The sequence below is a fragment of the Camelus bactrianus genome, chromosome 4, assembly GCF_048773025.1.
Source record: "Camelus bactrianus isolate YW-2024 breed Bactrian camel chromosome 4, ASM4877302v1, whole genome shotgun sequence".
In the NCBI taxonomy this organism is placed as follows: domain Eukaryota; kingdom Metazoa; phylum Chordata; class Mammalia; order Artiodactyla; family Camelidae; genus Camelus; species Camelus bactrianus.
The window spans coordinates 9,978,275-11,131,707 of NC_133542.1; the positions used below are offsets into that span (position 1 = coordinate 9,978,275).

A 1,153,433-nucleotide genomic window follows, 5' to 3' on the forward strand; every position below is an offset into this window, starting at 1 on the left:
ACACACATGAGTACAAGTAAAACTGGGGGAATCAAAATACCATTGATGGCATGTATCAATGTCAATATCCTAGTTGTGGTATTATATTACAGTCCTTAAAAAAATTTTTTGTCACATTGGGGGAAACTGGACAAAGTATACAGGATCTCCCTGTATTATGTTGACAATTGCATGTACATCTACAAATATGTCCTTAAAACTTTCCATTAAAAATCTTTTTTGCCTCCCAGTCCCAGTTTAGCCTGCCTCTCTGCTCTCATCATCCTGTAATTTAAAGAGCCTACAAGTAAGTCGGGAGGAGGAGTAATTTGACATTTCTTATATTCTTGAAAGGACGTTATTATAGAAACAGAGAGAAGATTGTGGTTGCCACAGTTAAGGAGGGGTGGGGTCAGAGGAAACTGGTTGTGGGTATAAAAAGGCAATGTGAGGCACTCTTGTGGTGATGGAAATTCTCTGTATCTTGACTGTATCATATCATCCTTGTGGTGATATTATACTACGTTCTATAAAACACTACTATTGGGGGACATTGGGGAAAGGGTACTTGAGATCATTCTGCATTATTTATTGAAAGTGCATGTGAACCTACAGTTACCTCAAAATTTAAAGTTTTATTAAAAAATAGAATTCAGCTGATTAAAATTCATGTTTAGGAACTCTATAAATGACCAGGGATGAATACTGAATCCGTTAAAAATAGAACTAATCTTATTACCAAATAAATAAGGAAATTATGATTTTCAGAATATTATAAATGTAAACCTGTAAGAAAACAAAAATTTGGAAGTTATAGGAAGGCCATGAGAGGGATTTTAAAAATCTAGGTCACCACCTTTTACAGAAAGGAGAAAATTTATGAGTTGTCACTGGTTAGTATCATATAACTTAAAAGTATGTCATTAATATCTTAATAGTTCTTATTATATTTTAATGTTACAGATATCTCTTAGACTATTTCTCCCAGAGAGAAAATATTTATTTGAATATCAGAAGTTTCACTTTAGATTATTTTTGTTGCATTACATTTAAACACAATTAAATGTAATACATCTAATAAGCCAGTATAGTGCCTAATATAGTAATAATGTTTCTGGAGTTAGAAAAGAAAGGAAAGGAGTTAATATGGTGTAGTGGAAGAGTTAATATATATTTTGGAACAGCAAAGAATTGAATTTGCATCTTTGATTTTGTATTTACTGGTCAGAGTCCTAGAGCAGGTAGTGACTTCATCTGAAACTCAGCTTCACTTTCTCTAAATTGAGCCAATACTGCTCATCTTACAAGATTTTTATCAGGACTGAATGAGGAAATGTAGGAACAACTTGGAACACAGAGCCTGGCACAGACTCTGCTCTCTGCCTTGAAGTTAAAAATGGATTAAATTTCTCAATAACAATTAATTCTTCTCTTCCCTTCAATATTATGTTCCATTATATTCAGAAAATCTTGATTAAGTTCACAGGGAATTGTGGAGTGAATTTAGAATCACTTCTATTTAAAGTGGGTAAGTGTTAAGAAAAGAATCAGATTCCATTGTCATCTTCTACTATCCAGAAACCTCTCAGATACCTTCAAGCACACAGGCTTTACTAAACATAAATTACCATTTATTTCTTATTGGGCATTTTGGGAAACAGCTGAGGCTTACCAGGGACAATTTTCTTGTTGAAAAACATATTGAAAATCCCTGAGATAGGTGAACAAAAGATAAGGTTGGAAACAAAAATATCAGTTCTGACATGACATACCGATTTGCTTTTCATGGGTGGACATTAGGTTGTTGGCAGGGATTAGCCAAACAATTTATATATTTCTCCCTTCCAGTCAGGCAGCATCTGGTTTGCAATGGAACACTGAATATTTGCCTGCTGTTCTCTACCCCCAACTGTCCTCCCCATATGTACTCAAAGGAGTAAAGAAAACTTCTAAATCAAATGAATAAAATGACATACCATTAGGCAAAATATGGTACACTTTCTCTCATTAACCAGGGGTTCAAGTGGAAACAAATCTGCTTCCAGCTCGAGTTATGGTGTAGGTAAAAGAGCATCACACAGGTTTGCTGGCTGGCTCCACACCTTCACGTAACTTTGGTTCACTGTTCTGCTCTGACACTCACTGAGGGCAAACTGGTAAACTTGTTCTGCATCCAGGGACTTGTTTCCCAGCAGGGGATCCTCCTGACATTACCTGATGAGGTCATTGTGAAAATCATCTGATCCGGAGAATTTTAAAAGATAAGCAGATAGTCACACCATGATCAAGTGCTGTCAACTTATGAACCACCTGCTTTCTCAGAAAAAGTACCCTGGACAGAGGCAGGACACCCCTCTCAGCAAGTACATCTGTACAACAGCTATCAGCCAGCAACTAATCTGTGCAACAGTTGACTGGCTGGCACCACGAGGGGCACATCATCTACTGATCACAATTCAGGTATGTGTTTCCACGAGTCCGTGACCCCGACTCCTGAAACTGTACACAAAATTTGGTCAACCTATTATGTAAGATAGGACTTTCTAAAATTTAGACAATTTAAACACTACCATTTAACTTGACCTAATTGGTATTTATAGAACACTGTACCCAACAAATGCACTAAACACATTTTTTCAAGGATTTTAACAAAGGAGCATAATGAGGGGGCTATAAAATAATTCTCAACAACCGTCAAAATTGCTCATTCTAACAAGGTATTTTGTCTGAACACAGTGGAATTAAATGAGAAATCCATAAAACAGAAATGTGTTCTGTTATGAAGAAAGTCACATTCACAAGTGAAACAATTCTTTTCCAAATATCACATAGGTCAACAAACAGATCACAAGAAAAATACAAAATAGATTAAAGTAAATGATAATGAAAATACAACAGGCCAAAATTTGTGGGATGCAGCTTAAACACTGGTTAGAGGGAAATTTACAGCATTATATGCTTAGGGAAGATGAAAGTGTTAATACTAATTATCTACATTTCTAACTCAAGAAGATAATGCAAGAAGAGCAAAATAAACTCAAATTGAGTATAAGGAAGAATATTCAATAAAGTTAATAAGTCAAGTAGCAAATAGAAAAATAGTAGAAAGGATCAACAAAGACAAAACGTGTTTCCTAGAGAGTAGAAATTGACAAGGCCTTTATATGTCTGGGAAAGAAACAAATTAACATTATCAGGAATAAAAGAGAGAACATTATTACAGATCCTGCAGAATTTAAAAAGAATAGTGAGGTAAATTCAAACAATAAATTCAACAAATTAAATGAAATGGACAAATCATTTAGAAATCATAACTTACCATAATGGATACAAGGAAAACTACAAAATCTTTTTAAGAAATTAAATCCAGAATCAATAAATTTCTCACAAAGAAAATCCCAGTACAAAATTGTTTCACAGAGGAAATAATCCCAACCTTAAACAAATGCTTCAAAAAATATGAAAGGAGAGATCAAATAACTCATTTTATAGGGCCAACAGAGCACTGAAAACAAAACATCAAATCACATAATCAGTTTACAAGTAGCCATCCCTCATGACCATAAACAAAGATACCCTCCATAAAATATTAGCAATGGAATCTAACAATTTATACAGCAAATAATGTGTCATAATAAAGCTGTCCCAGGAGTCAAAGGATAATTTATTGTTTGAAAATCAGTCATTGCAATTCACCCTATTAACAAATTAAAAGAGAAAATGAAAGAGATCAATCATAGGAAAAAATTATGAGAACATTCATTCTTGGTAGTAAGAAAATTAAGAAAAGAAGGAAGCTACATATGATAAAGAGCATCTACAGAAAACCTAGAGGTAACATCACTCACTTCTTATGGTAAAAAAAAAAAAGCTTTTCCCCAAAGATTGTAAAAAATATCAAGGAGTTTGCTCTCACCAATTCTATTCAATATCCTATTAGAGGGCCTAGACTTTGAACAAAGCTAGAAAACAAAATGCCTAAAGTTTGGAAGGTAGAGAAGTAGAAGTGTCAACTCATGCATAACAAGTTTGTTCATATAGAGTGATACTCCTCTCTCCTCCCTCCTCTCTCCACATAACCATTGGACAGAATAGAAGCTTAGTAGTTGACCCAAATATATACAATTAAGGTTTTCTTTACAAAGGTGCCAAGCTGCTTCAGTGGGGAAAGGAAAGTTTTTCACAAATGTTCCTGGCATTGCTAGATACACATATGGAATGAAATGACTCATGACAGCTACTTTTCAAAAAATAAACAAATAAAAATAATTCAAGTTGGGATGTACAACTAAATGTGAAATCTAAAAGACCCTAGAAGAAATCATTGGATAATGGACTCTAAATTTAAATAGCAAAATATTTTTTACACAGAGAATGTTCATAAAAATCACTAACCATAAAAAATAAATTGATAACCTGGACTACATCAAAATACTGAATTTCTCCTGTTCAAACAATATAATTGAGAAAATGATTAGGCAACCACAGAATAGAAGAGAATGCTCACAGTTGATAAACATACCAAAGGACTTCTGTTCAGAATACATCAATATCTGATATATCAGATTTTATCAATGTCTGATAAAAATCAATAATAAAAACCAAACAACCCCAATGGAAAAGATAAGCAGAAGACTTGAACACTTTATATATATTTAGATATTTACCTATTTATATATATATATTTATATGTTATACTTTATATTATTATTTATTATATTTTATTTGTTGTATGTCTGATATATTTATGTTATATTAATTATTATGTATTACATTTATAAGTATATTTTTATACTTATATATTTATATATAAATAAATGTTATAAATATGTAAGTATATTTTTATAATTATATGTATATATCTTTATCTGTATATATATACACATATATGTATATATTTTATGTATATATTTTTATATATTCATATATGTATATATACTTACATGTATGTCCAATAAACACATGAAAAGGCTCAGCATTAGTCAACAGGAAAATGATCATTAATGTCACAATGTGAGATACAACTTCACGTCCACAGAAATGGCTACAATTAAAATGACTGAGAACATAAAATGCTGAGCAGATGTGGAGCAACAGGAACCCTCACACATCGCTGGTGAGAGTGTAAAGTGTACAATAATTTTGAAAAACTGCAAGTATCTTAGAAATTTAAACAGACAATTAATGCTATGACTGTGGCAGGAGGTCAACTAGAGGATGTGACTGTAGGTTGATCCCTGAGCTGGACCCAGGCAATTGGATATTACTCACACTGTTCCTTGAACTTAGAAAATACTTTCTGTCCACCATTTCCCGTTTTCAAGGACACCGCCTTAAGAGAGTAATGTGTTGCTGAGACCATCTGGAAGGTATATGTGTCTGAACCCAGTTAAAGCCTCTATACAAACTTTTGAGATGCTGGCAGGTGGGTGCAGATATTTAATCCTCTTGTGGCCACCCAAGACAAGCATCGTATGTAAGTTCCATTGCTTATAAAACTTGCTACCTATCAATCTGGAGTGCTCTGGCTCTTTCTTTGGTTTGTCCCTGTCCTCTTTGTATGGGGCCAGTTTCAGATTTCCCCCAGGAAGCTCCCAAAGTTTCAAACCAACAAAGACATTCCTATGCATTTATCCAAGAGAATAAATATACGTATCAACGAAAAGACTAGTATGAGATATTTAGAGAAGTTTTACTTAGAATGGGACAAAGCTAAAGAAAAAAAATAAATCCCCAAATCCTATTCCAGAAGAGTGAATAAACAAATTTTAACATATTTCTTCAAAGGAATACAATTATTCCCATAAGAAGAATAGGAACCAGTCAACAAAAACATGAGCTACTAATGCATGTGTCTACATAGATGAGATAAGTAAGAGAAGCCAAAGAAAACCCCTCAAGAATCTTGGGGGCAACGTGGAGCAATAATATGGAGGAACAAAGTAATAATATTTTGCATTCACTGTCCTAAACCCATTACATATATGATTTCATTTAATTCTAACTATATATAGTAGGTTTCATGGTTCTCATTTTATAAACAATACATTATAGGACTATAAGTCATTAAGTATCATGCTCCACATAACAGAGGATTAAGCCACAGATTCAGTATATCAGCCCAGTTCTGTCTCAATTTTAATCCCTACACATTGAAGACTATTGCACTGACCTACAATTCATTTCTACTGTTGCACCTGTTTTCTAATCAAACATGCCACCTCATGTCTTTCTATTCTAAGAGAAGCCAACTTTCAGTTAATCTCTTCTTGACTGAAACAGTGAGAAGAGATTGTCACTCTTTCTTTGCCTATAAACATTAAGGACCATCTTTTTATTATACTGAGGTTTTTAATATACAATAGTATGTATAATATAAAAATACCCGTGAATACAAAACTGAGAGGTAGCAAATGTTGTTTGTGCTAATATACTTAAAACTGATTTTGTAATAAAGAAATAAAGCAATAAATGGTAGTAAACTAACATTTGCCACAATTCCAGAAACTCCTTGGAGGCAATCACTATAATGAATTACATGTGCATATTATCAGTCTATGTTCATGCTTTTGTATCCTATATAAGTCACAATAAATATTATATGATATTTATATGAGTGTTTTGATGAATGGAAGTGCCCTGATAGAATTACTGTAACAGAAAAGAACAAATCTGACTCCATATTAAATCTGTTTCTTTGGCTTTAACCCTGTGCCCTGTTTTCTAGGCTTAGTCTTGCTAGTTCTGCACCTTTTGTAAAAGAATGTTGCCTTTAGCCTGAAATATATAGGAGAGCCTTTTCTCGGGGCTCTGACCTGTAAGGATATTAATACTTTTGCACATATATAAAGATAACAAGGTCCAGAATAGAAAATAACATTTGTTTTGTTAGAGGTTTTACAGGGGCACCATGACCTGACCCAAGAGGACAGTTACAAGAACAAAGAATTCCTACATCAAGAAGTTTGCAACAACCAATCACACCCCTCCCCTTTTTTAGTATAAAAGGAGCCTGAATTCTGACTTGAGTAAGAAGGTTCTCCAAGACATTAATCTGCCATCTTCTCAGTCTGCCACCTTTCTGAAAAAGTCACTATTCCTTGCCCCAGCACCTCATCTCCGATTCATTGGCCTGTTGTGTGGAGAGCAGAACGAGTTTGGACACGGTAACATTATGAGGGCAATATCTTGGCTTTTCCAGAATACAAGGGCATTTAGGATCCTGCTAACTGTACTCTTTATATAAACACATAAAAAGTTTGCATAAAAATCTAAAAATTTATCAAATATTAAATATTAATCTTTCTACAGTAAGTATAAGGCAAAACACAATTTTTTCAGACATAGAGCCTTTTTTGCAGACTCAGAAATGTTTACTATACTGTTACAACTTAAAAATCAAGAAACAGTGGAGTTTTAAAATTTAGAATTTAGAATTCTAATTAGAAATTAGAATTACTTAGAAGATAGAATTACTTATAAAAAATGATTACATCTATTTCTAAATTATACATTTACAAGCAATGAAAATTGCACTAAGGCACTGTAACCCAAATTTAAACTGCTATTAATCAATACTATTTGTAGTTCCACAATTCTAAAACACATTTTTCACATTTTAATAATTTTTTTATTCTGGAGCTTCATAAAATTGATATGTATGTTAAATGTACTTACTTACTGTTTCTTTTCTTATCTTTTCCTCTGGAAAAAAGTGATGTTGGTAAATGCATGGGGTATTATACTCTTGATGGAATTTTGTACTTAGGGTATATAATCAATTTGTTTTAAGTTTTAATTTGTGTCATAAAACAAAATATCATTAGCTACTTTCACCATATTCAGGGTGCTCAATGATGCCAAACTTTATGCTTACTTTGTTAAAAGGATCTGGATGCCTTTCTCCAATTAAATTTGCTCCAGAATTCCATTGGGAATGACTACCACTGTTTGTTGTTTGCATTTATTTCACATAAAAAGATAAATCAGAGTAATCTAGGGACCTTATATACCCTTTGTAATTTTTTTCTACTTCAACATTGGGTTTTTAAATTTGTTTTTTAGAAATGTTTCCCTAAAGGAAAAATAACTTTTACATCCTCACACTTTTCACTTTTATGCTTTCTTAAAAATTCAGAAGTAAAAAAAATTTTTTTTAAGTGCCCCAAACTCAGGAATGGCACTGTGATTAAAAGCAGAAGCTCTCAATCCAGCTACCTTCATCCAAATCCAGAATGCGCCTGCCAAACTGGGCGGACTCAGGTAAATTTTTTACCTTCTGAACTTTAGTTTTCTCACTTGTCATAGAGGGATTATACAACTTCCATTATATTCTGAGATATATAACATATTAATCATGCAAAGCATATAGCACGTAGGTTGACACTTCATCAACAATGAAAGTTAGATGTTTTATTATGGTTAAGTCAAAAGAATTCTTTGAGGTACAAATTTTCATGACATTTTACACTTTTTCTTCATACTTGAAGACATAATATTTACTAGAGAATTATTAATTAACCAGTTTAAGATACATATATTTTTGAAATCTAATCTCTATAATCACTATGTAATTATGTTATTGAGATCAAATTTTAATAAAATCATTTTTTTAAATGCACATATCTGCGCTCCTTCTACTTCTAATTTTTACTTATTTACACTTCCTCTCTTTTGTCCTTAATTTGATCTGCCAGGACTTTTCTATTTTGTTTTTCTAAAATAAGTTCAAGGACATGTTGACAATATATTCCCTTTTCTATGTTCAAATGCATTCGTTTATACTTTTATCTTTATTATTTCCTATTTTTGCCTTTCCTTGAGTATATTTTATAGTTCTTTTTTGATTGAGTTGAGTTCATTTAATTGTATAATAGGGTAAGCACTTCAGAAATACACAGCTGTGTCATTTCTTTTTTCAGTTCTGATTTTTTTTAAATGACATTGATTTCCACTTCTCTTCCGAATGTTCTTATTCATTATTCAGAGCCACCTATAAATGTTGGAATGGGTTTGCATTATTTGCACTCTGTATCAATTACCTTCAGTAGGAGAATGAATTATGGGTCTTAGTCTTTCACTCTTCCTTATAGTCACACCCTTAACCATAACTTTATTGTTCTAGAGTGTATTTCTCTGCCCCTTGGCCTTTGGGCACATCCATGGGAATTTCTTAGACCAGAGGTGATTGGCAATGATACAACTAGAGACCTTCATGTGCTTGTGCAGCTGCACTTGCATTTTTATGTTTCTGCTATCCATCACAAGAAGATGTCTTGGAGAACCTACTGAACCAAGCCCAGCGTAGTCTAGTGGAAAAACTCAGCCAAAATCTGTCAATCTCTCAATCTTATCTCACTTATAGATTCTGCACCAAGAATATGTCAATGCTGTTTCAAGCTACTGAATTTCATGTAATTAGTCAGGATTGTTATGACAATAGTTGATAAACTCAGAGAGATTGGTAACTAGAAATGAGGTCTTGTGGTAATAAAATTCTCAAACGTGTGACAAAGGATTTGACACCAAGTGGTAGGCACTGAAGAAACAGTTAAAGCAACTATAAAAATGGTGACCTATATGAGTGGGAAAACACTTAGTAAAAACCATTGCCTGTGATAACATGGAAGGAATAAAACCTACCTAATGACCTTAAAAGGGTAGGAAGAGGTAATTTTAAGAAGATTCTGAAAATGTGTGCTGTTATTGGATGCATTTGATAAGGTACTAAAAAGAAAGAATTGAGCTCAGAAAGAAAGTGGCCAGTTGGGAACAGAATTTGAAGAGAATATAGTTGAGCTGGGAAGCCCCATGAAAAAGATAGGCAGGACCCTCAGGCAGGGCCACTACTCTCCTGCCAGCACCATCCAGTTCCCTGGCCCAGTGGCATTATCACGCTTTTTGCATCTAAAACGGCTTGCTTCTAGGAAAGCAGAACTTAACCCTAAGATTCCATTGGTTCCCTGAGCTAACTCCTGATTGGTCCATTTATAGCACTTCATTTGCATGGAGCTCACTCCTGATTGGTCCATTTCTGTCACTTCTGATTGGTCCATTTCTATCACTCCTGACTAGTCCAGTTCTACAAAGCTCATTCCTAATGAGTCAACTTTTGTTACATCTTATTTGCATATGATGTTGCAAAGTCTTGACCAGCAGCCTATAAAAGCCTATGTAAACCTACAGACAGGGTCCAGAGCTTGGAGTATTAACTCCTTTGGGCCCACTGGCGTAATAAACCTGAGTTCTCCAACCCTCCAAGTACTGTTTGGTCTCACCTGGATCCAGGTTGCTGTCACAATTAAGCTGTAACACTGAGCTGTAACACTCTTTGCTGCAACATAGGCCAGAAATTAAAGGGATGGAAAATAAAACTATTTCTCACAAAATCAACTTCAGGAAAGAAACCAAATATGGAAGAGGGGGTAGGGATAGGTCCAGGAAAACATGGCCTCAGGCAAAAGACAAAAACAAGATTATAACTGGAAAGCCCATTTCTAAAAAACTCTGAAAGAATTAATATGAGCACCTCAGATACGCTCAGCCAAAGAAGGTTCTAGGATGGTTAAAGGTGTGGTTACACAGAAGTCTGATGCACCCTGCACCTCTAGAAGTGATATAAAATAACAGCTACAGAGTTTTTGAAAATGTTGAATTGGCTAATGCCTTGGCAGCCTGGATGAAAGAAAACTGAAACCACTTCAAGAGAGAAAAACTCTCAGGGCTTCTAAATTCCTACAGGCAGACAGCACACTGGGAAAGCTGACCAGGCACCAAAAGCTTCCCCCCTAGCTTTAGGGCAGAGGTGGGCCCATTTTCCCTGTAAAGGAATGGATAGTAAATAGTTCAGGCTTGCTGGCCACCTGTGGTCTCTGCATATTTTTCTTTGCTTTCATTTTGTTTTTAACAACTCTTTTAAACTTAAAAGCCTTCCTCATTTCCCAGATCATAAAAAAGACAATGAGTGGCAGGATCTAGCTTGATGGGCCAACCTGTGGAGATCCTGCTCTAGGCTACGTGGACCTGACAACATTTGCCCAGGAGAAATTCAGAACTCTATAGGACCAGTGACTGCTCTGTCAGACAGACATGTAAGACTTCATTCAAAGTTATTGCTGTGGGAGAGAGAGGCCTGAGTTCAGGCTGAACTCAATTCACCGAAGCAAAGGGTGGCAGAGGATCTCATAGCTGTGATTAGAGGAATCCTGGCCCATCTGTGTTTGCTGAGTTTTTCCAAAGGAGAAGTAAGCGTTCTTCTATTTCTATGATGGACGGTAGTTTTGCAACTTGGACCAAGGTGCCCCTGAAGTTGGGGTCCACAGGGACTGGAAAATAGTGCCCTCTCTTCCTTGAAAATTCCTTTCCAAAGGGAGGGGCTCTCAGGTCTTTGAGAAACACATTCCTGGGCTGTTCAACTGGCAAGAGGATGTCTAAAAGAATGACAACTCAAGAGGCAAAGAAAGGATTTGCAAGCATGCGTTTTCTTAAATAAATGCTGTAAGATAAGGGAGGGGAAAGACAACTATGTTTGGGCCACCTGGCTGGGGTGAGGGGGTGAGAGAGAGGTCAGGGCCCGAGACACAGGAGGAAGTCTGCTAAAGTTTAATGAAGCTGAGAGAAACGTTAAGGCTATTCTGATTTGAAATAATTAGCATTATATTAAAAGTATATATATATATATACATATATATACACACACACACACACACACACATATATAACATATATATATAACATATACATATATACATATATAAAAAACATGTCAATAATTTTAACTCACCAAATCTGCTCCGAGTATACATCCTGGAGATATTCTCATATACGTGCAAGTGTAGCTTTCTTAATGCAGGGAGTAAAATTCTAAAGTAAATTTTTCAGAAAGCAAAATTATGCTTGTCTTCTTGTCCCTTTCATTTGGTCTTCTGGGCTGGCTCATTCCCTGCCCAACGATGAAGATAACCCCATAAATTTCTGATCACTTTTTGACAATATAAAATGTTCTCAAATCATGTTTAGTTGCACAATCCAGTCTTAATCTTGTTATTATAATGCCCTGACCCGTGTAATAGTCAAAACTTTAATACTGACTTAATATTAGAACTTCCCTCTTTCCCCTGGTTGGGAGAGGAGATTATATTGGTCTTTCCTCTCTAGCTTCAGAAAAATATACAAAGGAAAAGAGGAATGAAGTCGAATGAGTTAAGAACTTTCTCACTGTTTGGTAATGTGGAAATTTGGCTTCAGTTCTCTTTGCAACTGACATATGATTAAAGCTGTCTCTTCCTCTTACGGATACCTCCATTGGCTTTGGGGGATCACCAGTATTCCTGCTCCTTTTCCCATTCCCACTGCCTTCTGGATGCACAGCCATTTGGCAGTAGCCCCTTGGCTGAAAATGAGGTCTCCTCTCTTCAAAAGGACTGACATGTTACTCTGGAGTTGAAATTTTTAAAAAAAATACTCTATGTACCTCAGCCTTCTAGACCAATGGGGAAAAGAAACAATAATAAGGATACTTCATTTAGCTACATTATATGTTTTTACATTTTAAGAGAAAACAGTGAAAGAGGAGAGCAGTATGGGGGATGCATACAGGAAGAGAAGACCAGAGACACAGAAACAGAGAGAGAAGTAGAAGGAGACGGAGGTTCATCAGATCGTGGAGTATATGTTAATTAGTTTTTAAGTCTCCCTCTGCTAGTTCCTCAGCTGTCACAAAATATTTAGCACCTCAAACACTCCTCTTTGAAGCTGCTAACCAATCAACCACCATTCGCAACCATTTAGCTCCTAGTTACATGCTAGAAACTAATTTTTCTAGAAGAGCTTCTATCTTTCTTTCATTTTCACTGAATCCTTGTACCCGCTACAATGTCTGGCATATGGTAGGCAGACATTTAATACAACAATTTTGAATTGATAAATGGAGAAATGTACCCTTCAGCCTACAGGGAAGGGAGTTACACTCAAATCACCCTGGTGGGACTACAGCAATAACACCAGATGAAGTAAGTTAGAGGTAATATCTTACCCACAGGCTAAAAGTATGTTCATTTTTCCTTTTAATCCCCTAAACTTGTATTGTGCACCCATTAAGCAACCTTGAATTTCAAAATCCACCTTTGCCTTGAGGGGAAAATTCGTATCATGGTAGTACACCCACGAAGTACTGGAATTCTAGTGGTTTTAAAAAACACAAGTCTAAAAAATACAGAGCCAAACTGCCTTGCTTCTAATCCCAGCTCTGTCAGATATCAAGTGATCTTGCACAAGGTACGAAATATCCAGTCATTCTTATTGGAGAAATGGGAAAATCATTTTAGAACCTACTTCCTAGGATTATTGTAACATTAAGTGTTAAGAATTTAGCCTAGTGTTAAGGACATGCTAGGTATTCCACATGCATTAGCTATAAATATTTTTTCACTATACTCTCTGCAGAGTCCCTAAGGATTGTTCCTTGTGTTTGCAAAAACACAATCCTCACAAGCACAAAATGAGCTCTATCCTTTACTTCCATTTCTTCTGTATGCCTGTATTAAATTTCAGTTTAGGTTTGTTTAGGTTTTCATTGCCCCAAATGCCCCTGATGTTGTCTATCAGAAATACCATCACTGCCGGCTAACGTGTACACCAAGACTGCCAGTGTCCAACGTTTGCTTATGTCAATATTGGTACTAATGACTTTCACTTATAAAACTCAAACCTTATAATCATTGGGAAGAAGTCTAGCACAGTTTCCCTTCAGAGTAGAAGCCATAGGCATCGATGCTATTCATATATTACACTACTTTTTCTCCCAAGGGAATACAAACATAGGAAATTCAATGTTCTTGTTCTCTTTTTATAGTCCTTTATCCTAGAGTTCAAAAACAAATTTATGACTCATGATCAGAGGATATTTGAGAAAGTGGTATTATTCTATGCCCAGTTACCCCATTGGCTGGATTTCATCCATTGACTTTGAATCAAACTTATATTTCAGATCTTTCTTCATTAGGAAGTGTTCTACTATGCCCACATGTCCCAGAGTTCTGCTCAACAACGCATGTAGATGACTACTTTAAAGCCCCACAACCATCACTAGTCCTCCAGATACAGTAAAACATGCCAAAACTCTATGGTATGCACAGCTTAGTCTCAATAATGTCAGAACAGGATGAGAGACTAGCTGAGGGGAACTGCGGGCTGGCGATAGCAGTGAGAAAGGATGAAGGAACCTGGGGGAACTCACGAGTGCTATTAGAAGCTTTCAGAAATCATGTCATTACTTACAAACATCAAGAGAAGTGAGGAAAAATAAAATAAGGATCTGTTCTTCATGGATGGCTGACACTACTTGCTGTTATGTCCTAAGTGTAGAACCAAGGTTTGTAACATATAAACCACTCACATTTCAGAGCAAAGAGTGGTTATCAATCAACTGGTGAGGTGGAGTTGAGCCTCAGAAAGACTACATGTTTTAAGCTGCATCCTGGCTCATAAATTCCCCATAGAAACTGCTACCCCAACAAATGTCTTGATTTCTAAGACAGACAGATGTAAATGACCTCAAAAAAGATGGCTTTGAGCCAGTGACTAGACAGTTCATCTCTCTTAAGTTTTCCAATAATAAAGGTCATACACAAGTAGCCAAGATTCCTACAAAGAAACAAAGTTTGACAAACTTTTTCATACTATACTCCTATACTCTCAAGGAAAAGATTCACTCCCTGGGAAGGTAACTAGAACACAAATGCAATTTTTAGGAAATTACTTTGGAGTAGATATGGATATAAATTTACACTTTTGAGTAATATTTATCTACTCTCATCTTTAAAACTCGTCATGATGCTGCCTGTCAACATTGTAAGCTATAAAGCTATTAAAAGGCATTAATATTTATTCCTCATGATGCTTCTAGGGGAATTTTAAATAATCCTTTGGAGGCTGTTTATATACCTAGGGTTTATTTGTCTGTTTGATTCATAAATGGATACACTTATAGAGCCTCAGGCTCTACAACACTCACATCATTGGATATAAATCCACAGAAAAATACAGCATCAATGACAGCAGCATAAGGTACAATTTTAGGTTTTACAATGATCTGCCCATTAAGGGGCATTCATTTATAAGCAACAGAAAACCTGTCTCAAAGTGGCTTAAAAAGATAAAGGGCATTAATTGGCTTTAATAAGTAGAAGCAAAGAGAGACCAGCCTTTGGAGCTGATTTGATTCAGGTGTAACGGAATGTCAGTCAAGACACAGATTTTCTCCATCTTTCTTCTTTACTTTCAGCAGTGTTAACTTCATCCCCAAACGGCCACACTCATCCTAGTAACAATTTTAAGGGCTCTACAATTCTTTCTTCACATCAGTGGAGGGAGAGAGACTCACTGACAGAAAATTTCTGATAAGACAGGAGAAGCTTATTTTGCATTGAACCATAACACACATTTTATCCAGTCTTGTTGGACCTAAGTCAGAGATGACAATTTTCCCCATATTTTTAGATTATTGTCATACTGAAAATATTTTATAAACTATTATGGGTTTATTTCCACTTTAACATCTTCATGTAAGAATTTCACAGTGCCAGAATATAATGACCTCATAATAGGAAGACATCATTTTGATTATAAAGCAGAACATTTTTTTCTACCCCCTCCTTTAAAATATTGCCACATTCACTACCTTCTCAGATTATAAGAAGCACATAGAATCAATTTCCTCTCCTTAAATACATTTTTATATCCACAATGCATGAATCAGATACTGATCGATGTAGTAACTTGTGGAGTTTTTGAAATATTAAACTTTTCAGTTAGCACAGTGATTTAAATCAACTAGGAGAATGTGCCCTCAAAATATTGTTTTATGTAATTTTCTAGCTATTACCATAATAGCAAAGTAAAAACGGTTAAACTTTACAAAGAAACTAAAAGAAAATATTTTACTTTTGCTGCTCCTTTGAAAATGCCATTATTAGTGTTCAAACAAAGAGAGCAAACTTGTAATTTGGGTGAGGGTGAAATCCCTTAGACATAAAATTATTAATTTTATCACAGTTTTACAATAACTTATTTAGAGAATAAAGAGGTTACTTTATTTTAAAGCATTACAAAATATTTTATGTTGCAAGCAAAGTGAAATTTAAAGTTAAACATATTAGCAAATTGAACTAACATAAATCACTCACCAATGTAGTTTACTGTTTAACAAATCCATAATTATGGAACTTAGGAAAGATGTCCTTTTTTGCCAAAATTGGTCAGATTAGCTTTGAATCCCTAGGCAAACTCTACAAGTCTCTGAGTCTTATGATCTTCATCTATAAAATTAGAGAACTACACTAAATGAACTTTAATATCCCTCCCAACCTAAACATTGATGTAGCATTGTTCTCTTAAGTAATCCTTTGAGGAATGAGAGTTTCTAGATACATAAAGCTCCCCTTTAAGTTGTAAAGCTTTACTTTTACAATAAATGCATTATATCCTTCCATTCACACTAAAATAACATGAGAAAACTGATAATGCAACCTCCTAAATTCTGCCTCTCAAATTTGGGATCTGATTGACTGGATAAGCATGCAGGGATTTCTGTGCCGTGGCTCCAATTCTCTGCAATCCTGGAAAGAACTCTGAGTCTCAAAATGAGAATACCAGACACTTCCCTGTCTCTCTCTCAGTTTTGAAGACAAAAGAGTTTCTATTTATCAAAGTATATTTAAACAACAAATCACCATACCAATGCAAAGAATTATTATTATGGTGACCAGTTTTGACTTGTTCTTGATTAAAATAGCTGGATTTACTATAATTTGTAAGTTACATAAAATATATACATTTCTGAGAACTTGTACATTTATGATTCAAATTGTTCAATTAACTTGACTATTTTGTAGTCATTTTGCTTTGTTTTTAATTTGCTGCTTTATCTCCTAATTAGTAGGATCTGATCCTCAGTTTGCTTCTCCCAGAGTCTAGAATTTTGACCTCTGAATACACAAGAATGAATACCTAAAGAGTTCTCTGTTACTCTGGCAAATCTGGTATCACCACCCGTTTTAAAACAATGGCTCCCTAAACTGGGAAGGGCTTTTGTTTGTTTTGTTTTGTTTTGTTTTTATGATTCTGAGGCCTTACAGTGTGTTATTTAATATGTCTGGGGCAGGACATAGGAGAGCTGTTTCTCAAAATCCCCCCCTGTCAATTCTAGAAACTGCTATTTTGGGAAAAACTACTTAGCTCTCAATTTTAATAGCTGTTGCTTATGTTTTATAACAAATAAAAATTTTTCCTCTCACATTGATCATAAGCACATTCAAAGAAAATGTATAAATATACATAGAGAACTACCTATAAGAATCTTCTACAAGAAAGCCTTATAACATTATGTTACTGGTAGAGCTAAGACACAGCAAGTAGATGGTGAGAAGTGAGTGGTGTTACCCTTAGGAGCCAATTGTTTCTGCTTTGTTTATAGTCATCCACTGATCAACAGAGACAATCTCATAACAGCTGTCATTACAAAATAAAACAGGGAAGATCTCTAAATGACAAAAACTTGGCTAAGTAGCTAAACAGCATTTCTGAGAAAATATTTCTTGCAGGCCTAAATGAAAAGTGTAAAATAAACTGCACAGTTTCCTGTAGAAATTTAAAGATCTCCATGCCTCTGGAGTTTACCACAAATAGGACAAAAAAGTTAAACAAAATTACTGTTGTTGACAAATAAATTAACTGCAAAAATATGTGTAAAATAGATGCAAATTCAACCTTTAGGAAGTTTAAAGCATGTATAGATTTTACATTCTATTCATTCTACACAGAAGTCTTAATTATGACAATGAGACATACAACTTTTGGGGGTAGGAGGGTATACCTCAGTGGTAGAGCACTTGCTTTGCATGCATCAAGGTTCTGGGTTCAATCCCCAGCACCTCCACCATAAAGAAAGAAAGAAAGAAACAGACAAACAAACAAACAAACAAAAACAAACAAACATAATTACCCCAAATAAAATAAAATAAAATAAAACATTTGGTTCCAAGAATCAACACTATTCCTTGGAAACTTAATACAAAACCACATGTGGTTTTTCCAGGAGCCCTGGAGTCTGTAGCCACTGCAGAATGTCTTCATGTGCTTTGGCTGTCTTCTTGGTATAAACCTAAAATGAGCATGGTGTTGGTGCCGTCATGCTTCAAGGCAGCTGTGTTATATGCTGGGAAGTCTTATTTAGATAAATATAACTGTCCCATTACATTCTAGGGAACATAGTTTAAGTTCTTCTTGAAAAGTTGGATGAGACATCGTATGGGCTGTCTGTAATACAAATCCGCCAGGGTGTGACTCCAAATATTGCCACAGGAGGCTGGAATGTAAATACACATAGTTGAAGAATCTATCGCTTTTCCTCAGAGGAACAGCATATTCACAATCACTTTGTCTGTCAAGTCCTAATTACTTAATGTGACATGAACTTGAAAACAGGGGTCAGCTACCTTTGTCAGTATGGAGTTTCATGACCGGTCACATGCATTCCTGAAAAGTTCAAACCCCCTGGGAGAGGGATGGATGATACAGAAGGCACTCGCATTGGCTGTTCTGGTGATTTTGTGTTTGGTCCCAGTTTCTTTCAGGAGAGGTAATATAATACAAATCACACAGATTCTAGCAGTTTCATAGCCATCTTTAATAACTTGACCTATTTTGCCATGTGCTTTAAAGCTTCCACTTTAAAGAGATGGAATGATTTCGCTTTTGCCACCCTCCAGTTAAGAGTAGCGAACTGAGTAGCGTTCAAATTAAAATGCAATTCATGCAAAAATATCCAAAATATACTGGCTAGAGATGGGAACCTTCCTGAAGCTCTTCTTGTATTTGCTCACACTCTGAGCCATGCTTACTTCCTGCTCTCTCTTCTAGATCCTTCTCACCTTGCCTGTTAAACAGTGTTTGCCTCCAGCATTTTCATCCTTAAAAAGCAAGCAATTCCTGAAGATGCGACTACAGTAGTTCTGTAACTGTTGAGCTGACGGTGTCCTGAGGTTACCTGAAAGAAGACATTTCTGTCATTACATTCTCCAATCTCTCTGCCAGCCCTTGCCTCAGAAATGGGAATGTGATCTCACCTTTCACGAATCCAGAGGTCAGAGAAGAAGCAGGTGTACAAGTCCAATGGGCTGGATCGGATGTTGGGTGCAGGGCCAGAAGGACAAGTCTCAGGTACTGGGGCCATCGCTGGGGCAGCGGGACTCAGAAGCACTGCCAGGCGTTGCCTCCAAGATCCCTGCAGCTGCGCTGTCAGTGCTGAAACCTTCCCCTGGAGCCCAAGACCCAGACATTCAATCACTGTCATTTTGAACTAAAAATTTGTCCAGGACATGAGCTTATGCTGAAGTCTCTTGGCCTGAGCCATAGGCCTCATTTGGAGAGACAGGGAAGGAGTTTATTTCCTCCAAAACATGAGTTCTTAGCAAAGAAAATCCTAAAATGACAACCAGAAATCTTAAAAGACAAGGGAATAGATGAGAGGATAAAACGATTTATGCCAAAATGAGGGACTGACTTATGACTGGGCTGGATATAGGTTAGGGTAGAAACAGAAAGCAGTTTTATTTTTCTCCCACCAGGGGCTGCAAACACACTCGGCAGTATCCAGCTTACCTACCTCTGGAGTGCATCCTGACCCGACCTCCGTCTACTGTTACTATATCCAGGGCTCTCCAAGGCCAAGATTCAACTTCAGTCTAACTTCCTGCTCCTCCCCTCCTGCTCTGCTCAGGCCTGATGGATGGCATGTAGACTTGCCTGTGGGAGAGAGAGGCTTGATCTTGATTTTATTTTTTATCCAGTTAACTTTCTATTTCTTCCACCGCCCCTCTTATGCTTTTGACTGTCTAAGATTGGGAGCATAAGAAGGACTTGGAAAAAGAAATACAAATGCTTTATGTGTCAAGTTTTTGTTTACTCATTTTTTTGTTTGTTTTAATGTGGCTCTTGGGTGCCCTCTGTCATGGGCACCATCAAAAATTTGACTTTCTATCTCAAGGTCCATTTTCACGTTCCTTAGAATATACTCCTTCCCTGCTCCCCTGCAGGGTGTCCTCTTCCCTGATATTTAATGTATTTCCCTGTCTGGCTACTCACACCCTCTTCCATCTCTTGTCTGTAGCAGAAAACTCCCAGCATCCTTCTGCTAAAGCCCCTCCTGTCACTGGCGAGCCCTTTTGGGTGAGTTGCTTTTAAGACTGCTAGGGCTCTGATACTATTTAGCCCTTGCTGACTTTTTGCCTTATCCGGCCATAAGCGGGTAACTCCAGCCAATCTTCTACCTTCAAAATTATGCAGGCAAGAGACAGCCATCAACTTCTTGGTTGGCTTAAAACTAAAATTGTTGGGGATTAAGAACTCTTTTGCATTCCTCTCCAGGAGCAGCCTGATAAGGACTAGGATTTGTAGCTCAACAAGCACCCAGTCCAGAAATAGGATGCCTGCTTCCCTTCCTGTAAGCAGCCCACGTTTTCGGAATGATTCTCTCAGGATCCCTTCACTCCGCAGTAGTTGATGGGAGGAGAGGAGCCTCTCCCACCTGCCAGAAGGATGGAAAAAATCCTACAACTTCTTATTCCTGTAAGATTCTTCGAAAGAAGGCTTTCTCAGTGAATCTCCAGTCTACTCTAAATATTGTTCGAAGATGGGTGGTGATAGCGCCTGCAGTGGTTGTAGCAATCTTTAGAATGCAGAGGTTCATACCACACATCCTTAGTTTAAGAGTTTTGGGCTAAATTCTGAAACAAAAGCAGTTTAAATAAGAAATAAAAGTAGAACTAGGGATACATTTTCTGATTTATTCTGCCACCCACCTAGTAGTACAGCAGCCAGGCTCGAGAGCTTAGTGCTCTTTTCCCCACCATGCCCATGTTTCTATTGGCAGATTTAAAAACATTGTGGACAGAGAGGAGAGAAGGCTAAAAGGGATGGGAACACTCAACATACTCCTCCTATTATCCTGCCTTTGAGATTCAAGACTCTTGGTTCATGAAAGGTTAACCACATTCTTTGACAGCACTATAGAATACATGTGATTCCTTTTTATCTAAAAATAGAGCTTTCTGAAAAATACAGAACTATATTATTATTTTAATATGTAAGCTTGTGCTCAGTGAGGTTCTAAAATCCTGAAAACTTTCTCGACACAGGAAACATAAATCAACGGCCTGTATTTAATATCACACAAAGCTGAAATAATCCTACACATTAAAAAAAAAAAAGGAAAGAGGAGAGAAAGCACTCTTATAGCTGTAGTACATTAAGCAGATATACATGGTATTTATCTTCAGTTGGAGCCGTTGAACAGGTGGGAACCATGATTTAATACGCTTTGTTTTAAATCAACATCAGATAGAAGGCACCAAAAGCAAATGTGTAATCTTATCAAGCACAGCAACTGAATTTGAGGTTATCCATTTGCCACTAGAGGCTCTGAAGCTCATAGAATAAAATTCAATTTTGATTATGTGCACAGATAAAACCAATGCAAAACTCTCTTCAATTTATACAGATAAAATAGATTTTCTTATAATTGGAGCTCATTCCAATGTTGAAATAATGTTTAAAAAAAGAGAGAGAGAATGAAAGATTTAAATACTATTATATCTAAATAGAGGAACTAAATGTAATATAATAAATTGTTTATTAATAAGAAACTGGTAATTAAAATAAACATTCCAAACTAGATATGTTTTTTAAGTATTATCTGTTTTTAAAAATAATGTGTTTCCTGTGAATATGGCATTCAGATAATTTTAATATTCATTTACACTTTAAAATCATTGACTATTATGACAAAAAATATGTTTCCCACTACAGTGTTTATGAAAATTAAAAATATAGTGATTACTGGAAAACATCCTTTGTTTTTATGGAGAAATTCGTTATCCCCTAATGCATCTGAAATGCAAAAAAAAATTAACAAAGCTTTTTATTTTTAATTAATTAAATTGCGGTTTGGAATTATTTTACTTTGCTCAGTTTGTACAGGTGGGATAAGGCTCTTAAATTAAGTGTCCCCAGAAATAGAAGAAAAATTGAATTATCAGATAATCATAAAAACAAGCTCCAAAAAGAGACTGTACAGTTAATAGACTAATTATTTTGATGAACAGTGCATTTAATTCTTAACCACCTCTCCACAGTAATGACAGCTAGTAGAAAAGCAATTACAGTGTTAGAATTATTCTTATACCTGCTGAGTCTGACCCTTTATATTTCTATAGGGAACCCAATAGGGTTTGTGATGAATTGAGGTGAGATAATACATTTTCTTTGAAGCTGATTGTGTCGCCACATTTACAAGCATCTAGCATAATAATTATCTGACCAAGCATTCTTTGTTATAAGCAATATGTACAAAATGTGGGAAATCAATAATAAATAGAAAATGGAGCTGGCAAAAAGAAATCATTACACATGAGTTGGAGTTACACTCAATTGCATAATAAAATGTTCTTCTACAAGAAGACTTGTGTTAGCCCAAAATTCTCTACAAACATGGAGTTGTACGCTAGTGATAACATTTCAGAAAATCAGAAGAAAATGTATCATTCTTGTTTAATGTTAAGTAATAAAGTAATCATCCACATGTAACCTTATGAGCTTTCAAACACATGTGGAGTCAATTTCTCCTTAACATTGTGTATAACATTTCTTGAATAGTAACTTTTCCTAAAGATGTCCTCATAAGTCAGAAAGTGAAAAATCAGTTGACCATCTATATGGAAGAAAAAAGACTAACTTGCATGCTCTCTCCTTTTTCTACATTACTGGGGTATTTGAGTAAGAATGAGAGTATCTGTGAAGCTTGGAAATGAAGAGGGGGTTTTCCAAAAACCTGGCTGACTCCATGTTAGAATAGTAGATGGGGGCTTTTGTAATAAATTAAAAGTAGGCAGGATAAAGTGATACTTTTTTAGCATAAGAATATAAACAGTCAGCCCAAACAATGTCATCAGGCAATGCGAAAGTCTCATTATTTGGGGGATAGTTGACCCTAAGACAGACCAACATGCAAGACCAAGGCAGCATGGGAAGAAAAAAATGATTGGAAAGAGGGTAATTTGGGTGTGGTGCCAACAATGGTGACTATAAATCTGTCACACCCACCGAGGAACCACTGGGAAGAGAACTAGGATATGGTTCCCACATTCTTCATATTTTCTACCGAGTTGATTCTTTTTACACTGCAGAAAGCAATGTGAAACTGAAATAATGAATAGTGAATGAATACTAAATGTAGAATAATGTATTTTTCTAGAATCCAATGGATATATTAAGAACTCTCACATTAAGGGATTGCCTGTGATTGGAAACATAATTTATTCTTTCTCTTCTGTGTATCCTTACAAAAGTAGCTGAAAGTTGGTCTTGCTGGGATTCTTAGGACCAGGGTGTGTGTGTGTGTGTATGTGTGTGTGCCTGTTGTGTGTGTGTGTGAAGACAGACAGGATTCCATAAGCTATTGTCAATTCATTTCACATGAGTTATTCTCAGGCCATTCTTTCTCTCAGAAACCCACCGACTAGAGACTGTGCACAGCCTTTATTTACACACCCAATGTTGTGAGGAAAATCACCCTCCAGGAGCTGAACTAAAACCTAGTGAAACATCTGGGGGCTGGGGTGTTGAATTAATTCCTATTTTCTAGTTCAGAACATTTCCTGTAATTCCATGTGGCCAACTCCAAATGGCACATCAAATACCATACTTTGTTCTTACTTTAGCTTAGAAACCATTTTTTGTCCATTACTAGTCCATCAGTTCTTTGTGCAATTGTTGGGTTAATATTCTGATGACTTAACACAAAATTCATTGACTTTTTATGAATGGAGAAGGGAAAAAATAACCCTACTCAACAAAGGTTACATCAGAGTTTTTTATTGATTAACTTCCACATTGCAGAAGTTAACTAGCATCCTTCTTGAGTTATACCAAAAAAAAAAAAAAAAAAAAAAAGGAGTGGGTTATTTTGTATTGGAGTCTCATTCTTTTGTTAAAATGTTAAAAACTCTCAACAGTAATTCATAATGCATATGAATCTATTATTGGTGAGTACTTGAACAGTCTCAGAGTATAAGACACAGCTAGCTCTGTCTCTGAAGAATCAGTTACCTGCGGTTAAGACAAGTATTCTGGGGTCAAGTGAACCTGGACTCAAGTGAAAGCTTCACCATTAACTTGAAGTACAATGTTGGGTGAACTCTAATCCTCATTTTTTTTCCCATTTATAAAATAACATCAACCTCATCAGGATGTTATAAAGACAAAATGAAATCTTTTAATTAATTTCTCTGATAACATTTGCAAGGTCAACTGCTCTCATTCCTACTGACTCTGAGCTCAAAACATTGTAAATAGAAAACGTCCCCTGAAAAGAGTGCACAAGAAGGGAAGTAAATTCACTGTTTGAACTTGAGAAGCTGGTGCTGGAATTTTTTTATCTGTTTGCATCATCAGTTCTTTGGAGTATCTTTCTTCATGAAAAGAGTTTCATTTCCATTATGTATTAGAGAATTGCCTTAGAATTGTTAAACTACCCTTGGCACCCTTTGCTAGCACCTAGCCCTTTTATAAATGTATTCATTTCTTCCTTTATTTTCCTAATTTTTGTGGAAATTTGAGAAAGGAAGAGGGGTATATGAGCGATATTACTCTGTTATGTTGAGCTACAAGTCTCAATGTATTTTTCTAATTTACATGGCATATATATGGATTTTGAGGATAGTTGTACTTTCAACTGTTCCCTGTCCTTGAAAGCTCTCAGAGTTTGCAAACAAGATGACAAGACTTCACAGAGAAGACCCCCTGTGGTAGGCCCCCGAGTTTCATGAAACTTCTGCATCCTTCTGGAAATAACCTGTTGGAATGTAATCCATATATAAGGATATATTCTAGCAGTTAAACCGTCAATTGATAAAATATGGATATTTGATCATTAAGAGTTTTTAATATGTGTATATATATTTATATATAGATAAAATACATACATATCTATATATGTATATATACATATTTGGGGGTAGAGGAAAGAGGGTCATGTAAACCTAAACAGTCATCACGTTACCCCACAGGAGCCTGACATTAACAAAGAAGGTAATAAATAACTTATGGGGGATAAGTGACAACATAGGTGCAGCAAGAAGGGACAGAACACACGTATAACTATTAAATACACTTCTATATTTGTTTGGCTGAGTGCAGGCTGGCCCCAGGCTTCTGCACTTGCCAGACAAGTAAGCTGATGATACTCAAAAAAAACGTGTTTTTTTTAATTCAAGCAGAGCTCCATACCACTTACAACATGAAAATACAAAAAATTCATCAAAGAAAGAAAACTGTCAAACTCCACTTCCAGCAAAACTTAGGTATCACTGCTTTCTCTGCATTCAATGCTTTATGTGATTCTAGTACATGTTCTAAAAACAACTGCTCACTTGACTGACAGGTGCATATGTTGATGGATAAACTCAACATGAATGCAACAGGTCCATGCAACAGGTCAATAAGCATGAAGTGAAGAAAATAAGGGTTTCAGATAAATTAGTTTAAAAGGGGTTTTTTAACAAGACTACAAATGCTCTTGGCTGGCCTTAGCTCTCCAAAAGATTTAAACTGGCTGGGAAACAATGCAATTTGGTTACCAGTTAACACTGTTATTCAATTCTGTATAAACCTTTTAAAATAATTATTACAGCCTAAAGTCAACCAGGTAACAGCACTACAACACAGTACAGACCTGCCCTGAAAAACAATAATATGCCCAACTGACATCTGGCCCTGTATCATTTCATAATGGTAATTCACCCCACCTGTCCCATCCCCACCTCCCCATGCTACATCCTACCCTCCCCCCAAAAATCTAATTTGTGCAAGAAATGTCAGGCTTATTCTATCTGAGAGCTTCAAAAAAAAAAAGATACACAACATGTAACCAGGTTCAAATATTTTGGGCAAATCCCCCTCAGAAAAAAGGAATAACCAAAATAAACAAAAAGTTAAGAAAGTGCCTAAAACATATGCAGAAATGCACACCAAGAGAGGATCTACCAGGTCAAGAGAAAGTCTTTAAAAATAATAATAACAATAATAGTATCAGTAGCCTTAATTGTCCTTTCTTTTAGTACTGGAATTCTATCCTTTCAGATTCTATTAAGTAATCAACATAACAACAGTCCAGATCAGTTCAAATTTACATTAATTTATTTAGTATCTCACATGTCTAAGCCATTGTGCTAGACAATATGAAGAATATAAAGAGGAAAGGGTGTAGTTCTTGTGTGGATGTGGAGTTAGCACAGTCACAGAGCTGGGTATACAAATACAATAGTTCTTAAAAGGAGGATTTAATAAATACTGAATGTATATTTAATCCCAAAGTCGCTGATCTCTATTTCACTGAAGTGAATACAGGGGAAGAAATGAGCCAAGGGTTCATGGAAAATGGGCCAAATGAAATAGGCAGAGATGCAAGACACAGAAGTGGGTAGAGAAATAAGCTATATAAATGTACCCAGGGAGGGAGGAATTCTTCAGAACATTATAGAATGAGAGGCACACCTGCTGACTGTAAGACAACTGGGCTTCTCTCCTGCTGTTTCTAACTTTTAACTTCCCTCCACATGAAAGAGAACACACACTCTTTAGAAGATCAATGTTACATCTTGAATATACATATACGTAGCATTTGAGCTCTGGGAATAATGAAGTGTGCCATTTTCTGCTGCAAGAGCCGTAAAGGTTTTGAACTTGACTCAGAGGTGAAAAGTCTCTCCAGAGAAGCTTTCAAATATTCAGAATTCAGGACATAGTTTTCCTCTAAATGTGAAAAGAAATCCCAAAGGAGAAAAACCAAAATAAATCAATCAATAAGAGGGTGGGAAAAAGAGTGGACCAGCTAGTAAGATGGTGTTAGAAACTTGGTAGTTTGATAAATTCAATTTTCTGGGCATACACAGTACAGAGGAAGAACAAATGGGGCAGGCCAAGGAGAGCAAACTTGCTAAGCTATTATACAAAACATACATGCAGAGGAGTGTTTATTATAAAACTGTAAGATTAATTTTAAAGTTTCTTTATTTCTACTGTTTCCTTCCAGGGTCCTGGGAGAGGCTCTAACAATGTGTTTATATGATCATACATCTTGAAAAATTTGCAAAATAAGTTTGTTAACCGAAGTTAGTTAAGATAACCAACTTACGGTTATAGGGGCAGGGGAAGGGGGTGGGAAGAGATAAATTGGAAGTTCGAGATCTGCAGATACTAACTACTGTATATAAAATAGATAAACAACAAGTTTACACTGCATAGCATAGGGAACTGTATTCAATATCTTGTAGTAACTTATGGTTAAAAAGAATATGAATACAAATAGATATATGTTCCTATATGTCTGAAATATTTTGCTGTACACCAGAAGTTGACAGTACACTATATACTGACTTCAGTCCAATAAAAAATTTACTCTAAAATTTTTTTTTAATAAAATAAAAAAATGAGACTTAAGGAAGGAAAAAAAAAATCACTGTCTCTTTCCTCTCCAAGTTACCCTCTGTGACAAGTCTCTTCCTGTCAAATCAGGCAGCTTTTTGGTATGACCTCAGTCATTACTGGGATCTAGCCAGAAGGAGGTTGAGTTGCGGACCGGTTTTAGAATGATGGCATCTGTGATTCCCAGTTACTTCTTCATAACCAGTTAACTTATTTCTAGCTCTTTCAGGGTGGCAATTACATCTGATATATTTATTTACCTACTCAGTTTTGCATCCAATTTTGTATTTATAATTTTATTTTATTTTGCTTGAAAAGGTCCCCAGTATTATATAAGCTTCATGACCCACAAAACCCTGGATGAAACATAATTTCTGGAATGGAGAAGTCGATCACTGACTTGAAGGCAAGGAACACATATTCCAAATCAATATGGTATAAAAACTGAGACAACATGACAGAATTAATGACTCAGTGAGGAATGAGAAGACCTAATTTCTTACCCCAGAACTGTTTAATAGTCATAATAATTTCATCTCTTTTGCATTATCTGTAAAAATGGAAAGGTTAATCCAACTCATGATTCCCAAACACCAGTTCTGAACTGGTGTTCATTCATAACAAAGTTTGAAAGATAATTCATTCCTTCACACATGACTAGAGTATTTATTCAACATCTACTATATGTCAGAAACTGCTAGGCACCAAGGTTACATGGACTCTGCCTTCCTGCAGCTGAGAGCCTAGTTTTTTGTTTCGTTTTGTTTTGTCGGTAGGGCTGGAGTGTAGAAACGATAAGCAAATATCACAGAAATGCACACAGAATTGCATATTGCATCTAAGTACTACGAAGATAAAGGAAAAAGAGCCACTGGAGAATACAGTAATTAACTTCTGAAGGAGACAGATAAGGCTTCTCTAAGAAAGTGCCATTTAAACTGAGATACGGATAAGCCCAATGTAAGCAATGATGATGAGGGATTAAAAAAGGCTGAGAGCCTATCAGGCAAGTGGCAAAGTACGAACAACGTCCTGAAGTGGGGCAGAAACACAGCTCACAAGAGCAGTGGTCTCCACATTTTATTTTGATCATGTATAATTGGATAAAAATTTTGACCAGAATACAATGTTTGTTTGTTGTTTGTGTATTTATCCATAAATAGTATATATACACTGTTTTATTTATATTATGTGTATAGTACAAAAATAACAAAAATATAAACGTTTAAATGTTAACGTGAATGGTACAGGAGACTTTCCACTCTCTCAAAAAATTAGCACTATTAATTTCTAATTTAATTCAGCACTGTTTTTTTTTTCTTTTTAACATTTTTTATTGATTTATAACCATTTTACAATGTTGTGTCAAATTCCAGTGTTCAGCACAATTTTTCAGTCATACATGGACATATACACACTCATTGCCACATTTTTTTCTCTGTGAGCTACCATAACATTTTGTGTATATTTCCTTGTGCTATACAGTATAATCTTGTTTACCTATTCTACAATTTTGAAATCCCAGTCTATCCCTTTCCACCCTCTGCCCTCCTGGCAACCACAAGTCTGTATTCTCTATGAGTCTATTTCTGTCACGTATTTACACTTTTTTTGTTTGTTTGTTTGTTTTTGGTTTTGGTTTTTAGAGTCCACATATGAGTGATCTCATATGGTATTTTTCTTTCTCTTTCTGACTTACTTCACTTAGAATGACATTCTCCAGGAGCATCCATGTTGCTGCAAATGGCATTATGTTGTCAGTTTTTATGGCTGAGTAGTATTCTATTGTATAAATATACCATTTCTTCTTCATCCAGTCATCTGTTGATGGACATTTAGGCTGTTTCCATGTTTTAGCTATTGTAAATAGTGCTGCTATGAACACTGGGGTGCAGGTGTCATCCTGAAGTAGGGTTCCTTCTGGATACAAGCCCAGGAATGGGATTCCTGGGTCACATGGTAAGTCTATTCCTAGTCTTTTGAGGAATCCCCACACTGTTTTCCATAGTGGCTCCATAAAACTGCATTCCCACCGGCAGTGTAGGAGGGTTCCCCTTTCTCCACAGCCTCTCCAGCATTTGTCATTTGTGGATTTTTCAATGACGGCCATTCTGACTGGTGTGAGGTGATACCTCATTGTAGTTTTGATTTGCATTTCTCTGATAATTAGTGATATTGAACATTTTTTTCATATGCCTTTTGATCATTTGTATGTCTTCCTTGGAGAATTGCTTGTTTAGGTCTTCTGCCCATTTTTGGATTGGGTTGTTTTTTTTTTTTTCTTATTGAGTCGTATGAGCTGCTTATATATTCTGGAGATCAAGCTTTTGTTGGTTTCATTTGCAAAAATTTTCTCCCGTTCCGTAGGTTGTCTTCTTGTTTTACTTCTGGTTTCCTTTGCTGTGCAGAAGCTTGTAAGTTTCATCAGGTCCCATTTGTTTATTCTTGCTTTTATTTCCTCTAGGAAAAATTTTTGAAATGTATGTCAGATAATGTTTTGCCTATGTTTTCCTCTAGGAGGTTTATTGTATCTTGTCTTATGTTTAAGTCTTTAATCCATTTTGAGTTGATTTTTGTATATGGCGTAAGGGATTGTTCTAGCTTCATTGTTTTACATGCTGCTGTCCAGTTTTCCCAACACCATTTGCTGAAGAGACTGTCTTTATTCCATTGTATATTCTTGACTCCTTTGTCAAAGATGAGTTGACCAAAAGTTTGTGGGTTCACTTCTGGGCTCTCTATTCTGTTCCATTGGTCTATATGTCTGTTTTTGTACCAATACCATGCTGTCTTGATGACTGTAGCTCTTATAGTATTGTCTGAAGTCCAGGAGAGTTATTCCTCCAGCCTCTTTCTCTCTCTTCAGTAAAGCTTTGTCAATTCTAGGTCTTTGATGGTTGCATATAAATTTTATTATGATTTGTTCTAGTTCTGTGAAATATGTCCTGGGTAATTTGATAGGGATTGCATTAAATCTGTAGATTCCCTTGGGCAGTGTGACCATTTTAACAACATTGATTCCCCCAATCCAAGAGCATGGGATATCTTTCCATTTTTTAAAGTCTTCTTTAATTTCCTTCATCAATGGTTTGTAGTTTTCTGTGTATAATTCTTTCACCTCCTTTGTTAGATTTATTCCCAGATATTTTATTACTTTGGGTGCTATTTTAAAGGGGATTTTTCTTTACTTTCTTTTTCTGTTGACTCATCATTAGTATAAAGAAACGCAACTGATTTTTGAACGTTAATTTTGTAACCTGCTACCTTGCTGAATTCTTCAATCAGCTCTAGTACTTTTTGCGTGGAGCTTTTAGGGTTTTCTACATATAGTAACATGTCATCAGCATATAGTGACACTTTTACCTCTTCTTTTCCAATTTGGATCCCTTTTATTTCTCTCTCTTGCCTGATTGCTGTGGCTAGGACTTTCAGGACTATGTTGAATAGGAGTGGTGATAGTGGGCATCCTTGTCTTGTCCCAGATTTTAGTGGGAAGCTTTTGATTTTTTCTCCATTGAGTACTATGCTGGCTGTATTTGTCATATATAGCTTTTATTATGTTGAGTTATGTTCCCTCTATACCCACTTTGGCAAGAGTTTTTTTTTATCATAAATGGGTGTTGAATTTTATCAAATGCTTTTTCTACATCGATTGAGATGATCATGTGGTTTTTGTCCTTTCTCTTGTTGATGTGATGTATTACACTGATTGATTTGCGTATGTTGAACCACCCTTGTGTCCCTGGGATGAATACCACTTGGTCATGATGTATAATCTTTTTTATGTGTTGTTGGATTCTATTTGCTAAAATTTTGGTGAGGATTTTGGCGTCTATGTTCATCAGTGATATTGGACTATAATTCTTTTTTGGTAGTGTCTTTGCCTGGTTTTGGATCAGGATGATGGTGGCTTCATAGAATGAGTTTGGGAGTATTCCCTCCTTTTCAATTGTCTGGAAGAGTTTGAGAAGGACTGGTATGAGTTCTTCTTTGTATGTTTGGTAGAATTCCCCAGTGAAGCCGTCCGGTCCTGGATTTTTATTTGTAGGGAGGTTTTTAATTGCTATTTCTATTTCCTTTCTAGTGATCGGATTGTTCAAGTGTTCAGATTCTTCTTGATTCAGTTTTGGTGGACAGTATGTTTCCAGAAACTTGTCCATCTACTCTAGGTTATCCAGCTTGGTTCCATGTAGTTTTTCATAATATTCTCATATGATATTCTGTATTTCTATTTTATTTGTTGTAATTTCTCCATTTTCCTTTCTTATTTTGCTAATTTGTGCTGTCTCTTTTTTCTTGTTTGTGAGTTCGGCCAGAGGTTTGTCGATTTTATTTACTTTTTCAAAAAACCTGCTTTTGGTTTGGTTGACATTTTTCTATGGCCTTGTTACTCTCTATTGTATTTATTTCCTCTCTGATCCTTTTATTTCCTTCCTTCAGCTGCTTTTTGGGGCTTTTTGTTCTTCTTTTTCTAATTCATTCAGGTGGTGGGTAAAATTGTTTAATTGAGATTGTTCTTCTTTTTTGAGGAAGGCCTGTATCTCTATAAACTTCCCTCTTGGCACTGCCTTTGCTGTGTCCCATAGATTTTGAGTGGTTTTGCTTTCATTGTCATTTGTCTCAAGATATATTTTAATTTCAGGTTTGATTTCCTCATTGATCCATTGTTTTTTCAATAACATATATTTTAATCTCCATGCTTTCCTTTTTTTCTCCTTTTATTTGTCTGTTGTTGATTTCCAGTTTCAAGTAAAGATGCTTGAGATAATTTCTATCTCCTTGAAATTGTTGAGGTTTCTTTTGTGCTAAAGTACATGATCAATCCTAGAATATGTTCCATGTGCACTTGAAAAGAATGTATATCCTAATTTTGGGGGGTGTAATGCTCTGAATATATCCACTAAATCTAGTTTTTCTATTGTATTATTTAATTTCTCTGTTGCCTTGTTTATTTTTTGTCTGGAAAATCTGTCTAGTGATGTTAATGCAGTGTTAAATTCTCCAACTATGATTGTATTCCCATCAATATCCCCCTTTATCTCTGTTAGTAATTGTTCTATGTACTTAGGTGCTCCTATATTGGGTGCATATATATTAATGAGTGTAATATCCTCATCTTGTATCACTCCTTTAATCATTATAAAATGTCCTTCTTTGTCTTTCTTTATGGCCTTTGTTTTAAAGGCTATTTTGTCTGAAATCAGTACTGCAACTCCTGCTTTTTTGGCTTTTCCATTTGCATGGAATATCCTTTTCCATCCTTTCACTCTCAATCTATATGTGTCCTTCTCCCTAAAGTGGGTCTCTTGTATGCAGTATATTCAAGGTTCTTGCTTTATTATCCATTCTGCCACTCTATGTCTTTTGACTGGAGCATTCAGTCCATTAACATTTACAGTAATTAATGATAGATGTGTGTTTATTGCCATTTTGAACTTATCTTTGCAGTTGAATTGGTATATCCTATTTGTTCCCTTTTGATCTTTCTTCCCCTTCTGCGACCCCTATTATGTGAAGATTGGGATGCTTTATATTATCCCATAGGTCCCTTATGCTATTTTCATTATTTTTTATTTGTTTATCTTGTAGCTCTTCTGAATGGGTGCTTTCTATTGTCCTATCTTCTAGGCCACTCATTTGTTCCTCTGCATTATCTAGTCGGCTTGCACAGCTATTAGATCATTCCTCATCTCTGTCAATGAGTTTACCGATTCTACTTGGCTCTTCTGTATAGCTTCAATTTCATTTTTGACATACTTTATATCTCTAAACACTATCTCTTTTAATTCCTTCAGCAATTTGATCAATCCTTTTTTGAAATCTTGATCTAGTAGGCTATTGATATCTATTTCATTGATCTTTCTTTCAGGGGATTTCTCTTGTTCTTTTAATTGGGAAAGGTTTCTCTGCTTCTTCATCTTGCTCATACCTCTCTGGCACTGTGGTTTATGGAGTATCAGTTGTCTATTTTTATCTTTAAGGAGTTTATTAATCTAATGCCTATTTAGAAATAAGACTTAGGAAAAAAAGAAAAAATAAGAGAGAGAGAGAAAGAATTTTAAAAGAAGGGAGAAAGAAGGTTTGAAAACTGTATAATGAATAATAGAAGAGCGAGTTGAAGCAGAATATCAATCGGGTTGAGACGTCCTTTTAAAACCTTTAAAAAAAGGGGAAAAGATGAAAAGATGTATTTGAAACCTGTGTCTAATCAATAACAGGACATCAAAACCCAAGAGAAATAGAAGTGAATTAAGAAGTAAAAATTAAGAGGGTAGTAGAAAACAGAATACGTAAAAACAGATTTAAAAAAAAGGGGGGAGGGGTGTCGGTGATCTCCTGGAGTCTGTGTGCTTTTAATGTGAAGTCTTTCTGTCTTCGTCCTGTTTTGGAAGCTCAGTTTGCTGTTTCCAGAGGCCCTCCATTGGCGCCCTCTTCTGTGCTGCTCCCAGTACCTGTCGGCAAGCAGATCACGCCTCCTCCCAACACTGGGTCAGGTGCAGCTCTCCTTTGCTGTGGGTGAGCGGGTCAGTGCCCCTCCTGATGCCACAGTCAGATGTTGCAGACTGGCCAGGTAGGAGGGCGGGTCGTGCCCCCTCCCAGCACCGCGGTCAGGGGCTGTATTCCTGCCCGTAAGGCGGGGGGCCGCTCTCCCTCTCCTGGCACCAGTAGCTCCGGTGCTCTGTGCTGCTGCATGCTCTGCCCTGGTCGGCGCTCCGCGGGTGGGCTTGGGGAAGACCGAGGGACAGCCTTGTCCCTGCTCCGGGCCAAAACACAGCTCCTTGTTTGTCTTTGTGGAGCAAGTTCTCTGAGGGACCAGGATGGAAGGATCCTATCTGCCTCGGGCTGTAGACAAGTCTCAGTCTGGCCTTTGATGCTGCTAAGCCCTTTGGTGTGGTTACAAGTTTGGCCCCTGCCTGGATGCTCAGTGCTGGAGGATATGGCAGCTGTGCCTGAGCCCCTCCTCTCTTCCCCCAAAAACTTTCTGTGGGTTTTCAGAGATGGGGGTGTGCACTTTTCCCCCCAGGGCACATCAACCGTGTTGTTTTATGGAGGGTCCAGGTTGTTCTGCCCTGTACACCCACAGGCATGGCACGTAGCCCCTTGCAGTCCCCCAGGGCTGCCTCAGTGCAGCCACCTCCGTCCTCTGCCCGGCTCGGGCAGCCTGGCCCTGCCTGCAGCTGCTGGCCCGCGTCTCAGGCTGGGTGTCGGGGGGACCCTCTGAGCCCGTTTAACTTAGTTCTGTCAGTGAATGGCTGCTCAGTATAGATCCAAGCCTCGGAGGCTCCCCCTCCATCCCGCTGGCCTCTCAGTTGGAGAGAGGAGACCCAGCGAATGAGCGCTGCCAATCCTCCTTTGCCGCTCCCTCCCTGCAGGACCCGTCCCACTCTGCTTTGCCTTTTGTTCTTTCTTTTTTCCTTTTCTCCTACCAGATTATTGGAATCTTTATCTTTTGAAGAGGGCAATGTTCTGTCAGAGTTCCGCATGTGCTCTGGTTGGCTGAGTGGGTCTGTGGATGTGAGTCGGTGTATTGTGGGAGAGGGTGATCTGCGAGCATCATTCTACTCCGCCATCTTCTCTCTTCCTCCAGTAACAGTGTTTTACTAGTATAGAGTTGAGTTATGTTTTCATAAAGAGCAGTTGTCTTTTCTCTGTTCCCCTCTAAGAAGTTTAATAAGTATTTCTCAAATTGTGGTCCTCCAAACACCTGTATCAAAATTTCCTCGATTTGATGCTAAAAAGGAGAATGGGGGTTCCAGAATCTCCGTGTTTAACAAGCAGCCCAGGTGATTTTCATTCTAAATGTCCCCAACCCCTTATTCCAGTTCATTCTTCCAGACATTATACTGAGTGCCTGATAGGCACGAGACACTTTTCTGGGTTCTAGAAATACAGCAGTACACAAAACAGACAAAAATAGCTCTCTGATACTTGTGGTCACTCAAATTCATGCTCCTGGATGTAATGGTATCAGAGTAAATCATAATACGTGCCATAGGACAGCGTATGTGGACTAGGAATGCAGAACACTCAACCCAACCGAGAACGCCCAAACCATCAATCATAGTGGTGTGCGAGTCCATGCTCACAAAGCTGTCTGGGTAATAGTATCCATCCTGATCAAATATCACTCTTGCCAAATACTCCAGACTCACCTGGTGGATGACTCCTGAGCCAGGGGGAATAATCCGCATGTTGCAAAAGGCCTGAGAACCCCACTAGAACTGAAAAATAGGAAGAATGCTATGAGTACCAGACACACCTTATGCAGCTTACCTCCTAGGCACCTCTCCCTGACATGGGACACACAAAGATTCAACTATTGGAACCAAACTCCACCCATACCTTTAAAAATTCAAATTGTTCTCTGTTTCTTTCAAATTCCAAGTCTTGATTCTTCTGTAAACTGTCTGCCCTGTGAAAGAGAAAAACTAAATGTATAAATTTTATGGCTTAGAGTGTTACTGGTCAAATTTATTAGTGATAATAAACAAAATGGCAATTTCATCTGCAGGCTTGCTGAGTACTATATGCCCTCACTTACATGGGAAAGGAAAGGTAGTTAAAGAAAGTAAAAAGAATAAGCATTATTTTGTTCAAGTGATTCTTAAGATGCCTGTAAACATGGTGGGTAAAAACATTAAGTGCATTTAAGTTAAAACTATTCTAATCTTAAAGTCTGGCTCTTAGGAACAGACTCAAGACATTTATAATGACAACAGCAGCTTAAATATTTAAAGAAACCCTTCTATACTCCTTTCTCATCTGTGACCTGGTTACAGTACCTCTCTGAGCTGAGCCATGTCCAGGCTGGTATTTTCATCTGTTTGTATTGGGAGAAAGGGAACCAGTGATGCCAGGAGGCACAGGAATTTACAGAAACACAGTCTCCTACCTTTCAAACAGAGGTTTATATGAAGGGTGGTGCCACCCAAGAACATCTGTAATGCCCAGGTTATACGCCAAGGTTTGGTTAAAGTCATTCCATCCATCAGGACTGACACGGACAATGCAGGACATGAGGAAGCTTCTCCAGAATTTTTTATAATCAAACTACACTGTTTTGAGTCAAGGTAGAATAAGTCATAGTTGCAACTTTGCATGTTTAGCACACAGGAAACGCTTATAAACTGTGTCATGGATTGAGTGAATACAGAAAAGGACAGTAAAATTAATAGTTGGGACCCAAGTCTGACTTCACTAATTGATAGTTACACTGGCTGACACTATTAGGAATAGGCCACTATTTAAAATGCTTTACATGTATTTTCTCATTTAGTTGCCAAAATATCCCATTGAGTTAGGTGCAACTAATATCCACATTTTTTTTCAAGAGGAAACTGAGACACAGAGAGGGTAAGAAACTTGCTCAGGACCACACAGCTAGTAAATGGAACTGGAACTGAAACCCAGGCAGTCTGATTCCGGAGTCGACACTCTAAATCTCTGTACCATATTGCTCCCTGTCGCAGTAGTCACAGAAGCTGTAGCAGGAACGGCCGTAGTGGTAATAACAGCAACTATCATGATAATAACAGCAGGAGCTGAAGTGTGGGATTGCTAGATATGTCGTAGGCTCCAAGTGCTTTATAGCCAGGAGCTCATTTTGTCACAGTGACAACCCCTCACGTAGGTACTGCTGTTACCCCAAAGTACAGAAGAGGAAGCTGAGGCACAGACTTAGATAACTTCTCCAGGGTCAGATGCTTGTAGATTATAGAGCTGTCACCTGAACCCAGGTCTGACTAGTCCTGGAGCCTCTGTCTTAACCAGTATACACACATTCTTCCTTGCCTTATTAATGAGCTAAAGAGCTGACCTCTGCCACATGCTGGGCACATGATGGTGCAGAAGTGGCATGTGCACTGCCCAGCTGGGGCTCAGAGCCTGGTGAGAGATGCAGACGGCAACCAGACAACTGTACGAGAGTGGCTATCCACGTCATGATGTGGGCAGTGCAGGGAGCCATGGGAGCCATCAGAAAGGGCCATGCACAAGACCAGGGAGCCAGGGGTGCCTTCTGGGAGGAAGTGACATCGATGTATTCTGAAGGGTGAGGGGAAGTCTGCCAGATAACAGTGGGTAGGCACTCCTTGAGAAGAAAGGGCTGGAGGCTGTTGTCTACCCTACAAGAATACATTCAGTTATCACGCTGATTTTTGTCTTTTCTCTTGATGTGTTAGTTGCTCCTGAGAGAACCTTAGAGCAGGGGTCCACAAACTATGGCTTCAGTTATATAGTTATACGCATATAATCTTTTTCATTATAGGGTATATAACATATTGAATGTAGTTCACTGTGCTTTACATTAGGACCTTGTTGTCTATCTATTTTACATATAGTAGTTTGTATCTGCTAATCCCAAATTTATCCTTCCTCCACTTTGGTAACCGTAAGTTTCTTTTCTATCTTTGAGTCTCTTACTTATTTGTAAATAAGTTCATTTGTATCATTTTGTTTTAGAGTCCACATATAAGTGATATATATTTGTCTTTCTGTCTGACTTACTTCACTTAGTATGATAACTTCTAGGTCCATTCATGTTGCTGCAAATTACATTCTTTCATTCTTTATGGCTGAATAGTATTTCATTGTATACCCAGTAATGTGTTGATGGACATTTAGGTTGTTTCCATGTCTTGGCTATTGTAAATAGTGCTGCTCTGAACATTGGGGTGCATATGTCTTTTCTAATTAGAGTTTCTTCTGGGTATATGCCCAGGAGTAGGATTGCTGGATCATATGGTAATTCCATTTTTAGTTTTTTAAGGAACCTCCATACTATCCTCCATAGTGGCTGCACCAATTTACATTCCCACCAACAGTGTAGGAAAGTTCTCTTTTCTCCACACTCTCTCCAGCATTTATTATCTGTAGACTTTCTAATGATGGCCATTCAGATAGGTGTGAGTTGATACTTCATTGTAGTTGGGATTTGTGTTTCTCTGATAATTAGTGATATTGAGCATCTTATCATGTGCCTATGGTCATTTGTATGTCTTCTTTGGAGAAATGTCTATTTAGGTATTCTGCCCATTTTTTGATTGGGTGTTGTTGTTGTTGTTGTTGTTGTTGTTGTTATTGAGTTGTATGAGCTGTTTGTATATTCAGGAAATTGAGCCCTTGTCAGTTGCATCATTTGATTAAGTTTCATTCTGAATAGCTATATAGCCTTTCTGTGCCTCAGTTTCCCAGTTTCTAACATAAGGTTAGTTGATGATCTAAAAAGTTCCTTCAGAGTGAAAAAATTGTATGATTTTTTCATTCATTTATTCAACACGTAATTATGTTAACCATCTAATATGTTTTGGGGAGCTGTTTTAGGCACTAGGGATGTGCCCTAGAATAAAACTGATAAAGCCCCCTCATGGTGCTTCCATTTCACTGGAGGGAGATTGACTAAACAAGCATGGAAACAGAATGTCAGACTGTGACCAGTTCTGTGGATAAAGCAGGACAAGGGCAGTGAGGAATGTCGGGGAGTGAAGAGTATCAGGAGATCAAAGGCCTCACTGAGATGGAGTCAACTGAGCACATCCTTGAAAGAACTGAAGGGGCAAACTATGGCAATCTGGAGGAGGTGTCATATCATGTGCAAAAGCCCTAAGGTAGGTCTGAGGGAAAGCAAGGGGGCCACAGCAGGGTGAGTGAGGGTAGAAAATGAAAAGATAATGTGGGGAGTAGCACTCTAGTGACTCTGACTAAGGACAAACTACAGAGCACTCTCTTAACTTTACATTTGGTTTAAATTGTATATTTCCAACATCAGAATTTAGGATCGGTAAGAAATTAACTCATAATGTGACAATATTAGATCACCATTTAAAAAAGTATCTACTTCCTGAAATCTAGCCCTTCTTTTGCCCTGAACTTCATTAAGTAACACTGGAAATTTTCAGGCTGTATCACAAAAATGATCATGACTCACTCAGCAGATACGCATAGCCACCACCAAACCCAATGGTCAGGATTTGGGGCATGGGGGCCGTGGCCATGCACTGTCTGATCGAGCAGCCCCTGCCTCTTTAAGGCTCCCCTATTCCAGGCTCAGTGGCCAAGAAGGCACAGTATCATATGCAGTTACCTGACACATCCTTTAAGCTCATTTGTGAGCAGTAGCACAAACTCCAAAGAACAGAAATAGTCTTTTTATTTTTTGATATCACTGTGGGCTAATACAAACAGAATTTCAAAAAAAGTCTTGATGGACTTCAGATTTATAATTCCGGAGATGCACTGAGAAAACAAAGTCACTGTGGGGTCATGAAACATTAGTCCAGAAAGTAAAGGGAGAAGCGGGGCAGGACCCCTTCAGAACCAGGTGTCCTCACCAGCCCTTTGCTCCTGACCTCATCCTTTCCTCTTAAAGGTCAGTCCTCAGCTCCTTCTTGGAATGGGGGTCCCCTAACCTGCAGCAACCCACCGTCACCAGTGGGGCTTCACAAATGACACCTGTAGAGAAACCAGCCAAATCCTACTTCATCTAAGTCCTGGGAGCAGGGGAATGGAGTGGTGGCAACTGTAGTGGTTATAAGCATACGGAGCAGGCCTGGTGCACAGCCACTCTTTAAGAAAGCAGCATGATTTCCTCAAGCTCCCAAATTCATTTAGTAGATCCGTGGTAATGAACTTTTCTAACTCAGATTTTAGGAATTAGAGCATCACCACGAAAGGCTGGATGTCAGGCTGCCAGAGGTCTCCTAGGGCAGCATCTCTCTCCATGAACCCACCACGTTTCTGAGGTCATCTACCCCGCCAACTTCCAGCACTGCTTGGACTCAAGAATGATGACTCATGTAATCAAGTTCCTAGAAGCCAGAGATATAAACCCACACGTTTCTTGGTTTTCTAGAAGAAAGGCAACTGCTAGCATATTTTCTGACCAGCACGTTCTTTCCCTGCAGCGGTACAGCCATGTGTTTAGGAGCTAGAAAGCCACAGCCAGACTGTATGAGAGGGAACTCAAATGTCAGTCCATCTGACTTTAAGCCCAGCTCTTAGGCAACGATGCTCTACTCCCATCTCAGGGACCAACACAGCAGCATGGCATCTACAGGCAATGGCCATTTCATTGGGTCAAAGATGTCACAAGTAATAGAGCAGCATTTGACCATGACACATCTGGTACTTGGGGCTCTCTGGATTGTCTAAGAGAAGGAACTGGCGTAGATTCATTCATACATCTCACATTGATAGACACTGGTCTGACATTCATTTGACATTGATGGGATTAAGGGTTAAGAATCCCCCTTGCTCTTCAGTCACACAGAGGCAGGGTGTCAGGGAAAGAATATTCTGGGCAGAGAATATTGTACAGCATGGAAGTCTGACCCTGTGGGACTCATAAAGCAGTTCCACGTGGATGAAGGACAGGGTTCAGGATGGGCAGGGCTAAGATGAGAGGAAAAGGCAGGGGCAGGGCCCACATCATGAGGGACCTTGCAGAAAGGCGTAGATTTATCCTGAAGACAAGGAGGAATCATTAATGGATTCTTAGCTGGATTCTTCAAGATCTGCCTTGATTTTCAGAAATCACTCTGGTAGTAGTGGGAGCTGACTTGGGGGAAGGATGCCAGATTGGTGTCAGGGAGGTAGGTTATGGTGCCATTACAGTCATCAAGTCAGAAAAAGGGGGCTGGGGCAAGGGAACCCAGGGAGAGTGAAGGGAGCAGAACGGACTGAGGGTGGGTGAGGAAGAGAGGTCTGGGAGAGCTCCGTGCTCCTCATTTGGGCAAACTGGCAGAGCCAGTGATGACAATGAGAACCTGGATGTTGGTTTTAGATGATGTGAATTTTGGATGAAGACGTTCAGCAGGCAGCAGCATGTGTGGGCCTGGAGCCCAGGAGGTCTGGGCTGAGACAGAAGTTGGGACAGGCGCTGTGCCCAAGCACTCCATCACTGCGCAGGCGCTGCTGCTGCGGCGTGCTGAGCACCTGATTGACACCTACTTGCTTCGTGGGGTGTGCGGACTCTAAATTTGTAGCCTGTTTCTTTTACTGCAGATTTAAACCTACATCTTAAAACACAATGGGGATTACAAATTATTTTCAGAGCCACTCTTATCTACTGAGGGAAAAAAAGCATTGTAAAATCAGAGAAGACCCCAAAAAGCTCCAGACAGATGTGAAAAAAATCACAACAGACCATAAAGAAAGACTTTCCTCTAAAAGAGTTGCCTTTTAATAGTTTCAAATTAAAGCTTATTTTTGTCACAGTTCTTTCAAAGCTTTAAAACTCTTGCAAGTGATATAAAATATTCTTGGTCCTAGGCAATATCTGAAATTTTTCCTTTGAACATGATGCATTTATTTTATAATCAAAAATTTCCTCCAGTGAACTTAATCGACATAACTTAATTTAGCATCTGTTTCTTGGGCATCTTCTTTGCATTAAACATTGTTAAACACTACAGGGGAAAGGCAGATAAGGAAAACCTAGTTTTACATAAACATTACATAGATTACAATCTGACAGGGAGACTCAGATAAGCAAGCAAAGAACTGTAATATGCTAAGGTTTGTAAGAGAGGTCACAGGAAAGAGGCGGCTGTAACTAGGGAGATCGGCTGTAATTAGGGGGATGCAGAAAGGCTTAACAGAAGAACTGGGAGAAGGCAAGCTGGAGGACCAGAAGGCAGGACGATAGCAAACGCGGGAGCAGAGAAACAGGACCACATGGCAGGTGTTCAGAGCCCACTCTCAGGAGTTCAGTTGTGCTGACATTAACGTAGAAGAGATTTTGCTACAGCAGTCAGTACACGCTTGTTGCTAAAAAGACACAACAAAATACTTTTTTTTTGTTAGCTTATACAGTTGGAAATGAAGATGCTAACTCCTAGAAGAGGGAAAAAAGAACTGAGTTTGAGGACAGGTCTAGATGAAACAAGATTGGCCAAATGCTAATTTTCATAATTGAAGCTGATTTATACTCTCCACTTCTTTGGTCTGCAATTTTCCACTGAAAGTGGCTAAAAAAAGATAAATAACAAGGGCCTACTGTATAGCACAGGGAACTGTATTCAATTGTTTGTAGTAACCTGTAATGAAAAAGAATATGAAAAAGAATATATATAACCGAGTCCCTATGCTGTACACCAGACACTAACAGGACACTAAATCAAATATACTTCAATAAAAAAAAAATGCTAACAATGAATGAAGGCCAGTCAGTCTGGGGAGATGGTCAGCTGATGGCTTCTCAGGTGATGGTGCTAATCCAATAAGAACTTTCTAACCTCTGGATCAGCTGCAGGGAGAGGGCAGGGCTGAGGCTGGAGCTGACTCCACAGGGGAAAGGAGACGCTGCACAGTGTGACTGAGGTCTGTGGGTCACCGTTCTCAGTTCCCCATGCCTCTCGCTCCATACTTGTTTCCCCACTTTCCACTGGGAGAGAGGGAGCAGCTGGCGTCTGCTACTGGCAAGTTGGTGGTAAATCATTCTAAGAAAAAAGGCAACTGTGTGGTCCGCAACGTACAAGTAACTAGGGGTTATTTTTGGTTGTATCAATTTTAATACTTCTAGAAAATTTAAAAATCAGCTGTATCCTACTACCAAGAGAAAACCACTCAGCTTTCGGCACATCCGTTGCCTCTCTCCATGCATGTGTGCGCCTGGACATACACACGTGCTTGCCTCATAAAAGCAGGAACACAGGGAAATCTTGGGTAATACGTTTTTAAATTTAAAAATTGTACTTCAAGGTATTTCATGAAACAGCATTTTGCAACATCAGTTAAGGGCTGCATGATAGTCCATTAAAGAAGATTCTCTGATCTGGTGCTTCTAACCTTGGACAGGGGCTTACATCAAACAATGCTATTCAGTAAAATGTTTTGATCTGAGAGGGCTCTCTCTCTCTCAATATTATTTTGAATTAATAGATACTAGTATCATATATACTAGTTCAGAAACGTGATGTGACAATTAATTTGTTTTACTGGAGCTGAGGGAGTGGTTAACCACCATTCTTCCCAGAGAAATAATCCTATCTTCCTTTACAAAGTATAGGTTTTTGGGATTTTAGTTTGTCTGTTTTCAGGTTGTAAAAGCAATGCAGGAATGCTGCAGGCCAGGCAGAAATACGGTATTACAAAGAACAAGTACAAGTTCCCTGCCTGCCTTCCTTCCACCAGACTCCGCTGCCCAGAACTGGCTACTGTTAATAGTTTGGTATGTCTGTCTTGCAAACCTTCATCAGGTTATGTACGTAAGTAATTTCTATCTGGGACTTGTGCTGACAGAACAAGAAGCGAAGGAAACGATACAGTGAGGGATCCCACCTACAAGACACCAGCGTGCGGGACACTGGGCTCTGGCAGGGGCTGAGGAAGGGCCATTCACAGGGACACACCCCTCTGAAAGTGGAAAGGGAAAGAGCCCCAAGGCTGGGGAGTCCTAGTCCAATAAACTCAAGGCTGCACAACCGCAAACAGAAATGAAAATGGATGAGAGGAAGGCCAAAACATGCCTCCCAGTTCTTCTGGAAATCGCTTCTCCACCACTTGGAAAAGCTCCTGCAACAACCCTCCCCCCTGCCTCCGCTCCCCCCACCACGGCATGGGCTCCCCACGGGCATCTCTCTGAACACACAGGTCCTGTGTGCCACATCACTGCCGCGATCTGGGTGCACACACAGCTCAGCTCTGCAGGCACGGAAACAACCAAAGGCATCTGAGAGCCTTGCTGGTTTTCAAGAGGCCAGCTGGGCTCACCATGTCTTAAATGGGACCTATCACTTGGTTTCCAGAGTGAGGTCAACCCTGCTCACAACTACTAGATGTTAACACCACCGGTGCATGGGGTGGCTCCCATTCACAGGAAGAATCACAAACAAGAAATAGGCCCAGTCACTTAAGCCTCTGAAGCATTTCCCACAACAGTGGTTCTCAAAGTGTGGGACGGGACTCTAGGGACCCACAAGGTCAAAACCAGTTTCATAATGGCAAGGTGCTCTTTGCCATTTTCACTCTCACGTTTTCAGAGGTATACGGTAGTTTTTCAGAGGCTATCTGACATGTAATACTGCAACAGACTGAATGCAGAAGCAGATACGAGAATCTAGCTGCTGTCTATTAAACCTGACATCAAAAGAGATCTGCAAAAAATAGAATACAGTGCCAGTCAGTAACATTCTGTTTTGAAAAGTATGGTTATTTTCACAAAAATATGTTAATGTATAATAGGCCCACCATTATTTTTAAGTGAATTACTACATATAGAAAAAACTTCTCAGTTTTAGTTATACATGGTAAATATTCAAACAGATAACCCCCCACACACACAAAAAGCTCCTTAGTGTACTAACTTTTAAGAGCATAAAGGGATTCCTGAGGCTTCCCAAAAGTTTGTCCCCGACTCCTAACCCCCATCCCCGCAACACACACACACACACTCTCTCTCTCTCTCCCTCTCTCTCTCTCACACACACACACACACACTCACACACATACACGTGTGAAGGGTGTTATGTACGCTGCAGGAGAGAAGTGCCGTTCTGATGTGCTGGCTGAGTTAGGAAAGGCAGCGCGTGCTCCTTCCTGATCTCTGAATTTATTAGTATGGGCTCTGTGCCCAAACCTCCTATCTAGGGTCCCATCCCCCTCACCCCATTTTCCCCTTGCCACTTGCTGTGGATTCCCCGATCTGTCCCCACCACTGAGGATTTCCCCACCACTGAGTATTTATCTATCTGGCCACCCCTGGGCCCCGAGGACTCCCGGGTGTGGCCCGCACGCCCTCCTCGGGGTGAGGACTCCCAGGTCAGCCGCCCCGAACAGCCTCAGGGAGGGCTGCCCCGGCGGCCGGCACAGGCTCGGCAAAGGAGAGCCGTTTCCAGTCCCCGGCCCCTGTCCTCGGCGCAGCACAGACTGGAGACAGGGCGGAGGAGTCGGTCCTCGGAAACTAGTTCCGGATTCTCCCCTCGGCTTTTCCTGGACGCCACCTCCGCCCGGTCCCGGGCTGTCCTGCGCAAGGCAGCCCGGCTCCAGGAAGGTGCCGGGGGGAGCGGCGGCCTCGCACCCACCCTGCCGTGGCCTGGGCGGTCGACCATCAGCCCTGGGACGTTGGCCGGGCCGCGTCGTACTCACCGCGGACTGCACGGCGGGCTCTGACCGGAGGCAGGGAAGCAGGCTGTGGGGCGCGCTCCCGTGCGCTGCTCGGCTCCAGCCGCCGCCTCCGCGCTCCTCCCACTGTCGCCCTGGGGCAGCCGGCCGAGGGGCGGAGCCGGGGTGGGGCCGGGCGGGGGGCGGGGGCGCTGGGCCCGAGCCGCGGGGGGCCGCGGCCGAGGGGGCGGGGCGAGGTCTGCGGGCGGGAGGGAGCAGCTCGGGGTCAGCCGCCGGAAGCCGCCCGACGCCGCCTCGGGCCGGTCCTTCCCGCGGCCCGGGGCCTGCGACGCGCTCCCTCTGGGGCGTGGAGGGTGAGCGCTCAGCTCGCGCTCTAGGAAATGAGCCGGAGAGGCGGGGAAGAAATGCTGCTTGTAAAAGTGACTGGCCCGTCACGGTGGAGGCTTCACTATCTGACACCCCGGTACGTGCGGCCACCTCCCCTGCCTCCCCGCTGCCCCCTAATTCCCTGTGAGGAGAGCCGAGCGAGCTGACCGGACCCCACCGCTCCCACGGTTACGAGTGCAGAGTTCACGTGTTTAAGTTTTTGTTTTTAACGTGTAACAACACTTCCTAATGTGGGCTGTTCACCCGTCAGAAGTCAGAGAAGTGGCCGTGTTGGCACTGAGTAGGCCTTCATCTCTCCTGCTTTGGATAGGTTGGTAGGAGTTGTGCCCGCTCAGGCAAATGTGAGTGCTGAGACCTTTCTAGAGGAAAGGGGAGGTTTTCCTGCGCAATTCAGATGGCGAGTTATTGCAGTTTTCTATCTTGAGTATCTGAATAAGCAGATTATAAGACGAATAACTAACAGCTAATACTGATACCGACTGCTACCAGTTACCACAGCCCTGCTCTGTTCAGAGCCCTCTGATTGGATCTTTATGTAAATTATTTAGTTCAGCTCTTCCAGTTGCCCCATGAAGTGAGGGAGGTGATCCTATTTTGCAGGCATGAAATACTGCTAACAGGGCTTCCGTTTTTAGGCTTGTCTGATTCCCAAGCCCACGCTTTTCTCATCATACTACACTGTAGGCCACCACTCTCCCTTAGTTATATTTAATGTTTAAATACAAACGGTTATATTTAGTTTTGAAGAAGCTATTTACTACACTTCCAATGTAGAAGACTTTCTTTCCACCCACTTCCTAAAGTCCTTCCACTCACATTCAGTGAACAAACTCCTTGAGTGCCCCCACTGCCAGAGGGTCACCACAAACCCTGAAAAATAGTAACACTGGGGTCCCCTGAGAAGTTAGGGGGAGTGCAGGGAAGGCTGAGGGGTAGAGAGAAAACACATCCAGCTAAATTTTGATTCTTCTGAGGCAGCCCTTCGGAAAGCAGAATGTCTTAGTGTTGAGTGATAACATATGTATAAAATGAGAAGTGATAATCCTTGACAGAAAGAATTAAATCCAAGCTATAAAAGGAATTGATTTATTGGTAAACACTCTGGCCAGAAGCATGAAGGAAATAGTTCCCACATCACTCTGCTCTTTTGCTCTTGGAAATATCACCAGTGATTTGCACATCCAGTGTCCTCTCTTCTGTTCTTGCCCTTGCTCACTGCTCTGTGGTATTTGGCACTGGCGACAAATCTTTCGTTGAAATTTTAACCTCCTTTTGGCTTTTGAGCCCTCCGCTCTCATGATTCGCCTCTTGTCTCTTTGATCCCTCTTTCTTAGGCTTTTTCACTGTACTTTTTCTCCTCTCATCTTACACGTAACTCCACACACGCATGGGTTCTTCTTTGTTTATTTTTTCTCTACATGAACCCCTTGCCACCTGCAGCTGAAGCCCGTTCTGTCTCTGTCCTTGACCTTAACACTCTCAGATCTCCACACCGTTGGTGACAGCCGCTCCTGGGGCATCACCACCTGGGTGTTCCCAAGGCACTGGACATTCTTCAGGTGTACAGTGGCAGTGCAGATCTACTCTAGCCATCTGTCTGCCCTACCAACCCATCGTTGGTTCCTCATCCTGAATCCCACATCCTGAGTTTGGATTTCATGGTGTATTGAGAGAGCTAAACATTTAAGGAGGTTTGAACGGTATCACTTTGCTCATACAAGGTTCACCTGATACATAGTTCTGTCATGATCAAAAGATTCTGCAAGTGGTCCAGAAGAGTGGGTAGACTTTAAGGCCCTTCTGAGAGGAAGCCATCCAGGGGTGGTAACTGCTCAGGCACCGTGGGTCTGCTGCTGGGGCCAGTGGCAGGCGGAAGGGCCTTCAGAGAGGTAATAGTACTGTTCTATTAGCCTTAACTGCCAGAAGCTTCTGTGACTATAAAAAGAATCATGAGGATTTGGTCGGAGACATGTTAAGCTCTGAGCAATGCCTCATTATGCTCCACACTGACTTCAGTTACTTGTATAAACTGGGCCATCCTAAAAACTAGAGCCCATGAACTTTGTATCATGCTTTATAATTCATAATGCACTTGCATACATAATATCTAATAGAAAGGAAGAAGTGTAAGAGAAGGGCAGCCTAGCATAGCGGTTCTCAAGCCTCGAGGTTCACTGAAGACACACATTCCTATACTGCACTCTTAGAGACGCTGAGTGTGAGGGTCTCACCACACATTGAGAAACACCGGTGGTGGTTCCCAAACTGGGTGTTTCTTAGAATCACTAGAGGGCACTTATTAAAAATACAGTCTCCTGAGTCCCCACTTCCTAGAATGTCTGATTCAGTAGGTCAGGGGTGGGATCTGTGCTTAGAGCCCAAGGAATCTAAATACTACAGGAAATGCTGCCTGAGAATGTCCACAGATTGCCATCAGGGAGCTGCTCCTGAAAATACTCCATGAACCGGGGACCATGTCGGTTTGTTCATCACCCCTAAATCAGAGCCTGGAGCCCAGAAGGTGCTCAGTACATCTGTTGATTGACTTACTGTGTGTTTCTTTCTGTCCCCTACTTTGCTGGCCTGCGTGCTGTTTAGTGTTCTCTAGCGTGACCCAGATGGGAGATAACGGTATGACAATGAATGAAGTAAAGGTGGTCCCTCCTGAACTTCCTGTTGGAGAGGACTCTGGAATGCCTGAGTGCATCACTGGCTGTACATCTTCCTCATGGCAGAGGAAGTTTGAAATAAATGTTTTCTGTTCCTCTTTTTAAAAATGCTCCATTCATAACAAGGAAAGGCAGTTTTTAGGCTTATCTTGGCCTCGCACAAATATCCAACTGCCCCCCCTTCCCTGCCTCTCTTAATTTTTTGCGCTCTGTCTTATCACCCAAGTGCCTGAATTCCTGAGCTGCCTCCCCAGGAACCAGGATCCTCTAGACACCTGCTTTACAATTAAGCAGTGTTCCCCATAACAGCTCAACGTGACGAAATGTCCCATTGAATCTTCACAACAACACTTCCAGACTGATGATGTTGTTGCCATTTCACTGATAAGGAGACTGAGAGTCAGAGTGTTTATATACCTTGCTTCAGATCACGTAACTCGTAAATGGTGATGCTGGGGCTTGAGCAAAGGCTGGTCCAGCTCCAGAGCTGGGGGTTTACACTCTATGCCATCAAGTATAATTTTATCTAAGTGAAATCTTTGGATACTCTGAGGTTAGAAGTCATTGATTCTTTGCAGAAAAGAGCAACTTAAATGTTCAGGGAGGGAGCTTTATTACTAGATGGTCTAGAATACCTATTCACTTATTTTCAGGGCCCTATTCACCCTAGCATGTCCACAGATTGGTGAACACCTGTTCATTTATTTTATTCTCCCTGATGGTAGATCTTTGCTGCAGCCATGTACTTGAAGTGCACACAGACAAAGGTGCTCCCCATCCTGGAGATGGAGGTGCTGGAAATCGGGAGCAGAACTGTCACTGTTCCGAGGCTGCTGCTACTGAGTTAATATCTTTTGTTTTCCAGAAAATGATTTGATAATGAGTATTTTTTACTGACTCTTGGGGTATTGCCAATGATTCAGCTGCCTGGTCTGCTATCTGATTTACTACTTGGAAGACTACAGACTCATACGTTAAACAACCCTGGCACCTGAGGTGGGGACACTTTAGACCCAAGATATACAAGGGTGGAGGCAATTAATAGTCTCTTTGTCGCCTAGGTCCAACACTGCCACTGGAGTCAAGTGGCAACTGCAGCTGACATTCTGTGGACATGTCTGACCCTGAATTGTTCTCCTGTACCTGATGCCATCAATAGCAGCCCTCGACATGGACCCCCTTTAAACAGGTATGAACCTCATTTCATTCTGACATACATTTACATGCTTCTCTGGTGCTTGAGAGGTCTTGATTTATGCCATGTATGGAAAAGGGGGCTACAACCACTCAGTGACACTGACCGTGTGACTTAGCCAAACCAATGTAAGGCTGATCCAAATCAAATTTAATGAGAAATCCTGGTAGGAATTACCTGTGCCTGTTTGGGTTTTATGTTTGCGTGTGGCTGGAAGTGGGCTATAGAATCTCTCTCCATTGGGGATGGAGGTGGTTTTCTGGCCCATCTGTTGCTTTCTGCAATTATCAGCACCGACACCAAAGACCAGCAGGTCAGTGTAAACTCCCTTGCGTGGGTTGTAATGGATAATGGACTGGCCTTAGACTAGGCCACATCCTGACTGGCTGGCATATTTGAAGTCAGTACTGCACGTTACCTTCATCTTGTTATTTGGAGTCCAGTTGGTATTAGCCTTAATTAAATGCTGTATAAGACCAATTGAACAGATTCAGTTCTAGCCTTCGTTGTTCAAATGAATCAGAGTGGCCAGCAGAGTGGCATACTTCTGCAAAAGTTTGCCGGAAGCCAGGACGTGGGGACAACAGATGGAGTGATGGGGGAGGTGACTGCCATGTGCCCTGAGCATCCCTTCACTCTCTTGCTGGTTGTGGCAGGAACGCAAGCTCCTGAATGCACTTTACCCACACCATTCTCCTGGCTGCTGTTTACAGTGAGCTGCTTTGAGTGTTGAGTTATAGAAAGTGAGACGTTGGCTTCAAAATTATTGGGTGGGGTGGAGGGAATTGAGTGAGGAAATAATATCATCTAAGAATTAAAAATTGTCAAGTCTGAGTCATGGGTGCAGGTAGGTTCAAAGTGCAGGCTTTCTTACTTACGCTTCCCATAAACATGGTAGATCCCCAAACTCAGTGTTCCTTGTTTGCAGCACAAACTCAGTATGTGTATTACATCCTTCTGAGCCCCTCCATGTCACTCTATAATTATAAAGTCTTGGGCAGTATTCTTTCTTCTATATCCTCACTCAGTTCTTCCTCACGCCTGATAATTGTGAAGCAAATACCTGATTTTGTACAATTTCATGTATTACAGATTTTGTTTTAAAAATGTAACTGCAGTATCATCACACAACAAAGTTAAAAATAATTCCCAAATATAAAATATCCCTTCTGTGCTCAGATTTTCCCAACAGTCTTACAACGTTTTTAAAATAACTTGTTTGTTTAAATCAGGCACATAATCTTTTCTTTGTTAATTTACAGATGTACACTCTATTTTTTTCCTTATAGTTTGTTGAGGAAATAATTGTTTGTGTTCTACCATCTGGATTTTGCTAATTGCATCTCCATGATGTCATTTAATACGTTCTTCTGTCCCCTGCAAATAGACCCATGTATCTTGAAGCTTGATTAGATTATGCTTCCATGTCTTGCATGAGAATACTTCATCGATGATGTGCACTTTTATCAGGAGGTACATCATATCTGATTGTCACTTTTTCTGGGTGAATGTGAGCAGGCATTGATGATCAGAGCCTAGACTGATTAATCACTAGGGTTTGCAAATGAAGATATTCTAATAGAATCTCTTCAAGTGGACTCCTGAGCCCTTTTGTCATAATCCAGCCATCCTGGGTTGTAGCCTTGCTTTCCGGTCTAACGAGGAGTTCCTTACTCAGTTTGTATATTTTCTTCTCGAGATCTAGAATCTGCCATTTCTCAAAAAAGCCCTGATCCCCATTAGTGGGAAATGGTACCCAGAGGCATCGTCTGGGCACTAGGGGTCCTCATTGCTGTTGCATTGGTCTTTGTAGAAACAGTGCCTTTTCAGTGGATAGAGTCTTTGTTTGTTTATAAAATACATCATTTAAAAAACTTTAATTTTATTTATGATTATGGAAATTATTTTTATGGTTTCAAAGTTGTGATACTGTGATTTGTAGTAAGAAATATATATTTGGTCTTTGTTTCTGGCAGAGCTCCTAATACCCTTGGAATTTCCTGAGGATGAGAGCTTAAAAGTGTCTTTTGTTTTGTTAATGAGGTGGCTCCTGGAGAGCACCCAAGGATGGGGACTGGTTGCCAGAGGAGCCCACCTTGTGATTATAGTTGGAGCTTTCAGTCCCACCCCTGATCTCTAGGGAGTGGTGAGTGGCTGGAGGTTGAATCTGTCACAGCCAGTGATTTAGTCAATCCTGTGTATATAATGAAGCCTCCATAAAACCCCAGAAGATCAGGGTTTGAAGAGCTTCCAGGCTGGTGAACACGTGGAGATTTGGGCAGAGTGGTGCGCCTGGAAAGAGGAATGGAAGCTCCATGCCTTTCCCAGTGCCCTTTCCTGTGCATCATTTCCATCCGGCTGCTCCTGAGTTACAACTTTGCAATATAAACTGGTGATCTAGTAAGTAAAATGTTCCTCTGAGTTCTGTGAGGTGCTCTAGCAATTTAATTGAACCCAAAGAAGGGATTGTTGGAACCTCCAATCTATTGCTGGTTTTTCAGAAGCATAGGTGATAACCTGGCCTTGTGATGGTGTCTGAAGCTGGGGGAGGCAGTATTGTAGGAAGGAGCCCTTAATCTGTGGGGTCTGATGCAGTGTCTGGATAGAGTCTGAGTTCAGTTGATTTGTAGGACACCCAGCTGGTGTTGAAAACTGCTTGTGCGTGTGGTGACCCCCACCCCACACACACACCCAAATGTTGGAATTGTTCACCAAAACCTTTAAAAAGTCAAATCTGTAAAGCAAAGTATGGCCAGAGAAGTCTAGCTTCTATTTCAGTCTTCTTCAACCTATTCCTTCTTACCTCCAATAGGTACTCTGTATTTTTTAGTTTTGTTATTAATCAATTGAATTTAACAAAAGTGAGTATATGACTATGTTCTTATTCTTCTCTTTCTTAGACAAATAGCATCATTCAACACATTTTTCTTCCTCTTGACTTTTTTTTTTTTTTTGCCTAACCACATATCATGGAGATCACTGCATAGCAGTTAGTATACAATGCGTTTTACCATTCCTTTATATGAGTTTATAATACCCTATTATGTGTGTGTACCGTTGGTAGACATTTTTTTCTCTAGTATTCATTAAAAGTAGCACTTCAAACTCTTAGACCATATATCTTTTTGCATAGAGTACTGGAAGTGGTATTGATGGGTCAAAGGATAAATCCATGTCATTTTTATTAGATATTGCCAAATTCTTTTCTGTATCAGTTAGGTTCTGCAATGGACTGAATGTTAGTGTCCTCACCCCAAATTGCTGTGTTGAAATCTTTACCCGTCCCCATGTGATGGTGTTTGAAGTGGGGGGGGAGGGGGTGTCTTTGGGAGATGATTAGGTCATGAAGGTGGAGCCCTCATGAAAGGGAGTAGTGCCCTTATAGGAAGAGACCAGAGAGCTAGCTAGGTTTCTTTTTGCCTTGTGAAGATACAGTATTAGCCCCTGTAACTTCTTCTGCAACGCAGAAGAGGACTCTCATCAGAACCCGAACACGCTAGCACCTTCATCTTGGACTTTTAGCCTCCAGAACTGAGAAATAAATGTTTGTTGTTTCAGGCATTCCATCTATGGTAACTTGTAATAGCAGCCCAAACTGACTAAGACAAAGTCAAATTTGGAAACAGAAACCACACAAGTTTTTTGAACCAAAAGAATTTAATATATGACTTGTTGGCTAGATGTAGTGCTATCAGTTGCTGAAGATAAAAAGAGAACTTTAAGGTATCAAAAAGGTAGCAGTTGTGGGAAGCTGCTTCCAGCCCTCAGCTGAGGACACATAGCAGAGAGGTCCTATGGAGCTGCAACTCAGACCTCTTAGGAGGTGCTGCTGCTGGACTGGTGGGTGCTTCTGAGTTTGAAATGGGGAGCCCTGTGGGCCTGGGACCCAGACCTTGAAGGAGGAGAGAGCCAGCTGATCCTGCTCTCTCTGTGGGAGACAGGGGTTTCCACGTGTTTAGGACACTGAAGACTGAATTTGGCTGGTGCCCTGGACAGATACTGCTCCCGCAGGGTGAAGCACTGCAGGGCTGACTCCCGGGAGCTGCAAGCAGGCAGGAAGCCCCCAGGAAACAGACAGGAAGGAGCATGTCTTTTTGTCCTCCCTCTGGTGCCCCTAGTAACACATCCCAACTTAGAACCACCCAACCAAGCAGAAAGGTGGTCTGAGAGTCCCCGCCCCATCATCAAAACACAGTGCAAAAAGGATGGATTTGGAGCTGAGAGGAAGCAATTAAAAAACCCCGCAGGTAGCATCTCCGTAGGTGTGGTAGAACTGTGAAGCATCTCCACAACCAAGTGCCTTTTCACCATGGCACCAGCAACAGGATATTTTGTCAGACTTGTAGATTTTTACCATCAGCTGGTTCTTTTAAACAATGGATAATTATCATGCTTTATAAACTATTGTAAAGTATAGGAAAAGATGGAAGATATAATAGTTCTTACTGCTTTTAGGCTTATTATACATAATGGCTTTAATGATGCTTGTAAAACACTTCACAACTCTACAGAAACATAACTGATGTCACAGACTAATGGATAGCTCTGTGACCAAGGATAAAATGATTATGCAAGATGGCCTGTAGGCAAAAGTGAACAGTGGAATCTTCTGTATTTTTATCCCTTGGAAATTTAAAATTTATCCTGCTCAGATTTAAGCCTAGAACAGCTTTTGCTGTAAAATAAGGATCTTTGTTAAAAAAAGGTTTTTTTCCTTGCTTATTTTAAGATTAGCTATATAAAAGTGAACATCTAGAAAATAGCCTTGTAGGTTGTTTTCATTTCACATGTAATTTCAACATTCATATATATTTTTACGAAAATCAACTAATCATTTAAAAATTTTGTATCTTTGCTGATGAAAATAATTGTTTCTTGACTTCTCTCTAGCTAGGTGTCCCAGTCATTTAAGTATATCGAAGATCTAAATATGCTCCCTACTGGGGAAAATCACTCACAGATACATCCTCTTACATTCTAGACATATTCTCCGCTGAGTTTTGAAATCTTTGATTGAAATCTGTAAAGGTTAAGTCACCATATAAATAGCAGGGCTATTAACAATCACAAAATTAATGAGAATAATAATGAGCTCAAGCATGTAAAATGCCAGAGTTAGCATAAACAGTGTAATGCCTCCGTGTATGACATTTCTGTTTTGCCATAGGGAAAAGTTCTGTGAGCTGGTTCCCTAAGTGGAGCCAATATGTTATTACTGCAGATAAACTGCTCATTATCTAAGTTGTTTTTGCAGCTTTTGGAGAAAGCAAAATGAGGTATTCTTGAAGAAGACATTTATGGCTGTGCAGTAAAATAAAAAAGTGATTTTAGACAGAGGTGAAATTAAGAACATTTCTCTACATTACTTTAATTATCATTATAAAAGTAAAACACGTTCACTGCAGAAAACTGAAAATATACCCATGTGCACATGTATGCGTGCACACACACACACACACACACACTCCATAAAAACTGCCCATAATCTCCACCACCCATGAATAACTTATCACTGGTAATGTATTTTGTTCTGTTGGTCTCTGTCTTATCTCAATAAGCGGGCAACACATAACAGGAAGTTTTATGTATTGCATTTTTGTCAAAACACAATGACAAAAAATTTTCTAGGGCCATTAAAAGTTAATTGAAAACATGATTTTTGTACTCCTGCATAATAGTGCATCACACAAATAGATTGTATTTTATTTAACAATTGAGCATCCCCCATCTTTAGCTATGTAATAATTTCCTTATTTTCCTTTTATAAAGATGAACATTTTTATGCATAAAATTTTTTTTCATAGAGATACTGGGGTTGAACCCAGGACCTTGTGCATGCTAAGCATGCACTCTACTACTGAGCTATATCCCCCTTATGCATAAAATTTTGACTACATTTGTAATGATTTCCTTTGCACAAATTCCTAGAAGAATAGTTGGGCTGAAGGGTATACACATTCTTAAAATTTAAAAAATATGTTTCCATATTATCCTCTGGAAAACTTGTATTAGTTTAAATTTCCACCTTTTGAGGCAGAATAACTGTCTTTTGATCCTTCACAATGCTTGATGTTATCATTTTTGTGTGTGTGTTAACTTGATGGGAGAAATTGATAATCAGTATTTGTTAAAAATGTATATTTCTTAAATATTAATTTGTAAATGTAATTATAAGACCAAAATATTCCTGATATAGCTTTGATCAAAATTATAGTTGAAACCAGAAGCCACACATTTCAATAGCAGGAATCTTGGGGAGAAAAATAATTGTTGACATGGGTGATTTGAATATGTAAAGCACTGAGATGGTTTGTTTTATGCTATTAAGGAGATGAGGGCAAAGCTAAACACTTGATATTTTCAAAGTGTAATATTAGGCAGTACCATACTGTTTAGATTACTATAGCTTTGTAATATAGTTTGAAATCAGGAAATATGATACCTCCAGCATTGTTCTTTCTCAAGATTGCTTTGGCTATTTGGAGTTTTTTGTGGTTCCATGTTAATTTTAGAATTGCTTTTTCCATTTCTGTGAAAAATGCCATTGGAATTTTGATGAGGATTGTATTGAATCTATGGCTTACTTTTGGTAGTACGGACATTTTAACAGTATTAATTCTTCCAATACATAGATGTGGGATATTTTCCCATTTATTTATGTCTTCTTTAGTTTGTTTAATCAATGTCTTATTGTTTTATTTGCTAAGAGTAGGTCTTAAGTGTTTTCACCACACAAAAAAAAGAGTAACTACGTGGTGTTAGATGTGTTAATTAACTTGATTGTGGTAATAATGGTAATAATTTCTCTATATACATATGTCAGATCATCTCACTGTATAACTTAAATAGATACAATTTTTATTTGTCAATTATACCTTGATACAGCTAGAAAACATTATTTAGCTCTTTGAGAAAAAAGTATAAATATTAATCAGGGTTGGAAAATTTATTTTTTGTCATCATGAATTTGGATCTGACTAGTTCATCAGGAAGATGTTCTCCAGTGACCCACTGATCTCAACCCTTGAGATTATTTTTAAAAACCATTTTGGAGTGGAAAATTTTATTTATTTAACACCAATTATAGACATTTATATTTGAATTTTATACTATTTCACTAACTGATTATGTGTTTATTGACCTTGCTATAATTAAACAAACCATATAAAAGATTCTCTTGGAAATAAATGGGGCTGCATGGTATAAATATATGGCATTTAAAGCAGAAACATTTAAAAACCAACCATACTTTAAAAATACAGACAATAACAAGTATTGATGTGGATGTGGAGAAATTGGAACCTTCATACATTGCTGGTGGGAGTATACAGTAGTGCAAACACCTTGAAAACAGTTTGGAAATTTCTCAAAATATTAGACATACTTACCATTATGACCCAGTAGTTTTGCTGCAAGGTATTTACCCAAGAGATATGAAATGAAAACATATGTCTATATAAAAATTTACACATGAATGTTTATGGAAGCATTATTTATGGTGGCCAAAAGTAGAAACAACACAAATGTCCATCAACTGATTAATGTATAAACAAAAAGTGATATATCCATTTAATGGGATATTGTTTGGAAAATAAAAAGGAATGAAGCATTGATACATGTTATACTGTGGATGAATCTCGAAAACGTCATGCTAAATGAAAGAAGCCAGTGACAAAAGACCACATATTGTGTGATTCCATTTGTATGAAATGTTCAGAACAGGTAAATCCTCAACAAAATATTAGTCAGTCAAATTTATCAATATATAAAAAGGACTGTATATCCTGAAAAAAAGATATTTATCTTAGAAAAGCAAAGGTGATCAACATTTGAAGATTAACCACTGTAATTCACTGTATCAACAGACTGAGAAAAACTATATTTGCCTCAATAGATGGAGAAAAATCATCTGAAAAAATTCAACATCCATTCATAATAAAAATTTCAGCAAACAAGGAACAGAAGGGAACTTCCTCAGCCTGATAAAGGGCAGGTTCAACAAACCTACAGCTAACATCATGCTTAATGACAAAAGACTGCTTTCCCTGTAAGAACAGAAACAAGACAAGGATGTCTAATGTCATTACTTCTATTCAGTTTTGTTACAGATCCAAGCCAGTGAAATAAGCCAGGAAAGAGGCATGCAATCTGGAAAGAAATAGCTGTATTCTATTTGTAGGTGACATGAATGACTATGAGGAGAATCCTAAAGAATTTACAAAAAGATTAGTAGAACAAATAAGTTTAGCAGGATTTTAGGATACCAGGTCAATATATAAAATTCTGTTGTATTTTTACATATTAGCAACAAACAATTGGGAATTAAAGTTAAAGATCAGTACTACTTATAATAGCACAAAATTATGTAATACTTAGGCATAAATCTCAAAAAATACATGTGGGATCTGTATGCTGAAAACTACAAAACACTGATGAATGAAATCAAGGCGTAACTCAGTAAATGGAGAGCCATACAGTGTTCATGGATTTGAAGTCTCAATATAACCGGTTAGGATGTCAGTTCTTTCCAATTTGAACTGTAGATTTGATGCAGTACCAATCAAATCCAGCAGGAATTTTGTTTTGTAGAAGTTGATAAGCTGATTCTAAAATTTTCTATGATGAAAAAGCAAATGAAATAGAATATCTATAACATTTTGAAAAAGAAGAATCAAGCTGAAGCATTCACTGTGCCTGATTTCAAGATTTATTCTGAAAATATTTTAATTAAGATAATGTAGTACTGGCAAAAGAACAGACATGTAAATCAGTGCAAGAGGCTAGAGAGTCTGGAAATAGACATGCATATACATATATTTATGTATCTTTTTTCAAAGACAATTGATTTTCAACAAAGATGCAAGTGCAATTTATTGGAAAAAAGGTAAGAATAATTAGATATCCATATATAAGAAAATCAACTTCAACCCATACCTCAAATCATAGTAAAAATTACTCAAAATAGATCATATCCTTAAATCTAAAAAGACTGTAAAAGTTTCAGAGGAAAACATAGGAGAAAATATTTATGTGGGTTAGGCATAGATTTCATAGACATGACACTAAAGGCACAAAGCAAGAAAGAAAAAAACTGAGATTCCCCCCCCACCTGTCACATTCTGTCACATCCCTCTTTACTTCCTTGACAGCACATAACACATATGAAAGTATCTTTTATATTTTATTATTACCTGTCAGAGAAACTACCAGGAACTTAAAAAGAAATGAACACTTTATTTTTTAGAGCCACTTTAGGTTCACAGCAAAATTGAGTGGGAGGTACAGAGTTCCTAGGTACCCTCTGTACTCACTGTTTCACTAACTAATTTGTATTAAAGATTCTTCCATGTCTTCTCATGGTTCTAAAGCTCATTTCTTTTTTGTGCTGAGTAACATTCTATTGTCTGGAATACCATAGTTTATTTAAGGATAACTTGGTTACTTCTAAGTTTTGGCAGTAACGACTAAAGCTGCTTTAAACATCTGCATGCAAGTTTTTGTGTGGACATAAGTTTTTAATTCATTTGGGTAAATATCAAGGAGTGCAGTTGCTGAATTGTGTGATAATATGTTTAGTTTTGTAAGAAATTGCCAATTGGCTTCCAAAGTGGCTGTAGCATTTTACAATCCTACCCACGGTCGATAGTAGTTTCTATTGCTCCACATCCTCTCCAGCATTTGATGTTGTTTGTGTTCTAGATTGTAGTCATTTTAAAAGGTATATAGTGGTATCTCATTTTTTGTTAAGTTTGCAATTCCCTAGTGACCTATGATATTGAACATCTTTTCATGTGTTTACTTGCCATCTGTATATCTTCTTTGGTGATGTGTCTGTTCAGGTCTTTTGCCCATTTTTAATCAGATTGTTTCTTATTGTTTTCTTATTGTTGAGTTTTAAGTATTCCTTGTGTATTTTGGATTACAGTCCTTTGTCAGATGTGTCTTTTGCAAATATTTTCTCTTAGTGTGTGGCTTGTCTTCTCATTTTCTTGACATTAACTTTTACAGAGCAAAAGTTTTTAATTTGAATGAAGTCCAGCTTCTCAATTCTTTCTTTCATGGATCAGGCCTTTAGTGTTTTGTATGTAAAAAGTCATTGCCATGGTTAAGGTCATCTAGGTTTTCTCCTATGTTATCTTCTAGGAGTTTTATAGCTTTTATTTAACATTTAGGTCTGTGATCCATTTTGAATTAATTTTTGTGAAGGGTCTGTGCTAGATTTTTTTTTCTGCTTTTGAATATCTAGCTGTTTCAGCACCATTTGTTGAAAGACTATCTTTGCTCTACTGTATTGCCTTTGTTCCTTTGTCAAATATCAATTGACTATATTTATATGGGTCTATTTCTGGTTTCTCTGTTCTGTTCAATTGATCTATTTGTCTATTCTTTCACTACTACCATACTGTCTTGATTACTGTAGTTTCATAGCAAGTCTTGAAGTCAAGTAGTCAAGTAGTCAAGTAGTCAGTCCTTTAATACTGAATTGGCTATTATTGAGTCTTTTGTCCCTCTGTATTAACTTTAAAATCAGCTTCTTGATAGCCACAAAATGTCTTGCTAAGATTTTGACTGGGATTGTGTTGAATCTATAGATCAAGTTGGGAAAGATTGACACTTTGACAATATTGAATCTTACTACCCATGAACATGGAATATCTCTCCATTTATTTTGTTCTTCTTTAATTTCTTTCATCACTGTTCATATTTTCTTAGATTTAAACCTAGGCATTTCATTTTTTTTGGGTGTTAATGTAAATAGTAATTTGTTTTAAATTTCAAATTCCACTTGTTCATTGCTGGTATATAGGGAATTGATTGACTTCTATATTTTAGTTTTGTTTCCTGCAACTTTGCTGTTATGGCTTATTAGTGTTAGAATTTCTTTTGTTGTTGTTGGTTCTTCTGGGTTTTCTGCATAGACAGTCCTGTCTTCAGCAGAGAGTTTTACTTCTTCCTTCCCAATCTGTATGCCTTTTATTTCCTTTCCTTGTCTTATTGAATTAGCTAAAACTTCCAATAAGGTGTTAAAAGCAGTGGAGGAGGGACATCCTTATCATGTTCCTAATCTTAGGGGGAAATCTTTGAGTTTTTCATTATTAAGTTTTAGGTTAGCTATAGGCTTTTCTGTAGATGCTCTTCATCAACTTGAGGAAGTTCCTGTCTGTTCCTTATTTGCTAAGAGTTTTTATCCTGAATGAGTGTTGGACTTTGCTTTGTGAAAAAATGCTTTGTTTTCATATGTTGATATGCTCATGTGATTTTTCTTCTTTAGTCTGTTGATGTGATGGGTTGCATTCACTGATTTTCAAATGCTGAACAAGCTGTGCATACCTGGGGTAGTTCTCACTTGGTTGTGGTGTACCACTTCTTTTTCTTTAATGCATTGTTGAGTTTCATTTGCTAATATTTTGTTGAGGATTTTTGCATCTATGTTCATGAGAGATATTGATCTGTAGTTTTCTTGAATGTCTTTGTCTGGTTTTCTTTTAGGATAATGCTGGCCTTGTAGAATGAGTTAGGAAGTATTTCCTCTGCTTTTATCTTATGAAAGAGATTGTAGACAATTGGGAAAATTTCTTCCTTAAATGTTCAGTGGAATTCACCAGTGAACGCATCTGAGTCTTACGCTTTCTGTTTTGGAAGGTTATTAATTATGTGTTTACTTTCCTTTGTAGGCATGTTCAGGTTGTATACTTCTTTTTGTGTGAGTTTTGGCAGATATTGTCATTTGCAGAATTGGTTTGTATCATGTAGGTTATCAAATTTGTGGACATAGAGGTTCATAGTATTCCTTTATTATGTTTTCAGTGTCCATGAGAGCTATAGTGATGTCCCCTCTTTCATTTCTGATATTGGTAATTTATGTCTTCTCTCCTTTTTGCTTATTTAGTCTGGTTAGAGGCTTATCAAAATTTTATTGATTTTTTTTTTCCAGAGGACCAACTTTGCATTTTGTTGATTTTCTCTATTGACTTACTATTTTTAATTTCATTGACTTCTGTTCGAATCCTTATTATTTTTTCTTTTCATCCCGTTTTCTTCTTTCTGTCTGAAATTTCAGAGGTTTCATTAAGTGTCTTATTTCTTGTTGTTTATGAACCTTTCTGCTTTTAGGTCCTCTTAAAATCTTTCTTCAGGCCAGAGATTAAATTTCTGAAGGATTGAGAGGTGAAGGGACTGATGGGAAAAACCTAACAAAGCTTTTTTTTTTTTTACAACAATTATAACTATTACTAAAATCTAATATTTATTGTATTTTTACTGAGTTCTAGGTATTTCAAAAATATTTTATTAAATCCTCACAATAGTCCTACAAGTTAATTAGTATTATTTTCATGTATACATGAGGAAAGAAGGTTCCAAAGGTAAAGTAACTTGCTCAAGGCTGCACAACTTATATAAGTGGAAGGGTTGGCTTTTAAGCTCAGATCTACAGAGTAATAATATAAGAGATGTACCTACAAATAAATTCAGTGCAGCTGTATAGTCATATAGGGATTGCAACATCACAGGCATTTTGAAAACATCTTATGTATAAAAAATTTAAGGATGAGGTATTTTATTTATGAGAAAGTGGGATTGCTTTGTTAGCTTCAGGGAATGACATTTGAAGTTGGAGATTTGTTGGTGGGTGAGGAATGGTAAGACTGGTTCTGTCTCAATATTCAGGATTAGTTTATGATTCATACTTATAAAATTCACTGACCCTTTTAGATGTCCATGTGTTTTGTCACTTACAAGCTGTAACAAATGGTGGGGGCAGGCAGGGTATAGCTCAGTGGTAGGGTGAGTGCTCAGCATGCATGAGGTCCTGGGTTCGATCCCCAGTACCTCCACTAAAAAATAAACCTAATTACCTGCTTCTGCAAGAGAAAAACTAACAAACAAATGAGGATTGAAATGTTGTCATGTCCAGTATTTCACTGTCTTTAAATACATTTTAAAAATAATTATCACATCCTAATTTGGTTTAGATTAAGTCTATACATAATACTTCTTCATTCTTTTATATCTTATTCTGGAAAATTTAGCTTGACTTCCTTTAGGAGATAGGGATTGTGGTCCAGGAAGCCTCTCAGCCCAGTGATAGTGCCATAAATTTAATTTCCATGGGTTTATTAGCTCCTAAAGGCAAAGAGCTTAAAACAGGGGAGATGCATTTAATTACTGACAGTGGCAACTTTTTGAGATTCTTAGTGGGGGAAAAATTTCCATAGGATAACAAGGGAACATTTGATTTTGAGATACTATTTCCAATGTTAAATTGTGCTAATAGATGGAGAAGTTGTTCCATATAAATTAGAATGCTTGTTTCCTCCAGGAGGACTAAAGAAATACAGGTTTCTGGGAAGTTGAAAATGGATTTCCTCAATAAAAATGTGAAACAGGAAAAGTGGGTTACTTATAAATTTTAATAAGACATAATTTTAACAGAGGACAATTTTATCTACATGAAAGAAAAGCTTAGTACCTGCACCATTTTTATAATTTGGCTGTAGCACTTTTAGATCTGTACATATAAATGTGTGTATCTATGTGTTTATACCTGATCTTGTACACAAAGGATTTTAAACAATATACACAATTTTGTAGGATAAAAAAGATAAAACATAACTAATTTCAAAAGTGAATCAAGGAAGAATGGAGTGAAGTGAGGGTAATAGCATGTCTTGAGTTGGGTCACAAATCTGGCCTGGAGCTTCCTAGCAGCCAGTGCTAGTAAGGAAACAGGATCAGTTGCATAATCTAGTGTCTACAACATAACACATGCCAAGTGCTAGGAGAGCCATAATAATTCTTAGTTATAATGGCACTAAGATCAGGAATTATGTCACCTGAGGACTCACGAAGAGGATACTGTGTAATGTAATAGGTATTATTCTTACATTAAGCACAATGATACTTTTCACATGACTGCTTCATTCAGTGTCAGCTGGTGGGTGGTACCACAGTGCTGTTCAGTTAGAGCTGGAGGTAGAGAAGGGTGGGAAAGCATCATGTAACTCCAGACATTCCTTGTAGTATAGCTCCCTCATTGTCTAGTTTAATTGACATAAACAATTTACAATCTACCAATCCTCCATTAATACTATTTCTCTAACTGAGAGGTTTGATAAGGATGGAGAGTTGCTGTGAAGAGTAAATAATGTGTTACATGCACAACACTAGCTCTGAGTCAAGAGAGTGAGGCCTTGATAAAACCCATTCATGACCTGCCTGGACCATGCACCACCCTCAGCCAAAGGACACACGCTACTTGCTGTGTCTGGCTTGTGTGGTTATCTTTGTGGTCTTTTACATGCAGCAGTGTATTTTTCAAAAGTCATTTGAACTGGGATAGCTTTGACGTCCCCTTCCAAAAGGATTCCCTTCAGCCTCAAGTTTGCTCATTCATCCAGTTCCAAACCTCTCATACAAAGTTCCTGGGTCCTGTCTGAGTTTCTGGACACTCTCTTGACATCTTCCTTATCTTGATCCTTCTCTTGCTCTGGCTGTGATGTTCCAAAGGACATTGCTGCTCTAGACCCTGAAACCCAGACCAGACTCCCACTGTCCCAACCTTTCTAACAATTGCTGCCCATTTCAGATTTTCCTCTTTCCAGGAAGGAAGATTAGACCACAGCCATTAGCTTTTATGGCTTCATTCTTGGTCAACTTACTATAATTTCTCTGAGTCTGTGACATATTTCTAATATTTTCAGAGCAGCTTCTGGGACTAGAAGCTGATTTGAGAAAATTTCTTCTGGTCCATCCAGTCACCACTTGGTTTATTCCCATCCATCCTTTCTGCCTTCAGATATTGAATCATTGCAGCCTCAGGCTAGAAGTGACCAGAGGTCATTTAGTTCCCCTGCCCAATCACACAAATGCCCCCCAACATCTGGCCTCCCTCTGTTCTCCATTGTATTGATGACAAATTCTACTAAATAGAATGTTGCAACAATTTTGCATTCTATAAGCTGACGATATGCTAAGGGTGTATTTTTGCTTATATTTCTACATCTGGTTGGGAGAATGTGCTCTGAATTCTGTTTTGTTTCCATTAACCTTTTTTCTGAGAAATTACTGACCCTGAATATTGAAATCCACAAATGGATTCTTTTAACAACTATCCTGTCAGGATGCAACCTCTGTGTATTATGTGGCTTTTCGTCTGCAAATGCTTCCTCTTAATGCATCGATTACCTTAAAAAGTATTTATTTGAGTGACTTTCCCTTCATTTGGATTTTAGGAATATTTCTATCTTGGCTGTTTTAGGAAACCTCCAGTCAGAAGAATTTACAGTTCACTTATTTTTATAGCTGGTGGCAGCTATTTAAAACCTTGATTCTCACTCCTACCTGCTTGAGATCATCCCAAATCAATGATTCTTCTCATTTTTCCATAGACTTTTGTCTTAATCCTGTGCACTCAGTCTTAAGTAAGATATGTGTATCCTGACATATTTTTGCATGCTTCTGTCATCCCTGAGAAAATCTCTCCAGCTCTTTCCTAGCTCAGTGCAAAGCAGAGTTGCACCCCTGCCATTTAGCTTCCAGTGAGAGACTGAGTTGAGATAAAGCAGCCACACGCTTTTGATCTTACGCTGTTCGAACGGGAGCCCCTTTACTCCTGAGTGCAACACCTTTGTCTGTGCGATAGCCCTCCAGTGTTACCCTTAGAGGATGGGTCAGGATTGGCTCTGCTTCTAGAAAACACACCCAGCGGGTAGCCACAGCACAATGTCTGGGTTTGTGCATTGTTTTCAGGTGGTGCTGCCAACAACTTGGGACCCTAAAGCAGCCACCCTGTGGGGACCAGTCTCATCAGGGCTGCCCTGCCCAGTCCTCTGAGGAGATGTTCAGTGGTCAGGTCTCAGCAGATATGTTTGTCCTCATGATCTGTGCCACCTATCTTTAATTCTCTTCTTTATTTTCTATGATGGTAAAATGAAAAAAAAATACACAGAAAGACTTGTTATAATCAGCACTTAATTCCTATCAGTGAGTACGTTTCAAAAACCTTGGAATCTTGGGTGTCTATTTTCATGTGTGTGTGTGTCTGTGTGCAAACTAGGGGGTCAGCAGGGCACAGAGAAGAAAAAGGAGGTGCTGGAGACACTGGAGGGATATGGGAATATAATCAGACTGAAAAACAAATGCTTCCTTAAAGTCTTACTGGACAGCCAGCCCAGAAGCAAAATGAATCGCATTTCAGACTGCTCCCCTCTCCCACCTCACCCTAAACTGCTTGCAGTATTCTGACTCCTAACCCTGACTTATTGGTGACAAGTGATATTAGGCAGCCTGGTTTCTAGGTAGCAGGTTGGATTGCAGTGAAATGTCTCCGGAACACCTCGGCCTTTGTCAGAAAGCTAAAGAGAGCTGCCTCCAGGTGGTACCTGTAGCATTAGCAACATCATGGAGGTTTTGGTTGTATGAGGAACTGTGGGAGCTGGAAATCACCAAGGAAGAGTGCAGAGAAACACAAAGTGCTTGTGTGTGGCAGCAGCTAGGTATGGGATGAGACGGTTTCTGTCTCTTTATTATATGAAGCTGGGATTTGTCAATTTTGGTGCCATTGACTCCTTCGTGTGCCAGAAGCAGCCTTGAATGATCATGTTAGACCCAGGGGAAAAGGAAGGGAAGCTTCTCTACCAGAATAATATCTACAGAAAGTGAAGCCCAGAACCCACGAGTTAGTGGAGGAGACCAGGTTGGGGTGTGGGAGAGGAGCATTGAACAAAGGGAACAAGAGAAGAATGGAGAACAAATACTGTCTTACAAAGACAGAAGCAGTAACTAAAACAGTGTGAAAAATAATTCAGAACAAGAGACAAAATGCAGGAGAGAACAAGATTCAATCACTTGTTTATTAAGAGGTGGTACAAACAAGAGAAGATATGGTGAATGTGATTTCTGGTCCTGGCAAGGGCATGAACTCTGGCTTCAAAATGATACAGAGGGAACACTGCACAGAAAATGGTGCCCTGTGTCTCCCAAATTCATAATAAAACTGAGTCCTGGTCCAACCCAGGGTGGAAGCAGGGCAGGAAAGTGTCAGGGGGCAGAAGTTGGTAGCCCGAGGTCTGTGTGGCAGACTTACCTGCTCTGCGCTGGCAGAGATGGCCTTGGAAGACCTTTGTGGTGACCTGTTGTTTCTGGTCTGTTCTAGCTGGTGTTCAGAGAGTTGAGAAGGCACCTGGAAACTGTCTTTTCACACTGTTGCTGCGAGGATGGTATAGGGGAGAAGGAGGAGCTGATGGGGCATCAGAGCTTATCTCTACATCTCTGTTTCCTCTTTTATAAAAGGGTGAAATGTAGTATATCTAACTCAGAGAGCCTTTGTGAAGTGTAAGAGAATGCTAAATTAATTAAAGAAGGAGGCCGTTCAGCTGACCTGGCTCTAGTGCCGTTGTGCCTATGTAAGCAAATCAAAGTCTAAGCCTGTAAATGCCTCAAAGTTATGAAATCAAAATGCTGAGGGAAACCAGTCACAGATAGCCAGCTAGGCTGTAAGCTTCAGCCAATCAATAATTTTCTTACTTCGCTTCAGCACTTTATTTGCTTCTCCCCGAGCTCCTGTTAGTGGAACGCTGCTAACTACTTTCAGGTTGGCGCTGCGGAATTTGAATAGACTTTTGTTCAACTCTTAAAATGTCTATTGTGCCTCAGTTTACCTTTAATGCAGTAAGATTCCTGGCTCAATAAATGTCAGCTATTTTTTAGTACTCATACATGTGGCCTTTAAAAAATGTACACAAATATTTATATAACAATTTTATAAGTAAATATGTCAGTTACAAAATAGTACTCACAACAAAAAATATACACACACTAACATGGAATGGAGGAATTGCACTAAAATCTTAACAGTGCTTACTTTTGGAAAGTGGATTACTGCTAATTTACCTTTCTTGCCATGCTTGTCTGTATTTCTACAGTGAACACTGATTACTTTTGTAATGAGAACCGCATCATTCTTTAAACAGCTGTAAGAATCAATCCCAGCAAGGTCTGTTACCAGTCCTCTTTCTCACGCCTCCTCAAATACGGGCTCAAGCGGCTGTAACGTCTGTCCTTGCTCCCACCCTCCTCCTACTGTGGACTTATGTTAATTGGGAGCTTTATGGCCACTCCATGGATGCTTTCTGGGTCAGAGGGAGAAGCACGTTTGCATCCTGGTAAGAGCTAGGACAAGTTACTCTGTCCCATGTTTCTTACCTGTGCTTTAAGAAAGGCACTTGAAATTTATAACAGAAGACCTTACTTACTCGCACCTGGGCTGGTGAAGGAGCCAAGTTTGCAGACGGGCTTGGATCAGGCATGACTTCCCAAGATCTGGAATAGGAACGCTGATTATTTGGAGGACTGTCTCCTTGCACAGGTTTTATTAATCTGTGGGCATTGCCATAAAAAATTGGCTTTCAGCCAAGGCAACCTTCTCGGGGGGAATTTCAGTGGAGCAGCTGCTCTAGACTGGAAAGTGCCACTTTCCAACTGGGTTGCATATGAACCACCTCGGGATCGTGGGGAGTGCCTGATGGTGGAACGATGCTTTCTCTGGGCTCTGTTTGGAAATGGAAGATACCCTGTGGTGTTTGCATTGCCTCTCTTCTAGAATCCAATGACTAGCATTGTGTGATGTAGAATCTGGTGATTCTAGGTGTTGATAATGGCTTTGAGGAGCAGGGAGGAGAGGGTGGTGATGTGGCATCCAATTAGATAGCTACAGTACAATTGAAAATTAGCCGTAGAAGCAAAGGAAGAGTTAAGTTAGATGTCTGTACCTGTGAATTGCTCTTCACCTCGACTTAAGCACTGCTTCGTATTTTGATCTGCTCTGGCACATTTTGATTTTGGGCAGGGATTAAACCTCGTCCATGGTGCCAGAGGCTGTGTGTGTGTAATAGAGACATCACATACAGTGACAGGCTTGTAGAAAAAGCAGTCTGTACAGATACAGATCAAATAGGAGCATTTCCATTGAAAAGTGCAGCACAGCTTGCTTTTTGCATCCCAGTGGTAATATGGCTACTCAGGGTCACATTCAGCAGTGTCCAGGTGTGTATGACACTCAGTGATGCTGATGGGTGTTGGACCCAGCCACCTCTGGTAGCCTGGTTCTTAGGTAGACAGGCTGTATGGGGATGCTTCCTGAGCAGGGGGTCCAGGACTGGGAATACAGAGCCCTGGGAACAGGCATCCCAGGTTGTTCAAGCCTTGGGCACGATTCTGACCCTTTGTCAGAATCTGACAGTGTGTAACAACTGAAAGTTGAAGTGCAGGGATTATTCGCTCCCTTCATTCTTCATTCTTCTTCTGGCTATTGCCAGCTGGCTCTCAAGGTGCCCAGAAAGCAGAGGCAGGAGGGGAGGAAAGATGGGGCATGATTTCTCCTCTTTATTAGTAGTTCTGTTAAGAGGTATTTTGGTGAAACCAGTCATAGGAACAAACAAATGTTGGATAACTTGGGGTTTCAAATGCTCTCGGAGCTTCCATTTCTGCAGTGACTTATTGCTATTACAAGGGAACCCCTTTCTGGAATGAGGGTGTGGCCTATAGCCTTGAATTATATACTTGGGGGAAAATTTGCATTAGTCTATTTTCATGTCCAATTCGACTGATGAGCAGTTTGACCACTCCATGTTATTCCACTTTGATTTTTGCTGAGGCCCTTTAAATGTGCACTTGTGGACTGACTAAGAAATCCATATAAAACGTTCACTGCATGCCTACCATGCACCAAACCCTGAGCAGAGATACAGGGTGACCCAGCCATGTGCAGTTCTGTCTTTGTGGAATTTAATCCAATTAGGGGGACAGAAAATTAAGCAAATAATTAGGAGACAGTGTAGTAAGTGCTCTAATAAGGGAGGTCATTTGTGTCTGGGAGCATGTAGTAGGGACCTTGGAAGGATCAAAGAAGTTGTTCTGGTGGAACTGACTTCTAAGTTGATACCTAAAGATAAGTGGAATTAGGAAAGGGGAGTGGGGAGAGACCAGTGTTGTAAGCAGGGGGACCAGTCTGAGGAGCAGTCTGAGGACCACTTCATAATTCCTTTCTGCTGTGCAGATATATATGTATTAGGTGAGAAAGTGCTTCTCTGTAATAATCAGATGATTATTAACAGGTCTCTTACCAGGTAGACCTTCATTCATCTCCCTCTTGTGGCCGTGACCACTTGACTTGGTATTATGACTAACGTGCATCGCAGGCTCTGGAAAGCCTTCTGTTTCCTTGTGTTGCTCACATAGGGGTTTTGTAAGTGAGCCTGTTGAATGTTGAATCAAAGAATAAACTTAATCAAACAATGAGCATTGGAAATCAAGTCTATATCCCACAGCCAGAAGGGAAGGAAGTGAATCCTAATGTGTGACCTTGACTCTTCAGTGCTGCCTGGACATACCAGTGGCCAAGGTGGTCCTGACCTTCCTAGTTCTGGTTCTTGGCCACTCTCCACAGATCTGCTATCCTGCCTTCTTCTGTCAGGCTGACTGGGCTTAGGCTAGGATGGGCATGTTGGCCTACGCTCTTAAATATCTCACTTTTGCTACATTCAAGTTGTTACAATTGTAGGCCTGTGCATACATCACTCATTTAACAAATATTTCAGTTCCTCTTATTTCAACACAAGTGAGAGCTTCCTCTGCCCAGGCTCTGTGGTATGTGCTGACAATACAAGAATGCATAAGACAGGACCTCTGCCCTAGGCTACTGGCAAGTATCACCTGCCAAGGTTCAGCTGAGCCAGAGATGGTGGGGGTAGGGAGGAGTGGATGGATGGGAATTCCCAGCATTAAAATTTTAGGGAGCAGTTCTCCATGACATCAGAGGGGAATATTGTTGCCAAAAGATTGGCCTCTGTCTCTGATGAGCCAAATAACCCAGAGACAAGATCTTGGAGCTTAGAAGAAAAGAGGCAGCTTTATTCCTTTGCCAGGCAAAGGGGACTGCTGGCAGACTAGTGCCTTCAAAGCTGAGAGCCCATCTTAGGGTTGGGGCTTAGTGATTATATAGTGAACAAACTGGAGAGTAAAAGGGGATATTGATCAACAAGAGTCTCTGGTGAAGCTTCCTCCTGAATCTTGGTGGGTGTGTCCGGTGTCATGGGGCCATCCAGTGGTCTGGAGGGTCATCAGCCCACAACCTTCTTTATCAGTGCAACCTTCTTTATCTGATCAGACTCGTTAGGTGCCAGGAGGGACTTCGGAGGGTCTGGTCATTCTCCTGAGGTTGTTGTCCGGTAACTCCATTCCTAGGGGAATGACTCAGAATCCAAACATGATTGTAAATTTCAATTGCCAGAGTAAGGTAAAACAGACAGGGAAATTACGAACTCTGACTCTAACCCTAATTGTAACAGTGGGCCTGGGGCTGGGGACAGTGTCCGGTCAGTCATGATTCAGGAGCTTTTAAGATAACTTCCACAGGAAATAGGACCTGGTCCCTTAGGACATAATAAACTTTTTACCAACTTTCTTTCTTGCTCGTGGGTATGAAGCTGTTTATATTCTTCTAGACTGACTTCTCTTTTGGGCCTGAACTGAATGGGGCTGAGGTCATTGGGAGATTCACACCCACCAGATGTAGACTGGTTCTCTTCGTGGCTTGAAAGAATTGATGTGCCTTTGTGATATTGTGATATAGGAAGAAATATGTATTTGGCCTTTGTCCTCAGTTCTAGAGCTCCCAACTCTCTTGTTGTTTCCTGAGTGATAGAGATGATAGGAGCATCTTTTGTTTTAACATTTGGCCTTAGTCCTTAGTTCTTGACACAAGAACCTCTAAGACCCTTGGACTCTCTGGTGTGATTGGGTATGTTTTGTATGCTGATGAGATTGTTGGTGGCTGGGGGCACTTAGCTCCAGGATGAGGCTGGCTGCTGGAAAGACCAGTGCATGACTAAGAGGGTTGGAACTTTCATCCTCAGCCTCTGACCTCTGGGAAGGTCTGGAGATTGAGTTAATCATCAATAGCTGAGGATTTAATCATGCTTACTTAATGAACCCTCCATAAAAAGTCCTAAAGATGGGGTTTGGAGAGCTTCTGGGCAGTGAACACTTAAAAGTGCTGGGAGGTGGCCTGCCTGGACAGGGTACAGAAACTCTGTGCTCCTGACCCTGTAACTTGCCCTACGTATCTTCTCCATTTGGCTGTTTCTGAGTTGTATTTTTTTGGGAGGGGGAGGTAATTAGGTTTATTTATTTACTTACTTCTTTTTAGAGGAGGTACGGGGGATCGAACCCATTTCCTCGTGCATGCTAAGCATGTGCTCTACCACTTAGAGCTATACCTTCCCCATCTGAGTTGTATTTTTAAGAATAAACCACTAATAGTAAGTAAACCTTTCCTGAGTTCTGTGAGTCATTCTAGCAAATCATCAAATCTGAGGAGGCCATCATGAGAACCCAGATTTATAGGTGGTCAGTCAGAAGTTTGAGAGGCCAGGGCTTGTGGTTGGCATCTGAAGTGGGAGTAGTCTTGTGGGAGGGAGCTCTTAGCCTGTGGGGTCTGTTGAACTCTGGGCAGTTAGTGTCAGGATTGAATTGTAGACACCCAATTGTCTTTGGAGAAGTTGGAGAATTGGTTGGTGTGGGGAAACCCCCCACATATTTGGTGTCAGAAGATTTGTGAGTAAAAACAGTTTAGAACCTCCAGAAAGAACACTCAGATAATGCTGTAATATCACTTTCAAGTAAATATGTTTTTAAGAAATTTGGAGTCTATCAATTTGGAATTTGTGATTTTTTTGGAAAATTTAGGATAATTTGTATTTTCACATTACCTAAAAAAAAAGGAGGCTTGGACACAGGATAATACTGAAAATGCATAAATGATTAATAAACTGTCTTTAGCAACTCTAAAAGCAGGCAAAATTGACATACTAATTAAAAACGGTACTTATCTTTTCATGGGCTCTTCAAATTGAAGTCATGCTATTTTATCTATGGTTAAGACATTCTGGTGCCAACTTTTGGCAAAGGGAGACTTGAGATGACTAGTGCTGATTTCCAAGCTACAAATCACCTATGTGTTTTATACAAAGAGACAAATTAACAATGACATAAATCTAATGGGTTGTTTGTTTCCAGGGATATTGAAAGCTAGAAAACCATGGCAACCAATGTAGTCAGAGATGATGTGAAAGGAACTTATACTCTTGGTAAAAATGAATTGGAAAAAAAAAGGCATGAAAAGTCCTGAAACACTCACTAACAGTTCTAGGCAATTTAACTTTTCTTTTTTCATTCTGATGGCAGAGTTACATGCCAGCAGGAGTGGTAGTTACAGTGAAGGGTGTTGTTGCTTCCCCTACCACTCTTATTTTCTAATTGTAAGCTTAGTGGCAGAGGCCCAGTTAAAAGTTCATGGACATGTTTTATAGTGAAGGTAGTGATAATGGTAGCATATCAAAACTAAATGTGTGCTATGTACCCAAATCTCTCAGAGTCTCTCCTTATTAAAGTCATCTCTTAGGGTCCACATGAACTCTAGTAGGCTGTGAGAACAATTACTGTGTCCGTTCACTTACTGGTGAAAACCTCATGTGGCCAAAAATGGATTTATGAATGGTGAAATTGCTGCTTTGTTATTACTGTGTATACTCAGCCTTATTATAAATTGATTGATGCTTAATCAACTAGAGCAAACTACATCTATTCAACAAATAATGGTACAGACTTTCTGATTCAAAACAAAATGGTAATAGGACAAGTTCAAATGTCAGAAAGCTTGCCATTTTTAACTGAGATTCAGCCACTTTTCTTAAATAAACACTCCTTGGATCATTGCATGCCTTGAGTTAATTCATAGAATTCTGAAAAAGTTAATTTTGACTCTTTTCTTTGCCAGTGTTCTGGTTGCTTTTATGGAGGAATAGGTTTTTGGAGGTTCTAGTACCTAACTGAACTCAGGTTCACTTGCCCGACACACAGCAAAGCCAATCTCCTGACACTGGGTTGTGATGAAGGAAAGTACACTGTTTATTTTCAGATAGACAGGCAAGGAGAGTGGGCAACTTATGCTCAAAAGAGCTGGAACTCCTCAGTGGCTTTTAGGGAAAGGTTTTTCTTTTCTTTTTTTCTGTTTACTTTTTTCCATTCTTAAATTTGAATATAGTCAGTTTAAAATGTGTCAATTTCTGATGTACAGCAAGTTTCAGTCATATACATAAATTCATTTTCATATTCTTTTTCATTATACATTACTACAAGATATTGAATATAGTTCCCTGTGCTATACAGAAGAAACTTGTTATTTATATATTTTATATATAGTAGTTAGAATCTGCGAATCTCGAACTCCCAATTTATCCCTTACCACCCCCTTTCCCCCAGTAACCATAAGTTTGTTTTCTATGTCTGTGAATCTGTTTCTGTTTTGTAAACAAGTTCATTTGTGTCTTTTTTTTTTTTTTTTTAGATTCCACATGTAAGTCATATTATATGGTATCTTTCTTTCTCTTTCTGGCTTACTTCACTTAGAGTGATGCTCTCCAGGTCCATCCACTGTTGCTGCAAATGACATTACTTTATTATTTTTATGGCTGAATAGTATTCCACTGTATAAATATACCAAAACTTCTTTATCTAGTCATCTGTCAGTGGACATTTCGATTGTTTCCATGTCTTAGCTATTGTAAATTGTGCTGCTATGAACACTGAGGTGCATGTATCTTTTCAAATTAGAGTTCCCTCCTAATATATTCCCAGGAGTGGGATTGATGGATCATATGGTAAGTCTGTTTTTAGTCTTTTGAGGAATCTCTATACTGTTTTCCATAATGGTTGCACCAGACCATCTTACCAACAGTATAAGAGGGTTCTCTTTTCTCCACAGCCTCTCCAGCATTTATTGTTTGTGAGGTTTTGAATGATGGCCATTCTGACTGGTGTGAAGTGATACCTCATAGTAGTTTTGATTTGCATTTCTCTGATAATTAGTGATATTGAGCATTTTTTATGTGCCTATTGGCCATTTGTATGTCCATATTAGAGAATTGCTTTTTTAGGTCTTCTGCCCATTTTTGGATTGGGTTCTTTGATTTTTTGTTATTAAATTATATGAGCTGTTTATATATTATGAAAATTGCTATTTATATATTCTGCAAATTAAGCCATTGTCAGTTGCAGCTTTTGCAAAGATTTTCTCCCATTCTCTAGGTTGTCTTTTTGTTTTGTGTATAGTTTCCTTTGCTGTGCAAAAGCTTGTAAGTTTAATTATGTCCCCTTTGTTTATTTTTGCTTTTATTTCTATTCCCTGGGTAGATTGCCCTAGGGGAACATTGCTAAGATTTATGTCAGAGAATGTTATGCCTATGTTTTCTTCTAGGAGGTTTATAGTGTCTTGTCTTTTATTTAAGTCTTTAAATCTTTTTGAGTTTATTTTTGTATATGGTGTGAGGGAGTATTCTAACTTAATTGATTTACACATAGCTGTCCAGTTTTCCCAACACTGCTTGCTGAAGAGACCATCTTTTCTCCTTGGTATATTCTTTAGCAAGGGTTTTTAAAGGCAACATTAGGAGTAGGGCCATTGGGTGTGTAATCAGCTTGTGGACACTCTTCTGATTGATTGGTGGTGAGGTAACAGGGTGATGTTCTGGGAATTTCAATCATTAGTCTTCTGGTTTCAACCAGTCTGGGATCCATATGTTTGTGATCAGCATGTAATCAACAACTTCCACTGGGTGGGGGTTTTTGTTTCTGCAAAATGACTCAAAGATATGCATTAGATTGTTACCTACAACCCTTGAGGAGGAGCTGGGAGGCCTCTGACTATGTTTTATCCCTGAATTGTTCAAACCAGTATTACTTTACTTGCTTGACTGCTTTTCCTTTGTTTCTGCATTTTCTCCCTTCTCTAATCATTAACTGTTCGAGTCTGCTCTTTGGAACTCGAGGAGGGCCTAGGAGACTGAAGTTTTTACAAACAGGAAGCAGGTTACACGGAAGGGCTTGTAGCCAGGAAGGTCCCGCAAGGTCCTGCTAAATTTCAGTTCTTACTTGACCATTCTGGAAATGCTTCTTTCCAGTCCCTTCATTTTCACTTTGTACATTTATCACCATTAAGATCAGTGAGATTAAACAGACTCCTGTGTATTCACACAACTCTGCACACGTGGGACAGTGATCCTGGCTGGCTGGCTGGCATGAATGACCTACGGCAGTGAGTGTCTGAGTGGCTGCTATTTCAGCTGGAATTTTTCTTAACTTGGAGAGGAGCAAATGGTTAAATCATGGAAGGAGAGCAAAGGGAACACAACTAAACAGTGTGGTTGTGTGCATAGAGTTTCTGGTTAATTGTCAAATGAAGTACCTTAATTTTATGACATTTCAAAAAACTCCATTGTTACAGCTAATTTTTATTTCATTGCACAGTAGAAAAATATATCAGGCTGGTAAAATCCTTTCCCAGACTTTGATTTTAAAAGTAAATTCGGATGCTTATGCTTAGTGCTGGATTATACACTTATGCTCCCCCAAGTTTTTCCCCAGGGGCTTCTCTCTTCTTTGCTCTCCTCTTCACTGGCAATGGCTGAGGCTCAACCAGCGATCTCTGCCCCATGCTTCTCTTTTAGAGGACTGGAGTCTGGAGTAGAGAATTCAGACTGTATCATGTGAGCTGGGAAATACTTGCATAGATGACTAGTTTTTGCATTTACTAACTTCAAAGGATCAAATGAGAGGATCTAGAATGAAGGATAGTAGCTGTATAAGAAGGCTAGTTTGAGTTCAACATAGGGGGTTATTTCAGACAACAAAAGCTCTAAATCTGGCTTGATCCTCTGTTTTCCTCATTTTCTCTTTTTTCCTCATTTTGCCTGGTGGAGTTGGTTTTCCCTTCTGTGGCACTTAACATATTTCTGCCTTCCATCACGATCTCATTTCATTTTGGTATCTGTTTCATTTCATTATTTGCATTTGTTTTCATGTTTATTTAGTCTACTGGTTCTTACCCAGGGGAAATTTTGTCTCCCAAGGGACATTTGGCAATGTTTGGAAATACTTTTGGTTGGCACAGCTGGGGTGGGGATGCTACTGGCATCCAGAAAGGAGAGGCTACGGATATTACCAAATCCTGCACTGCACAGGAAGACTCTCCACAACAAAGAATTATCCTTCCCCAAATGTCAATAATGATGAGTTTGAGAAACCCTGCTCTAGTCCATGAGATTTGAGGGCAGGGGGCCTGTAGCTAGGTACATGAGACATAGTAAGTGATAAACCAAACAGTTGGTTAAAGAACAAAGTCTGTTTTTTTCTTATCACTTTTTACCATTGCAACCAGTGGTATGAGGGCTTGAAATTATGTATTTCTTTTTTTTTCTTTTCTTGTTTAGTCACTGAAAGAAAAATCCAGAAACATCAAACAATTTATTCCTATGAATAAACATCAAAAAACATGAAAAAAGCCAACCTGAGGGGTGCTAGGGGCAAGCCAGAAAAAGAAATTCATGTAACATTTCTTTAGAAAGGTGTCATTCAGTCTTAGCTGATGGGGCTGGCAGTCCTCACTCATCAGAATAGGCACGGTCTCTTATCTGAGTTTGTTTTACCCTTTGGTGTGACTTTGGGATGAGGACTTGATTTGCTGCTCTCTGTTATGGACAGTCTTGAGATAGCACAGTATGGAGAGACACAGAGAGCCAGGCAGCCAGTGCACAGACAGCAGAGGGATGGGAGGGAAGCTGTGAAAGGGAAGAGAAAGTTTCTGCATCCCTTTTATTCCCGTGTGAAAAGAAACCATGCTTTTGCTGTTTTGGGAGAAAAGATAAAGAGCACCGAGGAAGAGACAGCTTGATTCCCTGGGTCCCAGTGCCTCACTCACTAGCAGGCATCTCTGTGAAAGCAAACCGCAGCGGCCGGCCCACTCTTTCAGGTAGGGCTTTTGCAGAGAACGGGAGCAGAGGCCTGATGACTCACCCGCACCCTCCCTCTGTCGGTGTCCTGCTGGCTGTGTGCGTCCACAAAGCAAAAGCGCAGAACTCAGAAATGTCTGTTGAAGGGAGCTGGGCATAAAGGAATTAATCCATAAGTGATGCAGGGAGAGAAGTGGGCTCTTATAACAATCCAAGTAGTTACTATATATTAAGCATTTGTCTTTGCCAGGACTTTTGTTAATTATTGGTTTCATTTAATCCTCATATCATTCCTGTGAGTTAAGAAGGTTATTTTTTCCCCCTACAGATGACGTAATTTAAGTTCAGAGAGGTCAGCTAACTTGCTTAAGGTTTCGGATCTTGTGTGGTGGAGTTAGGATTTGAGCCTAGGTCCTTGCTGCACTGCTTCAAGGGGAGGGCTTCAGTTCCTATGAAACCTAGGAATGCAAGACAGAGGAGGAGGTAGAATTGAGTAAAGGGCTGCTTCAGCAAGCACCCTGCGTCCGCTCTTCCCAGCAAAAAACACCCTGGAAGGTGTTTTTTAGCTGCTTTTTTTAAAAAAATTGAAGTATAGTTGATTTACAATATTGTGTTAGTTTCAGGTGTAGAGCAAAGTGATTCAGTTATGCTTATACATGTATATATATATAAATCATATATGTATTCTTTTTCAGATTCTTTTCCATTATTCCATAATTACAAGTTGTTGAATATAGTTCCCTGTGCTGTACAGTCTTTGATTTTTATCTTAGCTCATTTTTAAATGAAGACAACAAAAGGATCAGTTGGCAGTGACAGAGTCCATTCTCTGTAATAAGAACTGTCACCACTTTACATATATGGTTTGTGACTCTTCAGGCCACAAACTGTGGTGAGGTCCCAATCGCTGCTGCCATCCATGTGTCAGAGACTGGTCCTCACTGGCTAATGAGAAAACCCAGCCTCCCTGTCAAATTCTCCAAGATTCTCTGTGAGTCTTGGGGTTTTGGATAGATCCTTACGCACATGGGGGCAGCTTCCTTGCAGCAGGCCACATTTCCTTCCTCTGTCTTTGCTCTGACCATCGTCTGGTTCTGTCAGTATGGTGCCATCCTGAAGAGTGTAGACCCTGGAGTCAGACTCCCACAAGTCATGTCCTGCCTCTGCCACTAACTCACTGAGAACCTGGATAGTTTGTTTGCGTCTACTTTCCTCATCTATAAAATGACAGTAATGATTGTGCCTGCATCACAAAGCCATAAGGATTAAATGAAACAATTCATTCGGAGTGCTTAGCATGCTATCTTGTAAACAGCCCTCCTTGAAGCTTAGCTATTTTAAGCTCCACCACATCTTCAGGCGTGGTACCTGCAGCAGTGTTTGGAATCCGCCCTGGGTAGAGCGCTCTTTAGAGAGCTATCTAGGGACACAGGAGGTTTCTGGATGTGGAGAGAAAGTAAGGGAAGATGGTGACTTCCAGCAAAATGGTCAGGGCTCCTCTCACCTTCTCTTGAAATCCTCCAGAATTTTGGAAAATTTTATTGGCCTAAAACTATGGGTTAAGTGTTTTTAATTAAACATTTCATGACAATGTTATATCTGCTTGTCTAAACATATAATTTGTGTTCTATGCCTGGGGTTTTCTGTTAAACTTTTTAACGTATGTTTTTGGGGAGGGCCCTTTTTTGTGATATTAATGAAAAAAAGTTAGGTTCTCAAAAATTTAAGCACAATTTGGAAATATAAACTCCTGATCTTTATCCCTAGAGATTCTGATTAAAGAGGTCGGGCAAGGCAGAGATAATTTTATTTTAACCAGTTTTAACAAATATTTCAGGCATCTTGGAGGTGGGTGGTCCAGAAAGTACTAAAACAGTATATAAAGTAAAGTTGGAAGAATTACTTATTTGGGAGAGGTTATCAAAATGTACATAATGGATAATCGTCATGGTTTCTGTGTTTCTCTTCAGAGGAATTTTTCAGTTTCTTTGGTGAAGTGAGACGTGGCACAGCTGAGTGGAGGAATTACCTTCACTCTCCCCTGGTCTTTTTAGGACTCTCATTCGATGCTTAATTGGGTGATACAGCCACACCCTTCCTACATCTTGAGCTGCAGAGTAATCAGTTTTGAAGTTGTTTCTGTCCACCACTCCTATCAATGGGGAGCAATAGGATTGAATGAACCTGAATTTTCACCCCAATGGGGGAAAATCGTTAACTCTAAAGACAGATTTAATGGAAACAGTATTTAATTCTGCTTACAATTATGTATCTCTGCCTCAGGCGGAATCAACTAGGGCTCTTATTTGCAAATAAGATAATGCATTCTATTCAATCCAAATGCAAAAGGGATTTATTAATGAATATAAAGAAGTTCACAGAACCTCCGGGTGGGCTTGGAGGCCCTGAAGTCAGGAACAGTGCTCAAAAACACCTCAGTCTGCTCCAGGGAGGACCCTGTCACCGTTGCTGTGGTGCCAGACGTAGCAGCCCATGCTGCAGGTGCTACCATGGGGCACCAGGACCACCATGTCTTCCACACTCCGAAATAGGGTGCTTCTCCTGCCACACTGCAAAAAGACAGATTCCTTGTGGAGCTTGCTTCCTAATATGTTTCTCTTCTCTCTTCAAAACTGAAGTTTCATGCAGGTGCATCTCATTATGGAATATGAGTCACACGTCTGCCTAGTGGGATGTTGAATCTGGCTCAAGCCAGCTCTGAGCAGTGACAGTTAAGTTTCATGGACTTTATAGGCCAGTTTTTAAACTGTTGGTAACTTGAAGTAGGCCACAGTAGGGGGGTTTACACCATGGAAGTTGGCAAGTGATACAAAGTAATGGAATTGAGAAATATTTGCCGTCATGTCATTGCAAAGGATGCTGGGTAGATTGATCTCACAGTTCCTTTGGGAAGGTGGACCTCATAGTGGGTGCAATTCTCTAGATAGGGGAATGCTATTTAAAATATGCCATATAGCAAGGTTTCCTCCAAGTGATTCCCTTGTCAGGGTATCTTTTGATGTCTGGTAATGTGGAGTGAAGTAGAACTGAGAGTGTGCTTCAGGTTAGAGCCAAAATTTTCATGTTTGTCTGCCCCACTGGGCACCCTGCCAAGCAACTGTGTTTCCCTGAAATTGCTCAGACTGTTTATTAAAGGGCAGAAGGGAACCATGTGGCCTAAGGAAACATCACTCTGAGGCCCTGGGCTATGACCATCCTGAGCATGGAAGTCTTCTAGTTTTGGGTCTCTGGGAATTATTTCTAGGAGGGATGTCAAGAGGATAGACTCCAAGATAAAAATGATGATAGAAATGGCCACACAGCAATGATGAGACAGATCCATCCCTAAAAAAAAAAAAGAGGAGGGACTTCGTTGGCAGATTCAGAAGTGAGAAATCCTATAGATGAAGACTCTCCATTGGGAATAAGGGAAATTGGGTTGGCGAGGGTGTGAACATTGAACTATAGTCGTCCCTCGGTTACTGCAGGGTATTGGTCCCATGCCCCTCCCAGGATACCAAAATCTGAGGATGCTCAAGTCCCTTATATGAAATGATGTAGTGTTTGCATATAACCTACACACATCCTTCTGTATACTTTAAATCAGCTCCTGATTACATATAATACGTAATACAATGTAAATGCTATGTAAATAGTTGCTGGTGTGCAGCACATCCAAGTTTTGCTTTTTGGAACTTTCTGGAAGTTTTTTTTCCCAAATACTTTTGATCCATGGTTTGTTGAATCTGCAGATGCAGAACCTGCCTATATGGAGGGCCAACTGTACATCTAGTCTTTAGTGAAGGGTGAGAAGATGTAGGTCCCATGCCCTTTTCCCTCCCACATCCTTATCTTCTCCAGGCACCAGGAAAACACCTGGGGTTTCAGGGAATTCAGGAGAAACAGCTCTAGCCCTGCCCGGGACAGGGAGCTCATCCTGACAGGCCAGACTTGCAGCAGGGCTGTCCCTCATTGAGATCTTCTCAGACACAAGCATTCCGGGGTCATTAGCCCTGCTGTGGACACAGAGAGTAGTGGCCAGGCTGCGGTGATGCCCCGCTGGGGATGGCCGAGATGTCTCTGGAGTCCGGGGGTAGAGACACGGCTGTAGGCTCAAGCAGAATGTTTGAAGGAGACTTTTGTGAAGAACACAAACCCTTCTCTTAGCCACAAAGGAACCTTAGTGACAGCACTGACAGCAGCTGCTGTGAGGGGTGCAGGGCAGGGCAGGCCACCCCGCCCAGCTGGTGCTGGAAGGTGACCCAGGGCACTGGTGGGGAGCCCCTGTTGGGTAACAGCCACTTCACCCACTGCCTATGTCCCTGAGTATACAAGTAATATGTGTTTTTGTAGAACGTTTAAAATACTAAGAAGTATAAAGAAAAAAGTTTTAAAATTAGTATTATCTCCCACCACCCACTTTAATACTTTTCCTTTTCCTTTTAGCCTTTTTGTCTTTTCCTTTCAGTCTTTTTTTCCCTGTGTGTTTCTGTTTTACATGTTGTTAATCTCATACTGTATGTTCTTAAGCTATATTTTTAACTGTATCACAAGTATTTCTCCATATTATATTTTTAATAGTCATCAGTTTAAATGATTGCATGATACCACATGTATGTACATATATGTACACACATATCTATTTTTCTATCTATTCCAATATAAATAAGGCTGGAATAAACATTCTTTGTACACATTTCTGATTGTTCCCTTAAGGTAGATTTCTAGAATAGAAATAAAATTAATAACTGTTTTAAAGACTGTTGATATGGCTTCCTCAACTAACTTCTTGAGTTACCATCTAGTTGAATATGTTGGGTACAGGCTAATATTGTGGTTAAGCACAGGCTTTAAAGTCAGAAAGAGGTGGATTTGGGCTCTAACCCTACCACTTCCCATCTGTCTCAACTTGGGCCTCTAACCCTTATTCCCTCTTCTGCCATGTGGGGATAGCAATGCCTGCCTTACAGTGTTGTTGTGTGGCTTAAATAAAATAATGCATTTAAAACCCTCAGCCCAGGAACTGGCCCATCTCGGCCATACTAGAGGCCTCCCGGACCAAACATACTTGTGGTCTTGCCTCTGATGGTGACTCGTGGTAGCCAGTCCTGCCCAAGCCCTGCCCGCTTGGTGCAGGTGTACCCTGACAGGTCCTTGCTGTCCTCACTTCCTACCCAGGGCTCTCTGACACCTGCAGTGGGCACTCCTGTGTATGCAGCTCAGAAGGGTGAGAGATTTAATGTCCTGCAGGCCAGCCCTTGACCACTGCGGGAATCCCGGGCCCTTTCTTCCCTGGGTGGATGGTCCTGAGGAGTGTCTCCTAGAGCTTCTCAGGAGGTCCTGTGAGATCAAGTGAGCAGTGGCCCCTGGCAGTTGCCAGTTCTACCCTGCAGCCTGGGATTGGCTTCCCCTGCTCCCAAGCCCCTCCTCTCTTCCACAGTCCTGCTCCCTCTGGCCCCATTCCCAAATAAACCACCAGCTGGTGAACCTCAGGCTCTGCTGATGGGGAAACTCCAGCTAAGACAGTAAACATCAGTAAATGTTGGCTTTGGTTAATATTGTAAAATAATATAATTTTGTATTTCCCTTGTGTAGCACGTTCTGCAGGAAATTCAGTTGCCTACCAAATATTTCTGAGACTTCCTAGAAATCCTCAGGTGCCCCAGCTTTTGTTATTTCTGCTGCTCCTCTTGCCTTCTCTACATCACTGCTCTGTCCTCCTCCAGCCTTCTCTGGTGGGCTTCTTCCCAAACTATGAACACACAGGCTCCCCTGCCCCAGTTCCACCCCATCTTTTTTGTTCCCCACGTGCCCTTACCCGAGAGCTTTGTGGATAACAGACAGGCATATGAAAGACCCATGGGGATCCTCTGACTTCATTCAATTAGGATATTTCCCTTTTTCTTGGAAAAGAGAATTAACAAACTATGGCTGTTAAGGAAATGATGCTAAAATCAGTGTGTCCTTTCCCAGAAGAGAATTCATGCATATTTTAATAAAGGGTGAGAAGGAATAACAGTTTCTGGAGGCAAAGGAGATAGTTGATTTATTTTCCCCCTTAGAGAGGATAGCTCAAGAGACCAGGCTTTTGTTCTCATTTTCATGGAAGTAACCTCAGATCCATCCTCCACGTTCCTATCACTCCCCTGGGCTTTTGTTCTAACTTCATTTCCTGAGAGGCTGACTGGAACCATGTTATAACTACTCTCTCCTTCCCCAGAGTTGCCCTCCGAAAACACAAATACTATAATTGCAGTCTGTGGCTTAAAACCTGTCGAGGGGTCCTTACTGTCCAGATAGTGAATGGTCTCTCCGTGGACCCCAGGGTTCCTTACAATCCAGCGTCTGCCTTTTCCCAGCACATCTCCCTCTGCTTCCACTCCTTACTCTGCACATAAGCCTCAGGTTCTCAGCATCAGCATCACTTGTGAACTTGGTAGAAATGCAAATTCGTGGGCCCACATCAGACCTATCCAATCAGAAGCTCTGGGGTGAGGCACAGCAATCTGTGTTTTAATAAACTCTCCAGGTGACTCCGTGCGTGCTCAAGGCTGAGAACTACCCACCTAAGCAGATAACCCCTAAGGTATCTGGAAATTCCTGTCCTTCAAGAGTCAATTTATCATCACCTCTTCCTTGAAGCCTTTCTGCCTTCATCTGACAGCATCAACCACTCCTTCCTTGGCGCCCACATGACACTTCCATTGAGAAGTGCCATACGATGTTTTCTAATTATTACAATTTACTTGTTCATTTCCCTGACTAGACTGTGAGATGCTTGCAATAGACACTCTGTAAAATCTTGCTGTAACTTTGACCCTCTCTGTCTCTACACACGTGCATACACAAACAGAGACGCATACACAAACAGAGATACATACACATACACACATTATCAATTCTAAAAGAAGGATATTGCAGGATAGAATAGGAAGCTGCTGGCCAAGTTCCTTGGCCATTTGCACCAACTGGGATCTGGGATCTTTTTTGACTGCCTCTCCCTGTACACCACCATGAGGTGGTAGAGCCAGTTTTGCCCCAGAAATTGAAGGAACAGATCCACCCTCAGCTCTTGAGAAAGGGGGCCTGTTGTCAGAAAATGGTACATATAGATGAGTAATTCCCTGTTTGCTCTATGACCCTGTCTTTTTTTTTTTTTTTAATAGCTTGTAGTTGATTTTCTTTTCTCTTCAGTCTTAAGGCTACAAAGACACCTTATTTAGTAAAACTTAAGTTATTTAAGAAACCTTGAAGTTGCCTGTTTTGGGACACTAGTCTGTGTGTAGTCTAGGAGCAGACCCTGCCTCTCCTCTGTTCGCTGAGAGTCAGTCTTGTCTAGAGACAGTTCTGCTCTGGACTCAGGAAAAGGGAGAGCCAGGGCAGATGGAGGGGCAAAGGCCCTGCCTTTACCTTCCTCTCCTGATGTCTCCACAGCTATAAAGAGGTCAGGTAGGGGCTTCCAGTATTCCTGGCAACCTGGAGGGAAGTCTGCTGCGTCTGTCTGGAGAGACAGATGTGTCTCAGATGGGAGGCAATTGCAGAGACATCCCACCTGGCTAATGGGCCAGGTCTCACTCTGTTTTCTTTCTCTAGATATGCCCCATGCCCAATATACAGCAAATTTGAAATGACTCATGGCTGAAGTTTTACAATTGTGAATTCCAGGGTTTGTGGGTACTACACCACACAAATTCATTTACCTTTTTTCAGCAGTTTGGATTGAATGCTAGACTTCCTTGAAAAGTCTTAATTTAAAAAGAGCAGTGAGCAGCCTGCAGCTGTATTACAGTTTTCCTCTAGGCCAGAAGCTTTCCTATAAACCATTTGATGAAGTAGCAGATGGCAAAGTTACAACCTTTGTCGCTCTAAGACTTAATAGAAACCACGATCATCTATGGTAATGGACTGCCTTGTAACCCAAATTGATGCTTTTATTGTACTCTGATGGGCTTGTCACTTGTTCTGCCTCTTTGTTAATTATGACAAAAGTCCCTATAATTATACATTTTCAACAATGAATCTTTGACCAGTATCCTTTAGATATAATTTGTGTAACTGAATACCCTTTTCTGAGTATCGCTTTAAGAACTAAAAGGAGGAAATAGATGACTCTGACAAATCCAGGGCAGTTCTGAGTAAGCATGAATTGGATTTTAATAGGCTGCAGTGAAAGAGCCTGAATATACTGGAATGCTTTATATTCAGCAGCGCTCACCCGGGTCCTGGCAGTCAGGAATTCTGGGACACAGACTGTCTCCAGTAAAACTCTGAGTTTATGCTTGTTGTGGGTCGATTAAGGGTTGACATGTTTATCATCCTATCAATGGAGTGATGTGATTATCACCTCAGCTTCTCCAGGCTGAAGTGATAGATCCCAAGGGTCACCTATTCCGTTTCTGTGGGACGCTGCCTTGATGTGGGCCCTGCACAGGTACGACCAATGAATAAATGCCACTCTGGTGGAAGGGAGCTGAGATTAATAGAAAAGCCTACCTTTTGTCAGATATTATAATCAGGAAGATGAAACTTTCATCTGTAATACAGTTTTTGCTTCTACTTCCTGGATGCTGCAATTATTGGCCTGGACAGAGGATGGGGACATGAATAATGCAGCTGCCCAGCTTAGCACAACACTCCATTCATCACTGCTGAAGGGCACAGTGTAACCCTCAGAACAGTCCGGGGAAGAGGGAGAGGGAGGGCCGTGCAGGTTCCTTGGGCCTGTGATTTACCAGCTCGGAGAGGATGTGAGCGCCTCCACATTAGAAGGGGCCATACTTTTTCACCTTTAATGTCTGTAATGATATTTATAATGTGACCATTGTGTGGGGCTGATTCATCACACGATTGACAAGTAGATGTATTCTAGGCAGGCATTTGATTTCAGATATATGTGCTCCTTGTTCCGGGGCCATCTCTACCCCCAACATTGAGTAGAAACTGACTCAGACTCATGATTCACAGTAAACTAGTTCCCCCTTTAATACACATACACCATTCCCTCTTTCAATGATGACATGATTACATTACATCATTGGTTTGAGGTTTGTAGAGAAAGGCTGTGAATCTGTTTTTATTATTTCCTAGTCAGTGCACAATATTCTGAAGAAGAATAGAGGAATGGAAACCTTTGTTTCAGGTCAGAATAAGTGCAAAAAGCTGAACTTTGGAAAAGGTAAAGACAATTAAATTTAAACTATGTTCCCAGGCAGGGACAGGGAGATGAAATAGTAACCAGTCTCCCTGATCTTTGTGCCCTAATCAGACTTCCCTGAGCTCAGGTGGCCCTAGGGAGCAGTGGGAGTTTAAGGCAGGGAAATGAAGGCAGTTCTGTTCCACGGTCTGGATCAACACTACAAGGGAGGGGATGGGGCCAGGTGTGGGGGATGGTGGGTTGACAAAAAGAAGACCTGTGACTTGGAGTCTACCAGATGGCACAGGGCAGAGCCCAGATCCCAAGACCATGGGCGACAGGATCAGGTCTAGGCACCACCACCCTGAAATCTGAAGCTGCTGTTGTACTGCCTGTCCCTGCCACACTGGACCTGGTCTGCACGTGGGTCGTCGGGTATTCCTGCTGGGAAGGGGTGGGGAAGGCAAAATCAGAAGAACAAGGCAGGAACTGATCTTTTGTGAAGTTTTTCTTGAAAGACTGTCATGGACTAATGCCCTAAAAAATCAGCTGACCATGGATTAAAAAGACATGTAGGGCAGTATGGGCAGTGATGGGTGGAGGACAGAAAACTGCAGAGAGTGGGTTCTCCAGCCCATCGAGCAATCACACGGCAAGACATGCCCTCTGATAGGTGAGCTTCGCCCGCTGGCTGTTGCTGTGTCTCGGGTGATCGGGTGACCTGACGCAGCTGAGACTCAGCTCTGTCCTGTTTCCTGGGCTCTCCAGCTCCTCAGAGGTGCGCTCGCCTGACGTGTCTCAGGCTGTCTTCTGTGCCAGCCCAGGAGACTGTAGAAGGTAGTTACCAAACAGGCCATTTCGAGGGGTTTATTTGTCTAGCGGACTTAACGGCTGCCAGTTTATTTTGGTTCCCTTGAGCTGAGAAGGTTCAGGTGGTGAGAAAGCACAGCAGGGTAGCACTCTGCACGTAGATTAGGAAGAGAAAAAGCCTCATTTTCTGTCTCCAGGAAGGACTCTTTCCTTTTTGTTGTCCTCTGAGGCCTAGAAGCTCCTCTTTTCAATGAGAATGGAGTCTTTTTTGTTGCTGTTGGTTTCTGTGCTCTGTGACTCAGCCCTGGTTGGAGCTGGAACTTGACATAAAGCCACAGTAGGCTGAGTCACATATGCCTAAGTCACATACCTTAGGCTTCCCCTGATGGTACCTTGTTTGGTGAGAATTATAACTGAAAGGGAAACATAGTCCCCCAGGCCAGAAACGCAGCTTAGAAATGCTCATTTGGGGAGGTTCTTTTTTGTTTGCCATTTAAATAAATCCACTGATATAGATCAGTATTTGTGAGCATTAGGGAAGACCAAGTAAACAAACAGAACTCTAAATATTTATTGCAAACAGAACCACTCTTGAGGTTTCCTGGTGGGACTGAGGAGTGGAGAGGGGTCATCATTTCCTGCACAGAGGAAATGGAGTGTTTCATTAGTTTTGATACAGACACATTTTTCTTTTAAAAATAGTGCTTAATCTTGCCAAATTTGTGCCTCTTACTAGGTATATGAAGCATCAAGAATATTAGGTACAAATAACAGCATTGAGATTAACTCACAACTGGGCCACGTGTTCTGCTGTTGGACATTAACAATCTCATAGGGCACTGACGTCAGACGAGGATGTTCTGTTACCGCAGTGAAGTGACAGAAAAAAACAAATGAGAGAACCTGATAACTTTGTCTACACACAGATACAGACAAACAACACAAATACCAGACATCCTTCTGTCTTGGCTACTGTGAGTGACTTTCACAGCTTTGGCCTCACAGATAAGATTTATTAGGAATTCAGTCTAGAATTGCTCTGCTCTCCTGATGGTATCCAATCCATAGCAGCATCCTGCTTCCTCTAAGCCTCCCCTGATCACTAACCCATGCCTAACTTCTGGAATGAATCCTTTCTCACTTTTACCGAGCTGCCCTGCAGTCCCGGTGCTGTGCGTCTCGCTCCCTGCCATGAGCACCAGACCCAGCTAGCTCACCTAGAGGTGTGTTCCTGGTGGTCTTCGGATGGAGGCCGTTGGTACTATTCACTGGTTTCTCAATAGCCAGTCCTTCCATCCCTTCTTTGCTGAAAACAAAACCATGATGTTTGGCTAGGAAACCCTCTTGTTCTTCAGGAAGGTCAGCCTCACTTCCAACCCAGAACACCTCATGGTTGGTCTTTGCAAATGTTAGGTTTAGGGGTGGGCATGGGAACCAAATCTGGTCATTGTGACCTGAGGGAAAATGGATTTATTGTGCTGTCTTCAAGCAGATATACATAAAAATTTTCTTAATGACATTTACTGTTTCCTTTCCAGTTTTACAAGCAATACAGTGCAAAATGTTCATTACAGACAACTAGAAATACAGAAAGGCATAAAGTAAAAATTAATAATCACCCATAATCTCCACCCCCCAGAGATAACCATCGTTAGCATTTTGATGTATTTATTCCCAGTGTCTACATATGTTTTTAACTGAAGTGTGATTTACCCCCTGACTATGTTAGTTCCAGTTGCACAACATAGTGATTTAATGTTTCTGTACATTACAAAATGATCACCATGATGTGTCTAGTTACCTCTGTCACCATACAAAGACATTACAATATAATTGACTGTATTCCCCACATTTTTCATTTCATCCCCATGACTTATTTCTGCTGTAACTGGAAGTTTGTACCTCTTAATTTCCCTCACCTATTTTACTCATCCTCCAACCCCTTCCCCTCTGGTAACCACCTATTTGCTCTCTGTATCTGAGTCTGTTCTGTTTTGTTTTGTTTGTTCATTTGTCTTTGTCTTTTAGATTCCACACATAAGTGAAATCATACAGTGATAGTTTTCCTCTGACTTATTAATGCCCTCTAGGTCCATCCTTGTTCTCACAAATAGTAAGATTTCATTCCTTTTTACGGCTGCAGAAATACATATTTCTAATGAATATATAACATTTAGCTGTGTGAAAGTCCTCAAAAAATTTAAAACATTTCACTTATGGCAGAGCCTAAAAGCTAAGAAACTTAGTGTCCTTTTACTTCTCATATCATTAATGATATCTTAAGATATTAAAACATAGTATTTTAGATCCATATTATTATTATTGGTTATGTCCTATTGCCTTTTTTAAAGGATTAATTTTGATATGTGTTCCATTTTATTGAACATATTCAAAACAATTTATCTTCCTCTTTCCCTTCCTTCCTCACTTCTTACTTTCTCCATTCCTCTTTTTTTTTCTCTTTCTCTCCTCCTTCCCTTTCTTTCCTCCTTCTCCTCCTTCCCCTTCTTGTTACATGGCTTACCAGCATTTCTTTAATGCTTTAATTTTTTTTCCCTTTCACATGAACAGTAATTCTGGGTCACAATATTCTTTCCTTGAAACTCTGTTCATGTTGCTTCTTTATTTTTTGAATTATTGTTTTGGGAAAGACGTGTCATGCTAATCTGATATGTTTTTCTTTGAATGTACATCTTAATCTCCAAAAATATGTAAAAATTCTCTTTGAAAATCAGTTTGCTTCTTGAATAAATTGTAGAGTCAGTTGAACTACTCATGAAACTTCCAAAAAAAGATAGCAAAATATATTTCAAATGCTACATAATTAAAAGTATAATCCTTTCCAACGCTTGGTATTGTCAGCTCTTAAAATTTTAGCTATTCTGATGGGTATGTAGTGGTATCTCATTGTGACTTTAATTTGTGGGGTTTTTGGTGACTTGTGATGTTGAGCATCTTTTCATATGCTCATTGACCATTCCTGTCATTTCTCTTTTGAAATAATTGTTTAACTGTTTTGCTTTCTTTTTGTTGGCTTGCTTTTCTTCTTCTTATTGAATTGTAAGAGTTATTTTTTATTTAGATACAGTCTTAGCAGATATCTGCTTCACTTTAAGAAATTGAGTTGGAAATTGTAACCAAACATATGGGTATGCGTTAATAAGAAAGGACTTTATGTAACTGCAATCTGTGGCATACGTTCGTATGTAACACATGTGCTTTTCGTTCCTATTGCTGTGACAGATTGCCAACACAGTGGTTGAAAACAGCACAAATTTATTATCTTTCAAGGTCTATAGGTCACAAGTCTGAGAAGGATCTTACTGGGCTAAAATCAGAGTGTCAGCAGGGGCACTTATCTTCTGAAGTCTCTAGGAGATAATCCATTTCTTTGCCTTTTCTATCTTTTGGAGGGCTCCCAATCCCCTTGGCCATGGCTTTGTTCCTCCATCTTCTAAGACAGCGACATCAGGTGGAATCCTTCTCATGCTGTCATCTCTCTGATGGTTCCTCCTTTGCCATCCTCTTCTGCTTTTAAAGACCTTTGTGATTACATTGGGCCCTCCAGGATAATCTTCCTATGTTAAGAGCATCTGATTAACAACCTTAATTCCTCTTTGCCAGTGTAACATAACATACGAGCTCTGGGATTTAGGGTGTGGACATCTTTGTGAAGCTGTTGTTTGCTTACCACAGTAAGTATTATTAATTCTTAATATTCCTCCATATTTCTGTTTTTTTTTTAACCCATGAACTTCTGGCTTCAATTGCATCAGTAAGAGGCCTTCTACAGTGTCTGAGGAAATTTGACTGTGCAATAGAGGTGAATCTGAAATACCTTTGAGTTAGGAGGTTTACCCCATGCGAGTGAACAACTTGGGGTGGAGAGAAATTATTGCCCAACATCACTCTCTTGATTGGCTGTTATGAGAAAATGCCAGCTGCAAAGAAACCCCTCAAACCTTGAAGAAATTATTGTAGTGTTCAGTTAGTAATACTGAGCTGTTTGTTTTTCACATTAAAGTCTATTGTCGAGAGCTCACTGAACCAGAGCACATAGAGCTGACACGTGGTTAAAGGGTTAGTGTAAGAGCAACAAAAGCTCTCGGACACAATTTCTGAGTGCCAGGGAGGCTGTCCCTTCTGAGCTTTCATTCTGTCACTTGGAATAAGTGCTGCAGTCTGTACTCTGAAATTTCCCAGAGCCTGACAGGCAGCGTCCTCCTTGTGCTCAGGAGTCCAGTGGCAAATGGGAGGTGTGTGCACCGTATTCCCTCATCCACTTCTCAGGTTTGTTTAGGTGCCGTACAAAACTTCCTTCTTTCATCAGTCAAAAGAAAACAGCAACAGCAAAACTCACCTGTAAACTGATTCAGGAAAATTACTTCCTTTTGGCATCCCATTATTTTCCCAGATGTGTGGATCTCATTGTGGGCCCATTTGTTATTAATAAAACAGTCATCATACTCGCTTGCATATGGATTTCTTATCACTTTGGTTTACTATTGAAACAAAAGGCTACCCTTGAATGAGAGACTTCTAATGAAATATGAAAACCGTATTAGTGACTGTTCACTGAATCACTTTCGTGTAAGTGAGATTGGTGTTTGGTTTGGTAAATGTTGAGGGTACTAGTTACGGTGATTTTGAATGACCTCAGTGACTCTCTGAATTTGGGTAGGAACCCATCTGGTCCTTTGAAAAGTTCAGCATATGAGTCATTGCATATTCAGTAATCACTTGATAGATTCAAACTGTGACTAGCATTCACACCACTCAGAGGCCCTGATTTTCTGTTAGTTCTTTGCAGTTGGCAGTAGGTCTCAGAGCAGATGTTTTTTTCTTTGGCCTTGGTGCATGTGAAGTAGGAGGAGTGGGGGAAGTCTGATTTTCTATGTGAATCTTCATGGTTTTTAATCCAAAAAGAAAAGACCAAATACTTATGGAAAGCAGTGCAGAATCCTCACGGGATGCAGTTCATTTGAGTGAGTGAAAAATGAATTTGTAAGCTATTACATCAAAACTAAAATGAAAAAGATGATGTAATTCTCAGCAGAGCAAAGTTGATATTCTGGAAACTTTTATTTTTGTTTCAGTTGGAGTAACTAGAAGGTTCATTGGCATGCACACATAGGACTGTATCACTCACATGCCATTCTCTGGATCTGGTATCTCTTGATGCCAAAACCACATAGAATGCTTTTAAGATGGAGTCTAAAAAATACAGATACTAACTGACCTGTAATTAACAATGAAGTGTTACTTTTTTTGAGAGTCTCTCAATGCTATGACACAAGGCTCTCCTTATGTCTGCAGTCACTTATGTTAAACTAGTTTCTCATCTTATTTAAAAGTTGACAATCTCTATGAATATATATTTTGTTTAGCTCTTCCAATAATTCTGTGGGAGAGAGGGCAGATGGCTCCATTCTTCTATGGTAAATTAGGGGTCTGTTATGACCTGTGAAGATTCAGATTTTACCCTACCTTTAAGCTGACAAACTAGCCTGTTTATGTTCTCTGGATGCTGACAGCAGAAGTAAGACTCCCATGTCAGAGGTAAAGGCCACGCAGCAAACAGCATGAGAGTGTTGGTATCACATCTGTTTCTTCATGCCCTCTGAGTCCCATGGGATGACACAGATCGACCTGGCTGGATGCTGCCTGTGCAGCGGGTTGTGTCACAGAAGAGGAACGTACTGTTTTTATAGAGAGCGCTAAGCATACCTGCTCTTCGTCTGCGTGGAGACATTACCTTATCCTTCAAAGTTGCTTGTTGCAAAAACAGCCCTGAGAAGTGGCCCAGATAAAGAGCTCCCAGGGCCTTCTGTTCTTGGCACACTCAGAAAGGATGTGCAAGGGTGTTCAGGGCCCATGGGTATTGTCTGCTCAACAGAGTCAGTGTTGAGCTGATGCTCAAATCTGATGCTGGCTTCAGTACTTTTTCATTAATGTTAATTAATGTCAGTGTTAATATCCCTAATATTAATACCTATACCAAAATGAATTCTAAATATCAATACCAACAATTTATGGAAAGTGTTAACCCTACACCAGAGACTGTGGGTGCTAATTTATATGCATTATCACTGAAACTTGTCATATGTCTGTAGATAGGTTTTGTGTCCTCCTTTAAAAATTAGAAAACAGGCCCAATTAACTACATTTCCTATGTTCACACAGCTAGAAAATTGTAGACTCCAAAATGCATACTATTTTTAGAAGCCCAGACTGTCTCCTTTGTGGTTATAAATTTAGTGTCAACAGAAATTCTCTCGATCCAATTGTTTCCATCACAGCCTTGCGAGTCCTTGAAACACTCACTGTTAGAGATTTGGTCTTTTGCTTTAAGAATCTATTTCTTGTCAAAATTCCAGATTCCTTGGGAGAGGCAACAGTGTCACATCAGTCATTGTATCTTTTAGAGTGAACAACTGGAGAAGGTCCTTTCAAGTTTGTAAGTGCTGGTGGAGTTGGGGGCAGACAGAACGTGAGGATGTAGGTGTTGCTTTGGGAAGGGAATGTGACAACTAGGGGGAGAGGTCAAGGCCTGAGAGAAGGCTGGGCTATAAATGGGAGCACTGTCCACCTCAGCTTGTGGTCAGTGTGCTTCAGCTTCAGTTCAGCTGATTCTGACAGCCTCCAATCTCTATTCAGGCAGAGGCAGTTCTGTAGCCTCAAGGGTTTGGGCTCTGGGGCCAGAGTGTAATCCTAACTCATCTAATTCTCAGCTGTGTGATCTTGTATATTTTCCTAACCATGATGCCCCAGTTTCTTCATTTGTGAAATGGGGATGATAATAGGGTTGTTATGAAGATTAAATAACTTCTAGGGTTAAAGCACTTAGAAGAAACCTTGACATTTAGTAAGCATGGGACAAACGTAAACGCTATTATTGTATGTTCTTATTTAAGCCACATAAAGACTTTGTTTGGATTGAGACATAATATAGAAAATAAGAGTATTTTAAAAACATAACCTCCTTATTTTATTATAATGTCATGTTAATAGTGTCTTCTTTATGATTTTTGACTTGCATGAAAATCCAGAAATAACTGAGAAATGATCAGTTAGGTTCAATGGATTGTTAATGCCATTTACATAAAAATAATTATTTCCTGAATAAATCACAGCTAATTTGAGAATAAAATCAGTTGCAATTTCTTTGGTTACAAAAGCATTGCTTTATTGATTTGACATCTGGGAATTCCTATTTTGTATCAGTCCTGGGCTGGTTTCTAGGGAGAGCACCCCTGTGAAGATAATGTCACCCCTCTACAAGGAGCCTAGTCTAGTAGAAAATACCAAGAGATGAACAGATTAGTACTTTTAAAAATAAGAAAATTGTAAGAGACATAAAAACATAAAGAACGATGGAAAAAAATCACATATAATCTCACTTCCCAGAAGTAATTCACTCTAAAGTTTTGATTTTTTAAGTCTTTCCTTATATATTTTAACATATAAACTGAATATATGATTTGTATAAGGCTTTTTTCCTAACATTATATTGCATTCATTTTTTCATATGATTAAATAGTTTTAGGAAACATGATTTTAATGGCTGGGCTTACCTCATATGCACAGATCACAGTTCATTTCAGTATCACTCTCCTTGTTGTAAATTTAGGTTTCTAGTTTTTCACTAGACCATAGCTAAAACATGAGAACTACCTTCTATGAGTCTTTGTGTGAATCTCTGATGTTTTCTGTGGCATAATAACTCCTTAAAACAAATACAAATGATCCATAAACATCAAGAAGGGGGATTACTACTTTAAAAATTTGAAATAGATGCTGACAAATTCCTTGTAGAAAATTTTATCAATTTATACTATCATTAGTATAATCAAAAGTAAATTATTCTGCATTCTCAATAATACTGGTTTCATTTTATTTTGACCAATTCTTAAGGAAAAATCATAGTTTTCATTTCTTTGGTCATTAAGGTGAGTATTTTCTGTCCATTTGTGTTTTTATCTTAGTTAATTTTTGAATAAAATTGAGGTTTTCATTCCTTTTTGACCCTTTAAATTTCCTTTTTTTCTAAACTGCACATTAATGTTCTTTGTCAAGTTTTTCATTGCCATATTCATTTTTAATTGAAATTTATGTAATAAGAACATTAAAACTTTGCCATATTTGTAGAGAAGTTTCCTTCCATTTCGTTTTTTTGTTTTTGTTTTTGTTTTTTTTTTTTTTTTTGTCTAGTCTGCAGAGGGAAGAAAAGAACAAACTTACAGAGAAGCAATTGTGAGACTGTGCAGGTCCTGAGAGAGAGAAAAGACAGCCTGTAAGGTAGGTGTAATTCTTTCCCTTCTTACACAGATGAGGGAAAAGATGCTTAGAGAATCTGAGAATTTGTCAGTATGAGAGGCAGCCAGTAAGTCTGTGGGTTGCAGATCTCTCATGCCCACAATAACAATGTGGATAGGAATTGTAGAGGAGTGGGTCTGACATGATTACATTTACCTTTATTTATCATTGTATTATATTATTTCACTGGTTATAATTAACAAGTATTTATTATGTTTTCTCTTTGGAAAAAGGTAATTAAAAGAAGTGTAGTGGATGTAGTAAATGCTTCAGTGCATGTTTGTATCCTCATTTACTTGAAAAAAAATGTGTATTCTGCTGTAGATGTGTAGTGTTCTACACACGTCAGTTAGATTCTGTTAGCTGATGGGGCTGTTAGATTCTTCTGTGTCCTTACTGATTGTGAAGACTACTGTTTAGTAGTTCTGTCAGTTGTTGAGACAAGAGTGTTAAAGTCTCCAGTTACAGTTGTGAATTTGTCTACTTTTCCTTTCAGTTCTCTCAGTTCTTGTTACACTGATTTTGCAGCTGTTTTTTTTTGGTGTATACATGTTTAGGATTGCTCTATCTCTTTGATGGATCTACCCTTTTATCATTGTGTGATGTTCCACTTTGTTCTAGGTAATTTTCTTTTTTCTAAAGCCTACTTTTTCTGTTATTAATGTAGACACTTGATATATCTTTTCCCATCATTTTATATTCAATTAGTTATAATTGAAGTGAATTTTTCTAAGATAGCAGAGGACTTGTGTCATTTTTGTTTTTATCCATTCTTTCAATCTTTTTAATTATATATTTAGACTGTTTACATTTAATGTAATTTTTAATATGTTAGTTCTTAACCTTGCCATTTAGATATTTGCTTTCTGTTTTTCATTTCTCTATTTTCCTTTCCCTGCCTGCCTTTTTTGTGAGTCACGTGAACATATTGTAGAATTTTTGAATTTGATTCCATTTTGATTCAGGTATAGTGTTTTTGAGTGGACATTTTTGTATCGATCTTTTTCTTTTAGTGATTGTAGTTATGCATACAGAAATTATTCACAATCTATTGGTGTCAAAATTTTTGTAGTTCAAGTAAGTTTAGAAAATTTACCTCCATTTAGGTCTCTTTAACCTCCATTCCTATAATATAATATAGTATTTTATAATATAATATAGTCTTAAAATATAGGAAACTTAAATATGATATATTTAAAATTTTAAAACATAAGAAACTTAAAATATAGTATAATCTGAAAAAATAAGAAAAAAGACTCTGAAAGGTGGAGAGAAAAAGACAAGGCTATTTAGGGATCTTGGGACCCAAGGAATGAGACTGTGGTGAGTTCCCTGAGATTCCTTTTTGGCTCCCATATATTCCAGTTTGGGTGTTGGAGAAACCTGCACCCTGGAAAAGATCAATGGCTTCAGATTAAAAGCCCAAAGAAAAGCCTCCTCTCTCTAGGTGGGAAAAAAGCTACTTAGCAAGATAGAAAATTTTATGACATTAAGAAGCTTTCCAACCAAATATCATGGAAAAACACAGGTCCCCTGCTACCCTAGTCAGCAAGGACTGAGTGGAGAACCTAAATTTCCACTCTCATTTGGTAAAAATAAGACTTTATATTAAATTTATATTATATATAATATATATAGTATTCTGATATTATAATATGATTACTATTCTAAATTTGTTGAACTTTGTTTCATGTCTCAGAATATAACCTCTCTTGGTGACTGTTCTATGGGGACATGAAATTAAATTTTACTTTTGAGTGGAGTGTTCTGTATGTTATTCAAGTTTAGCTGTTTGATAGTGTTGTTTAGTTCTTCTGTAATCTTTAATGATATTGTGTTTACTTGTTTTATCAATTACTGAGGGCAATATTGAAATGTTAATCTGTAATTACGGATTTGTTGATTTTCTTTTAGCTCCTTTGGTTTTTGGCTCATGTATTTGAAGCTCTGTTGTTAGGTACATGCCTTCCTGGAGTGTCGACTTTATTATCATTATGTAGTGTCCCTAATTATCCCCAATATTGCTTTTTCTCCTGAGGCTTACTTTGATATTAATATAGTTCCTCCAGCTTTCATTTGTATGTTTGCATGGTACATCTTTCTCTATCCTTTTCCTTCTTACCTATACGTCTTTAAGCGTAAAGTAGATTTCTTGTTGATAGCACATATTTGAATCTTGCTTTTTAAAATCCAATTTGAAAATTGTTTTGAAAATTAAATTTACATTTGATGTTATTATTTGTATGATTGGATTAAAACTTACTGTTTTTTCTCCTAGCTGTTTGCCATTTCTTCTATCTGTTCTTTACTCCTCACTTTTCTCCCTAGAGCATTTTGCAATGTTTCTATTTTATCTTCTCTACCAACTGATTATTTATACTTCTCTTAAAATCTGTTTTAGTGGTTAACCTAGGGCTTATAATATGCATGTTTAACTAACAGCATTTTGAAATGATATAATACTGCTTTATGTGTGCTGAAAGGGCCTTCACATGTATATTCTCAATTCCTTCTTCCCATCCTTGTGCTATTGTCATACTTTTTATGTTTTCAAATGCTATTAACATAGAATGCATTACTACATTACTATAATTTTTGCTTTAGAGTAATTGAAAAATAAGAAAAATTTAATTTAATTTTATCTTCATTTATTCCATTTTCTTTCTTTCTTTTTTCTTTTCTTTTCTTTCTTTTCTTTTTTTTTTTTTTTTTTGGTAGATCCAGTTTTCAGTCTGATACATTATTTCTGCTTGAAGAAGTTTAACATTTCTTGTTAGATTTGTTGGCAATAAATTTCCTTAGTTTTTGTCTGAAAGGTGTTTTTCCTTCATTTTTGAAAGATATTTTTGTTGGATAAAGAATTCTGGGTTGACAGTTTTTCTTTTACCATTTAAATGATATTATCTTCTAGCTTGGATGTTTCTGATAAGAAGTTTTCTGTAATTCTTGTCTTTATTCCTCAGTATGTAATGTTTCTTTTATCTCTGACTGTTTTCAAGAATTTCTCATTGCCTTTGTTCTTAGCAGTTCAAATATGATAGGTCTAGAATTAAAAAATGTTTATCATGCTTGCTGTTCTCTGGACTTGGATCTGTTTGCTTCATAACTATCACTAATTTGGAAAACTCTTGTCCTTTATCTCTTCAAATACATTCTTCTGGACCTTTCTTTCTTTCTCATCCTCTGCAATATTGTTCAGAATCTCTTGGATGTTCTTTTAAAAAAATTTTTCTTTCCTTTTTTCTTGTTGAATTTCTGTTTGGGTAATTGTTGTTGACTTTTTTTCAAGTCTGTTTTTTCTTTCAAGTATAAGTCTACTGATGAGCAGTTGAAGGTGTTCTTTATCTCTGTTGCTGTTTTATTCATTTCCAGCATCTCTGTGGTGAAATTACCCCTCTGATCTTGGATGTCTTCTACCTTTTAAATTAGAAACTTTAACTTGTTAATCAAAAGTATTTTAAATTCTCTGCCAAATAGTTTCTTCTGCCTGGGGCAGAAGCTGGATTTTCATAGGGTTTTCAGTTGTGCTCAGAGTTGCTTATTCCTAAGTGAGTTTATAGAGAACCATCACAGACCAGCATGCTTAGCTGGCCAGCTTGTTGGGAGTGAAACTGAGATAATAGTAGAAACACTCTGGCAATCTCTTCATTAGGATTTTATTCTCACTAGAACACTTAAACCTGGTAAACCTAATTCCACAACTCTAAATTCATAAACTCTTCATCACAAGAGCTTTATTCCTCCTTTAGCTCTTAAATAAATGCTCTGAGCATTAATTTAAGTGTAACTTTTTAAGGAGTATATTATAGGTTCTTTTTGTCCTAATTTGTTAAGAATGTTTCTTTTTTTCCATCATAATCTTCCCTCACTAATTTCTACAGGCAGTATGTCTTTAGAAAATGCCCCTAAGTCTCCAGCACACGGCCAGACAACTAATACCAAGATTTTTTCAAAATACAGTAGTATTTGGACATAGGAAATAAGCTATGGTTACCAAAGGAGAAAGGGTGGGAGAAGAATAAATTAGGAGTTTGGGACTAACATATACACATTACTATATATAAAATAGATGAACAGGATTAACAGTAAGGACCTACTGTGTAGCACAGGAAACTATATTCAGTTTCTTGTAATAACGTATAATGCAAAAGAATCTGAAAAAAATATGTATGTATATGTATGAATCACTGCTGTGCATTTGAAACTAACATTGTAAATCAACTACACTTCAATAAAAATAAAATTTAAAAAAGACAAAATTACAGTGGTGTTTTTGGTTGCTGAAGAGTCAGCTGCAAAAATTCTGTGGGTGGCTTTGAAGCATAAACAGATACACACACAAATAATGTGACAGTTCTTTTAAAAAAGACCTTTAAAAGAATATTTTATTCATCTTGATATTGGGGAGTATGTTCTTATCAGTGACTTTTTTGACATGTGAATAATATAAGCTTTATTTCACAAGCTATTCACCCAGCTACCTGGCTGTCCACCCATTTATCCACTCATCCATTTCTTTAGTCAACAAACATCTTCTGAATGCCCATCTGCCAAACACTTCATGAATACGACAAAGATGCTTCTTGCAGGGAGCTTATCATTTACCAGGGGAGATAAGATGTAATAATAAGGAACAATAGTATATAATAAAGTGTGACATTGTTACTGCTCCCTGGAAGCAGAGCCTTTGTGGAACACCTGTTTGGCCTTTCAATTGCTAACTAATTTCCTGCCTGCCTTCTCACCTGTGCTCCAGTGCATGACACATCCTCACTCAGAATGAGACTGCTGGTGTTCCTTTCATGTTCTCTGGGGTTAAAAATTTCTCCCTGATGTACACGTACAATCCCAATAATATTTATGGGAGTTACTAGTACCAGCAGGAGGCTTTGCCCCTGAAGCTGTTGGAAGGCATTTGAACAGCTTTTCAGTGAAGATTAATGGTTACAGAAAAGAGAAAAAAAAAATCTTGGTCTGTCAGCTGGAAGTTAACTTGAAGGGATATAACAGAAGAAAGCCAGCAAGGATACTTCACAAGCGAGGTGTGTTCGAAGAGCTTATGTTGGAACTGAAGCTTTGATGAATTGCATGTATAATGCTACTGATGGGAAGATGTCAAAGTTTGTGGATAACAAACAGAGAAAATAATGAAGGTTACTATTTCAGAGTGCCAAAGCACACCAACAATCTGTTTGTCCAAGAGAATAGTAAGCGAATGCATTTCTTCGGGTTAAATTCATTTGCCAAGACTGACTTAGAAAGAAAGCTGCCCACGTGGAACTGTGCTGATGTGAAGGAGATGCAGATTATCTTTCCAGTAATGACTCAGGCTTTCCGACTTCCATAAGCACAGCAACCTGCAGTTAGAGGCGCACTTTCTCTGTTTTTGGTCCTCCCCGTCTCTCCGGGTGAGAATCTAGATAGACAAAAACAGTGAAGAATGAAGTACATAGAGCCTTGGTTTGGGAATTTTATTTCCCAGACACATTGTGTTTTGATCATTCCTCAAAAACACTGAGACAGATTTCACTAATGTCTCAATGAGAAGCTTATGCCTTCTTTGGCATAGGATCCTGTAAGGCTTTCTGTAAACTTTGATTCAACAACTTGGTGCTGTAGGCAGGATCCCTCTTTACCTCCCTCATCCTAGTGGTCTCGAATCTCAGACATCCTGCTGCCTTCCACATGACGGCAATCTGCAGAGAGGAGCCAGGCAGGATGTCATTATCTTTATGATTAAAACAGAGCTCTCTGTTACTTGCCTAGATATCAATATCGTCTACCTAGGAAAGCCATCACCCAAGACAGAGTCTGTAGCCAGAGGTCCTCATCCTTCTGGCACAGGCTGTCCTACTCCACTGTCCTGGAGGGAAGGCAGTGTCAGAGTGGGTCTGAGCAGACTGTACCTGCCCCTCTGAGATGGCCTGATGTCTGTGGTTTTTGACACATTTTTTTTTTTTAAATTTTAAATTCAGAGCAAAAAATCATTCCCGAGTAATACATTTGAAAATAAATGTTTCTGAAGCCTGGAAATCTGCATTTTCATTTGCACTTCATGAACCTTATTGAGGTTAATATTAGGTAGGGTTCGAATATCACATGCTATTAGAATCTAACTGCATGTGAGGAGAGAATTATACTTTTCGAGGTTTGTATTTGGGCAAAGCAAGATCTTGAATGATTGTATTTCCCTGGATATTTCAACAAGTAGTTGCTGTGACATATAAGAAGACTAGAAATTGTTTTGTAAGCATAATAAGCAAATTGTCATAACAACAATGATTATTTTGTACTACAATGATGTACAAATGTACAATGTAACAACAGTGATAATATTGTACTATATACTAAGACTTTTTAACATGCATTATCTCATTTAATTTTCACAACTCTTGAGTAAGTATTATTTTGGTGATACACATTTTATAGGCTTAAAAAACCACTAAGTGATTTGCCAAAATCACAGAATGTTGGAATTTAAAGCAAAGATGTATCCTCTTAGAGTCTCATTAAATATCCCTTAGCATTTACATTTTGCAATTTGTTGCTTGAACAATGGCCCAGAGCAGGATCAATCACACACAAGTACTTCCAGATGCTGGGAGGAATTGCAGAGTGTGGCAAGCATGCATTGCTTTGGGTACAATGAGTTCTTTCTCTTTGTTCAGAAGGTCATCTATGTCTGAGGTTCATATATCTTCAACTGAGGGCATATTAACAGAACAGCTAAAATGCTGACAGTAAAATTGGTGGTAAATGATAGGTCAAAGGATTATAATAGGGTAAATTAACTGCAAAATGAGAGAACAAGAAAGGTTAATTTTGCATTTTGGCATTGTTTTAAATTCCTTTCTATTCAATTTAGTTCCGCTCTGTTTTCTTTGAACGTTTTTGGCTACATTTGCTGCTCTCTACTTGAGAGGCTTGCTGATTGTAACTTCATGCCTTTCGTCAACTTACACTGAAATTTTGTATTTGTATTCCTGAGGTGCATTGAAATTTCAGATATTAATTTGCCTGCATTATTTCCACGTTACTTATCTTTTTCTTGGTTTTAGAAGACTTACAAAAATGGTAGTACCATTTACCAAAAAATGTTCAGCAAGTCCTTCTAACTGTTTAAAGGATGACTCTGAAAAGGATTTCCTTTTTCTTGTGGCTGAATAATATTCCATTGTGTGTGTGTGTGTCTAAATGTTTTTTTTTTGTTTGTTTTTTTGTTATATTCACTAGTTTATTTTTTTAGATTCCACATATAAGTGATAACAATCTGTTTTTGTCTTTCTCTGTCTCACTTATTTCACCAAGCATAATGCCATCCAGGTCCATTCATGTGGTTGCAAATGGCAAAGCTTCATTCTTTTTGTGGCTGAGTAATATTTCATTGTGTATATACACTAGATCTTCTTTGTCCATTCATCTGTTGATGGACATTTATGTTGTTTCCATGTCTTGGCTATTGAAAATAATGATTCTATGAAAATTGGGGTCCATGTATCTTTTCAAATTAGTGTTTTTGTTCTCTTCAGATATATACCCAGGAGTGGATTGCTGGGTCATATGGTAGTTCTATTTTTAGTTTAGTTTTTTTTTTTTTAGGACTTTCCATACTGTTTTCCATAGTGGCTGCACCAATTTACATTCCCACCAACAGCATACAAGGGATCTCTTTTAACTACATCCTCATGAACATTTGTTTGTGGTCTTTTTGGTGATAGCCATTCTTTTTTTTTTTTTTTTAACATTTTTTATTGATTTATAATCATTTTACAATGTTGTGTCAAATTCCAGTGTAGGTGATAGCCATTCTGACAGGTTTGAGGTGATACCTCATTGTGATTTTATTTTACATTTCTCTAATAATTAGTGATGTTGAACATCTTTTTATGTGCCTGTTGGCTATCTGTATGTCTTCTTTGGAAAAATGTCTATTTAGGTCTTCTGCGCATTTTTTAATCAGATTATTTGCTTTCTTGATATTGAGTTGTATGCACTGTTTATATATTTTGGGTATTAACCTCTTATTAGTCATGTCATATGCAGATATCTTCTCCATTCAGTAGATTGTCCTTTTGTTTTGTTGATGGTTTCCTTTGCTGTACGAAGGCTTTTAAATTTAGGTTCCATTTGTTTATTTTTGCTTTTGTTTCTTTTGCCTTAGCAGACAAATCAAAAAAGTATTGCTATAGTTTATGTCAAAGAGTATTCTATGTTTTCATATAGGAGTTTTATGGTTTCTGTTCTGGAATCCATTTTGAGTTTACTTTATATATGATGTAAAAAATTGTTCTAACTTTTTTCTTTTACACGTAGCTGTTCAGTTTTCCCAGCACCATTTATTCAGGAGACTGTCTTTTCTCCATTGTGTATTTTTGCCTTCTTTGTCATAGATTAATTGACTGTAACTGAATGAGTTTAGTTCTGGGCTCTCCATTCTGTTCCATTGATCTGTGTGTCTGTTTATGTGCTAGTAGTGTACTGTTTTGAATACTTTGTAGTATAGTTTGAAGTCAGGAAGCATGATACCTCCAGCTCTCCTCTTCTTTCTCAGGATGGTTTTGGCTATTCAGGATCTTTTGTGTTTCCATAGAAATTAAAAAAAAAATTTCTAATTCTGTAAAAAATGTCATAGGTATTTTGATAGGGATTGCATTGAATCTGTAGATTGCCTTGAGTGGTATGATCATTTTAACAATAGTCTTCGAATCCAGGAACACGATATATCTTTCCATCTGTTCATGTCATCTGTAATTTCTTTTATCAGTGTTGTAGTTCCAAATACATGTCTTTTACCTTCTTAGGTGGGTTTATTCCGAGGTATTTTATTCTTTTTGATGCGATGGTAAATATCTCCTTAATTTGTCTTTCGGATAATTCATTGTTAGTGTATAGAAATGCAACAGATTTCTGTATATTAATTTTGTATCCTGCAACTTTACTGAATATATTGATGAGCTCTAGTAGTTTTCTGGTGGTGACTTTAGGATTTTCCATGTATGGTATCATGTCATCTGCAAACAGTTACAGTTTTATTTTTCCTTTCCAATATAGATTTATTTCTTTGTCTTGTCTGATTGGTGGGGCTGGATTTCCAATACTATGTTGAATGAAAGTGAAAAGAGTGGGCATCCTTGTCTTGTTCCTGATCTTAGAGGAAATACTTTCAGCTTTTCACCATTGAATGTGATGTTAGCTGTGGGCTTATCATATATGGCCTTTATCATATTGAGGTATGTTCCTTCTGTACCTACTTTGTTGAGAGTTTTTATCACAAATGAATGTTGAATTTTGCCAAAAGCCTTTTCTGTATCTATTGAGGTGATTATGTGGTTTTATTCTTCAATTTGTTAATGTGGTTTTACCACACTGATTCATTTGTGGATATTGAATCATCCTTATGTCCCTGGGATAAATCCCACTTGATCATGGTGTATGATCCTTTCAGTGTATTGTTGGATTCAATTTGTTAATATTTTGTTGAGGATTTTTGCATCTCTGCTCATCAGTGATATTGGTCTGTAATTTTCTTTTTTGTGATATCTTTGTCTGATTTTGACATCAGAGTGATGCTGGTCTTTTACAAAAAAAACTTTTTGGTGGGGGAAGTAATTAGGTTTGTTTGTTTGTTTGTTTATATATTTATTTTAATGGAGGTACTGGGAATTGAACCCAGGATCTCATGCATGCTAAGCATGTGCTCTACCACTTAGCTATGCCCTCCCCCTGATGCTGGCCTTTTAGAATGAGTTCAGAAACATTTCTTCCTCTGCAATTTTTTGGAATATTTTGAGAAGGATAGGTGTTAACTTTTCTCTAAATGTTTGGTAGAATTCACCTGTGAATTCTGTGATGGTCCTGGATTTTTGTTTGTTGGGAGTTTTTAATTACTCATTCAGTTCCATTACTGGTAATTGGTCAGTTCATATTTTCTGTGTTTTCCTAGTTTAGTCTGGAGATTGTATGCTTATAGAAATTTGCCCATTTCTTCTAGGTTGTCCATTTATTGGAATATAGTTGTTTGTGGTCATCTCTTATGAGTCTTTGTATTTCTGTGGTATTGATTTAACTTCTTTTTCACTTTGATTTTTATTGATTTGGGCCCTCTCTCTTTTTTTCTTGATGAGTCTGGCTAAAGGCTTATCTCTTTTATTTATCTTTTCAAAGAACCAGCTCTTAGTTTCATTATGTTTTCTTTTTCTTTCTTTCTTTTTTTTTTTTTTTTTTGGTCTCTGTTTCATTTATTTCTACTTTGATTATTATGATTTCTTTCCTTCAATTAACTTTTTTTTTAAAAATTATTTTTCTAGTTCCTTTAGGTGTGAGATTAAGTTGTTTATTTGAGGTTTTTCTTCATTTGGAGGTGAGTTTGTATTGCTAAAATTTCCCTGTTAAAACTGCTTTTGCTGAGTCCCATAGATTTTGGATCATTGTATTTTCATTTTCTGTGGTCTCTAGGTATTTTTCTGATTTCCTCTTTGAGTTTTTCAGTGATCCATTGGTTGTTTAGTAGCATATTGTTTAGTCTCCATGTGTTTCTGTTTTTTGCATTTTTTTTTCTTGTGGTTGATTTCTACTTTCATAGTCTTGTGGTTGGAAAAGATGCTTAATATGATTTCAATTTACTTAAATTTATCAAGGGTTTTTTTGTGTGTGTCCTAGCATGTGATGTATTCGGGAGAATATTCCATGTGCACTTGAGAAGAATGTGTAGTGTACTGCTTTTGGGTGGATTTGTATGTATATTTTTAATGGCTGATTAATATTTCTATGCATGTGTTATATATTTATCATATTTTCTCTATACATTCATTCATTGAAGGACATTTAGGTTGTTTCTATATCTTGGCTGTTGTGAATAATGCTATAATAAACATGGGAGTATAGATATCTCTTCAAGATATTTAATTTATTGATAGAAATATTTTTGTAAATCGAATATTGGCAAGTATGTGAGAAAATGAATGCTTTTTTATTCTTCTGACGGGAATGGCTATAGGCATAAACTTTATGGAGGGAACCTGATAATGTGTGACAAAGTCCTTAACAGGTTCCTCAAAACCTGTAGGAGTTTATCCCATGAAAAAGCATCAGATATTTGATCAAAGATTTGTGATCTTTGACATAAGACATTTATCACATTATTTATAATAGTTAAAAATTGAAAGAAACCAAAACATCTAATACATGATAACATGCAAGTATTAAAAGTGATATTTTTGAAGATATTTAATAGGATATTAATGATATTAAAATTAAAACTACATATATAATTGGATAATTTTGAATTTATAGAAATGTTTCATATACACAAGTATACATACTATTTGAAGAAAGATGAGAACAAATACAGTGAAGTGTTTAAAGAGGTGGAAACAGTGTGTGTGATTTTAACGGTCTTTTTTTATTATGCTTGCTGTTCGTTCACTCCAGAATTGTTTGCAACGAGTATATAATATTTCATGATTAGTTAAATGTGTTATATTAAAAATAGCTTCGTAAGAATAGCAGTCTAATATTACTGTGTAGAAAGTATTTCTCCCAGGCACATTGAACTTTGAATAATGGTATATATAATTTAGAAAGCCAAGATGGGATTTTAAAATTTCTTTGGACTATTTGTTGGTCACTCAACAATAGAACATCCAACAGAACATGTGTGTCTCTAAAACCATACTAAAGTCCATGCATCTTCCTTGTTGTCCCTTTCCAGCAATGTAAGATAATTCTATTTGTGATTGCAAACAATTGTTTCATTAAAGTATCAGCCAGCCTTATATTCTTGAATAAATCAAAATTTTCAACATGAAGAGAGGTTAGTTCAGTCAAGTTATGCATCATACAGACATTGATGCCACAGGACCTGAGCATCTATCTATACCAGGGTCTGGTAGCTTTCATGAAGAGCAGGTTTGTTTGCAGCAATACATGATTCATTTAAGGAAATGTGGTGTTTTTAGACACACCCTCACAGACCGCGTGAATGACATTTTCAGTGCTGTCAGTGCATAACCTGAATAACCATCGACAGCAGCTTTGAATGCTCAGGAATTTCATTGTCAAACCTGAAATGGGACAACAACTCATGAGCACAGGTTTTAAAAAAATGGAAAGTATGTAACTGAAAATGGCCACAAATGAATTCGAAACATCTTTAGATTCTCAATTAAAGAACACATCACTTAAATTTTCTTTATGGTACTTAAGGATAGAGAGATGGACATAATCGTATGAATAGATCTGTATTCCTTTTCATATACATTAAACTTATTGTCTACATTAAAATATAATTGACTGCACTTTAGAATGAAAAGATGGTAATAGCTGGCACTTAATCATTAAAATATTATTTCTTCATTTTGATAGTGAGTAAACTGAGCCTCAGAAATGCTGATTAACTTGTTGAAGTTCACACAGCTCCCAAGCCTAGATTCTAATTCAGCTTTGTCTGCAAGCTACAGGCTTACCCTATGAACACTACATCCCTTTGAGGGAACTTGACCCTTTAAAGGGCACAGAATTGGGTCTTCAACCTGCCCAAAGAGCCCTGCTTCTCCAAGGATGAGCTCAAGACCAAGGTCACCCAGGGGGAAGCAGGGATAATAGTCTTGATTCTGCCACCTGTGGCTGCGAGAAATTTTCCAGGGAAAAGTTGGGTCAGATTTTCTGGTTTGATTGAGTCAGTAGAGACTGTGCTAGGGGCAAAGGGGAGCCATCTTCATTTCCATGTTTGCAGCCTGGCCTCCCAGTTAGGACCTTTCTGCTCATGGAGGCAGATCTTGCCAGATCATGAAGGCTTCATCTGGGAAGGAAATTATCTAGGGTTCTTGAATTTACTCGGTTCTTGAATTTACTCTGTTCCTTGGGTCAGTGGTGCTGAACTGGTTGGACTTAGATTTCGTGTATTAGGGACACAGAGTTTTCCTGGTGACAAGTGAAAATATTAAGACTATGCCACTTCTCTGTTCCCGTGTTCACTGGTAAGTGTGACAGGCACACTGTAACCCTGCAGCCTGGGAAGGGTCACTGTGTACCCGATATTTCTCCTAATCATCACCCCGTTGCTCACATCCTGCTCTTTTCCTGCCAACGTTACTTGCCAGGGATTATCTGCTGGCTCTCTGCCCTGATGCCTTCCAGTGCCCGGTGCTGCATATGCTGAGGGGTCTGCTCTTGCTGCAGTGGGAGGCCCGGATGCACCTCTGCCAAGGCCACATAAAGAGGTCCAGGGACACGCAGAGCAAGAAGCAAGCCAGCCAGGGATCCTGCACGCAGCACAGCTGAGCACCCTGGCTAAAGCCTGGGGCCTGCGCTGATCTCACTCAAGAGTTAAAAATCCAGTAAAAAGGGGTTTTGGTACTCCTTCCTCCTTCCTCTCCCTTCTCAACAAGTAGATTGATTTGTAGGACATGAAACATGCTAGTTGAAAATTACCACTTTGGGTGACATCAGGAGTCTTCCCTTAATTTGTGAAACCCTTGTTTCCAGAAATAAGGCATGTTTTGTGGTCAGTAATGGCTTTCAAATAGCTGAATAAATCAGAACCTGTATTGTTTCTTCTTTATTAAAAAGCTTACCTTGGCAAGAACCAATTTGATTATGACCACAGTGGTGCAGAGGAAAATTAACCCCTATTTTACATTGAAAGAACTCCAATATATAAGTTCAGCCATATTATGTGATTCTCATTGTTTAGAGAGATCAAAATAGTGATTCATTTGTGGATTATTCCTTGGTTGATAGGAAGCTATCTTGGAGGCATTTTTAAAAATAATATATTCAAGGGAAAAATTGGCTGTTGTATACTATCTACTAATAAGAAAAGGATGATAGATTAAACAAGAGTTACTTTCCCAGGGAAACTGTTAAATATTTATGTAGGACACAGCAAACAAGCACAATAAGAATGAGTTTTGGCAAGTTAACAGCACAATTTGTCTTTAAAGTGCTTTATAAAAATAAGCTAATTAATCCTCCCACCCTCTGTATAATAAAGTGGAAAAATTGTTACCCTTCCTTTTTTGTTGTTCATCAGCTTAGTTTAATTTGAATAACTTTCAGTTTGAATGCCGTTTTCATCCTCCTTGTTGTCTTCCTCAGTGATAGATTTATTACTGCCTCCTGGAGACCCAAAGATGAGACTGAGTCAGATGGAGCTGGCCAGTCGCTGCTTGAGAGCTTATCTGTGACTTTCTGAAGGTGTAAGTGAGTCGGAGCTTCCCGGAGGACCATGGCTCCAGGCAGGCGGACAGTCCCTATGGTACGTTTCTCACTGCAGGGAAAGGTGAAAGTTAGATTCAATACAAGTGATTTCCATGATTGCAGTAAACCGTTCAAGCATTCTCCTGCCGACGGCCTACCTTACATTTACATAAACTGACTGTGGCCGTTTATCAACTTAACAACTTTATCAACTCTTTCTCGCAGTTTTACTGAGATATAACTGACATATAACATTGTATTAGTTTAAGGTATACAACATGATGGCTTGATATATGCATGTATTAAAAATGAATAATTATAGTTTCTCCTTGTGATGAGAACTTTTAAGATTTACTGTTTTAGCAACTTTCAGATACATAGTATTGTTAACAATAGTCAGCAGGCTGTACATTAAATCCACAGGACTCTTTTATTTTATAAATGGAGGTTTGTACTTTTCGATTACCTTTCTACATATCTCTTGCCTCCCCAACCCCTGGCAACCCCTGACCTTTGGCAACCATGGCAACCATGAATCTCTTCTATGATTTGATTTTTTAGATTCAGCGTGTATAATGAGATCTTATAGTATTTATCTTTAGCTGTCTGACTTATTTCACTTCGTATAATGACCTTAAGGTCCATCCATATTGTTGTAAATGGCAGAATTTCCTTGTTTGTAATGGCTGCATAATATTCCTCTGTGTGTGTGTGTGTGTGTGTGTGTGTGTGTGTGTGTGTGTGTGACACACATAGAGAGAGAGAGAGAGAGGTTTTCTTTATCCATTCACCCATCACGGGACACTTCAGTTGTTTCCATGCCTTGGCCACAGTAAATAATGTTGCAGAGAATATGGGAATACAGATATTTCTTTGAGATAGTGATTTCATTTCCTTTGGATATATACCCAGGAGTGGGATTGCTGGATTATGTGGTGGTCCTATTTTAAATTTTTCCATATGGGGTAACTTTTCATATTTATATAATTTTAAATATACCTGGAAGAATCACAAGAACAGTATAAAGAACGCCTCTAGATTCTCTACTTCAGTTATGCCAGTTGTTTATATTTTACACCATTTGCTTTATCATATTCTCTCCTCTCTATTGCTCTCGTTCTCTTTCCTTTTTTTTCTGAATGTGGGAAATGGATAAGACATAACCTGATTTTCTCAGAGTTCTGAGTATGTAAGTGCTCAATATTTAGAAGATTGGTATATGCTGAAAATAATAGTATTGGCTTGTTTTCAAGACAAGTCTTTAAATAGCAGTAATGTTTAATAGAGCCAAATAATTCAAGAATAAAAAAGCGTGCATTTTGCATTTGAAGTAAATCTCTTACATTTAGGGCTAATTCTGCCACATAGTAGGTATTTAAGTATTCAGTGAATAAATGATTATAAATTATTTAAAAGCATAAATATTGCAAAATTGTATTTCTTCTTAACACACGTTCTTTCTGCAACAAGGAGATGGATGAGAGTAACTTTTATTCTGTCATTTAGAACATGAGTGTTTAACCCTCCAAACTTGCTTAATAATGCAAGCCACAAACTATAAGTTATCTTTATATTAGTGAATTAAAATGTGTTTTTATTAGCTTCTGCTTAAGCTTAATTCTGAAAAAAGTCATCACAACTGTGTTAAGTCTTAAGTTAACTTCTATTAGTTTGGATTTGGAATCAGGGAATGCATGTGTCTTTAAGAAAGAAGAATACTATGAAATAAAAAGTCTTAAATCTTAAGATAAATCTGAAAGGATCTGAATCAAGAATTTTCTTGTCATTACATCATCATTTTTGGTGAGGAAAATGGGGTGGGGTTACTTGTGCTAATGTCTTTTTTGAGAGAAATCTGTAATCAGTTGGATTGTAGAGACAGTTTGGGGTCAAGGCGCCTATTTGGCATTCTACTTTCCTTCCAAATAGATAGCAATATTTTATTGTTGACATAATTCATCTATATTGTCATAAGAAGTTAAAATATCATTAGATGAACATTCTGATTATGTCTATATGATCAGATTCAAGAAGACACTGTGTTATTTGTGGTGGAGACATCTGTAATGATTAATTTTATTTGTCACCTTGGCTGGGCCACGGGGTGCCCAAACATTTGGCCAAACAGTGTTCTGAGTGAGTCTATGAGGGTGTTTCTGGAGAGACTAACATCTAAATTGGTAGACTGAGTAGAACAGATTGCCTTCCCTAATGTTGGTGTGCCTCATCCAATCGAATAGAATAAGGAAGTTGGATAAGAGGGAACTTTACCTCCTGACTGTTGAGGTGGACATTGGTCTCCTGCCCTCGAACAGGAATGTACATTAGTTCTCCTTGTTCTCAGGCCTTCAGACTGGAACTACGGCATTGGCTCTTCTGAGCCTCCAGCATGGTGACTATAGGTCCTGAGACTTCTCAGCCTCCATAATTGTGCGAGCCAGTTCCTTATAACATACAGCCAGCTATCTATCTATCTATCTATCTATCTATCTATCTATCTATCTATCTATCTATCTATCTATCTATCTGCCTATCAATCAATCTATCAACCAATCATCACCTGGAATCAATATCCTATTGATATGGCTTCTCTGCAGAACCCGGACCAGCTTTAACATCCTTTAGGGCACCTTCTCATTTCAATCACTCCTTCTTCTTTGGCATCTGCCTTCCAACCTGCATTGATGGGTCCTATAGCCATTTTCTCCTATTTGACTCCACCTCGCAGACACAGTTGAGTAGCCCAGAGGTGGACATCTGGCTCCAGGTGGGCCTTTCAGATGATTTATCTCAAGAATTTGAAATTAATTCTAAGAAGGAGGGAGAAAGCATAGTTTCCTACTTGGCCGGCATGTGACATTTAGACTTGGGAGCTGTGGGTGGCTGTTTTCTGGCATGTGGTGGAGAAGCAGAGAAAGCTATTCTGCAAAGAGAACAGAAAGTGTCACTGCTGAAGAACAACGAAGGGGCCCTGACCTTCTGAATGAACTTCTCATTCCTCTTCCCATCACTTCCTCAAGCCTGGATGCTTCTTGCCTTTGGTTTCTTGTAATACCCCTGTATCAGACCCCTTCCCCTCCACCATGTATTTTATCTTTTACTTATGTTAGTTGAAGTTATTTTTATGTACTTGCATTGGTAGGCTAACTAATACACTGGCCTGGCCCATTTTTTTACTTCTGCTTGCTTGTTAACTAGAGGTGGTGAGAAAGTCAAAAGAAAAGGTGGGGTGGGGATCTGTTCAGGTGTAGCTCACTGAGAAGCAGCCACAAAACAGTCAGTTCTAATTGGAAACCTGCATTTTCATGAAACAACCTAAAGAGTAGCATTAGTTTCTACATTAAGAAAATAATGCTCAAGCCAGAATGTATTACTTATTTTTGAAATGTTGATTTGATACTGTCAGAAGAGACAACAACTACACTGCAAGAATGAATCTTCTCTGTAAATCATTTGGCATCATGAATTCAGGGTTAAGGTTTGTTTCTTTGTCAAAGGACTACTCAGTAATTGTGAACATGTACAGACATCCTTCTAAAGTGTTAGGACAACACTCAAAATTCGCTGTGAGAAGTACCTGCAGTCCTCACCGTGGGATTAAATAAGATACGTGCTCAGCACCTGGCACATAGTGAAGATTCTGTAAATGTCAGCTATTATCTTCAGATTTAGAAGAAAGCAGCTCAAGTGTTCACTCACTTATCTTTGCAATCCCATGTGATTCTTACCAGGTGCAATTTAAGCCTTGTTATTTTACTCTGAACCTGTCTGTATGGAGAAGTACCATAATGGATGTGAAGTAAAGCACAGGGCTTCTTGTCAGCATCTAAACAATGGCATTCCTGCCGCAGGATCTCCAGAGCAGGGCAGTTGAAGACAAGGACATAGCATCATTTCTTTCAGTAGCAAAATGAGAGTAGGATTTTGGTGTCCAACTCCAACATCCTAGAACTTCAAGACCCACAAATGCTGTACTTAGTCCTTGCCAGTTCCTCCTTCTGCTGGTTCATTATTGATGGTTATGAATGAAGCTGCCAAAGAGAGGAGGGAAGGGAAAAGTGGGCAGAATTCTTGTTAAGATATTTCTGTTTCTGGCAAATCACTCCTTGGTTATGTAGAGCAACACATTTATCTGGAGGCCTTTTTAAAAAAAGTGAATGTTGCCTTATAACGAATACTAAATAAAACCAATAGATTCCAGATTAATTTTTAATGAGTAGTGGTTGTGTTCTGCATGTAATAATATTGAAATTAATGCATAATTAAAGTAGATTTGTACAGAATAGTTCACTAGAGAGTTGAGTAGTGTAGAACAAAATTGAACATCTCCGAAGGCGACCCACAGCTCTGTATTCAGAATTTTCAGACACAGAGAGAGGTTAGTGTTTCCTTGTGGCAAAGTCACACTTCCCAGAGGCAGTGGAGATTGTCGAGAACTTTGGCCAGGGCTAAAACCTTCCATGTTAGTTCATAGCAGGTGGCACTGGACACTAATTAGGACCAAATTGGCATATGTCACAGCCTTGCCCAGAGTTCTGTCAACCTCACAGTGATTTTTTCTTCTATAATTTCACTGGCTAATGATTTTCACCTTTCTTAAGGCAGGTTGTTGGGTCAGACCTTGTCATTTGGAAGAAGTAAGCAAGTAGTGCTGCCAATCCACATAGCTTTCAATGTAATTTGAGCTTATTATATTGTAGATATTACATTGGGATAATGGACACTCCCCAAATGACAGGGAAATACACTGGGGGTTCAGCTCCTTGCTCTGCAGCTCCACTGCAGTTGCCTTCATGAAAGCTGTTACCCCTCTGGCCCAGGAAAGTGAGGAAGAGGAGGAACTAGGAGGATGTGAAGCTGGCAAAGTTAACAATCCAGCTGTCCCACTTTCTTGCAGAGCCTGCTTAGAGAAGAGTCCTCCAGGGCAGAGCCTCTTAAATTTTAAGGGGGTATGCAAATTACCTGAGGATCTTGTTAAAAAGGGAGATTACATTCTCTTTCTAACTTACTTCACTTCAAATGACAATCTCCAGGTCCATCTATGTTGCTGCAAATGGCATTATTTTATTCTTTTCTATGGCTGAGTAGTATTCCATTGTATAAATATACCACAGCTTCTTTATCCAGTCACCTGGAGACTGTCATTCTTAGTGAAGTAAGTCAGAAAGAGAAAGAAAAATACAATATGATATTGTTTATATGTGGAATCTAAAAAAAAAAAAAGAAGGACGGAAATGAATGTATCTAAAAAACAGAAACAAACTCACAGACATAGAGAACAAACTCATGGTTACCAGAGAGTAAAAGAGGTGGGAAGGAATAAATTGGAAATTCAAAATTTACACCTCTTGGGGAATGATGGAAATGTTAGTTATCTTGATTGTGATGGTGGTTTCATTGCTGTATAGATCTATCAAAATTCATCAAATTGTACATCTGAAGTATGTGTAGTTTACTGTACAGGAATCATAGCACAATAGAGGTGTTTTAAAAAAGGGAGATTACGATTCAGTAGTTCCAGGGTGTGGCATGTGATTCTGCATTTCTAACTGGCTTCCAGGATGTGCTGCTCCAAGGACCACACTCTGAGTTGCACGGGGCTGACATGGTCTCTGCCTTCCACTTCGTCTGTGCTCCAATCTAGAGTCTAGACCGAGACCCCAGACTGATGGCGGAATTCACAGGGACTCTGCGGGAGAGAATTTCCTTTACTCTTTTACTCCTCTCTTGGCAAAGCTGTTGAGATAGACAGGGTTTTTGCCTAGGGTTCATGGATTACCCTGTGGATGAAATGTCTAAAACTATTTCCCATTTCTTGATAACAAATCACTTATTTTTTAAAAAATCATTTATTTTTGTTCTGAAATAATTTACATAACTTACTTATCTAGCTCTAAAATAAAAAAAACCTCCTACTTTCATTTTTGCTGTCAAAGTTTCCCCAGAAGACAGAACACTTTTATATAGTCAAAAGCTAGTTTTGCCTTCACCAAACTGAGAATACAGTATCTTTTCTCCACCTACCCACCTCCTCCCCAGGGATACTGTGAACATCCATATAGATTTTCCAGACCAACCACTGACTGGTCCTGGAGGAAACTAAACCTGTATTATAGTTTCAGAGAAATGGGTGAAAGGTCTGTTCTTTATTTAATAAAAACATCAATTCTGAGCCCACAAGTTGCTTTTGCCTTTCTCCCTAAAAAGGACAAGACAAGTATGATAATAGGCAGAATTCCATATCAGTACTGAAATCAGGGAAGGGAAAGTAAACATAAAAACATAAAAAAAACAGATGGAGGAGGGCTGAAGATAAACAGGTGCTTCCCATAAGCACAAAGGAGGAGCCACTGCAGAAGTGACCAGGTGATCCTAGTCTCAAGCTCTGAAGTGACTGTGGGAGTTGGTCAGTTTGTTGGGGGGCATAGGGTTGCACTCTAGAACGTAGGCTGTTTCTGTCCATCTACAGAGATATTTTCACAGATTATGCTAAACTAGAAGTCTAGGGCAAGTGAAGGCTTTACAAAATATGAGAGATGCTGGTGTAGTTTAATGTAACTGTGATTAGGAAGGATTCTGAAGAATGATTGGAAGGGAAGGGAAAGACATCGAGATAGACGAATAGGTAAACATGGAGTGATGAGTGGGGTGTGCGTGTCTGTGTCTGGTGGGGTGTGTGTGTGTTTAAGATCACTGACAGTTTCTCAGAAAGAAGGTTAAAAAGAGACAATGCCATAATAATTAGACTTCAGGAGTCTGGCTCTTCTTAGAGTTATTAGAATAAGATACAAGCTTGATCAGTATTCCTACTGGGCCTTTTGCTTAGCTTCCAGTGAAGGGTTTTATTTCCCTGAAATATGATTCCAATATGATGATCATAAGCCTTGGTTAATTTTAAGACATTTCTCTTCACTTATGAAAAAGGGCTCATCAGCAGTCCCTGCCAAAAATTCATTAAAATACCTTTTAAGCTCCCCTTTAAGGTCATTTTCAGTATTCTTTGCACTGTTAATTAGAAAACTGCAGTTTCCTTTTTTGCTACCAGAAACTCTCTCCAGTAGCATCTTTGACTCTGGCATTTTGCTGACTGCCTTGTTTCCCTGAATTTGACTCTAACAGAATAAATGGCTCTGTTTTTGCTTTGCTGTATATTCTTTAGCTATTGGTTTTGCAGCCTCGATCGCTGATAATCCTGAAGCTGTCATTTATTAATTTATTGAGATGCTCTTCACATTCTCCACAGAGTCAGAGAAGATGCCAATTAAATTTGTTACTGCAAAAGTGAGATCACAGAAAATGCATTTATATGTTCACAGTACTAACTTCCATCACATTGGATCCCAGTTTCCTGAAAGTACAAAGTGTCTTACATGTAAATTCAATATATACTTATTGCTGCATCTTTGCTGACATTCAGCAAATAACATTCAGTTATTGCCTTCAAGAAAACGTGTAGATGAAAAATGTAAACTTTATGTTGTATGTATGAGAGAGATTTCCCGAAGAGGACTCAGGAAACCTAGCGTCTAGTCCCAGTAATGGGCCTTGTTTCCACAGCAAGTCAGGGGCAAACACTAAGCCTGAGCTTACGAAACCTGGCCATGCCTCAAAATTACCTGGGGACTCTAAAAATACTGCTTCCTGGACCTGACTCAAAACCTAGCTAATCAGCCTCTCTAGTGTTGGGGCCCAGGAATCTCTATGTATGTAAATCTCCCTAGAGATTCTGATACCATTATTCCTCTGAACACTGTTTGACAGTCAGTATCTTATCCGGGGAATATACAGAAATATTAAAGTATTGTTTAATATAGGCAAAGGTGCTGGTCTAACCAGGACCAGTCCCTTGAGTCTGAGGTGGATGGAGGTGGAACACCTTTTCACCTGTGGATGAGGGATGTGAATTCAGTAGATAGAGGCTGAGGATTCTATCTGGGAAAATGATTAGATTTCAACTGGAATAAAGTCCAAAGCTGGTAATAGAGAAGCAGTGAAGGGTGGGAACAGTGCTGCCATGCTGTATAACTTCAGTTGCAGTTGTATTAGTTATCCATTGCTGTGTAACAAATCACCCCCCACTTAGCAGCTTAAAGCAACAGATAACTATTTTATCACAGTTTCTGTGGGTCAGACATCTGAGTCTCTCATGTGGTTGCTTTCAAGCTGTTGATTGGGGCTGGAGTCATCTTAAAGCTTGATCTTCTAGGCTCATTTTTGGTGCCTGTTGGCAGGCCTCAGAAAGTCTCCTTCCAAGCTCACTCACATGATTGCTGGCAGGCCTTGGTTCTGGGCCATTAGGTGTGGCAGTTGGCTTTTCCACAGCCAGTGACTATAGAGAGAGAGGAGAGAAGAGAGAGTAGGAGGAGCGAGGGGGAGTAAAGAGGAGAGAGAGAGAAAGAAAGAGAGAGAGAGAGGGAATATCCTTCAGATAGAAGCTGTAAAAGTCTTATTCTAACCTAATCTTTGAAGTGACATCCTGTCACTTCTGTGTGTTCTGCTATCATAAGTGCATCGCTAAGTCCCACCCGTACCCAAGAGCGGGGGACTTAAGTACTTTAAGAGAAGAGTAGCAGTGAATTTGTAAACCTTTCTTTAAAACCTCCACAATAGACTGTTTCCTCCCTCCCCTAGTTGTGCAGTGCACAGCTTACACAGCTGCACATGGAAGTCCTGGATGAAAACAGAAAGATCAAGAACTAGGAGTAGAAGATGAGAAAAACCTGAGATTACTCAGAGAAATTCTGGCTAAGAAGCAGGGATGTATGTGAAGCAGTGGAGCACAGTGGGTAAGGGCTTCATGTTCAGCTTACCTGGTGTGATTCACAGAGCTTCCACTCTCTAGCTCTTGCCAGTAAGTCTCCTCAACCTCTGTTTTATTGGGATGTAATTGACAGTAATTTAACATCTTAAGTTTCAGGGTTTTTTAAAAAAATCTGTATAAAAGGGTAATAAATGGGCAATAAATTTGCCAGCCCCCTAAGGTCACTTTTCATATTTAATTTTTCCATGAGCTCTTTTAGTGCCACCACTACATCATGTCTCAGATCAACCCACTTTTCTGCATCCCGCTGCCACCTCCCTAGGCCAAGCCTCTGCCATCTCTGACCTGGGTGGCAGTAATGGCCTCCTCGCCAGTTTCCCTACTTCCACTCTTGCTTTTCTAAAGTTCATTCCCCACACAGAAATCAGAATCATCTTTAAAGAGTACAAGTCAGATCATGCCATACCTCTGCTTAAAACATTCAGTGCTTTCATGTGTTTTTAAAACAGATCAAAATTCCTTGCCATGAATAACAAGGCTCTGCATCATCTGACTGCTGCCTAGCTTTCTAGACTCACTGTGGACCACTCTATCTCTGGTGTCTTTTCTGCTCATCTAGCAAGCAGGCTGTTTCCTACCTCAGGGCCTTTGCACTTGTTCTCTCTGTCTAGGACCTTCCATGGCCATATCCTTCATGTTCTTCAGGCCTCAGCTTGGACGTCACCACCCCAGAACATCTCCCCTGATCATGCTCTCTAATGTGGACATTCCCTTCTCGAGGCACTTTTCTCTCTTTAATTATTTTCCTTCCAGGTACCATCATTATCTGCAATCATCTTGGTATTTTTTTCTTATCACTGTCTCTACCCACCTGAAAAGTACACTCCATGAGGAAAGTGCTCTATTTGGTTTGCTTTTTGTTGTATCCTTAGGGGTTAATCCCATTCCTGGATTATAATAAACTCTCAATAAACAGTTATTGGATGAATGAATAAAAGAGAAAACATATTAAATGTTTAGCACAGTGCCTGGCACATAATAGATGCCAATCTATGTTAGATAATCACATATTGGATATATTATCTATTTCACAGCTCTGGTGGAGCGATCAGTTGCAGTAATATGTGAAAGGCACCAGCTGCAGCTCCTGGTGCACTGAGTCATCAGCCACCCTGTGTGGGATGCCTAGTGTTGTGTTCATGTAATGGGGACGGAAAAGGATTGACATTTGGCTATTCAACATCTATTTATTTGGGAGCCTGTAGATATTTGACTTTTCTGATAACTGGGTCTTCAAACATTCACACTACTGTTATTCAAATTTTAAAATCCAAAGCTACCAAGCATTGTGCTCCATGTAGAGAAGTGTGAGACAGGTGAGCATATTGTTCTGGGCACAGTTTTTTCCATGAAGTAGGTTTAACTAAATAGACCTTATTGTTGGAAGCGTCATTAACTCAGTATTGCCTTAGCTTGCCCTCCCTACACTTGACAAAATCAATCTTGTCTGTGCTAGAATATCTGTTCTCTTGTAACAGTGATGAAACAGGATGATAAAGGTTTTAGATAATGTCAGAAAAACTATCAGCTGAAAAAAAAATTCCTGAACTCTAAGGGCCGCTACTGGCAGGACATTCATCCTGGGAGAGTCACCCCACCGCGGCACCCTGGCGCCACATCTTTCAGACCCTCTCTTGGCAAAGAGCCTGGCATGTGGACAATGCTTGTAAATGTTACAATAAAGGAAAAGTGAGTTAAGGTCTGGGCCCCCATCTTATGCACAGTCTGGGGGGAAGGAATATGTGATCGAAGGCTTTGAGTGTGTTCAGGCTCCAAATCACTATCCTGAGTAACCTAAGACAAGTTACTTAGTGCCCCTGAGGTTGGATTCTGAATCTGTAACGTGGGAAAATGCTGTTAATTTTGTGGGACTGGTCAACAACTGGGAGATGATGGTGCTAGTTGAATGCAGCTGATTGGCTGGCCTCAGAAAATTAGCCTGCTTTTTCATCTTTTCCAATCTTTTGAGGCACTCTACAGCTAAAGGAGACCCACAAGCAATAGAGCGGCCTACAGTCTCTACACGCTCTGTTTCCCAGAAGATAAATCCCAGACTTTTTGATTGTATGCATTTTAATATTATTCAAAATATGAAGCAAAAATAGGAGGTGGCTTATACAATAAATGTAGTCCCTGCTAAACATTTTGTAATTCCCTTCTGCAAAAGTAAGTAGAGTCCCTCTTAGGTTCCCAGCCTGTGCCCTGGTAATGGGGGAAGGGCTCATCCAGCCTGCTGTCCTTCCAGCTTCTTCCTTCTAGAAGGGACCTCCTTCAGCAGTTACGATGAGACAACGTGGATGAGTAGGTGCTTCTTCCTTGTCTCAAGTGAGCAATGTGTATTTCTGAGGGTGTTTAGCCTGGGTGATTTCTACTTTAACCGAGTCTCTGCCTCACCCAGGAGTACTTACCTCAAACATCCCTCATGCTGGATAACGATGTGGTCAGCAAGGGTGGCCTTTGAATGAAGAAGACTTCTGCTGGGGTTTCAGACTATGCTGATAGTTCCCAGCAGTCTTCTGTACTTGAAAGAAAACAAATTTGACTTGTAAATTGTTTTTTAAATTTCAATTCTGAAACTAGTTTGTAATTGAATTTATTCCATCAATTCACAAACATTTGTGGAGTCCTTCCATGTGCCAGGCCTTGTGCTAGGATCTTGGGACTAAAGAGGTGAAAGGACCTGCTCCCAGCCTTGAAAGCTTCAGCCAGGAAGGAAGAGGCCAGCTCATGTAAGACAATCTCCGACAGAGTCAGAGGAGAGGACACAGTTAGAAAGCAGAGGGGAGGTAATTCTTCCTAGGCGGGTAGGTACTAGGAACTGAGCGTGAAGAGTTGCTGTGTTAATTATCTACCACCAAACTTGTGGCTTCCAACATTTATCATAGTTTCTGTGGGTCAGGAGTCTGGGCATGATATACCGTGTGGTTCTTGCTCAGAGTTTGCCACGAGGCTGCAGTCGACGCGTCCGCTGGGGCTGCAGTCATCCTGAGTGCTTGGCTGGGGAGGGCCCTGCCCCCACGCTCACCCGTGGGGTTGTTGGAAAGGTTCAGTTCCTTTCAGGCTGTTGGACGGAGGGCCTCGTCAAGGCAGACTTGATGGCGGAAGAGGAGAGGCATGTCCGAGGAAGAGGGACCCAGATGAGCTCAGCCATGACAGCACGAGCAAGGCCTGATGGGAGAACCTCGGCATTTGGGTGGAGCACAGGGTGTAGGGGTAGGATAGATGAGGGGATGGTCGTGGATGAGAGTGAGGCTGCAAAGACAGGGAAAATACAGGTTATGGAGGGCTTTGTATAGAGAAATGGAGGAGCTTGAACTTTACCCCAAGGTGCTGGGAAACCAGTTAGGGTTTTTAAGGAGAGTCAAGGTTTCCTAGTTACTGTGGGAAGATCACTCTTTTGGCAGTGTTGATAAAGGGCTCATTTATTCCACTTACAACTGATCCCATTAGGCTCTCATAATCAACGTGCATCTCAGCTTTTCTGGTCGTGCAGAAGCAAGCAGTTTGAGGCTATCCAATGAGCCATTAATCATCTGTCCCTAGATTATGGGGCCTGGGTGTGGTGCAGGTCGAGAGATGGTGGAAGACTGGGTGGCTGATCTCTTTTTCTTACCCAGGAAAACTGGGAAAACTTAGATCAGGAGCAGTCGCTGGTTCATCCCCTAGGGGGATAAAATGCAGTTAGCTTTTACAGCTTGCTCACTTCCGCCCCGCTGATTCAGAACCTTCCCGCTGACCCTGTTTTGAAGCTTACTGTGCTGTAGTTGGAAAGTTTTGAAAAGCCATTAGCAAAGGTCTAAAAGACAATAAATATGGGTGTACTCTGGTGGCCTTTTAGAGGTTTAGTTTTTGAAACAGAACACAGTAAAGCATCATGCCTCAGTTTCTTGTTTGTAAAGCAAGTCTTGAACATGGTGAGTTTCATGTTCTGATCTTTTCTCTAAGAGATACAATTACTTAGAAATCTGCTTGTTTACTTTACTTCTGAGATGAATCTTAGGGCAGGCTCTGTTCTTCCCATTTCAGCCTTACATGAATTTTTTGATGCTTTGGGGTCATATCATTGTGGAGAAAGGCTTTTTCTTCTTGTATCATTGCAAAATGTGTAGAGAAGCAGTTGCTCAGATAACATGGGAACTTGTAAATGCATTTCCTTCCCACTGTACTACCAAGAGGCTGAAGGAACTTTTTTCATTTTCCAGGAGAGACATTGCCATTTCCAACAGGGAGTATATAATGCATGAAACCAGGAAGAGCTTTGAGTAACAGAGCAGCCTGTCCCACTGTTGTCAGTCAGCTGAGAGGTGAGAAGAGGCCATGCTGGCACTGAGTTTGCTTGGAGTCAGCTCTGCCCCCTTGAGCTGCTCCCGGCACAGGGCGGTGCTGAGGCTGCGCAGTGCGGTGGCCAGTCCACGTGTGAACTTCTAAACTTAGAGGTGGCCTGTGTGGTTCAAGGGACTCTCTATATTTACCATGACCCACGGGGGTTTCTTGAACTTGTCACATGAAGAAGGCAGAAGAATTTGTAGGGAAGGATTAAGACTTATTCTGCAAAGAGAACTACATATAATTTGTCATACATCTGTATTCACAAAAGGAAAATGTGGGCTTTGGAGATGCTGCGGGTCCTCCTCAGTAGGAAGGTGATGAGGGTCTCCAACCGGTGCAAAAGGTAAATCGAGGGGGTCTCGCATATATTTTTAATGATTTATTTTTAAGCTGGGTGATTAATATACAGGTGTTCACTATATTATTTTCTTATACTTTTTTTTGGCAAAAAGAAAGTTGGCAATGGAATATTTAAATAGGTTTATTGAGGTTGATATACATAACTGTACACATTTAGAGTATACAGTCTGAAAAGTTTGACACATGTGTACACCTGTGAAACCAGCACCGCAATCAAGAAAATGAGTATGTCCACCATCCTTAAGAATTTCTTTATGCGCCTCTGTAATCTGCCTCTTCTGACCCTCCACACTGTTTCCACCCTTCCCAACCGTTGATTCCCTTTCTGTCACTATAGATTAGTTTGCAATTCCGAGAATTTTCTATAAGTGGAACCATATGGTATGTATTCCATGTTGGTTCATTTCTTTCACTCAGCATATTTATTTTAAGATTCATCAATGCTGTTGCATGAAGCAGTAGTTACCTCTTTGCTGAGTAGGATTCCCTTGTATGGATACACCATGATTTGTTTACTCATTCACCTGCTGATGGACATTAGGTTGCTTCCAGGTTTTGGTTACCATAAATCAAGCTGCTATCAACATTCTTGTACAAGTTTATGCTTTTGTGTATGTGTACATATGCTTCCATTTCTCTTGAGTAAATACCTAGGAATGGAATGACTGGATCATCTGGTAGTGTATATTTAGTTTTTTTAAGAAAATACCAAACTGTTTTCCAAAGTAGTTGTACTATTTTACATTCCCACCAAGAGGGTTTGGGAGTTCTGTTTCCTCCACATCCTCTCTAATGCTTTGTATGGTCAGGCTTTTTACTTTTAGCCATTCTAATAGGTGTATAGTAATATCACTGTGGTTTTAATATGCATTTCCTCCATGAGCAGTGACGTTGAGCACCTTTTCGTGTACTTGTCATCTATCTATCTATCTATCTATCTATCTATCTATCTAATTTGTAAAAGTGCGTGTTCAAATCTTTTCCCCATTTAAAAAGTTGGGCTGTTTGTTTTCTTGTTTGGTTTTAATAGTTCTTTGTATTTTCTAGATGTAAGTTCTTTATCAGGTATATAATTTGCAGAACCTTCCTTCCAGCTAATGACTTGCCATTTTATTCTCTTTACAGTGTCTTCTGAGGAGTAGAAGTTTTAATTTAATTTAATTTAATGTTATTTTTGGAGGTTGGATTTATCTTTATTTTATTTTTAAAAATTATAGTTGATTTACAATATTATATTAGTTTCACATGTACAACATAGTGATTCAGTATTTTTATAGTTTACACTTCACTTGAAGTTATTATAAAATACTGGCTATATTCCCTGTGCTGCATAATATATCTTTTTAGCTTGTTTATGTTATACATAGTAGTTTGTACCTCTTAATCCCCTACCCCTATTTTGCCCCTCCCCTTCCATCTCCCCACTGATAATCATTAGTTGGTTTTCTATGAGTCTGTTTGTTTTGTTATATTCATTTGTTTTATTTTTTATATATCTCATATAAGTGATAACATGTGGTATTTATCTTTCTCTGACTTATTTCACTAAGCATAATACCTTTCAGGTCCATCCATGTTGTTGGAAAAGGCAAAATTCCATTCTTTTTAATGGCAGAGTAATATTCCATTGTATGTATATACCACTTCTTTATCCATTTATCTGCTGATGGATACTTACGCTGCTTCTATATCTTAGCTATTGTATATAATGCTGCTATGAACAATGGGATACATGTATCTTTTCAAATTAGTGTTTTCATTTTCTTTGGGTATATGCTCAGGAATGGAATTGCCAGATCATATGGTAGTTCTATTTTTAGTTTCTTTAGGAACCTCCATACTGTTTTCCATAGTGGCTGCACCAATTTATATTCCCACCAGCAGTGTACAAGGGTTCCCTTTTCTCCACATCCTTGCCACCATTTGTTATTTGTAGTTTTTTGATGATAGCCATTCTGACAGATATTAGGTGAAATTAAAACATTTTCTCACATCATATACAAAGAGTAAACTCAAATGGATTAAAGACCTAAATGTAAGACCAGAAACCATAAAACTCCTAGAAGAAACCATAGGCAGAACACTCTTTGACATAAATCATAGCAGTATTTTTTTTGGATCTCTCTCCTCAGGCAAAAGAAACAAAAGCAAAAATAAATAAATGATACCTAATTAAACTTAAAAGCTTTTGCACAGTAAAGGAAACCATTGACAAAATGAAAAGAAAGCCTACCAAATGGGAGAAAATATTTTCAAATGATATGACTGATAAGGGGTTAATATCCAAAATCTATAAACAGCTCATACAACTCAATACCAAAAAACAAAACAATTCAATTGAAAAATGGGCACACATGAATAGACATTTTCCAAAGAAGATGTACAAAGGGCTCACAGGTACATGAAAAGATGCTGAATATTGCTAATTATTATGAAAATGCAAATTAATAGTAAAGACTTTAGATGTGAAGTCCAGTTTATGAATTTGTTCTTTTACGTATAATGATTTTGGTAATGTAGCTAAGAAATCTTTGCCAAACCCAAGGTCTCAGTGATTTTTTTTTCTATGCCTTTGTGTCTAGAAGTTTTATAGCTTTTAGTCTTTATCTTTAGATCTGTGGTCCATTTTGAGTTTTTTATGTGATATGAAGTATAGCTCCAGGTTCAATTAAAAAAATTTTTTTTGACATTTGTTGAAAAGTTCATTCATTGCCACCTACGTGATTTCAAATTTTTCTTTCCCTATGTGGCATGTCTATTTTTCCTCTTAATGTTATCTTTTACAGTACAATAGTTATCAATTTTGATGCAGTCACATTTGCCAATTTTGTGTTTTAAGGTTTGTAATTTTGGAATTGTATTTAAGAAATCTTTGCTGCTTAAAAATTTCTTGTCTAGGATTGAATTTCCATCTTTTAGTTTTCTGTCCACTGTATGATAATCAAATATGCAAACATGTATGAAATATTCTTAGTGTATGGAATATACAAATATAATGAAGAAAATATATATTATTTCAGAAATTTAAGAGAGCTGCGAGTGGCAAATTAGTGACAGAAGGAATTTTAAAACTTTTGAAACTTTCCTGGTAAGAGGGAAGAAAAGAAGAAAAAATTGCCATGGAATTTTGTTTTTGTTTTTTTTGAGAACAGAAGAATAGTGGTAGAGATGGGATAAAGCTTAGCATCAGGTGCTAAGCACGTGGTGTGTATACTTGGACTTGAAAGATCAACCATAAATTCTCGGTGATCATCACCTTATTCTGTGAAAAATTACTGGGGATTATTTTGGGTATAGAAAATAACCCCTCATAATCCTCCTCCTACAGCTACCCAGCAAATACCCAGTTTGGGACCCGTGGGACTGTTTAGCTCCCCTCCTCTTACGTGCAGGGGACTCTCGGTCAGTGCTTTTACTGCTTCAAATCATCACTGCTTTCCTTAGGCTCTCTCACTAACCCGCCCATCTCCTTGGGTTTCAACAGCTGCCTCACTTTCTGCTTAATAGAAGCCATCAAATGTGCTCCTGTCTCCTGAACCTAAACACGTATCTATATTCACAGCTATCCCCCCATCTTTTCCTCCAGTTCCAGAAAAAATGAATAATTTCTTCTCTCGTTCCAGGTCACTCCCCACCTCCCTTTGCCCTTGACACCCCTTTGCCTTGATTCCAAGATGACCTTCCTTTGACATTCCCTCTGTCTCGTGTCCTCAGTGCTGCGTGTCCACTGGGCCGTTCTTGCAGTGAATAAACATGTTCCTGGCTCTCTTACCCTAAAAATATTTCTCCATTGGACCCTGAGTTTCCATTCATTTTTATTTTGCTTCCTATATTATCCATGTTTGCTGAAAGGGTAGTATTGCTATCCCTGCTTCTCGTATTCCAGCTTCCTCTTCCCTCTACTGTGCCTTGAGCACGCTACTGAGACTGCTCTCCCTAAGGCCGTATCTAATGGACATTTTTCAGGACTATTTTACTGGACTTCTCTGTTGCATTTACTTCTTTTTAAAAACTCTACACCCTTCGGTACTGCTGAAATTTTACTTTCTTGTGTCCTAATCTACTTCTCAGACTATTTCTAGATTGCATAATAAATTTTGTCTTTTTTTTAAATGTGACTCATCTAAATTGAATGATAAATATATGCACACTGTAACTATTTTTTGTTTCTTTGTTAAACTTTTAGATTGGGTACTCAAATGAAAATCTTATTGTTAACTTTGTTTTTTTATTTTAGTAGGTGTTATGTTCTAATTTCATTCAATTAACTTTTTAGTTAACATTAGCCTAGCTGAGAAAGTATCCTTTTGAATCTGTTTACCTGTTTTCTTTGCAAGAATCTGGATGGTCATTAAATCTGTGCACTGAAACAGCGAATTCAGAGTATTCAACTCATAGGATAGAAATATATAGTGCTGTGCTTTAAAATTATGCAAACCTTAGAAATCTGTAAATGAGAATTGAATTTGGAGCCTGGAGGTAGAAAATGTGATTAAAGAGAATATGAGAGCTTCTGAGGGTTTTGTTTTCTGGGCAGGAGTTAAAAATAAAAGACAAATCTTACTTGCTTTTTTCTCTACCACATAAAAAGGCATCACAAAGGCTTAGAAATACAGAGTTGCTTTTGGCATTTAAATAGATTCTTGGTGTATAGTATACTAATCCTTGTTTAAGTCAGCAAAGGAGTGTGGAGGCACAAAATTAAGGATAAATTCTTCATATATATGATTTTTCTGCTTTGATAGAACAGAGAGAAAATATTAAATATGAACATATCTTTTTCCATCAGTATTCTTTTTTTTTTTTTTTTTTTTACCAGATACAATGAACCTCTTAAAAATCTAGTCTAATTTAAACCACCTTTGGTCATTTAAAAAAATGTCAGAGGTCATTTCATTTATTCAAAAATTTCAAATATATATACTTTTTTTTGTTTTAAAGAAACCTATCTAAATGACTTAACAAGAAGTCTGTGAAGATTTATGCAGGATGAAGGAATCGTGTTTATATTTATTCTTTATTTTATCACCAGAGATTTTGTTTCCTTTCACTTGCTCACATGAAATATGGCTGGTTGATGCCCCATAAAGAGGGCTAGCCTTCAGCAACTGAGAGGAGAGTGGCAGCCTGCCTGACTAATGGTCGGTTAAAGTCTCTGATGCACAGGGATCAAATTAAATAAGGCTCTGTGTTGTCAAGATTTAGAATCTACTGATGCACCAACATTTATTCATCTGCTTTTTATTTAGCTTTGAAGGCCTGCAGGTCAGCTGCCTCTGATTCTTTTGGTGGCCTTCCAGGGCAAGGGAGGCTGAAGGGACAGGCGCAGTACAGTGTCCCTAGGTGGCAGTCTTGGATGGATAAACCCCCTCTCTCAATTGTAAGCACCAGTTGTTTTTTTATTCCTTTCTCTCTCTCTGTCTCTCCCCCTCTTCTGTTCTCTTTCTCTCTTTCCCTTTTTCTTTCTAACCAGCCATTCCCAAGAAACATTTTATTTATGTCTTTATGAACATATATATTATTAAACACTTTATTTCCAGCCCAGGAGTTGTGGGGAGGTTTCTGAATGCTGTAGCAGCAGGAGCGATGATTCCCCTAAACACTTCATAAATGTACATAAAAGGTGATGAATTTAAAAAATCAAACACAAGGCCCCCACCAAAAAGAAAATTACTTAAAATAACCAAAGACCCAAGGCGAGTATAGCCCATCCTGCACTCCCTAGGGAAAAAGTGATTGGCAAAACTGACTGCTTTTGCTTCCTCACTGGTCAAGAGGGGAATGTTCCCTGTTGCTGGAGCAGACAGCTCAGGCTGAGATCTGAAAACCTCCCCTTGGCTGTTTTGCTTTTAACCTAGGAGGAGCGCGCCGTTGTTAGCCTTGCTGACGGTGTTACGGACAGGGCATGAGGACGAAGGAGCCCTGCCTGCTCTTCCAGGGCCGCGTGGCTAAGGCCAGGAGGGAGAGTCGCCCTAATCAGTAAACATGGTTGTGCTAACCCTGGAGGCTGGATGCAAGTGGGGGCTGACCGGGGCCAGTGCATCGTTTACTCTGTCCTCAGAATTGTGCTGCAAGTTATAGATGCGTCACGAGTTCCAGTAACTTGCCAAGGCTGTGTAGCTTGCGGTCATCAGAGAAAAGACTCAGATCCAAGTCTATTTCATGCCTAGACCTAAATGCCTTCTAGGCTGCCTCCAGGTTAATTGCCTCAGACTTTGCGCCTGGTTCCTTTTCTTTCCTCCCATTGATTCCATTCTCCACAGTTTACGTCTCATTTCCCTATTCTTGCACCTCATTTCACATCTCCCGGATCTTTACCAGGTTCCCATTTCACCACTGCCATGACCCTAGATATTATCGACCTCAAAGTTGTTTTAATTTTCACAGCTTTGGTTATTAGTGAGGAGAGCGCTGAGAAAAGAAACATCACCTTTTTTGTGAGCAGCCTGCTCAGGTGCTCTCCCTATTTTTCCACCCATTGGGAAGTCCTCTTTGTTAATTTCTGTAAGTTTTTTTTTTAATATATATTAAGTACATTATCTCTTTGTCACATATGTTTCAAGTCTTTTATAAAATAATTGTCATTTTTTTTTTAGTTTGCTTATGGAAGCTATTTTTCCACGTGGAAGATTTAAATCTTTATAAACTTGAACCTGTTTCTGCTATGATTCCTCGCTTTGTTGTCTGCCTTCCACAGGCTTCTTCACTTCAGGATCATAAAATATATTTTAGTATATTTTTTCCTTTTCTTTTCAAGACCACTTTATTGAGGTATAATTGACATACAAAAAGCTGCACATATTTAATGTATAAAACAATGAGTTTGGAGATAAGTATTTACATGTGAAACTGTCGTCATAATCTCTGTAATAAACATATCCATCCCCTCCAAAAATTTTCTCTTACCTTCTTGATTTATTATTATTCTTATTACTTTCTGGTGATAAGAGCACAACACAAGATCTTAGCAGATTATTAAGTATATAATACAGCCTTGTTTACTAACAGCGCTGCCCTGTGCAGCACCTCTCTAGAATTCATTCATCTTGTGTAACTGAAACTTTGTATCCTTTGCATGGAATTTTCTTCTTCATTGTTAACTTAAAAATTTTTAATCCAATTATTATTATTTTTTGGTATGAGGTAAGAAGGAAATGTAACCTCATACCATTTTGAGAATAATACATCTTTTGAAATAATAAACATGAATGCAATAAGTACCAGGCACATAGTAACAGGCTATGAGTAGGCACTGTTTTTATTCCCATTTTTCAGCGGAAGAAACTGATGCACAGAAAGTCACAGAAATATTATGTGATTTACCCAAGTTTAAGTAATAGTATTTGGCTTTACAAATCATGGAAGTCAGTCTCTTTCAGCAGATAATCTGACCGGAGAGACCGGCTGAAGATTTAGAACTTTATGCTAAGTGATTTAAGTAGGATAACATTTTCCTCATAATTATATTTTTTTATCTTTGTTTTCCCTTATAAACATTTAAAAAATAGGACAAAACTATGTACTATCAGATGGAATTATGAGAGAAATAAAGATGTTAAAAGTTAAAGTCTAAAGACAATCATTAAATACAAATATAAGTGTACAAATATAAATCTGTGTTCCCAGCGCACCTAGTACATCTGAGAGTGCTCCACCCATCCCTATAAAGCATGGATCTGTGATATTTTGGAAGCCCTACTCATCCATTTTTGGAGCCCTTCCTGCAGGGTGAGGTGAGGGTGCCGACCACTGACTCTCTTACCCCTGCTCCGTCTGTGACAAACAGCCTAGATCTCCTGGTGTTTGGGATGCAGTGTGTTGCTTTGGAGCCTGCCTAAGCTCACTCCCCTAAACTAATCTCACATGTTTCAGGCTCATTAACTCTATACTCTAACAAGTTAAGTTCATCTGAGTTACATTTGTTAATTTGCTCTGTTACGGAATGGCTCACACTGTGTGTGTGACTCCCCCCTGGTGGCCTGAGAGAATGCTTGTAGTTTATCATCTGTGAGTCCTTTCACCGAGGGGAAAGATTTGTCTTCTTGAGTTTTACCCATAACACCGGACTTCATCTTTCTGTACTTGACTTCCTGCATCCAGAAGGAACTTTTGAATAAAGTGAAACCATCAAAGCAGTAGAGAAAACCAGTGCACTCTGGGGGACCTGGTGCTAACATATGGATGTTACTGGTCAAAATTAGGAAGTAACTTGTTTTGAACAAAAGCAATAGTCAAGTCAGCATCTCTTGTGATTCAAACAGAATTATTTCAAGTTCTGCAGGACTTTGTGTTTTAAGAATCAGGTATTTCACAAAAAGGAAGCCGAGACACATATCAAGTAAAATAGTATTTTACGACTACTTCAGTAATGCGTATGTTTGCTGGAGTGAGTTCTGAAAGTGGTCTGGCTTTTGTTTGATGGCCAAACCTAAATTCCATGTTAAAATCTGGTCTCCTATTGAATTTGAGTTCTGGTCCCGGAGGTGATATTGGGCGTGGCCTGAGATCAGACAGACTCTTGTTTTGAGCTATAGAATCTGGTAATTGTTCCTTCATAGCTTTCTCTGTGCTGCATCTCTCTCTTGCTCCCCTACACACACACACACACACACACACACACAGCCACAGAGTGAAGTGAGGTAACAGGACCAATTTCTAAGGTAACCGTCTTAGGTGTCTTGCAGGAAAAAAACCCACTTTGGAGAAAAATCAAACATTCCTTAGTTTTCAGCAATGCCCAAGGCTGAATAGAAGTTTTTAGGGAAGAGACAGAAGTGTAGTAGATAAAGACATTTGACGGAAACTCTGAACCTTGCCCGACTTGGGAATTCTCTGTGAGGACTTTAGAAGCCTGGGTGTATCAGAGATCCAGCAAGCATGGGAGATGAAACAGCTGGACTCAGGGATTCATGCAATCAGAGAAAGTTACAGACTCAGGAAGGGGAGAAATAAGGAGGATTGGGACCAGGGCACCACAGAGCTATTTTCATTATCTCTACTTAACTAAGAGTTTTTCCTAGTTTTTAAGCGAGGAAAAGATAGAAGCCAACACCCAAACCACACTACCTATTCCACGTAGTTAACTGCGCTTGAGTTAACTGGTAAATTGTCAGGTTTAAGCCACTGTTTGGGGGGGTGTCACTTAACACCTTATACTTTCTTTAGTGGCTATAAAATTCTTAGTAGAGTAATTCTCTCTATATTGTTGAAGAGACATGTAGAACGTGGTAAAATCTCTGCTGATAATGTTATGCAAGATTCTTGAGGACAGAGCAGGTCAGCATCCAGAGGATGGTGCCTACTTAAGGCCCGTTCCTTGGTTTAGTTTAGAAGGAGAAAGAGTTGTATGGCATTACGGGCAGTGAAGAGACTTTAGCTCTCATATCTAACCAAACCTTCGAATATTAAGGAATTTAAGGTCAGGACAGTAAATGACTCGTCCAAGGCCACCAAGGGAACAGAACAGGGCCAGGACCTGTATGTAAATCTCCAGGCCCTACTCCCTGGTTCTTCACCATCTGCTTTGTGATTTCACTGAATTTGCTTGTTCTGGCAAGGTGGAAAATCTCTCCTAATCTGCTTCCGAAATAAAATTTTCTCTGCCATTTGCAACACTCCAGAGAATAGAAACATAACAAAATCATTGTTTTGCATTAATACTTCCATTTTCAGCCATCCTGGCAATCAATCAGAACTTTTATCTTCTTGCCTGAAGAGACAAGGACATTTAATTCACAGCAATTTCCTTCCTCCTTTCTCTCAGCGACTCTGTTAAATAAAACATGATGGATCACACTCTGCATTTGCATGCCAGCTCAATCAGGGATGGAGCTCTGCTGGAACGGACAGGATGCCACCCTTGCCAAAACCTGGCAGAGGGGTCATGGAGGTTAGTGCTGGGAAGTGCTCAAATTCTGCACAAGTGAACATTTTTCACTCAAGGAAACGGGCCCAGTTCACAGCCAGAATGAGAACTGGAAGCTGTGCTAAAAATTAATAAATAAATTCTTACTTATGATCAACAAAGATCATAGTCCTACCTAATAAAAGCTTTTTTGGGTGGGAGGGGGATAACACTTGAATCTTAGAGAACTGAGCTGGGGCATAATCTGGCCAAGTATTCACATTGCTATACTGGTCATTTCAGATAATTCCCTCCTTCCCATAACAATTAAAACAGAATTTTTTTGAATCTCTGCATTTATAGAGACTGATCATCTTTCCTCTTCTTCAGAGTGCCCAGGGATGCTTGCCTTGTATGTGTTTTAGAGCAACCCAGTGCACCTTGCCATCTTTTTGCATATGGAGCTATTGATCAGTGTTGACAGGACCAGAAGGGTGTTATCCAGTCCAGCCTGCTGGTTTTGTGCAGACAGAGGATAACTTCTGTATTATTTTCTACAGGGAGTTTATGGTTTGTTTAATCTCAAGGTAAAATGATGAGGCGTTGACTTGAATGCAGGTCTCCTGCCACTAAGTGACAAAGCTGTTTTTATTCATTCATTTATTCATTTAAGAGATCTTATTCTGTGCTGGGACTGTAAAGATGAACAAGATATAGTAGCCCCCACAAGAAATTTACAGGCTGGTGAGGGATTATAGATCAGTTAACAATGATCATATGCAGTGTGCTAAGTACCATTGTGGAAGGAATATGAGATTCTTTGGGAGCACATAGGGGAGGTTCATAATGTAATTTGAAGGATTTAGGGAAATTGTTAATCTCCTTAATCCTTCCATAATGCAATTTAAAGAAAGTGTTCCAGAGAAAGTAAAATCTAAACTGCAATGTGAAGGATGGAGTGGAGTTAGCTTACTGAACGAGTCGGGGGTCTAGGCAGGGGGTATAATCTGAGGTGAAGAAGCCTGGCTCATTCATGGAAAAACATGCCATTTCTGTACAGGATGACTGTATATTGACAATGGTGAGAGAAGACACTGGGAAGAGAAATTGTTTAGGCTTCATAAACCACGTTAAAGATTTTGAACTTGCTTTTTATTGCAATGGGAAAGTGTTGAAAAATTACCAGAACATGAATGACAAATACATTTAGGCTGCAGAGCAATTACTCAGGCAAGTACGGATGATAGATTAGATAAAATCAAGGGAACAGACACCACCGCTATCACAGCCTAGAATCTGTCTACAAAGTCTTTAGTCACAATTGATCAGAAAGAAACTTATTTAGGAAATGAGCAAATGTGGAATTTCTACTGACTTGGTCACCAAATTTCATAGTCTTTCCTGGTTCCAAAAGTAGGATTCCCCAGTGTTAACTTCCTGAGTGGGGTAAGGTTGTGCCCGTCACTGTGGCCTCTTTGTTACATCGAGACTCATAGCTGCTTCACTTCTTACACCAGGCAGCCTGCAGCTCTTACTGGGTCTCCAGTTCCCCCTGCATGCTGGCTGGTGGTTACAGTTTTGGTAGCAGTGCTAACAGCTCGAGCAATAAGCTTCCTCATCCAGGGTTCCCTGAGAAGGCGCTGTCTTTCACAGTCTTAGTTTATAAGTTCTTGGATATTCAGAGATTCATCTGCAGTTCATCTAGCACAGTACTTTCCCCCTCTCTTGACATTCCCTATTATTGTTTCTTACTCATGGTCTTTGATTTTAATTCCCTGTTCACTTAGGGCAGTAGGCTGTATGTGATCCCAGGCCTGTGGGCCCACCAGTGACTTTGCAAAGATCGGTCATCATTTTCCAGGGGTGCCTGGCTCTGTACCTTGGGGTCCTCCAGTCCACTTTAGCAGGCGTTATGCTGACTGAGTGTATCTGGAAGAGAAACAGTCTCCATTCCCTTCTCTGAGTAACAAAGGGAAAGTAGGAAACAGTTATCTTGGTGGCTTGCTCCTTTCTGCCCATGACAGGCCCGCCGTCTTGCCACGTCTAGTCCAGGCCTCACGGTGGCAGAGACCAGCACTGCTCTCAGGAATTATCCTCACACGAACCACGTCAGGGGGCTGTCTGGCCCCACTCACTTCCAATCCAGCGTGAGTTTGAATTTAGAGGCCAATTAGAGCACTTCTAAAGTCAAGAGACAGTGGCTTATACATATTCCAGGAGGAACTTCAAGAGTAAGCTGCCCAGGAGTGGGTGCTGGTGGGGCTGAGGAAGGCTTTGGAACTGCTGGGACCTCCTTCTCCCATGACTTCTTTCATTTCAGGCAATTTTCGGTATTGAACAGGAAGTGTTAACTCCTTCCTTCCATCGTAGGTGTTCACGCTGAACCTCGAGTTTATCAGATCTCAGTACTCACACCACTTGCCATGGTACTGTCTCGCAAAATCATTAATCCAGTGTTTATTGACCTAGGTCCCAGAAATGCCCCAGAACATGCCCTGCTGTCCCCAAGGAAGCCTTCAGGCAAAGCCATCCTGGGGTCCCATGCCTGTTTTCCCAGAATCTGTGATGTTTGTTTGGCTAACATTTCCTGAGTTGTGTTAAGCTGCCAAAGAAGTGAATGGCTCAGAAATCTTCCCTTGCAGTTTGTGCCTTGCAGTGTCCCAGTGCTGGTACAGTGTTGTGGGTGGGTAGGGAGGAAACCTGCCACTTGGAGACCAGAGGTGGCACCAGGCACTCGGCTGGCAGGGGCCTATCAAGGTGAAGGTGATGGATGGGTTTGCATAAGGGAGGTAGTGATTTTAATAAGGATTATCTGAGTTAGCTCGGAATAACCAGCTGCCTATCTCCACAGGGAGCACCATTTGACATAAATGAAGACAAGGACAATGATCAAGTCTGAAAGAGAGTTAATTGAAAAGGAGTAGCATGCTCTGATCTGCAGATTGAGCTCCTTAGGAGGATTCAGCTAAGCCAGAGTGAGTCAAATGATTTTACATGCAGCAGTGTCCCTGGGAGATGCAGATAACATAACTTGATTGACCTCGAATCGGGAAAAGGCCAACATCACAGCAGCTCAAAGGGTGTTAGTTTCCTGGGGATGCGCCTCTTAATTGCAGTGTTCATTAAAATGGTGCTTTGTTTCCCCCCTTTTAGAGCTAGACACGCTTTTAAAAAACTATCAAAGGAAAGGAGAATGAAAGAATGGGATGTTCGGTATTTGACCCTTTTTCATCTTCCAGCCAAATATCTCAGCCTTTGGATTGAAAGATAAAGAAGTTTGGCTGAGGACCTGTTTCTCCATTAATTCTCCTGGGAACCAAGAACCTGTCTGAGCTAAGCCAGGATTGATTTGGTCTTGATGATTATGAGCTACATACCATATATTCTCTTTTATGTAACTCAAATCTCTGCTCAAGTGTCATCTCTTCAGACAGGCTGTGCAGGACCACCACCCCATCCACATTAGTGCCCCCATCATTTTCTATCCATCATGTCCCCGATGCACTTCTCTTTATGCTATTTAATATGCTGTAATTATATTACATACTTACTTGTTTTTCTTTCTACCCTGGATGGCTGTGACCTGCATGAAGGCAGGGACTTTGTTTAATTTACTACTGTGTCTTCAGTGCCTATAATAGTGCTTGGCACTGTTAAAATGAATGACCAAGTACCTTGGGCAAGAATTTTCATGTTTATTTCTAGTATGCTATATTCACTTTTTTCCTTGTTTGGAAAACCATGCTATCATAGATTTTAAAGTTATTTTATGATGAAACAATAATAACAAAGAGATAAAAGTACCACTGGCAATGAACAACAGAAAAGCTAGTCATAATGCGTGAGAGAAACACCAAAACTTAACAGCTGAAGAAATAGAGTGTCACAGAAATGAGCAGCCTAATATAAATATACCACAAAAATGATTTAGGTGGAGTGAACAATGTAGGAGCTGTAGCATTAAATTTCATCATACAGTTGGTATGTATGATTCTGTTAGATTGATCAACTCTGATGAATGAACTCAGTGACTAGCCATGACTTTTTTTTAATTGAAATCTTTATTGAGATAATTACAGACTCACATGCAGTGGTAAGAATGAGTAAAGAAAGATCCTGGGAGCCTTAATGCCAGCAGAGCTGGTCAAGTACCCTGTGTCTTTAAGGGCAGAGCCACACTGTTAATTTTTAAGAAATGAAAAGGGGAGAGTTCTGACCCAAGATGGCCTCAGAGGAGGCTCCTGAGCTCTCCTCCTCCCATGCACACAAAATCTACAGCTACCCAAGGAGCAGTTCCCTCTAAAAGAAAGCCAGAAACCAGTTGAGCAACTTCTACATGTCATAAATGAGAAAATACCCATGTCGAAAAGGGTAGGAAAGGCTGAGACGCACTCTCACTCAAAACCCCACCCCGGGCACAGGGACCCACAACTGGGTGGGAATTTGCAAATCCCAGGTTCTCCCTGAGGAGTGAAGGGTTTGGACCCAACGGGTAGCATCCCAGCTTTTAAGACTGCCACCTTGAGGCTTGTTTCCCAGCTCAGAAAACCAACAGGACCTGGCATCTCAGAGACTCACAAGACCATAACAAACTAAGAAAGTTTTTAAAGGTGTCACTGTAACTGTCTACCCTCTCCACCACCCCTCCAGAACTCAGCACAGATAGATCAGACCAAAAACCCTACCTCTGTTTTTTCCCTGAAAGAGGCCTTTTCATACCTTGGAAGCTACTGCCTACAGATCAGGCTGCTAATTCTAGGGGCTGACTGAGCTCCTCCCCTAGACTGGGAGCCTGGAGGGTGAGCACCATCTCTGAGTGAGCTCTCTGGCCCACTCTAGGACGCTGCTGTCTCCACCATGTTTGCCAATAGTGACTGCTATTTTTAAAATCTATGATCATTGGTCATTTTGTTTTTTGTCTCTTTGTTTTAGACCAGTGTTTCTCAGCTCTGGCTGCCTATAACACTTGAGTCCCTGATTGAATGACTCACTCCCCAGGCAGTTCTGAATTTCAGCCATGGTTGACAGCCACTGTTTGGGGTAGGATGGTAGCTGATGCAGGAACAAACTGCTAAGTTACTGATTTGGTTCAGGAGCTCATAGTAAAGGATGACATCAAATCAGAACAACCACCCAAATAGCCAAATCAGCTGACAAGTATTACTTAATGAGCCTTGCAGATAATCAAGGCTCACTGTATTTCCCATGTCATTATTTCAAAGCTATGTCTGTCAGAGGGCTGGTGAGTCTGGACAACGCAGCTTGGTTGCAAAGTCCTGAGTCCCTGTTTAGAGTCACAAGCTTAATGTGCATCTGAGTTGTCAGCAATAGATGCATAGCTTCTTGGCAAACTAGGCATATTGTGTGTGTGTGTGTGTGTGTGTGTGTGTGTGTGTGAATTACACCTTTGGTTTTGAGATAACTGTAGATTCCCATGCAGTCATAAGAAACAGTATAAAGGGATATTCTATATCCTTTACCCAGGCTATAGGACAATGTTATAACCAGGATCTGGGCACTGATGCAGGTGAGGTGCAGAACATTTCCATCGTCACAGGGAATCCCGCACGTTGCTCTCTTTTATTCACACTCGCTTCCCTTCCACGGCAATGCCTTCCTTAACACCTGGCCACCACTGAACTGGTCTTCATTTCTGTAATTTTGTCACTTCCAGAATGTCACCTAAGTGGAATCATATAGTATGTAACTATTTGGGAACTTTTTTCCCACTCAGCACAATTCTCTTTTGATTCATTTGGTGTGTTGTATGTATCAATGGCTTACTCCTTTTTATTTCTGAGTAGCATTTCATAGTATGGATGCATCATAGTTTGACCATTCACCCACTGAAGAACACCTGGGTTGGTTGCAGCTTTTGCAAAGGAAGCTGTGATAACATTCATGTATATATATTGTTTGTGAGCATACCTCCATTTCTCTGCGATAGGAGTGCTATTGTTGGGTGATTTGAAAGTTTAATTTAGTTTTTTTTTTTTTTGCAAAACTGACAAACTGTTTTCCAGAAGGGCTGTACCATTTTACATTCACACCAGCAACATATAAATGACTCTGTCTACATCCTCCCCTGCACTGGGTGTGGCCACTGTTTTTTGTTTTAGCTATTCTGATAGACATGTAGTGATAACTCAACATGGTTTTAACTTCGTTTCCCTAATGGCTAGTGATGAAGATCTTTTCATGTGCTGATCTGCTATCTGTATATTTTGGTTGAAATGTCTGCTTATACTTTTGCCCATTTCTGATTGGATTGTTTTCTTTTTTTTTTTTAACGTTGAAATTTGTGAATTCATTATACGCTTGTCCTTTGTGGTTTGGACATACTTTCTCCTGGTCTGTAGCTTGTCTTTTCATTCTCTGAACACGGTCTTTTGCAGAGCAAAGTTTTTTTTTTTTTTTTTTTAATGTTAATGATGTCCACCCTATCAAGTTTCCTTTCATAGATCATGCTTTTGGTATCAAGTCAATTTACTCTTTGCCTAGACCTGTATTCCAATTATTTTCTCCTGTTTTTTTTTCCTAAAACTATGCAGCTTTACAATTTATATTTGAGTCTGTGATCCATTTTGAGTTAATTTTTAAGTTTCTTTTTATTTTTTATTTAGCTGACAGATGTTCAATTGTTTTAGTATCATTTATTTAAAAGGCAATCCATCCTCTATTGAACTGCTTTTGTACCTTTGTCAAAAATCAGTTGGGCATATTTGCGTGAGTCTGTTTCTGGGCTCTCTGTTTTGTCTGATTGGCCTTTGTGTTTATTCCTTTGGTGATATCATTGTCCTGATTACTGCAGCTAAATGATAAATCTTGAAATTAGATAGATGAATTCTTCATACTGTATTTATTTATAACATTTTTATTGATTTATAATCATTTTACAATGTTGTGTCAAATTCCAGTGACAATTTTTCAGTTATACATGAATATATATATATTCATAGTCATATTTTTTTCTCTGAGAACTACCATAAGATCGTGTATGTATTTCCCTGTGCTATACAGTATAATCTTGTTTATCTATTCTACAATTTTGAAATCGCAGTCTATCACTTCCCACCCCCCGCCCCCTTGGCAACCACAATTTTGTATTCTATGTCTCTATGTCTATGAATCAATTTCTGTTTTGTATTTATGCTTTTTTTTTTTTTTTTTAGATTCCACATATGAGCAATCTCATATGGTATTTTTCTTTCTCTTTCTGGTTTATTTCACTTAGAATGACATTCTCTAGGAGCATCCATGTTGCTGCAAATGGTGTTATGTTGTTGGTTTTTTTGGCTGAGTAGTATTCCGTTGTATAAATACACCACATCTTCTTTATCCAGTCATCCATTGGTGGACATTTAGGCTATTTCCATGTCTTGGTTATTGTAGATAATGCTGCTATGAACATTGGAGTTCAGGTGTCATCCTGAAGTAGGGTTCCTTCTGGATATAAGCCCAGGAGCGGAATTCCTGGGTCATACGGTAAGTCTATCCCTAGTTTTTTGAGGAATCTCCATACTGTATTCCACAGTGGCTGCACCAAACTGCATTCCCACCATCAGTGTAGGAGAGTTCCCTTTTCTCCACAGCCTCTCCAGCATTTGTCATTTGTGGACTTTTGAATGATGGCCATTCTGACTGGTGTGAGGTGATATCTCATTGTAGTTTTGATTTGCATTTCTCTGATAATTAGTGATATTGAGTATTTTTTCTTGTGTCTATTGATCATTTGTATGTCTTCCTTGGAGAATTGCTTGTTTAGGTCTTCTGCCCATTTTTGGATTGGGTTGTTTCTTTCTTGTTAAGTCATATGAGCTGCTTATATATTCTGGAGATCAAGCCTTTGTCGGTTTCATTTGCAAAAATTTTCTCCTGTTCTGTAGGTTGTCTTTTTGTTTTACTTCTGGTTTCCTTTGCTGTGCAGAAACTTGTAAGTTTCATGAGGTCTCATTTGTTTATTCTTGCTTTTATTTCTATTGCTTGAGTAGACTGTTCTAGGAGAACATTTTTGAGATGAAAGTCAGATAATGTTTTGCCTATATTTTCTTCTAGGAGGTTTATTGTATCTTGTCTTATGTTTAAGTCTTTGATCCATTTTGAGTTGATTTTTGTGTGTGGTGTAAGGGAGTGTTCTAGCTTCATTGATTTACATGCTGCTGTCCAGCTCTCCCAGCACCATTTGCTGAAGAGACTGTCTTTATTTCATTGTATTTTCTTGCCTCCTTTGTCGAACATGAGCTGACCAAAAGTTTGTGGGTTCATTTCTGGGCTCTCTATTCTGTTCCATTGGTTTATATGTCTGTTTTTTGTACCAAAACCATACTGTCTTGATGACTGTAGCTCTGTAGTATTGTCTGAAGTCTGGGAGAGTTATTCCTCCAGCCTCTCTCTTTCTCTTCAGTAATTCTTTGGCAATTCTAGGTCTTTGATGGTTCCATATAAATTTTATTATGATTTGTTGTAGTTCTGTGAAATATGTCCTGGGGAATTTGATAGGGATTGCATTAAATCTGTAGATTGCCTTGGGCAGTGTGACCATTTTAACAGTATTGATTCTTCCAATCCAAGAGCATGGGATATCTTTTCATTTTTTAAAGTCTTCTTTAATTTCCTTCATCAATGGTTTATAGTTTCCTGTTTATAATTCTTTCACCTCCTTGGTTAGATTTATTCCTAGATATTTTATTACTTTGGGTGCTATTTTATTTTATTTTTTTTAACATTTTTTGTTGATTTATGGGTGCTATTTTAAAGAGGACTGTTTCTTTACTTTCTTTTTCTGTTGATTCATCATTAGTGTAAAGAAATGCAACTGATTTTTGAACATTAATTTTGTAACCTGATACCTTGCTGAATTCTTTGATCAGCCCTAGTAGCTTTTGTGTGGACCTTTTAGAGTTTTCTCTATATAGTAACATGTCATCAGCATATAGTGACACTTTTACCTCTGCTTTTCCAATTTGGATCCCTTTTATTTCTCTCTCTTGCCTGATTGCTGTGGCTAGGACTTCCAGGACTATGTTGAATAGGAGTGGTGATAGTGGGCATCCTTGTCTTGTCCCAGACTTTAGTGGGAAGCTTTTGAGTTTCTCACCATTGAGTACTGTGCTGGCTGTAGGTTTGTCATATATAGCTTTTATGATGTTGATATATGTTCCCTCTATACCCACTTTGGTGAAAGTTTTTATCATAAATGGGTGTTGAATTTTATCAAATGCTTTTTCTGCATCGATTGAGATGATCATGTGGTTTTTGACCTTTCTCTTGTTGATGTGATGTATTACATTTATTGATTTGCATATGTTGAACCACCCTTGTGTCCCTGGGATGAACTCCACTTGGTCATGATGTATAATCTTTTTTTATGTGTTGTTGGATTCTATTTGCTAAAATTTTGGTGAGGATTTTGGCATCTATGTTCATCAGTGATATTGGCTATAATTCTCTGTTTTGGTGGTGTCTTTGCCTGGTTTTGGTATCATACTTTATTTTTTTGTTTTCAAAATTGTTTTACTCTTCTAGTTCTTTTGTCTTTCTATATAAATTTTAGAATAATCCTGTCTGTATCTACAAAAGATATTGCCAGAATTTTGATAGAAATTTTGTTAAACCTATATATTAATTTGGGGGAAATTGACATCTTTATTATGTTTAGTCTTCTAATCCATGAATACTGTTTGTCTCTCCATTTATTCAAATCTGTCTTCCTTTCCCTCCCTCCCTTCCTTCTTTCCTCCTTTTGTTTCTTCTCTTCTTTCTCTTTTTTTTCCATCAGTGGTGTATGGTTTTCAGCATGCATATCCTGCACATGTTTTGTTAGAGTTACATATAAGTATTTCATTTTTTGAACAACTGGAAATGGCAGTGAAATTTTAGTTTCAGGTCTACACACTCATTGCTAACATATAAAAATATAATAGTTCTTTGTTTTCTTGTATTTTGTGACCTTTCTGAACTCATTTATTCTATGATTTTTGTCTTTTGTAGATTCCTTGGCATTTTCTATGTAGAGAATCATGTGATCTGCAAACACTTTCATTTCTTCCTGTCTGATCTGCATGCCTTTTACTTATTTTTCTTGCCTTCTGGCACTGGCTAGAATTTCTACTGTATGAAATACCAGTGATAAGAGTAGACGTCCTTGAATTGTTCTCAGTCTTCTGAAGAAAGCGTTCAGTCTTTACCATAAAGTATATTGTTAGCTGCACGTTTTTTGGCAGATGCCTTTCATCAAGTTCCTAGATTTCTAAAAAGTTTTTTTAAAAATTATAAATGTGTGTTGAATTTTTCAGTTGGTTTTTCTGCATCATTGATATGACTATGTGATTTTTTTCGTCTTTAGTTTGCTAATATGGTAGATTACATTGACTGAATTTCAAATATTGAAACTTATAGGTCGAGGTGGTGATGCAGGTGTTAAGTGTCCTCATTACCAGGCAGCAGGGATGAAACGCCCAGCTTCCTCCTTGGCCTTCTCTCACATCACCCTGGTGGGGTGTTGGGTCCCCTGGTGGCAGCCTCCCAAGGGTGGGAGTGTTAACTCCACTCAGATTTTGCTGGTGTGACTGGAGGTGGGGCCACAGTTTTGTTTTTGTTTTTGTGTTTTTTGTGGTGTTTGGCTTTAACAGAGTGGTTATCTAACACTCCTAGTATGCTGCCCCTGATCTGGTCCTTTGGCTGAGAGAGCAGGCTTCTTACTATTACTTCTTTGTACTTGTTGATGTTTCTGGGTCGCCAGCTTCTTCAGCTTGGGATGCTTGAGGCAAAAAGAAGATCCAGGGAACTCACACCATTTTCTTCCCTCATTCAGTTGAGCCTAATTGGTCTTTCTTCTCTCCACTTTTCAGAGTCGGCTTGAGTCTGTTGTATATATGATGTCCAGAGTCTTTTAGTTGTACTTAGCGGGAGGAATAGGGAAAAGCACGTTTACTCCATCTTCTCAGAAGTGGAAGCATATATTTTTAGATGTTGTTGTGTTGGAGGCATTAGACTGAAGTAGTCAGATTGAGACATGTACGTATATACCGTGACTCCCCTTCCTCATTGTTCTAGATGACGGAAGTACTGTTTGCCCGCTTTAGTAAATGAAATCTTGATGAAATATTTTTTATTACCAACAATATTGAGTATTTTGTTTCACATGTTTCAAGTGAAACAAGTAATCTCTCTCTAGAATTATCTCTTATTATTTGTTATTTTGTTACTTTTCCATGTGACCCCAAATTGGGGCTTTTGTGTGGCAAGAGTGAAGGTTTTAGGGAAGGCATAGCTCTTTTTGTGGGAACTTTCCTTGGGGATGGATCTTAGAGAAAAGTTAGGGAAGGGGGAAGGAGACAGGCATTCTGTAGACTACATGTTAGGTGCCTGGAACAGGTTATCTCATTTAATCTTCCAGCTGTATTGTTATCATTTGTAGTTTTCAGCTGGGACCATGGCTTAGAGGGTTTAAGATGATTTAAGTAGATGTGTCAGGGTTGTTACCTAAGCCTGCATCCTGACAACAACTGTAGCTCTTCTCCCAACCTGCCTTCACCAGGTCATGAGATCATCACACATTTATATTGGAATTTACATCGTGCCTGTTCCAAAGGATACACTGTAGATAAGACAGTGTCGGTGAAATGAGATCTGTGGTCACACTGCCAGCGGACTTCAGTGACTGTCATGTGCACTTTGGAAAGTGACATCCAGCCAATGGAATATGACATTTCTCTTTCCTAATATTTTAGCCTAGGCAACCGGATTCATGGAAAAACTTCCAAGGAGGAGTATGGGCTGAGGATTTTTGGGAGAAAGAAAAATTATCAAAAGATGACAATGAAAGAATAAGGATAGAGAACTCTGTGTCTCAGTAAAGCGCCACTAGCAGTGCAGCCGAAGAAACCTTTTAGTCGCTAAAAATGAGAGAGTATTTTGATACAGTCAAGTGTCTCCCAAAGATAAATGTGGCAAATAATGGAAATGGATAAATTAGGTAATATACTTTTGGTTCAAAATAGAAGTATCTATATAAAATACAAAAATTATATGATATGGGACTCAGTAATGTAGGCTAAGATACTGTAGATTCAAGAACTAATATTAACGTCCTTATTTTGGAGATGCCTGCTGAAGTATTTTGATGTTAAATGACATGATGTCTGCAACTGACCTTCAGTTGTTCAGCAAAAAAAGCCACTTGGCATATTTTATTCTCATGTTCATTTTACTTTGTTGCCATCTTCTCTGTTGGGCACAGTGCCTAGGGCCCAAAATACTCTTAAGGATCCACAAAAATATTTTTAAAATGTTCTTTAAAATCAAAACACAAAAAATGAATTTCTTGATCAAAGAAGTATTTTAACATGTAATATTAAAAATTCACCTTTATGCCAACACAGCCATAAAGTATAGTGTTTAATCTGTCTTCATGGAGGAAGAGGCACACCCCTGGGGCCCATGAAAGCCATCAAGTGGCCATAGTTGCCACCGTTAGAATGTAAACTCCATGAGGGCAGAGATCAATGGGCTTGGTCCCTTGGGCCTCGTGGGCAGTCAGCGCAGTGCCTGGTGTGGGCGTAGTCTCAGTTAGAATTTGTTGGTTGAGTGAAAGGATCACTTTGCCTCGAGTTCTGTGAACGTTGGATGTAGTCTTCTGTTAAAGAGTGTTAAACACTCTTCTAATTAGCCGAGTATACACTATTCTCGGATTATCAAACGTTTTGAATTGTCAACATCTCTTTCACTCTTTATTACTATGGAACTTTGAGAAATGACTGCATAGGAGGAAGGAATGATCAGTGATTGAGAAATCATCTGTTGAGCACTCACTGTGTGGTAGTCAGTGATCGACATTTTGGGCATTCTTTTTACAGGCTTTGAACCCAGTATATCTGCCTGTAGGAGGAAAAGACATGGCGGTTTTACTAATATTGTTCTGTAGATAATTTGCATACAGTAGTAGCAGCCAGAAGCATTTGTTGGCACTTATGTGCCAAATAATGTACTCAGAAACGCTTTATGGGAATGACCTCAGATTATCCTCATACAAGGTCTCAGATATAAAAGCTAAAAGTACCTCCCTTTATAGATGAGCAGACGGGGGACCACGAGGTTCAGCAACTCCCCAATATCACATGGTGGATGACAAAGTGGCCAGGTGGGGACTTGAAGCCAGGTCACCTGATTTAGAAGCACTTTCTGTCTTGCCTGCCTCCCTCTGTTCTGTCTCCCATGTGTGTCTCAGCTGCTAGTGTCTCGAGCAAGCTACCTTTGCAAGCCTGGGGATTTGCACTTGTGTGCATGCCCAGTTCTGGATTAACAGTAGTCACACCTGGGACTGAGGTATCTGAGACCACCTTGCGATTCTAGGAAAGAGAAATGGATGTGGAGGAGAAAGCTGTATAGACATTTTTGCCACAATCCGATGCCCTGGAGTCTGTGCCCTGATGGGGAGACCGTGATGCCATGCAGGTTGTGCTGTGATGACCCCCTCCCATGGACCTGTTGGCCCAGCTGCAGCAGGCAGCGAGAGAGCCCAACTCATGTTCCATCAGGCTTAACCTGCTTTCCAGCTTTTCTGTCCCTAGGACAGGGCAGAGCCCCAAATTTCGGTCTTCTAACCTGAAGTCTTTGTGTAGGAGGTAGACAAGAGCTGCCTTTGACAGTAAGGTACCCTAAGGCCAACTGGGGCTGTGGCTGTGAGAGGCCTGAGTGCACCTACTGTGGGAAAAAACTAGGGGGTATCCATGAACCACGGGTGGCCTGGAAGCCCTCATCTGCTAAGAGAATGCACAGAACAGTCGTATTAAGGGAGATGGACAGAACAGCTACTGCATTGTGTCCCTGCAAGGGCCTTCTGAGGAACGGTTTGTTTTATCATCTAAGAGATGGGTAGACATGCGGGGCCTGTATTTAGGCCATGAGTGGACACAGAATGAGAGAGTGAGTGAAAAAGTCTTTCCCTCTGGGGGATTGCTCTTCTCCCCTAGGGGCTCTGTCAGTCTTTATCTTTCCTTCTCTGACCTCGTGTGTTTGCTGGCTTTGTTACAGACTGCAGAGCCCTGAGAGAGCTCACGGCCCAACCAGGGCAGCAGAACAAGTGCGCAGCTTGTTAGAGTGGAGGGCCACACGGCGGGCAGCGGGGCTGTGAAGCAGGGTTACGGGAGCAGGATCGGGACAGTAACTGACTTACCCAGGGTGCAAGCTGAGGATAAGGATCTTGAGAAGGAGATTGTTTGAGCTTGCCTTTAAAGGAGTATGAGTTCGCCGGCTGACTGCAGGGCAGAGCATTCCAGGGAGAAGGTGGACACACGTGAGGTTGCTGACTAGGGGAGAAGTATGTCCGCCACTGGAAACTGCAGGAAGTTCCAAATGGTGGCATTGTAGGCCGCACAGGAAGATGGGTGGTGAGGCAGGAAAGGTGGAAGCAGGCCGATGAGGAAGCAGTGTATGTAGGGATTTGCTGTCAATTCCATAAAGCTGAAGAGCCACTGAGGAACTTTCAGCAGAGCTGCGTCTGACTTTTTGGAAGATCCCGGGGACAGATGAGTGTGGAGTAAGACAGAGGGAAGGAATCTGCTGGACACCGTTGCAGGAGCTGCTGCAACACTCCAGGATTTAGAGGGGCTGGAAAGCTACTCTAGGGGGAGTCCTGTTGTGCCAGTCTCAGATGGGGGAATAAAGAATGTCCCAGGCAGAGGAGGCAACATGATGGAAGGGCTCCACACTCAAGGGAACACTGGGCAGAGCAGGCAGTCCAGTGTGCACGAGGCACTGGAGATGTCAAGGAATTAATGGGAGACAAGGCTGGAAGTGTAGGTTGGAGGAAAATAGGTGAAATGCAGAAGGCTTTTAACGACTAATAGGAGCTAGTGCAGGGCAGGCAGGAAAGGGCAGCATTCCAGGTAACGGTCAGCTATTCTAAAGAAGTGACATCATCAGATCTGTGTCATGGAACAGTGGATCTCTAAAATGCATGGGGAGAAGCTGCAGTTAGACAGAGAAGGAGGAGGAGGAGGAGGGAGAAGAGGAGGAGGAGGAAGGATTCTACTGCAGTAACTTAGGAGATGATGAGGCCCCACACCGGGGCTCTGTCTGTAAGGATCGTTTTCATGGGACAAATGTTCGATACTTTATGTGGCAACATAATACCTCAGCGATGCCTCTTCAGCAGAAGCTTTCTTCCCAGAGGCAGAGTTTAAGGACACATGGGCATGGATTATAGGAATTAGAAGGGAGTTTGCTCATTGTGTCTGTTTGTAGTTCTGGTATCCGAGATGGAAAAATGATCATTAGCATCCATATCCATCAAAATAGCAAAATCTCAAACTTCATTGCATAGAAATGAGAAATCAACTTTCAATTCATAGATTTCTGTTTCAGTTTGTTTGTTTGTTTGTTTTTAAACAGAGCATGTGACTGGTCCAGTTTGATGTGCCCCTTGGAATTGAAAGGGGTTAGGATCCAAAAACTCTCCTTTCATTCTTTCACTCTTCTGCGTTTGTATGGCCTTGCATGTGTGTATGTGAGTTTGGGGGGGTATCTGTTCCCCAGGAGGTGGCTACATGGGAGTGGATGATGTAGTGATTTGTTCCTGGAAGAACACATGTCGATGGATGTGAACACAGAGCTCCCAGCGCTGAACGTGCTCTTTGTTTACCAGAGCGCTTTGCACGCAGGCTTGGATTTTATAGGCAATTTTGTTTTAGTAGGAGAATAAAATTTCACAAGATATGCCTCCAACTGACTTTTGCCAGAAATTCACCTCTATTTGAACTGTGCAATCTTCCTTAAAATTCCAGGAGAGGTTTTAGTACAGAGTAACTCTTAGTTATGACATGACACAACCACAGTACACAGGACATCCAGACGCTCCCTCATGGGTTCTTCAGGCTTAAAGATTGCTTCTTAGCCTTTTTACATATAAGTAGCAGCAGGAGTCAGGTCAGTATTTCTCTGTTCCCAAGGGCCCCCTTTTTTATTTTTTTTTTTGGCCCTGATATGCATTAGGAATACAAACTTGCTTCACAAAATAGAATATGAAATAGTGTGGGAGATTAGGTGAATGTTCCCATTTCTTCACACCCTCCCTTCACTCCTTCACCCATCCTTTGTTGTGTGACTCACAGAACGTCTCACCAGAGAGTGTGGTAACCTTCCCCATTCCTTGGTTTGTGATGATGTCCAGTTCTGAGAAGAGGCCTTAAAAGATATTGTGTGGTTCTTCTCCCATTACTTACACTTCTGTCATTGTTTCCGAGCAGAACACATTCCAGGTAGTGATTGGTCCAAGGGGAAGGCAAGATGCTGGGAACTGACCTGTACCCACCCTGTATCCTGAAGCAGAGCTTTCCTGGACTGCTTTCAGCTCTGTGAGAAAAACAAATAAACATTTGTTGTTGTAAGCCACTACAATTTTTAGAATTTCTGAACTTCCTCTACTGGCCTCATTGTGGGTCTGCACAAGCAGAGTTATACCAAGTGTTACCTCTAATCTGTGTGCCTGGACTTCAGTGTCTACTTGCTGGTTAAGTCACCACGACTCTCAATCAAATCCACTGACTATTCCAAAGTACAATAATTTTTAAGTATTCATGATTTGAACTTTCAAAGCTAAATTCAAGCCTAAAATATATAAAATTTTCTATAACTTGGAGAAATATCAAATGACTGTTATAGGGAAAAGAAACTCTGGAGTGGTCCAGGAGCCCACAATCTTTGAGTTTTATTCACCTTGGTCTAGTGGTGGGCGTCTCAGATTGTGTGGCACAGACATCGTACAGGAGGAGAATGCGATGTCAGAAGTCCAGTTCTAGTCTAGTCTACTTGCTGAGACATCTTGGCATTTAACTTCTTTGAGTCAGTTTCTTCATCTGAAAAATATGTTTGCTCCAGGGACCAGAGAGTATTACTATGTGATCACATCAGATGGAGGCCCTTGAAAGCTCTCGAATGTAGTACAAATGTCAGATACACTAGTTCTCGTTATCATATATTCTCAGAGGGGGTTTTGCTGTTAAGAAATGTCCTTCCTGTGTTGTGAATGCTGTGGCTGTCACTCATCCCAATGTGCATTTCCAGATCAGGAGCTCTGCTTCCTGCGTTCTGCTTCCCAGTTATTTTCTAAGTATGAGTGTGTTTTTTGTCCTTTGTTCCACCTGGCATGTTGCTTGATTGATCTTACAGAATCTTTTTTTCACATTCTCATCTGTTTCAGAGTGAGAAGAACCAAGCTTGGGTTTTCCTATCATGGACAAAAAAGGTTTCAACCTGTCAATTAGTTGATATTTTTAGAATAGGTAGAAACATTTCTAAATTAAGGAGTGCAGAACATTAAGAGATTTTTGATTATTTGAAAGGATTTCAGTGTTAGAGAGTCTCATCTCAGTTTTCACAAATCTCTAACCTTGTCATCATTTATGGGTACGTGTTAATTTTCTTGTCTTTATCTCCATATGCTGCCTGCTTATAGGGTGAGCCCTGTCCCATTCCCTACTTAGGACATTACTACTCTGAATACTCTGACATCAACTTATATGTTTGCTTGTGTACTCCTGCCTATCATTAATAATAGTGACAACAACAACAATAAGTAACTTAGTGATTAAAAGTACAAGCTTTGCAATCAGATTGCTTTTCTTCAAATTAAAGCTTTGCTTCTTAGCAGCTGTGTGAGCTCAATATCTTGGTGCCTCAGTTTCACCATCTGTAAAATAGTAGTAATGATAGTGTATTTACCTTACAAGATTGTTTTAAGGAGTACACGAGCTAATACATGTAACATGTGTGTAGTTTGTTTTTCCATCAGCTGTCCATTAAAATGAAAGACGATCAAACACATGAGATATTGAGCTGAGTCCCCAGAAAGGTATTGGCTCAGCAGTAGGGCAAAATGTACACTAAAGGCATTTTGTGTTCACAATATGAAAATAAAAATCAACTTCAAAGAATCAAACTAATTCCCAGTAATGTAACTGCACTTCTGAACAAAGTCCCTAAATATTGAAAATTACACAAACTACAACAACAAAAAACCCCAAACCATCCAAGCCAGCAGCATGTAACTCAAAATGTCTGGAATCCTGTCTGCAATCCAATAAAAAACTACCAGCTGTGGAAATAAACAGGAGAATTTTATCCATAGCCAGAAGAAAAATTATTCTATAGAAATATATCTATAAATGACAAGAATGAAGATTGATGGAAGTAGTAGACAAGGTGTTAAAACATTTATTATAAATATATATGTTTAAGAAAGAAAAGAAAAACATGAGCAAGTCAAAGGGAGATGTGGAAGAAATAGAGAAGACTCAAGTTGAATTTCTAAAGGTGGAGTATACATTGTCTAAAGTGAAAATTACACTGGATAGGTTAATTGAAGATAAGACATTGCAGAAGAAGAGATTAGTGAATTTGAAAATACACTAGTAGAAATTATTCAAAGTGCTAAATTCCCAGGGGAATTTACTACATTGGTTCTCATGTCAAGGATGTTGAGTAACTAGGGAAATTTCTCAATATGTGTACTTCCAAATATTCCAAAGTAAAAGGTGAAAGTGTGATACTGACTGTAACTAGCAAGCTCCTTTTGAGGAGGTTAAGCTAGGATATACTATTTCTGGAACTCCAAACTGATACAGTTGCAGAACTTAGAAAATCCCCATGGTGAGGAGTTAGTATGTCCTGTAAGGAGACTTTTGGTCCTGGGCTGGTCTCTGTAAAATTGTGCTTCTTGAATAAGCCTTTAGGTAGATTTTGGGTGGCAGTGGGCTACTCAAAACTTGTTTTATTGAGGACAAGGAAGAGGAAGTGATCTGTGTAGGAGTGGGTAGATGTGGAATTATTACCCAGGTCTGACTGTACTGCCCCACAGCCACCTACCAAATGCACCTATTTGATAAAATAAAGGAAGCCACTTTTCAAACCTTCAGTGGCAAGTGCATTTGGCAGAATGATTAAATTTTTCATTAAAAATCCTTTGTTCCCTGGAAATACAAACTTTCTAGAAACACTAGTTATTCCATTGCTGCTGTTTTGCCAAGATTCCTTCCTGACTGCTTTGGCACTTTTCCAGAGACTTTGCTTTCGTAATTCAAAAATCCATCTTAATTCATAGCCTTTTATCATTAGTAAGATCTGCTTCTCTTCAGGTTATGTTTGTCAGAATTTCCTTTTTCCTGTGTTGCTGCTCTCTCCTGGTTCATATTCTTCTTTGGTCAGGCAGTCAGTTTGCCTCTGATTATTCTATATGGATCTCTTCCCTTCACCAGCGCTATTTCCTCTCTTATCTTTCTTCATTGGAATTTAAATAAATGTATCCCAATTACAGAGAGAGTAATCTTCATTCTCAAATCAAAACTTATTAAATCCAAGTGATCCATTCAGCCAAGTTTCAACAAGAGATAGAAAAAGGTTTATAATCCAGATGCTTATTATGATGCATAACTTACATATCATGTGTATCAGAAGTGTAATTAAATTGCATGTTATTTACTGACTTCATCGTTATAGCTGCATGAACGAGGATTAATCACTCAGTCACTTTTAACCATATTTAATTTATAAACTGTCGTGCCCCAAAATTTACTTCCATGCTTCAATTTCTGTAAAATGGTGCTAAAACCCCAGAGGAAGGAAAAGATGATAAAGCCTGCATCTGTGATTACAGGATTATTTACAGGGTGAGTCTGGGTTTCTGGTACTTCTGAATTCAAAGTTGTATAGATTATGTAACAGCATTACTATTTTTTTTTTTTGGTAGGAGAAGGTAATTTCATTGATTGACTTATTTTTAAATATTTTTTTAAATGGAGGGACTGGAGTTTGAACCTAGGACCTCGTGTGTGCTAAGCACTCACTCTGCCACTGAGCTATCCCCTCCTGCCAACAGCAATACTCTTAATCACTCTCTCTGAGGCCACTGGAGAATTGCCTTTGAGCTCAGTGCTTGTGCTAATTATTGTAAATCTTCTCTTGTGAGAAATAGAAACAATCATTATTTGAATTTCTTAGGAATTTGGTGAATATCACCCAAAATCAGAAGAAAGGGGTAGAAATAGCAAGCTCTAAGGCTGTGGCATGACAGCACTGGAACGGCCTTAGGGAGTGTTGGACTGATGCTACTGATGCCCACTCTTTGTCCTCTTTTTGTAGGTGGGTAAGCTGTGAAATTCCAGAGAGCTGTGTTGATGCCTCCCAAAGGCCACTGGAGGCATGTTAAGTCATGAGAAGTTCATTTTATTACCTGATGCAACAAGGGAGACTGACCTGATGGGCAAGCATGGACCTCAGAATAAGAGGGTGGAGGACGATTTGTTAGAGTTTGGCTTTATGTTGGATGACTTGAAGGAAGGTTCAAGGAGGCAGGAGTTTCCTGTGGATAGGATAGGTACTATCAGGGAGTGGGGGTAATTCTATTTGTTGCATCTCAGCTGCAGGAGGAATAGAGTGGGCATAAAGCTGCAATTGATAGAAAAGCATTGGGCGCTCATGATAGCTGGGGGAAGATGTTTGGATATATCAATGGTTTGCATGTTGTTCTTATGCTTCTCTGGGAGCAGATGTGATTACAAAGCGCTCTTGTGTTTTTCGCACTCCATCACAGTCCTAGAATGACCTCAGCTGACGTTGGTGCTCTGTGACATGTTTCATGTTCAGTTGGAGAACACCACTGTCTTGCTGTGTCAGGCCAGCTCTCAGCTGACAGCTATCAAGGCTTCTGTATTGTTTCTCATGAAGACACCCAAAATGGGAAGACAGGGAGTGGAAGTGTCCAGGCTTGAATGTAGATCTGTTGACTTCTAGCACAGAAGCCTTTTCGTTAATGCATGCCAGACCACAGCAATCTGTAATGTGGGAAAATAGTAAAGTGGACAGTACACGGAGTTTGGAATTCAATAGAATCAGGTCCAGATCCTGGCTCTGCCACTTACCTGATGTCTCTGAATTTCTCTTTCCTCAGCGAGGCCACTGAATATCTTTAGATGAGTGCTGTTTTCCAATTCTGTGTTGTTAATTTTTCAAAAGGATCCGAAAAATAAGAATTTTTTTCAGGAAAAAAAATACAACATATGCTGACCTATTCTGCAGGCTTTTAATTTAAAGTAGATTTAGATTTTTTTTAATCCTGTAGCTTTTGAAATCTTAAATCAGTACTGGTAAATAGCTGATATTATCAGTCCTTGGAATGTAATGAGATAATTTCCTGAATGTTGAGTGTAGGGGGAAAAAAAACACAGTGTATTTTTCCTCTTGCCCAGTTTTAAGGCAATTATAAGGAGATAATACCTAAGGTTAGTAAAGTTGTACTTTTCCTATTAAGCTTAAATTGGGAGTATTTATCTGTCCTTTGCGACACTCAAGTAAAAAATCTTGAGGATGATCTCCCTAATCTCCCTTGTTTTGTGTTTCACTTCAACTCTTGAATATTGATCATGAGATTTACGTTTCTATAAGGTGTTTACAAAGGCTATTTTGGGTTTCTTCAAAGGACACAATTTAGGGAAAGCAAAACAATAGCAACAAATACATAAATGAAATAAGGTTAGAAAGCAATATGTCTTTCTAACATGTTGTTTTCTAACAATTGTTTCTAACAATTGTTTTCAAATAAAATGTTCCTGTAAGTTAATATGAAGAAAACCATACACATTTTCCAGAAGCCTTAGTTTCACTGTAACATTTCTTATCCTGGGATGAAATGTGGAAAAAGATTTCAAATTTCAGAAGAAAAACTAAATTGTATAAATAAGGAAAATTGTATTCAAACAGATAAAATTGGCAAGTGGAATTTCTAGAAGATATAAGTTACAAATAGAAAGTCTCTCAACTTTACATTATAATCAAAGGATTGTCATGTTGACACAGGGGTTGGTTGGCTCAGAGAGTTTTGAGGAAGGATTTGGAAGCAGTCACTAGGAAATGGAAGCCAAGGACACACCCCCACAGCTCTTCCAAACACAGAAATGCTGAGTGAAATGTACAAGCACAGGAAACATTAAGATAGTGTCAGTCTCAAAGGTGAGGAAGAGAAATTCTGTTTCCACACACTGAGAGGAACTCAAGCCAGAACAGTGAGCTAAAAACTAAAGTGTAATGCACCTTGCGGCTGTGGGGGAAAGACCCAGGGAGGTAAATGTGGAACTCCTTATGAGGTTTTCTCTTATGAGTAAAAAACTCCCACTAAAGATGTCAAAAACTGTCAAGAATTGTTTTGAGGAAACAAGTCATTGTACAAAAGCCAATACAGTTAACAAATGGATGTATAAACAGCCCAAGAATTTCCAATAATGAGCAATCTAGGTAATATTCTAAAATAAGTATTTTAAAGGAATGTTCAGAGATGAAAGATAGAAACTATAATGTAAGAACAGGACATTATGAAAAAAGAAAAAGTTTACTTAAAAGAACTGTTACTGAACTTGGGTTCAGCTGCTCCCTGGTCAAAAGCCAATGATTCAAGAAGCAAGTGTCAGTATATAGAAAAGAAGCTTTAGTCAGAAAAGCTGACAATCTGGGGAAGTAGTGGACTCATGTCCAGAAACTGTCTCCAAAGATTCTGCTCAGCCCTACAGTTTTTAAAGGAAAAAATGGGGGGAAGAATCTCAGTGACTCTCAGAGGCAGAGGTTGGCTTCTGCACCATTCTCCATCATGCACAGACTGGCTGACTCAATTTGCAGATGTTATGTTGCCCCGTGATCTGCCTGCAGGACTGCTAACGGGGCTCTAGTGGGTAGAGAGTGAACCATTCTTTACCTGATAGTTCTTCATTCCTCTTTGTATCTAGGGAAAGAATCAACAGTGTAGGCAAGGCATGGTGTGCATCCAGGGGAGCTTATGGTGGGGGTTAATTTCAGTTGCTTAGTGATCTCATTCCTATAATTAGGTTCTTTTAAGGTTAGAGGGGGAAAGAAATGGGTGAACAGGAAAGGGACAAAAGAGCTGATTCAGAAGCAAGCAGGGATTATCAAAATAAAAGATAAATGAATAGACTTTAAGTTTGAAGGTAACAACAACAATACCAATAACAACAACAACATATTTGGGAGTTTAAAAGCAAGGTGGGACTAAAATACAGATGCTCCTAACGGTGAGTTCTCCTATATCGTAATCACGATGAGACATAAGTAAACAAACTCGACAACAGTCATTTGCATGAAAGAACAGATTGTGTTGTATTTATACAATGGCATAATTAAATGGTGTGGTTAAAAACGAGTAAGATCAATATGTGGTAATATGGACAGAATTCTTTTTTGGAAAAAGCATCAGTGGGAGTGAAAAGAAGTTGCAAACCATTGCATATGGCATGATGCCTTTCATGCCAATTTGATAAATCCATAATTTAAGACAATATGCTTATGGATAGATAATAAGGAGTTAAAATACAACAACATGGAGGGAGAGAATACACACAAGCGGTTTAAACAGTGATAGCAGGTACTTGGGGGAAAGATGGAGAGAAACTGAACTTGGGCCATTTTCCATTGGAACTCTGTGTCTGCAGTGTTTATTTATATTAAAAATGGAAGCAAAAATAACAGTTGTTATGTTCCTTGAAGAGGGGTATTTTTTTAATGATACTTCCTGTATTTTTGATGTGTTTAAAATTTTTCCACAATTAAAACTATAGGAAAAAATAAAAAAATTTGAAAAAATGAACAATTTTCAGATGAACATGGGGTTTATCAAATCTGATAGTCTCTGTGCTTCCCTAAATATGGGAGTGAATCTAAGCGAGAAGCACATTTTTGAAGACCAGTGAGGTTGCCAAATAGATAAAAGTTCTTCTGGTGAATTCATGCAGCCTGAGTATGTGGTAAGAAGATATTATCTTCTAATTTTTTTCTCTTCTTTCTTTGAAATACAATTGACATGCGGCGCTATGAAGTTTTAGACATACAGCACAGTGATTTGACTTACTACCATCATGAAACGATGATCACATTAAGCTTAGTGAACATTCATCATCTCATATAGACACAAAATTAAAGAAATAGAAAAAATATTTCCCCTATGATGAGAACCCTTACGATTTAATCTCTTAAGAGCTTTCATATGTAATATACTGTAGTGTTAATTATAATTATATTTATCATGTGGTACCCCTGGTATCACTAGTATTTATATTATAGCTGGGAGTTTGAACCTTTGGACCACCTTCATCCAGTTCCCCTCGCCCCCATGTCTGGTAACCACCAATCTGATCTTAGAAGAGATTACCTTTAAATGTAATGTTTCTCTGTCTGTACCCTGTCACCCCCTCACCTTTCTTAGCCTTGTTGACAAGTCTTTTCCAACATAAATAGAAGTACATGTGAGAGAAAAATGTAAGTGGTAACATCTGAGAGGCAGGGTGCTCCTGTAAAGTTCTTTTAGTTCTCATAGAGAACAGAGTTTCTCTTGGCCTCTGGTTTTCGGTACAAGGTGGTAATGACAACAGGTAAAAGCTAAGGAAGAGCCAATTAGAGCTGTGTGGATTCTGATCATAGTAGAATGAAGCCATTTGAAGGATCTATTGTTATTCAGCGTCAGTAGAGGAAAAACTTCAAAATTCATTGACCAAAGAAGAACAGTGTGTGACACCCAGGAAGGATGTTTCTATACTAAGAGAAAATAGAGAATTGTAATTAAATCATATTAGTCAATAATTTAAGAGACAAGTTTAACACATCCTTTGCTTTTGATGTTAACTAGAGTTTAACGTTTTAATTGCCCCAATTGGATGTGAAATGATGCAAATTTAATCCTGCAACTGTTCTTTCCAGTTTTCTTTACCTGATAAGTCTTTCATGGGTCTCCAGCATGAGGTTTTCTTTTTGAAATATTTATGATTGTGCCAAATATGTGTAGATTTCTTTAAAAAAATCTCATTTTTCAAAGTGATTGAAAGTTAGAATAGGCCCCATTAAAATTCTGGAATAAAACTTGTCATTAAGTATAGTGATCTGTGTGCTGAATACCAAAGGACGCAGCAGTTACAGGCTGATGGCTTGGAGCCTAGGCTTAGGCAGAGTAACAAGGCTTCTGTGACTGAAACACGAGTTAAGCTGCAGTTATAGAAAGTCAAAGGGAAGATCACTTGCATGTATGAGAAATAGAATGAGGCAGTTTTTTTAAACATCTTTTCAGATTCAGGTTGATCCAATGAATATAAAAAAGAAAAAAAAAGTGCTTGGGTCTTAGAATGGAGAATAATAGAGTATACAATAACACAAAGAGATGATTTGGGCATACATACATTTCATAGGATAAAGTCTTCATTTCTTCCTGGATGGGTGTTGCGTAGTGAAGTTGTTCTAAGCAGAGTAGAATGGAAGGGGGATTGACACTGTAGAGGAGCAAAATTTGCCACCCCAAAGTTTGTCCCTTTGGCATGAGGATTAATTTAGGCTATTTTTAAAGCCCTTAAATTCAGGAAGAACCTTTGACCTTCCCCCTAATTGCCTGAAAGAATGCAAACAGAGGACGTGTTCCAGGAAGGGAGCCATCACCATAGGTAACTATAGTGTGAACTAGATGTGTGGACAGGGAGGAACCTAGCAAAGTCTGTTGAAATTCCTCTCTGTGTCCCACTGTCTCTGCATGGCCCAGCAAATGTTTGTTTACCAAACTTCTGCTTTTCCATCTCCATGTGCATTGCCTTCCTCCGCTTTGAAGTCCCAAACCACCACCTCCAACATCCTCTTTTGTCTTTAGCTGAAGATGAAATTTAAAGTGAGGGTTTTGGCCATTATGGCGAGTGACTCAGTTCTTCTGGGTTTCTCCCATGTATACATGTTATTAAACTTTTGTTTGATTTAATTCTGTTGACCTGTCTCCTACCAATTTAACTCTTAGACCTGCTGGAAGAACCTAGAAAGGGAGAGGGAAATTTCTTCCTCCCTGACAGTAGCTCCTCTGGAATTAGGCTTGAAGTAGCCAGAATTGATGTACTGAATGCCCTTTAATGTTCTTGACCAATGCCTGGAAAAATGATGTAGAGAACGATCTTGAACAGACAGAATTTAATTACACATTGGGTTTTAAGGAATCTACACATAAACATCCCTTGTCGTCTCTCATGTTTCTCTCTTGATACCCAACCTTTTTAAAATGCGCTTAAGGGTGGCCCTGAGATACTATCTGCGGGTTCTTTGTTCCATGCTGCTGTGACCTCTGTTATAACAACTTTGTCATTTAAATTCTAGAAAGAGAATCTGGGGTCCTAATTATTGTGGGAGCTGGGCGGATGGGGTAGAGCTTGGGTATAAAAATGCTGATATGTAAACCAGTTCTAAAGAGAGGATGTGAGGGGATGTCTCATTTTGGGAATCAAATCTATAATAAAATTCACTGTCTAACTGAGGAGAAATTGTCCAGAGGAGATATTTTTGTGTAAACTTTCTACATTTAGCTATTATTCCTGCCCCTGGTTTCATTGCTGGTGAGCTGGGTGGCTGTCAGGCTGAGTTCCAAGGCCCGAAGGCTATTCATGCTCCTTTCCTTGGACTCACCCTGACCTTGGCATCTAAAGAGAATATGAAAATGAATATATGTACATATATGCATGACTAAGGACATAATACTGTACACCAGAGATGGACACACTGTAACTGTACTTCAATAAAAGAAAGAAATGAAGAGAGATGGTGAACAGAAGCCACCACAAACTGCCAGTCAAGTGTAGGGAGAAACCAGCTCCAGCTTGACGGGGGAGGCCCCTCCCCTCTCCCCTCAGAGACTCGTCCCTTAGTCAGATGTGAAGGGGCGAGTGTTGGTTACTGATGTACGAAGACTCTTATCCTCACATCAGGGTGAAAAGGTGGGGAAAAACCAACATTACTCCTCATTTCGCAGATGTTAATGGAAGCACTATATTGTGTAAGGCAATGTGCGAGGCCCTGTTGCCAGGAGAAGAAATTACAATCTAGTAAAGACTAGAGAATATTGAGGTTTTCAGAAGGTCGATACTTCCTAAGCCATTTCTCAAATCAAGTTCTGAACCAATGAAGAGAGATTAAAAAAAACTGTGGAGATAAGATGAAAATACCAGCATTGGTATGATGGAGTTGTTGAAGAAGGTGGCTTTGAGGTGAAGCACCAATGGGATTCCTAGTAACAATCTCAGAATTAGACAGAGGTGTCCTCCAGCACAGCCTCCTGCATTTCCTGCGAGGATGGGGCCCCTGTGAGCCTGCAGTGTAGACGGGTAGCTCTCAGCCTGTGCCTCCTGCAGGACTGAACCTCAAGAATGGAGCTACGCACGTCCAACTCTACCCACCAGATAAATGCTTTCTCTTCCCATAGAGGCATATGTTATCAAGAAGTATATTTTTAATTTAATCTTTCAGGTGTTGTTTTGTGGTGTCTCCCAAATAAGATACATGAAATCAATAAGTTTTGGGTCTGCCAAAAATTTTTATTGCTTAGTATCTTTTTTTTGCCTGTCGTCCTTCGGTTTCTGCTGACCCCCCGGTAGAGCTCTTCCATCAGTTCAGCGTCTAACCCGGGACTTGATGCTCCCGTCATTGTGCTTCACGTCTTCCACGTAATATGCCTCATATTTAGAATCCTCCTTCCATGAACTTTCGGGTCGTGGTCCCAATTCTGTCATTCCACCCTCAGTAATAGTCTTTAATTGCAGTTCACGTGGGAAGACTCTGAGTGTTTTATGCGGCTGATCTTACGGGTTCTCCTGTGGCTTTCAGGGGTGCTGCTCAGGAGTTTCCTGGTTCCTCGTTCCCTCTGCAGGGATCACTTCAGTCTGCTCTCTGACATCTTTCCTCTCTTCCTTTGCTCGATTTTGTTCAGCAAAAGGTGATCTTTCTAATTTAGTAACGTCAAAACAATTAAACACACACAGGGAACTATATTCAGTATCTTGTAGTAACCTATAATGAAAAAATATGAAAATGAACATATGTATGTAAATGTATGACTGAAGTATTATGCTGTACACCAGAAAATGACACATTGTAAACTGACTATACTTACTGACTGTACATCAAAAAAAAACCCCAGACAATTAACAGTTCCCTGTTTAAACATTATTCCTGAGTCTTGTCTGCCTATTGGCACCATCCAGGAGCTTTAAAAACACTGATGCAAGATCCCACTCACCCACAGAGATTCTGATTTATTTGGTCTGGGGTGCGGTCCTCCAGTAATTCTAAGTACATCAATGTTTGTGAGTCACTAAACTAAAATGTGTTCCCCTTTCTCTAATAATTTCTTTAGGAGCAGGTTGAATCTTTTGCAGTCTGTATGCCTCTACTCTGACATTTTGGTTCTGATTTTTTCCTTCTCTATTTAGTTTGTCTTCCATAACATCTCAACCATAACCAGCCCCTTCAGTAATTCTCTCTCTTGCTGTGTCTTAACCAGTATGCTTTTCTTTATTTGATTTTCATTCTTCATTTGTTCCTGTTCTAATAGAAAGACTGGAGCAATCCAAGAAGTTGCTGTATTTTCTTTATCATAAGGATCCCATGTCTCTTCACTTGGTAGTGAACAAAATCTTCTCTTCTTCAGGTGAAGCTTAATTTGGATCCACAATCTAAAGCCAGTTTCTACCCAAATGTTTGGGTGGTTCGTAGGCCTCTGGGCAAATTCCATGAATTAAGATTATTTTCCCTGTAGTCTTCTTCTGATTCCTGAATGAGATGTGGGTTTAGGACTGTGGGCCACTCCCTTAATGTCTACCCAGACCTGGTACTAACATTCTAGCTGGACCCTTACTAGTGCCCTGTAGAATGCTGGTGCCCAACACACCTGTCTGTGAAATGGTAAAATAAAATACTTTGCCTATCCGTCAGTGCTTTAGGGAGGCTCACCCTACTACAACACGGTACTCAACATGAAGCCAAGCCACGCATGTGGAATTCGAGGTCAGACTGCAGCGGCCTCCGTGTGAGGCCCCCATGGCCGAGCTCTGGGCTTGTTGCTACGGCCTGGTGCCTGCAGCTCGGCCCGTGTGAAAGACCCACCTGCCTGTGGTTGGAGCCATCGTGAGCTTGATGACCTGACAGGGTTCCAGCACTGCGTGATGATCACGTGCTAAAGGCTAAATTTTAAAGCCAGCAGTTCAGAATGTATCAGCAGGAAACAAACAAAAAACCGAGCAAAACAGAGTAAACCAAAACCCCCCAAAACAAACAAACACCCCCCCAAGTCCCATGGCACAGTGTGGGCTGTGAAACCAGGTGTCTAGAAATAATCTCTCAGGCCACAGCATATGCCTCACTCTCCAGGTATTATTTTACTCTCCGAGTTGCACTCTCTGTCTGTTTCTCCTGGTCCTTGAACTAGGGCATTAGAAGGATATCTAACATTTCCTTTGTCCACTCAGTTAGAGACAAAGGAATCAGACAGAAGGATATCAAAATACCAACTCATTACTAATAGGGCTTTTGGAAAATTTGAGTTAGTTGTATGACAGTCATGTTCTTTTTAATGCTGCATCCCAGAATTGATAGGTTCATCTAATCACAGACAACTTAAAAAAGGCACAGGGAACTCTTGACGAGCGAAGCAGTCGGCTTCTGCAAAACAGAAGAGCAGACCACACCCTGTGCTTCCCGAAGCCTGGCTGGCTCAACTTAAGTTTTATCCCAAATTCATCAATTATGTTGTCACTCTTTCAAGGATAGCTCACTAACAGAAGTCCCTCAATATGAGAACAGGAAACCAGTGGGGAGGAGGCTTCCCCCAACAGAGGAGATCACAGTGGACACAAATGCCCATTACACCAGCAAGGGTGAGTGACAGCATGAAAACAAACTCTGCTGCCTTGGTTCTGAGGAAGAAAGAAGGATTCATGATTATTACCATGAAAAAGACAACTCTTGCATTAGATCTTAAAGGGTAAGAGACACAGCACCAAACAGGGGAGTTGTAGAGGCTTCTGTGGCAGAAACATTGCAAAAGAGTAGGACAGAAAAGTTGAAGATGAAGTGAGTCATCTCAGTTCTGTCATCACTGCTTTCCTTCATGGAACAACGTGCATCCCTGTGTTCACCACATACCTCTGAAAAGAAGCACAAATTACCTTTAATGCACACATGTTAAACCTTGTAAACATGTAATTGGGGAAAACACCATCATCGCATGGCTCTTCAATGATATTAAAATCCTTTAGACTGCACACACTCAAAGATAGTACAATGGTAGCCCTCCTTACAATCTTTAGTTAGCTAGCTGTCAGAAAAATAAATCTATTTATTATGCAAGTTTAATTCATTAAAAATTCATCTCAAGTGAGAGTCAGGAATGAGCACAGTAGAATGCTAATAATCTTTAAAGGTAATACCTTCGGATAATGACTGTCACTGTCAGGTCTGGCCTGGATCTTGGGCTCCACTGCTCTGCACTTCCCATAAACAAAACATCTGGCTGCAGCCTGTGGGATATCACTTACACCGAATCTCTGTGACTTAAAACGGAGGTGGCCACGTGGGTAATGAGACCTGGATGGTTCCCATTCTGATAACTGAGCTTTTGCCTGTCAGTCTCAAAATCTGGCCTCCACGTAGGACCCGGGCTTCTGAGAGGAGGGGCCTGCTTTCCACCTGTGCATCTTCTCCCCAGGAGCAAGTCACAGTACCTCCGTCAGCCCCATCATTGGTACTATTTTAAACATGAGAAAACCTCCCTCTCAGGGACTGTGATGAAGATTAAATGAGATGTAATGCACTAGGTAAACCCCTACTGTCCTTCCTCCTCTTCCTAGGCATTTACTGGAGAAGGCCAAATATTATATTTATCATCCGAAGGATCTAGGTCACTTGGTGACAGATCTGTTCAGCCATCTGCTATAGCATTTAGAAGCTCCAAATAAACAACCAATGCAGGGCACATCCCAGGGAAATGCACTACAGCTCTCACATGATGTTGGATGACCCTCTGAATGGTAACAAGATTCCCCAAGAGGATTTAAGAGCATGCAGACATTTCTGTGGAGCTAGTTACAAAAATGTCTTATATGAACCACAGATTTGCCTTATCTGGCTGTTTTGTACTATTTTACTCCACTGTATACACACCCAGTGGCTAATTATGTAAACTCTGGCGCCTACTAACTGACGGAGTGACGTTTAGCAAGTTACTTATTCTCTCTGAATCTCAGGCAGCTCATTTGAAAATACAATTACAGCCTATATCTCAAAGAATGATTGAAGATAAAATGAGATGATGGATCTAAAGCAGCAGTTCTCAAGCATTTTTGGCCCCAAACTCCTTTAACCCTTAAAAATTACTGGGAATCGTATCATATGTCCGCTGTCCAGAAACTCCACTCTTTCGACTCCTTTTCTGATGCAAGTAAGGGTGATGCTGTCTTCCTGCTGGCACTGAGGATTATATCCATATAAAAATTCAACAGAGAAACGGCAGGAAAACCCTTACTGTTGTCCAAGGGATCTCTGATGATTACAATAAAAAGAAACTAGTGAAGGCGTTTAAGAAGAAATTTGCCTGCAATGGTACTGTAATCGAGCACCCAGAATACGGAGAAGTGATTCAGCTACAGGGTGACCAGCGCAGGAACATAGGTCAGTTCCTGCTAGAGACTGGACTGGCTAAGGTCGACCAGCTGAAGGTTCATGGATTTTAAGTGCTTTTGGCTCAATGAAACTTAAGTGAGGATTTCCTTGCAATGAGTGGAATTTCCCTTCTGTCCCTTGTCACAAGCTTAAAAACCTCAGAGCTTGTATCATGTAACCATTTGGGGTCTGCTTTTAACTTGGACTGGTGTAACTCCTTCATGCAATAAACTGAAAAGAGCCAAGAAAATAAGCAATAATAAACCCACTACATGTTAACACAAATGATACATTTTAATTAAAATAAGTCTATTAAAAAAAGTTTAGAGAGTAGGATTGTATATTTCACTGATGTCTTTGATGCCTCAAAGACAGCTGGATTCTCTTGCATACCTCTGTGTGTGATCTGTTGACATGTGGGTGAAGTACATGAAGGGAAGGTAGCCCCACACAGATACGTAGTTGGAAAAGAGAAGAATGCTCTTAAAGCCTTTTCTAAAAGTTATTATGGGTATGGTCTTTTGATATGCCACCCAAGCTCAACAAGTGGTAGATTATGAGAAGACCAGTTGCAGTCAGGAATCTTAAACCACATCAGTGAGCATTCTGTACTGTGTAATGCTCAGGGTAATTGTCTGCCTTGCACTTGGAACGCATCATTCACCTGGTTAGGACTTTAAGCATCATGTGTGAGTTGGCTGGAAAATTTTGGCTTACTGAGTTGTGCAGGTCTTCCAAATACTGACACATTCTGTCATAGGATATCCAACAGCAAACAAACAAAATCACATTTGTTGTACGCACACCTATTGGATAGGAAGTCTTTAAGTGTCAGAAAGCTGTCAAGCTCATGATGGCAAACACAAGTCTTCAGTATTCTAATTTTCACTTGAAAGTTCAGTTTTCATCAGTGGCCACAAATACTGTTAGTTGTTTTTCTTAAAGTGACAGGTTCACTTTGTTCATTTTCAAAAGAGTATCTGCCACATACCCACGCCTGAAAACCATTGTTTGTGTTCTGGCTATTCATTCAGGTAAATATGTCCCGTGAAAGAGGTGGCACATACAGCTTGCACCTCAAATAACCACACGAGTGCTTTTCCTTGAGACAGCGGTAATCCGGAATTCGGTAGATGGCAGATGGACTTTATGTGTACTTCCCATTTAATCATATAGTATATTAAAAAGATGGGCACTCAAGAGGTAAAATTTAAGAAACCTAATCATGTGTACTGCTTCATTAAAAACAATCTTAAGTGAGGCTGGCTTTTATTTGTAACGTTTTTCTTACAAGTGCATGGCTGTGAAGAGTAATGTTATTAGTGTATATTTTTATTTTGGTGCCGGTGCCTTGATTCATGCTAAGGTTCCATCCGTTTTTCCTTGAGTAACCTTTTTTTTTTTTTTTAAATTGAAGCACAGTCAGTTACAATGTGTCAGTTTCTGGTGTACAGCACAATGTCCCAGTCATTCATATATATACATGTATTCCTTTTCATATTCTTTTTCATTAAAGGTTATTACAAGATATTGAATATAGTTCCCTGTGCTATACAGAAAAAAATTTTTTAAATCTATTTTTATATATGTTGGCTATCCCTGATTAATCTTACACCATCAGTACAAATGCCAGCAAAATAAAGAAGAACATGTAACTTAGCATTATTATGAAAGTAGTTTTGACTTTGTAGAATCCTTGAAACTATCTTGAGGCTCCTAGAGGTCCTTGTACCAGACTTTGAACAGCTAATACCTGCTTTAGATATTATTACCTGGCCTAATACAGAGTAGGCCCTCAGTAAGGAACATCAATTCCGTTAAAAAGTAAATATTTTGTGAAGTGAGTATGTGTGTGCGCCTGTGTGTCAGCCTGTGGTGTGGAGGGTTGATGTATGAGAGTATGATGGCATACTCTCATCATGGGTCTAGGTGAAAGGCCCTCTCTCCAAGCTTCTGTGTTTCAGTAACTTTAACCTCTTCCTTTTGTTCCCCTGGCCCTAGGACTGGTAGTTGCTCCCTGTAGTTACACTTTTTGTGGTTACAAAACTACTCCCTTTGTGCCTTTTCAGGTAACCTGCTCTTGGTGTGAAAATAAAGAAAAATTTCCCAGATGAGAACAAATAGAGGCTATTTACTCAATCATCCACTGTCACTTGCATCTTACAGCGTCTTGAAGACAGAAAGGTGAGTAGGAAAGCATTACAGTGAAAAACAAAAGGAGAGCTTTGGGCGTACTGTGATTGGAGGTTGTCTGTACGAAGAAGCTGGAAGTGGGCCAGCTAGAAGTAGGGATCTTATGTGGTTGATTTTGAGGGCAATTTGCCTTTCTCTGGTTGGTCCTGAGTTGGAAGCAGGGCCAAAAGTATGGAAGCTGGTTGTCACTGAACAACCCCTGACTGTACTTGGTTGATTGCTGTAGAAGTTGTGGCATCAGTTTCATTGTCATATATGGTTTGGCCATTGTCTCCTTGTGTATTCAACTGCTCACTGGTTAACAATTCTTTATATTAAGTTCTCTCTTTTAAAATAACTGCTATGTTCACTGTTGCCTACTTGGACACTGGTAAAATTACTAAGCTGTGTGTAAAAAGTTAATGAGCCTATGTATAGTTAACCTTAAAAAGTTGCTTACAATATAGTAAAATGATTGAGTAAACTACTGGATAACTATTTAAATGATTAAAATCCACCACAAAGTTCTCCATAAAGATAAAAATGTTAGAAAAGATGAAGGAAGGTACAATGCTAGGGTGATAGAAAAGAGAAAGAATGTCCACTCCAAAACACGTCTTTTTGGCATGAGGATTAATGTAGGCTGATTATTTTTAAGAAACAGAAGAGTCAGGAAATTTTTCTTGTTACCTTCCCCTTACTGCCCAAAAGAGTTTAGGTAAGAGGTCTGTTCTGGGAATAGAGCTATCACCAGACACATATCCAAAGTATCCTGGCTAGGTCTGGTGGGGCGGACTTGGCCGGGCCTGGAGAGCAGAGTGTTGTGTGCCCCACTGTCTCCACAGGGCCCAGCAAACATTTGTTTAACAAACATTTACTTTTCCATCTCTGTGTGCATTGCCTTCCTCCCCTTTGTAGTCCCAGACCACTACCCCCAACATCCTCTTTTGTCTTTAGCTGAAGATGTATTTAAGGTGAGGGTCTCAGCCATTTTGACAAGTTACTCAGCATTCCTGGATCTCTCATGTGCTATTGAACTTGTTTGTTTTTCTCCTATTAATCCATCTGCCAGTTTAATTCATGACCAGCCAGAAGAACCTAGAAGGGGAGAGGAAAATTTCTTCTTCCCTGACAGTGGCCAATTCAGGTTTGCCAGGAAGTAAGGAGTTTCTGGAGTGCATGATGTCCAGTGCTAACACTGGGACAGTCCAGGTGAACTGGGGCAACTGGCTGCCCGATGACAGTGCTCAAAGCTGTGCTTCATTAACAAACATTCCTCATTTTCCCCCGCCCAAACAAGACAATATACTCCAACCAGTAAGAGCAGCATTCTGTTTCTGATTCACTGTGGGAGGGGAAAATCAAACCCCTGTGAAAAATTAATAAACAGAAACCCCAATTAAAGAGTTGGGGAACCAGAGGGGTAGCTCTCACACCCTATGAGGTTAGCAGAGCCAAACAGGAAGAAGAAAAACTCCTCTTCTTTCCTGACAAGGACTCAGCCAATGAAAAGTCGGGGGCTCTTTGTTTACTAGAGCCCTCCCAGCCTCCGTTCCCTCTCTGTAAAAGTGTTTCCTTCCCTTGTGATGGGGGACTTGGCTGTCGCTTGCCATCATGGTTGCAGACTCCAAATTTCAGCTGTCTGCTGATCCCCAATTAGCCTATACTTGCCAGAGAAGTATTTGGCAGTCTATTTATTTTGGGTCAATGTACCAAACTTGGCTGAGTGAGAGACCATGAGTAGTTTCATAGTCTACCCTCCACTGAGAGTGTCCCTCTTTTCCCGGGTAAACAGGGATCGGAGTTTGGAGGAGATAAATTATTTTCTTAATCCAGTCAGTCATTACAGGTATTATTTAAACAGCCTGTGCCTCTTCCGCACTGCGTATGATTCAATTTACCAAAATAGTTAAAAAAAAAAAGCTTTCAGGAACACAATACTAGTTTTAGAAATAGGAAATGCTCCCCGCCCCTACTCCTTCTCATAATGCTGCCTGAGGATGATTACAAACATTCACAGGTGATATTCAATTAGGCAAGAATCTGTATTTGTTCCAAAACAATTGAAATGGAGACAAACACAAAGAGGACATTTTCTCTAGCTTCGTAACAGAGGGCAATGTAATTCTGAAAGCTTGCACGTATTGATTGAACTGCTGGCCTCTAGATACTTACCAGATGAATGAAACCAATGAAAAGGGCACTCACTGTTCACATGTCCCAGTATGAGAGAACAAGTATTAATAAAGGGAGAGAGCTAACGTTAGGAAACGATACATCCCCCTGAAGACTGCATTTACTGAAAATGTTTTATAACATAGGGTTGTAGGTTATTAGCCTTAAACAATACTTGGCTTAGAAGAGAGTGAGGTCAGAGGGAGCCGCTTGCAGGGGAGAGTGCCTCCAGATGCTGCTTTGGAGAGAGACATCAGCTCAGCTGCCTGCAGCAGAACTGGGTCCTATGGGGGCTTCTAACCTGGGGAGAGGCTCTCGTAGGGCTGCGGATGTGTGTAGATGTCAGCTTGTCAGTTTGAGGTCTCCCACTACTTCTCTTCAGTCTCCACTTTTCTAGGTGATAGGGCTTTTCAGCTGTTCCAGGTGGTGTTCTACCTACAGACGACCAAAATGTTGCCTGCAGGCGGGCCTGCCTTGTGTAATGGGAGTTTATATCCAAAATTCATACATGGAAAGAAAAGAAAAAAGAATACCTGAAGATCATGTGCAGTCTCTTAAAAGAAGTGTCTGTCTCTGACATATAGCATATAAGACCACTGTCTCACCTTGCAGTGTGTTAAGTGACCAGCTAAGGAGATGAGTTAGGAAGAAGAGGCATTAATAATTTTTTTAGATTGTCAGTTTCTTTGGGTGGTACACTAGGTTTTACAGACATTAGTGATTTTAGTCTTTACAAAATTCTTATGATAATATCTGTGATTAAAAGGGTGAGTAGACCGAGGCTTTGAGAGGGTAACTTGTCCAAGGCTGTTCAGATTGCTGTGGATCGGCTTTGTCCATTCGGTCTGTCTTAACTATTAGGTTCTTTCTGATAAATCATGGTAGTTACAGTCAAAGAAAAAATTGCATGGGACAAAACAGGCAAGGAAGATATTATTCAAGGCTTTTACGATAGTTGTGGGAAACCACAACTATGTCTAAGCTCAACTCTGAGGCAACAGAGAGCTAGAGTAGGAGGATCGGTCATCTGTGTTTGCTAATTGGCTTTATCCAAAGGAAAAGTAAACTTTTTTTGTGTCTTCATGACAGGAGGTAATTTTGCAACTTGGAATGAGCTGCCTGCCAAAGTTAGGTTCATACCCTCGTACACAGACTGGGAGATGGGGGCTCTAGAATTCTCAGTGACTGCATTTCAGAAGGGTGGCTCCCAGGTCTCTGAGAAAGCTATTCCTGGGTTGTATAACTGGCAAGAAGCTTTTGAAAAGATTTACATATCAAAAATAAACGGAAAGAATATACAGTGGCAGGGTTTTGGCTGACTTTCTTTACTTCCATATTCTCATGAGAAACCATTTCTAGAGTCGTTTGCTATTTATGAGCTGTTAGTATTATCAACAAAAAATCCATTTCTAACATTCATTGAGCCAGTTGGCTGAGTTTCTTGTGTAGCAGGTGATAAAGATGACTCAGGCAGTTGTAGCTGTGTTTTAGAATGTGGTGTTTCTGATTAAATGGTAGCAGATGATATCAAGAGTATGAGTTGATCAAGGAAACTGATTTCCTTCACCCTCTTAAGTCCTTTGTTTCCTTTAATCTCCTTGGCAAACCATCAGCAAAACCTGTTGGATCTACCTGTAAAACCTAGCTCAGTTCCTTCTAGTTATTTCCATCTTCCACTGTTACTGTCCAGTCCAGGTATCATCCTGGCTTGCTTGGACTAAAGCAATCACCTCTCAACTGGCTGTTCCTCATTCTGTTGGCCCTTGCATCTAATCTCCACAGAGGAGCCAGAGGAATCAGAAAAATGTGTATTAATCATGTCAGTCTTATTTAAAACCCTCCAGTGCCTTCCCTTTTCACTTAGAACAAAAATACAGATATTTTTGCCTTCTTGCCCCTTCTTAGAGAAGTTACCCCGGCCGCTCTCTCTGATCTCTCTGATTTTATTCTATCCTCTCCTTCCCACAATAGGCCAAAATCTTACTGTCCATTCTGTTTCTTAAACATGTCACTTTTCCCCCCAAACACTTACATTTGCTCATGAGGCAAAAATCCTCAGAATCATCACTGACTTTTCTCTTTCTGCTGTACCTCACTTCCATTCTATCAATACATTTTATCACCTTTACTCTGAAAGTTGGTTCATCCTCTAAGCACTTTTTACACCTTCTATCCTAGCATCCTGGTCCAAGCCATCATCATCTTTTGCCTTGGTCATTGTCATAGCTTCTTACCAGGTCTCACACTCTACAGTATAATCAGCAGAATGGCCAGAGTCAGTCTGTTACACACATCTCCTGTTGCATCATCCTCTGCCCCAAACCTTCCCATCTTGTTACCCTCTGCTCCAAACCTTCCCTTCTCACCCACAGTGAGAAGGGTAATGCCCCATATGAACCAACATTCCCCTCCACCCTAATATTATGGCCCCTCATTCTGCCTGTCATCCATTTGCACTCCAGTTAAATGAACCTAATTGTGGTTCCTTTATTATTTCTGTCACCTCTCTCTCAGGGCCTCTGCACCTTCTCCCTGAAGTGTTCTTCCCCAAAATATTCACACAGTTTTCCCCCTATTTCTTTCAAATCCTTGTTCAGATGTCAACAGATAAGTGAGAAGTCTGACCAATCCTGTTTAAAATAGAAAACAGTTGCCTGATCACCTTTTATCCAGTACATATACCCAGTAACTCCTGGTTCTCTAATATGACTTTTATCCCTTATTCTGCTTAATTTTTCCTCTTAGAATGTCTACTATTTGACATATTATATATTTACCTATTTGTTTCGGTTTATACTTTATTCCCTTTCAGTGAGGTAGATGTTCAGTGAATACATGGACTTTCCCTGTTTTGCTTATGCTTTATGTCCTTTACCTACAACATCACCCAAACCTAGTAGGCACTCAGTGTTTACTTGTTCAATGAATGAATATACCACTGGACTTTTCAAATATGTGAACCTTTTGCTTGGTTAAATCAATCTAAATTGCATTTTTATCCTTTACAATAAGGTTCCTCAATGTAGCACTATTGATATATTATGCCATATAATTCTTTGTTGTGGGGGGCTGCCTTGTGCATTGCATGGTGTTGCATGGCATGTCTTCCCTCTACTCACTAGATGTCAGTAGCAAGCCCCCAGTTGTGACAACTAAAAATGCCTCCAGACATTGTCAAATACCCATTGGGGAGCAAATCTGCTTTCCTTGTTGAGACTCAATTCAAATATGATCTCCATCAAGATTTGATGGATTTTCTCTCAGTCTGAATTAGGGACCTTTTATCTGTACTTTCATAGAAATTTGTGTTTATGTCCATCTGTGTGTGTGTACTTGGATGTATGTGCTTGTGATTGTTTTGTGTATGTCTGTATAGTAATCTTCTCCTTAATTGTCTAGACCAATTGAGTAACACCCTTGAATGCAAGAATTGTGGCCTTTAACCTCTGTATCTCGTGTATTTAACATTATTCTAGTACATGAATAAATGTTCTTGAATGACTGAGTGAATGAATGGCACTCATTTTCCTGGCTAGTAAAGCCACTGAACACAGATTTGATATAGGCCTCCCCATTCTGGTAGTCAAGAAATCAACTAAGGCTTTGACAATCCTGTGATAAATAAACAGAACTATGGAGGAGAAAATTCTGAGAAATAAAGGGCAGTGAAGATTAGAGCTGAATGCCCACTCTAGGGAAGTAACTTGTATCAAAGAGAATCATTCAGAAGTCAGTGCAAACATGGGTACTGTGGGTTATTTGAATAATTTAGGCATTTCTTCATCTAATGCACCAGGGGTGGGCAATTTTCTGCTCTGTTTTTCCAGAACATGAGATGAAGCTCTCACTGACATTATTTCTACTTCCAAAAATGTTCCTGAAAGGGAAATCTGAAATAAGTGATACAAAAACAAGCTTGTGACTCATTTGTTTTAGATATTGCGGAGCTATTTAAATGAGAATAACAGCAATTTGATTCTCTCATTTGGACTATTTCACTGAAGTAGGATGTGAAATTTTGTATTTTGTTTTTGAAATTCTTATGGTTTTTCTGGTTTGATATTCTTTCCTGCTTTGCAAAAAATAAATAAATAAAGCTTGCCTACCTTATTCTGCATTATTTTTTCAAATGTCCAAATAGATTTAGGATTGTGATAATAACTGGAGCAAAAATTAAATTGAACTAATTTTAAAATCACATAGCAAGCTTTCTAATATTTTCATCTAGAGAGATGTAAGTATGCATATTATCAGGCAAAAGAGGAATCTGCTGTGTATGTACAATATATTTCTGGTGATAAACATTGATGGGAGTAGAACATGTAAGCCTTCCTTTAACCTTGAACTCAAATACTTCACATACATTCTATGGGAAAGCTGAGTGGAAGAGGATTAAAAAATGCCTGCAAAATATGTGGAGTAGTTTTTGCTCATCAAGAATGAAGAGCTTAACCTCATATCCTTCCCACCCCTGGAAATGTCAGGGAGCATTTTCACATGTCTATCATCACTTTATCCTTAGAAAAGCCTGTGGCAGAGACAAGACATACTGTTGTCCCTATTTTATAGTAAAGGAAAGTGATGTCCAGTGATTAAATGACTTCAATAAAGCCATGGCTCTGGTAAGGATGTATCCCTTTAGCAGAAAGCAGCTATCTAGTCCTGCTTTTTGAGGAAGACTGAGTTTACCTGTTGCCCAAATTCATCTACAATTGGAGTGATCTTCTCTGCAGAACCCTCAGGAGGGTCATTGATGTTCATAACCAGATTTCATGAGGTGCAGAGAAATTATGAGAGAGGATCACAATGGCAGAGGTCCGTACACATACAAAGAATCTGTTATTTACAATAGCCAAGACATGGAAGCAACCTAAATGTCCATTGACAGATGACTGGATAAAGAAGATGTGGTATATTTATACAATGGAATATTACTCAGCCATAAAAAAGAATTAAATACTGTCATTTGCAGCAACATAGATGGATCTGGGGATCATCATTCTAAGTGAAATAAGCCAGAAAGAGAAAGAAAAATACCATATGATGTCACTTATATGTGGAATCTAAAATAATGATACAAATGAACTTATTTACAAACCAGACAGACTCACAGACATAGAAAAACTATGGTTACCAAAGGGGAAAGAGGGGAGGAATAAATTAGGAGTTTCGGATTAACATATACACACTATGATATATAAAATAGATAGTCAACAAGGACCTACTGTATAGCACAGGGAACTATATTCAATATCTTGTAATAACCTATGATAGAAAAGAATCTGAAAAAGAATATATACTAGCACAACATTGTAAATCAACTATGCTTCCAAAAAAAAAAAAAAAAAAAAAAGAATCTCCTGGAAACATGAGTGAATCATTGTCGATTGCCTCTTCCAAATTTGTGCTTTAGAATATGCCTTTGAAGGAGAAGAGATTGGATGACTCATTTCTTTTGATGATGAGTGTATTCTCCTTTAGTGAATTAAAGTCTTAATGGCTTAAGTTTAGTGTAACATCAAGCTACCATCTCCAGATGGAATCAGGAATGACAGCCCAAGAATCATGATTCTGTTTTTGGTTCCCCCACTCCCTTCTATATATTTCTATGCAGTAACTTACTGCAAAGTTCTTCAAATGAAAATCGGTGCATGGAGCTGGGATGCTGAAAACACTAGGCTGACTTGAAAGAAGAAAGAAAAGTAGTTTGGCTCTCTACTGACTCCTGCTGCAAAGAAAAGAAAATCTGGTGGGCCAGCCCCAACCTACAGAATGCTTGGGAACAAGAGTGAGCACAGAGGAGCTTGAGCACTCCCAGCTGTCATCAGCAAGTTCCGACCTGAGTATTTCTTCCTTCAGGTTCTGCTGTGAATTCAGCTGGAGAAGTGGTACCAAGGGGCCTGCACTCTCCTGCCTCCTCTAGTTACTCCCAATTCTATCCTGAAACAAGCTGAACCTTCCAGAGGTGAACTATTTGGAAAACTTTTGTTACGCTCCTTATTACATAGTTTTACCACGTTTTAATGTTATCTCTCATACTTTATCAAATGCCAACAACAGCAGCAAAAACAACGAGAACTCAAAGTAGCCAAGTGAAACTTGTGACCACTGTTGCTGTAAAGTGATGATATACTATTTCCATCATTTACTCCTGGCATTTCTTTACTATCTTAGGCAGTGATGAGCAGATAGTAACTGCTTAGTAAATATTTGTTGAATGAAAGAATAAATGGGTTAGTAGCAGAGTCTCCTGATATTTCAGACACTGCCTTGTGTCCTGGGGTGTTTTCGTAAGGAAAACACACAAGGTCTGTCCCTTGGCGAACTTTGGAGTCTAGGATACACCCATTGATGATCATACACGTATAATTCATGATTAGAACTGTGAAGGAAAATTACCTCCTTGAGAAAGTTTTCTGTATTCTTTAGAAATAGGAAAGGTTTTTTTGCCTTGAAGAATTGATTTGATTCTCCTTATACAATTGATCAAAATTGATCAATTTCCTCTTTTCTTTCTGTTTGTCAAGAAACTCAGAACTAATTTGAGTCTAATTTCAGAATTTATGTTTTATGTGTTCTCATTTTTATTGATCTGCATATTCTAGTCATTCATTTATTCATTCCATAAATGCTTACTGAATACCTACTAATGTACCTGCCTGCATGTGTATGCCAGGCGGACAGTATTAAACAGAACAAACATGGTCCTTGCCCTTGTAGAGGTTACTATACAGAGGGAAGAAAGGAAATTAAATAGTAATTACCTTAAAAAGTACAGTAACCACATGTGAAAAGCCTTATGGGGTGGGGTGGTTAGAAGCACAGTGCTGTGGGAGAGAGGAACAGAGCAGGAGAAGGAAGACTTTCTCCAAGGAACTGACATTTAAATGGAGAACTGAAAAAGGAAGTATGTAGATGATGAGAAGGGGTGTGTGTGTGTGTGTAGGGGAGGTGGCTTGAGAGTTGGGAGAGTGGAGGGCCCCGTAAACCAGTGGAGGCAAAGGAAGCATAAAGTCTCTTGCTGTGGGAAGATCTACTCTAATAACTAAAAGGAAGCCCAGTGGGTTAATGCGTTTTGAGCTAAAAAGGAGAGAGGGGCACTAGATGGCATAGGAGCTTGTGCAAATCTTGGAAGCCTACTTCAAGGATTTGATTTTTATCTTAAGATCATTAAAAAGCTATTAAAGTTTTTCATGGGAAAAGTGACATGATTAAAATGCATTTTATTATGTTTACTCTCTCAGCTGCCTGTGAAGTAGATTAGAAAAAAACAAGTGGAGAATAAAAAAACAATTGTATTAAAAATATTGATATCAACCATTCTTGTGTTTGTTTAAGACTTTCACTAGTGTGTATAATGTAGCCTTTTTGTTTAAATTTATACTTTTTATTACCATAAGGATCATTCTCTTGTCGTCTTTTAGTTGTTTTAAATAGGCCATTTAAACAGGTCATTGGATGTTGTCAGGGATTTTTCTGAGAGACTTTGAAGGTAGATGACTGAAAGGAGGGAAGAGTAATGGGAAATAAGAAAAGGTGTGGGGAAAAAAGAGGCTGAAAGCACCAAAAGGATTTTTCTATACGTTTGTTAGTGGCTGGCCTCACATACCTGAGCTTGACTGGGGATGTCCTCCTTCTCATGTTTGTTCTCCTGGGTGTATGAAAGCCTCATTAGTGGTAGGACATCAAAGTATGTTTGTAGAATTAATTAGCTAATTAAGACATTCTTATCTTTTCCAAAAGTCGGTGCACCCATAAAGGAAGCTGTATCGGAAGCATTTTCTTCTTTCCTTTCCCGCTGACTTCTCTCCCCGTTAGAGCAGAGATGACTGTGAGTGTGTGATGCCACAGATCTCATCATCTGTTTTGGTGGGAAGGGCAGTAAAGCAATTAATACAGCTGTATGTCCTTTTCCTTTTCCCATCATGGAATTGATTGTGTTTCTGTCGGTTCATTTTTGGTGTAACTTCACAAAGGCTCCTAGCTTGAAAAGAAGCCATCTCTGAAGTTGGCAATGCTGAAATTCCATGATGGTTTCCTTAAGACTGACATAGAGGGTGCCTGCACATGGATTCCTGTTTGCAGCAAAGGCAGAAGAGAATGTCATCTACACTTCAGTCATGCTGTCACTTCGGTGGCTCAGTTGCTCTGATGATAGCTCTAACTGGCTGATTAGTCCCTCGCAAGTATTTGTCTCTCAGTGAAGCCATTCCCCTCTCATTGGGGCCATGCGCAGGGGTGGACAAGAAGTGCCCCAGGCTGTCTTTCAATGTTTGATCACAGCCTGAGCATCCAGCAAAAACCTTTACAAATGCACTGCATCTACTTCACACATAAAGTGCCAGCAGCTTAATTAAGATGCTAATGACTGTGCTGATGACTCCAGCGTAAAGATGCTGGACTGCTGCTAAGAAGGAAATGTTTCTCCACTGCCAGATCTGTTTAGAGTAGTTCAAGGAGCTGGACATTTTGTTTCCCTTGCTCAATACAGAAAGACATTTTATTTTTATTTTATTCATTTATTTTCTATTCAAGTATAGTTGATCTACAATATTGTGGTAGTTTCTGATGTACAGCAAAAAGGTTAAGTTATATATATATAAAACATATATATATATACACACACACACATATATATATATACATATAACATATATATATATACACACACACACACACATACACACACACACATATTCTTTTTTGTATTCTTTTCCATTATGTTTTATAACAGGATACTGAGTATGGTTCCCTGTGCTATGCAGTAGGACCTTGTTGTTTATCTGTTTTATGTATAGTAATGTGTATCTGCTAATCCCCAAAATCCTAGTTTATTCTTTCTCCTCCCCTTTCACCTTTGGTAACCATAAGTTTGTTTTCTATGTCTATGAATCTAGTTCTGCAGAAAGTCAAATTCTGTTTTTTCAGCACTGAAGGCTGTAATAGCTGTGATGGGTCAGATATGGAAATGGAGTGTTCTGAATGCCATCTCAATGTCTTTGCTCCAGCTGCATGAAGGAGCTGCTCCTGACCTCCTGCCTCATCCCAAGTTCTCTGAGAGAGGACGTTCAGGAATCTTTTCTGGATCCCAGGCCTTCTTATAGGCCATTCCTTTGTGCTCTCTTATTACTCAGATCCTCTCTAGTGGCTCATTTGTTTCCAGGAAGCTGTGCCTTACTCCAAAATATGTTCCTTCAATGGCACAATAAATTTTTCAATAGAAAGTTTTATTGATATAAGTTTATTATGAAGTTCCCATCCTCATATTGTAATCTTCCCATCCTCACCCCACACCTGCTCCTTCACCAGTCTTCAGTGGTGCCTGCATCCACCATCAAGGCAGAAACAGGCATGCCATCCTCGACACCTCTCTTTTCCACTCCTCATATCTGACCATCAAATCTTGTTAAGTGTAATTTTAATATATCTCTTAAATCTGAGCTTTTCTTCGTTTCCATGGTTACTACTCTATTTCAAGACCCTTTCTTCCAGTTGGACTAATATAGTGGCTTCCTCATGGGTTAATGTCTGTATCTAATAATGTGGAGTTTGCCAAGACAATTATAACACCAGTAAATAGGTAGGAAATATAGTTTAAAATATTCCCAGGAATAAACTTAATGACAGATGTTCATATTTTTGCATAAATTAAACCTCAAAGCCTTATTGGAATATTGAAAATGTGTAAGAAATATTGAGTCTGTGCAGACCTGTGGCATTCTCTTAGATGTGCTAGGCATCTAGTCTCTCTCTGTTTTATAGTTCTAGCTCAATCCCAATTAAAATGCCATGATGACCCAGTTTTAGATTACACAATAAGTATGTCAAATTGGACACAAACAGCTCTACACGCAAGCAAGTGCTAGTGAAAATAAGCCAAAGACAAGCAAATGCTGCTGAAAATAAACCAAAGAATATCTGGAAATACTGCTAAGCTCAAAAACGAGAGAAATCACCATGAGACAAAAATGAAGAAAACACGTGACATCAGAGCTGTGAGAAAGGGCTTCTGCCACTGTCTCCATGGGGATATCAAAAATGTATTGCAGTCTTAACAGCTTGGCTCTGTGTTTTAGATACACACAAAAGGAGGAATTTTTAACTATAACTCTTACATGCCTCAGGAACTAGTACTAAGCTTCTTGCCTAAAGCCAGAATCATCAAGAACTGCCTCATCCCTGAAATAAACACCAGAAAAGCTCCATCCTCAGCCTCTAGGAAGTAGCAAGAACATTTACATTCCATTAGCTTGTCCATGGGGGAAATGCCCTTGAAAAATGAGAACTTTGGGATTGTAACAGATGCATGTGAGGGGTCAAGAAATTAAGAGCTAGTGACATACCTGTGACGTGCAGTGCTGAGCAAGAAACTGCCATGTCAGACATTTTCTCAGTCCAGACCATAATTGACTTACCAGAAAAGGAATACAGAATGACAGGATGAAGATGAGCTCCTGGTGAAAGTGTTTGAATCACACAGACTAAACTACAGTAGGAGAGAGTCACAGATCCAGTAAGTGAAGAATTTAGATGCTTAGAACTAGAAATAACAAAACAGTCTGAAAAAGATTCACAGTGTTTATTTAAACTATTCAAAGAAATAAAGAGCAGTAGTCATAAGACAGGAACCAGAAAAGTGTGAAAGAATTAGGAAGTTTAAAAGGGTCTATAATATAAAAATATTCTGAATGCAAAGACTGAATGGTAAACTGGACAGCTGAAAAGAGAATGCATGAACTGGACAGTAAGTTTGAGGAAATCACTTGGACTGCACCACTGGGAGAGAAAATGATGGAAAACATGAAAATACTAGTTACAGAATGTGGAAGCCAGAATGAGAGCCAATATGTGTCTAAAGGGTGATATTTTAATTAGTCATGGTTAGGTTTTCTAAAGCTGAAAAAAACCATAAATTCTCAAATTGAAAGAGTACTTTGAGTTTCAGGCAAGAAAAAAATGAAAACAAATTTCACACAAAGAAATCTTGGTAAAATGGCATGATTTCAAAAACAAAATTCTTATAAAAGCTATCAGAAAGAAAAGATTACTTACAAGAATTAACTTTAAATTGACAACACACTTCTCATCAGTAATAGCAGATCTCAAAATATAATGGGTTTATAGCCTCAAAATGCTGAAGGAAAATACCGTTGAATGATAATTTTGATTTTTAAATTAAATGTGTGTGATTTGGTTAAAATCAAGTCTGAATAGTCTAGGTTATTCTGTGGATTTAAAAGAGGTCTCTGTCGTCTAACACAATGAAAGTTTATTTCTCCTGTGTCACTGTCAACCATCTCAAATATTTAGAGAAAGCACCAGGCAAGCAGTATTGGGTGAAGACCAAGGCCAGGAAAACTTTCCTCCTGGAAGAGCTGATTGAATACAGGGAGACTAGTTCTGGACCAGGCCATTTGTAAAACCACAGAGCCAGTGTGATTATCAGCACTGTGACAGAGGTGTTACTGTGTTATATATGAAGAGTAAATTTGAAGTATTGGAGTATTAACAATGCAAAATAATCTTTCAACAGAGGAACCTGATACAGTGTGACTTGTATCACCACTTAGGGTAATAACGTACCTCTCAAATTTTTATAGATTCAAGTCTCCTGAAATATACTCATGCAAGTTTATCTCCCAACTCAAGCCCTGCCCCACCTTAATACAAAATATTCCAGGACTGGTTTTCTGTTATAGTGCATAGCATCCATGTGCTGGGGGCTTATAGCCCTCATACCACGGCCTGGTTGGAGGCAGAGAGGAAAGAGAGGGGGGTGCATACTAAAGACCAGTCAGGGTCTGAGCTGTATTCATATTTCATTTGTGGTTGCTTAGACCCAAAGTGCAAAAGGAGAATCAAACTCTGTATTATTTGATTCAAAAATAGAAGTGTTTCTGACAGAGGAAGGGAAATAGAATGTGTACCCTGAGCTATTGTTAATGCTAGGATGAATAAAATATTTGCATTTCTGCCTAACTCATCTTTAAGTCATACTTTTCCTACCGAATTTAAAGCTGTTGTCAATAAGTAAAAATAGATACACGGCTTTCTGCTGTCTATGGTGAACAAGGAATCTTCAGGGTTGTCCTGAATATAATCAGATCTATGTAAGCTAGTGTCATAAATGCACAGCCATCCTCAGCACAGCTGGATTCCATGCAACACATTATGCCATTGGCCCTGTGGTTTTACAGATGGCCTGGCCCGGAGCTAGCCTTGTATTCAATCATCATGGTGAGGAGTTACATTTGCCTAGGCTTTGCCTTCCCCATCCACTGCCTGTCTGGGGGAATAAGTCACCCCCTTCCCCTTACAAATCTAATGGGAGAATGTCAACCCTGATATGAAGTCAAGAATCAGTATAGATTCACATTAGGACATTGTGTCTTGCCAGGATGCATAAAAGCCCATTGTATTTTTTAGTTCCTAATGCAGATCTCGAAAATGAATAAAATTGTTGAGAATATTGGATTCACAGAAATCTCTGAATCAGGTTTATGGATGCCAGCATTGTGATTATGGTGTCATCACTTGACAGTCACAGAGATGAATTTTAAGAATTGCCACCAGAGCATATTGCACATTACAGTTTTTTTTCCTATTATCTTGAATCATCTCAGAAAGCTTGTTAATTACTTAAGCTACCCCAAGCTTGTTTGGATAGAAAATTACCTGAAACTTATTAGCTCATCCCTCTCTCAGCATGGCCAGTTATTCAGACTCAGTATCAGTTCCAGAAAAGTTATTTTTTAGGATGTCATTCAATATTTCATCAGTTCCCAGCAAACTTGGTGCCTTGGAAATATCCTCCATAATCTTTCTCCCCGCTGAAGTGTGTGTAAACAAAACTAATTCCTTGTTAGATGCTGATTGCAACTACCATATGACTGTGCCTCTGAAACTTTCTGACAACATGACCCATGTGTCAAGGTCTTTCCTTAACTGTCTGGTTATCCTAACGGGAGGATTATTTTTTCCTTCCTCCTGCCGACAGCACCCAGTGCATTTTGTAAGCTAAACACCTGCTATAAAAATGTCTTCAGTATCACTGAAGATGACCAGCAATGGTCCAGCAATAATAGTTGTAACACGTAGCCCTGCAGAAGCATCATCAGTATTGGTTGTGTGAGGCTGGAAATAATCCCTCACCTTTGGTATATTTCTGAATTATCTCATTTTACATGGATTAATTCAGAAATATACCAGAGTTGAAAAACCTTCTGGAAAAGAAACAAACCCAAGTGACATTGATTAATGTTTATACTCATATGAATATCTCTGAAAGCCTTGGGGTATGTGTAAGGGGTAAATGCAAAAGTTCAAGGAAGAACTTTAAGCGTTGTTGGGAGAGAATTTAGACTGAGAAGGAGATCGGTTCTAAGCTGAACTCACGTCTTTAGGATTGTTGGAGAATAATGGTTCTGCATGCAGTGTTGGGGCTCTTAATTTATCCTGACCCAGGGTAATGGACACTGAGGTGTGCTGCTGAGGCCCTTCACTGCAAGACCACCCCCTAAGTGACAAAATATTGATGGCTAAGAACTCACAGCTGAGTCTGCTTCCTAGCTCTACTCTTGGCACCAAATATCCTGAGTTGCATCCCGCTATGGAAATTGCCCTCAGCAGAGGGGGCCTGCCTCGGTCAAGGCTATACTCTGGTCCCTATGGGACTGGCTGAGGCTTCTGTTGAAATACACCTTAGTTCATTTTCTCTCTTTGTGCAATCCCATTTCCTTCACCTCCCTGTAGGTGATAAGGGACCAGGAGATCACAGTCCCCAGTAGACTTCCTGTACCAAATCTCTGGACCTGAATTAGGTGCATCATGCTGCTAATCTGGAGTTGTACAGATAATATTTTTATAGCAGATAATTTAGTCATGTACTCAGGCAACTCTTACACTTGGGAAAGGGGAACACTCAGATATTTCAAGAGCTGTTGGACATAGAGTCTCAGCTGATATTGATACAGGGCACCCAGTGTCATCACAATCCCCCATTTAGAATCAGAGCAGAGGTGGGCCAGGTAATAAATAAATAATGTTCTGGCCCAAGTTTGTCAAAAATTGTGTCCACTAGGGGCCATGGACCAGTGGTTATTACCCACTCCCTAGATGTAAAGTTGGAATGGATGTACTTGATATTTGGCAGAACAACAACTTTAGTTTCTTGGCCTGCATAAGACCAGCTTCCTCCTCTGCCTAGTCTTGGTTTACCCTCTCCTCTGTCGGGCACTGGTGTGCTGGTAACTGTTCAACAATGGAAGCTCCCAGTTGGGGAGGGTGGTAATCGGGAAGGAGGGAAACCCTTCTTTGTTGCATCTGTCAGTTTCCAAGATATAGATTCCCACCATGGCCAGCTTTAAACTACCAACTTGACATCATTGAACACGGCTGGAAGCGATGCACAAAATTTCTTCTTGCAGGTTGGTACAGGTTGGTTCCAGCACACCCCTGCTGGTGTTGCTTCTGAGTATGCTCAATAAGCCCCCAGTATGAAAGTGTCTGTCTCAGAGTCTGTTTCTGAAAAAAACCTATCCAAAGCATCCAGCAGCTTTTCATTATGTATACAATCTGGTGGAACATATAGAAATCCAATACATCTCGGAGTCCAAGCAACCATACTTTGGGAACTTGTCTTCAGGAGCTCCATGCAAGGCAGGGATATTCATTTCCAGACCCATTTTAGTGGAGTGACAGGTGGTGATTCCAAATGAAGCATCTGTGACATTGGTGTGTGGACTGTGTGGAGAAACGTGCCAGGCATGGCATGTGTCCTGGTAAAGTAGTAGGTGATGAGTCTGGTGCAAGTGTGGGTTTGTGGCCTGAGCCAGCAATGGGACATTAGAGCTGCCAGATGTTCAAAGATGGTGTGAAGTTACAGGCAACAGCATGTGATACTGGCTGGAAAAATTTAGTGCTGAGATCTGGGGATTTTGTATTCTACCTTGGTAATAGTAACTATGTTCCAGGTTTTGTGCTATGCTTTTTATATACATATAAATACATACTGTAATATATTTATTACATAATCTATGATACATATACCACAATCCTGAGAACAACCCTGAAGTGTGGGTGGAATCATTGCCATTTTATAGATATAGAAACAAAGATTGAAGAAAGTTAAGTGATGTTAAGTCAAGTGAGCTATATATTCCCTAAAATAATAAAGGAAGAAAAAAACAGAATGACTAAAGAAAAGCAAGTTTAAATGTCTGAAATTTCTTTGATTATTATTTAATTCTTTATAAAATTTATATTTAGAAAAATATATTTTATTACATAAGTAAAAGCCATTTTGCTGTGCTACACCGGGTCTGGGTAGGGTGGCAGTGGGAAAACCAGTCCTTGTCAAGGCCCTGAACAGTCCTGAGTTCAGTTTCTCATTGATTTGCCTTCCTAAGATCACCAGGGTGGCATTTTGTCTTGGGAGAGTAGTCAATCTGCATCCATCAAATTGATAATAGGTGTCTTTACAATAGAATATAAATAGATTGATTACTATTTTGGAGAAATAACAGCCTAGAATACACGTAACTGTGGATCAGTTCACTCTCTTTGCCTTAGGAGCAATTATTTGAGAAACAAAATCAACTTCAGATGATAGTATTTGGTAAGTAGAGGGTCAAAATAAATATAGCAGGGTGGTTTTATTTCACTTTATATGCTATAAATTATAATTCATGTAATTATAATGAACTAGAATTATCTTATCAGCCAGAGAACTTCTCCCCTGATCAATCTGTTTGGAGCACATTCTTCAGTATCCACATGCAAATACCCGTTTAATTACCCAAGTCATTGGCATTATCACATCCAGCATTATAGCTTATATTTCATTAATTACTCTTTAAATTGACAATTTCCCCACTGGATTAGAAGTTAGTATAACCTCATTAGCATTATATTTACAAGTCATATTTAAATGAGGTTTCCTTATGGGAAGATAATTTCTTATGGATGGTCCTATACAGGTACAGAAATCTTGTGATCTTCTAATAAAAGATTAAAAAGGTGATTTGAAAACATGAGGCATTGTGTAAATACAATATGCCACTCATTCACCCCTCTGTTCTATAATCTAAGAATGTTGTAGACTGAATCTTGTGTTTATTTGAAAGATTTCTTTTCCCCTTTACTCTAAAGTCTTTTCATTTGCTATGTTAAATATCACCATGAAATCAATAATAAATATAATGAAGAATGTTAACAAAGCAAGATGTGCAGTGCCTCGTATGACTTGGTAAGTACTTACTTGTTGATCTTTACTAAATGACATTTCAATGGATCACCCCGTTCTGTGGAAGTAGTTAGTTTTCTATGGTATGACATCTGCAAAAATGGGTCCTACTTTCCTTGCACAGAAAAAAAGAGATGAGTATTACCTAGATTTTCACAGCAGAAAATAACATTTAATTTGAAATTTCACTAGCTACTGTAAAAGCCTATATCTCTGACATTCATGATTGAAATGGTAGGTTGTTTTTCCCTTGAATTGTTAATTCTGACAACATGCTTTTCCACGTGTGTGAGTTTTGCTATGAAAGTAACATATTGCCCAAAGAGTACCATGCAGTGATGTGTTCTACTCATTTCACCTTTGTGCCCCACTATACCCCCTTTAAGAAAACCAGTATAACAGTTTTTGAGTTTATAAATAGATGAATTAAGAAATAAATTTATAAAGTGAATTATGAGGTAATCTAGAGCACTTACAACCTAAATTGATTCATAAAATTTAATTTCCACTAGTTTTCCATACACTCAGGCATGCCACCAGGTGACACAGGACTAAAGGGAATAAAAGATAAAATTCTAGTGAGAAAAATTGAAAGTATAACCAAATATAGATGAGTAGCTTGACTGATTGAGATGAGGAGAGTTATTTCTCTATGTGAAAAGGTCTTTCCACTAGTTTGCCATTGTAAAAAATGATGTAGTTGTATAATTACATGCTCTTCACTTAAACACATGCAAAAATAGAAAAAAAATAAGTTTTCTGCATTTTTAATTAATAATGTCAATTGGACATGCCCTTTTGTTATATGAACATCCATTTTTGTGGAAATATTATGGACATAGAAAAACATGATTACTCATTACATGTCAATTAGGCAGTAGGTATTGGAAATATTATTCATAATAAGAAACAAAATAAATTAAAAATGCATCTTATGATTGATTTTTGCTCTTAGTTGGATTCTTTCTAAGACTTAGTATATTACATAGGATTTTAAAAAATTGTCCATTTTTAGTGATCAGCAGACTGAAACTCTCGGGTCTTAAAGGACTTGCCTTAGGATCCACAGCCCATAATAGTAGAGGCTTTCCTTCACTGTATGCTACCTCCAACTGTAAAGAATGCTGAGAGCATAAGCAACTTGTCTTGCCAAGTTTACAGAGCAGAGTGGTGGCATAAAGTCATAAAACTTTGAGTATTTAGAAAAAGAAAGTCATAAGACTTAGACCATTTAGAAAACATTTTCTAGCAAAACCCTTTGTATAGGCATAATCCACGTCTGTAGTCTGTTCACAACAGAGTCCCGAAATACTCATTTTAAGTTCTGTGGCTTCATCCTTCTGTGCCTAACACAGAACTCTAAGAATATCATCCTTTTCTCCTGAGGCCAAATTTAGCCTTGGGTGCTTTGCTGGCGTGTTCTGCACTCCCATCATTGGAGTGGAGTTGGCATAAAATGATGCATTTGAGAAGCAGCCACTGTGCCTCTTCGCCTTCCTCTGATGGTGTTTCCCTGCAGCACCTCCTTCTGGGCACTGCATACCGCACACTGTGGAAGCTCAACACATGAGCAAGTTGCCTCAGCTGAATCTAAACACCAGACTGTTTGACCATGGAAACTATATGCCAAGGATGCCTGAGCCTGTAAAGTGATAGATGGCTGGCTTTAAAAAATAGATTTTTAATCTCACCAGGCACTATTTAAGTCAACTTGGTAGTATTTGATGGCTGGGCTGATTTTGGTATTTTAGTCATTCAAAAAGTGTCAGCTTCTTGCCTTGTGGCTATGGAGTTTAGAATTTACGTATATAATTTTTAGATTTTAAGATGAGAATTTGTTCTTTTTACATTCTTATAAAACCACATTAAAATACCCTAATATTTTAGATAATAATTTTGGAAACATTGATAATAAACTACTAAACTTAAGATAGAATGCTCTTATTTATTTTTAGGAATGCTTCTATTTTTTAAGAATCTAAAATAAATTCTTAAAAAATTTTTTTATTGTGTATTCTTTAAATTCTGTAATGCTTTGCAATTTTAAAATTTCACACATATCATATAATCCTATAATAACCCCTTTTTTTATCCCCTACCACTGTATTGCCCCTCCCTGCTTCCCTTTCCCACTGGTAACCACTAGTTTGTTCTCTATATCTGTGAGTCTGCTTCTTTTTGTTTAATTCACTAGTTTGTTGTATTTTTTAGATTCCACATGTAAGTGGTATCATAAAGTATTTGTCTTTCTCTAACTTATTTTACTTAGCATAACGCTCTCCAATTCTATCCATGATGCTTCCAGTGGCAAAATCTCAGGAATATTTCTATTTAGCAAGCATCCAATCTAACATTCTAATAATCGCCCCATATTGATTATAATCCTGGAACAATATGCTGTTGGCAGTTTGGAGGAATAAAATATGAAACTAAATGTGATTGGAAGTTAACTGACCATCTTCATCTTGGGTGTAGGAAAATCATTAATCAGCTATTATCTTAAAGACACATTAGTGGTTTAAGTGAGAAACAATTTTTATATTTAACGGTCCCTGTTAGCAATCTGCAGTTACAGTCTAGTTAGTCTGTGCCGGGTGATACTTTCTTCATTACTGTTTTGTTTTTTGCATGGAAATTGCTTTTCCCGGTGTATAGCTTGACTATAGGAAGTAATGTGGCATCACTTAAGATTTGAATCTTCATAATTTCTTCTTTTCTCAGTCAAACCTGACTTTCTTTTTGATTGTTGTTTTTCTTTGAATACAGAACCAAAGCATGTTTATATTTAAAAATTTGTAATTGCAGAAAAACTAAAAATAAAAGTGAAAATAAATGCCCCAATTTGCTACCAACCATTCAGAGGTAATCATTGGAATACTATGATATTTGTCATCTGGTAATGTCTTTTATGGAACATTTTATTTTTTAATAAAAATGGATCTTAGCATATTAACTTTTAGGGCATCTTTTTTTTTCTCAGTTGTCAAACTTTTTAGAATCAGTGGATATAATTCAACTTGGTTAATTTTAATGGCTGAAAATTTGGGCATACTGTGGAAATTCAAGCAAAGACTGGATGTGGTAAGCATTATGGACATAAAAGAAAGGAAGATATAAGGAAGGAACAACAACAAAAAACCCCAGAGATCGTGGCTATACATGTATCCGGGCAGGACCCTATGGGGCCTTCATGGGACACACCTGTCCTCCACATTCTCAGCTGTAGCTCCTATCCAAAGTATCTAGATAACAATATCTGATGCACACTCCCTGAGTCGTTTCACAGATGCTAAAACCACCACCAAATAGAAGAAATTAACTGCTTGATGATCATGAGCCCCCAGACCTATGGGCAACTAATGGCTGATAATGTTAATCCCCCGTTATCTCAACATCAGTCAGAGAACTGTGCACGAGCTGATCACCTGCACATACACCCCCCACACCCCCCGGCTTTTAAAAATGCTTTGCTGAAACCTTTCAGGGATTTCGGGGAGTTATGAGCACGAGCCACCTGTTCTCCGTGCTCGGCCCGGCAGGACACCTTTCTCTGCTCCAAACTCTGACATTTTGGCTTGTTTGGCCTCACTGTGTCTCCAGCACAGGAACTTGCATTTGGTAACATGCATAGGGATCTGGGTGTAGAGGACATAGTTCTAGCTCAGCAAGTGCTGGAATTTTTGAGCCTTCAAAGTTTTCTCCTTACGTTTGTATGCTGTCTGGTTATAGCATAGCTGTAATCTCTCTTGGAGTCCCGTCGCACGCAGCTAGAGGGATGCTGTCAGCATTTTACCTAGACACCTCCTTGCTCAAGTTCGTGAACTCATCAGGTACATTCTTTATCTTCCAAGTTATTATAGGTAGTATTTTAAAACAAGCTTTTGTCTCTACATAACATGCTTTGTCATTTACTAGCTTCCTTTAACAGTTTTCTCATTATTTTTCATTTTCTTCATTCTCCTTTGATGTGTTTGCTAATTTCCACTTAGCCCCAAAGGCAGAGCTACATGTTATAGGCTATACTTTTTTTCTTATTAATATCTGTATAAGCAGCCATTTCCACAGTAATACTTCATGAAACACAAGCACAACATTTTAGTAACATTTAGTAAAAATATTTTTTCCCTCATATGATTGGCTATTCCAGGTTTTTTGCATTTCTATGTAAATTTTAGCACTAGCTTGCCAGTTTTGACAAAAAGCTTTATAGGATTTTGATTGGGATTGCATCAACCCTATAGACCAATTTAGGGAAAATTGATATCTTAATAATACTGAGTCTTCTCATTCATTAACATGGTATAACTTTCCATTTATTTAGTCTTCTTTAATTTCTCTCAGTAATGTTGTATAGTTTTCAGTGTAGGATTCCTGCTCATGTTTTGTTAAAATTTATATTTTGAAGATGCTATTATACCTAGTATTTTAAAATTTCATTTTTAAATAATTAATTAATAATCTGTAGAAATTTAATTAATTTTGTATATTCATTTTTTGTCCAGTGACATCGGAAAATTCACTTATTAATTTAGTAAGTTTTTGTCAGAATCTATCAGTATTTTTACTTGCATGCTAGTGTAATTTGTGGATAAAGATATTACTTCTTCTTTTAGATATTTATTGAAGACTGTGAGTGTAGTGCTGTTCATGTAAGTATAATTATGAGAATTCTCTGAGTTTTCACCAGTCCCCAGATTCCCTACTAATATTATCATCTGATTTTTCTCTGGGATTTATAGTCTCATTTTGAATTTAGGAAAATGGAAGTAGGGCATGGGTGAGTTTACATCCCTTTGGCACCTTGACAGGCACAGAAGAACAGTTACATGATTTTCTGATTGACACAATCCCTTGTTTTCTGGGTCAGAAACAGACAGTTTGAAGGAACAGATATGTTCGTGCCTGTATTTTTAGGTTGTCTTTTTATTTTCCCATAAATTGAAGCCAGTGTATGTCATTCACTGAATTCTGAATTGTTTTTCCAAACCTAGCTCTGTCAGCCTTGCAGTTATTGTCAATCCCTCCAAGATTATAGTGTTAGATGGTCTGATAGTTATGCTTTTCTTTTTGGTTGTGGCTATTTATTTATTTTTTCTGTCTTTGAGTATTTTAGTGAAAAGTTGAAAGGAGCTGCATTGGAAATTGCTAAGCCAGTTGCCAGAATGAACTAGAAATACTACCTTTTTTTTCCATTGAAAATGAAATCCCCAGGGCCAATTAATTCACCAATATGTTCCAGTTCATTTGTGTTTCAAGATGAGACAATATTAACTTTTGCATCAGATGTTTTATTTCTAACAACTTTCCTGTTGGTAAAAGACTGAGTACCTTGTGGCAGCCTAGAGCAGGCAGCCCCCAAATGTGCCTCACTGGCATATTGATTACTTTAAGTTAAAGTTACTTAAGAAACAGCAGATGCAAGGGGGACACTCTGACCTTCCTCTCCATCTCCCTGAAAGCAGGAAATAAATCTCTCCTGTGGAAGGTATCCTCCCTGCATCTGAAGGTAGAAGGACACCCTTATCTCCAGAGACAGGGAACTCGGGCAAAGAAGCCTGTATGAACAAACCTTGACACTTCTTGCATTTACTGCCCCAAGCCCAAGCTCTATTTAGAGCCTTTCCTAATTAAGCACTCAAAGCACAAGTTTCCTTGTTCTGTCAGTTCCTCACAAATTGATTGCTTTTGGTCTAGGAAGCATAAAACTGTTTTCTTTGGCCACTTCTTTCTTCTTCTCATTTTGTAGAAATAAGACCTCCATGCTTGAATTAAAATTGGTTTCTTTTTCTCCTGTTAATTTGCCTTTGTCATTTTTTTTTATGAATCCAGCCACAAGAACTCAAGAGCTGTAGAGGGGGAAATCCCGCCCTCCCCCCCTTTTTCCTTATTGTTTGTTACATTTGTGCTTCTTACAGAAGTAGAAGCACTTTGCTGGTATAGTACGAGCTGGGGTGTGAATTGCCCATGTGTTCCGTAAGTCTTCCAAGAGCCTCAGGGGCTTCCTGGGAGTGGTAGGGTGGAGCATGTTGGCAACAATATTGTATGCAATTACTGTTTCTTCACATCTTGCTCTGGCAGGATATTTGAGGAAATGTATCTTACAGAGAACTTTTAAAAATACTTTTTATTATAAGATTATGTTACCAATCTAATTCAGAAAATTGATGCAATATTCTTAATTTTGTAATGTCATATGATGCTAGAGAATTCTGCTAAAGCTCTTTTTTTGGTTATCTGGAAATTCTCTAATGTACTGCAGTCTCCTGGCAGTAGGGGGTTGAGAAATGAGAGAGTGGGGGCAGGAAGAGGAGAAAGTGTGAGCGGTCCTGCTCCCAGAGTCCTCTGCCAACTTGTCAGCCATGGACTCTGACTCTGCCACTGCTTCACCTGGGGCTCTGTGTCCCAAGGAACTGAGTGTGCAAGAACCCTGTAAATTGCATGTTTTTATGCATGTGTTTTCTCCTAAATATTGCCCCTAGCATTATCTCTTAAAAATAGTTGGCATCTTCTATAGTATTTGGAAGGAATGTGACTCTTGTTCTCATTAGTAACCAGCTAAAAGTGGAAATATCTGAAAGAGGGAATCACAGAAGGTTGATCTTCAAGGCACTGAGATGTTGAATGGCACACTTCATTTATACGCCACAATGTTATGTGTGAAACCTAATCAAAATGGCAACATGTCAAGGCAGGGTTGCAGCATTATTTAGTGATCTATCATCATTTGTAATTTCTGTTTAGTTTAACAAACTCAGTATAAAATATTATTTTAATGGTATTCTGCTTCTGTAACCAATTATTTCCAAGGTAGTGAAACTTTAGTCACGATGAACTGCACCCACAGGAAGTAATGTGCTCAGGGAAGTTGCATTTGCTAGATACTTGAAAGATGATCTGCCCCTGCAGCTCAGTCACACTGTCTTTCTTGGTGTTCCTCTCACATTTCAATCTGCCTGTCTGTAGTGGAGATTGTGCATCGTCTCTTCCCTCTTCCTGGACACCATTTCCCTAGAACATCACCAAAATCATCACTGTGTCACTTCATCCAGGTCTCTGCCCAGCTGGCGCTGATACTGAACCAGGTTCATTTACCCAATGCACAGCAAAACAAATGCTCAGATGCCAAGATTCACATCAGGGAGAAGGTTTATTCACAAGGCAGCCAAGATAGGAGATGGGAGAACAAATCTGAAGTCCACCTCCTCAAAGATAGGGTTTAAGGATATTTATGGGATGAAGAGGAAGGGAAAGGTGATTGGAGGTAAAGAAAAGTGAGGTATTCAGTGGTCTGTACAAGCATCATCTAGCTTCATGGCTCTTCATAAGGTACATGTTCAGAAAATGATGGTGTTATCATATTTTGAAGGTGGAGTTTTTGCCCTTTGACATCAAAAGGTCATCTATCAGAAGGTCACTCATGCAGGTCCGGTTGAATGGTCAGTGTTCTCAACTATTCTGAACTGGGCAAGAACTAGTTCCAAGTTCCTGAAAAATAATTTAAGCAACCACTACTATAGTGACCCATATGTCAGAGATGTTACCTATGAGGAAGCTAGTAGGAGTTTAAAATCAACTGAAAGCAAGTGAGTTAAAGCAGGAAAGGCAGATTAGGATTGGCAGCCTCATCAGTTTAACCCTCCATTTCAGCACCGCTACCTCAGACAGGTCTTCCTTGGCAACCCTATTTCACATTATACCCCATCTTCCTCTCTTTCCTCTTCTATGGGTCTTATTTTCTTTGCAGCATTATTACTGCTTATATTTTTGCCCATTTATTGATGGATCATTTGCCTGTTTTATGCACTAAAATATAAGCTCTGTGATGACAAGAACTTTGTTTTGTTCACTCTGCAAGGCTGAAGGCCTAGAATAGTGCCTGGCACATCACAGGCAGGAGGTAGTTTTTGTTTTTGTTTTTTTTTAATAATAACTGAATGAATGACATCTTCCTTGATTTTTCTATCTAGGTCAGCATCTTCATTTCCATGTTTTGTAGAATTTATTACAGTCATAAAATGCATATTAATGGTAATCTCTCTCTTTCCATGTATGTGTATACACACACACACACACACACACACACACAAACTTCCCCTATTCTGTGTAATATGTACTTCAAATAACAGAATTCTAAGCAAGACGGGAGCTTTTTCTCTCTCATGTAATAGTGTGTAAGTCAGCAGTCCTGGGGCTGGCAGAGCTGTCTTTATCCATGAGGTCATCCAGGGACACACAGCTCCTTCTGTCTTGTTACTTGACCATATGGAGACATAGCCCTGCTGTGCCCTTCAGGTAATCATCATGTACACATGCCTACCTGCAGGAAGGGGGCAGAAATAAGGGAAGGGCAAACCCTCTTCTCCTTTTATAATAGTGTGAAAATTTCCAGCTGCAAGGGGGTCTGGGAAATAATAGTGTTTATTCTGCCCAGACAAAAACTCATTTTCATGGAAGATGAAAGAGATGATATTGGAGGACACAGGAAGCAGGCCATGCTATTTTCCTTTTGTGTAATAATTTAGTTAATGTTCCTGTCTCCCACTGATCTGTGAGCACTGGTGATTTTTCTCTCCTTTTTATCCTTGGCTTCTCCTAGCACAGTGCCATATGTAGTGTCACTCAGTGACTATACACTTAAATGATGATCTTATCACTCACCATCTATGTAGTTAAATAATCGTTTTCTTGATGATGCAGTTCTCAGCCAGGCATGCCCATTTATCCCCAGGAGGAACTTTTTCAGGAGGAGAAATGTAGGAAGATGATTCCATTACTCTAGGTGGGAGGAGAGGGAGTAATCTAAAAAAAGACAAATGAACTTGTTTACAAAAAAAAAAAACAGTCTCACAGACATAGAATACAAACTCATGGTTACCAGGGGGGAAAGAAGTTGAGAAAGGATAAATTAGGAGTTCAAGATTTGCAGATACTTACTACTATATATAAAATAGAGATAAATAACAAGTTTATACTGTATGGCACAGGTTACTATATTCAATATCTTGTAGTAATTTATGAAATTATGAAAAAGAATATGAAAATGAATATATGTATATTCATGTATGACTGAAGCATTATGCTGTACACCAGAAACTGACACAACTTTATAAACTGACCACATGTCAATAAAAAAAAACCCAAAACAGCAGACATAGGAAAAGCTCTGAAAACTGAGTAGAAGTTACCCTTTTATAAGATACATTTATATTTATAAGGATATTTGTAAGGGTGACTCCCTCTCTGTACTTGGAAGATGATGCTGACTAAAATCTCTAGAAACTCTTAGAGTGGAGAAGACAGTGACCTAAATTTGCATAACAACCATACCTATGATCAACTGTATTTTCCTGATAGCCTCCCCTAATCTCCCCACTCCTTAACAACTTCTTTTATCTTTAGCTGGAGATGGTATTGAAGGTAGTAACTTGGGCCATTTTAAGGCATTACTCAGTCTTCTGGGTATCTCCCCTATATACAGGAGGTTTACATATTATTAAAGTTCTGTTTGTTTTTATTACAGGGATGGCTCAGCCAAGAACCTAGAAGGGTAGAGGGAAAATTGTTTTTCCTCCCCAACATTAAAAAAGCCTATTTTTCTTTGAGGACTTTATCTACCAAAAATAATAACAAGAGTGAGCATTGATCTTTAAAAGAAAAAAGAAAAAAGCAGAATCTTTTTAAAAATGGTGGTGTTAACTTGAACAGGAAAAAAAATGACAAAGACAAAGGGCACTTTAACTATCAGGCCTTCATCATCATAATAAGATTCATTTGGCTTTGCCTAAGGTGAAAGCAATTTTGCCTCTTACTTTGAGTCTCACGGTAAAAAACTGCAATGTGAAAAGGTCACGTTCACAACAGATGTACCAAGGATGAAAAGTGAACAACAGTAATGCTGTATTGTTTTGCTAAAGTCTTCTGTGAATTGAAAGTAGCAAAATTTGTGACCAAATGTGTGCTTTGCCATGTCAGAATAATATCAATAGATGAATCAGAAAATCCTAAAAAAAAAAAAAAATAAAGGTTGGATTCTATTTAAGTTGAAATATATTTTACCAAATTCTAATATATTGCAGGATCCACTTTTATGCTTCTCCTCTTACTTAAGCAAAATACTTATTTTATGGGTTAAAATTTAGTCTGGGACAGATGGGCCTTATATGATAGGCTAACTACTTGGGAAATTTGTTTGGAAGGAAATGATAAACCATGTAAGAGTCCAGAGGAGTCAAATAGTAAGAGTTTGGTTTCAAAAAAGTTGCTCTGAGAAATTAGGGAGATATATGTGTGGGAGACTGGTGGTAGGGAGTGAGATTTATGGCAGGGGGATTTGACATTTGAAATCAGGTGTTCGTTCTCCCTATATTAATGTGTTTGTTAAACTGCTCATAATGTTTGACCTCCTCCTCTTCCTTCTTGCTCTTTTGTTTTCAAATTGCAATTGCCCTTCTAAGAGGGATTATTTTTTCTTAAAACCTTTGCTCTGCTGGTGACAGAGCTTCTAAGGATCAGGACTAAGGACAGATTTGAGTCACTACCACTGTGTCGGGATCAAAATCCTTGTTCCTCACCAACAACTAGAACTTTGTATTGGATTAAACTCCTTGTGCCAGGCCCTTCTTACATAGGTTGGGGTTTTTTTTGTTTTTGGTTTTTTTTTTTTTTTTGGCAAAGAGCTTTCAGGTTCCTGCTTACAGACCAATCAGTTTGCCAAACCTGCTCAGATATGTCTGAACCCCAGGAACTGATACAGCTCTAAGGCTTTCTCAGGGGGTCCTGGGCCCTGTAAATAGGATTCTGACAGATCTATCTTATCAGTTTGCTAAACATGCCTGAGCCTGTCTGAATCGCAGCAGTGAGCATGAGTGTCTCAAACTGAGTTCTTTGCTATATTCAGCAGAGGTGGTTAAAATAAAATAAAAAACAAAATTGATTATTTTTGTATCAAATTTAATACCAGTTGATTGGTTTTTCACATAATTGATCTTCAGAAGAACATTGTTAGGTACACACATTTCTTATGAAGGCATGTCTTATCCTCCTATTTCAAAGCCAAAAAAATAGTAGGACATGGGAAGTAACTGAGAGACAAGGATAGAAAGCAGCTTTCTGATCATCGAAAGAAAAGGTAATAGGATTTTGTCACTGCAGAAATAAGGGGAGATGTATGTGAAAAGATATGGAGGTAATTGAGAACCGAAGGGACTGAGGAGCAGAAGAGGAAACCCTACTGGAATCCAGGATTGATATGAGGTTTCCGGGGATAGAAATACAACAAAACAGCATAGTTCTGAATTTTTTTCCAACACGAATTAGAGAAAAAAATCCCAAACCCAAGTGCGTAAAGATCATTAAGTCAAAACATATATCTGTTACATTGGACTGATTTGGAGAACTCTAGGGTTTGTTAATACTTAAGGTAACCCTCTATATGACACTGTAGTGAATGTAAGATACATCATTGTTTTATGCATCATTAAATTTTTTAAAATGCTGCCAATTAAATATAGCAAGTTAGCAATCATAACATGCATCTTAATTTCAGAAATGATACAATATTTAAAAATACAAATCTCAGAAGAATTGAATGTCATGAATTATACCCTCCAAATATATTTTTCTGTGGCTGATAAAATCTGTGCCCACTCGCTGATGAAGTTCATTGTACAGAGGACAATCTTATCTATCTGATTAAGGATCTTGATCACTTGCTATGTGACAATCTGGGAAAAGTATGAAATTTATAATCTGTCACAAGAAAAGCATGGTACTTTAATAGTTGGGGTATTTCACTCCCAAGAAATATTTTATGTAAGTTACATCAAGGGAAATATCCCAAGTATGTAGTTTATAAAATTTTTTTACTAATATGTTTCCTAATAATTTTGCATGCCTGCTTCCTTGCAATATTCTATTAAAGAGTAGAAGAAACATGTTTACAAGTACTCTGATGAGAAAGGAGATGTTTTTATTGGATAATATCTCATAAAAGAGAAACTCAATTACTAAGTCATGTACAGGAACTTAACAAAGAAAGAACCTCTCTTTGGGTTTTCCCTTGAAATAAGGAATGGTCTCTAGTCTGCTTGGATATATTTAAAAATTCAAAGTCAAGACATGGAAACAGCCTAAATGTCCATCAACAGATGACTGGATAAAGAAGATGTGGTATATTTATACAATGGAATACTATTCAGCCATAAAAACCGACAACATAATGCCATTTTGCAGCAACATGGATGCTCTGGGAGAATGTCATTCTAAGTGAAGTAAGCCAGAAAGAGAAACAATACCATATGAGATCGTTCATATGTGGAATCTAAAAAAAAAAAAAAAAAAAACATAAGTACAAAACAGAAACAGACTCATAGACATAGAATACAAAATTGTGGTTGCCAAGGGGGAGGGGTGTGGGAAGGGATAGACTGGGAGTTCAAAAATTGTAGATACTGACAGGCATATGCAGAATAGATAAAAAAGATTATACTGTATAGCACAGGGAAATATATACAAGATCTTGTGTTAGCTCACAGTGAAAAAGAATGTGACAATGAATGTATGTATGTTCATGTATAACTGAAAAATTGTGCTCTACACTGGAATTTGACACAACATTGTAAAATAACTATAACTCAATAAAAAGTTAAAACAATTCAAGGAAAATAACAAAACCAGCAAAAGTCTGAGAAACTAATGTGGGAATAATCCTTGATTAAAATTTAATGCTAATGTTGACAGAAAGTAAGATCAAGTCAGTAACACACATGTCTGATCCATGTTTCATAATGAACAACTCACTGTCTTGTTTAATTAACTTTGTAAGAAGAAAAAAGCATACACGACTCTGGCTAAGAAACCTTCCAGAACAAGTGAGGATTGTACTTTACTAGGAATCTCAAGACCTATGTTCCAGTTGTAGATCTGCTGATAAGTAATTATATGACACACAAAATTCAACTTAATTTAGACTTTAGTTTCTTCTGTAAAATGAACAAACTAAATGAAGTGACATGATGTGTTAAAAAAAATCCCTTTCTACTCAAATAATTAAAAACATAAAGAGGCAGTAAAGAAATGATCCTATTATCAGACTGACTAAATTTTGTAACATGAAGTTAGTATAAAATATGCATAATATATTTTGAAACAAATATCTGATAACTCTCGCTTCTCAGCAACCCCACCCCATCATCCCCTCCATCATTTTCTACTTACAAAGTAGAAGGATTTTGTTGAAAACACATGAGAAATCAGGGAGATTTCCCCTTTCCAGTGTGGTGGAGGACCTGGCAGCCTGTCCAGTCTTCCTGTGAGGGAAAAATAGTTGAACTCAAAAAAAAAAAATAATCTGTTTGAAGGGATCCATGAACTACAAAGAAAAAGGAGCTAAAATCCTGGAGAAATGGAAACTGAGGAGTGTGGGCATGACATTCTGTGCTGCTTTAATTCTAAAATGAAGAGAGGAAGAGGCAGAGAATCCAAGTAGGAAGCCACGCAAGGAACAGTGGGTAAGCAGAATTTTCAGTGGTCTTACAAGATTGGGAAGACAAGGATGAGAGATCGTGACTACCACCATGCCATCCAAACCAAGATTCCAGAAAAAATGGAAGCGCCTAGAAGCTGGCCCAAACTCAACACTGCTTTTCACCTGGAGGTATTTGGTGATTAGTATGTGACCTATGTCTGTGATAAGGCAGGTGGAAGGCTCAGGTAAGAGGCTGAGAAACTGGGTAGAGCCTTAAGGTCTCATGTCCTGGGGAGATGAAAAATAGGCCTTAGGAACTCCAAGGACTAGGGACCCATGCAAATCCCAGGACCAATTTACAGGTAAGTCTAAATGAGTTTTACCTGTGAAGAATAATAAAAATAAGGTAACACTGGGTTACATATGTGTGTTAAATATATAATTAAATATATAACCTATATTATATATGTTTCTTGTGTCATTAAAATATATGACAGCAATAACCCAAGATATGAGAGATGTATGGAGTTATAGTTCTCAGGTCATAGCATTGTTAGGCAGGTGACATAAGTCCTAATGTGGATTAGATCATAATAAGTCAAGGAAGCTCATTTTAATCTCTAAGATATCATTAAATAATAAATAAACAAACTAATCAAGGAGAAATTTGGCATAGAAAAATATTTGATTATGTTCAAAGGAGACAAGAAAAGAGTAAAAAGAATCCGAGAACCTATAAAATAACTGTAACTGGTAGATTTAAGTCCAAATAATATGATAATTATTTTAAATGCCAGAAGACTAAATGATCCCATTGAATGCACTCAACCTTGTTGTTTTTTAGGGAAACAAAAGGTAAAACTTTAATGTCACAATTAGATACGATTACAACACACTAGAATGACTGAAATGAAAGACTGGTGATAATAAGAGCTGGTGAAGATGGGGAGTCACTGGAGCTGGTGGGGATTTAAGTTGGTAGAACCACTTGGAAAATTGTTTAGCAGTATCTAATAGATGTGGATATACTCTTACTATTCAATCCAACAATTTCACCCCGAAGTATACACCCAAGAGGAACAGAAGCACGCATATGTGCAACAAAAACATGTACAAGAGTTTTCACAGCAGCATATGTTAATAGCCTCAAACTGGAAATACCTAAAGGTCATTTAACAGTAAAGTAGACATATGAAAGTTGATACATTGAGACAACGAAATAAATACACAGCATTGAGAACATATGAGTTACTGCTCGATAACACGATTGACTCTCAGAAAACTTAATGTTGAAAGAATAAAGCCAATGAATACATGATGCACAATGATATTTATAAGGCATTAATAATACACAAAGTTACTGTATGATGATGGAAGTTAAGATAATGATGACTTCTGGTAGCAGTGTTAATGACTTGGACTCTAAGAAGGTGGGCTTCTTGGCTGCTAGTAATAGTCTGTTTTGATCTTGGTGGTAATTACATGGATGTGTTCACTTTGTCTCTTATACTTGGATAAAATATCTAAAAGCCTCAATAGATTCTAGCTAACAGGGTGACAGAATTTATCTTTATATCCTCAAAGGAAATGTCAAATAGAAACTGAAGATTCATAAAGGAAATAGTAGCTGCCTCCAGTTTTACCTTTAAATAAAATATATGAAATGTCTTTGAATGTGAGACAATAAATTAGATTAAAAGAGTCAAGTTGCAATTAAAATCTGAAGATTAACCACCTATGTACAGTATAAATCAAGGTAGAGAGTTTGATTATTTGACAAGAAATAGTCTAGATGTAATGAACTTTGAGATGGTAAAGTGTCAGAAATGACTACAGACATTGATGTAAACGTCTGCAAGGTATGTGGAGTGAGACACTTTCTTTTATTCCAAGTGGAGGGAAGAATTGCTTAGTTTCTTTATTGGTGTGAAATATATGGTGCACTTAGATTTTTTTCAAACCACACTTGAGAGATGTGTTAAATATATTTCTGTTCAAACTGATTTCTGAATAGTAATCTAGCAAAATACTCCCCCATCATGTGTGTGTGGGAGATGTGCAGAATATCAAAACCCTTTCCTATAAACCTAAAGCAGTGTCCTGGGTGATGTCTTTCAGCTCTTGGGTGGGGGGCATGATTGGTTTCTGGTTGATGGCCTTTGGTCGTGTCACCAGCATACAAGGCTGAACTGTATCATGGCAACAATTATTGATTAATGAGTTATGCTGGCATTCATTGAAAAATGAATGATGTCAGGTATTTAACCAACAGCATCCACTGAAGTGTTAAAGTTACAAATACCATAGAGAAATCAAACAAGGGAAAGAATTTTGATTTCCTGCAAATGTAAATGTAAATACCAATAATTCTTAATAGTCTTTAAAAATGTTTTGTAGTTGATGAAAATAATCTTTTGGTGATTTGTAATTATGAGAAGCTACAAATGAATGTCTATTTCTGAAGGAGAATATAATAGAGATAGACAGACAGACGGACTCAATCTCATGGAAGAATTTAAAGTGGAAAACTGGAAACATTTTATTTCCCTCCATATTCTGGTAAAGTGTTACACATTTGTGTGCATGTATCTTCTATTTTCTCTTTCAGGGGGAAAAATGTAAAGGCAATTATTTTCTACTCTTATCTGAATGGCTTTAAAAATACGAGAGAAAGATGAGAGGAGAAAACCCATCTTTTCAGACTATGAAAAGTGAATGTCATTTGTTCTGAGCGCTTGTCCGATCATCCCTTTTGCCGTGCGTGTCGAATCTCCCACTTCTTCCTCATCTTCATGTCCACCATTCTGGCAAACCGCCATAAGCTCCCACCTCAGATCTTGCCAGAATCTTCTAACAATTTTGTCCAGTTGGCTTTACCCCTCCTTAATCCTTTCTCTACTCTAGGGCACAAGTAATCATTTTACTGCCAAAGGGCATCCTGGAATTCTCTTGCTTAATACTCTTAACTGGAGTCGCATTGCGATGAGGATGGAAACCACATACACGGTGCGCCCTCCACAGGCCCGGGTGGTGTGGTCCCTGACTCCTCCTCCAGCTTCACCTCCCAGAGCCCTCCCCTCCTCAGGCTGCTCCAGCCACAGCCACCTTCTTCCAGGTTTTCATGTGCTTGGGACTCTTTCTTGCCCCAGGGAGTTTGGTCATACTTGGGACAGTATACCTCCTATTCGTTTCTCATCTGCCAGTGCAAGTCTGGTCTCTCTACAAACTACTTTTTCATTATAACACATAGTATATGCATTCCTATGTTTATTCCTTTCAAATCTACCTGTTCTTCTAATAGCACATTCCATGAGGGAACAAGGAGCATGATTATTTTGATTTTTCATTATGTTTGCAGTGTCTAAGACAATGCCAGGCAGATAACAAGTTTTCAATAGGTTAAATAAATGAATAAATCTGATACAAAAATATCAATCAGAAAGCAAAATGACTAGTTTTATCTTGTTATCTATTCACTTAGGGTTTTAATTCAGATTTATTTCTAATATATGTAAAAATACTTCCTGTTTCTTCTCCATTTAACTCCAGTAGTTTAGAATTTTGAAAGTAGAAGGGAGGTAAATATTGTTAAATTTAAATTTACCATTTTATAGATAAGGGAAACACTGACCTACTTGGACCTATCCCATACCAATATCTTTATGGAATTTATTGTGTTATTTATCCATGGTGTCCCCACTTGAGTTTTTGTGGAGGATTAGGGCAATTGCAGTATGACTTTTCCATATTATAGCATGATATTTATTCTATAGGATGCAATGTATTTAGGGAACAGATTGACTTCTGTGTATTCAGACATAAGACAAAGCATCATGCCTTAAAAACAGTGTTTCACAACAGACAAACGATTAGAATGTAAACACTTTTCCAGATCATACATATCAAGGCTTTTAGGCATAATCTGTTTTCATTAATTCATGCTGAACAGTCACAATTAAATCAGACAGTTCCTTTCCAGGTGTTTTCCAAGTTGTCTTTTATTGATGTTTTGATTATACCTTTTTATGATTTCCCTAATACTTAGGCAGTGTTTGTACATTTCCTTTAAAATGCATCATTTTCATGGTGGAGCTTCAGAGCTGCTGTGCATAGAATAGGATTGTTCTTTGAAACTCTGGGCTGCTCACATGAGGGTTTCTGGACAAGAAATTGGTGGGGGGGCTCGGGTTCTTCCCCTTCCACCCAAGGGTTTAGCATATCATCTCAGCATTCTTCAGAACCTGTGGCTTTTTCCCCATTATGAAATCCCATAACATCCCATGCTCTCTCTTCACCTGTGCACAGGCTGCTTTTGCTGTCAGTATATTACCTCCATCTGCTCCATTGTTCAGAGCTAAATCTTAACTCTGCTTTGGGTCAGGACATACTGTCCTGATGACTGGGAGGCCGGATTAGATGCCCCTCAAACACATTCTCAGAGCTCTCATACCATCTCCATCACAGTATCTAAGTGTACTGTGATGTCAGTCACTTTTCTGCACGTCCCAAGTTGTACTGAGGACGTGATCTGAGTCTGTTGCTCACCCAATACTTAATACAGTGCCTAACATGTTGCTCGGTAAACATTTGTTGTGTGAAGAAATTGAAGCTTAACAACATAATTGAAAAAGAGCATGTAAAAATACCAAAATTCAGCCTACATTTTATAGAAATAAATGTCCTGCAGAGAAGCATGAAGTGAGCCTTCTTTTTTGAGTTTAAAATAATGTTAAAAGGGCAGCGGCCGTAACAAAATTCACTAATATCTCTTGTTAGGACTTAATGACTCACAGGATTTATATTTGACACCAAAGTCAATCTAAAAATCATAAGTTAAAGTAAAACGTATTTTTTTAGATCAGACTGATAGAAGTATAAGACCAGAATAGAAATTATTTTAGGTTCTCATCAGTCTGATATTCTTTAACTTTTATGTTTCCCAACCTAGAGAAAAACCTGGAAAGCAAGAATTCACTAGCATTTTAATAATCATTTTTCACTCTCTTGTCCACAGTTGGTACAGGGTGGACCTTACTATCACTTCTTTTTGTGTCTGTGATGGTGTGTTAGAGCTAGGCTGACCATGTATTCCAGTTTTCCCCTGTTATCCTGAACTAATTTTTGACAATGTACCCTTTTTAATCTCAAAAGTGTCATTAATTGGATGACAAAATACATAGTCATTCCAGTTACAAAATCAGAACTAAAAAAAGTGGCTGAATTTTTTCCCTTTATTCTTCCTACATGATCTTTTGCTGATAGGGAGGGGAGGTGGATCAGTAGAAGGGCTGGTGAGCGGTATCTCACTCTGCCAATAGTATGAGCTCTTTGATGCATTAAGTACTTTAAGGAGAGGCAGGGATGGACGAGAGAGCTGGTGGCTTGCTCCAGACTTTGCCTGTGTCTGTCTAGGCTGGACAGTAAGTGGCCGTGGTCTCACACAACACTCGTTTGGCATCTTTCATGTGCAGGAGAGAGTGTGTGGAAGATTGAGAAGAAAGAACTTTTATTGATCACGTGATATGCTCTGTGCCAGTCATTCACCGTGGACTGGGTCTTTTGCATTCATTACCTCATTCAGTTTTCTGAACAGCTCTCTGAGGTAGAAATGTTTGTGCTAGGTTTACGGATGAGGAAACTAAGGTTTAGCCAAGTGAGGCAAATTTCCAATGGCCACGTGCATTAGTAAACTAGTATTTGAACACAAGTTTTCTCACCTTGGGACCTGCATGTGCAGAGATGGGTGGTACTAAGTGTAAGTGACTCATGTAAATGTATTTGCCAAGTTTCCTTCTAGCAGAACGAAGTGTGCTAGGCACAAATTGGTACTTTAGTTTTACCTTTGTTTGAATTTCTGTTAATTTCCCTGAGAATGAGGATTTTTCCCTAGGAGGCACAATGTGGCCTTGGAGGCCTGAGCTGCCTGGCCACCACCTCCTGCTCTAGACTAATCTCACTCCAAACACACACTTCACTCTGTGTTCCAGCCACAACAGGAGTCTCTCCATCCTGGGACCAAACTTGTTCTCTGTCTATTCCATGTGAGTGTGCACAGTGTTCCTTTCACCAGAAAGTCTCTGTTGCTGCCAGGCTCTCCCTGAGTTATTGCTTCCCCAGCAGGGTCTCTTCTGGGTTCTCAGACCCAGTAGTCCTTCTGTCACTGAGGTGCATCACTCCTGCAATTTCTTATCAGATTTTCAGCAGCAAAGGTGACAGGGTTTGTACAAGACTCCACCATATTGCTAGTACTCAGCACAGATCCTGCACATTGAATGCACACATGTAAAAGCCAGGATTAAATATCAGTATTCCACCTGCTTGAATATGGTTTCGTTACTGTCTGACAATACATTCATCTCTGAAGTGTAACCAAACACCTTTTGTAAAAATTTTAAGCATTAAACATGTTTATGAAAACAAACAGAACCAAAAAGATTTAGCTGCATATGTTGGAAAGACGTTGCACTTATTTGGGTCCCTGAAGATAGAAAGAAATGCATAATAAGCCCCTCTGTTACTATGGAATTGTTTTATTTGCAATTCGGTTCACCAAAAGCTTAATTAGTGCTCTTTAGAGCAAAGAAGTAAAGCCTGCTATAGCTCACTATCTATCCATAGCAAAATTAAAAAGAAAACCATAAGGTGTGAAGACTTGGAGACACTTAGAGTGTATCAATTATTTATATTAACATTGGTTATCTGATTAAAAGGCAGGGTAAGGGCTATGGGGGAATTGTAGGGTTCATGTAATTTATCCCTAATTATTCTAATTTACTGTATTTAAGACACTGAAATAGTCCTGAGAGAAAGCAGTAATGTCTCTTAATATCAACTGAGGTGGGGGGAGAGTTATCTTTAATTTTTAGCTTTATTTACTGTGACTTTTCAATATGACACAAAGACTGATCCTGACTTGTAAGTTTTTTAAATGATGGCTTTTAGGACTTCTAACACGGAACTGGATAAATCACAATCCAAACTTATAACATTTAAGTTAAAGTATTTACACATTCTGAAAATCTGTCTCATCATTACTACACGTGAACTCTATCAATATCATGACTTACAGAAAAAGGGCACCTTTACTATGCATTTTCATTATGTCAAGAGTGGAGAAAATACAAAGAAATATGTATGAATTAGCTGTCTTCTCTGTGGAGGTCATTCCCAGGTGGTGATAAGGCTTTAGAAGGCAGAAATCACAATAGATATAAAAAAGTATGATATTTATTATTTAACAGCCCCACCAGAACTATCAAAGTAATGCCATGCTACGTTTCTGTCATGTAGTTATTACAGGTTGGATGTCTTCAATTGAAAGAAGCACAGTTTAAAACGCAAGTCCGCACCATTATTACTAAATGCAGGTTATGTTCCCACTCAACCCACTGCCTCTGGGACTTGGGAGTCTCGGAAGCTGAAAAAACTTCAGGGCACCTGTCAGTGGTGTAGGCACAGCATGGAAATATGACCAATCTATGATTATTCAAAGACCTTTCAGAGAAAGGTAAATTGAGCTTTATTTAAATTCATGAGGTATTTTTACAACTTCTGCTTGTCTGAGTAGTGTTAATTACCGGCAAGTCAGAGAAAAGCTATGTTTTTAATCTTTCCTTTCCCAGACCATCCAAAGCAACATCAGGTAGAATGTCTATCTTTTGAATCTTTTTTCACTGTGAGACATAAGCTGTAGAGAGAGGGTATGCAACATAAATGCACGTTGTAAATAATAATAGTGGACAGTTAGCACCAATATAAGCACCACCCAGTGCTTCTGAAACCTTCCATCATCTCCTTCAATCCTCCTCTCCTCTCTGGATAATTATTGTCTCGGATTTTGTGTATTCATTCATTTACTTTTCTTTATCTGTTCACCAGAAATGTAGGGAAGCCTGGGATAATATTGTGCAGGTTTAATGATTTTGAACTTCAGAAGAATGGAAATGTAATATGTATACAGTAATTTGCTTTTTTTCACCCACTCAACATTGTGTTTTTGAGATCAATCCATCCTGATATGTGTAGATTAATTATTTCTTTTCACTACAACCCATTATGTGAATACGCAAAATCCATTGTGTGAATTATTCAAATACAATTGCATACATTTCATTGTATGAATATACCACAGTTTATTTGTCCATTTTACTGTTGCTGAAAATTTGAGCTGTTTCTAGTTTTCCTTTTAGAACAAGGCAACTATAACCACTCAGATCATTTCTGTACACACCCCTGGTGCACACATGAGGGTTTTCCAGATCAGGACTTTAATAGCTAAGAGTGGAACTTCTGAGTTGCTGGGAATATGATTGTTCAGCTTTACTTTGGAGTGTCCAATTGTTCTCTAAATTGGCTTTTACCAATTCCCACATTAATTAGCACTGCACAACTGTTTCCATTGTTTCATACACTCGGTAAACAATATTCTCATTTTTCCAGTGGACTGAAAGTTATCCAAGAGAGATAAAATTTACATATAGTGTTGTCAGGGATGAATTCAAATTAGTGCTGTATATTTTGCAAGAACAATCTCTATTTTTGAATTCAGAACTACATCTGCACTTGATTATAAAATTGCTCTCTGCTCATGGCATCAGGGTGAGTCTATAAATAAACTATTCACTGATTAAACAGAAGAAAAGTGAGTTAAGATATATTATACACCAAGACACCAAAATCTTTCTGTTTACAGTTAAATCCAAAAATTATAGACAATTGCTGGGGGAGAACTCACACTTTATATGTCAGAAATATGTAATTAAGTAGCAAGATATTTTTAACAGGAAATGTATTTCAGTAGGTTGATTTTGTTCATGTAGCTACTGAGAAGGAAGGACACACAAGAAAAGTGTTATTTATGAACTGCAGTCCATAAGTTGATGCTTCAGTCTTTGTAGTCTTTACATGTGTGTAAATTTGTATGTCTGTCTCTGTGTATATGTATGTATGTGTATATTTTGTCAGATGGAGGAACAATACCAGCAGAGATGCTTTATATCAAGTCGATGAGGCATGTAATTTATTTACCGAATCTGTAACAGGGTAATTGATAATATGTAGTTTATCATCTGCTAATTTGGCACTTTGAATCACTTCAGTATTAGCCCTAAACATGGGTCTAAGTCTTCCAGTTGTGAGATAGAGAGTATAATTAGCAGTTATCTAATAACTATGATCTCTATGTCTAGCTCAGTATATGGGCACATTATGTTACATCATATGAATAATCTGTAACTCAATAGCAAAAGCACAAACAGTCTGATTAAAAAGTGGGTAGAGGGTCTGAATAGACATTTTTTCCAAAGAAGATGTATGGATGGACAACAGGTACGAGAGAAGGTGTTCAACATCACTAATCATCAGGGAAGTACAAATCAAAATGACAATGATCTCACCTTACACCTGTTAGAATGGCTATTATCAAAAAGATAAGAAAGAACAAGTGTTGACAATTGTTTTTTTTACTTTATGCAAAAGCTTTATTTTAAAAAGTTCAGTGATCTCATAAATAGAGACACAAAGTGGAAGTTTCACTCATAAATCTCCTTAGTTGTTGCCTTCATAAGATGTGGGGAAAGAGAACCCTTGTGCACTGTTGATGGGAATGTAGTTGGTGCAGACACTATGGAGGTTCCTCAAAAAATTAAAAATAGAACTACCATATGATCTGGCAGCTTCACTTCTGAGTATTTATCTGATGGAAATGAAAGTACTAACTCAGAAAGATACACGCACCCTCATGTTCTCTGCAGCATTATTTACAGTAGCCAGGACATGGAAACAACCTAAGTGCCCATCAGTGGATGAATGGATGAAGGAAAGGTAGTAGATCCATACATACAATGGAATTTACATAGCTATAAAAAGAAGGAAATCTTGCCATTTGTGACAACATGAATAATCTTGAGGACATTATACTAAGTGAAATAAGTCAGACAGAAAGACAAACACCAGACAATCTCATTTATATATGGAATCTAAAAACAAACAAACAAAAAAATTGGTCATTGTCAGAGGTGGGTGGTGGTGGTGAGGTAGGTGAAATGGGTAAAGGGGTCAAAATGTACAAACTTCAAATTATAAAATAAGTCATAGGGATGTAATGTGCAGCATGGTGACTACAGTTAATAATATTGTATATTTGAAAGTTGCTAAGATAGTAGATCTTAAAAGTTCTCATCACATGAAAAAATATTGTTTACTATGTGTGGTGAGCAATGTTAACTAGACTTATTGTAGCAGTGAATTTGCAATATATACAAATATTGAGTCATTATGTTGTATACCTTATATTATTTGTTGTATAACATATAATGTGCTATATGTCAATTACATCTCAAAAAAAGAATATTATTGTGACACTTGACAAACTTTGAATGAGATCTGATAGCAATAATGCATTAAGGTTAATTTTCTGATTTTGTTTGTATTGTTGGCATAGATAAGAACGTCTTTATTTGTAGGAAATCCACATCAACGTTTTCATGGTACTAGGGAATGAGATGGGTATTTTATTCTCAAATGATTAAGGAAAAATAGTTACTTCTGCCATACTTGTAACTTTTTTTGAACTTTCTGATTATTTTCAAAAATATTAAGAAAAAGCATACTACTAAAAAAAGCTCACTACCAGAAAAGAGATAAAATATTCATGTTACATCTTCCTGTTAATTCACTAAATGTATTTTAATGAGTATAGTATCTATTTAAACATATGTTGATTGAACTATTTATGAGAGTACTTTTAACAGTGAGAAAATTGCCAAAGCTCCCCAGAGACCAAAGTGGTATTTCTTTCTCTTCACTTCTGTTAGGTGTAAAACTCTCAAAATACCAAGCTGCGTTTTGGCAAGCCTTGCAGTGAGAAAGGCACGCCACTGCAGTTTATGCCTGCTATGGTTGAGAGCAGTTTATTATATTCCTTTTAATTGAGGGGTTTCCAAATGTTAGATTGCAACCCACTCTAGATGTTGAAGTTTTATTTTTATATTTTTAAGTGTCTTTCTCTGGCTGTACTTCACATTTTGCCCTATTCGTCTCTACAGCTTTGGCTGGATTCCCAGGCGTGGGGGGTGGTGTTGGCGGCAATACCGTGCGGCAGTGCCCTTTCCCGTAATTCACTGCACACTTAATCAGAATCTACTCTTCCCCCAGCCTCTTGAATCCCAAGCCTGATGGAAAATGAAAATTTGTTTCCTGTCAACACAGCAAAATCTCATTCACCTTTAAAGGCTTGTCACTAAGCTTCTTCCAAGACTTTCTAAAAGTCACTCCACTTCCACCACCCCCGCACTCACAATCATGCCCCATCACTTCCCGAGGCTTCCGTTGGTGTGGATACTCCCTTCTTCTGAGCCTACGTCATAGATTTTAGTTTCTCTACTTTAGCGCTTGGCTCAACCCACTCTACTCTCTGAGTCTTTGTGAAGAATTTGCATATTGAAGGGAGGAGAGAGCATGGTTGTTGTTTAAGGAAATTCTCTGGCCCCTGGGGTAGGGCAAAGGAAGGCAGTTACTTCAGAGCAGTCACTCCTTTCAAGCGTCCAGTCCTCAGCTTTGCAGGTGCAGAGTCCAGTGTCATCAGGGTCCCAGGTGGATTTTTCCCTCATAGGTGGCTTTTGGTAACCAGATGGTCACACAGGGAGCACTGTTAATTCATTATTTCTCAGCGAAAACTAACAAAATCATCAAGATCAGAATGTTTCCAGCAGCGGGAAGGGTATAGCTCAGTGGAAGAGCATGTGCTTAGCATGCGTGAGGTCCTGTGTTCAATCCCCAATACCTCCAATTAAAAATTAAAATAAATAAATAAATAAACTTAATCACCTCCCCCCACTTGAAAAAAAGAAAGAATGTTTCCAACAACCTTAAGAGCACACTTCTCCCTCTATTAAGGTTCCAAGAACTATAGTCAGTGGCTTGTTGACAGTGAGTTGAACCCCTTGGCAGCTAATGGCCCCAGATAATGATAATTGAATGTATCTACCTGCACTGTGGGGCTGGATCTGACTCAGGGTCACATTCTTGTCCTTGCTGGATTAGTCTCTTTCCTCCAGGGCAGGACGGGATAGATATCACCAAGTTCTACCTCACTGATCTAATTCTCTCATGGTTCCATACTAAATAAATCCTTTTTGTTGATTTTTTTCTTCTTCAACTACTTTTCCTTTTGTTAATTAATTTCAAAACATTACATTCAGCTAGAATTTAGTCCTGCTTTACCTGTATTAAACCTAGAAATTTTGTCTGAGGGTTAATTCTGCTTGTAGGCGATCTCCCTCAAGAATGGATTTTAAGTATTTCTTTCTTGGTTCTGAGATTATGTCACCCTTATCCTTTCTCAAATATTACATACAGTTGGCCCTCCATATCCACAGGCTCCACATCCACAGAGTCAACCAACTTCAGATGGAAAATAATTGAAAAAAAAATTCCTGGAGTTTTCAAAAAGCAAAACTTGAATTTGCTGTGCTCCAGCAACTGTGCAACTATTTATAGTATTTACATTGTATTTACAGCTGTTTACATAGTATTTACATTGTATTTACAGCTGTTTACATAGCATTTAAATTTTATTGGGTATTATTAATAATCTGGAGATGATTTAAAGTATATGTATGGGAGGATGTGCTTAGGTTATGTGCAAATACTACATCATTTTATAAGGCACTTGAATGTCTGTGGAGTCTGATTATCTATAAAGGGTCCTGGAACCAATCAATCCACCATGGATATAAAAGGAAGACTGTATATACATTTTCCACTAATTGCATTAAAAGTTCCATAGGTAGGAATTACATTTAGGAATTGCAATTTAACTGTTACCTGTGCCTTGCTGTACACACTTAGCAAAATGACTTGCATGTGCTAGGTGCTGAAAATTAATTTTAAAAGTTTTTAGTAGCCAGATCTCTCAGTGAAAATAATGGACTGCAAAATGAAAACAAAACAAATTAGAAATAATAAAATCCAGAATACAGTTCTTTCTGAAAAAAAAAAAATCTTATATTTCTAGGTTCCTGTATGCTTATTCTCTGTTTGAATAGCTATTTTACAAAATTAGAATAATGAGAGTAGGTACAGTTTTGTACTCTTATTTCTGCTTTTTTCTCATTCAGTTACATCAAAAATATTTCTGAAGTGTCATAAATTTTTATAATTATTTTAATAGTTGCATAATATTCCATGGAGTGGAAATGTCATAATTTGCATAACTATTATTACATTTTTAAACAGTAGTTTAGTTTCCAGCTTTCATTACTGTAAAGAACACTGCAACAAATATCTTCATATCCATAGATATTTATTTTTAGATTCTTTCTTTGGTATATATATATATATATATATATATATATATATATATATATGCAAAAGTATGAGTTTCCATGCAATTGAATTATGAAAGAATTAAGAAAGTTGCTGTAAATGAGCTGTGAATTTGTTTCTTTTTTAAAAAAAATGTTTTTATTGAAGTATAGTCGATTTACAATGTTGTGTTAATCGAGAGTAGGTTTCCCATAGGCAGAAGTTGTATGTGAGTTAGGCCCTGACAAGTCTGCTGCAGAAAGACAGAGACACTCATCCACCCTTGAAGGAGCCTCCCTCAGTTTCTCAGCTTAAGTTAAAGGCAGTAAGGCCTCTGAACTGGCTGGTTCCTCGCTCTGTGAGATGATATCTCACCACCAAACTTTAGTCTTGCTTGCATGAAAAACCACAAAGACAAGAAACCTGCGTGGACTCACTCACTTGTATCTTTAAATTCTGACTCATCATTTCACCACGTGTTTGCTGCTTTGAAAATAAATCCCGGTGAACTCAGCGTGAGGGAGGCTAAGACATGTTTCCCACCAGTGTTGAATGTGGAGCAGGCTCTGTGCCTGGCCCAGCTCAGGGTATCATTTTATGACAGCAGGATGACATTGTAACAGTGTTGGGAGACTGAATGCTTTATTGAACCTCAGCTACCCTTCCCACAAGATTCCTAAGAGAGGGAGGGAGATGTACAAAGATGCAAAGAAAGCAGCATGCAGCAGGAGATTTGTCTCTAAACTCAGAATCAGAGCTCTGGTAATCCAGGAGGGGTTGGCGAATAGCTTCATAAGAAATCTCAGGACTGCTGCTCCAGCCTGAGCAGACATGAAGCCCTATTTATTATTACTTAAACTGAATGAGACTAAAAAATAAAGCAAGTGTCTGCCAATGTGTCAGGCATTTTTATCTGTTATCTTTCTCTCCCTTTGAAAAACAGAAGCACTAATTATACCAATCTTTGGAATTCAGATGGTACCTACATTTATATCATCTATATCTATGTCTACATGTTTATCTATATTTACATATTCAAAGTGAATCATAATGGACTTTCTATTTAATATCATCCTCTTTCCATAATTAATTGTAGAACTTTTCCCATTACAATCGATAAGGTTGTTTTTCTTTTCTACTGAGAACTATGCTATTTTTATTTTGATTTATCTTATTTCCCCAGGGTAATCCTTCAAGAAATATTTTCAAAAAGTAGAGTGAGTGTTATATTTTCTGAATCCTGATATGTCTGAATATGCCTTTTTTTTTTTTGGCCCATGGACATGAATAAATCTCTCTGGGTACAACCCCATAATCACAATGCTTTTTATCCAGAACTCCGTAGCATTGCTACATTGTTTTCTAGCATTAATCTTTTAGATGAGATGATAAAGACAGCCTAATTTTCTTTCTTTTGTAGACAACCTATTTTGCTTTTCTTTATGCAAGCTTGTGGGATTTCTTTCATTGTTGCAGTTCAGAATTTTCCCTAGGAGATATCTAAGTGTACACTTTCTATCAATATTTATACTCTGCCCTCAGAGGGGGCCCTTTCTACCTAAAGATCCAAGCTCACATTTCCTTTTATTATTTTATTTATGATTACTTCTCCTTTATATACCAGGTTTCTCCTTTGCCTTCTCATTCTGGAAATGCTCTTTTAGGACCATGGGAGAGATGGTCAGCATTATTGCTAGTGTTGTTATGGAAGGAGTTTCCATGCTCTTTTAATTGTCTTTCTAAACTTGGATGTGCCCTGTCCTCTGAGTTCCAGAGCTTTCATGCTCATGGAGAGTTGGAGAGGATTTTTTTCATTCAAGTATAGTTGATTTACAGTGTTGTGTTAGTTTCAGGTGTACAGCAAAGTGATTTAATTATACATATGCATGTATATATATATATTCTTTTTCAGATTTTTCATTGTATTTTATAGGTTATTATAAGGTATTTAATATATTTCCCTGTGCTATAAAATAGGTCCTTGTTGTTTATCTATTTTATATATAGTAGTGTATATATGTTAATCCCAAACTCCCAGTTTATCCCTCTCTCCAAACCTGTCCCCCTTTGGTAACCATAGTTTGTTTTCTGTGTGAGTCTATTTCCATTTTATAAATGAGTTCATTTGTGTCATTTTTTTTAGATTCCACATATAAGAGATATCATACGATATTTGTCTTTCTGTCTGACTTACTTCACCTACTATGATAATTGCTAGGTCCCTACATGTTGCTGTAAATGTCATTATTTCCTTCTTTTTATGGCTGAGTAATATTCCATTATAATATTCCATGGACTTATCCAGTCATCTATAAATAGACATTTATGTTGCTTCCATGTCTTGGCTATTGTAAATAGTGCTGCTATGAACATTGGGGTACATGTCTCTATTCAGTTATAGTTTTCTCTGAATGTATGCCCTGGAGGGACTTCTGAATCATATGGCATTCTATTTTTAGTTTTTTAAGAAGCCTCCATATTGTTACCCACAGTGGCTGCACCAACTTATATTCCAACCAGCAGTGTAGGAGGGTTCCTTTTTCTCTGTACTCTTTCAAGCATTTATTATTTGTAGACTTTTTAATGATGGCCATTCTCACTGGTGTGAGGTGATACCTCATTGTAGTTTTAGTTTACATTGAAGAGAATTTCAAAAATATCTGTATATTGAATACCAGAAATTTCTTAGAAAAAATTTTAATTTACTGTATTATTATTATTATTTGACTAGATATGAGCTAAAAGGAACCAGTCACTAATTATAACTGATGTCTTTTCCCTCCGTTTGGTATAATCATCTCTTGAGTCAGTAATATCTAGGACATGGAACTTCACTAAGAATCTTCGTGAGAGTGGCATTTCATGTGTAATAACTTTAATAAATAAATCTGCCTTGTTGAAAAATGTTTGTATTCCTAACACCCTGTAGTGATCAGATCATATCAATCTTCTGTATTAATAACAATAATGTATATATACATGCATATATATACATTTATTCTAGATAAGCTAATTTAATATCGTCTTAGAAAGTTATCTTCCTTGAACCACATTTTTTTGCCTTTGCTATTGAAAAGAACACATTTCTAAATAATCTACATAATAGTAATATACAGATTGTTTCTATACACCTTAGATTAGTGATTCTCAACCTTGTTTGTTTATTAGACTCACTGGAACACTTTAAAAATTACCATCATTTGTGCCATATCCCAGAGCAGTTAAACCTCTGGAGCTGGGAGCTGTGCTTCACCATGTTTCACAAGTGCTTCAGATTATTTTAATATGCACCTTTTTGTTAAGAACCACTGCTTTAGTAAAACAGGAAAAGCATTGACTAGGCATTTGTTTGATTACTTGATCTTATGCATGGTACTGTTATGGTGGCCACAAGTAGGAAGCACATGGGAAACAAGATTAGTAGTGCACTGGGCTCTAGACCAAACCACTTACAAAGGTTTGCAGCAGCCATGCAGAGCCACGCAGAGTGATGTGAAGCCATGCAGATCTGTGCAGACCAATGCACGTGTGTCAGAAGGACCTGCATCCTTGGATGCAAGCCTATCACTCAGGAAAAATGGCACACGGGAAATTGAATATTATACCTGGTGTTTATTCACATGTGAAGATGACTTTATTCTAGGAAACACCTCTGAAACATAACGTGGGCTGTTAACTCCAAAGGATCAGTTATAATTATAAACTCTACTTCAAAATTTCACATCATAGTTGGCTCATCCTGAGAATTTCGGCACTTAAAAAATTTCAGATCAAAACTGAGGACAGAATAGAATATAGTTTTCTTTATCATATCAATAGGGATATATATATATATTTCCTAGACATACCAGATATATTAATTCCTAAATTCCTAGACATACCAGGCATATAATTCCTGGACATATTGGCCTAACTGAATATTTTAGCTTTTTGAAATTTTTAACTACTAAAACAGCATTGTGATGCTTGCAACATAAATGTATGTATAATGATATATGCCTATTATATTACAATATATTTATAGCTGAAATGTGCTCACTAATACCATTACTACTACTATTGCTGTTACTACTACTACTGTTACTAATGGCAAAAATAATAAGAGCAGACACTTAGGTAGCACATACTATTTGCCAGGCGTTACTCTAAGCACTTTCACGTATTAATTCTGTTAATCCCCCAGTGGTCCTCTGTGGATGGTATTACTATGATCCTCATTTTACAGATAAGGAAACAGAGGCATAGAGAGCTCAATGACTTTGCAAGGTTGAGTGCAGGAGTCAGGATTCAAACCTGTGCTCTTCACTGCTGTGTGCTCCATGTAAGTTATAGTTAAGTAGGTAACTATATCCTAATTAGGAACATAAAATAAGATTTAAAGAGCTTGGAAAAGAGAGTAGAAAAATGTACCAGGAGAAAGGATCTCAAAGAAAATAAATGAAAGAATGACTGCCTTGGGATGTGTGGATTTGAGTTTCAAGGAACTAAATCAGATTACAACTGAATTCGATATTAAGACCTGGGAAGTAGGACAATGAAACACTTCATTTATTGGGCTACAGACTGTAATAAAACAACTAGCTATTCAAGTGAACCAGTTTTTAATTCCAAAGCAATGTGTTTGGGCTTGTTAATTGCAGTTGTTATATGAGCTATTGAATTATGTATAATAGTATAAATTTTTACAAGAGTGGAATAAATTCAGAGTGTAAACAAGTATTGATGTCTTGACAAAATATTCCTTGTTTCTGTCATAACATTTCCCCATATCTTCTATTTAATCTACAGGTATCAAAGTGCATCTCTCTCTTTTTTTTCTTGCTTTTTTGGGGGGTGTGGGTAATTAGGTTTATTTATTTATTTAAATGGAGGCACTGGGGATTGAACCCAGGACCTCATGCACGCTAAGCACTACACTCTACCACTGAGCTATACCCTCCCCCTGGTCTCTCTTTATTATTAAGTTGATCTCACTTTGTTTAAGTACAATAATTTTGTCTACATCTTTGCTGAGTGTACATTTAAGTTATTACATATGACAGCTATAAAAAAAGATATATGATGAATTCAGTGATTAATTAAGATGACAAATCAAATACCTGTGTACCCTCTACCAATTTGAAGGAAAAGGGTATCACTAATACAATTGTAACCCCTTCTGTGCTGTTTCTTGCCCTCCTGCTTCCCTCCTGCTCCCAAGGGTAAATAGTATTCTGAATTTTATGTCTATCACACTCTTGATTTTACAAGTGTATGTGTGTATTATATATATATTATATATATAATATATAGTATAAACATTATATTGTTAATTTTTGTTGAGTTATGAAATCCAGGTAAATGGTACCATACTATCATACTATATGAATTCTGCATTTTGCCTTTTCCAATCTACCATATATTTTTTGAGATATTTCCATGTTCATATGTCTAACATGTATATTAATTTTTACTCTTTTATGCTATTCTACTCCATGAATATATAAATATAAATAATTTACTCATTTTCCTTTTCATGACTAATAAGCTTGTTTCTAGTTTTTCTCTGTCACATATGATGCTGTTATTATCTTTCCTGTTCATGTGAAAAAATTTCTAGGGGTGGAATTGATGGGCAATAGCAAAGGCACATTGTGAAACTTTACACAGTAACTCCCATTTGCTTAACAGAGTCATTGAAACGATTAACATTCACACTGTGATGAAAAATTCACTTTATTCCACATCGTTAACAGTAGGCAGCAGTGTCAGAGTTTTAATCTTTGCCAGTCTACCCAAAATCAAACTTTACCTTATTTTGATTTTCAATTGCTTACTTAGATATTAATATTATGTTTACTGGTCACATGTGTTTCTTTTTTGGTGAAACATCTTTTCTTATCTTTTGCCTCTATTTCTGATGTCTTTTTCTTATTATTTTGTAGGAGTTCTTTATATATTCTAGAAATATAGTATTTGTCTATTTTAAGGGTTTTAAATATTTTGTTTTATTTTTCACCTCTTTATGTTGTCATTTGAAGAAGAGAAATTTTCAATTTTGTGATAGTCAAATTTATCAATCTTTGTAGTTTATGATTTTATGCCACAATATTTTATGCTATAATATTTTTAATACTATTTCTAATTATAAAATGTAATGCATATCCATTATTGGAGATGTGGAAAGTGAACAAAAGCACAAAGAAAGAATAAGAAAGAAAAAAAAAGATGAGGGATAGGAGAAGAATAGGGCATGAAAATTTAAATTTTAGTTATTATAATAAATAGGGAACTTTATGTTTTTACAGGTATAGTGATAGTTCAACTCAAATTTCTCACAAAAGTCTTTGAAACACTTTTATACTGAACAGTTAAGATTTTTCTAAATTATTGATTTGAATTCTATGTTTTTTTAAGGCTATTTACCACTTGCCCATCAAATTTAAATCATGTTTTCCTATTTGTTTTAATTCTCTGGTCGTTTATGATATAAAGATATTTAAATTTTTAGAACTCAGAATTCAAATCTATGAATCACTTTTGTTGTAAATGGATTTTCAAATTTAGAAAGTTCTAGGATGTCTCAGGGCCAGTTAATGATTGTTTATCCTTTATTCTACACTTGCTACACTATGCCATGTGTGCACACACACACATGCACACACATACTCTTTTAATGGGACTAAAAATTTAGTGCGTTCTGTTATTTAACTTGAAGTTTGAACACCAAACACTTATTGAATAAGCTATAACACTTTCCAAGATTATATTTTTTACATAATCAAGTTCCTATATGTCCTATGATTTGCTTTAGGTTTGTCTAACTCATGCATGTGTCTGATATTTTTGGCTTTTGACTAAAAGTCTACACTCTTATATTTGAATTGTTGAATTTCATTATATGTTTCACTTATTCAGTTTCCTAAGCTTATGATGATGTAGCTTTTCATATATTTAAGATCCTTAAAATTTGAAACAAATATCTAAGGGAAAAAGACACTTGCTTCACTGACTTGATATATAAGTTATATTATTATTTGATTTTAGTCTATTGATTCAAATGTTAATCTCACCCAAAAACAACCTCATCACCACACCCAGAAAAATGATTGAATGAATATCTGAGCATCCCATGACCCAGTGAAATTGACACTTAAAATTATTTTAACCATCACAAGAATTTATCATTTCCCCACTTTGTACCTGCTGCAAGAAGGTTGCATAAAACCTCATGGACGGTCAGCTTTCTTAGTTTATTCTGATATTTCAAATTATGATTCCAGCTCAAAAGTATATTGATCAGATATTTCAAAACTGTTAAATTGGTTTGCTACGAGGAATTCCTATTTCAGAGCCATTATCTGTCCCTGAATTCTTGGATATTCTGAAGCAAAAGGAGATATATACTGCAGCACTACAGATCAGCTAGAAGCAATAGGGCTGTCAAACCTTTTGAAAAGGTATGGTGGGGAACTGGAAGTGTCAAAGAAGAAATGAGAAAACAACGTTTCTGCTAGAGCAGTTGACACTTTGAAACCTATATTTCTCCTTGGGGAAGTCCCTATGGCTTCTAATTATAATCAAAATTGTTCTTAGTGAGGGAATGGAAGGAAGGTGAAGAAATGAGGTATTAAAACCTTTGTCAACTCAGTCTCAAGTGAGTGATGCTCATAGAGCACCTGGAGAACAGATTCTTTGAAAGTCTGCTACATTTTACATGCTTATGTAATATATCATATGTTTTCCCCCAAGCAATTTAATTTGAATAGTTGAAATCAAAGTCTTTTGGAGAAACTCAAACGTCAAAATGTTAAAATTCATCTCAGATATATCAGTCTAAAGAGGAAAGCAAGACTCAAATTCATTTGATTTCATTCACCTATTCAACAAACATTTATTTCCAACATGAATAACATTGTTTTATGCCCCCCCCACCAAATCTGTGGGATGAAAGAGAGGAAAAGAGAGAAAGAGTAAGGATGTGAAAGCGAGGTATAGAAGTACACGGAAATATGATAAATTGCTAGCAAAAATTTGTTATAATGGTTTGTTGGGGAACAACATTAAGAGAATCAGAGAGGTCATCTTACTCTTCACTTAAATAAGAGTATATATAAATATATATATATGTATTTATTATTTACTATGTGTGAGGCACTGTGCTGGGTACAAAGAGAGCCAATGGTAAATAAGACAGCCATGTTTTATGACATCATGGGGCTGAGGTAGCAACTAATTTTATTAAACTGTGAGATGGTTTTACTGCATGCCGTTATCCTAATTGAATGCTATCTTTTGCTTTTATGATCATACCAATATTAAAAACATTTAGATTTTCTTAGAACTCTTTAGAAATAAAAATGTAGAAAATCAGCATTGGTGGGAAATACGTAGTTTCTAAGAAATATTTTAGGAAAAATTTTCACTATGATTTATGATGTAAATACTCATCTACGTTAGTGATACACAAGTCCCATGACTCTCCATTTATCTTTTGTCTGATGCATTTTGGATGAGACAGAACATTTTCAAATTGTTTCATTGGAGCATTTCATGCTGTTTTTCTTCTCAGTTGTTTAATTCACTCCACTCAATCACTAACTTACTCATTGATTCAATACAGGTTGATTGATTGGTATGTGTATGGTTCCTTAATAGGAGCTGCAGAAAAGAGGAATCAAACATTAATAAGACATAAATCCAATCTTATGAAACTTATTGACCAGTCATGTAATGAAAAGACATGTACTCAAGATATAATTATGAAAGAAGGGTTAAAGGCCATAAAAGAAGAATGGGTAGAGTTCTATTTCTGTTCATGCAACTTCAGGGAGCGTGGCTTTTGACATAGTACCTGAAGGCTAGTCACTGTTTCGGCAAATGGAGGAGAGGAGGAGAGCCCTCTACGTGGAAAGAACAATGAAAACCAAAAAACGGTGTTGTGGCAAGCAGCAGTCAGCTTGTCAGCTTTGTAGTGCATTCAGTCATTAATGGCATAAATCAGAGAGAAGACTGGTAAAACTGGGGACAGACTTGAAGGCCTTAAATAATATCTCAAGAAGCTTTTTGTTTATTTTCAATAGGAAGCTGGTGAAGTTTTTTTTTTTTTTAACAACAGCATCTTTAGCCTGAATGACTAAAGAGATATTGCTGCCATTACCCGAAGTAGTGGGTACAGGGGATGTACCCATTTGGGAAGCTGTGTACATGTTAAGGAATGGGTTCTGGTGAGTGTTTCTTGGGGTGTTCTATCCAGGCAGGTGGAGATGCAACACTAGAATTCACAAGAGAGGCAAGAGCTGTGGCAGTAAGCACTAGAGTCACTATCACTAACACAGATGTGTGAATGAAAATTGTTGCCTGCCGTATCAGTGAATACAGGATGTTGCAGCCATCGTCATGACAGCCGCCCCATGATGAGCCCTGAGGTGTGGGAACTCAGATTGGAGACAATCAGGCTCCCCACTGCCAAGCCCTCAGCCACTGCAGCCGCCCGTAGTGTTGCCCCCTGAGGGGACACAGGATGGGAAGCAGAGGACACTGGCCCTAGGGTAGCTAAGGTGCATGTCAAAGGAGTGATTTCAAGGAGCCCAGACTCTTGCATCTTCCCATGCATAAAAAAGTGCTAAATTCATTGACTTGAGATATCTGGGCTTCTTTAATTAACAGTAATCTTTTGATATTCCGACTACCTTGTCTTTATTGCAAAAACCCCTGTGTATCCAGGTGCCTCCCTTCCCTCTTTGGAGCAGCCCCTCAGAGCTATTCTGAGAGGCTGCCTCCTGAGCTTGAGGTCCTCAGAAAGTCCACCACATAAAACCTAATTCCCAACGTTTACGTTGTGCTTTTTTTTTTCCTTCATTCAGCAGGTTCTAGTGTTGAAATGATGAAATTAGATGAGATTTCCAAAGAACAAAGGGAGTTTAGATGGGGAAGGTGGAAGTGTCTAGGGTATAACTCTGAAATAGGAAGGCAATAAAATGATGATCTACAGTTAGAAAATGGGAAGAGAAAAACAGACCCCAGGAAACAGAGCAGTAGTTGCATCGTTAGAAAGAGAAACAGAAAAGTAGAGAAGCATTATTTCATGGAAGGTAAGAAAGAAAAATGTGATGAAAAAGGAAAGGTCACATGCATCAAAGAGATCAAGGTGAAGCAGCACCAAGGCAGTATTTATATATGAACTTGTAGATGAGCATTTTTACTAATGAATTACACACAAACTTAAGTCACAGATGTTAAAATATGTTACTCTTGAAGTGCAGCAATCTATACTCCACTCACAGAAAGAACAGTGGCTGTCTGGGTGGAGGATGTAATATTTATTTACCTCTGCACTTGGATCCTATTGTGACTCTAAAACTCACTCAAAGTTATGTGCTCTGTTTGGTCGAATGAAGTATTTGGAATAAATATCCAGTGCTTTGGTAGGACAAGAGAAAGGGCCATCTTTGGTGTATGTTGGACATGCGGGTGAGTGTGGGGGTGGAGAGTGTGTTTCATTCCCTTGGGCACAGTCTCCTCTTTCCATTCCCTTCTACGTGTCCTTTCTCAAGCTAAGAAGTAAAGAACTAACTGTAACATTTGCAAATGACAGTAGGCAACTGAGGTGCCATTGAAACACTTTTTATGTTAACAAAATTTCACTCTTTCATGATATCTATTTTTCATAATTTTTATATTTTACCATAAGTAGTGGCACAAAATTAAATAAAATGGGGTGAAAAATGAAAATCAGGTACACTTAGCAGTGAACAAAATTGATTGAATCACATATAACGTTGAAAATAAGTTTAATAGATTATGACCGAAAATAATAAATGCCATTTTTTCAATTTTCTAGTTCCTAATTATATTTTTTTTGATTGACAGCTTAAGTATTTTTCCTCTTGCTACCCCTTGACACTTGTGAAGTAGAACTCTGCCATGCTGAGTTTTCCAAAATTGAGATTGAAGGTAAAAGGGCTGTATTCGCCCACTTAACCTTCTGAGTGCCCACCTGCTTAGCTTGGATTTGCTCCAGATGCCAAATTAAGGTCCTCCCATAACAATGGTATAAACAAAGTAGAAACTTATTTCTCTATAAGAAAGTCCAGAAGTAGGAAGTCAACATCAGATTGTACAAGATCCAGTCTCTCAGAAAACTAAGATCTTTCTATTTTATTCCCCAATTCACATGACTTGTATTCTCAAGTCACTTTCTAGGACCTGTGGCTGCTTGAGGGTCACTTTATTAGTATTTCTGGCAGCAGAAAGGGGGGAGAGGGGAGAAGATGCACCCTTCCTTTTAAGAAGTTCGAGAAATATTCACAACATTTCTCTTCCTTTTAAGAAGTTTGAGAAGTATTCACAACATTTCCTAAATTTTCTCGGCCAGAACTTGGTCACATGTCCACACTTGGCTTTAAAAGAAGCTGGAAAATACAGTCTTTTAGGTGTGTGGCAATCTCTCTTTAAACTACAGCCAGAGAAGTCATGTTGTTTTCCTACACAAAATCTTTATCATAGACTTCCCTTTAATAATGAATCAATTGTAATCCCTCACTTTGATGTTTAAACTCTTCTTTTTTATATTATTATTATTTTTAATACATATTTTTATTGAAGTTAGTCAGTTTACAATGTTGTGTCAATTTCTGTTGTACAGCATAATGCTTCAGTCATACATGAACATACATATATTCATTTTCATATTTTTTCACCGTAAGTTACTATAAGATATTGAATATAGTCCCCTGTGCTGTACAGTATGAACTTGTTAATAAACCCAAACATCTAGTTCCAAATTCATTTTGCATTGCTCTTACACACACATTTCAACCATATTAAACTCAAGAATGTTTTATAAATACATCTTCTGTTTTCTGTATTTTGTACTATTTTCTTTGTGTTTTTTCTCACCTAGAGTTGTCTCTTTCTGTCATTGCTTACTGAAATCTTACTTGTCTAGTAAGGCCAATGAGAAATACCACATCTTTAAAATTTCTCTCCTAATTCCTGAATAGTATGGAAGTTTTACTCCTTTGATTTCTCATAGCATTTGATTTGTGTCTCTTTCATGACATTTTATATAGTTTACCACTTATATTCCATTTGGACTTCCCTTAAGTTCCCTGTAGACAGTAAGCTCCTTGGACTGACAAAGATGTATCTCATCTCATTTATTTCCATACATACTCTCTGAAGCACCTAGTTTCTGATCTCTGCATCAGAAGTACACAGAATAGAGTCTTAATATTTAATGGAAATTAAATTTCCACAGAAGTTTATGCCTATTTCTTAAGCACTATGGAAAAGAGCACAATTTTACAGAGAACAATTTCCAGAATTAAGATCACGACATGTTTGAAGTATGCATTTGGGAAATAGAGCAGAGGACCAAGCATGGCCTGATGAAAGTGGGTAAGGGCCACAGCAGAGCTGACTGTGCTTATCCTTAGGGGACAGAGAGGACTGTCTTTGCATGTGGAACCGAAAATTTCAGGGAAGGTATTCCAGTGTGTTGGTTGGAGAACCTAGCCTTTCTCTCATCACTTCATTTAGAAAGAGGTCTTCCCTGACCCGACATGATTATTACAGGATATGAGCTCAGAATATGACACTTGGAGCCCTGTGAAGTGCCTTGTGAATTCCCAAGAGAAAGTGTTATTAGAGCAGACCCACCCTAGTTTTCCTGTAGATTTGATATTTCATATAATAGTCACTTAAGAGAATTGTGCTCTCTATTTACAACGGGAGAAAAAACTTTATTCTACTTGTGGTAGATAGATTACTGTAAAAGAGAATTCTGGCTCAAATGTTTCTTGTGTGGGAAAGAATGGCAGCCAGTTTCCTGCAGGAGAACCGGCTTTTTCTGTCAGCACAGTAGGTGACGGATCTAGATTTAAGTCTCTGCTCTACCACTTGGTGAGCTTGGGAAAGTTGCTTAAATCTTTGCGGTCTAAATGATATGTGCTGTTATATACCACCTGGCATTATAATAGGTTTAGTTATTTATAAATATTGGGTGCTGTGGATTAAAACCAAAACTGTATCACAGAATTGCTGAGCTAAGGTGTCTGGAAGGCCAGAGGGACAGTTTCTAAGAGAACTGACAAAATAAAAGATCTTTGGTGGATTCAGACTCTATTGGACCAGCTGTCTGTACTATCCACTCCCCAGAAACAGGAACTCTTTTCCATGGACATAGGCAGCACTGTGGAGCAGACATCCTCTCTCCTGGCAGGAAACTCTTAGGAAAGAAAAGAGAGGAGGTGCTGAGGCCAGTTTACCTAGTTTATTCTTTCCTTACTTATCATTTGAGATAGAGGGGCCATGAGAGACCAGGAGTGTCACCATAATTCTGCTCCCTTGATGAGAAGCTTTTCATTCTAATATTCCCCCAACATTGTATTCTTTTAACCCATTGGACTTAGTCACCCAATGATACAGTTAAGCAGAATGTGGTTATTAGCCAACTCAATCCCAGGGGTGGGCAATCCTCATTCCCAGCACAGTTCTCTTCCCAACTTCATGGGCTCCCTCCCTCAGGACCCACCACTGCTCCCTTGGATCCTTACTGCCGAGACCACTGGTGGGCATTATAGACTTTTCTGCAGTGATTCAGACCTCTCCAGAGTGGTTCAGGAGAATATGTTATTAAATCAACACCATGATTTACAGGCTGAAATTTCATACCCTATTCTATATCTCATCCAAAGTATATGTAGCCATACTGTCCAATGTATCATATAAAAAGTTCTGCATTGAGGATGAGTGCTATCATGAAACACACAAACACACAAATACCTTTTGCCAACAGAATACCACTAACACAAGTCACCCCAAATTTGTCCTCTGCACTTATTAAATTCCCTGGAAGAAATTAAAGCTCAAAAATAGAATCCTTTTACAAATGAGGTCAAAGATTATAATTTCAAAAATATCCAATCTGAAATAAAATTGTATTGCTCTCATAAGTCTAAAGGCCAGAATTTTAGCTTAAATTAAAATCCTACATCATTCTCTCTACTCTGTTATTTTGTTCATTCTTAGCTAGAGTTTCTCCATGCCTGGAAAAACTTTGGAATCTGTCAGCAGCTACAGTCTAGAATATATCATTGGAATAGACATTGTGTTAGGGCCTCAGCAATTGTGTTAACACAATGGATTCAACGTTAGTCCTGCCAGTTTGTTTCATGGCTTTGGATAAAGTTTGTCAGTGCAACTCTGATGGGCTTGATCAATAACAGAAAAACTTGAACCTCATTAGTGCCTGGTAGAGAGGTGGGAATCAGTTACCTGGCTTTTCAAGGTAGCAAATACTGTCCCATGTTCTAAGACACAGTAGATCTGTAGTCACCTGTTCCCTGTAGTTGAATCTTCTCATGGGGATCAGTTCTGTACTTCGTTCTCATTTCTGCTCAGAGGTCACCTCTTCAGAGAGAGAGATTCTGTCTCCATCTCAAATCACCCTGAACCCATCGCTTTCTTTTTAGCACATGTCATTGTCTGAGATTATATGTATATCTCTGCCTGTCTTACTTGCTACTAGAATATAAATAAGGGGATGGACATTGTTGTCTTACCCTTGGTGCATCCCCAGTGATGAGAGAAACTCTCTGGGCCTAAGAGTCAACCAATCAGTGTTTGTGAAATAAACAAGTAGACTAAAAGCACAAGTGTCCTGAGACCCTCCCACTCAGCTCTGTTCAGAAAAAACTGCCTCTAAATTCTGGTTTTAATTTTTCTGGTGATTATTTGAATTTCTCAATATATGAACTTAGGGAATGATTTTGATTCCTTCATCTAAGTAACGAGGAGTTTTAGCTCAGTTTTGCTGTGCACCCATCTCCTGAGTGTTATTAGTAATAGTACTTTGAAGACTTCGTATTATGTACTAAAAACTATTTTCCTCATTATGGCAGATCTTATTAAGTGACTCCCTTAATACCCATTTTCTCTTCAGCCTTGGCTGTGCCCTCTTCGTCTGTCTGGAATATGAACATAAATATGGGATGTGGGTGGGGGACAGCAGGCATTCTGTGACCCTGTTAGAGAAGAAAGACAGAAGGGTCTCAGCTCTTCATGAAATTGTTGACCAGATGTACCAGCCCAGGACTGAGGCAGACACACTCACATGTGTTCTCCTTTCTCTGAATCCTTGTTTTCCTGTAACTTATAGTTGAATACATTACTATTGATAAATTGTTTAGTCAACTTTGGGCCATAATTCTTGACACTCCATTATGCAAAATGAGTAAAAAAAAAGGTTCCTACATTACTCTCCTGCTTTCTCCTTTGCTAGCTTCTCTCAGCTTTGTCATTATTTTGCTATCAGAGTTTATAACTCTTACATGCTGTTCTATTATGGTAATTAATTCTCCTAGGATGTGCTTTCAGAGTTAATCTAAAATTTGATAAATAATGAACAGCAATATAATTATGTAAATATCAGTCACAATTAGAAACTCATATTATGATTGGACTCAGAGACAAAAAAAATTATAAGCCACAAAACCTGTATAGCTCAAAGAAGAATCTTTAATTATAGTCAGATGTAGTCTTAAAATTCACTAAATCATGTTTTATTTGGTTTGTTTCATATTCGGGCCTTCTTTTATGGATATTTTTCCTAAAGTTTTTGTCTTTTCTTGTTATCATTTAAAATACTTTATCATATCATTATTTTTTAACCCAGTTTCTTAAATCAAACTCCTTATTGGATATGTTTTTAAAATTATTTCCAAACTTACCCATAGAAATATACAAGTTCATTCTCCCAAGACTAGTACCCAACACTGCCCTTTCTCTCCTCATCTCCCACCAGGGATTTAAAAAAAAAAATTTGTCTAATTGATATATGTAAAAAATATTTCAAAATTGAATTGACTTGATTACCAGTAATTCTAAACATTTTTCTTATTGTTTCATTTATTCTTTCTTTTATGAATTCTGTGTTCCTGGCCTGTGTGCATTTTGCTGTTAAGATAGCCATGGTTTTCCTGCCATATTTATAGTTCATTTATTTTGATTTTGGTATATGAACATTATCATTTTATTACAAATTACTTTCTCAGTTTGCTCTTTGTTTTCTGTTTTTATGGTGGATTTGTTTTACTGTGTTAAAGATGTTATTTATACAATAGTTTTAATGTAGAAGTTGGTTAAATAAAGAAAAACTCTTCCCTATGTGACCTCTGTCTCGATGTCATTCTAGGTGAACTTGAAAGTTAACTCTGTTAGGTTATGTACTAATGTTACTTAAGTGATTTATCACACAAGTATTAATTGTGCTTCAGTTATGTGCTGAACAGTATTTTCACATAGAAAATAAAGAGGTATAAGCCAATGTGTCATTGCTCTCATGAAGCATACAGTCAAAATTAAATTTAAAATTAAATTTAAATTTCTTATTCAAAGGTCTCAAGTTTGTTTATGAACATCTGTCTTTCTAGGTAATCGAAACAGGTACTTGAGTTTAGGCTTAAGATCATTAAACATATGGAAAAAATATTACCCTCCAGCTGTCTCCTGTATCAATTTCTGTCAGCTGTTTTGATCCACAGTTATGAGTGTTAACTAATCCTGCAAATACTTTCTTAGGGCAATCAGGTGTCAAAATTGTAAAGGTTATATATATTTAAAGGTTATGTATAATATATTTTCATTTCTCTTCTCCACCGTTAAAAAAAATCATGCAGAAATATATGTATATATCCTTGTACTCTTACAACACTGTTTTATTTCACGTTCTGTAAAATAATTTTCCATGTTATGGTGTGTATATTTGGTATCCTTTTGCTTTGTTTAAAGAAGTTAAATTTTAGTAGAAAAATACCTTCTGTCTTAATAAAGAACTATGTAATGTCTATTAGTTTTTTGCTTCTTATACTTTAAAGTTTCTTTGGTTAGTTTGAGATTATAAATGCTTAGAGATATCAGGAAATACATTATGTAAATGTCTCTAAAATATGATTGGCAAGCACTGTAATGTAGAAGGGGCACAAATGGTTTTAGAATCAAATACGTAGGTGAGTTTCTGCCTTGAGGTCTCCATGACTTGCTTGATGAGATAATTTCCTTAATGTGTTGCCTATAAAATAGAGGTAATGGTAATAACTCTCATATAAACATTATGTAAAGGCTAAATAAGAAAAGGCATCAAGAGTTTAGGACAAAGCCTAGAAAATATGCAGTAGCATACTCACATTTATTATTTGTATTATTAATTTTAATAAGTGTATAGTTGTGAAATAGGTCTCATTATGATTTACCTTGATTAACTCCAAATTCTTCATGAACATAATATCCAGGAAAAAGTCACCTTATGGCTCTAATATATCATTTCACTAACTTAAAAAGCAAATATTTTATTTGGACAAAAAATGGGAGAAAGCTTTAATCTGAAAATGCACCAAATAGGTTTTCTCCCTACATGCATATTTTATTAAAACTGGTCATTCCTATGGATTTTTATTATGAACACCAAATAAAGTAAACATTCCACCATTGCAAACAAATTTATCATTACATTGCCCTTTAATGTATGTAATGGTGTGATGACTTTGAACAATTGGTAACTAAGTTTTTCTTTCAGTAGTTTTCACAGAGGTAAACATAAGATAAATGCTTTCTATTTTGTAAAGGAAATGTTTCCTTCTTGTAAAATATTTTTGACTAGTAAATTTCACAAAAATAATGAAGTTACTGAACCACCGTATAGAGTAACTGTCTTAATTTTCTTATTTACATTTTCACAGTATACTTCATACTTTCTTTGATTGCTAATTTTTCATTGTATTTCTCCTAGTAACTAAAAGATATGCTCAAACAAAAAATTTTAGTGGAACTGGCACTAATGTAGCAAGAAACATGGTCCATGATGGTAGCCCAGATCATTTGAGTGGAGATTCAAATTTTAAAGACAAAATTGAATGAATTCAGATACCAAAAAGCTTGTTAGGATTTTAAAGTTAGTAATTTCTTCCATGAGCTACTATTAAAAAAATGAATGTTTGAAATATAATTTGTGGATTGAGGAAACATTCTTATGTTAAGTGATGAATTAAGAATGTGTTATACAAGCAGGAAGACTTGACTTGGAATTTAACAAATGCAGGTATCACTGAATCTCTTCTTGGAGGTGATATTCCAGGCCTTTCTCTGAGCTGGGAAAAACCTGTTTTGAGAGAGCACGAATACTTGAGAATTTTAATGATTACTCTATTGAGACTGAATAATAAGTTGATGAAATAATTTTTGCTCTGGAAATGTTATGGACACTTGTTTCAGTCATGTAAATGTCTAATAGGGTTGTGGCACTTGGAATGAAAGAGTGTGGAAATATATGAAGAGTAAATTCCTGTTACTTTGTGACTTTAACAGACAGGTAAGACCAGAAAGCAATCAAAGAATGTAAAAAATAGATGAAAAGTAGCATGTTGTGTTAGTTGAGGGGAGAATATTCTGGTGACGATTTCTGTAGGACAGATTACTCCAAAAATAAGTAACGTATGACAATGACCATTTTTTTTATGCACAGATTCTGTGAATCAGCAATTTGGACAGGGTCCAGTAGGATAGCTTTATTCCGCCCTTGGGGTCTCAAAGTCTGGAGGCTGGAATCACCAGAAGACTCATTCACTCACAAGTCTGGTTCTTGGTCTGGGATGACTGGAAGAGTAGGACTGCCAACTTTAAAGTCTGCACGTAGCCTTTCCACATGTCTTGGCTTCCTCACAGCGTGGCAGCTCTAGGTAGTCACACTTTCCACACATTGGCTCAGAGCTCCAAGTATGAGCATGCCAGGGAATGAGACAGAAGCTACAACACATTTGATGACATAACATCAGAGTCACACAGTGTCACTTCTTCTGTGCTCAGTTGACCAAAGCAGTGACAAGTTTTCCTGAATTCAAGTGTAGAATACACAGCACTTTTCAGTGAGAGGAATGCAAAGGTGTATAGAAGAGACCAGGAGATGGGGAAATTTGGGGTCATATTTAAAATACCTTTATGTTTTAGAAAGCTTTAGACATTCAAAAATTTTAACGCTATTTTTGATCCTAGAACAGAAGATTAAATTTTATAATAATTAATATATAAATATAAATATACATTTATATTAAAAATATATATTTTTCCTAAACAGGAAGTGTTGCTACCAGAGTAGCAAGCAGCTGTTTGGCTTCTCCACCAAGAAACACATGAAAAAGTGAAGTTAAACTTCAGATGAGTGAAAATGTTCTGACACTAAGAGCTGCTGGGCTTTGGGGTGGGGGGCTGAAAGAGTCTGCAGATCCAGAAGCACAGACTGAAGAACGGGTCTTTTCCCATTCTTTAACTGCTTTACAGGGGAAGAGAAAATACATCATCTGTCTTGTGCTGCATCCCTCACATTGGCGTTACTAAATGGTAAGAAAAAGCATCGTTTCATGTTTGTGCCTAAAAGAAGAAACGCATTTTTCTGTATTTTTTCTAAATTAGTAGTGATTTTTAAAGAACTCACCACTTGTTTTTTTTTTTTTTTTTTTTTTTGGGACAGCTAATTATCACCTGATAAGAAAACACAGACTATTGTCCCTCCAAGGCTCCAGTTTCACTTAGCTTTGCAAGGTGAGGCAATTAATGCATGCAAAAAAGAAACCAGACTGCCTGCAGTTTTCATGTAGAGAGACCGTAGTTTATAGTGGCAAAGTCAAGTGCTTTCTAAGGTGAAGCTCTGGTGACTTCTGGGGATGAGGTGGAGACCTGAGTTTTTCTGGGGGAAGTCTTGTGGGGGGGATGTGGAATAGGGCTAGGAGCATGCCAGTGGGACCACTCCTGGGACATACTGAGAGGCACTGCTCTTAATTTTGAGATAAAAAAGCTTGGGGAAATCAAAGCCCTCTTAAAGCACTTGTCTTGGTTTTTCCCTCCTATGACAAAGACTGATCCCAGGACTCTGGGATCTCCTAAAGAAACAAAACCTTGTGGGAAGTCCATTTTATTTGGTGGTGAAGGAAACACCTGCCCATCCTTGAGCCTCAGGATGGGGAGGGAGAGGGCACGGGCTTATTCTTTCTGTGTCATTTTTTGTATTCATATAAACCATGCTGAAACTGTACAGCCATTACTCTTACTAACACTTTTGTCAGTAGAGTTGACCATTTATTTATTGAAATTAGTCTGTGAAGATATTTGAGCAAAAATTGAAATGTATGGAGTAGGAGAAAATGGTTTGTGTGTTGGATAGACTTACATTGGAATTCTCATTTGTCACCTACTCACTGTGTAGCTGAGCAATGCACTTAACCTCCCTGACCCTCTGTTTCCTTTTCTGTAAATATCACAGAAGTTTGTAATATGGATTAAAATGAAAAGTATGAAAAGGGCTTGGCTTATAATAATAGAAACTTAATAATGCATATTACTTGCCTTATTCTTTCAGATATAAGTGCTTGTATACTAATTTTTAAAAACAATCACAGAGTTGGGTAACTATTACAGATAAAGAGATAAGTGTGAACCTTAATAATTAAAACAAAGCCATTCTGAGTCAGATTCTTTAATGCCTCAAAAAAAGTTAATTGTTTTAAATTATATCAACATTTTATTTTTGTTTTCTGAGATTTCCATTCACTTTCAGGGCCTTGACATAATCCATCATTGACAGACAGTTTTATTTCCAATATTTAACAAGTGTAAATTAATAACAGAAATGAGTCATGATGCTTTCACATGTCATTTTGGCAATGTTCTTACTCTAATTATAAATGAATAGATATTTTTGGTCTTCATCTATTAGAAGTAAAACACTTTCCTTTTCATCTTACTTAATTGTTTTGGAGGGAGGATGAGTATCAAACATTCATATTTTTACCATTTTTCATTGTTTTTAGGATGATGTTAACTAGATGAGAAATTTTCCTCTCATTGCCATGCACTGAGGATCCTAGAAACAAAATGAAAAGAATCAGCCATGATATTGTGAGATATCTTCAGAAATTCTGTCTAGCAAAGTTGTGTGGCTTATTAATTTGTCTTTCATGAATATAGACCATGATTTAAATTTCCATTGCTTTTCTTGAATTGTTCTATTGACCAGCATGGTTTGAACACTTATATTCAGATTTTTTTTTCAATAAATACTGTAGTACTGCATGATCTGTAGTTGGTTGAATCTGCAGATGTAGAACTGCAGATTCAGAGGGCTGACTGTGGAACTTCAACATTTGCAGATTTTGGTGTCCTTGGTGGGTCCTGGAGCCAATCTCCCATAGGTACTGAGGGATGACTATATATAAAAATGAAAATTAAAATATTAAGAGAGAAACAACCATAAATGGACTAGTTTGCAAAAGCAAATCATCTTGGTGTAAACTCTCCAAGGCACATCAATTTGAAATTTCAAACACTTTAGATGAAGAGAAGATTCTTAACTTCCAGGGATGAAAAAAGTAGGTGACACATAGAGGAAAATGAATCAGAATAGCTTTGTCCTTCCCAGTAACACCCCTGGAAGGTACTTAGGCAGGTTTCAGCCTTGTGAAGGGAGTTTATTTCTCACTACAATTCTATATGCAGCCAAACTGTCAGTGCAGTCAGTAGGTAGAGTAAAAACATGAAGCTCCTAGAGGACAAGAGTGAGATAAGAGAGAGGAACACATAGGACATAGGAAACAATGTCTGCAACACAGGAGAGAAGTCAGGGACTCTCCAAGATGGTCATGATGGAGGGGACAGCATGATAGCTTGTGTTAGGACTAGGGAGAGATGAGTTCTGATTACAGCACCAAAAGACCCTCTGGAATAGACCCAGGACACTGAAACTGATAGAATACTAATGTATTTCACTCTCTTGAGGGAAAATTAGACTGCTAAAAGATGAAATGTCAAAAAAAATCAAAATATCAAAAAGATGAATATCAAAAAAAAAAAGAAAGAAAATGAAAAAAAAGGAGGGGTGATGGAGAGAGAGCAGTGATTATCTCGTCTGCAGGAAGGAAAGGTAGCCGTGGCTGACTGCAGTTAGTAAAAGCACTTACATGTCATACTCATACTAACACTCAAAATTGGTAAGACCAATGCTGGCAATTTGGGAGGTTACAAAGGGAAGGAATACTAGTTCTCTGTTACTGAGTAACAAAATACTCAAATTTAGTCTTCAAACAATGCACTTGTACTACCTCACAGTTCCCGTGAGTCAGGAGTGCAGGCGGAACTTAGCTGGCTGCTTTGATTGGGGGTCTCACAAGGCTTCAGTCAAGGCTGAAGTTCCATCAAGGCTGGGCTGTATTGTCATCTGGGGAAAGACCGGGTTCTAAGCTCCCTCAGGTAGTTGGAAGAGTTCATTTCTTGCGCCTGTAGATCTCATGGTGCTTGCTTCTTTTAAGGTCAGTAAGAAAACGTCTCTGACCTTTGGGAGTGCCCCAGTCCCTCTCTCAAAGGATTTTACCCAATTAAGTCCAGCCTACTCAGGACATTCTTCCTTTTGATGAACTCAAATTCTACTAATTTGAGGCTTTAATCACATCAGTAAAAATCCTTCAGCTTTGCCATATTCTGTGGACTTGAAGCAGGTCATAAGTTCTGCCTGCACTTGGGGAGGGGTTGTGTAGGGTTTATGACTCATAGGGGGTCACCTTAGGGTGTGTTTGCCACAAAAGGGTTTGTATATGGGTGTGTGAGGAATGCAGAGGGAAGAAAGTAGGCTTAAATTCTCACTCTCTATGGTGACAAGTCAATATTGATAATGCTTAAAACTGAAGAAATCAGTTAGCAATATTAAGAGATCTAGAAAGTACCATAATAATGTGCTAAAAGAGGGGAGGGTGGTTTGTTTGAAAAGATGGTTATGGAGGGCAGTGAACTGCTACTTCTCACAGGAAAATATACATAATCCTACGACTCTTTTAAAGTAGTGACTACGTAAGTTTGATAAAAATAAAAACATGAAGGAAGAGAGTAAGAGACTTTTCAGGAGTTCAGGAACGACCCAAGTTCTTACCGAAAAAGTGCCCTTCAAGTTACAGGCAGAATAAATGTTCAACAAGACTTTTTAGTGCAGCTGCAGAATACCATAAAAGTACAGAAGTTTCTTATATGGATTAAGACAAAAAATATGAAAAATACTTGGAAGATAAAAGGAGACACTTAATATCAAGGGTGACGAAGAAATCTTTAAAGTTATCACACAGAAAATCTGTAAAGAGATGGCAAGTAGAGTAGGTCTCTCCATAAAATGTGTCAAAAGAAAATGGAGAAGCATGTGAAACATGTCTGAAAACTGTCAGTCTATCATTTTACAATTATATAAACTAGAATACAAGACTTTCTTCAGGTTTTTCTTACCAGATTCAAGTTCATATACCTTAAATTTATTTTAGCTTATAAAATTCTGATGCTCTGATCACCCAAACAGACATTTTCGTGCATGCATTTCACAGTAAGATTGTGATTTATTTAGTTCTCATGAGGATCTTAAGCTTTTACGTTCTCTAATATGTTGTGTGTGTGTGTGTGTTTGACCTTGAAATGACCGAGTTCTTTAGCTTCAGTGTCTCTCAGTTAATTAGTGTATATATTTAAATACGTAGCCTGACCTCAGCTATTGCCTGGCATTTTTATGTATTACATAGTAGATTCATTTAGAGTTTTGTATAACCATTTCCCTTTGGCAATTCAGAAATGTATAACATGTTTCCTTTTTCTCTACTTTCAGGGCTTAAGGAGGTTCTACTTAGAGATCAAAGAGATGGACTACACTGGTGAGCAGGAGGAGAGGGGATACGAAGTCAGCAATTAAGACGGATTTCTCAGAAACGAGTAAGTGTGACTCCATTACTTTTAGGAGTCTGTGTTTGATTGTTTGATAAAGGAAAACTAAGTCATGACTTTTTTCTGTAGATTAGAAGTCTTCTCTAAATTTTTTGTTGTAGAAATTGATAGCTATATGTAAAACATGGATCTAATTTCAATATCTAAGCACATTTTATTTTTTATTTTTTTAAACATTTTTTATTGATTTATAATCATTTTACAATGTTGTGTCAAATTCCAGGGTTCAGCACAATTTTTCAGTCATTCATGGACATATACACACTCATTGTCACACTTTTTTCTCTGTGAGTTATCATAACATTTTGTGTATATTTACCTGTGCTATACAGTGTAGTCTATTGTACAATTTTGAAATCCCAGTCTATCCCTTCCCACCCTCCACCCCCCTGGTAACCACAAGTCTGTATTCTCTGTCTGTGAGTCTATTTCTGTCCTTTATTTATGCTTTGTTTTTGTTTGTTTTTGTTTTTTAGATTCCACATATGAGCGATCTCATATGGTATTTTTCTTTCTCTTTCTGGCTTACTTCACTTAGAATGACATTCTCCAGGAGCATCCATGTTGCTGCAAATGGCATTATGTTGTCGGTTTTTATGGCTGAGTAGTATTCCATTGTATAAATATACCACTTCTTCTTTATCCAGTCACCTGTTGATGGACATTTAGGCTGTTTCCATGTTTTGGCTATTGTAAATAGTGCTGCTATGAACATTGGGGTGCAGGTGTCATCCTGAAGTAGAACTCCTTCTGGATACAAGCCCAGGAGTGGGATTCCTGGGTCATATGGTAAGTCTATTCCTAGTCTTTTGAGAAATCTCCACACTGTTTTCCATAGTGGCTGCATCAAACTGCATTCCCACCAGCAGTGTAGGAGGGTTCCCCTTTCTCCACAGCCTCTCCAGCATTTGTCACTGGTGGATTTTTGAATGACGGCCATTCTGACTGGTGTGAGGTGATACTTCATTGTAGTTTTGATTTGCATTTCTCTGATAATTAGTGATATTGAGCATTTTTTCATGTGCTTTTTGATCATTTGTATGTCTTCCTTGGAGAATTGCTTGTTTAGGTCTTCTGCCCATTTTTGGATTGGGTTGTTTATTTTTTTCTTATTGAGTTGTATGAGCTGATTATATATTCTGGAGATCAAGCCTTTGTCGGTTTCACTTGAAAAAATTTTCTCCCCTTCCGTAGGTTTTCTTCTTGTTTTATTTCTGGTTTACTTTGCTGTGCAGAAGCTAGTAAGTTTCATTAGGTCCCATTTGTTTATTCTCGACAACCCCCCCTTTTTTTTAAATCTGTTTTTACCTGTTCTATTTTCTATTACTCTCTTAATCTTTACTTCTTAATTCATTTCTATTTCTCTTGGGTTTTGATGTCCTGCTATTGATTAGACACAGGTTTCAAAAACATCTATTCATCTCCCCCCCCTTTTTTTGTAAAGGTTTCAAAAGGATGTCTCAACCCGATTAATACTCTGCTTCAACTCACTCTTCTATTATTCATTATACACTGTTTTCAAACCCTCTTTCTCCCTTCTTTTAAAATTCTTTCTCTCTCTCTCTCATTTTTTTTCTTTTTTTCCTAAGTTCTATTCCTAAATAGGTATTAGATAGATAAAATCCTTAAGGACCATTATGTAATCTCTATGTTCTTTAATATTGTGCATATGGGAAAAGCAAAGCAGAAGGGATTTTACTTGAACCTAAATACCATGTTTAAATTTTATTTACAAACCAGAAATTCTCACAGACATAGAAAACAAACTGTGGTTACTGGAGGGGAGGGGAGGGGAGGGATAGATTAGGTGTTTGCGATTAACAGATACACATTGCTGTAGCTAAACAACAAGGACCCACTGTATAGCACAGGGAACTATGTTCAGTTTCTTGTAACAAGCTGTAATGGAAAAGAAACTGAAAAAAATATATATATATAACTGAATTTGTTTGCTATATACCTGAAACTAACACCTAAATTGACTACACTTTAATAATAAAAAAAAATTAAAAGAAACATGGTTAGATCTTCATCACTCTTATATTTCTAAATTGAAATAACTTAGTTTATTTAAGCAGACTTTATAAGGCAGCACTTTGAAGATAAACAAATGTGATCTTGCAAAGAGGAGGCAAAATGATTTGCTAAATAGAGACAGACTAAAGGGCCAGTCATTGCGACTTGTTTCTGACTTGCCTACTGAGAGACTGTATGTTTCCAAAGCATGCAATAATGTTTGAAGCGTTGGGACACATTTTTCCTTATTAATTCTCCTTTGTATTACCACCGACATCAGATGCACTTTCCTACAGTTTGCTGTTAGCTGTACATTCTGAATTTAAATAGCTAAGGGCCTGCCACCCTTCCAGAGGATACTGTACTCACAGCTACTAACTGAAGTTGAATAACGAGGGCAGACTTTCCTTCTCCTGCTACTTGGTGCTTAAATATCTGACTATTCTTAATCAATAGGCTGCATTGTTACATGGGCTGCTCGACCTCGTAATCACAAATAGCCAGGTGCAGGGAAGGGTACGTGGGTTGTTGATCTAAGTGCAGGAGTAAAACCAATTGAAAATGAAACACTGCAGCACTCACAAGATTTCACATATTTTATCATATGAAAATGCTTGGGGGAAAAGAAGGGTTCTGTCCATTTTTGTTTTCATTCATTCATTAAGCAAATACTAACTGAGCACCTGCTCTGTGTTGGTACTGCTGTAGGCACTGGGAAAACATCAGGGAAGCAAAGAGAACAGTTTTCATCCCCAGGGAGCTTACATTAAAGTAAATACATTAGATATTTAAGTTGACATACAATATAAAGTATATTAGATGGTAGAAATAGAATAGGAAATAATTTTTTCTAACGAGAAAAGCAAGTCAGGACTTGATGCGAAGACTGGTGTAAATTAGATAGGTGAGCAGGAAAGGCCTTGCAGAGAGGGGGACGTCTGAGTAAAAGGTGAAGTGAATCACAAGGAATATTGGAGGCAGAGAGCTCACCCTGTAGGAAGAAAACTAGAGAGGCCCTGAAGCAGGTGTGTGCCTGGAATGGCCGAGAAACCACAAGGAGAGTGGTGCAGCTCAAGAAAGTTGCACAAGAGAGCAGTAAGAAAAGGCTCTCACACGAAGAGGGGCTCTGGAGGCGGGGCCTCGGAGACGTCTACGCTGATGGATAGAAACTCACCGGGAGCTCGGGCAGTCGTCTGACAAGGTCTGCCTCATGTCTTTAACAAAACCTACCAGGCTGTGTGTTTAAAAAAAGAAAAAAAAAGGAGCAAGAGCAGGAGCAAGGGAGAATAATGGTGATCACTCCCCACCCTTCTCTTCCTGCTTTGTGCCCTGCAGGAGTGACTTGTGACATATGTTAACTCCTGAGTGGCTTCTTTGAGGCTGACTTGCATTGGGCTCAACTGATGAGAGACACAGGAGATTCTGGGAGATGAGAGAATTTTATATATTTATTACCCCTTCTCCTGCTGGTACAGGTCGCCACTGGCTGGCTGTGTCCATCTATCGGGGCCCAGTTCTGCCAATGGCCCTGCACATTTAGCTACTTTACTGGTTTCCTGTAACAATTCCTTGGCCTGAAGGTAGTAACGTCTTCCTGCTAGTGCTGGCACTGGGGTGTCACGTGATCCTTTGTTTTTCTTCTTCTCTCTGCTCACACCTTTGTCAGTAGTTCCTTTATTAAGTCCTTTTTAATGACTCATATTTGCCATCTTTTTTCCACCTGGAATTGCCTGATGTACCAGACAGGAAATCATACCATATTCTGAGGAGATGGGATGGTGACTTGGTCCAGGGTGAGAGCAGTGGAGATGGTGAGAAGTGGTTGAATTATGGACATGTTTTGAAATTGGAACCTCCCAGATTTACTGATGAATGCCGTGTAGGGTGATGTGTGGAAACATCCAGGTGATGCCTGGATATTTGGCCTGAGAAATTTGAAAATGCAGCTGACTTTGGACATACTCCCCAAGTTCACTGGGGAAAGCGGAGCTAGAGATACAGAGCTGGAGCTCCTACGTGTAGAGATGGTCTTTATGCCTTGACATGGGGTGAGATCAGTAAGGGACCGAGTCTAGACAGGAAAGAGAACAGATTCAAAGACTTGGCCCCGGAGCAGCCTGATACTTGGAGTAAGTGAGGAGAAGTCTGAAAGGTGAGTAAGAAGGAATTATGCAGGAGGTGAAAGGCATCCCCCCAAAATTGTGAGACTCAGGAGTCCAAGTGAAGACAATGAATAGACTAGTTGCTCATAAGCTTCTGAGAAACTAATGCTGGCTGACTTTCAGTGAAGAGTATTACACTTAAAAATAAAGGTATATATATTTTTTGATGTAAATCACAGAGGTATATTAAAATGTCTTATAAATAATAGCATTTCAATTACATGTATAACATCTGTCTTCAGTCACCTGAGACTCATTGAGACAATCTCGCAAGACAGCTTCTATTTAAGAACCAGACACATTTGCATCCTCACAGCTTAACATCTTGAACAGTGTCCATCTCTTATATTCCCCTGAGAGTTCGAGTGTCAGGAAGGAAAGTTAAAAGCTATTTACCCCAAGGAAATGTTAGCTTTTGCATTAGGAAAACACAGCTGAAGGAAATGAATTCAGTGACTTCTACAGGAAAAACTCAGGAATTTTATGGCATAGAAGGAGGGAGGTGTGCCTGTCAGCCCATCCCAAACAACCTGAAAAGTATGGCTTGACTCAGAAAGCTAATAGGGATGTCGCAATGCATAAAAGGACATTTATATTTACTGTATGTTACTAGTTTTAATAATCTACACACCCATGTTAATTTGACTAATCAAAAACCTGATGTTTACAGTCCCGTGTGAAAGTTTTGATTCTACTCATTTCAGATTTAAGGATGCAATTTTCTAGGATTAGCACTTTGTGTTTCATTTTACTGTGAAATATGAATGAAGATCTGAGATTCTCTGATTGTCCTCTTCATATCTTTTATGTTCTACACAGCACCCAGTTCTCCATAGAATTAGCTTTCACAAGCACACTAAGATTTAGAAGATCTCTCTTACTGGCAAAATTTGCATTGGTCCTTCTCACAGTCACTTTTTACTAGCTTTTTCTTTATTAATCTCTTTAAAAATATATTTGATATGCTTCCATTTATTTAAGAAGTTAGAGGGTTAAATAAATGTGAATAGTAATTACAATGGGCTGAACACATCAAATGTGAAAATCCCTGATTTCATAATGTTGCACATTCTAAAAAAAAGCACATTGTTCTGAACACAGGTGAAAAGAGGGAAAGGATGCAGGATTTGCCCTGCCTTTCTAAATGAACTGTACCTCCCCATGGTCAGAGTTGATGAGGGGAGGTTTGCCTTCAAAAAGATAAATGAGGCTAAGCAATGTTAAGACTGCTGTTTAAAGGTCCCGGGCTTTCTGATGTTACCTGTTGTTCTGTAGATTTTTATCTAGTAGGTAAGCAAATAGTTTTGTTCAGTGGAAAAGAAAAGCCCTAAAGTACGATACCAACCAGTCTGGTATATAAACTAGCAAAAGTGACTCTCACATTACTAAATTGAAAATAAATCCGTAGCACCTCAAACATGTACTTTGAACTGCTCTTTACCTAACTCTTCTCTTCCTTAATGAGTTGAGTAAAATCCTAGACGTGTTTATGCTAAATTTACATGAGAGTTACAATGTTACATTTTTGAAAACTGTATTTTAGCAGCAATAAGTAATAGTACATGAGGAAGGAATGATAGAATATCATCCTGCTTTGCAACTCCTGGTGAATTAACAGCTTAGACAATAATCATCCATTGTCAGAGGGCATCACACACAAAAATAATCAGGCAATATGTACTTTATGATGGAAATACACAATACTGCCTATGAAGGAGTTGTGCCAGAAATACTGAACCTGGATCTGAAGATAGAGGACAAGGATTAAACTAGGTTTTTAGAACAAATTACACTGTACTATTAATGATAATACAAAGACAGCCTCTTTTATCCTCTCTGTCCTTTTCAGTCAAGCTGGCAGTGTTCTGATGGCTTACATTCTCAAGGACTTAATAGATGTCTCATGGATGTCTTGAAATTCACTTCCCTGGGCCAGAGGTTCCTCCTCCACAGATCTTCCCTGGATATTCCCATCTCTGTTCCTTGCTTCTTAGCTTGCTGAGGGCATTATGAATTGCATGCTTAACCTTTTAAGTACCTGAATACTCTGACCTTTTTTTCCTGAGTTATTAGTGAAACTCTATTCAGTAACATTCTCTAGAGCACAATTTCCTGAGCGGGACCTCTTTATTTCAGCATCTTTTGCAATCTGAATAGGCTAAGAATTTCCCAAAGTACCGAGTCCTGTTTTGTTATGTGTAACAGTTCTTCCTTGAATTTATTGTCTCTTTCTTCTCATATTTTATGAGGAACAGCAACAAGAAAACTGTTTAGATTTCAGCACCTTGCTTGGAATCTCCTCAGTGAAATGTCCACGTTTATCACTTACAGCTGCTACATGACTACAGAACACAATTCTGCTGAACTATCTGCCACTGTGTCACAAGGATTCTCTTTCCTGGACATATGAGGAAAGTCTGCAAAGTAATGAATGTTGTTACAAGATAAAAACACAACCACACAAAAGCTCTGGGATGCAGCAGAAGCAATCCTAGGAGGGAAGTTCATAGCGATTCAGGCCTTCCTCAGAAACCAACAATCTCAAATAGACAACCTAACCTACCAACTAAAAGAATTAGAAAAGCAGTGAATGTTGTTACAAGATAAACAAATAGAAAAAGTGACCATGGAGGAAACAATTAAACCACCTCTCTTCCTCCCCTACCCTCTTTTTAATTAACAACTTAGAAAAATTCAGGAATACATGAATACCATGGTATTCTACTCATAGAATGACACTGTATGCATGAAATTCTGCACATGAAAAGGAAGACTAACAGAGCTGCTAATACGTTGCTTATTTCCTTCCAAGCTTTTGCTAGCAGCACCTTTCATGTCTACAGTATTTCTCCCAGCAGTCTGATTTAGGCGTTCTCCAAAGTGACGATTTGTCTGCCAGGCTCCTCACTTCCTTCTGATGAGTTCCTCCTGGCAAAATCAGTATTACCCATTTTTCTGCTAATGGTCAATTCAAATTGCTCTAGGCTTTTTCCATCATGTGCCTCAAAATTCTTGCAGCCTCTGCCCACTACCCAATTCTAAAGCCACTTCCATATTTTTCTGTGTGTTACAGTAGCACTCGACTTGCATTACCAAAATCTGTATTAGTTTTCTACTGCTGCTGAATCAAACTACCACAAAGTTGGTGATTTAGAATAACCCAAACATATTATTTTACAGGACTGGAGGTTAGAAATCCAACAGGGGTCTCAGTGGGACAGAATCAAGGTGTCAGAAGAGCTGTGTTCAATTTTCAATGGATCTGATTTTCATTAGAGTGCTGACAAAGCGGGGTGGAAAACACTCCCTGAAGGATGGAATTTTAAGCTAAACTTCTAGAGCTGAAGGGAGACACATGTTTCCCTCTACATAAGGTAGTCCCTCTACATGGAAAAAGTCTAAACAGCGATGTCACTGAGAAATTTCAGGAAGTCAAATGTAGAGAATTCTAAAGCTTTCTTAAGAGAAAGTAACATACATGACAAGACACAGCTAGTCTGGGCGTGTCATCAGTACCACGGCTGTTACTATGGAGCAATGCTTTTAAAGTTCTAAGTGAAAAAGTCTTTAAACCTAGAATACTTAGGCCAGCCATATTATTAATCAGGAGTGAATGCAAAACTAAAGCTGCCATACCTTGAAAGACTCAGAGAGTTTACCTCCACACACTCTTATATATTGAATCTTGCTAAAATGAGGGGTGAATCTCCAAGTGAGAAAGACATAAGCCTGAGTAAACAGTGGATCAACTAAGCAGAGCAATGAGAAGAAGACTCAGAGAAGCAGCTGTGCTCAGGCCTGGGGTCCCAGCTGAAGCTGGAGACGGAAGCCTCCGGGCTGTGTCTGTGACTGTGGAGGGGGTGGGAGACAATGATTAATTTCCAGACTGAAGCTTTCACGTTACTGTATTAGTAGATGAATTTTCTACCTAGGGCTTAAAAGAAACAACAAAAAAAGTTGGTGTCTGCCGTCTGAAGTGAGGCAAAGCACCCCCGCAGGCCCCTGAAAGTCTGTCACATCAGATGCCTGCCCCTCAGGGTGATGCTCCCAGACAAGCAGATGAGCCCCTCCCACGCCAGCCCCGGGGATCCGTCCCTCCCCCACTCCTCCCTGCTGGGGCTGGGGCTGGTGAGCCTGAGCACCAGGCCTGTCAGGGCCATTTCTCACATCTCGATGTGATGATGACACACTTTCAGGGGCCTGCCTGAGTGCATTGTGGGTCTTGTTGGCACAGTTCCTGTTGGTTTTCAAAGCTAGATGGTTGGGGGCTCCTCCCTCATGTACAAGTCTAAAAAATTGGGGTGCCTAATGTGAGATCCAAACCCTTTGCACCCTAGGGAGAAGCTCCAGGTTTTTTGTTCCCTCCAGAGGTGAGTCACTGCCTCAGGGAGTGGGGTTGATCCTGAGACTGTCTCAGCCTCTCCCACCTTCCATGAGGGCCAGAGGCCTAGGAGCTGCTCAGCCTGGTTTTTTTTTGGGTTTTTTTGTTTTTGTTTTTTGTTTTTCAGAGGAGGTTGTTCCATGTGTAGCTGTAGATTCTGTGTGCTCATGGGAGGAGGTGAGTTAGGATCCTCTTTTGTCACCATCTTGAATTTGAACCTGACTTTTGTGCTTAGGGATAAATTAAGGAAAAAACGATAAAGCTGAAAGCAAAGGATTAATTTTCCTTGTACTGTTAATCAATACATGGATATTTTCTATCTTATGGTGCCTATAGGTTTAAAGTCTCTGGAATAAGAACTGAAGGTTAGAATTAATTAGTGGACTAAGGCTCTTCATCACTTTAGTTCTTAAGCTAAAAACTAGCATAAGTATAAATGCTTCTTCAGTGTTACCTTTAAAATGAGTATTCTATAAACTAAATGGTATGCCTATAATTAAAGCCTCCATATGGACAACATTTAGAGAGCAAGATGAACGACTGAATTCCCAGAAGTAAACATCTAGCTGTATGTTCTTGGTGACCTTATTTGAGTAGTGAGCAGTGCACAGATTGCAGGAGTAGACATTCAGGAGCTAGCAAAAGACCACACATTTGCTGTGCATAGTTAAATCAACATGTTGAAATTGCCAAAGATTGTTTAAATTTCATGCATGTGTACTGTAGGTCCAGAGTCAATATTTAAGTTCACAAACTTTGTCTGACTTGATAATTTCTCTGAATATGCCTATTGATGGCAAAGTAGATTTGTTTTCACAATAATAAATGTTGGGAGAAATGGGGACAGTTAAGTGGAAATGCTTCATGTGAATGGAACTTGAGAACTTCAGAATCTTTTTAAATTCTGAGATTGTCAGTGACTCTCTACATATTACCAATCAGAACAAAGGCGTTAAGGATAGAAAATTATGAATGACCACTGTTTTACTGTAAAAAGGGGAACTGTAAAAATTGAGATTACATACTGGTAACTAAACATTAAAATCAGCCCAGGATTTATTTATCACAATTTGACATCAAATTTATTTTTGATTAAGAAGGAGGATGGTGATATTCTTGCAAATACTTCATTCAGTCTTGAAGGAAAAAAGAACTCTTTTTAATCCTTCTCTGCTATTTCTATCCTGGAAGATAGTGTAAGAGACGGCCATGGTTGGCAGACACTTCTGCTCCACAGAAGACTTTGTCAACCTAGACTGTGAATTTGGTTCATGGACTTCAACAGCCAGTTCAGCAATGGCAGGAAAGGGATTGGCTGCATGACACCTGGGTATAGTAACAGTGTCATTTCTACCAATACACTCTGAGAGCGCATAGTCAAGAGTCTCATATGTAAATATGATCAGCTTTCAAACAATTATTTAACACGGAGTAAGGGAAAATGTTTTTTATGACTGTGCAATTGAAACTTAACACTTGCTTGAAAGAGAAGCTTAAATGTGGATACAGCAAATTGGTGTTAAGTGAATGCATATATACTATCTAGAATTAAGGAATATATCATGCAATTTGGAGTCACTGTCAAAGACTCAATTATAGTAGCTTATAAAGCTTGCTAAAAGGTGAATATTATGAAAGGAAAAGGCAAAGATTTGAATAAAATAGCAACTGAGAGTCTAGGAATCGATATGATAGCATGTGTGGGAGAAATATTGATAAGAAAAAGAATAAAGAGAATGAGGTTAAGGAAACTTACAAACTTTCAAACTGTCTGGTTGATTCTGATTGGGGTAGAGAAAATCTTTAAAAAAGGGGAAAGGACAAAAATATTCCCTTCAATTAAAGTTATATATTTATACCATTAAAGCGTATAACTGTTTATTATTATTTTAGGAACTATAAAGATAATGTGAATATCAAAAATATTTTAATATAATTTGAAGAATGAATTTGGTTAATACCACATATCCTTTTCAGAAACAAATATTCCTTCCCAGTTCTCCTGTTTCCCATTTTGATGTGTAAAAATTATAACATCTTCACCTGGTGATTTTCTTTTCTTATATATAAGTAATCTACAAAGTTAGATTTTGTTAGTATCTGAAATATATGCATTGCCTTTTGGAAAGTGACAGAGTATTGGAGACAGTCTAATGTGCAAAGTTTCTTTATTGATTTTTTTAGGGTTTTTTTATGTAATTACAACGAGGCATGTGAAATTTTACAAAGTGGAGAATTACTAAAAATATTTTGGAATGTAGTTTTCTTTTACAGTGGGTGAATATTACCAGGCATTGTGCATAATTAGGTTGGAGGCTTCTAAAAAGAAGTGTAATTCTCTGTGTAAGAAAATTGCTAAGACTGTTGTCCCTTACATTTTATAGTAGAAAAATTTAAACATATACAAAGCAAACAGATTAGTGTACCCACTACCTGCCTTAAATAATTTTTTAGTGTTTTTGTTGTTCTTGTTTTGTCTCTACTACTGTCTCCACTGTATTATTTTTTATAGTTTTTTTAGGCAAAATTTACATACATTGAAATGTACAAATGTAACCCACACTCTATTAAGATATAAAATATGTCCATCATCCTAGAAAGTTCCCTGGTCACTCAATCACCCCAACTCCTGCCAAAGATTAATTTTGTCTGTTCTAGAACTCCAGGTGAGTGTAATCGTACAGTTTGCAATTATTTGCACTGGTTTATTTCATGCAGTGTAATGTTTTTGAGATTCATCTATGTCGTAGTATATTTTAGTGGTTTGTTCCTTTTTATAGTTGAATAATATTCCGTGGCAAGAATATACCATTATTTGTGTATTCACTCTCCTACTGATGACATTTGAGTTACTTCCCATTTGAGGGATTATGAATAGGTCTGCTATAAACATTCTTGTATAAATCTTTTCATGGGCATATGTTTTCATTTCTTTTATTTATATGCCTGAGAGTAGAATTGCTGAGTCAGTAGATAAGAGTATATTTAATGCGATAAGAAATTGCCAGACTCTTCCTCAGACTGGTGGTACCATTTCACATTTCCACCAGAGATGGATGAGCTCTCCGCTGGCTACACATCCTTGCCGATGTTGAGTGTGGGCAGTGTATTTAATTTAAGCCGTTCTAGTGGGTGTGTAGTGGCATCTTGTCTTGATTTGCATTTCCCACGTACGACTAATGTTGTGCACTTCTTTGTTCCCTCATTGGCTATTCAGACACCTTCACATGTGAACTCTTGGTTTAGTGTATTGCCCATCCTGAAAGTGGGTTATCGGTCTTCTCTATTTGTAGGAGTTATTTATACCTTCAGGATAGAAGTCTTTTGCCAGCTTTATGTTTCACAGGCATTTCCTCCCAATCTTTGCCTTGCCTTTCATTTTTAAACAATATTTTTTTCCATTGGCAGAAGTTTTTAATTTTGATAAAAATATTAAGTTTTTGCCTTTTGTGGTCTGAGGCACATTTTCCTTTCCGTGGTTACAAATATAGCCTTCTCTGATTTCTTTAAAAGCTTCGTAGCTTGAACTATTGCATTCAGATCTATATTCCTTCTTGGAGTAATTATGACGTATGGTATGAAGTAGAGGTTAAGACTCATCTTTTTCCACACGGGTATTCAGTTGTTCCTCCCCATTTGTTGTAAAGACTTTGCTGTCCCCAATGAATTGCTTTGTTGTCTTTGCTGAAGAACAATTATTAATATAAATTTGTGCCTGCTTTTTGACTCTCCATCATGGTCCCTTTATCTGTTTGTCTGTCTTTATGCCACTGCCACAATATCATGGTTACTGTTTATCATGTTTTAAAGTCCAGTAAGATAAATCGTCCACATTTGATGTTCATTTTCAAAATTTGTAGGATATGGTTAAACATAGTTTGCATGTAGCTAGTTTCCTTTCTGGTATTTACGTATCTCACTGTATCTTAAAAAAGAATCTAAATTTGTAGGTATTTATTTTAGAAAGTTTGGGTTATACAGATGAACAGAAGGAAATTTTAAAAATTACTCCTAATTCCTCAGTCGGCTTGGACATATCTAGGGCACACGCACAAGCATTATGAATTAGAGCAAGAGTTGGCAAGTGAGTGATATTGTCAATTAAGCTGGTGTTTTAATTGCAGGGTTTTAAGAGAAGTCCTGCACTAGGATATGCATTCATTTTTGCCCATGCAGAGGTTCAGTTGATAAGAGCTAATATTATCTTGCTATTCAAAAAAGCTTAGATGTGTCATACTGGGTTATAAATATGTTCTTTTTGTGAACAATTCAGCAAAGGAGAAAACATGAGTGGGATTTTGGTTGTATCTGCCTTAAATTCTCAGATTCTACTTAATTGAAAAAATCAATACAATTTATATGTAATAGCTTAATAGTGATAAAATACATATTGCCTCTGTGCATGTGAGTTTGGAGAAAGGTAGGGGAATACACTTTAGGTAGTCATTGTGGAGAGACAGTGGCCTGTGTTAAGTAAAGAAGGAGCAGTCTCAGCAGATGGAAAAGTGCCACTCTGCCTAGGAGAGTTGTATTCCTGTGTTTTTAGGAAAGTGTGGAGTTGCAGACCTCTCCTAATGCTCCATCTGGCACGTATCTATTGTGAGTTTGTTGTCACTACCCCCTTCCCTTTTTATTGAGCATGTTGACCCCTCTAAGACTCAGCTAGGAACTTGAGCTCCTATGGTGCCAGCAGCCTCTTCACTACCCAAAGACTTGGGATTTGCCTTTTATTGTTTCTAAATTTGTCTCTGTTTTTTGGAGAAGGGGCAGGATTCTTCTTGAATCTGTGGGCATATTTTCCTTCCTAAAGGTTAGGTTGTGGACTTACAGCACCTTCTCAGTTTTTAGCATTGAAATAGTTAAATGTTTCTTTGATCATTAATATGGAAAGTTGGAGTTTGGTTAGGTTGAAAACATGGATTCAACCATCAATGCAAATTCAATTATCCATGTTCTATGTTGTATGAGGAAGAATTTCCATATAGAATTAAAGAAATACCCAGGGTAACTCCCAAATTATTATGCATGTTCATACTTACATCAATGAAAATATTGTATTTTTTGTATATAGAAATATATCTTTTTATTGAAGTATACTCAGTTCACAATGTTGTGTTAATTTCTGATGTATAGCATAGTGCTTCAGTCATACATGAACATACGTATATTCATTTTCATACTCTTTTTCACTGTAAGTTACCACAAGATATTGAATACAGTTCCCTGTGCCATATGGCTTGAACCCGTTGTCCATCTATTTCATATATATCAGTTAGTACCTGTAAATCTCAAACTCCCAATCCATCCCTTCCCACCCCAACCTCCCCAGCAACCATAGTTTGCTCTCTACATCCACGAGGCTGTCTCTGTCTTGTAAATAAGTTCACTTTTAATACTATTTTTCTGTAGTTATTTTTATAAGCAATTATTTTTTAAAAGAATATAAGCAATTTTTTAAAGACTCATCTGTCGAATATCAATTTTTGATTAATTTCTTAATAAAACTTGCTAGATAAGCAGAACTCATGATATCATGAACTATGATGATCAGCAGAAATTAAGTAGTATTCAACAAGTAGTTGGATTCTCTAAGGTCCAGAGAATTTATAACAACTAGGAATTAGAACCCCATATCTTAGGTTTTCCTTTATGCAGAAACCAAGTCAAATCCTAAGAAACATTATTCACTTGCTCATGAGTAAAGGGGAATAGTTGAGCTCATCACTGGACTTCAGGAAAACCATCATAATTGTTATTAACTGTAAATGATGATGATAAACTGAGTTATTTCTTCAGGAAATTTCACTTTTCTATTAGACCATATACTCATTTTCCATTTGCTTAATTTGCATAGCGACTGTTGACAGTCTGCATAATTGGCATTTAATCAAAAGCTGCCTTATGTTTTACTTTAGCTTCAGTCTTTTGTGAGATGGGTAGTGGAAGAGCTGTCTCCCAAGCAAAGCCCATGGTTGATCCATTTTTTTTGCCTTACCCATTGCTTACCACAGTATAGTCATGTAGTGAGTGGTCAGGGCATGAATTTCCTGCAGTAATGAATAAGGAAAAATGAGATTACAGAGGGTCCTGGCTGTTGTGTCAGAGTATTTGCATTTCATTGCAGAAGCCATGGAAAGTGAGTACAGTGCTTTGAGAGGCACATAATAAAAGCGGCCTCTGGGACACCTGTTCTTGTAGTGGTGCAGCAGGCATATGAAGAACGATAGAACGTGGAAGTGGCAGCACCAGTTAGGAGACTGCTACGTAAAAATCATTACTTCCACTGGCATGTGACCCAAGATAACCAAAATTCTCCTTACTTCTCTGCTATTCCATTTCTCTGGTTTTGTCTTTATTTCTTCTCTGTATCTTCAATATCTTGCTCTTGTAACCCCTCTCCTCTTGCTTTAGAAACTTCTAAGGCAGGAATGGATGTGATGCCCTGAAGTACCTGCCTCTCCCCCTAAGACTTTTCTGGCTCCTGTAGTTGATGGCTTTTGCTCTGGTCTTTGAAACTCCCAACATTTCATCTCTAGAGAGAACATGACATTTTCCCACTTTGAGTGTCTGAGTTGCAGCAAGTTGTCACTCACTTCCCTCAGTTATTGGCACACTGTCATCATGATGGTGTGCAGAGCCATCATGTTGTGTTTTTATTTTATTTTCCCTCTTTACTCTGTATTTCCTTTCTGGATCTTGTTTGTACAGTTGTCATCAAAATTGATTGTCTAGGGGTTAATAAACAGTTTGATCTTGGAATCCTTCTCTTAAGAATAACTAGGAGTATCAGGGGAATCCAATCCATTTGTTTTTGGAGTTTGCCAAAGCCCTGAGATCTAGCAGTGGAGCCTGGAGAGCATGCTGTATCTGGGTCTTTTCCACCTGTGTTCTTCCACCACCCTATCCACCTTAGTTAAGACCAGTCTCCACATCAGAGTTTCTCACAGGGCACTGAAGATTACCACAGGTCACAGAAGAACATGCATTGGTGGAGAGAGGGTACAGCCCAGTGGTAGAGCACATGCTTAGTATGCACGAGGTCCTGGGTTCAATCCCCAGTACCACCATTAAAAAAAAGAAGAAGAAAAATACAGTCTGATACTGTTGCCATCTAGGGGCTGAAATAGTTCAACATGAGGACATAAAAAAAAAGAACATGCCTCAGGGAGGAGGGGAGAAGGACTCTTTTAAAAATCATTGTTGAGCTTCAAGTAAGATAAGAACCCGAGACACGGTCATTAGATTAACAGCAAAGATCTTACTAAGGGCCTTGAAAAGAGTGGTTTGGGGAGGTTCTGGGGATATTAGGCTGTTTGGAGGGTAATCAAGAGCGTTTGGAAGAAGGGGAATTGGTGAGAGCAAATATATACTCCTGTTTCAAAGAGATTTAGGGTAAAGAGGTGCAGAGAATCTTACTCAAATGTTCTTCTAAACCAGAAGACTACATGACTGAGAGAAAACCCAAGTCATTTTTCGGTCTTGCATTTTGAATGACAAAGGGATGAAACGACCCCAAAGAAGTCACAGAAATGGAAACTACATAGTTAAGTGATAAAATGCTGTAAATTCTTTAAGTACTTATATTACTTGCTCTCATTTACTCATATTTTTAAGGAGAACAGCTACATGAGAACAGCTACATTATGCAGGGTCTTTGGGCTTGGTAGGTACTGTAGTTAGATCATTCGGAAAAACAGTACAAGTTTTTACTTGGGATTTAAATACATTAAGCTGACTGTATTTTCAAGGTAATAGAAGTCTCCTCTTATCCTTCTGTATACCTGCTGATATATGGAGAGTCATGAAAATAATGCCATGTATTTTTCTAATTTTCATCACTTTGGAGTGAAAAGAAGCTGGCCAAAATGAGAATAGTAAAATGAGCATGTGTTATTGAATTATGGCTTTAATAATGCATTCTATTAATACAGAACATCATCTAGTGTCACGTTATTTTAGTCACTCAATAGTAAATGGAAAAGCAATTCATAATTAAATTAATGAAACCCAGCACCAGGCTGACCTTTCAGTAATTCATTTTATGGCTGACCTCCAAGATAGATATAAAATGCTGTATGATCTTTGACATATATTGTGGATTTAAATAAATTAAATGGAGTTAATGTAATACAAATGCAGTTTGAAAGTGTGTAAAGATAAGAGTATTTTTATGTGTGACTTTCCTAATTAGGCAGTGAAAGAGGCTATTTACAAAGGATCACACTGTTGCCACTATTTTCCTTAAGGCACTAAAGGTAGAGAAAAGGCTTCAGTGAAGGCTCTATTAAAATCTATCATGCCTTACTCTCCACCTGTGTTTCAAACTCAAAGTATAAGCAGATAAAGACTTAAATATAAGATATGATACCGTAAAACTCCTAGAAGAAAACACAGGCAAAGCATTCTCTGATATAAATTGTAGCAATGTTTTCCTAGAAATGAAAGCAAAAATAAACAAATGGGACCTAATCAAACTTACATACTTTTGCAGAGTGAAGGGAACCATAAACAAAATGAAAAGACAACCTATGGACTGGGAGAAAATATTTGTAAACCATAAGACTGACATGGGTTTAATTTCCAACATACACAAACAGCTCATACATCTCAATAACAAACAGGAAAACCTAATCAAAAAGTGGGCAGAAGACCTAAATAAACATTTCTCCAAAGAAGACATATAGATGGCCAATAGGCACATGAAAAGATACTCAACATCACTAATTATCAGAGAAATGCAAATAGAAACTACAATGAGGTAATCATCCCACGCTGGTCACAATGGCCATTATAAATGTCCACAAATGATAAATGCTGGAGAGTGTGTGGAGAAAAGGAAACCCTCCTACATTGTTGGTGGGAATGTAGTTTGGTGCAGCCATTGTGGAAAACAGTATGGAGATTCTTCAAAAATAGACTTACCATATGATCCAGCAATCCTGCCCTTGGGCATATATTCAGAGAAAACTAAATTGGGATGATACATACACCACAATGTTCATAGCAGCACTATTTAAAAGAGCCAAGTCATGGAAACAACCTAAATGTCCATCAACAGGTGTATGGATAAAGAAGTTGTGGTATATATATATACATACATACATACATACATACATACATACATACATACATACATACAATGGAATACTACTCAGCCATAAAAAGAATGAAATGCCATTTGCAGCAATGTAGTTATATCTAGAGATGATCATGCTGAGTAAATCAGACAGAGAAAGATAAATATCATATGATATCACTTCCATGTGGAATCTAAAATATGATACAAATGAACTTATTTCTAAAACAGAAACAGGCTTAGACATAGGAAACAAACTATGGTTGCCAAAGGAGGAAAAGTGTGTGTGTAGAAGGGGGTTTAAGTTAGGAGTTTGGGATTAGCATATACAAACTATTATATATAAAATAAACAAGTTTCTACTGTATAGTATAAGGAACTATATTCAGTGTCCTGTAATGAAGCATAATGGAAAAGAACAAAATTAAAAGAATGAATCCAATGAAATTTTTTTTAAAAAAGAATAAGCAGAGAGGGAAATATCTAGTTGTAGCTTGGATCTTCAAAGAGGTTTCTGAAATGTATATCCTATCCAGGCCAGTTCATTAAGAGCCCACTGAATTGTAGCAAAGGAGGCAGCCATCAACAATGACCACTTTTCTTTCTGTTTATGTGTTTACTTCCTGTCTGTTCGTTTTCAACTATAGAAATCTTTTACTATTCTTATGGTTTATTTTTCCACAAGTTAACTCTTGAGTGAAGATCTAAGCACTTTTCCTTTTATAGAGCTAACCAATACAAGACTTAATAAATGATACTGTTTTCTAAATATTTTGCATGATATTCCCTCCTCCAGTCTATATAAAATTAATAGCAAGGAAGTATAAAACATAAGGGTAGTTTCTGATATAATAGATTGGGGTTCTTTTACTTTGCTTAGTTGATCTGTTGCCTTGTTTTTGTCTCCAGACTCAACTATTGTATTTATAACTTTATATTATATTCATTACCTGACAAAAATTTTGACATTTTTCACTTTTCAAAATTATTTTAGCTAATCCAAAATGTTAATTTTTATCCAAAGCATTTTAAAATGTTTGAAGTTTACAATGTTGCAGATTAAGCTTTTAAATTATTTTGAAATAAGTGAGCGTCTTTACAGTATTTAATTTTGTCATCCCCTAACAATGTCTGTTCTTACTGTGTGTGTACATCTAATTCAGAGTACTGTTTGTACAGAGTACACTTCTGAGTGCTGTTTGTAACTTTCTTTATCTAAGACCTATGAAATGTCAGTTCTTTAATATTATATATACACACAAATACATGTGGCTTATACTCTTGACACAGTACATTACCCTTCATTGTATTTTTTAAAAAAGTCCTTCAAACTTCTCTTTCCTGTCCTTGCTGTTGACTGGCATTTTTTTCCCTCCACTTTTCTGCTCCCTAATACAGATGTTCACAATGGTTAGGGGAGGCTTATTATATCTAACTTCACTTAGGTCTGTCATGTCAGAAGTGACAAATGGATATCATTCTTGAATCAATGAAAGATAATCACTGTTCTTTACTGTGATAGAGAAGTCATAGAAAGTGATTTGTCCACCATTATTATTCAAATACAGTAAGATTTATGTCACAGATTCTCAATACAATATAAAGTCTGATAATAAATCATTTAATATTTTGCTTCACTTACCAAGCAAATTACTAGCTATTTTCCCCCAGCTTCCCAAGATAGATACTGCATTTTACAATTTGCATTGCTTATTATTGTAGGTATAAAAATGAAATCCTTTGAGAAGATTTATAATGACAAGATAACTATTCTGTAAAAACAGAAAGGGTCCAAGCTTTATGACACACAATTTAATTAAAAAGAATTTGAGACTCAGTAAACATCTTGCATGATCATATATTGTGTTAACACAAATAATCTTCAGTGAAAAGAATTTGTTTTCACAAATTAAAATCAGAAGTAGTTTCTGTTTAAAATACTTGAGCTGGTGAAAAATGGCTAAAAACATTTTTATAGGCTACATAAGTACAATTTTATGTTAGAAACAGTAAAAGTTTTCTGTCATAGGAACTGTAAGGCACCTTTTAAATTCTCAAGCCTAATGTATAAATAATTTAACTTTTTCCAAAGTTTTATATATTTAATTTTTTAATGGAAAATTTCAAACATTGTGTAAGCACTGTGATTTTGGATAAACCCATGAATAGAGAAACAGAAGAACAAGGTTATCACAAATTAGAAAAAAGATTCCCTTGAAGAAGAAATGAGACTGTAGTTGAGGAGAAATAGTAGCCGTTGTCCCGGAACCACTTGGTTGTAATTTGAAATTATGGTAAGTGGAGCAGTCTGCATATACACGTCTCCTTGTTTCAAGAAGCTCGTAAGTCAAGTTTAGAATAAAGGCATTGGCTGCTTTTGGAGGATCCCCAGCCCAGTCAAATGTTAGATGGGAAACTTTTCTTTGAAAATCAGTAATTCAGATAAAGATGAGAAACATATCCTACCCTGGGCAAATAGACAGTTTTCATTTTAGTAATGATAATCACAATTCTGTTATTTTCGCCACTGAATTGGTAAAACCGTCTATCAGTTCTTATTGTAGGAGTCATCTTGGAAAATTAACACATCTATTCTGATTTACAGTTAGAAGAATAAACTCATTAATGGTAGCAGTAGTATCGCTTGCACCTGAAGTAATGATTGCTTGCTCTCAGCAGTCGTTTAATAGTTCGCGATACATTCATATAGCTACTTCCCCCTAAAAAGTTCAAGTCACTTTAGTACAGTTTAATCAATTATTATTAGAACTTTTTGTTGAAGTCAGAAAGCAACTGAGCCCTAAACGTATATTTATAATTCTCCAAAATTAACACCGAAGTCTTGAGCAGACACAGGTGGGAGGTAGTGCGATATGTTAAGCTGACCTAGGGAGGTTTTATTCCCCCCGTTTTCATTTTGATGTGGTTTAAAGCAGAATGGTGACAGAATTGCTGCTGTTTGTCTCGTTAGAGGAGAAACTGGTGGACTCTCCCAGCTCATTTGTTTATCACACCAGATAGGTGCTGATTCAACAAGACAGCCTCCACTTCCCACTTTTTTGGGGAACCTTGCTTCTGCTCCAGGAAATGCCTGAGTTTATGGGTGTAAGTGGTGGTGGTGATGGAGTTAATCAGTCGGTTACTATTTGGGGACTACAGATTCCAAAGGGCTAAATACCCACTGGGTCCTCTAAACTCTCTTCAGATGTCCCTGGGTTTCATACAATCAGTTCTGTCCCTTGTGGATCAAATACAATAAAAATAAATGTCTTTCATGATCATTCACTCTCCTTGCTGGTTTTGGGTTTTACCTGGCAGAAGGCCGATGGCTCTAGCTTTTTCTAGAGTTCTAAGCTTGCACTCAGAATTGGAAGTGACCAAAGTATGTGGAGTTCTGGGAATTTTCCTCAGAGAAGAAAACAATGGGCCCCTGACTGGGATTATGACTCTAACATAATTCTGGTATTCAGCACCTGGGGAGAATTTCCTTCCATTGAATTCTGAGATCTGAATTTTTCAGGCTGAGGACATCTGGTAGAGGGTTGTCCATCCCTCACAGTCCCTACAAGTTATCTGTATGAACCGTAAGGAAGAAATGTCCACTTGGTGGTTTGGCAGTTTTTCTATTTCAATCCTGGCCATGAAAGTCAGTCATAGTGAGAAGAGAGTGAATGAACGAGTCACTAACCAGCTAAGTGTCTAGTATCTCCCTTTGTATCTCCTCATTCACCAAGGCTTTATTGGCACTTGGTATAATCAAAGCATTGTCCTGTGTACTCAGTGAAAGCAGAGTTAACACTTGTTTGCAAACATCAAGGAGACAGTCAGACTGGCAAACAGTTAAAATATAAGGCAGAATGTGATACATCTTATAATTGAGAAAGGAGCAGCAAAAAATAATGTACAGAGAATTAAGTCCGGTTTGGAAATCAGGGGAAACATAGGAAAGAGGTAATTTTGATCTAAGCCTTGAGAGGTAATTGGTGGAGAAGAGGTGTGGAGATGTATAAAACTGAAAGGAAAAGCTCATGAGCCAAAGCATGAGGTGTGGAAGCCCACAGAATAGTTAGAATCTGGAAAGTTATCTGATAACACGGGAAGGGAAGAATGGGTAGCGGACATCAATGTTGGAGAAAGCAAATGGAACTTGGGTGTGGTGAGGTCCGCGTGCTGTCATGAGGATGTGGGACTGATCCTTGGGGCGTAAAAAGCCACTGAAATGTCTGGAAGAATGAGTGACATGTTCTGATTTGCCCAATTAGAAAGACTTTTAAGTATGAGTACCTCAAGAGCCTGACAGATTAGTCAGAGGCTAATCTGAAAACAATAGAAGCTGCAATTCAAAGGAAGCATAAGTAAGTCAGCTTCTTCCCATAAGGCATGAAAAGCTGAGTGGAGGGTCAGTCTAGATAGGGAGAAACACGGAGGGAGTACGAAGGACTCAGTGGAGACTCCCTCAATCCCCTTAATGAAGCAGCCGGCAAGAAATTGGGTAAGAGATAAATTGAAAGCTTTCCAGGAGTGGTTTGGGGGTGAAAAAACAGTCAAAACAGTGATTTGATTTGGAGTTTGCTCAACTACAGTGCTATTTCAGTTTGATCTGAAAGTGGGTCAAGCAGTCTTCTGCAATTCAGAGCTGGGGTTGGGGGAAGGTGGGAAGGACACGGGGACCATGTGCTGAATCACCCAGTACACGGGGAGGCCGTGGCCCTGTGGGAAATAGCAAACCTAGCCATGTATTTCAGCAATGCAACCCTTGAAGAAGAAACTCCCCCTGCTTGTGAGTGGTAACAGCAGAATTCAGCCTCAGGGAGACTTCTGCTTGGGGGCACCTCTGGCCTTCACACTGCTGACCTTTCACCCCTCCCTGCACTGTTCCCTTCTAGTTCTCCGCCCCGTCATCCCGGGCTGCCTGGTTCAGTGTGTTCTGTCTCATAACTCTTATTTTTAATTGAGAGGTAAACCAGATACAGATAAAATAAAAACATGTATGTTCATATTCATACTAAGGTCTTAAGATGAGGAGCAGCAGGCAGACTTTGTGGGGTGGGAGGGTGTCATCAGAGAGAAGAGGCTGCCGTAGGATGGTGCGTTTGCCCTGACTGAGAGGGAACGGACATGTAATAGGGACCCACTGTGACCAGTCACTGTGCTAAGTACTTTCACACAGTAGCTCTTTTAATTTTCAAACATTTTATAAGGCAGATAATAAACATTCCCCTTCTACAAATAATAAAGTCAGAAATGGGCCACGTCAAAATGCTTGCTCAAACTCATCTAACTGGATAGAAACAATACTGAGGTTTGGACAAAACCCATTGTTTCCAAGGGCCACATTCTTTCCTCTGTACCACATTGACAATCATTTGAGATATGAGAGTATTTTAAAAAATCTCATAGTAAAGCTGATTCTAAAATTTGGAGCATTTGTTAGTAGAATGATTTATTTATATGTCCTGATATACTCTGTTGTTTTTAGGGGCCTATTACTGTAAAACTTTGAAAGTATTTCCAAGAAGATACAAAGTGATGATGATTGTTACTGCCAAGCTTTGTGCCATGGGAGTTAACAAATTCATTGTAACTCTATTAACCCTGTCTTCCCTAAAGAGAAAACAATCTGGTAAAATCATGCTTATGTTGACTCAGAGGCCACTTGAGACCCCCACTAAGTGTGATTTTAAAAGCCTCTAAGAAAGTAAACCAGTTCACCTGCTGAGGACATAGTGTAAGTGCGTAGATATTCTCTCCCCTCTGAAGAGCTGACATGGTAAATTTCTTCTTGGAGACACTTGACAAAATCATCAGGCTATGGCAAGACTATTCAATTTCCCATGCAATTTTATTTGAATCATCCTCCTTTATTTCCAATAAAACATTTTGCAGACAAATCACTTTCATATTTAGTCATGACACCATAGTGCCATTTCTGTCGGGAGTCCTGGGTGGTTTGGTGTACAGGAACTGATGAGCTGTCAGTGCTTTGGTCTAGTTAGTAATCTGTCCCAGTGCCTTCCTTGTACTTGAATATTTTCATGGCAAGAGAGCCATGCTTCAAAATGAGATATGAAATCTCCCAGCCGAAAACACCAGCTGCCTGGAAATGCTTGGGTGTCTCCACAAGTAAGAGAAAACTACGTCATTCATTGAGGGTGCTGTGTACCCTTGGCAATATGGAAATTCTAGGAAAAAATAAGATGTGCCTCAAGCGAAGAGGCTGTATTCACACAGGGGCAGCACCTGTCAAGCTTAACTAGCATGGAAGAAACATTCTGTGATATTTTGTGATTAACCTTATGATCTTTAGCCTCTTGGTGATGGAGCTGCCTTACAAGGCACTACAAGGTTTTTTTCCTAAGATAAGTTATTTCTTAAGTGTCATTTTTCATAGTCATTTGTATGGCATATTCTTTCTCTCCTTAATATTTCTTTCTCTCCTTTATTAGCAATTGTGCTTTTCTTGGCCGTCTCTGATGATCCATGCTTCCTAATTCCAAAACCAATTTATATTCTTGTTTTAATGAGCGCAGATAAGACTGTCACCTGGAGAAGAAAACACAAAACTGTCAGACAGGCTTTCCAATATATGAGACCCTGAGGTTACGAATGCTAGCATTCAGTGTTAAGTTCACCATATTCTTCTGTTCTCTCATTATGTAGTAAGTGGTCCCAATCTTCTTGAGCAAAATTGCTGAGTTCCTCCTGGATCTGAGGAAACAGAGTTTGGAAGCTGAGCTATGCATGCTCAGATGTTTCTTAGCTTATATTTTTGTTCTTATTTTTAGATTTTGATTTGTTTTGTACATCAAAGTAAAAAAAATATAATAAAAACATTTTTAAAGAGTTACAATAAAAAGGAATACAACACTCCTACACATGCATCTTCTTCACTTCCAGTCTCCATAGAAATATCTTTCAGTGGGTTCAGTTTTAAAATTTGCAATTGTCTCCATTTATTAAATAACACAACTATACTATTTCTTGATTTTTTTTGATGTTTTCTATTGTGCCATAAAAGGTGAGGACTGAACTTAACCTGCACATCCTACAGTTATTTTCTGTCCCTCATCTTCCCAAATTTTGATTGTAAATTGGTATTTTTCCTTTTAAATTGGATTTTCTGGTTACTTTCAATATACTACTTTTCTTTTCACTAATTCTGGACAATATCTCTTGACTCCTCATTATGTCAGAAGAGAACATTAACTCATCTATTCTTCCTTCCGTATTTCCTCCAGCCTTCCTCCTCCCAGCTTCTGTCAGGTAGCACTTATGCTCTATGTGTTAGTCATAAATATTCCTGAACTAGGAAGTATCTGCTCAAGGATTGAAATGTCCAGGATTGTTGGGTGCAGGGCTGTGCACAGGTGACGGGCTGTTGGGTGGAGAAAATTCAAGCATGAGGACAGCATGATGCTGAGTCCCTTCCTTTGGTTCTGCTTTTCCATCCTTCCTCTCCCATTTGTCACTCCATAACGTCTCTTCTCCCAGCCCATCTTCTCCCATCCTCAGCCAAAACATCTGTGGGAGAACTTAGTCTCTTCACACAAAGGCCCCGCTTCCTAATCAGTTCTCTTCTTTCTTGGGGAAATAAAAGCCATCTCCAAGCAGATCCTTGTGCTCTCTCCTCCCCTGTGTCTGAAACAGCACCTCTTTTGCATTTATATTATAAATGCAATATAAATTTATTTATGTTTTTCTATTCACTGTCCTTTATTTTATGTTCCTTTTGGTTTCCCTGGAGCCTCCCCTAAGACACTGAATGTGGGGAGAAACTATGAGACTGAAAGTTTTGGCACTTTCCATCAGAAAATGTAAGAAGCAGGGAAAAAAGAGCTGCCATATCACCTGTACAAGGACCATGTACAAACTGCCAACGATGGCAAGCATCTGAAACTTTCAGTAGACAGTGACTTCTTTGGTGCTATGCTCCAAAAAAATTCAACTGTATCTAGGTTTATGCAGAAAAAGTAGTGTGATTTGTGATTTTTGTCATCGCTTTGTGGCTGTTTTGTCCATTTGAAAGGATTCACTGAGGAAAGGATTCACCTTAATTGCTTCCTTCCTCTTTGACAGCTTAATCCATTTAGAGCTTTTAACAACAGATATACTGACCACATTGTTGATTTGATTCTTGCCTTGAGGATGAATAGGAAACAGCCTTTGTGGCCCATATTCCTATTCAGTTTTACTTCTTAGGGATGGGAAGTTTCTGAATCTTTCCTTCTCTCTTCTCATTTTGCTTTTGAAACTGCCAATTATTTTCTAAGCCTCTCTCTCTTTTAAAGGTCTTTGTCAAATGCATCCAGTTTTAACCACCATATCCTACTAATATTTTGTGTCCCAGCCCTTTTTCTCTGGAAATACAGATTCATGAGATGCATTATCTTCATTCTAAGTGATGGCAGGTGAAACTTTTATCATACACAGTATGTTCTCTGACCAAAATGGAATAAAACTAGAAATCAGTAACCGAAAGATAACAGAAAGTGATGTTTACAAGCACTTGGAAATGAAATGTCACACATTAAACAATCCATGAATCAAAGAGAATCTTAAAGGAATTTAAGATACATAGAAATAAGTGAAAATAAAATATAACTTATCAAATTTGTGGGATACAGCTGAAGCTGTACTGAGAGGGAGATTTATAGCACTAAACATTTGCATTAAAAAAGAGGAAAAGCCTTAAATGAGTAATTGAAGTTTCTACCTTCAGGAACTAGAAAAGGAAGAACAGAATCAACCTAAAGCAAGCAGTAGGATAAAAAAAAGGGTAAAAATAAGCAAAGAGTAAAAATTAGAATTGAAAATAGGAAGACCAAGGGGGAAGAATGTTGCTCAAGTGATAGAGCGCATGCTTAGCATGCATGAGGTCCTGGGTTGAATCCCCAGTACCTCCTCCAAAAAATAAACAAGTAAACTTAATTACCTCCCCCCACTAAAAACAAAACAAAACAAAAAAATCAATAGGAAGATCATAGAGAAAATAGCTGAAGTTAAAACTGTCTTAAAACAACAACAACAACAAAAAACCTGGTAAATTTGATGCACCACAAGCAAGAGTGACAGAGATAAAGAGAGATGCAAAAGTCATCAAAATCAGGAGTGGACCGCAGATAACAGTACACATTTTGCTGCCATTAAAGGGATAATGAAGGAAGACTATAAACAAATTTATATGCGTAAATTCAACAACTTAAGTAAATAGTACAATTCCTCAAAATTTATAAACTGCTAAAATTCAATCAAGATGAAACCAGTAACTGGAGTATTTTAGAGCCATCAATGACACTGTTTGAAATTTAAAAACTCCTAAAAAGAAAATCTCCACGCCCACACAATTTCAGTGGAGAATCTTAACTAAACCTTTAAAGAAGAATTAAAAATAGAAAATAGAAGAGGAAAAAGCATTTCCCCACTCATTTTAAGAGGCCAGTAACGTCCTCACTTGATTCAGTACAATTAGCTGCACTGATGTTTACTTGGGTCTGTGGCAACTGACCGTGAATGAATCCAGTGCCTTACAAAGGTTTAGGGCCTTGGCTTTAAAAACAGGCTGCCTGGATTCAGATTTCAGCCCAGCTGTGTTTTAGCCATTTCATTGATCAGTTGTGTAGCTGGTCTGAGCTTCATTTAGCTTGTCTGTCTGAGTGTCGATAACAAAAGTAGCTCCTTAGAAAAACTTCGTTAAGATTCAGTGGGTAGAACATGTAAACTCTTACAACCTTGCCCATAGCAAGTTGTCAAGTAATATTACCTGTTACTTTTCCCAAGTTACTCTCTTCATTGTTCTGGGTTGAGAGTCATCATGGTGGAGTTTCTCTCCAGTACCACAGTCTCTTGCTAATTGCTGTGAACTCCTGTGTTTTTCTCACATTTCTTTTTTTGTGTGTCAGAGTTTTCACTTATAGTTTGACAACTTATACTTTTAAAAATCTTTATGCTGTGATTGTGTAAATGCTCTAAAAAGATATTCTTCATGTGAACACAACCTATGTCTTTGAGCTGGAATGATATTTCTAAGATCAGTGGATACTAGTGATTTTGCTGGCTGGAATGATGACATGAAAGCTCCTCCTAGCAGCATGTTGAGGGAAATATATCAAAGTGTTCCATATTTTTTAGATTGTGAATCGTATAACATTTAATTGAAAATTTAAAAGAGCCCTCTTTCTCATGTTTGAATCAAACTAATTCTATTTCATCTGATATTAATACGCTCTCCCTTGCTTCCTTTTCCTTTGCATTCACATTACAAATACTTGCCCTACATTTTTTTTAACCTCTGTAAACTATTTTATTTTGATTGAGTGTTTTAGTCTTGCCTTTAACCCCAGCTGGACCCTTGGGGCTAGCCAGTGATCATTCTAGTTTTCTGTGATTGGAACCTCCTTGATTCTTCAGTCTAAACTTCCAACCCCCATCCCTTCTGTCTCCCCTCAAAGAAGACCTCACCTCCATCAGCCTAACGTACTTGAATTAAGCAAGAGGCTCCTCGTGATTTTGTACCAAAACTGCCCAATAACTGCTCCACAGCGGTTTCTCCTATTTCTTTCCTGCTATGATGGAGGAAGTGCATCTCTTCCCATTTAAGCTTATTCGCTTTAACTCTACATTTGACTCCTCTGAGACGCCCCACACATTCAACCCACTACTAAGTCCTCTGGATTCTACTTTCCAGTTCTGTCAAATTCTCTTTATATCTGTTGCCACACTTGTCCCACTAGTATCACCTGGCAGTAAACATACGGTTCCCTGCTTGGTCTGCATTTCCACTCTTCCGATCCTTCTCAAAGCAGCCAGGGTGATTTCTCATAAATGGAATTCTCATGCTCTCACCCTCTTGCTTCATATATTCCAGGGGCTGCCCAGTGCTCTCAGGATAAAGTCTGAATAGCTTAGAATAGGTTACAAAACTTACCTTTGCTTATTTTTTTTATTTTCTGTCTTGCCAACCGTTCATTGAATCTATGCTTCAAGTATAATGACCTGATGGGAGAAAATTATTTATCTGGGTGTCAAAATACTCAAAGTTGTATGAGAAGTGAGCAAATGGATCGATGGATGATCGTGGCAGTATGGGTTGTGGAATATTGTTTATGCACAGAGTTTACAGAATAATTTACCTGTAGAGATGTTCTTGCTTATATTTTATAATTGTCATGAGTTAACTGAAAAAGATTCATTGGGTCAGAGAAAAAAATGTATTTCCAGCAACATGTTAAAATGTCTTTATTGACCACACTTAGTGAGCCAAATGCCGTCAACTTCAGGACTCTCACTGATAAGCTAAATATTGAAATGACTCATTTCACACGTGCCTTTGAAGTTATTTGCAAATATTCCATAAGCAGCTTTTCTTTCTCTCCCTTTAGCTGGTGAAAAGCCGTAAACAACCGCTTTCTATTTATCACAATTAGTGTATCTTGGAAATATGGGTATGTCTCATTTCCAATGCAGCTTACGTAAATCTCTGCATCAGACATGCCACTTTTAATGAAATACCATTCATTTTTTCTGTCTGTGAAGAAATTTTCCTCAAAGAAAATGTTATTATGTCAAAAGGGCACTTTCATCCAGAAAGCATGTAATATTAGATTGATAAAACATATATCCCCTTCTGTCTTACATTCTTTGTCTCATGCTGTGCTGAGGTGTTGGTTTTCTGGTCACATATTCTCATGATTCTGCACTGGAAAAATGAGTAAGTTGAATTCTTGAAGGGCATTAACCCTTGAATCCTCTCTTTTTAATTAGTCAATAGCAAGATGAAAATGCATTGTTTTTGGCCCAAAAGCCCTGCAAGAAAATCAATACAATTTATTTTGCGTTGGCTCTGTGTAGGCGGTATGATTATGATGATCGTAATTCCTAAGGAACAGATGATACAGGTTAAGACCTCACGTGGCAAATCATGATAGTAAGAGATTATACCCGAAAGTCCCCAAATTGTCTTAAGAATGTGTTTGGATAATCATGAGCCAAAGCAACATTCAGAAATCCTCTTTAAAAGTAAGTAGGTGGTTTGTCAACATTGTGTTACCCAGGCATTTCAGGGTACATCTCTTTCTAGTTCCCAAAAGAAGCCTTTGATCATTACTCAGGGAGATCATACTGAAATGTATTCCTTGTGCCCTGGGGCCTCACTGACCTGTCTGCTGTGGCTGGTAGCCAGCGGTGATATCACCCCACAGCACGCCAAGGCACTTTGTGTTATGGACCGAATCGTGTCCCTTCCAATATTCAAATGTTGACGTACCAACCCCCACTGTGACTGTATTTGGAGATGAGATTTTTAAGGAGATAATTAAGCTTAGTTAAGTCATAGATGTAGGTCCCTGCTCTGATGGGACCAGTGTCCTTAAAGAAGAGAATGAGCCACCAGAGTCCCGCCTGCACACACATATCAAGGCCACGTGAGGACACAGGGAGAAGGCCTTGTCTGCAGGCTAAGGGAGAGCTCCTGCTGGAAACCAACACTGCTGGCACCTTGACCTTGGACTTCTAGCCTCCAGAACTGTGAGAAAATGGATTTCTGTTGTTGAAGCCACTTGTCTATGGTTTCCTGTTAAAGCAGCCTGAGATGACTAATACACTGTGTGTGTGTGTGTGTGTGTGTGTGTGAGAGAGAGAGAGAGAGAGAGAGAATGAACAAGAAAGAGTGCCCAGACACTGAGTGGGCAGCTCTGTTGAACTGTGATTTGATTGACTGAGTGATGCCAATAGATATGTTAAAAAGTGTAAAGTTTCTATGAAAACATAGGATATGGAAAAGGACAGAGCATTGCATAAAGGAGGAGGTACAGTGTACTTCCAGGATTCTCAGGGCTACTGCTTGTTCTCTGCCCCACAGCAGCTGCTGCCCCAGGGTCTCTGTGGAGCGAGGATTCTACCAGGTGAGAGGGACTTCTTTTGTCATTCTGAGAGGTTACCGACACTCACTACTGTCTGTTTCAGAGATGCTGAGTAGATGCCTATCCGTGCATTGGGTGCATTTAGCTGGTCCCAAATGGCCCAGTATATTCCTGAAAGTTATTATGAATGTGGGTGAAGCAAAGGACAAGTTAAAAAATCATTAAATTCATAGAGGGTAATGACACAATGGAGTAATCACAGTTCAGGTGTACAAAATTGGAATCAGGTGACCTTTGAGGCACTGGTCTCGGACACTGGTCCCTATACCACACTGGTCCCTATACCACTGAGAACTTGAACTTTCTTTAAACTGTCCCAGACCCAAGGACACCACCAGTTGTATTCATAACAACGTCTACCAGGTGCTACCTTATGATCTCAAGGTCTCCTCTTGTAACTATGAAGCCATTTCAGACCCCAGCCAATCCTTGCCTAACAAACACCCTTGCTTCTTGCCGGCTCTAATTACAATTTTTGACAAACAAATTACATAAGTGACTGTGGCCTTGCAGCTTTTGCCTTTATAGTCTTCCTCTATTTTGCAGTCTGGTGGAACACGATTTAAGTGCTTCTTGAATTTGTCTCCTGGGCTGCAGTTCTAACAGACTCCCAGTAAACGCCTCTTTGTGTCATGCAGGTCTCTGTTTCTGAGATTTTGGTCAACAAGGGTAAAGCACAAATATGTAAATTAAAAATTTTAGTTTTGTGAACTTGAAAGCCTAAATAACACAAATATGTAAAATAGCACATTGACTTTAGAAGTAGAAAATCTCAGATTTATTATTTAGGAGAAAAATGAAAGTATTCTATAAAGTCTACTCCCCTGGCTTCAAAATGCCTGCAATATGTAGATTTATTTGTAATTTCTTTTAAGTTTTGGAAAAAACCAATCCCCTGTTCTATTAGCTTTTCCAGAAAATATGATTCTGAGAATGCCAGAAGAGTCCAATATGAAGAAATCTAACAAAGTGGAATACCTCAATAGGTTAAGTCAGAAAACGTGTAATAGCATCCTCACAAACATTTACTGAGTGTTAATGTTGCCTACAGTACTTTGCTAAAAGAGACAGCAAAATAAATTTAATGAACACGCAGGCCTCCCAGATGGAAAGCCAGGGATATACACACATAAAAAATAACATTATAAACAATAAATGATTAAATACCAACATACTTCATATGGAGCACACATACACTAGGAACTCAGAAGCAGAAGAGGCTGAAGGAGATGGAGAGGCGATTTGTGCTGGACCACTTGATATTTCTCCTGAAGAGTCAAAAAGGTCCACATTGCCTACCCTGATAATCTGCATTTGGAAAAAAGTGCAGCCCTTTGTGCCTGTAAAACATTGCTACAGATTCCTATCCGAAGCCTTGTAGCATAATATAGACAATGCAAAAAAAAAAAAAGAGCAGAATGTTTCAAGAGCATGTTCCAGACACCCCTGACAATACTGTGAGTTAAGCCATAAGGTATCTCTGCTAAGTCTCGCCCTGTTATCTGTTACTTTGCTGGTCCTTGGCAGTCCTCTCAGACATCCAGTTCTCCATTCGTTGTAGACACATTAGTCTCAGCTTAGTCATTATGTAATGCTCCCTAAGGTTTCTTCTGCTTGGGAAATGCAAGATTTTGTCCCTTACCAAAGCTGCATTAGCATCGGAAATTGGATAGGAGATACATTTTTGGAAATATTTAGAGGAGCTATAAGGGTAGACGTTTGTAACCTTGTGCCTCTGGCACAGGGCACCCCTCTCCTACCTGGGAGCAAAGATGCAGAGATCAGTAGCAGTAACAGCCTAGACATAAGGCCAGAAGGACTAGACTCAAATTCTCCCTCCATTGTTAATTAGCTGTGTGACCGTGCGCATTCTTGCCATCTCTACGTGTTAGTTTTTTCATCAGAAAAATGTGGTAAGTAATAGTACCTGCAATATAGTTTACATTTCAGTCCTGTGAGGATTCAGTGAGGTCACCCATCTAAAAGGCTTAGAACTCCTGGCATACACCAAGCCATTACAGAGATTAAACTGCAGTCCTGTGACAGCACTGGTAATGCTGACAAAGCGTGGCTGTGCACTCCCAGGGCCAGCATCACTAGGACCCCCTACCCCCTCCACCCCTCGCATGTACTCCATTGAATGACATTCTACCAGTGGTTCTGATGCGATGTGGTCGAACTGTGATGTAGGCTTCTGTACTTTCTACGCACACAACAGTGTTCTAATTGCTCTACCATCGTTGACCCTCCCTAACATGCTCCCTGAGAAACATGTCATTGTGCCTCTGGAGATGCTTTGGTTGCCTGAGAATTTAATTAATGGACTGGTTCTACCTTTAGTAACAGCTTCATTGCATCACATGCCACCCAGAAATGCTTGGCTGTCCTCATCCCGCCTCCCTGACCTGCAGCCTGGGGCACCAGAGAAGCCCTGCTTTTCCTTACAGAACATGTTTCTTCACACATTGCAATGTGGCCTCTGAATAAAGAACCCCCAAGCCTGCCTCTACTGATTTGATGTTACCATGTGGCAGGGAATGTGGATCACAAAGGCAGCATAGAATGTCTGATTTGAGGGCAGCCAGCTGTTCATTGCTACATTATCTGCTTCCAAAAGAGAGCCTACAGAGCTGCTGTCCCCACCCCCCACCCCTTTTCCCACACATAAAATTCGATGAGATATTAATGTGTAAATTGTAGCATGCTTTAGTTTTATTTGGTTCTGTTCCTGAGGCTTTGAAATGCATTAGACTGCTTCAAACTGTCTTCTGGGGGAGCTGCATTAGACCTCCCACTTTCCTGTGGGCCTTTCTCAACCCAGGAACCTGCTGTCACTCCCTACATCCACCAAGGGGGATTTCAGTGATTCCTGAAGCCTGAGGCTCTTGTTTGTCCACATTTCCCCGCAAATCCAATCTTGCAGGTACTTTAACTTGAAAACTTGAACCAAATAAAAGGTAAAATCTTCACTCCCCTCCATCTGTGAATACCCTGGGTGTCTCAGCCCTTGCTTGCCTGTTCCCTTCCTGTTCCTCCATGTATCTGTAATATGAGCACAAGATGGTCTTTTAATTAGCAAGTTGGAGGGGACCAAGGTACACCTGTCATGGGGACCATTGAGTCCTGTTTTCCATTAACAATAAGTGGAGAATAGTGTTTTCTAATAAGGAAGCCTCACCGCCCCTGCCTCCCGCCACCCTGACCGCGCTCGGCCCCACGTGCCCCACTCTCTAGAACTGTTCTTTTAAGACCCAACTCAAGTGGTGCCTCTTTTCTGTGGCTTTTCCTCACATCTTTTCTCTTCTCCATCACCCTCTGAACTACAGAACGAGCAGCTCCCGTCTGTCTTCCCCCAGGATTGTGTCTATGCCTCTACTATAGATTATGACTTTATATCTCTGTCCTTTCTGCCAGTCCGTGATGGCAGTTTTATTCACATTTGTGCTGTTTGGTGCCATCCAGCTGACATGGAAGAGGTGACCATTTAATTAATTGATTGCTCACCTAAAGAGATCTATAATAATAGATTTCATATGCAAAAATAAGTAGAGTTTAAAACTACTTAAAACATCCTTCTGGTCTATGCTACCTGAATGAAAAGCTTACTTGCATAAATCACCAAAGCACTGATTTAGTGACATTAATATAGTGGCAGCTGTCATTTGTTAAGTGTTGCTTGTGCCAGGCACTATCATAGGTACTTAGCACAGCCCTATTTAAACAATGTATTATTATGTCTATATTAAAATTGAGGAAACTGAGGCTCAAAAAAACGTTAAATAACATCTGTGAGAGCATGAGGTTTTACTGTATTAGGGTTCTCTAGAGAAACAGAACCAATAGGGTCTGTCTGTGTGTCTATCATTTATCTATTGAGAGAGACAGATTGATTTAAGGGAATGGGCCCATCTGTTTGTGAGGGCTGTCAAGTCTGAAATGAAGTCCGTAGGCAAGCTGGCAGGCAGGAAATTCAGGTAAGAGTTGACATTGAATTATTTGAGTCTGAATCCCACAAGCCAGCAGGCTGGAAATTGAGGCAGGGTTTCTATGTTGCATCTTGAGGAGAATTCCTTCTTCTTTGGGAAACATCTGTCTTTGCGCTTGATGCCTTCAACTGATTGGATGAGGTCCATCCACATTAGAGGGTAATCTTCTTTACTCAGAATCTACTGATTTAAATGTTAGTCACATCTAAAAAATACCTTTGCAGCAGTCTCCAGACGTGTTTGACCAAATGAAGTCCACAGCCTCCATTCTCTATCTAAAGTGTCACAGCTTCCCAGATGCTTGTCTAGTCCTCCATGGACTCTGTTCTGCTCTTTCTCTCTCTCCTGGGCCATGTGCCCTGAGAGTGTGGCTTGTATTCATTGTGAAATCTCCCACTTTTAATTTTAACCTGCAAGACATACTCTCTTTTTAGAGGAGAACTTTCATTCTCCTCTCAGTTATTCTATTTACTTGACTCTTCCAAAGCTCACCGTGCCCCACTCCCAGCACATTTGCCAGATTCCCCCAATTCATACCGTGGGTGACCGTGTAGACAGAGTGCTCAGGGTCCCAAGAACGGAAATGTGAGCTAAAGTAAAACTCCCTCGTGTCATTTTCAGTAGTGTCGTGTTCATATTCCCAGAGAGCATGGTGTTCAGTTGAAGATGCTGATCACTCCATTGAGTGTTGCAGAGGCAAGCCGTTTTGTGGCAGTGAGTGAGTCTTAAGTTTTCCTGAAACTTGTAGAACAGATATTAAAAAAAACAAGGTAATATATTTGTAAGCCCTTTGAAAGGGATAAAAAGGCTTTTAAAATATTGGTCATTTAACTCCTAGTTTGGCTCTTCTTTGAATTCTTTTCCTCTCTCCTACTAGATACATTATCTGTCCCCAAGTAAAGAGGAGTTATTTGAGGGCAGAAACTGTCCTCTGTACTGTATACTGTACCAGATGTGAGGGACATATAATTGTGATTATTAAGAGCTCAGATGTCAAGGGTCAACCCACCTGAACCTGAAGCCCAGCCCAGTCTCTTGATGACCGTGGACAAGCCAGTTATCTTCTCTTTGCTTTGATGTCCTCATTTTAAAAATAGGCATAAATAATACCTATCTCACAGGGCTGTTGTGAAGATTAAATGAATTACTCTAAGGAAAACACTTGGAGGAGCACCTGGCATGCTCAAAGTGAAATTATTATTCTGGTCATCCCATTCACAGGGACCTGTTCTGCCAACATTAGCACCTTTGTCTACATTTTATGTGGTCTCTTCCCTAGTGACATAGTTTAAAATGTTTTGACCTGTGTTCCAAAGCATCCAAACTTTGACCCTGTCAGCACCAGCCCTTGGTAGCAAGAAAACGTGGGAAACATGGGGTCTTTAAAAATGACTCAACAATAGAGATTGTATATGGAAGTAATTCTTAGAATTATGGAGAAGATTAGATTAAGAAAATATAGATTGAGTAGTGCAGGAGTGGTTCCTTCCTGTGCTGTCTGATGACAGAGCAAATTACCTTGAGTTCTCTAGGCTTGTTTCTGCATCTGAGATGATTGGTACTGAAGTTCAAGTGCGTATGTAGCAGCTGACACTGCTCAGGTAGAATGCTTCTTGGAGCCCTGCCAAGCGTGTCATGCTTCATGTTACTGAAATGACATGTTATTGAAAAGACAAGCAATCTTTCTGTGGGTTTTTTTGGGGGGGGAGTGGTTTGTATGCATTTTAAGAACATCTTTATTGAGAAACAACTCACATATCATAAAATTCACTGTAACTTTGGAGAGTATATTTCAGTAAATTTTACTATTTTAACAGACTTGTGCAACCATCACAGCGAATTCCAGGACACTTCCATAGCCCTGAAAACAAACTCCATAGTGACGAGCAGTCCCTCCCTTTCCTCCTCCTCCCCCGCCTCCCTCCCCAATCCTAGGCCACCCCTGATTGTTCTGTGTCTGTGAACTTGTCTGTTCTAGACATTTTATATAAATGGAATAATACAGTATGCGGTCTTTTTAGCTGCTTTCTTTAATTTAGCATAATGTTTTCAATCTCCAACCATTTGTATCATGTATTAGTACTTCATTCCTTGTTATTGCTGGATAACAGTTCTTTGCTTGGATACACCACATTTTCTTGATCTAGTCATCAATTGAAGGAAATTAGAGTTGTTTCCACTGTTGGACTGTTATAAGTAATGCTGCTATGAACACTTGTGGACTATTTCTTGGCATGTGGACATAAGTTTTTTTTTTTTCTGTTTTTATATATAGTGGTTAACATTTGCAAATCTCAAACACCCAAATTTATCCCTTCCCTCCATCTGTCCTCTGGTAACCATAAGACTGTGTACTACATGTAGACATATGTTTTTATTTCTCTTGGATATATATCTAGAAATGGAACTTATATGCATTTTAAAACCAGTACTAAGGTGACTATTGAATTATTTCAAAGAGCTTTCTGTTGCATAGAAAGATCAGTGCAGAAAGAAAATGTCTTACTATTAGATAGGTTACAGGAAGTCTTCAAATAGTTTTCTCAGTTGTTCTGACCACTGTGCTCTGAAGAAGCAAGTGCAGGTAGTTCCCATTTTACAGATGAGGAAATAGTTTGCATTGAGAAACTGGGCTTAAATCACATGTTAGTCAATGGGAGAGAAAGAAAAATAACCATCATTCTTGCATTCTTTCCAGAATTCCAGCTGCTGCTTTACTAGGCTATTATTGTAGCTTTAGCTGTAGAAATTTTTGTACAATGGTAGTAAGATATCTTTGTAAGGTTTCAATTTCCTTTTTTATGGATGTATGTGGAATTTAATTTCTATACTCTGACACTTAGGCTGCTGAGTGATTCTATATAAAAATTACAAAATAATATGCCATTGTACCACATTCAGGTTTTCAACCTCATTTGGGCCCTTAAAACCATTCTGCAAACAAGTTTTTGTGTTCTTAGTCAGTCTCTACTTGAGGACGTCACAGGCTGTCAGGGACCATGGGGCATCACATCTGATGTCTCCAGCTGGGTCCCAAGCCTTTTAGTGCAAGGATTGCTTCATATATTTTTCACCCTTTGTACTGACGTGATTTGCACACTGAGAGTTCTCAGTAGGCAATTTTTGATAGTGATTATTCTGAATTCCTTCCTTCCTACTCAGTTCAAAGGGACCATGGTCTAACCCTTTGCAAGAAGACCTTTATTTGCAATTTGTTAGGCATTTAATATAGATGATGTTCTGATTACATATGTCAGTATGTTAAAAGAATTACCAAAATTTTTATATATTTTATTAATGCACAGACATTAAGGCTGAATATTTTATGGCACTTAATATTGGTAATAATCAATAAAGAGGACCTTAGTGCATTAATTACATAATTTTATCCCCTTTTTCCCTTTTAGCTGCACTCACACACAGCCTAGCACTGGATCTGATCCTGGTGTTTTCCCCACCAAAACCAAAAATGATCTGATTCATGGCCCAATTGAATTGAGCCATATTGATTTTGGTTTGCTCGGTAAAGAGATAGCTACCTACCTTGAACCTTGAACCTTGAACTTGACTTTGAAAATGGTGAGCATTTGAGTGCACATCCAACACAAGCTAAACGTACCAGGGTGTCTTGCAGAGCTGAAAGTGAGAAGGGCAGGTGTCATCATTGACCTGATGTCCATCTCCCAGAATTCCAGTCATTCATACCCTTTTGTCTGCAGGTTTTTATTTGTTCTGGACAATTAGTTGCGTATGAGATGAGACAAACATGAGACTTGGTAGGATGGAAGCAGAGAGGGAGTGAAGCGCCCAGTCTAGATGACCTCCTATTTTATTTCCTATTATCTTGTTTGACTCATGGCCAGAGACTTTTATCCCCGAGATAGTAGATCATAACCGATGGGATTAGGCATTCCCATTACCAGTCTCAATCCACCTTGATGCAGCGTTAGCCATGTATTCATACATAGCAGCTCATAAGAGATTAATTTTATATGCCAAGATCTATGCACATGGAAACATTAATGTCAAAGGCTCAGGGATGGCCTCAATAAAAATGATAAGTACATAAGATGTAGTAAACATGCTGCTTTGAGCCAAGTCATGCACTGTGGTGAGTTATCATTGGCAGTTATCTTGACAACTCAAGTCACTTAAGGACAAAACTTAAACTATAGAACCACAAGCTTCTTTCAGAGTTGTTCAGTCTAGATATCATGTGCATATAATAATAAGTCAATTAATTGGTTCAGTTTTAGCTTTCTAATAAGCCTTCAGATTTAACTCATAAACACAAGGTGCTGATTCCACATTCCTACAAACTAGAATTAAGCCATTTTCTAATGACAGCCCATAGTTTAGTGGTTGGATATTATACTGCCCAGGTGTCTCCATTCTCTATGGCAATAAGAACTGGAAAATTCAAAGCACCCAAGCTTCTATCCTAACAGACGGAAGAAAGGTGTTTTAATGCCTGATTTATAAAAGTGAATTATAATTTTGCCAGAGAGAAACAGAAAGACAAGTAATAATGTCTGACTATATTATAAGAGTATTTTAATAGTAATCAGCTTAATTCACTCCACAAGGCAGACACAATCCATTTTACTTTCCAGTCACCTTCTTGATGTTCATTATTTCCTGGGGAACACTGCTTTACTACGATCAACTCTTTTTATATTAGAAATATCTCTAACACTGTGAGTTTGTGACCTCGTCTCATAAAAACCCTGACTTGCCAACAACTCTTTTGGCTGTCACAAAAGAGTTCAACCTGCCAGGCTACAATCAGAGTTTACTCTTTTTTTATTGAAATATAGTCAGTTACAGTGTGTCAATTTCTGGTGTACAGCACAATGTCCCAGTGATGCATGTATATACAATATTCATTTTCATATTCTTTTTCATTAAAGGTTATTACAAGATATTGAGTATAATTCCCTGTACTATACAGAAGAAATTGTTTTTTTTTATCTATTTTTGTATATAGTGGTTAACATTTGGAAATCTCAAATTCCAAAATTTATCCCAGAATTTACTCTTTATAGAACCAGTTTTCGGCTAGTATGACACCGCACATTTCATCTGCCACTTTGAGTAACATGGTCTTTGGGGTCTTTTTTTCCCCCCAAATACTGACAGGAAAGGACACTAAGATATAGCTAAGTGCTCATGACATGGCAGACTGGTTATGTGGCTGGAGAAGCTTCTGTTTGTGGTTGAGGTCATGGGGGTGTGCTAGCCAGTTACTGGGTAGAGATAAGGCTTCTTTTCACAGAAGGAAAGAGCTATAATGTAAAGACTGTAGCTTCTGCTTTCTTAGCTCTGAAAATGTAAAAGAAACCAAATTAAATAACCCAGATGGGCTGAGACTTCTGATAATAGCTGGACGTTAACAAGCAAGAAAATAGAAAGAAACAAGGTGGAGCAAAGGCATGAGGTGGGAGGAGAAAGCTTGTGTTCTCTGAAACAGGAGAAAGAAAGGTAGGACCAGTGCTGGTTCCCAAGGCCGCCTGGACTTAGCCTTTAAGGCCTGAAGGCTGCTTCTGGTGAAGTGAGTACACAGGACACTAGACTTGGAGGGGGTTTCAGGAGTCAGAAGTGAGCATGGAGGAGGGTGAGAACTGCCTGTGACCTGCAGAGCCTCGAGCTAAGAGAAACAGAAAAGGCAGCAGCCAGGGATCAAAGTCACAATCAAGAGTCAGCCCCTAAATTCAGAGTAAGCCTTTCTATAAAGAGGCTGAACTCAGAGTAAGAAAAACTGAAGTCACCAAGGCTAAGCAAATAGGTCAAGAGAAAAGTTGAAGAGGTGGAGCCTGGAGGGAGTTCCTGGAGAGATGAAATACACCTTCATGTGTGTCCTGTTAGGACTGGGAGCGAGAGGCCAAGAAGAACACAGCGCACTGAGATGTATAAAGAGAAAAATGATCAATGCTTCCAAAGAGGTCCTGCCTCTAAAAAGATACCAGGGAGTGTGAGCACTTGCACGTGCATGGAATATCCAGGAAGAGAGCTGGAAACTAGTAGAATCTGTCATCTCAGGAGGAGGACTGTGTGACAGCTGCTCTGGGCAAGAGGGAGTCTTCCACAGCATTCTGTTTTGTATTTTTTAAAATTCTGAGCTATATAAATATCACAAAGTGAGCTAAAATCACTTCAAATTTTAAGAGGATATTAAGTAAAATTAAAGGATTATATAAAAGAAATCTTGCTCCAGGGAGAGAGGGAAGGATAGGGAAGAAAAGAGAAGTCAAATATTAAGGGGAATTTAGAAAAAAAGTTTTCTTCATAGTTTGTTTTTTTAGTTGATAAAATCATGAAAGCTAAGGCTAACAACTATGGGTCATCTTTGCTGTTTCTATCATAAATTAAGAGAAGGTGTAGAAATGTTTCAATGTCCCTATTCGCCTTTTGATGAGTATTTTATTTAAAAAAAATTGTAATGAGTATTTTATTTTGAGCATGACTGTGACTGAAAAATTGGGCTCATATTCAAGTGAGAATTATATATAAGCAATCCTCTGGTTACTTTGTAGCATACTTGATTATTCATAATAAATCACTATCACATTATCATAAAACATTTCTAACTTCATATGATGCATTTTTACTAAATGCTGAAATTACTTTAAATCCTGAAAGCCACTATGGGCTAGAAATACATGATAGCATGTATGACACTTGAAATAATGTAGGCATAGTCATCTGTATAAACAAAGAGGGAATATAGACTGAGGATTGTTAAGTAGAGAAGGTTTAGACATGGCAAAGCTTGGCGACATCATGGGAAATCCACCTCTCTCCACTTACTATGAAAAGGTTCCTTGGAAAAGGGAAATTGCTATTGACCAAGAAAAGAGCGAGGGAAGGGAATGCCAGGCCTGTAACAGCTGAGAACATTCAGAGATGAACGTGGGAGGACTGGGTAAAGGGAACATAAATGTTCTAGGGGAAATGTATTGTCCAGAGGATGAAAAGTAGGAAGAGAGTCAGCCCAGCAAAGCCATGAGAGAAGAGGCTGGAGGAGGGAGCAGGATAGAATACACGTCGTGTTCAGAATGTTAAGCTGCACAGCCCCACAGCAAATGGCAAGACTTAAAGAGCATGTTGGTAGGGAGCTTGAGAATGGGATGAGGAACCATGGGAAGTGGGTGTTTCAATAATAAAATTGATCAGTAGTGTCAAGATGGTGTAAGATACAAGAAAAATAAGGACATAGAAGAGTCCTTTCATTCAGCAGCTGTGTGGTGACTGGGGACCTTAAGGAGGGCAGAGTCAGGGAAGGGTGGAACAGGAGGAGACTTCTGTAACTTGCAAGCAGAGTGAAGGTTGAAGAAGTGGAGACATTGAATGCAGACAAATCTTAGAAGCATAACTGTGAAGGAACTGAGGAGTATGAGTGGCTAAAAGTGTCAAGAGGGGGACTTGTTTTGTTTTGTGGATGGGGGACACTGAATGCTACATGGAAATGAGGAACAGTAGTGAGAGGTTGATGCTGTAGCGAGTTAGCGATACAGTGAGTTGGCTGCACATGGAGGCTAAGCACAAGAGCATTGGGAAGAAGAAAGACTTCTTCCACAGAGAAGGGAGGAAAGACAAAGTTCTATTTCATGTCCCATGGCCTCTACCTTAGTGTAAGCACCTTAAGTCCTGTTAAGGACTTATGAAGGAAATACTGTCGTTTTCATGCATGTCTAATCCAGGACCCTTACAGGTGTCTGGGTATCCCCACATTTCTTGGGGCCATTTGCTTGCCAGCCCTTCAGCTTCTGGAGGTAACCAAAATAAGGGGATTTGGAGAGTTATAGCATCAACACTTCACTTATAGGTACAGCAGTGAATGTTCTTAATTGAGGTCAAAGCAGGTTGTCCCCCATGAGTCCCACTGTGCTCAAAGTCCCTGGCCAGCTCTATGGGCTCAAAAACATAGAGAATTATTGACAAAAACTCCTAAGGCCAGACCTGCAGGAAGCTCCTCTAGACAGTGCTATAGGGAGCCTGGCCTGTACATCCAGAAAGGGAGGAGGAGGGCCCAGTCTGTCTCCTGGGGTGCATTTAGGTCTGGAAGCTCTGGAGCCAGTCACTGAGGACCAAGGACAGGGCTGCATCTTTTGGAATGAGATGCTGTGCGGGCAGGTGCTTTACACATCCGCCTTGGTCCCTGGTACATATTGAAAAATGAATAAATGGAAGCAGTCCACCTACAGCACCAGCACAGAAGCATGATGGTGGCTCTCATGAGCTCTCGATGGACAGCTCACTGATGGGCAGAGAGTCAGATGCATCTCTGGCAGCACAGTCATTGCTCTGAGAGCTCTGCAGAGGAATTAGCAGGTGGGAGACAGGAGTGGCCTTCAAGGGACCAACAGGGACAAGTGAGGCTTAAGACTCAGAAAAATTAGGGCCATTTGTGTTCCCAGCATAGTAGTAGTGTTCATGATCAACCATGCAGGACCTCAATTTTCTTATCTATAAAATGAGAATAATAAAAGAACTCCTTCGTTTTTTTCTTGTGAAGATTAAATGATCTAGTGCTTAAATATAAAGGGCTTAGCACAGTTTGTGGACAACCGTTGGCCTTTAGGCAAGAGCCTCATTGCTTCCCATTCTCAGCACCTTGGACAGAGCAAGTGTCTAATCACTGCAGAGCTAAATGTACAGTGTTTGCCCGGAGTCAAGTGTAGTTCCATATGTGAATGCACTAAGGTGGCTATGACAGTGATTTGACCTCAAGAATATGAGTGACAGTGAATGTAAACTCCAGTGCTGTCAGCCTGAATCAATACATATCTGGAGTAATGATCCATTGACTTCTAGGTAATGAGAGAAAGTTATGATGTTGTGAGTATATTATGGCTTCTTGGAATTTTTATTGCTTTCCTTATGCATTAATATAATAACAAGGAGTATGAATCATTTGCTTCAGGGCTGCAAGAAGCTGCAGATTGAAGTGTTGATCACTTTATGTCAGAATGTCATCCCCGAAAGAAAAACAGCCAGTACAGTGCCATGGCATTTACTGACAAGTACTTTAAATTTGCAGCTACCCGCATTAGGTAATTTGTCTCTGGAATCATTTGGCTCCTGTTTGGGAAAAAACATTTGTCAGATGTGAAGGGCAGTACAGTAGTCAGGTAACCATGAGCATTGGAAACAGATTTTAAAGAGGAAAATTGGGCATTATGTCCACAAACAATTTTTTGTGCCCACTATGTGCTGAAATTTGTTCTAGGTGTTAAAGTATAAACATTGATCTCACACATTCCCTGTCATGAAGACACTCGTGTAGTTGCAGACAGAGCTCAATTAATGATTAATTGGATGGCAGTCTGGTAAATGGTAAGTTTGATGACAGGCGACAGTTTGACTAAGATGGGTGCTCAGAGGAGTGAATCTTAACACAAACTTGAAGAACCACGGCAGATGGTGTCCCTTGAATTTTAAAGGTTGAATGAAAAGTACCTCCACATATAGGAGAGATGGAGTGAGCCAATTCATAGGTGAGAATGGTGTTGGGATGGGGAGAGGAGGCAGGTGGAAGGAGTTTACTGTTACGTGTGTCGGCAAGGCCCAGAGTGTTAGGAGACAAATGTGGAGAAGGAGAAGGAGTTTATGCACATAATGTTATGTTGAGAAATGTGCCTCTATCTTTTGAGTGAACTCTATTGAAACCATGGCTGGGCATTTAAGAGTTTTAGGCAGAGTTAACATGTGATCATATTTATTTATACTGCAATATGTAGTAGGGTAAAAGGAGGGGGGCACTTAGACATCATCAGGGTGAAGTTGACTGGACACTCAGCTCAGAGGCACATTCCCCTGTGATGGTCTCTAGCCATTTCTGACCGGTGTACCTCTTCCTTTTTGGTTCCTCTTAGGGAGGACCGCTGAGTAACTTCCTGCATTCACCTTCATTCTAGAGATACCTAGTATTTTCTGTGACTGGGAGGTATGTGATGCTTGTGTAACTTATACATTCATAGTCATTTGTTGAGGTTTTGTGTGGTGTTAAAGAAGAATGTGCAAAATTATATAAAGAGGCTGTGAAAACATTCCACTCTTTGCAAACCACATATATTTTTGAAGCTGGATTTTAAAAATCATTCATTTTAACAAAAACTACATGTCATGACAGATATAAGACCAAGTATATGTGACATTTCAGGTGTCTTCTCTCAATTCAGATATTGAAGAGATTTGCCCCCCAAAAAACTGTAAAATGGTGTCACACTTCTACTAGAAATTTTTTGTTTTGGAAGGTATATTTTCAATAACTTACTATTTGTGTTAGCATGTAATGGGTTTATTATTCAAACAAATTGGTAATAAATATTTTCTAAGAAATCTGTTCTAACCTCAAATACAGAAAACACCAGTAGAAAGAGCCTATAATAGCTCCCCTTGGGGTCCTCAATAATTTTTGAGTGTAAAGCATTTCTCAGACAACAACAAAAACAAACAAACAAAAAATTGAGAATGATTGTTCTAGAATGACCAAGTTACTGAAATCTTACCTTCTATTCAAATTTCACTTCGGATAAAACATTTTATTTATGCTCACTGGTTTCGCTAAGCCGGAAGCAGCTACCTCCCTACTCCTAAGTCCCGTAACGCTTCGTTTATACAGTGTCACTTATTACCACTTATTATGGTTTCTTTGACCACTTGTTAAATTTCCTGTTAGAATATAGGCTTCATGAGAATCTGTGTGTGATTTATCTTTGTGTCTCCCGATGTATCTACCACAGTTGTAGCACTGAATAATTACTGACTAGTTCGGTGAACCCAACACATAGAAGAAGCACGTGAACATTTGCATCACCAGGACCATGCATATTTGGTGTTTGAATCGTGCTTCTTCACTATGTTTCACCACCAGCCTTGGATTCAGGATGGCAGGTATATCACTCTTTCCTCTGCCCTATGATTCTCTTCTGATAAAACAAATGGATTGTAAATGGTACTAGTATCAGATATTATTGCTCAAATTAATCAGAAGAAAAAGTATCAGTGCCCAAGAACCTCTGGGAAATCAGCCAATATCCAAGGTTTCTATAATTTTAGTCACTGTAGACCACAGATGAGAGAGAATTATAGAGAAAAAAGGGGAAGGCAATCTTATCTACTGCAAATCATATAATTTTTACCTCCTACATTCATATTCTTAATGATAACTAAGTTCTTATTAATCAAGGGTTATTATTGACCCCTTATTAATGGATCATAGATAGGTCTAAATGAAAAATTATGGGCATCAGTGAGCAATGAGAGATAATTTAAAGGTGTTAATGTAAGTGTCATGTTGCAAAAGACATTTAATTTCTGCCTCCCTTTATTTAAAGCAGTTGTTAAAATTCTTTATATGACCTAAATCTGATTTACAGATAGGAAAAAAATAAAACCCATAAAAGGCCAAAAAAAAAAAAAATGTAAATTCCTCGTGAAAGAAATTTCAGTTGAAAATTCTAAGATAGTGAGGTTTGTGTTTTCAGTTCAGTAAAAAGTAAGGCGTTCACATGAATTTCCCCAATAATATGCAAACAGTGGGCTAGCTCTTAGGATCACAGTGATCAGTAGTAGAAGGTGCAGAGAATTGTTTCCTGGACTCTAACTCTTCACTGAATTTCTTTTTTTTCAGTAGAATAAAAAGTTACTTTCTTGGTATAAATCCAGTCTATTTTGTCTGATTTATGAGTTTGCTCCAGTGTTTCATCATGGAGAGAGAACAGGGCTGCATAGCACATTGTCAGTCGGTCTTTGTACTATCGGAGAAAAATCACAGCATTCTTCCCTGAAACACCTCTTCTCACCTAAGTGGTGCTTATGGGATCACCAAGACCTCGGTGTGGTGAGCTACAGCTGAGTATTTTTTCCAGATCATTTCTTGCTATAAAGAACCATGTACCACAAATAGAAAAAAAGTATGTTAAAATATGAGGAAAAGTGAAATATTAACACCAAAAAAAGCCTCTGAGAGAAAAGCTGGTCATGATCGCCTGAGTCCTGAGGTGACCATTGAATTGAAAACGTCCATTTGCCTTTTCTCTCTCTTTTTTTCCCACTCAGCAACAGCCAGTGTGAAATTTTAGGCGGGTTAACTTGACCTTGTCCATTTCCTTCTTAAAAGCATTGGTCACTTTCCATTGCCCTGAGGATAAAGTACAAAATGCTAATGTGGCTCCCAAGCTTCCCTGATCCAGCCTGACCCGTGGCTCCAAATCCTCCTCTCATCCTGTCCAAAGTCTCTTCCTTCTCATCTACGTTGGGAATAATTCCTGTTTGTTCAAGTCTCAGCTTCCATGTAATTTCTTGAGAGAAGGATTCTCAGACCTCTCAATCTAAATGAGGTCCCCCAAGATTTATCATACCTTTATCTGTTCCTTTATATTGCTTATCAGAATTTGTCATCATATACTCATTCATGCATTTCCCCACTGGACTGAAAGCTCCCTGAAGGAAAAGAATGTGTTCATTTGGAGGAACATACAGCCCAGTGACTGACATCTGGTAGGGACTGAACATGTCCTTTTTGACTGAATAAAACTTTAATGAATAGAATTCCAGATGATCACATTGCATATTGGCAGTGTTTAGCTCCCCTTTCTCATGAAGAGCCACACCAAGTTAGTCTGGCAAACTTTCAGATTAAAGAGAAGAAAACATTCCAAGTTCTAGTGAAAGGCTGCCAAGCACACTGACCGGGGAGATGAATGGAAAAACTTCGTCTTGTTAATTTTCCTGTACTTCCCTGAACCTTTGAGGAAGGCAGGAGAAACCTTGGTTTCAAGTATTATTTTCTTCAGGGCACACTATCTGGAAATACAAGTAGCCACCTGGTTCCACCAGACCACTCTTTTGGAGTATCCACAAAAGTCGTGTTCTCCAGCTACACATAGGTTCTTTCTTTTCAGATCTTTGCAGAGACCACATTTCCAATAACCCAGCATGCCCGAGGTTAGAGACTGTTGACAAGTGGCTGGCTATACTCTGGGTCCCAGACTGCATTATGAGGAGGGTTGAAGTCAAAGGGAGCTCTGTGAACATACTGTGGAGTGGCTGCAGCCATTTGGAGACAACCCTTGTTCAGGAGGAAATGGTTTTCTTAAAGACAATTCCTGATTCTGGTTTCCCAGTTCCACTTCTGAGCAGCTCCTCTGCTCTGCATTGTCTGCCTTCAGGAAGAGAGAAAGCTCTCTTGAAAGTGATGTAAGTCTCCCTCTTGTCTGAATAAGGTCTTTGATCCTGCCTCTTTTTCTTGCTTTTGACTTTTATGTTGAATCATCTGTTTTCCTATGCTTTTTCTAATTAATTTGCTAGGCTGAATTAGTGCCAAATAAATAATGAGTTTCCAAATTAGCTGACACCATAATGGAACCAGAGATTTAATTAATTTTCTACCAAGGGCCTTCTACAGATAATGGTGAGTTTATACCATAAAATGATGGTATTTATTAATGTGGAAAGTTTTCTTACTTTAATACATTATTTTAATAACCAGACTTTAATATGGAGACCTTCTCATTCTCATCTGTGTAAACAGCAGGATTCAGAACAGGCAAGGACCACGCTGATACTCAGTTCATTCAATTTCCTGTAAAGTTCTTTGATTTCACTTTATGTAGCATCAAGAATAATTGGTAATTCTCTGTCTCAATAGTTTTCAGTATTCATGATAATTTTAATAACTACTCATATGTTAGTGGCATAAACCTATGCAGAAATCTCTGGTGTCTGCCTGCCACTGGATCACAGATTGGACACTTTCTACCAAGACTGCCTTTGGGGTGTGTACTCTGCCACCTCTCCCACTATTTCCCTAAATGGATTCTCACGAACTAGCTATTTCTAAACCCTGGGTGGACCACAAATTAGTAGAAACTGAACAATAACTGGAAACTTGTACTTGGTAAACATATGATTTGGACAGATGATATCCACTGAGGACTCTGATTTCTTCTTGCTTAAAACGTAGTTATTGTCGATATAATTACCTTCCCTATTAAATCCACTGGATTATTTGGACTATTTGTGTCTATATTGGTAATAGGAACAATAATGGTTTCCATTATTTTATTTATTGAGAAGATTCCAACTTCTAAACATCTGACAGGTTCCTCTTTGGGCCAGTTCTAACCAAACTGTATGGTGATGCAGATTCTGAAAGGTAGGTGTCAGTGTAACCAGTCTGACACAGCACAGTCCACTGCAACTAACCTTAAAGGTAGACAGAGTTCATAGAAAAATGGATGGGTGGAAAAGCACATGCATCTTAAGACCAATAATTCAAGGGGGTATTAGAGGAAGGAGGGACCATAGAATTTGCTCAGTCTTTTAAGAGTGTGGAGCAGAAATAAGTGGGGCTGTAAGTAGTTTTTCAAATCAAGCCCTTGAAAATACAGGTGATTCATGGGATAAAGAGAGAGGAGGGGGAGCAGAGGTGAGAACTGTAAGTAGTTATAGGTAATGCTCTGTCATGTGAGGCATCCAGTACAACTGCTAGCTCATATTCCAATGTATTTCAATAAAAGTATGGCTTTTCTATTTGCATTCAAGAAAACGTGTTAGGATCTATGCTAAGAGAAGAGTGCGGAAATCTGTGTAAATTTAATTTGGGATTTCTCTGTTTAAGACTCAGAAGTAAGCAGGTAAACTGGGATCTGAAATCCATCAGAGAACATGTCAGTGTTCAGGAGAGGAAAGGTAGATTTCCATGGTCACACAAGTGGGAAGAATTATTTGATGTTCTAAAGCTGCTATTTAATAAGGAGTTAATATGTAGTAGTCAGGAGAAACTTTGTGCCTCTGAGTAGATAAACTCCACAAGAAAATTCTTAAAGGGAAAGATTAGCTGCTGACATGGAAGCTGTATCTTAATAATATTACCTGTACCTTCTTGAAGCTCTTCTCTCTCTCCCTCTCTCTCAACAAATAGATACAGAGTCCATGGCAGAATGTCCTGTATGTGTTAATGCATTTTAAAACTTCTTGATTTAATTATTAGTAAAAAATAAAATCTGTTGTTCTACATGCTACTAGCTTCATTCTGGAAATGAGGAAGCAGATTCAGACAGGTTACACAAGAACAGAGTCGTTCAGCTGATTGGCTGCAGAGCTGAAGTTCAAAACAGAGGATCCATGTGGTCATGCTCCCTGTGCATTGCCAGATCGTGAGCCTGGCCTCAGGAGAGCGTGTGCCTGCGGGCAAATACTTCTCATCATCAGGCCTGGTTTTAACATTTGTGGGTCTTAGGGCACATCTGTAAATGTAGGCCCACATACCATAAAATGAACAAACTGTTAAAATATATTCTGCACTTGTATCCTGAGAAATCTGCCTTCACGAGGCCAGTTTTGAATTGAGAGCTCTTGGGTTCCTTGGATTTCCACACCAAGATGTGACTCCCATCCCATCCCCCTTCTCTTCCCACCCTTTTGCCAGCATCTGTCTTGCACACTGAGGGGTCTTATGCATAACTGTGTAGATATTCTGGCCGTCTATCCAACCCCTCCCCACCACCAGCTGCTCCTTGGCCTCCCCATGGCCTGGAGGTACACACGTGAGCATCAAAGCCAACCTCAAAGAGGAGGTCCACGCAGACTCTGGAAGTGCTCAGGTTAGTCCGGGTGGGATTTCAGTTTCCCAGATAGCCACAGTCTGGTCTGTGAGGAGGGGGCCTGGGGGTGTGCACACTGTGTGAGCCAAATGCCTTTGCTCCTGTGGATTCCTTATTCCATGCAGAAGGGGCACCATCTGAGGAGGGGCAAGGTTGGGCAGAGACCCCTGCTGTTGGATATGAGGGTGGCACTGCTCCCACTCATTCTGTATATTAGCAGGGACAGAAATGGCTCCCAGCATTTGAAATTATCAGTCATTGCTGGTTCCCTGGTCAACACCCTTTTCATTCATATAAAAAAGCAGTGGTCAAGGGTCTTTGTGATCCTCTCTCTAACCTTCACCTACTACTCCTCTGTACTCAGTAACTGAGGAAAAGAGAGAGCAAGTCCAAAAAAGGACCATTTCAACCCACTAGATATATTCTCAAATTTTCAAAAGAATTCTAGCTACACAGCTGGTCTGAAATGCTCTCAGCAAATGCTTAGAAATGGGCCAGGGAAGAACAAAACCCATTCCCTTGTAAGTTGGCCTGCCAGTACACTCCCTGGAATCTGAGCCAGTAATTCAAGCAGGGAGGGGCTACTTACCAAATTATTCCATGCCCTTCACTTTACATCCACCGTGAGAAATACCCTAGGCCCCAAGAAGCTTCAAAATGAAAGAATTGAGACTCTAAGACTGAACTGGCCAAAAACTCATCATCTTTTACCTTTTATCAGTGTAAATCAACCTAAATTATATGAGAGGAGAAATAGCTTCCTCATATTTTTCATGTTGAAATATATATAATGTAGGCTCTGCTGGGAAGAATGAATAGAGTAGGAAGGTCCCCATAGTCAGTGCTCTCTAGCAGTCTGAAGAGACTCTGAGTATTAAGCACATAATGTGGAAAATTGGTCAGAGACTCCAGTTTCCATGGAAATTCATGTGTTTACCTAAAGAGTGATACAGGATGAGATTTCAGGATAAATGGCATCCAGTGCTATCACTTTGCCACTTTGCCTTTAGGAACATACTATGTAGACGCTGAAGCCCAAGACTACGGAGGAAGTAAGGCTGAAATGGGCAAAAGCTGTCACAAAGCCACCACAGGCATAATTATTTTAATAAACAAGTCTACTTTAAGTTTAAGGGAAATCCTACACTTAAGTTTCAGAGACTTGGTGAAAATCTTAATGTAAGATCTCTTCCTCTTTTTCCTAAACCCATGGTGGGAGATTACATCAATTACTATGAGCAAGCAATTACTAAGAAACATGAAATGGAAACAGAATGAAACCATTTAAACACACATTGGACTTAAAACATAAGTGAAAGCATGTCCCTCCTTAGCGAATTTACCAAATTCTCTATGTGGGTGTTAACTGCTGTTGGTGTTTAGTTGTCTCATAAAATTATAATGTTGATTGAGGAATGAGGCCTTAGGGACATTCTATGTTGGTGGTTCCCCTACCTGGCTGATCATGAAATCGTATGCAGTAACGCTTCCCAAACTTTAATGTCCATGTCACCTGGGATCTTGATGAAAGTAGACACTCTGGCTCAGTAGGTCTGGGGTGGGGCCTGATGCTCTGCACTTGTAATGCGTTCTCAGCTGGTAACTCACGCTGCTGGTCTGTGCACCATACTTGGGATGACAAAAAGCTAGACACCTGTGTAAAAATGCAGACTCCGCATTCTCACTACTAGAATGTCAAAGTCAGTGCAAGAGCACTTAAACAGTTCCTTATTTTATAGAGGAGGGAACCGAGGTTCAAAGGAGCGTAGTGACATCATGAGTAACAAGGCGGCGGTCAGGCCAGCAGTGGGCCGAAGGCCTCCTCGCCCCAGCCCACTGCTGTTTCACTCACACGACGTCTCCCATGCTGTGGGCACTTTCCACACTTGAAAGCTGGGTGTGCTACCCATGCAGTTACACAGGGCTCTGTGCGAAGAGGAACCCTGTGTCTGGGATTTAAGGCTTATGGTTGATATCTTGAAATTCCTAATAACTTCATCTTTGAGTTTGTGTTTTGTAAATGAAGTCCACTGAGACAGTGGAGCGTGTGTAAGGGGAGAGCTTAGAGTCTTGGCTCAGACGTGGTCTCCTGCAGCTTCCCCACATCCCCGGGATGGATTGTCGGCCCCCTGGTGACCCAGGCTCTGCCTGGCCTCCCTCTCCCCACCTCTGCCCCAGAACCTCTGCCAGTCTCCACCAGGCTGAATTGGGGAGGAGAGCTTTGTATCCCTCCAGCATCCTCCTCTCCCCTGGAGACCTGGGTGGTTATGTGGGGGAGGATTAGGGTTGAGAGTGGCCCATGGTGTCCCAGGGCAGGGCGTGATGGCAGGGTCCCCGCACCAGGAGAGCAGTGCAGTGGCTTGGCAGGGGCTTTTTATGCACCCTCATTCAAGTACCAAGCATGTGTTTGAGCAGAAGTTTAGATCCCCTGTGGTTGCTGGCAGATCATAGATTTAACAGATATTCTAATTGTATATAACATGATACTAAATATAATTAGAATATCTTTCTAATTTCAGGGAATCCTCTAGTTATACATGGAAAATAATCTGAAATGTAAACCCACTTCCAGTGTTTCCAAAGTTGTTAGGCCTGTTTTAAGGCTCCTTATTGAGTAACTTGGTGCCCTGATTTAAAGCTTTGTTTTCATGCCTGTAGTATCATTTACTGTGTTCTTAGGAGGGAAAGGGAATAAATCTGAGTTTTTGATATGGCATATGTAACTAGAAGTATAATGTATTGTTTTATTTAAAAAAATCAGAGATAACTCAGAGCTGATAAAGGCCAAAAAATGCATTGATCGTTAGTATTAAACTTTATCTTTCCACGTTAGATAATGCAATTAGGAGAATAATGATGAAACCACCTCCCCCAGTTCTTTGAGGAGGTTCAAGGAATGAATGAGTCAGTGAGGGTAAGTCCCTGTATCTGAGGAATTATTTTGGGTGAGATGGTCCTGTGGGAAAGTGGCTCTGTTCTAATAGAAAAATGATGTGAAAATGAGTTCATGAAAGGAATGAATTTTGGTTACAGATAAGATTGCTAAAATTTGCTTATCTTTTCTTTTTGGAAGGTATCTTGGTACTCAACCTGACCCACTGGAGTTTCCTTGAATAAGAGCTTTGGCAGGGACGCAGCAAAAATATTTTATGGCCTAAGAATGGTAATTTATGTCACATCCATCATCTTCTACCTCATTCTAAAGGAAGAATACCCTGACCATGGGAGAATCCTGGCCCAGGGTCAGGCAGCAGGGCTGGTGTGTGATATCGGAGTATCCACATTATGTTAAGTGGTTTAGGGGAGGTTAAAACAGGCATCATTAGTGCATTTGGTTTTTTTAAGAGCCATTTGCAATGTACTACCTGAAATAGTGTAAACTCCTTTAGGGATTTTGATGGTAACTTCTGGTTGCCTTGAGCATCTCTGTGCTGCCGTGCCATTAACATGTAAATAGAGTTGGAGTGCGACTTGTTTGTGGTGGTTTGAACAAAACATTTCACTTTCAGTCACCAAAATGGAACTTCTCAAAAGCTGTCCCCCAAGATTGATGACAGGGAAGGTCATGGGCTTCAGCAAGGGAATTAGGAAGAACAGCGTGGACTGTCTCAGGTTTGCAGAACATTTACTACTGAGATAAAACCTTGGTTTTTATTTTCAAGGATATCCTAGAATAGGCAAACGTAATGCAATTATTCTCAGAGGAAGTACACAGTGATAGAACAATGGGAACACTTAAAAGGTGCCCTTAACCATTTTCATATAAAGGGAAGGCTGAAAAGGCTCTGTTCATTCACTTATATTGTCATTATAAAATGCCTTGGAAACCAAGGGTCGTGAATGTAAATTGCTGGGGAAGCAATTGACATAATTAATGGAGGAGAAAATGTTCTTTTAAAAATGTTCCTACAATCAGAATTTGGATATAGTGTTCTTTGAAATGTGTGAATGTTGATTTTCAAGTCTGACTTGGAGATATTTTTTCTCTCTTGTGCATATTGGGCATAAATGAGTATTAGACTCAACGCCCACCTTGTTAATCTGGAGCAGTGCTGCGTCTATGACATCAGGAATGCCTGAGCATTTGTAACTTTTGATCATATTTATATGCATGTCACATCTCAGACATTATTTAATATTGATAAAATGAATTTCCAGGCAAAAGTGACACAATTTAAAACATGATGGCAGACTTATAAAATTGCCAATTTATTTTCTTTCATAAGTGTCCATGACAAAAGCAAACATAGAAAATATTTTGAGTTCTGCTTCACTTCTGTAATGGCTTGATGCCATTTTATAACAATGATTATAAAAAATAACCAGTTAAAGTTGATGATAATGTATCCTAAATAATATTGACAAATACAATGCTCAAAAAGAAATGTTTCCAATTGAGATTCAAAATATGATTGAAGCTAAATTGGCTTTGTCTATCATTTTATATTTAAAAGTATTATTAGAAAATGTAGTTAATGATAGTACCTTCTGTATAGGGTTGTTAAAATATTCAATGATTAGTTCATGCAAAATGCTTAAAATAGTGTCTGAAACACAGAAACTGTGTTTGTTGTATTATTAACAATATGATTTACAGTTAGCCCGACAGTTACAGTTGGAGATGCGTATGGTTTTACACTCCACTCCTAAATCTTTTTGGCAGTTGTTCAACTTTCCTGTGTTTAGATTAAGCTCTTAATCTTCATTTAAAAGTCTGGGATTACATCTTTCATCCCAGTAAATACTTCCTGTCTTTTCAAATGTGGTGAATGCTTTTCAATCCCAAATATTCCCTATAAAAACAATTTGTAGCTGAGTCCCATAAATAAAAACAGAACTTACAGAAAATCACCAATTAAATATACCATAACTATATTAGAAAAGTAGACCCATTTTTTTTTCAAGGAAATGTATATGGTGAAGTGTTTTAAAATGCAGTTTTGCCTTAGCATTTTCTTTTCACATTCTCCACTAAGTAAATGTTAACTCAAAGGCAACTTTTGTTTATGTGAGATTCTCACCCCTAAAGTTTATAACAAATATCAACTGGCACAAAAACGAATCCAAGATTTATCAGATGCTTTATTTCCACAAAACCCACATATGGAAGTAGAATGATTCATACTCCTTTGACTTAGCTCTTATGTGTCATGAGTAGTGATGTTGTTTATTAGTGAAGACCGAATCCCTGCGACCAAGGTCAGCCTGAAATTGGGAAACAGTAAATCAGGGCATCGTGCTCTCCATTACTTCCGATTCTCTTAAACATGAGTCCATTTCTCATTGGCCTGCTCATTTCAGTGGGAAATAGAAAAGGCTCTGTTGAGGATGTTACCTGGGAATATCATGTTAAACCTGAAACACAGCAGGATTTCCTTCAACTGCCTTGATTTACCCACACCTGACACATCCTTTATAAAATGTTAGCGAGTCCATGGTTCTGTACAGGTAGCCATAAACCTTGGAACCTCAGTAATAAGGAGTTCTTATTTGGGGCTGCCAGAGAGGGAGAATATTGCTGGCATAATAATGGGTCAACAGGCATTTGCAAAGTTTAGAAACTCTCCTCTCAAGAGGTACAGGGGTCTCTTTGGAGCATGATGGGTCCATTAAGTATAAAGTAGGACAGAGATAAAGCTCAAAGGCATGAGGTCCATTCTCCAGAAGGAGGGTTCTGGCAGGCTCAATGAGCTGTCAATCCCTTGCCCAAGTAAGATTCAAGTCCCTAGCAGAGAATGAGCTATAAGTTAGGAGTGGAGGGAGAGCCTTATTTATATTTACAGACTAGGCATGCATGGAAGAGACTATTCATACAAATTAGCTTCCCACCGACTCATGCCAGATACACAGGATTTGGACATAAGTCAATAAGCCTAATTCTGAATGTTGTCAATACAGTTGACATCATTTCTGCCACTACCCCAGATGAGGCTGAGCTCTTAATATATAACCATTCAAACTCACCTGATCCCTGGGCCAGTCTAGGACACACCTACATGTGAAGACCTCTGGTCTCTCAAATGATCAGGGGAAGGAGTTGGCAGGTAGCAGGCTCTCAGGAGCAGGACTAACAAAGCCTGACTCATTGGGAAGATTTGCTTCACCGGAAAATTCTGTGTTTGGTTTTGTGGCCTTAAATCCAGGTTAAACCCATCAAAAGGTTTTGACTCCCCCACCTCTTCTGGAATAGGCATTTCAGTTAATCAACTTCCTTAAGATGACTTCACATATTTTGTGCTCAGACACTGAACTTCAGAGAACTTGATCTGATGTCCCAAATGGACCATGCTCCTAATACCAGCCTCCCTTCGTGGCGGGAGGTTAGTGGTTAGTCCATTCCTATGGGGCCAGCAGTTTCTGTACTTCACTCCATCTCTTTCAGAACTTTGATAACTGATTTGCAAATAATTACCTACAAAATGCAAAATATATGGCTGCTTAAGTTTAGGATTGCACTATTGTAGGTCTAGCAAATTGCCCTTTACTTCAGCTCCTTTCACATTATGTAATCTAGTCTCAGTGTTTTGGGGGTGTGAGGGGGAAGTGAGTGATGCTGCCAAATGCTCGGCATTCACAAAATCATGCTCACCATTGTGTTTTCCCTAGGAGCTCGTCTTCTTCACTGTGTTTCTCTGATAACAAATAGTGTGTGCCTGAACCAAGTCTAAAGGTTCAAAAATGATGCACTGATGTCTGAGTCCTCAAATCACCCGAACTCTTGAATGGGTCAGTTTGAGTTTACTGATTTAGGGCTGCATCCTGCTAAGATTGCCTTCTATACGCCTGGGCCTGTTTGCCTGGGTGAGTCCATGCTGAGTGTATACACCCTTTGTGCTTTCTCCTTGTCTACCCTCTACCCTTATTTCTATAGAAGCCAACACTTTGTCCAGAGGCAGATTTACCTGGAGGTTAATTGAGCTTAAGATTCAAGACTTCTCCATTACATGGTCCCTGCCAGGGGTGAGAATTGTCAAGGGTCCGACATGAAGAAGGAACACTTGGGTATAACCAGGCAGCATCTCTGTAAGAATAGCCAGTTACTGGTCCAAAAAGACCTAAGAAGAAAGACCTGGACCTCTAAGAACCCAGTCATTTCTTATTCTTTCTCTTATCTCAATAAATATTAATTTGTACCTAATTTTTTATTCTTGTTCTTATAGAGTCCTCCTCTCCTCCCCCAGATATTTTGAGTTCAGGCAGGCCTCACATAGCCTGGGCCCACCCTTGCTGTGGGGGTTATTGTTATTTTTGCAGCTTGCAATGTTCCTACCGTGTTAACCAGCAGCTGAGTGGTAGGAGGGTGCCTCTCTTCCTGTTACTCACCTCACACTCGGGGATACTTCAGCTGTGCAAGAACTTGTACTAGTGTCTACACTTGACCTCCAGTAGGTTTTGTCTGGGACATCCTGCTGCATCCGCTCCTCCCTAACTGGCTCAGCAGTGACTTACATTATCTGGATGCTCACTTTCTTTTTTCTTCTGATTCTTGTCTCAGCATCCTGGACTGTTTAGCTTTTAATTTCTTCCCCATAGAACACTCTTTGTTGAGAAATGTTACTAGGGAATCTTGGTGACTCTCTTACTCTGTGAAACTATTGGAATTCATGGAGCATTCCCCACAGAAACACCTTTTTATGTAAGAAGCTAGAGAGTTCTCCAGTCTCAACAATTTCCCTATCTTTGGAACACAATCTACTTAAGTATGCAAAGGCAGTCTCTCTTCTGTGCCCTGGTTCATCTTGGAAACTGAATTCTTTGACTAAATTCTTCCATAGAAAGATACAGGCTGTCAAACTAGGTTAAACAAAATCGAGGAATGTGCTGTTCACAGGAAACTTGGTTCAGACTGTAGGGGAGGAAACATTTTCTTCTCTCATTCCAGTTCTTTGGTTGGCTTAATAGTTAAATTGACATAAAACAGATTAATAGGAGAAAGATAAGCAAAAATTTAACAATGTGTATACATGAGGGAAGCCCAGGAAAACTTAGTAACTCTCTGATAAATGGGAGCCTTCACCTTAAATACTATCTTCAGCTAAAGACAAAGATGTTGGGGCTGAGGAGTCAGTTATGGGAAGTTACAAGGAAGGGCACAGTAATGATCATTGTGGAGATTTAAGTCATTGTCTTCTCTGTTGGTAACAGTTTCTAGAGATAAGTTCATCCACGTCTTCTGGGTCCCACAGGCTGACACCCTACAAATGGAGATTTCCCTTATACATGTAAGTATCTCTTACAGGGTAACTTATATTCAGTTTTCAGAGCTTCTCCTGTGTGTGCCATTTCTTAAATATAATCACCTAAAATAATAAATATGTCAAATAAGCATGTTTTGGGGTAGCAACTTCCATTCCTTTACAAGATCAAGTGATTAAGAACAGCTGAAAATAATGGAATAAATCAAGAGATACAAAGCAAATGTAAACATGAGAAAAGATGAGAATGTCAATATTTCACCAGGAAAGCTTAGATAGAATAATTAAAAGCAGTAAGCAGTGTAAAGAGAGATGTTTTTAAATTATAATAGGCACAGTTCATATCAATGTAACCATCATTACCCAGTGTGCATCCAGTAGCAAAAGAGGTACATACATAAGGAAAATATATTAGAAAAATATGGAGATATTGATATAAATCAAGTTATAGTATAATTTAGTAAAATTATTTGAGGATTAAAGGTCAAAACAGGTAAAGAATTGAGAAACTAAGCAATGCTGATAAACTGTAGTGTGTGTACATTGTCGACTGAAGACAAAAATGCACAACCTAAAAGTTGAGAATTAGTGTTTTTCAGTGGATGTACTGAGGACTTAAGGCTGGGAGACAGCCTCTCAGATAGCTCTGAGGGACTGTTCTGAAGAGGTAAAGAAGAAGAAAGGGTATATAGGAGTTTTTGCAAAAAAACAGGTAGTCAGAACATCAAAATATTACTGTTAATTAAAGAAAACCAGCTACCTCAAGTTAATGAATTTAGGGATTTTTATATATGGGAAGATGCAAGAGTCTGGGCTCCTTGAAATCATTTCTTTGATGTGCACCTTAGCCATCTAGGGCCAGTGTCCTGTTTTCTCCATCCTGCATCCCCTCAGGGTGCACCGTCAGGTAAGGGTGGGGGTAGGGGGTCTGAAGCGGCTGCTGGCTTGATGGCCACAACATCCTTTGTTTACTGATATGGCAAGTGACATTCCTTGTCCACAATATATAAATTACTTACTTTTATTATGGTCATTTAAAAAGGATATCATGCATTTGGTTGGAAAGAAAGGTTTATATTTGAAAAGTAGAGATTTTATAGGTCTTGTTCTTTGATAATAATCAAATCAAATCAAAATACATTATAAATGTATTTCTAAAAGATTAACATCCTTCAATATTCATGAATAAAATAGGAAATTACAAAATATATAGAAACAAATACAGACAAAGCTATATTCAGAGGAAATGTATAGCTTTAGATATAAAGAATAAAGACAGAAATATAAGGAAATTAATACTTGTTTTAAGAAGTTAATAAAAAGAACAATAGGATAAATAAATCTGGAAGAGAGGAGAGATAATGGTAAAACATAAAATTAATAAAAAAGGAAAACAAAAACTTAATAGGAATAATATACTATAAAACTCTTTGAAAAGACAAAGTAGAAAAACTGCTGTGAGCATGATTAAGAAAAAAGAGGTAAAATATATAAGATTAAGAATGAGAAAGAAAACAAAACTATAGATTAAAAAAGTTAAGATGATTAGAAAGCATCACATGCAACGTTAGATAACAAAGTTGCTAATGTAGCAGAAAATGATTTACTAAAATTAACCTAGGAAAAGTGAAAAACTTAAACAGATATGCTGAAAATTAAGAGAAATGAGATCTTCAATAACAAGAAAACCCCCCAAAATCCAAACAAAAAGTGGACAGAAGACCTAGATAGACATTTTTCCAAAGAAGATAGCCAGCCAGCCAACAGGCACATGAATTGATGCTCAACATCACTAATTATCAGAGAAATGCAAATCAAAACTACAGTGAGTATCACCTTACACCAATCAGAATGGCCATCATTAAAAGTCCACAGCAATATATACTGGAAAGAGTGTAATAGGAATGAAAATTGATGCAGCAACTATGGAGAACAGTATGGAGGGTCCTTAAAAAACTGAAAATAGACTTATCATATGATCCAGCAATCCCACTCATGGGCATATATCCAGAGAAAACTCTAATTTGAGAAGATAAATACACATAGTGTTCATAGCGGCACTATTTATAGTAGCCAAGCCATGAAAACAACTTAAATGCCTGTCAACAGATGAAGGGATCAAAAAATTGTGGTATATTTACACAATAGAATATTACTTAGCCATAAAAAGTGAAATAATGCCATTTACAGCACCATGAATGGACCTAGAGATTATCATACTAAGTGATACAAGCCAAAGAGAAACATCATATGATATCACTTATATGTAGACTATAAACAAATGACACAAATGAACTTATTTACAAAACAGAAACAGACTCACAGAAATAGAAAACAAACTTAGGGTTACAAAGGGGAATAAATTAGGTATTTGTGATTAACAGATACGCACTACTATGTATAAAATATGTAAAGAGCAAGGTCCTACTGTATAGCACAGGGAACTATATTCAGTATCTTGTAGTAACCTGTAAGAAAGAAGAATATGAAAAAGAATATTCATATATATACAATTGAATCACTGTGCTGTACACCAGAAACTAACACAGCATTGTAAATCAACTATAATTCAATTAAAAAATTTTAAAAAGAAAAAGAGAAATGAGATTTTTAGACTTTCCCTCTTGAAAGTGCCAGTACCCAATGAGTTTATAGGTACAGAACAGATAATTTCATGATGTTTCAGTTATTCCTGTCTAGAAAGAATAAAAGATCCTTACATTATTCACGAGGCTGGCATAATTCTAATGCCAGAACGTGGTTTTTTTTTTTTTTTTTAAATGAATAACCAGCTGTTTAAAAATATACAAAAATCTTAATAAAATTCATTTTCATATCAGAAACTAAATCTAGTAATATATCAAAAGGAGAATATGTAAGGCTATTCAAGAAATATAAGGATGGTTCATTATCATATAATGAATCAAGTAAACAGATTAAGAAAAAGCTTATGATTATATCTCTATATGCTATCACCTTCTAAAATGTAGCAGGCATTTTAAAGTCCTAAATAAAATAATTCGATAAGAAAGTTATTTAAATACAGTATAGATTATTTTCATCCAAACAAATGGCAAAATGCTAACTTGGAGCTAGTCAAGGATACATTCCAAAATTTCATTGCATATTTTCCCTTGGTAGTTTCAGTTTACTGGAGGCTTTAGCATAACAGTAGGGGTAAAGAGATTACAGACATGCCTTTATTTCATCTTTATTAAAGATTACATTTTCTCATCACAGTTCTGGAGCCCGCTGTACTTTACGTAGATGAAACGTCTTCCTCTCTGAGCTGTGAAGGGTAATATGAAAATTGCTGCTGTGCACTTATGTGTAGTGTTTTTCCTTTGGGGAGCAGCGTTCCTGGGGGAGCTCACTTTTCCCACTGACCGTTTTCAGCAATTGCTCCACCCATTTCTGTTGGACTTTCAGAGAACAACTGATCCAGAGATAGTTTTCAATAACTCAGTTCTGTGATTTTGCTCTCAGAGACCAAAACTATGGTACACAATTAAAGGACCGGCTGATAGAGGGATGTTGTGCCCTGCTGAACGTAATACTACAGAAACAGGCCTGGTAAAGGCAACGCTCCAGGAGAAATTTGCTTACCTCTCTGGGCACAAAATTTTGCCCATGGTACTCAGGTACGGTCCTCTGGTTCATTTGTCTTTGACAAGACTTCCGGAGGAATTAAAAAAAATTACAGACACGATGTAAAATTTGAATCCCAGAGTGTTTATTATGTAATCAATAAGCATAATTAAAAACAAGTTGCAAATGACTTGCAGCATTTTCTCATGTGGAAATATGAATTACTCCCCTGTCCGGGAGCAGTGAGGACCAGGGCTCAGGTGTGGCTCTGAGACTGGTCATGTTTGGCTTTGGCCCGAGCTCTCTGCTTGCATAAACTCGGCTCTGCCAGTCCTCTTGTGGGCTTGTCACCCATCAGTCTGTACCAGTCTGTACCAGGCAGGTCCCTTATCAGAGTCTGAGACTTTCTCAGTTTTGATAATCTGTTACTATTCTAACTTCATTTTAAATACCGAGACCTTACCAGTAATATTCGTAGGAGAATCTCCCTGGCACCAATTATGCTCTATAAATGCCACTTGCTAATCATTATTTACTCTGGTAGTTTCTCTATGTTGCTGGCCAGCTTCTCTGTTTTCTGCTTTCTTCTTTCTTATCTCTGTTCTGTGTGTACCGAGGTGCTGGGGCATTATCTGATTTGTACTCAGAAATTCACTGAAAATTAGTTTTTCCTTAGGCAGAAGCATGGATACCATTACACATTTTTGTGAGCAAAGAAATGGCCTCACTTCTGAGGATGTATCTCATGGAACAGCCTGGTGGCACATCCTTGTGCTCCTTCTGACTGTCGCTAGGATTACAAAGCTGGTTGCAGTGCTCTTACCTCTGCTGGTGCCTAATGCTAAGGACCTTGTGTACTCTCACTTGTAGACAAGCACAAAAGCTTAATCAAGATCACCTCTTTCAGCATCACTTGAGCTGGAAGGCAGAATTGAAGGAACATCCCTGTCAGAGGCTATGTCTTGTAGCCTTGCCCACATGGTGGATTTGGAGGCACCGAAAAGAGGGCAAAAGATGGGAGAAGTTTGCTGTGACAGCTGGTAGGTCCCCTGAAGTGCACCTCATCCTCTTCTAGAAGGGGAGAGGCTGGGACTCCTGCCACAGGACAGCACCCTGACAGGGTATCCCCACTAGGAAAAGGCTTCCTTTCTTCAGGAGACTAGCCATCAGATGTGCCCAGCTGGCTTACTCTCTATTTCATCACAGAGAATTAAGTGCAAATTTGAAACATAAACTGTAAGTTGCATCACTGTGAAAAGGTTGTTTACAGTAGTAAGGTTGAAAGCTTCGATAGTTTAAGTGGATAATCTGGTGACCATCTGGAATGTAGCCTATAAGAGCCGAAGAAAAAGCAGATCCTTGATGATGTTCCAAGAATTACCAGAAGGCTATTAGAAAGATACTGTATTTCCAGATGTGATATGAAGATGAATAGCATTAATAGAGAAGGTACATGTAAAGTTCATTTTAATATCATCCTGTCAGGCTCCTCCATGTGATCAGAGTGATGGCTCCCAGTGGTTCTGACCTTGTGCATTTAGGGCTCCATGTTCACAAGAGGGGCTCTTATCCCTTTTGTTGACTTCTCATGGTTACATGGGAGTGTTTCAATAAGATGTCCTGATTTAGTGGAGCAGTGGGGTCCAGATGAACCATCCCTAATTCCACTAAGTGTTCTGTCTTTGACACTTGAATTAATAGTAATCCAAAGAAATTGTTACTTGAACACAAATTTCACTCGTGAATAGAAAGAAGGGTGCAGTCTGTAGAGAGTATCTGTGTTGTTTGGACTCCTTGTCTTCCTAGTATTTTACAGTTTGCTCCTGTAGACCACACTCATGGGACCATTAGCTCTCAGCTCAGGGGGGAACGCCTAGGAGTAGATTTAACTGAAGAGACTACACAGGTGTTTTATGGATTTTTCAGAATTTCTAAATACTCTTTATGAGTAGCCCTTACTGATTTAGCCTCTCTGTCAGTTGGCCCTGAGCCTGACTTTTTGGGTTGCCTGCTCTAAATTTCCCAGATCTTTCAGGAACTGTGTGGACAGTGGATATTTTCATAAATAATAATATTAAGATGGAAAATCAGCACAGGGCTCTGCTTCTTTTGGAAATAGCAGCAGGGAAAGACAAAGAAACTATTTATCAAGGGTATGGTAGACAGAGTTCTAAAATGTTCCTCCAAGTTTTCTCAACTTAATACCTGGGACCGTGAATATGATGAGAAATCACAATTGTTATTGTGTTACCTTACATGGCAAAAAGGATTTTGGAGAGATAATTAAGGCTACAGATCAGTTGACTTTGATCAAAAGGGAGTTTACCTTGGCAGATCTAATCTAATCACACAAGCTATTAAGAGCAACCTCTTCTCCACTGATCAAAAAGGGAAAGTCAGAGAGAATTAAGATACAGAAGAGGGGGACTTGTGCAAGGACCTCTAGGAGCTGAGTGACCTCCAGCCGACAGCCAGAAAGGCAGCTGGGATGACTGCAAGGAACTGCATTCTGTCAATGAAAGGAATGCTCTGGGAAGAAAACTCAGAGCTCCAGATGAAAATGTAGCTGGCTGATACTTGGGTTCCAGACTTGTGAGACCCTAAGCAGAGAATCCTGCTAAGCTTGCCTGGACTTCTGGCCAACAGAACTGAGCTAATAAATGAATGCAATAACTAGCAAGGATACCATCCTTCTGGAAAAGTTGCTCCAGAGAAGCACCCCAAAGGGATATATTTTCCCTGGAACTTCTCCATAAAAGTAAACTAAAGACAAATTATTTTTCCCCCCACAGCAAAAGAGCTCTAGTTGATACTCTGGAAAGAAGTACTCAGTTGAATGCCACAACGTTGGACATTTCCCACTGCATCAGATGGAGTACTTAAAATTCATTCTGTATTATCACTTGTAAAGAGTGAATCAAGTAGTATGTTTGTTAAAAATAAACAATGCAAATAATTAAGGAGAAAATATTATTCTGAGTCCTGACTCAAAGGAGGTATTCTAAATATACTAACCAATTTTTAATTTCTTAGATATGTATTAGTTATAGAATTACAGTCATTGTACAGACAACCCTGATTTATGATCTCTCAACTTACATCTTTTATTGACTTTGTGATGGTGCAAAAGTGATATGCGTTCATTAGAAACTATACTTTGGATTTTGGTCTTTTCGTGGACTAGTGATAAGTGGTACAGTCCTCTCTTATGATGCTGGGCAGCAGCAGGGAGCCTCAGCTCAGGTACAAGCTCCCGATAGCCACACAGTCATGGCAAACATCTGGTACATGTACAACCATTCTGTTCCCAGACAGCCATTCTGCTTCTCACTTTGAGTACAGTATTCAATACATTACATAAGGTATTCAACACTTTGTTAAAAATAGGCTTTTTGTGAGATGATTTTGCCCAACTGTAGGCTGATATATGTGTTCTGATCACATTTAAGGTAGGTTATAAATGTTTGGTGGGTTAGGGATATTAAATATGTTTTTGACTTACACTATTTTTACTTTGCCGTGGGTTTATCAGAATGTAATTTACCATGGATTCATCAGGATGTCTCTCTATTGCAAGGTAGAGAAGATCTGTATCTGCAAAATTAATTATCATAGTTTTTTTTCCTAGTATTTAAACATGAGAACTTCCTTAGGTTTTCTTAGTCTCCAAGAGCATCATTCTATGAGTAATTTCCAAGACAAGGCTGTACCTGCATTTGTTAGTCAGTTTATTATTAGATATTTAGATGTGGCCAGTTTTCCACTAATATCATGATACTTTGAGGAGTGTTTATTTTTGTATAATTTTTTTATTGTATTTACTCTTTTGAGAGAATGCCACTTTTCATCAACCGTGACGGATACTATTCAGTTTAAAGTCTCCACTTATGCAAATGAACAGAATTCATTATACATGTCATCTTCTAGGAGTTTGATTCATGTAATCCTTTAATTTTCATTTTCTTCTAAGCACATGTTCTCCCTCCCCTGATATAGACACTTTAGCATCCGGTGATTAAATCCTGGCATTCCTCTCACAGTCCATCTCCATCACAATATTTGCTGCTCTGAAATATAACTAGTGATTAACTTTAATTACAGTCATGACCACCTTATATAGCAGAGGCCAGAGGATGATTACAAATCATGTTTCATAATATTCTTCTGTGAGATCAAGCTTCAGCACAGCTACCAGACTCACATAACGAATTTGCATATCACTACATAGAAGTCAAATGGACTTCTTTTATCCAGTCCTACCCATTAGTCATCTTATTACAGTTTAGAAAATACATTAGCTTTGTACCATGAGTCTGCAGGTGAAAGTAAGGGGGCAGCGTTCCATTACTAACACAGCTATAATGATGAGAAAAAAGTTCTCCAGGTTATTTTGTATTCTGCCTGATTTCACTGAATATCACTCATAGGTAAATCATAGACCATCAATACACGATGAGAAAGTTTTTATAAGATGTAATTATTTAAGTGGAGACAATTCTTATAATTTATTGAATGTGTGCTATAAACCTGCTACTATGCTGAATTTAACACATTGTTCCATTTAAACCTACAAAAACACTCTGAGTCTCTATTTTGTTTATTTTTATTTATCCCCACCTTTTCATTGAAGTATAGTTGATTTACAATTTTCAGGTCTACAGCAGAGTGATTCAGTTATACATATATATGTATATATATATTCTTTTTTAGATTCTTTTCCATTATAGACTATTATAAAATATTAAATACAGTTCCCTGTACTATACAATAGGACCTTGTTGTTTATCTATTTTATACATAGTAGTGTTTATCTGTTAATCAAAAATCCCTAATCTATCCCTCCCCAACCTCTTTCCCCTTTGGTAACCATAAGTTTGTTTTTCATGCCTGTGAGTCTATTTCTGTTTTGTTAATAAGTTTTTTGTATCATTTTTTTGATTCTATGTATAAGTGATATCATAAGATATTTGTCTTTCTCTATCTGACTTACTTCCCTTAGTATAATAATCTCTAGGTCCATCCATGTTGCTACAAATAACATTATTTCATTCTTTTTATGGCTGAGTAATAGTCCATCGAATATATGTACCACATCTTCTTTATCCATTCATCTCTTGATGGACATTTAGGTTGCTTCCATGTCTTGGCTATTGTAAATAGTGCTGCTATGAACACAATATAGTATCATGTCATCTGCAACTAGTGACAGTTTTACTTCTTCCTTTCCAATTTAGATCCCTTTCATTTCTTTTTCTCCTCTGATTGCTGTGGCTAGGACTTCTAAAACTATGTTGAATAAAAGTGGCAAGAGTGGGCACATTTGTCTTATTGTTGATCTTACAGGGAATGCTTTCAGCTTTTCACTGTTGAGTATGAGGTTAGCAGTCAGTTTGTCATACATGGCGTTTATTACATTGAGATAAGTTCCCTCTATGCCCGCTTTCTGGAGAGTTTTTTTTTTTTTAGTCGTAAATGGATGTTTAGTGGGAATTGAGTCTTAGAGAAAATAGGTGGCTGACTAAGGTCATTCTGTTGACCAGTAGCAGAGCTCAGCCCCAGTCTCATGTTGACTTCACTCCTGAGCCAAGGTTCTAAACCTACTATTTCCTACAGAAATTTCACTGAGGGTGTTGTTGAGGTTGATTGTATCTTGCTGTACATGGTAGATGAAGTTAATAGTCTTGTGCATTTACTTACTGATTTTTTAAACAATGTTTATGGAGTGGCCACTCTGTGACAAGCACTAAGCATCACTTGTAATTTCACTCAGTGATGACATTCTTGCTGTATTGTTACATAAGGAAGCAGTTAAAGTTACCTGGAAATGGGAGCCTGTGTTTTCTCTTCTGGATGTGATCTCTGAGTCTTCTGAACAGAGGCTTCAAAATTAAAGGCTATTTTAGCTGGAGGTGAAGTTAAACAGGTTTGAGTTTAGTGTAAGACTTACTGAAAGTCTGAAATATCCTAAAGCTTGAGTCCCACTCAGACAAAGTTCTATTCCCAGGAGGCTGGGGGTTTCCTGTTTCTGGTGACTCAGGGAAAAGCCATGTCCTAATGTGATGGTGGGAGTTGGTGGCTGTGATAACAATCACTCACAGAGATGAGGGTGGGGCAGCTCAAGGCCCTGCAGAAGTGGGGGCTTTTCTCTCCTCTCTTAAGTCACATGCTCCCTGCACTGAGGAAGGTGATAAATCTGCTGAGAGCAGGTGAAGCAAAGAGCTAAAACTGCTCTTTCTGACCAGGTTTACACTCCAGATCTCTTTTCATGTCTTTCCCAGAGAGGAGCACATTCATATGTCTGCTATATCACAATCAGAAAAAGAAAAAAGACAAGGTTTTAAATTACCTCCCTCATTTTTTTTTCTTTTTGGAAAGTTCAATCATCCATAAAGTTTATGGATTCTTTATCAAGGTTTTAGCCATATGATTATCCAAGAACTCTAAAGAGATGAAAAATGATAAGATAAAAGAAAATAATGAAGTTAGAGAAAATGATGAGGTTGAGAGTTGGGGGAGAAGCAGCAGAAAGGGAAGAAAGTACACATGCATGTTTTCGAATCCTAAGACCCTGTCTAATACTTCATGGATCTTCATGGATACAGTTTGTCCATGCCTGTAAACACTTTTTTCCCCTTTAAAATTTTTTATTATTATTTTTTAAACTTTTTTTATTGAGTTATAATCAGTTTACAATGTTGTGTCAATTTCCAGTGTAGAGTATAATCTTTCAGTTATACATGAACATACATGTATTCATTGTCACATTCTTTTTCTCTGTGAGCTACCACATGCCTGTAAACTCTTAAGTGAAAACTTAATGGACAGATCCACATATTTGTAACTTTACAAAAGCTCACAACCAGTATTGTTCGGTCACCCTTTCAAAACAACTTCATTTATATTAAAGGGGTTATATACGACCATTGTGGGAAAATTAAGGTCAAGGACAAATTTTAAAAAGACAAGGAAGAAATTTTTCCACACTCTAGCCAACACTTTCCCAAAAACCCAAACATTTGTTCTGTTTGATGAGTGATAATTAAATTTATGTCACCTGCTAATGAGTTTGACTCTCTTCATTTATTTATAGTCCTTTTGTATTTCTTACATGTGAACTGCCAATTTTATGGATCAAGATGACTGTGTGGACTTTTTTTCCCCTTTGACTTGATAGATTTTCTCACTTGGAACCATTCTTTCCTACTTGCTGCCTGTTTACGCCTTGTATGTTGTGTTAGGTACCGAGCAGTCAGTGGTGGACCAGGAAGTTTCTGACTTCATGGAGCTTGTCCTGATAGAGGAAGCAAATACATGAGATGATAATTAATTGAGATAAGTGCTATGACAAAGCACTTATGAATTATGATAAAACAAGATAAATCTAGATAGAGCGTAGTTGGGATGTGAGCAGCACTGCTTGGACTGGTAAGAAATATCTTCAGAGAGGAAGAAAACCATGGAGAGCCTTCACAGGCAAGGAAAAGAAATGTAACATGCAAACAGATTTTATAAAGAAATTCTTCAGCCTCTTAAAATCTTACCCTTACTGCTTACGTCCAAGTCACTTGTTAGTCTAAGGACAAATAAATTCTAGTTGATCCCTTTGCAAGTCCTTCAGGGGTGGTCCAGCACCTTATTTGGAGGTATGTGACACCTGCTGTTTTGGTCTTAGCCTGTATGATTTCTACTAACGCTGAGAGGGACTGAGCTCATTTTAATATTCAGTTACACACCTTAATAACCAGCTTGCTCTATAAAGCTGTAGCAAGCTGAATGTAAGATATCCTGTTACTCTTCTGATTTATACATTGGCCCCAGTGAGTCGCACTCACTACCTTTCTTTCAAGCAATTGAAGTTGCAAACTTACAGACCCAGATTTAATTTCTTTTGGAATCTGGACCTCAGTATATCTAGTGAGATAATTATTGCATTAAATATTTGGACTCCCATACTAGTGAAGACTTGAAAGCAGAATTTATGGAATGACTGTTACCTCAGCCAGAAGGAGGATACATTGTCGGCTGAGAGCCCCTGTATCTCCCCGTGTGTACATGCTGATGTTTCTTGTAAATTCTATTTCTATTTCAAGTGGGAACACGGGGTTTTCAAGTGTCCCAGGAGCTGTGTTAGGGATGAATGAAGTATGCAATCAATACCATATATGGAAAGAACATTTCATGAAACCATATGAATTGCTGATATTCAACCTTTTTTTTGACCCTATAATATGGGAATTTCATGTGGTTCCATCTACTAATAATAAGTAGAGGGATTACATACACAGCCTGTAACAGAGAATTTTAAATATATTTTCAGTTCTGAGAGGTAGCAGAAAGTTGCCTTCCCGGTGAGATGGGGCACACGGAAATATTTTCCCCATCTGTGGAGTGAATGGCTTGATCACTATCCTGTCTTGGAGATATATTCAGATTTCACCTGAGACCGAAAACATGAGGAAACTCAACTTCACAAAATGGCAAGAAATTAGGTCACTTTCAAACACCATCAGATGTTGGATTGGTGTAAATATATATATTTTATATATATTTTATATATATATAAAACTCTATATATGTATATAGTTCTTTAGTAGTATTTATATTCTTAGATTATAGTAGTAAAACAAGTGCATTGTCTTTGAACAAAGACTGTATTCAAGACATGAGAGAGGCAGATAAAATATCAATGCATTTCCATTTTGATTTTAGTAACCATTATGCTTTTCAAAATTTTTCTTAATCAAGCTTAAAACTGGATAAAGCTAGTTTTATCCAATTCACCAACTTAGGATATAAATGTGAAGGTACCTCTTATAATCTGCAGTTATCTTTAAGCTAATTGCTATTTTTACTATTATTTGTTAAATAATGATAATTTTGATTTTACAATCATTTGCCAAATAATTTCCCTCTGCCCTAATTATCAGAATATTAAGCATCTCCTTCTGAAGACTATAGGAACCTCCATCCTTAGCTGCACCACAGATCATCTGGAAGTTTGTAGCCGCCCCATTTTAAAGGTTTTGGCCCTGCGTGCAGTGACAGTAGGTGGAGAACTGAGAAGACTGGTTAGACACTCACACCAGGATTTTTATCACACCTGCCGGTGTTAATGCTAAAAACTGCTGAAGGACAGGACAGACCCTGTGTGTCTATTGAGGCAATGATGTTCCGATCCATGCCAGCATCCCACTGGAACCAAGATGTGAGCTCCCCACTTCTAGCTCTTTGAGTTCATACACATGATCAGTCATTGTCCCTACAGCATGACACTGGCTTAGCAACTCATTTCCTAGGCCCTTCATTCTTGGCCATGCAAATCCCTGGCTGTTGTGCCGAATATAAATTTTTGGCCATCACTCTTCCTTTATTCAACAAGAGTTCTTCCTTCCTACCTCATGAGCTCAGAATCATACCATCAATTGTTAAACATTTTCTTCTTTGAGTTTCATCTACATCCAGGTTTTTTTTTTTTTTGCCTCAGTGGCTCTCTCTTCAAAGTTTTCTTTCCTTTCTCCTCCTCTTCCATAAGTCCTCTAAGTTATCTTGACTTCATCTACCTTTTGCTTTCTCTAAATATCCTCTCTCCCTTTGTGAATTACTCTAACTTCAAGGCTCTAAATATCATCTGTATACTGATGGCCTTCAAATATATTTCTCCAGATTTGGCCTCTCCTTAAGTTTCACAGTCCTACTTGACATCTCCAGGTGGCTGTTTGGTGTGTGTGTGTGTGTGTGTTTGTGTGTGTGTTCTTGCTGCAAACAACAGAGCCCATTCTAGCTAATTAAAGTGAAAAGCGCTTTAGTCAGCACTGTGAGGTAGCTTACAGACTTTCTGGGAAAGGTAGGAAGTCAGGCTTGGAAATATTTGGCCTGAAACAATGCCAGAATCACTCTGCCATGGTGATACTCCAAAGAATGCACTGCTATGGAATGTAGGAATGTTAGCTTATCCTGCTAACATTCCATCCAGGCTGGACACTGGGCTCCAGAATGCCTGGTGGTGTTCTTTCACAAAGAGAGATAAAGGTAGACAGGACGATTCCATGTAGCTGAATTCTACGTCAAAATCTTGGTGGGTTCACCTGGTGGCCAGATTTTAGGTCAAATGCCTGGGAAATTGAATTTCCTGGTTTCAGCACTTGGAGATGAGATCCTAAGACTCCAAGAACACAAAAGCACAAGAAGAGTGTCCAAAGCACTGAGCAGCCAGATTATATGACAGATGTCCACAAAGGTGAATAATAGCTCACACTTAACCTGGTCCAAACAGGACCATTGGCTTTCTGTTGAAAATTCCCTTGCTGCCTTCTCATTGCCTTCCTTTCTTCCACCCATTCCCCCTGTTCATTTGATCAGTCCATCCTCTTAGTTCTTGGAACAAATCTATCCCAAACCTGACCATAGCCACTACTGAAATTGTAGTCTGAAGCACCATCCTCTCTTGCTTGAATGACTGTTAAGAGCCTCCCAGGAGGTCCCCCCACCTCACTCTTGTTCACTTAGTTGTGGACCAACCATCAGAAAGGGTAACATTAAGTCTCACAAGGGAAATGATCCCAATCTCTCTTTTTAATTTGGTCCCAAGGCAAATTTACTCATGTCTAAAAGCCTCTCCTGCCCAGGAAAAGAGAGAGAAGGTGGAGGTGCTCATGAAAGGTCCATCACACTCCTTCTTCTCTGTGAATTTCATTTGCATGTTTATTAGTCAATGACTCTTCCTCAAGAAATTCTGTCCCAGGTTGAAAGACTACGTTGACTCACACAGGAAAGTGCTGGCTAGATTTCTTGTGAAAACCTTCTGTCTCTTTAATTTATACTAGAAAACATGTGTTTAGACATGATAATCATTTACAAGGACCCTTCAGCTTCTCACAGATACCAGAATTACAGACGCTCTCATCAGTGATAGCATTAATTAAAACACTTTTCTCTTTCAACATAAAGTATAGTGATTTATATCCCAATAAAGTAAGAATACTCAATTCTTATGGACCATTGCAGTGAAGATCTTTCTGAAATCTTTGATGCCTTGCTCTCATTTTATTCACCAGTCTTTCAGACTTTTAAAAAAATTTTTCCTGCTGTTTAGCATATTGTTTCAGTCATACATATACATATATATATATATATACTTGTTTTCATGTTCTTCATTATAGGTTACAAGATATTGAATATAGTTCCCTGTGCTATACAGTAGAAATTTGTTGCTTATCTATTTTATATATAGTAGTTAGTATTTGCAAATCTTGAACCCCCAGTTTATCTCTTCCTACCCACTTTGCCCCCTGGTAACCATAATTTTGTTCTCTGTGTCTGTGAGTCTGTTCCTGTTTTGTAAGTTCATTTGTGTTTTGTTTTTAGATTCCACATATAAGTGATATCATTTGCTACTTACTTTTCTTTCCCTTTCTGGCTTACTTCACTTAGAATGATGATCTCCAGGTCCTTCCATGTTGCTAGAAACAGAATTATTTTATTCTTTTTTATGGCTGAGTAATATTCCATTATATATATTCCATTTTATATATATATATGTATATATGAGATATATATCTCATATATATATGTATATATGAGATATATATCTCATATATATATATCACATCTTCTTTATTCATTTATATGTTGATGGACATTTAGGTAGTTTCCATGTCTTGGCTATTGTAAATAGTGCTGCTGTGAACATTGGGGTGCATGTGTCTTTTCGAGTTATCCTTTGCTCCTGATATATGCCCAGGAGTGGGATTGTTGGATCACGTGGTAACTCTGTTTTTAGCTTTTTAAGGAACCCCCATAAAAATTTAAGGAATCCTCCATAGTGGCTGCACCAGATTACATTCCCACCAACAGTGTAGGTGTTACCCTTTTTTGCAGACTTGTTTTTGTTTCCACTTTACTCATAGAAGCTTATTCTTAAAAAAGTTTTCATCTCCAAGGACTTTCTTTTCTTCTTTCCTTCCTTCCTTCTTTCCTTCCTTCCTTTCTTCCTTCCTTCCTTTCTTTCTTCCTTTCTTTCTTTCATTCTTTCTTTTCATTCTTTCTTCTTTCTCACCAAGATGCTGCTCTCTGGTTTGCTCCTGTGAATCCTGTGGGGTCAGAATGACTGCTGTGTTTGAAGTTACTGCATTCAAATGTACCTATGGTACAACAGTCCTCATAGAAATAGAAGATGGCCTGTTATGTACCATTAAGGTCACTAGGGCTGCCTTCCTACACCTTCTTCCAATGTTACCTTCCTGAATGCAATTGGATACAGATGTTTGCGGTATGTAGTACTCATTCTTGCTTCCTATTCTGATGTTCCTTTCTGCAGTTACCAAGTTTTAGAAGATGTTGCATTATTTACACTCTCGTATCTTAAATAGCAAACACCTTTCTTTTTCAGGGTCTGTAAAATTCTCTAATAGACTTCTTATCTAAAGAATTCAAAAGGTCTCACCCTCTAGGAGTTTAAATAAAGCCCAAGTAAAATTCGTATTCTAATATTTAGAATAAAATGGTATATATCTTCAGCTCTTCACAGCATAATCCATTGAGACAGAATCTCTTCACTTCTTGTTGCAAAATTCATATTTGCTAAAAATGAAGTAGCTTCCAGGAGTTGTTATAAAGACTTAGGCAGTCCGTGCTTCTTAGCATGTGCATCTTTTGAAAATAGGGCAGCTAGGTTGAAGGGTTAACAAGTGAAATTCAAATGATGTTATAATACTCATCATATTTTGCTCTTTAGCACGAGGGAAAATTTATAAATTGGGTACTGAGGCAGCCAAATAAATCTACACCAGTTATAATCACCATGCTCTATTTGTATTACCCCTGGAGACTTCAAGTTTAGTTTCACAAACTTGGAGTGTTGGGATATTTTTCAAAAAGCCCATGAACGAAAGTGCTTATTTGACATGTCATTACTGCTCTATTGGTCATTTAAAAGAAAAGTTATTTTTCATTTGCATAGCTGCCTGGGTGTGCTGTTCCAATGATATGCCGCCTGGGTGCCTGCATTTGCAACAGTGTTAGAGTCTTTGTTAATGTATGCTTTCCTGTGCACAGATGGGAGAAAAGCCCAGGCTTTTTCTTTTTTAATAGCTTTGTTTTATAGTTTTTTTTTTTTTTTGGGTGGGGGATAGGTAATTAGGTTTACTTATTTATTCCTAGGGGAGGTATTGGGGAATGAACTCAGGACTTCATGCATAGTAAGCAAACACTCTGCCATTTGAGCTGCACTCTTCCCCAGCCTAGGCTGTTTTTAAACCTGATAGATTTTGAGAATCTGGAATGTAATTTGAAGCTCAGACTCTTAGGGTTGGCCTAAGTTCAGCTGCTGGCCAGTCACAACAAATTTTCTACAGCAAACATCTTGCACAAGAATAGCTGCGACTACAAATTGACTGGTCAGAAGGTCTGTGTCAAGAAGTGATTTTTGAGGCAACAGAGCAGAAGGGTTAAGTGTGAGGCTCCAAACCAGATAGGCCCAATTTCCAGTGTGGGATCCGTCACTTATCAGCTGGGCACGTTTCCTAACCTTGCTGTGTGTCTGTGTCCTCATGTGTAAAGTGGGAATGATGGTGCCAGTCTCGTAATGTTGTAAAGGCTACAGAAAATAATACACACACAGCAGTGAGTGCTGTGTTCCGTAAGTATTCCTGTGCAATTGGCTGCAGCTGGAATTGAAGCTACTGGGTTCTCTTGAAGGTGACACATCTGTAAGTCATCTTCTGAGGTCTCTGAGGGGAATTTTTCTCTACATTGAAAAAGTGTTACCTGCATAATCATCTCTGTGGCAGAATTTCACCTACCAGGAGGAAGCATTGTCCCCAAGGGTTAGGGTCATTCTAAAGCTATCTACAGTTATCCCTTGGTATCTGCGGGGGATTGGTTGCAGGACCCATCGTGAATAGCAAAATTCACGGATACTGAACAGTTGGCTGAATCCAGATGCAGAACCAGGGGATATGGAGGGCCGACTGTGTTAGGAACTGAGGTCCCAGGCCTTCCCCTCCACAAGGACCAGTCCACATTCCTGTCCTGACACAGCAGCTCTTAGGGAGATGACAGTCCATTCATCAGGAGAGCAAATTCCCCGTCACGCTGGCTGGGTCTCTGGAGTTAAAGCTTAAATGGCTCACACAGTCACTTCCTCTGAGTGCAAGCCTGTCCCAGGAGAGCTGGATTGGGTGGCCTCCCTTTTTCTCTGTCCTTTCAGTACACCAGCCCTGTCTCAGATTTAGTGCTGGAGCTGGTCTGCAGCCTTTTTTGTGATGCTAGTGTCATTTTAGTTTAGGGCCCCCACGTCCCTTACTTGCCCCTGCCTATTGGTTAGCATTGTCTTGGCCTCCTCCAGTACATTTTCTTAATTTTGAATCTCAAGATCTCAGTTTCTTCCCTTCCAGGAGGTTTCTGGGCTCCAAAGGCAAATTGGTACGCCTCTGCATAGAAACCTCATGCTCCAATTCATCCATCACCTACATTTTAAATTATTTCACCTACTTGCCAAATAACTATTATGTGAGGGAAACCTTATTATCTCTATTTTATAGTTGAGGGAGTTAAGCACCATTCAGTTACACATCCAGGTCATCCAACTGATAACTGAGAGAGTGGGGACCCGACCTCAGTTGTGATAAATCTAGTTACTGGTCTTCAGAAATACAGAAGCCTGTCATAATTAAAGTAACACTTTATGTATAAGAAATACAGCTGCCTGCTGTTCTGTTTTCATTAGAGAATATTAAGATAATAATTTTTGCCTTTTATTGAAGTATAGTCAGTTAAGATAATATTGTTTTTTAAATAAGCAGGCTGTCTGGCCAAATCAGAAAAGTATCAACATTAACAGAGTATATAAAACATAGTGATTTGCATTGATAGAGACACGTTTAAAGAAGTAACACCAGAATACTCTAGTCAAGCCCTATTGAACGTCAGCCTAGTCTTCTACCCTCTGCTTGGAAAATAATTATTTGCTCTAACTCTCCTTGTGAGACTTCTTACTCCAGAGTCCAGGGCTTCCTTGACTTAGTGTCCTAAGTATTTGCCCAGGCCTCAGTCTTCTCCATCTCCATCATAAAGTTGGGTACGGCAGATTTATGGGTTATAGCCGATGAGAACAAAATCATTTTTAGCTTTCCTGTTTTGCTGGCTAGTATAACATGTGGGAAAGAGTACAGATTCGAAGCCTGTCAGGAATGGATTCATAATTTAATTTTTCCCAGCTTAGGCAAATTACTAAAACTCTCAGAGCCTAGGTTCCATATTTGTAACAAACAAAAAAAATGATTTGAGATGTCACTCTGTTCATAAGTCACTCTTCTAGAAAATGAATCCTTGTTTGCTTGATTCCTAAGCCAATGTTTGGTCCCCTAGACCACACTGCCTCCTAGGGTCTCACTCTGGCTCTTGTGAACTAATTTAAAAAAAAGAAAATTATGAGGTGGCAACTCAAAGTCTGCCACAGTCCTTGTCCTGGGAGTCATGCCCCTCTTAATACCTTAGATTAGATACTAAATTACTTGATATAGAATGTGAAGTTTTGAGTGGGTAAATTTTCCTTGTTAAAGGATTTGTAGGTATGCTCAATTTTCAAAGTAGACCTTGTTAAAACCAATTCCTTGTAATCTCAGATATCTCCTTAGATCCAGTGGTGAATGACCAATGAATGAACAGGGAGGAAGTAGATCCAGTAATTTCTTGTAGTGCCTGGTTTGGGTTCCAGTCCCCGAGGAGACTGATATCCAGAGAACTTACCCTAAATCAACGTTCATTTGGAGCTTGAGGCCATCTCCCAACACTGGCCAGGTCAGGTTAATTCTAGCAACATCCTTTATCAAGGTCATACATAGATGGATGGATATTAACATTTGAATATTAAATATGAAGGATTTGTAAAGAATGGAGAGGAAGGATGTCTGGCAGAAAGAGCAGGCTTTGCAGGATGTAGTGGAATTTCATAAAGACATTGGTAACGGAGCACAGATCCTCTTGTGCTTCATGTTTCTGGTGCAGAGCAACTGCCTTTGGAAGAGCAAGGTGGCCGGTGGGGGTTGGGAGGGGGTGGAAGTGACGGTCCAAGTGCACATTGCTGGATTGTGGTGAGCGCTGGCAGGGGGCTGGGAATGTCGACCTCTACCTGAGGTCTGTTCTGCTCTCCTCTAGACCTGCCAGCAATCCCCTACCAGTGAATGATTTGTTTTTGTGGAATTTTTTTTTCCTTGGGGCAGGGGGACAGTATACTCTTCTTATAGTGTGAAAGGGCATGTCTGTTGATGCTGGCAACATCATGGAATTTATAGAACAAACAGCAGCATCGTCTGTGTCACAGGAGACTGTAAACAGGCTGGGATCTCATCAAGATATTCTGTAAATGGAGAAAGTCCATTTTTTGACACTTAAAGAACTAGATGATACGTACTTTTTTTAATAATCAAAGTAGTCCATCCCTGTTCATTTTTTTAGAGCTTTACTCTCTACCTAGCCTAACAGAATAATTTGCTCAAGCCACATGAAGAGAAGTAAAATAAGGCAAATTCTTTTACTTGAACTGAGAAAGGAAACTAATGTTTAGCAAGTGCCGATGATAAGACATGCTCTAAAAAAAGAATGGTCACATTGTAATCCTAGTGAATTCTCACAATCCTGTTCTTGTATGAAGCCCAGAGTGGAAATAACAAAACAGAGAGGTAAGTCAGGTTCTCCTGTGATACACAGCATGTAAGCAACAGAGCCAAGAGTCCAGCCCAGCTCCCTAACTTCCTGTCCAGTGAACTCTCCATTGCTTGATACTTGATTAAGTAGAATTCCAGAAGGAGGGGGCTATTCCCTGTGGAACTGAATACAGGAATTAACACTACAAGAAGAACTGACCAGCAGTTTAATACGGAGCAAAGTTTCACATAAAGCCCCTGCTCAATTGTACCAAATTGAGTTTTAAAGGCATTCCTATTTTGATAGTGTATCAAACTGGAAAGCTATGAAAATGACACCGCATTTTCCTACTGTGGGATTAGCTATCATTATAACAACTGATGAATGAATATTTCATGGGCAGAGTACCTTAAAATACAGTAGCAACAGGTTATCACAGTTATTATCTATTCACTCAAATTCTGTTTACTGATAGTCTCTCTATATCAGCTCTGTAGTAGGTGCTGGGGAAACCAGTGTGGAAAAATACAGACTTAGTCAAATACATATTATATAATGGAAAAGCACATATCCTTTTGAATTTTTCTATTTTCTGATAACATAAATTATCCTTAGTGATTACGAGGGCTTTGAAGGAGGAGTCCTCACCTCATGCAAGCACAGGAAAGAGCAGTGCAATGCTATAAATTTGAGCTCAAAGGCCAGAATAAATGCAAAACAAGGCAACTGCCATTCATTCAGTGTTTATCTTTATCTCTCACAGTGCCAAGAGCTGTAGGGATGTGAATGTAGCAGATTTCAAATCTGCAGTTTGAACAAACAAAATGAGTCATGGATTTCCACTGTGTAGTGCCCTGTATAAAAAGACAGTAGGCTAATATTTAATTAATTAAACTCATATTAATAAAAAAAACTTTAAGAGGAGAGAGATTGTGACTTTTCAATAATCACACACTGCCACTGAGGACAACTGGAAATGTTGACTAGTTCAAAATGCATGTGTTTGAAAGCACTTCAGGCATGCTTCAAGTTGAACCTGATTCTCACCTTTACAAAATCTGCCCAATTTTATGTGGCAAATCTTGACAATGAGATGCTGAACAGAACTTTGGGAAGTCTCTTCTGGTGTGAATAAAATTTGTAAAATCAAAATGATTTACAATGGGCTGAGCAAAATTTAAGAAACATAGCCAGTACCTACATGTATGCTGGAAAAATAATAATTATTTTATTTTAAAAAATCCCAAACTTATGATTATGCAGGAGCATTCATCCCCCTGTGCTCCCCATATCTCCCCAAACAGTTTTTTTTTTTAACATTATTTATTGGGTTATAGTCATTTTACAATCTTGTATCAAATTCCAGTGTAGAGCACTATTTCCCAAACAGTTATGTTACAAAGAAGAAATGCCAGGCTATCTCCAGCTAGTTTATTATGTTAACTTTATAAAAATATGTATTTCCTTTGTAAATGAAAATACTAATATATAAGTAAATATTATTAAAAGCCACGCAAAACTGGAAAACTAATGGCAGGTTATATGATGGACTAAGGGCTGGTATTCTATATTATGAATTTTGACAAAGTATTCCTGGGAAAAGCAGACATCTTTCTGAATCAAGAAAATTTTGCAACAAGAAATTGGAAATCACAACAGGAAAAATGCAAATGGCAGTTAAATAGCAAAACCTCAACAAATGCTTTTAAAAAAATGGATGAACAAATGAAATATTTTATCAGCAATAAATTTGGCACAAAATAGGCACTCAATAAATATTTTAAGTGGAAAATGCATAAACAAATGTACACTGGCAATAGATCTAAAAATGCAAAATAAAGCAGCAGATATAGTTTTGTTTTTTTTTAATGTGTCAAGACAAAACGTATTTTCATGTTAATATCCAATACTAGCAAAAGAGAGAAAAAATTGACATCCGCAGATGAAGCAATCTATTGCATCCTCAGAATACAATCTATTAAAAATACTATGTATTTTCATGTATTTATGACAACCTTACAATCTTTAGGAACCACAAACTCCATTTATTTTTTAAAGATGTGCATGAAAGCACATTCAGTGGAAGATAGCTCATAACAGATTCAATTTAGGAAGAATTTAAATATCAAACAAGAGATTATTTAAACAAACGTGTAGTCAGAGCTTTGGATATTTAAAGATGCTGAAAATCTTCACAAGATAATATTAAATGAAAAGTAAAAGTAAGGACAACATAGTCTTAATTATAATTTATTTGCGTATATTTTATGCATCCATAAATACTGGAAAGATAAATACCTTCATGTGATCTGTATTTACATCAGGATCATGGAATTACTGTTGGTTGTGTGCGTGCGCAAGGTTTTTGTGTCTTCCAAATTTTCATAATGAACATATTTTACTTGGGTAATAAAAAGAGATACCTTTATAAATGTTATAAATGTAGAATACAATAAAACAGAGAATGGTGAGGTGGACAGAATTTCAACGTGCGTTTGTGTTTATTTTCTCAGGATTGCCTGAGGCTCTGCTGAGATGTAGACACATTACACATTACATTACACATTACGTGTTATGCCTAAGTGGTTGATGGTTTTGTGTGTGAAATGAGTTCTTCAAATGCCCATACAGATCATGATCCCCAATTGCCACAAGGTAAAGAAGTCATCTTTGGAATTGTGAGAGTTGATGTTACTGAGCCAGAGTTAGAACCAGGCAACGTTCCAAAGAACGTTGTGTGGGTTATAACATTTCAGCCACACAACAGGTCTGAGGGGTTGGTGTTATGATCACACCCATTTTTCAGATGAAGAAACGTGGACTTAAAGAAATCAAGTGCATTTTGAAGTTGAGTAGCTAGTACCTGGGAAAGGCTGGCTTTTCTGAAGCCTCCATGAGGAATGCCCATGGAAAGTCTTTTTCTTTTGGAAATCTAGTAAATTCACTTCCTTCACTTTTTTCAAACTTGAGGCTAATTATGCAGCCTGTCCAAAGAGAGCTGACAGAGAACCTGTGCTGTCTTTGGAGACTGGAGGAGACTAATCCAAACTGACATGGCTGTCTCTGATCACTCTGACCTGGAATTCATGGAGGGAGACTGACTCTGAAGCCGATTTGCTCGGGAACTGCACATCGGAGACACTGTCTTGTCAAAGTGCTGTCAGATCATGCCAGGCCTCTCCACAGTTCATTCCAAGAGACACCTGCCAAAATAATGGACCAGCAATCTGGCAGTCTCTCGATCACATGAGGAAGAAAAGTGTCTCTTATGCAGAGCTACTGTATTCTTATTTTTAACATTTTAAGTGTGGTAACCAATTCTCCCTACTAAGTCAGAAGGGCTAAGGACATGAGGTTCAATCCTGTGTGCATTTCTTACGAATGGCTTCTTGTTTGGAGAAAATGTTGTCTTCCTTGGGAATAAACATTGAAGTTTCTCAACTCAAGTGTTTATAACCTCTGAGTTTCTCCTTCCTGATGGAGTTGGATGATTAGTCGTTGCTACATTAGTATCAGAGCATACTACACTATTGAACTGAGGGTGTCTGAGTTTACAAAGCTATATATAATATTATTTTCCTTTCTTTTTTGAAATTAATTTGCTCAGGTCAGTTAAAGTCCCAGGAAACTTGAAAAGAAAAAAGAAAAAAAAAAACCCTACATAATAGCTGAAAAAACAAACAAAAGCAGACATGTGTTCTCTCCTGGACTCATTCAACTGAAAATTTACTGTATTAGGTGCTGGCGATACAAAGATGGATAATCCAAGGAGCTTGTTCAGCAGGAGCCAAGTCCAAATAAAGACACACAGACTGCACACCTGTAATTAACATACCCTGTAGCCTCAAACCTTGTTTACGATGAGGGCGATTATAAGCACATACATACACACAGCAGTGAAAAACTTAAGATAGAGAAGAAGTAGGGTCCCTTAACCATTTGAGGAACGTAAGGAAGGCTTCTTATGAAGGCAGAGGAGGAAGAGGTGGAGGGTTGGGGAAGGGGAGAGGGAGGGAGGGGGAAGGGGAGAGGGAGGGAGGGGGAAGGTAGGGTATGTTTTTCCTATTGGGCACTTAGGCCAGATGCATTCAGATCCTTTCTAAGGATATCCATATCCTTGGATCCAGAAACTCTGCCTTTAGGAATTTATATTAAGGAAATGGTCCTGGATATTCACAAAGATTTAGCTACATTCCACTCTTACTTAGAGTAACATAGAATTATAAATAAGGAATATGGTTGAAATAATGGTTTTAATATGACATAACCATGAAACAAATATTATTCTACTATTAAAAAATGCTTGAAAAGAATAGATAATAGCATGGAAAAATAATAAATAGCCTAAAAGTGAAAAAATGTGCCCTATTATAATGTCACTCCTGTGAAAAAATATAAAGTACATTTGCACTCTTTTTTCTGAATGTTCTCCATTCAAAGACGCATGCTTTGTCTGAATTGGTGAAATCATGCTGTGTCTTATAATCGATGTCAAAACAGTTTTTGCAGCTGCCAAGCCAGGGAGTGTGTCGAGACGTGGTTGTTTGCCCACGTGGGAACCTCGTGGTGTCTGAGGGGAACTTGCTGATTGATTATCACTTTAGTTGTGTTCATTGGTAATGTCTCAAGTATTTGTAAGTTAAATATGGATTCTTTTGTTGCTGAAAATACTTTCCAAATATTGCAGTGGGATGAAACATTGAAATTAGTAGTTGTTCATACAGCAGACAGCCTGTCACACATGAAGTCATACAATTAGGATCCTTGAAATTTGCTAAGAGAGTATATATTCTCAACACACATGCATACACACACACACAGACACTAAAAGGTAACTGTGAAATGATGGATGTGACAATTAACCTGATTCTGATTGTGGTAATCATTTCACAATGTATATGTCTATCAAATGGTTATCTTACAGATATATATATATATAGTTTCATGTTCTAATTATACCTCAGGAAAGCTAAGGGAAAAAAAGGATCCTGGAATTTTCAAAGTTGTCATTCAGGTGCCAAATATCATCGGTTGAAATTTTCCATCAGGCTTGCAAGGAAAACTTTAAAAAATTCTGCATGGTCAGTCTATTAAAATGAAACAAAATGAAACAAAACTAGGCCTTTACTGAATTTGGAAATGGAATCAAAACTCAAGTATTCTTTGATCGTCCTTGAAATTGCACTAGTGATCATAAAGGCCCTCAAAATGGTGAAGCACCTGATCTGGAATTAAGAAAAGCAGTGTGTCTCCATGATGCTCACACCACGGGCTGCGGCCGAAGTGATTCACGCAGTTTTTAGTTTCTGAGTTTGAAGGAGGTTTAGATTCAAACTTTGTGGTATGAAAGAAGAAAATGTTATAATTATGTATTAATTTATTCAATGTTTTTCTCTGCAAAATTTTTCCTCTGTGTTAAAATGTAAAATTTCTTTTTTCCCCAAAAGCTGCTACTGAATCATTAACTGGTGTTACATAAAATGTCATATTAGAATACAGGTACGAGCATTAAGAAAATATAATATATTTATTTATTATAATTTATTTATTAAATATATATAAATATATATTATAAATTTATTATACTCAATGCATAGGCAGTCATACCTTCTTCACACCCACATAGACAAAATATTGTAATACCATACACCAAAAATTTGATTATATCTCACAATTAAAATTTAAATTAATTGTTCAGTTTTTCCTTTTCTCCTTCATAGTGCTCGAAATTACTTTTATAACTGAGCTTTTCAAGTTAATACTTATCTAATCTTTTTTAAAACTGATATTCTCCTATAAGCCAGCCTTAGTTTTTATTTCATGCTTCTAGCTTATAACATCACTTTGATCCCTTATTTCATGGTTTCTATTTTTGAAGTTAAAAATCTATGTTCTTCCTGTAATACTTGATTGTTGCATTTCCCTCCTCTCACAGAGAATAACATTTTGCATTTTCTGTTTACTCATCTTTAAATAGGAACAGAGAACTTATATGTGGTATTCATCTAAAAAATTCTCTTTGGGTTCCCTCTTTGTTCAAACTGCTTTGGCAACGTGATCTTGTCTGCTCTGCAGTCTGTATAGGAAGTGGAGAGGAGACTGGGCCAGCTCAGCATGGCAGGCTCATTTGTCTTGGTGGGTGCCTGGCTGTCCCTTGATGTCTCTGGGACAAGGGGCTGGCTTTCTGTTCATCATTCCAAAGCCCCAGTTTAGAATTCAAGTGTAGCAGATCTGACCTCCCTTCTCAGTGCCCCTGTTTTCCCATTGGACTTGATGGTGTTGCAAAACACATTTATAAATTTTCAAATTTTAAGCCATCCTCACATCCCTGAGATGAACTCTACTTGATCTGGTAGATTGGTCTTTTAATGTCCTGTTTAAATCATTTTCTGGTATTTTATTTACAAATTTTCTTTCTACATTCCTAAATGAGTTTCGTCTCTGTTTATTTACATCTGCTGATTGCCACATTTTAGCTTCAAGGTTTTTCGAGTTTCAGAAAATGAATCGAATAGCCTTTCATCTTTTCCTGTGCACTAAAGAAAATTAAACAGAATTGAAATTGTCTGTTCTCTGAAAATATGAAATAAATTGCCCTTGAAGCTACCAAAGGATCTCGTGTCAGTTATTGAAATAACTATTTTTATATGATTTTAAGATATATAGACATGTAGGAGACAGAGATATATGGATGTAGATACAATCAAGGAAGAAATTCAGTTCATAATAATGTTAAGTTGCTAGTTTCATTGAAATCATTTTGTGTGATTTTTTATTTGTTTTTCTTTTTTCTCTATGCTTTCCAAATGATATATTACTAGCATGCTATAGCTATAAGAAAAAGTTAAAATATATTAATTAAGCTTATAGTTTTCTGTATTAACACAACTCAGATATGCTTTCTGAACCTTCAAAGTAACAATTCCCATCAAGTTTCAATTTCATGCAATATTGATATACATGTGTGTGTGTGTGTGTGTGTGTGTGTGTGTATGTGTGTGTAAAGCAGGGTGCTAAATTTATTCTGCAGAACTTGGCATATAAAGTTTCTTTTCACAAAATCAACAATCAAGAAAACTTCATTAAAAGCCTTAATACATAAAAATAATTCATTTTAAACATGATAAATATTGTTAAAGTGCCAATATTAGAATAGCTGTGTAAAATCCCACCTGTTCGATGGATCATGAATTTTAGAAACACGGACTTGAAATATATCAAGAAGGAAACTTGACATACTTTTTTGATGGAGAGTCTTTGAAGTATAAGATTAAATAGAGAGCAGTTTTTTTACCCACAAAATAATTCCTCAGTGAAGCGGTAGATACCTTAGATGCAAGCCATTTGTAAGTGTCTCATTTCACAAGTTGATTTATGTTTATTGCAATTCTAATCAAAATCCCAATTTATATAGAAGTGTAAAAGTTCAAGAAAGCCTAGATAAGACAGAAGGGCTTTCCCTATCAATTTTGAAAATGTATGATAGTGTTACAATGATTAAGACAGTGTATTATTAGTGCAGAGCTAGTTAAACCAGAGTAGAGGAACAAGAAATAGATCCATGAATTTATGCATACTTAATGAATATAAGTCTTTAATAAATGATGCTCCAACAATTAGATACCTATATGGAAAAAATGCTATTGGACTGTACAAAGTCAGTAGGTGCATGCAGGTCTAAATGGGAGCTACAGGCTTTTGCAGGGTAACATAGAAGAATACCTTTATTAACTTGGAGATGTCGAAAGATATTTTAAACAAGACAAAAAAATCTGTATGGTAAGGAAAGTGATAAATCCAACTACAGTAAAACTCAGTGTTTCTGATCATGAGAAAACACCATAAAGGGTTAAAAGCCAAAGAATCAGAGAAAATATTTTATAATACACATGACTAATACAGGATTTGCATGTGGAACATTTTCAAATGTTGATTTTTTAAAAAAAAGAGAAACCAATAGAAATAAGGACCAAATATTTGAATGGATACTTCACAAAAGAGTAAATCTAAATGATCAGTAAAAATAGGTTAAAATACTCAGCTTCAATAGTAAATCAAATTTAAAATCACAACCACCAGATTGTCAAACATTAAAAATTAGGATGTAGAGCAATGGAAAATTTCATAAGCTGTACATAATATGCAAATTGGTATAACAACTTTGGGAAACAGTTTAGCATCTCCTAGTAAATTTAATAACATGCGTACCTTGTAACATAGCAGTTTCATTCCTGGGAGTGCATCCTAGAGAAATATATACCCATATATTAGGAGACATATATAGAGATGTTCCCAGCAGCATTTTTGCACTAGATAAAAACTTGAAACAGCTCAAATCCATCAATAGTAAACTGGATAACTAACTTGCAGACTTTTCATACAATGGCACTTATATAATGGAGTAATTAATAAAAGTGAATGGAGTAGAGTAACATGCAACAACACAAATAAATTTTACAAAGAAAATATGGAATAAAAGATTCCAGCCACTAAACTCTAATTCAAAAAATACATGCACCCCAATGTTCATACCAGTTGTATATACAATATCCAGAACATGGAAGCAACCTAAATGTCCACTGACAGATAACTAGATAAAGAAGATGTAGTATATTTACACCATGGAATACTACTCAACCATAAAAAAGAATAAAGTTAAAAGAAAAAAAGAATAAAGTAATGCCATTTGCAGCAACGTGGTTGGACCTGGAGATCATCATTCTAAGTGAAGTAAGCCAGAAAGAGAAAGAAAGATACCATATGATATCACTTATTTGTGGAAACGATAAAAAGAAAAAAAAGGGCACTAATGAACTCATCTGTGAAACAGAAACAGACTTGCAGACGTAGTAAACAATCTTATGATTACTGGGGGAAAGAGGGTGGGAAGGGATAAATTTGGGAGTCTGAGATTTGCAAAAGTTAGCCACTATATATAAAAATAGATAAAAAACAAATTTCTTCTAGCACAGGGAACTATATTCAATATCTTGTAATAACCTTTAAAGAAAAAGAATATGAAAATGAACATATGTATGTATGTGCATGACTGGGACATTGTACTGTACACCAGAATTTGACCCATGTAACTGACTGTACTTCAGTTAAAAATAAGAGTCCAGCCACTGGAGAATACATACATTTATCTAAAATTTAAAATGTGAAAAACTAAACTGTATCATTTGGGGATGCTTCTGTGGGTTAAAACCAAAAAGAAGAGCAAGGAAGTTATTAATGAGAGTTATGACACTAGTTACCTCACTGGGAGAGTGAAGGGACTTGGTAGGGAGTTGGATGCAGAGGGTATCAGGTGTACAGGAAATGTTCCATCTGTGACTGCATGGTGGTCTCAGAGGGGCTACTTAATAAATATTCATCATTTAGCCTTCATGTACTATTCTGTGTATATTTCACCAAAAAAGAAAAGAAAAAGAACAAATAGGGAAAATTTTTATTGCTTACTAATTCCTGGAAGAGTTTAAATTCCATGGGAATTATTTGTTCTCTGAAGAAGTGATACATTCATTCATGCACGTCTCTGGACTTCAATTTTCTTTTAAAACCAATTAATTGATAATGCCACCTTTTCTTTTTGCTCATAGGTATTGATCTACTTAGGTGTCTACTTCTTGAAATGATTATTTTTTGCATTTTCCAGGAAAGCTATTTTCAGGGGTGATGTTTCCATTATAACCAGAAAGTTGTTCAGTGACACTCACCTATTTTAGACTTTCTTTATGGGTGCGTGGTTGCTGTCTTTTGGCCATTCCTCTGGGCTGCTACTTACATATCTAACATTCCCTCTATTGACAGGAATTTCCAGTTTCTGCTACTACAGATATTGTTGTGAGAAACCTCTTTGCACATATATCTTCAATTATTTGTGTCTTCATTTCTGCACATTTTGCTAGATTTTTCAATTCACACAATGACTGGTAATGTATGAATGTATCCATTTCCCTACATCCTCACTGAATATTAACATTGTTGTGCATTTTAGTTTTGCCAGTTTGATGGGTAAAAAGTCTAATTATCATTTTACGATTAGTGTTTTCCTATCAGCAAGCCTAAAATTCTTTTTTCATATAAACTTATTGTCTATCCATTTCCACCATTTACGTTTCCCCTCACGTGAATTTGTTTCACCCATTTTTTTCTTGGATTTGTTGATCTTTTTACTATGAATTTGCAGTTTGGTCAACAGGAATATTAACTCTTAGTCTACATACATGTTACAAAAATTTCCCTACCATATCAGCTGGGGTTTTTTTGTTTGTTTGTTTGTTTGTTTGTTTTTGATGTCATGTTTGATATCGTTTGCTATGGAAGATTGTTTTGTTTTATCTATTAAGATACTTCTGTTCTTTCTTTTAAGACTTTGGGTTTTCTTCCTTTCTTAAGAAAGTTTCACTCATTCTAAAGCATGCAAAGTTTACTTGCTGCTGCATCTGTGTCTGTTCCTGTATCCATATCTACATCTGTATCTATCTGGAATTTATTTCTCTTTGTGTTGTGACAGGCGGTATATTCTCTTTTTTTAATATTTAAATATTTCCTCTTGTTTAGCATTTTCATGGGTGTTTTTGTATCCATGTGGCCTATCTCTTTTGCTGATTGTGCTAGAGCAGGTATAATGAAGCATTTAAAAGTGTGGTCTTTGAAGTCATTTTGTCCCAGCTACTTGTTTGGTATGTGAATGAGCACAAATCAACTAATTTTCTTTTTTCAAATCCATCAGCCTTGCTTTATCTTTTAGATTTTTTTCCTATTAAAATTTTCTTTAATTGCACACCTAGATAAAATTTCTTCCATGCCAATAATGCATTTAATGATCTGTTTTTTCCCCACTGATTTTTGCCTTTACTGGAACCATAGTTTTTGATATGTAGCATTATCCTGATCCTATTTCTAAGAGATTTGCAAATGTTAGCCACTATATATAAATAGATTTAAAGAAAAAAAGATTTCTTTATAACAGAGGAACTATATTCAGTATCTTGTAATAACCTTTAATGAAAAAGGATTTGAAATTGAATAGATGTATATATTTATTTATGACTGGGACACTGTGCTGTACACCAGAAATTGACACTGTAACTGACAATACTTCAACTTAGAAAAAAAAGAATTCTGTGATTGCCCTTTTGATATCTTTTGGAGAAAAGAGTTTTATAGGAGAATAATTCTTATACCAATGCTTAAGTATTTTTAAATTTTATAAATAAATAAATAAATGCATGTTAATGTCATTGCCTTAACCTCAGTGTTTAATACCTGGTTTGGAGGAATCACTGAGCTGTTCTCTCTTGCCTAATATGTGATTGCTTTCTATAAATGCTCCGTGGGCATTAGAAAATAACCTACTTTCCAAATCCCCTTGTGGTTTGTAATGTTTCATAGAGTTTATTGGCCAGATTTGTATTTATCATCCACATCCTCATAGCCTTAATGCTTTATCCCTCAGAGAGTTAGAAAGATATATTAAATCTTCTGACTACTATTGTAGAAAAATTTACAGATTTTGGTTTTTTAATTTATATTGTCTTTACCATTATAATGTATAGCCATTTCATAGCCAAAGGAACATTTCTTTCTGGTTAGGAGAATTCTAAACCCTGGGATTCCAAATGCTGTTGCATACCACAATGTTATAATTTTACAATGTTTTACCCCATAATAGAACAACAAGAAAATCATTAAACTTAAAAAAAATTTTAATCTTTGGCCCTGTAGAGAAGTTGACTATTACAAATTACCCAAGGCTGAACTTCCAAGAAAGGCATCAGTCCATGAAATTAAATTATGCATTTTGAAGGTGCTCTGTCTAATACTGACAGATACTAATTGAAGAAATAATTGTCTGGATTTTTTAAAAAGACTCTTATATCTCTTTTGTTCAACAGGCTGGTTCAAAATTCCTAAACTGACTTCTACAATGAACCAAAATACCTTTATTTTCTCTCTCAAATGAAGACTAGCATACAAACAACTGGAACCATGTCCATTTCAATTAAACTTGGAATTCTATAAAGATTCAATTATATATTTCAATAAATGCCCTGGAATTAGGGAACTGTCATGTTGAAATTACATTACAACCGTATTTCTCAAATTATGATTTTTATTCCTCGGGCAATCATGATAATAGACCAAGGAGTACGTTAAGCAGCTGTATTGTGGAATACCTTCATGAAGCATCAGTTATGTTCAGAAATACAGTGGAAGTGAAGGGGCTGCGGGTAGACAACTGTGAGAATTTAGTAATGCATCTAGCTAGTTACAAATATTTTTATGTTAAATATATTTCTATTTGTGAACCCAAAACAAAACTTGAATGAAAATATTCTCAGTTTTTACACATAATAAATATTCAAATCAGCTGACCCTTGAAAAACTTGGGGGTTAGTAGCACTGACTGGCTGAGTGGTGGAAAAGCCTTGTATAATTTATAGTTCTCTCCTTATCCATAGCTTCAACCAGCCTCGGATTATGTGATACTATGATATTTACTGTTGAAAAAAAATCTACATGTAAGTGGAACCGTGCAGTTCAAATCCATGCTTTTCAAGGGTCAGCTGTAATAGAAAAGCGTGTGTGAAGTGTAAATACCCTTCTCACCCGCAAATACTCTTTCTCCAGTCCTTTTCCCCAGTGCAGTGGGTTTTGTAATTCTGCTGCTCACTGCTACCCAGGAGTTGTCTTAATTCACAGTGCAGGACTGTCTGATAAAGCTGGAATGAAGCAAATGGGTATCACACATAGATGAGAGCTGTTTGCTTTGTGTATTTCTCTTGGATCAGGTATTTATGAAACATTCTCTTTAGTTCTAATAGTTTTTTCTTTTTTTCAGTCATCTCTCTTAGATTTTCTAAGTGATCATATTATCTGCAAATAAATATAATACCTTATTTTTTCCCAAATTTTTACCTTTTTTTTCATAATTAGGTTTATTTATTTATTTATTTATTTATTTATTTATTTATTTATTTATTTATTTTAATGGAGTTGCTGGGTATGGAACCCAGGACCTCACAGATGTGAGGCATGCACCCTACCCCAATATATACCTTTTTACTTTTTTCATTTTCTTGTTTAAGCTGATGTTATCAATAATAGTTATTGATAATGTGGTTATGTTTTTTGTTTTGTTCTCCTAAAATTGGTTAAAAATGCTTTAAGAATTTCTGCATTTAGTATGATGACAGGTTACTTTTGTTGTGTTAAGGAAATATTCTACTATTTATATTTTATACACACTGTGAATTACATTTTATAGGATGATTTTGGCATTGACTAAGATAACATAATTTTCTTTTTTGACCTATTTTATACGAATGAATTCCATTTTGTGTAGCAGAATTTACCCCTCAACTTTTTGACATAACTATCACAGAAATGCTTTCATAGTTGTGAACAAGTAGATAACTTTCATCTTAATATCTCTTTGTTCATTTCAGTCATTTGTAGGGGGGGGATTGAGTTACAGTCTTGCTCTCATTATGCCATCTTTCCCATAAACTAACGTATATATTTTAGTAATAAAAGAAAGGCTCAGTGAACAATATATTTTTCAGTGTTTTTATAATTAGGATATAGATGCAGAGGGATTTTTTTTTCTGATATATTCTATCAAGAGCTTACAAAGCTAACGTAAATGCTAGACTTTTTGGTGAAACATGCAAGTATAAATGTTAAATATTTGTTTATGTAAATAGAGTTAATAAGACAAATAACTGTTTTCATATGGGTGGACAAGGGCTGTATCATCTAAGACTGAGACAAAATTTTCTCCCAATGTTATACTGCATTTTTTATTACTGTGGGTATTAGTGACACAGTAAAAAGCTATCATAATTTGTCACGTATTTGTAACAGAGGAAAATAGTAAACTTTAAGCTCGTTTTATAGTTCCTTCTTTGAATGTTCACGGCAAAACCTCTTTCAGGACCAGATATTTGTGTGTTTTTGGAATCTAATTATTATTTAACGTCTAAATATTACTGTGCAGAAGGGTTAGACTTGACAGCCCTTAAATCTCATAGTCTAATGTTTGAAAATGGAGTTCCTCGTGTGGAGGATGTTCGGGGCCCACTCTGGTTTTGAGGACATGGCAGCAAACTGCCAATTATTGTGGGCCCTCCCATCTCCAGGCCCTCCGTGCCGTCGATCCACCCTCTGTGAAGCCGTCTGTCTTAAAAAGGAGTGAATGACAGCAGCAGCCTGTTTGGCAAGAATTGACAAACCACCGACTCTGGCCCCCTTCCACTGCTAAGTGATGGGACTGGAGCCGTGTAAGAAGCCGGAGCTTGGCCAGGCGCAATCTGAAAAAGGCACTTGATCCCCGAGGAAAAGATGCAGGGACCGCATTATTTCAGTGAATGTTTATGAAAAGCAGTATTCTCTAAAGCAAAACTAGAAGAAGTCTTGGCTGAGCTAAGTATTCATTACGTGGAAGAGAATGATTAAGGAACCAAATGGAGACTAAAAAGATAAAAAAGTTCGGAAGTAAAGACTTGACCCTTTACAAAGGAAGCTGGGCGGCAAGGGCAGCCTTCGTTCTGTGGACCCGTGTAATTAACACACGACGCTCAGCTCACGTAAGGAATGCACAGGCCTGGTTACCGCCTAGCCAGAGGGTCACCCTGGGATCTCTGGCAAGCCAATTGAATGCCTCCGTATAAAAAACACTCAGCGATTACATTGCATACAAGGATTTTTCAACTTGACGGTGAAAAAAAAAAAAAATTCTCTCCGCATTGCAAAAGAAACCGTTACTGTGGAGAAGGTATAATTACCCTGAATGGATAAGCTCAGAGTGCGGTAGGGTGATTTAATTCTTGGAGTGTACAGTTTGGTGAAGTGGAAAGAGAATTTGTTCACAAGAACTATTCCTGCCCCCCTCTTCCCCCACCGTGCTGGCTGGGCTACTGGATGGAACCCCTGGTGTCAAGGCAGTTATACTAGGTGTTTCTTGTGTGACATTCACCAGGTTGCTTCTCTCCTGTTAGTTGATCTAAAAGAAAGGTGTTCAGATTGCACAGAAGTATAAAAAGAAGTGTCTGAAAGAAATGGTCCCACTCACTCTGTCCATGCTCTTGGCAGACATGATTGTTCAAATATGACATCTCGTGCTGAGCCCAGATGAATGTTCTCAGAATCCTCCAAGCTTCCACAACCTCTGTCAATAGGTTGTTAATGAACAAACAGAAAGAAAGCAACCAAACTTCCTAGCCTGAGACAAATCAAATGAACAGTCACTTTGTTTAATTCTAGTCACAAAATAAATGAAATCATCAAATGTTCTTATAAGTTACCAACTTCCTAACAAAAGCATCTCTGTCCCTCATTTTTGTGATGCTCAGATCTTCTTGGATATAATAATTGTGTGAGAGCATTATTCTGTTTTCTACCAGGGGCAGATGAACTATAAATTTGATAACCTGGTAAATTTGCAGATTAAAAAATATTTTTCAATTTAATGAGCCAGTTATTCTGAAATCTGGCTCCCTTATTAAGCCGTCTTTCTGAGTAAATGACTTCTTACCTGAATGTTTTTGCCTCTGAATCTTCCTCCCTTAGGAGCTGAAACATGAAATGATATCTAGCTGTTATATTTGGACCAGAAGGATCAGGAAGATCGTTTTTTGTTCAGAAAGTCTAGGATCATGCTCCTTATCTAGTAGGAAATTAGGATGATCAAGGTTCCCTTTTCTTGGTTCCCAGCTCATCCATCTCATTGCTAATAGACCCCAGGTCTGGGATAGACAAAGTTTTACTGATAGAATATTAAACATTTGGGTTTAATAAATTATATAATTTTATTGAATCAATATTTATAATAGAAACCTGGTCTTCGAAGTCTGAATAGAAGCAAGGCAGTCATAGATGTAGGTCATAGCTAAAACACTTCGGAAAAATGCACTCTGTATTCAGAACCAATATCTTCAGTGTATTCACAAGTGATGTATTTTAATATATTCACAAAAACTAAAGGAAATTGCATGGTTCTTTTCCCTTCTTTTTATTAATTTAACAAATGCAAGGCAGAGTTATTCCTTGCAGCTCCATGGGACACTGCCTCTTCCTCAAGGCTCTCTTTCAATAAAATATTACGTTTATGAAAGCTTGCTTGAATCACGAATTGCATGTTCACGTGAAAAACCCTTTATGATGCATAACTGTTTCCTTGTTGACTATGGGAGTAAAATATTTACACTTTGGGATGTTTAAAAAGGATGGTGGTCGCCTGCACAGCAGAGGAACAGGTGAGGAGTCCCAGGGCTTGAGTCTTATAAGGAGTTAAGATACAAATTTGTCTTGAGGATTTTAGCCTGGCAGAGCCATTCTGAAGCGGGAGGAACCTGATATAAATGGGAAATGAAAAACTATGTGCATCAAGCTATGGATGTATTTAATTCTTTCGTGCATCCTGGGAAGTTAGAGGCAGTGAGGACACCAAGCAAGCATGGCTAGAGTTCAGTGGCGTGTCCCACAGGAAATCTAGAAGAAATGCAGTGGGGGAGTTCTAGATGAGCAAAACCTGTGCCTTTTGTCCTTAATTATTTGAGCTGAGAGTGGGTCAGCCCTAGCAAAAACTGTTTGTTTTCAGTTGCTATAGAAACAAAACAGTTCAGATAACACGGGTTGGGGAATGTGTGGATCTCACAATTATCACCCAGTGTCGAGCCTGAACAAAGTCCATCAACCACTCCAGTGAGGGTCTGGAGAAAGACTTCTGGTGTGAGTCAAGAAGTGGGGGAATATCTGATGGGAAGAGAAATCCTTATACTAAGTCAGAGTGAAAACTGACACTTAGGGTGGAAGGAAAGACAATTCCCCATGGACTCCTGGCTGCCTAATGCAAGTCCTGGGTACCAACTCTGGTGCATCCTCCCCACAGGTCATCTCATGGCACGATGATCTAGGACTTGGGCTTCTTTGGAGAAGCTTCACAGGGAGTTTAACAGAATGTAGGGTGGAAGAGAGGTGAGCAAAGCAGGGGTGAGTGAAGCCTAAAGGATTGCTGGACACTGCACTGGGCGGGTAACCAGGGTGCGTACACCGCAGACCCTCAGGTGACTTACTTCCATGATGTACATTGTTGGGATTCAGTGTTGCCTCTTGCTCTAGACCACCCTAGTCTCAAATATGAGGGTGGTAGAAATGAAGCAAATGCAATTTCAATGCCTCCTTCAGAGTTTGACACCTCCAATCGCCTACCAAAGCCACAAACTGAAAGGTTTATTTTTAATTGAAGTCTATAGTCTGTTTACAATGTTGTGTTAATTTCTGGTGCACAGCACAGTGATTCAGTTATACATATATATTATTCCTTTTTATATTCCTTTTCATTATAAGTTACTCTATGATATTGAATATAGCCATGTGCTTTACAGAAGAAACTTGTTGTTTATCTATTTTGTATATAGTAGTTAGTATCTGCAAATCCTGCTCTCCCAATTTATCCCTCCCCCGACCTTTCCCCACTGGTAACCGTAAGTTTGTTTTCTATGTCTGAGTCTGTTTCTGTTTTGTAAATAAGTTCATTTGTGTCTTTTTTTTTTTTTTTTTTTTTAGATTCCACATATAAGTGATATCATATGGTGTTTTTTCCTTTCTCTTTCTGGCTTACTTTAGTTAGAATGACAAAGATTTTGGATGTAAGCTTGTCAGTGACATTTGGTGCCTTTTGAATGTCTGGGAAAACAGATGTATTCTTTAAGTTGAACATCATTATGGAAGGCTGCTCAACACCTCCTCAAAATTGTCACTAGAACAGGGGCAGATCCTTCGAGGGTGTGGAGGTCACTTCCACGTTCAGCTGCTTGTGATGTGGGCTGGGCGGTGGGGAAGGTGACAGTGGAGGGGTTAAATCACATTGCTAGTGTGCAGGAGGAGTTCGACACATTGTAGGCTGGCACCGCGCCTGGGACACAGTCGGCTTAATCCATTTTTTAAAGCAGGAGTGCTGCGACTTGGCCTCTCCCACCTCTCCCTAACAATCAGGCCTTTCTTGAACTGGCCAGTCCTTTATTACTCATCTGCTCCTGACCCACTGTATAATTTTGCTGCTATGGAACTGAAAGCGAGGACAGTATTAGATAATGGCTTAAGCTGCAAGCCTTTTCAGAGATGCCAATAAGGCACACTAGCAGATTTTCAAAAGATTCCTAGAAGGAAACAAGTAAATGTTGAAAGTGAATGTCCCAAAAGCAGTGGCTGCCCTGCATTGGGAACTGTCCCCAGTGGCTCCCTTTGCCCACCTCCTACTCTTGGTGGCTGCCAGAACTCGTGGCTGATGAGCTGGAATCACGGCTTAGGTATTGTTATTTATCCCTGTCAATCAAGCTGTCCCCTTAATTTCCTCACGTGACCTACTCTTAATGTGACTACAGAGTCTGGCTGTGTGCTTTTCCCGTTATGCTAATAGAGAATTGTTGAAGGAGAGAGGAACCAAAGGTGATGTGTTAGTTTTAAAAAATGATAGCTTTGGGAGCGAGTTTGTAAATTAACAGCTTTGCATTTGTGAGGGGAGAAAATTGATGCAGAGAAGAAGTTTCCTCAAAGGTTTATATTTAGCTTGAAACACTATGAAAAATGTTTAGAACGGAAATAGTCACATGATGTCAGATCTCCTTGAAGTCATCAGACTTTCTGCTTAGATGTGAATGTCCATAACCCTGCTGAATTCCTGATTTCTAGAGGATACAGCTAGCATCTCATCCCCCAAAAGAAACCATGGACTTGGGGCTCCTGCCTGGCTTTGGGGAGGTGGCTGATGTCTCGAGTAGCCACCTAATTACATCCAGTCCACACTGGGAGACTTTTTTATTTTTAGATTAAAATCAGGATTTATTTTTAAAAATTTTAGTAATTTTTTTTTAATTGAAGTACAGTCAATTACAATGACACACTGGGAGACTTTTGAAAATTGAGGACTATCCATAATTGTGGTGGGACAGCAGGAGTAAACCAAGACCGTGCCCCAGAAAAATTGAGATGAATGATCTCCCTAGCGTTGTACCTTGTCCTGGGGGGTAGCTTGATTTTTCAATACTTCTTGGGTCTACTGACTTCAGCAAAGGATAGGTTTGATTGCTCCAAAAAGCATGCATAGAGAATGATCTATGCCTTTCCACACAGGGTCTGGCAGAATCACTGGCTCCCCTGCTGTAATATGTTCTGATCCTACTGGTGCTGAAATGAGTGAGAAGAGTTTATGAGTGCATGGATAAATAAGAGTGGTCTGAGTAATGTGTAGAGGGGGCCCAGGCCTCGAGTCTTTCAGAAGTAATGGATTTTATCAGGAGTCTTCCATAGTTCATCTGGGGAAGCAAGTCCTCATCTCACAGCCTCCCACCAGCTCTTTCCAAGTCCCTAGGATAGGAATTGGGAGGTTTGCTGTTGGCACGTGATTTATATAACACTTGCTGCTAGCATGTGGGTAGGCACATGCTGCCTTAACAGTTTGTGACAGGTATCCTGAGGGTTCCAATCATGGCCTCTGGGGTCGGACTGGCTGGGTATTAATCCTTAGAGGGCAAGGCACTTAAGTGGTGTGCCTCAGTGTTCTCCACTGTGAGATGACAACAGTAATACTAACAGCATAGGCTTGTTAAAAGGATGGGAGATTTATAACTGTGCCTGGAAATAAAGGTTAGCTGTTCCCAATAAAGGATATTCATAGCATCTGCACCCAAGATGATTACAAGGGGAAGAGCTGAAGCATCTGCACCCCATTAGATAACCCTCATCTTTCAATACCTGTGTTTTACCATCTCCTGGTATAATTAATCTTAACAATTTTTCTTCCTCATCACCAGGCTTGGGAATAGGGGACCCATGTCCCTAGCAGACTCATTAGGAGTTTGCTAAAGTCATGGGTAAGTCTCTTATCTTGACTAGACCTACTTTTGGTTATTTGAGACAAGCAATGGAACAGAAATTTCAGGACATCAAGATGTCTAGAAGCCATTCAAAGGGTTATTCTGCTGCCTTTTTATTCTCTATTCAAAATAATTTCACACGACACTCAGATATCATCACGTTTAGCTTTAGCCTGCTGCATGTGTGGTGAATTCTTCCAAAAGTGATGGCAGATTTTCCTCCCTTGCTTGCGGAGGCGCCCACAGGTGAACTTGTCTACCATAAGGGTAATTCTCAGTGAACTGTTTCCTGGGTTTTTTACTATTCCCAAGGACAGAAGCAAGTTGAGTTCACTAAGCCGCTCCACTCTTTTGAGGCTAACATGAAAAAGTAACTTGTTAGGGTTTTTGAACTAAGATTCTCAGGGGAACTTTGAAAACATATATTTCATTTGCTGCAACAATGGAAATTTTATCTTTTTGAGAACAGGTGTATACAAATCTTGGGGTGTGTGTGTGTGTGTGTGTGTGTGTGTTTGAGAACAAAAGTTGTCACAATTGATTGTTTCCTTGAAAAAAGGTAAAGGACTTTAAATATATGGTGAAATTTCAGAGGACTTTCAAGCCTATAAAATGGAACTCAGCTAAGATTTTAGTGAAACGTTGCCATACTAGAATCCTGTTGGATTTGCATAAGCTAAAAGCCATGTAAATTATTTTCCAAGATCCTTTAACATCATACTGATACACAAGGGACCAGGGGAGGTAGCCCCAGTTGATAAATACTCAAAGTAGAATACCTTTTAAAAAAAATTGAAGTATAATAAGTTTACAATTTTGTGTCAACTTCTGGTGTACAACATAATGTTTCAGTTACACATATGCATATGTGTATTCGTTTTCATATTCTCTTTCATCATAGGTTACTACAAGGTATTGAATATAGTTCTCTGTGCTATACAGAAGAAACTTGTTTATTTTATATATAGTAGTTTGTATCTGCAAATCTTGAACTCTCAATTTATCCCTTTTCCCCTCTTTTCCCCCTGGTAACTGTAAGTTTTTTTCCTATGACTGTGAATCTGTTTATGTTTTGTAAATAAGTTCATTTGTCTTTCTTAAGATTCCACATGTAAGTGATATCATATGATATTTTTCTTTCTCCGTCTGGCTTACTTCACTTAGAATGACAATCTCCAGGTCCATCCATGGTGCTGCAAATGGCATTATTTTATTCTTTTTTATGGCTGAGTAGTATTCCATTGTATAAATATACCACGGCTTCTTTATCCAGTCACCTGTTGATGGACACTTAGGTTATTTCCATGTCTTGGCTATTGTATATAGTGCTGCTATGAACACTGGGGTGCAGGTGTCTTTTTGAATTAGGGTTCCCTCTGGATATATGCCCAGGAGTGGGATTGCTGGGTCATGCAGTAAGTCTGTTTTTAGTCTTTTGAAGAATCCCCATACTGTTTTCCATAATGGCTGCACCAAACTCCATTCCCACCAGCAGTGTAGAAGGGTTCCCTTTTCCCCACACCCTCTCCAGCAGTTATCATTTGTAGACTTCTTAGTGATGGCCATTCTGACTGGTGTGAAGTGATACCTCCTGGTAGTTTTGACTTGCATTTCTCTGATAATTAGTGATATTGAGCATCTTTTCATATGCCCATTGGCCATTTGTATGTCTGCATTGGAGAATTGCTTGTTTAGGTCTTCTGCCATGTTTGGATTGAGTTTCTTTGTTTGTTTTTGTTATTAAGTTTTATGAATTGTTTCTATATTATGGAAATTAAGCCCTTGTCTATCTTATCTTTTGCGAATACTTTCTCCCATTCCATAGGTTGTCATTTTGTTTTGCTCATGGTTTCCTTTGCTGTGGAAAAAGCTTATAAGTTTAGTTAGGTACCATTTGTTTATTTTTGCTTTTATTTCTATTGCCTGGGTAGACTGCCCTAGGAGAACATTGCTGAGATGCATGTCAGAGAGTGTTTTGCCTGTTTTCTTCTTAGAGGTTTATAGTGTCTTGTCCTTTATTTAAGTCTTTAAGCCTTTTTGAGTTTATTTTTGTGTATGGTATGAGGGAGTAGAATACATTTTTGCTCTAGCCTTACCTACCCTACCTTCCACAAGGATGCTCTGAACTCAGAATTAAGGTCTCAGTGAGATCCAGGTTCACCCAGAAGCTACCTTGGAGGCGAGAGATCCTGGGAAGGTGATCAAGGACTGGACCTGTCATCTGGAAAGCCCATCACCTAACTGTACTGCACACCATGATGCCACTTTGGTTGTCTCCTTTTTTTTTCCTTAAAGGGAGGAAGGGGCAGCGGATTAGCTCCCAAATTCCTGGCGGCGTAGTTTTAGCTCTGTCGTTCACCACCGCTCTGCCCTGGAGGCCCTTTATTTGACCCTCCTGTCTTCATATCTGGGTGCATCCTTCCTTCCTTACCCTGTTAGTCTTTAGTATTGGCTTCTCGTTAGCATTCCTGCTCTTCTACATTTTCTGCAATGTCACAGAGGCTCGAAGCCTAGAAATGACTTTGCTTCCCTGCCAGTGGGGTTCTGGTTTATGGTCTCATCAATGAGAGGTTCTCACCTGATGTTTGGAAAGTGGACAAGGAATAACCAGCACTTCCCCAGCTGTGGGAACATGTGCCTGGACTTCCACTGGCGGCAGCCGTGGGGGTTGACAGTAGTTTTGGGGCGTCATCTGTGAGTCCGCAAGGCTGGTTCCCTGTGATTCTTGTCCACTCAGCTAGCTGAAACCTGGCAAAGGCTATCGTGACCTTTATTCTGCTTCCACAAGCCCCTCCAATTGTTCTGTGAGTCTCTGATACTTAGTATTAAGTTATTTTCTGTGTAAAATACTTGAGTGGCTGCTGTTTTTGAAACCAAAGTATGGTTGTTAAAGCAGCCAGCTTGTAGATAGCCTGTGACAAGACTGAATAGGAAGCCGCACTGGACTCTGACTGGAGCAGATGTCCCCCGCGCTGTAGCTCATGATGGTGCGAGACCTCCCCCGTCTCCAGCCTTGCAACTCAGGCGGCCACCAGGCAAGCGTGCTTGGCCTCTTCCCTACATGGAGACAAAGGAAACTGCTTCTTCTGCTTTTCCTAACAGCATCACTCTCATAAGTGTTACCATTTCCCCTCACTTAATAGGAAAGGAAACGGGGGTCAGGGAGTTTCAGTAGTAGAAAAGCTACCAAGAGGCAAAAGTCTGCTTTGCATCAGTTTTCCTTTGCCATTTTCACACACCTCTGAATTCTTGTCTAGAGCCGACCTCCTTCGGAGTCCCTTCAATGGAATTCTAATTCTCTATTTCCCTGTGGTATTTTGACTGTCGTTATTTATTGTCAGATTTTAAAATTTGCTTTCTAGAAGACTTTCTAGCTGAAAGAAAAAAACTGCAATGATAATAATAATATTAAAAAAGTGTCACTTATTAAGCAGTTACAAATGTCAGACACTGCTGTTTTAATTGCTCATTTAATCATGAAAATTGCTCATTTAATCACGAATGATCCAAGGAGTCATGCATTTTTATTATCTCTATTTGACAAAAATGAAAACTGAGACTCCCAGAGGTTTAGTCCAAATTAATAGAGGTAGTTTATAGCAAACCCAGATTCCCACCCAGGTCTCTTTATCGCCAATGCTTCTGTCGATTCATTTAATAAATATTTTTCGAGCGCTCGGTGTGTGCTGGGCACTCCTCAGTCCGCGGTGGAGCCGGGCAAGGGAAGCGAGGACACACCCAGTCAGTGTGGAGCGGGAGATGAGAAGGTGGGGGGTGGAGTTCAGCGTGAAGAGCTTGTGGTGATTGACAAGTGCACACATCCCACCAAGAAGCTGTCACGATGATCTGAGAATAAAATACAGGTATTTTTCTTTGAATCTCTGTATATTGCTTTTTCAAAAAGCTACAAATTTGTCAGCATATAACTACCTGTTAAGTAGTTTGAAACTGTTTAGTAAATGGATCTGTGTGGCCTAGGGATGCTGTTAAAAAAATACTGATACTAAGGAAGCCATAAACTGAGAAAGTTTGAGAACCTTGGGCTACAGGTTAGAAGTGAAATAAATTTGAACTTTACTGATGTGGTCTTAAAATTTAACCAACTGCTCTAAAATTCAGGTTTCCTCCTTTCCTCACAGCACATCTCAGTCCTCATTAAATGTATGTGCTCTATGCTTTGCTTAAAAATTCTCCTGAAAAAAAAAGTGATTCAGATAAACAGGGTTTTCTCTTTAATAAAATGATGCACCTTCCAATTGCTATCACTAGTCTCACACAGCTTTTTCATTTTTCAAACCTTTATTAAAGTGTCACTTCTATCAGGAAATTAATTATGAAAAGAGGAATTGAGTGATCGGAGCCATAATTTGAGAATGGACCAAGAATTACTTCTTCAGAGGATGCTTTGATCTTAATCTATCATTTTGTGCTGATGAGTCACGAGCCCCACCCACCCCTGGGGCTGCCCAGCAGAGGTACTGCAGGTCATCTAGAGCTTGGGCCTCACCCTTTGCCCACAGGCAGCCCAGGCTTTGAGCAAAGGCCCCACATTCATGTGCCACCAGTGATGGTCTAAAATTGTCTCTCTAAAAATTCAGAACCTATTTACTTCTTTAAGGAACTTGTGCAGTATAGTATTTAGCATTATTTTTTTCTAAGAGGTAAATTACTTTATGTTGACCTGAATTTATACACTTGCTGGTCAGTGATTTCTGTGTTCAGGTCCATTGTGAGTCTTCTGATGTCATTCTCACAGAAACTCCTCACAGTTTACGAACCAGTGGAGTCTTGTTAGAAGCAATCTCTGGACACTCATTTTAAACTAAATATAACTGCATTTGCGGATGTTGCTTTTTTAAAAAATCATTGTTAGTGGTATCCTTCCCAAACCCCTGAATCCTTCCTTGATCTCAGAGCATTTTAATAAGCTCCCAAGATGGTAAAAAATAGAGACTTTCTTTTCATAAGGGAGACAACAGAGGTGCCCAGAAATTTAATCAAGTAGTTATGGGAACAGCATTAGACCTGGCTCAAGTCACATATCAATGTGGCGTATTTATTTTCAAGTCTCAGTATAAACATCATTACTTTAATGAAGCTTTCATTTGTCCACAGACCTGTGAAGCACATTCTGTTTCACACTCTCATGGCACTCATTCTGTGGAAGCACCCGGCGTTGAACGGGGACTCTAGTGCGGTGGCTTCTTCCCCGGCAGACTTCCAGTCTTCTTGGCTAAGTAACCATGCTTTTTTTGATTTCTTGTACCTGTATCTTCAGCATGTATCACCCTGCCTGGTGCTTGATAAACATTATAGAATGAGGGAAGGGAGGAAAGAAGGGAGGAAGGCAGGAAAGAACAAAAGAGAAAGAAATTAAGGGGACAGATGGGTCCAAATGTTACTTGTTGAAACTCATGGTGACCACAGTAATTAGAGGGACCCAGGCCTCTGCTTTTAAAGTGTTACTTTTCTAATGATAACAGTAGACCTTGCATGTCAAAGGAATAGCCCTGCTAATGGTACCTCCTTGCCAAGCTGTATAGATGAAAAATAAGGGGAAAGGCTTAATCAGCAATTGTGAATATCCACTAGTCTTTGTATAAAACTTATTACTATTTCCTCACAATAAAATATAGGAGGAACAGAATGATGGCAAAGGCTCATCTCAGGGAAAAAAGCAGGCAGGTGGCTCTGATGACCAAAGAACTCACTGCCAACAGCTCTGAAAAGAAGGAGCAAAGCACAGACAATGTGGTTCAAAAACTCTGAATTGTACTGGATCATTCTTTCCCACCTTCTTTGTCAACTGGTCACAATCAGTCCCCCTAGCCTTTCCTCCTCAGAATGCAAGCTCTGGAAACCAGGGAGCATGGTTTTAACCTTGCATGACTTTTACTTCCCTCTGATAAACGCCCTCCTTTCATCAAAAGCTGCTTAAATCAGAGGAGTTCTCATGTCTGCTCCCATTTCTTTCATGTGTGAGTTGAACAGATATCTGGGTTTAATGCTGTGACCATCAGCAGGGGCTCCTGAACGAGCTAATGGCTATATGGGTGTGCATGTCCAATAGGCCAGGGGCATCCCTTTGATTTATTGACCTGGTCTGGCGACCACCCTGTCATCTCTAAAATGCCCACCACTGGTCAGAGGGTTCCTGGGGAGGGAGTGTGACTGGCTACTTGTGAAATCATTGCTGCCTCTTGGAAAAGCAAGTAAACCTTGTGCCTGGCTCCATCACCTCACCTGAATGGGCAAGGTCGGTAACTTCACTGTCACCACAGCATAAATAATTCAGATTGGGGGATGAATTTATTGATTTTTTAAAAAAAGGAAAACCATAGATTCGCAGTCTTTGCTTGTTAATTTAAGGTGTCATGGCAGCCCCGGACGTCCAGAGCACTGGACTTCTGCTTTGGCTTTGCACGCACAATGGCAGTTAGTCAGTGAGCTAGGAAACAAATTCTTCAGAGGCAGACGGCAGTGAGTTAGATGCCTACCAAAGAATGTTTTGAAGAGGGATTCGTGAGTGTATTCCATATTGGGAGGACATTGGAGGGCCTTGAAAACTGACACAGAGGAGGCCCCTGAGCGATGATCAGTCTGCACTGAGACCAGTTCTGAAGAGAGTTAGCAGAGTGTAAACTCCTCCAGGGCAAGAGCTGAATTTCACTTCCCTTTGTTTCTTCACTGCTGTCTTCTCATCACCACCCGGGGTAGCTTCTACCTGCTTGTAGGCCAGATTCCTCACTGTCAGGTACATGGGGGTGCAGTTTATACCTGATGCCCGTTACTCTTTACCACTCACTGACTTCACCACAGCCTCCCATGAACTTGCCTTCAAGGAAACTGCCCTCAAAACTCAGTCTCTTTACAATGAAAATTATTCATCATTATCTTATTTAATTACTAAATTTAATGGTCTGAACTAAGTCTTCATCCTTTTTTTTGCCCTACTCTAGAAGTGAACATCTGACCACCAAGATTTCTTCAAACTTTCTCCTCCATTGGCTTCCGATGCACTGTGTTATCTGAGGTCCTCTATTCTATCCTCTCCTTAACCCCTCTTTCCTCCTGTGCATCCTGGAACTGCACATCCTACACACTTCTCTATCTTTACTGTCTTGGAGAGTGGACCCTTAGATTTTCATCCCTATATCTGACTGTTTTTTTTTTAGTAATGATTCACCCAAGTGAGGACCAAGAGTATGTCTATTTTAAAATCTCTTGATTCTTGTTGCAAATCACTTTCTAGAAAGGTTATCTCAGTTTGTGTTTCCACTTCCAGGACATTGGGATACCCACTTTGAGGTGCCCACGTCAATACAGAACGCTAGCTTTAAAGTATTTGATAATTTCTTAGGTGGAGTTAACAGTACAATGGTTAAGCACCTCAAAATGCTGCATGCTCTAAGCTGCTCCTGTGCTTTCTGCCCTTTTATGCTGGGCATCTCTGAGGAACTGTGAGGAGAGAGAAAGTGTCAGAGGACCAAGAGGTCAGGGGACTGAAAAAGGACAATGATCAGATTGGGCTTGGTTCACAATAGTCTCGTGCTGCTGGGGACTGACCCCCTTTTATGACCCATGTAGACCTGTGAGTCCTGAAATTAGGTGCAGAGAGTGGGAGTGAGTCTATTTCCCACACCTTCCTTATTGAGTTTGGACTTGATCTAGTCAAGAAATAGGTTAAGAAGCGTTATTCATTATTTCCTCATTAGTAATGCAGTGTGTAGAAATTCTGCCTAGATTTGAGTGGGTCTTCCCTATATTTAACATATAAAGCTACTGCCATTATTAGTGATTTTATACATCTTCATGAAAGCTGGGACTAGACATACCAAACATATACAGCCTCCTGCCATGAAAACCTGGAAAGAATTCTCAGTATCCCTTAGTTTGCTTCAGAAATATCACCGGCACAAACATTTTATGAAAGGTACAGTGTTCTTACAGAAGGATTTACGAAGACAAATAAGACCCATACTCTGGGAAGCTCTTAATTCAGAAAGATACATGTGCCCCAAGGTTCATAGCAGCAATATTTACAATAGCCAAGACATGGAAACAGCCTAAATGTCCATCAACAGATGACTGGATACAGAAGTTGTAGTATATACATATACACACACACAATGGAATACTACTCAGCCATATAAAAGAATAAAATAATGCCATTTGCAGTAACATGGATGCACCTAGAGATCATCACACTAAGTGAAGTAAGCCAGAAAGAGAAAGAAAAATACCATATGATATCACTTATGTGTAGAGTCTAAAATAAATGAGACAAATGAACTTGTTTATAAAACAGAAACAAACTCACAGACATAGAAAACAAAATTGTGGACACCAGGGGAGTAAAGTGGGGGGTGGAGAGCTAAATTGGGAGTTTGAGATTTGTAGATACTAGCTACTATATATGACATAGATAAACAGTAAGGCCCTACCGTATAGCACAGGGAACTATATTCAATACCTTGTAATAGTCTATAGTGAAAAAGACTATGAAAATGGATATATACGTATAGGTATAAGTGAATCACTGTGTTGTGCACCAGAAACAAACACAACATTGTAAACTGACTATACGTCAATAAAAAAAGAATGAAAAAGGACCCATACTCTGCTTTCAAGTAGCCCATTTACCCAGTTAAAGAGGTAAAACAAATATCAATGTGACTAAGTCCCAGACGTGACTGAAAGCCAAGTGCCACTCGGTTAAACAAACAAGAACATGAATGAATATTAGAGGAATCATTGGGAAGGAAAATGTATAATCTGACGGAAATGGGCCAAGTTTCACAAATAATGTGGCATTTGATGTAGACATAGAGGGATGGGCATGGTTTTTACAAGTAGAATGAAAGTCTGATTTGGGGAGAAGAGGCAGCATTTTGAATTGAAGAAATTGTGCGTTAGCAAAGGTTAATGCAGGGAGGAAAGCATCTTCTCTAGAGGGGTGGGTTCATGTCCCAACTGTGGATGTTACATGTCAAGATGGTGAGACTCTATTTTTCATTAAGTAGCCAATGGGTGCCCTCTGAGAGCCCCTGAAGGAGGAACATACTTGATGCTGAATTTTATTGTGAAATAATATTCAGCCCTGTGAAGTCTAGATTAGAATAAAGAATGGGAGTTTGATGCCCGGTGAGAAGGCTGTTATTCCATTAGTCTAGGGAGGGGGTCAAGTATCCCTGAGACAGGGAGGCAGGAATAAGACACATGAGGAAAGAGACGCAGAGGGGCCTGATGGAAATAAAAGTGAATGACTTGGCACATAATTAAATTTGGGACGAGGGGATAGACTTCAAGTCCAGATGCCCAGGAGACTATTTAAATTATGGTGTTATTAATGGATAATGAATTCAGAGAAGGAAATGATGTAGGAAAAGAAGTGAGTTTGAATTTGAATGCATCTGTCCATTTTCATTCATTTTTTTGCTAAGCAGGCAGTGGAAGGTTTGGGAAGTAGGAGAGAAAAATTAGGTGGACACATCTAGGAACAATTAGCATGGTGACCTTGGGATGAGCACAGGACTGAAGGTGGGTGAATCGGATTCCTTCCTGAGGAACAGAAGAAAGAGGGGAGTGCCAGTCCTGCTTGGCTGACAGCCGTGTGCCCTGCAATGTGGAGCAGGGTGATCTGAGATCAGAGGGAGGAATGAAGGCGAGGGAGAGAGAGAGTCTTGGTGGTGCTGGAGTCCCTAAGAAATGACTGCATCCCTTTCCATCATTACTTGAGCCTTATAATAAGTTTATCCCTTTTCCTAAACTAGTTTGAAGAGAATTGCTGTGATTTGTGACCACAGGCATCCTGACTATTAACACTATTAAAAAGTCAGAACTTGTCATCAGACATTTCACTTCCATTTTCAGTGTGCTGGAGGATTTATTCTCTCATTCATTGAACATTTAATAAGCCCCTGCTCTGACCTGGGCATTATGATGGTCTCTGAAGATAAATTGGATATTGAATTGGAGAGAGGACTGAATGGAGCAGGAAGGCTTTGAAGTATGTCTGGCCCCAAAGTCAAGAGAAACCCCAATTTATGAATGGGTGAAATTCCAAGTACCCTTCTGTAAATTGGCTGTTTGACAGTTAGAAGAGATTAGTCCCCAGAAACCTCATTGTGAACGGTGGCGATGTGCCCGGGAGAGCTGGGGGAAGCCCACTTCCTACCCATCCAGTGGGACAAAATAGACATGAAAACAATAGTGTGATCACAGACATAGCATGTTTTTCGAAAAAGCTCATGTGGGACACCATCTGAGGACACCAGGCATAGGTCAGACTTGGGTGGATTCTCATGAGGCAGCCGTAGCATGTGGAACACGGTTGTTAAAGTTCACGATGTGTGAGAACAGACAAGAGCAACTTGGTGGTGACAGAGCCTCCTAGGCCTCCCGGCTGTGAGGAGAAAGGGGAGTTCTTTTGGCCCTGGCATGCAGTTGAGTTCTTAGTTACAGTTCTGTGAAGGATGGTTGTAAGTCAGGCATTTCCGCGTGAGGCATATATGTCAGATAGGCGCAGTTAAATTTCTACTGTCTGTGCGATAAGGACAAACCTCATGATAACATAATTGTGAGGTTTTGTGTTCTGAAATAAAATATAAATGAAAGAGATAAAGACTACACATGTTCACTGAGATACTTATTTCATTCATGCATTCACGTACGCATTTCACAAGTCTTCATTAAGTCCTTCCATACCTTTCGTATGTTCAGCAAAATGCCACACCCTGAGGATACAGAAGTAAGTAAACTTGGGAACTCCTAGTCTAATAATTAGACTAGTTAAAAAATAACAGGAAAAAATTATTGGAGCACAGAAGTCCTTAACACAGTTGTGGATTCTTCTAAGATTGTCCTTCTTTTTTCTCCATAGCATGCACTTCTCCCAGACATAAGGCATATATTTATTTCTTGTTTATTTGGCTTTTCTCACTTGAATGTAAATCCCATGGGGCAGGAAAAAAAATGAAATTGGGCCTTCCCAGATGTTTACAGGAAAAAGTATAAAGAATGAGTACCATTAACGAGCCTGTTAAGGACAGCATGGGCAAAGGCAGGGATGAAAAACGACATCTCAAGTGGTTTTGTCACAGGCTCCTTGCTGGAAGAGCACTAATATGATAATAAGAAATGTAAATAATAAGGAAAATATTACTATAGGGCCGGTGATATGCAAGACGTCGCTGTGAGCATTTTGGGTCCATCACCATGTGCAGCCTTCACAAGCCTGGGCGGGGGCACTAGTATGGTTGCTGTGTTACAGGAGAGGACACTGAGGTACAGAGAGACTCTCAGCATCTTGCCAAAGAGCATATGACTGGTGGGGACTGGAGCCAAGATTTGAACCCAGACAGGCTGGTGGGAAATTAGGTTGGAAAGGTCAGACAGGGACCAGATCAAAAAAGTCAGCATAAGAAATGGAGATTTTTCTTGGAGACAGTGGGGAACCTCTGAAGAGGGGTTTCTGAAGGGGTTCGGACTGATCAGATTGGGATTTTAGAAAGAGTGCTCCAGAGAGAGCTGGAAAGAGGGAGGGAAGAGAAGAGGTTATGGCAGCAATTCGTGGGGAATTGAGTCTGAATTAGAACTACAGCAGCAGGTAGAGAAGAGTCAAAATTACTGAGGAAATGTAAGCCATGAGGAAGATGAAATATTTTGCCAATTTACACCCCTTGTAGCAAGGTTTGAGGCTGGCTGTTGCACTGCCATGTCGCCCGCACTGAATGATTCTATAATTTTAAATTCTTTCCAGTTGAATAGACAAACACATCAGTGTTGTTTCTGTTTTCCTTTCTTTGCTTGTTGAAGATATTTTTTCATGCTTAGAGGCCATTTGTATCTTATATATACAAAATGTATTTTGTCTATTTTTTCTTCCATAATGCATTTTTTAATTGATTTCTAAAGTCTCTGATATCCTTTTATATGATTCAACACTGCTCAGGTAGAGCCAGCGAGGACAATGGTAGGGAGTTAGGGTAGAAACAAAGACTGAAACACATGCCAGATGCTGCAATATGTAGTGGAGAGTGAGCTGGCTCTGTAAATAGCAGCAGGAAATTGTGTGTAAGGCAAGGCGCATAATACACATCATGGAGGGAAGAAGAGCTTTTGTAAGAGGATGGAAAAAAAATCAATGATCTAGAATTGGCACAGGACTTCAGGAAGAACTCCAGGTGCACCCTTTTGCCCTGCAGCACGTAAGTCAAAGGAAAATGATCAGTCCCTTGAGGGAAGAAGCAGCTGTCATGTAAGGCCAGATGGTAAAGAGAGAGTTCAGGGAAGGTGTATGAATTAGCCATTGCTGTATAACAAAGAAGTCCAAACTCTCAGAGTGTGTAAGCATTTATTTAACTTATGTGTCTGTGGTATATGGGGTTGGCTGACCTAGGCTGGACCTGGTTTGGTCAACTCATCTAGGGCATCTTAATGTTGTATGGTAATCATCCTCCCCCAGGGCCATTGGGCTAACCTGGGCATGTTCTTCTTCTGTCAGTACAGGTCCCGTTGTTCAGGGCAGGTCACGTGGCCAAGCCCGACATCAATGGAGTGGGGAAGTGTACTGTTCCCATGAAAGTAGAAGAAAGCAGTGGATGATCTGTGACAGGAGTGGAGTTTACTTTATGGTCAGTTGTAGTTCTGGAGAATACAGGCAAAGTGAGGGACATCAAGGAGGTTCAGAGGTGGGCAGAGCATGAAGAAAGATGATGTACCAAGCAGAATAAAGAGAATGATTCAGAGGGGCTTGAATTTTGCAGAGAGTCCAGCGTGGGTTGTGGAAGAGAGCAGTGCCTGGGTTTAGCTGGGCTGAAGGCGTCTATCAGAACTCTGGTGGAAAGTTGTTTGGAGAACTTGTTTTAGGCGATGTCCCAAATTCCCAGAGAAATGTTAACCGATAGTGAAACATCAGTTATACTGATAAGATTTCATAGTCGTACTCCTTTGAGATTTCAGTCCTGCTCCCCAAGTGTCTGCTCCCCATCATGCATGGACTGTTTAACAGTATCTGTCTCTTTTAACTCAAGCCGGGTAGCTGAGGTCCCAACTGAGGGGAAGGTTGGGTCCGTCTATAGGATAACTTCTATCACTACCTCATTTGATTAAGTCCATGTGAATTATGGTTATGCTTTGAATAGCATCCAAGTATTTTATTTGGCAATTAGTTAAATCCTATTTACCACCTAATTTTTAACAGGAAATAAAGAGACTTCTTGAAATATTTTAATTGGTAATTCTTGCTTTGATTTATACGGAATCTTAACACAGGTGTGAATTGTTAAAAAAAAAAAACTTTTATGATGGAAAGTACACACCTGGGAACTTTTTGGCTCAACGCATTTGCAGCCCTGAGACAGCCAGGATTCTTCGCTGTGAAAGTCCTCCAAGGATTCGCCTATTCCTGTTCTCCCCGGGCCACACATAAATATTAATTACCCTTAAATACAGCCCATTTTCTCCCATCGACAATGAAAAATTTAAAATGCCAGGATAGCGTGAGAGAAACTCGAATCTAAATAATTATTACCTGGTGCTGTTTGTTCCCGGCAGAGGGATTAGAATGGGAGCTTCTGACAGAGGGGGACTGTGTGCAGGCACGGTCTGTGGACGATAATTACAAAATGCCAGAAGGAGAGTCTTGAATTTTTCAAGAGGCTTTAATGACTCCCAGGACATTGGGGTAAAGCCACATGGATCTCGCTGAGAGAATATAAACTCAGCATTACAGAAAAATCGTCTGGTTAGAATGTAGAACAGGAATAGATTCTAAACATTCAGTCTGCATTGTTTGGATGGTCGATGGGGAGTTTAATGTTATGAAATGTGGTTTTTTCATCTTTCCACCTGGCAGAATGGGACCTGAAGGGGTGGAGAAAGTGGAAGAACAGAATTATATCATTTGAATTATATTTATAAAGATCACTGACCTACTTCATCCTTCTTTTTCTGAGGATAAAGGCATAGATATGACGTCCTGAAAGCATGTGAGATCAGTTGGAATAAATTAAGCTGTGAAGACAATAAGAATGTAATAGAAAAGCACAATCTGTGTTATTTAAATCATTCGAAGAATGCTAAAGAAATCATAACTAAGGTCTCTATGACACATAACGATAATGTGTGAGATAGTAAACCTGTGTGGTCTTTAAAAGAAATTCTTTAAACAAAAGTAATGAAAATATTGTGTAAACTGTTGGAAAGATATAAAAATGTAAGGACTTAAATAATAATTAAAACTTCAGAAATAAGCAGTTAAAATTATATTATTTCCTAATATTTTTCTTTTTAACTACGGTAGACTGATTATAAAAGCAATCGGAATTCCTCATAGAGCATTTATACCAAATATAATATAGTCTGAAATAAACATCATCAACTTTACTTTTTTTTAAGATTTTTTATTGATTTATAATCATTTTACAATGTTGTGTCAAATTCCAGTGTAGAGCACAATTTTTCAGTTATACATGAACATATATATATATATTCATTGTCACCTTTTTTCTCCATGAGCTACCACAAGATCTTGTGTATATTTCCCTGTGGTACACAGTATAATCTTGTTTATCTGTTCTACAATTTTGAAATCCCGTCTATCCCTTCCCACCCTCTGCCCCCCATCAACTTTACTTTTGTTCACTTCATGAAATACTACATTTTTCAAGGTTTGAGAATTTCATTCTGCATTATATTTAAATATTTTGAATTAAAAAAGTGAGTCAATGATTTAGAGATGCTTGTATTCAGTGCAGGATGTTAGGAGACTGACTTTGTATATCCTTAGTCTGTATCAAAACTCTTCATCTTATGACAACACTGAATTATTTGGCATGGTATTACTGTTGAGTTTTAAGGAACTGAATTTTCATAAAACATGACTAATCTTCATTTTTTAAAAAAATTAATATTATTTGGAACATAAATGTTCATGATTCATCTTTTCATTGAGTATATAATATTATTTTTCTATTTAATGCTTTTTAAATTAAATTCTGTTTTCTCTGATATTAACACTGCTACATGAATGACAGCAAAGAAGCTTTATCTTTTTTTAATTTAGCAAGAATATTTTTGCTTATCATTTGACATTTTTGTTCCACAGCTAGAGGTAGTTTTCTTACAATCATCAACATTTATAAATTAATTTGACACATTATAGGAGTACGTTTCATTTTTAAAGGAGGGAATAACTTAAGTATTTAATTTATTACTATCAATGCTATATTTGATCTTATTTCTGTTATTTCACGTAATATTTTTTGATTCTATACATTCTTGTTTTATCGTGTTTCCCACATTTTCTTTGCTTGAAAGTTTTCTTGTTTCTAATAGGTATAGTCTGTCAACATTTCATAAAAAAAGTAGAAAATAAAGTGGCTTTTGATATAAAATTGTTAGAATTTCTAGAGAAGCAAATGCTAGCCTGGGAATCCAAGAATGACTGGTGAACTGACCCATCAAAGGACCTACTGTCTCTGAAATCATCTTGGAAGCACTGAGTTTGAGAATATGGTGCTTGAGCTGATGTCCACCATGTAGGAAGCTGGACTCAGGAAACTACCAGTGCCCTTCCCCCTGCCACCGCCACCACCTCCATATCACCTGGGAAACTGGAGGCTGGGTGCTGGTGTGCTGATGCAGGAAAACCTTAGCTCTCCACAACACTGCTTGCCAATAGCTTACATAGAAAAAGAGGCCCCGGAGAGCTTCTAATTCTCTTCCACTTTCCAAAGTTTCTGTGCTCTTACTTGATTGGTGAGAGCTACTTTTCACCCCAAACCTTACCTGTGAAGGATTCTGGACATGCCCTCTAGGCTCTGTGTAGGGAGGTCCCATAGAGGGAAGGCGGGGTAGAAGGGAAGCCGGCCAGTCCACAGTATCTATTCTAAGGTAGCTATGTTCTAGTTGTAGTCTTGTTTGAATTTGAATCTTATTTAAATTATTTATAATTTTCCTGTTTTAGGAAATCAGTCTTAAACTCTAATTCTATAGTTGCGAGAGGTAAGTGGAAGTTCTCAGGCTTGTTTATACATAAGTTATTGCTTTCTAATCATTACATTTTATATTTTATACAAATATATGAAACAGAATTTAATATTATATGTGCATATATAAATATGTAATTATAAATATAAATTATATGTATCTTAAAATGACTGATTAACATTTGCTTGTAAGTTGATAGGCCTATCTATTATCAGAGCCATCTTCCATTTTATGATTGATATTCTGAATTTTTTCTTAGGTGTTTTAATGAAAAGTTTTTTAAAAAAATGTATCTGAGAGATCTGTGTCTATCCAAAATCATAATTTATTGCCTTCAGGATGTGTAATACACTATAACAACACATTCCCTCCCCAACATATCATTCTTGTAACTTAAAGCTATTTCTCAATCTTAGAAATTTTGGGGGCAATCTTAGAAATTATTATGAGATGTTAAAATCTGGACAGTTTCCCCAAAGTAGCTTAAAGCAGAGAGATGTGGACCTTGTGGGGTTTTCCTCAAAATCATCATGAGCTGGCATCATCCTTTACAATATCTTTTATGTCAGTAAATATGCTCTATAAATAATCCAATTGCCTGATATTTAAATCAACTCAGTAAATGTTAATTGTGTCCCTAAGATATTCTAGGATGCTAATGGGCTCTGGGCCTTCAACAGTGAATGCCTTGCCCCACCCCCATGGAGTCAGGATCTAGCATGCTGTACAAATGTAATGTAAATCAATACACACTAACAGAAAGGCAAAACAGAGAGGAGTGTCCTTAATTCTGCCTGGGGTTTAAGAATCAGGGCAGATTTCACAGAGGAGGCAACAGCTGACCAGAGCGCTCAATTTCCTAGTTAAAACAGAGCCAAACAGAGGATGATCAGAACTATTGCTTTAATTAAAAAAAAAAATCAGAATAAATGTGAAACACCTGGGATTTTTATTTCTGTTCAGAACTGTAGAAAAATAAGGGTGATGATGATGACAGTGGTGTTGATGGATGTTACCGGTTACCGACCCAGCATCTGGCTGGGTCCGCTTCGCCTTTCCTGGCTAGCACCTTAATTTTCCTTCTGCTGCTTAAGCCTCTTCTGAACTGTAGCAACCACGTGGTTTTGGAGGTTGACCCCAGCTCAGGTGTGAGCTGTAATTAATCTAAGTCAGTTAACAAGATCCCATCCCCCTGCCAGTGGTTGGCTTAAGAACCCAAACCTGTAGTAAACAGAGTGGGGCGTTCTCTGTTCTCAGAGATAGGTTCAGGAGAGGGCACGAGACTATATTTGGGCCAATGAAATGTAAGGGCAGTTTTGAAAAGGGGATTCTGGGAAACTTTTCCTTATTCTTAGAGGAAAACCTTAGGGGGGCTCTCTGTTGCTGGCCTAGGAATACGGCTGTCATCTGATTCCCAGCCTGAAGATGAAGCTGGTTACTCAGAAACGTTCCTCACCCCTCCTCCTGCTCCAGGAATCACAGGGCAGTAGAGACAGAGCCGTTGAGTGAACTAAATTTGAAAACCTGCCTGACTTATGGATTTCCAGGTATGAGAGTCTATAAATGGTCTAATTGTTCAAACCAGCTTTACTTGAGTTTTCCATCACTTGTTATCAAAAATGTGTCCATTTAATCACAGCTGAGAATAAAGAGCTTGCCTAAGAATTAAGATAAAATAATGTGACAATCTTTAAAAAGAAAAGAAAAAAAAGTAGGCAAGGGTGAAACCAGAGAACTGAAAATATTACAAAGCTAAGATAAACGAGAATAAAAAAGTCTACCTAGAATATAATTAAAAGTTACAAATTAGGCAAAGATTCCTAAAATTGGGCAGAATTCACTAACTATTGAAAAACCATAAAAAATGTTTTAGTGTATGGGAAAGCTCTTACAGATTGAAGGGAGCAACTGATAGGCATGTTACTTTAGGAGTGATGGAGATTTAATATACAGGATTTTCGTCAAAGGATAGGTAACAGAAATTTCCGTGCAAGTCTTTAAGACAACACATTCCTGGGTTCAACCCCAGTAATTCTGATAAGGCAGGTGTGACCGAGTCCCTGGCACACACAGTTTTATGGACTGTTCTCAGGATGACACAGGTTTGGATCTCAGTGTGACTGCCTGCATCTGTTTCTCCCTGTTGTCTCTTTCCACGTGTGCCTCTCGGAGTTGCCTGCATCACGCTGTCCCCCTGGGCATGCTTTTGCCTCTCTGCACGTGGCTCTTCGTGCCTGTGTGTCTGCTTCTCTGAACCTTCCTGTTTCTGTCTCATTGTCCCTCTGCATATGCTGTATCTCTTCTCCGTCTCTCTGTATGTGTAGCATATCTGTGTGTTTGTATGGTTGTGTCTCTTGTATCTCAGTGTGCTCCCTCTTTGGATCCCCTTGTGTATCTGTGTAGACTTTTCTCTGTGTTACTTGCATGTCTTTCTGTGTGAGTCTCTCTTTATAGGTATCTCTTTCCTTTGTATCTTTTTTTCCTGCCACTTAAGTGAGAGCAGACACAAACTTAGTCGTGCCTATTAAAAAAAAAATATATATATATATATATAAATATATATATATAAATACATATATTTGGATGTGGATATATATATAAGTCACATCCAAATTCCCGGGAGTTGAGTGACCGATACTCCTTGAGGAGGCTCGGTCAGCCAGTAGGAGTCCTCCCCCTCGCCCCCACCTCACCACGCTTCAGCGAGGTGAGATCACTGGGCGCTGGGAGAACCTGTGTCTGCGTGAATGACGATGAACTCACAGCATCATTCACACCTGTTCAGCCCTTGTCTCAAACTCGCACAACAACAGACAGAAAACTCCCAACACTGAGGGCAGACTTGGTACTCATTTCAGTGGTCCTAATCGTAAAATACTACTACTTGCATGCAAATATCACATAGTCAGGTCACTTCTAAGTCCTTATTGGCTCTTGTGCTCACACAGATTTCCAGGGCGGGGCCATCGAGCACAGCCACGCCTTGTCCAGCAAGGACACCTGCAGCTTCCTCTGCAGAGCACGTCTGTGCAGCACTCACTTCGCAGTTTGGCCGGCAGCACCCCTCCTGCCCTGTCTCGCTACTCTCTGCCTTCTCCTTCATGAGTTCCTGACTTGGATACCTGTCATGTCCCAGTCTGGACATTACATGGATTCTTCCTCCTTAGTTCCTCTCAGGAGAGCTCCCAGCTTGGGATCACTCAATCACCTTCTGCTTCTGCAGGTCAGATCTCTCCTCCTCCCTGACCACCCTTTTCTTTGGAAAAAGTTCCAATCCAAACACCCTGTCTCCATTTCCTTATGAATAGTCCCATAGTATTTTCTGATAAAATACAGTTCTGGTATTTCCTAAGGTAGTTTTTAAATATACAAGCCCCAAATAGGTTTGGTGAGTCAGATAATAAGGGATGACAGCCATCCTTAGATCTCTGGAAGGGAAGGGACTAAAGCCCAGGTTCCACCCTCTGTGCCAGCTGTGTGGCCTCGGAGGGGCTACTTCTCCAGGCTGTTACTGTCCACGAGGAAAGTGGGGAATTGGATCTTATCATTGCTAAGATGTGGTTGGTCATAAAGTTTTCTAGTCATCATAGAAACAAATTTTCACTGAAATAAAAACATGTATTACCATTCAACCTATGAATGGTATTCATAGGAATTAAAAACCATTGTCTTTCATGCTCACATTCCAATCAATCAAAAGTTAGTTTACTTTCTCAAAATAAAGTTGCACTTGTGTTTTGCACATAATTCCTAATTTGGTTTAGTTCATGTTTTCTAATTTAGACTTTTGTAAAACTTCTACTGAAGAATAATCCAATGGACTAGAAGTCATTTCACTGCTAAGAGGAAGAATCAGTCCTTAATTTCATCTCTCATCATGAATTCCAACAACTTAGTTTACATTCATTCATTTACAGTACATTCGGTGCCTCTTTTCACACTTGAGAAGTTTGAATCTAACATATTTAAACTGGTACGAATGTACTGAGATCAAATGCAGTATTTGGCTTTTTAATCCCCAAACAACAATGCTGTTTAAGACAATGGGACCTCAAGTACATTAATGCCTTTTGGTTCTCTCGTTTTCCTGAAAATGAAGTTGGAATCTTCTTGGCAGTAGAGAATGCTACACCTTCATGCTTTTAGAAAATATGAGTTCTGTCCAAGATCATAGCCAAATAATGTAGTAAACAAATTGTAGAAACCAGAAAGTAAAATGAATACAAAACACTTGGTTAATTGACACGTGAACAGGGAGAGGCGTAGAATGTTGACGTTGAAATTATTTCAATGGGCGTATCCAAGAACATACATTTCAGATTCTGAGATAATTTTTAAAAGACTTCTGGCTTCAGAGATTTCCACCATGCACAAAAAGCTGCTGGTGCTATTATTAGCTAAGTCGTAAGTCATTGTGCACGAGAAAGCTCTGCTTTGGCACAAAACACTCTGCTAACTTAAGCTCATTAGCTGATGCAAAGAAAAATAATAACAGTAGAAAAAACATAAATTGAACCAAATCTTGTAATTTGTATATTACTGATTTTCTGTGTCTTTACTTTTATTTATTTTAACTGACATATGGTATCACTGTGAATTAAAACTTCACTACAATTGTGTTTTTTCACTACTCCTAGTATTTGTAGCAGAATTTCTGCTTTATCTGTTAAAATGCCTTGCTATTTCTTGGATATAAATCGATTCAATACAGTTAGATCTGTGCCTGTCATCATTATTTAAGTCTACTTTCTTATTTCACTTTAAAATATTTCCTATAAATTTTACCCCCTTAAATATGAGAAAAAGAATGATGGCAATATTAATTTCAAGCAGATAGTTTTGTACACTGTTTTATTCTAACCCTTGAATTTTACTTAAAGCATGTCTTTGTATGTGGGAAAACTTAGATATATTATTTTATTTTGGGGACTCATACACTTGATTGTACAGCCCGCCTTTCAACTTTTGTAGCTTTGTCTTTTATCTGTATAAAAGGTACTGATGCCAGGTTTTATTCACATTTTTACCTTTTATTGGATTAATCATGGTTGTTTTAAATTTGAAAATTAAATCAATTTGTAGCATGTATACACAAACACACACACACTCACATGTGAATAGTATTGCTTATCTTAAAACTTCTCTCACTGGTATTAATCCTTTGTGTAACTCAGATAGCCCACAATAACTGGATCTTACTATATGGGAAAGAGAAGTGTTGCATTTTATGGTTTTATCTTTTCACTCCTCCACCATCCTATTCAGCTAGTTAGAACTCTGGAAACATGGCTGAGAGTTTTTAGCTTGTGTATTTTGTGGAGCATGTGTATCTCAGCACTGAGATGGTTGTAACCAGCCGCAGTCACTGCTCCCAATGTTCCCATTTCCTGACGTCAGTAAATGAATCTGTCAGCACCTATTTTCATCAACAGCATCCCTGGTCAAAAATTCTTTCTGAAATTCATCAACAACATTCCTGATCAAAAATTCAGTACCTGGAGGTATTTTCTTAAGAAAATGTTGGTGAAAGGGCATATTTCATAACTATCCAAAAACATATCTGATAGTTCTTTTTCTTCCATGTTTGAAGATTACAATGGTTACACAGGCAATTCTTGAAATATGCCCTTCTCTCTGAGAATTTCTCATGTAACTTTATTTTATTTATAAGTAGCATGATTTTTTCCTTAGTAGCTTGTTCATTTACTTATTTTATATTTATAATTTTATGAGGTTATTTGGCAGTCAGGAGGGCTCTCATAAATGTCCTGTTTCACTACTTTTTCTAGACACAGCATTGTTATTCTCTGCCTCTTTTTAATTGAGGCATGATTATGTGATTTGATTTGGTCAACAAAAAGTGAGTGAAAGTTCTAGATTGTATGTCGCTTTAAAAAAACACTTAAGTTTTATTTTAAGCCATCAAATTTGCAAATATCCAAGTGAATAATATGTGAGGATGAATGCACTAAGCATCTTTTCATTTACACACGCCTTTGTAGTTTCCACCCAACTAATTGTGGATGGAAGCTTTGTCAGCCAGAGTCCCTGAGGGAGGAAAAAGGCAGAGTCCTCTGCTCACCCAAACAGTCTTCACTACCCTTATAGCATGAGCAAGAACTGGATGTTGCCCATTTCAGATTTGGGAGTTGTTACTTCTGCATAACTGATCTCTCTGGCTGACAAGAACTGTACCTTTGTGACCATACTTCTTTGTTAATTGTAGATACAACCCAGTGAGTCCTAGCTTGGATATTTATTACCCTATTTAATCAAGAGGAAAGGTCCTCAGCTATATGTGTGATCATCAGTCTTGTGCTGGTTAGTCTTCTCCTCCGATAACACTTAGTTATCTCGGTGAAGCACAAGGAGACATCATTTTGATACAGATATGTAGTGAGTGTCCCCCCTCATCTCTTAACTCTTTAAGGTTGTAGATAACTTTCAGATTTATTTTTTCATCCTATTTTGTTCTATACAATACAGACTCCACCTTTTACTGAATTCAACAGAATTTTTAGCCCACTGAATGTAATTTTCACTAAGCCAAATCATTTCAAAATCTGCTGTCTGATGTCACGTAAGGGACACCATCACTTCAAATATTAACTACTTGCATTCAGAGTATGCAGGTAAGAAAACCCTTGAACAAATACCTAAAGAATATCAGGATCCAGGGAATAAAACTAAGCAGAAGGAACTGAAGAGGTAGCAGATCGGTGTGTCAAACTCAAAGTGATGGCAGAGAAACAGTGGCGACTGAGTGAAGGCTGATAATCAGCTTGCCAGGGACAGAACATGTCAGATAATTTTTTATATCTTCAGTCGTTTCTCTTCAGGAGAATCTCCCCGTACAGTTTTACAGATGAGAAGACCAAGTTCAGAGAAGTTGAAGAATATGATGAGGATCTCATATGACAAGTAACCTACAGAGTTTATACATTAAACTTGTCATTCATTATTCCTCCACCACTTGGCCTGTGGGAAGCAGGAAGTTTCATACGTGGGATCAATGAATATGGCCTCTAGGAACTTTAGTAATGCCTTTATTTGTGCCATTTATGTACAAGTAATTGCTCTGTGTTTATTTCCCTTTGCTTTCTGGAAAGGGCTAGGGCACAGGGACCAGGGGACAGCGTTTCCAAGTCTGATGCTACTATGTTGCTTTCCATTGTTTTATTAGGTAATATATTCACATCCCTGCTTTTGCTTCAGCCTTTGCTACAGAGGCTCACCCCAAACCATTGAGTGACAATTCAGGCCACTTGGCTTCTTCTGTCAGAAGGTGACTTCTGACCAGGCACTAACGAACAGTTCTCCAAATCTTTTACTCCATAAAATATTGCCGTACGATGGCTAATTCCCATTAGTTATTTTTTTAAGTGATTATTTGGGGGGAAATTGAATGGGGACAGGCAGTCTATAAAGTGATAAATGGCATAAAAATAATATACCAGAAGCTAGAGATGAGCTATGAAAGTAAATAAATCCTTAGGGATTAGGAAACATTCCTGAAAGGAATTTAGACTTTCAAAGACTGTGGAAATCACTGGATCTGAACCAAAAATCTAAAGGCTAGAGAGGTAACCAGAGGCAATCTGCATAAGCTGTGAAATAAACAGAAGATGACTCAACATCCTGTCTATGATATAATGAAAGGATGGAGTTTGAGAATAGACACAGGGAAGGAAGGAGATATTTAGAGATTGGAGAGGGGTCTTGGAGGGATCTGATAGACTAGCGGGTTGGGTAGGGGCTGTGGTTTCATCTGCCTAACAGATAGACCATAGAGGTGGTCACCCAGTGTCACTGACTTCCATAGTTGATGGTGAAAAGTTCTAGGTAGTTAAAGGTCTTCCCATTTGCTTTCATGTTCTGCGGTTAGCCATGCTGTGACTAAAAAATAGACAATTTAAAATTCATTGTGCTTCTTATATCTGAAAACTGTTTTTTAATTAATTCTAAAAAATTGGCAGCATTGGTATATTGATTCTGTCCCCTACTCTATTCTGTGTGGATTTCTGATTAAAGGTCTGTTAGGACTCCTCTTTGGTCATTGGTGTCACCTGACCTCTCTTTATAGTTTCACTTTCATAATTTCTGAGTTGTATTATGAATAATCAGTCTCTTCATGTTGCTTTTAGAGTTTGCTGATTTTTCTTCACCTGTGATTTATCATTTAAATATCAGATGAATTTTAAATTTTCATGATGATATTTTGTATTCCTTTAAAAATATTCCTGATCATTTTTGATGGTCTCATTTCTTTGTAATATTTTCAGTGTTTTCCATTATTTCTTTAAACACTGTGACCGTACTTACTTGTACATCGCTTCTTACACTTTCAGCGTCGGCACTCCATGTGTGTCTCATTGTGCAGTCTGTAATTTCTGTTGACTTTTAATAAGATTACTGTGTTTCTTCATCTGTTTTCTAGATTTAATTGTGAGCTGGTTTGTTGGAACTTGAATTTTGAGAATCCTCAGGGTGTGCATTGAGATGATTCACTTTCATTTCTGCCAGTACTAGGGAGCTCTGCTAATCAGGAAAAAAATTTGTAAATTTTGTCTCTTGGATGTAGATTTCACAGCACGAGAGTGTGGTGGAATCCAAATCCAGGACTGCGTGAGAGAAGGGCTATGGATGCAAATGAGCAGGGAAGACAATATTACTTTCCCCCACTACCGACACCACCTCACCAACAGACACAGCCTGCCTTTCTTTTTGTTTCACTTGGCCAGCACGCAGGTTTTTCTCTGTGCACCCCATCAGTCAAGATAGTTATTCTGGGTACCTGTCTTACTGTGGAACTCTCAGGTTCAGCTCTTGGACTTGTCAGAACCAAATCCTGTTTCACAGAGGGGCTGGCAGCCAGAAGGTGTAGGGTTTCTGGATGGAGCACACCTCCAGGGAAGCCCTGGTTTCTATGTGGATTTTCCATTCCAGATATAGCTCAGGGGTTTTTGTGCTGCTTTGTGTTTTGTGAGTTTTTTGTTTTGTTTTGTTTTTGGTGTTGAGATTCATGGAGGACATGCCTTACTGTTTTGTGAGCCCTGTAATGCTTTTCAAAGTATGTGAGATCTATTTTAAGCAGTATTTAGGTGTTATGTGGAGGAAGGGCAGTTCAGAATAGAATATTTATTTTGTGCACATTTGATGCAGAGAAATATCACTAATTGAATAATACTTCATAATCCCACACCCATGAAAAACTTAACTTCCTTAATATAAAAATACTGTATGAATTTGAAAAAAAAATTGAAATCACACCAAAAGTTGTAAGCTTCCCTCTATTCCAACCTCCTTTCCCTTCAAAACCACTGCTGCACCTTCTAAATCCATCCGTCTGTTGATGGGCTCCGTGCTTTCTCTACCTGGATATCTGCTTCCTTGCGGTTTGGGATGGTTTCATCAAGCACATTTCCCGCTCCTTTCTCTCTCTCTCCTCCTCCTGGGACTCCTCCAGTGGGCACATCAGTACCCTTGTGGTCGTCTCAGTTGTCTCTGAAAGTGTTCTCTCTCTCTCTCTTTTTTTTTTTTTTGCTGTTCAGAAGGACTGATTTCATTTTTCTATCTTCCAAATCACTTACCTGTTCTTTTGTATCACCTAATCTGCTGTGAATTCCTTCTAGTGTGTTTTTTCATCTCTGTTACTGTATTCTTCAGTTCCATTCTTAAAATATATTTTCCAGTTCCTTGTTAAAATTCTCACTGTGTTCATCTATTCTTTTCCCTAGTTCAGTTAGCATTCTTATTAATGCTTTTAACTCTTTATCTGGTAAATTCTTTTTCTCTTTCATTTTTTTCTTGTACTTTAATTTGGAACAAATTCCTCTATCTTCTCATTTTGCTTAACATTCTCTCTCTATATGAAATTCTGTGAAACAGTTACCTATCCCAGTCCTGAAGGGGTGTCCTGCGTGGGAGCATCCCTGTGCCATCTGTGTGTGCCCAGTGGTGTTGGTGGGAGAGGTGCGTCTAATGAGAGCAGGGTTCATGTCTTCCCCCAGGTCGTGCTGGCAGCCATCAACTTGGTGGGAGCTGGGGCTGTAGAGAGGGGCCAGAGTCAGCGCGAGGTGTGATCCTTGGCTTCGCCTGTGCTCAGTGGCTAGCACTGCTTACTGGGGGTGGGTTCAGGTTCCAATGTTCTGGAGCAGAAACCCTGAGGACTGGGTCTGAGTAGTTTCCGGTCTCTGTAAGTGTGCACTCTCCCCTCTCCCAGCAATGGTACCTTCACCCCAGAGGGAAGCAGAGCTGGAGCTAGAGGGGCCAGAATGAGCACCTGGTGAGGGCTGATGTGCATGGTGGGATGGTCTTCGCCCACCAGTTTGAGCTCCAGACTGCTCTCAGTCTACAACCTCCCTCAGTGCCAGTAATGACCGCCCTCACCATGTTCGAATGCTTGCTGGGTCCAAACTGGCTCTGTCCATCCAACTGCCCATGTTTCTCAACTGTGTAGCATCTACCCTAGTGTGGCATGGCCCTGGAGCCACAGGGGCTAGCGTGGGCACTTGGTGTAGGGGGTTGTGCAGTGGGGCAGTCATGGGAAATGGCTTGAGTCCAAGGCAACTTTGTCCTCCATCTCTGCCTTGTTCCTGGGCATGAGCAACCGTGTATGTGGTCTTCACACATGGAGTTGAGGTTTCTTGTAGCCCTCTTGTTAGTCCTACTTGTTTTCAAACCAGCTAAGGGAACTCACCTTCGTGGTGTTGGATCCCAGGGCTGGGGTGCCCAGTATGTGGTTTGAATCATTCACTCCCCAGGGGGGGTCTCCACGCTGGTGCGATCCCCTCCTATTCTGTGTCCCTTGCTAGGGGCGTGGGTCCTGACCTCTTCATGTCCCTTCCCTTCTACCATGTGGATCTTTCTTTACAGCCTTGTTGTATAGGAGTGTTTCTGCCAGTCTCCACTTCATCTTCAGTGAGAACTGCTCTACACCTAGGCAGGTCTCTGATGTGTTCATGGGGAAGGTGAGCTCTGCATCCTTCTCTAATGCCCTCTTGATCTCCTCCGCTCATAATGTACCTATTTAATTTGAGCCTTCAGAATAGTCCATGGATAGGTAAACTGTAATTTATTTGACCATTTATTGGTTCATGAATATTTTAAGTTGATTCCTGATTTTTTCCAACACCAAGGATGCTGCTATAAGCAAGGCTGCACATTTCTTAGGAAAATTGCCCACATCTATACCAGCAGGGGAATTCCTGGGTCAGATTTGTACTTTCTTTCAGGGAATTTGGATGAACGTGTCCTTTATAGAGTTCATTGTAGCCTCAGCTTCCTCACATGTACTATTTACAGATCCCAACCTCATTGTTTTGTTATAAAACTAAGCAAAAGTAGTAACTGCCTCTCAGAGTTGCCATGAGGCTTAGAAAACTCTGTATGAATGCCCATATATGACCCACATTTGGTGAAGAAGAAATAACTGCTTACTTTGAGTCTTCTAACTATAGTTATTAATGAAAGTAGAAAGGGAAAAAAAAAACCCATAATTGACCAATGGTAGAAAAAAATTTACCTATAAGGGATCTTTGGTTCAAAAACAAGTATGGTAGGGGTTGTGGGCAGTAACAGTATTAAATCGTATTAGCAGATTTGTAACCATTGCCTGAACTGCCTTGAAAATAAAATGGCTTAGTTTACATTAAAATAGTAGAATAATTTAAAAATGAAGGTAAGTAAGAAAAAAGATTAAAACAAACGTTGAAACATGAAGGGAAAAAAAGCTCAGAACACAGGATTGTGGAGTTATTTCTGTTGGTCCTTACGTTTATCGTGAAGGCCTGTACTTCTGTGTCAGGACCCTGGAAGCCGTGCACTATTTCAGCGCCGCTCTGGTTCCCAGCTCCTCCCCCTCCCCCGCCCCTCCCCAGCCCCGGGGGGAGGCGGGGGCCTTGTTCACCCGCAGGTTTCGTGCTTTGCTGTCTAGCTGCTTCTCTGCGTCCGCCATTTCTTGTGAGACCACACTGAAAACAAACAAGCGCTCTTCCCTCATCAAAAGGAGACCCGAAGAATGAAATTGGGGCCGAAAGGTTAAGAGACGAAAGATGTAGTCACTCTTTTTCTGGGCCGGTACGTGGTGGTGTCTTTCTGAGTGAGCAATTACAGAGCTCCGGTGAGCCAGGTCTCTGGACTTCTGCCCCAAACTTTGATAATTTTGTCCTCAGTGCAGTTGTGCTTGCATTTTTTCATATTTTCTTTCCCCTGATGCTCTGGGTCAAAATGTCTCAGATAAAAACTTCTCATTCTCTGTAATAAATCCCCAGTTTCAAGCTGCTGCTGTGACAGAGCTAAAGTGTTCTCTCTGTCTGTCTGTCTCTCTCTCTCTCACACACACACACACCCCACTCCTCCAATCTCAGAGCCAATAAAAGGTGAATCTGCGAGATCACAGTTCAAAAGCGTACAGACTTTCTGGTTTGAATATATGCACACAGGAGCGCATAAACATTTACAAATAAATACCCTTCTGTCCTCCCATTATTTCTGTTGGTGCAGCTATAATGTATCTCCTTTCCCAGCATTTCTAGTCTCTCCTGTTTGCACTCTTCCACATGCAGTGGTGAGCCTAAGTGTGTACATCCCGCTAAATACACAGGCACTCAACTATGTATGCGTTTATATGCATATACACACACAAAACATGTGTACATCAGTATGTGTGTATGTTTTACTGTATCTAATTATTTTAGCTTTATGATAGCTACTCTTGACAAAAAATTAATCTATAGTCAATCAAAGAAAGAAATAGGAAATTTTATTTGAGCCCACCTGTGGAATCTAACCCAGGAGACAGTCTTTCAGAAATCTCTGAGGACTGTTGCAGAGAGGTAAGGGGGGAGGCCAGTAGGTATGTGATTTTGGTGAGGGGGTATGTGCTATCAAGCTTGCATTTTGGTAGAAGGTTACTACTGTTTGCGAGGAATAGGTATCTTAGTTTATGATTTTGGTGCTTTTCTAAGTATGGAAGGATGCAAGAAACTGGGTTTATGAAATTTTCCCCTGAAAATATCTAGCTATCTGAGGGTCAGTTCTGCCGGTTTTCCCAGAGCACAAGGTGCCTTATCCTGACCCCTGGCCAGAATTCCCTTCAGGGTGTGTCACAGCTCAGTGTCTGCAGTGGCGAGGGATCTGATGCTTGTAGAACTGGACGGTGGGCAACATTCTTCATCTTACAATCCCCTCTCTTTCAGTCTTAATTTGGACCAAGCTTTTGGAGGCACTTTGTGACTGATTTTTCCATGGTGCTAGGAATGCTCATTGCCAGGTCAGGTGAGGATTTCTTTTAAGAATCCACTTAGCATGCCGTTACTGGAGCTGGCCCTGTTAGCAATAGTGGTAATGCAAGAAACAGCAATCATAGGCAGAATACAAGTAATATTAATAGTAGCATTAATGAGGTTATAAGTAGGTAATGTTCTCTTCTAAAGAGTTACATGGCTGACTCCAGAAGAATTGGTCTTTAGATTGAACAGGCATTTGTGCTGTTGAGGAGGTCTGAATAATGTGTAATGCAGAGGCACAGTGCACCCTAGAGGGAGGGGGGAGGCCCAAACGGACAGAGAAAAACTTCTGTTTAGTCTTTTCTCATCTTGCCTTAAAATGTGTCTTTTACTAGACACTTCAAAAATGAGGCTTCACGATTCAAGTAATGATACCCTTACTCTAACACCAAAGAGAGAAAATGCTCATAGTTATATTTAAACACAATATTGCCTTTTTGAATCATTACATAGTATGCTAGGGTACACTGAATTATCACGTGAATGAAAGAATGTATTCTTCTGTAAGATGAACTAGAAGCTCAAATTAACTTTGGAGAAGCAAAAGCTATATGACTTTTCTGTCTTCAGTGGTTACTTAGAAAAATATAGTAAAGATAGCTGAAGAACACAAATGGCATTTAGCAAATTCTGTGCCTTACAAAACTGAAGGTACTGGTGTGATCATCTAAGGAAAGAAAGAACTAATAAAGACTAATAAATGCTATGCCATTTATTTTATACTGCTTAAATAGAAAGCAAACACATTTCTTTTTTTATAAAGAGGTTATTTTTTTCCTGTAGTAGTCAGTTGTTTCTCAGATTGAAGTCACATAATTGGTATATCATCAGCATATTTGTTAAAATTAGTTTTTCTAACTTCTGTCTGTAAAGAAACCATCCAGTTTTTTCTCTAAGCCACAGTTGTTTATGATAGTAGATGCCTCTTCACAGAGTCACTGAAGTCCCCCAACCATTGTCACCAATGACACTATATGTCATTGGCATATAGTCAGTTTACAATGTTGTGTCAATTTCTAGCATACAGCATAATAATTCACAAATACGTACACGTGTATTCCTTTTCATGTTCTTTCTCATGGTAAGTTACTGCAAGATATTGATATAGTTCCATGTGGTGGATAGTAGAAACTTCTTGTTTATCTATTTTATGTATATTAGTATCTGCAAATCTAGAACTCCCGATTTATCCCTTCCTACCCTCTTCCCCCTGGTAACTCCTTGGTAACCATAAGTTTGTTTTGTATGTCTGTGAGTCTGTACCTGCTTTGTAAATAGGTTTGTCTGTCTTATTTTTTTTTTTTTTTTTTTTAGAATCCACATATTAGTGATATCATATAGTATTTGTCTTTCTGGCTTACTGCACTTAGAATGAGTCTCCAGGTCCATCTATGTTTCTGCAAATGGCATTATCCTTTTCTTTTTTATGGCTGAGTAGTATTCCATTGTATAAATATACCACAGCTTCTTTATCCAGTCATCTGTTGATGGAAATTTAGGTTGTTTCCATGTTTTGGCTATTGTAAATAGGCTGCTTTGAACATTGGGGTGCATGTATCTTTTTGAATTAAGGTTCCCTCTGGATATATGCCCAGGAGTGGATTGCTGGATCATATGGTAAGCCTATTTTTAGTCTTTCAGGGACTCCATACTGTTTTCCACAGTGGCTGCACCAAACTGCATTCCCACCAGCAGTGTAGGAGGGTTCCCTTTTCTCCACACCCTCTCCAGCACTTATCATTTGAGGACTTTTGAGTGATGGCCACTCTGACTGGTATGAGGTGATACCTCATTGTAGTTTTGATTTGCATGTCTCTGATGATTAGTGATATTGAGCATTTTTTTCATGTGCCTATTGGCCATTTGTATGTCTTCATTGGAGAATTGCTTTTTTAGATCTTTGCCCATTTTTGGATTGGGTTGTTTGTTTTTGGTATTAAATTGTATGAGCTGTTTATATATTCTGGAAGTTAAGCCCTTGTCAATCTCATTGTCAGTATTTTGCAAATATTTTCTCCCATTCCATGGGTTTTCATTTTGTTTTGCTTGTGGCTTCCTTTGCTGTGCAAAAGCTTATCAGTTTAATTAGGTCCCATTTGTTTATTTTTGCTTTTATTTCACTGTTACTTCTTTAATTGACTTTGTAAACCTGTTTCCAGATCTTGCAGTTACTAGGATACAACTTGAGTGGATGATATATTCCAACATAGTGATACAGACACACAGGGCAAAGTGTTTCACATGTACTGAATTTTATTTCCAGCCCTGCTACTTGCTTTTTGTTGTTTGACTTGGATGAAGTTAGTCAAAACCTCTGATCTTTATTTCTCCTTCCTTGAAAAGAAGCACAAAAGTAGCCTCCTGATTCCTCGCAGTTGTTAGGAGCCCTATCAGAGATGTGTGAATGTAGGTATTAATTTTAGTGATGGTGTTCATATGCATATTTTCTGACAGTTAGAACTGAAAAGAGGATAATGTTGAGGTTCACATATCAAAATGAGGAGTTTATCCAATAGGCCAGGCTGGAACGGTAACCTTTCCTGTGTGTGAACATGGCCTCAGTGAATTTTTATTAGTGAGGCTTAAATGCTTCTCAAAACAGTTAAAGATTTATATCCAACACTGAGATAAATGAATAATCATGATGCCAATGCACATAAGAGCATATCAGCAGTTGTTTCCACAAGACAGTGGGAAATAAACAGAGCAAATGTCAAAAATTTAGGATGGCATTTTTAAAAAAGATTATTACCTACTTTAGTCTCCTCTGAATCATGTTCTACTCATTTTGCTTCTGCCTGTTTGTTTTTGGGTGTACTTTCTGTCCTCACTCCCACCCCTCCCCTGTTCTGTCTGCAGTAGAGAGTGATCATTGAAAACTGCACTTTTCAGGTTCCAATGCCCATCAACTTCAGTTTACATTCTTTCAACCTAAGTAGCTGAAGATTGAAGTGGGGGGACAGGCAATAATCCAATTTTCCATCTCTCTGCTTCAGGTGGAATCTTCAGAGGTGGCTGTGTCTCCATGATTCTAGTTCTTTTGAGGCAGCCCTGTCCTGCTATGAGTTCTTGCCTTTATGGTCTCAGTCCCACTTGGAAGCCCACATCATGGTTCCATTCCCTGCTGGTGGTCCCTCCTCCAGTGTTCTGGCTTCCAGCTGGTGGCCTCTTCTTTTGGGCTCATCTGGTGGTCTCTTGGGAAGCCCTTTCACTAGGGTTTCAGCTCCGCACTGATGACCATCTCTTCTTTCCTCTGTGCATTTAGTTTTAGGGGTAATGGCAGCTTCATGCAGATGATTCATCTCTGGCTCCCTCATCTTCCCATGTTTTCACCTTGCCTGGAAATTCTGTGACTAGTTAGTTTGCTGAATTGAGGTCCCCGGTGTGGTTCTGAAATTTTCTGGGTTGAACACAGACTTGACCGAGTCATCAACTAACACGTGGAGGACAGCCAGCTCATTAAAAAGTGAGAAAGAAGTTGAAAGGAAGGGGATGGGTAAATGAAAGAAGTCTCTGTTTTAACCAAATGCAATGATGTCAGTATATACCGTGAGAACCTTTTCTTTTGACTTAATAATTACAGTGAAATTTTGATATGATTTCAGTGGGAATACCAGCTAAAGGATGGCAATTTAAATATGGTTTGCTCATCATTTGGTTTCTGACTAAAATCATATCTTTTCATGATGGTTATTTATAGAATATTTTTGTCTAAATCTCATCTGCTCATCACAGAATAGTTTAGACCACAGTTTTTGAAGAAAGAAACTAGAGTAGATTTTTAATAGATTTCCCAGTAAATCAATGGGCTAATCATTTGGGAAGATAAGTAATTTCTCTTTGAAATTTAGATAGATTCTGTCCTGAACACATCACTGTGTATCTACATCTATAGAATTAATGGAAATAAATGCATTAACAAATATATATGTATGTAACACATCCCATTGTTAACTGAGAGAAATTTCCACATAGTTACTTTACAGCATTATTTTTATGAGTTAAAAATAAAAGTACTCTCTATACCTAGCAATTGGGGAGCTGGAAGGTTTATGTGAAGTGGGGAATGGATGGCCACGGGAGCCTGGCTGGGCAGTGAGCATCTGCCTTTATGCTGTGATAAGAAGCAAGAACCCAGATTTGCAATCTGACATATACGATGTGGTTAACTTCAAATTGCTCAACTGGGAAAAACAAGCTAGCATTCTTGGCCGTATTTCTGGAACTACGATGAGAGAAGGGACCCCCAGTTGAAGAAATAAAGACAATAGGGAGAAGCTGGGGTGCCGGCGCTTTGTATTTGACCACAATCGTTCTTTTATTGAAAGCACCAGCCATGTGTTGAGGACCATGCCCCAAAGTGTCAGGAATTTTAAATACACTAATTTATTTAATATTCAAAATTGATAGGGTCAATTATTTGCCATTTTCAAGGTAAACATTATGGTCCTTACCTTACAGATGACAGGGCTGAGGATCAGAGAAGTTAAATAACTTGTCTGTGGTCAGTCAGTTGAGTGGAAAAGCCAGGATATGAAAACAGGAGTGTTGACTCCAACGCTGGTGAGCTTCCCACTATTCTGCATAGAAAACGTTCCTGCTTTATCATCTGCACTGTGGGTAGTAAAGTTGTCCAGGGACCCATCTACAGGTGAAATGAGGTGTGCTAATACAGTTTTTTTTAATGATGCACACAAAGAATACTAGATTTGGTACTGCTTACTGTGATGGGCAGGATGATGTCCTCCAAAGATGCCTACAACCTAATTCCAGGACCCTGTGAATATATTACCTTCTGTGGCAAAAGAGGCTTTTCAGCTGTGATATTGTTAAGGCTTTCAGGGTGGGGAGATGACCCTGGATTGTTCAGGTGGGCCTGACATCATCACAGAGGTCCTTGCAGGAGGGAGGCAGGAGGATCAGAGTCAGAGAGAGAGATGTGATGATGGAGGCAGAGGTCAGATTGACACGTAAAGGAAGGACCGGGAGCCACAGAACAGGGGCGGCCTCTGAATGCCAGGAAAGGCAAGGCAGCTGGTCTCCTTTAGAGCTGCCAGGAAGGATGCAGCCTTGCCGACCCATGTTAGACTTCTGACCTCCAGAATTGTAACATAAAAATATTTGCATTGTTTTAAGCCACTCAGTTTGTGGCAATTTATAGCAGCCTTTGGAAACAGATACTCTGACTTGCTCTGTTTAATGTATGAGAATAAATAGGCTCTGGGTTCTCTCTTTGATTATTCTGTATGGACGCACCTTCCATTATCTGATAGTATCCATGTGGGTGATAATACTTTATCATCACGAAAGTAAATTAATTGGAGACAGAAATCTCTGCATCAGTAATTGCATGGGTCAGTATGATTCTGATAATGGGGAAATTAAAATAAATAACCTCCCATAAAGATGAAGAGGTTAATTCCATCAGAAATTCGGTGAGTGACACAGTTAAGGATAAACTCCTAGAGCTGTGTATTAAGCTAAATGTTCCAACAAGAGAGCTGTGAGAAGAACCCTGTGGTTAACGATACACAGTTCACTTAAGGGTGGAGATGAGGCTGGCCACCTGCTGTGAGGTTCCTCCCCGGCCACAGGGGACAGTCCTGATGTCTTCCTGTGTGTCACTGTCCTCAGGTGTGTTTCACCCAGAGGGCCGTATGCGCTAATGCAAAAGTTACACAGTGGTCACTTGCTTTCTGTTGGTTGCAAGAAGCAGTGACTGGTTCCTCTGGGGCATTTAAACACAGCTAATTCTGGCCTGATTAGGTACCAGGCTTAGGACAAGGCCTGACCATTGCAGCAGTCGAAGCAGCACATGGCACCTCTGAGTCCTTTACTCAGGGGGGGTTTGGTGGAGGTAGAATGCCCATATCCTGTTTGCTCAACACTAGGTCCCAAGAAGGAACACTCACAGGACAGGAATAGTTCAACTTGATCATGGTCATAGGCAGATATGAAGGCAATGGATTCCCTTGGATCAGAGTTTGGTTGGATGGGGTCCCCACCAAAACAGCTGGGTGAAAATGGCTGCAGCCCTGTCCTGGTGCGTAGTGGTGAGGCCTGTTGCTCACTAACCTATCACTTCTCCGAAGAGAATGTAAAAGCATTAATTAAAAGCAAGAAAGAATTCCTAAATCCTAGTTTGGACTCCTGTGTCTCTCACATGTAGGAATATTGAAAAAGAATAGTCTAGCATATGGGGGAACCTGTCCAATCATATATGATAGAAGTTAATTTTTCTGCAAGTAGCATCAGTGAACTTACTTAAAAATTCTTAGTGTAGGGCTGAATATGCTGGAGTCCTGGCCCACCCCCCAAATGTAAAATAATCACTTTTCTTGAAGTTGAACATCTCCCGTTAGAGCTTTACCGGTAAGTCATAAAATTCTAGTTGAATTCTCAATGTGCATATTTTGAAACAACCATTTGGAGCCCACATTATCTGACGGGATATTTAAAAAACAACTCAACATTGTGTTTAACTATGCAAAATCAGTCTTATGCAAAGTTTGACACTAAATTTTTAGTGTCAAAATATATTAAAAGACTTTTAACATATTAAAAGACAAGTAAGTTTCATTAATTTGTAGATCTTCAATTGTGAGAATAGGTGCCATTTTGCAGTCGTTTTAATATGTGAGTGTGAAGAGGAAGGAAAACTACTCTTCTCAGGCCAAATTGGAAAAACTTACCTAAGAAAAATGCTAACAGTTTTAATAACCTCATTTTAAATTTGTGGTATGCGAGGTTAAGTAAGATATGTAATGATTCTGTCTTGTTTCATTTTGAGGGGATGCATGTCACAGATTGAAAAGATTCGATGGCTGCTAGGCCCACTACAGATGTTAGCCACTGCCACTAATGGTGGTGAGCAGCATCAGGCAACACATCAAGGTTTAAAAGCAGTTTCCTTCCCGGTATCTTAATGTCTGACTGGTGAGCTCCCATCTCATAGACTTGTCCTTAAAATACCTGGAATGGAGAATCAAACTTGCCCCTTTATCAGAACCTCTAGTACACTTTTGATGACTTGTTACAGTTAGTGATGAACTAAGACTGAATGTTTTAAAATTTGTTCTTAAACATGTAAGAGACGATACAATCACCACCTGATGTACTTGCCTATTATTGTTTCATTTTTTTTTGCGGGGGGTGGGCGGTGATTAGGTTTTTTTCTTTAAAAAAGAATTTTTTTTTTTATGGAGGTACTGGGTATTAAACTTAGGACCTCTACATGCAAAGCATGCGCTCTACCTCTAAGCTATGCCTCCCCTCCATACTTGCCCATTTGCAACTGATAGACCAGAATGGCAACATCCAGGCTTCCTAGAGTTGTCACTGGCTAATGAAGATGCTTGCAGTCTCAGTGAAGTTCCTTCCATCTTCCTGACAATTGCATACCTGATTTGGTAAACATCTTAAGTGCATGCTGGACAGAAAGCTGCTGTGGAATCATTTCTTTGTGGCTTCAGTGGATGGTAATATTTTTGAAAGGTAAACTAAGTTGCTATTTTTCTCTTGTTTCATGTTCCAGTTGAAAATCTGAGGGAAGTTACAGATACAGGTCAGTCTTCAGTAATCACTGTACCATAAGCCCATCTGCCCTAATAGAAAACACTATAAAGGTAAAAAAGTGAAATGTGATTTATAATTGATACATAACTAATCAAATGAAAATAATGATAATTGTATAAGAAACAGTAAGGATCTTGGCTAAAATTTAGTACGTATCCCTATGAAACATATTTTAAAAGAGATGAAACTGGGAAAAGCTTTTTATTCTAAACTATTTGTTATTATCAAAATCTATTATAGACTATATTCAATATACTTTAAAAATAGAAAATGAGATAGTAATGGCTAATATAATTATAAATGCTTTTTTTGTGATTGTAGAGGTTTTTATTGATGAAATAATGAAACATTTTCAAATAGAGTAATTATTCATAGATTCCATCACTGGATACATGAATAATTCAGAAATGTTAGACATAAGGAAAAATTTCAATTAAGGGGCTAGGTAATAGGAAATAATTAAGCATAAGGATTCTTGCATCACAGCAGTCCCTACCAAAATTATATAATTGATGAATACTACTCACAATATAACCAAAATATAAATATTGGGGGGATAGGCAATACCAATCTGGGTGAACTATATAAATAAAACTACAAAATGGGGACATGCTCAAGGGTGTATTTTATACATTGGAGCAAGTGTCCATGGAGGAGGGAGGAGGAGAGATATGCTATGAATGGCACAGAAATGAAGACCGGAGCCTTGACCGGAACAGTGACAGTGGCACACATGAACGGAGGGGGATGTTTGATTCACCTCCTTGTCCTGAGGGTTTTTTTTTTAAGATAACTGGAGAGATGGATCAAGTTTCTACTTGCACCAAATGTTGTGAAAATGGACATTCTGTCCAAGTTAATTGACAGTTTGAATGGTGTACCGTTCAAACAAATGTTTTCATTGGCATTTGTAAGGTTATCTAGAGATATTACTGAGCAAACATATAAAAATGCATTATTTGTCAATGACAAAAACTTTTGATAGCTACCATATACAAGGATCTCATACAAAGGGAACTGGAGAGTAGTCCATAGGAGAAACATGGGGAAAATCTCTCACTGTTATAAACAAATAATCCATGTAAAAAAGGGAATAAACAGAAGCTTGAGGTCCTACCCACATTACCTCGTAGACTCTGCCATTGCTAACTTCACTTTACAGAAAAGTGAACCTCAGAGAGATTAGGCAGATCACATGAGGATATAGCTCAAGTCAACAAACATTTACTGGCCTCCTGCTCATGACAGAGACTAAGCAAGTGCCATACATTTCAAAAACAGGTAAGACAATTTTCTTTCTCTGGATGTACATACAGTTTAGTGGAGGAGTCTAGGCACCAGTCATGAAAGAAGGCAATATAGATTTCAGGACCAGGTCTTTTGACATCAATATTCACATTAATTTCATTGCCATGCTATGTTCTATATCAGAATATAAGTAATACATACTTGGAAGGAGAGAGAGGGAGAGAATTTAATTTTATTGGTTACCAAAGAAATGCAAATAACTTTTTTACCCTTAATTGGCAAATATGAGAGCACTATTCATGACACTCAGAGTTCCTGAGGTTGGAAAAAACAAAAACAAAAAGAACCAGACATTCACTCATTAGTATCACCTGTGGCTGTTTTCCAGTGGTTTGATCCTCCTTACACAATTTGACAGTGGATTTCAAGAGTCAGAAAAACATTAATATGATTTAAATAATGCCGTTATAACCTAATCTTTGAAATTACTTAAAATGAGGGAAATGGGTATATTCATAACCATATTTATTTTTAACAGAATTAAATAAAAAGGGTAAAGGAGAAATACTAGAGGGGGAATATTCTAATCAATTATAGTATAAATATTCAATAGAATGTCAAAGCACTACAGGAAACTTTAATGAGAAAGAGAAGAAAGGAGGGAACCGTGGAGATAAAGCTGCTTCATTTGGTGGTAGTGAAAGTTCATTGGTACGTCCTTTGTTTTCATTATTTTTTATAATGATTGCATTTTAAATTAAGAAAGATCATGCCCAATGCAACAAAATCCGAAATAAGTTAAAATGATGAGTAAAGGATGTTATAATGTAAACTTTCTTTTACATTGTGTGTCCTCATGAGAGATGAAAAATGAAGGAGAATTTTTAAATATCTTCTAGAACTCCAGCATCATCTGGCAATTAACCAAAAAGGATCTTGACTGGGTTTTCATTCCAAGATAGCTTTACTGGTTTCCATTTTAATGGCCTGAACTTTGGATGTTCAAGATTTCCTAAGCTTAGAATTTTATATGTGAAATTAATACCTGATCCTCTACCAGGAGTCATCAAATAAGCAAGGACCAAGCTTTTGCAACCTATGAGCATCTCTGCTACACACTGTCATGCCCAGTAAGAAAGGTGAAAATAACCCATTTCTCTTTCGTCTTCTTTGCTCACCCCTGGTTTTGCTCACACATTTCATGCAAGCCTTCTAAACGGACAGTGAGTTCACTTTTCTCTTAGTCGGCATTTTGGATATCTTTCTCTTTGACAACCTCCAATTTCTTGGCATTCGTCAGTCACAAGAAATGTAAAATTGATGGCAGCTTTTCAGCACTTTCAGCCACATGCTTGCTACTGGGAAGTCAATTAAAACTTCCTACAAAATTCTGTGCAAACCTGAGGCTCATATTTAATTTATTCATTGATTTACTCTTAATTATGCTTACTAAGTACCTACACTGTGCCTGAATCAGCCTTTCTAATGTCCTCCATCACAGAGCTACCAGTCGAATGGGTTTCAACTTGGACAATCAGCACACAACCCCATATTCTTGTCCCCATTCTGTTTTTTCCTTCCCTTCTGTTGTGACACTCCCTTGAAAATCCCTGCTGAGTGTCTTTTTCCAGAGTGCCTTCTGGAAATCCCAGTGGACTGCTAACAAAGGATTTTTATACCCTCAAACTTTTCTTTGACTCTTGGATTTACCTCTGGACCTTAATTATCTTTAGTTTGATCACGCTAGTCTGAACAACCATTTAATAAGAGACCCTCGTTTACACACACACACACACAAATACCATGTTCCTAATTAATTGCTTTGAAGCATCATGTATACTCAGCATTTCTCTGGTTCCTTGCAAGTCTGATACCGTACACCTTCATTCTGCAGTGCTCTGTACATTTAAGCCCATGAATTTAGTCCACGTGAAATCAAGTTCTCCGGCACCTGAGGTCCTGGTTTAGTACATAGTTAATGAGTTTATGATCCCAGGAGAGCCACACAGCTCTAGGATTCGGTCTGATGTAGTGATTTCCATCTTCCCTTTAGCAGTCCACTCATATAACTACATTTAAAAATTAGAAATGGTGATGTCTAAAATTCTCAGAGCACATTTCATATCCTGCCTCCCTTATGTACTTGCTGCCTTCACTCCTACTTAACATATTCTTTGCTAAGATACAGGAATGTCAGTATAGAGGATGTTGGGGGAAGTCATCCCCTTTCTGGTTTCACTGCCCTTCTCTCCTCAGTCAGTCTGTATCTCATGGTGAATTATTTAGTGACATCCTCACTAGCACCACTGATTGCTTTGTCTGAATTTTATTTATTTGTTCAATTCTATTTTTGATACATCAGTGGGGGAAAAATGGTGTGAGTCCAGGGCACTTGAATGAAAGTATTTTAAATTGAGGTGAAATTGTATACACAAGTGGACCTTTTAGGAAATGATGTTATTGTGACCCTGTTCAATTGAGTATTAGAAAATTCAGTTGATAATTAAAAGGTAAGACAATTGTTTATATGTTGAAAGAAAATGACTTCATATTCTTTGTATAAGTAATATCAAAAATTATTGAGAAGAATGACAACAAGCTGCAATTTCCCAGTACTGGAAATTAGTAACCATGTTAGCACTTGGTAGCATCATTCTAGTCATCTCTTGATGCATAAAACAATAAATAGATAGCTATGATGATATACAAATAATCTCACACGAAAATGGATTAAATGTCATTCTAACTGAATGTAACATCAGGAAAAACATGAAGTGAAGCTAAAGGAATTGCTAATTTTCAACAAGTATTTTTCATAGTAGAAGATATTAGAACCCTATTTGATGTCAGTTATTCTGGGTTAAGAAGCTGGGACTTTGAAATTTCAGCTACAGTTCAGTTCTAGAGAGTGTGACTCCCTCGCTGCTGTCGAGGATGAGAACTCAGCCCTCTGGAAGTTTTCCTTCTCCTGAATTTTGTTTGTTACATTTTTTGTTTGCTTGTTAATTTGTTGAGGCAAATGACAATGTGCCCTGTGTTTTGTAAACATAATTCTCACCATTATTCAGTGTTTATTTATTTATTTATTTTGCAGTTTTCACCACCTGCCATTTTATTAACCTGTGTCTGTTTTTGATGCGTGTGTTTGCACCGGATCCTCCACTTACTTTGTGGCCTTGGGCTTGTTGCTTCCTGCATCTTCCTTGAATCTGTAATAATGGTACCTGCCTCGTGGTCTTGTTTGTACCAGGCAAATAGCAAGAGACATAAAAGTCACTTGAGTTCTGTTTTATTCCAGGCTTTGTTTTCTATTGTCCATTGCATTTCCCCTCTGTCTTGTATGTTTGCACAGTTTCCGTGGCATTTCTTTTCCAGTGGGTTCATATATAATATCCAGACTTTCTAACTGCTATGATATGGCTGTAGGGCAGTTTCCCTTGACGGTCCCTCTACTTTATCCGAGGACTGACATATAGTTTGAGTCATAGAGACTGCTTTTTAGTTTTGGCCAGCCTAGGACATCAGTTTCATGAGGGACTTAGCTCTGCTGGGGCTGCACGCAGCCCTTGTTCGTCAGCCTGATTCTGATGTGCCTTTAGAGGTCCCTTTAAATGTCTTGTCTTAGGAGTTACTTGGCTGAACCAGTCTGTACCCATGGGCTAGGCTCACTCTCCAGTTCATCCCCGCACCCTGGCAAAGAACAAGCCCCAGGAGCCCTTCCTGTATCTTGGGTTTTTGACTTACACCAAAGCTGCTGTCTTAGTCTGTATTTTAGCAATTCACGGATGTGAGTTCAAGTTTTCAAGATCTTTTATATTCACTGTTTTTCCTAAACTGCCTCCATTGGGTGGAGTTGGGAGAGAAAACCTTTTCAGGGTTCAGGGAATTGCTGCCATTTTCTTGAAGTTGTTGGTGTAGGAGTGAAACACTGCTTCCTTGCCTTAAGAGGCAAGAGTCAGCTGGAAAATGTACAGCTCTCCAACAGCAGGAGTTGTATCTTAATCATTCCATAGTCCATTCACATCCCTGTGTCCAGAGGGCCTTTGGGCCCTATCTTGGTTTGAGTTTCCCGAGACCAGACTCTGGGATTAGGACTCCTGTGCGAGCTAGTAAGGAAATGATCTCAGGGGGAAGCTGGTAAAGGGGAGACGGAAACAGGGGAGCGAGGGAAGCTCCCAGGTAAATTCTATGGAAGGCAGCTTCAGTCTGATCCCAGAGAGGAACTTGAGGCAAGGGAGCTAGGCTGCATGCCGCTAGACTTAGCTCTCTTCACGGGACAGGGGTACTCAAATCATTCTGACCTGTGGAGCTGAGAGAGGATCATGTTACAGAGCCTCAGGTGCCGGCCTCTGAAGGTGCATGCAGCTGGGCAGGGGCTGGAGTGTCCACATAAGCGAGAGGAAGAATTTGAGGGTACCTGGGTGCAAGCTTAATCATTGCTCACTACAGCTTTCCTAACGGTTCAGTTGGACTTCCCCCTTGGCGATTCCCCAGTGTTCCCTGTATTTGAATCTTTCACTTTTCACATTCACTTTCCTAGGGGCTTAGAATAGCAGTAAGCCTACATGTAGAGAACTCTGTGCAGATTCAGTGCAGATACTATAATAATGACTGACGCTGGCCCATAAGATTGACTTGCTGATTATTTGCATAAAGCACTCTTTTAGAAAAAATGTTACCATGATGAAGTTTATTATTTGTATAAGACCTTTCAGAGAGATACAGTGATGGTGACAGCTGCAGGTCATGGTGCCTCATAGCCATCCTCCCGCACCGGGTATGGCTGTAGATGCTCCTGAGAACCCAGATTCCTGATTCAAGGCATTTGTGCTCACAAATAGAAATTGCTCATTTGATGGGCATTAAAATTAGAGTTAGCCTGTGAGAATATTCCTTGGGGTTATGGAAACTGACCATTTCAACACTGGTCAGTTCCTTAAAAAAACAAACTGTGGTGCCCCCAGTTTTGAATGTTCTTCTGGATTACAATATCAAGCAGCAAAATCTTCACAAAGTTCAACTCATAAATTTCATTTGGTCAAGGACCACATTCTGTATCTGCCTACGGCAAAGTACAGTTTTAATCTATCATATGGGTTTTAGAGGAAAGGACAATGTGGTGAAAGGTAGTCTCATATTCAGTCTTCTGATCCCCAAGGGGCTGAATAAGAAGGAACCTCAGGTCTGGAACACTTCTTTACTAAAAGAATTCTCTGTGCTGGGTTTATCAGTGCGTGTGAAGGTGTTTGCTCCTGTTTAAGATGCGATGTGTACTCTTTGCTCTGTTAAAGCTTGTGTGTCATATGGAACCTGGCCAACCCCACTGTTAAATCTGTCCCCTGAGGGGAGGAGACAGGTCTCCTGTTCTTTGGCATAGAAGTGATGTGTGTAGGCCAGTTGTCCCACAACAGTGGAGGGACCAGTTGGCTATGGTGACCCAGTGCCCACTGAGGGAGCTGCTGTTTCTTTGCCTCTTTCCTATATGAGTAAATCATTGTACATCCAGTGCTTGACTGTGTTGTGTTTTCCTTGGTGACACCGATACAAAGGTGCAGTGGGCAGCAGTGTTCAGACTTTGACTCCTGGTCCTACGCAATATGCCGCTTATTCAGCAGAAAAGATTAAGGGTTTTTTGTTTGTTAGGTTGTTTTTTTTACTGTATACCAAGACCCATGCTGCATGCTTTATATGTTTAATTATTTAAATTTGTTTTATTGAAATAAAGTCATTATTTAGGAAAATGCACAGATCTTACTGTTTTTAAGATTTTGACAATTGTATGAACCTTTATAACAATTGCATAAAGCAAGACACAGGCAATTTTTATACCCACAAATATATATATCTCCAATTTATAATTCTTCCCAACCCTTCATACTCCCTTCCCTACCAAACATTATCAAAATAGATTAGGGTGCCTGTATTATGATTGAATACAATTGGAATCTTACGGTTTGAACTCTTTTTGAGGGACTGCTTTTCTTTATTATTTGGGGGATTTCTTTGCATTGCTGGATGAGTCAAAAGTTATTCTTTATTGCTGATTAGTATTTCATTGTATGAATGTGTGGAAATATTATGTTTTATTCAGTCCTCTTTTGATGGATATTTGTGTTATTTTCATTTCTTGGTTATTATGAAAAAGGATGTACATTGCTATACAAATATTTTGTAGGCATGTATCTTCACTTCCCTTGGATAATAAATCTTCCAGTATTTTTCTTCATTTAAAAGTATATTTGACTATTCTATGTCTTTGGGCATTTGCATATAAATTTTAGATTTATTTTGTCTATTCTAAATAGGCTGCTCAAATTTTGTTAATTTATGTATAGTTGATTTGCACTATTGTGTTAGTTTTAGGTATATAGCATAGTGATTCAGTATTTTTGCAGATTATATTCCATTGTAGGTTATTACAAGATTTTGGGTATAATTGCCTGTGAAATACAGTAAATCCTTGTTGCTTATCTATTTTATGCATAGTGGTTTGTATCTTTTAATCTCATACACCTAATTTGTCCTTCTTCTCTTCCCTCTCCCCTTTGGTAACCACAAGGTTGTTTTCTATGTCGATGAGTCTTGTCTGTTTTGTATATACATTCCTTTGTATTTTTTATTCCAAATATAAATGATATGTAGTAGTTGTCTTTCTCTATATGACATTTTCATTAAGTGTAATATTCTCTAGGTCCATCCACATTGCTGCAAATGGCAGTAATTTATTCTTTTTATGGCTGGGTAGTACTCCATTATATGTCTTTCTCTCTAGCCCTGTCTCTATATAAATGAACACACATGCATATACATCATGTCTTGGTAATCTGATCACATATTGATGGGCACTTGGGTTGTTTCCATGTCTAGGCTATTGTAAACTGTTCTGCTGTGAACATTGGAGTGCATGTATCTTTTTGAATTAGTGGAGTTTTTTTTTTTTTTTTTAGACACATACCCAGGAGTGGAATTGCTAGATAATATGGCAGTTGTAATTTTAGTTTTTTTTCAAAGAACATCCATACTGTTTTCCATAGTGGCTGTGCAAATTTATGTTCCCACCACAGTGTATGAAGGTTCCTTTTCTCCACATCTTCTCCAACGTTTGTTATTTGCAAACTTTTTTTTTTTATGATAAGGCTGGTCAAATTTTGGTAGAGAATTGTACTTTATATATTAATTTGAGGAGACTGGACATCTTAACAATATTGAGTGTTTAAGTCAATGAACATGGTATTCCTTAACTTACTTAGATTTTCTTGAATTTCTTTCAGCCATGTTTCATGATTTTTAGTGTAGAGGTCTTGCAAATCTTTTATTAGGTTTGTTCTCAGTTGTTTTATTCTTATGCTATTGTAAATAATACTGTTTTAAATTTCCTTTTCTAAGTTTTCACTGCTTGGGTGTACAAATACAACTGATTTTTTTTTTTTTTTTACTTTCTATCTTATGACCTGGTTAAATTCCTTTCTATTGCAATAGATTATCTGAAGATTGCTTTGGATTTTCTATGTACAAATAATTTTGGAGTAAGGCAAAGGTACCCACTCCAAATACTTCTATTCAATATTTTACTGGAGCTACCAGCCAGTTCAATACTTCAGGGAGAAAAAATAGCTACACACATACATATACATGCACACAGAATAAATTAACAAAAGAAGACACAAAGCTGTCACTATTTTCAAATGACATGATTATGTTCATTTATTTTTTGCTACATCTTTTCAGGAAAGGATTTATTTTTCAATTTTTTTCTCAACTAACTTCTAAATAACCTTGATCTCAAATTTTAAGAGATCTGGGCATTTTCTCATTTCATATATTTTAAATAAAATTGCATGAAAAGTTTTCATTATTACATAAAGTAGGCAATTAGTTTAGAGAGGCAAAACAACAATAGAAGAATTCTTTGATTCAGGGATTATAATACAAAATGGAAGAGACAGACAATCTTAGAAAGCTATCTAAAAGGACATAACAGATGCTGTCTATGTGAAGAGTTATAGTAGTGTTACAGATCTTGGTTAAAGTAATTGCTTGACTTATTACCACAGGGAGTAGCACTGGCTTGATTGAGAAAATGTGAGTCAAAGAAGGAAAAAGCTGCAACATGGAAAGAGATGGGCTAGAAATAGTAGGAGAGAGGGGTTGTATGTTTCTGATTTTTAGTAGGGGTGATACACAATCAGTTTTGCTTTAGTTTGTAAGAAAATCATATGTAAGTGACCTATGCCCATCAATACCATTTTATAGTTCAGTGAGTTCAGTGCTCGGTTTTGAAATTTTGAAATGGCTCACACACTGTGATGATCATTGTAATTTGGGTTCTTGGACATCTTTGTGTAATTAGTAACTTCTTTTTAATGTAGAAATTAACTCACAAAAAAGATTACTAAAATGCCTCAAACCATTAATTTTGATGTGGAAATAGAACTTAAATTCTGATCTCTATTCTCTTCTTGCTGAAATACCAACAAAACTGACAAAAGACTTTGTTAAAAGTACTGAAATGAGGCTATGGTTTGGGCTTTTAAAATTCGTATCATGCTCGATATTATGTAAAGCTCTATACCCTTAAGTAGAAAAACATGCAATGAGTATGAAAAATAGATTCAAAGGTTAATTTTTTAGTGCCTAGTGGCTAAAATTGTTTAGAAATTCTATATTGATGTGTGTCAAACCAGCAGTAGAACACTTGACATACATTCTAAATGTCAAATCTTTCTTGAGGGTGTAAGTATTTGAAGCTTCATACTTGCCTATTCTACAGATTTTTAAAGTAAACTAGAAGAGGTGTTCCATGATTGAACACACTGACACTGTTATTTAAGGCATATTAATAAAAGTACCAAAGGAGAAATTGCCGTAAGCTCTCTGGGGACTAAGAGGAAATAGAGTGAGTGCTAACAGATGACATTTAGATTGAAAAAAAAAATTGAATTTGTACACACACACAAACTCACACACTCAAACACATAGTTCCATAACAAATCCACCTTTTCTCGAATACTTTGTCCTGTATACTGATACTTATATTACAGACACATAATTTCCGTTATATAATAAAGAAAATTTTGATGTTACTAAATTAATGAAGGTGTTTCACTGAAGATAGAAATAATGCAAATTAAAAGGGGGATTTTCAATTATGAAAATCCATTTATTTTCAATTATGAAACAAGATGATGTTTTAGGATATGTAAAAGGAAGTTCTGTTTTAAATCAATAGGACTAATTCTAGGGCCCAAGAAATTATATAAGCTAAAATAAACATGCAGTTAATTTAAGACAGGTCTAGACCAATAAAATGATGATGATTCTATATCATGTTACTAAGGGATATATGTTTATCCAAGTGTTATACACTTTTGGTGGTAGGTAATCATATTTATTCACAAAACATTCCTTAATGTTACTGTCAGGGAGAAACTGAGCAGAGTGAATTATTCGTCTTACTAAAAAAGACATTTTACTTTCATAGTAGGATTGAATTTTCTCATTTATCAAATGGGAATATTGTTATTTACCATACGGATGTTTTTGATAGATAAATAAAATAGCTATGTGAAAACGTTTTGTGAACCCTTCAGCTTTCATTTCATTAATAAATTCCACTCAAACAGTTACTGATAACTTCTCTGTGCTGGAAGTACGAACACAGTAATGACCAAGGTGAGTCCCAGTATCTGAGGAACTTGTATTATTTTGGAGGAAAACAGATACTAACAACAAAGTATGCCATCAATTATTTACAATTGTGGTATTGCTAAGAAGGACAAAATTCTGATCTGGATTAGGCAGGAAATGAAGATTACTTTGAGAAAGTGACACTTCAGATGAACTCTGAAGGTTGGGTTAGAATTAATTGGACACAGAGGGAACCATCTCCAAGCAGAGGAAAGACCACGTTCAAATGTTCTGAGACAGGAAAAGTAAGCTTGTGTTAGGAGAACAGAAATACCAGTGTGAGGTTTGCTGTTAGAAATGCAATGAGAGTGGCATACAATCAAGCTGGTGAAGTAGCTTGGGGTGACTGGTTCAGGTCCTTGCCAGATCTTCATACTTGAGAGCAATGAGGATCTTCTGAGCACCTTCAAGAAGAAATGTGGAATGATCAGTTATGTATTTTTAAAGGATTTCCCTGGTTATTCTTTAGAAAGTGAGCTGAGAATGGTAGGAGTGGATTCTGTGAAATCAGTTTACAGGCTACTTCAGTTGCCCAAGTAAGACATGATGAGAGCCAGACCAGGCTGGTGGCAGCACAGATACACAAAGGCATCCTGCAAGGGTGTCGCTGTAATTGTCATTGCTGTCAATGTAAATGCTACTCTGTGTTAAGTATGGTTGGGTTTTCAAAGTGAAACCTTAAGCCTGTGTGTCCACTTGTCTATAAAGATGTGTTTATTGAGGTCAAATGAGCTGAGTGAAGGTCCTTTTTGCTATCAGTTGTTCATAAATGCTTATGTGGGGGTATAAACAGTGTGGGTAGAAATAAAATTCACATTATTTAATATGAACAACCTCAATATATATGGTATTTAAAAATAAGGAAGTTTCATCAGCTACTAGATGATGACTAGTTTTTCCTGGAATTTCTGAAATTTAGTTTTGGTCCTCTGATTTGGGAAGTAGATCTAAGTTTAGAGGCTTTTCTTCTTTTAAATTTTATGTAGAGGAAGTGGCCCTTGAAGTCAGATAGAAAGTCTTCCTTTTTGAGAATTGTTTGTTCAGTTTAGAACAATGGATAACACTTGAAAAAAAGAGTAAATTAACCAAAATCTTGAAAGGAGATATCCAAAGGACTTTGAAAACCTCCAGTGTATTCTTGGGATCCTAGAAGACCTACGGCTGTAGAGACTTGAGAGGTCTATAAAATTTCACCTCCAGCTGATCTTGAGGCTCTGTGCAAGGCAAAGTTGTAAACTGTGTGACAGAGTGTTAAAAGTTTTTACCAAAAAACACACACCGTGTGCATGGGTGCAAAGACCAGGAGATTTATTGGCTTCAGGTGTTTAAAGAAACCTATCTAACTATCTGACCACTGAGTTAACTCTGTGGAGATTTCAGTGTCACATTATATTATTTCAAATGTACAGTTTTCAAAAAATTATGAGATATACAAAGAAACAAGAAGGTATGGTCCATACACAGGAAAAAAGGCAACCAATAGAAATTGCCCCTAAGAAATCCCAAATGTTGGTGTTACTAGGCAAGGACTTGAAAACACTTAAAATCTGTTTAAAGAGTTAAAGAATAACATGTCTAATGAACTAAAGAAAAATATAATAAATATCTTACCAAATAGGGAAAATCAGCAAAGTGACAGAAAGTATAAAAAGTATGCAAATTTAAATTCTGGAGTTGAAAATATGAAAACTGAAATGAAAAATCTACCAAAGAGATAAACATCTGGTTTGGGCTATTGGAAGAAAGAATCAGTGAACTTGAAGACAAGTCAACTGAGCATGTCCAGTGTGAAGAACAGAAGGAAAACCAATGAAGGAAAGTGAACAGACTCAGAAATCTGTGGAAAACCATGAAGAATACAAACATGTACCAAATGGGAGTCCCAGAAGGAGGAAAACAAAGAGGGTGAAAAGAACATCTGAGGAAATAATAGCTGAACATTTCACACATTTGATGAAAATACTTAATCCACACACTCAAGAAATACAGTAAAATCTAAAAAGCATAAACTCAGAACTCTGTAACTAGACCCATCATGATCAAACTGTTGAAAGCCAAAGGCAGAGAGTCTTGAAAGCAGCAAGGGAGAAGCAGTTCACTGTGTATAAGGGATCCTCAATAAATAAACAGCTGACTTCTCATCAGGGAGTAGGGAGGTCTGAAGGTAAAGAGATGCCTTATTCACAGAACTGAGGGAAACAAACCAACCTCTCATCAAAAGTTTGATACACAGCAAATCTGTCCTTAAAAATGAGGAAATCAAGATACTCCTAGGATAAAAATAAAACCAAAACTGAGACAAGTGCTGTTAGCAGTCTGCCCTGTGGAAACACTAAAGGAAAGTGTTCAGGCTGACAGGAAAACGCACTAGACAGTAACTCAAGCCCACATGAAAAAATAAAGAACACTGGTAAATGTAACTACATAGGAAAATATATAAAAGTCAACATAGGGGTATTTTTGTTTGTATTTCCTATCTGATTTAAAAAACAACTTCATAAAGTAATTATTATATATCTTTGTTGGTAGTCAAAGAACATATAAATGTGAAATTGTGCCAGAACAGCATAAAGGAGGGTGGGTGGAGCTTTATAGGAGAAAAGATTTTATACATTATTGACATTAAGTTGGTATTAATATGAACTAAACTGCTACAAATTAACCATAATTACAAGGGTGACCACTAAGAAAACAATTCAAATATGCATAGTACCCCAAAAAGGCAAGAGGATTAAAATAGTCTATCAGAAAATATACATTGAATGTAAAAGATAACAGTATTAGAGAAATTGAGGAGCAAGAAAGAGATGAAATTTAGAAAATAAATAGTAAAATGGCAGAGTTAAATCCTGCCTTATCAAAATTGCACTAAATATAAATGAATTAAACTCTCCAATGAAAAAGAGATTGGCAGAATGGATTGAAAAAATGATGCAGCTGTATGCTGTCTACAAGATGAAATATTCAAAGACACAATAAAGAAGAGATTAATATATAGACCATCCAAATTATGAAACGAAATAGACTTTAAGACAAAAGTTGTTACTAGAGACAAAGCATCCCTTTCAAGTACGTGTAATTGTGGAAGCTCTTCTATTTAGATAAAACTGGACTAAACACACACAGCAAATATTGGGCAGGAAAAATTGAAGAAAGAGACCTAACCTGATACAGTGCTTTTCAAAGAGCAGTGGCCAGTTTGAGTACCTGAAGTGAAAATCACCACTTCCACTGATGGAGTGCCTTGCCTCTCATCCTTCATCCCACCCTGAGATGCCCTTTCTGTCCTTGCAGTTGGCCCTGGATGTTGAATGAGTGGCGTCAGTGGGATGACTATCCATTGCAGTGGGCCACTTGCAGGCTGAGGGCAGCTACTGATAGATGCCACTGGTTTACAGGCTGAAGTAAGGAGAAGGCTGAGCTCAGTGGCTGCAGCTGAGGGCAAAACAGGCAGTGAGTCAGATGGAGGCACGGGAAGACTGATGCCAGACTGAGTCATTGGCTGAAACAAGGATGGTTGCCAAAAAGGTAGTGTCCCAAAGTGATGCCGAGGCTTTCCCATTGAAATTTAGGCAGCAGCCGAGGAAAGAAAGACCCAAAGTGGGGTCATCTATCTGACAAAAGAACTGACCAAGGTGGATGCCATATTTAAAAGCAAAACAGGATCTTGGGCAGAGCCTGAGGCTGTGGGTGAGGCAGAGTCTGAGTCCATGCCCGAACACTGCCATATTGAGACTAAAGCCAAGGCAGAGGCTGAGAAATGGGTCAGCAGTGGTGGTTCCCAGGTTGGAGCTGGCATTGGAATTGCCCTTGAGTCAAAGTCAGACTTCTGGCCAGAGCTGATAGCAGCCCAGTACAGAGGTGACGGCGACACAGCACCATGAATGTACCAGATGACACTTACCTGCACACTTAAAGTGATTAATTTATGTCATGTTTTACCTGAATTAAAAAAAAAAGTATGTTCAGCAGTATCTATCCTTGAGGAGCTAGTAACCTAGATGGAAAGAGAAGAATTACTCAAAGGATTAAAAAAATAAGCTTAAGAAGATAATCAAATCCAGAAAAAATAACAGGCAAAATGAAGAACAGATCTTGTAGCTAAGCTGTGTTAAAAAAAAATTATAAATTTAACAATATGTGGGTTTTTTGGATCAATTGTGTGCAGCATAATTACATTTGTAGTTTGTGTGTGTGTGTGCACGCACGCACTTGACAGGAAAAAATATCTACTCCATATTAGAACAAATTAGTCCCAAGTTGCTCTGAACATTTTCTAGATTGAGAATCTGATGTGTTGAGTTTCAGACTAAATTCCCTTTCAAGACAGTGTTGTTACTGTAGTTGAGGTCAGACAGGAGAAAAAGACCAGAAAGAGGTTTGGCTCTAGTCCTCGAACTAAATTTGGTCCCTTGTGATGGTAACAGTGACTGGTTCAGTCGTTCCAACTAAGGATCCTCTCATAGCACCACTGTGGGTACCTCTGCTACATCCGCATTTGCTTAAGGTCTCAGGTTTCAGATGAGACTGACTTTAATTTTGATAGCAGTAATCCCTACCATCGTAGTTAGGCTAAGAACTGTAAAGGCCTTTTAGTAATGACAGTAAAATTAGACTACCTATCAGTCAGGTGAATGAGTACACTGTTATGCTTCAGATGCAGGTATGGCACTGGCTAGATCAAGCTGGTTAAACTGTCAAAATACTATTAGTGATTATTGATTAAAAATAGCAGACACGGTTGTTGTTATTTACAAATATACCACTTCTTAGTCACATGAAGTGAAAAAAAAGTTAAGCATTTTGAAAGTGTTTTGAAATTTGCTGAAATATCTAGTCATAACAAAAGGACTGCTCAGTAAAATAAACAACACGCCTTAACCAGAAAGACAAAATACTTACTGCTTTGCTCTATGAGGCACCATAAATCAGTTTCCGAAGGAGACCAGTGATATTCTCTAAGCATCAGTTCAGTTAAAGTTTGCTTTCCCCATCTCCTAATCCCCTACCGGCCCATGAATGTAAAGGGTATACTGAGAAATACATGATGCTGGCAGCTTAGGGTAGTGAAACCAAGGTGAGGAAAAAAAGTCCTTGATTTATGACCAAATCTGGTTGTCCATTTTCTCCCAGTATGCCTAAGGAATAATTTTAGTTTTGCAGACTGGAATCGACACCGTTTATAAATAGAAACGTTAATACAAATATTCCCCATAATGTTCTCTGGGTTAAAAGTAGACTGTTTCACAGATCCTGCATATTAAAACTTGAACTAAAAATGCATATTAGTTTTCAATCTTAAAGTCAGGAATGACATTTTTCTTTGGCATCTTATTTTTGGTAGTGAACATAAATATCAATAAATTTTTCTCATTATACTGACATGTTTAATCTTTCAAGACTAGATTTTTGTACACTGCTGATAAAGTTGTCATTCGAACTGGCAAACGAAAAACAACAGAAAAACCATGAAAACTACATGAACATACCATAACAAAATATGATTTTAAAAAGACACCAGGCAAGCCAAGACAAAAGAATGGTCAACTCTGGATGGTGTTGGACACACCCCTCAAACTAAACCAGATCAAAATAAAGAAACAAATAAAAAGGAACTCTCCTGGGCTGACTTTATGTGATTAAAGTTAATAGGAACATGAATCAAATAAAACAGAAACCTTCAGAGTGTGCATACCTGTGCGTGTGCCCACAGAATAAGATGAAATGGAAGAGCCAAGGAAACAATGATTCTAAAAGTATATTCAGGACTAACTAAAAACTTAAAAAATCAAAGGTCAGAATAGAAACAGTTGAACACTAACTTAATAACAAAGGAGAGGTTGGAGAAATTGCACTGAATTCAGAGACAGGAAAAGATAAAGATGCTGACATTAGATACAGAGATGAGACAACATTATGGGGATTAAAAACAAATTATACATTTTTGATGTCCTTGAAATTAAAAAGAAAACACTATAAAAATGGTAGGACAAAATATATTTAAAGATATATTAAAAAAAGCAATTTTAATGAGGAACTTGGTTTACATTTATAAAAGGCATCCTACACTCCGGGAAAAAAACCCAACACTAAAATCTTGTTCCAAATATGTTATTTTTCTCAAAATTACAAAGTTCTAATGTCCTGTATTTATTTGTGACAAGCTTATAAAAACCAGTTGGAAAAGAAATATAAAGTAATTATTAGAAAAATGGGCAAAGAATGGAAAATAATTTTGAGAAAAAGAAAAAAATGACCAAAAATATATAAAAAGATATGAGAACATGAACCTTTGTGGTAATTAAAAGAAAATTATTTCAAGTACTGAAATACTATTTTTTAAAAATTTATCAGACTGTCAAAACTTTATAAAGTTTGCAAATACCTAATTCTAGCAGAGTTTAGGAAAACACCTACAATCATTAACTGCTGTTGGAGGAATAAGTTTAAATGACTATTTGAGTGCAAAGCTTAAGTGTGGAGCTGTCAGACCTGATTGAGCTGTTGAGGGAGACTGATTAGAGGAATCTATTATGTAGAAAGAGAAAAAGGTGTGAAGTTAGCTAGGATGGTAAATTAAAGTAATGAATTTGGGAAACTATGCACAAGGGACAGACTCTAGTAGAGGAAAAAACAATATAAACAAAAATCAAAAAGAAAACAAAACGATGGGATTTTTGCCTAATTTTCACCACTAGAGTGACGGCAGCTGAGTCTACATGTGGGAGAAAACAGACGAAAGAGCTCAGCCAAAGATGCATCGTGCGTATTGCAAACCTATGCCTTGTCACCTGGACTGACTTTATGGTGACAGCATCAGAGGAAAACAAACGAACAAAAACAAACATGAAAATAAGTTCTCCAATAATTAAGGGTAGACCTTCTCAGTTAGCTCCATCCTGGGGTGAGCCTGGAGGGCTGATGTTGGGGGCAGGGAGGATTTGGAAAGGATTTCTTTTTTTTTTAATTATTTAATTTTTAATTTAAAGGAGGTACTAGGGGTTGAAACCAGGACCTCGTGCATGCTAAGCATGTGCTCTACCACTGAGATATTTTCTTCCCTGCCCAAATTTGTGTTTTTTGTTTTGTTTTTTCAGAAAGGATTTCTAAAGGACACTAAGAGTAAGGTCAAGAAAAAGTTTGACGTAGCCATAGAAAGTTTCGTTGATTGGAGATGTTGTCTGGTAGACTGGACTGTTCTCCCTCGGATTTTGATGACCATTTTGTACGAGTAGAAATGATGTACACGTGTTACTATCCACATACGGGTTACTCTTTAATTATCTGTATCACCTATAGGGTGCACCAGTTTGGAAAATTGAAAGATGAAGTGCTTTTTCAGTTCTTGAAGTCCAATCATTATGTTAATTTTAAACAAGCCAATTAAATGACATTTAAGAATTTTAGAGAAGACACAAAGATTTTCTTGGCTAAACTCTCAAAAGTTCTTTAACTGTGCTTTTGATTTGAGGTCATTCTTTTTTTTTAATTTCCTCCTTCAAACTATGTATTTTCCAAATTCAAAGATTTATTTACTAAAGGAATTCAAATTGTAATGACAATTTAAATCCAGGAGCCTTCTTTTAATTTTCATCCTTATTTTTTAAAGTCAAATTAAAAGTTATTAGAAACAAATTTACTCCCTTTATATTTTCCATATTCTTAGAGAAACTGCAAAGACACCCAAAATCAATGTGTTACATGTGTTACCCTCTGAGACCATAAATAACTCTGATCTGAATGTCAATTGGAATATACTTAACACTTCCAAGTGGTTAAGGTGGTAAAACATATTATGTATCAATAATATAAATCTGACAGAGACAGTGTAACTCATTTTTCAGACATGACAGCATGAATCACAGTCTTCTCCTGACCATCACAAAGTAGAGCAAAGACACTCAAACAACATTAACTGGAACATGCTTGAACTGTTGACTTGTTTGATTTTGAAGGTAAATACAAGATCTGAATAATCACTCCTGAAAATATACCAGATTGATTTCTCCGATGTCTTAGCCTTTTGAGTTTGGTTTGCTCACATTTTAAGGTAATTTCTGAAACGTCACGTGGCTGTAGTGAGTCAGTTCTGCACAGTTACTGTTGAGGCAGAAGTGTGGGCAGTAGTGAGTCACAGATTCCCCGAGAGCGAGACAAGACTAACGCTCTGAATAATAACTGAGGGCAAGTCTGGCAGGCCTGGAAATCAGCAGATATTGATGGTCATCGTGACATAGAAAGTGGATTAATATTTCTTGTTTTCCTGCTATACATCGGATGCACATTATTTTCATTTTCACAACAACCTATGGCAAATCCCCATCACCTTCTGTTTGAGGTTGATTTGAGGGTCAGAAAAGTTGGTAGACGAGTGTTTTATGTTGAGTAACGGTAAAGTCAAGTTTCACATGTGGGGCTTAATGAGTCTGCAGCCCGTGCTCTCTCCCTCACATCAGTCCTGTTTTCCAAGCTGAGTAGGACACCAGTCCAGAGTCGGGGAGCTCCCAGCTATGAAAAATGAGGACAGAGCCAGAAACCACTGTTTGGAACCATGACACTCAGTGTCAATATCCCCCTCTTCCTTCAAAGTACACAACAGGTCAGGAATGAGAGATTACTGTGAGAGTCAGGAATCTAGATAAAGAAACCCCATAAATGTTTTTAAAATTATCTTAAGCACAGGTCTCCTCTTAGGGAAAGAACCAGTTCTCCAAATGTGGTTGGCTGGAGTACCGGAGACTAGAGGCAGAGGTGAGGAAGGAGAAGATTACTGGGGGTCAGGGGGGCATGTCTTGACGTAGATAGATCCCTGTGGACAGGGTCATCATATATCCAGGTATCTTGTAAACCTCTGGCATATCTTTCTAGCCCAACTACTACTACTGCTGTGGTCCAGAACATTCACTTTCCTCCTGGACAATGTATTCCTTCCTCTCTCGACTAATTATTACACACTTGCTGTAAGCCAGACACGGTTGATGCGGTGATAATCTACATGGCCCTCGTCCCTGCCCTCATAGAGTTTATAGTTTAGTCAATGCTGGATGGTGCAGACAGCTAAACAGAAGTGAGTGTCAGAAGAAGAGGGTGCCTTACTTTTTAAATAATGAGACCGGCTGAAATTTGGAGCATGCTCTCTTGTCTGGGACAGGCAAAAAGGAGACGGAAACCAGACATATAAATTGTTAAAGAGTGTATTGAAGCGGTGTTTTCTATGATAAAAAAAAAAAAAGCATGGTAGATACAAGATAATATGAGTACTACAAAGTAGAAGATTAAATAAAATGAAAAATTGGTAGTCATCAGAATTTCACTTCTCTATTTTTACATGATTTTGTGTAGTACACTGTAGGAGTCAAAAGAAGAAATGATGCATAATCCTTGTTTTCAAGGAGCTTCCTCCTCATTTCCACGAAGGTATTTTTAGCTCTGAACATTGTAGATTTTTGAGGTTGAAAATGATGCATAGAGACAGCCCTTCCCAGCGGACATGAGATTCTGGACAATCCACCATGAAGGGGAGTGCTAAAACGAGACCCTGAATGTAACAAGAATGCTTAACAATACATTAAAGTACTCACCACATATTGATAAGTGAAAATAGAAGCTAATAGAACCACACAGCATGATCCCAGTTCGTGAAAGACACATTTTTATGTATATTTATGCAAGGCAGGACTCCAGGAGCCCAGCACGTGGAACACGTAGTAAGCCCTTCGTGATGTCTGTTAAAGTATAAATGAACGACCAGTTAAGTAAGGATATATCAATAGTGATTTTCTTTGACTATTAGAATTATGAATCATTTAAAATTTTCTCCTTTATACTTGAGAGTCCAAACTTTACATAACATATACACAATATTTTATAATTTAAAAACTTAAATATGGTTTAAAGTATATTTAAGAAGAGAATAATCACAGAAGATCAATTTAAGAGGTTATCTTCAGAACAAGTTAAGCAAAGATAATTTGCTTTCTTCATGACTGAGGAGGCAGGAAAAATATGAGTGTGATTTGTGGGTTGATTACATGCCGAACAGTCTCAAATGTTCTACAGGACCAGCTGTGAGAGGTAGATGGTCACTTAATACCCACTACGCATCGTCCTACCACCATCAGTACATGCTGGGGAGGATGAAAGTCCTGCTTCATTCTCCCCGGGAGCCTTTCTAACTCTTAACGGCTTCCCACTCTTCATATATCAGGTCAACCCTGCTGACGTACAATCAGGGCAGCCTATGACAGTTCTTCACTAACCTGCAAACTCTTTGAGCTGAGACGTTGTGCCTTATTCACCTGTTTCCAATACCCAACACAGCTTTTGGCAAATACTGGGTACTTTAAAAAGGTCTGTTGGATTTTAGTTGCACACCGTTTCCAGTATTGGCCCCGATTTACTAGATCCTATTCTCTTTCTAGTCTGGTTTGTGAGGCTATCAAAAGTAAGTCCGTGGGCTAGCTGGCTTTGATGGTAGCTCCAGATGGTGGCCATGGTGCAAAAGGATGCACCTTTTGAGCAACAGTTCTGTGCAGTTAGCATCAAATCCATAGGAATGGTACATTACAGAAGCAGGGAGGATAGTGCACGATTGGAACCTATTTGTGCTGCACATGCCTGTGCATGAACACACGCATTCACTCATGCCCAAGCACAGATTTTTGCAGGAAGAGAAACTAAATCTGTTAGAACTAATTGGAAAACAATAGTCTGACATAAATATAATCAGAAAACTTTAGCTGGCAAGCTGAAACACGTTGGGAAGCCTGATACCAGAAAACAAGTTTTCTTACACGCATGAGCTGACTTGTGGTGTTGTTTCGACCCCTTGTTTGGCGCACCATTGCCTCCCTGACTCCAGTACCACATCTGATTCAGCATCCTCTATGTTTGAATGGTCTTTCTGTATATTGAAGTCAATGAGGCTTCTTGACAGGTTGGCTGTAACATCACTTAACCTCCCCTGTGGAGGGGTTATCTCCTCATCTCATTAACAATAAATTTATTTCTCCCATTAAATCAGTGTTAGATCGAGTGGAGACATGAACCCTATTCCTCAGGAGATCAAATTCAGGAGCCATATACTGGATGAAGTAAACAGTGACACTCTTAACTGATCTTTTTTGGTGCCTCTTTATTCCAAAACCTGTAACAAGTAATTTTTCTTTTTACTGATTTCTGAGTTAGAGTAATTCTAAGAGGCTCTCCTATTCCACACTTTTAAAGACACACATCAGAATCTTTTTTTTTCCCTCATGGGAGAATTATAAATTTAAGCTTATATGGAATTCTTAAAGTCTTTTTTTCCTAGAAACTCAAATGAAGTGTTACATTTGAAGTAAGATTTACATATACTTTAGTGAGTTGGTTAATTAAAGCAAGCAAGAAAAAAAAAAGATGCGGAGACACTTTAACTTTTAATTAAACATTGAAAGATACTTTCACTTTTTTACATCTTTGATTTTTATATTCGGTAATGTAGAAAATGTGGGTTTACTGGTTAACTGTGAGTTTATTTCCCACATGTGGGAAATCCTTTCATTTTTATTACAATCACTCTATTGAAAAAAAGGCTATAAATTAAGACAGAAGCTCCATAAAGCAGTAGTTAGTAAAATCATGGAAATAGTTTAAAGGCCACAGGAAATTTAGAGAGGCCTCCTGGTTACAGTGTTGGACTATTGATAAGGAGGTGCTTCCTAGGTTGGGTTTTGCTACTAAATAAATGTTTCACCATGGGGTTACTGTTTAATATTTTGAATTCAGTATTCTCACGTGTGAAATAAGAGCACGAGGTGAAATGATCTTTGTGGACCTTAGTGTGAGACTAGGGTTCTAAATCTGGTGTTTTTGTAAATGTTACTGACTTGCTTATTCATAATATTGTATTTGATCTTTATAAAACTTTTAATTTAAGTAATATGGGGTGTGGGAGTTATGAGTTGTTTGCCATGAAAATGAGTAGGTAAATAGGTGATGGTTCATGATAGATTTAGAGGAGGGAAGGCAAACACCTGGCAGATAATTAACTTCTTTTTTCCAGCCTCTCAGTAATGATGGATATCATTAATTGATCGTACCCGAAGAGAGTCATTGGATTAAGGATTGTGAGGCTGGGCTTGAGGCCAAATGCTCAAACATCCACTGTCAATAGATGATGAAAACAAAGTACGGAGTGATAAAAGATCATTCACAACGTCGTATGGATGATAGATTCTGGAGCTAAGGCTTGAACTGGGGTCATTGAAGTTCTCATCTTAACAAGTAAAATCCATTTATTAGTGGATTAATGTTTATTAATACTTTAGCCCTATTTTAGGCAATGAGTAACAATCAGGCAACAGAATTTAAAATAGCAAGCTAGCTGAAGAAAACACACACACACACACACACACACACACACACACACACACACACACACACACACAATGTGTACCAGTTAGCTATTGCTGCAATAATGCTGTGTAACAGTCACAAAAAATCTCAGTGACATCAACAGTCTAGTTAGTTCACTTACGTGAGGGATAAAAGGGGGTCTTATTTAGACAGGGGCTGGTGTGTCTCTGCTATCTAAGCTGGGCTCTCTTACATATCTTTGGGTTAGCTAATCCAGCCTACAATAGCCAGAGAAGTCTGTTTAATGCTCCAGCTCTTTGAGTTTGTTGTATGTGTCTCCTGTTCACCTTGGGACAGCAGATTATCCAGGAATATTCTTCCAATAGCAATGATGAAAGCACATGAATGCATGTCAAAAAGGATAAAACCTATTAAGGCCTAGGTCTGAACTGGCACACTTCATATCTGCCTCAGTTGGCCAAATCAAGGCACTTGGCTGAACCCAGAGTTATGAAGAAGAGCTCCAAAGTCACATGGCAAAAGCTGTAGATGAAGGAAGGTGTGAAGAACTGGGGTCAACAGTGCAATCTTTCACTCTGTTGTACTAGCTATATTCCAAAAATGATTTTTCATTCTTCAGGGATAATCAAAAATTTAAAATGGTAGTGATAATGAGAGACTTGGCAGTGGAGATAAAAATAATATAAGTAGAAAATAAAAATGAAGGTGATAGTCACATACAATATGCCCATGATAAGATTTTCTGCAAATGTTGAAAGAAGGACACATTTGGCCTTGCACTACGTAGAATCCAAAGTAACCAAAGAAATGTGTTGAGCTGCAAACTTCAAAAAATGGATTATACCAGGGAAAAAACACACTGTTCCATATAATGTAAACTAAGTAAGAATCTTCCTTTTTATGAATGTACATTCTTTTCCTAGAGAAAACATTATAAAAAAGTAAAATACAGTTACTTTCAACAATGTGTTTCTTTTTGCATTTAATGGGAAAAGAACTTGAGAAATTATTGGATTCTAATTCTTCTTGATTGTAAGTTCATTCCTAATAGTCCCTTAAGACAGGTTTAATGAAGATTAACTCATACAAGTAGAAAGTGAAAAAACTTAATTAAAGATCATTAATTTCTCTTGGTGTACAGATTAGCAAGTATTGGAAATGTTTGATCGTATTGTTATCCTATAGACGAAGATAGGTTTGAATTCATTGCATTGGAGCAAATTGTTCTTGTAACCACTAATATTTCCCTTTCCACACATAATTAGGTAACGCTTTCACACATGGTTTCTGCTTCATGCAGCCTCCTGTTTGGAGGGCACCAGTAATGTTTAGTTGATGGTCCATCTTCTGTGAGTGTTATTTATCAAGGACAAATGGATCTTGACTACTTAGAATCAACTGTAGATTCTGTCTGGGCAAGAGTGATTTGAAAGAGCAATTCATTAGCTGAATTACTGTAATTTAGACTGACTTTCTATTTTTTCTAACCACTTCAAAGTAGGTTATCATCGGCAATAGTCATATACTTGTTTAGAAATCAAATTTAGTGTTACACAGAAGAAATGTTAGCTTTATTCATTTGTCTCCTGAGATGTATAATTCTATATAAAGTTAAAGCCCCTAATATGTATTTTTAAATGAGACAAAGACATGATATCTGGCAATTATCATTCCTATATTATTTATCATTTAGACATTAGGGAGCTAATGATAGAATATTCTGGTTGTATCTGCACCATTTAAGTGTGAATGCATCCTTGAACCCTGGGCCTCCTTAGTCTCTGAATTCTGTATTCTGACCCCAAGGGACCACCAGTGGTTCTTCCTGCATTGAAGGCTGGGGACACAAGTAAGTTAGGACAATTTTTCTTTTCCTTTTTCAATTTCTTTCAAGAATTACTGTCTTGATGTCCAATGTCTGAAAAGCATAACTTTATATATTTTTTCCAGTCCTTTCGTTGTTTAAGGTGGGAGGTAAATCCAGTACCTGTTGCTACATCATGGCAGCAAGCTGAAGTCTTGAAATATCTTTTGAAGATTTAACAAATCTTATATTTTAATGGACCGTTTGTATTTTTTCTCCCTGCTTCAAAAAATTGAGCTCCATAGTTTCTTAGAGATAAAGCTAGGATTTTTCTAATCCTATTTTTGAAGGCATTCCATTTATAGAGAAAAATGCTCCTTCAGTATTTCATAATAAAGTCACAGTGGTGATGGTGGTCTTTACTGAGCACTCGTGTCAAGGATAGTTCAAAGCGCTATCTGTGTGTTAATCTCGTTTACTACACTGCCCTGCAAGACAGGCAGCATTATAATTTCTACTTTGTATATAAGACAACCAAGCCTATCAGAACCAGATAGGCTGACTCTCTTAACCATATTGTTTCACAGTTTCCAAATTCTATGTATTCAAATTCAGATTTGTTCTCGATACTAGAGATTCTGCAGTGAGTAATACATACAAGCTCCCTAACTTCATTGAATTTACACACTGAAGCCCCCTACCTGTGATAGTGGTGAATTTTCCAGATTCTGATAAATATAACAGGCATGGTTCTGGCTTCTGTGGCTTTACATTCTGGTGAGCAAAACCAGACAAAGTCTACTTTTGTAGACTTCAATAGAAAGAGAATATTCTGAGAACTTGACCAGCAATGGAAAGCTAATAGGTGATCTGGGCATGTGGACAGAAGTTGAGTACTGTTAAACGTAGAGGGAGAAGATTTTGCTAGATACTGGATGCATGAACTGTGTTTTTATGTTGACAACCATAGTGACTGGACAAGGAATATAGCTCTGCTTGCAGATTATAAGAGTAACCTGCTTTTTCCAGTGATAGTTGGGGACACTGTGCCCGTGCTAACAATAGTACCTTATTTTTATTGAGTATTGACTAAATGGTAAACATGGTCTAAAAATTTAAAGGTATTACTTTACTCACATGGCAATTCACCAAAGTAGGTATCATTTTATCACCATATTATAGTTGAGGAAATTGAGATTTAATGAGGTTTGGCTTCATAGACAGGAATTTGCAGAAACTCCACTCAAATCCAGGTATTCTGACTCCAAAATACAAAATCTTCACCAATAGAAGTAAATATAATATTAGGAAATTAATGTAGAAACTAAAAAATAGCTTAGAAGGGAAAGACCCTGGTTGGAGTTGGATAAACAGAAACTCTTGGAACAGAGAGTATAGAAAATTCAGAAGTGTCTTCGGCATTTTGTTTTGTTTTGGTGGAAGTGGGAACAGCATTGGAATAGGTTTAGTGTGAAGAAATGTCTTAAAATATTTAAAGACCTGATAAATTAAAGAAGGATGTGTCTTGTGCAAAATAGTATGATTTAAAGCCCCTAGAAATTAATAATTATTTACTGAGTGCTGAGTTAAAATAGATTTTGACATAGATTTGTGGCTATCTGTCTGGTTAGGTAGATATCTTTGGGTTAGATAAATGTTTCTTATAATTTTTATCTGTTCTGTCACATGCTGTTATAACAGGCACCTTATAGTCTAATCATTTTATTTTTTCTTCAGTATAATACACATGCCCCTCTGCATATGCCATGTACATAGATGTATACATATACACATACATACACACGTGTACGCACACACACATGATGAAACCTGAAAAGCAGAATGGACAAATGGAATGATGCCATGTCAGGCCAGCAGTTCAGGGAAACTGTAGGTTTGATGAAAACATCTGCGGGCTTTGGAGAGTGTATGCTAGTGCAGGTGGGGCTCTCAAGAAGTCTATTTGAACAGTGGTAAAGGGCCATCAAGTGAAAAATAAATTAAATATGAACTGTGTTTAATTCCATTGCCTTTGCCACCCGAAGTCCCAGTATTCATTAATGTCAAAAACACAGATGGTTGAGATCCACCGCACAATACTGGGGTTTTCATAATATGTCCAAGGTATATAATTAGGAGAGGAAGGAAATTACGGCAGAAGACATTCAAATACCCTTTGCTTGGGTATCTAAGCCTGAATACGTGAAGGATTAGATTTGGGGGTATGGTGAGTAAGTTGAAGCCCACAGACATGAGCCCAGTGTTTGTAATTCAAGGTATTTGCCAACTCTGTGTGGGAGGAGAGTGGGAGAGATACCCTGGGCTGAGTTTATGGTAAGAGACCTAAATCCACCAACCTCATAGAGGAGTCTTGATTTTAGTTTCTCTCATATTCTGGGAATGTAAATATGCTGAATGTGATTTTAGTTTTAAGTATTTAGTGATATTGCACAATAGGACCCTTAAATACAAGCTGAATATTTGCTGTGCAGTTTAGGCAATAGGTATTAGCTCTTTAAGGATGGAGGACAATTTTGCTGTATTGGATTTCTTAAGGAAAAACTTCAAACACACAGATGAACCATTTAACAGCTATGGCTCTTTTCGACGTTAACATTTCCTCATCCCACTTTTTCCTACCTCCAAAGAAATCTCTGTCTTAAATTTAGTGTTTATTGTGCCCAAGAATATTTTAACACTTTTAAGTTACCATGCGAAGTTATTTGTTAAGTTGTCTGTGAAGAAACATGATTGTCTTTGTTTTCCGTGATATTACTGTATGTAAATGATACCATGCTGCACATACCCTTCTGCAATTTGATTTTTCATCCAGTATTTTTTGATACTTACTGAATTGAACATTTAGCTAAAATTTATTTATTTGCTTTGAGTATCACATTATATAAATACACTGCAATTTATGTATATGGACACCGAGTTTTTATTTTCAGTCTAACAGCATTGCAAGCAATGCTACGATGCACAGTCTTATACAGTTTTTTTTGTTCAGGTGAGTATGTTTCCTAGGTCTAGGTTAACAATCTTCTGTGTGTCTCTAGATAAACTTCTGATTCAGGGAAGTTATTGTTATAGTCAAATTTATCAACAGTTTCTTTTGTGGTTGGCCCATTTCAGAAATTTCTGCTGGAATAAACACATTTTTTTTTTCATTATAGGTTACTAGAAGATATTAAATAATTCCCTGTGCTATGCAGTAGAAGCTTGTTGTTTATCTATTTTATGTATAGTAGTTAGTGTCTGCTAATCTTAAACTACCAGTTTATACCTTCCCACCCCCTTTCTGCCTGGTAACCAGAAGAGTTTGTCTGCTACATCTGTGTTTCTGTTTTGTAAATAAGTTCATTTGTGTCATTTTTTTTTTTTAGATTCCACATATGAGTGATATCATATGGTATTTTTCTTTCTCTTTCTGGCTTCATTTAGAATGACATTCTCCAGGTCCATCCATGTTGCTACAAATGGCATTAATTTATTCTTTTTTATGGCTGAGTAGTAGTCCATTGTATAGATACACCACAACTTCTTTATCCAGTCATCTGTCGATGGACATTCAGGTTGCTTCCATTTCCTGGCTATTGAAATAGTCCTGCTATGAACAGTGGGGTGCATATATCTTTTTGAATTAGAGTTCCCTCTGGATAATGCTCCAGTCCCTCAGGAGTGGAATTGCTAGATCATGTGGTAGGTCTATTTTAGTTTTTTTGAGGAATCTCCATACTGATTTCCATAATGGCTGCACCAGACTACATTCCTACCAGCAGTGTTGGAGGGGTTCCCTTTTCTCCACACCCTCTCCAACATTTATCATTTGTGGACTTTTTAATGATGGCCAATCTGACTGGTGTGAGGTGATAACTCATTGTGGTTTTGATTTGCATTTCTCTGATAATTAATGATACTGAGCATTTTTTCATGTGCCTAATGGCCATTTGTATGTCTTCATTGGAGAATCACTTGTTTAGGCTTTCTGCCCATGTTTGGATTGTTTGTTTTTTTGTTTGTTATTGAGCTGTATGAGCTGTTTATATATTCTGGAAATTGAGCCCTTGTCAGTCTCATAGTTTGCAAATATTTTCTCCCATTATATAGATTGTCTTTCTGTTTTGCTTATGGTTTCCTTTGCTGTGCAAAAGCTTGTAAGTTTGATTAGGTCCCATTTGTTTATTTTTGCTTTTAAAATGTTGGGATTTTGATTTTTATAAATTAATTACTAGATAATTAACATTTATAAGATTTTATTTTTTTCTACTCAAGAATATAGAAAGTTTTCATTTGTTCAGGAATTACTTAATTTTTTAGTAAAGTTTTTTCCATGTAGGTTTTGCACACATTTGGTTTAATGTTATCTCATACCTTTTTTGCTCTTAACAATACTATTTACTTCAATCTGTTTTAATTTCAAGTTCTAATCAATTCTTGCTGGTGTGCAGAAAAATGATTTTTGAATCTTTTTCTTTCATAATAACATTGCTGAACTTTTATTGATTCTAAATATGTAGGTGTAGACTCAATTGGACTTTTATATAATCATAACTTAGCAAATAAAGTTGCCAATTTTTTCCCCATTGCAGTCTTGTTTTATATCTCTTGTCTTGATATAAAAAATCTTGAATTGGAGCAATGAGAGGGACATCTTTGTCTTGATCCTAAATTTAATTGTATAGTAGTATGAAACTATACAGTTCTAAGGAAAATACTTGAGTTATATCTTTTACTTAATATATCTTAAAAACTCTGCCTTAAAAAGTTGTGTTAATTAGTGTTTTGTATAAATTAAATTACATTTCTTTTATATTGAGCATGATTATGCATAAAGTCAAAGGGCACAATTCTTTAAAAAGGAAGCTTATTAAAAATAATTATTGCATTAATTAAATAGATCTGTTTCTAAAGTATCAGAATTTTTAGGAAGTTTCTGAAAGTCAGAATCATTCAACATCAGAATGATTTATCCTTGAGAATAATTCTGAGTATGCCTGTAGAGGTTTGTACAAGCATAAAAAGGGATGTGAAATGGGACATAACTCATTAATCCAAGGGACTGATGTTGCAAGAAGGTGTGGACTTAATGCAGATTATTAACTTTGAATTATTTGACTTGCCAAAATAAGGAAGAATTACTTCTGCAATTTAAAATATCAAATGAAGCAAAATGAATAAATAAATAAAAATCATTACAAGCCAGATGACGCAGTGGGATGTTATAATGTACCTTTATTCATTCTGTGAATAGACTGAGTGTACACTTCCTTCCAACTCTGGGATCATAGCATTCTAAAGAGAATGACACTAATCTCTCTTTTATTTGTTGTGCCCAACCTGTATTTAAATTCCACACCTGGAGTGAGGTTTGTTGGGCTCCAGATTCTAGGTTGCCACTGACATCTTACTTTCTGAGATGTATATGGTGTCAGAGAAAGGTCACATCAAGAGATACAGACATAGGGAGATGATCTAATTCCTCTGATAACCCCCAGGAGCTGGGAGTCCAGAAGGAAGTCACAGAGACTCAGGAGTTAAAATTCAAACTCTCCTTGGCAAGTTTTGTGCATTTATCCTTCCTCAAAACAAAAATAAGCAAGTCAAAGTTGACTTTTAAGTGATGTATTGTAGGAACAACATTTAACTACAACTAAGGGAGCAATGATTGTTTTTAATATAAAAAATACCTGAACTTAATGCAAACATTGTGAAAAATTACTTTGCCTTTCAAAGTGTTTTATATAAACCTGGAAGTAAATTATTATGATTATTTATTCTTTCATTAATAGAGCATTTTTGAACATGTTGTAAATGCCAAATACTAATTACTCTACGTATAAGGAAAACTAACATGAAAATGTATTCTCTACCCTTTTTATAAATCTATTATCTGATTTTTTCTGATGATTTTCTTCACTGAAATTGTTCAATACTTTTTTTTAAATATGAAAGCATCTAAAAAGACACTTTTTTTCTACCAACAACACACTTCCTCTCCTCCATGTGGTTGCCCTCAGGCCAAACGCTGTTGTTTTGTGATCTTATCCATCCTCTTGGCTTTCTGATTGACTTTAGAATTTATTTTAAATGTTATTTGCTTATAAATATGATGTTTAGAGATGGATATAAAAGGGGTATTTTGTAAAAATCAGTCTTTAGTGAAAGTTTCAGAGATTTGAGACTTAAAACTGCATTTTTGAAGGGATTACAGTCAGTGCTTTGGTGTAAATCACCTGATCTCTGTGATGTCCATTTGTTTCATGTTTAAAATTGGGTGCTAAGGGTACTCACCTCTAAGGGTCTGAGTGAAAATCAGTGGAAGTAAAGTATGAAAATTCTTTGTTTATTTTAAAGGGTAATAAAATCTTGATTAAGCCATGGAAGCACTTGTAAAGCCCTTACAAACTTTCAGTTAGAAAATGAGTAAGTCTGGGCAAACCCGATGTACAGCATGGTGCTTGTATTTAATGGCTCTGTACTACATACTTGAACGTGGCTAAAAGATTGGATGTTCAAAAATGTCTTTTTTGTGGGGAGAACATTTATTATGTGAGATGATAGGGGGTTTAGCCAATGGTAGGGTGGTAGTCTTTGCACGATATATATGTGTATCAAGTCAACATGTTGGACATCTTAAATGTACACAATCTTGGATGTCAGTTACATCTCTGTAAAGCTGGGAAAAATAAATGGAGGGCAGCATTATTCTTACAGTATTCCTTATAGCATTTAGGGGACAGAGTTTCCTATAAAATGAGTGTTTACTGACGATATAACCATATAACCTCTAATGAAAATCCGTGTTTTGAAACAAATTCAAACAAGAAAAATCAAATATTTATTGACCCTCTTCTGTGTACCAAGCACTATTATGCTAGGAAGGCCCTGGAGATGCAGCAAATGCCATCTCTGCCTGCACAGAGTTTACAGGTTTTCTATCAGAGTAATTGCTCTAAAACATCAACTTCTAAATAAATCATGGAAGCATTGCAGAAAGTTTATAAGATAAACACAGATGAATAGATCATGCAGTTCATAGTCAGGACAAAATATAGACATCAAAACAGCTTCTCTTGAGGGAAGAGAAATGCTTGCTGCTATTTGCAGAGAAATAAAACTGTGCCTTAAACAAATGTGTCATCTAAGAGAGATGTGACCAAGACCTGAGCCAGGTTTCCCAAAGGGATCACTTCTTGTGAGGCAAAAATGAAAGAACTGAGACTAGCACACACTGAAGGACATGGACGTCCATTGGCCATCTCTCTCTAACTGAAGTTGCACGTCCACGTGCTAATAGCTCACAGCAGGTTAATCTGAGAACAGCTGTGGAATTAGATCGCTTGCATTTCCGGTTATAAAATATGCTGCACATCTGAACAATAGTATAAATGAAAGAATCTGTCACTTTTAAGAAGAGGTCAGAGCAGAAAAGCCACACAATTAATTCTGGAGATGTAAAAATGACATATGATAAAATACAGCTCCATTCCTAGTTTACAAAAAAGAAAGCATATCTTATAAAACACTCCTTTGACATGACTGTAGGAATTTTTCTACTGCTTCATGATTAAATATAATACTGAATATTTATAAAACAACATTCAATATCCTTCTTAATCAGTAGGCACTTGAAGCAATCTCATGAAAGTCAGGTAAAAAGGGAGGCATGATCGTTGATTGTTTGACATTGCTCCAGATGTACAAGCCATTACAATTAGAGAAGAGAAAGAAATATGAGGAATACACACACATATGAGAAAGGAAACAACAAGATGATTAGCATTGTTTACAAATGATCAGATGCATTCCTAGAAATCCTTAGTCTAGCAAATGACACTGAGCACTGTTAGAAAACATAAGATGGGTCAATGGAGTTAACGATCACAAGACTAGTGTACAAAAATAAATAGGTTCCCCAAATAGAACACAAACAACAATTTTAAACGTGCACACACATTGTATGCATGAATGACTGCTTTTCTGGGGTCAAGGGATTCTGAAATAGGGAGAGTTTGTCCTCACTTCATGGCACATTATTGCATATGGTCTGTGCAAGGCCCCTGTCTCTTTTTGGTTAGTTATTTGTTTATTCCTTTTTATCTCTGTACCCCCTGTCATTCCCTAACACCTAATAAACACATCTGCTTGATGTGTTCTTGCAGAGTGCTGTGGTTACACGAATGCTGGTGTGTTACTCCTGGATGTTCATGTATACATTTTACCTAGACACTCTCCTAATGACAGCAAGGGATTAATTTTTCAATTAAAAAGTTATCTTTACAAAGATTTGCTCTTAAAAATGTGGATTTCCTACAGATACGGGCTTGTGTTCCGATTGCCTCCTCTTCACCCATTGGTGAGGACGGGATCCCTGCCCCGGGTAGTATGAGGTGGCCAGACACATGGCACTAACACTGGGCAGCTGATATTCCCAGCAGGTGCTGTGTCACGTAGACTCACATTCCGGGGGAGGAGGACACCGCGTGCCGCGCGGGGACACGCCCGGCTGCGCTCCAGAGCGGAGCGACCCCCTCAGGCTGTAGGAGGCAGGCTTCCTAGCATTGAGGAGAGGCGCTCCCTGCTTTATACCGGAGGGTGTGACTGCCTTGTCTGAATAATTCTGCGGGCTGTCGGGGAAGCTAAAGCCGTGAGGCTGGTGACCGGTGGAGAGCAGCTGTCCAGCGGACGCGGGAGGTAGCCGGCGGGAGCCTCCCCCGCGGGGTGGGCGGCCTCCCCGGCCGCAGCCGGGCAGCGCGCGGTTCGGCTTCGGAGCCCCGTGCGGCTCGAAGAGATCAAGGCGGGGCATGACATGTTAGACCTTACCATACAGTCTGGAATCCTTGACCTGTTTCTCACGTCAGGCCCCCAGAGGCAGCATGTAAGTCATTCTTTTCGTTGGTTGAACAACACCCCGTCAGTACCAAAGTCAGACAATCCTCCCTCCGGCTTCACTGCGTTCATTGCAGTGCTCCGCGGGGCTGCACTGGCGTTTCTGTTTTTCACATACATGAAGCATTCACATAGGCCGACTTTCTCGCTGGATCTCTCATTTGAAAGGAGAGACGTGGTTCATAAGAAGTGTGATTTCTTAGAGCTGCATTAGAAGATGCCGGGCGAGAGGAAGTGGTTTCGTGGACTTCTCTCCCATCCCTGCCCAACAAGTCGTTTCACCAGCAGGCCATCCCGGGCGAAGACACGGATGACAGTGAAAGTTTACAGTTTCATACAGGGGGGAAAAAACCAGGCCCACCTGTGGGAGTGATAATGACCGAAATGCAGACAGGACCACCTCCTCGGGAGGATTTAACGGAGAGGAAAACTAGGTGCTCTCCTCTGTGGCGTGGAGAACGTGTTTCTGGACTGTTCTTAGAGTGAAGCAGGCCCTGTGATCTGACGAGGGAGGAGGGAGGACCTGGGAGGAGGGGCAGGCCGTGGCAGGACAGCAGCCCCGGCCTGCAGCACCACGGGAGCGGGGAGCAGTGGGAGGCGGAGCAGACCCTGGGCTCCCCCCGGGGTCGCGAGACCAAAGGGCGCGGAAGGGTCCCACGGGTGAGCAAACATTCGTCCTGTGCTCCCCCAGGACTGGGAGGGAGTAGCTTTAGCTGTGTCATCCTGCTGAGTATTTTGTGACAGAACTTTCATAGGGTTGCTGCAGTCCTGTGGCAGGAAATCTCGGCTTCTCATTTGTCGTCCTCTTTGGCAAGTGGGGGTGCTCAGATGCCGCAGGGGTTCAGGACAAAGAGTTCACCAGCTCCGGAGCACCTCTCCTCTGGGTTTTCCAGGATGGACGTGTACTAAACACAAGGCTGTGAGCAGTTGTGTGGATGCAAACAGACGTGATATCTGCCTCTCAGCTTTTTATTCCCACTATTTATTTATACTCATTTGTGCTTGTCTGCTTCCAGCTGCGTTTCTGTGTACGTCATCTCATGGATCTAATATGTAACGATGCTTTAGGAATCATGAAGTATTACACGTGTTGTTTTTAACATATTTCCTTGTTTATTTATTATTGTAGTATAGTTGATTTACAATCTTGTGTTAGTTTCTGGTGTCCAGCAAAGTGATTCAATTTTATATTTATTTTATATATATTATATAATTATATATATTATATAATTTTATATATATATATTTTTTATATTGTTTTCCATTGTAGGTTATTACGGGATATTGAGTATAGTTCCCTATGCTCTACAGTAGGACCTTGTTGTTTATTTTATATATAGTAGTATATATTTGTTAATCCCAAAGTCCCAGTTTATCCCTCCCCACCCCCTTCGGTAACTTTAACTTTGTTTTCTATGTCTGTGAGTCTGTTTCAAAAATAAATTCATTCATGATATTTTAGATTCCACATATAAGTGATATCATATGAGGCGATTTAAATTATTTCCTTAAATTGAGGTGATTTTATAGAAAAGGGGGAGGAAGAAAGGAAATGATCTAATATTCACTGCCTCACTGAGTTTGCCTCACCCGCTAATAGATGTTATCTTCATCAGAAATCCTGAGTTTAAACACCTAGGTCACATACTAGTTGAGGGACCAATGTCAGGTTTCTTAACATGTCTGAGACTCAGTTTCCTTGTTGGTGAATGACCATCATAGGACTGAAGTTAGAATTAGATCAGGAGCAAGTAAGTTGACCTGTATGAACGTCTAACTCAGTGCCTCATATACTAGATAGTCCACATAATGGACTTGCTCATGGAAACCAAAGAAGAAAAGAATAGTTAGTTATTATAATGGAATATTGTGCATTCAACCTAAGTATTTCTATTTAAAAATACTATCTAAATGGTGCAGAACCTAGTACAGAGTACAAAATTGCTGGGTTGTATCCTGTTATATTTTGGTAGGGCAAACGTGAATTTATTTAGAAATATATAAAACTCAGTTAAGGGAAAACTCTTAACACAGACGTTACTGTTGACTAAGTATTACCTTCCATAGACGGTAGCTCTAATGTACTGGGAAAACATTAGAAGACTTATATTTTTCTAGAATTAGTCTTGGTCATGGAAAGATAATTTCCCTGATAGCTATACAAGCTGACTGCATTCCAGGCTCTGCCATTAAACTGCTCTGGTGACACTTATGAGTCACAAAGACTCTCTATCCTTTCTTTTTTCACCTGAAAAGTGAGGGAGCTGGTTTAGCTGGAGCCTACTGTAGACAGAATGATGGGCCCCGCAGGTGTTCCCGTCCTAATCCCCAACACCTGTGAACATACGGTCTTACGTGTCCAGAGGGGCTCTTCAGATGTCATTAAGTGAAGGACTTTTGATGGGAGGCTTATTCTGGATCATATGGATGGACACGAGGTTCTGTATAAGAAGACAGAATAGTCAGAGTTAAAGGAGACGTGGTAATAGAAGCACAGGTCGGAGGGATGTGACACAGGGGCCTGAGCTGAGGAGTGGAGGGGCCTCTAGAAATTGAAAAGGGCAATTATACACTTGTTTGTGTATTTTATCTGCCTGTGCACATTTGGATTGCTTCCAGGTTTTGGCTGTAACTACAGACGCGGCTGCCATGAACATTCATGTACAAGTCTTTGTACAGCCATATGCTTTTATGTCTCTTGGGCACATAACTAGGACTAGAATTTGGATCCTATGACTGGTGTCTGTGGAACTTTTTAAGAAATTGCCAAACTATGTTCCAAAGGGGATGCACAATCCCAGAAGCAGGGTGTGAGACCTCCAGCTTTCCCACTCATTGCTAACGCTTAACGTGGTCAGACTTTTTAACTTATGCATTCTAATAGATGTGTACTGACATGTTGCTGTTCTTTTAATTTATATTTGCATTTCCCTGATGACTAACGATGCTGAACATCGTTTCGTGTGCTTATTTGCTTTCCATGTTTATTCTTTAGTGAAGTGTCCAGTCAAAATGTGTGCCCATTTTTTTTATTGGTGGTTTTCTTGTTTCAGAGTTTTGAGAATTCTTTGTATACTCTGCAGACAAGTCCTTTCTGACATATGAAATGTGCTAATATTCTATCCTAGTTGTTGTCTATTCATTCTGTTGAGAGTATCTTTTAATTTAAATTTATTGAGATCTGTTTTATTGCCCAGACATGCAAAACATTTATATTCCCAATGTAATGAACACTTCTAGTGCTTTTAATTCTTTTGTGTAGATTTAGAATTTCATTTATCATTTTCTTTCTACCTTAAAGACTTTCCTCACCTGAATTGGTATAACAGACAAATGTACTGTTTCTCGAGCATAAGAAGCAAAAAATAGCAACTCTTTTTTTTTTTTTTTTGGCAGCAATGTCTATCAGTCCTACTTCAGCTTCCCAAAATTACCGATCTAATCTTTACTTAGACTTGTATTTCCCAGATGTTTACTCGGGGCTTACACACCACCATTATTTATATCATCACAATTTATAACTGAAAAAATATTATCTCAGACTAAAAGGAGTTGTATAACCAAAATAAGTGTAACTTTTTGAAAATTCATATTTTTTCTTCTCCTTACTTCCCAAGAAATGGTGGAAGTTTTGCCTCCATCCATCACTTGTCTGGGAATCACATTTGAAAGTCACCATTGCAGAGTACACACAAACAGATCTGAATCAAGGATAATGAACTTATTTGAGAAACAAAATAATGTCAGTGGCAGAACTAGGTATCTTGCCCGTAAGGCGTCAGTTCTCCCCTGCAGCCCAGAGATGGGTTCAGTTTCAGATTTTGTATTTTTCATCCACAGGCCTATCCTCTCCCTCCCAGAAACTTCCACTTATTAAAGTAGATCTCACCATGTTGATTCAATCACCTTGCATCATGTTACATCTCATGCCTCCTGAATGAATCCTGGCACCGTGTTAGAGTGAAGTGTCACTGCTCCTGATTTTCAGGGTGTGAGTACTCTTATCGAAGTGAGGGCTTTTTGTTTCATTCCCAAAAGAAGAGACTAAGTTCCCCAGACTGGTGAAGATTTGAAAACTGGCCTCTGAAAATGTATGATTGATATTGATAATGAGGATTTTAATCTTATGTTTTACCAAAGTTTTACCCACTCATTAGATATGAAAGGAGACTTACAGCATAAATAAAAATTCTTCAGATCTTTGACTCCACAGATTCCTTCAGCTCTCTGACAATGAGTCTGAACTTGATTATTCACAAAAATGTGTACATACACACCCAGCTGAATGAGGATTTTTCAGACCTAATTTTATTAGACGTAATTGGTTGAGTTTTCTTAGCAATCCAAGCTTCCTGCCTCTTCCTCATGAGAAATAATTAATTAGGTTCATGGTCATATCAAGCCAATAGTTTTTAAGTACTACAATCACTGTGACTTCTCCTAGGTACATTGACCCTAGTCTTTCTGGAATGAAAAGGGTAATTTTTTCCAAGAGTCATTTTTTTTTGAAGCTGAATGAATTATAGTGCTTTCAAAACCTGTTATTATTTCTACCTACTTAGTTCAAAATAAAGTATGTACTTCTATGGTGAAGCAGAGAATGGTCAAATTAAACCAATGAGGTTTTTTTTTTTTTTTTTGCTTGAATATTCATTTGTGTTTGCCACCTAAATTGGAAGGAGGAAAATAATTTTCACTGCTGGAGCGTAAAACAAATTAGACATAATGGTACATCAAAAGGCAAACCATAATCACTCTCTTGAAAATTAATGCCTTTTACAGGATATAAAGTCATTAGAAAAACCTGTCACAACATTTTAACTTATTCTGGCTTCCATGCTCCAGCACCACATCCACTCTCTGCTGACCATATTCTGGGAAGCTGGTACCAATAATGAAATACTTTGCATTGTACAAAACTTAGTCATATGACATGAAGCCAACTATTTCCTTTTATTAGACTTTTTCAATTACTATATTATTTTTTAACCCTAGAAATTTAATGAAATGATTTTACTACAAAATTTATGTTTCTCATTGGAATATGTGACCTCTGCTATGTGAAAGCTAGCTTATGTTCACAAAAATATGGGCATAAAGTATGGCGCTAGTAATTGTGATTTTTCCAGCAAGGGCATGATAGATTAGGCCTCAAGTATCCATATATTGTGTTGATGAGATTTGGACATAATCAGAGCTGCATGTGATTGGGTTAGAAGTCTCAGTGTGGATTTCCTAGAATTTCAGGTGAGGTACTGCTCTAAATCTGAGCCAGATCAACACTGTGCTGGCTGCATATGGGTGATGCCCATGTATACAGCTGCATTCTCCTTCTACCATTGTATATACTACCTCCAGGTTTTAAATCTACCTGAAATTTATTTTTTATATGTGGTGAGAGGTATGACTCTAATTGGATTTATTTGCCAAATATGTCACAATAATCCCAGAAATACCACTGTGTGTCTAATATAACACATTACATTGAATATATATGACATGTATTACATCTGTAAAATATTTGTCTACTCTATTTCAGCAAGGACATAATGCATTAGGCTTCAAGTATCTGTATAATGTTGTCATTATATTATACATAGATATATGCATGCTATGGAAAGCATGCATAAATAAAACCTAAAGCAAAAATAATAAAGGAAGATAGTTCAAAATAGTTGCAAGATATCTTGCAAGATAGTTGTCACAGCTTCAGGCATCACTTCTCCATTGCAACATCTTAAGCTAAAAAGAAAGATCTAGGAAAAATGCCCTTTTCTTTCTGAAATTTATGGCTGTTTATCTGCAGAGAGAATCTCTCCCCAAATTTCCCTGGTAGAATTCCCTTTTGTGTCATTTTACCTGGAACCTAATTCCATGGTTAAGCATACTATCAAGACAGGTTGGGAAAATACGTGGAAAATGGGACAACTGTTGTCATGGTCAGATTTGACTCATCTTGATTTATTTACTAGACCAGCAAAGGGACATAATTTCCCTGAGTCTGAAGGATCTGCACCTGCTTACCAGGGTGAATCAGATTTCCTTCATCAAGGAGAAAGCGGGGAGGGGGAGGATGTTGACTGTTCCACAGGCTCTGAAAAATGGGCACCTTTGGGGGTTCATGTAATCTTGATTCCCAAAGTGGCGTAGCTCTCTCAAGGCTAAGGATTACAGACAGAGATTGTTCTATTGTATCAGCTGTTTCTGGAGCTTCCACCTGCAGACCTAATTTTAGACAAAAAGGAGTAAAGATCTTCCAACGTTTTGAATTTCAGCTTCATAGGACAGAATTGTAAATCCACTTAAAAGCCCAGTGTGCCTTTTTCTTACAGTATTTGGGATAGAATTCAGTTGTCTTGCCACCAGGTAAACCAACAAACTCTGGATTATGGTGTTCCTAATTATAGCATGAGTGCCAGGGGCTATGAAAAGGTCATTTTCTGTAATATCTCCTAACAAGAAGCCAGTGAGGTGGCAGTTGTCTGGGAGACTTGCAGGGCGTTCCTGGAGTAAGTGCTCAGTGGTCAGAAGATGGCTTAGTGAACGAAAAACCAGTGCAGTTTTCAAGGGGCTCTTTCTCTGGCTCGTAACGACACTTGACGGACATTTTCCGTCTCAGAGCAGACCTCAGATGTTTAAGGATCAGAATATTCTCGTTTCCAATTCCACTCTTACTTAAGTAGCGCTGAATAAATATGGGTAAGTTCTTCTTCTGGCTTTCCTACTTAGTTCACTTAGCTCTAAGCTTCACACATTGCCTTCCCTTTGTTAACCATCTATATTAGCACAGTTTTTAATACAATGAATTAGATTTTGCTTTCTTGGCTGGAATTATATTTAAGACCTGCTTCTGCTCAAAAACTTTGTTGACTTTGATTGGATATGGGGATTCCCAAATTTTCTCAGCCTTCCATTCATACGCACTCAAGAGGCTAAATATATATATGGAAAAATATGCTGTTTTAAATTACTTTTACTATTTTTATTCTTCAGAGTTAAACTTACTTTCATGCTTCAGATGAGATTTAATTGATTTAATATTCTGGCACATGTCCACAATAGTTTTTCTTAATTATGGGGTGGGGAAGGGAGGGGGAGAGGAAGTAAACAGGAGTCAGATCCCACATTAATGAGCGTGGTATATCAAACAGGACCGTAAATAGTTATGTCATAATGCTAGTGGTAGATTTCAGTGATTTCTGTCCCAGAGCCTCCTAGTTGCAAGTGTCTTTTAGTCTTTGAATCTTCAGCTTGAGGACGTATATTTTTTTTCACTATCTGAAAGAAAAATCTACTCTAACAAATCCACAAGCTAGCCAAAGCATTTAAATCATGTTTCAATCCTGGTAAGAGACGGCAGAGCACACCGCCAACTGCTTGGCTCCTTTTCCTATACAACCACCCCTTGTTTAAACATATTTGCATCCTTGCCTTCCTTTCCCCTTCTTTATTAAGTGAAAATGTCTTCTATGAAAGTCAATCGAGGAGAAAATGACAATTTTAAAGGCATAATCCCTCAATCCACATAATAGAAGCGAAACGTGTAAGACAAAGGCAGAAAGAAGTGAGTGCGTGAAAGTCCTTAGCGTGAGTTGTGCAAATGCTGCCACACAAATTTTCACAAAGCAGAAAAGCATAGATTTTATTCCAAAGTCTAGATTTAGTGATCAGACCAGTGAAAATGGTACATAACCGTTTGCTTCACACAGCAAAACTAGAAGATTTAGTATTTTTTGTTTAGACAAAGAGAAGAGGCCACAAATGTTGACTGCCCAAACACGGAAGCCTGGGCTTAGAAGTAGCCTATAGTCATTGTGGTTGAAATGCTGCAGCCTCCCTGGTGGACCACAGAGGAAGGAATCTAACGTTCTTGGAAGTGGGACCATTGAATCTGCCATCTACTTGGCTCCGTCATTCCCGAATTATGCCCCAACCTAGAAGAGCCCAAAGGAAGCTCCCTTCACCCAGCATAGGGATAAGTGCTGGTGAGGGTGCATCCACGTCCTTGCAAATCTCTCCAGTGGCCTGTAGTCTGCAGGCTCAAGATGATGCTGGAATAGAAATGAGTTTTTTGATCTTATGGGCATAATGGATCCCAGGGTGGAAGAGGCCAGTGTCAGCACTTAACTGTCAGTGATATGATGTGTTCAATTCATCATAAGGGTGGAGGACTTGACTCTCAGGAGCAGGTGAACATGGTTACTTCATCCTGGATTCTTGAAGGGGAAAGAAGGGGGCAGCTTTGTAGCTTACTGTGCTTGACAACTACAAGGGAAAAAACCAAAGTAGCCTAGTTTACAGACATAAGTTGGTATACAGAGCTGGAATCCCTTAACCTGGGGTCATTTTGAAAAAGAACACTGAAATACTATCACTGTTATATTCTGTGAAGGTTTCCTGAAGACTTCCTCTGAGGCATCTGCATCCCACTGTGAGGGTGATTCTCTGTGATGAAAGGGAAGTAGTCACTAGAATTTCAGGCATATCCTTTGGTGATTTCTCCACTCCCATGATGTAAAGTGGCAAGTATAGTAACAAGCATTTCTCTGTTCGAATGGTCCTGACTAATGAAGGGGCAAAGATGTAGACAAGGCCAAGAGGAGGCCTCTGGAACCACCTCCATCCAGAACTTCCACCAACCAATGATGCAACCTTGAAGGAACTGCAGACTACTCTGCAGTCTGGAAAGATGCAAGGATGGTGATTCCTACCACATCTCCATTAACTCAGCTGTTTGGCCAGTGCAGAAGCCTGAGGAATTAGGAAGAATGATACCTTTTCTCAGGTATAATCAGACAGTTCCAGGTGTGATATGTTTATCAGAGCATCCTGATACAGCTCCAGTTGTAAATTAGATTTTTTTTTTTTTTTAGTGTTGTTCAGTCTACTAGGAAAAGAGCATTCTTCAGGGATAGGAGTATATTTTTACTGTCTTAATTTTGGAATAGGTCACCTCCCCTGTTAAAATAGTTAAAACACATTAAAGCAGCTTCTTTATCATCTTGGTATCCCACAGGACAGGACATCCAGTTCATCTGTTACATTAAAGACATTGTGCTGAGGGGACCTGGGGAGGCAAGCATTCTAGATTTCTTATTAAGACATGCTCTTGCCAGAGGCTGGGAGACGATCTGACAAGAAAGACAAGATGCTTAAATCTTGAACTTTCTAGAGTCTACTGCTGTGTCAGGGCATCCTTGCTAAAGGGAGGAGCAAGTTTTTACACCCGGAACTGAATAGTACAAAGGAAGAGGAATAATCCTAGGTGAGATCCTGTGAATTTTTGAGGACATATGCACAGTGTGAGTGGGCGCATTAGTCATTTGCAGTTTGGAGGGGGGCCGGGGCCAAGAAAGAGCTTTTGCAGCAGGTGCGGGTGGGGCGCAATTGTTTCTCCCACTTGGGTTTCATGACTCGGTGGGCCCTTTGTTAGTGGAAGTGTCTTACTTAGACAGACATGCTGTTTAGAGCCTTTGGCAAGTCTCAGATCTCCCCAGAGTTCAGAGTAAGTATGCAATTTATTTTGCAACAACCGCCTTCCATTTGCAAGGTGGCTCTTGACTTAGCTATTAGGCCTCAACGGAGACTGAATCCTTGACTGTAAGGCACCAAGTGACTATGTGACCCCGAATCCCCATCAAAGCTGGGTATTATTTGATCAAATGAGCCATCACATTGGACATACACAGTAGCACTGAAATTTCAAATGTCAGTGGCAGAAATGAAATTGGGTTTTAGTGTGTCCAGAAAATATAAGCAAATCAAAGAACACATGGTTCAGATTCCCACAGTAGCTGCTCATATATTTCTGGCTTCAAATTTGGCTTCATGAGGGTTTTCCTATAACCAGAATAACTTATTTATTGCCATCTCTCCCAGACAGCATTGCTTTCAAGGGCCCCATTTTACAACAAAGGGAAATATGACAATGGTTCACAGCTATAAAAATCACTAATTTTCTAACATGCTTCATTACGTATATGCAGCTTGCTTAATGTACTTGAAATTTCTGGTTTAAGACTAAGTTTTATAGAAATTCATATATATTTTAAACTAATGGATGTGTGCTACCATTTTCTCACAGCCAGAGTGTGCAGATGTTCTGGAACTAAGAAGTGTAGATTAGAGTGGCCTCAACTTTTATTTTACTAATGTTTTTCATTCTCTTGATCTCACTGAGTTCAAAGGTCCTAGTGTACAACAGTAGAATGTGTCCATCAAGGTATGTTGGAAATACCATCCTGGTTCTACTAAATTGGAAGCTAACACTGACTCCTGCCCACTTTAATCTCTTCTGGTCAATAGGCAGAAAGGGGGCTGATGCTATTGGCTGGAATGATTGAACCTGATCACTAAGGGACAGTGGGTTGTTAACTAAATTTCAGGGGTAAGGAGGACAATGTCCTAGTGCTTTCTTATGAAACTATCTTGGCTGATGGACTCAAGATACTAGAGGAATACAATTCTGGATCACATTACCAAATACAGGAGGGTATGGCAGAGGCTAAGGGAAATGTGGAAAGTATGATGGGGAAGTTCGCTCTGATTATCCGTTTGCACCTTGAAACAAGATGTAGAAGAAGAGACAGGAGCAGTTGTATTTCATGTTGTTTGTTTTTCATCATTGCCCCTACACCACCTTATTTAAAGAGCACTGGTGGTGGCCCACATTTGGGATTTGAGGTGGGAGCATGACTGTATTGATATTACAGTTCTTGGGACTCTGTCCAGTTACATATTTTACCTGAGCAAAAGACTAGAAAGGATGCTAATAGAACAAAAAGCATAGATGATACTGGTTAGCTTCTCTTTGATCCTTCAGATCCACTTTCCAGCCTTCTCTTCCCTTATCTGCAAAGTGGAGATGGTGATTTCTGTGACCTGCATCTTCTCGTCTCATTTCCTAGTTAGGTTTCCCCAAGGAGAGTCATCAGCTGGCAACTGGAGGAAGAGAGAAAAGTGAGACTCTGATAATGTTACCCCAGTTTCCTCCTTGCTGGGTTGCCCCCAGCTCCATATCACTCCTGGACAGAAGAGTGCAGCTCCAGTCTCTCTGGGGCTCCCAATAACCACTATGTCCCCTGCCTGATTAAGGCAGCCGGTGTATACGAATAGTTCTCAAAAGACTCCAGGAGGAATATCTCTTTATGTTGTGGTTTTCTCAAATTAGGACTAATTTTAAAGTCAAGGATTCTTCCAATGTGGGTGTTCTATGTTCAAGAAAGTTGGAAGAACCCTTTTCCCCTGTACTACCAGTCTTAAGCTGTTACACTTTTATTTTCCCTGGGGAAGGCTGGATTTCTTAAAGAAAATGTTAAACTGTACTGCACATTTTATTACAAAAATAGTTAAGTTTAGGCTAAAAAAAATATGACCCAACTCAAAGGCTTTCACAACCAAGCACCCTCTACAGAGCCGTGTAACTGTCTGGGCCATGGAAGTCATTAGGATTGTTCCCCTGCAGTCTATTAGAGGCTACACCAAAGGTTTGTGAACCTGTCCTAAGTTTTTTTCACATTTTCCCCCATTAAAGAGTTCATCTCTTGATCTTGGGATAAGAACGTTTAGTTGTTTTTTTTTTACCACTAAATTAGTATTAATTGTGGTTTTCATAAGTGTCTTTTATTAGTCTGAGAAAAACTTATTTCTATTCCAAATTTGTTGAGAGTTTGTGCTTGGATTAGATGTTAATTTGAGAAAATTTTTCTCAAATTTTTTTCTACATCTACTGAGATAATCAAATACCTTATTTTTTTACTCTGTTAAAATGTTGATTAAAATGTATTGTTTTGAGGGACAAACCAGTCTTGCATAGCTTGGATAAATCCCACTAGGGCAAGATGTGTTATCCTTTGTATAAGCTGTTGTATTAAAACTGCTAAGAGCTTGTTGGGGATTTACGTTTGCATCTAGGAACGTTGTCTTTACCTCTGTGATCTTGCTATGTCTTTGTCTGGTTTTGGTATCAGGGAAATTCCAGCCTCAGACAATGACTTGGAAAGTAGTCCATCCTCTTCAGTTTTCTGGAAGATTTTGTGTAGAATTGGTGATATTTCTCCCTTCAGTGCTACTTAGGTCACCAGTGAAGCCATCTGAGCCTGAGGTTTCCTTTGTAGGAAGAATTTTTAATTACAAATTGTATTTCTTTAAAATACAGGAGTATTCAGACTATTTCTTTATAACAAAGACCAAACTTAGTTTGTTTCCTTTGAGAAGTTTTTCTATTTTCTCGTCTAGAATTTTTCCACCTTCTCATTAACTTTTGCTATCTTTTATCCACAATTTATGTAGAGTTTATTGACATGTTTTATTCATTAGTTTGATATATTGATCTTTTAATATGTGTAAATATTGCCATAATGTCACTCTCCCATAGCTGATATTGATAATCTGTATCTTTTCTCTTTTTATTCCTGATCAGTCTGGCTAGAGTTTTGTTTTTTGGTTTGTTTGTTTTTTCCAATTTTATTGATCCTCTTAAAATTATCAGCATTAGTTTCATTGATTTTTTTCCATTGTGTTTCTATTTATTTCATTAATTCCTGCTCTAACGTTTTGGTGTAGGTCTGCAGTTCATAATTCATACATCTCCCACGTGTCTGAGAAAGTCACTTTTTACTGTGGTAAGAACACTTAACATGAGATCTACCCTCTTACAGTTTTGAGTGCTTAATACAGTACTGTTAACTGTAGGCACAAAGTTATACAGCAATTTCCAGAACTTACTCATTTTGTATAACTGAAGCTTTATAGCTGTTGATCAGCAATCCCCATTTCCTTCTGCCTCCAGCCCCTAGCAACCACCATGCTACTCTCCGTGAGTCTGACTGTTTTCTATAAGTCATAACCATTTACATGATACCTCAAGTAACCAGTTACATCATACAGTATTTGTCCTTTTTATGACTGGCTCATTTCACTTAGTATAGTGTTGTCAAGGTTAATCCTAACTGTTCCATCCTTGTTAAAGAGGGCAATGTTTCCTTTTTAAAGACTGAATAATATTCATTATATACATGCATCAAATTTTCATTATTTATTCATCCATCAGCAGACATCTAGTTTGTTTCCATACACTGTCTATTGTGAATAGAGTTCGCATTTATATCTCACAGTTCTGGAGGCTGGGAAGTCCAAGATCAATGTACCAGCACACTCAGTGTCTTTTTGTTTGCAGATGGCCACCTCCTGGCTGTGTCCTCACATGGCAGAGAGAAAGATCATCCTGCTCATGTCTTTTCTTATAAGGACACTAATACCCTTCATGAGGGCTCCACCCTTATCACCTAATTAGCACCCAGAGGCCCCACCTCCATGTACCACCACAGTGAGGGTGAAGGCTTCAAGGTATGTATTGCATTGCAGAGGAGTCGGGCAGGAACATTCATTCCATAGCATAAGACAGTCATTTTCATATGGAGAAAACACCTGTCCCAGTGGACTTTTTTCACTGAGCTGAAAACCTCTGAAGAAAAGGATGGTCATTATGTGACCAGCAATTCAAACTGCTGAGGGGCTGAGGACTTTTGTGACTTTGTGTAGTGCAGTTTGATCCTCAGTCCTTTCATGTTAGACGGAATTTCAAACGTAGAGAAGGGATCTTCTAGAAAATTCCTGTTCTTTCTCTTTTAGAAAATACAGTTTTGAAAATGTAGAACTGTTAATTGATTTAAGTCAACAAGCTTGCTAAACTCTGTAGAGTTAATTCATACTTGCTAAAATATCACGTAGCCATAAGAATCAAAACCCTTTTCCAGGGAAATATTCAGCATGGTTTTACTAGAAATATCAAAGACTTAAATTTCAGGTGCCTGAATTGTAGTCTCAATACTGAGTCTAACTAACAATGTGATCTTAGACAATTGTTTAACCACCCTGTGACTCAGTTTCCTTTTAAGTAAAATACAGCAATAACACTACATTATTTACAAAGCTCTTCTAAAACCTAAATTCCAGATCCATGGTTAACTTACTTTTTAAAAGAGAAGGGAAAGGAAATTCTGTAGGACTTGCGTGTGAGCTGGAGATTGTTATGAGGCAGGAAATGTGATGTGGAAGGCTATTTGAATCTACCACCTGAGGGCCAAATTAACAATTCCATTCATTAGATGGTCTTGCTAAGCCATTTCTTTACTTTTACCTTTAAGGTGTAGTGCACATGATGATTTGTCAAGGATTTTTCTGGAGATAATTGCTTTTTCAAGGTTGATTCTGGCTGCCTCATTGGCTTTGCTAAGTGACAGATTTATTTATTTATATTGATTTAATGACTTTACTCAAAATTTAGGGATTTTAAATCCTTCATTTGTGGTTAAATTGGTGATAATTTTGCAGACATCTTTATAGGTAATGAATTTTTAATCAGAGGGAATGATGAAAACATAATGAAGTAATTACTTGTTAATTGCAGGTTTATGAGTCGTGTCCCTACCCATCATCTTCTTTCTGAAATGACTGCTTTGGTGTAAATTTATATATGTTTTTATTTATTACAGAAGGGGTATTGGGCAGCTAGCAGGGAATGCATAAAATGTAGCAAGGTAACACCAATGAGAGGTGGATGATAAAGAAGAAAAGGGAAACCTAGGAAGTGAGGCAAATAAATAACTAAGTAGCACAGAGATCTAAAACTAAAGCTGTAGGCAAGATGCTTCATCATAACCATAGATGAAAATGAGATCCTGGTAAATCTCACAGAACCTAGTGTCTATCAGATAGAAATAACTGTCCAGGAAAAGCATACTAATTTCTGATTCTTAGACAAAGAGAGCAGAGCACTGGAAAAATCAGAATACTTTGGTTTAAGTCATAAATTTCCCCACATATTAGTTCTGTGACCTTGGGAAAGTTAATTGACTGCTCTGTGCTGAACAGCTTCATCCACCAAATGGGGATGAAAATAATATCTAACTCAGAGCATTGTTTTGAGGATTAAATGAAGCAGTGCATGCAAATGTTGAGACTTAAAGGACTCAATACAGGTAAAGTTTAGTTATTTTCTTTTCTTTTTTTTTTTTTTTAGAGAAGTTATAAATTGATCCAAGAATCCCTACTTTAAAAACATTGTGCAAAGTCAGGAGCATACCAATAATCAAATTCATATCATTTCCACAAATAAACTCAAAATGGATTGAAGACTTAATTATAAGACCTTAAACCATGGGACTTAGAAGGAAATATAGGCAGTACAGTACATACTTTGACATCAGTCTTAGCAATAATTTTTTTGACTCTATCTCCTCAGGCAAGGGAAACAAAAGCAAAAATAAGCAAATGGGGATACATCAAACTAACAAGCTTTTTGCCCAGTGAAGGGAACTGTCAGTAAAATGAAAAGTCTGCCTACTGAATGGGAGAAAGTAGTGCAAATGATATAACTGACAAGGGGTTAGCATCCAAAATGTACAAAGAATTCACACAACTCAACATTAAAAACAAAAAACCTAATTAAAAAATGGGCAGAGGACCTGAATAAACATTTTTTTCAAAGAAAATAAAAAGATGACTAACAGACATATGCTCAACATTACTAACCTTACTAACCAGGGAAATGCAAATCAAAATCACAGTGAGATAATACCTCACACTTGTCAAATGGCTCTCATCAAAAAGAAAACAAGTAGTAAGTGTTGGTGAGGATGTAGAGAAAGGGAACCCTTGTGTACTGTTGGTGGGAGTGTAAATTGGTGCAGCCACTATGGAAAACAGTATGGAGGTACCTCAAGAAATTAAAAATGGAACTATCTTAAGATCCAGTAATTCCACTTCTGGGTATTTTTCTGAATATAACAAAAAACTTTCACTAATTAGAAAAGATATATGCACCCAAATGCTCACTGCAAAAATATTTACAATAGCCAATGTATAGAAACAATCTAAATGTCAGTCAATAAAGAAGATGTGAAACACACACAATGGAATATTACTCAGCCATAAAAAAGAATAAAATCTTGCCATTTGAGATCACATAGATGAACCTAGAGGGTGTTATGCTAAGTGAGGTAAGTCAGAGCAAGACAAATACCATACAATTTCACTGATATGTGGAATCTAAAAAGCAAATGAAGAAGCATAACAATACAAAAACTGACTTACAGACACAGAGTACAAACTGATGGTTGCCAGAGGGCAAGGGTGTGCAGGGATGAGTGAAAGTACAAACATGAAAATGAAAGAATGAGGGAGAGAACAAGCTTCCAGTTATAGAATAAGTAAGTCACAGGGATGTAATGTGCATCATGACTGTAGTCACTAATATTGTAATAATTTTGTATGGTGACAGATGATAGCTAGACTTATCATGGTGATCAATTTGTAATGTATAAAAACATTGAATCACTCTGTTGTGTACCTGAAGATAATATAATATTTTAAGTCAATTATACTTTAATAAAATAAAATAAAATTAGCAATTTAAAAAATTAGTAGTGTTAAATAGTAAAAAAAAAAAAAAAATCTGATGAGATTTCCTCCCTTTCTAAAGCAGATGTATTTTTAACAAATTGTGACTATAAAGCAAGTGTTTGTAATGTTTCTTTTCTCTGAAACTTTTATTACACAATTTAACATGTTTTCTCATGAAAAAAAGATGCATTGAGATACTACCTCACACCTGTCAGAGTGGCTATCATCAAAACAACAAAAAATAACAAGTGTTGGTGAGAATGTGGAGAAAAGAGTGACCTCACTGTACTGCTGGTGCCAGTGTTAATCGGTACAGCCATATGAAAGGAGAGTATGGAGATTCCACAAAAAATTAAATATAGAATTACTATCTAACTATCTAATCCAGCAATTCTACTTCTGAGTATTTACCTGAAGAAAATAAAACACTAATTTAAAAAGATATGTACATTCCTATATTCACTGCTGCATCATTCATAATAGCTAGCATACGGAATTAACGTGTGTTCATTTATAGATACACAGATAAAAAAGATGTAGTATATGTATACAATGGAGTATTATTCAGCCATAAAAAACAAAAATAAAATCTTGCCATTTGAGATAAAATGGATGGATCTTGAGGGTATTATGCTTAATGAAGTAAGTCTGACAGAGAAGGGCAAAGTCTGCATAATCTCATTTATATGTGCCATCTGAAAAATGAAACAAGCAAAACAAAATGAAAACATACTCATAGATACAGGGAACCAATGGGTGGTTGCCAGAAGAAAGGCGGGTGGGAGAGTGGACAAAATAGGTGAAGGGGATTAAGAGGTACAGATCTCCAGTTATATATTCAGTAAGTCACGGGGATATAATTTGCAGCATAAGGAATATAAGCAATAATATTGTAGTGACTTGTATGGTGACAGATGGTTACTACACTATCCTGGTGATCATTTCACAATATATGCAAATATCAAGTCATCATGTAATACACCTGAAACTAACATAATGTTGTACATCAACTGTATTTCAATTAAAAAAAATTGCTTGTTTGTTATAGTGGCAGGTACTGTTGTAAGTGTTCATTTATTATTCATAAAGGTCCTAGAAGAAGACTCTATCATTATCTGTGATACATTTTTAAGAAAATTAAGAGTTTTAGTTGCTCAAAGTCACATAGTTGGTACAAGCTGTCTGATTCCACAGCTTGACTAATTTTTAATAAGTATGATACATTATTGCCAGGGATCTTTAAAATCCATTTAAATAGGTAAGAGATTTCATGTTGCAAAGATTGAAGGATCAAGATGATCAAAGATTGAAGGACCCTGAACAATGGGTGGATAAAGGACTCTTGCCCCCAGGGCAGTTGAATATCCTATGTAATTTAAAGGGACCTGTGTATATGCAGTTTCTCTATATTCATGGTTCCTCATCTGCCAATTCAACTAGCCTCTGATTGTGCAATAATGTAGTATTTATTGCTGAAAAAACCCAAAACCTGCATTGTTCAAGGATCAACTGTGTTTAAAAAAAAAAAATCTGTTCTCACTCCCATCTTCCAGACACCAATGTCATCTTGCTGATGGTAACTAATACTTTTAGTTTCTTATGTGTACTTTCCAGAGATGGTAAATGCTCTGTCTATCCTTTTTTTCAGCACCAAAAATAGAAACATAAAATATACTGCTTTGCATTTGTACATTTCATGTTTTTGAGGTGTGTGTATATGTGCCTGTGTTTGTGTGTTTTTAATAATATATCATGGAGAATGTTTTATAGTCACATATAAAGATTTTTTGTTTTCTGTTTACAGAGTTAGAGGAGCATAATGAGTCCCTTTGTCTAGACATTTAGCTTGCATTGAATTTATCGTTTTAATACCTTGTGTAAAATAATCTTTTACACGTGCCATCTGTCACATGATCTTCAGTGTAGTTTTGGCTCCTGATAACAGCTTTATTAAGAACTGACATATAATAAAGTGCACATATTTGAAGTGTACATTTGGATAGCTGTGACATATGTATGTGACCATGAAACCACCACCATGATCAAAGTAATCAATGTATCACACCCCCAAAGGTTTGCTCATGCCTCTTAATAATCCTTTTTTCTCTCGCCCCACACCCAGGCAGCCACTGATCTGCTGTCTGTCACTGTATGTAATTGCTCACATTCCATTCTATATAAATGGAATCATAAAGTTTGTCTATTTTTTTTTTTGGCACAGCTTCTTTTACTCACTATTATTATTTTGAGATTCATTTATGTTTCTGCATTTATTAATGAAAGTTCATTGCTTTATTCATTTCATTGCTTTTTAAAATTGTTTTCTATTTTCTCTTTCATTCAGTTCTCTCTTGATAGTATTTCTTTTCTTCTGATTACTTTGGTTTTAATATTCTCATGTTTTCCTTGTTTCTTTTTGTGTGTGTATATATATATATGTTTATTAAAGTATAGTCAATTCACAATGTAGTGTCAGTTTCTGGTGTACAGCACAATGTCCCAGTCATGAATATACATACATATATTCGTTTTCATATTTTCATATTATTTTTCACTGTAAGTTACTACAAGATATTGAATATAGTTCCCTGTGCTATACAGTATAATCTTATTGTTTATTGATTTTGTGAGAATCCTCTTGTATTTCAAAGTGAGATACTCTGCCAGAGTTCAGTAGGTTTTCTGTGGAATTCAGTGGGTTTGTAGATGTAATTGTTGGTGTATTTATATGAGAGAGCAAGCTGTGAATCTCTCTGCCATCTTGGCACCTCCTGTTTTCCCAGTTTCTTAATGTAGAAGCTTAGACCATGAACTTGAGAACTTTCTTCTTTTATAATTAAGGGGGTTCAGTGCTGTAAATTTCCTCTTGAGTACAGCTTTGCAGCATCCTATGAAACTTAATACCTTAAAAATTTTATTTTAATTGAAAATTATTTTTAAAATCTCTTTTGACTTATTCTTAATATATGATTTATTAATAAAAGTGTTAGTTAGTTTCAAAATACTAAGGGATTTCCTGAAATATTTTTATTTTCATTTCTGATTTCTTTTTGTGGTTAGAATGCATACTATGCATGGCTTGCATCCTTTGAACACCTGTTGAGACTTGTTTTATGGTCCAAAATATAGTCTGTCTTGTTATATGTTTCTTGTGTATTTAAGAGTAATATGTGTTCTGCTCTTGGGAGGAATGTTGTATAAAAACAAATTGGATCAAGTTGGCTAATTGTATAATTGAAATTTCTACCTTTTACTGATCTTGTATCTGTTTTTTGGTTGATTATTGGTAGAGGGGTATTGAAGTCTCCAATTAGAACTGTGAATTTGCCCTTAAAATTCTATTGTGTATTTTAAAGGTCTATTATTGGGTGCCTAAATAGTATTACCATGTCTTCTTGAAAAAATAATTGATTTACATTATAAAATTACCTTTAAAAAGTTTCTTGATAGTATTTATTGCTTTGAAATAATTTTTATGATATTAATATGTCCATTCCAGATTTATTTGGATTAATGTGAGTATGGTGTGTATATATATATATATATATATATATATATATATATATATATATATATATATATATATATATATCTTTTTCATTCTTTAACTTTTTAACCTGCTTGTACCTTGTATTTAAAATTCTTTTTCTGTAGGCAGCATATATTTGCACCTTACTTTGTAATTAATCTGACAATCTCTGCTTTTTAATTGTGGTATTTAGGCCATTTAGATTTAATGTGATTTTTAGTATGATTTTCTATAAATCTGTCCTATAGGCAATTTTTAATTGCCCCAATTCTTCTTATTTTTATCTTTTATATTTTATGCCTTGTTTAGGATTAATCAGATGTTTTATGATTTGATCTCCTTGATGGGCTCAATAGCCGTACCTCTTTATATTCTAGGTGGCTGCTTTTCCATTTACAGTTATGTAAACTGTATGTATCTGTCTGCTTTCATGTGGTATTATGTCACTTTACATACAGTAAAAGAATCTTGCAATAATGAGCTTTCATATGTCTCCTCCCAATCTTTTTGCTATTGTTGATTCATTTTGCTTTTATGTAGGCTACAAATATCACACTACATTGTTATGATTTTTGTTTGAAACAGTCAATTATATGTTAATTAGACTTTGTAAATGAGGACATTTTTATATATTTATACATGTATTTGCCCTTACACTCTTCATTTCTTTGTGTGGATCTGTATTTATGTCAATAATCCCTCTCCTCCTGCCTGAAGTACTTCTTTTAACATTTCTATTATGAGAGTCTGCTGCTGCTGAATTCTTTCAGCTTCTGCATTTTGGGAAAAGGATTTCACCTTTGTTTTTGAGAGAGATTTTTGCTTATTATAGAATTCTAGATTATCAATTCTTACTTTCCTTTCAGAACATTTAAGTACATTTGAGAAATACCCAGGGCCAGGGGGGAAAAAAAACTTTCTGAAGGATTAGGGGAAACAATTTCCTGTACTCACTGAGCACCAGGAATACTGTCTGTTTCCATTAGTCGTAAAAATCTTATAGTCACATTTGATAAAGAACACAGAAGGAACTACAATGGGAAATAATTAGCCCATCTGAGCACTGCTCTGGTCCCATCAAATGAATCTTGAAAGCAAGACCCAAAAGGATCAAACCACATTTCAGAACAAAGCTCAAGAATATTTATGAGAATGCAAAAATATCTAGCACCCAACCAAGTAAAATTCACTGTATCAGGCATCCAATACAAAATTACCAGATATACAAATAAGCAAGAAAATACAACCCATATGATAAGAAAAATCAATCAATTAAAACTGACTCAGAACTGACACACATGTTGGAATTAACAGACAAGGACAATAAACAGTTATTAACACTTTCATATGTTTGGAATTTAAGAGGCTTAGGAGATTTATAAAATAACTAAATGGGAATTCTAGAGATGAAAAATAGTGTGTGATAGGAAAATTTCACCAGATGTGATTAATGGCAGGTAAGACATTGATCAGAAAAGAAAAAGAGTAATTAAAGACTGGAAGTAGAAACTCTCTAAAATGGAACTCAGAGAAAGAAAGAAAATCCACCAAAATATAAACAAAAAAACAGCATCAGTGAGCTGCGGGACGACTTCAAGCAGTTGAAAATATGAGTAATAGAAGCCCTAAAAGTGGAATGACAGGGAGACGAAACAAATATTTGGAGAAATCATAGTCAAAGTTTTTCAAAATTTGATGAAATAATATAAACCAACAGAGCCAAAAAAAATAAAATCAATGAAGCTCAAGCATAAGAAACATTAAAAAAAAACCCTACACCATGTTAAATCAAAATCAAATTATTCAAAACCAGTGATAAAGAGAAGAAAAATCTCAGAAACAGCCAGAGTAAAAGTGCTGTCTGACTCACAGAGGAATGAAGATACATTAAAGTGCATGCGAGGAAATAACTACCAGGGGGGAGGTCTCCGCAGTTTTCTGTTCTCTCCTTGTGCCACTCCCTTCTCTCTCAGACTCTCCTGAAAGTTCTAGCCACCTGGGCCTCTGGTTACATAGTTCATCTCTTCTATGCACGCTGTCTGCTGGGTTCCAGCCTGGTTCCTCCTCCCAGCATAGCAGCTTAGAAGCTCTCCCAAAGCAGTAAGATGGGGCTACCAAAAGTTGCACCTTCATCACTGGCCACTGTCCTTTGTTGTGTGATGCCCAGTGTCTTGTTTTTTCACACTATGCTTTGTCTTTTTTGGTTGTTTCAGGTGGGAGGGTAAATCTGTTTCTAGTTACTGCATCCTGGTTGGAAGTGAGAGTTCTCCTGTAGTTTTAAGTGGCACGTGTTTTATCATGAATGAGGTTAGAGCTCTGATGTGACCTTCAAGACGTAGCCATAGAAACTATTTAGAATGAAACATGGAGGAAAAAGACAATTGAAAAATATTTAAGAATTGCTCACATCTTTTGTACGTGAATCTTCATGTTTTTTGACTTGTTTCTAAAGAGTGTTTAGTGTTTTCTTCTTGATTTGCAGGGTTCTTTATGTCTCAGGGAATTTGAACGTGTACTGTTGACGTGAGTTCCAATGCCCTGTGCTTTTCAAATCACAGATGATCTCTAGATTCGTTCAGACGGTAGCCCTGTGCGCAGGTGGCATTTTCAGGTGTGGCTAAGTTTACATTTATCCTTGACATCTGACTCGTTCTGTGTTCATGGGGATGATACCCTGGAACCCTCCTTGTCCCCACTGTCACCCAGCATTGGGCATTCAGGTTCATCTTGATCCATTCTAATACGTTTTGTTACCTCTAGGAAGAATAGATGATAGTTATTAAGAAAAATTGAGGCTCAAAAAAATGTGCTGGAAAACTATAGAATCTGTGTGTCCTCTCAGTTGACTTTAAGTCTTACATTCCAATTATCTGTTTAAAAGAAGAGGAAATGTCACCAGAAATCTTGCTTTACAGAAGAAATGGATAACACTAGTACTCTGAAACCTGTTTATTTCATTTTATCATATATCTTGGCATTTATATTTTAAAGGTTGATTCTATCACTTTTAAAAAATCTTGCTTAGTATGCATGTTAAAAAGAGCCATAATTGAAGATAATAATTTGATGAACATATTTTAGTTTTCAGATTTTTTTTCTAATACAGGTCCATGATACCTTGTTTGTAATTCTAAAACCCCCAAAATCACTTGAAATTGAAAATGTCTCCCCACTAATTTGAAAATCATATCTAAGCTTAACTGAATTCGTTCGATGTCAAAACATGACCAGAACTCGGCATTATTTATGGTCTGTATTTACTCTACCTAGTGTGAATATGCACAGGCTCTGTTGCAGAAATATTCGTGTTATTTGGTCACCAAATGCTCATCAAATGCTTGCGATGGTTCTGCATGATATATGTACAATATAAACTTTTTAAAATCAGAAAATAATTTTAGATTTTGAATTATAAGTTGTTCCTAGGAGCAGAACTGTAAAAATTCTGCAGTAAATATTTTTAAACACATATCTGCAAACACAAGCATTTTTTTTTAAGAATTCCTTGAATTGGAACTGGTGGTTGAAAGATAAGCAGAAATTTTTGCAGCTATTAAAAATTTGCTGTCCAAAAAATATACCAATTTGCACTCCCTCTAATGCTGATTTTTATTATTTAAATCTTTGCCAGACTTAAAAGTTGAAAAAAAAATAGCTAATTTATTCATTAATGATTAACAAGGTTGACAATATTTATTGTCTTATTAAGCATTTACATTTATTCTTGTATGTTACCTTTATACTTTTATATGATTTTCTACTGGGTTGAAAATCTTGTTGAGTGTGTGTACCTGAAATTAATTGCAAATGATCTTGACATTGTTAATGGCAGAATCTTTGTTTATTCATTTGTTTTGTGCTTGAATTTGCCCCATCAAATTTAAAGATGTATCTTACATGGTCAAATTTATAAATCCCTTATCACCCCTAAGTAGTTCGGTTACCAAAACATTTTTCCCACTATAGGATTTTTACAGTGTTTTCACTAGTTATTTCCATTTTTTTCTGATTAATTTGGTAAGAGTTTTTTTTTTTTTGTAATTTATGTGCCATACATTGGGCAAAATGTTTTCCAAATTTATGCTTTACATTTGCCTGCTTTCTTGTAATTTTTAAATCTACTTCCTTAGTTTAATATGGTCAAAGTCAACCTTTTAATTGAAATACAGTCTGTTACACTGTGTCAATTTCTGGTGTACAGCACAATGTCCCAGTGCATATACATACATATATTTGTTTTCATATTCTTTTTCATTAAAGGTTATTATAAGATATTGAACATAGTTCCCTGTTTCATACAGAAGAAATTTTTAAAAATCTTTTTTATATATAGTGGCTAACATTTACAAATCTCAAACTCCCAAAATTATCCCTTCCCACCCCCTTGCCCTTTTAACCATAAGAATGTTTATTATGTGAGTCTATTTCTGTTTTGTAGATGAGTTCATAGTCTCCTTTTTTTTTTTTTTTTTTTAGTTTCCACATATGACTGATATCATATGATATTCTCTTTCTGGATTACTTCACTTAGAATGTAGCATCCGTGCTGCTGCAAATGGCATTATTTTATTCCTTTTTATGGCTGAGTACTATTCCATTGTATAAATATACCACAGCTTCTTTATCCAGTCATCTACTGATGGACACTTAGGTTGCTTCCTTAGCAGCACTATATACAGTAGCCACAACATGGATAATATATATTTTTTATTGATAATGTGTATCTAATAAGTAAAATGTCATTCATATTGCTCTACTCCTTGTTACTTAACATCTTGAAGTTCTTTCCATTTAAGGCACAGAGATCTATGTCACCTCTTTAATGGTGACCTGGAATTTCAGTGTACATTTATCTCAGTTTATTTACCTAGGCCAGAGCAGAGACAGTTTCTCAGCCTTCCTGGCCCCAAAGCTGGTGTTCTTCTCTCCTCCAACATAATGCCTGGAAAATCAGTGTCCATTCACTAAGTTTGGCAAGTGAAGTTACTGAGGCCCAGATAGGTCAGGTAACTAGCCTGAGGACATTGCAGAATTAGTGGGAACATTGGGACCCATGCCAAGTGCTTCTTTTTCCCCAGAGCTCTGACATAGAACTCTTTCATAATATTATTATCTTTCTGAATTAGATGTACATGAGGTGTCCATTAAACAGAAAGTCACCTGCTATCTGAAATGTGATTAGAGAAAAGAAATATGAGTGGTGGGTTAAATGTAAATCAGAAAACTGCCAAAAAACTAAAAATAGACTACATATGATCCAGCAACCCCACTCCTGGGCATATATCCAGAGAAAACTCTAATTCAACAAGATACATGCACCCCAATGTTCATAGCAGTGCTAGTTTACAATAGCCAAGACATAAAAGCAACCTAAATGTCCATCAACAGATGACTGGGTAAAGAAGTTGTGGTATATTTATACAATGGAATACTACTCAGCCATAAAAAGAATAAAATAATGCCATTGCAGCAACATGGATGGACCTGGAAATTGTCATTCTAAAGGAAGTAAACCAGAAAGATACAGATACCATATGACATCACTTAACATGTGGAATCTTAAAAAAATGACACAAATGAACTTATTTTCAAAACAGAAACAGACCCACAGACATAGAAAACAAATTTACAGTTACCAGAGGTGGGGTAGAGGGATAAATTGGGAGTTTAGGATTTGCAGATACTAACCAGTACACATAAAGTAGATAAACAACAAGGTCCTGTTGTATAGCACCGGAAACTATATTCAGTGTCTTGTAATAACCTGTAATGAAAGAGAATCTGAAAATGAATATGTTTGTGTGAATATATAACTAAATCACTATGCTGTGCACCAGAGACTAACACAACGTTGTAAACCAACTATACTTCAGTTAAAAGAAAAAGCAGAAGATGGCTGATGGCAAGTCCCTTTACTGTCAGAAGGCGAGAAGAGCAAGGGAATTGGTATATTTGAAGGAAACTCAGGGGCGAAAAGCACCCAACTGAAATTCACACACATGTTTCCTACAGAGAATTCTTTCCACTTGCCAGTTGGATTTTAGCTCTGTTGCTATCCCAGAGTCCTGTCGACGAGAGACAAAGGAAAGGGAGAGGTGGGGAGAAGGGGACGAGGAGAGTCAAGCCCTACTCACTGGTGCCCTATCAGTAAGTTTTTAATTGCAAAGGAATAAGTACACTCCATTCGCTCTCTCCCATTGACAACAGCTAAAACCTTAGTCACAATTCCTAAAGCAATTATTGGAGATACATCTAAAAATAAGAGGAGGTGGACTGAGTAGAGATATCAAAGTTGAAGAATAACCACATTTTGAAGACCTATTTTAAATTTTATTCACTTACTTGTTCTGTCTTCCATACCTCTTTGCTGGGACACCTGTATCTCCTGGAGTTGTGAACAGTCACAAACAGAAAAGGGTCCTTAGAGCACCAGGAAGGGGATACACTGTAGGACACAGCTCTTAAGATTTTGCTTGCCTGCACCCTTGGAGAACTTCAGTAATGGAACTGCAACCCTGTTGCAGCAAAAGTGGTGGTATGAGCATCAGAACTGGGGAAAGAGATGGCGGGCGTGGAGTCCCTCTCAGGCTCTTTTTTTCCTTGAATATGTCAAAGGCTCTGCCCTTTTGTGGAGTGTTAGGAGAGGTGACCAGAGTGTATGATCTTTCCAGGTTTTTTAGAGTCAGAATAATTTGGTATCAGTCATTTCAACAGACTTGGAAAAATACATCAAGCCATGTAAATGATCATGTCCTTCAATATAATAATTTGTAAGAATATATCCTAAGGAAAAAACCTAAATATTTTTAAAAGAAAGAAATTAGTGGAGTTTTGTTATTTGAATGAAATAGTTTCATTACATAATCAAATAATTTATGATAAAAGCAAAAGATGTTAACTCAAATGGTGTTCACTCATTCACGGGATTATTAAGAAAACTAGGGAAAAATTAAAATCCATATGAAATAGTATTATGTGAAAAAACTGCTTCAAAGTTGGATTTAAGATGTGAATGAACTACTTGAGCAATGCAAAAGGGAATTTTTAAGACTGTCTTTAAAAATAACTTTTCAGGTTTTATAATATTAATAATATTGTGATGTTTTCAAGAAATTCATAACAACTGGGGTGTAGTGTTGGTTTAAAAAAGCAATTTTTCTAAAGAAAATCTGTACATTTTATATTGGATGAGGTCTTGTAGCATCAGAGATGTTTGTAAACAAAATAACTTAAGTAGATGTGCAACCATGGCAAACATTTTGGCAGAGTAATCAAAATTTTAATATTTTCAGTCAATGAGAGTTTGAAGAATATCTTCCAAGAAAACCCACAAAGAATATCTTCCAGTTTCTACTCCTGGAATAATTCACTAACAACTTTTTTCCTCCCTGTTCTTTTTAATTTGACTGAATCATTTCCTTGTTAAAATCATGTTGATAAGGTTGTTGGGATAAAAATAATGAAATGGCTCATACACCTAAAGTCTCTGGACTATGATTTTTTTAAATTTCACACAGCTTTGCACTTGCGTCTCCTGGCTGGGGATGGAAGTGGAAGTGAGTGACAGGGGCCCAGCATGTCATTTCCAGTCATGTGCTCCACTCCTGTTGGGTGGAGTGAACTGAGATATTTAAGATACTGCCAACAGTCTGGAACTCAATTCAGTTAATCAAACACTGACTATCTGTGCCAGGCATTTACCAAATCCTCTGAATTGAGAGAAGTGATAAACCTCATGGTTGCTCTTCAGAAGAGACAGGAACAATGTGCATAATACAGTAATGCAAGGGCTATAAGAAAGGAATATTCAGTGGTATGGAAATGCAGGTGACAGAATAGCCGACTCTTCCTGGGCTTGGGGGCAGGTCGGAGACTGCTGTACTGTGACATTGAATTGATGATGTTTGATGCACTGATTAAAGCAAGTCAAGATGAAAATCCTGAAGCCATGAAAAGCCTTGAATTTTATTTGGAAGAGGACGCATCACATATCAGATCCTATTGAAATCACTCAGTTGAGAAGCAACAAAGGTCCAAGTCAAGATATCTCTAATGGACATAGATGTGAAATGACAGATTTTAGTGTTATTTGGGAATTGCAGCCTACAGAATTTGGTGACTAAATGATAGAAGCAAGGATGACTCTAACTTCCTAGTTTGGAGTATCGTTCAAATGTTGGTTCCATTAATTTAAACCTTCTAAACTTTAACTTGACTCAGCTTGATAACCAACTTCCATACAATGTTATATTTAGTGCCTTTTTTAAATTACATTTTGTACGTGAGATTCAATAAAGTTCATTGGAACTCTAGTGAAACTCATTGGAAGTATGAAAGGTAGACAAATGGGTACTGTCACAAAACATTCCAAAGATCAAAATAAAATGAAGACAAATAGAAGAAAAAAGTTTTGCTAACATAAGTTTTATGAAACTTAAATAATAGACTTTATTAAGATTAGGCTAAATACTGTATACCTTAGTTGAAAGAATAAATACTAATTCCTATCAATTTGATTTGCATGATTAATGTAATTCTTATAATATTGACTTGGTAACTTTAATATTTTATTATGAAATTTAGCAAAAATAAAGAAAAACTAAAATAATTTTAAGTGAATAGTCAAATACCTACCATCTGTATTCTGTTATTAACTTGATTAATCACATACCCATAAATCCATCAGTCTTCTAAGTTTTGATGTATTTCAGAGTTAATTGTGACTTTCCCATTCTAGGCAAGATGGAGTAACAAGGGTTGGATTTACCTACCTACCTGAAACAAAACCACAAAAAGAAAAGCAGACAAAACATATAAAATAACAGCTTTCATGACATTGAGGTCAGATAATGAAAGGCAGTGAACATGGTCTTACAGTTCCCCAAGTTTACTGCCTTGAGAAGGTTCTAGGCTATTGTTCAAGGAGAGAGAACCCAGGGGAGATAGAAATGAAATTCTGTGGAATTAATCCAGGTGAAATTCTTTGAAAGACAGCAATGGCCAAAGCTCATTCAAGAAGAAATAGATAAACTAATAGGACTTTATCTATAAATAAATTGAATTTTTAGGTAAATATCTCCACAGAAAGGAAGTTCCAGACTCAATATCTTCACTAGTGAATTTTACCAAACATTTAAGGAAGAAATACCAATTAGATGGAAACTCTTATGCAAAACTGAAGAAGAGAGAACACTTCCCAAATTACTCAATGAAACCAGCATTACCCAGGTATCAAAACAAGCGGAAGAGATGACAAGAAATCTATAGACTAGTAACTCTCATAAGTGTATATACAAAAAACTCAAAAAATATTTTAATAAATCAAATGTAGTAATAACTATAACATATACAAAGGATAATAAATCATGGCCAAGTGAAATTTATCACAGAATTACAAAGTTGTTTTCATATCGCAAAATTAATCTGATCCAATATCATAAGAACAACTGAAAAAGAAAAACCATACAACTATCACACTAAATTCAGAAAAAACGTTTGACAAAATCCAAGATTTGTTTTTGAATTAGCCACTCAGAAAATTGGACATCAAAAAGATCATCTTTAAACTGATAAAGAGCATCTTCAAAACAAACCCTGCAACTAACCTATTTAACGGTGAAAGTCTGAACGGTTTCATCTTAAGATCAGAAGCAAATAAAGGATGTCTACTTTTGCTAATTCCAGTCCACATTGGATTAGATGTTCTAGCCAGTGAAATATGGCAAGAAAAAAAAAAAATAAAAAGCATCCAGATTGCAAAGGAAGAAGTAGAATAGTCTTATTCACAGAAGACATGATGACCTACATAGGAAATTTCACAGATTAAAAAAAAAAAAAAAAGGCTAGTAAGTATATTTAACAATGCTTCAGGCTGGTGATTAGTATGCAAAATCAGTTTCATTTCTACACTAGCTACAAACAAGTAGGGACAATGTATAAAATACATAGGAGTAAGTCTGCAAAAAGATATCAGAAACTTGTACAGTGAAAATTACAAAAGGGTACCGAGAGAAATTAAGCAGCTCTAAATAAAGATGCACTGTGTTCATGAGTGTAATGACCCAATATTATGAAGATATCAATCTTTTCCAGATTGATATATAGGTGTAATAAAATTCTAGTCATAATTCTAGTAGATATTTAGCTTATTCTAGAATGTATAGGAAATTTCTAAGAAAATCTAAACAACTGAGTCACCAAAATAGCTTTGAAAAGGAGCAAAGTTCAGGAACTAAATGCTCCTTGATGTCAAGACTTAGTGTAAACCTACAATCATCAAGGCAATATGGTATCAGTGTAAAAATGGACTAATACATCAATGGATCTGCAACAGAATAGAGAGGCACAAAATAGACCCCCACTTATACTTGAAATAGATTTTTACAGAGTATGCATAGGCAATTCAGTGGAGATAGTATTCTTATCAAATCCTGCAGGAACAATTGAAATCCCATTGACAAAAAAATAAAATAAAATTTGATCCATACCTTACACCCTATATGAAAATTATCTAAAAGTTGATCGCAGCAGATAATTTGCAACTAATGAGTCATAAGTGTGGTTTTAAAGGTGGGGCAGCTGCAGAACTCCTGGAAGTTTAGTCTGGATCCTTTATTCAGCTTCTCCCTTTGTCTGATCAAGTCTTGGTGCTCTTTGAAATGGGTTGTGGGCATGTGTCCTGTGTATTTTAGTACACTTAGCAGTATCCCCGCCTCTCAGCCCCAGATGCTAACAGCAACCCCTCTCCCCAAATAGTGACAATCAAAAATGTCTCTTGACATGGCCTAATGCCTCCTGGGTGGCAGAATTATCACTGGTTGAGAACCACTGGTTTGGAATGAAGGGCATATTTCATATTTTGCTATAAACTTTTATAACTTGACTTTTAAAACTATGTGCTTATGTTACTTTTATATAATAAATACTAACTAAAAGTAAAATAAAGGAATTGAATGGGATGAGTTTGAATGTCCCTTGAAGTCTAAAATGCTGCGAAGTCAAATTCCCCAAGTACAACTTTTTAGCAACATTTCTTTTAGTTGTAAACTGTGGTTTACAAATCTCTACTGAATGGTTTTATATAAGCATGGCTGAGCAGATAGTGCTGGGTGCACAGAAATAGGTAAAACTACATCCCTGATTTCAGATTACTTACACTCCTATCTGGGTGTTTGATGAAAACAACAATATTATGGAGAGGTTTTGGGGTCAAAGGAAAATGTTCTCAGTTCCCAGCATTCCCCCAACGTTAGCTCTCTGAGCAATGTCTGGCACTTAATCCCCAGTGATGTTATTTCCAGTTGCCCTTCTCCCAAAAATCTTTCTCAGCTCTGTGACTATGAAAACAGATGATGACCTATGTTTAACTGAGTTGTACAAATAGTAAGGGCCATTGGCATTTCAAGGAAGAAGCAATAACCCATCTGTGGATGAGCAGGGAAATACTCTCATAGGAGAGCTACAGCTTCTCCAATGGGTACGAAAGAGGGCGTGTATGTCTTAGGTCCTTAGATCTATGTCAGCAACAATTCTTCTCCCCTTAATGAGAAACACAAACCAATAATCTCCCCCCAATCCCTGGACCCAGTGTAAGCCCCTGATGGAGTTATCCCAATTTTTATGTTGCCATAATGACTGATAACTCTGTCTCTGACCACTTAAGGTATTTGTTTATTATGAAATTCAACACAAAAAATGATCTGGCTTCGAACTGATCACAAGGCTCTGGGAATACATGTCTTTCTTTATTGAGTTTATCAAGGTTGTTGGCTTTTAACAAATGCTAAGAATCACATAAACAGTTTTGTTTCAGTGAATAAGAATTAAGATGCTTTTAAAACCTAGATATAAATGTGGCTTTAAGTAGTAATTCTATTAAGTCAGGCAATCTGGATGGACTTTGTTTTGATACACCTTTCCAGGATAATTATTAGATTTTCAGCTGAATAACATTCTTTATCCCAAATCAGTTTTGCTGCAGTTAATGCTATTGTTATTTATCAGTATAGGAAGAACCAAGGGCATTTTCATATGGCGTAAAGTAGATTTTTATTTCCAAGCCCAAGAACAGACTGAAGTTTGCTAATGAAACTACTTTGGTGAACACCATCAATTCTGATGACAGATTATTTGCAATAATCCCAGGCAATTTTGTTACGTTGCCGTTATGTTTAGGTGATAGCAAATTAAAATGATAAAATGTCTTTATCTCTTTCCTGCAGCTGTTCTGGCAATCCCATGAAATGAGTTTATACCATCAGCTGTACCTGTCCAGAAATATATAAATACAGGTGGCATTGTTCCTTAAGGATTCCACTAGTCACTGTGCTGTGTAGACAATCTAATGGTTCATTTCTAAAGAAAATGATGGTGTCTGTTTTTCAATTATCTGAGAAAAAGACACATTCTTTGCTTTGCCTGGTGTCAGGGTCATCTCTTCATACATATTACAGTGAATTACCATAATAGGAGCGCTTGGCATGTTGTATTAGAGTGAAAAGAAAAACAGATTGGATGGAAATAAGAAGAATTCATTCTTCTGCCTCTCTAGTGTGTGTGCCCTGACTACCACCAGCGGAGCTTATCAACCTTCCTTCTGCTGTAAATGTTTCTAGAAAGCAGGACTGAATTGAACACACCGTGTGGTCAAACAGCCTTTCTCTCATTCCCTCCTGAAGATGCAGGTTTCTTTTTCAGACCATTTAAAAGGGCTGATTTAAATATAAACTTGGATTTAGTTTTGTTCTATTCAATATACATGTGTGTGTATGCAATATATATGTACATATATGCATATATACATGCAGTTTGTTTTCATTTATCTGTGCACACATTTATTTTTTCTGTTTGGGAACGTAATATTTCCTGATTAGGAGCCCTAGTGAGATCTTTTGTACTGAACTTGTGGTTTTACTCTTTCACAGATTTTTACTTCTTAGCGGGAGCGCCGTGCTTGGCTCTGTGGCTTGAGCCAGTAGCGCTGAGTCCACCAGGAGTCAAGTTCATAGATTCACTGAGAACCTCCCATCTGCTTGGTCACTTTGTACCTGAGGTCCACCTGGCTCTTTCTCCACTAAACATCCTGCACGGTTTTCAGCATTCACTTCTCTAGAGGTAAGTTTTTTTGGAACGTGCTTGTCTCCAGTGTATCTTTGCTTTGTCCTTGTCATTGTTTCACATTCTGGTTCAGCGTCCCACCTCCTTTCTTACCACTCTTTCTTAAATATCTGAACCACACTGAGGCTATCATTATTCTGAAAGTAGGGCAAGGTATCTGCTTCTGTGACTTGGACCTACCTAGTTTGGATCTGGCTTTGCTTCCATCAGACACACCTTTGTAGCCAAAGGAAGTTCCTTGCATTGTGCTGGGTACTTCACCTAGCTCTGTTTGGAAATATGGAGTGTTTCATGACAAGAAGGCCCCATTTCCCAAGGGAATCATGGTCACTGGGTGCCTGGTAACAGATGTTTATTATTGTAACAAATGAATGAACATTCGGGAACAGTCTGGTTTCAGGTCAATCTTAAGTCACTTGTTCCCTTACGATGGTTGCTTTATAATATGGACTTATGGTCCTTAAGAGTGTAATGCTTGCTTCTTGAACCTCATGCATCTTCATCTGGGACACAAGAGCATAGCCACCAAGACCAGGGGACCTGTGGTCATAGGAGTAGAGTTTAAATCCTTGACCCACCACTCTCTCTTAGCAAGTTATTTCATCTCATGTAGTGCTTGTGAAACAGTTACAATTAAATAAGCTATTTAAAGCAGTTACCACTTTCCTGGTATGTGTTAAATATTTTTTTTTAAATGTGAAAGAAAGAAAACTAGCAAATAGCACAAATGTCACCTTAGTGCAACCTTTGACATGAAGACAGTGCTTTCTGAGAAACTCTGAGAACAGTCTGGCTTCCTGAAACCCTCCATGCCAGTACTGAAATGGAAATACTCAGTCAACCTTTTGCCCTGGGGAGGATTCTGGTTCAGACCCATCTCTGGTCCTCACGTCCTTCAAAGAAAATGAGAGCGAGAACAGCCCATCCTCACAGTGTAGCGTGAAGGTGAGTGCCTTCTCTTTGGAAACACTGGGAATCATTCTTCCTCGCCTTGAGATGCACCGATAGAAGTCACTGAGGCATTTATTTAAAATCTTGGGAAAATGTATCAGCATTCAAGGTGTCAGAAATCACTATTAACCAAAAGTAAGTGCTTTGTTCTTAAAAATACCAGGCACCTCTTGTAGCTAAGTTAGTGTTTTGGTTCTTCTGTTAGTTTTTTGGTTTCATTTTTGTTGAAAGAAAATAGAAAAATCTAATTACAATGATTTGAGCTCTAGTTTTATTCAATGCGTTAGGACCTAAGTGCAACATTAAAGCTATAAGATACTAGGAATGTTGACAGTCATTTAAAATACAATGTATTTAGGGATACTTTTAAAGAACAATTGCCTTTGTGTTAACATAAACATTTACACCTAGATGGATATAACTGTTCTCTGTGGGTTTTGCGGAGACAAGATGCGGTTTTCTTGGTTAATATTAGACAGTTATTTGTAAACACACTGAGTGTTCTGCTTGTGTAAAATGGTACGGTTTTCTCTCCAATTTGGAGTGCCAAGAACAGAGTCTGTTGGAGCCAACTTTTGAAAAGAAAATCAGTAGGAAGTGGTATTCCCTTACCTTGTCTGCAGGCTTCCAAAGAAGATGAAGCAAATGAGGTGATTCTTTGCTAAAAATGGAACTACATGTCCTAGATAAAAATAGGTCCAAATCGAGAGCCATTGCTCTCCATCAACGTTGAGCTGTTCGCCTTATGTCCCAGCAGAGAGATCTCAGTTTGTGTCTCTATTAGCCATATGGAGTCATCTGCTTAGCTGGTGGTGTCTTAATCTCGCTAAGCTCTTTACTTACCTACAAAGTGGGGAAAATAATAGAACACCTTTTGTAAGGATGTTTGAAAACTAAACAAGATAATTTACATAAAGCATTTCACAGAGGGAATAGCACATAGTATATACTTAAAAAATGCAAGTTGCTCCTCTGAATACCCCTGATGCCTCTCCTACCATTATTGTTACTATCGTTGGGAAGAATTTGGTTGCCTCCCATTTTTCCTCTCATTTTTCTTCTGTTTGTTGTGTTGAGCCACAACCTGAGATGTGAAATCCCCAAGGACATACTTACCTATAACAAGAAGAAATCAGGCAGCTTTACATCTGATACAAATTTACTTATCACAAGGGCAAAAGAAATACTAATCAAATCTATGTCAAAAGTATATATCAAGACAGCTATACACTGTACATTATAAGTTGTTCAGCCCTGAAGACTGCTTACCCATGAATTGCATTGGCATTAGATGTCTCCAGCCCTGCCACGTACTGGGGTGGGCATTGCCAGGAGCTAACCCACAGCTGAATGACCCAAAGAGTTGCATGCGAGGGAGGATTTTGACTGTATTGAAAGCCTGTGGTTCCAACTCCCCTCCCTCCTTCTTTTCCTGAATCTCTTCTAGGAAGTGACTCTTTGGGCAGGATTAGAATTTTTCTGAGAGGCCTGTTAAGAATGTGAAACACAAATTGTCTTTAACATCCTCAGTGGCATTTAATCATCTGTTTGTTCATTTATTCATTTATAAACTCATATACGGGGCTTCTGTTAAGTGCTGGGCATGTTGCTGGACTTTGGGGAGATGGCGATGAACGGGACTAGGTTCGGCTTTGCCCCTGTGAAGCTTACAAGGCTGGTGGAGGAGGCAGACCTTCACCTTGTGTGCTTACATGTTGCGTAAGATGAAAGCACAAGCAGTGGTCCCAGGTACACACGGGAGGGGACATCACAACTGAAGTGAGAGGTAGAAAAGTTAGTGAAAACTATATTGTAAAATAAAATAATTGTATCAGTTGGGTAAGCGGAATCAAACAGGGGAGGAGTTGGCACCCGATAATGTTCCAAAAAGACTGACAAGTTCAAATCTATAAGTAAATAAACACAAAGAATCAGACAAACCAAATGCATCTTATTGCTGCAAAAGCAGTGTAGTAACAGCTTTTATAGGGAGGGTGTAATTTTTAGGGGAACTGATGGCAAGCCACAAAGAGATTTTAATAATGTTAATACAAACAGAACATATGGTTCAGAAAGTTCTGTTAGGCAGTGGGGCGGTAGGGACTGAGGTGAGAAGAAGTTAGAAGAAAGGGCAGCCGGCTTGGGAGCTACTAATGAAGTGAGAGGGAAGGATGCTGTCGGCTGAAGGTGGGGCCTGGAAATGGAGAGATCGCAGATTCAGGGATGTCGTTATTCATCCATCATGCCTCATTTAATCAGCTGCTTTTACGCACCGTCCTGGCTGTGGCAGATCCAAAGAGGGGAAGGGCGTGGTTCTTGCTCTAGGGAAAGCAGGAGGGAGAGGGGGACTGACTGCAGAAGAGAGGAAAACATTTTATAATTTAGAATCTTTAGCATTACTTTTTCCCTGTTTTTTGAGCACAGGGCCCTGTGTTTCCATTTTGCTCTAGTCCCTGATCAAATGTTAGGGGCTGTAAAGTATCCTCTTCTGAGATTCATCTACCAAAGTGGAAGTTGACAAAGAAAATGCCACTTTGGCTTATTCATTTCAGAGTCGGCTGACCTTTGTACTGCTGGGTAATAACATGGCTTAGTACCTGAGAGGGGGGAAGGAGGGAGAGGGAGGGAAGGAGAGAGAGAGAGAGAGATTGAAACTGTAATTGTAGTGTGACACTCTTGGGTTACAATTAGATAAAGTGTTAGGTCAATTTATGGACAACAGATTGACCCACACAAAGCCCATCCAATGAAAAATCAGTCCCTCTAAGTATTACTGTCACTGTCATCATCATGAATATTTTTGGAGCACTGTGCTAAGTTCTTTATATGCATGATCTTATCTAGTTCTCTTTACCATCCAATAAACTGGCCTCCGGGCTTTATTTTAAGCACTGTTTTACAAATGAGAAAACTGAGACACCAAGAGGTGAACGAGCTTGACTGAGGTCACTCAGGCAGGATATAGCAAAACTTGAATTTGGTCTGCCTGACTTCTGAGTCCATAATTTTAGGGAGTTAGTAATGTCCAACAAAAAGCCGATTCAGAAAATTTACAGAAAATATATTGTCATAAAGCAGCAATGCAATAGCAGGGGAAAATAGCAGTCCATTTTTGGTTTGAAGTTTCACACTTCTTTTTAAGATAAAGACAGTAAATACCTAGAAATGAGAATGGGATTTATGACATCGTTCCAAGTGGTGGGGGATTTCAGAACCAAATATTTACCCCATTAGAATGAATGTTAGAGACAATGTCTTCTTAACTGAGTAAAATCAGATCCCCTCCAGTTGGAATGCAGTTAAACAACCCTGGGCTTACAGTTAGGAGTTCTGGTTCATCGTATTTGTGCTCTTTTCTGGCTCAGGGAATTGGTCAAGTCACTGAGAATCCTTGTGTGTCCATCTCCTCACTTTTAGAATCAGAATAATAGTGCCTGTCTCACAAATGTGTCATAAGAGTAATTAACAATGCAGGTCAGCACCTAGCCAGCACCGTGGCGCAGGAATAGCCCCTGCTCGGAGGTCACGGTGATGATCATGTGGAGAGGGGGCATCACCAAGATACTGGGGAGAGTCCAGTAAACAGGGAAGGTGCTGGTACTGCAGGCCATGTGGTGGGAGTGTCTGCTTTTCAGCTCATGACACACAGAGAGGAGTAATATAGACATGCATCTAGTCATTAACAAGAAATTGAACACAACTTCAAGGTTAAATGTACACAGATTTGAAGACAAATTGTTCTATATGAAGCACCATGCAGGAAACATGGCTTCCTGGTATTAAGGAAACATGAAGGTGTAGTCTATGAGCCAAGGTCGAGGGTCTGTCTTGCCAGGGGTGCTGGAGCTCTAAGAAGCAGCCACATTCCTTCTATGAAAAGGTCTCTTTGTTAGAATACAGGGCCTCAAAATAGAAGAGAAAGCTAATATTACAGGTATATTATCTATAAAATGATGTAATATTTTATTTTTAAATGACAGACACTTTCATGTCTTCAGAGCATCCATTTCTACATCAGCAAATGCTGAGAAATTCTCAGATTTCAGATCCTCCATGAAAACGACCCTCATGACGTTAGTGAAATTAGACAGAATGGCTTTACATAGGACACCTCAGAGTAGGCAACAGTAAGGAGTGAGAAAAATGAAGATTGCTCGGCCCATGCATCAAAACTATCTTTCATAAACTATTGAAAATAGTCCGTGTATGGGTATTTTCCACAATTGTTACTGAGTTATTGAACCAGCATTACTAATTTATAATTTGTCTGCAGCCATCAGTTGGAACACAAATTACATTTTTGTGCTGGGCTGGTGCTGAGATCTGTGATCAAAAATATTTTTTCATCAAACAGTCCATGATATAGTAATCATTTAACTAGATTTGCTCATTTTTATCTGGCATATTTATTCAATATATTCCACTATGTGAATGTTTCAGTAAATAGCCCCTATGTAGGCTGCTTACATAATTCATTTATACGGAGGCATGGGGACATACTTTTTAAATTAGATGTCAGGTTCTCAGTAATAACTTGTGATACTTAGTGCTGGTCTGTTATTCCCCATTTCTTACCAATGTCGGGTTGCATTAGGACCTAGATTAATTTCCCGACCCTTAAAACTGCAAGGTCTGTGTAGAAAATTAGTCAGGGCACCAACATTCCCCAACTGACCACACAGAACCATGGACTGATGGAAACACCACTCCTTGGTGCAAACTTGGCTGCACATTGGAGTACCTGGGATGTCTGGTCCCATCCAGGAGATTCTAATTCATTAGGTGTGTGGTCCAATTTGGGTATGGGCTCCAGCTTGGGGATGAGGATTTTTTTTTTAAATCCCAGATTATTTTAAGAAGCAGCCGATTTTGAGAACCACTGAATGAGAGCGTACTCCTGTGTAAGCAGGGTGTGAAGGAGGGAACAACAACTCACTGTCTCCTTCCCTTTATCTTTTCCTTCTTTTCTGGGAGCATTTAGCATTTATTGAATATCAGCTCTGCTGGGTAGTAAGAAGTAAAATGTTCTAGGTAGCAAGATGGCAAGGCCAACAAGACAGTGCCTGTTTGCTTGTTTATTACATTAGTTTTGGCCTCTGTCTTTGACTCTGGCCTCAGGTGACCACGTATCCCCCAGTGTTTTGAGTCTCCACTACAGTGACCTTCTCTTAGTCCTCGGTGTGCCGTGCTCTGTCGTTCAACAGTGATTTCCCACAGGTGCTTGCTGCTTCCACACCGAGTTACCTCCCACCACCTCTTTTGAGCTCAGTTTATTCCTCACTGCCTTGGCTGTCACACGTGGACACATCCCTTCTCATCATACCACACACCTCATTCTAGTTGCATTATATCGTATATGAATTGATAGGTTCTTATCTGTTTGATGTTTCTTTTCCAACTGGACAGAAATAGCAGCCAGGAGCCCACACTGGGCTCCTCAATAAATGTCTAGTAAAATATTTGTTGAATGAATGGAATAATTATAAATTTGAGGGTATATAAGGCTATCATGTATTTTTTTTTTTTTTTTTGCTGCATGGAAAACTACCCTAAGACTCAGTTGCTTAAAACCGTATCCATTTACTGACCTCTTGTGACTCTGAGGCTGAAGGGCTCACCCGGGTGCACCTTCTGTTCCACATGCTATCAGCGAGGGCGGGAGCCATCTGGGGGATCGGGCGGGTAGGGATATTCACAATGGCTCCCTCCCGGGGCTGGTGTTCTGGGAGGGTAGGAATGGAGGGCTGGTTTCAGTTGGGATGATAGAGATGCAGGGCCGCCGTGCTGTGTAGTCTGAGTATTCCCCCTTTCTGCAAGGCTTCTGCACTTTGTCTGTCCAGCAGGCAGTCAGATTTCTTAGTTGCTCAGGGCTTTGAGAATAAGTATTCCAAGAGAGGAAGCAGAAGCTGCCAGGTTTCTCAAAGGCCATCTGGAAAGCTGGTCATGTGCCACTTCTGCCATATTTTATTAGTCAACAAAGTCACAGGTCCATTGCAGAATCACTGAGAAATACATGAAAACAAAAAGCAGACCTCCCTTCATGATAGAGTCATAAGGAATTTGAGACCATCCTTAATCCATCACAGAAACTTAACCAAAAATGTAACCCTTTTTCTTTTCTTTCGTGGGGTGTGTGATGCAGCTCAAGGGACCTTTTTATTTCAGTTGTCATTTTATTGTGGTAAGAATACTTAACATCTACCCTCTTAGCAGCACAGTATTGTTAACTATAGGCACAATGTTGTGATTATAGGTAACTTATTCAATTTGTATAGCTAAAAATTAATACCCATTAACAGCCTCACACTCCCCCCACCCAGTCCCTGGAAACCACCATTGTACAACCTGTTTCTATGAGTTTGACTCTTTTTTTTTTTTTTTGATACTTCATATAAGTGAAATCATGTAGTACTGGTCCTTCTGAATCTGGCTTATTTCACTTACCATAATATCCTCAGGGTTCATCCGTGTTATCACATATGACAGTGTTTCCTTCTTTTTTAAGGTGGGATAATATTTCACTGTATGTATGCACCACACTTTCTTTATCCATTCATTCACTGATGGACATTTAGATTGTTTGCCTATCTTGGCTATTGTAAACAGTGGTGCAGTGAACATGGAGATTAAGATATCTCCTTGAGATCTTGATTGCATTTCCTGGATAAACCCCTACAAGGGGGGTTGCTGGATCATTTGGTAGTTCCATTTTTAGTTTTTTGAAGAGACCTCACAGTGTTTTCCACAGTGGCTGCACCATTTTGCATACCACCAACAGCATCAGAGGATTCCAATTTCTTGCCGTCCTTCCAACACTTGGAAAAGAAAACAAGAGTGAAAAGGCATGCTCCAGAATGGGAGAAAATATTTGCTAACCATATATCTGATAGGCGGTTAATAACCAAAATACATAAGGAACTCCTACAAGTCAATAGGAAAACAATGAAATTAATAACCCAGTTAAACCATAGTCCAGGGACTTGAATAGACTTTTCTCCAAAGAAGATATACAAACAGCCAACAGGTACATGAAAAGATGCTCAGCATCACTAACCATCAGGGAAATGCAAATCTAAACCACAATTGGACATCACATCGTACATGCTTGGATGGCTGTCATCAAAAACACGAAAGACAAGTGTTGTCAAGGATGTGGAAAAATTGGAAGTCTCTATTTACTTTAAAAATCCTTAGCCTGACTCAGAGCCCCCGTTCTGCCAGGCTGCCGGAAGCGTTAATGTCAGCCATGCTTGGGGTGCTCAGCAGCAGGGTTTGGTGTAGGGGTGAGGCACGGAGGGTGTTTCTGATCAGCGTCAGCTGTCCTCACGGTTGACCCAGAGCACCCATTGTGGCAACAAGCCCAGTCCCTTCAGGACAGGCTGTGTTTCACAGCCTGTGTGCCTTGGGCTGGAGGAGGGGCAGAAGGGGAGGGGGCGGGGAGATGCAGCTGCTGGACTAATGTGAATGCAAATGCTCATTCCTGGATCTTGCTCTCCTTGTAGCCTCCCCTAGTCACTCTGCCCTGAGGTCTTTTCCATTCCTTGGTTTTGCTACAGCAGGGAGTATAACCTCTTAGTGAGAGGAGGGATGGGCATCGCTCGCTCTTGACCAGAGAACTTCATCCCATATTCCTTGGTTTGCTTTAGATGAAGGACTATGTCTTTTGGTTGTTTTGCCATCGTTCTCCTTTGCCTGTCATAGTCTTCCCATCTTTCTTCCCCTTTGTTTTACTTTTAATTTTGACATGATTTCAGAACCTTTTCAAGAACAGTGCAAGGTACTTCTATACTACATCATCAAGATTCTCTAAGCTTTAAGATTCATGGTCTCTCTCTCTGTCACTCTTTTTCCATGTCATCTGTGTTGTCCAATTCATGTCATTTTATGTGGAGCAGTTCATGTCTTATGTGGTACAGTTCACTGTGTATTTCCAAATGCAAGAACATTCCCTTGCATAACCAGGTAATAATCAAATCGGGGAATTAACATTGATACATATTCAGAGCTTTTCCTTTGTCCCACTATTATCCTTTACAGTGAAAGGAAATTCCAAACCATGCCTTGCATTCAGGAATCCAGTGCCTTTAATGTCCTTTATTCTGGAACAGTTCCCCATTTTCCTGTCTTCAGTGGCCTTGGTGTATTTAAAGAGCGCTGGCCTGATATTTTGTGGACTGACTGTCAAGTTAGGTTTGTCTGGTGTTTCATCCTGATGGAATTCACGTACTCAGTTTTGACAAGAATACTACATGTGTGTTCTCAGTTCATCATATCAGGGAGAAATAATGATAATGTTATCTCTCATCAGTTGGGTTTTTCTGTCAAGTTTCTGCATTTTAAAGTTACTTTTTTCTTTTGTAATGTGTATGTATATTGTATAATTAATAAATACTTTGAGACCAGGTAAATATCTTATTCCTCGTTGCATTTTCACTTCTGGACATCTGTGGGTGTTTTTTGCCAGAATCTCTTCTATTGTGAGAGTTGCCAAATGGGGATTCCTCTTTGTTTTTCACTCTACCTGTGCCACATTCTGTGGGCTGTGAGCTGAACACTGGATGCTGTGTCTCAGCAGGACGTTGTAGGTTGACTGTGTACAGCAGGCAGAAATAAGGATAAGGAAGCCCAAGGGACAATTTCCTGAGCTGAAAAATGAGCAATTCATTGTCAGAATTCTCTTATAAACTAGGCTGACCAATCCCAAGTGAAATTCTAATTTTCTCTCCCTTTATCTGGTGGTGGTTATATGATGTATTTATAGATATAGATATAATATATGGGTGTATATCTATAATTTTATAGTGCTTAATTTTTATCTTTTCCTAAAGCCAATTATACTCAGTAACTGAGAAGAGCAAAAGGGTGAAAAAAGGGTGAAAGAAACAAACCTCTAAATTAGATGCTCCGTTACGTAGCAATTATATATTGCTTTATATATATTACATAGAACTTAAGAAAATGTGCTCCACACTGAATCAGGAGATTTGCTAACGGAAGGACCATTCAATTGTATGAAATTAGAACCGTAGCTCTGTAGTAGCAGATAGAGGTCAGTTATAACATTAAGTAATTTTTAGCTGAAGAAATTGAAGCTATTGTTTTTCACAGTCTTTTTCTAAAAGGAAAAATAGAAATCTTTTACTCAGAAAAATTAGTCTTACTTTATATGATGTTTATAAATTCAGAGATTTTTATATTGATTTAAAATATTTTTAAAATAAAATGATTGAAAATTTGCCTAAACTGAGAATTCACATCTTTTTTTTTTAAAGTTGACAATCACCCTTTTGATTTTATAATGTGATTTGATTTACAAAATGACCACAGCTTTAATAACCTAATTGAGTTTTCTCTGACTGCTGCTTATCCCCCAATAAATTCTGCTTCTTTGCCTCTTCTTTGAACTTCCGCTTCCGGTTGAGTTTGGCCAATGGGAGATTAGAGTGAGGAGGAGACAGGATGGATTCTTTCTTCTGCCCCGCTCCAAGCTTTGGCTCTATGGTTTTGGTCCTGTTCTCCCTCTAAAATTATAGCTTGTTCCAGGAACTTAAAAAATCTTCAACTTTTGTCAGGCTCTTGCTGATTGCTTCTCTACTCTTTTGCACTCAGATCTTTTTGTTTGTTTCTTTGTTTGTTTCATTTTTTTCATACAAGAACTTATGTTTTTTGCAAAGGGAGAGAGAGAGATTGATTAGAAGCACAGTATGTAAGGTTAAGATTTTAAAAGCACCTTACATTTTGCTCTAATGGCAACAAAATTGTGAACAAAGAATTGTCTAGGTCCCTGGCATAGTTGGAAGTTACCTCTGCAGAGCTGATGAGGAAATCTTGTGAAATTTGTGGTAGGAAGGAAGAAAGCTTGATGGAGGGGGTCTTCACTGCAAATATGGGACTGTCAGTGTTTTGGACTTGTGTCCCCTGCATGACCTGCCACTACTTGTGACTTCTAACATGAGGATTATCGGTATGTGGCCAGAAGATAACATCTCTTCTTCTAACTGGATGGGTATGTTAAGATCTCCATATTTTCTCTAGCATAGCCAGCAAGTTGCACGTGATATACATTGCATATCCAGTGGGCCCCCAAAGTACCATGGTGAGACTGAGTGGCATTTGCTGCTTTCACAGGCTCAGCCTGATCAGGGATTCTGGGGCTGGAATTTTATCCTCACAACTCCATTCAATATCTTTTGCTTGTGCTTTCCCAGCATGCTTCAGTATTCTTTATTGGTTCCTTTCCCCATCTTTGTAACTAGTCTCCTGATTAAATTATCTTTAAAACCCCACCTTAGTTACCTTGCATTTTCTATTGGGACTCTAGTAGCTAATGAGTAATAGCCAATAGGGAAGTGATCTGGGGAAAGTGTAGCTACACTTGCTTATTTTATCTTCATTATGTGATGCCCTTTGCTACAGAATCTCCAACAAAATCTGGCAGTAGTTTCTGATTATCCTCCTGGAAGCTTGTGGGTATATTTTTTCCTGTTTTATAGAAAAGCAGGTGGGAGTTAATTTTATATAGTCAAGCAAAACTCTTTTCCAAGTATTGTTGAAAGAGAAACCTAGGGTAGGATGCTCAGGTTACATTGTAATGCTAAAAATAAAGCTGACTGCCACGTGACTTTAAACTTTACAGACTTCCCCATGCATAAGCTTACTTTCATTAAAATGCAAATAAAATAAAGTGCCATTAGATTATGTAAGGGAGTGTTGTTGGAGAGAAACAGAAGAGGGAGTAGGGCCTTTCAGAGATAATCTTCTGTGGATAAGTGATTAAGTCTTGGAATGGATATCATAGTCAAAGTCTAGCCTCATTTGTTTTACTGATGCTGCTTCATTTAGGCAAAATACCTCTTTATATCTTAGGCAATTAGGTAATGAATTAGAAGAATAGCTAAAAGGGAAAAACAAAGTTTAGAGAGTCATTCCAGTGAAGCAGGAGAATGAATGGATATTTAAGTTACTCTCAGATTCATTAGTCTGAGTCTATTAGTACAACATTCAGAATCACAGTCATGTAAATACATTTATTATACTTAAGTAAATCAAGAAAGGATCATTTTCCAAAGTGCCAGATGTTCTGCATCTCTCTGGTGGCAATATAAATCTGAAGATGATCAATGCTAAACATCTGTCAAAAATACACACTTGTTTAAGGGAATCATCAATAGTTCAAAAATGAAGCACTTTGCATCATGCATTGGTAAGCAAAAGGGTTGTTCAATCTATTTAAAAATGAAATAATACCCCCAACAATACTATACATGTTTATAAATGTGCTTACTATGTGGTAAAATTGCATAATAAAAATCTGTCTTATAGATGGAACTTAAAAACCAAAGGAAAAAAAAAAAAAAGATGGGAAAATCAAAGTTGAAAGTACCTCCTTCCTTTCATTACCCTGGTCTTATTTCTTCTTATTAGAAGCTGTTCACAAACATAAAGATGATGCTCAACTAATAGTTTTTATCTATGTTGCATCTTCACAAAAAAACTAAAAATAAAAAAAAATCTATAGTCTTCAAGGGAAAAGGGGGATTAAAAACTTATTTGACCAGGCAGAATTTAAGGCACCAAAGGATTAGTAAAATTTTCTTAAAGTTAAAAGGTAAAATATTGCAGGCATTAGGTTGAAAACATAATTTAGCTTTACCAAAATGGATTTTCATTACATTTTTCTATTTTAGATTTCTAGAGATTTGCCTTTGAGTTTTTGTTAGAGAAATACTTGCACAAACTGGAAAAACACAACCACATGAATTCTTCCATCACTATTTCTTCTTGGAACTGAAAAATTTTTTTTTTCCTAGGTGTCAATAGCAAAAGATGATGGCTGGAACCCACTAGGATAAACATAGTAGGTTGCAAATAAAATGCTATCAGTTCAGTGGTTGAGAATATTCATTTTCAGCACCACACTTAACAACAGCAACAAAAATGTATAACACCACAAAATTCCTCATTTCTCACTCTGAGCACTATTTAAGACTTTCAGTGGCTTATTTTAGAAATTGCAAGATTTTAAAAGCCTACGTAACACATGGCAAAATAAAGTGGTAGCCTATGATTGTTTTCATTTCAGTTTTAGGCTAATTTTCTGGCAGTTGCTTTGCTAAAGTTTTTTTTTCTTCTCAGCGGTCAATTAATTTATTTAAGAAGATACTTGAAGATCACTTTCCTGGTTTTTCTTTTTTGAACATTTTTATTATGTATTATCTTGCTTAAAAATATTTCTGAAGTACAAAATGGAAAGAGCAATACTGGTGGTGTCACAGTTAGGATTTTGCAACAATTTAGCTATTATATCTGAATCTCTCAAGTCAGAGAGCTTAATCGTGATCAAGAAATGAGTGTCAGGAGTCTATTGTGAGATGAGAAAGAAGAACTTAACAGTGTGTTCTAAAGGCTTTACTACTTAACAAAGAGGTGAATGACTTATATACAGAGAACTATAAAACATAGATTGAAGAAATTAAAGGTGACCTAAAGAAATAGAAAGATATTCCATGCTCCTGGATTGGAACAATCAATACTGTTAAGATGGCCATAGTACCCAAGGCAATCTACAGATTTAATGTGATACCTATCAAGTTATCTATGACATTTTTCACAGAACTAGAACAAATAATCTTAAAATTTAAATGGAATCATAAAAGACCCAGAATTTCCAAAGTGTTACTGAAGAAAAAGAATGAGGCTGGAGGAATAACCCTCCCAGGCTTCAGGCAATACTACAGAGCTAGAATAATCAAAACAGTGAGGTATTGGTACAAAAACAGACATATGGATCAATGGAACAGAATAGAGAGCCCAGAAATGAACCCACAAACATTTGGTCAATTAAACTTTGACAAAGGAGGCAAGAACATATAATGGAATAGAGACAATCTCTTCAGCAAATGGTATTGGGAAAACTGGACAGCAGCTTGTGAATCAGTGAAGTTAGGATACTCCCTTACGCCATATACAAAAATAAACTCAAAATGTCTTAAAGACTTAAACATAAGACAAGACACAATAAATCTCCTAGAAGAAATCATAGGCAAAATATTATCTCACATACATCTGAGTAATGTTCTCCTAGAGTGGTCTACCCAAGCAACAGAAAAAAAAGCAAAAATAAACAAATGGGACCTAATTAAACTTACAAGCTTTTGCACAGCAAAGGAAACAATAAGCAAAACAAAACAACAACCTACAGAGTGGGAGAAAATATTTGCAAAGATGAAACTGACAAGGGCTTGATTTCCAGAATACATAAACAGCTCATATGACTTAAGAAAAAAACAAACAACCCAATCCAAAAATGGCAGAAAACCTAAACAAGGTATTCTCCAATGAAGACATATAAATGGCCAATAGGCACATGAAAAAAATCACTCAATGTCACTAATTGTCAGAGAAATGCAAACAAAAACTGCAGTGAGGTATCAACTCACACCAGTCAGAATGGCCATCATTAAAAAGTCCACAAATGATAAATATTGGAGAAAAGGGAACCCTCCTACGCTGTTGGTGGGAATGCAGTTTGATGCAGCCATTATGGAAAACAGTATGGAGATTCCTCAAAAGACTAAAAATAGACTTACCATATGAACCAGCAATGCCACTCCTGGGCATATATCCAGAGGGAACCTTAATTCAAAAAGACACCTGAACCCCAATGTTCATAGCAGCACTGTTTACAATAGCCAAGACATGGAAACAGCCTAAATGTCCATCAACAGATGACAGGATAAAGAAACTGTAGTATACTTATACCATGGAATACTATTCAGCCATTACAAAGAACAAAATAATGCCATTTGAAGCAACATGGATGGAACTGGAGATCATCATTCTAAGTGAAGTAAGCCAGAAAGAGAAAGAAAACTATTATATGATATTACTCATATGTGGAATCTAAAAAAGAAAAAGAGAGAACGCTAATGAACTCATCTACAAAATAGAAACAGACTCACAGACATAGTAAATAGTCTTATGGTTACCAGGGGAAAAGGGGGTGGAAAGAGTTACATTTGGGAGATTGAGATTTGCAAATGTTAGCCATTATCTGTAAAAATAGATTTAAAAAATGTCTTCTGTATGACTGGATAAAGAAGTTGTTGTATATATATATACATACACACACACACACATATACACACATACATACATATATATACATATATATGTATCTTTTATATATACTTTTGTATAAAACAAAATGGACTCACAGACATAGACTATACAAACTTTTGGTTGCCTGGGGGGTGGGGGATGGGAAAGGATAAACTGGGAGTTCAAGATTTGCAGATATTGACTTTTATATATATAAAAGAGATAAACAAATTTATACTGTACAGCACAGGGAAATATATTCAATATTTTGTAGTAGCTCATGGTGAAAAATAAAATGAAAATGAATATATTTATATTCATGTATGACTGAAGCATTATGCTGTACACCAGAAATTGACACAACATTGTAAACTGACTATACCTCAATAAAAATAATAAAAAAAAAATATTTTGTTGAGGACTTTTGCGTCTATTTTCATAAATGATATTGGCCTTTAATTTTCTTTTCTTTGCTGTTATATTCTTGAAAATCCTGAACAAAATACTAGCAACTCGACTCCAGCAGTGCATTAAAAGGTTCATACACCATGATCAAGTGGGACTTATCCCAGGGGTGCAGGGATTTTCAATATATACAAATCAACGTGATGCACCACATTAACAAATTGAAGACTAAAAACCATATGATACTCTCATTAGATGCAGGAAAAAGCTTTTGATAAAATTCAAAATCCATTTATGATTAAAGCTTTCGAGAAAGTGGGCATAGATGGACTATACCTCAACATGATAAAGGCTGTATATGACAGACCCACAGCTAACATCATACTTAACAGGGAAAAGCTGAAAGCATTCCAAGATCAGGAACAAGGATACCCACTCTCAGCATTTTTATTCAACATAGTTTTGGAAGTCTTAGTCATAGCAATCAGAGAAGAAAAAGAAATAAAAGTAATCCAAATTGTAAACGAAGAAGTAACACTGTCACTGTTGGCAGGTGACATGATGCTATACATAGGAAACCCTAAAGAAGTGACCAGAAAACTACTACAACTCATCAATGAATATTGTAAAGTTGCAGGATACAAAATAAATATACAAAAATCAGTTGCATTTCTATACACTGACAATGAAATAGCGGAAAGGGAAATTAAAGAAATGATACCATTTACCATTGTGCCAAAAAGAATAAAATACCAAGGAATTAACCTACCCCAGGAGGCAAAAGACCTATATGCTGAAAACTCTAAGACAGTGATGAAGGCTATTGAAGACTACATAAACAAATGGGAAGATATACTGTGTTCTTGTATTGGAATAATCAATATTGTTAAAATGGCCATACTGCCCAAGGGAATTTACAGGTTCAGTGCAATCCCTATCAACTTACCAACAACATTCTTCACAGAGCTGGAACAAAAAAATGTTAAAATTTGTATGGAGACACAAAAGACCCCAAATAGCCAAAACAATCTTGAAAAAGAAGAATGGAGCCAGGGGAATGATGCTCCCTGTCTTCAGACTATACTACACAGCTACAGTAATCAAAACAGTATGGTACTGGCACAAGAATAGACACATAGATCGATGGAACAGGATAGAAAGTCCAGAAATAAACCCATCCAGGTATGGTCAATTAATCTGTGACAAAGGAGGCAAGAATATACAATGGAGAAAAGACCATCTTTTAATAAGTGGTGCTGAAAAAACTGGAGAGCTACCTGTAAAAGACTGAAATTATAACATTCTCTAGCACCATGTACAAAAATAAACTCAAAATGGATTAAAGACCTAAATATAAGACCAGAGACTATAAAACTCCTAGAGGAAAACATAGGCAGAACACTCAAGGACATACATTATAGCAATATAATTTTTGAACCAGCTCCTGGAGTAATAGAAATAAAAGCAAAAATTAACAAATGGGATCTAATTAAACTTACAAGCTTTTGCACAGCTAAGGATACCATCAACAAAATGAAAAGACAACATACAGAATGGGAGAAAATACTTGCAAATGATGTGACTGACAAGGGACTAATTTCCAAAATACACAAACAACTCATACACTTTAATACCAAAGAAACAGGCAAAAATGGGCAGAAGACTTAAACAAGCAATTCTCCAATGAAGACGTACAAATGGCCAATAGGCACTTGAAAAAATGCTCAGCATCACTAATTGTCAGAGAAACGCAGATCAAAGCTGCAATGGGATATCACCTCACACCAGCCAGAATGGCCATCACTGAAAAGTCTACAAATGATAAATACTGAAGAGGGTGTGGAGAAAAGGGAACCCTCCTACACTGTTGGTGGGAATGTAGATTGGTGCAGCCACTGTGGAGGACAGTATGGAGGTTCCTTAAAAAACTGAAAATAGACTTACACCATGTGATCCAGCAGTCCCACTCCTGGGCCTATATCCAGAGAAAAATGAAATTCAAAGTAACACATGCACCCCAAAATTCATATCAGCACTATTTACAATAGCCGAGACATGGAAACAACCCAAATGTCCATCAAAAGATGACTGGATAATAGAAGATGTGGTACATATATACAATGGAACACTACTCAGTCATGAAAAAGAATAAAATAATGCCATTTGCAGCAATATGGATGGACCTGAAGATTGTCACTCTAAGTGAAGTGGGCCAGAAAGAGAAAGAAAAATGCTATATGACATCATTCATATTAGGAATCTAAATAATAATAATAACAATAAAGGACACAAATGAACTACATATTTATAACTAAGATGATTGAATCCTTGAATATGTGTAAGCACATTTGACTGTCCTTTATGACTGGATTACCACATTCTGTTGATTCTTATTTTAAAGTTGGCTTTATTCCTTTGATAACTATAAAAAAATAAAGCTCTAATCTGTTCTTAGAAACAATAACTCATACATATATGAGAACTAAAAAAATGTGGACTATACTGTATATATGTATTTACATGCAATAGAATGTGTATGTGCAGTTGAACTGTAAGTTCTACCTAATAACACTGAAAAAGGAAAAAGAAATAATAATGAAATTAAAAGTTTCCCTTCATAGAAAATTTCATGAAACGTTTTATCTTTCAAAAAGAAAAAGTTTAGTTTGAAGTTATATATTGCAAATATCTTCAATGTCTGTCTTGATAAAAGACAGCTGAATACTTGATATGTCACCTTTTCTATATTAAATATGCTGCAACATGTTATTTAAGTATATGAAGAAAATGCAGCCTCAGATATGAGTGAAAGACAGGAAAAAAGACAGGAATATTAAAAAATCAGTCATGTAATTGAGACTATTCTTTGATAGTACACCAAAACTTGGCAAGTGGTGGTTCGCTAAAGGTTAGTCACAATGTGGAATCAGAAACCATATCAATGGACTTTTCATACTGTGTTACACAAAAATCCTTGATCTCCTTTGCCCTTCTAATAAATCTTTTACCTATGTGTGACTTTCGCCATTTGGAAATTATTGGTTTACTGAATTATACAGTCCATCCAAATGTTGACACATTTCATTTTGCAGTATCAAAACATCACAGTTGTTAATATCACCAGTGAGCTCTTCTGAAAATCCTATGAATATTGAGTTCATTGTGCCAGGTAGAAGTTTTCCAAGATTCTAACTTGTGTGTGAATTCTTGAGTTATGTTTTGGTAACAAATACTTGTCAGTTGTTTTTCTTGAAATAAGCTCCTTTTGTTCATTTTCAGGAAAATGTCAAATACTTGAGTTTTCATAACATTTGTCTGTTGTCATTCTTTTAAGTAAAACTAGTGTTCCACGAATAAGGATTTAGTTTACTTTTCAACTCAAACTGCTGCACAAATACTTTTCCTCAAGGCAACCATCATATTTCACAAAGCAAAAGTTCTTACTTTATGTGTATTTCTCATTTTGTCACATCATGAGTTGTGCACCATCAATGCAAATGTCAACATAGTCAATAATATTATTATTATGAAAATAGTCTTGCCATCATGGACTCAATGAAAGTGCCTTGGGGACCCACAGACCTCTGAGGACCACACTTTGAGAACTGCTGTGTTAGAAAATATACCCAGCCCATCACAGGCATTATTCCATGTCATCTTTGTGGGAAGCCATATGGTAGAAACTGATTTTCTTCATTTAACAGATTTCCCATTATTTTACAGATAAAAATTAGAGATTTTCAGTAACTTTCTCACTGCACCAATCTAGATCCCCCAGTATTAGTTATGAAATTCACCAAAAAATCTGTGGTTTTATTTGTCTTTTAACAATTAATAGTTGAATCTTGAGATATCTTAGGTAAAGTGCTAAAAACCAAGTGTCTTTGAAAATTGACACACCTGACTTAGAAAACTGATCAAAATCCTAGGAAGACTAGACATTTCTGCTTCTGTCAATGGTAGAATAAGAAGAACAGTATATACCTTTTTTCTCTCTTAACTGTTAAAAAAAAAAGGAGGAAAAGTTATGAAACAATTTTCAGCTACTGAACTTATGGGCTGTGATCTCTGAGAGAGGAAAGCAATGAGTGCCCTGGAGGGAGGGAGGCCAGTGGTCTTGTAAGTTGAAGAGGTAGCTCTGCAAGTTAGGGAGACCCAGTTGGCACATGCAAAACAGAGCGTCAGAGAGGAAGGCGCCAAAGAGTGAGAGCTCCAGAGATGTGCAGGGGGTCCCCTCATGTCCTCAGCTGAGTATTAGCACATGAGACTGGAGACATAACAACTGTAAAAGAGCAGAGCAATTCCTGGAGCTTGCACAGGCTGGAAATAGTTCACTTAACCAATAACCAGAGGGAGAAACCTCTTAATCAGTAAGACATCTGCAAGAATGCTCAGAAGGGTGCTACCTTAGAAGGGGGGCCATCAGACCTTGATTAAAAGGTGTTCTCTTATGCTTAATGAAGCACAAATTCTTACCTTGAAAGATAAAACCGTTGCCGAGTATCTTAACTGGACCCACAAATGTTCTGTCGCAAAGTCTAGTAATGATACTCAACTCATAGTGTGGCTGTGACTATAAAATGAACTAAAGAGTATTTGTAAAACACTCACAATAGTGCCTGGTACTGGAAGGAAAAATAAAAAATAAAATTTAGACAACTTCACATCCACTAAGATGGCTACTATAAAAAAAAAAAAAACACACACAGAAAATAAATGTTGGTGAAGACGTGGAGAAATTGGAACCTTTGCATCCGTTGGGGAAATGTGAAGTGGTGCAGCTGCTATGAAAAACACACGACAGTTCCTCAAAAAATGAAAAACAGGATTACCATCCGATCCAGCCATTCCACTGCTAGGTATATACCCAGACGGGCTGGAAGCAGGATTTCAGAGATACTTGTACATCCATGTTCACAGCGACATTATTTACAGTAACCAAAACGTGGTAGGGACCTAGATGCCCATCACGGATGAGAGGTTAAATGAAAGGTGGTGTATATACAGTGGACTGTCCCAGAGCCTTAAAAGGGAAGGGCATTCTGACACATGCTGCAACATGTTTGAACCTTGAGGAATTTGTTAAATAAAATCAGCCAGTCACAAGAGGACAGATACTGTATGATTCTACGTATATGAGTAGGCAGATTTATAGAGATAGAAATTAGAATGTGGTAGCCAGGACTGGGGGTGTGGGTGGGGAGGACAGAATGAGTTGTTTAATAGGGACAGAGTTTTAGTTTTGCTAGCTGGGAAGAGCTCTGGGGCCTGGTTGCACATGTGAATGCACTTGCTGCTGATCTGTATACTTAAAAATGGTTTAAGATTTTTTTTTAATATTATGTGTGTTTTACCACAATTTTAAAAAATTTAAAATGTAGCAAGACTGTTATAGAAAATTAAAAAAAATTACAAATCTAAGAATGATAGGGAATATGATAATAAATTTATGTTAGATGAAATAAACAAATTCTTTACAAGATAAAATTTACCTAAATGACACAAAATAAAATAGAAAATCTGAGTAGCTCTGTGCTATTAAAGAAATTTAATTCTTTATCAACATATCCCACAATGAGAACTCTGTGCCATTTCATTGATGAATTCTCTCAGATGTTTAAGGAAGACATAATAACAATCTTTTATAAAAGGTTTTCAGAAAACAGAGCAGGAAGAAACACTTCCCAAAATATTTTTTGAGGCATGCAAAATGGTAATTACAAAGCTTGATGAATCTAATAAAATACCCAGCCAACATTGCTTGTAAACATAGCTCAAAAATCTTTAGAAAATATTGTATTTCTTTATATACTGGAAACAGTTACTATTTATCTTCCATAGATTTTTGCAATGATGAAATTAAAAATCAAGGATGGGCTGGTTTTGAAGGCAGTGAAAACTTCATTTTGGATTTTCTGATTAGCCCTGACCCTTGGCTACAAGAGTGAAAATGAATGTGAACTATTTCCTTCCCTGAATACAAATAGCGCTCACATGTTGCTTCCAACTAGGTGGGGCTGATTCAGAATGGGGTCTAGGGTAGGCAGTTGGAGTAGCTGGGAGGTGGGAGGCAGACCAGTCTCCAAGAACTTGAAGAAGACCCAGTCCGGCAGATAGGTATGTGTGACAGCTTTGTGAGCACTCACCAGCTGGCAGGGAGGTCCAACCATGGAGTATCCATGGCTAGGGGGAGCCAAGTAACAGGAAACCCAGAAGCAAGGCATCCTCACGTCTGAGAGGATTGTCACTGTTAGGTCCCAAGGCTTCCAGGTGGGCTGCAGTTAAGCTGCGGATGCTGACTGTAACATGGAGAGGTGGCTGAGTGGATAAAATCAGCCATCAGGAGGCAGCAGTGGTGGTATCCTCCAGGTCTAAACAGAAACTTTGGGAATAAATCCTTTTTTTTTTTTTGTATTTAGGTCTTCTTTATTTTAAATTTTTTTTATTCAAAGTATAGTCAGTTACAGTGTGTAATTTCTGGTGTAGAGCACAATGTTCCAGTCATGCATGTATATATACATATATTTGTTACCATAGTCTTTTCCATTAAACGTTATTAAAAGATACTCAATATAGTTCCCTGTGCTATACAGAAGATATTTTTTAAATCTGTTTTTATATATAGTGGCTAACATTTGCAAATCTCAATCTCCCAAATGTATCCCTTCCCACTCCCTTTCCCCTGGTAACTATGTCTGCAAGTCTATTTCTATTTTGTGGATGAGTGAGTTCATTAGTGTTCTCTTCTTCTTCTTTTTAGATTCCACATATGAGTGATATCATACGGCATTTTTCTTTCTCTTTCTGGCTTACTTCACTGAGAATAATGATTTCCAGTTCCATCCATGTTGCTGCAAATGGCATTATTTTGTTCTTCTTTATGGCTGAGTAGTATTCCATTGTATAAATACACCACAGCTTTATCTGGTCATCTGTTGATGGACATTAGGTTGTTTCCATGTCTTGGCTATTGTAAATAGTTCTGCTGTGAACATTGGGGTGCATGTATGTTTTCAAATTTGAGTTCTCTCTAGATATTTAGGCCTAAATCTTAATTACTGCTCTACACATAGTAGTGTTGATAATGTTAATTGTGAGACTAATACTTACTGATGACTCACTTAATTTCAAATACTATGCAGAGCACTTTAAACACTTTAATTTAATCCTCAGACTCTACAAAGGGTTTTTACTGTCTGCATTTTACAGATGACTGAACTGGAGCTCAGTTAAGTAGCATGTTTCCTAAACTATGTGTTTGTTGCTGAATGCAAGTTCATGTGACTGATGCACTGTGAGGCCAAAGAAACCGAAATGTCGGAGTTTGGTTTATTGCAGGGCCAAGCAAAGAGGATGAGGTGGCTCCTGCCCAAGAAAACCCTGAACTCCCTGAAGGGTTTCAGCAAAGCATATTTAAGGCCAGGTGAGGGAGGTGGGTCACAGGGTACATGATGAGTTCTTGCACAATTGGTTGATGTTGGTGTAACAGGCCAGTCAGCACTGTCAACCCGTAGGTGCCAGAAGGTTTAGGGAACATGTGCTCACAATAATTAAGTAGTCAATTTCTTCCACTTGGTGGTGGTTTCTCATACCTGAAAAACTTAGGAAATAGACATGAGACAGTATTATCTGGGTGCTTCAGAGAGGCACTACAGCAGAGGATGTGGGGAAAGGGTCTGTCCCAGGAAGGCCCCGCAGGGTCCTGCTCCATGACATATTTCCTGAAAACATACAGCTGGTAATTAATGGGACTAAGAAGTAAACCTCTCTAAGCTCCTGTCTTCCTAGCTGCTTGCGGTGCTGCCGCCACCGCCTGTGCATCTGGTCCTGTTCTTAGATGCTCTTCTGAAGCACATGTATGAGGATGCAGCTGGCAGACAGGGGAGCTGAGTGAAAATGTCTCATTTTTATTCCTTCTGTACCCATGCCCTAGTCTTAAGTTTTTAATGGAGTAGAATTAATTAAAATCCAGAACATAATCCAAATGATTTTTGTGTTTTTTCTAATATTTTAAACAGGGTTTTTTTGAGTAACACAAAATATTTGAACTTCTATACATTTATTTTGAACGCATTTTCTAACACACTCTTGATTACACGTGAATAGAAATCAGCACATGTTACAATTATGCTTGTTCATTCTCAGAAAGGAATTGGAATTTTGTTGTCTGAAATGAGAGGATCAATTTTTTTAAAAAGTGACTGACTTCTGGGGAAAATACAGCCTTAGTAATTTCACTTTTTGGACAAGTTGAGGAGGTTTTGACAAAGTTTCATGTCCATGCTTCTTACACGGTAGCAATAAATAGAATTTGCACCAGAGAAAAATATAAAGCTTCAAACAAAAAGATGACAAAATGTGTCTCACAGTGACAACAGCATCCTATGTCAATAAAGAAACATTAAATTCAAGTAGATGCCCAGTTTGCCAGATCACAGTATTGTATTTTAGAAAAAATCATACACACACACACTAATACACACAGGCTTTGTCTTTCAGTAAATAATCAAATTTGAGATTGCCGAAATCAATATTTTCCATTATATACAATGTTTTCCAGATCTATAGTTTATAAAAAATGTGTGAGCTACTTGTATTAAGGCAAGGAAAACTCCAAACACTCCTTTTGACAAATGTAGCTAAGAGTCAAGGTTAATTAGATTTTGAACAGAGTTCAATAGCTCCTTTAAAAGGCAGCTAAATAAAAGAAATGAACCAACATTTTACATTTTTTTTAACCCTTCAACCAGAGTCAAAGTAGTCAGTTCAAAGTAAGGTCAATTCTTTACAGTTTGGGTTATGTCAAAATAGCTTTTGCAAAAATAGTATACCACAAAAGACGTAGTTACCTACAGTAGAATCAGTAGGTAGACAGATACATGTAAGTATATGTATATTATTTGCAAGTAAAGAAGTATTTTTAGTAAATAGGATACATTTTTTGCTACAGGGAAACTATTTTACAAGTTAATATTTTACATTATCAGAAAGCATTACAGGGAGCTAGGCATTTGGCAACCACTCTCTCGTTACATGGAATAGATATTTCATCTTTTCCTACTTTTTAAATTAGTGTTCTTCCTTTAACCTAAACAGTGAAGGTTGAAAGACAGCTGGAAGTATTTGGATATTAATTATAAGGCAAATGGTAGTTTTAAATACTTTATCATGAGGGAAAACTTAGAATCACTGAAAAAGAGCATAGTAGAGAAATGTATTTTTAGTAATTTGATTGGCATCTCAGAGATCTAACAGATATCACAGCAAAACACACAAATGATATATGCCTTTGCAAAGGCAAAAGACTTACTAAAATAAACTTTCATCATTGTAAAATTCTTTAACTTTTAACTGACATTGATAATCACAAACACACCATTGTCCCTGCTTATGTTTATGACAGGAGAAGATTACATTTTTAAATTCATTCAAACATGCTCAAGGGTACATGAGAAATAATACACTTGATCAGATAGCCAGAGCATTTGGGAAAGATGGTCACTGGAGTCTGGATATGGGGTCATTGGCTCCTAAGAGAACCGAGCAATGCTTGCTCTGTGTCACATGAATACTTCACTTGTCTCCCTCACTGTGAAAGATCTTGAGACTAAATACCAAGGTTGTTAGTAAATAAAAGAAGACAGGTCCACACCATGTCTCTGAACAAGATCTAAGCTCACTCACTCTCAAGAGGGTGAACTCCAGATAGCTAATTATGAAACAGATGCTCCTCCAAATACTTATGACACGAATTTCCCTTTTATTCCCAATCAGATACAAGATAAACATGTTAGTTCAAGTTGAATAATCTAATTATACTCTAATTCTAAAATATATTTCTAGTCATTTCTATTATATAAATATATGTGTATACTTTTAATGATGGCAATTTTATAAATAATATTTCTTATTTGTGATGTTTTGTAACTGATTTATAAGAAAGCAATGTAAAAAAGGAGAAGGGTGACAATCTGGGGACGGAATCCATAGTGAGGAAGCATTGGAACAGACAACTGAAATAACTTAGTCTATCCATCTTATTTTCCAAATAGGAAATAAATATATTGTTCCTCAATTAGAATTGAGATGTAGTCCTGATAAATCTGTTTAGTGTTTTTTTCCCATGACATTATCTAATGACTTCTGTACTCATTGCTTAATCTGACATTTAAACATTGAGAGAAGTCTTTGATCGTGTAAGAGGTCACATTTACCTCAATGGGAAAAAACGATTTTCTTAGCTTGGAGAGCTGATACAAAGGTGAGTTACTCAGCTGGCTACTGCGAAGTTGTGTGATCCCACCATGTCATTTAGAAGATTATGAAACATTTCACAACTTTCTGCCTGAGGAAAGAAGGAGGAACAATTTGTTAATTGAATTGCATCCATCATTGGCCCAAGGTGGCTCCATGGGGCCTTTATTCCCCTCATATACGAGTTGGGTGCCCAGGTGGTTGTTCTGATTGCCCCAAGCTGCCCCCTAGTGAAGCCCCAGGGCAGGAACCAGGAAACACACCGGTTAACAGGAGTCAAGGTGCTGTTGAGTTGCTCTTTCATGAAACTGGACAGTCAGTACAGAACTTGTGACTGCAGTGCTGGTCAGGATAGGTAGCGGGGCTGAGAAGACTGGCAGGAGGTCTAAGAATTGTCTGATACAGATCCTAACACCACCGTTATGTGGATGATGGCTGAGAGGCTTAGGAAGCCTAAGCTACCTGAATCCATGTGCTGGAAAGTAGCAGAGCCAGCTTTCTGTATGATTCTAGAACCCATGCTTGGAACTGCTGGGTATCGCTTTTTCAGGCACATATCGTTATTCAAGAAAACTTACATGATACGTACCCAGCAGAACTTTCTCAGGTTGATGGAGCTGTAGTACATTTTCCCTCCTCTTATATTGCTTATAAAGCATGATCAAGATAAGGATTCAGGGCTCTGGGACTTCCTGGAGAACCACTTCCTAGATGAGGAGGTAAAACTAATCAAGAAGGTGGGACAGTCCTTTCAATAAGTCATGCTAGGGAAACGGGACAGCTACATGTAGAATGAGATTAGAATGGTCTCTAACATCATATACAAAAATAAAGTCAAAATGGATTAAAGCCCCAAATGTAAGACCAGAAACATAAAACTAGAGGAAAACATAGGCAGAACACTCTTTGACATGAATTGTAGCAATATTTTTTGGATCTGTCTCTAAAGCAAAGGAAACAAAAAGTAAAAATAAATAAGTGGGACCTAGTTAAACGTAAAAGCTTTTGCACAGCAGAAGACACCATCCACACAACAGAAAGACCACCTATTGAATGGGAGGAAATATTTGCAAATTATATGCCTGTTAAGGGGTTAATATCCAGAGCATACAAACAGCTCATACAGGTCAACATCAAAAACCCTCCAGACAATCCAATTAATAGATGGAAGACCTGAACAGACATTTTTTTCCAGAAAGGACATGCAGATGGCCAACTATCTTATGACCCAGCATTTCTACTAGGCAAATATCTGAAAAAAACAAAAACAATTTGAAAAGATTCATGCACCCTAATGTTCATAGCAGCATTCTTTACAGTTGCCTGGAGATGAAAGTAACTGAAGTGTCCATCAACAGAAGAATGGATAAAGAAGGTGTGGTACATATATACAATGGAATACTCCTCAGCCATAAAAAGAGAATGAAATTTTGCCATGTGCAACAACATGGATGGACGTGGAGGGTATTTTACTAAGTGAATTCAACCAAACAGAGAAAGACAAATACTGTACGATATCACTTATCTGTGGAATCAACAAACTAGTGAATATAAGAAAAAGCAGACTCACAGATGTAGAGAACAAACTAGTGATTATCAGTGGAAAGAGGAAAGGGGGAGGGTCAATATAGGAGTAGAGGATTAAGAGGTACAAATTGTTAGGTGTGAAATAAGCTACAAGGGTAGATGGTACAATTCAGGGGATACAATCAATATTTTACAGTAAATATAAAGGGAGCATAACCTTTAAATATTGTGAATCATGCTATTGTACAGCTGTAACATATGTCAACTGTACTTCAATTTTAAAAATTGTAAACAAAAATTTTAGGAAAGAAGATGGGAGAACTCTTTAGAAACCTCTGCAGGTGGCTGGCCCCGTGGTGGGCTGGGCAAGTATCTCCCTGACCAGCTCACCCTCAGGCACAACTAGGATCCTCCAGAGCCCAGCATCCCTGAGGAGCTCCTCTGCCTCCTCCTGGGGTCACAGCTTCTGCCTGAGCCTCTGCCTGATGCCACTAGGCAGATTTTTACCCACCCTGGGGCCCTTTCCTGAGCTGTGGACCAAATGGAAATAGAGCTTTTTGCAGAAAAAATAATAAAGATGATTCAGGGTTATGGTGAATATCAAAACCACTGGGAAGAGCTTCCACCGCAGATGAATCCATGAAGATGTCCACTTGGTAAGGTTAGGTGATAGGATGTCCTTGTGTTTCCCTGAGGAGAAGACCTTAGGGTTCTAACTACAAACCAGTAACGAGAAATATGGATGCGTCCTACTTGTTCCTGGATGAGGGAAAGAAGGGCTGTCCACGAGGCAGTCAGAGGTTTCCTCATTGAGTCCAGCCCAGTCCCGGTCTGTACCATGATTTCCCTGATACGCGTGCTTAGGGGACACATGACTCCCCAGTACCAGGGAGACATGGTGGGCGCTGCCGGAGTAACAGAGAGCCCAGGCCTGCCATGCTGGAGGGGTCATGTTTCCACTGCCGTCACAGTGACTTGGTGCTGGGGGGCTGCATGGCTGACCCCGTGGCCTCATATTCCTGGTCCTCAGGACCTCAGTCTGAGTGCGGAAGGGAGAGCAGGTCCCAGGTACTCTCTCCATTGAATTCACTTTTCTTTCCTTCTGAGCTTGACAGTTACACCCTTGGACCTTCACTGTGCATTTGCTGCTCTTGAAAAAGATTGTTAATGCTGAACATTCTCATTTCCTACATCAAATAGCCTAAGTCTAAACCCAAGTTATTAACTCACAGGAGCAGAATGAAAAGCAAGATTTACTGTGTAATACAGGGTAGACTGACTCCCAGCGGCAGTCCTGACAGTCACACGTGTGCCAGAGACTTGATATTTCAGTCCTCTGTGTCTGCCAAATGGACTTGATCCCAACGACGTCAAAACAAAGAAATGAGCAACCATAGATTTTACGCAGCAAGGATGACTTTGCCTATCACCATAGCATTATTATCATCTTAATTACAGCCTGCACTGTCAGAAAATACCTCCTTTTGCTTTCTCTACCTTGAACGTTGAAGACCTGAGGACTGTAATTAAAGTGCAAAAAAAAAAAAAAAGCCACCCAAAGTATTACCATAATATCAAAGTCTTCACGGTACAGGCAACACATTTTCACATCTCCTATTCATTTTTTCCCATTTTCTCTGCATGAATTGATGTTGTCCATATAGTTTCCATTATGTTAAACACAAGTAATAAATGGTCTCCAAACAGGTGGCTGTCTAAGCAGTGTTGTATAAGAATGGCTGTATGTGCTTATTTTATTCACAGATATGAAAATACAGAGATTTACATTTTTATATCTAGTAGATGTCCCCTTTCTCCCTCTCAGCCCTGTGCCCCCCACCATTGATGTTAGAATGTCTGCTTTTCTACCATGCTCCACCTTGGGTGAAAGTGAAGACGATAACTGTGTGTGTGTTTGTGTGTGTGTGTTTTGTGGGGAGGGATGTTTGTATTCAGGCAATGATAGCTTACTGATAAAGTATTAGTTAAGTGTTCAACTACTCTGTTAGAGTGCCATGCCTAGCTCACCACATGTCCTACCTCTGTTCGCAAAGTCTCCTTAGCAATGAGCACAGAGATTGTGATTTTGTGCTGTTGTTCACTCTGGCCATTATTCTCTCTTTCTCATATGATGCATTTGAAATTGTGTCCTCATTATAGTTGAAGTGCATATTAATTTGTTCATCCCCTCATTCTTTATTTTGTATATAAATTCATTCATTTATATGTATGTAATTTGGGAATTCATAAACTTGGCTAATATGTATTGCTTTAAAAAAATATATGATGCAGGCACTATAATATGTAAATGGATCTTAAAAAGAAAAGTAAGTTGTTGCCTGTGAACCTCTTCCAGTGAGATGTAGTGCAGATTGGCCCTTTTTTGTAAACATTTGCAATATAAAAAGACCAAGCGTGGTTACAGAGGACTATGCAGAGTGTAAAGGAACACGGACTGGGTGTCCAGAGGGGGAGGGGGAGGTATTGTTCAGCTCAATCTTAAAGACCCAGGGAAAAACTCTGGGTCCTTTAAAAATGCATCATCAGGCTGACTGTCACAGACTTGATTAAAAGTTAAGATTGATTTTTAAAACTCATAGTCACAGCTTTAAAGAGGAAAGAATTTTAACGCACATTTAGGATAAGAAATCCTCTCTTTCGGGATCCCATTTCTGCACATGTACAACCTCTAGGTCCTTAAAGAATGGATACCATATATTGATTGCTTGAGCCTGTGTTGACCTCTATTTTTCTCTAATCCAATCTACAAACCATTGATTTCCTTAGAAACATCATAAAATCAAACTGATTCTCCAGAAACCTAACCCACCCTGTAAAGAACAAATACAGGCATTGTGTCCAGTGTGGTGCTTTTGACTCCAGGGTTAAAGGAGTGTTCTGTTGGACACCACTGAAACAAACTGGAGACACACCTATTCTTGTAATAAATTCTTTTAGAAAAAATACGGTATTATTTTTTCCCTTAATGAGACAAACATTTTGATATGGCTCATTGGTTTATATGTCAACAGAGTGACTTCACCATAAAAGAACCTGAAGTCAAGATTCTCACTAATTGGATTCAAAAGTCAAAGAAAATACTAACCGTGCCAGAGTTTTTCACTTTTAACATGAAGTTATTCATAGGAAAGGAACTCATTTCAATGTATGATTTGCAAAGCATCTTGGCCTAATAATGCGCACTTGGAAAATTCTGTGTCATGGCATCTGACCCATCTTATAATTACATTCAGTTATCAATGAGGAAACACACTGTAACAGCTTAAATTATATGCCCAGTGTGAGAAGATGAGGGATGGACACTGTGACCTGTGTAGCACTGAATCTTAAAAATACTCCAGTTTTTCTGTTCTTACCACTCCTGTTAAAGTTTTATCCATAGAGAAAAGCAAAGCAAAAATAGGCTAATCCTACACAAATTGATGCATTGTAGATACATCCAAATGGATAGATTTTGTTTAATTTCATTGAGAAAAAGAGTTGAATCCCTTTTAATTCTGACTGTATGTAATAAATCAGGGTCATAAAAATGAATCAGGACACAACATTGTAAAATGATTATAAATCAATAAAAAATGTTAAAAAAAATGAATAGAGACATGTTAAAAAAATTAATCAGACAACACAAAAATCAAAATATCCTGAAATTGTGCTATCTTGAAACACAGTATATTGATAATTTTCTGGTGGTCCTCTAATATATATCTTTGTGAATATTAACATATGTATTTTGTTACATATATGCACAGAACCATATTTGAGATTTTAGGCCTCTTTTTTCTTGACCTATCTTATCTGTGTCTCATACAATTTCCCAAGCAACTGTCATTTCACAAGCTTCCTTTAATGCCATGCAGTCATACACCAGTACCTGTACATATATGCACGTTTGGTAATTGTCCTCATTCATTTATAACAATGGGGTTTTACTGCATATATTTCTCTATGTCTAGCTTTATCCACTTTAACCTGATGACAGCCACCCAAGTGGTCTTTTAACTCATTGTTGTTTCATGAGGTGCTTAATTCTCATGGAATGGATGTGCCACAATTTATTTCACAATCTTCCTGTCCCTGAAATGGCCCCCTTTTTCCTAGATTTTTGGGGTTTTGTTTTTTGTTAGAACAAAGTGTATTATAGTAAGCATCCTTGTGTTCATGTTTGTGTGCATTATTATGGCCTGCAGTGAGTGAGTATGTATCCTTGTGGACTGAGTGTGCGTGGGCATGTGCACACTTTTTAATAACAGCTTTATTAGGATATAATTCATATATCATAAAATTCACATATTTATGGTGTACAGTTCAATGGTTTTTAGTATATTTGTGGATACATGCCAACATCACCATTATCTAAATGCAGGACCTTGTCATCATCCCAGAATGGAATGCTGTCATCCGTTAGCAGTCCCTCCCACTTCCCTTTCCCCCCATTCACCTTTTTTCTCTATGAATTTGTGTATTCTGAAATTTCATATAAATGCAATCATACTGTGATTAGCTTTGTTCCCTTAACATGTTTTTCAAGCTCATCCTTGTAGCATATGTAGATATTTCATTCTTTAAAAGTTTTTTTTTGTTTGTTGTTGTTTTGGGGTGAAGTAATTAGGTTTATTTCTTCATTTTTAGAGGAGATACTGGGGATTGACCCCTGGACCTCACGCGTGCTAAACATGTGCTCTACCACTTGAGCTATACCCTTCCCTTCATTCTTTTTTATTGATGACTATGATTCCATTGTAGGAATACACCATATTTTTTTTATCCATTCATCAGTTGATGGACATTTGAGTCATTGCTTTTGGCTGTAATATGTGACACTACTATGAACACTGTACATTTGTGTGAAAATTTGCTTTCACTACTCTTGGGTATTAACCTCAGAGTGGAATTGCTGGGTCATATAAGATCCCTATGTTTAAATTTTGAAGGATTGGCCAGACTGTTTTCCAAAGTGACTACACTCTTAAAATCTTGCCAGTGTGTAGGAGTGATTTCTCCACATGCTCACCTCCACTCTTTATTTCAATTTTAATTTTAACCATTCTGAAGGGGTGTGAAATGATCTCTTACCATGGTTTTGATTGGCTCTTCCCTTCTTACTAATGGGCTGAGCATTTTTAATGTGCTTATTGGTCATTTATATATATTTTAACTAAATTCCTATTCAAGTATTTTGTTCTTTTAAAAATTGAGTTGTCTTTTTATTGTTGAGTGATAAGTTTTCTTTTTATATTCCAGATATAATGCATTATCAGATACGTGATTTGTAAATATCTTATCCCTTCCATGGGTTGTCTTCACTTTTTTGATGGTGTCCTTTAAATACATTAACTTTTTTTCATGAATCCTAACATACCTATGTTTTCTTTGTCACTTGGGCTTTTGGTGTTACATCTAAGAAACAGTTGCCTCATCCAACATCACAAATATGTATGTCTATCTTTGGGGGAAGATTCTGTTGTTTTTAGACCTTACATGTAGGTCTTTACACACAATTCCATCTGCCCTTCTCCCTCGCTGCACTGAGAATTTCAAACTTGGCCAAAACATTGCTTCCTCTGTTTAGCCTTCTTGATGTTTCTTTCCTATTCCTATCCCTCCACCTTTGCCCTCCTCAATTAATTTTGTATACAGTGTGATCTAGGAGTCCAAATTCATTTTTTTGCAGGTGGATATACAGTTGTCCCAGCACCACTTGTTGAAAGAACTGTGCTTTCCGTATTGACTTGTTTTGTCACCCATGTCTAAAATAAACTGACCATAAATATAAGGGTTTATTTCTGGATTTTCAGTTACGTTCCATTAACATGTCTTCCTTCCTGTCAGTGCTGCACTGTCTTGATTTCTGTAGGTTTGTTTTAAGTTTTGAAATAGGGAAATATTTAAGTCCTCCTCCTTTGTTCTTTTTTCTTTTTTGCAAGATTGTTGTGATTCTTCTGAATCCCATATGAATTTTAGGATCAGCTTCTCAATGTCTGAAAACAGAGCCAGCTGGTGTTTTGATGACAATTACATTGAAACTTTAAATTAATTTGGGAATGTTGCCATTTTAACAATGCTAACCTCTCCAGTCCATGACTAGGGGAGTTCTTTCCATTCATTTAGTTCTTCAATTTCTTTCAAGATATTTTATTATTTTCAGTGACTTCCCATGTCTGCCATCTGTCTCTCTGGTCTTGGGAACCTCACCTTCCCCTGTGTCCTCCCTTTTCTTCCAGATCTAAGAATAGCTAGTTTTTTTTTTCCCCTCCAGTATGCTGAGCTTTATAATTTTTGTTAGGATGGGGTAGATACTGCCACGCTTCTGACACTTTCAAATTCCCAATAGATTCTCATTTACCTGTTTTTTTTTTTAATTCTTTGATAAGACATTTGTTTGACCCAACTGGTTTTACCACCTCAGGCAGTTGTGATGTTAGCAGATGCCACTGATTGTTTTTGACAAATGCTTTGGGGATTGAACTGTTTACAATAAGCAAGTTCTGAGTCAGGTCAAATAAAAATAAATCCTGCAAATGGGGCTTTTTTAGGGTTTTTCCAGACAATAGTAACTGTTCTCTCAGAGAAGATATTTACAAATCATATATCCAATAAGGGGTTCATATCCAAAATACTTAGAGAACTCATACAACTCATCAACAACAACAACAAAAAAACAGACAATGTGTTTAAAAAATGGGCAAAGGAGCTGAATAGACATTTTTCCAAAGGAGATATACAGATGAACAACAGATACATGAAAAGATGTTCAACTTCTTTAATCATCAGCAAAATGCAGATCAAAATCACAATGAGATACCACTTCATGCCTGTTAGAATGCCTGTTATCAAAAAGGCAAGAAATAATAAGTGTTGGTGAGTATGTGGAGAAAAGGGAACCCTTATGCATTATTGGTGGGAATATAAATTGGGGCAGCCACTGTGGAGAACAGTATGGAGGGGCCTCAAAAAATTAAGAATATAACTACCTTATGATCCAGCAATTCCACTTCTGGGTATTTATCCAAAGAATGTAAAAACACTAATTCAAAAAGATATAAGCACCCCTATATTTATAGCAGCATTGTTCACAGTAGCCAAGATACAGTAACAACCTGAGTATTCATCAGTGGATGAATGGGTAAAGAAAATGCAGTGTACATAGCTGAAATGGAATACTACTCAACCTTAAAAAAGATAAAACCTTGCCATTAGCAACAACATGGATAAAGCTTAGAAAGAGTTATGCAGATGAAGTGAAATAAGTCAGATGGAGAAAGACAAATACCATATGACTTCACTCGTGTGTAGAATATTAAAAACAAAAAAAACTGAAACTCCAAATAAATGAACAAGCCAAACAAAAACAAACACGTAGATACAGGGAACAAAGCAGTGGTTACTAGAGGGGAAGGGGTAGGACAAAGACGATGTGGGTGAAGAGTGTCAACTTGTATGGTGATGGATGGAAATTAAACTTTGGTGGAGTGTGCTCTGATGTGTATACAGAAGTAGACATATAAGGTTATACACACGAAGCTTATGTAATGTTATAAACCAGTGTTACCTCAATAAAAAATACATAGTAACTAATATCTGGAGGGTGGGGCTTTTGGGGAAGCTGTGCTGTACCCTCTCGTGGCTCTTGGGTAGCTGGTATATAACTGTTATGGTTGTGTGGTTAGTTTTCAAGGCTTCTGTGGAGCTGAGAAGCAAGGATGAGAACAGTATAGGTGAAAATTCTACGAAGCTCTCTGCTCTTACCAAACTCAGCCATTTTTTGGATCTGTTCAATGGGAAACTGTGGGTGTTAGAATATAAAGAGGGTCAACAGGTTACTCCTTGGATTGTTGCAAGTCTTTGGTTAATTGATAGAATTTTTTGAAAATTGATTTTGATCTTTTTGCCAGTATTCTCCTTACTTTTATAGATGGAAAGAATTTTGTACATCTTTACATCTGAGAGGTGCCTCAGTGTATGAATGTTTTTATGGACTATTGCTTTTATTTCTATGGGTTAGAATTCTAAAAGCAGGATTGTTGGGCTGGGGGATGTAAAAATATTTAGTTATATTAATTATTACTCTACCATGGCTTAAAAATTCACATTTTATTAAAATTCTAGAGGCAAGCATTTTCTTTTTGTTTAAATCTGAGGGATTCAAAGTCTTACTGAGTTTATTGAAATTCAGAGTCTTCATAAGTTCGTTGAATATTTGGGTTTGATTCTGCATAGATTTCCTTTGCCTATTCATCTCCTGGACTGTCTTTTTTGGTTTTAATCTATATTAAATATTTTGGAACTTAATATTTATCTATAATCTTCCATGCACAATTTTAAGTGGATTGGATAGAAATTTTTATAGTGAAAGAATAAATATTTCATAAAATTTTTCTCACAGAAGCAGAACAATAAAAACAAAAGTGTCAAAAAAAAAAAAAACCTGGTGATACAGTTTGGTATGGAGGAGAAAATAAATGCAAGAAAAAAATTACACAATATGAATTTAAGAGCAATTTTTCTCTTACAGGAAAGTCTTTAAAGTGTAATCTATTAAATTTCTTAACTCCATTTTCTGGGTTGAAGAGAAAGTTGCAGAAACTCATTCTTCTCTACCCTTCAGTAACAACTGTTCTGAACTTACCAGAATAAATCTCATTCTGTCTTTGGTATTCATATCAACCAATAAGGGACACTTGGATTTCCTGGTCCCCCTTTACTTACTATGGTCAAATCTCCAGTAAGTGCATATTCTTTAAGATCTCTGTATTTAGATCTAGGGTTCTTTTAAATATCATTAACTTTTGGTTTTACTTTTGCCTTTTTTGGGTACATTTGTTTAGTTTCCATGTCAATTGGTGGAGGTAGGACCATATTTGAAATAAAGGAAGAGATATATATATACATTTATTTATATACATATGTATGTGTGTGTATATATATACGTATATAGCTATAAACATAGTTATGCCTTTAGAGGGGTATTCAATGAAGTGTTAATGCAGGTTATCTCCAGACATTGAAGTTATGAATTATGAGTTACTTAATTCCTCTATGCTTTTCTATGTCATTCTAATTTCTATAGTCAGCATGTACGATTTGTGTAAACACATACAGTATGAAAAATTATTTATACTAATGAGGCATTTACATAGTCACTAAGAAAAATCAGATTAACTGGAAGGCTTAATCCCACTCGTAGAAAATTCTCTTGATACAGTAACATTCCATAACTTTGAGTAGAGACAAAAGGACAATTCCAAGGTTAATTTCACCCATTTAGATTGACAGAGTTATTCAGAATATGCAATGCAGCGCATACAGTGTCCATTTCAGCAGGCTGTCTCTGACAGCGTCCCTAAAGACTTGACTGGGAAGTGTTGGTAGCCTTTCAATGTGATTAGATGGAGTCGTAGTGTTTAAGGGACCCTCAGAAAGTAGGTGGATTAATGCTTGATGACAACCTGTGGGAGGTTCTGTTGCAGAGTACTGAATCTGACTGTATTTTATTTAACAGTTTCATTAGTGAAAACAGATGACATGTGTAATAAGGTATCCAACCTAGCTGACGTCAGACCAAAGCAGCTTGTTCAGGAAGAGGCATCATTAGAAGAGGTGTTACGTGGTGTTTAGCTAGAGCAAGAAGCTGAAAAGTGACCGTATTTCTCTGAAATTGTAGAAATGGCTGTTAAGAGTTGTTAGCCAAGAAAGGGACTTTAGGTCTAGGGTTGCTAGTTGATTATAAAGACATTGGGGAGGTGACATCAAAAAGCTTGATTTCTAATGGATAAGGTGAACAAATTGTAGGTACAAGTGGAAATAAAATGTATAATGCCTGAGATGTCTTGAGTATGAGTTTTTCTGAGAACAGTTAAGAACCAACTTTAAGTCTACAGGCCTTGTGTGTGTGTGTGTGTGTGTGTGTGTGTACATTTCTGAATCTCAATGTGACTTAATGGTAAAATGTGTGGATTATTTCCACAAGTGTCCTTCTTGCCAAGAGCTTATAAATTGTATGTGGGTTCATTGAGAGGCTGTATAAATTTATGGGGCCATCAATTTTCTGGTTAATTGATCTTGTACTTGATGATTCCAAACATGTTCAGCTCCATTTAATGTAATGTCATTCGTTTCCCAAGGGCCAGTTGATTTCAGGGTCTGTAAAGCCTGTTACATAAGAAAGAAAGGTTTTCTATAACCCTTTGCTCTACTACCATATACAAATTACAAACCAAAAAATCATGTAATCTTGCAGATAGGGAATGCCTTTCAAATGTTAGAGCAGGCAGGTAGCTAGATACAAGCAGAGAAAGTGGGACATGGGCCAAATGGCAGAAAATGATATGTCTTGTGAACAACAAGTGTCCTTGGACAGAGCAAGAAAAACAGGAACTTCCAGACCTATAAGAAACCATACATTCTGGGTTGACAGGTGTTCTGGAGGCAAAGAAAGGCAGGACAAGACAGGAATCCCCACCATCTGAATGTAAACTTTCACTCATTATGAACTCATCCAATTTCCTGATCAACACTAAATAAGGACAAAAAATTCCTTCTCTATCCACCCCCCTCCCCGGAAGGTAGAGCTGGGATGACAATCAGGAAAGATGACCCCAGACCCCTCCCTGCCAATGAATATTCCGCCCTTTCATTTTTACACCCATATAACCAGGAAACTCAGGGCAGCTACACACCTCGGTCTGCCTGCTGTTTCCTTGAGAACGTACTCTTTATCCCTTTGCTTTCTTGACCTCCATGTCTCATTTCTTAATTCTTTCTGCAATGAGACAAGAACCTTCTCACCAACAACAAAAGCATAACACAAAGCTTATGAATCATAAAAGGAAAAAACCAAATACACTTCACAACACACACATACACACAATAAATAAAGGAACAGAGAAAAACGTATTTGCAAGACATTTGACATAGGCTAATAATGTCTGTATAAATAACAGATGTGATTTGTAAAAGAAAAACTGGAAAGATACAGACAAGATGATTCTTAAGAATAATTATGCAAAGAGATACTTAGAAATATTTGACTTTTACTTCCTACACTTTTGTATTTTTAGCAAGTCGTTTGCATTATTTTGTGATAAAATGTATTTTAAAACTGATGTCCTGTCACCCTCTACATTTTTTAGTCTATTTGCTCTTTTCTCCTTTTAATAATTTATAAATAAGAAATCTGTTTGGAAAAATTCTTCTATCTTATCTTTCTGTGTGATTCCTCAGGGAATGTGCTCATCTGTGAATACTTTGTGGGGCCTCACGTTCTTCATTTCCTATTTCAGTCAGGCAGACTTACTCAATGGATGAATATGTTAAAAGTAAAGAGAATATTTCCTGGCTCTCGATCAAGAACTTGATGGTTTGGCTGACCCTGCAGCAGATCCCAGGACAGACATGGGTGAAAAGTGGGGAGGAAATATTCAGAAGAAAGAAGACAGTGGCCATGTTTCTGTTTCCCAGGTGCTGACCCGCATGGGGGACGGGCCTGGCTGATGAGACGTCACAGGACTCGGTGTTCTGGGGGCCAGCTTACTTCAGTAGGAATACTGGTCACGTGGATCTGGCCAACATCTACATCACAAGAAGAGCAGGGAGGAAAAGGTGTTCACAGCTGGAGGTGTTGCTCATGATGACTAGGTTCTTTTCTCGTCTCAGAAAGAATTCAGAGATGGGATGTGGAGGTTAAGAAAGTAAAGTGGGGACTTATTAAGGGCTGAATAGAACACTCTCGAGGGGAGCGTGGGCAGGCTCAGGTGAGCGGCTAAGCTGAGTTTCTTTGGCAAGTTGGTTACATAGAGAGTAAAAATGAATGGGCAGAATATTCATTAGAGGGGGAAGGGCTTAGGGTCATATTCCATGATTTTCATCCCAACCTCACCTTCTCGAAGGGAGAAGGGATTTTTGTCCTTATTTAGCCTGGATCAGAAGTGTCACGGCGTTGGTGCATGATGCGTACGTCTGATCTGCAAGGCTAATTTTATTGAAATGAGGCATAATGAGCAAATATTACATTTGGACACTGGAGATTCCTAGCTTTCTTTGTCATCCTTCAGGCCACTTGTCACACCAAACATGTGACCAGTTATCAGCCCAGAGGTTCCTGCTTTTGCTTCTCTGCCCTGGGACCCCTGTTGTTTTCATGATGTAGGTTTTCTGCATTTGGCCTCTGCCCCTCCTTTTTGCCTAATTCCTGTCATTTGGCCTACCTTCTGCTTTCTTTGCTCATATCTAGCTACCTGCCTGCTCTAACAGAGGGAGCGTCCTGCAAAACCCTGTGGGCAAGAGGGTGCAGGTGCAATGCACACTGTCCTGGCAAGCTGAGCACATGGGTGGGTGAGGGACAGCAGAAATGGGGTTAGAACAACAACGGCAGATGGAAGGTAGTTTAGAGGAATTAAATCACAGTGGGACTGTTTTGGGCATGAATGGGTAGTGGTTGCAGTTTGTGGAGAATTCCTCACATCTGGAGAATGTTCAGTTACGTGTTTCAGTTCTGAAGTCTTCATGATTAGCCTGCAGTACATTAAAAGGGATATGGGAAGGTGACATCAAAACCAGAAGAGTGAGAGGCCAGCCGGTGTGCTTTTGTGTCTGGCTGCTTCCGTGCTGCATGATGATTTCAAGGCTTAGCCCCAAGTAGTGAGCATGCACCCTTCATTCCTTCCTCCTCGCCATGTCCTCCTTGATTAAAACAACAACTCATAATCTGGTCTGGGGACACTGGCCCTCAGCTTACTCGGTGGGACTAACTCAAGAAGCTCACCTCTTCACATTGTTCCAAATCACCATCCAAAGACCATTAACAACCAAAGGGCAAAATTCATTCTCTTCATTTTAAAGTCATATAAGAAATTACTTTTACAGTAATTTTGTTGATGATGCATAACTATTTTAAAAAATTCAACGTAGAGGTAGCTTCATAAGAAAAAAAACAATTTTGCCTTATAATCAATTCTTGGCCTTCTCCAATGATGCTGAACAAGAATAGAAATAGAAAAAGTCTATAGCAAATTCCAAATACATATTTTCTGGTGAGCTGAGATCGCTGAGTTGGGAGATGTGTGCAGGGCACTTTGGGATAGGTGAGAATGTCTTCATATTCAAAAGGAAGCTCTAGAGGGGAGGGGATAGCTCAGTGGTAGAGGGCGTGCTTCACACATTTGAGGTCCTGGGTTCAATCCCCAGCACCTCCACTAAAAAACTTATAACTAAAAAACATTTTTAAATGGGAGCTATAAAGAACAAAAGGAAAGTATTATAGTGTTTGATGTTAAGTAGCAAAAGGCACAGAACGGTGTATTGGGTGTGATCCCAATAGAGAAAAGGAAAGACTACTTCTACAGACTCATCTGATGTGTGTGTCTGTATGTCTGTGTGTGTTTGTGTCTGTGTATGTGTAATGACAGTATATATGTGGATACACACACATATGTATGTATCCATACACAAAACTGACATAAATGTATTTCATCTGGGAAGTAAGACAGTACTGATGGGGGCATAAGTGATGATTTCATGATTTATTTTATGTATAATTGTATAGTTTTAGTTTATCTTTAAAAAGTGCCACTTATTTGTCATTGGGGAGGAAGACATTTACTTAAGGCATTATCCCAAGGTGTCTTACATGGTTACTTGAAAATGTAGTCAGTAGCTCAGTTTCCAGGGAGAAACATCATTATCAACATGAAATATTCAGTCTTACAGGAACACTCATGTACCATAGACAGCACTGTAAGCATGTGTAGGCCTCTGGGAAAACAGTTTGTCATCAGGTGTTAAGCCCTTAAAATTTTTATAATGATTCTACCTCCTTTTGAGGAGAATACATAGACAGCACCCCAAAGCATGTAAGTAGTTGGTAGGAATTCTAGGATTCAAATTCAGAGCGAACCAGATTCAGAATCATAAATATTCACTGCAGTATTATTTATTATAACTGAAAGCTATAAACAATGTAAATTTCCAGCAGTAGGCATATGGTTAAATAAATTGTAGTTAAGTCTTCACAATGTTTTTTTAAACCAGTATTTATCAACATGGGACTGTGGTCATGATGTAGCAGTTTTATTTTCAACAGACTTGCAAAATGGAATTCACAAAATGTTATCTTTTTTATAAATATATACCCATATGTAGGAAAATGTGGGAAGAACATAGAATAAATTGTTACTTGCTTTTAGCCCTGGGTGTTGATGAGTTATATATGGTTTTTGATTTCTTTTGAAAATGAATCTATACTCTCTAATTGGAGAAAATGAGATTGTGTTTCCTTTTTCATCAAAAATAAAATCAGAAAACAAGACGTTTTAAAAGGGAAAATTCTATTTCCTATAGGATTTATTTTTGATTCATACAAATTAATGAGCTTTTAAGTTGTTTATTGGCCTTGATTTCCTTTTTTTATGCAGTTCTTAACAATAAATAACATTTTCCATATTTATCAAGAAGATAAATGTTATGACTCATAATATTTATGAAGAAAAATATTTTTCTTGACTATTTAGCAAAGAAGAGCTATTCCTTACCATCCACAAAAGAGAAAGACAGTAAATCTCAAGTATTTTACAACTATGAGGTCAATGCAGCACATTTTTCTATCAAAGAATGTGCCAAACTGTGAGAATGTATAATCCCTGCAAATGCTTCTATAGACAAATGCCAATAGCTTCTCCCCATAAAATGAGCAAGGAGAGTGGGCTGTCCTGAAGAATGAGAAAAGGGAAGCATGATCAATAAAATGACATTTTTAGAATTTTAACTTCATTAAAAAGAGGTGTCAGTGTATATTTTTGTATGTGACATTATTAAGAATTTATAGTCTTGAATGTCAATTATATATTGTTATTATTTTATTATATCAATTTAAGCCCATTCACATAATCAGAGACCATTCCATAGTACTTACTAACAGCTGCCTTGGGCGAGGCTCTGGGCTGAACCTTGGGAATACAAACTTAATTGGCTCTAGAGAAACTCACAGTCAAGGAGACCTTACTGCACCCACGTCCGAAAAGGATTTGAAGCAATTACAGAGAAAACACAAGACAATTACAATGCCTGTGCCTGCCTTTGTTAGCAGGAAACAATTAGATGGAAAGCAGCGTAAATATCCTTGCATCCTGCATCAGGCCCTGTTCTTTCTCCTTGGGGCTAATCCGGTGTCTTGACACCCACAGGTTTGTTGACACAAAACAATGAGCAAGTTAAACTTAATTTGGTGGCTGGTACATAAGGCAGGTAATTCCCACTTAACGCATCCAATTATCGGAACGTCCATCACCTCAGTTACAAATGTTAGAGGAGTGGGCCCCGTGGGAGGCTTACTGAGCAGCACACCCATCTGAGGCCTGTGTCAAGGGAGCGGAATGGAACCTCTTAATCTGTTATTATTGTTGCAATGTTTATTGTCAATTCTTTTACCAATTTACAGGTGAATGAATATCCATTACCAATAAATGTATGAGAAGTTTCTCTAGCTCTTGAATCTAAAAATAAGCAAAATGAGATGATTATGATCTTGGTGAACCTTTAAAAGATTATTATATCCAATGCAGCTGAAGGTAGGAGAATGGTTAGCTCTCATCTACTGTTAGTGGGTTTGCCGATTGATACAAGTTCTTTTTATGGAGCAATTTCACAGTGGCTCTCATGTTAAGGTGGGACTTCTACCCACCCCCGCACCAGAGTACCTACCATAATAGACATTGCTTTCCTCGTGCTCTCTTCTCTGGTCTCTTTTATCATTGCTGTTCTGCCCTACTCGATTCTTTTAGGAGCCAAAGTGTTGACAAATTCCTCACTTACCACTATGGACAGAGTATACTGATTCCTTTTGCTCTGGAAGTTGCTTTCCTCGCAGTGGGATATTCTGGGTTCTGAGTCACTGGGGGCATTTCCAGAGTGTCTCTTACTGTTGGATTCTGTTTCCTGTGTGTGTGATGCCTGCGTTTCTGCTGCTCTGTACAATGGTTAGATCAGATTGCAGGGGGAGAGTCTTAGCCCCAGATCATTTCAGTGCTTCAAAGATGAAAGGGGCTGGCCTATCCATATGTAGTCCCAGGTTTAGGATGAAGTTATTTGCCACGTAGCGTGGTCCCTCTGCCACTGGGACCTGGACCCCCTCCCTGATGTTAGGAAGTCCTTACAGAGAATGGGACACTGAATGGTTAGAGTGGGTAGTCTGCTCTAAGTCTTTGGTGTTCTGTTTGTCAGAATGCTTTTGTGTTTGTGACCAGCTGCAGAAAGAAAGAAATTCAATATTTTAGGGAAAGAGAATCTTAGCGAGTCCTGAGGACTAGAAATAACCTAAATTAAAGAGGAAGAATTGAATGTAGCAAGTGTCTGAGGGAGGCCCCAGAGCACCCTTCGGCAAGACTGCATTGTGATTGGAGCCCATACGCAGGGTGCTGTGAACACAGGGGAAGACAGTGATGGCAGAAGCAAATAGTGCTTTTCTCTGACTGTGTTTCAGGGACCCGTCTTGTGATAAAAGTGGATCTGACTAGTAGAGGGGCAGGTGTAACTTTGACAATGCCTGAGTTGTATCAAATATAAAAGCATTATTCATTATTATCATGATGTTTGCTTTCAAACTTGGTGTCATTGAAAATCACTGACTATTTTTCAGCCTATCTCAGTTCAGTGATAGAGTTTATTTCAGTTAAAAGTAAGGACATGTTACCAAGGAAACTAGCAGCCCTACTGGGTCACACCAAAGACAGACCCTGATCTGAGAAAGACATTTCTTACAGCTCCTGACCTAGCAGTAGGTCCCTTGAGGGGCCAGCAGGGAGAAAGGGGGGCTAAAGATTTATCATCATGTGGCATCTGGTTATGGACTGGGGAAGTTTAGGCTCCAGTACCTTTGGTATCTTCACAGATACTGGTTTGATAGTTACACTGAAGAGCTGTTATGTAGAAGAGATAACATCTGAATATGTATTATACAGGCATATAAGTAGAGTCATATATAACACAGAGCTGTGAGTATGTGTGTGTGTGTACTGTGCATAATACAACACATAATAAATTGAAATGTAATACCAAAACACATTTAGGGCCCATCTTTACAATTTAATATTACCTTACTCTCTGGTTAATCCCAGCTGCAGGGGAGGCTGGAAAAAAAGATCTGGGTGCAGAGGACTGGGATTGCCCTGATTAGACCAATCACAGTTCATCCACCAAGATTGGCATTTTGCTTCTTTAAAAAGACACTGTGTTCTGAGATACAGGAAGGAGGCAACAGCTGGGGGTTGCCACCAGTTCGTGCTGCCCTACATTGTTTTTGCTGATTTCTTACCTCCTGATGCCTTCTAATATCCCCAAGGGGAGGACATAGTTTTGGTAGAATTTTGGTCACCTGAGCCCAATGTCAAGCACATAGGTAGCTAAAAATACAGGCATATCTCATTTGACTGCACTTCACTTTATTGTGCTTTGAAGTCATTGCACTTCTTACAAACTGAAGATTTGAGGCAACCCTGGGTCGAGCAAGTCTATTGGTGCCATTTTCCTAGCAGCATTTGGTCCCTTCGTGTTTCTGTGTCACATTTTAGTAATTCTCACAATTTTTCAAACTTTTTCATTATTATGTTTGTTACAGTGATCTGTGATGTTAGTATTGCAAAAAGATGATGACTTGCTGAAGGCTTAGATGATGGTTAGCAATTTTTAGCAACAAAGTATTTTTTAATTAAGGTATGTACTTTTTTTAGACATAATGCTATTGCACACTTAATCAGCTACAGTAAAATTTTTATTTGCCCCAGGAAACCAAAAAATTCATATGACTCACTTTACTGCAGTATTTTCTTTATTGCAGTAGTCTGTAACTGAACCCACAGCAGCACCGAGGTATGCGTGTAATTGATTGCTAAATGAAATTACTAAATTGATGAGAATGTATATTGATGTCAGGATCCTTTTCAAAACCTGTGAATCACCTCGAGGAAAAGTTTGCAAGCTCCCTGACCAGAAAGCTTGCCCACATGCTCTACACCCAGCTGTCAGTCTTTCCCCATTCCGTTCCCTCTGCCTGGAATTCTTTTCCTTATCAGGGCCTCAGTACCACCCAATCTTGTCAGTAAGGTATGATTTACACCTTCCGTGCCACCTCTTTTTGGAGCCTGCTCTGGCTGACCCAGACAGAATACATGCTCTTTCTTTCTGGGTTGCTCTGTTCCTTGCCCTTCCTGTGCTTTGCCGTGTCAGCATGTTTATCCTCTGCTGTCTGAGTGAAAGCTTAGATGTATCACTAACATTAAGCATAGGGCCTGTAACAAAGTCTGTGTTGTATATTGAAATTTAATTTTAATTTTATTTATTGAATTTGTATTGAAGTGTACTTGATTTGCAATATTAATTTCATGTGTACAACATAGTGGTTCAATATTTTTGTAGATTATACCCCATCTAAAATTATCATAAAATATTGGCTATATTTCCTGTGCTGTACATTACATCCTCGTATCTCACTTATTTTATACCTAGTAGTGTGTACCTCTTAATCTCCTTCCCCTATCTTGCCCCTCCTCACATTGTTTTCCCCCGTAATCACTATAGTTTGTTCTCTGTCTCTGTAAGCCTGTTTCTATTGTGTTATATTCATTGATCTGTTTAAATTTTTCAGATCCCACATATTAATGAAAACATACAGTATTTGTCTTTCTCTGTCTGATTTAATTCTCTAAGCATAATACCCTCTAAGTTTATCCATGTTGTTGCAAATGGCAAACATCCATTTTTTTATGGGCTAAGTAATATTCTACTGTGTGTGTGTATATATGTGTGTTTTTGTGTGTGTGTATGTACACATACACACACACAAAGACACATATATCAGATTTTCTTTATCCATTTGTCTGCTAATGGGCACTTAGGTAGTTTCCATATCTTGGCTATTATAAATAGTGCTGCTATGAACATTAGAGAACATGTATTTTTTGAATTACTGTTTTGTTTGTTTCTTCAGATATATACTCAGGAGTGGAATTGCTAGATCATATGGTAGTCCTATTTTTAATTTTTAAGGACCCACCATACTGTTTTCCATAGTGGCTGTACCAATTTACACTCCCACCAACAGTGTACTAGGTTTCCTTTTTCTCCACATTTTTGCAAACAGTTATGATTTTTATTTTTTTGGTGATAGCCATTCTAACATGTGTGAGATGACATTTCACTGTGGTTTAGATTTTCATTTCCCTGATGATTAATGCTATTGACCATATCTTCATGTGTCTGTTGGTCATCTGTATCTCTTCTTTGGAAATATGGTCAACTCTCCTACACTGTATATATATAAAATGGAATACTACTCAGCCATAAAAAAGAGTGAAATAATGCCATTTGCAGCAACATGGATGGACATGGAGAATATCATATAAAGTGAAGTAAGTCAGATAGAGAATAACAAATATCATATGATATCACTTATATGTGGAATCTAAAAAAAAATGATAACAAATTCTACTTACAAACCAAAAGCGGACTCATGGACATAGTAAAAAAACTATAGTTACCAAAGGGGAAAGGGTGGGGAGGGATAAATTAGGGGTTGGGGATTAACAGACACGTGTTACTCTATATAAAGATAAACAACAAGGACCTACTGTATAGCATAGGGAACTATATTCAATTTTTTCTAATAACATATAATGGAAAAGAATATAAAATATATATATATATATATTTAAATATATATTATTTATATATATATAATATATATTATATTTAAAAATATTAAAAAAATATATATATATATAACGGAATCACTTTGCCATACACCTGGAAGTAACCTTGTAAATCAACTACACTGCAATAAATTATTTTTAAAAAAATGATATACTCAATTTGCTGTGTGGTTCCTGTTTGAAAACTCTAAAAGATACATATAAGCATTAGGCAAAAAAGGGTCAAGAGAGTTAGCTTCCCTCAGAAAGACACATGAGGAGCACAAGATTCATTGCCTTTTTCAAATCCCTATTTTTGTGATGATTGAAATATATTTTCCCCAACTTTTACACCTGGTCATCATCAACTGTATTTTTTTCCAGAAATAATGTTAAAATTTGTGTTGCTAAAATTGCCACCTGTAACTTGACTCCAATTTTATGAAAAGCTTGCCTTTATTTTGACTTTTTCATGCTTATTTATGCTTATGAAGAGAGTTTCTATTCTCTCATATTATCAAAGTCTAAACAACAATTTTTCAAAAGAGGAATGCCTCCGGGCCAGTTGTTCCAGCAATTATCAATTATATTTGGCTTCCTTTAATTGTTTGCAAAATTAGCTTTTGAAAGTACTGTTTAATTTTTTTTTTCCAGTCTCACTTCTCAAGAAGGTAATTAATGGTCTAACTATAATTAAACATGAATGATAAAGCACAGGGAACTTTTAAATTAAAACATCATTGAACTTTTTCTGTGTTATCTATCAGCTGGCCCTCAGGTACTGAGGACATTGAATACATTAGGGATCCCAGTGCTCTCCTGCTCACACCCCTCCCCCCATCTTATCACTCCTTGCAGTTATATGTCTAATTTATTATCACAATCAGAATGTCCCATCTGAGTTAATTTCTCAAGCTTATGAACTGTCAGAAGTGTATTTAAGAATACTCTAGGAGCTGTAAAAACTACCTGTCAATGTTGATCTAATCCCTGTGAGGTAAATAACCCATGGCCCTGAAACTCAGGCCCTGGTGAGGAGAAGGTCCTGAGTCTGTCGGCATCCATTTTATACTCTAGGTAGCAACTATGCCTGCAACTCACATCTTCCATCTCACATCGAGTTATACGACTTTAAGAAATCCACAAAGTATCTTATCTCCAGAAAAATTCTGGGCAGCTCACTAACAATATCTCTGAATCTCCCTTCTGAAGGGTTGTAGACACACACACACACAAAAAAATGTCTATTACGTTGATCATGGTGATGGTTTTGCAGATGTATGCATATGTTCAAAATTACCAAACTGTATACATTAAATATGTGCGGGTTTTGGTATATCAATCATGCCTTGATAAAGCTGTTTAAAAAAACAGAATTAGTCTTGATGTGGGTATTCATTTTCTGTCACTTTGAAAACATTACAAAAAACTTAGCAACCTACAGCTCCTTTGTTAACGGACAGTTCTGTGGGGCAGACATCTGGGCACGGCGTGGCTGGGGTGCTGCTCCAGTGTTGATCAGGCGAAATCTGGGTGCCCTTATCTGGACGCTGAGGGTCTCTCCTGAGCTCACGAGATGGAGTCAGAATTCAGTTCCTTGCCGCTGTACAGCTGAGGGTCCTAATTCCTTGACGGCTGGCCACTGGAAGTCACCTGACCCTCTCCGTCTTCAAAACGTGTGATGGAGAATCGGTCTGTCCTAGTTAGTCTGCTGGGGCTGCCACAATGAAACACCACCGATGGGGCAGCTTAAACAACAGAAAATTATTTTCTCACACTTCTGGAGGCTGCAAGTCCGTGATCAAGGTGTTTCCTGGGTTGGTTCCCAGTGAGAGCCTCTTTTCCTGACTTGTAGATACTCGCCTTCTTCCTGTGGCCACTGCACGTGCAGCGAGGAGCGTTGTCTTTGGTGCCTCTTCCTCTTATAGGGACACTGGTTGGATCACATGGACATCCCACACTTGTGACCTCACTTAACCTTTATTACCTTCTTATAGGCCTGGTCCCCCCAAAACAGTCACAGTGCAGGTTAGGGTCTCAACATATGGGTTTGGGGGCAGCCAGTTCAGTCTGCAATACTTCCTCATAGCAAGTTCCTCTCATGCTTCGAACCCCTCTCACCAGGGACAGTCTAGTGTCTTTTAAGGGCCCATGTGATGAGGTAAGACCCACGGAGATAAACACCTCTCTGATTTCAAACCTTAATTTCATCCAGAAAACCCCCTCAGAGAAGCACCTAGACTTGTTTTAAACTGAGTGGAAGTTCATAGAATGAATGGCGAAGGTGTGTTTCATAGGGGGTGCAAATCTTGGGGTCCATCTTAGAGTTGGCCAACCCCACTGCAGTCAGAGGACTTGATGCCCATCATCATGTGGCATGGGTGTGATGTTTTAAAACTGGTGGGGAGAGTGGGCAAAGTCAGCCCTGTTCCTGACAGGGTGAGTCATGTTACTTCTCTGGACTTGAGTTTTCTTGCCTGGAAAGTGAGACTAATGACCACTGTTGTTTTGACTTTCTGACCCGATAGGTTCCTTTTTAGGAAGCAAGAATGACTGTTTTGTGCTGCTTACCAGTTTTCCTTTTTTTGCACTGTGTCCATACCTGTCAGCATTGCTCTGCCCTGACAGCTGTGGTGTTTTCCTCAAAATTTCAGAAAGAATGATGCCACAAAGGTGAAAAAACATTATAGCTTAATTCTCTCCTCCTACAAAGCCTCAAGATGGAGAGAATTCCCAGGGCACTTTAGATAAGCCTCACGACTTGTAATCTGCCCCTGTTGCTTCTTTTGATGGTAGTACCTCATGTCCATGGAGCTATATTTCAAAACTGGATGACAGGCATTTGGTGAGATTTTAGTATTTTTTTCAGTGCTGCCTTGTCATTTTTATAGGCTCCTTCAAAGGAGCAGAACCCAGCATGGTGGCGCAGAGTCCTGTGCAGTGAATGTCTAATCTCTTGCTCTCACATTGGATGATTGCCACCTAACTCCGGGGGGTTCGTGGTGCTTGTTTTCCCATTCTAATTTCTCAGTCCCACCTCTGCTTCTCTCTTCAGAGCTGCCACCCCGCTGCAGTGCTCACCAATGCAACATCAACAGCCTTTCTTGAATTTACATGGCACTGCCAGTCATCCTGACTGCCCAGAGCAAAAGAAGAAGGAATTCACTTCCATCTTCATTCTTTATCAGCTTGTAGTCATTCTCCATAAAAAAAAACAACAACAACAAAAACAAACTTCTACAGCTTTTTAAACAAATGAAGTGTCCATCATCCATTATATATTACATTCTCTGGCTGTGCATTTCCGCAAGTTCTTTTAGCAGCAGAGAGCCTTTGTGTACTATTTCAGTGCACCCTGAGCACTGGTCTGTGATAGGAGGTTACGTTTGGAACCAACACAGAGAAAAATATTGCTGATACTCAGCTGACTCTATCCTTTGAGGTGATGGTGTTTGCTTATCCTGGTGTCCAACTGTAATTTCCATCTTAGCATTGCATTCTATTCCTGGTTTTTGTACCGAGCATAGCAGGTGACAACGCCATCAGCCTGGCTAAATACAGTGCGTTGCACTGTCTTCTATGTAGCTCGTGTGTTTTAATATAAATTTACATTTAATTTCTTTCCCATTAACACTCCCAGGAACCATTCAGTAATAATGCTTTCTAGCTTCTCTGCTCATTAAATATCTATTACTGTGTATGCATCCCTGGAGATACTAGTTTGCATCCTTCCCAACAGAAATACATTTTGTTATTTTGGACTCAGTGTTCTGAGGCTTTTGCATCTCCTTCAATTGTATTTCTCTCAATTAGAGATTTTTCAACAGCTCCAGACTTAATATTGTTGAACCCCCCACGTGCACACCACGTACTCCCTCCTATAAAGCAGGTTAGCACTATGACTTAAGATCAAAGGGACCACCACCTGTAGGCTGTACCCAGATGTATACATCTCCTGGATGTATCATTACCTTTTACTTGCTAGCACCTTTTGTTTTTCTTAAGTGTTTCTGATAAAACAAGTTTCTGCTTTAATGCTACGTGAACAAATATTGAACACAAAGAGGTAGTTGGGAAAATAAATTTGGTTAATGTTTTGGGGTGATAACAGGGGCTAATAATGATGCTATTAATAGCATACCTGCATTGAGGTCGTAACAGCTGCTCTGCTGTACTGAGTGCTTTATATGTATTAGTTCAGTTAAGGTTCATAGTACTTCCATTAGTTAGTGACTCTGCTTATTCCCATTTTTGCAGACAGGTAAATAGAACTTCTGAAAGATTCAGTAACTTCTGAAAGGTTGCACAGCCAGTAAGTGGGGAATCAGAGAACCTAGCTTTTAACCAGCATGCTGTATGCTTGTGTGGAACTGTTTGTGGTTATTGTGTGTTTGTGAAAAATTAAAAAAACCCAGAATTCAGAATCACTACCCAACCCCAATCCCCCCCACCGAGGGAAAAATAAACAATAAAAAGAAGCAGTGGCTTCTGTCGTTTGACTGGTACAGCTTTCAGAGTCTTGGGACCCTGCTTCTCAGAAGGAAAATAAATAGCAACTGTTTCACCTGTTGTTCCCAATATTTGTTCCTTTTTCCAGGATTTGTATTTGTGTCTTAATCCACTCTCCTTTTTGTGGCTTTTTGCCTCTATACTGACAATTTTACAGAATCACATTAAATTTAAAACGTTGTTTACCATTAGGATGTTGCAGTGATCTTTAAGTTATGACACTAAATATGAATACGGACTTTTCTGAAAAATAAAATGGTTGATGGTTCATTTATTTTAATGCAGCAATCATCAACAGCAAGATATTTTCTTAGATTGTTGAATATGAATATATATTCTTATGAATGAGAAAATTATTACAAGATAGCAATTATGAAACTCAGTAAACTTTGCATTTATCTCCCTTTTCAAATCATTTGATTTGCTCTGTGATGGGTATAAAAACAACTACCCGGGTAAATCTTTCAGTTGTCGAATCATTACTTAATTCTTCGGATTCAGTAGTTATTGCAAGTGTGAGAAGCCTGGGTTTTTTTGTTTTTGTTTTTGTTTTGCTTTGGTGTTTTATGACATATATTGTAAATGCTGCATAATTCACACTAAATATTAAAGGATATGGTTTATAGTAGTATTTATGGTGGAACTTTTCCTGTATTGGGGGGAAAAATCAGCATTTGTCAGGATAAGGGCAGCAGGCAAGAAGAGAAATAGCGCAGATACCATCATGAACCAGAATTAGATTATGTTAACATCTGGGCAAATGCCATCCTCCGATTATCAGCATCAAATGCCTTTTAGTTTTCTTGTGATCACTCTCATTTTTAACCAATTTTAAACTCAATTTTGCAATTTAACAAAGTAGACAAGCATGAAATGGATTTTTCATAGTAGAGTGATGCTCTTGGTGAATAATAATGTTGTGTGATGGTGTCTATTCTCTAAATTTGTTATAACTTCTTGACTGTGTAACCTCTGCTTTGTGGTGACAGACGTGTGTATCTTGTTCTTCCTGTGCTCATAACTCTTGTTTCCTCAGCCCCTCCGTGTGAGGTGGGGCTATAGAACTGACCTTCGGCCAATAGAAAATGGGTGTAAGTGATGCTACTTCTGCATTAGGGTAACAGGGTTTTTTTGTTATTCAGAACATTTGTAGTAGATTTTTCTTTTTTGCTATTGCAGTCAGAGGTTAGGACATCCCGGCTCCTAAATTTTTTTTAAATTAAATTTCCTATTTGCCAGAGTAGCCTTTTTCTCACTTCTTTTTCAGTCTGTCTTCTGTGTGATGACGGAGATAGTACTAATCGGAATGAGAAGAAGTCCAGTACCTTCCTGGGCTGGACTCTCAGGTTGCATCTGCTTGAGAAAAAAAGGTCATGAACTCGTACCTGGCTCTCTCTCACCCTCCCCCGTGCCTGCCGGGGACTCTGCTGGTTATTACCCTGCCCTCAGGTCTCAGCTGTGGGTCTGGGCTTCAAGTTCTTATCCCACACAAACAGAAGGTCCTAAGAATCCAAGATTCAGTTTGGCATGTGGGGTTTAGGAAGAGGTAGGAAGCTCTGCTTAGGTATATCGTGAAAATCTTTAAAACTCACTTTACCAGAGCTAGATCTTGCAATAATGAGATAATTTGATTTTGAAAATAACGTGCCATTATATTTTCAAGACTGACTATTGTTCCTTGCATATATCAACACTGTCAACACTGGCGGGGACAGTATTTCGACGGCCCTGGAACTCTCTTGCTGATTTTCTATCTCAGTCTAATGCAACTGCCTCAATGAGGTGAGTGGCAATAATGGGGAAGGATGACAGTCATTTAGATCATCGTGGTGGGTGGTGGGTCTGATGGCTACATATGCTACCGCTGGACACATGCCAAACAAGTGAGAAGAAGAGGTTATTTTTTGTCTTGTTTTGTTTTGTTTGTTTTCCTAGTTGGAGTCATCAGATCCTAGAGCTGGAAGAGCAGTTACAGGTTTACTGGTAGCTAGGATGGTTAGCTTTAGGTGTCAGCTTGTGAGGCTGTAATGCTCAGTGTACAATCAGACACAAATCTAGGTGTTGCTGTAAAGGTAGCTGTCAATTTAATTAACACCTACATTCAATCAACTTCAAGTATAGGACGTTACCCTTGATAATGAGGGTGGAGCTCATGCACTCAGTTGAAAGACCTTAAAAGCAAACCTGGAGTTTCCATGAAGAAGAAGACATTCTGTCTTAAGATTGCAATGTCAGCTTCTGCCTTGGCCTGAGACTCCAGCCTGCTGGCCTGTCCTCCAGATCCCAGACTTGCTGGACCCCACAAGCGCTTAAGCCAATTGCTTAAAATAAATCTCTTTTTGTCTGTCCATCCATCCATCTGTCTAGATACTCTACCTATGGATCTACCTGTCTGTGTCTGTCTGTCTACTTGCCTGTTATCTAATTTCTGTCTGTCCATCTGCCTGCCTGTCTGTCTATCACCTATCACTAGATCCTTCTCTTACTGTCTTGATTTCCTGTGGAGAACCCTGATTAATACTCCTGTCTAGTCTGGTTTCTCATCCAGTGCAGAAATTTATTTTACACTTCTGACAGAGATCCTCCATTTACTTTTTCACTTATGGAAACACATTTCTTCTTGAGGTAGCTTTTTGCCTAGTGTTGATTGAATTATTTCAGTATTCTGTATTTTAAGCTTTATAGTAAAACTTTATACTAAAATCATTAATTCACTCTCCTGTGATCTTTAAAATTTATTTAAATATATTTAGGGTTTCTTTTTTGTTTGTTAGATTTTATGATGTCTGTTGGACATATTAGCACAGCCCTCACTGTAGTAGGCAGTGTATTACAGTTCCATGTAAAGACATTTTCTTCTTAATATGTAATGTCTTTGTGGGTAAGGGCTACAGACTGTACCCTCCAGGTGATTATCCTTGTGCTTTCCACAGATACTCAGAATCACTGATGAATTTGATGTCAGTCTTGGGATCAGCGAAATATGATCACTTAGTATTACTCTTACCTGTTTGTCCTCTCTTTTCTTTCTACTGCCTTGGCAGTCACCTTGACTTCAAGTTAGAATCCCTTTCAAAAGCCCAAGCCCTCCCCCAAACCATTTAATCCATCTCTCTAGGACTGGGCCCAGGGATGAGGGTTTTTTGGAGAGCTCCTCAGATGACCCTAGTCCTGAGGCTGCTCTGGAATAACATAGACGGTCCTCCTTCCACTCCCTGGGAGACGTTTGTCATGCCTCCTTGTCTCTTTCCCAAAGGAAATGTTGTATTTATAACTCAAATTAATATGATTGTTTCTCTAGAACCTGCACCATGCAGTTTGACTTCCTCTGGGGCTCATATTCACTGATCAGAACCTTCATTAAATGCTGCATTCTCAGCATGTGGCTTCTGGGAGCCTTTTGGAGATTATTAGCTGCTCAACTGAGATGCAGAATTTATGAGATAAAAGCTTTGTTTTTAGAGAATCGACTTTTGGTTAGTTTATTTGCAAGTGATACTCAGAGTAATTGCCATTGGCTGCTCTGACTTATGACTGATTCCCTATTACAGTTTAATAAACTTAAAAACAATTTTTTCCTCTCCTAAATTAATAAGAGCCTGAGATTATTGAAAAATGAAAACATAAGCTTTGAAATCTGAAACACTGTGGATTGATTTCTGGTTCTATCAGTGGGCCATTTAGGAAGAGCAGTGTTAGCTGGGAGAGATTTGCATTCCTTTTCTGTAAAAGGGGTCAATGTTATAGCATTATCTGGCAGGAATAGTGAAAATGATGAATACCATTGTAAAGGGTTTAGCACACAATCTGGCATTTAGAAAGTGTCTGTTAAACTGTGTACATCCTTATAACATACACCGATTTAAAGTGGCCACACCTCCTCTACCTCGATATCCAACATAGTATGCTACAACAGGTTTGTGCTGATAGCTGAAGTTTCAGTAAGGTAAGAATTTATATTGTGCTGTTTTGGAAGGTAGACCGATCTCAAAGTGCACATTCACTGTAAGCATCTAGTCTGCAGAACCCATTCAACACTTCCTGGCTGATTTAGGTGCAGAGTCTTTGGTTGTGGCCCCACTCCTGACAGTGATGGTAAATCTGGCAGAGACTGGTGCTCAGACTGGGTATCGAACGAGTTTCATAAAATCCTAGTTGTGATTGTCATGTGAGGCAGGTCCCATCTTGTTCCCAACCTGCTGTACTTCCAGATTATAATCAAAGTCCACAACATCACATGGCATGGATTGAGGGAGAGTTAGGCAGAAGGGAAAAAAGTGTTTTAAGCTGGAATCACTAAGAAAACAAATGAAGGCATGGGTTCCCCATCTCCTATTATCTGACATATAGGTGTGATGGGGACTAGGGCATTTTGCTTGATCCCCAAATTGGATCTATGTTCCCGAAGAAGAATTTTTTATCCCTATGAGTTTCATTTTCTTTCCTTTCTTTCTTGAGAGGTGGGGAAGGAATTAGAGTATAAAAAAATCAACTTTGTCCATGGGGGGATATTCAGATGACTTTGACTCCCAGAAGTCAGGAATCGGGAGCCAGCTGATTACAGGTGTTGTCTAAGAAAAGCACTCGGGGTCCTGAGGGGTGCACATGCCTGGGAGAACGTCACTATTTCTGTTGGAGTATTTTTCTTGGATCAGTTCATTCTATTTGGAGAATGGCAGCCCAAGTTTCCAGCAACCCAGGATAAGCTTTTGGGGACTTACACATTCTCTTCCACTTGATTTCCTCACTTGAAAAAAATGAGTTAATAAAACCCACATCTTAAACTTGCTGAATGTCTTATGTAAAACATTGTGTGGCTTGGCATAGAAATCACCCTGAATGTAATGGTAGCTATTGCATCCCAGACACCATCACACAGAGGCTGAATAGCTGGGGTATATCTTAAAGCATATTATAATATTAATAATAGATTTTATTCCTAAATAACTCCTAGCACGTTTATCATTTCATCAAAAGCCCAACATGCTTCCTTTATAAATGTGTCCTTACAAAACTGCTCAGGGTCAAAATCATATAAAATAACCCTTACACAGAGAAGCCCACTTCCTGTCCTGTCCCCAGTTACCAGTAGAGATAACTATTTTTTTTATAGTTCTAGGAATTTTATTATGCTTCCAGTTCTTTTAGGCAAATGCAAACAATTATATCTATATATTCTTAAGTACACCCTTCTTATATAAAAAATAATATACTGCGTACTGTGTCTGTTAAGGTTTTTGATAACTTTTGATGCTGTTTTCACTGGGAGTGAAGTGAAGAGGGAGTAGAAAGCCAGAGATTTTCCCTCTTTCCTACTGACCCACTCCCTTATTTAATTTTCTAGCATGGCTGTGCTCTGTATTCCTTATGTTCATGTTCTTGTATTCTCCCTTACCAACCCTGGTACAAGTTGTGATCACACCTCCATTCCAGTGCCTAACACAATGCAGGGCACATAGAAGGGAGTGGTGATCATAATAATTGTTAAATGAGTGAAAAATTAAGCATCTCAGGCCTGAGAGGTAGGTTTGGGTGGTATATCACAGTTCTCCTGCCAAAGCATCCTGCCCTGTTGCAAATTAAAGCTTCTTAAGAATTTCCGTAGCTCTTTGGGGATAGGGTTTAGTGTGTCAGTGAAGTATTAAAAATGTATTTTTTTCTTGCAATGAGACAGTTTTAGTTGCTCATAATTGTGCTACGCACTCAGCCCATTTCCAAATATACTAAAAAATGATTCATGATGAGTTAGGCAAAGCACATTATGCAAATTACATACCTAAAGTATAGCTTAACTCCAAAGCCTTAGTTCTTCTTGCACTTTAAATATTAATCATTTGGTTCAAACTTCTGATTTTAGGTCAAAACAACTGGAATAAAAGTATTGATTTTCCAGTATTCAATTGTATCCTAATGCATTTCTAAGTAGCTGGAAATTTAAAAAAGTAGTTGAGCAAAGATAGTGGGTTATTTTATGGAATCGGATGCAGAGTCTATGATGATAGCTAATAGAATTTCCATTAAAGAGAAACTGAGCTGAAATTTAATCACTTGATCAAAATTATAATTTCCCATTTAGAGTTTGAAATATGGAAATTGAATGATGGTAACATGCATTTAGATTTCCACACCCATTTCTGTGCAAAGATAAAGCTTGAGAGTTTTGTAACACACATCCTGTATGGGTAAGTAACTTCTCTGTGGTGAAAGCATGATGGGGTTTTATGTGAAGTTTTACCAAGTTCTTTCTAAGATGTTGTTCCTACTCATGGGGTGAGAATAGATCTAAGCAGACTTTATGGTGCTATATTCCTACTCAGTACAATGTTTCAAATCCTGTATTTAAATGATGGGTGTATTTTCTGTATTGGGTTACTATGAGGCAACCTCAGAAGGTCAAGTAGCTTGTGAAATTATGAAAACCCCAGCAGCTAAATTTATCGTATCATTACTTTAATCCTTACAAGAAAAAGACTAATGAAATGGTAGTTGCTGGGATTTATTTTCAAAGACACACAAAAAAGAAGGCAGCATTTCTGACACATGAAGATTGTTGATGGACTTCTGTTATTTAGGATCTCGTGAAATAACCAGCCAGGTATCTTGCATCTCATCGCAGGTTTGACCAACGCACATGCCATTAGTTAGCTTGTTCACATCTAAGAAATATAAATGAATTGGATAATTTTTTACTTTCATGTGACTTACAACTAGTAGACAAGTAAGTCCTGGAGATCTAACGCACAGTGTAGTGAACATAGGCAATGAAATTGTGCTATAATCATCAAACTTGTCAAGAGACTAGATCTTAATTATTTCCACCACAGCAAAGAAATGATAATTACATGATGTGATAGAGGTGCTGATTATTGCCACAATGGCAATGACATTACAATATATAAATGCATTGAATCAACACATGGAATATATTAAATTTACCGTTATTTGTCAAATATTTCAAAAAATAAAGATGTTGCCAACTACAAAAAAATTTAAGAAAAATTAAAAAATTTTCATGTAAAATGATATCCTAAGATTTTCATAAGTAATACCACTGGATTCAATGTATTTCTAATTGTAAATGAAACTATAGCCATGAAAGAAAGAGAAATTCATATAATTCCTACTAGACTCTTTATTTTGCAGTTGGTTCAAGTGCTTGTTTGGTTGTTTTAACATATGTAGAGCATTTAAGTGTGTCTACAACTCACCATTTTGTTCAGTTCAATCTGACATTTAAAATAAGATAAATACAAATATATACTTCAAATCACAAACAATTAAACGTAGCACAGTAAATAAGTGAAATGCCAATGGTTTGAAAATAAAATGTGGTCGATGGGTCATTGTTACTGGAATCAGGATTCCTGACCAACATGTGTGATCTTAAACAAAATACGTTCCATTTTTTGTGGGGGTTGAGGGAGGGCTCAAGCTTCCTCCTGTAAAATGAAGTAACAGATTAAAACAGCATATGTAGCTATAGATACGGATGTTTGTCTGTCTGTTTCCTCAAATACCAAAGCAGAGATTTCTTCTGAACTAGAATATGTCAACATATAGAATTTCTGTTCCATCTTTATTAACTATGCAAGCATCATGGTCCCTCCATATTGTGGTTTGCACTGTGAGCCTAGAGCTAAGAGGTGCCAGGAAAGCGGGCCTGGCTCCCTCCATAAATGAGTGCTGGCCTTAGACTGGTTATTGTTCTAGCAGCCTAAAAAAAAAGAAAGAGCACTACTTTGATTTTTTATTTGATTCCCCACCTCTAATTATGCATGACCACCTTTACCAAGATCACTCATCAGGACAGATGATGCAGTGGGCACTGTGTGATCCTACAACGCCCAATAGGACACCAATGTTTGTATAACACAAATCCGGTTTTACACAGGGGAAGCTCAACAAACAAACAAAAAACCTCTTTTCATTTTAAATATATCTTCAAGAGCTATGAAATAGAGTAAGTCTGTCAAATGAGTTTTAAAATATCTTCCACCCAGTTTCAAGGAATTTTATTTAAAGTTTCATAAAGTTCTTTGGCCTGCTATGCTTTATCTATTGACTGATTTTATATGACCCCATAAGCCTTAAGTTGACATGTGAACTAGAGCCTTACTCTCATCAGCACACTCACTGGGGAAGCTTGCCAATTTTCTTTTGTGCCTGGAGTCCACGTCACAGGTTATTGTGTTGTTTTTCATTAAATAGAGAAACGCATCTCTTCCGAAATGCTGGTATGTTGTGCAGAAAAGTAGAATCAGCTACCTTCATAAATGTTCTGGTGTCTCATGTTTCCTCCAAGATTGTTTAAAATCATTTTTGTTTATTGATTTAATCTGGTTGTTTTTTTTTTTTAAACTCTAAGCTTGAATAGGATCATTACCTTTTCAGGTGTTATTTGAGGAAGAAAAAAATTGTAAAAATCAGAGTGAGAACATTGTTTCATTCTGGGGTGTGTGTGTGTGTGTGTGTGTGTGTCTGTGTGTGTTTGGAAGTAAATAGATGTTACCAACCCTGTGATCATCACTTGTCTATCTGTTCCTTGAAAATAGAACCTTTTCAATATTCTTGTTCATAAGTCAGGTATTTTCAGAGAAAAGATCAAATGGAACAGAGAGAAATCATTTTGAAATTCGTATCTGATCCTGATCCATCTCATCTGGAGTTCAGCAACCCAGCAGCACTCTTCCCTTCAACCTGGCCATCAGTAGGAAAGCACTTCTTGTCAGACTACAGAGGAAATCTTTCTAATCCCAGGATCCTGCGAGGTCCTCTTGTCTTTAGTGAGTCAGAGAACTGGAATGATGTATTTGTTTGATTTGGGATAGAGTTGTGATTTTTGTTGCTGCATTCGTTCGTGTGGTGCTTATTCTCTGGAAAACATGTTCTTCAATCAGTCTATGAAACTCATAATGGTTTTAAATAAGCTCCTTGGAGGCTTTTACTTCAAAGAGCGTCACATTGGGTAAATAAAAATACTCTATTCATATAGAATCATTTCACACTGTTTTTCTAACAGTGAAGCATTTGGGAAGAGCCATATGTTATCCCTGGGCCACTGTCCTTGTTACGAACCACGCCTATGTGCAAAATACCTGGGGCCTCAGGCTACGGTCAGCTGCCTGGTGATAGTGCGGGACACCAGAAGGCAGCTGTTGCCCTTTCTAGCTTAGCCTGCTCACGGGGATCCATCAGCACAAAGGCAAGTCCATGACCCAGCTGGGGACTAAGCCCATGACTAGGTTTCAACCTCTGTTCAATGATCAACATCACAAAATAGTTTATTGAAGTACTAAAAAACAAACAAAATCAATATTTTAACCAGTTTGAGTGGAGACAACACTGGTGTCATATTTGCTTAAGACATGGACCATTGCATCCAGACTCTTGGGCCTTCATTTATTGTTTGTAGCAAGAAGGGGGTGCATTTAAATTCAGCTCTCACAGTTCCTTGCCATCCTCTCCTGTGATTATGAGCAGGTGTATTTCTTTTCCCCAGCCACGTTCACAAAGGATTGAAATGAAAAACAGTAGTGCCATGTTACGCCTATGTGATCATCACAATAGTGCGAGATGAATAGAGCTTCTCCCACTTGATCAGAGGGAGAACTGTGTGTTCTTTAAGCACCTGATTTTTAAGCATTGTACTTGATTGATGTTCCTGAATTGATCCTTTTGGTGCCTGGCTAAAAACAGGGTGCTTATATACCTGAGGGAAGCTCACCAGTCCAACAACTCCTACAAATGTGAAGCTTTCCATTTTTATATGGAAAATGTCTGTCTTGGACCTTTGTTTTTTCCATCCCCACAGTGGATCATTTGCACTCTTCCTAGAAATGCCATCTCACTTGGCAGCTTTTCATTAAATGAGAGATTACATTTGTCAGTGTTCTCAGAGAAAGCTGTATTTATATTTATCAGGGGCTGCTTTATGCATCACGAGGTCCCTGTGGTACTGGGAAGGCCATGGAGAGCTGTCAGCCCTCTGTGCCTCTTGCCTGCTGAATCCAAACAGCTCAGAACTGGCGCTGGCCCAGCCTAGAACCCAAGCATCGCAGAGCAGCTCGTCCCTTTTGTAAGGGTCTCAGGTTGTGATTTATTACTAGCTGAAAACCCGGGGAATATAAAAAGAAAAAAAAGATATTTATTTGTCATTGTTAGATGAATTTTCATGTGAAGATGCTTGTCACTATATTTTCACATTTAATCTCTATGCATTTATTTGTCTTGGGCAAATTCAGCACTTACTTCTTTATGGGTTAAAGAGGGGCTATTTCATAATGCTGAGATTCAGTCCACATTTGCTTGTTTTGCTGATGACTTCTGCTTTGCTTTTTGTTACAAATTCTGCTGATCAGCCATGGGAAAGTTGCATCCAAGTTCAAGTTATCATATGTATTTGAGAGAATCACACAGTTCTACTTTGTTTTCTCTATGTTATGATATCAAAAGTCAGTTTTTTGACAGAAGTTTTCTCCTATAAAATTTCCACAAGTACATTGAACAAAGGTTGTATGTTCTTTAGACATTATAAAATATTCAGTAAGGTCCTTTAAAATATTGTAAAGTGATAGGTTCAAAAAGCCTACAAATAATAAATGCTGAAGGGGGTGTGGAGAAGAGGGAATCTTCCCACACTGCTGGTGGGAATGTGAATCAGTGCAGCCATTATAGAGAACACTATGGAGGTTCCTTAAAATCTAAACATGGAGTTACCATATGATCCAGCAATCCCACTCCTGGACATGTATCCAGAAAAGACGAAGACTCTAATTTGAAAAGATACATACACCCCAGTATTCATAGCAGCACTATTTACAATAGCCAAGACATGGAAGCAACCTAAATGTCCATCAACAGATGACTGGATAAAGAAGCTGTGGTATATATATATATATACATACATACATACATACATACATACACACACATATATATATATATATATATATATATATATATATATATATATATATATATATATATACATACATACATATATACAATGGAATACTACGCAGCCACAAGAAAGAATGAAATAATGCCATTTGTATCAACATGGGTGGACCTAGAGTTTATGATACTAAGTGAAGTAAGTCTGACAGAGAAAGACAAATACGTGATATCAATGATACATGGATTCTAAAATATGATACAAATGCTCTTACTTGCAAAACAGAAACAGATTCACAGACATAGAAAACAAACTTATGGCTACCAAAGGGGAAAGGGGGTGGGGGAGGGATAAATTAGGAGTTTGGAATTAACAGATACAAACTACTGTATATAAAATAGATAAACAACAATGTCGTACTGTATAGCACAGGGAACAATATTCAATATCTTGTAATAAAACATAATGGAAAAAATATGGAAAAGAATATAAGACTATATATGTGTATATAAGAATATATATGTGTACACATATGTATTTGAATCACTTTGCTGTATACCAGAAACACAACATTGTATATCAACCATACTTCAAGTAAAAACAAAAAAGGAAAGAAAGACAGGATTTCTGACTGGCATTGCCCCTATAACCAGAGTTTAGGTGAGTCACTAGAATCTCTAGATTATGATGTCCACAATTTGCACAATGAGAAGAGCTTATTTAATTTTTGGAATGATTTAAAGTGATAATAGAGAGTCAAAAGAACATTTGGCACATACCTTGCCTTTAATAAAATTAGTGGAAATCGTAATTGGATACCATCATTGCCACATACTTCTAAAGAGAAGAGAAACCAAGAACTTGATTCTAAAAAACAAAAAAACCAAGATCTTGCCCCTCAGTCGAGGCAACTTTTAAGCTATTTTTACCTCCTTTTCTATTGTTCTAGTGGTGGCTGAACTAACTCCTGACAAGGTTGATGTATGAATTTCTTTTGTTTTTTTTTTTGAACTTTTTGTTTATTTTCAGATAGACTAAAAGAGAGCAACAGTAAAATGAAATTATGAGGAAAGGAGGGGAACTTTGGAGTTTTTTGGAGCAGAGGGACACTATATAATTTATTTCTGTGATTCAGAGCCAAAACAGTATCTGGCTCATAGTTTGTAGTAAAATTTTGTTAAACTGAAAACAGACCAAAATTCATGATGCCTTTACTTTAATAGCTAGAGTGGTTTAAAATGTGTTATTTTGTAGATGGTGGAAAAACTTGAGGAATTACTGTTGATTATCAAATACCCAACTGCTCTAAATAACTTGTATTTGTTCTGCTACTTTTAAATTGCATAGGAAGGAAACCAGTATTCAGAGAAATAATTTTTAAATGAAACAAAACAAAACAAAAAAAAGCACAGGACTCATCTGAAAGTTGACACACTTCCCATAATATTCACTACAGGGATGGGCAATAATTTGAGCGGGCATCATGGATACTAGAAAGTACAATATAATGTTGGTCAAATACATATCATAATGATAATTAGTATAATACTGGTATTTCTGGACTTAATCCATGGTTGTGTATCAGGCGCTGTTCAGTACGTTTACATGTATAATATTATTTATGAATACTGCAATAAAGAACATGTATTATTTTCAATTGAAAATGAGGAAACTGAAGCACGTAGGGGTTTGGTAATTGGCCCGAAGTTATTCTGCTCTTACGTGGAAGAACTAGAATTTGGAGTTACTGGAGTCACACTAGTTACCTTTGTGTTAATCATGTACTGGCTGCACTTTGACCTTTTCTAAGACACACTTTGTAACAATCATAAAATTCTACTCCTAGAAGCTCTTAAACACTTAAGTGGGGCATTTGAATGAGAAGCTTGGGTGATGTCTAAGGATGAATGTGTATTTATATTCTCCCATCCTCCCACTTAACGTAGCTTACATCAAAATGCTCATTACAGAAACTGCTTTCCTCTATTAATCTCCCCATTTATTAAATGTGTTATTTTAGCTTATATTTAGGTAGTTTATATCTGAAGTTCATCATTTAAAAAATAACATGATTATCATCTTTGCAGTGTCATTGGTAGAACAAGAAACGTTTAAGTATATAATGTTTACCCGACTAGGTGATACAGTAGAAGTCTCAGTATTGATGATAATAAGATTAGTACTTTATGAGAAGATATAAAGGTTTTTTAAGAAAGATATTCTAAAATGAGCAAGGTATTTGTGTTGGGTTCTATCTAGCAGTGTGGTTTATCAAGCAAGACATCTCATAAAGGAAAAACCAATCCATGTGGAGTGAGAAAACCTAGTCTCCCGTCTTCGCTTTCAGATGACCATGGAAAGGTCTCTTAACAGGTTATGAACCTGCACACTGTGGAAGGAGTCTTGACCTGGCAAATCTCCTGGCACCCCCCCTCCTCTCCCTGTCTTCACTACCCTTCAGCTGACTTAAAAAAAAAAAGCTTTATTAAAGTATAATTAATATAAGAAAAACTACACGTATTTACTTGGGTGATTTTGGTCTGTTCTGAAACCTACTAAATAATGTACTCTTTAGGGCATTTACCTGGGAAAATCCCCTTAACCCACCTACCCAGATATTCTGTTTGACTTCCTCTCTCCATCCAAATTCCCATCTTAAATAACACCTTTTCATGGGAAGAGCTCGCTGTCTACCCTATGTAAACCTGACTCAGACTCCAACCTTATTGGCTTCTTAACAATTATTATCTGAAATTATCATATGCATCGCTTTGTTTACATGCTGTTGCCTGTTTATCCCTGATAGAATGATGTCTCTATGAAAGCACAGATCTCGTCTGCCTTTTTTAATGCATTATATCCTAAGTAGACTCTCAATAAATATAGGTTGAATGGAAGAAGAAATAGCTATCCAATCATGCTGAGACAGTTACTATGAGGAGAAAGAAGATAGCAAATGTGAATGCATCTCCTGAACTGTAAAGTACATGATGAATTTGTATTAGTAGGTAGGTCTTAACACTTTCATATGACTTGCCCAACGTTATAAGAGGGATTATGGAAAACTAGATTCTGAACGCAGACATTCTGAGTCAAAGACCTGTAATTGCAGTCATTTGCTACCGTTCATGTGCAGCTACAGAAGCTGGGCAAGACAGTGTGGCCAACTAACTCAAAGACAATAACTCTTTCATCATTAGCTCAGAGAGATGTCAGCCTATCACAACTTTCAGTGTAGTCCATCATGAGCTGGGAAACTCTGTAACTTATTTTAAGAACTTGGTTTAGAACATCTGACTTTTTGTTGTCTTTGGATTGCCAAAGACTGGTTGGGATCATCATAGTGAACTATTTGTCACTCTTTACCTTCATTTGCCATGACTGAGGATATTCAAGGAAGGGCTCATTGGTGAAGAGAGCAGAAGGGAGCTAGCTGCATGAAGCCTACAACTTTCAACTCACTTTTTCATGACCTGAGAGAGAAATGTGGCTGTACTGAGTCGGATTTCAGTATTAAAACATATTTGCCTGGAGTGAACTCTCTTGGGATTTAATTCACAGCTGTTAGAAAGAAAAAGACTTAAGAGAAGCCATATGTGCTTATTTTATAATTGTTTCAGGCACTGCTTGAAAAAATTCAGGTTTTTCTAACCTTAAAATATTTTTTATATAACTGGCTTATATGGGTCCCAGTGCTAGAGCCTTTTTCATGATATAAGCAGGGCATTGACTATGATTTTTACCTTTTCTCCTGTCAATATCATTTTATGTCATTCAGTTGTTTACACCATTCTTCTGGAGTGTTGGATAGGTATTTCTTTTAGACCTGGAGGAAACATATTTTGGTTTCTTCATCAGTTGCTTTATAAAGTTTGCCAGAGAGGTATAGCTCTGAATTACTGATATTCTGTCTGGAAAAATAATTTAGTTAACCACTAAAATTTCAAAGGTTTACCTTTTGTCAAATAGGGTAACTAATGAAATGGTAAGAAATGCACAGTAAGAAAATCCTGTACTAGCCTCGCTCATCTTTTAAGAGGGGTGTGGATTAAGTAGAAAGAGCAGAATGTCAAGAGACCATCTTACAGCATTAAGGAAACAAGACACTTAACCTAGGAAAGAGTAGCTTACAAAAGACTTATCATTGCTCTCAAATACTGGAAGAGACATATACTGAAGACTCATAGGCACACGAAATGCTAACAGCACCTTCTCTGAACCACTCTTTGGTGAGCAAGTGTTGTGTTAGTGGGTAAGTTTTCCATGAGTAGAAACAGTAAAATGTGAGGTAGAAGACTGCTTACTGGAGATGTCGTAGGTAAGAACTGATTTTTCAGATTGCCAAAACACACTTTAGAATTTTTTCAAGTTCCATGTGTTTGAGGAATGAATAGGATCTGAGCCCTAGATGTCAGAAGACCTGAGATGTAGAATTCTCATGGACCTCTGAGGGTCATTTGCCGTATCACTTAAGCACAATTTTATTATGTTCAGTAATGTCCAACCTTTACGTTCAGCTAAGCCCTCAGATGGGGTTGTACTTTTGAGCACTCTTTCTTGAAAATTTTAAGTCTTCCTCGATTACCTGGGACCAGCCAAGGCTGTGACAGTGTCTGGCATGTTTCCCCAAACCATTGCCAAGACCTATGTGAGCCCCACCTTCCAGTCCAATTCAGGATGCTCTCTGAATGCTAGCTCCATGCAGGAGGTTGATGAGATGCCCCAGTAAGCTCCACACTTGGCACACATACAGTGTCTAAGGGTCCCATCTTTGAGTCCAGGTTTTGCAAGTCGATTGTTCCCGTTGACCGGCATGGCATTTCTTTCCACAGAGTGCATGAGACTGGGCTTTCTGAATGGTGCTAACATGCTGATCCTGAGTAATCTTCACTCATGTTAGACATAGGATGAGTTCAGGACTACCAGTGCTCCACTGTTAAATGCTGGATAGAAGCCCTGTGTGTAGTTACATGTGTAAGTTCTCATTCATCTGTGTGCCAACCTTGATGAAGCTTCCAGTGTGCAGTAACTGAGAGCACCAGGACTAGCCACAGGCAGCCTTTACTCTGTATATGCCCTAACACTGGCACTCGTGGTGGCCACCCAGCCCCCCATGCATTCTCTGTGATGCATTCTCTGATGGTGGCAGAAACTAGTTCTTCCAAGGACTTTCATGACTTTTGCTCCTAAAAGAAACTGAGACCTTTCATTTGATGTCTTCTTTGCATCCAGTCAATGGAGTGACACTGTGCTTTCCCAGGTCAATCATAAGCCACGCTGGGTAAAGAACAGGCATTCCTTGTATGAATGGAACCACCTGTTACTCTGCCCATGGGCTCTTTGTCTGTCCTTTCATGACTGGTTTTGTGTGGAAAGCAGAAGTATGGTCAATATTGAAATAAATTACCTTCTAAGAAAGAAGTGGTCAAGACTTAAAGAGGTCAAGAGAATGCATTATTGGGAAATGTGTTGTTTTTTTTTTAATGTTTACACCATATAAAATTCTGAATGGTAAATTGAACATGACCATAAAATGAATTATGGTTTAGATTTTTCTGCTTAATCCGGAAAACACTTGCATTCGTGGTCATTGTCAATAATGCAGAGTAATAACCTTTGAGAAAGTCAATGGGTCAATGGAAGTCAGTATTCATGGGTAGCATAATGGATAACACAGAATTATGAGAAATGAGGTAATTAGCATTAAATACATGGTATTAGAGGACTTCAGGGACAAAAAATACTGTGTTATTTTAATACAAACTGGTTCTGTAAAGCCATGGCTTTGTGAATAATGACTGTTGGTACACTTCCCTCAAGTTTGGGAGATGTGAAATTAGCCAGGAACAGCATATGTCACAATATAGAACATTCAAGAGAATTTATTGACTTGAAGAGAAACAGGTGGTGCTTGGGCACTAGGTATAATCTTCACGTCCACTGACTGGACAATAATACATAAGTAACTCTTCTCCACTCATTGTTCTATATTTTCATCAATAAATTATTACTCTTGGGGTTCCTGGAATCTTCTCATACATGTTTAATCAAATTGTTTATATAGATGGGTACCCTACAAGCTATTTGCTTGGGGCCCCACATGCACTAGAGATGGCACTGCTCATCTGTTTTAAAAATTGGACTGTATTCTGTAAAGCATTTCTTCTGACTCTAAAAGGCTATGATTTTACATGACCCTTTTATTATCTGTTCCATAAATATATTTGTGCATCATTTTAGCCAACAGTAAGAATAAGCAAGCTTAAGTAGACTAAACCTGATGTTCAAATGAGGTAAAATATTCTGTGATATTGTGAGAAAAACTAGATCAGATTTGAGTACTGGTGGGAATAATAGCTGGATCTTTGCTGAGTCTATTAATTAATTTTATGATTCACTAGCAAACAAGTTATACAAAGAATTTCTGTATAAATTCAAGATCACAGTTAAGTGATGCATCAGTAAGTGGGACTTCTAAGGTTTTGATTAGTTCCCCGTGGTTAAGTCAGAGAATTCACTAAGAACAGAGAATCTATTGGCCATGTTAGGGGACCTCACGACCCTGGGAGAGCTTATTTTTATACACTTTAATGTTTTTTTCTCCTTAACAGAGGCACTGGGGATTGAACCCAGGACCTCATGCATGCAAAGCATGCACTCTACCACTGAGCTATAGTATAGCCCCCACCCCCATTTATATACACTTTAATCTGGGGTCTGGGGAAGGACAAATGTCTTTGCTGAAAGGCTTTACTCATTAGTGTAACCTTGGCTGCACAGATAGCTAATCGATTTATTGGTGCACAATTCAACACACTGGATAGTTCCTCAGGTAGGTCTGGCCATAGCCTACCCTGTAGATAATGACTCTTCCACTACACAGGTCCCTTTCATGTGCTTATGTGTCCAATATAAGTGCCCCATAAATACAAAAAAAAAAAAAAAACCCAGAAAACAAAAACCTGAGAACAATTAAAATATCAAGATATATGCCAACAATGAAAACTACTCAGCTTTTGGGGGATTCCTAAACATGTGAAATGAGTTAGCCCCACACCTTCAATCAGGGACTGATGGGTTTGATTAGTATTTGATGCGAAGACTTCTGATAGTAAAATGTTTTTATCCATGAAACATTGAACACAATGTAATTCAGGGACAGAAGTGGCCTTAAGTGTTGTCATTAAGTCTGCAACAGTTGCTGGGGACCTGCGGGAGATTTGCAGGAGGAAAGTTGATAAGTAGTAGCTTCAAAGATATTTTAAAAAAACTTATATATCAGGTTTCAGACTGAAATGGGAGGAACCAGAGATTGCATAGCATAGTCCATGCATATGTGTTTTGGTGTCATAAATCTTGACTTTAAAACTCATTTGTTAGTTACTAGCTGTGTCATAATGGGCAAAGCAGCTGTATATGGTTGTGCAGGTTGTACACTGCCCAAGTTCTCTCAGCCAGCAAGATTCAGCCAATGATCTACTTGAAAGGAGATGCACAGAGTTGCTTCTACCTGGAAGTAAGGAAGACTTTTTCTCAACCCCAGGAAGGAGTTTTGTACCTTGAGGGTACTAGTTAAATCTCTGAGACTCAGTTTCTTCATTTTAAACATGTACATGATAATATCTAGCTTGTGGGGTTGTTGTGACCATAATAATATCTAGCTTGTGGGGTTTTTTGTGACATTTATGGAGATAAGGTGGGAAGAGCCTCCCACAATACAGGCACTCAGTTAGAGGGTGTTAGAATAATAGGACCGTGGCTCTGTGCTCAGCTCTGTGTATGTATGAGAAATTATATGTATTATAGGATGTCTTCTGGGAGATAGAGTTTATTTGTGGGAAATAAAATGTGCCCAATAGCCATACTGAGTAGGAGAAGTTGGGGGGCCAAGAAAATAAAGCTTCATGGCAGAGTCTGGGGGCATTTCACTGTATAATTTACAAGTTATACCTCCTTAAAGGATGTTTTTAGAAAGTCCTTCGTTTTGGAAAAATGTATATTCACTGTGACTAATAATATGCAAATTAGCCCTTGAAAAGAAGCCTGGGATGAAATATACCAACATGTGAGTAGAATAGAGGGAGCTCACTGAGTGGACTTGCAGATTACAGGGTTCTTGGTTTAAACCCTCTCTCTGCTGTGTATCAAATTCTTGTTCTTTAATAAATTATTCTCTGAGTTCCTGTTTCCTCAGTTGAAGTGGATTATGTAATAGACCCCATCTTAACACTTTTACTGTGAGAATTAAATGCAATCATGAAATAAATAACTGTAAACTATGAATAGTATTATTATCATCCTTGAGCAGGGACACTAGAGGTGACTGACTTCATCCATTTCCAAATTTTGGTTTTTCTGTAATGAGCATGAATTCCATTTACAGCAGAAAAATATAAACTTAACTATTAAAAAACATTCCAATATGAGGAAAACTTGTGATTATATGTAAGAAAGCAGGCATGTTTCAGAGACAAAAGCAATCAAATTTTCTCTGGGTTATGTCAAGTGGAGTAGAGTGGAGTGTTTTCTTATGCATACTGTCGACTGAAATAAAGGTGCAGTCTACATTTTATTTGGTGGGAGGAGGACTTGAGCCAGGATAACAGCCTCTCAGATCACTCTGAGGGACTGCTCCAAAGAGGGAGGAGAGGAGCTAGGATTATAGGAGTTTTACAACAAAGGCCAGGTAGTTGGAACAATAAAAGATCACTTGTTATCTAAAGAAAACCAGGCATCTCAAGTTAAAGAATTTAGTGCTTTTCTGTGTATGGGAGGGAGCAAACATTTGGGCTCATTGAATTCATTCCTTTGACAAGCACCTAACTATCTAAGGCCAGTATCCGGTCCTTTCTTATTCTGAGTCCCCTCAGGGTGCACCATTGTGAGTGACTGCAGAGGCTGGGCTGCAGGCTTGTCTTCACTCAGGGATGGCAGCAGGGGCTGATGATTTGATGGCTTCAGCATTCTTTGTTTACTGATATGTTTGCGGTATTTATCTTTCACAGTACCTTTTTTTCTAGTGGATACTTCCAAGGAACCATCTTTATATTCCTGCTGGGCTTGTATCTAAGCTACCAAAATAGGGGAAGGAGTGAGTGATCAGGGTAAGTTTGTCAGATTTAGGGAGAAAATAAGAGAACATGCAGTTACATGTGAATTTCAGGTAAACAATGGACGTAATCCTTTACTCTTAACAATGCACCTGGTAATATTTGGGGGTATACTTAAAGAGCATTCATTGTTTGCATGAAATAAGAATTTAACTGGGCATTTGGTATTCTATCCGGCAAGCCTACCTAAGGGCTTAGTAATTGCAAAACTCACATCCCTTATCTTTCCTAAGGCAATGATGCTCTTTCAGACCTGCAAGGTTAATTTCTCCCTAGGCTGCCAAAATAGAGAACAGAGTGAACCATCATGGCCGTCTAGATCTTGCTCTCTACACTCAAGGATTAATTAGGCTAAAAAAAAGCAAAACAAAACACAAAAAGCCGGGCAGAGATGCTGAGGGGGATGACAAGATAACATCACAAAGGCCCAGGCTGATGCAGCAACTTCAAATAAAGAGGAAGGGGTGAAACCAGGAGGTACATTACATGTGGTGTCAGCAGGGGTAACAATCCCTCAGCAGTCTTCTAAATCAACTTTTTCAAGGCAAGCATGAATTCATTTTGCCTAAATAGATCAAGGTATGAGAGTAATTTTTCAAATCTACAAATGTAGGCAGCTCTTCTGGGGTGGGAAGACAGGGTTTGAAAGCATATTGGAAACTGGGGCTAAAAGCTGTCAACCCTTGGGATCTCAAATGAGGGGTGTGTGAATCTGCAGTGTGTCTGGGACCAGGAGCTCTAGGAGCTGTCAGGAAGGGACGTCTGCCCTTGCCTTCCATGGACTTCCACAGTGTTTTTGAGAGGAACGTGTCTAATACACTGCGCATGGGCTACTTTTATATAGTTGAAGATTTGGACAGTAAATGAGCTGTTCAGATTAGGGATTACCTGTGAGCAGAGTTGATAGCATATCATTAGGATGTTAATTTGTTGATTGAAAACAAGCGCATATGGAAAAATGGAAGCAAATTCCCATTGCACTTTGCCATCATCAACATTCTGCATTCGGGTAAAGGACAGTTTAAGTTGAGAAATCTTACTGCTCTATTTTTCATTTTAATTATGAAAGCATTAATTCAGATACCTTAGGAAGAATTGTGTGTAAATTTTACAAATTGTCATGTAGATGGGCTATGAAAGTCTAATAGTTAGGATTTCTAATCTGTTGCTTTGAAAACAATCATCCTCTTTTGGTCTGACAAGGAAAGCATTTGATCACAGATTTGTTAGCAGAAGATTTTGCCTTTTAGTGTATTTTGGTAAGAAGTAGTTTTAGAGCAATTAATTATGCATTAGCTGACAACTTATCACTGCTTTTTTTTAATCAAATGTCTCACCACACCACGTTCTAATTTTTATTCTCAGCCATCTGCCAAGCTAGGTAATTTTACCACGTTTTATTTTACATATGTGGCCTAGTTTGAAAATTTCAACTTTTTTCTGGCTTTGTTTTCAACAGACACCAAACTCACATAACGGAATGTGTGAACGTTCCACATTTTTATACAAATATAAGCATCACAGAAAATATACATACTATTTTTACTTGAGAAATATTGTTCATTAATCCATATTTAGTTGAGTGCTTACTTCTTGATAAAGTCATCTGAATACTTCTCTTTTGTTTAAAAGAATACTTCTGATGGCTGGAAAAGAACATCTTTAAGATGTTCCTTGACTTCTGGTTATTCTCAGACTTAGGGAAAAAATGTTTTTTGGGAGTGAGGGTATAGCTCAGTGGCAGAGCGCATGCCTAGCATGCACGAGGTCCTGGGTTCAATCCCCAGTACCTCCAATAAAATAAATAAATAAAACTAATTACTCCCCACCAAAAATATATGTTTTCTGCACCCATTGCTGGTAGACCAGTCCCACAGCTATGGCTTCAGGCAGTGAAGAGGATAAATTTCTAGTTCCCCATGTCCACATGGTGGACATGAATTGAATAATCCATGTTAAATGGGTCATACACGTGACAAAGAAAGCTTCCTTAAATTTATTAAACACAGGAGTAGGCTGAAAAATGCCCCCAGGTCACCAAATATATGTGCATGTCCTCATACCTGGAGACTGTATTTGGAAAAAGAGTCTTTCCAGGTATGATTAAGAATCTTGAGATGAGTTTATCTGGGATTCTCTGGGTCGGCCCTAAAAGCTGTCAACAAGCATCCTGAGAAGCGAGAGAAAGAGAAAGACACACATAAAAGAGAAGGCTTTGTGGAGATAAAGGCAGGGATGGGAGTGATGTGGATGCCAGCAGAAGAATGCTGGGTACCAACAGAAGCTGGAAGAGGCAAGGAATGTATTCTCCTTGATTTTGGCCCACTGAAAATGTTATTGAACTTTTGGCCTCCAGAAACGTGAGAAGAAAAATGTCTGTTGTTTCAAGCCACCAAGTTTGCAGTAAAATATTAAGGCACAGGAAAGTATGGGAAATGGATGCAGCAACCTACTTTGTTCAGGGCCTCAATACGTGCAAGGTGTTTTTGTTACATTATCCTACTTGCTCCTCAGGATTATGTCTAGTTTGAAGAAGATTATATTCATATTAATTGTACAGAGGAGAAAATAAAGGGAACTTGCCCAAGGTCCTGCACTGCAGAGCAGCAGTGTCAAGATACAAGAGTTCAAGCGGCCCTAAAATTTATGGTGCATTTTCCTATTCATGTTTGCTCACTAATATATTATTCCTTTAAATCCCACCCCAACACTGGTGGCCTCTCGATTAAAGGATTTATTGCTGATCTTTAGGTAGTAATGGAAAGAGGAGATGACCATTGTCTTAGATGAAGTTTTCATCACTACTTGCCATGGAGAGAATAGTCACGAAACATCTCTAGTATTTTTCTGCTCTTTTCCACTATTATAGTTATTTTCACAGAAACTGGCTAGCTTAAGATGGAGCAGCCTGTTAGATAGACTTTCAAATTTGTTGTGAGCCCTAAAGTCTTAACAGCTGGAGTTTATCTTCATGAAAATCTTAGCTTTGCTCAGAAGACTGAGTCTGAGAAAGCCTGTTACCCAAGAAAATGATAGATTTTCTTTTGATCCCCCCCCAAGAGAATAAAATCAGGGTGAAAGTGTTAAGCCAGTGCACACTTTAAATGTATTCATTAACAAATGATTACAAGTATACATTTATGACTCAGATGGTTTCCTGTGTTAATGTGAAGGACCAGAAAAAGTAGACTGTTTCCCTTTCTTCATTCTTTTATTCCACTCGTAACATGCTAACAGACACATTCTAGCCTGAACCTGATTTTGTTAACATCTTACCAGATTAGGTGTAGAAGTGACCAAGGTTGCGCCGACTTATGAATCAGTCCTAAAACTACCCTCTCCATGCTCTCTGGTCTCCTTCTCTACCTTGTTCTTATTCTCAGGCCAGAGTGGATCTCAGGGAGGAAGTACTAGGTTTCATGATCTAAAGGATAATATTTAGCACCATCAGATAGGTGCTGTCAGTGTAGGATGCAGTCAGTACAGGTAACTGCAGCAAGGACTAGAGAGGTTCTGTCACGGTAGACATTATCCAAAATATCCATTAAATAGAACGAACCCATTCAAAAGAGCATAAAGAAAATGATTGTTTTATTATGTAAAATGTCTGTTTTGCATGGTTTTATTCACCTGAACACAAATTTATTCATGAATTCACGGCTCATTGTTATTAAGGACACAGTGATTCTCCATCACCTGCCAAGTTACATCATCATCCTTGCTCTGGATGAGGCTGGACTTCCACTTGTCTTGTGCTGCATCCGCTGAATGGACCTTCCTTTTCTGAGTCCTGTGAAATCTGACCAGTTGCCATTTTCTGTTGGGATACTGTTTCCTCATCTCATGACCTGAATTGTGATTTCCCTGACTCCTTTTATGTACATTCTCTAAATGTTCAAAGTTCACTTTGTGTAGAGACTTTGGAGTGGTTTGGCCGCTCTCCTGCTGGCCACAAAGCAGGTGCCTTCTCTGCTGGTTCAGTCAGGAGTGTCTGTGGTCAGTCCGCTTGGCTTGGCAGCTTTCTGTGTATCTGGAGCACCCTGGCCCGCTCCATCAGCGTCCTCTGCTAGGCCGTGGCAATGACAATTTATAGAGTAATTTTCTTTTGGCAGAAAATGTCATTTTTTAACTAAAAATGGATCCTACCATGAAAACTGCCATGACACTTGCTGACAGCACCGCTTGGATGGCAATATCTTTTTATGTATGAGGTTTAACTTATAGACAGTAAAATGCACAAATCTTAAGTTCACAGTTTGACAAATGTTGACATCAAGATACAGATCACTTTCATCCCCTACTATAGGTCCTTCCCCCCCTTTTCTATCAACCCCACCCCCTTTCCCAGGCAATCACTATTCAGATTCTATTACATTGATTAGTATTGCCTGAGTTTGAACTTCATATCAATGGAATCATACATCATAGGTTACAAATACCTCATGCCTGCATCATGGAACTTTCGTGCCTGGCTCTGGCTTATTTTGCTCAACATGATGTTTCTGACATTTATTCATATGTTTACACTCATCGATAATTGATTTTTTTGTAAATAGATAAATGGTCTTCCAGTCCATGAATATACTACAGTGTATCATCCATCAGTTCTGCCATTGATGGATATTTGGGCTGTTTTCAGTTTGGGGCCATTATGAACAAAATTGGTTTGAAAACCCAATTTACAGGACACAGTCCTCTTGGGAATATACCTAAAAATGGAACTGCTGTGTTACAGAGTAGGTGTTTGTTTAACTTAATTAGCAATTGCAACATCAGTACGTTAAGGGCAGTTGTTAAAATATTTTATGTCCACTCTGGACAGGCAGCAAGAGTTCAAACCCCTGTAATACCATGGAATCAACAAGTTGGCTGTTATTTCTGAATTTTTAAGATAGTGTGTTTTATTCATTTATTTTTGATAAACATTTAACAGAGACAGGAAATGAGGATTGTCATATGTGTGACCCTAGAAACTCAGGCTGCCTCATTACAGGTGGACCATGAGCAAGGATGCTTTTCTTAATGAGAGGAGTTGCACCCAAGCTTACTTTCTGATGCTTGGGTGCACCTCTCTTTCTTTCTCTAGCATGTGCATTCTCAGTTGTGGTGATAACCAGCCCTGAGGGGGTGAAAACAGGGTCTTGAGAGGAGAGGGGGCTAAGAAAAGAACTGACGCTTTCTAACTGTAAAGCACAGGGACACGTGCAGAGCACAGCGGAGCGGTGATGTATCTGCGGTGTTGCTGTACGTCTATGAGAGTCTCCTTGTGGGGGGCAATCTTGAAAAAATGGCTTAGGAACAATGATGTAGTAGCTTAAATATGATTTCTAACATGACTCCATATGTTGGTGTTTATATTTAGACTCTCTAGTGCCTAGGTCCTTTCTTTCTATAGCTCACAAACTTCTATCTTACAAACGTGCTGTAAGAAAGGGTCTCAGAGAAGACAGGGTCCTTCCCTGGAGCACCATTACATGATCTCCCCCCCAGCCTGGTCTGTTTCTCTGCGTCATGATGAGAGTACTTCAGTGCAGTATGTGTCTCTATTTGACAAGCTGGGGTTCATGGTTTTGCCTCTGAAGAGTATTCTGAACCCATGCCATGAGACATAGTGTTATTTGCCTCCATTCACCTTGTCAGAAGGTCTAAGTCCTTACTATATTCTATTTGTGTTCCATGAAAAACAATCCATATTAATTTTCTTGTTTGAGATTTTAAAAAGCTTGGCCAAGAACCTGCTGAGAAATCCAGTCTTATTCTTGAAAAATCCAGTCTTGTTCTTATCAATTCTTTCCCTAAGACCAGTAATCTGCCCCCTGATCTCAAGTCCAGTGCTTCTGGTCATGACTCTTTTTAAGCATCCCTAAAGAGACCTTCTATTTTGCTGTCTGGTCATCCAAGCTTCACCTGCTTTGCTCCACTGGCTCACAATATTGAGATTCTTTCATACTTCATGTCATTCCCCATTTTCAAATGTTTACCTTAAGAAAAAAACAGAGATTTCTATGCCTCTTACACAACAAGCCGTAGTACCAGCACAAACTGATTCTCCTTGACATCAAATGTGTAGGTCTCGTGCCATGTCCCAGTCTTCCTCCCTCCTACTCTGTCTTGCTGCAAATACATTGCAGTGACTAGTAGTCAGTTCCTTAATTCTGACAAGTGTAATTCTACACAAAGTAGAAGAAGCTGATTTAATCCCTCTTGAGCTTATCTGTGGCAGGTGACCTGGGTGAGAAATTTGCTGTGGTCCCTCCTGATGGGCTTGTCAAGGATGAATGATGAGTATTCTTTGCGTCTTTTCCCCCACAGACTCTTCTTCCCTTATTCTCATTGAATAGATAAGAGGCTTAGAGAAATAAATGCTGGACAGTCTGAGACTGGCTGGAGTCCAGGTTTTGAAAAAAGAAATGACTCTGAGGAAATATGGATTCCCTAAATCTTGTACGTTGGGTGCCTTGAGGTTTGAAGTAAACCTGCTCTCCTCTCCTCCACGCTGCCCCAGAGGTGGGAGGAGCATTTAAGGGAGCATTTGGATCCCTGGAGACTGGAATATAAATGGTAGAACTTGGGAGTCACAACGATGAGAGAGCTGGGAGTTGGTCCAGAGCATCAGCACCGTTAGCCTTTGAATGGTCCACGCAGCCTCAGACAGCGCACAATTTTGTGGGGACCATGACATAGAGATCTGTGGTTATTAAGTACGTAAACCTGCGTGACTCTAAGGAAGGGAAAAGGTATCCTACAAAATGACTGACTGCATTTCCCATTAAACCTTCAAGGCTGGGGGGTGGGGGTGGCAGAGATAAGGAAGTCCAAAGCCAATTTGAACTCCTTTGGAACATGGGAGGGAGAGTCCATGCACTCAAGTGTTGAGACTCAAATTTATACTTGTTTTACATTTAACAGTACTGTGTTAGATTTTGACCATAACTCTCATAAATAGGCCATCCGTCTAGAATTTGTATCACTGTATCTTTTATATTTTTCTTCAAGGCACTTGACACTCTGATATAATAGTATGTTTGTTTATAGCTTTTCTCTCTACTAGTTTTAAGCCCCATCAAGGATGAAGCTGTGCCTTTCTTATTCACTGCTCTGTACCCCATACTTTTAAAACAGTGCCCTGGTGTATAGTACTCAGAAACTCTCCTTGTAAAAAAAAATAGGAGACATTGATGATGTCAAAATATTTAATCTTAAAATATTGGCAAGATGAATCTCTCTAAGAAATAAAATAATATTTCCTGGATTCTTTAAAATAACAGTATATCATCATTCTGTGTTTTGCTTTAATATTCTGTTCAATTTATTAGATACCTTTGCTTTTCTTGTATGACTTATCTTTGTTCAGAAGATGATGCCCCTGGCCAGCAGTTGGGGAAGAGTATGATTTTATGAGCTCACTCTATTTCTTTGACAATCTTAGACTTCTAGGCAGCCTGAAGTGACCTTATTTATGTCTCTCTTTGAATATTGCTAATATACCTAGCTATTTTAAACATATATCTAAATAGTGTGTTTTGTATTCCTTCTATTTCTGATTTTCCAAAGTAATAATAGATCACTTTCATATGGTAGATATTTAATATTGTTTACATCTATAGTCTACATGGTATGTTTACATTGCTATCAGCGAGGCATTTTTAATGTATTTTGAAATGTTGAATTTGTGCTAAAGGGATTAAGACAACTCTCTCTGTTTATCTAGAGTAAGTCAAAAAGTAAATTTAAGGCAGGGGGAAAATATTGTGAGAATCTAAGAGTAGGAGATTCCAACCTGTCTGGAGCCAAATTCCAGCAGACTTTAATCAGCGCTGCATACATTCTGATGAAAAGAGAAAATCAGGATTTTTCTTTACTGTGAAATCTCACCAGATTACATATCTCTCCAGTGGGATAAATTCTTCTTTATTAGTCACGTAGTGTTTAGTAATAAATCTTCCCTTTATGAAAGTCTTAATCCAACTATAATAATTTGATATTTGTCACAGTTTCTCTGGGTCAGGAATTTGACACTGACTCGGCTGGGAACTTGTTGCTCGGGGCCCCTCCTGAGGTTGCTGCAACCACCTGAAAGGTTCATTAGAACTGGAGGATCGATTTTAGGTGATTCTGTTACCACGCTGGCACGCTGAGGCTGAGTCCTGCAAAAGAGGACTCTTTTCACACTGGCCTCTCCATGGGGCTGATTGAATGTCCTCACATCATGATGGGTTTTCCCTGTAGAGAGTGATCCAAGAAACCTAAGCAGAAGTTGTAATACCCTTTATGGTCGATCCGTGGAAATCATGCTTCTACCCTGTCTTTTTGGTCATACAGACCAATCCTGATTCAACGTGGAAAGAAACAATAAAAATATGAAGACAATAATTATTGGAGTCCATTTTATGGGGTGACTTCTACAACTTTCATACTTAAAACTATCTCTAATCAGAATTAGAGACAGAGAAAGCAGAAACATATTTCCCCAGTTGTGAACACCTACATTGTTAAGCTCCTTCAATGGTATTTTTCTGCTCTCTGAACTGATAATCAGTATCTCCAATGTCCAGCCCTGGTGTTCTTTAGGGAGAATCCAAATGATATTCAAATAGACATAGAGGAGACCTAAATAAAGCACACTGAAAGTACTTTTTTCTCTTCTTCTTCCCTTAAAATTTTTTTCTTTATTAGGTATCAAGGTCAGTAAAATTGGCCTGTTCTTATTTAATATTAGCAGGGAAAACAAAACCACACAATGACAGAACTGTAATCGTACCATGTTCCTAGTCCATTTTCTCTTCTCTCTCAAACTATCATTGCCTGTATTGCCTCCCCTCACCTCTTCCCTCCCCTCTCCTCCTCAGTAGAGAGCCCTCTCCTCTTCTCTCGCTGTCAGATGATGACCTTGCCTCTTGGTTTCTTAGCAATTAGACATGCTTCTGTAACAGTACGTTAACTTTCCTACATCTGTGCTACATACTCTCCCTCACTTCTGTCATTAGGAAAAAATTGTGCCCTCAGCTACTGTCAGTGCTTCCCCTCCTGTTCTAGAATGTATCATCTCTTACTCATGAAACTTCTGCAGCAACTGAGGTCTTTCTTTCCTCCATTTTCAAATTTTTATTTTTGGGGGTCATTTCCATCAACTTAAGAGCATGCCATTAATATTCCCATTTTATTATTTTTTACTTTACCTTATATTCATCTCCAAATGTTGCTCATTTTTCTTTTCCCCCTTTTTTTTAATTGAAGTACAGTCACAGTGTGTCAATTTCTGGTGTACGGCACAATGTCCCAGTCATGCATATGCATACATATATTCATTTTCATATTTTTTTCATTAAAGGTTATTATGAGATACTGAATATAGTTCCCTCTGCTATACAGAATAAATTTGTTCTTTTCTTTGTACTTTTTTATATAGCGGCTAACATTTGCAAATCTCAAACTCCCAAATTTACCCCTTCCCACCCGCTTTCTCCTGGTAACCATAAGATTATTTACTATCTCTTTGAGTCTGTTTCTACTTATAGATAAGCTCATTAGTGTCCTCTTTTTTTCTTTTTTTAGATTCCACATATGAGTGATATCATATGGTATTCTTCTTTCTCCTTCTGGCTTACTTCACTTAGAATGACAATCTCTAGGTCCATCATGTTGCTGCAAATGGCATTATTCTATTATTTTTATGGCTGAGTAGTAGTCCATTGTACAAGTATACCACAGCTTCTTTATCCAGTCATCTATTGATGGACATTTAGGTTGTTTCCGTGTCTTAGATATTGTAGATAGTACTGCTATGAATATTGTGGTGCATGTATCTTTTCGAATTAGAGTTCCCTCCAGATATATGCCCAGGAGTGGGATTGCTGGATCATATGGTAAGTCTATTTTTACTTTTTAGAGGACTTTCTATACTGTTTTCCATAATGGCTGCACCAAACTGTCTTTTCCCTTTTAAGAAAGCTCCTTCAAGAGTTATGTTGATTTACAATCTCCAATTCCCCCCTTCCCATTCTGTCTTGAACCCACTTCACTTGAGCTTTTTATTCTCCTGGTTCCCCTGAAACATCTCTTGTTAAAAGCCAGTGATAACCATCATATCGTTATAACTAAAGGTCAATTCCAAGTCCTCTTCTTACATGACTCATTAGTAACATTTGACGCAACCAGTCACATCCTCCTCCTTAAAATACTTTCTCCATTTGGCTTGCAGGCACACAGTCTGCTCTCCCTTCTCTACCTGTCAGGGTGACTGCTCATCTTCAGTTCCTGTTGTTCCTCCTTGCTCAAACTGTCTGATCTCTTTACAACAACATATAACAGAAACAATTACAATCACAAGAGTTTATGGAATTGAAGTCAGTATGGGGAAAAAAATCTTGAAAATTAGAATCATTTTAATTGGAAAATTTAACATGTCATGACACTCAAAGAAAAAAATACAAAATATAGTGGATAACACAGAGACAATGCTCAGATAATATAGATGTGCTGAAAACAAGCCCTGGCTGATGGGTACTCAGGAGGAGCTCCCGACTCCCACACTGGGAGGTAGAACTGAGCGAGTTGCTGTGCCCACGCTCCACGGCAGCCGGCTCTCTAACGTGGGTGTGATCGTTCACATAGCTTACACACAGTCCTATGCATCAACTCGGGTGTGTTGATTCGTTTACATTATTTTCTTTTTACTGTTTGTTGTCTTCTGATAGAAGAAAATAGCAGGAGAAAACAGGAAGGATTCCATTAGCTCTAAGAAGAGCAGTCACTTCAACAGCCACTTGTCTGTAAAGATTTTCCCATCTGTCTCCAACACTGGGTACGGGCTATGGGTGTGTAAAACCAGTGGAGACAGAAATTAAGTGAGAGCTAGCATTTTAGGTGGATTTACTGGACATCTGTGGGTTAGAACAGAAAAACAGACTCACTACCAAAGTTTTGCAAACCAGTGGTTTTGATTGTAGTTAAGATGTGTGGAAATTTATCCTTGAGGTTTCCCAGAAATTCTGATTGTCGATAAATAGTATGTATACTTTAATGTTTAGAATATATTTACTTACTAATGTTAACTCTTTTAATATAAGTTAGACAATGCCAGTAGTAAAGAATTGGGAAAGATAAGAATATTCTATAATTTTTCTTTGTAAAGAATGTGAGTATAAAAGTAAAACACTTGATCAAATAAAAATATAAGAATTTTATAGTCGACAGACTGATAAAGACCTGCCTTAGAGAATGATAAGTGACTGTCAGCTCGTTATTTACTTTACAGCTTTCGGTTAGGTGTCACTGTTATTTCAAAGATGAATAAGTACCAGCATTATATTATTAGATGAGAAAGCATTAAAAACAGTTCTTATGAAAAACACCTTAACATTTTGCATCTAGAATGTCCATTTTCTTTAGCGATGAAATCCTCTCTGACATTCACGTTAAGTATTTGCATTATAATGTACTCTTGTTCTCTACTTTTATCCCTAATTCATAATTACGATCATTTAGCTTAGAATAGGATTAGGATCATTATTATTAGGAAAACGTTCTTTCCTATTTAGAGCCGATGAATTCACTAGAGATTTTTGCCTGCATGATGATTGCTTGATTATGTACACCTGGAAAGAGCCCGAAAAAGAGATAATTCTTTTCCTTTTTGCTCTTCAGACATGTGTAGGCATAGACAGGATATTAGGGACCCTCAGGCTATGGAAACCAAACTATTTATTTAAAACATAACTGCATGACCCTCATTGACACTTGCATTCCCACAGCAGAGGCCAGAGCCCTACTGCATTTAAACTGGGCAGAAGTTGGGGCTAAAACAATAAGATAATAGTTTTATTCAATGATTCACATTGTTGATTTTAGTGACAACTGCCTGTTCAGATTTTCTTATCCACAGAAGGAAGAATGGTATGAGAAATTTAATCTTTTTATACTAATATCATTAAGAATTTTCTTTGTAAAGTAGGTACAGGGAGCATAATCAGCTGGAAGACTGTTGAGATGAGAGGTGGCTAGCATGTACAGCTACTGATTTTGGTGATTAATTAAAGCCTAGAAAGATAGGAATTCAAAGGAAATATTTTCCAAAAGCAATTGGCTAAAATAAGCTAATTAGCACATTTTAATATAATTAATCAGCATATAGATAACATATTGGGTCTTTATTAGTGGAAGGCATAGTAAAGCAGAGTGTCATTAAACAAACTGATTTGGGCCCTGTCTCTCTAATTTCATTCTGTAATTATAATTTATGCTTTGATGTGCATTTCTGGTAATCAAAAATATAATCTCTATAGGGGTATTTTTTAATATAATTGTCATTATCATGCTAGTCATAGTAATTTATTAGATCACCTGTTGAGGATTAGTTGGGAGTATTGCATTGTATTACAAGTAAATTTAGTGAGTCTATGATTTTGAATATAAATTAGTGCTACTAAAAGTGGAAAGGATCCTATTAATATAGAGAATAAAAGGTAGAATTCTGTGTTTGTTTTTTTTTTTTTTTGGTCCTATTTCTCTATCAAATGACAATAGTAAGTATTGAAATTAGTATTGCCTCAAAAAAATATAGAACAGGATAAGATTTGTGTTATGGAATGTTTGAGTAAAATTATTTGAACTAAAGTAAATATTGAAATATAGCATTATTTTGGGATTCCCTGTACTTTTGACAGGTGAAATTGGCTCACAACTAATATTAGTGATAATCAACTTATACCTACTGGTGAGGGTGTGGATAGTGAGTTGAAAAATAGTTCAATAAAGATCTTAAGCTTATTTATTTATGCAATAAATATTAAATAATGAGGCTTTAGGAGATAACTAATTCAGATTACTTTTGTTTTGAAGCATGATACTTGAGGTAGGAATGTAATTTTTAAAGTGGAATGGATTGAGAATTTTGATGTAAAAAACTATATATACCAACTACTTTTACAAGAAGTGTTAAGCCTATAGCAGCTTTCTGGGTGCAAATATTGATGCTTGATGTTACATTAACATTTATGTATTGTGAAGCATTGTAATAAATAAACATGATACTATGCCCTTTAAGTGTCATATTGAATTTACTATATGGGATAAAAGACTTAGAAGGATAATTATAAATGATAGTGAGAAGTTTATATTGATAGGGTTATCAGGCAGTTGTTATAACCGTAATCTAAGGTGTCAAAATTATTTGTCTTGTTGTTCAACTACCTAATTTTACTCTTACAATATTTATTTATTTACTTCATGTATAGATTGATATCCTAAAAGTCCAAGAAAGTGCCAGTAAGAATAAAATATGGGGTCCATTATCATTGATACTAGAAAGGATTTTGTAAATTGTAAGTGGGACAATTCTGGATTTTCAAATACAATTCATATGGATTTGACTTTTCTGTAGATAGGTAGTAATTGTAATCAGAATGTGAAATCCAGAATTTTACAATACCTACAAGTCTTTTGTGATGAACAGGGGAGTATTAGGGATTAGTAAAAAGATAGGTGGACTGAATTGTTTGGGGAACCAAAGTTGTGTTCTTATAAATGCTTAATTTGTAAGACAATTAAACAGTTGTTTTTAATTTCTCAGAGAACTGGGTTGCAGCACCGACTCAGCCATCCAACTACCTTATCCTCAGTGTATTTCTTTATGTCAAGGAGATCTTCACCCAAGATGGAAAACAAAAGATTCCTATATGCTAGGTTTAGAGCTGTGTTTCTTTGGAATGTTACAGTGGTGTTGCAGTGTTTCTCTTTCCCTCTGAGTAAAATGTTTCATTTAGCTTAGGGAAGAAGACCCACCCAGAAACCAACAAGCGAAAACCTTCCTGTCAGACTCTGAATATCAGCTTCCAATTTGCCCAGCTTCTGACCACAGAACTACTTGAAAAAATCTTCTTAAATACCTTGTTAGGTTTCAAAAGGAAAAAACAGTACATACTACTGGCAGTACTGAACAATCTATGAATACAAGAGGTGTCCCCAAAGAGGTGCAAAAGGCTATATTCCCAAGATCCAGAGCTGCTGTCAAAGATAACCAAAGGGAAGAAGGCTTAGTTGCCCTGAAGCTGGCAACAGCTGTAATGAAAGAAATTTTGAGGTATGGGGAAGTCATTCTGGCTTATACATGATTTAACTTAAATTTAATGTTAACTATCACAGCCTGTTTGTGGCCTATCAAACATACATTGTACAACTACTTTAATCATTATGGAAAAGACTGCATTAACCAGAAGTGGAGAATGTCCCAGTTAAAAATAAAGATTAAATGCCTCCCTTCCTGGGACACCAGTGCTAGTGATCTTTCAAAGCTTCTAGATAGATGTGGTAGAAATGAGCAACAACATAGTATGTATTTTGTAGAATAATATGTAATAATGAATTAGTTAATTCTTGTTAACCTGTTCACAATAAGTAGGAGAATAAAGCGTATGGCTCATGGGACACCTGATGATCATTTATTACTTCATTCCTATAACATCGCTAGTCAAAGGCTTTTACCTCTGTTAGGGTAATAATAATTATGGTAATAATTATGGTAGCAGATATGAGATATGCTTAAATATTTACTTCAAAACGTAGGGCATAATTATAATGTGGTTTCTAATAAACCCTAAAATTCCAATTGATGTGCTGCTCAGACTATTTTTATGCAACTCAAGTATTTTTTTCCTGAATAATATGGTACAATATGTGGAACCATTCCAAAGCATCTGTATTTCAGGATATGCAATCAATCAGAATAAATGTTGACATTAAGCTCAGGTGGCTACCTCCTGCTGGGTCAAAAGATTCCATTTTGTGAATATTATCTCTGCTGCAATTATAAAAAGAGTTACTGCTAATAAAGGTGCAGTGATGAGCACAAATCAAAGAAGCAGTGTCTGGTATTGTGATGTAAAAGTGGCATTAATTAGTCGCAGTAATAAATTAATGGCACCTAAAATTGATTAGGTCCCCCTCCCCCACTAGATGAGGGGCTAAGACAGTTAAATCTGTTGTGTCTGCAGGGACTAGGGTGTCATCTAATAAAGGGACACAATGCACAATGTTCACTCTATTCTTACCTTGACTCCTAATGTTGATGACGCAAGTAGTAAAAGCAATCATGGGAGTGATAATTAGAGGCTTTTTTATTTTTTAAACTGCTCTGTCTGATGTATCTATCATTAATGGTGCTAATGAGTTTCAAAATCCTCCAATCGTGATGGCATTACCATAAAGAGTTTTACTAAGATGTGGGCAGTAGCACTCAATTATAAATGTAAGTTTCTGCTGATAAAACCCTCATTGATTAAAATCAGCCTGAATTAGCTGTATCTGCTATCAGTTGTCTCTACGGTTCAATTTTATTTTAAAAACAAAGTAGTCACTGTAGCGTAGTACGACAACTTTGTGATTTGTTAAGAATAGATAAGGGTAGATAAATCTGTGTACAATGGCTAAGAATAAACTTTGTGTATCAAACATAAGGCCAGAGGATAATTCTTCATTTTACCAAGCTGGGAGGTTTAGCCCGATACACCGAACTACAGATTCTGAGATGCGGTTAAATGAAACCTTATCTGTGCTTCTCCGGGCTCTTTCAGCAAAAGCTCGGAATGGACCGCAGCCAGCATTTAAGGAGTGTGGTCAGATGTGCAAATAGCACATATGCATACATCTGTAATTACTATTACAACTCACAGGATAATTGCCAGTGCGACCTCACGTGGAGATTGTGTTACACACATAGGTCTCTGATTAGAGCGCTCTCTGAACGTAATTGATTACATCGCTAAGCTTGGTAGGGACAAAAGGTAGACCGAGGTTTAATTCTGTTAGTGGACATGGTCTTGATGTGGGCATTCAGATTGTTTATGCAAGGTCAGGATGATAACAGGTTAATAATCTAATTACTACTGATAAAGTTAGAGGTCCGAGTTGTTCTTTGCTGTATCATTTTATGCCATCAGCAGTTGGTTGAAATCCATATGAACCTACAATATTTGGTTCTTTTTGAAATTCAATGTGACCTAATTTTTTTGGTGGAAAAACCCACAGTTAAAATCATACTCCATGGTGAAATGCTGAAAGCACTTCCTCTAAGACCAGGAACAACACAAGGATGCCCACTTTCCCCACTCTTGCCACTTTTATTCAAACATAGTATTTTAAATCCTAGCCACGGCGATCAGACAATATAAAGAAAGAAGAGGAATCCAAACTGCGAAGGAAAAAGTAAAACTGTCACTGTTTGCAGATGACATGATATTATACATAGAAAATTCTAAAGTTACCACCAGAAAACTACAAGAGCTCACTAATGAATTCAGGGCAGTTGCAGGGTACATAATTAACACATAGAAATCTTTTGCATTTCTGTATGCTAATAATGAACCTTCAGAAAGGGAAATTTAAAAAGCAATACCATTTACCATTGCATCAAAAAGAATAAAATACCTAGGAATAAAGCTACCTAAGAATGTAAAACACATGTACTCGGAAAACAGTCTTAACTGTGATGAGAGCTGTGAGTTTTTCATATATGACCTTTATCGTGTTAAGATGTGTTCCCTCTTTGCTCACTTTCTGGATGATTTTTATCTTAAATAGATGTTGAATTTTGTCAAAAGCTTTTTCTCCATCTATTGAGATTATCATATGATTTTATTCTTCAGTTTGGTAATGTATGTCATATTGATTGATTGGCAGGTATTGAAAAAATCCTTCATCCTTGGGATAAATACCACTTGATCATGGTGTATAATTCTTTGTGTTGTTGGATTCCATTTGCTAATATGTGGTTGAGGATTTTTGCATATTTGTCCGTCAGTGATATTGGCCTGTTAGTTTCCTTTCTTCCTCCTCCTCCTTCTTCTTTGTTCTGATATCTTTGTCTGGTTTTGGTATCAGAGTGAGTTTGACCTTATAGAATGATGTTTGGAAGTGTTCCTGCTTGTGAAGATTTCTGGAACAGTTTGAGAAGGATAGGTGTTATCTCCTCTGAATGCTTGGTGGAATTCAACCATGAAGTCATCCATTTCTGGAGTTTTTGTTGCTGTTGGGAGTGTTTAAATTACTGCTTTAGTTTCATTCCAGGTAATCGGTAGGATCATATTTTCTGTTTCTTCCTGGTTCAGTCTTGAGGGACTGTGCCTTTCTAAGAATTTGTCAGTTTCTTCTAGGTTGTCCATTTTATTGGCACATAGTTGTTCATAATAGTCTTATGCCCTTTTGTATATCTGTGGTGTTGGCTGTAACTTCTTGTTTATTTCTGATTTTATTGATTTCTCTCTTTGATGAATCTGGCTAAAGGTTTATCAGTTTTGTTTATCTTTTCAAAAACAAAATCAATTTGATTTCAAAGTCAAGATTAGTTCCTTGAAATTCTTATCTGTAAGATAGTTGAATCAGGGGAATCATTTTCATTTAAAATATGTCTCCAGAAATGACACAAGGATGAACTTAATATTGTTTAAAAGATGGTAAAAGTCTCTGAAATCCAGATAAATAACTTTTAGACCCATTGGTTGAATATCTATTCCTAGTAAAATGGGAAAGAATCTCTATGCTGTTGGTGTATTATAATTTTTTTTCAAGGTATTAGCCTTAAATAGAACAATCTTATTCTCACTTTGAAACTAGGAAGAGTAAGATGACTTGTGCATGGATTAGTGAAAGGACACTTTATTCTACTACTTTTTATATGGTTTCTTTTCTTTTTACAAAATTCATGTATTTCATCTGTATTTTAACACATGCGTGCATGCCTGTAAGGGGAGAGAAAGAACTTTAAAGAATGAGTAGGAGGAAGTCATGGGAAAAGTGCAGCTGAGGTTTTTCAAGCTCTAAGAACCACTTTTGTAAAGACGTGCAAATTAGGAAGAGCACTTGTCTTTCAAGGGGCTGCGTATTTGGTAAACCAGGATGTAGAACTTGACATGGGGAGTGAGACAGTGAAAAATGTCACTAGCAGTTCACTGCTGGAAGCTGACACTTGGCCTTAGTGTTCCCAACTAAACATTAACAGCTTTCTCAGAGTACAGTCGATCCTCAGACAAGGCCACTCTGTGACCACAATAGAATAAGAGAGAAAAAGACACTTTGCAGCCACAAAAGCAACTAAACATCCCCTTCCCCAAGAAAGCAAGAGTGACTACTAGTTCCTTCCCTGCTCCACTTTGGACTCCTTGCTTCCTAGATGAAAAATACAAAGACACCCCGTGACTTGTCTCTGCTGTCTGACAGCACCCCATCCTGAATTATCCACAGGTCTCTAAATCCTGCTTAGAATCACTCAGCTTGAGCCCCACTGTTATAAGCCATTCCTAACTCTCTTTTACAGAGACAGTTCAGGGCTCCTCTGATGTGCATTCTCCCTTGCTGCAGGAAGCCAAATGAACCTAAATTTGCTTGATTGCTGGTGCGCGGTGGTTGTTGGTTGGCAGGCTCTGAGCTGACAGTAGTGGCAGGAGATGGTCCTGTTAGGCTAGTTAGGCTAGAATAAGATCATAAAGACATGCCAGCATATATAATGCCAAGGAAATGGCCCTTTACCTTTTCTGCTACAGATGATCTTTGGAAGATGTTAACACACAGGAAGGAACATTATAGAATTATTTAAACCATCATTTTGGTCATAGTTTGGAAGGTAAATTGGTGTAGGGGCAAGATTGAAAGTAAATAATTTGGGAGATAGTTTTAGCCATCTGGACAAGAGGTGATGAGGGCCACAGTTAAAGATGCCAGTGTAAGTATAAAAAAGTAGAGAGGAAAAGCACAGGGCTCAGTGACTAATTCTAGTGATGCCATTCCCTTAAGAGCAATGTGGAGGGAACAGCTTTGGGGAGAGTTGGATGATTAACTGAGTTAAGAGTTGCTTGCAAAACTAGAGTTTGACAGTCCAGGAAGCAACTCAGCCTATTGATTTGAAACTCAAGGGAATTATTTGGGTTGGAAAACAGATTTGGCTGCTACCAGCAAAGAGACAACAATTGCAGCCATTTCCTTTTTATGTGACACTTCTATCCTACACTGAGCCCAGAAAGCTCTGCTATTCTAGTTTTCACTGTCTCCTCCTAGCAACTGGCTAATTGATGCATTCCATTACAAAATGTGAAGTGAAATTGAATAGGATGATTTGTACCTGCCTTAAGAAGGCAAATAAACTAGGCTCAGGCAATTTATAAATAGAGCTCAGCTGTGAGGTAAGATAATAGATATTCCCTCCTGTTCATGAATCCACGTTGTCAGGCAGGAATGACCTTAGGGATAGAATTGCTCAGCTCAGCTAATTCCTCAGGTCCAACTAAGCCCGTGGCAATGGTGAAGATCAGATGAATAGATGCTTAAGTGGAGGATTTCTCTATGGAAGGAGTTTAATCCTTCTTTCTTTTCCAGGAGAGACAACATACATGAATGAGTGATAGCTGAGAATTCCCAAGGTGTAGCTGTAGGGAAGAGAATGTGGGTAATCCACAGTCAGAGGATATTTAGTAATTATTCATTCCCATATTTATTCCACTCCAAAGAATTGTTTCAAGATAGCTGATATCTTGAAGCGCACATGGATTCTTCCAGAATGAAACATTCTTAGTCCACGATTAGACAAAGCTTTTCTATCACTGGGCGTTGTTGTTGTTGCTTTGTGTTTTTGTCCCCAGTGGCTGTAAACCATGAGCGTTTATTGTTTGACTCATTTTTCAGTCACAGGTTTGGACGATATGAGAGAGTGTGTTGTAGGTAAAACAGTATTGGACATAGATGCAGTAGGCTCTGTACTACATGCTTCACATGCGTTGCCATATTTAATTGTCATCACAGTTTCATGAATTGGTTCAGAATTTCATCCTGATTTTAGGGTTGGCACAACTGAGACTTAGAGAAATTGTTCATTGTAATATAGATTAGTAGGTATTGGAACTGGCGCAACTTCATTTACATGGTACAAAAACTAGTGCATAGTCTTCTGATAAGGAAAAAATGTCACCAACCTTATTCTATTGTTCTTATTTGATAGAGTATTTATTAAAACTTGCTTATAGGTTTTGATTGGTTTCAAAATACAGTTAATCTTTGATATTTTACCTAGTGTTATGTTTTCATTTTTTCTTTGAATGCAATATTATAATCATCTTCTCCCTTTTATTGCATCTTAAAATTGGGAAGTCCTTTTATTATGTATTATAATCATTCTCCCTTTCGGCTATATTTTCTTGAACAACAGAAAGCTTTGACATGGTTGTATTAACCTTTTCATTTTCTACTGTTGATTTGGTTTTAAACCCTACAGCATGAGGAAAGTCCTCCTTCATCTATAGCCTCACACCCTGCTTCTCCTTAAGTCTCATTCAGCATCTTGTCTGTAAACCTTGATTTAAAACTCAGTTTCCTGGACTCCACATTCCATCTACTGAATCAGTCTTTAGGGATGAATCCAGTGAATCTGGAATTTTATCCGGATTCTAAGTAAGTGTTATGTACATTACAGCTTGACGACCACAGCTCTAGGGAGAAATGATTGCACATAATTTTCTACATGTTTTACCCAGCTGTTAATCTTTAACTGTATGATGAAAATAACACAAAATGCATTTTTGTTTTCCCTCAAATTGAAAATAATACATTGTCACTTCACACTCCTTACAGTTATTACAAGTTATTTTTGGTAGCACATAATTAATTCATTAGTAAAATCATATATATAAAACTCAAGTGTGAAAAGATGCATTTTATGTAACGTATGATTCAGTGTTAGATTCATGAACGTGAACTAACACTTTTAATGAACAAAGAAGACTCATAGCCATGGACGCAGGGGAGAGGTTTTAGACTGAGAGGATGAAGGAGATGATATCAGGTATTTCTTACCATATCATCAGTAAAAGAGTTTTTTTTTTTTTTTAATCTTATGAAAGGTTGTGGGGCAAGGGGCAGGGGAATATAATACAGTTATATAAACCAAAGGCATCCCAATTGTTTTATCAGTTTCCTTAGATGAAAACAAATAGTCTTGCCATTTTCAAACTTGGTGTAAACATAAAATTACTTATAGTGAGTAAATTGAATATGAAAAATATATTGGTTTCATATTATGGTTAGATAAGGAAATGAAAAAGACATGGAGGTAACAAGCAGGAAGGGGCAGCCACAGAAGCAGAAAATAAGAGGGCAGAGGTAGGGAGGGTTGTGTGTTGGCAAGGGGGGAAGGCAAGCATTTTCTGATGCTGATCATTGCTGCACAGTGTTTGTGCCCTTCTTTGTAGCAGATCCTGGGTGTTACTTGAATACTCAATATTCTCAGCTAAATGACAGCGTTTCTTCCCAATCTCCCTTGAATTTAGATGCAAAGTTGAGGCAACATTTGAGCCAATATAGCATAAGGAAACCACACGAGGTGGCTGGTGGAGTTTCCCTAGTTGGGAGATGCACCCTTGATTCTTCCAGTCTTCCTCTATCTTGATGCCTGAGATTGGATGTGGTGGACAGATCTCCAGAAAGTCTCTCATACCATGACCTGTACTTGAGCACAGACACCAAAGCAAGGGTGTGGCAGCAGAATTACATAAGAACTCCACCTCTTTGTTGTTGGTGCTCACGCCAACACTGTACTGCCCACATCAGGGATTATTATGTGGGAAATTCTGTCTTCATTTGGCTTCTATTGCTTTTGTGGTGTGTTAGCTATTTGAAGCTGAAACAATCTGAGCTGAACAAAAGGTAGACATCAAAAAGAATAAATGCACAAATTTCACTTATTTTTTTCCAAGGTTTTATAAGGATATTGCCACTAACCTTATTACAACCAAACTCCAAGCACTGACTTTGGATTTGAGCTCAGTTGTTTGGCAATTTTAGCCATAGAAGGGAATACATCATACAGACTCATATCCAGAGAGAGCTATTTGACTTTGAAGAGTCTGTGAAAAGACCTGAAGAAGGGTGGCACACTAGAGTTTCTGCTGTCTAATTTAGTCCTTCTATTTAATATCATTAACAGCGTTCTTGGTCAATAACTTTAATTCCCCCAACAGACCACTGCTGACTCCCACCCAGTACCCAGTTGCCCGAGGACCACAGAAGAAGCCCCATTGGTTATGGATCCGGCTTCTCTTCATTACAGTTTTCAAGCAACTGCTTTATAGTTTCCCCCTGCGAGTCTGAGCATTATCTCTCACATTCTGAAAGTGCTGTTTCAGGAAAACGCAATGAGGGCAGACCCCAAAGTAATGCATCAAGGCCCTCAGCCCTAATAGCTATGCTAATATGTACACTTGTGAATGAGCTGCGTGAACTTTTTATTGATAGAGACGATAGAGGTGCCCATATTTGGCATATGAGGAAATGACTTACAGTCAGAGTGTTAGATTTCCCCCAGAGTAAAGGGAAAGGCTCCAGCATGAGCTGTTCATTCTTTGAGTAATTGCAATATTTGTTTTGTTTTATATGCTTCTGTGTAGACTTAAACTTAAATATTTCATAGTTATGTAATGATATTTTGCTTCTGATGTATCTACTAATTTCCGCAAGTCAGCTAATAGGATTACCAGATGTAATTAAAGATAGTGATGGACAAATATTTTGGCACTGTAGCCCTAGTACTAAACACATTTACTAGACAATATAATTGGAAATACATTTTCAACAAATTAGGAAACAGATTAAAATGACAAGAGATAGCCGAGTACAAAACTCATATAAACTCATAAAAGAGCCACACTAGAAATGTGAGTATCATCCAGATGGAAATCAAATGTGTAGAGTGGTCTTATTCACAATTAACACAAGAAAAAACAATCATCAATATGTTTCCTGTGATTTAAAGTAATATAAAATAGTTCCTTTATTCGCTAAATTATGTCTGAAATCCAAAAATGGGGAGACTTAAATACTGGAGCATTCCACTAAGCACAAGGGATTGAATCCTGCTTTTACTTTACTTTCTCCCGACCCTTACTAAAATGACTGCATTAAGCAAATATATGCACCAAGACTAACAGAGTGAGACAGGGAGTGACTACAGCGTATTTGCGGAAGTGGGGAAACAGATGAGTGTCCGGTGATTTAAATGAAATCTGAACAAGTGGTCAGGAAAGTGCAGAAGAGAGGAGATTCAGATCCCTAACCATGGAAAGGCTCAGATATAGGAGGCAATGGGGATCTTCACAAGTGGAGGTCCAGGTAAAGAGGATTCTTTAAAGATTTGTATAGGATGGTGTTAGTTACCTGATCCCTTTTCACATCTGGTTTACCTGGCAGCTTTTCATTAAAAAATGTCTTGTAGTTTTACTTAACATCTCAAGCTGTAATATTTTCATTTATAATTGTAAATATAAATACAAATGTTAAATTAAAAGACATAAACAGTCCTTATGTGATGACCTGTTAAGGCTGTCATGGCTTCGCTGTTTGGAGTGTTCCATCTTATCAGCTACTTCCTACATCACTTTGGTCAGGGAAGTCAGGGCAAGGAGGCAGGGAACACTGTCTCCAGAGGAGAGTAGGAGATAAGGACATACCAATAAAGGTTTCATACTTTCTAGTTTACCTTGGTCCTGCTTAGGACACTTACTTATTTATTACTTAGTGGTGAGAGACCAAACATAATCCACTAAATTAAAAATAACAAGCCACTGTTAAATTAAGAAAGATTGCACAATGCCAGAAAACACTGAATCTCTCTAAAAACATAAATATATATAAGAATTATCATATGAGGTAAGATGCTTTTCTTTTATTTGACCATTGCACACTATATAAAGTGACCCAAAGTAGGACTCTGGCTTTTCTCATTACTTCAAATTATTCTATGCTATGGCAGAATAATTTACTTAATATCATCAGGGCTTTTGTTTAAAAATCATGCCTGTTCTTATGTCATCATTTTTGTGCCACCTTCCTTTGACAGACAATATTAATACTATTTCAGAGCATGATAGGAAAATCAATCCAAGAGTTATTTTTCCCCAGGATTGCCTCCAAGACTTGTCTACAAAGTTAAAAGTGTTCTCATAGACTCTCCTATCTGATGTGAATGAGTGGAGAGTTTAATGAAGTCAAATGAACCTGCAGAAATCTTTTAAGAAAAAACTCTGTTATAGTCTAATTTTATAAAACAGAGAAAACCCAAATCTTTAGTTAATACAGTCATTTTCCCTTTTTCCCCACGTACATATGTGTACACATGTCAATGTAAGTAAATGCCTCTCTCTCATCCCCCTATCTATGTATAATTACATGTGCAAAGAACTGAATTGACATGACAATAGATATTGTAAAAACCAGAGTGGTGTTATTACTTGACTTTTTTTCACATAATTTTTAACTAAATATTAACAATAAATAGACCATGCTTCATAATCATCTTAGATTAATCCCCTAAAGTGAAGAGTATTCTCTAATTGAGTGTTTCCCAAAGACATATTACATAAGGATCCCCTGGATATTTATTAAAATTGCAAATTACCAAGTCAATGTCTACAGAATTAGCATCTCTGGAAATAGAGCCCAGAACATGCACCTTTTTTTTTTTTCCTGCCTCAGGTTTATTTGTACAAACAGCACAGGTAGACATGAGCCCCATGCAGACAACTGCCCAGGGGTTACACTAGTCCTTACATCCTCACATCAATAGATGAAAGCCTCTACTCTGGAGCCTTTGTAGGGGCCTGGGTGCCTTTGGGAGACTGAGCCGTAGCTGGAGCTGGAGCCAGAGCTGAAGCTGTGGCCTTGGTCTGAGCCTTGTCCTTGGCCTTTGGCCAACAGAGCCTGAGACCCTTGGCAATGTGGGTACGAGCACATTTCCCGAGATTGGGGTAAGCAATGTAGGCAAGTGGACTGAGCTTTCAGCTGCTGCCCTTTGGAATCTTGGGCTTGGCCTCCTTGGGCTTTATGAGAGCCTTGATAGCCTCAGCAAGTGCATTCATGGCGTTGACGTTGTTGGCCTGCATCTTCTTCAGGCCCTTCTTCTCGTGCTTCTTGGCAAAGCACGTGTTACTCAGGAACTTGGGGTCCACCCCCTTAAGAGGTTCATATCATTGTGATTCGGGCTTTTTGATGCCATTTGTGTGCCATTTTTGGGACTGGTTGTGTGTGGTGTGGTTCTTTGACTTGGCCATGCCTGTACTGGAGCCAGGAGATCCCGAATCGCCTGGGACTGGAAGAGAAAGAGCCAGAACATGCACTTTTAAAATGCCGGCTCAATGAAAAATTTTTACTGCCCGAGTCCTAGGTCTTCCCTGACATTTGCTATACATTTATCATTCTGAAAAAAAGATCCTATTGCCTGTTATGTGAAACATGTTAACAAGTTTAGATATCTGAGCATCAAAAACTGGGCTCAAAAATTCACTGCACTTAGAAAGAACATGAGAACATAGAACTATAAAGCTAATCTAATTAGATGAAACCTGTGTCTCCCCAGAGCGATTCTGTGTCCAAGCTGTATCACAATCTCCTGAGGGTTTTTTTAAAACTAGATTTAGAATTTTTCCCCAAACTGTAAGACCACAAATTTTTCGAGTGTGTTCTGGTAGCCAGCAGGTAACAGTTGAGATGTTTCAAACTACCTGAATAGACTGAGATTACTTTTGTCTTTAACACACCCTCTGTTTACACTTGATCAACAGGAAATTAAACAGTGAATAACAATTGGGGCTAATTAGTTTCTGTCACAGTTTTAAAGTTACTACATAAGCCACAGCCTTAATGGCTGAAGGCAGATCTTCCCTAGAGGTACAAATTTAAAGTACAAGGAACCACAGAAACCACAGGAAAAAATCATTGCTTTGATTTGCCACAGAGCTTTGAGCTCTTGCCTCTTTTGGAGAAATAGGGATTCATCCTTCAGGCTTTCTGGGTTATTTTTTTCAAACTACAATTCACTTTCAGAATCACAAATGAATGCCTGAGGGAACACAGAGTTCAAAGCTTTTTCTTAAACAAGATATTAAGTCATGTGTCATGAGGTACCCAGTGAAACTTCAGACACAGAAGCCTGAATATATTTGCCAGAGAAATCCAGAAAAAATATTCTATCAACAAGGATAGTTTTTTTTTTTTTAAAAAGATGGGAAAGACCCCAGATGTTAATAATAGTTATCTATGAGTTGAAGGGACAATTAAAACTTTTTCTTCTTTATAGCATTATTTAATTGTTTCAATAAAGGTCATCCATTACCATTAAATTCAGGAAGAAAACCAAAACATAATTTTACCCACTGTTTTTAATGACAAAACAATTAAGTTTTTTCTTCAGGTCAAACAGTTGGAAAGTGAAGGGGCAGTAAAAGTTGTAAAAATTCCTCCTATACATTAGGAAGTCCCCCATGTTAATTTGGGGCTTTGGGGTTTTCAGTTTTGGTGTGTCTCTGGGAGTAAAGGGCAGCCTGGAAAGTAGCTACAATATGGGAGAATATGTTTAATTAAACTTACCTACAGCGTTTAAGAGATAATAGGACTCTATCAATGAGGCTGTTAATGACAATAATAGGGAAGAGAGCCAAGTAAAATTAGCTCTTCCTCTCCTCTCTTCTGTGATGTTCCCAGAAAGACCAGAGGATTTTAGTGACGTTCAACACATACTCTATCTCTAGACTTAGGTAGATATAGATGTGAGCTTGGCAGTCCCATATGGCAGTCTGCTTTTTAGATACTGTTACTGAGTCCAAACTCACTCTGCTTGCTGCACAACAGGCCAGTAAACTGGCCGATGAGGTGTTGGGGCAAGGAATGATGACTTCATTCAGAAAGCCAGCAGACCGAGAAGGTGGCAGACTGATGTCCTGGAGAACCATCTTACTTCAGGCTCCTTTTATACTGAAGATGGGGGTGGTGTGGTTGATTGTTGCAGATTTCTTGTTTCTGAGATCCTTTGTTTTTGCAGCTGTCCGTGTGGGTCAGGTCATGATGTTCCTATAAACCTCTCACAAGACAAATGCTATTCTCTGTTCTGCAATTTTTGATCTCTATATGAACAGAAAAGTGTTATACCCTTAAAGGTCAGAGCCTTGAGAATGGGTTTTCTTATATATTTCAGGCTATAGATAGCACTCTTTTAGAAAAGGTGCAGAGCCAGCATGACTAAGCTCAGGAAATGGCAGAGTTAGAGCTAAAGGAACAGATCTAATACGGAGTCAGCTTTGTTACTCCTTATTACAATGTTGGTGCCGCTATGAAGTCTATAGGAGGTGGGCAAGGAAACATTGTTTTATAAGGGGACAGAATTATCAGATACTGACTCACATTTGTCGACAGCAATTCTGATGAGTGGCTTTCTGCTTTTGACAACTTGGCAGCTGTCACTATAGAAAAGGACATTTGTTTATAGGGTCAGTTTGCAGGCTGTGTCCTGAGAACTGTATTTCATTAAGAAGGCTAACTCTCTTTAATTCCCCATCTGAATCATTCAGATTTGGCTAAATACAAAGTTTTCAATTTATGCTGTGAAATTTTATGCCCCTTCTTGCTCTGAGAAAAGAAACTAGGAAGCCCTTCCTGAGGGACACAGAAGTATGGACTGATGTCCGTTGCCTGGATCTCTTCCAAATCTGTGCCCTGACTGGTCACCACACTTCATGAGAGTCAGTTAAAATGGCATGATCCCCTATCCCACTGGTTGTCGTAGCTAAGCAGCCCGTTCTTGTAAGCTTGGGGGTAAGTTTTCATTACTTCTAATCACTTCATCATGATTTACTACTCTGCCTCTTCTTGTGCTGCTGTCTTGTGATAAAATTCACTCAAAAATTAAAGAGGCAGGACCACCTCCCAGTTCTTAATTACTGCTGCCTGGGATGTGCGTGCAGTGGCTGGACCACCGGCGGTCACTTTCCTGCTTGTGTCACTGCTGTAATGCCCTGCTGGCTTTCTGCTTCCAATCTTGTACTGTTACATTCTGCCCTCAATAAGGCAGCCAGACAGAACCCTTGGAAAGGTGGAGAAATCATTTCCTTCTTTGAAAAACTCTCCAGAAACCCCCTTACTCTTTCAGGAGTAAAAGCTGAAGTCCTTTCAATGGTCTACAGGTCACCACAGTTTGGACTCCCTTCAAATTCCGATCTCATCTTCAATTACTGTCCTCTTGCCTTTCACCATATTTATTCTCCTCCAATACGTGAGCCTCTTTCTTTGTTCAAACAGTTCATATGTGCTCCAGCCATGGACTTATTCTTCCCTCTACCTGCGACATTCTTCTTCTTCAAGACGCCCAAATTCTCACCTCCCTCACAGCCTTTAAATTTTGCACAATTGTCCATGGCTCACAGAGAACTTCTTTATCATCTTGTTTATAATTGCTACCCCCATCATTCCGTATCCTTCCTTCCTTGTTTTATTTTTCTTCGTGGAACTTTCTGCCTTCCAACGTATTATGAAATGTATTGATTTTGTTTAAGGCTTACTCCATGACTGGAATATAAACCTTGTTTTGGTGGGTTTTTGATCTTTTTAAAAAAAATCAATACTATATGCCCTACTATATATATATATACACACACACACCATATATATATATATATATTATATATATATATATATATATATATATATATATATATATATATACACACACACACACACACACACAGAGACACACACACATACATATATATATATAATCAATACTATAAGCCTGGAACATGGCTCAACACCAAGGGTTCATGTTGATTTGCCTAGTGTAGTTGCACAGGGACCCAAACTCGGAGGGGCCCCCATGCTTGGGGTTTAAGACTCTGCAGTTGCCATCTTGAAATGTAATTCCTGAATGTAACTTTGAATAATTTCCTCTTCGTACTTGCATCATAAGTGAAGTCCAGTTAGACAGTAGAGTCTGTGCTGGGGCTTGGAGCATGAGCTCCAAGGGGCTATCTCCTGCCACCTCTCTGCCTTCTCTAACAGGTTCTCAGTTATCTGCTCCCCTGACCTTGAGGTCCCCAATTCTACCTAGTTGTCCCCTGTTGGCCCCTGCCCCTGGCGTCTTGGGCAGATCACGTTGATGGCAGTTTCTGCCTCAGACTGGCATCATCACAGTGCACCTGGTGGGGGACTTGGTGGAGCTGAGCCTCGTCTTCTACCCCATCAGATACAGAGAGTGACTCAGTATTACAGGCTTTACTTTTAAACATCTTCGTTTTTTAACTATCAACATTTCCTTCCTATTTGTACTGAATTATATTACGATCTAGTCATTCTTCCCCTGGATTCTGGGGTGGTCTCCCTGGTCTCTGGCCAGTTCTCTTTCTTCTTCCCAAGCTCCAGGGTCGGGCTTGCTGGCTCCCAGCTAAGCCTGTGGCTGTCCGTCTCTCTCAGAGTGTTCTCAGATACCTTTGTTTTGCAGCAGTGTATGTCATACGCCAGATTCTCTTTATGGGAATAATGATTCACTGAGTTTTAAAGGAAAGTAATTATGGATTGGAAGGAAACTGTGGATAGTGTCCCTACCACCGGCTTTCAAAAGTATGTCAGCTTTCAGAAAATATGTTTACATTTTTAAGAGTGTATTTGATTCAAATAGTGTATTTCTAAATTATCATTGGTATGATAACTAGCTCCATACAGCTACTGCAGAAAATAATAACTTTTTAAAATTACAGTATAGATGTCAACATTTCTTAATCAAAATCCAAGGAAGCCTAGTCAAATTTGCAGAACATGGAAGCATTTTCCTAAGACGCCTCCTTTTAAGGAAAATTTGCGTGCATGCAAGTTGTCCTGCCGGCTTTGTCCTGCCCTGCTCAACGTGTCTGGATCCAGATATCCCAGGGGTGGGCCGTGCTATAATGAGACAATAAATAAATTTTACTTTAAGAATTAAAGGCAAATTATTATGTTGTTTCATGTTAATCCCTTTTCTCTAGAGGTCTTTTCGGGACAGAAAAGTTGTTGGTGCTTCACATCTGACTCAGTGTGAGGAAAGAAGTGCACATGAGCCCGGGTGGGGAAGTTGGAAAATATAAGGGGATAAGAAGGCAGAATGGAAAAGAAAAGCCTTTACATGAGGAATAATGAGAGAAAAAGGCTGTCAATGAGCATCAGTGCGTCCCACCAGATAACAATTTTCCTGACTTCTTAGCCATCGTCTGTGTTATAGGCAAAAGTTGAAATATAGATTAAATCGCCAAACTAGCTCCTAAATAGAATTTCTAATGCTTCTACTTTTCTTTAAATAATTACCTTATTACTTAAAAATTTACATCTCACATAATTTATTAACATAAATCATTTTCTTTTTATCTGAGATGAACAATTTAATTCTTTCAGCGTTTTGATGCAAAGTGACTCCCATGAAATAAATTTAATCATTTGATAAGTAAAATTATAAAATATTTAAAAAAGCAAATAGGGTTTCTTTCAAGTACTCCTAGGAATCATTAAAAAAAAATATTCATTTGCTAACCAGTTAGTCATCAAAATTTATTTAACCATCATTTTGTTTAGAGTTCTCTAAAGATGATAGAGAATGAACATACTTTGAAGATATGATAACGCTCACAAAGTTACAAACAGAAATATGAGAATAATAACAACTGATGTATGTAAGCAGAGCGACTCAAAAGTGTGAGATAAGATAACGGAAGAGTGACAATTAGCAGGTGTTTACTGGCCTCTGTGTGTGAGGCAGGGGGTGTAAAGGTGAGTGAGAAGCACAGGATTCCAGGCTCTGGAGCGAGTGGAAGGCAATGGAATGGTTACACCGGAACCTGTAGTGGGAGTATCTCTCCCACATATTCTGGGACAAACGAGAGAAAAGTGGCGAATGGAATTAATATTTCATTTACTGAGTGTAAAAATCTTGCAGTAATACTAACTAATGTTTATAGATTATTTGGGGGGGCAGGAGCTCAGGTAAGAGCATTAGATGGACTAATTTTATTTAATCCATAGAAAATCTCATGCAATAAAGACTATCCTTAACCTCCTTTCCTAGATGTTTGCCCTGAGCCTCAGAGAGTTTAACTCCCTCTTTAAATTTACACGTTTGTTAGTGGCAAACCAATCCCAGAGGCTGTGCCCTTAACAACCACACCTTGCCGTCTGTGAGCTGGGCGTGAGAAAAATAGTGACGGAACTCAAGCCGGGAGGTAGTGACATTCTCAGGAGCACAGAACGTTTAGGAGAGGGAAATGCTAAGGACAATAACATCTACATGATTTCATGTTACGTTTTTTTCCTACTAAACCAAGGCTGCCTCCTGAGACAATCAAAATGGAAGTTGTGGAGGGTGAGCAAAAGCCAAGACGGAGTGGAGGTAAGATTGACTGGGCAGCCTGGTGAGAAATCAGTGGGAGGCTGAATAATTCCTAGCTATGCAAGCTGTGTATTTTTATATTATCGTTTGACCCCTTTTCCACATTTCAATTTGCATGAATTTTTGAAGAATTAATCTAATGAAGAAGCATATTTAGTCTTTCAGAAGGAAAAAAACCCAATATTTACTTTCTATTTCACCATCCAAATGTCACAGATTCTACAGGGGCTAGAATGTAAATGAATACTTTAAGTAAATAACATTGTAAATCTTTCAAGAAATATGAATTCCTTAGATCTTTAAGGCAAATAGTGTGGTTTCCAGAATTGGTGATGTGCCCTGATACTGCACTTGGGGAGAAGTAACTCATTTTCCTCCAGGATGTTGGATGAACTTCTATTTTATGCATTAGTATTTCTGATGCTGCTCTGACACATTCACTAGAGATATTTGTTGTAGTGGTTATCAGAACCTTTGAATTTGTGTATGTGTGTGTTTATGTTGCCAATCTCCTTAATTACATTTTGTAACCATTCTTGGTTAAGAAGTTTCTGAGATACAATGCTCAGTATGTTAATTATTTATATTGTTAATGATGATATTTTAAAATTATTTTCATTATTATTTCTCTTTCTTGTTTATGCTTTAGAAGGCATCTCTGAACTAAAAACTAAAACATACACATGTTCTATTCTGTTTCTTCTAATATTTAATGATAATATTTAATTTTTTAAATACTCTTATTGTATATACACACTTAGAGACAATTAACTGGAATGTAACAATAATAAGTATATTTATTGCTTGTCATTTGCTCTGTTCAAAATCTTTGTATGCATTATCTCATTTAAGCATTTTTTGGATATTAATGTTATTAGGTCTGTTTTATAAGTGACTTAGAGAGTTTAAGTAATTACCCAAAGACAAAGAGAAAGAGAATTTGAGTTAGACCCTTCTCCATAGACTTCATGCTTCCTCCTGTCATTTTCATTCCTAACGTCTTTATTGTGGTGACGTTCTTAGCTGGACTGTGTTCTTTTATATAAAATTGTACTTAAATAATTCAGAATATCAACAGAATAGCCCGCTACAATCACAGAATAATATTCAGGTAACAGAACAGCAATAATTGTATAAATCACTTCAAATGCAACTAAAAATGAAAAAAAAAAGTAATCTCCGCATATAATTCATTTGTGTTGTTCACTGTGCATCAGCAGGAAATGTGTCAGATGTCCACACAGTTTCACTCCCCCATACTCTACACGGCAAAGCAAGGGGCTATGTAATAACAACCAGTCCAGAACTTTCAAACCGTATTCAGTAACATGTTAAGTGTATATATCTTAGACAGCCTTGCATTTCCATGTTTCATTTTACTTTAGAAGGAGAATGTTAAATTCTTTATAGATAGGGAAGAAAAAGGCACTGGAACCAGCTGAGTTTGTGTCATAAAGGTCATCTTCTTCCTCCTATTTCCTCACCTGTCACATCTTCCCCCTATTTTTTTTTCCTTTTATTTTTCAGCCTTGGTGGTTTCTTTAACTTCCACACCAGATTTTCCTCCAGTCTGATATGCAATAAAAATTTTTTTCTTATTTTCCCTTTGTTTTACTAGCCTCTTTCTGCAGTAAGTCTCCTTGTTGTCTACAGCAGTGTTTTCAAGTTTCCTAGTTTCTTTGAAGCACAGCCATTGGCTAGGCTCAGATGTTTCCTTTGACTTGGATGTGATGTTAAGTACAAAACAAGAAGCTGGTTGGAGAATGCTTATTGGGTGCACTGGGGTCCTTGTAATTCCCTTTTGTGTCCTGTTTTTTTGGAGGAATGTAGATTTTCACTTCTCTTTTTGTGATGGCCCTTAGCTGCTTGCATGTATTCAGTTTACATTTTTTTTTTAGCAGAATTGGTTTTCCAAAATGCATATTCTAACATTTGCCTCTTGGTTACTTAGTATCTCTTTGGCCACTTTTATCTATCTTTCTGTCTGTCTGTCTGTCTGTCTGTCTATCTATCTATCTACCTATCTATCTACCCCTATATCCATCTGTCTATCATTTATCAATCTATTTTTTGTCCAGTGACTGCCCACCTTCCATTTTCCTTGCACTGTCTCTATGAAACTCAATTTATCATCTAGATCATAATTTGATTAAGTGTTTCAGGAAAAAATTACAGCTGACATTCCTTTAAGCCCTTGGGTGGCTGTAAATGGCTTTCAGTTGTCTTGATAATTTAGGGAGAAATTGGATAATGAAAGAAATTGCAGGTTCATTCATTTACTTTACTATAAAACTTTATAATTATTGTTCACTTATCTGCAAAGTTTAAGTATTCTAGAGACTAATTCTGTAATTACTATAGTCACATTTCCTTTAGTAGATAACCTTAAATCATATTAATTTTTCTTGCTCTAGTGTTTATAGGATTCCTTATTTTCAAAATATCAAGAAAACAAACAAAATTCAAGAAGACAAACACAAACCAGAAGGAGAAAACAAAAACAAGTTATTCCACGTGTCAGTTTATCTTCTGTAAAAATAGCAAGTCTCTGTAATATCTAGATATCACAAAGAAGCCTTTCTTCAACTTAAGAGTTTTATTGCTACAATTTCCAATCTGTTTCCCATTTATTCTCTTCTTCCACAATTTTTGATCCAACAATGGAATGTGCAGTGTTGAAAATTTATAAATATTCAATTTTAAATGAATTTACATCTTTGTTCTTTGTTTAAAATTTCTCAAGATTTACTTCATTATGATTTTATATGTTTTCTGTAGTATTCTTTCTCTGTTTTTGACATTAGCTACTTTAAGTTTTGTTTGTTTGTTTTTCACATTCTTTCCTCAATCCTTCAGTACATAAAGAGAAAGGGACAGGCAGGAATAGATACAGGTTTAGGAATAGAAGGAAATGGGGATAATCTAGGTCCATCCCTCTCCCTGATCTGGAGTTAAGTGTTTATTTAAAATTTCTGATTATAGAAAAGCAAACAAAGAGACTGATATTTCTTTGTTGCAATAAATAGTTTTCAATAATATATTCATACTTTTCCTCTTGCCTGAGCTTAATTTATTACTTTTATAGTTTAATTCTATATGTGAATCCTTTCCACATATTCTTATATTGAGGTTTTCTATGAACACATTCTTGTTTGAGAAGAAAAGTTGATCTTTTTCTGGTGTATCCTCCAAAATATTTTGCAAGATTTTCTTAGGAGAATTTGCTCTAACCAGGATACTATTTCAGTCTTCCTTTAAGATCTTAATCTGCCGAGGTGGGTGATGAAATTTTACATGAGTTTAGTTACTGTTTCATAGGTAGGTGAGAGGAAGGAAGCTAAGGCCAAGATCAAGGGCTAATTGTCTCTTCATTTCTATTCTTTTCACTTGTTGATAATCCCTCTTCCAAAGACCAACTTTAATTATCAGGGTTTTGTGGGGGTTGTTTTAACCTTAGAAACTCTGCTTCTTTGTAGCTGAAATCTCTTCTAGCATTTATGAGTAGTAAATCATTTAAACAACAATTTGATATTAGAGAACATCTTGTCCTACGAATGCTCTGTGTCCCACAGAGGAAGACTTCTAAATGGGCATAAAGAGGCCTGCACTTGCGTATCATGTGAAGTTGCCCATCAGTGACATTTTCTGTGACCTTCCCAGTACTCACAGGTGTATGTGTTAGGTAAAAGGTGTATGCAGGGAGAGGCAAGTTTTACTGGGACTCTCATGGTGCCATTTATTTTAATTTTTTTCAGCAACATCGTACTGCTACCACTGGGCAAAAGTGATGAGTTAATTCAATGAATTCCTTTCCATCATTTGTTCTTTGTAGTGCCTTTAGCACAAATGCTTCAAATAATACTGAATTATAAGATTAAGAAAACTTATTTGAGCATCTCAGAAAAAAAGCTGATTAAGATTGTCTTTCTTTTTGAAGGCCAGTGAAATAAATATGCATGCTCATATTTGTAAGTGCTTTGAAGAATGCTAGGTTTATATTCTTCTGGTGAGAAAGAAAAAGAACCAAACCCAAAAAACTTAAAGACATATTCTCCAGAAGACAGAAAGGTGACTGAAAACCAAAGAATTAAGAATGTGTGGAGTATTTTGTTTACCTGGGAACAGGATATCAGAAAACTCTGTGCATTTCACGGCTGCACTCCTCACTCTGGTCCTGGTAAAAAATTCAATTAGGTGGGTATAATATAATTAAACAGAGATGAAAGGTTTGAGTGAGCAATATAAAATATATGCTGATATATGTGTATATATATGAACAAATATATTAAATTAGTACCTGTTTTTACTGATATTTCCAGTTTTTTTTTACTGTGTGCATTCCTGCATTTATAATCCAATATATAACATATAAGTATTTGTGTGTGTATGTGGAGCCTAACTACATAAAATTTATAAATAAAAACAGTTGAAAAAATGTCAAATACAGTTCAGTTGGGAAGTGGAAGTGTAGGTTTTTCTTTTTTTAAGTTTTATCTTTTTAGAGGTTTTTTTAAATAATAAATGTATACTACTTTTATACTATAAAAGGACATTACTTTTAAATGAAGGAATTGTAGCTTCTAAATTCATGTTTTACCACTTCATTCCTTTCCTTTGCCTTGTGTGGTTTGTGAAACCATTGTTTAGAGGTTTCCTGTGGCTTTTCAGTGTAAGAAAATTGTGGACAGATTTATGAGGTCTCATAATGGAAGAGGCTAACAGCAGTTACATGACATTTGATTAGTGGTTCCTGATTGAGAGTCTCTCAACTAAAAAATCTGTAAAATATAGGGAAGGTTGGGGAAGAGATACGTTTTAAAATATTTTCAGAATTGGAGAGTAATTTTCACTGACTCTTATCCTGATGCTTTTGGTCTAAGTCAAATAGCTGCTGCTCTGCCCAAGTTTTACCTCATTGATGTAGGTGAACACGTGAGGACTTAAATAATGAAGGTAAGGAAGTTGATGCTTCCCCACTTCAGCCCTTGAATCAGACAGCCGGTTTCCTTCATCTGCATCACAGTAGAATTCACAGACTCCAGAGAACTGAATTAAAAAAAGAGAACACACAATTACCAAAAATATGGACTTTCCCCCCTTTTCTTTTTTCCTTCTTTCTTTTTTTTTTTCTCTTTTCTTTGTCATTTCTGCATTGGACAAGGTTTTTCTAATTATGGGTGAAAATGAAATAAAGAACCAGAACAGGAAAATTAAATAAGCTCGATTCAAGTAAACCAAACTTTATCTTCATGCCAAAAAATCCATCATGACGTCATGTTTATATATGTGTGTGTGCAGCCATACATGTATGACAGAAATTTGCAGAACAAATGAATGAGTACATCATGCAAAATTCTTCAAGAGAAAGGTCAAGCTACTGAAAACTAATCTTAGATGCAGAACTTAGAAAACTCTGACATACTCAATAAAATTGAAAGAAGAAATGAACTAATGCAAAAATAATAGGACCCCTGTAAATAGTATAAAGACCCAGGGAACAGTCAAATTTGAAATATCATACAACAAATTCAGATTAAAAGAGATATAACCCTTTTTTAATTAAAAAAATTAAAAAGACAGGAAAAAAAAAGAAATTAGCTTCTTTCTATCAAGATTTTCAAGTCAAGTGTAGAGCCAAAGATTTCTATGTTCTAAAACTTCAGCATTCCATATAGCCTGGCATCAAAAAGTCTGCACAGGTAAAGATTGTTCATCATTCTGTGATTATGTACTTCCTGCATTTTGCAGTGTTAATCTATCCTTTCTCTTAGGAATAGAAGATGATAATAAATAGCAATTTTGTGGTTCAAACCCCTTTAAAAGAAAGATACATTGGTGATATTTGGGAGAAATCTAAGAATGCTTAATCTAATTTTTGAAAAACATGATATTAATTTATGTGAGTTAAAATCCTTCAAAGTTGATTGACATTTGACAAGATGGTAATATTAAGAGAAATACGTAAAACCCTCTTAAACACTTGAGAATTGTGGCAAAAGCAATATTTTCAAGACTGCATAATCCAGTAATTCAACAGTTAGAAATATAGTTTAAGGAAATAATAAAAAATTCTTATGAAAGTTTGTGCACAAACATGTTCATGACATTTCTGATTATAATTTAAACTTTGGAGATATGCCAAATTTCCAGAATTAGTAAAGAAAATGATGCTGCATAATTATGAAATAATATTGGGAGTATTAAACCGTGTTTTCAAATAATTTTATTTTTGTGGGGAAATATTTGCTATAACATAATGTTAAAATGAAAAAAGAGATCCCTAAACCATGTATTCAAATACTTCTGATTTTGCAAATGTAGATATATGTGTGGTATTTGACAGTAACTTTCATATCTAGAAAAGATTTACCTCTGTGTGGCTGAGCAAGGGTAAGCAGGGACCTTTTTATATAATTAATAGCTTCAAACATTTTACTGAGTCAGAAATACACAAACTCAAAGTCTATTGAATAATATCTTGAGAATATTGAATGTAGATAAGGAAAATTAAGCTAAACACAGCCAATTATAAAATGTGGGACCAACAGCTATCGTGGTGGCTTTTTAGCTGTCAGTTTAGGTCAATTGCAAATGCATTTACCAGACTTCCCTTCCATAACCTGAATCCGGGTGAAAGTTGGGAAATTTGCCCAAGACCTACAATGTGGTAGTAAGGCAGAGATCATGTGGTCTCACATTGGTCAGTGCAGCATTAGACAATGCTGTGGCTCACATACGTGGTGCTGATGTGCTGGCAAGGGGCAGCGGCTGGACCCGCACCTCCTGCAACTCCTGAGAGTCTCTTCCTTCAGTTCTGTGAAAACCTGAGCCCGGTTTCCATATAATTGCATGGTGGAGTGCACCTACTTTTCTGCAGGTCACTTGTGTCATCCAAATTGAAGACCTGGAGGCAACTAGAGATCAATGTGTGTTCCAGAGAAAGACAGATGCAGGATTAAGTTCATTCTCATGGGTTCCCTCATCCTCATGGGTTCTATTTTGCCCTTGATGTCTCTCACCCCATGGCCATCTTTCCTTCCCGACTGCCATCCCTGCTGACCTCTGACCTTGCACCAGACTCAGATGCAACAGACTGCCACCAAACACTTAATGAGCTCCCACGACAGTGAAAGGTCTAACCCACTCCTATGATCTACTGGATCACACTTAGTAGTTCTGCGTCTCTGAGTGAACCCCAGCGAATACAGCTAAAGCCATTTAGCCATGCTCAATCCTTCCATGTATCAGTGTGAATACTTATCACATTGACTATGCTGGTCCGTTATTCTGAATGGCATAATGTACATGTGTTCACTTAGCAAAAGTAAATTACAACCACCCTGTTGTATTACATCCCTGTAGAGGACTTGGTGTAGAAAAGCCACTGTTATGTAAAGAGTATAAAAAACCTTTCTGAAAAGTAATACTGAAATGATAAAAAGTAAATTCTACCATTGCTTCCTCCCTACCAGTCTTTTCTCTCACCTGCCCATAAACATATATGACCTTAGGGAACATTTCCTGTCTCTTCTGACATACTCTAAGGGTTAGGAACACTTATCCACAGCAGGCTGAAAAAGTGGTTTCTGATGTCAGTTCTGTTACTTTCCCCCCTTTGGCCGGGGAAACTATTCCTGGGACCCACTGATGTTCTGTTTGAAGACTGACCTAGATACATTCATATTCACTGCTAACTTGATACCACTTCCTGAGGAGTTGGAAGCCTCTGCTCTCATGACTTGGATTTTATTTGGGCAAACACTGTCCTGGAGGGAATTACAACCAAATGCATCTGTTTCCTTCTGATGTTCAGGAGTTTCCTGAAAAATCTGAATAGCAGGAGGGCAATACTTGAAAGCTATTTTTCTATCTACACATTTCTCTTCATTCTTCTCTCTGCTGGGAAAATTCTTTGACTCTCTGGAGGTGGCAGGAAGAAGAGAAGGAGATTTCTGGACACATAATATGTCTTTCTGGATATGTGATTAATTTTGCTGGCAGACAATGTACTTTGGATAAGTAGCTTTGATTTAGACACAGGTCCATAAGTGGTTAAGAACTAGAAAGTCTTGAATACATAATGCAAGATGAATGGTCAGGGAAGGGAGTCAGTAACAATCTTGTGTTCGAAGACACAAAACTATTCATTTATTTTAAAAAAATCAGAATAAGCAAAACATGCATGTAAAAATCATGGTTGATCATCCATTTCTGTAGGAATCTGAAAAATCTGAAGTGTCAGCTTTTAGGATAGCTGAGCAATGGTGGAGTTTGCCTTTCTATTCATAACAACAAAGCCTTGCATCGTCTTTGGTTTGTTCCCTATTTTATTAGCAGACCTCATGACAGTGCTACCCCAATCGAATCGAAATCATTGAAGTAGTAGTAAATATCGGTGAGATTCCATCCCATGTAAAGTCAGAAAAATGCTCTGTTACTGGAAACCTCTTGATACGGTAGGTAGTTTAACCCTGAAGAATCACATGGACATTTTTATTTGACAAGAGAGAATACAGTGGTAAATATGATCCTTTAAGTGTGAAACATGCTTCAATTAGGATACTCCAATAGATTTAATCATGAAAAAAAAAGCCAAGCTTCTAGTTAAAGGACAGAGGTCATTTTATTATGAGTATTGCAAAGGTTTATTCACAGCTAAAATATATACAGTTGATTCTCATTATTTGCAGGAATTATGTTCTATAAAGTCACCATGAACACTGAATATATGAAAACTGAGCTATTGCTCCAAGGGGAAATACAAGGTTACAAATTCCTGCAAACCTGTGGTCACGATGTTTTTCAATTGAAGCACCACTGATATATACACATTTGGTTGCCAACATCCTTGTGAAACAAAGTTGATCTCCTCTTCCACGTAACTCTCCTGTATAACACTTAGCAGGTATTATTAAAAAAAAAAGAATTGTAGCCTCTTTATCTGCAGAACCTGCCTCACCTGCAAGTTTAACATCTTTCACACCTTACTACCTTTTGAAACACGAGAGCCAGTCAGCGCTCCTAGGGAAGGGTTTAACATTTTCCTGAGCCTCAGTGATGTGACCTTGAGTTCCTTTGACTTTCAGCCTCTACAGTGCTATCCAAATATACTTTAAAAAAAATTCAGTTATTGTCTCATGTATCTACAAATTTAGCTGCTTTCCCCTATTCTCTGTAGCTGTATCATGCACTGTAGATGTTACTTTACCACTTTTGGGGGACAGATTCACATACAGATTGGTGAGTTTCCTTCTCCATTTTCTGGATGTACGTTACTGTTGATTCATTAGCCTTGAACTCACCGCATTACAACTCATGCCTGAACACAGTGTCTCCGTCAGGCACCTCACAGCCTGGTTGCACTTAGGAACACTAGACAGGCCTTTAGCGCGATGCTTGGAGTCCATTGCAAAGAGCACAATCACCAATCAAAAGTGCAAAAATGCAAAACAACGTGGCATTAAAAAGAGCCCCTCTGCAATGGACATTTGTTTACAGCAGAAGAACCGAAGCAAGAAGGCAGAGAGTGTCGCCTTGTCAAACCTTGGCTGGAAACATTTATGTAGGGCAACACGTTTTTTGCCACTCTTCATAGATCCACGAGTGACGATGATGGCTCTGCAGGTATCGATTTTGGGGTTACTAATAAATTTTAACTGTTAGGGGACTTCACAAATATGGAATCTGAAGACAATGAGGACTGACCATGAATGATAACGATCCAATTGAAGAGACAGTCTTGGGGAGCATGCTTAACAGACTGTGAAACAAAGTTAAGTTTCTGCTGGCAGTCTTCTCCCCTATTGGAGGTTGGAATTTTATTTTCTGAGTTTTGTTTTCTTATGAGTGTATTATGGAAGATAGAGCAGTTTTGTTAGTGCAGAACTGAACCAGGACCTTTTTTTCCCCTAAGATTGATTGAAATGAGAAATGAATTACTTTTGCCTCTGGGGCTTTTTAATTTCATGTTTTGAGGTGTTTATTATTCACTGTACACTTTGTGTAACCCTTGGTAACTGAGCAGTTCGCTTAACACTTGCATCTGGAGAAATTATTCATTGATTCAGGCGTTCTGCAAAGACGTTCAACCATAGGCAGCTTTTCTTAAGAATGTCAACCAGAATGGAGGAGTAGGGAGTTCCAGAGCTCTGCTTCTCCTTGTAAGCTGTCAACGAGCTGGCAAAATTGTCCAAATCAACTTTTGCAGAGCTCTGGAATCTAATCAGACATTTGCAATGACCAGAGGAAAGCTTATTGAAGAAACAGGCTGCTGCTTCACACTAAGAATGCCCAGCGGTATTTTACGTTTCCCCGTAACAGCGGTGGCTGCCGGGAAGTGTGCATTCCCAGGAGTACCTCTGACAAGCTTTGCAGAGTGTGACAAAGTGTCTGATGAGAAGTCCACTATAACTGTTGTCCTTATTCCTCTATAGGTGACTTTTTTCCTTGGCTCCTTTCAACATTTTTCTTTATCTCCGGTTTTCTTTTGGTTAATTGCTGGATGATATGACCAGATATAGTTTTTTGGATTTGGTACCTGTCATTAAGTTTGGATTTTTTAAAATAATTATTTAAATATCATATATTATATATATATAAATATTCTTTTTCTTTTGTTCCAATAATGCGGATATTATATTTTTGAAAATTCCTTTAGTTCCTGGATCTTAGATCTTTTTTCATTCTTTTTCTCTTTGTGTTTCAATTTGGGATGTTTTTATTAACAGATCTTCAAGCTCATTGATTATTTCTTCAGCTGTAGTGAATCCACTGATAAGCCCATAACGGCATTCTTTATTTTTGCTATAGTGTTTTGGATTTCTGGCATTTATATTCTTATCCTTTCTTAGAATTTCTCTTTCCTTACACTCACTGCTCATCTGTTCTTACCTGTTGTCTTTTTTTTTTTTTTTTCTACTAGGATCCCTCATGTATTAATCATAGTTATTTAAAATTTTTTCTGTTAACTTCCCACATCTTTGTCATATCTCATTTAGGTGTGACTATGATTTTTCTTGACTTTTTGTGTGCCTAATTTTTTTCTTTTGAAAAGCCATACATATTATTTTGCATTATACACAGTGAGGTTAATGGGGCTCTCATGTGAAGATTTGTGCTAATCTGGCTAGGATTGCATTTTGTTTAATGTTTGCTGTAGTGGTAAATTTCAGAGACAGAATCTTCTAACGTCCTTTTTTTCTCCCCTCTTGACCCTGGGCTTCCCCATGTGCTCCTCAGAGAGAGCCTGTGTCTTGTAGCATTTTCAGCTAGCGTCCACTATTCTTATGCTAGCATCCACTATTCTTATACTAGGTCCTGCTGGTTGTCCTGTAATATCTGAGGGAGAGTGCATGCTATGTAGTCTCTCAATTAAATCTCCATATTTTATTGGGTCTGTATTTCTGACATATGACTTTCATAAAAGGTTATTTTTTTGTCTCCACACTTCAGGTGAAAAACGATGGTTCCAAGGCACTGGAATGAGTAGAATGACTCTCCCATGGCTCTGGGATTAGGCGCTAATCACATCTCTCCTCCTGCAGAGGAGACCTTTCCGAACAAAGGATTACTCTTTCCTTCCTCTGCCAGACCACGTGGAATGGTATTTTTGGATCTTCGTTTTGAGGACCTAGTGGATTTCCTGGATATAAAATCCATGAAAGTGTGCCAACCCCCGACCCCATCCCTGGTGGTGGGTCGCCAGGATTTTCTCACTCTTAAGCCAGCCTTACCAGTTTGTGGTTCCAGTGGCTACTAGTCCAGGTCAGAGCTTGGCTGGGACACTTTGAATTCACCTCTCTCACCCAATTTTCAGATGATAATTTGTCCTACACATGCAATTTTTCTGATAAGTACAAGAAAGCTCATTGATTTTCATTTTGCCCAACTTTTTCTTACTGTAAAGGTGGGAGTGATGACTTTTAAGCTCTTTATATGTCGGAATTGACACCAAACATTGTTTATTATTTTCAGTAAAAGGGTGTGTTTAATTTCCAAATATTTTGAGGTTTCCCAGATTCCTTTCTTATATTGCTTACTACTGATCTGAAATCTTAATTTTTATTATTTCAATCATTTGAATTGTGTGTTTTTTGACTGAGAATGTTGTCTAGATTGGGTAATATACTATTTGAGACTAAGAATAATGATTGTTTTGCTTCTATTGGACTGCGTATTTCACAGATGGGGATCAAGTTGCCTATAAATGTTTGTCCTTTTGAGACCAAGATTCTAAACTATTTCCTCTTCCACTGAAAAGATCACATAGTAGTTATCTTTCATTCTTTCCTTCCTTATTTGTTACTTGACCAAAAGAATTCAAGGGGTTTCAGAAGCATCTGGAAAAGTGATGGCAAGACCTAAAACTGAAAGATTGGCTTCGTTCAAAATGACCAAACATTTTTTGACAACAAGTCAGAACTGAATCTTTTCTTGTAATTTTTTTCCAATTCCAGTTTCTGTTCTTCAATTTCTGTTCAAAAGTGTTTAACTTATTCCCATGGTACAATTAACCCCATCAAAGTTTGCCATTTTATACTCATTTAAATATTATAGAGGAGAGATTTTGTTCTGTCACTTTGTTTCTTTATTCAGTATATGAAAATTCCTGGTTCATTCACTACAGTATAAAACTCCAGGATTATAGGAAAAGTCTTGGGCACATTCAAGCAAACTTGGAAAGCAATGAGTTGTAGCTTAAGATGCATCAGTTTCACAATGTGTTGCTAAATATCAGGGATACTCAAAAATTCTACATATGTCCTGGGTTATCCAACTAAATGAAGTTTTGCTAATTAAGAAAGCATTTCAATTTCTGAGGATGTCAGATGTAGTATGTTAGATGGCTCATTAAGAACCATTCACCCTGCTGGCTCTGGTCAAACTTTATATAGGTTCATGTAAAAGCTATTCTTTGATAGTATGAAAAAACAGGAGCTGGTTGCACTGGGATGACAACTGTATGCTGAGGGGAAATGGCATCAGTGGACAAATCATATATAACACACTTAAAAGCATTATCCAAAGTTCTGGAGTAATGACAGTATTTTGTAAAAACACTATCTTAGTTTATATTTTCCCCAACTCACAAACCAAAAATATTAATTGAGGAAAACCAGACTTCATAAATGTCTCCTTCATCATTCACAGTTTGTCTTTTGCTTCTTTTTGATTGGTGAAGAGATAGGCAAGGTGAATATGCCTCAAGATACTATTTTGAATGGGGAAAATATACATTCTGGTGATTTTGCTACTATGTTACAAATTGTGCTGTACTCTCTGTGAAAAATTTCTCCAGTGCCTGACATATTTTATGGTCTTCTGCAGCTGTTGAAAGTTGAGACTAGTAATGTCTCTTTAAAAATGTGACCCATCCCAATTTCAAATGCATAACAAGCTGTGTAGCCCAACAAGAAGGCTAAAAAATGAGTTGTTTTATGAGGTTTTAAAAAAAAACACATTTTACAGGATATTTTACTATTAAATTAAGATCAACATATATTAAGTTATCTTATATGTATTTGTCATTAAATATGTCTATCTGGAAATTTATGGTTATCATCAAAAATGCAAACTATAAAAATCCTTTTTTAACAAGGGAGTTTTACTTCATCCCTACCATGTAATGTTATAAATGGTGGCTGGGGTTTTACCTCCCTCATTTCTTATTAAACACAAATTTTCCTGAGATTATAAATAAAATAAAAAAGGAGAAATACATTGTAAAAAACTTTATGTAGAAAAACAGATTCTGAAGAATGTTTTGGGTTTGTTTTCTTAGGACAATTATAGAAATAATTTATTCAAATATAGGGGGGTTAGGTACAAATATGGAGTTTAATGAATTGTGCCTTGATGAATGAAATGTAACAGTGAGCATCCTGATATTGACCAACTAGATCAGGTGAAAGGAAAATCTATTGCAGACTTTCAAGATGCTTCCTGTGCATCTCATGAGGCAAGATAACTGGCTCTAAAAACCACATATCATACATTTTTATTTTTCTGTGTCTATAGGCACTTTTCACTACACAAACCCAAACTACCTTGACCGAAGTGTCTGCTAATGTTTCAGAGAAATCAGATACATGTATGGAATTTAAATTGATCTTTAATAAAAAGGTGTTTGCCTTTAGAGAAGCATATTTGAAACTTGCTTTTCTGTGCAAAGTGTAGAAACTGAAGTACTTAAACAGCTTGTTGAATAGTATTAAAATAATTAAAAACTCAAAATATTATTGTATTTTTTGAATACCATTTGTCAATTTAGATTTAAAAGGCTCAAATATCTACCAATTAGTTTAAAAAGTTATAAGCTAAACACAGAATGATACTTTTTTTAATCACTGTAATTGTTTCCAGTTTTGATTTGCAGTAGTCTTTAGAATTTTAAAGTCTTTATCGACAGACTAAATTGTTATGTTTTTAAAGTGCCTCTCTGCCTTCATATAGGGTGACTTAAGAAAAAAAAGTAAATCTCACTTGCCTCACGGATGCCGAACGTGATCATCCAGCAGAGGAGGCAGAATGACCTCCGGGTGAGGATGCGATCGGTTTCATCTCTCAGACCAAACATGATCAATCCTTAAGGGAGGCTCAGGACACTTTGCTAAGGGTTTTGCTTTTGATGATATTAGGCATGGCATCTGGCAGTCTGATTCCATAGTCCATCTTCCCTGCAACTAGACTGCTCTCACAAGCCCTGGTGGGGAGAGTGAGCATCTCCCCGTTTCCCCCTCTTCCTTAACCCCAGCAGCCACTGTCATCCACTTTCTACTTCTACTTCTAAGATTTTGACTGCTTTAGATAACCTCATACAAGTGGAATCATACAATATTTGTCCTTCTGCAACTGGCTTGCTTCATTTAGCATATCCTTCAGTTTCACCCACGTTTTTGTAAATGGCAGTATTTCTTTCTTGAGACTGAATGATACTCCATTGTATTTATATACCAAATGTTCTTTATCTGTCCTTCGTTCAATGGCCATTTGGGTTGTTTCTATCTCCTGACTATTGTCAATAATGCTGCAGTGAACATGGGGGTGCAGCTATCTCTTCAAGATCCTGATTTTGATTCCTTTGGATATATGCCCAGAAGTGGAATTGTTAAATCATATGACAATTTTTTTTTACTATTTTGAGGACCATCCATGTAGCAAGCGCACTGTACTGTAGTTCCACCAGTGGTGTGCCAAGGTTTCCGGTTGCTGCACATCCTTGCTAATACTTTTCTTTTGTAATAGCCATCCTGTGGGTGTGAGGTGATATCTCATTTTGGTGGCTTTGATTTGCAGTTTCCTGATGACTAGTGATGCTGAGCACCTTTCATATGCCTGGTGGTTATTCTTTGGGAGGCATGTCTATTCAAGTCTTTTGCCCAGTTTTCAGTCATGTTGTTATTATTATTATTTTATTATTGCCATTGAGTTGTAACAGCTTCTTATATATTTTGGATACTAACCTCTTATGAGATAAGTGGTTGGCATGCATTTCCTCCCTCTGTATAGGTTGTCTTTTCACTCTTGCTTGTTTCCTTTGTTATGCAAAAGTTTTTTTAGTTTGATATAGTCCCACTTGTCTATCTTTGTCTTTGTTGCCAGTGCTTTGGTGTCATATCCAAGAAATTGCCAAAAGCAACAGCAAGAAGTTTTCTCCTGATGAGTTTCTATGAGTGTTACCATTTCCTGTCTTACATTTAAGTCCTTAATACATTTTGACTTGATTTTTGTGTATGATATGAGATTGGGGTCCAGTTTTATTCTTTGCATGTGGATAACCAGTTTTCCCAATGCTAATTGTTTAAGAGACTGTCCTTTTCCCGCTGTGTATTCTTGGCTTCCTTGTTGAGAACTGTGTCTAAGCAGTGGAAAGCCAGAGGAAAGAGGTGGAGGTCTTAGTGGTTCTGCTGTGCAAACTGGTCATATGATTTGGGTGTCGGGTAAAAAGGTGAATTGAACCACATAGTAGCTGGTTCCCTCTGAAGTCTCCCTCAGGATAGCAGAGCTCAGCACACTAACCCCTGCAGTTTTATCCAGTAAAGGGGATAATCAGAGGTCTTGGTGCCAGAATGATCTCAGCCTGTTATCAAACTTTATATGCATAAGAAGCTCAGCCCTTTGACAAAATCTCTCTTGGGGGAAAAAATGAAAAAAGACAAAATAGCCCCCAAAATTCAACAAACAAACAAGCAGAGATCAATCAATCAATCAATACAGGGCTGGGAAGGGGGAGAAAACACAAATGAAATTTGCATCTATCTAAAAAGAAAGTGAACAACAACAAGAAAACACATGTAGGGACACACACAAAATGACGACAAATTAGAGGAATTTTACCTGAAATTGTTTGTTAGGTTACCTTTAGTTAACAAATTAAGCCATTTTGGGAACTAAAACTTTTTCTTGGTTTAAAAGTATATTCTACTACTTAATTGATCGTGTTAACTCTTCCCATAATACTGAACCTGCTGCCTCCTGACAAATAAATGTGAAGGTTGCTTATGTGATTTCCTAGAGCACATATTTTACTGTATTTTCCTAATAACTTCATGACACAAGACCACACGCTGCTAGGAGGAAGTTACCTTTAATAAGTCTTGGGAAATTGATTATACTAATATAAAATTGTCTGAAATTGATGGAATTCAACTATGTAAACAGACTTTTGATAAACATGTTAATTTTTTTTGCAAAAGTTGCATTTTATTTCTTCTTTTATACTCGGGATCACTGCATTATGTATAACCCCAAGGCCAGTAACAGTAACAAGCATCACTTTATGTGTAAGTGTCCCGGAAATACAACTGAACAAAGGGGTAAGTATAGAAATCTTCCGGAGGCGCAGCTCATACCGCTCGCGAGCACAGACACGTGGGGCGTGGCTAGAGCGTCAAGTCCCTGATGTGATGATGCGCTTTCCCTCAGTAGAGCGGTTTGATATCTGATCATACAGAGTAACAACCAAAAGATACTGTTGAAAGGGAATGGTTAGCCTTGATGTCTTCAGTTGTAACTGTCCCTGAACGTTGTAAGTGATTGAATAAAAGGGAAGAGCTGATAGAGTGGTAGAAAGACAAACCGAAGAGACACATATTCAAAAGTAGGACAAAGAAAAATTCTTTTGACAGTCCAATCATCTCCACAGCAAGTTTTCCTTTATCTTCCTTTGTTCAGTGAAATTTGAAAGAGAAAATAGAATGAGATCTTATTATGAAATTGTTGACTTGTTCACAGGAGAAATAATAAATTAGGACAAAATAAACATCTCCCACAAAGAAGATTCATGGGAATTTGTAGAAATCCGCACATCTTTAATATAGATTCTAGTGAAAAGGCGGGTCCCATTGTCTTTGGTAAACACCACACATTTTCGATAAGGGTAGGTTTTTGAGTAAAATATTTATTTAGTTTCCTAGTTTTACCAAAATCTCAATACAGAAGATAATATGAATATCTTATTTTAGAAATTAGGAAACTGAAGAGCAAAAAATTGCTTTGCTAATTTGTTAATACAAAGGCCAGAGCAAAGATGGAAGAACCCCCTGACTTCAGTGGTCTTTATGCACGACCAGAGGCTCTCTATCAAATCTTAAGACTAAATGCTCATCACAAGAACAACTTCTTTGCCTTCTGCCTGGTACTGCCAGGTTAGCCATATTCTCAAAATACCTTTTAGATTTCCCTAGAAGCTTTGTCAAAATTCTCCATAGGTTGTTTCTACTCTGAATATTGGACATGTGCTCTAGTAATAGTTTTTTTAAATGATTTTTCTGTAATTACATGAATTTTCACCTATAAAACATCATAAATCATTGTTAAAGTGCTTTAAGTGATATCCTAATGGGTATATTTGACCCCACATCATCTTCTGATCTCTAAAGAATGAATTAAAATAGTTTAAGAATATAAGGACAATGATCAACAGATCAAAATAATAGAATATCCCTTTGTTTGCTTTACTTTTTTTGTTTGTTTACTTATAGAGTAAAGTCATACACATTCTTCACTCTTTTTATATGCTTCAACAAAACTCATATGAATATGTTTCATCCTTGTATATGTATGTCCTGCTGTTCCGACAGTGATACTATCATCATGAAAGAATTAAGAATCTTTGAAAGTAATTATTTAGATTCCTTTGTAAATTCAATCTGGAAGTTATAATTTTCTTATCAATAACTGTTATTATTTGGAAAGTAATATTTCTATAGTTCTATAGTTATTTGGAAAAATACCGTGGAAATAAGCTTTATTTACTTGAAGCTTCTTAGAAGAGTGGGATTTTACTAACGTCTTCTTTTAAGTGTGTTGATATCATCCAAGGGAAGACTATATTCAAAGTTAAATTCTTCTTGCATGTGGCATCATTTATCATGGTCAAACTGAGCAAGACATCACTGCTTTGTGATTCCTAAAGAGAGACAGCCATCAAATATATTTTTGTAGCAATCGGAACATTTATATTAGGATGTTGCCCCACTATCCATTATAACGTTATCACATTTTTTATGTTACAGTCACCTGTCACTTTTAGAGGATGCAGCAAATTAAACTTTGTAACTAATTTTAAGGCTATTTTTGTCTGAGGATGGCAGCTAAATATTGCAAAAACATATGTAAGTGGAATGCAATATGCAAGTAGGTAGGACAAAAGCAATGCAGAATGTTATTTAAAAGCTGGTTTGGGCTTATATTGATTCAGAGACTGAAGCCAGTTAAAGGAAAACAAGTAGATGTGACAAGAAAGAGCTATATGTCAACACATTTCTTTTTAGATTTGTTTGAGAACTGGTTAAATGTTTGTGAAACGGCTAATGCCAAATTTTGTCAGAGCAAATTTATTTAAATTAGAAATGCTGATTAAATTTATTACTTGTAGCATATATGGAAGTGAACTTTTACTGTAAAGAGAACTGCTTTTTGCCTGCTTTCTTGGTAAATTTGACATTAGTGACTTAGGAGATTACCCTAATAGAAGTGACTGTAGTAGAATTGTGTTGAAAATTGCAATTTCACCCTTAAAATGAGGTGCAATAAAGTATTTTCACCCTAAAAGTGATAATAATCAGTAACTAGAATGAACTTTTTATGGCTTTTTGAACTTCGAATTTCAGTAGCTATTTTTAACTCCAAGGCCTTAGCAATAATTCACACTTCTATCTTTTTTATTCTCTAAAATTTTACAGCAGTAGATCAATGACTGGAATTAGAACCATTGATAAATTGGCAACAGTATTTTCTAGGAAACTATACAAAGAGGACAAGGCTTTTTTCTGCCACTTTACAATATAAAAACTTAGACGTTGGATACATTTGAATTATTTATTAAAGAAATAAGAGATTCACAATATATAGGAATGGGTAAGATTCCAACAGATAAGATTGAAATCTTTGTTTCTCGTGGGTTAACTACATCATTCATTTTATTTTTGATGACTATTACTGATTTGAATACATACATTTTGCATATTCCCTACTTATATATGTACAGAATTTCCACCATGAGTCTCACCATGATTTAGCACCATATCATATCATGCTGAAAAACTAGACGGTTACTGCTTTCCTGAAGCTTCATCTCTGGAAGAAGTAGGCAATAGTCAAATAAACATATGTAATACACATACACACATAGGTATGTCTGTATGCATATCAGAAAGTATTGATGAATGCTGGCAGAAAATAACTAGAAAAAAGGGATATCATTTTTGTTGAGATTATCAAGACATAGGATGGTCATTATTTTATATGGTGGTCATCATTCAATCAGGGTAGTTGGTAAGACAAATTCCTCTTGTTGAGAATCTGCTCAGGAACCAAATTCCACCTGAGGCTGAGCAGGTGTAATCTAGATACCAGACTAAATGGTCAAAAGGATGAATATTTGTTGCAATTGAAGGAGAATAAAAGAATAACTTTTTTTTTATTTCTGTTTAAGACAAAAGGTAAGCAGAATGAAAAAAAAATGTCAGCTCTTTCTCTTCTAAACGAGGTTGTAGGGCATGGCTCTGAAATATCAAGTTGTTTTCAACTAGACCCTAGGGTAGAGTTAGTCCATTCAAGTAGAGAGGATGCTGGAGAATCAGAGTCCTACCCTACTGGCTCCTTCCCCATACCAGTAAAAAGCAATTGGTATTTGAACAAGTTTCAGTCTTTATTGAGCTCAAAACATAAAATATACTGTAGCTTCCCCTCCTGTCACAGAATTTTACAGAGTAGAGGAAGTCTTCCCACTTCCTTGGCTCTGTGGTCCGGGTCACTGTGATATCTGCTTGCTTTAGGATAACTGACACCCTTGTCGTCACTTTAAAGTCACAAACAATGTCAACTGTAAATAGAATGCCCAGGTGAAAAAGCAAAATCCAAACCCGGCACCCGGTTTCATTTCAAATATTCTCCCTTTTGCTAGATGAGCATGTTTTCAGAGACAAGCTTTCAAAGAATAATGTTTGGCTCTCTCCTGACTCTCATTTTCTGCCTTCTTCACCGGTCACTCTGAGACAGAAAGAGAGGAGAAGTTTTGTAAACTTTCCAACATCCATTATTAGCTCAGTTTGTCTTGAAGACCCACAGCAGCAGTCCCTGTCACAGGGTCCTCTTGAAGTCCCTTGGCTTAGAGCTGGACAAAGAGCATGACCTTGGCCTTCCCAAATCCCGAAGTTTCAGACTTGGTAATAAACTCCTGAGAACACATATTTTTTATTTTTTTTAAATTGAAGTATAGTTAGTTGCAATGTGCCAATCTCTGGTGTACAGCATATTTTCCCAGGCATAGAGATATATCCATATATTAATTTTCATATTCTTTTTCATTAAAGGTTATTACAAGGTATGGAATAGAGTTCCACATTTGTTTCAGCTTAGAAACAGTATATTTGCTCCAATATTGCAGTTCAGTCACGGGACACAAACCACATTATTTTAAGTACAACTGAGACTCAGACTCTTCTTTGAACAACAGCAGATAAAAAAGAAATCAGTGCAAGTCACTCGTTTCAAAATCTTGGTTCACAGGTCAGTTGACAGTTATGTCTGTTGCCCCCTATCAGATAGATGCGGCCAACAGTAGAGACGATGAATGCTATCTTGGTCCGTTCAGGTTGCTATCACAGAATGCTGTAGACTGGTGGCTTTGAATCAATAGAGATTTATTTTTCAGTTTGTGAGGCTAGGAAATCCAAAATCAAGATGTCAGCAGATTCAGTGTGTGGTGAGGACCGGCCCCCTTATTCATAAAGTCTGCTTCTTGGTGTGTCCTCATATGGTGGAAAGGGCAGGGGAGCTCTCTGGCGTCTCTTGTATGAGGGCACTGATCTCATTCATGAGGGCTCCACCTTTGTGGCCTAATAACCTCCCAGAGGCCTCACTTCCTTACATCATCACATCGTACGGATTTTGGGGTGGGCAGTCATTCAGTTCATGGCAGATGCTGCTCTTGGCTCATGAAGCACTGACTGCCTGGCCCATTTGACCATCTTTTTTCCCAGGAGGAGGAATGAGACCAGAGTTTGGTGAGGGCTCAGCCTTCATACAGTCTCCTTTTTGTGTTCTTCTAGAAATCAAAGGCTTACTACATGTTTTCCATTTCCCTCGTTTTCAATTTACAAGGGTGTGAAAATTTCTAATTGATTTATTTTCTTTTATTAAAAGCCCATGTTAAATAAAAGCCAGAACTTGCATTTTATTGGCTCAACCATTTTCTTTGGTTCAGGGGAGACTTCAGTGGACATTTCGTTTGCAGCGTGAATGAAAACTCTCTAAGGCAATGATTCAAAGTGAGTCAGGTTAAAACATTCAGCTCACTGGGGTCCTCCCTTTCCCAGGCTGCTTGAAGAATTGCAACATTATTTTAGAATGTTTATTTTCCTATGTAGTGAATATTTTAGTGTGTCTATTTTATTTTTTATTTTTATGCTTTTGTAAGTGTTCAGTTCACTGCCATTGCTGATTTCTATACCTGACTGTTACTGGTTTTCATAATAATTTATAAAAATTCTCTGTATAAATTTCTATCTGTTCAATGTATGGAGTAAGTATTTTTTTTAATCAGTTATTCGCTTTTATTTTATGATTATTTTGAAGGATATATCTTATTAGCCAGTATTTATCTTAATTCTTCTGACTTACGGTAAAGTGTTCTTCCCTTCAGCTTGACGTAAGCAGTATAGAAGAACTAATAAGCAATGCATCACATGTGTACGAATATGTATCATACCTATATATCATATATGTAATTTTTTCTTAATTTTTAGCCATCTTTATTTTCCTGGAATGAGTTCCTCTTGAGTATTTTGACTTAATATTTAATTACTACATTGCTGGGTTGTATTCGTTGCCTTCAGTTTAGGATTGTTGCATCTATGTTATGAGTAAGACGGAACTTAGTTTTACTCTAGTTTTAGTTTTACTTTAGTTTTAGTTAATTTTACTTTAGTTTTACTTAGTTTTTCCCCCTCACTCTTGAATCATTGAAATGAGGTATATAGCAGTGTGTGAACTAGATTGGGGAGCTTTTCTTGTTTTGTTATGGTAGGAAATAATTGAAACACACATGATATTAATTGCCAGTAATTTTCATGTGTGCAAGATAGAGCATCTTACTGTTCATCTAAGGAAGATTTAATGCTCAATTAGGCTAAAACAAGCAACAGAATAGTCTTACTTCACATTAAGTACTACAAAAAAGTTCAGTGTGATGTGTATTTGCTTACTTGAAAAAAACTGACCAGTATAACAAATCCATGTTGAGGCTCTATAATAAGAAATATAAAGGTAATTAATGAATTATATTGTATGTAATTTTTGTGTTATGTATTTTGTATTATGACATTAATTATGCCATTTTTGACTAAGTGTTGAGGAATAGTTGCTGTATTGATGCATCTCCTTGGGGTGTTTCTTAGGGAGTGTACAGAATACCCTGAAGGGAGTTTATCCACAAAAGAGAAAAAAAGTGAATTTTATTTTTTATCCTAATAAAAGCTTCACTTTTGCTACTTACCAATCATGCTCTGTTTTCCCAAGACATAGAACATAGATAAGGAAATCCATGCATTAAAAATAAACAGACATAAGAAATCAGTAGTTGTTACCTAGGTTTATTTCATAATATTTTCTGATTAATATAATTAGAGGAAAACAGGCAGTAATCTGTTGTCTAGTGACTTTCTCCTATCCTGCCAACCAGATCAAACAATTGATGGGATACCTAGATTATGCCTCCAAGTTTAACACATGCTTAGCATACGTTATATCCTCAATAAAGCTACATTATTCTAAATCCATTGTATACTATACACTTATTCTATGCAAAACCTAGTAAGGGAACAAAAGTGAGAAAGTCCAATTGTTTCTACAGATGGTTTAAATTTTAGAAGCCAGAATAAGAGAAGAAAAGTATTATGCAAGTTGGAATGAAAAAAAAATCACAAGATGGATATAGACACTGTGCCATGGACATGCAAAGAAAGAAGAAATACAGAAATTAATAAGTTGGCAAATAAAAGCCATACATTTAAACAAAAGTAGAAGGCAAATGTGAGCTACAAAAATGTTGGATCAAAATAACTGCAGAAAATATAGCTAAAATGAAGAAATAGGAAGTTTTATATATATTGAAACTCAAAAGAAGGAATGATGAGATGGCTAATTAATTCACTAAACATATGTGGAGCTGCTGGGTTTAAGATAAGTAAGATTAGCACAGCCACCAGCTTCTAATCACTCACACTTGAAGAAGAAAATAAGTAAACAACTACTTATATCACAGCTGATAAATTTAAAAAGGAAAACCGTAAATACAGGTACAGCTAAAGCAGACATTGTGAATCAGGGCAGGTTTTCTGGAAAATAAAGCAGATTCTGTATTAGGCTGTGAAAATAAGTAGGAATTATCCAACTGAAGTGAAGGCTGTGAATATTATGCTTCAAGGCAATTGTATCAATTTATCTATAAAGATACTGTGGGGCTGTGTCCTAAATATTTGTGTAACATTTCTATCCCTTCATTTTATATTTGTAACAATGTTGTGCCTTTTTATCTTTCTGCTACATGCTTGGCTAGCATTATGGTGTCTATTGTCTCTTGTTTTTGACACTTTATTTTCTTTATGACTTAAAAAATAATTCAGATTTCCTTACAGAGAAGGATAATGAGAGTAATGCAGTTATATATTACTCTACCTTCCAAATTGCTTAGGAGAAGCAAGCAGGGAGAGCAACATAAATAAATATCACATGGATAACATCATTAAACTATATGATAAGGAATCTCCATGAACCACACAATGAATGGATGAGGTAAAACCATGTAGAACGTAGACCCTGCAAAGGAACACAACCCAAGTTTACTAGCAGTGTGGAGGTGAAGTGAAGGAAAAGAGGAGCTTCCACAAAGAGCACAGGAACACAAAGTTGCACATGGCTATTCACCTGCACGTTGAGAGGACCCCTTATCAGTAAGTACCTCTAATAATAACCAGTGAATAGGGAGAGATCTTCATAAACTTCAGGATTTTTTAAACAGCTTCATGAGAATATAATTTATATCCATAATAATTTACCTACTTTCAGTGCACAGTTTAATTTTTAGTAAATTTACAGGGTTATACAAGCATCACAACAATCCAGTTTGGAAATATTTTCAACACTTCAGAAAGATCCTTTGTATTTTTCCCTGTCACCCCACATTCCCAAACCTAGTCCTAGGCAATCATTAACCTACTTTCTTTCCTTATTGTGGACAATTCATATAAATTGATTCATAAAATATGTGGGAGGTGTTTTTGTTGTTGTTGTTGTTGTGGCCAGACTATGTATCATAGTACAGTGTTGTTGAGAGTCATCCATATGGCAAGTACCAGTACTTCCCTCCTTTTCTTTGCTGAATAGTATTCCACTGTATGCACATATCACGTTGTGCTATTCTCTCACTGGTTGATAGACCTGGTTGTTTTTAGTCTTGGGGTATTTTGGATTGGGTAGCTATAAACATCACATGTAAGTCTCTGTGTGGGCATGTGTTTTCATTTCTTCTGGTTACATTCCCGGGAGCGATATTGCTCGATCGTGTGGTAAATTTACATTAGTGTTTTTAAGAATGGGCCGAACTGTTTTACAAAGGGACTCCCCCACTTTGCTTTCTCCCCTGCAATGTATGGGGACGTCAGTTCTTCTACACCCCCACTCACAGATCCTAACCTCGGTCTCTCTAACTGGAGCCAGGCCAGGGGTGTAAAGTGGCACGCCGTTAGGGTTCAAATAACTGCTTTCTTCTTAATGTGATGCTGAACGTCTTCTCCCGTGTCGGTCGGCTGATTTCCTGCTTCTTTGGTAAAATGTCTCTTCAAAACTTCTGTTCGTTTTTAAAGTGGGTCATTTGTCTTCCAGTTATTCAGTTATAAGTTTGCTTTATAAACTTCAGATACAGGTCCTTTATTAAATGTAGGATTTGCAAACGTCTTCTCTCAGACTGCATGTTGTCTTTTCATTTTTTTGAAAGATGCTCTTTGACTGTGTTTAGGTCTACTAGTGTTCACCTGCAAATGGGAGAACTGCCCTCCATCTGCTGAAGCCACTTGCCCCCTTTAGAACATGCTTGTGAGCTTGCTGTGCGGCTTTCCCATGATTGATGCAGCCCGGGTCCTTTATGTCCAGCTGGGGAAACACTGAGGCACGATGAACATTCCAGAGCTCCCCTTCGAGATTAGGCTGGTGTGACGACGAGACTTGCTGAAATCCTATCCTTGCTTGATGTTTACAGAGCGTGTTTCCTATGAGCACGTTAAATCAGTCCTTGGCACATAGACCCTTCTGAGGAAACCAAACCAAGACACCTCACCCACAAATACACACAGTATGTGCGTGTATAATTATGTGCATATATACGAGCATGATGGGCAGGAGGCGTTATTTAATATTGCCTGATATTTTTTTTTTACTGTCATTTTGGACCCATTACTGGCAGTGAAGCCTTGGATGAAGAGAAAAATTAATTCAACTTTGGGAAAACTAAGGAGAATAGAGACAAGAAAAATGAGATGGGACTAAAATTAGTAAGCTTAAAGTCCAAGAGGAGACATAATACACAGTCCACCTATTAAAAGTTACAGTCTCGAACAAAGGCAGTAGTGAAAGGAATGCAATAAGAAGATACAGGACTGACATAAAAATGGCCCAAAGGTTAATGAATGTGAGTTGGTTAATGAATGTGAGTTCTCCAACTATTGGCAGGAGTGCTGATGGGGATTAAACCGGTTTTTAAAGGCGATGTAAAATTTGGATTGGCGGAAAGGAATGGCAGCAGTATTTCCTTTTGTATATCGACCGAGAAGTGAAGACTAAAACATTCAAAGACCAGTTTATGTTAATAGATGAATAAAAATGACAATAGTAGCTAATAATTATTGAGTTATATATGAGCCAAAACACTCTTTTAAAGTGCTTCACCTGTGTTGCGTTTATTTGCTAAACACCCTGTGAGGCAGGTTTTGTTATTGTGAGTGAGTCTTAAGTCTAATATACAGAGTTGATACATAATTTGCTCAATGATATGTAGAAGGTTAATGCTCACAGATAATACATTTCCGGAAGGAAAATCAGATATTACTTTGGAAAAGTTGGTTAGAAGAAATGGACTTTCATTTTCCCCACAAATTGAGGATACTGGATGTTTAAACAGCAGGGAGAGAAGGTACCGTATTCAGAGTAAATGCTGTAGGTGTGTTAGTTTCATCACACTCAGAAATGTGTCAGAGATAGAAAATCATTACAAAATACTGGCCTAGACAAGGGAAGTCGTGTTAAGAGGATTTTTCATCCACTGATTTATAAGATAAGGACCTGAACCGCCACAGTGGATGCTGGGGTGTAAAGAAAGGAAATGGTGCAGGATACAGTGCAAAAAAAAAAGGAACCAAAGGAAAGAGGTGTGTGAAAAATGATCAAATTAGAGCTACATTTGAATGTTTTCACCTCTGCCTCTGAACACGAGCAGTAGTAATTCAAGTCTCTGCACTACAAAGTTATAAACTTTACATGAAGTCTAAAATTTCACTGGATATTAATTTATGTCTGTATTTACAGCTACTTCTCTACACATCACACTGAAGTAATATTCTTTGAACACTGATTAAATATGAGTGAAGTGCACAAAAGGAAGCCTTCAGTAAATACATTGGCTCAGCAAACCATTTATGTTGGATTTTTTCCTGGAATTTAGTAAGAAATTATGACAATGATATTATCGTTGGCCTTGTTCAAATTGTTGCAAACTTTATGAACATTCTTTCATTAATTTCAGTGCCAATGTTGATGCCATATGTGGTTTTGATCATTGACTCATTCCTTTCTTTCTGTGATTCTATATAGAAATCCAGAATTTGAGAACTTCAAGAAGACTATTTTTCTAAATATCTAAGTTTATAGGCACTTTCCTAGCTCCATATATGATTATTCTTGTCAGAGTGTTACTTTTCAGCAACTTTTCTTTTTTTTTTTTGAAACTATAAAAATAACGATGCCTAAATTTATCCTAAATAAATAGACATTCCTATTTTATGATTTGTACGTCAAGCCCTGAAAACTTCCTTGGTTTTATTTCTATATAATACAAGTAGTCTAGTTTGCTTCTTTACATTCTGTGTCAATGATGGTCAGGCACTCCCAGTCTTACACAAAAGGAACACCCATGGGATGCCATCTTTTTCTGAATTTAAATCCTATATCGAATAATCTAATCTCAACCACTTGATAATCTTGTATGTAAGTTCTCTCCACCTCCTTTGTTGTCTGTCTTGTCTTAGGCTGACCCATGTTCATAAATCCTTTTTTGGTTTTTATGCCTCTGGCTTTGAATCCTCTCTTGACAATGGTTTGCACACTTCTTGCTTACAGGATATTTTCCGACACCCATCTTGCCTGTCACACACTTACTACCGGTAGTAGGAGCACTGGCATGTAGCAAATGTATTGATAATGTCAACGTTAGAGCTAAGAGTAATTTTGTTTAAGCACAAATGCATTTTTGCAGAAGAATTGCAATTTGGTACAAGTGAACTATGGCAAACCATAGGCAAGTCTGGAGAATAAAGGAGGAGAGCTTTTTCTTTTTTTTAGAGAAAGGAGGAAGTGGGGAGGGCTTGTTTTGAACAAAAGTTCATTGGAGAAAAGTGAGAGTTAGAAGTAGCTGTGGTTTCTCCTTGGCTGCCGACGAGGGCAGCGTGCCTTTGCCAGCTGAGAGAGGGAACCTCCCTTCTTCCAGCAGGACTGTGCAAGCTGCCCAGAGGGGCACAGAGGGGCACATGCCGCAGAGCCCTCCCTGCGTGGCTTCTCGACTCCAATTTTCGGTTAGGTTTCCCTAAACCGTTCTCACAGGAACATCCCCCATGATGAGATGTAGTGCTGGGAACTCTTCCCTCAGAAATCACTCAGAAGCCCTGTATTGTATACACAGGGAAAATGTGACTTGGGATTTGAAAATTAAGTTATGTCTGTATTGATGGAAATGTTCTACAGATTCTCATGGTTATAATATCAGAGTGATTTGTTCTAATTTAAACTAATTCAGTATTGGCTAGGACTGTTTAGATTTCACTCCTGGTCTCTACTGTTTTAAGTTTGGAGGTGGCTCCTAAGCTTATATTCACTGTCACAAATCTATCAAGAAGATAGAGAAACTATCGGTTGTGAATGTTGTCTGTGAACAGTTACAAGTCTGGTGACAGGCATCATTTCTTGGATGCTGCCCGTGTGCAATTTTAAAAATTGTGTTTTTTTCACAGTTTTAGATTTACAAAACATTGTGAAGATGGTATAGAGAATTCCCGTATACCCCACCGTCAGTATCTTCTATTATTAGCATCTTACATTAGTAGGGTGCATTGTTAACATTTAATTAACCCACGCTGATGTATTTTTGATTAAATAAAGTTAATTTGTACTTTCTTAGTTTTTTCCTAATTTTTTTTCTGTTCTAGGATCCCATCTACAGTATTTAATTACATTTAGTTTTATGTCCCCTTAAGCTCCTCTTTGATAACCTTGACAATTTTGAGGAATTCTGATCAGATGTATTTTTTTAACATTTTTATTGATTTATAATCATTTTACAATGTTCTGTCAAATTCCAGTGTTCAGCACAATTTTTCAGTCATACATGGACATATACACACTCATTGTCACATTTTTTCTCTGTTAGTTACCATAAAGTTTTGTGTAACTTTCCCTGTGCTATACAGTATAATCTTGTTTATCTATTCTACACTTTTGAAATCTAGTCTATCCCTTCCCACCCTCTGCCCCCCTGGTAACCACAAGTATGTATTCTCTGTCTATGAGTCTATTTCTGTCCTATCGGTTTTTGGACAGAAAAACGTTTTGTTTTTCTTTGTTTGTTTGTTTGTTTTTTAGATTACACATATGAGCGATCTCATATGGTATTTTCCTTTCTCTTTCTGGCTTACTTCGCTTAGAATGACATTCTCCAGGAGCATCCATGTTGCTGCAAATGGCATTATGTTCTTAGTTTTTATGGCTGAGTAGTATTCCATTGTATAAATATACCAATTCTTCTTTATCCAGTCACCTGTCGATGGACATTTAGGCTGTTTCCATGTCTTGGCTATTGTAAATAATGCTGTTATGAACATTGGGATGCAGGTGTCATCCTGAAGTAGGGTTCCTTCTGGATACAAGCCCAGGAGTGCGATTCCTCGGTCAAATGCTAAGTCTATTCCTAGTCTTTTGAGGAATCTCCACACTTTTTTCCATAGTGGCAGCACCAAACTGCATTCCCACCAGCAGTGTAGGAGGGTTCCCCTTTCTCCACAGCCTCTCCAGCATTTGTCATTTGTGGATTTTTGAATGACGGCCATTCTGACTGGTGTGAGGTGATACCTCATTGTAGTTTTGATTTGCATTTCTCTGGTAATTAGTGATATTGAGCATTTTTTCATGTGCCTTTTGATCATTTGTATATCTTCCTTGGAGAATTGCTTGTTTAGGTCTTCTGCCCATTTTTGGATTGGATTTTTTATTTTTTTCTTATTGAGTCATATGAGCTGCTTATATATTCTGGAGATCAAGCCTTTGTCAGTTACATTTGCAAAAATTTTCTCCCATTCCGTAGGTTGTCTTCTTGTTTTACTTCTTGTTTCCTTTGCTGTGCAGAAGCTTGTAAGTTTCATTAGGTCCCATTTGTTTATTCTTGCTTTTATTTCTTCTAGGAGAAAATTTTTGAAATGTATGTCAGATAATGTTTTGCCTATGTTTTCCTCTAGGAGGTTTATTGTATCTTGCCTTATGTTTAAGTCTTTGATCCATTTTGAGTTGATTTTTGTATATGGTGTAAGGGAGTGTTCTAGCTTCATTGTTTTACATGCTGCTGTCCAGTTTTCCCAACACCATTTGCTGAAGACTGTCTTTATTCCATTGTATATTCTTGCCTCCTTTGTCGAAGATGAGTTGACCAAAAGTTTGTGGGTTCATTTCTGGGCTCTCTATTCTGTTCCATTGGTCTGTATGTCTGTTTTGGTACCAATACCATGCTGTCTTGATGACTGTAGCTCTATAGTATTGTCCAAAGTCTGGGAGAGATATTCCTCCAGCCTCTTTCTTTCTCTTCAGTAATGCTTTGGCAATTCTAGGTCTTTGATGGTTCCATATAAATTTTATTATGATTTGTTGTAGTTCTGTGAAATATGTCCTGGGGAATTTGATAGGGATTGCATTATATCTGTAGATTCCCTTGGGCAGTGTTTCCATTTTAACAATATTGATTCTTCCAATCCAAGGGCATGGGATATCTTTCCATTTTTTAAAGTCTTCTTTAATTTCCTTCATCAATGGTTTATAGTTTTCTGTGTATAATTCTTTCACCTCCTTCGTTAGATTTATTCCCAGGTATTTTATTACTTTGGGTGCTATTTTAAAGGGGATTGTTTCTTTACTTTCTTTTTCTGTTGATTCATCATTAGTGTAAAGAAATGCAACTGATTTTTGAACATTAATTTTGTAATCTGCTACCTTGCTGAATTCTTCAATCAGCTCTAGTAGTTTTTGTGTGGAGCTTTTAGGATTTTCTATATATAGTAACATGTCATCGGCATATAGTGACACTTTCACCTCTTCTTTTCCAATTTGAATCCCTTTTATTTCTCTCACTTTCCTGATTGCAGTGGCTAGGACTTCCAGGACTATGTTGAATAGGATTGGTGATAGTGGGCATCCTTCTCTTGTCCCAGATTTTAGTGGGAGCTTTTGAGTTTTTCACTGTTGAGTACTATGCTGGCTGTAGTTTTGTCATATATAGCTTTTATTATTTTGAGATTTGTTCCCTCTATACCCACTTTGGTGAGAGTTTTTATCATAAATGGGTGTTGAATTTTATCAAATGCTTTTTCTGCATTGATTGAGATGATCATGTGGTTTTTGTCTTTTCTCTTGTTGATATGATGTATTACATTGATTGATTTGTGTATGTTGAACCACCCTTGTGTCACTGGGATGAATCCCACTTGGTCGTGATGTATAATCTTTTTTATGTGCTGTTGGATTCTATTTGCAAAAATTTTGGTGAGGATTTTGGCATCTATGTTCATCAGTGATATTGGCCTATAACTCTCTTTTTTTGTAGTGTCTTTACCTGGTTTTGGTATCAGGGTGATGGTGGCTTCATAGAATGAGTTTGGGAGTATTCCCTACTTTTCAATCGTCTGGAAGAGTTTGAGAAGGACTGGTATGAGTTCTTTGTATGTTTGGTAGAATTCCCCGGTGAAGCCATCCAGTCCTGGACTTTTATTTGTAGGGAGGTTTTTAATTGCTATTTCTATTTCCTTTCTAGTGATCAGATTGCTCAGGTGGTCAGTTTCTTCTTGATTCAGTCTTGGTGGACAGTATGTTTCCAGAAACTTGTCCATCTCCTCTAGGTTATCCAGTTTGGTTCCATATAGTTTTTCATAATATTCTCGTATAATATTCTGTATTTCTATTTTATTTGTTGTAATTTCTCCATTTTCCTTTCTTATTTTGCTAACTTGTGCTCTCTCTTTTTTCTTCTTTGTGAGTTTGGACAGAGGTATGTCGATTTTATTTGCTTTTTCAAAAAACCAGCTTTTGGTTTGGTTGATTTTTTCAATGGTCTTCTTTATTTCTATTGTATTTAGTTCCTCTCTGATCTTTATTATTTCCTTCCTTCTGCTGCATTTTGGGGCTTTTTGTTCTTCTTTTTCTAATTCATTCAGGTGGTGGGTAAAATTATTTATTTGAGATTGTTCTTCTTTTTTGAGGAAGGCCTGTATCACTATAAAATTCCCTCTTAGCACTGCCTTTGCTGTGTCCCATAGATATTGAGTGGTTGTGCTTTCATTGTTATTTGTCTCAAGGCATTTTTTAATTTCAGCTTTGATTTCCTCATTGACCCATTGTTTTTTCCATAACATATTGTTTAATCTCCATGCTTTCCTTTTTTTCTCCTTTGGCTTCTCTGTTCTTGATTTCCAGTTTCATGGCATTGTGGTCAGTAATGTTGCTTGAGATAATTTCTATCTTCTTAAAATTGTTGAGGTTCCTTTTGTGCCCAAGTACATGAATGATCCTGGAAAATGTTCCATGTGCACTTGAAAAGAAAGTATATCTTATTTTTTTGGGGTGTAATGCTCTGAAAATATCTACCAAATCTAGTTTTTCTATTGTAGTATTTAATTTCTCTGTTGCCTTGTTTATTTTCTGTCTGGAAGATCTGTCTAGTGATGTTAATGCAGTGTTAAAATCCCCAACTATGATTGTATTCCCATCAATATACCCCTTTATCTCTGTTAGTAATTGTTCTATGTACTTAGGTGTTCCTATATTGGGTGCATATATATTAATGAGTGTAATATCCTCATCTGGTATCATTCCTTTAACCATTATAAAATGTCCTTCTTTATCGTTCTTTATGGCCTTTGTTTTAAAGTGTATTTTGTCTGAAGTCAGTACTGCAATGCCTGCATTTTTGGCTTTTCCATTTGCATGGAATATCCTTTTCCATCCTTTCACTCTCAATCTATATGTGTCCCTCTCCCTAAAGTGGTTCTCTTGTATGCAGCATATTGAAGGTTCTTGCTTTATTATCCAGTCTGCCACTCTATGTCTTTTGACTGGAGCATTTAGTCCATTAACATTTACAGTAACTAATGATAGATGTGTGTTTATTGCCATTTTGAACTTATCTTTGCAGTTGAATTGTTATATCCTCTTTGTTCCTTTCTTCTTCCTTTTGTGGTTTGGTAATTTTCCTTTGTATTACCATGGATTTTATTTAATTTTTGTGGCTCCCTTGTAAGTTTTTGGCTAGTGGTTACCCTTTTTTGTAAATCTATTAGCCCATTACTATAACTGTTTTTAGTAAACTGATAGTTACATGATCTCAAACCCATCCTACCTTTAAAAAATTTTTAAAAAGAAAGAAAAAAATTCTATATTTCCCTGCCTCCCTCTCCCAGTCTCAGTGATTTGTATGTCTTCTTTTATAATTTTGTTTTTATTCTATTTGTAATTCATGAGTTATCACCTTTCCAGTTGTGAGTTTCTCATTTCTGTAGCATCCTGCTTCTTTTCTATTTAGAGTAGAACTTTCAGTATTTCTTTTAGCATGGGTTTAGTGTTGCTAAACTCCTGCAGCTTTTTCTTGTCTATGAAATTCTTTATTTCTACTTCTATCCTAAAGGATAGCCTTGCTGGATAAAAGATCTTAGGCTGCATCTTTTTTTCATTCAGGACTATGAATATGTCTTGCCACTCCCTTCTGGCTTGTAGTGTTTGTGTAGAGAAATCAGCTGAGAGCCTTATGGGGGTTCCCTTGTAACTCACTAAAGAGTTTCTCTTGCTGCCTTTAGAATAATTTCTTTATCCTTGAATCTGGCCATCTTGATTATGATATGTCTTGGTGTGGGTCTATTTGGGTTCTTCATGTTTGGGACCCTCTGTATTTCCTGTATTTAGATATCTGATTCCTTCTTTAAGTTTGGGAAGTTTTCAGTCATGATTTTTTCAAAAACCTCTTCAATCCCCTTTGATCTTTCTTCCCCTTCTGGGACCCCTATTATGTGAAGATTGGGACGCTTTATATTATCTCATAGGTCCCTTATGCTATTTTCATTATTTTTTATTTGCTTATCTTGTAGCTCTTCTGAATGGGTGCTTTCTATTGTCCTGTCTTCTAGGTCACTAATTCGTTCATCTGCATTATCTAGTCTGCTTTGTACAGCCTTTAGATCATTTGTCATCTCAGCCAATGAGTTTACCGGTTCTACTTGGCTTTTCTTGATAGCTTCCATTGCATTTTTGACATATTTTATATCTCTAAACACTGTCTCTTTTAATTCCTCCAGCACTTTGATCACTCCTTTTTTGAAATCTTGATCTAGTAGGCTATCGATGTCTATTTCATTGATCATTCTTTCAGGGGGTTTCTCTTGTTCTTTAAAGCGGGAATGGTTTCTCTGCTTCTTCATCTTGCTCATACCTCTCTGGCACTGTGGTTTATGGAGTATCAGTTATCTCTTTGGTCCTTAAGGAGTTTATCTAGCTAATGCCTATTTAGGAATAAGACTTAGGAAAAAAAGAAAAAATGAGAGAGAGAGAAAGAATTTTAAAAGAAGGGAGAAAGAAGGTTTGAAAACAGTGTATAATGAATAATAGAAGAGTGAGTTGATACAGAGTATCAATAGGGTTGAGACGTCCTTTTAAAACCTTTAAAAAAAGGGGGGGAAAGATGAAAAAATGTATTTGAAACCTGTCTAATCAATAACAGGACATCAAAACCCAAGAGAAATAGAAATGAATTAAGAAGTAAAAATTAAGAGGGTAATAGAAAATAGAACAGCTAAAAACAGATTAAAAAAAAAAAAGGTGGGGGTTGTCGGTGTTCTCCTGGAGTCTGTGTGCTTTTAAGGTGAAGTTTGTCTTCGACCTGTTTTGGAAGCTCAGCTTGCTGTTTCCAGAGGCCCTCCGTTGGCGCCCTCTTCTGTGCTGCTCCCAGTACCTGTTGGCAAGCAGATCGCGCCCCCTCCCAACACTGGGTCAGGTGCAGCTCTCCTTTGCTGTGGGTGGGCGGGTCAGTGCCCCTCCTGATGCCGCAGTCAGATGTTGCAGACTGGCCGGGTAGGAGGGCAGGTTGCGCCCCCTCCCAGCACCACGGTCAGGGGCTGCGTTCCTGCCCGAAAGTCGGGCAGCCGCCCTCCCTCTCCCGGCGCAGGTAGCTCCGCTGCTCTGTGCGGCTGCGCGCTCCGCCTCGGGTTGGCGCTCAGCAGGTGGGCTCAGGGAAGACTGAGGGACAGCCTTGTCCCTGCTCTGGGCCAAAACTCAGCTCCTTGTTTGTCTTGGCGGAGCAAGTTCTCTGAGGGACCAGGATGGAAGGATCCTATCTGCCTCGGGCTGTAGACAAGTCTCAGTCTGGCCTTTGATGCTGCTAAGCCCTTCGGTGTGGTTACAGGTTTGGCCCCTGCCTGGATGCTCAGCACCGGAGGATATGGCAGCTGTGCCTGAGCCTCGCATCTCTTCCCCCGAAAACTTTCCGCAGGTTTTCAGAGATGGGGGTATGCACCCTTCCCCACAGGGCATATCAACCATGTTGTTTTATGGAGGGCCCAGGTTGTTCTGCCCTGTGCACCCACAGCCATGGCACGCAGCCCGCTGCAGTCCCCTGGGGCTGCCTCAGTGCAGCCTCCCCCGTCCTCCGCCCGGCTCGGGCAGCCTGGCCCTGCCCGCTGCTGCCGGCCTGCATCTCAGGCTGGGTGTCGGGGGGACGCTCTGTTCCCCTTTAACTTAGTTCTGTCAGTCACGGGCTGCTCTGTACAGATCCGAGCCTCGGAGGCTCCCCCTCTGTCCTGCTGGCCTCAGTTGGAGATGGGAGACCCAGCGAGCGAGCGCCAGTCCTCCTTTGCCGCTCCCTCCCTGCGGGCCCCGTCCTGCTCTGCTTTGCCTTTTGTTCTTTCTTTTTTCCTTTTCTCCTATCAGAATTTTGGTGTCTTTATCTTTTGAAGAGGGCAATGTTCTGTCGGAGTTCTGCAGGTGCTCTGGTTGGCTGAGTGGGTCTGTGGATGTGGGTCTTGGTGCATTTGTGGGAGAGGGTGAGATGCGAGCGTCCTTCTACTCTGCCATCTTCTCTCTCCAGATGTATTTTATTATAGGATGCCCCTCTATTGATAATTTTCTGATGTTTTTATTATGTATTATGTTTTATTATGTTTTTATTATTTTATTAGATGCGGTTGATGGGTTTTGGGTAAGTTCACAGAAGTAAAGTGTCATTTTCATTACCTAATAGCAAGGCTCATACTATTAACATGACTTATAACTGTCCACCTTGGTCATCTGGCTAAGGTGGTGTTTGCCAGGCCTCTCTACTGGAAAGGTACCCCACCTCTCTTTCCAGGCTGGACTCTTTGGAAGGAAGTCACTATGTGCAGCACAGAGTGCCTATAAGTTATTTGGAATTCTTCTGCATAAGAGACTTTTCTCTTCAGCCCCATTTATATTAATATGGACTCATTGATACTTCCTTTATACTCAGAGTTATTCAATTTGTTGCTTAATTGTTCCAGTTTGGCTATTAGAGTTCCTTCCATTGGATCTTCTGCCCCTTTGACATATCCCTACCTACCTACCTACCTATATATAGAGGTATTAACACTATATATGTATATAAACATTTATTACTTTCTGGGACTACAAGAAGTGCCAGGGCCATTTTGTATATGTACTGCCTGACTCCTAGAATCGGCCATTTCTCTGTGAAGCCCTGATTCCTCTCATTAGAGGATGGTATTAAGAAACAAGATGTGGTACAAGGTGTGCTCCTTGCTGCTGGGTAACTTTTCTTTTAGACCCTTTATGCTGACAGAGCTGAGAAATACATGTATGTGTACTAACCCAAGGATAATGTTAGCTATAAGTTTTTAGGTGTTCCTTATCCAATTGAGTTTCTGTCTATTGCTCATCCGTGAGATTTTATCACTAATACATGTTGAATTTTGTCAAGTGCTTTTCAGTGACAGTTGCTATAATCATGTAATTTTTCTTTTTTAGCCTGTTGATATAGTGGATTACATTTATTGATTTTTGAATGTTACCCCAGCAGTACATACTTGGAATAGGTCTCCTCTGAATGTGCCTATAGTATTGTTAATATATTGTTGAATTCAATTCCTAATATATTTTGAGGAATTTTCCATGTTAATAAGAGATACTGGTCTGCAGATTCTTTTTTCTTCAAATGAGTTCATCTGCTTTTGTTATTAAGTGATGCTGGCCTTATAGAATGATTTACAAAATATCCCCTCCGCTAATATGATCTGGATGAGATTATAGATAATTGGTGTCATTCTGTCCTTAAAAGCATGATATACTTCACCACTGACACCATCCTAGCATGGTAACTTTTTGGAATGTTACTAATTATTTATTCAAGTTTTTAGGCAGATACGGGTTTATTTAGATTATCTATTTCGCCTTGTGTGAGTTTTGGTAGTTTGTGTCAGGGTTTTGGTCTATTTAATCAAATTATAAAATTTGCAGCCATATAGTATTCTAAATACTCATTTTTTCCCTTATAAAGGCTTTTTTTAAGAGCAATTTTAGATTCAAAGCAAATTTGAGAATAAAGTATAGAGATTTACCATACTTCCTGTCCCCTTATAAGCACAGCCAACACCATTGTCTTATTGTATCTTATTGTTGAATTTAAAATTCTTTGTACATTTTGGATAACAGTCCTTTATCAGATATGTCTTTGCAAATTTTTTTTCTCAGTCTTGTTTTTCTCAATCTCTTGACATTGTCTTGTATAGAGCAAAAGTTTTTTTAAAGTTTTATTTTAATGGAGTTCAGCTTATCCATCCTTTCTTTCATGGATTGTACCTTTATTTGTTGTATTTAAATAGTCATCACCACACCAAAGGTCATCTCGGTTTTCTCCTGTGCTATCTTTGGTAGTTTTACAGTTTTGTGAAGGGTATAAAGTCTGTATCTAGATTTATTTTTTGTGTATGAATGTCCAGTTGTTCTGGCCCATTTGTTGAAAAGACTGTCTTTGCTCTATTGTATTGCCTTTGCTTTCTTGTCCAAGATCAGCTGACAATATTTATGTGAGTGTACTTCTGGCTCTCTGTTCTATTCCATTGATCTAGTTATCTGTTCCTTCACTGATAACACACTGTCTTGATGACTAATATCCCTTTTTTATCCATTAAAATCCACTAGTTGAGTAGTGATAACTCCTATTTCCGAGGTTAGCAATTTGTGCCTTCTCTGTGTCTCTTTTTTTCCTTCTTGGTTAACCTGAGGGTGGTCTAGAGGGTGGTCGATGTTAATAAGTGTTCAAAAACCAGACTTTCTACATTTGTTTCCTGTTTTCAGTGTCATTGCTTTCTTCTAAATTTTTATTTCCTTTCTTCTGCTTCCTTTAGACTTACATCACTCTTCTTTTTCTAGTTTCATAAGGTGGAATTGTAGATTATTGCTTTTAGAGTACCCTTTTTTTCTACTGTATTCATTAAGTGCTGAAAATTTCTATCTATGCACTGCTCCTGCTGCATCTCACAAATTTTAAAAAGTTGTATTTTTATTTTAATTTGTTTTATTTTATATATGTATTTAATTTTAGAGGAGGTGCTGGGGATTGAACCCAGGACCTTGTGCATGCTAAGCATGTGCTCTACCAGTTGAGCTATATCCTCCCTCCATTTTAATTTTTAAAAGAATTAAATATAGTTTTAAATATAGTTTTTAAATAATTTTAAATATAGTTTTAAAATAATGTAAATTTATCTTGAAATTTATTTATCAACCCATATTTATTTAGAAGTTATTTAGAAGTACTTTGTTTAATCTTGAAAATATTTAAGATATTCTCTAGCCACATTTCTGTTGCTTATTTCTAATTTAAATCCATTGTGATCTTAAAATAAACTTGGCATGATTTCTTTGCTTTTAATTTTGTTAAGGTGTACTTAAGGCCCAGAACATGGTCTATACTGGTGAATGTTCTTTGTGATCTGAATGCAGTGTGTATTTTACTGTTAGATGAAGTAGTCTGTAGGTGTTAATTGGATCAGCTTGACTGATGGTGATGTTCAGGTAAAATCTGATAGAACAGAAATAAATAGATAGTTCCACTTTTACAGTTGGAGGCTTTAACATGCCTTTTTGATAAACTGACAGTTAATTAAGCAGGCAGGAAATCAGTAAGGTATTTGTGGAAAGCACGGAGCCTAGTGTGGCTGGAGGAGAGTAAGCATGTGGAGGAAATGTGCTTAATATCAGCAGGGTGGGCAGACCGTGTGGACCTGGAATGAGATTTGAAAAAAGGGACCAATTTGGAGGAAAGAGAGTGAGTTCATTTTCATAGATGTTAAATTCAAACTGAATATTAGAGCTTCACCTGAAGATGTCAAATAGGCATCTGGGATATTAGCAACTACATTACACAGCCCCTAGGAAAAACTGTGCTTCTGTGAGATACTATTAAACAGCCATCCATGACTGAGATTATCATATCTTCCCACCAGTGGGACATGCATTTAAGAGTGCCTTGCAGAATTAAGGCCCACTTGGGGGTTTTTGTGATCAGTTGAAAATAGCGCCAATCAACATGATTTTTTTTCTTATTTCTACTTATTTTCAGCTGTTTAAGGTATATGCAGAAGACTGAGGAACTGTTCTTAGCAGGGTTGAATGTGAGAAGGGAATCCTAAGGCACGACGGTTGAGCATACATGTGGAGAGTCATGGTTTTGGACACTGGATACTAAACAGTTTGAGGATGGAAATAAAGGCAAAGAATGAAAGCAGATGATGTAGTGAATAGACCGCAAGTCTAATTGTTGTAGATAAATGATTTCTGCAAAAATGCTAGAGGAAGTAAGCTAGGAGACAGGAGGCGTTATTAAAAGAATATGATGCATGAGTGACATATTGACCCATGATTGGTTTGACTAGTGATGAGAAGGTGGGCTGTGACCACAATCAGGGTGGCTAGTAAAGAAAGGGGGGAAGATGAAGGCATTGGAGGAAAAGAGTTCAAAAAATTAGATTTTAGTGGTGTGGAAGCACAACAAAATGGATATTGAAATTACCAAGGGTGAAGATAACAGCAGTGCTGGAGAGGCTGACAGTGACCCAGGTGCTAAAATCTTCAAGGAATAACATGGCGAGCTTTTGGGGGGCAGAGAAGGCCAGAGCAGAGAGAAGGAGCATCTCATATAATCTGATGAAATACAAATCAAAACTCAAAAATTTCAGGGAGGAAAAAGGCAAAGGTTCTAGTAGTAGGAACGAGGGATGAGAAGATAATCTGTCCCATCTCTAGGTCAAATAATACAAGATATATTAAAAAAAAAGTGAACAGTCAATCAAATTCACAAGTGGCAGAATTGCACTCCCACTCAGATCTTCCTCTCTTGACATCATGTATTCCTTTCACTTTTCCTTGGTGACACAAAAAAGAAATACTTGACTCATGACCCAGACCTACTGTGTTTGAAGCAGTGAAATACAGTGTTCAAGTGGGACCAGGGAAAGGAAATGGAGTTGTGAGCCCCTCAGCAGTCTGCCACAGAGAGAGACAGTCCATTTACATTCGTATGAGAAAAAAAGTAGTTCTGGGACAGGAGGGTATAAAAAGGAAATTATGAAAATACATACAAATATGTTGAGAAATGTCTAAATATATCACCGAGCCAGACAGCAAACTGTCAGATGAGTTCAAAAATAAAAACAGGACTCATGTCAAGAAATCCTGAGTGACTTCAGTTGTTTGAAAGAGCACTAGAGTTACATTATTAATGCAAAAAATAAGAAAACGCCACAGAAGTCTTTAAAAACAACGGAGTATGCCACCCCAGAATATGTCCACGTGGGAAACTTTCCAAGGAACATAGTGTCTAGAACAAGGGCTGAAGGCTCCCCCGCACGTGCAGTCACCTAGAATGTTGTTATTCAGAAACTTGAAAACACTTAGAAGGGTGTCATACTTCATGAGACGCTGAGACATCCTGAAGTGTGTCTGAAATAAGGAAACTGAAAGGGAAAACACTGAGCAGCAAATCAGCCACTTAGTTAAGACTTGGTGGGGGAGCGGGGGCAAAATAACTTTCTGGTGGGGAATGGGGAGAATGGTATGTATAGGAAAACGTTAGCTTTAGCTTTAACATTTTGGAGGTCTCTCAGGAGTTAGGCAGTGTGGTACAAATGTTTATAGCAAATAGGATTTATCTTCAGTAAGATTTCTATAGGGAGATTTAACTTTGAGGAATCAGTGTAAGTAAGTCATATTCTGAGCAAATCATACTTGGGATATTCTTGGGTAGATTTTAAATAGCTAAGAGTCATGATAATTTAGACTAAGGAAATAATAGAAAGGTTCAAAAGGCATTTCTATGCAATGAAACCATTAAAATGATTTTTTAAATATGTATTTTCTGACCTGGAAAGATGTTAAAATACATTATTAAGTAAAGTGTAGTTTACAAAACAGCTTAGTATTTATTATGAATACTGCATAAGGGGTCCTGGGTAAACAAAACAGAATCTTCTTTTGTGCTTTTAAAAAATAGCTTTGTAGTTTCTTATGGAGGTTTCTAAAAGGACTAGAAACAACCTCTACAGAGCAATAAATTTTAAAATATTTTCAGTTTCCATTTCATATTGCCTCTCTGGATATTTTAATGTTTGTAAAATTAACATATTTTTGGAGAATGAAAATAGTGTATAGGAAGGGGCTTATAAAAGAAATAAAGTCAATGGGCAGTGGGGGGGGCTCTTCCAAAAATGATAAATATGCTTATTTAGAACTTGTTTTTTGCAAACTGCTTTTACCACACGCAAAGAGGGCAGGGAAGGTGACACCATCTTCTTCCAGCCCATGGCCCAGAGTGACCAGGTAACTCACCAAATTCCCACTCCCCAGGCTCCCAGTGTAGGTCCCAGTTTTGTGATGCCTTTTTCAGAGCGATCTTTCAAATCTACAGGGGACATCAAATTACATCATTCAATGTCTCACCGTTTCTGAGGACACTCAGGACTACAGACACCTGGTCTGACTCAGAGACGGGAGGCATGACAACTGAACTGGAGATATAACAATGTAACCATGTTATTTAAAGAAAGTAACTATGGAGTCTTAACCTTTATTTAGATGTTAACACATCATATCATTTAGGTAAAGAAAATGCTGAAGGATCCTAAATTTTTCATAGCCAACCTGTTTGATTTTTTTAAAAAAAGTTTCCGAAGTTTATAATCCATAGTAAAGCTGCAAGAATAGTACAGTGAAGACCCATATATCCTTCACCCAGATTTGGCGGTTGTTTACATTTTATCATGCATATGTAATTCAGTATATATTCTACAATATGTTTTCAAACCATTTGAAGGTAAGCTGGGGGCACTATGTTACTTTTGCCCTGAAGACTGCAATTGTATCTCCCACTGGGGACAGTCCTCTTCATAATCACATGAACTGTAGAACGTCCACACAGCCACCAGTCCCACCTTAGGGAAAATAATGATACTTTTAAAAATATCATTTGCTACACAAACCCTATTTAAATCTCACTTTTGTAAATGAAAAACTGTGTCTTAGAGCCTTCTTTTCAATCCGTGATTCAGTCATGTTTCATTCATTGGATGTGGAAGCTTCATCTGTTCAGACTCTTTACTTTTGACCAGTCCCTATGGCTTTTTTTTAATAAAAATTTTATTTTAAAGCAGTTTTAGATTTACCAAAAAAATTGTGAAGACCATGAACTCTGCACCCCATTTTTCCCTATTATAGACATCTGTACAAGTTTTTGCTACAAATGTTACATTTTGTTCCATTTGTTACAGATGGTGAACTAATACTGATACATTATTATTAACTGAAGCACGTGTTTATTCAGATAGCCATAATATCTAAGCAAAAATTTTTGTAATCTGAGGTCCTTTTTGTGGTCCAGAATCCCATGCAGAAGAAATTTAATTATGATTCTTTAGGCTTATCTTGGCTGTGAAAGTTTCACAGGCTTTCCTTTGTTTTGATGACCTTGATCATTTTTAGGGTTACTGGTCAGATATTTGGTAGAATTTCCCTTGATTAGGCATTATCTGATATTTTTCTCATAATTGTAAGGTGGTTATCAGTTTTTGAAAAGAGATCACAAAAGTAAAGTGCCGTTTCCATTATGCCATAAGTCTTGAGTTTTGTATTGATTTGCCATGGCTGCCATGATGACATACCACAGCCTGGGTGAGATTTACTGTCTCACAGTTTTGGGGGCTGGGAGTGTAAGATCAAGGGGTCAGCAGATGGTTTGCAGAAGGTTGTCTTCTTTTGCCTTGACATCATCTTCCTTCCTTTCTTTCTTTCAACAAATATTTTATTTTTTAATTAAAAAATTTTAACATCTTTATTACAGTATGATTCCTATACAGTAAACTACAAATATTTCAGATGTATAATTTGATATATTTTGATAAATGTAGACACCAATGAAACCACCACCACATCATCTTTCCTCTGTGTGTGTTCATCCTTGGTGTTTCATGTGTGTCCAATTTTCTTCTTTTTATAAGGGGTTTAGTCAGATTGAATTAGGGCCCATCTTAGCAGCCTCATTTTAACCAAAGTCACTCTTTTTCAAAGACTTTATTTTTTTTAAGTTATTAAAATACAGAGATTTCCCATATCCCTCTAACCACCACACACGCACAGCCTCTGTCATTATCAACATCCCTCGCTCAGGCGGTATATTTGTTACAACAGATGAACCTGGAAAGACACACTATAATCACCCAGAGTCCATAGTTTACATTAAGGTTCACACTTGATGATCTAATTCTAAAGTTTACATAGAGAAACAAAAGGTCCAGAACAGCCAACATGCTATTGAAGGAACAGAATGGAGTCTGAGGACTGAAACTAGCCAACTTCAAAATTTACTCTCAAGCTACGTAATCAAGACAGTGGTATGATATATGTGAAGAATACACAATTAAATACACTGTTGACATTATTTTGAACAAACTATTATCTGGGTGACCAATTATGAATAAGAAAATAAAAGATTTTTTTTTTTTTTTGTTAAAAGATTGTCTTTTAACAGTTCTTGCAAGGCACATTAGTAACAATGAACTTCTTCCATTTTTATTTTTCTAAGAAGGTCTTTTTATTTCTCCTTCCCTTTTGAAGGATAATTTTTCATTGTATAAAATTCAAGGTTGATGTTTTATTCCTCTTAACAGTTTAAATACTTCACTGCAATCTCTTCTTTCCTGAATTACTTCAGAGAAGTTAGATGCAATTCTTCATTCCATTATGAGAAAGTGTTTTTTTCCTCTGTCTTCTTTCAGGATTTTTTTTCTTTATTGTCAATTTCTGTAGTTAGAAAATGATGCACCTTGGTAGAGGTTTTCTTTGTTGTTGTTTGTTTTTTGGTATCAGCCTGTTTGGTGTTCTCTGAGCTTCCTGCCTCTGTGGTTTGGTGTCTGACATTAATCTGAGGAAATTATGGGTCATTATTTTTCAAAATATTTCTTCCATTCCTTTCTCTATTCTTCTCTTTCTGGCACTCCCCTTAGGCATAAGTTATAAAACCTTTCCTAGTTGTCCCACAGACTTTGGCTAGTTTTCCTTTTCTTTTTTTTCCAGTCTATTCTTTTTGCTTCTCATTTTGGAGGTATCTGTCGCTCTATTCTTAAATGCATAGATTCTTTTCTCAGCTGTGTTCAGTCTACTAAAAAGCCTATCAAATTGTTTCTTCCAAATTCCTCATTTCTGTAACAATGCTTTTGATCACTGGCATTTCTTTTTCTTTCCTTCCTTCTTTCTCTCTTTCTTTCTTCCTTCCTTCCTTTTGTTTTTTTTTTTAAGAATTTCCCTCTCTCTGCGTACATTGTTCATTTGTTTTTGAATGCTGTATCTACATTATCCACTAGAGCGCTTAGCATATTAATCACAGTTGTTTTAAATTCCGGTCTGATGATTCCAACATCGCTGTTGGTGGTGCTTGATCTCTGTCTTCAAACTGTGTTTTGTGCCTTTTATTGTGCAGTGTAATTCCTCGTTGGTAGCCAGACATGGTCTGTGGGCAGAGGGAGCCGCTGCCCCTCGGCGCATAGTAGCGTGGCGTTGAGGTTGGGGTGAGGGGCACAGGCCGTGGTCTGGTCCTGCTCTTTCAGGGAGCCCGAGCCCCTGGATGGCGAGCTTCCCAAGTGTTTCTAGTTTTTAACTTCTCCTTCTTTAGTTAAGATGGGATGGCGAGTGTGGGCTGGAGTCAGGTGTTTCCCTTTGTTACCGGGAAAAGGAAAGTAAGGATTACCCAGGTTCTCAGTCACCCAAAAAAAAGATTTTTGACAAGAGACAAAAAGTGTGACATAAGCAAGATTTTTATTAGTGAAATAAGAAAAACTAGTGAAGGATAGTGCATTCCCGAGAACTCTGAGCGGGCCATTCCAAGAGGGGAAAGTGGCGCCATTCCTTTGTTTTTCCTGTTTTTATATCCTGGATTCGTGATTGATTGATTGATTGACAGCTCAGATTCTCTGCGCTCTGGTTGATTGACAGCTCAGGTGCCTTGTGTGCTGGCTTGTTCCTTTCCCCTTCCTTTCCCCCTTCCCAGTGCTCATTTCTATCTAAACTACCTAACACCTTCTCCTAGGTGGGAGACTCAGTTGACTGAAGTTGGCTATTTCCCTCCACCCAGGTCATTGAGGTTCTGAAAATATACCAGAAGGTTAGAATGTCCTGAACTAGATTCTCCTGAAGGCGTTCTTGTTAAGAACAGAGTGCTGGGGTGAATTTCCATGTTGTTACATTTCCCCTCCATCCCGCCAGATGCATTAGGGGATGTTCCTCTGGTACCCACTGCCGGGAGTGGGTTGAGCTCCTGGTGGTAATGCCCAGAAAGTTGCAAGGCCCCTCAATAACTGGGCTCCCCTGGCCTGTTCCCCTCCCGGAGCCGTCCACCCTTAGCCTCCAGCAGTCTGTGGTTTGCAGTTGGAGTTTTTCTGCCTGGCACCGGCTCCTGTGGCATTCCCACGCACCAGCCTCTGCTCCGGTAAGCTATCACTCCTTGTAGCCTCCTGTCCATCTCACCTACCTCGGAGGCAGTGATTTTCCCTGAATCCTCTCTCTTATGGATCCAAGAAAAGTTGCTGATATTTGCATCTGTTCAGATTTTTACTTGTTGTTAGGATGGAATGGTGATTTCCAAATCTCCTAACTTGCCACCCAGAAACACCTTAGTTAATTTTTACGGACTTCCTCCTGGACGTGTTTTCACATGGGAACAGGCAGATTAAAAAGCATGGTGATTTGTGTGTCTGCTCATCCCAGTTTCCTCATCCCAGCACACTTGCAAATGAGCCTGAACTCCCTCTTCTACTCTGACAGTGGGTGGCAATTCTTTCAGCATTTTTTCATATCTCTGTCCTTTTTATCTGAGATCAAGTGCCCCTTCTTCAAATATACGCCGATCCCTTCATAGAAATATACTTTCAAAAAATTTTAATATATTGTGAACCTACAGACTTTGCACATTGAAATAGTTAAAGACTATTTGGGAATTTTGTTGTTTATTTTCATTTTCCTGAATACAGAGGCTGGTTAATGAAAACAAAAACCAAAAAAACAAAAAACAAAAGAGAGGGACTTTTCCAATTTTAGTTTTCCTAGGGCTCTGGATGATCAGAGATTTTTTGGACAGATTTGAGCTTTCTAAAATGGACTGTTTAAGGAGGTACTGAGTTACACTTTCCGTGGAGGAGTTCAAGCATGTGTGTGTCTTCCAGGTGATGGGGGTGGTTGTAGAGGACACTGGAATAAAGGATGAGAATGAGAGTATTTGTGTTCCAAGGTCTCTTCCTGCTCTGTGTCCATAAATGTATACATTGATTTTTTACTGATGACGGTCATGAATTTTACTTGAATACTTTATATTCACTTTAATTTTACTTGAATTTATTTGAAATTTACTTAAATACTTCATATTCACCCAATTTTCTTGTGACCCAAATAACTAGAGAGATGGTCAGGCAAAATACTGGTGCTTGCTACTGACAAGTAATATCAAATAGACCAAATACTTGGTCATATGCTATAAACTCATTTTGAATATTTTAACTCATTTACATGCCAATGTGATTTCTTTGCTTTACATTTGTAGGATTCTTTGATATAGTTATATATATGTTACAGATATTTTTTGATTTGGAAATTTTTTTTCTTTTTATTGCAAATTTCTGGTAAAGAAAAGTGTGGAGGGGGAAAATTGGTGGGAACTTCATGTGTGCAGGCACCTAACTTGCTGTAGGAGAGAGAGCAGAATTGAAAGATGAAAGAAAGGGCAAGCTGACTTATAAAGGGTTGAATTTGATTTGTGAGGGTGAGAGTGAAGTATTATTGTGGAGTATGGGACATAACAGTGATACAAATAGGAACAGTGTGTAGAAGATTTGTGACTGATGTGAGGTAATATATAATTTTTTGTGATATAAAATTGATGTAAGAGGGGTCACTCATCAGAAAGTGTTGACACTCTGAAGTATCAAACTTGGAAAGGACTTCAAGGAGGCAGTGAAGGGCTGTGAAAAAAAAGTTGCTTTGAACTATGTGCACTTTGCAAAATGATGCAATTCAGTTCCGCATTCTCTGGCATTTATTTCTGTGATTTTAGGGGCAGCCAGTAAATGGGATCAATACTGATGGCAAATTGAGTTTTCAAAAAAACATTGAAGAGGCATTCATTACACTAAATAAAACAGATTCATCTTTTTATGAAATAAAAGCACTTTAAAAATTACGCCACTGTCTTCTGACTCTGTCAGGTCACTTTCAATTCATTTTGTTTGAAATGAGGTTTAGAAAACATGGTGAAGCTTTTTTTTTTTTTTTAAAGTCTCTCCCGGCTGTTCATGATTGAAATATGCATTTGTAGATATATCTGTATGCTGAAACTACTTATCTGTCACCGATTCTTTGGAAATAAAGAATATATTATTAATCTTTACAGTGGTTTCCATGAGCATTAAGTTGACTGTCTTTGTTGATACCATAAACTTTACTAATTCAATATGTTGAGTGGTTAGAAAAAATGACTTGACTTTCATTGATGAAAGACAGATTAGGAGCTCCAGGATATTACAACATTTGTTATTAATGTATGAAAATAACATTTTAGCAAGGAGATTGTTCAGTGGTCTCTTTTTTTGTCTTTATCTTAGTTTGCAGTAAACAGAAAATCATGTGAAAACAGGTGTCCTGGTTAATCTGTGCCAGCAATCATACAACAGTTAAGCAGTAATTACCAGTATCAATACTTTTCACATGACTGAATAGAGCTGTTGGAAACCACACGCAGGAGAGGAGGCTTTTTAAAGTTAATGGGCACATGCCACCCATATAAATAAATAATTCTATCTTAACTAGACCTATTGATGCAAGATTGCACATGACAAGGCTGAATGTGGGTTTTTAGAAGCAAAAGTGGGTTTTGAGTCAATGAAAATTTGGTGTGGAACAAACCAGGGTTCCTAAGCAGAATTTCAGAAATAGTTTCATAAGTGAAAGTTTTTGAAAGTGTAGGATTGTAAAGCTATTTCTTTAAAATGAATGTTTTCTAGTCAAAGTAAAATCCGTAACATCCTTTGTAACTCTATAAAAACATGCTTCAATTAAAAAAATACCTAGTGATAGTGTGGATTATTTCCAGTGCAATATTTTAAAGAAGGGAACAGTTTTAGGTTTCAAACAAAATTGAAAGACAGGTACAGAGATTGCCATATGCCTCTGGCTCCCACATACGCATAGCCTCCCATGTTATCCACATCACTCACTGAAATGGTACACGCTTTACTGAGGACGAATCTGGGCTGACACGTCATAATCATTCAAAGTCTGTAGTTCACAATATGGTTCCCGCCTGGTATCGTGCATTCCGTGGGCTTGGGCGAATGTATAATGACGCACATCCGTCACTGTAGTACCATAAAGTGTGTTTTCTCTGCTCTAAGTGTCCTCTGTGCGCCGCTGAGTCATACCTCCCCCAGCCACGCCTGGCAGCCGCTGATCTGTTCACTGCCTTCAGAGTTTTGCTTTTTCCAGAATGTCTTATAGTTGGAATCATACAGCGTGTAGCCTTTCAAATTGGCTTTTTTCAGTTGGTAATATGCATTTAAGGTTTCTACATGTCTCTTCATGGTTTGATAGCTCATTTTTTCTTAATACTAACAAATATTCCTCTGGATGTGCCAGAATAAATTGTGAAGTACATCTCAGCTGCTTCCACTTTTGGTACTTATGAGGAAAGCTGCAGTAAACGTCCATGTGCAGGTTTTTGTGTGAACATGTTTTCAGCTACTTTGGGTAAATGCCAAGGAGTGTGATTGTTGGATCTTATGGTAAGAGTATGTATAGTTCTGTAAGAAACCAGCAAACTGTTTTCCAAAGACTCTACCAATTTGATTTCATTACCCTACATCCTTATCTGTATTGGTGTTGTCAGTGTTCTGGCTTTTGGCCATTCCGAGGGGTGTGTAGAGGTATTTCATTAAAGCTTTAATTGCATTTCTCAGATGACATGATATGGAGCATCTTTTCATATGCCTATTTTTCATCTGTGTATTTTTTCTGATGAGGCATCAAGACCCATATTTTTAATCAAAGCTGTTTGGTTTCTCATGGTTGAGTTTTTTTTTTTTTTTAATTGAAGGATAGTTGATGCACAATATTATATGTTACAAGAGTACAACATAGTGATTCACAATTTTTAAAGATTACGCTCCATTTATAGTTATTATAAAATATTGGCTATGTTCCCTGTGTTAAACAGTATCTCCTTGTAGCTTATTTTATATATAATAGTTTGTCCCTCTTACTTTCCTCCCCTACCTTCCCCCTGCTCTCTCTTCCCTGGTATCTGCTAGTTTGTTCTCTATATCTAAGTCTTTTTCTTTTTTGTTATATTCACTAGTTGGTTGTATTTTTAGATTCCACATATGAGAGAGATCATACAGTATTTGTCTTCCTCTGACTTATTTCACTTAACCTAATAACCTCCAAGTCCATCCATGTTGCTGCAAATGGCAAAATTTCATTTTTATGGCTGAGTAATATTCCACTGTGTGTAAATATACCACTTCTTTATCCAGTTATCTGTTGATGGACACTTAGGTTGTTTCCATATCTTGGCTATTGTTAGTAATGCTGCTATGAACACTGAGATACATATATCTTTTTGAATTAGTGTTTTTGTTTTTTTCAGATACATACCCGAGTGAAATTGCTGGGCTATATAGTAGTTCTATTTGTAGTTTTTTGAGAAACCTCTGTAATGTTTTCCACTGTGGCTCCACAAGTTTATATCCCCACCAAAAATATATGAGGATCACCTTTTTTCCACACCTTCACCAACAAACTATTAAACATATCAAACAACCTGGAAATACCATGTTGGTTTACTAAATATGTTGTTTTCTCATCATCACTTGTTTTTGAGAGTAGATGTGCCATAAATATTTACATATGAAGGTTATTGAAGGTTCCTTCATTCCATCAAAAGCTGACCTAACCTGTGCACAATTTTTCCCCATGATTTAACCCAAACTGAAATTGCATTTCAACAACTGTGTGTAAGAAAATGTAACTTTGAGCTATGAAACTTCCTATTGCTTTATGTGCGGTGTTAGAAAATAATCAGTTTATTAAAGAGATTTGAAGACCTGTAATGATTCACTTGTGTTTCTGTACAGAGTAAATGAGAAATCATTTGTAATTTGGGACCAAACAGTTAAATGGTGGAACTTCCTGCTGTAGCCAGTTATCTAAGTTGGAGTCACTGGGCTGTTGAAATAATGAATGGAATGGGAATCACATCTTTGCTTCATAGTGTAAATTTTTCCCTACTATTTATGTTTAAATTTGTTTTCTTTATTAAATAAGTAATTCTAAGTTTTTTAAGTCATTGTTAGCCAGCTAAGAAGACTGTAGTTAATATACTAAAGCTTTTACTCACTGAGGAGTTTGCAAGTTTTGTTTCCTCTTACCATGTGTTAGAGAAATATGATGTGAAAGAGTACACCCTAATCAGACTTGTTCAAAGGAGTTTAGAAGTCAGTATCTCTTACAAAGTAACATAACACTTACAGGTAATACTTTTTGCCACTTCTGAAATTTCTAAGTGGACAAATATATAAATAAGCTGTCTTTTCCTCATGATGAGCCAGTGTAATTTAATGACGATAGAAACTGCTCAGCAAATTAAGAGGTGTTCCATTTCTCACATGACTTTATGTCAAGAGAGGATATTGACTCAGAATGTCATGGTAATGTGGCTTTTGTTTGTTTTGGCTGCATCAGTAGCTTTGTCCACAGACTATCATGTGTCTCCCTCTGCTCTTAATTTTGGTAGTTCAATTTATAATGAAAACTGCAACGAATTATCTGTGTGATGGTAATATTAATATTTAGTATTACAATTTAGTATTTTAATGTTAAAGTAGCTTAATATTAAGTATCACAATTTCAAGTGTTAATTACTACAGTGATATGATAATTGTTTTATCTAGGTGATATGGAACCCAATTGTACTAACCCACATCTACATGTTATAACATTTAATATGTATAAAATGCATACATACACACACTTGTGCACAAATATATGTCTTTTATTCCCTTTGAAATCAAGTGACTGAGTAGAATGTCTGTGCTTTGAAATGTCATTTAGGTGTCTTAAGCAGTCAGCTTTAAAGAAATAGAGATTCTAAAATCAGATTCTAAGAGAAAGAGGTGGAAAACAAACTAGAAGCTTTAGATAAAGCAGTAAATAAATTGGGAAGAAGTATATATAAATAGACTACTGTCATTAAGGTGTACACTGTATAAAACAAAATATTTTAAGTGTATAAATAATCTCTATGATCATAGGATGATGTATGAATATTTCAGGACTCATAGCATCAAAGATGGTTAAATGACAAAAATCATGGATTTTATGTTCAAACAGACCTGAAAAGGATCAATCTTCCTAAACTTTATATTAATTTTGCTAAATCATTATATTAAGAGATTTATTTCACTTAATTATAAAATTACCTATTGTATGTTTTTCAGAATGGTTCTTCTATTAGCCCTTTAAATATCTGTAAGGTCTCTAATGACATCCTTTCTCTCATTCTTTATATCATAATATTTCTATTCCTCTTTTTCATGATTATTCTATCTAGATGTTTATAAATTAAACCTTTCAGATTATGAAATCTTGGCTGTGTTCATTTTCTCTATTGTTTCTTTATTTCTTAATTCATTAATTTCTGTATTCATTGTTATTTCCTTTGTAAAAAATTGATTTGCTTTTAATTTGTTCTTTCTGTTTCTTAAAGTTGATATGTAGATAATGTATTTAATTTTTTTCCTAATATGAGCATGTGAAACTATGTCTTTCCCTCTTAGAACCACAAATTATATGATTTCTCTTTGACCCTTGATTCATTTAGATGTATGTTACTTAATTTCCAAATGTTGGGCTTTCTTGGAAATTTTATTTGTTTTAAGTTTCATTACATTTTAGTTAGACAGCATACTTTATATTTCGGTGTGTGAAATAATTTACTAAGAGTATTTTATAAAGCATCTTATATTCTATTTGCTCTTGAAAAGAATGTGTACTTGGCAAATACCTGATGTAATGTTTTATAGATATCAATTTATGTTTTATTTATATGTATTTGATATTTATGTTTGTCTCATAGTGTTTTTCATGCCATGTATAACATTTGTTGAGAATTTGTATCTATCAGTCTCTGAAGGGAGAGAGGGAAGTTAAACATAACAAAATATGAGTCTGGATTTCTCTTACTCCCGTTTAGTTCTACCAGTTTGGCTTCATGTATTTTGAAGTTCTGTTATTAGGTGCATTCAGTTGAGGAAACATAATTTGAATCAAAATCTCTTGACAAGCTAGCAAACCTCTCCAAGAAGTAGAGGAAAGAGAAAACAGTAACATTACTGAATAAGCTTTAGTCTAGAGTGCAGTGTGCATCACAGGCAGTCCACAACGGGATTGCTGAGACAGAGAGAAATCTAATTCTTTGATATAAGCAAGCAGACATAGCTCATTTCAAACATATTTACAAGATAAATGATAACTCAAGGAAGAGGACTTGATCGCACCATTGGCACCACTTGTCACACACAGTTCATCCTATTCACCTGGTAATTGGATAGCCACGTGTGTTTGCTAATTGCCTTTACCTGAAGGAGAATTCATTTCTCCCATCTTTATGACAGGCCATAGGTTTCTAACTTGGAGCCAGCTGAAGTAAGGTTCCTGTCCTCCCAAGGAGAATGGGATGGAGAGGGCACTGTCTTTCTTGATCATTATTTTTTCAGATGGTCTCCAGGTCCTTGAGGAGAAGATTCCTGGATTGTAAAACTGGGAAGAGCCTTACTTAACTTCTGATAAGTTTTACATATATCTTGAAAGGGCAGAGAGAAAAAAAATCACAATTACAAGTTTTCTAAAATAAATGTCCTAAGAAATGAAAATGAGAAGGGAGATCTCTTCCCTTCTTTCACCAGAGAAAATCTATTTTTATATTTTTAGAATTGTATTTATTCTTTATAATACACATTTAGTTTATGGCATCTTAACTAATTAATTGACTCTAACATTTTGGAATAATTTTATTTAGTTGTAATATTTCTCAAGTTCTATTTCTAATTTATATAATCACCAAATTTCCTTATCATTACTTTTGTATGGTATGCCTTTTTTCCATCTTTTTACTTTCTTTTCTTCTCTTTACCATCTTTCATCTAACTACATATTTATTAGCTTTTTGTTGTATATTCTGTGTTGATCTTCTTTCTTCTATTGTGTCCCCTTTCACAATCCAGTGATTTTTTTTAAATCTACTAGTTCAGTATTCAGTGCTAGAGTTTCCATTTTATTCTTTTTTACAGATTCCAAATCTCCTCTTAAATACCTATTTACTCACCCATTTTGTCAGAGATTTTTTTATAAACTCTTATATTTATCATAATCACTTTCATGGCCTTCTGTGCTAATTTTTAACTTTGTAGTTTATGGATTTTAATTTTTTCTGTATTGAATGTTATTTTCCTTGTCCATGGTTCATATTTCCCTATTTCTCTTAATAAGTATTAATGTTATATTATATACTGGACATTTTATCTGTTACAACCTAGAAACTGCTTCCATTTTAATCTTTGGCAGTGACCTTACAGGGGGTCACCTTGGACCCCTGTAGGCTTGTATTTTGTTTTGTTTTATTGGGTGGTTCTGTTTCAATTTGTCTATAATCCTAAAGTGAAGCCTGTAGTCCAGGGATTTTTTTGCTCCAAAGACAGTGTTCTTGGAAGTTTCAACAGAAGACAGGAAGTACTGTCTAAACTATGTTTACTTGAATGGAATCAAATACCAAATTCTGCCTTCCCTTCCCTGGAGTGGGCGGCAGTTGAAATCTCTGTTCAGCTCTTTTACTTTTCCATATATTGTCTTTCCTTGAAATCCTTAGACTCTTGCATGTCTATGAACAGTTGAGGGGTTAAGTATTTAGTGGAAGTTTTTCCACATATTTTGGTGGTGTTCCTCACCCCCTCCCCCATATGATTTTATCCTTTTCCTGACTTATTCAGCCCCAGTTTCCAACCACTTAAGGAATCCCCGTCCCCTTGATTTGAGAGGCCAATCAAACTGCAATCCTGACTTGAACTGTAGGGTAGAGCCACTCATTGACTCAGTGGTTCCCTCAGTGGAAAGTCCAAATAAATTTGTCTATTTTGAGTGTGGTCTCCTTCTTCCTAAGGTGGGAAACCGTCTACTTTTTGTCTGATTTTTTTGTTTGCTCTCCAGGGATTTCAGAATCTCCTCCTCCAGGTATTTAATTGTAAATAAAGGACAATTTCTCTGATAAAAGACACACTTTCATTACCAAAACTAAAGCTTCTTATTTTTTTCTCTTTGTATTTAAATTGATGTTACTTTAAAAATTCAGAAACATGGGATTATTTCTGTTTAAAATTTTTTGTAATTAATTTCCAATTTATGATTAAATTTTTTTTACTCAATCTCTGAAGCACTCTGGCCACTTTCATAGTTTTAAAGTAGAATCTTTAGGAGGTCACACCGTTAATAGTCATTTTCACTGCGTATATAGGAATTTTCATGAGCTTTATTATTAGGATTGCCTAGTTAGGTCTTAAACAATCTTTGCTTTTGCTTTTGATGAGTAACCAGAACTGCATATTTTCGATTTCGGCAGCAGTCTGACTTTTGCAACCACTTTAAAAGTTCAAATTCACTTTGAGTTCAAGCAGATAAACTGCCCAAACTATTATTCAGCTCAGAACAAAATTAAGCTCCTTATTAGAGCATGTTAGTTTGTACCAGAATACTCTAACTCAAGAAGATGAGAGTATATTGGAAGGCAAAGACAACAGAAAGATCAAACAGAAGGATCAGTGCATTGCCCAGAAACTAACAGATGATTGACTCATATGTGCACCTTTTCACCAGAGAAAGCAAAAGAATTACAATCCATAAAATAAAATTTTAGAGGGGAGTTTCTTAGCTAATAGGAAAACTGAAAAGGAGTGAAAAAAAAATGAGGGTCTTATGATATGTGACATGGTATATGGTCAATATAGAGCTTTAGTAAATTGATAGTTTCAAAAAACTCTGGTTAATTTCTTTGGGCTTTAGTTTCGTACTGTAATGATCTGTGTGTAAATCATACCATCCTCTCCTTTTCATGCTCACAGAAGGGAGAGTGAGAGCAGTGTGGCAAGTGTGACATCCCTGATGACTTAATAATCTCATCAGTGTAACACTGGACCATAACTGCTCTTTAAAGTACGATCCACACCATCTCACGAGTATCTGAGATGGATATGGCAGAAACACTTCCCACGTGCTCTTTCCACTTCTAGAGTAAGCTAAACGTGATTATTCTCCCATTTTTTCCTGTGCCCAGTTCTCTAAGGGTCCATACCCCCTCCTGGGATGCCTTAATCAACCAGTTTTGATCTACCTTAGCCTTGACCTCAAAGAGCCATGCCCTGGATTCTTCTTTCTCAATGACTTCTCTTACCTGATGATGACCTGAGTGGGGTTTTCCTTCGAGACAGCTCCTAAAACACAGTCTGTTAACAAAAGCCCCTCTCTCTGTTATCTATAACAGGAGATGAGATAGCAGAATCCTGACTGTTGTTTTTTTTCTGTAATGCCTAAATTCAGCAAAAACAGAACACAAATCAATATCTCATTTTTTTCTGGCTTATTAATTGTCTTAGCAAACTTTTTCTTCCTAGATTAAGAGACACACAAGTTCTGACATGGGATCTTGACTACCTCTGGGTTTTCTAGACTTTGAAGGAATAGGGAAAACTCAGAAGAGGACCACATATCTCTAAAGCTAGATGAGATCTCCTAGCTCTGACTAATTCAAGACAGAAGCCATCTCCCCATCCTCCAAGATTTCATGTATTATCATAAAAACAAATTAATAAATGAAAACACAGTGTTTTCCTAGCAGGATGCACATTCTAGAATTTAATGCACTATTGATTCCATGCCAAAAAGAGAAAGATGATGAACTATCCTTATTTAGGAAGAATTTCCCTGTGAAGACTGGCTGGCAGTTCACAGCATGATGCCAATGTTTCAAAAACAAGCTGCTGTTGACCTACAAGAAGTATGAACAAGTGAAAACTATAAATGTTGTATTTTTCACTTCTTCCATTTCTCAGTAGACATTTAGAAAGCAAATTCATTTCTTAAGTTTTGACACAAGGGTCAAGGAATATAGGCCACATTGCTGCCGCAGTGATAATCAGGACAAACGGACGTATCTTGGTTTGATTCTTCATCCTGACAAGAAACAAATGGCAAGAACATGTGGAATGAACAGGCCACTGGAAGTGAGCCACAGACTGTTAAATATCAGGTCCTAAATTGCACAACTCTTTAGTTTCTTCTTAGTCTGTCATTCAAAGAATGTCTGTGATGTTGCCCTAATAGGACATTTTATCTTTTTCAGATTATTAACTTATACTGCATTTTCACTCCTTGCATTTTCACTCCTTTCCTTTCCTTTTCTTTTCCCTTTTATTTCCTTATCTATCTATTTTGCTATTCTTCTACATAGAGAAGAATAATATAACATTATCCTTGTGCTCTGTTCCCCCTTATCTTTCTGGCATATGTTCCCCCCAATTCTGATATGTCCCAGCTCTACACTTCCTTCAAGGCCTCATCATATTCATGCTGCCCTTTAGGCAAATATCTTCATAGAAGTCATGATTGTTGTCTCTGAACTAACAATAAATTTATCTGAAGCAATTTTTTGACCCTTAATACCGTATCACTTGATTTATAAGGTCTAATCACCTCTTCCTTGATTGTAAATATCAGAACAAATTATTCCTAATATATCTTAAAATTGGCATCTCAATTACAACACAGTGACTTTCTATTTATTTATTCAATGGTTATCTCTTTGCTCCAAAAATCATGAGACATCATGGACGATGAAGTACTGCTTTTACAAATTGCTACAGTGTACTTCGGGGACAATTAGTGTCTGTGTCATACCTTACGGTTCCCTTAGATACCAAATTCTAATATTTCCAGACAACCCTGTCACCTGGCATGCCAGAGCTTTCTGAGAGAAGAAAAAGTTCAATGTATGTGCAAAGTCTGACAATTCCACACAAAGTCCTATGTCTCATTAAAATAATGGCCCTAGCTAGTTATTGGGCACTACTCATAATCACCATTAGTAATGATGTAATGTGGTGCCTAGAATTTATGCATAAGCAATAAAGATGTGGTGTGATTTCAAAGATATTTACACAGATTTCTTTTTCTTAAGTGAAAATTTCAGTAAATACTTAGGACTCATTTTAGCATAAACTGCCACCACGAGCTAAGTTTGGTTTAGTAAGGATTCATGATTTTTCTCAAAGGTTTTTTTTTTTCCCTCCTTCTTAAGCATCCATTTGAGCAGATTTTTACAGCTTATTGACTTAAGGCCAAGTACACAAAGTTAGACCTTCTGAAATAAACAGAGATGGGTTTGGTTTTGAAGTAAAAATGTTTACACATTTTAGTTGGAAGGGTTTGTGGTCTCCGAGAATCAATGCCAGGTTTGCTGACAGAATCAAAGAGCTCATTGATGCGTTCTCTAACACATTTTATTCCTCTGATAGATGTTCAGAATTATGAAGATTTTGAACATGTACTATCAGTTAGTGGGCATAAATGGATAGTGGGATGTCCTGTATTCATCATTATAAGGAACTAAGTGAGGAATTACTTCCTGAGGAATGAATTCTCCAGATCACTAAAACTCTTTCCTCTGAATGCCAGTGTTTAACATTTTGATTAAAAGATTTCATAACTTTATTTTCTTGTTTTGTACACATATGGAAGATAAAACTTTGAGTGAGGAGGAAACTTTAGCAAATATTTATTCAAGCTCATTGATTTTACAGAGAAAGTAATGAAAGCTGGCCAGTGGCTGAGTGAACACTATTAACAGAATTTCTTATCCTTTTTGATATTCCATGTTGATTTCCAATAGTTTGACCTGTACTTATCCCAAAACTACCTCTTTGATGATCAATAATATCCTACTTTCTGTCTGAGTGCAGTGTAATCCTAGGGATCTTTGCATATGAGATGATTTGTGATGCTTTAAAGTAAGCTATTTCTTTTGGTATTTATAAATACCAACTTTGAAAAGGTGGGTTGATTTTCATTTTAAATTTATGACAAATTCTGAAAAAATGGGTGATAATGTAGATAATTAACATTTTTCCTAGTAAGTACATATTGTGTTATTGTTAGACACATCTCAGTTGGTAAATGTAAGGCCAAGATAGGAATTTCTGCATCTTTAACTATCTGGCTGCCTTAACTGTAGGTTCTTCAGGAACGTAAAAAGCATGCTGTCTAAAAATCCACTATTTATTAGTAATGGATTTAGTTTCAAAGCCTGTGTCAGTCTTTCTCACTGTGTTGTACTGTTTGATTGACATCAGAGGCACGTGTTGGTAGCTTGTTAGAAATGCAGATCTCTGAACGTCACCCACAGTTAGCAGTAATACCTCTAGGGATGGGTTGAAGGAATCTGCATTTTGAATAAGCAGCAAAGGGCTTCTTGTGTCATTGTGGTTACTGGACCAGGCATTTGTGAAATACAAGTAAATGTTTGTCTCAGTAAGTTTTGGTTAACAGCTTAAAATAGGATAAACATCGTCCAAGATCCCATTTGCATTGCCTTGTATTTAGAATTTGGTTCTTGATGGCTTAATCTGTCTGAAAGTAGGAAAGACCAAGAAAAAGCCATGTGAAAAAGCCTAAACTCTAACAGTGACCCTGGTGTTTCAACCTCTAGATTTTTTTCCCTCTACCTTGAACCGTATGTTTGTTCCAAATCATTGGGCTTAAGCTTCAACTTTGTCATCAGCTACCATCGAGATCAACTTCTGTTCTATACTATAAATGCATGAAGCACTCAGAGTCTGCTAAGAGGCAGAGAAAAATTGAATTCATGCAGTCATTTATTCAATGAATATTTATTGAGAACCCACTAGGTGCTCACTAGGTGTTCCATTAGGACAGAAAAAAATGGATAAAATTGGTGTTCTTATAGAAATCGCATTTTTAGTGGTTGGAAATACAATAAATGAATCTCCTGAGACAGTGAAATGTAAGCAAAGGGTTGAAAGAGTTGAGGAAATAAGGTGTGTGGGTTTCTGGAGGAAAAAATCACCCCTGGTAAAGGAAACAGTGCGTTCAAGTGCTCCGAGGGAGAAGCGTCCCGGGTGTTGGAGAAACAGCAGCTGTGACCGAAGCAGAAGAATCTGAGGGCCCGAGGGATGTCAGAGGAGTCATGGGGAGTGGGAGGGAGAAAATGGGAGGAGCTTCCTGGCATCTCTAAGAGCTTCACCTTGGACTCTAAGTGAAATAGGTGGCCTACAGAAGATATGCAGCAGAGAAGTAACACTGTTTTGGGTTTTATGAAGTCACTCTAGATTCTGTGTTGAATAAAATGTAAAGGAAAAAAAGTGGAAGCAAGATGATCCATTGCTATAATCCAGGGAAGAAATGATTTGAGTCTGACCAGAGTAGTAACAGTAGAGGTGGTGATACGTGGTCAGATTCTGGAAATACACCAGAAACCATTCTAGACACTGAGGATGTAGCAGTGAACAGAGTTCTTACTCTGAAGAGAGTCAGTAGACAATAGACAGATAAATTTATATTATGTGAGTGGCCTTAAGTGCTACATAGTAGATTAAAACAGTAAGGCGGTAAGGAGTGACGAGGTGGGCTGTATTTGGGAAAACAGACTTGAGGGAAGTTTGGTTTAATTTATTTTTTATTGAGATATAGTTGATTTACAATGTTACGTAGTTACACAATATCGCTAATTATCAGAGAAATGTAAATCACAACTACAATGAGGTATCACCTCACACCAGTCAGAAGGGCCATAGTTAAAAAATGTCCACAAATGATAAATGCTGGAGAGGGTGTGGATAAAAGGGAACCCTCCTGCCCTGTTGGTGGGATTGTAGTTTGGTGCAGTCGTTATGGAAAACAGTTTGGAGACTCCTCAAAAAACTAAAAACAGACTTAACATATTATCCAGCAATCCCACTCCTGGACATATATCCAGAGGTCACTCTATTTCAAAAAGATACATGCACCCCAGTGTTCACAGCAGCACAATTTACAATAGCCAAGACATGGAAACCACCTGAATGTCCATCAACAGATGCCTGGGTAAAGAAGCTGTGGTATATTTATAATAGAATACTGTTCAACCATAAAAAAGAATAAAATAATACCATTTGCAGCAACATGGATGGACCTGAAGATAGTCATTCTAAGTAAAGTCAGAAAGAGAAAGAAAAATACTGTATGATATCATTTTATGTGGAATATAAAAAAATGACACAAATAAACTTAGAAAACACAAACCGACTCACAGACATAGAAAACAAACTTCCAGTTACCAGGTGGGGGAGTGGGTGGGAAGGGATAAATTAGGAGCTCGAGATTTGTAGATACTAGCTACTATATATAAAATGTGATGAACAACAAGCTTTTTCTGTCTAGCACAGGGAACTATACTCAATATCTTGTAGCCTATAATGAAAAAGAATATGAAAAGGAATATATGTATGTATATGTCTGGCTGAAACATTGTGGTGTGCACCAGAAATTGACACAATATTATAAACTGACTGTACTTCAACTAAAAAATTTTTAAGTGTTACGTAGATTTAGGTGTACAGCATAGTGATACACAATTTTTAAAGTTATGCTCCATTTATAGATATAAAATATTCCCTGTGCTGTTCAATATATCCTTGTAGCTTATTTATTTTATACGCAGCATCTTGATTTTTGATGAAAAACTAAATTGCTAAATTTAAAATAGAAAGGAGCGTGTAAACTGCAGATAAGGTAATAAACATAAAAACAAAACTAATGAGCTAAAAAATACCAGTCTGAGATAATTTAATGTGTCATGTGATGTGTGTCTGTTTCTGTGAGAGACTGAGAGATGGAGAGTGAGAGATATGTGAATACACACGTGCAAAATTTAAGGAGAAAATGTACGGGAAAGAATAGGAGCAAGTGTGTCCAGACGTGGTGGGATGCAGGGCTGCCCTCACCTTGAGGCTGGTGTCTGCCCTCCGGAGGGCAGAGGCAGGGCCTGGTGTCTCTGGATATGCCACGGGTGTCAGCCCACTGGGGGGCTGGGCTGAGGTTCAGGGGTTTGGGAGGCTGGTGTCTGTCCTCCGGTGATTGAGGCTGGTCCCAGAGCTTCTTCTGGCCTGCTGCTTGGCTCATCTGGGTCTGGTGGTCTCTTGCTGAAGGGCTTTGGAGGTCCTAGGGCTAGAGCCAGTGGGTTGATGTGTGAGGCCAGTCCAGGGCCTGCTGGTGGACAGGGCTGGGTCCTGGAGCAGCTGTGGGCCCACAGATCCTCAGGCAGCTGGCCTGCTGGTGGTTAGGGCTGTGTCCTTGCCTGGCTAATTGTGTCACCTAAGCACCCCAGTACTGGTGTGGATGGGCTGGTTGGCAGGGTTGGGTCCCAGCGCTTATAAGCTAGAGGAAGGATTCCAAAATGATGCTTCAGCACCAGTATCCTCACATTAGAAGATGCTCTGAAAAATGCCTCCAGTGTCTGTATCCCAGCATGAGCTCCACTGGCTTCTTGCCTCTCCAGAGGCTCTCCTAGGTTGGCAGATGGGTCTGATCCAGGCTCCTTTCAAATTACTGCTTCTGCCTTGGGTCCTGGATCATGTGAGATTTTGTGTGCACCATTTAAGAGTAGAGTTACATACACAAAACATTAGACATGCACAAAATGTCTTATGTATTCACATTTTTTTTTCTATTTATGTAGTTAACAGTATTGAAAAATGGGCAGCAATTCAAGTGTTTAATCATTAGCAACATTGAGTTCCTTTTGAGGTAGGAAGAGGTTAAAATGTAACATAACCATTAAAGTCATGCTGTTGTAGAATGTTTTCTACTTTGAGAGATTATCATGTAGTGTTAAGTAAAAAGATGCAATCTAAAATTATGTATTAATCATACTATTTTAGATAATGTATTTTAATAGCTCAAATATATTTATAATTGATGAAAATTGCTTTCCACTTGGTGTTAGGAAACTAACTGAATTTTAATTTCTTCTTAAATCCCTGTCTGAAATAGGTAAAGCTGAAACTGGTAATTATTTTCAAGTTTTGTAATCTAAAAATAAATTATGAATATAAAAATATATATTGACCCCAATAGATATTGTCATCATAAAGTGACTCTAACCAAACTTTTCTTTAAATATGTATATTTGTCATAATGTCTTAATTGTCAGGGTCTTCTGCTATTCATGAGGTAGCACCATTTTTTTTTATTTTTATTAAAGGTTATTGTAAGATATTGAACATAGTTCCCTGTGCTATACAGCAGAAACTTTTTAAAAATCTATTTTTATATATGGTGGCTAACATTTGTAAATCTCAAACTCCCAAATTTATCCCTCCCCACCCCCTTTCCCTGGTAACCATAAGGTTGTTTACTATGTCTGTGAGTCTGTTTCTGTTTTGTAGATGAGTTCATAGTGTCCTTTTTTTTTAGATTTCACATATGAGTGATGTCATATGATATATTTTTTTCTCTTTCTGGCTTACTTCACTTAGAATGATAATCTCTAGGTCCATCTATGTTGCTGCAAATGGTATTATTTTATTCTTTTTTATGGCTGAGTAGTATTCCATTGTATAAATGTACCACTTCTTTATCCAGTCATCTGTTGAGACAGGTTTTTTCCATGTCTTGGCTATTGTAAATAGTGCTGGTGTGAACACTGGGGTGCATCTTTTCTCATTAGAGTTCCCTCTGGATATATACCCAAGAGTGGGATTGCTGGATCATATGGTAAGTCTATTTAGTTTTTTAAGGACTTTCCATACTGTTTTCCATGACTGCACCAAACTACATCCTCACCAGCAGCATAGGAGTGTTCCCTTTTCTCCACACCCTCTCCAGCATTAATCTTTCATGGACTTTTGAATGATGGCCATTCTAATTGGTATGAGGTGATACCTACTTGTAGTTTTGACTTGTATTTCTCTGATAATTAGTGATATTCAGCATTTTTTCATGTGCCTATTGGCCATTTGTGTGTCTTCATTGGAGAATTGCTTGTTTAGATCTTCTGCCCATTGTGGATTGGGTTGTTTGCTTTTTGTTATTAAGTTGTATGAGAGGTAGCACCATTTTTAACCAATGCAGGATCTATTAGCAGAGTTCACACAGTGCTAAATGTGACACATGTGCTTTGAAACTGGAACAGGGCCATGCTTTTGTAAAAATCTGACCAACGTCCAAGTTAATGTACTTGCTAACGTCAAGGGTTTCTAAAGGAAGCCACTTAGAAGGCTCCTGGGAACCCCTTGAAACTGGCCACTTGATAAAATTTTGTACTATGTCAGCAGAATAGCTGTAAATTAAGGATTTTGAAACATGTGATGGCTTTTAAGTTCTTAGCGCATTTATTAGATGTGGCTATGCAGCTGTTATGGATATTTAAAGAGCTGGGGAACATCCCAATCATAGCACTCTTCCAGGAAATGAGTTATTAAGAGGCTCTTACAATAATAGCAGGTCATTACACCAACACCCTTTTCCCAGAGGCCTCACCAAGAGCCTAGTTAATGTTATCAGACCTCTGAGATGAGTAGGTAGCAAGGATAATTTTTTCATTTGTGAACAATAAAACTGTATTTCAAGAAGTACCCATCATAATCAGTAAGTAATATTAAGGACAAACTAAAAATATCTGTCAGTTATCAATACGTATCAGGTAAAGCTTATTGACTGTGACTGGATGCAGAGGGAAGTGCAGTCCCCAACAGACAGCACGGGTTCACAAAGGACTAGGGCCGTTGCAACATCATACACCATCCAGACTTAATGTCCTGCTGCGGCATAATATAAAAAATACAGGATTTGGGTTTTGGAAAGCTATTCAACAGAAATGTTTTTTATATCACTTACATAAGTGATAAAAATGGGGACTGATGCAATGATTTTTAGAAAATTTTAAACAGGTTAAATAATCTTACCTGGTATACTGTAGTCAACCTCAGTGGATGGGCAATAATCTAGACCTAAAAGGCAGGGTTTTATTGCTAGTTGCATTGCGTTAAAACATTTTTATCATTATTGTGAATGAGGTCTTAGATGACACAGTAAATTAGCAGGTGGCAGGAAACCAGACTGATAAAAGACCACATGGACTGTGATACTCAGGATCTAAGTAGCCTTGCAGGGAGGGAAGAGTGGAGCCGGTCTAACTAGATCAAGCTTAATAGGATGAGTATAAAACTTTGCACTTTCATTTTAAAAAGTCTGCAGAGAGAAAAGTTGGCTAATCGGTAGTGCTGTGACCACAAGCCTATAATCAGGCCACAGTGAAATGCAGCAGCCAGAGCGTTACTTACCACATTCACCAGCTGCCTTAACACAGTAAAGCATAATAATTATGATGATTTTAATAATAAAGTTACCAATAATAATTAATTCAAGCATGTTTTCATACTTTTTTTGCTTCCCGTTAAGAACAACACTGTGTGTTAGGAAATAAGATATTACGAGATGATCAGAGATGTCTCCTTGTCGTCCCTTGCTCACCCCACCATTTAGAAGCAGTATGTCAGGCCTGCTCTCATGTCAAGAGGATGTAAAATGATTTGTAAACAATTCAGATGTTGATAGGGTGTTCTTAGTGTCACAGTGAGGTCAAGACTTCCATTCACAATAATAAAGTCAAAGTGATGCAATGGGAACACAGTAGTGGGTTTTCTGCAGAAAACTGGTCCTTCTGGAAATGATGCAGTGTTGGCTTTTATGTGATACTTGCCCCCTTGTCCAGACAGTCCTGTTGGATCCGTTTGACCAGGATTCAGAACTCCATTTAGAAACCATAAATTAAGCTGATCATGTATAAAATCAGAGTTACTAAAAATTTGAGGTCTCCAGAAATATGAAAAATATAACTATTGGAAAAGAAAATCCTAGCTGACATGAGGAAAAAAAAAATCTTTTGTAATCCACAGAGGTATTAATACCTTTCCTGATATCCTATTTCAGGCTGGAAATTAGGACATGTATCTTAGAAACAGAAAATGATCCTTGCTAAGACAAAATGTTTCTAATACAAAATACTTCTAATATCTAAAACGACCTATAAAGATCTGCACGATCTGGCCCCCTCTTCTGCACCACGCCTGCTGCCGCTCCCTCCGACTCTGCCCCACTCACTGGCCTCCTGGATGTTTGCACCAGCTCATCGCTCTGCTGAGATGAGCTTCTTGCAAAATGCCAGCGTGGTGATTTTCTCCAGTTTCTTCGGGTCTGAACCTGAGGGTCTCCTCCTTACCGGAGACCTTTCTCAAGTCACTTTTCTCCCCAATTTCTAGATTCTTCTCCCTACTTTAGTTTTCTTCTTATTTCTCACAAGTATCTGTCACATTCTACATTGTTCTTATTTCTTGAATTTTTTGGAGGAGAGGTCAACTAGAAGATAACACTTATGGATACAGACATATTTGTTTTGTTCACAGCCGTGTTTCTCCTACCCAATATGTGTCTAACATACATCTATGATTAAATATAATGTACACATGATTTTTGATCTCTACAGTCAGTACAACTTCTGTTTTGATAGTTCCATTTCAGAAAAGGGGCTGCTTTTGTTTTTGCATTTTTGTTTGCAAAATTAATATTAAAGGATTAAGTTAAACAGATGGTATATTATCTAAGCCTTGTATGAACAGCTGCTAAATTGGACTTCACAGTCCTTTCAAAATAATAATAGCTCCTGCAAAGATGGCAAATTTTATATTAATAACCATAAATTACCCATCATTTTGAATTCTTAGCTTTTACATTCTATTGTTAAGCAATGAAATGATAAGTATACAGTAAAACAGCAGGAAAGAATAAATGGAGATATTTAATTTGTATTAAATGTTAAATTCTCAGCAATAAATGAGAACTGGAGCCACACAAGCAGGGAGAGGTGGCTAGAACATAAAAGCCCATAATTGATTTCAGGAAGTGGTTGCATTTCCTCTGAATATCCAAGCTGTTGTTTCTTTGCTCCTTTATCACTAATACTGCATTTCAGAGATGCTGCAAATGTGGTTGGACCAACAGAGAATGAAACAAATGTACTGGATACCATCTATCTTTTGTTGCTGTTAGAACCATTACTGTAATTTTATCTCTTCCCTCTTTGGCTTTTCTGCCTCTTGGTCAGTGTGTTTGACTATATCTCACACGCATTTCCCAGATTCTTGATGAGTTCATGTCTCTTCGCTCTCAGCAAGGCCTTTGAAACACAAAAGTAAAATTGTCTAGGAGGGTGGATGTGTTGAGAGTAAGACACGGCAGGCAGCCAAAGCTGAATCACTGGTTGTTGACAGAAGGCCATGGACCTTTTATAGAAAAAGACAGGAAGTTGGATTTCTGTTATCAGTATACAGGTGGCAAGTATGGTGGTCCAGAGTTTCAATGTAAGTTACTACATTCTTTGTGGAAGGTCGTAAGTCTCAACACTCTGAAGATTTACCAGTCATCAAATTCAGGAGACCTGTCTGGTCCTCAGCTCTGTGTTTGCCGTGACCTTGGCTCAGAGCCCCAGGGCTCTCACTACTGGCAGCTCTGCCTGCCCCTTTTCTAAGTTGCCTTTGGGTTCTTATCGCAGGAAAAGCACCTGCTGGGACAGTCTTGTATAGCTCCCTCTCCGGGGAATGTACAGTCAAGGAGGGTGGGCCAGATTTGTGTGTGTTTCCTTAACTTGTCATACAGTCAGAGTGAGGCAGGGAATTTAGCCTCCAGGTGAACGATCTTCTCACCTTCTTTTCTTTTTTTTTTTTTTGATGGTATCATTATTTTTTAATTGAAGTATAGTCAACTTACAATGATGAGCTAGTTTCTGGTGTGCAGCACAGTGATTCAGTCGTATATATATGTACTTTTTCATGTTCTTTTTCATGATGTTATTACAAGATATTGACTATAGTTCCCTGTGCTATACAGTAGGACCTTGTTCTTTATCTATTTTATATATAATAGTATCTTCAGGTCCTAAACTCACAGTCTCCAAATCCCCAATTCCCAGGTGACCCATCTCTCCCCTTCTCCCCCTGGCAACCATAACTGCAATGTCTATAAGTACCTTTTCTGAGAAATCCAATTTTAAAATAAATGAACGGATAAATAAACATGTGAAATATTATATATGTCAGAAAATTATAATTTTCATGAAGAAAATTAAAGGAGGGTAAGATGATGGAGGATAATTTTAGTTTATGTAAGTTGATCAGCTTTCTCTGAAAGGTGACCTTTGATGAGAGGTCTCAGTTCCCATACTAGGTCCTGTCCCACTAGAATGTAAGTTCAGTAAGGGCAAGGATTTATTATTTATCCCCACTCTAAACTGAGTGTCTCAAACAGTGTTGCTGATGAATTCGTGGAATATATTTGGTAAATTAAGTGGTATTCTGTCCAGACTTCTCTTTTTAAAAGGGAAAGTAATTAAAATGAAAATATCCCCATTAAAGTCTCTTTCCAACAGTTTAGTGCTCAGCTGTCCAGGTATGTTGGCTAATTGGAGCAATCCATCACCAAAAAGATTTGTTTTGTTGAAACAGAAAGGAACCCACACCAGTGACAAAGTGACATGGTGAGCACAATGGAAGTGGGGAGATCCCTTTGCACTTTTACTTCAGTTCAGCTCATTTGATCTGGACTTATTTCATCTGCCCTTTGAGGAAATAACTGCTTCTCCACTCATGATGCAACACAAAAAACTTTCTGCAAAGAATTGCTTTTTCTCCAGAAAGGAGAGAGGACAATGGATGTCAGATTCAAGCTCACCTTTTCAGAGTCTGCCTGTCAGATGCATGACTTAACATATGAAATAATAAAACAAAAGGAATGGCAAGCAGACACTTGGGGCCTGTAGAGATTAGTAAGATTTAGAATCTTTTACCTCCTAGTCAGTACGTCAGATTGATCTGGTTCAAATCGGTCAATGTGAAGCATATTTGTCCTATGTATTTAAAATCCTAGTTTGGTTTCAAGTAGTAGTGTTTAGGTGGGTAGGGTATAGCTCAGTCATAGAATGTGTGCTTAGCATGCACGAGGTCCTGGGTTCAGTCCCCGCTGCCTCTGTTAAATAAAATAAAAAAATAAAAACCTAATTTTCCCCCCTCTCAAAATTAAAACAAAATTAATTAAAAAATATATAGTATTTAAAGGCTTGCAGAACAAAAGATGATCAAGACAGTGGGAAAGGCTGGCAGATGGGAGTCAGGTAATGGAATTGGAATAAATTTTGAGACAAAAGTACTGCTCACTTACTTTGTTTTCCTAAGCACACAACTCAAGTCCTTTATAGATAAATTATATTCATTCTTTAGACATAATGTATGATGTGAATTTGGAATAATCTGTATAACTGTTTTACATTATGACTTAAAATTGGTTCCTTGCTGCAGATAATAGGTTGAACAAAAAGATATTTTTCTTTATTGAGTTTAGAAAAGTAGAAAATTCAAATAGAAACAATAATTAGACGACATTTATACTTTGCAGAGCAAGAACACATGTAATTGTTCAGTGTAGTTTCTCATCGTTCACCTGTTGGGGGAGCTAGACTAGCTGACGCAGTATCTTACGTTCCTGGGAGGGGAGGGGGCTATCAGCATGATTATATGAATGCAACTTCAAAATAGCTTTTGATTGCTTCTTTTATTGTTTTAGGGGACAGAAGCAGTAAAATACGGCTAAAATGATTTAATTAAAGCAGTCTATAGAATTTAGGCAGAGTATAAAATAGCGTGTGAAGCACATAATTATGTAAACATGTAAGTGCACGTGTACACCTGGTCACTCACTGGTATTTCTACTTTACAAACGGAATTAAATTCTGTCACTTTCTGAGGATGCACGTCACACGCGTCATATTAGCTATGTGGAGCAAATGACAGATGATGGGAGATTCTGGCTTTCTTATATTCTAAATCGTATCTTTGCTTCTCTGTTTTCCATTATTCATGGTGAGTTCATAATACATCACACTTACCTACTCATTGCATGTTCCTATTTTATTTCTGACTTTTTCAAAACATGCAAATTCATAAATATGTAAGTATACATATACATAATATATGTAACTACATATGTAGTTTACATTTTACCGTGTTTAGAGGATTCTCTAGAGCAGTAGTTTTCAAATGTGTTACAAATAACTAATGTTAAAATGCAAGTGTACTTGGAATTTTAATTTGTAAAATAGAAAATGTGGCCCAGGCCCCTCAGGCTTTTAGTATATTACTACTCCTTTTTCCTAGGGACATGGTGGTATGTGTTGAATCAGAGAAATACAGATTTTAGATCCTATTTTAAAAAACAAGTTTTCTAAAATGGAGAGTTTCTCTTCTAGTTTATTAAAATAATACATCAATTAATATGGATTGAGCTCAGTATTTCTATTTTTGAGCATAGCCCCCACACATAAATTTGAATTCATATGTATGGAGATAAATTTTAGAAAATAATATATGAACTTTCCTAAATGAAAGTGATTAAAAAATAGACTTTAATGATTAAAGGAGACTTTATAGCTGAAAAAATCTTTATTTCCCCTTACAAAAGAGTGTGCCTGATATAAAGAGAGGCTCAGAGAGGTTAAAAAGAAAAGGCACAGAAAAAAATAGTGGTGATAGTCTAATCAGACATGACGTAAATCAAGCCAAAAATGTATTGTTGGGTATAAAGAAGACCTTAATGGTGCCAAAAGGAAAAAATTCACAATGAAGAAATTGGTTACTATCCAAGTACCCAATAATATAGAAATAATTGCATAAAGATGCAGGTGATAAGATAAAGAAAATCAGAATGAATCTCTGCAGTTACAGGAGAATTTAGCACAGACCTTTTAGTCTAAGATAAAATCAATATAAAACCAATGTTAGAAATGAAAGAGGCAGTGACAAAGTCATCAGCAAGGTAGATGTTAGCCATATGTGTTGAATTCTAGGCCCCAGCAGTGAAGAATATGCCAGTGCATTGGGCACTGACAAACACGGGTAAGGTATTAAGCTGTAAAGAAAATATCCGTAAATTTCAAAATACAGAAACAATAAAAACATTCTTTGAATATGATACAGTAAAAGTATAAGCTACTATCAAAATCAAAAGACATAGTTATGCAAAAAGAATTTTAAAATAACTGAATTCATATCAGACACAAAGAGCTCAAGATACTGAGCTAAAAAAAAAAACTGAACCAGAAAAGTAGATGGAAGAAACTTAATAATTACAAAAGCAGAATTTAATATGTTCTTATTGCCAAGAAGATTGGAACGAGAAACCAGGTGAGCTGAACAACTTTTAAAATTCATAAAGTATGCAATGAACCAATTTTACCAAAGGGGAGAAACAGATATATACGGGGAAATTGTGAAAAGAAAAAAATGACCACCAAAAGAGGGGATGTTACAAAGATCACAGGGCACTTCTGCATACAATTGTATGCAAACAAAATCATTTCCTAGGAAAAATAGAAAAACATGCAAAGAGCTTTACTGCACAAAAGCCCCAGGCCCAAATTGTTTGACCTGGGGATTCTCAAATACTAAAGTTTTTTTTTTTCATCCAAGTGTTACTTAATTTCTATGAAGATCAAAGCAGAAAGCTGAACTATCATTTACTCATAAAGAATCCAAGAGCATATTCAAGTTAAAACAGATTACAGCCGAGTGAGGTTTATTCCAGAAATGCTAGGGCAATTCAGTTTTAGTAAATCCATTCATTTATCTTCTGTTAATTGATCTGATAGAAAAAAAATCACAGAATTACCTTAGCAGAAGCTGGAAAAGAATTTGACAAAATTTAAAACCCATTCCTTAAAACACTCAAGAGAATAGAAACAGGTGGATTTTTCACATGGTTAAATACAGATGTTAGCTCAGAAGCTCATGTCTTACTGTGTAGAAATTATTAGATACTTGTCCAACATTCCAAGAAAAGGCTGACCTATATTTTGCTACTATTTAATGTGCTGTTGGAAGTATGAGCCTATTAAATAGGCAAAGGGAAACTATTAAACGCATAAAAGTTGCGGAGAAAGAACACATATGGACTTAATTAGGGAGAATGAGATAACTTAGGCTAGTGTACGCATTTCTCTCTTCAATAAAGTGGTTATGAGTCTTGATCACAGTGGGATAAGGTGGTTTTAGGGAGCAGAAGGGGAAAGGTTTAGAGAATATCCCATTTCAGGCACATACTTCATCGCTGAGCAGCCTCGTCCCTCTACCCATTATTGGGCCCAACTTGCATAACTGCCTGGTTTCCTTGGCACCATCACGTGGGTTTGTATCATTAAGTTGAAAAGCATGTCACTTACATCTTTTAGAATTACCAAATTAACCCTGGATACGAGGCGTGTTAGAAGACTGGTTACTGTTCTCGGACCTCTGCACATATTTGTTTTCATTTCTCATGCATCCTGTATTTCTGATCCCATCTGCCCTGGGATATCGATGGCTCCCTTGCCATTCTACATAGAGACCTGATAAACAGGAACTTTGGGGGCAAATACAAGCATCCTAGAGAAGCTTCAGGGGATGGTTTTTCAAAGAAGCAGAGCCATCGCTCACCATGTGCCCTTTCCTTTCTCTTTTCTCAGTGTGTGTCATTATCTGTGAAATTATGCTCAGCCTCACACTGACACTGTTGATGTGGGTTGAATGAAAATAACATTGACATTATGAAATGGGGTGTTCTATATAAATAAGCTGCATCATTTTTACAAAAATGAATTATTTTGGAAAATTGGGAACATAAGCACTTAGGGGGTAGAACATCGCAGCTGTTGAAGAGTACGCTTATAGAACTACAGTGCAGCTTGGAAAAGGGTGGCAGGATCTGCTGTCTCATTTTATTTTACAAAATGAAATTACTGGAAGAATTGAGCTCTGCAGCGCAGCACAATTATCTAAGTGGGAATCGGCCAGGGAACAAGGGTTAATAACCTCATCTCTTTCAGGGTCTTGGTTTTAATTTGATACCACAGAATGAGCTGATTCACACATTACCAAAAGGGAAGACAGATGAATGATACTTAAACTAAGTTTTCCAGTGACCAAATCCTTTGCTTTATTCGTGGAATCCACAGTTTTGTTTTGGCTTCGATTTTCCTATAGGCAGAGCCTAAAACTTTTATACTATCTGGACCCAGGCTGATCAGATCACTGAAGCCCATGACCTTAAAAAAATAGTTGGCAAAATACGATGAAATTAACAGATCAACAGCGAGAATATTATAGAAGAGGATTGATTGTCATTATCTTTAAAAAAATCGATTTAATTTGTGTGGATTTAGGCAGAAATTTTCTGTTTTCATTCAGTTACCCTAACATGAATTTCATCAACGTTAAAAGACTCTGCAGATGAGCTGTAACCCCATTATGAGAAAGAACCTAGATAAAAGCCCCACTAGGAAAGACGGTATTACTAAGCAGGTGTGGTTACCTTCCATATGCAAGACATTTCTAATTGTAATACATACAGGATGATTATTAATATTGTTCAATTATGAAACCTTCAACTTGATACCACTGCCCCCTTTTTATTACCAATAGATCATTTTCCCATGTAATCTAATTGTCCAATTTTTGAAGTACATTTTACACAGCAATACAATTATCTATGTGGTTTATATGAACAGAGAAGCAAAAATTAAAGTAGTTTGGTAGAGTAAGTTCTTTACTTTGGAGCAATGATGTGAAGGAGATGCCTGCCTTCCAAACTGGGGGGGGGGGGGTGAGGGGGGTGGGGGTGGAATATGGCCAAGAGCATAATTAGCTGGATTATGATTTTAGATCCTTAAATTTTACCTGATTTGGTTTTCTCTTCCACATAAGAGATAATCCTATATATGAGATTCAAATCAAATTGTTTACTGGGATTAATTCACAAGAAGGGATAGGAGGAAAGATAATGAATCATGAACTTGGGAGTAAAATCCTGGGGTGAATTATTAGTGTTCACCAGTTCTGCTGGTTCCTCATTCCTTTCTGGCACACGAGAGAATGGGCTCACTCGCTCTTAGGTGTGCCCTGTGAGACCCACAGTGTTACTTTTGCCTGTGGCTGACCTTGAAGCCAGGCTCATAGGGTGTCTCATAAAATGGTAGCGGTGCCATCAGCCTGGGTCTCTGGATGAACACAAGAAACAATGCCCCTGAAACTGATGCTGGATATGACCTATAAGAGAGAAATTGACCTTAGTTAAATCCACTGAGAACTGCATTTGTTAAGTGAGTTTCAAAGGTAAGAGAAGACATGCTCAGAATTGTAAACACCTAAAAAATAAGTAGAACCAGGACACCCTACATGAATCTATTAATGTTGAATGTAATTGTCAATTTGTGTACCAGGGAAGCTATAATAAATTTGTAAATATCCTTTCTAACAAACACAAAAAATCTGAGATTCAAATCAGATTATTTGTTTTAGTCTATTTTGAAAACCTGGCAAGAGAGTTTTAATGAGTACTTTTCTTGCCCATCTTGCTGAACACCTACGTGCTGGAAGAAGAGGGATGGTAAGGAACATTGTCGTTTTCAACACACTGATATAAGTTTAGCACAGTTCTAGTTGTTAATGGAATGGAGTGAGAGTTGAAATACTGGGCACCTTTTTATTGTTTGTTTCATATTTCTGAAATACATTTGTTTTAGTATGAAGTAGCTGCTTTACTGTGTGCAAGGCAAAATAAAGATTAAAACAAAGAATACCCTAAAAAAGACTGTTCCAGATTACTTTTTACGTAATCAAATTTGATGTGTCACATTTTGATGCCCAGCAAATTGTTGAAAGAAAAAGTTCAGATGCTGTAAATAAAAGGTGTGGAGATAAAAAAAAAAAAATCAGCCTTCAAATAAATCACTAGTATCTAATAAAGAGGAGCTCAGCTTTATACTCACTTACTGATGCAAATCACATGAACGATTTTGGCATTTTCAGAAGACAGTGTTGTCTATATTTTGAATACTCATCCTACCTCAAGTGACAGACTCAATTGAGATTAGGGAGGCAGGAAAAAGAATACATTGGAATATATATTTTTAGTGGGCACAACTGCCTTTTTACATAAATGTCATATGTAATTTGCACACTGTTAAGGTCCAATAAGTGGTTTCTCTTCATTTAACTTGGTGTTCGGCAACCCTTCTGAATCATGAACGACTTTGCTTCCATTGCCCAAACCTGACAAACCTATATATACTAAGGAATTTTGCTTCTTACCCTAAAATCATCCATGGAAATCTTCAGACAAGCAGTTGTTACATCATTCTCTTATTTTAATCGTACTTTCTTTAGCCTTCTCTTTAGGTAAATTGTATCATTAAATGAAGAGGGAGGCAATTTAATGTGATACTAATGAACTCCAGCTTTAAATGATGCACATGGGCTTTGGTGAGAGCTGCAGTTTGTAAAATATTCTAGGTGGAGACAGGAAGGCAGATTGCAATTAAGACATATTTCTATCCAACCGTGTCTAGTAGGGTGTCTAAACAGCCCTTAGGAGAAAGTTAGTTATATTTCCAAGGCTTTTGTTGATTACTTTCTCATTGTAAAAATATATTCCCTCTCATACCTCGTTTTATATTTGTAATTTTATTCTTTGTCTTAAATGAAGCTGTCCCACTTTCATAAGATTTTGGTCTCTCCAAACCTCGATCTTTTCCCCTGAGCAAATGGGTTTGGGGGGTACCTGCTACCCTTATCACTGATTTATGAAATAGAGTCCTGCATCCCTCACCTACTGCCATCATAATGGTACCCAGCCTCAGATCTGCATGATTTAAGTCAAGTGCTTAGTTAGCTCGTGACTCTCTAGGAGATTGTTTCCACCTACGTTTGGCTAGCTGGACTCACAAGGGTCAGCAGGCTAGGAGCTGAGTGAGAATGATTTTGGCTTGGGTGGCCGGGGTGACTTGGCTGTGTTCTCCATGCCTCTCATCCTCTAGTGGGCTGCTCTGGGCATGTTCTCACAGCATCTCATGGAGGGAAGGAATAAGTGAGAGGAAACCCACAAAAGCTTGTGCATCCTACGCAGTAACATCTCATTGATTAATTCAAATCCCAGGGACGGTGTAACTCACAATCAAGAGGTGCAGAAACAGCTTGTAACTTTGGAAAATGTTCATCAAGGTTTTTGGAGTCTTTACTGCCTTGTCAAGATGCAAACTGAGATATTTGCAGTTGAAATTATGTGAGGTTTTAGAGTGGCTTCAAAGTAATATGAAAAGAGAAATCGTGGGAATGAGATGAAGCAAGATTGATCATGAGTTTATCATTGTTGAGGCTGTGATGATGAGCATATAGTGTTACATTATACTCTCTACTTTTGCAAATGTTTGGAGTGGAGATGAGCCTTAATTACCCTTTTAGTCTGCTAAAAGGGGCTACTACTTTTAGCATAAATTTACTCCTTTTAGTAATTATATTATTTTCATATAAAATTGGATGGCTAGAGGAAAATGGAGAATAGAAATTACCTAATAAAATATTCATTACCTGTATTAAAAAAGAGCAAATGTTTTGTCACTTGCATACACCTAAGGATGAGTTCATTTCTGGTTAATCTCATCATATATATTTGTGTATTTAACAACTGTTTATTGAGCACCATCTGTGTACCAGGCACACTTCCAGGCTCTGGTCATTGAGTAAAACAGTTGGGTGAGGTTTCTGATCTTAAGGATTTTATAGTTTAAGTATTAGTTTTCCACTGCTACTATAACAGATTACCATAATTTTGGTGACTTAAATAACACATGTATAAAATGTTTAAATTCCGTAGGTCAAGCATCCAGTGTAGACTTTCCCTGGGTTGAAATTTATGTGTTGGCAGGAATGCATGTCTGACAGCGATAGGGGATAGTCTGTCTGCTTGCGTTTGTCATCTTCTAGAGGCCCCACTCCACTTCTTGGCTTATGATTCCTTTCTTCTGTCTTCAAAGCCAGTGATGTCGCATTCTTCTATTGCCCTTCTTCTGTAGTTGGTTCTCCCTGGACTGACTGTAGCCAGGAAAGTTTCTCCATTTTTAAGGATTCAATGTAATCAAGCCTAGCTGGACATTCCAGTCTATTCTCCCCATTGCAAGGTCTTTAACTCTAATCACATCTGGAAAGTTTCTTTTGCCATGATAGGTAACCTACTCACCAGTTTCAGGGTTTAGAATGTGCACATCTTCGGAGGGCCATTATTCTGCCTACCGTTATAGCTAAATGGTGGGAGGAAAAAAAAACCAGATAAATAAGCAGAATGGATACTTTCAGATACTGATACACTATAAAAATCTGTAAAATGGTGATGTAAGAGACAGTTACTTTTTTTTTGATCAAAGCAAAGGATTTTTATTTTTTTTATTTTTTTGGGGTTTTTTTTAACATTTTTTATTGATTTATAATCATTTTACAATGTGTCAAATTCCAGTGTTCAGCACAACTTTTCAGTCATTCATGGACATATACACACTCATTGTCACATTTTTTTCTCTGTAAGTTATCATAACATTTTGTGTATATTTCCCTGTGCTATACAGTGTAATCTTGTTTATCTATTCTACAATTTTGAAATCCCAGGCTATCCCTTCCCACCCTCCACCCCCCGGTAACCACAAGTCTGTATTCTCTGAAGAGACAGTTACTTGCAATTTGAGCTTCAGAGAAGAGCTCACTATGGAAGTGACATTTTAATTGAAACTTTTCTGACAGCTGGAGACTATCTTGTGAAGTTCTGCAGGCAGACCATGTCTGGTAAAGGCAAAGCTAATATAAATGCCCAAAGTGGGGGAACAGAAAGATGGTAAATGGACTGGATCCTGGAGAGCTAAGGGGAAAGTACCATCCCATGAGCTGAAGAGTCAGGGTCCAGATTTACTAGCTCATACAGAGCCTGATTTACACTGTCTGCCTTACTCATTTCATGTCAGTTGTAAAGAAAGCCAACAGAGGGCTTTGAGCATAGGAAAGACATAATTTGATTTATGTTTTAAAATTACATCTGGCTGCTTTGTGAGTAATAAAATGTAGTTGTCTGTTCTCCACAGCATCTATTCCCCCATGGGCCCTGGCTGTTACATCATAAATTAGAGAATAAAGTTTCAAGGTTACTTAACAAAAGGCTCTTTTTCAGTCATTCACATTAAGTTTGGGAAAGGATTCAGTGTGAGATACAAAATGGATAAGCAAAGTTGGGTAAACTATTAATTATTAATTTTCAAAAGCATTCTTCCTTCAGTAGAGGTCATTCTGATCCTTGGCATTTACCTCACAGGCTCAAGTAGTAATAAGAACACAGCGTTCACATATATTTTTAGCAAACCCCAGTTTACAGTGTCTGGGGTACCCCATCATATTTTTAAAGCTAAATAAGAAGAAAATCAGCATTATTATATTAAAATGTTCAAAACCAGTGTGATTGCTTAAATTTCTGGATAGACATGAACAATTGCACAAGGCTTCTTTCCTAAATATAGAGGTAAAAATTCATAGAATTGGTAGGAAATGGGCGGAAAAACTAATATTTCATCAGAAACGTATTCTGTTCTGCTGAATGGGAGAGAAATGTCCATGGTTGCAGCGTGCACTGCGCTAAACGGACGGGCTGTGTTGATTTCTCCTGTAATACGCTCTGCTTAGAAGGTCATAATTGGAGTTAGTTTAGGTGATAAAGTTTGCGCATATTAGAAGATGGTGGCTAGAAGGGAAGCCAAAAAACTAATAAAATAAATAAAGTAACCATGTTAGGTGCACAGGAAGCTCTGTCCCGCCACCCGCCTATCCTATCAGGACTAAGGTACTGATTTCTTATTTTGGCAATGAAGGCATCTAAAATATACCCACTTATGTATCATTTTAGTGTGTGTCCTGCTGTCTCATCTCCCTGCTAACACCTGTAAACCAGGCCTATCCCTCTGGTGAAGAGTTTGGGAAGCTGGATAACACTGATAAAAATTTGCTGACTTTCTGAGAAATGAAATTACAATAGGAAAAATAAATAAATCACATTGTTGGCATTTTCAGTACAAATGATTTTGATTAATTGTATCATTACATAAAAGTTAAGTCTGAAAAATTCATGATGATATTGAAATTACATGCCTTAATATAATGTAAACCTGATTTTCTCTTTCCCTCTGCTTAAAGCCATCAAGAAATGTGTGTTTGTGTGTAAAAAAGTGAGGGTAAGCCTTTATAATCACACCCCCATGCATGTGGCAGATTTCAATGTAGCTTATCATTAATTGAAAACAAAAACCAACACATATTTTAACTACAAAACCTCATCTTATTTGGTGCTCTGACTGTTTTCTGATGCAATTCTTGGACACTTGTAACAACAGTTTTGACATTACAGCTTCCCCTCAGTGACCCATTTACAGTGATGGCAAGTCATCAAAATGGAGATTCTTTCTGAATAGCCTGTAATGCTCATAGAATGAATCTATAATTATGGAACCACAATGCTTTTCTATAAAATGACAATAGAATCCGTTCTTGCATCTGTCTTTGATAAATAAAGATACATCCGAAACTAAGACATTTTCCCTCAGCCCCCTCCAATGAATAAATAAGAGGAAACCACATTCAACAAGCTGCTTTTTTTTCCTACTCCCCTTTTAATCTCCTCTTGCCTTTCTGCAGACTGTGGAGAAGTAATAGAGCAATTAATCATATAATATTCCTATCCTGACAGCACCGGCCTCTTCTGACCACATTTATTGTCCTACCGCCAAGCTACTTCCTGCCACATGCCCTGGCTCATCTGGCTTTCCCTGTAAATCTCCGTGCTCTCAATTATTTAGCACAGCAGCATTAGACATCAACTCGAGAATGATTACTTAGGTAGAGAAATCAATAAGCAGAAGGTCTATTAAAACTCGGGTAATGATGGAGGATTCCAGAAAGATTATAATCTGCCCTGTGCCTTACACAAAAGGCACTGTCATAAACCAGTAAGCGTTCCCTTGCACTGGTAACATTTACACACTTGTAACAGTGGAACATGATCACCTCCAACGCTCTGACTTGCTAATAGATTTTTAGAGGGGGGTACAAGTTGATCCTCTAAGGGAAACTTCTGAAGTTTCAGATTTTTGACAGATCATGAGGGGAACATGACAACGTGATGAGTCATTTTCCTGGCTATGAGTTGCAGTGATTGAAATTGTCTAAGGGGTCTTTTGGAGATGACCTGGTTGCTTTTAATTAGGGAGATCCCTGAAGGCACTGCAATCGGTAAAACTGGAATTTGCTGAACAATCTCACGATCGTTTGAATACGTCTTACTCTCCAGCTTTTTCTCATCCTGTGGGAAAGGCGTGCTAAGAGAAAAGCAAGCAGTTCTCTTCTGGAGGTCATAGAGGAATACTTCCAATACTGCCTGGATTCACCACTGTCTTTCAAGGAGCAGTCTCTAAAACATCGTTCTTGCTCCGTTCCACTGCTGCACGTCAGGTGTCTGTCCTGCTGAGTGCACTGATGGTGGAATTTATAGTGTGACACTTAGGCAGCAATTCAGACTGCCCTCAATAGTCTGACCAGGCAGTGGAGTGGAAGGGAAGTACTAAATCATAACCCAGACACCGCAGAGGGCAGGTTTCCCAGCAGAGATGCAGCACTCCTGAGATGCACACGGCTACTTAGGGTCTCCATCTTTTATTTTATGTAAACTTGGAAAGAGGTTAGGATGGCAGACATTGTTTAATGCTGTGTTCCTCAGGGTAGAAAGACTAGGCTTTAGGGAACATCGTGGTGTCCATTATAAAGTAAAAAAAAAAAAGTTACATTTATATCCCAGAGTTAGAGGGATCTGGCTGACTTTGAAATCACTCTGAAAGATACATGATCATTAATGTCAATATACAATATGTGTGAGGACAGAGAGTGGTTGTAGGATTTACTGGCTCGATGAGATAATCAGTGATATTTCTAGCCTGTTTATTGTTATGATTGATCCAGTGGCAACTGATCACGCTTAGAGCTCCATGTGCTGCACTGATAGAATGAAACACAGGAGTTCAAGTCCTTGCAACATTAAGAAGGGAAAAGAGAATGAGCAGCTGATGTTCTCAGGGTTCCACATATAAGGCTATCATGGCTTTTAAAAAATAAAGTTTTGCTTATTTCCATGTTGATATGCTCAGTAAAAAAAATACAGAAATATGACTTGGTTTTCTGGCCATATTGCATCAAAGGTGCAGTTTCAAAGCAACACTTTTGTTCCTTTCTCTATAATCTCATTTAGTTGAATTTTCTCTCTATTAAGCAATAACTCATGTTTAAATATAGTAGTGGAAAGGAAAAAGATGAAGTCCCTCACTCCTAGGTCAGTTCCTACAATGAAACTATTGTTTTTTCTTCTGTAGGCATTTCAGGCATAAAAGATAACGGGTCTAAAAAGTTGCATCAAACACCAAAAATAAAAACAACAGCAAGAGCAACACCAACTCTACACATTAATTATCAAGGCTCTACCTGGCTTTATGGTGTCAGCTAATATTCAGTCTGCCTTGGTGATGTCCTCACTTATATATGTTTTTTGAATGATAGAGATTTCTTCTTTTTGCAGAGGTTTTTATTACAACCTTATGATACAACCAGAACATAATAGAACAGTAAAATCTGTGTGTTCTGGGGAGGCAGAGCTGGGAGGTGATTTCAGGGGAGACACAAGTATGAGAGAAATGTGTTCAGGTCTGAGACATGACAACCTCTTCATAGAGTTTTCTAAACAGTGGTTTTATATTCCCCAGTAAAGCAAGATGATTTTTTCTCAAGAGACATCAGTGCTGAATGAGTCTGGTTTCTGATAAGGAAAGTAGTCAAATTTGTGGATACTAACTACTATGTATAAAATAGATTAACAAGTTTCTACTGTACAGCACAGGGAGCTGTATTCAACATGTTATAGTAACTTATGGTTAAAAAGAATATGAAAACAAATATATGTATATTCCTACATGACTGAAGCATTATGCTGTACACCAGAAATTGATACAACTTTGTAAACTGACTGGACTTCAATAAAAAATAAACAAATCAATAAAAGCACACGCAAAAAAGTAGTCAATAGAAATCATGAAACTTTTGAAGAATGCCCACTGATCATATTACTCTGACAGTCAAAATTCAAATGACATTTGCATTCAAATGAATACTACCATCTGATTTTTCAAATTAAAGGAAGAATCGGATAATTTTTGCTCACAGAAGGAGTGTAGTCACCTATGGTTTAGTCAGTTTAGTCTTAGGGGAAACAAACAGCTTTATGCTGCATAGTGCTTGAAAAATAAAATCTGAAAAGTATTCTATAAGATTTTTTCTACCCTAAGGAAAGCAGAGTGTGCATTCACTTTGGAATTACTAATTAAAAGAAGAAAAACAGCAATATTGGTGAGTTGTCCTCATATGAAATGTGACACTGAGGGACTTTCCCTAACCTGTTAAATAAAGTAACAGTGTCAATGTCATATATTTTTCTGAAAAGAGAAAAGACATCACTGATTTTTTTATGATGAAGATTGTGGGGTTTAGATTTGAAACAGGACCTTGACTAAGAGGCTTTCAAAAGATCCCTCTGCCTTCTCCCTCCACACTGTCTCCTTCAGTGCTCTCATCTGTGATTTTGACTGGCAGAATCAGTTCTGGGCAAAGGGCCCCCAGATGTGCTCTCTGACGCATCCCCTGAGCCCCAGATGTATACCTGCAGTGGCCTTCTTAACAGTCCCATTTTGTATGCAGAGGGACCAAGACAGAACTCAGGGGCTCTCCCTTGTAAACACCCCGAATGTGCTCTCCTCCTAGGCTGTCCCTTGCAAGGGACAAACCATCTAGTAGCTGAACCCCAAACCTGCGGAATCCTCCCTTCCATCAAGTCCCAGATCTGTGGCTGCAGCAACCACAGACACACCGAGTTACCTCACTTTTCCTCGTTTTCACAGCTACTGCCCTGGCACAAAGCGCTCTTACGCTTATTACTTATTACTTATTTTCTTATTACTATACCGTTCACTTTACTGGCTGAACTCTTCTGTCTTCAGTTCCCTCTACAGCTTCCAGAGTGGCCTCTAAAGTGTCAGCAAAGTCAGGATGACTTCCCTTCCTAAAAATTCTCTTAATCACTTCACCTGAAATGAAGTCCATTCTCCTTACCGTGGCCTGCAAAGACCTAAGGATGTGGCCCTCCAACTCTGCATTTCTTCCCCGGAGCTTCTCCCATGACCTGCTGGGCTCTACCCTTGCTTCCGTTCTCTGAACACCCAGCTGATTTCCATTGTGGAGCATCTGCATATAGTTCATCTAGATGACTTTTCCTTCAGCTACATCAGGCTCTTTCTTTTAAATCTCAGCTTGAAAGGCACCTTGTTACTCAGTCCTCATCTCACCATCCTCTTTAAATGCCCCTCTGCTGTCCCACCCTCGCCCATGATTCCTATCAGGTCTTCCAGTTTCCACTCTCATAACTCTTATCCTTGCTTGAATTGATGCTGTACCTTTGAACAGGGGTGTGTTTGTTCATCACTGCATCCTTGGTGACTAGAACACTTGTGACAAAATTATGGGATAAATAATAGCGGATGAATGAATGTTTGTTAAAATAAGTCAATTTACTTGTTTTTAAATGCATTTCTTCTCCATTTATAAGTTGCTTTCCTTGTAGTCCATATGAATTTCTCTTTTCTTTTTTTTTGACTCTCCTAATCTGGACTCCATAGCTGCTTCCATTTATTTCCATTATAGTTAGAATTTTCTGAAAAGAATTTGCTGTATTTGACATAAACTGAGGGAAAATTTGTACCACTGTTCATTCTAAAAAGCTATATTTAAATAGTGAATTTCTCCACAGCATGCCAACTCTGTTTCCTGTAGTGCCTTTCAGTGTTGGTCCATAAGATAGTCAAATATATATCTCATGGTGGTTTCAGTTTATATTTATTTTGTATCTGGTGAGTTGAACATTGGTCACAGGTTTGAGGTCATTCACATCTCTTCTGTCAAATGTTTTTGTCCCTGTGACCATTTTTCCAGAATATTTGTTCATTTTATTAAATTCTTAAAACTAAGAATATATTTTTAAAATAAAACATCTAAATTACAAAAATTCAAGCAGTCTAAATATAAATGGTCTTTACATCATTGTACATTAGAAAACTTTCCAAGAAATCACAAGCAACTATCTGTCTTACTCTCTAGCACTGTAAATATCTTGCCTAGAAGTTGGTCCAGGTTAACCTCAAAAATTTTAGCCAAAAAAAAAAAAAACACAAAAATCCAATTCTGCTTTCTTATAACTTTATGTCTGTTTGGATTCAGAAGTCTATCGGTATAGATGTTCTTAGGATAAAAATTTATTTTCTAGGTTATGGCAGGATAGGGAAGTAAAAGTAGGAATACTGTTTTGACTCTGCAAATTTAAATAATTAAAGAGAAAATAAAGGCACATCATCAGATAAGACAGGCTACAAGTGAGATTTTCAAAACTCCAGACAAATCTTAACACAGATGAATGAATACGTATCTGGCACATGACAGGTAGCAAGTAGTGATACTGAAGTGTGTAGTTGTTAGCTAGGATATGTAGAGATAGCAAGCAATCCCAGAATGCTCAGTGGCTTCACACAGTAAGAGTTTATTTATGCCTTCCAGGGGTTCTTTGCTCCACACTGTCACTCAGGGATCCAGTCTGATGGGAAGGCCAACATCTAATAACTTTTCCCCCGGGTTATGCACTCTGCTAGTTGCTGCATCATGGGAAGACACTCTGGAGGCGTCCTGCTGACTCTTCGGTGCTTTGACATAGCACAGACCCATGACACCCTGTCCACAGCCCTTTTGACAGAATGAGTCACCAGCCATACCTTGGAATTAGACAAAGCATTAAAAAAGCTTAGTGTATCTGTACTGCTTCAACCACAAGGTATAAGTCATGCCATAGTGGTGTGATTTCCAGCAGGATGAACATACAAAAAGATCCATTTCTATATTTTAACAGAGTACTCTCTAAGACTCTTAGCTTTGGGAGAGGCTGAAAACAATCACGTGTATGACATAGATATATACAGTTTTAAAGAGTTTTGCTTGAGCTGTGTTATCTAGAAAAAAATTGGATAAATAATCAATTATTGTCAAATGGAAGGAGGAATTTTTCCTTAGACTCATCCTCTCCAATTTTAATCCATGATTTAGATTATATATTAACTGCTGTATGTTGTCTACTGATAAAAAATTTTTCTGTCTAAAAATTGAGAATTTATGGATATTACTTGAGTGACTTCAGGAAGAAAAATTAGCACTTTATGCATCGAATTACAGTTGATCACAGGTATATTTTACCTCTCAAATAAAAAGGAACAATTTTACATGTCAAAACATGACTTTCTTATGCTAGTTTTCTGTTAATTAGAGAAGTGAATCTTAATTTCATTTTTTAACCTTTCTGTTTACTTATTATAATGCAATTCTTGTATTTATACATAGACACTTTTATTGGGCCTATAAAATTCACTATAACATTCTATTTTATATTTCAGTATGTGTGATAATTTTCTATTAATGACTTTTCTGAGTAAAAATCTATATAAATAAAAGTATTTCAAAATGAATAAAAAAAATAAATGGAAAATTTAACAAAATGGATACATGTTCTGGGTCATAATGATGTATTCACATGTTCCAAGCATTTCTAAAGGATTTGAATGTTTCTTTGAGTACATTTCATTGGTATTCAGTTGCCTTCTTGTTGCTTCTTGCCATCTATTATTGTGTAAGTTGCAAATTATACTTTATAATTTGAATACCTGTACTTTCCATTGATATACTCAAACTTGTGCCATTACTCTGCTATCAAAGAAGGCACTGCATTTGCTCTTAAAAAGATCTTTGTGTGAGTAAGAAGGAATAGCAGATCAGTTATAAAAGTTGCAAGATAAACCATGAAAAATATAACAGAGCCAGAGAAAGGAGGGACCTGTCACAAGAAATGTTGATAAGAGACAGCATCAAGCACTGTCAAGGGCTGTTTTGCATGTAGTTTAGCCTGAACAAAAGGGCGAGACCTCAAGAAGCCAGAATAAGAGAGTTTGATTTCCCCAGCGATGACGGTAGATAAAAGAAAATAGGTAATTGTATGTCTTGGGTGTTTAGAGGAGCAAGGATAAATTGAGAGTTGATGAAGAAGAAAATAAAGGGCAGAAGCCTTGGGCATACTGGCAATTTGAATTTGATACATTATATTTCATAAATGACTTAACTGTAGCATGTCAACTCGATATGTTATTTACAGTGTAATGTATAAACTTCCTCCCAAACTCCTGGCAGTAGTGTGTATGTATAAGAGAGGGAGGAGGGAGGAAGGGGAAGAGGGAGTGGAAAGCAGAGGAGGGGAGGGAAGAAGGAATGGAAAGGAGGATGAGGAGGAAGAGAATAAATGAGAGAGATAGATTTATATCTCTGAAAATCCCCATTTGGTCTTTGGTCTCCATTTTTGAATGAAGCCTCAGTGACATGATGATTGCCATTTCATTTAATCCTTTTCCCTAGGAAGATTGCTAATTCCAGGAAACAGACCAAATAAATGTTTGGAAATGCACTCCTTGAAGCCCAAGTTCTTTCTGATTATGTGCATGGTTTAAAAGAGAATCAACTCTCTTTTAAAGGAATCTGTTTTCAGAGAAGTGCAAATTCAAACTATTATGATTCCACATACATCTCAGAAGAGTTAACTTAAGTTGACGTTATTATTTTCTCATAAGACCTTATCTCTAGATGAGTTTCTCATAGACACGTCATCGGTTTTGGCAATTTAGCTTTGAATAATGCCTAGTTGCTTCAAAGGCTTCTCACTCAGAAATCTAGCATTGATATTTTCCCCTCACTGTATAGTTCTTACAATCACTAAATTTTGTCTCATCTTCCTTTGAGGATTCTTGACTCTTAGTTCACCCTCATTTCCAAATAATATATTTAATTTTTATGTTTACATATTCCTTTAGAAGTGCCTTTTGATCTTTCTAGTTTGTTTTTACTTCCACTTAATCCTATCAGTATTTCCTCCTTAGAATTTAGAGATGACTGCTTCCAAAATAATCATTACAGGATTCTCCCTGTTTCTGATCTACTTAGGAACAGGAACTGAGTTAGATAATCACAGCATCATTATGCTCAAGCCATTTAAATCCTTTACAGCACTGGTTCTTTCCTTAAAAATTCCAGAAAATGTAAGAAATTCCAGAAAATGTAAGAAAATTGGAGTGAATCACTAAAATCACTGTCAGCACTAACACATTATGGGTATGTTTTTCAAGTTTCTCTTTAAATTAAACCATCCAAAATTCCCAGCCCCATTTCTACTATTGCCCACTGTGTATCCTCAACTACAGTCACCACCTGTCACCAAGCTCCGTGTTGATCTAGGCTGACTTGACTTGGACGATACTCCGATCTCTGTCGGAATGCTCCATCTCACCTCTGAACTTTCCTTTCCATCCAAGTCGGGAAAGGATCTGTGTTGCCTATTTTATACTGTATTAATATATAACTCATTTCCTTTCACAGAACATTCCAGATATAGGTATGTCTTGCGTTTTTTTTTTTTTTTTTCCCCTTTTTTGGAATTCCGAGCTAAACTGTATATGTTAGAAATTACATTTCTGTAGTGTGACTATTCCCTAATTCATTTCTTTTGTGTAAATTGAAATAGCGTTCTGGTTTATTGTGCTTATATCTTCTCCTCCTCATATATTTTTTAATTGTTAATTTTTAATATTTTTTCTATTTTGGGGGGTCTCTATTTGCATTTCTACTTTAAAATGTAGTTCATTCTAAGCTGAACAGATTCTTTCAGTTTAGTTCCTGTGTTTTAAGACAACTTTAATTTGTCTGTCATTTTGTGCTTTTATTTTCTGATCAAATACTACCTAATTGCTCGTTAATGGCAGAATTTTCAACTCTATCTCTAAGCAAAACTGTACTCATTATTGTGATCATCAAAATGGAGTCAGCTCTTTTAGAAAATAATACTCACGTTGGACAGACAAAAGGTTGAAAATCACTTGAAATTTTATCTCTAAAAATAACTGCTTATATCATTATTTGAAGATTCCTCCAAACATGCTTATTTTTATGTATATTTTAATACTTGTGTGCATGTATGTGTTTGTGTGTGTATGAAAGAGAGGAGAAGAAAAGAGGGGTGAGGGGGAGGCAGAACGAGAGAGGAAGAGATCACATGTAAATACGTGGTTGTATATCTGATTATTTTATATCAATAACTTAAATTTTTTTCAACCATCTTAATGACAGCAGCAGTAAGTGGATGCATGTACCATAACTTATTTAACAAGCTCCTATGGAATGGATTGGTTATTTCTAATGTCATAAACATAAATTTTTAATGTCATAAACAATGCTGCAGTGAACCATCATGTACACATACCGTTGTGCGCCTTTAATGTTTGCCTTATAAAAAGTACTCAGAGTGGATTTGACAGGTCAAAAATACTTCCAGTTAAAATAAGACTAAATAATTAAAATAGTTTTATTCTGCTTCCTCACGTAATAATGACACTTTGGTCCTCTGCTATGTTTTAATATGGACACATATGACGATAAAAAAAGGTGTTTAAGATTCCTGGCATTTCTGGCAATCACAGTAACTGCTGACACTTTACTGAATACACATTACACCCCAGGCACTATGCTGAGTGCTCTATATGAGTAGCAGAAATAGCAAACAAATAGTAGTTATTATGCATTAGAGTCCTGAGCATAATTATTCTTATTCACATATAGGTGAATTCATAATGTGCCTTTAAATAAGACACAGTACTTTAAGATCTCAATGAGTAATACTTGGTATGATATTTCTGAGTGTTTGTGCTTACATATATGTGTGCGTGTATGTGTGAAGAGAATCTGTTTCATACAGTGGTGATTGTCCTAGCTTGCCTCCATTCGGCACAATGATTGTAATATACCAGGCAATGTTGTAAATTTTTTGCTGTTTTATTCTACAGAGATGGAATGGAAAAACATAGTAGTAACTTACCCAAGGTTGTGGTTACTAAATTATACTATAGATTTCTACCAATTACTAAGATATCACAGCTAAAATTTGTGTAGAGAGGAAATCAGCTTTCAAAATAAGAATGACTTTTAATCAGTCTTCCACAAAAGCCGCAGATTGTGCTGCAGTACTGAATTATGGAAGCCAGTCTATGGCTTTTCTGAAGATGCAAATTGTTATTTCTACAAAAATAGTAAAGTATAGCATATATATAAAAAGCCCGCCCCCTTTTTTTGCTATGGAAAACAGCAAAATTTGTATGGAAAAAATTGTAATATAAACAAAATAAATGGTTCTAAGTTCAGACTTGGGTTTTGCTTTAAAAGAATATTAACCATGAATCATCATTTCTCCTGTGTAGAGTTTTTTCAAATGCATATTATAAATTAGAAAGAAAATTGAAGTGTATTGTGTTTACTTTAATACCTGCTGCTTCATTTAACTTAATTTAAACACAAGGATGACAGTATGTACTATTGAAGCCATTGGGATGATGAGAAAACAAATTCTATGATGGTGCATCCAGTGTTGGACCAACATTCAAACCCAGTTAGGGTATACGCATGGGCTAGAAATACTATTGAGATATTCCCTGGTAACTTAGAAGTAGATGAATAAAGCTTGTCTTCCGTAAGTGAAACTAATCAAATATAGGCACATCAGCAATTATTAACTGCCTAGGAATAACTTGCTGTTATAATAGGTGGTAATTAACTAAAAAATAATTAGCAGGAGTAGAAAATTATAGTGGGTGAAAGAAAACAATGATACTGACAAGTTCTTTATAGTGAATCCCAGGTGTAAATGTTAACTTCCTTTGTGTTTTAAATGAAGTATCACTCATTAATGACCTATCTCATTATAACACACCAAGCAATGCCTTCATCCCAAAGCATTTTCCCAGACCAAGAAAAAAGGTAATTTCATGAGGGTGTAAACATTCCCATATGTTTACATGGTGCTTTTCTTATGCATGAAAAACAATTAATTACTATGAGTTAATTTAATTATGTTGAATTTAGGCAGATAGTCTCATCGTCTCTTGGTGTTGTGACAAAATACAGTTTCAAGATCAGCAAGGTAATCGTGCTTTCCAAGATGAAGTGTCTTTGAGGCCAGCCAGCTCCCCTCCTTGTGTCAGAAATACTTCCCACTATGTATTGTCTCTTTTTACACTACAGAATTTAGTATATAAATCGACAGCAATTAAAGTTATCATTTTACTTGGTGAGAAATGATATAGTTAAAATATCCTGTGGCTTTTTAAAGAGAAATAGCTATGCAAACAGGTTAAAAATAGTGTATCAGTTTGCACCAAGGAAAGCATCCATTAATATGGTAAAAAGAATTATTATCTGTCTGTCTGTCTACCTACTTACCTATCTATGTGTCTTAATTCAAAACTGTGCTTTAATTACTGTAGCTCTTGAATGGATTTGTTCAGTCTAACTGTCTGACAAATCACTGTTGTTAAATAAAATTAAAACGTAGGATGAGATCCAGAACATCTATGGCTTCATTAAATTACATATTCACATTTGATGTACAGAGATGTAAATGTGGACAGATTTCACTTACTTACTTATTTGTTTCAATTACTCATGGTGGAAGAGATCCAGCACTAGATGATACAAGAAATACATTTAAATTTCTTTGCCTGTTGAGAAATTAGATGTACACAATGTATATATACTCAAATGTAATGACTTCTGATCTCTCTCTTTCTGCATGACAAAGTCTGTCCTTAGCACTCTGCTTCCAAGGCTCATTTAAAACTATTTTTAGCCTGGTAAGTCCATGAGAATTCTTTACCACACCCAAAACTTTACCTGGAAATAAAAGAGTGGAGGTCATCAAAAATGTGCATTTTACATTTCTAATTCTACGTTTTGGAATCGGTTAAAATTTTTTCCTTGCCTTCAAAAAAAAAAAAAAAACATTGCATCTAAGATTGCATCTATCTTTCTTCTTAACTTTTTTTTTTAATTCAGTTATAGTCAGTTTACAATGTTGTGTCAATTTCTGGTGTACAGCACAATTTTTCAGTCATACATGAATATATATATATATTCATTTTCTTACTCATTTTCACTGTGAGCTACTACAAGATCTTCAATATATTTCCCTGTGCTGTACAGTATATGCATCTATGTTAATAGAAGGTTTTAGAGTTTCTTTCTTTTTGTATTGTTTAGGTTCCCTCCAACCCCACACTGATTTGGTTTTCCAAATTCCTTGATTCTGGGAGGATTGAACTTCTGAAAATAAAATATAATCTAAGTAAATATTCAGGGTAGAAGATAAAAATTATATCTATGTTAAGATGACACCTTTCTGGTCTGATCAGGGACAGTATGTGTGTTTTAATCAAGTTGGGGTTTTTTTTTGTTAATTTTTTGTTTGTTTGCTTGTTTTTAAATCTGTGTTGCTATCCAACCCTCCCCTCTTTAAAATACTAGAGAGCTTCTCAGGAGCAATCATTCAAATATTCCTCCAAGGAAGGCTTACTCTTTGGGCGCCTGTTACTGAAGTGAGAAATACTCTAAAGGAGATGTAAAAATAAATGAGACATGCTCTCTGACCTTAAGAGTCTGAATAGAGAAACTTAAAGTCAAATCAGGCAACAGTAAAGAAGTGGTTGGGGGCCAAAGCGTGCACTTGGAGAGGACTGAAGGGCCAACTGTTGCTGCTGGCTCTGCGGACTAGGAAAGAATTCTCACAGGTAAGGCCTTTCTGAGCAAGATCTCACTTACTAGGGAAGGACAGGGAGGAAGAATCACCAGATTTAGAGACTAGCGCAAGGAATATCTTGTCGAATTTCATCTTCACCTTTTGGACAACTTTTTGGAGTCCAGGACTATTCACAGTCTGTTTTACCTGCTACTTTATAAAGTGAATTGTCTGATGTATTTCTCACAGCTTCTCTGGGAGTTAGTTGTCTTTACACTCATTTTACAAAGATGCAAAATCTCCACTTACCTTTAAGTAAATTGTTAACCATCAACTAATGCTGGCTGATGAAGACTAGTGACCAAAACCAGATCTTGTAGCTCCAAAATCTGCTCTCCCCCAACTCTCACTGCCACCAGAAACTAAGAACTTTTAAGATTGGCTATTGGAGTTGTTGGCTGATTAGCTGTGGAGGGTAAGGTCCCAAGGGCATTGAAAGCTGGAGTGGTCACTCGAGTGTAGGTCACTTGGATGAGAAAATCTTCCTTTTCCTTCCCTCTGTGCATCTAAACCCATTTCAGAAAGCAAGTATAATTGTGTTCTGTAAGATATTTTATTTTATTATTTTTGCCATGTTCAATATTTTTACCACATAGTAAGCACTCAAATGCCACCAAATTAATTAAAACTGTAACATCGCCAGACCCCAAAAGATTCTTCATGTAACATCTTGATTGCTATAAACGTTCACCTTCCCCAAGATACAGTCACTATCTTGACTGTTAGGTCAATGACTTTCTTGTTTTCCATTATTAGATTTATCATATGGGCATGAATTCCTAAATGCTACAAATCAATTTTGTCTTCTTTAAAAATTTTGTATTGCATAATGATATCACGTGCTCTTTCGTGCATGTTTTATTCACTCCTCTTTACATTTGTAGGATCTGCCCATGCTGGTTTATGCAGGGGCTTTTCCTTCGTTTTCATTGATCTTTGCACTTCTAGTTATCCATTCTGCTCTTTTTTTCTCCTGGTTTTTTTGAGGCATACTATCTATCCTACTCTTGAGGAACATACGAATTGTTTCTATTTTTAGTTATTAAACCAATGCTGCTATGAATCAACACATATTTCCATGCAGGTTTTTTGATAAGTTTGTGAATGGATTCTGTTGATATATACCAGGAAGGTAGTAGATCAGTGCATCATGGAATATGTTTTTTTTTGAACTATAGTTGATTTATAATATGAAGGTTTCTTGTGTACAGTATAATGATTCTGTTTATATATATATATATATACACATAGGTGTATATATAAATTATTTTTCATATTCTTTTCCATTATGGTTTATTACAGGATATTGCATATAGTTCGCTGTGCTATACATGAGGACCTTATTGTTTATCTATTTTGTATAGCATACTGTGTATCTGTTAATCCCAAACTCCTATTTTATCCTTCCCCCTGTTTTCCCCTTTGGTAACCAATCATTTGTTTTCTATGTCTGTGAGTCTATTTCTGTTTTGTAAATAAGTTCATTTGTGTCATTCTTTTTTAGATTTCACATGTAAGTGATATCGTATGATATTTGTCTTTTCCGTCTTACTTCACTTAGTATGATGATCTCCAGGTCCATCCATGTTGCTGCAAATGACTTTATTTCATTCCTTTTTATGGCTGAGTAGTATTCCATTGTGTGTGTGTGTCTGTATCCATTCATCTGTTGATGGACATTTAATTTGCTTCCACATCTTGGCTATTGTACATAATGCTGCTATGAACATTGGGGTGCACATCTCTTTTCAACTAAAGTTTTCTCCAGATATATGCCCATGAATGGGATTGATGGATCATATGGCCATTCTAATTTTAGTTATTTTAAGGAAACTCCATACTGATTTCCTCAGTGGCTGTACCAATTTATAAGGAATATAATTATTTTTAATGACAATAGAGGATTGAAAACTCTTTTCTGAAGTGTCTGTAGCAGTTTACTCTCTTACCAGCAGTTCTCATTGCTTCACAAGTTCACCAGCACTTGGTTCCAGTAGACACTTTCCTGGTCAACCTTCTGGTTGGTATCTAGTATTCTCTCTTCATGTTGTCTCATTTAATCCCTTCTCTGCCTTTTTTTTTTTTTTTTTTTTTTTTTTTTTTTTTTTTTTTTTTTTTTTGGTCCTGTCTAGGCTACTAGGAGTTTGACTTCTATGGACTGCAACTCTATATGTCTTATATTTAAGTATCTGGTTGGATTTTGCTAATAAGAAACTTCAGTAGAAATTAGAAGTGATTGGGGAATAAGAAACTAGGGTAGTTGCTTTCCCCGTGGGCATTGTCAGTGTTCTGTGGTTACACTGCCTATTAAATGGCTTCTATTCTAGGCTTCAAAGTATTTTCATGCTCTGATAAGTGTCCTTTGCCCTTGCCGTGTCAGACTAGGTTAGTAATGACTTCTTCCTTTTAGTCTTGAGCATTTTATCATCCCTATACTTAACAAGCATATCTGTAAATAATCTCTTCCTCAAACTCCCCTCAGTTAAACATTTGAGCATCCTGTTTTCTGCTAGATCCTAAATGATACAGTCACTGATGTCAGGACCAGCCCAAGAGGGAGAACTTCAGAGTAGGTTACTTAATTATTTGAGGAGTGTATGAGTGACTTTCTTGTTGGACAGAAAGAGAAACTTTGTAGTTTGCAGATGCAGTGACAGTACATTCCTCCACCAAATTATCAGTTGTGTCATGAGTTGGACTGACCAAAAAGATTGATGTATTGAAGAATAGTGTGGCTGTGACAATTAGTAGTTCTCTTAACAACAGTGATTATAATAATTATAGTGTGTGAGATGACAACTTGTGACTTCACAGAGATACACAAAGAGAACAAGTTCAGACACTGATCTCCCAAGGCACTCCAGGAAGAGAATCAGAAGTTTACTAGACAAGGTTTAAAAGAATTTCCTCTTTTTTTTTGTAATTTTTTTAACACGTAACAATCTGCCACCCCATCAGCTCACAGATTTCCTGTTTTTTTTTTTTTTTGTAAGAACAGTTAAGTTCCAGTCTCATAGCAAATTTCAATTACACAATACCTTGTTATCAACTGGGGTTACGATGTTATACATTAAATGCTTAGATTTTCTTTATCTCGTAACCGAAGATTTGTACCCCTTTACCATCCTCTCTCTGTTTCCCCCACCCTGGCAACCACTTTTCTACTCTCTGTTTCCATGAGTTTGACTTCTTTTCCCCTTGCTTTTAGATTCCACATGTGACTGATACCATGCAATATTTGCCTTTTTTTCCTACCAGCTTATTCTACATAGCATAAAGCCTTCCAGTTTCATCCACATTGCTGCAAATGATAGGATTTCCTTCTTTTTTTAAGCTTGGATAATATTGCGTTGTATACATATGACACATTTTCTTGATCCATTCATTCACGGATGGACATTTACCTAGTTTCCATTCCTTGGCTGCTGTGAATAATGCTGCAGTGAGCATGGGAGTGCAGGTGTACCTTGGAGGATGGTTTCATTTCCCTTGGATATTCAGGGATCCTTGAGCAATGCAGGTTTGAACTATGTGTATTCTTATATGTTGATTTTTAAAAAAATATATATGTACCACAATACTAAATGATCTGTGGTTGAATGTCAGTTGGGAAACCGTAGACACAGAGAGCTGACTGTAAAATTATTTGCAGATTTCAGCTGCACAGAGGTCCCCACCCCTAACCTCCACATTGTTCAAGGGTCAACTGTACATCCAGAAATGATAATGCTAGATCATATGGTGGTTCTATTTTTAATTTCATAAGGAACCGCCATACTGTTTTCCATAGTAGTGTATCACTTTACATTCCCACCAGCAGTGTACAGGAGCTTCCTTTCTGCCACATCCTTGCCAGCATTTATTATCTCTTGTCTTTTGAATAATAGCCATCCTAACATGTGTGAGGTGATACTGCATTATGGTTTTGATTAGCATTTCCCTGATGATTAGTGATGATGAGCACCTTTTTATGGACCTGTTGGTCATTTGAATGTTTTCTCTGGCAAAATGTCATTTTAGGTCCTTTGATGATTTTTAATTGGCTTATTACTGTTTTTTAATATTGAGTCATCTGAGTTCCATGTATACTTTTGTTATTAACCACTTAACCAGATATGTGGTTTGTGAATAGTTTCTCCCATTCCATAAGTTGCATTTTCATTTTGTTGGCTGTTTCTTTTGCTGAGCCAAAGATTTTTAGTTTGATATAGTCCCACTTTTTTTTTTTTTAATTTTGGTGTCAAATCAAAAAAAATCATTGCCCAGCCCATTGTTAAGAAGCCTACCCCTTATATTTGTTTCCAGGAATTTTATGGCTTCAGGCCTTATGTTCAAGTCTTCAATTCTTTTTGAGATGATTCTTGTGTGTGGTGTAGGATAGAGGTCCAGTTTCCTTCTGTGTGTGACTTTCCGGTTACTTCTATTGCCTGGTGATGAGGTATTTTAACATAAATGCTCCTATTCCCTTTACTCATTACTGGTTGTTTTAGAGGACAGTATATGGAAACAAAGCAAATAAAGCTAGTTTTTGCTTATCAGAAACATTTTCAAAGACCATTTATTAAAACACCAACTAATTGTGAATCTACTACATTTAATAGCAAAAGAGTTATTCATACCTCAATGTCATTCAAGACCATAATATGTTCAAGGCTAGTCTGATACTATACAGAATGGACTCTAATTTGTTTTAAAGGGTAAGTATAACATAATTCCATACACCATATAAAAGATTATTGGCATGTTCTTAATGTGTGAATGCATAAATTAGTAATATTCTTAAACTTTGAAAATCATTATGTTTTTCATATTCAGTGCTATTAGTACATATTACCTAAAGTGAAATTGCTTAAAATTAATCAAACAAATTATTTGTCATAAAAATCAATAACCAGGTAAAGTAAAATTAAAACAACAAAAATAATCAGATCATCTGAACACACTCTCTTTTGAACAATTTCTTCTTTGACATGCCTTATGTCTTATGTTTTTGGCCACTTATATTTATTAATATTTCATTGAAAAATATTAGTCTTATCTACTTATTACTTCTTGATAACAGAAACATGCTTAGGTTTTTGACATAATGAGAATTGTAATACATTTATGGTAGTAATGGAAGAAATTTAACTTTTATTCCTAAACATTGCTACTGTTCACAAGAAATGATATGATGCCAAAAAATGGCAATGATTTTGCCATTAAAAAAAATACCTCCTTCTTGAATTAATACTTTTAATTTCAGACAGAATTTTATCAACTAACTACAGGTTCATGTGACAACTAGAAAAAAATCATATTGTCGAAAATTCCTGTCACTATATAAGGGACAGTTTTTATAAATACAATATATAGGAATACATAATATATTGACAAAAATATGGAAAGAGATATTCCTCACAGTCAAGTAATCATTTAAGGAAAAAGCAGAGAATTACAATTGAGTGTGTAAGATTTAAATTCCAATATACTGTAAATTCCCAAGGGTATCAAGGTTTATCTTAACTAGGAATTGTTATTGAATGTAGTTAGTGTGACCCAGGACATACTTCACAGAACTACAACAAATCATAATAAAATTTATATGGAACCACAAAAGACCTAGAATTGCCAAAGCATTACTGAAGAAAAAGAAAGAGGCTGGAGGAATAACTCTCCCAGACTTCAGACAATACTATAGAGCTACAGTAAACAAGACAGCATGGTATTGGTACAAAAACAGACATATGGACCAATAGAATGGAATAGAGAGCCCAGAAATGAACCCACAAACTTTTGGTCAACTAATCTTTGACAAAGGAGGCAAGAATGTACAATGGAATAAAGACAGTCTCTTCAGCAAATGGTGTTGAGAAAACTGGACAGCAGCATGTGAAGTAATGAAGCTAGAACACTCCCTTACACCATACACAAAAATCAACTCAAAAGGGATCAAAGACTTAAACATAAGACAAGATACAATAAGCCTCCTAGAAGAAAATATAGGCAAAACGTTATCTGACATACATCTCAGAAATGTTCTCCTAGAACAGTCTACTCAAGCAATAGAAATAAAAGGAAGAAGAAGCAAATGGGACCTAATGAAACTTAGAAGCTTCTGCACAGCGAAGGAAACCATAAAAAAAATCTAGAAGCTGAGGGGGGATAATCATTTCAGTTCTGAGACAGAAAATAAGTCAGAGCCCTGTATCCAGATTAAATATATATTTTAGGTAATAAGGCATAAGACACCGAATGAAAAGGAAAAATAAGGGTTGTAATTATAAGGGAAATACCATGCAATTAGGAACCAGGAGAGGTATGTTTGTTTATTTTTTATTTTTTATTTATTGAAGTATAGTCAGTTTACAGTGTGTCCGTTTCTGGTGTACAGCACAATGCTTCAGTCATACATGAATATACATATATTCATTTTCATATTCTCTTTCACCTTAAGTTACTACAAGATATTGAATGTAGTTCCATATACTATACAGTATGAACTTGTTATTCATCTATTTTATATATAGCAGTTAGTATCTGCAAATCCTGAACCCCCAAATTATCCCTTTCCACCCTTTTCTCCACCCAGTAACCATGTTTGTTTTCTATGTCTGTGAGTCTGTTTCTGTTTTGTAAATAAGTTAATTTGTATCACCTTTTTAGATTCCACATATAAGTGATATATTTTTCTTTCTCTTTCTGGCTTACTTCGCTTAGAATGATGATCTCTAAGTCCATCAGGTTGCTGCAAATAACATTACAATGTTTTTGTTTTAACTCTAAAATAAGTGACGTTGGGAAGAGATGTCTTTAGTATTCCTGTGCTTCATTTGCTACACCTGTTCACTAGAAATTAAACTCCTATCCTAGGTAACAAACTGTTTTGATTATTTTGAAGATTAAATATGATAATGTATGTCAAAGGGCCTTATAAAACCACCTCATGCTGTACACAAGTTTTACCACTATTAACAAATGCTTGCTGCTGTGTTACTCACAGGCTCCATTTCACAGCTCCCAGTTTAACTATCACTCACCGACTATGGATAAAGCCACTATTATGCTGAAACATGATAGCTAATTACATACATTTATTCAGCCATGAAATTACTTTGTTAATACATAAAGGAACAGATTTGTTATGTGTGTTCTTGCAAATGAATACATTTGTGTAAATAGTGACCTTCACAGGACACTTCATTTGTTTCCTTTCCTTATTCTTTTCCTAATAAAATAATATTTACAGACATAACTCTCTTTATCACTTGTAAACACAGTAAGATTCATCTAATTTTACATCTGTGGTCAAGGGCAATAATGATGCAACATGGCACTATTAATGCAGAACATTAATAAAGAATATAAATGTTCTCTCCTTAAGTTGAATAGTTACTTTTCTTTTATTTAAATTACTTGCACAGAACTATTAATGGAAAAAAGGAGAGATTAGTGTGACACTCCTTTTAACCTAAAATATACATTCTCTTGGATTTTTCTGTGAATTATTTTGTTAGATTCTTCAGCACCTCAGTGGACTACCTTTATAAGCCAGGAGCCTTTTTTAAATAACAGATAATGTTTAGTTACATCACTAGACTGTGGGATATCCAATACAAATCGGTTCTGAGAGCTGTTATTAACATTTAAATAAGTCAGCTATAATTAAATCCTGTACTTTTACAATTTGCTCCTGTATCTTTGTGTCATCATGGAAACTGCAATCTATGAATTAATATTAATTTTCTGAATTAAACATTTAATGGCCTATAACAGTCTTTGGAAATTATGACATAGTGAGGAAGCATGATAAAAAAGCAAAAGTTATCTCATCTTAATTTTGTACCAGTCATCTTTCAGAGCTAGCAGAGTCCCTCCATATTTCATGGATTGCAATTTGTTTCTGTCAACTTATTAGTATGTATTGAGTAATGTGAGTATTCCATGATAGGCAATCATGAGAAAATAGTAATTTTGTCCTAATTTCTCTCAAGGATTAATGAGTTTATAGAAATAAGGGACATAATTCAGTGACTAATAGGAAATAATATACACACAAGAATTAAACTGTCTGGGAAAACTGTAAAAAATAAGTGCAGAAAATCAGAACGAAGGGCTAATGTATGTGTGGGGTTTGTGGTTGTGGGAGTTGGTTAGAATCTGGGTAGGGTTTCAAGAATGCTGAAGAAAAGACTCCAGTCTTTTCCACTAGAAAGGGAAACAAGTGGATACAGTCCTGGCAAATGGACAGAAATTCTGATTAGCAAGAAGAAAATAATGAATAAGTTTACTTTTAATGTATTGGGTGGTGCCAGATTTGAGACTTCGAGAGACCAGAAACCTTGAAACAGTTATTTCATGTTTGTTGGCAAAGGAGATGAAAAACAAAGTTGCATTAAAGGAAACAAGATTTTCTAGCATGTGAAAACTGGAGATGCCTTGTCATCGCTATGTTCTCCCAAGCCCTGACCGAAGTACTGCCATGTTTTATCTCATTTAGTGTTCTCATCAACTCCATGAAAAAAATACTAAGCATTACTTCCTTTTGCAGTTGAAAAGGAGTCAGAATGGCTTTGTAAATCACCCAGGTATAGTTACAGAATTACTTAGTGGTCTGTCCTCATAGGAACTCAGATCTCACTAAATTGAAGGAGGAAGACTAGTAAATCGGTGATGGTCATGCTTTTCATGTAGTTTTAAATATTGATATCTAGGAACATTTGGAAAAAAAAGAGCAATGAGCAGGGATAACATAATTGTGTGGTGCACAGACATCTGGCATATTGCTGCTCCAAGGTGCTCAGGTGACTGTCTGCTGCCCTTTGGAGATAACAAAGAACATTCATTTCCTAATACATACCTGCCTGAGCTGAGAGAATGATCATCTGTGCAATGCCCGGAAGCCTGGCCACCTGGACCAGTCACAAACCCCTACCACAAATCACAACCCCTTACCAGAATCCCCAGCCCTACCCTTTCACCACCGTCTCCCTTTGCTGTCACCTCCACCAGGCAGAGAATTGTGCATGAGCTTATCATGCACCCTACAACCCACTTTGTGACTGATATCATAGAAGCACAAGGAGTTAAAGTTTACCCTCATTTATAAAAGACCTCAGCAACCAACTCTCTGTACGTAGACACCTCTCATAGTGGCCTGTTGTTGCCTGTAGCAGCGTATCTGATAAACTCTGTTACTCTCTTCCTCCTTTGTCTCTGGCAAATTATTTTACTGCCCACACACTGGCTTGCCAGACCCCACAATAATAATCATGTTTAAACAAATTAAAGTCTAATAAATAATTTTATATATCAGCTGTCTTGCAAAAGTAGACAGAGTAATAGAGATCTTGGAAGTAGTACAGATCTATATACAAGTATTTACTATATGTAAAGATGACCTTTTTCATATAGGAAAGGAGGAGTATCGTCATAAGGGCTGTTGTGATTTTGGAATAATTAAAAATAAAAATAGTGTTGTATTCCATTCTCACCACATGTACCAAGTTAAAATTAAACCCCAGGACTCTAAGAGTTGTTTTTTAGATAATAAAATCTGATAACAACTAGAAGAACATATAAATAAACATAAATTTACAATAAAAGGAAAGAGATTATAAATGTATAACAATTACATAAGAAATCATGAAAGAAAACAATTATAAAACACTGAAATGAAAAACAATTTCCTAACATAGAAAATAGTGAATCATCAAATGACAAATTAAGATAAATATATTCAAGGTATTAGAAGTATTAGGGTTAATGTCATTAGAGTACTAATAATTTTACAAATCAAGAATAAAATTTGAAAATTAAAAAATAATACACCAATAACAGTGAACAAAATATGAAAACACATTTTTCCAAAAATTTCAAGCTACCAATTCCTATAATATATTCAGACTCCCTCATACTTGAAGAAATGCTAAATAAAACAAACACAAAAGATAATCCTATTAATTAACATATTAACATAAGAAACAAATGATAATGTAGGCAAACATATAAGAGGAAAGCATTACTGAGGAATGCATTTAGGTAAAATCTTAAAGGCAATCTTAAAGGCAATATACGAAGGATTCTCTTAGAATTCTATAGCCATTGATCCAGTATTTACACTTCTAGGAATTTATCTTGAGAAAACAATCTGAAATATCTATAAGTATAAGAATTTTCTTTACATATTTACAGCATGATCCCATTTTTAAACACTCACTAGGAAAAAATGAATAAATACATGAGAATGTTAACATTAATATTTCTGAATGATGAGATTATATACATTTTTTATAAGCAGATTTTCTTATATAACTTTATAAATCATTTTCAAGTTATAACTTACAGAGCCAAAAACACAGAACAACTGGGATTCAAACCTAGGTCTGTCTGACTCATGTTTATTAACATGTATTTTGCACAGCAGTATCATATGGATAGTAGGAGATGAGTGTAAACACTTCCCATCTGCCTGAAGTTCATCTAGTGCTCAAGAAATAGTTGTGACTGCCTGTTCTGTGACAGTAGTGGTGTTCATAATGGTAGTAACACTAGTAATAATAGAATAATGGCAGTGGTAGAGGCACAATGGGAGCTAGCCTAGAAGTGCTTGTAGGAGTAGCAAAAACAAGAGTCATGGCAGAATATAAATATAATTAAGTTTTCCAGTAGTTGGCAGTAGGAAGTCAAAACCAGAAAAGTAGTAGATTGCTTTGTGATTGTTTAGTTGGAAATGTGATACTGTAAAAGAAATAGTAAATCTGATGTCACATAATAGGTGTGTGGTCTTGAATAACCTGACTATCTGATATTGGCCTCTGTTTCCTTATCTGTAAAATAAGATGCATAATATTATACTTGACAGTTTGGTATTCTCATGTAAGAATGAAATATTACAGTGGCTGACAAGTATCTAAAACAATACTAGACAATTGGTACAAGGAAATAGCTTTTCTTCCATTATATAGTATTTCTTCCATATATAGTATAAATGATTTTATTTTTGTGAAAAAGTATTCTTCATGCAAAAAATACTCATATAGATTTTTATATCAGTGTGCCAATCTAAATGTAGAATTTCGCATTTTTAAGTATAATGATGTCATACCCTGTACCTTTTTTTACATTATGGTTTTATTTTCAAAGACATGTTTTTCTCCCAATTCAATGGTAATATCCTCCAAGGAAGAAGCTAGGTGTAGTAGATTCACTCTTAGCACTTAACAGAAGGTGTTTATTTTTTCAGTTGATCTTAAGAAGCAAGACTAATACGCTAACTTATTATTAGAAAAGTGGAGATTCAGTGCAGCTTAAAGCTAGTATTTTAAAGCAGACACAGTCATGAATGTGAATTCCTAGGAAATGATACAAAGTCTAAACTCCTGGGGAATATCTAAGAGAAAGTTAAAAAAAACATAGGAAATACTGTGAATGAGGAAAGTGTTACAGTTACATGAAAATTTGAAATGAAGTATTAATGCCTTTGCTTTTGAGAGCAAGTAATGATGTGTCCTGTAAGCAGGTTGATGTTTTGGTTATCTCCTGTATAGCTGAAGTCTGGAGAAGGTCCTCTGCGGGCCCTGGTTTTTGAGTAGATGAGGTAATCCCAGACGGGATGGCAGTCATAATCTAAAAGGACAAAAGCTGAATTCCAAGGCCACATTCAGTGTTGAAACTGATGAGTGCAGAAATTGTTTCAACAGAGCTCTACAGCACTGACATTTGGAAGCAATGGTGCTCTCTTCCTACATAGACTCTGGATCTTCTAAAGAAGTTGCAGTTTTCTTGGTAGGACAATTTCCTGATGTGCACAAATTTGAGGAATCTGGTTCCTAACCCAGAGAGGAAAAGATGATCTGTCCTAACAGGTGATTGAAAACTACAAGGTGCTAAGGTTATAGGTGACCAAGCAGGTGAGCTCATTGTAATATAGGCCCTAAATCTGTTCATGGGCTTATGGAATAGAAAATATAAACATCTAGTACACTGCCTGTAGTCTTCTTAGGCCATTTTTTTGTTTGTTTGTGCTTCAAACGTTGATGCAGAAACCAACTTGGTCTCTCTCAGGCTTCTGGGCAAAATTTAGTGCCCTGGATAGAGAAAGAATATGACTTTGTGTCTTGGAATGTAGATATCTTGGCAGAAAAGTCCGTAAATCTTTAAAGCCCACCTTCTCCTGCACTTTGCAGCCAGAAGGTGCAGTTACCTCCTCTGTTTAAATGATGATTGGCTTAGAGACTACATGGATCTCACTGAGATACTAGCTCCCAAAGGATGCTTGTTTTCCATGAGATATGATCCCTCATCTTTGCCTGCTGACTGATAACTCAGATAACTTTACAGCATATTTTGAAAGTGGGGAGTCATTCATTCCTTGGTGTTTTAAGAAATAGTTCACTCACCAAAAGAATTGGTCAGATACACGTGACTGATGTCTGCCGGCAGGAATGAGGGAACACATCTGGAGGCATCTTGGGATTTCTGAACCAGAGATCATGGAGTAGAAGGCTAGACAGAGGAGAATTTAATAACATAGTGGTCAAGTCATCTTGTATAATTTTTAGTGTATCATGTTTATATTTATTGGTCTGTTACAACAACTAATCAAATATTAACAGAAAATTCAAGAAGACTTATTTGGAGTTGACTTCTAATAAAAAATGATAATGTTTAAAATATAATGGCATTTAAATCAAGAAGATAGAAAGCCACGGATGTGGAAATTTTCTTAGATTAAAAGCAAACTTCTTCAATTTTTGAAAGAATACTCTCCCTCCCACCCCCGGGAGAATTTACACCAATGTGAGAAAAACAACTAAAACTGATAAAATTTTGCCAGAGCTTCAGGATATTGTAGACATTGCCAAAATCATCATTTCCATCTCCAACATATGCTGCATTAATCTTTATGAGTTTTGGCTCAGAGAAGAAAAAAGATGAATGCCAGAAAGATAAAGATCTACATTTTCATTGGAAAATCTGAATGTCATTTTGGAGAAGTATCATTCCCCCACTGTAAAATATTGATTCAGAGGAAAAGTATTTCAGTTTCTGTTTTCCTTCTTAGGGTTTTTTTTCCCTCTTGGGATGCTTTTCTATGTGTGTAAAACAGAGCCCTCTCATTCAGATTATTACACTTTTTCATGCGAGTACTAAAAGCAGAGTTGTTTGGATTGGATCCATTTTACCCAAAGAGGTGCTTATGTCTCTTGCAATTTTATCAAACCAGAATCTGTTCCTTAATTGCTGCAGTGCTCTTCAGGTCCAATGGAATTTTTTTCTACTCTTCTGATACCTATCTCTAAAACGTATACTTCGCTAATGCTCCCAAATTAACAATCATCTATAGAATACTAGAATCAGCTGTTAATCTTCAGCAGCTTTTTTCCATCATTGCCTATCCCTGTCCTGTATTGCTACATGACATAAAAGCATATAACACGTAAGGTTGATTCCTCCCATTTTCTGATTCAGTGACTGTAACATTGGTCAGCAAACTGAGGATACTTTTGTTAGTGGATAGAGACATCCACAGATTGGAAAGCCCACCAAAGGTATGGGTCCTTGCCCTCCAGTTGAGAGAGAATTTTCAGCAGAGGCAGAGGGACAAAGTGAAAGGCAGTCTGCTTTATTGCTCAAAAGATGAAAAGAACAGAAAGCACTCAAGCAGGGAGCCATCAGCCAGGATGACCAGTGGAGACGGCTCTAGCTCTGGGTCCAGCCATGTGGACTTTTTTTGGAGGCTTCTGCCATCATGTCCTCTTTCCAAGTGGGCTGGAGACAATTGCCTTTTTTTCAGTCCTATTATGGCCTTTTCAACTGTTGTCATGACAATTGTCAACTGTCATGGCACTGGTGGATGTGTCATTTAGCATGCTAATGCATTACGATAATTGTATAATGAGGCTTAAGGTCTACTGGAAGTCAAATCTCTGCCATCTTGAGGCTAGTTGGTTCTAACTAGTTCATGGGTTTTTGTTTTTTTTTTAATTTGCAGCTTCCTATAGAAACTTAGATAGGAGTAATTGCTTTCTATTCAGGGATCTGGTCATCATGCCGTTAGTGTCCTCCACTCTGGTGGTAGTGACAGTAACTACCTGTAAAACGACTCAGGAATGTGCCTCAGACAGTGGGGCCATGGCCCCCTTCTCCTAGTCACAACCTGCTGGAGCCTGCTCTTTTTTCCCTCCATCTCAGCTGTGCCGGGAGGCAGTCCGTGGGTATCTACAGAAACACCAAGCATCAGCTGTATCTCCTCAGGCCCCTGTTGATTCTACACATAAAATTTCTTGATAGGTTTCAGGCTGATAACACTATTACATGTTGTCTATATAAAGGAAAGCCAATGTCTTTTTGATATTTGGAGCCAATTCTATCTTGGTTCAAAGTTCAGGTTGTAGCATACCTTTCTAGATACATGATATTTATAGAGTTATCATCTATCACTCTCTTTTATCTTGACTTAGAATGGGATAACTACCTAGTTTAAAGCATTAACTGAGGTATTGTGTATAAAGTGATGAGGGCAGAAACTGACACACAGTGTTTGTCAAAAAATTGCTAGTAGTTATCGCTATTATGATGAATTCAGGCTCCTTGTCAGGGAGGAAGAAATTTTCCTTTACCCTTCTAGGTTCTTCTGGATGGTCTAAGTATTAAACTGAAATGATACCTATTCACAGGAGAAAAATCAAACAAAAGTTAATAACATGTGTACATGGGAGAGACCCAGGAAAACTGAGAAACTTGCCAAAATGACAGAAACACTCATCTTTAATACCACCTTCAGCTAAAGACTAAAGAAGATATTGCAGGTGGTGGTTTGATAATTCAAAGAGAAGGAAGGCAACTTACATGGAGATAGAAAAGCAAGTGTTTGGTAAATAAATGTTTTGTAAATGTTTGCTGGATTCCGTGGAGACAATGGAAAACAGAAGGAAGTCCTCTCTCTAGCCCCTGCCTATAGTTCCCCCACCAATGTAGCCCATATCCTTTGCAGATATATTTGATGATAGCTCTATTCTGGGAACAGTCCTTTTTTTTTTTTTTTTTTTTTAGGGCAGTTAGCGGGAAGGTCAAATTTTCTTCCTAAGTCTTTTGGGTTTTCATTGTTTTCATTTCAGCTAAAAGAATTTGCATGCCGGGAGACATTTTAGGGAGTCAAGTTTGGCTCCCCCACAGTCTCCAGATATTTTGCTTCTAGTTACAATATTAAATTCCCGACATAGAACTGTTTCCCTTGTAAAAATTAGGAAAGCACAAGAGGAATTAAAAGTCATATATTTTTTTAAAGCCAATAAAAACCTGGGGATTAAAAAAAATCTATATATGAAATTCCACAGAGGTACCTGAATTTTCCAGGGAAGCAGAGGGCAGTGGCTTCCCAATTGTTTTGGGAATATGCTGAATCTTGGGACCTGGGTGGGTAGAGGGTCAAGCCAAACATAAAAAAGACCCTGCTGGGATAAGCAGAAATCAGTGGAATGATGAACAAGCGACACAAGCTGACGTGATGCGTTAGAATGAGCTTACTCCTGTTACTAGCTCTATTATCCTATGTTTGCCTCTGTGATTTCTCCGTGTGTAACTGAGGTAGGGGCTCAGGTGTCCTTGTCAATTCACCATCTTGACAAAAACAGGAAGCATCATAACATTCTTTTAAGTAAATAAACACAAACAATTTTGTTAAGCTTTTGACATATTTATATTATAACGTGAGTTACTTTCCATTTCCACTATTAGAAATAATGCTGTAATTACTTTTTAATACATATATTTTGAAAGCTTTTTAAGCATTAGTTCCAGGAATTATCACTGGATCAAAGTTTATTTATTAAGATTTGTGACTTTACACACACACACATGTTCCCATTTCATTTCCATAGGATTTACTTTCACATGATGGGAATTTTAAAAAGAAAAACCCTATGATCATGGTGTCCTTCTACTGTTTAATAAAGGGTGGGGGACAGAGAATCAGTCTGTAGTTCAGCAGTTCTTGGAACTTATTAATCAATTAAATAGTTCATTAACCCAAGAGAAGGGTAAGCCATATTGGGAGAGCCATGAACCCAAATTCAGAAGATAGTTGTAAGCAAAACTTGATGATTAAGATGAAAAAGATTCTGAATCAGGACCAGTACTCACAGCAACCTTAGTTTATTTCACAGGGAGAAGGGATAGTGACATGCTGTGAATACTCAAGTAAAGGGAAATGAAAATAATCCGGAAAGAAGGAATTGCCTCTGGTACCCATACATCTAGAATGAAATGTTCTATCAGCCATGGTTTCCAAAAGCCATCTCAGTAATGGCTTAGAATATTCATATATTGTCCTTTTTTATATAGGAGGTTTCCCTGTTATATTTCCAACCTTCAAAAAGAAACAAATTCAAGGGTGATTCCTTGCTTTTTTTCTTGACTATTCACTCTGTTTTCTGAAAATATATAAAATGGAACATTAAATAAATGGAATCATAAACTAAGATTTACTGAAATTTTCATTCAATTTAAACATTAATTTTTGTAAATCATGTGATTTATAGAGTTGAAATCAAAGAAAACCACCCTCAAAAATACTCTACTTTAAAATAAACAAAACTAAATAAATTATCATGGTGAAATGCTTGATTCTAGAATAGGTATCATGATTTATTGTGGCTCAGTTAATTTGTGAGTAGGCACTTCACATTATTGCCCTCCTTGGTGTTGTTTTGCCACATTATGTTGTTTGTAAGGCTTTAGGATTTTTTCAGTTAAAGGTACAATTATTTCTGTCCTTTTTCTGGAACAAACAGAGAGCAGAAATAGATGAGAGTAGAAAGATTTGATGCAGCTCCCTGTGTAGAATCCCCATGAACTTGTCTCTTCTTCCTTAAACATTATGTGACTAAAGTAAGCATACCTGAAAGGCCCCAAGGTCCCATTCTGATCCGGAGTTCAAAATACAGAATTGTTTGTCTGTTAACCCTCCTTAGTTGCCGTTTTTGACCTTCACCATAGGTTTCATACTGAAGACTTGTAATTGAATTTCCCTGTGGCTCATAGGCAAAAATTGAATTAGCTTCATTATTCGGTACCTACTGATGCCCTAATGTTTACTTCAGTCCTCTCTTTCCTTGCGTGTTCATCTTTTCCATTAATTGCTAGCCCCAAGTTTTCCTAGATACTTTGGATCCTGCTTCTAAGACTATAAAAGATAAATATTTAGCATATGATTAATTTCAACTCTATAAGACACTACAGTATATCACTCAGGGTTGAATGATACATTCCCTAAACTATTAGCCTAAATTAAACAATCTAGAAACAATTATATGGTTGTTTTCCTGAATATGTAACTGTCAACCTCTTTATTTGAAAGTTAAGAAATATTGCTTTTCTGGAGAATGCATAGTTAATAGATTTAATCTGATATTTGCCTCTTAATGGTACTTCAACTACAGTGTGATCCTTGTGGCTTTCCTGAATCTCACTCATCCTTTATTAATACTGACGTTCTTGCTGCTTCAGCTATTCTAGGTTCTCCTCCAGTTTTCCCGTCCCCTGTGATCCTAACTCCAATGGCCAATTTTACTTTGGCATGCGGCTTTTCGGTTTTTTATTTTTCAGAATCATATGGAATTTTAAATTATGAAACAAGAATCATAGGAACACTTTTCACACCTTTGCTAGCTGTAGCCTTTGAAAAAAACAGAAAAGATTATACACATAGACTCACAAGTACTTCTTTGCTTGTATAAATAAATGTATCACAGTGACCCACTGATCAGTACTGTTGGTTCTTTTCATTTGTCCTAAACACATTTCTTCACTGCTTTACAATATTTTCTCATTCAGATTTAATTTTTTTGTTTAATAGTATTTGACAATGTAACAATAAAAGTTGTCTAGTAAAACTTAGCTCCGTTATCAATATCCTGAGCCTTCAGGTAGCTTATGTTCTGTCACTGCCATAGTCCTGACACTTAGCCTTGAGAACTTAAGTGAGCATACTCATTTTCAAGAATTTGGATGCAGTTAATGAACATACACATCAAAACAGGGATGTCTCAGATATGCTTTGTATGGATTAATTAATTAGACAATTTTTTTTCAGTCAGTGACCCCAAACAAAATTATGACTTTTCCCTCAAATATTTTAATAGCCTATAATTATCTTTTAAATGACAAAATCAGACATTAGTAAGAATAAAACCCTCAAGATGCAATAAAATAAGCATCGTGCAACTGACCTTGCACAATGCAGGTTTGAACTGCACAGATCCACTTATACAAGAATTTTTTTTAATAGTAAATACTGTAAGTGCTACATAATCCATGGTTGATTGAATCCGTGGATACAGAATCAAGGATGGGGAGGAACCAGGGTACAGAGAGGGCCCGTGCTGATTTTCAACAGCAATGAGGTTGTCACTCCTAACCCCCACGTTTTTTGAGGGTCAGTTGTGTGGTGTAATGTTTGTGTGTGTGTGTGTGTGTGTGTGTGTGTGTGTGTGTGTGTAGTGTGTGTGAGTAGCTTGCATACATATGTGTATAAAGACAACACATGGAAGGAGATACTCACATGCAATCTGAATGACCTGTAAGTGTCATGATTATGGATGAATTTATTCTTTACATGTTTTGGTATTTTTTCTAAATTTCCAAAAATGAACATATAGTACTTGCATAAGGGGAAAAAAAGGATTAAAAGTCATCAGCTTTTAAAAATAAAATAATCAAAACACATAGGTAGCTTTATCTATTTTAAATGCTGCATTTGAATTGGGATTTTGGATCAATTTTATCTTTTCCCAAAATATCACTCAGGAAAATAGGCATTGACCTTTTCTTCTTGTTCAAGGCTAACTTTCCTCTAAGTTTTATTGTTCCATTTTTATTAATTGTTTTAAAACCAAACTATGGAATAAACCACATTTTGTTTTTACAAAAAAGAAAAAGTGAATTTGGTTATATAAATTTTAAGACTTTTGCACCTCAAAATTTGTAAAAATGTTTTGTTTGACAAAGGTGCAAAAATTGTGTATATATAAGGATTTCCATTAAGTATTGTTGGTTGATAGGAAGATTTGTGAAATCAGTCTGTGTGACACAAAGCTTTAATTTTCTATATGTAAGAACCATAACTAAATAATAACAGAAACACTCAAAGACATATGTTTGGTAATTTTCATTACTAGCACTGATTGTAAAAGCTTAAAAATTAGAAATAATTCAAATGTCCATAATTGCGAGACTGGATAAAAAATGTATGATACATCTATTCAGTGATACACTACTCAACTTCTAGAATTAAAGAGGTGAACCTTATGTCTTGACGCAAAACAGTGCCCATGACTAAGAAGGGTGTTGGTGGTGGGGTAAATTGTGGAAGAGTTAACAAATGTGATCATCAGGGGTCCCATTTGTTATAAAAGTGTCTCATAAACACGTAGATGTTTTCAGAGGAGGAAGGAGAGAGGGTGAGAGGGCTGGAGGGAGGGCAGTCAGGGAAGGGAGGCAGAGGGAAGAAGGAGAGAGATTCAGAAGGGGAAGAGAGGGGAGGAGAGAGGTGAGGAGGACAGAGGGTGCCTGGAGTCAGGTGAGGTGGAGGGCAGTGGGAAGGAATAGAGAAATGAGCAAAGAGAGAATCTGTATATGGATGGACTGAAATGATATCAGTGGATTTGAATAGGAAGTACTTTCATTTTTACCTCTGAATGTTCTAGTGATGTTTGACAACTGTACAATTTAGATGTATTACTTTTATGATAAAATGTATTTTAAACCATAAACACAATGAAAAGACAAGCCACAGAGAAACAATATAACACATTAAACAAATGGTTGTTATCTTTAGCATAAAAAATACTTTCAAATCAGTTTGGCATTACAAATAAAAGGATACAAATAGACTTTCACAGAAAATAAAATGAAAATGGCTAAGAACACAGGAAAATATGTACACGCTCAGTAGGAATGAAGGAAATGTGAATTAAAACACTGAAAGAATATTTTTTTGGCTTCAAAATTAGTAAAAAAAAATATTTGAAATACATCCTTATGGTGATAAGAACATTCATAACCTGTTAAAAATTTAAGAATTCTTTTTTTGGAGGCAGTTTTGTGATACATATCAAGAGTCACAATTTTGTGTCATTTGCTGTAGTAATTGCTCATCTCAAAATGCATTTTGAAGACCCCATAAAAATGTGGATTAAGGTTTATTTACAGTGTTGTTAATTACATAATTAAAAAATTGTATTTTCTACAAAATGCTGATGTTCAGATAAATAGTAGGTACACAGAGATTATGTGGCCAGGTTTTGTTTTGTTTTGTTTTTTTGGAAAAATGATACTAAGTGTTATAGGGGAAGGCTAAAAAATTTCAAGTAAGAAAATAAGGTAACCTGTTGAAGTAGCAAGTTTCCTGTGAACAGTGTGTGTATGCTCTGTCTTAAAAGAGACTGTGAGATGCCCTTTGCTTCTTTTCTTGTTATTAAAAATAATTATAGTATAAGAAATGTTTTACAAAAAGGTTTTCATGTAGATCATCACATTAAAACTCTGTCTTATCCTTCTGAAATTAATAATAACACACCCATTTTATAAATAATGGAGACTAGAATTCATATAAGTATTTCTGGAATACACGACTCAGCTGAAAATCAGCAGTCAGTGGATAAATACTCTTGATTTTTCTTGTACCACACAAGGAGCAGCAAGGCAAATTGATGGAGAGCTGGGAGCCAGACTGGGTCCAAACTCCATTCTACTGATTACTAGCTGTTGAGTCTTGGCCAAATTACTTAAGCTCTCTGTGTGCCTTAGTTTCTTCAACTGTGAAATGGGAGGTGTAATTATTTTACAGGATTGTTGGGAGAATTACAAGTGTTAATACATTTAAAGCACTAAGAGTAGTGATTGACAGTTACTAAGCACTAAAATATTACCATTTTTATCCTCATTGTTATTAAATACATTTCCTAACTGTACTAAGCAAAACTTGATGATACTTTTTTCAGTTATAAATACATGTTTTTCTACTTATTCAGAATTAACTGGGAGCTCTGGGCTGGTGAAATGATCCCTTCATATTTAATAGGAGAATTCATGGAAATGATTTCCAACTAATCCCAATTATTCACTTAAAGAAATTTTATAAATGAACTTTTTATTCACAAAAAATGTCTCCAAAGAGAATACATCGAATTGTTTAACAGAGATAGTTATGTGGGCCCAGCTGGTTCTTAAGTCATCTTAGTTTTCTAAAACTATTATTCATTTACAAACAAACTAGATAATGTATCATCTCTATTGCAACATATTCACTGGTGAGTGTAACATCAAACAATACTGTGATTTTTATCCAGTATTTCAGACCTACCTGTCTGCATACACATATACGTCTTCCTGTGTATCTGTATACTTGATTTCGAAGATTCATATCTTCTCCTGCATGTTTTCACGTATGAAATCTGTAACTATGTATGTATACATATAAAACAAACTGTGTATTTTTGGAATATTTGCTTTAATCAGATGAATGTCAATCTTTTCACTTCCTTCATTAACCTCAAGTCTGGGAACAGTTTTTTCACTGAACCAGTAGATGAGCACACGTGGCACAGACTGGAGGATGTAGGGTACTGATTGTGCCCGTGTGTCCTGGATGAATATCCAAACGCGTGTGCTTGACTAGCGACACGTAGCTATGAAAATATGTCTGTAGAGCAAAGGTTCTCAGTATCTGCCCCATCGCTGTAGCTCTTCCTAATTAAAATTTAAAAACAATTACTATGTTGCAAAACGTCATCAGTCTGCTGCTGCTCTGCTTCAGACGCAGCTGCCCAGTCACGCAAAGGATGTGAGCTTAAATGCCTCCAATAATAAGAAAGGTCAAGGGCAGTGCAGCACAGTTCATACCAACGTGGAAAAGTTATTTGCGGGAACTGGAGTTTGGATTGGTGTGTTAATTTCAGGGCACAGTTAAAGGATTTGGCAAAATGTCCTCCACTGAAGCCTAGCAAGAGAAAAAAAAAGAAAGTATTTAATTCATGGGGTTTTTTTCCCTGCGTGCTGCTGTTCTCCAGTGTGACATACCCTAGCAACACGGATTGATAAAATTTTGCCAAAGTGTTTTGTTGTAATTCTCTCTGCCAGTAAACAGCCAGATTCAGGAAAAAAAAAAGTGTTATTTTTCTGTTTTAGGCTGCAAGAAACATTCATTTTTTTATTTGCCCATGACACATTAGCATGATAGAATCTTAACTTGTGAGAATAAAAAAAATGACCGCTAACAAGACAAATAAAAGGAACATATTTGTGTATGGAAGAGCTCTCATTCCACCATAGGTGACGCACATAGCTTTCAAAGGTTTTCTTTCACTAAAGAAGAAGGACAATAAATTTGCTGATATGATTTGGGGACAGTACAAATTATATCACAACTCAAAAACTATGCATCAAGTACCTGGACAAGTAGCAGAATTAGTGTTTGAAGGCACTTACTCATGTAATTGATGGCATATCTGGGAATTTAGAACTTTCATTTGCTTCCTATGGCAGCCTTCAACAGGTGCTTTTAATTTGTGACCACTTTGCTTTTTCCTATTCAGTTCCTGACATTGGGCTATGTGCAGGGGTGTTGTAAAACTGAGTATTTCTCTGTTGTTTGTTTGTGTGTTTGTTTTGTTTCATAGACACAGGGGATCCTAGAAAGAGGTGGTTTGTTTCCAGGTGTGCGTTCCTTCTTAGTGGCCGTAATGATAACAGTTGGCACTGGGGTTGGGTATAGCTCAGTGGTAGAGGGCATGCTTAGCATGCATGAGGTCCTGGGTTCAATCCCCAGTGTGACCGTTCAAAAAAAAAAGGCAGGTGACCTGAACAGTTGACATTGTCATATCCCAGGGACTGTTCCAAATGTTCACATAAATAATTTATTTAATGGTCACAACAATACTGTGAAGTAGATACTGTCATCACCTCCTTTTTAAATATGAAGTTGAGACACATAAAGTTTAAGTAATTTGCCACATAAGAAGGGGTGGGAAGGGATAAATTCAGAGTTTGAGAATTACAGATACTAACTACTATATATAAGATAGATAAATAAGTTGTTTCTACTGTATAGCACAGGGAACTATATTTAATATCTTGGAGTAATCTATAATGAAAAAAAGTATGAAAATGAATATGTGTATATATATATATATGTATGACTGGAACATTATGCTGTACACCAAAAACTGACACAGCATTATAAACTGACTATATGTCAATAAAAAAAAAAACCCTACATTTAGTGGCAGGCTGGACTATTTATCCCAGAATACCTGGCTCCCTGCACTGTGTGCTCTTAACCACTCTGCTCTCCTGAGGAGTACAAGCCCTGCCAGGAAAGGAGCTGTGGTACTGACTAATGGCAGCACTTTCCTAGATGAAAGAAAATATTCTCTACTAGCAAAGGGAAAGCAGGCTTATGGAAAAGAAGTACATAAAAGAGAGAGGGCTGGGAGATCAGTGTCATGGAGAAGAGAAACAGACAAATGGTAAGAGGGAACACATGGCCAACATTGAGGTGACATAAAAGCCAAGTGATGCATGAAAGAACAAATCAGACTGGTGAGTGGCACCGAAGATTTCTTGGCCTTGTCTTTGCAGTGGCATGAGCAGGTGCATGAACGCAGGCTTAGGGCATTTTGAGGACGTCTTGAATCTAAAATGTCCTGTGGGATTTCTAGCACTTCCCATACTGTTGTCTGCCTGAGCTTTTTGTTCAGGGAGGGCTTTGTGATGAGGACAAAATGTGTATGGCCGCCTTCCCAACAGGTCAAGCAGTTGGGCATTCCTTTTTAGAGTCTAGATGTGCAGATGTGGTGAAGGAGAAGCTGCTTTGATTTAGATTAGTTTCAGATAGAGTATTTGAAGGGTTTACAGACAAGGAAAGTTGGGAGAGTTAGGAGAGGAGGAAATACTCTTTTTTCTTTTTAACTGAATTATAACTGACATACACTTAGTTACATTAGTGTTATAGGTGCACAGCATAGCGATTCACCACTGTATACATCACAAAATTGTTACCACAATGTCTAGGTACCGTCTGTTACCTTCCAGTGTTATTCACAATATTACTGACTATGTTCCCCATGCTGTGTATTGCATCCCCATGACTCATTTATTTTATAACCGGAAGTTTGTACTTCTTAATTGCCTTAACCCATGTTGCAACACCCTCCCCACACCCCCCAGCCCCACCAATCCCCCTCTTCTCTTGCAACCACCAGTCTACTCTCTGTATCTAGGAGTCTGGGTTTTGCTCTGTTTTGTTTGTTCATTTGTTTTTTTTGGATTCCATGTATAAGTGACATGTAGTATTTGTCTTTCTTGTCTGACTTAATTCATTCAGTATAATACCCTCAAGGTCCATCCATATTGTTCCTTGTGGCAAGATGTCATTTCTTTCATTATGGCTGAGTAATATTCCCTTGTGTGTGTGTGTGCACATGCGTATGTGTATTTCACATCTTCTTAATTCATTTACCTATTGTTGATGGTCACCTGGGTTACTTCCATATCTCGGCTATTGTAAGTAATGCTGCAATGAACGTAATGCCTTTATCTTTTCAAACTGCTGTTTTCATTTTCTTTGGCTTTGTACCCAGTAGTAGAATTGCTGAATCATATGGTCCTCTATTTTTAATTTTTTGAGAAACCTCCATACTGTTAGCCATAGAGGCCAAGTCAATGTAAATAACTACCAGCTGGGCACAAAGGTTCCCTTTTCTCCACATCTTTCCAACACTGGTTATTTCTTGTCTTTTTAATAGTAACCATTCTGACAAGTTTGAGATGATAACTAATTGTTGTTCTGATCTGCATTTCCCAGATGATTAGTGATGTTAGTGAAACTGAGCATTTTTTCATGTGCCTGTTGGCCATCTGTATGTCTTCTTTGAAAAATGTCTGTTCAGATGCTCTGCCTATTTTTCAACAGGATTAGTTTTGTTTTGTTTTTGAGCCATATGAGTTCTTTATATACTTTGAATTATCCTCCTATCTCAGATACATGATTTGCGAATATCTTCTCCCATTCCGTAGGTTGCCTTTTCATTTTGTTGATTGTTTACTCCACTGTGCAGAAGCTGTTTAGTTTGACATGGTCCTGTTTGTTTATTTTTGCTTTTATTTCTTTTGCCTTTGGGGTTAGACCCCCCCCCAAAAAAAATCAGTAAGCCTGATGAGACAGAGTTTACTGCCTGTGTTTCAGGTCTTACATTCAAGTCTTTAACCCATTTTGAATTAATTATTGTGTATAGTTTAAGATTGTGGTGCAGTTTCATTCATTTGGATGTTGCTGTTCAGTTTTTCCAACACCATTTATTAAATAAACTGTCCTTTTTCCATTGTCTATTCATACCTCCTTTGTCATAAATTAATTTTCCATAGATATGTGGGTTAATTTCTGGGCTGTTTATTCTGTTCCATTGATTTATGTGTCTGTATGTACTTTTATACCAATACCATACTGTTTTCATTATTATTGCTTCATAGTACAGTTTAAAATCAGGACTGTGATACCTTCAGATTTGTTCTTCTTTCTCAAGTTGTTTTGGCAATCCTTTGTGTGTGTATGTGGTTCCATACCAATTTTAGAGTTACTTGTTCTGGTTCTATGAAAAATGCCATTGGTATTTTGATAGAGATTGCATTGAATCTGTAGATTATTCTGGGAGATATGAACATTTTAACAATATTAATTCTTCCAGTCTATGAGCATGAAGTTGGAACCCATTTCTTTGTGTCTTCTTCAATTTCTTGTATCAGTGTTTTATAGATTTCAGTGTGCAGGTCCTTCACCTCCTTGGTTAAATTTATTCCTAGGTATTTTATTCTTTTGGTGTAATTGAAAATGGAATTGTTTTCCTCATTTGTCTTTCTGATAGCTCATTATTAGTGTATAGAAATGCAACAGACTTTTTGTATATTAATTTTGTATCCTGTGACTTTACTGAAATTATTTATTAGTTCCAACAGTTTTGGGGGGGATTCTTTAGGATTTTGTATTTATAGTTTCATGTCATCTGCAAATAGTAACAGTTTCACTTCTTTCCAATTTATATGACTTTTTTTCTTTTTACCGTTTGTTTGCTGTGGCTAGGAATTCCAATACTATGTTGAGTAAAAGTGGGGAGAGTGTGCATCTTTGTCTTGTTCCTGATCTTAGAATAAAAGTTTTCAGCCTTTCAGTGTTCAGTATGATACTTGTTAGCTGTGAATTTGCTATATATATATATATATATATATATATATATATGCCTTTATTGTGTTGAGGTACACCCCCTCCATACCCATTTTTTTGAGAATTTTTATCATAGATGGGTGATAATTTTGTCAAAACTTTATCTGCATCTATTGAAATGATAGTTAGATTTTTATCTTGCATTTTATTGACATTGATTGATTTGTGGTTATTGACCCATTTTTGCATCCCTGGAACACATTTCACTTGATCATGGAGCATGATCCTTTCAATGTATCATTGAATTTGGTTTGCTAATATTTTGTTGAGAATTTTTACATCTATGTTCATCAGGGATATCAGTCTATAATGTGTGTGTGTGTGTGTGTGGTGTCCGCATGTGTGTGGTGTCCTTGTCTGGTTTTTGTATCAGGGTATTGTTGGTCTCATAAAATGGATTTGAAAGCTCTCTCACTTCAGCTTTTTTTTTGTTTCTGTTTTTGTTTTTAAGTTTGAGAAGACAGGTATTGAATCTTCTCTGACAGTTGGGTAGAATTCACCAGTGAGGGTGTCTGTTCTTGGATTTTTGTTTGTTGGAAGTTTTCTGATTACTGATTTGATTTCCTTATTACTAATTTACCTATTCAGATTTTCTATTTCTTCAAGATTCAGTCTTGGAAGATTATGGATTTTGAGGAATTTATTCATTTCCTCCAGGTTATTCTATTTGTTGCCATATTGTTGTTCATGGTAATCTCTTACGATCCTTTGTATTTCTATGGTATCAGTTGTAGCTTCTCTTCCATTTCTGAAAATATTTGAGTTTTCTCTTTTTTCTTGGTGAGTCTAGCTAAAGGCTTGTCAATCTTGTTGATCTTTTTAAAGAACCAACCTTTAGTTTTATTGACCTTTTCTATTGCATTTTTAGTCTCCATTTATTTTGTCTCATCTTTATTATTTCCTTCCTTCTACTAACTTTGGACTTCAGTTCTTTTTTTTTTTTCTAGTTCCTTTAGGTGTGAAGTTAGATTGTTCATTTGAAATTTCTCGAATTTTTTAAGGTAGACGTGTACTGCTAAGAACCTTTTCTCTTAGAACTCCTTTTGCTGTATAGCATAGATTTTTGGTGTATTTCTGCTTTGATTTGTCAGTAGATATGTTTTGATTTCTTCTTTGCTTTCTTCTGTGACCCAGTCCTTGTCAATAACATGTTGTTTAATCTCTATGTGTTGGTAGCTTTTCCAGCTTTCTTCTCATAATCGATTTCTAGTTTAATACCATTGTGTTCAGAAAAGATGCTTGATTTTATTTCAGTCTTCTTGAATTTATTGAGACTTATTTTCTGGCCTAGCATGATCTATCCTGGAAAATGTTCCATGTTTACTTAAGAAGGAGGTATATTCTGCTGCTTTTGGGTTGAATGTTCTGTACACAGTTTTTCATTGAATAACACAAGTTTAAACTGTGTGGGTCAACTTACGCAAGGATTTTTTTTTCCAATAAATACAAATACAGTACTATCTGATCTGCAGTGGTTGATTCCATGGATGCAGAACTGCCGATATGGAGGGCTGACTGTAAAGTTATATGTAGATTTTAGACTACGCAAACACGTTGACCCTCCTAGCCCCTGTGTTGTCTAGTGCTGGTGTTTGTTTTATGTCTGGATGGTTTATCTATTGATACAAGTGAGGTGCTAAAGTTCCTTATTAGTATTGTAATGTTGTCGGTTTCTCTCTGTAGATCTGTTAATATTTGCTTCATAGATTTTGATGCTGCTATGTTGGGTGCATGTATGTTGATAAATGTTACATATTTTTTTGCTAAATTAACCCCTTTACTTTCAGTCTGTGTTTGTCTTTACTTCTGAAGTGACTATCTTGTAGGCAGTGTATAGATGTGTCTTGTTTTTTAATACATTCAGCTGTTCTGTATCTTTTGATTGAATGCAATCCATTCACATTTAAGGTAGTTATTGATAGCTGTGTGCTTATTGCTGTTTTGCTAATTGTTTTCTCGCTGTTTTTGTAGTTCCTTTCCTTTCCCTCCTATCTCTTTCCTTGTGGTTTGATGACTTCAGCTAGCATTATGTTTAGGTACTTTTTCATTTTATTTTCTGTATTCACTATGAGTTTTTGTTTTCTGGTTATTGTGTGGTTCACACATGTGAACCTATGTGGTTCCTTTCTATGTAATGATCTATTTTAAGCTGATTACAACTTAAATTTGAACACATTTCAAAACTTTACATTTTACTTCTGCCTCCACAGTTTATTTTTTGGTGATACTTTTTACATCTTTTTGATTTTATGTAAACCTTAACTAATTATATTTTCAGTAAACTTTACTATTTTATTTTAACCTTCTTAGTAGCTTTATGACTACATTTACTATGTATTTACCTTTTCCAGTGAGATTTTTGCTCTCCAGTGTTTTCTTGTTATTAATTAGTGCCATTTCTTTTCTACTTAAAGAAGTCCCTTTAATATTTCTTATAAGGCCAGTTTAGTTGTGATGAACTCCTTAGCTTTTACTTGTCTGGAAAACTCTTTATCTTTCCTTTAACTCTGAATGATAACCTTCCTGAGTACAGTGTTTTTGATTGGAAGACTTTTCCCTTTCAGAACCTTAAACATGTCATGCCATTCCTTTCTGACCTGCAAAATTTCGGCTGAGAGCCTTATGGGGCTCCCTTGTATGTAACAATTCATTGTTCTCTGGCTGCTTTTAAGATTCTTTAACTTTTGACATTTTAATTATAATGTGTGTTGGTGTGGATCTCTTTGGGTTTATCTTGTTTGGAACCATGGGCTTCCAGGACCTGGATGTCTATTTCCTTCTCTAGGTTAGGGAAGTTTTCTGCCATTATTTTTTCAAATAAGATTCCTGCCACTTTTTCTATCTCTTCTTCTTCTGTGACCCCTATAATGTGAATGTTATTCCACTTGATATGGTCCCAGAGTTTCCTTAAATTATCTTCATTAAAAAAAAAATCTTTTTTTTCCTTTTTGCTGCTCTGTCTAGATGAGTTTCATTGCCTTATTTTTCCAGCTCACTGATACATTCTACTTCATCCAGTCTTCTGTTAAAACTCTTCAGTGTAATTTTCATTTATTGTATTATTCAGCTCTGTGACTTTTGTTTGGTACTTTCTTAGGTTTTCTGTCTCTTTGTTGAAATTCTCACTGTGTTTATCCATTCTTCTCCTGAGTTTAATGAGCAACTTTATTACCATTGCATTGAATCTTTATTAGGGAGATCACTTATCTTCTTATCACTAAGATCCTTTTTTAGGTTTTGCCTTGCTCTTTTGTTTGAAACACATTTTTTTTCTTCATTTTGCTTGGCTCTCTGTGTTTGTTTCTGTGTGTCAGGCAAAGAAGCCACCTCCTTTGTCTCGAAGCAGTGGACTTGTAGAGATGAGGATCCTTCTTGTTCAAACTTGCTGAAACATTTGGTGGCCTCTCAAACCTTTGTGATTGTCTTAACTGCCTGATTTCTTCTTGATCTGCCCCCACTGTTGAGGGTGTGCCAGACCTGTCAGTGTTCCTATGGGGGAGATTTCATTTAGCACCTTGTTTCAGGCTGATTGGCTGCCAAACCATCAGGCTGCAGCTTTTGAAGTATACGGACATATAGGGTACTGTGGGCCTATGATTGTAATCCCTGCTGGCCTTGAGTCATGAGATCTGAAGCTTTGCCTGGGTGACGGTTGTGTGAATTTTGGTGCTCCAGATGAGTGTATAAGCTCCTTTCCTAGAAGTCTCATCGAGCTGTAGGGAGGCCATTGGAGTACATAAGGATGGTGTCTCCCTTCTTATGTTCCCTGGGAGTGCCTTCTTGGCCTTTACATGTGTGGGAAACTTGAAACCAGCCTCTCAGGTTGAAGCTGTAGGCTAAGTACATAGTTCTTTTTCAAAGAAGACTGGTGCTGTGTTTCAGTCAGCTGTCTGTGCAATGACGATGCTCAGATTGTGGCCTGGAAAGAGCTGTCTTTCTGATTGTTAGAGTTCCCTGAAGTCAGGAATGCCAGCTCCTCCCTGGCCAACAGGGCCAGGCAATTGAGGATTGCTCCCTGTGTGAATTGTGCATGCCCAGTGGCTTTAGCAAGGCAGCTGGAGAGTTCGGGGAGCGGGCACGCTCTGGTTTCAGCACTGCAGCAGGACAGCGCCTTGTCTATGCGTGTGCACCAGATTCAGTCTGGGAGCGGAGAATGCCTCCACCGCTCACACCCTTCAGACCCAGCCAGGAGGTAGCAGAGTGTTGTAGCCACCCAAGCTGTTGAGCTTTGGCTAGACAGCAGGATTGTGCTACAACTGCTCACCCACACCTGTCCTGGCTAGGTGACAGGAAGGTGAAGCCTCAGAATTTGCCTACTGGTGGTAACAAGCTATTTGGAGAATATAGTGCCTCTGTCCCCAGGGGTCATTTCAACTGTCCCCTGCCCGTCCAGTTGAGGCCTTTAGATGAGTAAATGAATCACCTTCACACATAGATTAGGCACTTTTCAAACTGCTTTTTTTTTTTTTTTGCTGTATCTCAGGACGACTGAGACTACATGCAACCTTTAAGAGGGGGATCTCTGTTTCCTATTGCACTTGCGGACCCTGGAATAGCAGCCCCACTGGTTTTCTAAGCCAGATGTTTTGAGGACTCTTCTCTTTGGTGCAGGTCCCAGGGGTTGGGGTGCCTGAAGTGAGGCACCAACCTCTCACTCCTCCAGGGAAGCACCTTTTTGGTGAGATCCCTCCCTAATGTGTGTCACTGCACCAAAGGTGGGTCTCTGCCTCTCCTTCCCATCTTGATGTGGTCCTTTTATTCTTTGTTGTGGAGAGCAGTTCATCTAGTTTTTAGATATTTTTCAGAGGGGAATGATCCATATGTAGCTTTGTATCTGGTGTGACCATGAGAGGAAGTGAGTTCAGATACTTCCTAAGCCACCATCTTGGACTCTGTACCCAAGAAATAATATTCTGAGAATTTACAGAAGTTACAAAGTTACATTGTAGATGGAAGGTCCAGGATAGCAATTGCTTGACAGAAAGATGCTGCTGCTTTTAAGGTAAATGTTTAAAAGGTTCTTTTTGTTCTTCTCTCATTTTTATTGTGCATCTTTCTTGTTCTATAAATATCCAAATTACACAGACACTTAGACACAACATATAGCTCTACCCTTTCAGGATAAAAAGAAAACTTTCCTGTAAACTCACAGATGTACTGTAACTCAAAGCAAAAAAGGAAAAAAAAATAGGAGATGAGGTTGAGGTCAGTGAATGAACACAAACAAATGGACAAACCAATCTTCGTTGGAAGGTAAGTCAAAAGCAGCATGAGGTACGCAAAGAACTCAAATAATCAGGAGAGGAGATAGATAATGTGTGAGAGAGAGGACCCAGCCTGGTCTCAGCACAGCATGTTCTTCATACAGTTTTCTGTGTACTGTGGAAATGATCATCTACATTTCATTTAGACTAGTATTGCTTTAGGTATAGGCACTGTGGAAATTTTATTCAAGTTTACTTATTGCCATAATAGAAAATTTTGTTTCACTCAAAGTTCTTTCCTTGTAAAGTGATTGAAGCAATCTAGACTTGGTTAAAGGAATTATCATGCACTTATGTGACACATTAAAGTGATATTAAATTTTTATTAACTTTATATTTAATATGAATTTTATTCATAAACATTATTAAAATGATATTAGAGGTCTATATGTATTTCCTTATGGAATGCCCATATTATGACCATCTCATGATTTATGATTACCTATGAATATAGAATGTATATGCATATTACAAGCAACACAGTATAATTTAAACATGTGCATTCAATGCATAATGATACCTCCTATAAATCAACACTTTTTCTTCATTGTCTTCATTTTTCTGAACTGCAGTAAAGCTATAAAATTTATATACGACTTTAAGAAAGGATGAATCAAATTGAATTTATTTCCATGTAAGAATATGTTTTATCCTCTGAGACAAAACCATCCTTAAATGATTTGAATTAGTAAATTATTCTATAAACATAATTTAAAAAATAAAAATGAGCATTTCATTAGTCTTTCTGTATATTCCCTTCATTAAATGTATAAGGAGAGTTTTTTTCAGGGAGATGAGAGGCATTCTTTTAGCCAAGTTGTGCTAAGTTTTATATATATATTTTTTATTTTATATATGTTTATATCTATATATTCACAATTTAGTCATAGTCTTTAGAAATAAAATGAAAAATAAATATTAGTAATAGCTTAATAAAGTAAGTCATGAAAGTGCATTGAAAGAAAACACACAACCTATCTGGATAGAAAAAGAGAAATTTAAAATTTCCCCCGAATTATTTTCTTTCATGTGCTTAGTATAAAATGTTACTCTGAGAAATTTTTTGTTTTAAAAAGTAATTTCACAGATAGTCACAAAAGAAATGGAATAAAGACAGTTAAGAACATACAGAAAATAAAATGAAGGAGAAGTTTCACTGCAGATATCATAAAGTTTCCCAAAAGCAATTTAACAAATTATGCAATTATAACTCAGTGAGGTTAATGACTGTTTTTAAAATATGGTACTGGATAATTAAGAAAATGTTTGGGAAAACAGGAAAATCATAAAATATATTTATATGAAAAAGTTCTACTTCCAACATCTTTAAAAAATAAATAGCAGGTGAACTGAACCATTCAAAAATTGGAAGAAATTCACATGAATATCAGGTAAACGTTTATTGAGGTCAGTATGCTCTCTTGTGTAATGATAAATGAATCATTAAAAATAATTGCAGACACACTGGATGCAGAAATTTCTCAGGAAAAAAATGTGACAGATTTGACTCTTACCTGTTGCATTGTCAGCTCTGGATTATCTGTTTCTCCAGGGTAAATAGTTGCTGAACTGAAGGAGTGGAATCAAGGTAAACTGTTAGGTGCCACTAAAGTTCTAGCGGGGTGTGGAAATCTTCATCCTGTGGGCTGGGCTAGCATCTGGAAATCAACACTGACATGTTCAAAATTAAGATTAAGTGTAGGTTTCAAGGAAGTGCTTGATCCCAGGTCTGTGTGACCTCTATGAAGGGTGGATAACAGCATTCCCTTAGAGGTGTCTCTGTTCTCTGTAGCTGTGAAATGGCTGAATGATTGAGTTAGGGAATCAACATGTATTACCCCTGAGACCCCAAACCACAGAATGGATGAAGGAAGAGCGAGGCTTTGTCTAGCCCCTCACTTTAGGACATGCGACATGCCTGCTTCCTCAACAAGAGATCAAAGTGAGAGGAAATGCTTTGATCTGTACACTAGAGCTGAGTCCTCACTAGCAGACCAAGATAAATAATAACACATTTAAAAGAGACCAGAAATCTGAAGGAAAAAGACACCAAACAAACAGAATTTACATTCCATCGTGTAGAGTTGGAGCATGCCACCGAACAATGGAGGAACACATACTTTATGTCAAAACATGACAACCATTCAAAAGGCATGTAGAAAAAAAACTGGAAAAGCCTGCAGCATAATGGATTTTCCTTTATTATACAGAGGCAATGTGCAAATTAGTAACAAAATGGCAATTCCAGTTTCAAAAACCGAGCAGAGAAACTAACCCTAAAGCCAAAATGTGTATTACAAACATCCCCAACAACCGATTGCCAATTAAAATGCAATATATATTTGAACTATTCAAATAATATATTTCATCAAAACAAGGAGGCCATTATTTCTACCATGTACCATTATGTTCTGTTCTGGAAACACTAAAGAAAATAAATTACCACTCATACGATATTATGGCAAAATGCTGTGAATCCATTGACTATAAATTGCATCTCAAATGCAGAGATTGTAACACATGAGAAAAATGGATGGAATAGATCAATATAACATAAAACATTACTGGCTAAACTGTTTTTATGTTTCTTAGATTGTCTTCAATAGATTATTAAGAAAAATGATATTTTAAAAATAAAAGGAAAGTGGGTAAAAAAAATGCAGTGACTTAGGAAACAGAATGGCAGAATATGCTTATGTCACAGCTGATGAAGTATGTTCAGAAATTTCTCAGAAGTATTAGAAGTTCAGGTCAAGGTACTATATTTTTAATTTGATGCATATTATTCTGCTTAAGTTAAATAAAGTCAGTTACATAGAAATTCACATATAATTATGAGTTAATTCATCTCATTGCATTCAGTGTGTATGTGTGTGTTAGGAGGCATGAAAGCTCATTCAGTGGAAAATCTTTAATGAAATATTAAATAAGATACAGAAAAATGAGTTACTATTTAAAATTACTATCAGGCTGGTTTGGGTACTAATGAGGCTCCTCTTTTTTCCCCTTTCTTCTCAGCCTTCCTACTTTTCTTTCCTTTCCTCCCCCATTCTTTCTTTCATTCTTTTTTACTCTCTTAATTTCTTTTCCTTCTTCCTGTCTCCCTCTTTTTTGTGGTAAAGAAAAAGAGAGAGAGGGAAAAAATCTATCAATGTTCATTTTAAAGGATTAGTTGATAAGCAAAAAGTAAGTAATTTATGTGCAATCATATATCTTTCAGTGTAAGCTGTTTGTTCCTCACTGATTGAAACAGCTCATGTTTGTGAAGGTGTGAAAATCTTCCCAAAAGCACATTAAAAAAAAGATAAGAAAAGTGGAATATCTCAGACTTAGGTGTATTTCAAAGATTCAGTAAAAAATATTCTCAGACTTTCTTATACATAGATCTGCTATCAGAGTATATATTTTATTTGAAGAATAATGATTCTGTGGTTCTCTAAATATTACATATGTTTAATTTCAGGAATTCAAACAATGCAGAACATGTAAAGTAATAGTAAACTATTACTTGAAATTCCTCCATTGAGAAGTAACCATTATTAACTCAGGTGAATATACTTTCAGACACTTCACATCTACACAAATGAAACACACTGAAAGAACTAAACCGATAGGCAGACATTCAAATGAAAATTTTATACTATAAAAACCGTGTTTAATACAAAACCATCAAATTTAGTTTTGCTTAAATTTATAAGAAAAAGCAGCCCAATTGAAGCCAAATTAATTGCTAAGTTTCGAATAAGTATTTATTCATCTTAATAGATATTATTTACTTGAATATTCCTTCAAGGCAAATTGAAAAGATCATAGAACACATTTATGTGTTGCAGTCATTTTTAAACACTAAGTTTCAAATTTAGAAAGTTCTATTTTATCCCCTGTTGTGAATGATAAACAACTAATCCTCTCACATTGATTCCCATCTATCCTCTCCTCATGACTGAATGTTGATAACTCTTTTTTTAATTGAAGTGTCGTCGGTTTACAATGTGTCAATTTCTGGTGTACAGCATAATGTTTCAGTCATACATATGCAGAAATATATCTGTTTTCATATTCTTTTTCAAGATTGGTTCCTGCAAGATATTGAATATAGTTTCCTGTACTAGAATAAACTTGTTTATCTACATAACTTTTTTTATTTTAATAAAATTTACATATTTTCCTGGTATAGATTGTTAAAACACTTTTCCTCTGAGTTGTTAATATTAACTCTAGATGTGGACTTACATATCACATAGTTATAGCTTCTCTATTTATGTAAATTTATGTATTCTAGTTGATCAATAGATTGGGTTTTGCTCTAAAGGGTTTCTCTCTCTGTCTCTCTGTCTCATTTGTATTTGAAGAAGGACTCAGAGATGTTATTTCCTATTTGGGAATTTCTGTATTGCCTTTAAAAGTTTAACCACTTCTCAGTTGAGTATTTTCTTTTTGAGTCACAATTACTCTCTTCTGAACTTTGTAGACTGCATCTTTTTTTTTTTTTAATTACTTGTGGAAAAAGCAAGGAAAGCATATTCAGGAAGTCAGGAAACAAGAAGCATAGCTGATTTCTTGGAAATCTTAAATTCAGATTTGAGGCTTTGTTGTTTATTTCAGTGCATTTTGAAAAATGAGAGGAATGATACTTGAATCAGTCAGTCACAGGCTCTTTTCATTCTCATTCAGAAGTTCAGGATTGGCCACTACCTTTTTCATAGAATGTGCGTAAAGATCTTCCGTTAGCTTTCTAAATGAGTCACCTTGGCTTCCCTACTTGTATCTGTAGGAGAAATGATTTGAGCACTTGAATGTGATAAGTTATTGCTCCGCTGTTAAAAAAAAAAAAAAAAAAAAAAAAAAAAAAAAAAAAACGCTTCCTGCTTTAGAAACTTAATAACTGAAGTCTTGACTTTTTAGTCTTTCAGGTACTTCTAGAGTGTGTGTGTTACACTTCTCTCGGCGCATTGCCTTTCTTAGATGGACTGGCATGCTTTGCATGCCGTACCCCCTTCTGTTAAGTCATTAACATCTTAAAACTGGGGAGACTTATAAGGCAACTCAGTACTTCATAAGTAGTTTCTCAAGCAATAAGTACATGCTATGCAAACTAGCCACAAAACAGCAGCTGCCTGTTCCTCTTACCGGTGACAGGGCCTTGGGGTATTGCGGGCTGTTACACAAATGACAAAGGCATATTCCCGGCTTCCTGGTTGGTGGAAAATGGTACAATTGATTAAACATCCCTTAATTGGAATATGGGCAAATTGATGTTTATTTAAGATTTAGTTCTGGAAATTAGTAATGCAAACAGGATTATAAAGAGATTATTTAAAACTTATTCAGAGGATAAACTGTTTTCAAACAACCAAATAAAATTAAAAGAAACCCAATTTATTTGCTAATAATTGATGTGTTAAATTGAGCTTTTTCTCATCTAGTAATTATAGCATCACCCTATGGACAGCTACCAAGCACAAATTTGTTTATATTATGTCTGATAAACATTAACTGAAAATGAAAAAAAAAAAAAAACCTGAATTTGTCAGAATTTAATTATTTATTAGATCAGACTGGCTTTCTGCCCAAATAATTTTTCATATTTAATGTTTCTTTAACATCTGCTATGTGTAAACCACTGTAACAGAGTATACACATTTTTCAGTAAAGCATGATTTTATTATATGTGCAATTTTGTTTTGTAAAAGTAATGGGAAACTTAAAAATTATATGCACGAATTTGTAAGTAGACAATATGTACAGAAGTAAATAATGGATTTCTGGCTACATAGACCGAAGTCTGACAAGATTTCTGTACTTTGGTGTACAATCCACATTTTTACTTGTATTTTTTTAAATTTTATTTTTTACTGAAGTGCAGTTGATGTACAATGTTAGTTTCAGGTGTACAGCAAATCAATTCAGTTATACATATACATACATATGTATATATTTCAGATTATTTTCCATTATATGTTATTCAAGAAATTGAGTATAGTTCCCTGTGCTCTACAGTAGATTCTTGTTTTCTGTTTTGTATACAGTAATGTGTATCTGTTAATCCCAAACTCCTAATCTATCCTTGATTATTTGGTTTTTAGCTTTGTAAGACTATAGACATGAGAAATGATTTTTGTTCTTGAAGACTAGAAGTCCTAGCCAACTGGACTAGAAGTTGGAGACTAAAAGAATGACAAATAAGTCTGGAAGAGACTGATACAGAAATCATAATTTTTGTATTGAATCATAAGGAAATTATTTTTATTCCAGAATATGACTATCCTGGTTAAATTTTTCTAAAAATTTTATTTTATTTTTCTTGGTTAAAGACTTACTTAGAATATTATGGAATAATCAAATATTTAATTAGTTATATACTTGGAGTTTTTCATAAATGTGATATTACATAGAAAAATATGCAGCTATTTTTTTCCTATAAAACAATTGTACCAGATAAAGACATCCCTCAGTTACTGATTTGAATCATTGTTAAAGAAACCAGCAAAAAAAATCTCAGTCCTTCAAAATACATTTACAGTTTAAGGAAAATATAATTTACCTATTACTTGAGATTGAGGGACATATTTTTTGTTTTAGGGTGCTTCATACTGATTGGAAAAATGCAGATATCAATCATAGAATTAGAAGTTGACCTATGTAAATCCAGGGTTCCCTCCATTCATTTCACTTATATGTATTGTTACTTTTGTGTGTCTGAAAGGGGATTTAATTTTTCCCCACTACTTCTTATGAAGTGAATCACTTGAGCTAAAAAGGAGATTGAGTGAGAAAGAAACATTATTCACACACCCTTGAGAAAGTGTTGTTATCAAGTGGAGATTTGATGGTAAGTGAAATTGAAGAGCTGGGCTGTGGGAAAAACCATCTATGTTTTGAGTACAAAATTTATCCAAATGAGGAACCCAAGGCATAATTATTGTAAGTAATCTTCCCATGTTAGAACTGCAGCTCAGTAGTACAGTGAAACTTTGAACCCAGACAACAGTGTTCTGAAGTCCAGTGTTAGTCCTGATCTATACGTCTGTATTTTGTAGGTGAGAAAGATAGGCTAAGGAAATGCTTATTTTTAAACCACACAAAATAATGAGGAAAATAATAACAACAGATAAGGGTTGATTAAAAAAGACAGGACCAGGACCTAGGGTGCAAAATTTAAGGAAGCACTTACTTTCAAGTTTGTGCAAGTCCACATGCTACACTGACACCCCTGAGAGAAAATGCCTCCTTAAATTTTAAATAAATTTATTGTTAAAAAGTTGTTTTTGTTGAAGTACAATTATTGTACAATATTATATGAACTTGTGGGTGTGATTCACAATTTTTAAAGATTATACTCCATTTATAGTTATTGTAAAATATTGGCTGTATTTCCCATGTTGTGCAACATATCCTTGTAGCTTATTTTATACCTAATAGTTTGTACCTGTTAATCCTCTACCCCTATATTGCCCCTTCCCCCTTTCCTCTCCTCGCTGGTAACCACTAGTTTGTTTACTGTTTTTGAAATGAGAAGAAAACTCTTATTTGGTTTTGGTGTCAGCCACCAAGAAAACTGAACACCTAGTAACCACCTGTTATATGCTTTTTGTGTGTGTGTACATTTATTAAATTTCCAAACGAACCCTAAAATGTATGGATTTACAGTATATTCTATGACTTAAGAATAACCATAGGACAGGTTATCTGCTAAGAAAAGCCCTAGGAAGATGCCTCTTCCCCCCAAAATAATGAGGGCAAAGAAATAAGAAGGAAGTAGAGTAGGCAGAAGCAATGGAAGCTACAGAACACAGAGGCCAGCCAAGACAATGGTTGGGGCCCTGGTCATTAAAGATGATGATATGTTTTTATAAACTCAAGTGCATTATGTATTATTGATTATTTTTTCCAAAGGAAGAAGGGACCAATTGATGGTGGTGGATTGTACAATTGATAGTGGGTGGTGGATAGCATAGGAAGAATGGGAAGGAGTCATTTAAAGGCACATTCCTGGGGGATGTTGCTTGGAATATTGGGCTGTTTCATGAGGATCAGCATAGCTAGGAACAAGGATTATTTTTCTCATCAAATTTATGGTAAATGGATGTTGTTTTAGTACACTGTCAGGATGTGCATGATTTTTAGTTATGTGACTGTTTCAGGGTACTTTTTTTCTCTGTCTTTTTAGGTTTCTGTGGTCGTATCCTGACAGAATGTTTATGAGTGGTTGACATTCTGGTTCAGCTTAAACTGGAAGTACGCATTTCTTTTTCAGGCTAGTAGTGCTGGCTTTAATATGTGTCATTTAAAAAGTTTCAAAGGAAAATCCTGCCTTGGTATATTACACAAAAACTGGCTGGTACACACACAAACAGGGCTATATTGCACAAAAAGATAGTCTAAAATTCATCATTTCTATACACAGCTTTACTAGTTCAGTATGAGAAGTAAGGTTGTAAGTCCCTTACATGTATCAGTAAACAACCATATTTGACATCAATAAAACAGAAGCAAAGAAAGAAAAAAAAAGATAGGAGAAAATGCTTCAAACAATGCATTTGTAAACCTAAGATCTGTGAGCGTTAATTTGTAGCAAACAAGCACGCTTATTGTGGTAATTCAGATTGTGATAATCATTACTCGTTTCACAATATAGGAAACATTAACTGCTCAGGTAAATATGTGAAATATAGCACTGAGTGAAAATGAAATAAAAACATACTCAGAAAAACACCTATCAGTGGCTATGGATTTAACAAACATAATTACTAGATGTCACAAATGAGCCCATGTATATAGTGTTAAAAGTTCTCTGCCGGAACCTTGCCTTATTATTTTTTTAAATTAAATGTTGATATTTGGTTGATATAGTAAAAGTTGATATTTTAATGCACTGGAATAATTACAGGATATATTATTAAAATCCATCTGATGCACAGAGTTATTTGATTTCAAACAATAAAAACTTAAATGAAAAGTTTATAAAAACTTGAAAATAAAAGAAAAACTAGCATATGTGTGTATCTGTTAAGACTGCATTTCCCAATATTAACAGGGCACAACGTGAAAGTGCCTTAAACAAGGTAGAGATTTGTTTTCCTTTCGCAAAATATAAAGTCTAATGCTGGTTGGTATGAGACTCCGTGGAAATGCCACTGAGCATGACTCCTCCCACACTTCACTTCTGTCATCCTGAGCGTGAGGATCCCGTCCACAAGATGGTTTAGCTGCCATGATATCTAGTTTCCAAAGAGGGAAAGAGAGTATTTCATAAAGCCCAAATGTACAGACTTATCAACTCTGTAAACATGCTGGATAAAGCTTTTGTGGAAGACCCACCACTCAGTGGCTTTTTTCCCTTAGCCACCTGTTTTTATAATAAAATGTGCTAGAAAATTAGAGGCTTTTAGCAGGGCACAATGTGAGGAAAGGAGGCTGGATCTTAGACAAACATCAACTTGTTTTACAATCTGTTCCTCAGATCTAGTAACATTAGTAAGGAACGGTGACTTAAGGAGAGATGCTTCACTTTGAATACCTGTCGTATGATAAAATTATTTTTTATATTAGAGAGACACCTTAAAACATTTTAAATAGCTTATTTCCACCAGAAAATTTCTTTTTTCTCCCTCTTCTAGTTCTTTGGAATAAAAAAAAATCTTATTGTTTTCTTCCTCTATGGCATTGACAGTTATTTGGTGTGTGTTAAATTTTTAATGGTTTCTTTTACTAGTTTAAGAAGTTTCAAAATCGGTAATTTATTCAAAAGTTCTTAGAACTGAGGATATTTGAATTTTAGTCTGCCTCCGTATTGTTTTATAGTATTTTCCTGATATTCCCGTTCTGTCTTTTTCCTTACCACCCAAATGACCCATTCTTATTGATGACAGTATCTAAAATCCATATTAAATATTGTTTAATCAGTTTAGATTTTGGCCACTAGTTTCTCACTTTCCTCTGTAATAGTTTTTTTTTTTTTCTGTTTTTGTTTTTCTCATCTATCTGACTACATGTAACAGCTTCCCTTTTTTTAAAAACAATTTCCCTGTGATATAAATTTATTGATATTTTCTCTTTTCTAATTTATTCTCTTTGGGGATTGTTTCTTCTGGATAGGAGGTTTCATGTTTTCAGTCATTTCCATCGTACACTCAGGCATTTATTTTTGAACATTCTCTCCCGCTTGTTCTGTCCTCTCCATTTGCAGCCACAGGACAGCTTCACAATTTATTCTCCATGCTCCTCCTCTCTCAATCATTTATATTTCTTTCTTTTTGTATTTTAATGGCCAGGCCCTGGATTTAGGATTGCAGCGTGGTAAATGGATGGCCTCTTGGCCAGAGTTGTACTTCTTTTGCAAGATTGTGCCATATTGCACACAAGGCTGGCTCTCCAGACCAGTGCTGACATGCTGATTTTAAGTGAACTTTCATTTGAGCACAGGACAAAGAAGCTTCATGTGTACTGACTGGAAAATAAAACAAATGCATAATTACCCCTTTCCTACATACTTTCCTAAGTCTTCATTCATATCTCACTGTGCCTCACATGAGTCTATAAATTTTGTAGTATTTTTTAATGAAATAATTCATACACAGAAGGACACCACAGAAAATATTTCCTGAGGCAGCATCTACCTTCCAAACACCCCTGAGAAGGTCATTCGTATTGAAGGTGTCTCCAGGGAAGACACAGCCCTGGATTTTCATACCACTTCAAATGCATCTCATTTTTCATTTTTAGCATCTGTGGATGTCCTGGACTTTTAAAGAATTTGTGTAAGTTTTAAAGAGAATATTGTTATTTTTTCCCCCAGAATCTGACTAAAAGTAGCTGTGTTTTCATTTTTCATTTCTTTTTGTTTAAAATATCTAGTTCATAAAGAAATTAGAATAATACTTTCTAAATAGCAGGTACTAACAAAATGGCATTGATACTTAATTGTATTAAAAGATAAGGCTTATTTACCCAAAAAGCATGCAAGTTCTATTATAGTTTAACTGAGAATTTCTAAAGAAAGGGGGAGGGTATAGCTCAAGTGGTAGAGCGCACGCTTAGCATGCATGAGGTTCCTGGGTTCAGTCCCTGATACCTCCTCTAAAAATACATAAATAAATAGACCTAATTACCTCTTCCCACACACAAAAAAAATGGTAGATAAAGAAAAATAAGTAGTTTCCTCTAGTTCCAACAATATTACCTCCCTGATACAACTGCTAAAGGTGTGATGTGCATCTTTTTCATTATATTTTAAACAGAAGTGTATATATATTTCATAGCTATATACCATATATATGTATGCATATACACATGTGTATGTATATGATGTATGTATACATATGTATTAATTGCTTTTTCAGTACTTTATTTTGTGTGTGTGCTCTTCTTTTTTTTAACATTGTTTATTGATTTATAATCATTTTAAAATGTTGTGTCAAATTCCAATGTAGAGCACAATTTTTCAGTTATACATGAGTATACATATATTCATGGTCACATTTGTTTTCTCTGTGAGCTACCATGAGATCTTGTATTTATTTCTCTGTGCTATACAGTATAATCTTGTTTGATTCCTGTAGTGATTAAATGATACAGTATAAGAAAAGTACGTAGCAACTGGTAGCAATTTCTAGCTACGTCTCTGCTTGCTCTATTTATATGCTTAATACTGTTTTAAATCTAAAGATACTATCATTTATATTTCTTCCTTTGTATACAATTTAGAATAAAAACTTTCAACTTAATTGCCTTAAATACTGTGTTTTCAAAGTTAAAATATTAGTTTGGAATCTTGTTTAATCTAGTAATGTGTGAATAATAGCTTTTTTCCTGGGCTTTTTTCTCTAACAGTTATAAAAGACATATTTGATTTATGGCAGATATTAATTTTATTCCTATGTCTTCCAGATTGTCCAGCTATGTATTCTGGGACAGAAAATGTCATGCTTACTCAAGCACTGTTTTATTCTCAGTAGTATCTATTAAACTATTGTGGAGTAAATGAAGCAGCTAAGGTATAATGAAATGTTTATTCACATTCTGGCTCATAATAAAAATGTACAATTTGCCTCTTTGGCATCTTTCCCTACAGGGTGCTCAGTTCTCTGGAAACTGGCTTTTTGACTTTAATGTTTTGTGGCTACGTTAGAGCCACGCCGCACTTCTGTGTGTCTGTTACAGTAAATGTGATTGTCTTACAGTAAAGCTGACATTCCCGGTGATAACCAGAGAAGGCAATTCACACAGAGACAAAGAACAAAAGTATCTCAGTGTAAAACTTCACCGTAGGCAGTACTCTGCCCATGAAAGCATTTTAAAAATATGATCAAAGAGGTATCTTAAGGATAGTTAAGGTGCTTACATAAACATGCACAACTAGTTAAAGGCAGATCCAGAGTGAAAATCCAGATTTCCCCAATTAGCACCTATTCTGTATGTTTGAGACCTTTTTCTACTTAAAATACAAATCTCAAGTATCACTTAAAATACATGTGTGAAGGTGACCTTAAGACTTTGAATATTTCTCTTGAATAATAAAATCACTAACACCTCACTTTCTAAAAAAACAACATGCCTAAAGAATAGCCAACATTCTGATTAGGTTTCACACCTTTGGCTATGTGAGTAGAAGATGCTTTGTGAAAATGGGCAATCCTAATGTGCTTTCATATAATCGTCTCATTTTCCTCCAGAGAAATGATTCCAGGTAAAGAGTTACTTGAAATTTAAAATACTACACTAGGTTATCTGACTTCTTTTCACACTTTACTGTTGTGTGTAGATATATTAAGGGCAAAGGTGATAATTCATTTTTGAAGCTACAGGTGGCCTCTGGCAGCCCTTGGAAATGTTTTATTCAAAATTATGCATCTGACTATGAAATTTATCCCAGAGGGCTCCGTCTTTATTCATCACACCAAGTTCTTGAAACAGTTACAATGCAGTTTCTCTCACTATTAGTTCATCTGAAACATTCCATTGTTGATGTCATTTCTTTGAAATCTTTGAAATTAATTTGGATTTATCAACTGACTTAAAATATGCATAGTTTACATTGTTTCTTTGTGATCATTATGGAAGAGCTGTTTAACACAAATATATTTCGGAGGCCCTGGGTAAAATCTTCTTCCATATGTTTGAATATTTTATAATGATATGTTTCTAAGTATATATGACTTCTAGCAGCTAACGGCTTTTTGCATGCATCTTGAAGATAGAAATATCTTAAGATTTTTTTTCTTTTTAAAATCCTAGAGCACTTTACGCATTTTCCTGGCATTTGGTAATATCTTAGTAAATATAATATTAACAGCATGACAGAATCAAAGTTTATATTGATAGACTGTTATGCTGTATTGATGGACAGAATTAGGGAAGGGGGATGAAAGTGGAGGAGGTGGATGGAGAAGAAAAATCATTTGTTAAAATCTGGTATTTTGGTCATTTGCTTCCCTTTTTTTGCTCTTAAAGGTTTATTTCTAATATCAGTTAACATTTATGTTTGTTTCAGAATATGAAATTCACTGGAGAAACATTTAGGTTAGTGTCACATCTGTGTATCCTCTTAGCAGAAAAAATTAGAATTAAGCAGGGATATCCCAGTATATATATTGTTATTATTCTTCAAAAGCAAACATCCTTGTTGAGGAATATAGCTCCATGGCAAAGTACACGCATAAGGTCCTGGGTTCAATCCCCAGTACCTCCTTTGAAAAAAGAAAAAGAAAACAAATACCCTAACACTGACAGGGGATCTCTATATTTTTATGAGAATGAACAACTTAAACTATGTACAACATAATTATAATCACACTTGAATTTATATACAGGTGAACTGATGAAGTGACCTTAATAGGGATTTGTTCAAAAATGGTCCAAATTAATTCTAAGGACCCATGTAACTTTTGCTAGACCATGAATTTTGGAAAGAACACATGTTCATTTTATCTTATCAATTACAATATTAAAGGGTATAAATTGGTTATCAAAGCCCAGCTTTTTTCTTAAGCAGAGGAAATATTTTGTCAAAATCCGTCTTACTCATGACACTACCACAGAAAAGACAACTGGAGAAAAGAGGACTGGACGGCGAGGTAGTTCTAGAGACACACCAGTGGCTTCGCTATTTACCTTTTCCTTGCCAGGGAGGACTGGCGTTTAATCCGGAGGTGGAGGTTCACCATGTCTCCTGTTCTAGTGGTAGGTTGTTGTGCCTCAGGTACATTTCACATTTCATTTCTTTTTCTCCAACTGTCTCTAAATCCATCTCTGTTGTAAATTTCTAGGGTAAGTGAAATCCAATGACTGAGTCCCAGTCCTGGAAAGTTGATGACTCTGTTTTTGAAAAATACGCTATTTCAAAGATGTGTAGTTCTACTCATGTTCCTTAACTTCTTTCTACTTTAGGTACTTTATTTACAAAATAACACATTTTCCCTCATTAATCCTACCTAGTATCCTTGAGACTGAATCAGGGTACTTGGTAACCTGTTGTGTGCTCTTTTTTTTTTTTTTTTTGTTCTTTGTTTTCTATTCAACAGTATCTCACTGGAGAAAAAAATAGAAAATATGGAGGGCTACTGTTGGATGTTTTGGTTAAAGATTAGTCATTAAAATCAGATGATCTGACTTGGAATTCTGGGCTCACCTGCAGACCTAAATTTTTAACTTCTGTAAATTTTTTCATTTGTAAAATGATCATATGTATACTGTTTCTCTCAGTATTTGTATCACTCTTAATGTAATAGGAATTCAAGGATATTGACAATTTTCATGTCACTGTACAAGGCTGAAATTCAAAGACCAAATGTTTAATATACTGCACCTACTAGGATGATTAAATATATCTCAACAACTAAATATATCTCAGCAAGCTAAAACTATGTTCTTCCTGTGGCCTAAAACAAGTTACCTCATTACCCTTTTCTCTGACACTTTTTTTTATTAAATCTACTCCTTTTCCACACTGATGTATGAAGAAAAGTTGTTAAAAAATTACAACACGAAAGGCTTTGCATTCTAATGAGTTCCTACTATTATAAGTACTGTCTTGTCTTATTTCATTTAAAAGCTGCTTGACTGGATTAACTGGCTATCATCTCTAGCTAGAGGCAGTCAAATATATAAATGTGTCTTACTCAAAAAAAATCACCATTTTTTGGGGTAGTTTCCACTGAGGTCATGAAAAGAATAAGTTCATTTGCTAGAGATTACTGGACTCCTTGAAGATAAGCCAACAGTCTTAATAGTTTTGCATACTAGTTCGCTCCAGCCACGACTTCCTCCTCTTGTTGGTATTCTAAGAATCCATGGTAGTCAACTAGCAAACAGAGAGGCGTGAAGATCTGAACTACCGTCTCCTTCCCCAACTCCTAAAAAGCAGGAAAACTCTCATGAGAAAGGAAAATGATTCATTTAAGATGAAACATTGATTTTTTTTTGCCATTCTTTTCTGTTATCTGTTGCATAGCAATGCCAAGGCATTTTGCATCACACATTTATTCTTATACTCATTGGTCTGTAAGTCAGCTGAGAGGGCTTTGCTTAATGTTGCTTGTCTGTGGGTCAGTGGAAGCAGCTCTGCTTTAGGCTCCAGAGCTGTGGGTTGGCAGCAACTTTCCTAGACGTTAAAATTCTAATACCCAGGTTGATGGAGCAGACGTTTCACACAGCTTGTTCTTCTACCAGTAGCAAAGGCAAAAACTGAGAAGCCCAAATGCACCTCTGTTTGCCTCATGTTTGCCAATATTCCATTGACCAAAGCAAGATACATGGGCAACACCAAAGTCAAATGGTGGATGGGGAAGAACATTCTATCCCATGTAAGTCTATGGCAAGGTTATGGATATATTTTATAACTAAAGGCTGAAGCAATGTTGATATAAATAATTCTGTCTACCAAACATATTTAGCCTCTCTTTCATCTTGTCTTTAGATTATTTATTACTGTACATAGTACTTAAGTACTGTATTCTTTATTCAGATAGGTCTACACTTTAGTCTTTCAAAATTATTAGTTAACAAATCATTCTTTTTTAAAATTGAAGTATAGTTTATTTACAATGTTGTGTTAGTGTCTGGTGTACAGCATAATGTCTCAGTTATACACATTTATATATATTCTTTTTCATTACAGGTTATTATAAGCTGTTGAATATAGTTCCCTGTGCCATACAGTAGGACCGTGCTGTTTACTCTGTATATAGTAGCCTGTGCCTGCTAGTCCTCAAAGCATTCCGAATCATGGAGTGTGCAGTATCTTTTAAGTAACAACCTTCAGGGTTTTGACTATTTTGGATGGAAGTTTTTTACTAATGTACTAAATATTTCTTGGCCTTTTTCAACCTAGCATACTGAATGTGACAACCTTTTAAATAAGTTAAAATCATTATTATAAATATCAATTCCTCTTTTGTACTGTAATATCTTTTTCATAACTAAGTCTGTGTATCTTAAGTTGAATTGCTTTTATTTGCAGATATTTAGCCATTTGAAGTCTTGTTGTTGTTGTTGTTGAGGTATAGACAATTCACAGTGTTGTGTTAATTTCTGGTGTACAGCACAGTGCTTCAGTCATACATGAACATACATATATTCATTTTCATATTCTTTTTCACCGTAAGCTACTACAAGATATTGGATATATTTCCCTGTGCTGTACAGTATAAACTTGTTTATCTATTTTATATATATACCTGTTAGTATCTGTAAATCTCCAACTCCTAGTTTATCCTTTTCCACCCCACTCCCCACTGGCAACCACAAGTCTGGATTCTATGTCTGTGAGTCTGTTTCTGTTTTATATATATGTTCATTTGTCTTTTTTTTTTTTAGGTTCCACATATAAGTGATACCATATAATATTTTTCTTTCTCTTTCTGGCTTGCTTCACTTAGAATGACATTCTCCAGGGCCATCCATGTTGCTGCAAATGACATTATTTTACCATTTTTTATGGCTGATGAAGTCGTTTTAATTGCAGCAGACAATATTGGAGTACATTATGACAATTCACTTAATAGTTGTAATACTCTAACCAAATAAAATTTTGTTTGTGTTAAGAATAATTAGTCTCTGAAGTAAGGCCAATGAATGTGCATATAATTAAATTACATAAGTTTTAGTGTAAAGACTTAGTAATTTATAATTTCACTGCTAAAAATCAATTTTAGATGTTTCCTGGGTGCATTCCAAATAAAGAAGGTATTGCTCTTTTATTTTTCGCTTTGCTTAATATGCAATTATGTCCCTTGATACTAAACTGCATTCTTGTGTGATCATCTGGTTGCTATCGGTGCATGAAAAGTGGTCTACAAGTGATAAGTTATAATGATGTTCATAATTTTCAACATTTCCTAGTCTTATGACCTCCTTGACATGAACTCGGGTACTTGATAATCCAGGTTACATTTTTTTTTCTTTGACACGAAACCTATTGCTTGTTGAAGAAACTATTTATATATTTATATTTAGGCTACAGAATTTTTGTTGTTGTTTTAAAATTCACAGCAGGCATCTCATGGAACATTAACACCTAGGGGAAAAGATAAGCACATTCATTTTGGTGCATCCATTGTCTAATGAGTAAGAGTAATTTTTAATATATTGATTTGTAGTGGTTTTCTGTATGAATTGATCTTCTCATGTATTTATCTTAACAAGGAGACTCGCAGAATATTTGATTTACATTTTGGTTATGCTTTTCATAGTGGTTTGAAAGAAAAGCCTAAATTCTTTCAAACTATTAAAATTATAATAGTAATTATTATGATAATGCTGCTGGTAATAATAACATCAATTATTATTTACTGTATTACAGGTGGTTTTCAATGATTTTCACATGCATTAAGGTATTTCTGTCCTCATTTATTAGACAAGAAACTGAAGGTCAAAATACATTGTTAATTTGCCTGAGGTCCTACAACAAATAGTGAATCTGTGGTTTAAAGGAGGCTGTATCTAATTTCATAGTTTGTGTTTTTAATGGAGCATAGGATATACTGCCTTCTAAAAGCTTTTTTTCTTCCTGTGAGACAACAAAAGTAACTATGACACAATTCCTTGCTTTGTATCATTATTCAGGATATTTTTTGAATCATTTTTATGAGCCTTAGGTGAAAAATAACCTTCTAATATTCTTCATAGTCACACAGTATCCTATTTACAGTGTATTGGGGTTGATTTTTTTGGTCTACTTTTTGTTTCAAAAAATGATAAATACGGCCTTTAGAAGAAAGGGAACATTATGAAAACAAATGAAGCGCATATGCATATTCAGGTAATATTTATATGGATGTACCTGTTTCCACACTTAATGTGAATGTGCTTCAGTCAGCCTGGACCAGTTTTATGGATCATGTATCTTTGTGGCTACTGTGGAATAGTGATGCTAATGTTTAATTTCTGCCAGGAACTGCCTGAAATAAGCAGCTGGTTTCATGTCATTCTCTATGTTGTGGTATTCTGCACTTCCCATCAGATTTTAGTCCTCTGACTTTGGTTTTCTGTGTACTGATTTTAAATATTTTTGTTTTGAAACTTTTAGATTAGCTCTAACTTCACAGGAAGAGTTCAACCAACTTTGTTGTATTTTATCAATGTAGGAAAAAAATAAAACAAAACAGAAAAAAATGAGGATATACAGCACTCCCACGAAAGCTTAAGATGAGCTGGAGAGAACTGTCTTTTCTTCAGCGTGAAAGCGGATTTTTTTTTTAAACAAATTATAATGGTTTTTCTGGGAAAAAAGGTAACCTAGGTTTGTTGAAACAAGTTGTAACTCTACATCCTTATTAAAATTAATTTCTTAATACAATATTTTTACTTTAAAAACTCATTCACAAGAAAGAGAAATTTGCATGCTTTTCTTAGTTTTCAGGGCATCTGCATAGTCATTTTGTAAGAGCTTGGTTACTTAGAGCCCTGTCAGTGATTATTTAATGTGTTGATTATCATTAGGGTTGTTGGCTAAAATGATGCTCTAATGGCTGTTGCAGTTTACACCCCAGGTCTACACGCTTTTTAAAAAAATTCTAAACAATGTACATTCCTCTAATAAATTCAGTGTATTCTCAAATTTTTACCCAATACAAAATTTTCAGTTTGATGAGAAAGCTCAGTCCTTCTCAGCAAAGCACTTGAAACAGGAATTGATATTTATGTTGTCAAGACACAGAATTAAGGTATAAATCTATTTTTTATTTTTTAACATTTTTTATTGATTTATAATCATTTTACAATGTGTCAAATTCCAGTGTAGAGCACAATTTTTCAGTTATACATGAACATACATATATTCATTGTCACATTTTTTCTCTGTGAGCTACCATAAGATCTTGTGTATATTTCCCTGTACTATAGAGTATAAACTTGTTTATCTATTCTATAATTTTGAAATCCCGTCTATCCCTTTCCACCCTCCTAACCCCTTGGTAATCATAAGTTTGTATTCTATGTCTATGAGTCTATTTCTGTTTTGTATTTATGCTTCATTTTTTGTTTTTGTTTTTGTTTTTGTTTTTTAGATTCCACATATGAGCGATCTCATATGGTATTTTTCTTTCTCTTTCTGGCTTGCTTCCCTTAGAATGACATTCTCCAGGAGCATCCATGTTGCTGCAAATGACGTTATGTTGTCGGTTTTTATGGCTGAATAGTATTCCACTGTATAAATATACCACTTCTTCTTTATCCAGTCATCTGTTGATGGACATTTAGGATGTTTCCATGTCTTGGCTATTGTAAATAGTGCTGCTATGAACATTGGGGTGCAGGTGTCATCCTGAAGTAGGGTTCCTTCTGTATATAAGCCCAGGAGCAGGATTCCTCGGTCATAGGGTAAGTCTATTCCTAGTCTTTTGAGGAATCTCCACACTGTTTTCCATAGTGGCTGCACCAAACTGCATTCCTACCAGCAGTGTAGGAGGGTTCCCTTTAGTCACAGCCTCTCCAGCATTTGTCATTTATGGATTTTTGAATGATGGCCATTCTGACTGGTGTGAGGTGATATCTCACTGTAGTTTTGATTTGCATTTCTCTGATAATTAGTGATATTGAGCACTTTTTCATGTACCTATTGATCATTTGTATGCCTTCCTTGGAGAATTGCTTGTGTAGGTCTTTTGCCCATTTTTGTATTGGGTTGTTTGGTTGTTTCTTATTAAGTCATATGAGCTGCTTATATATTCTGGAGATCAAGCCTTTGTCAGTTTCATTTGCAAAAATTTTTTCCCATTCTGTAGGTTGTCTTTTTGTTTTACTTCTGGTTTCCTTTACTGTGCAGAAGCTTGTAAGTATCAGTAGGTCCCATTTGTTTATTCTTGCTTTTATTTCTTCTAGGGGAAAAATTTTGAGATGTATGTCAGATAATGTTTTGCCAATATTTTCTTCTAGGAGGTTTATTGTATCTTGTCTTATGTTTAAGTCTTTGATCCATTTTGAGTTATTTTTGTGTATGGTGTAAGGGAGTGTTCTAGCTTCATTGTTTTACATGCTGCTGTCCAGTTTTCCCAACACCATTTGCTGTAGAGACTGTCTTTTTCCATTGTATATTCTTGCCTCCTTTGTTGAAGATCAGTTGACCAAAAGTTTGTGGGTTCATTTCTGGGCTCTCTATTCTATCCATTGGTCTATATGTCTGTTTTTGTACCAATACCTTAACTAACATTTTCTTTACTGCCTCACACACTGAAAATTGAGCTCAAGACGTGTCTTCCTGAAGAACCTGGGTCATTTGCTTTCTATTCTTTCCAAATATTATCATTGACAATTGCTAAAACAAGCTTGTACCTCTCCTTTCATTCTTATTTATAACAAATTCTCAATTAAGAAACACAGGATTTATCATTTTCTGATCCAACGTATTCAATGGCTTCTTGGACAGATACCCAACTTGAGGCATGTGAAGAAATTATATGAATCATTTTATTCTGGGTCTTTAACATTGAAGTAAAGACATTTAATGATATGACATTATCCATGTTATTCTGAAAAATATGAAATTTTTCTAATGCACTTTGAGCCTAATTGTTATGATTAGTTTGATCACATTCTTTATGTAGTGTCTTGATGATGTTGTAATTTATTTTAAAATTGCCAATTGACCAGGGAGCTATTTGCCTCCAAGTATTTTTCCCTTTGTCTGATTAAATAAACTCTTAATTACAATTATGTTGGCCTTAATCAATAATACGAAAGTGAATACTAATTGCAGTAATTTGCAGCTGATCACCCTGCTAATTATAACATGGGAACTACGTCTGCAATAACATTTCTTTCAAATACAGAAGAGAATCAGCTGTCAGCAATTTTCCTGGGTATACTGTTTCATTGTCATCATTATCATCTCATCATAATACATGATGCTGCTTATCAGTTAATATGGTAGTTCTTCAACTTACAACTTGATCTCATGGACTTGTATATCATTTGACTTTGTCATCAACTGAGTGGGTTACTCCTCAATGGTTAAGAAACTGAGCCTCTGAGAGGCTGAGTGGCCTGGATCTGAGGATATAGAAATAAGAGTTTGAACCAGAAAGACAGCCTTAACCAATCTAATGATAACTGCTGCTGTTGAACATTTTACATTTCCTGATGAGTCAGGCATATCCACATGAGGAAATTAATTTGTTCAAGGCACAGAGTTAACATGTGGTCCCTGTGGGATGTAAATTCAGGGATGTGTGTTGCTGTGCAGGTTCCCTTCCCATTAAGTCACACAGACTGTAAATTCTGGGAGATTCTATTGCCAAGTAAATATAATGTGCACTTTCCTTCCAAAGCATAATGCTTTGTGATGATTGGAGCCACAGGAATAGAATTCCCTGCAAATCAGCAGAGACTGTTTCAATCACAATTCTCTGCAAGTTTAAAAAAGTAAATGGCAAAAACAGAGGAAGGTAGCTGTAGGCAATGAAATGAAATTAGAATCTGTGGCCAAAAAGGAAATGTGTGTTAAGCTGTATTGTCCTCGTAGGGCATTTAGACTTGCTTCCTACTGGCATATCACTCGAATAGACTGCTCTGGAGAAATTATCCTCAAAAGTCAAACAATGGTTTTTGAAAGAAACAAAGACTTTTACCATCTTAGGATTTTATGTCATGAGGAGAGTAGGACTTACATGAAGCTAAAGAAAAATGTCACTGTGATATTCTATCACAGGAATCCAGGGAAGCTGATACACAAGGAATCATTCTACTCTATGGCTTTAGAGATGTGGAAATAGATGTACTTTTACACCACATGGCAACCTGGGACTTAGGAGATAAGTCATTTATAGGCATTGCTCAAAAATTTTCTTTGTACCTGAATATGCCTGGTAACATACAGCAATAAGTTCTTTGAATATCTAACTTTATGGGTAGTGGGTGGCAACTATGAGTTGATCTTTTTTTATTTTATCTTTTTTTTTATGATTTTCACTAGAAGACATCAGAGAGGTTGATTTAATTCCTTAAAAGGTCTATATTCAAAATACAGTTCTTGGTGAAGGAGCTAATAATCTGGGCACCACCTGAGGTGTTTTTCTGGGCTTTTAAAGATATAAATGCCACCAGGAAGTTGCTCAGGTCAAGAAATTGCAGAGTAATCGTGAGAATAATCTAGATTTCTCCACGTGTTTGTCCTCTCTTGCTCTTTATTTCTTCCTGAAGCTCCATAAACTCTTTTCCTTTTTCCCAAAAGACATGTTTTTGTGGATTTTTTGTTTTGTTTTTTCTGATAATGTCTTTATTTCACTTTTTATTTGAGGGAGTATGTTTGCTGCGTATAGAAATCTAGGTTATAACTTTCAAGGTATTATTTCATTCCCTAAAGGCTTACATTGTTTATGACATGTGGCAAAATTTAATTTTTATTGTCTTCTAAAAATTTATTTCTTTACAAATGTTCTACAAATGTGGTGTTTGCTTGCTTGGCAATGGTGTGTATCTATGTGTCTGTGTTGTTCTTTATGGACTTCTCATCATTATTATTTCGGATATTGCTTCTGCCCATTTTATTTTTTTCTGTTTTTCTTAGATTCCTGCTGTGACTTCATATCACCACCTATAACTTTTTACACATTTTAACTTGTTCATCCTTTGGTGTTTTTCATGTTTCTCTGTGTATGCGTGTGTGTATGCATGTTTGTTTTGTAATCTACACTCCACTTCTCACTTCAAGATGTGTAAAATATACTGCTGAAACCATCAATACAATTTTTATTTTCAGTTATTATATTTTTATTTATGTAACTTACAGACTGCTTATTAAAAATTCCAATTTGCTGAAATTCTTTTATCTTATCTTTTAGTCCTTGAAAAATATTAAATATAAGAGGCTTTTGATTTGATTTGGTTTGGTTTTGTGTATGTTTTATAACTCTATTATCTGGATCTCCTACAGATCTGTTTCTAGTATCTTCAGTTTTTGTTGGATTTTTTTTCACATTGTTGTCTTCTTTCTCTCTTATGACTATTTTTGTATGAGTGGCAGACATTGTATATTAAAATTTTTAGAAAATATTATAAAAATCTGAATGAGACAGTCTCTGTTCAGAGATTTTTAGTTTTTTCCTATTGGTTAGAAAATATGCTAGGGACATTAATATTTCCATGTCACTTTAAAGTTATTAAAGGGTTTCTTTGGGCCATTTGAATTTTCTAGTTCACTCTTGCTCCTGTGGTTTCTGTGTCCAATTTCCAACATAATACCTGGGATTTTCCCGTGGACTATAATTCTTAGTGAGCTTTGAAATTTAAATTTTATCTCTGTGGGTCCATGTATCTTCCAAAAGCTTCCATTAGTTTTTTAGTATCTCATCAGTCACTTTGGAATCTAGACATGACTTCAGAGTGACTTCACATATCACCGTTGAGAGTTTCTTTCTTCTCTCAAATCTTGTTTCTAGAATCCTTAATATCCTTGATTTGCTCTGATTGTTTAAACTTTTTTTTAGTAAAACTGTTTTGTCTGGCTTTACTTCTGACTCTCAGCAAGGGAAGCAGCTAAAATTACCCAAACTGTCATGACTAATAGTCTGTTCATTGGAATATTTTGAGGAGTAGAATTCTATGATTAGCATTCTGTTTCAAAAGGACAAATAGGGCAATAGAATGGCCACTGAGGGCAAGAGGAGAAAGAAGTACAAGCAGGAAGCTTTGCAATGATTAAAGCAAGAAACGATGGTGCCGTGGAACAGGATGGTTATAGTGAGATTTTGAAAAGTAGGCACAATCTCTGTGTAATAGCTTAATTAGAGATTAACCTCCTTTACAGTGACCCTCACTCTTCCAGACTTGGTCTTGCTGTTCTATCCTGCAGAAAAAAGAAAATGACACATTCTCTGAGGTTCAGTTTTATTATCTGTAGAATGGGAAAGTAATAGCATTAGATTAGTATTTTCAATGTCATATTTCTTTATATATGTATATTCTTATCCTGGGGATTAAAAAATATTTTAAAATATAAAATTAACCATTCTAGAATTTAAAAACATTCAAATCAGTGACATAATAATGTTTTATATCATCCTAAATTAAATATTTTACAGTGTAATAGCCCTAATTTTATTACTTTGGGAAGTGAATAAAACAGGAGTAATACTACTCAATTCCAAGAGTGTCTGGTGCTGCTCATGTTTTGTCAACTACCTAACGCAGTAGAGGTTGTAAGTGTGTGGTCTTGCATCCTCACATAATAAAAAAAAAATGTGTTTATCTCAGTTCCTTCTATTTCCAATAAAATCAAATCCTTTTTTTGTCAGTTGAGCCAGTGGAATACCTGCCTTAGCTTTTACCATGATGTGTAATAGTAGGTTTAGGGGTAGGTGAGGTGGATGATTCAAGAGAGAGCCCTTTGGGCTTCTAGAGGAGGTGGAGGTGATTGAGGAATGCATTTAGAAAAGGGAGTAAACAATAAAATAGAGAAGGAGTAAAGCTACATGTATTTTATCCAAACCATGAGCCTGGGGCATCGTATACTATTGCAATGATATATGATTCCTCAGTACTCTAGACTGGTGATAAGTTGAATAGTTATTGATAAGAGAGTGTGACAAATGATGCCATCTGTCTCATCAATCCACAAGAATAGCATAACATTCAAATATATTAAAGGATTTGTCATATCTTTAAAATAATAAGTTATTGTAAATTTATCCAAACTGAAGGTGGTTATGATACACAGAATATGAATTGTAAATACCCAGAGGACATATGTAGACGTTATACTTGACATAGAGGGATTATGAATTGTTAGAAATATTTCACACAGCCTTCTCTCACTCACGCTAATCTACATCTAACAAATATTCAAATGATTTTTAGTTATTGGGAAATAATAGTAAAATGTAATATAAGTTAAGTCGAGTTTGACCAGGTGATTTCTGTAGCTGGTAAACGTTTGCGACATACATAAAGATGGAAAGAATAAGTTGAACTACTGTTACTGATTAATTTTATTCATCATAGTTGACAATGAAATTTCAAGTTCTTTCAGTAATCCTTTGGGTATTCTAGACTATATTATAGTACTCTGGGGAATTTCAGCTGTGTAAACATCTGGCAGGTAGCATATGCAGCCAGACAGAGTGTCAACAATTTTAATTGGTTTTCTCACTGCACACTGTCTCATGTAAAATACTGAGATATGTTTTAAGCCATGTATTTTAGGAACAGTCTTTAGAAAATTCAGACATTAAATCATTTGTAACTATGGACAATACAAAGGAACAGGACTTCAATTAATTGGCTAAATATACGTCAGTACATCAGTATAGCTTATCATCTGTAATTTCATATTTAACATTCATGTACAGTTTGCACATGTCTGTGGAACTACCCAGCAACTTGACACACAGTGCTCTTACTGTCTCTCTTCATTCCTCTCCTCTCCTTCAGTCTTTTCTCCCTCCCTCTTGAATTCTCCCCATCTCTCTCTGTCTCATTTTCACCTACAGTATTAAATTATTTGCATGATTAGACTCTGCTGGAGAAGTGATTGAATTAGAGGAGACTTAGCTGACATACAGTATCTGCTTAATCAAGTCAGTATTGCACTTGCAGTTATCCTAATAGTATAATCTTTGTGGATTAGAACCCCCCCAAAGGAAGCTATATGACTCTGCTGGGTCTGACACAACTAAATGCCACAGACAGGGTGCCTTAAACAACAGAAATTTACTTTTTTTTTTTTTAACAGTTCTAGAGGCTAGAAGTCCAAGATCAAGGTGCAAAGTAGGTTTGGTTTATGGTTTCCATGTGGGTGGTACCTTCTCTTTGTGTTCTCACCTGGGCTTTTCTCCCTGTTAGCACAAGGGCAGAATAGCAAGAAGGAGGGAAAGGGAGAGAGAAGAGATGGGGGAGATAAAAAGAAGAAGAGAGAGGTGGGAATTCAGGGAGGGAGAGAGAGACGGGGTGGGGGGTTCTTTCCTCCCATAGTTTGTTCAAATCCTCTCTGATGTTAAATTATTATCCACCTGCATAAAACAGAGACACATTCAATGATTTTCTGAGTCATATCTTATTTTAGTCAAAAGAACAGACACATTTAAGAAAGTAAGGCTTCTAACCCATTTAAAGGATCAAAATTCTGGATTTCTTTTAAGTTAAAACTTCTCCCCTTTCCTGGTTCAGCTTTATTTTAGGTTTAGAAACCCACAATGGGGTATTTGGCTCCCTCGCCTCTATCTTCCTCCATCTAGACTATCTCGATTTTGCACAACTCCAGGAAATAGGTATTTTCAGTAAGATTCCTTGAAACTCCTCTCAGTTGTCTCAACACCTCTCCACCCACCACTCATCATCATCATCATCTTGGTCAAAGTTATATAAAAATATATTCAAATGTATGTAAAGATATATTCTGTTTAATTTCCTTCCTTTTGGTATTCCAGTTGCTAGCTTGACCCAAAGGTGATCACTAAGGCTGGGAGAAATCCTTAATCTTTTAGCAAATCTCAAGTGGCCTTGTACCTTACTTCAAGATGTGGGGGTTATCTGATGCCAATATAATGTTGCCAGCCCTTATAACTCATTTTATCTTAATGTTACATGTACATTTTTGATAAATTTAGGTGGGGAATAATAATCTCTTTTTCCTATGAACTGTACACATCAGAAATGACATGTTATGGTACTGAAGCCATTTTAGGAGTTTTTTATGTGCTACTCTGCTTACTAATTTAGAGACTAGCACAGTGCTCATTTGCCTCCTAGAAAATGTCAAGTGTCTGCTGTAACGCAATTTGCTTTTCCTGTATAGGGAAAGGCTAGAATGCATAGTGGAATTTAAGAGCCTGAATGTCATCACCCTGATAACAAAGGTCAATACTTTTGCCTTAGAAAAACACTAGATGGTGGAAACCAAATTAATATCTTCAGAACTACATGTATTTTTCAGATGTGTAAAACTTTCCAAATATAACTAAGCACAAACTATATTGTGGTATATTGATTTTAAAAAGGTCGCAATTTTTGATCCAGCTCTGCATCCATTTATTGTTCTGCATTTCCTCCCGTTAAGAGGCAGGCTCTATTTTTCCAACTCTTGAACATGGGCCGGCTTCATAACCCACTTGGGTCGGTAGAATTGAGAAGGCTTTCTAGTGTTCCAGTTCTCAACTCACTTTTAAGAAACACTTGCTTTAGTATAGAAAATTGAGCCTTTAATACTTGATATGAATATTTAATTTTTATCCTCTTGGACTTTACAAGGAATGTAAAGAAGGAAGGAAGGCAAGAAGAAACAGGAAACAAACTGAAGGAGAGTAAAATGGATAAAAAGACATAGTGAGAGTAATTTTTTACCCTTACAATTCAAAACATGAATCCAAGCAATGTATTGTCTACTTCCTCAGAATATATTAGCTTGTCTTCCTTAATTGTTTTACTGAACTTTTTAATAGTGTGTTTTCAAGTTTACTTAATACAATCCACTATTGTATTACCCAATGAACATGTATTGTAGAACACAGTAGTTATTTCATCATCAAATAATATTTATATTCAGTATCTTTTATTTTTTCTTTTCTTTTTTTAAGGTTTCTTTTCTTATTCTTCACTGAAATTGAGGGAGATATTCATGTTCTAATGTATAACTACTTTGCCTTAATAGACATTGATCAAAAGTAGCAATCTTAGCAATTTCACAGTGAATTACTGACTCGAGTTCCCACAAAGAAAAATTAGACTAGGAACTTTTCAATTTTGTGTGTGTGTATGTACACAAAATCTCATTTTAAAAAATCACAGTCCTATTTATTATTTACGAGGTTTTTGAGGCATCTTTAAATACTGAGAAATATGGTCCTTTAGCCTGATATAAGTTCTATTTGAAAGCCATTCTTTGAAACCTCATCTGTATTGGTGTCAATAAAAAGAACTTGGAAATTTCTGTGACAGCAGATAACAAAATCCCATGACCTCAAGGAGTGTCAGGAGGAAACGTTTTATACTGGAAATAGCAGTTATCTGTAATGATATGTGAGTCATCATATGGAGCAAATGTGCTTCCTGAGCAACATAAGGTTTTTAATTACCTGTAGTCTTCTCCTCTCTGACCCATATCTCCAGATAGATAGCACTACTGCTCTGGAGAAAATAACAGCAAAGCAAAGAGAGGTGTGTGTGTGTGTGTGTGTGTATGAGAAAGAGAGAGGTGGTTGTCAAGAGGGCATGGTAATGATAGCATATAGAGAAGTGGGGAAAAGTGTAAAATAGAGCCACAATTGTAGATCATTTATATTTATGTTATATAAGTAATTTTGATATTGTGTTCAGTTGTATCCTGTTAAAAGTTTATATATAAAATAACATGTATATATATATTTAATAGTCCACTGGAAAACACTATTAATAGAATATGATTTAGTTATTTTCATCATGTGTGGACTGAGGAGAGAAGTGACATATGAATGAATGTCCCATACAAAGAGACCACAGAGATGAAAACCATAAGGAGTATCAAGGGTCTCAAACAGGTTGGACTGAGAAACCTGTGGAAGAAACTATTCTTATCTGCATTATTCAGAGTGATTTTTATTTCTTTCACTAAAAGACATATACACATTTCCCGTCTGTGTTGTTCAGTGCTGTGAAACGGAAAGGCAATGATTTACTCACAAAGCTCTTCTTTTAAGCTCAAGTTCTCTGTCTTGATCCCTAATGAGAATCTTACCTAGTTATCTAATCATTTAATTATCTAATTATATTATCTAATATAACCAAAACATGTCTCAGGATTGAGTCTACTGATAAAGCCAGTTAGACATATGTTTCTTGCTTTCTGTTCCACTGTTTTTGACAAAATACTTGTTAAAGAGAATCATCTTCACAAATGTTGGTGGACCTCTGATTAGTCAAAGTGAAAATGGATTAGCTTCTTGCTGGAACCCATATCCTAGTTGGGAAAATGTTACCTAAGTTATATTTTCTCACTCATATGATTCAAGGCTTAAATTGTCAGTAAATAACGGTTGATTGAGTAACATAAAAAATGATTAATTATGTGGATTGCTCTGGAAATGAGTTTTTCACTTAAATTTTTAAAGTTCTTTGAGTACCAATTAAACATCTCAAAAGGGCAAATCATCAGATTTTATGGATAGTGAACTGTTTTAACGGAGAAATGTCACAGGGGAAATGAATGCTAGCCAGTGATCCAGGAGTGACTGCCCTTGTTTTTATGGCTAAGGCAGTGACAAAATCTTAAAAGCCTCACTAAGCATTATAAATGCAACTGATAATATGACAATAAAAGATACATCCTATGACAGACTGAGGTACTAAGAGGTTTCTGAAGTTTTCTTTACTATTTTTCTGATTTATGTGTCTCAAGAAGTGTGAGACCACATGTATAATTGAACAGCAAACAACGTGGGGTGCTCAGATTACATTTGTAAATTTGAGATCTCCATTATCCAGAAAGTGTTGTCTCATCTGTTTCTCAGGCAAGAATTTGGAACTGTATGTATATTCCACGTGGGTATCTCTCAAGGCTAATATTTAGTGTCTAAAGAATCTTGCTAAGAAAGAAAGAAGGAACAGGGGGAGGTAAGGAGAAAAAGAAATAGAGGAAGGCAGAGAGAAAGGAAGGAAAGACAAGAATAGAAGAGAGGATTCAGCACCTTTTCTATTTCCTTTCACTAAAAATGTTGAGAGATGCTCCAAGTCTTACACCCCATTAGCATCCACTGCTACTTCCCTTCTTCTCTGGGAAAGTGCATCCCTGAAAAATGAACTTCTCAAATACGAAGCTCCGTGGTGCTCCTGTAGTTCACCTAAAAGGGAGTAGGAGGTTGTAATACTACCTCTTTTTTTAATTAAGTGATAATAGTTTAGGATCGTATATGATTTATGCCTCATAGCAAACAAATCTCTGTTTTCAAATTCTCAGTTTCTCAACTGTTGTTCATCCATAAGATTTTAAAATCTTAGGAAGAATATTCGGACCAACAGAGGAAGATCTCTGTGATGCCCTTGAGGTTGGTTAGTTAGCTTTGGATAAAGCATTTCCAGTCTCATTGTTTGAAAGAAAATTCTTTCTCTTTTACTCCATTTGATACTTGCTTGCAATCCTGCCCACATTTTCAGGATTTATTCTACAAGACAGTATAGAAAATACCTTCTCCCTCTGGTTCAAGATGACACTACAAATTTGGGACATAGCTACACTTCTGTTTCATTTGCTTTTGGTTAAACAGTTTGCTTCACAATACCATTCGCTCCTATTGGCTTGAATTTTCCAGTGTTGTTAGGGGTGCTTATTTATCACTGCAACCTGTTACACTGAACAGTTTTTCCTTAATTTATTGTTAGTCTCTTGTTACTGTTTATTTAGGTTATTTTCATTTTTCATCTTTATAAATGGTAAAACAATGAATAACTGTGCATTTTTCTTATCTCTTGAAATGCATTCTTATGATAGAGGAAAGTGTTCAAATGGCCTAATTGTTTGATAGGCATTTTTATATCACTTTTTAAAATTGTGTATTGCATCAGCTTCTATAGTGTAACCTGATTTTACAAATCGCCCCATGATATATAATGGCTTGAACAAAATAGAGGTTAATCTCTTGTTCCCCTAAATGTTCTGTGTGGCTTCTGGCAGGTGGTAAGTTTGATGCAGGTGGGGATTCTGTATGCCTAAGCCAGAAATGATGCTTTGAGAAAGGTGGGGCTATGCATCTCTTGTTCACTCCTCCTGTCTTCAGCAATTCAGGCAGAGATGAGAGCACATAGTAGGTGCTCAATAAATAAATGATTGGATGAGTGAATTCATGGGGAAATAATTGGAAGAGAAAGGGAAAGAGATGCCAACTAAGACAAGTGACAAGGAGGTCCTAGGTCTGACGGTAAAAGCCCTCTTAGCTCAGATGAGAAAATCCTAAGACCGCCATTGACAATTTTCTGTTCTTTGGAATCATGCTCTGTGGGTTCCAACGTCACAACACTTTTCTGGCTTTCCACCTAACTGCCTCTGAGACTACTGCTTTTGTGATCTTATGTAGAAACTATTCTTTCTCTATTTTCTCTTTAAAAATTAATCTTTTGTTCTTTAGTTATTGCCCAGTTCTGGGTACTTAATATAGATTACTCCTTTATCTTATTCTCAAAGCAGCCTTGAGAGAAGGATATTATCTACATTTTATTTAAATAAATAAGCCAGTAAAAGTGCGGTTTAGGAAGTGACAGCCTAGAGAAACAATCCCATTGCTAGTAATAAAATAAGAGTTAAAAAAAATTTATTGAAGTACCATCAGTTACAATGTGTCAATTTCTGGTGTACAGTGTCCCAGTCATGCATATACATACATATATTCATTTTCATACTCTTTCGTTAAAGGTTACTACAAGATATTGAATAGAGTTCCCTGTACTGTAAAGAAGAAACTTGTTTTTTTAAAAATCTCTTTTAGTATATAGTGGCTAACATTTGCAAATCTCAAACTCCCCAACTTATCCCTCCCCACCGTCTTTCCCTGGTAACTGTAAGATTGTTTACTATGTCTGCGAGTCTGTTTCTGTTTTGTAGATGAGGTCACAGTGTCCTTTTTTTGAGATTCTACATATGAGTGCTATCACATGATATTTTTCTTTCTCTTTCTGGTAAAACAAGAATTTTTGTGTAGTTTGTAACTCAAGTGCGTCTCCTTTTCACTGGCCTGGTGTCTTATCATTGTTTTGTCTCTCTCTTTTCCTTTCTTCTCCTCCCCTCCCCTCCGCTTCTCCCCTCTCTCTGGTTTATGTGTCTCCTTCATGTCACCATCTGCAGATACGTCTTTAGATAAGTAGTTCCTGGGTGTGGGTTTTAGAGCCATGTGCTGGGAACTGCTGGGTAAAGCTCTCAGCACTATGGCCAAATGAGCTAGCAGGGCTCTTTCCTCTTAAATAAAATGTCCTGTGTGTACTAGTGACTGTCACTACACCTTTCCTAAGGTTTCCATGAAATTGGACACTGCTGATCCTCCCTTCCATCAAATACTCTCTCTCCTCTGCTTTCTCTGACCCAGTTTCCTCCTGGCTTTCCTCTGGCTTCTGTGGCTGTCCTGTATCAACCTTCTCTATGAACATCTCTCGTCTGCCAACTTCACAATTCTATTCAAAGCATCTATTTTCTTCTCACTCATCCAACTCTCTGACTGTTTCCGTCTATGGATTCCACTGTCATTTGTAAGGTCTTGGTATTTTATTTTTTATTTTGAGGCAGGAAGCCCCATAAGAACACTGGCAGGACCCGTAGGCAGGGCCGCTTCTTTCCTTCCAGCACCGTGTGGTTCCCTGGCCTAGAGGCTTTATCTCACTTTTTGCCTCTAAAGCAGCTAACTTACACCTAGAATTCTGTTGGTTCCCTGAGCTCACTTCTGATTGATTATTACTCTCACTCCTGATTGGTTATTACTCTCACTTCTGATTGGTTATTACTCTCACTCCTGATTGGTCCATTTGTAGTACTTCATTTGCATGGAGCTCACTCCTGATTGGTCTATTTCTACAAAGCTTGTTCCTGGTTGGTCAACTTCTGTTGTACTTTATTTGCATATGATGTTGCAAAGTGTAAAACTGGCAGCCTATAAAAGGCCTGTGTAAACCTACAGACAGGGTCCAGAGCTTGAAGTGTTACCTTCTCTAGGCCTGCTGGTGTAATAAACCTGATTTCTCCAACTCTCCAAATGTTGCATGGTCGCTCGCCCAGATCCAGGTTGCTGTCACAACAGAGATGTAACACCGAGCTGTAACACACTTTTCTGCAACAATTTAACTTGTTTACTTGATATACCAATACCTATTATGTGCTGTTCTCAATGCTCAAGACACAGCAGTGTACAAGGGCAGCAGAATCCCCTGCCAATATATAGAAGTTAAATTTAAGCAGGGAGGATGGCTAATAAAAAAAAAATCAGGTGAAGAAAGAATTGTAAAGAGAAATAAGGCAGGTTCAGATGATGGAAACTGGCAAGGAACATGTTGTCTTTTTACAAAAGAGTCAGAGAGGATTGTATGCTAAAGCAACATGTCCATGGTGGCCTGAGAGAGGTGAAGGGATGACCTGGGTGATATTTGAGGGAGAACTGTAAACAAGAAGAAGACTATATGTAAGTTCCCTGATGTGGGAGCTGCACCGGGTCTGCAGGAACATCAGACAGGACAATGTGGTCGTTGTGAGGTCAGTGTTGGAGGGATAGTAAGAGATGAGGGAGATACCATTTAGGAGCTGTTCAGCTCTGTTAAAACTCTGGATTTTATTCAGTGTGATATGGGGAATATGTGACGAGTTTTGGACAAAGGAGTGCCATGATCTGATTTTGCAATGAAGGGATTCCCTGATGGCTCTTTGGAGTTCAGAGTATAGGTTGGGAAGTTTCAAAGCAGGTGACTAAATACAAAGTTATAACAATAGTCAAAACAAAGGATAATGGTGCTGGGAATAAGGTGACAGCCACATAGATGGTGACAAAGTTGCCAGATATATTTCAAAGGTAAAGCTGAAAGGAATCAAACCTTCCTAGTGTCACCCAGAGCACTTTCTTGAGCCCCAGCATCCGTGCTGACAGACTTATTTAACGTTTCTGCCTGCATATACCATTGATGCCTCAAACTTACCGTGCTTAAACCAACACTATCAACCTCTAAACCCAACTTGCTTCATACCCAGTGTCCTTCATGGCTGACCTCAGAAAGAAAGTTATTTAGTGACAATAAACTACTAATTTTTCACATGTCAAGGGAAAATCATACTCCATCTCAGAATGGCTGGGAGAGAGGTTTTGGATGCACCAACATAGACTTCTCTGGAAGAAATTGGCTCTCTCTTAGCATCTTACCTCTGTTTTCTCTGCCTGAATACAGTTTGCTCTGCCTATCAACCTAAAAAACTCACACATTTCCCTCCAAAGCATGAAATGGTACCTTCTTTGAAAACCCCCTTACACCTCTCCATTACTTTATTTTTTCTCTATAACAACACTTGAGCGGGAAGGGTTTTTACCATGTTTATCCACTAGAATGTAATTTTAACTTATTTATCTTTCTCCTTAGTGGATCACAAAAGATTGAAGTATAGAGCTTATCTCTCTTACTGCTTTATTTCTGGCATAGAATGATAAATCTACGTTAAACTTCCTTACAGGTTGCAGCTCATTAGTTTTGAATGCCTTACTGATTAAAAATAATTAAGTGAAGGAAGGATAGAAGAGAGAAAACAAGGAAGGAGGAAAGGAAAGAAAGAATGAAGAAATAGCGGCTTTCTATCCTCTACTCATAGGTGTCCCTACTTGATCATCTTATTTCTAAATTTTGTAAACCATTCACTTTCCGATAAGTGACCAATGAAAGAAGCAGCTTTACTTACTTTAACAATAGTGATAGATCATGGTTATTTTTACCTGTATTATCACTGACATGATGTTTTTCATTTCTTTGGAGATAAACACATTCTCACTGCTTTCTGTTTGTGCATGGGTGTAATTTTTTCCGATGCTCAACTTCTATATGCCTTATGTACAGTCATTTATATTCAGTTAGAGGGGTTAATGAATGGAAAAGCCATGCATGTTATGAGCTTTTCATGAGTTTGTTGTTATTTTTTTCAGTGGGAAATTTATGGAGGAAAAGATGCAAATGGAGCATAACAATAACACATTAAAGAACTGAGCCCTGGGTCTACGGCTTTGAATTGTGTGTCTCAGTTGAACTAAAACTTGCAGAGTTACAGAGCAGTGCAAGTTTTGAAGTACTGAAGTGAGAACTTTATAAGCAAACTCCTTAGGGAAGAGATGTGGCATGTTAGCCACTATCGACCAAATTATTTTGATTTCTTCTCAATCTCGTAATAGAATATATGTTAAAAATGCATCCATTGAAGAGTACACAGTGTGCATATTGGTAAGAAATGTGAGTATTAAATAACTGGGATTGTTCCTTGAGCTGGGTCTCGAAGTCATAAAATTTATTCGAGGGTACTTAATTCTTCAGCATCATTGCCAAGTGAGCTGACAGGGTTTGTTTCCTACAACAAAAACCCCATGCAAATGTTAAATGCTGTGTGATGCCTTAAGAACTGTCTTACGATGATAACTGAGAATTCATATTCTGTTCTTCCTTGGTAGCCTTACCACTAACAGGTCACTGTCATGTTATGCTCCAGTGAAAGATAAGATTACTTGAACTAATAATAGTTAGCCTCTGTTACCTACTAATATGTATGCTGGTTGGAGTTGAAAGCCTGCTTTGATTTACAGCCTTGGAAGGAGGCTTGGAGCTACTCATCCGTGAATGAACAGAGAGCCGACTTCTCGTGTTTATTGCTGGCAGATAGACTGAGATTAGAAGATGCAAATTTGGCATGGGTCTACCACTTTGCTGTGATTCCTTGCTTGTTTAGAGAATGAAATCCCAATTTAACTTTCTCTTTGTAGACAACAGTCATCTAAGAAGGAACCTAACCTGAATGTGGTCTAATCATGGTATAAAGACATCTGTTACATCTTATCTGTCACATCCAGCTTGAGGTAGAATGCCATGGTCTTGTCAGCATACTGTATATTGGTAAATTATGATAGAAGAGAGTGGTTCTCCTTTTTTTTTCATACACCAAAACCAACATATATATACTATATGCTTTTATACAAGCCTATCATTGAATCAGTGATTGATTCATAAAATGGGTGGGGAATGATTGGCACAAATTATTTACTATCACAGTATATTCTCCTGGTGACCTATGCAATCAACCAACTACAAAATATTTATTTTCAAATATACCCAGAAGACCTAGAAAATGGATATCTTCCATTATAAATAAAACTTTAATTTATTCTGAAATGTAAAATGCATTCTATGCATTCTCTGAACATAACACAGCTAAAATTTGATTGAATAAGTCATAGAGAAACCAAGAAACAGAATAACACAAACACTTTAAGCTTTATTTTAAATGTTTCTACCTCAATAATTTTGGGGTCATAAACGGAATAAAAAATACTATTAGAATGAGTGTAGGAAAAGTGAAAAAAATATATGAAATGTGAGCAAGTCTTTACTTGGATAAATCCCCATGGCTATAACTCTTTTGATTGTTATAAAGAGCAGTTGAAAATGAATTAAAAATCATTTAATCAAGCACCCCAAAGCAGCAAAGGCATAACCTAAAATCGCGATTATTACAATATATAAAAGCAGGAATCAGTGGATTAAAAAGCTGAAGATAATTGCAATTGTAAAATAAAATCTGGAGCTCTATTGTAAAGATGAATAACCTAACTCAAAGTGCAAGGTGTTGCAGATTTTTTCTAATCAAGGTAGACAGGAACATTGGGTGATCCTCCTAGTTCAAAGGATAGATATTTAGTATGAACATCATTTAACATTGACAGTTTCCAGCCATAGTCTCGGTGGGTAATGTTAAGTCTGAACTGTCATTGGGGCATCCAGTTTATGGAGACTTTGGGATAAATACAGGCTAATCCTAATACAAGATAGCTCTTTCCAGAGCTTCAATCCTCTTCTAAACATAGTCTGTTGTATTTAGTTACTTTTGACCTATTACTCTTGGAACAATGTGTTTATCTGTGGCCACTTCTGCTGATGCTCAGTGATGATCATGATAATTATATACTAATTAAGTTAATCACATAATTATATAATATGATTAACATTGCTAAATAAGTACTATATAATTTAATAAAACAATGTAATTAAGTTGATAAATTATTATGCTTAATTAAATCAATACTTAAACTATTACAATGACAATCTTCATTATTACTGTATCTCTTATTTTTAAAATTACTTTTAAATCTGTTGCTCTAAAGTGAAATCATTATTTTGTGCCAGACTTAGAAAACTCCATTATGCTGGGAAGGTGGTAATTCAAAGCAATCTTATTTTCCCACAGCCTAGAAATTTAAGAATTCTTTATTTTTCAAATAAGAAATAACAACTTTATTGTCATCTGTTCAAAATGATGTAAGGTGAATTAATTAGTAATATGAACAAGACTGAAAGAGAGGCATGATTACTTTATAAACACTTTAAAGCATCTTGGGATCATCATTAGACATTCAAATGTCTGATAGAAGAAAAAGGAAAATATCTCTTTCATTCAATAAAATATATTCCTTATAGTATATGCGGTTAGAAATGTAATGTTATTGTTATTTGAGTTAGTAGACATACCTTGAAATATTGAAATTAAATTTCTATCATTCAACAGTTCAGTTTCTGATCCTATGAAATAGCTTTCTCCCAATTGATAGTTATTAATGAAAGTGATTATATTTAGCATAGTAAGTAATACTACATTCTGGTGGGAGGGGAAAAAAAGAATTTGTGAAGGATGCGTGTTTCTTATATCAGGAGAAAGGGTTGATTATGATATATTGAGAGTCAGTTTTTTAACACACAATTTTTTAGAGCAGTTGTAGGATCACAGCAAAATTGAGCAGAATATACAGAGATTTCCCCCATACTCTGCCCCCACATATTCATAGTATCCCCCATTATCAACATCTTCCACCACAGTGGTACTTGTGTTACAGGTGGTGAATCTGCATTGACACATCATTATCATCCAAAGTGCACAGCTTACATTAGGGTTCACTGTTGGTGTTGTGCATTCTGTGGGTTTAAACAAATTTATGATGACACATCTCCACTGTTTGGAATATTTTCATTCTTTGTAAAAATCCTCTCTGTGCTGCCTATTCATAACCCCCCCCTCACCATCAACCCAACACCAACCCTTGGCAAATACTGATATTTTTCCTGTCTCCATAGCTTTGCCTTTTCTAGAGTGTCATATAGTTGGAATCATATAGCAGGTAGCCTTTTCAGGTTGGCTTTTTTCACTTAGTAATATGCATTTAAGTTTCCTCCATGTCTTTTCATGATTTGATAGTTCCTTTCTTTCTAACGCTAGCATTTCATTATATGGACTTACCACATTAATGCATCCATTTACCTACTGAAGGACATCTAGGTTGCTTCCAAGTTTGGGCAGTTATGAATAAAGCTACTATATAAACATCTGTGTGGAGGTATCCACTCCTTTGGGTAAATATAAAAGAGTGTGATTTGGGGGTTGTATAATTAGAGTGTGCATAGTTAGAGCTTGTTTTTAAAAATGATCATATTCACATTATTTATATGGTATGTTTTATACTATCATCATAAAGATGTTTCCAAGATGTAACCTACTTAACTAGACCAAGATATGTATTATTGTAAGTGAAGACACCATTATATAATGCCCACTTTGAAGTCTGGGACTGAAATTAGATTTTTTTTTTTTATTAGGAAAGAGAGGACAGATTTCAAAGCCTAGAAGACCTAATACAGAATATAGCAAAGACCTCAGAGAAATCTAACTTCAGTTCCCCAGTAGGGTTCCTTGGAGATCAGATTGTCAAGAGGAAGACCAGGTCCTAGATACAGGCTGATTGAGGACCATGAAAGTGGCTAGAATATGGACCTTAATGCTAGGAACAATAATTATTCACCAGATGGAAGAACCTAATAGATACTACATCCTAAGAACAAGGCATACATATTCTTTCTGAAGAGTTTTTAAAGGATGGGAAAGAAAAGTTGCAGGATAATAGGTCACAGCCCTTTTCATTCTTTCTGTCTCAAGTGAAGATTAACCTTGGAATTTAGAGACATTGACTCTACATTTGAGACCAAGTGGATTCAGCTGTGTGGAAAAGACTGCTGGGGTTATCGCAGGGTCAGGCAAAGCCCGGTCAATGCCTCCTAGTTTAGCTATGACTGGAAATGTAAGCATGTGGCCTTGTGTTTGATGTAGAAAATGATAAAAAGAAAATTCTGTGTTCAAGATGCTAGATAGAGTTGTCACTGCTAATGCAGGTATCAGTGGTTTATTGGATCATGTCTTACATGCCTTTGCCGGTAACCAGAATTGTCCGTGTTTCCTTCTAACAGAATAGATTTCTTTTACTATTTCAATGTCATTCTTTAAGTAAGATGGGACTTTGAGTTTATTAGTGTGCTTGGTAGAGTTTTTGCTGATATTTTCTGACTAAGCCAAACAGCACATAAAGATAGAAATTAGGCAGAACCTGCTCTGTGTGATGTAGTCTCTTCCCTGAGGTGACTGTGGCACTGAGATACACACATGGGACAGAGTTAGTGTCTCCAAGTCATGGACTATTGCAAACGAAGTCTCAGCTGATTGTTCCTCCTGCAACCACTTCCCTACAAGTGTTTAGACATATTGAGAACAAGCAGAAGGTAGTATTTAAACCTGGGTTGATATTCCTGTTCACTCTTGGGATCATTAGATCAATTTCTAAAAACATGCTTGTAAAATCAGGTAGAAGCTTGGGTGCTGAGTGGATTTGTTCTTTGCTGTTTCAGCCTCTGAAGATGAGGCTATCTTACCATATTTCTCTGTACAGAAAATAAACATAACTGTGTTTTCTTGATGAGTAATTTATGGGCCAGACTAATGGTTTCAAAATAATTCAGTCCCCTGCTTAGAATCCCTGGTGACTATTGAAATAAATGTATATGAAACCAAGGGAAAAAAAAACCCACTAAATTTTTACCCAGTAGTTGGGTAATATTACTGTTGATTGGCTAGAAATATTAATGGAGGTCTAAGAATATGTTGCAGAGTGAATTATATTGTGAAAAAAACCAAAACTGACTGATAACAAAAATAGGTGGAGACAGGAGACTGGTGAGGAACATGTGGCTGGAACACAGTACCACAGTGTTACCACACATGGGAAGCAGGAGAGGCTGACAGCAGGCTTACAGTGTGGAGCAGTCTCGGGAACACAAACCAATGGGACGCTCCAGCGATGGATCTGGGTACTTGTTTCAGACCATGTTGCCTACAAAGGCTCAAATGGTCACTGTATTATCCTTAGTAGGAAGTTTGCCAACCACGAAGGTTCAATTCGTTTTTATACATAATTGACCTTGCATCCAGAATTTTGCTAATTATTTTAATGCTCGTGATTTTTCTTTAGAGTATTTCATATTTTCTACATCTGCAATTATGTCATCTTTTAATAATGACAGCTGTACTCTTTGGGTTCCAATCTTTGTAATTTTAATAATTTTTTATGTTGTACTATGTGTTTTCTCTAGTTGAATAGAAATAGTGTTAGTGGATGTTCAGGGAAAGATAATGTAGTATTTGGCCTATAGGTATGAAGTTAGAGGGTTTTTTTTTTTAAAGATACTTTGCTCAGAGTAAGAATTTTGTGTTTTTGTTGCTACTTAGCCTTATGCTTCCATATATGTATATATGATTTATCTCCAAGACACACTGGTTTGTAAAAATACAATGGTTATAAAATACAGAGGTTTTATTAAAATTGCTGTCTAAATGATACATTCATGTACATATATACATATACATACATATGAATATATGTGTAAGGTATTTAAGAGATGTGCATGGAAGGATGTACAAGAAAGAATGTCGGTGTTTATGTCTCCCAAATGGGTTAGAAAGTCTTAGAGTGGAGCTAATTTTTATTCTATACCCTTTTGTATGTGTACATTATACGTAATCCTTTTATTTTTTTCACAGAAATTATCCTAACGAGATACCTTATTAAAAAAGTCCATACCACAACATAATGTGTACCTTGTAGTGATAAATATAGGAAATTTCATTTTTCATTAGCATTTTGACTTAAATTCTTACCGAGCCCTCATGATACGCTGGGAACTCTAACAGTCACCTTACACTTTGTAACTCACGTTCATATAAAAATCCTGGAAAGAAACACCCTTCAAGTTCTCAGAATGTCATCTTGCATGTATTGGGTGATGGGCATATTATTTTTTATTTATATACTTTCAAATTCTATCAAATTTCATTAATTATTAAAATTCAAATGAACACTTTAGGAAGCATCAGTTTACCATTATGCTTAATGGGAGTAGACAATAGGCATCTCTGGTTTGTGCGGACAGTTTATGATTTCTGTTTTCCAGGGAAGAAGAGTAGTGTGATGATTGCTTTGTACTGGAGATTTACTTTGCTGATGTTTGAAGCCATCACATTTGAGGTTCTGCTTAGACTTGGGCAGATGATGATGTTACTTGTCATGGTTTTTATCTGTATGCACAGGCACCTATTCTGTCTTAGGTCCAATTGTCATAGTTGTTTAGCATCTGGAAAAGCATAAGATTTTGAGATTGATGCCTTTATGTGGAAGTTTGCTATGTCTCACAGCCACAAAATACTGCCACCCATGCTTCTCTGGCCACCACTGCCCAAGATTTGTTAAGGAGAAGATACAGAATGATCATCATAAACACGTTTTTCACTCAGTGGGAGGGATGGAGGGGAGTCATTCACTGTGCATGCCAGTCACTGTGTAGCTTTCTAATCTCATGTCAAAAGGATGCAGCTAAATCCCCCTGTACATGAGCAACTGTCTCATCCAAATCACACAGCGTGATTATAGGTATTGTACAACTGTATTTATCTACCATGTTTGAAACAGTATCAATTCATTAAAACTAGCTAACCCATCAGCAGTTGACAGCTATGATTTAAGCAAAGATGCTTCTCCTTAAGCTTAGGGAGCACCACAGAAACTGAGAAGAGGAGATGGCTGCAGTACATATCTCAAAAACCTCCTGCTGGTTCTCTATCCCTTCATTTTAACTGAAGGTTTAAAATTTTTTATTCTGTGGAAATGCAAATATTGTTCTACCACCTGCTTATATCTGCTTTCCTTGGATCTGATTTGCCACTGGGTTATTACCACTGCGCTTTGCTTGATAATAACCTGGACTCTTTTTTGGAGAAAATGACTTCTAGTGCCATTGCTGAAAAAGCCTTTTCCTCTACGACTTGTCATGTCTTACGGTTGCCAAGCATGTTTTGTTTGATCTTAATTATTGCTTCAGGCAAAACAGGTGGACTCCCTTCCTTGTTTTGAGCCACAGCAGATCAAGGTTCTGTGATGACGGGTAAACCTGAAGCCTTCATAAAACTGGGGGTTTTGTGTGAAATCTTCTCATTTTGCAACTGTCTTTTTTTTTTTTTGTCATGGTTCATCATTGCTGCCTCATTCTGTGTAGCCACATGGCCACCAGAATGACACTTACCATTACAAATAAGAACCCAGCTTGAGTTCCTACCTGCATTTGTAGGGGGAGAATGTTTGAGGGAGAACTGAAAAGAAAACCAATTGATTTTATAACAGATTTTAAGGTGTTCCATGTACTTTCATTCATATTTCACTACTTAAGGTCTTACTATACACATACTGTTTTTTAAATATATTTCAGAAAGGAACTTTGATAAGTAATAATTGGAAGAATATATAAAGAATGATTTAATGACCAATAGTGATGGCTGATATGTAATTTATTAATCTCTTTTAAAAATAGTAAAAGAGAGCAAATGGAAATAAAACAAAAAGTGACTTAGATGATGCAATATGACATTGTCTATATCAAATTGTATATGTATGTATATAATATATACGTATATCATATTGTATGTGTATGATGCATATGTGTATGTAACTTACATCCATGCTGTTTAACAATTGGAATATTTATCACACCCTTTTATGCAATTCTAATTATAAAGAGTAAGAGTACTTTACTCTGAATAGGAGATTACTAAAAATTTTATACATTTGTATCTTTTTCACATCTTCTACAATGACTGTATCTTAACTACTACAACCAAATCTATGTTTAAATCGAAACTGTTATCTTGGGTATTATGTAGAAGTCACTTAAAACACAACAAAGCAGAAAATTAAACACATGCATACACACATGCAAAAACGGTTATTATATACACTGAACTGTGCAAGAGATAGTTCAGGATAGTCAGGCAATGCATAATTTAATTAATCCATTCAAGTTTTGTGGAGTTCCTACATTTTCTACAATAGATATGTATTATATAAAATGAGGTAAATAAGGTTATTTGACAAAGGGATAAATTTAAACTCATAGAAATCATTCTGACAAAAGGGATGATGTGAGGTTAATTCAAACTCCATTAACGCTAGGAAGATCAATGTAAGGTGATCATTTTTGTAGGGAAGTACTTGACCTGGAGATTTAGTAGTTGGAGATAATTACACAGGTGAAAGGTGGTTATTATAAAAAATATAGCCCCAAAGTAGGGCAGACAGATTTCAAACAATTTAGAGGAAAGATAAAAGAGTCTGGGGCATGAGATACTGTCATGATAAGTGATGTAAGTTTTCTGAAGTGAGTTCTACTTCAGTATCTTAGATGACCTCAAAGAAGAGGCACATAGAGGTTCTAAAAAATGCAAGTTCTGAGAGAGGTCTATTTAATTTTTTTTTTTTAATGATTAGGTGAAAATAATAGAAGGAGAGTCAAATGAAGGTTTATGTAAGAGAAATTTATTTATGTATATGTCCATATTTTTTGCTATATATATCCAGGACCTGTCCTAACTACATGTATACATTCCTTTAAAATGGCTTCAGAGACAGAACAACTTAATGATTTATTATTACAACTCATAAAATGTCTCTCTCTTGAGACTGCTAAGTAATTTATCAACCTCAAAAAAGTTTAGACTTTTTCAGCAATGAGAAATTAAGACTTGTAATAATACTAAAAGGTAGTTCCAACCCAGAGTTTTCCTAAGTCCATCACTTTCAATTTTTATATCGAAAGAAATCCACAAAATCATTTTAGGATAATTTAAGTGCAATTTTCCAGTGAATGCTACGGTCATTGGAAATCATCGTTTGGTAAAAATTGCTTATGCCTAAAGGCGGATAAGATGTGGATGGAGCCAGAAGAAAGTTTCTTGTGATTATTTTCATTATGTATTTTTTTGATAATTGTGTTAGTATGAAGTTAAAACTATCTAGCTTCTATCTTTACTGGACTATGAGTTTAGAACTTTTCTGTGCTAATCCTTATGTTCAATTTTCCCTTGATTTTCACTGTTTTCATCTTTATACCAGCTGTGCTCAGTAAATGTTAAATTGAAAACATAGAAAGAGAGTCATTTATTTAACATAGGAGTTTACAAACATCTGCACTCACCTTAACAAAGCAATGATTTTATGTATAAGATCCAGTGACTGCCAAAAGGAGTTGAAGGTTTTAAATATTCGCATTGCATAGTTTCTGCCTACGGTGGTTTTCACACCAGATTCTGTGTCACTGAGAGAATTTGGGACACCGAAGGCAATTAAAGATAAACTACCTGATGTTGCAGCCAGATTGCCACCAGGAGCGGTGCTGAAGCGATTTTAGCAACGCGGGTGTGCGTGTGTAATGACGCCCCCTTAGAACTCTTCTTAGACGTTACCCAGTGTGCATGTAACGCAGCAGAATTCCGCAGGTAGAACGCAGACTTTGTCTTTATCTTTTTTCAATTTAAATTTTATCATCAAATTATCTTTTTTTTGTGGCATTATACAGAAGAGTATTGAGTTTATGCGGCTATGTACAGTTTAACGGATTCTGTAATTTCTGTTCTGTATAAAATTCCTGCTTTCTCTAATGGATTTCCTTTTCCAAATAGGATTGAAGAGGGCTGCAGTTGGAAAATGATACTCTAAGGATGTAACTAAAATCAATTTCATCTGAGAAATATTTATTTTTTGAAGTTAAATATAGTGAATCATCACGCATATTAATTCACTTTATCCACTTGTCTTCCTGGAGTTCAGAAATGTCTCACTATCTTTACAAAGAAAGTAAAAAAAAAAAAAAAAAAAAAACCCAAAAACCAAAAAACCAAAAAACCAAAAAACAAAACAAAGGGATTAAATACACATAGGGAAGATTATCTAAATTGACTGTCTGTTCTTACCAGATTTCAGTCAATAAATTTGGGAACATCTAAATCAATTTAATGTCACCCTCTATTCATTTTCATATTTTTCACATGGGTGTTCTAATACATTCAGGTAGATTATACCATGTTGATTATAAATATTATATTTAAAATTAACATTTATTTATATTTGCATAATTTCATTTATAATTGATGTCTCAAGTCTTTCTATATTGAAGACCATTAGTCCATGACTGTGAAACAAATGTTTATAAATTCAGTAATTCATCATCAAAACTATTCTGACAGTATGAGTGGAGAATTTGGAATCAAATGGTTCACTTGTGAAAATGGTATTAGCAGAGAAGGGGTGACCAGAAATACACACAGAGAATAACTTTCTGAGTGAAAAGTAACTCAAGATATCTCAACCTGATTTACTATAGTACATACTCCAGAAACATTACTTTTTGAACTACATGGCCCAGTATATACATTTACAACATTTATTTTCATAGTTATAACAGCATTTGCTTATAAATCTCAAACATATCACAGGTGCACAGAAGCTAATATTTATCCTTGAATTAATTTTCCATCTCCTTGTCTCCCGTTGTACTCCTTTTATACTTAATTCTTTTTTATATTTATTGCCACAATTTTTCTCTTGTTTTCTTAGTAAACGCTTGATGGATCTGCTTCTATTGCTGTGCTTACGTCCTTTTCTTTTTTTTTTTTTTTTTGAGGGTTGTTTTTTTAACATGTATAACTAAGCTAAAAAAAAATGTTAACCCAACTTGTGAGTCTTTGTTTTCAAAATTGTGTTTAACTTCTCAACCTTTACGTGTTTGCTATATGTGTAATATACTTATGCATGTATATGAGTAACCTCATTTTTTAAATCATTATTCATTCTTCTTGTAATTATTTGCTGACTTGTGTTTTCTGAATTTGAGTACATTGACCCATTTTATTTATTCTGTGTTTCCTTCAATACCCTATCTTTAAGGGTGTCTTATTAAACATCCTATATCTATCTTTAACAGTCTTAAGTATTTAACCTGCTTTTATACATGCTTTTGACAAATAATTAATAGTAATTAATAAGTGCATTTGCCAATAAAGAATAGAATCATTTTATCTGAGATTGGTTTCTGCTTTAATCTCTCCTACTATCCCAAACCAGTTGATAAAAAAAAAAAAAAAAAAAAACTGATTCTTTTTTTTGGGGGGTTTTCATAACAGATTGATTTTTTAAAACGTTTTAATCAGTCATTATTTAGGCTTCAAGTTTTATTCATTTACTTTTGTTTACCACCCTTTTGAATCACAAATCTGTCTACTTGCCTATTTATTATATTTTCAAGAAATTATTTCAGAAATGGTTATTCGGTAATACCATTGTTGAGTCTGGCCTGTAAATAAATGACAATGTTTTGCTCCCTTGGACTTGGTTAACATACTGTCTGGACAGAGAACGTCACTTGTTTGCAAAAGTTTTTATGATTTGACTTCCCAGTGGTCTAGCATTCGCTTATTGATGAGAAGCTGACGGAAATCTGATTCCATGTGTTTGTAGGTAAATCTTGTTGTTTTGTTCTTATACTCCTGTAATTTTATTGAATTTCTTTCCTGTTTGAAATCCTCAAATTTCATTGGCTTGTACCTTAGGATGCTTTAGCTTCAGAAGATTTTGTGATATTATGTCTTTATTTCTTCATTGTCACCCCTCTATTGTCACCTTTTGGAACGCCTAGTTCTCTATCTTCTTGTGTCTTTGCTGTGCTGTCTGAGGTGGTCCTACAGCTGATTGGCCATGTGAGTTCCGTTCTTTTCCAGGTTTTGAAATTTTTTTCATGAATATTTATCTGTAAAAAACCAGAAACTATCTTGAAAACATAACTCCCAATCATATATCTTTATTTTTCTTCTCATAATTTCTATATAAGTTAAATAGCATATTAATAAATTTAAAGTTCCTTTTTCATTTCCCTCAGTTTCCTTAAAGGCAATTTTTCGTCTAATTTGATAAAAATTCTTCCAGTTAGAATTTATTTATTTTACTAATTCGATTTTTCATAATTAATTCATTATATTACCTATTAATATATTAAAAATGTATAGGCATATTTGTGTATATTTTTCCAGCAGATTAACATTTTTATTTAGGATTATCTGTTGAAAGCCTATCCACATGGGTAAACATATTTTAATATATAACATTCTATTTTATATTTTGCATAAATTGTATTCTTAATTTCCCCAAATATAGGTTACTTCTATTTCATATCATATTTGGGGAAATTATGTAAATTAGTACTAGTAATTGTAAAATATGTAAATTAGTAAATTATGTAAATTAGTAAAGTGAATGTTAGTACAAAATATGCTATTAGTAAAATAAAGTACAATTAGTCATTTAAAAGAATAATAATTTTGTCCTCATCAATTTGCTATTTGAGCAGGGCTTAGCAGTAACAGCTTGTTCTTGCTTTAGTCGGCCTTACCTAGTGTACACAAAGGCCAGAGTTTAAATCACCCCCAGGTTTTCTTACTAACGTGTATAGTAATTGCGGCTCTTTGTCAATGGGACCTTAGTAGGGGTCCTCAACATGACCTCTCCATGTGGCCTCTGCTTCCTCAGAACATAATGTCTGGGTTCCAAAAGATGTACATCCCCAATTGGGGAGGATAGAGCTCAGTGATAGAGCATTTGCTTAGCATGCACAAAGGTCCTGGGTTCAATCCCCAGTAACTCCATTATAAATAAATAAATACATAAATACATAAACTTAATTATCTCCTCCTCAAAAAACCCCCAAAATCCCCATAAAACAAAAAACCATGCATCTCCAAAGAGAGAAAGCCAAGTGGAAGCTGAATTGTCTTTCTAACTTGTTCTAAGACTTCACTCAACATCACTCCTGCTGTATTCTTTTTATTAATTTGAGTCTCCAGAGCTGTTCACCCTAGATAGAGAGTACCAAGGTTCTGGAAGAGAAGACTGGATTGAAATATTACTGTAGACATGATGAAAAAGATAATCTGAGGCAGTCTGCCTTCTCATCTAAATATCTTTTTATCCATCCCACATGCTCAATACAATCACTTTGTGTCCTGACCCCGCACCCCAAAACCTCATCCCATCAGGTTATCACACTCAGGCGGAGGTTTGGCATCGTATGATCTAAATCTGGACCAGCTGTGGATGAACTTTGTCGGGTGTGGTACATCTGCTGCAGCGCTGTTGACTCTTTCTCAGTCTGAAAATCTGTGAACTAAAAAGGCAAGTGATATGTCCCTGTAGTGAACGTATAGTAGAGAGACAGGCATGAGGTAACTGTGATAGCCATTCTTTCAAAAAAGGAGGAAAGTGAGGCGCTTGGTAATCACTGGTCCTAGCAATTCTGAAATCCAACTGAGCAGTGGTTGCGAGTCCCTTGCTTTCCTGATCACAGCTCGGACACTCCGTGGGTCTTTGCACTATAAGCTTTTGTTTTCACCTCATGAATCATCCTCCCTTTCCCGTGAAAAAGTATTTATGTTTGCAACTAAGTAGTGTTTCAGCCTATTTCCTGCCTATGTTAGTTGAGAACTGCCTCTGTTTGCTGTTACTGCCTTTATTTTTAATGTCCTTGTCCTTTTAGTACAGGCTGATATAACTTGATTAAAAACTTCGTGGTTTTATATTATTCAGTTCTAATACAATCCTTTAGGCAAAAGCCACACCCAGAAACTTCTTTAGAATGAACTCTTCTTCATTCAGTACTTTAAAGATGCACCGTTGTCATCAGGCCTTTATCTTTTCTTGTCCACGAGTCCATGAATTAGTTCTATCATTGTCCCTCTATGTGCAGTTAGCCTTTTCCTCTGGATTCTTTCTTCATTTCCTTTCTTTCCTTCCCTCCCTTCCCTTCCCTTCATTCCTTCATTTCCTTCATTCCTTCCTTCCTGTCTCTCTCTATTATTTTTTTACTTTTTGAAGTTTTACAGGGTATAGATATCTGTGTATCAATCTTGCTTACTATTCACTGAGCTTCTGTAGTTCTAAATTAATAAACATTTGGCCGTTACGTCCTCAATTGTTTCCTGTCCTATTTAATCTTTTTCTTTCTATGCTCACCTGATATTGTCCCTCTTTGACCACTTGATATTGCCCTACAAGATGGTAAGTATTTATTTCACTTGTTCTCACCTTTTCTTTCTCTCTTTTGCAAAGAATCTATTTATTGATATCTCTTAAATTTCACATTCACTTACTTCTGTAGCTTCCAAACTTCTATAAGCTCGTTCAGTGAATTTTTCATTTCTGATTTTGTAATTTTAAGTTATAGAATTTCTCTTTCATACTTTGTTACAGTTTCCATTTCTCTGCTACTTTTCATCTGTTTGTTCCTTTTGTCAATGTTTTCCTTTAGGTTTTTAAATAGATTTCTAGTATCTGTAAAACAGGTTCTTGTGTGCTAATCCTACTCTCTGTTTCATCATGATGTCTGTTTTCATTGACTGATTTTTCTTTTGATATTTCCCAACTTGGGAAATACACTGGGGATTTTTAATTGCATCCTAGACATTTTTAATGATTGAGTCTGAATTATGTTGTCTTCCTTTAAAAGGCATTGAGTTTTGTCATCAGCAGTCATTTAATTACTTTCAATTACTGGCAATATCCTTTGGATGTGTTATGCTTGGTCTTATTTCTTATTAGGGCTAGTCTAATTTTATTCTTAGTCCTGAAAGTTAATCATTACTCTAGTTTATGGTCTTTACTCATGAGGTAAGACTATTCTGGAATCTACATTTAATTCACAAGTAATTAGTTCACAAATATGTTTACTCTCTAGATAGATGAGAATCAGTGCTCCCAGCCTTTAGCAGTATCCACCTTCATTTACTTCACAGCTTCTGAGGGCCAGCAGTCTCATAAGTAAAGACTCTTCTTATGAATGAGAAGCTCTCTGTCAAATACCGATTGGTGACTCCACACAGACTTCTGGTGTGGGGCCATTTTCCTTATGTCTCATGGCCTGCATTGCACATGTTAGTTGCTTCAGCAGCAATATATAACTCCATCCTCTACCACCTCAACTCGGTGCATCCACTGTGTCCTGCTGGTGCTTTATGGTCCTCATCTGTGATCCAAAACAAAGCTCCATGCAGGAAGCCAGAATGAACATGAAACTCACCTAGTGTGTTACCCTTCTCCATGAGTCATTGTCTTAAGCAGCCTTTTGAATAATAACTGAAAACCCAAGGATGCCTTCCTTACTTTGTCACTGGAGGGTTAGTTTGGAACCAGTTATGCTAGAAATAAATGATCTCATGTGAAAATTTTAGAGGTGAAGATTTCACACAGTTTCTAATTGAAAATGGAAATTTTTGAGTAAAACAATAGAATGACTATTGACTGTACAATATTCACAAAACTAAATAAGTTTAAAATCGATTGACATAATAAAATACCCCAGTGACACTCTGTTAAGGTAATAGCATTTATGTTCAAAGTCATTAAAACTTAACACAGAACTAAGATTTTTAAACCTCTACACACACACATTTTTACAGATATATACACACATGCATACGCACATACATATATGCATATATCTCTGTTTATTTCAAACAAGGAGCATACCAACATTTCACAACAGTGTTAAAAACTAACAACATTGATATCTGGATCATGAAACAAAAGAGGATGTGAGATGAATATGTCCTATTAATTTTTTAAGACTACTATGTTTTGGGCTATAGTGATGACATTGATATTTATTTGACATTCCTCAAATAAACTCAAAAATGTTTATATCTCTAATCTAGTGTAATTTGTAATTTGTTACAGTGTATGTTTTCAGATTTAGCTGTTATTTTTTAATGAATAGGAGCGTGAAGTTTTACTGTGAGAGTATATGGGCTTTCAGATACTGTGGTCAAAGTTCAATTTATGTTAATTACATGAATTTGTATGTTCTTCAAATTATGGAAACTTCCTAAGCTTCTGTGTCATTTTACAACTAGAAGTAATAATTGATAGTTCAGATGATTCTTAAGATTAAATGAGGTAATGCCTGTGATAATGCCTGATAGATTGGCTGGCAAAGATGGTGCTGATGGTATCTTTGTATTGTGATGAGTCAAGCTATTTTGTAAATCAGATAATAATTTTACATGGGTAGATCACAATTGCAGGAATGGTTTATTTCCATTTTTCTTTGGTCTGCATTTGCAATGGCTGAAAATTTTTTATTTTTAAGTGCATAAAATCACTCCCTTGTAATATCCATTCATACCATTGATCAACTTGTTAAATATCTTTAAAAAGTCATTGAGAAGAATCAGTGGTGCTCCAGAGTTGTAAAACTAAGCAGTGATTCATTTTGTATATTGTAATGTGGTGGAAATCCATGGGAAGGTGAATTGTTGGTAGTGTAATTATATTATATCCATATTGATTATCCTGATACACTCTTTCCCTGATGCTGTCTGATATTATTCAGTAAAACCCACGTATCTGGGAAATCTAAGGCACAGAGATCAAGTAGGTCTAGACTACATAATGTCAGAGCCAGAATTTGGAGGTAGACCTGGAGCCTACGTTATAGTTATGTCATTTCTATATGTGCCAGGATCCATGGAAAGGAGTATTTAAAAGTCTGGGTTGCACGGAGAAGCACTAAGGAGAAAACAACGCATTTGGACAAACTGATAGATGGTCAATATTTTACATATGGAAGAACATAAAACATCTGTGCTCAAATGTAATTCAGAGGTTGAGGTCATGTGACTGCTACCACTTGAAAAATAAGCTCTCTCTTTCCTGATACTAAAATCTGTAGGGGCAGTATCTTTTCAATGCCAGTAGCAAAACAAATACCTTTATCTCATGCTATCTCCATAAAAATAAATCATTAGTATTTCTCATGGGTGGTAATTAAATATTTAGGACAGGTAGGATTTTTAGTTCTGGAGGTATTGAGTTAACCTGAGGTTTGTTCAATTATCCAAAGGTTTATTTCCTTCCAGTTTATTTCCTGTGAAAATGATACACATTTTATACTATGGCTAAAAATTTGTGAAGAAAAGCAACAGAAGAGGACAAATATTATGTTTCTACCAACTCGTATTTTTTGAGCTCTTGAAAAAAGGAGTTGAATAATAGATTTGCTGAACTTGAAGGGAAAGTTTTTTTCCATGTTAAAGATTGAAATGTAAGTTGCAAGCATAATTCTTGTTTACTGCACATGTGTAGCGAATTTTTAAGGAACAAGTTTATTACATCAAGGACAGCATGAGTCAATGGTTTTAGGGGATTCAATAATAACCATGAAAAATCTGCACTGTGATATATTGGCTGTGACAGGTCTCACAAAGCGTCATGTAGAACTTGCTGAATTGTATCATTGAAGGCCACAATCCTTAGAACAGAGGAAGTTCTTTAAATGTAGGTCATTGTGTTCTTTTGTATAGTCAGATAGAAGTATCCAGAGAGCTCTTAGGATGCTCAGACAAGGAAAGTGAAAACTTTATTATTAATTCATTGTAAGATATAACTCATGATACTTACAGTGTAAGTGACCCGATTATCTTAATGTCAGTTAATAAAGAGTGAACCTTCCAAAGTCTGGGGATTCAGTTGTTTATAATAATATATTTGATATGAAAAAGTGAGCTACTCACAATAGTACTTGGAGTTCTATTTTATCTGTTCCAGAAAGTAGTGTGGTTTGAACAAGCAGGGTAATAATGATGTTGATAGTATTGTAGTAACAGTTGTAGTAGTAAAAAGAAAAGCCCACATTTATTGTGCATTTCATGTGTATGGATTAAAAACATTTAATGTTGGCCTTAAATGTACCTATGAAGGGTAGGGTAAGATTCTGGAGAGAGCAGAAGCACATAGAGATTTTTGGTGACCGGCACCTTCTCTTTCTAAAGGAAGTTACCAATCCTCTCAATACTGGCAATTGATCAGGAGTTGTCAGCTTTGTCTGGGCAGAAGTCATGGTTGCAGGACGGAGATTCCCAAAGGTCAGACAGACCAAAGTAAATATACTAAAGATTTGCAGGGCTGCTAATGCGCTGATAATTTTCTTATAAGTTATTTGTTTAAGTATGAACTTGTATCAGAAGGCAACTAAGAAGCGGAAGCAGAATATATGGAAAGAACAACAGCATTTTTTTTTTTTTAATATGCTTGCACTGCCAAGGACCCTGAGATTGTAGTTCAGGACCCACTGGAGGAAGAGGAAGAATTCCCGTTAAACATATCAAGCTTCCCTTTTAAAGAATGTGCTTTTTTTTGTTTTTGTTTTTGCTTTTCAATTCCATATATAATTGAGATCATACAGTAGTTGTCTTTTTCTGATTTAATTCACTTAGCATTATAATGCCCTCAATTTCACCCATGTTGTCACAAATGGCAGGATTTCTGACTTTCTCATGGCTGAATAATATTCCATACATATATGCGTGTATGTACAATTTTCTTTATCCACTCATCCATTGATAGACACTTATGTTGTTTCCTTGTCTAAAGAAACAGAGAGTAAAATGGTGGTTGACAGGTCCTGACAGGTGGGGGAAATGAGTAGATGTTGGTCAAAGGGTAAAAAATTCCAGTTATAAAATGAATAAGTTCTGAAGATCTACTATTCAGTGTGACCTACACCATATTACATTCTTGAAATTTGCTAAGACAGTAGATCTTAAACGTTCTCATCCCACATGCAGACAAATGTAATTATGTGAGGTGATGTGTTAACTAAGTTCATCGGGGTCATCATTTCACAGTATTTTTGTGAATCAAATCATCATTTTGTATACCTTAAACTTATAAAAAATATACCAGTTTTATATGTCAATTGTATCTCAGTAAATCTGGAAATAAAAAGAACACAGGAAGGCAGGACTCTTTAAAACAGGTTCCAATAGCGTGCACTGGACATGCCAACATCCCTTCTTTATGTGTCTGACTTACTTCTTATTTAATAAAGAAAATGAAGCAGTGCAAATAAAATAATAGTTTAATGACAGAAAGAGGAATGTGTTTAGCTACACTCTAGGAACAAAGGTGAGAGAGAGGCACAGTGAAGCCTTAACAAAAACTTAACCTGAGTTTGGTTTAGCGCAGACATGATGGAAGTAAAGTAGTCATTCTCTAGCAGGGAAAAGGGCAAAACTTTCTTCAAGAAAAGTAACATAACCCAGATTCTTAAAAAATGAAAATAGGATGTAACATTCATTAAAATAATTTCTAGACATGTCAAAAAACAGAAATATATTGCTAAAAACAGGAGAAAAAGAAGGTAAAGAGGAATGGACCATTAAGAAATCTAGATACTGAAATATCAAACCAGGACTTGAAAGGCATTATTATTAATGTATTCAAGAAAATAGAGTAAATAAATGGCAGAGATGAACAGACAGGTAATTTCACCAGTGAATTAAGTTTATTAAAGTATGTAAGACTTTTTGAATGACATGTAGTATCTCAAATCAAATATTAGACCCATGAGAAAATAAGATGGGTAGCCTGGAAGACAGATCTGTTGAGAATATTCAACTGAAGCACAGTGAGGGGTGGGGGGGAAAGGAGAAGTCAACATAAGACAGATGTGAGAAGATGATGTCAGAGAAAATGAACAGGTTCACTTGCATAGACGGGATTAAACTGTTGGGCTATTACCTCAGGTATAATGAGAAGTTACTGAGAAGTGTTACACTTTGGAGCAGATGACCAGATTTATGTTTTTGCAGATTCCTCTGGCTGCTGTGAAGACGGTAGGCAAGGGAGCCCACTTAGAAGCCCAGCGTGGTGGTACAGGTAAGCGGTCCCAGCGATTTGGATTATGGGCTGGCCGTGGAGGAGCTGGTTGGCTAAAGCTTGAAGAGTGAGTTTCAGGGATTGATCATGGATTGGATATGGGAGAAAAGGAAGTAATGGCAATAATGGCTCTAGAAAGTTATAAGAGAATTCCTTCATTAAAGATTCAGAGTCAATATGTTTAACAAATCATTTAAGGGGTAAAATATGAATAATAACCTTTTCTTGCTTGATTTTAAAAACTGTATTTCTATAAGTTTTAATTAAAACCTTTAACTATTTAAGTGTAAAGTTGTTTTAGGTATAATTTTCCCTAATGTATGCTTAGTTTTATGTACTCTTTAAATGAAAAACTCTGGATAGCATCTTCAATCTATGATCTGTGTTTCTATTGTCATAGCCATGTTCTGTTCATGGCAAGATTTATACTCTGTGTGTGTGTGTGTGTGTGTGTGTGTGTCTGTGTAATATATACTTAGTGTGCATTGTATACCCCATTAAAATAATCCAAGGATAACATAAAAAGCGGTATTTGGGTTTTAATGTATATTTTTTTATTGCTGTTTATTTTTCTCTGTCAGAATCTGTAGTCTTTTTCTGTGTACCAGCTGTAAGCCATATATCCTTAAAAACACTGTTTCTTTCATCCAGAAATGGGGTTGTATCAATGCCAACTGCACTTCCTATAATACTGTCTCCTGATGCTTTGCTAAAATGATGAAAGTCAATTATGGCTTGAAAAAAATGCAAAAAAATAGGAAAACCTTAGGAACTGGAAGAATACTGGCACTTTGATTATGTCAACTATCTGGATGGAGAAATAGAAAGAGAGAGAAAAGAGTAGATAAGGGAAGAAGAGAAAAGTGAGAGAAAAATCTGAATAGGCTCCTAACTAGAAAGCTCAAAGATTGCACTAACCTGGCAGACATACCTGGGTATTTGTGTGTATTTTAGACAGTTCTACAAGCAGGAGTGAGAACAAGGGATAAAATGTGGTGTTAAAAAGAGACATTGAAACACAATTTTTTCAGGCTAAACTTTCTCAACTAGAAGTCATTTATGGAGTTCAGTGGGTACATACAGCTTTATGCTGTACCTAATATGAGATATAATCTACAAGGAAGAAAATAATTTGACCCTATTTTTCAGGCCTTGGTATAATAAAGGCTTCCCTGCTGTCCCCATTATCACAATAGCTTAAATGAATTTTCCACTCATTATCTGCCAACTAGGAGGTAATTGGATCTAAGAAAGAGAAAGCAAGTATGTATTATTGCAGGTGAAAGGCCAGAGAAGTTCTTTATGTTGGCATCCTGCCTTCTGGAGAAATGCAGGTGACAGCAGGGTTTTCTAGGCACTTTCATAGCTTCTTGGGGCTGATGGATAGTTTGCAGCAGGCAATTGTGTACAAGATGCAGAAACTCAAATAAATGTTAGCTATTGGTAGCCCTAATAATGAATATCATGAAAGGCTATAGACATTATTTTCCTAAAACTAATTTTAACAGTTCTGTAGAGGTTACCCAAAATAGTGAGAGAGTTTCTGGACCATGGTGGAAGCAGATTCTTTAGATAGTTTGATGTCTTTGTCTGAACTGTAATCTAAAGCACAAGTTTGCTATAATTTGATACTGTTATTATTATTATTTTTTTGCTTTCGTATCAGGTTCTGAAAGCACTATCCCCAAATGGAACTATTTTTTCCTGTCTCTGGTTGCAAAAGGTGATTTCAGTATCACTCCTACTTGAGTGGTAATCAGGAATGCCTCAAATATGAATCTACCCTAAGAAGTTGCAGTTAAGCAAAACAAAATCATAGTTTGAAATAATCATTTGAAAGTACCCACTCAATGATGGTATGGTAAATATGCAGATCTCTAAATCAATGCCTCTATCTAACTGTAAAAGGAATCCAGCCATTATAGAACCTACAGAACCATGGAAATATAATGTGTATATATAAACATACATCTTTTTTCTATAATTACAAAAATAAATGCATTAACTATGTTGTTATAAACCATTAAAAAGTGGTTATGTATTAAGTTAGCATTTTATAACTATCAGATTATGCATCTAAAAACATCTGTTAGTAGGTTTTATAAGTATTGGGGCTTATTCAATTACCACATTGCTTCAAAAGTATTTTCTAAACCCATCTTTCCAGGTCTCAATGACTGTTTATTCCTACTATATGCTTAATCTGCATATAGCCTTTCTAAAAAATAAAATCTGATGGAGAAATTCAGGAAGGTTCCCTACTGCTCCCAGATCAAGTCCCAACTCCTCACCATGGTTTACTTGTTATTATATGGTTATTAAAGATATTCCCCAATTCTGTCTGTCCATGCTCATCTTATATCTCACACTGTAGCTCAGGGCATCTGGAACTGCCCTTCTATCTGCTTTAGTTAGAAAACTAAAACTCCTCTACACATTAAGTCATGCAAACAGACACTGCAGTGGGGGCTTAGAGAGAATAGTTCTCTATTCAACCAGATAAGCTGCAGTTTAGACTCAGCTGGAATATCCATTATAAACCAAATGCAAACTAAATGCACCAGTACCTACATACACACACAGACAAACATATATATTATTTTTAAAAGTAGGCAAACACTTTATATTTGTATAGGCTGGATGCTGTGTGGATAGGGACCTGTCTTTATTTGCTCACCTTAGTAAAATGCCTGATCACAGAAGGTCCTCGGTAAAAATTTGTTAAATCACTGAATATATAAATTTAATGCCCAAAATTCTTGCTCAGTATATAATTCTGGTTTTAACTTAGATTATGTTACCAGAATCCTGACTGTGTGCTGAAACGCCCACCTTAATATGAATTTTCCTCTTCTCAGTCAAGTTGATTTTATACACATTTCTCAGGGGCAAACTGTAAACATTAAAAATACATAAAATGCTAAAGTCAGTACACTTGTTATTTGAATCAGTCTTAAAGCTTTTATTTTATCTTGTCAAACAGGTGATTAAAAATCACAATGAAGAGAGTGCATTTGATATTCTGAGCATGAAAATATAATACTACATGTGCATTGATGGGTGAAAACCATGCTAAATATTTGATACACAATTGTATTTTACAATTACATATCATTCCAAGGCCACGAAGTGTTCTAATGGTTCCTTCTACGTTAAATTATTTTTAGTCATAGGAAATTCACTTTACTTTGTGCAAATTCCCTTTTCCTTCCAGGAAAAGTCACCATTTCTTTATTAGATGCTAAGATTTTGATATTCATTTTAACCTACTTCAGAGTAGAAGTCCAGCAAAATACATTGATAAAATATTTTTGACTCTGAATTTTGTGATACAATAGGTTAAATTGCAATATTCCACATATATTTAAGTATGTGTGTCTCTCAGTGTAACTGAGTCATTTCACTGTGTGGTTGCCAGGTCTCTGGGGGCATTTGCCTCATGCCCAGTACCTGCTGATCTCTCCTGAGTTTATCAGGGTAACTGAAATATTTGACTCAACCCATGGACCCTCAGAAGAATAATTTGAGCATATCAAGAAACGCCTGCAGTCCTTGCCCCAGATACCTCATTCCCTCACTAGCAGAACAGCTGCTTGACAAACACATGTTCGATGAATTTTACGAATGAAGGCAAATGATGACAGTAAAGGGCCTGGGGTCAGATAGACCAGGGGTTGAAAATCAGCTTGTTACATATTTGCTGTGTGCTCTTAAAATTTAACTTCTCTCTTCCTAAAATGAGCAAAATTCATTGAGTTGTCTTGATAAATAGAAAAGATAATGGGCAAAATACACAGGTATCTTCATTATTAAAGTAAATAGTATGTGAGAAGCATAGGGAACAGTGAGTGGCACATTGTAGCATATCTAAATATTTATTATTGATAGTGGTTCCATCCACCCCCTCTGTATAGTCAAATCAGCCCTTAGGCACCTTTTTTTGTCCCAATTTCTAAACCATTTATGAAGCCAATGATTTGACAGATGTAGGATTGGTGAGAAAGGCAAGACCTTGAGGAACCTCTCAGATCACAGCCCATGAGCAGGCACAGAACTGGCATTGAACCAAAACTGCTTTGGCTTCGGAGCATGGCTGTGATGTCTGCTTTGTCTGAATTCCCTGAGCATATCCAGAGTTAAGGAGCACAGGCCCTAGGTAGCCTGGATGAGTTCCATTTCCACCCTTCATAGATTCAAAGAAATTCCAGAACCTTTCTGTCTATGGTCTAAGAGAAGTTAAGACTAGGCTTCTCAATTCATGGTTGGTGGGGAAATCGGGCTCGTGGAAACTTTACACAGAAGAAAATACACTTTGCAGCCTGATTGTGAGGACCCGGGTGACTTAGTTCATCGGCCAAAATTAGGAAACACAGCAGAAGTGGAGTCTTTGACCTCCGTGGCCTCGTTGGGAATAAGGAGCTGACAGGTTTTCTGTGAGTCTTGCAGATAAAACCCAACTTTTTTAGCCTCAGTTTTTCATCTGAAAATGGGTATCTTTCCTTAAAGCTCTAAAATATTTCTCTTGATTATAACATTCTATGAGATCAAACCCCAAATCCAACATGGATAATATAAAATAAATCCTGTGGAAAGAGCATGAAGCCGCCTACAGTGCACTCCTACAATCATGTGGACACTGGTGAGGACAGCGCTGAGGGATGGGGTGCGCTGAAGTGGGGGGAAGACTCTGGGAAGAGAAACCTGGAGGAAAGCCTCTACCTGGTGAAACGCGGAAAGACCTGATAGGAATGTGTCGAAATGCTTCTTCACTGTTTTCCTTTAAACAGCACCTCTGGCCTGATTTCTTTGAAATCACTGGAAAAAAGGAACTGTTCTCTCAAGTTGATCGCAAAGCCTGAGGGCAAGTTGGAGGAGGATCTAAAATCTTGACCGTGAGCCCCAGGGAATATATATATATTTTTAATCAAGGGTGCGGTGTCGGGGATGTTACTGCTACTTGAATGCCAAGGAGTTTAAGTTGTAAAGCAGAAGCCTCCCTGGAGACCCCTGACAGTGTCGGGCCCCGCTGCTGGTCACTTCTGTGGGCTTAGACTAAGGCTGTTCATAGGTCAACAGAACCCAGGCTACAGCCTGTGGGGGAACTCGGGCAAATCGTCACCTGTGATTCATTGGCTACAAAATGTCACCCTCACACTTTTTAAACGTCGGGGGAAAACATTCCTCTCCTGAAAGGAAACAGCGCACAGGGTGAATTTGCTTATTTAATTGTCAAATCCCTGATGACCTGGTTTCCTGCTTTAGCTGGAAAAATAGAAGGAGTCACAGGTCTGTTTGTTAAAACATTCATACGCAGTATTGCTTAAAGATAAATAATGTGGGAAATGGTGATTTCCTGACAGTGCCTATAAATTTATTTTATTTGGGGAAGAGTATATACTAGATTAGCAACCTAAATTCCTTAGCGGAAGAGCCAAAACTATATATTTTTAGCAAATAATTGTTGACGGTGATTAGGTTCTGGTCTTGTTGCAGAAAGAATTCAGAGATGAGACATGGAGGTCAAGAAAGTAAAGTGAGGATTTATTAAGTGATTGGATGCTCTCAAGGGAAGAGCAGGCAGACTCAGGTCAATGGTTGGGCTGAGTTTCTTTGGCAGGCAGGTTCCATAGGGTGTAAAAATGAATGGGCAGAATGTTCATTGGGGAGGGAGGGGTTTGGAGTTGTATTCTCTGATTTCCATCCCAGCTCCACCTTCCTGAGGGGAGAAGGGATTTTTGTCCTTATTTAGTCTGGATCTGAAGGGTCATGGTGTTGGTCCGTGATGGGTACTTCTAATCTGCAAGGCTATTTTGTTGAAATGAGGGCATAATGAGCCAAAGGTTACATTTGGATACTGGAGGTTCCTGCCTTTTCCCACTTTTCTTTGCCTGCCTCCAGGATACTTGTCACCCCCAAAATGAGTGATCTCTTATCAGTCAAAAGGTTCCTGCTTTTCTCTCTCTGCTCAAGGACCCCCATTGTTCACATGATGTATAGTTTCCTGCCATTTGGCCTGTGCCCCACTTTCTCACCTCATATCTTGCTGTCTGCCTGCTGTAACATATTTATGCTATATATTTATGGGAGGCATCCGAAGATTACACACACAGCTTTAACGATAAATTCATTGTTCAAATACATCATTTGGTGTATTGATGGACACTAAATTCCCAAGAGGTTTGCATTCTGAACCTTCTTTTTTCAAATGAAGTGTAAGGAAATCCAACATGACATAACAGCCACCATATTAATCATCAATAAAATGTGATCCTACTTTATTCAGATTATTTAAGTAAATTCTCAAATTTCTTTTAGTTTGATGTAGTCATGAAAACATGTTAGAATGAGCTGGCACACCAGTTTTTTGTCAGCATCACATCTTTATAGTAAGTAGCACATGTCATAAAAGGCAACGTCCCTATTTGAATGCTGTTGATCTGATAGAAATGGTTGTATCTGTCAAGATGATCTGATTTAAAGTGTTAGGTTATTAAATTATTGCTGTCCTTTTTGGTGTGTGTAATTTTTATACATAATAATTTTTGAATTCTAAATACCCTCCCATACCCACCCCAGATAATCAGTCTAGTAGAAGGTGACAGTGGAATAGGATGCCTCAAAATATTTATAAAATACTGTGAAAATGGACGAATGTCTCCTTCAATGCAGGGAAATATTTAAAACCCTCTCATCTGTATCTTTCTCTCTATAAAATGGGGATATCAACACCCATATTACAGGATTGCCATTAAGATTAAGTGACATTACATCTTGAATTGGAGGCAACACACATAATCTTTATCACACATAGTTTTTCACATGTAAACAGCAGGCTGCTCTTGCCATTAATAATTAGATTAGAGTTGTCTTTTCTCCTCTTCCATCTCTGCTGCTTTTTTATTTATTCTCCTTCCCCTTCCTTGGCTTCTTTTTCTTCTTATCAAAAATAATTTTGGCTGAGAATATACAAGGATACAGAGGGAAAAAGAGATGATATTGCCAGAAAAATTTCACTCCCCACCCCGTCACAAGACAAGGTGTGTCTGCCTTGAAAAATAAAATGCTAGCACATTTGATGTTAATGTCAGTAAAATTTACATTTGCAGGTATTAAACTATAAGAGATAGGAATTACATCGACAAAATAGAGAATTGCAAATAATTACTTTATCTACAATAAGATACAATGTATGATACCATGAAGCCAGGCCCCCTTTACATAGGATTAAACTGAAATAGTGATAATGGCTCATTTTCTGTAAACTTACACTTTAGATATTAAAAGTATAACCATTTTTATAATAATAAAGCAAGAAATTTTCATAGCCTCCATTTTAGAGACTGAAACACAAAGTAATTTAATTTCTTCAAACCTTGTGCTAAACTAAATCACTAGTGTACTTTCTTTACTAATATTTAAAAGGTACATATTTTCAGTATTTTCAAACTAATTACTTCCCAATAAAGTAAATATTAATGAAACTCTGTACAGATTTTTCATAATTTCCCACTGTTTTATAGTTAAGGAACGTATTTCTGTCACTTACATGTGATTTTTTATACTTAAATTTAATTAAGTAACTATAAAATGGTTTATACCATATGCTAGAAATTAACCAGACTTCGAGCCTTAAAAAATACTGAATCTAAGTTAACACTTGCATATGAATAAATTCTGCTAATTTTAAGAGGAGTCTTCAGTAAATAAGCTATATCCTTGATCAATTTTTGAATGCTTATTTTTTCTGCATAAAGAATAATTTTATATACAATGTCAAGTTCCATTTTTGCCATAATGTTGCTAGCTATATAGTATTTTCTTCCTTAGGATTGTTCTATTTAAAAATCAAAGTTTACATTATCTCTAAATTTAAAACAAATACATTCTAGGTCAAACTAAACATAACAATAGAGTAGAATTCTTTGACATTTCTTATAGAAATGTCATCTCTTACAGAGAGCCTTCCGAAGGTCTACTCACTTTAAGAACATTTTTATGCAAATTATAAATTTTGTTGCTTTATGAAAGAGTAGCAAATTCAAGCTGATTTGTGAATAATTATGAATTGATTATTTACGGATCAAATCTCATTAAATATTTCCAAGAACAAAAAGTAAGATAGAACATAAGATTTCATTACATTCTACTGATAAGTCAGAGAAGCCGATGATTGACCAATAAACCTGAATATATTTTTATTGTCCTCTCGGGGAAATTGTAAGCACCATTTAACAAGCAATTTATCAAGTGTGAACAATCTTATAAATCTAGCAACGAGAGAAAGCCCTGTATATCTCTTGCATGTAACAAATTGCTTCACCAATAAATATGATAGACAAGAAACTGCAGTTACAGATGCATTTATTATTTTTTCTTAAGTGCAGAAATATCAGCCAATGTTTTGATTATCACCACTATCATGGGACCTACCACGCATTAGGAATGTTGATGATGTATTAGTCATTATTTGTGAAACTTTATTTCATTCTCATTGACTTGACACTGCTATACATTTTTAAGAAGGGATTTCTGGTGAGGAGTAGCTGATATCTTTTTACATATCAGGATAACTGTGTAAAACCATGGAGTTCAGAGACAAAGAATGTTTTGGGTACTATTATTTCAGATTTTACATTTTATTAATGGTGAAATGAAGGTCCAGTGAGATGATAGGACTTGCCAGAGTCAAATGTCTAGAAAAATCCAGATTCTAGTTAGAGCTCATTTCTTCTGCTGCCTCGGTATTGTTTCCTTCAAAACTCTTTTCCCCGATGATATTGAAATATATCAAAGTCATAGTGTGCATCTGTTTCATGTGGCTCCGAACCTGTGTGAATAGAAATAAGCATTCTTATTTCTTAGTAAGAAGCTCTCTGGTAGATTCTAAGGACTCAAAATTCTCAAAGATGTTTCAAATTGAAGACACCTGCAGAGGGGAAGCAGCCACCATGAATCACCTTTTGTTTGTGTCAATTCTCATGTGGTTTCGAGGCAACTATTTCCTCACCCAGATAATTCAGACAGTTTGAGACTGACTCAAAATAGTTTGACAATGGAAGTTTGACAATTTCCTAATTGGTGAATAGTGATAGAATTTTATTTTATGATAAAATAGACCATGATTTATTCACATTGGTACTTCCACTCAGGATTAAAGAGATTTTATTTCATCTCAATAATTTTATATCTGGCTTTTTTTTTTCCCCACACCAAAAAAAATTCTAGTTCTCAGTGATCCCAGTATAATTAATCGTTTACTTTACCTGACAGTACACATAGCAGCGTCAGTATAAAAATACCAACACTACAACCAACAAAAAACTGCTGAAAAGTGTTGAAGATTTTTCTTTAAATTATTTTTTATCTTTAGAGCATACCCCCATTAGGGAGGCATTATCAAATTATTGTATCTTAAACTCTTAAGCTGATGTGAAATGGTCTCTCTCTATGTGTTTATGCCACTAATTTAATGCACAGGTTCATTTGTTTAATTTTACTTTCTATATTTAGGGACTGATCTTTTAAATTCAATTTTGTTGTATAACTGTGTAAAACATTTACAAAATTCTGAAATTAAGTCTACCAAACAAAGTATATTTAGAGAGTGTCGGTTTCTATCTGTACACTCCTAAGCCTGGTTTTCTCTGCTATAGGTCGCCATTATTTTTAAATTAAAATTTTGGTTTATTCCTACACTAAGAATAAGCAAATACATATTCATTTCTTTTTATCTCTTTTAGATTGACAGCTGCATGTTATTTATACAGAGAGATTACTTGCTTTTTTAAAAATAATAGCCTTACTGAGATATATTTCACATTACACAAAATTCTTTTATAATGTACACTTTGGTGGCCTTTAGTATATTAACATAGTTGTGCCACCATTACCACACCACGGTCTAATCTCAGAATATTTTCATCAACCCCAAAAAGCAACCCCATATCCATGAGCAGTGACTCCCTATTCCCCCATTGCTCCAGCCCCTGGCAACCACTAAGTCACTTCATGTCTCTCTGAATTTGCTGGATTTGAGCATGTAACAGAAATTGAATGATGTTCTGTTGTGACTGGCTTCTCTAATTCAGCGCACTATTTTTGAGGTTCATCTATATTGTAGTACAGATCAGTACCTTCTTCTTTTAACTTCCAAGTAATATTTTATTTGATGCCTGTACCATATTTTATCGATCCATCACTTGCTAGGTATTTATGGTGTCTTCAGTTTTCAGTTATTCTGAACAATGCTGCTGTGAAGATGATGTGCCCATCTATGTGTGATGTGTATTTTCAATGTTTTGAGTATATACCTAGGGGTAGAATTGCTGGATCATATTGTATCTCTATGTTTAACATTTTGAGAAAATGCTAAACTTTTTCTAAAGTGGCTGTACCCTTTTACAGGGCATACGGTTTCACTTTCTCTTCCTCCTCACTAACACTCGTTTACCTTTTTGATTATAACCATCCTAGTGAGTGTGGAGCGGTTCCTAAGTGTGGTTTTAACTTAAATTCAGCTAACATTTAATGATGCTGAACATCAGCTCATGTGCCTGTTGGCCGTTGGCATTTATTCTTTGGAGAAATGTTTATTCAGATCTGTTGATCATTTTTAAAGTGAGTTATTTGTCTTTTTATTATTGGATTGTAAGATTATATATTCTGCATACAATTCCCTTGTTAGACAGTTTATTTGAAAATTCTTTCTTTCATTCTATGAGTTACCTTTTTATTTTCTTGATAGTTTTATTGCTTTAGCTAGTATATTTATCTCTGTTATCCACTTGGAGTTAATTTTCTTGCATTGGGTGAAGCTGCGGTCCAACTTCATTCTCTTGCATGTGGCTTTTCTATTATCCCAGAAAGACTGTTTTTTAACAGTTTTTAAAAAGCTCACTTAGCCTAAGAAGACAGCCTAAGAGACATATCAAAATGTCTCTAGTGGATCCGAACTGAGCCCTTTACTGAGTGAGCACAGAATGACCTTACAAGCATATTTATTCTCGATCCTTTTTATTAAAAAACAGTACCCACAGCCGGAGATTAAAAGGGACAGTAAGTGCATAGGAAAGAAGCCTTTGCTAAAATATCTACTGAGTATGTTACTGCCAAGTAAGGCAACTTACATACATTTGTTTCAATATATCTGACTCTTAACAATAGGACTGCTTACTTTTTCAGAAATTGCAGAGGAACCTTTGAAAACAAGCACATCCTTTTTTTTCCTAAAACCACCTCGATGAGCGGAATGAACATTACACAGGTTTTAGCATGAAAATATAAAATAAATACGATATCCATTTGCCATCTGGTGTGTTGTAAATATATTCTTGTTTACTCTTTTCAGAAGCCCTAAATGAATTTCATAATTGCTTCATTCTCTGCAGGATGTGAAACCTCCATGGCCATTCTGGTGATGATGGCTTCTTTAACAAAACAAAAGCAAAATGAGGAGATAGGTGAAGTCATCCAGTGAACCTGCCTGTGTTTGTTTATGAAGGAAGTTGTCTCTTGAAATAATACTGTTCTGAGCTTCCGTCGCGGGTTTAAACAGTGTGACTAATGTCATCTGCTTCAAACGTGTAAGTGCATCGCTGAGACTACCCAGCAGGCTTTCCTGAAAATCAAATCAGAGACAGAGCAGAGCTTAGCAATAAAAGATGATTGGGATGTGTCCCCAGTGCAGTCTTCCACTATCTGTTAGCCTTAATTCTACCCTCCTGTCCTTTAGAATGGATATATAAGTGCATGACTAAATGCAGACCATTGTTGAGAGCCACCTGAGTGGCGCATTCTCCTTGTTTTGTGATAGCCGGTATCTAAATATATAATCTCTGTGATCACATCTACTTAGCGAGAGCTTTATATATAGCATACTGAGCTTTACCAGACACAGATGTTATTTTGGTGCTTGGAGTCAGTCACATATATTCTCAAAGAAACTTTCTGATGGTCGCTGATTTTTCTGTCCCCGACTCCATTAGGATTCTTTCCAGTCGGTAATCATTTAACAGCAGGTGCATTTTATGAAACAGGCACAGGAATCTTGAGTGAACTCATGATGAGAAGTCCTTCCATGCTGAACATCTAGACAGAACTGCTGAATAATGTGGGTAGTTACGGGCACCCACCCATGCACGGATTTATTGTTTGTTCAGTGCAATTTGTGTGAGCCCATTAGGGATCTTGGAGTGAAGACACTTTGTTTTAATCCAGTTTTCTCCTTTATCTCTTACTGATTTCATCATGTTTTAGTGGATTTTCTCCTCTCTCAGGATCGTTTTCTTTTAAAAATCCCCTGCTACCGCCCTTTGTTTAGGACCACATCTGGTCATGCCTTCCCTACCAAATTAATTTCCTAGTAGGCATTTGTTACTCCAGTTTTAATACTGAAAAGCAGAAGGGAAAGGATCATGTCTTTAGAAAATTTACATTTTAAAATAGGATAGAAGAAGGTGTTTGAAGAGGGAAGATTAAAAAAAAACTAAGAGAGAGGGGCAAATATTTTGCAGAGGAAAATAAATGTGTATATAATGAGCATATGCACACACACATACAGTACACAAATCATAAAAGTCCAGCTCAATGGAGTTTTATAAACACAGCCACCTCTCCAACACCTGGATCTTGAGATAATTACTGGTGTGACTTTTGAAACTGTATTAAACTATGTATGTTTATGAAGAATGTATTGTTTTGTGTCTGGCTCTTCTGAACCTTTGTGAGATTTATTAATATTACTGGATGAAGTTATAGTTCATTTTTTAAAGTTTCTGAATAGTATTTCACTGGACAGATACACCACATTTTATTTATCTATTCTATTGGTGATGGGCATTTTTGGATTATCTGCAGTTTTTAGATATTAGTAATGTAATAGGGAAGAACACATCTGACTCCATATTAGATCTGTTCCTTTAGCTCTAACGCTGTGCTGGCTCCCGTGCTTAGTCACGCTGGTTCTGCGCCTTTTGTAAAGAAATGTTGCCTCTAGCCTGAAGTACAGGGTAGCCTGTTCTCAAGGCGCTGACCTTTAAGGGTATAACACTTTCCCATTCATATAAAGATGAAAAGTTGCAAAATAGAGAATAACACTTGTCTTGTTAGAGGTTTACAGAAACATCACGACCTGACCCAGGTGGACATCTGTAAGAACAAAGGATTCTGACTTCAAGAGGTTTGCAACAACCAACCACAACCCCTCCCCTTTTTCATATAAAAGGAGCTTGAATTCTGACTTGGGGAAGATGGTTCTCTGGGACATCAGTCTGCCATCTTCTCAGTCTGCCCGCTTCCTGAATAAGGTCATTATTCCTTGCCCCAATGCATCATCTCCTGATTTATTGGCCTGTCATGTGGCAAGCAGAACAAGTTTGGACTTGGTAACAGTAATAGTCTGACTATGAATACTTTCTTAGGACATACACTCATTTCTATTGGGCATTTATTTACTTGGAGTGGAATGCTTAGATCAAAAGTCACTTTTCAATTTTTGAAAATATGTCCAACAAGTTTCAGCAGCACATGAAAGTTCAAATTTCATTATCAGAAACAGGAGGTATTTTGTACCTTTTTACGTTAGCCACTCTGGTGGATGTGTATCAATAGCTCACCGTGTTTTGGTATATCATTGTGAATTAATTTTTATTTCCCTTATGAGTAAAGTCTTTTGATTATTTTTTCTTAGCTTCATTAACCATTTGGGTTTTCACATTTATGAAGTATCTGTCGTAGTAGTTAGCATTTTTTTCTCTATTCAGCTATCAGCTAAATAGCTCTAGTTAGCTCTGTTTCTCTATTGAAGCGTTTGCATTTGTATTGGTTGGGAAGAAGTTTTTATACATTATGAATATGAGTCCTTTGCAGGATGTACGGTTGACCTTTAAACAATGAAGTCTGAGTATGACTTCATATTCAGCTCTCTGAATCTGGGTTTCTGCATCCACAGATTCAACCAAAAGCTGATCGTGTAGTATTGTAGTAGTATTTTGACTGAAAAAACTCTGTGTATAAGTGGACCTATACAGTTGTTGAAGGGTCACCTGTATATTCTGGTTCCACTGTGTGGCTTCTTTTATCTAAAATGACAAGCCATTAAAAAGTAGGCACAATATTTGAATAGGCATTTCTCTAAAGATGGCTCACAAATGGCCACTCGGCACATGAAAAATTACTCAAGATCAGTAATCATTAGGGAAATGGAAGTCAAAGCAAACATGAGGTACCACTTTAAACCCTGTTGGACGGCTAAGAAAAAGACCATGACCAATGTTGAGGATGCTGAGAAAATTGAGTAACCACACATACGTTGCTGGTGATGTTTATAAGTGAAATCCTTTGGAAAACAATTTTACTGCTCCTCACAATATTAAGCATAGAGCTACCAAATGATTCAGCAGTTCCACTCCTAGGTATAAACCTAAGATGACTGAGAGCATATGCCCCACAAAAATTCATGAATGCTCATAGCAACATTATTCATAATGGTCAAAAGGTGGAAACAAGTCAAATGTCTATAAACTGAATGTGGCATAGCTGCACAGTGGAATTTTACTTGGCAATAAAAAAGAATAAAGGTCCTGGCACATGCTAAAACATGGGTGAATCTTGAAAACATTATGCTAATTGAAAGAAGCCAGTCAGTAAAGACCACGTTTGTAGGATTTCATTTATATGAAATGTCCAGAATGGGCAAGTTCAAAGAAACAGAATCTAGATTAGTGTTTGCTGGGCAGCTAGGCGTGAAAGCAACTGAAGTGACTTGTAGTGAATGTGGTTTGGGTGATGAAATGCTCTAAAATTATATAGTTGTGTGGTTTTTGTAACTCTATGAATAAACTAAAAAGCTCTGAGTTGTAAACTTTTGAAAGATAGATGTTATGATATGTGTATTATATTTTATTAAGCCTGTTTTAAAAAAATACAACTGGAAACAACCTAAACACATCAGTGGGAGAATTAATAATGATCATGATATAACTACACAGTGGACTGTTTAAACAGTGAATAAGCTTGAGTTGTGTATACTAAAAGCAATGGATTTTAAAATAAACATGTTGAGTGGGTAAAAAAAAATAAAACATATGGGAGTGATAAACACTAAATACAGGCTAGTGATTACAATTTTAGTATTTCAAGAAAGAGATTGAGGCATGGTACACAGGAATCTTCACCTGTGTTAGAAATGTTTTTAATTCTTAAAATTATTGTGGCTATAGAGGATTTCATTGCATTTCTTTTATGGCTCTTATATTAGATATTTTATAATTGAAAAATAGTGATACAAGAGGACAGAAGACAATGGTAAGAATTAGGATCAATTATATTCAGGGTTATATGTAAAACTATGTTCTTTTTGATTCATTAAGTAGAGCAATTTTCTTCTCATAAATAATAAAGGTCGATTAACTTTGAGAGCAAAAAATATCTGTAGCTTTGTTAACATGAGCATTAAAGTTGAAGCTAGCACCTTGCCTGATACTTTGAAACATGTCCAGTGGTCTCAGATTTTTACTGCTGGCACATCAGCCAAGAAGTCATCAGGCATAAAATGGTGCCCCCCCTTTTCCAGATAATTGCCGGTGAAAATTCTGTGCTTGTTCTAGCTCAGTGATTCGCCACCCTAGCTGCAACTTAAAATCACCTGGGGAGGTTTTTAAAATGTGCCCTCTGTGCCTCAACTGCAGATATTCTAATTTAATTATTTCTGGGTGGAGTCTAAGCATTGGCTGCTTCTGAAAGCTCTCCAGGTTATTCTAATGTGAGACCAGGTTTGAGAGACGTTGCTCTAGACTTGGTGCTCCCTACTTACTTCCTGTGCTCTCTGACTGCCTTTTCCAAATCCAATTCTTTCTCTCTCCTTGGGGGTGTTTCATTGGTATTGATGGCCTTTCTTTGATCTCCTCTGGCATGAACCTAGTTTCCTTTTGGCTCCTGCCTACATGGTTTCTTGATTCCAGCGTTCCCTGCAGCTCTGGGAGAGAAATGCTTTCCTCCATCTGGTTTCCCCAAGCTAATAACCCTCATGGCTCATAGCACTATCGGAGCAGCTTTACACATTTGCTGATGAATTGCCATGTTGATAAGTAAAGAAAGAAATACTAAATAAGACTTTAAAATTGGTTTTGGCATGAAATCATGACTGGTGTTTTGCTGAAAGAATATGCAAAGATTAAGGAAGACGATACTCCTTGACTACCTCACAGCCCATCAGGAGACCAGCTAACTGGACAACGTTTTTGATAACTCGCAGAAACTGAGACACATCCTCTCTTAGCTCGGTACTCACTGTACTGCTCTCCATTTGAAGTAGTCTTCGACATGGTTCTAAGCTTTCAGATGCGGTTTTCCAGTTCACTGGGTGGCCAGCCTGTGGTTTCTTACTTCCTACTATTTCGACATTCCCAAGCCCCTTTCCCCCGTTCTTTTTTCTTTCGCCTTTTATTCTAGAGATTTTATTTGCATGTAGAGTATCAACTCTCAGACCAAGTTAATGACTGTTGAATCTTTGTCTCAAACCCTCCCCCTCTCCCAAATACCACACTCATGAGCTATGAGAGGACGACCTCAGGCATGTCCAAGTTCTAATCAGAACCTTAAGATATGTTAACTGTTAGGGCATAAGGGACTTTACAGGTGTGATTAAGTTAAGGACCTTGAGATGAGGAGAGTATCCTGGGTTATTCAGTTGGGCCCATTGTCATCACAAGGGTTCTTAGTAAGAGGGACGCAGAAGGATCAGAGTGAGTGGGAGTACTAGATGGAACAGAAGCAATAGGTAGAGTGACACAAAGCAGGGACCATGAGCCAGGGGATGCTCAAGATGACTTCTAGAAGCTGAAAATGTTACAGAAACAGATTCTCTTCTCAGAGTCTCCCAAAGGACCCAAGCTTTGCCAAGACCTTGACTTTGCTCAGTGAGGATGATTTTGGATTTCCCACTTTCAGAAATACAAGGTAATAAATGTGGTATTTTAAAACACTAAGTCTGTGGTAATTTGTTACACAGCAATAGGGAACTGATACAGTTCCTAATTCTGAAAAGAACTTCCATCTGGTTGAAAATTAATAGGTCTAAAATGAAATTTCTGCCTCTAAGACCAAATGGTATATTCACTCCTTTCTTAAGAAATCAAATAGCTCCCAAGTCATACTGATTTCTTCATCATGCCACTTTCTTTCACTACCCTAACTCATGATCCGAGTTCAGGCACTAATCAACTTGTACAGGAATTATTGCTGCAGAGGATTTTCATCTGATCCCTTTCCACCAAGCTTTTTTATTTTTACCTCAATCGTCAAGTACCTTTACATCAACCTGTTTTAGGTTCCACATTTCTCTTGTGCTCTAAAATTGTCCTTTATTATTATTATTATTATTTTTTATTGAAGTATAGCCAGTTTATAATGCATCAATTTTCAGTGTACAGCATAATGCTTCAGTCATACATATACATACATATATTCATTTTCATATTTTTCATTATAGGTTACTACAAGATATTGAATGTAGTTCCCTGTGCTATACAGAAGAAACTTGTTGTTTATCTGTTTTACATGTAGTAGTTAATACTTGTAAATCTTGAACTCCCAGTTTATCCCTTCCCACCCTCTTCTAAAATTTTCATAGCCTGCTCATCACTTAGCAAGTAAATTCCATATTCTTTAAGTATCTTTTCAAGAATCTCTTCATTTTCTAGTATATAGTTACATACTTTCCATTCTCCAAGAAGAAGAATTATTTCTCTTCTGTTTCAAGGCATATAACACTTTTTATATCATATCTGTGTTAAATAATACCATGCATTGCTGTTTTCAGTATAATTGTTAACATACATATTAATTTTAATATTCTGAAAAGGGAAAAAGAGGATTCTGTCTTAGTCTTGGATTTTCTGAGCCTCACTTTGCAGCTTGTTAAATGAAATAGTATTGAATAATATTGAGCAAAAGAATAATCTGTATCAATTACAAATTATGGCTATTTAATAAGTATTGACACAATTAATTCTTAATTTTTTTTGAGAGAAAACCAAGACAGTGGAGCTATCCAAAAGCAGGGAAAAGTTCTTAAATTATTCTTCAACAGTAAGAAATCATGCATAACTAAAGATAACTTAACATATGAAATTAAGCAGACAAATTTTCAATACGTATGGTAGTATGTTTTTTTTATTAGTCTATTTAGAGATTTTATATATATTATATATAGTATATCTAGTTATCTATGTGGCACTTTGCTAAGTATTGTGGAATCAGACAAAAAGAATAATTATGTACGCCAAAGGATCAGATAGTGTAGTAACAGGGATTTTTGATTTCAACACTTAAAGCCATCTAAAATAAAATGAGCTTTAATTAAAATGACCAATAGTATTTCCCCTCTGTTCTACTATGTATATATGCACACATACATAAACACATATATATTTTTCATAATGTGGCATATATGTATCATTCTCATCAGATCTAAGTTGCACCTGATATTTTAGTGCTAAAGCTGAGATACTCTTTAAAAATGTTCAGTTTGATAGTTTGAATTCAAACTAAAGAAAGCCAAATAGGACATGAATAGCCACTAATACTCACAGAGTCACTGATTGATCTACATGTAACCACATCTTTCATACATGAATTCCTTATGTATTTCCACTACAAATTTATACAGTCCCTTCTTGAGCATTCAGAAAGGAGGAAATTTATCCTCTCTGATAACAGTTCAGAATACCCTTAAAAATCCTGGACTTCCAGATAGTTCACTCTTAGAAGTTTGAACTCTTACCATTTAGAGTTAGAGACAATTCAAATCTGTGTCAGCACTTCTGAAAAGTTAGAAGCCTATCTAGTCCAAGCATTAAAAAAGAAAGCCTGATATGTATCTTTGCATATAATCTAAGCCCCGGCATGCAGGAAGGCCTGCTTAAGGAAAATTGATTATGTCCTCTCACTAATGAGGCCTGATAGCTAGTCTTTCTGTTCTTTATCCAGCTACAAGCTGAATATTTCATCCCTTCCCCTTATAAGAGACTTTTTAAAATAGCCCTTTCTTACTTGTAGAGATGGTATTCATAGTTGTATGCAGTTGGGATTATCGGAATAGTATGATCAAAATTCCCTACTGTATATATACAGTGGAATATTACTCAGCCATAAAAAAAGAATTCAGTAATGTCATTTGTACCAACATGGATGGACCTAGAGATTATCATACCAAGTGAAATAAATCAGACATAGGAAGACAAATATCATATGATATCACTTATGTGTGGAATCTAAAAAAATAATACAAATGAACTTACAAAACAGAAATAGACTCACAGACATAGAAAACAAGCTTATGGTTACCAACAGGGAAAGGGGGATGTAGTTAAATTAGGAGTTTGGGATTAGGAGACATAAACTACTGTATACAAAATAGATAAACAAGGCCCTACTCTTAGCACAGGGAATTATATTCAATACCTTGTAATAACCTCTAATGAAAAAGAATATGAAAAGGAATATATATATAATGTATGTATAACTGCATCAGTATTCTGTACACCAAAAACTAACACAACACTGTAAATCAGCTATATTTCAATTAAAAAAAAAGATACAAGGATATATTGTACAACACAGGGAATATAGCCAATATTTTATAACAACTATAAATGGAATATAACATTTAGAAATTGCATATCACTGTGCTGTACACCGAAATTTTATAATATTACAAATCAACTTTATCTCAATAAAAATTCTTTTAAAAATTTGAAAAAAATTCCTGTTGTATAGCAGGAGCACAGATTCTCTCATATTGTCATAAGTGTATTTTTATCTACATTATCATACTTTCTTTTTTTTTTTTTACTTGAAGTTCAGTTGATGACAATGTATCTCTATCTGGGATCTTGTGCTCTACACCATACATATATATATTCATTTTCATTTTATTTCAGCTAAACTCCTTTCCTCTGCATATTATATCCTCAGTGATCATAGAGTGATAGTGAAAGGATGAGTCTCCCACCAGCCAGATGAGTTCATGATCCCTGACAGTTAATAAAGACTTCAGAGCCACTTAATTGCCTTTACAACCATATCTTAAATATATTAAAAAAAAAGACAATTAAGAAACATTTTAAAGAGGCAAAGTGTAATCAATCATATGTAACTGTTGAACTCAAAGCTAATGTATTTTGTTTGTTCAGAAGTTCCTTTAGTTTATTCCGTTCCAGAAGTCTCCTTCATGTTTTTCTTATTACTTGTAATAAAGAGTCTGATTCCAGTTTGGACGTGTGACTTCAGACAGCTTTCAAGGCCCACCTCTCCCAGTTCCTGGAGTGTTCCCTCCCGTGGCATCAGTGACAAGTTCAAAATGCCGAACCCCATCCTAGAAACTTCCCCCCTCCCTGTGCCACTATTTTACATCACTCAGTTTTCACTTGGGAAACAAGAAATTCTACTTTTCTCCTTCTCTATCTTTTATCCTATTTCTCCTTCTAAATCTTCAGTTTGTTAGTTTCTAAGAAACCAAAGCATTGTTTCCGATGTACTTGTGACTCATAAAGCTTAAGTGAAACAGCCCTTGTGAAAGCTTTGTTCAGGGTTTTCTTGAAGACTGTCGTTCCTAAAATGCAAACGGGATTGTCTGATAAGTTTAGGAGGCTAAGAGGTTGAGGAGAAGTTGGAGAAAGAGATAAATGTGAGAAAGATGGCTTTATTAAAATTAACTTTATCTTGTGGCAGAGACTTTGCTATTGAGCCAAGCTTGATTTGACTGATTCCCTCTGGAGATCAGAATCCCTCGTTCTAAAACATCAAGAAAGTTGGCTTGCTGTGACGTCACGTCAGACGCTGCCTACGTATGTCTGAATCTTCATACATGGTAAACAATAAATCTATATATGAGTATACATATATATGTATATGTATATGTATATACTGAAAAATACTATATACTTACTTTAAAAGTATGTTTGATTATTTTCAAGTATTTTATACAATAAAGTTGTAAAGTTGCCCAGTGGTTTCCATAAGACAAGGTAGCTTTATTTTTGAAAAGTTGTTTTTCAAGTTTTGCTTTCTTCTTTAGATCAAAGGTAGGAAAAGAGGAGAGAAAATGATTTATTTCTAAGCCATCATTTAGATGCAAGTCTGAGAACTGTTGACATTGGAAAATAAAGGAAGAAAGGGAATTGGCCTGTAGACAGTTCAAGGAAGAATTTGGTTAAATAGCCACCTGCCATGCTTCAGAGGGTTTTTGAACCTTAGACTGGGAATATAAGGAATAATTTTTATCAGTCTTGCTTTGGGATCCTCATTAACTTTTCTCTTCACTGTACTACACAAAGGACATTGTTGTACCTATATTCTGGTTGTAGAAAAAAAAATAATGTATCTTTAAGGGTTAGTAAAATGTTCAAACACTCATTGCATGATCCAACTTCTAAGAACTGAGTTAAAGAATATAGTGAGAGAGAAAAAAGCATCTAATATGAATGTTAAATTTTTCATATGAAAATATTTTTATTCAAATTAGTTGAAATTTAGAACATTATGATACATGAAAACATAACAATAAAGAAATGAAGGCTTAAAAATTTCACATATGCTACTTAAAAACTGCATAAATATCTCCTTTTAAAGATAAAGACAGGAAGAAATATATACATAATAGAATTCTAATATATATATATATACATGTATATATTAGAATTGTGAAGATGATAGTCTTTTAAGTTTTCTGTATAATATTTGCATAATTTAAAAGAAGTTCTTACATTACTGTAGTTACATGTGAAAATTACACCACTCATCTAAATCTGGTAACTGAGGAAGCTGTCTTAGTGATTGAAAAGGTGTTCCCTGAAGGGCCCATCAGGAGGACAAAATAGTGTAGGGTGTTTCTGAGGAGGATAATTTTTTCCGTTAGCCAAATATTCATGCGTGTCTGAATAGAGATGGAGTTAAGCATGTGATATAAAGTAGGTGAGTGAGAGCGTTTCCTTTGAGGAAACTAAATTATTGTTGAGTGGCAGTTGGTCTATGTAAACTTAACCTGGGATTGCAGAATCCTAGGGAGTAACTGATGAGGTAAAGAAAGCTCCAGAACCCTGGGTAATCTTCCAACACCAACAGTCATCCAGAGTAAAGAAATACTAGAGGTTGTACATCCATGGTGTCTTAGAGATTTACAAGAGGACTGTGTTCGGCCAAATGCTTGAGCACCATGAACAAATCACCTAGAGGATCCCTGCCTTCAAAAGCCAGCTTCAGTGAAACACGTTTGAAAGAGAAGCATCTGCAAGCTGAGGTTATTAGAGAAGCTGCCTGCTGGTGTGGAGGTGAGCTTTTGTGTATCGTCTCTTGGACAGAGATTAGGCTGAATGAGACAAGCTTTCTGTGAGAAGGAAGAGTGTACAGAAGACCCAAGTCACTTATTGGAGAAAGGCTGAGGTTATCATTTTCCTTCTGGGGGGATCGACTATGCCTAAGGAAACAGAACCCACAAATAACCAAATGGCTGCTCTGTCAGAGATTCAAGTCCACCACAATTTTCATGCAGTAGCTGTGCCATGCACTGGCCGTCTAACTGAGCGATGGATACTGCCTTTTATGTTAGTTCCTTTCTCACCGGGGATGATCTGTAAAGTGGAGGATAGAATGAGATGTCATCTAACGCTTAGGAAGGGGGAAATGCAGCCCAGCAAGCTACTACCTGAAGTGAGACTCGAATTTCCCTTCAACTTATAAAAGACTGGACTGACGCAAACACATGTATCAATAGAAATTCTCCTTAGTGGGAGCCGTTAGGATGAAAGCCAAAATTATGCATCATGGGAAATAAATTATAGATAAGTAGGTAGGTAGATTTGATTTTGTTCTGCTTTTAGATCATATCAAAATTGTGAGGCTGTTTTTTTCAAAGGGAAAAAAATGTCTTGAGTGAGGGGGTCACTCTACTGGTGGTTGGGTTGTACTAGAGTAAGAAGAACAGGAGAAGACAGACAGTGGCCTGAGGAGTGAGTGAAGCTGTGGGAGCCAGGGGTGCTTGCTGGAAGCAGGAAAGACTGAGAAGTTAACTGTCAAGAGGCAAAAATAACTGCCAGGTGGGAGTTGTAAGTGTTGGGAGGGGGTAGAATGGAGCCCGAATAAGAGTTCCAGGGGCAATGGCTGCTCTTATGAGGGAACCCTGCTATTTCCAACTTAGTCTGAAGCAGTGTCTGGCCAGCAAGGCTCTGTGCTTCTGGTGAGTGTCCTAGCAGTGATGTCTGGGAGTAAAGAAGGTTAGAACAAAACAAGGAAACATTTTTCTTCCCTGCCAATAGCAGGCTTGCACCAAAGCTGGAGTCTGGGTGTGGGAGTCTTTAGCGTGGTGTCTAATAGTTTGTAAATATTCAGTATCTCTGTGTGTGTGTGTGTGTGTGTGTGTGTGTAAGTAAATATAAACTTTAATTTGTCCCCCATTTTTTCCTTCTCACCTAACCTGACTACAGGACTCCCATGCTGTCCTCTGCTGGAGGTAGCCTGGTCAAAAACACTGTAATTGCAGAAATGATTCTTCTTTTTATCTTCTGTGACACCTATGCCTTTCCCCTGCCCGACCATTAAAGGGAGTGGCTGCCTCCAGATGTATTATATGCAGGTCCAAATGGTGAAGAGTGCATAGAGGAATTAGGGGCGGGATCTAATACACAAGAAGAGAGATCCCGGTGTCCTGAGGGGCAGTGCCCAGCCCCCTGCCTTCCGTGTGCCTGCACACCTTCAGCCCTCTGAGGGAGACCCGTGTGGAAAAGGATGACATCGAGCAAAGAGCATAGGTGAGGGAAGTCCCTCTCCCAACAGCACATCGCCGGCTGCTCTTAGCTCCCAAGTTAGAGCAGGGAGACTTGCTTCAGATGGCTGGTACTGCGGTCCCCAGCCCTGCCTCAGATGCACAGAAGAGTGTACAGAAGGAGAAAAGCACGACTCTCTTTCTGAAGCAAGGTAAGGACTTGAGGATTAAGGGGATAATTTTGAACTGGGCTCAGCCAGCTCGAAAACTCCAACAAGGATGCTACCACAGCTTGAGGGGCCAAGTAAAGGTCTCAGCTTGCTTTTCTCCGGTTTCCAGGGATACTGGAGTTTTTGTGTGAATTACTAAGGTTAATATTGTCTTACTTATTGAAGAAACATTTCCAAAACTTACCACGGTCATCTTGAAGCTGAATTGTATTACTTCCTTTTTTTTGCATGAGTCCCATGAGTGTAAATGTGCCCATAAGCAGAAGATATTTTACAAATGAGCTATGGAGAGGAGGACTCTGGAATGTTGGACAAAGGGAATAAAGAGATCCATGGCTTATGTGGCGGCCGGGGGGTGTGGCTGTGATTTACGAGTGAGACATTGGGTAGGTAAATTCTTCAGATAAATCCAGGTGTCCTAAGAGATGCTTGGAGAAACACAGGGTGAAAATGTCACTCAGGAGTTAAGTGAGCTTTTCCACACCCCCATCACCTTGTTCTCAAAACAGTTTTTCAGCAAAACCACTCCTGATCCATAGAATGGCTATGAGGTTTGGGGCAAGTCACTCTAGTTGCTGGTTAGGTTAAATGCTGAATAATTTTTTTTTTCCCAAGAAACAGCAGGTAGCAGAAGGTCAAACTTAAAAGGTCAAGTGAAACAGGAAAACTTCTACTTAAGGGGTGTGATCCGTGCTCTTACCCGCTTTTGCAGTCGCAGTACATGGAGCTGAGGATCATTCATCTGAAACTGAACCAAAGCACTTCTTTTAGGTGTGTGTCAGCTGAGGTTTTCCCGCAGTTGTTCTCTGGGTCCTGGCTTGAGATAGTGGTTCCTACCCTTATTACTCCAGGAGCACCAGGTGCATAAAGAAATAATAAGGGAAGAGGCATCAGTTTAACAGGGAACTAAAATAGTGATGTTTATATGCAAATGCCCAAGAATCACTGTCTTTCTAAAGGAGCGGTGGGAATAGTAGAGGCCACTAAGATGGCTCGTGATCAGAGCAGAAAGACCATTGAGAGGACCAAGCTGAGGGAAGGGAAAGGATGGGAGGTGGCAGTTCTAGGAGAGAGAAGGGGCACAGACACCTCTGGAGGAGAAACAGGCTTCTGTCTCAGGGCGGAGCAGAGCCATAACACAGACAGGGGTAGAGGGCAAAGGTTCACAACCTCCTGATGGAAGTACAGGGTCTAGTGTGCAGAACAGACCAGGAGTGCCCTCTGAGCAGATGTTGGTGGAAGAAAAGAAAGACTACTTCTGTCCAGTGACATTCCTGGGAATGAGAAAATGAAAGTAAAAGACGTGTTCTCTCTCTGTCTTCAGATGATACATGCACAGGAAATTAAATGGTAGTGAATGAACACTAAGCCTGGAAGAGAAAGTTGTAGACAAGCTGAGAGAAGCTGAGAGCTAAGCCAGCAGCGGAGGAGATGTCCATATTTGCTGGACAATTTGTGAGTCCTAAGTGGGAAATCTAAGCCCCCTAGAAATGTGATTTCAGCCCAGACCACAGCTCCTGCCGCTAATGAGAATGGCCATCCCAGGCAATCTTGAACCCCTCTTGAAAGGAAAAAAACAAAACAAAACAAAACAAAACAAAAACCAAAAAACCCCTCTCCCTTATCTTTGGCCAGTTGCAGGGAGTCTTTGAGGATTCCTGGAGATTGATCACTTGGAGGTTTGCCACTTTATGCGCTGTGTCCATATCTAGATCCTCAGAGTGATGGAGGTCTAGAGACCAGAATGTAGCTGGAACCCAAAAGGGTGGGAAAGGCAGCCTTGAGTCACAGATGCCTGAGCCCTCAGGCTTGCAAGGGCTTGAAGGATCCTGACTCGTGGAGCCCCACTGCAGTAGTCCTCAGGAGAAAGCCCTTGGCAGAGCAAGAAGCAGACAGGGCTTGGATTTGATATTTCCAAGCTGTGTCTACAGTCGCCTGGAACCAGGAAGAAAGACATATTGCCTTCCTTGAGAAGGAAGCTGTAATCTCTCCAAATGGGAGGAGTGAGGCCAAGCTCTCTCAGGTTCAGGAGGCCACAGGGTATCCCTGAGCCTGGTGAGGTCCAGAATTGGAGCTTGTGAACAGGACATCTCTGAGATAAGCAAATGTGCAGTTGGAATAAGGGAAAACTCATCCAACTCTAACAACAAAAATTTTCTGTTATTGGCTTCTGCAGGAACCAATTATTTTGTTCTATTTTTTATTTTTTTTATTGAAGTACAATCAGTTTACATTGTGTTAATTTCTGGTGTACAGTGTAGTGATTCAGCTATACATATATATTCCTTTTTATATTCTTTTTCATTACAGTCCATTACAAGATAGTGACTAAAGTTCCCTGTGCTATATAGTAGGACCCTGTTATTTATTTTATATATAGTAGTTGGTATCTGCAAATACTCAACTCCCAGTTTGTCTCTCCACACTGCCCCTCTTTCCCCTCTGGTAATAATAAATTTGTTTTCTTTCTGTGGGTCTGTTTCTGTTTTGTAAATAAATTCATTTGTGTCATTTTTTTAAAATTCCACGTATAAATGATATATGGTATTTTTCTTTCTCTTTCTTACTTCACTTAGTATGGTAATGTCTAGGTCCTTCCATGTTGCTATAAATGGCATTATTTTATTCTTTTTGATGGCTAAGTAGTATTCCAGTGTATAAATATACCACACTTTCTATATCCAGTCTTCTGTTGATGGACATTGAGATTGTCTCCATATCTTGGCTATTGTAAACAGTGCTTCTATGAACATTGGGGTGCATGTGTCTTTTCAAATTAGAGTTTCCTCCTGATATATGCCCAGGAGTAGGATTGCTGTGACCCAATTATTTTAAATGTTAGTGATGCCAGAGTAACCAGTTATAGATTGAGAAAGGATAAAATTTGTTAGAGTTATGCCAATTTTGTTAGAGTTAACCAACTTCCTCTAAAATGTGTTTTCTTAGTAACAAGTTATATCTTTGCACATTTTGGAGACAGGGATGAGAATGGGAATCTTATCATCCAACAAAATATCTAACCTATAAGCTGCTCTCTTACCTCAGCCCAACTGAAGTCTATCTTGAAATCATAAAGGTTCAGAAGGGCAGAGTCATGGCCCAGCATCCAGGTCAAGAGGAAACAAAAGCTTTGGAATCAAACACACTTAAATAAGAATTCAAATTCAAATGTTTTTGCTTACTAATTATTAGATCTTGTGTGATTGTCTTGCTTCTCCCGACCTCAGTGTTTTCATTTGTAACTTGGGAATGATGATAGATACAAGCAACTGTTACAAAATGTATCCATATGTACCTGAAACCCGTGGTGCCATGAACTCATATAGTGCATTTCCAAAATGGGAGTTACTGCTTTATTATCAACCCTAATGCACTTTTCTGAGAATTGTTTTCTGAAAATGGTGATTATATGTCACAGTTTTCTTTTATAACATGAAATTTGAGTAGCAAAAGGGGATGGTGAGCTCTCTGGGAGTTGTGTCAGGTGAAACCTAACTGAAGAATCTGGTAATGATGGACTTGGAAAATGGACACTAAAGTCAGAAAGCCTCTTTGTGTAAATGCAGAATCCTGTATTTCTGGAGGGTAGATAGAGACAGAAGAATTGGCAAGGAGTCAAACTTTAGTACCCTGTGAGGAATTTGTGATGTGGGTAAGTATCAGATGATGAACTCCCTGTCAATAGAGGTTCATGGATATCCCTGAACTGAGTAAGTGTTAGAAATTGATTTCTAAGCCTTTTACTTTATAGATGACATATAACAAATGTAATGTCAGGACACACTGACAACTAGGTACACCATCCAGAGATCATTAACATTTTAATTTAGACATATATTTTGCAAATTATATAATCAGCCTGTGCATATTTTTATGATCTACTTCTAATTCACTGAGTGTAAGGGACAGTATTAAGGGAAATTAACATTATGTGAATCATTTTAATTCCTTCATATTATATGGATGCATTTCATCCCTGAATGACTATTTAGTTCCTTCTCTTACAACCACCCTGTAGAATAACACAGGCATAGACCCTGCTTTCAAAAAAGCTTATATTCTATTGTGGAAGACTGACTATACTATAAATTTAAAATATTATTTATTTGCTATCAAGTTAATGAAAATAAAACCAAAATGAGATAGCGGTGCATACCCATTCAAGTGGCTATAATCTGAACTACCAAGAGTGGGCAAAACTGTAGAGAAAAGGAAACCTCCATGCTGGTGCAACTGTAAAATGGCCCAGACACTTTGCAAAACATCTTGGCATTTTCTTAGTGGAACATAAGCTTATCATACAAACTAACCATCCCACTCCTAGAAAGCTGCACAGGAGAACTGAAAAAATATATCTATACAAAGACTTGTATGCCAGTGTTCATAATATTATTCATTACAGCCCCAAAATACTGAATAGATACAATGTGGTGTAGCCATATTTTGAAAGACTATTCAGCAATAAATAGAAACAGACCACTGCTAGAAGCTATAACATAAGTTTAGAAGCTAAATGCAAGAAAAAACAAACAAAAACAAAGCAAAACAAAACAAAACAGAAAAACCCAAAACCAAACCAAAAAGAAAAACTGAGACGTTTACATAAACTCTTCAGGAAAAAAAAAGTTACAGAAGTAGAAAGTTGCTTTCCTGGGGCCGGGGATGTGAGCTGGGATTGCTTGCAAATGGGCTCAATGGAAATTTATGGGGTTAATAACATGTTTTCAAATTAATTGATGGTTATGGCAGTCCAACTCTACAACTTGACTTAAAAAAACACTGAATTGTACCCTTACAATGGGTGAAGTTTCTGGTATATGTCAATAAAGCTGTTGAAACTCATTTGAGAAAGAAAAAATACTCAGGTAAATGCAATGAAGGAAATAAGTTCATTATTGTGATAAAGAACAAGGGCAAAGGTCAAGAGGAGAGTCAGACACAGCTCTCAGGAAAGGCTCCCTTACTGCGGAGGTGGCCTTTAAGCTGAGGCTGAGCTCTGGTTCAGAAGGAAAGCCTTATGTGGAACCAGACTGATAGCTTACTGACTAACCACAGATTCTGGGGCATAATCCTTCCCTTGTATCTGTCAGCTATGTGATCCTGGGAAAAGTCCCTAGCATGTCATGTGCCTCTGAAGAGGGAATGATAAGCATTATTACACAGACTAAAATAATGTGCATTTTCTGGCAAAGGGAAAAAAGTGTTAGAGCTTATTAACCAATTATATATTGCCGGTCAGCTGGGATGTTTATGATGTTTCCATGAATATTTTTATAGTTAAATCTGCACATAGTCCTCCTGATTTTTTCCCTCAAGGAAAATTCATAGAGGTAAGACCATAGTTTTAAAAAATACATTATTTTTAAGGTATTTGATACCTCTTGACAAATCAAGAAATGTCAAGTCATGTACCTAAGTATTTGGAGACTGAGAATTACGTTAACACGCTTTGCAACAAAAATTCTGTTTTGATGCATAAGGAAAGGGCTTGAAGCTCATTCACCTTTTTATCCCCAAGACTGTCTACAGTAATGTTTTGCACGCCGTTAAGCAGATGTTCATTGACTGAGTGACTGAATCACCCAGAGAAAAGGTTGCTTTAGCAATTAGGGGATTTCTTGGTGACCAATAGTGTATAGACAGTTTTGTGAAACCCTAAACAGTTTCTTCTTTGAAGATTTCACCCCTGAAGGATGAAGGTCAGACTCTGCAGATAAAATGTTGAGCTAGAAACTCTAGATGAGTGGTTATGTTGAAAGGATATTGTCTCCTTCAACTCTTGGATTCCTTGTGATTTTTTCCCTTTTTTTATTAATCACAAAGAGGGGGCCATCTTATGCTTTTGAGATAGTTTAGCAATAGGAAAGGAACAAAAAAGATGAATCAGTGATAAATAAAATAATAAAATCACCAGTTGAAAATGCATTGGAGCTTCTAATGTTTAGACCCAAATTTGGAGATCAGTGAATTCATTTTGATGTAGTTAGCAGGTCCTCATGGCGTCTACAGAATCATGTAGCCTGAAGCAGAATTATGAAGGCAGCAAACACATCTTTTGTGTTCCAGAGTATGCTTTTAATTACCTTCTCTGTCACCGGTGGCCCCTTTGCTTCTCAGATGTGTGCTGACCTCCCACCCTCCTTTTTCCTAATATTTCCATCATATCTAATCTCAGACAAGCAATTGACATTATTTCTTTGGTATACTACTGAATACCTTGGACAGAAAGTTGATAGTGTGCATATATATGACTATATATTGAACATAGGTACATATATACATATGAATTCGATTACTGAGAAGTATGTATAGTTATATATGCATTACATATTTTGTTATTTCTTACATACACATTAACGTAGAATATATATGAGATTATGTGTATCTGTACAACTCACTTGGTTCGTGTGTTTGCATGTGTGTTCATGTGTGCGTGCATTTGAAGAAAGACATAAATGCAAAAAGATTTTCTTAGATTTCACTTTCCTACAAGCTTAATTGTTTGATGTTCAGAAATATTTCTATGGTGTTGAATGAAAGCTTCAAAATTCATTATAGATGATCAAATAACAGACAGTAATAATATTTTGATGTGATATGTAAGTTTACCTATCTTCACACTCTTTAAAATATTTCATAAAATTGAAAAATTGATGAATGAAATACACTTTTACATAGAGCAAGAGAACCAGTGTCAGTATTTCATATGAACCCACGAGTGAGGAGAGCCCTGTGCCCCTCTCCATAAGGAAACCTTCAGATGTGTCATCTGCCTGGAAGGTCAAACTGAACAAGTTTTTAAAAACCTTGATCTGATATATGCTTATATAGAAGAGGATGGCAGTCCTCAGCAGTCATGGCAATAACTTAATTTACTTAGGAGAGAGAAAGATAAGTGACAGGTAGAGAAAATTTCTGCCAAGCCTGGGAGACCTTGAGATGAAAGTGAGATGCTTGTTTATAACACAAAAGTCAGGTCCTTGGTACTTTTAAGAAGCCCTCTTTGATGGTCTCTTTTCATTTCTTGATGTCAAAATGAAATTGGATAAGTCTTGAATTTTCTCTCAGTTTTAATGGAATCAGAACCTCAAGCAGAAGGAGGCAAAAAGACCAAGAAATATGAAACTGAAGAGTTAGGCTCAAATAATGGTTTATGTAAAATGACAAGTTAAATATCTTTGTCTTTATTTTTATTACCTATTTTCAATGCAAAATTTCTATAGTTTTTAAAGGCATAATAGGTTTGACAGGTAATATAACTTTATTAGGGCATATTTATTCATTTTAAACTATGTTATTGACTAATTCGTGTTACTGTCGACCATGATCAGGCTTAGATTTTATCAATATGCAGCAAGCATTCTAAGAATCTCAACAACAATTATGCCCTGTGATACATGTTATGAAAGCTAAATACATGGTATTAAGAATAATTTAGTGGGAGCTGTTGTGTTACAGGCTTCAGGGAAATTAGTTTTAAGAAAATGGACCTCAACAAAAAAGGGTAGTGTCGCTTCAGTGCCATCAAGAAGGGAAGAGGGGAAGAAAATGTGTTGGGGGCTGGCTTGGCACAGACTTGTCGACCATGAGGAGGATTTTACCTTTTATCTTATAGGAAGTCATGAAGGGTTTTAAGCAGTGCATTGACTTTTGACCATGATTTAGTGACATCTTTATGCATTTAAAGAATGGAGACTAATGGGGTAACAGTCTCCCTTGAAGCTCAGGAACTTCACAAAGGAAAATGAAGCTTTAAGCAAAATGAATAATCTCCTGGATGTATGTTAATTACCTCTAATTAAAAAAAAGTTTTGACTTCTGCATATGCCCAACTCTGCCTATTATATTCAAACCTCTATAAGGAACAGTAAAAGAAAGGTAGAGTTAAAGATGGCAAATCATCTCAGGAAATAACCTTACAGCCATTGAGAGGACATAGCAGATCTACAGGAGTGACTGTCCTGAGACATTAATCACCCAGATAAAATTAACATTCTTGAGAGTTTTAATTTGTGTTCAAATGATACCATCACTTAGATTATTTTCTTTCTTTGAAGTTTCCATGCCATATATTGCAATCATAGAAAGTTTGTTTGTCCAGTTCTACTTCAAGACCATTGCTAACGAAGTGACAATTGTGTTATTAGGGGCAGTTGTGATAGCAGGCAAAATTGAAATCTCTTAGCTTTAACAAAACCTCTCACATTTAACTCTCCCTGTGCCTTGCCGCCGTCTTCCCCTCCTGTTACATAGATACCGATGTGAATGGCTAGAAAGGAATGCCGTGTTCACACAGAACTTGGTGAGTTTCTCACCTGTCTTCCACCGTTTGCTCTCAATCTCCCCTTCTCGTGATGTTCTGCTCCACTGCCAGACTCCTTGCCAGTGATAGGGGTGGATTCTACAGACCACTCGCGGTTTCTCCAACAGTACTCTTTCTGTTATGAACACATGCTTGCAAAAGTATGAAACAATGCTGGGTATGCAGTTACAATTTTGAGAATGTATGTTCTTAAGAAGTCAGAAAACGATTGTTGCCTCTTTTTTATTTTTATTTTATTTTTTAACATTTTTTATTGATTTATAATCATTTTACGATCATTGCCTCTTACTCTTGCACATTAAACAATACTTACAACAGCTTTCTATTGGCCAATGGCTACGTCCTAAACTGTGGCTTAGATGCTCCTTTTTAAAATCTCTGTGACATAGTAGTCTCATTGAGCAACAAGAAAATAGAAGTCAGAGTTTATTTTACTTGTCAAGGTAAACTATTTATAGTCTAGATTTGAATCTAGGTCTGTCTGCTTTCATGACGCTGTTCATCCTGCCTTTAACGTAGATTTTGGATTACACCATTCTTTTGTTCCACTTTATTTTTCATCAAGCTTGCGTCTTTAACTCTTTTGCCTTTTCTCGCTATCCTATCCAGTCTTGTTGTTGACTTTCTAACCATGCCCACTATGGCACTGGGTGTGCTTTTCATTGTAGATTATGAAATTGCTGCTTTAACTCCTTGCACATCTTTAGGTATGCTTGGTCATAGATCTACGAATGCCATTAAATACATTTACCCCAAAATGTGTTTCATAGAATGCTGGTCAAATGAAGTGTTTCTTGAAAATGGGATGCCAAAGTCAAATAAGTTGAGAAAATTCTGCCGTTTTATACCTTTCTTCATATTAGATTACTTCCAATACACATCAGCACATGAAATTGTCTTAGACATCGTGCAGCAAAACAATGAATACTTTACCCATCTTAAAAAAAGAAATCTTTGACCATTAGAAAAATGTTCATTTTGGGGAAAAAAAAATGTTTCCTAGACTTCGATCTCTGCTCTCCTTCCTGGAATTCCCTTGAAATATGCTCAGGGTTGACCAAGCTAACTTTGTTACGTGGGTTAGAGGAGACTATGACTTACAGAAAGTTCCTATGTAACCTTGGGAAATTAAACATTTAACATTCCTCACATGTCTCTGCACTCAAATCCTATACACCCAGTTAAATCTGTACTTTTAGAAGTCACATATGGTTTCCAAGTCACTTTCCCAGTTATCTGATGCTCCAAGAATGCAAGGCATAATGATTTTTATTTATCTTTTAGAAGATTCTGTCTTAATCATGTGTGTTTTATAAAAGGGTATCAAATTGCGTGTCATTTTGAAATGTTATAATCCACTTAGGTTGCCACATATGAAACATGAAAAATTATAAAAGGAGGAAAAGGCAGTTACATTTCTCAAATGTAATTGATTTTTGTAAATCATTGACACAAGAGTGAATCTGTCCTGGGAGCATGATCAGAATAATTATCACCTTTTTATATTTTTCTTTTGACAAGTGGAAAAAAGGACTTGAAAATCCATAAACAATGAGACCTGCAATCTAGGTGTTGATTGAATCAAACTATTTACCTCTTTGCATAATTCTACTACCCAAACAATTATTGTCAAAATAAATGCAAACTCAAATTCAAGGTCCCACAGAGTGAATTACTGATTTCCATGAAAAAAAAAGAGTCTGTGCAGCAGTGCATGACCAGCTGGATGTACTTCTTCTGGGCAACTGGTAGGGAGTGATCATTCCCTGTGGGGAACTAAGCAAAGCACTCATTTAAATTTTATTGAATTTGTGACCAGTCACCCATAAAAGATAATTATATATACCTGAATATGCGGTGACCTGACCGTCCTATCAAACATAGCTTAAGAGCCAACCTTAACTACAGTGGAGTTTAGAAAGATGAATAAAAATACACATGAGGTCTTTTCTCAAAGTGTTTGGGAGAGAAATATGAATAATTGAATTTAGGAAGAGAATTGAATTTACCCAGCCTACAGAAAGGCTCAAGACAAGACGTGTTTAGACAGTAATGTTTTTAAGTAAGTCATCTTTGGAAATGATGGTCAAAGAGAAATACGCTGATTCTAAGGGAAAGAAGAAAAAGTTACCTTGTTGGGTTGAAGTGGTTCTATGACTGCTCTCTGCCAAATGTGTTTAATCCAGTAGTTAACATCACCAAGGGTCTGGAGTGAAGAAACACTAAAGATAGAGAGTGTCCATGACACTATTATAGACCCCACCACGTCTTAGCATTTTTATAATAAAAACATCTGCAATTCTTAATCTGTACTGAATATTCTGTTGTTAATCATATATCATCCAGAGATAAGAACAATGTGGTCAGTGATTGATTTGAGCTGGGGGAGATGAATTTCTGGGCTCATCTCCCTGTATTTTGATTTACTATGTCTTCATTATATGTATATATACACACACACACACACTCAATTTATAGATATAACTCACATATATTAATTTCAAATATATATGTATATAATTTACTTGTGTGATATTAATAGTCTGATGTGGTACATCCTGGGTGACATGAAATATCATGAAAAGGTAACACACATAGTTTTAGCAAAATAGTTGAATGTCTAACTAAGATAAGGTGAACTTTTCTAGGAAGAAAACGTTAGCTGTATCTTTTCTTTCTTTTTTTTTCTTTTTTTCCATTACATCCTTACTTATTTTATAAATGGAAGTTTGTACCTGTTGACCCCCTTCATCATTTCACCCCCTCCTCAGCCCACTCTCTTCTGTCAACCACCCATTTGTTTTCTGCATCCATTAGTTGTTTTGTTTGTTTTGCTTGTTCATTTGTTTTGTTTTCTTAGATTCCATGTATAAGTGAGATCTTACATTATTTGTATTTTCTGTCTGGTTTATTTCATTTAGCATATAATACCCTCAGAATCCATCCATATTATTGCAAATGGCAATCTTATATATGGCTGAATAGTATTTCTGTGTGTCTGTGTGTGTATCAAATCCTCTTTATCCATTCATCTGTCAGTGGGCACTTAGATTATTTTCATATCTTGGCTACTGTAAGTAATGCTGCAATGAACATGGGGTACATGTATCTTTTGGGGTTAGTGTTTTAGTATTTTGGGTTGAATATCCAAAAGTGAAAATGCTTGGTCAAATGGTAGTTCTCTTTTTAACTTTTTGAGGAACCTCCACACTGCTTTCCGTAGTGGCTGCAACAATTTACGTACTGACAAACAATGCACATATGTTTACTTTTCTCCATATCCTTGTCAACACCTGTTATTTAATTTCTTTTTGATAATAGCCTTTCTAGCAGATGTCAGATTGTATCTCATGGTGGTTTGATTTGCATTTTTCTGATCATGAGTGACGTGGGTCATTTTTTATGTGCCGCTTGGCCATCTATACATCTTCTTTGGAAAAATGTCTATTCAATCTTCTGCCCATTTTTAAAATCAAAAAAAATTATTATGTTGTATAAGTTCTTCATATATTTGGATGTTAACCTCCTAATGGATACATGATTTGCAAATATCTTATCCATCCTGTAGGTAGCCTTTTCACTTTGTTGATGCTTTTCTTCCCTGTGCAGAAGCTTTTCAGTTTGATGTCCTACTTTTTTGTTTTCTCCTTTGTTGCCCTTGCCTTTGGCGTCAGATCCAAAAAATCACAAAGACCTTTGTCCAGGATCTTACTGTGTATATGTTCTTCTAGGAGTTTTATGGTTTCAGGTCTTACATTCAAACATTTAATCCATTTTGAGTTAATTTTTGTGCATCATGTAAGGTAGTAGTCTAATTTCATTGTCTTTGCATGAAGCTGTCCAGTTTTCTCAACAAAATATATTGGAGACTCTGTATTTTCCTCATTGTATATTCTTGCCTCCTTGTTGTGATTCAATTGGTCATATATGAGTGGGTTTATTTTAGGGCTGTCTATTCTGTTTCATTGTTTCATGCATCTGTTTTTACACAAATATCATACTATTTTGATTACTATAGCTTGGTAATACAGTTTGAAATCAGGGAACACGATGCCTCCAGCATTGTTCTTCTGTCTCAAGATTGCTTTGGCTATTGGGGGTCCTTTGTGATCCCATACAAAATTTAGGATCGTTTGTTCGGTTTCTGTGAAAAATATCATTGGAAATTTGATAGTGATTGACCTGAATCTGTATATTGCTTTGGGTAAAATAACTTTTAACAATACTAATTCTTTCACCCCATGAGCATTGGATATCTTTACATTTATTTGTGTCTTCAATTTTTTCATCACTGTCTTAGAGTTTTCATTCTTTTCGGTTAAATTAATCCCTAAGTATTTTATTATTTTTCATGCATTTTTAAATGGAATTGTTTCTTAATTTATTTTTTGATAGTTTGTTGTTAGTGTATAAAAATGCAGTATATTTTGTATATTGATTTTGTACCCTGCAACTTTACTGAATTTATTTATTGATACTAACAGTTTTTGTGCAGTCTTTTGAATTTCTTCTATATAAAATCAAGTTGTCCATAGATAGTGACAGTTTTATTTCTTCCTTTACAATTTGGATGCCTTTTTGTTTGTTTTTCTCACGTAATGCCTCTGATTAGGACTTGCAAACTATGTTGAATAAGTGACTTAAGTTTTATCTTGAAGAATGGATAGGAGGTAGCTTTATAGGGAAGTCAAACAAATGAAAAAATCACAGGCAGCATATAGCTTGTGGAAGAAAGGAAGCCTCAAACAGAAGGACATGTTTGAAAACTACAGTACAGCACTCTGGCCAGAGTATGGTGGGGAGAATGAGGAGAGAAAATTCGCTGTAACCCGGTAGCAGTGTGAAAGTTGCAAGTTGAAATCTATGAAGTAAAAATACTAGAAAATATTTTGTTCAGCTTCATTTCAGCTTAATGTTTTGCAAACTTTCTATATTAACTGAAACTCTTAGTCCCACCTAATAGACAGGATCAGTCTGCAAGCCTTTACCAGGTCTGTGTGCCCATGATGCTTTTTCTGCAACACCTTCTACCTATACCTACAATTTCTGATCAAATATATACAGCACAGAGATGCACAAAATAGGATACATTGGCTCATTTGACTCAGTAGTGCTCACTGATTTTTCTGTGGATCTTTTTCTGTAGTGAACACAGGGCTGAAAATCCGGAGATCATATCTCTAATTCCAGCCATTCAGTTACCTGACTTGGAGACCTTGAGCCTAGTGTCTTCTTTTTGGCATTATATAAATATGAATAGGTGGTTATCAAAGTTGTTTGTTTGCATTATAGTCCTATATTAAAATAAAATAGCTTGTTGGAATCTAATATATTAAGAAATAAAAGCCAGACATCTCTGTTCAAAGCAGTATTGGATGGTCATGAGATTTGGATACCACCTGCTGTCGCTAGAAGCGACCTCAGATACCACTGTTGTACCTCTGTTTTGTATTGAGTGGAAGTCATATAACCAGGGCTATAAAAATAATTTTGATATATATTCTTGTGTCCACTTGAAAGGTTCCACATAGTAGATGAGGTCAATGCTCAGCATATCTGGTAGAGGAGCAATCATTCCTACAGTGTTTCTATGGCCTTTTTTTTTTAAATCTCTTTGTAAAACTCTCTCCTGTTATTCCCCTGATTCTTCAATGTCTAATATCCAGGACCAACACAAATGGCACTTCCGAGGGTTAAGTTCCCAGGGTTTCTTCTACTTGAAACAGATCATTTCCAACTTTACTAATTATCAAAATCATTATCTAAGTGAATAAAACATTTCTTTTTTTTCACATCTTTATCAACATTGTATATTCCAAGCGTATCATTTGTTGATCTTATGTGTGGAATATTATTTCACTGTTCTTTCAAGTTGTTCCCACATAGGACTATGAAAAAAGAGAAGATTTTCTTATATTTATTGAATACTTGGCTTTCTTTTTTGTAATAACTATTCATGTTTTGGGCTGATTGCTCAGTGTATGTTTTGGATACTCAATCCTTCTTATTCATTTGCATTGTGGCATTATTTTTTGTTTATATTTGTGTCTTTATTATCTTTTAAGAAGTAAATAAATTTAACATCATTAGATTATTTCCTTGTAATGTCTCAAATGTAATATTTGCTTTTCCCATTTTGGTATTTATTAGTCTATCATTTACTACCTGTTTACTGACACAGATTTTATCGTATATCAAATTATTACATATTATAGCATCTATGTGTGTTTCTTTTGAGCTCATTTGTCTATTAGTCTAAGTAAAATATTGCACAGTGTTCATTTCTAAAATTTTATTATAAATCTTGATATCTGGTTAAGAATCCCCCCATCCCTCTTAGGTTTCACAGAAAACCCTGCCTAGATTTGAACTGAAGTTGTATTGACCACCAACAGATATGTAACATCTACTTATTTATTAGCGTTCTTTATATTTTGTTTTGTTTTTTAATAATGTTTTATCCTTTTTTCCCAGGAAATCTATAGATATATTAAAAAAAAAAATTTCCAGTTAACTTAGAGTTATTGTTGACATTGGAAACATGTCCTTTATTTTTCCTAGTATAAGAAAATGTTTCCACTGATTTATAAAATTGTATGTTTGATCGCTTTTATATTTTAATGTTAATAGACTTTTCAGTGTTGATCCATGCTTAAGTAATATGTTTTGTTATACATTATTTTTTATTTTTGATTAAAAATAAAATATGATAATTTTACCACCCCAGGAGTTTCCTTTATACTATCAGTAAACTGCAGAAGTAACGACTATAATTACCAACCTAACTTTTATCATCATATATTGGTTTTGCTGTAGTTGAAATTCAAATAAAATTGTGAATAGTCTATGTAATCTTTTCTGTTTTCCTCTTGTGCAACATGATACATTGTGAATTCATCTATAGTATAACATGTATTGAGAGACTGACCTTTTATTTTTTTGTTTTATAGTAGAATGTCATTATAAATAATATTATAAATTGTCTGTCCTTTTCTTGGTGCATCTGTGTTCTTTCCAGTTTTTTTTTTTCTATATGACTACATTTGCTATAAATATTTGTGCAAATATCTTTTGTTGGAATTTGAATGAATTGTTCATGGGAGTGGTATGGGCTTAGGAAATATGTACATTTAGTTTTACTAGATATTGCTAAGCATTTTTTTCAAAATTGGTCTAATTAATAATCTCTTCAACAGTGTATGAGGGATCTAGTACTACTTTCTGATCAGTACGTCATATTGTCAGTCTTTTCTGAATCTTCGCCTTTCTGATGGGTGTGTTCTGTAATCTCACTGTAGTTTTAATCTTCCCTTCCCTGATGATTATTGAAGTTGAATATTTTTCATATGCTTATCGATCATTTAAATACACTCATTAGTAAACTCATTAGTAACATGCTTCTATAAAACTGTGCTCCATTTAAAAATTTTTATTCTTTGGCTTTTTTTATTGATTCACATCATCCTTCATATATTCTGGTTACAAATCATTTTCAGATGCATATACACAGAATATCTTCTACCTTTCTGCAAATCACTTATTTACTTTAATTTCTTTTGGTGAGCAGAAGTTCTTTATGTTAATAAAGTTGCTATATGAATTACATTCCTTTATGATTAGTATTCATGATTATTAATATTTTAAAAATTGCTACTCCAAGGTCATGAAGACTTTCCCCTCAAAGTTTTATTTTTTAACCCTAGAATGTTGATTTTGTTTTAATATGAATCTGGTTAACCTGATAAAATCTATAATCAACCTCAAGTTAACTTACCTGTATCGTATAAAGTAGGATTAGGGTTCATTCTTTTTCCCATATGGATATCTAATTGCTCCAACATGATTCATAGAAAAAGATTAAAACTTTTTCATAATAAATTTTGGTGGCAACTTTATCATAAATCAAGTATCTATAAACACATGGAGCTACTCCAGACTTTAAATTCTGTTCCATTGACCTACATCATGGATGGGTAGCATCACTCCTGTGGTGGTTGCAGTTACCTTGCCATTGTAGGTCATATGAACAATTTTTCTTGGTTCTTGTGTTGGGAGCTTGAGTCATGGTATTTAAACTCTTTTTGTCTGATATGTGCATTTTAAAGTATTAAATTTATCCCCCAGAATTACTTTATCTATATCCCACAAATTTTGTTACACCATAATTTCATTATTTTCATCTTAGCATGTTTTCTAATATTCATTGTAACTTTACTTTGTCCTATAGATTATTTAGTAGTTTGTTATTTTATTAACAAACACTTATCATTTGTTAATAAATCATTATTGAGTGTTAATTTATTTCTGTAATGGTTAGAGAATATATACTTTATTTTTCCTAACAAAAATTTATTTAAATTTGTTTTATGGCCCAGAATACACTTTATTTTGTTAAATGTGATGTGACCTTTTGAAAAGAATGTATATTTTACAGTTATGTGTGTGGCATGTATCAAATAAGACAATTTGCTTAACAATGTTGTTAAAACCTTTTAATTTCTTATTTTTTTTTTACTATCAAAAGAAGCATATTGAAAATCTCTAATGATAATTTTTATTTTGTGTCTTTCTCTCTTTATTTTAGTTAATTTGACTTTATGTAATTTAAAGTTATATGTTATGTGCTCCCAAATTTAGGATTGTCACATTAGTCTATTGACTATTTTATTATTGTAAAATATTCCACTTTATCATTCATAACACATCTTGTCTTACCTTACCTGACTTTGAGACACTCTACTTCCTTTTTGGTTTATATTTTATCATTATTGTACTTTCCTTTGTCATTTTTGGATCTGAATTTAAAATGTGTTTTGAAGGCCTGGTCATATTTTTGCCCTGTCTTAAAATTTCCTTAATTCACTGTTAACATTATCACACCACCTTCCCTTGGGTTAGTTTTTGCACGGTATTTTTTTTTTCACCTTATTTTACTTTCAACCCATCTTTTTGAAGTTGTTTCTTACAAAAAGGGTATTAGATTTTTTCTCTCTCCCTTTCTCCCTGTCCTATGTTTGTCTTTTAATTGGAACATTTAATCCATTCATATTTAATGTTATTATTGATGTTGTTGGGTTTAAGTCTACCGTCTTGCTATTTGTTTTCTATTTGTCACATCTGCTCTTCATTCCTTGATTCCATCCTGTGGTCTTTTGTACTAGTCAAGTAGTTTTTGGTTTCTATTTGAGTTATCTCTCTTACCCTTTTGGTAACATATTTTTCTATTACTCTTTAATAGTTTCTCTCATTATTTCAAGCTTTGTTAAATTATTGTTGACTTATCTTAAACTGCTACTTTTATCTCATCCCAAATAATACAAGAAACGTGCAACAATTTAAATCCATTTACATTTAGTTCTTTTCTCCCAACTCTTGTTATGTATTTTATTTCTGAATGTGGTAGAAATGTCTCAGATATTACTGTGATGATTGCTTCATGCATTCAATCGTCTTTTATATTTATTCACTTCGTTGCCCTTTCTTGAGGTGTTCCTTTCTTCTTGCACTCTAGACTCCAATCCAGAATTAATTTTCCGCAACCTAATGAAGTTCAGTATTTCTTGTAGTTTTATTTGCTCACAAGTTCTCTTAGCTTTGTTTTCTTGAGAAGACCTTTGTTCAGCTTCATGTTTGATGAAACTATTTTCACTGGATGCCAAGTTATTTCCCTGAATTTTTTTAACACCTTTATTAAGGTGTGATTCCTATACAGTAAACTACACGTATTTCAGACATACAATCTGATGAATTTTGATAGGTGTATATGCCAGTGAAACTGCCACCACTGTCAAGATAGCTAACATTTCCATCACTCCCCAAGAGGTGCAAATTTCAAATTCCCAATTTGGAATTCCCTGAATTTTAGTATTTTAAATGTGTTATATTGGTGTATATATAGTACTTAAGAAATTATTTGCTTTTTGAAAATTTTATTCCTGTATATTTTAAATACATTTACTTTTATATATGTAGTTTAACTTCTAAATTTAATGAAAATTGCATTGGCAGTAATCTGAAGAGAGATAAAACTGAAAGACCAAGGGAAAGGCTTGCTTGCTCAATACATAAAACATACATTAAAGTAATGAAACATTTCTTAACATAAATTGGTAAAAATATTTGTTAGCAATCTTTGTCGAAAAGAATTCCCTTTGGGGCAATTAGGATGGTATCATAAGCAAGCGGTAGAATAAACAGGCAATCGCAATCATTTAGGAAATACACTCTACAATTAGCCTAAAGAAACTTGAAAGAGCCTCGTTCATTTCCTCTCTAAATATATAATTTAATAATTTTGTAAATTATAACATGTCACCATAAAAATAACTGAAACACATTATCTGAAAATTATGAGTGAACAAAATTTGAAGTAAGTAACTATTAAGGAGCAGACATAAATATCCTTTCAGACGTATTCAGATGTTGTTATGCTTTATTTTCATCTCTACTGACTGTATTTATATTCTCTGGTTAAACTTTCCTCTATAACTGTGGAAATGATGTCAGATAGTGCTACAGAAATTTATGGTAAAGAAAGGGAGGTTTAACAAAATGTCATTTTAATCGGAGAAGCAATTATTGTTTAATGGAGTTGAATTGTTACACTCACTCACACAGAAATCTTTTGCCCAAAAAGGGGGCATAATGTAAAGTGTACAACCAGGGTTTTCTCAGATATTTTCAGTAGGCACTAGATAGTAATATTATTTTCTAAATATATTTTATGTCTTTCATTTGAATTACTCATTCTGCATTTTTGTTTGGAGTTGAGGGAAGCAGGAGAAGAATCAACAAAGCATCATTAAGAAAAGTCAACACTAACTATAAGTCTTTGGAAGAAGGCATTCATGTAAAGGCAGAATTTCAAAACAGTAGGTCTCAGTTTTAGCTCTTCTTCTATCCCTAATGTTAGTTCTTATAGTTATGTTGTTGTTTGCTTTTTTGCTTTTGTTTTTACCAGTTACCATATTTCAAGCGATTTTTTTTTCTTAATGAACATCTGTTTGGGTTACCCTGTCCCATCCGAATTCCTCATTGCATTTTCTTATTCTCAAGATGAAATTCTGTGTCCTTTATAATTTTCTCTACCTCTCTCCCAGTTGGTTCATTTCTCTCTCCCATTCTATGCTGCATGTTATCACTGTTCCCTTTTGCCATTTTGCTAGTGACAAACCATCCTTCAATACCCAGTCCACAAACCACCTCTTCAGCCTCTCTCCCACTCTGGCATTGGTTGTGCCCTATGCACCTTATCCACACTGTGCAACTGTATGAATACTTATACAACTTGTTTGTCTTTCAATTAGACAATTAAGTGGAAATTTTAGCACAGGAACTGTGAGACATATATATATACATGTATACAGCTTTGAGGGCATAACACAATGGGTTCCTTCATTTTTTTCTTAAAGTAACAGCTTTATTAAGATGTAATTCACTTGCCATAAAATTGGAACATTTTCAGTAGTTTTTAGTATATTTACAAATTTATAAAATTATCACTGCTATTTAATTACAGAACCACATCATCACTCCAAAAAGAAACCTCATGCCCATGAGCAGTCACCCCGAATTGTCCTTTCCTCCAGCCCCAGATAATGACTCATCTACTTTCTGTTTCTATGTATTTACCCATTCTGGATATTTAATGCAAATCGAATAATATAATATGTAGCCATTTGTGACCGACTTTCATGTGGCATTAAGTCTTCAAGGTTTAGCCATGCTGTGGTTTGTATCAGTATGTCATTCCTTTTTGTTGCCAAATAATATTTCTTTATAGGAACATGCACATATTGTTTATACATCCATCAGTTGGTGGGCATTTCTGTTGTTTCCAGTTTTATCTGTTATGAATAGCATTCTATGAACATTTGTGTACAAGTTTTGTGTAGGTGTTTTTTCTTTCATTTCTCTTGGGTAGATACCCAGGAGTGTTATTGCTGAGTTATATAGAAACTCTACATTTAACATTTAGAGGAAGTGCCAAACTATTTTCCAAAGTGGTTGTACCATTTTACAGTCTTAAGAACTATGTCTGAGAGTTAAAAAATTAGGTTATTTTTTGTACTGTTGAGTTCTAAATATTCTTTAAAATCCTAGACACGGATTTCTTCCCAGATATAATATTTGTAAATATTTTACCTTACTCCTGTGTTGAATTTGCACTTTCTTAATATCTTTTCAGGTGTAAAAATTCTCAATGTTTATGAAGTAAAATTTTATCTATTTATTTTCTTTTATCATTTGAGCTTTTGGTGTCCTATATAAGACATTTCCCAGTGAAAGATCACAAATATTAACTCATGTTTTCCTCTAAGAGTTTTACAGTTTTAACACTTACGTTAAGGCCTTTAATACATTTTAGTGAGTAATTTTAATTTTGTGTATGCTATGAGGTCAGGGACCAATTGATTCTTGTTTATGCATATATCCAATTATCAAACACCATTTTTTCTCTGAGTTTTATTGAGATGTAATTGACATACAGCACTGTACAAGTTTAAGGTATACAGCATAATGCTTTGGCTTACGTACATCATGCAGTGATGACCACAGTAAGTTTAGTGAACATCCATTATTTCATATAGTTACAAAATGAAAGAAAAAAAATTCCCTGGGATGAGAATGCTTAGGATGTACCCTCTGAACAGTTTTCATATATAACAGACAACAGTGTTAATTACATTAATCATGTTGTACATTATATCTCTAGTACTTATTTTATAACTGAAAGTTTGTACCTTTTGACCACATTTTTCCAATCCCCTCAAGTACTGTTTTTGAAAAGACTACTCATTCCATCATGGAATTGTCTTGCCCTCTTTATGGAAAATAAGTTGATAAACATATGGTGGTTCAGCTAGGACTCTAAATTGTACATGTCTGTCTCTCTGCTGAGTTCCCATGGTCTTGATCACTATAAATTGTAACTAAGTTTTATATCTAAGTAAATTTTGAAATAGTAATATGTGAGTCATCCAAATTTTTTCTTATTTATTTATTTTTTATTTATTGGCTATTCTGGCTCACCTACATTTCTAGATCAGTTTCAGGATCAGCTTGTCAGTTACTGCAAAATAAATTGGGTTTTTGATCGAGATCACATGGGTTCTGTAGATCAACTTTGAGAGGATTGCCACCTTAACAAATGAAATCCTCTCATCCATAAATGTGGAAAGTTTGACAATTCATTTGGGTGTCCATTGATATCTTGCTACAGTGTCCTGTGGCTTTCAGAGTAAAAATTTGACCTTTTTGTTAAATTTATTTATGATTATTTTATTTTAGATGCTGTTTTAAATTGCATTGTTCTACCTTGATTTTCATGTTATAAACATGTAATGTTTATAAATACCATTATAAATACCGTTGATTTCTGAATAATGATCTTGTATGTTGTAGCCTTGTAGAATGTGTTTATTAGAGTTAGTAGGCTGTTTTTAGTGGACCCCTTTATTTTTGTCACCTCTATACATGATGATATCCTTAATGGAAAGAGATAGTTATAATCTTATCTGGATGCTTTTTATTTATTGTTTTTGTCTAATTCCTTCCTTACAACCTTCAATACAATATTTTTTAAAATTTTTTATTGATTTATAATCATTTTACAATGTTCTGTCAAATTCCAGTGTAGGGCATAATTTTTCAGTCATGAATGAATATATATATATATTCATTGAGACATTTTTTTCTCTGTGAGCTACCATAAGATCTTGTGTATATTTCCCTGTGCTATACAGTATAATCTTGCTTATCTACTGTACAATTTTGAAATCTCGTCTAACCCTTCCCACCCTCCGCCCCCTTGGTAACCACAAGTTTGTATTCTATGTCTATGAGTCTATTTCTGTTTTGTATTTATTTTTGTTGTTGTTGTTTTTGTTTTTTGTTTTTCTTTAGATTCCACATATGAGTGATGTCATATGGTATATTTCTTTCTCTTTCTGGCTTACTTCATTTAGAATGACATTTTCCAGGTGCATCCATGTTGCTGCAAATGGCGTTATGTTGTCAGTTTTTATGGCCGAGTAGTATTCCATTGTATAAATATACAACTTCTTATTTATCCAATCATCTGTTGATGGACATTTAGGCTGTTTCCATGTCTTGGCTGTTGTAAATAGTGCTGCTATGAACACTGGGGTGCAGGTGTCATTCTGAAGTAGGGTTCCTTCTGGATACAAGCCCAGGAGTGGGATTCCTGGGTCAAAGGGTAAGTCTATTCCTAGTCTTTTGAGGAATCTCCATACTGTTTTCCACAGTGGCTGCACCAAACTGCATTCCCACCAGCAGTGTAGGAGGGTTCCCCTTTCTCCACAGCCTCTCCAGCATTTGTCATTTGTGGATTTTTGTATGATGGCCAATCTGACTGGTGTGAGGTGATACCTCATTGTAGTTTTGATTTGCATTACTCTGATAATTAGTGATATGGAGCATTTTTTTCATGTGCTTATTGATCATTTGTATGTCTTCCTTGGAGAATTGCTTGTGTAGACCTTTTGCCCATTTTTGGATTGGGTTGTTTGGTTGTTTATTAAGTCGTATGAGCTGCTTATATATTCTTGAGATCAAGCCTTTGTCAGTTTCATCTGCAAAAATTTTTTTCCCATTCCGTAAGTTGTCTTCTTGTTTTACTTCTGGTTTCCTTTGCTGTGCAGAAGCTTGTAAGTTTCATTAGGTCCCATTTGTTTATTCTTGCTTTTATTTCTATTGCTTGAGTAGACTCTTCTAGGAGGATATTTTTAAGATGTAAAAGACTTAAACATAAGACAAGATACAGTAAACCTCCTAGAAGAAAATTTAGGCAAAACATTATCTGACACATCTCAAAAATACAATATTGAATAGAGATGGCAAAAAAACCTTCATCCTAGTCTCCCTGGTCTTATGGGAAAAGCATTTCACCATTAAGCATCATATTAGCTGTGGGCTGTTTTGTTTGCTTTAGTAGGTGCTCATGATCAGTTTGAGGAAGTTCCTAATTTTTTCAGCATGTTTATCTTGAAAATATGTTACTTTACTCTAGAGTTCTCTTTCATCCCTTGAGACAATCATGTGTTTTTATGTGTTTTATGTGATTATAACAGAATATTCTATTATAATTCTAATATAATTTGTTATGTTACATTGATGATTTTGAAATGTTAAACCAATCTTTTATACCTGAGATAAATCCTACTTGGTAAGGTTGTATAATCCTTTTTATATTTTACTGGGTTTAGTTTTCTAGTTTCTTTTTGTTTTTTAATTTCTAGCCTTTTCATAAGGAATATTGGTATGCAGTTTTGTTTTGTTTTGTTTTACTCTTGTGATATCTTGTTTTGGTATCAGAGTAATAATGGCCTCACACAGAGTTAGGAAGTATTTCCACTTTTTTTTTTTGAATAGTTCGTGAAGAATTTTTAAATTATTTTAAAGTTTGATAGAATTCACCAATTAAACCATCTGGGTTTTCTTTGTGCAGATCAGCATGAACCACGTGCTGAAAAATAGTTCTCTGCTCCTAGTTGAGAAATGTTAGCAGGAAAATAATACCAACAATAGCTGAGACATTGAATATAATTCTCTATTGCTACATAACCAATTATGCCCTAAACTTAGTTTCTTAAAACAATAAACTTTCATTGTCTCACATTTTCTATCAAGCAGATATTCAAAAACATGTTAGCTGGGAGTATGTATGGCTTTCTCCAATCAGAATATTCGGAGGATGCTTCAGTTCCTTATTGGATGCTGACAGGAGGCTTTACATCATAGCCGTTTGGTCCTGCTACAGGGTTGCCTGATTGTCCTCTTAACACAGCAGCTGGCTTCTCCCATAGAAAGTGACCCAAAAAAGAATGAGATGAAAATTATAGTGCCTCATGACCTAGCCTAAGAAAATAGAAATTGTTATTCCTACAGCCTTACTCACTAGAAGCTGGTCACTGAGTCTGGCCACACTCAAGGGTTGGGGAATTAGGTTCCACCCAATGGTCAAGGGATTATCAAATAATTTGAGTACATATTTTTAAACCACCACTCCTGTATTATGCACCTACTATGAGCCAGGCATATTTCTAGGCACTTTATAGTAACTTATTTACTCTGCAGAAAAAATCCTATAACTAGATGTTAAAACTACTTTAATTTTTCCAATGGGGAACTAATCCTTTGAGAATATACATTAATTTCCAAAGTCACACAGTAACATCAACATTGTTACCCCAGGCAATCTGGCACGTGAACTGATGAGTAACCATGATACTATTCAGCATCTCAAAGGTAACATCACCAAGTTTGCCTTCTCAGGCAAGAAAACTGTTAAGCCTGTCTGTGTACATGGATTGCTGCAGACGGTGGGATGTGAGAGGTCAGAGAGAGCCAGGCTATCGCTCCCTTGCTTGCAGTCACAAAGGATGACTCCGTGCACTGGTTATAAAATCTAGACAGTTCAAGATCATCCATAATTTAATTAAGGAGGATGCTTTTATAATACTCACAGAAACTTGGTTTTCATTGGCCAGCAAAGAGGCAGACCTGAATCTGAGTCTGGCTTCAAGACTTTAGGATCTGTAGCTGAGTAAAACCGATTTGCACAAATTATTAATCATTCTCATGATTGTCCCAGTCGTTTAAGAGGCAATGAGAGATAATTTCATCTCATTTGTAAATGAAAGAGTGTAGAAGCCAAGGTCTTCAGGACATGAAGAAAGCTGAAAAGAGTATTTCTACATAATAGATAATTGAATTTCAAAACATATAAATCTGTGGTCAGAATATGAGCCTCTTAGAAATTTTTTTGTTTGTGGTTTGACTGTCAGCTCAGATGTGTAAAGCATTCTTCTTTGATGACAGGCTTTTTATTGAGATTTTTTTCTTTTCATTCCAAGTCTTTTGGTTGTAGAATTGAAATGAGTCTCTATTATGAAAATGAAGTGTCATAGATTTTAATCAGTGTGGATCACCTCTGGTGCTGATCTAATGAAAGGCTATGAAGAAGACAGGAAGGATAACAAAGGAGCGATCATAAAAACCCAGGTAATACTTTACGGGCTGCAGTTTAAGCTTTGAATAGTGACAATAATCTTTTGATACTTATCATTCCATATTCTGAAAGCATTTGCTTTTGCAAGAGAAGTCAAACTTGCAGCCTTGACAGTTGGGATAATGGTGCATCAGTAACAAATTAGTTCTACTTATTAATCTTCATTAGGCTTTCCATAATCTATTGAATGTTATAATAATAATAATAATAATAATAATAATAATAATAATAATAATAATAATAATAATAATAATAACAACAACAACAACAACAACAACAACAGCATGGTTAATAGCAAAATTTTCATATCATCAATGCGGAGGAAAGCACAAAATTAACAATATATTATTCATCACTAAGGACCGTATTTCATTTATACTAGAGAAAAATATTTTATTTTTTATAAAAAGGGAACAAAGAGCAGTGAGATTAACGGTTTAAAGCATGAATGTTAGAGTCACATGGACACAGGATAAAATCTCAGTACTATAGCCTTATAATTTTGAAATTTTATAAACTGAATCAAACTGATTCCTAATAAACTACTTGTAAAATGCTTCCCTCACAGATTTGTTGTAAGGATTAAATGATAAAAAACACAAAAACTGCTTAGAAAAGGGCCTGGTATGATATATTGGATACATAGCAACTGTGAATGCCATTGTCACTGGCCAGAAAACTTTAATGAAAATGTCACGTTTACTACCAGGTGTTTTTTAAATTAACAAAAATGATGATATAATATCTTAAACAAGTAATTGTAAGATTAAAACTTATTAACTTGTGTACTTACATCTTGACACAGAGCTTTCAACACATGGTAGACAATATTATAAACAAAATATTTTTCGTTCATAAATCTGGAGATAATGTCTATTTTTTTGGTTGGTTACTTTTGTTTTTCAAATATGTTTCCCATAGGATATATTAGCAAAAGCATTGTAGCAGCATGAAAATAATAGTATACCATGGCCAAGTAGAATTTACACCTGTGATTCAATAATTGTTAAGTGTTTAGAATCTGTATCTATTTTTCAGTTTATTATTTGGTCAAAAGTTAAATTAAAAAAAATCATTTCAACAGATGCCAAACATAGATTTAATACAATTAAATATTTCTTTCGATAAAAATGTTTTTTAAATAAAAATATATGTGGTGATTTATGCAATATTTATCTTGCTGCTACATCTTATATGCTTATCATTTGATTACTTGAAACTAATGGTGCTTGATACACATGCCAATGTCTCGCACTTCCCTTGAGCAGCAGTCAAAACAATTATCACTGATATTGTGTAAAGTTGGTCTGGGTGCTGTAACCAACACAGTTAAATCAGGGAAATGAATGATACAAAATTTGAAATTAATAAAAATAAATCAATATTTGTCAGTGATAGAATGATTATAGCAGTCATGTGAACTATCAAAACATTATGAGAAGTGATGTGAAAAATTGTCAGTATAATTGTAAATTTGATAAATTTCTTATATAAAAATAGAAAGGTTGTATTTACAGTAGAAATTTGTTAAATATCCATATTATGAAATCTTTCAATTCTCCTACTTGTGAATCATGGAAATATGGACTGTCATACCTAAATTTTATGTGGGCAGATTCAGTATTAAAATATTTCACTACCCTAAGAAGTAAATTTAAACTTATTGTGGTTCCATTTGGTGGATAACCTTATTATAAAGTCCAGAATGGTTCTGAAAAAAGAGGAGTATTTAGAGAAAAATAATCATAGATGAGAGAGGAGAGCAGCCTGTTATATGTATAATATAATTAAGAAAAAATATATATTGGTATACATGCATGGTGAAAGAGGACAGTTAATGAAAGAGAATAGAATGCCTAGTTGGACAAACATACTGAATTTTAACATGTAATTGATCTAGCACTTCAATTTAGAGAAGGAAATATGGATTATTTAATAAAGTTTCTTGAGAGAAATTCAGAAGAAAACCAACTAGGTTGGATCAATACTGATATAAAAATATTTTCAAAAAAATCAATTATTTGTATTAAAGTACTGAAGTACATAAATTAAATTGGAATAAATACTTATTAATATTGAGATGACTAAGCAGTTTCTAAGAACACCAGAAGCTCTAAACAGACAGATTGGTATGTTTGACTCCATAAATATAAAAACAAATCTGAGAACTTTGATTCTGGGAAATAGATATACTTTCCCCTATTCCTCCCACTAAGTTAAAAACAAAGCAAAATGCACAAAAACGTGGACAGAGATTCGCTCCCAGAATGAGAGAATGAAGGGCTCTCCAGACCATGCCCTAATGTGACTGGTGAAAATTACTTACATATATATGTTTTATACATATAAATAATTATGTAAGAAAAATAAATATTCAATCAATATAAAAATGTGTACATATACAAAATGTATACTTTATATATTTATATGTTTATGATAATATGTATTTATATATAATAGTATTTTAATTGCTTATATAATATGTAGTAGATAATTATAAATAACAATGTTTATATTTATAGAATTTATATTTACATATACAAATTATATGTAACAATTATATAAATAACAAGTTTATATATATATAAATATGTAAATGTTATATGTATATACATAACAACTATTTATAACCTCTGAAAATGCTCCAAATAGCTTACATCAAGTGAATGAATATTTACTCAAGAAAATACGTAAAAAAATTCAGTAAGAAAAGCAAGAGATTATAGTGTTTGTACTAAGCTTCTCAAAGCAGAAATTCCACTCCAGACTGGGATAGCTAAGAACACAGGTCTCTCCCTCTCTCCCTAGGTCCCTGTCAGAGGGTTATCTTCCCAGAAAGAAATTTCTGGTTCAGAATTTATCATCCTCAACCCAGCTACCTGCTGCATAGGCTCTATTCTGAGTGAGTAAAATTGAGAGTCAGGGGCTACTTCTATGTAGGACCCTTTGTTGAACAGAGGCTCTGTCTTTGACATGAAATCACTGAGACTCCACTTTTGCTCTGACTTGTAAACTAGTGTTCCTACACTAAGCAAAGCAATCTGTCCAGCATGAATTATGGCTTCTGCTTCTCTCCATCAAGTGTTCAGTTCCTAGATCAAGGGTGTTACTCCAAGAGAAGCATCCCATTGTGCCCACCCCCAGAACCTTGGCCTGCAAATTTGCACTGAGAGAGAAGCAAGCAATAAAATACTATGTAGCTCCTAATCTCTTTGCAAAGGAATTGAGTTCATTAACAAAAGAGCATGAAGAAACTAATGTCTGAGGGTGCTCTCAAAAACTGTGAAGACTGTGGTAATGGATAGCAATTAGGACATTTGTAGGTTCAGTGAACTGCTAAACTGTACACGTTAAATACATGTTACATTGTTAAGTTGGTTAGTTTACTGAAGAGAGCTAGAGAGAGGAGAGGGTAAAAAATATACTAGACACATAAAAAACAAAATTTTAAATGGCATATATAAATTCAACTATGTTAATTGTATCATTATATGTGAATGGATTAAACAGTCCAACAAAAGGCTGAAATGTTTAAAATGGAGGAAAACAAGATCCAAGAATATACTGTCTAGAGGAGTCATGCTTTATATTCAAAGATACAAATAGTTTAAAATTAATAGGATGAAAACATTTTTTATGCAAGCAGCAATCACAATAAAGCTGGAGTGGCTATACTGATATCAGACAAAAAGCTTTAAGACAAAAAAAAGATAAAGAGACTTATTTTATAAAGATAAAATGGTAAACCATTAGAAAGCTATAACAATTATATACATATATGCTCCTAACAATAATACCAACATACATGAAAGAAATGAATGGAGAAATACAAAATTCAACAATAATTATATGAGATGTTAATAACCCACATTCAACAATGTATATATGCTAAACAGAGGATTCAACATGAAGATAGGAGACTTGCACAATACTATAAACCAGCTATAACCAGCAGACATTTATAGCACATACCATCCAGTAATGACAGGGTATATATAGTCTACTAAAGTGAGCCTAGAACATTCTTCAGAGGACATAAGAAGCCACAAAACAAACTTCAAGAAAATTTAAATGATGGAAATAATATGCAGTATATTCTCTGACCGCAGCGGTGTGAAGTTGGAAAGCAATAACAAGGGAAAAAGTGGGAACTGACAAATATGTGGAAATTGAATATGCTCCTAATTAACAAATGAATCAAAGATGATATAAAGGGGGAAATCATAAAATAATTTGAAATAAATTTTGAAACTTTGAAAATCAAAGCACAACATAAAGCATATGAGGTAAAGCTAATGCAGCACATAGAGTAAAATTTATGCTGTGAATGCCTATATTAAAAAGGAAAATAGATTTCTAATAAAAACTTAACCTTCCACCTTAAGAGACTGGAAAAATGAAAAGCAAACTCAACCTAAAGCAAGAAGGTGAGATGAAATAGTATACATCAGTACTAAATAATAAAAATAAAAAAAAATAACAGAACAATATAAAAAATAAGTGAAACTGAAAATTGTTTCTTTGAAAAAAATCAGTAAGCTTGATACAATTTTATGTAGATTTCCCAAGAAAAATGAAAGAAGTCTCTAAAAGTAGGTCAGACATAAAAGAGGAAACATTATTATGGTCCTTACAGAAATAACAAGGATTATACAAGAATATATGAAAAATTGTATGCCAGTAAATTTCTCAGGTAAAATGGACCTATTCCTTGAAAGATACAAACTACCAAAAACGCTTAAAGAAATAGACAAAGGGAATGGATCTGTAACATATGAAGAGATTAAAATAGTAATAAAATTGTATTTATTCATATATTTATTTACTATTAGTAATAGTAAAACAATAATTTAAATATTACCCACAAAGCAAAGCCTAGGCCCAGACTTGCTAAATTCTATCAAACTTATAAATAAACATGAATTCCAATTTCACAAACTTTTTCAAAACATAAGAGAGAATGTTTTCCAAATTGTTGTATAAAGTGAATTTTACTCTGATACCAAAGCTATTAAAGACATCCCAAGAGGGGGAATAAAAAACTACAGACAAATATATTTTATGAATATGGTGCAAATATCCTCAACAAAATATTTAAAAACTAAATCTGGCAGCATGCTAAAAAAATTAGATACAAGTAAGATTTATTCCAAAGATGTGAGGTTGGTTGAATATCCAGAAATCAATTAATGTACTGTGTCATGTCAATAGAATAAACAAAAATTACATGATCGTACAGTAGATGCAGAAAGAGCATTTGACAAAATCCAGCAATCATTTATGATAAAAGCTTTCAAAAACTAGATGGAAAATTCCTCAATTTAATAGAGAGAACCTATGAATAACCCAGAGCTAACATTATACTTGATGATAAAATACTGGATACTTTCCCCCTAAGATCAGGAACAGGGCAAGAATGTCAGTTCTCACCTTTTCTATTTAACATTGTACTGGAAATTCTAGTCAGTGCAGTTCCCAAGAAAAATAAAGAAAAGGCCTCCAGCTAGTGTTATACTTAACAGGGAAAGACTGAATGTTGCCTCCTGTAACTGGGAACAGGCCAAGGATGACTGTTCTCTTACTCACCAACCTGCTGGGAGTTCTAGCCAGTGCAAAAACTCAAGAAAAGGAAATAAATGACATACAAATTTAAAATAATAAAATTGTCACTATTTGCAGATGATATAATTATGTGTATACAAAATCTCAAGAAATCAAAAGATTTTTTAAATATTCTTAAAAATAATGAGTTGACAAAGTTTTTAGGGTACAAGATTAACATGTAAAATCATTTTATTTTTATATAATAATGAGGGACACATGGACACTGAATTCTAAAATATATTACCATTTACAGTCACTCAAAAAATGAAATTACTAGGTATAAATCTAACAAAGAATGTGCAAATCTTGAATGCTGAAAACTACAAAACACAGAGCAAAGAATTCAAGGAATGAACATGTGGCCCAAAGCCAAAATATCACTGCTATAACCTCTAGTACATGTACATGTACATGAAGGGATGAAGTTTATTTGCTATCTGATTTTTTTTAACTCACTGCATATGTTAGATAAAATCACAAAGTGAAGACTTGCACATGTAATAGTTTAGATGTTCCTCCAGATGGAATTGTTGACTAAGTTTTATAGTCTACTACTCAACACTGTCAGGGGGTAGCAGTGGGCTGCTGTGTATCAGTATATTTCACGCTGCACCCTAACAGGCAGAGTGGAGGCACTGACAGCCAACAGATGGCAGAGCAACTCTCTGCTTGGTTGGTCCCTTTGGTGACCCAGTAGGAAGAAAATCCCATGGGAGTTAGGATGTTGGGATTCTAGAACTCATCTTAGTAAATCTGGAGACCAGTTGAATGAATTGCCATCTCTGGGTCCATTCTCAATGTTACAAAGACCGAGATAGTGTTTGCATTTTCTTCTGAATCCCATTCCATTATGTTACATGAGCATTTCAAAAGCCACAGAACCCTCCTAAAGCATCCGGTTCACACTAAGACCCTTACTTACCTAACAGCAGTAGTAATAAATACTGTTACCTGAAACATTGCATATTATGATGTCAAATCATAAAAAAAGAAATCAAGGAAGATTGAAACAAAAGGAGAGATATAACATTCATGTATTAAAGACATAATATAGGAAAAATGTCAATTTACCTGGAAGTCATGAAAAGATTTTGACAAAATTGGATTCATAAACCCACAATATTTTTATAAATTATTAAATATTATTCTAAAAGTTACATAAGAAGGCAATAATTGTAACATTAATTTTCACACCGTATGTGAAAGTTGTTAGAATTAACTATCATGGAAAATTCGACAATGGTCAGCTTTGTCCATGGTACCTACAAAATACCCCCAACTTGATGTTCCAGAACTTTAATTTGAAAGGGATGTCCATCTATGTCCACGTGGTAGAGTTTGAAATAGACACCCAGCCAGGAGAGTTGAGAAGTAACAACAGATTTAGAAGAATAGAAACACAGGAAATAATGTTGAAGTCATTTGAATGTCCTTTTATTTATTACCATGTATTTCTGATTAGAAAGATTTAAAACTTTATTATAAATCAGAATTTATGACACACGGTATACACATTCTCATGAAAGCTATAACATAAGCCACTTTAGGGAAAAGAGAAAGCCATTAGCCAGTAATAAGACATTTGACATAATTATATACAAGTATAAATGAAAGATCTAATGATGTATTTTATAGCTACTGTAGTACATTCACCTCCTGGGCTTAACTTCAACAGGGATGAATTATTTTACATGCAGACTAGCCTACATCTACATGGTTGGTGTAGAAATGAAAATCAATAAATCTTTTCTAATGATCTCAAATAAGCAGTGACTCCAGAAGTATTCCCTGACTAGGGAACCGTTTGAAAATAGCATGCAATAAGCAAAACTGAAATGACGCTAGAAGATGTACCGTCATTCACCCATTGCCACTTAGCTCCAAAAAAAGTATGTAGTAAAACAAAATTCCTCTGGTGTCTTTCTTCAGTTAAATCACGTTTCTAAAATGTAAGACCTCGAACAGGAATCATTTAAAAATTATGAACTATGTTAACATTGATATGTGACTATTCTAAGATTCATATTAGAGGAATTTCCCTGTCCTACCTTCCACTATTTATATATTTTTCTTTCTGTTGCAGAACTAAGTTGGTAAATCCTATACAATGTATTGGAGTCCATCTGATATGAACGTATCGAGCTTTTTTCTAAACTTACAATTACTGGTGGGGGGTGAGGGGAAGGAGTTTGGAAGGGGTAAACTGGGAGTATGAGATTTGCAGATACTAACTACTATATATAAAATAGGTAAACAACAAGTTTATACTATATAGCACAGGGAAATGTATTCAATATCTTGTAGTAACCTATAATGAAAAAGAATAGGAAAACAAATATGTGTATGTATATGTGTGACTGAACTATTATGCTGTACACCAGAAATTGACACAACATTGTAAACTGACTATACTTTGATTTTAAAAAAAATTTATTGATAGAGTTAAGGCATGACTCTATCACAACAACATTAAGAAGCAAATTTTAGCCAAATTATGGAGTAAACATTGCAAGAATTATATATGCAATTTTAAACTACAATAAAACTTTAATATATGTGTAAATGTATATACGTACACATATATACACACACAGATCCATATATAAACTGTAGTATATAGTATAAGGACTATGCTATTATTTTTAAAGGTAGGCTAAAACTGATTGAAAATTATATTTCAAGCACCGAGAACAATGCAAAACAAGACACCCTTGTCTAAAATCTCATCAAGATTCAATTAAAATATACATACTCTAATTAGACTTATTTATGGCTAAGAGATAACTGTTCTCAAAACTTTAATATATTTTCTACCAATGAGATCACAGTTTATTATTTGCCATCAGTTACTAGCTATTTTAATACAAACAAAAGTTTGGAAGGACCAACCATTTTTGTTGACATTATTTGCATTTTTAGGTCTAACTCAATTATTTAGAATTTATGAAAATATATAAACTTCACAGAATATATAAAATATTGTTATATGCTAATATATAAAATTGTAATCACTCCTTTTAAAATATTAAAATAAGTGAAAAATCACTGATGAAAAATTTAAAATGGTGATACAATATTTAAAGTAGCATATACCATAGCAGAATTCAATATAATATCAAAATGTGAGTGCATGTTGTGTTCTTTATTAAATTATTTTTATACTCTCCATCATTTATCCAAATTTAACTGAAAAACTAAAGAATGACAAATGGCAACAATTCTTGGCAGAATTAACTAATTCAATATGGAGACTCAAATAATGAAAATTGTCAAACTCATGATTTGCTTATGAGATAATGACCAAAAAAAACATGTGGAAAATTTTGGTCAAAGGGATATTTATTTTGTATGTGTAAGCCTATTTTGTAGTGCTATTTTGTTTTAAACTTGAACTTTATTTACTTTATTCAGTGCATATTTATTTACAAAGTATTATTTGGCTGCCAACATATATATGTATATATACACTTATAAATTATGACTTGCTATATATGAAAAAATGTGTAAGAATAGATGAGATTTTACCAGTTTGTTTATAGTTTTCATTCTCAGATTCCGTTGCATTAGTCAGAACTACTATTTTTATCCTCAAACATATTTATATTTTTTATATTATTTACATTTACAGTTTTTAAATATTCACATTCAAAAAATTTTAAAACACTAAAATTATAAAATAATATAAAAAATGTAGAATGTAGAATTGTAATTTAGAGTTGTTAGGATCACAATCATGGTTTCCAAACTGCAACAAAAGGTACTATGTTCTGTTTCATCTTTTCTAATATGAAGCCAATAATACCTATTTCATAGTTATTCAAAAATTAAACATACATTTTGGCTATTTATAAGGATCATATTAAGTGATCAAAAATATTAGTTCTTTTAGATTTTACTGTTTCCGAGTCAAAACTCGTTCTGCTCGCCACACGACAGGCCAGTAAACCGGGAGACAAGGTATTGGGACAAGGAATAGTGACTTTATTCAGAAAGCCGCCGACCAGGAGGATGGTAGACCAATGTCTTAGAGAATCATCCTGCTCTAGTCAGAATACAGAAAACAAGGGAGGGGGTCTGGTTGGTTTTTGCAAACTCCTTGCTGCAGGCATTCTTTGTTCTTGCAGCCCTCCTGGTGGGCCAGGTCATGGTGTCCCTATAAGCTTCCAACAAAACAAAGGTTGTTCTCTATTTTGCAACTTGCCATCTCTACATAAGTGCAGAATTGCTAGCATCCTTAAAGGTCAGAGCCCCGAGGACAGGCTCTCCTGTATGTTTCAGGCTCAAGGCGACATTGTTTTACAAAAGGTGCAGAGCTGGCAAGACTAAGCCTAGAAAACAGGGCGCAGTGGTTAAAACTAAAGGAACAGATCCAACATAGAGTCAGATTTGTCTCCTCTATTACATTATTTCAATTTAATTTTAAAAAAAATGAATGATAAAACATAAAATAGAAAATGATTAAAACAGGGCAGAGTAAATTCCAAAACTAATACAACTCACATTTGAATATTGCATGGAAAACACTAAAATACAACAGCGTTTTTCATTAAATGTAGATAAATATGATTAACTTTCTACAAACTTGTCTACATTGTTCAAACTTCCTCTAACGAGTAACGTGGCATTGTTAAAGTTGAAATGTATTTATTTTACTTAAACACACTATAATCTGAAGAAAAACCTAGCAAATGAATGAGAAACAAAAGGAAATGGAAGTGTGGAGGAAAGATCTAGGAATAATCTTTGAGATAATTCTCAGACTGGCCTGGAATTACCTGCATGTGCTGTAAACTGAGTGCATTGTCATTTGTGGAAATTACCATAAACATCATATTATAAAAGACTAAAGAAGATATATAAAGTTAAATCAATTAAGAAATTAGGATTTTTTAAAATAAGAATAGATACATAAACAGATAGATGTGAGGGAATAGATTTTAAGATTAAGTTTAGATGGTTAAGTACCAATAATTAATTCCAGGTAGCAAAGGAACAAGAAATGTCGAGACTTTTTAGCTATTTTTAGTATTTGAATAAAGTAAAATTCACTGTTAAAAGTCCAGCAAAGATTTTCTGGTTAGCTTATTCAAAATAATATATTGCATGCTATGATCTTCCCAAATCAAAAAGCCTTTATACAGACAGCCTTTAAAAATAATAGAGTGAGAAAACACAAAGAAAATAATGTAGGCTACTTGAACATATTGCACTTTCTTCTGAGAAGTGACTGCCGTAATATTAGACCCATCCATCCCACATCACACGACTCACCTGCTTTACTATCTTTCAGTTCTTAGCACGAACACACTTCCTTGACATGTCTTCCCCACCCTCCAAGATTAAATTAGGACCTCCGTGAATATTTTTTGTTTATCGGTTCATTTGTCTACGTGCATCACTATGAGCTTTTTGCACATTGCTTTTCTACCACTCATCACACTCTGGATTTGCGTCAGTGCTCCCACTGCACTGTAGACCTGAGGGCATCACCTTAACCTCGCTCACATCTGGTCATCTGTATGTCACGTAATTCCTGGAGCATAATAGGTGAGCCATTGCATGGATTTGATGAATGCATAAATGAAATCATTGTATTTCTCTGTGACTAATTGTTTTGGGCATAATTTTATGAGCTTCTTTAACATTTGCATATCTTCTTTGGTGCAGTATCTGTTTAGATAGTTTGACCACTACTACTGAGCTGTTGGCTTTCTTTTAATTGAGGGTTTTTTTTTTAATTGAAGTACCATCAGTTATAATATGTCAAATGTGTACAGCAATGTCCCAGTCATGCATGTACATACATATATTCATTTTCATATTCTCTTTTAATTGAGTTTTGAGAGTTTTTATTCTGGATACTAGTGTGTTATCAGTTACATAATTTGCAAATATTCGGCCACCCTGAGGTTTGTCTTTTTACTTTTCTATGAGTGTCTTTACAATGAGCACAGATTCCTAATTTTGAGAAGTCCAATATACTTTTTTTTAATATTAATTAAATACCATTAATATTGTTCTGGTGACTTACCTAAGGAATATTTGCTTAATTCAAGATCGTAAATATTTCATTCTGTGTTTTCTTATAGAAACTTTATGATTTAAGTTTTACATTTAGCTTATAATGCTAAATGTCATTTTTAGTTTTTTCCCCCATATATTGTGGGGTTGCATAGATGTCCAATTCTTCCAGAACCATTTGTCGACAAGCCGTTCTCTACTTTCTCCCCTGAATTGCCTTTACACATTTGTGGCTAATCAGCAGAAAATACCCATCTCTGGATCCATTCCTGTATTCTGTGTTCTGTCCCACTGATCTGTATTATCTACCTTCTCGCCAATACCACGCTGCCTTGATTCCTACAGCTTTATCATAAGTCTTAAAGTCAGAGTCAGTCCTCTGACTGTTTTCCTCCTTCGCTCTAGTGTTGGCTGCGTGGGATCCGTTGTATTTTATAAACTTCAGATTCAGTTTATTGACATCCACAAGGTGACTTCCTGGGGTTTTGATTGCTTTGTGTTACATCTATGTATCAGGTTGGGGAAAACTGAAATCTTGGCAATAATGTGTCTTTCTGTGCATAGAACTTAGAGCATCTCTCCTTTCGTTTAGACCTTCTTTGATTTCTTACATCAGAGTTTTATGATTTTCCTCATATTTATCTCATACATATTTTGTTAGTTTTATGCCAAAGTATTTCATATTTTGGTAATAATGTAAATGATATTTTGCCTTTAACTTTAAATGATGATTTTTTATTGCTGGTATATAAAAAAGCAATTAACTTTTGTGTATTAAACTCATATCCTGCAACCTTGCTCTAATTGCTTATTAGTTCCCAGGAATGTTTTTTGTTGGTGGTGATTCTTTAGAATTTTCTACATAGACAGTAGTGTCATCTGTGAACAAAGGCCATTTTATTTCTTCTTTCCTAGTCTGTCTGTTATTTTATTTTAATGTCTGATGCATTATCTAAAACGTTTAGAACAATGTCAAACATTATGTGTGAAAGCACGTATCCTTGCCTTTTTCCTGATCTTATTGGGGAACCATCTAGTTTCTCACATTAAATGCAACTGCCAGCTGTCATGTGTTTTATAGCTGTCCTTTCTGAAGCTGAGGGACTTTCCTCTATTCCCGATTTGCTAAGAGTTTTTATTATGTTTGGTGTTGGGCTTTCTCAAGTGCTATTTTTTGCATTTATGGATATGGTCATGTGATTTTTCTTCTTTGGGCTGTTGATGATGGATAACAGAGAGTAATTTCTGAATGTTAGACCAATCTTGCACACCTAGAATAAATCCCACCTGCTTGTTATTTATACTGATTATACATCATTGGATTCTATTTGCTCTTACTTTGTTAAGGATTTTTACATCTATTTTGATGAATGATACTCATCTGCACTTTTCCTTTTTTGTGATATCTCTGTCCAGTTTTGGTATTAGGGTAATACTGGCTCCTGAAGTGAGTTAGGAAGTATTCCCTCTGCCTCTGTGTTCTAGAAGAGATTGTACAGAATTAGAACAATTTCTTCTTTAAATGTTTGCTAGAATTCACCAGTGAGCACATCTGCGCCTGATACTTTGCTCTTTTAAAAGCATATTTATTATTAATTCCACTTATTTAGTCAGCATGAGCCTCTGCAGTTTATTCTGCCTGTGTAAGTTTTGGTAGCTGTGTCTTTAAAGAAATTGGTCCATTTCATCTGTGCTATTAAACCTGTGGGCACGGAGCTCATCATATTCCTTTATTATCCTTTCTGCGTTCACAGGATCAGGAGTGATGGCTCCTCTTTAATTTTTGTTACTTGTAATTTGTGCCTTCTCTCTTTTCCCTTTTGTATCCTTTTCAGTTAATTTGTCTTTGCGTGCTTCTTTGAGTTGCCATTTATGTCATATTTTATTTGTTTCAAATACCGGCCTTTCTGAAAATTTCCTTAATAAGTGCTGGATGTTTCCATATTGTGTTTAATGTGCTTGAGGTTTATTCTGTGATGAGGTTAAGTTACTTGAAAACAGTTTGCTCTTTGGGGTGTTGACTTTTAAACTGTTGTTATGTGGGATTATCATTGTGTTTAGACTAGATGTTATTTTTCCCCACTGCTGACTACCCTTACAGATGAGGTTTTCCTTCCTGGATTGTGGGACCAAGCGCTAACCTCTTTCCTCTGTGAACTCTGATGATTTTGTTAATCCCTTTCAGGGGTCATTTCCCAGGCCTCTTATGGCTTCCTTATAATATTCATGTATCGGTCAGTACTCAGCTGAATAAACAAGGAGAAACTTCTGTAGGTTTCCAGAGTTTTCTCCAGAATTCTGCCCTGTAAACTCTAAGTGCCTGAGGTTCTCAGCCTCTGATCTGTGTCTTCGCTTCACCGGGTCTGCATGGCTTCGCTTTGATTCCCTTTCCTTTTATGTTGACCTGGAAAATTTCTCTAGACAGTTCATAGTTACAAGCTCATTTTTGCTCTGTATCTTTGGGATCAAACTGATATCCGATGTCTTGTCATTTTTATTTGATACTTTTTTTTTCTTTTCCTAGGCATTCCAAATGGGAAAGTGAATCTGTTTTCTATTTCTCCTTCTTGGCAGAGAACAGGTATCAGTAATAGTAATCAATTACCTTGCTTGTGAAATTTCACTCTAACACATTTAGCTTATGAGGAGATTGAATTGGTTTGTGAAATCCAAAAAGGAATTGAACACAGTGTCAGGTCAGGACATACATTCTCCTGGACATCAGGAACCCTTCAGCTGTGAACAGTTATCTCCGCTTTTTCCAATTTCTGCTTCTCATTCTCTCTCATTGGGGGCCATTTGTCTTCTCACTGTGGACAATTTGGCCACAGAGAACCCTGTAATTTATCTCTATATCTGTTATATGTAATAAGGAAATGTTTTGATGCATTCTGTGGAGACACATTTGGCCCCTCCTGATTTACTTTTCCACACTGAACTTCTTTAACTGTAGCTGGGAAGACCTTGTGGGGCATCACTGTCTGGGGAAGTAGGGGTGGATAGGTAGAGAGATCACCATTAGGAAAAAAGGTTGCTGTTCAAACAGTCCTATAGCTGCTCCTAAAATCTTAATAGTGTCACACCAGTAGTCATTTAGGAAGAATACGGTAATATTATTCCCATCGGTATATGGTGAAATTTTAATTTTTCCAGTTTTCCAGGAAAATAAGATATCTAATGGATCATGTGTTGATTATTCAATTTTGTATCATTTGGTCAAAATTAAGCATGGCTTTTATAAAGTAGACATCTCTCTGAAGTACAATAATGTCTTAGGGACTCCAGTTTGAAGTCTCTTGGACCAAAACCATTTCAACACTCAGAGAAGTTTACCATCAATATTACAGTCTTTCTGATGTTTTTTATTTATAGTTTTTCTATGTACACCTTACAACTTGTCATTGTCACTTTTAATTTCCACCATCCGTACCTGTAAACCTTATTTTTCTTTTGTTATTTTCTAAGACACAGAAGTCCAAATAACACATACTTGGATTGTGACAAAGTGACAACTCTCTAGCAGTACTCTGGAAGTACTCCAACATTACTTAGATCAATGTAGACCTAGGGACTAAAGATTTGTGGGAAAAAACAAAAAAACAAACTTGAAAATCACTGCTAGTGTCAGAGACATTGCAAGAACTTTTATCCCAGTATCATGTTTGGAAGTCAGTGATGTGTTTCTTTTTCTTCATCTGATAGGGATAGAGAGCTGACTATCAAATGAGTCAATCACTAAATCAGAGAGGAGAGTTTTTGATGGAGGAAAGGTGATGATTATCACTTTTTCAAACTGAGCAATTTACTATATTCTTGGCTACATTTCATTCAACTATATGCAAGAAATTCAGCCCCACCACCCTTCTAAAAAACCTTTCTGAAAAACTGAGCGTTTAGTGTTACATTTTGAAAGATATTTTGAAAAGTAAGATGACTGCAAACTTTCACTAGTATTATTTTTTTAGAAGTTAATTTTCTATGTGATCGGATAATGGGTATCTCAGATGTAGTAATGTATCTTTTGTGTGTGTGTATATAAATACACACAAACACAAGGCTTAGGCATTATGAATAGTATGAAGAAGTGGAAGATGATGTTTTTCTTGTACAATCATGACTAATTTAATGCACACCACATTTACCATTCATGGGAGGACCTGTTGGTTGATGAGTTTAGATTAAGCTGGATTAAGACAGAGAAATTAAGCTGGAACCAGACAGAGAAAGAGGTTTGACATAATGATTAATTCTTACATTTAAGCTTTGAATCCACTGAGGACTATAGCAAGATTTATGGAGAGACATAGTATAATTTATAGGATATTATTTCCTCTTAATTAAGGATAAAACACTACTAAATAAAATAATTAATTTTGATCCAGAATGAAAATGCTTTTGCATGTTGATCTCTCTCATGTTATAAATTACTGAGTCATTGACTCCCTATTTCTTTGTATTTCTTACTCAAATTAATAAAAAAAAAAAAGAGATAACAAATGAAAATGGAGTTAGGAGAAACTGAGGCCCCCATAACATTTTACAATTAAATATGAATTTTTTTACTGCTGTGTATTTTGCCAGTTACTCAAGTGCCACTTTGTTTATTTTGTCCTTCAACAACTGAAGGGAACGTGGAAGATTTTTGTTATTTATGCAATCATTTGTTTATTGCCTTTTTAATGGCACTCACTGAGTTTGATTAAACTTTTATCCAACTTCATTTTGCAGTATGTGGAGTTTAATTATCAAAAGGCAAGTTATAACATTTTGTTGTCCTTGTTTTGAAAAGTTGAGAGATACTGTGGGAAGGTCTTCTGAGTTTCTGCTCATTCTGGCTAGCTTTATAAATTCAGTTTTGATTATTAAATTGTATTGTGGTTCCTACTGTTGGAAAACCTCTGAATAGCAGTAGGCCAGATGTTGTTGCCTGATTAGATACTGAGATATTTGAATCCCCAGCTGCAGCATTATAAACCTGCTCTTTTAATACTTGACTCTAAGTTTTCCATCTGCTTTCAGCATCTGATCAGTTCTGTCTAGGTTGTCATTTTATTGCATTTCTTCTTTGTTGCCCCACAAATAAATGAAATTTCTCCATCCTTATGACCAAGTCAGATATGCCATTTTTAAATAGTGAAACATACATTACTTAAGTAATGATTGTCATAATACTCTTATTAATATACAGTTTTCATTTTTTTAACACATCTATGATACATAATGTAGACTAATATGTTACATTTAATATGACAATATTCACTAAGGAAAAGTTAATTTATCAGACTAAGCTGGGGATCCATCTCACTCTTTTTTGAAGGGATGTGTTAATAAAATCACCATGCTAAAATGTTCTTTCACATTTGTCATATTACTGAGGAATGGATTAGAGAACGGAGTTAGAATATATTTCATAATTGGTGTTTAAAATCTTTTCAAATAGGAACAACATACAATTACTAATATTTGAGACCAGATGTGTAAGGACTAAGTCATAGATGGCATTACTGGGGCCCTGTGTGCAGCCACCCTCTCAGTAATCATTCTTTTCCATCATCTCCTCCACATCTGAAGATGTTCGCATTCATACCACGCCACTGGTCTGTCTCTTTAGTCAAATACTACTGCATCTCATTCACAAAAACATCGATCTTAATTATTTCATTTGAAGTTTTACTTAACCAATTGGGTTAAAACTCAATTTAGAGATGATAGCTCTACTTATATATATATATATATATATATATACTTTACAAAATTATATACAGTTTTGATGATTTAAACAACAGACAGCAAGTGTGAAGGACTGAGAAAGAGATCATCCACATTATATAGCGTGAGCAACCCAGACGTTGTGAGGATGGTGGACTTTAACATCCAAATGGTTGAGTAAATAAGCCAAAACATTATTATTATTATATTATTATATTATTATTATTAGGCAGTGGAGCAGAAAAACTCAGTTTACAGACATAGAATAAAGTCTAAATTCATTTATTCAAAAATATTTATTCTGTGCCCACTACATACATGCCCGTCACACTTTGATGTCCTTATGTACACCAGAAAACCAAAGAAGCTAACAAATACAGCTGCTTACACATAGTTTATATTCAAATGGAGGCTGGAAGACAATTTTTCTGAACTGCACATCACCTAAAGATCATGCTATGAAGCATAGGAATTTTATAAGATATTTCCTTACAGAAGTATCAAAATAAATGCAATGTTTAATGTTTTAAAAGAACATAAATTCCTTGATTGTGTGTGAAAAACTGCTGTTTGAGGCTACAGTACTTAGGTGAACTTTGATAGAAAAAAAAAGAACAGTAACAACAATGACAAAAAGTAGAGTTGATAAAGAAAGAAAAAACATGACATTTGGGATTTGGCCAATTTTCATAGAGTTGCAACCAGTATATCAATAAAGTGATCACATCAGGACAGACCAGCAGATGCGTCAGACTCATGCCAACAGGTAATGGTAAATGAGATGAAGAAAAAAATTTCATCAGATCAAAAATATTTCTCCAAGTCATTACTTTTGAAATCTTCCTTGTGAGAAGAGGTTTAAGATTAATGCCAGAACCACTGTTTATTTAAATAGTATATTATCTATTTTTGATGGATTTATATCCTTAACCTCATTATGACATTTCAAGAACTCTTACACAGTTCACTCCAGTATGTATTATTTGCATTTACAATCTAATACTTCCACAAGTTAATAATAATCCCAATTAGGGAAGCTCTCATGGTAATTAACATAACAGAAAGATATTTAATGTAACTGAACCCAAGTTAACATTTTTAGCAAGTTCCTCTTATTTAGATTAAGTAGATCATGTTTGGTTGTACTAGTTTTTGATGGCAAAACCATTGCCAAATCTTAAATACTTAAAAGACTATCAATCAATCAATCAAACCATTGCCAAATCTTAAATACTTTAAAGACTATCAATCAATCAATCAAGACAATTTTTATTCATTAGCTTTGCTTTTTAAAAACCAAGATAAATGACTTAATCCTAAAGTGGTATACATAAAAATAAGAAAATTGAAATTTGCCTGTCCTTCAGCAATCCAAAATGATACATTTGAGCATAGTCTCAAACTACTAGTACAGATGGATTTTATTTATCCTCAGATTCTTTAATTTTTTAAATCAAAGACAGGTTTATTCTTTCATCCATCTAGAATTTATTGATTTTAGTTACAGTGAAGACAAAAACACAAAAGCCAAATAATAATGGACTGTAATTATGAAATGATGGATTTAAGATCATGACCTGTGATTTAGGAAAGTTATTTGATTAACTGAGATACTAATCTTACTAATTTACCATTTCAGCATTATGATATTACAGTAGATAAAATAAAGATAACTATTATAATATTCAATATGGGGTAAAAGTGCAAAAACCCGCAAATGAACAACAAGTGAAAAACATTCGAGTAATGATAACTGAATTTTGATGTTGTTTATTGAGAATTCTTACCAGGTTTTATTTTGCTTTTAGGAAATAATACTATGTCCTAAACATTCTTCATATTAAAATTGGCCATTTAACACAAATCAGTGCTTAGAAAGCTCTAGCTACTTACTACTTACTTCAGGAATGTGTCTTTTTCCAGATACTAACTGCTATGCAGAAAATAGATGAACATCAAGGTCCTACTGTATAGCACAGGGAACTAGATTCATTACCTTGTAATAGCCTATAGTGAAAAAGGATCTGAAGTGGAATATATATATATATATATATACCTGAACCACTATGCTGAATACCAGGAATTAACACAACATTGTAAACTGACTATACTTCAGTAAAAAGGTTAAAAAAAAAGTAAATAAAAAGAATGTGCCCTTTTAATTTTGTTTGTGAAATCCACAATAATAAAAACCTAAAACAAAGCTATATTCCACTATTTAATGATTAATACAACAAGTTAAAGATGGGATAATTTTCATCATATATTTTGCAAAAATGCACTCATATCAGTCTCTTGTATGAAAATGAATAAATTCGCAGGTACTTAAATTCTCTATTAACAGCCATAACATTTTATCGAGGTACTGTGAAATCAGTTTGCGGATCATTTGAATAAGCTGAATGGAGAGAAAAAAGAAACAGTGCAATATCTGATTGTGAGTTCTTTAATCTGAACAACTTCTTATTATTTCTAGGTCTAAAATTACTATGTATTTTTATTACATTTCCAGGAACTAAAGATGATTTGCAAACGTAATTGCAAAAAGAGATAATTTTAATATCAGAAGATTGCAAAGGAAACAAAAGAAGGAGGAATTTGACTGAGTGTAACTCTTCTAAGGAAAGACAACACCAGCCTGCAGGCGTACACACATCTAGGACATCCTGTTGATGGTAACATTTTAATTCATGGTAAGCATTATTTTAAGTGCAATTGTTTTGATTGTTTTTGCATTCAGCTCTTGAACTTTTTACACTTAAACTAAAACTTACTTCAGTAGATGATCCATAAGAATTTTCTATATGTGGATATATTACTTTTGACTATCACTCTATACCCTGCATGTCCTTTGCTGAAACTGAAGTAAGAAAGGAGCTATTTCATCATCAGAGAGTTCATTCATCATCAGTGTTACTGGGGATGCAAGATAGATTTCTTGTAGTTTACCAACGAATCTACAGGGCATCTGGCCCAAGCTAGAAAGCGGTGGGACCTGCTGACATTTGCTGAAGGCCTGTGTGGATGAGAGAGCTCATGCGATAACCAGCCTCACAGTTTGTTTAGGTCCATTTGTAAAAACAGTAACATCTGATTGTGTGACACAGGCACACCAAGAGACTGATGCTTTTGATTTAGACTTTCAGTCAAACTAAGAAATTCAAAAAGCTTGACCTTAGGTAATCTAGCTCAAGGCCTCCTGTTTCCAGCAATATTTACTTGACTCTCTTTTTATAAGAAAGTCACCGTTAAACAATGTTTTAAAAATCTATCTTGACAGATATAAATGTTAAAGAAAACATTTTTAAAAATATTTCACTTGATCCCCCGTGGATGCCCATATCCCAAAAGGAGAGGAGACGTCTCTTACAGTAATGAAATCATGCACCACTTCCAGAATGCCCTTCCTATATGTACTTCTTGAATAGTTATTGTCAGAGAAGAATTCTCTCTGTGCAGTTATCACTCATACCCTTGAGAAAAGCCCCAAGAAGGGTATAACTCATGGTTTACCAGGGAAAAAAGAAATACAATTGTATGTGTGTGCACATTGATGTTCGCTTTCCTTGCTCAGTCCCTTGAGAAAAACCAGTAGCGTCATTTTGCTTTAAGTGACTCTGTAGCCATATAAGGTCCTCATCCAAGTAGCCTTTATCCTCAATGAGCCTGTGGGGGACTTTAATTTAATGGTTTTTGGTCATAGACCCCAACTTCCTTCTTACAGCAGTGCTTTTCTCTATATCACATCAGACTCAGTTTTTAAGTTGCCCTAATCAAAAGGACCAGAATTAGATAGACATTGTCCATCAGAAAAAAAAAAGTGGCTTTGCAACAGATAAGTTTCAATAAAACAGCAAGTGGGCTGGGTTGGCCACAGTTGTCCTTAGATAAGGACGCTCAGGGGGTCACATGGGAAATTACCCTGGACAGTTGGGACTGTGGCTTGAGCTGAGTGCTCCCAAGAACCCTGATTCTGGAAGTGATTTTAATTTTTCCATAAATTCATTTTAAAACTTGATAAGCAAAACAAAATGGTGGTGTACGTAATTCCAGTTTCTTTCAAGAAGGCAGCAAAGGGAAGAATTGAAAGTAAGAATAATAATAGTTATTATGATAATTTATACACCTAAGGCTGTAGACCATGGTCTAAAAGGGGACAACTTAAAGATACCAGCTTCTGGGTTCTATTGATATTTTGGTGTTTTTAACATTTCAAAAAAGGGTTTAGATTTATGAAACTTTTTGCGCTGATTTGTAGCGATCAGATTTACAGTGTGTCCCATGTGTCTCCTGTCACCTTACTAATTCTCTCTTCATTTGCTGTTGAATATCTTGCCCTGAATGACTTAAAGGTATAATTCAGGTTTATTCTTATAACAGCTGCATAATATCCCATTGACTATTGTACTATAACTTATGTGCCCAATTTATGACCTGTCCAATTTTCTATGATTACATAATAATGCACTGAGAAATTGGGGACTACACACTTGTTGAGATCAATCTCTCAACACTTAAAGTGGCCCAGGCTTTTAGTAACAGTAGAAATAAATATGAACATACTTCTTGGAATCACATCACCGAACAAGGGTCATCGCTACTGGCTGATATTTTTAGGGGAAAAAAACCCCACTATTTGAGGTCATGGCTTTTTATATCACTCATTATCCTATTGTCTTTGAAATAAATGGTCTCTAGATATCAACAGGACAGGTACGAGGATCCAAAAACAAACACGTTGACTCTTTCTACTACTATACAATTATGGGATACAAATGTGTATATGTAAATACATGCATGAACATAGTTTTAAATCAAGTGCTTTTCTGTCAAGTATAAAAACTTATGGAAACAAAGTATACCTTTAATGGTATTCTCCTGTTAAGCACAAATTCACCTTCCTTCATATGTCTTATGGTCAGTATCTCACCACTTAGACAACATGGGTGGCATCCATGAATTTTCCACATATAACACAAGGGGCTTCCTTCCCTCTGAGAATATGGATCTTTGAGAAGATGTGCTTGTCTTGTGGACTGCCATGTTCCCATCAGGAATATAATTCCTAGTGCTTGTATCAGAAGAGTCTACAGGATTGGTTGTACTTTGTCATTGTTTTCCCCTAAAAATAGCCAACATTAGACCTTTGCTGTGACTGGTATTGCCTCACAGGAAAGTTTGTCTTGGTCTAGAGGAAAAATTGGTTATGACTTTTAGTGCATAGTAGAAACAGTTTTCTGAAAGCCAAGACACATATTTTTTTTAATGATAAAAAGAAGGATGCTTTGAATGCGAAATGAAGGATGCTTGTGTGTATTTTCCTGGACAGAATATTAGAAATTTGCTGGTGTTCCCTCCAAAAGGGAGGGGGCAAATAGGAGGTAGATTATTAACAGAAAAGTGTGGTGTTAATGTGGGTGGAGTAATGACACACTCAGAATGCTATGGAAAAAATAGCCAAAAGTTGAAAGTGTTTAAAATGTTGTGGAAATTCAGATTCTCACCCCATCCAATCAAACCATATGAAGTCTGTGGTAGGGTTGAGTGATTGGAACGTTTAGAACAGACAGCAATGAACAGTGGGAGTCAGGGCGTCATGCCAAAAGACCAGAAGGGTGAGTGACACTGCAGTGGATGGTGGGACCCAGCAGCACTCAGAGGCCAAGACCAAGAAACCTTGTCCCAGAGGAGGCCGGTGATGTCATGGTACCATGAGGGCCATAAGTCTTGTCATATAATAGACAACTTCTGTGAGTCTCGTGTTTTATTTTTGATGAACCTTTTTGGGTTTCTAATTCTTGACTAGGTAAGTTATTTCTAGACCATGAGTTACCCTCCAGTGGGAGCAGCCAGAGAAGTCTAGCTGCACCAATGAACAATACAAATTACCACCAGATGATTACTGTTCATTGTGAAGCTAGTATATATCCATTTCCGATCTTCAAGCTGGAGAGCAGGTTGATGTCCATATCCTGCAGTCAAATGTTCTGTCTAGCAAGTATATTCCACATGAAATTTTAGGTCAGTGGGAACACAAAAGGGCTTTTTTTCCTGCAAACATGGTTTTCCTCAGGCAAGAAGTTATGAAGCAACATGTCTGCTTGATTTATTTTTTTCAGTCAGAACAGACGGAGCACCCTCTCCCCACAGATGTCTTTATAACTGTTTGTGCTTTTATTTTTGTCTTTCCATAAAATGTTATACAAAGAGCAAGACAAAGTCCTATCAAGGATACATTAACAAGACTGCGAGGAATCCAAAGACTCAGTAAGTTATCTGAGCAGCCACCTCTCCCATCCCCCACCCCCATTTCCCTTAAGCAGGGGGTTTAGGGTGACTAAAAGCCGGAAGCAACAACTGGACTTTTTAATTCTGGCACGTTGGTGGGAGTGTCCTGCATTATGTATGAAACAGGTGGATGCTCAGAGTAAAAGAAGCCTGTCCAGCCAACACTTTGTAGGTGGAGCTGCTGACCCATTTTCCCCACCCCGTCTCTCAGGATATTATCTGTCTTAGCTCAGCTTCTCGTTTGAAAGCTGAGTATGAGACAAACTTACAGGCAAGTAAGCTTATTTTGGAAAGTTATCTCAAGGAATGAAAGAGAAGGACTGGGAATCATTAAAAAGAAAAGAGGAAAAGCCAGTAGAAGAATGAATTTTCAAAGGTTGCCTTTGTGGGCAACTCTACCCCTTCTGGCCTGGATCTTCTAAGGAACTCCAGAGAGACTGCTTCCAGCGATCTGTGTGAGGACCGGAATGGGGAGCATCCCATTAGCAACTCCTGCCTCCCGTTGCTGATGCAAGGAGATGCCCTCTCCTTTGTACCACTCCGTTGTGCATGAACGAGTTCAGGGTGCGCTCCCATTTTCACCTGGGAGATGTGGACATTTTAATACACTGAATGCTCTTTTTGATGAGTTTGTGAGATTGGAGCAGTTCAGCATAACCAAGTGTGAAAATCAATAAATCCCCTAAGGAATTAAAAAAAATACAAAAAAGTTCCCCAAACACCCCCCCCTAAAAAAAACCCTGGCTTTCTGCTTCTGTGCTGGATCAGAAAAAACACAGAAGCAGAAAGCCAGGGCTACACGGAGCAGCTGAAACAATCGCAGGCGTGTTACAGCTGTACGAAGCTGGTTGCTGCAGGGATGGCCACAGTTGAACGTGGGCTATGAGAAATGGGAGGTAGGGCACAGGAGGTGTGCAGTGTTCTAATTCAAATTGTCTGTGAGGTGGGCTCAATTAGACTCCTCTTCTCAGTAAAACTGGAAGGTATTATTTTAACCTAAGGCTGTATTATGATTAACTGGCAGTGACTAACACACAATATATGTGCCTTGTTTATTTAAAGTAATAAGAAATGTTATACAATATAACAAGCATTTGTGTCAATGGCTCAGGGCTTGTTCTGAGTGACAAATATTAACACTTGTGCTGACATTTTGGTTCAGTGATGTTTGAGATTTTAATACAAGTAAGTTAAGATGAGGAATAGTCTGGACAACTAATGCAAAGGTCGATTAGTTGGAGTGAATTCGTGACAAAGAGAGATCATGACTCTTCCAATTCACTTTCCATATTTCTCAGCCTTACAGAGAGAGGCAAGACCCTTCTAACTGCCAGGAACTATTAGGATTGGGGGACATTTGATCCAGGAACAGCCAATGGAATAAAATGAGCATCTCTTAAATTAATCTTAGCACTTAAAAAATAATTCTGAGGCAGTAAGTTTTTACAAGGGGAAGGAATGGAAATATGGAAGCAGGTCTGAATCCGATTGATTCACAGCACTCATGAGAGCACGTAGGGTCAACCACATTGGTCTCAGCAAGCTGGCTTCAGAGGAGAATGTTACGTCTACTGTACTTGGTTTCTCCAAATCAGAATTCCATCAGACCCTGGCCGTGTGCAAGGCTGGCACTGCTTCTCGCACTCATCAGTGAGTCAGTAGTTTTCTCACATATATCCTGAGATTGTCTAGCTTGGAATTTTCCTGTTTCTCTCCATGTGTGTCTGACAAGTTTCATATTCTTTGCATTGGATCTCTGTCTACATAATACACATTTAGTTCACATAGTCCCACATATCTCTTATTTCTTCAGTACAGAACATTCATTGTTATATTTCTAGCTGTCTGTATGCTCATTTAGTGTTATACATGCTAAATCTAAGTTACATAATTTACACTCACATTTTATCTTAATACTGTTTAATCTCAGATACAAATATTAGATATAAATAGAAAAGCAATGAGAGGTGCTCAGATGACAACTTGTATGAAGATCTTAGCTCATGCTCATTTTATATATTATACATATATATTGATTGATTGATATTTATATAAAGTCAGGTATAAATTACGAGAGCCTTGGGTTAGCACTGAAACCTCATTTAAGTTCATGATATGGAAGATTTTCCCCCATGGCCACTGTGGTTCTATATTAATCAATAATCAATTTGTTCATTTATCATTTTGCCAAACAAAATGCGAGTTTCTAAAAAGGTCACTCTCAGATATTGAAGCCAAGTATGTTTACAGTTCAGAATTTATAGTGATAACCATCTAGGTTCCTATGGTTAAAGATCTTTCTGTTACTGCTTACTAATGTCAACACATGAATTTGTGGATTATAAAAGGTAAGACTTTCCAAAAGTAAACACCTGCTACAACATTCTTATTTGAAAATGCCTTTCTTTGTGCTGCAGTAGCTTAGATGGAAAAGGAATAATTTTATTGCCAAGCATTGTCTAGGGGCCTTCCCCCAAGATCCTAATTATTTTATATATTAACTTTCTTTTTATGTATAAGTTACTATAAAATATTAAGCAGTGAAAAATGTCTCAGTATTTACATTTGGAGATAAAAGAAGTCTTTTACTCTAAAGAAAGTATTTTATGTAAGTATATTTCAGAAGTCTAAGTGAAACTCACATTGCTTGACATTAGCAATTAGTTGTAACTGATGTATTTATATTAAATAACATTGGTTTATATATTTAATTTGCAGTTTCCATAATTCTGCTTTGTGAAATACTTTAATATTTAAAACGTTTTATTATTACCTTTTATTTTGAATTAGACACTGCACATTATATATGTATTCTTATAATGCCTATATTTTTTTAAGAATGGTAATCTTTCATGAGTTCATGGAATTATGATGTCTGTTTTCACCTCATAGCTACATCTACACCTCTGAAACTATAGTCCATAATCTGGAAATTTAAAAATATATATTTCTAACTAATTCAAAGGTCAAAGAAGAAATTATAAAAATGTAAAGATTTTATATCTTCTTGAAATGTGACATTTTTGAAAAAATTCAGACTTCTAATAATGTTCTGTAAGTTATTTAGTATGGTGTTCCTCCATAAAAAAAAATGAAGTTATGCAAAATTACTCAAATTTCTTTGAAGGGACTCCCATCTTTAAGTAATGGATTATATATCTAGTGTTCCTCAGAATATACCTTGGGTAATACTTCCCTGAAGAAATATATGACAAATAAAGAAGTGTAGATTTTCACCTTTTTACATTTTATAAAGCACAGATAAAGAAATCTTATATATTACTTTGATAATGGCTTTCACACAGAGAGAATAAAAGATGCCATGATGTAAGAACAGAAAACTGATTTTAAGTTATGTAGCCTTTAGAACTCTATATTTAGGTACATTTATAGAACAGTTAGGTCACATTTGGTAGCCAATGACAGCAAAATGGTAACAGTGATGAAAACTGCCATTTGAAAGGGGGAATGGAAATGACACTACAGTTTCTCATCCTTGAACCCCCTCGAGTCTTGTTGACTGGGAATAACAGAATCTCTCTCGCCTGCGGTGGAGGGAGTTCCCTGGCTGCACAGGTTCAGTTTGTTCTAGGCAAGGCTCCATGTACAGCAACCCCCCTGATTGTATCTGGGAGGTGCACTGAATAGAGACCACACCTTCCAGGGACTAGCCCACCCCGACCACTCTCACCCTCCCAGTGCGAATGCTAGTGTGAGCATCCTTCAGAGAGGTGAATAATCTCAGGTACTTACTGGCCAGAGTTGGAGTCCCCTTTTCCAAATCAGTCCCTTAAAACCTGAACAAGCTTCACAGCTATTTGACCTGAGACAATCAGATGTGCTAGAAGCCAGGGCCAGAAAGAGGTCATTCAGCTGGAACACTGGAGCCTAGATTCAGGCCTGTGAAGTTTGTTAAGCAAAAGAGCTGCCTTAGTCTCCAAGCCCTGCTCATGCCTGCATGGGGGCCCTGCCACTTGCAGTCTCTCTTCCCTCAGTGTCACTGCTAAGGTGAGGAGACACGGCTGAGATTGTCCCCAACTTCTATACGCACCCCTCAAACAATTCCCTTTCTTTTCTTATTTCTTCCTTCCTTACTTCCTTTTCCTCTCTCTCTCTTTTTTTTTTTTTTTTTTTTGTTTATAATCAGGTCAAAGCTTCTACATAAGGCTGTGGGTTTGTAGGTAGGATGTAGCGTCAGGCTTTCCTTAGGTTCCCCTAGGCTCTCATCTTACTTGTCTGCCGAATCTTCAACCTAACAAATGCTTCCTAACACCACTTTGCCCTAACTTTTGCTTGATGTGTAGGATTTGCCTTTTCCAGCTCAGCGAAGCTGCAGATGTTCAGAATTTCGGTCATTTTTTTATTTCAGCCCACAGGCAAAAGGAGCTACTTTTAGCAAAGCTCTATTATTATTTTTTTTTAACTCTGCTTTCAGATGAACTGACTTCAGAAAAGGCTTTATATCTTTTGGGACCTTAGTTAAAGCTGCAGAATTAGCCAGTACACTCAGACATGACAGTGTTTTCCTGCCTCAGTTCTTAATTTTGCAGGGTCAGTAGACACAAACTCTGAGTCCCAGTGGGCAGTGATCACAGACTTACAGTGCTTTTACTCACAACGATCACCAACTTCCATTGTTGAGGGAGGAGAGGAGGAATCCTTACCATCCTTTGCCCTGTTTCGTTAGTTCAGTTAGTTCAACTCTCAGTATTTGTTCCTATCAGCCCTTATTTCCCTGTACCAAATTCAAAATCAGTTCAGATGCTTTTGATCACAAGCAACGGATGGCTCACATAACTCATGGCTCAGGTAGATTTTCTAACTCCTACACAAAGCCCTCAACTTCACTCTTACTGCCCTGGTGGAAGTCACATTAACAGCCCAAAAGAAATCACTTTGGCCAGGAATTTGCTAACAAATTTAATGAATTTTGCTAACAAATTTAACCAATTCCCATGGGCTAGAATTTGGAGATTGAATAGAGTCAGTTTTCAAAAGAAGTCCCAAAGACAGTTAGCTACAGTTTGACAAGAAAGGAGGGGACTTGGCAGCTTAGAATTCAACCAGCAGATGTATACTATCTCTGTAAATCATTCTGAATCTTATTGATGGGGTTTGTATATTGTATTAAACTCTCTGCCTTAGAGTCCAGATGGTATTTCATATCAGTTATAATTAAAATGAACTCCCTCTGGAAGCTAAAGTGACAATAAGTAACCCTAATAAGAACAATTTGTAAATATTACATGGCTACCATATCTAAATTAAAAAAATAAAAACAGCCAGATTACCTAGAGGCCATGCAAATTAAATTGGCAATTAGTTTACTTTCCTTGTCTCCTTGTGTATAAGATCTTTGAACTGTAAATTAAGTGCATTTGTAACATAAACAAGGCAAAATACAAAATCTTTGACTAAATGAGCTTAGAACGTGCCCAAAGACCCATTAGGGAGCTCGTTGTGAAAAGATGGTTCTCCTTACAGAGGTCACTGAGCTGTCAGGGCTACAATTATAGATCCCAACAGCACATTTGTAAGAAAGCCCTGGCTCTGAGATAAGAAATCTGGGTTCAAAACCCTCAACCATTATTTGATAATGCAAAGACATAGGTGGGTTACAGCATTGTATTACGCTGCCATAGTATCAGTAGTTGGCCGGAAGAATTGTTGTGAAGATCAACCGATAAAACATAAATGAATTAACTTAGCAAACAACCTAACACATAAGTAGGTCCTCAAAAACTAGAAGTAACTCAGTTACTTACTTTTGTTAAATACTAATTTTTGTTAGAAATAAAAAGAATGAGTGGCATTTAATTGATTCGCTACCTCTATTACCGCACCTTTGTTTTTTATGATTCTTACAAAGCCGCTTCTATTGTCTCTGAATCTACACCCTCGTCCACGACTGTGGTGTCAGAAGACAGCAAGTAATATTCCCAGCTGAGTCACATTTAAAACTCTTCCTTTGTGGAGAATTTCAGGCTATTATATGTGGTATTGCCTTTAGAAGATCCCTGTATACCGTTGATCATCATAGCGGCCCCGGCTTTTATTAATAACCCATGTATGACTCAACTATGCTATTTCATTCATACCTTTGATTTTGCACATCAGCATACTTTTTTTTTTTTCCAGAACTCAAAACCGCTGTCAGTTTTACATCTCCAGCTCATACCCTAGGGGGAGCCGTAAGATAGATGCTGAGATCCCAGTCCAGAATGTTCCGTGTGTTATTCCTGTGTGTCTCAGAAATTCACAGAAAAAAATACGTTTGCTTTGTCAAATAAATCATACTTGCTTCTGCTTTCACACTCAGGAAGCTTCCTGTCAACAGGCTTGGTCCAGGAGCCATAATTATAAATAAAGCTCCAGAGAGAATGAGTGGATTCTTCAAAGTCACTGCTTTCCATCACCACATTTATTTTAACCATCTCTCTCATTTCTTCTGTTTGCTTATTTATTTATTCAACAGATTTTATTAGATATCTCCTGTTCCCCTGAGTACAGGCTAAGTACTGGGGACGTGATGGGCCAGCACAAACCTGATAAGTAGTCTTACTGAATTCACAGAGATGGAAAGCATGGATCACTTCAAAGAGGCTTTTTGGCATGTGTATCTGATTTAATAGCCCTGAAATGTTTAGGGGTGGGGCATTCTATTAATTCTTCATGGATTCTTAATGGGAGCTCTCAGATACATACTTTTACTTGTGTAAACATGATTAATGGAGCATAGATATGGTCTTGCTAAACACCAACATATCCAATTGCATTGCCTTCTGATTCTCCATCCGTCAGTCCTTTAGAGACTCCCTTCCAACTCTCCTGATGCCTCTCTGGTTCCTCCACTTAAACGTTGCTTTTACAACCCAGTCATACTGAATAACTTAGGTTTGCAAACCGGGAAAGCAATCATCTTGCTGTTTTGAAAATACATACATATGTGAGAGGGTTTTGCCAAAGAAAGGACAATTCTGGATCTTCAATGATGAAAATTATTTACAGCAGTGTTCATAGCCACCAGAAGTCACTGTGCGACTGTACGTAAGGCTTTGCACAGGGCGAAACCTCTGTTTTGACTCCCTTTCCAGTATGTTTGAATGATGATCATGGTAAGTGTGGACTCAAGCCATGAATTCTAGAGAGTGTCTGCCATGATTTGTTTAAAAAACCATGTTGATGTTTTAATAATATCTTCCAGGACTCTGCCTGGATAAAGGGGTACTTCTGAAGAAGAAACAAATTGAACAGAATCAGTCGTAATTTTTTTTTTTTTAAATACGCAAGTCAGTTCTGGGTTGGGGGCCATGGATAGCCTGCGGGATAGCTGGAATGAAGACAAGTCAGGGAAGAGGTCATGACTACCAGGAAATCAATAAGAATAAAATGAGGTGTATCTGTTTTTTTCTGTCTCAGGAATCATCACCTGTCCTGACTTCTCTTCTTTATCTTTTTTTTTAATGGTACACCACACTCTCCAGTCCATTTACACAGTTGATCGAATTTGTAGGGGGCATATTCCTGATTCAAATTTAACCAATTATTTTTTTTTCTTTTGGTTTCTGTTTTTGTAATTTAAAATGGTCAGTGACCATCTCTCTTGACATGTGGTCTCGAAAAATAAAGAAGGCGAGAAGAATATAATTTGACACAGAGAGAGGGAAGGAGGCAGGTGATAGAAAGCAAGTTCTGACTCAACTTGGAGTCAGTTTGCATGCCCACCTGTCTGCATCCTTGCCCTTGATTTCCGCAAGACATTTGGATACCCTTATAAAAATTTCTGATTTTTCCTATTCTAATTTTAGACTGTCTTTGCTAAGATTTCAAACTTTGTATTCACGTTATGGAATGCTTTCCTTCAAATAATAGGTTGTTACTTTTTAAATAGCCCTTAATGTTGTCCTGTACATCTACTCAGCTGATCAGAAGCTAATCAAGTAATGACACTTAGGGTCATTTCTTCCAAACTCAGGGTGGGTCCATCTGATGAGAGTTTCTCTTTTGGACTTTGGTATGATACTGTCGGTAATATTCCTGTGTAACAGATTTTCAACCTTGAAACTTCTGAAATCTCAAATAAAATGACTATCAGATTTAATGTGAAAATTTTGTTGACAGAGAGATCATTAGCAAATGTAAGAAAAGAATAGTTTTGCCTTAACCGTGTTCTTGGCTCAACTATTCAGTTACCCTGACTGTTAACCATTTCCTGAATGATTCAAGCTTCAAGTGAGTTCAGAACAAGCAGGCCGTGGCCAGGTGTGTGCCCTGTGGCAGAATCAATGCCCACCAAGCTCCTGTCCTGTCACAGAGCGTCCTGAAACATTCAGACCAAAGGGAGCTGATGTTTTGTTTCTGATGGGTCAGATTTGGAGGTCGGTACCATCAAAAACCATAGGAGGCACATTTAGCCATGTTTTTCTCTTTGTTCTGTTAATGTCCAGAAGCAGGGATGGGAGTCTCCTACAGAACAGGCTTTGTTCATTATTTGCTCTGGATCCTTGCCGTGAAGCAGCGCACTGACTCCCTGTGTACCGGGGTAGAAAAGTTGAGCGTGAGGCTGTGGTGAGCTGTGGTCAGGCCAGGCCACAGAAAACCGACAGGCAGACTTAAAAGAGAAACTTGTAGTCACTGCGGCCTGAATGTAGTTGAGGAGTGACCCTGTGCAGGCAAGGCAAGAAACTCAGGGCCTATAACCCTAATATTAAGTCTGGTGTCCATGACCTGGTAAAAGCTTTATTTCCAATTATTGTGTAAGTAATTTCTATCAGCTGGTGTGGGTCCACAGATTTTCTGACTTCATGGACTGAGACTGCTACAGCTGAGCTGTGGACAGCACCACGTTTACACAACCTGATGAGACATGAGGGAGGAAACAGTAGGCAGGCCCAGCTACCTACATGCTATTTGTAACTGCCCTTCTTATTATTCACCTTCCCGAGTAAGCCAGCATGAAAACAAATTTGAAACAAATCCAAATTTTCACTGTTTTCTATCCGTTTATGCATACCAACTCTGAAGATCTGGACAGATGTCAGTGATTGATATTTTCTTTCTTTCTTTTCTTTCTTCTCTTTTGTTTTTCTTTCTTTCTTCTCTTTTGTTTTTCTTTCTTTCTTTCTTTCTTTCTTTCTTTCTTTCTTTCTTTCTTTCTTTCTTTCTTTCTTTCTTTCTTTCTTTCTTCTTTCTTTCTTCCTTCATTTCTTCCTTTCTTTCTTTCTTCCTTCCTTTCTTTCTTTCTTTCTTCCTCTTTCTTTCTTTCTTTTTCTTTCTTTCTTTCTCTCTCTCTCCCCCTTTCTTACTCATTACACACACAAAGAAAAAAAGAATAACACACATAAATGTTGGAAAAGTGCCAAGCAAGAAGAGAATTAACATTTATTCGAGTACTTAGTGTCATGCCCTGCTTTAAGTACTTTTTAGTTATTAACTCATTCAGTGACTATTATCCCCAATTGACAAATGAGGAAATTAGGTACTAGAGAACATATCTGTATGGTGATCACAGAGTTAGAAGTCATCAGAGACAAGATGTTCATCTAGTGACTTGTACAAGCTCAGAGTAATAAGAGCTGGAACCAGAATTTGACCAAAAGATATCTGTCTCCAAGATTCCAGCTCTTAATCTGTTTTTGACATTGTCATTAAACACATATCCTGTTTTTCAAGCAAAATATTTTATCTCCAAAGCCTTTACAAGTAAGGAAACTTGAATCCTAAGAAATGGTATCAGTTCCCCTTTGTTGCTAAGTTACTGAATGGTACAACTGGAATTCAAACCCAGGTTTGTCTCCTTCAAATGAGACAACAGGGTGCTAACTGCTAGTTTGCTGACTGATAATGAGCTATTTCTGTTTGTTTAGTTACTCAGATACTGTTAGAATTTCCCCAGCTTGTTTTTGCTCTTCCTGAGACATGCAGATAATAATGGGACTAATGTGGATGAGTAAAAACGTATAGAAGGAAACCACTGTTTATACAAAGATGCCATATAACTTGAGTTTAAATAATAAGGTTAATCACAATATTAATGATTTCCTGAAAGACTTCCATGCAATGACAGCAAAGAAGAAAAATGAAAGGAAATTTGCCCCCCTCGACGTTAGGATATAATAAAAAAAGGCAGATTAAATCTGTGTGGAAGTGGAGCAAAAAGAAGCATAGAGATCAATATGGACAAAAAAGAATCATACAGAACTCCAAGAAAGAAACCACATTACACAAGATACTTTGATATCTAGTGAGGCTGGATTTGAAATCAATGGAACTCATACAACCTAGTGAATGAAGTGAGTCAGTAGTTCATAGGAATAAAAATAGCCGATCAACATATGAAAAGGATCTCAACTTCACTCACCACTAAGTAAATACAGAATAAATCAGAAGCTATTTCCAACTCTCATATAGGCGTGTTTTGTAGTAATAGTGAGGGTATGAAGAAATAGGTAGGTAATGTTATTATACTGTTGATTGGGAATGGATTTTTACCATTATTTATAAAAGGCATTTATAAAACATATTTCTGATTTTAAAATTCCTATGTCCTTTGACCAAGAATTTCACTTCTAGAAATTTTAATATTTATCTGTATTTGTGATACATACCAAAAAAGGTGAATGAAGTTGTTAACTTCAGCTCTCTAACAAGGTTTTATGGGGGAAAAACACCTTTTGGTGAAACAATATACAGTGAATTAGGATAGATTGACAATCCAATGTTAGTTAGTCTTTATAAAGAAAAAGATTGAATCTGTACTTATTTGTAGCGATCTACACACTGTTCAATTATGTGAATGAAATCACTTGGCAAAATACATAAAAATATGTTTCCTTTTTATTTGCATGCGTGTGCGCGCACACACACACACACACACACACAGAGTCCAGAATCAAGGAAGCAGATGTAAAAGTCTAAGGCAAATCTAGTTTCAGAAATCTAGTTTAAAAAGAAAAAAGCCAAATGAACTTAAATATAAAACAAACAGACTCACAGACATAGAATACAAACTTGGGGTTGCCAGGGGGAGAGGGGTGGAAGGGGCAGACTGGGAGTTTGAGATGGTAGATACTGACAGGTGTATATATATAGAATAGATAAACAAGTTTATACTGTATAGCACAGGGAAATATATTCAAGATCTTGTAGTAGCTTACGGTGAAAAAATGTGAAAACGATTATATGTATATTGATGTATGACTGAAAAATTGTCCTGTATACCAGAAATTGACACAACATTGTAAAATGACTGTAACTCAATAAAAAAGACAAATAAAAAAATAGAAATGTTCTAAAAATAGAAAAAAAATCTAGTTAATGGGAAAAGTGGTGATGGAATGGAGAAGTTATGAGGCTCAAGAATTGGCAGGAGAGTATGCCAGTGTCTCTGCTAGGATGAAGTTTTACTTAGGCTACAGTGAGATTCCTCACCTGGCTATCTGTGAGGTATTCTTAATGATGACTTTAATCAGTGTATACTTATATACCTAAAAAAAAATTATATGCCACTACTGCTGCAAGGCTCAACGAGATCAGCAAGCTCCTAGCAGCCAGCTCCACCCTGCTCCCCAGAGGCAACCCTCGTAACAATGATAACTATTATTTTTCATAGTTTTCTCCATAGTTTAATGTGCATACACTGAAATTTTTGGTGTCAGTTTTAGACGTTATATTTTTAATTTATAATTGTTAAGAGTTTTAAATCCCTTAAACCTATTTTCTTACATTGCTTCCCCCTTCTCTCTTTCTGCCTTTATCCTCCCGATGTGATATTGTGCCTATTGAGGAAGTAGATATAATAATTTGACAAATTTTTATCACTACTGAAAGAAAAATGTTTCAAGTATGCTTGGTTTTGATGATCATTTTTATGGATGCCATTAGTTCCCATTTTTCTCCATAATTTTTTTTTTCAGTCCTACAATTTTCTACTCTCTAACAGCTTCGTTAAATGTTTCTCTGTGTAATTTTCCACATGGAGACATATCTTAGATAATCTGCTGATTCCTTGTTTTCTGCTTCCTTCTGCTACACCTGGCACTGCAGACTCTCTATAGTTGCTGGACATTTAGTGATATGGCCATTTAATCAGACTGGATTATGTGTTGTGTTATTGTTTCTGGAATCTTTCTCTTCTTTCCTGATTTACTTTGTCGTTTTGATGGCCCATGTTCTCCAATAGCATCTCAAACAAGTTACGTGCTAAGTACCTTCTTTGCGAACATAATGGAACATATCTTCATTCCACTTGACTACTTGACTGAAAGTTATGCAATACATACATAGTTTTCTCAGATATTTAGAGAGAGAAACAAAGAGAGAGAAATAAAACAGGTCAAGAGGAGAATGTTAAATACACAAAAGAGCAGAATGAAAACATCTCAGGAGAAACTCTTGCAAACAGGTGACAATGGGCAACCGGCTGAAATATTTTTATTAAATTTTTAAAATTAGAGCTGGACAAAGGGAATTCCATTTTCTGGTGTGGCCTGAAAGAACCTTGGAAGTTCCACTGTCCTAATTAAAGTAGAAAGTGGGACAAACTGAACTGAACAATCGACAGCTTCTTAGATTCATAAGAGAAGTGAGGTCACAGGGCTAATTGCTGCCTCTAACTTTGGGAGAACTACAGGCAAATAACTACTTAGCACCCTAACTTCCAGGGGTAGTGACCTATGAGGAGAACCCTCTGCGGGAAACAGTGCCGGGATGAGGAAGTCTGGACTGTAACTGAGAAATTGCCAGAGGTTCATGATGGATGTCTCTGAGAGTTAAAAACCCCAGGGAACCTAGTCTTGGGGGAGGTTCTTCTCATTTTTGTGAGTTTTTACCTCTAAGAGCTGGACTTAGTTCTCACAGTGAATATTACAGAAAAATCTCCTTGTGTTTCTGGTAGGTGGAGGGAAAAAAATAATAAATTAGTCAAGACTGAATCCCAAATATCTGTTCAAATAGTTGCTTTCTTTTATCAAGTCATATTTTTTTCTGGAGTTTTGCAATATGTCCCTCTAAAACCACCAATATTGATTATTTAATCAATGACATTGATTTAAGAATAATGTGGATTTTAGGGATATGAAACAGATATGTTTCTATTTCTTATTTAAATCACATTTCTTTCAGCCTTTTACATTCAAAAAATAAGAAGCCATAAGTCTTATCAAAATAGGAAATGTAACTAGTTCCGAATACAAAAAATTTGGTTTTGATCTGTTTTGAATCTCAAATATTTCAGGACTGTTTTTGTCTGGCATTGCAGGCTAAGAAAAGGACTTAGCCCATAACCAGAAAAGAGTTTTGAAATAGATGCTTTGTGTGAGAAGTGCAGGTTCTCTAAATTCATTTAGTTTCCATTAACATTTTAATTTCCATTTAACGTATTAAGAATTTGACGTGGCATATTAAGTCTTGAGTATGGAAAAAAAAATTGAAGGGCTTGATGAGATAAAGAGAAAAATCACAAACTGTATAAAAATAATGTAGTTACATGTATGCATAAACTTATAATCTATTTTTTAAGTAATAATGGGATTGTAATTTTAGCATTTAATGCAGAATGCAGCATTAAGCCTAAAAGATGAAAATATTCAGTTTTAAGAAACATGTTTAATGATTGCATTCCATGGTTAATAGTCTATGAATAACTGCTTCAAATATTAAACATAATGGAAACATTTATTGATTAAATAAAAACGGGGTGTTGCCTTTATACCCCTCAGAAAACAGTATAATAATGATTTCCCTATAGCTGAGGTGAAAATTATAATAGTTGTACAATAAAGTAAGTAGATCATTATATTACTATTCTTTCTATTATTTACAATTTTACTGATATTTTTAATTGTATTATTGAAGAATTCCCAGAAAATCTGATTTAATAGCTTGAGATTCCAATTAGGAAATATTATATCAGGGTTTGTTTTTTCTTTTATTATTTCATTTTGTTTCTTTTTTCTCTTAATCATTGAGTGTTAGTGGTCTTGGGTATAAGAGGCTATATTAAATAAAATAGTTGGTAATCACAGATACATTTTTCCTCTTGACTGATACTTGAATTATTTAGTTTTGCTGGACTTAACAGGAGAGAAAAAACCTGCAAATGCTTGAGTCTCCAAAGATATTTGTGTTTATTGTCGGTACACTCATAGGAAATAAATCTAGCAAATAAGTGAGAAAGAAAAAAAAACTGTAAATAAGTTAGGGTGCGTTGTCACAGCACGAAATTCTCCATCAGGGTCCGTTTGCTAAATTTCTTACCTTCACAGCAGGAAATGTAAATGTCTGTCTTGGGAACTGAGCTCAACTAAGAGTATACATTCTGGTTTCTACTTGAGACTGCAAATCACTTTCCTCCCACCGTACAGAAATGTGATTTCTCACTGCCTATTGATCTAACCATACTCTGGAATCATTTATTCACTTTCTCATTCATTCACTTGCTCTTCTTTCAAACGTTAAGGAGGCAGCTCCTTTGTGCCAGGAATCAGGGCTGGGACTGGAAATGCAAGCCAGTTGCCCTTTTTAAGACGGAATGATAACCAATGATAACCAGAAGCATTTGATGTGGAAAGTATAGTGATGGAGAACTCTGCACGGCATCTCAGGAGCTCCGAGAGGAGTGTTTGCCTTGGTGAGGATGTGGAGGGAAGCACCTTGTAGGAGGCAATGTCTGAGTTGAATTGTAGAGGATGGCTGAGTGTGCTGGAAGCAGCAGAGGTGGGAGGTCCAGTCTGCTTAGCACAGCATAGGAAGATAAATGCCCACACAGGTCCCTAATAGAGGAGTGTGTGCATAATAGAAATTAATTTAAATCCATTATTACTTTCATATGAAGTGCCAGGAGCAGATAGGGGAACTGTGAGCTAAAAAGTAAATGAAGATTGGTTTGTTAAGAGTCTTATATGATCTGATCCAGAAGCTGTATTTCCTTCTATAAAAAGGACTATCCTCTGTATGTGTGAGGTTATCTATCTATCTATCTATCTATCTATCTATCTATCTATTTATCTATCTTGTGCATGTGTGTATTAATCTTGCATATAAATCATGAATATATATATTAAATACATATATATAATATATATTTTCCTACATATTTATATTTTATTTATATTTATATATCTTGCACAACAAAACCAACATCCAAAACCCTAAATTTCTCCCACTCAATACTTACTGATGACAAGGAGCTAGACAGAACCTTAAAATTTTTTTCCTGATATTACTTTAAATAATGGCATCTCCATTAATAAAGAAAGGAAGGAAGCAATTATGGAGTGAAAAAGTCCATCAATGTTTTGATAATTTTCTTTAGCTTCCTAAGAGAGAACAGAATAAAAGCTGTTTCACGGTCTCATTATCTACAAAGCACGTGCTGCCCTTGATTTGCCAGCCCCTAATCATTCCCTTTCATTCTCTCCCCTACTCGCTAACCTGAGACACTTGATACACACCAAACTCGGCCCTTTCTGAAGGAACTGTGCATTCACTTTTCTTGTGTTTGGAAGTCTTGTCCCTCCTCTTTTAAAGCCGTCCCTCACTTCTAACAGCACCCCCACCGAGGTCTCTCATGACCGCCCATCCAGTGATTCTGCATAATATCGTTCTACTTCATGTCCACAGCATTAGTTAATGCTTCACATTGTTTTCTTTATTCATCTATTTATTGTCTCTGTTCACAATAAATGAAACATGAATATAAACATTTCAGGGTATGGCCTCTTTATATTCTGCTCTTAAGTATCTAGAATGAGGTCTGATGCATAAGAGAATTTCACAAACGTAGCTGGGTAACTTCAGGTCCCATTGGGTTTCCTGGCAGAGAAACGGAGAGGTGGGGAAGGTGAAAGCAGAAAACAGTGTGAAAGGTTGCTACCCCCTTGGAGTTCAAGGATGACCCTGTTTTGCTATTACCTCTGCACATGATTTATATTTTGGCTATCACAAGTTTTGTTGACTTTACATTTTAGGGATACCATTGTTTTCTCACATGTTTTAAATATTTTCCTATGATGCTATTTTTTAAAATTCATGTTTATGGTACCATTTGTTTTATTCATTTGTATTTGTTTTTGTTTGAGTCCTTCAGTCATTTTTAGCCAATTTTTTGAGATATAATTTATAAGCCTCTAAATTCACCCATTGGAAGTGCATGATTTAGTTATTTTTAGTAAATGTACTGAGCTATGCAGTCATCACCACAGCAAGTTTTAGAACACTTCCTTTGCCCCCCAAAGTTCCCTTGTACCCATTTACAGACAGTTTCTTTCTCCACCCCCAGTCACAGGCAATTACAGATCTGATCTCTCTCACAGATTTGCCATTACTGGACATTTCATGTACATTGGATGTAGAATCCTTCACTTATACCCATTCAGTAGCATGTAACAATATTTCATTCATTTATAGCACTGAATAGCATTTCATTTTATGTATACAAACATTTTCCCCCATCTCCAGTAACAACTCGATTGTTTTCAGCTTGTAGTTATACTGAAAAAATGCTGCTATGAAAATTTCTTTGTGTGGACATAGGTTTCTGTTTTTCTTAGGTAGATTCCTTAAGTGGAATTGCTATGTCCTAGGGTAAGTTTCTGTTTAGCTTTTAAAGAAACTGCCCAAGTTATTTCCCAAATGAAAGTACTATTTACATTACCAAGCAGTGTGAGAGGATTGCTGTTTCACCACATTTTTGTAGACCCTTGGTGTCACCTGTCATTTGATTATAGCCATTCTACTGGGTTTGGCATGTTATCTCATTGTGGCTTAATTATTATTTTTTCTAATGATTAGTGATGTTGGGAATATGTCCATGTTTTTATTGTCAATTAATATATCAATGAAATATCTTTTCATGTACTTGCCTATTTTATATTGAATTGTCAGTTTATTATTGAGTAATAACTGTTCTTTATATAATCTATATATAGTACTTTATCCAATATGTTCGTTGAGAATATTCTGCTGGTATTTGATTTATCTTTTCATTTTTATCAGTGTTTCTTTTGAAGGGAATTTAAAGTGTTTTCAAAACGAGGTCCAAATTTTTATGGATCTGTCATTTATTTTTCTTTTTGGTTTATGTTTTTGAATCATGCTAAAGACTCTGCCTTATCCAGCATCAAAAGATTTCCTCTTATGTTTTCTTCTTAAAAAATCATAGTTTTAGCCCTTACAATTAAGTGGTGTGATCCAGTATGAGTTAATATTTTGCGTATGCTCTGAGTTCATTTTTTGTATATAGATGTTTAATTGTCCCAGTTCCATTTGTTGAAAACACCTTCCTTTCTCACTGATTTGCATTGCCACCTTTGTTAATAATCAGCTGACTTTAAATATAAAGACTTATTTCTGAACTCTCAATTTTGTTCCATTGATTTATATGATTATTTTTATGCCAGTAAGTTGGAAATCATGTGGTATTTGTTTGTTTGGTCCAAAAGTATTTTGGTTATTCCAGGTCCTTTGCCTTCTCATATAAGTTTTTATTAGATTTTTTTTAAGAGCAGTTTTAGGTTCACAATAAATCTGACCAGAATGTACAGAGGTTCCCCATGTAAGTCCTGCCCCAATACATTTATAGTCCTGTCCATTATCAATGTCCCCCGCCAGAGAGGAACGTATGTTATAACTGATGAACTTACACTGACACATCATTCTGACCTGGAGTCCAGAGTATATAGTGAGGTTCACTTTTGGTGTTATGTATCCTGGTGGGTTGGAAAAATGGATAATGACATGTATCTGTGTTACTGTGTCATACAGAGTAGTTTCCTTGCCATGGAAATCCTGTGTGCTCTGCCTATTCACCTCTCCCTGTGCTGTTAACCCCTGGCAACCTCTGACCTTTTTATCGTCTTCATAGTTTTGCTTTTCCCAGAATCTCATCAATTTGGAATCATGTGCTATGTAGTCTTTTCAGACTAGCTTCTTCCACTTGGTAATATATGTTTAAGGTTCCACCATGTCTTTTCATGGTCTGATAGCTCATTTCTTTTTAGTGCTGAATAATGGTCTGTTGTCTGGATGTACTCACAGTTTATGCATTAACTAACTAAAGAACATCTTGGTTGCTTCCAAATTTTGGCAGTAATTAATAAAGCTACTATAATCATCTGTGTACAGGGATTTGTGTAGACATACATTTTCAACTCCTTTGAGTAAACACCAAGAAGCATGACTGTGCCAGTGTACGGTGAGGGTATGGTTTGTCTTGCAAGAAGCCACCAAACTGCCTACCAAAGCAGCTGTCATCATTTTGCATTTCCGCCAGCGATGAATGAGAGTTCCTGTTGCTCCATGTCCTCACCGGCACTTGATACTGTTAATGTTGTAGATGTTGGTCATTATTAGCTGCCGAGTAGTAATATCACGTTGGTGTTTTAAACCATGTAAACTTTGGTCCAGCTTGTCAACCTCAGTAACAGCAACGACAACAAAAGCCCTGCTGTGGTTTTGAGATACACTGTGCTGAACGTAGTGACCAACGGAGGAGAGTTGTTGACATAATAACACTGAGTCTTCCACCCTTTCTTCCGGCAGACAATTTTTAAAATACTCTGAATTTGTGCTCAGAGATATTCAGCCAGTCAGCTCCCCCTTTTCAAAAATCACAGATATGCTTTCATCTCAAGGAGAGCACATCTCCAAGCAAAGGCTCCTCTATTCTGGTCGTCCTGAACCTGGTGGGTGACTGTTTCAGGGGTTTTCTCTTTTGCCAAAACTCCAGCTAATAAAGTTCTGAGAGCATGAAAAAAGAAATCCCTCCATTAATTTAAATTCAATTTCTTTTTTTTTTTAATTGAAGTATAGTCAGTTATAATGAGTCAATTTCTGGTGTACAGCATGTTTTAGTCATACGTATATATACATACATTTGTTTTCATATTCTTTTTCATTATAGGTTACTACAAGATATTGAGTATAGTTCTCTGTGCTATACAGAAAAAATTTTTTTAATCTATTTTATGTATAGTAGTTAATATTATCAATTCTTGAACTCCTGATTTATCCCTTCCCACCCCCTTTTCCCCCGGTAACTATAGATAAGTTCACTATGTCTGAGTCTGTTTCTGTTTTGTCCAGTCTCATATTCCATGTATAAGTGATATCATATGATATTTTTCTTTCTCTTTCTGGCTTACTTCACTTAGAATGATGAACTCCAGGTCCATCCATGTTGCTGCAGATGACATTATTTTATCACTTTTTATGGCTGAGTAGTATTCCATAGTGTACATATATCACAGCTTCTTTATCCAGTCATCTGTCAATGGACATTTAGGTTGTTTCCATGTCTTGGCTATTGTATATAGTGCTTCTATGAACTAAATCATCTTCAGTTTCTCTCAGCATATTTTGTAGTTTTCAATATAGAAGGCTTGTACTCCTTTTGTTAAATTTATTCTTAAGTAATTGATTATTTTAAATGTGATTTTGAATTTTCAAATGTTCACTCCTTGTATTTAGGATGAAAGTTTATTTTTTGTACTTGAATTTCTTCCTGCAACCTTGAGACTCTCGCTTGTTTGTTCTAGCAGTCGTGTGTGTGCATGTGCGTCTGTGTTCACGTGTGTGAACTTCTTCAGATTTTCTAAATGCAGGATCATGTCTTAAGTGTTTAAAGATAGACTTATATCTTCCTTTGCAAATGGTATGCCTGTAATTTCTCATTTAGTTTTTTATTTGTTAATTTATTTCTTTACTGGATAGAACTTTCATTTACAATGCTGAATAGACAGACACTCCAAAACACATGGTCTTTTTTAGAAATTAGAAATGGGAATGCAAAATATAAAAGAATAGCAATAAGGAAATACAGGGCATTTATATCATATCTACTGTCTGGGATTTTTTTTCAATAGTACAGAAAGTAAGGTTTATGCTTAGAAAAGGAGTGACAGAATTAATTCCTGACAAAAGTTGTTCAGACAGACTTAGAGTCCATTTTTAAAATTAAATTAAGAAAACACAAGGGATACTTTAAGGATGGTGGCAAAAAAGAAATAAAATTGCAATAGGTGGTATCATCACTTTGTCATTTTACTCCAAATAGATTTAAACAAGAAGTCTTTTAAATGAGCTCTTAATTAATAGATGTTGATAAAGAATTACTAAATGAATATATAAACAAGTAAACCTTGTCTATGTGTTTTACATTTCCAATTTCATTGTTAATCATATACAAGTAAGTGAAAAATAACCAGTTAAATAGGAGGAGGCATAAAGGCATCTCTGCTCAGCAAGGGTATCCTATCCTGTGCAGATCTCCATGGGGTTTAAGGGTGAGGGTCTGTGTTCTCAGCTCCACTGATTGCATATCCGGCTGCTGGCACAGTGAGTAGGAAAGAGACATACTGTTGGCACTCTGAGAGCCTGGTAATGATGCTCATACACCAGCAGGCAGAGCCGCGGCCAGGGCACGGGATGGAAATGACTAGTCACATTCAATTGTGACCTACACGCTCATAAACTCTGAGGTTAATATATTTGTCTTCTCAAAACATTAAATAAGCTGAAGAAAATCTGTATTTAGTTATTTTTCAAGAACAAAGAAGTAATCAAAAGGTTCTTCTGTCTATGATAAATCCCCATTGCAAAGTGTGAAATATTCTTTGTAGCTTTATGATGATTTCCCCTTTATACACATAGATAGTGTATACAGTTGTAATAAGAGGAACACATGCCATGATAGGTTGAATTTCATAATAGTGTAGAGAATTGTATCAAGGAACTGCTTTATATCATGGATGTCACTGCCTAACAGGAAACAGATGTCTAGCTGGCCAAAAAAAAACAAATTCCTTGTCCAGATTTTGTTTAGGTCTCCTCTTTTTCAAAGTAAGTGTTTTGCAACTGAGTTGGCAAGAATTAAATAGGCTATTAGGGCTTGCTCGGTGAGTGCCCAGTGACCCACAGCAAAGCTGGCTGAGGGGGACGGGGGTCTCTTTCACAGCACCCAACCCCCCAGCTCTGACCCTTGTTCCTGTCACATGAGCCAGCTCACAACAAGGCAGGGGGCAAATTTTCACTCAGCCAGTGCCCTGTTCATAGCAGTTCAGTAAGGCAGATGCTAGTATTTTGATTTTAACCAATCAAGAAGATGAAGGTAAGAAGGGTTAAGGAGTGTAACATTACATAATTAGAGGAAATACAGGGGGAGGGAAGAAGGAAGGAAGGTAGGCAGGCAAGAAGAAAAAGAAAACAGGTCTTTGCATGAGCCACGTATTTGATGCAGAAAAGATTATGATTAGTTCAATGCTGCAACCTCAGGGTAGCATAAAAGAAAGAGAGGAAGGTTGAAAAAAAGAAGGAAGGAAGGAAAGAAGAAAAAAAAAACCCTAGTAAGTAATGGACTTTTTGTCCAACTTTAAACATAACTTAGCTGAGAGTTTCACCTCAAACCATCTAATTCCAAAGTATATATTCAGTCCAAAGCATTAAGTTCTAGGTTTGATGAAAATCCTTCCAGAATTGCCTTTCTTTTAAAATAGTTCCAAGTTCTATGTTAGCCAAGGCTTCAGAATCTACTTGGTTTTTCTAAACAACTCCCATGACTGCTTTCATTCTCCCTTCCACATTAATCATATTTAATGGTAGCAATGTCATATGTATATGCATTTTTACTTAAAAAATTTTACAGTAATATTGTCTATTCTTACTTGCTGAATTTTTTTTGAAAAATAAAGACCCAGGCAAATTTTCACAGAATGTTTAGTGTATTATTCACATAAGAATCAATATACACAAAATGACAGGGTTTTTTCCCCCCATAATTTTAAATAAATAATAGTCCCCTTCATCCTCCAGGACTCATGCATCTTCTTTGCAAGCAGCTTGATTTACACAAGAAATCCAGAAATGACACATCCAGTGACAAGGCCAAATCTGTGATTCCAGCTGGAAGCCAGTGCTCGTTTCAGTCAAAGAGGCCAAATCGGGGTGTGACTCAAGGAGTCGGACGTCAGAGCAGCGACCAGAATGATGCCGATTTTGACCAGGTGTGCGCAGGAGCATTGCTAAGAGGCAATGATTCTGGAAAATCTTCCAAAAGTGCCAAATGGAGGAAAAAGCTCTCATGTGTTGGCACATAATTGGGTAGATTGGTGAGATTTTCCAAAAGAATTATTTAAAAATGTTTTAGGAATTTCTAAAGAGTTATTTCTTCTTACATCTTTGAAAACAGACATTCTAATAATTACATTTGTCAATAACTCTCCTATTAAAAATAAAATCCATTATGTCATGCCAAAGGGCATGATTGTCTCAGTAAAAAGAAAAATCGAAGAAATGGAGAAAAGTTTACCTTTTTACATGTACTTGTTAGCCAGAGGCATCTGTTTGCTCTGTTTTTACCCATCTGTTCCAACTTGATATAAAATTATTCATTCACTTCCAGAATTGGATTACTGTGTTTTAATACCAGAGAGATTTGGCCTTTGATAATTGTCACTGTTATTCAGAAGATGATTCTGGTTAAGTCTATGTGTACACAAATCACCACAAAAATAAATAGTGGGATTCCTTCAGATAAAAAATGTATTGAGGAGTATTTCAGAAAGGCTGGGGTCCCTATAAAGCACTGAAATGTTCCCAAAATTTGACTGCATACAAATGGTCATATACACATTTTATTTTTCTTTGTTCTACAGTGGGAAATTTCACTGGCCTTAAATATTACTGAGAATACCTATATTAGTTTGTGAGTGCTTGTTTAAGATCCTACTAGAGTTATAATGAAGTTAATTATTATCAGTAATAATAGCATTTATGGAAGATCCACTGTGTGTAGTTTTATTGGTTTAGGATCTAATTATAACGAATATACACCTGCTCTGACACCACTACTCTCTGATGCTTATAAGTTAAATTGTGTGTGTGTGTGTGTGTGTGTGTGTGTGTGTGTAATACCAGAAAGGTGTTTGACTCTGGTAGATATATTCATGAAAAAGAATCAAGATTATATTGCTCTGTCAGAGAAAGACAATTGTATGATATTTATATGTGGAATCTGAAAAAAAAGATACAAGTAAACTTATTTAAAAACCAGAAATAGATGCACAAACATAGAAAACAAATTGTGGTTATTGAAGGGGGAAGGGTGGAGGAGAGGGATTAATTAGGAGTTTGGGAATTGCAGGTACAAACTACTATATATAAAGTAAACAATAAGGACCTACTTTATGGCATGATGAACTATATTCAATATATTTTAATAACCTATAATGGAAAAGAATCTGAAAAGGAATATATATGTGTGTGTGTGTGTGTTTGTGTGTCTGTATAACTGAATCATTTTGCTGTACAGCTGAAACTAACAGAACATTGTAAATCAACTATACTTAAGTAAAAAATTAAAAAAAAGAATCTCTCTGTGATGAAGTAGATCCCTAAGCTACCGTTGTTTTAAAGGCATGATTGAATTGTGTCATCATACTTGAGGAGAACTTCACTGAGCAGGTCTTCTAAAACTAGGCTTTGGGCATGGGTACATTGGATCAGAAGGGTACGTGGTGCAGGCTCGGGGTAGCGCTGCTGTGAGCATCATGATGCAGGCAAAAGGAGTGGTGCAGGTGACAGGAGAGAGAAGAGAATGAGCACACTACATGAGAAAGATAATAGCAAAAACAGGCATTATTTGAATAACACAGAATTGGTGTGCACGTGTGTGTGTTGCTGAGGAGTATGGAGCAAGGAATAAGCTTGGATTAGCAAAAAAGGACCTCCGTGTAGAAATACTTAAATGGCCACTTGAGGACTCTAAGCTTAAACATTGTAGATTTCTGTTCAGGACACTAGCCTGCAGGAAGTAGTATTTTCAGAAGGTACCTAGTGCTGGATGTGTAGGAGACCAGGGGAAATTAAAAATAAGAAATCAATCATTTAGATCCGTTGTCTTTTACCCTACATTACATTCCCACAGGTGCATATTTCAATTCATTAGGATCAGAATTTACTTTATCTACATTTTATTCTCATACTGTTAGTAATTACCTTTATTTGGAATGTGTTAACTATTACTTAATTAGCACACACTTGTATTTTATAAATAAATATATGTATACAAAATGGTTGATCAATTAAGTATTTAGTAATAGTGCTGTGGGTTCATAAATTTGTACGTGACATTTAGGTGAAGCCTGGCTAATGTGGTAGCATTGATATTTAATCAGGGGGCCTAAAACTAAAATCAGGAGCTTGGAAAAGCCAAATTGGACAAATATCATAAAACAAAGTACAAAGGAATTTAGTGACATGTTGGGAATGGATGAAGAGGATGACATAGGGAAAACTAACGCTAAGATTTTGTGCCTGGAGAACTAACATCATGATGTCATGTACTAAAATTTAGAATTTAGAGGATAAACTCTGCCTTTAAATGGTCAGTTTAATTTGCAATATTTTTTATCACCCTATTTATTATCAAATGTATGCAAAACACCTACCCTTCTTTTTTGTTTCATATTAAATCTAAAAAATGTCATCTGAACACCAAGTATGTGCTGAATGTGCTGAGAATACAGAAAAGGAAAAAAGTGTCTCTAAACCCTAAAATACTCCCAATATTGGGTGAAAACATATGCTAATGTGTATATTTGCTAAACAACCTAGTTAGTGTCATATTTAATCCCTGTATAAACTGTTACAGGAATGCAGATGTTAGAGTTATTGATTCTGTCTGAGGGCATCAGAAAAGAGCTGGCCTCTGTACATAGAATTCAGATCCTTCATATATTTGTCATTTGGATATTTACCACTTTTGCCAAATTGATTAAAAAGAATAATTGCCAGTTGCCTCACGGAAATAGAATAGTGTCTTCTTTATTTACTAACACAGAATGTCGAGCTATTCTAACTGTCATAGCAGTGGGTCATGACCTTGGAAATGATGTACTTTTAAAAAACAAGTGATATTATGGAGGTACATGATCCTATAAGTACTTAAGCATAGTCAACTAATTAGATAATATTAACAAGCTCCTGTTTAAGGATACATGGAAAAGAAACTAACTGTCATAACATTTTATTAGAGATTCACACTATATTTATAGCTGTTCCTAGTAGCACTGCAATGCCAAAAGTTGCCATGAAACAATTCTTGTCACCTTTACAACACTGTTACCATCTTCATGTGTCATTTACAGAACGAAATAAAAAATCCAACTTTTAGGTTTCTCTCTTGCATGCTCTGTATGTGTGTGTATATCCAGTGCATCTATCTATTGATCGATCAATCAATCTATCTATCTATCTTATGTGTGCATATATATATGCAGAGGGTGTATATAAATACACACACACAGAGCACCCAAGAGAGAATCTTAATACCTGGATTTCTTATATCTGTGTGTCTGTATTTGAAAAAAACATCTGAAGTTTGTAAAGGGAGTCATTCTATGATTTTTTTTTATTCATATCAGAATTTCTTTGATTTGCATTTTATTTGGAATGTATTCTAACAACTCAAGTTTTGTCGATTTAGGGCAAATATGATGTTTAGTGAAATAATGATACTTTAAATGGTAGGAGAGAAACATCATTCCTTCTTCATTGTTATCTTCTTAGGTGTTGAAGTTGCAATGAAGCTGAAGCATTTCAATTTTCAAATATATTCTTCTAAGTCTAATTCTTTCTTATTAAAAATGTCTTTAGTGAACTTTTGAAAAATTCTAAATACTTTTATTTTCATGCAATTTTTAAGGGTTATTTTCCATGTACAGGTATTACAAGGTATGGGCTATATTCCCCAGATTGTAAAATACATCCTTGTAGCTTATCTCACACACAGGAGTTTCGCCTCCTACTCCTCCACTCCTACATTGCTTTTCCACCTGCCCTCTGGTAACCACGAGTTTGCTCTGTCTATCCTTGAGTCTGCTTCTTTTTTGTTACATTCACTAGCAGTGAATGACATTTTAACATGTTAAAATCAGAAAGTTAAACTGTATGGATGTGCATGGTAATACAAGTCTTCATGCAGTTTTACAATTTGTGCAGCAATTCAAATATTATCCATAAATAATTTTCTATCACATGAGATAATTTTTTCTTCCTTTATATGTGCAGCTCTGTTTCTTTGTTTAGTCACATATCATCGGAGATAAAAAATTATTTCCAATTTTTGCCTGCGTCTTTCTGACACTTGGGTCTTTAACATCTGAATGCTTCTATTCTTTAACTGAAAATTCAATCTTAAATTGAAGATGTTAAGGCAGGTGTAATAGAGAGTAGACCGGACTGCTTGCTATGCCTCTAGAAATAGAGGTATGAAGATAATTAATTATCCTGAGAGGTGGAAAAGTCAAAAATATAAGTAGACTCAAGAAGGTTTTAGGTACATTTGAAGGTGAAAGATTAAAAATGAGTTATCAACACATCCTCCAGGCTTTATCCACAGTCATTAAGAATATTATCATGTATGGCATAACAAAGGGTGTAATATAAATTTTCTCTGATGAACTGCAAGCTATTTCCTGGAGAGTAAGTTGAAATAGATTGTGAGTGCAGGAGATGGGTCCAAGATTAATAAAAATGTCTGCCATGGATGGATGTGGGCTAGTAGTAGCCTGGATGCCAGTTTTTGCCACTGCAGATGTAATAGTTAGATCTCTTCACATGGCTGTTCAACACTCAAACACTCTTGCCCTGGTAAACAGTATGCAGATTATTTTGTGGCTACCAATTCATCCTTCAAATTTAATTCTTGAGTTTTAAGTAGAGCTGACTCTACTTCCAAACTCCAGAAATAGACAAGGATCATGGAGTTGATAAGACAAACAAAAAGTGATTTCCTCTGGCCCTAAAAATTGGATTCAGGAATGAACATTTGACCTTACCTGATGCCAGTAAGACCTACTTAGATTTTGGCTAGGTCTTTTATTTTTATTTTTATTTTTTATTGAAGTATAGTTGATTTATAATGTTAGTTTCAGGTATACAGCAAAGTGATTCAGTTGTACATAAACATACATATTATAGTTTCTTTTCAGATTCTTTTCCATGGTATGTTATTATAAAAAATTGGATTGAGTTCCCTGTGCTATACAGTAGGTTCTTGTTTATCTACTTTATATGCAGTAGTGTGCTTATGTTAATCCCCATTCTCCCTGCCTTTCCCCTTTCTAACCATAGTTTGTTTTCTATGCCCATGAGTCGGTTTTTGGTTTGTAAGTAGAATTTGTATCACTTTTCTTTAGATTCCACATATAAGTGATATCATGTGATATTTGTCTTTCTCTGTCTGACTCACTTGGCTGGGTCTTTTAAAAGAGAGGCTTCTTGTCTTTTTGGCCAAGGTCAATGCCTATCATTGTAGAAAATGATCCACTGAATCCTCGAATAAAGCCAGTGCTGAGGAGTGAAAAATGGAGCAAAACTAATTCCTAACTACATAAATTGGAATAAACTAAACATGAAGGTAGATACCCAAATAAATCTCAGTCATTTGAATAAATAAGTTCAATTTGACGTAGGTCATTTTGGGTTGAGTCTTCCATCACTTGTAAATCTTGATGTAACTGACATATCTCATCTGTTCGATCACCATCAATGTCAGTACCAGTATTTGTGCTCATTGGACACCTGATAGCTGTTGCTTTAACAGTGGCCTGTGAGCGTACCACATCATGGCAAAGTTTGATGGGTGTCTATAATTTCATGAGCGCAAGAAAGGTGGACATATTGTGTTGGGATATGAAGCTAGTTATGGAGCAGATACACAGGACAGCACACTCACACTCAAAGAGGAAACTGCTGTAAGGAGAGGCTGGGGCTAGTGCATTGCCTAAAAAGTTGTCTGATTTGTTTTCCTTCCATACTGCACACGTTCTTCAAGTGTGGCCATTCAAAACGTGTATGTTCTGCAACAGTAATGGTGGTCCCTCTCCTCCCAGCAGGAAGTAAGCTAATAGCCGACAGAGAAGCAGCAGAAACGGGCACCAAGGTGGAGGGGGGAGGGAACACAAATGTGCCACATGTCTTTGAGGGAGCGTGAGGGTAGGAGTTGATGCTGACAGAACAGTAAACTTCCCGGTTCATAGCTTGCTACAGCTCTGTCATGTTATCCTCTCATTTCTGTGGGTTATGATAATTAGGTCTTAGGTTTCTTGTCCTTGATTGGTACCAAGATATTCAACTTGCATGTATTTGTTTAATGGAATACAGGAATATACTATTGAGAAATTATTGCTCTGTACACATATCCATGTCTACGTGTGATCCCTCTGCTGTGGATTTACAAGGGGAAACTGAGCACATATCCTTTTCCACCTAATTGTTTTCATTCTCCACACTCATCAGCCTCACAAGATATAATAAGTACTGTGTGTCTGGGTGTGTGAACGTGGGTTTCAAAAAGATTGAGGAGAATTTTCTGAGTTGGGGGTGGGAGAGGTTGGCAAAGGACACCACCCTGAGAAAATATTTGGACATTTTAGGTTTGAGGTCCATCAAATGGAGTGGACTAGGTTGCCTGACATGCAGGAGAGCATGGATCTCTTCTGTGTTTGAGGATTACAGAGGTGTGCACGAGTGCCTCTCTGTCAGGAGGTAAATGGGTATTGGGTGGATTCTTTGGAGATACACAAGGTAGACCAAAAGCTGACATTTCTATTGATGGTTAATATCTGAAACTGCTCAAACTCTGTGCCCAGGAGGAGACAGGTCCTTAGAGAAGGAGAGCTGTATGCATGTCTATAAAAACTTGTTAATATGTACTGGTGCCTTTGGAGTGGACGTGAAACTAAGTGACAGGACTAAATACCCAGCCAACTTAAGTAAGGGAAAATAAACAAATTCACTGTTTAGCAAATTCTAATCCATATGCTGGGATCGAACGTTCATGAGCGCTCCCATCTCAAAGTGCCCAGAGCTCTCACCGCATGTACGCAGGCTCTTTTTTTCTATGATCCTTTTTTATTTCCTAAAAGAAATTCTTGAGGAAAAGACAGTGAAAGAGAGTAGTTCTCAGGAAAAAGAAAACCTCCATTACCACACACTTAATAAATCCACATAAAGGGATATAAAAATGAGTTTCCATGGAGACTGGGAAGTTGAGCTCTGGTGATACTCATCTTCCCCTCCCATTTCTTCTTTCCACAGGCAGGCTAGCAATGAACAGAAATGCCTCCTTTTGAAAATTTACTCTTTGCTCTGTAGTTCCACATTTGCTATGTAACCTGGGGATGGATGGATACATATATATATATAATATATATATTTTGAATTCAGATTTCCAAGTTCCATTTCTATGATTTTGACTCAGAAATTACAGTTGGGTGTTTGGGACACTGATGGGCAGACAGACTTAGAAACTATTGACTTCATACATGGATTTCTAGGGAAACCAAATACAAAAGTGTAGACTGTTGTAATTAATATGCCAATTGGAGATGAAGGAGAGAATAAAGAACATCCTGTTTGAAGGATATTTTTTCTACAGTAGAAAAATTATACACAGATATAAAATTTTTTTTAGAAAAAAATATGATTCCTCACTTTAAATGATGTTTCAATCTATCAACATGCTTACAAATGATGTTTTTAAATTCAGCTCCTCATTGTCACTCTTCCAAGTTTTATAAATTCCCGTGAAATTTATAATAGGCAAAAGAATTAACAGATTAATTTTTGATGTATTTACATGGGCTCTCCATTAGAATTTTGAATCCATTCCATCTGTGATATTTTACATCACAATTAAAAAGGACCATCATTTTAATATGTGCATTTCTGAGATTATCATGGGGCTTGTTTTTGTTTGTTCAATTTAGGATCGATAGGTCCACAGGTTCTGCTTTGAATAGTACTGGAATCTACTGCTCACAGGACCATTTGATTTCACTCAATTGTTTCTTGACTTCATAGTCAACTCACAGGCTTGGTTCAAATGAATTGGGAGAATAATGAACACTTTCCTATTGATTCATCATTCTGGGAAACCTATCACAAGAGATGAAGATGAAGGGCCCCTGTTTTATGGGGCTGATGAAAGATAGCTTTCTCTACTCCTTTGTAATAGTCACTTCCTTCTGGCTTCTATAAAATAATGAATGTATTTTCTTTTCATGAACAGCTCTGTGTTTATTAAAAGAAAAAAAATTAAGAAATTAAGTCAATAATGTATTCATAAAGTCTCATGTGTGAGTTCCATATTTCTAAATGAAGCCATAGGTATAATAAAAATGCAACCATTTTTGAAATTAACTTTTGTGTCATGTATATTTCTTTTCTGTTCCACATGGAGGCTTTTCATCAGCTGATTAAAGATGAAAATGGAATTAAAACCATGTGTTCATGTCTGCCTAGCATTTTATAGTTGAGAAACGCTATTCATAGAAATAGATGCTTAAAAGTAAATAACTCTGCATAATCTGTTCCCAGCTACACAATCAAGTTTAATTAATTTAACCTATTGCTAAATAGTTAAAAATTACAGGACAACATTCAAGCCTCCAGAGCCAGGTAGTCAAGGAGTGACTTCTGGACGGCAACCTGAAACACAGGGCATCAGACATAAAAAACAGGGGCAACAGGTGTGTTTAACAGCTCCCCTCCAAGGATGCTGGTTCTCTTGTGAGTGAGCCAGAGGGAAGATACAGAGATGGTGCCTACCAGAAGAAAGAGAAAAACAAAACAAAACCCCAAATGCCTAGAGTTAAAAAAAAAATTTAAAGATGGTACCCACAGGCTAGAACAAGGCAGAGGGAAAGCATGGAGACAGTGGCTTCTAAATGCAAGCCAAACCTGATGCCTGCCCCTGGGTCCAAAACTTTGAGACCAGCAAATGAACTCCCTTCAAATAAAGAATGGTCACCTCTCTATCTGCTGCCTCTGTGCTGAGCCCTGGGATGGGCGAGTCCCTGCTTGAGCCCTTTAAGAGCTGTTTCTTAGTTGCATATAATCTTATGTGTCTCATGGGTGTCAGCCATGTTGGTTTTCAAACCTAAATGTTTTCAGGGTTCATCTCCAGGGCTCATGATTCAGATCTTAAAAGTTGGGGTGCCCAATGTGGGAATCAAACACTTCACTCTTAGGGGAGAGCTCTGGGTTTTGAGTTTCCTCCCGATTGTGGGTCTCTACACAAGGAGTGCAGTTAATGACCAGATTGTGTCCCAGCTCTCCTACCTGCTTTGATGTGGGCTTCTCTCCTTCACCTGATACATTGGAGGCACTCAGTCAGGTTTTCAGAGGAAGGTGTTCCATATGTAGCTGCAGATTTAGTGTGACTGCAGGAGGAGGTGAGTTTGGGATCCTCCTAGGTTGCTATCTGGAACTGGAACTCCCCTTCTAAATTCTTAAACCCTGTCAATCACCAATTTATTCTTCAGTCTGTAATTTTATCTTCTCAAAATAGCTATTTAAATTGAATCCTACTGTATGTATTCTTTTGAGATTCACTTTTTCCATTAATCATTATTCCCTGGGGATCTACAGTGGTCATTGGCATTATTTTATTATTTTCATGGCTGAATAGTATTCCATCGTGTATATATACCACAACTTCTTTATCCAATCATCTGTCAGTGGATATTTAGGTTGTTTCCATGTCTTGGCTATTGTAAATAGTGCTACTATGAACATTGGGTGCATGTGCATTTTTAAATTAGAGTTCCCTCTGGATATATGCCCAGGAGCGGGATTGCTGGATCATTTGGTAAGTTTCTACTTTTAGTCTTTTGAGGACTATCCATACTGTTTTCTGTAACGGCTATAACAAACTACATTCCCATCAACAGTGTAGGAGGGTTTCCTTTTCTCCACACCCTCTCCAAAATTTATTGTTTCTGGACTTTTTAATGATGGCCATTCTGACTGGTGTGAGGTGATACCTTGTTACAGTTTTGATTTACATTTCCCTGATAATTAGTGATATTAAGCATTTTTTCATGTACCTATTGGCCATTTGTATGTCTTCATTGGAGAATTGCTTGTTTATGTCTTCTGCCCATGTTTGGATTGGGTTGTTTGGTTTTTTTGCTGTTGTTGTTGTTAAGTTGTATGAGCTGTTTATATATTCTGGAAATTAAGCCCTTGTCAGTCTCATCTTTTGCAAATATTTTTTTTTATTCTAGAGGTTGTCTTTTTGTTTTGCTTATGGTTTTCTTTGCTGTGCAAAAGATTATAAGTTTAATTAGGTCCCATTTGTTTATTTTTGCTTTTATTTTTATTGCTTGTGTAGATTGCCCTAAGAGAACATTGCTGAGATTTATGTTGGATAATGTTTTTCCTATGTTTTCTTCTAAGAGGCTTATAGTGTCTTGTTTTATGTTTAAGTCTTTAAGCCATTTTGAGTTTATTTTTGTGTATAGTGTGAGGGAGTATTCTAACTTCATTGATTTACATGCAGCTGTCCAGTTTTCCCAACACCGTTTGCTGAGGAGACTGTCTTTATTCCATCATAAGTTCTTGCCTCCTCTGTCAAAGATTAATTGGCCAAAAGTTTGTGGGTTTATTTCTGGACTCTCTCTTCTGTTCCATTGGTCCATATGTCTGTTTTTGTACCAATACAATGCTGTTTTGATTACTGTAGCCCTATTGTATTGTCTGAAGCCTGGGAGGGTTAATCCTCCAGCTTCATTCTTTCTTCTCAGTTTTTGCTTTGGCAATTCTTGGTCTTTTGTGATTCCATATAAATCTTAGGATTATTGGTTCTAGTTCTGTGAAAAATGTCCTGGATAATTTGATAGGGATTGCATTAAATCTGTAGATTGCTTTGGGTAGTATGGCTATTTTAATAATATTAATTCTTCTAATCCAAGAGCATGGGATATTTTTCCATTTCTTTAAATCATCTTTAATTTCCTTAGTCAGTGTTTTGTAGTTCTCCACATATAAGTCTTTCACTTCCTTGGTTCTGTGCTCTTATTCAGAGTGACTGCACCATTTAACATTTCCACCCAGAAGGCATGAGTGATCTAGTTTCTCTGTATCATTGCCAGCATTTAGTTTTGTCCCTGTTTTTGTAATTTTAGACATTCTGGTAGATGTGTACTGATATTTTATTTTAATTTTAATTCACATATCCTTAACAACAAATACTTTTGGACATGTCCTCTATTGGATATTTGACACCTGGCTGACTTCTGTGAAATATCTTTTGCCATTTTTCTAATTGGATTGTTTTTTGTTAGTTTTGTTCAGACATGTAGTTTACAAATATTTTTCTCCCAGTGTTTAGCTTGTCTTTTCTCCTCAACAGAGCACCTCTCAGAGCAGAAGTTTTTAATTTTCATGAAATACAGTTTATACTTCCTTATTTTATCGATCATGCTTTTGGTGTCAAGTCTAGAAAACCTTTGCCTACTCTGAGGTCCCAATGAATTCCTCTGATGGCCCTTTTTGTAAAATTTTTATCATTTTATATTTTACATCAATATGCATAATCTGTGGCCTCCTTAATGCCAGCTAGGGCTGGAAGTTCAGGTTCCCCATGCTGTCTCCATTGACACCACAGATGGAACAGGACTTGTTACTAACTGATCAACCCTCAGGTCTGACTCCCTCCTTGGCCTTCTCTGACCATCTTGGTAGAGAAGGTTGAGGTTGCGATGTCCAGAGACAACCTGCCAATCATGGAAGTCTCACTAAGTCTTTGCTGACCACGGTGGGTTGGAACCACAGTTTTTTCTTTAGCTTGGTGAGGATCAAGCAGTTATTGTCTAAAACTTTTCTCTCCTAAAACTACACAGTCTTTTTCCTAGTCCTTTTGCTAGAAGGAGAAAAATTTGTTAAGGTTCTTTTGACTGTGCCATTTATTGTTTCCAGGTTACTGTTTTTCTGCACCATGTCTGAGATATGTGAGGCAAAAAAGAACACCTAGAAAACTCAGTGCTGGGTTGTTTCTTGGGTTCCAAGGTCCCTAGCCAGTCTGCCTTTTTCTCTCCAAGCTTGAGTCTACATATGAATGTCTTCTTTTTACTATCTAGGGTTTTTAGTTGTATTTATTAGGAGGAATAGGAAAAAGTGTATCTACTCTGTGTTCTTAGAAGCAGAAGTCTACTTTACATTTTAAAAGGACTCAGTAGTATCATGCTATTAGAAGTATTCTTAATTAATTTTCAACACCTAATATAACAAAAGATATTCAATCATTTTACCTTCCTTAAAAGTAGTACTTTCTATTTTTAACATAGTTAAATCAATACTCAATGGCAGGAATTTTTAATGCTGTGTAAATCTCTGAGTCAATGAAATGTTTTTGTAAAACATGTTTACTTGTTCTTTGGTTGTCATTGTGAGAATAATAAGCTTTATGCAACTACTTACTGATTCAGTGATGTCAGTTTTAGCAATTTTTGAATTTTTAGCATTATAGCAATTTTTGAAATTTATTTTTAAAGTCATAGTTCACTTTGTACATAAGCCTCAACACAAGTATTAAATTATGATTTATTTCAGTATCATCATAAATCTACTTATTTAATATGATGGTTATTTCTAACTTGATAATAAACTGACACATTTGTGGACTATATACAATGCCTCTTAATAAGCTAATACTCTTAGTTTTTTGGTATGAGGATCTTTAACTTACTAAGCAAAACTTTGCATAATAACTGGTGGATTTTATTTTCATTTGGGCTTAGATCCAAGTATACATTTTCAATCATTTCTACGTCCATCACAAAGGTCTTTGATAGTTCAAACTATTTTGTAGAAATAACTACTAGTTTTGAAATCCAATCATATAATAAATGCAGTTCCTTTTACATGTCTCAAAAATAATATTTAAACCCATTACAAATATTTTACATTTTTCAGTGTCTTGCTTGCTTGACCTCTATTCCAAGCAGCAGTTGATTTTTATTGGTACTTCTGACTTGAATACGTAATCATAAAATCAAACCAAGGAAGCTTCTGAGGATTTATGGTAATCAGAAGAGCTCTTTGGAATTTAAGACTCTGTTATTTCCACTGATATGTATGTGGAAAAATCTACAATAATGAAACAGACAGTAGGAAATCAGGCATAAAACACAACAAGAGGGAATATGGAAGAGTTTTTAAAATATTGCAATTGCAGTTATCAGAAATTTTTCTTAATTCTGTGGAAAGAGAAGGGGATTTTGAGAGGGAAATATAGGGAGAAGAAGAGATGGTGTGAACTGAATTTCACTAATATCAGTTACATTTCCATTCACTTGGTGGGAACTATGTGGGTCATTAAATTAAGGTGCTCCTTTGTTTCACCGGCTTCTGTAGTGCATATAACATGCTTTTAAGTTAAAATCATTCTGTTTCAGAAGTTTATTAATTTTTCTTCTTGTGACATTTCTGGTAAGAGAAAACACTACATACAGTCTTTCTGTGTAATGGAATTCTCAGTAACTTAATTTTGCTGGAAATTAAAATTTGTAAGATAATGCTTTCCATAGGATTCAGAGTTAAAATTGTACAAAAAGTTTGGCAAAATCCAAAATATTCAAAGACATCTTAAAATCTAAGCATTAAGAAAACAAGCAACCCAATCAGAAAAATAGCAAAATATCTGAACAGGCATGTCACCAAAGAAGATGCATAGATGACAAATAAGTGTATGAAAATATATTAAGCATTTTTGTTCATTAGAGATTAGAAAATTAAAACAAAGAGATACCACTATAAATGTTAGATTGGCTAAAATTTTAAAAAGTGTAACAATGTAAAATTTTTTGTGAGAATGTGGAGCAACAGGAACGCTCATTCAAAGCTGGTGGGAATGCACAGTGGTACAGCCACTTTGGAAGACGATATGGCAGTTTCTTATAAAGTTAAATGTGGTCTTTCAGTACAATAAGACAACCGTGTTTCTGAATATATATGCAATTCATTTGCAAACTATATTTACACAAAAATAAACCCATGAATGTTTTTAATAGCTTTATTCATAATCACTCAAAAACAAGAAGCAACCAAATAAGTTTCAATAGGTGAAGGAATAAACAAATTTTGGTAAGTCAATAAAATTGAACCTCAGTCAGAAATAAAATAGTTATTGAATGATGAAAATGCATAGATGAATCATAAATGCATAATGCTAAGTGAAACAGGGCAGTCTGAAGAGTGCATTTTAACAATGTATGACATTCTGCAAAGATAAAATTAGGGAGGCAGTAAAAGTACCAGTGGTTGCCAAGGGTTCAGGTGGGCAAATCAAGGGTTGACTGGGCAAACCAATGGGAAATTTTTAGGGTGATGAAACTATTCTGTATGATAGCATAATTTTAGGTACAAGGCACTAGTCATTTGTTCGAACCTATTGAACTTTACATCACAAGGAGTAAATCTTATCGTATGCAAAATTTATAAAATAATTTAAAAGCTCGTGGGAACTACAGAATTTAGCACATGCCATGGCAAAACAATCTAACAGTATTACAAGTATATGAAACAGACTGGAGGGAAAGGTGTTGACCTTAAAATTTTGGAAATGAAAATTAATATTTGCAAATCACAAACTCTCAATTTATCCCTCCATATCCCTTTTCCCCACTGCTAACCAGAATTCTGTTTTCTGTGTCTGTGAGTCTGTGTGTTTTGTAAATAAGTTCATTTGTCTCATATTTTTAGATTCCACATATAAGTGATATCATATGGTATTTTTCTTTATCCTTCTGGCTTACTTCACTCAGTATTATAATCTCCAGGTCCATCCATGTTGCTACAAATGGCATTATTTTAATTATTTTTTAAGGCTGAGTAGTATTCCATTGTGTAAATATACCACAACTTCTTTATCCAGTTGTCTGTTGATGGGTGTTTAGGTGGTTTCTATATCTTGGATATTATAAATAATGCTGCTATGAATACTGAGGTACATGTATCTTTTTGAATTAAAGTTCCCTCTGGATATATGCCCAGGAGTGGGATTGCTGGATCATATGGTAAGTCTATTTTTATTCTTTTAAGTAATATCCATACTGTTTTCCGTTAACGGCTATACCAAACTACATTCCCACCAGCAGTGTAGGAGGGTTCCCTTTTCTCCACATCCTCTCCAGGATTTATTGTTTGTGGACTTTCAAATGATGGCCTTTCTAACTGGTGTGAGGTGATACCTCACTGTAGTTTTGACTTGCATTTCTCTGATAATTAGCGGTACTGAGTATCTTGTCATGTGCCTATTGGCCATTTGTATGTCTTCACTGGAGAATTGCTTGTTTAGTTCTTCTGCCCATGTTTGGATTGGATTGTTGTTTTGTTGTTGTTGTTAAGTTGTATGAGCTGTTTATGTATTTTTGGAAATTAAGCCCTTGTAAGTCACATTATTTGCAAGTATTTTCTTCCATTCCGTAGGTTGTCTTTTTGTTTTGCTCATGATTACTTGTAAGTTTAATTAGGCCCCATTTATTTATTTTTGCTTTTATTTTTATTGTCTGCGTAGACTGCCCTAGGAGAACATTACAGATTTATGTCAGAAAATATTTTGCCTCTGTTTTCTTCTAGAGGTTTATAGTGTCTTCTCTTAAGTTTAATGTCTTTAAGCCATTTTGAGTTTATTTTTGTGTGTGATATGAGGAAGTGTTCTAACTTCATTGATTTACACACAGTCCTCCAGTTTTCGTATTCCATAGGCTTTTTGGTTTTCTATATAAACTCAAGTTTAGATTAAGATAATACTGATGGTTATATTTATAGATGTACACAGGTTCATACACATGCATCTATTTCTTTGTCCCATCAGCTGGAAAGACCTAACAAGGACACCCTAGTAGCTATGAGCACACTTTGCACCCAGATCTTGGTTTCTGATATCATTTTCCAGTGAAACGGATTGGGTTTCCTTGGGTAAATGGCTGATTCTAAGACTGAGACAGGACATATACAAGTGAGTGTGTATGACTGTACAGCCTAGGATGCAAGAAAGCCCTCAGAACTAGGCGAAGATGCAGCGGCGAGGATGGACCAGTGGGCCCAGGAGCCAACTGAAAGAGCGCCCAACGGCCAAGCAGCGACAATTCGAGCAACAAAAACCACAAAATAAAGCGGTGCCAGACTGTAGTCAAAAGTATAAAATGAATATCAGTGAGTCTGTGCTGATAAAAATATATGAATGAATAAATAAGCAAATGTTGAGGAGAGACAAAATTTCCATGCAGAAAAACTTTAAATGATTTATGGAGACACTCCGCCCGTGATGAGGTGGAGTATCGCCCCCCTCACCAATCCTTAAGTGTGGATTGTACCTAGTGACTTCCAAAGAATGCAGTGTAGAAAAGGGGATAGGGGTATCGTTACTTTACAATGACGAACTCTGACAGACTCTGCCCCAGTCAGGTGGTCAAGGTTAATATCAACAGTGATAAGTCATATTTTTATTTATCTTGATATGATGTGATGAGAATGGTACTTTTCCTCTGTGGTCTTCCTTCCCAAATCCTAGAATCCTCTTCTAATAGTGAGGAAAACACTGGAAAAAATCCCAAAAGGAAGACATTCTTCAAAATATCCCACAAGTACTCCTCAAAACCGTCCAGGTCATCAAAAACAAGGAAAGCAAGAGGAACAAATAGTAAGGAGGAGCGTAAAAGAGACATGACAACTAGATAGAATGTGGAACTTGGAATCCTGGAAGATAAAAAAGACGTCAGGCAAAAACTAAGACAATATGAAGAATAGTATAATGATGTCTCAATATCAGCTGATTTACTATAACAAAGCTAGGCTAGTAATAGAAAGTGATAATAATGGGGGAAACTGAATGTTGGGTATATGGGAGCTCCCTTCACTACTTTCACCATCTTCCTATTAACCTAAAATTGTTGTAGAAAATAAAATTTAATTGTTTAAAAGGAATGGCAAGAAATTCAAAACAAGTATCTATTTGAATTCTCTCTGATATCTTTTTTCTGTAGTATCTCTCTTAGGCAATATCATATTGGCTTTGCAACATAAATAAACCTTTCAAAATCTGTTTACATCTCCTCTCCTGACCAGTGGGTCAGTAATTAGGTGAATTCTCCTCACAGTTATATCTCACAAAGTTTACGACAGTACATGGACTTCAAGATAAATGAGAATCTGGCTGAGGACTATGTACTGAGCCAGGCAGCCTTGCCTCATTGTGGGGATCATTTATCCAGTGTAGAGTAGCCAGGATGGTTGTGACATGGCAGCAGAGAATGGGTGCTAGTCATGTCTTCCTGCGAACCCCTGAGCTCCGGGCTCTTCTGAGCTAAGGCGGTCCTTGCTCACTCAGTCTCATCTCCCATGACCATTGTCCTGAGTGCGGAGGGGCTGGGATGCCAGAAACTGCACACAGGAGTCCTGATCATCACTGTGCAGGTATCATCAATGCTGAGTTGAGCAAACCTGATGCTCCTTGAATCGTCTTACATCATGATTTTTATTATAAGTTTCAACACCGCGGCTGATGTTTGATCAAAGTGAGCATTGCCATGCCTCGATCCTGAAATGACTGAGAAAATTATTCTTAAGCATTTCGTGTTACTAGACTGCTTTGATAATTTGATTAAAGCTAAGAATTCTCTCCATCAAAAATTTCAAATGCACACAAGCACATAAAATATATGCCATTTCAAAGTTACACACAGACTTCAAATAAAAATTCTTAGTTTGATTTAAAGTGACTTAACTTTTAGTATACTTAATATCTCAAATTCCTATTTAATCTTTTGAAAGCGTGTTTATAGAGTATTAGAGAGGCACTGGAATAGACATATTGGGGATCAGACTCATATTCTTTTGTTTGAAGGACGTGTTTCAGTGGTGGGATTTGTTTCTGTGATATTAAAGAGGTGATAATGTCATTATACTGCTGTCAGAAAAGATGATTTACTTACTTGAACAATAAGAGAATGTGATTAGTGTAATTTTTCAGAAAGGTTAGGGTGTTCCACTTAAGGTCTGTTTCCCACACCATGCTTTAACATTTGAACAAAGGTTAATAACCGAGAGGATGAAAATGAGATATGATGAGAATTTACAGCAGTCTTTTAAAAAGAAGAGTATTTGTTATACTCAATTACCAGTTTCTTGATTTTATTATTTCAAGACCACAAAGCATCATAGTTCATTCATTTCAAATTATACACATTGCTGTGAACTTTCCATTGTAAAGACATTTATGAAGGAACTTGACCTGTATTATTATATGATGTCTTTTTTTAAAATAGTTTAACAAACATTGACTTCCTGGGTTGAAATAACCCAATTAAGATCAGTTTAAAAATGCATAAGTTTCCCTAGGTTGCTATCAATTTTAAATAAGAACAGTAATATAATATCTTGCAGCTTAGTTCTTCTATCTGAAGATATAGCTAATCTCCCCACAATTATAGTTCTCTGTCACATATCCTAGTTGAACTGACATTTCAGGTCTTCTGTGATCTAAGTTGGTTTGCTAAGGAGGTAAGCCGCCCTTATGAATTCCATCTTCTAGTCAATTTGAAAAGCTCTGAATCAAATTCACTCATGGCTTTCATTTTTATTTCTTTTCTATCATATAGGTAGGGAAGCAAAAACAGAACTAGAGCAAATAGTCATCTTTAGTCTAATGGGCATAATGACAAAAAAGATTCCAGCTTCAGTAGATCTCAGAGATTGACACCAAACTTGGAAATAAAAATGCCCTGAAAAAACTGGCAGAAAATGCTTCCCAAAGGAAGAGTTAATTGATAAGTCTGATCCAATAATTAAACTGTGTTTCTGAAAGAGAACTAAGAACTTTTACTCTGGCAATTGAAAATATAAAGCACATCCAACTTTGGGAACCTGCCTAATTCCTGGGAACCCTAAAAGGTGAGCTGTGAAATCTCCAAAGCCTAGATGTCTGTTTCATTCCTCCCACTGTCAATATATTAGTAGAGAGACAGAATTATGAATATTAAAATACCTAGGCAGGATTTTTTTCTGGTTCCTCCTTTTTCTGGGAGCTGATAGGAAAACAGGATTCAATCACATGATCCAGCCCAGAAGGTAAGTTTAGTGTGGTTTGGGGATTTGAAGATTGAAAATTTCAGACTCAAGGTAACATTCTATTATCTGTCTTGTACCAGCTTCTGCGAAGTTTGAAAAGACAAGTAGGGCATTTTCCTAAAATGAGAAGGTTCATAGATTTCATTTCTGAAGACATAGGGAAGAACAATTCAGTGAAAGGCCCTGCCTGACCAACAGTCCCCGATGGGCAGGCAACAGAGCCACGCTTTGCCTTCCAATGCCTGCTGCGTGTTACTACGTGAACTGGGTCACTTCTAAACATCCAACACTGATCTGCCTCTTGCTTACCTTCCAATGAACCCATCTCTATGCCTTGAGAAGCAACTCAAGGTTTAGAAGGATTTCTTTGTTAATTGAGGAAATATAGTCTCACTAATGTTGGTTACAGGGAAGTTCTGTTATGTTTCTCCCTCATGGGAAGTAAAACAAACTTACAACAGTGGGATGGGGAGACAAAGCTATTCAACCACCTCGCTGTCGCACACAGCAGAGCCACAGGACAGCAGGGTTGGCAGGAGGTCATAGACAGAGGCCAAGGACAAGCAGCAGGGCAGCAGAAAAGATGTTTGGTAGAGGGAACTTAGGGGGATGGTGTTGCTTGAGGAAGTAACATTACCGAGAATAAACAGCGAGACAAATGGATGAGCTGAACTGAGCAGACACAGTAAAAGTACCGTGTATTTCACTGAGTCTGGCAGTTCTTGAAGGATGCAAATATGTTTGCTAAGTACATTACTGTGTCTCCTCATTTCAGGCAATTCTCCAAGGGCTGCCAGATCCAGGGAGAGGCACAGAGGTTTCCAGCAGCAGTGGTGGTGGTCCCTAGGGAGTGCAGGGCTGTGTGACAACCTGAAAAGCAGAGGTCAACTGAAACAGGAAATTAGGGTGAGGAGAACATACAACAGCCACACTGAAGAGTCTCTGGTCTCCTTGACTAGGAATCTTCAGACTATCGAAATTTCCTGGGTTGTCGTTTCTGCAATATATTGATTCTGACTGCTTTCTCACAGTCAGTTCCCTTTCTCAGGCGAATCTCTCTAAAGTACAATGAATACAATGACCCTGTTATTGTTATTCTTGTATTATGGATTCTATTTAGATTATGCACATGTGCTATGGTGTGAATGCTTGTGTCCCCTGCCCCCAAAATCATGTGCTGAAATCCTGACGGCAAAGATGACGGTGTTAGGAGGTGGAACTGTCGTGAGCTGTGAGGGTGGGGTCATCAGTCATGGGATCAGTGCCCTTAAAAAGAAGATCCCAAGAGATCTCTGGCCCCATCTCCTCCTGTAAGGCCACAGTGAGAAGACACCATCTGTGAACCAGAAAGCTAGCCCTCATCAGATATGGAGCCTGCTGGTACCCTGATCTTGGACTTCCCGAATCCAGAACTATGAGAAATAAATTTCTGCTTGTTTATAAACCACCCCACCTGTTATATGTTGTTTTAGCATCTCACATGGACTGAGACACCATACAAAAGCCCTCAGATGTTTCAGGAGTGTAAAAAAAAAAAAGTGCACAAAATAGGATAGTTCTGCTAAAGGATGTGGCAACCATCCTCCATGTGTCTCACTTAAAATGATCCATTTCCTGTTCTCTAAACTAAGTACTTAGATTTTTTTCCTGATTGACTGGGGAGAATTGTTTATAATTCATAAAAGCATCCTGGTTACATAAAACAGGTTAACTTAAGTGGCAGCCTTAATTTTATGCATTTGAGAATGTTCCACTAGGTCCTATAACTAAGTTTCAACTTTGATTGGACATCTGCAGCATTAGGAAGCACTGAGTTTTTGCACATGTTAAATTAAAACAATACCAGTGGTCATAAAACATATTAATATCCATATTTCATACTTGAGAGAACAAATATTCAAAGACCTTAGGTAACTTGAAACTGAAAAAAATGTATGTAATAATTTGGTACCAAATAAACAGTATATATGAATATATTTATATATATATATTTTTGTATATCTATATATAATTATTTCTCATAATTGCCTCAAATGTCCATTTAGCTTCAATAGTGAAAGTCTGGCTTATCTCAGTTTGTACAGGTCTCAGTCTTTTCATTAACTCTGCATTTGGACGTCGCTAAGCCATGTTAGCTGTCAAGGATCAGAACAGAGCTCTGTGTGAATTATTCATTGGGATGAGTGAGGAAGTGTTCACCCCAGAAACCGGGCTTCTGCTACCTCAGACAGGACTTCGTGTCAGCTGGCCACCTCCACAGGCATTTGTTCAATCTGGCTACAGCCATTTTTATTAACGAGCTTTCTAAAAGCTAAAACTAGCTGACCTCTTTACATTTTAAAATTTCCTTTGTAATCACTCCACTTGGAAAAGTGTCCGGCAATTGTATCACTTTGCAGGACCTTCTCTGAAATGGAGGGGGGGGCAACAATTTGATTTAATCTTCAAGTATAAGCCTGGATAATTCATGGTTCGTAGGGGGGCATCTTGTGAAAGCAGTAATGTGTTACTATGTAATATGACCACATTTACTCGTTTGCCTTATTAGCTATTATAACTTAAACATTTTATTCAATCTCTTTCTTTTCTTTTTCTTTGAAATATATGCAAACACATTAACTTTCACATTTAATTTTAAAATTTGATGTCGGGAGGCCTTTTCCAATGTCAATAAGCGATGTCCTTAATCAAGGTACAAGGTCTTTACTTCAGCCACTCTGAAGGAGAGTCACTATTTCTGTTCTTAAAAATATCTCATTAAAAGCTCTGTCCCTTTACAACATACTCTGGGCATTCTGAATTTTTACCCTGTCTTAGAATGCTGTTGTCTCTACCCCAGTGCAATTACTCAGCCTTCGTGCCACTGGTGTTTTGGACCAGATAAGGGGCTGTCCTGGTCTCTACTCTCTAGATGCCATTAGCACCTTCTCCCTCCCCCAAGTTATGACAAACTTGCCTCCGGACTTTGTAAGTGTCCTCTGGCTGGGCAACCCCCACTCCCCTGAGCTGAGAACCACTCTCTTAGTGGTCTGGATTACAAGCACCTATCTGCTTATCTTGTGCAATAGATAGGTGTTCTTTGTTCCTGTGATTCTTTAATCTGCATTTTATTTTCAATTTAAAAATTAGCCTTGTGATTTTATAACAAATGCCATTTGTTATGTATTTTGAATATTATTGTTTTTCTATTATTTTGTGCTAGGGAATTACATCATTAGATGATACTCATTGCAAAATATTCAAGATGTTATTGGAATCTAATTCAGAAAGGCCTTTGAAAAGAAAATGTGTCTGGAATAACACATTGTCTCAGGGAGTCACTAAAAGAAATATTTGTCCAGTGTCTATCTAGCTGATAGTATGCTAGACCTTACATACAAAGCAAAAACAAACATGGATTATTATCTAATTGAGATTATTTAATGAGCAACTTTAAGTATTAACATAAGGAAACAATAATGTGAAATGTGATGACTTATTACCTACAATTAACCTAAGTGGGCCATGAAAGTGTTCCGAGAGAATCAGCACATAACCTGAGGTTTACCAGATGCTGGAGCCTGAGCACTCAAAGGGTGTGAGTCTCTCTGAGTTGGCAAGTCACTGTCAGGAGATGGCGATGATGAAGGGAACACAGATTTTTATGGAATTTATACAGAGCCATTTGCTGAGCACTTAAATGGCATTGGGTCTAATCTTTGTGCTTTCTGATTAATCTTTCTAGTTAGATCTAATCATCAACAACTCTTTGAAGTAATTTTTATCATGCAGTCATTTTAGAAATGCAGATAGTGCAATATAGGGAGGTCAATAACTTGCTGGAAGTCACACAGCTTAAGTTAGGTGTGAACCCCAGATCTGACAGCCTCGTGAGTCAAGGTTCTTAAACATTGCACTACAGTGTATTATGTTTCTATCTTATATTGCTTTGTAAAAGAGAAAAAAAATGTTTATAATGTCTGTAACAAAGAAGGAGATGCAAGGAGGGGATGAGGGTGTATGGGACAAGGAGAAGACTCAGAATAGCCTTGAAAGGTAATGGGGACTAGATCATGAAAAGCCACCTGAGAGAGACTGGACATTATGTTCAATGCAGTGGAATCTCCATACTGTTTTCCACAGTGGCTGCACCAAACTGCACTCCCACCAGCAGTGCAGGAGAGCTCCCTTTTCTCCACACCCTCTCTAGCATTTATTCTTTGTAACTTTTTAATGATGGCAATTCATTGATCAGCTGTAGTAGTTTTTGTGTGGAGTCGAGTCTTTAGGCTTTTCTATATGTAGTATTTATGTTATCTGCGATAGATCCAGCAATTCCACTCCTGGGCGTATATCCAGAGAAGATTCTAACTTGAAAAGACACCTGCACCCCAGTGTTCATAGCAGCAATATTTACAATAGCCAGGACATGGAAACAACCTAAATGTCTACTGACAGATGGTTGGATAAAGAATTTATCCCACACAATGGGATTTTACTCAGCCATAAAAAAAGAGTAAAATAATGTCATTTTCAGCAATATGGGTGGACCAGGAGAAAATCATTTTTAGTGAAGTAAGCCAGAAAGAGAAAGAAAAATACCATATGATATTACTTATATGTGGAATATAAAATAATGAGGCAAATGAACTTATTTACAAAACAGAAACAGACTGGTAGACATAGAAAACAAACTTGTGGTTACCAGTGGAGAAAGGTGGGTGTGGTGGGATAAATTGGGAGTTTGGGATTTCGAAATACATACTACTATATAAAAACCAGATAAATAGCAAGTTTCCACTGTATAGCACAGGGAACTATATTCAATACCTTGTAATAGCCTATAATGAAAAAGAATATGAAAAGAAATATATATATATATTTATTTAACTCAATCTTTATGCTGAAATTAACACATTGTAAACCAACTATACTTCAATTTAAAAAATCAAATAAATAAAATGGGCAAGAATAAAAAAATGCAATGAGAAGCTTAAAGCATATTTAATAGAGCCAGCATTTTGAAGGTCTTTTTTGTCTGAAGAAAGGAGCACTGATTGGAGGCAGGTGGGATGTGATGGCAAGGAAGAGACCCATTTGAGAGATGACTGCGATGTACTTGGGTGATGAAGGCGGTTTGGGAGTTATTTGCTCACACCTGAAACTTGGTTGAGACCTTGAATTGGAAGGTGTTGCGGATTGGCTCTTTCGGGAGGCTGACTCTGAGACGGCAAGGAACATTCAGGAACGTGATTAGGGAGTGCTCTGAGAATAAACAACACCTGTGGGGTAAGAGAAAGACTCCAGATTGAGCACAGGGTGAAGTTAGACTGCAGGGCAGTATCAAGAAATGATTTAGCTGTAACCGAGTTGGGCATTCAAAGCTGTCCTGAGCTGGAGCGAGAGAGCCCGGACTTTGTATCTCTGCGTGGAGTAGCCGCTGGACGCCGGCTGCTCCGGGAAGGGGTGAGCTTGGGAGAGCGCTTCAGCCTGGAGCGATCCCGGAACAGCATTGCCAGCCAGTGACTGTCAGCTGGCTGCTCTATTAGATGCTAGATCCTTCAGTCCTAGAGAGCAAACTGGACGGTGCGTTTCAATATCCAGAATGGAAGAGTCTCCTGCAAAGGCTGGGAGGTGCGGACAGGGAGGTGTTAGAGTTGTGCCCTGGTTAACGGATTCAGCACCATACTGACTGGCCTTTCCGAACGCCGAGAGCATCATCAAAAATTATCAGGTATGTGGAGAAAAATGACTAACTTGATTTTGGACAGATTTGAAAGTATGATCCTTATTAGGAGCCCACGTGAAAAATTCCAGTAGCCACTCATACATGGGTCTGAGAGATATGATAAAGATTTGAGGTTCATCCATATGCAGATGTAATTGCCTACGTGGAATGAATAAAACTACCCAGGGAGAATGTTGAGAGGAAAGAAGGGTGTCCCAAAATGCCAACTGAGCACAATTTCATTTGGTGTTATTTACTTTTAAATTGCAGAGTTATTTCAAGTTTTGTCCTTATTTCAGTCACATGTTTTATTCATAACCAATTATAGGAGAAAAAGGGAATACCATTTCTCAGAAATATCATTTAATTATTAAGAAAGAATAGATAGTCGATAAATTAAAATACAAAGTAGAACCATGAAACAGCTCAAGTCGTCCGGAAGGGAGAGCACCTGCGGCTGATGACATAGGGTGGTTTTGGTGGGCGCTGAACGAACGTCGGGGCACACGGCTTCTTGTTTTCAGACTGGATTCCTGTGTTTGGGGTCCTGATTTCTGTTGCTTAACCTGAAAATTCCTAGAATCGTAGGTGAGTTTTCTGTATAAATTTTTTTTTAAACACTTGGTGCATTTTTATCTTTTTTTTTTTTTTTTTTTTTGCTTATCTCTTCATTTTGAAATAGCGCCGTGTCAGAACAAAATACGGTCATCTCTAAAGCAGTTTGGGGAAAGGTAAAACTGCAAAAATTGAATTATGTGTGTATTTTTGGCCATTTCCTCCTCAGTTTCTTTGCTCTTAGGTTTTTCTATGCTCGTTTTTCCCTTTGTGCGTCTACCTAGACCTTTGGAAACTGAAGCTTCTGAATTGGGTGTTATAATTACTGAGGATTAATATAGCATCCCATTAAGCTTATTAAGTCTGTTCATTTTCTTCTCACTAAAATGATTCAATTGTCAAACAAATAACGATAAGGTTACTAGGTCTTTTTATTATGAAAGTTTGAAAGTCATTATTCTAATACACATACATCAGCTGTTATGTGCTGGAAGGGTAATGTAAATGAAGTCTGCTATTTGGTTTTTTTTTTTATTTACTCTTACCCTTGGACAATGTATGTTTCATATTTTCAAATAAAGCTGTTCCTCCAAAAGGTAAAGACCCCAGTTCTTGTCATACCCAAAAGACAAGTTTGCAGTCAGGAGACGGCGTTGTGTAATGAAAGATTTAAAAAGATTTGCTCAAAAGGAAAGGAAAAGTACACTGCCAGGAATGGGAGGTGGGCTGATCGCTTAAAGGTGGTGTTTTGATTGATTCACAGCTCTTGTCCCTGGAATGCTTAGTCGTGTTTGGCCCCTTCTGCGCATGTCCTTACCCATGGCGTCCACAGAAAAACCCATGGGGAGGCAGGGAGCTAAACCGCAATGTTAATTATAATACAGTGAGCAGTGGCCATGTCTGGTTAAGTCCCTTCTGCTACCATGAAGTCGTGGATGTCAGGTTTTAACCAGGTTTTTTTTTTTCTTTTTTCTTTTTTTCTGGCACTCATTTAGAAGAAGCAAAGCCCCTTTATGCTGGAGGTGGGCATAACACCACCTTCCCGAACACCCTCCCTCTCCTCCACCTGCCCACCTGGTGTCCCCACTTATCTAACTGCCTAATAGAACTTGTGTGGAAATATATTTCAGAATTCAATATATTTCAGAAATATTTAACATCTTCATTTATGTTCAGAATTATCCTGGTCTTATATAGTGACTTCATTTAAATCTTAGTAGCTTTAAAATCAGGTCAGTCATTTTCTTAACTTAGACAGATGTTAATGTCAAAACTAAAATGATTTTGGCTGAATAAACCATATTGTTATTCCATGCTGATAAGATGCGTCAACGTTAATTGTTTATTGATAACCCAAGGGCCATGCCTTAAGGGTACACGTGTTAGCAAAGAGATGGTATCCAAGTAGAAGGTACCAGTCAGTACAAAAGACTGTAATTCAGAATGAGAGCATCAAAATTAAACTATGTAAGGCCAGGAGGCTTTTTTTTTTTTAAGTATCAAAGTACTCATTCTAAAACACAGACCCTTGGTAATGTGGGAAAGAAAGAACAGAAAGAACATCTAAAGGAAAATGTAAGCCAGGAACTAGGACAGCTCCCATGAGAGTAAAATAATTCACAAGCCCGTGGGTTAGAATATCTGGCAAATTATCTTAATCACATCGCTTGTGTTTGAGGTCATAATTCCTCAGTCAAGTAGGTCAAGGAGGAGAGGAGGTTTAAAGCAAATATGAGAGCAGCTAGACAAATGATGTGGCACTAGCACCAGGGAATCAGCCTGAAGGGGAAATTCAGGGAGACGTCTGCCAGTAGAAACGCCCGAATCAGGACAATGCATTACTGAACTGATGTCAGTGGTTTGAAATTTTGAAGAGGATAGAATTGGGAGTTACAGAAAGGCTTCTCAACAGTGACATGACTGAGAATATTAGCCAAGGAGGAGTCTGGCTCCAAATTAGAGTAATTTTTTAAGATTGTATAGTAACCCATACGATTGAGCATTTGTCATATATGCATATACGTACATATATATGTGCATGTATACAGTGAAACATAATTAGGTAAGCAAACCCCACTCCCACTGTAGAACAGAATATAATGAAACCCACTGAAAATATTCATGTGTTCCTCCTCACTGTGAGTTTTATTTATCATGTCCTTTCTTTTTCTTATCATTTCCTTTTTTTTTTTTTTTTTGTATGTGTACTTTATCACATGTAAGAATAATTTAAAATAACACATGCCAATTTTGCTGTTGGGAGTTTAGAAAAAAGTAATCATATACTCTGTAGTTTTCCAAAACTTTTGTCTATATTTAACCCACTTATTAGGCATTCAAAACACTGTATTGTTAATTATGCTGTTTTGAGCTTTATAAAAACGGGATTATTCTACCTAGTTTTCTGATCATTGCATTTCCTTTATTCATACTCATCCACATTGTGGCTATTGTCAATTCATTTTCACTACAGTAGTATGGCATGAGATGGAAAGACTGAAAATTAAAAAAACTCTTTTTTCTACTCTAAAGGCATTCAAGGTTTTATTCTTTTTAAAACATTTTATCATGAACATTGCTGTTCAGTTTTACAAGATAATTTTCATCTGTTTCTATTGTGATGTGATATGATTAACCAATTTACATTCCCCCTAACAATATACGAGTTTCTTTTAATTTATATAAATTTCAAATTTTGATGCTGTCATATTTCATTAATTTCACTAGTCTGGTGGGGGGTAATCTACAACTTGTTTTGATGGTCTTAATTTATATTTTCTTAGTTGCTAATGAAGTCAAATATCTCTTTATATTATTTTCACCATTACAGCTTTTTTTTTTTTCTTGTGGGAAGTGTAGGTTCTTTGTCAATGTTGATATTAGTTTGTTTTTCATTTTCTTACTATTGTAGCACTAAAAAAATATATATCCAGTATTCTAATTCTACTATTTTCCAATTATATGGATTTCAAATATATTCTGATATGTTGTGGCTTTTGATTTGTCAAAACCCTGCAGCGAGGGACCACCAGGAAGACAACAATAGTTAAATAACATTTGCTTAATCATTGCTCGCTGAAGTGAAGGACAGTCCCTAGCATAGGAACCAGGGATATGTTGGAAGGAGAGTGATAGAAAAGTCTTACTCCAGGATTTGGGCTTTTGTTAGGTGATTTGGAGAGAGTTTAAGAAAGTGAGTGTTGCTCCGGATGGATTCTGTTGGGAAGCACAGTTAACTCTGTGACTGGGTAACTCCATAAACCTTATCTAGAAGGAGGGTAGAAAAATGTGAGTGAGGCTAAAGATACCATTGGTGAGAAGCAGCAGTCATATTACTCAGCTTAGGGGGATGTTTGGTTGGATCTGTGATCTGGACAGTGTTTGTATTATTTTGACTGTGTTTTGATATGACTCTGGAGTGACAGTAGTCTAAATAAGGTTCCCAAATATCTCCAGATTCTAATGTCCACACCCTGTGCATGTGACAAAAGAAACTTGTCAAATGTAATGAAGTTCATCTTGAGGCAGGGGGATTATACTGGCTCTCTGGGTGGCTCCTGATTGTAATCACAAATGTCCTCGTAAGAGGGAGGCAGAGGAAGATTGGATTTTAGAAGAGAAGACAGTGTGGACCAGAGACAGGAGTGATGTGGATCAAGCCAAAGGAAGCTGGCAGTCACTAGAAGCTGGAAGAAGAAAGAAACAGTTTTTCCCCTGGAACCTCCAGAAGGCACCAGTTCTGCCCACCTTGATCTTAGCCCTGTGACTCTCTCTGGACCATTACACATCACATATCATTAACTTCTGTTGAGTAGTAGAGCGGGTGTCTTAACTACATAGTCAGCAGGGGTGAGGTTCATTCTCATGATTCCAAATGTGGCTGCACAGATGAAAAACTGCATGCTTGTTTTAGTTCTTTTTGTCTTTATCAATTATTCCTAGCAGTATCTCTGCAACACTGCAGAAGTATTTGAGCTATTTTTTTTAAAATCACAAAATCTGTGAAATTTGTTATCTATTCACTTTTAGATTGAAAGACTTGTATTAATTTTGCAGGTAATGATTTTTTGACCTACTGTATGCTGTTAGAATGGTTTGAGCCTTAATAACCACTGAGATCTTCAAATGGGTAATGTAATAAATATCCATGGAAACCCACTTGGTGTAAAATATTTGAGCTTAATCCCAGCCTTCCTTACAGCCTTAGATAACAGAAGTTACCTCAAATCAGGCAAAAGATACACTTAAACTATCTCTTCCATAAAAGACTGTGTTTATACAATGAATCGACAACATTTACTAATAACTAGTAATGAAATTAGTTTCAAAAATGGAAAAAAAGTCACTCAGAAGAATAGCTAAATCATTTTTACTTCCTCTGTATTCACTGTTGTCATGACATGACCTATGAAGACCAGTGCCATCGATGGTTCCTTTAATGGCCCCAATGACTCACAGGATCCAGTATCCAGGCTCCTAGGAAGGTTCCCATTACACAGCTCTGCTCTTCGCTCTGCATCTTTGCTTTGGCCAATGAGCCATCAGAAAAGATGACACAAGAAAAATTTAATAAGCTCCTGAGCTTTGGGATTTCTCCACCTGAACTGTTCCTGTAACCGTGTAAAGACCCATGGTGTGACTGCAACAGGGAGACACTAGCTGCAGAGAAAGACACTAGTTAACAGCCACCATCCAGACCTGTGCATGTGAGTGGGGTCATCTCAAACCCTCTGTCCACAGTAGGGGTACCTCAGTTCTCTAGAAGAACTTTTCATCATCTTATCATCAAGAAGATGTTTCATTAGAAAATCAAAATATTATGATCAGTACAATAAACCCTTCAGTGCAAAATAAGTTTTGTATTATCAGTTTGAATTGGGTGAAATTTTCCACAATCATGTTTGCTTAAACTATCTTTTGTTATATTTACCCACTTACTTGTGTATCAGGCACCCCCCTAGTTACCCCCATGAAATGCACAAACACCTGGTGGGTGATTCTAGTATTTAATTGTCCCTTGTCGTGACCAAGCAAGTCTTAGCTTTTATTCATCACTAATTTCCTCACCCTCAGAAAAAAAAGTCAGTGTAAATATCCCTACATTTTTTGTACTTTCTAGGGTAAACTATCAAAGCCTTAACACAATGTATTGAATAATCTAGTGTTTTCTACAGTATGACATGAACACCATTAACTGTGGTCAAAATAAATACGTTCAAAATTACTCTAGAAAGTACCCACTTTCTTAACAGAAAGTAATATTGAGTTATAGTCAAGAAGTAGAAAATAAGAACAAAAATATTAAAACAATCACTTTAGAAGGAAATAAAATTATATCCATTTTCATAGTATACACATATTGATTTCAATATGGTAGATTACTGAAAATAAGATAATATGAAATTATACAGCAGAGAATGACTAGAATCTAGTGGACAGGTAAGGCTGTCTCTCTACTTGGCATGAAACCAAGAAGCCTTAAAGATAAATGTTAACTTTATCATATTACCAAATGCTTCACCACAGATTAATTAAAAAAAACAGAACATATTTATGACATGCATTTCATGTAAAAATAAAGCAGTTCCTAAGAAAAACATTTAAAAGATTCTAACCTGATATCTCAAAGAAGCTTCAATGACTAACGAACATTCACAATTAGTATCAATTAATAACACAACAGAAAATTACAACAATGAGTTATCATTCATGTAAGACCAAGAAATTTGAGTACTTACTGTTTATTAAATTTATAGATGGCAGTGATAAACAGATTCCACTGAGGGAAATTTTACCTGAATAAACTTTTTGAGACAGTTTGTCAATATCTATCAAACTGAAATGGTCGTAGGTTATGACAATAACCACTTTACCTCACCCTAAGGAGTAAGGCTATGACCAGTGGAGTCAGGGATACCAGCTCACAAAAGCCAAAGTCTTGCATTTGCAGGAATTTTGTGAGGCAGCTGATAAACCAACTCATTTTTAAAAAAATAAATAACATAAACTTAGACTTAAATTATATTTAAAACAAAAGCAAGCACTCAAAATTCACAATTTCCCAATACCTCCCCTACATCTTACTATAATCTATGCTCTTAAATTATTTATGTTGATTCTCTTGTTTCTGTGAAGTGGAAATACTCTGTATTATGGTCTACAACTGCTTGTCTCTTCTCAATTCCATTTATGATGCTAGGCTGGTAGCTTGATCTGAGCCATGGGGGGAGGATTTGTACCATGGAAATTATATTTGTTTCTATATGTGTTTGCATATATAAATTGTGGAATCTTCCGAAATGCATAAATAGTTCCCCATGGACAGGATATGGGAATAGATTAGATGGGACTAGAGGTGGGAGTGAGTTATTTGACTTTACACCTTGGCCTGTGTTTTTTTTAAATTTTTGTTAACCATGTCAATAAAAAGAAGCAGTTTATAATATTCAAGACCACTAGAAACTAAGACTTTGGAAGCAAACACTAATTCCCATAAAAAGCATGAATATGTACATTAGATAAGACCTACCAAATTCTAAATATTTTGTCTAAGGAGAATATTATTTTAGGTTTGGGAGAGGAAAGCATTTTGTAAGTTCTTCAAATATCAGATAAAGAAGTTACGGTAATCAAAATTAAAGTAATTCCTTTGTTGTTGAAAACGTTGCCTACTGGAGCACTTCCTTTGACATATTTTAGGCTGAAAAAGTATTCTACTCTCTTGTGATGAATCTGGCCAAATCTGAACTCTAATAGTGGACTGACGTTACTTTTCTTTCATGTTTTGAGTCATCATATGTTCTTTGACTTCAATTCAGATTACTTCAGTTTTTTATATTACATGGGTTTGTAAAACACCGTAGATTCCAGCTGAACATTGACATTCATGGAACAAACCTCCTTGCATTGTATTACTCTGAATAAAGTCAAATATTTAATAGGAAACCCAGTTGCGAAGTCATGTATCTCCTCACATGAAATTAAACAGCTCTGGAGGGACCAACTTGACCCCCGGTACTTGGAGCTCTCCTTTCCCCATTGCTTCATTTGCAATCTAATGTTAAAATTTTAACGTAAGAAAAATATCAGAATCGTGAACCATTTAGTAGTTCTTTTTATCAATACTTTGTACAGAAAATAGAAAGTGAAATAGTGAGTCAAGCAGAATTTACTCCCTGAAACCCATTTGTATTTATCTATTTATTATATTCCCTACTCAGCAGAGAGAATTTTGAGTAAAATAAGTCTCATATTGCCATTTTTTATTTTATCTTAATTCTAGGAGCTAGAACATACTCAACATTTTTTTGGGTGTTGTTCAGAAATCAGAATTCAACAGCCTGTGGGGGCCTAATTAGAACTAATGTTGAATTCTTTCAACTTCATTGGCTGTATATAAGCTGATCTTCAAGCTCCAGGGTGTAATTCATATTTTTTCTTGAGCTACACATCTAATACTTCAGAAGATCAAGCCTTACTCTCAGTCTAAGGAGAGGCAGCCAGGATGATTGACCAAAATCAAAAGATTGGTGGAGAGACTAAAAGAAACACACACACAATACATATATATAATATAATAATATATATTATGTATATATATTTCTTGTTTTTGATTTATGGTTAGATCAGGGCCTTTGGGGGCTGCATTTATAGTTGTCTTAAGGCCCACAGATTTGAGACTGGTTATTGATTTAACTTATATGGATTTTCCTTTACTTATCAGCTTTTGCATTTTCAGAGAGCAGATCAAGTTTGTCATCTTGAGTTCCACATTCATCATATTGAAACATTCATCTTGGCTTAGAAATTTAGAATGCCTTTCCATTCTTCCAACAAGTCAACATGATAATAATAGCATAACTACTGTATTTCCTACATATACTACCGATGAGGGGCTAGTAGGAAACCTTATGAAAATGAGAAATAAAGCTTGCAGCGTTTTGTAGATTGGTGTCACCCATTCATCATCTTTCAAATATGTTCAAAAGAAGCAGATCAGCCATTGTCACACGGCTGAGGGCCAGGAAATTGACTCATTCTTTTAGCAAACGTTTTTACATGCATATCATTATGACACTTGTGAATATAAGAGTTCAAGATGAAGTCATTCTTATATGAACTTTATTTAGCTTTTTCTTTTTCTGAAAAGAGGATTTGAAAAGTTTTTTTTCCCAATGAGAATTTCCTTGCAGTCTTCTCAAAGCGTGTGAGTTTCTGCCCTCACGGCCTTCATGCGATGGAGCTTGAAGATGTCTGCTTTGCTCCTTGTGTTGGCTTCTAAGTCGTAGTTCATGGTTTCTCTTTCAGAAACCCTATTTTTAATGGATACATTAGATTTCTGTATTTGCTGCCCGTGTTTGTTGCAATAGTTACTGACCTCACAGTTACATGCCCTCTCATTTGAATACTTTAACTCTTTAAGTACTGTCTTCCTCTTCCTGATACCCCTGCTGGTGGCTCTCATAACACCATGTACTATGCATGCCTCGTCTATTGACCTTGACCACCTCACAGCCAAGAACCCTCCCTCCCATTTAATCCCCTGCTTTTATAGCTTTAAACCACTTCTCACCAACACCAACTCCACATATGAAGCCTTGATTTTTAAACATCTCACTTCCTGACCATTATCTCCTCCTTCAGGGTGTTGTAAACAGATGTAGAAAATCTTTCTCCAGTGAAATAACAGTTCCCAGCCCAAGTCTCCCATTTGTGAAGAGCCTCTCTCTTTTTACTATGTGTACTTTGCCTCTGCAATTAACTTCTTTTTGACCTGTATCAGAAATATTTACTCTCTCATGGTTAATTACCATCACAATAAAAATGCATTGTCTCCCACAATAAAGCTAAGAATTGTCTTGCCTTCACGTTCTCCTCTAGCTACTGCTTAATTCTCTGCCAACTTCACATGACAGTTCCCCCCAAATAGTGTCTACACTAAATGTGTCTGCTTCCCACATTTCAGTCTCTCTGGCTCAATCTAATAAGCTATCATTTTTGTCACTGAAACTAATATGACCAAAGTTATCAAAAACCTCCCACTTGACAACTTCAAAAGTAAATCTCATTTTTTTTTTTAAATCTTATTTTTTTTTTTAGCAGAATCTCCCTCTTAACTCTTTTCCTTTGGATTTCGGGTTCCCACACTCTTTATATTTTTATCTTACCTCAAGGCCACTCCTTCTTAATCCCTTTTTCTGGACTTTCTTGTCCAAATCATTTGGGATATTGGTGGGAACATTCCTCTGCCCTCTTCTCTATCTACATCATTCATTAGATGATTTCATCAAGGATGGGATTTTGAAAAATTGCAAAATTTAGACCTGGGGTGCTTTCTTCTCAAATGAGCTCCAAATCCATGTGAGTGCCTTTTAAGCGCCTGTACTTGTACATCTCATAGAATCATCCTCAGTCTTTTTCTTTTCTCCCCAACTCACATCTACCTCATCAGTAGGTCATGCTTTCACTACCTACAGGAAATTTCTCAAAGACAGTGGCTATAAGCCTACTTCACGTCATCATCATCATCAATTTCCTGTAATACTGCAATGTCTTCCTGGTTGATTTCCCAGCCTCCACTTCTACGTTCATTCTGCCTTTTACCCCCATCCATCTAGACAGAGAATGTCAAAGTGAGTCTGATGATCCTGTTTCCTTGCTGAAGCTGGAAGACCCTTACCACAACCTGGGGGAACAGCCATGCCTAGCTATGTGCGGATGTCATGCCCTAATCTCGTCCTTGGTGCTCATTCTGCTGTAGCCACGTTGGCCTTCTTGCTATTCTGAAGCCTGCCAGCTAGTTCTTGTCTTAATGTCTTTGCTGTTGTGGGTTCTGTTGTCACAAGTGTTCCCACAGGTCTGTAGCCATTGGTGTCCTCAAATGTCACCTCCATACATAGGTGTTTCCTAGTCACCTTGTGTAAACTTGTTACTCTGCGCTGTCCCACTAGCCTTCATTTTCTCATAGAATGTATCACCAGAGGAAATTATATTAACAATTCATTGATCTAATTTCTAAATTATCTTTCCTCCTCCCACCACTTGCAGTTTAAATTCCATAATAGTAGGTCCTGATTTTTTTCACGTCTCTTTTCCCAGATTCTGGGACAGAGCTACATACATAAAAAGTGCTTGATAAACATTTGATGCCTAAATAAATCCTTATCCAAAATTCACCCAATTATCTGATCCAAGGTGAGTTGAGTAAGTGTTGAGAAGGAAGCCTTTGAAAACAGCAAGTGAAAACTCCCAACTTTTCTTGGTTTTCTATGTTTCTGTATGTAGATCAGAGTTTATTAATTCTTTTCATTCTAGAAACCAGGTACACATTTTTTAAAAATCTACAGCAAGTCACCAAATGCAAAGAAGCATTACTGATAAACATCAGTCTCTAATAATTATTTCTTCAAGTATGGAATTACAGTATTTGAGTATAGAGTTGGTCTTTCCCAGAATGCCTTTCTCCATCAAAATGGACATTCTTTTCCTACTTTATAGGAAACTATCAATTATAATTTGTGATACTACTTAAATCATTCACCTTTTAAAATATGTTAGAATTTAGATTGGCTGTGGATACTTATATCTAATAAATCATTTATTAACTTGCTAAACCTTACCTACTTGCCTAATTTGATTAACTTATTTTAAAATACTAATACATTCATTCTAACAAGGCAACATGTCTATGTGGTAATGCCCTTGCTGAAAGAAAATACTTCTAATCTCTGAAAGCAGAGGCTCTGTTTGTGTCTCTGAATCTACTGGTCACAGTAAAATTTTCTTAGTGATTCAAAATAAGCATCTCAAGTAAGACCCTGCTACTTTCCATGTATGCTTAAATTTAAACTTGCCACTTTGTAAAATTATTACCACCTCCTGGATTTCCCATGGTTCTAATGATAAGCGGACTAGCTCCCCTCGGCAAGAAAGAAATTGAGTTCTATTTGGGGAAAGTCAAATGGTTGACCTCCATCACAGGGTGTGTGTCAGTGTTAGTCCTCTGTGTATTCAGAATTATTCCTCATCTGTAAATCAGCCTCCTGAGGGAATATTAAAGCACCAAAGTGGTTTAAAAGAAAATTGGTTCATTATTTCTATAACAAAGTTATTTTCTCGCTAAGGAGCTCTGTGTAGTTTAGGTCAATAAACTCTTACTTGAGTAAGTTCTGTGTAACAAGAACGGATTACACGCTGTGAAACAAAGAAAAAGAAAGGTCTCCTGCTTTTAAGGAACTTAAAATCTAGAAAGTGGTGTCAGTGTCAGACATGGAAACATGCAGATTGAGTTCAATGTGATGATTTATGATTCATAAGATAAAACATTTTACCATATAATAAATTTTTCTGCTCAAATCTCTGTAGAGCCTTGGAGTAACATAATGAGGACAAGTAGTAATCCAGGTAGCAGCGACTTGAGAGATTTTATCTTCCTCATGAAATTGTTCAGGGACAGAGATAAGGACGCCTTCAAGCTTTCCTTAAAATCATTCACAAAAATTTTACAGATGAGCCCCTTAGAACATGTATTTTCCAATATTATCGTACAGATTATTTTGAAATGGTTATTTTTAACAAATATTATTTATTAAAATTGTTTATTTTTGAACATTTTTTAATTGAGTTATGGTCATTTTGTTTTTGTTATTGCAAAGATTGCTTATCAAAATGAATACAGAAGCCAGTGGAAGTGTTTACTATGGTTTCTTCCCAGGGCATGGGGATCGGTGTAATTCACATTCTTACCTTCATCTTGCTAACTCTTGACATGCAATGTCTACAGCTCCATCAGGCAACATAGCCCCCAAATCCTTCTGGCCCTGACGGCGTTAGGGACTATAGGTTAAGCAGAGACTGGTGATGGAAAGAGAACTTGTGATGTTTTACAGTACATTTCATGTGTGTGTGTGTGTGTGTGTGTGTGTGTGTGTAGTGCATCATCTACTAAAAATGTGATGTAAACCACCAGATATATAACTTCTCTATTTCTCAGTTATAAATATTTCTCAGTTAAATATAATTTAAAATATCTACCTCATAGGGTTAGAATGAGGATAAAATCAGACATGTGTAGGACCCAACTCGTTCATGGTGGATGTCATTAGCCTGCCCTTCCCCCCTTGGTTGTATCCCATACTTCGGGTGCAAGCACATGCTCGCTGTTTGGGAGTAAACAATGACATGTGAAGTAAACTGGCGTACTTGCAAAACAAAATCTGCACTCTCAAGCAGATAGTGATACAATCCAAGTGAAAAGAAATGCCCTGCTTTCCACTCGAAAATATAATTTACTCTATTTAAAAATTATAGGACATCATCTTTTAACACTCTTCCTCTTTTGGTTAATTTTTCTTTATATTTAAGAGCAACACTGAATTCACTTTAAATTAATTGCCATTAATACATGGTAAAAAAAAATCACCTTACTTGGCACTTGGAGCAGACTTAAGATCTATCATTAAAAGACAAAACTCTGGCTTGGAAGTGTTAGTTCTGAATTTGAGTGTCGTCTTGGCCTCTCAGTTTATATTTTCTGGACTTTGATAATTTATCATTTATGCGTTTGAATATCTATAGCATTGAGTTTCATCTTTATTTTTCACTTTCAAGCACTTTACTTTGTTACAGAGAGATTTAAACTTCCTAGATGTAGTAGTATTTTTGTCCCAAGTGTTTCTCTAATTTTATTTAATTTATGAATTGTGGACATGAGTGAAACTGGCATGAAAACATAATATAATAAAAAAAGCATTTGATATAAACTTCAAGCAACGCCAATTAATGCTGGTACTATATTTGCTCATCAGCTTCTTAATTATTATTTTCTGTATGGAGATAGTGTATAAAAATATCCTGACCAAAAAAAAAAAAAAAAAAGATAGACCTGGTTTAAATTCTGATAAAGCTACTTTTAAATTGAGGTAGAGTTACTTTATGATCCTGGTTGTTTTGTTTTTGATTTCTTCTTGTACGTTCTGAACTTTAGCTTCCTCATCTGTAGCCAGGAATACATACATCATAGATCATTGTGAAGATTTAATAAAGACATATTTATGATTACTAGCCCATATCTTATAATGGTAAATATTCCACTGTATATTTTCATGACTTAAAACTATTACTTAGAAAAAGAAAAACCAGTACAAAATCATAATTTAAATAAGTTTTCTGTCTCTATACAAGTATTACATAGTGATATGTATAAAACACAACATATTGACTGCTTGGCTATCCTAAAGGTAGTAGAAGACGGTCTTATGGTTCTGTTATGGAGCTATGTATTAAAAACAGAAATATGGACAAAAGATAAATAAAAATCTAATTATAAGCAATAATGAATATTGACCATTTTTATTCCACCCATCTACCCAGCCAGCCTTGCATGGAACCGTGCATTAGTCATTCAGATAATGCCTTACTGGGTGGCTGTCCCATTTGAAATTACAACTAAGTAGGGTACACTAATCTATAGATTCTGATCACAAAGTACATCCACTAAGGCTCTTTTTTTGCCCAGTTTTATCCCTTTACTGAACTTGCTTCAGAATTCTCTTTATATTCTGTCTAGTGCTCATCTTGCTTTCGTCCTTGTCTGCTGTGGCCAGTTCTTGCGCCTTCAGTGATTTTGGGAAATAACCTCCAGAAAGCCACACAGCTCTGAGAACACTGTGAGATGGGCTGAACAGAGGCCAGCCCTGGCTCCTGTCCCTTGTGTGGCCACTAGACAGGTCAACATGAACAAGCACATGTCCTTGGGAGTAGAGTCTGGGTTGCTAGCTGCGGCACCAGCCACGGGCACCAGAGGCACCAGGAGTAGTGTGGGCTGCCATGCTGGTGGCTGTGGCCAAGAGGAGGGCTGGGGACGGCAGCGTCACAAAGCAGCAGCTTCTGTTTTCACCTAGTCTTTCCCTGGTGAGCTTCTGTTTTTGGTCAATTGCAGAGTAAAAGCTAACTCTTGGTTTTTGCCACCAGTTCCTTTCACAGAGGGACAGGCCTTGGGGTGCCCTACTGCACCATTTTTGGTGATGCCACACTCCTGAGTTTTCTTTTAAGCAGCCAACACAGAGTAGCAGAGGGGGTTGAAGGCCTGTCTTTCCTGTCTTGTCCTAGAAGAGAGTAAAAATACAAACACACAGCTGTTCCCACATCGTCCATGAATGAACACTTCTGACCCACACCCTCACCAATTCCTCTTTCTTTTTTCCAAAGAAAAGCTTTGTCTGTGGCGATGGTACAAATGGTTTCTGTCTTCCTGCCCTAAGCTCCATTTTCCATCCGTGCAGGCTGAACACACACAAGAGGGAAGACATCGTCCTCCCCTCCCCTGAGTCTCCATGCTACCTTTCGTTGGGACTGAGGTCTGTGTTCTTAATTACTGGAGCTTGGCTGGCATAAACCATAAGCCTTTTCCATTAAGTGCTCAGCACTTTAGATGGCTGGATAATTACCTCCTTCAGGTGATGTATTGAAACACTCTGCCATGAAGAATGGAGGCAACATTAAGAAACCCAACTGTAAACATAGATTTAATTTTTTTAATTCAGTTTGTAAAATACTAAAGCTAATATGTTTATTTATCTTTTACGATTCTGTGTCAGTACGTGTGTGCACATTCCTCCATTAGCACAAGCCATATCAGTGGTTGAAAACATGATCAGTTATTCACCACAAATGATGCTTTGTCTGGAAAGTGATAAGAAATAGAGTGGGACGTATATTTAGCAAGCAGAGCAAATGGAGTGATATGTATATAGATCAAAATGTAGCCATTAATGAAGGAAACATCTGTGAGCTCAAGCTTTTACTTGACAAGATAAAACCACTTTGTCTGTGGCTGTTCCCCATCATCATGTGGTTATTTTTTTGGTTGGTACGATATTCCAGGGCCTTGGTACCTAACAGCCGCCTTGGTTGTTGGCATTCACCTACCTACAAGTAGCACAGGGTTAAACAGTCTACAAAAGCTGTCTGTTAATCCCTAATTTCTGTGCTGAGTTGTGCTTTTCCACTTGGAATGTAGGCCAGCAACTTGTACGTGAGATACAGATGAACAGTGTGTGATAATGTAGCTGTAAATTACTAGTGGTAGCATTTGCAGATGGTATCAGGCTAACAGCTTCTAATTTTCTTCCTCTTATATTATTTCAAACTCTATCTGAGATCAAGAGAATACAGATATCTTATTTTAAGGGAGAAAGGGAGAAAGTTGTTTGTCTTAAAATCATTGATCATCCACTCATATCCAGCTAGCATGTGATGGGTTTTTCATACAGAAGTTCTGAGCATGGTTTTGAATTGAAAGGATCCACAGAAAACTCAGAAAGAGAAACAACATAATGGCCAATTTTTTTTTTTAAGCTACAGATAGGGAATCACTACCATGAGCAGTTGGGAAGTGCTCTCGCTAAAGTTTTGAAAGCTATGTGAAGTGCAGAGACAACATTTAGAGAGAACTGAGGGAGTGTATGAGAGGGTTATTGTCTGAGTTTCCAGGTAACACAGTTACTACAGGAGGTGACGCTGGCACAGAGAGACCATGGCCAGGAGCAGAAAGGAGCTGGAGCACTGAGGGGAGGAGTCACTGCCAAAGTGAGGTGTGCTGCAGGAGCCCTGGAGATGCTACTGACACATTAAGTCCAGGCCTGTGTGTGACCTCGGGTCTGCTGTGTTTCCTCGGTGGAGCTACACAAATCAGGGGAGTTGAGTGCATTTGAAAAATGGATAATGGTAAACTCTACATCCTCTGACTTCTAGAAAAGTATGCTAGGGAAAAAAATATCTGGATGATGAATAAAAGGACAAGGAAAGTTGAAACACATGAGTACTTAGCTCCAGTCAACAGAAGCAGCCCTACACTTAGTAGAAAAGAAAAGAGACTGAATTAAGGAGTTTATAAAATTTAGAAACACAGCTGAGTTTTCTAGACAGAGGTGTGGGTAAAACAGTAGAAAAATGGAAAATGGGAGGACAGTGCATTTTGGGCAGTAAAAATGTTTCTGCTGTCATTGAAGTTAGCCAGAGCTACCCAATTCTGGAAGAACTGAAGATTTTAAGGAAACTTGCTTTTTTCTGGAGTGGGGGGGTGAGGCACATAGCAGAGGTGTCTGTCCTCACTAGAACCCCAGGGAAGCCATCTTCAAAATGTTTAATAAAGAAGCTTCAGTTGAGGATTCTATGACGGGTAATTCTCTACCAGAAGGAAATGTCAGCACAATGAGAAAACCACACCAAAGCCTTTCTGAGTTTTAAAATATTTCAAGACAAGTGGCAGATGATAGCAAAACTCAAAGTCAAAAGCACGCCTCCCCAAATTCTGCTCATTAGAGAGAGGAGATGGCGTCAGGGAAAGCCCTCTTTTCATGCAGAATTGGAATGTCCACAAAAGGGTTCAAACGAGGAAGATGAAGGAAGAGATTTTAAATAGGTGGCATGAGGAAGATTCTACCTATAAGCAGTTGAAAATTGAAATTTTCTAAAATTTTCTGAGAAGAGAGAAATGTGTTGGATGTTACTTTCTATGAAAGAAGGCAGAAAGCACAGACAGATTTTCTCTCAGATATGTTAATCTTGGCACCACAACCAACCACTTGACAGGGGAGGTTGTCTCACAATTGTGTTAGGTTCATTGGATTTTGATGAATGCACTAGACTAAAATCCTGGTGAGGCTAATTGCAAGGAAATATTTTTTTCTCTCCCAAGTTTTCTTTGCTCCTCTTTATCCCTTAGAAACTTCTGACCCTCTTACTTTTTCTTTCATTTTTCAACAAGAGTAAGCAATGTGATTCTGGATTACACTATGTACTATGAAATGGAAGCACTGCTTTTTCCTAGGGTAAGTGTTGTATGTAGGTCCTGGGGGTTTTCTTGTAAGCTTATAATTTTGTGAGCTCTAATAATCCTATATGCATGATCACCTTTTTGGCCTCTTGAAACTATGAACATGTTAAAGATTCTGAGTTAACTCTCAAAATCTCAAACCAAAAATGATCAACAAAGCTGGTGATTAACCTTGATTCCATTCAAGTATCTGACTGAGAGCTAATGGCCAAGATTGATTAGAATTAGGAAAATGGGTTGAAAAGAAACACATATATTTGTTGTAGTTTTATTTTACAAGAAAAAGCTAATTATTATTGGACTTCAGTGTCTCCCTAGATATTTGATTTTAAAAAGGGGGGTTCTATTGACTACATTCTATCAGGCTTACATCGCTGATTTTTGCCATTATGTAATGGCTGGGGAGCTGTATTGGACAATTTGGCTGGACATCATCTGAAATGAGTAATAGAAGAGGAATTGAAGCTCCAGGCCACAGGGAAGCTTGGCCTTAAAGTTAATTTAATTGATACAATAGATCAGACCTTTCTAGGGCAAGAACTGTCCTGCTCAACAGTGGTTTCTGGAAGATGCGTGAAGGAACTGTGGTTGGCTTTGGGAGTAGTCTCATGAAAACGAGAGCACACTTACATTAAATATTTCTTCTCTCTTCTTGCAAAGGGGTAACTTCAAGGTCCACAGCAGCCTGAACTGCTAAGCCTGATGGGTTGAGAAGACCAAAGCTGAGCAGTGTTAAGAACGCCATTCTCTTGTCTTCCTAATTCTGGGAAGAGTTATCTGCTTTGTAGGGAAAATATTAGAGTTATATTTCCGATCCTTTTCTTTATCTCACATCATTAGATGCATTCACACTGATCTGATCAATAATATTGGCAACAAGTCCTATGAATATAAAATAGAAATTCTTTACTTCTGTTTGTAGGATAGGCTACCTGCAGGATACAGACACTCTCCTCCGTCTTCCTCGGGCTTCCACAATACACACAGTTGGCGTGGGATGGGTTTCCATACGCAGCTTAAGGTACCAAACTATAGCTGATTCACTACTAGGGAAAGTACAGGGTAATGGAGCGATTCTGGCCGCTGACTGGGTTAGGGTCAGCTGGAAGACTCTAGCCCCAACTGGCACTTGGGATGTGAGGAGGCAGGATATAATAAACTGAAATCTAGCTGTGGTCACGCACTCAAACGCCTTTTCAGGAAGAAAGCTGACAATCAGTCTCCATGTGTTTGACTCTTTTGTGTGTTTCCCAAATCCTCTGTAACTGGTAATGTGAAAAAAAGCTATTTGTGGTTATAGATACATGTATACTTCTATTTTTACCATCCACTATTCTTAAGTTACCCTCGATACAAATGGTCTCCCACATTCCTCAATGAAACATAAGGCAGACTACGTAGCTTTTCTGTTCAGTTGTTATGTGTTTGACACGCCTAAAATCACTTTGACTCACTGAGTTTATGAACTAGAACTGAGTGTAGTACAGCAGTTTGAATGTTCAACATTACATATATTTTAAAGTCACGGCATACCTTTTACCTCAGTCATTACTTACATACGTTTCTGCAAGGACCTACCTGGCTTTTAAAATCATCATTATACTGTCTGTGTGATGCTTTGACGTGTAAGGATGTAGAACTCAGAATTCTTCAGATTAGCATCTTAACCCGGGTTAGATACACCTACAGAGGGGAAAAAAGAGAGTTAACCAGGATGCAGTCGCTACAAGCACAGGACCGAAACCCCTATGCTCCTGATAAACCAAGTGGTAGACTTGAAAGCATGGGGTGCCAGAGTGATCCATCATTTTCACTCAAAATCCAAGCATTTCAGTACCACCTCACAAATACTGCCACACGGGTGTGCCAGCATAATTGTTATTTATATTTTGTAAATGAAGTCATGTTTTAATCTAAATAAATTCATCTATATAGGACATTTTATCTTGGTGCCCTAGTGAAAAATAAGTCCTTTTTTTTTTTTTTTTCTCATTTTATAGCTTTTGTCTGTCCACCATGTATAACCCCTTCTTGTTTTGAGGGACTTCCTCTCACTGTGGGTCTTGGTGGTAGACAGGATACACCTTGTGCCACAGGAATTGGAAGCGCTTTCCCAGCCCTGAAGCATCTTGCTGGTTGAGGCACCGGAACTGGGCGTATAATCTGGTGCTGATTCTCTCCAGGAGAACTCACCATGTGCGAGGCAGTGGCAAGAGCGGCCGCCGGTCTCTAGGAGCAGCATGCGACACCATACACACGAGGAGCTGGGGTTTGAGTCCAGGTGGCAGTGGTGTCCTCTGTGGGAGCTGGTTCAACAGCTGCAGCAGCTGAAACAGAATCCTCACGGTACTTGTTCTCTGATGTGGCTCTGTTGGTAATTCTGGCTGGCTAGCTTACCTGTATGCCTCATATTTCTTTTTTTCCTGATGTGATATCCCCCAAATTCTAATAATCCATTAATTTTCCCAATTATTTTTGGTAAAATATTTTCTTACATCAATCAACCACAGTACATTTTTATTTACACATGCAACTAAGAGCCTTGAATGATACGTGGGCAGTACGAAATAGCAAAGATAAAGACAGTGAATAAATTCATTATTTATACACCTGTATGCCACCTGAAAGCATTTGGCAGCACTCTGCTGGGACACAGATAACTCTTGGGAAAAGACATCTTTCACGTCTTCAAAAAGGAATTTGGAAATGAAAGCTCCCTTTATTAGAAATAGAAGGGGCTTTGAGAAAAACAAAAGAGATAATCTAATAAAAGCATAAATCTGAGAACAGTTAAGATTTAATTTAGAGTTAATCCAAAGGTCAGAGTTATTCTGGGTCAGATAAAATAGGTCTTACATGTTCTGAGATGTAAAAATAGAAGCGTTCAAAATTCTTGGGTAGTCAAAGGTATTGTGGGAATGACGGTTCTGCATATCTGGCTGTAGGCATCTGCTTTGATGGGTAGGGATGTAAGAAAAGATTGTAGGAGCAAAGATGGGACATACATATGGACAAGAGGTGAGCCCCATGAAAGCAAAAGGAAATAACAGATCTATTTTCCCTCCCACATCTTGAGCCCTCTCTGATATTCCTTCTTAATATTTTCACATTCTCCTCTTCATGTACCAAAGGCATTGACACAGTAGTCAAGTGTGGCTTTGTTTGTGGTTTTGCTTATAATAGAAATAAAGAGTATTTTTCTTAAAATCAGGGAAAAAGTAAGCAAAGGGCTTCATACGAAAAATAAAAGGCACAGTACGGCAGCCACACATAATTTCACCTGCTCATATAGTTCACCTACTTTATCACTTTTCTGTTTGTCCTTATTTGGGCCCTTTTATTTCTCCCAAGTAATAGTTTGAATCATATCAAATGGTTTTTTATGAGGAGGAAAACATTATTTTAGGTTGAATATTGACCCTTACGCTGACAATGATTCAACTTAAACTCATACGCCAAGAAGCAGTCTAGTCATTGTGACTGTTGGGGAATCTACTAGATGGGGATTCTAATATCAGTGGTAGGAATACATTTTAAATCAATGGTTTTGAGGAATAATATGCTTGAGGAATATCTATCCATATGAAACTCAACGATTATTTGAAGAGGATTTGAAAAATAAAGATCATTGCATTATAGGTTGAGTGAATTTTTTTCCTAAAGTCCTGGAATTGTGGCTAAGCCCCAAAGAGGGGAAATGATTCTCATAGTTAAAAAATAAACAAACAAAAAACAAAAAAAACATCAGCTCCCAAGATTTCACAAGTGACATTTGCTATGCCATGTCTGCTTCAACTGAACTACCCTGCAAATCTCCTTTCTGTGTTCATTGCAGACAAAGGTGGATTGAGAGATAATTAAGTGATCATCTTTGTAGTGGAGTGTTCTCTAGGGAAACAAAGGATGGTTTCCTATCCTGCAAGCCAAGGGAGGAGGAGTACTCACAAAGCTGGATGGAGTGTCTGGAAAAGGAGAGTGTTGGCATTTCTTAACTGGATCGAGCATCAAATAAGACAATATATAACACTCATAGTTTTTTGTTTGTTACCTGAACAAGTACAGGCAAATTGGAAAGAAGTGGGCTGAGAGAAGGAGCAACAGCCTGAAGTTTCATGATTTGCCTTGTCAAGAATTTGTGAAATTCCTGTAGTTTGAGTGATCACCATGAAAATTAACTAGGCTGTAGTCACTTTGTAGAGGATTTCAACCATAAATGTGGCACAATGGACTGTCCATCATGACTGATGAAGGGAGGTGTAAGAGGTTGATTTTAAGACATCCTTCTCATAGCAGAGAATTGTGCAATGAAAAGGTCTTTCATGGTACCCTGAAGAAGCCATATATATACATATAATTATATATATATATATACACATATATATATATATATATATATATACACATATATATATATATATATATATATATATATATATATATATATATATATATAAAAATATATCACCAAAGACAGTACTTGAACACCTGCACTATGTCTTCCCTGACTGTGGCCCCCATGGCGAGGAACAGTGTGTTGGAGAAATACTGACCAAATCACAAAACAAACAGGAAACAAATGTATTACTTCTTCACTCAGTTTCTTGAGAGACATTAACCCTTTCCTCCTCTCCCTCTCCGCTCAGTAGTGGAATCACTCTAGAGCCTAGAAGATGTTAGGGAATGTATGTAAAGATAAGGACATACCCCAGGACCTACTCCCAAATCCTCAGTTCATATGTTAAGCCTGCACTGAGGGGAAAGATACATTTGAATTTGTCTTGAGGTTGATGGTTAAAAGTTGGCTAAATTTTAATCATTAGACTTGACCAACCAGTTATAAGACCTACTCAAGCTGTTGTTAAGAGATGGGAAAGGAGGTTTGTCAGAACACAGTTGGAGATAGTGGCTGGACAAAATAAGTCTAGTATATATTTTATACCCTAGGGTATTAAGACTCATCGAAGTCATTATATCAGTAAAAATACAGTAACAAATAAGAGAGAACTGAGGAATCATTAGTTAATTGAATTTATGGTATTCTTTATCAGGAAACACAGCAAAACGTAGAGTTGAAAGGGTTACAGAGGATTTCTGAAGCTTACATTTTCGTTGCTTGACGAGAAGGAAGTCCTCTCTGAAGAATTAACCTCCTGCTAAGTGCACTCCCCTCAGATCAAACAGACCTTCATGATAAAAGGAGTCTTTGCCTCACTTCAGCAAAACCAAACAAACCAAGATGACACGATGACAAAGAGAAATATTTGTCTCAAGATGTATAAAGTCCTGACCCTGCAGAGCAGCACAGATTGAAAAAGACAAAAGTTCAGTCAGTCAGCTTTGACTTTGTCCAAAAGATCACTGGAAATGATGGGATTGCTTCTTATCTTCCTTTTGCTTCTCTTAAACCGAAGTGACCTCACTCATAGATTATGGAAACTATGAACCCCTAGCCATGCAAGGTGGGGTTGTGTCTGTCTGTGTGCATGTTCCTGGAGTGAAATTTTTGATATGGTGATTTTCATAAACTTTTTACCTTATGAACATTGTTTATTATTTGATTTTATTATATTAACTTGACCAGAGCTCATAATGTGATTCCTTATGTTTATATCCAAAGGAACCAAGTCTCCATTATACTAAGCAAAGTTAAAACAATTTTATGCATTTTGACCTTCGGTATCTTCTAGATAATTTATAAAATTATCCAGTACAATTTTATGTATTTTGACCATAATATGAAAGGATTTTCTGTGGGAGAGACTCAAAATTCCTTCCCATGATGAGTTTAAAGATTAAGGGATATCATCTCATTAACTTAGTGTCCTTTTTTAGAAACCTTCCTTCTCCAAATACATTTTGTAATTATCCACTGTGTAATGTTTTTCCCCTTTTACTCAGTAAACTGAATGTTTATGAAAAGTATGAAATTTCTATTTGGCTCCTTTGTCTCCCAGTACAAAGATAGCTGTTAGCATTATTGATTATGATCCTGTTTTCCCATTTCAATAAAATACAAGTATGTCAGTCAAGTGTTAACAATATTGAGTATGTGTTGGTATATTTATTCATCTCTAAATAAACATGACAAGTAACTGTGAGCTCGGGAAGTCAGTGTTCTTGAAGTGTTAGCCTTCAGCATTAGGCTGACTTTTATTTTTACTTATCCATTGAAATACATCGTTCAGCAACAAGCACATTCATTCTGCTGTTGAATTTACTGTAGCATTTACTGTTCCACTGTAGCTGGTGGCCGTTACTTTAATTTTAAAGAGAATCTCAAATAAGCCCACTGACATTTTAAAAAAAACTGTAGATACATCTAAAATGTGAAAATTCAGAATATTTTTTGGCTTGGGAATTGAAGACCTCCAGCAGTAGTTGAAGTGTCTTACTTAGTTTTGACCTGACGGTTTTGTTTCTTATAATTCATGTTTAATTCTGGTAGAAGAATCTTAAACAGCTCTTCAAAAAAGGTCATTGAAAATATTCCAGGGATTTAAAGGATTCAATGGATTTTTTTGAGAGGATTCATATTTAACCTTTAAAATAGGTATTAGTATAAATCTGCAAACAACACGTAGGAATAGCTTAAAATTGATCCTTTCAATTTTTTAATCAAATAATAGTAAAAAAATGACTACATATACGGAGACAGATTTAGATTGTACATATGTATATGTGTGCCTGTACATAATATAGAATGTATGTAACTATACATGTGTATGTAATATATACAAATATATTTAAAATGAAATGTGAACATTTTTAATCTTATAATAATTGTGATAATTTTCTCTAATCATTTTTGACTTGAAAATATTTCTTTACTCAAGGGCCTAGATTGTTTTTCATGAATATCTTATCTATCCATCACTCTTGAGCAGAGAATTACATTAAGAAATTTAATTAACAGAAGATTTCATATAAGAGACTTCAAGTTGAAAATTCTGTTTTCTCATAAAACCCAATTCACTGTTTAAAATGATTCTCTTATTATGAGGAGTTAGGTGGTTACCTTCCAGTTTCTAGGCTCACAAATCCACAGAGCTGGTGGCTGTGATGGGCCATACTGTCATCTGCAGTGGGTTATTAAAAACAGGTTCAAAAATAAATCAATACAATGACATACTATAATTGAGAATTCTATTCAAAAGAAGATAAAGCACATTGTAAAATCTCATGTTCTTGCTCCTGAAGATGTTGTTTCTCTGTTCCTGGCAATCCAGGTGAGAGAGGAGACTTTCCGAAGCCATGATGGTCTGTGCCATTGATACTGGATGCTTTGTGGTAGGGATTTGTTTTCTGTATTACTGTATTCCTGTTTCCCACCAATAAACAGCCCTGCCTCCCCCACCACACACACATAGACACACACACCTGTGGGTTAAGGAAACATATTGAATTCCAGTCATTAAGGCGTTGGTGTGGTAAAGGAGGCTGAGTTTGGATGTGTCTTGAATAAGAGCCCAACGTGATCGAGAAGTTTCGATTTGTCAGGAAGCTTCAAGGAGTTCCCTCATCAATGTGGAAAGTGGAGTAGAGAGAAAAGGGGAGAGGGCTGAGACCGCATTCTTCTCCAGGTCACAATAGAGGACCTTGTTTCCTCATTTTAATAATAGAATCATCTGTTAAATACTTAAATTATCTTTGGGATGCATAACACTTCCTTCATTCGGGAGAAGAGAAGTCATTATCATTTCTCTCAGTAAGCTGATTCATGAAGCTTGTGTGCATTATAATAGGCAAACAGGTGGCATATGATGGTTAAATATGGCATTTGAATGTTGTATCTGTATCTTCTAACATCGTTTCTTCTGTTACATTTTGGTGTTTGTAGAACCTAAAGATGTTACAATCTCTGGAAATTGTTTTTGCTATTATCCCCTTTTCTCAATTGCTCTGACATCTACTGGACACATGGAGTCTTAGCTTATAGAAAAATAAAAGTCTTGTTTCCATTAGTGCTATTTTATTTTTCTTCTAGATGCCCATACCTTGGCCCTTGACTTTTGTTTTTTGTTTTTTTTTGGCAGAAATAATGTTTCTTTTAAGACCTTGGGAGATCAGTGTGTAGAATTCGTCTCCTTAGTGCTTCATTTTATCAATCTTATCTAACCTGAGAAATCATAGCCATGACAGAAAGTCTCACCTAATTTTTGGTCTACCTGGAAGTTACTTGAAAATCTAACTCCTGAGTTATTTACCTTAAAAAGGCAAGTTCACATCAAACAATTTGTGTATTTCTGTGGACACAGATAATTAAAAGTTAGCCGGTGATCATCATCTGATGGTAGGAAAAAAAAAAAACTTTGATACAGCATCTTTCTGAATGAGTCAAAATTAAAGATAAATATCTCTTTACAACTTTATATTTAAAATATCTCTTCACAGAGAACTGTGTCCCACAGGGAAAATCAAGAAGATGAGTGTAGCACTGCTTTGACATTGAGTTAAGAACTGTTGGAAAGAGAGAAAACCAGAAAAATTAAAGTTTTTTTTTTAAAGTGTCCACAAATGTATCTAACTATTAAGCATTTAAATTCAAAGAAGAAATCTGAAATAACAAGAACTAGAAAATAATTCAGGTTGAAGGAAAAAGTGATTGTAATGAGTACAATTAAGAACAGAAACAATGAACTGGAATATAAAGAATTCAAATAATAAGCAATATAAAACTACAAAAAACAGCCATTAAAAGACTATGCTGATATAGTAAGAGTATGATTTCACAGTACATGTAAATTACATAGGCATGTAATTAATAAGGTCACAGTCTAGTGAGTTTGTTCAAGCCTTTTTAAGGGGTTATATTAAAAAGTTTTATTTATTAAACTGACCAACTTGACAATGGTTCGTGGTTTGAGAGACTCTACTCAGCCACTCTTACATTGATTTTTCACACTCAAATCGTACCAAAGAAATGCCACTCTTGTTATCTTCACTTGGATCCTCTCTTTGTGAATTTTCTGTTTGTTTGCCTTTGATTTCTTAAATTTGCCTTTAGGATAGTTGAAAAGAGTGCTAAAATAAGTTTGAAAAATCTGCATGTTTTCTGTTCAAACATGTTTTTGGTTATATGCTGTAAGTGGAATTTGAGATATTGTAGGATTAGCTAGAGAAAAAGAGCGATCGTTTGGAAATGCCTATCTGGTCAGGCTACAGTTAGGACCAAGCCATAGACCTGAGCAATAGCAACAAAGCCCACAGCAGCAGACTGGCAAACTCACAAATATGTTTCCATGCTGTAGAATTCTCTGTTTTCTCTTAAGCGTGGGGAGTGATGACAAGTGTTAATATACTGTCAACAACTCTAACCAGGTGTGTTCTCCTAGTGTGTCTTTGTCTCTCTTGGGGCTAATAAGACACACTGTGCAAGAGTCACCTCTTTGCCTCCTACTAAGTCAGGTAATCTCCAGTGTCCCTTCTCCCAAATCCATCTGTTCTGCCTCAGAAAGCCTCTTAATGTCAAAAGGGAGGGCATGCTTCTTTGGCTTCATCTATGTAACAATTATAATTTTGAAATACACTTTTCTCAATCTCTCTTCAGTCTTCACATGTTCAGTATAAGTTTTCTAATCAGTATTTCTCCCTTCTCATCTTTTTTTCGTTCTTTTTTTTCTGTTAGTAACATTAAACAATTAGAACTTTGACAAGCTGGAAAATTAACAATGTTTTATGATGAATAATACTTTTATTACATCTCTTCAAACCTTAATGATTTCATAACAATTCCAAGTTTATATTCAAGGGTAACTTTCTTAACTTAGAATTTAATTAAGAGGACAAAATCCTAAGAACTCTTTGAATTATTTATTTTAGGATAGGGTACAATTGATTCCTCTAGTTTATGTACAAAATAACATAAAAGGCAGGAAATGGGGTAAGACTGCTGATGTGAAAAGAGGATATGTAGAGACGATCTAGTCAACCCAGACACCAGCGAACTAATTTAAAGCAGTCATTAGACTGTATCATATGATAATATAAATCCTTCATATTTTTGTCAAGGCAAAATTAAGGGGAAAAAATGATTCTCAGAAAATAAGTTATTTAAGAGAGGGAAAAATATTTCCCATTAGTAATTATGAGAAAAACGTTATCACACTAGTCTTATGAAAGGCATATGGTACAATAATGAACAATTACTTCAACAACAGTTTGGCACAGTTTTTATTTTGCTCTTATTCCTGGACTGGCCCTCAAGAAATACTGGATGTATTGAGGGCTCTGTTGCTCCTTCTCATTCACATGTTCTGTATTAGCCACGGACTAATTCTTAGAGCCCTGAGCTGTGACCGGGGATATTCAGCCTCGGCATTGTTGGCACTTTGGGCTGGGTAAGGCTTTGTTGTGGGAGTGTTCCTGTGCACTGTAGGGTGCTCAGCAGCTTCCCTGGCCTCGACTCACTTCATGTAGATGCTGGTTGCATGCCCTGCCCCCTGTCTTGGCATTGTCTTGAATGTCCTTTTCCAGACATTTTCAAGTGTCCCAAGGTAGAAGTTACTCATAGTTAAAGACCACTGCTTTTGGCTATTGTCTCAATCACAGACTCAGCCCCTCCTGCCGTGTGGATGCGTTTAACACAGAACCCTCTATCGTTTGCATATTCATACCCAACACAGTCTGGGATCCTTGAAACATGTGGAGATCATTGGCTAACACTGAAGCTTCTATTTAGAAGACTGATAATTTCTAAACATCTGCCTTCTACTAGCATTTTATCCAAATAGGATCAGAAAGGGGGAGTCATTTGACAAATGAAGAGTAATGATAGATTTTAAAGCATGGGACTCCCCCCACCCCAATGTCTATTTTTTTTTTCTAGGTTACTGTAATAATTTAAAGGTAAATGATCACCCAAATAGGTAAGTTGCTAAACATCCAAATGCACTGCAGTCATCAATGTCATCTTAATGACAGCGTTCATGTGAGGTTTTCTTGCATTTGAAACATTTTTCAGGATCAGTCATTAAACTCATCTCCAAAAGTACGCATTTCATTGCTTACTACAACAAAACTCAAAAATCAGTATCTCGCTGCACTTTGCCATTGCTCTTTAACTTTAAATAAATAATTCCTTTTGTGATTTTATTCTTCAATCTCCAGATGTGAAATAAGGTTTCAATATTTGCTTCTCACCTGAAGGAAGTACTTTGAGAATTCTGAAAATGACTCAAAATGCCTTACAATACTCTAGTCTACAAGGCCAGACCATAAGAGTGAGTTGTACCTTACCAGATGACAACTATTTAATTCGGAGAAAAGTGTGAGCAACGTGCAGTTGCTGGTAGCATGTGATTACTTTAGAGAAGTGTCAAGTCTCTAGTCTTGTGGCAAAACACTCAGTGCGCTGAGTTTGCTCTCAATTTTTTCTCAACGTATACATGGTGCCTTGTAATGGTACCCGCACATTATACTATTTCCCAGTTCACTTGGCCGTGTATGTTTCTCTTACATTTAATTTCCATTGTATTATCTTATATCACAATTGGTGATCATCGGTAAAAGAAAATCATTGTACTATCTTAGTTTATCGCACTGCCATTCCACGTATCCTTGAGTTAGTGAAATTTGTTTTCTGGTTCAGTCATCCAGCAAACTTACTGAGCCAATACTCTGGAATAAGATTTTTGCAGTGAAAAAATATATAGACAAGACCTCTAACCTAAAATTATTAAACCTTTCAAAATACAGAGAAGCCCATATATTTACATATGTTTCAATCACAGAAGCATGTGTTTTAAGTAATAATTGTGAAAAAGATTGGACAAATGATACAATTTATATTGAAAGACACTTGGAAACTCAGCTCTGAAACTTTCTTTCACTATTAATGTGTTTAGCATTCCCTGAGAGATGATCAAGAGGATATTAACATTGCTATTTTTAAGACACTGATTTCATTATAAGACAAGGAATTTTTGCATGTATTCAAACCCTGCTTACTAACGTTATTTTCCTTCGTACACTTTTAATATATAAATTGCCCTAGCCTTACTCAAAGCATTTTAAGCTAAAATGCAGTTTGAGTTTCATTCATTTAGTTTCATAAATAAAATCTATCCACTCAAAAAGTGAATTTTGGCAATTTTCATAAGTATATATTATTAAATATTTAGCCAGAGTTAATTTGATAAAAAAGTGATCTTCTCTTTCACTGTTTTTAATAGTGCTCCCATTTGGAATTTGATCACTTCAATAGTTTTTCTTGTCCTTTAAGATGAAGAAGGCATATATGCAGAAATGAAAGTAAAATAATAGACTCTCCCTTCTTTAAGCAACTGCCTGTCCCTTTGCATACCTGCATACCTGCATACCCACTTCTGTTGATATAAAGTATGTCACGAGGAGTTGCTAATTTTGACATAACATATTGAACAGATAAAAGAGAGAGCCAGGGCAAGGGGGTGGAGAGGGGTGGGAAGGGACAGACTGGGATTTCAAAAATTTTTTTTTCCACTAACACAGTTGATATCCCATGATGGAAATTATTTGCTTAATGACAGATTATATTTAAAGCACAAATTTGCTCATTAATCCAGATATCTCTGCATCTAACAGTATTTATATCGTATATGTATATACTTACAGTATTTATACAGAAGTGGGCAATTAATTTTGAAAATAACTGACTTCCCACTTAAAGTTATGCAAACCTGGAAATTAGTGATTTGGTAAAAATTTACATCACTTGATAATATTTTTAAAAAAATCACATCCTCACTATGTGTAAGATTTCTTTGTACAGTCTCTAGTATGTGTCTTCTCCATCTCCAGCTTCTCTCATTCCCAAAATGCTTTATCCCCAACAAGTGTAATTTTGGATTATTGTGATAATCTTTAATTGCCTAATGGGTCTCCTTCCCTGGAATCTCACACTCTTCAAATTTACCCCTGATCTTTTTTCCATAGTCATCTAGATAAAATCCACTTTTAGTCATGCACCCCCACCCCACATTAGTAATTCAGAAGCTCTGCATTTTCTATGGGATGATGAGGTGTCTAAATTGCCTAGAGTAACATGCCAAGGATCCTGTACGTCTCGCCACCTCTCCAACATCACTCCTTTTCCACACTCCTTCCATACTTCATGGCATCTGCTCTTAACTGAATTCCCTTTTCTTTTTGCCCAACTGGACAGCATCTGCTAAGTCACAGAATTGCATTCAAGCTGATTTTTCCATAAGATGTTTTCTGACTCATTTCATCCCTTTAAATTCAATCACCAACTTCTTTGTGATTCCACTGTACTGTGTATGCATGTCTGTGATGTTTTACTTACACTTTTATTTCATACAGGTATCTGAGGATAAGTGGGGATATTTGCATTTGCAATTTCCAACACCTAAAAAAGTACCTGATAAAAAGTAAACATGAAATAAATTCTCTCTGACAAATGAATTAACAAGTTACCATAGATGAATAATAAGGCTTTCCTAGTTCTAAAAATGCTGTGACTTTAGGTATTTGGACTCTAAGACCATCATTGCTACAGCAGCTAAATTAACTACCTCACTGGCCTCTTCAGATTTTATTCTTTTTCCCACTCCAAGTTCACTGTGCCTAGCCTATTTAGGGCATTAATTTAAAGCAGTGGAATCCCAAGTTGATCTTTGCAAGGTCTTTTGAGTAAGTCCATACTGTGTAGTGCATGAGAAGACATCTGTCCTTTATTCTAAACCTGGATATCATATTTCTTCATGAACCACATGACTGATGAAGCTAAAAAAGTGAAACCTTAGAGTAAACCCATCAAGAGGAGAGAGATGCTTTGCTCTTTTCTAGCAGATAATCTGAGCTATCTATCAAAATGTCAGGCCATGCTATAGATGTTTACTATAATACCTTGAATGTTGCAGAATGTTATGCATCACATTTAAAAAAAATGTTTTCTGGGGTAAAGGAGTTTCTTTTCCATTTCTCTTGCAGAGTTTTTTCAATTAGCTTTAAAATACAAGATAAATGAAAACTTTGAAGCCAATATTACTAGATGTTTGCAAAGAATATCTAAAAATGCTAATAGGAAGGTTGGAATAATTTATTTCCTTTTCTGATTATGACATGAAGGTAAATTTTACCGTAGATGGCTCAGCTCTTCGTTTCACATGTGGTCTCTTCTTTTCCCACCCATCTTGCCCTCTCCCCATTTTCCAACACTCATTTTCTCTTACTTGGTCTTCTTTTGCTTTGCTTTTCCTTTTCTGCACCGTTTACGTCCCTCTCCTTGCTCTTCATTCTAGTTTTCACTGATATTTAATTGCCCCTTTTCCTTATATTTGCAAGAGTAGATTGCAAGGACTCTGACGATTAGATTATTTTACATATAAATTTAAGCAACATTTTTAAGCCACTTATACTTAATGTAATTACTAACATACTTAAGTTTAAATCTACCTGCTTGCTCTTTGTTTTACATTTGCTCAATATGTACTATATTATTTTTACTTCTTTAAGTTATTTTGATTATTTTTCTCCTCTATTAACTTCCTCGTATTCATTTTTTTACAATTTTATACCAACATCATAGAAATTACAACATGCCTCATCAACTAAAGTCTATTATGAATTAATATTTTTATACATTTCTTAATATTTCAAATTTATTTAATGCCTCTTGCCTTTAACTTACTACTGCCACGTATTTTAACTGTATTTATATTTCAAATCCACATGCTGTTATTATTATTAGTGTGTGAATTAGTGTGTATTCATTTTGAATTCTTCAGATATTTAATCTTTGTTTTGCTTATCATTCATCATATATCAGCATGCATCCATCTTGAATTATTTTCCTTCTGACTAAAAATCACTGTAGCATTTTCTTTGGTTTTGTCCTATGGATAATGAATTCTCTCAGTCATCGTTTGTCTAAAAATATCATTGCTTGGTGCCCAATTTAAAATAATATTTTCAGATAATACTTTCACTTGGTGTACATTTAGACGTCGACAGTGATTTTGTAGCATTTGTTCCGGGGGTTGCTCCAGTTTTAGTTTCTCTAACACCTTGCGTTTTAGCCCCCTAGAGGTTTAAGCTGAACGCCTGAGGTCTTTACCAGCAGCCCTCTTCCTCAGAGGACCCTGAAATCAAAATACTCTCCCGGGTCTGTGAGGCCATCGAAAGTTCTGGTTACGTCCTTAATTTTCAAGCTTCTACTTTTTTTGCAACGTCTAAGTTTCTCAATTTCTCAAGAGTGAAAGCTATACCAAGTGCTGGATTCTCTTCTCAGGGCCTCCCTTGTTTCTGGGATCTTGGTCCTCCAACTCCTGTCTTGGTGCCTCCCAGCATCTTCAAATAGTTGTTTTAAATTTTTTTCTTATTTTAATCTTTTTTTCAAAGTTTTTTTCTGGTTGAATTTTACCAAAGAGTTACTCTGAAATAAGCTATTCCACTGTTATCAGTCACACTAGATGACAGCAGAAATCTTCTCAAACATCTTTTTTGTAGTTAGCTTTTATTTGCTCTACTCAAAGATTTTTCCCTTTTTTTCTTTAATGGGTAGCCTTGACTCTCATCATCTCTATTGGTATATGAGATACAATACCTTGAAGAGTTTACTGAGTCCATCACCCAATCTTCATCTTTTAAATAATAAAATTAATGTCATACTTGTATAATTTTCACATGCATTAAAAATGGCATTTCACTCACCCAGTTTTTTACATGCCACTGAAACACTTATCTTTCTTTTTGCTTAAACAGATATTGCAGATACAACATTTTAGAATGACATTTGGAACAATTATTGTGAGATTAATATGATTTATGCCCTTTAATTTCTCATAAACTCTTTACCTGCTTTCCTCTTTATCATCGATGCATACCTAAGTACTAATTGTGCCCCCAAGCTTGCAAAGATGATAAATATGTAAAGTTATGATGAAGAAAGATGCCCTATTGATAATTAAATTTAATACTATTTTCTCTGAGTCTTGAAAGAGGAAACCATAAATCCATACTTTTTCAGGCTGTCTATTCTGTACTAGATAGATATTGTGCAAAGCACAGGAATTAAAAAAAAAAAGATATATAGTGAATATTCCTTACGGTTATATAACATGCTATTTTTCCATTTCTTACATTAAGGTCTCTTTGAGAAGGTAATATACAGTTTTCAACTCAGGGAGGAATTAATGAGTCTACAAGTCGCCGTGTGACATGCTGTAGAAATAATGAGACAATTACCACTACACTTGCCCTCTTGGAAACTGTAATCAGGGCTGCATGGGAGGCACCATCTATGTCACATTTTGATTTCTTAAGAGATGAAATCAAAATTAAATGCAGTTTAGTAGGATCATATTCTTAACACTGAGTACATTATTTAATCAAATTATTTAATCAAAAGGCTTTTCCAAATCAAATAAAATTCAGAGATCAAATAGCCAATCTTTTCATTATAATAGACAGCTAACTAGGAGGTAAGGCTGGATATGCCACAGACGATATAAAGGTGTTGGTACAATTCTGTTGAACATTTATTTTAAGCTATGAGAATCTCATCTCGCATCTCATGAGTTGCTTTCATTGTTTGCTACATCATACTCTACAAAACAAAACAAAAGCAATCAGTTATCACATCAGTTCTACTTCTATAAATGTATCCTGATACACTAGCATATAAAGGCAAAAATGTATACATAAGATATTATTTCAGCCTTGTAATTGGTAGACCTTAAAACAACCGGAATGTCCATCAGCATTAGTCATTAGAACAAAGCCACATAAATTACTAGAGAAACCCTAAAACGGAATAGCCTTTAGGTATTGAAAAGGATGAGGCAAAACTGAAAGTACCATTTGAAAAAGAAATGTGAGTTAAGCTTGAGTGGGCAAAAAGCCAATTAAATGATAATGTGTGAGAAGTTCTCTCATTTGTGGAAAAATATATGAATAAACGCACTGCACATGTGCATGTGCACACACTTCTGTGTGTGTATCATAGACAGATGTGCATACTGTGGAACAATGTGTGGAACTTTGAATGATATTTCAGTCATACTGGTAATATCTGTAAAGTGGGAGTTCGTTCTGGAATAGATGGAGGAATTATTTTTATGTGTATATACTTTGTACTGTTTACATTATTTCTGTGTATTTTTAAAATAAACAACTTTCAGGAGTGGATGTGGGGAAAGATGACTTATCTCCTGTTTAGGTTTAATCCAAGTAACACAAAAATCCACTAAAATAAATATGGAACATCTTAATTAGAACACATGGAGAAATACAAGGAAAAGGACGTGGACCTTGCATTGGTAATTCTAGGCTGTTTCACAGGACAATGTACTTAGGAAGTTGAACACTAGGAAAGATACAAGAAGTATTCTGTTTTAGGTTTGCCAAGCCATTGAGTTTACTGCTGTACTTTTACTGGTATTTAAATCAAAATTTAATAGTCATGCTCATGGAGAGATGTTTTGAAATGGTGGTTTAGTTTTATGACTTTTTTATTTATGTTAGTAACAGTGACCATTCTCTGCCCTTTCTGGTAGAAAGATACACATAAATCACCAGGAATAAGGCTTCTGCTCTAAATTGAGCGATTTTGTTTTTCTTTTAAGTTGAAGTAAAACTGCAACTTCTTCCCACTATCCTTAGGATCAAGAGTACACAATGCCATGTTTTTAGTTTTGGTGAGAGACAAATCAGAGGTGGGGCCATCAAAGACATCAGAGCTAAAATGACTATGAAAGTTCAATACTGTAACTTGAATTATCAGTGTCCTTTTTGGTATAACCAATGAGCTAGTTCTGAGGAGTGCCTAATTTCCACCTGGTACAGAACACTATTAAATTTTAAAAAAATTCATATGTCAGAAGACTTGACCATAAAATCTTAGCAGAGAAGAACTGATTGTGGCTTCCCTTCCTTTGAGGATAAAGCCCTTATTGACATGTAGTTGGGTGTTTTTTAAAGAAAAGAATATTGTGTGAACAAATCAAAGAGACATTTCACCATCTTCTGTAGTGAAACAAAATTAATAATTTACCTTTGAATTTACTTTCAGGTAATATAGGTTATCTTTCGTTTTTATCCCAGTAATATTTTTTTCTCTCCAGCCAGATTTCACCTTGGCTCTGTAATTCTGGTCTCATTCATATTTTTTTTAAAACAGTTCCTAGTATGTCAAGAAGGTATTGATTACAAGGTTAGCATGAAAAATCTACAAATTAGAGGCATGCTGTGTCCTGTGACAGTGTATTAATACATAGATACATTATAGAGGTGGAGGGTCATTAAGAAAATATATTAGCTGTAAACAAGTGGATTGCACATTAATTGTGATTTTTAATTGTCACTAAATCTCCCAATATCTAAATATTGTCTCTCCTGTCATTATTCATTCATTTACTCATTCATTCCTTCATTCAACAAAAATGAATGGGTCCTACCATACGTCAGGCACTGCGTTGGGTCTTTGCTTTTTCAATTCTTGTGTTTGGCGTAGTTTCTATAGGATGTTTTCTGCCTATGTATGAACCCTAAAATGTATTAATTTTAATGGAAGAAAAATCATCAAGAGTATCCTGGAAAATATTCAGAATATGTGCCTATTTAAGCTTTTCTTTGTTTTTAGCATAGGGTAAAGATTAATTTTCAATTTGAAAGATCTTAATGCCATTAAATGCCTAAAGACAGAATTTCTGGATAGGATTTCTGTGATGCACAACATTATGCTGGAGCTAAACTTGTTTTGTGGAAAAAGCCGAAGGGCAGTGTGATCCAGTGGATGGCAACACTGCGTGTTTGGATGTAACTTTCTTCTGTCCCCGACCCCTTTCAGGGAGTTAGTTGACTCAGAGATCAGTGAGTTTGCAGCTTAGGGAGCAATGTATTTATGATTATTTTGCCTTCATCCCGTTTGAAGTAGCCGGACAGCAGCGGCCAGAGGAACAGATGACTGTTTAATTGGCAACAATTTTATTTACTACCCTGGTTTTGAATATTCTATTATTACCTATTGTTTTCTCCCATGTGAAGATCGTCTATTGTGGGTTATAACTCCATTTCTATTTCCTCATGATGAAAAGCTATTTTTTTTATGTCTATATGATCCATTCTCTTATCTTCTCAGGTGTGTGCTCAAATATTACCTTATCAGTGAGGTTTTTCTTGGCCATTTTATCTAAAATGGCTGAGATACCAAGATGGCCCCCATTCCGTCCCTTCCCTGCTTTATTGTTCCCATAATATATGTCTCCATCTGGCAGCCTGTATTAACTGTCACTGTTGGTCTCCCTCCACTGGAACACAAGTTCGATGTATTCAGAGAAGGGTTTCTCTTTTATTGAGTCTCTGTGTTTAGCAATAGAACTATGTCTGGCACATATTAGACACTCATTAAACATCTGTAGGCAACAGAGTAAACAGATATCATTTGAATAAGAATCCAGTGTTGTAGCCTACTTTTCTATAGCTTATAAACTCCTTAAAGGCAGAAATATCATCATATTTTAAACTTGATTTCCCATACCCCTAACAGACTACCTTAAATAAAGCTATGCTCAATAAGTTTATGTTTATACATTGATCAAGTAAGTAATTAGATTAAACTCCAGTGTAAAATTCTCAATTTATGGAGTAACTTCAATCCAGTGTGACCACAGAGCTGAAAGCCTCTAGCTGCGGAATTTGAAATCATCATCTTTCTGGCAGGAAAAAAAAATTACGTTTTCAAGAGACTTTTTTCCTACAATCAAATCCCATTCTTCTACCTAGAAGGCATAAATTAGGCATTGGTGTGATGAAAGGGAAGAGAGACAATAAATAAATCATGAGCGTATATAAAATAGGATGTTAGGTGCTAAATGCTAGAAGAAGGTGAATCAAGAGAATGGGGTGGAGGTAATTGATGCGGCAGGTGATGAGGATAATGGCTTAGTCTAGATTCTAGAGGCGGAGCTGGGGAGTTAAATTAAAAAGCTCCAAACCTTGGGTTCTGTGACTAAAATATTAAGCTCATAATCATGATTGGTTTAGAGAGTGGCTGTCAGGACTACGTGGGAAAATCTGTGTGTCTGGAGTGTCATCAGGTCTCCGTAACTGTCAAATGCAGCGTGCAGGGCTTACATAAATATGGGGCAGATAGTCATTATTTTATCAAACTTTTCATTGATGACAGACTTGTGGGTATCTGAATGTGGTGCTGCTCATGTGCCTGAGGGGATCTGTAAGTCATCACAGAATGAGGCATCTTCCCTGACTATGGAGGAAGAGTAGATTTGGAAGAACCGATGAGCTCACATGGTATGTTAGCAGGGGAGCAACTTCTGGTTTTTCCAATACTGCCCGCTGCTGGCTGTTAAAGGCCTTGGGCAATTAACAGGCTGACGGGGCCGTTGGCAGACTGATTGAAATGTCTGGAGTAAGTAAATGCTGTTTTGGCATTTTTGCTGTTTTTCTTGATACTTTGCTTGGTCTGCGTGTTTAGACCACTTGTACAAACAGACGATTACCTATCTTTATAAATGTAATCTCTAGATCACTTCTGTCAATGAACTGGGAGTTGTTCACTTCAAAATATTAAGCATATATATGTATCTCAATAATGCTGATTTTACTAAACTCATCAAATGGTATTCCAGTTTCCATCTGTTTCTTTCCTATGAACATCCTTCCATCTGGTCTAAAGCTGTTGGCATTGGGATGAAGAGAACACTATTAGTAACACAGAGATACTTTGATACACATACTGTCACACTATCACACAATTTTTTCCATCACCCTCATTAGGGCTTCATAACACCAGCTAAGGCAGAAACCAACCATAAAGGCTTCGGCCTTCTGTACGAATTAGATGTGTTCAAGCTGTCCAAGTGCTGAACCCCATTTGCATTTCTTGTATTTATTACAATACTTAATTATAATTAAATCCTGGAAAAGAAATATTTAAATGATTAACAAATACTGCATCAAATTACATATCTATTTAGCACATATTAAGTACTGGGCACTGTGTTAAGAGGGTGAAGACTTTAGAAAATGTTTATAGCTTGACCTCTCTTTTGCAGGCATCTAAAGATAATTTCATTCTGGAAAGTTACATAGAACATGCATTGGATATATTTGTTTAAATAGTGGATCGTGGCATCCTCAATGTCAAGAATACAGTCATCCTCAGTGTGCTGGGGGGTTCGTTCCAGGACCCCCAAAGATACCAAAATCCAAGGGTGCTCAAGTCCCTTATATAAAATGCTGTAATGTTTGCGTATAATCGATGGGCATCTTCTTGCATACTTTAAATCATCTCCAGATTGCTTATAATACCCAAGGCAAAGTAAATACTATGTACATAGTTGCTGGGTGTTGCAAATTCAAGATTTACTTTCTGGAACTTTCTGAAATATTTTATTTCCTCAATAATTCTGATCCCCAATTTGCTGAACCCATGGATGTGAAGCCCATGGACATGAAGGGTCTACTGTGCCTTTGTGGCCCAGTCATCTTAGGTCATGCTGAGAAAGGAGAGAATGTGCAGATTTTGTTGGTAAGATTGGATGAAAAGTATTCTCTCTTTTTTCTTTATATAGTGATTTTTGGAAACTGTCTAATCCGGTGACAGAGTGACTCTATGATTCTTTTAGTTTGATTCCTGTCCTAGTTGCTAAGGAGATTTGTCCTCTCAAAAGTTAGATCTCATCTCACTTCCCAGTGAACATGCCTTGTCCTGACTTAGGCTGTAGGAGTGGTTTCTCCATACCTCCAAACCCCCTGTTTCCATGGTCACATTTTTTTTTTTCCTGAGAGAGGCCATATTGTGTCCAAAGGACCCAGGGGATTGAATACTAGTAGAGGATACAGGGAGACTTGAGTGATCCTGAAGCCTGGCACTGGGCATCTGAAGCCAGATTCCTGGGTTGAAATCAAGAATCCACCACTAACTGATTTATGAACATGATCAAAGTACAAGCAAACCCTTGCCCATCCATTTTTCCCCCTTTTTAAATGAGGGTAATAACATTATTTAGCACATAGGAGTGTTGTGATGATTAAATGAGATTATCCTGTTCTCTTCCTCCTCTTGCTTCTTCTCTTCCTCCTCCTCCTTCTCCTTCTTGTTATTATTAATGTGGTCTTAGTAAACACCTGTAGGAAAATAGGCAACTTGATATTTACAACAGGAGAAACCATAAGTTGTATCCAATTATGCAATCCAAAAATTATATAAACTTACATTCAGTAGTCACTCAGAGAACATGAGTCAGAAAAGCTTTGACATGAATGAATCACCAGTCAGGAATGTTTTGCCCCAACACAGTGGGGACAAAGACAAGCAAAATGTTTTTGACTTTGCATCTCTTCATCATGGCCGTCAATAGCGTATGTACCATAAAAAATAAATAGGATGGTTTTAATGTTAGAGGGTGGTTAGGATCAGCAGGTGAAATGCCAAGAGAATGTGGAGCAACACCCTGAAAGCTGAGGGAGGGAGCACTTCTCATTGATGGGATATGAATACACGTTCCAGTTTTACCATGCATCTGTGTACATTAGTATCATGTCCACAAGTTGGTATTTTCAAAGTCTTGTTTAATGAATTTAAAGAGATCCAGTTTGTGGAATAAACGTGTTTTCCCAAACATGTTGCTTAGTGATGCGATGCCTCTCACCAGAATGAAAGGACAGAATGAAGATAAATATCTAAAGATGAAAGAGGATGAGAGCAGCCCTAAGCTCCAGGAAGAAGGTAGTTGTGTCTTATTCTTCCTTTGTTTCTAGTACCTAGCACAGTACCTGGAACATAGTAAAAATGCAATAAGTAGTTTGGAATTAATATATAAATTAGAGATGGTAAATTCTTTACAATTATTTCTCAGTGCATTAATGCCACGGAGTAACACATTTATTAGAAGATATATATATACACACACACACACATATATATTTATTCAAATTTTCCACTGCACATAAAGCTTTAATCATGATATCAATATACCAAGGATACTATTTTTGCATATGTGAAGCTGAAGCATTTGTGTTCCTAGTAACTTACACTTGTTCATTCCTAGTTGCCTTGATGGTCCCTATTTAAAACCTAAAGGAAGGTAGACATGCATTTTGGGGTTAAAAATAGGGTTTTCAAAGTGCATGTGTTAGACAAGCATTTTAATCTGCAAAGAACAATTTTTGAAAGTGCAGACAGTACATTCTGAGAGCACCAAGCCTGTATGACTGGAACACAGAAGTTTTCAACAGACCTTGCAATAGGAAGGCTGACACTATTTTGACCCTAGGAAAGAGGTTAAATCCCCTTCTAAGACTGGAAGGAGGGGCCTAAAGAGAAAGGGCAGGAATGCAGTGCAGAAGCTGGCTGTCCCCTGCCACCAGCCACCATACCACTGAGTTACCTTGCTCCAAGTGCCCTGACTGGGGGCTGTGAAAAAAGCCCTCCGGTAGGATAGATGTAGTCTGAGAGACTGATGCCGATGCCCTGCTTAAATATGGGTGTGTGTTTACATATAGATGCATATATCAATCTGCATGTATCTACTTATATCTATGTCTATCCACACATGTACACACACACGCACATAATTTTCAATTTCTTTTCTCCTTTTCTCTTTCCCTTCTTCTTACTTCTTTTATTCAAGGTAGCATCTTTGTATCATTGGTCTATTTCTGGTTCCATTTTGTAAAATTACTCCTCTTGAGAAGTAGCAGGATTTTTCTGGACCAGCTATTTGAGGGAGGTCCCATGGTAGCAGAATTTCATCTAATGATCTGTTTATTGTGTCTTTTTAATCTTTTTATCTCCCTCAGTAAAGTAAAAAGGGCAGAGTTGGTAAAAATGCAGTGTGTTCTCTCTGCACTTACACACAGGTAGTTTGCTTTTTGCAAAAATTGATTCTTCTGGGTTCTTTCTGGTTCAGTCCTGCTCCATCTTACATGCTGAATGGAGTCTGTGGAAGTCTTAGCTACAAGCCCTGGCTGGGGTTCCAGTGGTTAAAAACGAGGAATTGTTGGTTTGTCCAGCAGAGTGTACTGCTCGTGTGGGAACCCTGACTTGATGAGATCTGCAATCATCAGCTTCTTTGTTTTTATTCAACTTTCAGTCCTCATTTATTAAACCAAGTCTCATGGAAATATCAGTTTTGTAGAGGTTGCTGTCTCTCAGTCACTGATTCTCTTTGTTGATTTTGTATGGAATCCAGGAGAAAATGAGGTAAATCATGTTCTCTCTTTGCCATTGCTGTTTCAAAACTGGAACGACGAGACCAAGTTTGAATACAATGATGGGTAAATGCCTTATGAAACCTTTCTTCTTCCTTCTGAAAATGAATAGGGAGGTGATAAACCAGGAGTGTCCATCTGCAGTAACTCCCCTTACAGTTTTGCTCATCAGTTGAATTATATGTTTTGAGTTCCTGTTATTTTATAATTAATAAACACATGTTCAATAAAAGATGGAATGATTGAAAATGCATAACCTGATAACAAGCTCTGTCTTGCCAAGTCAAACATTTCTAACTAGTCATCCTAGATCATGGTTAATTGAGTAATCACACGATCTTCACAAATACGGCATGACTTCTGCAGATTGTAGTGTTTAACGTTACTATGTGAGTATCAAAAATCATCTTATGACATAATTGGTGTATCCACTCTTTCAGGAAACTCTCCTTCACTGAAATCCTGGCTTTTAATCTTGTTTGGGCTTAATATTCTTTTTCCATGAAGAGCATTTTTTCCTTTTATTTGCCTAATTGTTACAATATGTATTTTTTAGTTTATCTCCTTTATTCATTTAATAAAATTACTTGAATTCCTATTTCCTGTGTTTTCTTGTAAAAGCATCCATATGATGCTGTTGCCCTGATCCTCTTCAAAGGAGAAGCTGATCTTACAGTAGTCCCCCCTGGAGGTGGGATAGGGTGTGAGTGTCTCCTTGGTGTAGGAGGCATCTCTATGCGTCTTGCATAGGAAATGGGACTGTACTCCATTCAAGGGCGTGGCTCTCTTTTGTCATAATCATCATATTAGAAATATGAAAAAGCAAATTTGAAAGGGAGGACGGCCCCAAAGACGGCAAGGCCAACACACAGCTATGATGAAGCTGGCTCACAGCACAACTCTTGTGACGATAACTCACACAGGACACTGGAGGCTTGGGCAAATGCACAGGCTGTTTGAAACCCATCAGTCTTCCTGTCTGAAGAGGTGATTGAGTGACATAGTACAATTCCTCTTTGTTTGGTGCCCGTAAGTGTCATGATTTGCTCACCTTTCCATAGTATGATGGAAAATGAATGATTCTGCATTTCCTGTCTCCACCTGTCTTTCTACATTTCACTCTCTCATTGCTTCTTGTCATTTAACTAATTAGGTAATTATGCTATTCATTTAATATTAATTGGACACCTATTAGGCATAATGTTAGAGAACAGAAAAGCACATGTTCCTCTACAGTTCATGGTTTTTTGGGAAGAAATACATATAAGTAAATAATTATAGACTAGATTTTTCAGTGTTGTAATAGCTACATATACGTGCATCTTATTATGAAAGAGCTGGAACACTGTAATCACCACGCTAGCTGGTGTGGAGTTAGGCATTTGAAGGCTAACTGGAAGGGGATCATAGAGTTACGGCTGGAACAATGGCAGCCTGTGTTTGCCTTGGAGGTGTGAGACTTTTCCTTCTGTAAGATCTGAGTAGTAGCCTTGTTGCTGAAATGGCCACAAGCATCTTTCTATCTGAATAGGTCCAAACAACATCAGAATCAGCTTACCAGTGTACGAATAACAACATGATAAGAGTTGTGAAAATATCATTGTTTTATGGACCCAAGAATGGAAATCTTTTTCTATTTTCATCTCTTTGTTTTTTTTTTTTCTGATCTGGGAAAACTAGTAAAAGAAAAGAGGTGACAGGAACTATTGTTGAACAAAATGAAAACTCAAACTGGACACGGAGGACATATTTACCATAAAGACTGATAGCTTTAAAAACAGAAAACAATTGTCACCTTAATTTTAATAAAATGCAAGGAATAAAAAGTTAATAAAAAGTGGAATGTAGCTGGGTAAGGGTACAGCCCAGTGGTGGAGCTCATGCCTAGCTTGCACAAGGTCCTGGCTTCAATCCCAGCCCCTCCATCCAATAAATAAATAAAACTTAGTCCTTTCTCCAGCTCCAAAAAAAAAAAATGGAATGTAAATGGCAAATAACCATGAGACATAATGGTGAATTTAATGACTACTTGGAGAAATGCAAATTTTAAAATGAGAGGTAATTTTCTTATTGTAAATATTTTTTTAAACTGGGACATGCCAGACCTGGTGAGAGAAGCTTGTATATCCTGTATTTAAAAATTAATATTGGTACAATACAAAAAAAAATTCATTCAATGTTACTTACAATAGAGAAAAACTAAAAACAACCTAAACAGTCAACAGTTTTGAAGTGGTTGCATAAGGTAGTATAATATTCTTAACATGATAACTAGAGCTCTCCTTAAATCAGAAAATATTACTATTAATGTCACATAGAAATCATAAGAAATTAGTCTGAGATGACTACGGCAAACGTAGAAAAATCTAAGCAAAAGTATGTGTATCAGAGACTCTAAACATAAAAATAAAAATTACTTCTTAAGAATTATGATGAAACATTCACAGTAGGTTTTGTTGGGTCTTTGGGTGATGCCTTTATTCATTTAAAGTTTTAATTTTTCTGTGAAAGGAAATTAAAACTAAAATCAACATATAAGTTCAGAGCTTGTGTCCTGGGTTTGGCACTAAGCCCCTTTATGGGCAGTGAGGATTTCCATTAAGTAGCAGTGGACATTTGAATAACCCCAGGCGTGACTATGTGTGCAGTGAAAATGACAGGAAGTCACACGTGGAAAGGCAACAGAATGGGGCTGGCGGGGGCAGTAGGGGGTTCTGGTCCAACATTTGCCTGCTAGCCTCAGGCTTTCTACTATTCCAAGGAAAGAAGTCGTTCCTCTGCCTGCAGGTAAAAAGGTGAATTTTGAAATTAAATTAGTCAAGGGCTTGATTTCCGTCTGTGTCTCTGTGACTGGCTTGCCCAGGCCAATTATTTTGTTAAGTTCTCACGGAAGCCCTGGGGAACACTGAGCTCTTCTCTGATTTGAACTCTTTTAGTGAAGGGTTCTTTTCCTTTCTGATTTCTACTAATGTGTCTTTCCCTTCTGCTGCCATCAACTCTTCTACAGTGTCACCTTCCCTCTCTTTCTTTTGTAGTAGTAAGCTGTTTTAAAGGTCATGAGAACTTTAAAAGTGAACTGAACATCAGCTGGAGACTTACTGGGATGGGCTATCTAGACAAATAAAACCTGCTTCTAGGATACTGGTGGTGAAGTGCACATCTCTTAGTTACTTAAAGGGCTGTTTTAAGATGAATATTAAATAAATTATATTCATAGAAGCTTAATTGGGAAGACGGCCATGTCCATTAAATTCCTACGGCCTACCAGCGATGCCCTGGCTTTGCATTTGTGAAGCTTAGCAAACAGAATTGTTATTGTCCTTTCATTATTAAAACACATCTGGCTCATGGGTACCAGTCAGAGTTTTACTAAAACACAGAAGCACAAGCGTTTGTGGTTTTGGTTGTGGTTGTGGTTGTGGTTTTACTTGTTTTTCCAAATGAAATAATTGTTTTAAGAGATATTACTTACAAAACAGAAACAGATTCACAGACATAGAAAAAAAAAAAACTTATGATTACCAGAGAGGGAAAGGAGAAGGGGAGGGATAAAATTAGGAGTTTGGGATTAACAGATGTAAAATGGAGAACCAATAAGTGTCTGCTGGGTAGCACAGGAAACTTTATTCAGTAACTTGCAATAACCTATAATGGAAAAGAACCTGTAAAAAGAGTAGATTTTTTATATATGTGTGTGTGTGTATGTGTATATATATGTATGTAAACTGATTCAGTTTTCTGTGCACCTGAAATGAACACAATGTTGTAAATTAACTATACTTTAATACATAAATAAATATTGCATTTCTACCACATGGTCAAAAGTTATCATTTTGATCAAATCATTTGTTCCTGTGTCATAAAAAGAGACAAACAGTGCAAGGCTCTAACTAGCTTTGTTTGCCTTCAAAGAGCAACTCAAAGTCTTATGCTGACAGAGCTCCAGTAAATACACTTGCCCTGGAGCAGGTCCCTAGTTCATTACTCCTCCATACTGATCGCCAGCTCCAGGGTAGGCAGAAGGCTTTTTTTTCATTTACATTTTTTTCTGGGGCTTGAGGGGACCGAGTGCAAACATCACAACAGTGACAGTGAGAAAGGTGACTTTAATATCTTTACAACGTCTCCTGAAAACATTCCTGAAATACCTCTGACCAAGGTCGTTGCAGTAGCATTTCCCGGCTTGGGTCCTGCATGCGGCATGTTAGGGAGTCGGGAGTCTTCGAAAGGAACTTGGCAGAGCCCGCAGCCAGGGAGCTAGTTGTAGCAGGTGCTTGAAAAGCTGAAAGTTTTTCAATTCAGGCTTTGTTTCTGACCTCACTTGGCCAGCATCTCTGTATTTACGTAGCTGAAGTGAGCTGGAGAGAGACTGTTCTGTCGAGGAGGATTTCTTTTATCCAGTATGTCAACCGTGGAGGGAAAGAAAATACAACTTTCATCTAAGAGTCAGAGTCAGGACCCAGAGGCGACGGTGTCTTCCCAGTTTGCTTCCCTTTTGCCTCCTGTGACTCATGGAGACACTGGACGAACTAATATGGGTTGTTACTTTCCTCAGAGAGATTCTGTAAATGCCCTTTAATCATTGGCTAGAGTGTGATTCAAGGCATTTACAAAAAAACTGTTGAACAGAAGGCATAGGGTTTACTCTCATCCTTGCCAAAACAGGCATTTATTTAAACAGGAAGATAGTTCAGTCAGAGATTTTTTTTTTTTTTTTAAAGGTGGGGTGTTACCTGATTCTTTCTAGGAGGAAATATGCTAGCATGAAGTTTGCTTTCTTCCATGAAGGTGGACCATCTTTTTCTCTAACTTACGTTCTGCTACTTCCTGAGGGCAAAAAAGAGAAGGGGGAGCCAGAGTGGTTGTACTGTGGTAAAAGGAAAGGCAGCATGGAACATTACATGTGGAAGGGTATTAAAAGGCCAGCTCACCCAGCTCCTCATCATGAACGGAGGCAGCGAGCATTTAAGTGCTTTGTTCAAGGGCATTGGGGCAGTAGCGGTGGGTTGACATTGTGCTCTCCACAATACTCAGAATCTTCTACTAATGAAATTCTAAACTTCTGGTCCTATTCTTTTTATGACCCCATCCAGCCTACATGGTCATTAAACAAACCTATGCTGGACAAGCCGTAAATGATATCCCCTGCATTGTGCTTTCTTTAGAAAAAGTCAGCTTTGACCCTTGATTCAGTGTTGAGCAAGGCTATTCCGTGGAAACTCACATTGCGGTGACATTGGCACAAGGAGACTGTGGACTGAGATAGAAGTTCTCTTCATGAGCATCAACCCCTTTATCACATGCAATGTGTTCTACAATTTACTTGAAATAGACTGAGTAAGTGTAAATAGTAACACATCTGAAACATGCTTCTGGCTTCCTAAGTCTCATATTTATACCAATGTGCTCACAACGAGACATTAAGATAGTGTTGTGGTGTGGTGCTCTATTTTTACTCTTATATACTTAGTTTGGTAATGTGCCTTAAAAAACTAAAATAGCACTCTGGCTTCAGTATAGGCATTTGACTATGAAAAATGGGATGGACATAGCTTACCATTAAGTAGTTAATTGCATGCTCGGCTATGATTTCTTAAAGCCTGTATCAGAGTGCAAATACCACTTAGTTTTATATTAATGTCTACATTACAATGGTTTTAACACAGGCACAATAACCTTGTTTTTCACCAAAAAGAAATGGTTATTGTCTTACTTACTGTGGATGACTGAAATGATGGGTGTTGAGGAACTCCACGTTTGATTTGTTAGAGTAACACATATGGCATTGGTTTCCAAAATTTAACCAAATTAAGAGGATGCCATCTTTTTTCCCTAGTTTCATTGAGATAAGATTGACATACAACACTATAGAAGTTTAAAACATGCCACATAATGATTTTTCTTATATCCATTATGAAATGATTACAATAAGCTTAATAAACATTAATCTCATATAGATATTGATACAAAATGAAAGAAGAAAAAAAAATTTTCCCTTGTGATGAGAACTCTTAGGATTTCCTCTCTTAACTTTCACATGTAACTTCTAAGTGTATTCACTAATCACGTACATTTCATAAGATATCATCTTGAAGATACGTTGTACATGTATTCCACTTCTTCAGAATCCCATGCCAGTGAAATTACAGGGCTTAGAAATGCCAGTGTTACAATCCCCCTTTTAAAGGCCAGCCCTGGATTCTCCCCCCTTACAGATTAGCCCTTGTTCTGTCTACAACTTTTAAGTCAGAGCTTCGCAATGTGAGCGAGTGCATTCTCAGGCTACTCGAGGCTACTAATGGAGTGGAGTGGGGAGGTCACGAGCAGTAATCTGCTCTCACAAAGAGCCTGTGGAACAGAGTGCACTTAGCACTGGAAAACCTGCTATGACTGGCTAAAGGGTCCACAATATGTTAGCAGGAATTATTTCCACTTGCTGTGTTAGCCAAGATCATAGGTAGTTCATGGCATGTGTTCTGCCAGGCAAATGTGTGTGTTTTACATTTAAATAAATAGGGAAATAAATTACTTACTCTTCAACCAATGCTGATTAGTGGCATAATCTTTCATGATATGGAACCCAATGAAGAGAAATAGCAAAGGATGGGTGAATTTACAGCAGTTACAAATTATTGCTCTAAATCATTTTCTTTTTTAATATTTGATCTCAGGGAGCTTACATATGTGTCACAATCCTGTCAAAAGAGAAAATGGGTGAATGCATGAGTCAGGATCTGTTTCTATTTATACCTGTTTTATATTTGCTCAACATAATAAAATGTGTCTTTCAACTATCATGTGTGTGTGTGTGTGTGTGTGTAATCCCAAAGCAAAATCTAGTGTCTAATTCAGAGTTTTACAGGCAAAAAATTCCCCTAATTATGACTGATACACCGTCTTTTGCAACTAGAGTGCCATATGATGTCTGTTTTCAGATTTGATCATTTCCTTGTTTCTTTGCATCATATACACATGCCTAGTCTCCACAGCTAGTTCAGAATTTACTGGCATGCTTAGAAATGAATTTCTTCTTCTACGGTTTATATAATAGTCACTTCCTATATGTTGGTTGATTCACTCATTCACTAAACACAGAGGGAGAACTGAATGCCATGTAAGGCAGAGTGTGTTTCTTAAGGAACCAACAGTCTAGTGAACTGAGTGACTAAGGATTTTGATTAAACTAATTGCATGTTGAATAACACAAAGTAACTAATAAATAATAAATAAGTAATGGAAAAGTAAGTCAAGGCTTATTTATGTATAGTGCTGGACCTAACTCCAAGCCCTAACAGGGGAGCAAGTCTTAAAGCCACAAGAGCTTCATTTTGAAGTCTATGTGATAGCTGTCAGCACCTCTTGGTTGTAACATTCAGGCATGCCCGTTGTGTAAGGATCCTTGCATTTTCACCCCAGTTAATTTGAAATTTTTCTGTAAAAATTTAATTCTAAATTATAGAGTGTTGTTACCAAAAACGATGAGAATTTTAGTGTTCCAAGTCATAATCCAGTGACACTTCAGGAATAATTTTCTCTGCCCTATGCAGAGCATTAAAGACTACTTGCTTTTCTTAGAAACAGTATCTGAATATTGCCAGAGATGGACGTGAAATAACTATCTCACTGAAAAGAATGTTTTCTCTGTTACTGACCATCTCTCTTCCAGAAACCTATGCTAAAAGCAGGGTTCAGGGACGTAATGTCTGGAAATGTTGCCCAACATAAAAGGAGACAAAATTTTCAGGCTAATGAAGGTCTGAAATAGATGTTTTTCCCTTCTGCTTGAATAAAGCAGGACCATTTTCTCTGCTGAGGGCTACTAAATTCTTTCAGAAGAATTCCAGTCTACATTTAATATTCATTGGACATCAAGTTAAATGTCCACATTTGTAGAATTATGGGTCAGATAGCATCTTCTTTTTTTTAATTTTTGTCAATGCAGAATTATTCATTATGGTCATTGTGCTGTACTTTAGTTAAAATACAACCATACACCTTTTGTACCAATAAGAAATACTTTGTGCAAAAGCACTCAATAAACAAGAGATCCTAGAGTTGAAGACATTTCTGGAAAGACTAAGTCCATTTCTTTCTAATGTACGAAGTTTTTATCCTTGACAAAATTCCTGGTAGAATGACTCCCGTGACCTATGATTCATATGTGATTCAGCTGCAGTTGGGGAGCTGGATAGTGGGACTTGATGACTGGCTCCACATGAGAGTCCCAGAATTTATTCATCTTATAACTCAAGGTTTGTACCTTTTAACCAACATCTCCCCATGCCCCCCAGCCCCCCAGCTCCCAACAGCCATCATTCTACTTTCCTTGTCTGTGAGTTTGATATCTTGAAATTCCACATAGCAGATCATTAAGTACTTGTGTTTCTTTGACTTGTTTCATTTCACATAATGCCCTGCAGATTCACCAATGTTGTTGAAAATGGCAGGATGTCCTTTTTTTATGGTTGAATAATATGCCACTGTATATCAGGAAAATGCAAAACAAAACTGGACAGTTTCTTTTTTGTTGTTTTCTGTCCTTAGGTGGATTATTTTTATAGTTTTTAGAAAATGTCTTACTTTAAGAATTGTATGTTTACTGTAGTTGATTTACAATGTTAGTTTCAGGTGTACAGCAAAGCAGTTTAGTTATGCATATACATACATACATACATACTTTCCTTTCAGATTCTTTTCCATTATACGTTATTACAAGACACTGAGTTCCCTGTGCTACACAGTAGGTCCTCGTTGTTTATCGGTAGTAGTGTGTGATCTGTTAATCCCAAACTCCTACATTATCCCTCTGCTCCAACCCTTTCTGCTTTGGTAACCATAGTTTGTTTTCTAAGAAATCAGGCAGTTTCTTGAAAGATCATCTGGTTGATGTATTTGCCTGTAAGCTGACTTTTCCATTCTCCTTTTGCTTATTAACCTTTATTTTTAAAAAGAATGTGTGTGAGAGAGAGAGAGAGAGAGAGAGGAAGAGAGAGAGAGGGAATATGTGTTACATTGTATGCCAGCCACTGTTTACCCTCCTTCCAGGACTTCTGTTCTTTCAGGTACTAATAGAAATAAAGTCTGTGATGTAACATTTTCTCCTATGGCTTCTCTAAGGGAAAGAGAGGGGAGGAAAGTAAAATATATGATGTTCTTTTAATGAATATGGCTATTTAAACCCTTAGCTCATTTTTCCTCACATCTCTTTCAAGAAAGTATCATTAATATAATTGTTGTATGATGTTCAAGTAAGTTAAATACTTTATTCAAAACCATACAAATAAATGAGAGAGAATAGATTTGAAGACATTTCTAGAATGACCAAGACCATTTTCTCTCTAATATACAATGTTTGTATCCTTGAAGGACTTCCCAGTAAAATGAGTCTCATGACCTGTGCTTCCTGTATGATTCAGTTACAACTGGGAAACTGTAACTGGAAACAAATGAAAGAAATAAGTATTTTCTAAATAATCTTCTTTACTTTCCTCAAACATTGCATCACTATTTCACTTCTCATTCAATGATTGCTAAGTAGTAATAGCTACTAACTGAGGACCTCACAGTAATCCTTATTGTCATTATTATTATTATTACCATCATCATCATCTTCCTGATACAACTGAGAACACAAAGACATGGGGACGTTAAGTGATCTGTGCAAGAACGCACACATTGTTTTCAGTTAAACTAAAAAGAAAATTGTGTGTGTGTGTGTGTCTGTGTGTTTTGTTTTGTTTCACTTCAAAAGGTTCCAAGATCTTGAGGCCTCTGGGTAATTTCTACTTCATCCTTCCTCTCACCAGTCTCCTTTGGGACTCATGTCCTTATCCAGCTATGACACGGGCGACCAGATGATCTCACACAAACCTCACATCAGTTGCTTTATGCATATTGTCTGCCATCATCTGTCATCATGCCTTCATCCCCATTCTTCCCACAACCCACCCCTGCCTCCTCCTCCATGACTACATGCCCCACCCTCAGAAAGCCTACCTGGCTGGACCCTCTTATTTCTCCACATCCTCTTCTTTTCCATTTCTCTCTCTTCTCTTCCCTCATGAGTCTGTGCTTCGTGAGTTTCTAGTTTGTTGATGTTGGACCCATTGACTGGGCCTGTTTCATTTGAACCTGTATGTGAAGAAAACATTGAATTATACAATTCTAAACAGAATTCATGTTCAGAACTCAGGCAAACAGTGAAATTGTGGTAAGATAGTATCTGGGAATTCCTTAGTGGGATACAAATAAGAAAAAATGCTTCCTAGGGATGAGCAGCAATTGAGCTATTCAGAAAGGTTTACCAGAGAGAAAGATAAACATTATCCTTTATACCTGTGGGAAACTATTTAATTTCCCTAAGTAATAAATTTTGTGTTCAGACTCTTCTTCCCTTTTGTAATACTATTGTATTCCATGGTGTCAGATCCATAGCTGAGACGGAACTTAGTGAGTGATAATATCTCTTAAAAACTGGCCATATTCTATTTGGTAAAAATAATCCCTTGCCTCTGTCTATTGCTTTATAATGTGTAACACAACTTCACTCACATTATCACATTTGATCCTTTCAGCATCCTTGAGAGGAAAGCAAGGAAGAAAATTCTATAGGATATTTGATACAAATCTTCTTAACCTGCCCCCCTTAGCATACCCATCGTTTCTACACCTGCCTGACACTCCCTTTTTATGTATTTCATATTTTGGTAAATGACAGTCACAAACTTTGGATAAGTAGATACTCCTGTCTGCTTCAGTGGTGGTGATATTATTTTGCTTTAGATGGCAAAGACAAATGAAAGAAACACAATTTCCCTGTTTTGGCTTGTTAAGGAGAGCATATGTTATACAAGAGGCAGCCTCTATCACACTAAATAGTACCAAAAAAATCCTCAAACTTCTCTTATGCAGCTCCAACAGAAACCTTGTGATGAATTTAACAGCAATCCTATGTGAACTTGTCTTAGAAATAATAACAAAAGAACACTGCAATTCTGTGGCAGGTGAGCCAAGGTTTCAGTTTTATGAATGGAGGAATCTGGGAGAAGCCAAGGGCTAGAGTAACATTCTGCAGGAATTGCTGCATATTGTGTTTGTGGCAGGTCATATCTGAGTGCTTGAGATTTCACTGCCCTGGAGCAGGTTATATTACAGCCCATTTATTTGTCAGGGTAGGATTTTATTGGCAACCAGTTCCGGGCCTTGCATGAGAATGAATCTTCTCCCAGCCTGAGCTTAAAAGACTAATGGAGTTCAAAAGCGACACCGCGTGTGAAAGCTTCAGCCCAGGATCAGTGAGGTGCAGAGGCTGGAGTTAATGTTCCTTCTGTTCTGTTCAGATGGAGCTGATAACAAACGCTGCGTGTGGGGATGCGACTTCGTCTCTGTCTGCTGGTGTGGAGCGTTCGCCCTCTGTCTGTTCTAGCTCATCCACGTGTTCGTGCTGATGCTAAATCAAAGTTGTGGCACAGATGTGAAAGGAAAATGGTAACTTTAGCAATTTTAGAAAAGGGGAAAAAAAGGAGGTGAGGTGAGGCATTTGTTATAAAATAAGGAAAGTACAAAAAGGCTTGTGAAATCACTTAAAGCTAACTCAGCTGTTCAGGGCCACCGGAGGGTCAGCTTACCAAGAACAAACAAACAAATGAAAAACCACCACCACCACCACCACCACCACCACCACCACCACCAACAACAACAACAACAACAACAAAAACACACACGCATGACAACAAAATCCAAAAAACCCAAGAAAAAAAACTTTATGTAAAATTAAAAATTTGATCAAATTAATCAGAGCGTTCAACATCTGTCTACTAATGTTTTAATGATATCCTATTTAATAAAAGTAGTAAAAAATTGCTAAAATTGTTTAAAACATTATTCTAGGTTAGAAACAATGGTCTTCTTATTTTATAAGATGATATAAATAAGACTGTCTACTGCAAAAAAAAGAAAAAAAAACCACTTTAATGCTCAGAGAATGTTCAAGAATGTTTAAACACTTTCTTGCCACAATTTCCACGATTTAAATGGGATCCAGGAATCCAGTGGTAAAGAACGTGAATCCCATTCAGATATAACCTAACACACCTGACATTTGGAGATATATGTTTTATCTCGGGGATGGAGTGCTGGAAGGTGGATGCAGAGGGAAAGCATCATGGTACTCAGTGATGCTGGCAGGGTCCATAGTCTTAGCAGCTTTGGGCGTTGTAGTGAGCCCTGGTCACTGGTACAGTGTAAATCCATATTTGAATATATCCTAACGCAGCTTCACACAAACTCTCACCTCTTTTTAAATACCTGTTTATTGTAAGAAGAAGGACACTATGAGATTAAAAAAAAGGCTGTTATTAAGAACCTGAGTACCTTGGCTGCAGCATCCTACTCCCCTCAACACTTACAGAAAGTTACCTAGAAATGAGAGGTGCTTGTCTGCAGGGGAAAAAGAAATGAGTTACAAAGTATCAGGCATTCATAATAGTTCAGTCATACATATACATACAAATATTCCCTTTCATACTCTTTTTCATTATAGGTTATCACAAGATATTGAATATATTTCCTTGTGCTATGCAGTATAAACAAAACAGAAACAGACTCACAGACGTAGAAAACAAACATAAGATTACGAGGTGAAGGGGAGGAAGGAAGGGCATGGGGAGGGCTAAGCTGGGAGATGGAGATTTGCAGTTACCCACCTACTTCTGGTTGTCGCTTTCTTCACTCTTACCTAGTCATAAAAGGGAAGCCCCTCTTCTCATCTACAGTCAATCCTGCCACCTATGTTTTGACCCCTCCCTCCCACCACCTTAGAAAAGTATTCTTCTTTTCTGTTTCTGTGTTTATTAACTCCTGCCTCTCAACTGAATCTTGCACATTGCTCGTGAGTGTTTTCACATCTCTTTATAAGAAAACACACAAGCACCCACCCTAAACTGCCAGTCCCGTTCTCTTCATTTTTTTTTTTTTTAGAATTCTTTTTTTGGGGTGGATGGGGTATATTAGGTTTGTTTATTTATTTGTTAACAGAGGCACTGGGATTGAACCCAGGACCTCCTGCATGCTAAGCACACCCTGTACAACTGAGCTATAACCCTCCGCATCTCTTTCTTATTTTCTCTGAAGAAAACTTCCAATAAGAGTTATGCAATGTCTTTGTATGGTGACAGATGGTAGCTAGACTTTGATGGTGATCATTTTGAAATGTAAAGAGACATTAAATCACTGTGTTGTGTAACAGGAACTAGCATAGTGTTGAAGGTCAGTTATACATCAAAAACAATCTCAGAGAAAAAGAGATCAGTTTGTGGTTACCAGAGGAGGGGGTGGGATGAGAGAAAGGGGAATTGAATGAAGGTACAAACTTCAAGTTATAAGACAGATAAGGACCAGGGAAGTAATGTACAACATGGTAAATATAACAGTGCTCTGTGTTGTATATGAAAGTTAAGAGAGTAACTCTTAAGGGTTCTCATCACAGGGAACATTTTTTTTCTATTTAATTTTCTATCTATGAGATGTTCACTAAACTTACTGTGGTCATCACTTCACGATGTATGTAAGTCAAATCGGGATGCTGTACAACTTAAACTGATCCAGTGCTGCATGCCAGTTATGTCTCAGTAAAACTGGAAGACAAAAACCTTCAAATAACAAAACAAAACAAAACAAAACAAGTCACCTTTGTTCAGTCTTGAGCTCATCATTTCTTACTCATGGATCAGTTCACTTCAGTTTGACTGATGATTTATGATCTCACTATAACCATCAATGCAAATTTTCAAAAAATTCATTTTTCTCCATTCATGACTCCTGAGCAGCATCCATTGATTTTCTCCTCCTTCTCAGGTTAATGCACTCACTTATCTTCAGTCACACCGCACCCTCTTGGCACCCTCACCCCAATCTAGCTATTACTTCTCCTTCTGTCCTATGGACCCATTCTCACCTGTTTATATCTTACACGTTGGGATTCTTTAAGATTTGGTCCTAGGTTCTCTGCTCAATACACAATCTCTGTCTCCAAAATTATATCTTTCACTCTTTAATTAATCCTTAAAATTCAATGACTCACAGTTCTACATTTAATCCTGAATCTCCTCTGAGGTCTAGACCCTTATATCCATACAAACTCTATTCTTGGAAGCTTCAGCCTGCCTTTAGACACAGTGTAAGCAAACACAAGCACCATCGCTCCCACGACACCTTCTGTAACAGTTTTCTAGATGAATGGCAACACCATCCATCTTGTGTGCAAGTCAGAAACTTAGTATCTGTTTGGATGTCTCATTTCCAAAGTCTAATTCATCCCCCAGTACTCTTAGTCATTCTACCACTATATCTTGATTTAATTTCCTTCTCTGCATTTTACTTATTATTCCAGGGCCCAATCATCCCTCACCTCTCTTTGCTTATATCAGCCCTGAACAAGTTTCTCCAGGTCAATTTTTGCAACTATTCAATCTGTTCTCCTTAATGCAGTCACAGTGATCATTTGTTCAAACAGCAAAATTTGATGTCACTCCTTTTCTTCTCCCTCTTAAGACTCTCCAGTTGCTTCTAAATGCCCTTCCAAAAAAGATTAAAATCCTTAACATGACCTAAAAGGTAAATGCATAATCTTTCCTCACTGTAAAACCCTCCATCATTGTTTCATAGAATGTCTCAACTTTTTTTTTCCTGGGCTCTTATTATGCAGGATGGGGAAGAGTTCTGCTTATTTATTTGTTTATGATTTACTTGAAGCAGCTTTACTGAGGTTTTACGTACAAATAATGCACATATTTAATGTGTGCAATTTGATGTATTTAGACGTATGCAAGTTCCTGTGGTACCATTACCATAATCAGAGTAGTAGGCATATTCAAGACCTCCCAGAGGTTCTGTTTTCCATGTGTCTAAGGACACTTCGTGTGAGCTCTTTTGCAGTGCACAACACCACCTTGTTAACTGCAGGCACTACGTTGTACAGGAGATCTCTAGAACTTACTCCTTTGGAATAACTAAAACTCTGTACCCACTGAAAAGCAACTCCCCCATTTGCCCCTCCTGGCAGCCTCTGGCAACTTTCTTCTTCTATGAATTTGACTGTTTGATTTGCCTCATTTAAGTTGAATCATGCAGTATCTGTCCCCTTGTGACTGACTTGTTTCACCCAGTATAACTTCATCACGTTGTTGCATAGTGCAGGGTTCACTCCTTCAGGCCATGCAGTATTTCATTGCAAGTATATGTGGCGTTTTCTTGATCCACTCACTTGTCAGTGAACATTGAGGTTGTTTTTTCATCTGGGCTCTTGCACTTCAGTGAACATGGGAGAGCTCACTGAACAGTCTTTGAGTCCTTGAGTATCTCTTTCCAATCTTGATTTCAGTTATTTTGGATAAATACCCAGAAGCGGGATTAATTACTGGATCATGTGGTAATCCTATTTTTAAGTTTTCAAGGAATCTCCATACTGTTTTCCAAAGCATCTGGGCCATTTTTCACTTCCACCCACAGTAAGCCAGGGTTCCGATTTCGCCAGATCCTTCCAACTTTTGTTATTTTTTGCTATTTTCTGATAACAGCCATCTGAAAAATTGTGAGGTGATATTGCATTGTGGTTTTGATTTGCATTTCCTTGATGGTTAGTGGTATTTAGTATAGTCTCATATACCAGATAATTTTGTTAGAACAAGAAAACCAATGAATTTGAAAAAATAATCATTTTCTAAGCATTAAATACTGTGACTCAATTAACTTTAGATTTGTAATGTCAGTTTTAACTCTAATTATGTATGGGTCTATGAAAATATTTGGATTCTGTATTAGCTAAAATTAATATCTAATTAAGAGAAATGGCATTATATTGACTTCAATTCGATGAAAATCTAATTAGAATTTTAAATGTAGTCCATATTTTAGAATACACATCATGACTTTTCTTCTTCTCTAATTCTGGCATAAATATTTTGTCATATTTTAGAACTGTCATACAACATAATAGGTCCAGTGTAATGGAATACATGGACAGTCAGCATTAGTGAAAATCTTTGTGCTTATGTAAAAAATCATGTTATTCACACCAAATTTTATAAAATAGAGAACAGTGACTGTAATAAGTCAAAGAAAACATAACAAGACTAAAAATGCTTTTGGAAATATTTTTTAGGAACAGTAGCTTGTTTGTGAGTATACCTTGGCTCTCCAAATGCTTTTGCGTATTATAGTGGTTCAGAACGAGATCCATAGCCTTTCAAACAGCAGTTCTGCTACTGACTCCATAAGATGTAGCGTTGTAACAGACGTCAAGCTCAGCCGTCTATTTTTCTTATCCATCAAGAGGGAATAGTAATGCCTGCTTCGCTGAGGTTCTAGAAGGATATACTTAATATACTTAATAATGACTGCAAGCATTCGGCATAACCTGGCTCACTAAGTCCCAGATTGGAAAACCATTATTCTACCTCACGCAGCTTCTGCTTTGCTAGGACAGCGCGTTGAGCACGAGTCACATATCGAACGCCTGGCCGTGCTGCGCCGTCGCGTTTCCAGAAGCAGCGGCTCGGCAGTAAGAAGGAGAGTACGTCTGCTCAGGCTGTTTTATACACTGTATCTCATTTCATCAAAGGACAGTAGAGCACCTATCTGACCAGAACCTCATCAGCTTTGTCAGAAATAGGAGATACTTTCATTTATGACTTGAAGCTTTCTTGATACCCCATGTTAACGTGCAGAGTTTGAAGAAGAAATGGTAAACTCAAATTATATTAAACCAAGCTGTATAGAACTGTGACTATTCCAGCTTTCAAAAGTCTTAACTAATTCGTTGGCTGGTCACATTGCATTTGTCTGCGTGGCAGAAAGATGAGCAGCACATAAGCTTGTTCAACTCCGTGCCCACGATCCTGTGTGTAGCAGGGCCAGACTGGCTGATGACCTTGATCGTAAAATCATGGTCAGAATTGCTGAGCAGTAATCTTTGTCCTTCATGTGTATATACAGTCTTCCTCTTTCACCCACATTTTATTTTGCTTTCTTTTCTCGCTAACGCTTTTCCTGTTATTTGTGATAATGACTGTTCACGAGGTCACACTTGTATGATATAATTTTTATCCTGCAAATTTGCCTACATGGAATTGAACTGAAGATAGAATACATTCCTGAGAAATGGATCCTGCTTGGAAGTTCAAGCCAGTTCTTTACTTTAACCAATTCTCAGTTAGAGATCCAATAACAATTTAGGAAGACTGGCCTCTTTGACAAAGAATACAAATTAACAATTGAGCGGTGAGGGGAGGAAGTGCGTAGCCATCCATGTGACAGATGGCAAAACCTCAGCCTCACAGCTGATCATAAAATTTAAGGGATTTTTCTGAGCATAGTACAACTGGTAAAGCAGAAAACTCAGGCTGACTATTCAAATAGTCCATCCCCTGATTTGCTCTGAAGGAATAACCATTGCACATAATTTGGAAAGTGCTAAATGTAATTATAGGTATAAAAAGCTTTCCATTACACCTCTTGCATGGCAGAGGGTCTATAAATGCAATTTCCCTTAATGTATACGCAACTCCAACTGAGAAGTTCTGTTTGTTTTTACAATGTGCCCTGAGAAGCATGTAACTGTGTCACAGCCTGAAAAAATACTGGGCAGTGCTGCCCCAGGGCAAAGGGAAGACTCCAAGACATTACTCTGCGGCGTGTCACACAGCAGGCAACGGAGGAGTCTAGGTTCTGAAATCCATCTCTTGAAATAGTTCCTAGAATAGATATAGAATGTTTATTTCAATAAATTCAAAACCAATCTTTTGCCCTATCTCATTTACTCACACTACTCACCCATGAGAAATGAGAAGGTCAAATAAAACCAGCCCTAGATTTTTGATCCGTAGATCAGATAAGTGATTTATTCAGCAATGTACCATTTGATAGATCCCGAGGTTCTAGTTCCCAAGGCTTTGCAGTGTTTCCTGACTTAATGAATCAACTAATTTCTTTGTGAAGAGGGCAGTGATTAGTTTCTGTTTCCCTGGGCCTTACAGATACAGCCATTTGAAAACTTGGTCATTTATCTTGAATGAATTCACAGTCATGGTCACCTAGGGCCATTTTGGAATTGCAGCTCAAATAGACAGCTCAGAGTCCTGACCTAAGCACTAGCATGCCAGATTTAAATCGCCTTTTCTATTTCAAGTTTGTTTCCTAGGATACGTGAACTGAGAATTCCAACTCTATTCTGTTAGTGGGAAAGATTTGAGAGGATTCCTCTTTATAGGGTCTGAAAGAGCAACTGCCACTGCCCAGAGTCCTCACTCAAGTGAATAATAAATAAAACCTTACTTACAAATAAGGTTTTAAATAATAAAGGACTGCAGCATGGGAAGAGCAGGTTCACACATCCTCCTTAGAATAGCGTTCATTAACGGCAGGAATAGCAACAATTTTTAAACCATCACTAATAAACTCCTTCAGGTGTTTGGTAAAACAGGTTGAAATGAAGTGAAATGATGACAACAATATCTGGGTGTGGGGAGATATTGTTGGCTTTACCCACAGAGAGGTTAGACTCCCAATTAAATTCTAAGGCAGAAATACAGCATGCGAAATGGGCATAACACAGAGCTTAGCAGTGTAGAATTTGGAAATACATCTAAACAGCCAAAGTTAAAAAAAAATGCTTCTTAGGAAGAGAGCTGTCATGTTTAGGGAAAGTTCATGGTTGGCATCATAAGATAGAGCACTGGTTTAGTCATGAGTGGAGGGAGATGCAAAGGGATGGTAATGCCATTTCCATTACAAATGAATAGGACTTGAGAAGCTGACACCTATGGGAAAGACGGCGTTAGGAATTTCTAGGGTCAGTGATGTAACCGAAGGACTTGTAAGAAGGGATGCTTAACAGAGTTCCTTAAATCACTGGTGTAGAACCCCTCCCCGTCTCAGGCTATGTGTGTATAAATACGTGTATGTGAAATGGACAAATGACCGAGCTTTAAACACAGAGAAATAATAAGCACATGACACTTAGTTGGGATGGGAAGTTACAAGGAATCAGAGTCATAAACTCAGAAGCCATGGTAATCATGGAAATACCAGTTCACATGACACAGGAAAATGCAGGACGGGAGGATGGCCATGGCCCAGGTCTCTGGTGAGTCCACGGGATGTGCCCTGCCAAGTGAGGGTCCATGGTTTAGCCCAGGAAAGAGTTCAAGAGCATGCCATAGTTGAGTAAAAGCAGATTTATTCAGAGAGATGCACATTCCATAGACAGAGTGTGGACCGTCTCAGAAGGCAAGAGGGAGTGACTACAATGTGCAGGGGTGGGTAGTTTTATGGGCTCAGCAATTTCATATGCTAACAAGTAAAAGAATAATTCCAGCTATTTTGTGGTAGAGGCAATGATTCCCAGGAATTGGGTCATCACCCACTTCTTGGCCACTTATGATCAAACTTGGAACTGTCATAGCACCTGTGAGTTTCAATTAGCATGCTGATACATTACAGTGAGGGTACAGGGAGGCTCAATCTTCCACCACATTAGGACTTAAGGTCTAATGGGGGTGGAATCTTCAATTGCTGTGTCATCCTTTCAAAGGCTGTGCCCTGCTCTCTTCCCTCCTGTCTCACATGGCCATAATTAAGAATCTTGGGGACAATATAAAACATACAACTTTAATTGCTATCTAGATAAAACTAGTTTTATTTTCCATTGTCGTTATATTTAATTGGAATTTTGCTTTTATAGTTTTGAGTCACTTGAAAAACAATGATTCCTGTTGTATATCACCATCCTCTAATAGTATACTGCTGGACTTTGTTTTGCTTTTTTTCCCCCACATTCTGTCTCCCTCAGACATCTGACTGTACTCCTTAAGGACAATTCGGTATCACTAGTTTTAGCTGTCATCACTGTCTTATTAGTTCCTGTTTTTAGTCTCTCTGTGTGACATGCTTTTGCCCACGATGCTATCAACTACCTTTCTTAAAATTTTAAAAGACATTTTCCGTTTTAAGCAACTATGATAGCATCACTTTGTAGCAAAGTATTTTGATATTTTCATTTTTACAGTCCAGGGTATTTTGAATTCACTGCTTGACCCTTTGTATGGTCTTTATTTCTGATGGAAACAGGTATGACCTCTTGTGCAAAGCAGTAAAAAGACTGGTGAGGAATAGAGTGAGTGGTAGGACACGTGAGATCTGGTCACAGAAACACTCCGAGGACATCTGCAAGTCACTTGGCATATTTTTCTCATTGGTTAATTAGTGTAAAAACACCACTGCCATCATAGTGAATAGTATTGGCCTCTGTCTTTGATATAAAGTAAAATGAACAGGGACCAAAGCTTCTGATTTTAAAAAACAAGTCCTCCAATATTTTTACCCTGAACCATTACACATCTCTCTCTCTCTCTCTCTCACACACACACTTAGAATGGTGAAGCTATAAACAGTGAAATGTGAAACTGAAAAAAAAAATCAAAGTGATGCTTAAAATAAATGTTAAATATTTATAGGATATCATTTAAGAAGGATAGATGACATATATGAAATGGTTTATTCCATTGTAATAGAGATTGATCAGTGTTGATGTTATTATAAGCATTAGGCTTGATCTTTAAAAACATGAAAATATTGTCAGGGTAAAACAAACATAGTATGTGTCTAAGCATCTAGTCATTCTTCTCATCAGCACGTGCTTAAGATGTAGAAATCAAAGCACTTTCCCAACTAGCCTCGCCCAACCTCTCAAGCAACACTTCCTAATCCCTCCCCAATCCCTTAGCTTAGTCCTTAGAACCCATCCTGCTATACTCATAGTGAAGATCCTATTTGTATTTTAACAATCTCATCCATTATAGTTTCTGAAACGTTTTCTCAGAACCGCTTCATCTTCCCCCATTTTTCTGCCTGGCAAATACTCATTTATCCCAGGAGCTTTGGTTCACCTCCATGACCACAGTCAGAACTGATTTCTTCCCCTTATGAACCGACTGCTGGCATGGCGTTATTCATTACATAGATGTCAGTTTCTCAACGTGCTCCATCCACCACTAATCGTGAATTCAATAAAGGCCAAAATTTAAGAACCGAGGTTTTTGTATTTGTATATTCACTTCAATACCTTGCAAATATTTTGTGTACATTCCAAAAATCTTGCTAAATAACTAAAAAACCCCTGTAGTAGAAGGCTTTAAGAGCTTCACAATAAGTTTCCATGTATCCTTTCGGGATTTTCTTAAGCCTTTTTTTGCCCTACAATTTATTTTGGTTTGTTTGTTTTGTTTTTTCGTTTTATTTTTTTAACTGAAGTACAGTCTGTTTACAGTTTTGTGTTAGTTTCAGGTATATGGCAAAGTGATTCAGTTATATACATATTTATATTCTTGTTCAGGTTCTTTTCTGTTATAGGTTATCACAGGATACTGAATATAGTTCCCTCTGCTATACAGCAGGACTTGTTGTTCATCTCTATTATATATAATAATTTGTAGATTTTAATCCCAGACTCCTAATTTATCTGACCACTGCTGTTCCCCTTTGGTAACCAGAAGGTTGTTTTCTATGTCTGTGAGTCTGTTTCTGTTTTGTAAATAAGTTGATTTGTATAATTTTTTTTTAGCTTCCACATATAAGTAAAATCATATATTTGTTTTTCTCTGTCTGACAGTTCTCTTAGCATGATAATCTCCAGGTCGATTCATATTGGTGCACATGGCATTATTTTATTTTTTTATGGCTAGATCATGTCTATACAGTGATTACACCATGCAGTAAGAAAGGAGACAAAAAAGGAAGGAGGGAAGAAGGGAAGGAAAGAAGGAAGGAAGAAAGGAAGAAAAGAAAAGAAAAGAAAGGAAGAAAAGAAAAGAAAGAAAAGAAAAGAAAAGAAAAGAAAAGAAAAGAAAAGAAAGAAAAGAAAAAAAGAAAAGAAAAGAAAAGAGAGCTTTCCTTTCTAGATCCTTACCCTTTAAAAACACGTCTTCACCAATCCCAGCCTTTGTCAAGAAAAGCCACTATGGCCAGTTTTGTGGTTGCTTTTCCACACTTGCTAGTAATTGTTCCAGGGTAAGGAAAAGAGGCGTATACTGCTGTGAGCAAGGGAGACATATGGGTGATCACTTTTAATGAAAGAAAGAAAAAAGATTCTTGGCCACTCTCAGTTTTCTGAGCATGACCTATGACAACAGGAATTCAGAAGCCAGCATTACTCAGGCAAAATAATGGTGTTCATTTTTGGTGAGGAGGGTAACGTAGGTACCTGGCTTTAGGGAGGGAGAGCAGTGGGGGAGTTTATGATTTAAACAGAAGTACATGTAGTTATATTATTTCCAGGATAGTATCCCTCAGCTTTAAAAAAAATCAGTTTGTTGTGAAATAGCTTGTAAACATGTGTTGGCACAAATGGCTTCATAAAGACATTTATTGGATGACCCATGTATTCAGCCATCTGTTCTGTGAGAGACAGTGGCAGTTAGATATCCTAAACCACAGGTGGGAACTAACATCAGATATTTCCCTGGAGTCGAATAGCAACCAGATTTGAAGGCTTATAAATGTTCTGGAAATTTATCACGCATCTTGGCCTCTGGACATTTTCAAAGCACTTCCTAGTCATGAGGAATTACACCTATGAAGAATCTTGTCTTTCCAGGCAGGGGTATGGCTTGTTCTCTATTCGTCAGTGAGACCAGGTGGCAGGAATATGGCTTGTTTGCCAATCAGCTGGATTTATAAGAGACGTCAATTCAGAGTGATCAATACACAGGCAACTTCGGGGAATCCAACAGGAGTCTGGCTTTCAGGCTTTCAGTATCTTCTGATAGATCTCTTTCCTTCTTAAACTAGTTAATGGTGGTTATCCTGCAAGTAGAAGCCATAACACCCTGAGAGATTAACAGGAACTCACACGTCTCCCAATTTCTAGAGTATGTAAGTCAGAGTGACCCCCATCTTGAATTACATAACTATCTATGTATAACTGAATATAGAACTATGTAATTTTTGAACCCAGACTTCAGAATTGCATTATTTCCAAGTCCTGGAGAGTAAATACCCTTTGGACAAGTCATTTAAGCATTTGTATGTCTTTTCATGGCTCCGAGCACTGCTGTAAGCTCTTCATAGGTGTCGTTTCATTTAATTATCACAGGAAACCAAGAAGACAAATTCTCTCAGCAAATAATTATCAACTTTTACAGGACAACTGAGACATGGCAACCTTTGCAAGGTCACAGAGCTTGCACATGGTGAAGCTGGGAACTGAAGCTAGAGGTCTGACTTCTGAGTCTGTGTTTTTAAGCAAATGTTCTATCATCTCCAGTTTGTTCTGGTTGGGAAATCTGACTCTGCTGTCAGACCAGCTTGAATTGTTGTGTGTGATCAACAGGGAGTGACCGTGTGTGAACATTTGCATTGTTTAAGGGGGTTATTTTCATTACTTTGTTTTTGTTTTGTTTTGGGGGTTCTTTTTGTTTGTTTTTAAATGGAAGTCAAACCTCTCTTTGTTCCTTGAATTGCTGGTTGCTGATGTCTTTTGATTCTCATAAGATATGAGCACCTACTATGAAAAAAACCAACAAACAAAATGTTGATGGGGCAACATTACAGGGAAAACCTGTAGAGGAGAGAGAAAGGTGAGTATTCCTGGCAAGAATGGAAGAATATCATCTTTGGGGTGGCTGGAGCTCTGGAGAATGTTTCCCTGATTCCTGACAATACCCAAGGCAGACAACCAAACCTGAGCAGTGATGGCTGAGTGGGGAAGCAAGGAGACAACCTCCTACCTCACAAAAAAATTCCCAAAGCTCAGAGTTCAGGATTGGTGAAAAAGTGGTGGAGAGTCACTTAAGTATGGGCATTATGATTTATATAGTACAATACATTGCAAACACAGGAATACTGGCTCATGGGTGTGTGTGTGTGTGTGAAGTGAAATGGAGATGGCGAGCACATTGCTTGTCAGTTTCAACCATTAAGGAAATTTAATGATTATTATTGATACTGTCATGATTTCTTGTTCCTCTGGAATGGATCTTACTAAAGAGTCAAGGGTCAGCTCTTTTAATCCTCTGTATCTTCAGATTATAGATGTCAATACTCCTTACATTTCTGTATGTCTTATATATTTATCATGAAATTTCCCCCCCCCATTTTTGTGTTCTTCCTAGACTATAGTTAGCAGTCCAGGTGCAGCCTGAGTTTTGCAAGAAAAATAGCACCTAGGTTAGGATGTAGAAAAAAATTTTTGAGAGTCAGTAAAAAATGACTTCTATTCTTGATGCTTTGTGCTAAGTTGATGTCTGTGTATTCAGTGGTGATAAACTTACTTTTTTAGTGGTGCAGTTTCTGTCCAATTAAAATATGCTTATTGGCATGTGCTTGAGTTGTGTGTGAATACATACATGCATGCACGGCTCCCATTTGTTCTCCTTACAGTGGATGAAACTGATAGGAGTACCCAAAGCAGATGAGAAACAGTCCGGCTGCAGTTCAGCCACAGAGAGCAAAGCCCTAATGTCGTTAAGCTGTTATTTATTGATCTGCTGTCAAGGGCAGCAAAGCAGGGTAATTTCACAGCTCAGAATAAAAATAAATAAATTTTAAAAGTCACTTTCCTGATAGATTGTGTGTATCCAGTGCATTCCATTTCCATATCTTTGCAGTTCTTGATTTCCTTATACACCCAGAAGTAATGAATCCATAAATAAGATGAATGTATGACAGTATCTTCTCTTTTTTTTTAATTGATGGTATTTTGTGTTTAATTCATCAGTCAAATGTATTAGGCTCAGGAAAGGAGGAAATCTGGGAAGCCAGTGCCACTTAAAAAGATGATAAATGCTTAATTTTATCTTTGGTATCAATTTGCTCCTTTTTTTGAGGAGGAAATTACTAACAGAAAAAATAACTATGATAGTGATTACAATTATCTGTTTAACCCCCGTCTTTGTTTTATTTTCTTGTTTTATATGTTCTTTATTTTTATCTTTAAAAATAAAGGGAACAGCCAACATCCTATGAACTGACTCCCTATCAGTTTGGAAAGGGGGCGTTTTGAAGTACAGCAGTTGTGAATTACAATGTGAAATAGAGGAGTTGCATGTGAATTGTATGTGGTGGTTTTTCTTTGACTGGGGTTTTTCTCTTGTATTCCTTACTATAACTTTCTGTGCAAGTTTTAACTACAGTTTTCATTTAGGACATTGAATCTTCTTCTAGCTTGCTATACGGTACTGCTAAACCACACTGTTACTTCATTTCCCTGTGTGATCAACCAGGTATTGAGAGTGTTAAAAATGTAATAGATCAGCTTTACATTTTTAACAGTCCCTGAGTTTGCTACAAATGTGGCTTCCTCGTTTTCCTTAATTGTGGAATGATGCTAAGCTTCAGTGCTCTTGTTGGCTTGAGCGGTCTCTTAGATGATGAATCCAGAACAAGCAACCCCAGGTGAGAGATCTCTGCCCCAAGGAAGAGCTGAGGTGTGTTCCCTGGTACACTTCTGTACTCTGTTAGTGCTTGGTAATGATGGGTTTGCGGACTTTCTCCAAATTTTTCTGCTGATATGCAAGTGTCTCCTTCCCTGTAATCTGATTCTTACTGAGCCAGTGGATGACTTCATTACATTTGTCAAAAACCTTCTGTGTGTCCTCATCATTGACATTGCCTTTGATATTCTTTACATTCAGCCACAGCTTTCACGTTGAAGATGTAGGATTTAAGACAATATTTAGAGGACACTTTGTCTCTCTGCTTCGTGTTTCTTAGCCTCCTGAATTGTACCCTTGGTGTCTTCCTCGCTCAAAGGACCCTTGTCATTGTTGGTGGCAGCCTAGTTCGCTTTTCCTGTGCTGTGGTCCCCATGCTGTGATCTGAGATACGCCACATAGAACAAGAGTGTGCCTGTGAATTGGAACTTGCCAAGCAGGGTGTCAGGGCACATCCACTTTATAATCCAGAATAAGTGTGCTGAGCTGGTTGTCTGAGCAAGTTGTGAAGGTCTGTGTCTGCTTTGTGAGCACGCTGATACAGTGGCTGATCATGGTGATTGTGATCCCACCAGGAGTCTCAATACCAATGGAAAAATGAGTGATTTCCAAGAGCAGCAAATCATCAACATGGTCACATTTGTCCCTAGATAAGATCACTGCCTGGGCAGGTGTGTCATGAACAACAGCTCCATAGGGGCTGATGTTCCTGTCAGTTGTCTTCCTCTGAAGAAGTCTTGCAGAAGTTTCTGAGTACTAGAGATGTGTGGATGATCACCCATCAGGTGAGGGCAAGCATCTGTGACTTGTCTAACCCAGCACAGTGACTGGCTTTCTCCGCAGAGTCTAGATAGAATGTCACAAAACAGGTCAGCGTTCCTTTTTCCAATTGGCACAACTAATGAACGCATGGAAGTCAGCCCTTTTCTGGGAGAGAATCAATGTCGTTTGACCTGATAGTTTTTTAAAGTACGTTGAGCATGTTTACAAGCAGCACAGAGGCTATAGTTGGCTCTCTTGTTCTAACACATAGCAGCCTTCTGACGCCTGCACTTGAGATCTGTAATCAGACTTTCTGTTTGTCAAAGTCTTCTTCAGTTAAGCATCAGTCTTCAGCTATAGCTTTGACCCAAAAGATTCCATTGTCAGTAGTGAGGATTTACACATTTAAAGTATACCTTCTAAGAAAAGACTCAACATATTTATTTCACCACCAAGATCTTGTTCCCACAGAGCAGCTGTCAATGACTCTGATACTTCTGAGAGCATTGAGTTGAGTAGTAGGTTCAGTATCTTTGGAAACCTGATGTTTACAGCCATTAATAAACTAATGCTGTGACAATGGTATTTGTAGACTGTCCTTCCATGGTAGGCTTCTTGATTTCTCCATCTTTGCTAGAATCGTAGATGGTAGCTTCTCTGGTCAGAAGCCTGTGGGCCCTCCCTTGTATTCCATCTGGACCATAGGCTTTCCTGCATCAGTTACCACCAAGAGGGGCCAGTGGTTCTTATCAGACCGGACAGCAGCATTTTCAAAATCTGCATTCCAACTAATACAGTCTGATTCTTTGAAACACGCCACAGCTCAATTGTGCAATATAAACTAAGGTGACAGTTTCAGGGGATCCCCCTAGTATTGGCAACTATCTCCACTTCCCATGCTGGAAGATACCCACACAGGAATCAATGGTACCAGTGTCAGTGGCAACTGTGGGTACCACGTGCTTTCGGAGTGTCGTTCAGGTCTAGCTCAGCTTACTGGAGAAAGTTACTGAAGCTGCTGCTATTTTCAAGGAGAGCTCTCTCCTTTTTAAAAAAGAAAATATAAATGCCATTTTCTTCTGAGAATGAGGATAATATTTATTGTAAAACAAACAGCCGCTCTATGACAAACTATTCAAATTAGCACTATCTATAAATGCTGAAGTGAGGTTTTTGGTGATAATCCTTCCAATTATTTCCATCTGCTCTGCTCTGGAGACATCGCAGTATGAAGTGAGTGTAATGTCACATATATGGGAACACGATATGTTGCTTTTTTTTTAAATTTTTATACACAAAAACATGTCACAGGGAGAGAAAAAGAGAATTTCCTTACTCAATTTAAGTGTCTTCGTAGTACAGAATTGCATTTTTTTGTATATATATTTTTTTATTGAAGTATAGTCAGTTTACAGTGTTGTGTCAATTTCTGGTGTACAGCATAATGCTTCATTCATACATGAACACACATATATTCGTTTTCATATTTTTTTTCACTGTAGGTTACATTCTATGTGTGCACTGTTTTATCTTGCTCTCACTGATTGACTTTTTTTTATATTCTAATTTGGCTTAGTATAAACAATAAAGAAGTGAAGTCGTTTTACAAGTATATCTGTTCACTTGTGTAATTATTTTCTTAATATTGCTTCTTCAAACTCTTATTGCTAAATCAAAGTATATTTCACATTTCAATACTGAATGCATTGAATTATTTAATACATATTGTCCTTAATACTCCAAAGAACAAATCATAAAATATTTTTTTCTTCAGAATATCTCCAACACTAGATTTCAGTGGTTTATTTTAAACTTTACTAATCTGATAGCTGAAAAATTATACGTCATCATTTTAATTTGTCTTTATTTTAATACTAAAGATTTTGAACCATTTTTTAACATTACTTCAGTCATTTTAATGGCTCCTTTTGTGAAGCATATGTTTATGTACTTTGAATATTTTCTACTTGGATGATGAACTTGGATGTGTATACGTTAAGGGCAGCAACTCTTTTTGTTGCTTTTTTGGGGTTTTGTTTTCCACGCATCATTTTCTCCTAACAAACTCAGCTACCAATGTAGAATTAAAATACTCATTGTATATAAAATTCCACTATTTCAATCTTTATTTTTAGATTAACAGAAAGTCTCACTTTTTGCTCTTGCTATTTAGATTTTTAAAAACGTTTGACTAGATAAGCTTATAGTCACTGTAGATGTTCTATTTGATCATGTGTATGTATGCGTGTGTCTCTTTAAAAATTACAAGTAAACTGACACCCAAAGGAAAAATAAATAGAAAGCCTCATGCTATTTAATATCATCATAAGATTAATTTTTGTAGGAAAAGGACACATCCTGGCTTTCCTTTCCTCTTCAACTATCTCACTTGCTTCTCTTTAGGTATTTTTTGTAATCCTTCTGCTGTGATCTGCTGTGCCAAATGCTTCTAATTTTATAGGATCCAGTTTAAACTTTACTTTTCATTAGTATATTTTCCCCCTGTATTTTCAAAAAAACACTGCAACACTTTTAGCTGACCATTGGCTTTAACATTTTATTGCAAACTGATATAGTCAGTGTTAAATTGGTTCATGAGAATATTATCTCCCTAAAAGAAGTAATATTCCTGATGTCAGAGTTCAGACGTCAGCCTTAAGCATTCAAAATAGCTAGCGTAATACTAGACAGAGAAGAAGTGGGCACCTAATTTAAGGCGTAAATGTATACATTCTTCATAGTTTCAATCACATCACCAACAAAACAGCTGTTGCATTATATGTTCCCTCCTAATTCTAACTCATTCTTCATCTTTCAAAGTATTAAATTAAAAAAAAGTGATAAATATGGAGGAAATAGTTTCACGACTGGTTGAGAAATGACAATAGTCATTAATTGGATTTAACCAAGAAGGAGTTCTACAAATTCAGCTTCATTATTTTCATTTTAGGCAGCAAAAATTTATCGAAGTATGCATAACACCACAAATTGTCATGTATCATAGAAATAAATCCTTATTGTTTTATCAAAGATGACATAATATTGCAAAAGGGAAAAGCAATACGAGAACATCGGCTATATTAAAATTAAAGTTAATTTACAATCAAATATACACCAGAAATTTGAAAATTTAATATTTTCTTATCATAAGGAAAGGATAATTGATAGTAATGTTAGGGCTAGTATCTTAATTTGTACATTATTGTAAGTAAATATATCATGTTTTCTTTATTGTCACATAAGAAACTCAATTTTATTAAAACTAACTTAAAAGTAGAAAAATTAAAAAATATTGTTTACAAAGATTTGCACATTATTATTAAGTCTTAACTTCAATAAAAAATCTTGGATACATCTATTTGAACATCCCATACAAATGTCAAAATATTGACTTGGAGACAAAATATATGAAAGGGTATTTGGGGCATTAATTTCTTTTAATTTTAATTGACTCAAAGAGTGAAAGTCAAAATATTTGTGTTCAGGAAAAGAAAGATACTGCAGTTTTGTTCCAGTTTAGTTTATTTTGAGTAGAATCCTCCTGCTTACGAGTGGGTTGTTTTCTAAAAGGTCTGTATAAATCAATTATTTGAAAAGTGGAATGTTTTTTCCATTGCTGTAATAAAATAAATAGTGATTTGGTTACTTATGTAAACAGCTCCACAAACTCAGGGTGCAAATGTAGTTCATTTTGCTTTGAAACATTTTTCCCTATTCATTAACAGAATAAAAATCTGCTCTATTAAAAGGAGCACCTGTGTGGAAGATCCTTTAGAGAAGATGAGAAAACAGGACAGCAAACTGGGATGAAACATTGGCAAATCACATATCTGGGAAAGCTCTTTTATCTAGAATATGTAAAGAACTCTCAAAACCTAAGTTTAAAAACAATCCAGTTAGAAAAGCAGCTAAAGACATGTATAGACATCTCACCAAAAAGGAGATGTGAATGGCAGATAAACACATGAAAATATGCTTGGTATCATTTCCCATTAGTGATCTGTCAGTTCAAACCCCTATGAGATATCCCCACATCTTTATTCAAGTATTTAATTTTTTAAAAAAATATGACAAAACCAAATGCTGATGAGAAAATGGATAAACTGGATCTTTCATACATTTATTTATATATTTTTATTGAAATATAGTCAGTTTACAATGTTATGTCAATTTCTGGTGTACAGCACAGTACTTCAGTCATATAGGAACATACATATATTCATTTTCATATTCTTTTTCACCATAAGTTACTACAAGATACTGAATATAGTTCCCTGTGCTCTACAGTATGAAGTTGTTATTTATCCAAACATTTCTGGTGATAATATAAAATGGTACAGGCACTCTGAAAAATAATTTGGCAGTTTCTAATAAAATTACACATAACTCAGCAGTCATATTCCTGGGCACTTAGCCAAGAGAAGTGAAAACATACATTTACATTAAAGCCGCTACATGCATCTTCATACCAGATTTTTATAGTAGATCCAAACTGGAAGCATTTGAATGTCCTTCATTGGGTAAATGTTTAAATAACTGTGCTACATCCATGCCATGGAACCCTCCTCAATGACAGAAACAAACAGGATACATGTGGTAATTTAGATGAATTCCCAGGACATCATTATTGGTGGAAAACTTAATCTCTAAAGGTTAGATACCATATGTTTTCATTTGTGTAACATAATAAAACATTCTGGAAACTATAGTGGTGGAGTCCTTTGTCTGGAAACAGGGACTAGGCATAGACTTGTAAATGTAAAGGTCTAGCGTGAGGGAGTTTCCTTGTGGTTGTTGGAAGAGCTCATATATATGATGGAATTGGTAAGCACTATGAACACATGAGCACACATGCAGAGTAATGCATGTAAAATAGTTTTAAAATCTGAATAAGGACTGTAGTCTACTCAACAGCATTATACGGAGGCCCATGTGCTGGTATTGGCATTGGTACCGTACTGCAGCTGGACGAGATGTCCCCACAAGAATTTTGGGTGGAAGGTACACAGGACTTGATGTATAGTGTTCTCTACTTTTTGACATCTACAGTATTTCAAAGTAATAACTTAAAATAAGGGAAGAGAGCATTCATTATCTCACTTTGTGATTTCTACCATCCTCTGACTTCCCCAGGAACCCTTCTGGCTCATACATTTCAGGGAGAGCATCGACGCAGATGCCACACACAATGGAGAGAAGGCTTAGGTCTAGCTAATATGTTGCTGCCATGGCTTCTTACCAGTGTAGGGTGTCATTTTAAAACATTGATCTTAACATAGACTCAAGAGGCATTTTTTTCCTCCTCTGCTGATGGATAGCAGGTTCTCAGGTTTTCTTTAAAAAATTAACACTCTAATAAACTTAGCTAAAATATCTCCTCCTTAGGCCCCCAAATAATGTTGAGCTGCTTTATTTCTCATACATTGGCATTCTCAGGGTGTCTGGTATTCCAGAATGATGAAATCACGAACACGTTAGCTTCCTGTCTTTCAAAGACCCACAATTAGCATTTTATCAACCAACCTATGGATCTCCTATGCTTAATATTTTTAAAATGTTCTTTATACACATCTACACAGAATGTCTATTATCACTGTTTTTCTACCAATGAGGCTATTCACGCATTCATCTAAGGAGACTTCAGTGTGACGTCATACAGTCTACCACCAGCCTTACGAGAGCAGGCTACTTTTTTCCTAAGACACACACAGATGGTGTTATTTTGGTTCTTTACTCTTCTAGAAAGATTACACTCATTAAATTATAGCGTGAATTTATAAAATATGTCTGGGGGAGAAGAGAGATACAACCAAAACTTTAACAGTTTCTTCACTGACACGGTACGCTGCTATAATCAGGATCCCAGGTGAATTGACAAAAACCCATTAAACCTGGCTCCTTTGAGACTATTAAACAGGCACCAAAGGGAAAAAAATTAATTATGACTTGATTTTATCTCAGTGAATAGGACTGAAGACAAAAAAAAAAAGAACAAAACTTGCAGGAGACAGAGTTGAGTCTCAAGCATAATCTGTAGATTCAATATAATTGTGTAATAAATGGCTTTGCCAAACAGTGAGTTCTCAGAGGAAATTGTTCAACAAGTGGTTGTGTATATTTCAACAATTTCAAAGAAGGCATTACTGATTTGATTTTGTCCTGATGTCCCTGCTGCCCCTGATGCTGTTCCATGGGAAAATGTAGATCAGGGGAGGAGCTATTCCTCTCTCAAGCGTTAGCTTCTTACCCTCTGGCAGGAGGCGGTGAACGTCTTGGCTTTGCTCTCAGTTTGGCTTGTTGTTTTAATTGACCGCTGCTCCAACACCTGCTGGCTCAGCTCTGCTCCTGACGGTATCCAGTTCTATCAAAGCCGTGTGCTGAGGGCACAAGTTGATTGTCGAAATATAACTGTTCATAGTATAAGCATATAATTGAACTGGGGAAAGATTAACTCCTAAGAAACATGTACATGGTATCACCCGGTTCCAGTACTCTACACGTTGTGTTGCCTTTGTGGAAGAAACCTTTAAAACTGTTGTCAAAATACAGTTATTACTGAAAAGATGTGACGTGCCTATCCAGAAAGGGGAAACAGAGATGAGCAAGATTCTCTAAGAAACAGAAAATACAAGAGATGTGCAAGATTCTCTAAGCCTGCTCAGAAGGATAGGCAAGATATTTACTACAACTGTATTACCTGTCTACAGAAAGACTGATAATAAACATTAAATCAGTGCCACATGTGATTAAGTTAAAAACATGTTTTTGAAGAGTATAATATCCTGTAATTAATATGTTACTAAGAAGATACGTGATCCGATGTCGCCTTGACATTGAATTATTTAATTTAAATACAGTTGGCTTGAATGCCCACTTTGTCCTGTGAAAAATCTAATACCCAATGTAAGATGTCTACTAGTGGCTTAAATTCTCATTTCCAAGGTTGTCTTTTATCACTTTCTTGTTCCTATTTTAATAATAGTTGCACTTCTAATAATGCCTGTAGCCATCTCTATGCTGTACATTTAGCCAAATGTGAAGTGCATCCCTGCTTCTAAGACTTAAAAATACTTAGCATGTTTTTCTAGTATCATTTTAGGTTAATAGAAAATACATTCCATAGCTTAGCAATAAAACAAATATAAAGTATTCTCCTTTCTTAAAAAGTCCTCAGCTATATATTTCCGCAGAGAACTTCAGCAGACTTGATTTTCTCTCTTGTTATTCCTCTGTCCGTTCAGACGTATTTTTCTTTCCAGCCTCTTCAAGTCAAGCCCAGAGGATGTTATTTCTATACACACCCATATTCATTGCATATTTTTCTGAACACAGGCATTTCTTTTCATGAGAAGAATCTGCACTGCCCTCTTAATTATTTCCTGCCATGCTGTTAGGGTATTCTCAAGCAAGAACTATAGATAAGTGATGTGATCCATTTAATAAAGGTCACATGTGAGGTGCAGTAGCTCCAGAATTGATAAATACTCCAGTATGTCAAGCAGTGAGAGGGCACAGAAAAGATGTGTATCTGTACTACTTGAAATGCATTAGAGACTGTGGCAAGAATGCTTAACTCAATACCCACTGATAAATAGAAAAAAAATATTCATCATTTTCTATGTGCCTGGAAGTGTGAAAACATCACCTATTTTATTTCTTTTTTATCTCTACAGCCACACTGTTGGTTGATATTACTGTCCCTATTAACAGATTTTTGAAAACTGACAGCCAATGAGGTTGTAAATTGCCCATGATCCTACCTAGAGCCAAGAGTCTAAAAAATTTATTGTTTACAGAGCCCACACTTATATCCAAAAATCATGATTTTTGCCCCTTGGTGAGAGTTCTTCATTGATAAGATGGAAATTTTTTAACATTGTACTTCATCAGAATCAAAAATAATTACCAAAGGTTTAATTATCAAGAAAGAATTTGCAGTAATCAAAAGTGATATCAGTTATTTGTATGAGATCTATCCTAGTCTGTAAAGTCAATATAAAACCTTCCAATTTTTTTATTTAAGGGAAGTAATTGATATGCATTACTCCGCATATGCAGTCTTCAAGAAGACACTTAGAAACAACATTAAGAAATGAATGTTTAGCATAAGAAACATATTGAAAATACACAGAATGTCTTTCTTTTATACATTTTTATTCCCTGTCTTGGCTCTTGCATGCTTTATTATTACTCCTCTAGCTTCTAAATAAGATTGATTGGTGAGTCGATTACAGAGATGCCTGAGCACAGATTGTGGAAAGTCTTCATGGGACCCAGTGTGCCATAAATCAAACAGCAGGTGAGTGTGTGGGAGACACATTTCCCTGACTCACAAAATGAAAAAAGTGAGTAAATAAACCAGCTCATTTAGTGCAAGATAACCAACATCAGTAATAACTTTTGTTAATATATAGGATGCAGTTACACAAACTTTCCTTTCATTATATTTATAATATACAAAGTATTACACTAAGCAGCAGGGGAGATGTAAGTGTGAAGCAGTGAGGGACTTGGCAGTTACATCACCGTCAAGTAGAGGAGATAAATGCTGGCTCTGTAGCACAGAGAAGACATTAGCAGCAAATGTTTAAGATCATTTGAAAGAGGAGAAATTTACGTCCCCTAAGGTAGTGATTTGAAGAACAGAGGAAGATTCTTAGAAGGTGTTTCCATGCATACATGTTATGAAAAAAATGGCATTCAAAAGGGAAACAGCAGTGTGAGCATTGATCCTCCCATTTTCACAACAAACTCAAATAAAAACAGACCTTATTTTTTTTTTGCTTTCACTCAGTATGCACACAATTTACACCTCCACTGCTGTAAATACTCTTTTTAAAATTTTTTATCCTATTTGCTTTTTTATGTTTTGATTTCTTGGTATGTGCCGGTCACTACAATAAGCCCTGGGAATGGAGAAGAGAGAACCAAAGTCCTTGTTCTCAAGGAAATCTTAAGCTAGAGAACCTTTCCCATGTCCACAATGCTTCTCTGTCTTTTCTCTCCTGTCTCATTAAGCGGTCACTGTTTTAGTCAACATCATCATCGCCTGTTCGTAGGATTATTTGGACAGTTTCCTAGACTTGCCCCTTTAAATCCACCTGCACATTGTTGAGGGTCGTCCTTGGTGCTCTCTGTTGGCAGGAGTGGAAATCCAGCTAGACTGCTGAAATTAGGTGGTCACTGCGTAAGTACATGGACCAAAACGTAGACAATAGTTATGTGCATAAATGATAGCAGAACACATGCAAAAATAGCCATGTTAGAATGTTCATCTCAGAGCAAATTATAATAGTGAAATGAAAACCATAATTCAAATCTCCATCACTGTTATGGTAACATAAAAAATAGTACATAATCATTAAAATGATTTTACCATTTATAAGTTTTGACCTAGAAAAGATGGCCATGATGTGTTTTCAAATATGTGTGTGTGTTTGACAGAGAGAGAGAACCCTGGAGGAATATGTTTTAAATGGCTAAAATTGATTATCGCTGTGTCAAGAAGTTATGGTTAGCAACTGAACATTTTTTCCAAGATCATTGTAACAATTCATCAAAATCTTAATATAAATAATATTTATTAATTTATATATAACAAATGTATTCATAATATGAAAATTGAGCTTTCATATAAATAAAAACGTTAAAGCAACACTATTTTATATAGTAAACAATGTAATATTGCAAGTTCTATATACTTAGGAAAAGAGTAGCTTTTCAATTTTCTTATCTGTATTATAAAGAATTTTTCTGCCACTGTTTTTGCTTAGATTATCATAATTGCATGCTAAACAATTATTTGTGGAGCTGTCATAAATTGCTCAGTAAATTGTAGGCATTACGATTTAGTCAAGAAGCCCACTATATATAGAAAACTGAAAAAAAAGTAAGATATATATTTTTTAACAGATTTAGGCTAACTGTGAAGATCTCTTTATTTTTCCAAGAAACATAAACATTTAGAAATGGAAAGGCTCTCTAATCATAACAGATGATTTAGGTATACTGTTTGGAAAAAAAAAACCCAAAACATTTAAGTGATAAATTTTTCTGACAGTGATTGGTAATATCAGATTTCATATAACTGGGGGGAGGTGGATGAGTGTCAGTCAGAAGTTTAGCTAATAATATGGGATCACAGTCTGAATATTCCTGGGGATAATTTTTCTCAAATTGTGTCATATTCCATCTGGGTTATTTTATCACAAAGCTCAAAAGTCTAATTTGCACAGAAATCTTCATGAGGTATTGGGAAGCTAAAGGAATCAAACTCTGGTTATAGAAAGAGCCAGACAAGATCTCTTTGAACTTCTATCAGTCCTCCAATCCTTTTCATAGTTTACATTATTGGATGCTTTCTCCATTATAACCTTCAACTCAACGCTGGAGCCCACTTGGAATTATGATCTGGTGAGGTCAACAAACATCACTGCTTCCTTCCACATCTTTCTTCCCTCTTTCTCATGACTTGTCAGTTTCCAAGTTCAGTTTTGTCTTCTCTAACATCTTCCCTCCTTTCTTTCATGATTCTTGTCACTTTCATTGGTCAAGCCGCTCTCTTTTCTTCCCTTTAAGGACCAAAGTTACCCCTACGTTAGGTCACCTAATGTTGTCTCACAGTTCACTACATATATATTTTTCTTTGTGTGACCTTTTACATCCTTTGTATTGCCATATTTTCAGCATGAGTCATCTTTTTTTCTGCAATGTCTAATATGCCATTAATGCTACCCAAGGTATTCTTCATCCTGGACATTGTAGTTTTTGTCTCAAGAAATTTAATTTGAGCCTTTTTTTTTTCAGTAGCCCTAATTAAGTTTTCTTTTTTAATTCAAGTATAGTTGATTCACAAGTTGTGTTAGTTTCTGGTGTAAGGATTTTTTTCCTCAACATGTGTAATACAGCTACAATAATTGTTGTAATATCCTTGTCTACTAGTCTAACATCTGTGTCAGTTCTGAGTGGGTTCAGTTGATTGCTGTTCTCTTCATTAAGGTTAATTAATTGAAATAGGGACTACATCCTCCCAGATGAAGCTGGGCCATGGAGAAAGGAAGTGATGTGTTGGACTGGTTGAGTATTCAAGAGTAATATTCCTTGAAATATGTGTGAGGAAGTCTGTGTGATCTTGGAATGGTTTTGGGAGACGAGACTTCTTGGTTGAGCAAAGGCTAGCTGGTTTCTCCCTTAAAGTATAAACTGCTTATTTTCCCTGATTTTAGGACATATAATTTCACAACAATGAAAAGAAGAAAATATGCTTCTCACTTCTCTGCTAAATTTTTAGGACAGGAAAGGCTTGAGGAAAATGGCAGAGTGATGTTCATTTAAAACAATAAAACAATGAAAGGTTAATTACTGACTAAAATAAAACTCTATGTGCATAAAGATGGTGGGACTATAATGATTCCTTGGCAAATGAGAAAACTTCATGTTTTCTGAAGAAGTGTTATTATTGGTCTTTTGTTTGCAGATTTATCTTCTCCCTGTATGATCCCACTAAAATGCATTAAGGATTTGGTTCTCTTTCTGGTATTTGCTTTGATATTAACCCTACAAACAGAGAAGATAGTGTGTGTTTCTGTATAAAACACGTCAAAGGTGACCTAGATGAGAGTTTACATTATGCTGTTATTTATATCATATTTCAAGTTTCCTGTAATGCCTAAGGCATCAACATTAATGTGGACTTATTATGTCCATTTCATAATTGGTGAATGTAAGTTTTAGAAAGGTTAAGTGCTTGCAATAGTAAGATAAATCTGTGAAGGATTTACATACAAACCCATGATTTCTAGTTTCAAATCTACTATTCTGCCCTCTGCCTTGGAACTATTTAAGTTTGCAGGCTAGAGGCAGTGGGAAATCTACTGTTTCACACAGCATCAATGAAATATAATTGCACTCTTGATTATGTTTAAGATACAAAGAAACTTTAGTCTACATTCATGTTTTTTAACTGAAAGCTTCAGTTCGAGTATAAATTTTCTTTAAGTAATGTTCCTAGCAATTTTAGAGAGAACATTAGAAAGACTTTATGTGCCCGGTACAATCTGTATTCCCTTTGACAACTCATTAGTTTACATATGCAAAATAAGTCTACCTTTTTGTTTACATAATTAAGATGCAATGCTGGGATAGCACTGACTGCTTAATTAAAGCAATTAGGATCGCAGTGGATCATGGCACAACTTACCTTAAAATGTGTGAGCAGAATACATTACAGGCTATGGTGCAGTAAATAGTCATTGAGTTCAAAATACTTCCTACAATATAAAATATAAAACATATTTAAGTGCTTAATTAAAGTTGCATTTATCCTTAACATTATAGATGCATTAAGAAAAAATAGAAACCTTAAAGCTTACCTGCTTTTCAAGACTTGGTGTCCATGGTATAAGAGGACTTCGGCAAACCCTGTGACATTTCATTCAAAACAACGAAATTCCCAATAGAGAGCTTTTTTTTTTTTTTTGCTTGCAGGGTCCTTGAATGTACGTGCATTAGGAACCTTTAGCGGTGGTAGGTGGCTGGCTGAGGGCTGAAGGAGACAGAGCCTGCCTGTGTCTCTGTCTTTCCATCAGAGAGATACGGCATCTCCCGCCTTATCTGAGAAGAGTTTAGAAGAGTGGTTGAATTAGTATGGGCTTTAAAATGGCAGTGTTGGAATAAAACTCCAGGCTCAACATTTATTTCCTGGTAAATATGGGTGCTTAATTTTTCTAAGGTTCAATCTCACTAATAAAATTATATCTGCCTCATGGACAACAGTAGATCCAGGTTTTATGGGACCTAAAGCAACACTTTGGGGGTGCTCTTCAAGGAAAAGAGGGCAAAATAGGAATGATTGCTAATATTAATGTAGAATTTACCAAAAAAATCACAATATGATATATATTTGAAGAAGCTGGCAAAGCCCATATACCTAACAAAATGCAACTGTTTTTATTGTTTAACTTCCAGACACATTCTTTATTGTACTTTTTCTTTGGCTTTGGCCACATGTTCTCTGATCACTTCTTTATAACACTTTGGAATGATTACTTTCTTTAGTTAAAATAGAAATGCAATTCACTATTTCCCTTGGCATGGTTGATTATTTTTAAATTAATAATGGCAATTTAGAAAAGGTATTTTCAGTTTCACAAGTAAGTATTGACTTCATCGTGTGGATTTTAAAGGTTATTTTCAAACTTGGGAAGCCTCCATTGAGTTAATTTTGTCTATGAGGTATTTCTGATGTACTTTCTGCAGTATTGCTGTAGGTCTGTGACCTAGAAACACAGGAATTTTAACGAATACTATTTTATATAATGCTCATTTTTTAAATGCATGATGTTTCTGTGGTCCTGTACATTCATTAAGTATATACCTGCCAGAGAGAAATTCTACTGTGACTAGGTGCTGGTGAGAACTGAATGCTCTTCTTGCAGTTTTATACTTCTTCTGACTACAAAAATACCCCAACAACAAAATGTTTTGAGCTTTGTACCTTTTATATCACATAATTCTTTTCCAGAGTATCTTGGGACACATTTATATACATCACGATCTGTGGCCCTAAACCCTTGTGACGTGATGATGGGGGACTCAGCACAGTGACCCCCAGGAGTACCTACTGTTCCTCTATGGTATATTCAAAATGTCTTAACCATACATCGACTAAATACAAAGTTTCTGTATCTCAAACTTAACTTCTGCCACCAGACAGCAAAACTGCCCATGGCTGCCTCAGTGCTCCCTGACACAAGGAGAGGGTGTGAGAGGTGAAGCTGTTATTTAAAGGGATTATCAGTTTTAACTAACTGTGGTTAAAATCTTTTAATTGTATAAATATAACATCATTATAAGCATTGAAACAATTGCTAGCATCTCATCTTTGGAAAAGAATGTGTGAACAAATGACTCTGAATTTTAAGGTTCATTATGTACGTGGTATGTCTGCTTCTGGTTTAATGTTTACTTAATGGACTAATTAAAGCTTGTATTCAACTATATATATATTTAAATATTATCCCCACAAAACCTACTGACATATAACGCCATAAGAACTATCACCTTCTAGTTTTCTACTTCAAGTTCAGAAATTCTTATGCTAATTAGAAAAAAGTTTCAAGATAAAATCTCAACAAGATTCTTATTGTTCCTCATCCTCAACAAAGAATTAATCAAATATTTCCAGGTTAATTTTTTAAATCATGGAGAAACATTTTATTAAAATATCACAGTATGTATTTTAATTACAAACCTGAGATTAACAATTGATTAAAATATACAAATGTCTTGGTAATATTAAGCACTTTCTTATTTTTCTTGAGAGTTTTTGGACAATTCTATCGTGAAAATAACCTGTGATCATTTTAGCTGATACAAAGGAAATGATTTAATAGAAATATTAGGGCATTAGTGCATTTTTGATTATCTTGTAATAATCCCTTAATAATGAAAACATTCTCTTGAGAAAAATCTATTATTATTATTAATTTTTAGAGGTCTAGCTCTTGTCAACTAAATTAAAATACACAACCTAGAAGTTAAAAATTATGTTTTATTCAGCAGAGAAAATTGAGGACTTAAGCCAGGAGGACAGCCTCTCAGATAGCTCTGAGGGACTGCTCTGAAGAGGTGAGAGAGGAGCCTGGATATGTAAGAATTTTTGCACAAAAACCAGGTAGTAGGAACATCAGAAGATTATTATGAATTAAAAACTGGACACCTCAAGTTAATGTATTTAGCACTTTTCTAGGTATTGGAAGATACAAGAGTCTGGTCTCATGGAAATCATTCCTTTGACATGCACCTTAGCTACCTAGGGACAGTGTCCTGTCCTTGTCCATCCTGGGTCCCCTCAGGGTGCACAGTCTTGGGTGGCTGCAGTGGCTGATGACTTGCTGGCCACAGCATCCTTTCCTGACTGACAGGGCTGGCAGTCTCTTTCTTCCACACTCCCATACTCTGTAGGATAATGATTTTGCATGACATTCCAGAAATTCTCTAACATTTTTATCAGCTTCCCAAAATCCTGTATGTTAGATAGAATTTGCCGCTTCACTTGATAATCAATTTGTGTTCCATTTCCAATATATTTTGTAATATTTAATTTATAGAAAAATTAGACTGGCCATCAGACAGGGTTAGACATTATTGTAAAAATAGGGGTGACTAATTTGGGGAAGGCTGTATTAGTCAGCTTGTATCGCCATGACAAAAATACCAGACTGGGTAGCTTAAAGAACAGAAAATTTTTTTGTCACAGTTTTGGTGGCTGGAAGTCCAAGGTCACAGTGGCAGCAGAGTTCACTTCCAGTGAGACCTCTTTTCCTGGCTTGTAGATAGCTTGTATCCTTCCGTGTCTTTCCTCTGTGATTGCTTAGAGAGAAGGTGAGAGATCTTTGCAGTCTCCTCTTCTTTCAAGGAAACTAGTCCTAAGGTATTAGGGCCCCACATTTATGACTTAATTAATTCTTGAAAGGTTCTATCTTTAAATCCAATCCCATTGCGGGGTTAGGGCTTCAACCTATGGATTTTGAGAGACGACGTTTCAATCCAGGACAGGGACTAATAGAATGAATGCTCAGATTATGAAAATGCATTCATGTTAAAATTATTTTTGTTCCATAACTCTGCATAATGAATACTTAGCTAATAAATATCCACTGTACTGTATTTTGCCTTTAAACACTTTAAATATTCACTTGACTCTCTTCTTGACTGCACATGCATGTCCTAAAGAGAAGTCTGATGTGCTTCTTACCTCTGTTCCTCTGTAACCATTGTGTGTTTTGTCCTTTTTTCCTCTGCCCAATTTCAAGATTTCTAGGTTTTTCTGAAATTGAATATGATATACCTGGGTGTATTTTTCATTTGGTATTAATCCAGCTGCATGATCTCTAAGCTTTCTGGACAGGTCATTTCATGTCTATTACTAATTTTGGAAATTTCTCTGTCATTATTATAAATACTTCATCTGTTCCTTCCCTCTTTCTTTTTTAGTATCCCTCTGATAGGTATAGTTCACTTTTTGAAACTGCCTTTCAGTTCTTGTATGTCCTATTCTTTCATTATTTTCATTCTTTCCTTCTTTGCATTTTGGATCACAAATTTTCTATTGACATATTTTCTAGCTTTTACAGCTGTATTCTTTAAACACTATTGAACCCATCAAACACATTTTTTTTATTTCTATTGCATTTTTTTCTAGCATTTCTTTTTAATCTTTTCATCTGCTTATAGTAGCCATCTGTTCTTGCCTGATGTCTACGTTTTTTGTTTAAAACCCTTAACATATTAACCATAGTTTTTTTTTTTTTTTGATTCCTTGTTTGATAACTTCAAAATCTTTGGCTTGTCTGAGTCTGGGTCTGATTCTTGCTTTGTATTTTTAGGCTTTATCCCCCCCTTGATTTTTAACATGCCTTGTAATTTATTATTAGAAACTGGGTAATAGCCATGGAGGTAAATAGACTTTTAGTGTGAGATTTTATATTGCTCTCACTGGGCCTTGGACTGTGTTTACTGATTGCTGTAGCTGTAGGTGGCCGAGGCTTCAAATACAAGTGTCCTTACTTTTGTGTCCCCTGTAGTCTGTGGCTTCCATATCATTTGCTCCTCGGATAGACTCTGCGTCTTGCAGTGTGTCTGGCTGTCAGCCACCGGAGCCCTGCTGGTGGGCGGTAAGGTGTGAAGGATGGGACCTATCCTGTAATCCTACGGGTGCATCTCAGTGTTTAGGGGCAGCCTGTGTACTTAGGCTGTGAACTTCACACGGGCTTCTTAGTTCTCCTTAGGTGAAACAGGAAGGCTGAGGGGGGTGGGGGCTGAAGTTGGAGAAATGCCTTTCCTACTGGTGAGAAAAGGATGTGGTAAAGGTTTTTGCCCTGTAGAGCAGGCCTTTGTAATAGAGAACACTCTGGGCATGTTTTAATGGTTACGTTTCCTCTGCCCCTGCCAGTGTCTTTAGTGAATTGTTCTTGGTTGTTTATCTTTAAAACCTGGTGGAGTCCCTGGATGTAAAAGCCTGGAAAATTTGGAGGACCTCCTCAGGCCCCAGGAATTCCTCACTCCCAAGTCAGTGCACAGCAGCCTCCAGCAATGCAACAAGAAAATTTCCATATAAACATTCCTATCACCTCATGGGTGGGTCTTCTCCCCCCATGAACAGATCTTAGCTGTGACTCTAGATTTGCTCGTCTCTCCAGATTTAAGGGCAGTGATTTGCCCTGTGACCTCAGTCCAGGAAAAGTCCAGGAAAAGTCATAGGTTTTCAGTGACTGTTTTTTTCCCCTCCTTTTCTTACTGTAGGAACAGGAGTAATGACTTCTAAGCTCTTTACATAAATGTTGGAGCTGAAACCAAAAGCTGTATTGAAACGTTGCTTCCCCAAAGCTTATACATGGTTTGGAGCTAGGCTGCCTGGGTTCACAAATTCAGTCTTTATCACATACTATGGGAACTTGGGGAAGTTATTTAACTTTCTGTGCCTCAATTTTTTTTTTTTTTGATCTGTTCTTGAGGGTAATTATAATACCTACCTCACTGAGTTTCTATGAGGATTTAGTGAAATAACACATAAGCAGTGCCTGGCGCATTGTGAGTGCCATGTGTGTATCATTTAATCCCGTGATAACCCCCTGAAATAAATATTCTGTTAAAGAGAGGAACACAGCTACAGATGGTTTAAATAACTTGACTAAGTGATCTTAAGTAGCCAGTCCAGATTTGTAAACTATACCTGTGATTTGGAGATAATATAGAAGAAAAATAATGCCCCATCCGAATTCCCATAACTGACCATACAATTTTTATAACTTAAAATACTGATCCCGGCCTGCAGAAATGGGTTAGTGCTATTTAGAAATTAATTTTATGTGTGTGGAGTCCTGAAATTATAGATGAATTATATGGATGCGAAAGACCAGCCTAATCTGCCCAAGTTTCAAGTGTAGAAATAGACCTTCCTGTCAAACAAAATGAAACAAAACGACTCCTGCAGAGCCCCAGTCCTTTTCCTTACCTGACTGAATATTTGTTTTTCACGGGGCCACTCATTAAATACTGAAATGATGTTTTGAAATAGCAAAATCATGCAGGGCTTATAGAAGGCCAAGCATTCTCAAGCCCTCCATGCATGCCCATTCAGTTCCCCAGGGAACCAAAATATTTACTGTTTTCCTCTGACTTTTCTCTTGCTTCGGAAGTTTCCTTCCCATTGTTTTATTCTTCTATTTGTCTGAGACCAGTACCTGTGCTTCAAATCAAGCAAGTGTCTTTTTTAAAACCTCAGCTTGTCCTGGCACTGGGAGTGTCAGTCAGCAGCATGATGAACAGGCTGTATGAATAATCAATATTTACAGCATGAGAAGCTTTCCATTCTTCCAATAATGACATATGCCATTGACACACTGATGTGCGAAAACGGGGCATGAGAGGATGGCCATGTCCCAGGTCCCAGGTGAGTCCCTGGGATGTGCCCCGCCAACTGACTGTCATTGGCTTCACACGGGAAAGCATTCAGGAGTGAGCCATAGTAGAGTAAAAGTAGATTTATTCAGAGAAGCACACTCCATAGACAGAGGGCAGGCATTCTTAGAAGGCCAGAGAGGCCATGAGGTGTGGGGTGGTGTTTAGTTTAAAGTACAAGTAGATACACACTCCATACACAGAGTGTGGTCTGTATCACTTAGAAAGAAGAGTGGCCATGAGACATGGGGGTTTTTAGTTTTTATGAGCTCAGTAGCTTCATATGCTAACAAGTGGGAGAATTCCCAGCTACTTTGGGGAAGGGGCTAGGATTCCCAGGAACTGGGCCATCACCCACTTTTTGACCTTTTATGGTCAGCCATGGAGCTGCCATGGTGCCTGTGGGTGTGTTACTTAGCGTGCTAATATATTACATTGAGCATATAATGAAGCTCAAGGTCAACTGGAAGTCAGATCTCCTGCCACCCTGAGTTGCAAGGCCTACTGAGAGTTGACTTTTCTGCCACCTTGGTGCTAATTGCTGTGTCCTTCCTTTAATGGCTGTACCCTGCCCCCGTCCCTCCTGTCTCAGTGTGAGAGGCCTCTTCACCAAATTTGGCACTTGCTGGTAGATTTTAGAGGTTGTTCTGCTTTCCCTCATCTAACAGAAACTAAAAAGTGTGTTTTTTTCATTTTCAGGCAAACCATAAAACCCACAGTAAGAAGGAATAAAACTGCCAAACTCTTGTGAGAGGGATTCCCACCTGGTGAATCTTTAAAAGCCATAAATCCAGAATTACATTGCCTTTGCTGCAGTTCCAGAGGACTCACATCTTCCTCAGTCTGTTAATTATTGCATTAACCTTCTTAGATAAACTGCACCCCAGTAGAATGTCCCTGACCTTTGGTAAAATCCCAACATACTAATAGGTCTTTCACTCCAATGGATATTCAGAGATCCCTAAGCATTCCACAGTCCTCAGAATTTGGCCCCTAATCCATTATTGTTTCAATGTGTTTCATAATAACTTAAAGAAGACTCAGTATTTAAACAGTTTTGTCTTCCTGCCTTTCTTTTTTTTCCCCCTGCCTTTCTCTTCCCCTTCCAGAAAGCATTATTCCTATTCAAAAGAGAAAAAAAAAAAAAACTAGTTCACACATAGTATTGGCCGGGGGGTGGGGGGTGGGGGTGGAATGCAAATGCTTTCAAAGTGTGTCTGCACCAAATAGGGTGTTTTGCCTGACAGGGATGAGACTTTAATTTTGTTGGTGTGTTGTTAGGTACCATTCTTCTCCCAATTAATTTCAGTCAGGAATTTTATTAGCACTAATGTGCCCACATGACAGCACGTCTTCCTTACATATATATTTAAATTCATTAATTTGTATGGTGAAGCTTGGAACTCCCCCAATGGATAGTCTCTTAAATACTTACCTAGTTAGGATTAAAACTTGTCAAAATAAATGCAAATATTTGCTGTGGACAAAGGCGGGTGGGCACTCTGGTTGGTGCTTAAGGATGTTTCATTGAAGTTGAGTGAACCCAGAATGTTATAAAGGGGGAGTCCTGGGAGTGAGCTGGATTCAGAATTAAGATTCTTTTTTTTTTAATTGAAGAATAATTAACTTACAGTATTCTATTAGTTTTGGGTGTACAGAATAGTTATTCAACATTTTTATACACTATAAAATAATCACAACAATAAGTCTAGTCACCATATGTCACTATACTAAGTTATTATAGTATTATTGATGATATTCCCTATGCTGTACATTACACCCTATGACTTACTTATTTCATAAATGGACGTTTGTTCCTCTTAATCCCTTTACCTATTTTCCCCATCTCTCCAGCCCCCTCCTTCTACCAACCACCAGCTTGTTGTTTGTATCAATGGATCTGTGTTTCTTTTGTTATGTTTCTTCATTTGTTTTGTTTTTTTAGATTACACATTTAAGGGAAATAATATGGTATCTGTCTTTAACTTTCTTCCTTATCTCACCTAACATAATATCCTCTAGGTCCATCCATGTTGTCACAAATGGCAAGATTTCATTCTTTATTATGGCTGAGTAATATTCCATGGTGTGTGTGTGTGTGTGTGTGTGTGTGTGTGTGTGTGTGTGTACGTACACACTTCTTCTTTACTCATTTATATACTGATGGACCCTTAGGTTCCTTCTGTATCTTTGTTAATATAAATAATGATACAATGAATGCTGGGCACATCTAGCAAAGATAAACAAATGAAAATACATCAAACTAAAAAGATTTTGAACAGAAAAGGAAACTGTCAACAAAAAAGACAACCTACTGGGAGAAGATATTTGCAAAGGATACACCGGTATACCTCATTTTGTTGTATGTCACAGATGCTGTGTTGTTTTTAAAAATTGGAGTTTTGGGGCAACCTTTTGTGGAGCAAATCTACAGGCCCCATTTTTCCAAAAGCATTTGCTAACCTCATGTCTCTGTTACGCTTTGGTAATTTTCACAATATTTCAAACTTCTCCATTCTTATATTTGTTTTGGTGGCCTGTAATCAGTGATCTTTGATGTTACTGCTATGATTCACTGCAAGTTCATGTGATGGTTAGCTTCTTTTAGCAATGCAATATTTTTAATTAAGGTATGTACATTATTTTCTTAGGCATGAAACTATACACTTAATAGACTACAGTATGTGTAAATGTAACTGGGAAACCAAATAATTCATGTGACTCAGTTTATTGCTGTATTTGCTTCATCACAGTGGTCTGGAACCAGACCCTCAGTATCTCTGAGGTTGGCTTTTATCTGATAACGGGCTGATATCAAAAATAAATGAAGAACTTATACAGTTCAATGTCACAAACAACCAAACTACTCACTGAAAAGTGAGCAGGGAACCTGAACAGACATTTTTCCAAAGAAGATACACAAATGATTAACAGGTGCTTGAACAGGTGCTCAGCATCACTCATCATCAGGGAAATGCAAATCAAAACTATGATGAGATATCCCCGAGCACCAATCAGAACAGCTATTACCCAAAAAACAGGAAGTGACAAGTGCTGGTGCTGATGCAGAGAAAAGGGAATCCTCATGCACTGCTGCTGGGAGGGTCAGCTGGTACAACTACTATGGAAAACAGAATGAGGGTTCTTCAAACAATTAAAACAGAACTACCATACTGTCTAGAAATTCCACATCTAGGTCTTTACCTGAAGAAAACAAACACCCTAATTTGAAAAGATATATGTACCCCAGTGTTCATTGCAGCATTAGGACCTAAGAGTCAAAGGATTTATTGTTGTTAACAACAACTAAAAAGACTACACCTGTTTCCAGAACCCTTCTTGAACTGGTTACCATGAATGTATGTGTGTGTGTGTGTGTGTGTGTGTGTGTTTAAATTAAAAGAACAGCAGGGCTTTTTAGTATCTCAACTGATGGTAATGATGGCTACAAATTTTTCTCAGTATTTAACAGTATTTATTTTGAGTTATCAATTCATTATTATTGACTTTTGAGCAATTGAAAGCACTGTTATATTTTTGAAAATATGTGAAGGTGGTTATTTCAGAAAATTATGCACTGTGGGATAATCAACCAGGAGAGAAGCCTGGAGCCATTGGAAATGGAGGTTTTAATAAAGAGGTGTTCTGAGTTTTATTCTTAAGGTTATAAAGCCAGTTCAAACCAGTTGTCCACTGGTGATATTTGAAAGTATAATCCAAAACACCATGAGAAGAAAACATGAGTTGAGTATTGTATACATGACATTTATCTTTGCTCTTGTGATTTCTAGCAACTTAGAAAATCCACTGGGTGTGTTTTCATGTGTAAGTTCACTGACGCTGCTGTCACCTAAGTAGTGACAAGTGGACAGTTCATTCTTTGCTCACTGGTGTCTGAAAGTGATTCCTTTTTCTAGAGGAGAATATAATTTGCAGGAAGACAGCTCAATCGTCTGCTGTCTTGGACTGTGCTGTCCAGGCATCAGTTTTCACATCACCCAGACTTGAATTTAAACCTCTGTCCTAGTCCAGCAACACTGGATGCATTTCCCAACATTGTTGATATGCCTGCTTCTCTGTATACAAAGAACACAGTGGAATGAAAATTTGTAGAATGCAAGGGTGTCATGAGGACTGAAGAATGAGCAAACCGTGGGGCAGTGAGTGGAGTGCATCGCTGTTCACCTGCTTGCCTCTCTCCTGGTCAACGTTATTCCCAAGATTACTGTCCTGGCTACCTATTAGCTCCACGTGACAGGTGGTTGCAATTTTACACAGCGAAATAGGGCACCCAGATTTGTTTGTTTGTTTGTTTATGAAAAGAGATAAATCTTTTTATTCTAGAATTTTTCTGAAATTCTGCAAGAGTGTTATTAGCAACTCCACACAAAACTGTGGTAACTTACATATCATTTAAGTCCTACTTAATTTTCTACTGTATTATCTAGAAAATCTTGAACCTAGCTTTATTTGAGGCAGATGAGCTGGTTCAAATTGCGAAGTCATCTGATGGGGGGAGGGGGATGTTTTTCAAATTTAACAAAAAGCCATACAATTTGTATAGGAAGCCAGGGTTAAAAAATAGAAACAGTTGCAATGTTTTCTATCCTTATCAGAATTAACTGGCGAATGCCTTTGAGCTATCATATATAATGAGGGGAATTTTTCATAAGAGCTGTAGCTGTGAAGAAAATTACTTTAATAGGTTTTTGAATAATGGACTTTTGGTATGTTTGTCAGGATTATTTTACTAATTGAGCTTTCTTGTTTTTTGCTCACTGAGATTGATTCCTTAGATAGAGAAACTTCAGTGATGGACACTCTTTTGCACATGTTACTGTTCTGTATTTACCCCACCAGCACTTATTAAATACTAGCTGAATACAAAGCAAACCTACTAGATATTAGTTGATAAAGTAGAAAGATAATAAGACAGGTGAGATAAAAATTAGCTGTATGACAGTGACAGTGCGTATGAAAGCGGCCAATTTTGGATGGAGTAGCTGTGCATTTAAACCTGCAAAAGCATATAATGGATTCAGGAGTATGAATATAATTCGATTTAGCTACATGTATTAAAAAACTGGGGCATAAATGAGGCAGGTTATTTTTGTCATACCTAAAATATTGTTGGTTAAGGGCTGCTTTGGTCTCCCCAATATCATCAGGAAATAAGGCTTTTTAAAAAAATTTCTGTTCCTTGATCATGAATTATACATAGACTCAATTCTCAGAATGATTGTCTACAAAAGGTCACCAAATCAAGGCCCACAAGCCAGATCTACTCTCTGCCACATTTTGCATGTAAAGTTGCTCTGGAGCCCAGCCACCCCTGTTTGTCATGTGCTGTCTAAGGCTGCTTTCACGACCCTGTGGCAGGATTGCATAGTTGTGTAGCCAGGACAGAGAATGTAGTCCTGCAAAGCTACATGTTTGCTTTCTGGCCCTTTATAAAAAAATAGTTTGCTGATTCATGATCTAAGACACTGCTTTCTATTAGAAGTCATACATTGTGAGTGATGTATGTAATTTATATTTTCTAGAAGCCAGATTAAACAACTAAAACTAAACAAGCAAAAAAATTTTTAATGTATTTCATTTAATCCTTTATATCAAAAATTATCATTTCACTCTGTAATACATTTACAAAATAGTAAGCTATTTTTTTTAAGTCTTTGATGTTTGGAGTATATTTCACTTTGAACTGTTCACACTTCAAATCCTCCATGGCCACGTGTGTCAGATGGCTATCAAACTGGACAGCAGAAGATGGTTATCCCAAAAGGAGTACACCCATATCCTTTGCTTTCTCCATAGAAAGAGGGAGGAAGGGAAGAAGTTTTGAGTGGAACAAACAAAGAAAGCAGACATAAAAGCAACAGCAAGATGGTATATGTAAGAATACACTCATATCAGTATTTATACTCAAGGTGCATAATTTAAAGATCTCAGTTAAAAGGCAGAGGTTGTCCGATGGATAAAAACCAAGAAAAAATATTCTGCCAAAAAGAAAACAATTTTAAACAGAAGACACAAGTGGGCTAAAAGTAAAAGAATAGAAAAAGACAAGCTATGCTAACCCTCCTGGGGCGGCTACACCGACTCCAGGCAAAGCGGGTTTCATCACAGAAACGTTACCCAGTGTAAAGACGTTCATTCAATGGTGAGAAATGAGCCGCTTCACCATGAGAACATGGCGGTTATACATGCTTTGCTGTCTTCCAGCGGAAGTTTTACTTTACTGGCATGTAGAGAACATTCCGCCTGAACCGTATTATTTTCAGGTACACAAAACTAAATTTACCAAGACGGACCATTAAGCAAATTTAAATAAAGTTCCATGGGATCAAATCACAACAAGCGTTTCAAGACTACAAAATTAAAAACTGGAAATGAATAACAGAAACAAATTTGAAAAATGATGAAATAGTTAGAAACTAAATGATAGACTTTTAAACTGATAGGTCAGCAAATCTATCAAAACAATGATTAGAAAAATATGTCTAACTCAGTGAAAATGCATATACTACACACCCAAAATTTGTGGGCTGTAGGTAAAGCATTATATTGAAGAAAATTTATAGCATTAGAAGCCTTTATTATAAAACACAAAGATCTCAGACTAATTTCCTTCCATTTAAAAGAAGTTAAAAAAGGATTTAATTAAGTCCTAAGTAAGCAGCAGAAAGTAAATAATAGAGGTTAGTATGGAAATAGAAAAACAGAAAAGTAAGTAAGTCAGTGAAACCAAAAGTGTGTCCTTACAGACAAGAATTTAAGCTGATAAGCCTCTAACCAGACTAGCCAGGAAAAATAAGAGAGGGGACACATATTACTAATGTAAGGAATGAAGGAAGTGAAAATTCTGCATCATCTACTAAGAATATATGAATGGAATATTGTCAATAACTTTATGCCAACAAATTTGACAGCCTGTATAAAGTAAACAAATTCTTCAAAAATGACAAATCCAGGCTTACTCAAGAATACGTCAGCTTAATAAGCCTCTCTATATTTGTAGTGGAAGAGATAGTCCAGGGGACTTCACTGGTGACATCTGTGACACTTTAAAGAATTTATATCAATTCCATATAAAGTCTTCCAGAAAAATGAAGAGAAGGAAGCACTTGCCAATGCCTTCTATGAAGTCAGTGTTACTCTAATAATTGACAAAAGGGACACTTTTTCACAATGGTGCTGGATCAATTTGACATACATGGATAGACAGACAGACAGATACATGCATACATACATATGTGCACCAGCTTTGATCTACACCAGTACCACATGCAAAACTTAATATTGGCCTAATTGAAAACCTAAAACTATAAAACTTCTAGATTATGTAGGGAAATATTTTTGTGGTATTAGTAAGACACAGATTCCTTTGATACCATACCATACCATGATCTCTCAAAGATGGATAAATTGCATTCATCCAAATTAATAATGCTTGCTCTTCAAAAGGCACTATTAGAAAAATAAAATGACAAGCCAGAGACTGGAAAAGATCACTTGTAAGTCACATGTCTGACAAAAAGGACTTATATTTGGATGAATACAGAAGTCTCAAACTTAATAAGAAAATACTTGAAAAATACAAGGAAAGATTTAAACATACACATTATAAAACAAGATATATGGATAATAAATAGCACATAGTAATATATGGAGGAGTATTAGTCCTTAGGGAAATGCAAATTAAAACTACAATAATATATCACATCTAACAGGTTGTCTGAAATTGAAAAAGATTAACTTTATGGAGTTCAGGAGCGTGTGGAGTAATCAGAACATAGCATGCTGGTGGAAATGTACATGGTACAGGATCTTGGAAAAGAGTTTGATTACTTCTATAGAAGTTATATATACCCCTTCCATACTAACCAACAAATCAACTCCTGTTTACCCAAAGGAAATGAAGGCATCATTTACATAAATATTTGTATGCAAAATTCATAGCATCTGTTTTTGCTAAAAACTGGATACAACAAATGTTTGTCAATAGCCCTGTTGATAAATTAATTGTGGTATGGCCATAATTGAAGTACTACTGGAGAGTAAAAAAGAAATAAACTATGGATATGTGCTAAAAAAGTGGATGAAGCTCAGAGTAACTTTATTAATTGTAAGAGGTTAGACCCCTCAAACTGTATTTGTATAAAATTTCACAAAATGAACTATGTTGACAGAAAGCTGATCAGCAGTTGCCTTGGGATGGGGGCATGAGGAAAGACAGAAGTGATTGCACAAAAAGAGTCATGAGAAAGACGTTAAAGGTGGTGAATGTATTGCTTATCTTGATTGTGATGATGGCTTCTCGAGTGAGTGTGTGTGTTGTCCAATAAAACTACTGAGAAACTGCACAATAGCTTTGACCTCACCATTCTAAGTGAAATGCATTTGAATATAAAAGTGATACAGGACAAGTTAATGCCAGAATGCCAGATATCCAAAAGTATAAATTCAGGGACTGGCTGAAAAAATTATATTTTTGTTTGTGTGTGTGTGTTTTACAAATCATAGAAAATAGCTAGCTGGCTATATAGATGCCATGGACTGGACTGTCTTCCTTTCAAGTTAATTAGTTGAAGCCCTGACTGCCAATGTGACCTCTATCTGGAAATGGGGATCTTTAGGAGGTATTGAAGGGTAAATGAATCCATAAGAGTGAGACTTGAATCTGACAGGACTGTGACCTTATAAGAAAGGAAAGAAATCCTTATTTCCCTTTTTTTATCTTCTGTCTCTCTCTCTCTCTCTCTCTCTCTCTCTCTGTTGGGGGTAGGGGAAGGAGGTGTGTATCTGTGTCTTTCTGTCTTTCTCCAGCATATGAAGACATGGGGAGAAGTTGGCCATTGGTAAGCCAGGAGAAGAGCTCTCACTAGGACTCAGCCATGTTGGTTCCCTGACCTTGATCTTGCAGGCTTCAGAACTGTGAGAAAATACATTTCTGTCATTTAAGTCACCTAGTCTGTGTTTTTTTTTTTTAATGACAGTCCAATCTGACTAATACTATATCTATATCTGTATCTATAAAGATCATGGTCTCTACAAGTAAATTTTAAGTTCTACAATGATTGTCAGATTTGAGTGAATGTCTACAACAGAGACACTTAGCTAAAATTTATTTAATTTGGGCACAATTTTATATCAAATAGTAGAACATAATTATCAGTTGGCTTTTACTAATTTATTATATATTATAAACCTGAAATTTATTCATCATCATCTATTTATGTACTTTATTAAATGTGGTTTTGAGCATCTGGTGAAATGCTGTGGCTGACTCACTTAGCTACCAAGGGTTTCAGATGTCTTCTTCCTTCTCACTTCCATGCAGAAGATGGAAAGATCGTATGCTTGCTTTCTTAATCCCAGAAGGATTATATGCTTGGTTTCCTCTCTTAAACCTCTGGGTTTCTGTGAAGCAGTTTTGTCTCATTCAACATAAGTGACAGTTTTCAGGAGCTTCTGGAAGGTGTTTGCTTTTCCTGATAAAAAGGAAATGTTTGTCCCCAGATCTCCAAGTTTGTTTGGCTTTGAATACAAATACACTGTTTGCTGCCAGAGAGACTGTGTTGCAATAATGAAGGAAAGGAAATTTCATCACAGGTATACTAGTCCTAATATTTCTGAGCAAATGAATGGACTTCAATGTACACTTGCCTCTATGCATCTTCTTATATTTAAAAAATAAAGTCAGTGGAGAGGGGATAGCTCAGTGGTAGAGTGTGTGCTTAGCATGCACAAGGTCCTAGGTTCTTTCCCCACTACCTCCATTTAAATCAATCAGTCAACTTAATTGTCTCACCCCCACACAAAAGAGTCCAATATTTAAGCTATTGAAAGTTTTCTGTTTAATGAAGAATACTGCATATATATTCTTAATGAATAAGCCCAGTGTATGTTAAAAAATAATTTTTGGCTTTAGGATTACAGAAATGGCAAGTGTTGCTTTTTGATTGGAACAGCTTAGAGTCTCATAAGGATGATAAACAAGTAAAGAAAGGCTTGGTGAGAGTTGCTCTTGGAAGAGGAAACCACAGTGCTGAGGGATAAATCAGAAGACCATATAAGGCTTTTTGCACAGCTATCATCTTGATTGTAGGACATTTTTGGAAACATTTCCAAAAACAAGAAGAGGTAGAAAAAGAAAGAAAACACGCTGAACCAGTTGCCCTGAATGGCATTAAGCTCTCAGAGTGTGTGGGGTGTGAAAATGAATCTGACACGGTTTATTATGGAATCAGTGAAATGGCTTCATGCAGGTTAGCAGGAAAACCTGGCTGGTACTCCAACATCGCTGAAAGCATTTAGATGAAGGAAAAGCCAAGCACTCCCTAGTGTTAGACACGCCGTGATCTGCTGTCGGACAAGGGTCTGAGCTGGAAGCAGTTGGGAACAGAGAGAGAACAATGTCTTTTAACCATGACTTCATGCAGGTGCTTTGTTTTTGAAAAACCTTTTTCACTTTTGCATCTAGAAAGGTGCTGAGATTTTAACGCCATGCAAAATGAGTAAAACAATACTTCACAGAGGAATGTGTACAGTATTTAGATGGGTTAATAGGTTGGCTCCGCACAAGGATGACTCTCACAATACTTCTTTGGCTTAACGTGTATGCAGGGGTCTGGGATCAAGTTACAAAGCTGCGTTCTTTGTTTTCCAGTTGATGGAATGGTGACAGTTGCGGCTGGGAGGTGGAAAAGGGGACAGACCAATTATGAGAAAGTTATGAGACCTTGAGTTTATTAGCTAGAGACCTGAGTACAGCAGGTCATAAATTACCAGAGAATGTTCCCAGACCCCTTTGATTTTCTGTTACCAAGAATGTGCTGTAGTTGTCACGTGTACTGATGTGTATTTATTCATCTCACTTTAAGTGAAATTTTGGGCTGGGTACAATACTCTGTCCTGGTGTTTTCTTGGTGTTTCATCCTGGTGTTTCTTTCCCTTAGAAAGTTCTCGGTCCAGTTTGGGAAAGGAGACAGTCAAACACAGGCTAACAAGTGTTGGGAGCTCATTTGCTCAGACAGCTGCTGTTGGAGCATTTGGTTCAAAAAAGGAATAGTGATTGTAACTTTGTGGGAAGTAAAGGAGGGTCCGCAGAGGTGGTGCATGTAAGACAAATACTGTGATCAAAGTTTGAAATGATTTTATCTTCATGTATAGCAAATGATAAGTTAATAAGAGAATCTTAAGAAAAATACTTTTGCTATGTATGTAGGCCATCGATGTTTGTTTCTGCACCATAAATAACTTTCTATTTATAAATAGCTCTGCTTGTTGAATTATTCAATCCTCCAAAGCTCACATGCCACATGGTCAGCCCAGATACTATTTTATTTTACATTCTATTCTTATTTACACTTAATGTGTGATTTAAACATTATGCGTACATAACCAAATATCTCTCAGTTCCATAGAAAAAAGCAACTTTAAGAAATTAATATGTAGTTTTACTGTCTCCTTTGTGTATAGCTAAAATATTTATATGCTAAGCACACATGTTTATTAACAATATAGCAATCTCTGAATCCATATTTACTCTTCCTGATCACGCATTGCTTCCTAGATTGCTTGCATTTTGTTACTGCCCTGTTTTTCCTTTCCCCTGCTGAAAACACGTAAGCAAATTAGTTATTTACCTGTGGTACATTTGTATGCATATATCAAAGAAGAAAAATGAAACCTACACTTTGTAGAAATGAAATCATTCCAGTAGGTCGTGTATTACTTGTGAGTCTAGTCAGATGTCCTCAGTCACAGCACTGCCTGACACCTCTTCCTACCGTCACAGAGTGAGGTCTGTGACCGATGGTGTATAACTCATAAGGAAAGGAGGCAGAATTGATGGGAATGGAAATTCAGATTGGCCAAATTTTGATTCAGGCTCCTAAAAATTAGGCAGCCATGCTGATCAGCTCCCACTGTTACTAGCAAGGTTACAGACATAGCCTACTGTTGTTAAATTCATAAGACATAAATTTAATATAACCACAGTCCAGCAATCACCAGTGAGCACCAAGTGTTCCCACAGGACACAGAAAATAAACAATTGTTCAGATCCAATCTTTCAATTAAGGAGATGGGAGGAAATCTGTTGTGTTGAGCAATTCCAAATGAATTGAGAGAGTGCTTTAAAGTGAAATAAAGTGGCTGAAATGCATGGACAGTTGCATCAAATTCAGTCTTAACTGCAATATTTGACTGGTAGGATGTCACGGGATAGAGTTACAGATGGGGTGATGAGGTCTTCAGAGTCATTACAGAACTGAGAGAATTGAGGCCAGTTTCTTCATCTAAGACATGGAAATCCAAGTCTTATTTGTAGATCAGTGAGGTTAAAATGAGGAAAAAATATATGAGAGATCTGAAATGTTACTATAGTGCTAAATAAAAGGCAGTTTCCTCTCTTTTTTTTGCTCAGTTCCTTAGTAGTAATTGGGAACAAGTTACTCTTAAGAACTTTGCAGCAATTCACTAACTTTAGCCTGTTTAATAAGTAAGTATGAAATTGCAGAAATTAAATCCATGTAAGTAACTGGAGGAGAACTGTATGCTAGAATTTCCATCATTCAAAGTAATTTTGCATTGATCATAACCAAAACCGAGTCTCTGGTTTATTCAATGAAAAGTAAGCAATGGTTTCGTTTTTTTTCTTTGTATATTTTTTTTATTGACGTATAATCAGTTTACAATGTTGTGTCAGTTTCTGGTGTACAGCACAGTGCTTCAGTCATGCATGAACATACATATATTTATTTTCATATTCTTTTTCACCATAAGTTATTATAAGATATTGAATATAGTTCCCTGTGCTGTACAGTATGAACTTGTTGTTTATCTATTTTATATGTATTCATAATTGCAAATCTTGAATTCCCAATTTACCCCTTCCAATAGTCCCTTCTTAAGTCTTGAAATAGGTAAAAAGATGAGAGTGGAAATTATGGTCCAGATAGTGATTATTGCTCATGCAAAACCATACATTTCCCTAAGTGGGGAAGCAGAGACATTCTGAACGAAGGAAAAAAAGCCTGTAGTAGAGTTCGATGAAATTAAAGAAATTAAGAGCTGAAGGAACTGTCATAAAGGAAGTGTGTCAAACATGGTCAATGACAGCAAAAGACCTTGCCCAAATCAAGTAAACACTCAGGAAGATGAACGCAATAATAGTTCCAGAATTTGCAATGGCAGAGAAGCAGAACATTTAGTTCAGTGTAATTCACCAAGACTGTATTAAATATTTATCAAATGGGAAATATTTTACTGGGCATGGAGAGGCCATAAGACATTTTTAGTCCCTTCCTTATAGAAGCTAATATTTAAGTGAAGAATAAAGCAAGTCAGGAGATAATTCCAATGTCATATAATTTTAAGTTTGCCAGGTAAAGCCCCAGACTTTAAGCTCCATGGAGCTAAAGATTTTTGCTGTTTTAATTTTGTATCAATTGTTCTGTTTTATCTTAACTGATGAATCTACAATACCTCAATTTATATGGTGGGTACATATTAGGTATTCAGTATTTATTTAATGAATAATCAAATGAAAAAGGAAATTTTGTTTAAAGGGAAAGAATTTTGATTTCCTATGGAACTACTCTTCAAACTTTATACCATCAACCCTATAAGTGAAAATATAGGCACATACATCCTCACCATATATACGTATACATATATGAATTTTTCTATAAATGCTGCTATGCTGATCTATTAAGAACATGAGAGAATGAACAAAATAGAGATGAAAGTAAGATAAAAATATGCAGATATATAAGTTCTGCTATTTTTCTTCCCATTCACTTGTAACATTTTTGTGTGTGTCCCCTGGGGTGCATGAAATCAGTTTGTTTTACTTTGTTTTGTTTTGAAGGAACAAATATAGGAGTAAAAATGTTATCTGACATTTATATGACCCAGTGTAAATTTAGGGTGATCCACACTTTTTTTTTATGTCTATAATCCTAAAAGTGAGGACTGGAGGAAGATATGCTGTATAATTGGTAAAACGGAGTAAACAGTCTGGTACGTTTCACTTGGGAAAAATCAGTCATGGAAAGAACACATGAAATGACAGTTACAATGATATTGATTGGATCCTTGGGTGAGTTAATTCCCAATTTGTAGGTAAAACAAAGCCCTTTCTGAAAATAATAGAAAAAAAGTGTCCTGGCAAAACATACTCAATTTTTTTATCTTTAAATATACTTAAACAGTTTTCTCTTTTACTACAAATTTCTCAGAGCCCAATTAAAAAACTGATACTGAAGACAAGACAGGAAACAACAACAGATGTATTTTAAAATTAGTGGAACTTTATGAGCAAATATAAAATTATTCCTGAATAAGTTTCAACTGTGAAGTTTTCTGTTAAAAAAAAATCTGGTTAACTTGTTTCTGGATCCTTTCCAAGGTGATATGATTGACAGAATGTGGCCAACATGCAGCAGAAAAATGAAAACAAGTTACCTAAACATAGGTAAAGGATGTAATAAATTATACAGTTACTATATCTCTATAACAAAGGCCAGGAAACCCTGTCATTTGAAGTCCCCAAAAAGAAAACTATGTAAAACTTGTAATGCTGCACATAGCTTGAGTGTTTTGTATGTAAAGCTCTCCTTACTATTCTGTTGGAATTGTTCATCCCTGCTGGTCTCTGTCATCTGTTCTGGAGAACCCGTTGGCCTTTAGTTACGTGTGCTTGTTATCATAATACTTTTAGGAATGGTTTTAACCCAGCTCTGAAAATGAGCTGGCTGAAGGATTGCAGACCTCAGAAGTTGACATTGGAGTCTTCCTGAAAGAGAGTTCTCAGAATGTCCAAGGACAAGTGCAGGGAATAAGACCAGCACATGGTGAGTGTTCCTTGCATGCAGGAGTCCAACATCAATTTCCCAGAATGGCTATCACCCCAGCCAGCCTACACTTAGGCCTGACTCAAATTTATCCTAAGGCATTATGATACTTCTGCATGTGAGTGAAGTTGGCCTTGGGCATCTGCGGCAATAGGATAGGTGGAATTTCCCAGATGGATCAATAGACACAAAGGATGTTTATCTACCAGGTTGTGTTCACTTCCTTGCAGTTGTCTCAAGCCACACGTGGTAGCGCCAGCACAGTCAAGCTTCCACCACCTTTATCATGAATAATAAATAGTCTTTAGAGATAGTCTCATCAACATCATTTCATAAAACTCCCATCGTTGAGGTTTATAGGCTTCAGTTAGGTCATATGTACCTCTTTGAGCAACTACTATGGCCAAGGAGATACAATGCTCTGATTATCATGAAAAGATTTCCAAAGTTGAATGTGTAGAAGTCAGAAGTGCTGTTTGATTCAGGGAGGGCTATTTCTCATTGAAATATCATTGTCTGTCATCTGAAGTCAAAATATGTGATGGACAATTAAAGTTATCAGATATCCTGTACAAAGTAAAATACCAGGATGTTTCTCTCTTTGGGAAACTGTCTTCTGAATGGCATCTACTTTTATTGTAATAACACTCCTCGTGGGGAAGGGATCTTGATGTAGGCTGGTCTGTGCCCAGGTAAACATTTTCTTATGGAAGAGTTTTTTCTAAATGTTCTCTTACAAAAATTGTGCTCTATCTAACAACTATTATAAAACATCCCTGTTTTTCAAATGCAATGGCTGTTTCATTTTATACAGTTAGCATTTTCATCATTATATAAAGCTTAATACTTGATATACTTAAGAAATTGAGTTGAGACTCTACCATTAGACAAAAAATTTATGAACATCTAATAAAGGATTTTTTCCTGCCCAAGCTATTTTTCCTCAAGGGCCATCTTTTTGAGCTGGGAATTAGCAAAGCCTTCATGCTTCATGGCAGTATATGTTTCTGAAATTCAGAAATCACAGCAGTTAAAGACGAAAAGACCTTAAAATGACCAGTAAGTCAAGATCATGCCCTCCTGTGACAGCAGGAGACAGACAGCAAAAGAGACAGAAAGTGAGAGTGTTCCTTATATTTATTCTAAGAAAATTTCTATGCTATTAAAGTTCTAGTGCAGCCTTGAAATATAGAATTTTTTCCAGTTGCTGATAAAAGCCAACTTTTCAAACATTTTTAGTTCAAAAATAGTTGCATTCCTACCATGTAGATTTTAAAATTCATTTTATTTTATTTTTTGTTTAAGTACAGTTAATTTATAATGTTCTGTTAGTTTCAGGTGTTACAGCCATGTGATTTCAGTTATACATATATATATTCTTTTTCAGATTCTTTTCCATTATACATTATTATAAGATATTGAATACAGTTCCCTGTGCTATACAGTTGATCCTCATTGTTTATCTATTTTATATATAGTAGTGTGCATCTGTTAATCCCAAACTCCTAATTTATCCCTCCCTCCTACCCCTTTCCTCTTTGGTAAGCATAATTTTGTTTTTGATGTCTGGGAGTTGATTTCTGTTTTGTGACTCAGTTCATTTGTGTCATTTTTGTTTAGATTCCACATATAAGTGATATTTTATGATATGTGTCTTTTTTTTCTGACTTCACTTACTATGATCATCTCTAGGCCCATCCATGTTGCTACAGATGGCGTTATTTCATTCTGTGTAGTAGTTTATTGCATGGTGTTTTGATTTGTATCTTCTTTCAAATTCATTTTTTTTAAGGATGCAGTTTGAATTACCCAGGAGCCTTTACTTAATAGCAGAAATGGAGAGTACCTAATGGGATTTCAAGCAGTTAACTTAGAGAAATTGTAAAGTTCATGACACATATTTGGGAAAAAAAACCCCTGCTTTTCTATGTGTAGAGCATCTTGATTGTTTTTACATTATTGGGAAAGCAGTTTAGTGAGTATTTTATTATTTCCCACTGGTACTAAGTACATTTAATGGAACATTATTATGATTACATTTTCTTTTTAATCTTTGTTTTCTCACCACAGTGTGAAATTTTCATACCATCTATCTTTAAAACTGAAGAAAACAAAAATTAATACATAAGGATAAAATAATGTAAAGTTACGGAAATATGTATAGAAGTGTTTAATTATAATGCATCCAAATCATTTGAAAACTTTCTCAAACTAAGATTGTGAATGGGAACCCTGAGCAATAAATCAATATCATGTTCCATTGTTTCTTAAAGTATATATTCCTATAAAAAGTGAAACAAATTTTAAAAAACAACTAGTCTTTATAAGTAGTCATCAAGTGTTACCAAACCAGATTTTTTTTCATTTGCCAGATAGGCCTCAGGTGGCATGCTGAGATGCTGGGGTTTGCAGCAGAGAAAGGATTTATTCACAAGGCAGCCAAGCGAGGTGATATGAGAACAAGTTTCAAGTCTGCCTTCCTGAAGGCACGTGGCTTGAGATATTTATGGGATGAAGAACCAGGGTGGTCTCAGGTGTGGGGAAAGGTGTTTGTGGTGGGAAATGAAAGGTAGCTGGGGTTCTGCACAGCTGTATCTGAGTTACATGCTTCCTCATGGGATGTATGTTTAAAAATGGAGGCACTTACCATGAGCTGAGGGTGTAGTTTCAGACTCTCTGTCAAATGGTCATTCAATGAACATGTTAAAAGGCCCAGATTTAGGGTCCCTGGTCCCAACCAGTCTTAGCCAGCTTCAGTTAGAGCTAGACACAGCAAACTCCAAGTTCTTGGAAAACAACTCAAGCAAGTATCTTAGTATTTAGGCTCCATGACGCTTGGAGGATATGCAAATTGCAACAAAATAATTAAGGTGAGATTGCTCAGTGGAAGCTGGCTACACACAGAAGGGGATTTTAGCAAGCTGTAAGGCAAGCTCAAGAATCTCTGTTCACCACCGGTTTCTGTTAACCCTGAAGGGCCTGGTTTCATAAGAATCAAGAAGGGGTTACAAAAAACTATTTTAATGATTAAATCTAGAAGCATTTTTTGTGATCTTCAGTGCAGTCAGAAATGCCTTTTTCTTTTAAGTCCTCACTACCTTATCACATCAGAGTTTTTCTAGGCAAAATGAATAAAGAGAGAAAGCATTTCAATATTTTTTCAAATGTGGTAATTTCCCACCCTTGCTTCAAAGCTGTTGATGGCTCCATTTTGGTCCAGTTGTGATTTTCAAAACCATTAGATATTTTACTCTATCTCCCCCTTTTTTTTCATCCAGCCTAGTGTCTCAATCAACTATCTAGTTATAGAGGGTTACTGAAGTTCTCAGAAATTACCCTACACTGTTTAACTTGACACCTTTGCAAAACTGTTCCTTTTGACTTCACACAGCGTGGCTCAGTTCTGCTCATAATTTTTGTAGACATAATTCCTGTTTACTTTTCAAGTTTCATCTTAGACATCACCTTGTCTGAGAGCCTTTGCAAATGACTCAATATTGTTTTACTTTCTGCTTATATACATGTCCAGAGTGCCTGTATCGTGGTATTTACCATATGCTATTAAACCTGACTGTAAACTTGTATTCTTCCTTATGTTATCTGACTGAGGACAGGCCTGTGTCTCATTTATTATTTTATTCCCAGAATCTAAACCCTGCTTAACACATGGTATGGGCTCAGTAAATGGATGCTTCCATGCATTTGTTGTGTTTCCAACACATTTGTGGAAAAAGAGTGAATTATTTGAAGACAATGCCAATTCTTCAAAAGAATCTCAAATAAATTACAGTTATTTCATCTATAATCATATACTAAATTTGTTTTCAATCTGCAATTTAAATATTTTACATTCATTATGAGCTACATAAAAATATTCATTTTCCCAGTAACTAGAGAAATATATAAAAAGTTTTTAAAAATCTGAACCTCCCACTGACTTTCTGGAGTTCTTTCACACTGCAATCTAAAAGATTTATTCAGAATAATGATCATACATCATCATAGTGTTTATTTAGAATGGATTGCATTATATATCTCAGCAAAAGTGCATGTCTCAGCATAATGAAACTTTAAATAATATTTCACACAGAGTAGGGTGGATTCAAGGGGTCAAGGAAAAGGTTTAAAAGATACGAAACTTTATGAAACAGATTATCATTTTTTCTCCTAAATTTCAAATTTCGGAATGTGACTCACATTAAAAAAGTTGATGTGGTACGTTATAAAATAATAGTTTCTGCTTCTGTGGACTGACTAGCTCAGCAGTTGTCACTTGCACAATATTTCACATTACCCTGATGATCCCGTATGGGTTTTTTACACGTTGGCAATAATGTTTGTGATGGTTGTGCTCAACAACTTAGGTGATACGGTTGTGATGTGGCAGTGCTTTTATACCAGGTATTCCTCATCCTACCTGTCATGTCATTTTCAGCAAGAGGATTATATTGTTGTCTCCTCTTTGATGACACTATGGCTCACATGACTTAATTTGGCCAGTAAATTCGTGAGCATGAGTAGTGGGCAGCATGTCTTTTCTTAGCAGAAGCTTTCTGAGTTACCTCAGCTTGTCATGCTCATTTTTCCTCTGTACTAAGGTTAATAATGTCCCAGAGAAGGGCCACTACAGCGCTGTGAATTCTGGGGAGGTGGCATGAAGCAGAGATGCAGTTGATCACTCTAGATGCCGCCTTCCTTCTAGCTGTGCAAAATTTAACTCATGACTTAACCTCTCTGAGCTCCAGTGTTCTTATCTGAAGACATGAGTGATGATATCTTCTCATGTCATTTTTATGCATAATTAAATGAATATGAAGAAACCAGTTAAATGCCTGAAAATATGTGTATAAGCAATAAATGATGGAAATCCTTGTTCATAATCTTTGATATTTTGCTGGAAGAAAGTCCTTCTAGGCTCTCTTTTAGTATTAGAATATAAGCTTTTAATATTCAGAAAGCAATGGAAAATAACAAAGAACCCCCATATATGCATTTAACAAGAATCAATATTTGTTACTGATAAAAATATTGAAGATTATTGTAATAATGAGAATAATCACGTTTTTATGCTCCACTTGTATCCAAAATAAATTGTAAAATCAGATCATCTCATCCCCAAGTGTATTTCTAAAATTAAGGGCATCCCTGGTACATTGCAACTATCATAGCTAAACAAATTAGTGATTCCTTAATTTCAGTTAATATTTCATATTTTAAAAAATTTTACTAATTATTTACATAATAGCCATACAGGTTTTTTTAGTACCAGGATTCAAATAAGGCCTTCATATGATCTTTTCTTATGTTTCTTAAGTCTATCTTTTAGTGCAACTTTTGGGGACATTTTTTTACATGTAAAGATAAGTAGAAACAAACAAGATAATAATAGCATCTATTTACCTGGAATCTAGATTCAATTACTAGTATTTTGCTATATTTAGTAAATCTTTTGATCTATTGAATCATCTGTCTAACTGTATTGCTAAACTATTTTAAAGTGAATTGCAGAGGTCCTAACACTTAACCCTTAACGATTCATAACACGTTTCAAAAAAAAAAATTATTAACCAATATATTTTATGTGGTAGACACCTAAAATCAATATTCCTAATATTCAGTACCAAGTTCATTTTAATATTTCTAAGATGTTGTTCCTTAGCTGGGATGAAAAAGCAGAGAGTTATATGCTGGAGAGTAAGTGATTAAAAAAACAAGCTCATACAAGGGAGGGTATAGCTCAGTGGTACAGCACATGCTTAACATGCATGAGGTCCTGGGTTCAATCCTCAGGTCCCCCTCTAAAAATAAATAAACCTAATTACTTCCCCACCCCCAAAATAAAATAATTCAATAGTAAATAAAATATTAAAAAAAACAAGCTTGTATATGTGTCTACCTTCAGCCTGGTTCCAGAGCACCCATGTGCATCTACAGACATGGAAAAAGTGGCTTTCAAAAGACAATGTTAAAATGAAATGAATCCACGATGCTCCTGTTTAGGGAGTGTTCCTTCCTTCCTGGTGGATGGTAGCACAATGGGATTCCTTAGACACTGTTGGAAGTGGCAGTGCGTGGGGATGGCTGCTGGGGTATCACACAAATACTAGCACTATTGATAATGAATTATACTAATATTGTGGGTTATCACATAAGAAGAAGTCTGATGATGTATTACAGCAATACATCATCAAAGCATTTGTGATCATTGTCTTTCTCACCAATCTAAGTCAAGTCAGAAATTCCATTAAAAGGGTAAAATTTTAAGTCTGGTATGGCTTTTAACCTGTTTGTCCAGGTTAAAAAAAATATAGAGTCTTTGAGAAAGGGCATGATGCTTGTAGTTTCTATCAAAAATACAAATAACTACAAATCATCATTATTTTGCTTTAGTGCTTAACATTTGCATCTCATAAACTCACTTTAAAAATCATAGTATATATGTCATGAAGTTTTGCTCTGTATTGACAGAACACAATTTTATATCCTCTGTATTTACAATAACTTTCATGCTTGATAGAATAGTCTGAATGAGGCTAACAATAGAGACAGTATTATGTAATTCAGGGACGTTGAATAAAATAAAGTCGAATTGTTCATATTAATCATCTTACTTAAAAAAATAAAACCTAGAAACTACTATTATACAATGAGGAATTAGCACCTGAAATTTACTCCAGGAATCAGGAAAACATTGATACGGATGGTGATGTGATTAAGAGAACTGGAAAGTAATTCTGAATATTGGAGAGAAACAGGTTTCTTGGTGGGGTGGGCATTGTAAGAAGGGCAGGAGAAGAAATAAAGGAAAATTAGGGAGTATTAGAAACCTCTACCAGCAGGAAGTTCAGACTCTTAAAGGATGTGTAATTGTTTAATTTTAAAATAAATTATGTTTCTAGAAAAAAAAGTTATAAATAAGTCACAATTCAAATTTAATACTTTTATGTTACAGAGAAGTAGAACTTTTCAGACCAAAACATAATGTCATAAATCTTGATGCTCTTGCTAATAAATCTAAGTTGTGCTTCTATACATAAAAATTTTTCCAATAATGACAAAAATATACAAACTGGAAAGTATATGTTTGGTAGCCAGTTCAATTACATCTGTTGCCTTCAATTGATTTAACTGATTTAAGTATTAATCTAAGTGTGTGTCAGATAAAGGCTTTATTATTTCATACTTTTACCTTTTTAAATGACAATCCCATAAAACACAATATTATATAGTCAAATATAATATAATATCTTATAATAATTCAGTGAGTGGATGTGACTACATGGGCGTGCATTAAGTTAGAATTGACAAACAAGAACTAACAAAAGTCATAGATCTTGCAGTTAGTGTAGTTATAATATACTCAGTGAGCCAACTAACAGTAACACTGCTACTACTACCAATTATAAAAAGCTTTGCCTCATCAAGTGCAGCAGTGTTTGAGGCCTCCCTTTGTCTTCATATTGACTCTGGAAGGTGAGTGGCCCATGGATTAAGATCCTGGACTTTGGATTCCAATAAATCTGGATTTGAATCTCAGCTCTTTGATTTATCATGTATGTGGATTTGTAATAGTTAAGTGTGTAGATCTCTTAATATCTCTTGTTTTCATCTGAAAAATGGAAAATAGAAAGTATATATATGTATATACATATATATATGTATCTAATAAAGAGTGTGTGGAACTAAGGAGATAATATGGCTTTTGTCGGCTTACTGCAGTATTTTAGAGGTCGGAAGTACTCAATATACCATTATTATCTGTTTCTTTTACATTTTCAAATTAGGAAAACTAAGGACAAATTTTAATCAAAGCACTTAGAAAGGAAAAATGAATTGCAAACTTGTTCCCTTGACTCTTTGATACACAATTCTTTGCCTCATAAAAACTTAAATCAATCAGTATTGGGGTTAGTAGCAATGGCTTAGTTTGTCCATTTGTTTACTTTTCTGAAACAAATAAAGAACTCTATGAGCTTGTTGGCTGTATTAATTAAGGAAAAGCTTCCTAGACAAGAGGAATTTTCTCTTTTCTAAGAATTGTGGTAGGATAATATATTGAATTACTGATTAAAGTTGGCTTTTTCTTTTTGAATATAAAAACCCTCCTTCATTGGTGGGGATGAAGAAGAAATGCCCACAATGATGTGTTTTCCCAGCTGGGCTGGAGCCCAAGGCTTGGAGTGAAGCCGGAGCGGTGAAGGGAAGCTCAGTATTTCTGTAGAGAAAGATGTATTCATTTCTGAAGGGATTCGCACACAGCACACACACAGTGGCTTTCCTCTAAAAGATTTCTGAAGATGGGAGGGAGAGGTGGGAATATACACTAAGAATTATGGCTCTTGGGTGCCTTCCAAAAACAAACAAGCACAAGAAAAGGGAAGTCAGGGCTTTGAGGCACCTACCATTCCATCCGTGTCTGTGTTAACATGAGCGTTGACCCTTGTGGACCCACGCAGCAGAGGGCCCCGCCCTGTTCCTCTGAACTGAATATATTTTTTTCATATATATACATACATATATATTTGTGTGTATATATATAATTGTGTGTATATATAATACATGGATTTGTATGTATGTGTATATATACAGGTATATATATACATAGACAGTTGCACCGAAGGAGGCACATGAACCCAAAAAACCATTGGATTCAAAGCAAGTTACATTTGAATGAGTAAACAAGTTTGTTTTCTTATACACTAGGGAGGGTGGGTACCTTGGTGGTAGCACAAAAATCAATTGCCAGTTGGCTGATGTCGAATTCCCATAAGCCATGGCATGAGCTTGGACAAGTTGTGTAACCTTCCTACACTTCAGCATCCTCAGCCAAGGGATGGTATTTACAACACCTGTAATATAGATCTGATGGGATAATAAGTGAATATAAAAATATAAATTTAGTGCAGTGTAAGTTTAAAAAATATTTGCATAATTATGTGGTTGAAATAAAATAATTCTTACTGCTTGTAAGAGTAAAATTGCTATGGAATACCCAGTAATGATAAATTATTACAAGTAATAGTGAGTGTGAACGAGGACTCAGGGACACAAGGGGTGTTTCTCAGAATTACTTATGATAATTTGGAATAATTTAGTTTTTCGCCTAGTCACTGTGCACCTCTATATTTACAAAACTAAATACTGCTTCTATAACAATAAAAAAGAAGCTACAAACCAAGCTGGAATATTTGCATGATTTTATTAGTAAAGATAAACAGTTATCTTCTCTATCTAGGATATAGTTTCTGTGGAAACAAAATATGATAATTCAATTTAGACAAATGTAACCCTGTGTTTAGTCTGGGAATTTTTACTTACAGTGTAGAGGTATACAATCACTGTTGATAATTATTATAATAACAGTAGCCTGTCTAAATATTTTGATAATATATATGATCTCAGACTATGAAAGTTTTTGTGGTAGATTTCAAGATAAAATTTCTTTCTAAGAATGAACTTACACATATGTATGTAATTTCTTCACCTCTAAATTGATTTACCCTCAATAGCTCCCAAAATAACTGTCAAATAATTAAAAATAAAATATTAATAGAGAAATAATAAGCATGTTTATAAAAAACTTTGATTAGATAAGAAAAATTGCTTACCCTTATGTTTCTTTAAAAATGCCTGCCTTTGAATACTGTTGACAAGCCTTATATATCAAAAGTCTTTTGATATCTATACTTTCAATTACACAGATTTTTAAATATTTTAGGAGTGAATATTTATTCCAAAATACAATTCTTAAATTGAAAGACTATGCAAATTAAATTACACTTATAAAATTATGAGGTCATTTTTTTCTCTCTCCTGATATACTGAAATGCAGTGTTACATTTTTCTCTTTTCCTCTCCAGATCATAAAAAGTGTTTTAATTGCATTAGGAAGGGCATACGTTAATGTAGGGGAAGGCCATGTTTTATTCTTTTAGATTACAAAAAGGTCTTGGAATATTTGGTTTTGAAAGGGACCTTTGCAGTTATTTCATCCACCCTCTCCACTTTACAGAGAGAGGGACCACGTTCCCCAAAGTGACTTGCAGAAGGTAAAAATAGCCATTGGCAGAGCTTGAAATGGAACTCAGGCCTGTTTTGTTCTGTTTTCTTCTGGGTTGTGAAAAACATCGTATTCATTTTATAGCATGTACGTTTCTGACATTACTTACACAGTTGTCATGGAACACCTTTGGAACGGGAGTGTATGTGGTCAACCGCGTTGGGCGGGGCGGTGGGGCATCTTCTTTAATGCGAGTGGGCTTTACTTGGGCCTCTGTGAAGGCAACAGCTAAAACTGATTGCGGGTTTCTTCGCTGCCAGCCTGCTGTTTTCAGCCACAGGCTAGAGACAGTGGAACGTGAAAGTAACAATATTTTGAAATCCATTAGCTTCTCGTGAAATGAGTTCTCAGATAAGTCTTATAGAGAGTTAGAAACAGAAATGAATAAATAACTAGCTCTGCATTATAACAATGATGTTGTATGTCAGGTAGTAGGAAATGATAAACAGAAGCCTCAGTAAAATGCTCTTCAGTGAAGTAGGTCTCCGTCTGGCAGTGAGCATGCCTCTATGTTACATTCATAGCATGAACATTATATTTAAATGAAATAAATCAACACAGCTCATAGTGTTAAATGTAACCCCAGCACTGCAGTTGTGTAGTTATGTGAGAAATCAGATGTGACTTAAATTCCAGGAAATGGTCTGCTTTGGCACACATTCTGAGACGGCATGCTCTGCTTCTCAGACTTTGAGGCAAACATTAATGAGATTAGACAGAAAAGCCTCATCAGTTTTTTCTCTGGGGCTTCATTTTGGTTTTGTGTTTTCTTAGCTTCTCATTCAATTGTCTCCTGTATCTGATCCTCCGAATCGTGTTACCATCCAGCTTCTAGGGCAGTTTTATTTAGTTTGTTTATTTCTAATTCTGCAGCCTGCAGAGGTTCTGATTTTATGTAATAGTCAAATAACATAATCGAAGTTTCCTTCTTAGGTGCCATAGGGAAATATAGTAATTGATCAGGTTGTTTTCCCACTAGGATTTCTGAAACTCCCTGGAGAGTACTTGAATGTTCCATAAAGACTTCCTGTCTGCTTGAGACCAGTGTTTGTTTCTACTCTAGTTAAAAAGAGTGCTGATGAGTGATGTGTGGTCCAGCTCACCTCACCCACTTACGACGTGAAGAAATGTTAGCAAACCCTGATGCTTGAACTTGTCTGGAGGATCTGCTTGCCAACCACATGAAGATTTGGCAACCCTGATTTGTCCTGAGCTCTTTTTTCACAGACAGAATTAAGAGAACACCACAGAATGTGACTGTAACTCTTCTCTTGACTCCTATTCCTATCTTGACCCCTAGGCTCTGAACTTCTCATTCTAGAAAACATGTCTGCAAGTTTTGAGCCACTGTAACATCACTGCCGTGGCTACAGTTTTGCAGGCAGTGGAGTTTGGTTCAAATCAAACATTATTGTGATTCATATAACCATAGCATGAAAGTAGGCCAATTACAGTGTATTGAATTCTTAAATGATACAGAGAATGAAGTGATCAAAACATTGTCTGGGGTTATTGTTAAACCTGCTGAGTAGAAATGATGCTGCATATTATTGAGCTTCCACGGAAGAAAGTATTGCTGCGGGGGCAGAAAGACAAAATGATAACAGGGGATTAGGGTACAGACAATGAAACACACTTGGTGATAATACATTTGTTCTCAAGTAGCTCTAAGGAGATTCTCTTCCTTTCATCTAATTAATAGTTGATTTTCTGGTCAAGTGCACTATTGATCAATTTGCACTGAAGCCATTTCTTCATCATTAGCTTTCCAGACTTTTTCTTTGCCTCGATTTTCCTCAGATACCAAAACTTACAAGATTATAGAAGACTTGCTGCTTAGCAACAGTCTCATTTCTATAACTGAAATGGTTGAGTGCACAACATCACCTTTCTTGGGGAAGAAGTCTGATGTTTCCCTGTTTCCAGTGTTTGTTCCATTTAGTTACTGATGTAAGATATTTAGTTATTTTTAATTGTATCTTTCCTACGTGAGTGTTTCCAGTTTTTGTAATTATATATAGCTGTGTTGAGACAACGATAGTTTTTGTCCTTTATAGGTACACTCAGAAACTTATTCCTGGTTAAAAAAAAAAAAATACTAGCAAGAAAAAAGACAAAACCCTATTCGTTTATTCTCAAAAACTCTTTTCAAACTTGAAAAGAGAAATTTGGGAACTTCTTATATAATAATGGCTATCTACTCTTCCATTCTCAAGGATTAAGGAGTACAGACATTTATAGGTAAACAAGTTGCCTGTAGTAAATACCTTTAACAAAATAAAGTTACTTTTCATAAATTTTCTGTTTTCCACCCACACCTGGATGCCAATTATACCATTTATATCTGCTTGATATAAAGTATCCTGTGTGTTTTGTATATAATATTTAAACATAATTTACAGGTATGCATACACATGGCTATTGTGATGTTCTAAGACTACAGTGTAATTTTGTATAAAATCAAACACACCAGGAGTGGGATGTAGAAACAAGACCGAAAAAAGAATAGGGGGAAATAATATATATGGTTGAGTATAGCACAGGGAACCATGTTCCATTCCTTGTAGTAAGCTATAATGGAAAAGAATCTGAAAATATATATGTATATGTATAACTGAATCACTTTGGTGTGCACCTGCAATTGACATTGTAAATCACCTGCATTTCAATACAGAAATTTAAAAAGTTAATAAATATTAGAATTAGGGGCACAGATCCCTGTGCAGTTGAAACTCCTAGTTTCACTTTTGTGGGACCTTCATATCTGTGGTTCCACTTCCATAGATTCAACCAAGAGCAGAATGTATAGGGAAGTAGTACATAGTTACTGAAAAAATATCAGCATGTAAGTGGACCCACACAGTTCAGACCTATATTGTTCGAGTCAATTGTACAGCCCTTTCAAGGAAATAAAGCATATTCTAGATTAGAAAATATCGTACCTACCACTGGGGACAAACCAAAGTAGCCAGTGCGTTCTTTTTCCATGTTGCAAAATAAATGTCAAATAATTTAAGTGTGCAGAATTTGGAGTAAAAGCCCTCTACGCTTAGCCTACCATTGCAGACCTCAACACAGCTCACTGGAATGTAGAGAAACTTAGAAAATGTCATACTTATTTATTTAGAATTTTTTTAATAATTTAAGAGAGAAGTCAGTTGTGAAAACTTAGTAAGTATCCTTGGTGGGAGATTCTATATGCAAAAATCTAGAGTCCCATAATGAAATGTGTTTTTTAAATGTTCTTATCAGTCACTTTTACAGTTATTTCCTTGAGTATGTTTGCCTGCTACAGTCACCAGGTGGCAGAGGGTATACACAACTGTGCACTGAGATTGCTCTTGTCAGATGACTTCTTTGTATGTTGTGGGATGAAATTCCTGTGAATCAGTCCTCAGAGCTGCCTACCGAGCAGGGCATAACTTTTCTCATTATCATCTTATTTGTTAAATTTAGTGGCATTTTGAAAGAGAAAGGGAAATAAAATATATATTCCATGGTGGTACTCAACTAGAATTCCACATTCTTATTTTAGAGGCAAGGATTAGATCGATTTTGTAATCAACATTGAAGAGCATTTATATAGAGATCTGAAGTTTAGTCAGTTACTTTTTTTTTTTAAATGCTCCTGTTACAAGGTGGCTGAGGAAATGTACTTTTGTACTGTTGTGCGTGGAAAGGAAATTGGTCTTGTCAGATGTCTTCCTTGTAAGTTGTGTTGAAGAAATTCATTTAAATGGTACCACAGAATTGACTGACCACAGAGCCAGCTATAACTGATAACTGAAGCCTCTAAATCTCACTCATTGCCAGTTTCTAAGATTTTGCACATTTGATGTGAAAAAATGTGCTCCTTAGGGATGCTGAAATGAAGTGGCTCAAACTGGGTGACTTAAGACAACAGAAATTTTTCTTTAGCAATTCTGGGGGCTAGAAGTCCAAAACCAAGGTGTCAGCCAGGTGGCCCTCTCTCTGAAGTCTTTACAGAAGGATGCTTTCTTGCCTCTTGCAGCTTCTGGTGCTTCAAAGCTTTCCTTGGTTTGTAGCAGTGTACCTCCAGTCTCTGCCTTTATCTTCACATGATGTTCTCCTAGTGCTTCTCTGTCTGCTGAGAGCCTTGTGAACCCTTGTGAGTTTTGTGTAGAATCTCTGAGCATAGGATGTCTCAGATCATCAAACTAGTCATGCATGTTCACTGGATAGTCAACTCAAAAAATGGGAACTCTAGACCTAGCTTTCCTGATTTTCTCACCCCATTTCCTGATGAAGGATGTTTGTCTTTGCTTACTAATAAAATTATTATTTTATTACAGTAGAATAATTATTAATCCACACATTTTTTGCTCAACATACTTCCATTGATGCTGGCTATTCATATGAATAGTACTCTCTCTTTTTTTTTTTTGCATTTAACTAAACTGAATATTCATGCATGAAGGACAAATGCACATAGATAATACAAGAAAAGGTATTCATGTCACAAGAACTGAATATTTCTGTATCCTGTTTAAAGAAGGAAATGCACAAATTATTGACTTAACTGTACATCGAACTAGTACCCTAAGAGATTGAGGCTAACTTATGCACTTATATTTCTAGGAATAAATGAATGGTTAAATAGATGGATTGATGGGTAGGTGAATGAATGGTTGGATAAATCACATATTTATAGATTTACTTAGTCGTTGCCAATCATGTATTTATATTCTAAATAGCATGTTGGAGGCTCACACTTTAACAGATTTCTGCAGGTGGCATTAACAGTCTGGTGCAAAGATTTTTATAAGAATTTTAAAGTGAGTTTCTAGTTTTGCTGTATCTAGTAAAAGTATACATGCTTAAACATATGTCATCTATAAAACATTTATTTTGAGGTCAATAGTGCCATAATTCTCATTTACTTTCTCTTACTACCTGTGTACTTCCTAAGGGTATACAAGGCTTATAGAAATATTCATAAAATGTATAAATTCTGGGAATGTAGTAATAATGCATTAATATGTCCATGCACTCCTTGTACCACCAGTGTGCTTTGGAGGATTTAGAACTCCTCCGGATAATTTGTTTTGCTAAAAATATATAGCTTAAAAATTCAGGCCACTAATGTATTGAACTTTTCATCATCACATTTTAAAAATAAATTCTCTACAGACATAGAGATTATGAAAATCTCAAAGTAGAGCCATTGAAATGCTTTCAAAAGTCATCAGAGTGTTTCTTCCTGCACATTCTTTACACTTATTTTGAATTGTGGATCAGAGTAACAGTCATTGAATAAAAATTGAATTCCCCTTGTGCACACAGGACCATTTCATTCAGGGCTGGAGAACTTGAAGTTTCCACCCAAGGAACTTACTCTCTAATGGAATGTGCAGAGCTGGCCTGCAAAATCTAGGAGACGAGAAGGCAGTTCTGTGATCAGACCTACAGAACTATTTTTCAAGGTCCAAAATACAGGAATCTAAAGAGTCTCAGGGAGGCGATGGGGCTTTTACTGACTCTTGAAAGTGAGAAAGCATTAGGCAGGGTGAAAAATAAAAAGTAAATCTCAAAAGCAAAAATAAATAATGAGAACATGTTGATCTGTATAGGATTAGAGTAACACGGAGATCTATTTCATCAAAGGGAATGACGTGGTTTGGAAGTTAATGAGAAATAAAGCGGGGCAGCTTTATGGAGGGTTCTGAAGGTGAGACAAGATGTTTTCGGACAATTAGGATATATTGGCTTATTGAATGACCTGACTTTAGCATATGTAATTTTCTAAGTATATATAATGTATGAAAATTTTATATTATCATATCAATAGTACTGTGTTGATATTCAATATTAATTAATATTGATTTATCATTATATCAATATTAATATCAATATGATATAAAGAATATAATAAATAAAGACTTTTTTTAAAAAACACAAGCTTATAGGTACAGAGAACAGATTGATGGTTGCCAGAGGTGGGGGTTCGGAGCAAGAGAAATGAATGGACTGTTTTTGTTTTTTGAATTTTAAGTAATTAAAAAAAAATATATATATATATATATATATGAAACAGAACTTTATTTTCCTGTAGCTGTAAATTCAAACTTTACCAAAATTCTATTTCTCACCTATGGTTGAAATAATTTTAGACACGTTAATTTTTCCATTAGCTTTCTGTATTATTAACAGTCTTATTTTTGTGTGTATTATCATGGCCTCACCTTTGGGAATGCACTTTGGTGATTTGTGAAGGCATGTTAAGTGTGTGTGTGTGTGTGTGTGTGTGTGTGTGTGTTTGCACGTGTGTATGTACTGTTTTGAATGGTGTTTTTATGTCTGGATCATTGCTTAGTACACAGCATGTTCCTTAGTTCCTCCCAGCATGAAACACTCTATGTGGGACGTTTCACGATGGCTCTTGGCTGGTTGATTGTATAGCTGGGGAAGATGCCTGATCTCTTTCAGTGGAGGCCTAGCACAGGTCACTCTAACTATAGCCTGTAGCTCTTAGATGTTATTCCCAGGACCAATCTCTCTATCTTCTAAATTTCAAAAGATAAGCCAGACTCTTCTGTTGGTTCCATGATGTTACTCAATTTGCCTGGGAGTGGTTGGAGTAGACACCCTGCTCCATCAGTATTCTAGCTGAAAATCGGAGCTACAAAATTTCTGTGTATTTAAAATATGCAGATGACTTCTTAGATAGTCCCAGAATGGAGGTAAGATAACACTGCCATGACTGCCTTTCATATCATCTGTGAAAACATTTTGCCTGTAATGTTGGGATATATACCAATATCTTTTTTTTTTCAAATCGAGGATTCAGACAAAATTCTAGTCTTATGCATATTCTCTTTTAACTTAGAGTTACAACAGTAGGGAACAGTCACGGACGTTAGAGCAGATTACAGGTAGAAAATTTGACTGGCCATGTTATATGTTATGAACTTGAAGAAAAAATGACATCTCTTAATCTGGAATAGTTCCGTGGTCTTTCTTGATATTTCATAATCTTTATCTTTCTGGCAAACGGTGTAGGTTTGTAGCGTGAGCCTAACTTTGGAGTTGCCTCAGATCTCCCCATGTTTAGACTCTGCTCACCCATTCTTGGTGGAGTGTCATAGAAACAGTGCTGTGTTCTGCTCAGCGCATCATATCGGTAGGCACGTGATTGCCCTTATCACTTGTGACGTTCACTTTGCCGCCTGGTTGGGGATTTGATATTAGATTTCTCCATGGAAAAGTTCTTATTTTCACTTTTTAAATTAATAAGCACTGTGTGAGGATACACTTTGAATACAAACTAGTATCTTTTTCTTCATCCACCTTTTACTCGCTCAATTTACATTTGTTTATTTTTATGGTCTAAGTTATTATTGTGTTTTCTAACTTCATCATTTATTATATGTTGACCAGTTGGCACCCTTCTGTGAGCCATAGGCTTCCATTCTTCCCTATGTATTTATTCACTGACAAAGTTCAGCTCATGAACTCTCCATTGATTTGTTGGGATGGTCAGATTGTCACTGATTTGTCTAATGAGAGTAACTTCAAGCTGGCTCCTATGATTTTTTGACATCTATCAGTATTTGAGCACATTTTAAATTTCTGGCTCTCTGTATTACGTGTCCTTTTTATCCTTCCACTTCACCAGCCCCACAATCAGTCATTTGTCCATGGAGGCCTGTTTCTTTTAATAGTAAACATTATTTGGGAATTAAATCTGAGCACTAGGTGTGCTCCGTGTCCCTGGGCATCACTGTTTTAAGCCTGTTCAGTGGAACTGACAGAAAATAAATGTATATACAGACTGGCTTATGTATTTGTGCCTGTGTGTATGTATTTCTCAGTCACTCTATCCATCCATCCATCTCTCCATCCATCCATGTATTTATCCATCTGCCTATCCATGCAGTCTGTCTCTTCAGAATACATACAACCTGTATTTAAAGCAAACTCTTCTTAAAACTAACAATAGTACATATTAAGGACATAAAATTGATCCATTTAAATTAACAAGTATTAGTGCAATTAGGTAAGAAATCCTTACAGTCTGTTCTCATTACTCATTGTGGTGATGTTCTAGAAAGTCACTGTGAACACTGAATGGGTGGATACTGACACGTTGCACCGTGGTAAGTTATCAGTTTAGGTTCCTAAAAGCTTCTGGTCACACCACGGTTATCAGCTGGTCAATACACATGTTTAACATATGTTTCTGTTTCAAGACACTTGTTTTTAATACTTTGTTGACCTCATTAACATTGACCTCACAGCCAGCAACTCTTACACTTGTATTTTCTCCATAAAGCACACACAGCCTTCTTGCACTTGAGAACGTTTTAGGAGTACACTTTGGGATCATTTGAAACAGAAAGATCACAAATAAAAGCACATTTTTTAAATGACACTAAACAGACCATGAACAGGACACATATTTATAGGCTAAGGCAGGAAACAAGAAGGAAGAGCACTGCATTATTAGATCTTACACAGAAACATGCATGAATGCACAACTCAGATTATCTGCCACTCTACGCATGTCTGTGAATGACTAAGAAAGCTCTATGTGTGTGGATTCACAAAAGAATTGTAGCATGTAAGAGAATTCTCAAATATGGAATCTGCAAATAATTTGCATCAACCATACAGTTATCCATTGTCCTGTGTGCTTTTCATTTGCCAGGTATAGTAATACTGTTCCAGAAAAGAAGCATAGGTAAAACAGAAGCAGTAACTTAGCGGGGCACAGAGGGCAAAAGAATGAGCGCTGTGACGGTTAGCTCTGTGTATCACCTTAGCTGGGCCATAGTGCCCAGAGGCTTGGTCAAACACCCGTCTAGTTGTTGCCTCCAAAATGTGCGTGGACTTCATCTAAGAGTGGAAGGCTTTGGGGGAGGGCATAGCTCAGTGGCAGAGCCCGTGACTAGCATGCATGAGGTCCTGGGTTCAATCCCCAGCACCTCCATTTAAAAAGATAATAAATAAGTAAATCTAATTACCTCCCCTCCTCCAAAGAGTTGAAGTCTTTAAGAAAAAAAAAAAAACCTGAGGGACCTCCCCACCCACCCCCCTCGAATAATTTCTGCCTCCAGACTGCCTTCAGATCAGAGCTGCACCTCAGGTCAGTTTTTTCCTTGGTCTCCAGCCTCCAGGCCTGCCCTGCACATTTCAGTCTTGCCAGTGAGCCAATTGCTTAAAATAAGTCTCTATGTGTAGGCACACGTACATCCTACTGGGTCAGCTTCTGTGGAGAGCTCGGACTAATACAGTAGCCGATGTCAATTATCATGTTATAACAACCTGTTTTATATGCAAAATATAGCAAGTGCTAACAAAGCAGTGGCCGTTGTCCTTGGTAAGCACTCAGTTGGAATAGACAGACTAAGTTACAGGTAATTCCTGGGTTAAAAGAAGAAAACTTAAGAATTTGATCTTTAATTTCAGATTTGCGGACACAATGCACACTGCACTGAAGCCTCCTTGCCCAGAATGAGCTTTGCTTGGGTACTCTGACTCCCTAACTTTGCTCTGATGCCCACGTCCTCACTGTGAGTAACCAAAACCTTTGTGCACCAAGGATTCATGCTCTGTAAATTCTACGCTATCAATTACCTTCTATTGACTGTGCTTTCTTGGTGATGGGTTCCTAGAAGTTTATTTTCATTGAGGCCTGTGAGGCTCATTTTGTAAGGGAGGAGGAAATTATGACCTTTTGCTTAGAAAAAGCCAAGAAACATGACATGGTTAATCGCACCCAATTCTGTGCTATGACTTGCTCAGCCCCGGTGTGACTGTGAGGCATTTCCTCTGAGCGGACGAAGGACGTGGATCAGTGACACCGATTTGTGTTGCTGCTGCTTTGTTGTGGAGGGTGGTCTATTTTCAATAATTTATAGTCCTCGAATTGATATCTTCATGTCTAAAGTCACCACCACTTACAAGGGAGATCTGAAAAATCCATTGATCTACTTTACTGCCAAATGTGACTTCCTGTCTGATTTATAGCAGAGCAGTGGATTGTGAGCGTTCACTTGTAAGTAGAGGTGATCACTTACATAAGCAGACTGCACCCTAGCTGTTAATCGTGATTGGCTTTGGAGCAGCAATGCTGGCATTTGAGCTCCTATCAATAGTGCTTTAATTATCTGTTTGGGAGCAAGGAATTGCACCACCTGGCACAATGCATAGCTAAAGATGTGCACCTAGTAAACGCCAGTTAAATATTAAAAAGAATTAACTTATTGCCAAATGGTAAACTGCACTATAGAACTTTGGATCTGAAAAGTATATAAGAAAGACTCGAGGAAATAATTGCAAATTTTGGCGTCTAAAATTTGATGCAAGTTAATGACTTGCATAGTATAAACTTACAGCTTCAGAAAAGATGTAATTTTGCAGAAAAGATATAACAAAAAAAATTCTCTAAGAATGTAAAAAAGTACAAAGTACTGAACCTGTCAAAATGGACAGAGAACTACCCGGGACCAGACATTAGGGGTTCTCAATTGAGCTTAGTTAGGTAAGGTAACTGATTTGGGAAGCCAAATATGAGGTGAGTTTGGACAGGTTTATGCAGCAAGAAGAATTAAAGAGCACACCCACAGAGAAAAATGAGTCATCATAAGAAATTTTTTTGATGTATTGAAAGGAAAATGTATACCATTCATTAAAAAAGAAGAAACCATGTTAGAGAAAGATTTTAATAAAAAAAGTCTTAGAAGCTGGCTTTAACATTCTTCTTTTCTCAGACTTATGAAATAATGAAAGGGAAAATGTGAGGCTTAATTAAACAATGTGCCCATGAGTCTACAGGCAAAGACAAGCCCACTTAGAGCTTAGCTTGTGGTTTTGTTTCTTGTGAGCACTTGAAAGTCATCTCACTTCAGTCTAGTTTAGAAAACTCCAACCCGCCATGAGAAAATTGCTTTAAATCATATTCTTAATAAGCTAGACTGTGGTATCTCACTGCTTAAAACAGACTAATCTTAGAACTATCCCAGGGGGTGGGTGTTGGAAGCCCACATTTTCTCTACTTCAATATTTTCCTTTACAATTTTTATCAAAATGTTGGCTCCCCTAGTTTATCTGATTGGGAGAGATGGCCAAAGTCCAACACAAAAGAATAAACAAATTGTAATTGTGTCCCCCTTAAAGATGTGGGAGTCCTAACCTTTACTCCTGTGAATGTGACTTTATCAGAGATAAGATCTTTGCAGATGATCAAGTTCAGATAAGGTCATTAAGGGACCTCATAAAAATGGATATTAAGGGGTCATTTGGGCTCAGAGACAGACACCCATAGAGGAAGCGTGATGCAGTGATACAGAACGCCATCTACAAGCTGATGAACACCTGAGGCCATCAGAAGTGAGGGGAGACTCATGGAAAAGATTCCTTAGAAGGAGTCAACCTCAGTTTCAGAGTTCTAGTTCTCAGAGCTGTGAGATAGTAATTTCTGATGCTTAAATCACCTGGTTTGTGGCACTGTGTTATGTCAGTTCACACATGTCGATGTGCAGGTACAAATTGTTGTACAATAAAATATTTCTTATCAAATAGAAAAGGTTTAAAATTACATTTGCTGGGCTAACCTCAATTTCTGTCAACCTTCCATATGTATTAGCAAGTGTTTATAAAAGGACTGTCAAGAATTCTAGAGAAAATATTTTCCTATTGAGAAGAAAACTGGAAGATTCAGTTCAGTGCTATGTGGAAGTCTGGAGTCTATTTAAGTTTATGTAATCTGCATATATCGTTTTATTTCTGAGGAAGTCTCCAGATAAAGACATTAAAAAAATAAAATAAAAGCATTGTGCTAACATATCTTCATCTGTTGTTTGCACCGAATCCCTTCCTCAGCTTTTACATAATACAGCTCTGCATAGGAACCTCTGGTTTTCTCAGTTGTTATTTCAGGAACCATGGCCAGTTTGGCTCTGTATATAATGAGTCAAACTGTTGTTCATTATCTATTTATGACTGACATTCTTCCCCCCCCGTCAAACTAGAAATATCTTTTACATTTCTATTTGTTCTTTCAAACTATTATTTAACATTTCATTTTTTTGCAATTAAAATGGTTCTTCATTTTTGAAGTATTGTTTTCCCCTTATCAAAAAAATGCCACCCATCATCCTTCTGCAGCCAAAGTTTTAATGAATGTATTTCTGAAAGTATGTGGTACTTCCACTTGGTTAGTTTCTGCTTTGAATTTTTACCTACTTAAGTTTGCATTTCATTCCCTCTGGAGGTTTGCATGAAGCCACTGACAAGTGTTTTGTATTTTGTGATTCGGTGCTTGGCAGCAACCATAAGAGTAAAAGATAAGCAGGTGGAGTGGGCTGAGTAATGGTTCCCAAAGTTATCCAGATGTTTATTCTTGGAACTTGTGAATGTCACCCTATGTGACCAAAGCAACTTGGCAGATACCAGTAAGATACAGATTTTGCAGTGGGGCGATTATCCTAGATTAGGTAGAGGCCCCTAATGGGGTCACAGTGTCCTTATAAAGGAGACAGAGGCAGATCTGACTACAAAGCAGAGGAGACAGTGATGTGACCATGCAGCTTCTGGCTCTGAGCCTGGAGCTGTGGACCACAGAATGCAAGGAGTACAGCTCCCAAAGCTGGAGAAGGCAAAGCTTAGATTCTACTCCAGAACTTCAGAGGGAGCTTGGCCCTGCCAACACTTTGGTTTAGGCCTAGTTAGATTTGTATTCATTTGAACCACCAACTTGCGTGTTGTTTTAAACCCTAAATTTGTGGTCACTTGTTACGTACCATAGGCAACTGAGAGAGCAAGGCTCCTCTTGGGACGTGACCATTACTTCTATGAAGGAGATGGGGTCTCCCTGAACAGCAGACCATTCATGTACATCTGCTCTGGGTGGATCTGAGTTAGGAAGAGGGATGTGGAAGGAGCTGGGGCTGTGAGCTGAAGGGTAGGGATGAGGAAGGGAGAGCTGGGAGAGCAAGAATGGAATAGTGGGAGTATGACTGCTGGGACCTTGTGATGGCAATCCCTCCCTTTCCTTCTGCACTCTAAATCTCCTGTGAAAACATTTTATTAGCTCCCAGGAGAGTTCTTTTTAAATCATAGGTTTAAGTGGCCCAGGGAGTATAAGTTTGATACTCAAGTGACAAAGTGCAACACAGAATAGAAGAGAAGCTTATTCTGTCCCCTTGGTCATGGAAATGAGCACAGTTTAAGTCCAATAAAAATCACAGTGAATAAAGTCCCCATCTGTCATCATAAGACATCTGCACTTTTGGTTCTTCAGAAGACTGATCGTTGCTGCTCAGTCCTGGTTATGAGTGGGTTCCATCCATGGCAACGGTGAAGCCCTGCCTCTAAGTGGATTCCCAGCCTGAGCACCTTTGATGGGACCTGCAGCCAAAGAATCTTGAAAGTCTGTTCCTGATCTCAAATGTGTCAGATTTAAAGACTGCAAATGATAAACGGATGAGATTTTTAAGGGAACGTGGAAGTCCTGTGTCACCAAGGCAGGATTAGAGCACAGCATGAGGACTCAGTCTGAAGTACTTAACTCCTCTTTCCAAACTCACAACTAAGGCTTAGGGTCCGATGGACCTGGAATTGCTGTCGGGCGTCTCAAGGTCTCCTTTCAAGTTGCTTAGTGGGGAGGGAGGGGCACACTGTGTTTTTCAATCAACTCCATTCACTCCTCAGATAATTGTCCATGCTGGAAATACTTCTATGAAGTTAAAACAATAAACTAACTTGGCTCCCCAGAGATTCTGATGAAGTATGGCCAGGTTGAGTTTAAGGAGCATGTGGCTCATTAAGAAGGAATTTTTTGCTCACAGAGGTGATTTCAGAAAAATAGGATGCTTGGCAGCCATCCAACTTTGTTGTCTTTCCTGCCTCATCAAACCCTTCCCAGCTGAAGTCATCAGTACAGGTGCTGTGTATCTATGTGGTGGCTATTGTAAGCAATCAGGCAGTGAACACAGGGTGGATATATCTTTTCCAATTAATATTTTTCTTTTCTTCAGATAAATACCCATGAGTGGCATTGCTGGATCATGTGGTAGCTATATATTTAGTTTTTTGAGGAACTTTCATACTGTTTTTCACAGTGGCTGCACCAACTTACATTCACACCAGCAGTGCATGAGGGTTCCCTTTCCTTCCCATCCTCACCCCATTTGTTATCTGTTGTCTTTTAGATGATAGCCATTCTGACAGGTGTGAGGTGATATCTCATTGTGAGTTTGATTTGAATTTCCCTGATACGTTGAACATCTTTTCATGTGCTTGTTGCTCTTCTGTATGTGTAGTTTAGAAAAAAGTCTGTTCAGATCCTCTGCCCATTTTTTAATTGGGGTGTTTGGTTTTTTTTTTTGATGTTGAGTTGCATATGTTATTTGTATTTTGTATATTTACCCCTTATTGGAAATATTGTTTGCAAATATCTTCTCTCATTCAGTAGGCGGCCTTTTCATCTTGTTGATAGTTGTGCAAAACCGTGTTTGTTTGATGTAGTTTCATTTGTTTATTTTTGCTTTTGTTTCTCTTGCCAAGGAAAGATCTGAAACAAGAAGGGGCCTAAGAACGATGTCAGAGAGTACTGCCTATTTTCTTCCAGAAGCTTTATGGTTTTGGATCTTAGAGTTAAGTCTTCAATCTATTTTGAATTTACTTCTGCCTATGGTGTGAGAAAGTAGCCCTGTTTGATTCCTTTGCATGTAACTGCCTAGTTTTCCCAACACCATCAATTGAAGAGGCTGTTTTTCCCCCCATTGTATATTCTTGCCTCCTTTCTTGTAGGTTAGTTGACCTTGAAAGTGTGGGCTTATTTCTAGGTTCTCTGTTCTGTTCCATTGATCTGTGTGTCTGTTTTTGGAATAACTCTAGCTGAGGAGGCAAGAGACCTGTACTTAGAAAACTATAAGATGCTGATGAAGGAAATTGAATATGGCACAAACAAATGGAAAGATATATCATGATCATGGGTTGGAAGAATGAATATTGTTAAAATGTCCATACGACCCAAGGCAATCTACAGATTCAGTGCAATCATTACCAAATTGCCAATGCATTTTTTTTCACAGAACTAGAACATTTAATTCAGAGTGTGGGAAGAATTTAAATGAGGTAAAGTGAGGAAATAAAGCATCTGAATTATAGGTGTAGGAGGTATGGGCTCAAGAATAGCTCACCATCGTAGACAAAAAAGAACAGAACACGTGGAACAAGTATTGGGGTGCTCATTTTTTAATGATTGCTAACAATAGATTACATTTTATGCTAAGGGAACTGTTTAAAGGGAGAAGACTGCTTTAGGATGTAGGGGAGAGCAGGGGCTATCAAAACAAGATGTATTAAATTTTTTTTTATTATGAAACATTTTACATGTAAAAAAGTACAGAGAATGGTACAATAAATTCCCCTGTCTCCTTAACCTGGTTCCAAGTTTTCAACATCTGGCTAATCTCGTTTCCTCTATACATCCCGTGCTTCCCCCTTCTCCTACTCTCAGCTGTTGTCTTTAAGAAAATACCAAAATCTTACCATTTTCCCTAAATACCCAAAGGAGTAAAATCTTGAGAAAGTAAGCAAAAAATGAGATTTAGATCACACATACGCTCTGTGCATGTGTAAGTGCCTGGTCAGAGTTTGAAACAGAACAGTGTTCATGGGGGAAGCTTAAAGACGATAGAACAATTTTGAAGCAGATAGTTAGAGAATAAAGTAATCATAAGAGAAAAACTATACAACAGTCATTGAAAAGAACACTTCTATTACCTACATAAAAATAAAACTTTATCGTTATGAAAAATAAAAACAGCAAATACAAATAAAACTAGCTTTCATACATTCGGAAGTGAAAATAGTGTGTGTGTGTGTGTGTGTGAATAGACATCTGTCTATAGTGTAAACATAGATAAGAAGAGAATTGATGATTGTGTTTTCTAGAATTTTCCCTGACTTCTCTGAGAGTTTAATTATGTCAATGCATTTCCATAAATTTCAATTAACCTCTGTCCTAATTACCTTCTTACACATCTTATAAATTACATTGACATTTGCCTGCCTTTCATAAAGATAATCACCCTTTTAAAAAATAATGATTAAGAAATATCTTTAAAAAACATTTTTTAAAACATGAGGAATGACTCTTCGCCAAAGTAATGAGAATGATTGAGAAAGAGATATATAGGATTCACTGAAATAATATTTCAAATCAAATGTGATGTTTGAAGAAGGTACATATAAGTAGACATTGGTATATTCAGGATATTTTATTGAGAGAATACATAAATGCTGATTCCTAAATCAACTATTATTCTAGTTTTACTTTTGTCAGTGCCTGTACTAGGTCTGCAAAGGAATTAAAAACTTGGATAACCAACCATTGACTTCCCTCAGTGCATCAATAAAATTTGTTTTATTTTCTGAGGGCCCTATGATTTTGCTAAATTGCTTAATTATATATATTATATAATTACACAATTTTGTTAAATTATATACATTACAGGTATTACTAAATTATATATTTGTGTGTATATATATATATATATAATCACTGATTATGGTAATACTAACTGTAGAGAAATTTAGCTAAGAATGAATCAGAAATATAAATGGTTTTGAAATGAGCCACATGAAAAATAATTTCATCAAATCTGTGATCTAGAATAAGACTGAAGGAAAAGACACACACTGACACTTTGATTAAATAACAGGTGGAAGTTTGATGTCAATTTTTGAATGAAAACAGTATAGTAAAGACAAGTGGGCTGCTGTAAGTTGGGGGTCACTTAGCATACCTTGATGTTGTATCACTTTGTATATTGCCTCAAATAAAGTGTGTGGGTGTGTGTGTGTAAATTTTCAGGATAAGCAGAAAGAAAATCACAGTTGTATTTTTAAAAGTTCTGTATTACTTTATAAAGTGTGTAGTGAAGTCATTTCAGTTGTTTCTAAGTTGAATGTTCTAGAAATCTTTGTAACAATAGTAAATTTCATTTTTCTACTGTGTGTATAGAATGAAAATCTTAAAATATTTCCAATTTATATAATGAGAATATTTAAATAATATTGGAAGTCAGTAAAATCGAGGGACACATGTAATTAGTTAAAACCACTCTGTGACAACACGTGTCACATAATCTGTAAAGAGGTAAATTTGTCTCCAATTTTCCCATTTTTCTTTACCCCGCCTGGGACATGCAGACATAAGGATTTTGCCCTTTTTATCTCAAGGTATATTATGAATCATAATGACTGTTATAAAGAATGTGTGTGAGAAGCCAGCAGGGAGGAAGCATATCCTCGTGATTAACAGCAATCAGACTTTGACAGGCCAAGGCTCAAGTGATGACCGGGTCACAGTTCAGATTTTGTTTCAGTCAGCCCGGAGTGGAGACTGAGAATCTACCTTTGCGGCAATCTTCCGGGGGCTGTTGATGGTGTTGTTGGAGAGACAACTATGTGAGTGTCAAGACAATCAGGTTAAATGGATTTGAGTTTTGTCTTTCAGTAACAGAGGAACAGCCCCTGTCAGATAAAACCTACCAGTGATAACATTTGTACACTTTGGGCAAAATATTAAAACAAAAAATAGAACAAACAACTGAGGGCATCATGGAGAAATTATGTGTGTAGACACAGGAGCAGGTGTATATGGGAAAGAAAGAAGTAGAAATTGGTGACTTGCCCATCTTTGGTGGGTTTTCCCACGAGGGTGAGCCCCAGTTAGTACTCTGGCTTCACTTGCGGAAAGCAGCAGTAGAGGTGGATGTAAATAATACTTCCCCAGTGTTCTAGGGTGAATGGTCACCTCAAAACTAGGTATTCATATCCTAATCCCTCAAACCTGTGACTGTCACCCTATATGAGAAAAGTAAAAAGGGTCTTGGAAGATGTAATTAAGGATTTTGAGAATTTATCATCCTGTAAATCCAACACAAATGTCCCTGTAAGGGACATATAGACCAGAGACACACAAACACACAGAGAAGAAGGGATGTGAAGGAGAAGGCAGAGACAAGTGGTGTTACCATCAGCCAAGGAGTTCTTGGGCGTATGGGGAGCCGCCAGAAGCTAGAAGAGCCAGGGACTGGGTCACCCCTCAGAGCCTCCTGGAAGGAGCGCAGCCCTGATCGCACACACCTCTTCCCGTCCTGTCCTCTCCTGCTGCGATGTCCAGAGCTGTCTCCAGCCTTTCTCTGCTGATTTTTCAGTGAGCCACACTCGTAATAGAAGCCCCAGCCTTCCCTAAGTTTGATGTTTCAAAGTCATTAGGAAGCAGTGTTCTGGCTAAGTTTTCCCACAAAACCACTGCTGCCGCTTGCTTTTCTCTGTTCGTCTGTTAGGTCGTCCAGTTGGTGGCGGCCTGAGGTTGGCTTCTGTGTATGGAGGAGAACACAGAGGTTCACTGAGGCAGATGGTGCTACTGTTGTTACTCAGGGACATTTACACTGAGAACGATTGCTGGACTCTTGATGAGTTGAGCACGTTTTTCTCCCTCACGAACTCACTTCTTTTGTGATCTAATACAGCTGGGGAATTTATAACCAGATGACCCATTGCTGAGCTCCTCCTTGCCGTTCACTGCCTGTAGAGACATGTTAAGTGTTTCAGTGTCCTTGGGATTCAGTTCCTTTATCTGTAAAAAAAAAAAAAAAAAAAAAGGTGAAAAGAAGAGTATTTTTCTCCACAGCATTTCTGAGGATTTTATGATAAAAAGGTGTAAATTTTAGAATGGTATATGCCAATTTGCTAAATGGAATTATAGCGTAGTACATGCCGGTTATTCTAACATGGGCCAGAAAACACAGTAAGTGATCCTTTCCTTATCATTCTTATAGGCGATTTCTAAGAGGTCTGTACTTATTTATTTAAAATGCCCATGTATTTCCTTGCCTATGGTTCGCAAGTTACCCCACACTGCAGCCTACTGTTTGTTCACACTCAGTCAAACCGATGGCCCACTTCGTCTGTCTCTGATGCAAATATCAAGGGGCGTGTTGTAAAGGATCACGCCTTTCCCCTCTGCTGGTGACTTCAGGAATGTGGCACACATGCCCAAATGTTGCATTTTATATCAGTGAGCCATCCTGGTCTCAAATCTAGGAGTTTTTCCAAGATCTTATAAATCATTCCTTAGTTTTATCCTATACTAGATTTACAGGGTGTTCATTGTAGTGAACCTTTAATGAAAGTCCACTTGTTATTTATGCAAATTGTCCATTTCAATGTCAGATTTGCCACTTACTATGAGCAGCTTGAAAGTTTAGTCTCTTTATCTATAAAATGAAGATAATCCTTCTTACCTCAAGGGGTTATTGTGAGATTTGGATAATTAATCGGATGTAAAATCTGACATATGTTTGTTGTTCCAAAAATCATAGTTATTTTTAATCTGTGGTTATTTGTTTTACTTTTTATTTTTTTCAAGTAACAGGTTTTTTTCCTGCCTTGTGTTGTTTCAGGATTTTGCTTAAACACATGTTTATAGTTTAATGGATTTAAATCCTATCTTCTTTTAGTCTTTTCTTTTAGGCTAAAGAAATGGCCCTTTAAAGTGTGTCAGTCTTATGTGTCATAATAAATCATTAACAAATGAAGTATTGTCACAGTGTAAAAGCAGCAGAGATAAAAATTACAGATAAATCAAGGGCAGAGATGGATGGACATTTAGATATATAAATAGCAGATAGATTGAAAAGTAGAGTCTAGCCTGTAGATAGATGATATATATGTAAAAACTAATGAAAGGTTACATTGATAATTGATAGTAGATTGACTTACAGATGGTAGGTAGAAAAGGTCGATAGTAGACAAGAGAACTAGACAGTAGACAGATTAAATACATGGTAGATAAGTTAGCTGGAAGATAGAGGAGAGGAGGGAATACTACAGATTAGTTCAGATTTTCTAGTGATTTAAAAATAGACAATATGAAATCATATAGGGTATACTTACATCATAATGTCCATGGGGTAATTAAAATCAAGTCTCTGAGATAGCTTGGTTTTATATTATTTTTATGTAATGATTGCATTAGTTGAAAAATGTGGACACTTAAATTGGAATTTTTAACTGTCACTGCAATTAGGAGAAAGGCTACTGGGAAAAAAGGGCTTTCCCATCACAAATTTAGTGGCATTTCCTATTTTAGATAGATGAGGCATGTATAATTAAGTGATCATTAAATTCCAAGTTTAGGAAGCAGAAATATTCTCATTAAATTACTGTTAATGGCCCGTTATTTTTTACCGTGGAGCTTTGTTTGGAAACCATCACAGACATTTTTACGATCATCAGAGGACACTTAGAAGCAAGTGGCTAAGTAAGGACTGAGCACAGCACTGATGTTAAAATATTGTCATGGCTCTCCTTTTTGTGAGAATATAAAATATTGACTTAAAAAAAAAGAGAACTGTTAACTATTGATTTCTCTCCAAGGAGAAGTATTTAAGTTTATGCTCCTTGTTTCATCTGCAAAGACTTAAAAGTCTGAATTCTGCAATTTACAGCTTGAAAAGAAAACACACCAAAAAATCAACACCCAGTAATAAGTGCAACTTTTTATTCTTATCATTAAGTTGCCTCTTTCTTCAGGCTGGCAAGACCCTTCCATATCATGAGTCTGACTGAGCTGCTGACACCGCTCCTCTTTGCCAATAATTATTTTATTTTATTTGGTAAATCTCTATGACAGTTTTATTGCAGGCTGAAAGCAGGTTTGATCTTAGCCCCCGTTTGCTTAGACTATCTTTTCAAAGGATGCAGATATTCCTCATTAGTGCAAGCTTTGAAGAGAAATAGAATCAAGTACCATATTAGCCTAACCCCAAACTCTCTGTCTATCCTGGAGCAATTTCTACTCTTGTTATTTCAACATCAACTCTTCAGATTGAGGTGTCCATTAAAAATTAAATGGACTGTCTTTTAGAGTAAAACTGTATTAAATATCTAAATTCTTTACTTGCCTAACCTCAAAATGATTTAACATTTCCCATTCTGTTTCAAATTCTGTGTTTTAAAACCAGCCCATATGATATGGAATGCCATATCCTGGGACATTATAGCATTTGCAGGGAGGGCAATCTGCTAACTTCATTGAGGCTAGCAAATCCGACAGCAGTCATGGTGTATCTGCACACTTACTACAGTGTGAAAGCAGGGTTCACATCTTTTAAAATACTTTTCATAGGAATTCCACAGAATGCATGCTTATTCTGTTGCAGGGGCTACATTAGAAATTAAAGAGGCATGTGTCACTATCCTTGACTTCAAAGGCTGCTGAACGGGTATTCACTACTGTGATAAACACTTCAGTAGATGTATGAACAGTGTGCTACTGAGACATCTTTAAGCAAGTAACCTAGGTTGAGAAGGCAGTTAGCAGTTTTCTAAAGAGGATGGTGGACTGCAGCCAAACGCTTGAGTGAGAGTCAGAGTCCGTGAGATGCAGACCAGTGTTGGGAGATAAGGGCTCAGGTCCCAGCCTGAGTGAGAGCCCGGGGCACCATGTTAGGTTTCAGTAAAAAACATACTGGAGTAATTCAGTCTAAGAATTACTTGTGCTTGAGCTAAGTTAGTAACAATGATGCTACAATGACGGGACGCTATTGAAGAAGCATAAAGAGAAATAACTGATAGAATTTTGTGACTGGATGGAGGCGATTAGACAGAGGAAGCAGCCAATGGCAGTTCAGTTTCTAAGCAAGAACAACGTGATAGATGGGATATCATTCAAAGACACAGAAATCAATGAATGTGAGAAGTGGAAGGTGGCACCGTCAGTTTGGGAACACACAGAAGGAGTCATTTAATATACATCTTAGGTGAGAAGTTCAAGTGTGACACCCAGGCTAAAGATAAATGTAAGTCATTTATTTAAATATGGATGATAATTTAAGCAATGGGGTAGTGTATGAATAGAGGGACAGGAGGAAATATAAAGAGGGACATCTAGAAAACACAAAAATGCAAGGGTCAGGGGATGGGAAGGATGGGTTCATGAAGGATTCTGGAAACAAAAGCAAGAATACGGCTACCAGACCAGATAGGAAATACAGGAGGAAATAGAGTTTCAGGAAGAAATGGATGGTCAGTCAGGATCCTGAAGTTGTTAAGAGATAGATGGAAACTTGATAATTTGAAGATACTTTAGTAAAGCAGTAATTTTAAAAGGTGTGGCGATGTGCAGGAAAACAGAAGAGGCAGTGCAGCCTCCCCGGTTTACACACAGTGCAGACGGGGCCGTTATTAACACCAAGTCCTGTAACTCAGAGGGACCTCTGAGGAAGTCATCACCTTAATGCGAGAGGAGCCCCCTGAGCATCTGTGACTTGGTCTCATTCTCCCTCCTCCAATCTTCACTGGGGACCTTAATGAGGGTGATTTGAAGGGGCTGCTTTAAGAGGAAATGCAGCTGCAGTGAGTTGAAAAGTGAGTACAGATAACCTCGTCTTAATTAGCAGTTTCTAGAGAAGTCCATTCAATAAATAAAAGAAACAGTAATTACAAAAATATCAAATAAAGGAGGCAAATGGAAGCAGAGAGCACGCTGAGAACGCTTTCCTTCTCCATTATTAGAAGATTGATATAACCAAGTCACCTCCATCATACATTCAGTAATGGTGGTAAGGTTTTCTTAATGTTTCCTTGAGGTTGAAGTATGGTAACCAGAGGGAAATTGATACATCAAAACAAAAGGACCTGGGCAAAAAATATTCTTAGATTAATATCCTGATTCTGAATACTATCAACTTTCAGGAAAATCAGCTTAGTAAATGTCTTGTAGTATTCAGTCCAGTTTGACCTGCTGTCAGCCTGTTATTGTCATTCATATTGGGTTTGCATTACAGGAAACAGGGATAAAATTGCTAAGGTGTTTTGTTTATGTATATGCAAACAAATATGTGTTATACACACACACACACACACACACGCACAGATACTGGCATTGCTCCTTTATGAGAGAATTTACCAAAGCTCTATCAAAATGTAACAACCTTTGAACAATTTAGATAAAAATGGCTTACCGATTCAGTCAAATCGTCAGTCAATTTAATCAAAATGTTTTAAGTAATACCATTTGCAGACAGAAAAATAACCACTACAACTGGAGAGTCTCCTATTTAGAAAATTTAATAGAATATCCTTGTTTTTCTTCCCTGGAGATCTCAGCCACATATGGTTTTCCAACTGTAAGCAATTTTTAAAGATCATTTCTTTATTATAAGTTTGTATGCTGAGAAACAAAATTATGCTTTTCATCATTATCCTAATCGGAGTTATTTTTCAGTTTTCCTAAAGGAGAGCTATTGTGGTATATAGAAAAGTTGAAAAGGGAGATACACTTATTTTAAAACTAGCTGAGAGCAGCAAAGTGGTAACGAGAAAAGTAGTCAGGTCTCTCTCTTGATCCTTGTAATTCATCTAATTCTTGTTCTTCACCGACACTGTGCGCGTGTTCACGCACAAGGTCCCACCTGTTAAGACTAGAGAAAAGAGTACCAGAGGAGCCTCACTGGCTGTGACTGCGTTGCTGTGCTTCTGAGGCCGTGTGCTGCTCTACTTGTAAATACACTTGTTCACATTTATCTCACTTTGCATGTACTAATGTATTTCTCTCTAAGACTTAATAGGAACGATCAGAATCTCTGGAGACTAGGGAAGTCCCTTAGTCCCTTAATTCCCTTGTTGCAGAATTCTTGATTCTTCTCCTGAGATGCATTTTTAAAGGCATATGTTCCTTCATAGAAATCTAAAAGAACTTTGGACTCAGACTTACAAACTTACTGTGCCCCCAGTTAGAGGTCTTAAGACAAAAGCAGATATCCTAAGGAATACTGGGGAAAAAAACACCCAGGAAATGACTTAAACTTGAATTTCAAGTCTTACACTTGAAATCTGAAAAATGTGCACACAGAATCCTTCAAGTTATATCCACATAATTTTGCAATGGAACACACACACACACACATATAATATATATGAAGCTTTGTGCCTTCTTTTTCTTTTATAGTTATGTATAGATTAACTGAAATATACTGTCTTAAGAATGAAAGAGCAAGAATGAATTATTAGATCTACAAGGATAATAAAGAACTCTCTCTCAGAGATGTTAGTAACAGTTAAAACGTATGTAAAACATTTTATACAGTTCATTTCATTGTATACAATGTATACATTGTAAAGGGTACTATTCCTATTTTTATTATTATCAATATTGTGATTTCATTGTCATATATAAATCAACATCATTTATTTATCAACAAAAGTTAACTGACGGAAGCTAGATGTAAAGCACTTCTCATGTATTATAGTTTATTCTCCCAAAGGACTATAGCTTTTTGGTCTCTGTTGCATAGGGAGAAATTTGAATAAAAGCATCCAGAACCCTTTTCTCACATTAATTTTATGGAAGATGTAAGCATATCCAAAGTACCCCTGTCCCATTGTGTGTCTGCTTACGATGGGAATGGAGAGCTGAACATTAGATAACGAAAAGAGATAATGGTGACAGATGTGAGTTTTTCTAGGGAGAGTCTGTTTCTTGCTAAGATAATGATTCTTTAGCAGGTAAAAGGAGGTAGGAATGTATGCAGGCACCAATCCACTTATTTATGTAAGTATCCATCCATCCGTACGTCCATCCATCCATCCATCCATCCATCTGTCCATCCATCCATTATACAATTTCTGCAGCATAAACTCATACAGAGCAGAAAAAAAGATGAATGTCTGATTTCTTTCTTATGCAAAGTCTAGAGAGTGGTCATTCAGGCAAAAACAAATAAATATGATATATGATAGATAACCTCGTATGGAAGTGTGAAATTCAAGTACATGGAATGAAAAACAGCTTAACGTTGGAAGTAAAGGGAAGCTTTTTAGAGAAAATGGCATCCAAGATGAGAATTAATGAACTACCAGGAGTGAAGCTGATGGCCCTATGTGAGGATAATGTGGCAGGCAAAATAAACAACATGTCCTGGTTTCAAGGCTGAAAAATAAAAGATCCTGGTACAGTAAGAGGTCATAGTTTCCTCTTAGTTTTCTTTGTTCTTAACCATTTTTGCTTTTTTTGTTTTTCCTCCAAAAGAGGTTTCAAACACTTCTGCGTTGCATGCCTAGCTCCCTTCTTCTCTGTATTCTGCATCAGTTTTACTTTTGAAAATAAATAAGTTTGTACAGTAAAGACTTGGCTCTAACCTCTTGTGGACCCAGAAAATCCATTGGTGAGTGGTGTAAGGCCTGATGTCGTAAGCTGCTCCAGGGTTGGAAAGGTGGGCTGCTGGAAGCAGAAATGTTCGCCATTAAAAATTAAGAGCATACAGAGCTTCATGGATTAGACAGGTCAATAGTCACACAAATTATTGAAACATATAAAAATATACACTTTTTAGATATTATAACAACTTTGTTGTATACGTAAAACTAATATCATATTTTAAAAAAACTATATTTCAAAACCAATGATAAAATATTTAAAATTATGACACTATTATCACAAAGGCCAATTATACAATGATTTAAAAGTGGCTGTGTAATATGCCAAATTACTATGTATATAACTTGGAAGAGTTGGTGTAGTTTTTAAACTACAACACAACGAGATTTGGAAGTGAAGTCTTTAAAAAATGAATGAATGTTGCTGTCCTTGTCACAGAATTTTGAATTTCCTGAGAAAACAACATATAAAAAAATCAAAGCAGATCATAATTAGCATTGAAATGCTAGTCTGTGTGCTGATTTACAGTAAAATTGAACAGAAGAAATTGTTTATTAGTAGATATTTCTGTTCCTTGTTACCATTATATTTTTAAAATGCTAATCAGTAAGATAAAACAGAACCATTGAGCTTATAAACTTCTTGTTTTAATAAAAACTTCCAGAAAAATATAAATTCCATTGAAATGTGTGAGACCAATCCACTTGGAAGTTAGGGCTAACAGGAAACGTGGGCTGTGCTCTTGGTACCATGTATGGTTGTACCTTTTTTTAACCTTTGGAAAGAAGCAATAATGTATAAATCATAACAATGTTTTAAAGGTTATAGTAAAAATCTTCAAATCTTAAAGGGATTGCATGGAATGAAATTACTTTCCTATCTTGAGAGTTTTAGACTTACAATAAGGTAAAGATAACAAAAAATTAAATCATGGAAGCTAAATGTAATTGAGTTTTTATAAACATAGGTGAAATTTAAAAGAATAAGTACAGATTTTAATAAGAATCACTTTCATTAGAGAAATGTATTGATCTCAGTATTGAAAAATACCAGATGTGTACACTATTTGTCTTCATTAGCATGGTCAATCTTTAGATTGTTTTCATATTCAATATATTTAAACAATGTGCTGTCTTCTCATTTTGCCATCTTGTGAAGGTCTCATTGTCTAGTTAAAGTCTTGTGAGGTTTAGATAGACAACATTGGTAAGGCTTAGCATTTGGAAGAAATTCAGCTTAGTATAATTTTTAAAAATAAATCACAATCCCAAAGAAAAAGTTAAAAAAATGAACCTTAAGTCACTAAGTAAACATGAATATCATTGTTTTTTTTCTTCTGAAAAAATACACATATAATGTCAAAACATAAAGATGTAGGACTTTCAGTGAATGTGATGAATCATGCACATGCATAACGACGCTGTTTTGTTTATTTCATGGCAAGAAGTAAAGGTATTTCATAATCTGTATTCAAACTTCTATTATCATCTTTTTAGTAGATTTCTTACTGTTTTTATTTCTAAATGTATTCAGAAATGCCTTAACTTTATGTTTTTCTTCCAGTTTTATTGAGATATAATTGACCAACAGCACTATAGAAGTTTAAGGTGCACAACATATTGACTTACGTCATGAAATGATTACCACAATAAGTTTGGTAAATATCATCATCTCATATAAATACAAAAGAAAAGGAAACATAAGTCTTTGGGCTGAGAACTCGTGGGATTTACTCCCTTAGCCACTACTCCTAGCCACACCGCAGTAACATTGCTCATCATGTGGTACATTACATCCCCAGTGCTTATTTATCTTCTAGCTGGAAGTCTGTATCCCCTTTGACTCCACCTTCCCCCCTCCCTGCACCCCTCACCTCTGGTAATCTCAAATCTGGTGATCTCACTTGATGTGAGTCTTTTGGCTTGCTTGATTTGAGGTGTATTTGAGCTACAACACTGGTAGCTCCTGGTGTACAACATAGGGATTTGATATTTTAATACATTACAAGATGATTGCCACAATAAGTCTGGTTACCATTTGTCACCATACAAAGACGTTTTCTTAAACTGTACCTGCAAACTCTTATGATCTGCTATCAACATTATTATTACATTTTCACCAAGAGCAAAAACAAAAACCAAAAGCATATATCTAGATGGTTAAATAACACCTAAATATACATAACACTGTCTAAATACACCTACAAACTTACCCATCTATACACAACAGTGACAATATTAAGACACCTCATTGGACTCCGACTGCCAATATTGGAGTTTTGATTCTTTTACTTACTAGATTCTTGAGGCCCAAGACAAACTAGATAACTTGCTTCCTTTAATTTCTTCACATATTAAATGGCAAAATTATTAACATCAACTTCTCATTATTACTGTCAGAATTAAGAATGTTAATATATATGAGGTAATAAAGAGCTCAATAAATAATAACTTTTATAATTCATAAATATATAACTAGAAATAAACCTTTACTGCTGAATTTTAATTCAGTTAATATTCCCCCAAAAAAAACCCTCATCTATGTACATAGCTGAAAATCTTGTTTCTTATCCTAAGTATTTTAAAGTTGCTAAAAGAAAGTGAGTTTGTGTTTCAACGCAATGTCCCATTGTCACTAAGACCCTTCCTATATATTCTTAGATGTTAATCCCTCCAGGGAACTCATAGTAGTGATTATAGGGAATTAGCTAATCATTAATTTTCATACCTCAGTTGTAATATAGCATTATTTCTGAAACTAACCTTCTGCCTATTATTGTCAATAAACTGTTACATTAAAATTATTCATTAAAAAATTCATTCCAACTGGAGCTCAAAATCTCTGATCTGGATCCCTCCTGAAAGCAGGAAACTGTCACTAAGAGTGAGATCCTTGAGGTCAAGCAGAGTGTCTGCATGGTGACCTTCCTACAGGTTACCTGACACACAAAAGTAGTCAATTAATGTTTGCTAAATGAATTAATGAATATTTAATTAAGGCACTGAATGCCTATTTGGTGCCTTACTAGAGTTTTTATATATGTTACAAATGAAAGGATTTTAGGCAAGCTTTCAAATGTTACTTGGATCTCTGTTATGAACCTTTATTCTAAGATGAGTGACTCTGCTTAACCATCTGAATGAATTGATCCAAATGTTTCCTTATGCTTCTCAAGAATCATATACATAATTAGAGTACAGATTTTACCCCAGTTGACATTGATTCCCCATATAACTCCTTCCAGTATCCTGTCACCTTCAGTAAGGGCATCATCACACAACACAGTTTCTGATTAACACTAGCTCTAGGATATAACTGTTCTCATATCATATCATATCATATCATATCATATCATATCATATCATATCATCACTAGTCTGCAGGGTGCTGTATATATGTACGTGTGTACAATTGGTATGGTAAGATGCCAGGGAATCAGGTCTGTGATTATATAAACTTGTAAAATAATGGATTAAAAAACATTGCTAAATACACATACATACACATATATATTTGTTTGGAGTATGACATTTTACTAACTTAACATTACCTAAGAATTAATTTATTGTGAGTCTATTTTCCAAGCATATCAAGGTGTTCCTATTGTTAACATTTATTGGTTTCCTAGGAATCAATAAATTTGCTAAGTTTGAAACCCAAGGTGGGGTAAAAAAAACTAGAAGTTCCTTGTGAATCTTACTTTGGAGACATATATTTGATTTTATTATTACATGCAAGTAATACTTACCAGGACACATTGAAGACAAGACATAGATTTCTTTTTTTTCTCTAAAACCAGCTAACAGTGAAGATAGATTCCACATTTTTGTTATAGAAATTTGTTTTAATTTGAAAAGATCCCAGTATTTTTAGATGAGAATGGCCACAAATATTTAATACCTTTTCCTGGGATATTTGTCCAAAGGAATTTTATCAGGAGAGAAAAACAAAACCTTATAACTGGAATCAGTAACCATACTCATTCATCTGGATCCCATTCTCTTTCATCAATCAGAGTTAGCCCACTCCTCTACCCAGTGTCACAAGGGCACCATCAATCAAAGAAGGATGTTTTATCGAGCAGGGAAGTATCACAAATGGCTACTCACCTGAGAAAACCCTTCACAATATTAGAGACATGGAAGTTCCTGTTGAATTTTTTTCTTACATCAGGGTTAAAAAACCAAGACTTCTGATATATCTAAAAAGAGTGAAAATGTTTTCTGTCACAAGATTTTGAGCCTTATTGACTGTTAGGCTTAAGACTTCAGGGTCATGCTTTGAGGCCCATTGAGGTCAACACCAAAGATGGTCAGCTGAACCAAGTTTTTGCAAATTTGGATTAATTTCTTTATTTTTCTGACATCCCTAACCCCTGATAAATTATGTAACTTCTATTATGAATTAGGTAATATGTGTTTTGTGCTCTCTTTGAGAGAACTTTCTGGAAACCAGTGTTACTCCTGAATATAAGTTACACAATGAACAATGAAGGAATAACCAGGAACCTTCCTAACGCTGCCTGCTTCTTTGTACAATGGTTAAAGTTGTGAGCTGACAGTTTTTTACTACACGTGTGGGTTTAATCTCCTTTGGTTCCACTGAGTCTTTGACAGTTTAGATGTTTCTCTAAGGAAAACGTCTAAATCAAACTTTGTCAAAGCAGATTTTGCCTTGTGTTGCTGTGTTGCTGAAGTTCCAGATCATTGTTTCTCATCCAGTGAAGCATCACATTAATAGATGATGCTGTTTTATTTTGTTTTCATATGGAGAGATCTTCAAATTTTGTGACATTCTGTTTCTGTGGGACTTTCAGTATCTATCACTTGCTTTCTTCCTTCATTTTGCCAGTGGTCCTCCACGAGATCGCTCCTCTTCCAAGTTATTTTCCTCTCATAAAACATCACCTTCCAAGATTACATCCTCTGGCCGCACTCACTTTGAAGTCCTTTCCTCTGAGGTTGCTTGGCTGACACTGATCTGATCTGTTGGATCTCAGACTCATTCTCGATATTTGATACACAGGTTGAGACTCTCTCTTTCTGAAGGTGACTGTTACATCTGCGTTTTTCTTTGGCTAGGATTCCACTGCCCTATCCTCTTCTCTGCAGAGTCTCTCGGACTACTTGTTTGCTGTGAGCTCTGAACCCAGTTGTGCAAATTTCAGGTGTTTCCTTCACTTGTGTATACACTGAGATTCTCCAGTTATGTGTAGATTGAAGTTTAGTGTTTTCTCTCTCTTAATTATACTAGAGATACAATTATTCCAATCTCGTTGTATATCTTTGTTTTTGAAAATTTAGGCAGTCAGTATTATCTCATGAGAAACTGGGAATTGAAGGAATATATGAAATCATTATCCTTAGAGCCAAGAACTGTAGCCCAATTAATCAGCTTCATACATTACCATTTTCTTCTGTAATGCTCATCTCCTTTACTGCCAAAATGCATAAGTGTGAATGTAAAAATGGACACATGTATGATTCAGAACCTTTTGAAATTTATCTCCCCTGTGAAGTAAGACTATTTTTTGTATTTGTTGTATTGACTTGACTATGGCTCCAAATCTTTATCAGTGGTCCTCAAATTTAGTGATGTGTCAAATTTAACTCAGAGGATATTTTAAGGTACAGTTTCCAGGATTACAATCCTAGAGACCTAATTCCATAGGTCTTGATGGGACAATATCATTTATGTATTTGAAAATGACTGCAAACTCTTTTTGATATAAATATTTCACAGACCATACTTTGAGCACTGGAACAAGGAGGTAAATTTTGATGTATTTATCCAGTGGTGTGAACTATAGATGGATGGCTGGGGGAGGGTAGTATTCCAGACACTGGGAAAAGAACTGAGGTTAGAATGCGCTAGTACTTTGGAGGCTTAGTGATAAAGCCAGTGCAGATGGGGTTGAGTGAGTGAGGAAAAGGATATCAAGAAATGAAATCAGGAAGGTAGTTCAGTAGGTACAGGTTATATAGGGCCTTGGAGGCTGTGTAAATACACCTCTGATTTTATTCTGAATAAGGTGGAAAGCCATTTTCCTAGTCCACAAATACAGGGTGTCTCACTGTTTACGTAGATCTTATTTAGTTTGTTTCAGAAATATCTTGTAGTTTTCAATATAAAAATCTTGCACTTTTTTGTTACATTTATTCCCAGGTATTCCTTTTGCTGCTGTACAAATGGGTGGTCTTATTAGTTCATTTTTGAATTGTTTGTTACTAGTGTGAAGAAATATGATGATTTTGTATAGTTATCTTATATATTACCATGTTGCCAAACTCATTTGCTAGCTTTAATGGTTTGTTTTTAGTAGAGTCCTTATGATTTTGTGTGTGTGTGCATATATATATATATATATATATATATATATATATATATATATATATAATCACTTCATTTTCAAATAGAGATTGTTATAATTCTTACTTTTCCATATAAATAATTTTTATTTTTATTGCCTACCTGTCCTGGCTAGATCTTCCAATAGAATATTCAATAGTAAGGGCAAGAATGGGCATTCTTGTTTCATTCCTGACAGTAGAGGAAAACCATTGTCTTTCTCCATTAAGCATAATGTTAACTGAAGGTTTTTCATAGATGCATGTTATCCAGTTGAAAGCATTCCCTTAGAGTCTTGGTTCAGTGAGTATTTTTAATCAAGAAAGATATTGGATTTCATCAAATTATTTTCACTGTGTGGATTCAGATGACTGTCCAGTGGCCTGTCATTTCAGCCTGAAGTACTTCTTTAGTCTTCTTTTAGGGTAGTTCCACTAGTGACAAATCCTCTTGATTTTTATCTACCAGTGTCTTAATTTATCCATTCCTGAAAAAGAGATTAGCTGGATGTAGAATTCTTGATTGACAGTTTTTTCGTTCAGTGTTATAAAGATACATCTCACTGTCTTCTCACCTCCACGGTTCATAATATTCCGACTGAGGATGAGTTACACACGGTGCATTGCTATTTTCTTGCTGCTTGTTCATTTTTCTCTTTGTCTTTGATTTTTGTCAATTTGACTATGATGTGTGTAGAGGTGTAACTGAATTTAACCCTTTTGACGTTTGTTGAACTTTTTAAATGTGTCAACTGACATTTTCCATCAAATTTGGGAAGTTTTTGGCCGTTGTACCTTCAGATGTCTCCTGTGCCTCTCTTCTCTGGACTCCGGCTATGCTCATGTTGATACCCATTGTGATGCACACACGTCTAAGAGGCTCTGTGCATTCTTCTGCGTTAGTGTTTCGTGCTTCTGATTGGGTCATAGCTGTTGAACTGTCTTCGTGTTTGCTGACTTCTTCTGGTTTCTTCATTGGGTTATTGCTTTTCCCACTGCAGGATTTTGTGTGGTTAATTTTTACATTTTCTGTCTCTATAATGGGATTGTTTGTTTTGTGAGACATTGTTTGCATATCTTCCTTTAGACTTTTTCTTTTTTTTTTTTTTAGTTCTTTGGACATGTTTATAAACTTATTTAAAGTTTGTGTCTACTAAGTTAAAAATATGAGCCTCCTCAAGGATATGTTGTTTTTTTCCATCCTATATATGTGGCATACTTTCCAGTTTCTTTTAATGTCTCATAATCTTTTTTGTTCAACACTGGATGTTTTAGCTAATGTGTTCTAACAACTCTGGTGTCAGATTCCTCAAGTCTCCACCCAACCTCTAACGTTGGTTGTCACTGTATTGTTTTAATCTATTTTTCTCCTCTCCATTGTTCCTGATTATTTTGTTATCAACTCTCCTGAATTAATTCTATAGATTCTATATTTCCTGTAATGTGGCCACTGAGTTCTTTATTAGCTAGTTGTTCTGCTGCTGCCACTGCTGTTGTTAAGTTCTTGTTTTTATTTTTAAGCCTGGCTTCCTGTGGGGCATATAAGTCAGTATAGTTTAGTGTTCAGCCAATGGTTAGTCAGATGATTTCTTTAATTACCTTGCCTATGATTTTTCTACCCTTTGCAAAGAGATTTGCATGAAAAGAACACCTTCTAACTTCAAAGAGATTACAAGTCAGCCTTAACTTTCACTGTCTGCCATGCAGTGTCTCAAGATCAGCCTTCCCCTTTTTCATATTTTTCCTGGGCATAGACACAGCCTTGCACATATACTGAAGTTTTAGACCCCCAGGTGTATGTTGGACCTTTCCAATTTCTCTTATATTGTTCTCCAGTATTTTTCCTTTTAAGTTCCTGACCAAATTACCCCTACTGAATTCACAACTGTTGACAGCTGAGATGTTCCCAGCAATTTTATTTTGCTTCAGTAATGTCCGAGAAGTTGGCTCACCCTACCTTGCTGATCTGAGGTCTGCATCCAAAGAAATGGATACTACACTCTGAGAATAGAGGTTTTTGAGGCATATGAAAGCTTGGACAAAATACTGACAAAATAGTTCTAGGAATGGTGCTATTAATAGAACTCCAGAAGTTATTCCCATCTTCTTTGGCTAAAAGACTGACGGCTTTCCTCAGCTACCACGCCACTGAGTGGCAGAGGGGGTGAAGTTATAATGTCACATACCCCACTGCCTTACCAAAATTAAGCATTTTCCCTTGCATAAATATTTTTCAGTTCATTCTGTGACATTGGTTCCTTTCCAGAGTTCTGAAAAGATTAATTTCAGGTATTTTGTTTCTATTTGTGTTAGTTTTGTGGGAGAACAAGTTTATAAATATACCTCCTTGGTCATTCTGGATATCAGTTGCAGCCCTGCTCCTTTAAAGCCACAGACACTACTTCAGCTGGTTTCTTGCCTTTTATTAGGTATCTCTGTGTCCTAACAGGATCTAGGTGACACAGGCCAGGCTTTCATTTTGGTACACATGAAGCCCTCCTGCCTCAACTGAAATCAGGGTGATTATCATCCTGTCTCCTGTGGGCAGATCAACAAATTTCCTAAAAGGGATTTATTTTCTCAGTCACTCAAATCTCATCTTTTTGATACCAGTGTTGATCAAGATGAACGAGTTTATGCTGTGGTAACGATCTGCAATTTAATATAATTGCACTTTATTTTTTAATTTACACTGTTAGGTCACTTGGGTTGGTGTGGAGGCGTTCTGTCCCACAGAGACGCTCAGGGACCCAGTGTAACTGAGACTCCCCCATGATGCAGCAGCACCATCTGGAACTTGCAGCATCCTCATGTGCCGGGAGAAGTACACGGAGAGCTCATCACTTTCTCATGCTTCAGGCTAGAAGTGCTTCCTGCCAATTTCTCTCACAGCAGATTGGTTGGAATGAGTCACGTGGCTTTACTTAGCAACAAGGGGATTGAGGTTTGTCTTGCCTTCATTATGACTAGGAAAGAAAAAAAAAAACTACAATCTAATACCCTACTCTTAAACTGGCTGCTGGTTAAATGTTGTAAGATCAGGTTTACACCACTTTCTGTTGGAGTCCTCTGTGGGTGGTCTAGCAGTTTACTTTTGAACAGGGGCATACTTGTTAGTCTACTAAAATATTATTTTATTGTTAGTCTACTGGTGCCTCAGCTGGAACTAAAGAAGGAAAATCTCATTTTACCCTTCTTGCCACACAGAATAGAATTTTTTTATAGTTATGATATTTTCTTAGATGCCTCTTCAAAAATTGTCTCCACAAGTGCCAGGAAGAATTGGCACTCGACCCAGTCCTGGTCCTCGAATGAGAGCTGCTTTCTTTTCATCTTTTTTTTTTCCCAACTGGCTCAGAGAACAAGAAGTTGCACTGATTCAATCTGACAGTCTGTCCAGCAGTATCCACCTAAATAAGAAATGGTTTTCAAACATTATTAACAATAACTTCTGCATTGCTTCTCTAAAATTAATATCTGGCTTTAGATCAGCTGTGCTGCCCAACATAGAAAGTTTAATCCAGGAAGGCTGTCCTGGCTGAACAAGCCTGCTGAGTAACACTGCACACGGAGCATCTGCCACTCGCCATTCAGAAATACCATAAACAGAGGGGCCTTGTGTTTCTTCTGCAGTCAGTCTTCTGCATCCACACGTTCTGTATCTGCCCATTCAGTCTACCGCAATCCAAAGTTGGTTGAACTCCTGGATGTGGAAGCTGCAGATACAGAAGGGTGACTGTACTATGCCAGTAAATACAAAGGACTGGAACATTCACAGATTTTGTTATCCCTACTGGTCCTAGAACCAGCCAGATACAGAATGATTGTACATGCTAAGGACTGAGCTAAGACCTTAGAATATAGCAAGTGTGTGAAACATACATGCTTATTGTCACATGCAATTTTTAATCTATTAAAATGAAGATTAGAAAATAATTATGGTCACCTCATTCACTCAGTGATGCAGTAAATATGTATTTAATATATTGAATATTTGTTAGATGCTAGCTACTGAAATTTCAAAAGCAAACGGGGCAATGTCTGACCTTCAGGTTTAAAAATTATGAAAATCCCACTGATTTATTCATTTCTACTCATCATAAAAATCATATCAGGATTTAAATATGCCACTTAAAATTTCCAACGTAAGTCTGTATTGATTCTGTTAAGGTCTAATAATGGTGCTTCAACGTTAACTTCCCTTGTATAGCCTAAAGGGAACAGAGCTTCTGAAATGAAAGAGTAAGGAGATTGATAGACTTTTTTCCCAACCATCCAATCATTTAACTAGACAAAATTATAAAAATATCATGTTATGTTTCTAAAAGTTTTCCTAAATGCATATAGAAAATGGAGAAGCATTTGTTCAACAAAATTTACTAAGTCCTGTTGAGAACAGAGAGAGTCTGGCATTTCAGCTCTCACCCACTCTCTTCCTCACCTCCCAGTTTGGTCTTGTGGGTACTCTAGTTTGAATGGGTTATGGCCAAGAGTATCTGGTGGGACTTAACAAGTTGGATAAACACAGTTTATCATGGCATTCCACAGTGAGTTCCATACCCAGATACATCTTAGCCAAAATGTTGAAAGCAAAGATAAAGAAAATCTTCAAAGTGGCAGGAGAAAGCCAACATTTCCCTTACAAGGAACCCCAGTAATTTTAAGAACTGATTTATCACAGAAAAAAATGTAGCTATAAGGCAATAGGATGATGTATTCTAAGTATTAAAAGTTAAAAAATCATGGACAGAAAATACAAAGTGTTGGATGAAATATTCAGTATCAGTAGCTTTAAACATTTCTGGTTTGAGTATAAATGATGAAACCACTCTGAAAAACTGTTTTTCAGTTTCTCACATATGTTAACATGTACTTACTCCAACCCCACGTTTCCCTCCTAAGTGTGTATCTAAGAAGTGTGCTGAAGTCCATAAAATCTTTTGTATAAGAATGTTTGTAACAGTTTTATTCTTCATATCCAAACCAATAATAATTCCACATATTTTTCAGTGGGGGAATAAACAAGTTGTGATGTATCAATGTAATACCGCAGTGCATAGCAGTAACAATAAACAAGCTTCTGTTACGGGTGACAGTGCAGGTATGTCTCAAAACACATTGGGTGGAATAAGGTAGAAAACAAAGAATGCAAACGGTGTGGCTTTGTTACCACGCAGCTTGAGAACTGAGCAAGTTAGTTTATATTAAAATGAGCATGAATAGGTTTACCTCTGTCAGGAGGTGGTGCTGTGCAAAGACATGAGAAAGGTACTAACGATATGGGAATGATCAGTATATTGATTTGATTAGTGGTCGCCTAGCATATTAATATAAACAAAGTAGATTTTTAAAATTAATTGGAAGTAATAAAATATTTTTGAATACATATTCACATATCTTCAGTTGAAATACTGCAGTCTGAGATATATTTCCTCACCCATTTATTCTCCCGTTATGCATTAAATATTTATTAAGGATTTTCTGTGTACCAAATAAACTTAATGGTGGGAATTTGAAGTCAGGTATTAACTCAGCCTTCAAGAATCTCCCAGTCTGATAAAGAAATTGAATGAAGAATTCATCGTATATGATTAAATCCTTTTTATATCAACAGTCATTTCACTGCATGTGGTATATTGTATTTGAGATTTATGACTATTATGGCAATGCCACAGAAAAAGCAAGGAAGCGTACATAAAAGATTCCATCTTTAGTCTTACATTACTGTTATTACCACTACCTAAACAAGCCCCCCTGCAGAGCACAAATAAGAGGAAGTAATTTGGCCAGCAGACTCAAAATTAACCCCTTTTCATTCTAACTCCCGCCACCAGGAGAAAATGAGTTACTATGGAGTGGCAGTTAATGAAGTTCCTTGTTTAGAACCCTCATCTTCAAATCTTCATTGGAAATGCTAAAATGGCATGTAGGGAAAAATAATCCCAAACTGAGTTAGAACCTGAAAAGTTAAGAGAAACTCTCAAAGGAAGTATCTAAAAATTTTACCTAATTTTGATACCTTAAGATTGACCTCCCTGGACTCTCAAAGTATTCTTTCTTTAAATAAAAAAAAAAAAACAAAAAAACAAAAAACACCCTTACTGTGGTACGATTCCTGTAGAGTAAACTGCACATATTTCAGATACACAATCTGATGAATTTTGATCAATGTCTACATCAATGAATCCACCACCACAGTCAAGATAACATTTCTATCACTCCTCAGGATGTGCAAAATTCAAATTCCCATTTTGTCCCTTTCCACCCCCGCTACCCTCTGGAAACCGTAAGTTTGTTCTCTATGTCTGTGAGTCTGTTTCTGTTTTGTAGATAAGTTCATTAGTAAGTCAGAAAGAGAAAAAAAAATATGATATCGCTTATATGTGGAATCTAAAAAAAAGGACACAAATGAACTTATCAACAAAACAGAAACAGATTCACAGATTTCTTTCTTGCCATCAGTATTCCTTCCTTTCATTTGGAAACATAAGGCTCAGGTTGAAATTGTCTTTTTTCTCTGCCCTCTACTAAAAGCATCCAGGTAGTCCTGCCCCCTCTTCTTGAAGTGGATTCCTCCCACAGATTTTGCTTTTCTAAGTGTTTTCAGTTCCGGTGGAAGCTCTCTCATACTGAGTTACTGTGAAAGCTGACTCGGTACAAGGAAGGAGTGTTGACAGTTCCTTTCCAGCCAACCTATGATTAATGTGTAATATTTTCAATTCCTTTGTCAAAGAGTAGTTTTCATGCCATATTGTTCTGAAATAGAATAAGAATATGTTGTTTATGCCAACTATAAGCTCTCTGTTCTTAATTACAGCATCAGTAACTTCCATGAAAAATAATTGAGCTAAGAGTTCTAGCAGAGTAAGGATTAGGCTTCATTTTGAAATTTCCTTGTTAAAAATCCAAAGTATTAAATTGCATGGCTGTAAATACACAACTCAGATAAAAAAAATCAAGTCATGCAAGGTGAATATTATTCTTATAAAAAAAAAGTCACATAAATAGTGAAAAGCTGAATTAAGTGGAAAACTTGGCAAATATGTAAATATGCTAAGAAAAGCTATTTTCTTACCAAAGCCAGACTGATGCTCCCTGCTCTTAAAAAACAAATCCTATTACCACCTAAAAATCTCAAGCTTTATAAAAATGTATGGATAAATAATGATCTAGGCAAATCAATGCCCAAGTTGTAACATAAGCTGAATTTTATCTAGTGATAAAAATTGAAAAATTTAAAAACCAAACTGGGAAGAGTTTTTAGACACAGAGCCAAGTCTGTTTATTTTGACCATTGCCAGGTGTATTGAGAACACTAGATTCTGCACAAAACACTGCCATTGTCCCACCAGAAACATTAAGAGGTTCATGTGGCTAGGACTGGCAGGGAAACAAGCCAGTTAAAGGCATGCATGAGTGATGGAGCTTAAGTACAGCACCTCACCAAGGAAGAATTCACCTCTCAAGTTGTTCTTTCAAGAGAAGAAGTGATTAGTGCATTACCCTGGGGACATGGATGAGGAAGTTGGTCACAACTCTAAGTAGTTAGATCCTGTCTTCAGTACTTTCTTGAGAGAATAAAACTGTCAACCTTTTGCCTCTTTCTTAAAGAGAAAGCCCTCAGTTCTCACCTGTCACCCACATATGCAGGCTGGTCTACGGGCTTCGGTGGGAGGGTGGGGTCACTCTAATAGATGTGGGTATGTTCATAGGAGGATTTGCTTGAGGTATGTGGGCTTTTCATTTTCCCATTTGTTGCCTGCTTCTCTAAGAATGCAGGGAGTTGTCCCACTCATTTTGCATTGTCTTTTTTCTCAGTGCAAAAGAAAACACAGGTAATATCTCACTGGAGAGGAATTGATTCTAGACTTTTGAGCAGTTTCTTTCAAATTAATTACTTTTTATCCTGGGGAAAGGCAGCATGGATAAGACGCTAGGCTGTGCAATGGAAGTGCGGTCTCCAGGAATTCTCTCATCTTTTCCAATCTTGTCTAGCCAAAGTGCCTCCTTTTATTCGAGCAGGCTCAGAGAAAGGCTGGAAGTGCCCATTCAGCCTTTTTCAAAAAAACATACAACATAATATAACTCTTCTAAATATAAAAAGCAAAGTTCGTGTCCTTGACAGTAACCTTCTCATTGCAGTTCAAAATAACATTCAAGAAAAAGCTCTCACTTATTCCATTGTCTCAGGGGCTTTTCTTTTTCTCCCCTTCTTCAATTCTCTGCCAAAAAAATTCACATCTAAAGAAAACATAAATTTATATTGCAGCACAGAATCATTGCTGTAATGCAGACTGACATTTTGCATGGTGGGCCAAGGTCCTTCTTATAATGTGTTAGTAAAACTGAACATCGGTTACTTTTCCCATGTTCAGTTTAGTAGAAATTATAACCTCTTTCACTTATATTAACTGTAAGGATCACCTATACGTCTTCAGCATCCCTCATCTGCTTGTTTATTCTTTCATTATGTTAGTATTTTTTCCTTCACAGTTTTAGATATTTTTGCCTTGAAAGCAGGGATTTCCTGATAAGGCTCATATGCACCCCTGTTTATTTTCTCTAATACTTGATAACTAGATACTTTTTTAAAGTACTTTAAGCGTGAATAGTAATCACTCTCACATAAGGATATGTATTGATTTTCTAAATCTATTCTTGTTTTTATCCTGTAACTGTTTCAAATAGAGAGATCATTTTGATGGAAGGTAGCCAAGGGTTTCATTGGCTTCTATATAGTGAATTTTGATGGGGTGGGACAGTATCATCAGTGACAGCTCCAAATTGATGTGCATAACTATCATACATTAAGTAGGGACAGTACCAGACTTATACACTTGGTTAGATTATTCTTTATATTTCCTCATGGTTGGGGGGGAGGTCATTATATAACAGCTAATTTCTGATGAAACACCAAAAGATACTCAAACCTATAACTTAATCCATTGATCTCATCAAATCACTCACACCTTCCCCATTTTAACTGTCAAATCTAATATGAATTGATATGTATACTATTTTGCTTTTTTTTTTTTTTTCTGGATGAGTAGAAAATCCAATAGTTCTAACTTTATAAATTCCAGCATTAAATAGTACAGTGAACCCTTAGGATCATTTATTTGGCATTGACTCTGTCAACCCACTTTCTATCCATAAGTAAATTTCCCCTTGCCATCTTTGTCCTGTTCATCCAGTAGGTAGTCAGTACTCCATCATTAGAATAAGCACTCTTTTAAAAAACTCTTAGCTCTCTTCCCTCTAAACTTACGTTTTCCTAATTTAACAACATGTACCCCTTAGAAAACCACATCTTCAACCAGGAAACTGAGCACCAATTTGGCAAATTCTGCCACTCCAACAATAGAGTCGGGGCCACAAATGTACATGAATCAAATGGGCAGACAAAAGTGTCTACCCATCTACTAATACTGAAGTGACTCTCCCAGTTTCCAAGAAGATTTTTTCGCATTCTTTGTTACATCTAAGTCTCACATCCACCTTTACTTTGAGCCGCTTGCAGCCTTACAGCTTTACTTACCATCTAGAAGTCACCAGGCTTCGGTTCTCAAATCTTTCCATCCATAATCCCAAGCTGTCCAAGAGCATCTCCATGCTAGCTAAAACGTAAGCGCTTTCATCATTTGAGCACCTCCCAACTTTTACCATTTCTCTCCACCCCGTGCATTCAGAGGCCAGCAGTTTGTTGGCACCTTGAATTCAGAGACAAATGAAACACAATCATCGAGGGGCTGCTAGTGCAGAATCATACTGTGAGCTCGGCCACAGAAGAGGCCACAGACTACTTGTTGAATGAATGCATGAGTAAATGACTCTACGATTAAAGAGAGCAGGCAAAGTGTTTTAATTTGCAAAGCTGTTGGAGAAGCGTGGTTGTGCCACTTTAATATGAGTTATTAAGGGATAATCTGTTTTCCCTTACAGATTTCTTACTAGCTTTTATTCATTTGAACAGATACAAGAAAGACTTCAAGCAGTAACACAGCTAATGGAAAATTTTGACGTATTTTGGTTTAATGAGGAGCTACATAAAGAATAAAACCATCAGCAAAACCAAGAGCTATCTTATTTTTTATTAGTGAAGTATTTACTTTAAGTCAGTCGCAGTGCTAAGTGTTTTGGAAGTATTAAGACTTTCCTCCACTTTGAGTTGGTAATTTTCGTTAAAATTAACCACCCCACCACCATTTTATTATTGAAATAGTTGATACTTAGAGGCAGTGTGCAATTTACCCAGGATTATACCATGGGTATAAATATATGCAGGGTCTTTGAGTCCAGAGTCCAGATTATTAATGGTCGCCTTTTCCTTCCCCAGAATAGAATTTGAAAATGCCATTTCAATCACATGGAGACATAATTCCCACTTTTATGTCACACAGAAAAGACCTACATTCAGATTAGATAGCAATGACCACTATCTAACAATTGCTTGTTTTTTTTTTAATCTCAGCAATTGCTATATTCTTAGTATACCCAGTGAAAGTTAACGTCTTCAATACTACTTTATTCTAAATAATCTGCTGTCCTAAGACAAAAAGTCTTGCATGTAAATATCCACGTTTAATGTTATCACCTCAGATAGGTTTCATTTTAATCTGTTTCATTTATCTGTTAAATACCTAGGGATCCACGTCTCAGTCAATACTCCAATCTATTCAAATTAAATTAACCTTCTTGATGGAGATAGACTGATAAAAATGATTTCAGTAACTCAAGCAATTGGAGCTCATTTCCTTTTCCTAGTTTGAATCTTCTAAAATAAGTTTCTTTTAAATTCCTATACTGAATTAATGCTACCTGTTGATGCTGCTAAGAACTAAAATTAGAAAAACACATTAGCTATTTTTGTAGTTACTTTTTTTCTTAACCTAGTGTTTATTCTTTAAAGAATGCTAGTGATTTGTTTATTTTCTTTTATCCTTTCTTGCTGTTTTAATACAAATACTTTACAATTTTGTGAAACCATGTTTCTAAAGATATTATACATAAAATATTGCAAAGTAAATCTTTATTTTAAGTTTAGCAAATTTTGCTTGACATGCGGAGTTGTTTTGTGATGAACTCTTTTCAGAAGTGGAAAATATCTTGTAATAAAAATAATCATCACTAAATATAGGTGGTAAATTGAGACATACTGGTTTAGTCAAGACCATGTCAGATGGATTTTGACTTGCCATGGATAATACATTTATTAGCCAATAGTTTCTGCCACATGTACTTAATAAATAGGGCAGGTTCATATTGTTAGTGGAATCACCTTCAGATTTTACCATTTAATAAATGAAGATGATTTAATTCTTTAATGTCAAATGGCAAATAGTGACATATAGTTTTTTTAAGAAGTATACATTTTTTAATTGTAAAAATACTAGATAAATAATATTGAAGCCAAGCTTGTCATGATATAATTAAAGGGCCATAATTTCTACCCAGTCATGTCTTGCTAGCAACTTTTATTCCCATGCATCTTATTTCTTTTTTTTTTTTTAACACTGACAGTCAAGGAAAGGATTGTTAACTTGAAACAAAAGCACAGAAGCATGCAGAAATTGTACACATGCACAAATAAAATGTACCAAATGGATTGTTTATTGAGGCTTAAATTAATTATGCTAAAGATTAAATTACCTTTGTTTAATTTCTCAGATTTTTTTTATAGATATAGATAGATAATTTGTTTTCATTTAAACTTTCAGATTTATGTTCATTTAATTCATTTCCCAAGAAAGGAATTCTCCAATGAACAATTCGAACTCTGACCATACTGACTTATATGTCCCAAACCCTGACATATTACAAAAAACACAAAAAACAAAAAAGTGTACATGAACATCAGTGCAGACTGTTCTTTTCTTTCCTTCTAAAACTCTGAAGGTTACACTTTAAAGCAAACACAAATCTCTACCAAATCATAGTGGGATAGATTAAATTAGTAAGACTAACACTTTGTGTCTTAAAACATAGCAATATTTTTGAATCTAAGGATATGCATGACTATAAACACACATTATACTGATCATAAACACATAAAATTTAGAATGATATGCGCTCTACTGAATTGATTGCCATCTCTCACTTGAATTTTGCAGTTGGTTGAAAATTTTGTTTAAAAGAAACTAGTTCTGAAGCAGGAACTTTGTTTTTCAGGATGACTACATTTACCTTCCTTTACATGTTTTATGAGGTCTCTGTGAGCAAGATATGGGTTTCAGCATTTTTAGAGGCCAAAACTCTGGATGCTCAAATTTATGCATACATTATTTTATTTCTGTATATTTTGGTGAATGGGTGACACAAACAATGGTAACTCTGTGCCCAACCTAAAAGAGAGTTGTGGATTTATCAGTCCATTTCATAGTTAATAGGGCTAATTTAAATCCTTAGTAATTCCTTTTTTTAATTTTTTTTATTGAAGTTATTCAGTTTACAATGTTGTGTCAGTTTCTGGTGTACAGCATAGTGTTTCAGTCATACACATACATACATGTATTCCTTTTCATATTCTTTTTCATCATAGGTTACTACAAGATATTGAATATAGTTTGCTGTGCTATACAGGATGAACTTGTTGTTTATCTACTTTATATATAATAGTTAATAAACTGGCTTTCTGTAAGGAATGCTAAGTAAGTAATTGAGCAAAACTCATTTTAATTTAGAAATAAGAGTTACCGTGTTGACTAATTATTTTTACCAATGAACAAATCATATGTATCCCTCACACCCATTCCCTACTTGTAAGACTAGTGCTAGTGATTTGCTTGGTAACATCTATGGAACCTCCCCCTTCCTTTTATCCCACTGTCACTGTCTTATCTTATGATGCCGTCGCAAATGTCCTTGTCCACGGTATTTTGTCCTGACTTCTTCCTCTAAATTAGAATCATCTGTCTTCTGTCCTCTATCCTACTTCTATTTCATTCCCCATTTCATTATTGCAACAATATTTTTAAGACCTCGTTCTTCATTCTTCTGGAGCAAAAAAAAGGAACAAAATTTGCCCCAGCTGCTCATCAGTGTCTAGTTCCTGCCGTCCGCCTACCTAACGTATACACAGGCCCTGCTCAATTATTTGATATTCCCCAAATATCCCCCTAAATGTTTTATTGCCTTTTCATGGCCTGCCACTTTTCCAGAAAAGCCCTTCCCCTTCATGTACATAATGAACACTCTTTGAGACACGTCTTGCCTTACAGTTCTCTGGGAACTTTCTCTGGTTTCTGTTCCCCTCATGGGAAACTTCTTTGAGCACATCTCTGTTGAACTGATTATAATGTGGATCATTGGTGTCCTCACCACTGTACCTATAACAGAGTACATGGAACCCAGTGGGTCATAAGTGTTAAAAAAAAATACTGTTAGAATTAAAAATTTTGATAAAACTGTGTGTTTACATGGATATCTGCTTTATTAATATGAGTTCATTGAAGACTGGTACCAAATCTAGTTCACTATTATCAAAAATAAATTTTAAAAGAAATGTCTCTTTTATTTTCTCCAATTAAAGCAATATATACCTATTTGAATTAGAAGTAAAAATACTGCATTTTCCCATCCAGTTTTGCTCACCATCCCTATCTCTCACTCAGTCATCAGAAGTATTAAGAGTTAAGAGTTGGCACATCCTTCCAATGGCTTTTCTGCCTATTCAAACAAATATTTAAATGCACACACAAATAATAAGACATTTGTTTTATTTAAAAATAAATTTTATTATATATGTGTGGGTGCATATATACAGATACATATATACGTATGTGTGATTCTGTATCTACATATTTTATTATTTTATTAAATAATACTGGACACATTTTTCCATTCTACACTATACACATCTACCTCATATTTTTAGGGGCTTCCCAGTATTAGATTATTTGAATATGCCATGTTGCACTTGTCCTGAGTGACAGTGGGGATCCAATAGCTTTTTCAATCATTTCTTTAAGATGGTTGAAGTCAGAAGTTTATTTGGAAGTTATTTTAAAGAGCCCATTTCAATATTACATAATACCCCTTGGCTCCCAAAATGAAAAACTAAATTATTATTCTTTATTATTTCCCATATTTTTTTCTCCACCTTCTGTTTACTGTAGTTTGTAATATTTAATTTCATCTGCAACCATAATTAACTGTTAATTTTTTTTATTATTTGATATTTAGCCAACACTTCTTTATTCCTTTCCTTTAAAAAAATAGACTTACAGGCTTAATTTCATCACTGAGTACATTAGACAAGAACCATCCCTGAGTATATTCAGTATAGTATATATTTGAAACACCCTCCCCATTATGACAACCTTCTCCAGGCTTGCTGACAATATTTATAGGTCACACTTTGACGCTGCAGAACTTACTGACATGGCTTAGTTGTACTGGGTCTTTGAATAATGCCTGAGTCTGAGGCCAGCCTCATGGGTAAGTTGTTTGACAAGCTGGATGACTGAAAAATCTTTTCTTTTTTTGAATGTGTCTTCATCAGAAGCACATATATTATGAAACAATTAAAAATTAAACTTCAAGTTCACTCATTAGCAATGTTTTTCCTGGTCCTATGTTAGTGGGAAAAAAATCAGAAGAAAGAGATTTTCTCTTCAGTCAGTTAAGACTCGCACCTTGCTCCACTCAGACGCCCCCTGTGGGGTCTGAAGAAAGGCTTATGTGGCTTTAGGTACTTGGGGAACTGGATAAAATAAAAATTGAGTTTACTTAGTTGCAGTGATATATTTATGTGATTCAACGTCAAATTTTGTATGTTGTTGGCAGCACAACAGTGTCAAAATCAGTTTCTAGAATAATCCCACCTCCCGTGCTGCTGACCAGACATCAAGTCATCAAAATACAGATGCGGTGATCACAGTACAACAGGAGTTTACTGTATGGCACCCCGCAACCGAATTCTGTAGGTAGGAAAAGGCAGCTTGAAAAGTATGCAGCAGAAGCTACACGATGTAAAACTCAAATGTTACGGGGAGGAGCTACAAATTTTACAAGAGGTTTTCCTGAAGTTGCCAAAAGTCCTAAAATATGCAGGATATTACTGATGACATGTTGAAAATATGAAATAAATTATTCTAAATTATCAATATTACAGAGTAAACTATACTAAAGGAAATAATTACCATTACATCTTTTTGAGAAGGAAGAAAGAATGGCAATATAGTTAACCTATCTATCAAAGGCAATAAAAATGCTATCAGTAAGTGGAGGCGAAAACAGTATTCTCTGCTGTAGTAAGGAAGTAATGAAAATAAAATTTTTCTTTTTGTATTTTGTGCTACTAGTGAATGCAGCTGAATTTCAATTTCTAATTTATTTTAATCTAAATATTTACTCTGAGACCTAATTTTCTTCATAATTTTGTATTCCTTTTCTTGGAGAGAGACATAAAATTGGATAAATTTTAAGTCAGCCCCCATCTCTGTCTTTGTATCTTTCCTCCTGAGTTCAAATTTCCTGTTTTAATGTTTGATTTTTCATTATGAAGTTACACTTTTTCATTCATTTCAATGAAATTTCTCTTCTTTAAATCAACACTCTTTGAATTTAGTTTCATTTATTGGGCATTCTACTTTGGGAATTATTTTTATGGTCTTTGCCCTTCATATATTTTATTTTTTTCCTGAAGTGTCTTCATATATTTGTTTGTATTGTGTGAGTTTATTATGATATCTCTAGTTTTTTTCTCCATGTCCGATATTGAAATTTGAGCCTCTTCTAATGTGTTCCTGGGCAATATTGCCAAATCAGCAATTCCAGGAAACTAAAAAAATTGGAAAAACTTTACCAGCTCTCTTGCTTTAGCTTAGGCTTTGTTGTTGTTTTCTCTTCACCAGATGGTGAGCAATCTGGCTCCTAATTTTGGTGTATCAGTGAGAAATCTCAGGATTTGATTGTCTTACTTTGCTTTTAAAAAACTGCTTTGTGGTATACAGGAAGAAGTTGGAAATTTGTGACGCCACAATTTCCCATATTTTTTTTTCTTCGTTTGGCTACAAATATTCCAGTTGTTTAAAATACGTTGTTTAGTGTGTGTGTGTGTGTGTGTGTGTGTGTGTGTGTGTGTGTTTAGGTTATTAAGTAGCAGAAAGTATTTGATAAAACTTTGTTACATGAAAATTATTTAGTTGTTTTTGTATGTTATCTTATTTTTCATGTGATCTTGTTCAACCATATAGGCTATATTTCACGTGTATGAATTTGTGTGTAGGAAAATGAATAGAATAAACTTTTTGAGACTGATTAGCTAACTTGAGAACTTTTACAGCGTGTTTAATGATTTTCTGTCTCTCAACTAGAAAAGCACATTGAGCACATATTATGCATTTTGTCCTGATTTTGCCAACAGTTATACATGTACTTTCTTCTCCGTGTCTTATTAAGAGGCGGGAAGCCCCATAAAAATACCAACAGGACCCCTAGGCAGTGCCGCTGCTCTCCTCCCAGCACCATCCAGTTCCCTGACCCAGAGGCTCTATCTCACTTTTTGCCTCTAAAGCAGCTAACTTACACCTAAAATTTTTTTGGTTCCCTGAGCTCATTTCTGATTGGTTATTTCCTTCACTCCTGATTGGCTATTACTCTCACTTCTGATTGGTTCACTTCCCTAACTTCTGGTTGGTCCATTTGTAGTACTTCATTTGCATGGAGCTCACTCCTGATTGGTTAGTTCTCTCACTCCTGATTGGTCTATTTCTACAAAGCTTGTTCCTGGTTGGTCAACTTCTATTATACTTTATTTGCATATGATGTTGCAAAGTGAAAAACTGGCAGCCTATAAAAGGCCTGTGTAAACCTGCTGATGGGATCCAGAGCTTGAAGTGTTAACTCCTCTGGGCCTGCTGGCATAATAAACCTGAGTTCTCCAACTCCGAGTGCTGCTTGGTCTCTCGCCCGGATTCAGGTTTCTGTCACAACTGATCTGTAATACTGAGCTGTAACACTCTGCAACATATCCATAGGTTAGAAGAGTGATTTTTCCAAGTACATTCTGGTTAAGAAGATGATGAGGCTTTGGATTCATGTTAAATCCGTGTCAGTCATATGTGTGTGTGATTCACCTACTGCATTTCTGTAACTAATTTCACAAAAGTATTGAGCTACTGAACTGCTCATTTTTCATAAGTTAAACATGATCTAAACATTAGATTTGCAACAAGCATTCTCTTCTTTTCCATCTATGTACTTAGCTTACATGTCAAGTAGGTTTTATATGTTAAAAAAATCTTATTCTTGATTTTTTTCTTTCTTATAATTTTAACATACAGTTATTTTTACTCAGGTCCATGAACTCTTTTACATGACCTGAACTCAGTTTAAGAACAAGGAGAGTAATAAATGTTCATATTACATGTTTATTAATATTAAATTTTAATCAAACACACATGAAATAAACAAGGATATGCAACTGTCTCCCATTATGATCATATCTCCTCATGCCTTCCTAATTCAGATTGCAAATTCTTCCTGCTGTTCAGTAGGACTATTTTCTAATATTTTCTGTGTGGAAAATTATATTTTCTTAGCTGATTATTATCAGAAAACTCATTTTACTTATAGTTTAGCTACTTGGCTAGGATAAAGTAAGACTCTTACAATTTCACTCGATAATAACTTTGATGTTATTGGTCATGGCTGTTAAAATGTGTGGAAGCAGCTGAGTCCGTTCAGATATGCGTAGCTTGAGTTGGTCAAACAACCGTTACAAGGATGTTTGGAGACTTCCTATTTCAACTCTGAGGTGTGTTAGATTTCACAGTAGATGTGATGACATATTGGTACATTTTTTGACCTAGGTTTATTTTGGTGGAATGCTTTCAGCATTCTGATTTTCTTAAACTCTTATCCTCCATGATTTTAGAACAATAAATTGCCTCAGTGGGTTTGATGAAAAAATTTCACTCTCTGCATTATTTGAAAGACTTAATGGTTCACAGAAAATCAGAGATACATTTTATGTTTCTGCATTTAAAATGTCCACTTCATTGGAAATGAAGCTGGAGATAAACCAAGATCTTATTATATTAGTGACAACAGTAACTGTGATAGTATAATTTAGATTCATTAATGCATTTAGTTATTCAAGGCATGTATTGAGAGCCTGCTATTTTGCCAGGCATGTGGAACCAAGCAATGAACCAGTGGATAATCATGCGTATCCTGCTACAATAGAGATAGTATTTTAGGGTGTGAATGCAAACGTGTGTGTGTGTATGTGTGTACGTGTGTGTGTATGTGTACGTGTGTGTGTGCACACGTTGTGTACATGAACTGTGCTAAGAAATGATAAATGCTGTAAGAAGAAAAATAAATCAGGGGAGTGAAGAGTGAGTATTTGCAGAGGGAAATTAATTTTTAAATAGGTTAAGAAGAGCTTACTGAAAAATTTGTGGTAGAATTTAAGTGAACAACATGAGTGAGTGAGCAATGAACGTCTATGGTAGAAATCCCAACTACAGGGAAGAGTCAGTTCAAAAACAATTATGTTGCAATATATTGGGGGACTGCCATAGAAGACACTACAAATGTAACTGAGAAAGAGAGGGAGTAAATAGGTTGAATTCAAAGAGGTAGTGGGGGACTAGATTGCGTGGATCTTGTGAAAAACAGTGGCATACTATGGCTCATTGTTTAAAAGGATAATTTTGCTGCTATGGTAAAAATGACCTAATAAAGGACAGAATTAGGGAAATGAGTTAGAAGATTATAATAGTACAGCTAGAAGATTATAATAATGTCAAAATGATGATTAGATCATCTCTGTAGTGTTAGAGTTGTTGACAGGTCCTTGAATTCTGTATACTTTAACACTAGAGCTAAAATAATTTTTTGAGAGATTAGATACGAAATTCCTGATAAAAAAAGAGGGGTGAAAGATGAAATACAAGAATATTTTGACAAGAGTAACTGAGATCTGTAAGAACTTCAAGAGGGTAAGATTTTTAGGTCCCATTTGTTTATTTTTACTTTTATTCCTTAACCTTAAATTTAAAAGCTATTACACAACAATGGAAACCCTTGATAAAATGGAAAGGCAGCCTACTGAATGGGAAAAAGTACTTACAAATTATATGAATAATAAGGGATTAATATTCAATATATATAAGCAGCTCATACAACTTAATGCCAAAAAACAAAGAAACAGATTACAAATGGGCAGAAGTTAAAAATAGACATTTTTTCAAAAGATATACAGATGGCCAACTGGCAAATGAAAAAATACTCAACATTGCTAATCATCAGAGAAATGCAAATCAGAACCATGATGATATAACATCTGTCAAAATGACCATCATCAAAAAGTCTATAAATAACAAATACTGGTAAGGATGTGGAGAAAAAGGCACTCTAGTACACTGTTGGTGGGATTGTAAATTGGTGTAGTTACTGTGGAAAGCAGTATGGAGTTTCCTCAAAAAAGTGAAAATAGGACTGAACTATGACCCAGCAATTTCCACTCCTGCATATATATCCAAAGAAAACAAAAACATTCATTCAAAAGATACAATAGCTGAGATATGGGAGCAACCTAAGTGCCCATCAACAGAGGAATGAATTAAGATGTGGTGTATCTTTACAATGGAAAGTTACTCAGCCATAAAAACAGCATGCAATTTTGCCATTTGCAACAACATAGATGGACCTGGAGGGTATTGTGTTTAGTGGAATAAGTCAGACAGAGAAAGACACACACTTGTCACACAAAACAACTTCCTAATATGTGCGTCATCACTGGAAGTGTCAAAAATATTTTGAAAGTGACAGAAGCAAGACACAAAAGATCACATACCACATCTGGCCTTTGATCAACACAGGGGGTTAGAGACATTGACGCTCCAGGTAGTCAAAAATCTGTGTACAACATTACATTTGCCCTCTGTATTCATGGTTCCACATCCATGATTCAACCAACCATGGATTGTGTAGCACTGTAGTACATACTTGTTGGAAAAGAATCTGCGTGTAAATGGACCTTTGCAGTTCCAATCCAGGTTGTTCAAAGGTCTAATGGACATGATTCTATTTTTTTTTTTTTGAAATTCTAGAAAAGACAAAACTATAGTGAAAGAAAGCAGATAAGTGGTTTAATGAAGCAAGGAGTTGGGGCAAGGGGATTAACTGCAGAAAGGCATGAGGGCACTACTTGGGGCAATGGGAATATACTCTGTCTTGATTGTGGTTGTGGCTATGTGACTGTATATATTCAAAAAGACACATCAGTGGATTTTTAATGTTTCTAAGCTATTTCTCATATGAATTACTGTTGGTCAAAAATGCATTGCACTGTACATTTCAACTACATGAAATTCATTTTATGGAAATTAACCATTAATATAACTGAATAAAATTAAAATAAAAGGAAATAAAGAATGTAATGAATAAGCTTATGCCATAATTAGCAATTTGCATACAATGAATAAAATCCATAAAAAAACACAATTTACCAAAATTAGTCAGGGGAAATAGAAAAATCTAAATATTCTTATACCTATGGGTAAGCTGAATCCTAAATAAAACTTTCCAACAGAAAGAATGCCAATCTTAGGTACTTTACAAGTGAATTTGTACAAATTACTAAGGCAGAAATATTGCTAACCTTACACAAATTCAGAAGGAGCAAACAGAGAGGAACACTTGTCAACTCATTTTATGAGACTAGTATTGTCTTGATAGGAAGACTTCACAAAAAAACTACAAAAAATAAAAAATTATAAGACAATTACTGAATAGGCAATCCCATGAATTGGAGTCAAAAGTTCCAAATAAGTGATTAGCCATTCAAATCCAGCGACATATTAGAAAATATAACTCATCATGCATAACTAATATGATATGTGAGGCTATTATGCAGTTATAAAATATACTGTATTTGAAAATCAATGAATTATTCAATGTAATTTACAATATAACAAAAGTGTTCTCAATGAATGCAGAAAAGGATTTGATAAAAGTCAGCACATGAATGATAAAAATTAAGACTCAGCAAGTTCAGCACAGATGAGAACATTCTTAATCTGATGTCATATCTACAAAAAGCCTCCCCCTAAAAGATGATAGCTAACAGTAAATTATTTTAGAATCACTATGAATGTGACAACTGTCTGCCACCTTTGTTTTCCCTTCTTGAATGCAGGTGTTTATTGTAATTGTCCTGTCCTTGCTGTACTGATGTGTATTGGGTGGGTATGGAAAAATAACTTATCTCTTTAGTCATATTTCTCCATATTTAGTAAGCCATACTTGGAACTTGTATATAGAGATCATAATTCTTGATTTTGAACCTGAAGCTCTCATCTCATGAAAACTTGATGGTTCCTTCTTTGTGTGGGGAGAGGGTTTATATTTTGCATATGGAAAGAATGAAATTGAAAATTTACCACCAAGAATGACGTGTTCTATTGTGTCATTCACAATTGCTGACTTCCTCCTTCTCAGTAAGAGAATTATATGTTACCCCTCATTGCCGTCTGACTTTTCTGCCTACATAAGCTTGGGCTTGGCCACATGACTTCCTTTGCTTCTGTAACATGAGCAAAAGCGACATATGACACATTTAGGTAGAAACTTTCAGGAGCTCTTTGTTACTGAGCTCAGCCCTGTTTTCTTCCCTTTTGTCGTCGTAATTGGTGTCTCCCATAAGGGCTGCTCTCCTTCTAGAAAGAAAAAACACATAGAAGAACTGCCAGGGTAGCAGTTATAGTCGAACTACAAATCATCATCCAAATTAAGCAAAAAATAATCCCGCTTGTATCTAGCTGAATTTTGGGGGTTATTTATTATGAAGCAAAGCTGACAAATACAGAATCTGTCTCACTCATCAAACAGTTAAACTTCCTCCATTGTAAATGGAGTCAGATATTCTGAAAAAAGAGTTGAAGGTCAGTAGAGAGAATTAAGCCTTAAGATTCCACATTCATATAATTCAACAAATATTCACTGTATTCTTGTTTTAAGGAAGCGTGCTGGGAGATACAGAGACCAATGAGGTCCATTTTCTATCTTCAAGGCATTGATGCTCTTGTGTGGAGAAAATTCACAAATATAATTACTCTGAGATGTGATGTTGTAGTTTCTACAATTGAAGTATAATCATGGTTCCAGAGGAGTACTAAGAAAGGAGGAAGAGATTACCTCTGAATTTCCCATCAAGGGGGGATCCCATGAAGTAAAGAGGATTTATGAAAGCTGAGAAAGAAAGGAGAAGAGTGCCAAAAGGGTCGCACTTGCCTTTACTCTGTGGACCTAACTCTCTCTTGCCGCATATCTCAGTGTGAGTCTCACTTCCCTGGTGTGCTCTGCCTTCATAAGTAAATGTGATTAGTAGGAAAGAGAGCCTGCAATCTAAAGGCAGAGTTCAGATTTCAACCCGTCTTGTATTGCCATTGGAAAATTGTATTATGCATGCCTTAAAAATGCCAGAGCAATCCAAATCATATAAAATAAACTCTGGACTATTCATTCTTCCTAGAAAGTTTTTTCTGATTTAGTATTCAGTGGGAAAAAGCAAACAAGCAGACAAACACCGAAACCTAATTCAGAGAAAAGGTCTTTTCTTCTCATGTTACAAAAGCTTGTTGACTTAAAATTCCCCAGTTTTTCTTTCAAGAATTAATGAAACATGTGAATAGTTGCATATTTGAATAATTCATTCATATAATTCTGAACATATTCAGTACTGACAACACTGTGTCCATTTCAAACAATGACGAAATGTACAGCTCACCTCTCAGCATCTTGGCTGAACGTGTGTATCAATTTTTGAAGTCACTGAATTTAGAGCATGATTGCTTGTTTGGGTTAAACAAATCTCTGATATAAAATTATGTTTAGCATAATAACACTGTCTGCATTATTCTGATATGCCAGGGGCTTGACAAGTTAATTTATGGAATTGAAGATTTGAAGAGTTTATTACAAACAATCTTTTACAACCACATCTCATTAGAGGTTAGGAAATTGAGTATCGGGGAAATTAAATTACTTTTTCAGAGATGTAGAGGTAATTAGTATTATAGCCAGCCTTATATCTTCCAATATTGTTGTCTTTTCACCATATGTCAAGTGTAGATGTGTAAGCAACTCAAATATTGTTCTGTTTCACCATAAACCTAGCTGGTTACAGGGCAACTCTAGAAGATGAACCCTAACCAAGATGGCCTTGGGGAAGTTCAGTCTTTTTGTAGTGCTTCCAGAATCTTCAGGCCACGTCTGTCCCGTTTCATCTCTGGACTGGAGGTAATCACTTCAGAATACTTCTTTACCCCTTTTAAAAGGAAAAAGAATTCTCAGACGTCACCAGACCAATTCGGACTGAAATATTTTGTGACTATTTATAGAAAAGGAACACAATCACAGTTTGTACCTACTCAAGAATATGTGAATGATTTTATATGTGACTCATAGATGTAGAAAATGCTAACGTGAAATGACCTTGCTTTTGTTAGCTGAAAGACAAATTTGGACTTTCAAGGAGTACCCAAGGCTTGACCTATCAAGTGCATGGAAATGTGACAACACTATCCAGCCATCTTAATGACAAATCCATAGATTTGTAGTCATCACTATGCCCAATTTATGAATTAAGCTGTGGGGGTTTAAGTAATTTATACAAGATGACATAAATAATAAGGAATTACTTTTGACTTTTTCTTTCTTTCTTTCTTTCTTTCTTTCTTTCTTTCTTTCTTTCTTTCTTTCTTTCTTTCTTTCTTTCTTTCTTTCTTTTTCTTTTTCTTTCCTTTCCTTCTTTTACTTTTTCTTTCCTTTCTTTCTTTCTTTCTTTCTTTCTTTCTTCCTTCCTTTCTTTCTTTCTTTTTTTCTTTCTTTCTTTCTTTCTTTCTTTCTTTCTTTCTTTCTTTCTTTCTTTCTTTCTTTCTTTCTTTCTTTCTTTTTCTTTTTCTTTTTCTTTTTCTTTCCTTTCTTTCTTTCTTTCTTTCTTTCTTTCTTTCATTTTTTTTTACTTTTAGACAGTAAGTTTGCAACACCTTCTGTGTTCAGTGCTCTCCTGCATCCTCAAGTACATAAGACCAATTAAATCACTGAAAATTATTAAGTGATATCAAGATGTCCTTTATTGCTAGTTGTCTAGTACGCTACTGCTAATATTTACTTTCGTGAATTGTTTAATACCTATGACCACATGACTGTAAGTGTTCAGAATTTCTAATAGAGAAAAACAGGAACAAAACTTGGAGACATAATGGCTGTCCGTTGCTTTGTTTTCTTGGTATCTCTTCTCTTTTCTATATGGTTGTGATCCAATCCTTGACAATCACGTTGTTTCATGGTTTTTGGTAGTATGATACAAAACACAGACTTACAGAGTAAAGAATCATTTGTTCATTCATTCCTTCTTTCACTCAGGCAGTGTCTCACGCAGCAGTGAGCAACAACAAAATGCTGAAACAGATGTGCCCTAAAAGAAACTATTATAAAAAAAAAAAAGTATTTTTTTTTTACATCCATCAGCTAACTAATAATACATGGAAAACCAAGAAAGTGCATATGATCCTTTGTTAGTTCCTCCCTCAGGGTTTGTGAAGCATGGGAATAAAAAAAAAATGGAAAGTATAACATCCTTTCTGGTCCTCATTGAAGCATTTCATGTATTTTTTTCCCTCAAGTTATTGTTTCTACCACGAAGGAAAAATCTTATCTAAGTAGTATTCATTTACTATCTAAAAGTCAATACCATCCATGGAACTGGGATGAAAGGAACCCCTAGATTCGTTTCCAGACTGCACATCAATGGGCATGAAGATTGTGTGGAGAAAATTCACAAATATAATTACTCTGAGATGTGATGTTGTAGTTTCTACAATTGAAGTATAATCATGGTTCCAGAGGAGTACTAAGAAAGGAGGAAGAGATTACCTCTGAATTTCCCATCAAGGGGGGATCCCATGAAATAAAGAGGATTTATCAAAGCTGAGAAAGAAAGGAGAAGAGTGCCAAAAGGGTCGCACTTGCCTTTACTCTGTGGACCTAACTCTCTCTTACCGCGTATCTCAGTGTGAGTCTCACTTCCCTGGTGTGCTCTGCCTTCGTAAGTAAGCTCCCCTTGCTGGTAGATGAAACTGTATCACGTGTAACTCATCTACCACAGGCTTGTATCCCCAAGCCCTTGATGGATTAAATGTTTTTTGTCTAAAATTGAATGGGTCTGCTTTGAAAATTTAATCTAAATTATCTTCTAATTTGACTTTAGAAATACTGGGTTTTGTTATATTTTTCTTACTTTCAGGCTATGGCATACTTTGTTCCCAAAAGTATTTTTCAGAGATGCCAATAAGTACCTTAGAATAGAATGGAATATATTAAACCTGGTCCATTAAATTAGAATAAATGATATCTTTCCCATTTTTATTATGTTAACATTTTTAGAGTGATAAGGAAATAGATTTTGCTACAAAATCACACACATCTGTCAGAATTGGAGATCAGATAATTCCAATAATCTTCACCCCAAACTTGCTGTAGTAGATGGTGTATTATTTCACAAGTACTTGTTTCTCTTACTTGTGAAAATCTAGACATAAACCACTGATTTCTAAGGTCAGTGGCTTTATTTTTCAAATAAAACAATAATAAAATGCAGCTTTCATTTACACAGAGCTTTTCATCAATCAAACATTCACTGATGTGTTTGCTTTGAGATGAGTTTCACATTTACTCCAGTGCCCAAGGGTTAGTCATCAATCCATTTTTATTCATGCAAATTTAGGCTACCTCTCTTCCTGCTTTCTTGGCATGGATAGCAATCAGTACTGCCAACTCTTGATTGTCTATGTTAATGAAGTGTAATATCAATGCAGATAATCCAAAACAGTGTCCAAATATCATGTGGATGGCTGTGGAAGCTTGTTCCCACAATATTTCTTCCATGGATCCTACTTCACTCAGGTGAGGATGTAAATGAAGCTTCATTCCCTTAACACAGACCAACAGTGCATATTAGACTAGAAATGCTCTGTATGATTAAGACCTCCAGTATGAAATTAAAGTGTCTGCATATAAACTGGTTTAAAACATAAACCTTTAAAATGTGCCACTTCTATATGATAAACCTTGGCATGAAACATAAAATTTTTGAAACATGTATCAGGAAGCGAAGAGGAAATTATTTAGAGAGATGAAACTCTTGACTTTTTTAACTGATCTCTTTTATCCCTGGGACCTTCTGAGGCTAAAGGAAAACCATGTTCTAAGCATTTACTCACTGTGATCTGTCCTCCCCTAGCAACCCAGATTTCATTAAATAGCAGCATAACACACGTAATTCCCTGCTCCAGAAGTACTCTTTTTATTTTATTAAAACTGACATTCTCAACAGGTCTATGATTAGGAATGAATCCAAAAGTGATGCTTGAGTGAGTGTCCATGATCATATTTCTACCATGTTTATTAGAGTGCTCACTTCACCCATTGGTTGCCTACACAAAAATAATTGGAATCCATCCCGCAGACATGAATGGACTCTTCGTGTCCTGTCACAATCAAAATTCTGAGTCTAATGGGCCTGAGACTTTGGCAAATTGATCAAGTTAATTCAGCACTGGGGTTAGGTAGTGAGCTGGTTGTCTTTCCCCAGTTAGCACGTACCTGATGAAACGCAGAGTCTACATAACAGTTTGAAATACATAAATAATTGTAGTGCTATACATTTAATTTTGTACTGAGAAGGGATGTAAAATATCAAGGTATTTAAAAATTAATTTTCTTTAAAATGATACTATATATAGTGGAATTAGTGTTTCTTGACATTTGATTAACCTTCTACAAATAACTCAGCATCATGAGCCTTTGATAATGTAAATGATTCAAAATTATACTACAATCTATTAATTAGGGCATAAATTAGTATCATTGTGATGGGTAGCTTAAAAATACCTATGCTTTTTGACCCATGTAATCTTTAGATAGTGATCTTTAGGGAAATAAAGTATATACAAAATGATTTACCTGTAAGAATGTTCAATACAGTTATGTTAAAATAAAATTTTAGAGAAAAAAATGAACATTCAACCAAAAAAAGATGGGTTAAATAAATTACTGTTCAAGGGAGTATTTTTCAACAACAAAAAGAAAGAAATTATTTTTTGTTATGCATTTTGATATATGAAAATCTATTTTGATACTTAATATTTGATAGTGACTTTGCAAAAGTAATTTTGGAAATAGTTTACATATTATGGACTGACTCTATACAAAAATATAAACATGCACAGAAAATAGTCAGGAATGATAAATAATGTATTAGAATGAGTGATCATTTCTAGATGATATATTTCTTCTTAGTTATCCAATGTTTGAATAATACAGATTTATGATTTGTTCACGGTAGAATCATATCACATCTGCATTTAACTAAAACACATTTAATGTACTTAACTTATGCCCCCAAGATGGTCTGCTGTCCATTTTTGGAATGTGATTTTCACAGTGCGCATTTTATCAAAGTTCACTTGATAAATCTACCACCCTTGACACCCGTTTATCATTGCAATACTAATCATATGAAGTAACACATATTCTGAAACCTGGGGAGTGAGATGTAATTGTCCAGGTAAAGGACAGTAGAGATATTGTGATCTATAAGATATTATACATAGGTCCAATCAGGTGGTAAGGAGCTTGGCTCTCTCACAATTAGAAGAAAATCATACAACGGTAGCTTAGAAAATAAGTCATGATGTGGGGGTGTGCTTACAAAGTGGCAGATCACACAGGACCACAGAGACAAGGTTAGTGAATTGGGATTTCACTCCAAAAGGAACCTCTAAAGGGTTTTTAAAACAGGAGTCCAAAAGCAAGTTGAATTAATTGAATATATATATTTTATATATTTTTATTGAAATATAGTCAGTTTACAATGTATCAATTTCTAGTGTACAGTATAATGCTTCAGTCATACATGAACACACATATATTCAATTTCATATTCTTTTTCATAAGTTGCTACAAGATATTGAATACAGTTGCCTGTGCTGTACAGTATAAACTTGTTGTTTATGTCTTTTATATATAGTAGTTAGTATCTATAAATCTTGAACTCTCAATTTATCCCTTCCCACCCCCTTCCCACCCCCATAACCATAAGTTTGTTTTCTATGTGAGTCTGTTTCTGTTTTGTAAATAAATTCACTTGTCTTTTTTCTTAGATTCCACATATGAATGATATTGTATGGTATTCTTTTTCTTTCTGGCTTACTTCACTTAGATTGACAAACTCAAAGTCCATCCATGTCACTGCAAATGGCATTATTTTATTATTTTTCATGGCTGAGTAGTATTCCATTATATAAATATACCACAGATTCTTTATTCAGTCATCTGTCAATGGACATTTAGGTTGTTTCCATGTCTTGGCTATTGTAAATAGTGCTGCCATAAACATTGACTATATTTTTATTCACTTCTCTATAGAGAAGGAATTAAGAAGTCAAGACATGATACACAGTAGGAGACATTTCTTGTGGTATGAACGGGAGATGGTGCTGAAGCAGAGAAATTGGTAGTAGGGGCACTTTGGATAAATGACTAGATTTGAAGTATATATAGAAAGGCGAATAAAATTACAGGTATTTTTATTGTTATATTTTAATATCCAAAAGTTTAACTCATCAAGCCATATATTCAACCAAAAGCTTATTTCAAAAATATGCCACAAAACTGTGTCAGCCAGGATCCTTGAGTTGACAGTTTTGAGGAAGGATTGAAGACAGATTTTACTTAATAATTCATTTAGTATGGGAGGGTACAGCTCAGTGATAGAGAACATGCCTAGCATGCATAAGGTCCTGGATTCATCCATCAAGAAAATAAGTAAACAAATAACCTAATTACCCCTCCCCCCACAATTCATTCACTAAATTTTACTAATACATTGGCATAGGGTCATAGATTTAAAAATGTAGTAAATGCAAAGCTTTATAGTCTTTTATTACAATAATAAGTTGCATTTTTAAAATGCCTTATTCCTATCGATTATTATGTGAGATTGCTCATTTATTCTAGATGATTTCTGCTGTATAATGGAAGCACTGGTCTTCATTTAACTTTTCCACTTCAAAAGATAGATCGATGAGTGTTTTCAGGGTGATTGTCATTTAAGACTTGTCCTCCACCTCTGTGTGAATAAATTTAATTTAGTTCATTATATGGAATGTTGGGTAGCATTATTTTCTCAGTTCTGCTTGGATTATGACAGAGTAAATATAATATCTAAGCCACATGTATTATAAGGTAGACTTCAGCTTGTGGTTGTGTCCACTGGGATAGCCAGATGTATTTTCACGACTGATGTGATTGGAAGGTTGCCCAGCTGGTGAGGCCAGCTGGCTCTACAGATGACTGCCATTGCTCCGTCTCCTGATGCTCACACTCTTGGGTCCTCTCCTCCCCTTAAGGATGTGAAAGTTTGATGATTTACATCTAACTAGTAGAATACATTGGAGGTGACAGGATATACCTGGTTATGCCCACATGGTTACAGAGTTAAGACCATAGCATTCATCTTGTTGGAGTCTCTTATTCTCCTTTGGTTTCTTTGAGGAAGCAAGTGGCCATGTTGGGGAATCCAACATGGAAAGGAACTGTAGGTGGTCCTTAGTAGCTGAAAACATTATCCAGTTGAGAGTCAACCAAAAAAAAAAAAGAAAAGAAAAGAAAAGGAAGGTCTTCAGTATTCACAAGAAAATAGATTTTGCCAACAACCTGAGTGAACTTGGAAGCAGATCTGTCCTGAGTTGAGTCTCAGATGAGACTCCACCCTGGCCAACACCTTGACTGCAGCTTTGTACAGGACTCAGCTGGGCTGATCTCAGATTTATGAGAATCTGAAACTATGAGAAAATATATATGTTGTTTTCAGCAGTTAGGTTTGGGAGGATGCTTTTGTGAGGCAGTAGAAACTGATCGAGATGGCTTGTGAGTATCCTTAAGGACAACTACAATGAAGGGCATTTATCCTCCAGCACAGTGACTCTACCTTACAACAAGGTGCCATCAGGCTGCCAGTCTGGAGAACACACCAAATATGCTAACTTAGCGTCATCAGAGAAAACAGGCATTGATCTCACGCACGCTCGTCACATTTTCTACTGCAATGGTGAGCACTCTAACTTGCAGGCTGGCTTTTGATTAAGATGCTCCTTAAGTGAATAAATAAAAAGTCAACTCTTCTTATTTAGCATTATCCAAAATGAGTAGCAGCAGGGATTTCTTTATTTAAAGATGATTGACAGATCACTTAGATGTACTTAAGACAAACATCAGTTCTACATAAAATGTTGTGGTTTTTCTTTTATCATAATTATTAAAGAAAAAAACATAAGCAGAGGAAGATGAAAAATACCCCCTTTCTGCTAATATGTCAGGCTGTACTGAGAGGATGGGTAAATCTAGAATACAAAAGCAGTAAGGGGTCATTTGCCATGTGTTCACTGTAGCTTGTTAGTCTGCCTGTGTGTCTAAAAATGTCCTCACTCTTCCCTTGATTTATATATATTTTTCACTTAAGTTACTGGAAACTTTGATGATCAGGATGCTACCCATGCTTCTTGGGTTCACCATCTAGTCCCTCTTTTACTCACACTGAAATGAGGAGACCTGTGTCTGATCACTGGCACCTAAAATGGATGATAAGCATTGGATTGGCGTCATTATACAGTCAAGGTTAGGGAGCAAGCCTGTGCTGGCCTGCGCAGTACAGAAGGCGGCGTCAGATTACAGGACACAGAGGGCAGGCAGAGGGCAAGTGGCATTTATAAAGCACCGGGAGAGAGCTGGGCTGTGTGAAGAGCTTAAGGATATATGATGCATGACACGGTGCACACAACTCTGTCCTTTTCAACATGCCCTTTCTGCTTCCTGGGCTCCTTTCTGCCCAGTATTCCACCTGATAAACAGCTGTAAAAATTAAATAAGTGTTTCCTGTTTTATTCAGATATGGTTAGTACGTGTTGTCCCATGTGTCTGCAGAAATTTACCCTAAACTCATTCCAGTATTTGGAACAAAATTCTAATTTTCAATCTCCCTTCCATGTAGGGAAGAGGGAGCTTCATGCTTTCAAATCTCTGCTTTTAACAGAATACCTGGCACTCAGTAGAAATTGGTGGTTATTCACCCGCACTCTTTCTGCCGTGTTTCCCTTTGGCTGACTGGGGTGAGCCGGGCCACAGCAACCCTGGAAGTCACATGCTGAGTGGCGCCCTGGCCAGCCTGGTTCCTGAATGACCACATGGAGTGGAACCTCCCCTCTGACAGGAACACCTGCTGTGGGCTGTTAGATATGAGGATTAAACTTCTACTGGGTTTACACCACTATAAACCCTCAGTCAATCCATTATGGTAGCTGGATTTAAAATACTCAATCTAGTGTTTCACTATTTAACTATTCACTTGTTACAAAGAATATCACTAAGCTGTTGGTGAGGTTTCCATCTGGGGAAGGATGATCTGAGATGGTCATAGCAATTCTTGGAGTTTTATCTTTTTTTTCAAAGAAATCACAGTAGATTGAAAAAAGTAGTAAGTAGAACTGAAAAGAATCTAGTTAAATAGTGGGAATTAGGCCAGAATGCCAAGGTTAAACACTCTTCTCTTCCATGTGAGATGGCAAAAAATTACAGTGAGAATTTTATTAGCAGTTTAACTAAGAATGAGAGCAATTTAATGGCCAGAAATCATGTTTTATATGTTTATTTTAAGATTACCCTTCACAATTCCATCTGTACACTTTATAACCTGGCCATAAAATTAGATTTAAAATTTGGTCATTCGAAAGAGAAATTCAGTTCTTTAGTCCATTGCTAAAAGTAAAAGCTTGTTCTCAAATGCCCCTGCAGAATGCCCAGCCATACCATAGTCATGGAAATAGGAGACTTAGAGGAAAAGGTACTTTCAGAAAGCTATGTCCACAAAGAATGAACCAGAAAGTTTACTTTCACATTACTGGAGGGGAGTATGTTCTGAAGATAAATTAATAGGATATATATCAATAAAGCTGGACAGTCCAGACGTAATGAGTTTATTCCACGTGAAATGAAGGATGTGTGGGGGAGGTTGCTTCTATACATTAACCTTCCATCTTCACTTTTCATTAAATGCAAGATACAAAAGTAACACTAAGGAATATAGGTCTTCAAAATTAAATAAAATTGACTGTATTTACACATCATTTTAAAAAGTAGCTCAGTTAATTAGCCTGATACTTTTATAGTAATGTTTTCAGTAGTGTCACATTTCATATCAATCTTCAATTTGATAGTTACTTTAATGTCTTGAAAAAGAGAAATAAATTCAAGTTTTACTTTAATATCCTTAGAAAATGCAGTATATGCTACTATGCAGTGTTTTAGATAATCAGTCCAGTGAGTCTCTAATTTCTGAAATCTTCCTCTATTTTATTTTTCATTTCTCTCATCACTCACGTTACCCTTTTCCTATGTGATGCATCACGGAATCTTTATTCCAGAAACCTGTTGAAAATAAAAAGGGGGAAAGGATCATTCAAGGACAAACAAATAGAATCACAACTCTGATCTTTGGAAGATGACTTGAAAACTATTTCTTCATTTAAAAATGAATAAGCAGCAATGAGACAAAATGAAGTCAATAAAAAAGACACTGCAGCACCGCTAATGGTGGAGTGGGGAAAACCGCCAGAACCAGGAAAAATTAAAACAATACTTCTGCAGAAGAACTAAGATGGAAAATGAGAAGTTTTAGAAAAGATCTGCTTTGAATTCTCAACTTGTGCAAGGTGAGATTGCTTCTGTATCAATAAAATAGTATAACACAGGAAGAGAGCAAATAGAAATGTGAAGATATAGATCAGAGAAGCAGGTTACAAAAAGAGAAAGAACTTGCTTAATTAAGAACACAATGCAGGGAAGTGAAAATGCAATAATGTTTATAATTCTCATTGGAGGCCATAAAAACTTACATGAAAACTGGAGAATAGAAATTGTGGAAGGTAAACTTTATAAATTCCCTTAGAATGACTGCAGGAAGAAGTGAGACAGATTAAAAAAAGGGAAACTAATCAAAACTAAGGATGAGTAAGAAAAGATCCCAAGTACAAATAAGCTAGCCCAATAAATATGCAAATAGATAAAATAAAGAAGAGTGAAAAATAAAACAAAAATGTCTATTCTAAAATAATCTGAAGCTATAGGCCAAAACTACTCCTTCTTGGTAATATTAATAGAAATTAGTGGACTCTGGCAAGATGTTTGGATTTTAAAGATTTAGCAAATAAGCTTAAATAATCAGTCCAACAGGCAATGGTTTAATACACATAGTAATAGAAATAAAACAGAATGAATTTCCTTTTTTCTATGAAATATCAAATGCTAGCCATGAACAGCCATAAAAATTACTTTTAATATTTGTCAACAAGATATGGATATTCAAACATAGATATCAAATTCCTGCTTCTGCCCTATCCCTGTTCTCCAAAAGTCCTATCAAGTGTAGCAAATACTTCCTTGCCGTTGAACATGTCCTGCATTTTCCAGCCTCATTATCAAATCTTTAAAATTTTCCTTTCTAAGCTGAATTACTCTTCGTACAAATAGACGTATGGCTCATTCAGGCTAACCTTTCTGATCTCAGCTTAAATGTCACCTTTGGAGAAGTCTTTCGTAAGCCTCACTCTGAAGAGTGCCCCATCCCCACCAACTCATCATTCATAACGTGGCTTTGTCTTTCTTCCCAGGACTTATCAATAACTATTATTCTATTGAATGTAGTTTTAATTTCTCTGTTTCAAAGATACAAGCTTTCACTGCTCACAGTTCTACCATCAGCACACAAAAAACTGTCTGAGAAATAGGAGGGCTCAAAAAATCTTGGCTGGATAAATAAATGAACAGGAAATAGGTGGATGGGAGAATTTAAACACAGACTGACCCAGAAGATTTCTGTTTTGCATAAAAAGTAAATAGATGACTTGAAGTTATGCCAGCATGCCAAATAAATACTACTAAAATAAAGACCCTCCTGGTTAAAAAAAATAGATAAAAGCATGAGTAAAAGTAATTCACAAATTTCAAGTAAACTACTAAGCTAGCACTGGAATGAGGACTCTAAACAGGACTGAAATGAAGTAAAGTAGGAAAGCCAGGGGTTAGATGTCTTCGAAGCAAGGTCAGACTCTGGAGACCTTGAGGTTGTACTGAAATATGTTAACTTTAACACATTTAAACATTTGTGTTCATGCAGACATTTTCTGAACAAAGACAATTAAATAAGAGATTGATTTTTGAAAAAAACTCAAAATACATATTTGAAGCTTAAAAATGCAACTCTAACCTCAAATGAAAAAGCATAATGGGAATTAAGTATTAAAATTAGTGACAATTAAAGTATGTATCAAAATGCTGGAGAAGTATAGTATTTAGAAAGAAAGATGTAGCTTTGTTTTTTGAGAAACAAGAAATATTATAAAATATTCAGCTGGGTCTAAAATAAGATATTAATTAAAAGTGAGTCAAATAAAGTCAAAGACACTCAAAAGAAGAAAATATCAAAAATGGAGCCTGTGATTAATGAAGTGGGAAGCAAAGGAAGTGAACAAAGCCAAAAGTTGGTTCTCTGAAATGCACAGTAATGTGAATGTGCATTTCTTGAGACTCATGGAAATTAAAAGGGAAAGCAAAGATAAACAATAATAAAGAAAGAAAGAAAGAAATACATAGCTAATTTTAAAAAAGAATATTATGAATAAATTTAGGACAATAAATTTGAACTTTTCAAAAACAGAAGTACTTTGAAAAATACAAGTTTCTGAAATTGACTCAAGGAGATAGTGAAAACATGACAAGCTTTATAGCCATTAAAGAAACATTATGAGTGATTAAGAGTCTTTCTATAACAGATATACTAGGTTTAGCAGCTTCATAGGCAAATTCAATCAAATATTAGTAGGGCAGATATCTTTTACACAAAATTTTAACAATTAATAAAAGAAAAAGTAATGACTTTAAACTAAAAAAAGGAGACCATTTATAATGAATCCTCACATATATCACACTTCCTGTTTAAATAATAAAGCCTTTTCTTTCCCTATAGAGAAAACTCTTTAAAAGATACCCGTGATCTAGTATATCTATGCAGAATTGTCACTGGAAGAAAATAAAGGGTATAAAGTTTGAAAAGGAAAAACAAATGTACCAGGATTTTTAAATAATAGGGTTATGCATGTAGAAAGTCCAGAACAATTTAAGACAAATTTTTAGCTTGTTTTCTCTTTTCCAGTTTCCATATATTTCATTGTTTTTCTCTCATCAGGACTTCCAGTAAAATGTTGACTAGAAGTACCAGTAGTGGCTATTACTGTCTCATTGTTAATCTCATAAAGAAGGCTTTTAACATTGGGTCTTTAAGTAACTCTGCATCAGTTTTAAGATCTCTTTTATCAGATAATATCGTTTCTTTTTTTTTAGTATGGTACTTTTTTTTGTTTGTAATGAATGGGTATTGAATTTCACCAAGTAATTTTTTCTGCATCTTTTTCAAAAGCTTATCTGATTTTTAGCTTTATATTGTTAATATTATTCATTAAATGTCTTTGTTTTATAATTTAAAACTGTTTTTCATTACATAGTAATGTTGAACATGTGGTTCAGTAATAACACTTTTAAATGTATCCTGGCACATGATTGTACACCTGTCCCTGGAGACATAAAGAGAAATCTTCACTGAAATATTGCCCTTTTTGCTGCCCCCCCAAAAAATTGGGAAACAATTCATTGTCTGTCAAAAGCACAGTGGGAAAACACAGTTTTGTTGCACAGGAAAGCACGAAAACGTATGAACTTCAGCTACATAGGTAGAAATGGAGAAATTGCAAAAATATTAAGCAAAACAAGCAAGGCACTGAAGAATATATATATATTATATATATATTAGTATATATATTATATATTTATATACACATATATATATGCTATGATTCCATTTTTATAATTTTAACAGTAGTGATGTTAACTATGTAGGCAGTAAAATTATGAAGAGATTCAATAGAATTAGAAAAATATTTATGACAATTGTTACCTTTGGGAAGGTGGGCTAGGTTTGGGGGCAGTACTCAAAGAGATCATCACATGTACTGGCAGTATGCTGTTTCCTAAGCTGGGTATATGAGTGTTAATTTTATTATGTCTTTGAAACATTCCTACACATTACTTACTTTTCTAAATTAATTATATAAAGCATAATAAAATACTTTAAAGTAATAAATATATGAATGTATAGCTGATTCAAATATAGTGAAGTTTTACTTACATTAGAGATAGGGGACAGATAATGTAGAAAACTAGAATTTTAAATATATATACATCTTCTCTGAAAAAATTCACTGTTTTATTCCTTTGACATTTTATAACAGATTTTTATTATATACTATTTGTTTTAACTTGCTTTTGCCAGTCTTGCTCATTAATCTGAGGCTCGTTGATGTAGAAGTTGCCTTATTATTCAGCAAAATGTATTATGCCTATTCTGTATCACTTGGCAAACAGGAAGTGCTTGATACATATTTGTGAATTAGCGAATGGGCTAATGCATGAAAAACAGTGAAATGCAAGTCGTGAGTTTACCAAGTATTATCAGCTTGATCTCCCATTGAGCCTTACACCTCATCACTTAGGGATGCTTAATTTGTCTCTAACCAAGGACACATGCGATATAAACAAATCGTAAGATTTGTGGCTACCGCGTCCTGTAGCCACAAGATAAACAATAGGAAATATCAGAAATATTATAGGAATAAACTAGAAGGTATAAGCTTACTTATTTGGCTGACTTTTGCATATGCATTTCATCGTTCTCTTTGAATGATAGCCTAATTTAAAGCAGACATTTCCTTTCTGCAATGTCTGCAAAAATGTCTCTCTGCCATAAAACATTAAAACATCCCACATTTTCCTGGGGGAAATATTATTTCTCAATTTGTTATTGCAGTAACGGAGACCATAGCTGTGAGTGATAATCTCAGAATGGGGAATAAAATTACTGAAACTTTTTTTTTTTCCTGCAGTGATAAATGCCTCACCAGTAGAGTGGTTTTATTCCTTTTCAACAGAAGCCTCAATTCGATTCACAGCTTATCTTTGTCAGAAATATTCATAATGCCTCTGAGGATATACCATAATTTCAATTTAGAGCCTCAGTGAAAAACTCAGAGCTTTATTTAGTTCTTCCTATGCTTAAACAGCAAGGATACAATTTCAGAAAGGTTATCTCCTAATGTGTCTTTTAGTTTTTGCATTGGGGTTCTTCATTCTCCTTCATTAATTCTGTGAAGAAGAACCTACTACTGGTATACCTTCCAGCCCTGCTCTTCACTTTGCAGCATATGCTGAGTTTAGGTACTACTGTGTTGAGCCACCCAGAATTTTAAAGCTGCTTGCAACCACCACGTTAACATCAGTATTGGCAAAAAATTGAAAGTAAAGCCGCGTTATACTGATTAACGTATATCCTGAACATACCAAAGAGTTGGTGCCTTCTCGGTGCTTATGTATTTCAAGACACTGCCCACAACTTGCATGCTCTCTTCAGGAAAAGCTACCTGGATTATAAAATGTGGATAGATATAAAGCCACAGTTAGTAATATTAGAAATTGAGTGGTGACCCAGGAGGTAGATAATGGGTATCTGATGAACTGGTACTGCACACTCCCTCCTCCCCTTAGTCATCCCCTTGCTGGAGCTGACACAATGCACGCTTTTTTTTTTAACTGAAGTAAAGTCAGTTTACACTGTTGTGTCAATTTCTGGTGTACAGCAGAATGTTTCAGCCATACATATACAAATATATATTTGTTTTTATATTCCTTTATATTACGGGTTACTACAAGATACTGAATGTAGTTCCCCATGCTATACAGTATAAATTTATTGTTTACTTATTTTATATATAGTAGTTAGTGTCTGCAAATCCCAAACTCCCAATTTATCCTACCACACCCACCTTTCTCCAATGGTAACCACAAGTTTGTTTTTTATGTCTGTGAGTCTGTTTTTGCTTTGTAAATAAGTTCATTTGTCTTTTTTTTTTAACTCCACATGTAAGTGATATCATACAGTTTTTTTCTTTCTCTCTCTGGCTTACATCAAGTATTTATTAAGGGGACAACCAGTGAGGACATGGTGGTATCTCTCTCTAAGCAACTCCTCAAAATAGGTCTGACTTTTTGTAGGGAGGACTTGAAGTAAAAGCTAAGAGAGCTATTTTTATAAAAAGCACTTTAAGATTTCAGGTAGCAACAGAATCTGCCTGAGAGTCCAAGAGAAGAATGAAGGGAATTCAGTGACAGCTCAGCATTTTGAGGGGTTCTGAATTCTTGGCTCACTTAAGGAAACATTTCCCCTGATTGCCTTGGAGGTGTCTGATAACAAAGAAAGATCGGAGATGGTAAGAGGACAGAGCACACTGGGAGCTTCTGCGGCATCTCCATAGAGCCTCGCAGAAGAAATAGCTAAGGGGGTAGAGGTAGTAGCTGTAGGTTAGAACCGAGGTCTTGCACAAATCAATAGGAGTTACTGATAACTTTGAGCACCGACAGTTGCATGAGCTTCTTGGCACCCACAGGTCGCTGTGGCTTAGGGAGGTGTGTGGCACTTACTGTTTGTAACCATATTCACATTCAAATGTTATAAATTCAGGCTACAGTAATGTAAATTGTGGAATAATGGGTTAGAGTTCAATTTTACTTCAGTTTATGTATATTGTTTCTTTGTAAGTGATGCAGATTGATGCGATTCAAATGTTGCTGGTTTTTGGAATTTAAGCAAATTTCCCTTGTTATACTCAACAGTTTCTTTGATTTTACACATTTTGAAAATTCTAGAGTATTTCAAACATAAAAAAAGGACAGGAAATATTTTTTAAAAAATGTATGCACTCAGTGACACAATTTTGCAAATGTTTATATTTGTATGTTTACTTCACATCTAATTTTTTAAACAATAAATAGTAGGAATTCATTTAAAACAAATGCAACCCTTTTCTCCATCATTTCTCCCCAGAAGTACCTACTATCTTAAAGTTAGCAAGTTTTTTTTTTTTCTAGTGGAGGTGCTGGGGTTTGAACCCAGAACCTTGTGCATGTGAAGCATGCACTCTACCACTGAGCTATGCCCAACCCCCTAATAAGCTTCTTGGTGGTCTATCCTTTTTATGCGATCCGTATTTCAGAGAAACTGAAAACTTTTACTTTTCCTAAAACTTTCCCTTAAAAGTCTCAAAGCTGAATTACCAACTCCTCAAAACCTTCATAACACTTTGCCAATTTTAGGACTTATCACATTGTTTTGCTTGTTATACTGTCGTTCAGAATGATGCAGGAAAACAGATGTGGGGCATGAGAAGGGCTGTGTCCCAGGCTTCGGTTGAGCCCCTGGGACGTGCCCCACCAAGTGTTGGTCCTTGGCTTCATGCAGGAAAGAATTTAAGAATGAGCCACAGTTGAGTAAAGGTAGATTTATTTAGAGAGATACATTGAAAGGGAAGATAAAGGCCACAAGTTGTGGGGATTGGGTGCTCAGATTAAAAGTAGGTACACACTGCATAAATGGAGAGATGGGGAGAGATGGCTGCAAGGCGCTCTATTGCCAGTTTTTATGGGCTTGGTGGCTTCATATGCTAATAAGTGGAAGGACCAGTCTAAATAGCCTGGGGAAGGGGCTGGGATTCCCAGGAAGTTGGCCATTTCCCACTCTGACCTTCTGTGGCTAGCCTTGGGACATTCATGGGCCTGTGGGCGTGTTATTCACCATGTTCATATATTACAATGGGCGTATAATGAAGCGCAAGATCTGCTAGAAGTCAAATCTCCCACCATCCTGAGCCTCAAGGCCTCCTGGGGGTTGAATCTTTCACCATTTTGATGTTAATGGCTGTAGCATTCCTTGAATGGCTGTGCCCTGCCCCCTTCCTGTCTCAGGAACAGCGCATCTGTGCTTCTCTGTCAGCTTGAAGTCCTCGCTGGTGTGAGCTGTGTCCTGGTGCTGCTCTGTTGTATAGTTATTGTTTATGCTGTATCCGTCTCTTTCATAAACCACTGATAACTAAGCAGATTAAATACCTATTATAAAGAGTTTAAAACTAGTTTTATAAGCTAGATTTAATTTATTCAATGAACTTAATAAATTGCAATTAAAGTTTTAAATTTAATATTGTCACTCTTCTTAACTCTGAAAAAGTGCTAAAATGTAAATCATATTGTCTGCATAGCAAGTAAATACGGTGGATTGAAAAATTGTTCATAATCGTTCATCTTTACCAATATTTATGCCATTGTTTTTTGCTTCATGGTGCAGAGAGCATTCTCTCCCATCCCTAGATTGTGGGTTTAGCTATGTTATGTGCTTTGGACAAAGATAGGTCTATGGAAATGACAATGAAGCAGTTATGAATTAAGGCCATAAGGAGACTCAAATGGTTTTGTTTTGTGTGTGTATGCCTCTAACATTACCAGTGTCAATCAAAATAAACGTGCAGCCTAAAAAGTTGAGAGTTATGTTTTATTTGATTGGAGGCCTCAAGCCGGGATGACAGCTTCTCAGATGGCTCTGAGGGACCGCTCCCAAAAGGTAGGGGAGGAGCTAGGATATATAGGGGTTTTACAACAAAGACCAGGTAGTTGGAACAATGAAAGAGTGCTTCTTATCTCAAGAAAACCAGGCATCTCAAGTTCAAGGATTTAGTGCTTTTCTATGTATGGGATGGAGCAAACATTTGGGCTCATTGAATTCATTCCTTTGACAAGCACCTAGCTATCTAGGGCCAGTATCCTGTCCTTTCTTATTCTGAGTCCCCTCAGGGTGCACCATTGTGAGTGGCTGCAGAGGCCGGGCTGCAGGCTTGTCTTCACTGGGGGCTGGCGGCACCCACTGATGACTTGATGGTTTCAGCATTCTTTGTTTACTGATGTGGTTTGCAGTATCTTTTGTTCACACCAGACGATGACATCCCTTAGGTAATGGCTATATCTTCGTCCTCAGCCCCAGAAGGACACAACTAAAACAGACAAAAGCCATGTAGCACTGTGTGCTGGAGAAGGGAGATCTCAGCTGAGAGCAGAAAGTCACAACTTTACCGCCATAGAAATTCTAATAGTAGTTCCTATCATGAAAATAATGTGACTCTGAAAGCATGGGATGATAAAATAATAAGTTCATTGCTAATGCCACATTGCATAATTTTATTATCCGTATCAATTTTGCTTGGTTAATTTAATTATCTGTAGATTCAAAGAAGTGCCAGCCATGTTGTATTTTCACAAACTTTTTGCATAGACTCCAAAAAGATGAGTGGTTAGCTTTAATGGCTCCAGCTTATAATTAAAATCAGCAACAACAATAATATAAAAAAAAAAAACTCAAGATATTAGAAGAGGAAAGTATCAATTATTTTCCATCAACTCACAGTTACAGGTTTATCCCATAACCAGCTGTATTCTGCTCAAATAATTCTGACATGCCTCTGGCAGTGAAAAACTAATTACACTCTTTTTTTACACTTAATAAGTCCCATAAATCATAATGTTTAATTTTGCAGCACAATATTTCATCTCATATAAGGTAAAACAAAAAATGTAGTTTTTCTGGGCAGGAAAATAACATAACAAAACTATTACTAGTAAAAGAAAAGCCATGAGTCTGTATATTCACATTATTAAATCGTTTCATGTTTCATGTTTCATGTTTCAGCCAGAAGGTCTCACCCAGTACCCTAAAGTCAAACTGTCCTGACTACCATCTTCTTTTAACCACACTTATTATCAGGAGCCTGACAATCTACCATCACTCATGGATGCTGCCTGTAAAATGGGAAAATGACAGATATCCCTCTGAGCTCTTATTTTTCTGCTGCTCCAGATTTATTCCCTGAAAAACCTGCTCTTTTTATATCAAAAAATATGCACAGTCCTTTTGCTTTAGAAGTTTATTTCAAATCATTTATACGATAAGTTATTCTTGCCCTGTTCATACAAATCTATTTTACTTTGTAATAGGGAACAAAAGCTGCAAATTACCTAAATGCTGATAGAGAAGATAATTAGATCTTGGTATGGCTAGCTATCAAAAGTAATGTATTAGCTTTTTGTAAAGTGATACCTGTAACAATGAAAAGGACAAGATGTCTGAGTGTGAGTTGCTTCCTCTGCTCAAATGCCCTCTCTTCAATGGGATTGTCCATTTGTTTAGCTTAATTGTATTGCTGTAGGCCAAGTGCTTGAGACAGAAACCCAGGCTCCTTGCACTGCCTTATCCCTTATCTACTGCTGGTCAGGAAGTTTGGTACATGTTACCTTCAAAGTAACTCTCTAGCTCAATCCCTTCTGCCTCGTTCCAGCTGTCACAGCTCTAGGTCAGGCTCTTACTCTCCTTGCTGAACTTCTGAACTCCTACAGTAAACTCCTATCCTAGGAAGCAGAATTTCTTCAAGTATTGCAATAAGATCTCCCCACTGCCTTCAAGCATTATTTCTAAAGACACTTGATTGCGCCAGTCTTCTTTTTTAAAAGAACCAGAAAGGAGATGTCAGTTAACAAAATGAAGCTGGTGGAGCGCGTGCCTCATTGCATCTGGACAGCCGCTCCCCAGCCTTGGCAAGCATTGCCATCTGAGGGTGTGTGTCCAGGCTCTGCCCTTACCACCACCCAAGGCCAGCTCTAATATCACTTCCCTTTCATAGCTACCTCTGACCAACCCTTCCTCCACCTCCCACCCAAGTTCAAGTTCAGTGCTCTTCCGTCTGTGTCCAGACCAATCCATCTGTATTCTCATGATGTGCTTTATCACCATGTGTTTTAGTTAGTGTTTGACATGTCTGTCAGTCTTTCTCCCTAACATGTGATCTTTATGAGGTAGGGAATGTCATATTTGGTTTGCATAATTCAAAAGGCAGAGGTCCTACATATATGAGAAATGAATTGACATTTGAAGCATCAAAAAGTAAGAATGTAAATGAAATGCTTCATAGACTGGGAAAAGAGTGTGGTTAATTCATTCTTAACATCAGAGACGATGGTGAATGTTTCACTACAGGAATGATTTTTCAAGTGAATCTTGAAGAGCAAGTACGGATTTCCAGGTAGAAGATGAAGTTGTAAAGGGCGAGTGAGAGGAGGAACTCTGTGCTCAGGAGACAAGCGTGTGCAGACTCATGGGTGTGGCCTGGGCTGGGGATGGAAGGCTGTCAACAACCAACAGTGAATCCCACGGGATGAGGAGGGGTGGGCACTAGGGAAACAGGACTATATACTGAGTTCAAAGTGACATGCACATTCCAGGTGGCATCTGGATGGGGGGTGGGAAGTCAGGGACATTTTTAAGTGGAATATTTCTATAGTTCATTTTATATCTGTTACTTAGAAAAATAGAGTTCTTTCAGCTACGTGGAGAATGGCTTGGAAGACAGAAAGACTGGTTGGAGAAAGAGCCTGAGATGACTGCTCAAAATACACAAGGTACAAAGGATGAGGCAATGCGTTTGAGGAGTGAGAGGTGGGAGAACCATAATGGTGAATGGTGGACGTGCAGAACTTGCAGTGTGTGATTCTGCCTTCTTGCCAAAGCAGGACCCTTTGGCCAGAAGGCTCACTGTCCACCCAGCGTGCTCCGCAGTCTTCAGTGCCCTTCAGGGAAGAAGAGTTCTTTGACAAAACCCACCCTCTGCCTCTCAGTCCACGTCAGAGATCCTCAGTCTTCGTGGGCCCCTCGCCCTTCTGCATCACTGTAGTGGCACCTGTGCTCACAGGATGTCTCTCTGTTAGTCTTTTGTTTTTTACTAACGAGGCTGTGAGCATCTTGAGAAAAAGCCCATGAGCTGTCTTGTAGTATCACTTTTTAACCAAGCACAGTAGGCTGCAGGAGATCATTGAATTCATAAATAAAAGGACTGACAAAGTCATTGTGGAAAATATGAAATGCCAGAATAGTTAATATAACTGGACTTATTACCGTCTTTTAAATCTTTCTAGCTTTGCCTGCCTTCCTACTGTTTTGCCTCAATAATTTGAGATAATGCTTTTTTTTAATGACTAAGTGTACAAAATGGATTGTTAATTTTTATTTAATAAAACACATATTGTGTTCTAAGTGCTACATCATCAAAAGCTTGATATAGATTCAGTTATGAAAATTTAATTAAATTTTCTCTCATAAAAGCTGTCTAAAAATTACTCCATACAATGTAGCTGTGTTATGAGCGCTTACACTGAAATAGTGCTGAAGATCTCAGTCATTTGAAGTATAACAGAGAACAAAATGACAAACTTAAAAGATAATTAATTTTTATGACTGAATTAAAATTATGAAAAGATTACATTTTGCAAACAGATTCATCATAATCCACATATTTCAGCTTATATTCTTTTATTCTTTAAAATGTAAAACTATGAAATAATATTTAATTCACTGTTTTTTCTTATCAGAAATTGGTTAACTTTGTGAATTTTACCTACTTAAAGAGAACCATTTGTGTCAGTTGTGAATAAACCCTTGGCTTGCATTGACATCTATTCTCCACAAGTCTTTTGAAGTAAAAAAAGTGAAGTGAGAAGCGTTTCTACTACATCTCTGTTTCATACGTCTCAGTGCTACACAAATAAAGGCCATTAGGGTCAGTTTAATAATCATCTATGCTCTCCTGATAATTTAAAAAAAACTTACTATGGGGCATTTATAACTAGAGTGAATTATAGACAATGAAATGCAAGGTCACCCTCTATTTTGGAGGGAGGATAAATTGTTAGTGTTTTAGAAAGTTTGGCAGTATGCAACAAAAGATTTAAAGATTTTTCCCCCGGTGAGGAGTTGAAATGAATAGGCAGAATTAAGAGGAATTTTAGGGCAATGAAAGTACTCTGTGTGATATTATAATGGTAGATACGTGTTGTTACACATTTGTCCAAACCCACAGAATGTACAACACCAAGAGTGAACCCTACGGTAACCTATATGTACTTCAGGTGATTATGATGTATCATAGAGGCTTATCCTTGGTAAGCAATGTACCATTCCAGTGAGTAATGTGGATAATGGGGAAGGCTTTGCATTAATGGGAAAATCCATACCTCCCTCTCAATTTGGTTATCAACTTCTAAAAAATCATCTTAAAAATCATTGCTGGAATTAGTTTCTATCATGCCAGAGCTTAGAACATGTGTTTGTCTTCCCAGAGTAGCATTAAAGTAACTGTAACTTAGAGCTATGTGGCAAAACTGAAGAGAAAAAGAAGGAAAACCAGGGAAAAAAGATGTCTTCTGTGGAGGAGGCAATAGGAGTCTTGGAAAGAGAGGGAGTGTATGATACTATTTTAACATTTAAGCCAAAACATCGAGTCCAACTGTACACATAAGAAGGCTTCAGAGCAGATGAGGGCTGTTTTACTCAGTCTGTTCATCCCTTAGGAAATCTTGGCTTCAGAACAAGATAAAGACTTGCAGGAGCCAGTCACTTCCCACCACGTCCGATGCAGCAGCCCTGATCTCAGTCACTTCTCTTGTCTGGTTGATTGCCCTTAGCTGGTGTCTCTGCTTTCCTGTTGAACCCTACAGTCAGCTCATCACAGCTCCCGTGTGATACTTTAAGAACCAGATCATGGTGCATTTTGTCCATGGCCCATGAGTCCCTGTTCCTCTCAAACTAGAAGCGACATTCTCTGAGTGACCTCAGGGGCCCTAAGTGATGCTCATGGCCCCACCTTTCTGGCCTCCTCTCCTCCTACTGTCCTCCTTGCTTCAGCCTCCCAGCCACCAGCCTTCCATCACCTTCAAACATGCTAGAGATGCTTCTACTCTTGTTATTTGCATTAGCACTTCTGTTGGCTCATAATGCTTTTTCCATAGATGCCCACAGGTCTAACTCCCTGACTGCATTCAGGCTGCACAGATGTTATCTTCTGAATGAGGTCTACTCACTGGATTACAGAGAGATCTCTATCTTTCTCTAGGCTCCTCAGATGCCATTACTCTGCTTAACCTCCTTTTTTATTATTTCATTATCCTGTTAATATATTAAATAATGGATTTGTTTATGTTTATTATGTCTTGCCTTTCTCTCCATATATTGTGACCTCTGTAGCTGTAACAATAGCAGTTTGCTTTATTCACGAGTGACTATCCCCAAATCTAGAACATTCTTTAGCATTATAGTAGGTGTGTTATAAAAATAACTGTCAAGCCCGCTAGTGGATAAAGAGTAACTTGCATCTTTAGATTTAAAAAAAGTCATTAGGAGAATGAATTAAAGAAAAAAGAAAAGAGATTTGTGGTTCCTAGTGAAATTAATCTAAGGATAAACAGAAAGGTCTAAAAAAGTTCTTGAAGTGAAAGTTTTATATGCAAAATAAGATTAATTTTTGGCCCTGATTTCTTCTCAAAAATGCGGGTTTTTAAGAGAGAGATAATCTCTGGCCTCAAAGTTCTGGGTCAAGATGCTTTTGAATCTAGATTTCTATACTTAGCCAGCTGTGAATCACGTATGAATGCAGGATAAAGACATTTTTAAGTTTCCTAGGCCTAGGTAAGTTTTTCCCTCACAGATCACTTCTGAAATGAATATTAGACAAATGTATACATTACCAAAAGGAAACTAGAATACAAGAATTATCACTAATTGTGGTTCAGAAATTAGTGAGTCCCAAGTAGAAGGCAGTATAAAGAAAATCAATGATGACAGGGAGTCAATGGACCTTCACATTAACTGGCCCAAATGAGCATGAAGAAGAGGATACGCTCAACAGATTTGATGACAAAGACTGAAAAACATGAGTATTATAATAAAATACATGTAAATTTTGTCAGTGAAAAATGGAAAGCCTTAAAAACAATCTCTGAGGAAGACAAACAGCCCGCATAGAAAATGCTGAAGATATGGAACAAAGTCAGGACACGATTTTGAGCTACTGCAGGTTGAGAAAAGCGTCACCACGTTTCTTCATCACGCTTGCACAGCTTCTTTCACGTTTCACAGACAGAGTTACGTGAAATTCTGTACCACTTTTTATTAATGTAATGTTATGTAATGACATTACCCGGTTCAGTAGAAAGATGTATTTAAATGATCATAACATTGGGGATGCTATTTATATTGCTTTTATTTAATCAACATTTATATAAGCACACTAAATGTACTTACTGATATATCTGTCTAAAATATAGTTAATATATTATATTCATATATTTCTCTATAAAAAATATATAACATATTTATGATATATAGGTATATAGATATATAAAATATCTGTCTAAAACTGATATATATTTATCTATAAATGTATAGATAAATATCTATCACTATATAGATAAATATATTGTTACATAAAAATATATCTGTCTAAAAACTGATGTATGTGTCTGAAACCTGCATGGTAGGTAGGGAGATACTGTTTTACATAGAGGTGATCCTTTCTTCTTCCTTTGCACTCATGTGAAGTCAGTATATTTGTTTAAAGATAGTAATTCAATATGGAAATATTTAAATGTATATTTAAAGGGAACGATTAGAACTAAAAAAATAAAATAACATAAAATGGGAAAGGGTGGAGCAGGCGATGTAAACTCACTGCCAGGTCTTTTATAATCCAGGGTTGACAGAATGCATCTAACTTTTATAAATTGAGGACAAGGGTAACAGATATAAAAAGTAAAGTTATTATGATAATTAGCAGAAAACCTAAAAGTGGTTAACATGTTACATGAAATCTATGTACAGCGTCTGAAAAATACAACCATATAAAATTTGTTTACATCTGGCTTCTAGGATTCCAGGTGATTTCATTGATTTTTAAAATTTTATATATTTCTGTATTTTTGCAATTCATAGCGAGGAAAAATGACAAAGTTATTCAGGTTGAATGTGTTTAGTCTTATGAAAAGCAATGCTAACTGTTCTCAAAACTTTATAATTTTGGATTTTCTAGGAAATAAGTACTAAATTTCATAATTTGCTGTCAGTTGTCTAGCTTAATCTGTTGTGGTGACATAAAAAGGATACAGAAATCATGTGCCAAGGGAAAAGCATTTTTCAACAATAATTATATTTCAATGTCTCAAGTGTGGAAAAATGGGACATATACATTTTATAGATACTAAAAAAAAGAGAGAGAGAGAAATCTAATGCTGAAAAGCAATTATAATAATCAGGTGTAATCAGGAGAGACCTCATGAAGAATGTGAGAATTCACCTGTGTTTTAAAGGAAGAAAGGAATTTCATTATCAGAAGACAGGAAGAAGAATATTCAAAAGGCCTCACACAGTAACAGATATTTACAAGCGTAATTCATAGCATGGGAGAAGGGAAGTTAATTACCAGGTTACTAAGGTAATGTTTCATTATATTGAAAATAAAGTATTTTTCACTTAAACCAGGTCTAATTACCTGCTGGGAAAGAAATCTAGGTAATAAACCCTGGCCAAAAAAAAATCAGGGCCACAGTGAGTTACCACTGCATACCTAAATGAGTAGATCACTGGATAAAACAGTATACATACTAGCCAAATTGAAAAAAAAAATAAATCTATCTTTACCAACTATTGATGAAGAGAAAGTAGGTTACTACATACACTGTTGGAGAAAGTATAAAATAATTCAACCACTTGACAAAACAGACTTTCAAAGTAAAGTTAGACCATTTTTTAAAACATTTTTCCCTAAAAATGTGTGCAATTCACTCTTCCCTAATAATCATGAATAAGGAATTGATGTATGTTCTATTCTTTATATTGTTCCTATATTTTGATCATACAGGCATCATTTATACTCTACACAGTCAAGTTTATATATAAATGGCTGTACATTCCACAGCATATTTTGTTTAGAAATCACCTATGTGTAGTGATGGTCATTTGAAAGCCTCAATAATCTGAAAACATTATTGCAATAATACACTTTATCAAGAATCAAAACAAAATATCCCAGCATTTGGCCAAATGTGAATAAGGAGCAACTTTGGATTTTAAAAAAACAATTATTGAATGATCTGAAAATCAGCCTTTGAGCTAATGAGTTAAGGATGACACAGCCAAGTGACTTCTTTAGTCCCAAAAGGATAGAAAGGGCTCTGCCCTCAATGTACCAGAACACCCGTTCTAGAGAGACAAAAATTAACGTCCCACCCAGCTGTGCCAACATCTGTTTGCCTGTTCTCTGGGGAAGAATAAATGTTAAATAAAAGATGGTGATTAATAGAAACATTGCTAAGAAAACTGTCTAAGATAAATAGCCACAGCATTAAGAGAAGTCCTGTTTTGCTGAGACTTGTGGTAGTTTTACAGGTGGGTATGATTTACTGATTTAAACTTTCTCCATTGTGTAAAAAGTAATATGAATGTAACACATTTTCTTCCTGATTTTATGATATATAGAGAACTAAAATTTTTGCTTAACCCAAACTCTATCTTAGTGACAAATTATGTAACATCAATAATACTTAGGAAAGTAACATGAATATTATGCACAAGTAAGATAAATCATGTGTTCTAAATAATAGATTTCTTACTGATAAATAAGCCAAAGTACTTAGCAGCAAAAATAATATATCAGAGATGATATTAATTCCAAATAATGGTGAATCTGAGTTAGGGTTAATAGCTTCAATAAAGATAATCTGAATTTTTTTCAATCCATGTAATTATCTATGAACAATACACACGATTAACTGTATAAAATGAAGTGGAAAGGAGAAAAAAAATTTTGCTTCCATATATTAGTGATTATGGATTTCATTCTTGAATTTACGATTAATCCACAGAGTAATTTTTATCTCCTTTTCTCTACACCTGCAGGTTTCTGGTAATCTTATATTGCTTGTCTGTAAAGTCAGTTATTATGAGCTAGTTTTTCATTATATATTGGAACTCAATGTAATATTTAATATGTACTTAGCAAGATATAGTTTTAATAAAAACTAGTTTATCATTAAATCAAGTATTAAACTACATAAACAATCTGAAACCTGTCTTAATGCCAAGAGTCTGTGCAGCTTACTGGCTTAAACTCTGTCTTGCAGTTTGAAATGCTGGAGAGATGAGAACAATTCTTATCAGTTTTAAAAGCATGATCATGTCACTGTATCCAGCTTGGCCCATTTATAGTTTTTAATTCTTAAGAAACTCACTCTCCATGGGTAACACTCTATAAAGACAATTCAAGGGCCTGAATTCATTCTTTTCACTTAAAATCACTACACCTCTAGTTTACTGTTTTTCTGCAATAGAGGTAAGACTAATGTAAAGCAAGCTCTGCAAATTTTTATTTTTCTATGACTTCCTGGGCCATTATCGTGATCTATGTATAGATAGAATAATGGACCAGGCCTCTGATCCATGGAAAAGACCTTAGCATATTACATAATAAATAGCAGTTCATAGCTTTCTTACAGCATATTTATTTTAAATTAATATTCATTAGCTTCTGAATCCTGAGCACCCAGAAAAAGCGAGTGCAAAACTCAGTTGCAAATAAATGCTGTTATGTCTTCATTAGCATATTCACATTCACTAACACACACAAACACAAAAAAAAGATGATGAAAAATATCCCAGGTTCTAACCATTCTCATTTGGATATTATGCAGATATACAGCCTGAATTTTATCGTGAGAAATAAGTTAGTTTGTTTGTGCAATAAGATATAGTTTCTAACCATAAATAGGGAATAAAATGTACTAAAAAAGAAAATTCAAATGTGGAATCATTCTTATTTAGTCCAGCAAAACCTCATTGACCCATGCCTCCTGAGGGAACTCCTAGTCAATAATGGTGAAGACAAAAATTATGATATGGATGGTAAATGCATTAGTGAGACCCTAATACTCATCTTTTATTTGGGATATCTGAATAAATAAAATAAATTTAATTAACATATTAAACACTGTATATATGCATATATATCTGTGTATATATGTGTATGTTTTATAGAGAGGGAATATACATTTTCTCAGAAAATTTTCCTACATGTCTACTAAAAATTCCTACATGAACACAGTTGTAAATTATGAGAAATTTTTAATGAATAAGAATTCATGAGATTCCCCCCCTATAAAATATCAAAGTAGAAAGATATTCAGTGCTTGAAGTAACAGTGTTCTAAAATCACTATGTATCTCAGTCAAGAAAGAGGGGAATTTTACAAAGTAAGATGTATGATTATTAGTAATTGTTTGGCCTTAAGACTCTTGAGTAAAAATTTTGGTCTGCAAATAAACTTTCTTATTCTCGTCTCCCTCACATATAGGAATGATGGTATTGGCCTTCTGTTAGGATTGTGACATCTAAAAGATAACATGTGTTTAAGTGTCTAGCATATGTCTGGAAAATAGGAGACACCAGACAGTGCACAGGAAATATAACTACAATGCTAACAGAATAATAATGCTGACTGTAGGGAGTGGTAATAGCATACTCATAGTTGTGCTTTCTTAGATTTGCGATGTTGTCATAGTTTGACTCCTGTTTTAATGCTTGACCACTGACTTTTTTTTTTTACATTTTTCTATTGAGTTATAGTCGTTTTACAATGTTGTGTCAAATTCCAGTGTAGAGCACAGTTTTTCAGTTATACATGAACATACATATTTCATTGTCACATTTTTTTTTTTGCTGTGAGCTACCACAAGACCTTGTATGCATTTCCCTGTGCTATACAGTATAATCTTGTTTATCTATTCTGCATATACCTGTCAGTATCTATAAATTTTGAATTTGCAGTCTGTCCCTTTCCACCCTCTACCCCCTTGGCAACCACAAGTTTGTATTCTGTCTATGAGTCTGTTTCTGTTTTGTATTTATGTTCTTTTTTTTTTTTTTAAGATTCCACATATAAGTGATCTCATGTGGTATTTTTCTTTCTCTTTCTGGCTTACTTCACTTAGAATGACATTCTCCAGGAACATCCATGTTGCTGCAAATGACATTATGTTTTCGGTTTCTATGGCTGAATAATATTCCATTGTATAAATATACCACTTTTTCTTTATCCAGTCATCTGTTGATGAGCATTTAGGCTGTTTCCGTGTCTTGGCTATTGTAAATTATGCTGCTATGAACATTGGGGTGCAGGTGTCATCCTGAAGTAGGGTTCCTTCTGGATATATGCCCAGGAGCAGGATTCCTGGGTCATATGGTAAGTCTATTCCTAATCTTTTGAAGAATCTCTATATTGTTTTCCACAGTGGCTGCACCAAACTGCATTCCCACCATCAGTGAAGGAGGGTTCCCTTTTCTCCACAGCCTCTCCAGCATTTGTCATTTGTGGGTTTTTGAATGATGGTCATTCTGACGGGTGTGAGATGATACCTCATTGTAGTTTTGATTTGCATTTCTCTGATAATTAGTAATATTGAGCATTTTTTCATGTGCCTATTGGTCATTTGTATTTATTCCTTGGAGAATTGCTTGTAAAGGTCTTTTGCCCATTTTTGGATTGAGTTGTTTGTTTTTTTCTTATTAAGTCATATGAGCTGCTTACGTAATCTGGAGATAAACCTTTGTCAGTTTCATCTTTTGCAAAAATTTTTTCCCATTCCCTAGGTTGTCGTTTTGTCTTGCTTATGGTTTCCTTTGCTGTGCAGAAGCTTGTAAGTTTCATTAGGTCCCATTTGTTTATTCTTGCTTTTGTTTCTATTGCTTGAGTTCTAGAAGAACATTTTTGAGATGTATGTGAGATAATGTTTTGTCTATTTTTTCTTCTAGGAGGTTTAATGTATCTTGTCTTATGTTTAATTCTTTGATCCATTTTGAGTTTATTTTTGTGTGTGGTGTAAGGGAGTGTTCAGCTTCATGGATTTACATACTGCTGCCCAATTTTGCCAACATCATTTGCTAAAGAGACTGTCTTTATTCCATTGTATATTCTTGCCTCCTTTGTCAAAGTTTCATTGACCAAAAGTTTGTGGGTTCATTTCTGGGCTCCCTATTCTGTTCCATTGGTCCATATGTCTGTTTTTGTACCAATACCATGCTGTCTTGTTGACTGTAGCTCTATAGTATTGTCTGAAGTCTGGGAGAGTTATTCCTCCAGCCTCTTTCTTTTTCTTCAGTAGTGCTTTGGCAATTCTAGGTCTTTTGTGGTTCTATATAAATTTTATTATGATTTGTTCTAGTTCTGTGAAATATGTTCTGGGTAATTTGATATGGATTGTATTAAATCTGTAGATTGCCTTGGACAGTGTGACCACTTTGACAATATTGATTCTTCCAGTCCAAGAGCAAGGGATATCTTTCCATTATTTTAAGACTTCTTTAATTTCCTTCATCAGTGTTTTATAGTTTTCCATGTATAAGTCTTTCACCTCCTTGGTTAGATTTATTCCTAGATATTTTATTACTTTGGGTCCTGTTTTAAAAGGGATTGTTTGTTTACTTTCTTTTCCTGTTGACTCATCATTAAGGTAAAGTAATGCAACTGATTTTTGTACATTAATCTTGTAACCTGCTACCTTGCTGAATTCTTTGATTAGTTCTAGTAGTTTTTGTGTGGACCTTTAAGGGTTTTCTATCATGTCATCTGCATATAGTGAGACTTTTACCTCTTCTTCTCCAATTTGGATCCCTTTTATTTCTCTTTCTTGCCTGACTGCTGTGGCTAGGAATTCCAAGTCTATGTTGAATAGGAGTGGTGATAGTGGGCAGCCTTGTCCTGTCCCAGATTTTAGTGGGACGCTTTTGAGTTTTTCACCATTGAGTACCATGCTGGCTGTAGGTTTGTCATATATAGATTTTATTATGTTGAGGTATGTTCCGTCTATACCCACTTTGGTGAGAGTTTTTATCATAAATGGGTGTTGAATTTTATCAAATGCTTTTTCTGCATCTATTGAGATGATCATGTGGGTTTTGTCCTTTCTCTTGTTGATGTGATGTATTACATTGATTGATTTGCGTATATTGAACCACCCTTGTGTCCCTGGGATGAACCCCACTTGATCATGATGTATGTATAATCTTTTTTATGTGCTGTTGGATTCTATTGCTAATATTTTGGTGAGGATTTTTGCATCTATGTTCATCAGTGATACTGGTCTATAGTTCTCTTTTTTGGTAGTGTCTTTGCCTCATTTGGTATCCATGCTTGTATTTTGAATGAAGAAAGAACAAAATACTTTTCTGACGAATCCCATTTTATAAATATCTTCCCTTTCTCATGGTTGAAATTTTTTAAAAGCCTTCCCACACCTATTAATTTACCATCTGTAGAAGGATGTGACACACGTACATAGTGATGGCTCTGTCACTGTCTGCTTATAGTTAAGGTTGAAAAGGCATTTGTAATGTACTTTAATTAACTAGTCATGGTTTGTGGTAAAATTTCCAAAAATAACAAAGACTGAATGGTCACATTTTTCACTCTAAGAGTGTATAAATTTAGCAAAAGTCATCAAACAGCTGCTGCTTGTTTTCTGAATCTCATAAATCTTAATAAATTTTCTATTAACATCAGCAGATTTCTTAATTAGACTTGGTACTTTGTTAACTAGTGAAACTTTTTTGAGATCTGTATTATCAGTATGAAGCATCACTTTGACCAACATGGTTGTATTTATTCTTCATAAATTTTCAAATCTCAAACACTGTGACAAAAGAGTACCCACCCACCCAAATTAGGTTAAAAATATATCCCCAATATTTCTAATCATCTATTATAAGCATCACACAGGGAAGTTATTTTTAAACATTAAAAGCAATTTTATGATTTTCTTGACACATTTGCTTTATTATTTTATAGCAAGCTCATTTCAAAAGATAAAAGCATCCAAATAATATTATTCTCAAGGTGAACAATGTGGCTACAATAAGCCTCTATAATTAGTACCTTTGTCATTTAATCGATGGTCTATTAAATTTGAAACTAGTGTTATAATGGACTGAGATAATGACACAGCACATGCATAAATAAAACCTGAGATGAATAACTGATGAAATTACGGTAAATTGCTTTTGAGACAACAGTTGTTGGAGAATCTTTTTAGTGTATGCCTCTGCTAGCAGGATTTCAAAAGGAAGATGAATTAAGTCTGGTTGAGAGTCTTGTGCCTGTTAAGAAAACACTGTCAGATAAAAGGATTGCTTGATGGGAAATGGAGATCCAGAGGGGTCAGCTCTAGTCTGTAGTGTGACATGGCAGCCACATAGGCTCAGCAGATATCCCATCTTCTCCGTGATATGCCCCAGCCCCCCTCCCATTTAGAGTGAGACCATGTGACTTGTTTTGTCCATAGATGGAAGGCAGAAATCATAAGCATCTCTTCTGGTTTGAGATGCTTAAAAACAGTTAAGCATCCTCCTCCATTCTCTTCTCTTGCTGCAGTAAATGAGGAATCCTCAAGCTCAGATGATGACCTGAAAAGATGAAAGGAGCCTGCATCCTGAAAGACTGGAGAGAGGAGAGTCCCTGTGGACTCACAGTGCAATCTGAGAGCATATGGAGTTAATTCTTGTTGTTTTCAGTCAACCGTGTAGAGATTTTTATTTTGTGGCAATTAGTGTGCATGTTTTCCTGAATACAGATAATTCAAATGAAGTAAAAATATAAATAACTAAAATGTAGGCCATCCTAGGAAAATTAAGGAAACTTTTATTACTGAGTCTATGCTCTTAAGGAGCTGAAACCAGTTAGAAGTAAAAATGATCATAATACGAGCATTTGGTGGCATTGGTTAGTTGAATGTGCTATTTGTGTTACAGCTAGCTCTGTTTGTTAAGATGTAAAAAATGGAAGATGCTCTCAACTCAGAGCCCTCACTGAAACATGGAAATACAGATTCTGAGGAATCTATTGAACTTTGAATGTTGTTTAAACATTCCTGGAAACAAAAGAATGGGACAGCATGTATGAGGTAGCATCTCATATCATCATAGACGTAGCTTCAGCTTTGTCTGAACTGTAGGATTTTAATGACAAAAAAGTACATTGTGTGGTTTGATCTGGTGTAGCACAGATCTCATGTGCTAGCACTCAAATTAAAAGAAAAAAAATTGGAGTTCCATGTGAATAGATTCCCCAGAAGTTGTGCAATGTGATGACCCTGACCACTGATCCTCTCTTTTTAACCCTAACAAGCTCTTCTGGGACAGTGCTATTGAAGGAAATCTATCCACTGGGGGAAAAAAAAAAAAAGAAACACTAATGATTTAATTGGTCCACTTCTGTCATCCAAACAGTATGAGTGTCCTCTGAGTTCATCGCCTTCTTTCTTATTATCTGTGTGAATACATCCCCACTGATAGCCTCAACCACTATGCTAATGACTTACAGCCTGCATTTCAGACTAGATCTGTCTGTAGAACATTAGACTCGTTTTTCTGCCTGCCATCTGAGTATTTCCAGTAGGCTGAACTATTGGACAGAAAACCCAACTCAATTATACCTACAGCATCAGCATACAAGTCTCGCACGTGGCGTGGTTTCTTAGCTTACATTGGGCTGTTGGCTATGGAATATTCCCAATAGAATTCTCAGGTGCCTCTTGGATATCTGGCCAGGATTTTCTGTTTTTGTCATTCTCTAATAGACAGATTTTTTTTTCTATATGTGTTTCTAGGCTTCTAACAATCTTCAGCAAAGGATGTATGAATGAGATCTAAATTCCAAGGATGAATTATCCAAAAAAGTATCACTGTAATAGTGATTAAAATTTCCATTTGACTTCTTAAAAAAGGCATAAGACTTTTGGTTTGGAAAGAGAGACAGGGTTTAAATTAACCATCAACTTGAACAGTATAATGCTTCTAAGTACGGCCGCTGTTCCAGTAAAGTTCTGATTGCTTGTTTTTAAATTATGAAACAATAAGGTTATAATGGTATATAGAAATCTTATTTATTCTGTTAATCAATTGGTACACAATAAAGCTAGGGTTTTCATGAAATGGCTCTAAGGAAAGAAAAACAAAATATATTTTTCATATCAAAATTATCTTAAATTTGTTCATTTACCAAATACATTTCATCCTACACCCAACAACCCTGACGTCCATTGCCGTGTTTATCATGGAAGTTTTATGTTGCTGTTTCATATTATCAACCGCTATTGGGACTCTTGCTAAAATTTCTTCAAAATTATCTATAAAATCTTATGTCTACAAATCCTTTTGAAGTTTATAACACTGATATATTTGTCTTAGATTTTATTTGGCTGTTTACAGTATAGGTAATTATAGAACATATAAGAACTTTGTCTATTAAATTACAATATTCTAGCTTTAAAGTTACAATGGTTATTTATATTCCAGTTACATATATTCTGGAAAGCTTAATAATAAGCAGTTACGTAAATGTAACCCTCTTTAAGAAGTGAATGCATTAGTCTTTCTTCACTGTTTTATTTCCAACACCTCGAAAAGCATCTGTGATTTCATATAAGTGTTTAATAAATAAATTGTGAACACGTGAATGAAAAACAAATAACTTATCCCTGTAATAAGTATAGCCCTTGTTTTAAAAGCAAATTATATTATACTTGACAAAGAAAAATATAACTCCTATAATTGTGAGAACTGGACTGTGCATACCTTTCTGAAATTAAAATAGTTACCACTTACGTTGCTTTCTCTAAATCAAATGAAAACAAAAGTAACACTATTACAAATTCCATTCACTGTGTTAGAAATATCAGCTACTATAAACACAGGAAGGACCTCATCTGAGGGCGGCAATTCAGTCAGAGGGACAGGTTCATCTTGCCGTGTATTTATTTGGTTTTGGTATATTCAGGTCGCCCTTTGGTGACAGATATTTGAAAGTAGATTCTTACAGCAGTCTTTGTAACAGCCTCATTTACCAGAAGCTGGAAAGGGAACGTTCAAATTTCAGTCTCCCTGCAGCTGGGTTGTCCATAAGACATCACTGAGGCTAAATAAATGAAGATTTTCACGTGTTCCTTTTCTTGCTCCCCGGAATCTGAGAAAAATACATATAAAAATAAATGCACATGGCGCAGACATCACATGCTGATGATGATGGAGCAGAAAGGTAGAAGAAGTCTTATTTTTATGACTTCCTTCAGCCAGTACATCATCCTTAGGATTCCTGCCTTCAACATTTTTATTGTATGACAAAGATAAAAACGTATCTATGTAATCAATTTTTGTCAGATTTTCTGTCATTTTCAGCTTAATGCAACTCTAAATATTTCATTTTTCTGCATGAAAGATAATATTTGTTTTTAGCATTTACTTTTATCAGAATATACTTACAATATATTCAATATAGCAAAATATGTATTGTATTGTGCAAAATTTCTTTGTGTCAGTCTTAAGAAATATCTGTTTACTCTCTAATCTGATGGTAGAGAGCCAAGTTGATAAAAGATTTGGACAAAGATAGCATTCTTAGCATAGGCGTCTTTCTGTATCTTTCAATTCCCCCCCCCTTTTTTTCAGTCTTACTGAGGTATAATTGGCAAATAAATTTTAATCTATTTGAGCTGTACAAGGGAGGTGATTTGGTACCCATTCTGAAAATATTTTCAAATCAGTAATACATTCATCACCTTTCATACTTACCTTTTTAAAATTTTTTGTGAAAAGTTAAGTTATACTCTCCTAGAAAATTTCAGTTATACAATATAATATTATCAACTGTCATCACCATGTGATACACTAGATCCTCAAACATTATTCATCTTATAAGTGAAAGTTTGTACACTTTTACCAATATCTCCCTATTTCTAACTCCTGGACTTTGGCAACCACCATTCAACTCTCTTCTGTTTCTGTAAGTTGTTTTTGTTATTATGATTTTACATATAAGTGATACCATACAGTATTTATCTCTCTTTTTGGCTTCTTTTCACTCCATATAATGTACTCCAGTTTCATCCATATTCTTGCGAATGACAGGAGTTCCATTTTTTAAGGTTGAGTAATATTCCAATGTGTATACATACTGCATTTTCTTCATACATTTCTGTAAGTGGATATTTATGCTGTTTCCATCCCTTGGTTATTGTGAATAATGCTACAATGGATGTATGAGCACAGATATCTCTTTAAGATAATGATTTTGTCTTCTTTGGATATATATCCAGAAGTAGGATTGCTAGATCATATGGTAGTTCTATTTTCAAATTTTTGAGGAACATCCATATTATTTTCCATAAAGATTGTACCATTTCATTTTACCATCAACAGTGTACAAGGGCTGCCTTCCCCCCACATCTTTTTCTGAGGTTGCTATCCATTGTCTTTTTGATAACAGACATCCTAACATGTGTGAGGTGATATTCTGATAGTTGTGAGGTTTTGAATTGCATTTCCTTAATGTAACATGGAACATGTTTTCAGTTACCTGTTAACCATTTGTGTGTTTTCTTTGAAAAAAATGTCTGTCTGGGTCTTCTGCGTATATTTAAATTTAGTTCTTTGTTTTTGCTTTGAGTTATATGAATTCCTTTTATATTTTTATATAAACTCTTTATCAGATATAAGATTTGCAAATGTTTTCTCTCATTCCATGGGTTACCTTTTCACTTTGTTTATGGATTCCTTTGCTGTGCAGAAGCTTTGTAGTTTTATGGAGTCCTATTTGCTTATTTTGCTTTTGTTGCCTTTGCTTTTAAGTCAAATCCAAAAAATGATTGTCAAGACCAAGAATTGACTGCTGTGTGTTCTTTTATGAGTTCTGTGGGTTCAGGCCTTACACTTAAGTCTTTACTCCATTTTGAGTTGATTTCTGTATCTGGCATAAGATACAGGGATCCAATTTCATTTTTCTGCATGTGGATATCCAGTCTTCCCAACACAATTTATTGACAAAACTATCCTGTTCCTGTTGCATACTTTTGACTACGTCATTGTAAACTATTTGACAATGCACGCATCAATTTATTTCTGGGCTCTATTTTGTTCCACTGATATTTGGGTCTATTTCTATGCCACTGCCTTACTGTTTTGATCACTATCACTTTAAAATATAGCTCAAAACCAGTAAATTTCTTATTCTCTTGTGTGGAACATAATCCCCTCTTTCTTCGTTTTCCTTGGTTCACTGTGTTGGTTTTTGCTTATTAGATAAATCAGCCTCCCTCTTCCACTCTTGACAAATTGGCCTCCTGTAGTAGGTAGACCTTGTCAGTCAGCCTGGCCTGAGCTCCTTGGTCGCCTCTCACATCGTTGTGATTGTACAAGCCTCTGTCTTTGTCTTTAGTGGCTCCCAGTAGTTAAGGGTGTGCCATGACTCATCAGTGTCCCAAAGATTGTGATCATATTCAACCGATGTAGGATGATTAGAAGTGGGACCTCAGAGAGCAGTGGGACAAGTATGCCTTCAGTCCCCTTTCAGGAAGAATCAGAGAGATGGGCCTCTTTGCTCCCTCTGCATTTACCCAGGTGTATAGCCATAGGTGGTGCACTTATGCCCGTTAAAACACTGCTTCTTTGTTTGCTGTAGTCCTATGGCACTTGTGAATACAAGCCTCAGTGACAATCAGCTAGCTGATTTAGGGCCCATCCCTCAGGTGGTGGCATTAAAATCAGGACACTCAGTGCGTGGTCCAACCTTTTGCTGTTCAGGGAGAAACTGGAAGTTGAGTGTTCTCTCCCAATTATATGCTTTTGGGCCAAGGGGTTTATGGCAAGAGTATCTCAGCCTTTATTACCTAGTTCAATGTGTGTCTTCTCAGTCACTCAGTGTGTATGAGTCACTTGGCTAATTCCTGGATTTCTCTCAGAGGATATTGTTCAGTGTGTAGCTGTGTATTTTGTGGTGCCATCTTGGTCTGGAGTCTTCTCTTTCATTTTCTACTTTAAAAATAATATTCATAAAATAATTAACATCCTACACCATATAATATCACAGGAAAGGGGTCCAATCTTACTCTATACAACTTTGATGAGTTTTAAAAGACATGATGCACTTGGTGAAAAACAATGATATCACGTTATTCTGTACAGCCTACGAGCAGGCACCTCTTAGTGAGTAAATAGAAGTCTTGTTTATTCTCCTCCAGTTTGGGATAAATCCTAGCCTGGGCTGCTGGAGCTGATAGAAAGGGGGTATCCATTTGTCCACCTGTCTTACTCAGAACCAGCATCTGCTTTATGAATAGAGAAAATGTATAGAGGGAAGCATGCCAGCCCTTCAAATCAGTTATCTCAAAAACACACAACTATGCTTTTTGATGTTTCAAAAAAATAACAAAATTTTGATTTTCAAAAGTTAGTAATTTCTCCAGGTAGCCACAGTCTGCCAATATGAAAATGAAGAAAAACTGAGTTTTCCCTTTGTTTCAGATAACTCTTTATATCACGCAGATAAACTAGATTCTTTGAACAGTCCTCCACAAGGAAACATACATCCACATTAAATATATTCCTTCTTAATTCTTCAGAATTTAAAAACTAGACAGAAATCCTGAGCCTTGGACCCAATCATCAGCTACCAATAGTATAACAAGGAAAACTGTGTAGGAATGATCAAATGGAAAGCATTTATTACACCGAGACAAACATCCTGCAGGCCTTAACTTTAGAAAAAATTCAGTTGAAGACAAATGAAAGCCCTTCTTATTCCACTCAAGAATCCCCAAGTTGTCACATTACAAAGGTTTTTTCTTGAAGCCTACCGGCTAAGTTATCTATCCATCCATGTACCCACTATCATTTAAAATAACTTATCCATTACTTGTGTATTGATTTGTCCATTCATTCTCCGCTTTCCTAATGTTGGTTGAGTGTCTAATAAAGATTACACATGGGCCCATGTGTAAGAAATACACATATGAGTAGATCTGCTTAATCTCTGCCTCCTGATGTGTGTAGCCTGGAGGGAAAACGGAACTTGTTCTGTTTTCTTTGTGGCATTGCCTTCTAGCAACTGCCTTTTCAGACTTTTCTTTCCTCATAATCACCTCTTCATAGGGTTGGGTGAGTTGGCATCCCTACTGATTGATGCTCTGAATTTGCTACTGTGTTAGTCTGCTAGGCTTCCCTTGCTCCGAAGACCTTTGGGGTCTCTGTTAGGAGCTCGTCCTCCATCTTCCTTTGCATTGCCCATGCTCAGGCCTGTGTCTTTAACCCTCACCATTGTCCTAACCCCTGCGTTGGGGGTTCTCAATGCCATTGCCCCTGCCCAAAAGGGCCTAAGTTTAAGGAACTATTTGTCTGTTTTGAGTAAACTGCTGCTTCAGCAAATGATGTTTGGCAAATTGACTTTCTCAACCTTGGTTTTCAGGGAACTTATTTTTAGGGAATTGATTTAGAGCCCTAACAAATTCTTAGCTTTCTGGTGCTGATGACAGTCAATGAGATTGAAAGCAATGCCATAGCTAAAGCCCTTTAGGGTTTTTTTGCCCTTGATAAGCCATTAGGAATATGAGCTCTGAACTCACATACAATTAGGCAGCGGATAAGACGGTCAGTGGGAAATGGGCCAGTAAAACCCCATTGTTTTCCTATTATTCTCTTCTGTGTCATGATTTCATGGACTAAAATTTATCAACTCAGTAATCTTAAAAAGCAATTGGATCCCAAAAGGGTGTTCTTAGACAATATCCTTTCATATAAGAATATTTATTTTCTTTTGTAAAACCTTCTGCCTTGGATATATGTGGTTCTGCGAGGTTAACAAGAGGAAATGGATATATCAGGCTGTTAGATCTCACTAGTCTAACAACAGATTGCTCAAAAATTATCAGAAGATTTTCCAAACATGCTAGAAAACATGTGATTGATTTCACCCCAAAGGACATATGATTGTTACATGTCTTCACCCTACTTAGATAGTTATGGATAGTAATAATAATAATAAGATGATGATGATGATGATGATGATGATGACGATGGTGGTGGTGGTGGTGATGGTGTGAGGTGTTTGACAGATTTATCAGGTATAGGATTTGATTCCAGTTTATGATGATGTCAAGGTCTACCACCACTAGCATTATACCTCTAGTCTCTTCAGATATAGGAATCAGTTTTTAATTCCTTTGTATAGGACATTATAATAATAGCCAATTACTTTACCAGCAAGAGTTTATTTGGTCCTAGTAGAGGAACTGCAATTTGAGAAATGCATGCTATTGAGGAACAAAGGCAAATTCAGAGAAGAAGGAAGGAGGGGAATTTTGAGTTGGGAGGGGCTATGATAACCAACAAGTTCCCAGGAGGAAACTGCCAGAATCTAAAGTATGGAAGCTTCTCATTGGTTGAGCTGCTGTAGCCTCTGATTGGCTGGGGTCTCTGATTGGCTGGGCTGTCACTGGGCAGAGAGAAGTTTTCTTCTTCCTGCTTGCCTGCTGGCCAGTAAAGTAGAGGTACGTTTCCATCAGAGATGTAGGTAATGTCTCTTCCTGTTTGGAATAGTGGAGGATCCATGACCGGACATGAGGCCCCCTCCTACAGGCCTGCCCAACTCCAGTTTAGCTGAGGTTCCTTTAATTCCACAGTATAACATCCATATAGTTGTAGATTCAGTTTCTCTACCATTATTTCTAAGTAACAAAATAAGGATTTCTTAATATAGAAAAAAATGAAAACATGATGTGTTATTATAAAAGATGCACTTCTGTGTTTTCAAGCGAAGTAAGTAGAGGCTGACTTCTGAAAGGCCACAGCAATCCACTATCAAATATGGAATCTACTAACTTACACAAAGTCCAGACATGGCTCAGGAAAGGAGACAAAATTATACCCTTCTCTCTCCAGCACTCCCTGCAGACAGGTGGGGAGACTTCCTGGGAAATCGATCTGGATATCTGGCTGCTAAATGTGTCCTGATGGAATATGTTTAGAATCAAGGTTCTCCACAGTCTATGTTTAGTTTCCAAAGGAGCCTATTTCCTCCAACTTCTAAACTTCCCTGCGCAAATTTAAGTCTACATTCTGCTTATCTGTTCCCGCTCGGTGCCCTTGGTTTAGAGTGGTAGTTGGTAAGACATTCACTGTTGTCAGAATGAAATTTCTTCAAGAATTGCAGATCCTGTGGTCCCACAGTCTCCAATAAGCCTATTTTTGGGTCAAAAGGGCAGGCTTGAAGTGCGCAGCAAAGGAAAGCACGAACACTTAAGATAACAGAGTAAGATCCAGGTCCTCGAAGGTCTTGGCCTGGAAACATCACCTTATTAAATAATGGAGGCTCGGATAAGCATCGCCCACTTCACTTGTGATTCTATTTTCCCATGACATTAATTTCTCAACCCTTCTGGATACAAAACAATCCCTGGGGAAGCTACTAATAATATATATTCAGAGGAAACAACCAGAAATTAGGTACTTGATAGAACCGTTGAGGAGTCTATGTTTATGTAAATCTGCAGGTTAATTTGATGCTCAACAAATGTTGAAAACTGAAGGTTTTTACATTCGGATCCCCTCAGCCCCAGTTAGATTCCAACTTTCCCCCGCCCAGATGTAGACCTCTTCTTTAATTCCAAATAAAGTTGTAAGTAACATTCAGTTGCTTCATCTTAGAAGATTTTGTAGACTGAATTTTCCTGAAAAATGTTATCACAGAAGGAAAATAAAACAAAACAAGGGAGACAGGGATCATAGTGACTTGTTACAAAGCACAGGTTTCGCTTCAGAGTAGCTCTCCCTCTGTCTCAGGCTTCCAAGCCCTTTACAATTTCCCATTCTGTTTGAACTTTTATGTTCTGTTTATAAGAAGGCAAACCTCAAATGGCTGCTCAAATATTCTTTTATTGACCACAGGATCTGGTTCTCTGGACACCTGACTCAGTACTGAATGCCTAAAGTGAGCCAGAGCATTATTCAGACCTGCCATCTTAGCCTTACTTTTTTCTTAAAGGGACAGGTTTTGTGTGTGTTTTATTTGGTTTTTGAGAGATGTGCAAAATGATACATTGAGATGGTCTCAGTCATGAAGGAGAGACACCTTCTCCCTTGAAATCATTAGTCCTTTAGAAACAGAACCTTATTTTAAACAAGTTACCCCAAAATATGCCTCAAATCTGCTGTTGGAGTTATCATTTAATGGCACTTAAAAAGACTTATCAAATAAAATAAATTTAGAAAATGTGTAAATAATAATGTCAAATTATAAATACTTAAAAATTTAAAAATTATGTTTTAGAAAAACCTAGAAATAATAGAATAAGAGAATTTTTAGTTAACAACCCAACATCTTTATAATTCATAAGCATTTAGATAGAGAATTTTTGTGGCAAAATCTCATTCAATACAATACAAAATTAAAACAAAAAAGTTTAATATGTTGAAAACATTGGATGATTAATAATGAAACTTTAACTATAGACTGAAAAGAAGACCCCAACAAATGGAAATATATTATGTTCTTATATGGAAAATTACTAAATGTAAATTTCATTCAAATGTATCCACAAAATTGCAAAAATCCAAATCCAGTTTCAAACTTTCTAAATGATTGTAATATAATCTGGAAGAATTTTTAGAAGTGAAAATAGTGAGAAACATTAAAAAATGTAATAAAAAAAAAGCCTTATCAATATGTAAAATATAATATTAACTTAATAAGCATGGTTGTGATTCAGCAATAAGTTCAAGCAACCGATCAGTTACATATAACTTTTTTGTCTGATAAACATTGCTTTCAAAACCAAAGGAAACATGCTAACTTTGATATCATAAGAATTAAAGTCATCTTTACAGCTAGTACTACAACAAAATTAGAAGCAAAGGAAGAAAGTTAGATTACATATATGAGATAAATTAATTGACAGCATCTATAGTGGACAAGAATTGATTAAAATCATTAAAAATATCAATTAAGATAAACATCCTGATACATGAGCAAAGGATATATGCAAGCAACTTATGAAAGTGCTCAAATTAGAAATTAAAAATAGGAATTAAAATTTTTAATCAAAAATAAAAAAGACAAGATATAAAACATGGTTTTAATGACCATGTGAAAAAAAAGTTACTCTCATAAGCATACTGTACATGAGCCAATCAGAAAATAAAAATCAAAGAAAACCAATTAAAAATCCAATTGGGCATTTATATCAAGCATTAAGTACTCTATATCCCTTGGTTACTATTATGTACTTTAGGACTCGATTAGTATCTTAGATATGGTATCTTTTTCATGGACGTCACCATCTCTCTTGGAAGACTGATAAATATAACTATGCTTAATGAATAAATCAGCATGGGGGCAAAAGTTACAATTGATGATGTGAAATACGCTATGGATATAATTTTGGCTCTCCTTCTGATTCAATAAAAGGTATTTGGTGACTCTGAACTTATATTAATAATTCTTTGTAATGAATTTATGGTAGGTAACAGGTGTTATAAAATATAATCTCATTTCTATAAAGTATTTTTTGTTATCTCACACAGTATTCATTCCTATTAAATGATGTAATAAATAAATAACGTCCAATAGAATACTTTCCAATGCAGCTTTGGCAATTAGGCTGTTAGAGCTCTACACTGAATTTTGGAAAAGCAGATAATATTATCGATTTTCTGTTGTTCCCCTTGTTATTCTTTGTTTACAGCAGAGGACAGTGAGTCTTTCTGAGTGTTAGTGTTCCCAAGTTTGCATGTACAGTTATGCACAAAGCCAGGATTGTAGCTGGTTGTCCTGAGTGCCAGTCCAGTCTGGTATTCAAGTAGCCTTTTCATTCCAATACCTGAAATGATCAAATAAAGTTAGAAATTTTTAATATGACTACAGATTTTAGCTGTACCTTAGTAAAATGGCATTGCTTAAACATACATTAGGCTCTTGAGCTAAAGGAAAACATAGTCTCTCAGTTATTTTATTCTACCTCTTAAAAAATAGCTCGGGACTTCTTTTCATGGCTTCTGTTTCACTCTGCTTTTGTTAGCATGTAGACTTTATTCAACCTTTATTCTCATCTATCTCTTTCTCAGTGAAATGATATAGCTTTCATCATTGTTATGATTTGGAAGCTCCTCTCCCTCTAGATGTCTGTACTTTCATATAAATGGAAACTAGCTTTCAATAAAATAAATGTAAATAACACCACACACACAGAGGAATATTGATCTGTTAGTCATGAAAAACCAACTTGTCTAGCCGATGACATTTTCGTTATAAGGTCCTCAATAATATCTAACAAACACACAGAAATAATATATAATAAAGGACCATAAAAGTGTATTATTTAGTGGGTATTCACTCATTCAATATATGTATTGAATCCTTATACTTGTCAGGCACTCTGCTTGAGAATGAAGAGACACAAAGAAATATATCAGAACCCTGCATTAAGAAACTCACAGACACAAAGGCTCAGAGCTCTAATTCTGCTAAGCTGTATTAAAATAACCAAATAACATTTATTTCATATGAATCATAAAAGAAAATTAGAAACAACTAAATTTTAGTTTATTTTAAGTAATGATAGGAAAATGTTCATTGGAAAATGATTAATCTCAGTTTGGTATAAATTAATATGAGGGCAGCCTGGATTACAAAATGTTATTCAGATTATGCAGGGTAAATACGGTCTTGCATTTGCCAAAAGAAAATTATGTTAAGTATTTTTAGAAGATAACTAAATTATGTTTAGATACTGAAAACCATTTTATTCTTAAAGACTATTCCATGATCTTTTTGCAGATTGGTGGATAGGAACCAAGTACATAGAGCAACTGATTCAGAGTTTAAAATACAAATACTTTGGTTTTCTGAGTTACAGTTTAATTGCACTCCAAGTATATGTTCAGAATACAGTAACATTCATCTAAAACATGTTAATACAAATTTTAAAAGTTAGGATTTATAAAATCAATAGCTATTAAATTTACCAAAGCATTAAACTACATTTTTCCTTAGTTAAGTTATACAGTTTCAGACCCTACTTTGCACTTTTAATTGATTGTCTGCAAGTTTACAAATGAAGCAGAATAAATATATGTGGGTACATCCTCTTTTTTCAGTGTTTCTAATTTGAATTTTCAAAACACAAGATAATATTAGTTTTATATCAGTAGGTATATCAGTAAGAAAATGAAATTTCCTTGTTATTGGAACCTAGAATAGTGCTTGTAAATTTGATTTTTGATAGACAGCAATGCAAAAAAGTACTGAAATGTTTAGAATTTTTCAAAGAGAAAATTGTTGAACAAATAAGTGTTTCCTTAAATCAATTACTGATAATTATGTTTTGTTTTGTTTTAATTTTTTGGTGATCGCTGTGCAATGTAGAATTGCCTTCTTCTAAAAGCCAACATTTTATTTCCTGGTGCTTTATATAAATATTTCAAAAGATGATTTATTACCTAGTAAATTAATAGAGTTACTATCACTGTAACAGAGACTTCCTTAACATTATTTCATTATTTCCATAATAAAATAATGTTAATAACTTCATTTCATCAAGCATTATGTCATCATCTCATTATTCATGATTGTTTGCTTCCTTGTAATGGAAAATCAACTCAGACTGGCTTAAGCAATAATAGGAGAGTATAGCCTTTGAAAACTTAAAATTTCATGTTCAGTTTTGTGAAGGAAAAACCGGGCTGGTCTAACAAGATAACTCACAAGTCTAGGAATGTGAAGGAGAGGCTGGGCTGGTCTAACAAGATAACTCACAAATCTAAGTATTGGAATACTGATCTGAGTTCTGCTAGACTAACTTGTAAATCTAGGTTAATTAGTGTTGGTTTGCTGTTTATGTGTTTTTGCTAGCCAGCTGGGTTTTCAAAGATAAATATCTGGCTTTGGAATGTTGGTTTGCTGCCTCCCTGCCTCCACTTTTGTGATGATAATGATGCTAAAGCTGTTCCATGCCTATTAGCCGAATACCCCAAGCTTGTACTTTACCCTATAAAACCTCATGCGCACATCTTGGAGGTGCTCAGAGCTTTGGAGCAGAAGCCCCTCTGAGCCCACCAGCGTAATATGTCTGAGTACTCCAACCCTCCGAGTGGTTCTTGTTTCTTGACTGGCCTGTCATTTCCATAACATTTTGACATTTTCATTTGGGTGAAAGCTGGAGATCCAATAACACTATCAATTGAATGTCTCTCCATCTCTTGCTTCCTGATGCCTCTGAGTGGATTCATTGTCATGTAAGTCTCCCTACTCAGTAGCCCTCAGGTACATGAAACACATATTACTTTTATAGCTCACTGTTCCAAAGGAAATAAAGATTTTCTGTCTCAATGACTCCAACCAAATTCTTTTATTAAGTCTCTTTCATTTGACTTGGGTCAGGCAATTATTCTTTAACCAACAAAAGAGAGCAGAGGCTCATAACATCTCTGAAAGTCTGTGATCAGCAAAGAAAGGTTTACTTCCCCACTTTTGCAGTTAATAGGGTAGAGTCAACCTCAGTCAAAATTCTTGAGTCACAAATGTGATTAGATTTTAATTTCAGCTGCATTTGGTTAATAGATGTTCATCATTAATATGCAGTACTAAGCTTATAGCATTGAGTATATGGAATACTTTGTAAGTACCAAAGGAATGAAGGTCTGGTAGTACCAGAAAAAAAAATTTAGATTACTAGTGATGCAGGAAAAACAGATGTGGGCCGTGAGAAGGGCTGTGTCCCAGGCTTCAGCTGAGCCCCTGGGATGCGCCCTGCCAAGTTTGGGTCCTTGGCTCTGCACAGGAAAGAATTCAAGAGCGAGCCACAGTTGAAAGTGGGTAGATTTATTCAGTGAGATACAGTGAAAGGGAAGAGAAAGGCCACGAGGTGTGGGGGTTGGGTGCCCAGATTAAAAGTAGGTACACACTCCATAGACAGAGTACAGGGAGGTCTCGGAAGGGAGAGGGAGACAGGGAGAGGCAACCTGAGGCACCCTGTTGCCAGTCTTTATGGGCTTGGTGGCTTCATATGCTAATAAGTGGAAGGACCAGTCTAAGTAGCCTGGGGAAGTGGCTGGGATTCCCAGGAAGTTGGCCATTTCCCACTCTGACCTTCTGTGGCTAGCCTTGGGACAGCCATGGGCCTGTGGGCATGTTATTCACCAGGCTTGTATTACAATGGGTGTATAATGAAGCGCAAGATCTGCTAGAAGTCAAATCTCCCACCATCCTGAGCCTCAAGGCCTCCTGGGGGTTGAATCTTTCACCATTTTGATGTTAATGGCTGTAGCGTTCCTTGAATGGCTGTGCCCTGCCCCCTTCCTGTCTCACTAGGAGAAGAATGAATGCCTCTGTGACAGGCCCAAAATGTCCACTATACCAATGATAAATATTTTCACCACACTTAACCATCTAAACTAATTTTATGAGTATCAAGACCTCGCAGGAATGGGGTAAGTGGTGTTCCAGCTTTTCTGACTTAATTCTGCCAACACATTTTCTGTATTCAGAGTCCTCTTTCCACCCCTACAATTTTTTATTCCTACTGTATAGCACAGAGAACTATATTCAATACCTTGTAATAACATGTAATGAGAAAGACTATTAAAAGGAACACATATATATGTATGTATAACTTTACCACTACTCTGCACATGTCTACAGTCTTTAACTCAAGTGAGTTTTTCTGGTCATAATGTTTTGCATCCTCTCCCTAAGTCCTAAACTTTAAAACTGCTGAAATTAGAAATGGAATCATCACTTATTAAATAGGTAAGATAGAAGCAGAGATGGGTGAGTGGAAACTTGGTCAGATTTTATTATCAGAGAGAGATTAAACAAAGATTATAGAGCAGGCTGTGGCCAGAGCACAACCTGAGATACTGAGTCTGGACGGGGTAAAAATGAGCCATCACTTGACAAATTTTCTCTCCCTCTTTTCTTGCTGTTTTCTTTACTCTCTTTATAAACTTTTCCATTATTCACCCATTATGTCTGCATATCACCTGAAAAATATTTGGGGCTCACTTCACTACCGCAATTCCAAGAATGGAAGATAAGCCTGCTGACTTATTTCTCTGTTCCCTTCTTTCTTCATGTGACCTGTACACTCTTTTCAAATTTATCTGTTAGTGAATTTTTAATTTCTTGATATTTTTATGCATTGGACAGCCGTTGACTTTTTCCTGCAAGAATCTTTTCCTGCCTCTTAAATACCACAAATAGGGTATCATTTGCTAACCTATATTTTAAACTGTGGCATTTTTTTAATATAGATATATGCTTAATAATTTAATAATTGCTTTAAATCAATGGTGTTAATGCTGATAAAGGTAAACAAACAGAAATTCATGTACTTTTAAGCAATACTAATAATATGGTAGTATTTACATCATATATGATTATATTATTTGGTAATTATTTAGTAATACATGTCATTTGAATCTATAATTTAAGTACTTTCTCCTTTCAGGCACTGAATTAATTAAGTTATACATTTCTTCAGATATTTTTCATATTTTACTCATGTAGTTTTCACCACAAAGTATATTTGATGGCAAATAATGTTTGGTGAATGTTTCCTATATCACTGCCACTTTATAATAATAATAATATTAGTAATAAAATATAAAACTAAGATTAACAAAAATGTTATCAACAGTTTTATGTTAAATATCTTGTCAAGAAGTTATAATAGTCTGACTATTAAAATCCATTTTGAGATGGCTCTTGTCATAAAATTTCTCAAGCATCTACATTCTTCATTGTTACCATATTTAATTTATCAAAAGCAGTACTATCAGAATTCAAAGGCATCTATACACATATATGTGTATATGACTATGAATTGAGTGGATCTGTAAATCTCAGTACCTGTACCTTTCATTTAAAGATAATATGGAGATATTCAACCCCTTGTGTTCATCATGACAATGAAGATAGGAGTGGATCTGGTCATCACTATGAGTTAGATAAAGTTTATTTTTAGCACCCTCTGTTGATTGTGAATTTCAGTTTGGGGTCAAGTCACTTTTACGAATGACTTTCAAATAAGTGGTACAGTGCCCATCAGTGTCTTTCCTTCAGAAATTAAATAATACCTTTTGTTCACTCTTTGAGTTACTTATTTCTCCCATATCAAGGTATAACAAGAAAAGAGAAATAAACTAGTCTTTGCAAAGGGATACCCATAGTTCAAATACTCTCTGGTTCTTTCTATGCTTTTTATCATCTAATTTTCCTCAGAAAATTGTCAGATAAAGTTTCTCATCTCCTTCATTAGGAAGTCCAGGAAATAGTTCCATATCTGTTTTTTTTTTTAATTTTCAGATGATTACTTTTAATGTTTCAAAAAGGGCCATTTGGCAGCAGCCAAGGTGGGTGTGGGTTGGAAACACTAGAGAAGTGTAGGCCTTCTAGGAAAACCATGCTTTAAAATGGTACTTAGTCAAGCACACGTGGAGGAGCACACCCACGTGTATGGTAAGGAAGCTTTCCAAGCACTTGTAAACACAGAGCATGCTCCAGATATTCCTGGTAACTGCACTCCTTTCCCCGCCTGAAAAACAAATACATTATTAGAAATAAAATAATAATGTAAATTAAAAAATAATGTAATAATAATGTAAATAAAAATAAAAAATGAATATAAAATAAATAAAAATAATAAAGTAAAATATAAATATAAAATCAATAAAAATAATAATGTAAATAAAATAATTATGTAAATAAAAAATAATGTAAAAAAAAAAAAGGTGTCTGAATAGTACTATGATACCTGTAGTAAAAGTTCAGTTACAGAGTAAAGTATAATAAGAACTGAAGTGTTTTAGTTGTAAAACTAAATTCTGACTTCAGAGGCTCAAATATTTATCTAATGTAGATCTATAGAAAGGTATATCTTGTCCCTTTCCTTTTGTTAAAAAAACTATTTCAGGCATATGGGATAAACTACTGATTCAGTTTCCAGAGTAACAGAGAAACTCAAGGGAGCTTGTATGACTTCTAAGATCACGTAGGATTTTAAGTTAAGCTATAACTTATAGAACATTTGCCTAAAATTTATTCTATAAAATAATATTCTATTTTTTTACTTATAATCTCCCTTCAATCTTCCAATAAAAAAGAACTTAACCAATCTCAGGTCCAACCTTATCAGAATTTCCCTGTGCATTTCTACTACTTAGGTTCAGTTTTCTCCATATGAAAAAATATATTTTACCAAAAGCGCAGTCATTATCTCATATGTGATTTTAAGAGTGAATATTAATTTTAAATACATTTAGAATTCCATCCAGTGTTATTTTGCCTGTTCTAGTTTAACACAAATACATCAATAAGACATGATAATACTCGTATAAAAACAACCTTGACAATTTCTGACAAGTTGATTTCTTCCCAGATAACATTTCACTTGAATATTCAGTTGATGGTTAGCGAGAGGGAACCCCATTCCCATGTAGCAGTCAGCTGCTCAGGCTGCTCTTCCTCTCCATTTCCTGTCCCCATGCTGACAGCATACCACGATTCTCTCGGGGCTCAGTGTGGCAATCTGTTGCCAATTGTTTCAGCAGCTCATTCCACAATGCCCTGTTGTTTTGAGGATTTCTCATTCTGTTTTGTCTCTCAATTCAAACCCATTAGCTTTATATCTTCCCAAATGTTTCAAAACCTTTAGTCAAGTTGGTGACATCTGTCTGCATCAGGGCTCTCCAGGGAAAACGTAAGGAAGCAATCCAAATGGCATCCTGGGAGTGTGGTAACTCCCATCCGTGTGCCTGTAGTCCCTCTTTGTCTGGAGGTCTTTGGGAAGAGAGATGCTTTTACCTGAGGACACAGTAAGGGACCCACTGTAACTTTCAATTAGAATTTCATGAAGGTCATTTTGAGCTCCTAATGCTAGCAGACTAGCAAACACAGAAAGCAGTGGCTACACCTTCAGGGCTACCTGACCCTGGCCATCTTGGGAGGCAGGACTTCTCCATAATGAGGTGAGGAAAGAATGTGTTCAGTGGCAATGGATCCAATGGAACATCTTTTTGTCCTCCCATTCCCTGTATTTTAACTGTCTGTGCACCATGGCTTGATAAGATCCAGGCAAAAAGGGGTTTAGACTACTTAGGAAGGGGGATCTCGGTTATGTCACCACAGAAATAACCTAGGGGGCAGAAGCAATCATTGAGTGTGAGGAAAATCTTGAATGGATGATAAACGAGTTACACGGTATCACCATCAACTGGAGCTCCAAGGTATATGGGATGTGACATTAACTCTTATAACTTTCCCTATGATTACAACCAACTATAACCACGTAGTAGCCGAGGCTAGAAGGGGTAAAATGAATATGGGGATGGTCTGCATTCAAGTATTATGTGAAAATTTTACAACTAGCATAGGTCTTGGTATAGGGGAGAGAGGAGGTTCACCGTGATATAACTCCCTTATTTTACAACTATGTGTAGATTGGGAGGGGAGAAAATGAATTTTCTGAGCCTTCAAATGCATTGAAAAATAAGTACAGATTTTAGAAAATCTGGATTTGTCAATGAAATAGTTCTAGTACTACAAAAATCAGGTGAAAAACAGCTTTTCTTAATAATACTCAATCACATGTTTGCAAAGGGCATTTATTTTTATATCATTGAATAGAAGAAATAACTTTAATAAAGGGATGAAGATAATAGGCCATGAGAAATTATATTCCGTGTAAGCATGATAAATTTCACAGAATAATATAATGGGCAGTAAAAAATGTAAAAATGTATTAAAGGTCATAAATGATGTATAGGAAATATATGGCTAGTTCTTTAAATGGAATAAAGCAAGTCTCTGTTTACCTAAATTGTTGAGATTATGTAACACATGAGAAAACTGAAGAGAAATTACAAATATTCCTCTTACTAGCCCTATGCCGGGAATAGAATGGGCTATCATAAGCCTGTGTTCTTCGCAAGTTTTCAAGAGCTGGAGTCAGACAAAGAAAAACGGTCATTTATTAGAAGTGATAGTCACAGCTTAAACATACTTCTCACATTTTCTCAATAGCATAATCTGAACAGAGGGTCTGTGAAGGGCAGATGTGGAGCGCATACTGGTAGAGAGATTCTATTTTAATAATTGAAATTTAGCGTTTCCCAAATTTTCCCCAGATTTAGTCTTTTGACGATCTGGTGTTGAAAAGGCTTTGTGATTGTTTGGTTGGTTTATTTTTCTATGTTGTGCTATGCATGTTTGTGCTTTGGATCTGTAAGCAGTGAGAAGTGTAGCAACGTAAGAGAAATGATTTTACACTTCTTGGCATAGGAATAGGACCCCAACATAGGAAGGTTCAGGAGGCTGCTGCCCTTAGATGGCTGTCATTTTGCTAATGTCCACCTTTGTTGCTCAAATGGAATTCTGTACTCATGTTATCAGTAATGATTTCATTGGAAAGAATATGTCTCTTAGGGGCTGTATATAATGGAACAGTGGTTAAAACACAATTTCTGCATTTCGTTATCATTCATCCAAGAACTTCAAGACAGGTTGTTGAAACAAGAAGATAAAAGATCCAGGAATGCTGTATAACAGAGGGCTACAATACATGATTGATTGGATTAATTAGGTGATTAATTGAGTGAATAATTAAGTAATTAATTAAGTGAATAATTTAGTAAGGTGTCATTCAAATAATTAGGTAAAAAAGAGAGATTCACTTCTCAAATCTAATTCAGTTTGGTCTGTCCCTCCAGAATAAGCTAAAGCATTTTTTCAAAAAAAAAAAAAAAAACAAAACTATGTGGTTAAAATAGTTTCCTGAGACAGGTGTTTAAGAGCAGCTTCTTAGAGTGAGGATCATCATTACACAAAATTCTGAGAATATTAGAAATAAAAGCCTTTTATTAGAGTTCACTGACGTCCTTTATGAATGGGACAGTTACTTCTGTTGCTTCAAGGCATTCAACCTTGATTTTTCTCCAAGTAGCAGAGAGTGACCATACCCTCCGTTCCTGTGAATAAGGCTTTGAATAATTCCAGTTTTTATAAATCTCCTTTTTATTAAAATATCAAATCGTACTTCCTGTTGAGATGAAAAATAAATGCATCCTCTACAAATGTTAGTAATTCACTGATGAAAACATCTGTAATAGTGGAAACTTTTGAGTTTTTCTCTTGAGTTATTGATAACATACACAACAATTTAAATCTCATCAAATATAGTGGCAATAATCATATCAAGTTTCTCTTCTGGTTAAGATTTGGAAAGCCACAACAGATGCTGCTCTCTCTTCTATTTCTTACAGGGAGACCCCCGCATCTTCATGGTGTGCAGACTTCTTTGTAGTAAACATTGACTACACATGCTTTCTTGAAGGTATTTGACCCATGGTTGTCAACATCTTCAAAATATTGAGAAAGAAAACCCTAGAGTTCTATATCCAAATAAGATACCATTCAAATATGAAAACAAAGTAAAAGCATATACACTCAAAAATGAATATTTTCCTCTAGAGTTCCTTCTCTGTAAGAAGTTCAAAAATGATTTTATATAAAAATGCAAAGGACTGAATAAGAAAAACATTCTTGAAGAAAAATATAGAACAAAGTCAGAATACTTATACTATATGATTTTAAAAATTATTGAAAGATGTAATAATTAAGAGAGTGTGATAAGGTTTTAAGCATAGGAAACAGATCAGTGGATCAGAATAGGTTGCCCAGAAATAGATTCAAATATATGTTGTTTGTTGATATTTGATCAAAATGCAGGTCAATTAGTAAAGAAAAAAGGAGAAAAGATTGGAATGCAGATTTAAAAAGCTGTATGAATAGTAAAAAGAGAAGCACATGAAAATATTGATGAAATTTATCATTAGGGAAATGCAACTGAAACGAAAATAAAATACTTTTCCACATATATACTAGAAAGACTAAAATGGGAAAAGACTGATAATGTCAAATGTTTTCTAATATGGGGAATACAGAAAACTTTCATTCATTGATGGTGGGTAGAAAAATGAAACAACTATTGTGGAAAACAGTTTCTTAGAAAGTTAATATAAACCATCCTGTTCCTCAGCGATTAAATACCTGACATTTATTCAAGATAAATGAAAACACATGCATACACACACTTGTCTTGTTCAAGAATGTTCTCAAATTTAGAAGAACAAATGTAGATAAACTATGTTTGAATGCAATGTATCGATAAAATGGAGAACCCTGGATCAAAAGCAACTCCAATTGATTTAAAAATCAATATGTGGAATTAAAAAAAAAAAAAGACACAAATGAACTTATTTACAAAACAGAAACAGACTCACAGACATAGAAAACAAACTTATGGTTACTGAGGTAGGGAAGGGGGTGAGAAGGGATACATTGGGAGTTTGAGATTTGCAGATACTAACTACCATATATAAAATAAAGAACAATTCTCTACTGTGTAGCACAAGGAACTGTATTCAATATCTTGTAGTAACCTATAACAAAAAAGAATATGAAAATGAATATACATATGTGCATGTGTGACTGACACATTATGGTGTACACCGGAAGCCGACACAACATTGTAAACTGAATATACTTCAATTTAAAAAAAAAAAAAAAACTCAAATCCAAAAAAAAGTTGATATGTGGATCAAAGAAACTTAAACACAAAAGAGTACATACTGTACGATTCCATATGTTTTAAGACCAGCCTATGCTGAGATGACACATATCGGAAAGTGGTGGTCTTTGGTTGAGTGGGTAGAAGTGACTGGAAATTGTCAGAAAGGGACTTTCTATGGTGATTATCTTGCTCTGTAGCCTGTTTTGGACATGATAACTACAGTATTTAAATTTTTCAAGTCATACTGAACTGAGCATCTAAGTTAAGTACATTTCACTATACATAAAATATACCTAAGTAATAAAATGTTTAAAAATGAAAGAGTAAATGGTAAGTAAATCTTATTAAGAATGAGTAAAGTATATATTTTTAAGTACCAGTTCATATTATGGAGAAGATTATCATCAATATGATTAAAACATATCTTTCCAAATCTGATAATATATTGTCATTATGTAATTCACCTGAGCTGTTCAAGTAAAGCTCTATCAGTTACTGCAGTTTTATATTACATGCATACTTTGTGAAAACCAAAACCTAGTAGTTTCCTGTTTACATCTTGTTTATGTTTGATGTGGTATTTTTTTATTTTTATAAAAATAAATTCTGCCCCAGAAATAATTTATGTCACCTAGCTGGACTTGCATTTTTTAAATGATTTAATGAGAAAAATACAGACAAATTAAATTAAAAAATCAATAGGAAATCCCACTCTCTGACAGAGGCTCCACTGTGAACAAGCACCAAATTTTATTCTGTAGGTATTCAAGTGCTGTGTTATTTGTTACTATTATTACCACACAGGTCTTTTGTTTTTAGGACTAACTGGGATAATGAAACAGGCATGTCTCACAGCCTAGACCTTTAATTACAAGGAGGAGCCTTGTAATTTCACTCTTCACCCTTCAGTGCTTTTCTTCAGAATATTGTCTTCAACCCTTCCCTCGGGATTGAAAAGCATTGCTTACCTGCTCCCTCAAAGGATTCCCTGTGCTACAGCTGAGTCAGTGAAAATTACTTGGTTGAGCACTGTCTGATGGGCACTTTATGTTGTCACTTCTGTCTGTCTGTCTGAGCTTCTCACACCTACCTGTCTTTAGTCTTGAAATCCTCACTGACATATGGCTTCTTGAAATTTAAGTGTAAAATCTGATTGCACAATTCTGCAAATTTTTAACCTTTACATATATTTCTCACAGTTTGGTCAGCATGGTACCTACCTTCAGCAACTAATTGGGTAATTTTTATTCTGTTCATTTATGGGTGTTATAAAAATACATGCTGAACTTAGGTCATCTGATAGTTGTGTTTATGTAAAATACATTTTTTCTCCAAAAATTACATGTAGAAAATAGTGTTTAGCAAGATACTGTTTCATTTATTACATAGCCTATCAAATTCATAATTAGGATTGATATTTTCTGAATTTTATTTATGCAATTATATGAAAAGTCTGCTCCATTAATTTCCTTATGTTAGAGGTAATACTGAGGTATCAATATTATCTATTCTTTATGATTTAATATTAAGTCAGTAATATTTCTAAATATTCTGCATCAGGTCACAAAGTATCAGGATACTCTTATTTGGAATTTTGCTATGTACAATATATGTTTAATTATATACTAGAAGTAGAATAAATAAATTTAAATGTGGTGTAGGTTGTAATTTGATACATCCCAAATACAGGAGAATGGGAGCGAATCTTTGCAGTTATCAACCAATCATCTAGGATTAAATTAAACAATGATTTAAGTGTAACGTGTCCCTTTTTAGTAACTCCTACGCTCCTGCAGGGATAAAAGGAAGGTCTCCACTAATGTAACCAAAGAATTCATATAGTCTTCAATGTAACTATAGGATAGACTATTAGAACTGAGTCAGTGAAAGTGTTTACTTCAGGGAAAATCAAACAGAAAAATATCTCTCTTTTGACTGAAAGTGAAGCTTCTATGTATATTAGGGTTTTTGTTTTGTTTTTTGATTTTTGTCTTTTTTTTTTTTTTGAGGTGAAACAAATGACAACAAATGTAATGGCTTAAAACAATATACATACATTTTCTTATAGTTACCGTGGGTCGGAAATCTGGCCAGGACTTAGCTGGATCCTCTGCATAGGATCTCACAAAGCTATAAACAATGTGTTACCCAAGATTGAGCTCCCATCAGGGGCTTGACTGGAGAAGGATCTGCTTTTAACCACTCTTAGGTTGTTGGAGAATCACTTTCCTTGCAGCTGTAGGACATGTGGCAGCTTGTAATCTTCAAAACTAACAATGGTGAGAGAGATTCTAGCAAGATGAATGCTACACTCTTAGGTAATCACATATGCATGTTAGGATGTCCCATCACCTTTCCACTGGTTGGAAACCACTCACCAGTCCCATCTCTACTCAAAAGAGCTGGATTACACAGTACGTGAACACCAGGAGATGGGGAACACGGGAGCCACCCTAAGATCTATCTGCCACACTGTAACAGCTACATCTGTGTTGAAACGAGTGTGAGAAAACATCCTGATTTACTTCATTAGTGAGGTCCCCCATAATCAGAGAATTCTGTAAAGTCTTGATCACCTTTCAAAATTTAAAGTTTTTTGAGCCCTGAAACAGCCGAGTTCATTGTTACTGAGATTTCTCCATTTGCTGAACATACCTAACAAGGTTGGAGTCGGTGCTCTCCTGGCTTAGAAAGCAAACTTGCAACTAGAGCCAAAAAAGCCAGTCTTAAATGACCCTTCTAGAAATGACCAGGGTTAGTAAGCCAGTACAAAGGAAAATATCTGGAAGAAGAGTAAGGGTAGATATAATTGATCCAGATAAAAGACAGTCACTCTAAGCACATTTAAGGCAGCAAATCAAGCAGTTTAGCTTCAGCTTTTCTTAGGAAGGAAATAGGTACTGGAGGGGCGTCACAGTTCTGTTCCGTCCTGGAATCCACAAATAACAAAGTGGCTTCAAAGCTGATGACTTCTCATTTGTTTCCCTCTGAGAACATCTATTCTAAAGAATCGGGTCCCAAGTATAATATGCAGCCAGAATTTAGAACACTTGTAATAGGAAGAGAGCCACAGAGTTATTAAAGGGATTTTTCTCTTTCTCACTTGCCTACATTAAAAAAAAAAAGAAAAAACTTCACTGCCTGTGGGAATCAAGTAGATAAATGATAGAAGAAAACACCTTCTCTTTTTGACTTGCTTATTTTACAAAGGCCCCGTGTTCTAGAAGAAAAAACCCCGTGTAAGGAGCTGTAAAGGAAGCATCTTGGAAGGAATCTTTCCCTGGGCTAGTAGGCAAGCTTGTGTAAGGCAGATCAGGCTGTGGCTCGTGGCCCGGCTGCACTTTAATGTGGAAGCGGCTGGCATCAGCAATGTCTCGCAGCCCTGAAGCTGTGTTCTCAGCACTAGGATGAGAGAAGGGGGGAAGCTTTGACCACACCATAAAGGGATGCCATCAGTTTGTGATCACAAACTGAGGTTGGGAGTCTTCGCAGGAGTCAGCTTTGGTATTTAAAACCTCACATTCATTTACTGCTATTTAATATGTTCATACATTTGTGCTTCTGTCATCTTGTGTTTTAAAAATTTCTCAGCTTTAACTTTGAAGACTGAAAATATTGAAATAGCATACCAAGTGCACAGAGTATCTTAGGCTTTTCAATAATGTCTAAGATGGTAAAAGGAGTTCTGAACAAAATTTGAGAAATGATGCCTTAAGGAACCAACTTAGATGATAGAAATGTAAAACGTATAATTGATAGAATTTGTATAATAAGTCTAGATGATAGAAATTTGGAATTTATAGTGTATAATTTACATAAATCTATATAACATAATTTATAGGCATTTATTGTTTTTCAGTTAAGTACATTATAATTTCCTTTATATATATTTTGATCCATGAGTTATTTAGATTTTGTTCCAAATGAATTTTAATTAAATATTTTATTGATCTATAACTATGATTATCATAAAATGTATCACCTAAAGATACTTTTTAAAGTATGCTATAATATATATATTTCCCATGGGTATAGGATGTTGAACATAAAAACAGACTCTCTCAGTTCACACCAATATCTAAGCTCACTGTATATTTAATAAAGATTGCTGTCTTTAGGAAACCTTTTAAGTACAGTTATTTCATATTTTTTGAGACTTGCTTTATGTGTTCAATTTAAAAAAATGATTCACACATGCTTGAAAAGGGCATCTGTATGTGTCAGAGTTGGTGTCCTATACATGCCATTTAGACCAGATGTGTTATTTGTGCTTTGCAAATATTCTTACACCCAAAATGTTGTTTGTTTGGCTTTTTGTCTGCCTAACCTTTTTTTTTCCTGAGGAGTTTTGTATACAGTTCTGTCAGTTTGAACTTTCCATTTTATAAGCGTGATTTTTTTCTGTCTTTAAAATTTCTCTTAACAACGAGGTATAATCATATAATATTACTATCAGTATGCTAATTTGGGGGGATTAAATATTTGTGGTGCGTATCCTTTTAGATTTTTTTCTTTCAACTTTCATGTATCCTTAATTTTGCCAAGATTTCTCTTCTGAGCTGCGGATGGGTATATGAAGCGTCCTACTTGATCTATACTTGACTGTTTAAAAGCACGTGTAACTTAGCATGTCACACACCAAGCACACGATCTTACCTCCAAAATCTTGCTGCTTCTTTTCAATGATAAGTTTAACTTTCCGGTTTCTCTGAGACATCTATAATTTATTTCTCTCATAGTACACGTTCGATTTTCAGAAATACAGAGTTGCCTCTACCTTCAAAATAGATTCAACCACTTCTCACTATATTGCTACCCTACTTCAAACTACAATTTTCTTGCTTCTGAATTTTTTTACTTATTTATTAAGCACATCTTTCACTGAAGTCTAATAAATTTATGAAACACCTGCACAGATCTTGAGTCCATATATTTTCACCCGAAACAGATAACCACATCACGTATATTTCATTATCCATAGGGCTGGCTCTTGCCCTCTCTCAGGCACCAACCCCTCAAAATTAACCATTACTCAAAGTCTGTCACAATAGATTAATTTTACCTACTTATAAAATGCATAAAATTGAAATATATATTATATGCTCATTTATGTCTCTCTTCTGTTGTTCAGTGTAAGGTTTGTGAGATTCACATATTACTGTGTGAAGCATTTGTTTCTCTATTTCCATTGCTCCATAGTGTCCAGATGGATAGATTTACCACAATTCACTGATTTGTTTAACTGTTCCTGGACACTGGATTGTTTCCAGTGTTACCAAAGTAGTTACGCAAGTTCATGTGCCTGACGCACAGTGAGGCCAAACAAAACCAAACATCAGAGTCCGGAGAGAAAGGTTTATTTCAGGGCCGAGCAAGAACATGTGGCTCATGCCTGAAAAAATCCCAAATTCCCTGGAGGGTTTCAGCTGCTCATTTGTGAAGGCCAGGTGAGGGAGGGGACTCCCAGGGTGCGTGATAAGCTCACGTGCAATTCTTTGATTGGCTGATGGGGAGCAATCCTTAGGCGCCAGAAGGTCTGGGGGCCACGTGCTCATGATCATCAAATAGTTAATTTCTTGCACTTGGTGGTGGTTTTTAAACCTGAAACTCAAGAACTATGCAGGGGATTCTATTATCCTTCAGGGAGGAGCTACAGCAGAGGGTATAGGGGAGGGGTCTGTTCTGGGAAGACCCCACAGGGTCCCACTCGGTTACACTCGTTTGCGTCAATTAAAACTGCTATGAGCATTACTAACCATGAACTTGGGGTACATTCCTATGAGTGGGATTTCTCACTGATGAAGTTAATTTGTATATTAGGATCCACAAAATGGAGCCTGCCCCAGTTGCCCAGCCCTCAGCACCAATTTAAACCCGTCAGCCTGCACTTATGAGAAACACCTGCCAAGGAAACAACACACACCAATTACGGTCCTCCAACTCAGGTTTAGCTTATCTTCCTGTAGAAACTAGGACCTGCTAGTGTCGTAAATAGATCCCGATCTCCGTGCAGTCATGCCTGCTTCTGCATCGCCTCTTCTGCCGCTCTGTAAAACTCGCCCTTGCCCCAGACGGCTTGGGAAGAGTGCTTGCTATACTGCTTGTGGTCCCAATCCGTGGACTGTTTTCCCTTGGCTGAAGGACCTCAAGCTCATAACTACATTTCTGACATCAAGATGGGACACAAAGACAGCTTCCAGAGCTTCCGGGGAGGATTCCTCCCCACGGGTGGAGGGATCCACAGGCTCCTTTTGTTCCGCTGCCTCTTCAGCCGCTGTCTGGGATCTTGGGTAAGCGTCCCTCAGATGCCACTGGGCTTGTTTTGTGATCCGAATTCTCCCAGTTTGCTTGTCGTGATTCTTCCAGGTAGAAAACTGGGCTGTGAGAGACTCCAGATTTTTCAGAGTGAGACTTATGGGGCCACAGCGCTTGGTTTTGTGGCTGAATTTATCTTCAAGATAAATCCCTTTGGGAGATTCTGATAGGTCTCAGGAACCGTACACAGGCAGCCGGGATGTCTGGTCGAATTGGGGAAGACTATTTCAAAGGTAAAATAATGGCTATCCCTCAATCTAAAGAAAAGACAGCAGCAGTTAGATGGCTTACAAAGCCTCAAGGTAAGTCCACAGCATAAACTCCTAGGGCACTTGGGGAAATAAAGACAAGAAATTCAGACTTTTTTTTTGACTAATGATATATCAAAATCTAAGTAGGCAGAAGATGGACTTTTAAAAGCCATGTAGTTTGCCACTATAAAGAAATCCCATGAAAGGAATATAAATCTATTGCTGATGGGGATCTCAGAAGCCCAGGGCCACAAAATCGGTGGGCATGCCTCCAGCGTTTAAGAGCTATTAGCGTGCTCACCACCTAACTAAAACTGCTGAGCTAGGAAAACTTGGTCCCTGAACAGACTGGATTGACACTAGGTCACAAGATAACCTCAAGAAAATTTCTGTGCAATGAGGTGCACTGTGAAATGCCGCAAAACCCCTGACTCAGTTATGCATTCCTCCTGAGGATTCATTTGGCCTCAAGAGAACCAACACTTAGCTAAAGAATTGGGATTCTCAAGTTTCAAAGAATTAACTGCACCCCCCTCTTCCTGCTTATTTTATGTCTAAAAGAACTGTGGTCCTGGCAGCTGTAGGTAGCCACAAAAGTGACAAAAGCTTACTAAGGCAACCTAGAATCACAACAGCCATTATGGAGAACGTTTCAGTTATACAAGATTGTTCACTTAAGACGTGCCCTTGAAAGCAAGGGTTTCCATATCAGACAGAATGGGATACCTATTCTAACTGGCCTGCAGAAGGCTCTAAATGGCTTCAAGATTCTAAAATAGCTTCAATGAAAAATTCATGGCAAAAAACTAGTGAAAAATTAGACACAAGAGATACCTAAGACAAAGGACTGTAAGAATTACATGACTCCTACTACTCCCCTCTTGTGTGTGTGTGTGTGTGTGTGTGTGTGTGTGTGTGTGTGTGTGTGTGTGTGAGAATTTGGTTTTGGAGTACCTGTTGGTTGTCCATCCTTCCCCTCCCAGGAACACCTATTACCTTCTGTTGGTCTTACTTTGTGTCCTGAGAACTGAGCTTGGCCTTCTCCTTGCCTGTGTCACGCAGGCTCTTGTGTATGCGGGCAGCTCAACCATCAGGTTGAGGGCCCCAAAATATGACCAGACAGAAATGTGGGTTGCACTCCATTAGCAGACAGGGTTCTACCCACTGCTACCAGCTCTCAGGGAAATTGTCTGAGTCCTTCCTGCTTTTGACTCTCTTGAAAGCTGCTCTGGATGGTGAGAGTGCAGCATCTTTGGTGGTTGCTCAGTATTGCCAGATGTTTACTCTTTGTCCCTCTCAGAAATAGAGAAATGAATCCAAATGTTTTTTTTAGATTCACATGAATTAGGATAATTTTCAGGAAAAAAAATTCTGGTTAGTTTGTTGGTGTCATTAAAACAAGCATGCCTTTAGAGTTAACAATATTAAATATAACACAGACATGAAATTTTATTCTACCTAGGTTGGCTAAAAGTCAAACAAGGGCATGTTATTCCTATTACAGAACTTGTCAGCAAGAAAGATTAATTAAAATTATTACTGTTTAATGTCTCCGTAAATTTTCATAAGTAATCTAAACATAATCATTAAAGTGAATTAAATAAGATATAAAATAAAAATCAATAAATAAATTTTCCAACAATGATGCTTTAAGTAAGCTATGTTTACTTAAACATAGTTTGCAAAATCTATTTGGTAACTTGCAATCTTAAACTTAGACTGAGAGAAATTAAATGTTTGACCTTCATCAAGTAGCTAGATCATTTCCAAATAAGAGAAAATACTGAAATGTTAATTACTAAATTACTAAATGTTAATTACTGAAATGTTAATTACTAAACACAGGTGTGTCCAGTTTTGGCTTCCTTTTATAGAGGGATTAAAGACATTTGGGTTTACTAAACATATTTTGCACCACATTGAACAATTTACGCTGAGGAAGAAAATGCTTCTAGAAATAATAAGTTGTACTTAGAAATTGGCTGATTCACAAAATGCTAGTGTAACAGACAGTCCATATAACTGCTTAGTTTTCATTAAGTGCTAAGGATCCTGTAGGTTAAGAATTCTAATCAAACTGTGCAATTAAAACTACTTAGAAATAATAAGAGTTAAAGGAAACAACTTTGTATGAAAAGGGGAATGATCACTTATGAGAAAGAAAATAAACACAGGACAAAACCTAAATGTATATTAAAAAGTTACACAATTTTTGTGGAAAAGAAATCTTGAAGAAGGAGTTTTATTTGTGGTCAAGCTGGCTAAGATTATAATGGGTGTATTTCAGTTTTTTAAAAAATGAGTGCAAATATCGAAAGTACACTGATGTAAAAATAGGATTTGGTTTTTGCTGTGTTAAAAGGCCAAAATATTCCTGGAGTATTGGTCTGTTCCTGAGAGACTGTGAAAGGTTTATTTTACCTTTTTGGGGCAAACTACCTGGAAAGAAAAGATTTTCGGTCTTAGCAAAATAATTTATCATATTTCAACTTGTCTCTAACAGGTCTTTGATCACTTAAGAAAATCCAGTCTTCTCATTATTAAAAGATGTAACTATGTAACTTTGTTTGGCCTTTAAAATCTTATGTTTTTACTTCAGTTAAATAGGGAAAAAATAGATACCTGTAAAACACTGAGCATTTTTTGAACACATGCACCAATGATAACACCTGTTTTGAAGAACAGGTGTTAATGAGTTCTTTGAAGAAAATCAGTGGCTGAGTCTATAGATGACAATTAAATGTTAATAAGAATATAGGGAGTATAAAAATGAACTATAATGCACATAGATTTGAATCCAAAACATACTGAACCTCTAATAGCCAAACTACATATGATCTCACTTAAGACGGCATTCCCCAGGGAATATAAATATATCTCAGTTACAAATATTGACTATAGGAGAAGGAATTCAAGTTGAATATAGTAAGAGAGAAGAGTGTCTGATGTGACTGAGGTCAAAGGATCTGAGAAGAGTTTTGTTCTCAAGATGCATGGACTGTTCTCTCAGAATCCTGATCAATTAAAAAAAAAAAAAAACTTCTAGAAAAGACAAAAATGTCACATATCCCAATGGCAGACATATATGCATATGTACATACATTCATACAAAATATGAAAGAGATGAGAAAATATATGTTGTGAGAAAAATGAGAAGCACACACACACATGCACATGCAAACACACACAGGACTTGGATTCCAGAAGTATAATGGTAGAGTGAAAAAACTTAGAGAACTGTGAAATCAGACGCTTTCTGGATTGGACCAACTCTGAATTAGCAACTTACTGGAGGTAGAATCATCAGTTCCTGAAAATATTTTTCAATCGTTGATGAATTTCTTTGTCAAAAATTATTTGATCGCACATATGTAGGTCTAATTCTGAAATGTGTAATGTCTTATTGATATATTTATCTACCCTGACATGAATACTACACTCTTTTGACCTCAGTGGCTCTTTTGTAGTGTTGAAATTTAGTAGTATGCATCTTACCTCTTTTTTTCCTGAGTAATATATTTTCTTCCTGTATTTTTTTCCCCCTTCTGTTCATTCTTGCTGGAGATTGATTTTGTTAGTCTTTAGAAATCAACTTTAAATTTGTTTATTATTATTATTTGATTTTTTTCATAGATTTTTTTTCATTTAATATAATGTCCTTTCTCGTGCTTATTTTGGGTTTAATTTCCATTTCATTTTCTAGCATCTTAACATCATGATATTAGGTCATTATTGCTGTATAGATTAGGATTGTATTTCATCTAGATTGAAACAGCTTTATACTTGCTCCCAAGAGCACCTGGATATCTGGCTTTGATTTGTTTAAGAATAGTTCTGTGAACTAACCAACCAACTAACTCATAACGGATAATGTGTTGGGTAAAATCCAAAACGTTTCTGTGGACACCCAGGGTCAGTTTGGATGATGACTTTCACCTGGTCTAACTGGTTTGTCAGCCTGGCTTGGCTACATCAACAGAAAGGTATAAAAAGGCATTTATTGCTCATTTTCTCTCTGGGAAAGTCTGCAATGAGCTCTTCCAAAACCAATATTCATCACAACGAATTTTGGCAGTTTAGTCATGAGATAAAGAGTCCTTAATGAATAATAAGATTTTCAGGGTGCATATTCTATGCATGTTGCTGTGTCTTATATGATCACTAGAGAGAGAGAGACATTCCCTCTTCTCAAAATTTTTATTTTCTTTATTTTGGTTCTCTTCATTTTTTCTGAGAAAGGATTTTTATAATGTCATGCATTGAAAAACAATCTGAGTTTGACCATCCTAGAATTATTTGGAAATTTCTACTTTCCAATAGGTATCTTGCCTCAAAATAATTTGCAGGATTTAAATATGCTAAGATTTAATCCTAAACATTTTTTAAAGAGTAAGAAATTCTATGAATAAATTTAATAATTGTCCCCTAAGTTCTGTTATAAACTAACCTTCTGTCTTATAAAATATGTCATTTCCAAAGATGGCCTGGCATTCTTTCACATCAGAAAACTAATTTTATATTAATAGTAAAATAGATAAGAATCAGTTAGGTTGAAAAAAAATTGTACAAATCAAAAATATTTTAACTATTCTTACCACAATAATGAGGTACTCTAAGCTTTCAATGAAGTATAATTTTCTTCTGTTCCTTTTGTAGATCGATGGGCTAAAAGAAGTTGATGAAGACAGGCTTCCACTATGCTTCAGCCTCAAACCTTTTGGATTTGCTGTACTCTCTTCCTGGGTCTCAAGACCAGGTAAGACAGTGAACAACCCTTTAATCACAAAGAAGAAATAGGTGCTGTCTCTAGTGTCTACTTCAGGTTTTGTCCTTTGAAGTCTTAACAGGCAACTTCCAAGGGTCTGATCTTCAGATCAAAAGATTAAAGAAAAAAAATAAAATAAAACCAAAGAAGCTCCTTCCCCCCCTGATTTTGTAAAAATGTTATTTCCTGTTTGAAGCCAAAAATGTGTCTCTTTTTTTTAAATATTTGTTTTTCTTCTGTTTGTACAGATTGATTTAAGAACTATTTATATGTGGCTTTCTGTTTTCTCATGGACAGGCTTTACATTAGGGATACAAAGTGTAAGCAATATTGTTAATTGTACTCTTCAAGAGCACCAGGATTACTATTGAACGTTGGTTTCGTGTCTTCATGGTTTGATACATTTATAGAATCTTGTGATTAGGTACAAGTAGACTTGAATCTAAAATTTATCTTGGATTTTTTTAACTTACTATCTGGTTAATGCTTAAAGTATTAACCGCTTACATATTGGAGCATCACTTTTCTCTATTTTCAAAGGAGGCAATAATACTTCCATTAAAAGTTTATACTAACAGTTTGATTATGCGATATAGTAAATTTTGAGACCTGTGGAAAGCATGGCACATAATACATGATCACTAAGAGGATATTTTAAATATATTATTCTTCATTATCCTTGTCTTCGTCACCATCAGCATTAATTTCTCAGTTTTACAGTGCACAACCATTCACCTGCAATAGTTATGTTAGACTTAGGGCTTAGTACTAGATATGAGATAGATGTTGCTGCTCTTTTAATAGTTTGGTTACCTCAGCAGAAAGTAGTGTGTAGAAATACTGATTATTCATCTTTCCATCATTATAGGAAGATTGTCATCTGATTAGATCAATTTGAAAATTCTACAGAAAAATAAACTATTTTAGGTGAATAATACAAAAGTTATTATTATTTTTGGTTTTTATCTTTCTGTGTAAATTTGGTCTGTGTTAACTTTTAAGATTTGTATTTCTCTTCTGTTTTTGTTTTTGTTTTTGTTTTTTGCTTCTTACTTTAGAATATTTTCCTACTTGTTAAAAGATTAAAGCTGAGGGATATGGAATAATAAATTAAATGTATACCAAAATCTCTGATCTGGAAAGTCTGACATTCACAAAGTCACTTCTGCTCTATTAGCACATATTAGCACATGCTTTTGTCTTCAGCACTTAAAATAAATAGCCCTGTCCTCTGGTAAATGACAATCCATTGATGGTAATTACAGCAGAATTCTGTGTACATATGGAGTGGTTCAGACTGCCTGCTGTTGAAGGACATGACTATTTCTTTTTCACTCTTGTACATTTAAGGTTGTATCACATTCTTCATCACACTCGTGACAGCGCTCGTTGGACTTTCATTGTAAAGTCAGGTTCCCACCATTCCTGCCAGCTTTCCTTCCACCATGTTAATTAATACTTTTTTAAAAAATGGTACATTGCACATACATCTTGAAACTACTATGTTTTCATCGTGGCATACTTTGTATACTTTGAACTGCTCAAATATTAACGGTATCAATTAATTGAATTTGGTGACTGACTATCATGATGCAGAACATCTCCACAACCTTAGAGTTTCCATGGACCCCTTACCACTCAAGCCAAACAAGAGCCGTACTAAGACGAAATCCTAGGACTAATTCCAATTACAATATTTGAGTTTTGCCTCTTCTATAATTTCATGTAGATGGAATCAGAGTATATATTCTTTTTTTACTCCCAGCCTCATCTAGTCGTTAAAGCATTTGTGAGATTATTGATATTGTTATCTGTATCAGGAGTCCATTCTTCCTAGTTTTGGGTAGTACCCCCTGTGTTAATACACCATAATTTGTTTAGCCATTTTCTTTATGGTAGTGATCTCTATTGTTTCCACCCTTTGGCTCTTATGAATAAATCTGTAATGAAACAAAGATCTTTTTGAAGACACTCTTTTCAAAACTCTTGGATAAATATCTAAGAGTAGAGTTGTTTAGATATTAAAAAAAAAAAAAAAAAGGAAATAGTTCCAATATACGTGTAGCATTCTGTGTTCCCACCAGCCTTGTATGAGAGGATCTGGTTGCTCCACGTGCTGGAAGAGGGTAAGTGGCTGTTGTCAATTATTTTCATTTCTCTATTTTAGTGCATATCTAGAATATCATGTTGTGGCTTTGTTTGCCTTTTCATGATGACAATGAGGTTAAGTTTGGACTACTGTAGTTTAAATCTTCCACACACTGATGGATTTTTTTTCTACTGTTCTTTTTATTATTGAAAGGTGTAGGTTAATGTCTTCAATTACGATTGGGACATTTATTTCCAGTTCCCTTTAGTTTTGTCAGATATTTTCTCCTAAATTTGGGAACTTGGTTAGAGGGAACATATGCATTTAGAATCATATTTTCTTGATTAACTGGCCATTCTTTTGTTAGAAAATGACCCTTTGATCTCTGGTAACACCCTTATTCTTGATCTTTTTTTTTTGGTATAACATTAGTGAGTCACACTAGCTTTCTGCTGCTCAGTGTTTGTATGGTAATTTTTTTCCATTTTTTACTTTCAATTTATGTCTTTATGTTTAAATTTGTGTCTGAAAAAGATGAACTATATATTTACATGTATTATGATGCTCTACCTTTTAATTGGGGTCTTTGATTCATATAATTATTAATTTGGATTTTAAGCCTTGGTGTTTGCTTTCTATACTTTCCATGTTTTGTTGTTTCTTCTATCCCTAATTTCCCATCTTATCTTTTGGTGAGTCACTTGTAGTATCTCCTTTAATTTTCTCTACTAAATTTCTAACTCTTCTTCCTTGTCTTATTTCTTATTGGGGTTTTTGGGTATTACAAAATGAAACATTAAGTCAGCACAGTCTACATCCAAAGCTACTGTTTTAATTCACAAAATATTTAAGAACTTCACGATGATGTGTCTCTAACTTACAGATTTTGTGGCAATGTACGTAGCACCTTTCTGTGCTTTATGTTCTTATTTTTATATAATTTTGTTCCAGAAAAGCTATAAAAGTTCTTTATTATTCTTTGTACTTTGAACTGTGTATAGTCTCTAAGGAAACTCTTGTCATTCTTTGGATTTCAGTTCTCGCATGGGCTCAGAGATACCATTTTGTACATTATCTATTTTGATCTTACAGTTAGGTTGGAAGCAACATTCTCTTGTCACTTGCTATCAGTGTTTTATCAAAACTAGGAAAAGCCCAATTATTCTAGATTTTCTAGAGCAATGTCTCTAGGAATCAACTACATCCCCCCTCAAAATGCGGTTTGTATGTCTAAAGAGACAAAATTTGATTTCTATTCCTAGTTCACTTAAACAATGGACATAATGTTATCTGCCTTACCTGTGTTTTGCAGGGATTGGGTGAGTTACGATTAAGAAGATGCAAAAAGGGTGCTTTGTTTACATTAAGTGAAGTTAAAGTATGAGGCACTCATAATTACTGAGATTCATAACAATGTGAATCCTTTGTTTTGTGCACTTATAGGATTGAATTCAGAACCTGTAGGAGATACCGCTGGCTGTCCACTAAAACTGTTCTCCCATTTTTGGGGGGGCACACAGCTAGACATTTCCCTGGCTCTTTTGCTCTTATGTATGGCCATCTGCCGGAATTTTAAATAATGGAACGAGAGTAGAAGAGCTGTGTGCCCTAGGGGTTGTCTCAAGGAAGCCTCACGTATTTGGACTTTCACACTTTTTCTTCTCAGTTGGCTGCTTACAGAAAATGCCAAGGCTCTTGAGGAGGGTGTAGCCACAAACTGAATGAAGTCTTGCTGACTGAATGAGAAAAGCTTGTCAGTGACAAACTGAATCTCTGCTCAGGTCTTAGGAAAGTGAAATTATAGATCTGTTTTTATCCAAAGCATAGCCATCCATCACTGATCAGGCTCTGTTTTCTTAGAAATAGAGCCCTACCTTTGTAACCAGAGATGGGGGCATTACCTTTGTACTCTTACAGATATCAGAGAAATTATGATCAGAAGATGATTGCCTGAAATGTCACTAAAGGATAATTATCTGAGTTTCAAAATTGAACCATCCATGGCTAACTGTTGATACAACTCTACCTATGTAGGCAAATTTTGCAAATGTCTAAAAGAATAAGAAACAGCGGTCTGTGTATAGTTGCTGTATTGTTACAGTTCTTTGCTAAGAAAGTTAATTATCTCACTAAAGTATCTCTGTCCCCCAGCTAGGCTTAATAGTGTCATAACTGTTGGGGTTAATATGAACAGATAACAGAGTAAAGGATGCCTTGAATGATAGCATACTTAGGTTTCTCTTCATTTTCAATTTTCTAACAGTGGTCATTTTTCCTATTTTGTTTTAACTAGTTAAGAATGACATAATAGAACACTTTACCAAAACACATAAAAGTTGACTTAAGTGTAATATTTTATATTAGAAGTAGATGGAGAAACTCCTTGAAAATACCTAAACAGCATTGAAGATGTCATAATGAACAACAGCTTGGACTTTGTGAATCGTGTGTATGTTACTGTAATATGTGAGAATCTGGCAAATTTTCTGTGCTTCTCTCTGTGTCCCATTGTGTCTCTCTCTCTGGTCTCCCACTCACGTGTGCCGACACATCCATTGATGTCAGAAGAGCACTTTCCTACCCAATTTCTGGTTATCATTTTTTATATAAATGGGCATTTCCTTAACAGTACATAGACAGCATTTCTGATGATGAAGAATTAGTTGTATTGAATATTTAAAAAAAAAATTCCTTTAGAGCTCTTTAAATTCTTACTTCCCATGTCGGCTTGTAATGCTTTACAGTTAAAAAAAGAAATCCTCAGTATGACTGTCCTCAGATATAGGTCACAGAACATAGGAAAATGATACCCTGTCTCCATCACGTATTATTCCTCAGTAACTGCAAAGCACGCCAGCATCAGTCTGAAGGATATTCACTCCTACTTCTCCCCACCCTTAAAAAACTCACCAGGACACAGCATTGTAAACTGACTATAACTCAATTAAAAAAAAAAAAAGAAAGAAAGAAAACCCACCAGATTTCTAGAGTCAGCAAATCTGAAATTTCTAACCCACACAACCTCCATAAAATGAAATTTTATTAATGATTTTACCATTCTTACATTTTATCTTATCTAATTGGGAAATTATTCAAAAATTGTAAAACTGATCCTCACTTATTCTTCTTGATAATGGGGATTTCTCTGTGACTGAATGCAGCTTCTAATGCACAGTGAGAACCTTTATTGTAATTAAACCAGAAAATGAAATGAACATAGATGGTAATCAGCAGAAAAAAAATCATTTCAAATGGGGCTAAAATAATGTTTTTCTTTAGGAAAATATTTAACGTTTCTCTGAATTTATATTACTCCCATTTCATTTCTCCTGAACAATTTGGTAAAACTTATAGTTGAAAATAACACAGTCTTCCCTGACATCAGGAACACACACGTCTTTAATAATACCTTCAATACTATTTCTCAAGGAAGCCCCTGAGCCACTGCTAAAGCTTTTGTTCATTTACCATCATTTTGAATATCTAAATTCTACTTCATAGAAGTCATGCACTTAAAGATTCAAATTGATACATTTAAAAATTCACATTGCAGTATGTTTATTCAACAATGCGAGAATGAGATTTGATTAATAAACGTTTTGTCGTACCCATCACGGTGCAGACCTGTTCAGAACTACGTAGATATGCGCAGTGGGATGCTGTGTTCCACAGTAAGGGGGATGACACGCCCTACACAGCAAAGACAGACGTGAAAAAGAGTCTTGGGAGTGTGTATATGACATCCCTGTCTACAGATAGGCTAAACTGAGTAAATAGCTATGTTTTACCCCCAAATTGTCTCATCTGAAGTTTCCAAAATATTTGGCACATCTGGGCTAGTGATGAGATTTAGACCCAACATTTAACACATAAAGGGAACTTTAGAACATCATTCACATTCACATGCAAGACACCTGAATATTAAAATCTAGATCATCTTTCCTGTCTTCTCCTAACGTAGCAGAGAATCCTGCTTGGGCTCTGTCCCTTCAACTCTGCCCAAGTGCTGATATAAGAAAGAGCCCTCAGAGAAGCCTGTCTCTAAGTGTGGTACAAGAGTTCTTTAGAGAGGCTTTCATTATTTTTGCACAGCAGTTTATAGAGAGCAGAGAGACTGGAGATAAATCTTCCTGAAGATAGTGTCAGGGAAAAAAAAAGTTAATATCTTCTGGTGAACAAATTTTTTTTTCTTTCCACTGAAAACTGAGAGTTATATAATTCATTACATTTATCTCTCAGTGTGTGATGCTTGAAAATTTCAGCCTGTGCCAAAAAAACTAAAGTTTTCCTTCCCTTTTTACTGTGTTCCCTTTGTCCCTACTTTTATCTGAATCTAAATTATTTCCTGGTCTTCTCTCATCATGACTTGATTAGAATCTTAGACTCTTCCAGAAATTCATATTTTAATAAGGATCATAGAAATAAATAATAACATGTGTTTATACATGTGAATGTACATACATATGTAGTAAAAAATATCTGATCAATATCCTACTTTTGCAAAGTAATTTACATATTCTCTCCTTATTTTAATTTAGACATTTTGAAATAAACTGGCATCTTTGGTTCGAAGATTTAACATCAGGTACGAAAGAAAATTCAGGGGAAGAAGGGTGGAACTAAAGTTTGAGTGCAGAAAAAAGAATAATGGAAAAGAGCCTTTAATAAGTTGATTTGTCCCTATCACACCTAATCCCTGGAAGGTAGGAAACACATCATATTCAGAATTTGGAAAGAACGCTGCTCTCTCTCAGTTCTGTGACATTAGAACCTTTGCAGCTACGTTGTGAGAAAATGCAAACTGCTCAGATTTTTGCCATCTTCCATAAAAGGTTAACTCTATCATTTTGAGAAGTGTTAACAAAATAATATCCATTTTGCTTACTTTCTGTTTTGGGGAAAAGGTCAGCTTTCCTAAAAATACTATTTCTCATTTTGCACCCAATTTCCTTCTTTTTAATGATCCTATTAAAAACATTTCAATTTAATTAGGGGAAAAAAGATGATTAGAAATAGAAGTCTTAAATGAAGATTACAAATACCAACACACACACACACACAGCATTTTGGACATAATCCTTTAATTTTAAAATGTGAGTACATTACAAAAATTTGCATTGATGTGGGAGTTGGGCAGTAAAACATGACATACTGTCGATGCATAATTAATATGAGGCAGTGAGAATTTTTACATCCCTTTCACAAATAAATGAGCTACAAAGGCAGAATTTAGACTGTTTGGACTAAGATAGGTTGTTCAAATTGTGGCTCGCTATTTCAATACTTTACCACAGTACAGCTAAATGTACCTGAGAAACATTTCCACAGATCAGAAGATGAAGAGTAAAATAAGATTCCCATGTGTCATAAATTATACAAATACAAACAGATGACGTGTGCTCGGAAGATTATTTGTGTTGAATGGTTACGGGGATGTTGGAATCCTCTAAGTCATGTGCTTCTAAGGTCTTAGAAAGAAACTATATGCACTTTAGAGGTGAATTTTGTGTTTCAGTGTTTTTTTCACCTAATTATTGATAAGGGGGCTTCTGTTGATAAATACTTAAAGATATAGTAATGCTTTTGAAAATAATTTTTATTTTGTTTCTTACTTTCTGAAACCTTTGCATATTTTAAAGAGATCTTTATGTGTTTTTTTCTTTTTCACTTTTCAGTTGTGGACTAGACAAACCTGAACCCCTCAGAGTCATATGAGTATGTCAGAATAGCCCTATTAGAGGGAAATTCCACTGCTCTTTCTACATTTTATAGAGTATGTAGATTCATACCCTTCAAGCACTGCACACTGAACTCAGAGGTCCTTGACTGATGTGGTGGAGGGGGACAGGGAAAAGGAACACCAGAATCAGTGTGGTACCTGTTCTTTAAGGTCTGTTTGCCAGGGCCCCAGATACACTAGTTCTGAGTTTCTGTATATGTCAGTCAATACTAAGGATGAGTTAAGATGGGAGAGCTTATTGTCATGGTCTGCAATAAGGATTGGCAAACTTTCTATCAAGGGCCACATAGTAAATAATCTAGTTTGTGAAGGGAATGTGGTCTCTATGCAAATCCTCACCTCTGCTATTACAGCACAAACTCAGTCATAAACAGCACGTAAAGGAATGGGCAGCGGGGCCGTGTTTGTTGGAATCATGGCCCATTTCTCCGCCCTGTCTCCAGCGGGCAGTATCTGATAGTGGTATGGGTTCCATCATGACGGGGCAGATTGACAAAGCCACAGTGAGATATTACCTCACACCTGCCAGAATGGCTGTTATCAAAAGAGGCTGCAAGTGACAAGTGTCGGCAAAGGACGTGCAGAAAAGCGAACCCTTTACACTCTTGGCGGGAACGTAACTTGGTGCAGCCGCCGTGGAAACCAGCATGGCTGCTCCCCAAAAAAACTAAAAGTAGAGCTGCCATATGATCCGGCAGGTCTATTCCTGGGCATATATCTGAAGAAAACAAACACAAGAATTTAAAAAGATACATGAACCCCATTATTCATAACACCATTATTTGCAGTAGCCAAGATAAGGAGGCAACCTAAGTGTCCATCAACAGATGACTGGATAAAGAAGGTGTGTGGGGGGGTGTGTACACAGATACACATATATACCATGGAATGTTACTCAGCTATAAAATGAATGAAATGTTGCCATTTGCAACACCATACATAGACCTGCATGGTATTATGCTCAGTGACATCTCAGAGAGAGACAAATACTGTTACCACTTACATGTGGAATCTAAAAAATAAAACAAATAGATTAATATAAAAAAATGGAAACTGATTCACAGATATAGGGAAAACACTAGTGGTTACCAGTGAGGAGAAGGTGTGGGGAGGGGCAAGACAGTTACACTAAAATAAGCCAGTTTTTAAAAACTGCTAAATATGAATATATATTTAATTAATTCCTCTATTTATCTGTTGGTGCTCATTTGGCAAACATAGTACCAGGTTTGTAATCATGAGTAAAAGAAGTACAGGCTTTTGCACTCATAGAGACAGGAATCTATTTGTAGAGAAAAATAAAACAAAATTACTTTTTTCTTTAGTATACTAGGCATATTGATAAGTATTTACATGCATTTTAATTTATAATGATACGGTTTTTAATTTATGAAAATAATTGAACAACCAACTCATTGCAAGCACAGGATGAAGAGTGTGTACTTGCACAAGTATGAGTATGGGACTTCTGAAATGATTAAGGCAAGGATATAATATATAGGGTTTATGTGTAGTATTTCGAAGATTCTAATATGCATGCTGTTCTATGTGCTTTTTAATTTATAAGACAAGGCATTTGAATGATGACAAATAGAAAAGGCTGCTATCTATTTGTGTGTCTGTCAGATCATATTTCTTGCCATCTGGCTGAGTTGTGGCAGTAGAGAGCAGTATGATTTATGCTTTCTTATTTACTTTTCATAGTCTCAGGAGGCACATTTTCCAGTTTCCTTTCTGGGCCTTTATTCTGATGAATACTGAGTGTCATGTCTTCCACTACAAGTTTGATCCATACTCTCACGTCACCTATAGAACATAGGCTTTGAAAATTTGGTTTTTCATCTAGAAAGTGGAGTAAAAGGTCACTAATGACAAAAGTTAGTACAAGGATTAATATACACCTTCAAATTGCTTGACATGGCAATTGACACATGGAATCTGCAAAATAGATTTGCCCTCGCTTTTCCTTGTTTACATGAGTGATTGTAGACCTGGACAAGTGATGATGATTTAATAATTAAATAGGATCACTTGTGGACATGCTGATAGCACCGTGCACCACTTCAGTGCTGACTAATGACGTTTACCTCGTTCACTCATTTGCAAAACCCTTCCTATTATTCTTTCTTTTTTATCTTCATTGTTCCTTTCTCAGTTAAGGTTCTCTTGTCTGAAACAACTATAACACTCTTATAACAGAGATTTCTGCCTCTATTTTTCCAATCTCCAACCTATAAATTATGCACTTACCTGTTTATCATTAATGTTATTTTAAATTTGGCAATGCTCAGGCCTGTTCTATAATGTACTCATGTAATTAACTCCTCTTCAGTGCTTAGCCAATTATTACTAGATTTGTAAAAAATGTATTTTCAGTCACAACTTTCCAGGTAATGCATTTATCAACAGCAGTGTAGAGACTGACATTTTAAAATGTTCATTATGTAACACTGTACCTATTAAATACATATTCATTTAATCAGTTATTAACTTTATACCAGTACTTGACTAAAAATACCACTTTGTGGAACTGACTTCAATGAAATATGAAAAATAAACATGCCCTATTAATAGCCCCATAGTCTTAACAGCAATACACAGATTAAAAACAATGGAAGAATTACAGTGAAATATTTTCTGGCAGCTGTACACTAACCACCTGAGTGACAGCTACCTATTTATTATGTTTAAGGCCTCTGCTTTGTGGCTGCCATGCAGAGGGTGGTACTGGCCTCATCTTTACCCAAAACAGCTTGGAGGTTGAGATAAGTGATGGAACAGATGCACTAAGAGGTTATGGAGGAATTTCTTTTTCTTTTTTCCTTTTTTTCTTTTTTTTTGGATTTACAATGTTATGTTTGTTTCAAGTGTACAACAAAGTGACTCAGTTTTATATATATATGTGTGTGTGTGTGTGTGTGTGTGTATATGTGTGTGTGAGTGTATTATTTTCCAGATTCTTTTTTACTAGTTTATTAGTTATTATTGCTAGGTAGGTTATTATATGATATTGAATATTGTTCCATTTGCTGCCCAGTAGGTCTTTGTGGTTTATCTGTTTTATACATAGCAGTGTGTATCAGTTAACCCCTAACTCCTAATTAATCCCTCCCCCCAACCTTTCCCCTTTGACAGCCATGAGTGTGTTTTCTATGTTTGTGAGTCTGGTTTTGTTTTATAAATAAGTTAACTTGCATCATTCTTTTAGATTCCACATGGGATGATAGGATGTGATAGAGATTACTTACTCATGTATTGAGGTTTCTTCACCGAGTAGGGAAGGCACCCAAACTAGTGCAAAGAAGGGGCAGGTGGCTTGCGTGTGTGTGTGTTTGTGTCTGTGTACATATGTGAAATGGAAGGTGGGGCCAAGGTCAAGGTTCCCAAGCACACGTCAGGTTTGTCTGGTTTGAAATCTTCTTTTAGTTCAAGGGAGTGCACATTTGGAATTTCTCATCTGTTTCCCCAGGTGTGTGGCAAAGGAAGGATGGGTGGATTTCAAAGGTGTCAGTTGTCAAACACTAAACACTGAGCAAGACTCTCTTGTGCTTGATGGTTAAACTTGAACTTGTTTGCATGTATTATGTGGCTCTCAGCCTGAGACCAGTGGTGGAAGTTAAGGTCCTTTTGAGTGCCTGGTGCAAGGGCTAAGCATTCTGCATTTTGTGATGTGAAATATGTGCCTTGGTCACTATCTCTGATGTGTTGAACAATGAAGGGGTTAAGGAGTGTCTTGTTGATACTTTGTATTGTTACTGCTTTAGAATGTGTTTGACCTTGATAGACATATATGACCTTGATACGTATATAGATATTTGGTTATTTGTAGGACAAGAAATTACCACAGTTCTTTACCCTAAAAAAGCAACTTGGATAAGAAATCATTTTCATTGGCTGACCCAGATAGCAGACCATTGGCAAAGGCCAGAGTCTGCAAAAATGTGCAAATGGGGCCCATTGTTAACCAGGGAATCTTCTAGAGCTAAGGTGACTGCCTGAAATCCAGCCAATTTTGCTGACTCTCGGGTCACTGGATCTATAAAAATAGGTTAGTTCAAAATAGATTAAAAGACCTAAATATAAGAACAGATACTACAAAACTCCTACAGGAAAACAGCATGACACTCTGCGACATAAATCACAATACTTTTGTTTTGGATTCATATCCCGGAGTACCATAAACAAACAAGCGAGACCTAGGTAAACTTAAAAGCTTTTGCGTAACAGAGGAAATCATGAGCAAAACAAAAAGACAACCAACAAACTGGAAGAAAATATTTGCAAATGATGCTACCGACAAGGAATTAATTTCCATAATATGTAAACAGCACACAGAGCTTAATATCAAAAAACAGACAACTCAATCAAAAAACGGGCAGAAGACCTAAATAGACATTTCTCCAAATAAGACATCCAGATGCCAACAGGCACATAAAAAGATGCTCAATATTGCTAATTACTAGAGAAATGCAAATCAAAACTATAGTGGGGGATCACTTCACACAGGTCAGAATGGCCATTATTAAAATGCCTACAGATAATAAATGATGGAGAGTGTGTGTGGAGAAAAAGAAACCCTCTTACACCATTGGTGGGAATTTAGTTGGGGGCAGCCACTGTGGAAGACAGTATGGAGTTAGCTTAAAAAAACTAAAAATAGAGTTACCGTATGATCCTGCAATCCCACTCCTGGGCATATAACTGAAGAAAACTTGAATTCAAAAAGATGCATGCACCCCAGGGTTCATAGCAGCACTGTCTATGATAGCCAAGACATGGACGCAACCAAATGCCCATCAGCAGGTGGATGAATAAAGAAGATGTTGATATATATATATATTGATAAAAAATGGAATTTTACTGAGCCATAAAAAGAATAATGTGATGGCATTTTACTCAGCAACATAGATGGGCCTAGAGATTATCATATTAAATGAAGTAAATCAGACAGGGAAAGACAAACATCATGTATCATTTATATGTGGAATCTTAAAAAAAAGATACAAATAAATTTATTTATGAAATAGAAACAGACTCACAGAAAAGAAACATGGTTACCAAAGTGGAAGGGGAGGGATAAGTATGCGTTTGGGATTCACGTGTGCACACTACTATATATAAAATAGGTACACAACAAGGACCTACAGTATAGAACAGGTAACTCTCTTCAATAGCTTATAATAACCTATAATGGAAAGTAATCTGAAAAATAATGTATACGTGTATAACTGAGACACTTTGCTGTATATCTCAAATGAACACAACATTATAAATTAACTATAATTAGAAATGGTTAAAATGTAAAAAACAAAAAAAAACCAAAACCAAAACCAAGAAGGTTGGTAGGGTGAGCAAATACAGCACAGAGCAGCGTAACTCCAAGTACATGGCTGCCAACGGGCAGCAGCAGAGCTAAAAGCACGTGCTACTCGACAGGCAGAGGCTTAACGGTACACGGCTACCCTCAGGCAGGTGCGCCTGCAGCAGTTTTTGTAGCTGTGTCCTTCATTCCAAGTGTGTCCCTGTGGGTTATGTCACTGGCTAATTTGACGCCCATATATTTGATTCTAACCACCTGCCCAAATTGAAGTTTCTGTTCTTTAATTTTTGTTTCTTAAAGAGACTGATACATCAAATATTTCAATCTGAAAAAAAAAAGAAAACTGAAAATTTTTTGACAATCCTCTCATTAATGATTGGGATTTATGTCTGCCTCTCTGGATTCTGGACCTCTGGACCTCAATAAAATATGGCAGAAGTGATTCTGTTCCAATTTCTGAGCATCTTGCATTTCCAGTGTACAGGTCTTTTAACTCTCGGAGTATTACTCGCAACTTTAAAAACTTACCTAAGTGCCCCAGTGGTGTCCTATCCATATTCCCGATAACACATTTATGGCCAAAATCAGTGTTTGCTGTTGCTTTAAGCCACCGAACACTGGCTTTTTTTTTGTTAGGAAACAGTGAATAGCTGAAACAGAATTTGGTGCTTAAAACTGGTATGCTACCATAACAAAATTCTAAACAGTGGCTTCAGGCCATTTGTTTTGTTTCTAGTTTGGGGTGATTAAAAATTAAACTGTGTTGACAGCAAGATGCCGCTCTGCTTGGCTGCTGCTGCGCTTCCGTGAGCCTAGCAGCTCTGCGTCCTCATCTCTCCCGCTTCTGCCTCCGCTGCTTTATTCCCTGGATTTGAGACCTGTGGTCTCTTTGCTTGCGACTAGGTTTTCACCGTTCTTGAGCCCCTGAATAGCAAAGCTTGAGAAGGGGTTGTAGATAGCTGCCTTTAAATTGGGCTGTGGATGGGGAAGGGGGCTTGGCAGTAGGTGTGGTGGGGCGCCTACTGTCAAAGGTGAGCGGCGGTGGAGCCTCAGAGGGTGAGGAGGAAGAGTGCCTCTGTGGTGGCCCATGGGATGTGGATGTGTTTAAAATTTTTTTAAATAAAAATATAAAATAAAAAAAAAGCGCTATGTAGTAGGCAGAATTCTAAGATGCCTTCCATCACTCTAATCCCAGGGATTATGAAAATGATGACATAACATGGCCAAGATTATGTAAGATTACACGATGAGAGGAATTTGCAGATGTCATCAAGGTGACTCACCTGTGGACCTTGAATTAACTTGATCAGAGATTATCTGCTTGGGCCTAATGTAATCACATGATACTTTTCAAGCAGAGATTTTGCCATCTGTTTGCATAAGACAAGTCAGAGATTTTCCAAGAAAAACTGATGCCCTGTTGAGGCTTGAAGTGGAAAGAATCACATGCAAAGACCAAAGAGTAGACACCAGGAGCTGAACAAATCCCTTGGATGACATCCTGCAAGGAAATTTGGTGGGGAGGTAGGGTGAGGTTGGAATTGGGGGGGGAGTCTCTGTCCTGTAGCTGCATAAGACTGAGATCTGTCAACAACCTGAATGAATCTGACGGTGTAGTCATTCCCAGATACTCCATAAAGTAACCTGGCCAAGAACTTGATTTCAGCCTTGTAAGCCATAGAGAGAGCCCAGTCATGCCTACCCATCCCCTGATCTTTAGAACTATGAGAGAATAATTGGAAGATATTTAAATCTGCTCAGCTTTGGGTCATTTGTTACACACTGATAGAAAACTAACACAAGCTGCATGTACATTCTTGGGCGTGCCTTTTTGTAAACATGTGTTTTCTTTTAGGTGAATACCTGTGACGGAATTGCTAGATTATTGGGCAGGACTTTGTTTAACTTTATCAGAGAACTCCTGTGTACGTGATTCCCAAAGGGGTTATATCATTTTATATTTCCACTTTAAATGTGAAAATAAGGGCTACAATTTTTTCGCAACGTTGATAAAACTTTAAATTTTACCTTTAAAGTTTCAGCCGTTGTGGCTGAGAAGCAAAATTTCCGTTTTCTGACTTGAATTTGAATTTCCCCAATGACTAATGATGTTTAACATCTTTACATGCATTTACTGGCTATTCATTCTATTGTAAATATATATTCAAAATAGTTTGTTTTCAGTTGAGTTGTATCTTTCTTATATTGATTTATTTGAGTTATTTCTATCTTTATGTATATATATATATTTTTAAAAGTGCATGATCAGACATTAGACCAACATGCAGCTTGCATTGTCATTTGCTTAATGATGCGTTTGAAGAACAAAAGTTTTACTTTTTTTCCCTTAACACAGGCAATGCGGATTGAACCCAGAACTTCATGCACACCAAGCATGCACTCTACCACTGAGCTATACACCTCACCCCCATTCTGTCCTGTGTACAGAATTGTGCCCCTCCTATATCATGAATCTATTGCTTAAGAAGAATCTATAATAACCATTTTGTAGGTATGTTGTCAAAACCCTTTTACTCGAAATGGCTCTGAATTTTACAAGGTCACTTTTTTGTTTTTAACAAAATCATGTTCATAGCATGAGATGTTATCATTTATAATCTTTAAGTGATCAGTATATTATATCAATTAGTTATTTTCCTGTTTCCAATTAAAGGTAACCTTTTCAAAATAGAAAATTATTACTGAAATAATATTCTCTGAATCTAATTAAACTCAAGTTAGCTTGCAAAAAAATCACAATTTTAAGATCACAGTAACATACCAATAAAGGGATACAATATAATTTAAGTTTTCTTAGTGATCAGACACCTTATTTTCATACAAAGTGTTAAATAATGAAAGTTAAGAAATTTTCAGCTTTACTCTTAGCCTTCCCACTATAATTCACTTTGAACTATACTGGTTAAGCAATTTACACTCTCCGCTCCCCCAGAAAAGTTCTAACAATATAAAAGGGACTAAAGATGACTTGAGTCACTTACGTGATGTTAACATCCTACGTGTCAGGTTCGTGGGCATACATTCAGAACTACTGGTTTATAGATTTAAACTCAACTATCTCTACTTAGAACATTTCAGTTTGCACTGGATAGTGTATACTACATTGCCTTGGCCATTTTGGATAGGAGAAGCCAGAGAACTATGCTTCAGGCTCATCCATCTTTGCCTAAAGTATCTTAAACACCCTACCATGTGTGCAGTTGTTTTCACTGCAGTTAATTCCTGGGGTTAATCTATTGCCTTTTTAATTTCTTCTTCTTTTTTTTTTTTTTTGTCTTTCTCTCTTTTGCTGCCTTCATTTGTTTTAACTGAGCTTTTTATATAATTGTTTTTCCTCTCCTCAATTAAGATATCAATTACACATTTAAATTAGTGCATTTTAGCTTGTCTAAATCTGTATTCTAGTTCTATGGAGCAGCCAAATCTAATCTGTGTGTGTGTGTGTGTGTTTATTGAGTCCATCTGCTTTGCTGCTTTAGGTTTCAAGCAGCCACAGCATGTCCCACCTTGATTAGCTTCTCTTGCCTCTTTAATTCTATCATCCTTCACCTTTTGACCATAGAGCATAGAAAGTCTTGTAGTGTTTGCCTGTTTGATTGTCTGTTTGCTTGCTTGCTGTTTCCTTCAGGGTTTGAACTCTAGCTTTCATTTCTCTACTTACCAGGAGCCTATCAGTTTGGAAATTTTCTGTGCAGTAAATTCACCTCTTTTTCAAGTTACTCTGTTTGTTTTAGATCTTTGGTGGTAGATAAACACCATTGCTGATACCATGTTAGTAGTTAACAGGTATCTCTGAGCAATCCTCACACCCAGGATCCTGGCCCAGTGGAACATGCAGCCACCCCATCCAAATAAATGACCATTTATTGTATTTATAAGACAAACCATACACAGTTTAACTTAACAGTCTTGGTGGAACTGATTTTAAAAGAAAGACAATTTTAAACAAAGTTATATTTAGAGTTTCTTCTAGCATTGGAGCAGCACCATGATGGTAGATAAACATAAATATCTTAGGAAATGGGTCCCAAAAAGCACTGGGAAGAAAATCATGATATAGCTTGAAAAAAATTTTGATAAGATGTGAATATTTAAGAAAAATAAGTGTAAGGAAAATACCAGTTTCAAAAATTCAAGGAATCACTGCCTTGCTGGTTTGTCAGCACAGTCATACCTTCCTTTATGTTGGGTGAGATCTTAGGCACAGGTATTTGGAGGGATATAAAGAAAACTGGAAGAAGATCATCACATGTTTATCTTTTTTTCAAGGGGAAGAAGAAACTCCTTTATTTTAAAACCTTAGCATGAATGTCCAGTTCATTGTTTTGCTTTTTTGACTTCAGTAGATTCATGGATACTTTATGTATCTTCAGTGAATGGATTGGCAGTCCATATTATGTAGATCAAAGATAGTATTTATGCATAAAACTGAACATCGTCCTTGCCTTGAGTAGTTTCATGGCCATACTTCTTGGTCTTCAGAGGTTGCTTATGATAGCAAAGTGGAAATCCTAGTAATCTTGTGGATCTGATTGTTCTGGAAAAATGAACTGTACTATGATTCATCTCAACACAGGATGTAAAGTAGAAGACCTTGATTGGTTCAAAATTCACACATACATATAACCCTAGAAGACATCTGTAGGGGGAAAGGGTTTGAATACATTTTTTTGTTATTTCATTAAAAGTATTGACAAATAGCTCCTAATCCATGTTGACAAGTGTCTTCGCATGGTGTTACAGTCTTTACTTCCCATATGACACAACTTCGTGGGATTTTTGCATATTTTATCCCCAGAGATCACTGGAAAAGTCAATGACCTGTCACTAATCAGAGCCAGTAGAGATACTTAATGAGTGCTCATGGACCAAATGTGGACAGAGGAGACACAAATTCATAAGACTAGTGGCCTTATTGTTACTTTTAAATTAATAATAAGATATTATTTACTATATTTACTTTTAGTAACTTAGCAGATCCAGCTCAGCAAATCTGAGTTAGCTCATAAGTAAACTTGATAACTATCACTGGGTTCTGAAGTCTGATTTATATTATCAAGCCCTGTTTCCAGATTAAGAAGCTTCCATTGCTGTATAGATACTCTGTGGTAGAATGATATTAATGACCCCAATGTTTCACTCCTCCCTATATAGATGCCTTTTGCTAGATGAGCTTAGAGAGTCCTGTTTCTCTAACATTGTATGCAATCATGGGGCTCTGCTCTAAGGGATGATTGTACATATGATACTGTAAGAAGCTACTAGAAGATTTTTCACATGTCCACTTGCTGTTCTTGATATTTTCCATCTCTAATAGAAGATGATGTCATGTCCAAACTACATCAATAGAAGAAGAGAAGAGCATGGCCCAATTAGCTCTCTTTCCCCAGATGACAGCCAAGCAAGCACTAGGATGTGAATGATTCCAAACATGGCCACAAAATTTACCCAACCAAACCTAGGGAAATTGTCTCCCTACAGCTTCATGAGCTAAACAAAACTGTATTGTTTCATGATTAGCAGTTTCTTAGGCAACATTATGTGCAGAGTGTAATCTGTGTGGGTTACCTTTCAATCACAAATTTGACCACTGTGTGAGTACACTGTCTACGTCTAAACTGTGAGGCGTTAAGAACTTGGGTACTGTAGTGCTTTATGGACTCCTCTGCTTTTAAGGTTTTCCCTAGAAAGCTTCATTTATATCTCACTTCTATGGCATACGTCTCTGCTTGAGGTATACTCATACTCCTCAGTTTGACAGCATTTTGTATATGTGTGTGTGTGAGAGAGAGATAGAGAATATGTGTAATTAATGAAGCTTGTAAACAATTAGGATAACATAAAAAAATTCTAGGGAAAATAAACCTGTAGATTCATCTGTAGCCTCACTACCCAGAGAAAATTTACTGTTACTCTGTTGTTTTATCTTTCCTTATTTTATGAACACATGAAGCTAGATAAATTAATGGGAGGTTTTCTTTTATTAATCTTTGTTTAAAATGTTTAGTAATTCAAGAAATATATGTTGAGTAGCTACCACATATTAGGCATTGTTGGAGATATGCAATTCAAATGAAATTCTATATATGTATAGATTTATAACCAGGGTTGTTTTGTTTAACATGATTTCATAAACAATTTTCAAATACAAAAAAATTTTACACACTTATTATTTTTAAGTCTGCATCATTCATTTATACATGGATATACAGCATGCTTTATTTAACCAAGTATTACCTGCAGGTTATTTATTTATATAGTAACTAATTTGTATTACATATAATATGTATAAATAAATGTATATAATATATAATGTTTATATATTATATTTAATTCATGTAAATTAAAAGCAAAACCATGCCTATATAGTAGGCTATTATTTACCATGATTTCATAGATCAGAAATATCTTGTTCCTGGTGCACCTGACCAGGCTGTTCACTGTCATTGTCACTGCTGGGCCTGCATTGACACTGGGGCATGAGTTAATTCAGTGGGTTTACTCAAAGAAACCAAGATTGGCTTGAAGCTGAAATAAGTGGGAAGCATTCAGTGTAGTAGAGTCAAGAATGGTCTTCATGTCCAAAGGACTTCAAAGACCAAGTCTGAACATTAGAACACAAAGGGAGTAATGCTGGGGTTAAAATGAACAGCATTTTACTAAAGGTCCCATCTGGATATTTAATTTCCTTCTCTATCTCTGTATTTATCAGAATCTTGTCTCAAATATGTATATGTTCACCAAGTGAACACCCATCCATGTGCTAAAGTTCTCCCTTCTCCCTATGAAATTTGCATAAAATTCAACTAAGCTGTTTCTCATTTCTGTCTTGATGAGTGTCCAGTTGATTAGAGTTAATCTAAAGTTGTGATGACTGATTATAGCATTGGCAATCAAACAAGGACTCCTGGATATATTAATTGAAGTAAAAGAATTGATGTTTATTTTGGGGGTTTCCTGGCTAAGGAAAGCAGGTTCAAGGTAAATCAACCCTGAAAAAGCTACCGGCACTTAAGACTAGTTTTCCTACTTGGATGCAGAATATTTTGATTGACATAACAGTCAATTCAATCACAAAATAACTGTCAGCTGTTTTATGTTCCTGTCCGTTCATGTAACTATTTCCCCGTGGCATTTATAACAAATAGAGTTCTTGAGCATTAGGTTCTTATAATCACTGAGAAGATGGCAATTGGATTTTAGGAATCATTGGTTAACAAAAACTACTACAAACCATTTAGATATACTTGCTATTTCTTTGTGTTAAAATTTCTCTTTTCCTCTGTACTTTATTTAAAAGGGATTGAAGGCAAACCTAATGGCATATTTCTGATAGTTTACCTCTATTGGCATTACAAATCCTGCTGTCAGTCTGACAGTAATTCTCCTTAGCCTGACTGATTCAAGGAATTGCTTGGAACTATAATAAGTTGCAGTAAGAATATAAACTATAACACTAGCCTAAAATCTTTGTTTTTCTAGATGAGTAAGGGCATTTTAAAAGATGCAAATTAATGTGCTGAAGTCTGAGGCAAAAAATAAGGGGTAAGGATAGCCCATTACATTTTGAGAAAGGACAAGGTCAGCTTTGTGAATTAACCAGATAGAGATTTATGATGAAACATCAAACTTGGCAGGCAAATAGACTACCTGGAATCTATGATGGTCAAAAGCAGCACTACTGGGGACTGAATCAAGACTAAAAGTCTTAGTAACTGAATTATTGAATCTAAATCAATTCTGAAAATACCAAGGCATCATATTGTGAAATTACTTTTCTAAGGTTATTGGAGGCAAGTTTCTCTCTGCCCTGTTAAAATTTAAACATAGCTTTCAGAAAAAGAAAATGAAGAATATATCCCAAGCTTAACCTCTTACCTAAGACCTGTCTGGAGATCATAATTCTAAATAGTTCAGGATTCTTGAAACTGAACACAAATAATTTTACATTATAATACTACAAAATATTACAGAGTTGTAAAAGACTAATACACTGTACTTGATTGTATTGAGGTGAAAATATTTGTGAATTAGCCAACCATAAAATTATTACAACTATGAATAGTGGAGTATTCAATATTCAAATAATAACTTAGAGGGTAGGAACATAAAGTGATTCATACGTGTGTTTCAAGTATGAAGACATAGAAAGTGAGCTGTCACTCTCAACTTCTGTACCAACTCCCTCCATGTGTAATGGGAGAGGAGGCAGGTAGTGAACTTCAAGCACCTTGGATCAGCAAGATGCCACAAATGGTACAATTTCACTCAAGTTAAATTTGTGACCTTGAGACTAATTTCCAAACAATGACAATTTAGTAATCTCAGAATTCACCTAACACAGTATTTATTATATCACTGCAATAGGTAATTTTAAATGTCAACTTGGCTGGGCTGAGGCATGCCCCAATAGCTGTTAGGACATTATTTCTGTGTATCTGTGAGGGTGTTTCCGGAAGAGATTAGGATCTGAATCTGTAGACCGAGTGAAAAAGATCATCCTCATGTATGTTGGTGAGTATCATTCAATTCACTGAGAGCCTGAATACAATAGGTGGGGGAAGAGTGAATTCACTCTCACTGGTTGAGCAGGACCATCCATCTCCTCCTGCCCCCAGACATCAGCGCTCCTGGTGTTCAGGCCTTTGGACTTGGATTGGGGTTTACACTGTTGGTTTCCCTGGTTCTCAGCTCTTCAGAATTAGACTGGAACTACACCAACAGCTTCCTGGGCTCTGCTTTGCAGACAGCAGATCACTGAACTTATTCTCCATGACTGTGTGAGCAGATCCCTTGTGATAAGTCTCTCTCAGTGTTTCTATATGTATGTATGGATATATATCTATATCTATATCTATATCTATATCTATATCTATATCTATATCTATATCTATATCTATATATCTATCTCCAATTGGTTCTGTTCTCTGGAGAACCCTGACTAATATAACCACCATCATTTATGCATACTCTGATGCACAGTCATCTCTCTGAGTGATCATTTCTTCAGCCTCCTGTCTTCTCCTTCCATCATAGCCTCATACATGAAAACTTGACATTATCAGTAGCCCCCACCATTACCTAAACCCAACCAGTTATATGAACTTAGGATTTGCTGTCATTGGGCAAACATAATGAAATATTTAATTTGTTTATAATTACATTTTATTGACTACAAAGCACTCATGTGTTCAATATTTTTGGCTTCACAGTTGCTTCACTAAAATTAAAAGCTACCTTTCAAAGAGAGTACAACTTCTCTCAGCTCTCTTATATACTTAAGAACAATATTTATCAATTGTTTATCTTATGAGTCCCAGAGAAGCCTCCAGTTAACACTTGGATCCTAACTAATCTTACTGGCTAACCCTTTATAATATTTCTATTGGGAATTTTTTTTGAGCTGTTAGTAAGAACACTTGTTTCATTTATTAAAAACACATGATCTATCACACTAAATTGATATGGACAGTTTGAACAAGTTGGATTTTACTTTAAATATAATGTGTAAATTTATTTGGATTTGAAGATTTATAAAAGAAAAAGTTGCAAAGATATTTTACCTAGTTTTGTGTTGGTGTATGTACAAATAACATTGTTTCATTTAGCTAGCAACTAGATCGCTTTTTTTAAATTGAAGTACAGCTGATTTTCAATGTTGTGTTAATTTCTGATGTGTTGCCTGGTGATTCATCTATATATAAATATATTCCTTTTTATATTCTTTTTTATTATAGGCCATTGCGATATATTGAATATACTTCCCTGTGCTATAACAGTAGGGCCTTGTTATTTATCTATTTTCTATGAAATTTTTACAGTTATTTCACTGAATTTTGTTAACTAAATATCAAAAATATTAAGACATTTTTCATCCTTCATTGGTAAAATTTTCAAATTTTGTTGAATTTTTTTGCTTAAAATAATTTTGCTTGACTTAAAATTATTAACATATCATTTTAAGTGTTTAGGTCATTAAATCTATTTATTTATAATTTTCCATTAATTTTAAGGCCTAACAGCCTTCCCTATACAAAAGTTAATTCTCTTTTCTATTTTTTACTCCTTGTATGCAATGATAACTACTGCCAATGAATTGTGTGCCTCCTTTTACATCATTTAAGAACTTCCTACATCAAGTAAACTACTTTAAACAGAGTTTGCTTAATAAAATTGCTCTTATGTTAAATTTGACTCATCTTGGTATTCTTTCACTAAACAAGTTAAATATAACACTAAAAATTAAATAAACATAATATTAAAAATCCTTTCCAATTTATTAAAAGTGTTAACTGTAAGCATACTTGTGTATAAGAATCTTATATGTCTTACATTTTCTAATAGAAGTGACTAAATAGAATATTTCCACACAGAAAAATAAATTAAAAAAGAATGACTTACTGTTAGAAAAATATGAAAGACTGGGACATTGTGCTGTACACCAGAGATTGACATGTTGCAATTGACTGTACTTCAATTTAAAAAAAAAGAAAATTATATAATTCATAGCAAATTAACAAATTATTAAGGACATTGGTTTCTTAACAAATTATTAAGGTCACTGGTTTCAACTGGGATATGTTTTACCTATGGATGAATACATATTTATGAAATATTACCTAAAACATGTAGTAAAACAGTGGAGAAAATCATTTGATTTCATTCTCTTAGTTAAAAATGATAAACTACATATTATGAACATAGAATAAAGAAACAGAAAATATCCAAAATTCAAATACCAGGTTAAGAATGGTCTATAAATCCTAATATTTGCAAAATTGTCTTATTTTGGCATATTTCTCTTTATAGCATGTCCTTGGTTTCCTATACATTCTATGTTTATTTAAATAATAAATTTATGAGATTACAAAAAGCCATTTATTGAAGTTGACTGTTCTTATATGATGAAATAATAACATTCTGTCAAACAGTGTTACATATTTATAGCTGCACTGAAGAGACATTACCTGACTCTCATGAGTAATAGCTGGTTATTTTCTGTGAGCGGAAAAGAAAGAATTGCCTATTCAACGTGCATAACTAAAAAGACTATTTCCGACGTGTTTGTTTTGTAGGCTATGTTTCAATAAATTGATCAAAGTAGTATGCAATTGAAAGCCTCAACTAGATCAGCAAATGAAAAAATGAGATTTCACATACATCATTTTTATTTAATTTCCTCTAGAAATCAGCTCCTATGTATTCAGGGATCACCATATAAATGATCCACTCCACTCTCCTCCTTCTCAGAAGATGGCGTTATTTGCTCTTTTAGCAGTAAAGAAAACATAATCAGAAGGGAACTTGACCAGGTTTCCTCTACTACATCCACCTACTGCCTTCACCTGTGTCTTACCTACTGCCTTCTCTTTGGCTGTTATGGGTGAATACTCAGAGCCTCTAGCTAGGGACAGTCCCTAATCTTATTCAATACAGTTCATGTTCCCTGACAACTCAAAAATATTGCTATAGCATTTCTCCTCTGTGTATTTCATATACCACTGATTTTTCCTTCTCCAATAAAATATTCTTCATAGTATATAATTCCATCTCATTAAAAAAAAAGGAAAACCCTATCTTGATCCCTCATCTTGATAAAGCCACCACCACTTTTATCTTCTCAGCAAAACTCCTTAAAAGAGGTTATATTTGTTACGCACTGTCAAATACCTCTCCTTCTGCTCTCTCTCACACTCATTTTAGACTTTTGCCTTTACTCTTCTACTCAGAGTGCTCCTGCCAACTTACCGATGACTTCAGATTGAGAAATTCAGTGAGTTTTTCTTAACCTTCATATCATTTGACCTAAAAATAGCATTTTCAGGGCCAACCACTCTTTTCTCCCTTGACATACATGCTAAACCTATGTTTCTAGGTCGAGATTTTGTTCAATTTTTAACTAACGCTGTATCTTGCTTACTTTTCACTTCTGGAATGTCCCAGATTCTGTCTTTGGAGCTGTTCCTTATTTACAGCTGTGATTACGATGATGAATCTCGAACTTATTTATCCACTTAAATCTATCTAGACCCCTGATTCCAACTGTCCAGTCAACATTTACCTTGCATAATTAACAGAAAAGTGAACTTTTAACTAGTTAAGAAATAAACTCTAGATGTTTTCCTCCAGACCCGCCTCTCTTACATGCTCCATCATTATGAAGTTACATAAGTTTTCTAGTTGTTCAAGCCAAAAACCTCGAGTCAACATTGACATCTCCCTTTTAAAAAAAATTATTTATTTATTTATTTTAGGGGGCAGGTAATTAGGTTTATTTGTTTATTTTAAATGGAGGTACTGAGGATGGAACCCAGGACCTCATGCATGCTAAGCATGCACTCTAACACTGACCCTCCCCCCAAAATCTCCTTTTTAACATATCTCATATTGATCCCTCAGTGAACCTTGTTTTTTGTTACCTTCAAATTATATGCAAAATACAGCAGACTACTACCAAACTGAACCAAGCCATCTTTAATTGTTGATTGTCATAGATTATGTCCTGGACCTACCTGCTTCTGTTTTACTTCTCTGTTAATGTAGACTTAAAACTACACCCCAAGAGATGGGGTACATTTTCACCATTTACATATAATCATTAAAGAAAATGTAGATTGTATAATTCAGAGTCCACCTAGGAGACGGAAACCACACAGTAAATTAAACAGAATAATTTAATACAAAGAATTTTTAACTATGTCAGAAAGACTAATGAAGTAGTGGTAAATAATTAGTCCTTATAATTCTGTACAGGAATGACAGGTAGGAAAGATGTGCCACTATTTCTAGGTCTGAGATCAGTCACCCAGCGAAGATTGACCTCCCTGAAATGCAGACCTTGTTGGACGGGCCATGGCTCATCGGATAGTGGAGAATTGTTGAGGTTGGAATGCAAGTGAGGGAATGATAAAATATCAGTGTAAACTCAAATTCCTCAACATTTCCCTTGAAGACGGTCATTAAGTGTGCAGATCTCTGTTGTGATATATTCCGTCTTATACCAGCTAGTGATGAAATAACTGTTCAGCATTGTTTGATGATGTCAACTTGGTTCTTTGTTTAACTGTGTTAATTGACTTGACCATTATTTTATTATTATTTTATGAATTATTTTATTATCATTTATTTATATTTATATTTATTTTTATTATTTATTACTATTTTATTATTTTATAATTATTCTATGAATTAGCTGTTGACTAAGTGTATAAATTATCAGTGTATTGTTTTGCAGACTCTGACTAAACTTTACCTGTTATTTCTATTGGTTTTCAAAAAGTTGGTGATAATTTGTTTATTCCCAAGGGAAAGAAATCAACAGGCAAATTATTTAATTGGTAAAAATCTAAGCAGAAGAAAAAGAGCCATAAATTGATACAAATAAATATATGTGTATGATTTCCTGGAGTGTATACGCACTTGCATATACATGTGCATAGACATATATAAATATATATAGAAGATGTATGCATGTATAGAAATACATTTATGTAGAAGAAGCCTTCTTTTAAAATACTGATACTTTAAGACAGAATTTTTTAAAAATTGGTAATCAAACATGAAAAGAACAATTTAGAAATTTACATGTTAAATTTTACACTCAGTTCCTAACAACAAAAATACTATGTACAAAAGTATAATACAAATAAGGAAACAAGTGTACAAAATAATACAGCATCTGAGTGTAGTGACAGACCAGAGTAGTATGGGGGAAGGATTCATTTTATTTGTGTGGTTGGGAAAGAAAGAAAGATGTTTTTTGTAGCGCTATCGGCAAAAATAATTGTAATAAACATGTGTTCAATTTTAAGTGCCAAATTCACTTTATAAATTGTGAAGGAATGCATTTATGAATAAGATACTACTGAAATTATCAACCATGAAAATAAGCCCTCCCAAAATAATCACTTTTGTGTATCTTTAAGGTGATTGTCAACATGCTACCTAATCCTTGAAACAAAAAGAAATCAGAAAAATGTATACATATATATATAATATACCTTTCTATTGTGTAGAATATACTAATATATATTTTAGACAATGTTTTATCAAATAATATATTATGTATCTATGCATATTTTAGAATGTGGATTTAAAATTCTAATACATTTTTACAAATATTTAAGATTTCAAAATTTTAAACATTATTATTAGCATATTGAGAGCACAATATGCTCTCAAACCTGAAATCTAGTTCAAAAACAGCTTCAGTTATAAAAGATTATTAAATTTAATAAATAGATATAAAAACCAAAGAGTGCTACTCCAAAAATGTAACAGATAAACAATAAGTTTTTAAAATATTTTAAGACGGGATTCTAAAATTATCATGAGGAACAAATAAAAGACATTCTAAGGGCTTGCATATTATGGCTTTGTAGCCCCCCAAATTCTTGCTGAGTGATTGCATTTTCCTCCAATTTTGCTTGTAACTTAATGGAGTTGCCTCAAATTCTTACCCAATTTTGTCCCAACAAAGGCTGTTCAATGTTATCTTTCAAAGAAGAGGCGAAGGTGGCACAGTTCAAATCCCAGATCCTTGGTTTTCTAGCTCTTGCTTGAGGGAAGTCCCTTCATATTACTGGAAACTCATTTGTCTCCGCTCATAAAAAGAGTATAGATAATAATGTACCCTTTGTAGAGTTTTATCAATGTAATATGTGTAGAGCACTTGTTGCATGGCAGGCACTCAATTTGCCTACCATTAATTTTAAAGTTATTTTTAGATATGTTACATTTACGCACATGCGTATCACATTATATTTCAGACATCAAATTCAACACTTGGCATTTATTCCTGTTCAGAATTCTGAGCTAATGAAAGGTGCTCCTTGTTGTAAGCTACCTTTTTATAAAACAAAATGAAAAAGAGTTGAATTATGATGGTAAATACATTTCCCAGTGCTTCATCCATCAACAAAGTAATTAATAAATCCAAAATAGTATTTTAGTGCTTATTAAAAACAACCACTAAACCTTATCTAGGTTAGTGATGCTGTGGCAATAGAATATGGTGAGTTCTAGCCAGGAGTTACTGCTATTCTGGACAACATATTTCATATATTTCAAATTTACGGCAATGCTTTTGTGACATAAAATTTGTTTATATCAGTATGATAACATTAGCCAGATAAAATAATAAAGTTTAAATATTTCATACTTTTATCTCCTAGTAACGTACAAAGCAAAACATATATGCAGTAGTCAGTTGCTGATAATTAGAGGATGCTTAATAAGTACCAGGTCTTGCTCTAATTCTTCACCTAGAATATCCTTTTGATGCAATGCGCTCTGTCTATTACCATGCCAATTTTATAGCTGATGGAGTAAAGTCAAAGAGAATTTATGAGGCCAAAGTTCACACAGCTAGGAAGCAGCACGTATGGTCTCACACCAGAGTCAACTCATAACCACCAACATCTTTGCCTCTCACACAAGCAAAATGCTAACTCCTCCAAGGCTCACACAGTAGTTCTCATCCTCCTTCTCTTCCTTCTCCTTTTAATTTATTTTTGAATCCCTCAGGCTTTCAATTAAAGTAATGTCTACTTGGCTGGCATTCAAATATTCTTATTCAATTTAATTTGAACTATGAAAGGGCAGACATAGCTGTGGAATTAGGTAGTATCACTAATGAGTCTATTTGAGAAGCAATTTAACAACCCTTTTCTTTATCTAGTAATATTTATGATAATGTGCCTCATTCTCTATATATTTAGGAGAGAGCACAGCCTAATAAACAGGAAAATGGAATGAGGGTCTTACAGCCAACACTCCAGTACAACTTTATGACGAATCTGAGCAAATCATTTTGACTTCTCATTTCTCCAAACACTACATCCGAAAACCCCTTTATATTAATATATTGTTCCATATATATATATTTGGTGTAATTTAAATTATGTATCATATGTTTTATCATGTTTAAATTGGAGAAGACTTTCTGTAGTGTATAGTTTGTGGTCCTAATGTCATCAGTACTGGAATAAAATGTTGACACTGCCAATTATTAGCTGTGTGATCTCGGGCGAGTCTCAGTCTCTCAGCCTCAGTTTCTGAGCTGTGAAATTCAGAATTTTTTGTTAAATTTCACAGAATTATTGCATATAATGCATAGGAAATTTCTTTGTAAGTGCATTACACTATGTTAATATTTGTTACTGTGTTATCATTATTAAATGCCCTGAAGCCCAGAGCTGAAGACCATCTAAGGAGTGAAAGTAATCTCATGAGTGCTATCTTATATATGAAGTCACCTTGAATTACAAGTTATAGATCCCTGTCTTTTAGTGTATTCTTTTATACACACTAGAAAGATTGTATTTTTATTGCAATAGTAAAAAAGAACGTGTCAAAGTACAACGTTAATAACTGCTAGTTGCAAAAACTATTCAAGAAATTGTGTTTCTTTTTTTTTTTTTAAGTGATCTTCAGATTGTGTCCCAAAAGACTTATTTTTTTGAAATTGGGAGGAGCTCATGGGGATAGTTGTAAAATACATACTCTACCCACCCAAATATAAATATACAACTTACTAACTTCTGAGTGAAAATTAATAAACATATGAAATCAACAGACAATTTATCATAAAATCAAAATACTGTATTTTTTGTGTATATGTACAAGTAGACTCTAACCATGAAACATAATATATTCTTGTTATGTGTATTAGAAATATACGTGTTGAAAGTCAAACATCAGCTTAAATATAAATTATCTATTCATTTGCTTTGGGAAACTTCCCATAGACTACAATTTTGCGATTCAGTATTTCTCCTCTGATTGTAGTTAAGTGCTAATGATAGGCTTCTGTTGGAAAACAAGTATTAGGTAGGAATCACAGCCCTGGAGAAAATGAGAGAACATTTCTGTGCAGTAGTGATAGAAATCTGTTTGGTAGAGATGCTCATTTGACAAGTCTGCAGAAGAAATTATTGCTTCAATATTTATATCTCTATTTTGCTGTGTCTAATTTAATGAGTCATTTAACATGCTTGTAATTCCTGAGATAATATTAGAAATCTGTTTCATAATGATGCCTCAGTTCTTACATGGTATTTAAATTCTAGGCCATTTTATATTACTGATCTACTGAGGTTATAGTTTTGAAACTTAACTCCTCATTGACTAAAATGATCTAATGCTGAATGTATATTTATCATACTATAATAAAATATATTTTTTCATTTGGTCAGAGTATAGGATTGCCAGCAGATAATCTCTGTGTAATAGAAACAGAATGGTGATAACAAATACCAACAAATTTTAGAAACAGAGAATTGCCCCTGAAAGCAAGCTCTTGTCTGGAACACACCTTACTAGAGAACTCCATTTCAGAATTCTCTTCGGATGCATGTGTACTTTATTTGATCTAAGGTACCTAAAGTAACATTATCTCCTTGACCCAGAAAGCCAATTAAAAGACAGTGTTAGTTATAATTTCATATTTGCCCTTTGGAATAAGGAGCCAAAGCCTCCCAATTACTCTAAGTACCAGTTTGGCCAGCAGTGTTACACCAAAGGGGGAAAAAATACAATAATATAGTATTTCATGTCCTTCAGTATTGCTGCAAAATATTTAAAATATTCTAAATGTGTTATTTACAAGCTACTTTAAAAATTTACGGTTGTCCTCAATTTATGTTCAAATCATTTTTCAGAAGATTAACTTCATAGAATCCTCCAGGTGCTCCATTACCAGTTTAAAAATACTTACTCCAGAAGGGCTGCTTAAAACGATCCTCAAATTCCAGGCTCCAGTAGTAAATGAGTTTACCTCAGCCCACATTGAACCTTTTCACACAGCCTACTTTCTTATATTTACACATATTTCTGCTTCATCAGAAAAAAAAAAAAAACCCTGCATTTACTTAAGCTGTAATGAATGCCAAGGTGTTATAGTACAGAAAGCCACAAAAGAGGCCCTGATTCCTTTGGGAGAAAAGAGTCAGAAGGAGATTGCCTTCAGTTGACCAAGGTATCTGTTAATAGTCTCGTAAAATAAAGTCTGCAGCATTTTTGTTTTTCTCAAGATTAGGGTCTTTTCGGTTTACATTTTGTAGGTGCTCAAGCTTCCTCAAATATCATTCGTGTTTTAAATTGTATTATTTCTACTTAGGAAAATATATTCTGGATGTAGAGATAAGGAGACAAAAAGTACCATGGGGTCTTTTCCATCTTGAATTACCATATTTGCTCTTTTTTCCCTTATTCTTTGTTTGCCTCCTTTCCTCCCTCTTTTCTTTCTTTTTTCTTCTTTCTTTCCTTCCTTCCTTCCTTCTTACCTTCCTTCCTTCATCTATGCATTATAATTTCATTTATTCTAAAATCAGTTCATCTATTCCATGTAACCTCAGTGATGTAGTCAACCTAAAGTTTTCTTTGGAAATCAATTTGAAAGTTGCTTTGCAATCTTACAGCATTAGTGTTCCAATGGGGGGAAAATATAATTTTTTTAGGTGCAACAGAGACAGTTTAAGGACGAAATCACACTGGGCATTGCTGGAGAGGGAACCGTGCAAGGACCTTAAGAATATCTCTATTCAATCATTTCAAGTAAAAGTCCATTTTTTGCCCCTAAATGTATTGTTTACACAGGGTTTCATAGTTGCTCATCTAGTCTCAGGGTCATCTCTGTGAAGATGGAACAGGATGAGATCCAGTTCAGAGTTGGTATTTGGTGGGAAAATTTCACAACACATAAGGTGGGGTTTACTTTCCGAAACATTGAGACCATGTGGAAAGAGCATACAGTGCAAGGATGGGGAGGTGAATATTTACTGAAAAGTTAATGCTTTACTTGAGTTATAAATAGTCAAAGGTATAGAAGGATTGGCCATGTTCCTATAAAATAGAAAACATAAAGAAACAATGTGAAGAAAAGCAGAAAAGCAAAACTTCTGAGATTATGAGGTGGTTTTGAGGAATTCCGTGATGGTGACATACAGACATACACAGATATGAAAATGGTGAGAAACGTGACTTAGGGAAAGTTCCTATTTAAGAGTTTATTTTAAAATTGTTTTGTTATTGCTATTATTCATTTTTGTAATGGCATTAGTAACCCCAGGAGGATTTTAAGCTGGGAGTGGGGAATGAATTTGAACTCTCACCCTTATTCATAAATGATCAAGAAGCATTGAAATGAAAGATTAAATGAATAAATGGCATTTTAATGCTCTTGAAATTATGTGTCTGTAATTCATACACCTGTAAAATGTGGTTATTTGGCTGCTTAATCATCTAAGAGTGATTAAATCAGGGAAAACGGATGGAAACAAAAAGTATTCATCATTTCAGTACGTTTATAGTTTTAGGAAGGATGCAAGACAATCTCTCTTGATTGAAAATTTGATTTGTTTAGTGAAATATATATATATATATATATATATATATATATATATATATATATATATATATATATACATACATTCACATAATGTCTTGAGAATTATTTTTGCTATATTCTAGGTTCAAGATTGTTAATTTTTCCAGTTTGCATGTATTTTTAATATAATAATGGAGTAAAACATGCATATAAAATGCAAAGAAAATAATTGTAAGTCCTAATGGATTTTCACACAATGAACACATACAGAAAGGAGAATAATATTGCAACTAACCCAGAAGCCCGTTTTTGCCTCCTTCTAATCATTAACCCGCAAGAAAGAGTACCCTCTATCCGGATTTCTGATAGCATAGATCTATTTGCCTGATTTGAAACTTAATTACTTAAAGCACACATAGACTCTTTTGTGACAGATTTCCAGTGTTTATGTCTGTGGCGTTCATTCATGTTGTCATGAGTGACAACAGTTCATCTCATTTGTATTGTTAATACTATTCCACTGTGTGAATGTATAGCTTGCTCATCTAGAATAATTTAGATGGATAATTTCATTCTCTCATTTGGGATTAATATTCATATATTGGTGTATGTCCATTCTCTTCCTATAGTAATGAACAAATAAAAGGTCATTTGAACCTCACTGGAAATGGAGAGAATTGTCTTTGGGGATACATATTGTAACAAGCTTATTTCCATCTATGATGGATTGTTTTCGTGACATTTTCAAGACCAGAATTGCATTAGTAACACAGTATTTTACCAAGTATAAGAATATTATCCAGATTTCTCATTAGCACAATATTTAAAGTACTTCTTTTCATGATGAGGATTTTAGAACTTCCCACAGTCTGACGTGTTTATTAGTATGAGGCCGGACAACATTTATTACTGTTGTCTAACATTATCTCTTGGTGCATTTAAATGTATTTTGAAAGAAATATGATGGCCACCATCATTCTGATCTGGACCTTTGCTCCAAGTGTCTTAAATATGACTCATTTAAGTATAACATCTTTCTTGTATTGATAAAAACTACCCCAGGATTTTGACACAGCTCTCTGTGCTTTTACAGTAATTAGTATATTGACAGTTATTTAGAAAGATCAATATTTCTTTGAGAGCCTCCAGCTGTGTCCATCACATAATGTATTTAATAACACATGATATAATATTTAGCCTCAAGTATATTCTTTTACAAATTCCTTCATAAACACATGAGCAAACTAGATAGATATCAAAGTGAATAATGATTTCATTCCTCAGGCAGTCATCACTTACATACCAATGTTTCATGTGCTTGGATTATATGCTCAGAAATACCTTTAGAGATTTAAGGAAGAAATAAATTATGACAATCTTCCCAGGGGTCCCTTGATTCCCACTCTAATGTATTTTCTGTTGGGGCTCTCACTGATTGGTTGAATAAATCATTCATTTGTTATTTTACATTTATTCAAAAAATAATTTGTGATGTCATATTATGTGGTAGTGCTCTTTGTAGACACTAAAGTTACAAAGATCCTCAAAAGGAAGTATCCATTACTGTAATTAATATTCATTGGAAGTTTAAAATAGTGTTAGGTTATGTGTGATGGTTAAACCAGAACACTAAAGACCTATAAATAATCAGAGATTTATTATGGGGGTTTAACTTTACCCAGTAGTGGAATCTGGTTAGAAAGGCTACATCAGGCTATGGTCCCAAGGTACCAAGAACAGAATTTGGATGCAAACAGGAGAAGCAAGCACAAACTGGAAACTGCAAAACCGCTCTGGAAAGCATAAGGACACACTGGAAACTTTGATGTAATGTCCCCTCTCCGAGGCCTCCCACTTTGTTGCCTATGGTGTTCTGCATGAGAGGGTGATACGTTGCTGACACTTGGCCCAGAAGTCAGAGAAGCTTACGCTGAAGACATCGTAGGAGTTCGAGGAACTGTGGACCCAGATGCTTTCCTGTGCCAACAAGCAGAGGTGGCCTATATGTTCACAATGGCCTGTGATAGTGCCTTTTACTCTGCATTTTCCTTCCCTCTGTAAAAAGGTGGCTGCAGCTACACTCACTCATTCTTCCAAATCTTCAGAATGAATCCTGTAGGCTGTCAGCACATAAGAAGGGGCATCCTGGTCGGTTAGTTCCAGCTTAGCTGGGTTGATGGAACGAAATACACTAGACGTGTGTTGTATTATGAGCTGTTATTATGGGATAAGTCATCTATGTCACCTGCTGTCATGGAATTCCATATTATTGGACACCTTTTACAAAGAAGGAAACCCTTAACTGTCTTCAAGTAGGCAATAATCTAAGAAGATGGCACTGATCTAACTGGTCTCTCCTATAACTAATGTCTTTAATGACTGGCCATACCTCACTCTCTCCAGGTCTCAGCTCCTTGAATCTTCTGGATAAATTCTAAAGGAATATAGTTCATAGATCTTATTTTTCCATCTATTGGATTATGGTTCCTTTATTTTGTTGATTTTCTTATTTGAATTGGCCTCCACTTTTATAATTCATTCATAAACTTTCTCATTTTCTGAAGGACTCTTTTTAAGTTTTTACCATTGCTTTAAATGCTGTAAACAAAAGTATCTTTACTTTCTATGCCAGCACAATGTGAGAAGTGAGAGATAAATATATATTTCATGTCAGCAAAGAAGTATGATAAATCTTCAATATGTTGGTGTTGTTTATAAATATATTTCCCTCCAATAAAAGGTTAATCTCCAGTTGTTAAAATGGCAGATTGCTAGTTTTTCCAACAGTGTGGTTTTCAGGGATGAAAGCAGAATAAACACAGAGCTATAGGATAACACATAAATGTCTATGTATGTTTATATACATATGTATGTCATATATTTTGTGAGTGGTGTAAGATGGGGGTCTAGTTTTATTCTTTTACGTATGACTTTCCATTTTTCAGCACTGTTTATTTAAAAGACAGTCTTTTTTTCCTACATCGAGTATTCTTATCGCCCTTATCAAATACTGCTTGACTGTATACGCATGAGTTTGTTTTTGGACTCTTGATTCTGTTTCATTAGTCTATATGTCTCTTTTTATGCCAGTGCCATATTGTTTTGATTACTATTGCTATGTAATATAGTTTGAAGTTGGAAAATATGAGCCTCCTACTTTGCTTTTCTTTCTTAGAATTGCTTTGGTTACTAAGGGTCTTTTTTTTTTATTTCAAATGAATTCTAGAATTGTTTTTCAATTAAAAAATGCCTTTGGATATCTTAATAGGGAGTACATTGAATCTATAGAAGGTTTTGGGTAGTATGAAGAACATTTTAACAATATTAATTCTTCTAATCTATAAACATCGGATATGTTTGTCTTCTTCAAGTTCTTCCATTGATGTCTTATATTTTTCAGTAGAGAGATCTCTTACCTCATTGATTAAATTTATTCCTAAGTAAGTTATTGTTTTTGATGCTGTTCTAAATGGATTAGTTTTTGTTTTAAATTATTTTTCAGATACTTTGCTTTTAGTGGATAAAAACGCTACAGATTTTTGTTGATTGTGCATTCTGCAACTGTACCAAATTTTTTTATTACATATCATAGGCTTTTGGTATAATCTTTAGGGTTTTTCATGTATACAATTATGTCAGTTGCAAACAGGGAAAAAATTTATTTCCTTGTTTTCTGATTCTGGTGCCTTTTATGTATTTTCCTTGCTTAATTGTTCTGGCTAGGCTTCCAGCAATACATTGAAAAAGAGTGGTGGGAGTGAACACCTTTGTCTTGTTCCTCATTTTAAGGCAAAAATTTTCAACCTTTCACCACTGAGTAGGATGTTATTTATGGGCTTGTCATATATGACCTGTGTTATATTGAGGTGCATTCCTTCTATACCCAATTTGTTGAAGTATTTTATTATCAAAGGATGTCAGTTTTTTTCAGATGCTTTTTCTGTGTCTATCCAAAGGGTCATATAAATTTTATCTCTTATTCTATTAATGTGACATATTAAATTTATCAGGTGGCTTATGTTAAGCCATTCTTGCATCCCAGGGGCAAATCCAACTTGATCATAATGTAAGATCCTTTTTAATGTGCCATTGAATTCAGTTTGCTAGTATTTTGTTGAGAATTTTTGCATCTTGTTTCTTTCTTCTTTTTGGTAGAGTCTGACTTCATAAAATGAGTTTGGGAGTATTCCCTCCCCTTCATTTTTTTTTTTTTTTTTTTGGAAGAGTTTGAGAAACATTGATGTGATGCTTGTAAAATTGTTTAATTAAATTCACCAGTGAAACCATCTTATTTGGCAAGGAGGCCTTTGATTACTGATTCAGTCTCCTTGATCCTTACTATTGATCTGTTCAGATTTTCTATTCATTATTCAGTCTTGGAGGTTTTATGTTTCTAAGAATTTATCCATTTTTCTGAATTGTCCAATGGTTGGCATGTAGTTGTTCATATTTGTCTCTCTGATGCTTTGTATTTATTTCTGTAATGTCCTTTATAATACCTCCTCTTCCATTTCTAATTTTTTTTTAAAATTTGGATCCTCTCTCTTTGCTTCTTTGGTAAGTCTAGCTAAAATTCTGTCAGTTTTGTTTATCTTTCCAAAGAACCATGTCTTAATTTTGTTAACATTTTCTGTTGTTTTCCTGTTATTTATTTTATAATATTTCTCCTCTCATCTTTATTATTTCCTTTCTTTTATGTTTGGGCTTAGTTTGTTCTTTTTCTAGTTCCATGCGGTGATAGAAAGAATGTTAGGGATTTTTTTCTTTGATATATGCATTCATTGCTATAAACTTTTTGTTTAGAATTGCTTTCTCGGCATCCTGTAAGTTTTGGTATGTTCTGTTTTCACTTTTGTCTGTCTCAATATGATTTTTTTAATTTATTTTTTGCTATATTGATTGTTCAGGAGTATGTTGTTTAATTTCCATGTATCTGTGAATTTTCCAGATTTCCACCTATTATTGACTACTGGTTTCTTATTGTAACTCAAAAAGATGCTTGGTATGATTTCAGTCTTCTTAAATTTGATAGTACTTTTCTTAATGGCTTAGTATATGATCTGTCCTGGAAAATGTTCTGTCTGTGTTTGAAAATAATATGTATTCTGCTATTGTCGGATGGAATGTTCAGCGTTTGTCTGTTAGGTCAATTTGATCTACAGTGTCATTCAAATCCACTGTTCCCTTATTCTTTGGATGACCTGCTTATTGCTGACAGTGGGATATTAACATCCCTAACTATTATTGTATTGCTGTTTTTCATTTTAGTCCTGTTACTAGTTGCTTTATATACTTAGGTGCTCCAGTGTAGGGTCCATAAATACTTTTAATTGCTGTGTCTTCTTGCTGGACTTACCTCTTTCTCAATATATAATGACCTTTGTTTTTTTTGACCGTGTTGAGCTTAACGTCCTTTTTGTCAGATGTAAGCATAACTACCCCTGCTTTGTTTTGATTTTCTTTTGCTTGAAATACCCTTTTCCATCCTTTCACTCTCAGTATATGTGGGTCATTAAAGCTAAAGTGAGTCTCTTGTTGGCAGGATATTGTTGAATATTGTTTTTTTTCAATCCATTCAGCCATTCTGCCTTTTAATTAGAGAACTCAGTCAATTTATGTTTAATTCTTGATTTGTGAGTACTTTGTACTAATATTTTGTTACTTGTGTTCTATTTAGTAGATCCTTTGTTACTTGCTTTTTATCTTGCTGTCTTTTTTGTGATCTGATGATTTTTATAGAGTTAGGCTTTAACTTCATCATCATAATTTTTTTGTTTACTTATTATGAGCTTATCCTTTGTTTTCACCACAAGGCTTACACTAATATCTTACATCTATAGCATTTTGTTTTAAGCTAGTAACATTTTCGTATCAATTGAATTAATATTCTCAGTGAGTGTGTCTTAGTATTATATGATTTAGATAGTCTTCTCCTTTACGCAGGTAAGGGAACGGAGCCTCAGAAGGTTAATTTTATTCATATGCATACATATTGTTTAAATCTAAACTTAGTTTCATAACTATCAGTATAGACATCAGGGGCCCTTACTCTGGGCCCTTTGCTTCAGGCAGTACCAGGTTTTTGAGTGGCTTCTAATTTTCTGAGTGCCCTTTCATGCCTGGAACTGGTAATTAGCTCTAGTAGCAGGATTGCCTTCCACAGTTTTTTCTCAGAGCACTCCTTTGCTTTCTGGGACCAAACTGGAGATGGCAGTAAAAATAGTCAAAGCTGGAAAAGTTTGAGTAACAAGATAATTCAGTGTTGAATTATAAGCCGAAGTATAATATAATACATGCAACTAGATAATCCTGTCTCTTGGAAGTAGAGCTTCATCTCCCCCCTACCCTTTAGGGTGTGTTGGACTTAGAGATTCACCTACAAATAACAGAATACAGGAAGGAAAAACTAGTAATTTTATAGTGGAAAACCTGGAAGACACTAACTTAACTATATGATTAAGGGTAACATAACTAGTGGCAAATCATGTTGTTAGTTTGCTCCCCCTGATATGATAGGAAGAGGAAGAAACTTCATTTATGTGATTTTTTTTCCAAACACCTACCACTTTCCTCTAAACATGAAGGGAAAATGTAAGAAACTCAAGTCTAGGGACATGGTTTAAATTCCTAACCAGTATTAATCAAAACTGTTAAAGTTATGGAAAACAAAGACAGAAATTTTCATAAACTGGAGAAGACTAGAGGAGACATGAAAACTAACTGCAAAATGGTCTCTTCTATGAGATCCTTTAAGATGAAAAAAAGACATTAGTGTAAAACCTGGTAAAATCTGAGTAAAGTCTGGAGTTTAATTAATAATAATGCCCTATTTCTTAGTTTTGACTAAGTTACAATAATAATGTAAAATGCTTAACACTAGAGGTTAATGCAAGTATTCTGTAAACCTAAATTTATTCCAAAATAAAAGTGCATTAACAATGCATTTAAAAGGCAACTGCTAAAAAAAAGTCCTGTAACAGAAAAAAGAAAATAGGCAAAAACTAAAATAAATGAGGCATGCACTTCAGTTAATAATAATGAATTAACATTATAACATAAATTGTAGCTAATGTATCATACTAATATAAGATGTTTATGACAGAGGAACTTGACTGTGATGTATAAAAGAACTTTCTGTATTCCCTTTGAAATTTTTCCCGAGATCTGTTACTGTTCTAAAAGATAGTCTTTATTCAAAAAATACATAAAATGAAGATTATTAATAAAATTAAAATATTTTACAGCTTAAAGTGCATATAAATAAACTTTCAGTGCCTGCTTCAGTGAACTTCAACTTGAAAGTGGATGTGTTCTTTTTACTTTGAAATTCTACTAAATCAAGTAAATAAAATAATTAGGAAATTTAATTACTTCAAGATAATCCTTTGAATTTCTTTTACTTATTTAAAATAAAATGTTTCCTTTTTCAACATTCAAATATGTCTGAAATACTAAAATAAGGTATAACTGTGTGTTGAATTCTGGATAAGTATATTAGAAGTCAACTATCACTGGAATTCTTTATTCGGCAGATGTTATTGGGTATGACTAGTTGAAAACCGCCTAAGGAGGCTCTGGAGATACAGTGTGAGTGAGACAAAGTCCCTGACTTCTTGTTGTTACATTCTTATATACTAATTTGCAATCTAAATCAGAAACATGAAACACTGAAACAAAAGACTATTTGAAGGTGACTATTAGTGAATTTACTGGATTATACAATATAATTCTCAGTTGTCAGTTTAAAATATGTTTACTTATATATATATATATATTTTTTTTTTTCTTATTAGCTAAAATATAAGGCAGGGAGAAATGAATAACAGGTTAATGTAAAAATTCAGAGATCTTTTGTTGCTGTTGTTGTCATTTGTTTGTTTTTATAAGGGAGGTATAATCGTCTGCACTATTTAACCCTTAGGCATAGTGGTACAGTAGTCACTGATTTTGAATCCATCTTTGAGTTTGCTTCTGTACTAGCAATAGATTCGTTTTGTCAGCTGAGGATTCTTTTATTTTTTTACCTCACTATCCTGGATGTGTTGAAAAAGCATCACATAAAATATATTCTTATTTGGAGAATTACAGTTTCAAAACTTCCCTCACAGAAATATATTGCAATTCACTCTCTGGTTAATTAAATGTTGGGTGTGAAAAGTAGGTGCTTCTTGTATTAAAGAGCTTGAATCTTGTCTGTTCCTCTTACACACCATGCAGACAAAGCATCCTAAATCTAAGTATGTCCAGCCTTAAAAGAGGCACAACAGTAGTATGTTCCTTGCAGTTAAATAGGATGGAATAACTCAGGGAATGCACACAGGATTCTTACCGCAATGTCTGGCGTGCTATAAATTTCCACTTAAGGCATTTTGAGCCTTGACTTTTACCTCAATTCATTAATAGTAGCCATTTTTGGTTGTTCATTCTTTGTACTGACTTATGAATGGAACATCTTTTTTCCCATGAGGAACTAGCTGGAAGGTAATAAGAATCTAACTGTTACTGTCAGAAGCCTGATTTGTAATATTGAATAGTCCCAGCAAAGTTCTGTTAATGGGATAAAAGAGGATGTCTTATTTAATTCATGAGTTTTACATGTCAGATCTTGGAGAACATGGGGAATGTCAATTGGATTTGCTAATATATATGTAAATTGTATCTAGGCACAAAACCTCTTCGGTTTTTAGTAGTTGTTGCTGGTGATGATGTGGGTGATTAATATAACACAATTTATTTTATTTAAAAAAAACATATTTCCTTCTAGAAGATAAATCAACTTTAGGGAAACTATTGAATTTTCTATAAGAATGCAGTGCCGTTATTATTCCTAAATATCCTGTATCAAGACTGTACGTCTCCTCCAAAGTTATATTAAACTTTTCAGCCCTGTGAAGCACATAGGTTGAAATAAGACCTATTTTGAATTAAATTTGAATCAGCTAGTTCATTTCTGAAGAGTTAGGAGAAGGTCGTAAAATCACTCTACCCTTGAAAACATTAGCCCAGCATTTTCTTATCAAAGAAAAAATTAAGCACTAAAAGAGTTTGTCACCTCCTCCTGCACTATCTTTCTGTGAGAAATCTTTCTCTTTACTAATTTACTGTGACTCAAAAACAACAAGAACAAACAAAAATACCATTTTAAGGATTCCTTATTGAATCTGCAATTTAACTTGCAAATTAACCGTTGCCATTTAACCTGAAAATTAAAAAATAGGCCTAAAATTATGTAAAGATAAAATAAGATAGAGACAGACCTTTCATAAAGTAGCAAACTCCTTTTCAAAACATTTATGACAACTTTTAAAATAAGGCACAAATTATAAAAAATAAATCACAAAGTACTAATGCTAATGACAGAAAAGTGTTTGCTATCATCCTTTTCCACTTTTCTGCATAAAAGGGCTCACATGATACTTGAATTTTCAGGATATACTTCTTAGCTCACTGCAGAATCAGGAAATTTATAGAACTGTTTTTGTTGATCTTACTTGAAATGAAGAAGAGACAAAGACAGTAGAAATTAAGAAGGACTATTCCACTAACTGAAAAAAATGTTTAATTCAAGAAACTATAAACACTTGACTCCTATTAAACAAGAGATGCTCCTTGAGGGCTGGTAATAGATTCAGCAGTATATGAAATGCTCTTGGAAATGGTGGTATTATAGTCAATGCACACATCTATGCATTGAGCTAATCCCTGATGGGAGCACAGCATTAGGATATCCCCCTAAGTATTTACATAGACAGAACTACAGTTCTGTAAAAATTAAGTAGTTACTGATTTATAAAACCCATAATTTACTTGTATATTAAGTTCTGCTATGCTTATTGCCTCCCAAAATAGTGTTCTCAAGACTTTCTTTCTCACTTAAAAATATGCTGTGGATTAGCTTTGAAATAAAATTGAAACACATTCTAAATGCATGATTGCCCATTGCACTGATAATGGTTAAATTGACTTACTTTTTTTCAATCACATGTAATAGAGGAAATATGTTCTTTATAAAATGGCATCCACTTATTTCAAGTATAACTTTGAGGAGTGAAATCAGAATCTAGATAGGCAATTGTTAATTTTATTCATTATATCCTTAGGGTCATGTATACACAAGTCAGAACAGAACTAATTATGTCAAAGAAAGGCTTTTCCCAATGGACCTGACACAGTGGTGGAACATCTGATTTCTTTCCAAAATATCTAGTCCAAGAGGTTTAGTAGGAACTGTTTTGTTAGAAGATTTGAAGGAATGACAGTGTTTTAGACAGGGAGGACAAGTAACTTGGAACTAAATCTTGTATATTTTCATTTGAAGTCCGCTTTCCCTGATAAGGTATAGAAATCTGATAAGATGCAAAAGTCCTGCTATTTACAGGCAGGAAAAAACTGAAGAAATTGTAACAGAACATGAAACCAGGTGCATAATTAAAAGTGAAGAGGGGAAAAAAGCACAATGCTTTAAAGAAAAAGTGAATTTAGCTTGTAACATGTAGAATAAATAAAGAGAATATAGACTCCTTCACTATAAAGCCAATTAATCTCAATATATCCAATTACAATGTCAGTTTCCGATCTTGAAGCAATAAAGTTGCACATGCACTTGATACAAAATCTAGAATCAAGCTCTAGTGTCCAAAATTAAAATATATGTAGTTTTGAGAACTACATTTTTGCCTCAGTTTCTCATGTACAAAATGAGAAGAAAAATATTATCTACTTACACATTGTTGTGACTGAGGTAAAATACTGAATGAAATGTATTATAATATAACATAATAGTTTCTTGCACATAAGTTCAATGAATGCTGTTACCATGTGTAATTATTACCTTTGTGTAATTAAGTGCCAGTATATTTCATTAAATGCTACTAAATCAATGCTTTTTAAATGAGCATAAATAGATTTCCCCATTGGTATTACTCTCTTTTACATTTTTTTCCATTAAAATTGACATATATTAGAAATATTACTTGGCAGAAAACTGTATAGATAGGGAAATAATATACTTATGATGTGTATTTTTATGTGTATACTTTTTTGTGCTCCTCAATCAATGACCTAATTAAAGTTTACATATTTATATTTACTAGATGGTTAATTTAATTTGTTGATTTATTTTAAAACTTCCTGTCTCCTGTAACAGTATATATGTGTCAAAATATTATGACTCCATGTCACCAAATGATGATTAACAGCTGAACTTCTCCATTAAGTATAAGTCAAACATGAAAAGTACATTTATGGATGAAAGATTAATTTCACACAATATCAAGAATAACTCCTCAAATTCTGTGTACACCTATGAGCCACAGAAGAAAATATGAAATCACAGAAGAAAGCACTAGCAGAAAGCAAAGAAGCAAGATGTTATGAACACTTCATTTTACTTGTATCTACTTCAGCACGCATATTGCCAATACAGACACAATGCTTAGTGTTAAAATAGGATCCTAATAATAAGTTGACTCAAATATATTTTGCAAGTGGGGGGAGCTTCATTAAATAAATATAATAAACTATGTTGACAGCAGGGGCTTCTCCATTTCTTAAAATGATCAGCTTAAAGAAAAAGAGAGAGAGAGAGAAATCACCTGATATTCTCTATTGCCTGAGGCTGAAGGGAGTTGTGCAGCCTGTTTCAAGGTATATACCCATTTCTGACAAACCCAGTTTTTAATTTTTCTACGTAGGAAAATGCAAAAAAAAATGCAATATATCTTCAATATTGCATACTTGGTATTGCATTGAAATCAAAGATGTGTAACCCCAAACTTGAAACTTAAATAGAAATTAAATTTACAATAAAAATACAAGGCTTAATCATTACACTTCTAGAACTATGACTCAAGTTCAATTCAATGAACATATGCTAAGAAATATTGCATGTGGTATTTTAGAAGCTAGAAATAAAAGTATGAATAAAGTTTATCATCTATTCTCAAGAATCTAGTGGAAGAGACTGGCATTCACATAAACAAAGTGCATGGTCCACACTCTGGACAGAGCAGTACTGAGAAGGAGCTTGTCATCCTGATCAAAGATGTCATCATGGAAGAGGTGAAGATTACATGGGGTCTGAATGTATGAGAAAGGTCAGAGTGGTCCTGATGATACACATTTGTAAGTCAAAACTCATCACATATATTTGTTATCAGCTCTATCGTTGAACTTTTGTACAGACATGCCTCATTGTATTGCACTTGGCTTTACTGCACTTTGCAGGCACTGTGTTTTACAGAAATTGAATGTTCTTGGCAACCTTACTTCATGCAAGTCTTATCAGCACCATTTTTTTCAACAGCATTTGCTCACTTTAGGTCTCCATGTCATATTTGGGTAATTCTTTCAATATTTCAAACATTTTCTTTATCATTGTATTTACTCTGGTGATCTGTGGTCTCTGGTGTTACTACTGTAACTGTGCTGGGGCGCCACGACCCATGCTCACAAAAGATGGTGAGCTTCTTACATGCTGTGTGCATTCTGACTACTTCACCAATGCAGTTCTTGTTCCTCCATCTCTCTCCCTCTCCTTGGGGCTCCCTATTTCTTGAGACACAGCAATATTAAATGTAGGCCAGTTGGTAACCCTAAAATTCCCTCTGAGTTTTCAAGTGAAAGGGAGGGTCGCACATCTCTTACTTTAAATCAAAGCTAGAAATGATTAAGCCTAGTGAGGGACAGGCAGAGATAGGCAGAAGCTAGGCCTCTTGTGCCCAAAAGCTAGCCAAGGCGTGCATGCAAAGGAAAAGTTCTAGAGCAAAATTAACAGTGCTCCTCCAGTGAACACAGGAATGATAAGAAAGTACAACAGTCTTATTGGTGATATGGAGAGAGTTTGAGTGGTCTCATTAGAAGATCAAAACAGCCACAACATTCCTGAAGCCAGCGCCTAATCGAGAGCAAGGCCCTTAACTCTCTTCAGTTCTATGAGGGCTGAGAGAGGTGAGGAAGCTGCAGAGGAAAAGTTTGAAGATAGCAGAGGTTTGTTCATGAGGTTTAAGGGAAGAAGCTGTCTCCAGAACAGCAGGGTGCAAGGTGAACCAGAAATGCTAATGTAGAAGATGCAACAAATTACCCAGAAAACCTAGCTGAGATCATTAATGAATGTGGCTACACTAAACAGATTTTTCAATGTGCTCAAAATAGCCTTAGATTGGAAGGAGATGCCATCTAAGACTTTCATGGCTAAAGACAAGTCGGTGCCTAGCTTCAAAGCTTCAAATTGATAGACTGACTTTCTTGTTAGTAGAAACTGCATCTGGTGACTTTCAGTTGAAACCAGTGCTCATTTACCATTCTAAAAACCTAGGACCCTTAAGAATTATGCTAAATCTACTCTGCTTGTGCTCTATAAATGGAACAACAAAACCTAGATGACAGCATATCTATTTACAGCATGGTTTACTGAATATTTTAAGCCCAATATTGAGACCTACTGTTCAGAAACAAAGATTCCTTTCAAAATCTTACTGCTCATTGACAATGTACCTGGTCGCCTAAGAGCTCTGATGGAGACGCACATAGAAATTAATGTTGTTTTCATGACTGCTAACATTGCATCCCTTCTGCAGCCCATGGATCAAGGAGTCATGTTGTCTTTCAAGTCTTATTATTTAAGATACACATTTCATAAGGCTACAGCTGCCATTGATAGTGATTCCTTGATGGGTCTGAGCAAAGTCAATTGAAAACATTCTGGAAAGGTTTACCATCCAAATGCTATTAAGAACTTTCATGACTCATGGAAACAGATCAAAATATCAACATTAACAGGAATTTGGATGAAGTTTATTCCAACCATCATGGGTGACTTTGAGGGGTTCAAGGCTTCAGTGGAGGGAGTGACCCTAAGGTGGAAGAAGTAGCAAGAGAACTAGAATTAGAAGTGGGGTCTGAAGATGTGGCTGAATTGTAGCAATCTCACAATAAAAACTTAGGGAATAAGAAGTTGCTTCTTATGTGTGAGCAGAGAAGGTAGTTTCTTGAGATGGAATCTGTTCCTGGTAAAGATGCTGTGAAGACTGCTGAAATGCCAACAAAGGGTTTAGAATATTGCATGAACTTAGTTGATGAAGCAGCAGCAGGGTTTGAGAAGATTGACTCCAGTTTTGAAAGTAGTTCTACTGTGGTTAAAATGCTATCAAACAGCATTGCAGGCTACAGAGACATTGAGGAAGGAACAGCTAGCTGATGTGACAAACTTCATTGTTGTCGTATTTTAAGAAACTTCCATAGCCACCTCAACTTTCAGCAGGCACCATCCTCATCAGTTAGCAGCCATAACCGGGGCAAGAAGCTCCACCTGCAAAAAGATTATGATTTTATGATGGCTCAGATGATGGATAGCATTTTTTTAGCAATAAAGTATTTTAAGTTTTGTTCATTTTTAGACATAATGCTATTATGCAGTTAATAGACTACATTGTAAATAAACTTTTTTATGCACTAGATTAAAAAAATTGTAACTCACTTTATTGCTGTATTTGCCTGCAGTGGTGTAGAACCAAACCTGCAGTATCTCCAAGTTATGCCTGTATATAAAGTTCTAATTTCATTGCACATTAATCCATTTTTTGAAAGATACCCATTTTCATTTTTTTATGTGCTATCTATGGCCATATCACTCTACAACAGCATAGCTGATTAGTTGTTACAGACAGGAAAGGCCTTCAAAGCTCTACAGAAAGTCAGCTAACCTTGCTTTAAAGTCTGTGATTATGAATTTTGACAACTACACTTTCTGTTTCATGTGGTAGAATATTTTTTCTTGTTTTGATTCATTTATGTTTCTTAATTATGGTCTTTATTTACCACAACATTGATCTCTACCAAATGCTGTGTGTGTATTGCAACTGCAAAACAAATTACTTTCTGTTGAAATTAAGCACTTAACTGAATTTGAAATAGCCATTAAAGTAATGTCAGACTTGTCTTTGACTGAAAGGAAAAAGAAAACCCTCCAAACCCTCTACTTACATCCATGTTTTGAATTTAAAAAAATAATGAAATTAACTGATACTCTTTGTGAGTTTCTAAGTACGACAATATAAAATTAGAAGTCATTGAATTTTTTGTGAAGTCCTGTTTTTAATGAAACCAGATTAAAGACGGGCAGAACTTCTTAGTATGTTTATGTTAAATCATGAAATACAGAAAGGGTATAATCAGGTTAAAACTGTCATTTTTGGGATAAGCCCTGTCTGAGAGAGTGATATAGTAATACATCATTGGATGTATGTATGTTTGTCATCAGTACAGCTATTTTTTCAAACATAAACAAACCCAGATATGGTGAGTATTCATACAGAAAACTAGTGAACAGGATGAGTGCTGCTATCTCAGGAACTGTAAGTGTCTTAGAATCAAACTGAAAAATTCTTATTTTTTAAAGAAAAAAAATAAGGAAGGGGAAGTTGACCAAATGAGAGTGAGTCAGCCAAATGAATAATCAGCATGGTTGACAGGAAATGTGTGTCACCATGGTCAGCTGATTTGGGGATAAGCTCATGAGAGGACACGTTGCTTAGGTCAGTGTTTGCTCAGGCTTGGGGGTTTGAGGGGTGACCTGAAGTTCAGAGACCTGTGGCTGTGAGGGAAACCTGACTTAACTTTGGTCAGTTGTGGACCCCTGGTCAATATTAAAATTGACTAACTGCTTTTTAAATAAGTACTAACAGTTGGTGATCAGATTGTGATTTAGGCTTTTCATAATGATGGGATACACTACCAAGTGGTTGATGATAAATTTTGACAGACATTTTGGAAATAGTACGTATTCATCATCAATTTTCTTTTGAAATAGATATTAATAAATGTTGGAGAGGAAAAAAATTAAAAATGTTCATACTCAGCATAGGCATGTAGGAAAGGCTAAAATATTCTACTGACACACTATGTACTAAGCTTTTCTATTTTATAAAGAAATCTCAAAAACTAGCCTTTAGCTAAAGACCAATCCTGGCTATTAAGGCACTAGACCAGTGATAAAAAATGAAAATATAAGACAAGTACTTACATAATTTTAAATGTCATATTTCCTTATTAACTGTAGAACTCAATATTGCAAATGTATTAATTCTCTCTCATATTTGAGCTATTGATTCAGGCATTCCCAATCAAAAACTGTAAGTTATTTTTATAGATATTGACAAACTAATTCAAAATTATATGGAAAAGCAAAATACCAACTAGAAGAAGCAAGAAGTCCTGAATATAAAGAATAAAGTTGGAGATTCATAGAAATTGATTTCAGTGTTATATGAATGTTATATTAATGAAGATTATCATTTTGGCAAAAGGATGAAAAATTAATGGAACAGAATGGAAAGCTCAAAAGTAGATCAACACAAATATTGTCAACTAATTTTTGACAAAGGTTAAGATCAAGAAAGGACTGTCTTTTCAATAATGTTTTTTGGAATAACTAGATTCCATATGCAAAAGTTATCAACCACAACATACACCTCATACCTTATGATTTGTGTATGTATTTATTTTCATTATGATATATAAATCCAAGATTTAGAATTTTTTGCAAGTGTATTTTTTGTGATCATCCTGGCCTTGAGATTTAAAACAAGTTTTATAAGTCAAGAAATAGAAAACAAAAGATAAAAGAACATACAAATAAAAAATTAAATATACTAACAACAGAATTACCTCTATTTTAAAGTGGCCCTTTTGAAAAATAGTGCAATAAGTGTATGGGAATATTGTTAACACAATCCTAAGTATTAGAATGGCTTTCTTGTCTTCCTTTTCTAAGCAGCATGCTTGTGTATCAATAAAAAAGATTTGGACTTTATATTTGCATTAATATCAAATGTTTCCATATTGTATCTCAGACATTTTGGTTTTAGTATATTAGAGACATTTTGGGAAGGTGAAACACATTAGATACATTAATTACTGGACTCATTTAGACACATTTCTGTAGAAAAATTTGTGATGTTGTTGTGTACCATTTTCTAAGAGCAGTCACACCTGTTGTGTTTCAGAGCAGCTTCAACTACACAACTCCATTTACCTTTAACCACAATTTAAAAGAAGCCAGTAGGTACTGTGGCCCTACGTACCTCCCTCCTTTCAATGGAGGGAGTCTACTAGCAGCTGGAGAAAAAGCAAGTTAACACAGAAATGCAAGGCCGAGAGGTAGAGTGGGAAAATGTTGAGTCCTTAACTTTCTCTTCTTCTCTGTTGTTCAAGCAATTAAATGCTTTGTCTTCAACTCTCCAGTGCTGAATGCCAATCACTTTCCATAGACTGTAAATAATACTAATTTACAAATTCTAAATAATTACTAATTTTAAAGTTAGCCTCGTAGAAATTCAAGTCTTTCATTTATTCAAATTATGGAAGAATAAATAGTACACATAATAGTATGGGATCCCCAGTCCTACACCCCAATTATTTAGCAACCTAACATAATTTAGGGTGAGAAAAAGCCAGTGGAAGAGCACATAACACTAACCATTGGATTCCATTTTTCCTAGATCCATGTGAATGTTGCAAAAGATTACTGACAGAATATCAGACGAACTAGAGTGGAAGAGGTCAGGGTGTGTGTGTGTAGGGGAGGTCCCTGATTTTCAGTTTTGGTTGTTACTATTCAGGTTAGGTTATACTGGAACAATAATATACATAAATCCTTGGTAGTTTCATCCCTCAGAGCATCACAGTGTTTGCTTATTTCTTATACAGGTCAGCATGTCCTAAGACTGGGACTGCTCCCCCATCTCTGATGTACACTGGCTGTAGTTGAACCTCATAAAACATGTAGTTGCAGGTCACCAGAGCGGGGGAAGAGAAAGCCAAAGGGTCTTAAATATATTGCCTCAAAGGTGCCAAATTCCACTTCTGTTTGCTGACCATTGACTAGAAATAATCATACGGCTCTACTTAACTGCAAGCGAGTTAGGAAATTTGAAGGAATGGATGGATAGTCATGGACCATCATTACATGTATGTATAATCAGTCCTTCCTATCAGAGGGTCCTGCAGTCATGGAGTCAACCAATCACAAGACAAAAATCTTTGAAGAAAAAACAATTTGCAGAAAGTTTCAAAAGGCAGAACTTGAATTTGTTGTGTGAAGGCAACTATTTACATAAAATTTATATTGTATTAGGTATTCTGAGTAATCTAGAGATGGTTTAAAGTATATGAGAAGACATGTGTAGGTTATCCACAAACACTGCCCCATTTTACATAAAAGACTTGCACATCCTTGGACTTTGGCCTCCCCTGGGGTCCTAGAACCCAACGCCCATGGATACCAAGGGACAGCTCTACCCAAAATCTAAACACATATTTTCAGAGTTATAAATGAAATATCTTTTGTATAATTTAGGGCTCAACTGATATTCTAGTAGCTAAAAAATATGAGTGCCTTGAGAATAAACTTTTTTTTATGTATTTCAAAGGTATTATGCAATTATGTAATTAGAATAATGAACTTAATTTTATAATCAGTACACTAATTATATAATTAGCACAATATGAGAATTATGAATTAGCTTAGTATATCAGTGTTCGTACTGTCCATACAAAAAATTTCTTATGCATGTTTCCCTTTCCCTGGAGTGTAAAATATTTCCAATTTTTTCCATGAGCATATAGAGTTACTCCTCCCTGACTCTCATAGATGTCATGTGAGTTTATCATTCCTTTTGAAATATCAAAGGGGAAATCAGAGAAGTTGATTATGACAAGAACCTGAGTAGTTAGAAGTTATTTGCAGTCATTGTATGCAGTAATTCTTGGTTATTAAATATAGACATCATGTTAAGTATTCTGATAAATAGTTTATCCATTTCATATGCTCATTCATGATATAAAATTAATTTGAAAATATAAATACTTCAGGATTTGAAACTTAAATATTAAGTATAACATTACTTTTAGAAAGTCAAAAAACTGAAAAGATCAATGGTTCCTGAACATCCCGTCTTAAAAATCACAGGAAGAAATATAAGTCAATTTTACAGAAATCTGATGACATTGCATCATGGTTAATAATACCAACACAACAAATAATTACTTCCAAATAAAATGACAGTGCGGGCTAATAGTAAGACTGTAAAATATAAGTCTGGCTAACTCATTACCTTTAGCTCTCATAATATGTCACTTATTTTGATGGGAAGTAACCATGTTAGAAGTAATTACTAATTAATAAAAAGGGTTAATCCATTAAATTTATTAGCCATTAATTAACTAAAATTTTGTCTTTTTTATTCTTTTTTCCTTTTCTGCAGAATGGATAAAATAAAATGACTTGTTATCTATGGAATAATGTACAATGACTAAATATAAAAAAAAACAGATTCTTGAGAAGACTAAAACAATGTTAGAGGCAATTGAGAGATTTGGGATTAGAGCACTGCTATTCTCGGTTTATAGGCTCTACAGAAGTTTTTCGAACCTATTATTTTAACATTTATTTTAAATGTCACAATTATTTTAACACAGGAGGATGCAAAGAACTGTAGAGATGTGCTGTATAATATCATTTAAGGGGAACATGCAAATAATATGGCAGAAATAAGTGGTACTCCTCTTACTCTTGGACAGTGATGCTCATAAAAATATAGTGCTATTGTCTGCATTTTAAAATATTACAAAACAACCCTCACTTCCATTCCTACCTTTCTAAGTGAAACAGAATTATTGCTAGGCAGCTTCAAATTCAATCAGCCATCTTAATTTCCATGAAAGCTAATTTCACCATGGCAGTGTTATTTACTGGGACTGCCTACAGAAAGAAAAATTCACTGCATTCATCTGGGGGGAAAAAGCACAGTTGGTATTCAAAAATTATTAGCCATGCAGAAGTAAATGATTTTTATATATAGAAAATGATATAGTGGATTAAATTTTAGTACCTGGTATCATTTTTGAATGAAGTACTAGCAAAAGACAAGCAATAAGATAAAACACTAAAGGTCTGAAGAAATACAGATATATACAAAACCCATTACCAACGACTTCAGGTTTTCAGCAATCTATACAAACATTTAATGGAATGTAAATTAGTGTGTTAAAATGACTAATATTTATAATAATGTGATTCATTTCAACTTGAGAAAAGCAGAGTTATTCTCTAGAGCTAATTCTGAACATACTCTAGGCCAGAAAACAGTTCTTATTAAATTAAATATATACTTTTGAATATTCTTTTAAAATAATTTTTAAATGCTCTAATGGATTGTTTTTTCTGAATATCATTCCTTCCTTTTTTCCCTCCTTCCTGCTTCCTTTCCTCCCCCCCTCCTTCCCTTCTGTCCCGTCCTTCCCTCCTTCCCTCTTTCCCCCCTTCCTCCCTTCCTTACCTTCTTTCCCTTCCCTCCCTTTCTTCCCTTCCTTCCTTTCCTCTTTTATCCAGTTGTGAATTCACTCTTCAGAAATATATTGTGCATCCATTATGTACCAAGGACTGCGTGAGGTCTTAGGAAGACTTAGATGAAAATATTAGCATCTCTAAGGAACTTACAAGGTAGTTGACTTCATGAATTGCCTTGTAAATCAATTTGATGAATTTTTCAAAGCAGATACATCCATGAAGCAGCACCCAGATCAAGAGACAGTACCAAAGACCCAGAAACTCCTTTCTCTTTCTCATCAATATTCCAGTAGCTTCCAATTTAAGGCTGTTGGGAATAGCACTACTATGGGTTCACTGGTGCATTTTTTTTGCACACATGTAGGCATTTCTGTTGATTATATACCTACCCAGAAATTACCGGTTCATAGGGACGTTTGTGCTCAATGTTCATAGGTGCTATCAAATAACAGAACCAAGCAGGTACACCGTTTTACATTCCCACTAGCTGTGTATTAGTGATTCAGTTCAACACCTTGGCAATACATGGTGATTTCATTTTATTTATTTTTACTCCACTTTTAGTCAGGCTTCTGGAAGTATAATCACCATATGTAACATTCACTGAGTTTTGACAAATATATAAAGTCATATAATCACCACCATAGTATAGATTTTATCCATCACGCCAACACGCTCATTCAAGTCCCTGGAAGTTAATTCCATCTGCCTCTCCCAGCACTTTATAACTCATCTCCTTTCCATCCCTATTGTCTCCTTTTTCCAGAAAGTCAGATATATTCAATTCTACAGTATACAGCCTTTTGAGTGGAGTTCTATGCACATAGCACAGTGCTTCTGGGATTCATCCGGAACGTGTCAGTAGTACATTCCTATGTGTAATAACATATGCTGTTCCATTTTATGGATATACCATGATATGGTTATCCATTCTCCAAGTAAAGCAGATTTGGGCTGTTTATAGATTAGGGGCAATTATAAATTAAGCTCTATAAATATTCATATGCAGATTTGTGTGAATATATATTTTTTGTTCCCTTGGGTAACTATCTAGGAGTTGGATTGCCGAATCATAAAGCAGTGCATGGTTAACTTTATGAAAAAACTGTTTTCAAAAAAAGCTACTTTTTTTTAATTCACACCAGTGATAATTGACAGTTCATTGATCTGCATTTTTGCTAAAATATGACATTGCTAGTAATTTTAATATTATGTATTCTGATTAATACGTAGTTATGTCTTGTTTTAATTGGATTTCTCTAAAGACAGCATTTTGTGCAACTTTTAATACGTTTATTTGCATCTATATATATTCTTTGGTGAAGTGTCTCTTCAGATCGTTTGTCCCATTTTTATTAGCTTATACACTTTGTTCCACTTTTTAATAATATTCTAGATACAAATCAATTGTCAGATATGTGATTTACAAATACTTTTTTTTACCAGCTTCTGGCTTATCTTTTATTTTATTTAAAATTTTAAAGATGCCCAATTCATCTTCACAAAACCTAAGGTCACAAATATTTTCTTTCAAGTGTTCTTCAAAATGTTTTATAATTTTGTATTTTACATGCAGGTTTCTGATTCATTTTGAGTTTGCTTCTGTGTGAAGTGTGAGGTATATGTTGTGGGTCATTATTTTGGCCTGTAGAAATCCAATTATTCCAGCACTGTCTGTTGAGAAGACAACTATTTCTTCAGTGCATTGTCTTTGCAATGTTATGGAAAGTCAACTGACATTTTTGTGTGGGCTTATTTCTTGTCTCTCCATTCTGCTCCATTGATGTAATTGTCTCCACTTTTGTGAATACCATACTTCCTTGATTATTGTAGTTTTATAAGCAAGTCTTGAAATTGAGTAGTGTGAGCCCTCAGACACTGTATTTTCTTCCTCAGAATTGTCTTGGCTATTCTATGTTTCTTTGCTTCTTCATGTAAGTTTTAAAATCAGATGATCAATTACAGAAAAAAACATTTGCTGTTATATTGATTCCATTTACGTTAAATCTGTAAATCAAAGAGCAGAATATTGACATCTTAATATTTAATCCATGAACATGGTTTACCTTTACATGTATTTATATCTTCTTTGACTTCTTTTATTAGTGTTTGTATTTTTCAACATATAATTACTGCATATTTTTTCATTTATACAAAACATTTCATTTTAGGAGTGCTATTGTAAATGATAATTTTCTTTTTTGAATTTTGAAATCCCACTTTTCATAGCTTTTTGTTAAAGTGTGTGATACTTGTAGTTTCTGGTCAATGCTTAGGGTGTCCCAGTATCTCCTCCCTCTTTTTCTGGGCTGCTTAAAGTGGTTTGTTGTTGTTGTTGTTGTTGTTGTTGTTGTTGTTGTTGTTGTTGTTTTTTATGGATTGAGTATAGAACATCCTTTATTTTAAGGCTCATTTTGCCCATCACTTAAGATGTGACTTTTCTGTGGTTTCTATTTAATTCCCAGGTATTCTCAAGTTCTGTCCAGTCTGGATGGTCAGAACTTGGTCTGCTCTTATCCTTGAGTGAACTGTTAAGTACTAGTTTAAACATCTCCATGATATTTCATTACCTGTTAGGCATTCTTTGCCTAGTTTTGTAATACACATATAATACAAATGTACACATGATCTCCTTACTAAACTCTGGTTTCTGTCTCTTTACAATAGGAATGTTGTGGTCTGTGTGGGTGAGGGCCCCACCTTGCACCTTGATCCTGAAAGTTCCTCCAAACAGAGAACCCACCCTTGTTTCTTTCTCATCTCTCAGTCCTGCAATTCCTGCTGTCCAATATCTAAAAACAGATGGATTTGATTTTTTCACATAGTTTGTCCAGTTCTCTAGTTGTTTATGGAAGTAAGATAAGTCTGATTCTATATTTTGATAGATCCTGGGCTAAGAATGCTGTATCTTCTTGATAATTATTTTTACAGTATCTTAAATATACATGCTGAGAGTTATATTGTATGAAATTAATGATAGTTTTCTTCCTTTCAAATAATTTTATTTCCTTACAAGCCTTCTAGTTATCATTTTCACCTCTTATCCCTTCTAAGAAAACCAACTTATAATATTAATAACCCACCGTAACATCAATTATTTTTTCACATACTCACTTGCTATTACTTTTTCTGATTATCTTACCTGTGTGTTTACTTTCTCCAACCTAAAAACAGGTTCCCTTTTTTTTGAGTCAGAGACGTGCCAGGTCAAGCCATCTCTCAATGTTTCAAAGCATCAGTATCACTATCTTACTTCTACTGTGATATATATTCCATTTTAGAAGGCATTATAACAAAAATTTAAAAATGTACGTTGTATGTCAGCACCAATGAATTCTTCACAATTCTTTTGAGCACTGTATTAGAAAAAAAAAGATTTTGGAGGCAATGGAAACCAAGACAAAATGCCATGATGCTTTAGCATTATCTGTCATAACTGTGTCAGTAAGGGTGGTTATATATTTGCTGGTCCTACATTTCCAGTGGGTCTATCTCTAGAAAAGGATATACACTTTGGATAACTCATACATCTCTTGATATCATGTTATTTCTTAGAACTTTTCAGCATAGTAGCCACCAGCCACATGTGGCTACTTCAGTTTAAATTTAAATGATTTAATATTAAATAAAAATTTCACCTGCTGAGTTTCACCAACCACATTTCAAATCTTAATAGCCACATGTAACTAGTAGCTTCCTGATTGGTCAAAATAGATATGTAGGCTGTTTCTGTCCTGACAAAGAGTTTTATCACCAAGTAAAGCCTTAAAGAATTAATCTACATCTCAGTTTTATTGATCTGTAATTGGACCCTTAGTTAAAAATACAGTGTTGAGCCAGAAACTTCTTGAGGGTATGTAGTACATATCTGGTTCCCTGTTTACAAAGGTGTTTATTTCATTCTTCCTACCAAGTGACAGGATTTTTGATAGACTCCTCTACCTTCATGCATATTGACTAAATATGAGAAAATTCATCAGATGTTCCTGAAAAGGAAATTGCTAGCAGTTTTCATGTTAAAGTGATAATAATACTCTCATTAGCTTAAATACTGTGCCCTGTGCCGTCATCTACAGAAGAAGCTGCCTTTGTGTGTGGGTTTAGCTCTTCAAACAACATGATTGGGAAGTCCTTCCATTATACATGAATATCACTCTGGACAATGAACTTCATTAAAGAGCTTCAGAGTATAATAAAAACCAATCTGACAAAGAAAGTTTTAAAAGTGCTTTATGAATTTATAATATAGTCAATGAAATAATATACAGTATCACAGAAAGGCAATTGGTTTAAGTTGAATTTTATCTGCATACGTTATTTAGAAAAATAACGTTAAATATTTAAATCTTAATGTATTCCTTTTTGACTTGATAAGTATTTCACGATTCCTTATTCTGGCTGCTGGAAAGTCTTTTGTGATGAGCCGGAAAATAGTATTGCATTTAAGTTCTCATATTTCTCTCTTTAGGTTGCTTCATCCTGATAGTATGTGAAAAATTCATTTTTAGCTTGCCAAGATTCAATTTAAATGAATTATCTTGAGGATTTTCAGTATCACTTTTTTACACTTTATGGATGGAAAAAAAAAGAGTAAGAGGGAAGGAAGAAAATCCTGTGCCAGTAACACGTACTTTCCCAGTTAAGGATTCTTGTTCTGTTTTGCCTGACTTAATCACTCTAGAGCTTGTAATCAAATCAAATCATTTACTTCAAAATATGTATTGAGCATTTGTTCTGCCAACTTTGTAATAACAGTTATCACATTGTCATATATTAATTTATTTTTTAAAAATTTGTCAAAATGCGTTGATGAAGTAGACACAGTATAATCCTTGCCTTCTCAACATGCCCTTTCATTGCAATCGAATAATGTATGTGTTGCATTGTAATATATAAAAATGGATAGGAGACATTGTTCATACATCTTTAAGAAAAAGTTAAAGTGTCTTAATTGAACAGAATCAGGTCATAAGTGAATTCTGTTTTCAAAATAGGAATAGTTTGAGAATAAGCTTCCAGTAAAAAAATGTGATACAACAGTTTAGTGCTTTCCACACCCACAGGTTGCTGCCTCCCAACAGAATCAGCTGGGTGGTAAATTACTACATGAAGGAGTAGGAATCACTTGGACCTTAAAACACATCAGAATGGACTTCATTCATTGTTTCAGTCAATTCACAGACATTTTTTTGATATCTGGAAATGGCCAATCATTCTTCCCCCCCCCCCCAAAACAGGCATGTATCATGCTACACACCTGAACTTCTCCTGCTCTGCTTTCTGTCACACATAACATTCGCCTCCGGTCCCCAGTGATCCCTGGTGGCTGGATACGTCTGGCCAATAGCAGGCATTTGTGGAAGATTAAATGGCCAGAGGGGAGAAAAAAGCCAAGTTCCTCTATTACCTGTCTCCACTCACTGTGACATAACAGGCCATGGCCTCAGTCCTCATCGTGTGGCTCTGTTTTGTGTTCTAGCAGTTTCTGCTGTTCCTCCAGCATCTTCAAAGATGATAGGAGCTTCCTGCTGTTGCCAACCTCTGGGTTCCTTTTTAATTCCTTCTAGCACAGAAAACCTGTCATTTGTATTAAATGCCCCGATAATGAAATACTTAGCATGGTTTCTGCCTTCTTTCCTGAATCATTTGTGATATATTTATACATATATATGAATATCTGTTAATATACAATTAATTTGAATATAGTTAATGAGATTTGTTTCTGTCAGCATTCACACAGCATTTGTACAATAACGCTACCCAAATAAAGTTATTTTAATATCATTTAAGTCATATGTGAATATATAAAAGTCTCTGATCCCTTTATTCCTGTGTGATTAAATATAATATACTCCCTGAATATTCATGTTTTGGGGAGTATAATAGATATACAAATGAGTATATGTAATGTATGAATCAAAATTATATATTCTTTTTAACTTGAATCATGAATTTTTGCAAATAGTTCATAATATTTTTATTATGATATCATAATTGTCTGTTGTTTAATTTTATTTTTTATTGAAGTGTAGTTGATTTACAATGTTAGTTTCAGGCACACAGCAAAGTGATTCAGTTACACATATACATAATATTTTCTTTTCAAGTTCTTTCCCATTATATGTCATTACAAGAAATTGAATATAGTTCCCTGTGCTCTCCAGTAGGTCCTTGTTGTTTAAAGGGTACTAAAATATCTCATCTAATTTGCATTGTTAGGTTATTTTATTTTGATGTGAAACTAGACTAAGAAGAAGAAAGAGTAGTGATAAAATTCCAGGTTTACAAATTGAAAAATAGTGATAGATGTGTTGCAATGGATGGATTTGATATCTAATTATAAACATGTTAAACATTATGCATTATATCTTGATTTAAAGAAATTTCTGAGTAAAAGGTGTGTTGTCTTTCATGAGAAATGTACGCGTTATAGGTATTATGTTCATTTAAGTAAGGTCATACTTTTGGCTGTCAGGTTTTCTCGTGCAATGATCTCTCTTTGCTGACCTTATAAAACCTGTGGAATATTAACAAGGCAGAGTGATTTTATTATGACTGGATAAAGACTTTGCATGCTTCTATTTGGGAAAATGAGTTGCCTGCTACACTGTTTATTTTCCCTCTGAAACTGAAACGTCTGAGTGTCTTATTTCAGAGGTCTAGTTTAAATAGGGGGAGGGTATAGCTCAAGTGGTAGAGCGCATGCTTAGCATGCGCAAGGTCCTGGGTTCAATCCCCAGCACCTCCTCTGAAAATAAGTAAGTAAACCAAATTACCTCCCCCATAAAAAAAAATAATAAATAAAAAATAATAAAAACAGGAGCCACATCTCAGGGGTGGTGGCTTTAAAAAAAAGACAAACAAAAAAATAGTCTAGTCAATATTCTGAAACACGTAAATATTGGGATGTTTTTGAGGGTACTATGTATAAGTTTGCTTATAAAGAGTGTGTTGTGTAGATGTATATGTCAGATATTTGGAGCAACTTTTAAGATAAGCAAAGCCAGTTTCTTTAAAAGAAGTGCTTTCTTGAAACGCACGGCCCTCTGTATTATATTTGATCTAGTATTACAGTGTCAGGCTCAAGGGCACCGCTAAGAATTTTTCAGGCAAAGGCACATTTCTGTGCAATGACGCCACATACGTAAATGCTCTTAGTAACGGTCAGGTAGATTTGGGAAGATTGCGTAACTATGTCATAGTCTTAGGGATTGACAATGAGTTAGTAAAAAAGTAGTATTTTCTACCTCAAACTGCATATCAGTAAAACGTACATGCGGTTTTTATGTAAGCCATCTGTTAACTTAGGAAGAGACAACAGAAATCCCTGTTTGAGCCAGAAGCTTCTCATTCTTTTTGGTAGTGGCCAGTATGTAGTTTGGGCCTTTCCCATACATTCACTTTCCTTTGGGTCATTGGGATGATCTATCCATCTGGAAAATCAACCTAAGTCCTCTTCTCAGAACATCCTTTTTCTGTAAAATTAGATGTCTACTGCAGTTTGTAAAATTAGAGCGCTGGAAACAAGCCTAAGTAGTCTTGATTTCTCCAGACCATGGTGATTGCTTCATAGATAGGCAGCCAAGAAGAAAAAATGAGACTTTTCTCCAAATTCGGTGTAAAGACCAATTCGTTTAGCTTTTTCCCATTGAAGAAATGGAGGGATAGAGAAACTGCTGATATTTTAACACAGACAAAAAACCTGAACCTAAACTGGTGCAGCTTTAGTGAGAGACCAGAAATGGAACAAAGGGACGCACGCACGCGCACACACACACACACACACACAAACACATACAGGGCTCTGATGCAATTATTTGGGTCATGAGTCATGGAAACCTAATGCCAGCACAACCTTGAATTTGTCAAGTTCAAAGAGCCAAGAAATATTGTTTCATTCAAGGTCATATAGATTAGGTTGTTTTTACCTTCTTTAAAGCAATGAAAGATTTTAACTGGTAAAATTTCCTTATAATTTTGCATTCTCTTTCCGCCTCCAAATATGAATTTTTATTCTAAGTCCATTTCTTTTAGTTATAGTGTACAATTTATAGAAGACCTTCATAAAAATAAATGTTTTTCAAATTATATATTCATTGTTTTCTACGATATGTTAAGGAAGTAACTTATTTTTATACATTGATTATAATTTGTCTTCTGAATTATAGATATCAATCAAAATGAGATATTTACTTTATATTTCATTAGTTCTCTGCAGGGATGATGATCACTTAAAATGGTTGTAACTAGATTGAAAGCCCAACGACATAATCATTAAGAGATGAATCTTTGCCCTTGGAATTAAGCTCTGGTGTGTATACAGGACATTGACAAAATATACTTCACAACTAAAAATCTGTAAAAACTAAAGGTAATAAAGACAATGTTTTTATATCAAGAGCAGTTTGAGCCTGGGTGTATGGTGCAGGTTTTCAATACGTATTATTTTAAAAGTTGTGTTTAAAATGTAAATTGAAACCCAGAATCAAAGAAAAGTCAGGTTGACTGTAGAAGTCTTTCATTAGAAAAATTAAAATTCTGACAACAAAAATTAACAATTCTTGGGATAATTTATAATTGAAATAATGAGACCAAAAAATACTCAGATAACTTCTTCTAGAATCAAAAATGAGTCTGTAGCTGCTCCTATATACAAAGATGTAAATGCCTGAATGTAACTTCAAAATAATAGAAAAGGAGACAAGGTGAGAAAGGGGGTGTAGGTAAAATATAGCAAATGGGTATTATTCTAATAGTGAGAGGCACAAAGTTAAATAATTAGAGATACGAGAGTTCGGCATTCTCATTTGGTGAAGAATCTTCCATTTACAAGTTACAGACACCTCAAATCTGTGGAAGGAGTAAGGTCAGGGAGAGGGTTCTCTGTACACCAAAGTGATTTTGATTAAAGTCTCAATAGTAAGGAGCTCAAATGATTCCACTGAGGCTCTTTCTCTTTCATTTGATGTTTCTGGACTGCTTTATTTTTGACTGTTTTATTCTCTCTTGTTCCTACTTGAGCATTTCCCCCCCCAAATTCAGGTAACATTGTAAGCAAATGTCCAACTTGATACAACGCCAGCCAGCATTTACAGCTGGGGGTGTAGGGAGAGAAGAGCTTCTCTTTCAAGAAATATATACTAATTCCAGTGAAAAATCAGAAGTTTGTGTCAGGTCCTGAGTCACGTGGCTCCCCCAGGACCAGTCGTTATATCAGACGTAGCTGGTAATATAAAGAGCATGGCTGGAGTCAAGATTCACTGATTCTCTGGTGGAGTGGGGTAGGGAGAGGGGGACCTGTGCTTAGTGGAAAAGGCAGAATCAATGGGAAAAGGGAAGACATTTTTCCCAAGAAAAAGCAAAGTGCTAGAAATAGTAAGAGGGGAGGCATACAGAGCAGAGAGGGAAAAAAATGTTCACAATTGGGCTCATGTTGGCCAAGATACTCTTAAGCTAGGACAGGGTTTAGAAGAGAGAAAATGAGAACATGTGGAAATAAACCTTGAAAGAGTTCAACAAGGTGAAACTGTGAGGCTCAGCTGGGCTGTGCTGTGAAGTTTGCAAACACCCGAAGGAGCATTCTGCTGGAGAATTAGCCTTCCAGGACAGGTGTGGCCTTCATCCCCCTCAACGTCTGTTCTCACACTCTGATGGAGGGGGGGAAGAAAAGGGTTTCAAGTTCACAAAATCCTAAAATGCCAGAAACAAAAACCTAGAAAGATTAAATAGAAACCAGAGATCTCTTTTGTAAAATGTCATTCTGTTTGAACTGAATTCACTGCTATTTCTAGAGGTAATATTACTTCGAGAAAGAGATGACATTTGAGTTAAAATTAAATATTTATGAGCAAGTTAATACTAAACAAGCTGTAAGATTAAAAAATTATTTTGGTAAATATGTGCACCTTGCACATCTAATGGCTTTCGAAGAACAGAGGAGGAAAGAAGTAGCACTATGATGTGCAGGTGTGAACATGACTGGTTTCTCAATGAATTATAAAAGTAAGACAATTGGAAAACAGAAATTAAGATCAGAGAAGATGCCTGGTGAATTTTATTTTTCATTATATTTATTTTTTCCTAGGCTAAAACTCATCATATGCCAAGAACTGTTGTGTTTCCAGAATTTATTTCTGTTTTAATTCTACCCCCAAATTTTATGAACCTCTGGAAGTCTTCATAAGCAATTCAAGATATTTATGATTGAAGGGAATAAAACTTAGAAGAAGAAAAGCAGTTGTTAAAAATCTATTTAATATTACTTCTGTATACTAATCAAACTATAGTATGCCATTCAGGCTAGGAAACTTTCTGAGAGATGGCAGTTTTAATTTAAAAAGTCAGAAATATTTTTCTTTGTTAATGATATTAATTTACTACCATTGACACCGTGAGCCAGATATTGCTTCTAAGACTCACCAAGTAAGCGTCCTGGGTCAGATCCCATGTTTGCCATTTTCATAATGAAGCCTAAGGGAAATTTGGGCACAATTTTATAAATACAGTACCTTCCCCCTCTTTCCAACAGTAGGAAGAACAGAGATCGCATGGAACATTGGGAAATGAATTTGTGATCTGATGTTCAGAATTCAAAATATCAGAATCAGGAAACTACACAAAACCATTAATGTGGTACTTTTTAATATAATAGAGCTTATCTGAATTTCTATATTTCTTCATTTCCTACTCAACAGTCCATATGTTCAGATCTCTCTTTTGTACTCATAAATCAACTGAAGTTAGCCACACAAAATCACCATTGACCTACATGTCAGTAATGACAACACTCTGTACTTCTTGTGATCAGAGTCTCAGGACTTGCAGGTGAGACAGAGCTCTCTGTCCTTGAAATTCTCTCATCTCTTGCCTTCTGTGTCTCCATTCTCTCCTAGCTTCCTCCCTTGTCTTTCCCATTTTTGCCAGCTTATCCTCATGGGCCCTCTCCTTTGGTATCTGTGTTCCTGAGGACTTTGTCCTAACCCCCTCAGCTTTACACGCTCTGTATTTTTCTCTGAACAGCCTTACCCATTCTCAGCTTTGTGCCTTCCCTTCCTGAATCAATGGTACCTCAAATGCTAATTTCCTAAAATGGGAAGCTACATCTTCTATGCAAAGCTAACTTTTTTTTTTCATGGTTTTTTACATTAGTAAATAAAATTACTGTTTACCAGTCTTTGATCTAAAATGGAAAAAAATTTAAAAAGTTAGAATTCATCCATGGGTTTCTCATCCCAGGCACTCATCCCATCCCCAGGTAATTTCAAGGTCCTGCTGTCATGAAACCACGTCAACAAAAACTGAGAATGGACAAGGACCCTGTGAATTCAGGAGAGGGCACCTTGTCCCCTATTTCTAAGGTTTGATGTTTAAAAATATTGCGGTTTATTATAAATGCCTGTATGTAATGTAGTAACACTACATATTTTGCATCTGTGTGCCAATTACATTTGTTATTTTAATCTTAATTTTTAGCTCATAATACATCAAGCTGTCTATAATAGTGTAACACATGGTGCTTAGGAACCCAGGGTCTCAAGTCAGACCACCTGAACTCAAAATCTTGTTTTCCTGACTCCTTAGTAGCCTGTGATAATTACACACTTCATCTTTCTGAGAATATTTCCTTATCTATAACATTGGATGCAGTCATAGTACTTATGGTTTATGTTGAAGAGCATATGAATTGCTACTTTAAAATTTGGCACATTTGGTGAATATTACTTACATTATTCATTGTGTTGGTTATCATTACATTGTGCTGATAGACTTCTCATGTCATAAATTCAGTGATATAGAAAAAGAGTTTTTATCTTTTTTAAAGATAAATGCCTATATTTTGTCCAAAAATAGAACACTGTACTTTGACATATAATATATTCAATAACATCAGGGTTTTCTTAGTTTAAAATTTTCTTACTCATTAAACTTAGTCTGTTTAGAATTTATATTCCCTCTTTTTTCATCTTTAGGAGGTCTCTAAATTCCAGCTGCTGGGGTAGCATTATGGTATTATAGGCAAAGGACAGGAGGAGCTCATCCTCATATCTGACCATCCCTCCAGGCTGGTCTTTGCACTTCTAACTGGTCTTTTAATTTATAGACTGTCATACCCCCTTGTATGTGCTTTCATTAAGATATTTTTTTATTTTTATAGAAGTAGAGTTGATGTATAAGTTACAGATATGCAATAGCAAGTAATTCACAATTTTTAAAGATTATATTCTTTTTATAGTTATTAGAAAATATTTGCTGTATCCCCCGTGTTGTACATTATATCCTTGTAGCTTATTTTATACCTAATAGTTTATACCTCTCAATCCCCTACCCCTGTATTGCCCTCCCATCTCCCTTCTCCCTACTGGCAGCCACTAGTTTGTTCTCCACATCACTGAGTTTGCTATGTTATTGTTGTTATAATCACTAGTTTGTTGTATTTTTGAGTTTCCACATATAAGTGGTATCATACAGTGTTTGTCTTTCTCTGACTTACTTCACTTAGCATAATGCCCTCCAAGTCCATCCATGTTGCTGCATGTGGCATAATAGCATTCTTTTTCACAGCTGAATAGTATTCCACTGTATCTGTGTCTATACACATGTAATATAATATATATGTATATACCACATCTTCTTTATCCATTCCTATGAGGATATTTTCTAATTCTCACTTTTTCATTTTATAAATTTACACCCTGGGAATATATAATGTTAGATCTAACCCTTTGGCCAATCTGGGGCTGTAGGAAAAATGATGGTGTTGTCTTTGGCCCTCTTTGCCTCTGACACTATCATTTTATCATTCTTTGTTCTGCGAACTGAAACCGCAGTGGCTCCAACAATTCCAGTAAGACTCCATCTCCCGTGTATCCATGTGGGGTTGAGATGTAGGTCTACTTGTGGATGCCACTTTTTTGAGAGTCTTACCACTATTCCCACAGAAGCTAATTCCCAGGGGGAGAGAAAATTCAACCCTCTCCTCAAAAATTCTGATACCATGAAATCTGCTAGTTCTCTGCTTTTGTTTTTTATCTTCCCAATGGCCCAAAGAAATATATGTGCTGTTCCTTAGCTGGAAGGAAGGCAATCAGGACAAATTACTTAACAATTTTCTCTTTAACATATTTACCTTATGTTGAGGGAATTATTTTTTAAAGTCTGATATTTGATGGTTATTTTTTATTCTGATTCTCCTCTGACTACTGACTTTTGGGACAAAAGCTTCATTCCAAGTGGCCCAGAGAGAAAAAAAATCACCAGATTAAAGGAGTGTAATGAGAGAAAAAAATGTATATATTGTTTATTATTTCATATTGCCATCACATTACACTCTTGCCACGTCAAATAATATCCTGTGTTACGTACTTTTTATCAATTTAGAATTTATTATTGTTTTTAAGGCCATTATCTGGTTACTACTCTTCTATAAAAAAAAAACTAGTAAGCTATTTTAGACAACCCTTATTTTAAGGATAAATTTAATTTTTTTTGATTGAGATATAATTGACATGACATCATATTAGTTTTAGGTGTACAATATGATGATTCAATATTTGTGTAGAGGGCTATATTCTTTTTTATTGAAATATAGTTCATTTACAATACTCTGTTTATTTCTAATGTGCAGCATAGTTATTCAGTTATATGTATTTCATATTCTTTTCCTTTATACTTTATTCCAGGGTGTTGAATGTAGTCCCCTGTGCTATATATTAGGGACTTATTGTTTTCTATTTTATATATAGTAGTTAGTATCTGCAAATGCCAAACTCCCAATTTATCCTTCTCTATCCTCTTACCCATCTGGTAACCATAGTTTGTTTTCCATGTCTGCGTGTCTATCTCTGTTTTATAAATAAGTTCATTGGTGTCCTTTTTTTTTTTTCTTTTAAGATTCCACACATAAGTGGTAGCATATGGTATTTTTTTTTTCTCTTTCTGTCTTACTTCCCTTAGAATGACAATCTCCAGGTCCATCCCATGTTGCTGCAAATGGCATTATTTCATTCTTTTTTATGGCTGAGTAGTATTCCATCGTAGGTATACGTTACATTTTCTTTATCCAGTTATCTCTCAGTGGACACTAGGTTGCTTTCATGTCTTGGCTGTTATAAATAGTGCTGCTGTGAACATTGGGGTGCATGTATCTTTTTGAATTAGAATTTCCTCTAGATATATAGAGGGCTATGTTTTTAATTCAGGGTAAATCATATTGTAGCTGAAATCTATTTTCTTAAGGAATGGGGATAAATATATACAGCTGGTTTAAATTAAAATTCCATCTTATTCAAATTCTCTTTTTTAAAGTATTTTTTTCCTTTTCCCCTAATATGCTTATTTATTAAACGAGACTTTGAACCTATATTTTTTAAAAAAGTTTAGAGATTGGAGGAATTTTGTTAGACTATTTGTCAACATTAAATTTGTACAGTCCCTCCCACCCCCGATAAACACATTTCTTCTTTCTAGCTAAGGTCTGACTTTTTGTTTGTCTTCACACAATAGTGATATTTTCCCATCCTTTTCTTTTGTTATTCAACACATATAAACTCAATAGATCTATATTGGAAACTGTATTTTCTTTCTACAGCTAGGGCAGCATAAAAGAAAGAAAATATTCAAAACATTCAAATAGAGTAAGTCCCATTTGCTCCCAATTGTAGTGTTTTTGACATTCTCCACAAAATGCTTTTCTTTCATAAGTGTCTCGGTGAGAATTTACTTCTGACTTAATATCTGAGTTGATTCTGCATATTCGCCCATGCTTTCTGTGTGATTAGTGATGTGCTACCATGGAGAGACTCCTGGGGTTTTGAAGGGAAAAAGCCTTTGGATAATGTGAAAATGACAAGGGACTTGGTTTGGAAGTTGGAGAAAGACTGCCATGGTTCATTACACCTCCCAGGATGTTCAGACTTGAGACTTCTTCCATTTCCCTGTCCTCAGATGCCATCTCACAATGTGAGGGCAACCTGTCTTCCCACTTTCAACTGGATTTGCTCTGAAATAAGTGGTGAGGACTAAGTACAGAGGTCAGTATGGTCTTGAATAAATGTCATTGTCATACAGGCATTTTAAGAGTCAGTGGATGTTGAATATTTATTTCAAGAGCTGCCAAAAAAAAATAGGACTTATTTCCACAGTTCTGCTAGATCTTCTCAGGGTCACTAAACTGAGGATGTAGAGGGATAACTCGGCATACTTGCTAATATTCCAGCAGCCAGGGCTTCTCCCCAAAAAGCAGCCAAGATTTTTCCTGAGAAGCTTCAAGTTGCCTCTAATGCTGTCTCTACTCCTGACTTCCTTGTTGAACTATTTTTAAGGTCAAAATTTTGCATTTCTGAATTGCCAATGCCTGGAGAATGTTGTCACATAAAGAACAAAACCCTTACACTCATTAAAGGGAAAGCAGCTTGTCAGCTCAAACAGTAGGACCTAGGACAGAAAAACCTTTCCTTCCTATAAAAACTAAGTACATTCTCCTAGTTGGTTCTTTGGGTTGAACTCACAAATGCCCAAATGTTCAGTGACTGGAAAGTGTAATGTAGTCAAATAGGTCCTCCCAAGTCTGATTTTAATCATATATCCCAACTGAGAGTTGTCAAATCCACTGTATGCCTATTCATGGAACCTTTCAGTTTGATCTAAACATAATGAAACACCTTCCTCCTCTCTGATGTACAGGAGATACAGATGTAGACTAGGGTAGGGGAGCAAAACATCCTTCCCTCAGAATGTGTCTTGGGTGTGCAGATTATTTTGAGCTGAAAGTAATGAATGTCCAAAAGATTCTGAAGAAACTTCTACTTTTCCCCTAATTGCCTAAAAAAAAGTTCAGCTAGAGGGCCTGTTCCTGGAACAGAGCTATCACCAGAAAGACTTGCAAAAAATACGAGCTACATGTGCTGGGGGAGTGGTGTAGAGATCAGAGTCCACTCTGCGCCCCACTGTCTGCAGGGCCCAGCACACCTTTGTTTACCAAACACTTGCTCTTCCACCTCCTTGCCAGTTGCCTTCCTCCCCTCTGAAGATGCAAACCGCTATCCCCAACATCCATCGTCTTTTGTCTTTAGCTGAAGATGGTATTTAAGATGAGAGTTTCAGCCATTTGGGCACATTTCTCAGTTCTCCTGGGTCTCTCACATATGCACACACTGTTACCATTTCATTTGCTTTTTTCTCCTCTTTCTGTCTCATATCATTTTAATTCTTAGACCAGCCAGAAGAGCCTGGAAAGGTAGAAGAAATTTTCTTTCTCCCTGACACTAACTTCACTCATCCTCTTTAATCTACAGAATTAACCAGAATGGAAGTGCTTTTTTCCAAAGTAGCATCTCTTTTATTTATACATATATATACATATACACACACACACATATATATAAATTCAAGCTTAATATGCATAATTGTGATTTACTTATAGATTTTATATTAAATAAATATTACTTGTATTGAAAGAGAGTTGTGATGATACATATATGTCTTTTTGTCTGTGTTTTCTGATTATCAGATAACAGTTATTTTACATTTTTATCCATATTGTTTTAACATATTTAACATCAAGTTTTTTTAAGTGTTAACCTCTTAAGTTATGGTGAAGTTTTTCAGTCCCAGAAAGAACAAGTTCCTATTACCATACTTTGTCAGAATTTTATCAGAGTACAGAAAGCTACGCTCAGTGGTGACTGCTGTCGACCACAGCCATAACTCCGTCAAAGCACACTTTCCCTGGCTTGCCCACCTCAGCCATTATTGTTTTCACATTTTAAAGATAGTGGGAGGAACCAGGCAAAATGCTGAGTTCAATAGTGACAGCAGTGGAGAGGGGCATGAAAAAGATGACGCAGAAACAAAACAGGAGTTATTTTCTGAACGTCTTAAAATGACATAGGTTTTTGGAAGACTGAGACTAGGTCCAAAGCTTAAAGGCATAACTTTGGCACTGTCTACTGACACTGAGGTCAACCTGATTAAACTCAGGGTCATGTAGGATATGTTACTCTAAAACGCACACATCAGAATCACTCAGTTGTTGTGAAGAGGCTTACTGACAACATGGAGAATCAATTACCCAGCTTTTAAAGCCAGGGATACAAACTGGACTTCAATGTATATGGCTTGTTAAGGCTTCTTCAAAGGACTGGTGATGTTTCTCAGTGGTTAACTCTACTCAGTGCAGCTTGAGAGTGTTAATTTCTTGAAGAGGAAATTAGGCACTATGATTAATTAAATAATCTCTTTTAAAGAGTAAATAGTTTATCTCAATTTATTTGGCAGGTAGACTTTAAAATAGGTTGGTGATATTTTAAAGGTTACTTTTAAACAAGTAATAGATTTTATTTAAAAATGTAGCTGAAAACAATTCAATTCTCTATCACAGCTAATTTTAGAGAAATTCTGTCTCAATACTTAGAGACAATAGCAACAATAGCCGTTAGTTCTTATGTAAAATGGTTTCTGTTAGTGCATTTACTCAATGTTAAGTAGCGTTTTAAAAATTTGATTTCCAAACAGAGCTAATTATGCAGAATAGATTTCACAATAGTTAAAGGTAATGAAAAGAAATAAGTGCCATTATGTCTTATTACTCCAATTTTCTAATTTCACGATTCCTCTCTCTTTCACAAAGTCATAACTGACTTAAGATGTCCTGCTAGTGTAGTATCAAGGTTAATTATGGATACTTGCAAATATGACAATATTCTATATAATTACTATTAGCACAGTGTATAATTATTTGATTCAGAAAGCAGGTATACCAAGTTCATGAGCATGTCTTTGACTATCATTTGTTGTCTCATTCTCTTTCTGTCCCTTCCTCACGCCCATCCCCACCCCATCCTCAGACGACTACTGATCCACCTTTAGTCACTGTATAAGGGTCTGTATTTCCATATAAATGGAATCATGGCATGTGCATGCTCTTTTTTTTTTTTTTTTTTTACTGGTTTTGATCATTCAGCATAATTATTTTGATAGTCAGCTACATTGCTTCATGTATCACTAGCTCTGTCCTTAGTGCCGGGCGCTTGTCCATCACACGCACACACCACGGCGTGTTCACAAACAGCGCTTTCACCTGTCGACGGACATGTGGATTGATTCCAGTTTTTGGCTGTTACAAATAAAACTGCTGTGCACATTCACGTGTAAGCCTTTGAATGGACATTTACTTATATGCCTTCATTTCCCCTGGAAGAGGAATGGATTCATATATGGTAGGGACATGCTTAATGAAAAATAATTAAACTAACTCTTTTCCAAAGTCTTTGCACATTTTACATTCACAGCAGCAGCGACGAATTCCCTGTTGTTCTACAGGCTCACTGATATTTGATATGGTCAATTTTTTGTTTGTTTTGTTTTTCGGAGTAGGTATACTGATATTTCATTGTGGTTTTAATTTGTATCCCTCTAATGACTAATAATATTAAGCATCTTGCCCTGTACTTACTTGTCATCCATATGTCTTTGCCTATTTTATTAAACTGTTATTATATTTGAGAGTTCTTTATATACCCTTGATATACAAGTATTTTGTCATGTGCCTGATTTGCAAATGTTTATACAGTCTGTGGCTTGACTTTTTAATTCTCCTACATTTTCTTTCAAAGAACAGAAGCTGTTAACTTTGATGAGCTTCAGTTTATCAATTGTGTTTTGATGTCAAATCTAAGAAATCTTTGCCTTAAATCCAAGTTCACAAAATTGTATCCTATGTTCCTTACAAACATTTTATGTTTTAGATTTTATATTTAGGTGTGTTATCTACTTTGAGTCATTTTGTGTGTATGATGTGATGTCTGGATTGAAGTTTATTTACTTATTTATTTATTTTTGCAACATTCGATTGTTCCAGTAGCATTTGTTGAAAAGGCTACCATCTTGCTACATAAATTTTGAAGATTTGTTATTGGACGCATAAAATGCTTTGGGTCAGTTTGTCTATTTGCTGAATGGACTCCCTAAGCATTATGAGATGACTCTCATCCCTGGTAATATTCTTTGATCTGAAATTTACTTTGATATTAATACAGCTGCTTAGCACTCTTGTGACTACTGTTGACATGGCATCTTTCCCATATTTTACATGTGACCTAATTTTGTTTTTCTACTTAAAGTGGCTCTCTTCTAGGCAGTATATAGTCAATTCTCGCTTTTTAAATCTAATCTGACAATCTCTGCCTTTTAATTGGGACACTTAAATCATTTACTTTTAATGTAGCTTTTGATATGGTTAGGTTTAATTCTATCAGTTTACCCTTTACTTGCTATCTTTCCTGTAAGTTCTTTGTCCCTTTTTTCATTTAGTTCTGATTTATTTTTTTGTTGAGTATTTTTGTGACTCGCTTTTACCAGCTTTGTTGGCTTATTAGCTAATAAGCTTTTATTAAAATTTTGATAGTCGCTTTAGGGTTTACAGTATAAACTTTAACTTAGTGCCGCCTTAAGTGATAGTAAATCATTCAACATATAAAAACATGATAACGGTATATGTTTTTTTTCTTCTCATATTTTTGTGTTGTTGTCAACATACATGTCACTTCTACATATATAGTTTTTATTCTTCTTGAAATAATTATAGTTTAAATACATTTAAATAATAAAAAATGCAATTACATATTTACCTATATAGGTACTGTCCCGTGCTATTTGTTTTCTTATTCATAGCCGTACATTCATTTGGTATCATTTTTCTACGATATAAGGACTTTTTCAATATTTCTTGAAGTGGTAATGAATTCTTTCAATTTTTCTACACCTGAAATGGTCTTCATTTGGGCTTCATTCAAAAAATAAATTTTTATTATGTATAAAATACTAAATTGACAGTGTTCTTCTTGAACCACTTTAAAGACGTTGCCACATTTTCTTTACACTTTTATTGTTTCTAAGAAACCTACTCTCATCTTTATCTTTGTTCTTCTGTACATACTGTGCATTTTTCTCTGGCTGACTTTCAGATTGTCTCTTCATCATGGGTTTCGAGCAATTTGATTTTGATGTCTCTTGGTGTAGTATCATTCATGTGTCTTATGGTTAAAGTTTTTTTCTCTCCCTCATATATACTTTCTCAGAGACTCCAGTCACTTGTATATTTTGCAGCTTAAAGTTTGACTACAGTTAACTGAACCTTTCTTCTTTTTATTACCATGAGGGAAGAACCTTATTTTTTGTATTTCTTTTATTTTTGATAATTTTTCTTGCTAGGCACTCAAGATCCCTAATATTTTCCTCTGCAGTGTCTAATCTACTATTTCCTATCATTGTATTTTTCATCATAGACATTGCAGTTTTCATCTGTAGAACTTTGGTTTATGCCATATATATGAATGATATATATATATATATAATTTCCTCTACTTAATGTGTTTGATCTTTCTTCCTTCTAGTTTTTTGAAAAACTGGAATAAAGTTGTAGATTTGTTCTAATGACATCACAGTCCTGGTTTGATATTTCTAAAACCTGTGCTACAGCTGAGTTGATTTTGATGGATTGATTTTTCTCCTTGTTATGAGCTACACTTTTTATTTATTGCAAATCTGGTAATGTTTTATTGGATTTCAGACACTTTAAATTTTACCATTTTGAGTGTTAGAGATTTTTTTATACCCCTGCATATTCTTGAGCTCTATTCTATAAGGCAGTTAAGTTACTTAGAAAAAGTTTAATCTTTTCAGGTCTTGTTTTTAAAATGTGTTAGTTATGAAAAAGGTTGTGCTTTTTCTAGAGCTAATAATTTCCCATTATTAAAACAAGACCATTTTGAGTCTTGTGGATTATGAATCTTGTGGACTATGGCCTCTAATCCTTGGTGGGTATTTGGTTTCCCAGTCACTGCTGGGTACCACACATGTATGTGTTGATCACCATTCTGTTGAATACTTGAGGGGTTTCTGCCACAGATTTTTCAAGTTATTACTCTGTGCACCTCTCTATTCTCCATTACTCTGCAATTTGATCTCTACTCAAATTTCTCACCAGATTATCAGTTACTTCTCTTTAACTCAGGGAGAACATCAGGCTCCATCAATCCCTGTGCCCCCAAAACACTTCACCACAGCATTAAAACTCTCCAGGCAGTAAGCCAGGGAAGTTGTTCAGCTCAACTTGTTCATTACTCATGTCTCTGGGGTCACTGGGCTTTGTTGCTTGATGTTCATTGCTTTACAAAACATTGTTTCATATATTCTGCTGGTCATTTTAGTTGTTTCAGCTGTGATGATAAATCTGGTCTCTGTTATTCCATCCTCATTAGAAGCAGACGTCTGACATCAATGAATTCCCATAATCTTTAAAAGTAAGACCTATGATCAAAATACAATTTATAGAGTGAACTAATATAACGTTCTAGCCAGAACTTTATTTTTATATTCGTGTACACATCTCTGATGATCAGTTTCATATGTCAACCTGACTGGGCTAAGGAATGCTCAGGTAACTAGTAAGCATTCTTTCTGGTTATCTCTGTGTAGGTTTTCCTAGAAGGGTTTGAATCAGCCTGAGTAAAGAAGATTACCCACATTAATGAGGGTGGGCACCATCAAATCCCTTGATGATCTGAATAGAACAAAAAGGCAGAAGGGGGCAGTTGTTCTCTGCTTGAGTTCTCTTGCTCTCAGACATCTGTATTCTTAGTTCTTAGGGCTTTTAGACTCAGATTGGAACTTTCACCATCAGCTCCCCTGACTCTCAACCTTCAACTCAGACTGCATTAAATCACCAGTTTTCCTGGTTCTCCAGCTTACAGACAGCAGATCAGGGGACTCCCTGGCTCCCGTATTCACAGGAACCAATTTCTATAATAAATCTCCTCATGTATGTCTTTATGTGTGGATATCCTGCTGATTCTCTTACTCTGGAGAACCCACAGTAATACAACACCTTGATCACACCTTGCTTTTGAAAGAATCAGAATTCAGGAGGAATCTTTAAAGGATTAAAGAATGGATCATGCTGAGGGATTCAGTGTGATAAAAATTACAGGTAAGTTATTGACCAGGAAGCTAAGGAGTGAAGAAACTGGGTGTGATATGAACTAAAATTAAAATACACTGGTGAAAAATCAAACAGGAAGACACACACACAGAAACTCAGAAAATTATTTCAGATTTTTGAATCTACTAAATCTATTGTCTTTGTTACAAATATTCATGAATACTCTGAAGGAAAGAGAGAGAAAGATACAAAGTCTTTTTCTAAATCTATGGAATTCTTTAGAGGAAAAAAATAGAGTCACTTTTGAAGATTGTAACAGTGTTTAATGGCACATAGTCTCAAGAATGAGTTTGAGAGCTCTTCTGGGTGTGCCCTTTTTAGTGGACACTCTTGTATGTGACATTTTGTGGCCTCAGGTCTACATAATGTACAAGACTGATGTTAACTAAAATGACCTAAGGAAATAACAGAAAACTTTAATACAATCCATACTAAATTTAAATGATTACTTCTAACGTATAGTCCTGACGTTGGGAGGGGATTTTAAAATAATTATTTGAATATTTATTGTTAAAACATTATTTATGTTGAAAGAAATTAATTTGTCATTGCCATGAATTCTCAAAGTATTCATATTTAAGAAATCAACATATGGTATATATAAAAGCAAACAACTACTTTAAAAAATAGAAACTCAATGTTTTATAGAAAAAAAATATGTAAACCATTTAAATTTATTTGTGTTTCTCCAGGGATTTCAATATATATTTTAACTTACTGCAGTGACCTAAAATTCATATTGCAACTCATATATAGCATAAAAGCCTTTCAAGTATACTTTCTATTTCTTCTCTCTCATATTCTTTACTATTTTTATCACACATTATACTGTCAAATATTATAATCTCCCCAGTATAGAGTCACCATTTTTACTGAGGTAGTCACTTATCTTTAGAATAATGAAAAGGCATGTTTTTTTAATCCTTATTTTCATCTTTCTTGCACTCTTTTATTTCCTCATGTAGTTTGAATTTCCATTTGTTTCTCTATTCCTTTTGCTGTAAGAATTCCTTTAACACTTATTTTAGTGCAAACCTGTTCACAGTGAACTCTTTCAGTATTTATTTCTCTGAAATGTCTCCATTATATGGTTATTTTTGAGCTCTGTATTCAGTGGGTATAGAATTCCGGGATGACTTGTTTCTTTCAGTCCTTTTAAGACTTTATATCACTGTCTCTGACTTGTACATTTGCTGACAGACAGGCCATTGTGACCTTTGTTTTCGCTTCCCTCTAGATAATGTTGCTTTTCTGCTGTGGCTGAATTCAAGATACTTTTTTTAATCTTTGGTTTTCAGCAACTTAACTATCATTATACTTGGTATATTTAATTATCATAGTAATCCTTCTTGGGGGCTCTCTGAGTTTACTGGACACATAGTTTATTTTCTTTCAATAATGTTCAAAATTCTCAGTCATCTCTTCAAATATTTTTTTTTCTATACTATTCTCTGTTTTCTCCTTCTGGATTTGAACAAAATCTATTTTATTCTTTTTTATATTATCGCTCACTTCTTAAAATCTCTGGGCTTGCTTTTTTGTTTGCTTTGTGTTATTTTACTTTTATTCCCTTTATGCTTAGTTTCAGTAAATTGTGTTGACCTATTACAAAATTACTGATTTTTCCCTCAGCTCTGACTAGTTGCTCCGTCTTTGCTGTCACACTTCTATTTATTTCTAGTGTTTGCTTTAGATCTAGTTTTTGTTGTCATCTCTGCAGAAATTCCCTGTTGTTCCATGCATGGTGCCTAATTTTTTACTAGATCCTTTAAGATTTTAATCATTATTATTTTAAAGTAGTGTCATGAGATTTTTAACATCTGGGTTATCCCTGAGTCTAATTCTGTTGATTTCTTTATCTCTGGACAATTTTGTTTTATTTTCACTTGTCTATATAGGAGTCTTATAATTTCTAAAGGAATGCAGAGCGTCAGCTGTAAAAAAAAAAAAAAGTAGAGATAATTGATAATTATTTATGCCCAGTTCTCACCTTCATCATTATTATTGTTATGTTGTTGTTATCGTTGTCATGCTGCAAGTGTTGAGTGACATCATGTAATCATCCCGTCACATTCTTTTTTGTTTGTTTGTTTTTACTGAAGAATCATCAGTTTATGATGTTGTGTCAGTTTCTGGTGTACAGCATCATGTTTCAGTCGTGCATAAACATACATACATTACTGTTCATATTCTTTTTCATTATAGGTTACTTGGAGATATTAAATACAATTCCCTGTGCTCTACAGAAGAAACTTGTTTTTCTAGTTTGTATGTAGTAAGTAGTATCTGCAAATCTCCAACTCCCAATTTATCCCTTCCTACCTCCTTCCCCCCCAGGTAACCATGTCTGTGAGCCTGTTTCTGTTTTGTAAATAAGTGCATTAGTGTCTTTTTTCCCTTTTTTTTAAGATTCCACATGCAAGTGATAACATATGGTATTTTTTTTTCTCTTTCTGGCTTACTTCACTAAGAATGACGATCTCCAGGTCCATTCTTGCTACTCCTGTAGCCATGGAACACCATTGTTTGTAAACTAGACATAAAATTCATGCTGGATACAGAAGGAATACTCCTGGCACTTGTGAGCCAGCCTCAGAGTCAAACTCAGATGCAGGGCATCCTCAGACCTTTCTAAGTCTCACTCCCATGGGAGCCAGACTCTACATTTTATTTACATTAGGTTATGCAAGAAATAATTTCTTGCCCCTGCCCCCTTCTCAGTGGTAACAGGTCTGTGCTCTGGAGCATGGCTGGTGTCCTGTCCCTCACGTGGGGCAGATGATTTTGCCTTTTTCATTAGGAGCCGTATACCTTTGCCTGAGACCTCTGGTTGGAGATTTCCCCACTCTCCACAGCAGTAGTCATCTCTTCATTCATTAGTTCAGGATCACTGGCCCCCAAATATCCCATCCCTCTGATGACACAGATGTATTTTTCTTCCTCACCTCCTCCCAGTAGCAGCAGTCTGCCTGGACTTGGGTTTCTGTAAATGCTGACATGTTTCTACTCCTGTGAAACAGTGGGCTTTTGCCTGAGTTCATGGTTCCAGATACTTTTCTGTCCTTCCCTCAGCAACTTACAATTTCCGATTCCTGAGACAGGAGCCAATGTTCATGTGATTGCATAATTTGCTTCTTCATTTTCCTTATTTCAATAATGATGAGTTGAATTGGATCATTATTTTCAATTTAAGCCTCTTGCAACTATGACATTAAGTTATTTTTCTTATTCAGCTTGGCATTTTGGCACTTAAATCAAGTGTACATAGTCATATGTGAACAAAGTGATTTGATTAAGAATAAAAATGCAGGTGTATTAAAGATATTAACCTTCTTAGCGCCACATGGTGTTGATACAAAATGTAAAATCCTGTCTAGACTTAACAAAAATGGTTCTTCAAACTGTTGTCCCCATTCAACAGCACATCATTTTCAAAGCTTATTACCTCATGCCCAGTTTATTATAATAATTACATCCCTGATCTACCTTATTTCACATTCTCTTCCTTCAAAAACATGTCCTTAAAAATGACTTTGACTGGCTGGTCTCTTTTGAACAATGGTGGACTGTATTTTCCTCACAAACTCATCAGGGTCAATCCTGCCTTTGGATTCTTTCCAACCCTTTCAGATCCCAGTTGAGCTGAAAATTTTCTAATAAATTTGTCTTTTGCTACAGCAAGATCATCTATCATTTTCCTGTCCTTTTTGCTCCAGCTCATTTATGAATTCTGATATTAAAACACTCATGTATAATTTTTTTCAATCTGAGTATAAAATATGTCCATCTGAGAATAGTACCCTGTCTTGGAAGCATGTTCTTCTTGGGGGAAAGAGGCTGGAAAGGGATTTACTGGGAGTTTGAGATTTGCAGATACTAACTACTATATATAAAATAAAGAACAAGTTTTTACTGTGTAGCACGGGGAGCTATACTGAGTATCTTGGAACAACCTATAATGAAAAAGAAAATGAGAAGGAATATGTGTATGTATATGTGTGACTGAAACATTACGCTGTACACCGGAAACTGACACAGCATTGTAAACTGGCTATACTTCAATAAAAAAAGAAAAAGAAAGAAATACACTCTTCTAGAGATGCTTAAATGTTTTACATAGCTTCTGTGTTCACTTCTAACCTAGCTTGAGGAGAATAACCTGTCATCAATATTATAACCCAATTTTCCTGCTTGCGCTGACAGTGGTAAATATTCACAAGAAATGACTGTATGCCAGTCACTGAGTCATGTGATACACATCACACTATAAGAACTTAATAACCAGGTACTATTATTATTCCTATTTTACACAGATGATTATTGAGTCTTAGAGATGCAAAGTCATTTGTCCAAGTAGCATGGGGACAATTGGAATTCTGAAAGCCTCACCACGCTGGACATACGATGATAGGAAAACAATTTCTTGCCACACGTACTTAACAAGCCATCAAAGGTGTTAGAAGGCCTCTGAGGTGCTGGGCTCAACTTGAGTGCAACTCTGAGCTTGTGCTTAATGTGGGATAAAGTTTTCTGTATTATGTGCTTCACCTTATATGCTTTAATTAAAATGATATATTGAGATTTCACGTCAACCCAAACACTTTAGCAAATTGAATTTCTTTTCCATGAATCTAAGTTAGTGTTGAAGATTTAAGTGTTATGCAGTAGCTCCGATGTTAGATTAACAAAAATAATTCTGTTAATTATAACAAAAGGGGCCATATATTTTCTTCTCCCTCTCTCCCTCCACACTCTTCCTCTCTTTCCCTTTCTCTCTCTTTTTTTATGATTTTACATTCCTCAGAATCCTATAAGTATGGAATATTTTTGGAGCTCAGAAAATGCATCAGTCCTGAGAATTAAACCAAATAACCGGAGAGACTGCCTTTCTTAGGACAAAATATTGTATTATTGCAGTCTGGGGTTAAAGTAGCTAATTACAAGTTATACTTACATGTGGGCACTTGAAGGAGAAAGGGTTCCACTGAGAACCTCTGCTGTGCAGTCAGGAAGCTCAGCCACCTGGACCCACGGGAGCCCTGGGGCCACACCCACATCCATCTGAAGAGACACTGTGAACGTGCTAGCTTTGTGAAAAATGCCTCAGGCCCTTCAGTGTTTTCCTATTTTCCCCAGATATCTCCCCTCAAAAGGGAATTCTTTGTCATAAAATTTCACTTGAGGAAAACAAATATCAAGATCTTCCTGTTAGTGTTTAAGAGCAAAGCTTTATTCCATGTTTAACTTATTTAGCTAATACTGTAGCTAACATTCCATACCCAACACATGTTGTGTGTGTGTGTGTTATCTTCTGAAGGTAAATCATATGATTTATGGAGAACCAGCTGCCTCCTGGATAGTTTACAAAGAACTTGGAAAGAAATGTCCCTGCAATAAGCCTCTTGATCTTGCAAAATTCTGTCCTTAAATCAAGTTCCCGTAGCATCTCACTAAATGCAAATATAAACAGAGGTTAGATGATTTCTTTGAAGTACTTACTATGAGGTTAAAAAAAAAACCTGCTATCGGACAAGGAAGCATTATTTGAATTACATCCTATTTATTTTTGTTTTCATTTCTTTAATGCTTGTGTGGACTCTAGGGTTGATGTTCTAAATGGTGCTTTTGCATGTTTCCATTAGTAGAAATAAGAATACTGGAATCATGATTAACTAAATTGGCTAGTTTTATCATTTTTTCTATCAAATCCGCTTGAAAATAGGAACCGTTTGCAGCTTGCTTTCACTCTGCACTCGGAAGCCTGGGACGACCTTACCTGAAATCAGTGCTCTTGAAATTCCAAGTATATGCAAGCATGTAAAATACTATCACCGAACTGTATAAAATATATTCTATTTCTATGCTGGATTTGCATATTTTAAATTCTGGTAAAATGTATGTAATACAAAATTTACTTTTTTAACCATTTTTTAGTGTATAGTTCTGCGGCATTAAGTATATTCACATTATTGTACAACCATCACCACCATCCATCTTCAAAACATTCTTTATTCTCCAAATAAAACTCAGTTGCATATTAAACACTAACTCCACATTTTCCCTCGCCCCCACCTTCTGGTAACCACCATTTTGCTTTCTGTCTCTATGAATTTGACTACACTGAGTAACTCATGTCAGTTACTATCATGTCATATTTGTCCCATGACTGGCTTATTTCACTTAGTATGATGTCTTCAAGTTCCATTCAGGCTTTAGCAGGTGACACAATTTTCTTTCTTTTTAAGACTGGATAATATTCCATTGGATGTATAGACCACATTTTATTTATTTATCTGGCAGTAGACATTTGAGTCACTGCTACCCTTTGACAAGGAACATAAGTACATAAAGATCTGTTGCACAAAAACCCCACATGTGGGCCACGCTATGGTTAGAATGGTCAGAAGGAATCTATTCCCCAGTTTCCTCAGTTGCATGGTGGACACAGAGTTTCTCACTCTCTCTTTCCATGATTTAGGTCACAGCTTTCATTTCTTGTGGTGACATGTGTGCCTTTTAAATACAAAGTGAATTATACAATGTTTTAAAAGTACATTAAAATAAAAAGAGCACAGTGTTAGTAAAATATTAGAAAGTAGATTATAGAGGAAAAAAGGAGGATTGAAACAAAAGTCAGTAATCAGTATAAGAGAATTTCAAAGGGAGGCAAGAAAGAATAATATTCAGATAGAATTAAAAAGCAGTTAGAGCAACATAGAGATAATGTCCATATGTAGTCATCTATCTGCCTATGAGCTGGTATTTACAGTCTATTATTATTCCAGTTTTCTGCAGCTTGAACGTTTTGTAATGCTATGAAATAAACTGAAACATGAATTTGAATTGGGTATATTGTCCTTGAGAGCAAGCTGAGTGGTACTGAGCACTACTGTAATTTAACACATGACACCTGAGTCAGTCTACTAAACAGAGAAGAAAAATATGCATAAACTTATTTTTGAGGCTTAATTACATCATCCACTTAAATTATCACATAAAACTAACAATGCAGAAAAAGCGAAAAAAATTAAAACAATAACATTTACAATAATATCAAAATGTGTAGTGCTTAGAGATAAATCTGAAAGAGGAAAAACATCCATAGAGTAAAAACTACAAAATATTGCTGAGAGAAACGAAAATGACTTATGTACATGGAGTTCACAGGTCATAAAACTCAATATTAAGATATATCCTCTTCCCAAATCAATTTACAACAATCCTAATCAAAATCCTAGCTGCTTGTTGGTAGGGTTTCTATTTTTTTAAGAAATTGACAAGGTGATTCAAAAATTCACATGAGTATCCAAAGGTCCTAGAATATGAAATCACTTCAAAAGAGATCATATTTAAAGAACTAACACTACCTGGTTTCAAGACTTATTATGGAGTTCCAGCCATCAAGATACTGCAGTACTAGTGTAAAGACAGGAAACTGAGGAAAGAAGCAGCTTGGAGAAACCAGAAATAAATACAAGGACACTGATTTTCAGCAAAGGTTCTAAGGCAATTCATGGCACAAGGATATTTTGAACAAATGATGCTGAAACAATTAGATATCCATATGCAAATGAATGTGAGAGGATTGAAAAGGGGAACTAAGAAGACATTGGTGTGATGGATATGCTCATCATCTCATTCACGGAGTGATTATTTAATGGGTTTATGCATATATTTCAATTTTTATCCTGTACACTTTATATATTGCAGTGTGTTAGTGTTATATGTTAATTATATATAAATAAAGCTATAAAATGTCCTCAAGATATACACTTAATATACATTTTAGTGCACATAAATGAAAAAGTACATAAAACACAGTAAAGATATAATTTATAAAGTAAAAAACGTATAAATATAAGCAAGAGATGTTACTAGGATGTTTTTTCAGTGCGAGCTGGAATTATCTTACTATTGAGGGGCATTTGTATGTGTAGAAACAGTGAAAAAGATGAAGATTTTTGTCTGGTAGAGAAGAAATTATTTCTATCCAATAGAATAGATAACTTCCAAAGATGACAGCTTCTTGTCCTGTTGAACACTAACCACATTTGTAACTAACCCCAAAATCTTGTATTAACATTGGCTATAAACAGCTTCTTAAATGTTCACTGGGATGTTTTTTAACATGTTCCTGGAACACTCATCACTTAGTGAGTTGAATATTTTTGATATGTGCTTATTTTCATTAAAGTCATAATTTAACCTTTTAGGAAATAATACTTTAACCAATAGAATAACTACATAATACCTGAAATTTGGTCATTTTTAATGTTTCAACTGTAGCGTGACTCCTCACTTACATTTAAATTCAGATTTTATGAAGGATA

At 36.8% G+C, this 1,153,433-nt stretch overlaps 4 long non-coding RNA genes, 1 other non-coding gene and 2 pseudogenes across 11 annotated transcripts; 4 read left to right on the top strand and 3 right to left on the bottom strand.

The window, feature by feature from the left end:
- Positions 1 to 2,679: 2,679 nt before the first annotated feature.
- On the bottom strand, positions 2,680 to 45,739 carry LOC141577435 (uncharacterized). Of its 3 annotated transcripts, none has more exons than XR_012506305.1 (7): positions 45,601 to 45,739; positions 35,860 to 35,929; positions 35,670 to 35,738; positions 19,643 to 19,782; positions 19,104 to 19,294; positions 18,909 to 19,024; positions 2,680 to 18,343 (listed from the first exon to the last, which is right to left on the bottom strand). It is a non-coding gene; the product is annotated as an uncharacterized LOC141577435 (long non-coding RNA). The 3 variants fall into 3 exon arrangements; XR_012506307.1 differs by having other exon boundaries at positions 19,639 to 19,782; XR_012506306.1 differs by lacking the exon at positions 35,860 to 35,929 and having other exon boundaries at positions 45,601 to 45,703.
- Positions 45,740 to 45,807: 68 nt separating this feature from the next.
- On the top strand, positions 45,808 to 731,813 carry LOC141577436 (uncharacterized). 5 transcript variants are annotated; one of them, XR_012506310.1, is made up of 11 exons: positions 45,808 to 46,039; positions 49,694 to 49,821; positions 95,827 to 95,913; positions 133,404 to 133,529; positions 167,057 to 167,171; positions 231,459 to 231,721; positions 231,852 to 231,922; positions 236,010 to 236,113; positions 339,703 to 339,824; positions 438,289 to 438,478; positions 719,166 to 719,653. It is a non-coding gene; the product is annotated as an uncharacterized LOC141577436 (long non-coding RNA). The 5 variants fall into 5 exon arrangements; XR_012506311.1 differs by lacking the exon at positions 133,404 to 133,529 and adding an exon at positions 730,620 to 731,813 and having other exon boundaries at positions 45,811 to 46,039; positions 719,166 to 719,232; XR_012506308.1 differs by lacking the exon at positions 133,404 to 133,529 and having other exon boundaries at positions 45,813 to 46,039; positions 719,166 to 719,651.
- Positions 164,718 to 165,058, top strand: LOC141577361 (eukaryotic translation initiation factor 1 pseudogene; annotated as a pseudogene).
- Positions 507,425 to 507,500, bottom strand: TRNAA-UGC (transfer RNA alanine (anticodon UGC)). Its single transcript has one exon. It is a non-coding gene; the product is annotated as a tRNA-Ala (tRNA).
- Positions 534,425 to 535,031, bottom strand: LOC141577362 (large ribosomal subunit protein eL29-like; annotated as a pseudogene).
- Positions 731,814 to 733,299: 1,486 nt separating the features above from the next.
- LOC141577437 (uncharacterized) lies at positions 733,300 to 745,172 on the top strand. The gene is made up of 3 exons (XR_012506313.1): positions 733,300 to 736,188; positions 739,963 to 740,101; positions 742,713 to 745,172. It is a non-coding gene; the product is annotated as an uncharacterized LOC141577437 (long non-coding RNA).
- A 36,992-nt stretch (positions 745,173 to 782,164) lies between these two features.
- On the top strand, positions 782,165 to 792,912 carry LOC141577363 (uncharacterized). Its single transcript, XR_012506237.1, has 3 exons — positions 782,165 to 782,781; positions 788,422 to 788,602; positions 792,118 to 792,912. It is a non-coding gene; the product is annotated as an uncharacterized LOC141577363 (long non-coding RNA).
- Positions 792,913 to 1,153,433: the final 360,521 nt, after the last annotated feature.